Consider the following 1,153,433-nt stretch of genomic DNA (forward strand, 5'->3'; position numbering starts at 1 on the left):
GGGCAAAGTGACCAAGTCTTCCTCTCACTCACAGGAACCTCATTCCTTTGCTCCACCTCCGTGTCATGATTGAAAAGTCTGTGGAATGAATGCATAAATGAGCCAAAAGGGGCTCCCGGCCGCTTTCAGCTGAAGCCCTCTGCATCACCCAGAGATGCTCCGCCATCACACTTCCGCCAGTTTGTCTGACTTATCTCTAACTTGATGGAAGTACTTAGGTTCTCCAAGCAGACATGCTCTTCTGGTGCCTTCCATTGATATTTGAAGTTCTTGTGCTTTTAGTTATCTGCTGTCATGAATTATTAGACTTTGTATTGACAGCGTCTATAAGCACAGACTTATGCATAGCAGACAAGATAAATGAATGAATACATTTTCATAAGACCCCAGGGTCCTTCCTTATATCCCCTGGTGAATTGTCCTCTATTACCTCAAGTCCTTCTGTGCCAGAAACCTCGCTCAGCTTTGTCAGCCTGGATCCATCTCTCATCCTGCATCCTTGGGTGGTAAAGGCATTCATCACTTTTGGCTTGAGGTCTGAGCCGGGTTTGGGTTGGCAGGCATCCCTCAGCTTGCCCACCTGGGTCCCAGTATAGTGGAATGAGAAGCCCAAAAAGTCCAGGGGAATCTTTAGTGTGTTTGCCTGCCCATCCGCTCAGCCACCTGCCTTATGTTTTTATGGAGAATCTACAGTGTCAGGCACCCTTGAGTATCCGTATTGGGAGTTACTGCACGCACACATCTTGGAGCCTCTGAATATTCATGAGAGAAGCAGAAAGTCCAATGTTAGAGAGGGGAGAAATAGTAATTCATAAATATTAATAAAGGCAGGCCACATGCTGCAAGGAAGGCTCTGAATGCTAACGAGTAGATGACGTCGGGCCGGGCGCGTGCCAGCGGGCGGGTGCCCGAGCGCGGGCGCGCCCCCGAGGGCCCGGGCACGAGCGCGGGGAGGGGGCGGAGGGGGCGGGGTGGAGGAGGGGAGCGGAGCCGGGCGCCGGCCGAGCTGCGGGGGGAGCGCTCGCTGGCTCGCCGCTGCCGCTGCCGCTGCCGCCGCCGCCGCCGCCGCCGCGCTGTGCTCCGGCCGCTCCCCGCGGCCCGTGGATGGGGGTGTCCCGCTGAGCCCCGCGAACCGCCTCCCTCCGCCAGGACCCGCACAGGTGCCGTCGCGGGGGGCGACCTTAGCCCGACCGACCCACTGCCGTGGGTGGGGGTTGGACGGGGGTGGTGAAGGAGGCCCCGCGACTCGGGTTTCTCCGCCGGCGGGTCGGGGGGCGCCGCAGCCCCGCGCCCCCAGCCCGTCCCATCCTGGAATCGGAACGAAGGAGCCCCGAGGCCGTCGCCCTCCTGCCCAGCCCTTCACGGGAGTGCAGCGCCCGGGCCGGGAGCTGTGGGATGATGGGCACTTCAAGCATCATCAGATCAGAGCCTTGGCCCCCCAGCCAGGCCTGGCGTGCGTGTGCGAGTGGTGTGTGTGTGTGTGTGTGTGTGTGTGTGTGTGTGTGTGTGTGTGAGAGAGAGAGAGAGAGAGAGAGAGAGAGACAGAGAGACAGAGAGAGAGACAGAGAGAGACAGAGAGAGAGACACGGGAGGCGGCGCGGACTGGGGGGCTGGGGGAACCGGGGAACGCTGCTCGGTGGTGTGGGCCAGTGGATCTGTACCTCCTCCCGAGACCGTTATCTTGCCCGGACACCCTTAAACGCCCCAGAATCCTCTGTGCCCCTACCAGCCTGACCCCGCACCCGCCCGTGCCCCTCCCTGGGGTGCCGAGCCTTTCCCCAGGACCATGCATTCCTGCAGTGTCAGAACCGCTGGCAGCTGCCGCAGACGCTGCGGGAGCAATTGTTTTACTACGGAACAGGTCGGAGAAAGGACGAGGTGGTGGTGGTGGGGGCGCTGCCCTCCGGTGGGCCCAGGACCCCTTGGGGTTCAGGGGTGCAAGGCTTGACAGAGCCCTGGGGCGGGCGTGTGATCCCAGCCCTCCCTTCTTTCTGCCTATCCCTTCCCTTTTCACTGCTCGACACCCCCGGATCTCCCTGCCACTCCCGTGTCCCGCTCTTGTTTGGCCAAAGGGCCGGGAAGTATGTGTGCGGCCTGCGCGGGATGAGCCCAGTTTTCCCCGTAGCGCCAGCCATTGTGCTGCTTGGAGAAGCCTTTCTTTACCCCAACAGACCCGGGGGGGTGGAGAGGAGGGGGATGTGAGATGAGGGTGAGTGGAGCAGCAGGAGGAGGGGGACGGGGTGGGGGGTGGGGAAGCGGAACCGCAAAGGGGTTGCTGACTTCTGTGCAACAAAATACTCTCTTTCCGTGGCAATGGGAAGCTGGCACAATCCTGTATACTGACTGCTTTTGCTGAGTAGCAGTGGGAAACTGCCGTGGATCAGTGGAGGGCAGATTTTAGGGATGAGGTGTGGTGAGGAGATAGAAATCAACTGATCTATGGGGCAGGTAATTGGAAGAAGGGGGAGATGGAATGGGGCCTCGGTGCAGGTGCAGAGGCCCAGCAGGGGGAAGCATGGTGAATTCTCTACTGCTCCCCCTCCACTCTGCTCAGCTCAGCAAAGCAGGGAGTGAAAATTTGTACTGCAGCCCCAAGCTGCAGCTAGTGCATCGTTATGCTGCAAAGGAGAGGCTTATGTGTTTCCTACAGGGTCTCTGTTAAGCTCAGAGCCTTTTTTTCTCTTCCAAATTACACCATCTATTGGGAGCCAAAATAAATGCAATAGATTATAGGACATAATCAAACTATAGTCCTGCACTCTGTTCTAGGATAAGAGAAAAAGACAAGGTGACCTTTCGGTGGTTCCCTTTTTCTGCCACTCTTCATGTATTTTTAAAAAATTGATTTTGGAAGTATAGAGAAAGAGGATAAGCAATCAATTGTATTACCCCTCGCTTTTAAGGGGGGAGGCCTCTAGGATGAGCTGTGAATGAAGACATGGGCGGGTGAGCCAGGATGCAAGGGTAGGACATTTCAGTGGGGGTGCAAAGGCACCCCACCAAGAGAGAAGAGCAAAAGAAAGTGAGCTAAAGGAAGGAGACAAAGGGCACAGGTTCAAGAAAGGCTGCCAGCCCCAACCCAGAGACCCCTCCTTGAGCCAGGCTCTCACGGCCTCTGCCATAGTCTGGGGTCTTTGTACAAATACCCGGCTCAGTCTGGGTATTGAGTGATATCCAATTCCCAGTGCAGGCTTTCAGTTTTGGTTTCATCTCCAGGTGGTCATTCATGCAGAGCTTCTTGGCTCTTGGGAAGTGAGTTGATGAAAAGAAAGCTGGCTATATTATGGATTGTTCAAATGGCCACATTTCTGAACTCTAGAGCTGTGATATCCCGTTCTTTTAGCATCATCTGGGTGAATCCATTTTCTAGAGGCTGCCTGGGCTGAGCATAGGTGCTTTGAGCATAACCTTCCTGTTGACAACACCCAAAACTCAATCTTTGTCTTAGATGCTGATTGGATTGCCCTTTTGTTGCTGGCTAATAATATAGTTTGTGCCATTTCGAATTAGTATCCCATTGGTATCACCTATTCATTCTGGCTCCCCCTTCTCTCCTAGGAGAAGAGTACAAGTCTAAAGGAAGTGTAAATATCTCTAACATCATGTCTTTCTGAAATGGGGCCAGTGATCCAAGAAGCTTTCACCAAATAAATTGAAAATAGCAGGGGTACCTTAGTAAAAAAAGGTGATAAATTTTATTCAGCAGTTCTCCCATTTGATCAGCATGTAAAGCATTGCACATAGACTATCATGGCAGGGGGATTTTGTTTTGTTTTGTTTTGTTTTTACTTGAAACACCCTCCCCCTACATTTGCTGTGAAACTAAGTTATCCTCATTTTCCTAAAATCATTGACATTTATCAAACACCACATATGCAATACATTGTGTTTAGCACTGCCAATGATTATTTTCATTACTCTGCAAAATAACCTTCAGCTTAAATACTGTTTTAAACCTCATTTTATGGATGAGGAAACCATGGCACAAAGAGGCTGATAATTTGCCCAAAGTCTCATCGCTAGGAAGTGATAGGACCAGGATGGGAACCTGGAATCCAGGCTCTTAACCATCACAGAGTCCTGCTCTGGTCAACCCAAATCCCCCATCTGTAAAACCTTCCTTGCTCCCTACTGCACTCTGTGATCTTTTCTCAACTCCCTTTGGCACTCAGGGATGCTTAATCTTTTTTGTGCTATTGGCCCCTTTTGACAATGTAGAGAAATCTATGAGATTCTCCTCCAAATATGTTTTTAAGTGCATAAAATATAGTTATATTCAAAGAGCCCTTTAGGGGTCTGTAGACCCTAGGTGAAGAACACCTGAGTGGCAATTAGTTATGTATTGCTTTATAGCTGTGCTGTCCACTCTGGTAGTCCCAAGCGACATGTGGCTAGTTCAAGTGGAAATGTACTGTGAATACACACTGGAGTTCAAAGAAGTAGTATGAAAAGAGAATGTAAAATGTTTCATTAATATTTTAAAATATAGATTATATATTGCAATGCAATCTTTTGGACATATTGGATTTAATAGAATACATTATTAAAATATATTATTACAATTAAGATTATCAATTACACTAATAAGTTATTAAAATTAACTTCCAGAGCTATTAGCTCTATACCAACACCTTCACTGTAACAAATGAGAAAATTGGAACCCATGATGCTTGTCACTCAGCCACACATTGGCAGGTAGGTCTGTTGGCTCTTGAGCATATGTTATTTCCAAGATGTCATAAGGTCCCAACATGTTGCCTTTGCACCCTGTAAATACTCGGAATATATTTTGATGTGATGCAACGGTAATTGGCTTCCTCCCAGTACAATCCTGGTAAGAGCTGTCTGAGTCCCCACCTGGCATGGCCTTTGCCTCACTTACTTAGAGTTTAAGTTTTATAGACAGAGATGGAGAATGGCACTTTCAGGGCAAAACCCATTATTTTTGCTGTCTGTTCAGTTCTCCTCGGTAGTGGTTCCAATTTAAGCATCTAACTGGATCAGAAATTACACAGACAGGAGAGAAAAGTTTGGTTGCCTTTCCGCATTACAGGGAAGAAAGTGGAGTATGTAGAGAAGGGCATGACAGACAGTAATGCTGTGCTGCCTAAAATTGGAAATGAAAAATGTATGTGGGGGACAGATGATCATTTTTCAATGAACACACATTGATTGATTGCCTAGCCGCAGAGCAGTGTGTACAGGATGGAGCGATGCAGGATGTCCAGAGGACGTCTGTGCCCTCGAGGAATTTAAATTAAAATTGGGGAAGGGCTTGGATACACACACAGTTGGATAAATCACAGTGGAAGGCAGTGTCTGAAGAGGGCCTGGAGCTCAGGAAATGAAAGTAGGCCTGAGTGTGCAGCTTTCCAGGATGTGGTGTCCAAGATGGTCATGGAGGCTGACCTTGGAGCACATGGGTAGTTGGGTCTATCTCTTTCAGGATAACCAGTCATTTAATCCATTCCTTTAGCCCCAGACATAAGCTCTGTATCTTGGAAAAGCTCAGGTGCTTGTTTTTGAGGGTAGTCATATCTAGGTCCATGCATCCCTATCCCAAACCCTTGGGGCCAGGCATTTTAGAAAGCAGTAATAGAGTGTGAATTCTGCATATCATTTCCTGGAGATTGGGGCAGCAATCAGTATAATTTAAAAAATTATTATTTCTGCAGCAAAACACACTCAATGGGATAAATTGAAACCATAAGCAATTTTATATTCATGTAGATTAGGTTTAGTTGCCAAGTGAGTATAGGTCAAGTTGGTTTTTGCCACCAAATAAGTTATGAAAGACTTCCGGTTTTCAGAGCACATGGTTAAGGATGTGGACTTATGGCAATAATAATAATAATTATTAATAACAATTATTATGATTATTATTATAAACAGAGAACATATGGGACAACAATGATGTTTATTATCTGCCAGCCACTGTTCTAATCACTTACCTGTATTTTTACTTCTTTCACCCTTAAGACAATCCCTTGAGGATTATTATTTCTGTCTCGAGAAGAATAAAGAGAGGCACAGAGAATTAAGTAACTTGCTAAGGTCAAGTGTATGATAGCGAGGAAGTACAGAAGTGACGGATGCCTGGAAAGTGGAGTCTTCCTTTTTCAGAGGGATACAGACTAATGGATTATGTGGTTATGGTTCCTCAGCAGAGGCGGCACAAAAGCCTGGTCCAAGCTCACATTACCTTGTTTGTTTCTCCTAGATCAACGAATCCTGAAAGTCACAGTTGTCCTATTGCTGTGAGAGAATGGAGGCTCCACTGGTGAGTTTGGATGAAGAGTTTGAGGACCTTCGACCCTGCTGCTCGGAGGACCGGGAGGAGAAACCACAGTGTTTCTATGGCTCATCTCCCCACCATCTAGAGGATCCCTCCCTCTCTGAGCTTGAGAATTTTTCTTCGGAAATAATCAGCTTCAAGTCCATGGAGGACCTCGTGAACGAATTTGATGAGAAGCTCAATGTCTGCTTCCGGAACTACAACGCCAAGACGGAGACCCTGGCTCCTGTGAAGAACCAATTCCAGATCCAGGAGGAGGAAGAGACCCTGCAGGATGAGGAGTAAGAAGTCTTAATTGCCCTCTGTTGCTTCAGACATGAGCCCTGTAGTCTGGGGCTCTTTGACATAGAACTCGTGTCTGTGGGTTCATGGCATATCACTTATGCTTTCATGTCAGTGGGGCAGGGCCCTGGTAATTGCTGACATTATTCTATGATGTCCCTTTACAGGGACCTGGAGAGTTTTCTAAAATTGAAATCTTAGAGGAATGAAGACTTTTTAGAAAATAGATTTTCTTAGGTACAAAATAGAATTTTAGGAGCATGATCCATTTTAGGGTCCATCTATCTTCTGTTTCTTTGTATCAGTAGTAATCCACCCAGATATTAGAAATAAGGATCAGAAAAGAAATTAATTAACTGTGACGGAGGAATCTGTCACTGGAACAATTTGCTTCAAGAAACACCAGAATTATGAAAATCTCCAAACTGTTAACAAATCCCCCCTCAGGACTGGAAAATCATCTACAAATGTTAAGATATATCCAAATAAGAAAGCATACAAATTGAACTGACAGCCCAGGGGATTACCTTGGGCCAAAATAAAGGTGATAATTAGGTGACATGGCTTTTGAGTATACAGATTCCCTGTGTCACTTACTAGTCCCCTTTTAAGGTCTTAACAGTAGTCAAGAAAAGGGATTTGAGAAAACTGCTGTTTGAGGAGGGACTAGAAAAAGAAGAGGATAATTTGTAACATAAATTAAAGAAGGGTGTTTTGGGCACTTAGTAAAAATAGGCCTGAATTCCCTGTAGAGATAAAATATGCATCAATTGTTCTTTCTTTCTTAAAAAGGTGAGTTGGGTTGTTTTTTTTGTTTTTTTTTTTTTTTTTTTTTTTAATTAAAGCACAGGGACAGGACCCGTGGGCAGGAAGAGCTGCCCCTTGTGTTTGCATTTTATTTTATTTTATTTTATTTTATTTTATTTTATTTTATTTTATTTTATTTTATTTTATTTATTTTAAACATTTATTTATTATTAAGAGACAGAGAGAGACAGAGAATGAACATGGGAGAGGCAGAGAGAAGGGGAGACACAGTATCTGAAGCAGGCTTCAGGTTCTGAGCTGGCAGCACAGAGCCCGACGTGGGGCTCCAACTCACAAGCAGTGAGATCATGACCTGAGCCGAAGTTGGATGCTTAACCGACTGAGCCACCCAGGTGCCCCTATTGTTCTTTATTTTTAAAGTTTATTGATTTATTTTGAGAGATTGAGAGCGAGAGAGAGAGAGAGTGAGAGAGAGAATCCCAAGTAGGTTTTGCCCAATGAGGACACGGGCTTGAACTCAAGAGCCAAGAGCTGGACCCTTAACCAACTGAGCCACCCAGGCACCCCAAGCATCAATTGTTCTTATGGAATCACACAACAAATGTCAAGTGGTTATAATGGGACTTGGGAGCAACTGGGCTTTTGGTTTCTCTTTTTATGAACTTGAGTGGCAAGAGTTGCCCATAAATAAGTGGGGTGAAAGGTGTGTCCCAGACAACTAAACCTGACCTGTTTGGGATATAGTTGCTCGCTTGATGACTCTGTGAGTATACAAGGACTCTGTGTCTGTCTTACTATTATATCCCCATGTCTAATACAGGGCTTGGTGTGTCATAAGTATTCAAATAATAGTTTTTGAATGGAATACTGAATGTCGAATGAATTGGGTGAACAATAATAGCTAGTTTTGTAGGTACAGGTAACGGATTTCCAGGTCCACACCATTTCCTTCTTTTCTTTTTAATTAATGTTAGCCTGAAGTCATGATCACAGAGAACATTTTACCCTGGTGACCAGTACTGTAACTGTGGGCTATGTGTTTTAATTCAATTTTAAGTTTCAAACTGATTTTTTCTTAAATTCTGAGCCCGTTATTAATTTGTTCAACTCCTGTAAGTCTAAAAAGAATGGCTCTGGGGCTTTATTATACAGAGTATTTTTTCACTATAGTTCATTGCACCAGGCAATGAACTAGAAATACAAAAGACTATGAATTATAATTTTCATACTCTCGCTAACTCACTGTGTGACCTTGGGCTAGTCACTTAACTTTAGTTGACTGCGTGGGTCCTCATCTTTGAAACCTCCAGAGCTCAATCTTGATGAAGCGGGGCTAAGGACTTGGAAAGAACCTAATTTCTTACCTCACCCAGGCTGTGCTCTGAAAATGACATTTTAAGATGCGTCCCATTCCTTTTGCTTCCAACAAATCATTCCTCCCCTATCTAAGCCCCCCTCTGCCTCATTAAGGATGAAGGCCCGGTGAGCAAGTTCTTACTCTCTTCTAGCACATTAGCAGAGGCCACTCAATGTTAATTACCATCACATGGGATTATTGGTCTCCTCACCCTGATTTTTCTGAGTTGCCTGCCTCATTGACTGCCTCAGCTAAAAGACCAAAGGTTGAATAGTTCCTTAGAGATAAAATACAATTTGGGGATAGTGTAGAGGGAGGAATCTGGGAAGAGAAAAATTAACACTGTGCTTTCAAGGTGGTCAATGTATTTAAACCTTTCCAACTTAAAAATCAGAGTTAAATTATACACGTTGTTTATAGATACCTATTCATATACTTCAACTGTAAAGTTATGATGAAGTAAGGGAAAAGATAATTTAATATCTAATCTGGTTGTGATTCTCCTGAGCATAGCTTGTAATAAACTTCCTTAGGTTTGCTAATTAGATGGATATTTCCTCCACAAATGAATTGAAAGTGTGTTGGGTGGGTTAGCAGGACATAATAAAAACATAAAACAAAAGCAGTGAACTTCTCCGTCAAACTAACCTCCTTCAAGAGAGCACAAATCATAAAGCAAATGTGGTCATTCCCTTTAGAGTTTGGATTTCTCTAGTCCTCCTTTGGAACTATTTTGCTAATAGGGAATTGGCTGAGACGTCAACTTCTCTCTGATTTATCAGGGAATGGAAGTATTAGGCATTACAAGAGAGTCAAATTTGAATAGATTTTTCCTGGTTTTAAATTTGGATACTCTTCCAGAATCTGCTCTTTGCATATGTGTGATCATCCTTCCTGTCTCATAAGAGATTGAACTTGGAGGCCAGAGCCTCTCTAGGGGACCGTTACAGAAGGGGAATGGACAATCCTCACCCCACCACCTGCCTCACTGGGATTACAATCCGCCCTCTTACAGGCACCTGTAAGGTAAAGAGGGGCCAAACTTGTGAGAACAATCACCATTTGCTGTTCTGCAGATAGAATTATTGGGTGAAAGGTGCTAAAAGTAAGTCTACACAATAAATACATGGTGCGTAGTCAGCCATACTTGAAGGTGAAGTCAAGTAAATACCACACAACCAGGATATGGAAAGTGGATGGATAACCGTGATTTTGAGGAAAGTTAATTATCCTCTCAGAGGCTCAGTTTCCCCCTATAGAAGGCCAAGGTAGTATTGATTCTATTTCAGTGCTTGAAAGAATCTAAAAAGTTGTTCAAAGTCATTATGTGCTAATAATAGTTCCTAAGTCTTAGCAGCGAAAGTGTACTCGCGTGAACACACATCGAAATGTGGCTGTTGGCTTGATTGGACACGAGACACTGGATAAGGGCAGTAGCCAACCTGGAGGGGCTTAAGGGAAATGTTATCAAATTGGAATTCTAATAAGCCCTTTAGGCTAGCTGCCTACCATGTTGTCAAGAACAGAGGGGTGTGGAGGGGGGCAGGATTCATGTAACCTTGATGGCCACATGATGGCCAGTAGACCCAGATCTTTGTGTATGTGCGTCTTGTCACAACCCATTCTGTTGGGTGTGTTCACCCGGTGCCAGCTTCCCTTTACAAATCCCCAGCCCTGTGTGGCGAAAGATAGCTTAGTCAGTTCCATAGGCACCTGAGCCCAGGCTATAAAACAGCCATAGGAAAAGCCTTTTCTGTCACTATGGGGACTGAGAGAGCAAATTGAATCGCGGGTGCCGTGGCAGCAAAAGCCAGGAATTGAGGCGACCTGTTTAATCTTGGCTCTTTGATAACAGATATAGGAGATAACATTCAGAGTCTCCTTCCCCCAAGATAAGAGCGAGTGGCAGGACACTTCTCGGGGAAAGTAGGATTTCACAGTCCACCTCAGGGTGACTATAAAAGGGAGTATGTTCATGCCCAAGGCCCCTGCTCAGGATAGAACACATAGCCTCTCTGCGGGGGGTGGGGGGGCGTCGAGGAAGAAAAGCCCTTCCCATTCTCTTCCTCACAGAAAGCTTTGTGTTTTTCCCTCCCACCACCCGGTCTGCTCTGGCTGCCAGCCTGCCGCCAGTGTTCTGCCTTCGCCTTCCATTTAACCTTCACTGGGGCTGGAGAGATAGACAGGAAGCAGTCACGCACCCCGCTGCCCCTGCCATTCCTCCTTTTGTAGACTGATGAAAGCGCTATGTCCACGAATAATGTAGTTAGAGATCTTTCACGCAGAGCTGGTTTCTGAATTGCTGTTCTAGCTTGTGATTGGGAACTTGGTATATTACTCTGATGCCCGTGCCTGAGCCAGTCACAAAATGATCAAGACTTGGGATAGTTTTGTGGTTAGGAATATAGGGCTCTGTAGCCGTATGGCCTGGTTACAAATCCCACCTCTGTCATTATTGGCTGTGTGACCTTAGACAAGTTAGCTGACTTGTCTGTTTTAGGTTTTTTTTTTTTTTTTTTTTTCACCTTAGGATCTGCCTTACAGAGTTGTGAGGATGGAATGAATTAATTCACACAAAGGTTTAGAAGAGAGTACCTGACTTATAGTAAGTGGCCATTAAGTAGTGACTGCTAGGGTTAGTATTGGATAAAGAGTACTTCAGAAAAGAAGAAAATCTGGACAAAACAGGAAAGAATGAGGATGGCTCGAAATCCCGAGGAGAAAATGGTGTAGGGAATTGTCATAAAAATCTAGAGTTAGAAGGTGAAATCCAGAGTATGTCAGTCAAGGCCCACACGAGAAAAACCGCCACTCCCTGAATAATTTGAGAGAGCCCCCCAGTTGTCATTTGAAGGACAGAAACAGTTTCAAGGTCATTGGAAAGTGTGCAGTTCATTAAAAGTCCCAGCTTCCAGCCAGCCTAGGAGGGACACAAAAGGCTCCCGCCTATTTTGGGCTTTGCTGAATTTTATTTTTCCAGGCACTTGCTGCAGGGACAAATCCGAAGGTCAGTGCTTGCATGCTTGTTGTTGATTCTTGCGGCAGAGAATGTAATGCAAGGGGGAGTCTGGCCTTCCCCCACTGGGTGTGGTGCTTGGAGTTTTGTCTTGGACGTAGCAAATCATCTTTGCCTCTTGGCTGTACAGTGCTACCGAGACTTGCATTTAGCATTAGGCTGGATTAATGAAGCTCTAATAGTGCCTGATGGAGATTGGATTATCACCCATGTTTAAGAAGCAGACTAAAATCCTGCTGAATGGATGTCTAATGAACACTTGATGAGTCCTCTCAAAGTGCTTGCTTGTAATTGCAGGAAAATAATGAGTCAGCGGATAACCCAAGCACTGCTATTAAATTGTGCTTTCTTGAGCTCCTTTAATGTGTTGCATCGCCGACTGTATGCTTTGTGCACTGGGAAAGTCTCCTTGCTCTATGCCCATGCGTCATATATTATTCCCGATTTGACATATGCTAAGAGAACTCGCCTCTCCTAATGTCAGCTGTCTGTGCTCTTGTCCACCTTGCACTTACCTTTTCAGCGTCTCACACCGTATTCTGTCATGTTTTGAATTTGATCCGCATATATACATATTTGCTTACTTTTAAATGGCTGCTTCTTCATGTGAGTCTGTCTAAATACAATTTACCTTCTTATACCTTGTTTGACATGCATAGGCACCTGAAGGATATTGCATAGAGCCCTCATTTATCCTTAGCTAATATTAACTCAAGTGCCACTGGTTTCCATGGATGACATTATTTTAGGAACTTGGTTTACTGGATGTTGACTCCTTTGTTTATTTTCCTGTGTGTGAGAGTTTGTGACTTTAGGATTTTCCCCCAACCCCTCCTTTTCTCCCCCACAAAGAAATATTTCTGAAATAAGAGAATTAAATGACACAAATTATAGAAAAGTTTTTCTTATAATGTACATATCAGAACTTTTTAAAGCCATGTAATAAAGGGACCCCCCGTCTTCCCTCACTACAACCCAATTGTTAGAGGTGTATTGATCGGTTCCTTTCATACATTTGCCTTGCAGTGTCCATGATGGGGAAAGGGAACACTTACACTCTACTTTGCTGGAGCTGGGGGAGTATGCCACCATGGGCTCGCTAGAACATTTTGGGTAATTAGTAAGCGTTAACAGCATTGGCATTATCCCTTTAGTTACATTAGATGTCAGGGAGTTAATTCTTGACCATTTAGATTGCAGGCCTCTGAAATTGAAATGCACCTAAACTCTATGGTGGCCCTGATCTCAAAGAGATTCAGCCAGAAGATCTGCCCAGATATCCATCTGTTGATTACCTACCTACCTACTTACATCAGTATCTTCCTCTTTCCCCCTCTTTCTCTCTCACTCTTCTTTGCCCACAGAAAAGGAAAGGAAACATGGGCATTTCTCAGGTTCATGGGTCATGAACCATTTGGTTGAGGGGCAGATTTATTTTCAGGGGCAATTTATTTATTGCCTGAGGTGGTTTGATTGTAGACTCTACCATTTGTGTCTCAATGGTGAGAAATTCCTCTCCTCTTAAGCGAACACCTTTGAAGCTGCAGTCCCTGACCAGGGCCCATTCTCTTGGCTCTTTCTCTCCTGGTAGTGCCTCTAATTCAGTTTTTAAGCTGCTTTGCTCTTGCATGCTGGAAGGCAGATGATCTCAGCCTGGCACACACAGAAGCCTCTCTCCTCCCCTGGCCCAGCTCTTCCTTCCTCCAGGCGGGGCCAGGCCACAGATGTGTGCTAATGAGAGCTTCTCTTTGTTTACAGGGTTTGGGATGCTCTGACAGACAATTACATCCCTTCACTCTCAGAAGACTGGAGGGACCCAAACATGGAGGCTCTGAATGGCAACAGCTCTGACACCGAGGTACCTCTCTGGGGCCCCTTACTTGATAAGGCTTGAGAAGATGTGGATTCCAGTTAGAAAAACATTCATTAATTCAACAGTCTTACCCATTAGGTAATGAAGCTCACCCATAGCTCCAAAACATTGCTGGTAAGACAGGAGTTACGGAGGAGGTGAAGAATTAGATGAGGGGACATCCAGTGTCTGTGAGGTGACTCGAATGGCCGTCTGTAAAAAGTATAAATGCAAATTACTCTGTTGTTGATCTGTGTACTGCAACATGCAAAACAAGGTGGTCTGAAGAGGAGGAGAGTGACTATCACAGGCTTCTCATGTTCAAATAATAATGGTTTAAAAAGAATCAGGTTTTCCTATCCAAAAGGAAGAGTTCAGTCTCACCAAAAACAAGATGGCAGGTGCTGATAGATTTGTGGCAAACTCAAAGCCTGGCTAATGGCCAGAGTTGGGGCTTAGACATTAGTGAGGTGGCCACTCAGTGGGGAGGGGCCAATGAGACGTTGATAGACTCGACCGAGAAGCCGTTCTTGTGGCTGAACCAGAGTCACATTCTGTGCTTGCTGATGCCAAAGAAGAAGGTGGCCTAAGGGCTTCTGAATGAAGAGAATACTTATTTTTTTGTTGATCTGCATAGGCTATGGGGAGTGACCTTTCAGAAGATCCAAATGGCCCCTCCTAGCTGAATCTACATATAGGAAGGTAAAATTATTTAATGGCTTTGTCCACACTAAAAGCCAATTTCTGCCTTGCTTGGTTTTCTAGTTTCAGCTATAAGGAAATTTGACGATTTCTTACCACGAAGGGCTGTCACAGCCCTGTGGGCTCAGCAAATGAGGGAAAGGAAGGTGGATCTAATCTTCATAGGTGCTCCAGAATTGAGTCCAAGTGAAAAAGCAAGAGAGAAATTTCTGCAGATCATTGCCCAAAATAGCACAGCAAAAAGATCAGCAGTTGCCTGATTGGTTGAAAAGGTGGCTGTATATCCTTCTTAACTCTTCTAATAATTAGCAATCCCGAAATCTCAGAACTTCAAGGTTTCATTGAGTGGGACAGGTAAAATGGTGACTTCAAGACTCGGAGATTTGATGCAAGCCTACTCATCGTGGCTATAGGAGGCTGTGTCTCAGTTCCTGTTTTGATTCCTGACTGCTCATTTTCTCTTGAAATGCTTATATGTATCCTTATCCCAAATGCAAAGGACAAGGAGACAACCATGGACTAAATCTAGTTACTGAAATGAAATCAGGCCCATCACGGTGCAAAAGGCAGATTTCGCTTTATCTCTTTGGCTCCCTTTCCAACTAATTTTGTGGATTAAGCCAAAGGATGTATAAGACCGCCTGCCCTTCAGAAGGACTCTAATTTATCCTCGTTTGCAGATTTCCCTCAAGAGGGTTAATATTTCAGGGCAAATTGAATGGCCCTGAGAAGGATGATCTTGAGTTCCACTCCTTGTAGAATTTCTTCCATCTAACCCATGGGAAAATGACAGGGTAGCAGAAGTGGATGGATTAAGGCTGTTTTATTTCATCTCCTTTATTATCTGGATTCATTACAGTAGAAGCTCTTTTAACTGACCTCAGTTTAAATGATTTGCTAGATTAACCAGTGCTCTGTACTTTTATAAAAGAGCGACTGACCCAATGCCCTTGGCTTGCTGAATGCACACAGCTGGTAGGCTTCTTCTAGCAAGCCCTCCTAGCTCCTCTTCTACTTAAGTGGTTCATTGCCAAGAATCAGGTGTGTTTGTTCTTGAACGTCTTTGTCCTTGTCCTTCTGACTATAAGTGATAGAATTATGGAAACTGTTGGATTGTGACAGCAAAGAGAATCACATTTTGCATTTGGAAGATCAAATAACACATGTACATGGCTTTAAGAGTCAGATAATACTTTAGAAATATTATAAGACCTTAAAAACCACCCCAGCAGCTCCTGCCTTATCTTTTCCCTATTCCATAGAACCAACCGCTTTTTTTTTTCACATTTATTTACTTATTTTGAGAGGGAGAGTGGGGGAAGGGCAGAAAGAGAGGAAGAGGGAGAATCCCAAGCAGGCCATGTGCTGTTGGCATGGGGCCCAACAAAGGGCTAAAACCCACAAAGAGTGAGCTTATGACCTGAGCCGAAACCAAGAGTCTGTCAGCCAACTGACTGAGCCACCCAGGCGCCCCGAGGCAACCACTTTGATTTCTTTGGCATATATCTCAAATTTCCTAAGTAATACATTTATATTGCTATTTGATGATTAAAATAAACAGTTTTTGGCTGTTATCTATTAACTTTGCATGATGGAAGATAAGTTTAACTCTTTTACACCACTTCAAATACTCACACTTAGCTTTCTCATAGGATTTTCACCAATTTATATAGTGAAATCAATACTCAAAATATATACTGTTGTAACTATGTAAATACTATTTCTTACCGAATCATGTAGTATTGTATAAAAATATTTCCTTTCTTGTACCACTTTTTGTTTAACCCGGAGTAAAGACTTGACTTTGTTTTTTGTTTTTTGTTTTTTGTTTTGCTTAGTTTTCTGTATATCTATTTATCAATAGTTCAATCCCAAATGGAGTGAAATTTAAATCTCACAATATGGTTAAATAAATCAGATATTCTATCAATTCAGAATTTTTTTTTTGTTTTTTGTTTGGTCTTGAAGCATCCAAATTAGTACTGTCGTCTTTCTGCTATGAACTAGTCTGGTTGTATTCTAGATCTGATGCCCAGCTGTTGTCCCTGGGACTTGCCTTCACCTTCATCCTGGGGATCCTTCCTGACTCTCTCCCTGCCTTCTGACTGCCATAGTTTTTTATCTTTCTGGGTTTATTTCCTTGTTTTGTGGGGAAAAAATCGGTATGTTCTGAGAAAGGGTACAGAAGAATATCTTTTCTAGAATATACAAGAATGTCTTTATTCTCCTGTCATGTACTTGGTTGAGAGTTTGACTTGATAGTTAATTGAGGTTGCAAAAAGTTTTTTTACTCAGAATTCTGAAGGCATTGTTCTCTTATCTTCCAGCTTTCACTTGCTGTTGAGAAGCCCTCAAATTCATTCTGATTCTCCTTCTTTTATATGTGACTAGCTTTCAGGATGTTCTTTTTTCTTTCTCATTTGAAATTTTCCAGTGATGTGCCTTGTAGTGTGTGCCCCCCCTCCCATTCATTCTACATTATACTTAGTGGGCCCTTTCAACCTGGACTAAATTGTGGCATGTTTTCTTGTGTTATTTCTCTGAAGATTAATTATTTCTGTTTTCTGCCTCTATTGAGATGATTACATGTGTAGTTTTATCCTTTATTATGTTAATATGATAAATTACATTAATTGATTCTCAAATATTAAGTCAACTTTGCATTCTTGAGATAAACCCAACTTGGTCATGGTGTATTATTCTTTTATTTCATTTTATGGTTCTCTTTTTTTCTCATAGCTTTACTGAAGGATGATTGGCATATGATAAATGGCACATATTAAAGTGTTCAATTTGATAAGTTTTGACATATGTATACATCTGTGAAACCATCATCACAATCAAGATACTGAACATTTCCGTTACTACTCTCTTTCACCCTCCAATCTCCAGGCAACCCATTTCTGTCACTATAGATTAATTTGCATTTTCTAGAATTTCCTATAAATGGAGTCATGCAGCATGCACTCTTTTTTTGGGGGGGGGGCAGGTCTGGCTTTTTTTTTAATGTTTATTTTTGAGAGAGAGAGAGAGAGAGAGAGAGCACGAACGGGGGAGGGGCAGAGAGAGGGAGAGGGAGACACAGTATGTGAAACAGGCTCCAGGCTCCGAGCTGTCAGCACAGAGCCTGATGTGGGGCTCAAACTCAGGAACGGCGAGATCATGACCTAGGCCGAAGTCGGACACCCAACCGACTGAGCCACCCGGACGCCCCCTGGTTTGGCTTTTTAAGACTCAGTATAATGTTTGGATAGTCATCCATTTTGTTGTTTGTATCAATGGTTCATTCTTTTTTATTGCAGAGGGGATTCCATTATATAGATATACCATAATTTGCTTATTCATTCACCTGTTGATGGACATTTAGGTTGTTTCCAGTTTTTGAATATTGCAAATAAAGCTGTTATGAACATTCTTGCCTAAGTCTTTTTGTGGACATATGTCTCTGTTTCTCTTGGGTAAAATAACCTATGAGTGGAACGTCGGGGTCATATGGTAAGTGTATGTTTTGCTTTTTAAGAAACTGTCAAACTGTTTTCCAGTTTGAGAGCTCCAGTTATTCAACATCCTCACCAACACTTGTTATAGATGGCCTTTTATTTTATTGTTTATTTTTATAATATTTATTTATTTATTTTTGAGAGAAAGCTACAGAGTGATGAGCACGTTTGCGAGTAGGGGAGGGTCAGAAAGAGACAGAGCCTTTTACATTTTAGACATTTGAGTAGGTATATGGAGTGTCTTATTTGGGTTAAATTTGAATTCCCTTAGTAACATATGATATGGAGCATCTTTTCATGTACTTATTTACCATCTGTGTATCTTCTTCAGTGAAGAGCGCATTTAAATCTTTTGCCCACTTTCTTAATGTGGTGTTTGTATTCTTTTTAAATAGTTATTATTCTTTTTTTAAAGTTTTTAAATGTTTTTATTTATTTTTGAGAGAGGGAGACAGAGCGTGAGTGGGGGGAGGAGCAGAGAGAGAGGGAGACACAGAATCCGAAATAGGCTCCAGGCTCTGAGCTGTCAGCACAGAGCCTGATGCAGGGCTCGAACTCAGGAACCGCGAGATCATGACCTGAGCTGAAGTCAGAAACTTACCGACTGAGCTACCCAGGCGCCCCTAAATTGTTATTATTCTTTACATTAAAGGATAAAATGAGGCATACTAAATTTTTAAGAGTTTACTTGAGTAAGAATCAAATAGGACAGTGCCAAAGCTAAAGTGGTTAGGAGTGTTCCACCAACAGGAGCTACAGGAAAGACTTTTACATAGAAAAGGGAGAAGCAAAGAAGGAAGTTGATTAACTATAGCTTAAGTGGTTGTATTATTTGGGAAAGGCCAGTTGGCTGTTTGTGATTGGTTGTTCTTTGGTTTGAATTCTCAACCTTGAAGCATTAGAGACTTAGATTTTGGTTTGCTTAGTAGGCTTCTAAATCATTGAAACCACATCACTCTAATGGCCTCCTTGTTTAATTAATTTAACACATATATTCTAGACATAAGTCTTAAGTCCTATGTTTTGCAAATACCTTCTATTTGTCTATGCCTTTTAACTTTCTTAACCTTATCTTTTGAAGGTCAAATGTTTTTTAAATGTGATCAATCCCAATTTATTGATTTTTTTTCTTTTATAGTTTGTGCTCTTTGTGTAGTATTTATTTATTTATAATTTTTTTAAATCTTTACTTATTATTTTGAGAGAGAGAGAGAGCACAAGTGGGGCAGGGGCAGAGAGAGAGCGAGACCCAGAATCCAAAGCAGGCTCCAGGCTGTCAGCTGAGCTGTCAGCACAGAGCCCGATGTGGGGCTCAAACTCATGGACTGTGAGGTCATGACCTGAGCTGAATTTGGATGCTTAACTGACTGAGCCACCCAGGCACCCCCTCTTGTGTAGTATTTAAGAAGTCACTGAGGTTTGTTCTTAAGTCTTCTGGAAGTCTTATAGTTTTAGCTCTTCTGTGGTTTATGATTCATTTCAAGTTAGCTTCTATATGTGGTGTGAGGTAAGGGTCAAAGTTGGTGTGTGTGTGTGTGTGTGTGTGTGTGTGTGTGTGTACGTGTATGGCTATCGAATTGTTCTGATACTACTTATTGGAAATACTGTTCTTTCCCTATTAAATTGTCTTGGCACCTATGTTGAAAATCAATTGACCATATATGTGTGGATCTATTTCTGAATTCTTTATTCTGTTTCATTGCTGTGTGTCTATGCCAATACCATGCTGTATTCATTACTGTAGCTTTGTAATAAGTCTTGATATAAAGTAGGACAGCTGACCCTTGAACAACATGGGTTTGACCTGCGTGGGACCACTTACATATGGAGTTTTTTTGGTAAATACAGTATAGTACTGTAAATGTGTTTTCTCTTCCTTATGATTTTCAATAACATTTTCTTCTCTCAAGCTTACTTTATTATAAAGATACAGTGTATAATACATATAACATACCAAATATATGTTAATCAACTGTCTATATTATCAGTAAGGCTTCCATCAACAGTAGGCTACTTGTAGTTAAGTTTGGGGGAGTCAAAAGTTACATGTAGATTATTACTGTGCAGGGCATTGGTACCCTTAACCCCTGCATTGTTCAAGGGTCAACTGTATAAGTCTTTCAACTTTGTTCTTTTTTTCCAAAGTTGTTTTGGGTATTTTATTTTATTTACTTTTTTTTTTATATTTTGTAAAGTTTATTTATTTATTTTGAGGGAGGGAGGGCAGAGAGAGAGGGAGAGATAGGATCCCAAGCAGGCTTTGTGCTGTCAGTGAGGAACCTGATGCAGGGCTCGAACTCACAAACTGTGAGATCATGACCCGAGCTGAAATCAAGAGTCAGATTCTTCACCAACTGAGCCACCCAAGGGCCACTCTTCTGGCTATTTTAGGTCTTTTGCATTTCCATATAAATTGTGGAATCAGGTAATCAATTTCTATAACTTGCTGAAAATTCAACTGTGATGGTGTGTTAAATCCATAGATCCATTTATGTAGGTAGATCAATTTATTATGTTAATGTGATGTATTACATTAATCGATTTTCAAATATTAAAGCAACCTTTCATTCTTAAGATAAACTCCGCTTAGTCATGATATAGTATCGATTTTACATAATGTGGGATTTGATTTGCTAATATTTTATTAAAGATTTTTGCATCTATGTTCACAAGGAATCTTTTTCTGTAATTTTCTTTTCTTGTAATGTCATAACATGAATTGGGAATGTTTCTACTTTCTGAGTTTGTCTTAGACTGGTATTATCTCTTCCTTACATATTTGATAGACTACACCAGTGAAACCGTCTGGCCCAGGTGTTTTCTCTGTGGAAGATTTTTGGTTACACATTCAATTTCTTTAATAAATGTAGAGGGGACAGGGCGCCTGGGTGGCTCAGTCGGCTGAGCGTTCAACTTCGGCTCAGGTCAGGATCTCGCAGTTTGTGAGTTCGAGCCCCGCATCGGGCTCTGTGCTGACAGCTCAGAGCCTGGAGCCTGTTTCAGATTCTGTGTCTCCCTCTCTTTTCCCCTTCCCCACTCATGTTCTGTCTCTCTCTGTCTCTCAAAAATGAATAAACGTTAAAAAAATTAATTAAAAATAAATAAATAAATAAATAAATAAATAAATAAATAAATAAATGTATGTAGAGGTGTTCAGATTTTCCATTTCTTCCCGAGCTGATTTTGGCAAATAGTGTTTTTCAAGGAATTTGTTCATTTAATCTAAGTAATTGAATGTATTGACCACAAAGTTGTTTATGATATGTTCTTATTATTTAATGTCAGTAAAATCTATAGTGATGGTCCTCTTTTTATTTCTGATCTGCTAATTTGTGTTTTCTTTCTCCTTCTCTCCCTCTCCCTCCCATCCTCTCTCTTAAGTCTAATTATGGGTTTATCACTTTTATTCATCTTTCCAGAACAGCACTTTTAGTTTTCTTTTCCTCTGTTGTTTGTTCATTTTCTCATTTGTTGATTTCTTTCCTTAACTTTATTATTTCCTTCCTTACACTGACTAGGGTTTTACTAAGCCCTGTAAGGTAGGAGCTTAGATCAGATTTTAAACTTTAAAAATAATTGTCTTAGTCCACTCGGGCTGCTATGACACAATACCACACACAGGATGGCCTATAAACAACAGAGATTTATTTCTCACAGTTAAGAAGGCTGGACATCCAGGGTGCCAGCATGATTAGGTTCCGGTAAAGGCCCTCTTCTGGCTTACAGACTGTCAATTTCTGGCTGTGTCCTTATTGGTACAAGGGATCTCAGGAGCTCTGTGGAGCCTCTTTTCTAGGGTGCCAATCCCAGTCATGACGGCTCAACCCTCATGACCCAAGCAAATCCCTGAGTGCCCACCTTAAATACCATCACATTGAGCATTAAGATTTCAACATGTGAATTTGGGGAGGACACAAGCATTCAGATCAGCAATACCATGAGCATCTTAAAGTAATAAAATTTCCTTTCAGCATTGCTTTAACTGAATCCCACAGTTTTGATATGGCATGTTTTTATTAACCTTCAGCTTATGGGTAATTTAGATGTATGTTGCTGAATTTCAAAATGTTTGGGGATTTTATAGTTATCATTTTGTCATTGATTTCTAATTTAGTTTTGGCAAGAACACAATCTGTACAAATTCAGTCTTTTAAAATATATTGGGATCAATATATGGCTCAGCATATGTTGTATCTTAGGAATGTACTACGTGCCATTGAAAAGAATGTATATTCTGTAATTGTTGGTTGCAATGTTCTATAAAGATCAACTAGATTAAGTTGGTTTAAGTGTTGTTGAATTCTTCTATTTCTTAACTGATTATTTTGCCTGTTTATCCACTACAATTTAGTTTTTGGTTTTAATTTTTATTATTGAAGTAAAATTGACCTATAACATTAAATTAGTTCTTTTTTCAGGTACACAACATAGTGAGTTGACAATTCTGTACATGATGCAATGCTCACCATGATAAATGTGGTTATCATCTGTCACTATATAGTGTTATTACAATATTATGGACTATATTCCTTTCCTGTGCTTTTCATCTCCATGATTGATTGATCAATTGATTCATTTATTGTAAGCTCTATGCCCAACGTGGGGCTTGAACTCATGACCCCAAGATCTTAAGTCATATGCTCTACCAACTGAGCCAGCCAGGTGGCCCCCCCACCCCGATTTATCTGCTTTATAACCAGAAGTTTGTACCTCTTTAGCTATTTGCCCATTACCCCCACCACTCTTCCCTCTGGCAACTATCAGTTTGTTCTCTGTATTTATGAGTGTTTCTATTTTTGGTTGTTTTGTCTTTCAGATTCCACATATAAGTGAAATCATGGTATTTGACTAACTCTGACTTATTTCACTTAGCATAATAACACTAGCTCCATCCATATTGTCACAAATGGCAAGACCTCATTCTTTTTCCTTAATGCTTTTTTTTTTTTTTATTTTTGAGATGGACAGGAGAGTGAGTGTGTGTGCACGTGTGTGAGCGCACAAGTAGGGGAGGGGCAGAGAGAGAGGGAGACAGAAGATCTGAAGCAGGCTCTTCTGCACTGATAGAGCAGAGCCCGATTCGAGGCTTGAGCTCATGAACCACGAGATCGTGACCTGAGCTGAAGTCAGATGCTTAACTGACTGAGCCACCCAGGTGCCCCAAATTCTCATTCTTTTGTATGGCTAAGTAATATTCCATTGTATATATATACCAGATCTTCTCTATTCGTTCATCTATTGATGGACACAGGTTGCTTCCATATCTTGGCTATTGTAAATAATGCTACAATAAACATAGGGGTGCATATGTCTATTTGAATTAGTGTTTTCATTTTCTTTGGGTAAATACCTACCAGTGTAATTACTGGATTGTACGGTGTTTCTATCAGTCCTTTTACTTTTCACCTGTTCCTGTCTTTATGTTTAAAGAGTATCTTTTATAGATTGCATATAGTTGAGTTTTTTTTACTATTATTCTTATTTTTGAGAGAGAAAGAGAGAGAGCCGGGGAGGGGCGGGGAGCGGGGACTCTTGCACGCCATCAGCGTAGAGCCCAGCCTGGAGCTCCATCCCACGAAGCATGAGATCATGACCTGAGCTGAAATCAAGAGCCAGTTACTTAATTGACTGAGTCATTCCGGCACCCTCATCTTTTATATTTAGTCTGAAAATGATGATGTGTGCTTTTTCGTTCATTGGGTTTAATTCATTTGCATAGTGTTTAGTCCATTAACACTTAAAGTAACTTGAATAGTTTGTGTTTAAATGTATGATCTTGCATTTCTATTTGTCCTCTCTGGGTTTTTGTTGTAGTTGTTATTCCTCTGTTCCATCTTCCCTGCCTTCTTTTGGGTTAATCAAATTTGTGTGGTATTCCATTTTATTTCTTCCATTAGATTTCAGCTATACCTCTTGGTGTGTGTGTTTCTGGTTTGTTTCTGTTTTTGTTTTTTACTGACTTCTTTAACGATTATACTCTGCATTATTAAGTTATCATAGTACATTTAGTATTAATATTATGCTACTTCACATAAAATGTAAGACACTTTCTGCAGTATAAGTATATTCCTGTTATCCTCTGTGCTATTGTTGTCATATATTTTACTGCAATCCATATTACGTACCCCACAACACAAAGTTTTTATCTTTTGCTTTACACAGTTAGTTGTCTTTTAAGGAAATTAGGAGAAGGAAAAAAGCATAAATTTTTAATATTTACCATTTTTGGTATTATTTATTCCTTCCCGTGGGTCTGATTTTTAATCATTTCCTTTTAGGCCAAAAAACTTTCTATAGGATTTCTTGTAGGGTTAGTTCACAGGTGACAGATTCTCAGCTTTCATTTATTTCATGTTTTCCCTTCTTTCAATGGTCACAGCCTTTCACTGTCTATGCCCAGTGCCTCAAAACAATTGGCTCATAGATTTTGTCCAGATTTGTAGTTGTATGTGGCTGAAGCGGTAAGTCCAATACTAGCTACTCTTTTGTGGCTGAGAGAGACCATCTCTTGTGTTTTTGTGTTTTGGAATTTGTTTTATTCAAGTGTTGGACTTAAAATGATCTTCTGCTTTTTCTACCCTCCCATTTTCTATCCACTTATTTTGCTTTACTCTCTCGGTGATTTTCTCAACCTTATCTTCAATTCTTCTTTTGAAAATGTAGATTTTGCTACTATAATTTTAGTGTCTAAGAGCTCTTTCTTATTGTTTTTTTTTCTTTAATTAATTCTACTAAAAAGACCATGTTTCGAGGAAGCAGTGTTTCCTTGATGTCTTTCTGAGGACAGTAATGATAGGAAGGAGTTTCTTCTGCCCTCTGTATTGCTTTTGATTTGCTTTTCCTATGTATTTGTTTCAGTCCCTGTCTTTCATGTTGGGGATTGTCTGCAAATGTTTGACAGTCCTTGGGCATAATTTCATATTTAAAAGTGAAGCTAGACTCATTGAGCTCTTCCTTTGGGCAGGTCTTATCTCCTGCTGCCCCTACTGTAGTGGTCAGTAAGGACCTAGTCATTTTTTTTTGGAGGCCCCAAATATTGGCATGTATCTATAGGTCTTTTTTCTTGGGCAGTGTAATAGAAATGTGCTGGTTAGTGACTTGAGTCATGTTTTGCTTGAGGAGGATAAGCCTGACTGCCAGTGTCCTTAGAGCCTAATAAGGGCAGGAGGGTCTTGGTGAGTATGTAGACTTTCACTTAATCCCTCTGTTTGGGGCAAGATCCCTCACCCCTGCTTTCAGGTGGCCATGGGTATCTTGAGTCCAGGGCCTCCTAGTTCAACCTTTCCAGAGTAAAATCTCCACTTCTTTTAATGGTGAGAGGGTGGTAGTTGCCTTTCTATGTGGGAAGGGAGAAGAGACCCGGGGTCTTGCTGCTCCTATGAAGAATCCCAGCAGATCCTTCTTTTTGCAGCCCCACCTCCCAGTACCACCTGAAGTCTCTAATTCTGAGTCTTTCAGCATCTTTGGGGTAAAAGCACTTACTTTGGGAAGCCTCCTCCTACAGAGCTTACTCCTCTAGCCTGCTAGCTCAGCATCTGCTTTCTAGCATCTCCTTTGCTGTTGTCTTTACTCTGGTTTGTTTTGTTCCTGTGGGATATCCTCTTTTGGTCCTTTAGCTCTCACTGTAGTCAGATTTCAGGAGGAAGAGGAGATAATGGAGTGTGTGTGCTATCCCCTGTCTTCCTCCTGCTATAAAAACACAGAAATGGGAAATCATTTAAAACATCTTAAAAAATTGTGTTCTGATGTGGACGATCGGAGAAAGACAATATGGAACCTCTACTCAGAGGCCCATCATGAAGAAAAAGGCCTTGGCCTTACGTTAGGAGCTTGGGGGAAAAATATGTGTACACTTACATTTTTAGGTCAAAATACTATGCTCGAGTCCTGTATTATTATTATTATTTAAAGTTCTCCACGTTTATTGGGTTTTTCAATTAATATTTTGTCCCTGATTGATGTAAAAGACAGTCTCTTTTGTCCCTGTAACTTGAATTAATAGCACATGGCAGTTGTCTTGGATAAGAGGAACGAACATCCAGGACCGGGTGTTCCACTCTTCTGTTTTCCAGGTGACTAAACAGCTAAGCTGTATGTGGACAGGGACTGACTATAGGAGGCAATAGTGTTGCCATTCCTGTCTCTTTCATGTGTTCATTAATTCGTTCAAGAAGCGTCTGTTGTCTACATGCTGTTTGCTGGGCTCTGGTGCATCTCACTGTGGGGATTCAGAGGCATTGACTTAACCCCACACAGATGTTTCCTGGTTGTTCACAAGCATACAGGGGATGTAGTTGTCTTTTCCCCGGGCTGGGTGCATGCCATTGATTTTTTTTTTTTTTTTTTAACTTTTGACCGAAGGTGAAAATGTACCTTCAGTCTCTTACTTTTGGTCAAGGCAACCACCTGTGTGAAACAATTGTGATAAGGGGAGGGAATAGAATCATCTGGTTAATAGTCATTATTGAACACAAGGACTCTGTAATTTCAGTCCTCACTCAGACTTCTGTGCAGCAAGACTTGGCAGTCTTATAGGCTCCAGGGAAGGTTCTCCACATTTAGTGTCAAGTTTGAAGCTACCACGTTACAGCCTTGGGGGCACACCCTTGACCCAAAACAGGAGGAAGAAATGGCTTGTCGAGTAGTATGGCCAGACCTTTTCTGGATCTCGGTCTTTTTTTCTCAGTTCTGGAAAGAAGTCACTTGGAAGAATGATTTTTCTTGAAACAGTCATAGTTCACTTCTACAGTATGGACACAATGTGAGTTTTAGTCTACAAGCTAATTCAGCCTTAAATGACCTAGCCTGCAGGTTGTTTTTGGCTTTAGTCTTCCCAATGCCACACGAGAGACTAAACAAACTCCCTGTAGTAATTTCTAGGTCTCTCATATATGAGAATAAGAGTGTATACATACTCTTCCACGTACATAAGTGTGTGTGTGTGTAAATCATATAATCCTATCCATATGTACTAGTGTTATCATTTTTCAAATTTTTTTCTTTTTTTTCCCTATTTGTTCCCACCCAGTTTTCCACTCTCTGCCTGAGATATTGTCCTGGTAAAGAAGGGAAGTAGGGAGTCTATAAAAGGCATTCATAAGGAAAGAAGGCTTGTTGAGAAGGGACACAAACTGTAGGCGGAACAGAGTCTGCTAGGACGGGGAGAAAATGTGGGAAGAGCCCTAGAGAGGGTAAGGAAGGAAGAGAGAATGAGAACCAAAAGCTAGAGAGGGAGGAGAAAAGGCCAGGGATGGGGTGGATGTGTGAAATCAGAGGCAGGGGGGATAATCCACACATGAGAGCAGAGGGAAGGAGCCAGGACTTTAAGTACTTTGTGTTTGTTTCTTCTTTTATTTTACTTTTTAGCATCAGGCTTCTGAGATCTGAGAAAACGTGGGGTAGGGATAGCTCACACAATACTAGGAACTCAGGGTGACTTATCATTCATTATAACTGATTTTCAGGTCTCTTTTTACCCAAGCCTGACGAATCAGACCCGCAGGCTTTGTGCCAGAGGGAGAGGCGAGAAAGCTCCAAGAGGCATCCATGCCACTGCTCGGGTTCACTAACATTTAAACAGCAAGAAGCGTCTGTCCCTAGAAACTCCCTCCCTGCTTTCAGCCAGGAGCTCAGAGGGAAGACCTTGGGAAAGCAGACAGTGTAGCTCAATGATGCAGTATTAGCAGTCAGTGAAAATTGGCCATATCTCAGAAGACGTAAGCCTTTTGTTTTTAGAGTAGGTTTAATGTCAAAGAAATTCTGGTTATATCTCACACTCACCTATAGAAAATCATCCAAACAGAAAACAACAACCTCTGTTCCCCAGGGTGAGCCTAACTTCTAGCTTCTGGGCCTTTCTGGCCCTGAGAAGTTTTGCCACGAGTGTAGTTGTGAACAAAGTGGGGCTCCGGGAGCTTCGTTCTGCAGAGTGGGGAGTGCGGAAGCCAGGCGGCCACCACAGGTGGTAGGTAAACTTGGCGGAGAGAGCAGCATATGGGTTCGCCAACAGAAATAGATGTCACCATCTGGCGCACAAGCCCCTCAAATGATCCCATTACTTCCCGGTCCTACCCCTCATCCAGGTTGAGTGCAGACAGCATTTGGGATATATTTGATTAATTTTTTAATGACATAGTCCTAGTTTCACGCAAACGTGGACAGAAGATGATGTGTTTTGTTAGGGGCATCTGCCAAGGTGGAGCTCAAAGAAGAGGGGAGAAATTTCTGAGGATAGATGATCTCTGACATGATTGCTTGGGGTGGAACTGGGTGTTTTCTGTCGGAACAGAAGTGTAATCCCCAGGGAAGAGGCAGATAAGCATGCCAGCTATCGAAGAGCAAGTAAAAATTGATTCCAGGAAGAGAGGTGTCTCTGCAGAAAGATTTCCTGGAGGCTCTCCTTACCAGCCCTTATATGACTCTCAAATCTGACTTCTGGACACAGACAGCCTGTGGGGTGATTTAGTGGTTGATTTTGTGTAGGATTTGAACCTAAGTGCTGGACTGTGGCTGTTTGGGATATGGTCAGTAAAGCCAGATGTGCTGTAAATACCTTGTTGGATTTCAACACCTAGAATCACAATGGCTGTGAACTTTCAGAATCTTACTTGGCATTGTGGAATTTTGGAGAAACGGCAAATGTTTCAATATTTTTGATGTTTAGTCTGTCCTGTAGTTCACATGGTCAGGTGATACTGTGGCATGCCTCACGTAGATTCATCACTTCCTTCTGCAGCTATGACACCAAGCCTAGAATTCCAATTCTAATTCCAATTCCAATTCCAATTCCAATTCCAATTCCAATTCCAATTCCAATTCGAGACAGCCTTTCATCAAGTTCTAAAAGCTTGACTGTTTGGATTGGAACAACCCACCCGTTAAAATGCCTAATTAAGTAAACTCTGGAAACAAAACCCCAGATTGAAACTCCTTGTATAAATAAGGGTGACTTTGCTGCAGGAATTGTCGACAGTGTCACTTGCCTTGGGAAGGTTCCTCGTTCACACAGGGACAACCTGTCTGTGGGTTAAAGAACAGTGCTCCTCCCTTTGAGTCAGACATCCCTCGTTGTCCTTTCCTGACTCAGGGATGCATGTTGTGCAGAAGGGCTGTGTTTGGAATTGGGTGAAACTCTGGGCATCTCTTCAGATTCCCCTCTTTACACAGTGGATGGCCGGCCGGAGGGGCCTCTCAGTCATGTTATCCGTTCTAGACACCAGAGAGTAAAGAGATCCCTGGTTCTGCTGATGATCCATTAGAATTCCACCCCCTCCCCACCCCCCTTCAGATCCATGAGAAGGAAGAGGAAGAGTTCAACGAGAAGAGTGAACACGATTCTGGTATCAATGAGGAGCCTCTACTCACAGCAGATCAGGTACGAATATTTCTCTTGGTTCTCGGGACTTTTTGTTTTTTGGCTCAAGAAAAAGTTTAAGTGACATACTTGTCACATCTTTTTATTTTATTTTAATTTTTTTAAAGTTTATTTATTTTTGAGAGAGAGAGAGTGAGCAGGGAGGGGCAGAGAGAGAGGAGAGAGAGAATCCCAAGCGGGCTTCATGCTGTTAGTACAGAGCCCAATGTGGGGCTTGAACTCACGAGCTGTGAGATCACCCCCTGAGCAGAAACCAAGAGTTGGACGCTTAACCGACTGAGCCACCCAGGTGCCCCTTGTCACATCCATTTAAGGCAGAAGAAAGATATATGGTCTAGTGTGGCTGTGTTGATGACTCGGAGCATCTGTGATAAAGGATTTCATTTCTCTTTATGCCTTAGTTTACCCACCTGCGGTAAATAGGAACATAATTCCTGACCCTTGGGTTGGGCAGGGCTCATGTTTGATTACGTCCAGAGACAGGCCCAGTGTTGACTGGCTTCACTTCTTGCTAAGCCTCTGCATGCAATCCCATTAAGAGTCAAGACACTTAAATAAGGGTCCTAAATCCCTTTTCCTGCAAAGATAGAAGTGGCAGATGAGGCTTTTGTTTGATGGGTATTTTCTCATATTTCACAGAGTACTCAAAATGTTGAGCCTTACAAAGGGACTCTTTTTTTTTTTAATGTTTATTTACTTTGGAATGAGAGAGAGACAGAGTACAGAGGGGGAGGGCAGAGAGAGGGAGACACAGAATCTGAAGCAGGTTCTAGGCTCTGAGCTGTCAGCACAGAGCCCGACGTGGGGCTTAAACTCACAAACCATGAGATCATGACCTGAGCCGAAGTCAGATGCTTAACCGACTGAGCCACCCAGGCACCCCCCAAAAGGACTCTTAATATGCAGTTGAGTCTTTGTTTAAAAAAAAAATGTAGTGTTTGACATTTGAGTGAATTAGTTATATTTTGGCTTTAGTCACTTATTACTTCAGGGGAATAATCTTGGGTCTTTGGATTCTTTTTTCAACTTTTTAGTCAACAAATATTTATGGGTGACTTTTTTGAGCAGGTGCCATACAAATTTTTCACAAAGTAGTTCAACCAAAAAACTCCACCAGGAGCCTTTGGTGCCAGACAGTGCTTTTTGGTGAAAGGAACTCTGTGGTAAAAAGGTGGGATTATAAACAGATGAGGTCCAAGAGATTGAAGGGAGCCGGATAAAAGAGAATAGGGGCCAACAGTTATTCTTGTGAATGGTAAGAGAAAAGTGATCCAAAGTCAAGGACAAGTAGTCTGAGAGACGAGAAACTGAGCCATAAAATTTTAAAGGGGGTTTGTCATTTGCTTGCATTTTATAAGCGGCTCTCAGCAAAGACTAAGTATTCCCTAAATTGGCTGAGTGGAGTTGAGAAGTTGTGGGGATAAAATAGAAATTATTCTCAAGGAGGGGACCCTAAGTCCCCTTGTCCTTGGTCCAGCTGACATGAAGAAACCTGCTTCAGGGACCACAGTTCAGTAGCCTGGAGCCTCAATCCATCCCAGAATCGACAGACAAATGTATAAAAATGCCCTATCGTGACCAGACCCATCTGTAGACGCCTTTCAGACCTTCTTTGCTTGTTCCATTTTCTTTATGTGTAAACCGTTAACGGACGAATCAGTCCTCTCATTCAGCCCTCTCTGCTGGGCCCTGTTAAGAGTCTAGATTACAGCTGGTTTCCTATCTATTTTCTGCTCTCCGGACCCTACCCACCCTTTTGTTATTTTGTCATCCTGTTTCGTACTTGTGTCTGGGCAGCCTAGTTCCTGTCCAGGTGAATTCTGGAGAAATTTCCTCGGTGTGAAAAAGCCTCCCTGTTTTGAGCTGTTCTAGGAACAGCAGAAGCACCGTGACAGTTAATGGACTGGGTTTTGTGCTAAAGTTGGTTGGATAAAGTATTTCCTCACTTAGAAATAAAATGCTCAGCAGATTGAAGTAAATGTTCCCTTCCAGGCAGCTTTGCTTTGTTTCCCGAAAGAGGAGTTTATCTCCAATAAAGCACTCATCTAAATGGTGTTCTTGGAAGAGATTTCACATTAAAGTGTGCTTCACATTAAAGAGTGTATGTAAGACTTTGGTCAGATCTATTTTTATTATTATTCAATATGTATTAAATAACGATACCGCTTTGGGAATTTTACAGGCAGCAAATTAGAAACTTCCTTAACCGATCAAAATTTGAGCCAGCCTGTCCTTCCAGCAGAGAACAGAGTTAGCACTCTCTTGTGTACCTTCTTTAGGTCATTGAGGAGATTGAAGAAATGATGCAGAATTCCCCAGACCCTGAGGAAGAAGAGGAGGTCCTGGAAGAGGAGGATGAGGGAGAAACCTCCTCCCAAGCTGACTCTGTCCTCCTTCAGGAGATGCAGGCCTTGACCCAGACCTTCAACAACAACTGGTCCTATGAAGGTGAGGGCCCTGGTGGGTGGGCTTGCCAAGGATGAAGACCATTCTGGGCCAGGCCCTGGGCACATGCTTCACATGTAGCTAATAGAACCTCAAATCGAGGAGGCTGGTGGCACCTTTCTTACTGGGCATCAGGAGAGAAGTTAGCCTTTTTGGTGGGGAGGTGGAGAAAAAGTCAGTTAAACAAAATCAAAAATGGCAAAACTAACCAAAGAATAAGACAAAAGCAGAAAAAGGAGAAGAAATCTGAACCCACTATCCAAAGTGATGCTACCGTAAAATCAATGAAAAAGGTAATAATAATGATAGCTGATATTTTTGGGAGAGCTTTCTGTGTGCCAGACCCTGTTCTAAGAATTTCTGTGCATAATCTCATTTCCTCCCCACGCCAAGTCCATTAGGATCGAGGTAATTGAGTATCCTGAGAGGTTAAGTGACTTGTTTGATGCCACTGTGGGGGAAATATAATTAAAAACAAAATCTCCTCCTCACCCAGAAAACCGTTCCACAGAGGAGAAGAGAGAAAGAGGACTATTTTATTATTGAATAAGCGTTAAGCCAGAATGGGGTGCACATCACAGGCAGAAGGAAATCCTACTCTCGTCTACAGCTAAGTGGATACAACCCATTACATTAAATAGGTTTTGCAATCTGGAGTCAGGCGACTAGTTAGGCTCCTGTCATCTTCCTTGGTGATTACTTTTCAAAGCCGTGACTCCTAGGGGGTTGGGAAAACATTCGTGAGTCCCAAGACGGGCAAGAGGCTTATTTAGCCATTAAAATGATTGGCATCTCTCTGCAAAGGACCCAGGAAGCCATTCTCAAAGAAAAGTCAGGTAAAGGAGAGAGAAAGTCTCTTCCCTTATTTTCAACAGGGAGAGTCAAGGCTCTAATTTTTTATTTGTATCTGCCCTTACACTACATGCAGGTCACGAGGGGTGGAGCCCATATGTGAAGCCAGGCAGGTTGATTCCAGAATCTGTGCTCTTAATCTGGGTTAGCTCTCTGATACAGGTTTGTAGTAATTATAGTCACACAAAGAAAAAGGCGGGCGTGAAATGGAAACATGTAACACAGTGAAGGCACAATTGGGTATAAAAGTCATCGGTCTGGAGGGGTAAGGGTACCCATGCCGCAGGAGGGGCCGAGGAGATCTGCACGCAGGCTGGTGGGGACTTGGAAACACAAGAGGGAGAAGGTGGGCCGGGCAGGTGTAAAGGTCCAAACATGGTAAAAATTGAGGCCTGATCTGATGAACTGTGTCCTGAAAATGAAACTCTGCGGCCCTAAAGAGTAGAGGCCAGGGGATGGCCAATGCAGAAGGAATGTGCTGGGAATGATGGGGCAGACTTGGCTGCCTTCAAGCCGTTCTCAGCCACACAAAGGCCCCAAACACAGCGGCATTCAGCGCAAGACTCCCGAAAACAGCTGAAGTGCAGAGTGAAATGGCAAATGCAGAAGGAGGAGGCAGCTCCAAAGAGCAGAAGAAATGGGGAAGGTGAACCAAGGCAGCAAACACATAGGCCAGAGCAGAAACGGGGAAGTAAAATGGATTCTGGGGCCGAAACAAAAGATCTCAGAAATGGACAATTTGAAACGATGCCTCCCTCCTCCCCTCCACAATCGATTTTATTTTATTTTATTTTATTTTTTTAATTTACATCCCAGTTAGTTAGCATATAGTGCAACAGTGATTTCAGAAGTAGATTCTTTGATGCCCCTTACCTATTTAGCCCAACCCCCATCCCACAACCCCTCCAGGAACCCCCTGTTTGTTCTCCACATTCAAGAGTCTCTTAATGTTTTGTCCTTCTCCCTGTATTTATATTATTTTTGCTTCCCTTCCCTTGTGTTCATTTGTTCTGTGTCTTAAAGTCCTCCTATGAGTGAAGTCATATGATATTTGTCTTTCTCTGACTAATTTTGCTTAGCATGATACCCTCCAGTTCCATCCACGTAGTTGCAAGTGGCAAGATTTCATTCTTTTTGATTGCCGAGTAATACTCCATTTTATATATATCCCACATCTTCTTTATCCATTTCATCCATCGATGGACATTTGGGTTCTTTCCATACTTTGGCTATTGTCGATAGTGCTTCTGTAAACATTGGGGTGCATGTGCCCCTTCGAAACAGAGCACCTGCTTGTATCCCTTGGATAAATGCCAAGTAGTACAATTGCTGGGTCATAGGGTAGTTCTATTTTTAATTTTTTGAGGAAGCTCCATACTGTTTTCCAGAGAGGCTGCACCAGTTTGCATTCCCATACAATCGATTTTAAATGAAGAAATCTTAGGGGACAAGAATTTAAGATAAAGTTATCTGTATCCCTTTATCTCAGGTTCCCTTTCCTTTTCACTGATGGCAGACTCTGTACCAACCAGCCAGGGTTCATTTTTCAGTGTGTTGACATTTCCCATGTTCCTGGATATCTGCACTCGCTGCCGGACAGGACTGGAGGGTTGAAGAGGGCATCAGGTCACTGCGCTTATTTTGCTGTCCGGCTATCTCTTTTATTTATTATTTATTTATTTTGAGAGAAAGAGAGAGAGAGAGAGACAGCATACGCAAGGAAGGGGCAGGGAGAGAGGGGGAGATTGAGAATCTCAAGCAGGCTCCGCGCTGCCAGCACAGAGCCCGATGCAGGGCTCCAACTCATGGAACTGTGAGATCGTGACCTGAGCCAAAACCAAGAGTCGGTCACTTAACCTACTGAGCCACCCAGGTGCCCCTCTCCCCCTGATTCTTGACCCATTTGCACTTGGAGTATTATAGAAATAGAGAATAAGTAGGAAGAGGAACACAGGATCAAAACGGCACATGTCTGTCCATGTGCATTTTTGCGGACAGAGTCCACAGGCTTCCTGGGGGGCTATTTCTTCTTCCTCTTTTGTGTCCCTGGAAGGGGTGTTCATTCTGGCTGTCGGCATATGGGTCCCTCCCTTCCTGGCAGCCCCTCAATTCCCAGTCCTATAAGGGGTTGGCAGGGGTCCCCTCTGGAGAGGCAGACCCACCTCAAGCAGCAGCAGCCCCGGGAGCCTCCCCGTCAGGCTCTGGCTTGGATGCAGCTGTCACCTGCGGGATGGTCTCTCCCTGCAGGCCTGAGGCACATGTCCGGGTCGGAGCTGACCGAGCTGCTGGACCAGGTGGAGGGCGCCATCCGGGACTTCTCGGAGGAGCTGGTGCAACAGCTGGCCCGCCGGGACGAGCTGGAGTTTGAAAAGGAAGTGAAGAACTCCTTCATCACGGTGCTGATTGAGGTTCAGAACAAGCAGAAGGAGCAGCGGGAGCTGATGAAGAAGAGGCGGAAAGAGAAAGGCCTAAGTCTGCAGAGCAGCCGGATAGAGAAGGGAAACCAGATGCCTCTCAAGGTACGTGGGCCCCCAGGGGGAGGACCCGGTGTGTCCGGGCCCCAGATCCTCACCGTGTCAGGTCCCAGTACCGACCCTGGCAGGACCCGTAAGCAGCGACTGTGAGCAGGACCCCTGGCAGACAGTGGGGCTGTAAAGAGGGAGAAGACACCCCTGTCTCCTTTACTCTCCCAGAGGATCCCGGTCCAGCTGAGGGAGGCGGGACGCAGACATCGGAAAATACTTGCATATGGCATGTGTTCCCTTAGGCAAGACCTTAGAAAGAGGGGTGACCGGTGCTTAGTATTGATGGGCATTGTGCCCTGGGACTCAGGGTCAGAATCCCTGCTATTCGTCCTGACTTACCTCTTTAGGATGGCAGTAGGGGTGTTTCAGGATTGAAAATTATGACTCCTTACTGTCATATTAACAGGATTCTCCAGACCTGTGGTTCTTGATGAAGGAAGCTCACGAGAAATCATCCAAGATTTTTCAAAATACCTTGGCCTAGGCTCTATCCCAGACCCACTGAATTGGTCCTAGGCTTGTGCCTTTTGGGAAAAGCTTCCCAGCGAAGGACAGTAGCTTTACATCCGCCCTTCCCAGTGGCTGGACATTTTGTTTTCCTCCTTAAGACGCTTGCGTCATCATCCGCCCCAGGTGTCCCGTCCTGCTTCATTCTTCCCTTTGCACGTGGAGGGGGAAGTGAGGAAGCGAGGGGAGCGCAGGGGGGCCTGTTGCCCTGAGGGACAAAGATGAGAGTCTCTGAGACTCTACTATTGGTTCTTGCAAAGCTCAGGCTTAAATTTTGGCCTGTCCCTTAGCCTTGGTGTTATCTGGGACACGGTGGTAGTGGGTGGGTCTGGGTAGTTTAGGGAGGGCTCCGAGGTCCCTGGAGGCGAGGACTGCGGAGCAGGAAGCGTTTGTTCATGAGCCCCCCTCCTCTTCACAGCGCTTCAGCATGGAAGGCATCTCCAACATTCTGCAGAGTGGCATCCGCCAGACCTTTGGCTCCTCAGGAACGGACAAGCAGGTACAAGCAATTCCCTTGCTCCCAGCTTTCCTCCTGGACTCTTGCAACTTGGTGATTCCCTGGGATTATCCTGGGACTTGGGCAAGGGGCAGGGGATGCGGGGGTGGGGTTCTTCACATTTTCTTCCTTTCTTAAGGAGGAATGGCCAGTGTCTTTTAAAAGGGGAACCATTTTTGAGCTGTTGCCAGGCCCTCAGGTACAAAGACGGGTTCGTCCTGGTCCCTGCCCTCGCGAGGGGTGTAATCTGATTGAAAGGGCACGTGCATACCCAGAGGAGATTGAGATGGTAGAATAAGAGCACGTAACTGCTTGTGTGTATGTTAGACACATTCGTAGCTGAATCCTCAGGGTTAGAATTCTAGCACTGCGGCGTGGGAAGAGATTTTAGGAATATCTAACTCAGGCGCCTCACTTTGCAGCCGTGAGAGCTAAGGCCCAGAGACGTTAGGTATTCTCCCAAGGCCACACTGCTAGGCGCAGAACCAAGACCAAAATACAGGTCTGGAGCTCTTCTCACTCAGTCCCCCAGACTCCCCCACAACCTTCAGGGTCTCTCTGGTGCTGCCTTCTCCAACATCCCACCGGCCCAAGGTGACCTTGTTGTAGAAGCACCTCGTATCCAGCAGAGGGAGCAAACCCGACATCCAAGACCAAGGGCGGGGTTGAGGTTCTCTCCCCTGTCATTTTTGACAAAAGGGAGACTGTTCGTTTTCAAATTGCTCTGCGAAGGATGAGAAAACATAACCCCCCTCTAAAATGTTCTCCGCGCTCAGCCTCTGCTCACCAGGATTCCTAAATAACCCAAAGCTTCTAGCGTCAGAAGAATGTATTAGATGGAATAGAAGGCTAATATGGTAAAGTCTTACTTCCAGAGACCGCCCCCAACGATGGGGACAGGGTCCTGACGCAGGGGTGTGCACAGTGTCATGGGTGTTGCCGAGAGTGTCCGATTCGGTGGAGCGCGTTTGTTAGAGAAAAGCGCAATCCCCGTGAGAATTGCCGACTCCTCTTCCCAGCAGAGGGACCATACTTGAGTCTCAAGCCCTGCGTGCCATGTTTGTCTTGTAGTACCTGAACACCGTCATCCCTTATGAGAAGAAAGCCTTGCCTCCGTCAGTGGAAGATCTCCAGATGCTGACAAACAGTGAGTTCCTCTTGTCCTCAGTGAGATGGGCTGCTCGTTTCCGCCCTCCCTTCCCTGTGAGCATCACCCCTGGTGCCTCAGGCCTGTGGTTTCCCTGAAAACAGCAGCCTCAGATGGGTCAGAATGTGCCCCATATCGCTGTGTCACTTCCCCCTACACGGGGGCAAAACTAAAAGCTGTCTTCTTTGTTTAACTTTCTTTTAACGTTTATTTCCTTGTGAGAGAGAAGGTGAGAGAGAGAGAGAGAAAATGAGCAGGGGAGGGACAGAGAAAGAGGGAGACACAGAATCCGAAGCAGGCCCCAGGCTCTGAGCTGGCAGCACAGAGCCCAACGTGGGGCTCGAACCCATGAACCGTGAGATCATGACCTGAGCCAAGTGGGATGCTCAACCGACTGAGCCATCCAGGCACTCCTAATTTTTTTTAAGGTTTATTTTATCTTTGAGAGAGAAACAGAGCACAAGTTGGGGAGAGCCGGCGAGGGAGACACAGAATCCGAAGCGGGTTCCAAGCTCTGAACACAGAGTCCAATGCTGGGCTTGAACCCACAAACTGTGAGATCATAACTTGAACCGCAGTCGAGATCATGACCTCAGCCAAAGTCGGACACTTAAACGACTAAGCCACCCAGGCACCCCTGGAGTGGTCTTGTTTTTCCTCTGCTTCCTCGTAAAGGGCAGAGACTTGCCAGGAAAGAATGAGCTGGTGAAAGAGGTTGGGGGCTGGGTGAGGGCAGTGCTGGTGCGCTGGGACTTTCTGGGGCTCACCCAGCTGTGCTCAAAGCCTTGCATTCTCTGCCTTTCCTGTTCTCTTGTGAGCAACTTGAGGTTACTTTGTCCTACTTTGTGGCCCCAAAGAGGGGAGCTTGGTCTATGGGATTGGCTTCGTTTTTATTTTATTTTATTTTTTTATTTTTTTAGAGGCAGGGTTTTTATTTTTATTTTTATTTTTTTTTTATTTTTGGAACAGAGAGAGACAGAGCATGAACGGGGGAGGGGCAGAGAGAGAGGGAGACACAGAATCGGAAACAGGCTCCAGGCTCTGAGCCATCAGCCCAGAGCCCGACACAGGGCTCGAACTCACCGACCGCGAGATCGTGACCTGGCTGAAGTTGGACGCTTAACCGACTGCGCCACCCAGGCGCCCCTTGGCTTCGTTTTTAAATTATTACTGTTAAAACAAATTTTTTTTAATGTTTATTTATCTTTGAGAGAAAGAGAGAGAGACAGAGACAGGGGGAGGGGGAGAGAGAGAGAGAGAGGGAGACACAGAATCCGAAGCAGGCTCCAGGCACTGAGCTGTCAGCACGGAGCCAACACAGGGCTGGAACTCAGGAACCACGAGATCATGACCTGAGCCAAAGTCAGACTCTAAACCCACTGAGCCACCCAGGTGCTCCAGGACTGGCTGCATTTTTAAGGAGAAGCAAGGTTTCTTGGGTGGCGGGGTGGGTAAGCCTGACTAGAAAGAACAGTTTTTCCTTCCAGGAAATGACTGCCTCCTCTCCTTTGCTTTGACACTATTTTCAAATATTAATAAACATTCTGAGCTGCGGGAGAGACCAACGTGTGATAAAGAGCCTTCCGTAGGCAAAATCTCCTTACATACACCAGACACTGCAACCCCCGAAGGGCTGGGGGTACACGGTGTTAGCCATCAGTGTCAGCCTGATGCTTTTCGAAAGAGAAAAGTCCGGGGCTGAGATAGGGTGTCAGACTCGGTGAATCACAAGAATGTCTATCTCCCTGGCAACCGTGCACGGCACTGAGTGACATACTAACCAGGCCGCCCAGCCCAGCGTCACCCTGCTTCAGAGGCAATGGCCCAGCATCATCGGGCCAGACCGGTGCAGGGCTATTTGATACCCCAGGGGAGGGGAAGAGAAGTTTCTCCTGTTCCGATGAGGAAGGAAGATCCCCGCTGGGCCCCCTGGTGCTACAAAAGGTGACCCAACACTTTCATGTTTATCAGTTGGGCGAACTGAAGCAGGCAGTTCTGGTGAACGGAAACCCTGCCCACACCCATGGATCCGGCGTCCTTGAGAATTTGGAATTTTAAATTCAAAGTACATTGGCTTCCTCTTCCCTCATCTTAAACTCCTTTATTTGCATAAATATGCACTAAGATTTTTTTTTTAAAGGGAGCTGACAGAAATGAACTGACATTTATAAGTTGTTTGTGTTTTCACAAGCAGTAAGCACTTGGAAAATAATTTGGACAAATTACGCAGGTTGATGTATGTAAAGTACTCTATCATATTTTTTTTTTTTAAAGGAAGAGCTATAAATTTATTACAGACACCCATTCAGGAATTCAGTATGAAATTTTTTCATTTTAATTAAGAAACAGTGGGTTTTATTTACATGTTTCAAGTTTGCTTGAAAAATTTTACTTGGAGTGTTTCCATCATTTAGAACAGTTCGGAAACACAGGAAAGTGAACAAAAGAAAATAAATAATTCATTGTCCCCTCTACTGTGGGTACTATTTTGGTGTTTTCAGCCATAATATTTTATGTCTTCTCTATATAGTTGGGATGATACTGGCTATAAAATTTTGTATCATGATTTTAGTTCTACCAGTTAACATTTGGTTAACGTTCTTTTTATGGCTCTCTCTCCCATCATGTGGGTCCACCACATCCCAATATTTTATTCCTTTTAAAAGAAAAAAACTGCCATCTTTCCTGAATGCGAATTCCGCTGCAGGTTATAAAAGCTCTATTTTTTTTTTTTTTTTTTTGTGGCAAATCCTCATATGGATTGTGAACATCTCCTCTTTCCTCCTGAACCCAAAGACACAGGCCCAAGACCAGCTCTTGGGGACCGGATGACGCATATACATTTCAGATTTGGGCAAGTTCAGACACATACTGGCTGAGTGCAATTTCATTTGTAAAGCTGTCTTCTTGGTGCAGCATTGAGTCTGCCCGTATTCGGTTGTAAGGTACCTCCAGCCGGTCCGGTTGACACGGATACATGCCTAAAACTCCGGAAGAAATAAAAGAAAGGAACACCTGGAGAGCCCTCAGGTTCAGGCTCTTTTCTTTTCTCCGGCCGGACCTGGCCACTGACTCACACCCCCGCTCCCAATTTTTGAGATCCAAGTTTCGTGACCCTGCCTCCACGGCATAGATACACTATGGTTTATTTAAAGAATCTGTTGATGAAGAATCTGGTTGGTGGGATCCCTGCTCCCCTCATTCCATGATATTATAAACAAAGTCCAGCAACGTTCTTGAAGGATTTGCTCCAAAGCTGACTTCCACAGGATGAATTATGAATATAGAAAGTTTTACCTAGTGTAATGACAGAAAATACTATTGTAAAAAATCTCTAAAAAGCTTTTATTTGTTCATAACTTCCCTATTGTGTGCCTTATACTTGTGAAAATCGTGAAGTGTCTCGATGAGAACTTTAAGAGCTCCCTGAGGGTCCATAATTCCTTTGCATTTCCACAAATTCTAGCACTGTACCGGGCATGACATAGAAAATAAGTATTTGTGAAAGTAAGTTCATTTGTTGTTAATAAATTGGAATAATAATTTATTATTATCGTAATTAGGGAAATTTTTCTAATATCTGTTTACACGGATAGAACGTCTTTAAAGAATTTTATTGGTGATTTGATAATGGGGATGACTGTTATTCTTGACATTAGATTGCATCTGAAGGTGGGTTCTTTTTTAATTGCTTTATGTTTATGCTTATTAAAGATATATACTTAGGAAATAATGTGGAGATGATAGATGGGGGAAAAAAATCCCACATATAAGATAAAAGAAAATAAAATCACTGACAGGCCACTCTGACTCTTTGGATGTATTCTCTCCTCTGTCAGTATGTTGAGTGCTGATTCTTGACAGAAGCTTCTAGGCTTTTGCTCAATACTCAATGAATGTCTGGTTTCCTTGAATCATTTCTCACTTGGGGTTGTTGGACTGTCTGGCCACAGAAGTGAGCTTCATGCCCTGATGGCATCTCGACTCATCTCTCTCTCTCCTTCCCCAGTTCTCTTTGCCATGAAGGAGGATAATGAGAAGGTGCCCACTTTGCTAACGGACTACATTTTAAAAGGTAAGAGCTGTCCCCAGGCCTCCTAGAGCAGGGCCTTCCCAGGTCCCCTCCCCCAGGCCTCCCACTGAAGGCCTGGAGTCCTCTCTGCAGCCTTCCCAGAGTGACCCTTCCTGCCCAGACCTCACAGGGCCAGGGGCCGCCGGTGAACGATTGTGAGGCCCTGGCAGGGACAGGATTTTGTCTTTGCATGTTGCCAGGAGGCCGGAGAAGGAGATGCCTTTGCCTTGGAGTCACCAGGGCGACTCCACATTAGGGCAGCCAAACCATCACAAGACTGAAAGTTCTGTGGAGTTCGGGCTATTTCTTTGGGAAAAACAGAGCCGGGGGTACCTTTACTAGGTTTCAGCTGTTCGAAGTCATGATTAGCTCCATCCTTTCCTAACTTTTGTTTTATCTTTTATTAAGGAAGCTTTTAACACATATAAGAGTGACTGGTATAATGAACTCTCATGTTCTCAACATCCTGTTTCAGTAATTGTTGACTCATGGCTAATCTTTTTTCATTTATACCCCTACCCAGCTTCTCCTCTCCATATTATTTCGAAGCAAATCCTAATCATCATTTTTTAAATCTATAAATATTTCAGTGTACATTTCTAAAACATAAGGACTCTTAAAATTTTTTTTTATGTTTATTCTTGACAGAGAGAGAGCGAGAGAGTGAGAGCGCGTGTGCTTGTGCGTGAGTGGGGGAGGGGCAGAGAGAGGGAGACAGAGAATCTGAAGCAGGCTCCAGGCTCTGAGCTGCCAGCATAGAAACCAACTCGGGGCTCGAACTCACAAACTGTAAGATCATGACCTGAGCCAAAGTTGGACACTCAACTGACTGAGCCACACGGGTGCTCCTAAAACATAAGGACTCTTAAAAAACATGACCACAAGGGGTTCCTGGGTGGTTTAGTTGGTTGAGTATCTGACTCTTGATTTCGGCTTAGGTCATGGTCTCATGGTTTGTGGATCAAGCCCCACGTCAGGCTCTATGCTGACAGAATCCCTGCTAGGGATTCCCTCTGTCTCTCTCTCTCTCTGCCCCTCCCCTGTGTGTGTTCTCTTTCTCTCTCTCAAAATAAAATAAACTTAAAAAAACCATAACCACAATATTGTTATCATAATTAGAAAAATACAAACTGTCTTAAAATCATTGACTACCCACTTAGTGCTCAGATTTCCCTGTAATACTTTTGTTCAGTCTGTTTGAATCAGGACCTAACGAGAGTCCATACACTGCCATTGGATAATATGTGTCTTAAGTCTCTTTTAATATATATAGATTCCTCTTTCTTTCCTCTTGTTCCTTGAAGTTTATTTCTTGGAGAAACCACATGATTTGCCCCCTACAATTTCCTCGTTTTGGCTTCTGCTAGTTAGTTGTGTCCCCATGGTTTAATTTAATAAATTATTTTTTGTTTTTAATAATTTTAAAATATTTTAATAATCATTTCTTTCATTTTTTGTATTTCCTGTTCAACTGGTAGAGCTAGAGGCTTGATCAGACTCAGTTTTAAAAAAATTTTAAAGTTTATTTATTTATTTTGAGAGAGAGAGAGAGAGAGTATTCACATATGCTCTTGAGCCAGCGGGGGAGGGGCAGAGAGGGAAGGAGAGACAGAATCCCAAGCAGGCTCCATGCTGTCAGGACAGAGCCTGATGTGGGGCTTGATTTCATGACCATGAGATTAACAATCAAGAGTTGGATGCTTAGCGGACTTAACCCAGGCACCCCTCATATTTTTTGATAACTGCTACAGTATCAGTGGTTGTCAACTTCTGTTAAGAGACACATATTCTCTGGTTGTCTTTCCTTTTGTGATGTTAATACCTATATTAGCTTGCTCAGGCTGCTAAAACAAAATACTTAGCTTAAACAATAGAAATTTATTATCTCTCAGTTTTAGAGGCTAGAAGTCCACGGTCAGAGTGCCAGCAAATCCAGTTGCTAGCAAGGGCTCTCTTCTTGGCTTGTTGACAGCCACCTTCTCGCCATGTCCTCACGTGGCCTCTCTTCTGTGGGTGTGAAGAGAGTGTGCTGGAGCTCTCTGGTGTCTCTTATAAGGACACTAATCCTATCGGATCAGAGCCCCATCCGATGACTCATTTAACCCCATTTCCTTAGAGGCTCCATCTCCAAATACAGCTGCACTGAGGGTTAAGTCTTCGACATGTGATTATTTGGAGAAACCCGAACATTCAGGCCGTAACGGTGTCCATTGATGGTCATCATTGTCCAGATTCTTGACTTCGTTAGGCTTTGCTCCATATGCACACACGGTGTTGGGGATAGTTTCCATAGGCTTCTGGATCTCAGTTAAGAACCTCTGAGTTATATTGTTTTCATAAGGATCAGAAAGATTAGTCTTAAGTTTCTGCAGGAGGACTTCAGGCTAAACCTTGGGAAGAACTTCTAACTCTTAAAGGCTTTAAAAGCAAATTTCTCAAAGGAGGTTTGTAGAAATGGGTTCTGTAAGTCTGGGAGCCTGAGGGCTAGACCCGTTTCCCCACCGTGATCCACAGAAATGTCAGTGAATTCATAAAACTAGTTAACATTTACTGAGCACTTTCTGTTTGCTTCTGAACAACCCTGTGGGGTGGGCAGAGGCACAGTCTATTGTACATATCAGGAAGGAAGCACAGATAGGTGAAGAGATTTCCCTGAGGTCGGAGAATTAGCAAAGGCCTCATGCGGGGTTTGAACCCAGGCAGACGAGCACCGGAGACTTAAATCATTACACCAAAGGAATACCTACCACGGTCTCTTCTTCTGGAAGGAAGACACGTGATCGCAGTTATTCCCAGGTTCCTAAGGGGCAGTTCGGTGCTCAGGACATGAGTGCCTTTTGGCCAGGACCACCCTGTGCTGGGAGGTCCTGACCCACGCTGTGCTTTGACCTCTCTCCTCTCCCCTTCTCTTTTCAGTGCTGTGTCCCACCTAACCTTGCCCTTGGGGGCAGCCTTGCTGCGGAGGTCACTGAGCAAGAGACATTCCATCACAGGGACTGCATGACACTACGTAACCTCCGACGTGTATTTAAACGTGTATAGCTTAACCCGGATTAAACATGAGCAAGCGCACGGGGTCCTTTGCTGTTGGTTTCTAGTCCTAGTGACCATTGGATGCATGACCGAGGGGCAGGGCTGCTGAGACGCCTCTCCGCCCACGTTGCCTCCAACGTGGAGAGGCAGGCGCTCTCACTGCTCACTTATGTAGTCTGGCTCCAGCCCTCGAAAACAGCTTACATTCTAAGACTAATTTTGAAATAAACCTTCATTTAATTAATATTCTTCATGCGCTTTGGAGTGTGGTGTTTCAAACCTGGAGAGAAGGCTGTGTAGCTGCCTTCACGTTGATGTCCCGTGGCCTATGGCAGACCACTGGTGTTGAGGGACCAGGGCGCGCCCTGCTGTGGGCTGTGGTGGGGGCTGCACATGGTGCAGTCAGAAGGGGGAGGCCATCCACAGAATCCCAAGGTCTTACTGCTCGGCAGCTTTAAAGGGAGCTGTGCAGTGTGTTCTAGGAACTACTGGCTGGAGGGTGTCAGACTAGCGGGGTGATGGTGAAATTAGCAGATAGGAAGTGAGCCTCGAGGAGGCGCCAGGGCCTCCCCCTGAGACGGCCACATTGGCCACTTGCCAGCCCCTCCGCCGGGACCTGGAGGCTGGGGGCGGGGGGTTGGAGGGAGTATGCTGTGCTGAGCAATCCCAGTTTGGGGGATCGAGGCTGCTTCCTGAACGCCCCCAGTGACCCCTGGGAATGGTATCCTATGGCCGTGCATGCCCTCCCCTGCCCTCCCTGCAGCCCTAGGGGTCCGGCACCTCTGACCCCTACCTGCTGTCTCCACTGTCACTGGCAGGCACCTGCCGGCCTTGGTTGACCAGCAGGTGAGTGCTGTCCTCAGACCTGGATGGTGGCTTGATTTCACTGCAGCCGGAACATCCTTGGCTTCCACCTTCGGGCTCAAATGATAGTAGCCCTGTGAATTCCCACAGCCCTGTCTTAAAAAGCACTTGCCACGCCCCTGCCGCTGACCTTATCACCCATGACGTTGTCTCACATCATAGCACCCCTCCCCGGTAAGTAGGCAATGGCGTCACCCAGATTTTCTGGATGAGGAGACCAGCAAGCAGAGATGTTCAGAAGTGGTAGGTCAGACTGCCACCTTCCATTTTGCTCTTAGTATAGTGTTGGCTTTAACAGGACAGACTAAACAGAAAGCCATATTTTATGGTGCTGGCAACTCCACGGAAGCCCGTGGGTCGACGTGGGTGACAGTGGAAGGCATCCTTGGTGCCTTGCCTCTTACTTCTTGGGGCTCTGCTTTTCTGGGAGTATGGCCGAGCAGTAGCCATCTTACCATGGGCGGAGAGGGGGGACCTACCCCTCCAGGGAAGCTGCAGGTCTGACTCAGGCATCTAGCTAGAGCAGAACGTCCACCTAGGCAGAACCCTGGCGTCTGTAGGAAGACAGAGGCAACCTCAGGTACCCACACAAATCCTTAGGGGCCACATGACATTAAGTATCAGTGCGCTGACAAAAAGGGATGACTTCAGTTCCGCATTCACTGGCACTATGGTTAAGGATGCAAAGGATCCCCAGTGGTGTGAGGTCATTTGCCAGCTCTGGGGTTTTTCACCTGCCTCAGCAAAGGGGAAGCAGCGAATCCCCAGAGCTTTTCTTCCTGCCTTGGATTTGTCAGATCTGGGTCAGCCACTCCTCCCCACCGGCACCCCCCCCCACCCCCCAGCCTCATGTATCCTGCCAGCAGGTGTCTGAGGCAGCAGAGACAAGCTAATCAAAGCTGCTGGCAGTTAAAAATAAATCTCAAGTGTCAGGGACAAACTCGAGCTAGCAGAGGTGAGCAGAGGAAGGTGGGGACCATGGTTCCTCTCGTCTCTCCTTTTGTCCACATTATCGGCCTTAGAGGGACTATTCAGTCAAATTCTCTCCTTGCTACTCAACATGTGGTGCCTGGACCAGCAGGACTGACAACCTCGAGTTGCCTGTTAGAAATGCCCCGCCCCAGACCTCGTGAATCAGAATCTGCATTGTGTGTGTGTGTGTGTGTGTGTGTGTACAAGGAGGGCCAAGGAGAGAGGGACAGAGAGAATCTTAAACAGGCTCCGCAGACACGGGGCTCGATCTCACAACCCTGACATCATGTTCTGAGCCGAAGTCAAGAGTCAGGTGCTTAACCGACTGAGCCACCCAGGTGCCCCCAGAATCTGCATTTTAACAAGCTCTCCAGGCAATTGGTATTTGCCTTAAGGTTTGGAGAAGCTTCTCCTCATGGAGGCTGAACCAGGGGAAAGTGCGGAGTGTGGTTAACAGGTGAACGCCATTTTCCTCTCCCAGTGTCCCCTCTTCTCGTCCTTGGGGATGTAGGAACACAGAGGAGGTGCCCTAAGGGCGGACACTTCAGACTCCATTCAGCCCTGATGGCCAAACTCAAGTCCAGGCTCGGCTGTGTGCACGCAGTGAGGAGTACCGGGGAGCCCAGGCCTGTGGGGCACCCTGCTTAGTAGGTAGCAGGTGGGCTTTAACCGAGGTGGGTTCCCTGCAATTAAAGGCCCCCATGTGGGTTTTGCCAAGTGTAATGTGACCAAGTCCTGGTGGTAGGGAAACTCCACTTGTAGAGCCAGATACCGGCCTTCATTTGTGTGGAGTTGAAACAATCCTGTGGGGACAAGCCATTTCCCAAATATTCCCTATCCTCATCTATTTCAGGAGGGAGACAGACGTGGTAACTCAGCAGGAAAAGCTAAGTGTGTTGTGGCCCTACCGTTTGTGGGATAAATTGGCCTTTAAAAATTAAACAGACCTTTCTCGTGCCCACTGGAAGGTCCGGAGGGTGACTCTGGCCAGCCGGCGGCTGGGGAAGAAGAGACGCGGATGGCAGGTGAGAAGGCACATCCTGCAGGTGTCTTAGGAGGAACAATAAACCAGGCTCTGATGGGCACCCGGTCCGTGTGGTGCGTGCTCTGAGTACCCGCAGCGTCCTGCCTCCCACCCCACCCAGTCACAGCAGCATTGCGGGGGGGGGGGGGGGGGGGAAGGTCTCACCAAAGGCCAGAAGCAGGGAGCACCCTGGGGCGCCCAGCCTGCCTTGCGGCAGGAGCACAAAATGGGGAGAGGCAGCCTCATTTCCCCGGAAGCCAGGAGAGGTGACTCCCATCACGGAGCCAGCCTCTGTGATTAGCATGCGTGGAGGGCAGAGTAATTAAATGCTGCTCTTGGAGAAGAGACTCGAGTTCTTGATGGCGCCTGATTATTTCCTTGAGAGGATGAGGGGATAGTCGCTGGGCTTTCTGTCTGGGCCTCCGCTTTCCTCTTCTCCTCCCTTCACTAGGGAGGGGAATCGGAGGCCACTCTACTGACCAGAAAGGTGCTTTGGCTTCAAACCAATGCCTCTCCTTTAAAAGAACAATGAGCCACCTTAGCCCACAGCCCAGCAGCTCCACACCCCGCCCAGGCCCTCATGCATATTCATCCTGCTTCAAAGAGCACAGCATGGAATATGCAAATTGGCCAGGCAGGAGCTGGTTGGCATTTTGATAATAGCTTTGTCTGAAAAACCCCAGAGACACTTGCACATCTACTTCCTCTCTCTCTCCCTCTCTCTGTCTCTTTCCCCTACCCTCGTGTCCCCCTCCTCATTCTCTCTTGTACTCCCAACCTGCCGGAGCCGGGAGGAGCTGCCGGGGTCCGTGCTCCAGTCTGGTTTGTTTCCACTTCATCCTCTCCCATCCCCGCCTCCTCCCACAGAGTCACTTTGGTATTCTCCCCGTGAAGTGTTGCCCAGTCTGACAATGCCCCTGGGCTCCGGGCCTGTCCACTCTGTCTGGGGACACATTCTCTGCCATCTTCCCCAGAGACGAGCCCCCTTTCCTTTGTCCTTCTTCCTCCCCTTCTGACCTGGTTTTGCCCTCACGCTCCACCCGTCCAGCCTAAAAATCTAAGACCCTGGCCTTGCCGTCTGAATGGGAGGGAAGGCATCACTTCAAAGGCAGAAGGAGAGGAGGCTTGGATGTCAGCTGTCATCACTGACAGATCACTGGACCTCCCTAGTTCCTGACCTCACTCAGCCTTCTCTACAACACAGCCAAGCAGCTGAGCAGCCGTCAACGACAGGACAATGGCCTTGCTGTTGCCCGCTTCTTTATCCCGGTTTTTTTGGTGGTCAACAGCAGCCTCTTCTCTAACAGGAGCTCCCTGGCCCCCTTCCATAGCACAGCTCCTAGAGAAGTATGCAGAGATCCGGCCCCTCCCCCCACCCATCCTCCAAATGTAGCAGGTTCAAGTTAGGAGCTGGTGGGCTACTGGGTAGGTGCTCTGCTGTGGGGGAAGCAGGCTAAGGTTTGGATCTCTCATCGTTGAATGCCATTGCATGTGGGGTCCTTAGAGGAAAAAGCTGAGGCAGGTGCAGGGATGCAGGTACCTCTGAGATTTCAGGGAAGAGGGGGGCCTCTGCCTTTGACCCTGAAGGCCAGCCCTGGTCAAGCTGAGCCTTCGGGAGATACATTATCTCATAGGAGGAATATGGGTTTCGGCCTTGGGTTCAAATCCCAGCTCTGCTACATATTAGTAAATAATTTTTGAGAAAATAATTTCTCTGAGCCTCATTTTAAAAATGGGAATACTAACACTAGTAGTATCGGTCATTCTCTCAGGGTTATTCTGAATACAAGATCTCGCATACATGCTAAACGCTCAATAAATTGTGGCTTTTTACTAGTAAAGCTTGAGGAACATAGAGAAAGGGCTGGACACTGTGGCCCCTTTACTGTTGGGGACCAGATCATGTTTTCAATCCAGCAGGCACAGAAGACCTCAAAACAAAACAAAACAAGGTATGGGCTATTCCCCGAAAATCAGCCGTACCCCTCCCCCCCATCCTGTCTAAATCCTGCTTAGTGGTGGCCCAGTGAGTGCCGGAACCTGCTGATTCCAGAGCCAGTGGCCTCCGGGCACTCCCGGACAAGGACGCAAAGGAGTGAGGCAGGAGTTGGATCATGTTCTGATTCTTCCGCAGGTTCATCCGGGGGGGGGGGGGGGGGTGTAGGAGGGAAGGCGAAAGGTCCAATTGATTTTTTCACTTAGCGAAAAGATTCTATTTTCACTGCCAAGGCGACAGGTAGGGCGACAGCAGAGGAACCCACAGTCCACCTCAGAGGCACTTAGAGGAGCCTCACATCTGCCTTATGATTAGGCCAGACAGGTGGGAATGTGCGGAGTGGTCCAAGAGGTTCCAGAAAGGCATTTCAGGTCTCCTTAAGTACTGCTCCCACACACCGACTGAGCCTTGAAGACCACATTGAAGCAGCCTGGAGCTTTTCTGCTTCTTCGGGAGCAGAAGAAGCTCGTGATCCGGTCATGATCTCGGATCACGAGTTGGGGGGTGGCGGGTTGGAGGGACTGCCATGGCTCTGCGTAGCCATGTAGCCTTTCTGCCTGGGTGGCGTTGCTCCCCAAGGCCAGAGGTGGGCGGTAAAGGCAGATGACAATTTACGGTGTGCTGTGGATGAGATTCCTATATGGGGCGAGCAGGTTGGGTTTCCTGACCCTTTCTGGGGCTGAGAAAGGATTTTTTCATTCTGGGCTTGGATCCTGCTGTGGGCAAACCTGCCTGGGAGGGGCCATATTCACAGCATCAGGCATTCTCCACCTCCAGCCCCCTACAGGGCACCTGCTCCACAGATCCTGGTCTGAAATCCGAGTCTGAGTGAGGTGGTGGTGGCTCAGAATCGCTGGGATGCTGTCAAAAAGGCACTTACTTTGGTCCCAGCCTGGGAGACTCTGATTTAGCAGACACAGAACAGAATTTGGGCTCCAGCGGCAGCCCCTGCCCTCCCCCCATGGCTGCTCAGCGAGTCTAGGTGCCCCGAGCCCACCGCTCCTGGGTGGGGCTGCAGGAGAGGCAAGATGCTGCTGGCCCCCGAGGTGCTTGGGGGAGATTCCAACACGAGAGCCAAGTTATTCCACCCCCTTTCAAAATGTGACCTCATCAGAAGGGCAGCGAGAAGCGGGAAGGCGGCTAGTTGTTGGAGGCCTGGGCGGTGATGTCAATCTCAGCTTCTCCAGCAGAGATGGGGGCTGTCCAGAGAGTGGAGCAGTCCCCTCCGGGGGGAGAAGCTGGGGACCCACATCATCATCCACAGGACTAGTTTTATGGAGCATCAGCTGAGAGGAACTTAGCAACCATCTCCTCTAACCCCTCAATGTGCAGGTGAGGAAGTTAACTGAGAGGGTCCCTGTGTGTGAGGGGGAATTGTTAGCGGAGTATTGCCCAAATCCAGGAGAATCCGACGCACTTCCTCTCCGCGCAAAGGAGCATGGGAGGTCCACGGGTGGGCGGAGCCAGCCTTAAATGGATTTCGTCTAATGAAAATTTTGCAATACGAGGGGGGAAGCAACCACCCAGAAATTCATGAAACAACAGGTGGATGTGTGATGTAGACACCTGACATGAGTTCTCTGAATAGTGCTTGGGTGTAAGAAGATGAAAAAAAATCTGAAAATGAAAAGATATAATAAGGTACACACAACTGAAGGGAATTTAAGACATTAAATGGCTGATTGTAATGAGATGTACATAAATTGTAAGGCTTGTAATGAAATGAAAAAAAAATTCTTGCCTGATAATACTGGGTGTAATGTCTACACCTGAAATAAGTCGTCTCACCGCGCCCAGTGTAATGAGATGCACATAATTCTAAAGAGTGTAATGAGATGAAAAATAAATCACACACTTGTCTTAAAATGAAAGATGTACCAAGATGCACACACCTGACGGGCATTGTCCTAAATGGGCTTGCTTGAATGAGATGCATTTAATTTGCAAGGGGGCTAAATGAGATTGCCCAGAGAGAGGCTAATATAAAACTAGAAGATACGTACACTTGAAAGTGGCATCATAAAATCTGCCTTATCCGTGGGATGGAAATAAGATGCCAAAGTGGAAATGCATGGAGTCTGACACAATCGACATTGTCTGCCAGTCCTTGGTGATCCTTTGCCCCTGCGATGCTGTGCAAAGTGGAATTATCTTCTGTCTCCCGTCTGAGGACAGAGTAGGCACCTGTGAATCCTACTGGCTGAATCAAGGTCTTGTAGTCTAAATAGCAAGAGGAAGTTAAGGGAGCAGTGATAAACAAGTAATTTCTAAACGGCAACAGAAAAGTGTTTTCTGAGAGCAGTGTTTTTCAAAGTCCTCAGACCTCTTGCCTTGGAATCTGGGAAAAAGTTGGTCCTGGGACCGAATCTGCATATATAATGAGTAACCCTGGGGGGTTTTATGCCTCGAGGTTAATGTTTGCCTGTAGAGGTCAGGTAGGCAGGTAATATGAATGAAGATGTCTGGATGTAGGACACAGGGACACTTTGCAATTAAAGGTAGGCGTATCTCCACTTCCACAGATACTTTTTCTCTGATTTTGTTTTTTCAAAGGCAGAGCCTCTCGGACTCTTGTTTTCTCATGCTTGATGGAGCAGTGGGTATAGAGAAATAGTTCCCCCCCCTCCCCCGCCTTTGTTTTAAGGGTTTTTTTTTTTAAATGTTTATTTATTTTCTTTTAGAGAGAGAGAGAGTAGAGAAGAGACAGAGAGAGGGAGACAGAATCCCAAGCAGGCTCTGCTCCATCAGCGCACAGAGCCGACCAACTGTGATCCCACGAACTGTGAGATCATGACCTAAGCGGAAACCAAGGGTCTGATGCTTAATCAACTGAGACTTCCGGGTGCCTCGAAATAGTTCCCTTCTTAAAAGCAAGCACTCAAATATTGAAGGAAAGTCAAAAAAAAGGAAAAAAAAATTAAAAGACAGGGTAGGGGAAGCATAACTAGCCAGTGAGCCAACCAAACAGTGACAGCTGGATAAGTGGCAAGTGGCACTTAGTGCCAGTGCTGGGGAGACCACGTGCATGGCCAGTGTTGTGATAACCTGGAGAGCATATCATAAGGGGAGGCGATGGTTCAATTACACCCTGTTGTGGCCTTGTAGGAATACAGGTCCTGAGCTGCAATTGTCCATCTTTTCAACGTTGGCACAAAAGTGCCTAGAAACAATATATGGTCCAAACAAAACGTGTCTGGGAGCTGAATTTGACCGGAAGGCCACGTCTGACCTGACGGTCTTGTTTGCAATTCTGAATGTTAACCTTTGAGGGCACCGTCCTGGGATGAGCTCATATTTTCACCATTAAGGGGACGTTAGCAGCACACATTCGGTCTCAAGTTTCTGCTAGAATGGAAACTCCCTGAAGGCAAGAACTTTGCTGATCACAGCTGTACCCTCCACACCTGAAACCGCCTGAGATTGAGTTGGGGCTCAGTAATATACATTGGATGAATGAGTGAGTCTGGGCAGGCTGCGGTGTGATAGTGCCAATGCCCTCATCTGGCCCAGGTCAAGGCAGCAGAGGGGTCTCTTGGTCAAGGCAGTGTAGCTCTGGCCATCAGCTGCCCTGAGCAGGAATCTTCCAACCCAAAAGGTCTGCCCTGCTGGTGTAGGGGCCAGCATGCCAGTCCAATCCTGCATTTTCCCATTTTCCTTCCTTCCACAGGGATTGTGGCACATCTTGTCCCTGGGATGGATAGGATTTGGGTCGTACACGGAGAGAGAATTTGCTGCCTCCTCATAACACCCCCAGCCATGTCTCAAATGATTTAGGAACCCCTCTTTTCATTGGCGGCATGGTGGAAAAACCAGCAGAACTTGATAGAAATACTTAGGAAGGGGCGTGAGAGGCTGGACAGACTACTCTGTAATTTCTGAGAATAGTGTTCCCTAAAGTGTGTTTTGGGCGATCCGAGTATAACTCGAATAGATATTACTGGGGCAAAAAAAGGGGAAATAAATCTGGGGGGCAAGATAAACAGGTTTCTTTCCCGCAGGACTCTGCTGAGCCTTTATTCGTAATGTGCCTTACCGATCTCCAACAGCAGATTATGCAGTTCATCCTAGACTAATCTGGCCTTGGGTTTTTTTTATTTGATAGCGCATCTTTTAACAATGTTCTTCCTTGGAAACCACTTCTTTGAAAGCGGGCTGGCTTCTTGGCTCTGGGAGGTGAGGCTCTAAGTGGCGTCTTCTCGCAGATCTTGAGACTTTCTCGCTGCCTAGAGGCGGGGTCTCTGCAGACTCTCCAGGTCTGACTGGAGGCCTGGGCTCCGTGAGAGAGGTGACCCAGGGAGCGGTCCTCAGAGCTGCGGTGGGTGCAGAGCCATTTTGCCTGTGTAAGCACTCCCTTCCGCACCTTCAGCCTGGCTGGGAGGGTGTCCCAGCCTTTGCGAGAGCGAGCAAGGAACTCCTCACTCCTGCTTCTAAACCGATGCCTTGGACTTCGATCTCACCAACAGTGCCCAGATAAGAAAACCTTGGGACTGAAAGTAAGAAAGCTTGCTTGCTTAGGGGGCGAAGCTGTCCCTGAATTTCCACTTGCCCCAGGGAATACAGTGCTGAGCCCTGGGGTTCAGAGGGCAGGCTCCCCTCTGGGCGCAGCTCTAGGATTAAATGCGGCTGTCAAGACTTCCTCTCCTTTCCGATTCCTGGGACCCGGATGGGCATGTGAGGGCTGGGGGAGGGGCACTGGGGCCACCAGCTTCGAGGATGAAAATCCTCAGAGCCTAGGATGCAGCTGGGAAGAGCAGAGGCCTTGGAGGGTGGTGGAAGAGACCACAGTCTGAGCGCTCCACTGCTATGGGGGAGAACTGCCAGGAGAGGGCAGCGCAGAGCTTCCTCCTGTCTCTCCCTAATCTCTTTGTCTTTCAGCCAGACGCGTAGACAGCGTGTGCCAAATGTGGCTGTCTTCGGGCCCAGAAAGGTAAACTGAGGCCACCCAGAGAGCCTTCTACCTTGTTCCCTTCCATGGGTAGTCGGTTCAACAAGAGGTAGGCTGAGGCTCCAAATATTTTCCGGTCCAGGGTCCCAGTAACCGCTAACCACAGAAAAAGAACCGTGCACCAGAATCATGGTAGGTAATAAGATTTACTGAAAACTTCTCGGCCACATTCAGTACTGGTTTGGTGGATACATCAGAAGGAGGTTGCATAACATTAGGCAGGTGGAGGGGCTGGAGGAGGATGTGTGGGCACATGTGTGCGGGTGTGCCTGTGCGGGGCAGGTCGCTGTCCAAAGTGGTAGGTGAAAGGGTGTGTGTGTGTGTGTGTGTGTGAGAGAGAGAGAGAGAGAGAGAGAGAATAAGAGAGAGAGAGAACAAGAAAAATGAAGAAAAGGAAATGTATTTTATCCCACTGCACATTGCAAAAGTCTCACGCCAAAAAAGCTAGACTTTCCTCTACCTATGGCATCAAAAGGGAGTAAAAAATGATTGGATCACCCAGATTATAAATAAGGTTATTTGTTTTTCAAAAATCCCTATTAAAACATTAAATATCAGCTCTTTTGGGGGAGAAATACATTCATCTCAGGGAGACCTCAGGAAAGCGACCATCCTTTTGCTCCACCCCAACCAGGAGGGGGAGGGGAAGCCCCAGAGGGCCCTGAGGGGTCCCCTCAAGTGGAGCCAGGTAGCCACTCGCATCCTGCCACTGAAGGAGATGGCCAACGCACAATTTACAAATGAAACTGCAAGTCCATTAAATTAAATCCAATGGAAAACACACGTGTGACCAGTCCCATCATTCACAGCCAAGGGGTGGAGCAGGAGGGGAGGAGGGGTGCCAATCATGGGGGCCCGGAAGTTGGGGGCGGGAGGGTGTGAGTTAGGGCAGGTGGTAGAAAGCCTCCTCCTCGAGGGAGCCCCGGTGCCTCCAGCGCTGTGCGTCGTGGTGGTGGCTAGATCAGCGAGATGTGTGGGGTGGGGCACCGCCTGGCTCTGGGCCCTGGCCCACACTTTGGATATTGATGGGAAGAGGGATGTAGCACCTTCGCCAACCCCTGGCTTCCCATTGGACTGGATGCTTCTTTCCAATGTTTCTTCTGCCTTCTCTGAAGAATGAAGAAGAGAGAATGGGGCTGGTGAGGCCAGCCTGGGAGCAGGGCAACAGCCATGGGGGGCTGAGGGCTGGAACACCTGGGATAAGACACCACTGTCCTGTTGTTATGGGAGCTGAGCTCTGTGACCACCTGGGGATGGCTGTGGTCCCCAGAGTCACCTTGATATGGCTCCTAGCTCAGGTTGTGCCATCTCCTTGGGTCCTGGAGCCAACCCAGGGGAAGGGATTCCGCTCAACCCCCTACGATCTGAGCCTGCCAGCTGACCATCCATTTTGGGGAGAGAGAGAGAGAGAGAGAGAGAAGGTGGCTGTGGTGGCTCCTACCCTCTCTCCCAAGTCCGTGATTGCCCGTGCCTGAGACAGGTCCTTGGAGGAATGAGCGGGAGCCCCAGGGAGCTGTGGTCGGCAGACCTCAGGGCCTCCCACTCTGCTAGCCACTGGTGATGCGTCTGGGCTCCTCCTGCCCTTGAATGTCTCTCAGAGGAGCTGAGAACCTTCCGGGGGTGGAATCCAGATGCCCTTGACTCTCCCTTTCCTTCTGTGTCCCTGGCAAGGCTCATTCTGTTGAACAGCACCGATCTGCCTCACAGTGCAGGGCTTGTAAACGACTCAAGTCCTTCAGTGGGGGGGCCATGGGTGCCATCTGTCCTCAGGGATTTGGTGAGTCCAGCTCTCACTCCCGCCTTTCCGTATGGGCTGCTTGACCGGCCCCGCAAACGGAGTCCTCTGCAGTTCTAGGGAAGTGGGGCTGGGGTACTCATTGAAGCTTGGTGGTTTGGGAAGGAGCAGGCATCTGCTCTGCATTTCTTCAAGCTACTGATCTGGGGAAGCTAGGGCCCAACTTCCTCGGTGCTGCCTGCCCGTGCCCCCCTCCCCCCCACCCTGAAGCCCTCCTGACGACACTCCTCTCCTGCTCGGTGACCAGTGCCAGCTGGGCTGCCAACTACTCCAGGGAGTCACTGTGTTCCAAGCCCAGGTCGCTGACATTTGTCGTCTGAAGCTCGTCGGCCTCCTCCTCCAGCTCCTCTTCCTCCTCCTCTTCCATCTCATCCTCATCCTCTTCTTCTGTCCCATCCAATGAGTCCTCGTGTGCGGCCATCATAGCCTGCTGCATGGCCATGGTGGCATTGTCTGAGGACAGGGACTGCAGGTTGTCCAAGTTAATGGAACCTACGTGAGACAAGAAGGCAAGGGTCAGGCCCAGGAATCTCAGTGTTGGGTAGAGTGGGGTGTGGACTGGCTCAGGGGGTGGTGGACAATTCCCAGGTATGACGGCCCCTGCCCGTGCACTTGTTGGCCACTCCCCGCCTCATCCTTAGCATCCCTAGGCGCTCCTAGTTTCCATTTACTGAGCATCTTCTATGTAAGTACGTTAAATACCTTGACTTTCTAACAGTTCTGCACTGTGGGTGTTATTACCTCCATTCGACAGAGGAGGAAACCGAGTCTCAGACGGTTATTAGCTCAAGGTGCCAGTCAGCCAGGAGTTGGGATTCTCTCCTTGGTCAGTCTAGCTCAAAATCTGCTTCTTTCCTCTACGCCTCCCGTGGCAATTGCCCATCGCACGGGAACCTGAACACAACCCTATAGATGCACACGAAGGTATGTACGTGCACACGCACACTTCCACTTCACTTCCCACACAGAGCTGTCTTCACGTGCCAAGCTATAAAATGTCTGGCTTACTGAATTATTCATTGTGCACCAGGCGACCGGCAATTAGAAAAGTGTATATGGAGGGTGTGATGGAGAAGCTGGGAAAACAAAGCTCTTCCTGGCCTCCGTTCACGAGCCAGCTGCCTGCTTCAGTATTTATAGATGGCCCGAGCTCTTGGGGAGCCGTGCAGACACTCATCGGCGCTAAGGAACTTTCGGGAGGGCGTGGGAGGGAGGAAGGGGCTCTGCTGAGCAGTCACGGACTCTGATGACCATGGCCTCCCACTCATCTTTGTGAGGTTGCTTGCGGCTTGTTAAGACATGTGCAAAAACATTCCCTTCTCTCAGGCTTACACACATTCTTTGATGGAGAGCGGGTGGGGCTCATTATGGTGACAGAGCCACCAGTGCTGCTCAGGCAAGTAGATGTTCAGCCCTTGTGTGTCCAGGAGGCCCGCCCGCCAGCCCCGGTCTAGAGCACACTCATCCCCCGGTCTCACCATCGGGGTTTGTCCCTGGCGCACCGCCCTGCTGCTGCAGCACCCCTGCAGCAATGGAGTTGGGCCAGAATCTTTGGGTGGGCCGGTGCTGTGATTTGATCTTCTTGGCTTTCGGGGCAGGGTCTGGGTTGCTGGCATCAAGCATGGGCTGCAGGATGCGCCTCCGGGCATTGATGAACCTGCCCAGGGGTAAAGGTAGAGACCTGGTTAGTCACCCCTGAATTGTGGTGTGTGTGTGTGTGTGTGTGTGCGCGCGCACACACATGTGGGCATACGTGCACATATACAGGGAGTGTAGAGCTGCTCCCGGACTTTCAGCTGCTGATCCACCGTATGGAAGACTGGGGTCTGATCTAGGGTGTGAAAGCCCAGCCGAGAGAAGACCCCTGGGCACTGCAAGGCTCGCGGGATCACCTGGAGCTTGGTAACCACAAAGCAGCTTGGGAGGAATGCATGAGGAGGGTCAGAAGTCTCTACTCCGGACTGGTCAGGATGGAACAGAGGAAGTAAGAGGCCCCTTAGTCAGAAGCACTAAACTCTGACTTCTCTCCAGAGGGCTCAGGGATCAGATCAGGGGGCCCAACTCTTGGGTCTACTCCCATCCAACCAGACCTCGCTGTCTGAGATTTCCATGACAGCCCAGCTAGACACAGAGAAGGGGAAAACAGATCCCCATGAGGTCCACAGTCAACTGTCCCTCCCCCTTCCCACTCCCAGCTTTGTAGAATGTTGTAGTTTTTCAGTTTACATAGTTGGTGGGTAGACCAGATGACCACCGGCAGCTCCTCCAGGCTTTGGATGCCTGCATTCCTGTGTGCCTCTGTACTATAGGCGGGGCAGGGTTTTCTATTTTTAGCAAGAAGCCTCCAGTGATGTTCCTGACACAATCTCCCAGCAGAGGGCGCTGAGAAGCCGCAGATGAAGCTCCAGGCGGTTGGGTTGACCCTCGCTTTCCGCTTCTAGGCCAACTGGGAGGACCGCTGTGGTAGCTGGGCTGTGCTGAGCTGTCTCTTTTCCTTGCTGTGCATTCCCCTGCCAAGCAAGTGGCCCCGGATCTGAGAGCCTCTGGGTAGGTGATAACTCACCAGTTATTTACTTGCAGGAGCGTGAGGTTTGTCTGGGCTGCGATCTGCCTCTTCTCATCCTCCGTGGGGTAGGGGTGCTGAAATGAGAAGTAAAGGGCTAATGTGGCGGGGCACCTGGTGGTCCCGACCCCATAGAGATCATGCCTACATCACAAGCACTACCCTGGTCCAGGCAGCTCAGCGGTTTGGAAGCCCAAACTGGGACAAGTGCAATGTTTGTTTCCCAAAAGCAGTGGGACTAAGGCTTGGGAGAGGCTGTCCCCTGACTGTGGCTCCACATTCAGGGCCACCTGGCCTCAGTCCAGCTCCCCCACAGGGTGGCGGACCAATTGGTTCCCCAAGAGTCAGTACAGTTCAATATTGATAGCTTCCAAGGCACTTTCATATCCTGACTTGGTCTTCACGGCCAACCCCCAGCAGGCAGGTCAAGCATTATTAGTGTTAGGATTGACAACGGCGTATAGGACTATCAGAAGGTGGTAAATGGGTGTATGAACCAATTGAATTTATTTTTATTTATTTATTTTTTAATTTATTATTTTAAAATGTTTATTTATTTTTGACACACACAGAGTGCAAGTGGGGGAGGGGCAGAGAAAAAGGGAGACACAGAATCTGGAGCAGGCTCCAGGCTCTGAGCTGTCAGCATAGAGTCCAACACAGGTCTCGAACTCATGAGCTGTGAGATCATGACCTGAGCTGAAGTCGGATGCTTAACTGACTGAGTCACCCAGGTGCCCCATCAGTTCACTTTAAATTAACTGGTATTTACTGAATATCTACTGTGTGCCCAGATTTATGCAGGCATCCCAGGAGACAGAAGATAAATATAATGAAAACTCTAGTTGAGTAATACTTGGTAACCTGTCAACTGTTTTCATGCACTAAATTTCATTTAATGGAGCATATCACTAAAATTTTATAAGGTCAAGTATTGTTATTCCCACTTGATAGACGGAGAAACTGAGCGACTTCTCCAATGTTCCCCCAATGGTGGCACCAGCCTGGAGCTCAGTTCTTTTCATTTTGTTCCAGTCTTCTTGCCCTCACTTCATGCTGCCACTTTGTAAGACTGGGTCTGTGTCTTTGTGGGAGTAAGAAAGTGGTGTCCCGGCACATGTCAGTCCCTGTGCTGTTTACCTGTTGGTTTCCCTCTCTTGGATTGTGCTTCATGAAGGCAGAGACCATGTCTTATTAATTTGTCTTATTAATGTATCCCCAGTGCCTTCCACGTGCAAATGACATGCAAATGACTGCTGAGGGAAAGAAAGCAGAGACAAAGCAATAGGTGCGGTGGTTTGGGTAATGGGCACCATAGGAGGTTCGAAGGAGTGATGGGAAGGCTGCACAGGTCACATTAAGAATGGGAAAGTTTGGGGTGGTGGTGGAATAGGGGTCCTTCTACGTCCCACTTAATGGGTGGGGAGCCACATGGTAACTGGGTCTCTGGGTCTTTGTGTCTTTCCCAGGTCCCCGCACCACACCCCGTACCCAGTAGGCATGCAGTAAATGTGTGATGACTGCCTGGGCGGGTCAGAACTTTGTCCTGAAGTGAAGGGAGATCTGGGGTTGGCGGGGGGGGGGGTGGGGGGGGGGCTCTGTCCAGCCTCCGTAAGCCAGGACCATTTTTCACGATCAGGGTGGCGTTAGAAAGTGGTGCTTGGGCTTTCTGGAGTCCCAGAGGCTGGGACTCAGAGTCTGGCTCTGTCACGACCTGCTATGAGTTCTTAGGCATGTCCCTTAACCCCCCAATCATAAAGTCATCTAACGATTAAACGGAATGATACTCGTCAAGTGCTCTACCGGAGGTGGCTCTTCACACTAGTATTATGGGATGGTGTTGGCAAGGTGCTTAAAGCTGTCTAAGGAATGAGTGTGCGAACAACAACCTTGGAAGCGCTCTCATTATCAGCGACAGAGGAAAGCAGTTGGCCTCAGCACCCCCTGACTGAAGCAGTGAGGGTCACGTGTTGTTGTAATTCACACCTCTGACCCTGACCGCCATGCCAGGGCAGCCGTGCCTTGTGATTCATACAACATTAAGATTCTAACAAGCGGACAACACATCAGCGTCACAGGAGCCAAGTTCATCCTACCTGGGAAGGAACAGAGGGAGGTGGGAGGAGAGACTGCAGGCCTCAGGGGTAGGGGAGCAGGGGCTCTATGCTTCTGACATCTTCTGAGGAAGGGGCAGGGCCCAAGCCCTACTTTCCTGCCCCGTGGAGTTCCAATTCCCCTACTCATCATAAGGAGCCAAGCGGCCTCCCTGTCCACGGCCAGGTGGACTGAGAACACAGCAAACTACGGCATCTTTCCGGCCTTCCCAGGCTGCGCCAGGCCCTTTCCTGCCTTCTTGCCCTTGCACGTGCTGTTCCCTCCACTGCAAAGCTCCTTCTCCCACTTTCCCACTGTGTGTGTTCCTGAGCTTCTGGGAAGACCTGTCACAGATCAGATTCTCTGTGAGGCATTTCCCACCTTCCCGGGGCAGAGATCGTCACCGCTGTTTGAATAACTATATTATCGAATATTGTTGAATTCAATAACAACTTCCCACATAGTGGGCATATTCCATCTAGAGGGTATATAGCCCGCCATATGGTCATATGTCTCCCTAAGATACCGAGAGTTGTTCTCAGGCAGGAACCTGGTCTTATCAGACAATGTATCTCCACTGTCCAGCCCGGTAACAGGCAGAGTAGATGTTTGGTGTCTGTGTATGGAACACAGGAGTGAACCAACACAAGAAGGAGATGGCCAACTTGGTTCCTGAGCAGAGCAAGGCTGTTCCTGCCAGCTGGGCCGGTTCATCTGCCCATCAGTGGTGGGGGGCTCCAGCATCTTGGGTACTGGCAGTGAAAGGTACCTGGCTGTAAGAGCTCACAGCGTAGAGGGAAAAGCTACAGGCACAGGGGGAAGAAACCTCTATTAAAGGGCAGTGTGTTGGTTCCCATTGAGTGGTAAGAGAAGGGTGGGCTGGGCTGGTCAGGGAGGACATCCTGAGGGAGGTGAGACTTCAGTTGGACTTTGAAGAATGGCCAAGCCATTCTAGCAAAGGAGGGGGTCGGCATTTCAGGCAGGGGACTTGCACCAGGATTTACATTTAAGCCAGTCGGATGCAAATCTCTTCCACTATTAAAGACCTCCAGGGCAGGAAATCCTTCAGCCTCTCATGGAAGGATAATGTTTGCTGTCTCTAAGGAGGTTCCTGGTGCAGGCCTCTGTGCTGAGTGGATGTCATAAATCCATAGATTAACATGCTCCCGTGTAATGGAGAGGGTAAGAGGCAGTGTCACGGAAACTGGCTGGCTGTTCTCTTATGGATAAAGATATAAACCTCTCATCCTCCCACATTGCAGGTGCCACCACCCAACCCTCCTGGAACCAGTATCTCAGGAGGCACGTGGTGGAGGCCATGGGGTGAGTGGCAGCTTTGGCTCAGCTCTGGGGACAGGTGTGCCGGCCAGAACATTCCTGGCTCCGCATCTGAGTTCTCATGGGAGCAGTCCAGCTCGGACACGCCTCAGACCAGATGATTCCTGAGGACAGAGTCAAAATAGTCCTGAGCCCTGGACAGACCTCGATTTGGTCAGTGCTACTTTTAGCACAATTGGAAAGGCTCGGGGCCAAGGACGGGAAGAGGAATCAGATGAGATCGTGGTAAGCCATCAAGCCATAGTAGCTGTTCTCTGATCGTTATTTGGAAGAACTCCTTTGGAGCTGGAGAGGGAAGTGGCAGCCGCTTTCTGGAAGTACATAATCCTTCCTTGAAAAAGAGATACAGAACGGACCAGAAAATGACAGATCCTTCTCAGGGCCGGCATGGAGGCTTGCACAATTAGGCCGAGCTGCCTGGTGGAAAGGAGCTTGGCCTTTGGAGAGGTCAACTCCTGCACCCAGCACTTACCAGCTATGTGAGTTTGGCAACTTGTTCTAGGTTTTCCATCATTAGCTTCCTTGGTTTAACGTGGAATTAACAAAAGAGTGCGTCCCTCTTGGACTTGGGGGCTGATCTAATGAGATAATGCAGGTAGAGCACGTGCACTCCAGGGACTCAATCCGTACCATGTAGCGAGACCCCCCCAGACAGCACGGAGTCAACTGTTGAGTCTCCAGGGAAGGGAACTGCAGCATTTACTCAGAGGAGCTGTTTCATGGCGCTACAGCTGCCGTCAGGAAGTCCTTCTGAAATCTGACCTACACTCTTTCCCGCCTCTCTCTGATACCTCGCTTTACAGCCTCCTAACTCAGGTCTCATCTGGCCTAAATTGAAGCTAAAGGCACCTTTCGGTTGGACGAGTGAGTTCCTCCTGGGGTTCTGGGCCAGAAAGAAGTGTGGCCAGGGATGGTTCATAGGTCCCTGACCACTTCTTGCACCCCGAGACTGTCCTTCCACCTCCTAGCCCGGGCACATAAGCGTGAGGCCGGCCAGTCACCGAGGGACATCACACAGGAAGTGGGAGACTGCCGGTGCCAGTGGCCTTGTGCTGTCAGTGAAGCAGGGCTTGGAGCCGGTTTTCCATCCCCCCTTTCCTGCCATGACTGGCACCGCACTGGTGTCCACCACAGCCCTCTTCCCTTCTCCTTCCTGACCAACCTTGGGCGCATGCTCTGTGGCAGCCCCAGTTCTGTGGGCGTGGCCTTGCTCTAGGAGGGTCAGATGCCAAGTGAACAGAGACAGTCAGGATGGTGGGGGTGGGGGTCCCTGAAACAACCCTGTTTCATCACATCGGAGATGCCACCGACGGCGGGGTGCATCCTGATTTCAGAGAGGCTAAGTGGGGGAAAACCTGAGCCTTTTAGAATGAAGAGGAATTTCTCTTTCTACTGTAATTGACCTTGTGCAGACCTTCCTTTCTTCTTTCTCTCCTTTTTACTCCCTTCTCCCTTATAGTTGTACACACACACGGAAAAGTACAAAGAACGAAAACGTATATGGCTTTATATAATATCACAAACACCAGTGTGACCACCACCCGGGTGAAAAAATAGGATGCCACCAGCACCCAAAAGCCCCCTTTGTGCCCCTTTCCAATCACTACCCCCAAAAGATATCGTCCCCAAAGATAACTTGATTTTTATGGTTTTCTTGCTTTCCTTTGTAGTTTTGCTATGTCTCATCCTTAAACATCGTGGTTTACTTTCGCCTGGTTTCTGGACCCTATGTAGATGGAATCAGACAGCATGCAGTATTTCACTCCACAGTAGAGTTGTGAGATTCATGTACGGTTGTTCTGCATAACTGTACTGTTCATTTTCATTGCTGTATAGTATTCCCTTGCAAAAAAATCTGCCACCTCCCAGTTCCTCACCCTCCCGCAATCTCAGAACTATTCCCCCTCCCTCTGCTGTCTATTTCAATCCCTCCTTCACGTTGCAACAAGACCGGTCCTTCCTAACCCGACCCCAGTCCCTCATGCCTGCTCGGACTCCTCTCCCATGGGCACCAGCGCTTACCCTTCCCAGGGTTCCATGCGCTACATGGATGATTTCTTAGTTGTCTGTCACCCAAACCAGACATGCTGCCTGTTTTTGAGGAAAGGGACCCCCACCTTTCTTTCCACTCCAACCTCATCCATGCTAAGGAAAATGCCTGGCCCACAGTAAGTGTTCAGTATGTATTTGTGGCCTGGATGATCATAGCAACCTAAGGGGGTAAGTGGTGGTTACCACCCTTCCCTGTGTGTCCTCGAGAGTGAAGAAGAGTGGGAGAGAGTGGGGAGCATCAGGGATTCAGACTTCCCAGGAATTCTAGCTAGACTCAGGCTCCCTTACTTACTCAAAGGGCCGTTCCTTTAAGTGATTGTTCCATGCATGTTTGTGGGGAAAGAGAGGTTCCACGGGGGCGCACCGGCCAGCTTTCTAGAGGAGTCTTGGGGGCAGCATGGTGCAAAGTAGGTAAAACGTGAACTCTAGAGCCAGGCTCTCTGGCTTGGAATCCTGGTCTCTCACCAGCCCAAGATCTTGGGCTTGTGACTCGGGTTCCTCTTCTGTCAACTGGGGGAAAGATTTCCACCTACCCTGAGGTGGTAATAAGGACTGAGTGAGTTACTGTTTGAAAAGTGCTCAGAAAAGTGCCTGGCAGCCTGGCACTCTGTGAGTGTTTGTTAAATCAATCAATCAATCAATCAATCAATCATGAATAAAATTAATCTGCTGCTTGGCACACGTGGTTCCGTCTCTGGGAAAAAGCCACAGGTTGTTTTTTCTGACACATGGCAGGAGCCCCCGGCAGCCCCTTCCGCGCATGTAGAGATGTGCTCCTTTTTTTCAAATGGTTTTATCTCCTGGATCCTGGGACTGCTCCAGTCCCCGTGCACACACGATGGGGTATTTCCCCCGAACGTGGGCCTCAGGCTTCTTGGGGGATGCTGTGAGGTTGTAAATCTCCCCCGGCCATTTTTTAGGTGGCATCTTTGAGAGCTGCAGGCTCCCAAAGGGAGGGTCCTGGGACACAGTGCACGCCAGTGGTCTCTTACCCCCCACCCCCCGTCTTCTCTGATGGGCTCCATCCAGCCCTGCGGCTGCCCAATCTATTGTCAACAAGGTCCCATCTTTAATGGAGACCACCAATCTCACCTCCTCCCCTGGGACTCACTGCTGCTGAAGCAGCCAGTGCGGCCCATGCCCTGGGACTACAGCTGCCCCAGGGCACGCTTCCAACACTCTCTGCCTGTCCTGGGGGAGTTGGAGGGCAGCTTCAATTGTGCCCTCTCCATCCCACATGAAGGGTGGGTGTGAGAAAACAGTGTCACGTCACTGGCAGGAATCCAAGACCTAATGTTTCTCTGGCACAGAGAGATGAACGTGTCAAGACATGGCTGGCCTGACTTCTTCCAGCTCCTGATGTACCTTCCACTGAAGCTCTACAGGTACAGATGCCTGAGCAGCATGGGACAGACAAGTCATTGCACGACAAAGCGCCACACAGTTCCCCATCCTCCAGGGGAGTGAGTAAGGGGAAAGGAGGATTTCATGCTCATAACACTAGAAGGAGGGGTCACTCTCTTTGGTCAACAATAATCACAGGCCAGACAGGGGGCACTGATGGTCAGTGGGGAGAGAATTCTTACCCGAACAAGTCCTCTTTCTCTTTCTACCCAATCCTAAATCCTAGCCACCCTTCCAGGCCTCGCCCAAGTCCCAGTTCCCCCACTGAACCTTAACTTGGTTCATCAGCATCACCTGCGGGGCTTGTTAAAAACCAACATCTCTGTATTGCACAGAGCCTTCGAAGTTTCTGAGACCAGCTCTCCCACTGGGCAGGAGTCCTTGATGCCAGTGCTCTCGGCGATGCACCCCAACAACTTACAGGTGTGCAGGGATAGTGCCAAGGTGGCTTGGTGGGGTCTAGGGCGGTGGGAGTCCTCTGGCTGGTCTCCAGCTACAAGCAACGTAGTTGGTTTACTGTCATTTTCTGTGTGCACCATCTCGGAAAAGGTGGGGAAACGTGGCTCTGCGGAGCCAATGGACACGGTGCAGCAGCCCTTTGCTCTGATGGTGGAGAAGGTCTTTCTGTTGAACTCAAGTCTTCTCCCTACTCATCCAGAGAGCTTACACTGTCCTCTGAAGTCACACAGGGGCCTCTAGCACTGCCTCTCACTTCATGACAAGAGCTACCCTCCACACATGGAATGTCTATAGTTTTTGGTTAACTTTGAATACTTACTCTGTCAAAGTACCTGCCATGTATTCTCATTGAATTTTCTAGGCACCTATAAAACGGGCATCCTTCTTCACATTTCACGCATGAGAAAAACTAAGCCCAGAGGGGTTAAAAAAACTGGCTCCAGGTTATACAAGCAGTGAGTGTCAGAGCCAAGACTCGCACCCCCTGTATCTTTAACCACGTCCACTCCACCTCTGGGCTCGACCATCTGTCAGGCACTGCGCTTTTTAACATATTATTGATCATCTTCACCACAGGCGGGTATTATTGTCTCCACTTTTTGAAGAGGAAATTAACATCAGAGATGCTAGTTGACCTGTTCAAGGTCATATGGCAAGTACAAAATGGAGCTGGGATCAGTCTCAGGCCTGTGTACCTCCAAAACCTTTGTTCCTTATAAGGAGCACATCTTTTCTACAGACTGAACATCCCCAGTCCTCTTAACCAATCATCATATGACACGTTTCCTGTTAGTCATTTGAATAGACATTTCCCCATCCTGACCGCTCTTCTCTGGACACAACTTGCCAAGGACCTTTTGAAATGTGATCCTCAGTACTGGACACACTAATCCGGATGTGTCTGACCAACACAGATGGTCAAACTCCTCTCACCTATACTGAGTCCTCCGTTCTCGGACCCCTGGAGTACGTGTGTGTGTGTATGTGTGTTAGCGCTTGATTACATCATGGGTTGAACACTCATGGTTTCTGTGTATACTTTATCCCCCAGTTAAATGATCAGTCCCTTGACTGCGGAAATCATGTCTCATACCTGAAACTTAGGTGTTGGTGGATAGATACGATACTTGGAACTTGGATTACATTTCCCCATAGAATCAAGTTATTTTGTTTTAACAGCTAGCTTTCCAGGCTAGCCCCAAAGGCCGATTTAGTTAAAGATCTGTGTTCTGGTGGAAAGGAGCCCACAGAATTCAGGGACAAACAAGAGATCTCACTGTAATTTCAGGCGGCAGACTAGACCTGAGTAAATTCTGAGATGGTAAGCACAGACTTGGACCTCCTTCCTTTCCCTGCTGGCACTTCTGAGCACCTTTTCTCACCAGCCCCAGGACCCTCATGTGACCCTGTGGTCAGCTTTTTGAATCTGAGGCCTCTGGCTGCTGGGACTTCAGGGTCAAATCTCCTGAAACTATATTCATGATGGTGCAGATAAAACTTTCATCGGATTCTCAAAAGGTCAGGGACCTCAAAGAATCTGCTAGAAACAGAACAATTGCTAGAAACCTTTTCCCTGGCATGTCAGCCTGGTTTGCCTCCTCAAAATACTGTGTTAAAAAATGTCCTATCTTCATTTTCCACCACTAACAAGCATTGGTACTCCTCCCATGAAGTGGATCTTAGCTGAGTGGGAGTAAAACAGCAAGCTTTGGAACTAATTCATACTAAGCTGTGAAGGAATGATGGCGTCCCGGTCTCTCTATAGGCATCTGTTTTTGACAGGGATTGGATACCTTTAAGCGGACATCTGATGAGTGGAATTTCAGATAGTGTGACACAGTTAAAGGAAAAAAGTAGCAGACAAGATATTCTGGAACAAAAATGGTCTTTCTAAGTCCCTCCGATTTTGCTTTTCAAGTTTTCTTACTTTTCCCTACAGATTTCCTAGAAGTGTTAAGATTTCTCTCAGCTCTTTCTGAGACAGGGCAGGTTATGGGGACTCCCGGAGGGAGACGGGCGGCCTTTGCAACAATGGCGGTGTCTGTATCAGGACAAAGTACTGTCACATCTATCATCTTACTCTACCCTCACTACGACGCTGTGAGCTGGATATTGTCATTCCCATTTTAGAGCAGAGGAGACTGAGGCCTGATGGGGTTAAGCAACTTGCCCCAGGTACCCCTGGCTGAGTAGAAGGGGTATGACACTCACATACAGAACCATGCCCGTTCCATAGACCACACACTCTTCCTGTTTGTAAGAGACATCACCGTTTTCTAAGTCAGCTGTAGACGGATCCTGTTAGTGGGTCTCTGACAGGGACAGATGTATAATTCCTTGGGGCTTAATACAATGGTAGGCACAGGGAAGGTGGAAAGGCACACGTAGAGTATTTGTTGAGTAACTGAAGATAATGCCAAGGCACAGAAGCTACAGATGGATTTCATGTCCACACCCTCTCCTTGGTCAGGAGCCCATATGCAGGGCACACGGTGTACCCATGGATGCAGCAGCCTGTTTCACCCAGCGGGGATAAGCCCAGCATGGAAGGTTCCGGTGCTGTGGGTGAGAATAGCTGGGGATATGACAAAGACTCACTAAGATAAGGACGGGCTTGGATCATGTAGAGTATGGAAATGTTCATAGCAGCATTATTCGGAGGCCAAAAAGTGGAAACCACCCAAATGCCTACCAACTGATGAGTGGATAAACAAAATGTGTTCTATCCATACAATGGAATACTGTTCTGCCATAAAACAGAGGAAGCATTGATACGTATTACAATAGGGATGAACCTTGGTTACATTCTGCTGCGTGAAAGAAGCCATACACAGAAGACCACACATTTTATGATTCCATTCATGTAATATCTGAAATAGGCCCATCCTCAGAGAGCGCAAGTGGATTACTGGTTTCTAGGGCCCAGGAGCAGTAGTAGCTAATGGGTACAGAAATTGTTTCAGTGATGAAAATATTCTGGAATTTGTTAGTGGTGATGACTGTATAACTCTAAATATACTAAGCATCTCCAAATTTAGTTAAAAAGGGGGTGAATGATATGGTAGATAAATTACATTTCAATTAAAAAAAAAAAAAAACCAACCACCAAGAGAAGTCCGCTGGTACATTTTATGCTCTCAGCTTTTGTGACATCGTCAGACTTCAGACGAGGGCCCCGGAGAAAGGCCCTCCAGCTGCGCGTGGCCAGGTGGAAAGGCAGCCACCTGGGACACAGGGTCGGGTGAGATGGCTGTGAGCAGCACACAACTGTGACCCTGGCTGGATGCCACACTGGCGCTGTGAATGTGATGGATGAAGAAGGGAGAGGAAAGGAAGGGAGGGTGAGGCGGCCTCGCTGCGTCTGGAAACTAAGGCTGGCATATAAAAGTCCTGCATCCCACCCCCACCCCCAGGACAGGGCTCTCTGTCTCCACTGAGAGCCTCTGCTCGCAGCTTCTGTTACTTCACCTAGACTTGGCATGGGAGCCCAGAGATGCTGTGGTGTTTCCTGGGCCAATGCAGAGGCAGTGTAGCCTAGTGGGTGACGTATTAGAGCTGCGAGGCACCACAGATCTGGGCTCAAATCCCGTGAGATATTGGGGAATAGGTTCCCTCCTTTGAGTCCAGTTTTGTTATTGGTAAAATGGGGGCAACTGGCTGTGTGGATTCAATGAGATGATGTCTGAAGATGCTTCGCATAGATCTGTCCCCCGCCCTGCAGGGGCTGCTGGGGCTTGGTTTCTTCTCTGGGACCCCCCCCCCCCCCGCCCCGGACATGCAGAGAATATTCTATAATGTGCTTCAGTGGCAGCAGCACAGAGAACAGTCATGTTTTGGGTGGAGATGAGCAGAGTGACCCGGCAGGGCCAGGGGTGCTAGGATCTTGAGAAGAGGGGGTGGGGGCAGAAGCTGGGCAAGGAGAGCGGAGCCTTTCTCTCCTTCCTCCGTGGAGAGGACCCTCTGCTGGGGTTTCTCCCCCGGCCTGGGTTTGCTATGGAGTGATTGCTTCCAGCAGGAGTCTGGCCTCTTTCAACCAAAAGCCAATAGTAAGAAAATATCACTGGATTCTTTGGGGACCCAATAGCAAGCGGCTAATGGATGAAACCTTCCCAATCTCACTGCAGCCTCACAGCAAAAAAGGCTCTGGGGGGAAAGTCCCAGTTCAGGAGCATTCTCTCATCTGAATCTATTTCTGTAGCTGCTAATGCCACACAACAGTGGAAATGACAAGAAGCCTCACACACAGGACGAAAGGAGTCAAAGAATACGAGCTTCTCCCCGAGGGAAAGAAGACAACAGAAAAGACTAGTATTTATGACAGAAGTTTTAATGAACAATCTCTACTAATCGAGACTGTGGATTTAGCATATGCTCTCCATCTCTTCTGCAACCCAGGTGAACTAATGTCCACATTGTCCTGGATGCTCCAGGTGAACAGGCTACTGTGTAGAATGTTCATTAGACAATAGTATCTCCTTCTCAGGAAGTTGGCAGTGTTTGTATCCAGACTGGTTTACTCCGTCTATACGTGCTAGTGTAATCATGTGATTTAATTAACTATTCTGTGAACCAATACCATCGAAGTGCAAAAAGAAGGTTATTCTTGCTAAGAAAACTAAGTGGAATGCTTTGGAAAGATTCGAGATTCCGATTTCCTTAAAAATGCCATATAGTCAGGATCGGTGAGGCAAATTTAAGAGGCTGGAATACATAACAAAAGTCTAGAAAGATCCCGTAGCCAGATTACTTCCCAGACATCAAAGTTCTTATTGATGTTAAATAAGGATGGAATTTATAGATGTTCTACTATAGGAGAGGTCTGTGCTGGTAAAAGTATGACCCTTAATCAGAAAAAGATCTTCCCCCCTCTATCAGGACATTTGCAAACCAATGTGTGTGCATATATTCTACATTAAAATAAAATGTATCTTTTTGTTCTTATTTATTTTTTAATTATTTTTATTTTTATTTTTGAGGGAGACAGTGTGAGTGGGGGAGGGGCAGAGAGAGAGGGAGACAGAGGATCCAAATTGGGCTCTGCACTGACAGCAAACAGCCCCATGTGGGGCTTGAGCTTACAAATGGCGAGATCATGCCTTGGTCCGAAGTTGGATGCCCAGCCGACTGAACCACCCAGGCGCCTCTGAAATGTATCTTTTTAATGGCTGTTCCTTTCTTCAGCCAACTTTTCCAATTAAGCCATCAACAAATGGGTTGTCCCCACTGTACTGGATAGGAGAACGTCTACTGTATATTGAGATCTGTCCTTTTTCATACTTTTTTCTACCCTATTTTCCTAAAACTTGAACAACTACTCTATGCCCATAAGGCATTACCGCAGAGTTGTATCTCCCAAGAGCTACAGTCTCAGAGTTGTTCCTCAAAGTGACAATGAAAACAAAGGCGGTCTTCGAGTGATCAAATATGTTTGGGGAAATCTTCCAATCATGACCCCTCTTGCACATTCACTAAGAATCAAGAACTGAGCTAATCTTTGTATAACCCAGATTTTCCCCAACTCATTTAACCTGTCTTGGGAGCAACACTTGTAACATCCTATAAAGGTACACACTTTGGGAAGCAAATTTTTAGGACCCACAGGAGAGATGTAATGTATGATCTCTATCCTGGAGTAATTTACAATTACGGTAACGGTATTCTTCAGTATATTTTTAGGGTCAAAAGATGGCAAAATCAGTAAGTGTTATAGATCAGAACAACAGATCAGCCGTCCACCTCTAATTTGCACAAATTGTGGGCCCGAGTCTCAAAAACTTGCTCTTAGTCCTAGACTAAATCCTTGCATTGTTCTAGAAAGTTCAAAGAGGATTCACATTTCTCAAATGTGACTATGTACCAAGGTTGGCTCTTTATACATGTGATCTCATTTAATTTTTCAAGCATGAGAAATGGGTATTATCTTTTTTCAAAGAAATAGACTCCAAGAGATTGCACAGCTGGGGGCAGGACCTCAGTTCATGCCCCTGTGTGTCTGTCTTGAAAGCCTGTCTTCTTTCTGCTGTGCCCCCCTACCCAGTCTTCATAGCCTCTCCTGAGCTGGGGTTTGGGGGTGTGTGCGTCCACCCGTGTCTGGGTAGCCAGGCTGATCCATGGCCCAGACTGGGCCTGCAGGCGACAGCTGTGCTGTGCTGTGTCCCTAGAGCCTGAACATCTCCCCATCCCTTCCTTCTCCGGTCCAGAGGTTCTGAGTTGTGACTTTTTTAAAGGGCTAGGGGTCACTCCCTTGTCCTCTCCTGATGGCCGCTGTGAGGAAGGCATTAACCGAGGGAGGACTTTGCCAATGTTAAGTGCTTTATTAATAGTATCCGCACTGAGTGCACTAGGAGCTGGAGAGGGTCCAGGGTGGGAGGGTGTGGGGCAGAAAGTCTTACTCATGCTTTTCAGCAAGCCCTCTCAATGGTTCCCAATTCCTTTTGTAGAGCCGATCTGGGTCTTTCCTCCCCCTCTTCTTTGTGCTCAGTGACTACTCCTCCTCTTCTCCACCTATACTTTCCCGCCATCCCTAGTCTGGCTGGAAGTGGCCATGGAGTGGAAAGAAACGACCCTAAGCTGTAGAGGGGGGTTCAGCAGGAAGGGGGCAAAAGGGCAGGATGTAAACTGAAGTCCAAGGTCAGAGGGGAGACACAGCCAGGAGGGACAGATAGGGTGACGCTGTAGTCTCAAGACTTAAGTCAGGGGCGAGTTGCAAATGGGGTGTGGCAGGTAGCTGAAGCAGGAGCCCGCAGGAGTCAGTGCAGGTGCTGGCCTGGGCGCTTGGGCAGGGGAAATGGTATTGCAGCCTCCTCTCCCCTCCTATGCTTGCCTTTTCTCCCCCTCAGGGATGATATTGCAGGTATGTTCACATCAGTCTTCAAAAATGCATGGGGTGGGGGAGGCAGGGAAGGAAGGACAGGGAACTAATGTGTATTAAGCCCCTCAGTGTGCCAGGATCTTGGCAATTATTCTGTTGCTTCTTCGTCATCTTCACAAGAGGTGAGTGTGTCCAGGTTACAGAGTAAGAGGTAGAGTCTAGATCTGAGCTCAGGTTTGGCTCCCTCAAACGCCCATGAGCTTCAACCATGCTCATAGTGTAGAGTTACACATCACTGGGCCACAACGTGTGGAGCCAGCTCTGGACCCGTGGCAGGGTGGGGATGGGAGAGGGACGGCTGCCCCCATGCTGGGTATGATGGGCCAGGGCACAGAAATGGATCTTTCCCAGGGAGCCCCTCTTCCCACAGGTGGGGCTGGGAGTTGTAGCATGGACACAGGGCTCACAGGGCCACCGGGGCTCCCTGATGGTGTGGAAAACCAGGACACGCAAGAGGCCTGGGCATCCCCACCACCGTCTTCGGCTACTGAGTCAGAGCTGCTCCCAGGAGGCCTGAGGGAAGCCTCCATACCTGGCCCTGCTCCTGGCTTCAACACTAAGTTCCTGGAGTCTCTCCAACCTCCTCTCCTCACCTTGACCCATAGCCTTCCAACCCCCTCTCTCCAAATTAGGTTCCTGGTTGTTCTCTAGGTGGTGCTTCCAAATTTTGCTTCCTCAGCTTTCACTGGGGTGGCCCCAAGACCTTAGAGCTGGGGGCTGGCCATGTGAGGGGAGAGGCAGAGCTCCAGCCCCTCACTGGTCACCGTTGAACAATTCTTCCTGTTCATTGGGCGTGTGGGCCCAGCACTTCCAGGGCAGGGTCCCTAAGATGCCCATATCTGGGAATGATGGCCCAGGCTTGGGCTTCATGGCTTCTGGAGGTACTCTTACTTCAAATTTTTTTTTTTAATATTTATTCAGTTTTTGAGAGACAGAGCATGAGTGGGGGAGGGGCAGAGAGAGAGGGAGACACAGAATCTGAAGCAGGCTCCAGGCTCTGAGCTGTCAGCACAGAGCCCGACGAGGGGCTTGAACCCACAAACCGCGAGATCATGACCTGAGCCGTTAACTGACCGAGCCACCCAGGCGCTCCAAGGCATTTCAAATGAAGGGTTGCTGATTGACCGACTGACTAATTCCCATGATCCCTTTGATTCCTCTCCTCTCTGAAGAAAGACTTTCCCTCACTCCCCGTTCTTTCCCACACTTCACAGGCCAAGACAGTCCTTGGTATTTGTTTGCTTCTGTCTGTCTTTGTACTGCCAGGCCAAGACCTCGCAGACTCCCGCCAGTTTGCTGGTGCGTCCAGAATCTACCCTCCCACTCTGGTGCGCACATGTGTGTGCGTGCACACACACACACGCACACAAACGCACAAACACACACACATACACAAACACACACACAAACATACACACACGTGTGCACAAACATACACACACACACGCATGCACACACATCCTACACAGGCAGCCCAGACATGGCCATTGGTCTTCATTTATTGCTACAACTTTTGAATGATGCCAGGGGATTATAGTTTCAAATTCATTCCTGACATTCAACCGAAGTCCTATCTGCTGCTACTAACAATGTATACAGCACATAACTGCCATCACGTTAGTGCACACAGCAGGCTCTCTATAGACATTACATTGAAACCCAAGGCTGTGTTGCCATTTTATGGAAGCAACCATAGAGGCTTATGAAGGCAGTTGTTACGTAAGGAAGGAGATTTCTCCCTGGGCTGTTCCCTCTAGACTCGATGGTCACAGCCACCACTCCCCAGCACCGTGCCTCATTGGTCTGACCAGAGGGACAGGGAAAAGGGACACACATACACTGCTACCCCAGTGGTGAGGACTCCAGGAAACAGAAGAGCACGAGCTGAGAATCATCATTTTCTTCCATGGGAGAAGGGCAGGGGTGTGCATGGCCACCTGTAGCAACCACAGCCCTGACCCCGTGGAATCTCACCGCCTTCATGAGACACTTTCCCAGTCCTTAGTTCTCTTCAGAACATGTCTATCTCCATTCCCTCATTTGATGTCACGCTTTTTCATGTCAGTAGCAAGCACTAGAGAGAGTGTCCCAGCTTTAGGCCCCACTAAATCCTCCCATCTGACCCGGTCTCTGGAAGATGAGATCTCTATCAGAGAGCCTCTCTCTGGGGCCACACCCTGTGCAGATCTGGGGACGACAGCAGAGTCTGACCCTGGGGGAGTTATTCATGCCCCACGCTGCAACTCCACACCCCCAATATACACACACTCACCATGAGATGTTGGAAGAGCCAAGAACGCATTATATTGGTGGCATGCTTGGGCAAGACTCCTCGTTTGTTCTTGGACTTCTTATCCTCATTGTCCAGGAGGGAGGTGAGGTCAAGGTTAACCTTCAGGGCACGTGGAGAAAAAATCAGCATCAGCAGGCTGGCGGGCCAGCAGCTAGGGACCTGTTGCTATAGTGACGGCAGGCTCTCGCTGCCAACCCCCTTTTGCAACTCATTCTTAGGGCCCTGGGGAGGTCACCTTTCCTGTCACCGTGCACCAGCCCCTCAGAAAATGGGAGACAGGAAGAAGAAGAAAGAGGAAGAGGAGTGGAGAAGGAGATGAGAGAGGACACAGAGGAAATAGGGACATGTGGAGGGTATAGGAGAGACAAATTTGCCAGAAACCATCTACTAGTTATTAGCATCTCTAGGGTACTTCACAGTTTGCAAAGCACCTTCCTACCTATTATCATGGTCAGCACTCACAGAGCCCTGCAGGTTGGGAGGTCTCTGTGCAGCTGGTGTGAATCCCCCTTCTGTGGATAAGAACTCCAAGACTCAGAGAGGTCGGGCGACTCATCCAAGATGACAGAGCTAATGTCACATCTCAGGCCTGACCTCAGATCCTCTTACTCCCCGCCACTTGTGTGTGTGCTCTATCCCACTGAGCTACAGAGTGGCTCGGGGTGGAGACCAGGAATAGGAGGTGGAAGATCCTTTGAGTGAAATCCCAGGTAGTGAAATCCCAGGAGTTGATAAAGCCTTTCCAACACCCGGCTTCTGATCTGTGAACTGGGGGTAACTGACCCCTCTTGGAGGAATAATAAGGATGAGATGAGCTACTTGTGTAAAGTGCCCAGCACATGGTAAACAATTATGGCTGCCCTCCCCCATACCCATGCCCAAGTGCATGCCCTATGCACACACACTCACCTGTGTGTTCTGGATCTGGATGGCTCCCTGGGGGATTGCTTGGGTGACCACCTGACCCTGGGAGGTTACCATGGTAACCGGCTGGTATAAGGCTCCACCTGAGGAGACAACCAGTTTTTGGGTCCCCTGCCATGGGGGTGGGTAGGAGTGAGGGCAAGCAGGATTTCCAAATCACTTGGCACTCCTATGCAAACACCCTCTATTCTGGAGGCATTCAGCCCCTATTGTGGGGGTGGGTGGGATGGGAACAGGGTCCAGAGAGCAGAGCCTCTGGTGGGAACTGTTTGGGGGAAGGGACAATAGCTTTATTTGGTTTTGAGGGGCTCATGAGACTCTGACCCAAATTTGTTCTGAACCATCACAATCAGGTCTTGGTGCTAAGCATCTATAAATTTATAGAGCATTTTAGTCAAGGAATCGAGCTAGGAGCCCCTCCTTGGCAGGGGACACCCCCTCCCATTTCCTAAGATGGTTCCTACAGTACCCTGCCCCCCACCTTGGGGCACCCCATTTTCCTCCCAGGAGTGTTCCCCACAGTCCCCTGCACCAACCTGACACCACTTGGGAGTTGACGGTTGTCATGGCGATGTTGCCCTGCTGGAGCGCTGAGGCTGGGACCACAATCCCCTGGGGGTTATTGGAGACTCCAGACATGGAATTGGGGGAATTCTGCAGGAGGTCCTGGCAGTAAGGGAGGTGTGTGGTTTGTGACAATGTCACTAAATGCTTAGATGCCACAACCCCAAATTCCTCCTCCCCGTTTCTTCCTTCTTGCCTGCCCTCCTCCCTTCCTCCTGCTCCTCCCAGGACCCAAATCTGACAGACAATTCTTACGGCCTCCTAGAAGGGGTGAATAAGAAGGCTCAATATTAAAAACCAACCAATCAGTCAGCCAACCAACCAACCAACCAACCAACCAACCAACCAACAATATTTACCCACTTAGCCATTCCATTCTTCTGAAACTTGAGACATAAATTATCTCGTAAACCAGTGGTCCCCACTTCGGCTTCACTTGGGAATTTCCAATATTGATGCCCGAGTTCCAACCCCAGAGATTCTAATTTAATTGATTGGGGGTGTGGTTGGGGCTTTGGCATTTTAAAAACTCCCCAAGTAGTTCTAATGTGTGGCCAGGGCTGAGGACCAGGCTTTTTCTGCTTACCACCTCTTCACCCTTCACACTGTTGTCTACAGATGACTTCCCTGACACTGTCTTCCCCCAGAACCTCGCTTCCTCACCTACCTATGATGACATTTTTTTATTGCACCAAGCTCCACACATAAGTGGCCTCCAATGTTTTATCTTTGTAACCTGAGCACCTAGCTCAGGTGCCTGGCACACAGTGGCTACTAAAATACTTGTTAAATCATAAGAAAAGACAGCCACCCTAGTCTCTTTATAACCTGCCTCCTAAGGGCATCTCATAGGAGCCTCAACCTCAGCCACCCGTCTGCACATTTCATCGATTCCTTCCTTTACCTCCAGCTCACAACACTGAATCCCACTGCAAACAGAGTCTCCCTTTGCCCCGTGCTATCAACCTGCCAGCCCCCATTTTCCCCGTAAACAATCCTTCCAGTTTGTTTTTGCAGTAGCCAAAGCAGATAAGAAGACCATTTTTCTCCCTGGCACTCCGGTCACCTCGTCATTGCCATGTAACAGCTGGGCAAGGAAGTCCTTGGATGCTGAGGGACTCCGCTTGCCTCGCACGAAGGCTGCAATAAGTCCTCCCTGCTTGCCTGCTCGGTGTGGGGAGAACTTGTGAGGAAGGATTTGGGTGTGTGAGAGGCTGGGGTGTCTAGGCTTTATTTGGAGAAAGCAAGAAAGGTGGCCAACGAGATGCAGCAAAAGGAGTTGTACGAGACCTGCGTGGGTCTCCGAGCTCCTCTGACCATAGTTCCTCATCTGACGACAGGGCTTGAACCAGATGACCCATCTGATGGCTGTCTAGGGCTGACACTCTCATGCTCAAAGCCTGGAGTCACAGGGCATGAGCTGTAAGAATTTACACGGGTAAACAGTCAAGAAAATAGACTAAATCAGGGGGGAAAAAAGGCCCCTACCTTCCTAGCTTTTGTTTCAGGACTGGGAGAAGCTTGGGTCTTCAGCCTCCAGGGAAGGTCTAGAGGTTCTTTGAGCCAAACTCTTGGCCTCCTCACTCAAGCAATTCAAATCTAACACTGAGTCGGACCTTCAGAAGCCTAAAGAAGATTTCTTAAAAGCCACATATTCCAACTCCCTGAGGAAAAATAAGGAACTGAGGCTTATAAACCCAAGTGACTCACCCAAGGCCCCCAGCTGGTTCGCAGCAATGGGACTAGAACACAGCCCTCCTTCATCCACAAATATTGAACACCCACCTTGTCCCAAGAACTGGGCTATGAGGTGCTCCTGGAATCACAGGGGTTCAGCACATAGTTACTGGAGGCAAGGTGAACAGGTAAAACAATCAAACCCCGGAAGTACAGAGGCAGCATGGGCCCCAGAGGAAAGATGAGAGACTTGGGAGTCAGCAAATGATGGCCCTTCTGTGAGCCTCAGTCTCATTCATAAAATGTGTCTGGCCCAGTGCTGACATCCAGGAGCCCTCAAAGCCTGTTTTCAGCTATGTGTCCATCTAAGGTCGATCCTGCCCTCGTTCCCAATACCCCGGCCAACAAGTCTCATAGGATGTAAACCAATGCTGATGTTATTTGAAGCTGAGGTGAAGTTGGAAGGTACAATGAATAGAAGAGGGCGTCCCTCCCTGCCTCTCCCCCTAAAACTGATGGAAATGACTTTTCAATAATCTCTTGTCGGGAATCATTCATGCCACGGTGCTCCTCATGGGTAAAGGTATTTGGGAATTTCACACATAAAAAGTTGTCCCAGACTTTCTTTTCCCCCGAAAAAGTATCCAGCAAGGTTAGGGAAACACAAGCAAAATCAGTAAAATAAATACAAGATGTGTATTTTGGGATTCAACCAGCACACATATTTGCTTGCCAGAGGCAGAAGGGTGAGGAGCCTGGATGCTTCACCTGCTTATTCAAGCTCTGGCTGGTTCTCTGCCCTGTGGTTTTGCTAGCCTCCATGCCAGGTTCTGAGTTTGGGTAACTAAAGGCAATTTGCCTTATGCATGAGATCAGACTCTTCTCTTTCCTACGCTTTCCTCCTACTCTGGGGTCGTTGGCTGGGACGTGCCCAGAGGCAGCCAAGTGATATCAGCAAAGGAATGGAATGTAGAGCTTCAGGGACAGAGATCATGGGCAGGGCCAGGGCTGGCCACGTCTTAGCTGGGCAAAAAAAAGAGGAAGCAAAATCTGGCATCGCTGAGGTGTGGGGGAATAACATCCACCCCTTACATTTGTAAATACGAGCTGTTTCACAAACCTGCCAGAGCCCTGGAGAGTTTTTAAAGACACAGATTCTCAGCATCATTGAATCAGACCCTCAGCAATCTGTATATTTAGAAACCTGCCTCAGCTGGTCCCAGAGATCAGTGGGTCTGAGACTACCTCTTCGTTGCACGTATCAAATATTAGCAATGCTTTCACCATGCTATTTCATTTTAATCTCCCCGCTACGATGATGTCATCGGGAGAGAGATTATTCTATTTGTCTGAAGAGGAACTGAGGTCCAGAGAACCAAAGTGAATTCCTGGAGTCACAGCTGTGCCTCGCATGCGGGTCCTTCGGCTCTTGCACTGATGCTCAGAGAGAGAGAGATGTGCCTTGGAATCAGACATCCAGGCTTGACAGAAGCAAGGTTCCTGGCACATTTGAACACCCAATAAATCATTTTCCGCTTCCTTTGGCTAACGCTACTCACCCGGGGAGCTGGGCTTGGCATAGTCAGGATTTAAAACCTGTCCTAGAAGGTCCCTAGAGCCACTTGGGTTCTTAGCAGCAGTGGAGATTCATCTGGGACTGCAGACCTAGTCACGGTGACCGGTTCTTGCCACATGCCCAGCTCATTCCTGCCTAAGACGTTCCCGGGCCCAGGCCAAGCTCCAGAGCTGGAGCTGCGTCCCTGTCTTGGACGAGCTTTGTGACCTGACTGCAGCCATTTCAGGTCAAGCCCAAGGTCTGGCTCTCTGGAGCCTTTGTCTATGGAGACAAGGGGGCTCTGAAGCCCTGGGAATGGTCTATGGTCTTTTCTGAGGAGGGGGCTACTACGTGAGCAGAGGAAGCCCCTTGGGGAGAAGATGTTGGCTAAGCACACAGTATTTTCATCTTGACAGCTTCCTCTTGGGGCTTATCAGACTCCAAACCAGGTGGATGATGTGTCTGGACCCAAATAGAGCTGTGTCCTTCTTAGCACCCAAAAAGAGGTGAGGAGCACATGTGGTACAGTTTTCGTGACGTTCTTCCGCATCCAGAGTCCCTCATCCCTGCCCAAACTGTCCAGGAGCCAGGGGCTCAGAGCTGGTTGTTTAGGTCAAGAGCTCTGCCTTGTCCCACCAGGAACATGTCTGTGGTGTCTCCCAGCCTCGGAAAGTTGCCAGAAGCCTGGCTTCCCTGGTTGGAGCCATCCCATCTAACTGGGAAGTGTGCGGTCTCCTACTTTCTAGCAGTAGGACGTGCTTTCAGAGTACGAAATAGGCCCCAAAGCTGAAAATGTCCATAGAGTTTCCCGGGAATGCAGTGGCAGGGCCTGGACCAGGTGACCCACGACTTGGATGGAAACTCACGAGCTGGGCTCTGCAGGCCTCCCCAGAAGCTGTCCCACTGCTGATTCTCGCGTGCTGTTTCCCTGAGACACAGAGAGGCACAGAGCCTCTCAGGAGCAGGCACAGTAAGGTTAGGGGAGCAGCTTTAGATGGGCTGACAGCTTGCGCCTCCTATCCCCACCCGGGGACAAGCTGCAAAGCCTTTGCCGCTTGGGGCGGTCGGCCACTCTTTCTGCGCCACGGTGTTCACTGTGGTGAGTTTTACTCCAAATCTCATTTGGGAACAAAAAAAGATGATTCGTGCAAAAGGAAACCTTACTGAAGAAAAAGTGAAAGTCTCTGGGATTACTCTTGGAAGTAGAGGGTGGGAGGGTGGGGTGTGAACTGACAATGTGTGACCTGACAATGACTGTGAACTCTGACCTCAGGGTCTGCTGTTGGCCTAGGAGGAGCTGGGTCAGTCCCTGGAGCCACGGGTCTTCACTGTTAACAGGGAAAGGGCTTATGTTGCCCCGGGGAGACTTAACTTCCACTGAAGGAAGAAATTCCTGGAATAAACTGTGTTGGGAGGAAGAAAGGAAGGAGTGAAGGAAAAAAACCGATAGAAAAACTGTCCTTTAAGTTATTTTGAAACAGCCAGAATGTTTATCTTACTAGGATGCCTGTAAAGCAGGGGATTCGAACTGGATGACGCTGTAAAGGTCTTTCCAGCTGAGGATTTTAGAGAAACCAGTGCCGTTCCCTAGGAATGTGTGGGTGGGTGGGTGGGTCGGGGTAAGCAGATGGCGGTGGGCTGGGGGGGCACTGTCTCCCACTCTACCCCACCCCAGCTGTCTGCCATCCACCCCCAGGCCACTAGGGGTCTCTGCTGATCCACCAGCTCAGATCACACTCCCCACAACTTCCCAAACCTCCCAGGAGGGCAGGTCTGTGGGCTAACTGGCCTGGGCTAGGGGACGGGGACTTGGTTCTGGGCGCCACATTTCTGCAGGAAAGCTTGTCTTGACTCACCCTGGGTATGCCCATGGCCCATTCTCTTGACTCCTTCAATGCTTCCTGTTGGCCTGATATTGTGGACATATAGCATAATGGTGCTCTTTCTGTGTCCTCTTTCTCCGGCCTTCATTGAAGATCTTTTGAGGGAAAGAGGGATCTTTCCTTGAATTCCCCCCAACTGCCTACCACAGTGTTGGGTGCATGACAGATGCTCAATAAACACATGGCCTGACTGGGCTTTGGCCTGGGATGGTGTGTGTGTGTGTGTGTGTGTGTGTGTGTGTGTGTGTGTGTGTGTATGCACCCTAGGCGGGTGAGGAGGGTGGGGAGGTTGACCCTGTCCCCAGACACCCCGTTCCTGGCAGCCTTCCTCCACTCTGGCAGGCCCAGAGTCCTGTCCTCGGCTGGGAAAAGCTGGGCTCCCAAACTTAGGGAAGCCAAACACATGTAAACAAGCCACCTAATCCTGTTCCTGCTCTGCTCCTGTTGGGGGCTTTAGTCTCAAGGGAAAGGCACTTTTGGCCTGTGGGGACAAGTGGCAGCTGCTGCTCTTAAGGAACATTCCTTCTCGGAAGGGGAGAAGTGCTCAGGTTTCACTAGCCTGGCTGGGAGGGCGGTCTCATGGTCTCGGGGTCCTCTGAGCTGGAGGGCTGGGGGCTAGGAACTGGCAGAAAGCACAGCTTTAATGGCTACGGCAAGAGTGAGGCAGAATAGCTCCTAGAACTCCACTTTTTGTCACTGTGGTCTGGGGGTGTCCCCTTTCCAGCCCAGTGGTGATCTTGCAGGGTAGATCACCTCCCTTTATTTCCACCAGCCTTAAAACTCCCTGGTCAAATCTTCATGATGGTTGGCCACTGGGCAGAACTTGGGGCTTGACTGAGGTGACTGCCCCCACCTCCTTGACCTCCTGCTAATCTTGCAAATGCAAACTCCCTGTAAGTCAGGAGGTAAGTCTACCTTCCCCAGGGAGGGATGTACTCAGTCCCTTCCTGTTTTTTTCGAGACTTCACATGGTTGGAGAGTTCTACCCGCTCTGCCAGGCCCAGAGTCTCAAAACTGGGCTCAGTCTGTACCACTCTTGTCCCTGCTTTCAATCTATTAGCAAATCTACATTCTTGCTTCCCAGCAATTAGTTTCTTCCTCTCTAGTGTTCAAATCCCTGCTCTCCAGTTAAGTGGGGTCACCTCTCCCTCTCCAGGGCCCAGGACCTCTGGTTCTTCATAGGTGTCAGGAAAAAGGGTAAAGGGAGTGATTTTAACAAGTAGAACATAGACTTGGGAGTAGCCCATCCCAGCCTCTGCTGTTTATTAGGTGTGTGACCTTAAGCCAGTATCTTAACTTCTCTGAGCTTCTCTTTCCTTGGGGGAGAAAATGGAGAAAATAATGTGCTCCTTGTGGCCTTGTTGTGAGGAGTCAATAAGATAATATATGTAAAGCACCTAGTACCTACTGTGCCTGAGATGTGGGGGAGGCTCAATAAATGTTGACATTTTCCCCTTTCTCTGCCAGATCTTCTTGGAGCAGCATAAGAGGCTACTCAATTAATTTGCCTCCAACATGTTTTCAGTCCTTATCCCATCGCTCACATTCTCCATTACCTCTCACATCTTTGGAGATTGGCCATCATTATCAGCCTCAAAGCATAACCCCCTACAACTTGGCTGCAAGATACTCCATTATGACATTTGGAGGTCAGAGATTATCCCATATCCACTTTGATATCCTTGGAACTCAGCAGGCTCAATAGGCTTGAGCAGATGCATGATGTGGGAATGAATGGCCTCTTCTCCTCTACCAGCTTCTCTCCAGGGATTCTGAAAGGCTGTCTCTGTTCCTTACCATCTCCCAGACTTCTCTCTACATAGGGAATGCTCACTTTTAGAGTTCCCAGATAGCACAACCCCCCCCCCCCCATCTCCCTCCTCCAGGAAGTCCTCCAAGGCCAGTGAATCTCCAACTTCTCCAATGACAATGGGCAAAATCCTTCTGCTGGCCTATCTAATCCATATGCTGAGGTTTGCTCATTCTGCCTCTGGCAGGAACAGACCCTGGCCCTGAGGGCGTACAGGCTGGGCCCAGGCCTTCCCAGGGCAGGAGGAAGGAGGCCGAGTGATGGCTGGGGCAACCTGCAGCCACACATGTGGTTTGTTCAATCCAGACCGCTTCCTGTGGCTCTGTCTCCAGCTGCTCCTTTCCTGCCTTCCTCAATGTTTACTTGACCTGGAGCCTTCTATAGCTCATATAACTGATCAGGATCCTCAGGTGTGGTTCACAGCTCCCTCACACTGAGGTTGGGAGCTCCTTCTGGACAATTCACTTATGCTCTCACAGGACCTAGCACAGTGCATGCAGTAAGTGCCCCCCAAATGCTTGGTGGCTGAGATCCGCAGGTAAGTCTGATTTGCCCCACAATAGGGTTGCAGCTAAAATCCCTACAGAGAAAGAGGGGTGAGTTTCAAGTCAAATTAATAGTTGAGCGAGGCAGGAGTTAGGTTCTCTCTAGTGGGATGGTTTAGTTTATGCCCTCTAGGGAAAGATAGGAGAAGCCCAAGTCGGAGTCTAGAATGAGCCTCCTTACCGAGGGGATTGCCCCTGCAGGAAGCCTGGGCTTGGAGCTATGAGGAAGCTTGGATGTCATTCCAGTGCGGGCAGTACAGGATGGCTTCCTGGGGATGTGGGAAAAAGTAGCTGTGGCTCAGTTCCTTGGGAACTCTGTTTCAGCTGTCTCACTTGGTGGAAGCAATCTCCCCCACTCCCTACCCCGATTCCATCCCCCAGAGAAAGTTCACATTCAGAAATGGAAGGCCAAGCCGCGAATGTGCCCAGCTGCCATAGAGCTGAATGGGGACACAGTATGGCATTTGGTGGTGGTGGGGGGGAACCAATTTGAAGAAAAAAATGTCTCCCACTTTGCAACACAGGCTGAGTGATTAGCACATAGGGAAAACCATGAGCCAGCAGTTTGCAACAAAGCTGGCAGGCGGCTGGAATGTTGGTCCTGAGGATCATGTTCCAGAGGGGAGACACCCCTCCCTGGACCAGGCTGGCGCTCAGTGTGGCTATTTCAGGCTGGGGGGATTAAGGTCGAACCATGACGAATGTGAACCATCATACACACACACACACACACACACACACACACACACACGCACGCACCCACACCAGACACTCCTTTTCTCTCTTCTCTCCCATACTGGCTCCCATGCCCTGACGTCTGCCTCCTCTCCTGAAAAGTCTCTTGGCAGTGGAGACTCTCCTTCCCGGGAAGGCCCCACCAGCCCCGCACCCCCCAGCAGCTCAGGGAGACAGTGACGGGAGTCCGACCTGGATAGCATTGGGCACGTCCTCTTCACATTCCCTCTCCCCGCACCTGACTTTGCACGGACACCACACCTGCCTGGCCTGTCCCTTCATCCCACTGTGGCTGCCATACTTTCCCTCTCATTTCTGCCTCCGTCTCCATCTTTCTGGGGCCTCGCTTCCCTTTTCCTCGGTCTGCATCTCCTACCCTTTCCTGTCCACCCCCCCCCACCCCGCCGCAGATGTTCATCCTTCCTGTATCTCTTCTCTTGAATGTGACTCTCCAGAGTTGTCTTTCTTCCCCCTTTATCTTTCTTCTGATTTCTCCTTCCCTCCTTTGGCTTCCTCTGGCCTCTCTTGATCTGTCTCTTTCTTTCTCCTTGTCTTACTTCTTTCAACAGATGTTTACTGGCCGTCCATGCATAAGATTTTGGGTTAGCCGCTGCCAGGCATGGGTTATAATTGTATATAAAATACTGTCTGTATCCAAAACACGTCTGTCATCTAGGAGGGGAGAATAACACTTACACTAGCGACTCAGAGATAAAGTCACATGTGATATTTACATATAAGTGGCTTATGGTGCTCCAGCAGTTAGTTGAGAGCAAGAAAAGTGCTTTCTGCATGGGGCACCTAGAGAGGCCTCCAGGGTAGAGCAGCCTTGTTATTGTCCTTGCAGAAGAGGCTGGGTTTGGTCCTGCAGAGGTGTGGAAGCGTCACCCTAACAAACAGGCATGGGTGAATGGGGACCTAGAAGGAGCCTTGAATATCAGGCGATAGGATGTGAAACCTCCGAGGACAATCCAAGCTTTTGAGCTCAGAGAATGACAAGAACAGAGCTTTAGGACAACAAATCCAGCAACAGAAGCTTAAGAGGCATGTGTAGGTAAGTGTGTGTGTGTGTGTGTGTGTGTGTGTGTGTGTGTGCGCGCCTGTGGAGGGCTGAGGGCTAGCCAGACAGGACAGGGGAACCGGTAGGAATCTAGGGCAGCAACCTGTGTGTAATTATCTTATTTACCCACTGAAGTCAGAACTACGTACGTGGTGACAGTCACAGGCAATGAAGGGACAAGTTTGAGAAATTCCAAACGGAAGCACTTGCTAAGTGTCTTTTCTTCTTTTTCTGGCTGTCTTTGTTTTTGCCAGATTGTCTGAGTTCCTCTTTCTAAGCAGATCAGAAGCTTTTTTGCAGTGGCCACCCCAGGGCCAGCTTCACTGTCGGGCAGAGATCTGATATTTACAATGACGGGAATCAAAGTTCTCCCTCCTCCGTCCTCAAAGCTCAGAGGCACCGAATGCTGGGATTTCCCGGGAGGACTGACTTTCGCAGGCAGCATCTCTGAGCCCTGGCTCACCCAGAGCCCATGTTATCCTTCTCTGCCAACTCCACGTCCCCAGTGGCCCTGCTTGCTGCAGACTAACTTGTCAGCCCCAGGACCCCAACCTGAAGTGGGCCACTGTGGCTGCTAAGCCCCCTGGCCCTCCTTTCTTTCCCCCACTGCCCTGGTACACCCCCAATGTCAGCGCTCGAGGTAGACTTGGAGAGCCCAGGAGGGGAAATCCAGAGCCTCTCCAAGGACCTGATTATTTCCAAAGACTTGTGCTAATTTTCTGATATGATCCTCACATCTCTGTGAGGCACTAAATCCTCATTACTTTTCCTGACCGATGCATTCTAATTAGATCAACACTTAAAAAAAATTCACAATAGCCACAGGATGGCTTTCCATCTCATTAACTCCTCACTTATTATTTTCATGAAAATTACTGATAAAAATGTGCATCTCCATTTGGTGAGGCCTCACAGCCTCCTCAGCTCCTATCTTGCATCTCTCCCGTCACCGGGGCTGCGCAGCGTCACCATGGTAACCCACAATAATAGAAACTAATAAATTACAAACGAGATGCTCGTTGAGCAATTATTGTCCTCTTTTATGCAAGTTTCTTGCTAATTTTGATCATAAGGGAAAGTACAATAAGACTCTGAAGGAATGAGTCTATTTCAAGAGAATATTAGCAAGCAGAAGCCTGGGCGGCTGTTTTTAGATCTGTAATAAAGTGATTTGGTGATTTCAAGCAATGGGAAGAGGAAATAAACTTCTTGCCTCATGTCCCATGCAGTACTCACTGTCAAGTCCCACAGAGATCCCTCTGGGGTGGGTTTAATGTAATACTTGTTGTCAATATGTGCAAGGCGTGGCTGACCTTCTAGAGGCCCCCCCGACCCTTCCCCTGCCTCTACCAATCTGGAGGGATGGATTAAGTGTGTTGGCCCTTAAAGCTTAGAGATAAAAATGGCACCCCCTTTCTTAGGCATTCTTTCCAGCACCTATTAATCTTAGAAAGCTTATCCTTTCCCCCAAGCCCGACTGTCTCATGAGAATAGGCTACTCTAAACCTCCAGGGGCCTTCCACGTGTCTGTCCTAGACTCGGGAGCTCACTGGCAAAGGAAGAAAGTGGTGAGCTATGGCTTACGTAGATGTCAGTGAGTTTGATGAAAAGGTGGTCACCAGGCAGCTTTCTTAGCTCGTAGGTTTGGGGAAAATATTCTGCCCTGGAGGGAAAACTCCATTCTCACCTACAACACATAGCTGCCATTTCCACATCCCCGGTCCCCAGGATGAAGGATGGCAGGTGACTCTTGGGAGGGGGGTAACTTGAAGTGACATTTACAGTGGCCCTGAACCTTAGGAAGACAGAGGAGTCAGGGTAGGACAAGCAACTAGAAAACGATCTGGGAGAAGCAGTTGCATGGGAAACTGTCTTCATTTATTAGGTGGGCGGGATTCAGGGAAGGACCACTTTCCCCAAACTGTCCTTCTCAAGAACATGGAGAGCTTAGCAAGCCCTCTTGAGAAGTGCATGAGGCTAGGAGGTTGGAGTCCATCGCGGGCTCTGCTCCTGCCTCACCTCCAGGAAAGCTTTCCATCTCAACACTTAGGCACATTTCTTAGGATATCTCAGGCCAGGAAGCCAGGAATCACTTTGGTTATCCTCTAAGGAATATTAATGTCTTGGCACGGTGCGTTCTGGTACTGCTGATGAGAAGGAGTGGATCAGAGGAGGGCCCTTATGCTGAAAGGATCCAGTGAGCCTGCTCCACTTTCCTAGGCCACCAGGGGACCTTCAGACATTTCTACACCTGGCTTAGGAGCTAGGACCCAGCCCTGTGTGTTACCTGTGAGTGAAGGTTTATGGAGGGCTGGTTGGGGGAGTAGGGTCCCCCGAGGTCATTCCTGAGCAGGTTATCACTGTGCATCTTGGTTTTGAGGCAGGTGATGTAGCGGTTACAAAAGTCCTTGCAGAGTTCATTGACTTTCTCCAATTCCAGCAGGTGAATTCTCAGGACCTGGATTGCCTTCACCATCTGGGGAGAAAAGGGGAGAAGTGAGCCCAGGTGTTCAGATGACACTCCCCGTGCTGCCTTGACCTCCCGAGCCCTGAGCACACCAGGGGGGAGAAGCCCATCCCCTGCCCCAGGTATACGCTTTCTCATCCACTCGATTTAAATTCTAGTTACGGCTGTCTGCTGATTGTTTGCATGCTTTGAGCCCACTGTTAACACAATCTTTCTTGAGTAATGGTATTCTGAGGACCACAGAGGTGAAAGCCAGGTCTCTAGCACCGGCCCTGCCACGTGTCATCTGTGTGACCTTGGGCAATTGCTCTGCACCTTGTTGTCTGAAAAATGGGGATAAGTGTGCCCTCCTTAACAACTGTCTAGGTTGGTTGAAAGGATTCACAAGTGGAAAAGTGAAGTGCTGAACAGGCACGAGGAAGATGGAGATCAGAATTTCTTGTGAGTGCCCAAAGAAGTCAGGGACTGTCTATTCTTGCACTTGTACTCTGAGTGCCTCATGTAATACAGGTCACCTTGCAGATGCCCCCATTGATACTTGTTGACTGACTGAATCATCCAGCATGACTTAGCTGGGCTCTGGAACACCTTGCTGTCCGTGGTGGTTACTCTTGTGCCCTTTGGATTGTTGTATGTGTGCCTGTTGCCTCTTCAAATGGACATTCCCAACCTTCCCTGGCAAGGAGCTGTTTCTCAACTGGAGCTTTCTCTTTATCATTGTTATTATTATGCAAAGAAAAATGCTGCGGGAGGTTTGGAAAAGACGACAATAAACTGTGCTTGATCCAATCACCCTAAAAAAACGATTTTTTTTTTGTCTTTTCACCATGTGCAATTTTGTTTCCTGTTTTTTTCCTTGGTATACCAAATGTATTTTTCATTTTTTTAAAAAAATGTTTATTTATTAATTTTTGATAGAGACAGAGAGAGAGAAAGTGCATGTGCACAGGTGGGGAAGGGACAGAGAGAGAGAGAGGCAGAGAGAGAATCCCAAGCAGGCTTGGAGCTGTTGGTGCAGAGCCCCACGTGGGGCTCGAGCTCGCAAACCGTGAGATCATGACCTGAGCCGAAGTCGGACGCTGAACTGACTGAGCCACCCAGGTGTTCCCAGATGTATTTTTCTAAGCACTGGAACTGTTTTCTCCATTGTCCCTTCCAGGCTGTGAGCTTCTAGAAGGGAGAGATGGTGTCTGATTTGCTTACCACGTTATCCTGGCACCAACACTATGGGTACTGAGTAAATGTTTGTTGAATGGGTAAAGATAATTGAGTAAATATATTTTTAATTGTTGCATATTTTTCCCCACGTGTGCCATCCTTAAGCAATCTCTGATTTTTGGGCATTCAGGCTACTTCCAATTCTTCAATTTTACAAAAAACGTTCCAGTGACTGTTTTCCAAGTTACAGCTTTTATTCATGTGTCTGCATTATTTCCTTAGGGTGAGTTCCCAGAAATGACAGGAAAAAAGCTATGGGCATTTTTTTGGCTCATGATAACTATTGCCAAGTTGCTTTTCCAAAAAGCATTGCTCAACTGATGTTGGAGCAATCGGATATCCACAAGCAAAAAGGTGAACCTTGATTGAAATCTAACATCTTCTATAAAAGTTAGCTCAAATGGATCAAAGACCTAAATGTAAGATATAAAACTATAAGCTTTTAGAACAAGAATGCAGAAGAAAATCATCAGGACCTAAGCGTGGGCAAAGAGGTCTTAGGCTTGACAATACCAGCTTGACCCAGAAAAGGAAAAATTGATAAATTAGGACCCACACAAATGAAAAGTGTTTGCCCTTCAGAAGACCCTGTGAAGGAGATGATGAAGAGGCAAACTATAGATTGGAAGAAAATACTTGCAAACCATGTATCTGACAAAGGGCTTATTTCTAGAATATATAAAGAGCTCTCAGCAGTAAACAGTAACATAGCAAGCAACCCAATTAGAACAGGGACAAAAGACAACATGAGACATTTCACTGAGAAGGATATACAGATGGCAAATAGGCACATGCAAAGATATTCAAAGTCATTAGCTACCAGGGAAATGCAAACTAAAACCACAATGAGATATCACTGTACACCTATCAGAATGGTTAAAATAAATAATGGTGACAACACCAGATGCTGGCAAAGAAGTGGACACTGGATCACTCATACATTACCGGGGGACATAAAAAATGGTAAAACATTTTTCTGGAAATGTTTATTTCTCTGGAAAACAGTGTAACAGTTTTGTTTGTTTGTTTTCATAAAACTACATATATGCTTACCATATACCCAGCAATTGCACTCTTGGGCCCTTATCCCAGAGAAATAAAATATGTGTTCACACAAAAACCAGTCAAAGCAGCCTTATTTCTAACAGCCCCAAACTAGAAACAACCAAAATATATTTCAATAGGCGAATGGATAAAGACACTGTGGTACATCCACGTTATAGAATACTAGTTAGCAACAAAAAAGAACAAACTATTGAGACACTCAACAACTTGATGGATTTCAAAGAAATTATGCTGAGAAAGAAAAGCCAATCTCAAGGGGCGCCTGGGTGGCTCAGTCGGTTAAGTGTCTGACTTTGGCTCAGGTCATGATCTCACGGTCCGTGAGTTTGAGCCCCGCGTCAGGCTCTGTGCTGACAGCTCAAAGCCTGGAGCCTGCTTCGGATTCTGTGTCTCCCTCTCTCTCTGACCCTCCCCTGTTCATGCTCTGTCTCTCTCTGTCTCAAAAATAAATAAACATTAAAAAAATTTTTAAAGAAAAGCCAATCTCAAAAGGTTACACGGTGTATGATGCCATGAATCTAACATTCTTGAAATGACAAAATTGTGGAGATGGAGAACAGATGGGTGGTGGCCAGGGGGAGCAAAAGGGGGAGGGAGGGAGAAGGGAAGAACTATTCTGTACTTCGACTATCAGCATTTACATGAATCTATACATGTGAGAAAATGGCACAAAACTAAACACACACACCGAAGTGCATGTAAAATGGTGCAATTTGAATAAGATTGGTGGGTTGTATCGTTGTCAGTTTCCTGGTTGTGAAACTGTACTAATAGTTATGCAAGAAGGGAATCAGAACTTCTTTGTATTAGTTCTTAGGACTGCATGTGAATTGACAATGACAACAAAATGAAAAATGAAAAGGGGGTGGGCCTTGCTGCCTTTTGAGACCCATTGATGTCGACATAAGCAGTATACAGGGAGTCCCTGTTTAATTCTACCCTTCTAGCTATTGGCTAACATCTCGGTGCTTAGGAAACAAGCAGAGAATCTCTCCCGGAATTTTGATGGTCAGGTGTGAGTAGAGCTGTGTGGCTGGACATCAGTGCCACACTCCTGTCTGAGCTTCGCTGGCATTTCTAGTGGAGTACTACTGAGTAGTCTCTGGGTTAGCTTTTGCATGGCCTGATGGGCTGGAACTGTGCTCAACTAATTAAGGGCTCTCAGAGTACTGAATTAGACTAATTGTCACTCAAAGACAGAAACCAACAGTTTTGTGTCTTCACACAGGGCTCAATCCTAGGGTCTTACCCTAAAGGAGTGCTCCCTCTGTGGGGCTGAGACCAAAAGAGACTGTGCTCTCCCAGGCAAAGAAAAGAATCATGACTTTAGAATGGATTATTTGGTACTGAATGAACATCTGCTCTAAGTTTCCTACTTGACTTTGGCCATGGATACCTTGGTTTATGTCTTTCAGAGTAATTAGCACCACATAAAGCATTTAATAAATGCCCTTGACTCGTTGATTGATTGATAACAATACCCGAACATTTCTTATTCTTACTATGTCTCAGGCACTGTGTTAAACCTATCACATGACTTATCTTATTTATACCACAGAATCACCTCTGCAAATAGGCACCATGATTGCCCACATTTTACAGTTGAAGAAAATAAAGCCCAGAGGTATTTTTACTGGTTTAAAGTCACACGGCTGGTAAGTGATAACACTAGGATATGAAGCTGGGTGACCTATGTTGCTTCACCCTCAAGATGGGCTCTTGGGATTTGTGTAGATGGAGAAAAGCAGTTTGAAGAGTGCATGGTCTGGGGGGAAAGTGGCTCAGTGATGGGAAGTATGAGGTTCCAGGAAGACCAAATAGTGTTGGGGACATTAAACGTTTGGATTTCCAGAACTCTCCCTGGTAATGTTCCCTTATTCAGCTGCTCTGGCTTCTTGTCTGTCATTCCTGGCCTAGTGCACAGGGGTCAAAATACCTACTGATGTAGGTGTCTGCCTCCTCCTCCATAAAAAGAGAGGGTTGGGCTCTCAGGTGCTTTCCATTTTCTGATTCCCTGAACATGACCAGGACTTGTGCCCTCAATTCACTGATGGGGCTGGAAGGGACCCCAGGAGATGACCTGGGCTGGTGTCTAGGTGAGTGGATGGTCCAAACTCTAGGATACATGGCTGCCTCCTCTCTTCTGAGGCTCTCCCAGTCAGAACCTTTGCTTCAGACCATCTCTATTTTCGTTCAGTCTGCTGATTGAGAAGTTCTCCCTTACATTTACCAAAATCTCTCCTGCCTGAATATAAAGAGCTTATTCAGCCTTTTGCAGGCATTAAGAATACCTACGTAGTGCCTCTGTCAATACACCTCCCTTAATTTAATGTTATCCATTCAACACAAATATTGAGTCTCACTATATGCCATACACAGAACAAGGCATCAGACTTGAATAACTTGTCCAACTAGCTTTGTCTTCTCGAGACAAAATCATCCTAATTCTTTAAACCTTTCTTCTTTTTTCCCTTCCTTCCTTCCTTCCTTCCTTCCTTCCTTCCTTCCTTCCTTCCTCCTTCCTTCCTCCTTCACTCCTTCCATTTTATCTTTCCTTCTGTCTCTGAGCTTTCATTTACTGGACTTGTCTTCATTTTTAATCAAGATTTCACTTCTTTATTTTTAAATATACATATACACATTCACATCACAGTAAGGTACACATATCTATTCATTTATTTAAAAAACATAGCCAATAAATACTTACTATTAAAAAAGAATCAGAAAGTACAAGTAAGACAAACTATAAAGTAAAATCTATGCAGAAAGTTTTTGTTTAAATGAAATACCCACACAGTGAGCTTACACCAGATCCGGTGCACGGTGGCCAAAAGTGGACCTACCTTTGGGTCTAACAAAGCACAGTTGAAGGATTACTTTTTCATGGGATAATGGGCTTGGTTTAAAGATTTAAGAAGGTAGAGTAAATCATAATGGTATTCTGAGGCATGAATATGTAGGACCTATTCAATACTAGAGAACAAGATGGGCCATACCATTAGTGGGGGTGACTGTGTGGCAGAACAGATAGCCTGTGGGGGTTGTTGCCAAACAGCCTGAATCCAGGCCTACTGTTTACAAATTGGATGTTACGGGCCAGTTCCATGACTTCTGTGGGCCTCAACGTCCTCATTTGTAAAATGGGGATAATGATCATCCCTAGCTCATAAGATCTGATGAGGGGTAAAGGAGATAATGATGTGAAAATATCTTATAAGCCACAGGGAACCAAAGGCATATAATTTTTTAACCTCTTTTAATGATTTCTAATATGCTGGTGGCTTTTCTATTGCCATTCCATATTCAGCTGATGGAAACAGAATCATTCCTAGTGTTTTGCCTCTGTATTTATGTTTAGTAAATCATTCTCTATCCTATGTGTTTGCAATTTTGGGTTTTTGCTTCTAAATCAGAATAAAACTCTGATTTATTAAACTATTTTTCTAAGTGATCAATGTCATATAAAAAGTTATTTCAAATCTTCTAGAGCAATAACAATTCCATTTAATTTAATATCATCATCAAATGTGATGAATGTGTTCTCAATCTTTCCCCCCCCAAGTCTTGCTTCACCTCCAGCTTCTCTCTCTCTTTTTGCTCTTTCAAAATAAAGAAACAGCCCTTTTCTTCTGAGAAGTACCCTTCAAAAAAAAAAAAAGCAAAACAAGATGCCATCTTGCATTTTAGTCTCATACCACTGCACATGAGCCCAACCAGTCCCGGGAGAGTACCCGGGACTGGAGCTTCTGGCTGGCTGTGAAGACGCATGGTGTGATGTCCCAAATCTACTATTTCCTGCCTGCCTATTTTGGACAAGTGGTTTAACTTTATCTGTAAAATTTAGGATTGTAACCCCTACACTGTAGAGTGGGTGGGAAAGTCAAATAAAACAATGTATGTAAATGCTCTGGGTGCATAGTGGCTATTTGATAAATGTCTATCCCTTACGCTAACCCCCTCCCCCACCCCACTACCACCAAGTTCCTTTCTGAAAAGTGGCCTCTCTTGTAGGATCGTGGCCCCCTCACTTGATAGTCATAAATCCTTGCCTTCCAAAACATTTATATACATACCACTTTATGATTTGCAAAATGCTTTTCTCATCATCATCTCACTGGAGTCTTCTAACCATGGGGATACACAGGTGATACGCTCGGGTAGCCAGAATTCCACGCTGCAGTTAGGGAGGTATCCATTCCCTGGGGGACAGGTTCTTTTCACCCTCTGCTCCTTCTGCAAGTCAGGAAGCTGGAACTACTCTCCCTCACTTACAGACAAAAGGGTTTATAAACTTGCATTCCTTAAAGTGCTCAGATATTTCCTGCGGGTCATTAGGGCAGCCAAAGCTAAATTCTAATCAGGAGTTGTTCTCGACCAGACCGGCTGGATCTGAGCAGTTGGAAGTGCAGCGTCACTGGAACAAGGAGCAGGATGTGGAAGAAAAGGTGAAGACTGGAGGTGCGAGAACTGCCAGACGATTAGGGGATAAAACGAACGGCTATGGAAGCCATCGTGCATGACCAGCTAAATGACGTTTTAGTCAATAAGGCGACACTTCTCCTCTGATGTCCTCAGAATTTGGAGAAGCAAGTGGTTCGGGGGAAAGAGGTGGGCTTTGGGAATTAGACCCACTTGGTGCAAATCCCAGCTCGGCTGTGGGACCCTTACTCCTTGATTTTCTCCTCTGTACAGTGGGGATGTCAATAACTACCTCATGGGGCTATTACGAGAACTGAATAGAGAAGGGTGGTCAAGAACAATGGGGTTTGGAGGCTGAGTCTCTGGGGTCTTTCACCCACTGAGAAATTCTGGACAACTTACTTAATCTCCAGACTTTACTTTCCTCATTTTTCCTGTAAGATGGGATAATAATAGCAACTTCCCCAGAGTTGTACTGAGGATTAAATGAGATGCATCTAGAAAGAACTAAAAACAAGAGCTGGTGCATCCAGAGCACTAGAGAAAGAGTAGCTAGAAGTCAGCATGACGGGTAAGAGTGTGGGCGCTGGAGTTCGAGACCTGTGCAGTATCTGACTCGGGCCTCTGCCTTGGACTAGCTGTGTGATCTTGAACTAAGTGATGCCACCTTGTGTCTCAGTCTCCTCGTCTTTAAATGGGGATAATAATAATACTTGTAACCTACCTCGTGGGTTTGAAAACAGGATTAAATAAGATAATATCTGTAAGGTGTTTAGAATGGCACCTGGCACCTGGTAAGTGCTCTATAAATGTTAATCATGACTAGCTTTGATTATCCTTATTTGCTTTCCCTTTCCTGGTGTTGGTAAGATTTTTCTGTCCCTATGTAGGGACCGTGGGACTGAAGCCTGAAGTGAATGACTCTGAACGGGGCTGCCTGAGGTCTCTGTGGGCCCAGACTTCTGGCCTGGTTCCTTCCTGTGTCTCCTTATTCACAGCCTCCGGCCTCTGGCCCTGCCTCTTTAGAGTGGGCCCAGGAGTCTGGGGGGCCCCATTTTGGAGCTGGCTTTGCGGTCAGGCAGCCATAATCTGTCCCTCGAGCCACACCAGAGTCTCATTAAAACGTGCCCCATAAATGTTAAAAAATTTACACATAAAAAAATTCCATGCATGAAACTGAAACCGTACGTTTTACAGCCTCGGTTTGAAATCTTGCATAATATATAAAACCTCGGGACTGCACTGGGGGCCTGTAAATCAGATTTTATAAAACAAAAAGCTTTTACCTTTCAAAGGGGTTTGGGGAACTTGCAAATTTTACAAACTTTACCAACTGCCAGTCAGAGGCTGCTGGGTCCAAACGGGGGATCAGTGGGCCCGGTAAGAAATGGGTCTGGTGAGCGCTGGTTGGGTGTGCGGACTGGGGTGGAGAGTATCCAGAGGGAGGGAGCTCTGGATGGTTGGGGGACAGGGGGCAGTGTGCCAGCTTAGCCACCCACGGCACTGAAATAGGGAGGTAGAGAGGGTCAGAGAGTGGGGCACCAGGGGATGGGTGGGGGGGGGAGTGGGCAGGTGGGGATCTGGAGAAGCTGGTGGCATTTATAAATGAGGGCGTTACTAACTCCAGAAAGAAGAGAGGTGGGGTGACCCTGGAAGGAGCAGGGTATTGGGAGCCAGCAGACCTAGGGTCTGGTCCTAATGAGTTATTTCCCTTCTCTGGACTTCAGTGTCCCCATCTGTAAAATGGGTAGTGGGATGGGCTGAACCAGCTTCTCTCCATGGTTTTCTCCCTAGCTGTTTGTGAATCTAAGTTTCCCTTCTGGCAGCATTGTGCTATGGGAGCAGCTGGCTCAGCAGGGGAGGGAAGTTCCCCCTGAAGCCTTCTGTCTGGGAACCTCTCTGATCTTTGGGCAGCTCTGGGAGAGCTCAGTCAGCCGTTCCCATGGGAACCTGTCTGGGAGACTACTGGGAGCAGGGGAAGGGACCGCAGCACTGTGATTTGCATGGAGGATGGGTGGCTGGAGGTGGGAGGATTGATGTCCAAATGGCGGGTCTGGCAAGACTGGGGCCGACGGGCTCTCTGGGCTTGGGAGAAAGCAGGATCAGAGCGTGGCTTGAGGGTTCAGGGTGGGCCAAAGTTTGGGGGGACCCATGTCCTCCTGACAATCCCATTTGTGAAAGTCAATATTCAAGGGCAAAGGAAAGCCGCCCTGACACACATATATATAAAAAATAAATCTCTCAATTATCTCAGCTCATTTGCTTGGGGTCTCTCATTTTATGTCCCTGCTCCGCTGCGCAGTATATCTGTCCGGATAAAGAGTTACAGTCCGTTGGGCTACGTGTACAGGGTTGTAAAAAATACAGATGCCAAATTAACTGGCTGTGGCACTCAGCAGCTGATTGAGCTGATAATGACGCGATCTGACCTTTTTCTAATTTCTAATTATGTGCATCTCGGCTGTGCTGGCTACATGATTCTTGTTCTAATGATGGCTCCTGTGGTTGGCCTCTTCAGCTGCCCCCTCCCGACACAGAACTACAAATGGGGTGGCAAAGGGTCCTGCTTGACCCCCCCAAATAAAGTTGCAGGGGCCCAGCCACACGGTCTCTTTGATGGCCAGGAGGAGAGTTTGGGAAGGTGGATCGCCTCACCCAAGGGATACTGCATTTGAGATTAACCTTCTGGATGCCATGCATTTTTAAAGGACATTTAGTTCCACATGCCATCTTGTTAATTTTTTTGTTACAGTCACATGAGACAGGTGTATTAGATCTACAGACGAGAAAACCGAGCCTCAAAGGAGTTATGTCATTAAAGTCACACAGAGGGTAAGCAGTGAAGCCAGGCTCAGGCCCTCTGTCTCTAAGTGCTCCTTCAACCCTCTCTATTTATTTATTTATTTATTTATTTATTTATTTATTTATTTATTTATTTATTTTATTATTGTTATTTTGTTTTTACATTATTTTTAAATTAATTAATCTACTTTTATTATTTACTTATTTTTCAGAGAGAGAGAGAGGGTGTGAGTGAGCGAGGGGCAGAGAGAGAGGGATAGAGAGAATCCCACCCAGGCTCTGCACTGTCAGCACAAAGCCTGAAGAGGGGCTCGAACTCACAAACCATGAGATCGTGACCTCAGCCGAAGTCAGATGCTTAACCCACTGAGCCACCCAGGCTCTCTTTAAACAAGTGACCGGTCAGCCAGTCATTGACCGTGGCTAGCACATCTAGGTAAATCAGGCCCATGTGGGTGGGTGCGATATCTGAGGACGGTTCCACCAACTGCCCCACTCCCAGCCCAGTCACCCAGGACAGACGACCAGGCAACACCAGAGATCTGGGGCCACTGGGGCAGCTGCTGCTACATCCACATCCCTAGGTCAGGCGTGCATGTAGCAGACACTTAACCAAGTTTTGCTGGGTTGAACCAAGAAATTGGATTCTTTGAGTGAACAAAACCCAGAGAGACCTAGGCAGTGTTAGCAAGGGGAGAGCACAGAGCTGGCCCCTTTTCGGTATTTTCCAGGTTATACTGGAACAGGAGGCTGTCCTCAGTGTGTCTTTGGTAGCTCACCTGGCAGGCAGTGGTGGATAAGGTACGTGAGGTCCGTTGCCCCAGGACTCCTGCTTCTTAAAAAGGTTTCCATTCTTTTATATTACTCGGTCTGATTTTAGGTATTTTCTACCAACTTAGGCCTCAGCTTCTTTTTGTGTCATGTGACAGGAGGGGGTCCTGGCCCCCCAGGCACAGTCTAGCTCCCCCAGAAAGAGCCACCTCCTCTCCTGGCTGCCTGGCTGCTGTGGGTCTAAGTTCCAAGGACCTGCTTCATAGCTGCAGTTCTGAGATGGTAATCAGCTGAGCTGCAGGGTAGGGCCAGACCAGCCTGGAAGGAACCGGACAGGCAGTGGGCTGGGCTCCCGGGAAGTGTGGCTGCTCAATCCCAGCCAGGGAAGAGGGAGGGCCAGGGATGAGCAGAGTGGTACCTACACTAGCACTTCTGATGCCAGGTAAGTGCTTACTCTCTGGCACGTGCTCTCTCTCTAAATGCCAGCCCTGCTCTGACACTTCACGAATTTCCAGGCCAGGGTGGGCTCTCTCCTGGCAGCTCTTCTGGACTCCGTAAAATATCACGTTCAACTCTTGAAAGAAGCAGTGGGGTGGGTAATTCACAGCATAGAATGATACCTAAGTCACTTAAATCTGTAGGTGCTCTGAGTGTGTGAGTGTATGTGTGTGTGTGTGTGTGTGTGTGTGTGTGTGTGTGTGTGGTGTGTGTTTGGGACCAGGTATCAGCTAAACTCTGGATCCAAGAGGTCAGCACTATAATCACTCAATTTACGGAGGAGAGTTTTGCCCAGTTTCCAAATTCACCATGCATGATGTGGGTAATCCACCCACAGAAAAATCAAGAATTATGGTTAATAATTAATAATTCCATGGTGACTGTATATCATGATGACTGGACAGAGCAGTTTCTCTCTCTCTCTCTCTCTCTCTCTCTCTCTGTCTCTCTCTCTCCCTGCAGGATTCCCAGGGGAGAAGAGAATTTCAGATGTCACCTATAGTAGTGGTTATCAAATACTGTTGATTGCAGTTTCCTGGGAAGCTTCAAAATGTAGATTCACAGGCCCCTACCAAGCTTACTGAATCACAGTGCCCAGGTGGTGGGGCCCAGGAATGTGTATTTAAAAAAAACCCTGTAGTGATGATCTGGATGATAAACTGGGTTTACGAGCCTGGTCTGTGTCCCTCAGATGGACAGGACATCTGCCGGCCTTCTCAACATGACTGTGTCTCCAGCTCTTTTTCTCTGTTGATGTGTTTGAATATGCCTGTCGCCTTCATCCTCCACACTGTAGCACACCAGCCATCAACTCGTCTGGCGGCAGCCCAAGACAGATTCACTAACATGCTGGGACTCCAGTCCTCAGAGCAGCTACCCCAGACCTTCTGGCTCCCATGCCTCTCCTTCCTTCCTGTCCGTGCCGCAAGGAGTGCTGGGTAGTGGGATGTTGGTGCCGCAGTGAGCAGAGAAGAAAAGGCCGCTGGCAGCAAGACCCGGGCATGCAAATCTTGGTTCAAGGAACCAGAAACGGTTCTCAGCTGCTAGATGGGGGCATCTAGTGCCTGCCCCAGAGTGGGCACCCCAAATTTTCTGTGGGATGGATGAAGGAATAAAAGGATCATTTCTAGGGCATTTAGAGGGGTCAGAGGGTAGGAAGACCCTAGCCAGGGTGGGGGTCGGAGGGTCTTTACCAGATTGTCCAGTTCTGGGTCATCGCTGAAGAAGGCTTTGTGCTCCTGCTCCTGCTGGTGGACAAAGTTCTCGATGTCCACATCAAAGCTGGCGGAGGTGATGCACTCAGAGCCCTGGGTGGCCTGCTCACATTTCTCAAACAGCAGCGTCAGGAGCGGGAAAAGAGGGTGCCTGCGGGGACATCAAGAACTCACACATGCGCACACGCAGAGACCCGCTGCTGGCTGGGCTCAGAAGCCACCAGGGCCCCTTTCCCACATTCCCATCACTCCTTCTCCCAAGGTCCTACTTCTTAAGAACATCCCGAGTCCCCACGCCAGCCTGGATGACAGCACTTCATACCCTGGCACGGAAGGATCCAGTCTCCTCGTTGCTGGGGCCTTAGAGGGCTCCGTTCCTCCCCACTGGGTGCCTAACGCTTCTCTTTGGTCAGATAAGCTGCATGGATATTTGGTGAGAGATGATGGGTATAACTTATTTCAAAGAAATAAGTGTCCATTTCTGGGTCAGGGTCAACCCGGGAGGGAGATGTAGGAAGTATCCAGAAGAGTCCTGGGTATGAGCGGTAGTGCTTGGTCACAGACCCATTCGTGGCTGTCTGGAGCCAGCTGAGGGCCACAGATGTGCACACCTGTGTGTCTGCAAGTGTATGCAGGGGGATATGTGTGAGCTGGAATATTCGTTCCACACGTGGTGGGCGGTTATCTCCACCTGTCCAGAGTCTGCTGACTGACTCAGTTTAGATCAGACACCCCAGTTACATGTATAACATCTCCCTGCACCTTTCTATCGTCGTACACTTAGCACAACCGTGATTCGATGATTATCTGCATCACTGTTTTCTTCCAAGATTGCCCCTGTCGTAACGATCATTGTATCCTTAGGACCTTGCCCCACATGCTCATAGCAGGCACTTACTAAATATTTGGTGACTGATGACGAATCGGCAAATGAAGACAGTGTGAGTGTGAGTATGGGGTGTGTGGGCATCGTTCTGTGATGTATTATGTAAGCTGAAGTGCCTACCTGACTGGCTCTAAGGGTCTTAGCTTAGACATCACCAACTCTGGGAAGCTTCCTTCACTGCCCCTGCCCCTGACCTACGCTGATGGCTCTCTGAGCTGTTTGTTTTATTATCTGCCTTCCTCACCAGACTTCGAGCTATATGAGGGAGGAACCAAGCCCACCTTATTCATCACTGGGTGTCCCGAGTCTAGAGGAGGTATGTGGATCCCAATACATACCTGTTGCATATTGTATGTGTGTGTGCCATTTGTACTTATAAGTGCATATCGTTCTTGTTTCCCCGCAGCATGTGTGAACAATCAGGTCTTAGCATCCCGGCAAGCGTGCATGTGTTTGCACAGATTGTTGACCCTGGACCCTGCAGCCTCATTCCCTTCCACTATGATTCCAAAGAGAAAGCATCTGTCCATCCCTCTCTGGGCTCTCCTCAGTCCCTTGGGACCACACAATCTAGCTCTTTTCTTTTTGATTAAGCCCTGCTTGCTGGGAGAGGAGGAAGTATGTATGTTGAGCTTGGCTCCCGGGCCTCTGCCAACAGGGATATTCTAGTCAGTGTTGTCTGATAGAACTTTCCGCACTGATGGAAATGGTCTAGAATCTCTTCTGTCCAATATGGTAGCCACTAATGACTGAAGCCAACAGACACTTGAAATATGACTGTGGTGCTTGCAACACTGAATTTTAAATTTATTTAACTTTAGCAATTTTAATGTAACTAGTCGCTTGTGGCTAGTGGCTACCATATTGGAGAACACAGTAAATCTTGAAAAGGAAAAAAGATCATGCTTTTTTCCTTCCAGTACACTATGAACACACCAAGAGAAAGACTGAATATCCAGCCTATACAGTGTTTGTATGTAGATGGGGGAACCCCTCACGGCCTGTATTGGGATTCAATAATTCTGGGCAAAAAGACAGAAGGTGCTTAGTTCCATCTACACTCATACCTACACCTACTAGTCATTCTACTCAGGCTCAGGGGCAGTGGGGGGATGAGGAGACACAAATTCCTGACTCCTATGAGCTGCTTGGCATGGCCGCCTGTCTCTAGACACCATCTCCCGACCCTTGTTTTGGGAGCTGATGCGTAAACATCTGGATCCCCAGAGTGCAGCCTAGGTTACAGTCTGGAGAGGAAAAAAGGGTCAATATCTAAGGATGGTGCATCTGCAGTCCCCAATTGCTAGAAGATCTATTCAGCTCCGGCAGGAAGCCGGTAGGGAAAACAATGGGTTCGCTTACCCATCCGGCTGAAGACAAAGAGAAAACCAGGTGAAGGGGTTAAACTCCCGTGTAAGTCTTCATTTGCAGCCACTAATACCGCAGCATATTATAGTCTAATCTAACCTGATCCCAGTTTAATGCAAGATTCTCCTGGCCCTGAGTGGAATACCAAAGAAAGCCTCAGTGGCTGTAATTTAAGCAGAGCCCTGCAGTGGTTTAGCTGAGGGACATGAAAGGCAAATTCTAGACGGTGTTATGAATTATTGCGCCTTATGAACCTTCCTACTCTCAACAGATGCCTGCTGCCATTTAAACAGCCACTAGATCAATTAGGAATGAAAGGCACAAATCGACTCTGTACAAGGGCACTAAATTACCAGGAACTAATAATCCGCAGCATCGTGCCAGGTGCTGGGGGCGCAGCCCCCGCCCCAACCCCGCAGCCGCCGCCGGTCACTGCACATTCCTTTCTCACGGGTTGCAGGGAGGGTGGGCAGCTGCTGAATGGAGAGGGGATGGTCTCTGTGTGTGTGTGCATGTGCATGCGTGTGCACCAGGGCTCAATGTAGGCTGTCAATGAGAGCGAGTGCGAGTGTTGTGTAAGTGTTCCATCCCGTGTGTTTTTATGGTGTGTGCCCATACAGTGCGTCTATGCAGAATGTGTGCACATATGGGTTGTGTGTATGAAAGTGGGGTTCAGATTTTGCGTGCTGTGAGTACAGTGTGCACATGCCCCATGTTGTATGCAGTGTGTGTGCACGCGTTCTGTGTTATCTGTATGCGGTATGTGCGAGGGGATTGTGTGTTCTGTGTACACAGCATGGATGCCATGAGGGGTGGGGAGGAGGGACTCTGCCAGTGATGGAGTCTCCCAGCACTAGAGTTCGGGTAGGTGGGGAGAGTAGTCTTCTTCGCCACTGTCCTTGCCCCTGCAGGGCAGAGAGTAGTCTGGGAAGGCCTCTCTGAGGAGGTGACATTTAAGTTAAGCTTCAAATGATGGGGAGGCAGTCATGCAAAGATCTGAGGGAGGGCCATTCCAAGCAGGAAAAAAAGCAAAACACTAAAGATAGGAATGAGCCTGGCACATTTCTAGAACAAAATCCAGATGAGTGTGTGTGGAGCAAGGTAGGCAGGATGGGAATAGAGGGAGATGAGGTTGAAGAGGTAAGCAGGTGTGGTGGAGGCACTGTCACACACGTGGGGAACAATGTGCATCTTCTATGCGGAGCCACAGCAGGGGCCCTTTTTATAAATTTCTCACTTCCAGGTGTCAGATCTCCCCAGAGTGTGTGTGTGTGTGTGTGTGTATGTGTGTGTGTGTGTGGAATGTTTTCTGTGGCTTTTGCCATCTCTCGGAAGGAAACATACTTTCTGTCGCCACCTCCCCTCAACCCCCCATTTAACCAGGGGCCCCTGGAGCACAGAACAGACCTCATGGATACTGGGATGGCCACCTCTCTCCAGCCCCTCCCCGCCTGGGCCACACTACCAGCTCCCAAATCACTCTTCTCATATACCTACCCTCCCCAGGCTCCTGCTTCTGCTCACTCTGATCCCTGGATCCCTGAGCCCAGGGGCTCAGATGGCACCTGAGCTTGCCCACAGCTTTTCTGTGACTGATAGCCAGTGTCAGTGGGCTGCCTGTAGCTCCCATGCTCTATCTGCCTGGATCCCTCGATAAACCCAGACTGCTACCTGTTACCTGCTATCTGAAGCGTGGGGATAGGTGAGACGCTGTGCACCACCTCCTGAGAAACCAGCTGTTTCCCGGTGACCCAGCTGGGTTCCGTGGCTGCAGTCATGCCATGGGCTCCTCTAAGGCTGTTCCCAGCCCGGTTCCCGGCCCCTTTCCCAGTTGTCCAGACTATGCGCTAACCTATACTTCTAAGCTTCCCTCCAACATCACCCTAGAAGGCTGGAGATGAGGCCGGAAGTCTTCCAATAGAGTCCTTTCCAATAGCCCTTGCTGCAGGCTTGGAGTGGGGTGGGGTGGGCAGGGACCATGGGAGCCGGGGATCTTAGCCACCGGGGAGATGAATGGTCCTGTCTGAACCGGGCAAGGGATGGGAAGAAGGATTTCCAGTTAGGTGTGGGATTTGCTTCTTTATTCTTGGCCTTCCCTGAACTACCATTTGTCCAACTACAATGGGTTTTAAGGAGTTCCTCTTCATGCTGTCCAGATCTGTTCCATTGTAGATCAATACCCTTCAGAGGCTAGAAGTAAGAATGTGGAAACCCAGTCCCCAGTGCCCAGATGATGATGAACAAGATATGAAAGATGGTCATTAGACTTTATTTCCAAAGAGTGGAAGACATTTGACCTCCATAAGAGCTCACCTTCTCCCTCCCAGATCTTTCTCCGCTCTTCTCTCCCTCGCCTCCTGTCTGACCGCCCCCTCCACCCCAATCTCTCTTAAGCCGTTCAAAATTTGGAGGAAATAAATCTCACTGCACTAATTCAGTGAGAGTTTGAGCCTCGTCAGTGCAGAACAAATAAAAGGAGTGAACTGGCATGACATTTTACTGCAGAAGAGAGGTCGTTTCCAGCCACTAATAAAAAGGATTTGACACAGACTAATAAAGAGAAATGAATTTCTCTAATGGCCTAATTTAGCACATTCAGCACTGTGCCTCTGCCTGGGTGCTGGGGGGCGGGGGGAGCCGTGAGTGCCGACGGAGCCAGGAGCAGGGGAGATGCATGGCGAGGAGAGGGGAAGAAGAGATGATCTCAAATAACATTTTATTATTTCTTTTCTCTTTTCTGAGTCCCTACCCCCACCCCCAACCTCATCACCTCTCCTCAGGAGCATCTGAACCAAAATCAAGCTCAAGATATGCAGTTTCTGTTAACGATCCAAAGAAATAAAGAACCCCTCTCCACAGACTTGCAGTCTTGTGCTAGCTTAAGAAGGTGATTAAACCGGATGTGTTGATTTCTACAGGGGTTTAAGCCATCGTTTGGTTTAATTACTTCTGACATTTCTGCCTTCGTGTTTTTTACATCACCCACTTGCTGGCCTGCAATGCCCAGTTTGGGCTGCCCCCCGGAGAGCAGATTGAAGACAAGGCAGGATTTTGGCTGAAGCCCTTTGGCAGTGGTGAACATCACCCTCTCTCTAGCCGCAGAGAGGCTGAGCCACCCCTCGCTCAAGCCCAGGTTTTTCTTCAGGGCAAGGCAATCCCCCTAACCTGCCCCCTCCCCGGTGAGGCTTCTGAGAGCCTCAACACAGCCCATCTTATTCTTCTCTACCTCAGGACAGATATTCTATTCTATTCTATTCTATTCTATTCTATTCTATTCTATTCTGTTCTGTTCTGTTCTGTTCTGTTCTGTTCTGTTCCGTTCCGTTCCGTTCCGTTCCGTTCCGTTCCTTTCCTTTCCTTTCGTTTCTTTCTCTTCCTTCCCTCCTTCCTTCCTTTCTCTCCCTCCCTTCCTCCCTTCCTTCCTTCCTTCCTTCCTTCCTCCCTTCCTTCCTTTCTTCCTTCCTTCCTTCCTTTCTTTCTTAGATTTATTTATTTTTGAGAGAGAGAGAAAGCGCCAGTGGGGAAGGGGCAGAGAGAGAGGGGGACAGAAGATCCGAAGTGGGGTCTGCGCTAACAGCAGTGAGCCCAATGCAGGGCTCGAACTCATGAACTCTGAGATCATGAACTGAAGTTGAAGTTGGATGCTCAATCCACGGGGCCACCCAGGCGCCCCAGGACAGATATTCATAACATAAATTGTCCTGATAGGTTTCCCTAACACTTCTAAAGGCCTCCAGGGATGGAGACCACCACTTCCTTGGTAATTCGCATACTTGTACTTAACTTCAAGTTCCCCTATAAGGCTGAAGCTTGTTAAAAGCATTCAAGAAAAGACAGTTGGACCCTTTTCTGTTTCTCTTCCTTCCCCTCCTTGGACAACCTAGGTTTTTGGAAAACAAACAAACAAACAAACAAACACACACAACTTTTTAACATTTCTTTCTGCTTAGAGGACCAGAAATACAGAAGCAGAGGCAGGAAACAGTTAGAAGGAATGTAAAAATATAGAGCTTCAGGGAAAGTAACATGCAAAGAACACAAGAGAAAGAGACAGAGAATAGATATGTAGATGGAAACAGAGCACTGCAGACTGGGGTGGGGGGGAAAGGGGGGTGAGGATGGTCACACGCAGGGAGGCACGTTAGTGTTGAGTTCTCTTTCTGGGTGATAAACCTTGTGATTCACAGTCATGCCACTCTGTCACTTCTGAGCCTCTCAGCCATCCCTTCCCTTGTGACCTTGGCCAGGACTGCAGACCTCAATTATGGGTCCAGTCAAGTGTGTGGCAGCCTGCCTGGCTATCCACCTCCTCTCCCTGTCACTGACCTTGGAGCCCCTAGGCCTGTCCTGCACCTCACCTCACAGTCCAGACTCATTCAGCTAGGGGGAAGATGGACAGAGGAGGCTCAATGTTGGCTCTCACCCCCCTCCCCGAGCCCTGGCTACGTCTTCCAATGGGAACAGAGGTCAGAGCCTCCAAGGCCTGAATGGGATGAGGGATGGACGGTTCAGAGGATGGAATGATTGGCAGGAGAGCAAAATTTCTGGTGGGGATTTTCAGTGATGAGCCAGTGGGACAAGAGGCCTGGTCAGGGTCTGACTGCTGCAGACGATATTAGTCTACTGGCCAGTGAGGTGGGGTAAGGTGGGAACAGCAGTGACCAGGCTGACTCTCCAGCTATCCCACCTAGTCTCCACCCATAAACACAGGGCAGGTCTTGAATTACCAAAGACTCGACCCCTGGAAAGTCCACCCAGGCACTGGCATTTTGATCCTTTATTTCTAGTGCCCTAGGTCAGAGGTCACAAGAATCACAGAATCATAGACAATACCCTGGAGTCACTTTCCAGGACAGCCCCCTGTCTTTTTCTTGGGCATCTATTCAGAGCAGAAGCCCATTACAAGTATTCGTGTTGTTTCGCTCTAGTGAAATTTCTCTCGGAGGCTAATGAAATAAAGTTCACGTCCTCAGGTGAACGTTCCAGGTACATCAGGGTGTGGCCTCAGACTTCTGTATTTTTTCTCAACAGACTGAGCAGAGAATGTGCTGTTGGACAGACAGCAGGTGCACTCTGGCCCCCTTGTCTTTTCACTCACCGCCTTCACAGACTCAGGGAAACTGGACTTCTAGCACTAGCCTTTGTTCCTGCTGTTCCTATCACCTCAACTGGGTTCCTGGGTCTCTGCCTGTCCTTCTAATAATCTTCAGAATCCATCTCAAGATACCACCCACTGTACCACGGCTTCCTGGCGGGTCTTGCCAGTGAGAAAAACCATTGCTTCCTCTGAACCATCCTGGGAAATGTTTTGGGGTTTGTATCTTGACCTCACTCACACTTTAGGGTGAGAAGCTCCGTGGTGTGAGATAAGCACAGATTTCAGAGTGGGACGGTGGGTGTGCCTTTGGGGGCAGGTTACTGAATTTTTCTGAACCCCAGTTTCCTCCTTTATAAAACAGGGATAGCATCACCTACCACGCAGGTTATGGTAAGGATTAAATGAAGAAACACGCAGAGCGTCTGGCACTTAGTAAGCTATCAATTAATGCTTGTTCCACTTCCCTGGAAAGGTGTGTGGGCACCTTTTTTATTCAGAGCAACATCGACACCATCGGCTCCAATAAATTTCTATTCCCATATCCACTGACTCATTTGGCAGGGAAAACAAGCCCACGTGCCAATTCAAATAGGCACAGAAAGAGGAGGAGGAGAGGCAACGTACAATTTATCAGAACTCAGAACCTCTTCTTTTTTTTTTTTTAACCAAAAAAGCACTGCCAGTAAGAATTTATTTTTATTTCCCTTATGACACTCATTAAATTCTACTAACTATAGTTGTTTGTGCACAGATCTGTCTTCCTCACTATGTGGTGAACTGCTCTGGTCCACGAACTCATCTGATCTCTTTTTGAATTCCCAAGGGTCATGCACAGTGCCTGGCACACAACAGAGGATCAATAAATATCTGGTGAATTAATGAATGGGAACAGAGGAACTATGGGAAGGAAGGTTCTAAGACACAATCCTAAGGTTCTTTTGGGCTCAGAATTCATCTCTATAGCAAGACTCAGATAAAACGTTGCCATCTGGCAGCTTCTAGCTACAATGGCTACAAAAGGACCTGCCTTCCTTGGGCTCTGCTGGGTGTGTGTGGGGTGGGGGCTGGCGGGGTCCTGGAGGGGGGGGGGTTAGTGTGAAGGAAGAGCTCGCCCAGCCCTCCATTTCTCCTCCCCTCGAAGGCACCAGATGGAGAGAGCAGAGTGGGGTGGGGGAGAACGAGCCAGCAGCTCCTGGTTGGATATATTTTTACTTCAGGTGTGACGTTGAAACCATGCGGGTGTATTTTTAGTCCTGCCTAGTGGGTGGTGTGTTCGCCTGGGTTGCCTTGGAGAGGACTTCTTCTTGTTGCTAAATTGGAATCGCATCTGCTAGGGCTCCTGGGCTCCAACCGGCTCTCCTCCCCCAGGTGGGCGGATAGGTCCATTCTTGGCAAGGGTGGGGCCCAGGTCAGGCCACAGTCGACTACGTCCCCATCCCTTTGTGACACCACCTCCCACACCCCTGCCTTCTGGCACATTAAAAATAAAAATAAAAATAATAATAATAATAATAACAAATGTGAAATCTCAACAAAGTGATTGTAAAGGCTAGTCTGCAAGGGCAGGAATACAAACCACCTAAAAGTTGAGATCTGTGGGGATCCCATGTTCAACCCTTTCGTTTTACGGAGAGGTGACTCAGGCACAGAAAAGGGAAGTGTCTTGCCCAAGGTTAGCTAGTGAGAAGCAGTCAGAGTTTCTGTCCAAGTCACCAGAGATTGATCTCCAGCAAGCATACAAAGTCTAAGGGAAGGCGTGTTGTGGGGAAGGCGCTCTGTCCATTCTGCCTTGGTCACTGGCGATGACTAAACACACACCCACACACACTTTGTGGCCCTCTGTAAGTTACAAAGTGTTTCCATGTACTTATTGCATTCAAATGCTCAATATTCTTATTCCCATTGCATCAATTAGCAAACTGTGGTGAAGTAATGATATTAAGCTAGTAAGTGGCTGAGTTGAGATTTAAATCTGGAAATCCAAACTCCAAATTTTGCGCCCCCCCCATCTGTTATTTTTGAACCATTATCGGAATCACTTCCTCCTCCCCCCTTTCTCTCTTTTTCTCTTCTGTCCTTGAGTCATATGTGTCCTTGGGGTCACAGAACTGACCTGCCATGTTTACCCTTCGAGCATCAAGATCACTGCAGCACAAGAGAATCTCCATCTTATCAAAGGAGTTTCCAAAAGAATCTTCTCTCATGATAATAATACTTCTGTGTGTTTGGAGAGGGCTTCCACATTTTTACAGCTCTTTCAGTTTCTCATCTGATGCCTACCGTGTGAGGTAGGACAAGCTTATCTAAAGAGGTTAAATGATTTGCCCAATGGTAGAGTAAGAATTGAGACTGAAGGCTTAGTCTTATGTTCTCTCCACCTGACCACGAAATGGACTAGAGCTTGAGAAAATCTGAGAGTGGCGTCATGGTTAAAAGAAAGGCAAGGGGTGCCTGGGTGGCTCAGTCACTTGAGCATCCTACTCTTGACTTCAGCTCGGGTCACAATCTCATGGTTCTTGGGATCGAGCTCCATGCTCCGCACAGAGTCTGCTTGGGATTCTCTTTCTCCCTCTCCCTCTGCTCCTCGCCCCTGCTTACTCACGTTCTCTCTCAAAATAAATAAATAAACATTAAAAAAAAATTTTAAATGTTTTTTTTACATTTATTTATTTTTGAGAGACAGAGAGAGACAGAGCACAAGTGGGGGAGGGGCAGAGAGAGGGAGACACAGAATCCTTAGCAGGCTCCAGGCTCCGAGCTGACAGCACAGAGCCGGACGCGGGGCTCGAACTCACAAACCATGAGCTTGTGACCTGATCCGAAGTCGGACGCTCAACCAACAGAGCCACCCAGGCGCCCCGACGTTTTTTAAAAATTTAAAAGAAGGGCAGAACCGGCTCAGTCCAGCCCTGGTGAGAAGCCCCTGGCCACGTGAGCCCTCAAAGCCCCAGCCTGCCGGCCCTCCTCCTATTCCACTCCAGCTGGTTCACAGCAGCAGGAGGCCCAATTGCTGGCTATCTTCCCCCTTAAACGAGGGACAGATCCAGTCTAGTACGTATCACAGTAACTACTCACAAATGCAGCCACCGTTCACCGTGAGCCTTCTACATGGCAAGCACTGTCGGCTGTTAGCATTGGTTATCTCCTTTAATCCTAACACAACCTTGTGAGGATAAAAGTCGGTGGGTTCCAGGCTCTTCATATCTTATCAGCGTGCCTTATCTTGGTGGGGTACCTGGACTTTTCGGCTGTGCCTGGGCCAGGCCGGTGAGCTATGGAAGCAGCAGGATCCACACTGCCTCTCAACACGGCACACCTGCTCCCTGGACCAGACAGCTGCAGCCCCCGTGCCTGCCAGCAGCATGTGCAGAGGCCGTGCGTGGGCTGGGGGCCCTCCAGATGCCGGCAGGAGGGGCCGAGAACAGGCTTTGCCCGGTGCCCGGGGAGAACTGAGCATGGTTTTACTTTCAGATTATGGCTCCAACAGGATCATTCCCCTGACTATAGTCAACAACTGAAATGTTATCTCTGATGCCAGTGAATCCAACTGCTTCCAAGAGCAGGGAGTCGGCTGGAGCCCCCAGCCCAGAGAGCCCAGCCCAGAATGCAGCCAGGAACATCTGCTCCCGGCATCTAGTCTAGAAGCCCTAGCCTGAAGCATCTGGTCCTGACTTTTCTCCTTGGAATGGCTGAACTTCTCCCACATCTTTCTCAGGCCACCTCGCCCAGCACATTCCAGAAATGACCAAGCACAGTGCCAGGGAAGGCATAGGGTTAAGCCCCAGGGTCAACTCACTGGAGCCAGGACACCCTTTGGTCACAAGGTGGAAGCCTTCCCTCAAAAACACTTCATCAGGACGTGCCAGTTCCCAGGGTCCTTCTTGGCCAGGCAGCTGCTAAGGAGGACAGTCACAAGAGGACCCAGCCCCTCTGTCCAGCCCCCAACCCTCGGGGGTCCCTCCCACCCCATTTATCATTCCCCCTGGGTTTCACCTCCCTGGGGAAAAGCAGTGCAACTCTCCCACACTGCACTGTGGTCAGAAGGCTCGCAGTCAATTCCACAAATACTTTTTGAGTCCATACTATGTGCCAAGTTTCTATTAGAGCCGCTCTCTATGTCTATCTTTCTCCTACTCCCTGGACTGGTTCTTCTTTATTCAAAACCCCTCTTGGAACTTAACACGACGCTTGACACATAGCAGAGCTCACTACACATATAACTGAATTGCAACATAGACACCTCTTGACTGGGGGGTCCTTTCCAGTCCTGCCTCTGGCTGCCTCGCCTCTCAGCATTTCTAGCATCTTCTGGCCTGACCAACCCCTGCTTGCGTTTCCCCAAACATCTGACAGCCGCTAACATCTACAGAGAACTCCCCAAATGTGGGATTCTTTACTAAATACGTAATGTGCATTCTCTCATGGATTCCTCACAACAACCCCGATGAAGAGATAATACCGTTTTACAGATGAGGAAATCGAGGCCCAGAAAGGCTTAGTGCCTAGGGCGGTGCCAGAATGTAAACGCAGGTGATCTAAATGTAAAGGCCCATTTCCTAACCCCGAATTCCACCCCGCTGAATGCACCAGACGGCTTCCCATCCTGAACACGCCATGGGGACACATGCTGGCCCCTCTTGCTTCAAACAATCTCACCCCATCCCCAACCCACGCAGCAAACACTGATCTGTGTGTCAGGTATTATCCCGTATTCTCTAATTTTAGTCTAGCTATTACTATTTTCTTTTTTACAGTTGAGAAAACAGAGGCTCGGAGAGATTAACTCACCCAAGGTGACAAAGCTAGTGATCACCAACTCTATTTCTAGGGTTCGTGGCACGGCCCAGCATGGCCATTCTCCTGCATTTACACCTCTAACTCCAGGGCTGCCAGGACCAAGCCCGGAGCCTCAGTGACCTTTACAAGGATGGTCTCTTACAATAGAGCGATCCGAACGCTGCCACTGCCCTGTTCCGATCCTTCCCCAAGTGAGTGTGCATTCTAGAGGGACCCGGTCTGGAGGAGGCTGGAAGAAGTGGAGCACAGACAGGGCTTTAGAAATGTGTATTGCTCTTACTGAACTAGAGATGGAGTCCAGCATGAGCTGCTCGGGGGGTAGTCACGCAAGGGTTAGAAGTTCTGAGTCTGTGGTTAAGGAGGGGGATGGAGCTGTCCTGAAGACCTGGAAGCACCACAGGGCAAGGTCAAGATTCTCGAAGCTGGGACACTGCAGAGGAGGTGAAGCCTGGTTTGATGCAGGGTTTCTGAAGCTTCCAGGAAGGAATTTTTGTTAACGGGTAAACCAGGAAGGGCCCGGAATCCACTTGGAGAAGACGGGAGTGTGGGGGTGAAGAAAGGGCTTTGCTCAAGCAGATGGGAAGAGACGGTGCTGGGTAGAAACTAGGAAGGAGAAAATTCACTGCCTCAGGGTTAACGGTGAAAAATCACAATTGCAAACACCTACTTCGTGCTGGGCACTGTGTGAAGTAGTTAATTCATTAAGAGAGAACATTTCAAATTTAGAACCCAGGAGTAGACCACACAGGCCCATGAGGACAACAGAGAAGTGTGGGCTCGTGGCTAAAGGTATGAATAAAAATAAAACCATTCCAAAGAATTGGTTATAAGATGTATCGACCTGTTTAAAATCAGAGACTGTGGGCCTGTAACTTGCCTACCTGTATGGGGGTTGTACTTGAGGCAGGCAAGAGCCAGATGGGAGCCCCTCTTTGCAACTCTGGTCAGTGGTATCGTGTTGGTAGTTTGAAGTGGGCCCTGGTGGGAGCATTTACACAGTGGAATTCAGCAAATGCTACGAACCAGGGCTCTGTATCGCCTTGCCCCCGATAGCCAGCACACCAGCCTAGAACTGTGGTGTATTTATGAGGTGCTGCCTCGCCTGAGTTAATCAATCCATTCAACAAGCTCTAGTACACACTCTGTCCAAGCTGCTGACTCTAAGGTATGGTATGGGGCGCCAGGGATAGGTCGATGAATAAAACAGACATAGACCCTGCCCTCATGGAGTTAACCATCTAGTGGGGGAAACAGAAATACTGTTGATGAAATCAACTTAATTGTGAGCCATGCCACAGAGGAGAAATACGGGGTGTGGGGGGGGGGTGGGTAGCAGTCAGCCACCCTCTCCACCTGCATGGCATCTCGATTCTCCAGCATTTTAAGTGCAGAAGCAAAGCACCCTGCCCCTGCCACTTCCTCACTGCTCAAGCCTGCAGCCTGGCATTTCCTATCAATAGCAGGTAACTTCTGCACTGGGCGGGCCCCTTCTCCAGTTCTTGGAGAGCTTTTCAGCATTGTGGAAGAGAACCAATGCCTTAGCCTTAGCAGAGCTTTCTCAGCAAAGCCGACCTCCTCCCCACCTCGCACCTGGCCAGGCCTAGCTCTCTGCCACTCTGCTTGCTCCCCAGGACATCATGGTTTCCATGGGAACCCACTCACTTCAAAGGGGGAACGAAGGAGACTGGAGGGGAGGAGGGAGAATGAAAGCTGGATTAACCCCACCCTCCTGGCCCTATCCCTGCACGCCTGGCCATCTAACCACCAGGTTCTGGACAGCACCTAACACTGTCCATCCTCATGGAGGGGTGGAGTGGGGCGGTCCAAGCTAAGTTTGAACGTCTTGGGGGTAAGTCCCAGGGCTGAGGTGGGGGACTAGGGAAGGGGAGAACTGAGCTAGGTCCAAACCTGCGGTGGTCCTCACTGCACAGGGCCTCCCCTCCTCAGACCCCTCTCAGCACTGCTCTTGGGCCACAAACACAATTACCCGCGATGTGCATCCAATCATGGGATCTGCTCGGATTAGACTGCAATCATTAATCTGAGCGGGAGCTCCTGGTTGCCTTGCTGATTAGCCCAGATGATGCTCTGGTATGATCCAATTAAAGACAGACTGCCTCCCCTCTCCCCCACTACACGCACACACACACACACACACACACACACACACACACACACACACACACTTTCCACATCAGAAGGAACCAATACATTTCATTAACACGTCCTTATACACAAATAGAACCTCAGGGGCATTGGACGCTCCAAGGGCTCACAGGCACACCCCTCCTTTTTGTCACACTGTCCCCCTGCCACCCTGCAGGGGCCTGGTCAGAAAGGGGCTCCCTCCACCCTTCCTTCATCTGTGGTTCTGGGAGGGGCCACAGTGGGGTCTCCCAGAAGTCGGCACTGGGCACTAATCTGAATTGAAAAGTCTTGTTACATTTATTGACATAAAATGCTGACTCCCTGATGTGCTTTGGAGCAGCCAGGCTGCCCCAAGGCAGGCAAATCTAATTAAAATTACCCGACCCTTCAGGAGGCTGAGCTCCCTCCCCGGTCATCCTGCAATGGCTGTAGAGAGAACAGCTGGTGTTAATGGGAGAGGTGTGGTTGTGGGAGAAAACCCCGGGCCCCTGGGCAGGAGGGACTGCGGAGAAAAGCCGGGCAAAGGTGCTGGTGTCAGCTCTCTTGGTTGTCCTGAGATGCTGGGTGGCCATGTTTGTCTGGGCAATTGGTGGCAACCAACCTGGGATTCCTTCTTCACGGTCAGACAGCTGCAGAGACAATTTGGGCAAAGGCTGAGGGCTGCTGAGGGCTCAGCCCAGTGGGAGAAGGTAAAGCTCAGGTGTGAAGGTGAGCAGGAAGAAGCGTGGGTTGGAGGACTGTCTGGGCTTTTATGTTTCAAGTGACATCATGATGAACAGCTCCCACGGGAGAGGTGACCCACATCTCCTGCAGGTTGGCCTGGGTGGGAAATGAGCCTGAGATCTTGGGAAGGGCCACAGCACCAGGTGCTTACATGAGCTGTCTCAACAATCTTAACCTACTGGTTAGCTTCTGTCATGAAACTCAAGCTCACAGAGATTAGTACACAAAAGGAGCTGGGACTCAAGCCTGGGTGTCCAGAAACTTCCTGTTGTATCACGAACCAGGGGTCTTTCTAGACTATGATCTCACCACAGGTCCCCTGTCTGTGAAGGTGCCCAGGATGATGCACACAGATCACGTGGTGTGAGTGGGACCAAGAGTCTGCGTCTCTCAAGAACTCCCAGGGGATACAGTGCTGTTAGCCCCTGGGCCATACTATGGGTAGCAATGATCTACATGGAGTATGATGGCTCTAACCCCCAAGCCATCAGACCATCAGGTGGTTTTCAGACGCCATGGTACTCTCCCTTCTCATGTTCGCCACAAAAGCACAAGCCTACCTTGCAGTTTAATTTCCAGGTGGTTGTGAAGCCTCATCTCCCCACACCCAGATGCTCTGGCCACTGGCCATTCTGGGAGCACAGAGGCTCTGCTCTGTCTGGAAGGCTCTACTCCAGCCCATTTCTCCTGGTGGACTCTCTCACCAGCCTTTAAGATCAAGCTCAAATATTGTCTCCTCGGTAAAGCCTTCTCTGTTAAAGCTCTGACCACACTGTGTTGGTTTCTCATCTGCCTATCTATCTGTTCCTGGAGAGATGGGGAACAGAGATGCGTTTGCTTTGATAGTTTACCCTCTTTCGCTGGGAGTCCAGCTCAGCGCCTCCACATGTTAATAGTAAGGGTTCAATACAAGAGTGTGAAGGAAGGAGAGACAGGAGGACAGGAGTGTCCAGTCTCTCTGACAGGTACCGTGACCAGATGTGGGAGTTCTTTGGGGTCCAAAGCAGAGTTCTTTCCCGGCAGGCAGCAGGGCCTGGCCAGTGCACTGGGCAGAGCGGGGCACAGGCATGGTGATTTATTCTTCCAGCAAGGCTGGGAAAGACCCTCGTGGCGGGACCTATGGATCAGGGCTCACTGCTCTGGACTCTGTGTTGGCATTAGAGGCACTCGGCTCATCTGAGTAACTAAAAATAATGCCAGTGGTAATGATAATAACAGCAATAATTACCACCATTACCATAAAAGCATTGTCACCGTGGGGAGGAGTGAGGAAGGAATCAATCTTCTTCCCATTCATCTTGGCTGGATCGTTCCCCATGTGACGATACTGGCACCTGCTGCGGTGTGTGTCCAGACACAGGTAAGACACGTTTGCTGATACACGTGAATGTATGTGCTCACACAAGTGAGCGTGCGCTAGGGTGTCACCTCCATATTGAGTGCTGACTTGGGCGTCTTTTCTAGCCGTGTGGGCGCCCCACAGAAAGACAATGACTAACATCCCTGCCAGGGCGGCTCTCAGAGGACTGCATCTTCTCAACCACATGGACAAACCAGACAGGCCCTGGGCCCCTCCCAGCCTCCGCAACACTCAGGGCCTGGCCCTGCTCTCAGCTGCCGGCTCTCAGCACACTCCCCCTCTGGAAGGAGGGTGCCAGAACATACACAGCCACACACCACGCCTCTTGCTACGAAACAAAGACAATCATGGATCAAAAGAGGACCTGCTGCATTAGATCTACCTGGAATGCTTTTTAAAAATTCATATTCCTCTTCCTATAGCTTGACCTACTGATTCAGCATTTCTGAGCATGGAGCCCAGAAATACGGGTTTTAATAAGCTCTCCCAGTGATTTTCAGGCATATTAAAGTTTGTGTAATGCCAAGTCCTAGACGGGACCAGCAGATGTCCCCTGGGCTTGCTGGAGTGAAGGCACAATGGCGGACACGCGAGGAGAGCCTCTCAAGGTGGCAGTTTGCTGAGCGGAGGGTTTCTGATGCTCAAGAGGGCTCAATCCCCAGCTGGGATGAGAAAAGGATCCTCCAGGAAGATGCTGCCCGGGCCCTCTTGGCCCTCACCAGACGATCCCAGGAAGCTAGCGTCAATCCACATGGGCCAGCTGAGGGATGTCCAGATGGATTTGAGAGAGAAGACGGTGAGAGCAGCTGTTGGGCATTGTCTTTATGCACCCACCCACTGGCCTGCATTCTCCTCTCCCAGGGCTGAGCTGGGCCGGAGGCTGACTGGGGCAGGGGCTTTCAACACAGCTGAAGTGTCTCCTACCTGTACACAGCTCGCTTGTCAGCCTCCAGCTGGGCCTGGGGGTCAATGGGGGCACTGGGCACAGGCGTGCTGGCAGCAGCTGAGGGTGCGGAGATGTGGACAGCCTGGGTCTTAGAGGGTGCCTGAGCAGTCGCTGTCATCTGCAGAGAGAAAAAAGGGAAGGGGACAGGTTAGTATGGCCAGGACAGCCGGTTCCCCAGCTGGAATTGGGAGGCCCGCCCCGGCCTGTGGCGTGTGTGTGAACAAGAGAAGGTGGGCAAGGGAACGGTGGGTGTGCAACCAGCATCCATTTGTTTGCGTGCCACAGTGAGAAGGAAGCATTCCCTAGGTGAGAACATTTTAGAGAATAATTTAGGAGCCTACAAACCAGGTGGTGCACCGGCACTCTTTAGAAGAGACGACTGATTCTTCTTAATGCAAATTAGGGTGGTGACCTCTGCCAAGAAGCAGAAAAAGCCAAAATGATGAACCCTTTAAATTGTGCTTATGAGTCATTTGGGCTGGACTGAGCAGTAGTAAGTTGATTTCATGACTTTGAAGAGCAGGAAAGAAAAAATAGCTGAATCAGTTCTCATTTGGGTGGAAGTTTACTCCGTTTAACCCAAGGCAGGAGTAACTGTTTTAATGGCTTTGATTGATCATTGAATGGGTCCCCAAATTTGGTCTACCTGGGTGTTTGGAGATAAGCAGGTTTTAGTGGACACTGGACAGATCTTTGTTCTCAGCCGTAACAAATATTTAGGGCCGTGATTTTCGTCCTATGTAATGTTTTTGAAGGTATCCCCAGGCCCCAAATTTTGTGCCAATCAGAGCGACTCCTTTTAATGTTATATGTTGGGCTTTCTATATAAAATTTTAAGGAACTATGAGATGGCTTACATTTTTTTGATAACCACCCTTACAGAGTTTAATGCTTTTATAATATATTCTCTCTAGTCAAATGGATCCCTAAAATGTCATGAATGGTGACATGCCTCAACTATTCTTTTCTGCCAGCCTGTCCATAGCACCAGTGTTGTTGGGCCTGATACACTTGTCTGACTTCCCCACTGAAGCCTTGTTTACACCTTCATCCATAGCATCCAATGACACAGAGTATGTGCTTAGCCTTTGTTGAGAAAATGAATGAATGAATGAATGAATGAATGACTACATCTTAAAAGAATTAGATGTTTTATAGCTGGAATACTCATCATATGATCTAGGTCCCTGCTTTTTGGAAGAAAAAGTATAGTTCTCCCGTCAACACAGGCACATCGTTGCTAATGCTGTTGCTATCCCCAAGACATTTGCTTTTGCTGTCTCATTTTCTCAAGATCTCTGCTTGGATGTCACGTCTTCAGAGTGAAATAGAGCCCCTCTGTCCCTTCCTATGCCCCTACTCTGCTTCATTCCATAGGCCTTTCTATGATCAGATACTATATATCTACTTGCTTAGTGATTTTCTCTTCCACTCCCAACTAACTTAAGCTCAAAGAGGGCTTGATTAGCAGTTGTACTTCTAGGGCCCAGCATAGCCTGGCACTGGTAGATACTCAATAAATATTTGTTGAATCAATGAATTAATGAATGACAGGTGGTGAATGAGATCTTTCATGTCTTAAAAGACACATATCTGCTTTATTGTACTGGCTCCCCATCATTTTTTGTTAGGAAGAAACACCCTTCTCATTGTTGGCTGAACTGGGGGGACTCACCCAAACTCAGCATCAGAGGCTAGACACAGCATCCTGATACCTTTAAGCCAGCAGACAATGGCTTGAATCCTGCTGTCTCCCATTATTAGCCTTTGACCTTGGGCAAATCCGTTGTTTTTCCTGAACTCTTATTTTCTCATCAGTAAGCCATTTGATGTCATTTTAGGATCCATAAGTATTTTTTTTTAAGTTCACATAGCATTATTAGGGTTTTTTTTTTTTTTAATGTTTATTTATTTTTGAGAGAGAGACAAACAGAGCATGAATCAGGGAGGGGCAGAGAGAGAGAGGGAGACACAGAATCTGAAGCAGGCTCCAGGCTCTGTGCTGACAGCTCAGAAGTGGGCTTGAACCCACGAACCGCAGGATCATGACCTGAGCCAAAGTCAGATGCTTAACTGAGCCACCCAGGCGCCCCTAGGATCCATAAGTATTAAAGAGGTGCTATAAGGATGAAAGTAGAAACAAATGTTCCAGTTTTCAAAATAGAGAAAGAAGGTGGAATCAGAAAAACTAAACACGGCTAATCTTCACTTTGATCTGGGCCAATTTCTTTCATCCACTAATGTAAGCAGTCATTTCTTCAAATATTTCCTGAGTTGTTGGCAACGTACTGGGCACCGTGCTAGGTAGGCACTGAGGTCCCGAGGATGAGTGCCTGTTCTCATGGAACTCAGTTTCTGGATTTAACATAATGACTATGCTGGCAGGTAAGGAAAACATACAGACATGTCAATGACCTCAGCAAGGCACCTCCCATGACACCATGACACCCTTGAGGAAGACACTGAGAGCTGTGACCGGTGGACAACTGTGTGGATTAGTAAGCTATACCCAGAGGATGACATTTAAAGGATAGATGTCCGCTTGAGGAAGGCTTCTAGGATAGTGCCACCTGCTTTCTCCTTAGCCCTCTTCTTCAATATTTTTATCAGTGATTTAGAGGGTGTCTGAAGAAATGCTCAGCAAATTTATAGGTGACATGAGACTGAGATCCAAAAGATCTTTACAGATTTTGGCCACAGGCTAAGTCTAATGAGATTAATTTGCATCTACTAAGTTGGAATGTAACACTTTTAACACTTGAGCCAAAAAAAAAAAAAAATCAATAATATAAGTGCAGAACAGGAGAGACACGGTTTAACAGCAGTGTTTGAGTTGACAGAAGGCTCATACATCCAAAGTGTAATGTGTCTGTCAAAAAAACCAAGACAAGCAACCTAACCTGACGCTATCTGAGGATGCATTAACAGAAGCATGACTCACATAAAGCCTCTAGTCTCATTCGTCTCTGCTGAAACCAGTGGAGGAGAATGCACTCAGAGGATAGATCAGGCTGGTGGAGGCATTCTGCACTGTGTCGTGGGAGGAATATTTGAATCTGGGATATGTAAGGAAGATTTGAGGGACAGGGGAGATGAGACACGAGAGCACCCTTTGAATATCGGAACAAGGGATGCGATTACATCAGCTTTGCTCTGCGTGCTCCCAAAGGGTCAAACGACAAAACAATGCATTCAATCTGTATCACACAGAGACAGATTTGGGCTCAACCCAAGTAATACGTTTCCAAGCCCCTGAGCATTTTGAGGCCGGAATGGGCTGCATCCAGGAGGCGTGAGTTTCCACTGCGGCAGCCAGCGGCCAAGTGGAGACTGATCAGCTGGTCCCCTGTGGAGGGGACTGGAGGCTCCAGCTGGGTGGCCTCTGAAGTCCCCACCCTGACAGGCTCAGACACATCGGGGAACTCTACCAATCACCACCGGCTGCATGGGGCTGACGAGAGGCTCAGACGAGATGGTGTACAGAATGTGGGAGTGCTTGGGAAACTCTGAAGGGCTCCCAAGATGGCGGGGTGGTTGTTGTCATTAAACACCCGATTTCCAAAATGAGCTTCTTTTCTAAAGCAAGGCACAGCTATGTCCACGGAGCTTGTTTAGGGGTGAAGTGTAGGGAAGGCTGGTATGGCTCTTCCTTGCCCACTAAGGGTGCATTTCCTCGTGTCCTTGAAGGAATCCACAGAGGACCTCCATGAAGATGAGCTGAGAGAGAGAGAGAGGGATGAGGGGAGATACTCCTTTTCTTCTCACCTCCCCTTTCTAGGCAAGACTGCTGGGTTACGGAGGGAAGCAGAGAATGAGAATAAATCAAAGGCAGTCACTTGCTGGCATCCCAGGAGGCCCCAGTTGAGAGGCAGTTCCTGGGGCTCAGGGAGGGTTGCGGGGTGGGGGCAGAAGAGAACAGATCTACTCTGAGCGGGACAATAATTCAGATTTATTTAGCTCCTGGGGGCCAAGTCAGCAAACTGCATTTCTCCAGGTTTGGAGAATGAGTGTTTACCTCCAAATAGATCCCCTTTTCTATCCAGAGACTTCCATTTCCCAAGAACTGGAGCTCCAAAGGAGCAGCCCCCCAGCAGCTGCCTCAGGGCCTGGAGGAGGGGGTGCCACCGTGGAGGTTCTGGGAGGTTCCTGGGTAGCACGCCCAGAGCAGGAGCAGGGGAGAGGCTGGAGGGAGCAGGGGTAGGGCAGGGTCGTTAAGTGACATGACATGCTGGAGCTCCCTGGTTCTGGCTGGTGAAAGCCAACTGTTAAATCTTCTGGACTTTTGCAAGCTGGTTGATATCACATCGGTGGCTCGAAAGTGGCCTGGTTGAGCATTTACACCATGGAAATTGGCAAATGCTACAAGTCAGGGCCCCTCCCCGAACTGGCTGTCAGCTATTTACTAGGACACCTAGTGTCAGGCATTCTCTCCAAGTAACTTTGTTCGGTTCTCCTCTGTCTGGCATGTAAAAAAACTAGTGATACACACTCCACGTGGCCACTTGGCATGTTTACAGCTGGTTCCAGGACCGGCCACTCCAGACTCTGAACCTTTCTACAAGGAGGCTTCAGAGAACTCTGGAACTTCTGCCTTGGTGGCAAACAGGGTGTGGGTATGGCATTGCCCAGACACAAGGACAGTCCCTTTTCGACAAGGAGAACTGAGCACAGAGAAGGAGAGGCAAAGTTGAACAATATCTTGAGAGTTTTCTCGAAGATCAGAAAGGTCTCAGTGAGTAGAAGGAGCAGGGAATCTGAGAGCCTGGGTTTGAAGCTCCTCTGTCAATGATTAGCTACACGTTGGGGGGCAAGTTTCCTGACCTCTTTGACTCTTGGTTTTCCTATATGTAAAAAGCAAGGGAGGGACGCCGGGGTGGCTCCCTCAGTCAAGGGCCTGACTCTTGGTTTCAGCTCACATCATGATCTCACAGTTTCGTGAGTTCAAGCCCACTCTGCACTCACAGTGTGGAGCCTGCTTGGAATTCTCTCTCTCCCTCTCTCTGCCCCTCCCTCACTTGCACTGTCTCTGTCTCTCTCAAAATAAAGAAATAAGCTTTAGAAAAATGTTTTTAAAAAAAGGGATAATACCACACAGGCTGTGAGGAGTAATCAAGAGAACAGGGCAATGACTAATGGCCAGGAAAGGGGGGCAGCAAGAGATGGGGTGCTGTGAGAGCCCACACAGGGTTCTAGGGTTCACCTCAGAGTGCTTTTCTTGGGGCAAACACCCTGAGGCCACCACTCCATGCTCTTTCCTTCCATAAAAGCTAAAACCACTGGACCTCTCTCCATCATTCAGCCAGAACTGGCCCTGCCTTAAGCTTGGAGCGGAAGGGCCCAGATTCTTGGTCTGAAACACCTTGAGATGAAAGTTCACGAGCCCGCCCCCATCCGAAAATGGACTGGGATGAGTTGACATTTGCAAACCGTGTATATGGGAAGGCAAAATGTGCAGGCAAACCTGTCAGCTTCTCTGACCATCTAGTCTGACCATGAAAATGAGTAGGAGATGCTCCATGGTGTGATTTGAGAGGTGCTGACGACTTGAGAAGCTCCTCTCCCCTACCTGCTCCCGTTGCCCTCACGGACACTGGAACGCCCATCCATGCTTTCATTTCTGCTAAGCACCACCCTTTCCCAACTGTAGGAGGAGAGTGGCACTTATGTTCTAATGAGCTAATAAAATATCTCTATAGGCTTTCATGTCCAACCGTCATCCTGTGCAATAAGTTAGTGTCATTCTCATTTTCCATGAGGAAATTGAAGCCCACAGAGGTGAAGAAATTGCTAGAAATCACAGTTTACACGAACTGTTAGGGCAAGAACTAAGAGCTTTTTTTCTTTGAAGAGGAGAATGGGCAGACCCCCCTGCTTCCCTATCAAGTGACAAAGGGGACAGAAAGGAAGGGAGCCAAAAATGGGCTGAAGTGTCACCTCTCAGCCATGCTGGTGGGTCTCCCATGCAGCTACTTGTCCCCATTGCGGTCCAGCTTCTCCACAACACCCAAGAGGCCTCCCACACACAACTCATTCCCCAAACACTAGTCATGGGTCATCCCAGAAACAGTCCTTCTGTGTGGAGCCCAAGCAGGAAGGTATGGGTGGTTCATGAATTGAAGGTGGCTCAGTGCTATTGAGTTCACGTTCCTGGGAGGCTGCAGAGGAAGGACCTGTGACCTAGGTCACAGTGACCTAGAGATGGAGAAGCCTGATCCCACGGGCTACAAGCCTTCCATCACTGCCAGCTGCCAGCTTCCATTCAGGGCTTCTCTCTTTTGCTCCTGGGAGGTGGGGAGGGGGACTCAGGACGAGGGACGACACCGGAGTCCTTCCAGCACCCCACAGGAGACACTGGCATCAAGCAGCACTGAATCCCACCTTTGCCACCCACCACTGGCCAACCTTGCACACGTAACTTTACCTTTCAGGGCCTCAGTTTCCTCATCTGTGAACCGGTGGTGACGCTTCCTACCTCTCCCACTAGTCACCACTGTCATGAGGTTTGCTGCCTCCTTCAGTGGACGCTAGCTGAGCCCTGGCGACAGTCAGGCCCATCTGCCCTGTGTTCCCAAGGCCCCGAGCACACGATTTAGCCGCCTGTGCTTATTTGCCTCTGTCATCAACTAGACAGTAGGACCCTGCAGGGCATGGGCTATGTCTTCTCGGTTTACAATTGTAGCCTCAGTGTTTGACAGCGAGAGTATCCAAAATATCTATTGAAGGCAGGCATGACTGGTGTGGAGTAGATAGGCTTCTCATCAAATTATACCTTTTTAGCTGCAGGTTTACTTTCTTGACACTGAATGCCTCAGGCCACAAAAGAGAAGTCACAGTTCGTGCCTGCATATTGTTTGGGAGCAGCAGGCATCCCACCCAGGGCTGGAGATCATGGGACATGGTGTGATGTACTGGCATGAGCATTTACTTTGTACTTGACTCTCTGCCTGTGTGACTTGGGCGAGTTACTCAACCTTTCTGTTCCAGGGCCCTCATCTATAAAATGAGAGTAATAATACCTAAGGTGCAGTGTTGTTAGAATTAAATGAGATAATGTGTGCAAAGCAGCTGGCACTTAATAGCGTATGGTAGTTATCATTAATATAATCCACAATCTGCAGCCCACCCTCAGAGTTGGCCTCTGTTGCTTCTGTACCACGGGCTACCTGGAGGGGGAGGGGGTCCTGACCCTGTAGAAGGAAGCTGCTCTCTTGTAAGCACCCGGGGGAGTGGGGCAGGCTTGGGTTCAGGCGCAGGGAGAGGGGGCCATGGTGTTGTGGAAGGAGACATATCAGCTATGTCACCTTGGGTGACTGACTCAGTTTCTCTGAGCCTCGGTTTCTCCATCAGGGACAAATGGAGCTAATAATCTCATTTCCCAGGGCTACAGGGAAGCCATACGTGAGGGTGAAATGCACATGGTGGACACTCAGTAAACCTTGGTTTCCAAGCATGTTTATGATTCCTTTTTGCTAGTCTTCTCTCTGAATCCAAACTCCACTCCCTGCCCATATCCTGCCCTGGACACCTCAGCACCCACGCTTCCCATGTCACCCTACATATGCCCTTTCCCCCCACGTGCTCTTTGTGTCTCCGACACCCAGGAATCTCTCACAGAGTCCTTTGTTCCAACCCTGGACAACCTAGGCCTGCACCTTCTCAGCGTGACTCAGCAGGAACACCCCTCCAAAGAGGAAAGCCCCTCTTCTGAGCCTTCCACCTGACCCGGGCAAGGTGGGAGTTGCCCATTCCCAGTACCTTCCCCACCAGGCCACAGAAGCACTGTGCTGTGGTGAGCCGGGGGGCTGCACGCGCCTGGCCCACTAGGGGCCGCTGGGGCGCCAGCAGGGCTGGGCTGGGCTGGGCTTGCCCGGGAGCTGGCACGCTCTGCGGTGCCCGGGCAAGCTGGCAGGGCAGGATCTGGTTCCCTCACAACCAGGAGAGAGTCCAAGGACCTGGGAGGAGGTCAGGGCTTGAAGCTATTTGGTAAACATCGGATTTGGCCCCAATAGGTGGGAAGCAGCAGGGGGCAAGGCCAAAAAATGATGTTTTTGTGGGAAGGGCACAGCCCACAGGGTACTCCAGGCCCGGGCATGCTCGCTGACCCTTGTCTTGTCTCCAGTACAGCCCCCTTCCCTTACGCTGTACCCTGATCAGACCCTACCATGTAGGGTTGCCTGAACATGCCCGATGATTTACATCCTCATGCCTTTGCTCTCCCAGCTGCCTCAGCAGGAAATGTCCACGTTTCCCTGGCCTCCCTCCCTCCCTCCCAACTATATGTAAACCTACCCCTCTTTCAGGACTCAGCTGGAGCATTAAGTCTCCCCAGAAGCCTTTCCAGTACTCCACAGCCTCCGGACCTAGGTAGCCTGGACACTCGGCTCATCTGTGTATGCTTTGAACCTTAACGCCTGTAACACTTGGGGGCCCTTAATGGTCTGTCTTCCTGAGTGGACTGGTTTCCTAGCTCCCATTACCATGACTGGCTCCCAGTAGGCTCCCAGTGTGTTTGTTAAACGACTGAATGACAGACTGAGCGAGAGAATGAGTGCGAGGGAGGTGTTAAAAGGTTCAGGGTTGGCAAGGGCTCCTCTAAACGTCCCCTGACCCAGTCAGAACTGGGGGAGGCGGGGAGAAGGGGGGGGACGATCTGAAAGCAGACCCAGGCCAGACCAATTTAACTTGAAGGGGCTCCTGGAACAGCAGGCCTAGGTCACCTACATTCTGATCCCAGGGCCGACTGAATAGAACAAACCACAGAAAAATTGCCTCTGTGGTGTAAAATGAGGGGTCTTAGTTAATTCATTAGTTTTAAAAGGGTTTGTAGGCAGTGGTTTATAAAACGAGTCTTGTAAAATGTTCACTGGCCCTGTCTGCACTTCTGGGGTGTTTCTGACATGTGGCTAATAGGAGGAAGGCTGTGAACTTAAATCTGAAAGGGCACTTGGGCACTTTCCTGGCAACTGTCTGCTCCCCACCCTTGCCATCCATCTCTGGAGAACCCTCACCTATATGACAGTCCCAAACCAGTGATTTCCAGTATAGTTAGTGGGTATATCAGAATCTCAGTGTGTGTGTGCCTCTGTGTGCTAGGTATGTGCCTGTGTGTGTGTGTGTGTGTGTGTGTGTGTGTGTGCATTTGTGTGCAAGGGGGTGTGTTTACAGCTAGAAACAAATATTTGATATTCCTATCATATTCCTAATAAAAAGGAATTAAAGTTCAATGCAATCTTGGCTACTGAAGATGTACAGAAGAGAATGAGTGAAAATCAATGTCAGGGTCATGGAGGAAAAGAGGCCGGGAAAGAGCACTCTGCTTTTCATGCCCACACTTTCAACAATCCTGTGAGGCAGGGAGGGCACAGTTATTCCCATTTTACCGATGCCGAAACCAAGGGCCAAAATGGACTATAAGCTCCATTAGGGCAGGAACTATTCATTTCGTATCTCCAGTATTTAGCACAAGTTCTGCAAGATCACAGGAAGCTCTCAGTATTTATTGAATGGATGTGTGGATGAAAGACATCTTACTGAAATGACTGGCCTAAATGTGTGTAATTCACCAGCAGTGCAGCTGGGCCAAGGCCTAGGATTCCTGAATTTCTGCCACGTGGAGTCATCCCACTTCTCCAGACCACAAACTCCAGGGACAGTAAGCACCCCTGGGGCCTTGCTCACCCATCCCCCTCTCTCTAGGCAATGTAGACACCCCAGCTCCTAGAAAATCACACAGGAAAGGGAGGCAAAGTAAGTTCAAGTGCTCCTCAGGTCCGCTGCGGACTTTGATCACCTGTTCCCTGATTTATTTTAAGCTTTGTGTACTTGGGCCATTAACTATTTTTGTAGCTGTCTGGGGCACTCATCTCCTGCTTGGAGGTGAGATGATAGACAATCAAATCTCTGTGCTTTTGGTAAATGTCAGAATTGAGGTATAAGTTCATCAAATAAAAAACCTACACAAGACCAGTGGAGCATTTCTTCACAAGCTTAGAAGTCCTATTGCATGCTTACCATCTCCTAAGTCGGGGACACAAAGGCCCGCCTGGTCAGACCTGTAGGCTGCTTTGCCTTTTCCACAATGAGGAATGAAGGTCTTGAGTGAGTTGGAGTTTGGGGACATGTCCGGTTTAAAAACATGGGTGGCCCAAGCAGGCCAGGGAGAGAGGTCACTGTGCACAAAGAGAAGAAAGACCCAGTAAAAAATAAAAAAGAAAGAGAAGAGTCCATTTTGATGAGTCAAAGCAAGGGAAGGCAGGTCACCCATATGGTCCCTGGGGTGTTGCCCCCAGGGGCAGAGGGAGCCGTCAATCACAACCACAGAAAAGGCTTAGGGGGACTTTCAAAGCTGCTGAATTAACTCTATTGCTGCAAAGTGAATGTGTTTCACAGGCAGCTGAGCAGAGGGCCCTGCAAGGCAGGGGGCTCCAGCCCTTAAAGAGATGAGAGGAATGGAAAGTGTGAAAACATCTGAACTCGCGCTGCCCGTCACAGCTGCATGGCCTGGATGGGGGCCATTCACAGCCAGGGGCCCCAGCCACCCCCTCTGCCTCCAGCTAATGAAACCAACATGGGGATCCTAATGACTGATCAAAGCCCATCCAGCTTCCCCAGGATGTCAGCTCCCCTAGCTCTGCCCGGAGTAGGAACAGTAGGAACGGTGCTCTGAGAGGGAGGGAAAGAAGGTACCTGGGGGGGGGGGGGGGCAAGAGAGGCGGGTCTTGCCTGGCCTGGCCTTAGCCTTCCTCTTGAAGGAAAGGTGAGACAGCATCTTTCTGACCCCAGATCTCCACGCACAGTCTTTTGGGGCCTGAGCACCAGTCTCCTCACTCCGGGGACGGCAGGAGGATGGAAGGGGATGGAGGAACGCAGCTTATGCCAAAGGGTCCCAAGCACATGCTTGACTTCCTTCTGAAATGAGCTTCCCATACTGGTCCTGATCGAAAAGTTCTGACTTGGCCTGCCTTGCCTCCCTCTGGTCACTAATCCCGGGTGAATGGCCAAAACATTTTTAATATCACCCATCATCAAGTCATGTTACCTACGTACCAGTTTGTTCCTAAAGTGGTAACTGAGTGCCCACATCCACAGGGGGCTGCGCCTAGTGGGACAGACTGGGACCTGCCAGGATGTCTGCTTTCTGGTCAAATGCTCATGTAGCCTGACACGCCGGGGACATGCAGACAGAGGAATACTAAACATTGAATACATACACAAATAGACCAGATAAAATATTTGTCTTGCCTATAAGCCAAGGGCAAAGATATTTGTGGAACGGTAGGTATGTGTCTGTGTTTGAGGAAGAGTGGGGGGGGGGTTGCTGATAGCAGGGGTTGGTGTGTGTGAGTAAGGTGAGGGAGGGAAGCTACTCCTTTCACGGTTAAATCCGAATGGTTTCCTGAATTTGCCGATGGAACTGCAGAAGGGAGAATTTTGCTTGGTGTGGACATTGCGTGTGGAGTGTTACAGGAAGTAGAAGAACTTGAATGATGTTCAGAGGTGAAGACAGAATACGTGAATGAAGGGTATATGCCCAGAAGGAATGAGAAGGTGATTGTGTTACCTTGAAGATTCGGGGGTTGGGAGGGGGTGGGGGAGACTTGCTGGGAGGGGAGAAGAGTAGAGAACACAACTTTTAGAGTTCCATTAAGATTGGGGTGTGGGGTGGCAGTGGGTTGGGGCAGCAGGAGGAGGGGGTTGGGAAAGTCCAGGTGACAGATGGCCAGGCTGGCTGTTGCAGAGATGCAGAAGAGGGAAAAAGAGTGATGTCGGAATTAACAGCATGTACCGAACAGGGGGACCACACACCTAGCTCATAGCCACGTCTCCCTGGAGACAATGTTTTCATTAAACAATCATTGTAGAAATCCACAGTCCCCAGTGACTTGCCCCTACCTCTCGGCATAAAGTGAGGATCAAGGACTCAGTGACATGACGCTGGAATCGAAGTACTGTAGCTAGACAATAGAGGGCGCTGCGGCTCTAACAGAAGTTAAGCAGAAGCCACCAGAAGGAGGAAGCAGGCCACAGGAAGGGTTTCAGTGGGTTGTTGGTTTTGCATCTTTCAAACTTATGGTCTGCATTTAGTGCACAATAAACACAGAGTGACATCCTTACAAGTAATCACAGCTTCCCCAGGATGGACTGAGACGGAACTACGGGGCCAGAAGCTGCTTGGCCATCATACCACTTGGCTTGTGCCCAGATAGCATGGGGCCATAACCATTAATGGTTCTCTCCTGAAATGGGAAGAAAAAAAAAACCTCCCTCATTTTTAATAACTTTATTCCCCAAACTTCAAAAATGAAATTGCCAAGTTAAGAACTTGCCTTGAAAAAAAAATTCTAATTTATTATAAAGAAGGTCCGGGGCTTGGGAATTTTTTAATGCAGATTCCTAATTTTCCAAAGTGAGATTCTCCTGTGCATTTGAATAGATTATGCTCAGTATTGCTAGCCCTTAGCACAACGGGAACATTATTAAAACGACTGCGTGGGTCTCAGAGGAAGGGCTCTGCTTCTCGCTTCCTTTTTCATTTTGGGGACTTCGTATCAGAGACTGTCCATTTTTGCCTGTAGAAGAAACTGGGTTTCCAAGGAGGTGATAGAGAGATGTGCTCATCTGTCCAGGCCTTGAGGAAACAAGTCATACCAGGTCCAGAAGTAATGGGATGAGACCTAAAGGAATAGGAGGAAGTGGGGAGTCCCTTTCCAGAGAGCCCAATTTTGGAAGTGACTCCCCTGTGTGCCTGACCCATGTTCCTATTAGGCCTGTCTTTCCTGAGGACATTGAGTGTCAAAGAACAGTTGGTTCTCTAGGATAATGAGCTTTAGGAGGGCAGTGGAGCGGGGCGTCCCCTGAGGAGCTGGGCTCAGCCTCTTGACAGCACAAAGGGAAGACAGTAGGAGGATCAGAGCAAGTTCCCCAGCAGAAGACTCACACTGAAGACATTCCTATGTGGGAGTCACTTCCAGAAGCCCCCAGAGAGTGTGGAGAAGGGACCCCCCCCCCCCCACCTCCCAAAGCCAACTGACATGAAAGTCTAGCTCTGTCTGGAGAGAAGTGCCTTTCCCCGTGAGTCAGAGGTCTTTGTCCTGGGGGTCTCATTCACCTCCTCCATCCCATCCATTCCATCTCTGCCCTGACTACTCCCACTCCCCAGTGGACTAGCTAAGGCCATAAGGACCCCAGACTTCGGCTTGGTCACTTTACCATGGACACTGACACTTCCTGTCAGACACTTCTTTCCTGGACCTTGCTTGGGATTACAAATAGATGTGTGGCTTCCTCAGGGCAACGTATTCCTTTGCTAAAACTATATATTCAATGGCGAAGTTCTGGTGGCTCCTCAGAGAGGAGAGCCTTGGGACAGTCCGCACACAGGGCTTCTACTCTGAGGCTCTAGACGGGGAGCTGGAGCCTCTGTTCCTGCCTCCAAAGGCTGCTCAATGGTGGCTTCCGGGGGGCCGAGTGCCTAGGAGCTGCAGCCCCACATCTATCACCTTCCCCAGCAGCTGGGATGTATTAGTTCTCGACTGTGCGCTGGAGTTAAATCAGGCTCCTGTTCTTAACTACACCTGGGTCAGCATGCTTAGACAACATGGGTCCTGCTGCTGCTCTCTGGCTAATCCGCACCAAACCCAAACTTCTCCCAGCTGCCCCTGCAGGCATGGGGTGGGCGGGAGGGAGGCAGCAGCCACAAGCTATGCCAGTTCAATGCTCTCTGAGCTCTTGGCCCTGCGTCGTCTGTCCCTGAGCCTTGTGTACGCAGTCCTCTGCACCCACCACTGGCTAAATACAGGAAGTGGCCCCGTGTCCACTCCCCATTTCTACTGTGGAGCTAGGAGGGCAGTATCCAACGACAAAAGAAACAGAGCCAAAGTTCCTGCCCCTTTATCAGTGCCCCAGGGATCCCCAACACTGCCTGAGCAGACGAGAGGATGCGGTCTGTGTCCACTGAGGGAGAATGAGGCTCGTCCCCCGTTATGACCCCTAGGTGCCTGGGTCCCTACAGCCCAGGCCTCCTGTACTTCATTCTGACTATGGAGGGGAAGGCTGGACATAGTGTCACACACCTGGAAGTTTTCAAATAGAGGACCATGTAAATGCCAAGTCCGAGCCTACGGTCATTCGTGGAAAGCTAATGACATGGGCAGAGGGTTTGCTGCATATGAGGCTAGGCTGGGGAGAGCCCAGGAAGGAGCACGGCGTTGACATGTTAGAACAGGGATGGGGGCAAAAGGACGTGTGCTCAAAGGTCTGGGAACGACGAGTGCTTTTGGATTTTCAAGGGGGAGAGGAGTCAGTGGCGGTCCACACGCTGGATATTCTGTACTGTGGTGATTTCCTGGGGCAAGAGGGGGCGACAGGGATGGATTGAGCAGCCATTATATGCTCACACTAGGCTGGGGGTGTCAGGGTCATAGGACCTAATGTGAGCAAAGGCCTGCCCCCCTGCATCTGCACCTTAATATCCTTTTCACACTGCACAGATCTTCCACGTGGCCCCTCAAAACGGCCGTGTGTGAAATGCTAAGGAGTAAGGGACATCAGACAGAGCAAAGACCAGCTGCTGGGTCAAGCATGAGAAGGACTGCCTGGCACACAGTAGGCTCTCACTGCCTGTTTGTTGAATGAATGAATGAATGTTCTAGCTGGCCACATTTCATATTACAGATACTCAATAAACACCAAATGAACTAATACTGACTTGAGGGACCAAGGTAGAGAAAATAGGAGAAAGTGAAGGTAAGGGTCAGAGAATGGAGGCTGTGACAGCCCAGCACGTAACTAACTCAGAGTCTCCAGAAAACCATGTGTGGAGAAAGGTGCACACAGGGGAAGCACGGATCTGAAGTGTCAGTCTAAAGGACTGGGGGAGCCCAACTCACAAAAGCTGGGCCAGTCCTCTAGAAGGAGGAGAGGAGACAACAGGAAGACAGCACAAAGATGCCGCCTTCTCAAGAGATGCAACCAGGATGGAGACTCAGAAGAACTTGGGGGCTGCTGTGTCTGAGCTGGGGGGTGGAAACGGAACCAGGAGGAAATGGCTGGAGAGTGTAGAGATACAGTCCTGGCCTTTTTCTAGAAAGAAGCAGACAGAATCTTGAACAGAAGGGCGATTCCTGGAATAGGCAGGCAGAGAAGGGCTCCAGTGATAAGGGCTCCAGTCACCAGTTAAGGGGGGATCTGGTGCAAAGGAACCTCTAAGAAGTTTCCCCAGATACTCAAACGCAGAAGCGATTCACCGGCATCTGGATCTGAGGGAGGGGTTCCGTGCATTTGTCTGATATCTGCTCTGAGTGGGGAGCAGGGTGGGGGGTGGGGGCAAGATCATGACTGGGTGCCCCAGACAAGGGTCCCAGATGCTGGTGACAGAGCTACTCAAGTCGGATCTGAACCTGGTTTTGTCAGATGCAATGACATGACCTCCAGGGGTGTGTGTTTGCCGGCTCTCCAGAGTGGGGCGGGGGAAAGAACCCAGAGTGGCCAGGATACAGCTGAGGGAGGCCTAGCTCTTTCCCGCCCGGGGGAAGGCCACCGCACCCCCTTCCCCGTCATCTGGTCAGTCGACACTCACCTGCGGGCTGTCCTGGTAGGGTGGGGGAGGGACATTCTGCGTGGCCATCATCGTCAGAGCGGGGGCTGGGGAGGCATGTTGCATCATGGGATTGATTCACATCGAGGATCTGTGGCAGGAGAAAGGGGGCCGCACCGTTAATACGCTGAGCGCAGGGAGCCCTGGGGACCGGCCGGCTCGACATTTCCTCAGGCTGGGCCACCTGGACTGACAGGATATACAGCAAAGGCTGGAGGCCCTTAGGGGAACAAATGAGAACTAGGGGGAGAGGCCTGGGTGGGGAGGGGCTTGCTGTGCTATTTTGACTTGAAAGAAACGATATTCAAATCGCACGTGAAACAACCTGTGCAACCGCAACCATGCTTTGTTCAGCATCAGCTGGGTCCTGGCGGAGGTGGGGGAAGGGGTTGGGCTTGGCCGGTGGCAGCACAGGGCACTGGCGGTCATTCGGGTATCCCACAGGGCACGGGCGCTGTCCCTTCCCCAGGCTTCTGGAGCAGCCACCTGCGCTCCCATGGGCAGGAGGCCTCACGCCCTTCCGCTTCCACCCCACCTCCCCGCCCCAGGGTCTGCGAGCACGGACTAACTCCTCCCAGGTGTGCTCGCCACGCCCCCTAGCGGCCGAAGAGAGAGGTGGGGCGCAGGTCGGCTCCTCTGACTGGAGAGTGGAGCCAGCAGCAGGGGGTGACCCGTTGGAGCTCTGCAGGGAAGGGAAAGAGGCAGGGGAAGATCTGAGATCCCGGGTGAGCGCCCCTTCACTTGCCGAAATTTTCTAGGTGTGTGCTTGTGACTATGGACATATGGATGTCTCTGCAACATTCTATTAAGTAAGACTCCTTAGCCTTGGTTCAGTATAGCGTCACAGGCATCGGGGGCCAGAAGAGCAGTCAGAGCCAAGTCCATGCCCTCCTTATAGAGGAGGAGACAGAGGCCAAGAGGAATAATGGTGTGTGTGTGTGTGTGTGTGTGTGTGTGTGTGTGTGCGCGCGCAGTGAAGCGGGGATTGGACCAAAATCTCCAGGTTTCCTGTTCCCTGTGTCCTCCACTGTACTACCCCCTTCCCATCACCAGTAAGTGAGTTGCCCCTGCTGGACCTCAAGGGTTACTTCTTTTTTTTTTAATTTTTTTTCAACGTTTTTTATTTTTGGGACAGAGAGAGACAGGGCATGAACGGGGGAGGGGCAGAGAGAGAGGGAGACACTGAATCGGAAACAGGCTCCAGGCTCCGAGCCATCAGCCCAGAGCCTGACGCGGGGCTCGAACTCACGGACCGCGAGATCGTGACCTGGCTGAAGTTGGACGCTTAACCGACTGCGCCACCCAGGCGCCCCTCAAGGTTACTTCTTGAACTAGAATGTAGTGCTGTAAGTGGAGACAGCCTGGAAATACCACCCAAGGAAACAGAATGCCCGGAAAGCTGTTTAGCTACAGTAGATGCCCTGAAATATTTAGCGCTGGAAAGCAGCGGCTACTTGCCTGATGCAGGCCTGTCCACCGTGGGGCCTGGAAACTCCTAAGAACCTCTGTGGGGCAAGGGACCTGTCCTTCTCCCGGGCTGGAGGGTGCTAATGAGCTAGAAACATTTGTGACACAGACTCAGACCCTTCCTCCCCTCTCCTTGAGGGCCCTCAGGGGTCCCACCCTCTTCCCACGGATGCCCTCCCACACCTGTCCTAGAGGTCTTCTGAAATCTTCACATACCTGAATTCTGTGGGAACTTGAGGGTGTTTTGGAGTTGCCTAAGGGAAGGGGGCTGGTCTCCAGGACCCTGTGGGGTGTGTGTGTGTGTGTGTGTGTGTGTGTGTGTGTGTGTGAGAGAGAGAGAGAGAGAGAGGGAGGGAGAGAGAGAGAGAGAGAAAATGTGTGGGTGTTGTTTTGGTTATTTTTCAGGAAGAGGAGAAAATAGAAAGCCTGGCCTGAACTGAGTCTCTGAAGCACCAGGCATGCTTTGACCTTAAGTGCGCAATGCACTGGAAATTTAGGTGCTCATTCAAGGACTATTTATCAAGTGTCAACTACATGCAAAGGACTGAGCCAGGAGGTGTGGTTGAATAAATGACAGGAGGCAAGATCTCTCCGAGGAGTGTTATCAGTCGGGGAGGTGATGGTCCAGCGGGCAAGAGGAAAATGAAATGGAGGTTCCAGAGGAGACAGTGTAGGAAGAGAGGACTTTTTCTGTGACTGCAGGGGATTCCATGTGGCCTTACTGCTACCCACACCTCACCTACCCTGGCCTTACTTCAGATGACGGGCCACTGGGATATCTGTGCAATAAAAACACTCAGGGTCTCCCCATCTCTCTCTCTCTCTCTCTCTCTCTCTCTCTCTCTCTCTCACACACACACACACACACACACACACACACACACACACACGGCACCCAGATCATTCTTTATTTTCACAGAGTCTCAGAAATGAGCCCTCAGGAGCCCATCACTTTCAGGACTGGGAGAACCGATGCCTGTTTTCATGGCTGGGTCTTTGGGTGGCAATAAACATCCAAGGAAGGCAAGAGCAGAGTGAAAAGGGTTCCCGAGGAAAAAAGAGGATAGAGACTCCTTGTGATGTCAGAAGAAACGTCCAGAATTAAGACTTTTGAGATACTGAAATGGGTGTGGAATCTCTCTTTTGGACCTAGAGGGACAAAAGGAAATAGGGATATTTCAGGGGTGTGTTAGGCTCAGCCTTTCCTGGAACTCTGGCAGATGAGGAAACTTTGGTTGGGGCCTCAGGACCTGCCTCGAGGACCTCTTCCAAAGAGTGCCAATCCTTGGCCCCCGGAAAAGCGAACCACTGTGGGGCTGTAGTGCCAGCAGCCCCCAGAAGAGGGAGCCTGGGGGCAGAGTCTGGGGTGGGAGCTCCCTCTAGGCGGTTTTCTCCCCTCTTAGGGGCAACTAGTTCCCTTTAACCTCAGGTTTGGGTCTTGGGGTAACCTAATTCCACGGATGAGAAAGTCAGTTAAAGGCAAAGCAGAGGACACTCAATGAGGAGGATTGGGGCTAAATAGAGTCTTTAATCTGCATTCTTTTGTTCACTGTCCAATGAATGGGAGGTGGGGGCACGTTAGAGTTGCTGTCCCTAGAAATATTTGCAAGGAGAGATGGTGAAAAGTGGTCTGCACCCAGAAACAACCACGGCTGCCAAGGCTGAGGGGAGATTTTTCAGTCTGGAGTCTGTCAGGCTGTGAGCAGGGGCCAGACCTGCCTCACCAGAGGACACAAGAACAATTTTCTGAGGCCCCAGATGGCCTTTGCCCCTCCCCTCCCCCTCTCTGGGGTCACCACAGGCCACTAGGCCACTAACCCATTGCCCTCTGGGGGCTTCTCCTGCCAGAGAACAGGAGGCCTTTTCATCAGGGGCTTAAGTTTCGTTGGTTCTGTGCTCACTCAGGCACAGAAGCCTCTGGTAACAAGACACTGGGGGAGACCCCACGCCCATCTCGGGAAGCTTGCTCTTTTCTTCACACCACTCCACACGCATATGCACTCCCCCCCTCCCCGCATTGGTCCTTGGGAAACCCCGCTGGTTTGGGGGGCTGAGGGACCATTTGGAACCACCCTGGAAAGGAACATGGGAATCCGACTTCTCTTGTTCTGAAACTGGACCCAGTGAGACTCCACAGCTGGGTGCGGGCTGCTCCTTAAGCAATAGCTGGGTGCCCGGCACTTTTTGAACTTTCTTTGGGGATTTGGAAAGGGTTCTAGCATTTGTCAGTGGGCCGGAGAGGCTGCTCCGCCCTGTCCAGAGGCCTCAGCACTCTGTTACCAGACACCAGGGCACTCGAGGGAGCACAGCCAAGATTGCAAAATGGAGGACACCGAGCACTGATTTACCACAGAGAAATATGCCATCGAAGAGAGGCTCATATCAAAAGATTGTTCTTAGTGCTGAAAACCTTTATTATATGACAGCCAATGGGGGGGGGCGGAGAACCCTGATGCAACATTCAACCCCACAATGATATCCAAGAAGAAATAATTTGTGTCACTGATATTATCAAAAGGAGCTAACACTGCCATTTTACAGAGCTCAGGAGCTGAGGAAGGCCATGTTGCATGGGTTGTGGGTGGCTGAGGGGGCACAAAAAGATACCCCTTTAGGAAGTAGGAATGGGGAGCCCTAGAGCATCCACTCCCCCTGTCTCCTCAACTCTTGCTTCCCCCCTGCCCTGCAAGGTGAGGCCCTGGATCTGTAGCCCAAACTCCAGTGTGTTGACAAACAGGCTTAGAAAAAAAATAGCAAGCTCGTTAGGAAGGAGCTCATTAGGACTTGTTGACATGAAACCCATTAGACCAATTAACATTCCATTAACGGCCTGGGGCACCAAGGGGTTAATGCTGCCCGGCAGTAATTGGGCTAGGGTGCTGGGGTTGGGGGCTCAGGGCCTTAAGGATGAGAAACAAAGTCTAATTGGGAACTCTCTGGCCAGCTGGCCCAACAGCATTTGTGCTTGCCCTCTGACCCTAGCTGAGACTACAGTGTATCCGGTAGGAGGGGGGACAGGACCAGCTTCCCTCTGGCTCCTCACTGTCGCACCTCATTGCCCCAGACGGGAGACTGGGTGGGTGCTTGGCACAGGACATGGTGTGGATGTATTTCTACCCTCTGGACTCTGATAGTCCTGTTTATTTCATCCATCTCGGCCCCCACCCCCGTCTGGTCCAGTTTCTCTCTTAGTGTCCAGGGAAGAAAGTCCCCGCTCCTCTCCCCAGTTATTCGCGGCCCAGTCTTACAAAAGTTCTTTGGAGAAGCTAGAATCCTTGAGGCCCCAGAATCTGATTCATCTGAAGAGTGTTGTAGTTTAGGGCAGAGGGGTGATGGGAGGGAGCATGGACCCTGGGTTTTCCCTCCCTCTCTCCCCCTCCCTCCCTCCCTCCCTTCCTTCCCTTCTTCCCTCCCTTCCTTCCTAAGACACACTGCTGAGGGGCCCCTGGAAGCTCTTCTCCTCTGTCCTCTGACACACACCAGCAGTATTTTCATTATTTTCCTTGCCTTGCTACACGAAGAGGCTGTGGAAGTCCTGCCCCCTGCCTGGGCCTCAATTTCTTCTTTTGCAAATTCCCATGAATTTGCCCATGACCCCGCCTGTGCTTAGGGTCAACAGATCTGGATTCCTTATCTAGCTCTGCCACTTATCTGTGGCTAGTACAAGCCTCTTTCCCCTCTCGGACTGCAAACTGGGGGGTTTCACCAGAATAGTCTGAAAATCTTTGCCCATCATTAGCCCTCAACACAAGCTTTGTTGAGGGGATGGAAATAGTTGGGTTGTAGTTTCATTCCAAAGGCTAGCCAAGCTGGAGCCTTCTCTACCTCACTTCCCATTTGAGAGGGAGGGAGGAGAACCCTGAGGCCAGAGAGCCAGGAGCTCTCCTCAGCACTCCCTGCCCAGAAGCCCCCAGGTGGTTCCCAATCCCCCCCTTCTCCTCCGCCACCCCAAGCCGCCACCCCAAGCCGGCCCCTCTGAGCGGCTGCCTAGGCCTGGGTTCTGACGTCTAGACAGATTTGCAGGAGGCTGAAATAACAGAGTGAACTCAGCAGGAGGGACCAAAAGGCTGCATTAGTAACCTGGCTGGCTGCAACTTCTCCCTCAGGAGCAGCCGCCTCAACCCTGGCGCAATCCCGTTTATTTTCCTTCAGCCTAGAGCCGCCTCCAAAATGATAGTCTCTGGCCCAGCTCCCTTCCCAGGAGCCGCCTGTAGGTGGCACCTCGGAGCCCCACTTTAATTGCATTATATAATATAATCTGTTTACTAAATCATGTAATCAGTCGCCTTAGGATTTACAGCTTCGGATGTGTATAGAGAATTGGACTTTGAGTCAAATTTAAAAACAAATAAAAATGAGAGGCAGCTGTTGCTGATAGTGTGATATTCATCTTTTGGAAACAAATTCACCCCACTGCTATAAATTATGCTTGGAAAAAAAGTGTTGTTGGTGGGAAGGAGTTGGCTAGGTCTCCTGTGCTGGCAACTCAGAGCGATGAATCTTGAAATAACGGTGTCAACCTGTCACTGATTTCATGTGACTCTGTGGATTTATCTAAAGAAATGCAGGGGCGCGCGCGCGCACACACACACACACACACACACACACACACACACACCCCAGATTTCTTTGCAAAACCCTGGAAGGGCTAGAAATCTGAAGCACGATGGTCACTGTGCCCGGTTTATGGAGTCAGCGGTGGGCAGTGACAGGGCAGGACCAGTGCAGGAATGGTGGAGAAGACAGAGGTGGGAGGGAGGATGTACCTGTGGGCTGTGAAGCTGTAAAATCTGAGAAGGTCTGGTTGAGAAGGTCACTGTTTGCAAGCGAGGGAGAAGTGAAGGGCCTTTGAGGAATGAAGGGGAAGGGGCCAGCCCCCCAGGAGCCCACCAAATGCTGGACCAGGTGCTGTAGGAACTGGGTGTAGCACAGGGGCCGGAGGATTCAGGCGACAGGAATGCCGTGGCCTGGTGGACGTTGTTTTGCCCCCGTCTTTCTGACCGTGGGTGCTGGGGGCAAATGGAAGTCCTCCAGTGTGTTAAGAGCAGAGCAGGTCCAGAGTGGGGTGTGGGAGACTGGAAAGTAGTTGTGTCTCTGTTACTGAAGGCCAGACAGGCAGGAGGGGAACCAAGCAGGCTTTGCACTCAGGATCAGACCCCTGCTCACTACTGTCCTGAAGGATGGCTGGCTGAAGCTCCAGAATGAGCCACCGCTCCACCATGACCCAGGTCCCCAGGGATACTGCACCTGGCATGGAGCCCAAGTCATTGCAGAATGCCCTAGCCAGCAAGGCCACTTCCCTGGTGCCCCTCTGCTTCCTGCTTGGTTCGTGGGACCCTCGATAGGAAAGAATTCTCTAGTGACTTCAGCAAGACAGCAGGCAACTCAGACCCCTCAGCCACCAGAGCTCTTTGAACTAATTATCATTTGCTACCTTTCTGGGAAGCCCACTTGGGTGGTGGTACCAGGTCATGCCCTATTATTATGATGCTGGTCTCCAGGGAACAGAGTGGAGACAGAGCAGAAGCCAGAGTGAGCTTTAACTAGGACTGCTGGCTTCTGACTCCCTGGGAGATGTGAAAATGTCTCTCTCTCCCCACTTTTCTCTCCTCCTTCAGCCCTTAACTGCCACATGGGGCAAATGGTCTTTGGAAGGGGTAAGAGCCTTCTGTGAAATCAGAGAAGGCAGGGACCCTTCCGCTCCCCTATACCAGGAGTATAGTCTCTTCCAGACGGCTGTGGTCCTCCTTCCAAGGGCCTCCACTCCTCTCCACTCCCCGCTCCTGAAGCATTTTGTGGTTTGGTCTTTATCCTGAATAGCAGTATGTCTTCCGTGTGTGTGGCTGGGTCAGCAGGTCATTTGTGCACTCACTGACCCAAGCCTAGAGACCCCATTCTAGGAGGAGAGGTTTTGTTTTGTTTTTGTTTTTGTTTTTGTTTTAATCCACACTGGATCCCTCTGTGCACTCAGTTTAGTGATGGGACGCTCAGTGGTCATGGAAGGCAGAGGATTCGATTCCGCCCTGGGTGTGAGTGGGGCTGCTGGCAATCAAAGACCCACATCACCCCCTGACCAGCTTTCCCAGACATGAGCCCCCATCTTGACCTATTGCTTCCTGCCATGCCTCTTTGACACATGAGGTTCTGAGCACATCAGGGCCCAGACTCTGGGCACATCAGGGCTGATGCTTTGTCCCTCGACTCCCCCAGTTTAGCTGTTTTTCAATTTGTCTTCAAACACATGGACCAGGGTCAGAGTTAGGATAGCAGCTCATGCTCATGCTCTGCTCCAGCCCTCTTTCCTGCCTGCCCCCTGCTTCCCCACGCCAGGGCCAGAAAGTGACAGAACCCCCTCTCCTCCCTGCCTGGGCTGTCACACCTTTCACGGCTTCAAAAAGCTGCTGATATATTTTACAAACTGAAACAGCAATTTAATTCCCCCTGATAGCAGCAATTGTCCATTAGATCTTCCTACCGAGGAGCTTTAACAATAATTCCTTTCATCCGACTGCTTGCTTCTTCTTGATCTGAGAATCAATCCCATAAATAGCAGGCAAGAGTTTTCACATTACTCTCCCCCTCCAGCTTTTAGCATTTTGATGAAGATTCTCATCTCCTCTTAAAGCACTTCACAACTTGGCAATTTTTCCCCCTTTGGTTCCTTTAAACAAAATAAAACAAAAAAACAGAAAGGGGTGGGGGGAGAAGCATGCTGGTTATAAGGGTAAGCACTGCCTTTGCATGTGCCTCACAGGTAAGTGGTTTGCGCTTTCACCTGCCTGGAGGCAGGGATGGCAGCAATGACCTCCAATGGCCACCTCCAAACTGCTGAAAGTGGGTGCTGTTCTACCCCACAGGGGCACCATGTTGGGGTCCTAAATTTCACACTCACCCATGGCTGGGGCCAGCTTTTGCCAGCAGCGATGCCTGACTTGGAACGTTTCTCCCCTTCCAGGAAACATCTCCCTTGGTGCTACATCTCAAGAATGGAGGGGGGGGGGTGGGTCATGCTGTTGCCACATGGGGTAGAGTCCATGTGAAGGTTCTGTCAATGAGCCTCTCTCCCTGGGCCTGTGGCCAAGTTCCCACCCATCACTCAGGCAACTCTCAAACCTAGAGCTGGGATTCTGCCCTCTGTTTTACATTTCCAGCCACTCCATCCAAATAGCCTGAGTGGGTGAGGTGGGGAGGGACAGGGAAAGGAGAGAGTCACAGGCCTTTCATTCAATTATTTCTCTTTTCTTTTACACAGGCAGGCAGCCCTGATGGTCAGGGGCAGAGGAGAGCCCTTCAGCTCTTCCACAGGTATAGGGAGGGTGGATTGCCAGGGCACCTGGGAGCCCTGGGCTGCTCCCCCAAGACACCATCACATGCTCTCTTGTCTGCACACACACACACACACACACACACACACACACACACACACAAATCTAAAAATGAACCCAGGGACCGAAATCCCCCTCGACAAACCTGATCCCCAGGTTTATTATTATTTGTCAAGAGCTGACGGCAGCCGCTGCTCGGGAACAGAGCTGAGAAAACAACACAGGCTGGGCCCCTGAGGCTCACAACTCAACAGAGACAGAGGAGCAGCTCAGATGCTGGGGATCCCAGATGGGAGGAGAGCTTCTGATTCTTGGAGGAGCGAGGCAGTTACCTCCCTCTCATAAATCTTTCTCTTCTCTGAGGCAGGCACACAGGGAGGATAGCACTCCTGGGGAGCTGGAAAGAGGAAGGAAAGCAAGAATGGGCTGGGAGGGGGGTGGGGCAACAGGACTGTGAGGAGGGTGGCATCCATAGAGATAATGGACCCTGACTCCCATCCCATCTGTCCCTTGTGATGCTCTCAGATTCTCCTGGAACCAGAGGATCCTAACGGGGTCAGCCAGGCTCCTTTTGGTCCTCAGAACCATACCATGTCCTCTGGCTGGATGATACCTGGTTCCATTTTTTTTTTTTTTTTTAAATGGCCTCCAGAAAGAAATGGTCAAGAGTCAGGGTTGTTGGAGCAAGTGGCTCTCTGGCTCAGCTTATCATAGAAAAGCCACTCATCCCTGATACTTCCTTCCCCAGCTCATGGAAGGGAGGGAGACCAGGTAGAGTCTAGAGCAAGGAGGTCCACTCAGGGAAGGGGGAAAGGATGCCCAGGGGCCTCCCTCAACTTGGCGTCACTGCTGTTGGCAACAAGGACAGGTCCACTGGCTCTGTGTTCCTCATCTGTCAGGAAAGGGAGCCCCAGGGAAGGGAGGATAGTGCCTGCCATGTGCAAAAAAGTGATGCTGGGCAGAGAGCGCATTCCTGGGCTTTGCCAACCAGACTCAAGCCCCAGCGAACAGACATGCTCTCTATCACCTAATGAGAGTTTTCCTCCATGCTTTTTGCTGTGCTTCTCAGCTGCCAACAAGGTCTCTGTATCACACTCTCATGTCCTTTCCTTCATCAAAATTTTGCTCAAAACTCTACTCTTCCATGAAGGAGAAGTAGAGCATGGATGATCACTACGTGTGTTTCTATATTATGGAAAATCTGCTTCCCATCCACATGGCCTATCTTGCCCGTTGAACCCTGTGCTCCCTGGTGGACCAGATCATGGCTCTTCCTTGCCTTTCCTCTCTAGGGGGGGAAAAATCTTATGAGATAGAGATTTCACAAGCTCTATCTCCTCACGGAGCTTGAATATATACACAGTTACAATTTAATTTCTTTGGCTTCCTGTTAAAATGTAAAACAAACAAACAAATCCGGAAAAGATAGCTCTTCCAGTTCCAGCAGTCACTTACACCTCAGTGAGAATGAGTGTGTTTCCCTGGAGCAAATTTTGATAGGGGTGAGATGGTAAATGCAATTAATAACAGCTGCTGTGCATTGAGCTTTCCCCACGCCCCAGGCATTATGCTAAGCTTCTGATGCACATAACCTTGTTTATTTTTTCCCAGCCACCTTATGGCATAGGCATGATGGCTGTCCTCATTCATGGACGTGGAAACTGAGGCTTAGTGCGGCTGAGGAAGTTTCCCAACGTGACACCCCGTCTACTTTCAGATTCTGAACATTGAACCTAGAAGTCCCAGGGTGGAGGCGGGAAACCCAGAGGAGGAGAGAGGCCCCCGGGGAATTGGGGAAGTACAGAAAAGGCAAGGATGAGTGTGGAAACAAGCTACTGACTTTGAGTTGGGCCATCCACTACAGGCTGCCCTTTCACCTTCACATGCCCTGCATTTCCACGAATTATATTCTAGCAGTGCCCCTAAACATCCTCCGAATGCCAGATCTGGGCATCTGTGCCTCCATTAATGCACACGCACTTCACGCCTTTGGAAGGTGCTTCCACTTAGACAGCAGTTCGCTTCTGCCAGCCCTGTCGTCTTTGGACGGCAGCGTGTGCGCACCTCCATTTAAATATTTTATTGCATTTTGCTCTCATTATTTCATAAAAATGAGTGGAAGGTGGAAAACTGGAAGTGCTGATACCAGTTATAAGAAGTAGGGGTCTCGTAAACATAATACCACTGAGACAAACATGGAGAACATTAAGCGTGCTGAAAGAGGCGAGTCTTGAGTCTCCGTCGTAGACTCACTGGACTGTGGGTTCAATTATGAAGGGAAAGAACAAAATTAAAGAATGAACAGGAAACGACAGAAGTACAAGGTTGAAGACTGCATCTAAAAGGTGATGCGTAAGTGGTAATTGGGTCATGTGCTTTAGCTGTCTGGGGGCACGGCTCTCCGGACTCGTGCAGAGCGAAAGCAGGGCCTGCCTGTAGGCTGACCCCACACTCTGTGGCACCAGGGCCAGGGCTCTGACTCACATTGACTGTGATTCCGTCAGCCTCTCCTTCCTGTCAGCCAGACCCTTGGGCTCTGCTCGGCCCAGGTGGGGCAGCCCAGGTGGGGCCGGGTGGGCTGGAAGGGAGCGCGCCGGTGACTGTCCGCCTGCTCTCCACGTCTCCCCTTGGAGTTCTTTCCCCACCCCACCCATGATTTTCCAGGGACCACCCACAGCTGCAAAGAAGCCCCTGCTCTGGGGGGGGGGGGGGGGGACGTGTACCCACGACTCACAGGTGAAGAGGCACCTGGCTGTATCTTTGGAAAGCCTGCCCAGTGGAGCAGTATTGGTTTTTGCAAGTTGGGGCAGCTCATCCTTAGGGGGCATCCCATCTCTTGTCCTGTCTCCCCAAGTTCTAGCTTTATCCCCCTGCAGAAGCTCCTTCCTGCCCACCCTCCTCTCTCAGCCCAGAGGGACTCCAGGCAGCCATCTAAATGGGTGGCCAATGAGGACATCTTTGCAGGCCCAGCAGCGGGGTTATTCCCCACAGCCTCCCAAGCAGGCAGCAGCTAAACAGAAGTGCAGAGGACCAGAGCTGTGTTCCACTTCCCACTGGCTCCTGCCTGTCCCCTGCCGAGCCCCATTCCCTTTAAACTCCAGCCTTGGAAAGGGGTCTGTAGTTCTCTGGCTTCTAATAGGGAAACCTTTACTCATATGCTGGCCCTTTCTACTGCACTCAGGCACCAAGAAGTGTTTCATATTAACTTGTCTGAAAAGTATAATTCACCTCCAACCTTAATTCTGCCTTTTGCAATGCCAACTCACATTCTATCATGGTGGTCCCCCAGTGGAAAGAAAGAGTCCTGACTTCAGTACAGAATCTTTGTGGACTTGAAGTTCAAATTTGTGCCTCTACTTTCCCCCTCTTCTCTCTCCAGTAAGAGGGGACCCCATTCGTCATAGCAGGGCAAGGACCAGGGGATGGAAGAAGAGAAGACAATTTTGCCCAGTAGACTCTGGCCCTTGGGGACCAATTAGGATTCTCTGACTTAGAACAGAGGATGATCTTCTGGGATCTGATCTCTTGTTAATCTGGATCTTCCATTTTCTGGCCCTCTCAGGAAAAAGGAGCAAAGCATCTTGGCTCCCAGATCTAGAGGTTAGATCTAGAGGTTCTGTCCAGAGCAGGTCGGTCTAGGCAGTCAGGGGAGCTGCATGTGAGGTGTCTGCTCCCAGAGCAGTATCTGGGGTGGGGAAGAGGGGCAAGTGAGAATTCTCACCCAAGATGCCTCCCCCAGGGTACAAGGTAGCCTAAGTCTGGGGCATATCTGAGCTATCGGCAGGCCGCTCTAATCTTTCTTCTCTTTTTAGGGCCTGGCTGTCTCAGGTCAAAGCATCTGCTGTGCAGCATTGCGGAGGGAAGTCTCTTTGTGCGGGAATTCTTAAAAGTGAAAAAAAAAAAGATCTCACTTAATGAGACACTTGCCATGGTCAGAGATTATTTCGCTAATGGGACCTGTGTGTGGAGGGGAGCTGAGAAGGTGTAGGGAGCAGGGAGATGAAGAGGAAAAGAGGCCCATTTGAGAATGATCAGGAAGGTCAAGGAGAGAGGTCCCCAAGGGGGACAGGCAGGGGATGCTGAGCAGATGAAAGGCTCGGGGAAATGTCGGTAGTGGGAGGCTGGCCGCTGTGGCTGCCCTCCTGCCCAACCTCTGCCTTCCCCTCCCTTCTCACTCCTCAGTTTTTTCCCCAATCCCAGGAGCAGCAGGGACTCCGGGCTCCAGGGCGGACTGTCAGAGGACTGGCAGAGTGGAAGCATCTTGAGCAGTCATGAGGTCTGACTTCTCTGCTCAAATGAGAAAACTTGTCCAAGTCCATGCAGTGAGTTGAATATAGGGACCTAACTAGAACCCAGGTCCCAAGGAACAAATTCGATAATCATTTACTGAGCGCCTACTATGCACCAGGCTCTGTGCTGGGCAGTGGAAGTTCCAGGAGGAAACAGACAAGTGAGCAGGACAAACAAAGGAATAATGAAATGAACATATCCCTGAGCTGAAGCAAGACAGGTGACTATTTCGGGTTGAAAGTGGTCCCAAGGCCTGAGTAGGGGTAATGAAAAAAAGAAAGGTGCAAACAAAATCAAACACACAGTGGTGACATTCTCGAACTTGCAAAAGAAGAGAAAATTGAATGTTTCCATAAGTTCTCATTGCAAGATTGGAGATAGGAAGACGGTAGAACAATGTCTTCAAGACCTGAGAGAAGAAGGTTTTGATATGAGATTCTGAGCTCAATCGAATTATGCATCAAGTTTGAAGACAACATAAAGCCTGTTTTGGACATGAAGGAACTCAGAGTTTATTTCCCACCCATCAATATCAGAAATAATTAGCGGGGTATTCCAGTAAAACAGAGGAATCAGAGGAAGAGGGCAGCGTATACATAAGATGGTGGCAACCTGATGTGACCCAGTGGGAGGGAAGAGAGCTGGATGGGAATGAAGGGTGGGCGGTTACCCCTGGGGGCTTGGAAGATTCTACTGCAGCAGCCAAGTTGTAATGTAGAGGGTTCCATTTCCTTTTCCCTGGTCAAATCACACCATTCAATTCTGTGGTTGGATAATATTTCCATCTTACAATCAACCTATAGTTGAAATGCAGAGGGAACTACAGTGATAGACTATAAATCTTCTAAATCTGTAAAACCGCTATTACACTACATAAATAAAACATAGAGTTAATTATATGTAGTACTATGTGCTATATAGTGTAGAACATGTAATATATACACACTATATTCTTTTTGTTATTTTTTTAATATCTATTTTTAATGTTTATCCATTTTTTTTGAGAGAGACAGAGACAGAGTGTGAGTAGGGGAGGGGCAGAGAGAGAGGGAGACACAGAATCCGAAGCAGGCTCCAGGCTCTGAACTGTCAGCACAGAGCCCGACGTGGGGCTCGAACTCACAGACAGTGAGATCATGACCTGAGCTGAAGTTGGGCACCTAACCGACTGAGCCACCCAGGCGGCCCAACACCATATTCTATATAATACTATATATTAAAAATAGATAATGTCAAACATGGTTTAATAAAAATTATCAAACTAATTCAAATTGGAAGGGGAGAATGTGTGCTAACTTCCCTGGCTTTCATAGCAGGGAGTTAATAGATAAATACAGAAATGAAGAAAGAGGGACGTAAGTATATTATATAACATAGTAAACATTGGCCACCAAATAACTAGAATCAGAGACTGTTTGTTGTGGTTGACTTTGGATTGTTGGACTTTGTGGGTAGAGGTAGGGGAAAGAAGGGTCACTTTTTATTCTATTTTGTGCCTTTTACCCTGCCTTTTCCTCACATACATACTTTACTTCAATTTAACAATACCTAAAGTTAAATAATGAAATATCCATCTAAGAGAATACTATATTCAGCAGTTGAAAATAAGGAGACAATCTATTTATTTTCACCTGAAAAGCTGTTCATTATGTAACATAGGTTAAAAGGAAAGTTTTTTTTTTTTTTTTTTTTAATTTTTTTTTTCAACGTTTATTTATTTTTGGGACAGAGAGAGACAGAGCATGAACGGGGGAGGAGCAGAGAGAGAGGGAGACACAGAATCGGAAACAGGCTCCAGGCTCTGAGCCATCAGCCCAGAGCCTGATGTGGGGCTCGAACTCACGGACCGCGAGATCGTGACCTGGCTGAAGTCGGACGCTTAACCGACTGCGCCACCCAGGCGCCCCAAGGAAAGTTTTTTAAAAAAGTATTTAAGGGGCGCCTGGGTGGCTCAGTTAGTTAAGTGCTGACTTCGGTTCAGTTCATGATCTCGCGGTTCGTGGGTTCGAGCCCCATGTCGGGCTCTGTGCTGCCAGCTCAGAGCCTGGAGCCTGCTTCAGAGTCTGTTTCCCTCTCTCTCTGCCCCTTCCCCACTCATGCTTTGTCTTTCTCTGTCTCTCAAAAACAAATAAATGTTTAAAAAAAGTATTTAAAATATGATATTTAAGTCTGTTCGCCTAAGCACCCAAACCAGTAAGCTATAGTCCCCTTCTGTGTTCTCTGCCCCGGGCCAAGGGGCTTGCTTTTGGAAGTCTTGCTTGTCTCGGGTTTTTATAAGATGCATATCTGGTTTTGCCACAGGGAAGAGCTATTTTATGTATGTTTCAAGTAACAGATGGAAGTTTTTGATTGTAAGTGGTCAGTCCCAAGACTGGCCTGGAGGAAGCCGCCGGGGAAGGAGGATCTGAGGCTTACAGATGTCAAGACTGAAAGGTACCTCAGACAGCTCCTGGCCCACCTCCCTCCTTTCACAGATGAAGGACGTAGGTGGGGCCTGATAAAAGGTCACTCCATTGAAGTAGTGTCCAGAAAAGAGAACTTGGGCTGTTGAAAGCCAGATTGGGGAGCCAGCCCGTGAGAAGTGGAAGGGCTGGAATGGAGGCCTGAGGCCAAGGCTCTGCAGAGAATCCTACAGGAAGATGTGTGAGGGGCTGGGGGATCTCCTTCAGGGGCTGCTCAACATTCAGATGGCTTGATCTGGAGGTGGAGACCTGGCAAAATTAGACCAGATCACCCTTCCTTAGTGTCCACGGTAGCCGGAAAGGCAAAACATTAATGGAGGCAGGAGGAAGCGTGTTGGGGCTCCTAAGGAGGGGCTTGGCAAGGAGCTGACATTTACGGAGTATTTATCACGCGCCAGCTACTGTGTGAGGTGCTTTCTAGTACGTTATCTCATTTAATCCTCGAAGAAGGCTTCTAAGGTAAATACGATTATCCCAATTGCATAAAAACAATGATGGTCAGAAAAGTTCAGTTCACTTGCCCCAAATCTTACAGCCGACAAACAGCAGAGCTAGAATTTGAGTCTGGGTGCATCTGGCCCCAAAGTCCCTGCCCAAGGGATCAGAGGGCTTCATTAAATATATGTCAACCAATTATAAGAGGAGAAATGTCCTTCCTGAACCGCGAAACAACTAATCCTGTTCTCTTCCTGAGCCCCGCGTGTGTGATCAGTCCCTCTACTCAGTCCACGAATACCCAGGCACACTGGCTGGCTCCTGGGGACCAGGATTTACATTTGCCCAACAGCACAGTGAAAATTCCCACCTGGGAGAGTATCAGCAGTGGAGGCTCTGAGGACTGACATTGCCTCCTGAGGACATAGAGTCCTGCTGTTCCAGAGTCTGGAAGGAGAGGGGCTGAGGATGAAGCATGGGCACAGGGAAGAGGAGAGCAGCTGGAGCTCAGCCGAATTCCTGGTTTCTAGGTGCTCAGCTCCACACCTGTCCTCCACCAATCTCAAGGGCACACTAACTGCTCTTGTGGCCCCTCACATGCTGCCCCCGGCCTCCCTCTGTGTCTCCCTGGGTATCTCTGCCTTCAGGGGGAGGCAGGCAAGCCCAGGAGAGTATGTCAGTTAGGGTTTGTCGGTGACACGTGGAGATCATTAACGAGGCTTATTTTTAAATTGTAATTGCAAAATGTAAATGCTCCCCAAACTGATGTGTAATTGCTACCCCTCCGCCCCAGCCCTTCCCCTCTGGTGCCAGCTTTGCAAGGAGAGAATTAGAAAATAAAAAGGGGGTGGATTATGTAAGCAAAACGATTTTAAAAAAAGAGAACGAGAGAGCTAAGAATTTAAGTGAGACAGCTGGCGGCTCCTCTGATTGCCACACTGCCAGCATTAGCTGCAAAAATTGTCCTTGCCGACTGCACCAATCCAAGCAACGGTGTCAACTGTATTTAGCCCCTGGAACAGACTTGTCTGACATTCAGCAAGATAGTTTGGTGGTCAGTGTGTGTGTGTGTGTGTGTGTGTGTGTGTGTGTGTGTGTGTGTAAGGAGAGTGAGGGGAGGTCAGGATATTTGAGGTTGCCTCTATGTCATCCATGGAAACTTTCCATTCTATAAGACACAATCGGTAGCGATCGTTACCAGTCCATCAAGCCATTTCCATTCTTCCCTTTATTCTAGCATGTAAGGAGGTGAGGAGGGTTGGGGCACCTCCATTCTCCCAGGCATGCTGTGTTCTGTTTGGACTCTAGTATCTGCAGCCTTGGAGTGGAGAGAAATAGGACTCTATCAAGTAGTTCAGCAAGAACCTCAGCATGATTGCCAGTCCCAGAGAAAGTCTCCCGGACTTGGCCACAACACCTGTGCACACAGGTTCACCAGGAGTCTCTAACCCTGTCCCCTTTTCTTTTCCTTTCCTTTCCTTTCCTTTCCTTTCCTTCCCTTCCCTTCCCTTCCCTTCCCTTCCCTTCCCTTCCCTTCCCTTCCCTTCCCTTCCCTTCCCTTTCCTCCTTCCTTCCTTCCTTCCTTCCTTCCTTCCTTCCTTCCTCCCTCTTTCTCTTTTTCTTTCTTTCTATCTCTTTCTTTCTTTCTTTCTTTCTTTTTCTTTCTCTTTCTTTCTTTCTTTTCTCTCTCTCTCTCTCTCTCTCTCTCTCTCTCTCTCTCTCTCTCTCTCCACCTTCTTTAAGACCTCACCACAACTACTGTCTGCAGTGATCTCCCTTTGACATGGCCCTGCACACAGGCTCGTTGAAGGCTGTTGAAAAGATTGTCAACTTGTCCCTGAAATGGACACTGCCAAATCCCTTTGCTCAAGGGTGAAGCCTTGATCACCCTAGATATGTCTTTTTCTCTGGCGTTTACCTCTAGGAGCCACAGCATGCTTCAGCGTGCTCCCCACTGCTTGATACACAGAGCTCCCCACATGGCTAGAAGGCGTAGGAACTGGGACAAGCACTGTGAGCCAGTTCTTGCCCGTGTGGTCCTCTGGAATATCTCTGGCCTTGCTAAATTGGGGAGCTGGCCCTGGGAACATTCACCTTTCTGGTTAACTGTCTCCCTTTCCCTCTCTCCAAGGAAACCAGCTTTTGTGAGGAATCGGGCAATGATGACTGCCCCCCAAAATGAAGGCCGATGAACTGTAAGGTCATGGCAGCTCTAGAACAGCAGAGAAACTTCCAAAGTCCTGGGCAGTGTCCTTTGGAGTTGGGGGCCCAACCTCACCATAACAGATCCAGCCCTTATCATGGCTTACTGGAAAGAAAAAAGGGTTGTTCTGGATAACCGGATTCCTAAATCCCTGCCTATACTTATGTCTTTGAGATCATGAAGTTACTTAAGGGGATTAAAAAAACCCCTATCTGATAAGAAGATTAAATGAGATTCTCCATTCAAAATGCCTTATACATTCTAAAGAACCATTTCGAAGAGTTCATCAGAAACACCTGGAACGCAGTTTCCTCTGTGCTCATCAAAAACACTTGGGGTGCAGCTTCGGTCTTAACCTCGGCTTAGAAATCAGACTCTCTGGTGCAAGGTCCAGGTTGTGCTTTTTAACAAACACCCGTAGGCGGTTCATAGGTGATAACGCTTGCTCCAGAAGGTTGTACAATGTTATCATCACTGTGGATGTAAGCAACAGCCTGTCCATCTGCATCGACATCACTTTATTGTTCCCAGACTGCACAGAAGAAAGAGAGGTACGTAGGGATAAGGCACAACCCTGGCCCTGTCCTCAAGGACCTAAGGGGGAAAGATGTGAAGCAAAATGATACGAGGTGTGTGTTCCTAGGTCGTATATGCTAAGTGCCGGCTAATGTGATGGGCTGCTTCTCAAGGCTTTCAGAAGAAAAGATCATCTGCCTGGAGGGTTTAAATATGTGCTTAAGGATGGAGAAGCATTTCTTACTGTTCGGGTGATCCTGGCGGACTCGAGGATGGCCCTCAGGAGACTCACTCCCTCTTCTCACTCCCAGCTGGGCCAGAAATTCTTCCTGTCACCTGGTGCCAGAGCACCTGTAAAAAAGGGTAGAGCAGCTCTCAGAAGGGGTTAGAGGCCCGGGGGGGGGGGGGGTCAGAGGACAAGGGGGTGCCCACTCTGGTTGTGAGAGAGCATTCCATTTGCTCTACAGACCTCCCTGCCATATGTGCCAGGCCAGTCTCTCTCTTCAGTGTGGCTGTTCGGGCCCACTGAGCCATTTTAGAGCCCAAATCCTTGTCACGGTTCCAAGTGCCCTGTTGTCAACCTTCTGGTCTCCTGATATCGGTTGTATGTTCGGTCCTCTCTCTCCCAGTGTGTGGGCAGGTCTCTGAGTGACTCTGGGCCCTGGGCAGGGCAGAGCTGGCTTCCTGTTCTAAACTGTAGGGAACTCAAAGGAAGGGTAGTAGTCACAACCTTTCTAGATGTGCATCTGAGTCTCAGATCCTTTTCCATCGGCAGACTTTGGCTGGGGTTTGGGGAGACACTACTGGGGGTGGGGAGGAGGTCTGTGGGCAGAAGGGATGAAGAGTCAGGAGGGCAGTGGACCCTGAGCAGAGCCTGGCAGTGAAGGCAGCCTTGGCCTACAGGTGGCTTTGGCTGTACCAATTACTGATCTATTTTTAGATCGAAGTGAATCATTTTGGTTCTCAATATTTGAAATGAACTTAGATGTTCAGAAACTGAGGTTGGTGGTCTGTACTGTTCTCAGGGCTGACCTGACACTTCCCGGACACTTATGTTAATTTTCTTCTTATGAATCCAGGTGCTAATTTGACCCCAAGGAGGCTGCGCTTAGGGCTAGGATGGCAGGGTCACGGGATGGAGGGTGGAAGAGAGCTGCTCCATGCCTGGGCTGCATTTTTAGGGCAGCACCAGGGGGCATACAGCCGAGAGCCCCGGCCCTACAACCAGAGGTAAATGCATCTTTTAACATTCACAGTTCCTTTCTAGTTAACACCATCTTGGTCTCCTTGTAAAAACACATTTGCACCTCAGTAAAGCATGTAATTAACTAGTGACATGACAACAGGAGGAGCTAAACAGTGGCCCGGGCTGGGAGTTGCAGTGGGGAAATGGAAATTTAGACATTTGCCTGAACAAGACTTTCCCGCCTCCCTTCAGGGGTGTGTGTGTGTGTGTGTGTGTGTGTGTGTGTGTGTGTGTGTGTGTGCACGCACACGCACACGCACACGCGCATGCGCCTCCCTGGGGGTGAGAGTGGCAGAGACAGAGAGACAGAGTATCCGGGGTCCTGAGGGGGTATGAATTCCCACCTGCAGGAAAGAGTGAGCTGGGGCATGCTAGGAGGGTGGGATGGGCTGAGAGAAGCTTCCAAGATAGGTGGGTTGCTTAATGAATTTCCATTAACAAAAACTCACTGGGTTGAAACAACCCCCCTCCCCACCCCTCAGATGCCTCCCAGGAGCTGAGGAGTAGAGACACATTCAAAGCAGCAGGGGGCCAGGCCCCCCCTGGCCACTGCCAGCCCCTGGGATACCACACAGAGAGGCCCAAGGGATCAGGACCAACTGAGGGGAACACATCTTGAGCACCAGATTGCTCTTGTCACACTCCTCATGCCCCGAGCCTGTTCCTCCTCCCTGGGGCCTTGCGTGAATTCTGTGAATGGCTCCCAGTTCTCTGCCCCCCCCCAGGCAGCCACGCTGGGAGAGGTGTCCTAGTTCCTTCCAAGATCACCCTCTCATTTCATTCTTCTACCACTTCCCATCCCTTTCCAGTCAGGGCAGAAGATGGTCCTCCCTCCCTTTCATGCCCCGTCACAGAACCATGGTGGCCAAGCCCCTCCTTGTCCCCACAGTTTGCCCCTCCAGCTCATCAGCTGCCTCCAGACTGAGCTTCCTAGGCAGACGCCCTTATTCTGCATCCATCCCAGGCCCCAGAGAAGATAGAACCTCACTACCCCTGATGGGTTTATGCCGGTGTCAGCTCCTCTCCCAGAACTTTCAGTGGCTCCCTATTCATAGAAGGCACCAACAAAGGTTCACCGATGGCATTTTACCAAGTGCAGCCTTCAAGGTGTCTGCAGCCTGGCCCTGTAATACCCTTCTAGACTCTCCTTTTCTCTGCCACCCACAGGGTCTCTACCCTCCATCCAAACACAAACTTTTTCCATTCTCCAAATCTGTACCACAGTTTCCTGCTTTGCTTGCTGCCCCAGTTCTATATTTCTACCTGACAGAACCTTAACCGTTCTTCAATATTCAACTCAAACATTCTGGCGCTCTCCTCTAGAACCATAAGTAATTTTCCCTCCTCCGTGTTTCCAAGTAACATGCTGTTTATCGTTCTCTGACAGCTCTTGCCACATTCTGTCTCATGCTATAGTTATCTTATGTATCTGTCATGTCTTTCCAAACTGGAAGTTCCTCATGGGCAGAGACCCTGTCTTATATCTGTAACTTTTCAGTTTACAAACAACTTTTGTATGTAATATCTTCTTTAATTCTTTTAAAAAAATTTTTTTTAAGGTTTATTCATTTTTCAGAGACAGAGAGAGACAACGCGTAAGTGGGGGAGGGGCAGAGAGAGAGAGGTAGACACAGAATTCAAAGCAGGCTCCAGGCTCCGAGCTGTGAGCACAGATGCAGGGCTCGAACTCACGAACCACGAGATCGTGACCTGAGCTGAAGTCAGACGCTTAATCAACTGAGTCACCCAGGTGCCCCCTAACTCTTAAAACAACCTGTAAAGGTCAATATTTTAATGCAACTTAATTTTCATTATTTTTACAAAACAATAGATGCTGATTAGTACAAAACAGTTAAGTAAGACAGAGAAAATTTAAGTTAGTTGTAATCCCACAATGCAAAGATAACCATAGTTAATATGTAGAATAAAACTCTTCTTTCCTAAAAACAGTGTCATCCTATATAGACTGTTCTGTAATCAGCCTTTTAAATTTAGCGACATAGCATAAATATCTTTGCATATAAGGAAAATATACACTGTAATCCTGTGGCTAAATGGCATTCCATTTATGGACACACTATAATTATTCAGCCAAATTTCTACCACTTGTTCAGATTATTTCTAGTTTTTGCTGTTATCAGTTATGCCCATTCTCATCACTGAATTTTGCTCCAGACGTGCTCATTGTCTTAGGATAAGTTTCTAGATGTGGGAGCTGCCAAATCCAAAGGGATGTTCGTTTTTAAAAACTTTTACAATGACTCACAGGAAGGTCACACCAATTTACATCCTGTCTGTGGTGTACGAGAGACGCCTTTTTCTTTGCCAGCTGGTTGTCCCATTTTACAGATGTGGATAATGAGGCTGAGGAAAGTCGGGCACCAGGGCTTGCCTGAAACCACAACCAGCAAGTGGCACGTCTTCTGACTCTAGACAGTTTGCTCTTCCAACCTACCCCACTTCTCTTTGCTCTCGTATTTCTTACCAATCCAAAGGGAGGGGCCGCATTAAGAAGAGCCGAGTAAATGTTGGGCTCCCGCAAGAAAGCAGGTGGCTGTGCCCTGAGTTGTGGGGTGGGCCCTCCTGGGAGCTCTGAGGATGTCTGCCTCCCCTGCCTCATTTCCCAGGTGTCTGGAGCCTACTCGGCTGATGAAACCTCTGCTCTTGGGTAGCTTTTTATTCTTCCTTCCTCCCCTCTTCTGGGCAGTGCAGATTTAGCCTCTATGTATTGTGGACCTTCAACATAGCAGAGCCTGGGCATACAAAGATCACACACACACACACATACACACACACACACACACACACACGCACGACTCTGTCTTAGAGGTGTTCAGAGTCTTGATGATAAGGAAATAATTGTACCCTGTAATGTATGGATGCTGCTGCTTCTGGTTCTTGGCCTCACCACCCTCTCCTCTGCCAAAGCCCACAGTGGCAGGGGTGGGGGGAGAGGGTCTGGGTCAGGGCATGGAAGGTTGGAAGGCCCGCCTGCCTGGTCCTTCAGCCTCTGCTTTAATTGTGTCCCTTCTGGCACTAAGGAGAGAGCTCCTTCCTGATGTCCTGGTGTAGCCACATGCTTTTTTGTCTGTCTTTCTGCTCTAGCTCTACCTCTGCCCCCAACCGCCACCCCTAAGGTGGCACTGAGGATCCAGAGCCCCCCAGACAGGAATCACACCAATGTTAGGGAAGGGAAGCTGGCCATCCCTGGCCCCACTCAGGCACTAATAAAATACACATTTGAGAGAGGGAGGACGCTCTGAGTGACACCAGCCTGCCCCCACGCAGGGCACCACTTCAGGGCTACAACATACATAGATTTCTCCTTTCCTGGAACTGACAACCACCCAGTTCCCAACAGCCTGGAGAAAGCTTCAAGGCAGAAATATAGCTTGTAATCTCTGTTCTGTCACTGCCAGTGATCCCTCTGAGCATAAGGAGGGCAACTCACATGACAGAAAGCACTGAGGAGAATGAGAGACAGTCTGGGGTTGTGGGGCATGGGGAGGAGCCTGCTCGTGGGTCGTGGCCACCCCTCTTATCCTGGGGCAGCTCTGTGAGCCATGCTGCCCCTCCTCACTCAAGGCTGCCTCGCCTGAAGGAGGGGCCAGAATGTGCCTTGTTAGATCTTGGCCAGAGAGGATACACCACCCTCCCTCTTGTTGCCATACAAAATCCTTTTCCTCTAGAGGCCAGCATGCAGCCTGTGACACTACTGCCCTGATCCTGAGGCTGGACATGGGCTTAATTATCAGGCAGCCTGACAGGCAGGGAGGCAGACAGTGAGAGAGAGAGAGAGAGAGAGACAGAGAGAGACAGAGAGAGATGGATGGGAAGACATGGGCCCTGTGTGACCTGATGGCCCAGATGTTTCAGGGACAAAGAAGGAAGCAGGAGCTTCATCTTAAAGATGGAGTCCCTTCTGTCTCTACGAGATCTCCAGGGAATGGGGTGGCTCCCACCCCTAGTTCTTTAGCCCTGGTCAGGCCTCTCCCTGCCTGTCCAAGTTTTAAACCAGGGTGCCCTCTGACAAAGACGGGCAGGCTTCCCCAGGAAACACCTTTGCCTGTTTTGCCAACTTGTACTTTTTGTAGATGAATAGGACAGTAGTGAACTGGGCCTCTGAAATCTCTGGCCAGAAGCCCAAACCAAAGGCCACTTTGGAAAGCTGCCCCATGCTGTATCTATCCCAGGAGCAAACAACACCAGAGTCATTGTCTCCTTTGGCCTAAGAGGCTTGAAAGAGCCTGTTCTCACTCTGGAGCCCACCCCAGTACCAATTCTGGTGTAAGTGCAGTGGTGGAGGGACCCTCGGGCACCTCTCCAATAATGGACATTTGTGACAGTCTAAGGCTGCTCTCACCTCCTTGCTGAGCCGAGCAAGCTAAGGATGCATGACAGCTCGATCCAGCCAGGCCATGGCTTTGCTAGGTGACATTGGCCAAAACCCTTCACGCTTTGAATTCTGTTCCATCATCCCCATCATCCCCATCATCATCATCACCACCATCATCATCATCCCCATCATCGTCATCATCCCCATCATCCCCATCATCATCATCATCATCACCACCATCATCATCATCCCCATCATCATCACCATCCCTATCACCATCACCGTCATCATCATCAGTTTTCATCATTGTCGGTACACAAGAGGCTGGACCTGGCTGACAGTGTGATCTCATTCTCTGACTGCTCTTGGTCAGTTGTTAAACTCAACTGTCCTAGCCTCACGTATCACCAGAGCAACAAGGCTGATCTCAAAGAGACCAGATTCCAATCCTCTAAGAAGACAGGGCCTCCTTGGAAGCTAAGATAATTCATAGACTTGTTTACACCGATTGTCCCCTGTCCTTAGGCCCTGTCTACAATGGCTTGCCAGGGCCTAAGAAGACAAAATCCAAATTTCTTAGCTTCTATCGTTATCCTCCATAATCAGCCCAAACGTACCTCTTTACCTAATCCCCTGGTCCTTTCAACCCAAACCTTTCCCCAGCCAGGCTAGGCTGCCACTGTCTCACAACCTAGCACATGCCATGTCTGAGTCCTGTGCCCCCTCACTAGGCCACCATGCCCTTCTAGAAGGCCTTGTGCTCCCCTTCTCTCTTGGCTGTCCAGGTCCATCAAGTCCTGCACTTACTCAGGTCCTCTTTCCTCAAAGACAGTCTCAAGTCTTGCCTTTCTCTGACCTTCTGCAACTGCATGAAGTCAACCTCTTGTACCTCCAGCCTGTGATTGACCCTCAATCTTAATCTATTTTGTCAACTTCTGCTTTCTGTGTTAATCTGATATCCTCAATGGCACCATATGTCTTTGAAGACAAGATATGTGTCTTTTATTTCTTTTATACTCTCCATATATACGTAGGTTAGTACCTTGTCCTTGTAGATCATTGAAAGTATCATTCCAGTCACACGAAGAGGGACTAGTCCTGGAAAATACTAATTCAAATGAATGCTTAACCAGTTTGTTTGAAAGTTAGCTATTTCACTATCATTACTTATTGCCAAAGGCATTATAATTCCCTATATTTCAATGTGTCTCTGAATGAAGAGCTTTTGACCAAACTATGGATTATTTCATATGACTCTTACTAATATCATTAATGAATGTGGAGAGATAGTCCAGCAGAGTGGAAAAGGCTGTGAAGTGAGACAAACTTGGATTCAAATCCTAGATCTCTTTCTTTCTAGCTATGTGGCTTCTATAAGTCTTGGTTTTCCTATTTCTGTAAAATGCAAACAATAATAGCTAACTCACAAACTGTTTATTAGGATTTTATGTGGATGTGCTTAGCAGATAATAAAGTACTCAGCAGTGACCCAGACTAGCCTTTAACAAATGGTAACTGTTTTCATTAATGACAGTGATAGTAATGACAATTCACTTAGATCTTGTCATCCTTCAGGATTCAGCTCTGTATTGTTTTTCTCTCCATGCCACCTTATTGCACATAGGGTAAGTTATTTCCTCCTTTCTGCTCCCCTAAAAACTGGGACCATATTTCTTATAAGATAAAGTCCAAAGTTCTTGGCCATGAATTCCAGGCTATATCTCACTAAATTATTGTTACATATCCCTATAGATGTCCCTCCCATTAAGCTCTGAGCTTCCTGAGCAAGGTGTTCCTCACATTCGTGCTTCTAGCTCAGGCCTAGTTTCAGGCTCAATGTGTATTTATTTAAAAAAAATTTTTTTAATGTTTATTTATTTTTGAGAGAGAAAGATAGAGCATGAGTGGGGGGAGAGGGCAGAGAGAGAGGGAGACACAGAATCCAAAGCAGGCTCCAGGCTCTGAGCTGTCAGCACAGAGCCCAACGCGAGGCCTGAACTCATGGACCATGAGATCATGACCTGAGCCGAAGTTGGATGCTCAACTGACTGAGCCACCCAGGCGCCCCTCAATGTATATTTATTAAATGAGGTAATGAATGGATGAACAGGAATGCCAAAGGCAGTCAAGAAACTTGGGAAAAACTGGACCAGACACAAATTAGAGATTGGTGACTGGGAATCCATCATGGAGAGCAAATGTCCCTGTTAAGGCAACTATGACCAGCCTGACTTTAGAGAAGTTACTTAACTTTTCCAGCAGGATTTCCTTTCTTGGAGAAACTTTCAGCCCCATCGAAAGCCCTTTCAAGATCTCTGCAAAGCCCTGCCTGTCTCCACCCTCCCTTTCTGCTCAGCTGGGCTCACTCAGCCCCTTCCCTGACTACTCCCTTGCCATTCCCACATGCTGGGGCGCCTGGGTGGCTCAATCAGTTAAGTGCTGGACTTCAGCTCAGGTCATGATCTCACAGTTCACGGGTTCAAGCCCTGCATCGGGCCCTGTGCTGACAGCTCAGAGCCCGCAGCTTGCTTCAGATTCTGTGTCTCCTTTTCTCTCTGCCCCGCCCCCAGTCACACTCTTTCTCTCAAAAATAAACATTAAAAAAAAAAAAAGAATATCCTATGTGCTATTCTCTTAGCACTTACCCTACCAAATTGTGATAGCCTATTTGCCACTTTGTCTACTCCACTAGATCGTAAACTGAATCTCAAGCCTATATATTATTGCAGAGCCTAATATGTATTTTGGACATATTGGGTGTTCAATAAATATTTGTTGAATAAAGGAGCAAATAATGTATACATTCGGCAGAGGACATGTACGCACAACATGCTAATGCCCTTTACAAAGGGCTGTGTTATCCAACTTATAATTAAAATTTTTTTTAATGTTTATTTATATTTGAGAGAGAGAGACAGAGTGTGAGTGGGGGAGGGGCAGAAAGAGAGTGAGGGAGACACAGAACTCGAAGCAGGCTCCAGGCTCCGAGCTGTCAGCACAGAGCCTAATGTGGGGGGCTCAAACCCACTGACCGCAAGATCATGACCTAAGCAGATGTCAGACTGAGCCACCCAGGCACCCTCAATTTATAATTTAATTCTTGTAATAGCCCTATAAAGTATGTGTTATTAGTCCTGTATTTTTTAATTAAAAAATATTTTTAAGTTTATTTATTTATTTATTTTGAGAGAGAGAGAGAGAGAGCAGGGGAGGGATAGAGAAAGAGGGAGAGAGAGAGAATCCCAAGCAGGCTCTGTGCTGTCAGCATAGAGCCTGATGTGGGGTTTGAACTCACAAACCATGAGTTCGGCCCATGACCTGAGCTAAAACCAAGAGTCAGATGCTTACCCAATCAGCCACCCAGGTGCACCTAGTCCTGTTTTTAAAAGAGGAAACTGAGGTTAAAAAGTGACTTTGTGAGTTGCCCAAAGTCACAAAGCTGGGGAAAGAGCAAAATGAAAGAGCAGAGTCCAAGGGTTTCACGGTGGCCTCCTCAGCACCCCTGCCCACCCGCCCACCTGCCTGCTGCCTACCTCGCCAGGGAAAGGATGCAAAGAGGCTGAGCTGCTTCAGGTCTGCCTCACTTGGGAGATAAACAAGAATTCTTCTTCTCATCATTTGGGGAGTTGCTGACATTTTGTTCGACAAAGAATCTAAGAAAAGCGTCTCCTGGGACTAGTTTTGGGACTAGGTTGTGATAATATTGCTTTATTGAAAAAGGATGCTAGGAATTGAGCTCTGGTTGGCCTTTTACATGGAGTAATTTATGCAGGAAATGAGAAATAATTTTTTGTTAAAGAAACACATGTTGAACTGCACATGGTAACAAAGACAGGAGTGATGACCACACACACACACACACACACACACACACACACACACAATATCCCAGAGACGTAGTCACAGACCCACAAAGGCACAAAACTCTAGTTCACAGTCATGGTCACAGCCACACACTCTGTAAGAAGTAAAAAGATTCCCAGTCAGATCAATAGAGCCCTGGGGACACACCCACTTGCAAGTTAGTCTGATGCCTCTGACTTTTCCTTCCAGGCCTTCCAGGGGAATTGGAATTTTCCCCCACAAGTGTAAATTTCAGTTATTAAGGAACACACAGGAAGCATGACACTAAAAAAAACGAATCTCTCTGTGACTCTCTGCCCTTTTCAGGGCCCTGTTGCCTCCTGCAGTGATCACACTGCATATGGAGAAGCTGCCAGCCTGATGACGTGCCACCCAGGACATAAGTTCCCACTCCGGAAGATTTACACTTTGGGCCTCACAGAGGTTTCAGTCATAACCTGCTCCTGGAGAACAGCAAAGGAATGATAACAAGGATGAGAAGTGAAATGTCTGTAAAATTCTCATTCAGATGCCACTCAGAAATGAATCTCAGAAATGGAAGGAATGGTAAAAGGATTTTATTTAAAATGCCTCCCTCCCTAGGCTGTTTGGGAAGGACTGGGATTCTGAAAGTCAGGGATTCTCCAGCCATGGTGATTTGGACTTAGGCTCAGAGCTGAGCCTAAGATCCCTGTTCTGGTGGAATTAGCAACCGAGATGCTCAAAGAGGCCAGAAATTGCACCTGGTGGCAGGACACCTGGCTTCTATCCATAATTCTCCTGTATTAGCTCTGGATTTGACCCTAGGCACATCATGGCCTGGCCCTCAGTTTCTCTGTGTGTAAAATGAGAAGGTTAGGACCAGATTATTGCTTCTGCTAGGGTCTCATCAGAAGTCCCCTTGCCCCCTAGGCAAGTGTTAGCAAGATTTCATACACCTCTGTATCTGCACGGTGATTTATACATCCCAAAGCATATCCAGCCACATCCATCAGCTTCTTGCTTGAGCTCACAGTGACTTTGTGACATTGGCAGTGCTGAAATCAATACACTCATTTTATAGATACAATAATCAAAACTAAGACTTAAAGTGTCTTGGCCAAGGTTGCAAAGAGAATCAATGTGGACTCAACTTACACGGAACTCAAATCTTCTCTTGAACGTCACTCCCCATTTAAAGAGGGAAAAATGCACGATATACCTTGAAAACCCTGGAGTTTGCTCTGGAAAGTAGTTTTTCTATTGCCTACCTTGGACTTGTTAAATAATAACTATGATTTTAAAGCTCCTGCTCTCTTTTTGCATGGCTTAGGATGGAGGCCCAGGGCAGATGTTCTTTCACTTAGGAAAAAGATTTAACCATCCTTTGACTACTAAAGAGGGCCTAGTCTGCTGTGAGGGGAAAGATCAAAGAAAAGGGAACTCAATTGTTATTCACTCATTCAACAAATGTTTACTGAGTGCCCACTCTGTGCTAGGAACTGTTCACAACTGTTAGCCAAAAAAGAAAAAAATCTCAGCATTCATGGGGCTTGCGTCCTGGTTGGAGGCCTGTGGAGATGGGAGCAGTGGACAGATGATAACAAGGTATATAAATAAAATATACAGTGTCAGATAATAAGGGCAAAGCAGAAAGGGTAAAAGGAAGGGTATTAGGAACTAAGGTACTAGGAATTTAAAGTTCCCCACCAACTTCCTGGGGAAACAAAGCCAGGGCATCAAAGATGGAAAACTGTAAAACTCAGCAGAAGAGAGGAGAAAGAAGGTGTTGGTTGGGAGAACAGGTCCCATCAAAAGAGTGGCAGGCCAAGCTGTGCAGGAGAAAATGGACAGTGAGAAATTCCTTCAATGCAGATAGGAGAGGGATTTGAAGACGTTACCTCCTCTGTGAAGCTTAACTCACTCTTGCTCTGTGCCATAGCCCACCTCCGGCATCAACTTCTGGAGGAGACCAGGGCTGGGTGAGTAAGGCCAAAGGGTGTCAAAAACTCAGTAATGGAGATAAAAACTGGATCAATAAAAGTGTGCTGCCTAGCCATACTGGAATACGAGGCAAAGGGAAGGATTGGTAACACTGATCCTGTCATCCTTTAAAAGTTTTCTGTTCTGTTTATCATGTATTTTTGTCACTGATGTTGATTAAAAATTTTTTTTTTTTCATGAAAAAAGTATTTGTCCTGATTATTGAGTTCTTGGTGCCCACTTGAATTTTATGCCTGGAGTGAGTGAGTCCTGGGAGGCTTAGCTCCTGCATCTTTAGTAAAGGATGCACACATGAGACAGGAAGAAAGAGAAGGGGCCATGCCCATGAATTTGCACGCAGAGCAACAGGGGCCTCACAAGCCAGACAGAGAAAGAAAGGGGAGCAAGACATAATTCCTGGAGTGGAACCTTGAAGCAAGATACGACCAGGAGAATCCAAACACCCTTCCTTTCTTGGACCCTGAGGAAGCTGGATTTCCCACAGTGTGGGAGGGAATCTGAAAGTTCTATTGGGATATTCATGGGAAAGGTGAGCCTTGCACTCTGGAGGGCTTGGGGGCACACCGCTGATGGCAGGTGGCCAAGTGTTCCCCCTTCCAGCTCTACACCCAAGGGTCCACTGCGATAATTAAACTGTGAAGGCACCAGAGTCCATGGGGAATTCTGGGAGCAGAGCTCCCCTTGCCACATTCCGCAGCCCAGCCCCGGTCTGGGAGGGGAGGGGAAGGGGAGGGGAACGTGGGGGAGGGGGAAAGTGGTCACTGTTTGCTTTCACTCCAAGGGAAAGGATGGGGTAGCATCTTGTCCCTGTGTCTGCCCTACAGAGTGTGAAACCCCCTGAGGGCAGGGAATGGGAGGGAACGATTAAACAGAAAGGAAGACTCTGTAGGATGGGGCCAGTGTTCTCCAGTGCACACAGATCTGATCCCAAGGGAGATGCCCAGACCCGAGCCAGTCTGCTTTCCTCACTGTTGCTCCTTGCTTTCCTGCAGTGCCCTCCAAACCCTGACAGTAAACCCCAGGGCCTTTAGATGATCCATTCCTATGCTCAAAACCTTATTATTAAAAAAAAAAAAAAAAAAAGGTCAAGTAGTCGAGACCTTTTGTCATATGGCTTCTACCTGAATTCCCTGGCTTATCTCTTACATCTTTCCTTCAAGTCGGGGGATGGCAAACTACACCCATACCAAATCCTGAAGCTGCCTGTTTTTGCAAATAAAGTTTTATTGGAACACAGCCACACCTGTTCATTCACCATGATCCATGGCTGCTTTCCTCAACACTGGGAGGGTTGAGTAGTGACAACATGACACCTGGAATATTTACTGGCTGAAACCTTCCATGAAAAGTTCGCTGACCCTGGGTAGGTTATAGGTAAACTGCTCATCCTTTCCTATGCAGACTCTACTTAGAGATGCCTCCACACCCTTGCTGGTTCTGCTCTCCAAGACTGGGATGCTCCATTTCCCTGCTCTAGGAGCTGACCGTGGCTCATTCTTCAAGGACTCAGCTTATATATTATTTACTCTGTGATGTCTCCCGAATTCCTATACATACTGTTCATGCCTCTGCACAGCCATGGAGTATTGTTAGGATGACCACACATAATTTATCACCCAAACTGGGGCGATTTTGAGAATGAAGGAGAGCACGATTAATAATTACACAGAAACTTCAACTGAGACTGTCTCAAGCAAACGGGCTCATATGGTGGTCTACACTCAGTGCTTAGTCCATTCTGCCTTCTAAGGGCCGATTGTTTACATATCTAGCTCCCAAAATAGGCAGGCTGCTCAATGGTGAGGAGCATGTGTGTGTGTGTGTGTGTGTGTGTGTGTGTGTGTGTGTGTGTGTATGTGTAAGAGGGTTTGGGGGAATTGTTGATCCTGAGTGTATCCATACACATAAGCTGTGATCAATTAATGCTTATTGAAATGAAAAAAGGAAGGACTCTGGTCCTAAATGAAACAAAAGCAGGTTCTTTAAGAGCAGCAAGCTGGGACAACGAGGACAGAGGAGCCACTAGCCAAATGGAGAGGCCCTTGGAGTTAGTGGAGGTGGCAGGCTTGTCTGTGTCATTGTGCGTACACACCCAGCACGGGGGGCCGTGACATTGCCTGGTTCCCCCTGGTACTCTCACCTTTCTGTTTCCCTGGCTCCCCTGTGGCCCCCCACCTTCCTCTTCCCAGCTCCTCCAATCCACGGCTTAGCTGCTTTCCCTCCAGATAGCTCTCAGGGAGGCTGGGGTCCCCATCCAAATCAGAATGCTGGGCTTGATTTGGGTCATGGCCACTCGAGTCTCTGCCAAGTTAGGAAAGGAGGGGTGCCACTTCAAGGATGATAGTTCATTTTTGCAGGTTCTGAGCTGAGGCTGAATAGTGGATGTTCAGAATTTAGAAATACATCTCTCTTCATAAAGCTCCAGCACATTCTATAGACTTCAACTTCCCAAAGTGGAAGATAGGAAACAGCAGGAAACTAAGATGACCCATTGAACACATTGATACTCTCCATCTGTTCTCCACTAAACAGTCAGGAAAATCTTTTTCAAGTGCAAATCCATTCTGTCCCCTCCCCCTCTTCTCCCTTGTTAACTGGTTTTCCATTCCTCTTGAAATCAAGACCAAAATCCTTACCTTGGCCTAGAAGTTCAGGTGTGGTCTGACTGTCCCCACCTCACCTGCTTTATCTAGTTTGCATTTTGCCCTCCAGCCACCCTGGCCATCAGTCCATCAACTAGGACAGGCTTCTTTTGACCACAGGACCTTTGCACAAGCCATCCTATCTTCCTGGAAGATGCTCTTTCCTCATCCACTTTCAATTAGTAACAGCCGGCTTCATGTCTCAGCTTGTGTCACTTCCTCAGGAGAGCTACAATGAACTCCCACAGGTCAGGTGAGGAAGCTTTGTATACTGCATTTCTTAATTCAGTTTGAGTACTTAATTGAGCCGATAATTATACATTCATTTATGATTATTTGAGAAGTACCTAGGCTATAAAGTACTAGGCTATAAGCTCTGAGTAGACAGAGACCCCTGTTTGTTTTGCTCACCTTGAATCCCTAGCACCTAGCAGTGCTCAAAGATATTAGCCGAATAATCATCCTCACTAACCCGAGTCAAAGATCAGGAAGGTGACCTGTGACCATTTCTCAGTGCAGTGAACTAAAGTGATTGGAAGTAAGACATGGAGATTAAATCTTTCTTCTTAGCCTCCAATTTCTGCTCCTTCTCCTTCTCCTAACAGAGCTGTCTATAGGGACCTATTGCACAGAAGGCCACATAATGGAGTTTACACAGGTGGAGGCATTGGCTGTGAGTTCACAGGACAAGACAGGCAATAGAGGTGGACAGACCCATATCAGGGCTGATCAACAACCAGTAAAGAAGGCTCAGCCAGTACCAACCAGATGGCAATTTGCAGTAGGACTTTTTTTCTCCATGCTCCTTCCCATACCATCTTAGGCTCAAAGGGAACCCAGAGGGGCCTTCTCTATCCCCGAAGTCCCTCCCTCCCTACTTCCCTTCCTTCCTTCCTTCCTTCCTTCCTTCCTTCCTTCCTTCCTTCCTTCCTTCCTTCCTTCCTCCCTTCCTTCCTTCCTCCCTTCCTTCTTTCCTTCCTACCATCTTTCCCTCCCTCCCACCCTTTTTCCCTTCCTTCCCTCCCTCCCTCCCTCTCTCCTTCCTTCCTTCCTTCCTTCCTTCCTTCCTTCCTTCCTTCCTTCCTTCCATTTTTCCTTCCCTCCCTCCTTCCCTCACTACTCCCTTGCTCCCTCCACCACCTCCTTCCCTTGCTTTTGTATAGTATTCTTTATGTGTGTGGACATCTTGACCCCACGACAATGCCAGCTTCTTGAGGTTAGGGACTGTGCCATAAATGAGTTTGGATCCCTCACAGCTTCTGGTTACAATGTGCAGCACACGATGAGTATCTGTGGATCCTGATCTTATCTGGAGGGTGTGCAATGTAGTGGTGACTGCCTGGGATAGACAGCCAGAGCACAGCTTTAAGGCCTGGGTGGGGGGAAGTATGAGGGAGGCCATGGGAATGCTGTGGTCCCACGTGTGCAGAAAGGGTCAGCTCTTGGGCCAGACAAACGCTGAGGCCCTCGAAGCCCCGCCTACCACTGGGCTAAGAATCGGCCCACTCCGAGGGCCTGGCTCATCTGAAGTGTAGAGCATGTCACCATGCCTTCTCAGGTCTGGAGAAAGACACATTCACTGAACCTACCCAACCCCAGCGGTTTCACAGGCAGCCTGGCAGTTGTGCCCTGGGGTGGGGCTCAGGAGCAGGGCCCCACCCCGCCTGGGAGAAAACAAAGCAACTGCCTCCGCGCTGGCACCAGGCCCGCTCCCTGTGAAGTGAAGCCTCTGTGCCGGGCCAATCAATAACAGAAAATGCAAGTGGCCCAAGGTAGCAACTCCAAGCCCCTGGGCTTCAGGCAGGATGGGGCAGCAGCCCACCAGGTCGGGAGCACGGGGATTAATAACGCATCAATTTTAATGCAGGGAGAGGTTTTTTTTCTGCTTCACAAACAGCAAAGTGAATGTTTGAGCATCCCGGCAGGGGGTTAATGAGGACTCTGATTAGTTATTCGGATTTCTCCACACTGCCTCAATCCATCCTACTAGGGAGGAAAGAGGGAAGGAGGTGGGGAGGAGGAGAGCTCCAGTCTCTGAGCTGGCTTCAGCACAACAGCACACCCCGCCCTTCCTCTCCACCCCCTGCCACACTGGTGGAAGAGAGGGCTGGATGGGGCTTCCGGGTGACCTAGTCCAGCCCCTTGATCAGAGGGAAGACCAGAGGGGCATGATTCCCTGGCCACACCTAGCATGCGTGCAAGCCCTCACCCAGGCCAGAGCCCGGCCCAGGCTGGGGCTTTTCCACTAGACCAAAATTCCCTTACCCCACCCCCTCTTCCCAGCCCAACGTGAATGTTCTTCTCAGGGGAGGCTGCTCCTCAGTGATAATCTAGAGTCATTCTGAGGCCCTCAGCCAAGGGGTGTCTGCTGGGCTGGGGGACCAAGGGGCATCCTCATCAGAAAATCTCTGCTTCTGGCCCAGGCTAGTTCCCAGCTCAGGCGGGAAGGTGCGGCTCCCTATGATGGTCCCCTGGGGGAAGAGGCCATCTCAGCACAGCCTCCTTGCTTCCCAGCCGCCTTCCCAGCTTCGGGCATCCAGTGCAGCTCTGGGGGAACCCCAGCACGAAACCACCAGCTCCCTCTGGCCCGGCCTCCCGCAACAATCCCTCTCCCCTCCCTGCTGACTCCAGATCAGTGATGGATCCTGCACTCTGGCCCCCAACATGCAGGGCACAAAACAGGGGCAAAAGCATGCAGAGACACAGCATGATCTCAGGAAGAGAAATCGCCAGGCCATCTGGACACAGGCTCTGTGCCTTTCCTGCTATGACAACGCAGATGGACTTGTGAGCGAGGGCTCCCAACTCCCCTCCCTACCCCTACGTCCCAGACCATCTGCTGCAGCCCAGGGCCCAGAGCAGGGTCCAAACCTGGATCCACAAGTGATGCCACAGCAGGGCACCACCCCTTGGTTTTTCTGAGATCATCTTAGTGTCACTTAAGTTCCCCAAATGCCTCTCTCTGGAGGTCCCTCACACCAACCCCAAATTCTCAAGCTGCACACTGAGGCCCCATCAACTCTCCCCAACATGAATCTGTGGATTCTCCCTAAAGTCAGGGACTCTCAGCTTCTTGGCGCCCACAGGGCTCTGCGCCCTGAAGGGAGTTCTCTGCTGCTGTCCAGGGTCTCAGTGACCTCTTCTAGTTCATTCAGAAGAATAACGGCTGATGTCTCCTGAAGACTCCTGTGTGCCAGCCATCGCGCCCAGTGTGTTACACACGTGTGATTTAATTGGCCCTCACTGACCCCGCGGAGTAATGCTCATATCTGCGTTTTCACCCGGTGCAGTCCAATAGAACTTTCTATGATGCCGGAAATGTTCTCTGTCTGTGCTTTCCAATACCATAGACACGGTGTGGCGGTTAAGCACTTGAATTGTGGCTGTTGTGACTGAGTAACTGAATATTTACACCTTCATTTCATTTTAATTTAAACAGACACATCGGGCTGGTGGCTACTGAATTAGACAGCACAGCCTTACAAGGGTCAAGCAGTACGGTCAACAGCACCCAGCCGGGAAGGGCAGGGCTTCGTACCAGGTGTGTCCGCCTCCAGGGCACAAGTGCTTCTCCACGAGGCTGTCTTTGAGGCCTTATTATCAAATGCATTAAGAAACCAAGGCAGAGAAGGTAAAGGAATGGTACGTAACCAGCAAGTCTAGGATGCTCACATTACATTCCAGTACTAGGTCTGCGAGGGCGTCAAGGACACCTTGGCGAAGATGAGTAAGACAAGTCTCTGCCCTCAAGCTGCTACTGATTCCATTAAGAGACAAAGTAAATTCTACTTGGGACAGGGGATTTTGGATGCAGAACTGAACCGAGGTAGGATGCTGCCTCGACATCCCACAGCACCCCCAGCCCCCAAAGTCCACCCCACCCAACTATGGACTCCACTTTCTCCATTCTACTCACTTCCCCACACGTGGTTCTCCCATGTTCCTCATTTTGGCCTTTATTTACTTATTTTTACTTTTAAGTTTACTTACTTATTTTGAGAGAGAGAGAGAGCAAGAGAGAGGGAGGGGCAGAGAGAGAGGGAGAGAGAATCCCAAGCAGTCCCTGATGTAGGGCTCGAACTCATGAACATGTTGAGATCATGATCTGAACTGAAATCAAAAGCTGGAGACTTAACCGACTGAGCCACCCAGGTGCTCCCCCACCCCCACCACCCATGTTCCCCGTGTTGGATGAAAGGCACCATCACAGGCAGGAACTCAAGAAGGAAACCCAGAGGCGCCCTCGACTTTTCTTTTCCCTTCCTCCCTGCTTTTCTCACCTACTTTCCAAGACATGTTGAGATTTCTTCCTAAATGTACTTTATTTTTTAATTTTTGAATACATTTCTGTTTTTAATTAAAGCTTATTTATTTATTTTTGAGGGAGAGAGAGCACACACTCACACACATGTGAGTTGGGGAGGGGCAGAGAGAGGGAGAGAGAGATTACCAAGCAGGTTCCACACTGTCAGATCAGAGCCTGATGGGCTCGAACTCATGAACCATGAGATCATGACCTGAGCTTAAGGGCAGACGCTTAACTGACTGAGCCACCCAGGTGTCCTGCTAAATGTACTTTAAACACCCTTTTCCTCCCATACCTGTTGTCTAGGCCCCCCATTACCCCTCAGGTGGCAGCGCCCTGCTGTCACTCCACCACAGGCTCCAGTCACATGGCTAAACAGGAGCTCAGGATGATTCTTATGCCTCTGGGCTTTTGCGTCTCCTCCTCTGTCTTTCTGGAATGCTCTTTCTTGCTTCATCTACGTGGAAAAACACAAGTAACTAGAGATTCAGCCCAGGGCTCTCTCCCCCTAGAGGCCGAGCCTCCTTGCCTCCCTGGCAGGATGACTTCCACCTCCGTGCTCCCGTGACTCAGCACACCTGTTCACCTGTTTTATGCCACTTACCATACTGGGTTGTAAGTATCGGCATATCCCATGGTGTCCTTTTAGGTCAGAGATGGTGGCTTTGTCCTTTTTGTGCTCATGGGGCCTGCAGTGTAGGGCACAAGGCAGGAGGGAGGGAGGGTACAGATGTGTTTGCACCAGCTGTTACCTGAGACCTAATGCACTCTCTGCTCCTGCCTTCCCGCCTCCCACCCACACCACCTTTCTGCATGAGCAGGTTGCCGGAAGTTCCCTGAAACATTCCTGATTCAGCTCACAGGCCGCTCTCTGGAGGCACGGCAGAGTGACCTTCCACAGAACCTGGCACCCAGCGCGAACTCCGACAGCTTTGCAGAGTCTCAAAAACGGTTTGCATCAGGGGCGCCTGGGTGGCTCAGCCGGTTAAGCGTCTGACTTCGGCTCAGGTCATGATCTCATGGTTTGTGAGTTTGAGCCCCACGTTGGGCTCTGTGCTGACAGCTCAGAGCCTGGAGCTGGCTTTGGATTCTGTGTCTCCCTCTCTGTCTGCCCCTTCCTCTCTCTCTCTCTCTCTCTCTCTCTCTCTCAAAAATAAATAAACATTAAAAAAAAATTGGTTTGCGTCAGCCTCAACCAAAATGGGCTGCAACCTCTAAATGACCTTCCCAACATCTCTCCCTTTGCCTCCGGCCTTTTCCCAGTTCCCTCCACAACGCAGTCAGTAACAGCAGCATTGGGCACCGCCCACAGGGACTACATCCAAGAGAATTTACAGCGCGGTGCACCTGTCTGGGGGCCAGATTCCTCACACTGACATCATTCTTGCCTGTACATGGCGCTTCACACTTTACAAAGCCACTCCTGCCACATTCTCTCATTTGATTCTCATGACTCCCCTTTGTGAGGAGGGAAGTTAGGCACTGTTGCTCCACTTCACAGATGAAGACACAGAGGCTCGGAGAAATTAAGAGACTTATCTAGTCTAAGTGCAGGATCCTAGATTCAAATGCAGGGGGAAAAAAAAGGATTACAGAGGAAAAAATATGCTTGCAAGACTAAACAAGCAGGCTTATTTGAGGATGTGTGGTGCTTGGTGTTTTGATGGGACACTGGGGCAGAGCAGAAGGCTGGGAAAGAGTGTCTGGGGCTGTGTTCTACCCCAAGTCCACCATGCGGTCTAGCCATGCAAAGTCATCGGCTGTTCACACACCATCTTGTTCCCTTACCTTTGTGCTTTGCTGGGGAATTTATAGCTTTCCTTGCATCTCTGACTTCTGATATTCTCCCCAGTCTTCCGTGACCATTTCAAATGCTACCTTCTGCAAGAATCTCTCCTGGATCTTCCCAGGCAGAAATGGTCTCTCCTCCCATTGGACTCTCACAGCGCTGTGTATATTTGGGCATTGCCAACTTTGCCTCATCCCGTTTAGGGCTATGACAATTTGTGTGTCTGCCTCCTCCATTGTGTCCAAGGCAGGGACAATTCTTGTTCACTTCTGGATCACCCACAGTATCTGGAACTGTGCCTCGGGCATAAGAGGTGATCAGAAAATATTGGTTGGGTTGAATTTCATTGCTAATGATATTTTTAAGGAGGGCTGGTAAAGGAAGGTAAAGTGAAACCATGTCTTTCTACTGGTGAGTGTGAAATGTCACCGACATCACATCTTTTGTCCTCATTCTCCAATCTGAGCTCCAGGATGATTTAAAAGCACGTGTGCAAAAGATCAAAGGAGGGGCTTCTACACAAGCAGCAACAAAAGAGTAGCCTGCACCTGTTAGAAGTATGCCAGGAAGGCCAAAGACCAGAATGCACTGGTGTCTGAAAACACCCCCCTCCCCTCCACCCTCACATTCCCCCTCTCTTTTCTCCCTTAAAAAGCAATACTTGAAGCAAAATGGAAGAGGAAAAAAAATCAGAGTGAGGTAGCTACAGCCCGGGGCAGACATAGGAGGTTACCGGATGGCAGAAGGAAAGCAAACAATTTAACTCCCACTTTGCTTTGTTTTCTTCAAGGACGACAATCATCAAAACAGAAAAATGATTTATCAAAGGTTCAAGTTTGAGATAGGTGAGGAGATGGTGATCAAGTAGCTTATGGCTTTTAAGTAAAGTCAAGGCTGCAGACAGCCACAAATCACACCGCAGTATATGGAAAGAGCTTGGGTAGGAGTGTTGAGCCACAGTCAGCTGTTTGCGAACCGATGAAAAGAAATCATTTATTTTTTAGATGGAAATACGCAACAGTCACCTCTGTTTTCACAAAGTGGCAAACAGATTTTGGAAGCCGCATAACCACACGTGTAGCATGAATTGCTAACAAAAATTCTAGATTGAGTTAATTGTGAAAGAAAGAAGTGATGACCAAGAGCCAGAACAGGCTCATTGAAAACCAGTCATGGTTAGCTTGGTGGCCCGTGGTGAAAAACCCAGAATTCCTAGGTTGGCAGCGAGGAAGATCTGAAGAGTGTGCCGATTTCAGGAAGCTACAGGACAACATGATATCCTTCTGGGTAAGGAAGGGTAGGTCTGAGGAGTCAGTTGACAGGAGAACAGGTAGGTGAACTTTTAGCTAGCCTGTGATCATCCCCAGTCAGTAGTGATCAGCAGATCCCAGTCGGGAGGGAGAGCTTTCATGTTGAAGTGTCCGGCTTTGTGCACCTGAGTGTTTCTACGAGTGATCTGTGTGACGTTGTAGAAGGTGTGTTTATGTTTATAGTTGATGTGTTTACAGACAGAATTAAGGTTGAGAAAGAGCTCATGAGGCAGGAAACATGGGCTGAAAGCAAGGAGATGATGAATAAAGAGAAATAGAAATATGGGGCGCCTGGGTGGCTCAGTCGGTTAAGCGTCCAACTTCGGCTCAAGTCACTATCTCACGGTTCATGAGTTCGGCCCCGCGTCAGGCTCTGTGCTGACAGCTCAGAGCCTGGAGCCTGCTTCGGATTCTGTGTCCCCCTCTCTCTCCGCCCCACCCCTGCTTGTGCTCTGTCTCTGTCTTTCAAAAATGAATAAACATAAAAAATTTTTTTTTAAAAATTAAAAAAAGAGAGAGAAATAGAAATTTATACTGTTGGAGTAAAATGCAAGCTGTGCATGTGAGAGAGATGGAGTTTAAAATCATTACATGTGAATAAAAGAGAGGGGAGGGGAGTTTGAATGACAATTGAATAGGTACCAGTGTTGTGATATGGCTGACAAAAAAAAAAAAAAAAAGAAGAAGAAGAAGAAGAAAAAAAGGTAATTGAGATTTTAGGCTGCATTCCTACAAGTCCAGGTAAGGGAAGCAATGGTTTAGACCATGTTGGGGGCCACACTTAACTTGCTTCATCAGAGGAATACTGACATTACAGAGCGCACGAGGAAGTAGGCTAGGATGTTGACAGAAGGAATCTCCCTGCAGCGCAGAGCACTCTGGGAGAGGCACGGGTGTCGTCTTCAATATTCAAAGCGCTATTATACAGAAGAGCTGTTGGCCTTACACTATGCTGTCCAGAGCAGAACCAGAACAGAAAGGTGGATGTGACAGAGAGACAGACACATTTCTACCTCACATGAGGGAGCCCTCCCAGGGACAGCTGCCCCAGAGCAGAGGAACTGCCCCCGCTAGGAGCTGTCAGGGAGACGGCGAGAGCTTATCTACTGGAGATGCCTTCACAGCATGGCAGGTTAAACCAGGTGACCGCCAAGACCCCTTCCAGCTCTAGGACATTATGAGGCCCCTGAGTGAGGAAGATGTTTCTGATTGGGGCAAAGCCTCTCCAGGGTCCTTCGAATACATTGTGGAGGTCACCATCTCCTCTGCGGCGTAATAAATCTGGTCCTGCATTCTGGGGAATCGCTCTTGGGAGAGATCATCGCGGTCGTGACATGTGGCATCCGGAAAAGAGCCAACATTTTCCCCTGTGCTTCTCACAGAGATTCCCTGCCCCACTAACATTTCTGGGAGGAATGTGGCTCCCACTTAATCGTCCCCTGAGGCGTGAGCAGGACTGGGAAGAGGTGGGAAGGGGCAGCAATGGTGTGGCTCAGAAGGCTAGTGTAGCCAGCAAAGCCCAGCCCAGGCACAGGCAGAGAGCTGACCACCGTGGCCAAGGGTGTGATCCCAAGCTGCTAACTTGTCAGGAGAGAGGAGCAAGAAGGAGTTAAAGAGCACATTCTAAGGAAGGCCCACCCAGTAGCCAAATGGTCTCCCCGGACCATACACTCAACACCCGCTGATACGAATGAAGTATCTGTGAAGGATTCTTGTTTCCGGCTATCTCTGTGCCTTTGCTCACTCAACTCCCTCTTCTCAAATGTTCTCCTTCCCCTTTGTGTTTGCCTTTTCTGGTCTTGCTCATCCTCCAAGGCCTATCTTATGCATATTCTTTGTGTCTCTTTTTAGTTTCCAAATTGAAGTCATTTCCCACCAGGGCACTCGTGTTCTGCCTCGAATTATGCTGAGTTGTATTTGTGCCCGATGTGCCTCCTCCATTAGGAAGCAAGCTCCTCGAGGGTAGAAAGGGTCCTTTTGCATATTCTTAGCCTTGCATGTTAGTGGCAAGAGGGCAGCCGGTAGAGCCCTATACCTGTATCCAGAGTTCTGGCCCTGGCTCAGACAGCAGCTGCTCCAGGCCTCGTGGTCCCGAAGAGTCAATTGAGTACAGTGGCAGGTCCCCAAGTTCCATTGGGGTTCACACCCTTGTGATTATGTTCAGTAAATGTTGTTTGGAGGGATTTTCCTCTTTATCACTAATGTCAAATCCTGTTTCTCCTATGGTCTGCTTTCATTTCTTTTTCTGTTGTCACTCATCCAACTATCCATCCACCCATCCGTCCACCTGTCTGTCCATTCACGCATCCGGACTTTCAGCCAACATTTATTGGACATCTGCTTTGTGCCAGGTCACAAAAAGACAGGGATGTGCACACTGCTCCCAAGGAGAGCACGGTTATAGCAGGGGGCACGACCATGTAAACAGATAACACAAATACAAGGGGATAGGTACTGTATCAGAGGCGAGCAGAGAGTGTGCTGGGCGCACACGGGGAGGGATGGGGAGAAGGAGCTTGGTTCACAGGCCGAAGCCCCTCCTCGCCCTCTCGGCTCTACCTCTGACCCTGATGACTTGCAGCCTTGCTTTTGGCCAATTCTCCCAATATAGCACCGAGAAGAAAGACGGGGTTTGTGTGAAACTGAGACAGGGTGCAGAGGGGCCTGGCCTGACGGTCCACCGAGAGTCTGTGGTCAGACTAACATGAGCCCCAGCAAACCCTCCCAGGCCGTGCAGGGGTCTCTGAGGTCCAGAGTCTGCATTTTCGAGCCGCTCACCTCTCCCCACCCCCACTGCAGCAGCACACTCGGCAAGTCATTTATTCCTCCATAACATTTGCTCGAAGGAACGTTACTGCTGAATTATAGCTGGGACCATTATCTCACAATAACTGTCTGGGAAATGTTAATGTTAATGCATGGATCATGCAGAATGCCACATTAGGGGTTTTATGGTGGACATAACATTTTTATGAACTTTTTCTCTGGTAGCATCAGCCTTTGATGGAAAGAAAAGAAGAAAAGGAAAGAAATAAAGACAGAGTGGGAAGGAAGAAAGCAAGCCGGCACAGGGAGAAGGGGGCCTGGGAGCATAAGTGCCATTTGATAGCGCCTCGGGCTGAGCCCTCGAGTGTGCCGCTCACTCAGGGAAGGCCTGCCTGGCAGTGCTCCAGTCGGCTGAATATCTTTCTTGTTAGGTATTTGTTAGTGGAGAGCAACCGGCCAAATTGGCAACTGGTGGGAGACAGGGTCTACTTGGGCAGACCCATAAAACTTTCCAGCCTTTTCACTCACCTGCTGCCAGGCGGGCATTCAGAGCCAAGGGGGGCCAAGGGACGGGTGGGGAGGGCCGTCCAAGGCTTAGTGGGGTGGCCACCGTACCTCCTGGATGAAGGGATGGGTTCCTGGCAGAACTGCTTTGGGGGCTCACCTTGGGGAGTAATGGCTAATGGCTTAAGGAGATTTTAATTTCTGCCATTAAAAGAAAAAAAAAGGAAAAACACAATCTTGGGAATGGCAGTATTTTACACCTGGCTTTTAGAAAGGACTAATAAAGGCAGTGTTTAGCATTTTATATCCTTACTCAAAAATAACGATCTTTGGTTCTCATCTCAGACATATTTTAAGTGAGCCTGTGTCTCCTACCTCCAGAATATTCTTTCAGGAGGCTGGATTTATGGCTCTGTTCTTTGCCTGCCCTGGGCTCCAATTTAAGCCTCATAACCACTGCATTACGGTCAGTTTGCCTCTTCTCTTCCCTCCTCTCTACCTTTGCAGTCGCCCCTGACGGTCTTACTGCAATTTTTCTTCCAGACAGAGTGCTGTTTAGCTCCTGACCCTGCAAGACACCTAACACCTGTTTACAGCCATTCCTTTGAGCACATTAAAACTTGGGCTGGGGGTGGGGTGGCAATGCTGTTCGGAGGCCTCCTCTCCGGCAGGGTCAAATCACTGCCCAGAGAGGCTCCAAGACTTAGCCACCACCTGCCCACCCCAAGTCCAGACCATGAGTCCCTCTGACCCGGGACAGGTGGTGCAGGTGGCACAGGGGTGTGTATGGTCTCTGAGGCAGGAAGGGGTGCAGGGAGTGGGCAGGAGGCTGCCTCTCTTTGAGAACACATTTGTGGGCTTGCTGAAGAGACCTCATCAGTGAGCATGGTTCAGTAGAAAGAACCAGGGCCTGCAGGCCCGGCCCTCCAGGTTCTAGCTCTGAGACAGTGCGTGACCTTAGATGGCCACCAAATCTCCAGGGGCCACTTTTCCCCTGTAAAAGGCTGAGGCCAGAGTGGCAACTTCCTAGGTCTTCCTGCTCAGCAAGTCTGACTCTATGGCCCACTCAGATCATCTAGAGGTTGTTCAGGTGGCCTTGGGTGTCTTGTCTGTCTATCTTTGAGGCAAGGTGAGTGCCACGGGCATTGGGCTGGATGAGTTTAAATCCACGCTTCACCACTTCCTAACTCTGGGAACAGACTTTTTACGAACCCTGAGGTTTCTGTTTCCTTGCATGTAAAAAGGAAATCACAAGGCTTATCTTGTAGGTTGCCAAAGTTAACACGCCTTCGAACACACTCAACAGTTTCCCTATGTGTTATGTTTGACTTACATATTATGTCTGTCATTTCACACTAGAATGAAACCTTCATGAGGGCAGGGATCTTGCTTTGTTTTCTTTACAGATGTATCTCCAATGCCTAGGCCAGTACCTGGCACATAGTAGGCCCTCAGTCAATACTTAGGGAATGAATGAATGTCAAAGAATGCCAGGGTAGATATTAGCTCCTCAGTATCCCCACTCTCACCCTGGTACAGACTCCTGGGTATGTGCTCTAAAGCTCTCCACAGAAGGACATTCTTCAGGCTTATGGTGCTTTTATGTCTTTTGACATAAAATGCCAGTTCAAGGAACATCGAATGCATTCACGACCCAAGATGCAAAAGGAATTTGCACAAGCCCTCACTTCTGCTCCCTCGGATGCCAAGAGCAGGTGTACCTGAACGAGGCAGCAGGCCTGGAGCCCTCGCCTTTCCAAATACCCCCTCCCGCCCTTCTCCAGGCTGCTCCCCTCCTTCCTGGGCTGCCACACGCTCACTCCTGGGGACCCCCGCCATATGTTCCCTTCCAGCTCTAAACTGCGTGCTAATTGTTCTGAATGAACAGCTCCAGCTGGAAAAGCAGGCAGGCCGTTTACAGACCTTAAGATAACACCCAGCTTCCCGTAAGTAAAGGGGGGGTTTCCAGCAAAGGGGAATGGCAAGTCTTCCTTTCAGGACCAGAGCTGGGCCAGACGTGGCCCTGGGGCTGGGTCTACGGTGCAGGATATCGGTTCTTCTTGGTCTCGACCCAAGTGAACCCATTTCAAAGTAGCCCCACCTGAGCAGCTTTCTCTACGGAGGCCCAGAGCTGTTTCCTGCATCCATCAGGCCGCGGAGCTCCCGTGTGAAGTCACGCTCCCCACATGTGGGCAGGGGCTCCCGCAACCATGTCCCTTGCTCTGCCAGAACATGGCAACATCCCTGCAATCTCTAAGAGGCCCTTTGAGATTGGCTTACCCTAAGCGCCTCATTCTTATAGGCATTGTACACCTCTCTTGGGGAAGCAGGGAAGGAAAGGAGTGTGGGTGAAGGGTGGGAACAGGGTTTGGCAATGAACCACTCGCTCTGCCATGCAGGACAGCCTCCTAGTGCCTGTCCCTACAAAGAAGCTCAATCCTCTCCAAGGTTCTGCAAGGCGGGTTCAGCTTTGTCCTCCATTTCTGTCACTATTTCCCTAAAGCAAAAGAAGAAATGTCTAAGGGGACAGTTTTCTGAAGGAGGAGCCTTGAGATTGGGAAAAATCTTAGAGGCCATGACGCTCACCTCCCTGATTCACTGAGGCCGAGACCAAGGCGGGCCGAGGGGTCTCTCTGGGGTGGGGAAGGGCTCCCCACTGCCCCCTGCATCCTTTCCTTTGCCCACCGCCTGCCTGGGGACCTGGCAGAGAGGCCAGGGCTGTGACCAGACGCTTGGAGACTGGGACCCAGTGCCTACTCCGCCACAACTTAGCTCTATGACCTCAGGCACGTCACTGGATCTGTACCCCCATTCTCTCGTCTCCGAAAGTGAGGGTGATAAATCGATGCTTGCTCTGCTTGCCCCTCAGGGTGGTTTGAGGCTCAGAAGACAAGTAACTGTGAACAGGCTATGAAAACTGAAAAGCAGAATTCAGAAGTAAGGGATGTGGGTAGTGCTTCTTTTCAGGGCTTGGGGTCCCTCTTACCTACCTGGGGGTTAAGGTTTTCAAAGATGTGGAGAAATAGCCATCTGTGTGAAAAAAATCTGCCCAGGTCTCCACAGCCAGCGTAAGAGAAACGTGAGGGGCTGCTGAGGAAACCAGGGGCTTGGGCCTGCTCTGCCTGTGTCTCTTCTAGAAGCTGGAGTGCACAGAGGCCCAGCCTCTGAGCAGGCTCTCACAGATCTGCCTGTCCAGGGTGGAGCCACAGGAGGAAGGTTTCAGTTTAACAAAAGGAAGAGCAGACTGGCCATGAAGTGTTTGGGGGTTGGTGGGCTGGGCTTGGAGCTGCACAACTACAACGTTCTGGAGGCTTCTGCTGCCTCCAGAGTGTCTCACAACAGACATTCCCTGACTTCTGAGACCCTGCTGGGAAAAGAGGTGGAGAGGGCATGGAGAAGGGGACATGGGCCTCTTTTTGAAGGGGAGTTCAGCCAGAAGAGGAAAAGCCACAGGGGCTCCTGGCCCATCTGTCTGCCCTGCTTCCCTATCAGGCACTGTTTGTACATAAGACTCATGGCTCCTGGCAATAGGCCTGACTTGGAGACAGCCTTGACCCTGAAGGGCCTGACCCAGCCCCCTTGGCCCCACGGCCCCACCAGTACATGGGGTGGCCAAGAGTGCCTCAGCAGTCAGCCTCTCTGGCCAAAGGAGGGCAGCAGGGGAGGTGAGCCAGAGGCCAGCTTCCTCCCTGGAAGGCTTTGAGCCCAGCCTGGGGTACAGGCCAGCTTGCTGGAGGCGGCAGGGGAGGTGGTGGTCAGTGGGAGCTTCACGGGCAGGAAATTACACCCATATCAGCACTGGAGGAGAGTGTAAAAAACAGATCTTTGATCAGACACGGCCTCAGTTACTCAATGGTTTGCCAGGGTCTGGGTCAGCTCAGGGCCAGAGATTTGGCTCAGGTATTCTCTGTCTCTCCAGGCCCAATTTCTAGGTCTGAAGGCTGAATGCAGCCTTTCAGTTTGTGCTCTCCATGCTTTTTTCTCATTGCTTGCAATGACTTTGCTCGCCTCCTCTGCCAGTGGAAAGGTCCAGCTTAGCTGTCACCTCCTCCGTGAAGTCTTCCTGGATCTCCTCCAGGGGGCACAGCCACCCCCTGCCCCTCAGACAGAGTTGGCTGTGTCTGAGATGCCATAACCACACTTAGCACACAGTCAACACCAGGCCCTGAGTTCCTTGTAGCAAGGAGCTTGCTAACAATTAGCCCTGGGATCTCCAGAAGAACGGTACACAGTAGGCCCTTAAACATTCACAAGCACACAAATGTGTAACTGCATGCTTGCCCTGGCCTAAAGACATTTGTAAAACTAACACCCAGAAAGGAAGAATTGGAAAGATGGCTGAGCCCCCTGAAGGTTGCCCTGGGAAAACACTTCTGTCTTCCTCTCGCACTGCCTGCCTCAACCCCGAGCCCAGAGCCCACCAAATCCAAATGGTTTTTTATCAGCGATGAAACAATAGATGATCTTTTGACATTTCCAGGGCTGTTTGGAAGGAGGAAAGATAATATGTAATAAATTCATATACTTCTCTGTGTTTCTTGGCTCCGGCAGCTATATTTCCATCTCTTTATGCAGGAGTCCTGGGGAGCTGAAATCCTTGATAATGCCAAACAATTCAACACTTTTTTCTCTTTACTCTGTCTGCACCGCAAAAAAATATCGACTTTATGCTGGCAGCTGTGGGAAGTGAAATCAGATGCCACATTCCTTTTTGCATGCAAGAGAAGTCAGTCCTGCTTTGGAGGCCCCGTCCCTACTCAAGGGTCTTTGGGAATGAGAGCTTAGGACCTCACGTCTGATTTCTCCAAGACGAAGGGCAGCCTGGCCCCACCTCCCTCCGGGGGATGCGGGCTGGTGGATCTTGCACCTGAGGTGTCCAGGACGGGCTGAGACATTTTCTCCCTGCCCTTCTACCTCCGCTGCCCACGGTCCTTTCTCAGACAGTCCCAGCAGTAGACGTTGCATCTGATCTGACTCCAAACAAACACTTCCTGAGCCAGAGCCAGCCCAGGGCCCTGGAGGTTAGTGGAGCACGCTGGTGCGTCTGAGCTCAGATTCTCAACTTCGGCAGCACATTTCAGCCCAGGGCTGAAATCAGCATCTATTAGCAGCACCTTCATTTCCCCGAGAAGGGGGCTGGGGAGGAGCCAGAGAACAAGACTTGCCCAGGGCCACACGCTGCAATCTGGTAGAGCTTCAAACCTCTTCTCCTGACCCCGGACCGAGATCTATCTATCTGTCCATCTACACTCTGAGCCCTCTAACAACCTTTAAATGCCTGCCATGTGCCAGGTACTGTGTGCAGGTCCCAGGAAGCTTTTCCCGGGTGGGGGAAGCTTTTCGTTCAGGTTTCCCCATAGAGACAAAATGTGAGGCTCTGCCTGTTTGGATCTGGGTGGGTTCTGTTAGGACAAACGATACGTGGCATCAGCAGGGCACTTACAACTCCCCCAGCCTCCCCTCCCCTGTGCCCAGCCCCCTCCATCTCTCTCTCTCTCTCTCTCTCTCTCTCTCTCACACCCACCCACCCACCCACCCACACACACACACACACTCACCTGCACTCCACCCACCCTAAACCGCACTGAGCACCGGGCAGGGGGGTGGGGGGCGTGGGACAGCTCTGTTACATTAACACACCATTCTCTCCTTCTCACATGATAGTGATCAAGAATGTGGACTCAATACTGGGATCTGTTGGGGGACTGTGGCAGGTTACCTCTCTGTGCCTCAGTGACCTCATGTATAAAATGGGAATAATAATGATAACACCCTAGGGTAAAAGAGGATTAACTAGAATAATACATGCGAAGTGTTTAGCACAGCGTCTAGCACATAGTATTCAAAACCTGCCTGCTGTTGTTGGTAGTAGTAGTTGTCTGGTAGGGAGTGACCCGAAGAGGGCTAACCGGGGTGGGAATAGAGAGTTCTCCAGCCCTAGTCTTGGCCAGCCTTGTTCCTTCCAAAGCAGAGTTTCTAAAGGCGCCATTCCAAAATGAGGACAGGAGCCACGCTTTTTGGCCTGCTTCTTGTCCCCTTCCCCTGCCCTGTACATGAGGGCCCCAAAGCACCGTCGCAAGACTTCTCCCTCTCCCTCCCCCGGGGACAGTACAGGCTAGAAGCAGAGAAGGCGACCCTCGACCCTGGACACAGTCAGCCCAGGGGTGATGAGCATCAGCCTTTCCTGGGGAAGGAGAGCCATCAGTCTCCCAGGCCACCGCCTGCCTTTCAACCCCAGCTGTAGGGAGGGGCAGGCAGGGGCGGGGGTGTCTCAGAAACGGGGAAGAGACTAAGCGGCCTTGGGCCCCTGCGGGTTTGCTGTATAGTTCTGGGGGGAGCATCTGGGTCACTCTTGGCCCAGGACCTGAGCTCAGGAAAGCCCATGGGAAGCAGGTGGGAGGATGCGAGAGGACCCAGCCTGCCCTCACTCCTAGCTTCCTCATTCATCCTCTCCAGGAGGAGGAACAAGGAGGCCCTCAGGACAATAGCTTCAGACTCCTGCTAGTGCCATTTGTGAAACACTTCCACATCCTTTTCTTTCTCCCAACCAGGCTTTGAGACAAACATGGCAGATATAATTGACCCCATTTAACAGATTAACATATTGGGGCCCATAGACACTAAATGTCACGAGTAAGTGGTGTTGCCAGGATTCGAACCCACCTACCCTGATTTCTAGTTGAGCACACCTTCCTTCCACCACCCTGTCCTGAGTGGTCAGTTCTCCATTTCCTCAGGAAGGTAGCTGAGGCGCTCATTAACTGCACCCCTTATCCTGCGCCCAGGAAGGGGAAGGAAGCAAGGAGAGTTATGCACTCAGACTGTATCTGGCTTTAGAACTTGGCCTGGGGAAACCTCACAGGTGTTTTGGACTTCTGACATAAGAACCAATGGCCAGGTAAGGACTGAGAAAGGGAAGAACAGAGCCTGGCCCACAGGCATGTCACACGGGTTGAGGAGACCCTGGGAATAAGTCAAAGGTCCGGGCCCCCCATCTGAGCCTGAGGTTTGACCACTTCTGACTTAGCCCTGTAATTTAGCTTGCTTGCATGCCTTCATTCATTCCAAGCATCTACCCAGGACCAGGATGCCATGCTAACATCTACCCTTTCAGGAGCTCAGACCTTGCTACCTAGGAGACTCTCCTGCACACAGCCAAGGCTAAGTGCTCTTAGAGCACAGAGGGAGCACAGGGAGGGAGGCACTAATTCTGCTTTTATCTGTGGCAGAGTCTGGGACAGCCCCTCTAGCTACAGCTTTTGTGCTTCATTCTACTTTTAGAAACCCCTCCACTCAGGTGGCCAGGCGGAAGGGTACGCAGCCAGGGCACGCAGGGAGCAGGCAGTAACATTCCCATAATGCCGTGACCAATCTGTTGGCTCCAGAGCGTCCCACGTGGGCCTCCAGCCAGGACACTCATGTTCACAGGTGGCTTCTAAGGCTTATATCCCTCAGCAGGAGGCCTGATCTTTCTAGATGTCCCATGCCCAACTGTAAGGGTGTCCTGTGCAAGGCCCTTTGTCAGCCCAGTCTAACACTTCCACAGTGCAGGAGCGCCTCTGTGTCCTCGATGCCACCTTCTGAGCCCCTACTCTCTTGAGCTTGTTCAATCAGGTCTGCTCAACAGCCGCTCCTTGGCCACCCTACTATGAAGGTCTCCCCAAACCTTAAAAGCACTCTCCTCCCCTCTAGGGTAGGTTTAATTTGGCCCAACAGTCAATCACATATTGAGGGTCCACCCCGTCACAGGTCCATGATGTCGCACAGCAGCAAGAATAAAAGTGATTAAGACTGTTTGTCCTGGGGTGCCTGGATGGTTCAGTTGGTTAAGCATCCGACATCAGTTCAGGTCATGATCTTACGGTTAGTGAGCTTAAACTCTGTATCAGGTGAGCTTGAGCTCTGCTCTGGGCTCCACACTCCTTCTCCCTCTCTCTCCCCCTGTATCTTGTGGGATTCTCTCTCTCTGCCCCGATGCTCACTTGTACACTCTCTCTCTCAAAAAAAATTTTTTTTTAATTAATTAAATTAAATTTAAAAAGACCATTTGTCCTCAGAGGAGTTATGATTTGGAGGGAGTTATGGAAATACGACAAAGAGCTAGACTATGGGGAGGGTAATATGGGGCTAAAAGAAGGGCCAGGTCCATCCTGGGGAGAAGATAATGCTGAGCCGGGCTCAAACAAACAAACAAAAGAGGAGAAGAGGAGAACACCCCAGACAGAGGAAATAGCATTTGTAAGGGTAGGAAATAGCACCGTGATGCAGGAAATGATAAGTCTGTGTATTTGATGGAGGGGTGGCAGGAGACGATGCTGGTGAGGAGAACAGAGGCCGGGTTATGGCGAGCCCCACATGCTAGGCTCAGAAGCTTGGCCTTTATCCCTCCAGGAACAGCCAGTTTTCATGAATGCATAGCACTCATTTGCAGAGATTCACTTCAAATGTCACCTCCTCCAGGGATCCTTCTCTGACTTCTCCAGAATTAAGTACTTTCTGAATGACGAGCTCCTATCTCTCTTATAGTACTTATCACATTGCTCTACGGTTTTGCTTAAATGGCTGTTTCTACTACTAGCCTAGAGATCACATATAGTTTTCTATTTGTTTTAGGTCCCTAGAAACTAGCAGAAGGCCTGACATACTCAGGTGCTTACTAAGTATTTTACAGATGAATGAAGGAGAGCAAATTGAAGTCAGATGATCTATTCACTCCCTGCTCTCTGCCTGCATTCTGAATCCTCAGTTTGAATAACAAATATTGATTTATATCTGCACTCATCTATATAATGGAAATAATAGTACTCTGAGGACTGTCGTGAGGAATAAATAATATAAGTAAAATTGCTCAAGTAATAACTTACCACATAGTACGTACCTCGTAAAAGTTAGTTTCCCTTCCCTTTCATTCAACTCGGATTTATTAATCCCTTTCTATGTGCCAGGCACTGTTCTAGGCACTGGGTTCATAGCCAGAAAGAAAACAAACTCCCTGTCTTCATAGGCTGCTCTTCTAACTGGGTGAGATCAATAATAAATAAACAAGCAGACGCATAGTATGCCAGATGGAGGAGATAAGAGCCATAGAGAAGAATAAACCAGAAAAAAAGGAGAGGGAGTCCCAGGAGTCAAGGTGGAGGGAGTCAGGAATCTGCACCGGTGAGATGACAACTGAGCAGAGATTTAAAGTCACCAAAGTGTGTTCAGGGCGGGGAGGGTGTGCTGGAGGAGCGGCAAGGAGGCCAGCATGCTGGAACAGAGCCAGTCAGGAGATGTGGCAGAACTGGCAAGGATCCGGATCAGGTAGGGCCACGGGAAGACGGAATTTTCACTCTGAACGAAATGGGAAGCCATTGGAGGCTTTTGAGCAGAAGAGTGGCATGATCCCATTATCATTTTAGATGGAGACTCTGGCTGGCTGCGGGGCTTGAGCAAAGGCTGAAAAGGGTGATGAAGGACAACAGGTTGGGGGCCAATAGCAATACTCCAGGCAAGAGACTGTGGAGACTGGGACCAGAGCGGGAACCGTGGTGAGGACTTTGGTCTGCCAAGGCTTCTGAATTCATTGCTGCAGAGTGTGAGAGAAAGAGTGAAGCCCGGACGACCCCAAGGTGTTTGACCTGAGCACCTGGAAGCCTGGATTTGTCCACTACTGAGATGGAGAAGGCTGTCTCCCTTGCACTAGGTAGTGCAGAAGTGAGGAGAACAAAAGGACATTCTCAAAATGCATGTACACACATTGGGCAGGGAGGAGAATTACTCATGGTGCAGATGAGGGAAGAATAGGAAGTAGCAATCTGTGAAAAAATAAACCAAATAGCAGCCAAATGCCAAAATGATACAGACAAGAAAGGTTATGGCTGGTCAGGAAGGGGATCACTTGTGTTGGCTCAGGCTCTGAGACTGCCCTTTATGAAAGCCACCTTCTTGCCAAATCCAGTGACCTTGTCTCAGACCTTGTTTCCTTTCAACTCATTGTCACATCTGACCCTAGGATAGACCCGACTCTGTGACAACCCTCCTACAGCTATAGCTTCCTCGTGCTGCCCTCCTGCCCCACTGCTCCACCTCACTGTGAGCGCCTCTTCCAAGCCCAGGCACCCACCAAAGGCCACCCGGGTCCTCACAATGCTCTCCAGTTCTGAGAATGGTGTGTGCACGCACATGCATGCACGCGCTGGTGCACATGCATGCAATACACATGCACACACCTGTGCACACACCCGTGCACATGCATATGCACACTTGTGAACATACTCGTGTCCACTGGAGGATTTGATCTGTGAGAGTGCGTGAGTCTCAGATCTTTATCTCTAGGGCTGACCACTCATCCAAGGAATTCCTCTCAACTGCACACTTATTTTAGATGTCCAGTTTTCACCTCATGCACAAGCTGCGCTCAGGACCTCCCCTCATCCAGGTTTTCACACCACCTTGCGCTTTCTGTCAGCATCATGGTTGTGCTGACACTCCAGCTTCAAGCCTCAGATTTGTCTTCGGCTTGTTCCCCATCTTTTTCCCCATGAAGTCGTGCAGCTCTAACCCTCCTTTCTAGGACAGGCTTTAGGGAGGTGGAGTCAGAGGAAAGGGCGGGGCAGGAAGGCCAGGTGGCAAGGCATTGTAAGTGGTCTCCTGACCAATCTCCTGCAACTCTGTAGCCCCGCCTCCAGCTTCCCTGCCCAGCCAGTCCTCCCAGAGGCCATGGCCAGACTTGTCTGACTACAGCATGCTCCTTACTATTCCACTTCCCAGTTTGAAAACTCCACGTAGGTCTCATTTCTAGCAAGACAGAATTCCTATTCCTCAGCCTGGCACTTACTTCTCCATGTCACATCTCATTTTTAACTCTTACTGGGCCCCAGTACTCTACCTGAGGCCAGTGGGGAGGGGGGAGCTGGCGACACTTGGGCCCCTAGTAGTGCTGTTCATTGTCTCATTTAGTCTTGGCGAGGTGGGCGGTGCGTATTCGTTTTGCAGATGAAGAAATGGACTCTCACTAAGAGTGACATCCTGGAAGTCACAGAACTAGTGAGGAGCAGACCTGAGAATGATACTCGGGCTCCTTGTACTGTATAGCCCCCACCCTTTCCATCATACCGCACCGCGTCCCACACACACGTTAACCTTTCCACTGTGGAGAGATGGCTCATGTTTTTTTGCTCACTTGCAATGCCCTGCCGCTTGGCCTCCCACCCCACCCTTTCCTCTGACCCCAGCTCCCTATATTCTCTTTATTTAATTTTTAAAATGTTTTTATGTATTTTTGAGAGAGAGCAAGAGAGAGCGTGTGCACAGGGTAGGGGGAAGGCGGGGGGGGGGGGCAGAGGATCTAAAGCAGCCTCTGTGCCGACAGCAGCAAGCCAGATGCACGTCTCGAACACACACAGACTGTGAGATCATGACCTGAGCCAAGGTCAGATGTTTAACGGACTGAGCCATCCAGACGCCACGCCCCCCCCCCATTTTCTTTATGGCCCAGCTCTGGGTCTCTTTCTCCTCTAATCCCAATTCTCTCGCCTTCTCCACTTGGCATGGATTTCTCCTTTTTCTTTGTGCCTAAGTCGGTTCTTTTCCACAGCTTGAGAAAGTTGTATACCCCGATCTCAAGCTCCGTAAGAGCAGGGGCCTGTCTCAGACCCTGGATTTCTTACATGTTCTGTTAGGCCCCAAACGAGATAGTCCACAAATACTTGCGGAAATGAAAACATGATAACAACTAGTTCCTTAACAGAAACATTCAAAACAACTTCAAGCAAGGATCATTTGTATTTTGGTTCATTGTGTTAATTTCCTCTAGTTAACGTGGAAATAATTGTCTGAAATTACAAGTTAAGTAGGATAGTAATGTTAGGAAGCGTTGTCATTTAAGAAAAATATTTTTACAACATTAGTGGCAGTGAGCTACAGAGTTCAGCTTAGGAGACGACTTCCTTCCTTGACAGGCAGTTTTCCACTGCTCAAAATATTCTGTAACATTTCTGATTTTTTTTTTCCTCCCTCCATCACTGTCTGAGGAAATGAGATTAAAGGTAATATCCACAGCCATTTGAAGATATTTGAATAAGAGGTAAGAGGGAGAAGGGAGAAGATACTGTATTTCCCCAGGGATAGAGTGTGTGTGTGTGTGTGTGTGTGTGTGTGTGTGTGTGTTGTAACTACCCCAATAAAAACTAAATTCACATGAGGCTGGTCACTGGTGAAGACTGATTCTTCCCAAAGTTTATGAAGATTTGCAAAAGACAAAAGACCTAAGAGCAGAAGGGGGAGTCTTGCAGACACAAGACCAGAGATGTTTGTCCATGAGGCCAGACAAAGAACAAGGAAATGAACTATTGAAAAAGGAAGATCTCTTCCTGAGGAAGAAATTCAAGTAATACCTACCACTTGAGTGAGCTCCCTAGAGACAGAGCCCCCCTCCATACCTCCCACCTTCCCCTGGAAGACACTCACTGACTAGAGAGAGCAAAGGGGGAGGGAGCTACATTTCCCTCATTTGCCCCATTAGTCAGACACCTGCTCATTTCCAACACATGGTGTTGGCCCAAAAAAAAATTAAAATTTGTTTTTGTGATTAGGCAATTAAAAGCATATGGCCAAGAAGGTAAGGAATTGAAGCAGCACAAAATGAAATATATATATATATATATATATATATATATATATATATATATATATATATATATAAAAGCTATTTGGGGGGAACCTGGGTGTCTCAGTCGGTTGAGCATCTGACTCTTGATTTCGGCTCGGGTCATGATCTCACGGTCGTGAAATCAAGCCCTGTGTCAGGCTCTGCACTGGATGTGGAGACTGCTTAAGATTCTCTCTCTCTCCTCTCTCTCTCTCTGTTTCTCCCTCCCCCTCTCTCCCTCCCCCTCTCATTCTCATTTTCTCTCTCTCAAGAAAAAAAAGAGAGAAAGAAGAGCTATTTCTCTCACTTCTGACCCTGAATCCCCCATTCTTCCACTCCCCCTTCCAGGGGCAATCGCTGTTACAGTGTTTGTGGCTACCTCCCAGGGAGACACTGTGTGCACACAGACAGGTATGTTTCTGACATAAATGACAGAGTGCACTACAATGCTGGTCTGCATCTTGTGTTTTCCCTTGGCGTTGGCCTATAAATAAGCTTAGGTGGTCCATAGTGACCGCCCCACCCTCCCCAACACAAGCTGGGTTCTTGTTCACACCAGACCTGTTTCCCCACTTCCACATTTCACAAATACATTGAGCGTGGACAAGTGTCCCCGGTCTTAAGGTGATGCATTTCCTCTTTTCCAGGGCACGCACATTGTCAAGTGCAACGTAAGTCAGACTTAGGTCTGAGAGAACCTCAGCTTGCTCTCTGGGATGGCAATGTTACTGAGAGCAAAGGGATGAGAGAAAGGAAGGGGTTGCTGTTGCCGACTTCATGGATGAGAGCCACCTTCCCATGCACGAGGAGACCTGCTGAGTGCCAACAGTCTTCAGGTGGGTGCCCACTATGTGCCTAGCCTCGTAGGAGGAGCCGGGAATTCAAACATGAATCCTGCCTTCAGAGGACTCAGCAGCAGTGCCCCCAGAATCAGCATCACTATCAGAAAGACTAAGAGTCCCTTAACACTGAACCAGCTAGGGTTGGCCCCTCACCCCCACCCCACCCCACCCCACCCCACCCCACCCCTGCGTCCCCACCAAAGGGAAACCAGCGGGGGCTGGCCCTCACTCATCTCCTGTGGCTGCTACCGCCACCACCACCACTGAAGAGACTGTCATTAAAGCTCTGTCCCCGGCTCTCTGATTTACATGTACAAATAATCGCTGTCAGGGGCACGAGCCCCAGAGAGCAATAATAGATTCTGGTGGTAGCAGATGCAGATGCAGGAAATAAAAACAAAAATGAAACACGCTAGCCTGGCAGAACTCGATGCTGGGAGAAACCCTAGGGGGGATGACAGCCTGTGGGGAGGTGGCTGGAGAGGATCTATCAGATCAGGTATTGATTGGTTGGTCTTCCACAAAAGCTAGCCTAGGCCTAGGCTGCTTCTTCTTCTTTTTTTTTTAATTGTGGTCACATATATCACATAAAATATTCCATTTTATCCATTTTAAGTGTCCAATTCAGCGGCATTAATTACACTCATACTTTTGTGCAACCATTACCGCTATGTTTCCCAAACTTTTCCATCACCCCAAACAGAAACTCCCCATTCCTGCTATCCTCCTACCCCCTGGTAACTTCTGATCTGCTTTCTGTCTTTACGAACTTGCCTAGTCCAGATATTTCATATAAGTGAAATCATACAATATCTGGCCTTTTGTGTCTAACAAAATGCTAATTTTCTCACTTAGCATAACATTTTCAAGGTTCATCCGTGATGTAGAAGGTATCAGAACTTCCTTTTTATGGCTGAATGCTGTTCTGTGGTATGGATATGCTACATCTTGTTTATTCATTCATCTGTTGATGGACACTGGCTGTTTCCACCTTTTGGCTACTGTGATTATGTGCCTGTTATACAAATATATTAAAATTTTTTTAATGTTTATTTATTTTTGAGAGATTGAGAAACAGAGTGTGAGCGGGGGAGGGGCAGAGAGAGAGGGAGACACAGGATCCCAAGCAGGCTCCGGGCTCCTAGCTGTCAGCAAAGAGCTTGATGTGGGGCTCAAACTCATGAGTCGCGAGATCACGACCTGAGCAGAAGTTGGATGCTTAACGGACTGAGCCACCCAGGCACTCCTGTAAATATATTTTAGAGTCTCTGTATTCAATTCTTTGGGGTGTAATTGCTGGGCCACGTGGTAACTCTGTGGTTAGCTTTTTTGAGGATCTGCCATACTGTTTCCCACAGTGGCTACCCTAAGACTGGAAAGGATGACTCAGTTCCTACTCTGGGAGATGGACTCCGGGTATGTTGGTCCTGGGAGACCACCTGGCACACTCTGGCATGGCTGACCTGGCCTGGAGTGGGAAGAAGGAGAAAGAGCCAGAGCTGAGGGGTAGCAAAGTAGGGTCTAGCCGGCCTGTGCTCCAAGCTGATCCCCAGTGTGCCCAGTGAGGGCCTGGAAGAGAGCCCACTGTAAACCCACAGTGTGGGGGGGCAGGGAATCCTAGCCTCCCCCCACCCCCCTCATAAGGTTAGCATCTTGAGAGCAGAGAATGAGCATGCTATGTGTGTATCCTTAGGACGAGACTGGTATCTAGTGTTTATCAAGTGAATGAATGAATGAATGAATGAAAGTAATTGAATGAACTACATGCTCTTTATAACCTTGCTGCTTAATAAATGCTTATTGACCGACCAAATGAATGAGTGAATGGATGAATGGCATCACAAGGGCTGAGTGAGCTTGTGGAGTAGACTCTTGGCTTATGGTCAAGCCCTCACTCCCTCAGGCACTCACTTGCTCATGTATTCATTCATTCATTCTAATCACTGCTATGTGTCCAATCCTATTACGTACGGGGGCTCAGATACAAGTTAAGACTCTGCCTCTGTCATCAGGAAGCCCACAGAAGAGTAGAGAGAGACCCAGGTAAACAAGAAGTATGCTTCAAGCTACTCCATTTTTCCCGAAGCACACAGGGACTCACATCACATCAAAACCCGACCAGGGCCTCCTCAGCTCCACCAGTTGCTGGGCACAGCTGGCTGTGGGAGGCGTGGCCAATTAGCATGCTGCACACACCTGTCCGGGGCTGCTCCCAGGATCCAGGGGCTGGAGAATTAACGACCAGGAGGATTTTTGGAGCTCCCAGAACCCAGCCCAGCTCACATCAGAGACCTTGCTCCCCTTTAGGGATTCATTCACTCTGCACAGCTGGTTAATTTTTCATCAAGGGGCTGGCGGGCAGTGGGGGGGGGGAGGGTAGTTGGGCGAGAGCTCTGATCCTTCACTCTTTCATGCTGGGGGTGGAGGAGAAACATAACATCCTATCCATTTTATTTTTGAGATGAAATAGGAACAGATTGTGGTTGCCAGGCAAGACCCAGCCCTCACAGGGCTTGTGCTTCTGCTGCGGGCTGATTAACGGTTATTGGGCAAAGGATAAAGCATCCAGACGGCACAGGCCTCCGGTGAAGGTGCTTACACATTTAATGAGCACCGGGTGACATGCTAGTGGTGAGCAGCAATCTTTTGTAAAAAGTGATTTTAAGGATCCAGGCTCCTATCCTACTTTCATCTCCTCTCCCATTAGGACCAGGGTGGGCTAACTCCACGCTCTGGCCTGGGTACTTTGTTCCCTTCCTTTATGAGCACCCCCTCTTCTCCACGGAGCCTCCAACTGCAGCACTAGGGGCTACTATTTCGGCTTAAATCTGACCCACAACCTGAAAGCATGGGGCTGAAAATGAACTCTCTCAGTTTGCTCATCTGGAAAAATGGGAACGGGAAGAATAAGAAACTGGCCTTATAAGTAAATGGGACTAGAGGTATCAAAGCGTGTTCACGTCCATCATCTCACTTGACCCTCGTTCAAAATTGGGTGTGCCAAATTTGAAGTGGCTCCAGAAGGGCTGTGGAGCAGATGCTATCATCCCCATTTTGGAGAAAAGGATGCTGGAGGACAAGGTTACCTTCTCTGCCCAGATCTGCCCAGATCATTCCCTGAGGAGGGAAGTGGTACACAGCCAGAGATGAGAAGGTGCTCACTTCCTTGTTTCTGGAGTCCCTCCACTGTGGGAGTCCCCGACCCGGCAGTTGAGAAGACTTCCCCCAGTCAGCGGGGCCCCTGCTGTCCTGCTATGGACTCAGCCTGAAGAACCGAGCATTTCCTGCCTCCATGTCCACCCTTCCAGGATGTCCACACCCCAAACTGCGAGGAGAGAGAGTTTCTGGTCAACAAAACATTTAAAAATACCTACTGTCTACCTAGTGGGGTGCTATGCTATTACATGCTCTGTGCAAGACATAAGGTATGGTCCCCCTTTCTCAAGAAGAAGGCGATTTTATTTATGTGACAAAACCTACACAAAGAGGACTGATAGAGGGTGTGTGTTAAACAACAAATATGAGTGCTTCCCCACCTTTGGTGTGCTTATGAATATTAAGTCTGAGGATCTTGATGAAATTTGGAGTCAGCAGGTCTGGGTCAGGAGCTGAGACATGCTGAGGCATTTCTAACACTCTCTCGGATGCTGCTGGTGCTCCTGGTCCTCAGACCACACTTTGAGTCGCAAGGCTCTGTATGGCCCATGTCGTGACAAGTCAGAGAAGCCAGGGGGTCAGGCAGAACTTCCGACAGGAGATGTGTTTATATGGGGTCTTCAGGACGGGAGGGATAGAAATAGGCAAAGCAGGAGAAAAAATGAGACTGCAATTCTCAACAGAAACTCTGTGGGCTGATGGGTCATGGGGACGCAGAAGAGACCTCGGAGAGCACACTCTCAGCTGGGAGTTGGAGGCAGAGTGACCTGTCCTGACTGTGTGACCTCGGGCTCCTCACTTCCTCAAACAGGGCACTTTCCTCCTCTCTAAAGGAGGAGTTCTGTGGTTCCCAGCCCAGGCAGTGCGTTAGAACATCTGGGCAGCTTTTAAAATCAAACAACACCTGGATTCCTTCCTGAGAGGTTTTTATGTAGTGGTCTGGGGTAGGGCTGAGGCCCAGGTAGTTTTAAAAAGCCCCCCAGTGATTCTAATGAGCAGCCTGGGTTGAGACCATTGCACTGGGCAACCTTAAGTGTACCCCCCACCCCCACCCCAGCTCCCTCATCTTTCTATTTGGATACAAAGCACCAGGAACTTGTGGCTTCTGTTCCTGGGCATCCGGCCTGGAGAAAAAAAAAACAAAAAAAAAAAACAAAAAAAACAAACCCACAGTATTAGAGAAATCCTAAGAACAGCTTCACCACAATGCCAGAAATGTGAGCATTTCTCTGGTGGAGGCCAGGTGGAGGGGCTGTCCTGCCCATCTGGTTCCCATTAATCCCAGGGCATGTTTCACATCCCTGGCAGGTACTTGGAGCTGGGAGCAGCCCCCTGGGTGGCCCTCGGCAGGGGCCTTTCAAGCCAAGCCCTGCTGACAGGCTGCAGGGCTCTGTGGGGCCCTCCTGGCTTCCAAGTCACTTGCCCCCTCTTGGGGGTAGAATCCCGGGCAAATTAGAAACCAAAGAAGGCAGTTGCAGAAGCTTGGCCTCCCTTTCATTAGCAGTCTGTCACAAAGCGTGAAGGGCTTCGATAAATTCTGCAGCTCTCAGCAGCTGCCGGGGAGACCCGGGAGGAAGAAGATTCATTTGTTCCCCCAGAAGACGGAGTCTTCAGGAATTTCCAGCCCCTTTCCTCCCCCACCCACTCAGCCGGGAACTAGCCCAAAGCCACATGTTGCTGTCTGCCTGTAGATTCCTCGGCTTTGGAGACAGTGCAGAGGGAGTGACTACCCCATCTGGTGGGGCCCTGAGGACCCTTCTGCCTTGCCAACAAGGGTAGAGAGTCAGGCTCTGTTTCCCTAAGGACCCCAGAGCATTTGGCTGCTCACACATCCTTCCCCAGGCTGCAGTCATGTGAGGGGGAGGGGAAGGACTGGGGGGAGAATTAGTCTTTGTTGTGAGCCACCCCACCGGTCCCAGGGTGGCTAAGTGGGGCTGGTGGACTTGGAGTGGGTGGGTAGCCTGCATGGAGAGTGCCTGGGCTGAATCTCCACCTGAATTCTCCCCAGAGGGATCTGCTTCTCCCTCTGCCACTGGCTGGTCCCTAAATGAAACAGTGTTCCGGTCTGGCCTGGGCTCTGAGGTCAGACAGCCCCGGAGCACGGCGTCCCGGTACTGCCACTTACTAGCTGTAAGATCTCGGGCAAGCTAACGAGCCCCTTTGTGCCTCAGTTTCCTCAGCTATAACATGGGACAATAAAATAGGTACCTCATGGGGTGACGGTGAGGATTGACGTGGTAAGATGATTAATAGTGAAAGTTTGAGGGACAGAAAGGTCAGAGAGACAATGCAGGGCTGGTTCAACATTCGCAAATCAATCAATGTGATAAGACTTCATACATCCTAGCTGAAATGTCCTCACCTACTAATTGGGAAAATCTGTAATGGCGGTATAGTTTTACTTTGGATGATAAGTTAAGTGTGCTCCTGACAACTAGACCTCTAGTTGTTGTTGGGTATCCCTGAGACTGGGCCCCCAAGATTCATTCACGCCTCACAAGACACTCAGACCTGGCAAAAGAGGGTCTCCCCAGCTGGCAAGTTCTCGAGCAGCAGGGAGCTCGGAACTGCTTGCTCAAGTGAGCTGGGGGAGAGGCTCCGTGTGCAGCACTGGCTTTCCAGGACAAAAGCATCAGTAACAGCCTCCGTCTCAGGAAAGGACAAGAACCTACAGGCCATACTTTGTCTGACATGTGCTATCCTTCCCGCACATTCTGGCCAAGTCAGCACTGGGAGACTCTGGCCAAATAGTAGCGCCAGCCCCTGGAATGGAAGTGGGCCAAGGGCCACGCCTGCAGATGTCCCTCCCAGAGGGAACCCGTGGCTGGATTCACAAGGAACTGTGTAGGGGGAAGGGGGGAGGAAGGAGAGTGTGCTGCAAAACACTGTCCTGGCCTGGTGCTCGGCCAGAGGCCAGCCAGGTACAAGGCTGTGAGGCCCAGCAGGGCCCCAGGCACACTGACACCAGCCAGCCCCAGGGGCCAGGGGCAGGTAGTGGGCAGTGGGCGGTGGGGAGGAGGGGCTCCCGGAATTTCCGCTGCTAGAAAGAGAGGTAGGTCGGCGCCCACCAGGACCTTAGACACGATACTTTCATGAAGTCTAGTTAACCTTACTTTGAAGAAATTGGGCAAAAATCCATTTTACACAAAATTTCAGTGTAGGGGAAGAAATTACTTATGTTTCAAAAGGATTCCTTCCAGGGCAAAATTATTTACCATGGGGCTTTTCAGTGGCAGCCACCTTTAAGATACAACTTGATTTTTGAAAACTCAATTGACAAGCAAATTTGCAGGCATTCAAATCTGTGAAGCACTAACGTTTCTTTAGGGCACCAATCCTGCATTTTTTTTAAGCCGCCTGTGAGCACTGGTGCCCTGTTCGCAGTTCTGTTGGTCACCATCCCTCTGTTCCACGTCTCCCCAGTTACATCCAGAATTAACTGGGTGTGTACCACATGCCCAGCCCTGAGCTGGGGGCTTGTCTTATGGTCCCCCACTAATCCTCACAAGACCCTCCCCATGCCCCATCCCTCATTCGTGGCACACCCGGGACCAGCGGTGTGCTGGTAAATGTTTAACAATCTGCTCTCTGGAATAACACGCCCACCATAGCCAATTCCAAGCTACAACGAGGGAAGAGAGGAAGAGTAGCCATTACACGGTGTTTCCACCACACAGCTACAACAGGCAGGAATAACCTCAAGGCCATGGATAATAGTAAAATACTTAGGAATCAGACGTTTTGAGTATTTATTACCTTTGTCTTTGTTTTAATTTTAGGGTAATATACATCACAAAATTCACAACTTTAAACATTTTTAGGAAATGTACTGTACAGCATGGTAGCTACAGTTAATAATACTGTACTGTATATTTGAAAGTTGCTAAGAGAGTAAATCTTAAAAATTCTCATAACAAGAAAAAAATTTATAACTATGTGCGGTGATGAATGTTAACTATACCTATTGTGGAGCTCATTTTGCAATATATACAAATGTCAAATCATTATGCTGTATACCTGGAACTAATATAATGTTATATGTCAGTTATACCTCAATTAAAAAAAACTTAAAAAAAAATTTAATGTTTATTTTTGAGAGAGAGAGAGAGAGAGAGAGAGAGGATTGTGAGTGGGGGAGGGGGAGAGAGAGGGAGACACAGAATCCGAAGCAGGCTCCAGGCTCTGAGCTGTCAGCACAGAGCCTGACATGGGGTTTGAACTCACAAACTGTGAGATCACGACTTGAGCTGAAGTCAGATGCTTAACCCACTGAGCAACCCAGGCGCCCCTAAAAAAAAAAACCAAAAACTTTTAAGCGTACCATTCACTGGTGTTAAGTACATTCACACTGTTGTACAAATATCACCACTATTCATTTCCAGAATTGTTTTTTTTACCATCCCAAACAAAAACTCTGCACCCATTAAACAAGAGCTCCCCATACCTCTGCTTTAAAATATAATTTATTGGGGCGCCTGGGTGGCTTGGTCAGTTAAGCGTCCGACTTCAGCTCAGGTCATGATCTCACGGTCCGTGAGTTCAAGCCCCACATCGGGCTCTGTGCTGACCGCTCAGAGCCTGGAGCCTATTTCGGATTCTGTGTCTCCCCCTCTCTCTGCCCCTCCCCTGTTCATTCTCTGTCTCTCTCTGTCTCAAAAATAAATAAACGTTAAAAAAATTTTTAAATATAATTTATTAAACTTAAGTTTACATAATTTAATTTTAATCATGGCTGTGTTTTGCCAGTGGCTTGAAAAATCCCTAAAAATTTAACAAACAGCTTTAGCAAACTGGTACAAGCTAGCCCCAGCACAACACTGTCTAGAAACTAGCTACTGCAGCATTTACTCACGGTGATAATAATGACGTCAAGCCTAGAATTTTGACCGCAGCCTTTCATGTAAGCCTCATGGCAAACCTATAAGTTAGGTCACTTATTATCCCCACTTTACAGATGAGGATCCAGGTGAGGCTACACTGAAGCTTAAGAGAAGTTCAGTGACTCACTGCCCTGTGCTAGATCAAATCTAAAGTCCTCGGCTTAACTGTCAAGACACTGAACTGGGCCTTCTTTATTTATACAGTTTCATTTTTCAACACCACTCAATGTCCTTATCCTCAGGGAATCTGGGATGGGTTTTTGAAACTTCTTGTTCTAGCACGGGGTCCTTTCCAAGGCAAGAGGGCTGTAGAAGCACCTGGAAGCCTGAGTTCTAGCTTTGGCTTTGCCTCTGATATACTGAACAAATCACCTTCCCTTGGCCTTGGGGTCCCCAGCTGAAGAATGAGGGGAGCAACAGTCTCCATGGCCTTAATTGCTCCACACTCTAGTATGCTGTGGCACGACAGTTCTGCCTAATAGCCTGGGAAAGCAGGAGAAGCCGAGATTCTATTCTCTGCTCGGTGGCCAGCTCACCCCCAGAAGTGGCTCCTTTTATTGCACTCAGACCAGAGTAGATCCCTCAATACCGTTAGTCGCCAGGCAGAAGCACACGGATGGGGTACCTGAAAAGCTGGACCAAGGAGTGCCCTCAAAGAAGCTGAAGGACCTCAGCAGTGAAACAGCCATAAGTGAAGAATGGATTGGGGGAGGCTGCTCAGATCTGGCGGTGGGGGCGGAAGGAGGATCAGATGACCTCCAGAAGTCCCTGGTGTCCTCTCCCCAAGGAAACTGGTCTTGTGGGTTTCCTGAGCTAGATTGATTCCAGGCCTGGAATCCATCATCCCCTTCATAATACAAATAATCACCAAATGTGCTCAAGCACTCGGTAGCCTGGATATTCACTCTAGCAATTCTCTGTGTGGACGGTGATTAGACCATCATTATCTTAATGCTTCTTAATTTATCTTTCTGATTAGCAACTTACCATTTTATTTGCAAAAAATAGCCTTCTGCTGGGTGGAAGCCAGCCGAGCACAGCAGCTGTCATTTTCTCTGTACTAAATCAGGCCAGGCTTAAGTTGGTTTTCGGGTGATGCTATTGCATGTGTCTTGGCGCTCACACACAGCACAATCCATCATGGTTGTTGTAAAGACTCACCCCCGGGGGGCTGCAGGCTGAGAGGTCACCTCTACCCAGGGAAGAAATCCAGGCTAAGGCACCCCCTCGCCCATCAACACACTTGGGGAAGGACTCCCAGAGTCTGCCCAGCATCCTGCCCTTATGGGACAGCCCACGGGGTAACCCACTGTCGAGAAGCAAAGTCAGTGGTACCTGTAACATAATAAAAGCTGCCATCTCAAATGCACCTGCCCTGTGCCAGGCACCGTGCAAAGCACCTGATACCCATGATCTCATTCAATTCTCAAAACAACTCTATAGGTGTGTGCCACTGTTATTTTCATTTACAGATGGAGACACCAAGGCTGAGACAAGTTATGTAATTTGCCTACGGCTTGTAAGTTGCAGAGCGAGCTCTGAATCAGATCTTTGAGACTCTCAGAACCGATCTCAAATGCCACGTTATAGTACCTTCCCAGGCAGAGTAGACACAGCAGGAGATGAGAGATGTTAGGGCAAACATCATCAGGGTGACTTTTGAATAGTAACACTTTCCTGCTTTCCCACTCACAGAACTGGCTCAAAGCAGCATCTCTTCATCCTAAGCCACAAACGTCATCCTCGTCTTTCCCACTCTCCACCACCATGAGCAGGTCCACGCTTGCACGCTGCTACTAGGTGTCAGGCCCTGGGTCACAGAATGTTTTCCTTTTAAGCTGACCCTTCTGTTTTTCCGTCTTCTAACCAGGAACAAATCGTACTGCCTTCTGAGTCCTACTTCTTTCCAGAAAATATCTTTACTGTTTTCTATCCCTGAAACATACAGGTCATGGCTCTGGCAATCGCTGCTCTACTATTGTCCCTAAGAGGTCCATCGTATTTATCCTACTTGGGTGTCAAACCCTACACTTCATATATCTCGATTGTTCTTACTTCCTCCAGAAAGCAGTATACCTAGATATTCAGGTACATGAGGGAAGGCAGGGAGGGGGAAGGGGCTTCATTACTTGACTCCTAAAGTCTCCAGAGAAGGTCCTTAGGTGGAGGGAACTCATTGAAATAGCAGGTGACTGTAATGTTGTGTCTTAAGCCTAGTCTTGGTTAAAAAATTTTGTTTTAATGTTTATTTATTTTTGAGAGAGAGAGAGAGAGAAAGAGAGAGAGAGAGAGGAAACATGAACATGAGCGGGGGAGGGGCAGAGAGAGAGGGAGACAGAGGATTGGAAGCAGGCTCTGCATTAATAGTACAGAGCCTGACACGGGGCTCAAACTCATGAACTGGGAGACCATGACCTGAGCCGAAGTCAGATACTTAACTAGCTGAGCCACCCAGATGCCCCGAGCCCAATCCCAGTTCTTGACATGTCATCTGCCTAGCCATATATTTTCCTGGTTAACAGACATGCCTTCACTAAGCTCTGTCTATGAGGCTCTAGTCTGCACCAGTTAATGTGGTAGTCATCAGCCACAAGTTATTTAAATTTAAATGGAAAATGCAGTCCCTACTTTTACCAGCCATACCGCAAGTGTTCACGTGGCTGGTGGCTACCGAACTGGACAGTACAGATACAGAACATTTCCATCACTGCAGAAAGTTCTAATGGACAGCACTGGTCCAGATAATTTAGTCCTCCAAACCCACTTGGAAGCCTTTGTAAACTAGGCTGGATACCTACTAAGGTGCAAATTTAATGGATTATGGTCAAATATTGCCCTCACTTTGGTTTAGACAGACCAGGGCTTTTCATATTTTTTTTAGATGTTTATTTATTTTTGAGACAGAGAGAGACAGAGCATGAACGGGGGAGAGTCAGAGAGAGAGGGAGACACAGAATCTGAAGCAGGCTCCAGGCTCTGAGCTGTCAGCACAGAGCCCGACGTGGGGCTCGAACTCACGGACCGTGAGATCATGACCTGAGCCAAAGTCGGACGCTTAACCGACTGAGCCACCCCGGCGCCCCAGACCAGGGCTTTCCAAAGTGTGGTCCTCGCCTAGCAGCATTATCTGGGAACGAGTCAGAAATGGAAATCCTTAGGCCCCATCTCAGCCGTACTGAATCAGAGACTCTGGAGGTAGGCCCAGCAATCTGTGCTTTAACAAGCCCTCCAGGGGATTCCGGTATGCCACGTGTTGACAGACTTCTGTGTGCTGGCCACCGTCGTGAGCACTTCACAAGTACCATCTCACTTAAACCTGGCAACAACACTGTGACATAAACAGTGTATCCCAGTGTATTTGCAGATAAAGGAATGGAGGTGCTGAGTGAGAAGTAACTGGTCCAAGGTCACACAGCTTCAAGACTGGCAGAGGCAGGTTTCAAACCCGATCTGGTCTGACTCTAAAGCTCGTGCGCTAACAGCCCCCGGTTTGGATGCCCCTCCTTGCCAAATGTTTCTGAGGATACTTGGGAGACTGTCTTCATCTGAGAAGCTGAACAGTGGGACCCAAGACAGGAAAAAGAATGAGGCCAAACCACCCATGGAGCGGCTGCGGCAACAGCGCCGTTCTGCTAACTGCTGTTAGCTCCACTTTGTCCTAAATGGGGAAATGAGGTGGATTTGGGTAACCCAAAAGCCAGCCCTCTCTACTCCGGGCAATGGTCTTTTTCTGGTTCTTTCCAGATTGGTCGGGCACTCAGGAATCTTGTCTGAAGGGTATGTGTGAGTTCAGAGGGCTGCATTGCTCTAAAAATAAACTTCTTCCCTGGATAAGTGTAGATTTGCTTTTCTTAAGAGTTCAAGAAAACCGCCAGTGATTGTATTAGGGGATTAGAGCGAGAAATTGCTGTTCCTTCTTTAATCTCTGCAGTAGTCCCTAGGCTGGTAAGTCGGATTTTACAGGAAAGGAGACACATGGTTTGTTCTGTACGAAAGTCATGTTCCTGAAACATTCAACAAACATCCATTGAGCACCTATGTTATCCAGATACTTTCCCTCAGGCCATCTCATTTAATCTTCAGCAAAGCCCTATAGGGACCTATTATTTAAGACAGTGGCTATTATTTTTCCCATCTGACAGATAAGGAAAGAGAGGCATTCAACTGCTAAGTGGCCAGAATTAAAACCCGGATCTGCCTATTTTGCAAGTTCTCACGCTTACTTTTTCTTACTCTTACTTACTTTTGCAAGGTCTTACTCAAGCCTACCGTGTCTGGCACTGGTGTAAATTAACAGAAGGGACTGGGGACAAACACAAGAAAATCTCAGGCACAGCAGCCTGATAAATAGAGACAGGGAAAGAGGTTCTGTGTGATGGCAGGTCAGCCATGGGGAAGGCTTCGAAGGAACATTTTCCAAGAGGATTTGTGTAATTTGGGCTTGTTCTATACATTGCTAGGATCGTATCTGACCGTATCACATGCATATACCCCAGGCTTTCAATCCTTTTCCTCCTGAGGTAGTTCTAAGCTGGTGCTGGCCACCAACTCTCACAGGCCCTCGGGGGAGACATGGCCCCAGCAGGTAGCCCGCGCTCCAGAGGACACTGAGTCCCATGTGACCTTGATGCGAGAGCTGGGCTTGTCTGCCTGGACCAGCTAGTTCTGAATGATCTCTAGAGTATGAGCAGCACCTGATTCCAGAAAAATCTGTCTAGCTGGTGCCCAGGAAGCCAGTACAGTTACTCAGATCTCCAGTGTCCGGTTTTCCCATCTGTCTTAACCCTCTGCTTGGGGATGCTCAGCCTTCTGGCCTGAGACAGACGGCCCACAGTCTGCCCTCCTGGAAAGCAAGCAGGACTCAGTGGGCAGGAGGGAAGGGGCCAGGCACAATCCTTGCACCATTTAGAACTGAAGAACGTCCATCTCCCTGGCACCAGGGACAGCCAGAACCTTGCCATGCCTGTGCCATCACAAATGGGCTGGGCGGCCCATGTGGAACCCTCAGGGGTGATGCAGGGCTGTGTGAGTGTATCAGACATGAAGCCTAAACCTTGGAAGAACCCCAGCCAGCCCTTTAGAAAGAGGACTGAGGAGAAACACGTATTGCCCCTCATATTGCCTGGGACACTCACAGAGGGCTCTACCAGACGGCAATTTTAACTCACATCCAGTTAGGATTTCCTCGGGATAGTTTAGTCACTCTCTGAATTACGGGGTAAAGCTAGAGAAGACCCATCCTATTCTCTTTCTGAGTTAGGGTGGCTGGTACCTGTCCTCCTCTGACATTTAGGATACTAAAGTCTGACAGGGAACTCCAGAATGCCAGAGAGGAACTTTTTAGGGGAGACACGGCCTCTCCTTGCCTCTGTGCAGATGGCCTGGGCCCCTCCTCCCCCAGCCCTAATTTCCCATTCAAGATCCGGAATGCTGGTCCCCAGATGCCTGCAGGTTAAGAGGGGTGGTTATAAGCTGAGCTTCAAGCAGCCCCAGGAGCCTGGGTGCAGGTTCAGGCTGTCACGAGGTGCATATCAAAGCCGGAGTTTAAAAACTGTACTGGGAATAGTGCAATTATCTCGCTTCACCACATTTCTCAGCCCCGACTGAGGTTTAATTAAAGCCAAGTAAAAACACAGAGTCGCCATTTCAGATATCACCCCCACTGCATGCTGGTTAAAAAAAAAAAAAAAAGGGGAAAGGAAAAAAAAAAACCTTTATCAGAGACTTAAATTTTTTTCTGTGGGTATCTTCCAGCTCAGTTGGATATTATTCCTTCATAACAGCCCCTTTAAAGAAAAATATATATATATTTAATATATATGTATAAAATGAGTTAATCCCCCATAATCTCCTTGAGTTGTACCTAAAACACAGTTTCTTGCAGGTGACCTTTTCAGAAAAGGCTGTTCCTATGGCAACCGCATTGTTTGATTCAGTCAAGAGAAAAATGCTGCATGGAAATGTATTTAATTTTGCTTAATTTGATGCCGTATTTAACACTTGCGCAGGCTGAAAGGAGAGACGGGCTGAATGGCAGCAGTCAGCTCATCGGGGCAGTTCACTGGCCCCCTCTCCTGAGGGCGAAAGAACCCCCAGACACCACCACCCACTTGGCTCCTGCCTGGCTTGGGGGGAGGGGAACAGGACTCAGGGTGTTCTGCAGGAAAGAGATGGACAGGGCCTACCAGGCAGTCCCTCAGAGGCTGGGCCACAGGGCAGACACCGCACGTTGAATGAAAATGTAGCACACACTGGTGACTTGGTGACATAGCTTTGGACCAAAATGTGAAGAGGCTCCCGTGGCATTTCCTCATCTGAAATGCGAGGCCATTGAATGCAAAGGCCTCTCAGGTGTCTTTTTAGCGCTAAGCCCACAAGTCTCCGTGTGCAAGTCTGCTCTCCTCAAGCAGGCTTTGAGCTTCATGGAAGTGGCCGGGCACAGGGTAGATGCTCAGTAAACGTTTCACTCATTTGGTCAGACAGGAGCCAGCTCCAGGACATGCCACAGCCCAGTCCTGAGAGGTCTGGGTGTAGCCTTGCCCACTGCAGTTCACAGGCCACTCCAACTACTTTTTGCCACATACAATCACAGATGGAGATCCTACAGCAGGGTAAGCTAGGGCAACCGACCACAGAGAGTGACAAGGATGGAGACCCTAGTCCAAGCTCACTGGTTTCCAGTGATCTTGGCAAGCGAGGTACATGTTCCTGTTTGGGGCAAACATGGTGACCCCAAGACAAGAACAGCACAGCAAGACGAAGTGCTGTCCCAGAGGCAGCCAGGAGGCTCCTGCTCCTTCTGCCTCAGCCCTAGACAAGCGGCATATACAAACTATACGCATACCTCTAGTCCCAGTAAGCTCTAATTCCACTTAATACCTTGATGACCTTGAACAAATTATTTATCTGAAAAGTAAAAGAGTTGATTGGGGATATCTAAAATGCTTTTCCAACTTTGATATTCTTTGGGATATGATTCTATTATTCCATTCCCATATGTGAACAGCTAGATTAGAGGGCTAAATTAGCCACTACATCGTACCAACTCCAGTAACTCAGAGCCTCTCCTCACGTCTTCAACTGGAGCCCCAACATCTCTATCATGAGCCAGACCAAACCATGTTAATGTCCTCAACTGCAGATGGCTATGACATTCAGGACTAATCCCATCATGCCTCCGTTTCCCATTTACCTGAGGTGCCATCAGAAACCTAAGCTTACCTGATCATGCGTCACTGTACAGACATTCAACTGCATGCTCCTGTGTCCACCCCATCTCCCAACCTCTCCCTCTCTCCTCCTCCTTCCCACATCATTTGAGTGTGCCATCTGGAAATCTTGGTCCTCTCTGACTGTCTCCTTCACGTTCTTGCTTTAAGTGAGACCCAACTTCCCCCTGAGGACATGTTCCCTTAGAAGCCCTTTCCAACAGAGGCAGATCTGTCTCCCACATCTGATGTACTTCAGAACAGGAGGGCAGTATTTGCCTACCTTGCTCCTCATCTAAACTGTCTCTTTTTTCTTTCAAAAACCCAAGCTTATTTGAAGAGCTTATCATCAGATCTCTTGACCCCTCCTACATACATAATTCTATCTTCTACAATTTCCTGGTCATTCCCCAGCACTCATGGATGGCTTCAGCACCTGGATTTCTGACTCCTTCACTACTACTCCTGCCATCATCATTGGAGACTTCAACATCCATGAAGATGATCCATCTGATACCCTGGCCTCTTAGTTCCTTGACCTTCTAGCCCCGATGAGCTTTTGCTCTAATCACCCCAATCACTGAATCACCTACTAAATGTAGATTTCTAACATCCCACTTTCTGACCATCACCGCCCTCTTTAGAGCTAGTTTACCCTGACGCTCCACCCCATCAATTCTTCAACCTCATCAAGACTTTTATTCCATTAAAATCCACTTTTTTGGGGGGTTGATATTCATTCCTATCACTCCCTGCATGTCTACTTCCTTCCTTACCCAGCTCTGATTCCCCAATCCAACATTCGAACTACTCCCTTGCCAATACCCTAAATGCCTAGCTCTCCTTCCCCTGTACCAGTCTAACAGAACTCCAGCTCTGGTATCCTATCCATTTACTAGAGGCCTGTACCATAGCAGCTGAACGTTGCTGAGAAAAATGACACAAATTTGCTGACTTAGACTCGGTACAAACATGACCACAAATCTCACTTGACACTGTCAGAGAAACCTACTACACTTCCTCAGAAAATTCAATTTCCCAGTCTCTGGGGAAACTATCCCACTTCCTTTTCTCTCCTCAAATCTCCAACACTCCCTTCCCTAGCCCATTCTCAGCTGATGACTTTGCTGTATATTTCACAAAGAAAACAGATTTCTATATAAGATGAGAACTACCTCAACTTCCCATCAACAAGTCCTTTACTGTATCCGCATCAGAACCAAAATACTCTGACTACCCCATCCCAGGTGCAATGGAAAAAGAGTCCTGGCCCCTACCCAAGGTCAACACCTTCCCTGGGTTCTGAACCCATTCTCTGCCCTCACTTTTTTTTTTTTTTTCAACTCTTCTCTTCCTTCTTGCATTATCATTTTCTCCATCTTGATAGGGTCATTTCCATTGATACCCAAACATACCTCTTAAATAAACTCTCCCTTGACCCCACCCCCTCCTCCAATTTCTACCTCTTTTTGAGCTCCCCTTCACAGGATATCTGTTGAAAGGAGTCCATACTCACTGTCTCCACTTCCTCACCTCTATCATCTTCTCATCAAATAAAGCCCATTCCAACTGCCACTCCACTGATGACCAACTGGCAATGTTATTAATGACTCCATCTTGCTGAAATGGATGGTCAATTCTCTGTCCTCATCTGCAGTCAGCACAGTTAGCCAATTGTTCCTTCCCAAAAAGCTTTCTTCTCCAGGTTCTGTGACACCTCACTCACCTGGTTTTTCTCATACCTCACTGGCATGCTTTCTCAGTCTCCTTTGTGGGCATTTCCTACAAATACTGGAAGGAGACTGAGAAAGTGTGCCAATGAGGTATGAGAAGTGTCTTCAGTACTTTTCCCTTCTAGAATGCTCTGTCTCTATGTGGCATTACCTAGTCTTGTAGCTTTAAGTACTTTCCTTCACACTCTGGTCTCTCAGATTGACATCTCCAGCTGCATCTTCTACCAGGTCCCCAGACATCTGTATTCAGCTGTCTGCTCAACATCTCTATTTCAGTGTCTAAAAGGCAACCTAGACTTAGCATATTCACAACAGATCTTTCCCTTCTCAAGTCCACACCTTCCCTTCTGCCAAGCCTTCCCCATCTAAGTAAAAGTGCACTCTCCACTTACTTGCTGAAAACCCAGGCATCGGTCTTGATTCCTTCTCATTCTCTCCTCCCCCACTTCTGGTTCACTAGGAAGTCTTTTAGGCCTGACTCCCAAAGTACACAGGATTAGAGCCACCTGAATCCAACTACTATCCCCTGTCTTCTATGTCCATGGCCAAGACCAAGTCTCCCTGACCCCACACAGCAGTCAGACGGGTCTTTCTACAGCAGAGTTGGCTTTCCTCATTCCTCCATGGACAGCCTTCCAATGGCTCTCCACTGCATGTGGAGTAAGACCTAAATGCCTGTCCATGGCCTCCTGACCCTTTGAATGGCCTCTATCTGCCTCTCTGATCTCATGTCTCTCTGTGCCCTCTCTCATCTACGAATTCCCAGCTGCATGGGGTCAGGCCCATTGGTGACTCTGCTCTTACTTTTCCTTCCAATGGAGATGTTCTTCTCTCCCATCCATTATGTGGCTGCCACCTTCTCAGCCACCAAGTTTTGATACAAATCTCCCATCCTCATTCTCTCTCTCTCTCTCTCTCTCTCTCCACCTCTCCCCTGCTCTCTCTCTCTCAAAATAAATAAACATTAAAAAACAAACAAACAAATCTCCCATCCTCAGAGAGGCTTCCCCAACACCAGCCAAGGCACTCTCTCACAGCATCTACCTTATCTTACTCACAGCATTCATCAGCACCTAACATTTTCTTATTTCCATATGTGCTTCCTTGTTTATTCACTCTCTCCCTCCCCACTTAGAATAGGAACTCCCTAATGGCAGGGACTCTGTCTTGTTCACCACTCTTCCTTGCACTTACAATAAGGCCCTGAACATGGTAGGAACTCCATGTTTGTTGACTGACTTCCTGAAGGAAGCAATTTGTGGCTAGATACGTGGGGCAGAGGGAACTCTGAGACCCAGCATGGAGGTGGTGTGGGAATAAGAATGAGATGGGAGCTCCATGAGGACAGGCGCTGCTGTCTCCCTTATGCCCAGGACTGCACCTGCAGCCATGCCTGGCTCAGAGCGGTACATAATAAATATGTAGGACACAGAGCATCTCGGAGGCGGGCATTCTCTTAGCACCCTGGATTAACCCTCCACCTAAAGCAAGATTTTCTGCTTCTTCTTACATCCCTGGCAGGTTTCCAGGATCCTAGAATATTTAGGGAGGAAGCTTCGCAACTGAGAGAGTAGCCCAAGGCCACTGCCCACAGAGCCTAGCCTGGGCTGGGCTTGGCCCCCAGCCCTCGGTCAATCTTTCTCATTGCTGACTAGTCTTTTTGTCCCCATTGTGCACCCTGTTTGCACATCCTTGTCTGTGTTCTTGGTGCTGTGACTGCTGCACAGCTTGTTTTGTAGTTTATTAGACGGTTAAAAAAAAAAAAAAAACCACAGCTTTACAAACAGCTCTCCTACATGAACTGGCGGATCTCCAGTGCATGGGGCCAGCACGGCAGAGGTGACAGAGTCCCGCACGGCATGGCTTCTGTGCTCTTGTGAGGGATTATGACCCCGTTTGGGAGCCAGGATACCTAGTCTACTGCTGCTAAACATCCCTCGCCCTTCTGAGGGCTAATCGCTCCCTCCCTCACGTCACGAAGGGCAATGTGGCACAGTGGTTAAGAGTGTGGACCCCTGCATCATTCGGACCTGGGTAAGACCTGGATTATGTGACCACGGGCAAGTAACTAGTTCTGGGAGTCTCATCTGTAAAGTGAGGATAATAATAACACTTAGTTTAAGGGATTAGTATAAAGGTAAATGAGATGGCAAATGCAAAGTGTCCGGCACAGCTCTGGACATGGAGTGAGCATTCAATACGTGAGAATTGTCGTAGATATTAGGTCCTCCAGTTCCACCCTCTGGCCCCAGAACCAGGGTAATGCTACCTTCTCACTTGGCCACTCCCCAGTCTTACTCAGAATATCGAAGAAGATTCTTAATCTGCTGCTTCCCGTTCACACGACTGTCCAAGTCGCATGGGGTATCTTTGAGGATAAACTCAAGGGTTAGCCACACCCACACAGTCTTGAATCATACACCTCAACAAGCAGCTAAGCACTTATTCAAATCTTCGTGATTATGGGGGAGAACCCCAGAGAATGTTAGAGCTAAAAGGACCCCCCACCCTTCTCATTTTGCTAATCAGGAAACTATAGAACATGAAAGCCCATAAGGTCACATAGTGACAGCTGGATCTGGACCTCAGGCCTCCTAACTCAGGAAGGCACACTACCCACCCATCCTCCCATCCTCATTCCCCAATTCCCTTCCACACAGAAAAGGACTGGATAAGACACAGACTATGAGGCATTTTTACACCAGAACGTCTCTTCATCTTGGCCAAATCTGAGAAACGTTGTCTCTGCACCGTTTTTCCTCACCCCTTAGGGAGGAGAGTGGCCCAAAGGGAGTCTCCAGGGCAGAGGGCAACTGAATGCCAAACAGAGTGGTGGCTGAGACCCTGAACTGGCTTCCTCCTGCCCCACACCACCCCCCCCTTTCCCTCTCCAACTCTTACTTGCCCTCCCTCCTTTTGTATTCTCTCCTTTTCTCATTTCGCCCGGGCTGCCTGCCTTCTCGGCTGTTTGCTCAGAAGCTGGGCTCTGTTTGCTGAGCTGTTATTCATTTTCATATTACCTGGGATATTTTCAGCTGCTCCTCTGGGTTTTTAGGAGAATTTCAAGTGGTGGGAAGCAACGTGGGCTGCAAAGGCAAATATGCATCCGTGACCTCTGAGCCTCACCTGGGGAATTTGCTCATCTTATCGGCTGCCTTCCTGACTAGCACAGCCACTGGCTCCCAGCCTCACGCTCGGCCTCTCATCCTGGGCTTCGGGGAGCGGGGCATGCTTTTAGGCAAACAGGCTGCAGGTTTCCTCAAATCCATGAGTGATGCATCAGGCCGGCTTGCATCAGGCTCTTGAGTGATGGCCTAATGACTTGTAGGGCTCTGGGCCCTGCCTCCCTGACAGGACCCCCTCCCTGCACTGCAGCCAGGCCAGAGAGAGAGCATCTCACAGGTGCTTTCATCCCCCACCCCCACCCCGCCACCTCCCTGCAGAAGCAAGGAGCACGAGGCAGGCAGAGAAGTCACCTCTGGCAAACAGCCTCAGGAAAGCATTGCTCAGCTGCTGTCGTTCCAGACACACCAGGAACCAACGTTGAGGTCGTGGAACGACAAAGAAGGGAGAATGGCATAAACAAGAAGGCTCTCCTACAGGAGGGAGCTGGAGAATTGTCCCTGTGACCCATTACCAGTCAAGATCGACTCCTGAGAGGCATCTCTTTAACCCCGACCTCAGAGCAGAGCAAGGCCTGAATCCTCTACATGATGGAGGGGACGGAACAGAAGGGTGCGGGCCATCAAAGGAACATGGGTATGAAATCAGATGACCTCGACTGAGGCTTGGTTATCTCATATGTTAGTCACATGACCGTGGCAAGTCACTCAAAACTCCTGTCTCTGCCATCTCAAGTACAAAACCGGGACAACAGAATCTGTCTCGGGGCTGATGTGAACACTACAGAAGGTAATGTGTGAGCAAGGGCTCCCTATGTGGTGATGGTCTTTGTAAATGCCAGTTATTCTTCATCCAGAAGAATAACTTTTTTTTTTTTAAGTTGAGAGAGAGAGAGAGCACGCACAAGTGGGGAAGGGAGAGAGAGAGAGAGAGAGAGAGAGACAGAATCCGAAGCAGGCTCCAGGCTCTGAGCTGTCAGCACAGAGCCGACGTGGGGCCCGAACCTATGAACCGTGAGATCATGACCTGAGCTGAAGTCAGATGCTTAATGGACAGAGCCACCCAGGAGCCCCCAGAGGCAGACATTCTATCAGCAGACCAATCATGAAGGATCCAGAATAAGGCACACTGAGACAGACTTACGGAACAACACCTGGCCTGCTCTTCTCACACCCCCGTGCTCCCTGAGACCCAGCAGCACCACTGCCACTAGCCCTCATCCCCCTTTTTCCTCCAAGCCTCCACGGAATTTGTTCCAAATGTTCTAGGACACTAGGCAAGAGGCCTGGGATATTGGATATGTGTCGGGTTTAATAAAAGGCCTTGCGTGGCTCTGGGCTTGTTGTGTTCTCTAGGTTTGTCACTGTCGTGCTTATGGCCTGTGGTACCGCCACTCCAGGCAAAGACATCGGTAAAACAAGAGCAGGTTTTATTAACAGGATTGAGAAAGCCGGTGGCACATCCATCATGGGACATGGACAGCAGTGGCTTCCTCATCAGCATGGCGGGCCCCTCAACGGCTCCTGTCAGAGTCCCCTCACTTTGGATTCTACAGGCTGCATGGAGCCAGAACAGGCTCTGGGCCATGAACTAGAGCAGGGCCCACAGAGGAGATGCTTCTTTATGGGCCTTGAAGGATTTTTTTTCTTGAATAAGTCATCAAGTTGCTTATTGCTCTTTTCACGAGAGGACAGACATTGAAGGACTAAGAACAACTGAAGCCAGAACCTTCTCGGGGGCAGGAACTGAGCCTCCTCTGAAAACCAAGTGCTCAGCAAAGCGCCCTAAGATAGAACGTCTGGTAAATACTGAATGAATGAATGAATGAATGAATGAACGAATGCATGAAAACAGAAGTGGGGCTGAAGCTGAACCACGTATGTGTTCTGACATGGGATGGAGGTAGGGGCTGGGAAGCTACCCCAGTGCAAATGATGAGAGGTCAATTCCAGGCAGAAGAACACGGAACACACATCTAGGCAGCATTCAGTACTGGAGCCCATGAGTCTCTCTGATAGGACATAAAGGCAAAAGCCCATTTTCTAAAAGCGGGGCAAAGGGCCAAGTTGGACTTGCAGAACCCAGAGTCCCTGAAAATCTTCCCTCCAAAGAAAGCCAGAATATAGCATAGAGCCTGGGTAGGACCCAGTCTGAGGGCAGAAGTCCTGTGGCCCCTGCCATGGAGAGGAGAGAATGGTAGGTAGAGTAGAAAAATGAAGTCATTCAAATTTCCTTCTTCCAAATCCCTAACAAGATCATGAGCTCCCTGCAAACAACATAGAAATCAAATTACCAGGGGTTATCCCTGTAGAATCTTCTGTTTCACCCCCACGGCAACCAAGACTCAGCCTCTTTGCTCTCAGCCAACCGAGAGCTCCTGACAGTCTGGAGAACCCCTTACACAGGGCCTCTCAAGTTGGATGTCACCCTCCCTGAATAGCCCAGTCCTGTCATAGACCCACATCCAGGGGCACATGTGTGGGGAGGAGAGCGGGGTGGGTTATGATTTCCATGCTTCTTCCTGCCATCCTATTTTGGAAGACATGAAATACAGAGAGCATCAGAAGAGCTCTTCTGGGAAGGTGGACTGGAAGCTGGATGCCACCTGTTTTAATTTTTTCCTCAATGAAATTAAGGCTGGGAGGCCACACTGGCCTTCAAGACAAAGAGTGGCAAATGGCTAACTACAAAATAAAGATTTTTTTTCCAGGGCATCAGTTGTTCCCTCGTTACTCTCCGCTCCTTGAACCAATTAACGAGAGTCTGGGCCACAAGCATATAGGAGATTTTTAGTCTGGGGACACACACAGCAAACAATGCCAGGCATGGGACAATTAGAATAGATAGTCAATAGGGAAAAAGGCTAACAAATGTTACATGAAAACGGAAATTAAAATCCCCAGAGCTTCAGCCCAAAGTCTGGGTCCTTGAGATCATGCATGGAGAAGTATGTCACAGGAGGGTCAGCAGTCTCCAAAGAGAGCCACTCACCTAACTGCAGAGGGGGAGCCACACCTGGAGTCCAGAATAAGAAAGAGAATGTTCAGGTCATGTATTTGGCTTTCAGAATCCCAGAGAGAGCAAGCCGGTGCTAGCTACAGTCTTATTTGCAAAGCAGTGATAAATAAACCCACAGGAATCGATAAATCCAGGAACACGGAGTTATTCAAATACTAGCCATGAGTCCTTGAACCCTGGGAGAGGTTCTTCTCTGGTGGATAGATTCCTGAAGATAGCCAGAAAGATTGTTTAATGGGGACAGGGAATGAGCAGAGGCAATGGCAGAATCTTCAGGAATTGTTGACAGTCTCATCTCCATTGCCGGTCTTGTTTACTGTGTGTTTCTAGGGCCAACAATGATGCCCAGCACTGACGTGAAGCACTCCATAAATATTTGTTAAATGAAACCATGCAAGAAGCCCAATCTCTAGGAACTATTTATTACTATTCCCCAAGCTAATCCTATGTGGGAACTCACCCAAACTTCAAGGAACACCACCATGCCCCTCTCCCCACACTGCAAAATGTAAAAATGGCCTACAACTAAGGTCCCAGCATCCTTTTGAATGCATGTGACCAAAGGCACTTGAAAAGACCTAGAATACCCTGACCCCCCAATCTTCTGAAGAAACAAGTGAGTCTCCTGTCTCATTTCCAGACTCACTCCCAGCACCACACTGGAGGGTGGACATTCCCTGCCTCCATCAACCAAATGCACACAAGTAGCAAATGGCCAAGGGGCCAAGCGGGCTTTGATCTGGGAGACTTTGTCACCCCTCTGCAAGTGTCAGCAGACAGGCTGGATTCCCCAGCTCTGGCGTTAATTGGAGCCCATGCGCTATGATTACAAAATGGAATTAAATGACATGCCAAATTAAAGAGTTATTTTTTCTAATAAATATTTTGCATAGGATGTGTTTATAATGGCATTAATTATTTACACTGCCATATAGAGAAAGCATAAATATAAAGAGAGAGATCAGACGGTTCCTGTAGGAGAAATAAAATGAAAATTTCCATCAAGATGATGAATACCTGTGGTCTAACTTTGGGGCTGGGGCTGGGGGGAGGTGGAGAGAGAGGGACAACTTGAGAACACATCTGACAAACGTTATCGAGGCTTTTGAGGGTGGAATATGTTAAAAATGAAAGTGAGTACAGAAAGTTTAAATATTTAATACCTGCATTAATTCTAATTCACACTTTCTTTATTTTTCAGATTAAAAATTTACAAGAATCCCCATCTCTTTCATCCTTCTCCTCCCGTGAGGCACTTTATGGTCACCGTTCCAGGACCACCTCTGGCAGCCCGCGGGGACAAAGGGGGCATGAGAAGAGTGGCACCCATCCCCAACCACGGTGGCACCCGTCTCCCCCCTGCCCTAGACATCTCCCCCAACTCCACTCCAGGAAGCCACTGTGTTGGGTTTCTGGCGCCAGCATGACTGATGGGACCAAAGCCACTTCCTGGCCTCCTCAGCTGGCCCCAAGAGGGCCACAGAATTCTCAGAGATTATGCAGCCAAGCTGTGGGTTTAAACTACTTGCCCAAGTCCAGATCTTGTGGGCATAAAAGAGATATTACTGCTGGACTGATTTCTCCTCGAAATGAGAGATTCTTGTCACATGAAGTTCTAGGCTCCCCTGCCCTCCAGGAGCTTTTAGTCAAAGGCCTAACAGATCACCTTTATACTCTTTAAATAATGCAACTTTAAATTCTGCAAACCAGAATTAATTTGAATGCAAGGAAGAAATAACGTCTTAAGGACCACAGTTGAGAGAGTAACGCTAGGACATAACTTCCAAGCTTCAGCCCCAGTCCCAAACCTAGCATTAAGGTGGTGAGCAAACTCCCCTCATGACAAGAACAAAATATCCACCTGCATTCCTTTAAAAAGCACTTTCCCACATCACAGCTGACCCTACCGTTCTTCTCAGTGACAAAGGTGCTATTATCAGCCTTCATTTTATACACAGGAAACCCAGGTTCTGAAAGGTCACGTGACAAGTCCAAGGTCTCCCTAGTCTAAATTAAAATTCTTCCCACTGTTAATGATACAGCTTCTCCAGTACATGGTTCCCAAATATGGGACATAGAAGGAAAAGGAAAACTGAGCTGAGAGATGTTTTTTAATGCTCTTCTCTGATTTCTGAGTGGCTGGTCTGCCTAGTGGGCTTATATTTTCAGGATGACAGCAATGTGGCGAGAGTGACCACACTCTGCTCAGCTGGTGGGTCTGCTGTGTCCTCGTTCCTGTTTTCCTTCTGAGACTCTCAGTGACTGTCAGGCCGGAGACCCTCAGAGGAAAGTTGTTGATAAAGTTGTCTCAAAGTCTGAGCATTCCTCTGACCCTCCGGGCTTTAGATTGTCAGACACGGATGTGGTGTTTTCTCCCTTCTTCTCTCATAGTATGCGCCCCCCTGCCCCCACTTCCATCACTTACCACAGATTCCTGTGCAAAATACCTTCATAAATAGTGCTGATTAGCTCCTTGTTCTAATCAGGCCTCTGCTTAGAGACAATTCCCTGCCCCCAGCCCCACTGCTCCTCTTGCGCCTACTGATCCACAAAGCGCCTGTAAATCAGCAGAGAAAACACACACACACACACACACACACACACACACACACAAGCACAAGCACACACGCACCCACCATCAGAAAGCTGAGCAGGAAATCGCGCCTGTGGTGGGGATCTGGCGCTGAGAGATGTTTGGGGTTGTTTGTTGTTTTTACTCCCAGATACCTGCTGGAGCAGGGCCAGCCCTTCAAATGAGATGAGCAGAGCTAGAAATCATCCCAGCTTAATGTCTGGAGAGCGGAATCCCTCTGAGCGGTTCCTTCTTCCTCTCTCTCCCATAATTCACACAGCCTCCTCCTGAAAGGGCAAGGAAATTGAAGCCCCCGGCCAGGTAGAGGGCATGACTGGATGAGCTCAAAAGGATCAGCTTCAGAGACAGCTACTCTCCTGCTGAGCCTCCAGGACAAGCACATCCTCCTATTCTCTGCACAGAGAGCACAATTCAGGCTCAGAGTTAGAGCCGCGTGGGGACAGGAGCACGCACCCAAGAATGGGGAGATCCGTTTGGTAGACCAGTTGCTTGAGCTGCATCAACAAATCTACCCACCCTTCCCAATTTCCCTGGTTGTGAAATTTTCAGGTGATGGAAGGGGAGATAGAAGGAAAGAAGGTGATTTCGCCAAATGAATATGCTGATCAGGGTCCGTGCTGTGGCTGATGACAGTAACAGACACAGTGATGGCAATCACAGTGCGGATACCTTGCAAGAATGAACCCCTTTCTTCCAAGGGCTCTCACCAACCTCTCTCTCACCTAATAAAAATCAAAAGAGAGATCTGATGTTTGCAAGAGCAACACTCCTAAGATCCTAGCACAGTGCGTAGCACATTATAGGCGTTCTTGTTTTTCTCATTTCCCCCTATTCTACCCTCATTTTCCTCTGCTAAATAAAATGATTTAAAACCTGGGTCAAGATTAGGAAGAAAGCACAGAGGCCTCTACTGACCCCCAGATCCTGTGTATAGATTGGTTTTGCTGCTGTAAGGGGAAGGAGGGGATGAAAGGCACCTGACAGCAGGGTCTAGGGTCTGGGCAGCCAGGACAGAGGAAGGAAGGGAAAAAAACTCTCCCTTTCTTAAGGGGAGGAGCTCTTGGCAAAAAAAAAAAAAAAAGAGAGAGATCATCTTAATTCATAAAGCTACTTTTATTTTATTTTTATTAATGTTTATTTATTTATTTTGAGAAAGAGAGAGAGAGAGAGAGGCAGAGAGAGAGGGAGAGAGAGAGAGAATCCCAAGCAGGCTCTGGGGCAGATGCAGGGCTCGATCCCATGAACCCATGAGGTCGTGACCTCAACTGAGATTAAGAGTTGGATGCTCAACCGACCAAGCCACCCAGGTGCCCCAAAACTACTTTTGTTTTTAAAAAGCTGTTTTCAGAGGAACTAATAACACCTCCCACCTCTCCACCCCCGACCCCACCCCTCCAAAACAGCAGGCCTGCCTTGACTTCTCTCTCTGGCGAGTATCCTACTTGCCTGGGAAAAAGAGAAAGGGTCAAGGGCAAAGGGAATCACAGTTGCTAAAAGCCCTCAAAAACCAGTGAGACATGTGCCCACCTGAGAGGCATTTTCCTGAGATGAGGCAAAGTGGGAAAGTGAAGAATGGCGGGTCAGGGGACCAGCGAGCCGTGTGACCTTGGACAAGTCACTTACTTTGAGCCACCGTTTTCTCCTTCCCAAAATAAGAAAAATCTTACCTAGTGGGGGTTTCATTCTCTTAAGCTAGTGCTCACTGAGCCTCTCGTGCATGCCGGCCATTATCACATTGATAACGTTACTCCATTCTCACAAGAACCCTGTTTGAAAGGAACTGTTCCTCCCTCCTGACACAGGGGACAGTGGGGTGGAGGACTGAAGTGGCCTGCCTGTGGGCAGAGGCCTGACCAGTTATGGAGCTGGGCTGGAGCCCTGGAGTTCTGCTCCGGAGCCCACACACGCTCTGCCACACCACAGCTGTCTCCTGATGGGCAGATGAGGTCACGTACACGCAAGGCCTTCGGAAAGTTTAAAGGCTGGAGAATGTGAGGTGTTATTTTTGACAGTTTGGATAGTGGAGAGGAGAGGGGCACTTTTCCTTTTTTAAGCTTCCCCATGCAGGGTCTTCTCTGTAGACACTTGGCAGCCACAATTTTCTCCTCCCTTTGTTCCAGAAGCATTGCCTTGCTTTTTGAAGCAGCAAAACCACAGATGACCCACAGACATCCAGGGGGCAGTTGGGGTGGAGGGTGGTGAAGCCTGGGGGCTTCCCTTCCTGGAGAAACCTGAGACAACTCTGTACTGCCTCTCCACCTCTGCCCTGACTCTGCGAAGGTCTAGGGCAAGGCCTCTTCCTGCCCCAGACTCCAGTGTCCCCATCTGGAATGGAGGTAACCTGAGCAAAGCTGAGCGGCCAGCCACAATGAGGCGGTGGACGAGGGCAGGAGGGCAGAAACCAGTGTTGGGGGTCCCTCCCTGCAAGAGCAGAGAGACAAGGGGAAACTTGTTAGTGGGCCATCTGTGGTGCTGGGATGTTCATGAGGAACTTAGAGAAAAACCTTGCAACTTCTTGTAGAGGCTGGTGTTGGCCAGGGTGGGTTTGTTTCTAGGATTTGAAACAAGGGTGCCGTGGTCACAGATGTTGAGGAAGCTCTGGGTTAAACTGAGTTTTCTTTAGTGCTGGACTTTCTTTTTTTGTTTATTTATTTATTTTTGAGAGAGCACGCGTGCGCGTGTGTGTGCACACAAGTGGGGGAGGGGCAGGGAGAGAGGGAGACACGGAATCCGAAGAAGGCTCCAGGCTCTGAGCTGTCAGCACAGAGCCCCACGCGGGGCTTAAATCCACGAACCCGTGAGATCATGACCTTATCTGGAAGTAGGAAGCTTAACCGACTGAGCCAGCCCCTAGTGCTGGACTTCTTAAAATCTTTAAAATTGTAACGAGTCCTGTGACTCTTTAAAAGGGGGTGTTCGTGCAGCTTTACCCAAACTTGCTTGGCTTTGGAATTCATTCCCCCCCCCCCCTCCCCACAGAGCCCTCTGTGCTGCAGAGTCCACTTTGGGAAGTGCTAATCTAAGGCAACGCTCCCATTTCACAGATGGGGCCAGAGGAGAATGGGAATCTAGGCAGCTTCTAAAATTGGCCACTTTCCTGAATGCCCCTCGTCCCTAGGGGGCCGAGAATCACTCCACACCTGTTTTCAGGGATTAGAGAAAATGTGTCCTGTCCGGCTGCAGCTGTGGTGCATGGAAGAAAGGACATCTGTCCCCTCCTTTTAAGGGTGGGGGTAGTAAATGGGGTGAGAGGAGAGGAATGAAGAACTAGGCCCCTTGAAAGTGAGAAACCCTTTAACAGAGTAGAGGAGCAAGACAGCTAGACAGGTCACCCTGAGAAAACTCTATGCCTCTCCAAGTCTTAGCAAGGACCACTCAGGATGCCAAGTCCCAGCCCCAATACCCAACCCTGCAGTTATTAGGCCTACTCAGAAACACTACCTTTGACCTCAGTTTCCCCATTTGCTAATGGCTCCTTTCTGAAAATGAACTCGTGTCCAGTGGCTAGGTCCCCAGGGCCCCCAAGTCCACAGTGGCCTGAGCTGCTTTCCAAGGACCTGGCACCCATCACAGTTTCTGCAGCTGAACAGGGAGCTCAACCAGGGAGAGGAGAGAGGTCAGGGAGTGATGCCCCCACCTAGCCCCCAGGCCCAGGCAACCCTCTCCCACCATCCTGGTAGCTCCTAGTCCACATTTTCTCCCCTAAGGCATCTCTCTTTTTGAAAATGTCAGGCGCAGCACCAACCTGTTCAGGTTCAGGGAGTTTATTCCTAAGGGGCTTGAGAAAGATGACCTTTCCCACCCTCTAAAAATGGGGAGAGGGGCGCCTGGGTGGCTCAGTCGGTTAAACGTCCGACTGCAGCTCAGGTCACGATCTCGCCGTCCGGGAGTTCGAGCCCCGCATCGGGCTCTGGGCTGATGGCTCAGACCCTGGAGCCTGCTTCCGATTCTGTGTCTCCCTCTCTCTCTGCCCCTCCCCCGTTCATGCTCTGTCTCTCTCTGTCTCAAAAATAAATAAAAAACGTTAAAAAAAAATAAAAATAAAAATGGGGAGAGGACTTATCATAACCCTAACTTTGCTGAGGTCACTGGGGGTGGGGCGAATGGGATTCCCATGGGCCTGAAAGAGCTGGATGGAGGGTGCAGAGATGGAGGCCCCCTCCCCCTCCCATTATACATCATTCTGGGACTTTCTCCTCCCAGCTCTGAGCCCAGCCAAGGCAGCTGTTGTCCAGATCCAAACAAAGACCTGATACTTCTTCCAACCAGGCCGAGCTGGGCGGTCTGTAGATGGGCAGGGGTTGGGGGCGGGGAGGGGGGAGAGCAGACAGAGGGGGTAAGGGGGAGCCAGGACAGGAAGACAGTCGGCTTGTCTTGTCCTCTGGTCCATGCCCTTTGTGCTAAGACTCAAGATAGCCACTTCTGTGGGGCCCAGTCTGGCCCTCGGGCAGCCTCTCCCCCTCCTGTTTTGCTCCTCAGCCACATGCCCTTGGGCTGAGCTAAGTCCAGAACCCGGCTGAGTAGGGGAATTGTTCTGAGAAAGTGGCCCGTTGGCTGGTTGCTATGGAAACCGACATACCACAGTGCTGACCCCGGAGAGGTTTAGCACGCTCCCCCAGCAGGGATGCCAGCAGCTGGACTGCAGCTGTTACAGCGTAAGTGGGGGCTGGAGCCTCCGCCAGCAGTCCCTGCTGTTTGCCTAAACTAGTCCCGGCAGCAGATCCCCTCCATTTGCCCCCACCCCCAGTCCTCACACAGCCTTCCCCCCTGCTCCAGCCAGGAAGGGAGCGGTTGAGTCTGCCCAGGCGCAAGGGGGTGGGGGTGCGAGAGGAAGAGTCGAGCTTGACTCCAGAGAGAGGTCTTTTATGAAGCAGGGGGCATCCTCCTCATTGCATTTCTGGGGAAACTGAGGCTCAGAGAAGAGAAGTCACTGGTGCCCAGTCACACAGCCAGGACGTGACAGAGCTTTGCTTTGCTTTGGGCTTTCCTTTCACCAACTGAGCACTCACTGTGGAGTCATGGGCTCTGAGCAGACAGGAAGCATCTAACCCAGCGTCGCGTCTGGACACAACCGTAGAGGGTGAGGCGACATCAATGAACAAAAGGTGCACCCAAAAACTAACTATAGAAAGAGAGGGGTAAGTGAAGAGGAATGGAGAGGGAATTGGGAGCAGTGGGGAACAGCAGGAAAGGGAGCTGGAGAGATAGGACAGGCAGCGAAAGTCGGAGGAGAAAGAGAGCTCAGTGAGGAGGTACCCAGAACAGGCCTAGGAGAGATTGGTGGACAAACAAAGCCAGGCCTGCTGAGGACTCCTCATAAAGAGGAGGGAGTGGAGAAGGGGCAAGGATGGGGGGGGGGGGGGCGGCTAGCGTTAAAATAAGTTTCAGGGAGGCATCTCCTGCCATCCCATAATGCCTTGAGCTCCCCAAGTGGCCTAAAGCAAACACACCAACCTGCCTCCCCTCTGCAGTGTGAAGCTGCAAGACTCAGGCCGGGCTAATCTGCACCCGGGACTCTAAACAAATCCCCCCCCCCCCCCAAGCCAGAGAGGAGAGATGGCTCTCTCTGGGGTGGCCCTGACATCAGCCAGCCATCTCTCACAGCAGCCAGAACACCAGCTGCCTTCCATTCCCCCTGTGCGGCTGGTCTCATACCGGGTTTGCTCTGACCCTCATCCCCACCTCTCAAAGGTGACTTGGGCCTGCTTCCTCCTTTGCTGCCCTTGCTTGTCTAGAACTGCGGCCCAAGTCAATGCCTTGTGAGTAGGTGGCCCTCTTCTCTCTAAAACCACATCTTGCTGCTCCTAACAAATGGACACCCTTTTTAAAAGTTGCTTTTGAGAGAAACCAACTATTTCCCTCAAATAGTTGGTTGCAGGCGACTGGAGGGCTGCTCTGGACCCTCTCACCCTCTTGAGCTGTTGGGAAGTTGCTCTCTTTACAAAGGCTTTGCTCCATAGACACAAGCCTCTGCCCGGCAGAGCTTGGGAATGAGCCAATATCATTACACTCCTTAACTGAACACCTCGCTCTGCAATGGGCCGGCAGCTTGCTTTTGCACTTACCACCTTTTTAAAGGGCAATCTGGTATCTCAGGTGAGCAGATCCAACAAGGACAGCATTGAAGCTAATGTCCTGGTCCTCTGGCCCACCTCTCTGCTTTCTGAGCAAGACCAGCTAGTCAGTTATGGACAGTTAGCCTTGACTTGGGGGTGAGAAGCACTGGCCAAGAGTTGCCTGGAGCCTGCCCTGCCCCAGCCAGTGAGGTCATCAAAAAGCATTTATTGAGGTTAAATGGGTGATGGACATTAAGGAGGGCACTTGTTGGGATGAGCACTGGGTGTCATATGTAAGACATGAATCACTGGGTTCCACTCCTGAAGCCAGGACTACATTGTATGTTAACTAACTTGAATATTAAAAAAAAAAAAGAAGCATTTATTGAGCAGTTGACCATATGCCTAGCACTGTGGGTGTGGTAATAAGGAGAGGGCACGTGGAAAAAGTCTTGGACAAGGGCCCCTGTCCAGAAGAAGCTTGTAGTCTTAATGGAAGACAAGGCTGACCTACCATGTGAAACAGAGATACGTTAGTGCTCAGCAACAGAGCACCCTGCGTGCAGATACAATAGTCCTGGAGGCACTACACTCTCCAGGGGAAGAGACACCCACGGGAGAGTCCTATCCATTTCTTGAGGCCAAGTGCAGGCACGCGCTTGGCAGTGATGGGCCTACGAGCACACAGGAGGATAAAATCGGGCCTATGAAACCTTGCCAATGGTGAAACTCTAGCCAGAGCTGCCTTCCATCTCCTTTTTCGGAAAGGCAGATACACAAATACCCGAGTCCCATCCTGACAGCAAACATCTCTTACCCCCTTGCCAGCTCTTTCAGGATGAGAAATGGGCCATGATCCAGGACCCAAGGTCTGAATCACTCTGGGATTTGGTCACATTTGACCTCGATACTAATGAGCATTTACAGTTTCCACAATCACTACCTCATTTAAATCCCCCCTACCTCCTGTGACATGGGTGAGGATTATTATTCCCATGTTACAGATGAGGAGAAAGAAACCCAGGGAAGTGAGAGGCTGACCTGAAGTCATGTGTTTGAAAGCAACAAAGCCAGAATGAACCAAAGCCTTCCGTTGTGGCCAGTACCCTACCCACAATGCAACACGGACACTCTGTTAGTTTTCCATTTCTTACAGAAGCTGGCACCTGGTAGTTGGTCAGTAAATATCTCTTGAACAGCAGGAAAGCAAAAAGTTGCCCAAGTTGCCCTCAAGGCCACAGCAAGACATGTTCAGCTGTGTCTGTATGTGTGGCAGTGGGGGTGATAGAGGAAGCAGCAAAAGCCCACACGAGTGCCAGCTTCCATGGGGACGGTCACCCCAAAGCATTGAGCTGCCATTTTGAAGAGATGGTACCAAAGGACACTGAACTAGTTTTAAGTTGAAGTAACTTCTAAAACATCCTTAAAGCTCCCAACCTCTGTGAACAGCAAACATCTTTCTGACTAAAACAAAACAAAACAAAACAAAAAAAACAACAAGGGGTACCTGGGTGGCTCTGTTGGTTAAGTGTCCAACTTCGGCTCAGGTCATGACCTCACAGTCTATGGGTTTGAGCCCCATGTCGGGCTCTGTGCTGACAGCTCAGAGCCTGGAGCCTGCTTCGGATTCTGTGTCTCCCTCTCTCTCTGCCCCTCCCACACTCTCACTCTGTCTGTCTCTCTCTCTCTCTCTCTCTCTCTCTCTCAAAAAATGAATAAACATTAAAAAAAATAAAATAAATGAAAAAAAGAAAGTGAAAGGGGCGGGGGATGAGGAGTGGGTTGGAGCCATAAGCAGAGAGCAGGTTGTATGGTAACGAGCAGAAGGAAGTCAGTGGATAGACAACACATGAGACCAGACAGCCCTTCAGCCTGGCTCCACATAGCAGAGTCCGTGGCCAAGTGCCACTCAATCCTCTGAAACAAGGGAAGGTGGGTCTTCCCCAGGGTCCTGAGAAGAAGAGATTGCAAGGATGCCCTTCAGCTGGAATAAAAGGCAAAGGGTCAAGCAGGGGAATCCACAGGGCCAGGCTCAGTGTGGAAACAAGGGCAAAAGTCCTCATCTGTGCAGGTGCCTGTGAGCACTGATGCACCTAGGCATGAGGGCCCCGGGCATAACAGAGGGTTTTAGGGTGCCCGACAGAAAGAGATCAAACTCCTGGTGTATAGACAATGATCCAGAAGCAGAGCCACAGGCTGGAACAAAAAGGTTACTTCACTGGTCACTTATTACTGAAATTTTTTAAATGTTGGAGCTGGTGGAGATTTTAGGGATCACTTTATAGGTGACTTGGCTCAGGGCCTAGAACACAGTAGGGTGCCCCCCCACCCATGTTTATTCAATGAGTGGACACATGAATGAATGGAGAGAGAAGCAGAACTCCAAAACCTCTGATATTCATTATGATGTTCTGAAGTCCTAAGATATGGACCTACCTTCGGAATCATCCAGGAGAAAACCGTGCTCCCTGCGCTCGTTAATTGCCTATTAGGGTCATTGTTTGAAAACTGGTGCTCTGATGACAGTAACTCCTTGTGAATGAGAATTCAACCCGATTCTGTTTGATCGTCTTGCGTGGAGTTCCTTCCTAGCACGTGCCAGACACTGTGCAGAAGTACTTCACTGTCCCTTCCGTTCCAGACCACGAAGAAGTGGTAGTTTAGCACTCTGACAGCTTTGCTGCTGACACTGCGGCTGATGCTGCAGAGGGGGGCCAGGCTGCAGCAGGAGGTGGGCTGGCCCCAGGGCGAGGGACATGTCCTCTGCATCCTCTGGAGGCCCAGGCAACTTCTGCTTTGGACCTGGATGACCCCTGTGGGTCCTCTCCCACCTTCCCCGGAGCCCCCCACCCCCTGGCAGCCTGTGGAGGCAGAAGGGAGGGGGTGCAAGGCTGCCACGGGGCTCCTCTCCTTGCCATTTCCTCCGCGGCTCCCTCGCTGGCCCTGTTTTTCAGACCTCTAGTAATAAAAACAAGCCAATAAAATGAACATGAAAATATATTCATTAGGATTTATAATGCTCATTAAAACTGCCTGTGTACGAAAGCATGACTTAGCTTCATATAAGTGGGAAAAAAATGCAAATTATACTGCATGCAAAGGAGATATTTCCCTAATCGTCCAATCAAATGCCAGCCCAATTATCTGTGGCCAACCCAATGGGTTAAAATTATACTCTCTCTCCTTGGACACAGTGAGGCGCCTGAAAGTGTTTCATTTTAATAAAAATGAAATCTGGACCCTGCAGAAAACCAGCTTCACTAATGACGTGTTTACACAGAGAAAGACAATTTCTAGTTAATGGTGATTACTACCGAGAACAAATTAAACTTCCTGGAGTATATGGGTTAGAGATAATGGGAACGGGGAAAAAAGTTATGGTTTTAGTGTGTGCGTGGCGGCATGGGGGAACGGGGTGACAGAGGAGGAGAGAAGCCGGGCACCTCCAGGAGGAAGCCAAGACTGCAGGGGCGCCGGGGTGGGGTGGCGGACGCGAGAGCTGGAGAGCCTGGCTGCATGGCTCGCACGGGGACCAGCCATCCAGCTCGGGCTGTGGGAGGCAGCAGCTGACTCCGAGCTCTCGAAGCCCTAAGCCTGGCCACCTTCATCTGGGGCAAGGTCTCATTCTGCCTGCAAGCTCAGGCCCCCGGGAGTCCGTCACTCTTTCCTTCCCGGGAGGGCAGATGACTGGTTCCTACCACTCCCCAGTCATGGGGAACATATGCAAACTGCTTCCTATCCCACTCCACCGGCTTGGGAGTGACAGAGCCCGGAGGCAGACATAGGCAAAGCTGAGTGAGCAAGCAAGCTTCAGATGGGTGACAGGGAGCAAAACGGACAGGAGGCAGGATGAGAGAATGATCATCATACTGATAACACAACTTCACCCACCCTTTGCTAAGTCCTTGCCATCTGGAGGGCACCATTCTAACACATTACCTATTTTTATCCTTACCTTTGGGGCAGCAACAGCATCTTCTTCCTCCTCTTTTTTAAAGCAAGAAAACTGAGGCCGAGAGATGTTACCTAACTGCCCAATGCCACATGCCTAGTAAGTGAAGAAATTGGCTTTTTCTAATCCAGATCTGATTCCAGCACCCAGGCTTCTAACCATCAGCCCACACTGTCTGGCCACAATAAATATGGAGCCCTTTACTATTGGTATCCTCCGGGCTATGAAAATGAAGCTTCCAGCTCACTGCCTGGCCCCCGTGCCCTCAACTTCCTATCCACTCCTTTGGCCACCCGGGGACACGAAGATGCTCTTTCAGCAGCAAAATCTCAGGAATTACCAGATCCCTTCTTCTCCCTGTCTCCTCTCTCCCCCACCTCCTACAACCAGGTGAGTCAGGGTAGGGAGGTGGGAAGGGAGCCAGGATTCCTCCAGTGCTGAGCTTTAATGTATGTTCTTTTGTAAACAAGAACAATCATTTGTGAACAGGCCCAGATGCAAACAGTCCCCAAATCAGGAATTCCAGCTCAGAGGCGCAGAATAATACAGCTTTGGGGAAGATTTAATAATAGTAAAATTAAAATTGTAACTGAAGCATAATGAAGAATGTGGTACAAACAGGCACTGGAAAGGGAAAAAAAAAAACCTTACACAGATTAGCCCCTATGGAATAGTGATTGGTTGAGAGCAACAGTAAACAATGCACAGAAATGCAACTTAATTATCTCGCAATTCTTAACATTCTACCAAAGCCACATGGAAAGCTTTGATGTTGGCAGTGGCAGCAGCAGCAACTCCTCTCTCTCCCCGGCTCCTGAAGGAAGATCATTACTAAGAAATTTGCAACCACTCTGGCAGCTGAGCCTGAGAAGAGCAGCGGGGTTTATCTGCTGAGAAGCCAGGAAGTGGCCAACCACCTGGGAAGAAAGCATCTCTCCAGGGCTACGGAGTCAGGGGATTGGTGGACGAAAAGGGGGCTCTGAGGACTGCGCACAAGGATCAGGATGCTGGTGGGGGAGGCTCAGCGGACAAGCAATCTTCAGAGCTAAGTGGACAGGCCCCTTGGGGAGCCTGGGGTCTGTCAGCCCCAGGACTGGCTTAGGGAGCACCGGGGTACTTGCTGGATGGAATCTGGCCTGGTCTCCTCTCCCCTACCCCAAATACACACACACACACACACACACACACACACACACACACACACACACACACACAGTACAACCTGGTTGAGAATGTCTTTGCTGTTCCTGGGTTTGTCCCTGAGGTGACCAGCCAGGGTTCAGGGCAGTGGGGGAAGAGACCCAGAGGAAGGACACTTTATTCTGAGTCAGATGTCTCTTTTAAGGATGCTTCTTTTTTTTTTTTAATAAAAAATTTTTTTTTCTAACGTTTACTCATTTTTTGAGAGACAGAGACAGAGCAGGGGAGGGGCAGAGAGAAAGGAAGACACAGAATCTGAAGCAGGCTCCAGCCCAGACCCTGATGTGGGGCTCGAACTCACGAACCACGAGATTATGACCTCCACCAAAGTCGGACCCTTAACTGACTGAGCCATACAGGTGCCCCTAAGGATGCTTCTGATCAACGTCTGAAGAGATAGATTCAGTGGATTCCCACATCCAGAAACCCAGCCCCAACACTCCAAGGCCTGGCTTCCTCTAATCCTGAACTTGCCCAGGAACATAGCACTCCAGCCACTAATACATTTCCTTCCTCTTTGGAGCTCTCCTTTACTCTTTGTGAATGGTGATTCCTGGAAAAGGAAGATTTTCATCTGTTTGGTTGGTTCATTGGTTAAGTAGTCTTGCCTAGAGACAGGGGGATGGGCAAGATGACCTCTTGTGGTCTCAGTCATACACAGGAACATAAGAAATCGAAACCGTGGACCACGAAGTCTGGGTTTGCTCAGATTCTTGCCTTGTCTAACCTCCTAGGAAGGCTCCAGATTTTGTTTAGTTGAGTCCTGAAGCGCAGCAAGACTGAGTCCCATTAATCCCTAATCATGAGATGGCCTGGGAGGTCCCAGCCCCTTGGTAATGGGGTCCTAGAGTGCCAGTCTTGGGGCCACCCACTCAAGGCCTCCCCTGATGACTGGACACGGGGTCACATAAATCCAAAAGAAGTCTTTAATCCCTAGACAAAATAGTCAAGGCAAACAGGTGCCCAGATTGCTGAGGGGCCTGGGGAGAAGAAAAAGGTAGTTTTTCCCTGCATAGGAAATAGGGGTGCTGTTGTGGCCCCCCAGCAGTAGCCACTGCCCTGGAATGAAGTATTTTCTGTGGTTCCTCAGGACTGCAGGTTTCACTCCTGTCATTCTGGAAATCGGTTCCCGGGCAGGCCAAATTCCCCCATTTCACAGATGGTGGATTCCAAGTTGAAATGGAGGGAGGCCACTGAGACCGACAAAGGAACCTAGAGAAAACAGAGGGGCCTAGACTGGACCCTTAACCGCCACTGGGGGCTGGGGGCTGGAGGGGAGAGGCAATCTCAGTGTTGATACATTTATTTGGGATGTTGAGCTTTAGAGACTCTGGCACGTTAGAGATGTGCAGACTCACCAAAATCCTGCCCCTAGCAGGGCAGTGTCTAGAAGTGAACAAAACCTGCCCCCTAGTTTCCACCCCCACCTTCACCACCCCCTAACCTCCCAACTGGTTCATCTGTGGCCTACCACCCTGAACATGATGTCCACAACCCCTATCTCATTCTGGAAATATCTGGCTTATGTAGGGTTCATTGCCCAGCCCTTGTCCCCACTAAAATATCAATTCCTCCAGGGTAGTGGGAGTGTTAGTTCAGCGACGTGGTCAAAGTGCTGGGCACACGGCAAGCTCTCTGGGGCCAACAGGCTAGGCTCACTGTCATCCCCATCTTCCCTTTCTCAATCTCACCTCGGGGGTGGCCTGGTCTCATCTAAACCACGGGGCCTCAAGAATGAGTGAGGCTGGAACTTGGCCCATGAGGGGATGTGGGACAAAGAGAAGTGCTCCTAGGGTCTGGGAACTTAATGGAAACACACACAAAGCACCCATGGGGTAGGCACCAGGCATGGCTCTGAGTCCTCAGCATGGATTAGCTTGTTTCATTGTCACAAGGTGGGTTTTGATACTGCCAAGTCTGCTAACTGGCCGTGTGACCTCGGGATAGTTACTTCCTCTTCTGGGCGTTATTTTCTCAGCCATCTGTAAAAGGAAGAAGACTGGAGACTCATCTAGAAATACGTGCTGGCCTGTAAATCCTGAAAGGACGGGGGCTGTGTATTCACTGTCACAGTGTCATGATCTAGCACCATGCCTGGCACACGGTAGGTCCTCAATAAATGTCTATGAAAGGAACAAAGTAATGTTCTATCTGGCACGGTTGTAGGATCCTAGATTGCCCATTGTTCTGCAGCACACAGGTCAGTTTCTCATTTCCCTTGGGCTCAGGAGGCCTTGTCTATTGTTTCCAAAAGCTTCAGGGAGACCTCAGACTTGGAATTCACTGTGTCCTCAGTGAAACGGAGGCAGGAACACCCAATGCAACCCTGGAGCTGGAGGAAGAGAGAGCCGGCCAGAGCGGGCAGAGAATTCTGTGTTGCCCAACTTAGAGGAGAGGTAGTATCACAAAGTGATCATGATCTGACACAGGGTACAGATCTTCAGATGAGCCTGCCATGCTGGACAGGGCAGAGTTGATGGTTTTTTTCATCTTACAGATGCAGAAGCTGAGGCTCAGAAAAGGTAAGCCACTTGCCCAAAGTCACGCAGCTACGTAGTGACCAAGACCCCCAGCTTCCTCTGTTTTCCTCACTGCCCTCAGACCACAGCCCTGATTCCTCTGGCTGAGGAGAGAGCTGCTGAAAAGGTGGCCCCTCGCCTCCATCCCCCAACCGAGGGCAGAATCTCCTATCACCCCGTCGCAGCTTTGGAGGAAAGACAATCAGAGTGAGATGTGGGGAGATGGAGAACTATTGATTTTTGCACTTGAATATTTAAAGATGCATTTTATTTTTTGTAAAAAGCTGCTTGGCAATCGCCCTGGTGCTAAATTTTTGCAGATGTCAGATGCGTCCACCTTTTCACTTCAGTTGCCTAATAGCACAAGTGGTTGCTGCCTTTGTTTGTTTGTTTCCTTGGGGTGTGCTCTCTTCAGTCCCGGGAGCCCCAGGAAGCCTGGTGTTACATAAGCACCTCATCAGAATAAACATCCAGCTAGTCGGGCGCTTCCTTTGGTCCTCCCACCCTGGAGGAGCGCTTACCTCAAGCCCCACATTTTCCCAGAGTGCAGACGGAGAGTTTTGTTCCTGACAGCTGCCCCCTTATTACCAGGGGTCGCCCTGAGGAGTCAAGCTCAATCTGGAGCATCTCTGGGCATCTTGTCCCTCCCGTAATGGACAGGGGACAGGGGATCTCCTTTACTCTCACCCCAGGCTCCCTCCTAAGCATCCTGGCATCCCTGATAGCGTTTATTTATTCATAGAAAACCTGCTGCGTGCCAGGCCCTGTGCTGGGTACCAAGAATATAAATAGGAGTAAGCCTAGATCCCTTCCTAGGGAAAAACCAAAGTAGAGCTGAGGTGACAGACGCGCAAAGAAAGAACTACAAATCGGCAGCTGTAATTGAGAAATGTATGTATTCTGGGAAGCAGGGCACAAGGAAGTGCTGGCTCCGCCCAGGAGTCAGTGGCATTTGCACAGGGCTTTGAAGGACACGTAGGAGTGAAGGAGTGAATGAAGGACTTGGGATGCATAAACTGAAAAAAGTAATACATAACAGGAGGTGTGAAAAGCAGTAGGGAAAACAGCATGTGGAGGGCTGAACCAAGCCACTTCTCCTGGCACTGGGTTACCCCCAGACCGGCTCTGGTCCGTCCAGACTCCCTCTTTCCTTGACTCAGAAAGGGAAACTACAGGCTGGGGAGCCCTGGTAGCCTGCCGACTTAACCTCCTTCAGCCTCCACGCCCGCCTCTTCGGAACAGAGCCAACAATAACCTCTGCCTGATAGGACTGTTGCAGGGAGTAAATGAGATACTGAGCGCTTCGGACAGACGGACATAGTAGGCCTTGATAAACGTAGGAATCATTATTACTGCTTTTGTTACTATTACCACTACTGTTGCTGGCAGGCTTCCAGGGACCTAAAAAAAATGTCTCGGAGGCACCAAAACACTTCCGGATATACTCGATTCTCCACATGGTGAAAGATTAAATTCTTCACTTCCAACCCAAACATATCAGGAAGGGCCTTCCTACTCTTTCTTGATGATGAAATGAAAGACACTTTAGAAGAGGCAGCTTTTTATCACGGGAGCTGCTTGGGCAATACTCAAAGGCCTCGTAGAGGTTCTGTTGCCTGGGACAGAAGTCAGAGCCAATAGGTGACCCATTTGGCTCAAAGCTTCGTGCATACAGGTGCGTTAAAGGGCTCTACAGAGGTGACTGTGCAGGAGCCCTTAAAGGAGTGAGCTGACCCCCACACGCAGCCCACAGGCCCTGCCGGAGAAGGCGTGGGGGTCCATGGCTGTCGCTGGGGACAGTGACGAAGCTGCCAGCATCTCCTGGGATTTGGGCCCGGTAGCCCCACATCCCGGGTAACCGCGTGGACTCCTCATGGAGTGTAGTGTCGCATCCTGGTTTCCAGGACCCCTCCACACACATTTACCCCACTGCCCAAGCCAGGAAAGGGGACCTCACCACCACGCCCACTCAAGCCTGTCCTTTCTCCACCTGTAACACCTCACAAATTTATACAGCGTTCTCCTTCTCCACTGCCGCTTCCTGCAGGTGTGGCATTGGTGTCTCTTGCAATAGCTTCCCCAAAGGCCTCCTTGCTTTTTTTTTTTTTTTTCTTTTTCTCCTGTCTTCTTCCAATCCATTCTACACACCGAAGCAGGAGTGATCTTTCCAAGACGCACATCTGGCCAAATCAATCCCCTGCTTAAAAACCTCTTCTGCATACCACAGATCCCTCGGTAGCCTGGCACTCAAGGCCTCCCATGGTCTCCAGCCCCACCTCTCACAGCAGCCTCTGTCCCACACAGTGCTCCTGTCAGATGGGAGAGCCTGCATTTCTCCCCTCCTGCCAAGCCCTCCCTAGCTACTGACGTTCCCTCAGCTTTGAGAACTTCCGGCCACTCCCTGGATTCTTGGCTAACTCCTCATCCTTCAGGTACCAACTCCGACACCCCCCTCCCTCGAGGAACCTTCCTTGACCCCACAAGATTTTATTAGGTGCCCTCCTTGGGGCTCTCAGAGTGGTCCCCCCTTACCTGATCATAGCACTTAACATAGCGTACTAGAAGTACCTGCTTACCTGTCATCAGTCTCTATTCTCTCACTGTGCGCTAAGTTCCAAAAGGGTATCTTCCCATCCCGAAAAATCCCTGAATATAGCGGGCAATAAACATTTGTTCAGTGAAGAAAAAATGAACAAATAAGTGAATAAACAACAAACGAATGAATGAATGAATGACTTAGGACACATAAGCTGAAAAAATTACATAACAGGAGGTTATCCCCATGGTGGAAGCTGAGCACATAATGCGGGAGGCAGAGATACAGGATGGAGGCATTGAAGAGGCTGGGGGGGCTGACCCAGCAGGCGAGAAGCAAGAGAAGCAGGGAGAGGCCCTCGCAGAAAGGCAGGGAGGACATCTGAATAAGCCGCCCCTTTCCATCCGGCTCCAGAGCCCTGCACCCCAACTGCGTAAATCTCAGCTATCTGAGAAAAGAGTTTCACCAATAAGGAGACTTACACTATTTCATAAACTTTCTTTAAATTAAAATCAGGCAACGCACACACATACACATATACCCCACAGACATCTTCGTCGCTGAAAAGTTGCTCCCTATAAAATAAAAGAAGCTGTTTAAATGTCTTCCTTCCAAGCTAGCCCCACAGAGCTGGAGCTGAGAATACATTAGCCTTTAATGAAGTGAGACTCTCATCTTCCAGGAGACACCTCATTTAGCGCAATTGTTTCAGAGCCATTACAGAAAGACAATTACAAGGAAGCGGGGAGAGTAATTGGAAATGCTGGCAGGAGTTGGGCGAAATGATAATAAATAAAAATATTCAACCTAATAAGCTTCCAGGAGGGGGTGGGATGAAGAAAATCAACATAATTAGAACTGAACCTTAGCAAGGAAAAACAGACAGCAGGGTGGCAAGTGCTCAACTTGTACAGGAAGAAAGAAGTCACATGCAGCCCAAGATGATTCCGGGCCGCGGGGCTGCTGGCCCCTCCGGAAGCTGCTAGAGGGCGGAGGGATGCCCACAGCCCAGAGCTGTCGGGATGCTGCTCCTGGCCACAGAAACCCGGGTGTGTGGAAAAGGCAGGCCCAGCCTGGTGGGGCCGGGGTCCTCCATGCATGGGAAGGAGGCCGAGGGAGGCCGAGCAGGGAGCACGGCCTGAGTCCGGACTCAGTCACTGCCAATCTCTGGTTCTGCCTCGGCTTTCTGGGCTGCACTTTTCTCATCGTAACTCGAGGGAGGCAAACTATAAGATCCATAAGTGTTCTGCCTGTCTTCCGTGAAAGCTGTCTCCCTCTATAGGTGTGTCTTCCTCTCAGGTTCACTCCTTATCTGATGGGCCCCCTGTCTGGTTCTGAAGTTTCAACACGGGATCCTAGAAGTTGCATTTAGAGAGTCAGGCTAAGCATCATTTATATAAAAATCATTCCTGACCCCACTCTGCTTGGCCCCAGGGGGCAGTGGCCACATCCTGCTTGCTGGGGCCCTGCCTGTTGTTGGGTCCAGCACAGCTCCTGGAACACAACTGTATTTGTTGATAGCTACATCTTTCCCTAAAAGGCTCAGAGTACTGTCTGGAGCATTTGCAGAGGAAATGGTATGAGGCCTGGGATTTGTTTCAAAATAACCCCAATGAACAAGGAAGTGCTGATTTACATTATGATTTCTTACTTGGCTGTTTCAGAAAAAAGGAATGTAAGTAAATTGAAGTCAGGGCCCTCAGATCTGTCACCTGGTACCTAGCTCGGGATCTGGTACACAGTAGCCACATACTTATTTTCTTATAGCATAATGGGTCTCTAGTAAATATATTCAATATGCTGACCGGGAGTAGACAGCAGAGCATTAAACTGAAATCAAAATGTAAAATTTTGAAAGATTCTCCCATAGTCTCAATCAATTCAAATAAATATAATTCAAACTGCACTTAATTCACTGAAAGTCTATAATATGCCTGCAATGTGCCAGGCCCTGGAGATCCATAGGGGAATAGGATCCCAAGTTACTTTCCCTAAGGAATTTGCCATCTAGTGAGATTCAGGTTGTAAATGTGAGGTCATGCTAGGGGATGGGACATGTGTCCAGGGACATCAGCAAATATGCATTAGTCTCTCCTCTTAGTGGGACAGTGATGCAAGTCATGGTCCTCACACAAGTTTCCAAGTTTATCAGTAAAAAAATGTTTTGAATGTTTATTTATTTATTTTTGAAGGGGGTGAGAGGCAGAGAGAGAGAGAAAGAGAGAGAGAAAGACCAAAATCTGAAGCACGCTCTGTGCTGTCAGTACAGGGCTTGACATGGGGCTCAAACCCATGTACCATGAGATCGTGACCTGAGCTGAAGTCAGACGCTTAACCGACTGAGTGACCCAGGCACCACATCAGTAAAAAATTTTAATACACCTTCAATATGGATATATATCAAAATGTGTGTGTGTGTGTGTGTGTGCGCGCGTGCGTATTAGACCTACTGCTCCACCAATGTATGACATGCTTACGGCATACATTAAAAAATGGAAATCTAAACACAATGAGATTAAAAAAAAACACCAATAAAAAAAGTTACAATATTTTATTCTCCTATTCCAGTGGCTATCTTGCTTATTCTGTTTTGGAGACTTTACGTGTAGAATATCAGTGTCCTGGGACTCCACAGGCCTGCCATAGAGAAGTAATTCCAGTCTGCTTAGTAAACCAAGCAGAATTTAACACCTGCTTTTCTCTTGCTGGCCATAGCATCCAGTTTCCAGTAACTGGTGACAAATGTGCCTCCAGGTCTGTTAGAACCCTGGAACAGAAAAGTCAAAGCAGAGGATGAGGGAAGAACCCCAACACCCCCTGCTGAGAGAAACCAGGAGTAGTCCTGTTCATTCATCCATTTGGCAGACACTAACTATAAATCCAGAATGTGCCAGGTACCATGGCAGGTAGAGTGTGGGCTACAGAGCATCAGCCATGAACCCTGTACTGACCCACGTTCATGGAGAAGGACAGTATTTCCGCAAATACTTAGGATGCAAGTAGACACTGGTCAGTGTCAGTAGCTTCAGGCCAGGCATCTAAGACTTGTGTGGAAGAGGTGGCATGGGACCAGGGAAGATGGGCCGGGTTTGGCCATGCAGAAAGAGGAGACAGACTTTCCAGGAAAAGGAAATGTCTGTAACAAATTCACAGGGGCAATAAATTAAAGGGGTCATTCTTCTCTGCCTATCCTCAGTTCCATCTGGAGATCCCATATCCTGAGGCCAGGTGGGAAAGAGAATGCTTCCCAGAACTGCAAGTAGAAGAGAACTGCTCTCTGACGGAACACCCTGGAAACTAGATTGTGAGGCCTGCTGCCATGCCAGCCTCCCTTCAAACACGCTAGTGGTGTGTCCAACAAAACAAGCATTTATTGAGTGCCAAAGGCTACTGGGAGAGAAAGCCAGTCTAGTGATGGGCATTCTCTTCTGTGAGGGATAAACTGAGCATGAGCTGCCTACAGGCAAGGCAGAACAGAGGACTCCTGAAGCCCATGCTAGTCCTGGGATGCCACACTTTGGACTCTTAGCCCCCGGAGAGCGAGGCATCTCTAGTAAAGTAAAGGCATCTCTGTAATTAAAGTACAGTGTGATTAAATAGTCACAGAAAGGTGCCCAGTGTGCACCAGGAGCTCAAGAATGATAAACCCTGGCTGGGATGTGGTCACAGACATACTTACCACCAAGAAACTGCACTCTAACCAGGTAAGCAAGGGAAATAGAGAGCATTCTAGGCAAAGAGAACTTCGTGTGTAGAATTCGAGAAGCACAAGAGAGCACAGAAACTCTGAATCCTGCTGGTAAAGGCATATGGTCATAGGATCCAGCCAATCCAAGAAAGCAGGAACTGCTGGGGCCCTGGGAGGAGAGAGAAGCCCTGGGAGTCACTCTTAGGCTGACCCTGCTGTGCCTAGAGCTGGGTACCACACACAGTCGGTGCTTAATAAATGTATGTAGATGGTAAATTGTCATCTCTAGGAAGTAGGAGCTGAGATAAGCAATTCATTCTTATAAAGCCCCAGGCAGGACCACATGCTGAGATGCATTTATTAAAGTCTTTTGATGAGCGAGGGAGGGAAGTGAAAAGGGAGGAGGAAGAGCTGGGACAGGGGATGCCTGTCATCATCTTGACAGAGCACCGCCCTCCACCCATCCAGGAGCAGGCACAGGGTCTCAGAGGGGAAAGTAGACAGGAGCCATGGAAAAGAAAGGAAAACTAGCAATAATGTTCTAAGTTCCGGAGCAGGGTCGAGCATGCCTATAATTTCCCGTAATTTTCCCAACGATCCTATAAGATGGGGTTTTTATTACTCTTTAACAGATGGGGAAACTAAGTAAGACATGGTTGGCGGAGGGAGAGGAAGCTCAAATCGGTTGGACACTATTCTTCCAGATCCTTCCCAGACCACAGAGTGGGTAAGGCAAAGAGAAGACAGAGATGGACACCAGCTGGTGGTCTTCAGCCCTGGGTCCTGCTGGCCCCAGGATGTCCCCAGTTGGTGAGAAACTGCCCCAGAGCCCAGGCCGTAGATGGCCAGCAGCCCTCTAGGACCTGGAAGGTTCTCTCTTAAGGGCAGTTCGTAAGGACCCAGTTCGTAAGCCACAGCCACAGCAGCCTCCCATCCCCTTCTCACCCTGGTCCCTTGCTCCAGCCTTGACTTAATATTTTACATATCCAGAAAGCCGGCCCTTGCCCTATGAAATCCTGGGGACCTCTCCAGGCCCTGACATAGTTCCCCTCCCAGGAGTTGGGAGCCCAGGGTTCCATTCCAGCTTCTACCAGCAAACCCTCAGTGGCCTGAGGCAAGTTGTCAGCTCCTTTTGAGCTCAGTTTCCCCACTCAGTAACTAAAGAGCTTGAGCTCAAGGATCTCTAAGGTCCTTGAGCATCCTGTGAGCCTCTTCCTCAATACCCCCCACCCCCCACCGCCCGGCTTCTCCTTTTGCTCCCTGCCCCACCCCCACAAAAGCCAGGAGTCTCTTCCCTCAGGTGAGTCACCTGCAGGCTGAGCAACCCATCATAGGATCCAGGAGCCACAGGTGATGCCATCCCGTCAGAGAGGGCTAGGAACCTGGGGTAGGTGGGGAACAACCAGCGCCTCTGCACAGCTTGGCCAGGGCGTGCTGGCCGCCAGATCTGAGGAGGTGACAAGGTCCTTGATTCAAAGTCAATCCCAGCTGCTTCATCTGAGAGAGATGTCCGAGTACAGCGGGAAGCACTGTCTTCAGAGTCGTGCAGACGTGAGTTCACTGCTCCTCTTTCTAGCTGTGGGACAATGGTGTGTTGCTTAACCTCTCTGATTATGCCTGGCTCCCTCATTTGTTCTGTTATTAGAGGACTTGTCTCAGAGGGTTGTGGGGAGGGTTACAACAGATAATGCGCGAGAAGCGCTGATGCAGCACCTGTCACACAGTGGAAACTATTCTTCTTCAATGCTCCCGACATTAGTAGAACAGTAGGACTCCCAAAGTACTTGACAATCGTGGGAATCACATGGTATGGAGAAGAGAGCTGCCACCCACACTCAGCCAGTCACCAAGGCTGAGCAGTTTCATGATAAAAAAAACAAACAACAAACAACAACAACAAAACAAGCCTTCCAGCAGGAAAAGGCTCCCCCAGGGAGAGACCCAGGTGGGTCACTTGAATGTGATACACTTTTTTTTTTTAATTGGGTTTAAAGTTACAACACAACAGCAGTGAACTCCTCCTGCCTCCGCAGGTACTTAGGCCCAGGTGGGGATCAGGGGCATTAATTAAACTCACTCAACCTCCCCCACAAGACCGGTGGTCTTGGGCCCCTTGACGCTTCTCTCCGTGTAGTCTCCTGCGCCAGAAAGTCACTCTTCCGCCAGCAAACTCCAGCCTGGAGAAGGATCCACCTTGTGGACCAACCTCCCAGGCACCCTCAGACACCCACCCCGAGACGCCCACCCCAACCTAGCCTAATTCGGTCCTAAGTATTCCTAAGGTGCATTCCAATTTCCCGCTGTAATAAATGGCACAGAATGCAAATGGGGGTGGATGTGGGACACAGATGTTTGCACTAATTTAATTGAGGGAACACCTTGGATTAAACACTTTGCAAAACACTCACAAATAGGTTCAGTGCATTCGGTAATGAAAACGCTCCCAGCCCCCTGGCACTTGGCTGCGGCTGCCTGGGGCTCCAGGAGAGCGGCTGGGAGTGGGAGAGTGTGGGGGAGAGGCCCAGAGCAGGGTGGAGACAAGATGCCTCCAAACACAGGGAGAGAAGCAAGGGAGCCAGTTCCTAGGAGGGCTTCCGACAGATTTTCCACCAGCTGGGGCTGACTCCACCAAGAGAAAGAATCTGGAAGGGTTGAGGAAGGAGGTAGGCAGCACCTGCCTCCCCATGTGGGTAACTGCTCACCTGTAGGGGTCAGCAACAGGCAGGTGCCTCCGGGTCCTGAGGCCTCAGCTCTAACCTGGAGGCCTCACCGCCCACCTGGCTGACGGCCAGTCACTTACCTGTACAGGACTGAGGTCCCCAGGCCCAGAAACCCCATGGAAGATCAGCCTATTCAACATCTGGAGCATGAAAGTGGGTGGAAAATAGCTCTCAGAAATTTGGGGGTTATTTGCAAGGCAGTGCTCATTTCTCTGATGCTTCTTCCTCATCTTCCCCTACAGATGAGGGGCTTCAAAAGCCTGGGGCGCCTGGGTGGCTCAGTCGGTTAAGTGTCTGACCCTTGATTTTGGCTCAGGTTATGATCCCAGGGTTGTGAGATAGAGCCCTGCATCGGGCTCCACACTGAACATGAAGCCTGTGTAAGATTCTCTCTCTCTCTCTCTCTCTCTCTCTCTCTCTCGCCTGTCTCCCCTGCTTGTGCTCTCTCCTCTCTAAAAATTAAAAAAAATTAAAAAAAAAAAAAAGCTCAAATCCTGGGCATCTACCAAATCCCAACCCTCCCCTTCACCTTTCACCGTCTAGCCATCCATCCCCTTAGCTCTGGGGCTGCAGGGAAGAAGCCCTCCTCTGTCTTAGAAATGCAAGCCGAGGCCAGGGAGGCAGATATTAACAGTCCCAGGGACACTGTGATAAATGCCTTCAGAGAGGCAGACTTGGTAGCCTGGGAGCCTGGGGACAGTGCGGCAACTTGGCGGCATGAGAGGGTCAGAAGAGGGTGGAGAAAAGGAGACAAGCATTACTGCCAGAGGGAACAGCATTTGCAAAGATAATGAGGCATAGAAGTCTAGGCAATTTCAGAGACTCAGGAGAGACCTTTGTGTGGGTCCACTTGGGAGACGGGTGGCATGAAGTGAAGATGGACAGTTTTCACCAGCCCCTGCCTCCCACCCCAGCCCCTTGAGAGTTCCCACAGCTGGGCAAACCTGGAATCAGTTCCTATAATGATTGCTCTGTAAATCTCAGAGTTCAAATCAGGCCAGGATGGTTTTATATTCTTGAAAACAGAATCCCTAATTTTCAGACACAATGATCACTTCAAGTGTAATAACCATTATAATAACAACCTCTTATACTTGCATAGTGCTCCATAGTTTATAAACCACTTTCACAGACCTCTTACGATCCTCTACCAACAGCCCTTTGAGAAAGATAGAATAGGTAGTTTCAGTATTCTCACTTTCTGGATGAGAAAATTGATCCCAAGGTCTCAGCAACACAAATAACAGTACTAAGGCTCAAAGTCAGGTCTAACTAACACCAGAGTGCATACTTGTGCACTCATTCAATCATTCAGCCATTCAACCATTCAGTGCATCCCGGAGCACTGGTTGAACACCTATTATGTACCAAGAAATACTTCAGACTCAGAGCATCGAGAGCACGGTGGGCATATTAAGATGAATAAAAGCCTAGCTGCAGAGAAGCACCCTGACAGATGTATCTGGACCAATAGGAAAACACCAGGGCAAAAAGCAAAGCACTGAAACTCAGGAACCAAGGCAAACACAAAGCCGCTCTCTACAAACACTGCCTCGCTCACTCACATGCTCACTCACACACACTCACATGCTCACTCACCTACAGCCTGCACGTGCACATGTAACATACACATACCCTTATCACACGTGAAGATAGGAGCCATTTCTCTTGGACCGTCCCCATGCTCCCCAGCACGGAATGCAGACTCCTCCACACCTGACATCCCCACCGCTAGTTGGGTAACAGTCCAGATCCAGGGAGAGGCTGCCCCGTGGGGTCTAAGTTTCTCCCCACCCTATATAGCACACCACACAGACATACAGGCGTTCCAGCACTGTGTGAGCCCTGGTGTCATGGGCAGCAAGGATGTGATACACTTCTAGGGTGGATGGATTGACAGATGGATGCATGCATGGGTAGATGAATGGATGGAAAGATGGATGGATGAAAGGATGGATGCATGCATGCAAGGGTGGATGAATGGGTATATGGATGGATGGAAGGATGGATGGGTGGATGGATGGATGGATGCATGCCTGGGTGGATGAATGGATATATGGATGGATGGAAGGATGGATGGAAAGATGGATGGATGGAAGGATGGATGGATGGATGGATGGATGGATGGATGGATGGATGGGTAAATGGGGAGAGACACTGGAAAGCATAGCTTTTACCTGCCTAGAGGTAGATCCTGTTGGGACCCAGCCAGTGGGCCCAGTGACAGCTGACCACTGCTTTGCTTCCTGATGTGGATATATTAGTCTCGGTTCCCTCAGCAAAACCAATCCCCACCTCACAGGATCTATGTGAGGATGTGTGACAGGAGGTGCTGACACACGTAGTGCATGAGCTAGCCCACAGAGGTAGTGCCTCCCCACCCAGGAAGTAAAGGTAATGGACAGGCAACTTTGCAGAATCTCAACAGAAATCAATCTCCTGACTTCCTACTGCCATTGTACGTCCTGGGGCTTCAAGGACTTACCAGGGAGTACCTCTCCATCACCCCACCCTCTTCTCCTAGGTGCATTCATTCCTTTTTTCATTCAACCAACCTTGTAGGGTGCCTGTTATGGTCAGGCCTTGTTCTAGGTACTGGGATAGGAGAAGAATAAGATTCAGTCCTTAACTTGGATAGACAGACAAGTAACTATATTTAAGGTCCTATAATGACATAGATGAAAAGAAGGAGTGCAGCAGTATTTCACAAAAGCTGGGGGAAGCTCCATAAGGAGATAGTCATAGAGGAGATATGTGAGCTGGGTATTGCAAGAGGAACAGGGGTTACCAGGTCAAGGAGATTCCAGAGAGAGGAAATGGCAAGTGCAAAGGCACTGAGGTGTGAAGTTATACAGAGTATCTGAGGGGAACTGAGCAACTAGGTGTATTTGGGGTATCAGGAGTAGGAATGTGCTCATGTGTCTGAGTGTCTGTAAGTAGCAGGGAAGAAGGAACAGCATGGGGGGTAGGAGATGAAACTGGAAAAGTAGACAGGGTTGAGCTGTGAAGGCCACGGTAAATCAGGCCAAGTAGGCTACGGTCAGCAAAGCACCACTGGGGATTGCGGGGCACAGGCGTGACTGGCCAGATACAACAGTCTTAATTAGGCTCCCACTATTCAGGCGCAGCACTAGGCTCCTCCATATATAGGAGGTTATCCTTGGCCGACTCTGATGATAAATGAATTTGATGAGGTATTCTCCTCTTTGATTGACGCAATTATCCCTGGAGAAATGGTCAATTTGGGAGCGATTTCTCCTCTCCGAAGAGCCAGACTGGCTGGCTACCGGCAAGAGCAAGGGGAGGGTTCCCACATGGCCACCATCCCTCTACCACCACTGCCACCACCACTGCCACCACCACCACCACGCAGTACTTGGGAATCCCTCGCGATCTCCTGGGGATTTGGGAAGAACTTGAGAAGGGATAACAGCAGAGGTGACAGGAGCCAGAGAGGAAGAAAAAAAGGGGAAATCCCTCGGGTGGAACAAAGATTTATGAGTCTGCGCTTCTACCCAACAGGACAGAAAGGCCGGGTGGGTGGCGGCAGCCAGCTTGTAGCTCCCAAACCCTCAAAGCTTCTCCAGTCCTGCTCACAGCAGGAAGTCTCTCCCTCCCCTTCTTCCTCTTCTCTCCCCTCCCTTCCTTCCCTCCCCTCCTTCTCAGCTCCTCTCCAGAAAGGTTTATGGAGAAGACTCCAAATAGCCCCCTCTCCTGCAGGCATAGTCACACCAACTGAAAGGAGATTTAATTAGCAAAATCTCGTTAGGCAAACGAAATTATCCGTAAGACAATACTCCTCTGGACAGGGGGTATGATTAAACAAAGCCATTAATTGAGAGAGTCGCTTTGGCAGCTCCCTGGATGCATTCATCTCTGGGCAGGCTCCACTTTGCCTCCTTGGGCCAGCCGGAACAGACTCTGCCTCCTCCCGCCGGCTCCACCCGCTCCCCACTTCATCTCCGCTCTTGCAGAGCCCCTCAGTTGGGGCTGCAGACCTCGGCATCTCATCAGCGGCCGCTCTGCCGCCAGATTCCTGCTAAAGTGCCTTGATTGCATAATGTCTATTTGCATAATGTAAATTGCAATCTCCTAGCTCGGGAGGCAGGAATCACAGAACAGCCATTATTTTTTACCACTCCACAAAAATTCTACATTTAGAAAGCAGATTTGCAGCTCAGAAAGCCGTATAAATCTGAATCCGCCAGAAACGCCATTAAATCACACCAATTAAGCCGGACCAACGAAGAGCCCCTGTCACTGTTCTCTGCACACTCAAGGACTCCCAGCCCAGATGGAGGCCACGAGATACTGGAGGCTATGGCAGTGGGGCTGGGCACAGGAGCTGCAAGAGGCAGGGAATTCTGTCTTACAAACCTTAACACACCCCCCATAGGCCTTTGCAACTGCCCCAATCAAGATTTGGAGGAGAAAGGGCGAGAGGCGGGTAGAACTAGTGTGAGTTATTTCTGAAAGAGGACTTCAGCTACCTCCATTTCGATCTCAGTCTGTACTTCCTAACTGATTAAGTTCTTTCCAGCTCATCTCTTAACTCAAACGACCCTGTGCACAAAGCATCCCGTGATGGGAACCAAAACTACCCCCTCAAGCAAGAACAACTGTCCTGACACCAGCAAGACTCCTGTGATTGACCCCAAGACAGTGATGGACCTGACCTTTACCGCCCACCTGCGTGTACCCACCGACCTTTGTCCCACATTTTCCTTATGTTCTTATTTTCAGCATTGTGGAGCCGGTCTTTGAGATGCTGGGCCACTGTCTTCCTGGTGTTGGCCTCGCTGAAATAAATGCCTTTCTTATGTCACCACTGCTCCTCTCCCTGCCTTTGAATTTCGTCAAGGGCCAGTGGCTGAACTCAGTCTGTTTGGGACCCCCACGCCAGGTGCTCTGGCACCCCTGTGTCCCAGCTACATTTCTTAAGCTCATCACCTGATTGGGGGTGGGTGCACTCACTGTCTCTAGACTTTTCAATTTGTGGAGCGGGAGATCTCGAATCAGGAAGAGGTCGGCACCTTTAGCAGAGGTAATGGAGAGATCTAAGGTGTTTCACACGTGGACAAAACATCCATGCCTTTAGCAGCTCTTTAATGACTTTTCCTCTCTTCTTCCAAGTCCCCTCCAGCCAAGTGAAAGAAATGGTAGGAGAAATCCTGCTCACACTGGGCGGGGCTAGAATCTGAGCGCTCTTTACAAAGCTGTTTCCTAGGGGTCACTGGGGAGAGAGATGAGTCACAAGGTGCCTGGAAAGGGGCATATTCCCTCTGACAACTACATAAGATCCCAGCTTCCCTGCAGCCAGCCCTAAATCTGGTTACTCTTTTGCCTCTTTATTGCTCATTCAATATTCATTTGTCAAAGGGCAAGATGCTAATGTGTATTATTAAAATATCAATAGTTTATGAGTGAACTTTTATGGAGGATACAGTTAAAGGAGAGATTCTTGACCATCCCTGTCAGGAGCAATGGAGAGGGACAATCTTTCCAACTCCACTTTTTATTTATTTACTGGGTGGATGAAATGACTGAACCGTTTTTTGAGTAGCTATTGTGTGCCAAGAATGGCTTTAGTGCTTTCGCATGCTGGCTTCCCTCCAGTCCCCACAGCAGACCTGGGAAGCGTAGACAATCCCATCTCCATTCTGGACATGAGGGCTCTGAAGCCCAGGCAGATATGCCTGGGTCACAAAGGTGCTAAGCCAGGATCCAAACTCACTTTGGGGCTTCAGATCCAATCCCCCCACCTCCAAGTTGGAGTCTTGAAAATACAAATGATCTTTACGTTTTTATCAGTTCCTTCACTTGTCCAAATTAAACTTTAGTTTCCTGACCTACATTTCCCAACTCCAGCACCTTTTTATCAAAACCAAGCCCCCTTATCCCTCTCCTCCCTGTTCCCACCCTTTCAGCATTAGCCATTCTCATATCTCAGCCCTTTGGAGAAATGAATTGGTTGTTTCCACTCTTCTGTTGCTTGAGTTTTGTTTCTATCCTCTTAAGTCACAACAAGGCATCCAGGCACTCAGATTCTCTTCCAAAATTCAGCTGCGTCCATGTCAGTAAAATGACAAAGGAAAGGGGGTCTGGTCCCTTAATGGCACAGGTTATAATGTGTGGCAGAAGGACAGGAAAAAGAGAGGACACGGGGATCAGATAGGAAAGGCTGCCCAAATTTCCCCAGTCCTCTACAGAGCCCCAGTAGCCTCTTAAGTCCTGATCTTTGGCTGAAACCTCCCCCAGCTTGGAAGGCCATTGAGTTGGGGGTGTGGGGAGCCTTGAATGAAGGCTCTAGGCTTGAGAAATCCTTGGTCACAGATCTAAGTGTCCCACCATACCTGGCACCTCAAGCTGTGAGTTGCAAACTGGACTACTTTTGCGGAAATGGACGCTAATATGGAAGCTTCCGCCAGCTGCAGGAACTCCGAACTCCAGCATGTCCTTGGGGGGGTCCCGCTTTGGGAGGAAGCCTAGCCTGGCTTCTCGGGGGGAGGGGCTTTAAACCCAGACATTCCGTGACATGAGGGACAGTTTGATGCCCAAGGATGGGGGTTTCTTCAGCCTGTCTGTGGAAATTATGAGGCTATACTATGTCAGACTCGCCAAGTACCAGTTGTGGTAGATTGTGCTCTCCAAAGATGGTTGCAACAGCATATATCCCATCCCTATCTCCTCCTTTCATGTGCTGTTGACACTCATCCTTCGAGTCATGATGGCAGGGATGTCTATGTTCCCTTCTTTGAATTGAGGCAGGCCTGTGTAACTGCCCCACCCAAGAGAACATGGTGGAAGTAATGCTGCTTGACTTCGGCAATGCAGCTCCCACCCGGCTCTTGTTCTCATTCAGGGTGCTCCCTTCCTGGCATTCAGCCGCCATGCTGAGAAGGAGCCCAAGCCACCTGGAGCAGTCATGTGGGCCTGGCCGGCAGGCCCAGCTAACATCTCAGCCAACCGCTAGTATTAGCCCCCCGAATTATAAGTGAATGAGCCTTCAGTTGATTCCAGCACCCAGCTTTTCACCTGCCTCAGCCGAGATCCCAGACCCAGCGGAACAGAGACAAACTGTCCCTATCGTGCCCTGTTTGAATTCCTGGCTCACAGAATATGCACATAAAAAACACTGTTAAGACACTAACTTTTGGGGTGGCTTGTTACACAGCCACAGTAACTGGAACACCGCTGGAATGAAACAGAATGTTTGCCGCTTCCCTCTCAAATCCAGCCTTCACAGGTCTTCACTCAGACTATTCCCTCCTCAAGTGGCTCCAGGCCCTCTGAGCCCACCCCCCCCCCCTTCCTTCCAAAAGGCAGGGTCCTCATGCTCTTATCTCTCAATGCAGGTCCAAGAGCGTGTTCCTAAGTGAGGGGGCTTCCCCTGGACACGTGTGGGGGGCCCTCGGCCACAGGGAGGGAACATGCACATCTTTTCCCCCACTCTCCACTCTCATTAAGGTTCACGCTCAGCTTGCTTCTCTCATACTTGACTTGACTTATGAGGCCCCTTTAACCTCCAGTGCGAGGAGACAAGATTCTCACCAAGGTCTATCTACGCTGGCTCCCCCAGCCCCCAGCTGCATTTCCCAGGTAGGCTTTCCCGGAACAGGATGGAGGGAGGCACCCTTCCCTGCCCACCCCCCACCTTTCCCCTCCCACTGGGGCCCGGGGATCCGACCACTCCAGAGCCTGGGCTGTGGAGGAGGTGCCCTGGGAGCCGCAGCCCGTCAATCACAGAGGCGACCAGCACTGAATCGCAGGCCATTAGGCGGGAGGGCCGGCGCCCTGCTCACTCACCGGGCAGCCATCGGCAGGATGTTAGACGATCGCATGGCGGCCATTCTTATGATTTATTCAAATACTCATTACAGTCAATCTATTTTTACACAGAGGTGAAGATGTGCGCTGATAACGGTTAATCATTTATAATTCCATGGACTGGTTGGAAGCCAATGTACTATCAAAGGCGCGGCAGCAGCCCAGCCTCCGGTAGCCCCAGAAGCGGGGTGGGGAAACTACATAGCCCGGGCGACCCAGTCTTCTGGCTAACATCTGCTGAGCAGAGACCAGGTTGAGGGTGCAGTGGGAATATGGAGACCCCGGAATCCCAGACTGCCCTCCAGGAGCTCACAGCCCGGCTGGGGGGCGTGCAGGAAGATGCCGGTCAGGGGGGAGGTTGCCATGTGAGCACAGAAGAACTTCAGGAGAGGGAGAAATCACTTCTAGATGAACTTACTAAAGAAGGGTTCGTGGAGCAGGCTCGACTTAGGCTGGGTCCTGCAGGTAGACTTTTGCCAAGCGGGAGAGCCAAAATGAGCACGTGAGCTTAAGGTGGTGTTATCATTGCCACCAGCAGTGTCCCCCTTCCCCTCCCTCACGCCGCCCTAGAAATCAACCAGGTGTCAAAGCCAGTGTGGGCTTTCCCTGACTCCCCAGCTTAGCCCACAGATGACAATGGCTGGGGTCTGGGTTGGCCTTGCAAACTCAAGAGCTTCCCTCTCCAACACTCATGACACACATAACACATCAGGTCCACCTTAATGCACAATCAATAAAGTCTAATTAAATAGGATGTCATATTACAGGGCTTCTTTGTCACATTCAGACCTAATCTAATTAGAAGTCCACTGTATTTTACATTCTGACTAGCTCATTGTTGAGGATTTCTCTTGCACAATTGCATGACTGTTAAAGATTAGGTTCAGGGCTGGTCTTTAACCCGTAACCTTATTGAGTCAGCCTGGAAACACCAATCAAAGTTACTTACAGTTCACAGTCCCTTTTCTGGTGAGCGGCATGGAGGACAGAAAGCCTCAGAATCCTGCTCCAGACTTCACCTGTCAATAAAAGAAAACGTTTTTTATAGATGTGTATGATTCTGCTGAGTGAGAGCTCTGAGAGCCAACGTGGGATGAGGGTAAACTCAGGAGTCGTTCTGGCTCAGGAGCAGCACAGGACTACAGCTCTATTCCCACAGTCCTGAGTGGGAAAACTTCCCGATCCAGGCACTCTTGGTGCAAAATGATCATTGTTTAGACAGCTAACCAGGACAGAGAGAGAGGATCACTCCCTTCTTACCTGCTTGCTGCCTCAATTTCTTGCGAGTTTCATCCCCTTCCCTATAGGAATCCCGGAGAAAAACAGGCTCATGGCTGTTGAGAGCCCTGAGCTGACCAAGGCAATAATCATTTACTGATGCCTCCCGTCTGAAGGGAGACCCCATGCAGAGGGACAGAGCTGAACGGCCCCTGTGAAAGCTTGCAACCTACATGGGGAAGGCTGTGAAAAACTAGGAAACCACAAAGCCCAGGTTGTTGTTTATGGCAGGATTATGGAAAATCTGGATGGAAGAGAGAAATTTCAAGGAAAGGTGAAGAGTGCAGTTGGGCTAGATGGAGAAGAATGATGAGGGAAGGACTGGAAAGATAAAAAAATGTGACTGCTTTTAATTCTCTTTCTGGAAATAGAGCAACAACAACAAGAAAAACCCAGCACATGCTTATGAGTGTCTGCTCCGTGATCGACGCTGGCTAGGTGCAGCAGGAATAAAATCCCACGGATGGGTCCTGCTATGAAAATGCTGCCACGTCATTCGGGAAATAAGATTACCCATACGGAACATCACCAGATATTGTGCAAGACAAGGCTATATGCACAGTAGTGCTGAGCTGTGTGGTAGGGACTATAATTCTCTCTCCACAGAGAAATGAAGTTGGCGAGAGCTGAGGTGCTCAAGAAGTATTTGGGCGTAGGGAGAACTTGCATGGGGCCTTGGAGATTGGCAAGATTTGGCCAGCAGAAGGGAGCAAGAGGGCATTCGTGGAAAGGGAGCAATCCAGGCATGGATGAGAGGGGGGCAGCATGGGAGTGCCCTGGGACAAGGCAGAGGCTGTTTTGCCTGAAAGCAACCAGGAGAGACCAACACTGAATAAGCCAAATGGGGCCAGAGCATCTAAGGCTCTGAGTGTCAGGCCAAGAGGCCAGGCTGGGGGTAAGGAGCTGGTAGAGAGCCATTGAAAGTTTTTCAACAAGGAAATGACACAAAGAAGAGGAACCCCCTTGCCCCGACCCCTCTAATAATATTTTCCCTTTAATTAAGACATGTATGAAAGAAGGACTGTGTTACACTAGACAATAAGATTAGGACTAACTGGTCGATGTTAGAGGAAGTCAACCTTCACTTCGATATAAGAAAGAAGCCTCTAGCAATGAGAACCATCCAAAAATGAGCTAGGCTTCCTCAGAAGGTAGTGACCTCCCCAACCCTGGAAGGAGAATCTGCACTGGGTGAGAAGGTGCTCCAACCACGGTCTCCCAGACATGGCTTCACCCATCTATGAAAGGTTAAAAAAAAATTAGGAGTCTGATAGGGTTGACAGACTTCTATATTGATAAAACATTGATACTGTCTTCATTTATCATCATTTCGTAAAGTAACTCAACCCCCAAAGTAAGGGGAGTAACAGGACCATTCTTTGAATTGAATAAATACAGCATCATGGAATGCATTCCCTCTCCCTCTCTTTCTGCCTCTCTCTCTTTGTCTGTCTGCTCTCTCTCTCTCTCACACATGCACGCACACACACATGTGTGCACACACGTGTTAATATGTGACCTCTCCATGCTGTCCTTAGTTTTCACTCGTGATCCGTGGAAAAGTCTACTTTAACTGGCACTGATCCCGGACACATGCTGGGGAACCACCTATGCGTCATGTATTTTAGAGCCTTCCAGAGCCAGCAGTGTGTGGTCCTGGCAGGCAAGGGTTCATGTCAAAAGCCTTCAGACAAGCAGCCGTGCAATAATAGGACCAGAATTTAAACTCAGGCCTGTCTTGCTCACCATGAAAATAAAATGGAACTATAAATGAGACTGACCACTCACATTTATAAATATGAGGAAACTTGTGAAGTGGTTAATGAGGAACGAGTTGTTGAATGTTTGTCTGGGAATGAGGTAGAAGAGGGACAGAACAAAGCTTCCTGCAGGAGGTAGCACATGCTCCAGGAGAGCTGAGTGGCACCCGTGGAGCATGCCCAGGAAAGCTGGAAGGCTGGAGAGAGATGAACTTAGGGCTTAGCAAGGGCATGAGTCTAACACAGAGAACACATAGAACATGAGTCTAACACTAGGCCTGGGGTGTTCACCAGACACGGGTTCACGCCCTCACTCTGTCATTAACTTACTGAGCGATCTTGGACAAGAAACTTTACCCCCTCCATGCCTCAGTTTCCCCATAGGCAAAATGATATGGTTAGACTACTAGATAATCCTTAAACCGAAATTCCATCTGATATCTATATACCTGTGAGGTTGCCCAGACTAACCTGCCAGGGAGGGCTCTAAGTCTCATGCTAAGGCACCTCAGTATATCACCCTGGTTAAGAGTAAAGATGTGGGAACCAGATAGTTCTGGATTCAAACCTAGGTCCATCGTTAACCTAACCTTAATCTCTATAAACCTCAATTTTCTCCTGTTTAAAAGGTAGGGGGTTAATAGTAGCATCTTTAAAAAATTTTTTTAAATGTTTATTTAGTTTTTAAGAGAGCGAGAGGCGGGGGGATGGGCAGAGAGAAAGGGAGACACAGAATCCAAAGCAGGCTTCAGGCTCTGAGCTGTCAGCACAGAGCCTGATATGGGGCTCGAACTCACGAACTGTGAGATCATGACCTGAGCCGAAGTCGGACACTTAACCGACTGAGCCACCCAGGGGCCCCAATAGTAGCATCTTTAAATGAGATGATGCACCTAGAGCTGCCTGGAACATACTAATAAATGAGGATTTTTGTTGTCTTTTTGTGTTCTGAGCTAAGGCAGGCAGCAACTGAATGGAAAAGGAGAATGAGAGGCAAATCAAGAAGATTGAGGCCTTCTGCATTTATCCCACTGCCCATGACAAGCTTTTCAGGTCTTGCCCCAGCCAGACCTTTGGGATGAGGACAAATTATGACAACCCATTCTGGGGCACCGAGAGTCTCTCTGGATGCTCTTCTTCTCTGAAAGGCCATCCACAGGCATAAGAGCAAAACTTCCAAGAAAGATAAAACGTGAAGAGACCATTCCGAAGGAAACCCTTGAAGGACCACCCATCCATCCAGACGGTGTGTCCCGTGTCTCCCCACCTCACTGCCGAGGCTTCTCTCTGTTCCACCTGTGCTCCCCCCATCACCCTCTCTGTTCCACCTCTGCTCCCCCATCACCCGGCAAGAGCTTCCAATTATTTATTTACACTTGTTGAATGAGGTTGTCAGTGACAGCCCTGTAGGCTCTGACCAGCAGGCTCTAAATCACACAATAACTAGGTAGCTGAAAACGGATAAAATTACCTGGCACTAAATACTTGGCTCTGAGATGCAAACCCCACCCCACCCCCGACCCCCACCAGCCCTCACTGAAGGTGCAGACTTTCTTGAAGCCTGGTAAGAGCCAATGCTAATGCCACACCTGTCTTCGGCCCCTTGGGCCACGGGCCGTGCTGGTCACCCTGTTGCAGAGGGAATGGAAGAACTCCCTGGGTCATGCTCCCCGGGCCTCTAATCTTGGGCCCATACCTGTAAGTACAGGTTCACATATAAACCCCTCTAAGGAATGCTGACCCTGGTGGGCTAATCCTAACGACTTTCATACACAGGAGAAGGACCCGGAGGCCCTCATGACCTGTCTGCATCCGATGGGAGTGCAGTGGGGGCTTCCAGGGCGGCGGGGCCCTCTACAGAGGCAAACCCTCAGGAGCTACTGGACCTGCTCACAGGGCAGCCTCCTGGCCCTGTGGACATCCTCGGAGGATTGCTGATTCTCCGTCAGGAGTCTCACTGCCCTTCTCCCCACGGCATCGTCGTCGACCTGCCTTAGGCCTTCTCTCTCTTCCAGGGCCCTAATTGGTCTCCCGGCCTCCAGCCTCACCCCATTTTTGCCCGTGTACCACCTCCCCTCAGCCTGGCATCTTTCTGGAACACAAATTTGATCGTGGCCACTCCTCCTTAAAACCCTTCCATGACGCCTCATTGTCTGACAGGCGTTGCCAACTGGCAGTCCCTCCATGGACTCTTGCCTGTCTGGAATTTTTATAAATTCCGCCAACATCTCAAAAGTGGTAAATTTCAAATTTTAACCATCTGTATTTCTAACTTTTCTCCAAAGGTCAGGTGACCTAACAATGCCAGTCCTACATTTCCACATGGCAATCACTAGACGATGCTGAGTATTGGCCACCTCCTTTCATAGTTTTTTATTTATTATTTACTTTTGAGAAAGACAGAGTGTGAGCAGAGGAGGGGCAGAGAGGGGGAGAATCTCAAGCAGGTTCCGTGCAGAGCCTGACACGGGGCTCGAACTCACGAACAGTGAGATCATGACCTGGGCCGAAATCAAGAGTCAGATGCTTAACTGACTGAGCCACCCAGGCACCTGAGTCACCCCCTTTTAATCACGCACGGGTCCTCCTGTTTCCCCTGAGGGAAGGCAGATGTCACCCTGGAAGTCTCTCCCGTCACAGGGTCAGACACCTAGAGGCTGACTTATTCTGCCTGCTGAAGAGGTTCGGGTTCAAAGTGACAGCACAGGGGTGGGTGGCTCATTATGTTCTCAGCTGTGTGGTGCCAGCGGGAGGGTGGATGACAGGATTCAGGAAAATATCAGCACTACCAGGCAGGCCCACCTGAGTGTCCTTCCCTCCCACCTGGGCAACGCCACTCCTAGCCTGGAGACAGACGGCAAAGGTCCTAGGGCGGTTCTCCTGGAATGCCAACGGCTACAAGGCAGGTGCTGAAGAAGCCCCGCCCGCTTTATTCCTGAGGCCCCACCCCTGGGTCCAGCCTCTCCCCACCCCGGCTCAGGAGCGGCCGTACCCCCTCCCTTTATTTCCATCCCACTGTTCCTATCAAAGCCCTAACAGCACATATTTTGTTAATTGTACAAACCTAATGGGGGAATGCATTGGCAAAAAAGGGTAATGGCCATCAGACCAGCAATAAAACAAAATTAATGGCCCATAGGAAGAAATCATGTCCACTTAATCCCGGCTCTGAAACTCTAATAGAATAATGGAATACCAACGGAGGGTTTTTTTCTCTCTATGCAGATTGCTTACACCATGTTAATCACTTGCAAAGCAGGCCACATACCACTCTGGCTCACATGACCCTCCAGGGAAAGTAGCAGACCAGAAACATTTAGTGCAAGGCTCATTACTGACAGGCACCACCACAGCAACACCTTCCCTCTCTCCCTCCTTCCCCCAGGTGACTCTGGGACAGCCGGTATGGGGTGTCATTGAGAGCCATGAGGCGTGGTGGGCCGGAAAGCAAGACACATAATACCTAATAATAGCAAACATTTATTGAGTGCTTACTATGTGCCAGACACTGGGCCAGCTAAGCACTTTCTATATACTGTATCACTGGATCCAATGTTCATCTTCTATCGCTGGCTGCGCAGTCTAACAAGGTAGCTGCCGGCCACGTGTGGCTTTTTAAATTCAAATCCTAATTGATTAAAATGAAGTAAAATTTAAAATTCAGGGTTCAGCCTCACCGGCCACATTTCAAGAGCTCGACAGCCACACGTATCTGGTGGCTATTGTACTGGAAGGTTCACATGGAGTACGTTTCCGTCATCGCAGAACGTTGTATTAGAGCCTGCTCTAGAATACTGAGGCCATTTTATCTTGCTCATTTAACGGATTCGGAAGTCAAGGCGCAGAGAGGTGAGGCAAGCCGCCCAAGGTCATGCAGCTGAAATACGGCTGCGTTGGGTTCTAACCCAGCTCTATCTCACTCTGGCTCCAGAATCCCCAGCCTACCTACCACTTCCTGGCAGAACAAGCAGTCAAGCCTGCAGGAAAGTCTTTTGAGGGAAGTTAGCAGTGGAAAGGCTCTTCTGGGTTGTCTTCAGCACCCACCCACTCCCTGGCACCCAGAGAGCAGACAGACCCCCAGTGCTCCACTTGGGAGAGCCAGCTCTGTGGGTGTGTCAAACTGGGAAGGTCATCTGGAGAGAGGGAGGGCTTTACAGATCATCTAGCCCCACCTCCTTCAAGTTATGAATGAAGAAACCAACGTACAGAAAAGTTAAGTGGCTTGCCCAAGGTCAAACAGAATTAGAACTACAATCCAGGTTTCCTAACCACCAGTCTTCACTGGCCAAAGGAGAGGACCAAGCAATGCCCAGACCCAGGTGCAGTCACAGGTGAGAGGAGGAAGAGGTGTCCCTCCCACCTTCCTGGAGAGTCCTGGGCCAGGTTGGAAGTGGCTGGGATGAGTTTGAGGGTACTGGGCTCTGAGGAAAAGCAGGAAAGGAAGAAGGGTGGGGACAGTCAGGCCTAGAAGATGTACTGGTTAAAAGCATGACATTGGGTCACTACTATCTTTTGGGAAAATAGTATATGGAATCTACTGTCATTGAGAATACACTGACTGACCAAGCAGCCCCAATTTGAGAATGTATCCTACAGGGAAAAAGTGGCAGGTGCACAGGGATAATGTGGCAGCATCTATCGTGGGGAAAAGTCTAAAGCAACGTGGATGTCCACCAATAGGGGAATGGCTGGATAACTCCTGGTACAACCATACTGTAAATACATGAGGGCATTAAAAAGAATGAGTTCGACCGACACCTTTTGCCAGGCAAAATGGCCATAACGTTCACAATAACAAAAGTAAGTAGCAGAGGATGTGTGTGGAGTGATTCCAAGTTTATAAAAACAGAGAAAACTCTAGGACGAGTTGATCCCTTTGCATGTGTTTATGGGAGCACGGAGGCAGCGTGGAAGGGGTGGCCCAGGGTGTTCACACTGGTGCGGATGGGGCACTGGAAAGACAGGGACGAAGGCACACCGTTTTTAGCACATCTTAGCCTTGTTGCCGGTGCAGGGAGCACCGTCACTTCTGTAATTTTTGCGAAGAAACTTAATAAAGGAAGAGACAAATATTTGACAAAAGAAGAAAAAAAAAAAGAGAAGTCAGATTCCAAACCTGCCTCACTCACTAGCTTCACGGCCTTGGCAAGTTCCTTAATCTCACTCCATCTTGATTTCTTTGCCCAGAGACTGATGATAACAGTATCATGTCATGAGGTGGTGGGGAGACTGGTGGGAAAATGAGTTTATAGCTGCTCGACAATTGGGGCCTTTCTATCAGAGGGGAAAATCTGCCGAGTACATGGAGGGACTTCCTGGGCCACCTCTCCAGGGCGGTCTGAGAGCCATGGCCAGGGCTCCCTACACACCCCTCAGAGCCCCTATATTTTGCCATACAACCATTTCATCTATTTATTTTTATTTTTTGTTATTTATTTATTAAAGTTTATTTATTTATTTTGAAGGAGATAGCGGAGGGGGGTGGGGGTAGAGAGAGAGAGGGAGAGAGAGAATCATGAACCGTGAAATCATGACCTCAGCCAAAATCAAGAGCCAGGTGCTGAACCAACTGAGCCACACAGGTGCCCCTATTTATTTATTTATTTGTTTGTTTGTTTATTTATCTTGAGAGACAGAGAGAAGGTGAGAGCACTCATAAGTGGGGGAGGGGCAGAAGGAGATAGAATCCTAAGCAGGCTCCATGCTCAGAGACGTGCTTGACATGGGGCTGGACCCCACAACTGTGAGATCATGACCTGAACAGAAATCAAGAGTCAGACACTCAACCAACGGAGGCACCCAGGAACCCCCTCACCCTCCCATGCCCCGCGGTACAAGGATTTTAATGCGTCTCTCTGTCTATCAGACTGTAAGATCTTTACAGGTAGGAATAGTGCCTTGGTTATTTATTCATTCATTCAATCATTCAAGTTAATAACTTAAAAATTATGTCTTAGGCATGTGTACCTGCACTGTGCCTGACATCAAAGATACAACATGAAGAAGACAGAAAAGTCTCTGCTTTCATGGAGCTCACATGCTAACGGAGGAAACAAACTACTTATACACACGTATATAGTCCAGTGGTGATAAGAAGAAGACAGAAAAGTCTCTGCTTTCATGGAGCTCACATGCTAACGGAGGAAACAAACTACTTATACACACGTATATAGTCCAGTGGTGATAAGCACTAGGAAGAAGAATGCAGCATGACAAGGGAGCAGAAGTGACTGGGGAGGGGACGGGGACATTTTAGAGAGAGAGGACAGGAAGGAGCCTCTGAACCTCTCTGGGAAAGCGTCCTTTGAGGCACATGCCACAGACCTGGTGAAGCCAGTGGTTGCATTCAAAAGATGTTAGTTTAAGGGGCGCCTGGGTGGCTCAGTCAGTTAAGCATCCGCCTTTGACTCAGGTCATGATCTCACAGTTCATGAGTTCAAGCCCCGTGTCAGGCTTTCTGCTGTCAGCACAGAACCTGCTTCGGATCCTGTCCCCCTCAATCTCTGCCCTTGCCTCTCTCTCTCTCTTAAAAATAAATAAATAAACTTTAAAAAGGTGTTAGTTTAAGAATAAAATAAAAATAGGCTGGTGGGAGAGTGGAGGATAATTAAGACACCTCAAAAACATGCCTCCACCCAAAAGAACTGAAAGGGGGGACCCAGATGTTTGCACACCCCTGTTCTTAGCAGCATTACTCATAAGAGCCAGAAGGTGGGAGCAACCATAGTGTCCGTGGACAGATGAATGGAGGAACAGAAGCATTATATGGATACCGACATATCACTGAGCCTTCAAAGGAAAGCCACGTGGATAAACCTGGAGCGATACGACGCTAAGTGAAGCAATCCAGTCACCAAAGGACAAAAACTGTCTGATTCCACTCACGTGAGGTACCCAGAGGAGTCATATATGTAGCGATGGAGGGTAGAATAGTAGCTGCATGGGGCCGGGAGGGAAGGGAGAGGCAGGGTTAGGGTTTAACAGATACCAGGTTGTAGTTTTGTAAGATAAAAAGTGTTCTGTGCATAGATGGTGGTGATGATTGCACAAGACTATGAAAGTACTTAATGCCACTGAACTGTGCACTTAAAAGTGGTTAAGATGGTAAATTTTATGTGATACGCATTTTACCACAATTTTATTTTATTATTTTCAACGTTTATTTATTTAGGGGGGAGAGAGAGAGATAGCACCCACTTAAGTGGGGGAGGAGGGGCAGAGAGAGACAGGGACAGAGGATCTGAAGCAGGCTCTGTGCTGACAGTAGAGAGCCTGATGCAGGGCTCGAACTCAACGAGCCGTGAGATCACGACCTGAGCTCAAGTCAGGCGCTTAACCAACTGGACCACCCAGGCGCCCCTATCACAATTAAAAAAAATACACACCACCACTAACTTCTCAGAAAAAAAAAAAGAGCCCGGGATGTTAAAGAGCAGGAGGAGAAGCAGCTGACAGCCAAGGTGAGGCTAAGGGAGCCCAGGGCGGACAGAGAGAGCAGGGAACCCCAAGTCTCTGAGGCCCAGGGGAGAGAATGCAGAGGGGAGGCTGCCAGACAGAAAGGGACAGAAGCTCCCAGGCCAGTCTGCTGACAGGAAAGGCAACTTTCCTGTGGAAACGTCTGAGCCAAGGCGATTCCAGAGTGCCGGTACTGGATAAATGAGACACAATTTAGGGTAAAAAAGAAAAGAAAAAAAATGTTTTTAAACTGGTGGGAAGTAGGAAGCAACTGGTAGAGAGTTGGGCCGCTCTCTAGCTTGAGATGAAAGACAGTCCCACGAATCCACTGCAGGAGATCTAAAAGGGAAAGGGAATAAGAAGCTGAGAACATGATGAGGGGTTTTGGGCCCTTCACCCGATGCAGCCGTGGGCAGCTTGGTGTGTTGGAAAGCATCTTAGGGCCCAGGAGACAGTCTTATCTTTGTGCCCCTTTGACCTTATGGGGTCTTTGACCTTGTCTGGGCCTCAGTTTCTTCATCTACTGAACTGAGTGTCTAGAACAGGGCAAGAGGAATCTTACATTTTTAGGGGTCCACAAACCCCTTGCGATTTATCCAGAATGGCATTTGTGTGTACATTTTTCTATGGAGGGATTTATACATTTTTACCAAGATTTCAAGGCTGTCCGTGTCCCCAGGAAGGTTAAGAATTGGTGGAAGAGATATTCACTAGGCTCACATTAAGCTAGAAAGTTCTAAGCTTCCCAGAAATCTTGAACTGGACACCAGTAAATACTTAGGCCTCAAGTAAATCAAAATGTTTATTCCTGCTTTGCCCGCAACACAGAGATATTGTAAAAACGAAGCGAAATAATTATATATTCCGAAAAGTTGAAATTATTTCTCTCATGCAAGTAACTATGATGATCGTTATTGTTGGAGTGTTGCAGAAAGAAAGGGTAGCTCTAATTCTGTGTCTCCCTCTCTCTGCCCCACCCCCGTTCATGCTCTGTCTCTCTGTCTCTCAAAAATGAATTAAAAACATTAAAAAGAAGGGAAGGAAGGAAGGAAGGAAGGAAGGAAGGAAGGAAGGAAGGAAGGAAGGAAGGAAGGGAGAGTAGTTCTGCAGCAGGCATAAAGGGGGCATGATAAAGGGACGTGATGTGCTATGGGCTGACCCTCCTCTGGTTAGAAATGAGGAGGCCCTCAATTCCCCTTGTGGAGAGGGGTCCAGGCCAGAAGGAAGCGTATATGCAGCCTACCCAGGAGGGACAGCCTAGGGCAGAACAAACGCATCTCTTTGGGCCAAGAAGCTCTCATTTTGTGTCTGGCTTTACTTGGGAGGGAACTTTCAATTGTGTGCCTGAGAAAAGTGACAGACTGAGGATGGATGTGTCAGGGGAAAACAGCACAGGCAGACTGGCCACCAGAGAGCAAGATGCAGACTGGAAACCTGTGGAATGACTAAGCTAGCGTCACCAGGGCAGAGGGGACCTCAGCCACAATGGGGAGCGCCTATCCAGAAGGAGCCGGCCCAGAGGCAGTGGGAGGGCCGGTTGTCAGAACCACGCACGGTTGCACCTGGATGGAACCTTAGACATTATCCATTCCATCCTCCTGATTTCATGTCTGCAGAAACGGATTAGGAGAGGGGTGACACTTATCCACACCAGTCCAGGATTGAAAGCCAGCCAGTAGCTCCCTTCATTCGTTTACAGAATGTGTTTTGAGTGTCAGACCCTTTGCTAGGTTGGAGATCAATAACGAGCAACAAATCTATCCCTCTCCCCTCAAGGAGTCCATAGTCTAAAGGGAGAAACAGACACCGGTTGCTTGAGGGGGTAGGTGTCATCCAGCATGTTAAGTAGGGGCCACAGATGAGGGTCTCCCCACTTCAGGCAGGTACATCCAGACAATGGCAAGATGGAGGGTCAGCCACTTCCCCTCAGGCCAGTCCTGGAGGCAGTGGGAATATTCACCGTAGAGTCCAAGCCAAGCCAACAGACACCTACATGTCAGAAAAGAGTGCCCACCATGGCAGCCATCGAAAGAAGACTGTCTGTGCGTCTCTCCCAGGGGAAGAAAGCCACGCACTCCAGCAGGCCAGCCACAGGCCCTGGTGAGCAGGCCTCTCCAAACAGCACTTCCATTCATTACTTCCTAACTCGCCTCGGGGGGCTGGTCCTGAATATTGTTTCATAAATAACTTAACAGGGCTCCAGCTTGTTTAACTGAGGTTAGGCAGATGTGCACAGCACAGGCTGATTATGAGGGAATTTGGCTGTGCTGAATGGTTCTGGGATGCTGATTCTCTGCGGAGGGGTGGCTCAGTGGAAAAGGCAACCACTCGGCTGGTGTCCCCACCTGGATCCCCAGATCGCAGCAGGGGGACACCGAAAGAGCATTTGTTTCCAATTGTTCTTAGCCACTAATTTGGCTCCAGGGTATAACACCAATCTGAGAACAAACGGAGTAGGAAAACTGTGCGTTTCCTAAAGGAGGCCGAATATCACCATAAACAGGGGAGGGCGGGGGAGGATTCCTGAGTTCACTGCACATGCCCCAGCAGCCTCCAGAGCCCAGGCTGGCCGCTTCCCTCTCCAGCCCGGAGTCACCCGGCTGCACTGCCATCTGCCGTGCCTCACCTGCTCATTGCTCCTCTGAGGTGCCTCCAGCAGAGGACAGATTACTCTGATGGCAGGTAGATAAAATGGGATCCCTTGCTAGCAGTAACTACCCAGAACAATCTCTCTCCTGAGCAACTGACTGTCTCCACCTGGCACCTGCCAGCCAAAGAGCTGACGGGTGGCAAAGGCTGGCGTAGGCAACTCTCCCCATACGCGGAGAGGACCGTGAAGGCAGGACTTGCTCAGAGGGCCCTCTGTCGGGCTGCAGAAAGGTAGGCCGGGCCACCCCTCAAGGGGGAGACATGAAAGCATCTGTGTTTCTGGCAGAGGGAAGAGCTAGCACTCTCCAGGGGCAAAGGGGGTGACGGAGCTGGTGAGCCAGGCCACAGCAGATGCTTTCTCAAGACTGATGGGCAAAATCCCCAGGAAACAAGAGGCCCCTCTCATAGTTCAATTGCCTTCTGGTGGCTTAAAATAATGGAGTCAGAGAACTTTCCCTGTGACCCTCTTGAAAGCAAACCCACAGATAAAATGCTTTTACTAACCCGACCACTCTCCTCACAGCGTCTTAGCAGACAGGCCGTAGTTTCCAGGACGAGAAAAGCCTCCCTCACCAGCATGTGAGTAAGCTAGTCAGTAAGCTCATAAACTCAACAATTTTAGAGAAAGAAAACAATTTTTTAAAAATCTCTGAGCAGTCGAAGTACGTGTCACAAAATCTTCCCACTAAAGTTTATGAACCTTACTTGTAAGGGAAACTCCCAGACTCTTACTCAGAGCTTCTTCTGACTGATTTCGTACATGCTTCTAACAGGACCAGGCATCGGGCATCTTAGACCTGCGCTGACAGAGGCAATAAAAGAGGAGGTGCGAGGAGGGAATGGAGGGTTGACCGAGGAGAGCACTGAGGGGCAACCTAGTGAGTCATCACATCAGGTTCAGCCGTGTTCAGGATCATTTACTTAGGAAGATAGGGAGGATGCCCACTGGTGATGCCAAAAACATCCTCAGAGGATGTGAAGAAGTAAAGCTTTGGCTATCTGGAAAATCCCAAATGAGTCTCCCTCGTGATGCTTCCATGCTTCCTGTAAGTTGTTTTGAAGCTTGTTCAGAAGCTGCCTGAATTCATTCATTTGCTCAATAGGCATTGACTCCTGTGGACGCTGGGGCATAAAGCAAGAGGAAGGCAGGGACCTTGTTTAATAACAACACACACACACACACGCACGCACACATGCACACATGCACATCAAGAGCATCTATTTATTGCACACGAGGTGTTCGATAGATGCACATTGTACAGATGTTAGAAAAGGCACCTGGAGAGGGGAGGGGCAAGCCAGTCAGATTGTCCTTTGACCCAATCCCTAGCTACTCACATGAGAATCTTTCCGGGAGAGGGGCTGTCATAATTCAGGAGTCAATTAAAAATGTCATCGTATCAAAACTTTAAACCGCTCCACCAAGAAAAACATGAAGACACCACAGAATCAGGCCTGAAAAAATGTGGACCAGATTGTCCAGTCCAGTGATGAAATGAACAGTGTGGAACCGTCAGTGTCTGAAATGCTTCCAGCTCTGGAGTCAACAGGACCCTAGTCCTACTTAAGGACAGACCTAGCCTGCCAGCCTGATTTCTCTCCTTTTCCCTAAAGCTTTGGAAGGCAGGATTTAGGTCTCTGCCCCATCGCAGATCAAGGAGACAGCAAGCCACTCTGCCTCCTCTCCCAGCCCCTCAGCTGGCGGGCTGGGGGGAACAGGGCACCGTCATCATTTTGGGGAAAGTCTTTATGAGACTCATAAGGGCTGGTGGGGGAGGGGCTAGGATTCTGGCAATCTGTCCTGAAGAATTCAGGTTAATAATTTATATATGCATTAAAAAAAAAAAAACCCTTCTGAAACAAATTGCATACAAATTGTGTGACATTTGAAGGAAATTTGCCAATGTTGCTCAGTGAAGCGTAATAAATATATGCAGCCCGTAATAATAAGTTACTTAAACTAAAGGCACTAAATGATTTATTAATTGTCTTCTAATCCTTTCCAGCTCCAACTAAAACCAAGAGTGTAGCCATATTTCACATACCAGTTCATAACGCCTCTAACACCAAACAGGGTGGCTGCCATTGGCTATTCAGTCCGTTTTTCACTCTGGCCCCCAACTCCCCAGATGGGCTTGTAGGAGGGCCCACAGCTGAGCGGACTGCTATTGTCAGCAAATGGGTAGATGCACCCCCAAACACATCCCATCCCACTGCACTTCTCACGTGAATGTCACATCAAACACACTCATTTTGCCTAGAGTTCCCTTCCTCTGGCTTCTACCTCTCCCACTGCCATCAGTACCACGGTGCCCCTGGGTAGACATCAATCCTGGGAGAACGGGCTGTTGTCTCCTGGGATGTGCCAGGCTCACAGCCCCAGACTCCTCTCCAGCAGCAGATGGTGAGCCAAAGAGAATTAGAACGGAGATGGGAAATGGAACACAGAGACCTGCCCTTTCTCTAGGACACACTGACCCAGCAGGGAATGCGGGATTTCGGTTGCCATGCCCACTCACTGGGCCTCCTCCCTACTGCTCCAGACATTAGCCTCTTCTCCCTGGAAGACTTGATGCTCGGGATGTTGCCCAGAGCCGCCTATAGACCCCACCCTATCTTGGGATTCATACCCTGTGTCTGGTAGGAGGGAACATCACCAGTAAACTAGAAATCTGTCGCCAGAAATATGGCCTGTGGATGGATGGAGAAGTAGGACCAGGAAGGGTCCCAGGAACTGAGTGTCTGTGTTCAGAGGTGAAATGATTCTCCACACCTCCTTGGTTCCCCAACATGCTTCTTTCCAGTCTTCTCATCTCAGAACGATGCCATATTCCACCAGCTACCCCCATCTGGGGGCCATCTTGGATTCTGCCTCTGCTTTTCTCTCACTCCCACACCCAACCAGGGGGATTTTACTCTTAAAAAACATTTCTCAAATCAGGGTGCCTGGATGGCTCAGTTGGTTAAGCGTCCAACTCTTGATTTCAGTTCAAGCTATGATCTCATGGTTTGTGAGTTTAGGCCCCACATCAGGCTCTCCCCTGACAGTGTGGAGATTGCTTGGGATAATCTGTCTCCCTTTCTCTCTGCCCCTCCCATGCTCACCCTCTCTCACTCTCTCTTTCAAAAATAAATGAACTCTATAAAAAAATATTTCTCAAATCTATCCCTTTCCATCTCCACCGCCACTGTATAATTCAGAGCCCAAGGATGCAAATCAGCAGCTCTTTCTAGATGTTTTGTGGGATTTGCATAGTGCTCCTGGTGTTCCTTTGTTTTGTTTTGTCTTTAAAAAGGTAATGTGTAGGGTGCCTGGCTGGCTCAGTCGGTTAAGCATCTGCCTTTGGCTCAGGTCACGATCTCACGGTTTGTGGGTTTAAGCCCCACGTCAGGCTCTGTGCTGACTGCTCAGAGCCAGGAGACTGCTTCCGATTCTGTGTCTCCCTTTCTCTCTGTTCCTCCCCTGCTTGCACTCTGTCTCTCTCAAAAATAAATAAACATAAAAAAATTAAAAAGGTAATACATAACATGGTTCAAAAATCAAAAGGTATATGAAATATCTCCCTCCATTCCTGTCCCCCACTTATCCAAGTGAACACAAATATAGATTCTTGGTATCCCCCTTTTATGCACACTTTTCTGCACCTTGGTGGATTTTTTCTTTTTACCCTTAAAATATTTTTGGAGATCTTTCCATATCAGTACAGAGTCCTCATTCCTCTTTTTATTTATTTATTTATTTATTTATTTATTTATTTATTTGTAATTAATTAATTAATTTTGAGAGAGTGAGTGGAGGAGGGACAAACGGAGAGGGAGAGGATCCTAAGCAGACTCTATGCCCAGGGAAGAGCCTGACATGGGGCTTGATCTTATGACTGTGAGGTCATGACCTGAGCTGAAATCAAAAGTCAGACGCTTAAACCAATGAGCCACCCAGGTACCCTATTTTATTTTTTAAGTAAGCTCTACTCCCAGTGTGGGGCTTGAACTCCCAACCCCAAGATCAAGTGTTGCATGCTCTACCAACTGAGCTAGCCAGGCACCCCTCTCCTTCCTCTTTTTTTTTTTTTTTTTAATTATTTTTAAATGTTTATTTATTTTGAGAGGGGAGGAGGGCCAGAGAGAGAGGGAGACACAGGATCTGAAGTCGGCTCTGCACTGATAACAGACAGCCTGATGCAGGGCTTGAACTCATCAACTGTGAGATCACCACCTAAGCCAAAGTCGAACGCTTAATCTAATGAGCCACCCAGGTGCCCCTCTTTTCTCTTTTTAAATGTGTAGTATTCCAGGAAACCTGGGTGGCTCAGTTGCTTGTGTCTAACTCTTGACTTCGGCTCAGGTCATGATCTCATGGTTCACTCATGATGTCATTGAGCCACTGAATTTGAAAACTGATTGGGCTTTGCACTGGTAGTGCTGAGCCTGCTTGGGATGCTCTCTCCCCTCTCTCTCTCTGCCCCACCCCTGCTCGCACTCAGTCTCTCTTTCACAGTAAATAAACTTAAAAAAAAAAATGTGTAGTATTCCATTGTCAGAATATTACATAATTTAACTAACCCCAACTGATGGCTGTTTGGATTCTTTCCAATCTTTTGCTATTACAAATAATGTCACAGAGGATATTTCACATATGATCAAGTATGTCTTCAGGATCAATTCCCGAGTATGAAACTGGTGGGTCAAAAGGCACAGGATTTATAATTTTGATAGATATTGCCAAACTGTCCTATAAAGGGTTGTACTGATTTACACAATAAGACAGCCTGTTTCCCCAGAGCTTTGCCAATACAGTGTGATAGACTTTTTGGATTTTTGCCCATTTAAAAGATGAATGGATAATGTTGTCTCAGGATAGTTTTAATTTGCATTTCTTTTTATGTGTAAGATTGAACATCTTTCCTATGGTAAGAGCCATTTGTATTTTCTTTTCTGTGAATGCTCTGTTCAAATTCTTTGCCCATTTTTTTCTATTGGGCTGTATTTTGTTATTGTTGATTTTTAGCAACTCTTTGTATATTATGGAGAATAGCCTTGTGATGCGAGTTGCAATTGTTTTTCTCAGTTTTTCATTTGTCTCTTGACTTTGCTTAAAATATTTTGCCTGTGCTTTAAAAAATTTTTTAATGTGAATTCCAACAGGCCTGGAGCATTCACAATCCCATTTGCCACGACCTCCCTCACCCCTCAGTTTTCAAATGACTTGCTTTACTGTTTTTCATTGCCTAGACATTGGTGTGATGCATGGAACTGCTACCATCACTGTATGACCCAGAGGAAAGCTAGTCTGAAAACAGAGCTGATATCCAGAGGATGACAGAGAAAGAATCTGAGGGCTTGCTGATGTCATTGAGCCACCGAATTTTTCCAGCCCTCAAGCACTCCTGGTTCTGGGCTTCATAGTATGTTAAAAAAAAAAAAAAATTCTCACTGTTTAAGCCACTTTGGGTTGGATTTGCTGCTACTGGCAGGCAAAGGCGTTCTAACTGAAACATATTTTGAATGTGCTTGTGAAAGTCTGGTCCCTTCCAATCCATCCCCACTGGTGCTGAGGCCAAGTTCTAGAATATAAATCTGACAACACCACTCCCCCATTTCAATACATTCCATAGCTCCCCATCACCTGCAAAATATAATCCAAGAGCCTTAGCGCTCAGTCTAGCCGTGCCCAACCCCCTCCTTGCTCTCACCGTTTCACACTTCCATGTTGTTGCTCACCCTGTCCCTGCTCCCTGGAGGGAAGGCTCTTTCCCTCCTTCTCCTGTATTGTTCCCAGGACAGTCTGTTCCACCATCATCTCCTCCAGGCAACTTTCAGACCAAGTTCCCATCCCCACTCCCACCCCATCCAGTGCTTTCCTCCCTGGTTGCATTAACCTCATTGTCTATACATCTTTTTTGCATGCCTGGGCCCCTACCCTCCCACTTCTTTATGAGTTCCTTGGAAGCAGGGGCAATAGCTTGCTCATTTCTCCAGCCCTGATGCCTAGCTTGAGACCCAGTGTGTGGTAGATACACACGTGCAGTGTTTGCAAACCTGAATGGAGCTCCCCATACTCATCTTGTGTCCCCACAGACACCCCCTCAGACTTCTCCCAGCCCAAGTCCTCGGACCCAAGGCCTTGCCACCCACGTCCGTGTCACTCTATAGAGAAGCTGGAAGAAATGTCCCATCCAAATGGGCTTGCTCTAAGAAGAAGCAGATGACCTATTAAATCACCAGATTAAACAGTGCCATTTGCCCGAGCATGGGCTCCCTGCCAGTGTCCCCGATGCTGTAGTAAATCACCTACTGCAACAGAAAGCCAGGGTTAGGAAGTGTGTTCACAGCCACTTAACCAGCTGTGTGAACTCAGAGAAATTACTGAAGCCCTCTGTGCCTCAGCCTTCTTATTCAGGTAAAAGGGCTGAGCAGGTTGTTGAGAAGAGTGTGATTGTCTCAGAGACGATGACCAGTAAATGACAGCCATGTTATTTCCTCTCTTCGAGCTGAAACAAGCCCCTAGAAGAAGGACACAAAGTCCACACAGAGCACACCCCAAACACTTGGCTAAGGCAGGCCTCCTTTATAGGTCAGACACCAATATGGCGACCACACGGCAGAACTATACTAATGGGAACAACAGGGAAGGGAGAGGGCTGGCATCCAGCAAGCAGTTCCTGCGTGCCAGCCTGTGCTACACGGCGTGCACCTGTCCCCATGCACGTGCGTCACAGCAGCCCTGCAAGGAAGTACTTTCAGTCCACTTCTAGAGAGGAGCAGAGAGCGAGGCTGACAGAGGTTAAACGACTCACCTGGTGAGTCCACATCATGAACCCAATTAAGTGGGGGAGTCGGGGTCTCCACTCGGCTCTGGCTCCCATCCCTGAGCTCTGTTTACTGCTTCGTGTTACCTCCAGACCACATGGAATAAGGCTGGCCTGACACATCGTGGACTTGTGTTCCTGCTGATAAAACTGGAGGAGGTGACCAGGGAAGGGAGAGGGAAGAGGGAGGTTCAGGGGTGATGACAGGGGCGGAATAGGAGAGTGAAGAGAGAAGCTCCTAGAAAAGATTTTGCTCATATCCCTAGCATGACCCTGGAGGCGGTGGGCAGGAGGGGGGAGCTTTGACTATGTGTGCGTGTATCCATGACTCTGTGTGAGTATACGCATGTGCGTGTGATTGTGTGTAGGGCTCTGTGTGTGTTTGCGTGTGTATTAACTGTGTGACGGTGTTCCATGTGTGTCTGGCTCTGTGTGTGTGCACGCGCATGTGTGTGCACGTGTATATGACTGTGCGTGACCGTGTGCATGTGACATGTGTATGGCTCCGTGTGCACGCACGCATGTACACGGGTACGCGTGTGTGCATGTGGGGGAGGGGAGGACAGCTTGCACACACCAGCCTCCCCCCCACTTCCAAACACACTCACACGCTGGCTGCATCAAGCCTAGACGTGCCCCATGTGAGCTCCACGTGCAGTCAGCAGAGGGACACTTCGCCTATTAACTGTTGCAGGCAGTTCCGACCGGCCAGGTGACATCGGTGTTCCTGGCGCTGTTGTTATTAGACCAGGACTGACCCGGCCAGGCTGCCTAAGGGGACAGCACAGGGGGAAGGGGAGGGCGGGTGCCTTCTCTAATCCAGCCAGGCTCCCCTGGACAGACCTTCCCACATCTGGACACACCACGGCCGCCCAATCAAAGAGAGAGCTCTCTCAGCTTTCAGAGATGTTCAGAGCATAGGGGAGACGCACACACCTTCCCCACCCAGCAATCCATAGCAGCAGGCTGGGCCTCCGGCCGGGGAAGGAGTGGGAAAGGGAGGGGAAAGGAGAGGAAGTGGGCTTGGCTCCCAGGCTCCTCAGGCCGCCTCAGCACCCATCAGGATTCACCCTCCACCAGCCCTGTCCCAGGTTTCTCTCTCTTCCTCCCTCTCCTTCCATCTGGTGCGGTCTATGGGTGAAGAGGGATGGGGCCCACCGTGGGGTCATGGCCGCCTGCTGGGAACAGGCAGAATTGAAACCACATCTCACTCCCCATCCCTGCCTAATCCCCCCTGGCTACCTGCCCCTCCGAAGTCCTCTGAACTCTGCCGGATGGCAGCCGCCACAGAGGATTTTAGCAGGACAAAAGAAGACTCTTATGGAGTCAAAAAAAGAATCTTATGGGGCCTGGATGCAGTACAAATTCTTACCCTCTCCCTGGACTCCAGAGATAAAAAACCATAGCCTTATACTTACTTAACATAAAAACATCTCAGCGGCTGGGGAAACCCTTATTCTCTCAGTTCCCTAAAACTTGGGAGCCCCCAGTGTCCCCAAACACAGTTGACCAATTCAAGTTAGCAGCAAAGACTAACTGGAAAGTCCCTCCTTTGCTTCTTTGCAAAACAAGATGCAGAAACCAAACAACTGAGCATGGTGTGTGACTGCCTAGGACTGGGGAGAAAGAAGAAGAAACATAGGTATACACACATATAATGTGCATTATGATAATTGTCCAACCTTCCTGTGGTATTGTGGTGCCTGCAAAGAGCCTTTCACCTCCATCCTCTGGTTTTCATGAGTCACAAGGTACTGGAAAACAGAAGTTTACATCCTGGCTCACACCCTGGTTTCCGAACTGAAAGACCTTGGGTAAGTTATGTCCATTGTACAGGTGAGAAAAATGAGGCCCAGAGGGGCCCAGGGTCTGCCCAAGTCACAGAGCAGCATCATTCACAGTCATGTGTCCACCAAAGCCCTAACCACGGCCACAGCTCTCTGCGCTGCCCCCTAGCTTTTCTTTCACTCGTTCTAGCCTTGGTTAGAAAACCAATTATTACTGCACTCGCTCCCAACCCTCGTCTTCCTGGTGCGAGAAAAAGAGTCCCCTGGTAGCAAGCTGATATTTGGACAGTCTGAGAGCCAACTGCTCCGGAAGACATGGCCTTCCCCTTCCAGGACTTGGTCACGCTGCCAAAACAAGAGGAGAAAGCTTCCAACAAAAGTTTGTTTTCATGGAGATTTTATTTCCTTCGCTGAGGCTCTCCCGCCACAGATTTCTCTTTGTTGGAACTCGCATTCAGAAGTCACCAGATACACAGCCCCTGACCCTCTGAGCCCTCGGGGGATCTCACGCCTTTATCTCCCCTCCCAGGCCACCAGGCTGCCTGCTCCCCCACTCCCCCACTCAAAAGGCCCTTTGAGCCATTCTGGAGAGAGAGGGGCTCTTGGAGTGGACAAGGGGCTTCACTGGGATGAGCCCTCCACATCAAAGGGCGAGGGACGGGGCCCTGCGTGCACGTGTCTCTGAGAACTGGCAAGGGGAAGAGGGTGCCTAACTACCTCCCTGTATCCCTCGGGCAGAGGTTGTGTTCCACAACGGAGAGGCTGTTAACTGAGGATCACACGGCAGGACCCACATCTCCCAGGCTGTCCCCAGGGCTTGGCTCGGCTAGCACAGAGGCAGGGCCAGCCCAAGCACAACTCGGAAGGGGATAAAATCTGTCGTAGATGGACAAGGCTTTCCTTTTGCCCTTTTCAGGATCAGCTGCCCTCCCAGGTCCACAATTTAGAGATTTTACTCTGGCTGTCTCTCTTAGCCAGAAAGAGAGGGGCTAACATTAATCCACGCTTCGTGGGCAAGTCTCCCCGGTGTGTGCATTCAAGAGAGAGGGAGAGAGGGGGAGAGGGAGGGCAAAAGAGAATCCAAAGAGTAAATGCTCAGCTCTGGGGGATAAATTGCTAACGGTAGAATTACAGGTTCAAGAGGCCAGTGGGATTTGGAGGTGGCAGCAAGGCGAGGCCCCCGACGGAGGTCCAGCTGTCCTCAAAGCCTCCCTTCAGGAGGTGGGCCCTCTTATGTGCTGTCACGGCCATGGACATTAGGGTCAGGCAGAGCTCATTCTGATTCTCAGCCCTACAACTTGCCAACTTGATGACCTTGGGCAACTTAATCTCTTTGGGTCTCGTTTCCGTCCTCTGTTCAGATGGGGATGACACCATCAAGGATGGTGTAAGGAACAGACAACAGACCCAAAAAGCCAAGCAGGGTGGCCAGCCTGTAGGAGGAACTGGACTCTCCCTCTGTGAGGCCTGAGGTCATGGTGGCACCATCGGTATTTCTCTTTAGGTTTCTGTACAAACGGTCTGGGTCTTCCTTTGCATACACCCTCTCACCCTTGCCCCAGACTGTAGCTAGATGGGAAGATTTTTAATGTTTACATTTTTAAGTGCCTATGTGAACTTTTGTCATGAGGAGACAATTAAGACAATTTGCAACGCATTTTTCAAAACTACCACCTCATTTGTTTCTCAAATGGTCTCATTCCCATTTAATAAATGAAGGAGTCACAAGTCAGGGATACGAAGTGACTTTTCCAAAGTCACTCATCAGGTAAGCAAGAAAGACGAGGCCAAGCCTCATCATGACTGGCACAGGCATGTCCAAAGAAATTCCACCCTGACTGGGGCAGGGAGGGGTAACAGATATGAAGGATTTGGGGGCTCATATGCAAAGGGAAGCCAGAAAGGATGATGACTTTTTGAAGATGGAGGGTTCTAAATAAACCTTTAGAGTCTGGATTTGAAAGTCCAGAAGCTTGAAGGCAGCTCAGAGGGATGTCTGTCAGGCAAGGTGGCAGAGAAAAGAAGACAGCGTCACACAATTTCTGCGGCAACTCAGGAGTTCAGGGAAAGCTGAAGACCAGCAGAAGGCGGCCCTGGGCCAGACCAGGCTGCGAGAGACTGAAGATGTAGTAGAAACAGCATCTATAGAAGTTTACTTTCCAAGTCAAAGTGAGTGCTGAGGTCAGACCCTTATTGACCCACCTACCCAAATAGTGTGTGCCCAAGTTCTCAATCACACAGTAAGAAAAAGGGGGTGGGGAGGAACTAGGGAAGGGCATTGGTCTTGTCCTAACTATAGAACCAGCCAAGAGGCCCTCCCTCCATGGGAGCTGGCTCCATGGATCATGTTGCCTCTCCATGGGCACCTTCCATTAACCTAGGAATACACAGAGTTGGGCTGTGACCTTCCTTCTCTCTCCCCACCCTATTCAATGGGGTCCCTTGACAACACTAAGCTCTGACAGACCCTTTAAGAGCAGCTTCCTGGGGCACCTGGGTGGCTCAGTCAGTGAAGTGTCTGACTTCGGCTCAGGTCATGATCTCATGGTTTGTGAGTTCAAGCCCCGTGTTGGGCTCTGTGCCGACAGCTCAGAGCCTGGAGCCTGTTTTCAGATTCTGTGTCTCCCTCTCTCTCTGCCCCTCCCCCACTCGTGCTCTGTCTCCCTCCCCCCCCACCCCGAAAAAATAAACATTAAAAAAAAAAAAAAAAGAGAGTGCACCTTCCTCTCCTCCCAACCAGCGTCAACCTGTCAGGGCCAAGTCAGGTGCAATCACACCTGGCCTACAATGCTGACTCCTGAACATTCCATTCGGAGATTCCAGGATCTCAAATCCATAATTACCAGCTCCAGAAAGAACACCACCCCTCTGCCTCCTTGGGCACACACAAGACTGACTACATGTTTCTGGACTGATCTCCTGCTTAACCAGCTGCAAAGGGACTCTTGCAAAGGAAAGATGAGGAATCCCTCCTGAGTCCAGGGAAGCCACTAGTCTGTACTGTGAAGCGACTGCAGACAGTCTCTTTTTGCTTTCCAATATACTTAATCAACATGAAAAGGATTGTGAGGGCTGGAGTTTCTACAGGTAGAACTAACAGAGAAGAATAATGTTCATAAATCATTTAGCATGCAGTCCAAACAGAGGTGTTATTTTTTTTTCCTTAAAGGAAAAGGCAATGCCAAAGAAATAGAGCCATGTAGGAAACCAAATGCACTGTGACTTGTCCCCGAATGTAGTGTCCCCAAGTGGAGCAACACAGCCCATTCATACCCTTTTCATCTGCAGTCTGACCCTCAGTAACTGATTTTCCAACTTGGGTCCCTCCCCCATCCCAAAAGCTCAGACCAGCAAAGGGGTCAGCACTGGGGACAGACAGCTGATAAAAACAGCTGCACTCCTACCTAGCACCGCAGCCCCTGTCCAGAGACCGACTGTTTCTCCTCCGACTGTTTCTCCTCCACAGCTGACTCCACCCTGGGGCAGCTGGGCCTGAGCAGGGAGCTCCAGAAGGAGGGGAAGTCAGGCTCACAAGGCCCAGACTACATTTTTTCAGGCCTCAGCTCGAAAGTCACCTCCTCAGAGGACCCTTCCCTTGCCTAGCCACCCCACGGAATGATGCCCATGCCCCAGCCACTCTGGACCATCTTCACCTTCTTTATTTCCCCTTCAGAGCAGTTATTACTACTTCGCATTGTATTAGAGAGATGTTTATTATGTGTCTTCTCTACCGGCATGTAAGCTGCATGAGGGCAGAAAATGTATGTTTTGTTGACAATCGAATCTCCAGCACCTAGAACAGGACCTGATGCATAGTACCTACTCAACGAATATTTGTTGAATGGATGGATGGATGGATGGACGGATGGATGGAGAGTCAGATAAGTAAGTAAATAAAATGGTTCCTTCTCCCTCATCCAGGGAACATTCCAGATAAAGAAACCATTGTCTACCCCAAAGTAGGAAGATGGTAGTCAAGAGCTAGGGATCTGTTGCCGATTTCTGATTCTGTCATTTTGACCCAGAGTCACCAATTCCTGTTCATCAGCCTTACCCTCCCCACCTGTAGAATGGGTATCATTCCAATGCAAGAAAGACAGGGAGGGAGGAGTCGGAGAGAACTCATGTTTATTGACTTCTCTTACTAGTGCCTTATACCATGCTAGGGACCTGACTGATGACAATTGCCTCCTTTAATCCTCAAATTTAATCCTGTGAGATTAACATTATTACCTCCATTTTACAGATACAAAAACTGAGTCTGAGAAATATAATTCACCAAAACTTGCACATCTAGGAAGTGAGAGAGGGAATTTCAACCTGGGCCTGCAGATCCCAGAGCCACTTCTATGTAACATGGTGGCATCCCGTTGCAGTTTATCCTTTCACACGTGTGTGCGGTGCGTCGTCCCAGAAGAAAATCCATGAACTCTGCACTCTTCCCAAAGTAGAAGTAGGGAGAGTTAGGGTGGTCAACTGGTCCCGGTTTCCCTGAGACTTTCCCGACTTCCACACTGAAAATCCCGTATCCCAGGAAATCCCTCAGTCTCAGGTGACCCGGAACAGTTGATCGCCTTCAGGATCACAGAGACCCTGAACACTGTGGCCAGAGAGCATGGGATTTCCTCAGAAAAAGCGTATCCTTCACAGGTCCCGCTGGCAGGGATACAAGGGTCCGTCCGTGTCTGTGCCGCACGGCTGTGTGCCCCCCAGCACCGCACCGGCGTCTGAATCGCCACACACAGGCTGGAGCCCACACTGGCACGAAGGGAGAGGCAGGGACCCGTGAGGTGTCACGGCTCTCCTTTTCCCTGCATGCACTTCACCTCAGAGCAAGAACAGCACGGACTCCTTCCCTTAAGGACTGCAACCACCAGGACGAGATGACCTCCTGAAAGCAAAGAGGGCAGATTCCTGGAATTCCAGTCAGCGAGGTTGGGCAGGAAAGGCAGAATTCAGGACTGCCAGCAAGTGACCAAGAGGTAACACAGGGCCCAGGAGAGGGACCCTCCCAGATTCCCAGATCAAAGGCACAGATTCAGAAAGATAGGTCATCTCTGTGGGGTTCCCTTTCTGTACTAGAAGCTGTCTCTCTATTCTCCGGCCAGGCTCTGGCAGAACATTTACCACTTCTGTTCATTCTCCCGCCTCCAGAGGGAAGACCCAGCCAGGGTCCATCCCCCCCAGGCCCCACCTCCACCACCTTGCTTCACCTCCAGTGAGGGCCAGCCTCCATCCTGAACCACTTTGACTCTGGGGGAGGGGCTGATCTAGATGAGAGCAATCGCAGCCTCGAATATCAGTGGAGACCAAGTGAAAGTGAAGGTGGGGGTAAAGGGTGAGGTGTAGGGGTTGCATAGGACACGCTCCCTCCCACCTTCAAGATTTCTACTTTCAGGGTCTTAGTAAGGGGCCCTTTGTTCATCTGTTCCTTCATAACCCAGGTGGTTCTGACCTGCATCTCGCAGCCCACAGCCATGGACCACAGCCCCCCTGTCCTCCTCTTCCACCCTCCAGTCTGGCCCCACTTACTCCCGTGCTGTGGGCCTGTTGCTTCAAATTTTTCATCCGGGTATCTTCAGTGTCCTGGCTTTGTACCTAATGTCCTTCCTCTCCTCCTCAACATGCTGTATCTGTAACCTCCCTCTCCTTTTCTCCCGCCTCAAAAGTAGAGTCCCCTCTTCCTATCCTAGGCTGTCCCCACCTGGGCTCTGACCCTCCATCCCACAGTGCCCATCAATTGGGACCGTGTATTTGTGTATCTTCGGTCTCTCCCTCCACTCAGGCTACCCTACTCGACCTGCAAACACACAAACTCTCCCCAGACCCACAGGCACGACAGTGCAGTAGAAAGCACTGCCCAGAAGGCAGAACTCCACCCATGACACTAACTGGCGCCGTGTCCTCCAGAGACTCAGTGCCTTCATCTGTAAAGTGGGTGTAACAGCCCCTGCCTGATTCCCTTAAATACTGTGAAGAGTAGCAAGAGGATGGACTTGACATATTTCTTAAATCGTAATATGAACGTAAGAATTATTTAACCTTCAAATTATTGTCTTAACCCTCAAGAATGATATCCCTCCCATCTCTCTCTTTCCTTCCACTGCTAAACTTTTGAAAGATTGATGTGTGCTCACGGCTGTCATTTCCTCTTCTCTCCCGACCCCCTGAAGCCTGGCTGCTGACCCACAGTTCCAGTGACGCTGCACTGAAGGTGGCTGAGAGGGCTCTTCCCCCCACCCCCCGTCCCCCACCCCTCTCGTGCAATGGCCATTTCTCATCACGATCCTCCTCAACTCAGAGGGTGACACTTGTCCCTTTTCCCTCCCTCACACAGGCTCATCTTCTCGTCTTTACTATTGCTGTTAATGGTATCACGTCTCTTCCGATCTATAGAATCACCAAGCTGTAGAAATCTTGGAATTCTTGTTGATTTCTCCCTTGCCACCACCCAAACCCTGCCCCCTCCAGCTTTGACTTCAACCCCTCAGCTAACCTACCCCAGCACATCCCCACATGGGCAATTTCAGTCCTACTCGTCCAACTCCACATAATCTCTCTTGTTCCCTTCCGCCTTACCCAGGACTGACCTGCATCTTAGTTCCTTCATGACTTTTTATCCCCAGACAATTACAGTAGTCTCCAAACGTGCTCCTCTCTGCTCTGATCTATGTTACACATTAGAGTCAGCAAAACTCCCCTATAAGGCAAAGTCTTCTGTTTTTACTCCTTATATAAAAAACCTGTTTGGCTCAGGTTGTGATCTCATGGTTCATGAGATCGAGCCCTGTGTCGGGCTCTGGGCCTACAGCACAGAGCCTGCTTGGGAATCTCTCTCTCTCTCTCTCTCTCTCTCTCTCTCTCTCTCTCTCTCTTGCCCCTCACCTCCTTGAGAATAAATAGACATTAAAAAACAAAAAACAAAAAACCTGCAATGCAAGGCTCCTTGCAGCCTATAGAACAAAGTGCAAATCCCAAAGCCTGGCATGGAAAGCGTTCACACCAGGGCTCCAACCTGTTTCCAGTCTTAACTTACAATCTACTTTGGGTTGACCCTACAGTTTTAGTTAATTAGAAGATTTCTTGTTCCCTGACTATGCTCCATACTTAACCTACCTCAGGGCCTTCACACATCCCATCTATCTACTGAAATGCCTCTCTTCCACTACTGCCCATTAGAACCCCACTCCTCTGTCAAGCCCAGCTCAAAAGTCATCTTTCCATGAAGTATTTCTTGGCAACCCCAGGAGGAAATATATTTCCTAATCCAACTCACAGTATAACATCTATGATACTTATCATCTTTGTGTTATAACTATTTATATCTTTGTCCTAACTCTTCTAATAGACTTGTTCATTACTGAATGACATTTAGCATACTTTTAAATCCACAGTAATTATGCAATAAATACTTGCTGAATAAAAAAAATAATAAATGACTAAATTAAGTCTCTCCAGTGGTTTCTAATCCAAGGGTCTCAGGTAGGATTTGCTTGATGATTGTAGGCAACCAGCTCATCTCCTGCTCCATCCAAGAGTCCTGTGGCAAAGCCAGGTTAACGGTCAGCCACACCTCATCCACATGTGATCTCACTACTTCCTCACCTCCCATGCACTCCTCACTCCTCTCCAATCTTCCACCCTCGTCTGCACACCTGGGTGCCAACGGCTCTCACATCAACAAAGTCGGTGAATACTCGCTAGTCCTTTTCTTGCTGGATTTGCCATTGTTGCTGCATCTGATGCTGTGGTCTCACTCTCCATCACAAAACTTTTTAGTCTTCTAATTTGGTGATGTCACCCTTTCCAGATTCTTCTCACTCTCCTCCTCTCTGTAGCTTGTCTGTGGTTTTTCTATCACCATCTTTTATCTTAAATGTTTTGTTCCTCTGGATTCTCTTTGCCTACTCTCTTCTCCTTCTGCACCCTCTCTCTGGGTGATCTCATTCACTTCATGGCTTTGACTGCCATCCATGGGCTAATCCCTATCTCCAGCCATGTCCTCTAGTGTATATTCAGTTTCCTGACAGACATCTCCAAATAAGTGCCCCATACATATTGGAACTCAGTGTGTTGGAAGGGAGGAGGGAAGGGAGGAAAGAAAGAAGAAAGGAAGGAAAGGAGGGAGGAAGGAGGGAGGGAGGGAGGGAGGGATAGAGGGAAGAAGGAAGGAAGGAAGGAAGGAAGGAAGGAAGGAAGGAAGGAAGGAAGGAAGGAAGAGAGGGAGGGAGGGAGGGAGGGAGGGAGGAATAAACCCACCCCCCAGAAGACCTATTCCTTCTCCTGTTTTTCCTGATGCAGTTGCTGGAACCACCGTCCACCCAGGACATAAGGTACAAACCTGGAAGTCTCCATGGAAAGCACCCTTTCAAAGTTCTTGAATCTGGCCCCTTGCCTCCATCCACAGCACCACTGCTTCAGCCCAGCATTCATCACTGCTTGCCTAGAGGGCTGCAATAGGTCTCCCACTGGTCTTATCCACATTAATCCACCTTCTCAGTACTGCCAGCCTGATCCTGCTAAAATGCAAATCTCTCCAAGGCACTCGCCAGCCTAAAATCCCTTAACGCTAACAATAGCTACAATTTATTGAGCACTCTCTTTGTTCCAAGACTGCTCTTAGCACTTCAAGCTGATTAACTCACTCAGTCCTCACAACAAGGTAAGGACTACTTTTACACCCTTTTTACAGATTAAGAAATTGAGGCACTGAGAGATTAAGTCATTCACCCAAATTCACATAGGTAGCAAGTGGCAGAGCAGGGCATCCGGCTCCAGAATCTGCTTCTTAGCTACTATTTCGTACTGTCTCTGCAAGGGCTCCCCGTTGGCTCCACGAAAACTCTAAGCTCCACAGATGACATAGAAGGTTCTCCATAACCTGGCCATTCTTGCTCCCCAACTCACCTCCAACTACTCCACAGACCATGCCTTATGCTCCACAAGTCCTGAACTGCTTACTTTGCAAATACACACCATGCTGGTTCATGCACGCATGCCTTTGTGCAAGATGATCTCTTGCTTAACACTCTCTTCCCCAACATTTAGCCATATTTTGGACTATTTTCTACTCAAGTCAGCTTAGATGTCACAAAGTCTGGTTTCTCCCAACCTCCCTGAAAGCCATCAACCTGAGGTGTGTCCCTCTAATGGTGCCCCCACAGCCCACTGCCCTTAAGTTTCCTATTCAGTTCCCCCTCTAGATCATATACTTCTCAAGGGTGGAGACTCTGTCTTATTTGTCTCTGCATCTGCAGAGTACACAGCACAGCACCTGGAACGGGGCAGGTGCCCCCTAAGTGCTGAGCTGAACTGAACTCTGCCGTCCCCACAGTACTCCGTCCCACCTCAACCAAGGCACTGGCCCCAGTCATTCCAGAGCACAGCACCACAGTGCACAGCTGTCTCTTTCTTCCCAGAATTCCCTCAGCACATAGAATCTGTGCCACTCATTTAGTAATTAATTAATCCTGTCCTTTTTTTTTTTTTTTTTTTTGGTGACCTCTCCTGCATTGTAATCTTCATTATTATTTAACTCTTGTATTGTAACTTTTCTTTGCACAGACCACTTTCCCAATTAGAGGATAAACTCCTTGAGGCTGCAAGTTAGAAGCTAGGTTTCACTTGTATTTTTTTATTCCTAAAGGGCTTATACATCTTAAGTGTCCAATAAACGCATGTTAATGTAATGTAGTGCAATCTAAGGGAGCTGAGGTTAGGCGACAGCACACGTTTGGTGTAGGGCAGGCAATGGGAGAACAGGGAAGAGATCTTGACTTTACAGTAGGAGCTGCTTGGAGAGGCAAAGTATTTAGGACTCAAAGGAGCATCACCCAGTCTCAGTTTGCAGCGCCCCTCTCCCCGCCTCCACAAGCCAGAGACTCACCTGCTGGCTTTGAAATGGATTTGTACTTGGATGTAATAAAACACAGAATTAAAATTCTGTATGCAGAAACAAAGGAGTCACAAAGGATGCATAAGAACCAAAAATATCACTCCCTGCCCTCCATCAAGAAGCTGCCACTCTAGCTTGCTGGACACCAAAGCCCATACTGCATTAATTGTCCCTCTGCTGATCTAAGAACCATTGGAACTCCTGCGGGCCAGGTGGTGGAAGAGACTACCCACCTTAGAGCCTGGGGTTCAGGCATGCCTTTCACAAGGGCTCACCCCCTAGTCCTCTCCGGAAGCAACCCCGTGGCCAACATGCTCTCATTTCAACGGTGAAAAGTATTCGGCTTTACCAGCCCTATTACATGCCAGGCAGAATGGATACAAAAATAAGTGCCCAGAACCCAGACCTCCAAAAGGATCCATGGTGAGAACCTGCATTGAGGATCTTCTTTCTAGGAGCAACACACAATGAACATGTAATAAACATACTGCACGTACAGATTCTGTGCCAGGCACTATGGCTGAGTTCTGGGAATATGGTAGCACACAGGACAAGCCCCAACTTTCCAAGAATTAACAGCCACTATGTGCAAGGCGCTGTGAGCACTCAAAGGAAGATCAGACACAGTCCCCATCCTAGTTTGCGGCCTGGTTTCAGAGACAGGTTCTTTATGTTCAAGACGTGGCATGTTCACGTGGCTCCTATTATTCTCTACAGTAGCAGTCACATGAGAGCCTCTACTAAGCATGGGTGGACCCCAGAGCTCAGAGCAGGAAGAGGCTCTAGAAAAGAGGAAGCTTCAGCCAGGCCTGGAGGAGTCGCGGAGAGTATCACGAATAAAGAAAAGCCATTAGCAGAGTGCAGAGAAGAACAGTGGGAGACCCCAAGGAGGTTTACTGGAAGGCAAGCCTCACTGTGTTGCATAGGGCCCCCTCCAGCCAGAAATGGGGCTAATTCACATTCTAAATGGGGGCAATCTGACAGGGTGCGTGTCTAGAAAGCAGGTCTAGAAGCAGGGTGGTCAATCACCCTGGGAACTTTCATTGATAAAACGGAAATTCCCAGGCAAACTGGGATGGCTGGTCACCCTCTGACTGGACCACAGGTCAGCAACGTTTTACTTAGCAAGCACAGCACTGATACGTCCATTAGCCCTGTGCTACTCATAGTGTGCTCCACGGACCAGCGGCATCAACATCAGCTGGGAGCTGGTTAAATGCAGATTCTCAGCCCCACTCAGACCTACTGATTTAGAATCTGCATTTTAACAAGATGCCCAGAAGACTGGTTTACACATTAATGTTCGAAAAACATGGCTTTAGTGGCCCTTTCTTTGGAGATCCAACTGCCAGCCGTGCTGGCTGCATCTTGGGGACCAAAACCAGTCCCAGCCCCCACTGCTGCAAAGCCCACCCGCTGACATATTATGAACTGAACTTCCTCTTCTGGGAAAGGAGCAGGTCTTTCCTTTTCCCCTGTCCACCTGATCACCAGAATTCTTTCCCGCCTCAGAGTCTCTATGATTCAAACAACTGTGAAAATGAGATTTACTCTGCAGGGTCTGACCTCTCTCCCTGCCTACCCTCAATTCATGGATCTCCAGTAAAAGGCAGTTCCAGGAGCCCCAAGGCAAGGGCAGCACGAATTTTTTTTTCTCTTTCCTGAACCTATGACCCATCCTCTGGGCAGAGGAACCCGAGTGGGTTGTACTTCTCCTTACTTCGATGGTGAGGTGGTGCATTTGGGGAATACAGGTTTAGGGAAATGAAGCTTGGGAAAAAGGGCTGACACAAGATTACCCTGGAGATGACACAGAAATTCTGGCGTCCTGAGTTTTATTCATTGCTTCAGGGAACATGCGCACACATGGACACATACCTCAGTCAGCCACACAATAAGTTAAATTGAACAGTTTGCTGACTCAAGTCATGCCAGACTCCAGGCATTTTGCTAGTTAGCTAATGAAAGACCACCCCACTCGGAGCTCAGCCTGGCTTGTTTGTGATTTAAAAAAAAAAAAAAAAAAAAAAGCCCTCAGATGAGGGCATTTGGGTTTGTGGCTTGAAACTGTAGTCCTCTCTCAGAGGTTGTGAGCGGAAGGATATCCACAGCTGGGGGAGACAGAAAACCAAGGCCTTGCCATCCTGTCCTCACAGAACATTTTACAGGCTCTGCCCTTCTGGCTTCTGCTGTCTCCTGGTTTCACTGAAGGGCCAAGGAAGCATGGAAGAGGTGTGACAAGGAAACAGGGCCTCATGGCACCTGTCATGGCAGCACCCTGGCTGGAAACTGGCCTGATGGCCTGACGAGATAAGATAAATGTTTAGAGACCAGACTTGAGGTCCGAGTCCTGGACCCTCCGCCTCTGAGCTGCAGCTGGGAATTTGCTGGGCAGTGTGTCCAGAAGGCCTACAGTCACGGTTACCAGATACCAGAGCCTTGAGGATAAGACTTGCAGCGAAGAGCTCGCAAGGAAAAATTTACCACCACGAAATTCCATTAGGAGGTCCATGTATTTAGGGATTGCAACCATTTTACCTCATCATGAAAGGTTTTAAAAACTTTAAAAACACCTGGCAGCTGGGGGTGGGGGTGAGAGAGCAGTGAGTGAAGTTGCCCATCTGTAAAATGAAAAGAAAAGGAATTTGTTTAAATAGTATCATCGAAGGGAGCTTTAAAGAAACAGCCCACTCGATGAGGATGGAGGTGGGTTGAGGGTGTGTGTCCAAGAGCCCTATTTTGTTTTCCTTTCCCCCTGCACTTCAGAAGGCCCAAACCAAAGAGTAAGGAAGGAGGGCACTGGAGGGTGTTCCCTGGGAGTGACTGAGTGCTCCGTCTGCCCGAACAGTCTGGTGAGTGCAGGCCCCAACCCTCCCTTCAGAGTGGTGGGGTAGGGGGGCAAGAAGCGGGGAGCTTCAAGCCCGCTGTATACCTAGGCGAGGACTTCTCCCCCATGGTGCACCTGCAACGTGCCCAAGCCTCTTTGGGGACAGACACTTCTCCGTGTGGCAGTGCAGGTGCTTTATGCTTTATCCATGGAGGATGTAGGAGGGTGCGGGGTTTGAGGTCTGAGGGGAGAGGTGAGAAGCGCGGAAACGGGGTTCAGAGCCTAGTGGCTAACCTCCCCCACTTCCCACTGGCATTTAACATTTCCCCAGGACCCAGAGAGATGAGGCCTAATGCCCCTTGAGGGAGTGGGGGCGGGAAATGTCACAGCTGCAGCCTGGCAGGCCCCTGGCCCCCCGCATGTCTGGGGTGAGATGGGGGGCTCTCTCGGGGATGCCATTCAGGCCCTGTCTTTTGGGGGAAAAAAAGCCAAAGAAAAACATGTATTTATAACATGAACTTCCCTCCTCTCCTTCCCCTCAGCTAACTGATTAATTAAATGAATACAAAGGCCGTCTTGTTGGGAGCCCCAGCCGCAGGGACCCTCTGTGTTTTCTTTAAGCCGGCCTAGCAAACAGGAAACAAAAGGCTTAATTCTGTCTGGTTTCATGAAGGGGGCTGTATGTCACAGCCAGGGGCTGGGGCTCCGCCAGACCCCACGGAGCAGCCACAAGGCAGCTCACGACCCCCAGCCTCCCAGCTGAGCCCACCACCCGCCAAACACATACTCTTCCCCAATCTGGAACTAAAGCCACGTTAGCCTGGCTCTTGGCGGAAAATGCCTACATGGCAGGAGAGAAACTAAAAGGGAGCCAACCATGCCCAAGAGAAAGCTCTGGAAGAAAACCTTCAAGGGAGGAATTTCATTCACTGGGCCATTAACAATGGGAGAGAGGGAAGGGGGCTAGGTCTGGGGCTCTCCTGATGGATAAGATGAAAAATAACCATTTTCCAGCTGTCATACTTCCTCTTCCAGTGAATCTCTCAGATGTTCTTTAGCTTCGCAGCCACACAAGTACCACAGCTCCCTCACCACAGGTGGAAACTACAGCTCAGAGAGGGACCCAGATAGGCAAGCCACACAGCACCATGGATGACTGCTCAAGCCACCCTGACCTGAATCCTTTTACTGTCTCTTTCTCTCCAAGGCTTTGCCCTGTCTTCTCTGGACATTTCCCTAATTTTCAGGGAGTCTCCAGAACTTCGTATGGAGTCAGGGTTGGTGGGGGAGTGGGGACAGCAGGAGAGACTGCATTTTTTTTTTTTTTTTCCTGAGGAAGAAAACAGTACCTGAGAAGGATTTTAGCTGCACTGGGTATAGCTCCAAAGGGGTACTGAGGTTTGTTCTCAAGAGTTCATCAGACCAATGGAAATGCCCCCGGCATGCCTCCCCCATCTCCCAAACCTAACTAGGAAGTGACAAAGAAGACCCTGGCTTCCTCCTGGGGGGGGTAGCCAGGACATGATCAAGCAGCAATCTGAGTTTACCCCAACCTAATCTCTCAGCTCAGAAAGTGCTCATGGAAACCAAGGCCAGAGAGGCCACAAAGAAGGAGACAGAGTGAGGGATGATGGCACAGAGGGGACCCCAGGTTGAATCCAGGCCAGTGGTCTGGATTAAATGAGCCTGGTCAGGGCCTGTACTTCAGAGACCCCAATTCACTTGGCAAAGCTTTACTGAGTCCCTAGATGTGTGGTGTCCAATGCTCTAGCAGGGCACGCGTCCCTTTGGAAGACACAACAAGGAGACAGGTGCCTGCCTGGCCATCCATTCATTCAACTGCTCAACAGTTATATACCAAGGGCACTAAGGACACAGCGACCATCAACCCAGACACTGTTCTTGACCTCCTGGACCATGTCTGATGGGCAAGTCAGATATTAAACTCTAATCGCACAAATAAATAATGTGACTACAAACTGTGACAGTCTTGATGAAGGACAACACAGGCTATGAAACACAGGCTCTGATTTTAGGGTAGAAAAGAGATGGGGGCATGAGGGGGGGCGGGAAACCAGCTGGAGGTACTGCAGTGGGCCAGACAAGCAACGGCAGAGGTCTGGGCCAAGGGCACGGCATGGGGACCGAAGAGAAGTGGTCGGGCCAAGACTTACCTTATGTAATAGGTGGAAGTGACAGGACACATGATTGGGCTATGTGGCCATAAGGAAAAGATCAAAGTGAAGGATGATACCTGGTTTTTGGACAAGCAGCTTGGTGAACCCACGGCTCTTTGGTGGGAGGCACAGACTAAGTTGAGAAGCGAAAGAGATTGAGTCAGTCTGGTCCTTTCTGTTCCCTCCCCTGCCTCCAAACCTTGGAAGAGCATCTCTGCTCATCCCTTTGCCTTATTTCCTCATGTGACAAATGACTGTGACAGTAGAGAGCAAAATGCCTCAGCAGTGGGACCCTCTGGCCCTGCCTCAGTTGCCATCTGGGAGACAGCGAGACCAGCAGCCATGATCTGATGCTGTGCACTGACTGGCAATAAAGGTGGTGCACTGCTCATATACAGCCCTGAGGGGCTGTGTCACCATTTTATAGATGGGAAGACTGAGCCACAGGGGCTAAGCCACCTGCTTGAGCTCTCACGGCAATGGGTGCTAGAACTGGGCTGCAGTTCAGGCCGCCCAGGGTTCCCTCTAGGAGTGGATGTTGCTCCTGTTTTATCTAGAACATAAGAGCAGCAAGGAGAGGAAATCTTAAAGAGCCAAGGAGCCCCCAGATCAGTGATCTGGGATAGTGAAATACACCACATTGTTTTCTTTGGCAATAACTTACTTAACTTGCTGATTTGGTTTCTTTTGGGTGGGTAATAAATTCCACGTGTACTGAATGAGTGTGTGGGGGTGGCAGGGGCACCTGGACCCAAGTGAAGGTGAGAACAAAGGAATGTTCTGCAAGGAGAAGGGAGTATCAGGACAAAGTTGGGAGCAGCCTGCATTTCCCCGGAGGCCGGTCAGCTTCTGTAGAGTGGACTGGAAGCCTGGGAGGTTGCTTGGAAATGCATGGGTGAGTCATGAAGGCCAGCAGGGCTAGGCTGGGCAGCTGAGAGATGGCCCAGGGCGTGGGGTGGGTATGGGGACTTTGACAACCACCAGTGAGAAAGAGAAAGAAAGGAAAGAAGAGGGAGGGAGGAGGAGGAGAAAGAGACACTGAGTCCTCGAGGACAACAGAAAAGCGCAGGGGAGGAGGGGGGAAAATGGGGGGGGGGTGAGTCTGAGGAGCCCAGAAATCAGATCTACACAGTTAGCACTAAAGGTCATCTGACAGCTGGCCCGTTACAGATCAAAGAAACTCAAAGGAAGAAGAGATGAGATAAATGGACCTTCACTAATGAATTTGCTCAACAGTGAAGCCCATCCCCCAAATTCACCTGTACTCAAGTAAAATTTACCTGGGCATTAAAATTACCAGACTACTATGGGCAAGACTGAGTGTATTGATGGTGAGCCCAAAAGCAGGTTGTTAGGTTGTTTTTTGTCGTTGTTTATTTTAAATTTATTTACTTAAATTCAAGTAAGTTAACATACAGTGGAGTATCGGTTTCAGGAGTAGAACCCAGTCATTCATCACTTACATTAACACCCAGTGCTCATCCCCACAAGTGCCCTCCTTAATGCCCATCCCCCATCTAGCCCATCCCCCTACCCACCTCCCCTCCAGCAACTACAGTTTGTTCTCTATATTTAAGACTCTCTCACGGTTTGCCTCCCTCTCTGTTTTTATCTTCTTTTTCCTTCCTTTCCCCTATGTTCATCTGTTGTGTTTCTTAAATTCCACAGATGAGTGAAATCATATATTTGTCTTTCTCTGCCTGACTTATTTCACTTAGCATAATACACTCTAGTTCCATCCACGTTGTTGCAAATGGCAAGATTTCAGTCCTTTTGATTGCCAAGTAATATTCCATTGTATATATATACCACATTTTCTTTATCCATTCATCCTAATGGATATCTGGGCTCTTTCCATAATTTGGCTATTGTTGATAGCACTGCTATAAACATTGGGGTGCCTGTGCCCCTTTGAATCAGCATGGCTTCTCCCCTGCCATTTCCCCATCTTTCTTACCCCTTGGGTGCTGCCAAAGAGGGAACCCAAGGTCGAAAGGGCCGGTTGATGGTGTGTGGTGTCATATGCTCCCCACCCCCACCTTTGCCTTTCTGGCCTGTCTAGCAAAAAAGCTGATGGGAGCAAACAGGCCTCCAGACACCAAATTCTTGGTCCTCTTTGAAGAGAGCACTGCTATAGAAATTATGGTGGCACAGGTGACCTCTTCCTTATGGGGACTCCACTCTGGGCCCCTGACACAACTCATCTCTCTGCTTATCTCTTTTCTGGCCAGTAGCCTTGAGAGTCACTGCCAGCCAGCTTCAAGAAGATGGGCACCTAAGCCTGACCATGGGGCTGGCAGACACAGGCAGGAAAGCTCAGTCTCTCCCAAACTTCTCTCCACCCAAGGGCCTGTCTCTGAGGTCTAAACAAAGAACCAGCTGCTTTTCTGGAGGGCCCTCCATTGGTCCTGCAAGGCCAAGGAACAAGCCGCTAATGTGCTTTGTAGAGAGGGAACAGCCAGGTTTTCCAGGGCCTCCAATCTGTACTCTGTGGCTGTGGTGTGGCCCACGGAGACGGCCGCGGTGAGTCTGTGTGCAGGGCAGCACACAGTGGGGGTGAGGATGACCCACCCTGAGACCATTGCCACCCCTTTCCAGCTCTGTGTGCACAGGCACCCCTAGCTCTCCCACAGACTCCAAGTGTATGGCACCTCAGAACCCCTGGGGATGTGCGCTCTCCCAGTGACTCCCTGGTTCACCCCGACCGTGGCCCCCATCACAGCCTTGGCCTGGGTCTTTCTTTCCTGCTTTGAGCAGGAAGGGGCTCTGATGTGGAGTTATTTATTATGAAGAAGTCCCTAGCATGATGGGCACCTGGGTGGCTCAGTCGGTTGAGCATCCCACTTCTTGATCTCAGCTCAGGTCTTGATCTCAGGGTAGTGAGATCAAGCACTGTGTTGGGCTCTGCGCTGGGTGTGAAAGAAGTCTTGAGCATGAGAACTCCCCCAGCCTAAGGACTTGTTGGACTCTTGAGGGAAGCTGAGGACTAAGGAAGGCTAGACTGGGGCTTCTCCCTCAGGCAGAGGTAGAGAAGAAGAAATTTGCTCTTGGGCCCCAGTCAAATGGTGGTTCCGAAAGAGAGATCCCCACTCAGGGATCTGGGTGCCTTCCAGGACCTGGTGGGCAGGCAGGAAGGATCCATGCAGGCAGTCACAGGGCACCAGGAACAACCTCTGGGTTTGCTGTTCACCTACCCTCAGAGCCTGGGCAGTAACTAAATGACTCTGAAGGTCAAAGAGGCTACAGTGAATCGAGAAATTTCATTTCCCTCCCATCTCAGATGTAATGAATTACACAAAGACCAATTTCCTCAGGTGTTACTACTGAACTCCTCCAAACACCTGCCTTTCCCAATGAAGCAAGGTCTCTATCTCCCTCAGAGAAATGGGGAGCCTGACGGGGGCTAACTTCCACCATAGCGCTGTCCAGTAGAATCTTCTGCAGCGATGGACATATGGTTACTGAACACTTGAAACATGGCTAGTGAGCCTGAGGGACTGAGTTTTTAATGTGATCTCATTTTATTTAGTTTAAATTTAAACAGGCACATAGTAGTGGCTACCATATTCTTATACAACAGGGCAAAGGCCCGTGTTTTCTGGGAAGTACCTTCTTCATGTCTATGTAGCACTAATACAAAGAAGGGCCTTTTCTCTAAGTACTGCAGCACAGGGGCCCCTGCTTGGGAACAGGGCCATCTTGTATCCTTCCCAGTGATCAGCAGTGGCTCTATACCATCACTTAGAGTCATGGGAAATTAACATGGATAGACGTGATCAGATCCAACTCCTTTGCTCTGTTGAGGGAGGAATTCGGGCCCCGAGAGGAGAGATGGCTTGCCCAAAGTCACAGGAGAAATCACAGCAGGGCCATCAAAACCCAGGTTTGACTTCACTGCCCCATGGCTTTCTTCTTCCTGCTCCACCTCTGAACACCAGCACCGTCCCTGACAGCCACCCTTCTACTCTTGTCCCCTAAGGGCCTGGCTAGCAAAGTACAGACTGGAGCTTCTCAGTGAGGGCAGTACACAACACTTGGTGAGGGTGTGGAGAGAGCCCAGGGGTCTGCTGTGTGGGGACAGAAGAGGTCTTCTCAGCTCAGGCCCTACTTCAGGCCCTTTTCTGAGCCACTGTCCTCAGGGGGCAAGGAGGTAACCAGCCCAGCCCCTGGTGCCCACTCAGCACGCACACTCAGCAGGCAGCGGAACGAATGAATGAATGAATGAATGAATGAAAGGAACATACCTCCAGGCCAAGTTTAGGGTATACACAGGCATACACAAGCCCTCCCTCCTGTTGGCTCAGAGACTGAGGAGGAAATCCCATCCACACTATTTCCAGGTACTTGCTTTGAAAGGGAAAAGTACACCCCTCCAGGGATTGTGGAACGAATCCTCATGCCCAATACCCAATACCCCGAGATAGAACTGAGGCACTCCGAATGCCTGTTCTCCAGCTTCCCAACCAGAGCCAGTGGTCCATCCAAGTGGTGGTAGAGTCTGGATGCTCTCAGCCAGGATGAGGACCAAACTGAGCTAAGGTTCTTAACATGGAGTCTTTATGTCCTAGGGATTCTAGTCTGGGACACCGTCAATGAAGTGTGCCTCTGTGCATTTTAAAAATGGGACTCTTGGGGCACGTGGGTGGCTCAACCAGTTGAGCATCTGACTCTTGATTTCAGCTCAGATCGTGATCTCACAGTTCGTGGGTTCGAGCCCTGTGTCGGGCTCTGTGCTGACAAGTGCAGAGTCTGCTTGGGATTCTCTCTCTCCCTCTCTCTCTGCCTCTCCCCTCCTCAAAATAAATAACTTATAAAAAAATTAAAAATGGGAACTCCTGTCCTACAAGAACATTGCTCTCATTTTTATGAATAGGACGTCAATCCACTGAGTGTTCAGGCTGTAGATTCCACCCTAAGGTGGACTTCCAATATCTGGTCAATCACTGGGTTCCATCGGCCCTTCAGAACAGCTCTTAGACCCATTCTCTTTTCTATCCTCTTTTCTATTTCCTCTACCCTAACCTGGACCTCACCCACTCTCCCATCGCCATGCCACCTCTGTAAAGTCCTTCCCTTTCCTCCTGCTTCCCATCCCTCCCAGCTCCAAACCGTCCTCACCTTCTTTAAAAACGTCAATCTTACACTATTGCTCATGTGCTTATAATATTATGACTTGAGAGTAGGAAGACATGTGTCTTGAACCTGTGCCTTAAACCAGTAAGGGTGGAGGGGGACAGCAGAAAGACCATAGGCTTTGGAGCCAGACCAACCCAGGTTCAAATTCTGGCTCTGCCTCTTCCTAGTTCTGTATTAATGATGAAGTTATTCAAACTCTCTGAAAATCAATTTTTAAATTTTTTTTTTCAACATTTATTTATTTTTGGGACAGAGAGAGACAGAGCATGAATGGGGGAGGGGCAGAGAGAGAGGGAGACACAGAATTGGAAACAGGCTCCAGGCTCTGAGCCATCAGCCCAGAGCCTGACGCGGGGCTCGAACTCACGGACCGCGAGATCGTGACCTGGCTGAAGTCGGACGCTCAACCGACTGCGCCACCCAGGCACCCCTGAAAATCAATTTTTACACCTATGAGAGGGGGTAAAAATAAGCATCTTTCTTGATGAAGCAATATAGCAATATTTCTTGTGTGGTGGCTAAGAGTTTAGGCTCAGAACCAGACTCTCTGGGTGCTAATCCCATCTTCCCAAATTACTAGCTGTGTGACCTTGGGCAAGTTTCTTAACCTCTCTGTGCTTCAGTTTTGTCATTTATAATATAAAAGAGGATAGCAATAGTATCAATCTCACATAAGTGCTGGGGATTAAATTCACAGGTAAAGCTCAGAACAATGCCTAACATGTAGTAAATGCTTGCTGAATGTATTTTAGCTATTATTACCAGTAGAGTTTATAAATGATCTGGGGCATAGAAAGCACCTTGCCCACTGCCTGGCATATAGGAGATGGTCAGTAGGTGACAGCATCTTTCCCTTCACTAAAAATGTGTTGAATTTGCCTGTTTTAAACTCACGGAGTTTGCATTCATTAGTAAAATATCCAAGTGGGAGCATTGTAGCAGAAGCACTTAGGAGGAGGAATGAGGCCTCGGGGGACATTGAAGGAAGAGTGGGATTTGGGGGTCCTCTGATTTGGCACCCAACAAAACCCCGAGGAGGAGCTGAACATCTCCATTCTATCAGCCAGTATAATCCGAACACAGAGAGGTTGCTGGGTGGGGGGTGTGGGGAGTGGGGGGGGGGGTGGGGACAAGAGGGCCGAGTTCCCCTGCTGTACAGTAGGGACCCTCCTGTGAGGACAGGTACCTCCCTGCCTCTAGACCCCTACAACCTATTGAATAATAGTCTTCTCAGGAGACTGCTCGAAGAACCTGCCCGTGTTGCCTCCTGATGTGAAGCATCCACAAAGACCAGGGGAGGATTACTGCTCCCAAGAAAGGTGAAGGGTGGGAGCCTGGGGGTGGGAAAGAGGGGGGCCAAGGGGTCAAGGTGCTCTTATCAAGGGGTCAGAGGACCCTGGAGGGAAAGGAGGAGCTGAGTGTGCAGAGCTCCCACCTCCTGCCCTGCATTACCCAGCGGCCCTCCGCTCTGGGCTCAGTGGAGCCCAGGGAGGCACATCCAGAGGCACTTCTACTTGACTTTGGAAAGCCCTGAGACATCACATTGCTCTTGGCTGTCCCCCTCCCTGGGGGCCCTGCCAGCAGTTTAGGGCTTGGAATAGCTACCAACCAGCGCTCAGTTATTGCCTTTGCTTATGAAGGGCTCATGGTCATTAGCATGCCTGATACTCACAACACCCTGGTGAGAAATTTATAATCCTACCCCCATCCTGCAAATGAGGAAACTGAGGCTCAGAAAGGTTACAGGTTTGCCCAAGGTAGCACATCAGGAATGTTCTTCATTGCAGCCTTAAATCCTCATCCCTTGCTCTGAACTTCCTCCTCTTAACACCCCACAGTGCTGCCCTCATTAAGCCCCCCCGTCTCACAGGCAAGGACACTGGGCTAGGTTTGCTGGGTAGATTCCTGCCAGTTCCTGTTCTCAGGTCGGTGTCAGTCTCTGCACGAGGCTTCCCCACCCCTCCACAACCCCTGGGACTGAATGGCGTTTGGGGAGGGGTGTCCGGGGTATCACAGCCCAGGACAAAGCAGCCAAACCTCTCACAAGAAGGAAGAACTGGCTGTATACTACGTACACATTTATAAGTTACGAGCATCACAGGGAGAGAAAGAGGCACATAAATTAAAGTGGCCAACTTGTATGCACACATGCACACTGGCACGGGCAGAAGGCTGGCCTTAAATGGTAAAAATTAGCAGCTTGAAACAGTAAAAAACCTCAACTTTGCCTCAGAAAGATGCAGGGCAACTTCACAGAGTTTTATGTGGCCCATAAATTAGAGCTGAGGAAGGGCCTCCGCAGCATTCCCGGGTATAGACGGGGGCTTTCTGCGGTGCACATACGCTGTGTGGCAGCATTACAAATGTCCCAAGCAGTTTATATACAACAGCACAGCGTGAGTTTGCTGGGGGATATTGGAGCTGGTAATTGCTATTCTAAAACTGGCCTTGTAAGCTTGAAGAAATGTTTTGAGGGGGGAAAAGAGCCAATTTAAGAGCTTTATAAAGCCATAAATGCCTTCTGAGCAAACCAAATGTAATCTATCTAGAGAGACAGGTCGTCCCTCAAACCCAACGGCAGGCCCTGCGATGACGCAATGCCCGGAGAAGTTACCCCGAAGGCCCCACCGCAGCAAGTGGGTTACCTGTATGGAGACAGCGGACAGTCCTAGATGACCCCGGTGCCACTGAGGCTCCCCTGGGGCAGGGCTGCCACCAAGGTATCGCAGGGCAATGCTGGCCTCTCAGAACAACCCACAACCCACTGACCACTCACAGCTCCTTCCCCTGCCAGCCAGGGCTGACTCCTTCCTCCCAAACAAACAAGACCAGCTGGCTGTGGCTTCTTCCGTGCTTCCCCAGTGTCCTTCTCTCCCCGTGGCCCTTGGAAACCGGGAGGCCTGGACAATTGGGAGCGACGGCAGAGAGTTCTCCAACCTGGCCTCAGTTCCATCCAGAAAGTGGGACTGTTGTCAGAATCAAGTAAAGAGATGTCTGTGGAGCACCTGCCACACAGCACTCAATAAAGAGTCAATATTATTCTTTTACGGCTATTGTTACTTGCGGGAGGAACTAGGCCGAGGGCATCCTTACAAGTCTCCACCTTCTCCATACACAGCCCCTGCCAGGCTTCTGGCATCAGGTGAAAGGACATCATTTACAAATCTCCAGCAGCACACGGGCACGGACACTGGCACAGGGAAACAATTCCAGCGCCTCCTTCCTGACTTATCTCCCCAAACTGCCTACAGACACATTCTTCAGTCGTAGCCCCTGCTCTTGCCTTGCACATCATGTCAGGACCCCAGAGTCCTCTGCTAACCCTGATTATCAACCAGAACCTCTTCATGCCAGTGAGCTTTGCCCAGGTGTGTGACTAGAAAAGACCCGGAGAGACCCGCTGAACAGAAGCGCCGTCCTCATCCCCTGGCCTTCTGTCTCACGTCTCTTCCTCGGTGCCTTCCACCTCAATAATCCCACTTTCTTTCCGGATGTCAATATTTCATAACGGAAAACAAAAGCCATATAATGCACAATTACCCACTTTCCATTGTGTTTTAACAGCTCTGTTGACAGCATGAAGCACCACACAGGAGCAGTAGAAAGGGATTCAAGATCAAGCTTCCAGTGAAATGTGTTTTTAGTTATATGTATTTTCATAGTTTTTGTAACACCTTATTAAAGTTGAAAGCTATATATAACAGCATTACCGGTGGCACTTTTCAATACCCTTTTCAGAGCCACTGAGGTCAGGTTTCTTTACCACCCAAAGTAAATGTGACCCAGCTGTCACCAAGCAGGCACTTCCCCATGTCTTCTTCTGGCCCCCCTGAGCTGTTCCCCACTCCCCAAACCTCCTGCGTGCCATACACACACAAACACACATGCACGCTCACACACGTGCACACACCATAACTTCTGAACAGTGGGTAGAGAGATGAGACACTGATTTGAGGTGTGGGCAGGTGGCTCGGCTGTGACAGAAATCTTACAACCCCAATCATGGGACTGGAGGTCTTCCCTGACCCACCCCTCCGCACGACTCTGTTACAGAGGAACTATCTTGGCCTAACTGCTGTCTCCCCCACCTCTCCGAGACGATGCCAAGAGAGTTTCCATGTCTGGGACATTGCTGAGGCCAGACCATCCTGGTTTGCTTGCCTTCTTTCCCTCTGCTTTCTAAACCCCTACTTGAACTTGACAATGGTTGTGATCCATTCACAAAATAAAAGGAACACACAGGAGGTAGGTAGCCTGGTGATGGGGAAAGTATTCTGGACCTCCTTGATAAGATTTGCATTTGAGGTCCGGCCCTGCCATTTGCACTAGCTGGTCTCCCTGAGCAAGTTTCTGACCTCTCTTGTCTTCATTTTTTTGGTTCATCTATAAAGTAAGAGTTTGAACTACATGATTATGAGGGTCTTTCCAGGCCTAGCGTTCCTAAATGAATACCAGTTGAGGTTTTCTGAGAAGTATTTATGTTACACCCACTAGGCACTTGGTGCCATAAGGAATAGAAAGAAGGATGAGGCATAGATATAGCCCCTGTCCTCGGGAACCCACAATTTCATTGAGGAGAGAGGCATATGAGAATAAAAAGTGAAATTATAGCAAATACCTTCAGCTCTAGCTCAAGACAGCAATACATGAAAAGTCATGAGGCAGTACATGATTAGACGCCAAATGGATTGTGCAGGCAATAATTGCTCTAGGCCGAGGAGTTCAGAGGAGGATAGGGTGCTAAGTGGTGGGCTGGTCTCAGAACGATGTGCTTAAGAGGCGGGAATTGTAGCTGGGCCGGAAGGACACACGCGCGTGTGGGATTTGGAGATTTGTGTAGACAAAAGCAGAGGCTGGACGGCAAAGGGTTTCAAGCGCCAGACTAAGATGTTTGAGTTGCATCCTGTAGGCAGCAAGGAACCAATGAAGTGAGCAGCACAGTACTGTGTTTCGAGCGAATTCATCAGGCAATGATTTGCTGAATGGGTGGCAAGTGTGAGGCATGGGAAGTAAGGAAGCCGGGGAGAAGGCAGTTGCAGTAATCCAGGCAGGAGGTGTCAGTGTCCGGACCGGGGTGGTGGCAGTGACCAGGCAGCGACATGCCAGGTGTGGAGAAGGATAGGACAGCCTTGGTCTCTGAAAGGTTATAGACTGATGGATCACTCATTTACTGCCCAAACTTGGACACTTTTGAGAGGGAAAAGGAGTCATTACAATTGCATGGGGACAGCAGGCTTAAACCAGGACTGTCCTGGGCAAACTGGGAGGTATAGTTTCTCTCCAGAGCGGAGAGGGGAGGACAGGAAAGGTGAGGTGGACACCAAGGTTTCAAGCCTGCGGGACAGGAAAAAATAGGAGTGATGACAGGGGGAGGGGGAAGGATGGTGGAAGGAAGGGGCATAGAGCCATAGAGAAATCAGGGATGAAAGGAGTTCCTTGCAACTGAGGGATGGGCCGAGCTTGAATTCTTCGCAGACAAGAGCTGCGTCTTACCTGAATCATCACACAGACGTTTGCTAGACTGAACTGAGACAGTAAAGACCCGCTGAATTTCATTCAAAGAGGGCTGATTGTTGGGGTAAAAAGAGGCAGGGCTACCCCTTCTCCTCTGGTTTTGTTTGTCGCCATGTATGTTTTTAGAGTTTCGATAGACCCACCTCTTGGGAGGTTTGTCCCCATGGCCATCTGCAGCCCAGGGATATCTTGTGAACTGACGATTCTAATGTGTGCTGGAAACATAAATGGGCACTGAAGTGGCCAGGCCTCGAAGGGGACTCTCAGCAAATCCTCCTCCAAGCAGGAGACAAGGAGCAGGCAATTCAATTCAACTACGCCTCTCTTCCCAGCTAAAATGCAGAAAATGAGGCCAGAAGAAAGAGGAAATTCAAGCTAAAACATCAAGAGAGCAAAAATGCAGCCTTCCCCAACCCTGGGCTGATTTGGACTCTTGTAGGCAGGAGTCCTGGTCAGAACATCAACAGCAACTTCTGCTGTGTCTTATTCCAAGCTGAGGATTAGCGCCCAGCACCAGGACTCAGAACACCTAGAACTTTCTTACAGACGTAGTTCCCTGTAATCAGGACTCTGTTCCGTGGCTCATGCCTGCACTTCTGCGGCAGACCTACAGGCCCACTGGTTAGGTCTTGTAACACTGTCCATAATAGGATCTTACAGAGCTCCATTGACCCAGAAATTTGAGGCAGAAACTAAACATCGGCTATGAATTATCCAGGTACCTGGGGCTGCAGTTACTTGATAAAGCTAATCTCCCCAAGAGTGTCGATTACTGCTGTTAACAGCACAGGGCTTTGGGGTAAGGCAAGGTTGCCTGGCCCAGCGTTCCTCCTTGAGCTACAGAAGTTCTGCTACCAATCCTCAGAGAGACCTCCCTCCTGGAACCTTCTCAGGGCAGCAACTCCACAAGTCTCTCTTGCTGATTTAGCAGCACCAACATCACAGAGGAAAGAAGATGCTGTGGTTTGCAGCAGCTCTCAACCTTTTGTCCACTGCACACACCTGTGGGTTGCGGCAAGGTCCTGACCACCACAGGGGATCCTTGTGGCAGTGGGTCCCTACTGGGGGCAGGGCACCCCTGAATAAGTTATCAGAATAGGCTGAGGGGTGGCGGTATCTTTGAGAAAGCCTTCCCCAGCCCTGCAACCCACAGGGAGGTTCTGATACACCACACAGAGAAAGAGTAGTGCTCACTGCCTCCCCTTGAGAATTACTGGACAGAAAACAAGAAGCCAATCTACAAATCAGGAAACTTACCACTCTACCATACGTCCTCAGAACACCTACCAGCTGTATGAACCACCTCGCCCCTTTATCATTCATGTTCTTACCTCTAAAATGGGAGTGGTAATAATAGAGAGCCTGTCTCCAAAAGGCTGTTGCAAGATTAAATGAAGTAATAAAAGTGTGTGCCACCTAGTAGGAACTTAACAAATGTTTGGGTTTTAGATCGGCTGACATTTTAACAGTGTGGCTAGTGCTGACATGAAGTTGATATTTTGCAATTAGCGGGTATTTTCTCTCAGCATAACCCCAAATATGATGCTCTGTTATAGACTGAATGTGTGTCCCCAAAATCCACATGTTGAAACCCTAATCCCCAATGTGATGGTATCAGGAGGCCAGGCCTTTGGGAGGAGATTAGGTCATGAAGGTGTAGCCCTCACGAATGGGATTAGTGCCATCATAAAAGAGACCAGAGAGCTCCCTTGCCCCTTCTGCCATGTGAGATTCTAGCAGGAAGTTGACTGTCTGTAAACCAGGATGTGGTCCCTCAACAGACACTGAATTTGCCTGCACCTTGATCTTGGAGTTCCCCATCTCCAGAGCTGTGAGAAATAAGTTTATGCTGTTTATAGGCTACCTACTCCATAGTAATTTGTCACAGCAGCCCAAGCGGACTAAGACATTCTCCTTCAGGAGAAATCTATTTGTTGGGTAATAAAGCAGATGGTTGCCCCCATCCTCACCCAACCCAGGGCCCTAGGAGTGGCCCATCTTCAAAAGGGCAGCAGATAGCTAACATCACGCACAATGATGAAAGGCTTAAAGCTTTCTCCCTAAGGTCAGGAATAAGACACGATGCCCACTTTTACCACTGCTATTCAGCATCGACTGGAAGTTCTAGTCAAAGAAATTACCCAAGAAAAAGAAATAGAAAGTATCCACATTAGAAGGAAGAAGTAAAACAATTTCTAATTGTAAATGACATGATCCCATATATAGAAAATCCCAAAGAATTTACAAGAAAGCTACTAGAACTAATAAACAAGTTCAACAAAGTTGGGTGGGGGGTACATGGTCACATGCAAAAATCAGTTGTGTTTCTATACAGCAGCAATAAACAACCTGAAAAGGACATGAAGAAATAGCATCTGAGTGGCTCAGTCGGTTAGGTATCCTACTCTTGATTTCGGCTCAAGTGATGATCTCACAGTTCATGAGGTTGAGCCCAGAGTGGGGCTCTGTGCTGACAGTGTGGAACCTGCTTGGGATTTATTCTCTCTTCCTCTCTCTCGGACCCTCCCCTGCTCATGCTCTCTCTCTCTCTCTCTCTCTCTCTCTCTCTCTCTGCCCCTCCCCTGCTCATATTCTCTCTCTCTCTCTCAAAAATAAATACACAAACTTAAAAAAAAAGAAATAGCATCTAAAAGAAAAAATGCTAGGAATATATATAATCAAAAAGGTGAAAGACTCATAGACTGAAAACTGAAAAATGTTGCTGAAAGAAATTAAAGAAGACCTAAAAAAATGGGAAGACTTTCCATGTTCATGGATAGAAAGACTTAACATTATTAAGAGGCCTATGCCACCCAAAGCTAATCCTATGAAAATTCCAACAGCCTTTTCCTCAAATTCATATGGAATTGCAAAAGGCCCTGAATATCCAAAAACAATCCTTAAAAAAAAGAAGCACAATTGGAAATCTCATACCTCCAAAGTTCAAAATTTACCACAAGTCTATAGGAATCAAAACAATGTGCTACTGGTATAAGGACTATCATATAGACCAATGATACAGAATCAAGAGTCCAGAAATAACCCTGTACATGTATGGTTAATTTTAACAGAGGGCCAAGTCCATTCAATGAGGGAAAGAATAGTCTCTTTAACAAAGGGTGCTGGGAGAACTAGATTTCCATAGGCAAAAGAATGAAGTTTGACCCTTGATTCACACCACATACAAAAGTTAATTCAAAAGTATCACAACCTAAATATAATAGCTAAAACCATAAAGCTTTAAAAAAAACACAGGGATAAAATCTTGGATATGGCAATGATTCTTAGATATGTCATGAAAACTGTAAGTCACAAAAGAAAAACACATAAATTGGTATTAATTAAATGCTTCAAAATTTTGTCCATAAAAGAACATCATCAACAAAATGAAAAGACAACCTACAAAATGGTAGAATATATTTGCAAATCATGTGTCTGATAAGGGTGTAATATGCAGGATATGTAAAGAACTCCTAAAACTCAACAACAGAAAGACAAATCAATTTAAAAATGAGCAGAGCACTTGAATATAGACACTTCTCTAAGGAAATATACAAACGGCCAATAGGCACATGAAAAGTTGTATCATTAGTCATTAGGGAAAGGCAAATCAAAACCACACTGAGAGACCACTTTCTACCTACTGGATTGGCCACAAGCAAACAAAAACCAAAACAGAAAATGGTACACGCTAGCAAGGATGTGGAGAAATTGGAACCTGTGTGCTTTGTTGGTTGGAACTTAAAATGGTGTGGCTACTGTGGAAAACAGTTTGATAATTCCTCAGAAAGTTAAACATTGAATTACCATATGACCCAGCAATTCTACTCTTAGATATATAACCAAAAAAACTGCAAATAGGGACTCAAACAGATACGTGTGCCAGTATTTATGGCAGTATTATTCCCAATAGTTGTTAAAGAGACTATTCTTTCCCCCAAATAACCCAAGTGTCCATCAACAGAGGAACAGATAAACAGAATGTGGTATACATATACAATGGACTATTATTCAGCCATGAAAAGGAATATGATTCTTATGTATCTTATATAATTATATATATATGTGTGTGTGTGTGTGTGTAATTAATGTCACTGAATTGTATACTTAAAATGGTTAAAATGACAAATTTAATCACATACATGATATGTTTAATTTCTCATAGAAAATTAAATTGAAGCCAAAGAGCCTAACCAAAGGAAAAAACCCAGATCTCTTTCAACCTTGAACTCAGTAGTTATAAATGCACAAAGGCTTGGCAACAGAGTCTACTCAGACCAAGGTATGAGGCCGCTGGGCACAGAGGACACTGAACAATCTCCAGGAAGGAAGGACCAGGGCTGCTGCTTGGTTTCTGCAGGGGTGCTGGAATCAGGTACCCACAAATGGAGTGGGGGACTCCCCTATAGCGCAACCACTTTACAAACGTTTATTGAGCACCTATTATGTGTCAGGTACTGTGCACACACAAAGATTCACAGTGAGTAAACTGCCTGAGGAACTTGTACTTGGCCTGTCTTCTGAAGTCTAAGCAGAATTGGCCGGGAGCCCTGGCCTGTGCTCAACCATTAGGATGTCTTTCTTTGTGGTTTGTTTCAGGTTTCAAGTGGGGGTACTGTGTAGATGGAAAAGCATCATACGGGTGTGAGATGGTGTTGTTATCATGACTATGATGACTAGGGATTTAGAAAGACTCCTTGGAAGATGCCAGCCTACGCAGCGTCCAACTCAAGGCCAGTGAAAGCAATCAGTTGCTCCTGAGTGTGGGGAGGAGAGGTTCTGAGGAGAAAGCAGGGAAGAGCAGTCAGCACATGCGAAGTTCCAGAGGCCCAGGTTTCTACTCCACCGGGAGCCTTTCCTCCTTCCGTGCTGGCTGGATCCGTGCCCTGGGGTCTTTGCTTTTTGTCTTCCTACACACACACATCCTTGCTTATGGCTTCCCTCTCTCTGCTCAATTCAATCCTACCCAGTCTTCGAGGCCTGGCTCATGGGAGACAGGATTTCTAATGGAAAAAGTTTAGATGCAGATGGACATGAGTTCTGATCCAAACTCAATCATCTGTGTGGCTTGGGCCTTTGCCATAAAATGGGGACAGTCATCCATACCCACACTCCAAGCCTGCCATCAGGTAGTAAGTGTCAATGGTTTGACACACCCACCTCTTCCATGAGGTCTCTTCCAATCCCCACAGCCCACTTGATCTCTCCTTCCTCTGAGAGCCTCACTCTTAATAGTATCTCTCATCTGGTAATGAATCCTCCTGACCTGTAACAACCATTGCCATGAACCACTCTTGTGCACTGCTATGTCACTCCTCCAAAATAATCTAATTTTCCATGTTTTCACGCTTATTTCCCTCACTCAAACTGTAAGCTCCTTCATGGAGAGACCAAATCTTACCATCTTTTGTCTTCCTCCATGGAGGCTGGCACACAGTGGGTACTAAATAAATTGAAAATATATTTGAGGCAAATGGAGGGTCCACAGGCAACAGAGGAAAACCCCACAGGAAACAGAACACATTCAGCTCAAAGTAATAGCCCATTCATACACTCTGCTCTGGATGAAACTATTCCCTGCCCATACTGGCACTTAATGAACACTCCATTCATTGAATGAATGAAATCTGCTGATGCCCCCTGCCCATTAAGGTCAGCTACTGTGGCTAATCAGGAAAATAGTTAATCTGAAGGAAACACCTCTTTTTGTGAACTTTGGAATGTCTTTGGAAATGCTGTCTATCCTCTTAGTTTCACTTGACCATTACAAAGAGTAAATGTAAAAAAAAAAAAAAAACTAATTAAAAAAAAAAAAAAAGAGTCAATGCCCCATAAGCACAGCTCTCCCTCCATTAAGACAAAGGAGGCCCAGGAGTAGGCTGCAATGGCAGAGGGTGGCTGGCCAGCTGTGTCACCAGTAATCCACAAAGCAGACAATCCACTGTCAGAAAACCAACGTGTTGCCTGCTGCCTTCATGTACCGCGTCCCTTAGAGCTTCAAGGATTCCCCAGCCTATTCAGCCAGGAAGCCCTCTGGGTACTAACCATCGGTCAAATCTCAGATGAGTTATGACCACCCCGGCCTCTAGGCCTTCATCTGAGAAGAGACCAAATTAGACTAGAGGCTCCCCAATGTTCTCCTGCAAGTTTTATTGATTTGAGTGGGCCTTCTTAGTTTCCAGAAAGTCAAATGAGTCAGGGAAAGAGGAAGAGACACATCAAAAGTGCCCTGGACTCAGGCCATCAGCCCAGGCTCAAGAACAGGGACAACAGCAGGTCACCTATCTCCATCTGTCTCCCCACAACACCCCCCAAGGGTCCTGTACAGGCCCCTCTCAGGGCCTGCGGCCAGGACAGAACACTGCCATGGAGCAGGCCAGGTGCAGATGACTCGGGAAAGCTGGGGAGGTCTTACCCCAGCTCAGGCTCTCTTAGTGAAAGGAAGCAGTTACTTCTTACTATCCCATCCCCAAGACTGGGAATAAAAGTAAAGGCTCAGATAGTTTAGCCTGTTATACGGAACACCTATCACATGTCAGCTGCTCCGTGCATTAGGCCATGTGAGTCCCAACACAGCAGCATAAGGTAATTATTACAGTCCCCATTTTTACCAAGGAGGACCCTGCGACTTGGCCAAAGTCAAGCTGATACACAGCAGATGTGGGATTTGAATTCTGGTCTGTCTGAAGCCATCCATTGATTTCTGTCTGCCACTGGGAGATTCAGAAACTAAATGGAGGGTGCAGTGGGGGCAGCCTTTAGTGGGTACAAGAGCCTCAGCTGTACCCATCCTCTCCCTCCCAACTGACTCAGAGGGTGACCACTTTCCCCGGGTTGCCCAGGACTGCGGTTCCCCTGGACATGAGACTTTTACACTAAAACTGAAACAGTCCTGGGCAAACTGAGATGGTTGGTCATCCTATAACTGAGGCTTCCTTGTGCTTTGTGGTTCCAAAGAAGGCAAATACATTTTCAGGATGCAAACGTAATTGAGAGAAATTATCAATGACTCCTACTCTGAGTAGGATAACAGCTTTAGGCCTGTTCTCCAGTGCAGCCCCAAAAGGCCAGGTCATACAGAGGAACCTCCTTTCCTCTCTGCATCCCAGTTCCAGGCTAAGGCCAAGAGAAGCCAGTCTGGGCTGAGCTGGGGCTTGACGGGAGTGGATAGAAGAGATCAGGTACTTGGTAACTGAAGCCAACTGGGCCAGATTCTTTTGAGGCATTGCCTTCGTCAAATGCTCACAACAACCCCATACGAGGGGATTGCTGGCCCATTTTATAGATAGAACAGCCACCATTTCGGAGACCATTTAGACGATCTTCTCAGGGGTCCCCCAAACATTTCAGAAGCCTGGATCCTGAGAGTCTTGCTCAGGACCCTCCTTACCAGGAATCTAGGAAGAATCCCCACAACACAAGCCCATGGGGAACGGTTCCCATGGGGAGAGAGGTCAGGCTGTGCTAGGCATCCTCCCAGCCCTCACTGGGCAGCTGGTAGAGAACCTCACTCACATCTGTCCTCTCCAAGCATATATATGCACGTGCCAAGGGAGAAGGGGACTCACCCCGCGACACTCCATCCATTCACCGGACACTCCTAACCATTGTTCTCTTCCACATGAAAGTGGAAACCCAAAGGGCAAAGCCCTTCTCCAGCTACCCAAATATACCTCTTCTAATTCAGGCAGCATCTCCTCCAGGAAGCCATAGTAATTAAGGACTACTTCAGCCTGCGGCGAAGCCTCCTCCCCTGACCCCACACCCACCTCTTCATGATGTGTCTTGCATTCTTACCTTGTACTATCTATTATTTAACTTAATGAATAAGAAGAGGAACACTGGTGGGAGGCTGCCTGGGTTCAAATCCTGGCTCTCCCACATATTAGCTGGGTAACTTGAAACAGGTGACTTAACCTCTCTGTGCCTCAGATTACTAAAATGTGAAAGATGTAGGGCATCCAGTTCAAAGAGTCTTTGTGAGAATTAAATTAGTTACAAGGCATCAGGTGCTTATAACAATGCCTAGTACATAGTCAGTGTTCAATAAGTGTTTGCCTTATTATTATTTTAATAATAATATCAATGTTAATAAAGTATTGTCACCCTTGCTAGACTAGAAGGTCCTGGAATGCAGGACCAGAAACTAATACTTCTTTGCATTATTCTCCATGTTAGGCAGATTCCCACCAAATAAGACCTGTAAAATCATTTCCTGTGGATTGACCTTTACAGAGACTGACAGCTCCTTCCTTTTACTTCCTAGAGCTGGGGAGAGAAATATGTCTGCCTGTCAGTGGCCAGTGGCTGTCCTTACAAATACCCCCAGGATGGCCCCAAAGTGCCTCATGGTGAGATGAGCAGAAGCAACAGAGATCTTGGAATAAGACCCCAGGAAGAGAATTCAAAGAAGCCAGAGCCCTCTGGACATGACACCCCCTAGAAGTTAGGGATCCACAGAGCAAACCCCTCCTCCCCCATGAGCTATGTCATGAAGAAAAACCAAAATTTTGTAGAGATTCTAGAGTGAATCCCAGAGACCTAAGTTCCCATCCTAGCTCTGTACTGTGTGACCTTTCATAAGCCCCTTAACCTCTCTGGGCTTGTTTCCTCAGTTGTTAAATGAGACGGTTGTTCAAAGACCAGTTACTTAGTTCCTTCCAATTCTGACACCCCATGTCTCCATTTCAGAGGAAGGGAAAAAGCACCCTTGTATGAACCTACCAATTCATTTCACAAGCAACTAGTTTTCCTCATTCAATCATTCCTTCCCCAAATACCGACTGGGCTCTCATTATAGGAAACAACTCCCCTGGATTAGGAGAGTGAAAAAAAAAAAAGAGACAAAATCTGATCAATAATGGAGCAAAATAAGAGGGTACGGAGAGCCAGGGATAGGAGAGAAGGATTTATTTCATTTTATATAGGGTTCTCAGGAAGGGCCTCACTGAGACGATGATATCAGAGTGGAAACCAGATATCAGAGTGAAAAACCAAGGGAGCAAGTCAGGCAGGGAAAGAGTGTTCCAGGCAGTGGGAACAAGTGTAAATGTCCTGAGGTAGAAGCCTGCCTGACTTGTTCCGGTCACCACAGGGAAGTCTGGGGTCAGTGTAGCTAGAGTAGATGAGTGGGGAAGACAGTGACAGGAGTTGAATTGGGGAGGTGGAGATTCAGCCACGGTAAGGACTTTGGCTTTTATTCAACTATGAATCCAAATCATTGAAGCTTTAACATAAATGAATTTGACATTTGCATGATGAAGGCCAAGTACCTTATCCATGATTTTATTTTTATTACTTTCATTTGGGACAGAAAAACTGAGGCCTGGAGATGTTTCTCTCTCCAGGCCTATGGCCAAACTTAAACCTGGTCTCCATTCCAGAATCTCAGACCGGGTTCTCCCACCTCTCCTGAAGCTGCAACCTGCTCCAGAGTTAGACTCCTTGTATCCCTTCCCAACCCTCCCAAGGTGTTGCTCTGTGATCACACCTGACGCTGTCCCTCTGCCCCAGCCCCCCTTACCATCTCTCAATCTCTTCTTCTCTCCCCAGGGCCTTTACACCTACTGTTACTCCACCACCACCCTGGGACACTCTTCCCTTACATCTTTCTTCACTGATGTCCTACTGTCCCTTCAGGCCTCAGCTCAAACATCACTTCTCAGACAGACACTTTCCTACTCTCTCTAAACAAACTCTTCCTGTTAAATGCTCTCAGGGTTTCATGTTCTTCCCCTCAAAGCTCCAATTACACTTGTATTCTCATGTTTATTTGTATGATTTTTTTTTAAGACTGCTTAACTCCATCTAATTGTAAACTCTATCAGGATAGAGGCTAAGTCTGTTTTTGCTCAGTTTTCTATTCCAGGAACCAAAACAGTGCCTGGTACACACTCGAGGTACCCAATAAACACTTGAAGAATAACTGATGCACCAGGCCTTCTGTTTATTGAACCCCCTGGGGGCACAAAATGGGACAAGCTCAGGGCTCTTTAGAGGGCCCTCTGGGTGTGGCCAGAACCATAAGCTATTGGGAAAGGGGCCCAGGCTGGAAGAGAAAGGATCTGAGCCAGCAGAGCCCCTGATACTACACAGGGCCCTTTACATTGGTTATAGCTCACCTCACTGTCATGGCCACCACTAGGGTTGAAGATTACTATTCTATCTGACGGCTAAGAGAACTGAGGCTCAGGAAATAAGCTTCTGTAAAGGTGTCTGTAGTCAAGCCTAGTCTTTCTGATTCCAAGGTCTGTGCTCTTTCTGCTCTGCCCCAACTGTCCTGGCCTGGGCAGTTTCAAAGGCAGCTCTGCCACTGATTTTCTGTGTGACCTCAGGCAAGTTTCTGCCCCTCTCTGAGTTTCAATTTTCTGTGTATAAAATACAGAGGCAGAGTAGATGCCCTTTCCAGTTCAGAGATTTCATGACTTAAGATTCTATGCTTCTAGGGGCGCCTGGGTGGCGCAGTCGGTTAAGCGTCCGACTTCAGCCAGGTCACGATCTCGCGGTCCGTGAGTTCGAGCCCCGCGTCAGGCTCTGGGCTGATGGCTCGGAGCCTGGAGCCTGTTTCCGATTCTGTGTCTCCCTCTCTCTCTGTCCCTCCCCCGTTCATGCTCTGTCTCTCTCTGTCCCAAAAATAAATAAACGTTGAAAAAAAAAAATTAAAAAAAAAAAAAAGATTCTATGCTTCTAATTCTGTAAAAATTAAACAATGGGTGCTAGTCAGCTCAACACCAAGCACATAGCAGACATTTCATAAATGTTTAGTTCCTCCCTCCCTTCTTTACTTCGTCCATCCCTCCAGTTCCCTGTTTCAAAGACCTTCTGCTTCACAGCCCTCCTTGAGATCACCTATGCTATCTGGGTTCTTCCGGGGTGCTTCCCCGGCCTTCAGGGACATCTTGCCAGGCTCTGATATTGATGTTTCCAGCCTGTGGTGTCCTCAGATGGCCATTCTAGCTGTGCTCCCCAGAGAGGCCCACGGTCTTCCTGCACCCCGCTTCCTCCTGTTTCCTAAAAGGGTACTTTGGTCTCCTCAATGTCCAGCACTGAGGGAGAGAGAAGGAAGTGACAAGAAAGGAACTCACATGTACTGAGCACCTTCTAGAGGCCAGGGGCTAGACCAGGCTCTTTGCTGTGTTATCTCGGTTAATCCCCTGCAAAGAGCCATTGTCATCCCCATTTCACAAAAGGAGAGAAACTAAGGCTCAAAGAGGTTAGAAAATTGCCCAAGATCTCACATCCAGCAAGTAGCAAAAGCTGGGCTTTAACCCCTACCTGTCCAACCCTGGAGCAGATACCCTTTGGCAGCCCCCGGGGATGACTAAACCTTGCCCAAGGATCCACTCCGAACCATCAGCTATTCCCTGGAATGCATTTTTCCTCTTCATATTTATGCAACTGGATTTACAGCCCTAGCAACTTGAGTCCATTCATCTCTCTGGCCACCCCCTCCTCCCTCTCCTCACTCCCCCCCCCCCAAAATATAAGACTGCAAAATTGTCACCAGTTGTCCCCTGCATTTCTGAAAGGATGGCATGACTTTTTACTAATGCACCAAAAAAGCAATGTTAAGAAGTTGACTCCATCCCATGTAGAGGAAGGGGACCAGATCTTCCAATAAATACAATCTCCCCAGCTAGTGCTGACAAAGAAGGGCAAGCCTTTCCTCCCCAGCTCACAGATGCTACCCACGAGGACTTTTCAGAAATCAGATTCAGGTAAGACATCAACATGAACATCAACAGGTATTCCCAGATACTAGGGCTTCAGAAAGAATAGGGAAGGTATGTCTGCTTTTTCTAAAGGCTTCTCCTGAATGCTATGCCCTTAAGGAGCATGATGGTGGGTTGGGGCTGGGGGAGAGTGCTGTGAGAATCACATCAGCTCTGCTCTGGGAAGCAGCTGGACAGGAAACTCAGATGGGAGCAAAACTCCCTGGCAGGGCTTTTCTGGTGCCCATTGTCTTCCTCTCGCCTTATTCTGCCCTTGCTAGGGATGGAAAATGAGTTCCCAGGGATGGAGAGGTTGGCCATCTCTTCACCTAGAAAGGGCCTCATGTGAGGGACAAAACACAAGAATGCCCTCCAAGACCCTGACAGTAAGTTACACTCCCTATTTATGTTCTTGTGGCTTCCTGGACTTCTCTACGGCTTTAAAAAAATTTTTTTTAAGTTTATTTATTTTGAGAGAGAGAGAAAGCACAAGCAGGGGAGGGGCGGGGGGGGGGGGCGGAGAGAGAATCCTAAGTATGCTTCACACTGTCAACATGGAGCCTGATGTGGGGCTCGAACCCATGAACCATGAGATCATGACCTGAGCCAACGTCAGACACTTAACCGACTGAGCCCACCCCAGCATCCCTCTATGGTTTTTATAACAGTTTCAGTAATTACCTACAGAACTTGAATGCCCATCCCCCCAGGGACTGTGAACTCTACTGGTAGGAAGCCATCCATCTGGTTCACAGTCGTATCCACAGGACCTCTGTGGGGTCTGACACACAGAAGGTGCTCAATAAAAATCTATCAGATGAAGACCTGGTGGCTGATGGGACCTGGCAGAGGTCAAACCCCCCCCCCCCCCAACACACACACACACACACACACACACACACACACACACACACACACACCAGGAACGAGACAGCCGCTGCACCGGGTTAGATGGGAAGGCATAAGTGAGAAGAACCCACGACACACAGTAGGCACGAATTCAGGTCTGGCAACTCTCTGCCAGAGCCTGGAAAGCCACCCAGAGGGAACCATTCATCCCCTAGCCACGGGGTGGTCATGGAAGGCCATCCTGCCAGCTTTTCGTTACTTAAGCACAGTTGTTACCACTCTGTGTGAGAGGAGCTGTGTGTTTGAGTGAATGCTCCACTTTAAACTAATAAGAAATACAAAATCTTTGCCAACCACTTTTCTCCCCCACATATCACATGTGAGGCACCGTGTGGGTGCTTTCATTTATGTTTATATAATGTGCATAACACATCCACATGCATTAACTCATTTGGTCCCCAGCCCTGACAGGATGCATTATCACCACCACTTTACTGATGAGGAAAATGGGGCCAGCTTTTAAGGTCACACAGTAACCATGGCTGAGTCAAGGCTTAAACCCAGCCTTTGGCTTGTCCTGCACTGTCCTGCCTCAGTCACCCTTCTTGCCACACTACAGTCGCACTGCCCATGACCCGTCCAGGCTGGAGCCCTAGATCTCATGCTGAGCTATGCATGCACTGGAGCAGGGGGGCTGAGGTGGGAGGGAGACGGAGAAGGAAAGCCGCAAGGAATCCAGCCACTTCCCCTGAAACATGCAACTCCCTAGAGTAGGCAGCATGCTGGGCTAGAATTCTAGACCTGCGGATCCAGAATGACCCAGAACCAGCTCTGTGATGCTGAGTGAATTCTCTCTCTTATCTGCTCTGAGCCTCACTTTCTTTCTCAGGTCCCTGGTGACGTCTAGATAAAATAAAGAGGTGAGAGCTCCCAGTACACAGTGAAGGAGCCCCCAGTGTGCGGCCTTGCACAGCTACCCAGAAATCACAGGGATGGGGACAAATCCTTCTCTTCCCTTGATCTACAAGCTAGCTGTGGCAGCCCATCTCCTTCCTCCCCAGAAGAGTCCAGTTCCACTGTGCTCACACAGGGATAAGGCACCACGACTCTGTGCAAGAAGCATGCCAGGGAAGTTCCCTTCTCCTGTGCCAGCAGCCAACAGCACTCCATCGAGCACAGCCTGGGAATGAAGTTCTCCTTCCATTTCCCCTTCCAAAGCCAATGGAATAGACTTTGAAAAGTATTCCAGGAGACCAGATGTCCGGCTTGGAAAGGGGCCTTCCTAGCAATCTGGAAGTCAGCAGGAGGTAGCAGTCCCCATCTCATTGCCACTAAGAGGCTCTAATGAATTGGGGTGTCTTCCCAATGAGAGCGTATGCCAGTGTAAGGAACAAGTCACTTTCCCTCGGAACAGCCTCCAGGGAAGGCTGGGGGAATCCCATCAAGCTCCTTGGCTTTCCTCCAGATCAAACACAAGTGAGGAGTGCCTCAGGGGACTACTGCCCCCCTGTGAGTCTGGCTCTCTCCTCCCAGAGCTGGGAAAGGGGCTCCCATCATGGCAGTGGGACAAGACCACCACCTGTACAGGCCTCAGGAGAGCAGCAGATTTGAGCTCCCGTATCACTGGGCTCCCCTGCTTGATTTCTGTCCCTGTGGTCCCCCTGGAGACTTGAGAACTCAGACAGACCACCAGCAGAAGCTCTCCCAACCCCTGCATCCAAATAGGTGAGGCTCAACTGTGGTTCTGTCTATATCTTTCCATCCCCCTCACCTAATCAGAGTTAGAAAGGTCCTACCAATAATGGGCTAAATGTCCCTTGGTCCCATCACCTTCTCCAGGCATGTGGTGCTCAGGGGTCTGGACCACACATTGTAGCATTTATAGCCCATAGGGTCATAGAATAGTAGGTCCAGAAGAGGCCTCAAAGACAATTTCATCTAACTTTCTCATTGTGTAAAATGAGGATGCTAAGAGCCAAAGAAGTTAAGAGACATGTCAGAAGTCACACAGCTTGTCTTCAGTTTGACATGCATTTGTCTGGGCTCTGCAGTAAGATCGTATAGCTCCTCAGGGCACCTGGGTGGCCCAGTTGGTTGGGAGTCCAACTTTGGCTCAGGTCATGATCGCGCGGTCTGAGTTCGAGCCCCATGTCGGGCTCTGTGCTGACAGCTCAGAGTCTGGAGCCTGCTTCTGATTCTGTGTCTCCCTCTCTCTCTGCCCCTTCCCCACTCATGCTCTGTCTCTCTCTGTCTCTCTCTCTCTCTCAAAAATGAATAAATGTTAAAAAAAAATTTTAAAAAGAAAAGAAGATCATATAACTCCTAGAGAAAAAGGCCTGAGTCCAATGCAGCACACTACTGGGCATTCATGAAATAGTGGGCTCAAGCCATGCTTGTTGATGGACAGATGAATCACCAGGGAGAGCTCAGGAGTGAGAACAAGCACCTGTCACCACGGGGCCCTGGGCACACACAGGGGCCTCTCTAAGCTTCTCTCTGCCTCTGACCTGGAACTAGAGCTCACAGTCCACACAAGCACAGTCTCACCTGAGAAACAGCAGGAACAACCCTGTACTCCCAAGGCTTAACACAGATCTGGGGATAGAGTAGTACTCAGTGCCAGCGGGCTGCCAGAGGGAAGACAGAGGAACCTCTGGGGGTGGGGCTCACTCCCCTCCGTTCTACCGCAGACCCACTGTGCTACCCTGGAATCAGGGAGACTGTGCCCACCCCACATCTAATCAGAGTTAGCAGACCTACCACGGATGGGCTCAATGTCCTTTGGTGTCTGTCAGGATCACAAGTCAGAGGCCCATGGGTGTGAGCCTCCATTCACCTCGCCCCAGCCTCCTCCCATCGTGAGTGGGGTGGGTGGTGTGGTGTGGCTTACGGCCTGGCCAGCCCAGCCCCACCTGTCACTGAAGGCTTGTGGAAGGAGAAATACAGATCTTCTTCTAGGTGTTGGTTTCCATAACAGCTGGTGGCTGTCTCCAGTTTGCCAAGCAAAGGTATGGGTGACAGAGAAGATGGGTTCTGCTGGTTCCTTTAAAGAGATTCTCAGGAGAAGAATAGGTAGAGCTCGGGGCCAAGCAGTGCTCAGAGCTCAGCAAGGTGCTTGCTTTGTCTCCAAAAGACTAAAGAAAGGGCTGTTGTTGTAAAAGGTAGAGCTGGGCTACCCTATTGAATGTGAACAGGCGGAGATATCCACCGTCCGGTCCCGGACTTGCCCCTGCAGCCACTTTCTGAGTACCATCTTCTCTCATCTATAAAATGACATAACAATACCCATTTCACCTGCTTCAGAAAGTGGAGAGGATTAAATGAGAGAGTGTCCGAGGATGGGCTTTATTAGGAAAGAAAATTAATATGCACCATGAGCCTACCATGTGCCTAGCACTCTTAGATATTCCGTTCTAGAGTTTCCATAACACTCCTACATGCTCTGTACCATTATTATCCTAACTATATCTCCAAGAAAACTGAGGCTCAAAGAGCTTAAGTGATGTGCCCAAGGACACACAGCTCAGTAGTAGTAGAACCAGGATCATCACCCAGAATCTGATGCCAAAGCTCATGTGCCTTCTCTCAACACCGCAATGTCTCAACAAAAGCAGTAAATGTCGCTTTTGATGAAGAGGCTAGTAAATTACAGAAAGAGCCTAAATGTCCATCAACGGATGAATGGATAAAGAAGATGTGGTTTATATATACAATGGAATACTACTTGGCCATGAGAAAGAATGAAATCCCGCCATTTGCAGCAACATGGATGGAACTGGAGGGTATTATGCTAAGTGAAATAAGTCAGTCAGAGGGAGACAGATACCATATGTTTTCACTCATATGTGGATCTTGAGAAACTTCCATGGGGGAAGGGAAGGGGGGAAAAAAGTTACAAACAGAGAGGGAGGGACGCAAACCATAAGAGACTTTTAAATACAGAGAACAAACTGAGGGTGGATGGGGGTGGGGTAGAGGTGAAAGTGGGTGATGGGCAGTGAGAAGGGCACTTGTTGGGATGAGCACTGGGCGTCATATGGAAGCCAATCTGACAATAAATTATATTTTAAAAAATAACTTTTTTGAAAAAAAAAAAGATGACAAAGAGGTTAGTAAGTCTTCAGACTCACAATACTGCCTTCGTGGAGGCAAACACTATTGCTAGGACACATCCACCTGCCCCCAGGAAGGCTGTCAGGAAGGTCAAAGCCAACCCCCCCTACTGTCTTGAGACCCTACAACTCCAGGGCAACCCAGGGGCCAAGCCCTCCCAGTGGGTGCCTTTGCGGCTGTGCGGTGTCCCGATGCTTGCTTGGTGGCAGAAGCAGTGGTTTCATGGATTGCCTCGTCATGAAGCAGCCCAGCCAGGAGGCAACAGAGAGTCCTGGAACTTTGAGCTGAAGCGGAGCCTCGGGGAGCAAGTTCAAGCTCCCCATTGGATAAGTGGGGAAATGACACCCAGAGGCCAGCCACTTGTTAAAGGGCACACAGTCCAGTTAGTGGCCGAGTCTAGAGCAGAATCCACCATCCTCTGACCCCAGGTCAAACTGCTGTTCTCTCCACCATCCACACCACTCTGCTATGGGGCCAGCTTCATGGGCCCTGAGAGGCCCAGGTGTGGGCCTATAATGTCTGCTCTCTTGGCTCAGGAAAGGCGGGGATGGTGGGTAAGAGAGTTATGTTGTAGTCAGGAATGGAATTTGTCGGTTCGCTTCATGCACTGAGTCATTAGCCTGAGAAGTCACCAGGAAAAGTCCTCTCAGAACCCCCTCAGTCCCCACCACAGGGAGGCCTGGGAGGTACTCCTGGGACAGTGGTGGCCCACTTGACCCCCAGACATCCTCAGAAGGGGCCCAACTCCTCACTCTAGTTCAGGTTGTCCCCCAGCAATCCCTATGAGCCCTGTGACCTGGAGACTCTCAAGTCCCACCCCTCCTCCTCCAGCCCTGCTTGGCCAGCGCTCACCCTCACCCTTGCACAGACACCGCAGAGAGCTCAACCTCCGCTCGGCAGCATCCCATCCCACTGTTGCCTCCTTTGCTTAACAGTTGATTTGTGCCAATTTTCATGTCACCTCCACGTGTCTGTGTGCCATCTCTCACGTGTTTCTGCGTTGAGTTTGTCCACCCGCAAACTGCACATTCCCCTGAGGGCAGGGTCTGTGCATCTATTCCTACCACAGCCTTCACCGGGGTCTTTGTGCAGCAGGCAGCACCAGGCCACAGGGCGACTGGTTGTTTGTTTAATACTTGTTGATGGTGCCAGTGACCTGTGAAAGGCCCCAGGCCACGTCCTGGGGAAGCAAAAGGAAGGGGACTGGGGGAAGCTGGGTAATCCGCCAACCGGATCTCCAGTCCAGAGTAACAAGGGGAGGAAAAGGAACCTGATCGAGCCTCTGCTGTGTGCCACACACTGCCAGGTACTTTACAAATGCTCTGTCCACAATTCTTGGAGCTTATTACTTTTCTTTCTCACTTTACAGGTGGAAGAGCTAGATTAAAAGTGTTAGGCAACTTGTCTAAATTCTTACAACTAGAAACTAGTAGAGTGAGACTCTCAGTGCAGCTTTATCTGAGGCTAAGCCCATACTCTGCACCATTTCCAGAGCTGACAAGCTCCCAGAGGACAGGGACTCCGCGGTTATGTGGTTTTGTCCCGTCTGTTTTTGCTGCCTGTATTCTCAGTGCCTAGAACTGCACCAGGCATACACTTGGGAGACACCCCATAAATATGTGCTGAATGAAGGAACAAAGGAATGAATGAATACCATGCTGCCTCTCCCCAGAAGGACAGAAAAAGGGCTTGTGATGTCAGGCTCCTAGGCTCCATTTCCAGGAATCTTGGACAACTATTTGTTCCCTCTCTCCAGCCAGAAAAGTACCCAATGTATAAAAGTTCCTCCAAAGGCCACGTGGAGGATGGGTGGGTTTCCTAGGACTGGGAGTGGAAGCATAAACTGCACACAAAAGACTGAGATCCTAATGAGGTGGGGGATTTAAAAGCGTTCTCGGTGCTCTGTGATCTGCTGGTTCTGGGGCCACTCTGTGGCCCATGTGGATCTCGCCTCTCTCCCCAACCCCGGGGCTCCTTCATCCCCCACTGGGTATCCCCACTGCCTTGACTGAGCTATACTGAAACTGGCCACATTCCTATTAAGCAGAGAAACTAGCAGTTACACCACCCACTCTGGCCCCATCCGAACCCTCAAAAGAGTCTGCTCTGGGCCCCAGGGCCAGCTGCTTTTCTCCACATTCCAGCCAAAAATAATACGAGAACGAAGCTGTTTGGTGGAGACTTAATCTAATCTTCATTGCTTCAGTTTTAAAATATCCTGCCTGGTTTAGGGTTTCTTATTACACACAGGGATGTGTTTTTAGTGAGATAGGTCTTAGCAGAAACGGCCTTCTTGTAATTAGAAACCCGGTCAGGCAGGGCCTGCGGTGAGGCATCCAAGCCAAATAGCAGATCCCCATGAAGACAACACGTTTGCAGGGAGCTCTTCCCGAGCTGCCCGAGGGCTTGCTTCTCCCATACTTCTGGGGGATCTTGAAGGAGAAAAAGCTTGAGCTCTGGTAAAAGGCCCGTGCCTTCCAACTCGTATGTGTTCTCTTAGCAAAATTGTTGCCTCTTCTACCTCCATCCTGTGTCTCCCCGTTCTCACTCCCAATCAGAACGGAGACTAAGATGTTGCTCAAGGCTGCTGGAGAAGGATATGTAGAGGAAAAAACTACCCCAGGAAGTCCCCATGGACGAGAGAGAATTAAAGGCAAGCATTCCACTGGAGCCACGTCTCCAGTATCAGGGCTAGCTAGCATTGAAATATCAGGCATGGGAAAAGGACGACACTCGAAGTGCGGATACAGCTTTGTATAAGTGCTGGGTGTAACTTCTTGGGCTTTCTGGCCCAGAATCTGCTTTGATCTGCCAGCATGGAGCCTGCTAAGTGAGGTTCAAGCTGTGGCTAGCTCCGGACCAGCGCCCATCCCCCCCAGGCCGACCAGATGTCACACACCAGTCCGGGCTAAGGCCTCTTCTTTCCGCTGGCACAAAGAGAAGGGACTGAATTTCTGATAAGTCAGATTCTGTGTTCATCTGATGCTTGAAAGCTCTTCCAAGGTAGCCCTGTTGGGGAGAAGCATGCTGGTTCCCTCAACTTAATTGCCCCTCCTGATAAAGTGCAGGTGGATGTTAGAATCACAGTGGGGCTTTCAAATTCTAGGACGTAAAGAAAGGCAGGCGTTCAGCCCCTTCGCCCAAGTCTCAGAACCTGTTGTGGGGAAAGGCTCTGGAGCCAGGCAGGGAAAGAAACCGCGGGGAAGAAAGTGACTCTGCTGCTCAGAAACTTCTCTCCTTTTCCTTTATTATTTAGAGCGCACCAGAGCAGGAGTCATGCCGGATTCACCCCTCGTAGCCTAATGAGGAATTCATGCCATACATTCCGCTTTACAGATGCGGAAACCGAGATCCAGAAGCTAGGGGACCCACTGGAGTCATGGAGCCAGACAGTAACAGGGCAGAAGACTGCTAGGCCCCCAAATTCCAGCTTAAACACTAACTCAGCATGCTGACCTGCCAACCTTGATCATCTCCTTCCTCCCTTTCCCACCAGGTATTAGATTCAATTAAATTAGCAGATCCCCATCACAACAAGCCTGGCCATGCAGCCTGGCCGGAACCCAGCCAGGGCAGCGACTCCCTCTAAATTCTCCTTCTCAAAATAATTCGATCTTCAATAAGTCACAGATCGCATGTGAAGTGTTTTATACAAAGCATGGTGTGTTGGCCAGAACCAAGGCTAACGGTGGCTCGTGATGATTTCATTTTCCATATAACTTCCTCTGCTTTTCCTCTGTGGCATCACTTCGCCCTCTCCATACTCTCATCTGCATTTTGTTTGATCCAGACACTTGGCTTCACATGCCGTCACCCTCCAGCAATTGCATCGCACATTTATATATATCTTATAGAATCACAGTCCTTGTGCCACGCAGCAGAGGAAAAAGGAAAACTTATAACAGCATTTCTCACCTTCCTCGAACTAATTTAGAAAATGTGCTTTAAATTAATCAGGAACAAAAGTCTGAAATCGGAGGTAGAATTTCAGGGAGGGGGGACGCTAAATAAAGAGCAAGGAAATCTTGCAACATGTTGGAAGCCTATAAATTTTATAGGTAGTTTCTTTAATAAAAACAAATTCGATTGCTAACAACACGGTATTATTAAGCCGCTAACATTTAAAAATCTAATTTGGCCTGCTCTGCTGCTGTTTATGTTGCATAGTGCGTTCACGCAGGGTAAGGAAGTCAGGTTGATGGGTTTGGTTTGCTTTCTAAACCAGGCTAATAGAGACCCCTTTAAAACCCAGCCTTTTTGCTTTCTAGGCATGCCTTGGTCCCTAATGAGTTACAGTCCCAGGTTGAAGATGGACATGGCAGAAAGAAATTTAACACACACTCCGGTGCACCCATAAACATCAAGGCCAAGGGAGAGGAGGTATGTTTCCAGTTAAGTTAAAACTCCATGAATTCAGGATTCTCCACTCACAAGACAGTAATTCTCCCTATTTCATCACTAACTTACTTCAAATGTGTTTATACAATTTATTGCTACTGAACTTCCAGGCAACTGGTGTAGAGTTAATGAAACCCAGCTTGGAGAAGCTTTGAGCTTTGAACAACTAACCACAGTTTAAATGGTTATGACATGCGGTCAAAGCCACAGCCCAGCCCCACTGCAGTTTCTGTGTTAGGACCTAGTCAAAAACCTTGTCATCTTACCTTTTGTGCCAAATAGATTGAAAAAGGAAAAAAGCACTGAAAAATAGCCCTTCCATGTTTCTCCTGAAGGTTCCCAGCCTCAACATTCTAACACATCTATCTTACTAAATGCAAGGCAAAGTCCCTCCCCCAGGGCCCAAGTAAATATTTTAGTTACCCTCTGAATTGGCAGCCAGTCGAAATCCTGAAATCCAGTTTGGGTTTAATTGAACAGGGTCAGGCCTACATAAAGCAGTGTGAGACAGGGTGTAAGGGGGAGGCACCAAAGCGGCATTTAAAGTCAGACTCCGTGAGAGTCCAAAAGGCAATATCAGGACGCACAGATGACACTGGCCTGGAAAAGAAGTAAACTCATCTTTCTGAATTACTTGGACATTGGTTTTTTATTAGTCCCCCTTGTTGCATGGCGTCGTCCCCCAAGCTCTGTCCATGTGGGAACTCCAGGAGGCTCTCTCGTTTTAAACAGGCCCATTTTGGAAGAGTAAAGGGGAGGGACTCGACTTGCCACTGCCGCACAATAAAAGCCCCTTTTGAAAGCAGCACTTTCATTAACTTAAAGCAATCTATAGACTTAAAAGCATGGAGCAGTAAACTCCCAGAAAGGATCATAAAACAGCCAGTCTCAAGTTGGGTACACTTCAGTGCAATTTGCACGAGGCATTTTACTGTGAGCGGTGGCCGGGCCCATCTCCCTCCAGTAACCCCCTGCCCCTTATTCTGAGCAGCTTCTCTTTCTCTGGGCTTTCATGCCTTTCGCGCTCACAAAGGGGAGGCGGTAACTGGGGAGTCTCCGTGGGGTCACGGCTCCGTCCCGCCCTCCGGCTCCCGGCGGGAGAGCTCACGAATTCCAAGCCTGCAAGAAAACAGCCTTGGAGCTTTGCCCCCCGGGGCAGTCGTGAGGCCCTAGGCCGCCGCAGCCACTCGTGGGTCCCGCGTCTTCCACGTCCCAGAAGCGCCGTGTGGCTACCGGAGCCAGGGGTGCGGAAAGTGGGACCATGGGCTCAAGATTACAAAAAGGAAATTTCAAATATTCCTCTCTGACAACCCCTTTACACACTTTTCTACCCTAGTTGGCCAAAGGGATAACCTCCCTCCCTGGGCAGGACTTCTCTCCCACAGCTCAAGCTAGGCTTGAGCCATAGGGGTGAGGGTGGGGTTGGGGGGTGCCTCTCGAGTGGGAGATCACGAGTCCAGACAGGAGACCCCCCCCCTTCTCTTTCCCTAAGGCCCTGAGGCCTCTGGAAGGCCGGAATGGCTGGGTAAGCGAGAGGGCTAGGGACTAGGGCTTTGCGTTATATCTTGTGTGTGAACACCATCATTTTCTCATCTTTGGGGACAGGAGGGTCGCCTAAATCTGCCTAAAATGTGAAGCCTTTGGCTTCCACCAGTTGAAGAGCCTTGAAATCCTAAAAGTCAACACGCTGGAGAAGTCCTGGGACAAGTGGGGTGAGGGTAGAAGACCCAGAGCGCCCCCGTTTCCCAGGCTAAACATCACACTGGCGGCCCGGCTTGTCGGCTTTCCGGCCGGGCCTGAGGGAAGAGCACACTGAGCCTGCCGCGCTCCGGCAAGGACGCCAGACTTCGAGCCCGCCCTGCACTCGGCCGCAGCCGGGACTCCCCGGGCGCGATGCGGCACCTCGCAGCTAGCGCCCCCGCCGCAGGCCGCGGTCCCTCGGGGCCACCCGCACCCGCCCGCCGCGCTGCGCCCGCGGCCCCCAAGTGGCTTCGAGAGCCTGAGGAGCCGCCAGGGTCAGTCCTCGGATCCGCTCCGAGCCCTGCGAGGCTGCCCTATCGCTTCACCCAGAACGTCCCTTCGATCTGTCCGCTTCCCGGAATCTTTCTCCTAGGACCGGGGTCTGCGCGCCTCAAGTCCTCTGCTCCAGATCCGCTTTTGGGGAGAAACAGCAGAAATTCGGGTCTCGCCTGCCGTGGCTCGGATCAACTACTTTCATCGCCTGCCTAAACGTTTTTCCACCCACGGAGCGTGGGGACCCTCTGGCACGACCCTCCCCAAATTCCAATAGCCTCAATCCCAGTAAAAAGCCGCGATCCCATGGCAAAATACTAAAAACGCCACCCGTTCCTCCGAGTCCAGCCTCAGATGTAACCCCAGGCCCCCAATTCCTACCTCCAGCCCCCTGCTTTGACCGAGGTGAAGATTCGATCCCTAAGCTACTCAGCAGCCCTTCAGTCCCGCTTCTGAAAACAGCCTGAATCCTACAACCCAAACTCTAGCGTGGCCCTGAAGCCCAGCCTTAATTCAGGGCTGCTGCACCACCACCAGCCACCCCCCGCCCCTCTGCCATTCCTAGCCCGTGTCCCCACCGCGCGGGAACCTCGGACTCTCGCCCAGAGCCCCGGGAAAAGGACCGCCCGCTTCGCTCGTTTCTTCCTCGGGTTCGTGAGTCAGGAAAGCCCCGCTCACCCAACCCGAAGGAAACGCAAAGTTTGCGCGGCAGACACGGGACCCTGCCCCATCCCCCTCAGCTCTCTGCTCTGGGGCGCTTTCCGTCCCCCCTTTTACGAACTCGTGTCCTAGTTCTCAGGCTAGGAGGGCTCCCTATTCCCAAACCTCGCCATGGGCCCCTACGCCTCCCCGACCTCGCCAAAGACTTCCAACAATCCGCCGAAAGCCAGTTACCCTACAAATCGCCCCTCCCAGGGCGAGTGTCCCCGAGCGCGGACCCTGGGAGACCGGCTGCCCTGACCCACAGCTCGCGTTCCGCTGTCCCCACTGATCCGCCTGCAAAACCCACTCGCCCTGGCTCCCCAGGCCGGCCGGGACGCGGCCGCGGCTCCTTGACTCCGGTCACCCGGCCCGAGACTGGGGCTGCTCCCGCTCGTAGCCGCCCCGAGGCAGCTCCAGGCCGGTGGCGCCGAGCAAGCGCCGGCCCGAAGGGCGCCCGAAGCCGGGAGCAGACGAACGTGGAGCGGGCCCGCCGTCCCCAGCCTCGCCCGCTGAGCGCTCAGCCCCGAGCTGCCTGCACCGGGGCTCCGGCCCGCGCGCCGGTCCCTACTCTCGGGCCCCCAGGCTCTCCCGGCGCACGGCTCCCCTCCCGCCCGCTCCGGTGTCTCGGGCCCGCGGCCGTCCGGGTCCGCAGCCCCGCTCCTCGCACCCGCGGACAATGCGCGCCCGGCCACGGGCCCGAGCGGGGCGAGGCGGCGGCGCGGCGGCGACGGCGGCGGCGGCGGCGGCGGCGGGGCTGCGCGCGGGCCGGGCCGGGCCGGGGCTCGGGCGGGCCGCGCGGCTCTGGCCGCCTCCTTCCCCGGCCTCGGCGCCACTCGCGCTGCTTCGCTCCGCGCTCTCCCGGCGCTTCCCCAGCTTCTCTCTGCACGCTCCCGCCGTCCCTCTCTGCTCCCTGCCTCCCTCCTCCCTGCTGCCTCCCTCTCTCTCCTCCCTGCTGCCTCCCTCTCTCCCTCTCTCCTCCTTGCCCTGTCGCAATGAATAATACTCTGGCTTGGGGACTGGAATAAAACACACGCGCTCTGAGGCAGCCGCCCGCAGCAGCAGCAGCCGCCGCCGCCGCGCCGCCGCCGCCTGCAAAAGCGTCTCTGACATGGAAATGAATGACAGCTTACCTGATGCCAATCTTCATCAGACTGACACCGGCGTGACAACACAGCCTATACTTCCCAGCACTGCTCGGGACGTCAGCGGCACAGGGACCCGCCCCCCGGAGCCCCCCCCCCCTCCACACACCTCCCCTCGCCCCACTCCCCCTCTCTCCCCACCCCCCTCGCCCCCACCCACTCCCGGCCCGGCGCTTCCAAGTCCGAGCCGCAGCTGGAGTGTCTCCCTCTACTGGAGGCTTTTCTGAGACGTCGGCGCGGGCCCGCTCCTGCTGGCGGGAGGCAGAAAGGCGCCGGAGAGGAAGCCGAGGACGGCGAGCCCGCCGTTGAGCGAGGGACGCGGCGGACCCCCTCGCGACTGGCGACACCGCCCCCGCCCCCACAGAGGGGGGCCACAGAGGCCGCCTTGCACGGCTTCCTGGGCTCAAGGGATGGAGAGGAGGGGAAATTTTCCGTGCACCCCGAGAGAACTCCCCCGAAGTCTTGAAACTTAAAGCTGGCGAGGAATCCTTCCCTCCACCACCACTCCTCCCCTCCCCCCCCACCACTCCCACCCCGTGCCTGCCTGATGGCCTCATTTTTATGATTGCATTTGAATAATTCTCATTACCCTGGCCCCAGAAAAGGTGCTCAGATGACACTCTGGTTAGTTATTCCTATTCTCAAGAGCTTTTTCTGCTGTGGGCTTCCCGGGGCGTTTGGCTCACCGAGGGGGAGACTGTAACGGGGTGGGGCAGAGGGAGAGATAAAAGGGTGTAGAGGCTTTGTCACTAAATCACCTCTTTGCAAATGCCAGGCAAACCTATTCTAAGCCACTGCTATTTTCATTCTAAAAAGTCCCAGAGTTCTGGGGGTCGGGTGGTGTAATATAAAGGGAGAGACCAGCTGGGCTGTTTGAGTCTGGACCTGCTATGGTGGCTGCAGGGAGAAAATACACATTGGCGCCTTCTGAGAAGACCAGTGCGAGCACCCGGCCTCATACGTGTGCTTTTTTCATTCCACAAAGATTACCGGGCCACTAAGGGCCAGGGGTGGGCACCCAGCCACCTACAGATGCAGGCTCGCTTGCTTCTACAGTGCAGCACATGGCCCTTTGCATAAAGGGAAAGGAGAACCCCTTCCCCCCTGAAATTTGCTCCTCCCTCCCCATAGAGGAGCCATTTCAGCCAGTCAGGCAGGGATTGATCCTCTGACCCCAGAGCAGGCAGGGGGCCTGGATAAAGCCTAGACAAAGACACTGATGGAAGCAAGGAAAGCAGAAAGTGAAACCCAAGCAGGCCAGGTTTGCAGTAAGGAATCTGACCCAAGAAGTTGAAGGCTGCCCCTTCGCTCTTTCCAGGCCTCTGGGCCACTCCTCATTTGCCTCCATCAGGGGCAAGGATGAGAGCTATTAGCATTCCATGGCTCCGAAGGGGCAGTTGAGACCTTTTCTGCACCACATCCCCCGATACACTAAATACTGTTTGTCCAGATCGTCCCGGTACCCCTCAAATTCAACCTCCAAAGTTGCTTGTGGAAGACAGTCTTCACGGAGAGCCCCCTTTATAGATGGAGTTGAATCCTCTCACCTTCACGTAGAACCTCCAAAGACTTCACTAGGTGGATTTATGTCACCCCAGCCTCTGATCTGTGGTCAGAGACTCTGGCTGCTGACAGCATAATCGCTATTATATATTATACATTGTATAATAATATAATAATAATGAATGCACTTGCCCTTTTTATGTAGTACAGAAGCGGCCAGATTCTCCAACCCAGAGGCTGGAGGTCAGGCTGCCATAAACTCTCAGAGGGAAGCCCTCTTCAGACACAGGAGGGGGAGGGGAGATCCATTTGCCCCTGCCCGGGACCCCTGGAGGGAGGGTTTTCTCTCTTTCTCAGGGCTCACAGTGAGTTGCCAAAGCTTGCCGAGTCAGAGGGGAGAATCAGGCTGAATGTAAATACTTAACCCCATCAGAGAGGTGTCAGTGAGCCATAAATAGTACTGCAGGCAACAGCCATGCATCACTGATTCACACTTGTCACACCCCTCATTTTCTGAAATCTAGTTCTGCACCCAACTCTTTCTTGAAACAGGAGATCCATTGCCATGAGCTGTTAATTTTTGGAGTCTTTTTAAAAATACCGTGATTTCTACTAATACCCTTTGGATGCTTTAAACTGAACGTTGTAATTTAAAATAAATGTATCTCGCTTTAACTACATTTGTAATTTGCAAAAGCTTAAAAAATGATTACCTAAATGTAACCATCCTTCCCACAATCATTCAAAGCAAATATTTGTCCTTCACCCACCGGAAGCTCGGCTGTGTGCCAGGGCTAAGGATAAAGAGCAGAAGCCAAGAAGTTCCAGTCACAGCCCCTGTCCTCGAGGAGCATTCATTCCAGTTGAAGCAGGCAAAGCACCAGTACATAAAACAGGAAACAATAATCATACAAGAATTCAACAGATGACACAAGCCAGTAAATACTTAAAAAACAAATCAATCAACAATATGTCAAATTCCAGGCGTTCCACATCTAAATGTTGGCTCTGTCAGTGAGTAGAGATGGGACAGAGTGAAAACTAAGTCTGTAGAATTCATTTCACATACTGTGCAGTCTCTCCCCCATAATCCTCCTGAGGATGAAAAGGAGGATGGAGAGAGGCACACACGTCATGTAAGTCACCAACACAGCAGCATTAGGACCAAACAGGAGTTCCTACCAATCCTAGTCATCACTCTTAAATGTTGGCAGTTCCTACGGCTTGGTTCTGGGCCCTTTGCTCACTCTGTGTGCACGTGATTTGTCTTTAGGATAAGCAGTTCATACTGGCCCACGTTGTCTCCTCTGAGCTGTAGACATGTATCGCCAATGGCCTAACTGAGTCCTGTCAATATCAGCCCATGAATAAAACTTAAACTTGTCTGTGTTAGTCTGCTCAGGCTGCCATAACAAAGTGCTACAGAGCAGGTGGCCCAAACAACAGATAGCTACTTTCTCACACTTCTGGAGACTGGAAGTCCAAGATCAAGGTGCCAGCAGGATTGGTTCCTGGTGAGATCTCTCTTCCTGGCTTGCAGATGGCACCTTCTTGCTTTGTCCTTACATGGCCTTTCCTCTGTGTGCACCAGAGAGATAGCAATGTCTGGTGTCTTTCTCTTCTAAGTGCACCATTTGTATTTGGATTAGAGACCCACCCTTATGACTTCCTTTAACTTTCATTACCTCCTTAAAGCCCCTATCTCCAATTATAGTCACATTGGGAGTTAGAGCATCAACATGTGAATTTAGGGGGAGACACAATTCAGTCCACAACACTGTCCATACACCAGTTCCCTCTATTCTCAACTTAATTCTTTTCTTTGAGTTCTTTGAGATTGGGGACAATACCTATTTCATCTTAGAATCCTTAGAACCTTGGTACGGTGCTTAGTCCACAAAACATATTAAAGAACTACTTGCTGAATTGACTTGAATGGAACTTCTTTCTCCATCATTTCCCCATCCCAGTTGAGGGCCTTATCACCTGGAATGCGAATTCCAGTCACCTGGAATACAAATATTTTGATGATTTCCTAATTGGCCTAATGTCACCAACATCCCTAACACTTCCTATATACTATCACCAGGGTGTTCTTCCTAAAACAAAGGTTGGATCATACCCTGGTTTCCCCTCAAGAAACCACTGCCTCTAATATTTAGCCTAAAATGTTTATTGGACCTTATAATCAAAAGTAGAGACTTGAATGCCACATTCCTTAGCATGGCACTCAAGTTCCACCTCCTCATCTGGCTGTGATCTACTTTTCAGGCTAATCTCCTGTATTCCTGCCTACATCTCCCCATCACCACCTTCAATGGTTCTCAGTGCTGGCCCGTGGACTTTCTGCATAAGAATCTTTGTGGAACTTCTCTATAGTTCTGGGTTCCTGGTTTCCAATCCTGGAACCAGTTGATCTGGATAAGGGCCTAAGAATCTATATTTTAAAAGCTGCTGCATGAAGAGAATGAAAAGACAAGCCACAGAATGGGAGAAAATATTTGCAAGAGACACATCTGATAAAGGCCTGTTACCCCCAAAATATAAAGAACTCTTAAAATTCGACATTAAGTGAACAAACAACCCAGATGAAAAACGGGCAAAAGATCTGAACAGACAACAGATGCACAGATATACAGATGGCAAGTAAGCATATGAAAGAGGCTCAACATCATTTGTCATTAGGGAATTGTAAATTAAAACAATAAGGTATCATTAACACCTATTAGAATGGCCAAAATCCAAAACGCTGACAACACCAAATGCTGGCGAGGATGTAGAGCAGCAGGAACTCTCCTTCACTGCTGGTGGGAATACAGGACAATATAGCTACTTTGGAACATGCTGTAAGTTTCTTACCAAACTTAACGTACTCTTATCATATGATCCAGCAATGACACTTAGTATTTACTCAAATGAATTTAAAACTTACGTCCACACAAAAACCTGCACACAGATGTTTACAGCATCTTCATTCATAATTACCAAATCTTGGAAACAACCAAGATGTCCTTCGATAGGTGAATGGATAAATAAACTGTGGTACGTCCAGACAATAGAATATTATTCAGCACTATAGAGGAAATAAGCTATCAAGCCGTGAGAAAACACGGTGGAACTTTAAATGCATATCACTCAGTGAAAGAAGCCAATCTGAAAAGGCCACATAATATAGGATTCCAGCTATGTGGCATTCCATAAAAGGCAAAACTATGGGGATCGTAAAGGATCAGTGGTTGCCAGGGTTGGTTGGGGGTGGAGGTGGGGATAAACAGGCAGAGCACAGAGGATTTTTAGCTCAGTCAAGTACTCTATATGATACTATAATGGTGGATACATGTCATACATTTGTCCAAATCCACAGGATGTACAGCTCCAAGAGTGAACCCACATGAACTATGGGTAGTGATGTGTCAATACAGGTTCATCAATTATAACAAATGTTCCATACAGGTGGGGGATGTTGCTAATGGGGGAGGCTGTACATGGTGGGTGGGGTTGGGGGGGGACAGGGAGTACGTGAGAAATCCTGTACTCTGCTCAATTTTGCTGTGAACCAAAAACTGCTCTAAAGCTTATTAATTAAAAAGAAAAAACCCACTGCAATTGAGAGGTTTGGGCACTTCCATTTTGGCCGGCCCTGGGGCTCATGGATGGCAAGACAGCCAGTGACCTCTTGGCCCTCCCTGCACCTGCTCACACTCTTCCCTCAGCCTTGAATTTTACTTCCCCCTTTCCCTACCCACCAAAATCCCATCTGATGTTGAGAGTTAGCTGAAATACCACCTCTTTTCAAAACTTCCTTGGCTCCCCCAGGAAAGAACAGCAGCTTTGGAGTCAAAATGGCCCTGGCTTGAATCTTCACCCTATCACGAAATAGCCACGTATCTGGGAAGTCACGGACATTGTCCGAGTCTCAGCTTCTGCCTTTGTGAAATGAGGATGATAACAGTATCCAGCTCATGAGCCCATGGAGATTAGATAAAATAATGAAGGCAGAGCTCAGCACAGTCCCCGGCACATGGGAGGCTCTCTAACAAATGGAGCCATTAGATTTAATAGCCCTTACCCAGGGCCTCCACTGCACTTGCCTGTGCCTTTATTATAGTGCTTATTTAATTGGCCTGAGGAAGGCAGATATTGTTTACTGAGTATACTGTGACAGGCTCCGAGGGCTGTAAACACAGATAATGGGAGCAAAGAAAGGGAGGAAGGGGTGCTTACTCTTCTCGTAAGGCCTCCTTCCTGACCCTGGAACCAGGTGGGACTGGGGCACTGGGGGCAGGGGGGCTAGGGCCAAGCCAAGAAGATTCTGCTCCTGATTAAATGCATGGGGGCACACCCCTTAGAGATGGGCTGGGGGACTTGTACAATGTGCAAATGCAGACACTACATGTCTCCCAAAAGGTGGGGCTCCTGCATTCTGCTGTGAGGTGGAAGTTGGGATGTCTAGGCTCCTTGCCCATATCTGATTCACTTTTCTGACCCTGGAAAAGCCTCTCCACTCCCCCATTTCACTCCCACCCTCTGGAGCATGAGGGATGCAACCTATCCTCTGGGCACACAATAGGCAATTAATTGGGTCATGTCTCTAACTGGCTTCTCTAATATAGGAACAATATAGTCCCTAAAGCCATTCCAAAAACCCCACCTTTCTTATGGTAGTGATGTACATATGGGAAGTTTCTTCAGGCACTGCCCCCCCAACTCTTTTTCCCTGTGTGTCTGTCTGTCTCTGTCTCTGTCCCTCTGTCTCAAGCTACCCAGCCCTAACTCCAGACGAGAGGCTCCGTGGGAAGCAGGAAAGGAAAGAGAAGAGTTGTAAGTGATTCTGCAGCTCTTTCCAGTTTCTAGCAAGGGATGGGCAGTATCACAGCCAGTTTGACAGAACTGAGAAAGAGAATATTTAGATTGTAAAATGCTATGAGTTCCAAAAAGAGCCACTTGTGGGAAATGGCATCCCAAGAGTTTGGCCACAAAACTTTGAGAAAGGAAGGTATAAACCTTTGCTGTCCCCCCCGCCCCCGACAGTGGCCACTAGCCACGAGTAGCTTCTGAGTACTTGAAATGTTCCAATGGTCCAAATGGTCCAGATTGAGATGTGCCACAAGTATAATCATGGATTTAGAAGACTTCGTATGAAAAACGTAAAATATTTCATTAATAATCATTTTATATGTATTGAATCGATATTAGTTTGGATTTATCGAATTAAATTAAAATAGGCTATTAAAGATATTTTCACCTGTTTCTTTTTTTTTTTTTTTTTTTTTAACATTTATTTATTTTGGGGACAGAGAGAGACAGAGCATGAACGGGGAAGGGGCAGAGAGAGAGAGGGAGACACAGAATCGGAAGCAGGCTCCAGGCTCTGAGCCATCAGCCCAGAGCCCGACGCGGGGCTCGAACTCACGGACCGCGAGATCGTGACCTGGCTGAAGTCGGATGCTTAACCGACTGCGCCACCCAGGCGCCCCTTCACCTGTTTCTTTTACCATTTTAATGGGACTGCCAAAAATTTTTAAATTACTCTGTGACTTGTATTCTATTGTTATTAAAGTCTCTCCTCTGGGCTTCGTTTTTGTCTTGGTATAAACTATGTTTGGATGCTGAAACCTTTACCATTTATCATGTATCATCTGGCTCACCGGCTCTCCAATCTACTCTGCTTCCCACCAGCACCACACAGGACCAGCTGAGGGGGGCTGGAGTGGGGGAAGGCCAGCAGGACATTCAGTGGCTCCTCCCTCAGACCCTTGAAGTTGCTAGGACCACCCCTCCTCCACTGGCAGAGTTACATGTAGTCTTGAAATGTCTACTCTCTTCAAAACAAAGACTGCCCCTTGAAGACCTGTACTGACCCCTCATCCCCATCTCCTTCAGCTACCTCATCACCTTCACACCTGTTGCCCCTGCTGTGACCATGACCGTGCTCTCCCTTGGCTCTATTTGCATTCTTACCACTTCACCATCACCTCTTCTCGTGGAACTGCCCTGTGTCCTTCTGCTTATACACTGGACCATCTCCTCCCTGTCTCCAGGGATGAACCCAACCAGCATTTGTTGCCTCTGATGCTGCATCCAATCTCTAAGCTTCCCTGAGCTGAGGATTTTGCATTGCCAAGTTCCCAACTCTATTCTGGCAGCTGGACCTACAGCAGCCAGACTGCAGGGCTCAGAGAACCAAGTAACAGCACTGGAAAGGGGTGAGGCCACATCACCTGCAGAGGCCAGTCCTGTCTTACCACGATGCGGGGGGGGGGGGGGGGGGGGGGGCGGTGAGAAAGAGTGATCAAATGAAGGAACAAGATACCCAACTTACCCAGCACGGGAAGCATGGTTCGCTTAGCAAGGAATGATAAAACAAAGCACCAACAATAATAATAGCTAATATATATTGATGATTTGCTCAGTGCCACACTCTAAGCTAAGTGCTCAACATGCACTGCCTAATCACATTCCCATGGCATCCCCATGGGGCTTAGATAAAGGGAGTAACTTGTCACCAAGTGACAAGTGTGTGGACTCAGGCAGGCTGCCTCCACAACCCATACCTGGAACCACTATGCTGCACTGCTTCCTCATAAGCATCACCGTTCAGGCTCTCATTCACTCATTCATTCACTGGTTCACTCATTCACTGTGCATACACTGACAGCCTTTAAGAAATGTACCAGGAGGTGGACTCCCATCCAGCATCTAGGCTGGCCAGGCCCATGCTAGGTCCTCGGGCTATAAAGAGGAGTAAAGCACAATCCCTGAACTCAGAGATCTCAGGTTTTCAGCAACCAAGGGAGATGTAGGAAAGCCTAACTCTGTCTTCAGATCACATTGTTCTATAGGCAGAGAAACTGAGACCGGGCAGGAGGGGAAGGATAGGTCAACCTCAAATCTTTCCTGACTTAATGGGGCAAGTGAAGAGTCCGCTTGCATTGTCTAACCAAACCAGGGTTTGTCATCCAGCCCCACCCTTCCCTGGAGACTTTGCAAACATGCTGTGTCACTTCTTGGCCACAGGTGCCCTTGACAGACTCAGCATGTCTTCTGCCTTGATCCCCATTGGCTGCTCTCGTAATGCACAGTGGGAATGTCAACACTCAAGTCAAAACTCAACCATTCCAGAAACTCTACTTAATTTAGACACACATGTCCTACATCCTTCTGGATTTGTGGGCTCACATTTCCACTATTGTAGCATACACTTGAATGCTGCTTTGTACATGTTCTTAAATTTCAAATATGTATACATTAGCTCCCCAACATGATTCTGAACTTCTCAAAGGCAAGGATTAAATGATTTTCTTATATCTCCAAGCATTTGGTAGGAACCTCAGCCTGTGTGAATGCTGATGGCTTGATCCACTGCACACAGACATAACGGTGTGTGTGTGTGAGTGTGTGTGTGTGTGTGTGTGTGTGTGCGCCTGTCTGTCTGAACCAATATGTACAGCAGAAGTATTTATGAGTACAAGTATCAGTGTAAGTATGTGTGGATGAATTCTCCAGCTATTACAGTTATGGAAGCTTAGATACACATCAGCACAATCCGTCAATTTCCAGATGTTATCGCTCATGATAATTTCCTGCCAAATCTTTGAGTTGCAATTAAGAAAGTAGATAATTTGAAACATTTTCCTCTGCATGTTGAGATGGATTATAATCCTAATTTGATAAAGACTCTTAATGACTCATTAGCCACCCTTGGCTTCTCCTCAGGTCATCTAACTTCCCAGGCACTGGGAGGCAGCAATGCTCAGGCCATTACATGTTATTGCTTTAGTAGCACTAAAATCAAAAGACACTACAAAGCCACAATGGCGACACTACAAAGCCACAATGGCGTGCCACAGTGCCACAGCACCATAGCCCTTGAATTCTCTTTTCATCAGCTCCTAGATTTAGTCGTCGGATTTGCTTTTCCTGGCTCTGAACAAAGCCTCTAATTTGCTGATAACCAAAATGCTCTCCCTAGGATCTTTGCACACTGCCCTAAGGCTTTGTAGCCTTCCCTCTGCATAGATAGCGGCAGAGGGAGTCACCATCCTCAAACCTCTGGCTCCTAGCCCCATCACAATTTGTTTCCTAGGAAGTGATCCCCAAGTCCAAAGGGTAGGGTTCCTGGGACCAAGAACTATTTCAAGTTGTTTACGGATGATAACTATGTAATAGCTCCCTTTCTTCTTTGGCTGACCAGGGATCAGAAAGCCCAGAAAGCCTTTAGGGAGGTTACCCAACCCATTCATTCCCTTCTCTCCTGACAGAGTGGCACCTCTTCCAGTCCCAGGCGTAAGAGCACTTATTGGGATGAGCACCGGGTGTTGTATGGAAACCAATTTGACAATAAATTATATCTAATAATAATAATAATAATAATAATTAAATGTTTCACAGAAGCCAAAGCCACAGTTTTCTTTGGGTCACCCACTCTAGAATTTCAGAGCCCTGACTCTCAGAAAGTTCTTACTTATACACGGACTCATGTGAACATGTGTGCAGCATACACGTACAGATGTTCATGCAGGATGCACATCCACACATCACAGAAGCACAGAGTCAGCATGCATACGTGTGTAAAGATTTCTTTGAATAGCCCTTGACCCTGAGATCTGGTAAGTGAGTAAGGAGGAGAGGGAGGCTTAGTCGATCAGCAAACATATCTTTTCTGCATGCCTACTACACGCTAGGCACTGTGCCAGGTACTGGGGCACAATGTGGCACAGAGAGGAGAACCTGGTGGTGACCAAACATAGCTGGACCAGTGGTTACTGCGCTCAGGAGTTGGAGCAGGTGGGGGTGGCATCCGTGGTCCCCATCAGACTTCTGAGCCAAATTCCATTACATTCCTCCCCCATGTGTGTTCTCACCCCTGTCCCTGCTCTACTTTATCCCTGTTGTCTACAGGGTAGGCTTGGGCGAGATAAAAAGCCTCCACTCCCCCACCCCACTCCCGCCCTGCACTTTCGATCAACGTGACAAATGCTCTCTGGGCAGGACCCCTGAGGCTGTCTTCACTGCCACCCACCCCTCCTTCCTTCCCAATGAGTCCAGGGAGATCTGAGCAGAGGGGTGATGGATAGCCTTGTCTTATTGTTCCAGACTCCGAATCCAACAGGGGCCTGGGAGAGCTGTATAAATCAGAGCTTGGGCTGGGCTCTAACCAGCGTGAGGGCTCAGCAAGAGGAATGGAAAGCGAGGGACCATAAAACTGTCTGTGGGCTAAGTCGTTTCATTTCAAGTCAGGGCCAGGGAGAGAAAATGTTTGGTTCTTGGGAGACAGACTCATTTGAAGAGGATGGATAAGCTGGTGGAGGTCTGCCTGTCTGCATGCTCAGAGAGAAGGGGCCTGAGAGAGGCTGGTCCCACAGGAGGGCACTGGATGAGTCCTCGTTTCGGTGTTCACTCATTCCACTACTCAAGAGGGGTGGGGTATGCTCATGTCCCACACTCTGATGACGTTTGGAAAAATTAGTCTCTAGTGAAGATAGATTTTTCACCCCAGATGGCTGAGAAACTATAATTTTCCCTTCTTTGAGCTAGGAACAGCAGCGTGGGGGGTGAGGGGGGGGGCTAAAAAAAAAAAGGCAATGCTGGGCATTGCTCTAACCAGCATCAAACCAGGATCAGATAGAGGGAGGAGTCGTTCCCATTTCATTTACCGAAACTTGAATGGAGCAGCTACTGTGTATCAGACATCGAGCTGGGTAGCAGGGGGCACAGAATCACGTGGCCCTGCTCTCAAGGAGCTCCTAGTCTAGTGGGAGAGACAGAGAGGCAGTCTCATAAATCAGTGGCATGTAATTCAGTGTCCATTATCACAGCACCTATGACAAATCGCTGCACTTACTGATTTGCCTGTCATTCTCTCATTAGACTGGAAGCTCCTTGAAAGGAGAAAGGGAAGGAACCAATATTTAAGTGCTAATTATAGGCTCCCAACAGGCACTTTATAGTCATTTTAAATCCACCATAACACTTCATGGCATATCTTATTATCCTCATTTTACAGATAGGAAGATTGAGGCTTAGAAAGGTTAATTCACTTGCTCAAGGCCAAAGACAGTATGTGGGAGAGCCAGCACTCAACCCAAGTTGGCATGTTCCCACACACTGCCCAGAGTTTCACTCATCTTGTGCCTTTAGCTCCGGAAGCAGTATCCAACTCAGGAAGCTGTTGATTATACAAGGGAGGGAGGGGTAGAGAGGAGTGTGTGGCTAATGTGGGGTGGGTGGGTCAGGAAGACTTTGCAGAGGAAGGGATCACTGAACAAATAGAATAACAAGTAGAACAAGTAGAATTGGCCAAAATGACAAGAGATGAAAGTCAATGTAGGTGGAAACCCATGTGTAAAATGACATGGAGACATGAAATAGCATCATGTGTGTTAGCCATCTATTCAAAAGTTCCCTGCTGCATCCATGACCTCCTCTACCCCTCCAGTTTCAGGCCTAAGGAACAAGAGCTCAGCAGTGACCCAACAGGACATCTGTACTATGCAGTGCAGTATGTTTCTTTTGCCGTTATTGTTGTTATCTTTCCTGGGACTAGATTATAAGATCCAGGTAGGATCCAGTCTGCTTTACTCATAAGTATAATTCCAACTTCTAGAATGGTGCCTGATTCATTTTGGAATGAGTGACAGAAGTGGACCAGGAAAAGGGGGTGTTCTCTACATCTCTGCCTTCCCACGAAGCTGGTATAATTGGGCCAGACTAGGAGTCTGTTTGGGGTCAGGGAAACCATTTGAAGGCCAGACAGGCATTGAGATGAAGTGAGGCCCAGGGTTCTCGAGCAGTTGGCAGAGGCTGGCCCTGCCTTCTCTGTCTTCCCTGCTTCCTCCTCTCTAGTCCAGGAGCCAAAACTAGGATGTGGGCTCAGAGAAAGGGGGCCACAGAACTGACCTTGGACCTGCCCCTAATCTTCAGCTTATGCTAACAGGATGGGTCTTTGTGGGGCAGAAGCCTGAGGAACACCAATATTTAAGGAACAACACAAAGCTGAGGAGCCTACAAGGGAAACTGAGGAGAGCCCAGGGAGCTGTGAGACCCAGAATGACACCCAGTCACCCACCCATATTCTTCTATAGCTTAGTGGCTATCACCCCACAGAAGCCTGTGGGTCACCATTCAACTTCTAGAAATGACAAAGGCATCAACCAAGGACAAGAATGACAGAGAAAAAAACAGTGGGCTAAAGAGTTTCACAATTAGTTTTAGTTTTAGTTTTAGCTTTTGTTTTATTTTTTTTAAGTTTATTTATTTATTTTGAGATGGTGGAGGGGCAGAGAGAATCCCAAGCAGGCTCTGCACTGTCAGCATAGGGCCTTATATGGGACTCAAATTCAGGACCTGTGAGATCATGACCTGGGCCGAGATCAAGAGAAGGTTACTTAACGACTGAGCCACCCAGGAGCCCCCACAATTAGTTTTTTAAACAAAACAAAGAGGGAAGATTGGTATTGGATCCACAGAAAGAGTAAAGTCACAAGCCAAGGGCCTACAGTGGGGACTGATTCACTCTGCAGAGCCCTGAAGGGTTCAGCCCTCAGAGGCTCTAAGCACCATGGTCCTGGGGCCAGACACCCAGATGGACAGGGGGCATTGGTAGGAGCTCTGTTTATAAAAGGGGTTTCCACTCTCCCCACACAGCCAGTAAGCTATATTTCTTTACCCTCCAGCAAATGAGACTTTTCTTTGGAGGAACTGAATAAGAACAATATTGGAGTTGGGAACACCAAGTATGGTGGAGGGTGAATGAATCAAGGGAGATCTGCATGCTAAACTGTGTGACCTTTAGCCCTTTCTCTGGTCTTGCTAGCAACTCCCCCACACCACTAACCAATAGATTGGAAGATTCTTTGAACAACTGAAAAGCTACAGAGAGAACTCCAGTTACTGATATTGGAAGTTCCCTCAATAAAAAGACTTACTTACTTTTTTTTTTTTAATGCTTATTTATTTTTGAGAGAGAGAAACAGAATGCAAGTAGGCGAGGGGCAGAAAAAGAGGGGGACACAGAATCCGAAGCAGGCTCAAGGCTCTGAGCCATCAGCACAGAGCCCAATGGCTCAAACCCATGAACTGTGAGATTGTGACCTGAGCTGGAGCCGGACGCTTAGCCTACTGAGTCACCCACGTGCCCCAAAAGATTCACTTTTCACTTGATCACCCTATGTAAAGTCCACTAGTTAACAAACTGTACTATTTACATAATAAGTTTCCAAAATCAACTTTCAGTGCCTCCTTTTTAAATATAAACAGTCAAGAATCAGAAGATACTTAAAGATTCAAACTTGATAAAAGGAGACAGATATAACCAGAAAAAAAGATCTGACGTGATAGAGATTTTGCAAGGAGGAATAAAAAAAAATTCAAAAAGGGCAATAACACCCATTCAAGAAGATAAGAGGAAAGGTTGCATCCAAAAAACAATAAGGGATTACAATAAAAAAGAAAAAAAATTAAATGAAAAAAGCCTCTCTGAAATTAAAAATATAACTAAAGTTTTTTTCAAAAACTCATAAGATTTAGAAGACAAAGTTGAGGAATACTTCCAAAGAGGGAAACAAAAAAGAGAGACTTAAATAATAGGAGAGAAATAAAATATATTAATATAATTATCCCAGCAAAAAGAATGAAAAAAAGATATCTACCAAAGCCCATCACCATCATCATTGTGATTTTATGAGACTGACATGCTGCCTACTCAACTTAGGTAGCCAGTTATTCTGATTTTAAATCAGGAGGGATAAGTAAAAATTCCTACAATCTTCTAAGGAGAAAAAGAAACAGGTAAAGGAAACAAGAATAAGACTATTAAACTTCTTCAAAAGTAGCATTACGTGTTAAAAGACAACAGAGAAATGCCTTCTAAATTCTGAAAGAAAATATTTTTAAATCTAGAATTCTGTACTCAAGTAAATTATCAATCACACATCAGAGTAGTGTAGAGATATTTCCAGATAGCCAATGACTCAAGACAATTACTTTTTTTTTTTTTAATTTTTTAAAATGTTTTTATTTATTTTTGAGACAGAGAGAGACAGAGCACGGGCAGGTGAGGGGCAGAGAGAGAGGGAGACACAGAATCGGAAGCAGGCTCCAGGCTCTGAGCTGTCAGCACAGATCCCAACGTGGGGCTCAAACTCACAGACTGCGAGATCATGACCTGAGCTGAAGTCAGATGCTTAACCAACTGAGCCACCCAGGAGCCCCAAGACAATGACTTCTAAAGTACTCATTCTTAAGAAATTATTGGAGAGGGGCTCTAGGCTGGCTCAGTCAGTAGAGCATGTGACTCTTGATCTCAAGGTTGTAAGTTTCAGCCCCACATTAGGTGTAGAGATTACTTAAAAATAAAATCTTTAAAAAAGAGAGAATTTATTGGAGAATGGAAGTTAGCAATTTAGTTAGGTGATAATGTAATAAAGAAGACAGAGAATTCAGGAAATAGGGACTCCAACATAAGAAGGCAGTAAAAGAAATATTCAAAATGATGGTAAAGGGAAGCCTCAGAATAAGTTATGTAGTATTCTAATTCTAAAATCAGCCAATCCAGATTGGAACAGAGAAACAAAAGGTTCTTAGAGAGATAACTGTAAGGGGAAAAATGGGACAGATGAGCTTGAGTGTATGCAAAATAGTATTACCAGGTATGTAGTAGAGTTGTTGAACCATTAGAAAAAAAATAATTATAAGCACATTTGGACGTCAGATCAATAAAAAAGGAGGCAGTTATTAACTCCAGGAAAAACAAAGAATTGTACAAAAGAGGACACATAATCACAGTGCACTACTTGATGCAGGAGTAAATAATATTTGCATAATCATTAGTATAATAAACACTAAACATCAATTTAACAACAAAAAAAAAAGTTTATGTTGGGAGAGATAGAATGAAGGGGACATGCAGGGATGGCATTGGGGGAAACTAAGTTCTCATCTACCATGACAGAGAGTCAATATATAATTTCGAGGGGCGTGTGGGTGGCTCAGTCGTCTAAGCGTCCGACTTCAGTTCATGTCATGATCTTATGGTTAATGGGTTCAAGCCCTGCCTTGGGCTCTGTGCTGATGGTTCGGAGCCTGGAGCCTGCTTCAGATTCTGTGTCTCCCTCTTTCTCTGCCCCTACCCCACTTGCACTCTGTTTCTCTCTCTCAAAAATATATATACATTAAAAATGTTTTTAAAAACATGTATAAAATATATAATTTCTAAAATTAATAAATCAAGAAATAGTAACATAAGCATATTACTTAAAAACATGGCAATATATACAAATGACAAACGAGCTGTAAGAGTTGAGGTTGACTGCCTTGGAGAATGGAACATGGGAATGTGAAAGGCTGAAGCAAGGCAACTGCTGATTTCCAAACTATGCATATATATTCTTTGATTAAAATGAAAATTAAATTTTTGAAAAAGAGTCTCTATGGCTCACATACAGTCCAGCTTAGTAACTTCTCATGATATAACAACAGATGATAATCTGGGGCCAAATTTCTGGCCAAAATAAATGAAGCATTTTTATGTCAGTGTCTGCATATATCCCTTGGATATATGGAGACCTGACACAGTGGCCAGTGGTCAATAGGCTTCAAAGATTAAGAACTCTGATCCTGACCCACAGTTGTGGACATTACAGGCAATTCTCAAACATATCATATTTCATGTCTGGACATGCTGGTCTCTCTGATTAGAAGAAACAAACCTCCCAAGCCCCTAACAAGGTGAACTTCTCTTCAACCTTTAAAACTCTTCTCAGCTATCACCTCTCCTAGAAAGTCCTTCCTGATGCCTCCTCTCTGAAGAGTTACTTGTTCCCTCTTTCAGCCTACTTCTGAATCATCTGCGTCTCCATCCAGCAAAGCATCCAACCCCGTGTGATTCAGTTGGAAATAAGCTGTCTCTCCAGCTCCTCTGTGATCCTCTCTAGTCATCAGCTTGTGCTAGTTATGCTGCAGGATAAACAACCACAGAATCTCAGTCACTCACCACACAAAGGTTTATCTCTCATCATGTTATATATTGGCTGTGGCTCTGGCTCCACTCCATGTTTTCTCTTTATGTGGGTCTTATTCTGGACATGCCATTCTCCTGGCAGAAAGAAAAGAGAAAATGTGTGTGGGACCACAAAATGTTCCCGAAAGCCTCTGCTCAAAAGTGACATATCACTTCTGCTTAATTTCCATTGGCCAAAGCAAGTCACCTGATGAAGTCTGATGTCAATGGCACAGATAAGCATAATCCTGTCACAGGGAGAGGCAGTAAACAATAGGGTATAATAATACCATCTACGACAATCTGCTTGGTGGGACCCACATCTTATTTCTATATCCTGAACCTAACACAGTGTTTGGCACCAAAGTAGTATTCAAGGCATCTTCGTTGACTTGAACAGAATTGTCAAATAATAACTTAGCCTCATATACAACCTGAGAACAGAAGGAGATTTGAAAAGGGCCTAAAAAAATGAAAAGGGCTTAACGTAGAGCTGGAAGGGTACCAACAAGCTCATGGTATGTGGAACAGCACTGAGTTTGGAGCCGATACACTTGGGTTTCAGGTCAGACTCTGAAAGTCATTTCACCTCTCTGGGCTCATCTTTAAAATGAAGGAGATGAGGGCACCTGGGTGGCTCAGTCAGTTAAGCTTCTAGCTCTTGGTTTCGGCCCGGGTCATGATCTCACAGCTCGTTAGTGTTAGTTCGAGCCCCACATAGGGCTCTGCGCTGACAGTGCAGAGCTTGCTTGGGATTCTCTCTCTCTCTCTCTCTCTCTCTCTCTCTCCCTCTCTCTCTGCCCCTCCCCTGCTCATGCTTGCTCTCACTCTCTCTCAAAATAAATAAATAAACTTAAAAAAAATAAATAAAATGAAGGTGATGAGGTAGAGGATCTCTAGGATCCTTTTCAGTTTTAACCTTTTGGGAGTCTGTCATAGAACACCTCAACCTGGTTTCCTTAGGACCTGCTTGCCAATCCGCCGACTTCTATTATGGTACCCAGTTCTACAATTGAGAAGGAAATAAGCCCCAAAGTCACATCGCAGGCTAAAATGAATTTCTAAAAACCGAAAATTCGATGATGACAATAAAAGAAAATAAAATTACACTTCTGAAATGAATGTGTTTTCAACAAACATGTTAAGTGGCAAATGTTTTCTTTAAAACAAACCATTTTCTGTTTTGAGCACATTGTTCTAGACAGAGGAGAATCCATTACACGAAAGCTACTTATCACGACATTACAGAGGGGTGATTATACATCTGAATGTCCCCACTCTGAGCTCTGGTTCACAAATGGAAATCATCACATAAGTAGAAGCCATCTCACACATAGTGAGAGTTTGTTGTTTGTGTAATGAATAAATATGTGTCTTGGCTGAACTCCTTGGGCTATTGAAGCTATCATTACCAATCCAATGCGGCCCTATTGCTCTGTATCTGGACCTAGTCATACTTTTTTTTTTTTTTAAGTTTTTAGAAAAAAAAAAAAAAACTAAGAAAGGGTTGAGAAATCCTGTAGCTCATGGGCTGATGTACTAAGAGAATTATTTAACAGCTACTGGGTCCTAAGCCCTGTGTTCTCAACAGTAGAAAGCAAACATTGTGATGATCCTGTTTGATTAGAGAAATTTGTACTCTTAAGTTTCCACCCATAAACCACAGATGTCAGCCCATGTACCCACCACCACCAGACAATAACAACATGTACATATCATTCAGTGTATGCCAGGACTGTTCTGAGTTCTTTACATATATTAACTCATAACAATCATAGCAACCAGAGGCAATGGGTACTGTTACTATCTCCATTTTACTGATGGGGGAATCAAAAGTACAGAAAGGTTGATTAACCTGCCCAAGGTCACACACTGACTGGCGGGGCTAGGCTTTGAACCCAGGCAATCAGGCTCCAGAGTCTGTTCTAAAGTCCCTTCTGCATTATATTGCCTGGGGGCGGAGCATGCTACCAAATGAGTCGGGATCATTCTTGGATATAGATGTAGCCTGGAACCATAAGCATACCATCACTCCCTCACCCTTAAAGACCCTTCCCACCTGTCCCTGCACCAGCCTAGGAGTCTGTGACTCCCACCCTCTGATCGTGGGTGCAGTGAGGGAAGTGAGTGTGACTAGCTCCCTCAAATACCAGAAAGGGTAATTTTTCAGGTGTATATCATCTGTCCTTATCCATTTCCAAGTTTCTGGACTGCATGTCCCCTTGCCTGGATGAGTGTCAGGAAAGGTAACCGAGCCCTGATACAGCAAGGTCCAGTTTCTAGTAGCCAGAGCACTGCAATCAGCAGGCAGGGCTCTTTCCTATAAAAACCAATCAATACTGTCCCATCCCACATCCTCAACCTTTCCTGCTCCTCGGTCTATAACTGCTATTGATTACATCAGAGCAGGGAAGCAAATGCCAAAATATATCAATCACCAAGGTGGCAAAGAGACTTTATTAAAACCATTACACCTTCTTCTATTTTCCTGCCCACCCCTGTTTCCTCAGCCCAATGGCCATTTCTTTTGGAAGGTTTCCAAGAACTTTGCAGACATGATCTGATGGCTGGTGGAATTTCCTCTATTTGGGGAAAATTTAGACCCAGAGAAGGAGCAAGAACAAGTCCCATGGTGAGAAGATGGAAACCAGGTGTGTGAAAATATGTGCATGTGTCTGTGCGGTATATATATGTGAAAATGTGCACGTACATATGTTTGTTTAAAGAAAAACCTAGAACTTAGTCACATTTCAGAAACATTTTGTAATTATCGCTGAAATTTTTACAAATCAATTCCTTCTGGTCGCTTAATGTCCTTCACAAAGTGGTTTAATTGTGAAATTTCACTTTATAATTGGGTTCATTTTAATGCAGAAAGAGGTAGATTTGCATAAGCAAATGACAAACAGTTAACAAAATCCATTAGCAGAGAAGCAGAAATCCGAAGAGCCACACACCCTGGGTTGTTGGTTTCCAGTCAAAACCTGTGCTAAGGAAGTTGCTGGCCAAACCCAGACCAACCTCTGCGGCCCCTAACCAGACAGAGGGGAAGGACGAAAGGCATTTCAAATGCCTTCATGTATTATTAGGATAGCCTGTCAATGTGGCAGGAGAGACAAGGTGAAGGAAAATTTTTGCTTGTCAGTGAAAGACCAGATTCTTTGCAACTCCAGGCAAGGATTTAAAAAGGATCACCAGTTTTACCCAGCTCCTTGACAGTTCTTTTTCCAGGTGAAGAGTCCTGGACTCAGAGTAGAAGGGAGTAGAGAGACTCTGATTTCTGGTCCTCATTCTGCCACTAACCAGCAAGGATCTTCCTGGTGAGGCCTCCATTAGATCGTATCTGAATATCTGTTTCTTAAAGCTCCTACTGTCATTACCAGTAATTGACAAATTCTTTCACTCATTCACTCAACAAATATATATTAAGTCCTTGCTAGGAACGGGTCCTATAGACATTACAGAGAATCACAAGGAGATGGGGTGAGGGCTAACCTAAGAAATATAAATAAACAGTAGAGAAGGTCCCGCCCTCATGGAACTGATGTTATGGACTGAATTGCGTCCCCTTAAAGTTTACAGGCTGACAGGAATAGTGTCCTTCTGAGAAGAGGAAGAGACACTGGCGATCTCCCTCTCTCCATGCACACACAGAGAGGATGCCATGGGAGGGCGCTGTGAGAAGATGGCCAACTGCAAGCCAGGAAGGCATGCTGCACCAGAAACCAACCCTTCTGACACCTTGATCTCGGACTTGCCAGCCTCCAGAACTGTGAAAAAATGAAGTTCTGCTGTTTAAGTCACCAAGCCTGTAGTATTTTGTTGCAGCAGCTGGAGCAGACTAATACGTCGGGGGAGGAGGGAAAGGCACAGTACTATGCCAAGGGAGCACAGACTGGAGTGCCTTGCCCAGTCTAGGGGACAAGGGAAGGTTTTGCAGAGGACCTGCCACCGAAAAGGTCAGGACAACCAGCAGGGGAAAGGCGTGAGGTGGAGGGCAGTTCTTGGGACAGGACACTCACGTGTGTGAAGACCTGCAGGTAAGAGGAGTAAGTTCAGTTGGGGGAGCCAAACACACTTCTTTGTGGATGGAGCCTGAAGTATCAGAGGAAGAGTACAGCAAGAGTGGGGCTGAGGAGGTAAGGGGAGCCAACTGGGGGAGGTTTCATAAACAAACATGTCCCTGAAGATCGCTGCCCCCCCCCCCAAAAAAAAGTAGGCTCCACACAAGCATAGAGTCCAATGCAGGGTTTGAAGTCACAACCTTGAGATCAAGACCTGAGCTGATATCAAGAGGAGGACTCTTTGGGGCACCTGAGTGGCTCAGTCAGCTGGGCATCCGACTCTTGGTTTCAGCTCAGGTCATGATCTCGTGGTTCGTGAAATCGAGCTCCACACTGGGCTTTGTGCTGACAGCGCAGAGACTGTTTGGGATTCTCTCTCTCTCCCTCTCTCTCTGCCCTTCCCTGCTCTCACTCTCTCTCTCTCTCAAAATAAATAAATAAACTTTAAAACCTTAAAAAAAAAAAAAAAAGAGTTGGACCCAGGCCACCCAGGCGCCCCATCCCCAAAGATCTCAAACGCCAAGGAGCTGCCATACCTATTGCAACTTTGGACTCATGCCATTGACACGTCCAATTCTGAAAAGATGCCAACACGGGTTCTGCAGGCACAGAGTAATAGTTAGCTTTTCTTGCCACCCTAGCCAGTGAAATCTCTGTGTGTTTGCATATGTTCCTTGTGGAAATGCTTCGTTTCTTTATCCACAAGCTTCCTCCTTGCCTTTTGAAGCATCTTCTGGGACAGCCTTTTCTTCAGGTGCTTGCCTTCAGTTCTGCAAAATTCCTCTGCTTTTTGTTAATAATTGCTAGTACTTATTGAGTTAGCTAATGCCAACCACGCACCAGGCCCTGTTTTAAGGGCTTTATGTATATTAGCTTTTTTAATCGTCACAACAACCCTATGAAGTAGATTCTGTTAACTCCAGTTTATGGATAAGGAAACTGAGCACAGAGAGATTAAGGCACTTGCCTGGGGCCACTCAGCTAAATGGAGAAGCCAAGATTAAAACCAGGGCAGTTTGGCTCTGGTGTCCATACTTTTAACGACTACTAGGCTCTATTGTCTTTGGGGCAAAAAAAAAAAAAAAAAAAAGAAGACCAAGAAACTGAGATCAGTCAGGTTCCCAAGGGCAGTTGAAGTCTGGGGGTCCTTCTGATTCCAGAGTCTATGCTCTTAACCTCTTGAGGGAATGAAGAAGCAGCACCTGGCTTGGGGAGTGACTCAGGAAGTAGACTAGATAGAACTACCATGGAGTAGTTGAAGAAGAAGGAAGAGAGACAGCTGGAGAGAAGTAGGAAGTTGCAGTAACACTCTGGTTTCTGGGTAAACCATACAACCAAACCTTCATCATTTTGTGCCACTTCATTCATTTGTTCACTCATTCTCCCAGCCATTTAACAAATGCTTATTGGGAACCTATTCTGTTTCAGGCATTGGGCTGGGAAAGTGGGAAAGAGGAGCAGGTGGGTACTGAGAATGGCCATGAACCTCACCAGCGCCTTCCGCTTGCCCTCATCTAAGAAGCTTTACATTCATCTAAGAAGGACTTTACATTCGAGGGGGTGGAGTTGATATGTAAATAAATTCAACACATTATTACAGTGTGATTATGTATATCAATATATGCCCATCTATCTATAAAGCATTAAAAGGAGGACAGCCTATCTCTGCCTAAAACAGGCAGGTAGGGCATCGCTTTGAAGAAGGTCCCCTTTGAGCCAGCCATGAAGGATGATAGGAATATCCTAAGAGAGGAGCTGGGCGCCATGGAGCTTCCCTGGAAAGTATGTATGTAGCAGATCCCCAAATTCCTGGAACAGAGTCATAGAATTAGAGAACATTCACACTGAAAGGAGGCTTAGAGGTCATCTGGCCCCACCCCTTTATCCACAGATGGCAAAGTGGGGCCAGGCCTGGGGTGAGGCAAACCAAACGTTATGGGAGCATTTCCTCTCATGGCCCTGCGAGTGTGGCCCAGCCCTAGCCCCTGCCCTGGAACCGAGGCACAGCTTTACTGGGTTCAAACAACCAGTCAAGGGCCAACAGTACCTTGCAAGAACCCCAGCCACCTCCACCCCAATTTTCTGGGCTTTGTGATTCATGGGTTGTGTGGAGAGCAAGGCAAATGGAAAAGAAGATGGAGAGGAGTCTAGAAAGTCACCATGATTTCTGGCTTGTATTACTGAAGAGACAACTCTAAATGTCCACCTCCATCACCCTTGCACTCTCAAGTTCCCAGCTTCCCCATCCCCAAGGCTTTTTTAATGTTTGTTTGTTTGTTTGTTTGTTTGTTTGTTTGTTTGTTTAGAGGGAGAGAGAAAGAGAGCACTCACGCAGGGGACGGGTGGAGAGAGAGGGAGAGAGAATCTCAAGCAGCCTGGTGATGTCAGCACAGAGACCCATGCAAAGCTCAATCCCAGGAACCCAACCAGGAGATCATGACCTCAGCTGAAATCAAGAGCTGGATGCTTAACTGATTGAGCCATCCCCACCCCCAAGTCTTATATTTAAAAGTAAGGATATCTTTCTCGTAATGTCCTTCCCTCTCCTCTCTCTGCTACCCACTCTTCCAACGCCACACCTCCCCAACATTTCTTTCAGCTTCAGATTCTCTTTTCAGCTGGCCGCCAGGAGCCCTGCAAACGTCCACCACGAAGGTCGCAGGGATGCAGTTCAACAATCTGCCAGCAGGGGGCAGGCCTGCCGCGAGTCCCGATGCTGCCCAAACCTCCCAGCCCCCAGCCCAGTCACAACTCCTTAGAGATGCAAATTGAGAAGCAGCCTTCCTAACCCGAGAGGGCTGCTAATTCTCTGACGAGTATGCAGATTTCCATCCTGCCTTTGCCTGGGTTTATTTGTTTTACTTTGCAATAAATTTAATACAGACTCCCTGAAGCAGAGAGGCAGATGGACTATAAACTCTGCATTTTGAGCAGCCTTAGTTACTAGGTTAGTGTGGTTTTTGATCCCTACTTAAATTATATCTATGAAATTTGACATGGATTTGGGTCTGGGCTTTGCTGGCTCCTTGGTGCTCTGGAGCTGCTTCTAGGGAATTTACAAGGGTTGATTTGATTATTGGGACTTTAATTTCTCACGGAGGCTAACTAGCAGGCTGGGAAGCCTGGCTGGGGTCGAACAGGAAAATGGGAAAGTGAGAAGTAAGTTGGGTTGCTACCTGCCCCAGTTAGGCGGGGCCAGTATTGTTTTCCCACGCCCCTGGCTGGGCCCTAAGTCAGACAAGCTGAGGACCTAAGGCAGGAAGCCTGTGCTGCTCCGCTCCCCAGGGAGAGTCACGCAGCCCAAAGTGCCCACAAGAAGTTCAGAGTCCAGGAAAAAAAAATCAGATGCACATATGGGGCAGACATAACTAAAACATCCATAAAGAAGCATTAACAAGAACGGGGTTAAGCTGGCATTGTATAACAATGTAAATTGGACATGGGGGGATGTGGCAGAGGGGAGAAAACTGCTACTCACCCCTCCTATTAACACCTTTGCCTCACTCATGCTGCAGTGTGCAGCCTTCTCCCCTGCTGCCTTTCACAGACTGCTGAAGAAAAGGCATAGCGAGCTAGGAGCGTGACAAGCTGGGTTCTTGTCTCAGCTTCACGGGGTACTTCTTTGTTCCAGTGTTCCAATGTTGAGTAATATGTTTAATTTCTCTGAGACTCGGTTTCCCTGTCTGCAAAATCAGAATCACCCGATTATTACGAGGGCCAAGTAAGATAATCGGGGTAAGAATGCCTGTATGCAGCAAAGGATGAGACCAGAAAAAGTGTGTAAGGGACAGGTGTCCTTAGACAGTTGTGATCAATGATAAGAGTAGGAAGCCCTCGGGACAGGGGGAGTCTGTGAAGGGAATTTCAGTGAGACCTATATCTGTTCTATCCTTGTACCTAAAACCTGTCAGTGGGCCCTATGCCCACGGGATGAGTGGGGCCCCCAAAGGCAGAGAAGGTGTAGTGGCCAGCTGCCTAACTTGGTCCTGCTCACCTGCACACGAAACCTGCCTGCCAGCAGAGAAGGACCGGCCAGGACATCGGAGAAGGTTCAAGCAGCAGCAGATTCCAGGGACTGCTGTGCACACCTCTGAGGGCCTGGGCCACCCTGGCAGTGGGAGATGGGCATAGAGGTGGGGGTGCAGCCTCACCTTGCCCCAAGAGAAATCCCAGAGCCCAGGCAGAGCCTGAGAGAGGAAGGGGAGGCCAGCCCCCCTTCCTCTGTCTCCCTTCTCTGCACCTCTGCATCCTTCAGCCAGAGGCTGAAGCAAGAAAGGGAACTTGAGGGGGTGATGAAAGGAATGTGTTTAAAGAGCTAAGAAAAGCAAAGGTTTAGGAGTCACCCAAGTAAAGGGTTAGAAAGAAGGAAGAGGGCAGATAAAGGAGAAAAGGAAGGAGCCAAGGACATGTTGACATTTGTTCCTTCCGCGTAGGGGAGAATCCCCAGAAAGGAAAGGAAGTACAAGAGGAGCAGAGTCAAACCAGAGAAAGGAAACAGCCTGATTCCCATGGAGGAGGGGGTGGGGTGCAGGGGAGGTAGAGGCTGAGCCGAAATGGAAATGAGGGGCTTGGTCACCATGGAGAGAGAAGCTGGGAGCTTGGCAGCAGTTTGTCTATTAGGAGGAAAGGAGGGGAATCAAAGAAGCTGTGGGCGTGTCTACACACACAACCGAATTGGAAAATAACTAGCTGAATTCAGCCCAAAGCAGGGTATGGAGGGGGATGGGGGCGGAAAGACTGGCTAAATTCTCTCCAAAACAACAAAACCTGCCCCACTCACTTCTCCATCCTACCTGCCACCCCCCACCCCAATAATGCACTGAATTAAAAGTGAGCTGTCAAGATCCTGTTAAAGGAAATTTGGTGACTTCCCACCCCCCAAACCAGAAGCAGTCTGATGATTTGTGTGCGCAAGGGAAAGGAAACGGAAGGCAGCAGAGACAGAGGTAGGGTGGCAAGGAGGGGCAGGTGTGCAGGCGGAAGCAAGGAGAACAGGAGAACCAGTCAGACACCTTGGTCTTCAGAGAACCTCCTGAGGAAGGATGAAAAAATCTAGCAAGTACGAGCCACAAGGCCAAGAGGATGACCACACAAGTTCTCCGGAACTGTGGCAGGGGCGATGCCACCCTGAGACCCACTGCCAGGCTTCTGCCTGACCCTGTGCATTAGAAAGGCTCACAATGGCACTCCTCCAGGTGCACCCTCCCCAGGGCCGTTGGGCAAGAGCCTTGCTCCCCCTTGCAGGTCACGTTCCACATACCCAGGCAGGCAAGGATGGCTGCTTGGGTGAGACTGGAGGTGGAGTGGGGGGTACGCCCCTGCCCAGAGGGTGCGGGCAGATCTTGGGAGCGGAGACACTGACCACAAGGCTCCTCACAGTGCGGAACGATGTGGTGATAGGACTGGGGGACGTGGTGCTTGGCCGGGACCCCCACTTGCATGCTTGCCTTGGCCAGGAAATGTCTGCAGCTGTCCTCAGCAGAGGAGAGCCCGGCTTTACACCTAGAGATCAGGACACTGAAAAAAGTAAGGAATCCAAGGCTGCTATGGGTTAGAAGCCCAAAGGGCAAGGGGAGTGAGAGGGACACACAAACCCTGGGCCTGTGTGGCAGAGAGTGGAGAATTCATACCAGAATCATTCACTGTTTATCCAAAATTCAAAGTTGACTGGTTGCCCTGTGTTCTATCTGCCACCCCTCCCTAGGGCCAGAGGGGTTGGAGTGGTGGCCACAAGGGAATGTCACAAGGTAAATGAGGATGGGGACCGGCACAAACTAAGAGGTCAAAGTCCTCCTAGAACTAAAACATGCCAGACCAGTACCTTCCAGTCTTGGATGGGGTTGTGACAAGCATGTTCATTTTCAGAGACCCTGGGCTAAGTGAAGAGAATGACCAAATCCTCTTATCCCGACCAATGACTTTAAGATAGAAGCAGGATCAGGGCAAAACATGAGCAAGTCTCAGGGTGGGAGGTGGTGGGTAATTTCTCTTTTGCACCCACTGGAACCCCAGAGGCTAGCCAAGTCTAAACTGATAAAGAATTTCCTCCACAGGCATCTTGCCCCGGTCCTTCATGTTGAAAAAAAAAAGGGGGGACACTTTCAACAAAAAAAGCCTGCAACCAACACTTTTTCTAAGTACTTTAAAGTTTACACAATTCTACACTATTTTTCTGCTCTCACCTACACATCTCCTAGCACAACTGATATTTTTTAAAGTCCTTTTCAGAATTTAACCTTTCAGATGCTGCATTCCAGGAGGAAAGTAAATAAATGTGTAAATCATTAATAACCCTACACTGGTTTTGAACTCAGTTATGAACACAGAAGGAAAAAAAAAAATCAGTGCCAAATGAAAAAGGATAGACTCAAAGGAGGATTTCTTTTAATCCAAAAAAGTTTTACAATGGTGTAATCAGCAATAGAGAATAAAATAAAATTAAAACAATAATAATAAAAGAAGCATACCCAGCAGTGTCCTGTTAAATAATTGGATGAGATTCATCAGGGCAGCAACTGGTGCTGAGTGTTTTTTAATTTTCTCCCTGCTGGATATTCTCCTCTCATGGTGTCAACAAATAGATTAACTACTTGTCAGAGACGGGGCCTTCAGAGAGCAAAATTGAATTCTTCAGTATTTATTTTCCTCTTCATACCTCCTCCCCAAAGAGGAATATCTGGGCATTTTTTAAAAGATTCCCCCCACCCTCCTCAAAAATCAAGAAATGATTAATTCTGTCCATGAGGATCACTTGATCATATCGTGCAAGAAGTTAATTTCACCACAGTGCACACTGGATTCAATAAGAGGGTTTAAGAAGATGTACTCACTGCCTCTCCTTATGAAGGACTCAAGCTTGAAAGGGCAGACCCAATACTTACTACATCTGTGGCAAGCGCAGGCCAAAGGGCACCATGGTGTTTTCAACAAACCAAGGTTTCACAGAAATTTGAATTCAGAACAGCGGGGGCCCATGGCTCTAGGTGAACCGCATAAAAAAAGAACTGAGCGGGGGCACCTGGGTGGCTCAGTATGTTAAGTGGCTGACTTCAGCTCAGGTCAAGATCTCACAGTCCGTGAGTTCAAGCCCCTCAACAGGCTCTGTGCTGACAGCTCAGAGATTGGAACCTGCTTCAGATTCTGCCTCCCTCTCTCTCTGCTCCTCCCTCACTTGCACTTTGTCTCTCGCTCTCTCTCAAAAACAAACATTAAAAAAAAAAAAAAAGACTTGGAGAAAAAATTTAAACCCTTTTAAAACACATAAAAAGAAGATCCAAATGAATGCAGGAACGTATCATACCCTGGAAAGGATGAGTTAACTCTCTACAACGTCAGTTGTCCCTAAATTAACCTGTAAATTGAATCCATTCCAATCAAAATCTCAGTACATTTGGCCAGGAGACAGGGGTGGAAGAGTATCTGTCAAACATTCTAAAATTTACGAAGAAGAACAAGGGTCCACTAATGGTAAGATGGCTTTTTAAAAACAGCAGAAAGAAGAAACGCATCATACTAGAAATTGAGAAATACTACAAAGCCAGCATTATTAGAACAATGTGGTACTGGCACAGAAAGAGAGAAGCAGGCCAGTGGAATGGAAGAGTGGGTCTAGAAGCAGGCTGACAGGTGCATGAAAACTTGCATATGATAAATCTGGCATCATAAATCAAAGGGCAAGAGAAGACTTATCTCATAAATGGTAAAATAAATTTGAATCTCTATCTCATTAATGAATAAGAAAATAAACTCTACATGGATTCAATCCCTGAATGTGAAAAGGTAAAATCATAAATAATAGAAGAAAATACATGATCGTATATTGTGACCTTGAGGCGGGAAAAGATTTTGTGAACAAGGTGCAAAAGCAACACCATAAGGAGAAAAATGGATGGATTTTATATCAAAGTTAAAGATTTCTGTTTGGTGAAGTATACCATCAACTGAGTTAGCGTATAGATGAGTAGTACCTGGAAGAAGACATTTGTACCAATAAACGATCAGTAAGAAAATGCTTAGTAAAAAAGAAGAAACAATAGAAGAATGAGCAAAGTAGGTAAATAAGTAGTTCATAGAAGGAGAAATCCTAAGGTCAAACAAATCTTTGAAGTAATACTTAATTTCACAAATTGATATGAAAAACACAAAAGAAAAATAAGATACCACTTTACATATAATAAACTAGCAAAAAATAGAAAGTCAGATAATACCAGGTAGTGACAAGGATGTGGAGAAACAAGCAGGCTAATAAATGGGAAAACTGGTCCAGTTCTCTTAGAGAGAAGATTGATAGGGCTTACCAAAGTGAAGAATACACGGAGCCTGTGACCCGGCACTGGCACTGTGGGTACACACACCCTGGAAAAAATCTCACACAGAAGCACGCAATGTCCATCGTCTTGCTGATCGTGGAAGCAAAATGGTGGAAGCTGATGGTGGCAATCTGGCAATCCACCGCCAAGGAAGTAATGATAACTACAAATGACGAAACACCATGCAGTGGTAAGAAGGAATGAAATAGATCCACATAAGGCAACATGGATAGGTCTCCAAAACAGAGTTTGGATGGGAGGTTGGGGAAAGGAGAGATTTATAGCACAAGACAACTTATGTATGTTTTTAAAAGACACAAAGCAACACCACATATGTTTCAAGGACCATGCAGATGGATAAACTTATGGAAGGTGGATTAGAAGGTTACACGCTACAGTGGATATTAAGGTGCTCCACCCATACCCCTCTTCAGGGCCAGTGCACCTACTCCTCCACAACTGCTAGGAGTATTAGTGCTGAGGCTCAAGGCTGCATCCATCAGGGGAACTGCCTCGCTGAAGCCTATGCCCCTTCCAGGGGAAGTGGTCAATGGTGGCTGATGCAAGGATGTACAAGGCCTGGTCCCTCCTGCCTTGTTTGGGAAAACTCTAAAGGGCCACGTCAGGTGCATAGTTTCCAGGATCTCAGTTGTGGCCTCAGTTGCACAGAGGGGACCAACTTCACCTTCGGTCCCTCCCTGCAGTCCTCACCTCCTATGTCTGTGTCTCCCGAGGGCCCTCCTGAATGGACCTGCACATAGGCCCCCATCTTGGAACTTTCTTCCTTCCAGAGAGCTCTGTCTAAGGAATACATGAAATAATCAAGGGTGGGAGCAGTTACTGGGGAAAAGGGAAGAGAAATGCAGCTGGGAAAGAAAGAGGAAAATAAGAATTCAGTGAGCCTAAGCGAGGTCTCATAGGACTAGTGATGGTAGCATACCGTGAACTGAGGAGCACGATCCACTCAACTTTGTGCACCCAAAGTCCAAAATGCAAAACATAAAATTGAAAACATACCAACTGTCTGTGGACAGTAGGCAAGCTGCCTCCTCCCTTATTCACAGTGCTCTGTAACTAAACACCAGTTAATCTTCTGCCTGTGGGCCAGTGGTGAGCAAGGAGCGGACTCAGAAAAAGGGAGATAAATGGGCAATGACTTCTGTTTCCCCAACCCTTGTAACTAGGGGCAACCTCAAGAATCAGGAAGCCAGGGATTCCCTTTGGCTCAAGTCCATCATGGCTGCGAGGCTCTAGGAGAGATAGTTACATCATACTTAGCATGGGAAGGTGGAAGTAAAGGGGTGTAGTATATGTGTGGTGGTGTGGGTGTGAGAGACAGAGACAGAGACAGAGAGGCAGACAGAGACAGAGAGTGTGTTTCCACCTCAGGCATAGAACAGCCCAAGATTTCACAAAGACACAGATTCTATTCTTTCCATTCACTCCAGCACCAGATGGAGCAAGAGATCTTTATGGCACTTGCGGGAGGGGGTTACTTACCTCTGGGGGAGCAGCTTTGTCTGTCTCTGAGCCAAACGCCACACTGACTTCTGCTTCCCATCTTGCCTGCCTCTCCCCTCCTCTGACTCTCCTACTTGATATTTCTGTAACAGAAACTGGTTCCCTTCCTTGGGACTTGACCCAGCCCATCTCCTCTCCACAACCCTCGCCCCCACTCCCGCCTTCCGCCTCCCCCCCACCCCCATCTCCAGAGTCCTTTGCCCTTTTCAGAGTCTACAGGGATTAGCTGGGTTAGCTTTCACACACGCAGACACTGAAGCCTCATGTGGCTACAAAGAAAGCAAAACTGATACAATTGTGTGTGCCCTGGGAAGAGTCTGTGGAATGTTCAGGAAGGCCACTCCGTGGCTGAGCGGAGGCTGAAGTACCCAGAGTTTTCTCCCTTCCCATTCAAAGAAAAATAGGGAACTATGTTTGAAGGAGCATAAGTAAATTATAATGTGAATTCACCAATCTACCCTTTCCATAAAATATACTGAGCTCCTACTACATAGCATGTAAATATGTTTGGAAGGCAGGGACTTCCAAAATGAGTAAGATGCAGTCCTTGGTCTGCATAGAGGTGACTGTCTGACCAATATCTATGAAGTAGAGGGTAATATGGAAAGGGAAATAAAAAAGTTACCCCCAAATGCTCAGATGGTTCAGAGTAGGGTAAAAGTCACATTAGAAGGAAGAATCAAAGTTTTCCTAAACCACATAACTTTTAAAACAGCTTAAAACTGATGGATAAAATTTGTTCATATACTTTTAAAATTAGTTTTAAGGAACTTAATGCATTTGAATATAACGTAATGTATTCAATACACTGAATAACATTTTTTAAAGATGATAAATAATCATACTGCTTTTGAAAAAAACTGTATGAAGTAAGAAATCATGACTCCTCTTTGACCCATCTCATTCCATCCCCCAAAAGTAACTCCTTTAACAGTTTGGAGTGTATTGGCCCTAATCTTTGGATGGAAATGATTTCAACAAAATGGGAAGAAGGAGAGTATCCCAGGTAAAGAACAGGAGGTGAGAAGAGAAAAGGCAAGTTGTGTACCCGGCGTGTGTGGCAAAAGCAGGAGACAAGAGATGACATTGCAACAGGAGGTTGGAGTCACATCACAGAAGGTCCTTTGCACGAGTTTGGAATCAGGGACATTATTCAATAGGTGGTGTCATATAAGAAATGGTCCAAGGAGTTAGGGATTAAAAAAAAATTTTTTTTTAATATTTTTTTATTCTTGGGGCGCCTGGGTGGCGCAGTCGGTTAAGCGTCCGACTTCAGCCAGGTCACCATCTCGCGGTCCGTGAGTTTGAGCCCCGCGTCAGGCTCTGGGCTGATGGCTCAGAGCCTGGAGCCTGTTTCCGATTCTGTGTCTCCCTCTCTCTCTGCCCCTCCCCTGTTCATGCTCTGTCTCTCTCTGTCCCAAAAATAAATAAACGTTGAAAAAAAAAATTTTTTTTTTTAAATATTTTTTTATTCTTGAGAGAGAGACAGAGACAGAGTATGAGTGATGGAGGGGCAGAGAGAGGGGGAGACACAGAACCCAAAGCAGGCTCTAGGCTCCCTGCTGTCAGCACAGAGCCCGATGCAGGGCTTGAACTCACGAACCTTGAGATCATGACCTGAGCTGAAGTCAGATGCTTAACTGACTGAGCCACCCAGGTACCCTAAGAATCAGGGATTTTTAACTAGAGTAAAAGAAGATCTGGGGGCACATGGTGGCAATAATTCAATCATACAGGGGCGCCTGGGTGGCTCAGGTGGTTAAGCATCTCATTCTTGGTTTCAACTCAGGTCATGATCTCACCACTTCATGGGTTCAAGCCCCACATCAGGCTCTGTGCTGGCAGTGCAGAGCCTGCTTGGAATTCTCTCTTTTTCTCCCTCTCTCTCTGTCCCTCTCTACTCGTTTTATCTCTGTCTCTCTCAAAACAAACACACAAATAAAAATAATTCAATATACAAAGTGCTATCATGTGGAAGAGAGATCTGGCTTTCAGTTCGAGGATCCACCGGTCAGAATTTGGGTCAAAACCTGGAAGTTTCTGGAGTGGCATTTCAGTTCTATATAGATAGGAAAGGACTTCCTAACAAATGGATCTGTGCAATAATAGAGTGGATGACCCAGTGAAGACGAAGCATCTCTTCACTGGAGAAGCTCTGACAGAGGATTTGTGCATCAAGCAGGGAGCAGGGGACTTGCAGAGTCTTTTCTAATATTAAGATTCTACAGTAAAATGAGGAAGAAGTGAAAGATTTTTGAGCAGTTCTATAATTAGAGCCATGCTTTAGGAAGATGAATTTGGCAGAAATGTATAGATTGGGTCAAAGTAGAAACAAAGTTAAAACAGATGAGCATGAGGCTGATAGAATCACTCAATCAAAAGCAATTAGGATTCTGGTTAAACATGGTACATTAGGCCTGCTTTTTATCTGTACCCCCTCATAAAATGTAACTAAAATGACAGTGCATGAATCAAAAGGACATGAATCCACAAAGTCTATGGAAGAGGAAACAACAGCAGAAGGGAGATGTCAACAAAATCTGACTTGGAGCCAGAAGCACCAGGTGTCTATGAAGGCCAAGGAAATGGGCAGGCAGGTGACTGCCCAATACCAGTCCCCCAAATCCCCAGTGGCGACAGGACATCCCAGGAGAGGCTGGATTGGAGGAGGTCCACATGAGGGGCAACAGTCACAGCAAAAGGTGAAGTGAGGTACACTCTGAAAGCAGAGGAGTTGAGGGAAGGATTCCACACTAAATGGTGAGATCCTATGGTCCCCTTCCCGGGCTCGGCTCCTGGAATGCCAGCAGCCAGGCTTATACTCACCTCCTCAGGCAGAAGACTAGAGAATTTGTTTCTTGGGAAACTTACCAGCTCAAGAGAAAAAACTAATCAACACTAAGATTTGGGGGATTCCAAATAAATGGCCAGTCCCTGCCTAATGACTGCCATAAAGCCCACTAGTCACCAAGACTAAGTCAACCCCCCCCCCCCCACACACACACACATACACAGAATCTCTATCTGAGCTTTAGGGTATCTTTAAAAAAATTTTTTTTATGCTTATTCGTTTTTTCAGAGAGAGACAGAGAGACAGAAAGTGAGGAGGGGGAGGGACAGAGAGAGAAGGAGACACAGAATCCGAAGCAGGCTCCAGGTTCCGAGCTGTCAGCACAGAGCCTGACACAGGGCTTGAACTCACAAACCATGAGATCATGACCTGAGCCAAAGTCAGATGCTTAACTGACTAAGCCACACAGGCACCCCTAGGGCATCATTTTTAAGTACTACTGCCAGGCAATAATTACTGAAAATTTGAGTGAAATCTCTAACACAAAGAACTAACAATCCAAGTGAATAAATTTAAGGAAACAGACAATGCAGAAAGAAAAGGCAACTTCAGGGGCGCCTGGGTGGCGCAGTCGGTTAAGCGTCCGACTTCAGCCAGGTCACGATCTCGCGGTCCGTGAGTTCGAGCCCCGCGTCAGGCTCTGGGCTGATGGCTCAGAGCCTGGAGCCTGTTTCCGATTCTGTGTCTCCCTCTCTCTCTGCCCCTCCCCCATTCATGCTCTGTCTCTCTCTGTCCCAAAAAATAAATAAACGTTGAAAAAAAAAATTAAAAAAAAAGAAAAGGCAACTTCAAAACTAGAATAACCGAAACTTAAGAGAATCAAGGGATGACACTGTATTCATAAAAAACATCAGGATGCTGAGGAAGAGAACAGAGAGCAGGAAAGAGCTTTTTCACATTGAAATAAAATATCCCCAATAAAACACTAAACAGAAAAGCTGGAAGAGGGCTGGGAAATTCTCACTGAAAATAGAACAAAACAGAAAACAAAAGAGAAAATAGAAGCAAAGAGGTAAGTACATTTGAGGATCAATTTAGAAGGTCCACAATCTAATAGGAACTAACTCTAGAAGAAAAGAGAGAGAAATGATAGGAAGGAATCACCAAAGAAATAATATTAGAGCATTTCCCAGAACTAGAGCTCACAGTTCCCTGGGCTGACAGGGTCTATGGTGCCCAGCATGACAAATGAAGAAGTGGCACCAAGGATTGTCATTACAAAATTGCAGAAAGAGAAGGGGCAAAAACAAAATCCTATTCATGGAAGCATTGTTCATAATAGCCAAAAAGTGTAAACAACCCAAGTATCCATCAAATTTTTTTTTAATTTTTTTAACGTTTATTTATTATTGAGAGACAGAGACAGAGCACGAGCAGGGGAGGGGCACAGAGAGGGGGAGACACAGAATCCGAAGCAGGTTCCAGGCTCCGAGCTGTAAGCACAGAGCCCGACGTGGGCTTCAACTCACAAACTGCGAGATCATGACCTGAGCTGAAGTCAGACACTTAACGGACTGAGCCACCCAGGCACCCCAAATTCTTAACAGATAAACAAAATGTGGTGTATCCATAGAACAGAATACTATTTGGGAGTACAAAGAAATGTGGTACTAAGACATGTTATAACATGGAGGAATCTTGATGATGTTTTGCTGAGCAAAAAAGTCATTCACAAAAGACCACATGCTGTATGATTCCATTTCTTTCTCTTTTTTTTTAAAGTTTATTTATTATTTTGAGAGACAGAGCATGAGCGGGGGAGGGGTGGGGAGAGAGGGGGAGAGAGAGAACCCCAAGGAGGCTCCACAATGTTACTGAAGAGGCCAACGTGGGGCTCAATCTTACAAACCATGAGATCATGACCTGAGCCGAAATCAAGAGTCAGATGCTTAACCGACTGAGCCACCCAGGTGCCCCAGAAGTGGGTATTTTTGTGTGTGGAATGTGTTAAAGAGTTAAATTACCATCTGCTAGAGGAAGAAGACAATGATGATGGCAAAGTTGGGGAGGGGGGCGGGAATTAAGCATTAGAAGCACCATGCTGTTTAGAAAATACAGACTCGGGGCGCCTGGGTGGCACAGTCGGTTAAGCGTCGGACTTCAGCCAGGTCACGATCTCGCGGTGCGTGAGTTCGAGCCCCGCGTCAGGCTCTGGGCTGATGGCTCAGAGCCTGGAGCCTGTTTCCGATTCTGTGTCTCCCTCTCTCTCTCTGCCCCTCCCCCGTTCATGCTCTGTCTCTCTCTGTCCCAAAAATAAAAATAAACGTTGAAAAAAAAATTAAAAAAAAAAAAAAGAAAATACAGACTAGATACCAGAAGAGAAATTTAATTTCAGAAAGGTCATAAGGCCCTGAGTCAGAGTAGTGGCTGGTGGGAATGGATTTGTGAAACTTGGAAGCTGGATTGAGGACCCAGTAAATGCAGAGAGCAAGGGGAAGGGAAGCCTAAGACAAATAAGAAACACACAAAATCATTCCATAGTTTTAAGCCTGGGTTACAATAATGGCAGTGGTTGGGAAAAAAGCTTGGGAGAAATTGGCTGCTTGGAAAAAAGATAAAGGTGGCCTCTACCATGTTCTGGGGGGTGGGGTCCCTTCATCTGCACATCTTTTGGTATGCCTCTGTGGCTTCTGGAGGCACAGCATTTTTTTTTAATGTTTATGTATTTTTGAGGGAGAGAGAGAGACAGACCATGAGCAGGAGGGGGACCGAGAAAGAAGGAGACACAGAATCTGAAGCAGGCTCCAGGCTCTGAGCTGTCAGCACAAAGCCTGATCAGGGCTCGAACTCATGAATAGAGAGATCATGACCTGAGCCCAAGTTGGACGCTTAACCCCTTAACCGACTGAGCCACCCAGGGGCCCCAGTGGAGGCGTTCTGATTGCAGCTGTTCAGCAAACAGAAGCTTAGAGCATCTCAGATGTGTGAGATTCTGGCACCAACAGGGGTCTTAGAAACTACTTAAATTAATGCCTCTGACATTCAGCCCAGAGAAATTAAATCCAAGGGAGGAAACAGTTAACCAAGGGATGGTCAACTGTGTTAAGAGACTTAGAGAAGGAAAGAACTAAAGACCAAGAAAAGGCCCTTGGATCTAGCAATCAGGTGATCATCAGGAGAATCAGTGCCCTGGAGGGGAGAAGGAAGAGCCGGAGGGCAGGGGGTGAAAAGTGATGTGGGGGCTGGGGGAACAGAATCTACCTGACAGCGTCTTGCACATAGTAAGGGCTTCACAAATATTAGTTGTTGGTGGTTTTTCTTTTCTTTTTTTTTTTTTCTTTTCAGAGAACCATGATGATATAAATGAAAAAACAAAACAAAAGCTGGTAGCTTTGTGAGGATAATGAAGTACTTAAAGATGATGTCTGAAGAAAAAATTAGTCGTGTAAACTTGCAGCTAGATGGGGGGGTGGGGTGGGTAGGCAGTGACATTTACTAAAGACACCAAGAAGAGCAATGCCTGATGGATGCGAGGGCCAGAGTACCTGGGTGGACTTTAACAAAGTATGTCACCATAACAATTAGCTGTGAAAAAGAGGACTAGTCCAAGCTAAAAGAAAAGAAAACAGGAAAGAAAAAGCTAAAAGGAAAAGAAAAAAGGATGGAAAAATATCCACATGAATTTTGATAGGGAAGAAAGGAACACTGAAAAGCCCCACATTGGGTGATCTCTTTCCAAGGAAAATGGGAGTCATGAACCACCGAATGAAAACAGGTGGGGTTGCAAGCCAGAAGACGGAAAAGCTTTGGAACAGTGGTTCTCCGCCCAGAGTAATTTTGCCCCCCACTCCTGCCTGCACCCCCAGGAGACCTTTGGCAATGAGACTGGAGACCTTTTTTTGCTGTCATGGTTGGGGAGACGGTGCTACTAGTTACGTTTTGTGGAGGTCAGGACGCTGCTAAACATCCCGCAATACACAGGCCAGCCGCCCACAACAAAAATGATGCTGCCCCAAATGTTAATTGTACCAAGGTTGAGAAACCACGCTTTAGAGCAACTACTGAGGGAATTTCACAAAGAAGTCAACAAGAAATGTGTAGGAGGATGGCTCAGCAGCTGCACAGGCCAACCCAAGCTTAAATAGCATAAATTTTAGTAAATCCAATTGATGCTTTTTTTAAAGTTTTCTAGTTTACATTAAGCAGAGAGCGCTCATATAAATAGACTGTCTCATTTTGAAGGGCTTTACACACATTTGTCATAAATCAATTGTGAAAGGTATAAATATGTAACATTTATTACCTTAAAGAAATCTTTGAGGTAGGTACCTTTTTTCTGGTTTTCCAAATGAGGAAATAAAAACACAGAGGGTTTGAGTAACTTACCCAAAGTCACATGGCCAGTACAAGTAGAGAAAGTATTTAAGCCCTGGCATTTTAACACAACTATCTATTCTTATTAGGATGCCATGCCCTTCGGGGACCTCTAAAATCAACCCTGTTTCTCATCTCACACCCTTCCAATGACCTTCCAATTCTGGAATGTGAGTGTTCTAGAAAAGGGGTTTCTTTCAACAGCTCTGCACCAAACATATCTCTGCCCCTTAATGTGCAGGACCCAGTCTTGAGTTGAACAATCCAAATCCTAGATGCTAAGGGCCAGGAAGGTGGTCAAGATTTCCTTAGAGAGAAGTCAAGTATTTGATATATGACCTCTGAAATAACTACTTTGAATGAGATCAGCCCCTAACCCCTTAGAAATTCTGCAAACGGCCAGTCTGTTTTGTGAACCCACATGTTAGCTATACCCCTCTTTCTGAGATTACAGAGTGACTGAATGCCTCTGAGCATTATTCATTCTATCTCTAAAGGCCTTTATGACTATTAATCCCTGATGATATGCTCTGCTCAGCCCAGGTTTGGAATTATCAGCCTCCTAGGTCTGTGTTCATCAGGACTTGGCACAAGTTCATCAGAACTTGCTAAGTTTCTGCCTTCTACGTGCCTTAATTCAAGAACTCAGGGAAACCTAATGACTGGCTTATGACTAACGCTGTTATGAAAAACGCCCAAGAAACAGATGGGAATTAGACACTTCCAAGCATCATTAATTCATCCTCAGAACCAGTTTGACCTTTGACCCAGGTCTGGCTGCTGCCAGCAAGAGGGCTATAGGCTTGAGACTTCCGGCCTGTGGGCCTGTGGTAGCCTCCAGAGGGAAGGCTGTTGCAGTGGGAAGTGGAGGCACAAACAGCTTACCTGAAGGACTCGAGGTGGGGGGCACCGAGAGGGGGCACAGGGACCAGGATACCCAGCAGAGAAAGACTGCATCCCTGCTCTGACCCCATTATTCCTCTCCCCAGCCTCTGTCAGCTCCTCCTCTAGGTCAAGGGGCTCACAGAAGACTCTAGGCCATCCATCTTCCAGCTCCTTCCTTTCTCTCCGGTTCTTCTCATGTCTCTGTTATCTGGCTCCTCTCCACTCCCCCCAACCCCAGGGGTCTCATGCTCTGCCCCATCCTAGCTGCCCTTGACCCCATTCAATCTGCATCCCCCGAGTCACCTGTTTTCCTTGTACACTCACTCTCAGAAAGTCTTTCTTGATTACATATTGACATATGAGAAAGACAGGTCCGGCATTGGAGAATGTTTTTATTTCAGTTTGAATTACTAAATCATTTAGGGTTTTTCCCCCTGCTCATGATTCTGGTTGTTGCTTAAGTACTTATTAGATAGAGCTTGTTCTTCTAGTCATTTTGTGTATTTCCCAGATAATTCACATTTGATGACTCCTGTTTACTCTGCAGCTATGATAAAATCATGACCGTTTTAGGGGTGCCTGGGTGGCTTAGTTGGTTAAGTGTCCGACTCTTGATCTCAGTTCAGGTCATGATTTCATGGTTTGTGGGATCAAGCCCCGCATTAAGCTCTGTGCTGACAATGCAGAGCCTGCTTGGGATTCTCTCTCCTTCTCTCTCTCCCCCTCCCCCCACTCATGACCTCTCTCTCTCTCCAAATAAAAAAATAAACATATTTTAAAAATCATAAAGATTTTAAATACTAGGATCTTCAGTTGACCCTCACTGACTAATAAATATTTGGGATTTTGAGATGACAGCATAATGGGGGTTACAAACCTCATTCAGGGCAAGAGCCTCCACTTAATCTGATCTTATATCCCTTGCCATTAGAAAAGTCTTGCTTTGTCTAACTTAAATGTATCATGCTCTCCAGAAATCCAGATTTTCATCATAGTATCCTTCTGGGAAGCATCTCTCAGCCCTTTACAAGAGTTACTATCCCAGCCTTCTCATGCTGTAGTAAGAGGACCTGGGACAAGAAGTAAAATCCATCTGTTCTTCTAACATCAAGAGGGAGAAGGAGCTTAATCAGAGTCAGGTACCTGAGAGAAAAGGCCAAGGATAGAGCCCTGAGGCTTTGGTCCCCAAACCTCTGCACCTCCAACGGCTATACACAGAGGGCTTCTCCCCTTCCCAAGTCTCCATGTTAGTCCCTTGGCCACTGCCTAATGCCATTCCCTGATGTCATTTCCTTTCTCTGATCCACCCCCTCCGTAGCTCTAACACCGAAGTTATGCTAGCTAGCTGGTTTACTTTGTCTTTGATTCTATCTCCCTGTTACCAGGCCTGTCCTGGTCCCTTTCTTAACCAAGAGGCCTGCATTCATGAACCCTTCATGTTGCCTGATTTCTGAGAAGGATACAGTTGTGCATGTCTGAAGCTGACTGCATCTTGATTTCCTGTCAGGATGATCAAAACTGTGTTCTACCAGGACATAAAGAAAGATGATCCAGCCAGGGCTCCTCTGGGGCCGAAGGCAGAGTCCCCAGGGTACCTCTGAACTCTTGAAATGATTTGGACTTTGAAGTGATCTGTTTAGACCCTTAGGTTAACTAAGAGCGGAGAAATATAATGTCTGCTGCCCTTTGCTTCTTCTAGGAGCTCCGTAAGGAAAAGAAAAATAGAGGAGTCTAGGAGACCCACTATCCCAGTGAGCTGGAGAAGAGGAGTCACCAGCCAGGTCAGCCTCTCGCCCAGCCATCACGGAGGCTTCTTGGAACACTTCTCATCCAAAGACAGACCTACAGCAATGAATGTATATGGCAGGTGCCCTGTCAATATTTGTTGAATAAATGAAAAAGAAGTTTTAATATTTTACAATATCTCTTCACTATTTAGATTACCCTCACTCTGAAGTAGATGGAGGCAAAAGAGACAGAAAAGAAATTAAAATGAGTTTGGCACCGAGACAGAGTAAAGCTGTGTCTAAACACAAGATGGAAATCGCATCCTCTCTTCGTGCCCCAGATTCTCCACATGCAATGACTCGGGAGGTAATATTGGCAGACAGAAGAAAATGAAAACTTATCCTAGACCCCCAGCCCAGTGACAGTGTTCCATCTCCATGATCCAAAGAGCACCTAGGCCTATTCTGACCCAAAGAGAGAGACAAAAATTCCTTCTCAGGAAACCGAAATTTCTGCAGACCTGAAGAACTTGCTATATCATGGCTTTAGCTAAACAACACTAGCTCGATTATCAAATATTAGAATTGGAAGAAACAAGCATTGATGCAAGTAAAAGAATATTCTGCTGCTGATTTAAAGACAAGTGAATCGCTAAATATTTTTATTAGCAGCAAATTTGCTGCTTGCTGGAACTAATTTCACGCCCCGTAGATATGGTGCTTAAGCTGGAAATGGCGTTAAATTGCTCTCTCCTCGAGGCGCGTAAGGCTTCTGGTAGCAACCACCGCTAGATGGCACAGAAAAGGTAGCTCCTCTAAGATAAGCAGCTTTGGAGCCAATCATGGGGAAGTCCACAGGAAGTCCCGCCCTACATTTCCCCTCCTTCCAAAGAAAGGTTTGTGTCTCAAATATCCAAACCTTCTAAAACACGAAGTTGACTGGAAAAGACCATTCCTCTCAAGGTTCTTGAATTTCCCAGTTCAACCTTTTCTCTAAACTCATGCCTTTAGTGAATACATCCAATCAGTCAGTCAACTGTAATTTATACAATTTCTTGCATGTTAGTCCTGTCTCTTCAAGGGCACCATATAGCTCCTTGAAAGGAAAGATTACATGTTATCACCAGAACTGAAACCACAGTGAGCAAACAGGTACAACTTGCAGATCAGGGAGCTAGAATAGAAGAACTGAGATAAAGATGGCAGTGCAAAGGATGAGACCGGGTTAGAACAAGACGGAACCAAACACGCAGAGGTTATGGGAGCCCCTGGGGAAATGAAAGCAGGTGAGCAAGCCAAAGTGGAGGCAACACCAGCTCTAAGAGTCAGAGAATTACTGGGGCTCAGAAGCCACAGCCAGAGGACACATTAAACAGTAAAGGTCAGGGGCGCCTGGGTGGCGCAGTCAGTTAAGCGTCCGACTTCAGCCAGGTCACGATCTCGCGGTCCGTGAGTTCCAGCCCCACATCAGGGCTGATGGCTCAGAGCCTGGAGCCTGTTTCACATTCTGTGTCTCCCTCTCTCTCTGCCCCTCCCCCGTTCATGCTCTGTCTCTCTCTGTCCCAAAAATAAATAAACGTTGAAAAAAATTAAAAAAAAAATAATAATAATAAATAAACAGTAAAGGTCAGAGCAGGCTGCAGGTGAACAAATAGACCAACAAAATGCAGGACACAAATGCCTAAGGAGAAAAAAAGGCAAGAGGCCAAAGGTCAAAGCAGCAGTCAGGAAACGCATAGAAGCCAAAGAAGTAGGAGCAAAACATACACAGAAAGATCGAGGTGCTTATTACATAGATGCTTAACGGTCAGGTAATGAGAGCCCACACAGGTTCACTAAGAATAAATTTTGCCAAAATGAACTCATTTCCCTGTAGAGTTATGAAATTGATAAATCAGATCATGTTATTGATTTTCTTACTGAAAGACTTCTGAGTTAGCTACAGAATGAAGCCCAAACTCATGGTATTTGAGACCCTTCATACGCCATCTTGTTTCCTGTCACTCATTTCCCTGAACCTGGCATTCCACCCCCATTAGGAGTTTGCTCTTTCTGAACCATTCCAAAGACATTCACTTCTCCATGGTTGGCTTATCTTAATCTCTCCTTTCTCCAGGTCCTCTGTAAACTCTGCTTATATTGCTAATGTGGAATATGATATAATATATATGGTATCTATTATATTTTACATTGAAAAAATGTATATACCTCTAACATAAATTACATATTTAAATTATACACATATTAAATTTGGAGCTGATGCTTATGTGGTTATCATCTCTGCTAAACTGTGAGCTCTTTAAGGTAAGAACAATATCTTGATCATTTTTGTGGCCTCACCACCTAACACAGAACCTAGCGGTTAGGGGGTCAACAATAAACATTTGTTGATTTGAATGGGAGTAAATGCCAAACACATATATCTTCAAAGTTATCATTATGCATAATGTTGTAAAATGTGTTGGGGTGGGGCGGGCCCTGGGTGGCTCAGTTGGTTAAGTATGTCAGCTCTGGCCATGATCTCACTACTGTGAGATCCAGCTCCATGGCTGGTTCCCTGCTGAGTGTTGAGTCTGCTTGGGATTCTCTCTCTCCCTCTCTCTCCATGCTTCTCTCTCTCTCCCCCCCCCCCCCGCCAAAACAAATAAAAATTTTTTTTTAAAATAAAATAAAATGTGTCCTTAGGCAAAACTGAAGCTGTCTGAATATATACCCAGACAGGAAGGAGATTTTTCAATGCTGCCAAGTTTTATCCTAGACAACATTTTTTTAATGTTTATTTATTTTTGAAAGAAAGAGACAGAGACAAAGTGCGAGTGGGGGATGGGCAGAGAAACAGGAAGACACAGAATCCAAAGCAGGCTCCAGGCTTTGAGCTGTAAGCACAGAGCCCCACACAGGGCTCAAACCCACAAGCAGTGAGATCATGACCTGAGCCCAAGTTGGACACTTAACCAACTGAGCCACCCAGGCACCCCCTAGACAACATTTGTTTTAATGTTTATTTATTTTTGAGAGAGAAGGCACATGTGAGTAGGAGAGGGGCAGAGAAAGAGGGAGAGAGAGGATCTGAAGCAGGCTCCGTACTGACAGCAGAGAGCCCGATGCGGGGCTCAAACTCCCGAACTGTGAGATCATGACCCAAGCTGAAGTCAGACGTTTAACTGACTGTGCCACCCAGGTGTCCCTAGACGACATTTTTAATAGTAATCCAAATTATATACAAAAAAGTTTATCAAATGTGCTAGGATACTAATGTCATAGGGGAAAGAATCAAGACTTTAACAATAAATCTAATAGGCTGGAATCTAGTACTCTAGAAAACTAACAAGATAAAATTGAAATAAATGTAAAGTTCTATATTTAGATTTCAAAAATAAATTGCACATAGGATAGAGATTTCACTTGGCAGTAATAAATGTGCAGAAGAGTTAGAAGCTTCAGTTAATCATAAGCTTTAAAAGCAAACAGTGAGATGTGACCAGTAACATTCTAAGGACACTGGAGTCCCTGATGGTTGTGGAGTGTCCAGCTCAAAAGAAGCAGTAAGAGTGCCACTGTACTCCAAGCTTATGTGATGCATTATGAGGAATTCTAGCACCAGATTCTAAATACTCCACAGTTCAAGTCCAGCCTAAAAGCAAACAAACAAATCACAGTTCATCCAAATCGCTGTGACCAGGAAGGTAAAGGAGTCTAGAAACAATGAAATGAAACAAGAACAGAAGAACTCTGTGTGTGCTTTACTTGGGAAGCTAAAAACTAAGGGAAGGTTTCATTGGTATCTTCAAATATTTTAGAAGTGGCCTTTTATATGTTGCTACAAATGGCAAAGCTAGACATAGTGAGTAGGAATTATGAGGAGGCCGAGTTTGGCTCAGTGTAAGAAAGAACTTTGTAAGATTTACAGCCATCCAACAATCATGGGGGCAGCCTTGGGAGGTTGAGAGCTCTCCAACCCTGAACATATTCAAGTGGAGGCCAGATAACTAAGTAAATATCTATATGAGACTTACAGAAGAGATGGTTTATATATACAAAATATAAATACCTTCCCTTGTGAAATCTCTCAGTGGCTCATCAGAATCTGCAGGATGTCTAAATTCCTCATCATGTCATACAAGCCCTTCATGACACAGATCCCAGTGACCTCCCCCCTTCATCTTCTGCTTTTACCCACCTCCCATGCCTTCAGCCCCAGCCCATTCCATACCACGGACACTCTGAACTCCTCACCTGTCACCTATTTGCTATTCTCTCTGAAACTGCTAAATATTTGCATGTGCCATTCTTTGTGCCCAGAACCCTCTCCTTCTTATCCTCTGCGGCTAATTTCCAGTCATCCATAAAGACCCAGTTCAAGTATCAACCTTCCCTGACTCCTCTATATACTGTCCTATACTTAGGAAGCGCCCCATATTTCCCTCTGATGTAGCCTTTATAGCACGGAGCATTTTTTCTTGTTTGTCTCAAACAACAGAATGTGAACAATTTGAAGAAAAAGACTATGTCTCATCTCCATACCTCCCATTTCTAGAACACTGCCTGATGGAGGGCAGATGTTCAGTTTTGGAAGTGAATTGCATCAGGCCTTTATTCCTTAGGTCAAAACATGACCAAGGGGTCAGGCAGAATGTAGAGTTTACTAAATAGGCAATCATCGCCAGAAACAGAGGGTTTAGAGAAATGACCAATTCTGGGAATGGCCATCCTTCTCAACCGTGGACCACCTAAATAATCACACATTGTGCTTTCTTCTTCTTTAAGGAATCTGGCTTCACTGTCTTCATTCCTCAAGCCTCCTGCCCTTTGTCACTCCCTTTCTTTCTTCTCCTTGTCCCCCCACTTAACATACTCCCTGACTCTCCTATCTCAACTGGGGGACTATTTTGGCAAAGCAATCAAAGAACCAATTCTATTTATCATCATTTATTTATTAGATTAACTTAAATCACATCTACTGCCCTCAGGGCCTCTGAGTTTGTGTAGCAAACTCATGTTAATATTTTCTATTGAGGATGGTTTGGCATGGTGCCCCAAAGGTTAGCAAAACACGGTTCTGGGGCAGAAAATCCCAGAGCTGAAATCCTCAAGGCTTCTCTTCCTCCTTAAGGACAGGGGTTCTTGCCAACAACAACAAAAAAATGTGGAATATTTATGAGACTACCCTTTCAAGCTGGGCCATACCTAGGTATTTGTGTGGCTTCTCAGAGAACTATATTCCTAATCCTGACTTACCTCTTAGATGTCCTTCCTAAGTAGTAGGTCTTTCAACCCCGGAACCCAGCACCAATCTATAAAAAGCCTTTCAATCTGAGTAGCTGAGAGCTCAAATAAGATTTGTGTTCATATTTCAAAATCCCTCCATTCTGGCCATCTCCTCTCACTCAGAGCCTAAGAACTTGTGACTACACTGCCTGCAGCCTCAGCTTGACCCTGTTCTGAAATGCCCTGATGGAACAGACTGAGTGCTCCCTGGCGGTTCAGTGACGTCAGCCCAACCGGAGCATTTTTCAGCTGCTTCTTGGGCACAGTGAACTTTCCCTCTTGTAAGGAAGCATGGGGCTCAGGCCTGTCATGGGCTGTAACAATGCCTCAAGACATCTGCTAATCCAGAAACCCCACGGTTCTTCTAATACTCTCACACTTGCCCATAAAGCATCGTGGGTTTCCTTCCCCCACCCACCAAATGTTCCTGTACAGGCTCCAGCTGAGTTTTGCCATATATATCCACCCAGCAGCTGCCTGGTATGTGCCTCTCGGGCTGCCGGCCTCTCCTCCTTCACAAGAGTTGAGGAAATCAGAACTCACGGAATCCTTCTCTTGCTGGTTGGTCGCTTTATGTCAGCTCCGCAGAGAGAATGGCTGGACTGTGAACCCAGAGGCTAGGGCCAGTGGCAACAGTGGTAACAGCTCTTCCTGCTGTTCGATGCTCTGTAGCCTCCTCTCAGTCTGTAGGAGAACAAAGGGACATTAAACTCCACCTTATCATCACCCTTGGCACTCTCCAGGAGAGGATGCCAGTTTACAAAGAACAAAGAAATCCACGCCCACGAGAGACGAGGAGAAATGGAATGAGCCTTCTCACTCCACACTCTGGGGAGGAATCACCAAAAGCTGGTTAAGGGCTTGGTATGATGGAATCAGGCCTCATTCTGACCATAGATTGTACTGACTAGTATTTGGCATACTCCTGTTGTTGTTTTTTGGCAAGTCAGATCAAGTCGCCCCTCTGCTCAAAAATCCTCCAGATGCTTCCCATGTCACTCAGGGGAAAGCCCGGGCCCTACAAGGCCTCCTGCAGACCTCCCCCCACCCCCCAGGGCCTTTTGTCTGCTTGGGATTTGGCTCTTCACTCTCTCACTTCCTTCAGGTCGCTGCTAAGACATCACCTCAGCAGAGAGGTCTTCCTTTACTACCCTGTGTAAAATAACACCCCTCAACCTACACACCTCTTCATTATTCTTTATTCCTGTACCCTCCTTTTCATCCTCATAGCACTTGAAACCAGCAGGTATTTTACATGTTTATTTGTTGCTTATCTGGCTTCTCCCATTAGAATGTAAGTGCCATGAGAGCAGGGACTTTTTTGTGCATTCTTTATCCCCTCAGGCTGCAACAGTGCAAGCCATCCGGTAATACTCAGTCTAAACATTTGCAGATGAATGAACACATGAATGAATGGCCCTACCCTTAGGCATCCGTACTAATGACATATGATCACTTGCCTTGAGCCAATAGGTAGGCACTGCCCTACCAGGGAACAGAGCCTCTTGCCCTTTAGCCCAGCTACTCCCCTATTTTCCAGAACTCCAGCTTTTCAAATGATTACTAGCATAATCCGAATTCAATGGCCCCTCTGCCAACCAGCCTCTTCCTGTTCTTCAGCTTAAGAAACAGACCTTAGAACTCCTCCAGCATGAAAAACCTTCCCAAGTATCAAACAAGCCAAATGGACCCCATCTTTAGGCAGCTGAATATACTAAAACATTTAATTTGGTACTTCTTTTTTTTTTTTTTTTTAATGTTTATTTATTTTGAGAGAAAGCACAAGCAGGGGAGGAGCAGAGAGAGAGGGAGACAGAATCTGAAGCAGGCTTCAGGCTTCGAGCTGTCAGAACAGAGCCTGACACAGGGCTCGAACTCATGAACTGCGAGATCATGACCTGAGCTAAAGTCAGACACTTAACCGACTGAGCCACCTAGGCGCCCCTAATTTGGTATTTCTTTTCTTTCTTTTTTTTTTTTTTTAAGTATTTTATTTATTTTTCAGAGAGAGAGACAGACAGAGTATGAGGGGCAGAGAGGGAGGAAGACACAGAATCCGAGGCAGGCTCCAGGCTCCGAGCTGTCAGCACAGGGCCTGACGTGGGGCTCGAACTTGTGAACCACGAGATCATGACCTGAGACAAAGTCAGATACTTAACCGACTGAGCCACCCTGGCACTCCTAATTTGTTATTTCTTAATGTTAAAGCAGAACAACTTCTTCCTTGTATGGGCAAAGCGGTCCTTTTAGAAAATAGACAAAATACCTGGCTCTCAGTTGCTGAGCCAACAGGTTGAATTTTCTGAGGGACATCCTGATCTGTAACGACAGACAAATAATTCAAAATCAAAAACCTGTTACTCGTCTCATCCATTTCTGAGTCCCACCAAAGAGGGAACTCACCTTCTTCTCTAAACCAGGGGAAGCAGAGGCTTTCACAAGACACAGGGCTACAGTGATGCTGAAGGAAGCTGTCCAGGTTTGCTTTTGATCCTATTGTCTTATTCTGTCTGCTCCCTCCTCTCCCAGAATCCAGGTTTCATAATGTACAGCGGAAAGACATTTAATAAATAAAACGGCCAGATTGCAGCCGTCAGCTCTACACAATGGGGCTGTCGGCATCTTCCGCTCGGCTTCAGCACCCGCTCTCCCGGCTTGCTTCAGCTAAAACAATCCCATTTGCTATTTTCATAAAATTAGTTCCTCTGCAGTTTCTATTAATCAGAACATTCTTTGGAGAGAATGATACTGGGATTTCATCACCATCTGAGTTCAATCGTTATGTGAATCTGATGAATTTTTATCACCTGTATGAGCACCAGAGAAGGTAAAAAAAACTTGGGTGGGCTGATGTAAGTGGGCACAGAGTTTTTCCCTCGTATCAGCTGAGGTCTCACAGACATTAGAGCCCAGATCAGTCTCCCCTGTCACACGTCTGAGTAGCTTTCTGCCCCAATGCCCCAAACATGTCTCTTTTTATAGATCTGTAATTCTTCTTGGGGTCACGGGCTCTTAAAAATCTTAAGATATGGATACTCCCCCCAGGAAAGCCTACATATGCACATACACACTAACTGTTGCCATTCCGGGGGACTGTGGACACCCCCCTTCCCTTTCCACACATGCGGTCCATCCACATACTTCAGAGTAATAACTGTGTCCTACGGCTTCTTAACCATCCTCATCTCCCTGAAGAAACTTAGACTGGGGTAGAAACTCAGCCACCTCTGAATTCCTTTGTTGAAGCAGAAAGAGATTTTTTAAAAGAGAAAAAGAGCATGGAAGTGAGAAAGTTTTTCATGACGGTAATACATCTTTTGAGAAATGAGAAAAAATGAAAAAGAGAAGACACCATCATATTGGCAGAAATAATGAAAGTCCAAGTATCCATAAATTGATCATAGTGCACTGTATTTGTCCAGATGAGACATGAAATCAAAATTTGGAAAGATGTGATGAATTCACCTTGCCTCCAGAGTATACAACACCTATTCCATCCTAAGAAAGATAAGCTCTACATGGGAAAAGACTCAGCATGGATGAAAGAAACCTTGGGCCAATGGAACCAGGATTCTAGTACTAGCTCTGTTCACTGACTGTACGATTTTAGGCCAAGGAATAACTTATCTCTATCAGTGTTGTTTTTGTTTTGTTTTGCTTTTTATTAACATGATTTCCAAAGTCTGTTTCAGTTCCAACATTCCATGGGACTTGATTCATTAGAGACTTCTAAGACAGTAAGGCTCAAAACATTTTCCTAAGGGCTCAGCAATAAGTATTTTAGGTTTACGGGCCATACAGTCTCTGTATTAATTACTCAGCTCTGCTGTTGTGAAGTGAAAGCCACCATAGATACTGTGCAAACATGCCCGTGTTCCAATACAACCTTACTTACAGACACTGAGACTTGAATTTCATATCATTTTCACACCTTTCTCTTTTTTTTCCCCCCAACCATTTAAAAACATAAAATTCATTCCTAGCTTGCAGGTCTTACACAAAATAGATGGCAGGTCAGATTGGACCCCCAGATCACAGTTTGCTGACCCCTGGTCTACAGCATCAGGTAAATATTATGAGCTGGAAAACCATGGTGATGATTCTGGATGAGCTTGAAAAGCCAGTAACTTGCGTTCAACAACAGACAATAGTACGGGGAGAAATTTTTGTTTACCCAGTTGCCTAATTAGCAGGATAGAACAATAGTCGCTTTTGCGTCTCAGCTAATAGCCAACAATTACTTAAGTTTTGGGTACATTTTCAGACCTACAGAAATGCTCACATAATCACACATCAGAAAATGTACATAAAAAATTCAGGACTCTCTGGCAGAAAAAAAAATGACTATAAAATGAACCAGACAACTCTATGTCTTCTCCTGAAATCACTCCTTGCACACCACATCCTGATGACCTCTTTTTGCTACCCTACCTCTATCAGATAGCATAACAAATGATTTTACACGTTTAAAAAAGAGGAAAATAAGACACTGGTTTTCATTGTTATTGCTCGAGCTTTTTGCTTTGTTTAGGAGGAAAGAAAATTGTAATTAAATGATAGGCATATATCACCTATGTATAAGCACAGTATTAGCAATACATACACAGCAGAGATTTGGAGCCACGTGGAGAGGCACTGTGTAACACTTGACACAGGAGACAATTTGTGAAAAGAGAAAGATTGGATAGTCAAGTAATCAATCTTCTCTAGAGTGAACTTTGATTAAGAGATGGCAAAAGATGGAGTGCTATCCAATATCAATGAGAGGTAGATTATCATTATTTAATCAGAAAACTCATACCTTGTCCCAGTTAGGGGGTGAAATAGGGATGGGGCTTGCAGGGCAGGTCCCTCGATGGGAGAGAAAACCGAAAATGTTATATCCATTCAGGAAGATGTAAGAGCTCTGGAGGGCCTTCTCAGTCATGCCTTATTCTTAATTTATAATTAAGTCAGCCTGATCAAGAGACATAGAAGAAGGTCAACTTTCCCAATCTCAAACTTTTAAACACTCTCTCCCCCAAAATACGAAGAACTGGTCCTGACCAGCTGGTCTAAACAGTGTTCTTTTGGGGGGTGGGAGGGAGGGGAGGGTGGGTGATGGGCATTGAGGAGGGCACCTGTTGGGATGAGCACTGGGTGTTGTATGGAAACCAATTTGACAATAAATTTCACATTAAAAAATAAAATAAACAGTGTTTTTTCCATTATTTGCCTCCACTCTAGCTTACACCAGTCTCCAAATTGTTCCCCAGATACTCAGTCCTCCTCATCTCCAACTCTTTGTTCAGACTGTTTTCTCTCCCTGGATTCCCTTCCATCTCTGTTCCACCTTTTCTATTCCTACCCATATGCCAGGACCCAGCATTAGTTCTAGCTATATCATGAAGACCCCCATTAACTCCAGCCAAAACAATATTTCCCCCAAATAATACAAGATGTGCTCTGAAAACTACAAAATGCTCTGCAAATATGAAGTATTATTATTATCTTGGGGAGCATTTAAGTTTAGCACGTTATATTTTCTCTAAAAGTGTTTCCTAAGTGTTTCATATGCTGTTGGTGGTAACAACACAACAGCCTGTTAAGGAAGGCAGGAATCACATGGAATTTTTTGCACCCTCAGAGTCCCTACCAGTGCCTAGCTACAGTTAACACTCAATTCCAATGGAATGAATTAATTAAAACAATGGCTTTCTTCACCTCAAAGCTTCTCATTGGGCCAGTGGTGATGTTGTTAAACACATAAGAAGTAGTTGGTTAAGACATACAACTGCAAACGAAACCTTGAAAGTAGAGTAAATTTGAGACTTACATTCAGTGGAATTCAACCATCTTCTTCCATTTTACTCATAAAGCTATGACCTGGGAGCTAAATTCCCTAAATCACAGATTCAGTGTTCCAAGAATGGTTTGCTTCACGATGTTTCAGAACTTTGTCTCAGGTCAAAGGTTCAGATACTGTAGTTCTCAAATTTGGTATTGTTTGTTTTGATTGTTGTCTGTTTTCGCTTCCTGATTCAGCAGTGGAGCATGCGTCCTCTGTCCTATTTCCTTTGGTTGGCCTGATTTATGGATGTTTTGGTCTAACAGCCATACATAGCTTTGGAGCAAAATCACGGCAAGTTTTAGTCTGCAGTTAGGTAAGTGCAGTTCCAGCTGCCTGGAGGTGTGGCTACAGATTTACTTTATGACCCCGACCTTGCTTCCTCAGTCTGCCCCATGAGAAAAATGACCCTTGCCATAGTCTACTTCCTAGGGCTGACGGAAGAATAACCCCAAATAAAATAGGGCGAGGTAAGGACAAATGAAAACATGATGCTGTCACAACTTGTGCTTCGGCCTCTGTTCCCTTCGCGGGGTGGGGGTGGGGTTTAGGGACCCTTAATGACTGGGCCTCACCCCACCTCTCCGAGGCCTAATCTGACTTGCCCCCAGAGTCCCGAGCCCCACCCGAACCACTGTGTCGGGGGCTGAGATGTCTATCAGAATCCGAAACAGACATTAACGTATAGATTGCTGTACAAATCTCCGGACTTTCCGATGAGGGGAAGGGGTCGCCTTCCTGCGCTACGCAACCTGGCTGTACGGTCTCCATGGTAACAGCGAGGCCGAGAGAAGCAGCTCTCCCTCGCCTGACAACCCGCCCCCAGGCAGGACTGACCAATGGTCCTGTGGGTTACCTAAAGGATAGTATGATTGACAACGGGATGGGACGGGGGCGGAGTCAGGACTGCCTCGACCCAATCTAACTTGAGCCTCGACCAAAAGCACCGACCAATCGGAGGGCGTAAAGAAGAGCGACGTGCCCACCCACCCCGCTCCGCGTTGCCTGGAGGCCCTGTGGACGTAAGCAAATAAGAAGGAAACTGGGCGTTGAAAGAGTGGCGCTGATTAGCGGATCTGGAATCGCCCGGATGAAAACCCACTTGTGATTCGTCGTAAGTAGATCAAAGCCCCTGTGGGCTGGAACTGGCCGGACAGTGAGGTGTGAGTAGGGGACCTGGGAGAAGGAGAGCCAGGTGAGGGGGAGGTGGGAAAAGTGGGGGCGGCTGAGAAGGGAGAATGGCGGAGGCTGGGGCTGAGGAGTGTGGAAGAAAGCGTGGGTGGGTGGCTGTGCGTGGACTCTCAGAGCACCCTTACCCTTAGCGTAGATCTGGACCCGAGGCCCGGTGGCTAATAAATACTTAATTGGGAAATTAATTAGGAAAGAAGGAATGGTTTAATTTTCATGCTCCTAAGAAAGTGAAATGTCAGTGCCTGATTCCAATACCTTGTGATCGAGACCTTCATCTTTCCAGTCTGGGAGGTAGCTGAGCGAACATTCTTCAAATGAGACCTGGGGGCGAGGTTTTCCTGCGCCAGTTTGAACCAGCTACAGGGCTGGGGAGAGACGCTAGAGCCCTGGTTCCTGGGTTATTGACGCTCCAGCACTGGGGTGCTGCTGTCCGGAGAGCCCATGGTGATGCAGCTAATAGTCGCTATGGTACCTTCAAGTCCAAACACCACCCAGGAAAGGAGGTGGGAGGACGAGATCTGGATCCATCGATCCCCTTTTTATCTCAGTGCGTTGAGATGATGTCATATGGATGGCATTTAGGTAGCTCCACGATTGATTTTTCCCAGACTTGCGTTCTACTTAATTACAAAGGTGAGAGCATTATCCTAATATATTAAAATTAAAGCCATAGTGGAATGTTTAATGTAGAAAAATAAATGATTCCCCCCCCACCCCCCCGCATTATAGTTGAAGGTTTGGAAGGCTATAAAGGAAAGGGAAAAGGAATCCTCGAAGAAGGGCCATTCACCCCTGTAATCCCTGTTTTCTGCCTTCAAGGGCTTGAGCCAGTGACAGTCCAGGAATGGGTGAACTACCTATCTCCCACCACCAGCAGCACTAGGGCCAAGTTACCCTCTATGGAATCCACATTTGTATTGAACTGTAAGTCATCTTGTAATGGCCATTATTATTCTCACACATGGTTGACAGCGGTGGTGAACAGTGTATTTTTAATCTATAAGGCTGTACATGCAGGGGTCAGGCACCTTAACGTATGCCTCTCTGTTTTCTCTGAGAGCTGCATGAAAGGGTATGAAGAACCAATGGTAAATGAATGAGGACTGCACTCTATGTACCTCTAAAAGTTTTGGGCAATCTCTTTCCAAAGAAGGACCTCACAACATGAGCACAGAGGGGGGAAATTGGCCTCATAACTGTTCTGCTGGTCAGCTACTAAACAGGGTGTTCAAATAGAGACATTATTTTATTCTGATTCTAGTCTACCTGCTTTAAATGCCATAGACTTAGGTAAATGGACTTTGGAAACCAGGTTGGCTAAACCATCCATTCTCCAGGTTTGAAAAAGTCCTGGACATTAATCAAAAACACCATGGTTTTAATCATTTTGCATATTTATAATACATATTTTATTACAAGCATTAGTCCCACGCTGAATTTAACAATATAAAATGACTAGATGTTCACTCCTTTCCCATAACAGCACTCTATATGCTATATCCAGCCTTTCCTTCCCAAGCTTAGTGCGAAAATGTATAGATTGGTTATAAAATGATGAACCTCATTCTTATTTTTAAAAATTTTTTTTAATCTTTATTTTTGAGAGAGCGAGAGAGACAGAGTGCGAGTGGGGGAAGGGCAGAGAGAGAGGGAGACACAGAATCCCAAGCAGGCTCCAGACTCCGAGCCATTAGCACAGAGCCCAAACCAGGGCTAGAACCTACGAACCCTGAGATCATGACCTGAGCCAAAGTCAGATGCTTAACTGACCAAGCCACCCAGGCATCCTGTGATGAACCTCATTCCTATAAGAACTTGGGGATATTTATCTCCTTACTTTAAAGCCATGTCCTATATGGACCCCAGTGTCTCATGAACATTTAAGCTTCCATGGGGGATTGAAGCACAATGTTTCTAATAGAACCAGCTTCGGCTACCACTTGCCCTGTATTCTAGGTGTTAGAGTTGGTCCAAGTTTTACAGGTTATTTGTGCAATATCCAAAACAGCAGCAATTAAACTTAACTAGTTACCTTGTTAGGGTAGTACAAGTCAGCTCAGTCAAACAAGCAGGAAACCTGAGTCTTCTCTAACACCTTTTCTCTCCACCCCTTTCCATTTTCACAGGTAAGGCAGGAGTCCAGACCCGCATCATCCCTTACCCAGAGAGTCCCCTATTGGTCACTAATCTCTGGTCTCTGAGTTCGATTCATATGCACTGAGCCACCAGCTACCTGGTTAAAAATTAAGAATTATTTCAAAAATTTCATAAACAGACAATCACACTGGGTAGTATAATGAATACCTATGCCCTATTAACTGGATTAACAAACATTAACATTTGGGCACCTCGGCTTCAGTTTTTTCTTTGAAATAAATAAAACATCCCAGATTTAATCCTCAGATCCCTTTTGTTCTCTTTTCTGGCCCCATTTACCTTCCTCCCTTCTTCCCTCCCAGAGGCAAACATTCTTTTGAAATTGTTGTACATCATTCATGCCCATGTATTTGTATTTCTGTGGTATATCTGTACATTATAAATGATATAAATTGCTTTTTTTAATTTTAAAAATACAAGTAGTGTCATACTGTGGGCTTCATTTTGTAATTTGCTTTTATTACTCAACATTAAAAAAAATTTTTTTTAATGCTTATTTTTGAGAGAGAGAGAGGGAGAGAGATTGTGAGCGGGGAAGGGGCAGAGAGGGATACAGAGAATACCAAGCAGGCTCTGCACCAACAGCACAGAGCCCAACATGGGGCTTGAACCCACGAACCGCGAGATCATGACCTGAGCCAAGATCAGTTGGACATTCAACCAACTGAGCCACCCTGGCGCCCCTCAACATTGTTTTTGAGATACGTTCATATCAATACAGATAGCCAAGTTCATTTATTCTAAGTGTTTCTTATGAGTATAATGTTGTATCCGTTCTTATGAGTGTAACATCATATCCATTCCCTTATTGGTGGACACTTAACGTTTTTTCAGATGTTTTGCTATTATGAAAAAAGCTGCAATAAACATCCCTGTACATGTCTCTTAATGCAAGAATTTTTCTAGAACAGTGGTTCTCCAAGGGGATGGTACTGCCCTGTTGGTCATTTTGGAATTTGTGAGAGCATACTTGGTTATAATTGTGATTTTGGCGGCATTACTGGGGTTTACAGAGCAGGGTGGGATGCTAGATGTTCTGCAGTGAAGAACTGTCCTGCATCCTGCACAATTTTTGAGTGTCCCACAGGGTAGCCATTTATAATCTGAGCCTAGAGCCTAACTCCATTTTTCATATAAACATTATATATATGTGTGTATATATATATATATATATATATATATATATATATATATATATATTTTTTTTTTTTTGGCACAGCTTGCTATAGTAAAATTTCCAGGAATGCAACTCAAATGTAAATCAAGGGGAAATTATACTTACTTGTGTTTTGGAACTTTAACAAGAGTTGTTCATCACTTGAGAAGATCGCATAACCGAAGGCAGCCCAGCTCGTGGTATTTGAGTTGCCATACAACACACCTGCATGAGCCTGCGTTTGTAGCTTTTGCGTTCGTGGCGATTCTAAGTTTAGGTGCAAGCATCTGACTGCTGTACTTCATTATGTATTCTAGTGTAGTCAGCCTGAACATTTGTATATTTAAACATATGCTGCTTTATTATGAATTACTTTCCATTTAAAATTGGCTCGTATAGGATATAAAGTAGAGGTCGAGTATTACTCTTTTCTGATTGGATAATCATTTGTCCCAACACCATCTATGAAATCCTTTACCTGCTGAAGCCAAGCCGACTCTGTCCTGTACAAAGTTCTCATAAATACACGGATCTGTTTCTGGATTCTCTATTTTATTCCGCTGATCCATGTGTCTTTATGCCATATCACACTGTTTTAATTACCTTGGTTTTATAATGTGTCTTGCGGCAGTTGGTAACAAGAAAGGCAAGTCTCCATCCTAGTTCTCAAAATTGTTTTCGCTATTCTTGGGCTTTTGCTCTTCCATATGAATTGAGGATCCGTTTTGAAGTTCCATGAGTTCCACAAAAATTTATTTTGAGATTTTGGTTAGAACTGCATTGAATTGATATTGAGATCTTTTAATATTGAACCATTCTGTCCAGGAAGGTAGGTTATTTCTCTGTTCAGGTCTGTTTTGTTAGTCTCCTAGGGCCTTTAAAAATATATACCTTTTAATAAAGTTGAAAAATTTTTGCTGTAAAAACCATACACACCTTTTTTTTGGATTTATTCCTACTTATACACACACATATCTTTCTATTACAAAAGTTTCAAATACATTCAAAAGTATAAAAAATATTAGAGCCAACACTTGTGTACTCATGATCCAGCTTCAACAATTCCCCCACGACCAGTCTTATTTCATGTTACCCTCCCCTCCCCTCCTCTCCCTGGATAATTATGAAGTTCCCAGACACAATTTTCTGTTCTCTGTGTTATGTGTATGTATGTATGTGTGTATGTGTGTGTGTGTGTGTATATGTATATGTATATATATAAATGTGGTCACATGGCTAAAAGATGGTGATAGATATAAAGATGGTGAGATATATATATATATATATATATATATATATATATATATATATATATATCTTTTAGCCATGTGACCACAATGTCACCACAGATTAACAAATAAATAATTATTCCCTAATACCATTGACTATCCAGATACTGGTCAGATTTCCCAAGTTGTGACATTTGGCTTGTTTGAGTCAGGGTTCTAATTTCTCCATGTCTTTGTCAACACTTGGTGGTGTTGCCTCCTCCAGAACAAAAAGATAATAGATGATTTAATTTTGAACTGTCCTTTCTCATCCTCCACACAACTGTTGACAAATATTTTAGCTCTACCTTTTTTTTTTATTATTGAAGTATAATTGGCCTACAATGTTATATTAGTTTCAGGTATACAACGTATTGAATCACTGTGACTTATTTATTTCATACTGGAAGTTTGTAGCTCCCCAGCCATTCTGGTGGCTATCTAGAGGGATTGCAATTTGGTTTTCATTTGCAAGTTCCTAATGACTAATGTGATTGAGCACCTTTTCACACATTCATTGGCTGTTCGTATATCCACTTTAAGTTTCTGAGAGAGAGATACTAAAATCTCCACTAAATTTGTGGGTCTGTCCATTTATTGCAGTGGTTTTGGCTTTATATATTTTGAGGCTTTGTTTGAGATTCACATTTGTCCTGAGTTGTATCTATTCACTATGCTCTTTGTGAATATTGCTATTAATACCTTTCAAAGCTTCCCATTCTATTTTGCTCGATACTCATTGTTTCAGATTTTTTTTAATTGTGGTTAAAAAAACACATAATATTTACCATCTTAACCATTTTTAAACGTTCAATTAAGTAGTCTTAAGTATATTCACGTTGTTGTGCAACAGATCTCTAGAACTTTTTCATTTTACAGAACTGAAATTCTATATCCATTGAACATCACCCCATTTCCCCTGTCCCCTTGTTTTTGTTTTGTTTGTATTTGCTTTTTCAATCTGTTTAGTAGCAGCCTTTGCTTTCCTTGCAAAGAGCTGGTTTAAAAAAAAAAAAAATCTAAGGGCACCTGGATGGCTCAGTTGGTTAAGCATCTGACTCTTGATTTCAGCTCAGTTCATCTCATGATTTGTGGGATCTTAATCCCCTTCATCTATTTCACCCACCCTCCACCTACCTCCCCTAAGGCAACCACCAGTTTGTTCTCTGTATTTAAGAGTCTGGTTTTTTTGTTTGTTCACTTGTTTTGTTTGTTCAGTTCCACATATGGTGACATTATATGTTATTTGTCTTTCTCTAGTTTATTTCACTTAGCATAATGCTCTCTAGCTTCATCCATGTTGTTGCAAATGGCAAGATTTAATTCTTTTTTATGGCTGAGTAATATTCCAGTGTCTGTGTGTGTGTGTGTGTGTGTGTGTGTGTGTGTGTATCACATCTTCTTTATCCATTCATCTATTGATGGACACTTAGGTTGCTTCCATATTTTGGCTACTGTAAATAAATGCTGCAATAAACATATGGGTGCATGTATCATTTCAAATTAGTGTTTCCATTTTTTTTGGGTACATACCCAAATATTAAGTCATATATATGGTCTTTCTTTCTTTCTTTCTTTCTTTTAGAGTTTATTTATTTTGAGAGGTGAGGAAAGAGAGAGCATGAGCTGGGGAGGGGGCAAACAGGGGAGAGAGAATCCTAAGTAGGCTCCACAGTGTCAGCCAGAGCCCAAGGTGGGGCTCAATCTCCTGAACCATGAGATCATGACCTGAGCTGAGATCAAACATTGGACACTCAACCGATTGAGCCACCCAAGTGCCCCAGATCATATGATATATCTATTTTTGATTTTTTGAGGAACCTCTGTGCCATTTTCCACAGTAGTTGTACCAATTTGTTTCACCAATAGTGTATGAGGCTTCCTTTTTATCCACATCCTCACCAACACTTACTATCTCTTGTCTTTTTAATCCCAGCCATTCTGGTTAGTGTGATGTCGTATCTCATTGTGGTTTTGATTTGCATTTCCCTGATGAGTAATGTTGAGCATCTTCTCATGTGTCTGTTGGCCATCTGTAGGTCTTTTTTGGAAAATGTTTCTTCATGTCCTCTACCCATTTTTTTTCTTTCTTAAAAATGATTTTATTTACTTATTTTGAGAGAGAGAGAGAGAGAGAAAGAGCATGAGATGGGAAGGGCAGAGAGAGAGGGAGAGGGAGAATCTCAAGCAGGCTTGTTGTCAGTGCAGAGGCCAATGTGGGGCTCAATCTCATGAACCATGAGACCATGACCTGAGCAGAAATCAAGAGTCAGAGGCCTAACTAAGTGAGCCACCCAGGCGCCCCTACCCAGTTTTTAATTAGAGTGGGTTTTTTGGTGTTGAGTTATAGTTCTTTACATGTTTTGGGTATTAACCCTTTATGGGACATATCATTTGCAAATATCTTCTCCCATTCACTAGGTTGCCTTTTTGTTTTGTTGATAGTTTCCTTTGTTGCATGAAAGCTTTTTATTTTGGTGTAGTCCCAATATTTTCTTTTTGCTTTTGGTTTCCTTGCCTGAGGAGACATATCCATAAATATGTTGCTGTTGTTCTTTGTTTTTAACTCTTCAAAAAGTGTGCCCTTCTTATCGTTACAGAAATCTTTACCATCAATATTTCCCAGTATTCTTCTCACCATTACTCCTTACATCTCATGCCTTCTTTCTTGGTTCATTTTCATTCTTGCTCAAGTACACCTATGACAGGTGAGCTCCATTTCAGTCTTTGTATGTCTGAAAACATCTTTATTTTATACCCAGTCTCACAGGAGCCTTGCATGCCGACTTGTGCAGCATCCCTACAGAAAAGTTTCAGTTGTCTCTGCCGGGCTCTTATGGGTTTCTCACTTTTGGACTGGTTTTATGTTGACCTTACTACTTGCGATTCCCATAGCACTTTGGTAGTATGATTTGAACCCCACACCTGCATGTGGTGTGGGATTAGGAATCAGATTCCTCTTGGGTTATTCTTTTTTCATCCATGGCCTGAGGTCCTTGGCCAACTTTCTTCCAACCTAAGTCAGCAGCAGATGTTTTAGTCCCTATTTCAAAGAGAGGTGAGCCCTTTCAGGACTTAGCTTTAGGCCTTGATCTTTTCTTATTTTTTCAAATTTTTATTTAAATTGTAGTTAGTTAATGGAGCGCCTGGGTGGCTCAGTTGGTTAAGTGTCCCACTCTTGATTTCAGCTCAGGGCATGATCTCAAGGTTCATGAGTTTGAGTCCTGCATCAGGCTCTGTACTAACAATGTGGAGCATGCTTGGGATTCTCTGTCTTCCTCTCTCTCTGCCCCTTCCCCGCTCATGTACACTGTCTTTCTCTCTCTTAAAATAAATAAATATTAAAAAAATAAATTCTAGTTAGTTAACATATAGTGCAATATTGGTTTCAGTAGTAGAATTCAGAGATTCATTACTTACATACAACACCCTGTGCTCATTATAAGAAGTACTCTTTTTCATACCCATCACCCATCTGCCCATCCCCCCACCTCCCTCCATCAACACTCAGTTTGTTCTCTATCATCAAGAGTCTCTTATGATTTGTGTCTATTTCTCTTTTTTCTCCCCCCCCCATATGTTCATCTGTTTTGTTTCTTAAATTCCACATGTGAATGAAATCTTACGGTATTTGTCTTTCTCTGGCTGACTTATCATTTCACTTAGCATAATGCACTGTAGCTCCATCCATGTTGTTGCAAATGGCAAGATTTCATTCTTTTTGATGGTTGAGTAATATTCCATCACACACACACACACACACACACACACACACACACACACACACACACCACATCTTCTTTATCCATTCATCAGTCAGTGGACATTTGGGCCTTCCCGTAGTTTGGCTATTATCAATAATGCTGTTGATGCCTTGTCTCATTTTCAGTTCTCTGTATCATGGGTCTAAGACTTCATCTGTCTGGGAGAGGACCACTGCAAAGGTCTGCAGCTGGTTTTGGTACCCTGTAGACCTTTGGGCTCAGCTCCTGCTTACACTCAGGCTTTGAATTACACTTTCATTTATAGCACTTAAGGATTTTCCTTTATTGCTTCTGAGCTCCACTGTGTATTGAATTCTTTTTGCTCTATTTTATTAAGCATTTCTATGGGTTCACTGTTGTGTGAGGTACTTTCCTTGTTAGGTCTGTCCAGCATATCGACCAGAAGTTACAGTCATCTTTCTAAAGCTAAGTATGATCCTATCACCCCTTTACTTGATTTCTGTGGACTTGTTAGCACTGCTTCATTTATTCATCCAACAAATATTTCTTGCTCATAACATCAGTGGGGAGAGCTGGGGATACTGTGGTGAGCAAGAAATAACGTCTCTGCCCTCCTGGAGTTCACCATACTGGCTGGAGACACAGAAAGTCAGCCTGTAAACAATAAGTAAAAATGGGAACTACAGTTAGTGAAACGTCCCCTGAAGGAAATAAGGCGTGATGGAGAGCAGTTGTTTGGGGGTTACGTTAGCGAGAGCCGACAGGTGAGACCTCTCTGAGGAAGTTACGTTTAAAGCTGAAATCAGGAGGATGAGGAGAGGCCAGCCGTGCAAATATTAGAGGGCTTGTTGGGGGCCGGGGGCTAATTCTAGGTAGTGGAAACAGCAAGTACAAGGAGCCAGAGGTGGAGAACACCTGGTAGTTTAGAATTACCGAGATGAAACCATGTGCTCGAATGGGGGGGGGGTGTGCCCCAGTTAGAGAGGCAAGTGGGAGCCCAGCCTCATCTGCTGCCACTCCTCTCTCTGCCCACCCCATTCCTACCCGTCATCTTGCCACACTGATTCTTCCCCAAAGGGGTCTGTGTGAAGTCACCTCCCTGGTAAAGCCCTCCTCGCTATCTCAGTTCCCACCGTACTTTGTCTCCTATCACAATATGGTGTGGAGAGCTGTTCACATGACAGTGTTCTCCAGGGGGCCTGCAGCTTCTGTCACAAGGTATGTCTTATTTGCCCTCATGATCCCCAGACTGTGACACAATGCTTTACGTGGTAGGCACATAATAGATGTTGATTGAATAAGTGTTTGTTTGGTTTTTTGACAGTTCATGCTTAGGGCTTCCTTTCTGATCTTTCCAATGCCTTTATAACAGAACTTCTCATAGATCATAATTTTTGTGGTATTTTGACCATCAGGGTAAGGAAAACCATCAACTGAGGAGGAATTTATTTGCTTAAGATTTGTCTCTGATCCAGAAGGGGAAGATCGGGGGAGGTGCTATAGAATCAGTGGAGTGGGTCCAATGGTGGCCCCTGAAAAGATTGTGCCCACCTCCTAATCCCTGGAAACTGAATGTGACTTTATGTGGAAGAAGGGTCTGCACAGACATAGTTGAGGATCTTGAGGATGAGATCAAACCAGATTCTTCAGGGGGACCCTAAATCCACCACAAGTGTCCTCATAAGGGACAGAAGAGGAGGAGACAGAGACACACAGGAGAAGGCCATGGGAAGACAGAAGCAGAGACTGGAGCCATGCAGCCACAAGCCAAGAAATGCCTGGACCTCCAGAAGCTATAAGAGCCGGGAAGCATTCTCCCCTAGAGCCTTTGGAGAAAGCTGGGCCTGGCTGACACCTTGATTTCAGACTTCTGGCCTCCAGAACTATGAGAGAACAATGTTTTGTTGTAAGCCACTGGTTCGTTAACACATATCCCTTCACCTTATACCTCAGTTACCTCTTCTGTAATGTGGCTATAATAATATCTACCTCAGAAGCCTGCTTCCATGATTAAATGAAATATGTGTGTAAGGTACTTAGCAAACTGTGGATGCTCAAAATAGTGACGGCTCCTCTCTTCATCATCGCTGTCTTCAAGGACTTAGGAGTTTGCTTCCTTTTATGAATAAAAACTCAACCATAGAGTGGGACATTTCTGTCTTGTGACTGGGAAGTCAAAGCTCACACCACAGACTTGGCCTGAGGGCTTCAACTTCCACATTGGCTCCGTAGTGCTTGACTTGAGTCCTGGTACCTTCACAGCCCTCCGTTAGCATTTTATATCAAGAGCGAGTTCAGCTTGATGCTGTGGGTTGGGGAAGCCAAACTAGAACTCACATACCAAATTTGAAATGACCCACATGGAGCAAAAAGCAACCTCTCTGTCCTCACTGAAAAGAAAGGTTTGGGGATTTTAAATTTCTAATTCCTATTGAGGGATTGGACATTCCCAAAGACCTGTACTGATGCATCCTATCACACCAGTCATCAGAAGTTCATCATAATGAGTTTGGACTTTCTGTATTTGTATTTGTGTTTATATGTGTATTTGTATTTGTTTTTGTCTGAACACCATTATAAAAGCAGGGAGTGTGTGGAAGACAGGCAGTACCTGCACACAGAGGGCAGACACTTTATGGTGGTGGGAAGGCTCCAGGGCTGAGCTGGGGTGCAGTGCTTATGCTTCCTTTCTCCCACAGATGGCTGGCACAGTGCTCGGAGTGGGGGCTGGCGTGTTCATCTTAGCCCTGCTCTGGGTGTTAGTGCTGCTGCTGTGTGTGCTGCTGTCCAGAGCGTCTGGTGTAGCGAGGTAAGGCTTTCTCTCCAGCTGAGAGTCCAAAGTAAAAGCAATTAGAAGCGAAATCGCTGATGCTTATTAAACATTTAGAATCCAGAAGACCATTTCTGCAATTACTGGCAGTTTGAATGAATTGTATTTTAACCTGTTGTCATAAGCACTGACTGTATTATTGATGCTTTGAAGCAGAGGTGAGAGAAGGGAAGTGGTGTTTTCTAGTTTTCACGGTAGAGGAGATGGGGGGACATGAGAGATGAAAAGGAAATCTGCTTTTGCTGCCTGTGAATTTCTTGGGGTGTGTGTGTGTGTGTGTGTGTGTCTTAATTGTTCAGACTTAGGGCACATGCAGGTCCAGTCTTGAGGCTCTAACCTGGGCCTAGGGACACTTCAGGAGCACCAAGGGCTTGGGCTGGTTCTCTCTCGGGCACTGGCCTCAGAACACTGACTTTAACAACGCTATAGAGCTGTGCTCTGGCCAGACAGTATCGGTATGAAGCAGCGAACTATGTGATTTACCAAAGTATTCCAGTCTGAAAACAAACTGAGAGATTGAGAAGAGGGGAGGGCTGCTTTGATTTTTCCTGATTATGACATTTTTTGTAGAGGCAAAAATTAAAACTACCAATTCCCATTCTTAGGAATTGGGAATTATGGGAATAAATAGGAATGAATCCAGCTGGGGACCTGTCTAGAAAGAAGGGCTTTGGGATGAAGGAGAGACCATTTCTAAATTCGCTGGACAGTGTGGACAGCAGGTCTCTAGGCCTTAATAGACTGAAACTTAGAATATTGGCTCCAAGGAAGAGCCAGTCCAGACCTCACTGATTAGAGAGGAATCTGTAAAGCGTGCTTGTGACATTCTGTCTTTTGACCCCAGGTTCTCTGTCATTTTTGTATTCCTCGGTGCTCTAATCATCACATCAGTTCTGCTGGTCTTCCCTCGAGCCAGTGAAGTCCCAGCCCCAGAGGTCGAAATGAAGGTAAAACTATTGGTTTTATTTTGCCCTCCTGAGTTATAACTCTTGCTTCTCTCGGTCTAGACCTCCATTCTGCCCTGAGGTGTTCCCCGATGTCAGGTCGGCCGACATGTGTTAGAAGTGTAAAGTTAAAACAAAGGTGGGGAAAGCCGAGAGGGAGTTTTAAATTCCCCTCTCCTTCCACCCAGACTGAGAATCTCACTCTGATTCCCACGTGCAAGACCACTGGGCAGTTATTTGCCTGATTGGAGCGCATCCCCACTGTGCATCGAGTTGAACAAGCAGTGTGTCCAAAAGCCACCTGGTCCTGTGGGGCTGGAGAGGAGGCAGTGAGTTAGGAACAGGAACAGGGCCTGGCCCTGAAATGAAAGCATCCTCATCCTGGTAGTCTGGGCTCAGGAAGTCGGATCCTGGCCAAAGTGTATGCAGCGCCCTCGGGGTTGCCCTCCCCGTGTTTGATTTTCTCCACTTGTGATGTGAAGAGAGTACTTTCCGTAGAGATCAGTAGTCTGGGAGATCAGCTGGCCCTAGTTCCTGGAACACCATCCGCCAGCACCCACCTCTCTAGGGGGCTTGTTAACCTGTCTCTCATAGCCCTTCTCTGGAGACCCCACCTATTCTAGTCCATTCTGGGCTGGGGCTCTGACTTTACCCTCAGATCTTGGTAATGGCATTGACTTCCTACCTCCCATCTACCTTCTAGCACCTCCTCCCAACCCCCCATTTTCATTTTTAAAGTGGTAATAATAATAATAGCTAATATTGTTTAAGGGGTTACTGTGCGTGAGGTTGTTTGCTAAACACGTTGTTTGCATGATCTCACTTAAACCTTAAGACAAGCCTAAATAGTATGAAGTAGGTGCTGTTATTATCCCCATTTTATAGGTAAGGACACTGAGGCTATAAGAGGTTAAAGTAACTTGCCCAAGGTCATACATATATGGGAAGAGGCAGAGCAAGGATTCAAGCTGAGGTCTGTCTGCAAAACCTTCATTGTTGGGGACTCAACAGAATATTGGGGGCCATCCCAGAGAGTTCATGGGTGAGTATTTGACACCAGACAACAGTACACAAAATTATACAACTTCTGAACTAAAATTGGAACACATTTCTAACTCTATCTAGGACTAGTCCTGGCAAAAGGGAGGCAATTTGCTCTGAAAAGTCCAAGGAACCACACAAATTTAAGGAATTATTTCCATACACATCAGGTGTTTATCAGCATTTGAAAACCACCCTGTCAGTGTAAGTACCACGTGTGGGAGCCAGGAATAGACTCCCACCTCCATTTCCCTGTCTGAAAGGGAGAGAGTGATGAAGGCAACTATATTTCTGGATTGCTGCAGATGTGAATATTCGAAGAAGGACACAGAGCAAACACTGTTTCGAATTTAATTCCTCTATCCTCTGTCATAGGAGTTTCAGACCCACGAAACAAGAATGAGGTTTGAGCAAAATATGTCCGTCAGCATGGCCAGCAGAATTGGTGTTCTCATTTTCAGGTTTTAAGAACCGGCCCCTGCAGCAGCCTGGCTCAATACTGTATCAATAATACATGACCTGGGCCTTCTGCACCCAAGGCCTGCTAATTGGCTAATTAAAAAGTGAAACGTGTCAAACGAGCAAACATGTAGCCCGCAAGAGACTTGTTCAGTACTGGAGCCAAGGTCAAAGTTATGTTAAAGCTGTTTTATCAAACTGACCTTTGTTGTAAGTTGGCTGTTGGGGTAATCTCTGGAGCGGCCCTTTTCTTCTTGGTATCTTTGGATCTCAGCAATCAGAGCAGCGCTAGGACTTGACAGGTACTTTGTGTATTGCCACCGTATTAGTTTCCTATTGCTGCTGTAACAAATCAGCAACTTAGGTTTGCAACACAGATGTACTGTCTTACAGTTCTGTAAGTTAGAAGTCCAAATGCAGCCTCACTGCGCTAAAATCAAGGGGTTGGCAGGGCTGTACTCCTTCCTGGAGGTTCTGGGGAAGAATCTGTTTCTTTGCCCTTCCTAGCTTCTAGAGTCCACCCTTGGCTGGTGGCCCCCTGGCTCCATCTTTAGAACCAGCAAGGTAACATCCCACTGACTCTACTTCCATCTTGACATCTCTTTCTTTGACCTTCTCTTCCACCTCGCTCTTCCATGTTTAAGGACCCATGTGATTAGACCGGGCCCACCTGGATTGGATAACTCAGGCTAATCTCCCTATTTTAAGGTCAGCCAATCAGCAACCTTAATTCCTTTGCCATGTAATCTAACATATTCACCATTTCTGGAGATTAGGATGTAGACATTTTTGGGTCACTATCCTGTCTACCTCCATTGCCTTTCAAGCATTTGGGATTCTGTTCCCTTTGGGAAGCTGTGAAATCACCCTGTCATTTGGTTCATATTCCCTCTCCATTAGATCGATAAATTCAGTTGTTTTTTCCTGTCCCAATTTAAGCATTGGGACCATTTGGGTCTGGGGAGAGTAGAGCCCTGGCAGTGGACAGTGGACAAGTGGGCAGAGCCAACTCTGAAGTATAGGTTTTGTCAGCAAAGACCAACAGCTTTGGGGCCTCAAGTATGACTGGTTGCCAGACAGCCAACTGTATGATTAGGGCACGTTATTTATCCTGTAAGGAGTTTAGTGTCTCAGGCAAAAGGCCATTTAACCTAACCCTTGGAGTACTGGGTTATGAATGTTAGAGTTCAGGACACTTCTGATGAAAATTTTCAAGAATCACCTTTCCATTTTGAAAATGAGCCCTCCTGAAACAGCAGCAGGTTGATGAGTTGGGGGCTTCGATCTTGGATACAGGGGGTTATGCTGTTATATTTTTATATATATTTAAAATTCTCCATAATAAAAAGTTAACAACAACAAAAATGAGACTTTCTAAGACCAAGGAAGCAAGCTTCTCATGAACTCCTTCAGATAACTGATTTCAGAACATAAAAGAGCTCATCTAAGGTCTTTGGAGTGTTTATGAAACCTCCTATATTGAGCCTTTTTTTTCCCCCCCTGTACTTCATTAATCTTTTCTTTATCTTGTATTTCCAGCTCAGGGAGTTATTTCCCAACCATTTACAGAAGAGACTCAGATCAGGATGTTTCTGGAAGTCACAAATACAAACAGACTCTGGGCCCACTCATCAAAGATTTCAGATGAGCACAACCAGGGTGCTGAAGTGATAGTAATTTCCTTTTTGATGTTTCTTCCTGCAGATTGTGGATTCCTTTTTCATTGGCCGCTATGTCCTGCTGGCTTTCCTCACTGCTGTCTTCCTTGGAGGCCTCTTTTTGGTTCTCATTCATCATATCCTGGAGCCAATCTATGCCAAACCACTGCGGTCCTACTGAGCACTATTCAGGAAAGCCAAGACCCTGTTCTGTCCTTCGCTTTTGATATCATTAATGAGCAGAAAGGTACTGTTCAGAGCCTTGTTTTGACAGCCTTCATGCCTTAAGATCAGAGAAATATCCATTCATGACTAGGATAAATCTCTTGAATCCTGGATTCCAAAAATGGGGTTGCAAAATTGGCCCTGCAGAGGCGATTCTCACCATCTTCCGAGGGATACTGCTATCTTCTTAGCACTTGTTCCTCAGGTTTTCTGTTTTGACAGGGAAATAAAGATAGTGATCTGCTTCTGGTAGATTTTCAATCAAGACATCATTAAGTGGATTTTGGGAAAAGGAGCACTTTGGCTTCCCCTGTCCAGTAGACAGCAGAATCTCATCCTTTTGATAATACACAAGATTCTTAGTTACAAGGTTGGGATCAGTTGGAAAGGAAAGGCACTCCAAGTTCGAAAGCTTATTTTAATGTGATGAGTTGGAAGACTTACCCAGATGTTGGTTGTTGACCAGTGTGCATATGGTGTCACAGAATCTATACAAGCAATGGGTGTCACTTCTCTCTGCTATAATAAAGCAATAAACAACCGAAGGACCGACTTTCACCTCAGACTCTTGGCCAAGACTTTCTCAGTCTATATTCTATATTTCAAGTTTGCTTGGGGATTAGAAGAAGGATATGGAAATGTTGATTGTTTGTCTTGTTTCTGTGGATCTCTGGATTCTTTCAGGATTTGGTAGCCTTTGTGTGCCTTCTTTAATTACTATAAAGTCCATTTTGGATTATTATCATTTCTTTTCATCTTTGTAGCTCTTTCTCCAAAGCTGGTAAGAAATGTATGTTCCTAGGAATAGATACAACTTTATGCCTATCTGAAATCCTAGATCACCCAAGATTTGTCATTAAATGGAGGGACTCTGGGCTGTTTCTACTTTGGAAGTCTCTCCTGACTCCCTAGAACTAAATGAAGAAGGATCTTCTGACTTAAAATTAAGAACAAGAAAACAAGTTGGAAGGAGAACTTTGAGCACGTACTTTATGCCAATATGACACTAGTTACCCTGAAACCCAATTTATTTAAATTTTAGGTTTAAAGATTATATATATATAATATATATGTTATATATGTAATTATTATAGATTATTATCTATTTTTATCATTTCGTTTTAAAGTAGAAAAAAATTAAGGCTTAAGGAGATGAACTAACTTGCCCAGGCATCATATAACATCCAGTGTGTGTGCCCAGGCGTAACAGACTCCAGGGCCTGTCTCTGGACTGAAAAGAAAGCCTGCTGAGCTTTGTGGGACTTTGAGAGCTTGAGGAAGTCAGGGCCACATCTCCTTCACTTTCTCGCCTGGATCCTCTTGTCAGTGTAGAGAAGATCCCATCCCACCACCCCAGTGGGGGCTAAGCTCTAAGTTAAAAGAGGAGAGAATGGGTGACTTTTGGGAGTCATGGGCTGGTGAGGGCCAGATATATTTATTTCTGCATTTGAACTGTATCTTATTCAGTTCAGAAAACCTTTGCAGATAAGGCTTTGCCATAGAACCATTCAAAGGAAATCGTCTCTTCGTCTAGCCTAGGGCCCACAGGTAAGGAAAGGAGAAATATCCCTCCAACCAGATTGGAGGGGAGAAAGGAGAATGCAAACATATGGAGGGAAGTTGGGCAAGCTGGGAGTCAGGCTTTGTCCTCCTCTCTGAACACTTGCACTGAAGCTTCCAGATACCAGTGAGTCTCTGTGCAGAGACATTGAACCAGCCCAAGTGGAGCACGGACTCCTAACAAGCACGGGCTGCCATTTGTCACCTCCTGAGAGACTTGCTGACAAATCAAATCTGGGAAAACTTGTAGATCTTGACCTTGCATCATCCTTTTTTATTCCCAAACAAAGGTGTCCAACTTTGAGATCAATGGATAATAGCTATGAAGTTTTGGGTGACTGCTTACACAGGGAAAAATGTGTGAAGGTTGGAAACTAAATCCCTTCCCAAATACCACGGCTACCTAATGCGCGCGCGTGTGTGTGTGTGTGTGTGTGTGTGTGTGTGTGTGTGTGTGTGTGTTTTGCACAGATATAAATGACAGGGGAAAAAATATATACTTTGTACAAAGTATTTTAGGTTGGCCTGCCTCCTATAGATTCCAAATCCATAACTACCAAGTGTGGGGAAATGATAGATTACTCTCTACCTTCATGCTCAGAGCAGTTGTAGCTAACCCCCTGTGTGTGGGATAAGAAGTAGAAGGCTGAAACGTGAATTTCACTGAGAGTTCTACATGGGCCACCCCTACAATGTCTAATATGGCACCCCTTGTGCCCACTGCCTTCCTAGAGACAGGGCTTAGAGGTCATCTTAATGTCCCATTCATCATTCTTTGATCAATGGCCTTAGAGCAGGTTGTGCTATACTGTTCCTTACCCAGAGGGGATCCTGTAGCCGAGAGACTTGTGGTGATCCCCACTGTTTACAAGTTGGAGAGGGAGAGCAAATCAAGAGTTCCACATAAAAAGTAGATGATTTCATAGCCTCTTAAAATTGTATCCTGACAAAAGCTAAATTAGCTAAAATTGTATCCTGACAAAAGTGATGCCACACTACCCCACAATGGAGACATTGATCTAGTCTGCTAGGTGGTGCTGTGTGATATATGTTAGAAGTCCCTCAAGCCCACAAAACACACCTCCTAGGTCATTTTTTGGCAAGTTCCTTAAATCTCTCGTTTATAAAAATGGGAGTAATATTAACATTCTTTACTGACACATGGTATCAGCTATTTGATCTAAAAATTCATCAAAATTATTGTACCAAAGTTCAGGTACGAGAGAATGCATAGCCATTCAGTCATGCTTCATCCAGCATGCACTGCCATTCATTCAATATCTACTGTGTACCTGTTGGGTATAAAGCATCAGTCCTGGTGGGATAGACTAGCCTAAGAAGTAGCCTCTGAGCTGTCTAGGCTGTCTTCCTAACCATCCCTGGATAAAAGCCGCCAAATTATTTTTTAATGTTTTTATTCTAACATAAAGCAATCCATGTCTTGTTCTAGAACTTCTCTAAGACATAAACTGTTCCATCAACCATTTCGTTGCTGCTTCAGTTGAAGAATTTTTATTTTACTTTGATTTTTATTCAACATGTAAAGAAACCTGCTGCAATTATTTTACGGAAGAACAACAGGCAGAGAGGTGAAAGGGATTTTAAAAGTTTCCCTAGTTAGTGGGGCTCAAACTTGACATGGGGATTCCTGACATCTCACTCTTCAGATAACTTAAAGATCATTTTTGGCTGTCAAACAACTCCTTGTTTCTACATTGGTTAATATTATTTTTTTAGCTCTTGGTACCCATCTTTTCCCTAACCCGTGTCTAAAAAAGGTAAAACTTTCATTAAAGAATCTCTAGTTAACATATACAGTACAAATAATAAATATTTTGTCATAACTTCTTGGCTTAAACCTTTAAGTATTTGGCTGTTGTCACATAGGAGCAAGTTTCCAGATGTGGAAACGGTATGGAAATGAAGTGTTGATTATCCTCACAGGAGCGCAAAAAGTCAAGGTTGGACAGGATTTCATAGTTCATAGGGTTCAATCTTTATTCTCTGTTTCCATCCCAATACTTGGAAATATTCTATTCCTCACAGGCTGAAATCACAATTTTCATTATATTTACCAAACGTGTTCTAAGCATTTTCCTAAATGCTTTGTAAATATTAAGTCATCCTCATAAGCAACCCTATGAGGTAGGTACTCTTACTATCCCCATTTCACGGATGGGGACAGGGTACAGAGTGGTGAGGTGATTTGCTTGAGGTCACTTAGCTCAAGGTTAAATAGGAGTCAGGATTTCAAATCAGATGGTTTGGCTCCAGTCTAAGCTTTTACATACTTTATATTACACTATCTTGCTCCATAAAATAAAAATAAAGAAAAACGAGGGACCAAGGTCAAGTGATTTAAATCCAGTTGATAGAAATACCAAAAAAGCAGCAACTGAGTCTAGTGGAAAACCCAGAATCTTAGGATTGGGCAAGAGTCCGAGACAAAGAGACAAAAGCTACATAGGACCTCACAGACAAGTGCTCTCATCCACCCTGTGTTTTTGGTGGGTCTTTGCCCTGTTGGACTTGGCTCCTCAGTGGCTGAGAGAGAGATTCAGTGGAGCAGCCCATACATGGAGTTTTCAAGGACACACACAGCCATCTCTCTCTTAAGCATGGTCCACTGGAATGTTTGATACTTGGGTTGGTTTTCAGAAGTGCCACTGGAAGAATCAAAGCCACAAACCAAGAATGTATTTGTTTCTTGATCTCTCTTTCTAACATCATTATTGGTGGTTGCCGTTTACTCAAGGAAAAAAGTTTCCAGAACCCCAGCCCCCAACCCCACCCCAACACACACCCTTCTTGTTTCAGTTTCTTGAGACCGAAGAAATGACAGGGATCAAAATCTGGGCCCAACACCACAGAAAAAGAAAGTTTCTTTTTCTGGTATTCATCACATCATGTTGGGAATCCTGAAGAATGTGCATTTAGCACAGGCCCTGCCTTCAGAAGAACTCAGGGTAGTTAACGTGGGTAGCGTTTATGCTGTACCTAAATGCTACATAGCCATCCCCTCCACTTGTTTTCTTTTAATCTTTGGGGATTTCTTGGGTTTTTCTGTCTTCAAATTGATGTCCCAGTTTTACACTGGGAACATGTAATAACTTCCTACTGCTGTAGTAACAAATTACCACCAACTTGGCAGTTTCGAAGAATACAGATTTATTATTGTACAGTTTGGGAGATCAGAAATCTGAAATAGGTTTCACGAGGCTAATATAAAGGTTTTGGAGGCTCTCGGGGAGAATCCCATTTCCTTTCCTTTTCTAGTGTCTAGAGGCTGCCCACACTCTTGCACCAGTATACCCTTCTCTGTCTTCAGAGCCAGCATCTTCTAATCCGACAACAGACACTCCTGCCTGCCTCTTTGATTAAGGAGCGCACCCTGATAACCCAGCATAGTCTCCCCATCTCATGGTCCTTAATCACATCTGCGCTTAACATATTCACGGCCCCGGGAATTAGGCTGTGAGCATCTTTGGGGGCGGGGGCGTTGTTCTGCCAGCCACAGAATATCAGGCCCCACCCTCCATGTCTAAGGATCGCTTCCTTCCACCCTCCCCACCTCACTGCCCCCTTATCTCCAGGAGCACTCTCTGGTCCCCAGGGCCCCCACCCCACACCCATGATGTGTTGAGTCTCCTTTCCCCCAACTTCAGTCTTGCTGAAAGCCTCAGAGTGCCAAGGGTTCCCTTTCTTTTCATTACTTCTTTCCCGCACCCCCCCCCAACCCCAGCCTCCCAATGGCTCTCTAAAGGAGAAATGCAAAGAGTTATTGCTTTTTAATTACAAGTGCTATTGTAACATCTATAAGGAAGAACACTTTAAGCTTAATTGAGACCAAATGTGAAGTTAAATTAAATGAATAACTAATTAACGTAATGCTCCTGCATTAGCCCCAAGTGAGTGCTGAGGCCCAGAGAGAAGGCAGGTAGCAGGCTTGTGGGGGAACGGTCCGAGCACAGAGCTGAAGCAGGGCAGGGAACCTGGGACCTGGGAGACGAGGGCAGAGGGACAGATCTCAGGGCTGGGGTTTTTCCGCCTTTGGTGTTTCCCCCAAACTCCCTCCCACAGCCCAAGTCCTCATTTCTGAGCCAGGCGTTGAGCTCCACAAGCCTTCTGCTGATCGCGGGTGCCATGCCTACCCTGGGCCCAGGCACCAGCTGGCACCTCTTGTTTCTTTTCCAGTCCCCATGCTGCACTTGTAGGGGCTTGCTCTGTATTGGTATTAACTCCCTTACTCTTCCAGGTCCCCTCCAGACCTTATCAAACTGACCACCTGCCCAAGTCCCAGGCATTCCTCCTTCTGACACCTTACACATTCTTTCCTCCTGCCCCGGGATCACCCACCCTCCAGCCCCTCTCCCTTCAGGCATAGGGAGGGATGTCTCTGCTCCAGTCACTACCTCCAGTGTTTTTCTCCTATTGTTTTCATATTTCTCACTTACCCCTCCCCCAGACAAGCTCCTGGGGGCGGGGAGTGTGTTTACCACTGACTCCTCTCCCTTCACACCAGTCCTTCGAGGTAGGCAAGAGTAGGACTATTTTCTCTCCATGAGGACACAGGCTTAAAGGTAGCCAGTGGTGGGGCCAGGGAAGCGGAAGTCCCCCACCACCAGAGGAGGTCTCCCAGGCCTCCTACCCCGATCTGGTGCAGTGGAAAGGCCGAAAGTTGGCTAACGAAGCACCCTCTGCTCCCGCCTCCCCATCTGGAAGCAGGAACGGTGTGTGGCCCATGCCAGGCTTTGCCGGGGGATGGTGGCACCATCTAGTGTCTGCTCTGAAAGAAGCATCTGAGAATGCTGGATGTAAGGCCTGGCCCTGGGGCTCCCGAGGACAAGGTCCCTGACTGGCTCCAAGTCAGGGTGAGCAGCAGGCAAGTCAAAGGCTTACCGGTGTGTCACCGCAGCAGTGGGAGCCACCTATCTCAGTGCTGCCCTGGCCCAGGTGTCCCAGTGAATGTGACGGCTGTACCTGGTATGTGGCTCCAGCTCCCCATTTGACCCGCGGGTCATCAGTGTGGCCATGAGCATCTCCCCAGGGAATGCCTGCTGTAAGCAGCCCCAGTACACGAACCCCGTGGTCCCGGGCCCCCAACAACCCATGTGACTGGGCCAGGCCCTAATGAGGGTGAGCACAGGCACAGTGGGCAACAGGAATCTGTACTGTGCTGATGGGTGGCTCCAGAGGACAGGGAGAAACGCCAAGAGCCGGCCTGACAGGCAGCATTCCAGGATTGGCCGGCGGGGGGGGGGGGGGGGGGGGTGGTGGTGGCTGGGATAAGTACATGGGGAACATGGGGGAGAAAAGGCAGGCTGCAGAGCGCTCCAGGCATCTACACATGTGACAGCTGCGGGAATGAACCACGCAGCCTTCTTTCCTGCTAGTCTTGTTGCGCTGGTGCCTGTGCTCAGGGCAGAAGTCCTTGCTCCGTGTCCACCATCTGCTCCGTTCCTGGAGTAGGGCTAGCAAGCAGTGAGCACTCTGCAACTACCATCCACACACTGGTGTTTTCAGTCATGCCTCCCTCCCTCCCCAGCACTGCACTGGTGTTTGCTCTTCCCCTGGGGACGCAGAGGGCTGGCAGGAGACTGAGGCAAGGGAGGCCTTCACTCTCCAGGGCGGCGCAGGCCCAGGCCCAAGCCCAAGAGTGATGCCTCCCTAACTTTTGCACCATTGGCACCTCCCTTGCGTCTCCCTAGTCCTGGCCCCGGAGGATATAGCAGTAACACTTTAATCGACTCAGGTCAGGAGTTAGAGACAGGATCAAATGCAAGGGAGAAGAGTTTCCAACGTGGGGGAATACACGAGAAAACCGGCTGGTGGATGAAGAAGCCAGGTGAGGCTGGGCAGCTCCGAAACAGGGTCGGAAATCCACCGACAGGTACAGGCTGGTCATGGAGGTTCAAACTGAACACGGGAAGGAGAACACACCTTTGCCAAGCCTTGGTCCATGTCAAGCCTCTGCCTTCGGTATTGGAATCTGAACAAGCTAGAGTCTGAGCATATCCTCCCCTTAGCAAGCTGGAGACACCGCTCAGCTCTGATCCCCGTCCTTTCTGCTTGCGGCTTCCAGAGCACAGGCCCTTGAGTCTTCCATTCCCCATGTTGGCGGTCCCTTCCCATGGAGAATCGCCTAGCCCCTTAGCAGCCCTGTGGGCTGGCTGCTGTTAGGTCAAGAGGCTTCCATCAGCCATCACTGGCAGTTTCCATAGTCTTGCCCCCGGTGGCGGGAGGGGGAGAGCTCTTTGGGAATCAGCTGGGGCCCTCCGTGCCTCTCTTCCAATCAAGGCCTCATATTTCTTTATACCTGCAGGAGAGAGGCGCAGTGGAAGAGAAAGTGAGGCACAGGTTAATAAGCCAATGGTCAGAGCAGGGAAGATGGGTTTGTAGGGTCCCTTAATAATTGCCTCTCATCCCTATCCTCTACCATTAGGGAGCCCTCTCACCTCTTCAGCAAACCAGGATAATAGCGAAAACCTTACAACGTTTGTACCACATCTGACAGTTTTACAAAGCAGTATTACATATCCCATCTCATTGCAGCCTCCTATCGATCTTGTTGGGTATTTAGGGGTAAGCATCTCCATGTTATACACATAAGGATGTGGAGACTCAGAGGATACGCCCAAGGTCTTATAAATGAAAGTGAGCAGAGAAGTCAGGATTGCCCAGGGATTTCTGGTTCTAGGCCCAGTGCTCCCTCTACCCTAGTACGTTCCTCCGCTCCCCCACACACTGGCCTTCTGCAGACAAGGCCCAGCCTAGGATGGCAGCAGTACAGAGCAAAGCAGACTCTGCTGGGACAAGCTGAAGGCCTTAGGCACATTCCATGAGTTCTGAGCCTCTCATCTAGAGATCAGAGAACCAACCTCACGGTTGCTGAGAGATAAGTGGGTATGTCTGAAGTCAGACTCAGTTCCAGGCACAGAGCAGATGCTTACCAAGTATTCATCCCCCTTTCCTGCTTCCTTCTTCCTCTCCCAGCCTTCCCTCAGGCCTGGCCTGGGGAAGGCAGATGGGAGGAGCGCCGATCCTCTGCCCCCTCCTCCAGGGCAGGCAGATAGATACTCTGCTAATGCCTCCTGCTCTCAGTTCCTCTCCCCCTGAACCTGGAAGATGCCATCCATAAGTGGGAGTGCTTCCCCAGATACGATGCTGGTCAGCATGACCCCAGGGGCTTCTTCCACACATTTACCATCTAGGACTAGGTCCACGGCTCCGGCCAGCTCATTAGCCAGAGCCTCCTGCTCAAAAGGAGAGCCAGAAAGGCCAGAGAGAGCGTTACCCTCAGCACCAGCACACAGCCCAACCTCTTGCTGGCTCTGCCTCAGCCACTAGCCTATCTGTGCGGCCTCCACACCCGCCACCAGTGGGCAGTACACAGAGAACACACCAGGCCAACCACCGAGACTTGATCGGAATTTTCTCCCAGAGGCTTTGATTGGTAGTTGCTTTTTTCTGTACACCCCAGGCAGAGGGGCCGGATGATCTCGGTTTCTGAACTTCAGGAGGTACGTACGGCTCAGAGTCCGAGTTCAGAGGGAAAACTATTTCCCTGGATCCTGCCTCTGTCCTCAGGGTACATCCAAAGCCCTAAGGAGAGGAGTCTGCCAACCTCTGTGGCAGCTCAGGCTCCTTAGGAAACAGATCCCAAGCACCATGCTCTGCTCGGGGAGAGAGTCTTTGGAGTTGGCCCCCAAGAAAAACAAAAAGGAAGTTGGAAAAATCACAGTGGAGGAGAGAGGATTTGCATGCAGGCCCCATTCTAATGGCACATTAGTCACCGACTTGAAGAAAATACTCACAAAAGTCATGGGACTTGAGGAAAATACTATCGCGGGTGGGTTAGGGCCAGACTAGAGCTATGGAGACATATGGGGACAACAGAGGACACATTAGCAGGGTTGGGGGTAGGGGTGGGGGGGCCACGGAGCACATCCAGGGTCTGGCTCCACTCTGGGCTATAGGTCGGCTCAGACTGGGTGCTGAGCACCAGAGCACTGGTTTTAATGCCCACAAGAGGTAAGGTTGGGGATACAGCTATAGCTGTCTGGAGGACTCACCCTCTGTCTCTGCCCAGGGATGACTTCCAGGCTAGGATCTCTTTGTACACCAACCGGCAGAGGAGCTGTAGGGAGTTCGAGTACCCAAGGGAAGGGAGGGAAATATTAGCAATGAACACATGGTTAGTCCCCGGTGCTAGGTGAGCAGGGGGCTGGCAGGAAGGAAGGTTGTGGGCACAGTTTCACCTGGCAGGGGCTCACTCATGGGAGGAAAGTGGTTCTGAGTGAAAGGCAGCTGTTCTCATGTTCCAGAGCCCCTCACGGCCAATGATTTGGACCTCCCGGGTTCTAGCCTGGCAGGACAGGACATTCACTCCCACCAGTGCCCATGTGTGTACCCCAAGAACTCGTACCAAGCAGGCCAGGATGTCAGCAGAGATGAGCATGTAGAAGACATTGTTCCAGCCTGTGGGAGAAATAAGGCCAGCCAGGAGGGGCCCCAGAGCCGCACCTGCAAAGAACACAATGTCAGAGAAGGGAACCCAACAAGGGGCCCTGAACCTCCCTGCCCACCTGTGGGCAGCATTCCAAGAAATGTGCTAAAAACAAGGCTCAGGGCTCAGCCGCCAGGAGCCAAAAGCTAGAGTCACAGACCTATGGACCCAGTGCCGTCGATGATGGCCGTGACGGTGGAGAGTGCCTTTGCGTTGCCTTTCAGGCTCTGGTGAGTTCCCTGGGGAGAGAGAATGGAGCGGGGAGGCCCAAATGGAGAGGCAGCACCAGGCAGGACCAGGGCTGGGAGTGGGGCTAACTTGGGGAAAGGCAGCAATTGGGCTTGGAGTTGAGAGAAAAGGCCAGGGGCCGATGGCAGATTCTGAAAGACTTTGAAGATCTCATATGCCAGGATCTCTGTGCACTGGGAGGGGGTAGGGATGTTGAGAAATGGATCTGGAGCCCCCAGGCCCTGACCAAGCCCCCAGAGTCATCCCTGGCCCCAGGGGGGCAGCCCGCTTACCAGGTCAGCAGAGACTGCAGTGGTGATGAGCGCGTAAGGGCCATTGACCAAGGCCCCACAGATGATCAGCATTACTGAGACAGTAACAGAGACAGCTGGTTACGGATGAGGGACCGCCACCAGCCCCAGCCCCAAAGCAGGTGAGACCACCCCCTCCGGGCATCAGGCTGAGAACCTCCACTTCCCTGTGCCTCCCACCGATGTCCCCAAGCCAGCTTCCTGGGGTCCCCAAGGCAAGGCTTTTCCTGTGGGCTGCCAGGACTTGCATCCACGCCCTCACCTATGGAGTTGATAATCCCACTCTGACCAATGAAGTTATACAGGAACATCTGGGAGGGGAGAGGGGAGAGACAGTCACACCCAGGCTTCCCCATGGGCTGCCTGGGTTAGATGGAGCCCAGAAGTCTGGCACACCCCCTCCTGCCAGGGAACCTCAGAGGTCACCTTACTCCTTTTCTTTCTCGAACCCAGACCTCTTGGTCTTTAAATGTCCCAGGGATGGAGGGTCCAACACATGGTAATATACTGTTGCCCTTTTTTTCACAAAGATTTCTCTCTTACCTAACCTTAATTTCCTATACTCTCCTTGACCAAGAACTTTAGCAGCTGGCCTCCCCTTTCTCCACCAAGGCCAAGTCGTCGCTAATCCCTTTCCAAAATTCTCAGTCCAAATCTCTTTCCTGTGTTCACCCTGGCTTCTCCCCCGCCCCTGGGTGTGCACAAGGATGGACACACACGCAAAGAGACAGGCGTGTGCATAAATGCCCGCATTTCAACAGCCCGCATGAGTCCATGTGAGCACATGTGCTTCACTCTTGAGGTTATACACACCATGGGGGCAGCCAAGATCAGCATGATGCAGCAGGTGGTGGCCCTGCCATTGGTGTAGTCAGAGATGAGCCCTGCCATGATGCCACCTAGAACACAAACCAACTCACACGTTGCTGCCCCAGGTGTGGCCACGGCCTCCCACTACATGGCACCCCAAGCTTTGCCCCATCCTCTACCCGGTGCTAGCTTGGGCATGGGCATCCAGAACCAACAGAGCTTCTCCCTCTCAAGCCCTCCCGGCACCCATTGCTCATGTGAAGATCAAACTCAAGAGCCAACTTTCTTAGGGCCACCCAACTGGGCAGGAGCTGCCCAGGTCATGTCGCATTGGCCCTGTCCTGTCCTTCTGCACCCGCACAAGAGAAAAGGAGAATGAAACCTGAGGCAGAACAGGGAAGGGCCTTACCTATGATGCCACCAACATCAAAGAGGGTAGACAGGTCCCCAGCCTGTTTGGCATTGAAATGAGCTATGCAAAACACAAATATGTGGTCAGACCTGGGGGCTCGGAGCAAACGTCCTGGAGTGCCACTGCCATAAGAACCCCTATAGAGCACCTGATTCGGTCCACTTCCTCCTTTTTCAGATGAAGGAGTGAAGAGTCATGGGGAAGTCATTGGCCAGGGTCACAAGTAAATTTGCAGCACTTTTGGACTGGACACCTTTCTGCCCCTCCATCCCATCCTGTAATTCCTTCTCCCCCTGCAGGTTGGCCTTGACCCCTTGGAAAAGCCTTCCCCTGAAAGCACTGGGATCTGGCCCATAAGAACCCTGTCCCACTGGGCCACTTTTACCCTGGGGACACAACTCTCACTGAGCCGCAGCTCAACCAGCCACATTCCTGCTCTGCTCCTGAACAACTGGCCTCCTCTGCCAGGAGCCTTCCCACCCATTTGAGACCTCTGCTAATAAACAGAGCCAGGAAGGAGACTCACAGGCAAATGGGGACCTCAGGTCTTAGCCCTTGTCCTAGGATTAGAAAAAGGAATGTCCAGAAGCTTGAGTTGTAGGTTAATCCTCAAGGTTGACTCATACAAGGCCACAAAACAAAGAGTCACAGTGTCCACGGAGCCACCCTGATGCTCTACTTCTATCTTTGAAAGAGGCCCTATGACAGGGCTGTTGGGCAAGATATGAGCTGGGATTTGGCCTTGCATAATCTGGCCTTGCAGCATCCCGTTCAGAGCAAGTACGGTGCATGTAAAGCAGCCTTGGCCCTCCCACAGGGCTTGGAGGGAGCAGCAAAGCCCTGGAGCAGAGGGCCTCAGCCCTGCAGGGCTCTGCGGTCAGGGGCGGGGGAGAGGGGGCCCAGAGGAGGGCAGTGCAGCTGACCTAGGCACAAGCCATCCATCCCAGGAGGCTCCCGGCAGCCCCTGGGGTGAGAAAAGCAGGCAGTGGGTAGCTCACTAGGCCCTCTCCTGGGGTTTGGGGAGGCATTCAAAGGCAGATCCTTCCTAGCACCATCTATCCACTCATCTGGGAGCCAAGCAGGCCTGAGGTGGGTGCTCCTGTACTTAAGGCTAGAGAAGTTAGGCAGGATTACAGAATAAAACTTGGGTGTTCCTAATCTCCAAGGAGGAGAGGTGGCTGGCATTGGGGTCTCTGAGGCTGTGTACAAGGTCTAACTTCCTACTTAACCAAATTTTTTTTTAGTCTCCTTTTGCCCTACGAGAGGTTCAGCAGACATCCTGCCCATACTCTGGAGTCACGCACATCCCATGACAGGTTTCCTCTCCCTGCCAAAGATGGCCTTGGCCTCCTCAGAGACCCCCATCCTCACCTCTTCTTCCCCTTTACTTACCCACATTGAAGATGTAGAGGGGCAGCCAGTAGAGGAAGGTGTAACTGACCAGCTTGGCAAAGAGCAGACACAAAGAGAACTCGACCACACCCTGGAGAGCATAACAGAAGGCATGAGGGAAGAGATACAAGAGATCCCTGGCCCAGGGTAGCCCCAGGGGCTGACTCAGCACCCCAGGGCTGCCACCACCTAGCCACAAAGCAACCTCAAGTACACCTCCATCCAATCCCAGTAAAAGCGATGTGCCTATGCTCCAGTGCTGTGTCAAGGCAAGCCTTCCATGTTACTCCCCCCAAGTTGGCTATTCACCCTAAGCATCTCATGTAAAGAAATTCTGGAAGCCATAGGTCACCCCGAGCATCCCCCTATCTCCTGACATCCAGCAGAGAAATCTAGAGAGCCTCTCTCTTCCCTCCATCCTGCAAGCTTCTCACCGGGATCCGGAGCGCCCCGAGGAAGCTGATGGCGGCAGGCTGAGTGCTTGGCTCCTTGGAGCATCTGGCGGGGGTCTCCAGGCTGCTCTCCTTGTTAGTGTACGGACCACTCCCAAGGTCCTCAGGGTTGTGCTGGTTCTCTTCCAACCCATCCTGAACAGAGATGAGCCCTTGCTGTGAGCACATTTGCGTACCACCTCCCACCAGCTGGAGGTATAAGCCACGTGAGAGGTAGGGGTTCCCAGGCTGGAAGAGGTACACGCTCCTCTCCTGGACTGAACTACCATCCGGCGAGGCCCGATCAGGCTGTCAGGGAGCCAACCTGAGGGCCTGACACTGAGCCCGTGAGGTAACCCACTGAGCTCATGGGTACATGAGCCCCTCCTCCAACTCCCTAGTCCCCTCTGGGACCTGTCTCTGAGGATGGATTGGCAGGGTGGGGGTCGGGCTGGGGGCACTCACACTCGTGTGGTGCTGAGGAGGCGTGCAGTCCACATCTTCAGGGTCTGAAAAAAACAACCCGCTAAGAAGCTTCCTGGCGGGCCAGCCCCCGCTCCCTAAGGTGGCCAGTCTACTTCCCAGCACAAGAGAGCCTGCAACCCAGGCTCGAGAGACACATTCTAAGTGTGGCTCCCCTAACAACCACCTGGGTCACTACTGCCTTGTGGACTTCCGTTCTCTTGCTACAAAGTGGCCACCCTGCCCGGCCTAGCTCTGTCTCCGAAGGCTGTCAGGGAATGGGGAAGAGGACAGGGAATGGGGAAGAGGACAGCGGATGGGGAGTGTCCCGTCACCCCCACTCTCCCCTTCTCACACTTCAGAGTCAGCTGGCACTTGCCGAGCACAACTACAGGCCGTGCGTCCCAACTGTACGTCTCACTGACACCTTAACCAACCCCCAACCCTAGGAAGTAGATGCTATTATTCTTAATTTACAAATGAGAAAACTGAGGCCCAGAGAGGTTGTCTGTCCCGGGCCACATACAGGTCCTCCAGCTCCACGACCAGTAATCCTCCCCCTCGAGCCAGCTGCCTTCTCTCAGACCCCGAGAGGAGAAGAGGGAGGTTCAGTTCTGAGCCCTGTGGGGAGGGAGGGGTCCGCTCACATTCGATGAGGAAGAGGAAGGTGATGACACCCATAGCAGCGGTGATGATGCCAGGCACCACAAACGACAGGCCCCACTGCTCATTCACCCAGATGCCAGCGATCAGGGAGCCCAGGATGTTGCCCACAGATGTGTGTGAGTTCCAGATGCCCATGATAAGCCCCCGCCTGGAGGGGAGGGAGCAATGGTGGGGAAAGGAAGGGGAAAGAAAGAAAGAAAGAAAGAAAGAAAGAAAGAAAGAAAGAAAGAAAGAAAGAAAAAGTCAGAGAAGCACAGGGTTCATCACAACTGCCCTGGACAAGTGCAAAACGCTGGCTGCCTCCAGCCTCCAAGCCCAAAGACAACCAGTCAGGGAGGAGGCGGAAGGCTTGCCTAGCGTCAAGCAAGTGGCAACAAGGCCTGGGGTCCTGCTCCCCTCTGCCAGCAACCAGAGGCAGCACACGCGGGGGCTTCCAGATGGAGCTCTCCCTGTCCTGAGGACATCAAGCCCCCCCACCCCCAACCCCACTATGGCTGCTGGTCCTCCACCAGGGCCACTCTGCCTCCAGGGGACATTGGCAAAGTCTGGAGATTTTGCACTGGCCCAGCCCCAGGTGTGCTACTGGCATCTAGTGGGTAGGTGCTGCTAAACCCCCTACAGTGTGTCAGGTGGCCCCACAGCAAAGAATGATCCAGGCCCGAATGTCGGTAGGGCTGAGCTGGACAATCTCTGCTCTAAAGCAACATTTTTTTTTTTTTTTTTTTTGCACGAAAGCCAGTTCAAGTATAAAATAATAATAATAATAACAACAATAATAAAGTTTTAACAGTCTCCATTTTTATCTTCATGCAAGATGAGAATTTGTCTGTTATGAGGCGAAAGCATAACTAAGGTCGCCTGTTTTTATGGATTAAAACCTTATCAAGGAGCAAATCGGCACTGCTTTTTAGTCACCAAATGTGACTAAACGTGAAAGTCAGCGAGACAGACACAGGTTCTAACCCTTCTCCCTGAAATTATACCGGGACCGTGAGTGACCTCCTCACTCCCCGCAGCCCTCCCAGGGTAACCCCCCTCTCCTCCTCCCTCGCCACACTCACTTCCCCTTCCCGAACCAGTTGCCAACGCAGGTCACCACAGAGGGCCAGCCTGTGGTCTGGACAAGCCCATTACAGATCTGCAGGGAGACCAGAAGTTAGTGGGACAGGCCTGGGCCGGGCAGCAAACTCCCAGCTCTGACCCCTCCCAGGCCGAGGGGTCTCCACGGCCCACCCTGCAAGTGCCCTCTTCCCTCACACACACCCTAATGCCACAGGTTGGTTTCTCCTCTGGCCCAAGATCCTTCCCTGCAGAGACCGAGCCCCTCAGGCATCTCAGGGACCTCGGGGTAGTGCTCAGTGCAGACTTAGGGAGGATCTGTGTGATCCTGAGAAGTGGGAAGTAGGACCCCAAGGCTCAACAGAGGAGCACTGGGCTGTGAAGAAGTTATCCCCAGCCCAAATCTGCCACCACCTGGGGGTGTCTGGGAAGGACTAGCAGCCTCTGCAATCCTTCCCATGATGGAGCAGAGGTCTGAATGCAAGACAGAGGCTCGTACCTGGATGAGCACAAAGTACCAGAGCATGTGGATGTTCCAGAAATATCCTAGGCCAAAGAGCGAGGTGAAGAGGCCACTGAGCAGCATTCCAGCTGAAAGGTAATAACGGAGGGGGAGCCGCTCCCCAAAAATCCCGCTGGAGAAGAGAGAGTAGGATTTGTGGTTAGTCACCATCTGCACTCCTCACCTCTGCCACATACTTCCTCCCCCCGCCACACCACTGACACAGCTCTGGCCCAGGTGACCACCAATGACTTCTGTGTTGCCTGCCACACGCCAGGGATGCTCTCCGGCCTCCACTCACTGGACTTCCCTGCCTTAGCTGCCACTGCTGAACATGCTCCTTAAAGTGTCTCCGTGGCCTCCTCCCCTCGCTCCCCTTGGCTCACCACTGGACATTTACTTTCCCTGGGGCACAGTTTCCTGCATCAGTTTTGTGGTTGTAACTACCACCTAGATATAAAATAGCTCCAACCACATATTTTCCATCCTGATCTCTCACCCTGCAGGATCACACCCAGATGCCTTCTGGACATCTTAACTTGGGTACCCCCGAAACATCTGCAACTCAACACCCTGAACTCTCCCTCCTTCCCCACTCAGTCCCTTGGCCTGAGCCCTCTTCTGAGTGAGTGTGGTGAGTGAGTATCTTCTGAGTGAGCTCCTCTTCTGAGTGAGTATCTTGAGCCCCTCCAGCCAGAGACCATGGAGCTTCCTGCTTCCTGCCTCCCCTCCCATGCCTTGCAATTCAGCCTCCAAGACCCTACCTCTTAAACAGTTCTCCAGGACATCAGCTCTCTTCAGCTCTATTATTGCTGTTCTAACTCAACTTCTCAAAGCTCATCTGGGCCATTGTCAAATCTGTTCCTAAGTGTGAGTGAGCAGGCCTTCAGTCTCGTCCTCCATCTGTACTATCTTCCATCATGCCCAGAATGATCTGTCTGAAATATCTGGCTATATCCGAACATGACACCCCTGGGGACCACCTTCAATGGCTCTCCTGTGCCCGCATCTGGCACACAATAGCCTGGCTCTTCAGCCCCATCTCCTGCCACTACTTCAAATTTTACTCTGTTATTAAAGCTGTTAGGAGTACACCCCCAGTCAGATCGTGCTGTTTCCCACCTGCCTTTCTTTGCCCATGCTAGTCCTTCTGCCCAGCTACTTCTCCACTGCTCTTCCTCAGTATCATCTCCTTCCAGAAGTCTTCCCTAACCCCTCTTCTCTAATCCCAGCTGGCATGAGGTGACTACCCCTGAGCCCCAGAGTGGCCTGTAGCCACCTCCCTCAGAGAGCCACCATACTGGTTTGTAACCAGCTGCTGATGAGTTGGGCACCTCCATTAGGCTGTGAGCCTTTGGAAAGCAGTACCCTACCTTTTCATCTTTGGTCCCTGGCAACAAACACCAGGATTGCTATGTAAAAGCCATGCTCGTTGGGCTAATTTAGGCCCAGGACAGGAGAGTGGTATTCCTTGCCATTTCTGTGTGCAGGGCTACCTTTGAAGGATCCCAGTTCAGGACAAGCCGTATTTGTCCAGCCACACCACCACCACTGTCATCTGAGAGAATAACCTCAGAAGGAGCATCCAGGAAAGACTTTCCAGGAAAAGAAGAGTCTGTCTGCCAGGTGACGGAGGCGGCCGGGTGACCATGGTAAGGAAATGAGGATGGCCAGGGGTTGGTGGTATGTGCCCAAGTCTTGGTCTCATTTCCACCTGGGGCGGGGCATCGGCTTTTTCTCTTCAACCCTGCTGCCCGCAGGTTCGTCAAGGGGAGGCAGCAGCTCTGATCCCCCCTGACTCGGGGACAGTCACAGGCTCTGCCAGTCTCTTACCTGATAAACATGCCGATGGCATAGGCCACAAGGAAGGCATTGTCCACGGCCCCCAGTAACTCCTTGTAGTTGTTCTTGTCTGAAAACAGATGGCAGAGACAGAAAGCTGGTGCTTGGCTGCCCCTGCAAGAAGTCCTTACCGGCACTGGACAAACTCTTCCTGGGGAGGGGAGCTGGGGAGTGGGGAAGAGCAACTTGCCCTGTTCGTACCAAAGGGAGCCCAGTCGCACCACGTAGTGTCGTTGAGACTGTGGCTGTCATTAATGGGCTTGATCAGCTCCGAGCAGTTCTGGTGCAGACGGCTCTGAAAAGGCAATAGGACGTGTGGGTCAGGGGTCATCAGCAAGCAATCTGCCTCCCCAACCACACCAGCACCACTGCCTCCCCACTGGGCTCCATGCTCCTTCGGCTGACATGACATCCTGCCTACTGTGACTGGTTATAGGGCAAGTGGCCGCATCAGGCCCTCAGTGAAGGGGAAGAGGAGTCTATGACCAGAGCCCATAGAGCCCAGGGTCCCTGCCCTCTCATTCCACCCACAGCCAGCAACACTGCTGTCAAAAGGAACACACAGGGAAAGTTCCATAGGAAGAACAACTACTGAGAATGGGGCTTGGCCATGGGAAGGGGTCGTCTCCTGACTATGGTTGAGGGAATAAGGATGGTTATGGGCCAAGTTCCAGACCATTCTACCAGAGTTTATTTCAGCTGAGGCCCAGCATCTCCTGCATTCTTCCTTACCACCAGGCCAGCCTCACCTTGACAACACTGATGGGCTTCCTGGACATGTGATAACAGGTATAAATGAAGAAGGTGAGTAGCAGGATGAAGCCTCGGAACCTGCAGGAAAAGGCAGGCATCTGGGTCAGCAGGAAGTTGGCCTCAGCCAGAAGCTCAGACACGGTATCCCCACGGGACTTGCTCTGGCAACCCCAGGGCCTCAGCACCACCAACTCTCTACCTTCAGTCTCCCCTCCAGACAGTTCCTTGGACAGAGGCCAAGGGGAGGGTAGGAACAGATGCCCGGGGTCCAGGGCACTCAGGGAGCCCTATCTCTCTGGTCCCACCTCCTGAGGCCCTTCAGCAGAGCTGGCTCAGTACCAGCACCCTAGACAACACAAGTTACGCCTGCCCCTCCCCCCACCCCCGACTCTTGTCACCCCCCCACACCTCTATTATCCTTTAACCTCGCCAAGGTCAGGACGCCTCTGTGTCTGCCTGTATGAGACATGGTGGCAGCGAAGTAGAATTGTTTTTAATAAGAATACCAGAAATGGTGGGAGCAGGTGGGAGGCTGACACTGGAGAAGGTCTGTCTCTAAAATGAGCTCAACTCCTCTCAAGCCTTGAACACAGCAGAGACAGCACCTGCTGCAGTCCAGTTAGGGCAGTAGCCAAAAGTGGGAAATCTGGTGACACAATCCACATCCTCTTCCCAGGCCAGATCTGGTCTATCCCACTGGACAGAAGGATCATTCTTTCCATCTGTGGCTCACACATCACATGTACCCTCTCCTACCCCCACTTCTCATCCCAAGGACCGGTCTGGAATGGAAAGAACAGTTCATCCAGGCACCACTGAAGTTTCCACCACACGCCCGGCCACTGCCCTTCTCCTGGGAGCCTGGGAAAAGGGCCTCGACGTCCTCCTGAGTCAGCGTCTGCGCCCCTAGCAGAGCATCAGCTGAGCTGAGTCAGCCACCAGGAGCCAGGAAGTACTTGGAAAATAGACCTCAAAACGGACCCCCAACCCAGGAGAAAAGGCTAGACATTAGGAAAGAGCCAGAGCCTTGGTTTATTCACGATCTCATGGAGAAGGGTGGGGAAGGGTGGGAGGGGCCCTGAAGCCCTTTCCATCCCTCGGTTCCATGAACCTGAAGGGCAGGACACCGGAGGCTTACTCTGACGTCTTTAGAGATCTGCCTCCAAACCCCAAACTCACTTCCCCCAGACATGTCATGAAGGCTACCGCTTGTGAAATACAAGGGAATTTCAGAAGAGCCTGAATTTAGGTTGGGCTCCCAGGACCCTTCTTACCTCACCCTGGACTTGAGCTGCCTACCTGGGTTCTCTGACTCCGTTCTCTCCACTACCTCACAGTGTATCTTCTGAAGAGAATGTAGTTACACACCCTCCGTCACCTGGCTACACATTTTTTCAGTGGCTCTCCATTCTGCTAAGAGTGAAGTTCCAACTATTTAGCCTGGATTTTATGCTTCTCTACAAACAGGTCCCTCTGGCTACCAGTTTCCAAGGTAGCCACAGAGGTCCTTCAGGGACTTGAGCCTCAGGGAATGTGGGGTTACTCCAAGTGACTGTTACAGTGACTGACATCGGAAGGCTTAGTGGCCTTCCAGGTCCCACCAATCGGCATATGCTTCATAATTCCTATGAAGGACTTGTTAATAATTCCAAGTTCAGGGACTTGTAAAATCTGGGGGAAATTCTCTGAGAAGGTGGCCCTTCTTCAAAGAGTAATGGATGAAAGAAAACTATACCCTGCAGATAACCGGTCTAGTGCCCTGGCTGGGAAGCTACTTGGTTCAGGAAAAAAGCTAAAAGCTTTGAGTGATGCTTCTAATGTATTGTGTAACCAAATGCAAGTTCCTAAATCTTTTCTCCCTCTGGTTTCCTCATCAGCTGCACATGGATGATAGCACCGACCACATCTATCTCAAAGACAGGTGAACACAACATTACTCTCACCCTAGCCCCTAGGTCCCCGTTGTACCATCTTTAAGATCCCCACCCCCGTCTGCAGGGCTCAGCTGAGCCTATCCTGGCTGCTACATGGATACAGCCACTGACCATGGAGACAAATCAGATTTCCTCTGGGTCTGAGAGATCCTTGTAGCCCCACTGAGGCTCCCGACTCTGTTCTCTCATGATAGGCCCAGCAGTGAGGAAGGCCTTTGCCAGCTAGAGAGCCTGGTGTTGCCTGGGAAGCCCTCTCAGGAGCTGGTGAGAGCCAACGAGGGGCCTAAAGGTCTAGCATGGTTTCCAGCCACACTGCTCTTCTCACATGCACTGCCCACCATCACTCTGCTTCAACTCCAAGCTTGTGACGTGATGGAGCAGAGACTCTGGCCTTCAGTGGCCTGCTCATGTGCTCCCTTGGGAGCGGATCCAGAGGATCCACAGGGGCCCACACTGGTATCCTCATCTGTGAGATTCCAGCCTGCCCCCCTCCAGCAGCCTTGCCTGCCCCTTCTCCCAGCTCTGACCCCAACCTCCAGTAGAAAACCTGATGCCCAAGAGAGCAGAAGGGCATGATTCTGGGGGTAGGGGGGACAGGAGGATCAAATGTGTTGTGATGCCAGGCCCGGCATGGATACCCTTTGGAACTTCCTTCCTGGACTCCAAAGAGGCAGTGGGATGAGCTCAGAATCCCATGGCTACCCGGGCAGAGCACCTGTTCACCCAATCCATCTTCACTCCACAGTCTTCCTTCCATTCCATTCTGCTTTAGCAGCTATTCTGAGGAAAAGGCCAAGGTGCCACGGTTCAAAGGGGACTAGGGTCATCAATCAGGTGAAGGGCTGAGCTAGGCTGAGGCAAAGGCTGCCAAACTCATAGTCTCTCACAGGAAAGATAGCGATGGTCGCTTGGGCGTGAAGAAGAAGTTTCACTTCTCTTCTCTTGAACCGTTTCTTCAGAATCAAGAGGCCCAAGGAAGGGAGCGGGGAAATATACACAGCTGGCCTGGGGAGGTGGGGGGTGCTGTGAGGGGACGGATGGCAGCCCGGGTGGCAGGCCAGGCTGGGCAAACATGCTAGGCACGAAGGAACGTGCACGGTGAGGCCCCCATACTGTTCCAGGTGAGGCCGGCTGTCCCACCATCCTCTAAATCCTTGTTAGCAAAAAGTGGCACTTTGCAGAGTCCCACCTCCCCCACCTCCCAACACTGGACACTCAGTGACTGGGCTAGATGGAGAGGCTAACGAGCTATCTCTTAACTGCCAGCTGACAGTCCAAATACCAACCTTATCAAGACTTTGCACTAGGACTTCTTCTGAGGTAAGGACAAGGAACAATGTGTCCCAAAGCAGCAAGGGGTTAAAAACAAACAAAAACCTCAAAGGACCTATTATCACCACCAGCACAACAACAAAAAACTCCAAGAAACAGCACAGCAGTAGGATATTGGCCTTGGGAGACGGTGGAAAGGAGCCCCCTTTCCGCAGTAGCTACCCAGTCAACACCCCACCCCCACCCGCATACCTGCATCCTGACTCCTTGCTTTGCGACCACATCGCTACCCCCCTGTAAGGCCAGTCCCTCATCAACCACTCCCTACCTCCCCCTGCCTCAGCCAGCGGCTGCTAGTAAGGGTCCGCTCAGGTAGCCATGTGACAGGCTGGGCTGGCTGTGGCTGCAGGTAAGCTTGGCACTTGCCCTGAGGAAAGGGACTCGGTGGCCTGTCCTTGGAAGTGCCCTGTTCTGGGACTCAGCAAATCTGCAAAGGATAGAGGCTGGGAACAGTAAGAACAGGCCGATGGCGAGAGTGCCACCACCCACCCCCTGCCAAATCCCCCACTGCCACTGGGAGACACCCTGGTAGGGGGAGGCCAGCCTGGAACAGACAGCATGGGGCAGAGCCCTGAGCCAGGCCTCCCAGCACACAGGATGGGACAGGAACAGGCCACATCTGGGAGGGCCCGTCAGGACTGAGGGCACAAACCCCTCTTGGGGGCAGAAAGTCAATCCAAGGAATCCTCTACTTGTTCCCCTTCCCCCAGCTGGGTCTCAGGAGCTTGCTCGGAGAGATCAATTTGACTCAGGGCTTGGTCCCAAGATCCTTTCCAGCCATTGGCAGGTAGCCACAAGAAGCCACAGGAGTTTATAGGATAAATGAATAGATAAGATAATGATCACTTTAAGGAAAGAAGAAAGCTTTGAGAAGGAAGCTCTGTAAGGGAACCCCCGAGTGCTCAAACAGAATGAAAAGACAAGGCTTTAAGCTACAGCTACAGCATGATGTTTTATTTGGGCAAGTGGAAAACGTGGAAGAGTGTGAGGGTTGGAAGGGTCTGGAAGAGGTGGTCAACGCTATGCAGACAGCACAGATGGAAATGTGCTGATGGTGGAGGAGTTGTGGTCCTGCCCAGCGATCTTCCTCTCAAGATTCTCTACGGGCCTAGCCCCACGCCTCACCCTCATCCACCACTCTCCTGAGCATGAAGGATCCAGGGTAGGGGGCATGAGCCGGAGGCCAAAAGGAGAACAGCAGTACTGCCCCTCCCCCACCACGACCCAAGGACCAACTCAGGCACAGCCAGATGGGGGAGTGGTGGGCTTCGGGGACTCTACCCCTGGTGTCCGTCCTCAATTCTGTTATTACTTGGGGACAGCTCCACTCTGATCTCAGCATTCGGTTGGTACAGTTTGAAGAAGAAATAAGGCCTTGACAGACCATTCCAGACCAGTTCCCGGGCTCTAGGTCAGACAGCCCCGCCCAAAGCCAGGGAGGTACCAATCTGCTCAGTAAGAAGGGAAAGAGGAAACAGCAGGGAGGAAGAGGAAGTAGAAGGCAGCAATCACGAGTGGTGGTGGGGAGGGAGGGCGACCACCACAGGGTCATGTGCTCTCAACCAGCTCTGACCCTGAGGGGCCCAAGGGGATGGGGCGGGAATAATAATTTTCCCTCCGGTTTCTCCTCCTGGATCTCCCATTCCTTTCCAGAGCAGCGCCTTGGCACCACAGCTCATTTTAAGGAGGCTTTCTGCTGCCCTTCCCAAGCACTTCTTTGCAGTTACCAGGAAAATCAGACAAGACAGCTGCTTCGCAGCACCTGGGGCCCCTGATCTGAGGCCACGACGGAATAGGGAAAAGAACGTCAGACTTAGACCCAACGAGGCTGAGTCCTGCTGCTTGCTGTGGCCTTGGGCAAGTTGTTTAACTCTCTAAGCCTCAGTTTGATCTTCTTTAAATAAGATAATAAGCTCCTGCACACAAGATTGTTATAGGATTAAATGAGATGTAATGGATGTGGAAGCATCTGGCGTACAGCGGGTTCTTGGGATGCATTTGAATGTCTTATGTGTCTACTAAGGGTGGGCTCTAGGATCTGGCAGTGTGAGCCCTCAGCAAACTCCGGAACGAGAGCCACTCAGTTTGCAGCCACCAGGCAGCCTCGGCCTCCAGCTCCCACGGGAAGGTTAGGGTGTGGGGAAAACAGTGACGTGGGAGTTCACAGCTCCGGCCTTCCTGAAGCCTTCCTCCTCCCTGTTCCTGCTCATCCAGCCGGGCCTCCTCCCACAGACTTTTCTTCTCCTTGTCTCGAGCGGTTCCCCCTCACAGGGCCCCAGGAAATGGGCCCAGCCCCGTAAGCACCAGCCACAGTCATCTCTGGCAAGGTGCCCACGTTGCCGGCTGCCCCCAGACATGCCCATGCAGACGCAAAGCAGAATTCTGGCAGGGCACCAGCCCGGTCCTGGGCTGGGGTGACTCTTTCAGCCATGAACAAGTTATCCACCCCATCCTGACACAGAGGGGGAAGGGCAGTAGTATTGGCTTCCTGGGCAGAGACCTCTCAGTCTCTGACTTTTGCTTGCACGCTTCCGGCTGCCTGTCTTTCTCAGCCTCGTCTCCAGGGACTGCTCCTTCCGCACCCTACGCCCCTGCCAGCTGCAGTTACACGTTGTTAGTCCTGAATAGACAGACTGTCTTCACTTCTGTGCCTTTGCTGGCTCCACGGCCTCCAGACCCAACAAGTCCAATGCTACTTTTCCCTCCTGGCGAGGCTGGATCCATCCCTCCCTCCACAGAACTGCCCAAGCACTTAGCAATGACCAAGGGCTAACTGTATGCCTGGCACCGGGCTAAGGGCTTTAAATACCTTCTCATGTAATCTCACCCAAACCCCGTGGTATAGGTACATCGTCATTTCCATTTTGTGGACAAGGACCTGGAGCCTTTTTACATTTATTTATTTTTGGGAAACAGAGTGAGACAAAGAGTAAGCGGGGAGGGGCAGAGAGAGGGAGACACAGAACCCCAAACAGGCTCCAGGCTCTGAGCTGTCAGCACAGAGCCCGATGTGGGGCTCGAGCCCGATGCGGGGCTCGAACCCGCGAACTGCGAGATCATGACCTGAGCCGAAGTCGGACGCTCAACCGACTGAGCCACCCAGGTGCGCCAGGACCTGGAGCCTTTAAAGGGTTAAAGTGATTTGTGTGAGGCCAAAGGGCCCTGTGATCTTTCCCCTCCCTCGCTCTCACCCAGAGGGCAGCAGAAAGACCCTGGGCCTGAGAGTCTGACAGACCTGGATGCAAACTCCAGCCCAGTCACGTCCCTAGCTACGCGGTATTGGACAAGCCACGTTACTTCTCTGTGCCTCCTTATACCCATACGTTAGGTGGCGAAACGAATAATCGCCTGGCAGTGAACTACAAACAAACAATGTCTGGCACAAAGTAGTAGAAACAGTGAGCAGAATAACAGTCAATAATTAATGTGTAGTCAATGCTTAACAGGAGCCTGGAACTGGTCTGAGTACTTTACACACTGTACCTCATTTGCTCCTCACGACAGTCTTGTGAGGTAGGTATTACCAGTGTCCTCACTTCACAGACAAGGTATCCAAAGCTCAGAGCCAGTCCACCCTCTGGTGTCCTAGTCTAGGGAGGTCTGCCTAGGTCAGCTTTCTTCACTTCTGCTTAATTGAAATGCCCTCCTTCGGGACCCATGAAGTAGTAAGTCCAAAAACTGCACACATCCTCTCTCCGGTTTGAGCCTCAGTTCCATCCAGGAAGGTAGGACCGTGTTTTCATCACTGCGGGCCTCAGAGTTCAAAATAATAATGTGCCTCCAGCAGGAAGTACGTTAACGTTTAGTGTTTGATAGGAGTCCAAACCTACACTCATCGGGAAAGAAGTGAAAGAACACTTCCTGAGTGCCACTGGAAGTCAAGGATTTTCACACATCATGATTATCCTCAGGAACCCACCTGGCTGGGGGGCGCCTGGATGGCTCAGCTGGCTGAAGCATCTGGCTAAAGCATCCGGCTCAGGCTGTGACCCCACAGTGCCTAAGTTTGAGCCCCACGTCAGGCTCGGCACTGACAGCACGGAGCCTGCTTGGGGTTCTCTGTCTCCCTCTCTCTCTCTGCACCCCCACCTCGGCACATCCTCTCAAAAATACAAAAAACATTTAAAGAAAAAAAGAACCCACCTGTTTTTTACTGATGGGGAAACCAAGGCTTAGAGAAGTTAACTGCACAGGGCATACAATTTCAATCCAGCTCCATCTTAAATCTGGGAGATGTTGGAGAACACAGGACATTGCTGGAGTCACACTTTCAAAAGTGTGTAAAGGACACGTGTGGTTGTAGAAAGCTGTGTTATGTGTATTCGTGAGCTCTTCTAAAATGCTGGTGTGGGGGCATCTGGGTGGCTCAGTCGGTTAAGCATCCAACTTCAGCTCAGGTCATGATCTCATGGTTCATGTGTTCAAGCCCTGCATCAGGCTCTGTGCCTAGAGTCTGCTTCGGATTCTGTGTCTCCCTCTCTCTGCCCCTCGCCCGCTCACGTTCTGTCTCTCTCTCACAAATAAATAAACGTTAAAAAAAATGTTTTAAATATTGGTGTGGGACAGGCTGTTTACCGTTATCTACCCTCCCAACCCCCTTTTCTCTAAAATGTAAGTTATTTGGTTAAAGGACATAAGTAATGTGTATGAATGAAACTCTGTTAGGAACAACAGTGGCAGATAGGTACGACTTGGTGTATACAGTGATGAGATGCATTTTTGTTTATTAAGAAGAAAAAAAGGAAAGTAATTTATACAAATGTAAAATGACGGGTCATTCCGGAATAAGAAAAAGGACAATGAGGGATAAAACCTGACTAGATAAATGTGTAGGTTTGTGAAAAGAGAATTTGACTTGCCTTAGATTATAGTGTGTGCAAATGATGAGTCTGAACACAAGTAATTATGGTAAAATTCTGTTAAAATCTGGCACAGTTTTTATTTTATTCATACTATTTTCAAAAAGAGGCTCTAGTTCCTTTAATATCAAATATGTCAGTGCAAAAGTAGAATTTGGTTTTTGTTCTGTTAAAATGACAACATTTTTTTGACCATTGGTTATTGGTCTGCTCTTAAAGAAAGGCTGTAAAATGTTATGCTCTTACCTCCTGTGTAATCTGCCTACATGGCAGAATTTGTGTGTCTTCACAGAATAATTTTCCACACTTTTTAAAACAAAGATTTCCCGCTTAGGAAATGACTTAAGTTTCCTTACAATGTGACTTTCTATGTTTATTTTTTCATGTATTATTGTCACTTTCTTTTTTTTTTTTTTTTTTAATTTTTTTTTTCAACGTTTATTTATTTTTGGGACAGAGAGAGACAGAGCATGAACGGGGGAGGGGCAGAGAGAGGGAGACACAGAATCGGAAACAGGCTCCAGGCTCTGAGCCATCAGCCCAGAGCCCGACGCGGGGCTCGAACTCACGGACCGCGAGATCGTGACCTGGCTGAAGTCGGACGCTTAACCAACTGCGCCACCCAGGCGCCCCCTTATTGTCACTTTCAAGTGGGTAGACAAGAACTATTTCTTAGGCACTCATGATAAGCATTCAAATGTCTTAACAACTTTTGATTTTTGCCTTCCCCAAATCAAGTCCTACGTGCAAAATAAAATTTCCTGGATATCTTTTATACCTAAAACTATCTATGAGATGTCCAAGAGGGCCCCTAGAAAATCACAAAGATTTGTGGGGTTTTTTTTCACTTTTTAAAGAGAGAGGTGCTACAAATAATTAGGTTTATTTGATATGTTGCTACTGACCAACTGCATGAAAATAACTGTGAAATCAGAAGAGACTCAGCCTTCTCTAGGTTAAATTTCTCGAGGTAAAAGGTTATTATTTACATAAATATTTCACAAATTGCATGCTGTATGAGAAGTTTCTACAGATCTCTCAGTGCCCTCTGGGCCCATGATCTGCCACCATGTATCAGCACCCCCAGTGGTGCTTTGCCTGATGATAACAACACAGTGTTACCAGTCATGGTTTCAGTTATGATTTAAAATGTTACCTGGGCTGCAATCCTACTTTAATTTGAACCTAACATCTGCTAAGTCAGTGGTTTTCAACTCAGGATGCACATCAGACTTTCCTATGGAGTTTTATTAAAATTCAGATGTGAAGGGGCACCTGGCTGGCTCAGGTGGAAGAGTGTGCGACTCCTGATCTCAGGGCCATGAGTTCGAGCCCCACGTTGGGTGTCGAGATTACTTAAATAAACAAAATGCAGCTGCACAGGACTTACTCCAGACTTACTGAATCTCTTTAGTTGATATTCTTGGCACATCCTTGGTATATTATATAAATTCTGTCTCAGGATTTTTAAGGATCTCAAGATTCTTTTCCTCTATAAAAATTGTGTTCGTTCATTTTTATAAATCAGGTGTCATGTTCACCATCTTTGAATTTACCTTACTACGTTTTAAGACATTGTCTAGATTTTTAATTGGCCTTATTTTGTTTTGCATATCTCAGGAACAACCAAATTTCCTGGGTAGCCACATTATTCTTGTCATGAATTCTCATCAGGTTGTTCACTTTTGAAAATTATCGTAGTAAGTTAATTCATACCTTTTAACGTCTCTGTCACCTACAGACAAATTTTTATTTTACTCTGCTGTTGCAGCTGCTGCTTCCTAAAGGCTCTTCAGTCAGCTATGGGCCAAAGGTTTTATCTCTACCAATGAAGAACTAACTGTCTCAGAAAGACACTGCACCAGGCACTTATTCTTGTGTATAGGCTTCCCATGGCACAGCTCACACATCTTTAAGAACATACCAGTGGAGGGAGTCAGGATTTCCAGAACTCGAGTGAAGAAGCAGATAGGTTTATGAGATTGCTAACCCGAGATTCAGTGGAATGAGAATTAATGATATAGACCTAAATGAACTGATGAGGGATGGCAGTCATTTATGTCTGGAATATTATTAAGGTTAGAGTGTTTGATGATATGTAAGGAAGCCCTTTCTATTTCTTCTTCAGCTGTCTATAACCCAAAACACTTTAGTACATTCTGTTTTTTGTAAACTGAAATGAAATACTTGCAAATATCTTCTTCTCCTTACCTGACCACCATGCCCCCTAAATTCAGAAACTTTTGTTGAGTCTTCCTGCTTTTCGTAGCAATATGGTTATTAGCAAAAGCTCAGTAAGAATCCATCCTTTTTAAATTTTTTCATTTTCACTTAATTTTTTAAGCTTATTTATTTATTTTGAGATAGAGAGCATGAGCAGGGGAGGGGCAGAGACAGAGGGAGAGAGAGAGAATCCCAAACAGGCTCCACAGTGTCAGCACAGAGCCTAATGTGGAGCTGGAGCCCACAAAGCGTGAGATCATGACCTGAGCGGAAATCAAGAGTTGGATGCTTTGGGGCACCTGGGTGGCTCAGTCAGTTGAGCGACCGACTTTGGCTCAGGCCATGATCTCACGGTTTGTGGGTTCGAGCCCTGCGTTGGGCTCTGTGCTGACAGCTCAGAGCCTGGAGCCTGCTTCGGATTCTGTGTCTCCCTCTCTCTCTGACCCTCCCCCACTCATGCTCTGTCTCTCTCTGTCTCAGAAATAAATAAACATTAAAAAGAAAAAAAAAATTTAAAGAGTTGGATGCTTAACCTACTAAGCCACCCAGGTTCCCCTGTCTTTTTTTTTTTTTTTTTTAAACCAGGATGTAATTAGAAAAATTGGTTATATAACCAAGGCTTTGCCTGGGCTGTCATATTTGACAATGATGATCGCTTAATCAGACATAACCAGCCCCATTTAAGGAACGAAGACTGCCTGCATGGAGCCAATACTAATAAAACCCTCCCAAGAAACCTGGCTTACTGTGTTCTCTTACAGGCAAATAAGGAACGTTATTCCCTGGCAGGCCCAGGGGTCTTAGAATATCTCCGGGGCTTCGAGTAAAGAGGAATTTGCCCAAATTTATAGGTACAGCAGGCAAAACCTAGTGTAAAGACCAGTGTCTTGGCTTGACTTCCAATCTCAAAACAGTAAATAATACAGAGATAGATAGATAGATAGATAGATAGATAGATAGATAGATAGGGGCTTTTTAAAGGCCAATCTAAGATTCCTTACGAAAACTTCTAGCAAAGCAAACTTAACAAGGTCTATATTACAGATTAACACTATTGGTGCACCTATATACATAATCAGATCAAATTTAATGAGATCAAACTCATTTTGTGATTAAGAACAATCTTTGAGGGGCGCCTGGGTGGCTCAGTCGGTTAAACATGCAATTTAAGCTTGGGTCATGATCTCACAGTCCATGAGTTCGAGCCCTGTGTCGGGCTTTGTGCTGTCAGCTCAGAGCCTGGAGCCTGCTTCAGATTTTGCGTCTCCCTCTCTCTCTGTTCCTCCTCTGCTCGCACTCTGTCTCTCTCTCTCTCTCAAAAATAAATAAAGAATAAAAAAAAAATTTTTTTTAAAAGAATAATCTTTGAGACTATTTTTGATCAAAGCAGGGGAGACTGTAGAAAAAAAATGTTTCACTGGAAAACTGTGTATTATCTAGAGGACACCCCTCCAATTATTGAATTCTATCTAGCCTTTCACTGACTTTGGGCTATAATTCTTTGAAGTGGTAGGTAACTGATAAGTCATACAAACTATGTGTATGAAACGACAGTCTCAGATTAATAGCCTTTTCTCCCTCCCAACCTGTGGAAAAACCAGTTTTGCCTCAATATTCCTGACTTATAAATGGGCATGCTCTTTGGATACTTCTTTTTAAAGGTTATTTTATTTTGAGAGAGAGAGAGAGAGAGCGCTCACACGGGAGGGGCAGAGAGAGAGGGAGAGAGAATCCCAAGTGGGCTCTGCACTGTCATCTCAGAGCCCGATGCAGGGCTCAAACTCACAGACCGCACTGTGAGATCACGACCTGAGCCGAAATCAAGAGTCAGACGCTTAACCGACTGAGCCACGCTGGTGCCCCTGGATTTTTTTCAAATTGTGGTAAAATGCACAACACATGAAATTTACTATTTTTAAGTGAACAGTTCAGTGGCAGTAAGTACATTCACATTGTTGTGCAACCATCGCCAGCATCCATCCCCGGAACTTCTCATCTTCCCAAGACGAAACTCCATGCCCGTTAAACACTAACTCCCTATTCCCCTCTTCCTGAACTTTTTCTTAACTGATCATAACATCTTCTGGCGCCCTCATTATGAGTAAAATAAAATCTTTACCACATGTTCATTTTTATATCCTATCAGAGTCATGTTTTCATCTTTTTCTGAAAATATCTCTTCACAGTCCTAAACTCAAGAAAAATCAAATACATAACGGAAATGAGCAAAAAAGGCTGGAAGTGGTGAGGGCTGTCACCAGTGAGGGCGGCCACCGACTGCAAAGCACTGTGGGTGATCAACCATCCCAATTTGCCCAGGACTGAGGGGGCTGGGTATATAGGGTTTTCCATCTAAAATTGGAATAAGTCGGACATCTTAAGAGCACCCATGCTCTGGAAAAGTACTCCTCAACCCCTAGTAATATAATCTGAGAATTTAGGCCTGACGTCTGTTTTTCCAGAGGAGCCAGGAATCTGGGTATGTCAAATTTTACAATTTATAAATGATGGCAACTAACCCAATGTTAAAAATAAACACGGTGCAGACCTCCCAAATCGCTCCAGTGGTGGCCTCTGATGAAGAGGGGGCTGAAGGCCCTCCACCCACCACACACCCCAACATGTTGTGGCCTCCACAGCCTCCCCCTATTTGGTCAGGAGGAAAGCTACTGCGGAAGCCCCCGCACTCATTGTTGGGGTGCTAAGGGGCGGCTGAGATCAGAGAGGTATGCCCTCCCCTGGTATGTCTCTTGGGGCCTGGACCCCCTCCCCTCCCCCCAGGTGAGGTCCCAGGACCACTGAGTTCTGGCTTTTGTGTTATTCAAGGAGTAGGAGACAACAAAAGGGCCACTCAAAACTCCAGCTCCCCCTGGCCTCCGTTCCCCGGCAAGCCAGCCCAGGCCAGGTGTGAGGCTGGCCCCGGAGCGCCCCCGGACGCAGGCAGCTGCTCCCCCTGCCCCGGCCCTGCTCACCAGCTGTCCCTGGAGAAGGCGCGGAGGAACCAGACACCCGGGGCCAAGGCAGACCGCATCGCGCCGGCCGGTGTCCGAAGCGGAGAGGGTGGCCGAAGATGGGGACGGCGCGGGGCGTGTGTCCTTCGCTGGCAGACTGCCGGGTTTAAATGCCCCGCGGCTCGGCCCGCCCCGGCTCCGCGGCCGGACGCCTGCAGCCCCCGCCCCCTTGCACCTGAAGGCCCTCGGGGTCGGGCGGCGCGCAAACCGCCCGGCCAACCTCCTCCGGCACCTGCATTTTCTCCCGCTCAGTCTCCAGGCTAGCGACCGACCGCCCTCAGAGATTCTAAGGGCTCCTCCGTCGGCCTTTTACTCTCTGCTCACTTCCCTCCTGGGCACCGAAAGCGGCGAGCCCAGACTAGCCAGCTGTACGCGACCTTCCGTCCGCCCGCAGCCTGTTCCTGAAGCGCCCTTCTCTCCCGAGGAGCGGCTCCCGACACACACCGGGAAACTGAGGCACGCTGGGAAACCTGACACCCAGTGGTCCCCAGCATTACACTGACCTGAGTTGGGGCGCACCCTCAGAGCAAAGGAGGTTTTCAGGGAGCTATGATGTTGGCCCAAATATATCTCCCAGGCCTGGCAGGGGCTTCCTGTCCCACTCAGGTTCCAGGCTGTGTATTGAGCCAGGCAGGATTCTAGCATTCCCCTTCCCCAGAAGGACTGGCCTTCCACGCACTCTTGCAGGGACAATCTTGCAGCCATTCCTTCTCTCCCTTCTGGAGGCGAGCAGCCAGGCAGCAATGAAGGAGCACAGAATTCTGTGCCTTAAAAGTGCTCTGCAGGTAGCCTAAAGATTTCCAGGGTGTTTCCATCTCTAAAGAGAAGACATTGTGGGGCACCTGGGTGGCTCAGTAGGTTAAGGGTCCGACTTGGGCTCAGGCCATGATCTCCAGGTTGGTGGGTTTGAGCCCCACATGTGGGTCTGTGCTGACAGGTCAGAGCCTTGAGCCTGCTTTGGATTCTGTGTGTCCCTCTCTCTCTGCCCCTCACGCTCCCCAACTGTCACCCTCTCTCTCAAAAATAAATTTAAAAAACCATTAAAAAAACTTTTTTAAAGAAGATATTGTGAGATCTTTGGACACAAGCCCACAGGTGAATTGTACGGGGGGGTGGGGGGGTAGAGGAAGCATTCACTTGGAAAATAAAGTTGTTAATAGAGCATAAAATAGAAATGGGTCTGTGCAAATTGGCTTCAGCCCCAACACCGCACTGCCCCCAAGTCCTAGGGGTGGCCAGACCCTACGCGCAAGGTCAGCAAAAGAAGGCAACAATTCCACCAAACAGGTCAGGGCCCAGAATGAAGGGCCTGGCTGTTCCCAGCCCTAGAATCAAGCAAAAAGAGGGTAAGCAGAGTTGTGAAACCCTGTTGATGCCAGGCAGTCAGAGGCTGAGGTCTGGTGGCAGAAATGAAGACAACAAGGAGAGGACAGGAGGTAAAGGGGTGGAGAGAAAAGAGGAAAGGAGGCGGAAGGAGCCAATGCTAGATTAGGTGCAGTACAGAGAGGTGAAACACCAACGGGAGAGCATAGCAAACAGCAGCTAACTTAACCCCCGATTATACCACTCACTATGCCTAGATGTCCATTCATTTCATTCTCACAAGTCAGTGAGATGGGCATTATCCATCTGGGATCCATTCTGGTTTACCTGGTATAATCCCAGGAGACACCTGATGTTTCAGAATGTATGACAGACCAGTTCTGGGGTCAGCAACACCCAGTAGACATTAGGCCTGAAAGAAAGCAGGTTGGGTAGAAAACAAACTAGAATACTGAGCTGATATCCCCAGGAAGACAGCTACTTGTTCCTAAGGGACTAAAGAGAAGGATAGAGTTGAAATACAAATGAGCCAAGGAAGCCGCTCAGTTACTCGATGCTATACGGGAGGAGAACATGGACATCACTTGAGGAATGGAGGGGACCATCTCCATGGCTCCAGAGGTGCCACCCAGTCTTCAGTGGTGTGGAACATCTCTTTTGATTTCAGACAGTAAGAAGACAAGTAATAACTCTCATCACTGCTCGTTTCGCATGCCTCTCAGGAGACATGGTGTTTGTGCCTCTTAGCGGACCATGCTTGCCTGGGGCTGGAGCTCTCAGAGAGACATTACTAATATGCCCTCGTCGTGGTATGGCTAATGTGCCCGGAGTGCCAACAAGTAGCTGGGAGCAGGGCCAGTCCTGAGATAGTCTTTGCCTTGTTCCAGTTCCTTCCCTGTGAGTTCCAGCCACATACTCCTGTTCAGGGGCCAGGATGGCAGCTTGGTAATGTCTTTGGTAATAATAGACTCTTACCAATGTCCCTTACTTGCTCCTGTGGGTGAGCGGGACAATCTCCTTGTTTCCTGCAGCTTGGGGGAGTGACAAAGAGGATGTTATGGCTCAGATAATCCTTTCACTCACCTACACAAGCTCTCCACTCTTGACTCACCTTCCTGTTCTCTGGCACCCTTACACACTCCTCAAACCCTGCAGGGTGCGGACAGCAGTATCTGATGGCAATAAGAAGGGAATGGATGAGTTACTGAATCTGAAACTAAAGGAAAGGATATCTAGTTCTTATTGTGGATAGTCCTCCATCATTTGTCAAAAATGCTTACTGTGGTTTAGGGGCACCTGGGTGGCTCGGTTGCTTGGGCGTCCGGCTTCAGCTGGGGTTGTGATCTCGCAGTTCGTGGATTTGGACCCCACGTCAGGCTCTGTGCTGACAGCTCGAAGCCTGGAGCCTGCTTTGGATTCTGTGTTTCCCTCTCTCTCTGCCCCTCCCCTGCTAGCGCTTTGTCTCTCTCTATCTCTCAAGGGTAAATAAACATTAAAAAAAAATGCTTGCTGTGGTTTAGTATCATGCGCTTATAGGACAGGAGATGGCCTTTTTGTTCATCAAATGCCAGTTCTTACTGCTAGCGAGTGTCACTGATCACCCACAGGACTTTCTGGGTAGCCAGTAAGCTGTACTGGCCCTTTTAGATATGGCAACAGCATCCTCCCTGTTTTTTTCTAAGGGACCCGGAGACCCAAAGGCTGGAGGAAGCCTATGAGAAGTGCCATGAGAATAAGCCATTAGGCAACAGAACTCCAAAATCCAACCACACACATACAAGTGTTATTCTCACTGCCCTCCTCCCCACTTTTGTCTTACTAAACAGAAAGTGGCATCATTTTTTATGATAATTATTGTGAAATTTCTTGATAGAATCAAGACCCAGACCCTTGATTAATGGGGTAGGAGTTGGGATATTAGGGGACATAGAGATTATCCAACCTTTTAAAGAATCAATTTCAGGGTGCCTGGGTGACTCAGTCAGGTAAGCGTCAGACTCTTGGTTTTGGCTCGGTCATGATCTCAGTTGGTGAGTTCAAGCCCCACATCGGGCTCTGCACTGACAGCTAGCTGCAGAGCCTGCTTGGGATTCTCTGTCTCCCTCTCTCTCTGCCCACCACCCCCACGCTGTCTCTCTATCTCTCTCTCTCAGAAATAAACATTAAAAAAAATAATAAAGATTCAAGTTCATATTAGGCCTTTTTATTAAGATGCTGAGTATTGTAGTGAAAACAACATAGGCTTTGAGACAGAGTCGATCCTAAGATATTACTACTTCTCTGAACCTCAGTTCTTTCAGCTGTGAAATGTGGGTCATAATATCTACTCTGAAGGGTGGCTGTAAGAATTAAAAATTGTGCACATAAGAGAACCTGGGTGGCTCAGTCAGTTGAGCATCTGACTTTTGATTTCCATTAAGGTCATGATCTCACAGTTTGTGAGTTTGAGCCCCACATTGGGCTCTGTACTGACAGTGTGGAACCTGCTTGAGATACTCTCTCTCTCTCTTTCTCAGCCCCTCCCCTGCTTGTGTGCTCTGTTTCTCTCTCCCAAAATAAATAAACTTTAAAAATTCTGCATATAAAAAGTGCCTGGCCAGATTAAGTAGGTTTGGTAAGTGGAGCACTGATTATTATATGTGCATGAGATATTGCCTACAATGGACAGACACCAATGGTCACTACAAATGAGAATAAAACATAGGGGTCAAGATTGGAGTCCTTAAAAACCACCAATGAGTATAGCAAATACGTTTGACTTGTAAATCCTTAATATCCTATGTGTGTATATGTGTTTGTGTGTGCATGTGTATGTATATGGGTATCTGTGTATATATGACTTTACTCAGTGAAGTTATTGTAAGCATCATGATAACATATGTTGAATAATTTGAGGTTGACAAGGATGGATGTATGGGTTGAGTAAAGTGTCATAAAAAAATGAAAGAAGCTATTATTATTTCAAATATGTCAGATGCTGACATTTCACTAAAAAGAACTGCAATTAAATATCTTCTAGCTGGGGCGCCTGGGTGGCTCAGTCGGTTAAGCGTCCGACTTCAGCTCAGGTCATGATCTCCTGGTTGATGAGTTTGAGCCCCGTGTCAGGCTCTGTGCCGACAGCTCAGAGCCTGGACCCTGCTTCAGATTCTGTGTCTTCCTCTCTCTCTGCCCCTCCCCGACTCATGCTTTGTCTCTCTCTCTCTCTCTCTCTCAAAAATAAATAAACACTGGGGGGCCTGGGGGGCTCAGTCAGTTAAGTGTCTGACTCTTGGTTTGGGCTCAGGTCGTGATCTCATGAGTTCGAGCCCCATATTGGGCTCCATGCTGACAGCACAGAGACTGCCTGGGATTCTCTCTCTCCGTCTCTCTCTCTGCCCCTCCTCTGCTCTATCTCTCAAAATAAATTAAACAAACAAACAAACAAATAAATAAATAAATAAATTCTTCCAGCCAACACAGTCAAAAGATAGAGACAAGCAAAGTGACCATGTACCCCAAAAGATTTTGTTTCATTGAAAAGACAATGTTCTGGAAGGGTTTGGCCAAGAAAGTTCTAGCCTTGATATAAATGATCAAAAGTAAGGGCTTCAGTCTCTTCAAGGCAGGACTGATGGATGGTTCATACTGGCCAGAAGAATGGTCTTTAAAGGAGACTACTGTCAGCTGAACAAGGAGGCGGCCCTGCTCTCAAATGGTCAACCAGTGATGGCAGCAAATATATATGAGCGTGACCTAAAAGCAGGAAAGGGAGGAGCAGATTGAGGAAGCAGTTAAATCATTAGTCTCCCAAAGTCATTTTTGGGGGGGGTATGTGTGCAGAAATAAAAAAAATATATGGTAATGACAAAAGTGAGGTGGCCTCAGGCAGCCTAGTCATGCAAGCTGAGGACAATTTTTGGCTGCTCTGGTATCTGGAAGTAACAAGTCACTCATCTATTCATTTAATAAACACTTGTTAAGTGTCAACTATGTGCCAGGCACAGCACTCTGCTAGAGATACATTGATAAATAGGACAGGTACTGCCCCTACCCTCAAAGGATTTACAGTTGAATGGGACAGAGATGGATAGAGACACAATTCCACCTCAAAGAGCTCCAGTAGAACAAATCAGTTCAAATAAGAAATAGCTTGTAGGATTATGTTCATTCTGCTATGGTGGCACTGAGAAAGGGTCAGATAACTGGGAAAGTCTTGAAAGGCTTCACAGCAGGTAATACAAGAAGCAGAACTGAAGTACAGCTAGGTGACTGCCAAGTAGAGAAGAGGAGACAGGAGCAGCAGAGTGCACAGGCACTAGTGTGTGCTCAACAAGGAAGCACAAAAAAGCAAGATAGATATATTTAAGTGGTGCATGTGAAATCCATGTAGCTGGAGGGTGGCATGTCCAAAGTGTGGAGCTGCAGAAGTTAGGACTGTTATACCTGGTTGTAAGATACTGAAGAGCCTTGAAAGTCCATGTTAAGGGCTTGGGATTTTAGCCTTTGGACAGGATATGATGAGGAGGTTTTTTTTTGTTTTGTTTTTTTTTTTAATTTTTTTTTTTCAACGTTTATTATTTTTGGGACAGAGAGAGACAGAGCATGAACGGGGGAGGGGCAGAGAGAGAGGGAGACACAGAATCGGAAACAGGCTCCAGGCTCTGAGCCATCAGCCCAGAGCCTGACGCAGGGCTCGAACTCACGGACGGCGAGATCGTGACCTGGCTGAAGTCGGACGCTTAACCGACTGCGCCACCCAGGCGCCCCAATGAGGAGGTTTTTAAGGAGGGTTGAGACATGATCGGATTTATGTCCTTAGAGGAGAAATGGCCACTTGAAAGCTCTTTGTGAGATTTCTCGTTCTGGATCAAGATGGAATAGACTCAATTCTCCCTACTCTCACTAAATGCTGAAAACCCTGGGCATTATATATATATAGCAACATATACATGACTCTGGATGAGCTAGGAAAAGATCTGAGGAGAGACACAGCAGTGATTTGTCTGTGTTTGCTTTTTGCTTCATCTATCTGAACTGGATGTTGGAGAAGCCAGCCATCTGGAAGAGCCAACAGCACAAAGAAAAAGAAAAAAAGAAAAGCCAGCTATATCTAGTTAAAGGATCCAGATGGGGGTAGTCTAGCAATAGCCACCCTACTCCCACCAAACACCACAGAAAACATCGCAGCCCCTTCCCACTCCTACCAGCAAAGGCAAAGCAGGGAGCCTCAACATCCATTTGGGCCTGGCTGTAACGAGGTATCCCCCCAGCCCCACAGTCAGGGTGGTGTAAGGAAACTACAAATGGGAGGCCAGAACTTTCACCAGCTTCCAGTGGTAATGAGCACCTAGCCCCTAACACCATGGTGTTAGTGGAGGACATGTGGGGATCAGTAAGGAGGCACCCTCCCGATCCCAGGCAGGGTGATGTCAGTAGAGAGCCAGAACTCCCACTAACCAAGCAGTAATGAGGTGTCCTTCCCCAACCCCCACCAAAGGGTATCAATGGAGGCCAAGAAGAAAGCTGGATTTCAACCACCCACCTGACAAAAAGTATTAAAACCAGAACCCAACTGCATGCTATCCCTTTCTTAAAAAACTAAACATTCACTTACCATACAGTCCATTAGTGATACTCTGGGCATTTATCTCAGATAAGTGAAATCTTCTGTCCACACAAACCTGTACACAAATGTCACAGCAGCCTTATCTGTAATGGCAAAATACTAGAAACAACCAAAATGTCCCTCAATGAATGAGGGGTTAAACAAACTGTGGTCCCCATACCACGGGACACAATTCAACAATAAAGGGAACAAGCTATTGGTACACACAGCAACTTGGATGGATCTTGGTGTCATTAAGCTGAGAGAAAAAAAATTAATCTCAAATGACCACTTGCTGTATGATTCCACTTATCTAATGTTCTCGAAATGACAAAATTATGGAGATGGAAATGGATTAGTGGTAGCCGGGGGTTAGAGATGGTGGTAAACGGGAGGGGTGTGCGAGTGTGACTACAGGGGTAGTAAGAGGAGATCTTTGTGGTGATGGAATAATTTTGCATCTTGACTGTGGTGGTATTGACACAAATCTACACAGGTGGAAATGGCACACATAAAACTATACATACATATTGTACCAATGTCAACTTTCTGGTTTTGATATTATACTATAGTTACATAAAATATAACCATTGGGGGAAACCAGGTGAAGCCTACATAGAACCTATCTGAACTACTTTTACAACTTCCTGTATATCTGTAATTATTTTTTAAAAGTTTTGTAACCAGACAAGTGTTGGGGGGTCGGAGGGGGAGGCAGCTGTTCATCAACTTTTAAGTTCCTTCCAGTAGTTCTCAGCTTGCTAATTCTAGAAACAAGAGATGGAAAAAAAAAAAAAAGAAATTTACCTTTTAAATATAAATTTCCTCTTTTGAGAATATGCTATAAGTAGCAGGATGAGCTGTCCATATGACTCAGGTTAACATCAAGCAAGATTTCGGTACTGTTCCTTAGATTCCAAGTTCTTAGTTCTTTTTTTTTTTTTTTAATATTTTTAATGTTTACTTATTTTTGAGAGAGAGAGGGAGTGTGTGAATGGGGGAGTGGCAGAGAGAGAGGGAGACACAGAATCGGAAGCAGGCTCCAGGCTCCAAGCTGTCCGCACAGAGTCCGACGCTTGGCTCGAACTCACCGACCGTGAGATCATGACCTCAACCAAAGTTGGACGCTTAAACCGACTGAGCCATCCAGGTACCACCCCAGTTCCTAGTTCTTATCTGACACCTTCCTCTGCACCACTGGATGGCTAGGAGATAATCTCCTCAGACGAGGAAATTTAAGCTTATGGAGAACTGGCATGCCTGATTTACACAGTGATGGTGGTGGAAAGATGAGACAGCATCTCTCCCTGAGGACTTCTCCATATGTAAAATCAAACTCCCTCTTAGCACCTGGGATAAGTGTGGAACTGCCTCCCCACCTTACACTGCTGTTCTCTTGGGTCTACAAGTGGGAACACATTTTAATGCTGTGAGGCAAGAGGAATGAAACAGGGAGAACAGGTTGGACAAATAAAAATTGGAAATTTGGTTTCGAAATCAGAAGCATGTGACTTCAAAGAACCATACTTTTCACAGGCAAGGATTGGAAGGTCTTCAAGGGAAGAGTTTTACTAGCAAGTTTTTAAAAGGTCTGAATAAACAAACCAGTGCCACCCAATAAAATCTGAAGATATTCCTGCCACCCCTAGATGTCTATGGCAACCAAGGTCTGGAAAAACTCTCTTATATCTCCTTTGGCCCAGCAATCTTTTCACCCTAGAATTTCTCCACAAAACCCTTGAGTACGGCCCTCAGATCCTTGGCTCCTAGTATAATAGTGGTATGCCTTGTAAAATACATGAAGGACTGGCTGCAAGATGCAGGAATCAAGTCCAAGACTGAAATTCCTGGGACAAAGAGTCCTAATCCTAGACCTACCTTCTGAGAGGCTCTTATTCTCTGTCCCAAGTCTTCCCTTCTTAGAATCAATGTCATCTAGATATTCACCGTATGTCAAAATGGGCTCTAATAATTTCTATTTACTGATCGCTGTTTCTAAACCTGGTTTACCCCTTCCTACCAATGAACTTGGACAGGTTCTTCCAAGTTTATAATGACAGAGTTTCAGTCAGAGAGAGGGGAACATTCCCAGGCCTCTCAAGAATAAAAAAACAAATAAAACACAAAAAACAGAAAATTCATCAGTTTCTTTCAAGTCTTTGTGTGTTGCCTTATCAAGTCCCTGTCTATTTATTGCACCAAATGAAGACACACACACACACCTCAAATTAAAAAAATCCAGTCAGGTTGAAAACAGATAAACTAAACAGTTCAGGTAACCTACGACCCAGCAATTGCACTACTAGGCATTTATCCACGGGATACAGGTGTGCTGTTTCGAAGGGACACATGCACCCCCGTGTTTATAGCAGCACTATCAACAATAGCCAAAGTATGGAAAGAGCCCAAATGTCCATCGACGGATGAATGGATAAAGAAGATGTGGTTTATATATACAATGGAGTATTACTCGGCAATCAAAAAGAATGAAATCTTGCCATTTGCAACTACATGGATGGAACTGGAGGGTATGATGCTAAGTGAAATTAGTCAGTCAGAGAAAGGAAGTATGATATGACTTCAATCACATGAGGACTTTAAGAGACAAAACAGATGAACATAAGGGAAGGGAAACAAAAATAATATAAAAACAGGGAGGGGGACAAAACAGAAGAGACTCATAAATATGGAGAACAAACAGAGGATTGCTGGAGGGATTGTGGGAGGGGGGATGGGCTAAATGGATAAGGGGCACTAAGGAATCTACTCCTGAAATCATTGTTGCACTATACGCTAACTAATTTGGATGTAAAATTTAAAAAATAAAAAATTAAATTAAAAAAATAAAAATAAATAAACAGTTCAGGTAATTAACAGGTATTTTAAAAGTCAAATATGACAGCATGTTTGGAGATTCTACCCAAATGTTGACAGGAGATCACCAAAATCCTACAGGAGAAAACAGGCAGCAACCTCTTTGACCTTGATCGCAGCAACTTCTCACTTGACATCTCTCTGGAGACAAGGGAAACAAAAGCAAAAATGAACTATTGGGACCTCCTCAAAATAAAAAGCTTTTGCACAGTGAAGAAAACAACCAACAGAACTAACAGGCAACTTATAGAATGGGAAAAGATATTTGCAAATGAGATACCTGAAGACTCCCTGACTCTGAACCCTCAAGGACAGAGCTGTATGACAGTCAAGTTTGATGTGTAGATATAAAGTACTGATGAGTGACAGAAAAAGATGGGTTGGTCAGCTCTATGGCAATTGCTTTGAACTCCTTACAAAAAACACAGTGCCCACCTAGGAAAGCAGGTTAAGACACCTCCTTCCTCTAGCTGAACCATAACCCAATCTTGATAAGGTGATAAGATCCTGTTGGATGAGGGTTACCTCAAGTTTTGAGCAGGAGGAATTAAAATGTACGTAGGCATCATCTCATTTCTGGTTAAGCAATAAAGAAGATATGCTAATTTTCAATTTACATAACACACCCATCCATCTGGCAATGAGGCAAACCCTCTTTCCTTGATTCTCTCTGCCTTAAAAAAAAAATCTGGCTTTAGTGGTAAAAAAGCTCAGTGTAAGAAGGAACAATAAATAAAATAAATGCAAATCAAACATAAATGTCATAACATTTAGAAAACTTTTTCTCTTAGGCATTAAAAGGTCAAATTGGATGTCCGTATGTTCTTTTACAATCGCCAATTCATTCTTTTTGTCATTTCTACCCTGATGTTCTCCATGGTCTTTCATCCCTGATCTTCTGAACTTTTATATGCCTGGGAATTCATCAGATTATTAAAACCAGGTGACTGGGTGCCTATCTGATGATTCAGGGTGTGAGCTGTATTAGAGAACTCCCACCTGCTGGAATGAACCTATTTCTATTTAATCACCCCTTCTTATAGAAAGGCCACAAAATGCTGCAGCCTCTAGGTTCCAATAATAACAGATAATAACAACTAGGTCAGAAGTCCCACAACTAAGGGATACTACTTTCATACCTAAACCTTCTATTATTTATGGGGAGGGGGAGCAGAGAGAGCGAGGAGGACACTTATAATGCTAACGAGGTTATTTCAGGACCAACGTTTTTAAACTCAATTGTTTTTAAGAAAATTCAAACATACACAAAAACAGACTGAATAACACGAGACCCTGACATACCCATGGTCTAGATTCGTTATCATCAAACTTTTGCCACACTTACTTTATCTCTGTTGTCTCATTTTGTTGAATTAATCTCAAGCATAATTTCATTTCTTCCCGATATACTTCAGTATCCATATCTGCATAGATATTTTCATATAATACTTCATCATATCTACCAAACTTAAGACTCTTCAAATTCTCTTGCCTGCTTCAAAGACAGATTGCTTTTTTTCACATCAGGATCCAAAGTCCATACATTATATTTGGTGGTTGTTATCTCTAGAAGTCTGTCTTAATCTAGAACCATCTCCCCGTTTTTTAAATTCAAGCCATTAACTTGTTGAAGAAATTGTCAGTTTACTTTAGAATGACTCATCCTTTGGATTTCTGTATAATTTGTTTCCTTCTATTTCCTGTAAATAGAATCCTCACCACCCTTCTCTTTACATATTGTCTTCATCTAAACCATCTAAACAGAGAACAATTTGAGTGGCTATTTTCTCAATTCTTCCCAGGATGGTGCGTGGTGCCATTCTAAGTGAATAGGAGAGAGGTTACTTTATTATATACAGTAGATTCCATAGGACAGTAGGACTCAATTTCCTCCCAGAACCCAGATGAGAAAAGCTCACAGGCTTGATCATATTCAGTTTCAACTTTTGCGGGGCACAAATACTTCACAGAAGGCACTGTATGTTTTGTATTGCATCATACCAAGAGGCACAATGTCTGCTTCTCTTACTCTTAGAGATGTGAGGATGAATTAGTGGGTTCAGATGATGGAAATGTCTAACAGTTTCATCCACTAATGACTGCTGTAGATATCTGGTGGGGGGATAGGCAGTTGCAAAGAACCTAAGCCAAGAATTGAGTGAAAATTTCTACCAAGGGTGATCTATCTCATCGTGGGGCACAAAAGGGATGACAACTTATATGGTACAATACCAAACTGCCTTACTCAAAAGGAATCCATTTGACTTCTCCTTGGCATACCCCTCTAATAGTGGTCAGTGAGAGCAAGACCAGACATGGACTATTCATTTCCACCTTAAAACAGCTTTAAAACTTTGGGGCGCCTGGGTGGCTCAGTTGGTTAAGTGTCCAACTTTGGCTCAGGTCATGATCTCATGGTCTGTGAGTTCAAGCCTGCGTCTGGCTCTGTGCTCAGAGCCTGGAGCCTGCTTTGGATTCTGTGTCTCTCACTCTCTCTGCCCCTCCCCCCACTTGCATTCTGTCTCTCTCTCAAAAATAAATAAACATAATTAAAAAAAACCATAATAAATAAATACATAAATACATAAATAAATAAATAAAAATCTAAGTCAACATATTCAAAGTTGTTTGCCTGTCAGAATGGGCCTAGCATGCCAGGAGAGCATTTCCTTTATCTTCCTCAATAATATTTCCAATCTCCCAAATCTTTTTTTCAGAGAAGCATGGAGAAATGCCCCACCAAGATGGGACACAAAACAAATTATGTTCACTACACCTAGTGGGAAATGAAAAGAAATATTTTGCCTCCAAAATCATAACCTAAGTAAACATGGTAAAGTAATACCAGATACCCCCTTTATCACACTTTAAGTGGTTAGAAGAGATGAAAGCAGCAGTTTCTAGCCTCTGCGCCCAGTGAGTAGTCCATAAAGTTGCTGCCAATCTCATTCCTACTATCAAAAAAGGGCTAACTAGGTAAGGGCGAGGCCTAGACAATTAAGTTATGTACTAAAGCAGTATACTACAACCGTGCAAGAGGGAGAACAGAGTTTACTAAAACCAAAGCAACTGGAGCAAGCTGTTTTGGTTAGACCGCCTAGGAAAATGTATCATGCACCAGTTTTTCACTGCCGGAAAACTAGTACATGACTATCCTCCGCTACTACCATATTCCTGAAGTGGCCTCCATCATATATGTGTTCCATCGCTTGGCCTGGATGCTGTGAACCAATAAAGTTCCTGTCTTGGGAGCAGCACAGCGGGATTGTGCTCCTCTTGCTGCACCTATACCCGTACTTTCTTGCTCTTCTTCCACCTGCTCTGCCCTCCTAGTCCACTGGGACCTATCGAATCTGCATCTACTCTGACAAGGTCGGTGGTGGAGTCGGAGTGGAGGAGAACGAACCTGCCCTACCCTCGCCTCACTGTCCACGAGTAAAACCTACACTAGTGCAACCTCAGCATGAAGAGCAAATGAAATGGACACCTTGAGAGTGAGGCCAAAAGTATAAAACATAATTAATAAGTCCATACAATGCTAGCGCTACAGGGGAGATTAAAGGTCACTTAGTATAACTCTCTTATTTTATAAAAGAGAATACTATAGTCCAGAGAAATTAAATTATTTGTCCCAAATTACAGTAGCAATGAGAAAATAAAATACAAAATAAAATGATGTCCAAAGACCTTTTGGGTAAAGATCAAAAACATTAGGTAAAACTACTAATCATGTAGAAATACTTGGAATTTTTAAAGGACAAAAATGTTCATTCATTTTACAAACATTTACTGAGAGCCCATTATGTGACAGGCATAGTCTTAAGAACCGGGGATGAACCATTGAATAAGCAAAAATCCCTGTCTTTGTGGAGTATACAATCCAGCAGGGAGAGAGAGAAAATAAACATTAAGTAAAATATATAGTATGTCATGCAGAAAGAAGTATTATGAAGAAAGGTAAAGCAGAGAAAGGGGATAAGGAATACCTGGGTGTGGAGGTGGTCAGGAGGGTTGATTTTAAAATAAGATGGTCAAGGGTGCCTAAGTGGCTCAGTTGGTTAAGCATCCAACTCTTGATTATAGCTCAGGTCATGATCTCACGGTTCGTGAGTTCGAGCCCTGAGTCCAGCTCCACACAGACAGTGCAGAGCCTGCTTGAGAGTCTCTCTCTCTCTCTCTCTCTCTCTCTCTCTCTCTCTCTCAAGAACAAATAAATAAACATTTAAAAAAAAATAAAAAATAAGATGGCCAAGGGTCCAGAAGGCCCTTTAAGAGGATACATTTGAATAAAGACTTAAAGGAGGTAAGGAAGTTAGCCAAATATTACCTGAGGGAGAAGTGTCTCCATGCAGAGCAAACAGCAAATTAAAAAGCCCTAAAGCAAAAGTGCCCCTAGACTGTCCTAAGGAATACAAAGATGAGCAGAATGTGCAAAAACAAAGAGCAGTTGGAGATAAAGACTCAAAAGGGATTAGGACCAGATTTTTTACGGCCTTGTATGACATAATAAGGACTGTGGCTGAAATTTCCTGAATAGCCAAAGGGAACTGTGAGCAGAGGAGTGACACAATCTTACTTTTTCTGAAAGGACTGCTCTGGTTGTGGTACTAAGAACAGTCTGGAAGGGGCAAATATAGAAACAAGATAACCAACTAGGAGACGGTCACAATAATTCAGGAATGATGATGACTCAGATCAGGGATGCAGTGGGGCAGATACTGAGAAGTAGTTGTATACTGCATACATTTTCAAGGTAGAGCCAACAAGAAGTTGCATAAGAAAGACACAAGTAAAGGTTGACTCTCTTCTTCTTCTTCTTTTCTTCTTCTTCTTCTTCTTCTTCTTCTTCTTTTTTTCTTGGCTAAAAAGATGGAGCCGTCATTTGCTGAGATGGAGAAGACTGAAGGAACAGATTTTTTTTGTTGTCGTTAGGGGGTATGCATATGTGTGTGTAAAAGGTGGAGACCAGAAGGTTGGTTATTGGATGTGTTAAGTTTGGTTGCTGTACTGAGAAAGTATACAAAGTACAGGCAGAGATATTACTTAGGAAACTCTTACAGTAATCCATGAGAGATATGCTGGTGGTTTGGACCAGACATCTGGCAGGATAAGGAACATGAACGGGAGATACATTTTGAAGGTAGAGTTGACACAATTTGCTGAGGAAGTGATGAAGGATGAAAATGAGATGAAGACAGAAGGCAATGATTTCTTCAAGTTTCTCAGCCTCAATAAATAGATGGGACATGGGAATTGACATGGGAAAGATTGTAGAAAGAGCAAATTTGAGGGAGGCCAACGATGTGGAAATGTCAAGTAAGCAGTTGGAGTTGTTAACAGTTTGATTTCAGTGAGAGGTCTGGACCAGAATATAAATTTGGGAGTATGTAGATAACATTTAAAACCATCAGGGGCGCCTGGGTGGCTCGGTTGGTTAAGCGTCCGACTTCGGCTCGGGTCATGATCTTGCGGTTTGTGAGTTCGAGCCCTGCATCAGGCTCTGTGCTGACAGCTCGGAGCCTGGAGCCTGCTTCCGATTCTGTGTCTCCTGCTATCTCTGCCCCTCCCCCACTTGTGCTCTGTCTCTCTCTATCAAAAATAAATAAATGTAAATTAAAAACAAAAAACAAAAAACATCAGACTAGGGTGCCTGGATGGCTCGGTCGGTTGAGCGTCCAACTTCGGCTCAGGTCATGATCTCACAGCTCGTGGGTTTGAGCCCCTTGTCGGGCTCTGTGCTGACAGCTCAGAGCCTGGAGCCTGCTTCCGATTCTGTGTCCCCTCTCTCTGCCCTTCCCCTGCTCGTGCTCGGTCTCTCTCTCTCAAAAATAAATAAACATTAAAAAAAAAACTTTTTAAAAACCCATCAGACTAAAAGAGATCACCAGAAGAGTAAGTGTAAGTAAAAAAGAAGTCCAGGGACTGAGCCCTGTGACACCCTAATATTCAAAGATGAGGAAAACACAGCAAAAAGAAATGAAGAAGAAATAACCAGTTGAGTTGGAAGAAAAATCAAAAGCTTTGGTGTTGTAGAAGCCAGGTGATAAGAAACTTCAAAAAAAAATGTTTAATTCTGTTGAAAGGTCAAGAGGAAGTATGAGAATGAATGACCACTGGATTTAACAATATGGAAGTCATTGGTGACTCTGAAAAAAGCATCTTCATTGGAGAGATGAAGGCAAATGTCTTGCTATAATGCATTCAAGAAAGAATGTGAGAACAGGAGGAGGAGGTAGAGACAACTCAAGGAGTTTTGTCAGGAAGAGAAGCAGAGAAGGCTGGTGGTAGGTAAAGGTGAAGGCAGGGCGAAGAAAGATAGGTTTTCTTCTCTGTGGTTGGTTTTAAAGACGGAAGAAATCACAGCAGCTTTATATACTGATAGGAAGACTAGGAGTGAGGAGGAAATTATGATGCAGAAGACAAGGCAGAGAAATGCTGAGGCATTGTTTCCTTAAGTAGGTGGAAGGGAACTGGATCTAGCCACAAGTCAGAGCAGGCCTAAGATAGAATAAAAGTTTATCCATATTAAGAACTAAGATACACAGGTAGGTAGGCAGGTAGGTAGGTAGGATGGTGGGAACTTGGGGAACCTCCCTTTGACAGCTTGTTTTTCCAGAGATACAGGAAGCATTGTCACCACCTGGTAAGTATGAGGGAAAACCTAGAAGAAATTTGAGGAGAATAAAGAAATAATTATCTAAGAAAGTTCATTCTTACTCAGTTGTTTATTTGAAATGTCTGCTACCTACCCTATTTGAATTAGTGGGTCCAAACTTAATACCCCCCCTCCCCTCCCAGAAATCAAAATCTATCTCACTTAGGCTCACTTCTTACATCCAGGTCTCTTCATTTTTATAGGTCCTTCTCATTTAGAAACCTTGTAGAATTTGTCCATCCAACCATGAGTTCACAAACTTATAAATTAGCAAACTCTTAGATTCCAAGCTTCTTTTCAAAGTGCATTCATCCAATTTAAACAGGATTTGCCAACCTACCATCAGTAAGGGTTATGAGACTCAGGCTTCCTCCTTGGTAGCTGCTAGCTATCCCAGCATTCTCTAACCCCACAGAAATAAATCATTAACGCTGTTTATATATGGCCAAATTACAACACAAAAACATATTCCTGCTCAGGGGAGATTTATGTTCATAGACTGAACCTAGAGGAAGAAGACTGGAAAGTTGCTTAATCCTATGCAAGATTTAATCCCATTATCATTTCACTGTGAACTTGGTGTCGGACACGTCAATTCACCTATCTCAGATAACCAAACTAAAAAAAAAAAAAAAAAAAGGAAAATAGAATGAACAAGCAAAAACCTTGTAGTACAAGACCAAATAGGTAAGAACTAATACAACTTATCCTAGAAGTAAAAGGTTGGTCTGACATCTGAAAACCAATTATTATAATACATTTTATTAAGTAGAAAAAAAAAAGACAAAAAACACACAATAATCCTAGTAGATGCAGAAAAACATTTCACAAAATTAAATACTTTTTCAGGATAAAAACACTCAACAAACTAGTAACAAAAGGTAACTTCCTCAAACTAATAAAGGGAATTCAGGGACCCTTTATTAAAAGCTTTTATTAAAACTCACAGCAAACATCACACATAATGATGAAAGACCAAATGTTTTCCCCCTAAGATTAGAAACAAGACAAGGATGTCCACTCATCATTCCTATTCAACATGGTATTGGATGTTCTACCCAGGGCAATTAGGCAAGAAAAAGAAATAAAAGGCATCCAGATCAGAGAGGAAAAAAGCAAAACTATCTCTGTTTGCAAATGAGAAGATCTTATATATTAAAAAATCCCAAGAAACCCCCCCAAAACTACTAAAAGTAAAAAAGAGTTCAGGAAGGTTGCAGAACACAAGAATAATATACAAAAAATCAATTACATTACTATACACTTGCAATGAACAATCTGCAAATAAAATTAAGAAAATAATTCTATTGAAAATAGCATCAAAAAGAATAAGATACTTTGGAATAAATTTAACAAAGTAAGTACAAATTTTATGCCCTAAAAACTACAGAACATTGTTGAAAGAAGTTAAAAAAGACTTAAATGAATGTAAAGATATCTTGTGTTCATGAATCACAAGGTAATTGCTCCAAAAGTGACCTATAGATTCAATGCAATCCCTATTAAAAAAAATCTCAGCTAGCTTTTTTTGCAGGAGGTAATCTTAAAATTCATATGAAAAATGCAAGCGACTCAGAATAGCAAACCAATCTTGAAAAAGAAGAACAAAGTTGGAAGACTTCCACTTCCCAACTTCATAACATACTAGAAAGCTACATTAATCAAGACAGATTGTACTGATATAACGATAAACATATAGATTAATGGAATAGAACTCAGTTCAGAAATAAACCCCTACCTTAATGGTCCACTAATTTTTGACAAGAATGTCATATCAATTCAACAGCACAAATGATAATTTTTTTGAACAAATGGAGCTAGGACAACTGGATATCCTCGTTCAAAAAAGTGAAGTTGGACCCAGGTCTAACACCTACACAAAAATTAACTCAAAATAGATCACAGACTGGGGCGCCTAGGTGGCTCAGTTGGTTGAACATCTAACCCTTGGTTTCAGCTCAAGTCACGATCTCATGGTTTCTGAGTCCAAGCCCTGCCATCGGGCTCCATGCTGACAGTGTGGAGGCTGCTTGAAATTCTCTCTTGCCCTCTCTCTCTGCCTCTCCCCCGCTCACTCCCTCTATCAAAATAAAGAAACTTATAAAAAGAAAAACAGTAGATCACAGACCTAAATGTAAGAACTAAAACGATAAAACTCTTATTAGAACACACAGGAATAAATCTTTGTGACCTTGGATTAGGTATCGGTTAAAGAAACAAAAGAAAAAGTTTAGATGAATTTGAGTTCATCAAAATTAAAAACTTCTGTGTGGCAAAGAAAATCATCAAGAAAGTGAAAAAAAATCTCCAGAATGGGAGAAAACCTTCACTAATCATATGTCTGAGAAGAGACCTATATAGAGAATATACTAACACTCATAACTCAATAATCAAAAGATAAATAACCCAAGTACAAATGGGCAAAGGATCTAAAAAGATAGTTTTCCAAAGAAGATACACAAATGGCTGATAAGCACGTGAGATGCTCAACATTATTAGCCACCAGGAAAATGCAAATTAAAACCACTGTGAGATACCACTTCACACCCAGTGGGATGGCTATAATCAGAGACAGATAATGACACATGTTGGTAAATGTGAAGAAATCTGAACCCTTATCACCATAGGTAGAAATATAAAATGGTATAGCCACTTTGGAAAACGGTTTTCAATTCCTCAAAACATTCAACATAGAGCTACCATGTGACCCAGCGTATTCATTCCTAGGTATACACCCAAGAGAAATGAAAACATATGTCCACAGAAAAATCTGTAAGCAAATGTTCATAGCAGCGTTATTCATAATAGCCAATTAGGAGAAAGAGCCCAAATGTTCATCAAGTGATGAATGCGTAAAATAAAATGTGGTATCCATAGAGTGGAATATTACTGGGCAACAAAATGCAATGAAGTATTATACTGATACATGCTAAAACATGGAAAAAATCTTAAAAACATTATACTAAACATGGGGCGCCTGGGTGGCTCGGTCTGTTGAGCGTCTGACTTTGGCTCAGGTCATGATCTCACGGTTCGTGAGTTCGAGCCCCGCGTTAAGCCCTGTGCTGACAGTGGCTCAGAGCCTGGAGCCTTCTTCAGGTTCTGTGTCTCCCTCTCTCACTCTCTGCCCCTTCCTCACTACTGCTGTCTCTCACAAATAAAGAAACGTAAAAAAAAAAAAAACAAAACAAAACAAGAAAAAGAAAAAGAAATTATACTAAACAAAGACTCCAGTCACAAAAATTATATATTGTATGATTCCATTCTTATGAAAAGTCCGGAACACGTAAATCTATCTATAGAGACAGAAAGCAGGTTGGTGATTGCCGAGGGCTGAGGGAGGAGGGAATGGGAAGTGACTGCTAATGGGATGGAATTTTCCTTCTTAAAATGTTTAACTGTGGTAAAAAAACAAAAACAGACAAAAAACTGCACATAATCTAAAGTTTACCATTGTAATTGTTTTTAAGTGTGTACACGCTGTGTTCAGTCATGTTAAGTAGATTCACACTGTTGTAAAATAGATCTCCAATACTTTTTCATATTGTAAAACCGAAACCCTACGCATTCAACAACTTTGCATTTCCTCCTCCCCCCAGACCCCAGCAATGCTATTCTAGTTTCTGTCTTTATGAATTTGACTAAGTTCCTCATATAAGTGGAATCATACTGCATTTTTCTTTTTGTGACTGGTTTACTTCACTCAGCATGTTCGTAGGGCTCATCCATATTATATCATGTGGTAGTACTTCTTTCCTTTTTAAGGCTGAATAATATTCATTGTATGTATAGACCACATTTTGCTTATCCATTCATCTGTCGACAGACACTTCTTGGGTTGCTTCCACTTCTTGGCCACTGTGAGTAATACTGCCATGAACATGGGTATGCAAATATCTGTTCGAGATCCTGCTTCCAATTATTTCAGATACATACTCAGTAGTGGGATTGTTGGATTATGGGGGCATCTCTTTAGAATGACGAAACTATTCTAAAATTTGACAGTGGTGACACTTGCACAATCCTAGAATATACTAAAAACCACTGAACTGCACATTTCAAATGAGTTAATCACATAGTATATGAATTATATCTCAATAAAACTGTTAGAAATACAACTCTTAAAGGCTGAATCATGGATACAAATACTTAAAGATTTTGACCGAACTGGATTATTAATCTGGTTAAATAACCAGTCAATCTTGTCATACAGGTAATTTTGACCCTTATTTTTGATGACCTGGCTTGATGTTTAGGAGTTTTTTGAGATGTAACCTATGTGCTTCTTCAACACTGATCATTAGAGAAAGTTGGAAAAAGAAATTCTCAGTACCTTTAATTCAATACTAAACCTTTTCATATTTTGTGTCAGGAAATCAGTGATGAAATAACAAATTCACACTAACTACAGAAATTTTTACTTCATCTGCTCTGTAGATATACCATTCTTCAGCTTTTTAGAAGATAGGGAAATAAGGCAGGACCTTTACTCACTGTGACTTCAGATTTACTTTTTGAAATGTCACTCACAATTATTTCACATAGAAGAAGCTCAAAAGACAGAGGGTTTATTTACCTTGTTTTTACAGTACAAAATTATAAAATTATAAAGTACTATGGCCAATGGCACTGAATGGGGAAAGAGGCAATAAGTTTAAAAGCCAGGAGAGAAAAATCTTGAGGAAAACAAAATGTGCATCAAATTCAGATTCTTCTCATCTCTAATCGCTATATACAACTAGAACAGCTAACAGGAATGTAGATGGCCACTGATGCTCAGAAACCCATTTCATCATCTTTTCTGTTTTATCTAGACATTTCCAGTTTTGTCAAGACTCAAAGAAAGAGTTTTAAAAAGGCAATAAATGAGATAATCTCAATGATTTCTCATGATCTCTTCTAATCAGAGCAGAGCTAAGTAAAAAAAACTTACTGGTCTAACTGATCATTTTTTAAAAACAAGAGACTCCACACAGTTCACGGCAAAAACACAAGCTTGGAAGCCAGCTTTCAATTTCAGCCCCAAGCACAGACTGAAACAATGGTAATGATCTAATTATAGAGACGGTTGTTACGTGGGACAGTCTTTCTAGATTACATATCTTATACACTTTATCAGTTTTTCCTAAATAATCTCTCAGGGTTAGTTTTATTTTTTTTTTTTTTTTTTTTTTCAACATTTATTTATTTTTTGGGACAGAGAGAGACAGAGCATGAATGGGGGAGGGGCAGAGAGAGAGGGAGACACAGAATCGGAAACAGGCTCCAGGCTCCGAGCCATCAGCCCAGAGCCCGACGCGGGGCTCGAACTCCCGGACCGCGAGATCGTGACCTGGCTGAAGTCAGACGCTTAACCAACTGCGCCACCCAGGTGCCCCTCTCAGGGTTGGTTTTAAATGAAGACTGAAATACTAACAGTTGGATTCAGATTCTCATTACACATTTTTCAAAGTCCGTCTGTGTGCAGAAACCAAATTATGCATGGCGACTCGAAGAGCTGAGTTCCCCACAGGGATATCACTGGAGTTGATGACCGAATGTAGTGCCCGGGTATATGCTGCAAATAAAGATTTGCACGGTGATGAAGTCAGTCAGATTCTCCACTACTCTCCCCACTTCCTTCCCATTAGTACTGCTTCTCTACTAAGTCTCATAGGTATTAACTTTGCCTACTCATTGAATACATATTTATCGAGTACTTAGTACATGCCAAGCACTCTGTGAGGACAGAAAAGATAATGAAGAGGATGGACACAGAGATAATTAAGTTTCAGGGTAATACTTTCAAACCAGAGGCATATACAAAATGTTGTCACATAATGAATTTCAGAATGAATGAAAACACATCCGGGAAGAGGGAAAAGATTTCCAGAAGTAGTAACATTTAAGATGGTCTAGGAGGATTAATAAGAGTAAAGGAAAGGCGGCCTTCCGGGCAGAAAAATAGATGGCACAAAAGGTATAAAAGAAAGTGATGTGTACTGGAAGTAGCAAGTCTGATAAGGCTGGAGTGTCACCTGGGGCCAGAGAGAAAATATGCTAAATATGGCATGCATTTCGTACTGTAATGGTGAACCCTAGAGGTTTTAGAAATAGAGGAATGGCATGATAAGATTTGTGTTTTTAAAATTTAACTCACAGAATTGATTAGGAACTTGTATCACACAGACAGGGCAGGGGGAATACAAATACTGGCAGTATTTTTGGTATGCACATGAAGCCTACACAATCTCTACCCTATGTAATAAATAAATATATTTAAGGACAGCCAGGAAACAGAAACATTGGTGACAATAACAAGGACTCTGTTTTTCTGTAGCTGGGATTCCTGAATATAGAGCTGATACTGGTCCTCATTTTCCTCAGTGTCACCTGGCAGAAGTGGCAGTCTAATGTGGATACAGATGGTAATAAGTCTATGTTAAATAACATTAAAGTATTTGGGCAGTAGGGAATGTAACTGGACAGAGGCCTAACTTCGATGGCCCTAAAACACAAGCTCTCATTTCTTCATTCACAGGAGGACCTGGAATCCAAGTCTCCCTACGGTGGAACGGAAATATTTCCCCAGCATAAATGGAGACAAGAAGGTAACAGATCTCAAAAAGGATTTTAACTCACTATAATTATTTTTATTGTCTCAAGAGTTGCTTTGTAAAGGAGTTATAACAGTCACTGATATCTAGTAAACAAACAATGAATGTTAAATTACTACAATCACTACATTTATTGTTTGTTTGTTTGTTTGTTTCATTGCCACCAGGCCCCAACCATTCCTTTAAGAAGCTTACCTCTAGGGTTTTTATAGAAAATACAATTGTTGGCACAGGTATCAGGATGCGCATCCCAAAAATCAGGACCACAACAGCATAGTGGAGGTAAAGTAATATTATACAGCTGCATTTTCTCCTGGATCTGGGCTCTTAGAGCTTCCGTATATCTATATAAAGATAACAGTAAGATCAGGCAAAGTGAACCACTAGGAAGAGAATGAGCATGAGTCCTTATTTCACCAGCTTTCACTAGTAAAATTATTTCACATCTCCATGCCTCAACTCTTCCTCTTGTACTGGGAAATAGCACGGGAGGAAATACAGTGCTATTCCGCTAGAGCCAGGACTTTATGCAGAACTTTTCAAAATACCTTTGGCATTCCTTCTCTCTCTGTTGTTGTTTTTCTCTGGCTCCTTTTACTTCCTCAAGCTGTAGCTGGGCTATTTTCTCACTCATCGTCTCTCCTGAACATGGCTCTTCATGGAAGTTCATTCTTAGTATCCTCTGCTCCTCAGCGTAACGTTGCTGCTCTTTCTTTTTTTTAATTCTGAGAATAAAATAACATGGTTAGGAATTTCATAAAATCATTATTTAGGACTAGCTACTAGAACCAAATAATTCAAAGAATTCCCAGAAACAAGGGAGTCAGGAAATCAGTTTAGCACCCCTAGAATAGCCTCAAAAATTCCTGCTGGCTGATTTGAGTTTATCTTATAGCTCACATAAATATGTAACCTCTCAAGTGGCAATGACCATTGGTTACAAATAAAAAAGTGTTTCTGGGGGTGCCTGGGTGGCTTAGTCGGTTAAGACACTGCTTCTTGATTTCAGCTCAGGTCATGATCTCACAGGTTTGTGAATTCAAGACCCACACTGGGCTCTGCACTGACAGTGAGAAGCCTGCTTGGGATTCTCTCTCTCTCCCCCTCCCTCTAGGCCCCTCCCTCACTCTTCTCTCTCAAAATAAATAAACTTAAAAAAAAAAGTTTTTCTGTAAGAATCCAATTACAAAAGCATTCTTTCCTTAAACAGCCAAATAAATAGATAGATAAATAAACCAAACAATCAACCAGACAAAATCCAAAAACAATGGCTTTTATGGCTCTCAACATCAGGCACTGAGAAACAGTGATTCTTGACAAATGGCAAACAAATGAAGTGAGCCCTTTAACTGCCCAAGCCTTCAAAGTCTCCAGGCAGTGGCACAGGGGTGGGAGTGTTGAGGTAGAGCCTGGTGGACTGAGTTGGGAAGATACAGCTCACAGTGCAGGGACACAAAGGCGACTAGAGTTCGTAAGACAGAATACCAGAGAGGAGAAAACCCAGAGATCTACAGAGGTCTCCTTCTAATACACAGCAGAGTACTGTGCACATGTTGGAAGAGAGAACCTGAGGTTAGGGACAGAATCATCAGAATGACTAACAAGGGAGAGTGCCTTGTGCTCACACAGAGCTGGGAACAGTGCCTGTTCCTGCCACTCAGACATGAAAAACTCATAATGCACAGGGCACTGGGTAGAGTTTTCAGGAAGATCTTACCTCCACAGTGGGGAATAACGATTAGTCCCAAACTGAGCACTGATCCAGACACAATCTAATAAATTATAAAAGCAAAGCTCTAAAGTAATTTAACTACATCCCAGAACAAAGCTCAGAAAAATGTATATGAATACAAAGATATTCAGCAACCAACAAGGCAAAATTTACAATGTTTGACATCTAATTAAAGATTACCTGGCATGCAAAGAAGCATGTTTATGTTTTAAAAGAAGCTTATGTTTTCCTAAATATACTCATAATTAAGAGAATAACCGATTAAAACCAACTTAGCACTGAGTTATTAGAATTAGCACAGAAAAATGTTAGTTATTAGGACTATATTTTATATGTTCAAAAGTTAGGATATAAAAAGGACAAATCAAACTTCTCAAGATGAAAACTACAATTTCTGAGATGAAAAATGCACTGGAGAACAAGCCTAGATCTAATGGAATCAATAATTAATAACATTTCAAAACCAAAAACACCAAGCCCACATGGGTTCACCAATCACAGAAGAAATTATACCAATTCTCTACAACCTCTTTCAGAGAACAGAAGCAGAAAAAAATATTTCTTAACTCATCCTATGATGCCAGCATTACCCTAATACCAAAACCAGACAAAGATATTACAGGAAAAGACAACTAAAGACCAATATTTTTCATGATCACAGAGACAAAAATCTTCAAAACTGTTAGCACATCAAAACTAACAATGTATAAAAAGAATTAGATGCCAAGACCAAGTGAGATTTATCCCAGGAATGCAAGGCTGGTTCAACATGAAAAAAAATCAATTAATGTCATGTATCACATCAAAAGACTAAATAAGAAAAATCACATGACCCTATAAATAAATGCAGAAAAAGCATTTGACAAAATCCAACACCATTTATGATAATACTCTTGGTAAACTAGAAATAAAAGGAACTTCCTAATCTTGATAAAGACTCTACCAAAAAAACCTACAGCTAATATCATACTCAATGGTGAGAAACTAAACACTTACCCACGAGTATCAGGAACAAGGCAAGACTGTCTCCTCTCACCACTCCTTTTCAACATGGTACTAAAAGTCTTAGCTAATGCAATAAGACAAGAAAGGGAAATAAAAGATATAGAGATTGGGAAGGAAAATAAAACTATCTTTGTTTCCAGATGACATGACAGTCTATGTTCTTCCCAACCTGATCTATAGATTCAATGAAATCCCAATAAAAATCCCAGCAAGTTATTTTATAGATATTGACAAACTGATTCTAAACTTTATATGGAAAAGGCAAAATTCCCAGAATAGCCAACATAATATCGAAGGAGAAAAACAAAGTTGGAAGACAGATACTATTCAACTTCAAGACTTATTATAAAGGTACAGTAATCAAGACAGTGTGGTATTGATAGAAGAACAGACAATTAGAACAATCGACACAACACAGAGCCCAGAAATAGACCCATCTAAATAGAGTCACTTGATCTCTGACAAAGAAGCAAAGCAATGCAATGGCACAAAGACAGTCTCTTCAACAAATGGTGTGGGAACAACTGAATATCCATATGGAAAAACTCAATCTAGATGTAGAACTTACACTCGTCACAAAATTAACTCATAGAATTAAATATAAAACACAGGACTACAAAGCTCCTAGAAGATAACTTAGGAGAAAATCTATATGATCTTGGATATGGTAATGATTTTTCAGATACAATACCAAAGACACGATCCATTAAAGAAATAACTGATAAGCTAGGCTCCATTAAAGTCAGAAACTTCTGCTCTGCAAAAGGCACTGTCAAAAGAATGAGAAGTCAAGCCACAGGTTGGGAGAAAATATTTGCAAAAGATATCTGATAAAAGACCATGAACCAAAATATACAAAGAATTCTTAAAACTCAACAGTAAGAAAACAAACCTGATTTAAAAATGTGCCAAAGACCTGAACAGACACAAAGAATATGCCCAGTTGGCCTTGAACAACACTAGTTTCAACTGCATGGGTCCACTTTGATATGGATTTTTTTTACAGTACAGTACTGTAAATGTATTTTTTCTTTCTTATGATTTCCTTAAGAACATTTTCTTTTCTCTACTTTAGATATATATACCATATAAAATATGTGTTAATCAACCGTTTATGTTATTGTGAAGGCTTTCAGGCAACAATAAGCTACTAGTAGTTAAGTTTTGGGAGAGTCAAAAGTTACATGTGGGTTTTTAACAGTGTAGCATGTTGCTGCCCCTAACTCCCATTTTGTTCAAAGGTCGTATGATTATGGGATCATGCCTTGGTGATGAGTGAGTGAGTGAATTATTGACTGACAACTGACTGACTGACTGACTGACTGACTGACTGACTAAATGGTGAGGTTACCCTTCAGTGAGCATTAACATGGAAGATAAATATTTTCATATCTTTTGCCTGGAGAGAACTATACATTTACCTCTTCCCCAGATCTCCTTGTCACCAACTTTCCAATAATGTTCCTTTCAAGTCCCCTGAGACCATCCAGCCAAATAACTGAGCACAGCCCATGGATCAGCATGGATTCCTGCCTCTATAAGCATACGAGTTTAGGTTGAGTGAACAGTAATATATCTTAGATGACCAAAACAGAGTCATAATGGCCCTTCAATCGATTCTCAGACTTGAGCCAATTTATAGACCAAGAACCTCTTGAAGTGGAGTCCAGGTTTCCTTGAGGAAGGACCCTGCTACAATGCCAGAATTTTATACTGTTAATCTTTCTCTCAGTCTTCCACAAAGGAACCATGACCTATTATCCAAATGCCATAGGTCTCTATGAGTCAGACTATTGTGATTATTGCTTTGGCTCAGTTATCCAATTACAGTAACCACATCCCTCTTTTCTTGTTGATTAAGTACCTGCCATTCCAGAGTCCCATTATCCTCATTGCATCAGGAATCCCAATTTGGTGGTTGCAGTTCCTACTGTAATGTTTGACCTACAGAGAAGGGTGACTACAGAACTCTTCAAGAATGCTGAGGCTCCCCTCACAAGTTTTTCACAGTGGTGGTGAAAGGTGTGTCCTCTTGACCCTCCCAGAGCTGGTGAACAGGTCTTACATGGTAAGTTCATTCTAACGTACCAATCTCTCCAAGCTTTCGGGTACTTTCCTCTACAATATGCCAAAGAGGTTCTGGCATTTAACTTCATTTCGTATAGGCCACCTTTGGGTCCATGGTTTAGTCAACTAACCAACATATTAAAGACTCTTCTAACCCCTCAATCTAAAAGACTGAATTTGGAGTCTCTGCTGAGTGGGCACAGACCAATAAATTCTGCCTGATCCAACTTGATATTCCATCCACTATGATCCTATCCTTTTATGACCTATTCTACATGTATTCTCTAGATTTCTATACATATAAATTCTTTTTGGAGTGTAATGTATCTCCTCATAGGTCATACTTTGTATCTAACTTGGGGACTGCTGGGACTTGAGTCTAGTTATAGTTTGAGAAACTAAGAGTGATGGCAGGGGTAGCAAATTAATATAGGCCCAAATCAGGGCAGAGGCTATGGGGATGGGTAGCAGGGTCTGATGGTTAATTTTATGCATCAACTTGATTTCACAGACCATGGGGTGCACATTATTCAGGGGACCTCTGTGAAGATGTTTTTGGATGAGATTAACATTTAAATCAGTAGACAACATAAAACAGACTGCCTTCTCTAATGTAGGTGGGCCTTGTCCAATCAGTTGAAGGACTAAATAGAACAAAAAAGGCTGACCCTCCCAATAGTAAGAGGGAACTCCTCCTGACCCTGGATGCTTTGAGCTAAGACATTAGTCACATCCTGCCTTTACACTAAAACTGAAGTACTGGCTTTTCCTGAGTATTGAGCCTACCAGCCTTTGTGTGTGTGTGTGTGTTTTAAGTTTATTTATTTAAAGTAATCTCTACACCCATCGTGGGGCTCGAACTCACGACCCTGAGATCAAGAGCTGCATGCTCTACCAACTGAGTCAGCCAGGCACCCCAAGCCTGCCAGCCTTTGAATGGCAACTATATCATCAGCAATCCTGGTTCTGACTACAACTAAACCATTGATTCTCTTGCATCTCCAGCTTGCAGATCTTGGGACTTGTCAGTCTCAGTAATAATGTGAGCCAAATCCTTACAATAAATCATATGTATACCACACACACACACACACACACACACACACACACACACACACACACACATTTTTGGTTCTGTTTCTCTGGAGAACCCTAACTAATACAGAGGGAAAGAATGAGAAGGACATTAAGGAGAAAGAATGAATAAGTCTTAGCAACTGATAAAATATAGATTTGGAGGACAGGGGAAAGAGAGAGAAGATGACTCAACCAGAGGATAGTGTACTTAGATAAGCGAAGAGGACAAATAGATTTGGAGAAGAAGACAGTGCATCTGACTTACCCAGCCTGAGTTTGAAAGGCATGGGCTACACCCAGGGGTAGATGTACAGGTTCCTGGAGGTAACTTTGGACTAGTTTTTGGAAAATAGTTCTAGTCATGAGAAAACAATGGGAGTCATCTCTACAGAGAGAGTTGAAATTTTAGTGAATGAGACCATGTAGATTATTTCAAAGAACCTAACCAGCTCCAACTCTCTATAATGAGTTTGAATTCTGGGATTATAACTGTCCTAGTTCCAATATTCTTTTTATTTTTAACGTTTATTTATTTTTGGGAGAAAGGCAGAACATGAGCAGGGGAGGGGCAGAGAGAGAGGCAGACACGAAATCTGAAGCAGGCTCCAGGCTCACAAGCCACGAGATCACGACCTGAGCCAATGTTGGATGCTTAACCAACTGAGAGCCACCCGGGCGTCCCTTCAATATTCTTAAAGGTATCTTGGTACCTAAGCCTTTCAAAAATTACAGAATTTATATTGCTGATTAGTGGTTCAGAGACACTTCTAGAATCCCTCTCAGAACATCCCTGCTAGATGGTCACCTTGTATCTACTAAAGCCTACAGGGACAGGAAGCTCACTCCTTCACGAAGCAGTCCATTTCTCTTCACTCTGGAAGAATTCTTGAGAGAAGGCCAGAATGAAAAGGGGCTTCAGGGGAAGATTTGCCAGTAAAATAGAGGAAGCAGTAGGTGGACCACTGAGGAACAAAGGTATCAAGGAAATCAAAGAGGAGATCTATCAAGAAGTTACAGGAGAATCAGAACTTAGACTCCTGGAGTTACAGATGAGGAGGCTCCTGATGACTGGAGAGAAGATGATTCCAAACAAGTGGTAGAAACTAAAGTCAGATTCCCAGGGGCTAAAGACAGGTTTGGTGAGAGGAGTTAAGCGTGTTGACTGCTTCTTCAAGTGAGGGCTCTTTTAGGGGACTTTGCATTTCCCCTCCATCAGCAAGGTGTATTTGAGCCTTTCTTGGTATTTGTAGGTGGAGAACCCACCTCTATTATGAATACTTGACTACATGAATACAATTTAGAGTGTAGGTATAGAAGAATCCACCTTTGAACGATTGCTTTATAAAGTGGGATTCATTTTTCAGATACAATTTTATAATGGCTCATATCCATACACAATTAGGCTGGAGTCATCTATTACTGCGTTACAAATCACCCCTACAACTTAATGGCAGAAAACAACAATAAAGACTTATCCCATTATTTTTGTGAGTCATGAATGTAGACAAGTCACAGTGGGGACAGCTTATCTCTGTTCTATGATATCTGGGGCCTCAGCTGAGACTCAAATGCTGAGGAGCTAGAAACATCTAAAGGCTTAACTGACACTGGAAGATCCATTTCTGGACATGACTCGTTCATGTGCCTGGCAAGTTCATGTTGGAAGTTGGTTCCTCCTGACATGATCTCCACAGTGTTGCCTGGATGTCCTCACAACAGGAGGTCTCACTTCCCAGAGTGAGCAATTCAAAGGGCCCAACATGGAAGCTGCAATTTTGTTAATGATCTCACCTGGGGAGCCACACACCAGCAGTCTACAATATCCTATGGGTCACAGGACCAGCCCTCTACATTGTGTAAGGGGTGAATACCAAGAGAACTGGGTCACTAGGGGCCAGCTTGGAGGCTGGTGGCCACACCTGGCATGACAGAGGTCAGTTAAAGCCAGACCAGAGCAGTACTGACAGAATGCTGAAGGTCAGGCAGCTGGCAGAGGCCCAAGCCTAACTGAGCTGGTCCACTGTCTTGGCTATTCTAGCCATGGGGTCTATAGATGCTGTGCTTGCTCTAACAGATTTTTCATTAGCCCAATCCATTAACCTTCCATAGGTGGAGAGTTTGTAATTCCCCAAAAGGGAAGCATCAGCTGGGACCTTCAAACCAAAGCCACACAAAGCCGCTTTGCTGGGCTGGACAAACTCTCTGCTTGACACATGTCTATGGGATGCACATTTTCTGGAAGCACATTTTCTGTGGCTGCTAATGAATTTAGAGCTGAGTGGGAAGGGGGAGTGAAACAACAGCAGGACCTCAGAAATGATTCTCCATTGAGCAAAGCTAGAAAGAAATCTACATTAACATAGTAGATTTGCATGAAAATAGTCTTTTCATTCTTTGTAAGGAGCCATAAATATGGATGTGTGGTGACACGTAAAACTTTGCAGGAGCCAGCAGGAGTTTCCACTATGGTTTCATGCTGGAGCACCTACCTCTTCAGCTATTTTGCTGACCCACAGGAGAACGGAAGGCCTCCTCACCACCTCCTACATGCCCTGGTGGGAGCTTTCCTGCCCTTTTGCCTTTCCAGGTGGAATGATGTGGCTTAGAACAGCCTAGACAGCTCGTCCTGAATAGAAGGGCAGGGAAAACCAGTGGACAGGATGGGAAAGGGAAAGGGTAAACATGTGAGAGATACTGAGGTGCCAGAAGCACAGTGGCCCCACTAGAGAAGCTTCACCTAGAAGGCGCTCTCTCTTCTTCTGGGGCAGAAGCACCTCAACAGGACTGCCCCACTTCTCAGCAGAGCTTGCTAACTCGGAGACCTGCTGCTTCTGAACAGCTAAGTCAAGGTGAAAAGGAAGGGATTTTCCTCCACGAAAAACAAGGGCTTCTGTTTCCATTACACAGCCTTTGTTATTATCGTGCTGTGTGACCAGGGCAAGTCTCAATCTTTCCACCTGTAGTTTCTTCATCTGTGGATAAGAATAATCTGCTTCTCTGGAGTTTGGATATGTAGTTCAGTGCAGAAGGAATGAGTAATTATTCACCAGACTCCAAAGCACCACTAGGTGAAAGGCTTACTGGGGAAACAGGGCAAAAGTGTTACCTTGCTCTCCAGTAATTTCCTGGGCTTCCTTCAGAGCTGTGTGGCATTAAGACAGGACCACAGACTTGGGGGCCAAATGCCTGGACAAACTGCTTGCCCTGCCTTCCTGTGTGCCTGGAACACACTGCTCCCCAGGAGCATTCTCCCCTGCCACTTTAAAATAAGGGATTTGGCCGGTGGCCCTCTGTACAGTGCTTTCTGGTCTTTCATGGCCTTGAGTTTAAAGGCTGGAACGGCCACATGGTGAACTGCGGAATGTGGACCAGATGGACATGAGTTCTCCCCCACAGGTCTCCAGAAGAGCTCCGAGATTAACCCATCCCGTTTCTTCACCTTTATTGATCACCTGGGGGACCTCGTAAAAAATATCAGTCCCCTGCCTCACCCAGACCAACTGAATAAAGATCTGAGGGCAGGGCCCCCGCTTAGGTATAGTTTAAAAAGCTCCCTGGGTGATGCAGATGTGCATCAAACCCATCATGATTTACAGCTCTCAGCAGAGAGGCTCAGGTCCAGGCACTGGCCCAAACACTCTTATTAATTAGAAGCAGGGCTGGAAGTGGACCTTAAAGCTTCTGAACCCCAATCCCTGAAAAGTACCTAGAAGTGACTTCTGGAATCTCTATCTCCCCCACCTATGGAAACTCGTGGATTGTCTCAATGAAAATTATCCCACATCCTGAAGGTAGCAATGGAGAGACACCTCCAGAGTGGGAGGGCAGTTGGATCACACACTGACTTTCTGAGAGTCACCCTTCCCCTTGGCAATCTCATGAATCACGGGTGCTACTATCAAGCTGGACACAAGACGCCGAATTTAAATTTTAGCTTTGCTAAAAGGGAAAATTGATGGGAAGCAGCCACAGAAAGTCACATATGACAAGAAAATCCGCCCACTTCAGCTCACCTGTCTTCTGAGGGGGATGCCTGTTGGCTGCCTCCCTGCCTAGGCCCACGTGGTGGAGGCCATTTCCTTTCCCAACAGACCAGAAAGTTCTGCGAGGCCCACTGCAGTCCGTGAGGTCAGAGTCAAGGAGGAAGGCCAGGGATCTTCTATGTTCAAGCTTCCTCTCCTGCTGACATGGTAGAAGGGCCACCCTCCCTCCAGCTCCACATCTCCCCCAGCTGTCCCCTCACTGGTGCCCTCCCAGCTTCAGGAAATGCACTGAAAGTACGTAGCAGAGGGGTGGTTTTGCTATCCTGCTTCATCTTTTCCTGGCTAAGAGACCCAAGATTCAGTCACAACAGAAAGAATTGCTGGACCTGTAGTCGGCAGGTCTGCATTCAGGTTTCGAGTGTTGGATTGCTCGCCACAAGACCTTGGTCTATTCCTTACTTCCTCTGAGCTTTTGGCACCTCAACTTAAAAATAGGGATCTGGAACCCCACTCTACCTCTGAGGGCTGTGACAAAGACCAGTCTCACTGATGTATGTGAAAAATCTTTGTAAGCCCTAGAGTCTACTTGGGTGAAGGCCTTCATTATTAGGGAATTGAGGCTGGGATAAAAGTACAAATACTCAAAAGGACTGATTTTTCAGAGAAGTACAATATTCTGCCCAAACCACTTCAGAGTTGGGAAATAGCTTCAAGGGATCCTTGTCTGGGTCTACAGCAGAACATCCCTGGTATTTATGGGTTCCCTGAGGGCACACAAAGGGGTTTACAGAGGGAGGCCGCAGCACAGACCCTGTCCTCTCCTGGATGGCAGAAGCTGTCCTGGAGCCAGAGCCTCCATAAGGAAAGCTACACACTGTATTGCTGCCGAGCAAATGTGATGATCTTCGCTACTGTCATTTATTGTGTCTGGTCCATGGAAGATGCCCGTAAAAACATTTGTGGAGTGAAGTGACTTCAATATAAGGTAATGCCCATGCTAATCTCATACCCTCTTGAGATCTGCAACTTGTCAGGGCAGAATTTATAGATATTACGGAGGATTAAATTAGTTGGAAGTGAAAAAGAAATAACCAAACAAATCTCTCCAAGGAGAATACATATATATCCATCGTGGTTAAGAAGTAGGGATTATAAGTATGTACAATACATACACGACAAAAAGAAATAAGAACATAGGGTGCCTGGGTGGCTCAGTCGGTTGAGCGTCTGACTTTGGCTCAGGTCATGATCTCATGGCTCGTGGGTTCGAGCCCCGCGTCGGGCTCTGTGCCGACAGCTTGGAGCCTGAAGCCTGCTTTGGATCTGTGTCTCCTTCTCTCTCTGCCCCTCCCCGGCTCATGCTCTCTCTGTCTGTCTCTCTCTCAAAAATAAACAAACATTAAAAAAATTAAAAAAAAAAAAAGAAATAAATAAGAACACAACCCAGTTTCATAAAACTTTTTAGTGACAGCTATTAATACGTGCCCCCAAACTATGCTGGGCATTGTAGGCAGAGTATAGAAAGAAATCACCCGCAATGTTACAAGTGAGGTCAAAGACTGCATGGTGACTGAGGAAGGGGGATCAGGAAGGATTTGAGGAGGGGGTGGCATCTGATGCAGGCCAAAAAGGGGAACTGGGAGAACAATCCAACCAGGAAATCATGTGACAAACAGAAATTCTAGGGCATATTATGATTAAGTCACAACAGCTACTGCTTACTGAGCAGTGGCTGTGAGTGGGTACCGTGCTGAATGCTTTACATACAATGTCTCATTTGCTCCTCATGATACTCCCATGAGGTAGGTATTTTTATTCCCATTCTGCGTATGAAAAAACTGGATTTCAGATGGTCACAAAGCTAGTAAGTGGCAGGAACAGGGCTCAGACACTGATCTGATTCACAGCCCCCTGCCCTCAGTCCTTGATCTTCCGTAGTCCTGCATGAACGGAACTAATTGCTCATAGAGCGGCACACCGGGGGAAAAGACAGGATGAAGACAAATCATGTAATGTTTTGCTTATGGATTCTGAGGTGACTTTACTGAACAAAGAGGCTGGGGAGGGAGGCCACAGAAGGGCAAAGGTGGGGGAAGAACAAGATCAGAATTGCGCACTGAGATCACTCCAGTGGCCACGGGCACAGTGAACTAGAGACCGCGTAAGAGCCTATGGCCGTGATCCAGGCTTGGGGTGAGAGAATCATTGCTTGCCATCAAGCTTTGCCACTTGAGAGTGTAATCCTGGGAACAGCAGCTTGAGCTGCTTATCACCTTGAGTTTGTTAGAAATGCAGACTTGTGAGCCCCACCCAGACCTACTGAATCAGAATCTGTATTTCTTTTTTTTTTAATTTTTTTTTTTCAACGTTTATTTATTTTTGGGACAGAAAGAGACAGAGCATGAACGGGGGAGGGGCAGAGAGAGAGGGAGACACAGAATCGGAAACAGGCTCCAGGCTCTGAGCCATCAGCCCAGAGCCTGACGCGGGGCTCGAACTCACGGACCAAGAGATCGTGACCTGGCTGAAGTCGGACGCTCAACCGACTGCGCCACCCAGGCGCCCCCAGAATCTGTATTTTAACATCATACCCAGCTAAAGCTACTGCACACTGAAACCCGACCAGCACTGCCATAAAGGGCAGAAGCTGTGCCTGGCAGGGACTAGAGGAGGGAGATAGACTCTCCTCCTGGAGGTGCATGGTTTTGGACGGCAGATGCCTTTGGGAATCCGAGGAAAGCCAAGGACCTCACCCCAGAAAAAAGTGCTGCTGCATACCAACATTAGCCTACAACTTTCAGGGCTTCACAGAGCCCTGCAGAGCCTGAGCCACTGCTGGGTCTGTAGGAAATCCCTGAATCTTAATTCATTCATAATTTAGATGGGAAGGAGTGGTAAGGAGTTTACCATTAAAACAAAATTCAAGGGGCGCCTGGGTGGCGCAGTCGGTTGAGCGTCCGACTTCAGCCAGGTCACGATCTCGAGGTCCGGGAGTTCGAGCCCCACGTCGGGCTCTGGGCTGATGGCTCGGAGCCTGGAGCCTGTTTCCGATTCTGTGTTTCCCTCTCTCTCTACCCCTCCCCCGTTCATGCTCTGTCTCTCTCTGTCCTAAAAATAAGTAAAACGTTGAAAAAAAAAAAAAAAAAACAAAATTCAAGTCTGAAGCCACAGACAGTCATTTTAGTGAACTCCCCAGAGCCTGGATAAGGCTTTGGTCACTACAGCCAGGGAGGGCCAAGGCTCTGTTTCCATTCCCCCCACCCCCTTGCATTGTTCTCCAAATCCCCTGGTGATCTGAGCAGATACCCTGGCACTACAAAACAAGACCTACCCTGGCCTCCTTGAGCTGGACCTGACCTGCCTGTCTGTTTTTCTTTTCTTTAGTCCCAGAAGAGCCAAAATTAGCCTCTCTTTTGTTCATTTTCTTAGGAGCCTCTACATTGTATCTCAGGAAAGGATTATCGTGCTCTGGGGACTCTACCTCACCATGGGATGTGAGGAAGGCGAGGAATGAACAGAAAATGGTCTTTGACAAATTGGTTCAATTCAGACATTCACATGACTTTCCAGGAACTGCCCACCATTGCTTCAGTAAAGCTATTGTTTCAGCTCCCAAATATTAGCCCAATAGGAGGCCAGGGAAAGTTGAGAAGCAGTCAGAGATTTGAAAACATGACCATGTGAGCAAAGGACTTTTGTTGGCCGTCTTCTGACATTATACTGGAAATGGTGATACCCCAGAGGCTCTTGTCCCATGACTTGAGTTCTTTGTCACTAAGTGAGTCCTTTGGGGGTCAGGAGACACATTAGGGTCACTGCCAGAATGCAGAGAAGTGGGAGTGACTCCTGAGGTGTGGGCTTTGGAGGCCGTAGCATTTGAGCCTGGTTTAATTCTGCAATTACTGACTTCCTTTTACCTATTCTTTTACCTCTCACAATGAGCACTGCTTGAAAAACAAAACCATGTGCAGTGAGCCGGGGGCAAAGGTGACATGAAAGGTCAGAGCTAAAGGTTTCACACAAAGAATTCAAGGTGTGATCAGGCATTTGCTCAACTTCTCAAAAATTCCAGAGAGCTCCTGCTCACCTCATTCAGGCTTGCTCGGCCTCATATCCTTGGACATTTGGAAAATGAAGCCAGTGGTGGCAGCAGCACGTGAGAATGTGTTGATGGGAAGAACATTTGCTCCTGGGCTCATGTGGTCACCAGTGACAGAAAGGAGCCATGAGGTGATCAGGGCCCAAGCCGTTCCCTGCTGCCCACCAGCAGCAGCTGTCTCCCCAGCCTGCATCCCCAGGGGTTCACCTTGCTCCCATGGAGAGTTCTGATATAGGGATTCCTACTTTGGACATACATTTTCTTCCATCTGCAAATATGTCCTGCTAGCCACACAGGGCATACAGTATTTGACAAGAGATTTGAGATTTAACTTTGAGAGCTGCACTATGTTTCCACCTTCTGATAAGAACTACCTACCCAGGATACCTCCCCGGTCTCGTACAACTCCCTGCTTAGGCTAACTATAAGGGCAACCTTCTGCCCACTCTGTCCACACCCTCCCCACGGGTCCCTTCCCACTAGGGCATCTCACTAGGATTTGGGACTCCCAGACTTACTGGAATCAGCAAGACTTAAGAATCTGTATGATAAGCAGACCACCTCAGTGATTCTGCTGCACACTGGGGAGGGAATCACTGAGTCAGCTGATCTTGAAGGACAGACTTAGCTCCAATACTCTAGATCAAAATATTCCGAGGGATGGCAGCCTCCAGGAAATAAGCCTGCCTCCCAACTTGTAGGGGTGACTTTTACCAACCATTACATCTCAGTCTTCTTGTCTCAGTGATTCTCTACCTTGGCTGGATATTAGAATCAGGCATTGGGTTTAAAAAAATTATACATAATACAGGGGCACCTGGGTGGCTCACTTGGTTAAGCATCAGCTTGGGCTTAGGTCATGATCTCACAGTTTGTGAGTTTGAGCCTCATGTCGGGCTCTGTGCTGTATGGAACCTGCTTGGGATTCTCTCTCTCCCTCTCTGCCTGCCCCTGCCCTACTCATGCACGCACGTGCATGTACTCTCTCTCTCAAAACAAATAAACTTAAAAAATTTTTTTAATTATACATAACACAGATTCCAAGCAGAGATTAGATGTGTGGGTTTCACCTTCTCTAAGAAGCAAAACAGCGCCTTAAAATCCCCAACAATGGTTCCACCAGAAGAGTGTGTGTCAGCACCTGGTTATCTCGGGCAATATCCTTAATGAGGGTCAATCACGTGGCACCAAAGGGCAAGCAGCCTTTTGAACAAAGTAGGATGTGGGGACCCCAGGAATTACCCTAACGTCCTTTAAAAGACTACCTTCGCTGGGGACAGGGCCGTGCCCAGACCCTTTAGGTTCCAAGATGGCCACAGAAATGCTGTGGACCCCAGGGTGGATCTCTGTGGGGAAGAAGGTGGGAGAATGGAGGCTTTGGCTCCACCAGCTACAGGAGCTGGAACTAGTCCTGACTCAGCACTGCAGGGCCGGCCAGCATCCTGGCAGGAGCCTGCGTACATGAACTGCTGTATTAGGAGACCAAGTCAGGGTACAGTGCTCTACGGGTAGCAAAGGGGGAGGTGGTGGTCCCTTCTCAAAGGGCCACAGCTGGGCCTGAAAGGCTGCTAGGAGCAGCGGGCAAGCACTAGCTGACGACAAGGTAGGACGAGGGCCCAACAGTGACGCTGTAAGGCAGTGAGAGGTCACAGCAGAAGTAATGAAAAATGCTAATATTTCTCTGGTGCTATTTGCCCAGCAATGACCTCAGTGCCTTGCACTTATTCATTCATTTAATCACATTTAATAACAGTTCTGTGAGGGAGTCATGACCAGCCCTATTGTAAAGAGAAGGAAAGTGAGCTGTGGAGGTTATACAGAGAGTAGCCACCAGGCTGGGAGCCAGGGCAGTCTGGCTCCAGAGCCCACACCAGTAATCACCAGGTAGGCTTTGACGCCCCCATGATGACAGCCATTATTTACTGAGCACTTACTATGTGCTATGACGTTCTCTGTGCTCTTTTAGTCCTCACCACTATCTTATGAGGTGGGAACTGTTTTAGTTTCCATTTCACAGATGAGAAAATTGAGGCACAGGGAAGATAAGTAGTGAACGGCTCATCGTCCATTCTATCCCCTCTGGGAACAGAAGCTGGGCTAACCCCACCCACGGCAGTTCCATCACTTTTTTAGAACTTCTAAGCCTTTAGGCTTATCAGAGAACTGAAGCTAGATGAGAATCTTTACTAGGTGATACTGAGCTTCCTGCAATAAAACACGTGCAGTTTTTAGTGAGAACTGGAAAAACAAAGATCATGTGACAATATTTCTACCTCCAAATGTGTAAAAGCAGATCATATCAATTTCAGCAGTCCTGCCCCAAACTTACTAAATCAGAATACATGAAAGGTGGAGCCACGAAATCTGAATTAAAACAACACCAAAAACAAACCACAGGTGATTCTGGTACATAGCCAGGGTTGAGAATTACTGTCTTTATTTCATAGTAATATTTACAGCCCTCAATGAGCAAGCAGTATTTCCAAAAACCATCTTTAGTTTTCAAGTCTTTTTGCTTAGAAAGAAGCTACGTGCAGGAACTGACCAGAGGAGAGGAGCTGGTTAAGGATGGGGGCAGAGAAGCAAAGCCCATGGGGCTTTAACACTCACATCCACGTGCACTTTGTTCATGCCCTCCCTTCGCCTTCTCCATTTGGAAAATCAACATCTGTTCTTCAAATACAGGCCCAAATGTCATATTCCTCGTGACACTTCCCCTGTCTAGCCTCCCTTCCTCCAGCCTTGCCCTGCCAAAGACTGCCACCCCGTGAGCCCCCAGCACAAACCTCTCTAAGAGCACTGCTGACCTCATTCCTTCTCTGTATTCTCCCTGCACCACATTTGCAGGACTGGCAATAATTTACATGCTCCCCCTGGCCCAGCAGATGTCTGGGACATAATAACCTCTTGGAAAGTACTAGATGAATGAATATAAGGGAAAGAAAGAAGGGAAGAGCCGATACAGGGATAAAGAAGACAAAAATGGCCAAAGGGGTAACCACAGAGGGAGGATGGCTAGTGAAATCTGATTTAGTGCTGACCCCTTGAGCACATGTGATCCTTGCTCTGAACCATGGGACAGCCAGTCCAGGCACTCACTTGGTCAGCCTGGCACTGTGTGCAGAGTACTGAGAGTCACGTGAGAACATTTATGATTTCACCAGGAATCACTGCTTATTTCTGCTGAGCCTTAAAACAACCTTGTGAGATAAGCAGAGTAGATGTTGATAATCTCATTTTATAGCTAAGAAAATGAAGGCTCAGAAACCTGATAAACATGTCCAAGATCACATGGCTAGGAAGCAGAGCATGGATTAATTCAGATTCACTGCTAGATAAAAGTGGCTCATATTGTTAAGGTTGGAAGAGACCTAGCATATCATCTGATCCAACTCTCTGGTCAATGGCGCATCTTTCCCAGCTGCTCTTCAAGGAGGGGTGATGGAGCTGAGTCAGAGTATGGGGAGCTCTGTGCAACCACTGCATCTTGGACAGGCCACATGAAAGTTCTCCCTGGCACTGAGTGAAGTCTTTCTCTGTAGCATATACCTGCCAACTCAACCCCCTCCTCCTGAAGACTAACCAAAGGCATTGCTCCCGTCCCACTCTGCCAGTTCTGCTCTGCTGCCCCTGAGATGCCAAGGCCGATGGGCTGACATCATGGACTGAGTGGAGGTCCTGCTTCCCTCTTTTGCAGCACTCTGACAGAGAGCTGCCAGCGCTGGCTCAGCCAGGACGCTGACATTCTGGACAGTGTGAGTGTGTCACCACTTGCCTGTGGGGATCTATTTCATCGGTTAAGGCATATCACAAGGGCATCATCCTCTGCCATTCTCTGTTTGCTCAGGAGAAAATGAGCATCTCAAGGTATCTCAATCCTGCTTCCTCAGAGGTTTAAAGGACTTCACTCACACAACCTCGTAATAAAAATATACTCAAGGCCTAAAAACCATCTAGCTGAGTTGCAAAACTAATTGTTTTGTGCCTACAAAGTAATAATAACAGATATCTCACTGGCCTTTAGGAGTTGAAAGGCCCTTTCGTGGTTTGTTTTCAGTTTTTGTAGCCCATCAAGAAGGCAGGCAGGAGAGAAGAAAACTGTTTTTTTGTGAACAAGAATAATGGGAATCAGCCTCACAGCTTACAAGTGTGGGATCAGGACTTACCCCAGGTGCTCTCGGTCCGAGGTCAGTGACTTGGACCCGCATGGCCCACCAGAGCAAACCCTGTGCAGACCAGCCAGCCAGGTGCTGACAGTGCCCAGCACCCACAGACTTCCGCTCAGGCCTGAGTGGTGGCTGCTCCCACTGGGACTGTAGCAGACTTCTGAGCACTGCTTCATTTTGTATTCTCTCATCTCAGTAGGAAAAGGCGATTCACGAAAAGAACCTTTGGCATGGTGCTCCAGGTTTTCCAGTTGTCTAGCTTTCGAAGCCCTGGTTGATCCCCTGGGTCTGACCATTACTCATATCCATGGAGGCACCTTAGCAGGGCTATCTAAGATATAGGGCCTATTTTTATCTCAGTATCAGACAAACTCAATCTATCCACCTTTGTGGCCTGACATCCCCCAATCAGCTGGCTCTGAATCCAGCCACACTGGGAAGCTGCTAGAAAAGCAGTTCCTAGTAATCCAGCTGCTTCCCTCTTGCAAAGCCCTAGGATTTTAGGGACCTCTTCTGGCAAGTGTGGTGGAGAGCCATCTTCATGGTGGAGCTGACGGTGAGAGTCCAAACTATACCTTTGCCCCCAACTTTTTCCTCTGGACAGCTTCAAACCCACAGAAAACCTGAAGGAATAATACAATGAGCATGTGTACTATTCACCTAGATTCACCAGTTCTCATCTCGTCACATCTGCTTTATCACTTTCTCTCCATATACATACACAGCCAACCCCTGAACAACACAGGTTTGAACTGCACAGATCCATTTATACATGGATTCTTTTCAATACAGTCCAGTACTATAAATGTATTTTCTCTTCCTTATGATTTCCTTAATAATATTTTCTCTCCTCTAACTTACTGTATTGTAAGAATACAGTATATGATACACAAAACGCACAAAATATGTGCTAATCAACCATTTATGTCACCAGTAAGGCTTCCAGTCAACATTAGGCTATTTGTAGTTAAGTTTGGGGGAGTCCAAAGTCATATGCAAATTTTCAACTGTGCAGGGCATCAGTATACCTAACCCCTACATTGTTCAAGGGTAAACTGTACAGATGGCAAACAAATATATTAAAAAATGCGGCATCATATGCTATGAGGGAAATGCAAAATAAAACAATGAGATACCACTGCACAGCTATTAAAATAGCCAAAATCTAGGGGCGCCTGGGTGGCTCAGTTGGTTAAACATCTGACCTCGACTCAGGTCATGATCTCACAGTTTATGGGTTCAAGCCCCACGCTGGGCTCTATGCTGACAGCTCAGAGCCTGGAACCTGCTTCAGATTCTGTCTCCCTCTCTCTCCGCCCCTCCCCCATCACACTCTCTTTCCTCAAAAATGAATAAACATTAAAAAAAATTAAAAAAAAAAAAGAATAGCCAAAATCTAGAACACTGTCACACCAAATGCTGACAAGGAGGTGGAGCAAAGAGAACCTCACTGCTAGCAGGAATACAAAATTGCACAGCCAGCTTACTCTTACCATATAATCTGGCAGTCACACTGCTTGGTATTTACCCAAAGGACTTCAAAAGTTATATCCAAACAAAACCTGCACATGGATGTTTATTGCAGCTTTTTTCATAACTGCCAAATCTTGGAAGAAACCAAGATGTCCTTCAGTAGATGAACACATAAATAAACTGTGATATACCCAGACAATGGAATATTGTTCAGTGGTAAAAAGAAATGAGCTACCAAGCCATGAAAAGACATAGAGAAACTTAAATGCATATTACTAATTGAAAGAAGCAATATGAAAAGGCTACATACTGTATGATCCCAACTACAGGTATCCCCAGATTTTCAAAAGTTTGTGTTATTCCACTTTGCTTTTACAAAAGCCTTACATTAACACCTATTTTCACTAACTGAAAGAAATCTGAAGATTTTTGCTTTTACGAAAAATGAAAACAGCGTTCAGTTTTTGTTTTGCAGTGAACCGTCACAGAGGGAGCCGGTACCCTCAGCAGTGAGAGTGGCACCACGAAGCTCCTTCCTTGGGAACTACACTCAGCAATCTCAGCATCAAGCCACCACCGCTGTGAAGGTTAGCATCTGTGATTCATCTTGATTTATTTTGTATATCCATTAGCATAATGTGTTCTAGAGTCAGAAAAGCTTAGGAGAGATTATTTTTTGGGGTCTAGGAACACTCAAAAATTTTTCTGTATCAATTAATGGTAATTGCTTCTTAGCTTTACACCATTTCAGCTTATGAAAGATCTCGTAGGAATGCTCTACTTTGGGATAGCAAGGGAAACCTGTGTATGACATTCTGAAAACAGCAAAACAGTGGAGACCGTGAAAAGATCAGTGGTTGCCAGAAGTTAGCAGGGGAGGGCAGGGCTAGAGGGATGAATGGACAGAGCATCCAGGACTTCCAGGGCAGTAAAACTACTCTGTATGGTGTTATAAAGATAAATACATGCTGTTATACATTTGTCCCGACCCATAAATGTGCAACACCAACAGTGAACCCTAATGTAAACCGTGGACTTTGGGACTTAAGTTCATCATTTGTAACAAATGTGCCAAGCTGGTAGAGTATGCTGCTAACTGAGGTGGCTCTGAATGTTGGGGGACAAGGAGTATATGAGAAATTGCTGTACCTTCCTCTCAATTTTGCTGTGAACTTAAAACTGCTCTATAAAGATAATTTTAAAAATACACTGGATGGGATTACCAGCAGATTAGATGTTACAGAACCAAATCTGAAAGCATAAATGATAGAAATTATTTCAAATAAAGCACAGAAAAAAAATAATCCAAAAAGAAGCAAATAATCCAATTAAAAATGGATAAAAGGCTTGAACAGATTTTTCTCCAAAGATGATCTGTAAATGTCATCAGGCATAGTAAAAGTTGCTCAACATTGCTAATCATTAGGAAATGCAAACCAAAACCTCAGTGAAATATCACCTCACACCCATCAGGATGGGTACTATCAAAAAAACAACATAAGTGTTGGCGTGGATGTGAGCAATTGGAACCTTTGTGCACTGTCGGCAGGAATGCAAAATGGAGCAACCACTGTGGAACATAGGATGGACATTCTTCAAAAAATTAAAAATAGAACTGCCATATGATCTAGGAATCCCACTTCTGAGTATATATCTAAAAGAAGTGAAAGCAAGGTATTTGCACACCCATATCTGCAAACCCATATTCACTGTGGCATTAAGAAGCAACACATGTCCATCTACAGACAAATAGCTAAATACAATGTGCTATTATATACAATAGAATGTTAATATGATTCAACTTTCAAAAGGAAAGAAATATGGTAACATGGGAATCTTAAGGACATTATGCTAAGTCAAATAAGCCAGTCACAGAAAGACAAATAACATATGATTACACTAATACGAGGATGTAAAGTAGTCAAATTCATAGAAACAGAAAGTAGAATGGCCAATTACCAGAGGCTATGGGGTGAGGGGGAGTTGTTTAACAGTACAGAGTTTTCTATTTGCAAGATGAAAAAGTTCTGGAGATCTGCTTCATGGCAATGTGAATATAACATTTATTTACTGACACTACTAAACTGTGCACTTTTTAAAAAGCATGTTAAATAGGGCACCTGGGTGGCTCAGTCGGTTGAGCATCTGACTTCAGCTCAGGTCATGATCTCACAGTTCATGGATTTGAGCCCCACGTTGGGCTTTGTGCTGACAGCTCAGAGCCTGGAACCTGCTTCGGATTCTGTGTCTCCCTCTCTCTGCCCCTCCCCTGCTTGTGCTCTGTCTCTCTCTCTCAAAAATAAATAAAATGTTAAAAAAAAATTTAAAAAGCATGTCATATAAATAAATGAACAAATAAAAGGGAAAAATGAAACAAAGTTGTTCTTAGACCTACAAAAGCTAAAAGAATTCATTGCCAGCATACCAGCAACTACAAGAAATGTTAAAGGTTGCAAAATAATACTTTATCTTTTTTTTTTGCAAAATAATACTTTAGGAGGGGCGCCTGGGTGGCGCAGTCGGTTAAGCGTCCGACTTCAGCCAGGTCACGATCTCGCGGTCCGTGAGTTCGAGCCCCGCGTCGGGCTCTGGGCTGATGGCTCAGAGCCTGGAGCCTGTTTCCGATTCTGTGTCTCCCTCTCTCTCTGCCCCTGCCCCGTTCATGCTCTGTCTCTCTCTGTCCCAAAAATAAATAAACATTGAAAAAAAAAAAATTTTAAAAAAAAATAATACTTTAGGTTATGTATATAACTATTCTTCTTGTGTCTTTAAATAATAGACTTTAAAAAATAATAATGTAGTTTGTACATAAAAGTAAAATGCATGGGGGCGCCTGGGTGGCTCAGTCAGTTAGGCGTCTGACTTTGGCTCAGGTCATGATCTCACGGTTCATGAGTTCGAGCCCCTATTGGGCTCTGTGTTGACAGCTCGGAGCCTGGAGCCTGCTTCCGATTCTGTGTCTCCTTCTCTCTCTGGCCCTCCCCCGCTCGCACTCTGTCTCTGTATCTCTCAAAAATAAATAAATATAAAAAAAAAAAAAAAGTAAAATGCATGATAACAATAGGACAAAGGTTGGGATAGGAGAAATGGAAGTATATTCTTGCAAGATTCTTATCCTATGATTTTTATACTATATGTATAGTAGTATAATATCATTGGAAAGTAGACTGTAGAAAAGCTAGACATGTATACCACAAACCCTAGAATAACCAATAATATAGCAAAAAAAAGTTATAGCTAACATGCAAAGGAGATCAAACAGAATTATAAAAACATGAAAGTAATTCAAAAGAAGGCAGAAAAAGAAAAAAAAGGGGGGGAACAAAAAGCAAATGGCACAAATAGAAAACAAACGGCAATATGATATTCTGATATCAAACCCTGTCAATAATCACATTAAAGGTAAATGATCTGAAACACCCCGATTAAAAGGCAGAAATTGTCAAATCTGACAAAAAGTCAAGAATTAATTATATGCTGCTGACAAGAAATGCACTTTAAATATAAAGGAACAAATTGGTTAAAAAATAAGAGGATGGAAAAAAATACATTGCGCTAGCACTAATTAAAAGAAGGCTGAGTGATTATATTAATATCACACAATGTAGATTTCAGAGAACACAAAATTCTCAGGGATAATGAAGATCACTTCATAATTATGGAGTCAATTCATTAAAGAGACATAACAACCTCAAACATTTATACATCTTATAACAGAACTTCAAAATATATGAAGCAAAGACTGATGGAACTATAAGGAGATGTGACAAATCCACAGAGATTTCAATACTACTGTCTCAATTATTGATGAAGTAAGTAAGCATAAAAATGGCAAGGACGGGGGTGCCTGGGTGGCTCAGTAGGTTAGGTGTCCAACTCCAGATTTCAGCTTGGGTGGTGATCTCAAAGTGGTGAGATCAAGCCCCATGTGGGACTCTGTGCTGAGTGAGGAGCCTGCTTAAGATTCACTCTCTTTCTGCCCCCTCCCCCAGCTCTCTCACACACTCACACACACACTCACACACACACACACACACACACTCTCTCTCTCTCTCTCTCTCAAAATAAATAAACATTAAAAAAAAAGAGAGAAACTTGAAAATCACATATTTAGAAATTTTTTTTAATGTTTATTTTTGAGAGAGAGAGAGAGAGAGACAGGATGTGAGCAGGGGGAGGGGCAGAGAGAGAGGGAGACACAGAATCTGAAGCAGGCTCCATCCAGGCTCCCAGCTGTCAGCACAGAGCCCAACGCAGGGCTCAAACTCACAAACCATGACATCATGACCTCAGCTGAAATCCAACGGATGCTTAACTGACTGAGCCACCCAGGAGCCCCAAATATTTGGAAATTAAGTAATACACTTCTAAATAACCCACGATCAAAGAGAAACAAAGGAAACATGAGCAAGTATTTGGAACTGAATGGAAATGAATCCATCAGGTGCTGTTAGAGTAGTGAATTTTTTATATGAGAAAAGAAGAAAGGTATCAAATCAACGACCTACTCTTCTACATTAAGAAACCCCCCCCCCAAAAAAAGGGAAATTAAGCCTAAAGTAAGCAGAAGAGACTAAATAATAAAGATCAGAACAGAAATCAATAAATTAGGGAACAGAACAATGAAAAAAAAATGAAAAAGCTAGGTCTTTGAAAAATTCTATAAAATTGATATATCTTCAGCCACCTAGATCACACATACAAAAAGAAGGAACAAATTATTAAGATAAAAAACAAGAGGAGCAACAGAAGCAACATCACTACAGATTCTGCAGATAGTAAAAGAATGATAGAAGAACACTAAAGACAATGTTATGCCAAAATATTTAACAACTTAGATGAAATGACAAATTTGTTAAAAGACACAAACTGCTAAAGCTTACTTAAGAAAATAGAGATAGCCTAAATAGCCCTGTATCTATTATCAACAGTGAAAATGTTGTTAATAACCTTTCCACAGGGGCGCCTGGGTGGCTCAGTCAGTTAAGTGGCCGACTTTGGCTCAGGCCATGATCTCGCAGTCCGTGAGTTCTAGCCCCGCATCGGGCTCTGTGCTGACAGCTCAGAGCCTGGAGCCTGCTTCAGATTCTGTGTCTCCCTCTCTCTGACCCTCCCCTGTTCATGCTCTCTCCCTGTCTCAAAAATAAATAAACATTAAAAAAAAATTTTTTTTTTAAATAACCTTTCCACAATGAAAACTCTAGAGTCAGATGGATTCATTGGCAAATTCTACCAAACATTCAAGATAGAAATAATACCTATTCTGCATAAACTCTTCCAAAACAAAACAAAACAAAACTGGAGAGAATACTTCCCAACCCATTCTATCAGCCTCTGAAATGAAAACTAATCAAAGATATTACAAGGAAAGTATAAGCCAGTATCTCTTAGAACACAGACATAAATTCTGAACAAAATTCTCAGCAAATCTAATCAAGCAATATATTAAAAGGACTATACATTGGGGTACCTGGGTGGCTCAGTCAGTTGAGCACCTGACTTTGGCTCAGGTCATGATGTGACGGTTTGTGGGTTCGAACCCTGCGTCAGGCTCTGTGCTGACAGCTGGGAGCCTGGATGGAGCCTGCTTCAGATTCTGTATCTCCCTCTCTCTCTGCTCCTCCCCCACTCACACTCTGTCTCTCTCTCAAAAATAAATAAACATTAAAAAAAAAAAGGATTATACATTATTACCAAGTGAGGTGTACCCCAGAAACACAGGGTTGGTTTAACATTCAACTATCAAACAATGTTATTCCCCATATTAATAAACTAAAAAAGAAAAACTATTATGGTCATCTCACTAGAGAGAAAAAGATTTTTGACGAAATCTAACATCCATGCCTGATAAAAATTCCCAACAAACTAAATGGCATCCATGAAAAAACTACAGCTGACATGACACTTAATGATGAAAGACTAAATGTTTTCCTGAGATCCAGGATTGTCCACTCTGAGCACTTCTATTCAACATTGTACTGAAGGTTCTAGCCAGTAAATCAGGCAAGAAAGAGAAAGAAAAGCCATCCAGCCAGATTTAAAGAAAGAAATACAAGTGTCTTTGAAGATAACACATGATCACCATGTAAATAAATCCAATGAATTAATAAGTACGCTTATTAATAAGGTTGCAGGATATAAGATCCATACCCAAAAATCAATTGTACATTTCCACATACTAGCAACAACAGCAAAAAATCAGAAACAAATAAAATAAACACCATTTACAAAGCCATTACCAAACACCACTACAAAAATATGAAATACTTAGGGACAGATATGATAAAAGACGTGAAAGACCTATACACTAAAAACCATAATTGAGAAAAACTAAAGAAGAGCTAAATAAATGGAACAATATACCTTTGTCACAGGTTGGAAGACTCAGTATCATAACATGTCAATTCTCCCCAAATTATCTATAGATTCAATACAATCAAAAAATCCAAGAAGGCTTTTCGTATGAATTGACAAACTTATTTTAAAATTCATATGGAAATGCAGGGGTGCCTGGATGGCTCAGTTGGTTGAGCATCCGACTTTGGCTCAGGTCATGATTTCACGGTTCGTGGATTTGAGTCCTGCATCAGGCTCTGTGCTGACAGCTCAGAGCCTGGAGCCTGCTTCGGATTCTGTGTCTCCCTCTCTCTCTGTTCCACCCCTGCTCACACTCTGTCTCTGTATGTCTCAAAAATAAACAAAGATTAAAATTCATATGGAAATGCAAAGGGCCTAGACGAGCCAAGACAGCTCTGGGGAAAAAAACTAGAGGGCTATCACTATGTGATTTCAAGCATTGTTATAAAACTACACTAATCAAAACTGCATGGTATTTGTACTTAGACAAATAGATCAGCAGAAAAGAAGAGCAAGTCCAGAAATAAACCAACACATATATGGAAAGCTCATTTTTTAAACACCTTTACTAAGATAAAATTTGAATGCCATACCGCTCACCATCACAGTAATATGAGAACCTGTTCATCGCTCCCAAAAGAAATCTTATATTGGAAAGAAACTCTGTATTCGTTAGCAGTCACTCTCCATCCCCTCCTTCCCAAATCTATAGAGACTATAGATTTGCCTGTTCTAGACATTTCATATAACTGGGATCATACAATATGCAGCCTTTGTGACTGGCTTCTTTCACCTGGCATAATGTTTTCAAAGCCCTACATGTTGTAGCCTGAATCAGTGCTTCATTCCTTTTTATTGCTGATATTCCACTGTATAGATATACCACACTTTATTTCTCTATTCATCAGTTTTTGGACACGCAGGCTGCTTCTACTTCCTGGCTACTATGAATAATGCCGCCACGAACACGTGTGCAGGTTTCTGTGTGGATGTGCATTTCCAGTTCTCTTGGTTATATATCCAGGAGTGGAGCTGCTGAGTCATATGGTAAATCTGTTGAACCTTTCGAGGAACTGCTAAACTGTTTTCCAAAAACAACTGTACCAGTTGACATTCCCCACCAACAATGTAGGGAATTCTAATTCCTCCATATTCTTATCAACACTTGTTAGTATTTGCTGTTTTTATAACAGCCATACTTGTGGGTGTGAGGTTTTGATTTGCATTTCCCAATAACTCTTGAGGTTGAGCATCCTTTTAAGTGCTTATTAGCCATTTGTATGTTTGCCTGGGAGAAATGTCTATTTAAATCCTTTTTAATTTAATTGGGATTGTCCTTTTATTACTGAGTTGTAAGAGTTCTTTAAATATTCTGAATACAAGTCCCTTATTAGATATATGATTTGCAAATGTTTTCTCCCGTTCTGTAGCTGTTTTCTACTTTCTTGATGGTTTTAATTTAATGAAGTCCAACTTATTAATTTTCCCTTCCATTTGTTGTACAACTGATTGTTGACATAGGCACAAGGCAATGCAGTGGAGAAAGGATAGCCTTTTTGACAAATTGATATCCACATGCAAAAAATAACTTCACACCATATATGAAAGTGAACTCAAACTAAATTACAAATCTAAATATAAAACCTTAAAGTGATCATCTTTCCAGAAGAAAGCAAAAAAAAAAAAAAAAAAAAATTATGACCTTGGGTTAGGCAACGATTTCTTAAATATAACACCAAAAACATAATTTATTAAGGAACAAACTGAAAAACAGGTATTCATCAAAATTTATTCTGCTCTTTAAAAGACAATGTTAAGATAAAAAGACAAACCACGGTATGGGAGAAAATCTTTGCAAAGCATATATCTGATAAAAAAGACTTGTATCTAGATTATACTAAAGAAGTCTTAAAACTCAGTAAGACAACTCAAAAACTTGGTATTTGGTATAGTCAGTCTTTTATTTTAACCATTTGAATAGGTGTGTTATGGTATTGCATTGTGGTTTTAGTTTGCATTTCCTATACGTCTGAAGGTGTTGAGCATCTTTTCAAGTATTTATTTGCCATCTGTATATCATTTTTGGTAACATTTCTGTTCAAACCCAAAGTATTGGTGAAGATGTAAAAACCTGAACTCTCTTACACTGCTGGTGGTAAAATTAAATGGCACAACCACTTTGGAAACCAGTATGACAGTTTCTTTAAAAATTTAAATATAAACTTACCATATGATCCAACCATTCTACTCCCAGCGACACTCCCAAGAGAAAAGGTAACATATTTCCAAAGACTTGTACATGAATGTTCATTGCAGTCTTTTTTCTAGTAGCCCTAAACTGGAAACAACCCAAATGTCCATCAAGCTATGAATGGATGGTGTGGTATATCTATAAAATGGAATACTATTGTACAACAAAAAGGAATCAGTCTTGATACTACAGCAAGGATGAATCTAAAAATAATTATGCTGGGTAAAAGGAGCTGGGCACAAGAGTACGTGTTGTAATGAGGCAGTATAGGAAAAATAAGAGGAATCTAATTCCTATGAAGTCACTGGTCTAAGGCCAGTTAAGTTTTCATATGCTTAAAGACAGATACCTCCTTCTGGGCAAGAAAACAAACAAGCAGTGACAACTGTTAGAGAATAAAGGTTGTTTGAGCAAAAACAAAAGAAACAGTTTACACAGAAGTAACAATTTAGAGTCAGCTTGAGCAAATATTTCTATTTTTCAGGTACCCTAAAGAATGCTGACCATGGAAAAAGGTATCCTATGACTGTCTTGTGACCAAAGAGTGATATCACAAGATAATGATCCAGCGACTGAAAGGCACTTCCTCACTCCTAGTCCCCCTGTCCCTGGGAGGAGTGCCTTTATATGCCATGCATAGTACCCCTTCTGAGCAACATTCCTCTTTCTTGTTGGCTACTTTGTATCCAAGCTATCTCCAAACCAAATATTGACAGAAAGCAAACCAGTGGTTGGTTGCCTAGGGAGGTAGAGACAGGGAGCAAAAGAAAAGTCGGACTACCAGGGGCATGAGTAAACTTTTGGGGATGATAATATGGTCACTGTCTTGACTATGGTAATGGTTTCATGTATATACATGTCAAAACATCAAAGTTTGTACTTTAAATATGTGCAGCTAATTGAACATTAATTATATTTATTTTTTTAATCCACCTACAAGTAGAGAGGAAATAAGTAGCTCATGGAAAAAAAAATGAAAATCTAAGTAATGAGCTTTTGTTAAAAAAATATAACAGATTCAAGACTAAACCTTATATGCTGATAATGTCAACCGCTAAAAATTAATTTGAAACAAAAGAGCTGTTGTTTTCTGAACAGTAGTATGAGGCCAATTCACACCCATACCTCTTCAATAAAGCATGGACTGCTGAAAATTCTGGGCTTCTATCCATTTGTGGCAGGCTATTTACTCCAGGGGAATTATGGCCTTCCTTTTAGTTAGATTAACACAGGTGTATACTAAAACCCAGGAAGTTGTCCTACAAAGGCTGAAAGATCAGGCACTGGAAAAGTACAAGAGACTCAGTAGTTGTATTGTATATGGAACTCAAGTCCATCCAGATTCTCACAGCTAATCAAGGCCACCTCTAGTAGAGTGACAAGACTACTTTAAACAAGGATTTTCTTACAACTGTTCTCCCACACTTGCCATTCTTTGCTAAGCTAAAACTCTAAGTCTAAATTGAATACTTCTCAAAGAGTATAAAACATAAGCATATCTTTTATAGTATGATTCAAACTCAAATGCAATGAGGTGAGAAATCTCATTATTGCAACTTGGGCAGACAGAGATGTTTTCATATCAGTGAAGATGAAGATAAAGGCACGTAAGGTGGTGTAGTAGCAATACGAGAAAAGGTAGTGTGTGTGGAAAGGCCAAGACAGGCACATACTCGTTCACAACTGACTTTAAAATATATGTCAACTTGCTTTCTTAAAACACAATGTGTGAAATAAGCAAGAGAATGACAGGAAAAGATTAAGAGTGCAAAAGTTAAAAGATGAGCCTAAGATCATGAAGGGGCTCTTGGCTAGGGATCTACATTTACAGAGATATTACACCAAAGACAGCCAGTAAAGAGAAGTTGGATTTTGAAGGCATTTATATTTTCTTAGTTCAATAACTCCTTATGTTGTGAAAAAGGCAAGTGGTAAAAGTTAATGTTCAGATAATGAACCAAATTGAGGTTTTCAATGGTAAAATTTAAACGGCGCCAAGTGAATGACAACGGAAAAGATTAGCTACTGGTATAATTCTCAAAACCAATTATCCTCTAAGCCAGAAAACTAAGATCTAAGGAAACATGTCAGCATTGTTTTTCAAATGTTGTCTCTTTAGATCTTGGTAATAAGACAGTTACTCGAAATAATGGAATCAGCCCTCACTCCCACCCCAACTATTCCTCACATCAAACATCTTGTAAGAGCTGTCTAGACTTTCTGGTTCTATTTCCTGTCCTCCTCACCTAAACCAATGTAGCTTATAGGCCCATCAATCACTGCATCAAAACAACTTTCTCCAAAGTCAATGGTAGTGGTGGTTTACAGGTCATTTAATCCATCTAGCACATATATCCTCAATGGGAGCAATATTGTACCCAAGGTAGCAAAAACTGATTTGAGAGAGCAAAAAAAAAGTTACATATTAAAATAGTCTGTGGCCCTCCAAAAAGTCATAGTACCCAAGTAGAAATACAACATACCTAGGCATTCTTCCTTCACTTCTCACGCTGCAACTTCTCCCCAGGTGACTTTATGCATGCCATCTGCTTCAGTTCCCACCCACTAACACCTGTACCTCAAAAGCTACAGCTCATCATACACAGTTCCTCTGAGATTCAAACCTATTTAACTACCTGCCAATTTGACATCCCCATTTGAATATTTCAAAGGTATTTTCCTGGGGAAAAAATCCACAGCTTTGGTCAGATTCTCAGATTAAGAACTATTGCCATATGGTAATTTCAGAAAGGATCATAAAGTCGAAAATGACAAAGCTAACTTACAAAGTTGACATAAACAGCTATTCTGTAAGTGAGTTCTTATTCTCTGATACCTGTAAGGCCTCTTGTGTAAACAGAACTTTCAGTTGATACACAATAGAAACTAAACTAGGCCAGAAATCAACATGTCAATGTATTGGTTGTTTCCAGAGCACTGAAGCAGGCAATGTAATGTACCTAGCTGTAACACCGAAAGTTATTCTGAAACTAGTGTCAGACTTGGAGTAAAAGAGAGTAAGAATACAAAACACTGCAAATTGGTCCGTAAACTTGCTATGCTGAGTGTTGGCACAACTAAACAACTATATAGGTCAACACGGACACTTTGAAAAGAATCCTGAAGATAAAGCAGTATCACAGGCAAACAGCATTTAAAATAGTTTTATCATTCCAACAGTTCAAAAATTCTTGTTGGTCATCCTCCATATTAATAAGGCCACACTACTAACCCTTTACAAAGTTAAACTAAAATACAGACCTGAAACTAAAAATGAGGCCTATCTTTTTGGCTCTATGGTATTTTTCTTCCAGAGCCAGCAATGTGCCAACACCGATATTCTCAAATAAAAGGAATTCTGCTTGTGGATTAAAACACAGGTCTATTTCAGGGGTTAAAGTGGTGCCCTGTTAGAAAAATAACTTCTCAAGGACACGAAAGAAATCTTCCTCTTTGGCACAACAGGATTAAGGTCTAATCTAGCAGGTCTAAATCTTTGCTTGCTGATCCTGTTTTTCTATTCAACCTTTCTGTCTGCTCACTTCCTGATTCTGATAAGTACTCTTCCTTAGTGATTTCTGAAATCATTATTAAAAATAACATAACATTTCCTACTGGATTCTCTAGTTGGATTTCCTTTAAGCACCTCAAACCCAGTATGCCCCAAACTAAACTTATTCTCTCCACATCTACCTCCTTCCAGGCAAATCTGTTTTAGATTTTACCTGGTGACCTAATTCATAAACTTGGGACTTAACCCTCAATTCTCCTCTGACAAAATTTTATGGACTCTCTCTTATGCTCTTAAAATTGTCTCCTTCTCATTGCCTCCTTGGTGCTGGCTTATTTGAAAGGTGGTGTTACAGACTTCAAAGAGGTTGGGTGCCTGAAATCCAATAAATTTGGGACTGAATTCCAGTTCTGCCATTGCTAAGTGTGATCTTAATCTTAGGCAAATTACTTAACCTCATTTTCTCTTCTACAAGATTAAAATAAAAATCAAATTTATCTCATAAGGTTATGGAAACAAGTAAATGAGCTAATGCCTCTAGAACACTCAACACAGTGCTGGGACACATTATAAACACTCAGTGAATGGCAGCTACCACTATCCTGCAGAATTGTATCAATTAAATGAGACCATAATGAATGTAAAGCATTTGACACACAGTAAGGACTTCATATAATAATCCTTTTTAAAAAAACCAATTTCCTCTCTCATCTTCTAAGTGTATTATTTCAATAATCTCCTAACATCTAGTTCTTAATCACCTTATCCATTCTAAATGGCTCCTGCTTTCAGGATAAAATCCAAATCCCTTCTCATGACATACAAAGCTGTTTATGATCTTGTCTTTGTTTTTTAAGACTTACCTCTTGCCATTCTTTTAGCTCCAATCATATGCAACTCAGAAGTGTCATATTTTTTCAAGTCACTGCTTTTACAATGTTATTCCTTTTACCTAAGATTCCCATCTACTCTTTTCTCCAAACCAATTACAATTTTTTTTTAAAGTAAATTTCATGTCCAGTGTGGAGCCCAATGCAGGGCATTTACTCACAACCGAGATCAAGAGTTGAAGGCTTGACTGATTGAGTCACCCAGGCACCTCCAACTACACTTCTGTCTCATACTACTGCTTCTAATCCTTCAAGACTCAGCCCAGGAAGCCTTCTGCTACAAACATACCCCCAATTCTGAGTTCAAAACACAGTTGCTGTACCCCCATATATTCTTGCAATTTTTTATTCTAATGATATTAAAAGAACTATTTTATTTTACTTGAGATTTTTATACTTATGTTGGTAAGAGACATTAGTCTGTAACATTGCTTTATTGTAATGCCTTTGTCAGGTTGGCAGTGAGATTATACTGGCCTCTATAATTATTTGGGAAGTATTCCCGGTTTTCCATTCTCTGGAATAACGTAAAACTTGGTATTATTTTTCCTTAAATACTTGGCAACTAACATTTATCGAGCAGCTACTGTGCCAGATTGAGCACATTCATATGTTACCTCATTTAATCCTCATGGCAACTTCAGGAATATATACTGCTATTATCCCTTTCCCACACAGCTGGTAGGTAGCAGAGACGGGACCTGAACACATATCTCCACATGCTCTTAACCACATGCTATACTGTCTTGTAATACTTAATATATGGTATTATAACTATGTAATTCATTTGCCTGCTTCCCCATTCATGAGTGAAATCTATCTAGTAAGATCTTTGTGAAGAGTGGGATGATGTGTTTCATTTGTTGCAACCCCTAAGTCTAGCCATCATGTCTACCAATTAATAGATACTCAATAAATTGCTCCTAAATGAATGAATGAAAACATATTATTTGATTCTTAAAACAACTGAATGAGGTGAAGCAGTTATTATCAATTTCTGTCTAGAAAGAAGATATATGTTTATTTTAGAATGCTGCTAAAGTGGTTTTGCCTTTTTTTAAAGCTGTTTTGTCTTTCAGTTAAATCATAACTTCCACGCAAAAAAGTCATGCGTGATTTCATTTCTTCAACAAGGAAGAAGCAAAAAATAATAATTTTTAATTGTCTGCAAATGATTGACAACAGATTTAATTTTCTGATACCATCTGTAAGACAGAGACCTTCATATTTTTTCTGGGGTCAAGAGTATAAATCAAAGAAGGAAAAGATTATCCAGTGAGAAAATGGCAATACAACAAAAGCCTTAAGCAGAAAAGCTTTCAAAGAAGGTCAGCATATAGCTAAAGAAGAATTCCCCACTGACTATGCCATGTGGTAGGCATGCCATAAGAAGATTTAGGTTAGACATAAAACATCCACAGCAGGGGTGTCTTGGCTTCAGTTATTTGAACTGAACTAAATTTCTGTTCTTTTGCTTGAAGAGTTGATAAAATGCTTACATACTGGCTTTACAGAAATAAAAGGATTTTTGATGTAGATCAGATCATAATTATGGTTAAATGACTAGGTGATAGTAAGACAAATAGAGCCTACACATAAGAATGAACTTCCTGAGAACCAATGTCCTTAGATTCTGAAACTATTATCCAGGAAGATTATATAATTATGGCCCTGATGAACATTAAAAATAGAAAAAAAATCCTTGAAATATTTAAATAGAATCCTGGCTTAAAGGTTACCCTAGACAACATCATGAGGATTTTTTCAAGCCTCTTCCACCCCAATCCTAAACATGTACAGAAAATTTTTTATTGCAGCAGTTTCTGTCAAGCAGTTTTTAAGACAACCATATTCTAATATATCTTGAGGGGAGAAAAAGCATGTGAGAATACAAACATACTAAAGAACCTATTAAACACCTCAGAGGAAAACCATTCTCACCCATGAATTGCCACATAAAAGTTTCAGAAGTCCTTGTACTCTCTATTACGAAATACACAGGATATTCAGCAGCAAGGGGCCCCTGCAGATATTGTTTAGGCTCTCAAAGTCAAAAATACTAATGATAAAAAATTTGAAAAATTAAGAAACATGGAACAGGAGAAAATTATTTATTTTTAGTATCCAAACACAATTCTCAAACATCTTGGAATGTTTTATTTTAGTCATTCTTTTCATCATCATTGGTTGTGCAAAAAGCTTTGTTTCCACTGGGTCCACGGCTTGGGAAAAGTTCAGGGGTGTTTAAGAAGCTGCCCTGGGACAGGAGGCAGAGATTTGGGCAGAAGTTCCAACGACAATCAGGCAAGATCACCATGAAAACGAAATATTTTCATGTCAAGACAAAATTGCAAGTTTTCCATAATCCACTGCTAAAACAAAGAGGAGAATGGCTTTAAAAAAAGAAAAGAATTAGTTCTAAAGACAGGGGCATGCAAGAGTGCCCCTCAAAGGCCACTGGGCTACTATTTCACTTGGGATTTTACATTTATATTGAGGAGAGAAATTAGTCTGTAATGTTGCTTTCTCGTAATGTCCTTGTCAGGCTAGTATTAACGTTATGCTGGCCTCTACAATTATTTGGGGAGAATTCCCTATTTTCCATTCTCTAGAATAGTTTATGTAAAACTTGGTGTTGTTCTTCCTTTAAATATTTGGCAAGAATCCCCCAATGAAGACATCTGAGTCTGGACCTGAACATGAATTTTTCTCTTTGGTAAGATTTTTTTTTTTTAAGCTTATTTATTTATTCTTGAAACACAGAGAGAGAGAGAGAGAGAGAGAGAGAGAGAGAGAACAAGCAGGGGAAGGGCAGAGAGAGAAGGAGAGAGAGAATCTGACGCAGGCTTCTCACTGCCAGCGCGGAGCCCGGCCCAGGGCTTAAACCCATAAACCATGAGATCATGACCTGAGCCAAAATTAAGAGTCAATATTTAACTGACTCAGCCACCGAGGCACCTCTCTTTTTGGTAAGATTTTTAATAACTGATTTACTGTCTTTAAGTGGTATGGAGTGACTCAGATTTCTATTTCTTCTTGCACTGATATTTTTTTATTTTTAAAGGAGTTTCTCTATCATCAAAATGATCCAAATTTTTTAGCATGAAGTTGTTCATAATGTCCTTTTATATCATTTAATGTCTCTAGGCTCTGTAGTAATGGCTCATTTTTCATTCTAATATTGGTAGTGTTGTCTCTCTTTTCTTTTTTACTGATTAGTAAAAGTGGTATGTGCCTGGAAAAACTAAATTTTCAAAGAACTTTTGGCTTTGTTGGTTTTCTCCATTGTATATTTGTTTTTCATTTCTGGATGATTTCTGCTCTTTATGACTTCCTTCCTCTTCTTTGATTTGCTATTTTTTCCTAGCTTCTTAAAGATGGAAAGTTAAAACATTGATTTTTACCCTCTTTACTTTTTCTGATAACTGCAATTAAGGCTCTAATATTCCTTCTAAGCACTGTTTTAGCTGCACCTGACAAGTTTTGATCTGTTACATTTTCATTATTCTCTTCACAGCACTTCCTGATAATTTCTATTGTAATTTTATTTTTGGCTCAGAATTCCTTTAAAATGTACTGCTCATTGATTTCTAGCTTAACATCACTATAGTCAGAGAACATGTCTGGAAAATAAGCCAGGATACAATCAATCTCGGTAAATGTGCCATGGACACTTAAAAAGAGTATATTCTATCATTATTCAGTGTTTTTATGAATACTTTTATTTTCCTTGAGGAAATATTTAGCAGCAAAAAGGACAGTTTGTAAGGTAGGTGTATGTTTAACTATATAATATACTAAACAGTTTTCCAAAGTGGTTATGCTCTTTTCCACTTTCACTACCAATACATCAGTTGTAACTTGTCTACATCCTTGCCAATATCTGACACTGTTGATATTGTCTACATTGCTGGAAGGGGCCAAGATGGCAGAACAGCATGGAAGTTTTTTTTGCATCTCTCATCCTTGAAATGCAGCCAGATCAACACTAAACCATCTTGCACACCTAGAAAACTGATTTGAGGATTAACACAATAATCTGCACAACCTGAACCACAAAATTCAGCAGGTACGCAGTGTGGAGAGGTAAACTGGGGACAGAGAAGCCATGGAAAGCAGGGAGCTGTTTTTTCTTGCAGAGAGAGGATGGAGACTGGGGGAAAGTATGGGAAAAGCACCACCCCCTGAAAGCAGCTGGATAGAAAGCGGAAGACTGGAAACAGCTGCAAAGGACTGAACAAAAAAGGGAAAAAGGAGATAGGAGTTTAAATTCCATTTAGACTCTAAAAACAGGGGGAGTGCAGAGTCTGAAACTCTGCAGCTCGATACCTGGCAGTGCTCTGGTGGGAAAGGCAAATCCCTAGGATCAGAGAGCAAGGTCCAAGGGGTCCTCGGGCCACATGGGGAAAGGCAGTTCCCCTGCTGGGAGAATATTGGTAGAGGTGACATGGCCTTCCCACAGGCAAAGGTCCCAGCAGATCTTGGAGAAGGGCCACCACATTCACTGGTGTTGGAACAAGGACATTAAGGGTGAAACCTGGTACCAGATGTGTGTTGTGATTTGCCAAAATCCCTGAAATGCTGCTGCTACACAATCGCAGGAACTTTTACTGGGGCTGGCTGGCACCCAGCCACAGTCTCTGAGCATCGGCAGCAGCATGGTCTCCCGAACATTCCTGGGGCCAGTCAAGCACCCGGCCATTGCTCAGTGAGACCCTCCCCCAGAGAGTTGGAGTGGGTAACAGTCGCAGTTGGGAAACACGGCCCCATCTGAGATAAAATTCTGGATGGAGGTGCCTCCTGGCAGCCTGATGGCTTGGTCACGGACAGTGTAGAAGCAGAGAATGGACTTAAGCCGGAGACAAAGGAGGGATGCTTGATTGCCAGTTGGGGAGTGCACAGAGTCCTGAAACTAGATACTGGGTAGCTGGGTGATGCCATTTTCACCCTTCCTGTGCATGCACATACATACCTACAACAATACACTCCAGTAAGCTAAGCAACACCATCTAGTAGAGAATGGAGCTATTACACTAAGCCCCGCCCAACTGGGCCAACTGCGCTCTCGACAAACACAAGTCTCTCTGCCTACTTAGTTTACAGACTATAAAATGCTTCATAGTGTGACTTCTACAGGAAAACGGTTGTAATTTCAATTTGTTTTCATTCTGTTTGCTGGTACATCTATTCAATTTTTTCTTCTTTTTCTCTTCTTATTCATGAATATAGAAAGGGAAAAATTTATTTTTATTTTCCATTTTTATTAAAAATATTTCTTTCATTTTTTTCTACAATAGTTTTTACTTTTTTGTATCTATCTTAAATTCTATTTTATTTTCATCATTTCATTTTATTCTACTTTATTGTGTTCATTTTTTCAAATTTTCACATTTTCCTTTTTTTCCCTTTTTTTTCTTTTATCTTTCCCTTTTTTCTCTAATCTATCAAGCTTCTTTCAACAACCAGACCAAAACACACCTAATATCTAGTATCCTTTATTTGATTTTTGTGTGTATTGTTTTTTAGTTTTTTAATTTTTATTTTTTTTACATTATTCCTTTTCTTACTTCAAAATGACGAAATGAAGGAATTCATCCCAAAAGAAAGGACAGGAAGAAATGACAGCCAGGGACTTAATCAACACAGATATAAGCAAGATGTCTGAACCGGAACTTAGAATCATGATAATAAGAATACTACCTGGGGTTGAAAACAGATTGGAATCGCTTTCTGTGAAGATGAAAGTCAGGATGAAATAAAAAATGCTATAACTGAGCTGCAATCTCGATGGTTGCTCCGGCGGCAAGGATAGATGAAGCAGAGCAGTCAATCAGCAATATAGAGGACAAACTTATGGTGAATAATGAAGCAGGGGAAGACTAAGGCAAAAGAGCACGATATAAGAATTAGAGAATTCAGTGACTCATTAAAAAGGAATGACATCAGAATCATAGGGGCCCCAGAAGATGAAGAGAGAAAAAATGGGGTAGGTTTATGTGAGCAAATCATGGCGAAAAACTTTCCTAACCTAGGGAAAGACACCGACATTAAAATCCAGGAAGCACAGAAGACTCCCATTAGATTCAACAAAAACCAACCATCAACAAGGCATATCATAATCAAATTCACAAAATACTCAGCAAGGAAAGAATCAGGAAAGCAGCAGTGAAAAAAAAAAGTCTTTAACCTATAAGGGAAGACAGATCAGATTTGCAGCAGACCTATCCACAGAAACTTGGCAGGCCAGAAAGGACTGGCAGTATATATTCAATGTGCTGAATCAGAAAAATATGCAGCCAAGAATTCCTTATCCAGAAGGCTGTCATTCAAAATAGAAGGAGAGATTAAAAGTTTCCCCAGCAAACAAAAACTAAAGGAGTTTGTGACCACTAAACCAGTCCTATGAGAACTTTCAAGGGGCACTCTCTGAGGGGAGAAAAGATGAAAAAACAAAAACAAACACGAAAACAAAAAAAGACCAAAAGCAACAAAGACTAGAAAGGACCAGAGAACAGAAACTCCAACTCTACAGGCAATATAATGGCAATAAATTCATATCTTTCAGTACTCACTCTAAATGTCAGTGGACTAAACGTTCCAATCAAAAGACACAGGGTAACAGAATGGATAAGAAAACAAGATCCATCTATATGCTGTTTACAAGAGATCCGTTTTAGACCGAAAGACACCTTCAGACTGAAAGTAAGGGGATGGAGAACCATCTATCATGCTAATGGTCAACAAAAGAAAGCCAGAGTAGCCATACTTACATCAGGCAATCTAGACTTTAAAATGAGGACTGTATCAAGAGATGGAGAAGGGCATTATATCATAATTAAGGGGTCTATCCACCAAGAAGACCTAACAATTGTAAACATTTATGCGCCAAATGTGAGAGCACCCAAATATATAAGTCAATTAATCACAAACATAAAGAAACTCATTGATAGTAATATCATAATAGTAGGGAATTTCTACACCCCACTCACAGCAATGGACAGATCATCTAATCAAAAAATCAACAAGGAAAGAATGGCTTTTAATGACACACTGGACCAGATGGATTTAACAGATATATTCAGAACATTTCATCCTAAATCAGCAGAATATACATTCTTCTCCAGTGCACATGGAACGTTCTCCAGAATAGACCACATACTGGGTCTCAACAGCCCTCAACAAGTACAGAAAGACTGAGATCATACCGTGCATATTTTCAGACCACAACACTATAAAACTCGAAATCAACCACAAAAAAATGTGGAAAGATAACAAATACTTGGAGACTAAAGAACATCCTACTAAAGAATAAATGGGCGAACCAAGAAGTTAAAGAGGAAATTAAAAAGTACATGGAAGTTAATGAAAATGATAACACCACAGCCCAAAACCTCTGGGATGCAGCAAAGGCAGTCATAAGAAGGAAGCATACAGCAATCCAGGCCTTCCTAAAGAAGGAAGAAAGGTCTCAGATACACAACCTACCCTTATACCTTAAAGACCTGGAAAAAGAACAGCAAATAAAACCCCAAACAAGCATAAGACAGGAAATAATAATTAGAGCAGAAATCTATGCTATCAAAACCAAAAAAAAAACAGAACAGATTAATGAAACCAGAAGCTGGTTCTTTGAAAGAATTAACAAAATTGACAAACTACTAGCCAGTTTGATCAAAAAGAAAAAGGACCCAAATAAATAAAATCACGAATGATAGAGGAGAGATCACAACCAACACTGAAGAAATACAGACAATAATAGAATATTATGAGCAATTGTACACCAATAAAATGGGCAATCTGGAAGAAATGGACAAATTCCTAGAAACATATAAACTACCAAAACTGAAACAGGAAGAAATAGAAAATTTGAACAGACCCATAACCAGCAAACATATTGAATTAGTAATCAAAAATCTCCCAAAAAACAAGAGTCCAAGGCCGGATGGCTTTCCAGTGGAATTCTACCAAACATTTAAAGAAGAGTTAACATCAATTCTTTCGAAGCTGTCCCAAAAAATAGAAATGGAAGAAAAACTTCAAACCTCATTCTTTAAAGCCAGCATTACCTTGATTCCAAAAGCAAAGACTCCACTAAAAAGGAGAACTACAGACCAATTTCCCTGATGAACATGGATGCAAAAATCCTCAACAAGATACTAGCCAACTGGATTCCACAATACATTAAAAGAATTACTCACCACGACCAAATGGAATTACAGCTGGTATGCAGAGCTGGCTCAATATCCACAAAACAATCAATGTGATATATCACATCAATCAAAGAAAGGACAAGAACCACATGATCCTCTCAATAGATGCAGAGAAAGCATTTGACAAAATATAACATCCTTTCTTGATAAAAACGCTCAAGAAAGTAGGGATAGAAGGATCAAACCTCAAAATCATAAAAGCCATATATGAAAGACCCACCACTACTATCATTCTCAGTGGGGAAAAACTGAGAGCTTTCCCCCTAAAGTCAGTATCACAACAGGGATATCCACTCTTGCCACTGTTATTCAACACAGTATTGTAAGTCTTAGCCTCAGCAACCAGACAACACAAAGGAATAAAATTATACATTGAAAACTATAGAAAGCTTATGAAAGAAATTGAAGACACACAACAAAAAAGGAAAAATATTCCATGTTCCTGGATTAGAAGAACATTGTTAAAATGCCAATACTACCCAAAGCAATCTACATATTCAATGCAATCCCTATCAAAATAACACCAGCATTCTTCACAGAACTAGAACAAACAATCCTAAAACTTGTATGGAACCAGAAAAGACCCTGAATACCCAAAGCAATCTTGAAAAAGAAAACCGAAGCTGGAGGCATCACAATCCCAGACTTCAAGATGTATTACCAAGCTGTAATTATTAAGACAGTATGGTACTGACACAAAAACAGACACTCAGATCAATGGAACAGAATAGAGAACCCAGAAAGGGACCCACAAACGTATGGCCAACTAATCTTTGACAAAGCAGGAAAGAATATCCAATGAAATAAAGACAGTCTCTTCAGCAAATGGTACTGAGAAAACTGAACACCAACATGCAGAAAAATGAACCTGGACCATTTTCTTACACCATACACAAAAATAAACTCAAAATGGATGAAGGACCTAAACGTAAGACAGGAAGCCATCAAAATCTTAGAGGAGAAAGCAGGCAAAAACCTCTTTGACCTCGGGCTCAGCAACTTCTTATTTAACATGTCTCCAGAGGCAGGGGAAACGAAAAAAAATAAATGAAAGCAAAAACAAAAAAAAAGTCCTGAACTACCAGGACTTCATCAAGATAAAAAGCTTTTGCACAGCAAAGGAAACAATCAGCAAAACTAAAAGGCAACCGACAGAATGGGAGAAGACATTTGCAAATGACATATCAGATAAAGGGTTAGTATTCAAAATCTATAAAGAATTTATGAAACTCAACACCCAAAAAAACAAACAATCCAGAGAAGAAATGGGCAAAAGACATGAATAGACACTTCTCCAAAGAAGACATCCAGATGGATAACAGACACATGAAAAAATGCTCAACATCATTCATCATCAGGTTAATACAAATCAAAACCACAATGAGATACCACCCCACACCTGTCAGAATGGCTAACATTAACAACTCAGGCAACATATGTTGGCGAGGATGTGGAGAAAGAGGATCTCTTTCTCTGGTAGGATCTCTTTCTCTGCTGGTGGGAATGCAAACTGGTGCAGACACTCTGGAAAACAGTATGGAGGTTCCTCAAAAAATTAAAAATAGAACTACCCTACAACCCAGCAATTGCACTACTAGGTTATTTATCCAAGGGGTACATGTGTGTTGTTTTGAAGGGGCACGTGCACCCCAATGTTTACAGCAGCACTATCAACAAAAGCCAAAGTATGGAAAGAGCCCAAATGTCTATTGACAGATGAATGGATAAAGAAGATGTGGTATATATATACAATGGAGTATTACTTGGCAATCAAAAAGAATGAGATCTTGCCATTTGCAACTACGTGGATGGAACTAGAGGGTATTATGATAAGCAAAATTAGTCAGAGAAAGACAAATATATGAATTCACTCATATGAGAAATTTAAGATACAAAACAGATGAACATAAGGGAAGGGAAGCAAAAATAATATAAAAACAGGGAGGGGGACAAAACACAAGAGACTCTTAAATATAGAGAATAGAAGCTTGCTGAAGGAGTTGTGGGAGGGGGGATGGGCTAAATGGGTAAGGGGCATTAAGGAATCTACTCCTGAAATCATTGTTGCACTATATGCTAACTACCTTGGATATAAATTTAAAAATTAATTAATTAATTAATTAATTTAAAAAATACAACCACAAAAAATAATTGGATTCTATATGTATTAGCAACTATTAATAAATACATTTCTTGGTTTAAACTTAAGAAAAATATTGTCTACATCCTTACCAATATCTGATATCCCCTTCCCCCTCCTTCTTCTTCAAGCTATTCCAGTAAGTATGAAGTGGTATCTCATTGTGTATCTACTGAGTTACCATTTTAAGATTCTATTTGTCAATTCCAGACTTTCTATTTTATTCTATTTTATAGATTCCAATCTCTGGTGAAATTCTCCATATCTTCATCTATTTTTTTCATCTTTTCCTTTATTTACTTGAGTATAGTAATCAACTGTTTTAAAGTCCTTGTCTGCTAACACCAATATCTATTTCATCTGTGAGTCTGCTTCTGTTGTCTCTTTTTCCTCTTGGCTTTTGGTCATCTGGTCCTATCTCTTGATATGCCTAAAAATTTCTGATTGAACGCTGAATGTTGTTTTGAAACAAATTTAGAAGGACGCCTGGGTGGTACAGTCTTAGGTTAAGCGTCTGACTTCATCTCACAATTTGTGAGTTTGAGCCCCACATCAGGCTCCGTGCTGACAGCTCAGAGCCTGGAGCCTGCTTCGGATTCTGTGTCTCCCTGTCTCTCTGCCCCTCTTCTGCTCATGCTGTGTGTGTGTGTGTGTGTGTGTGTGTGTGTGTGTGTGTGTGTGTGTGTGTCAAAAATAAATAGACATTAAAAGCAAATTTTAAACACCAAATGATATTATCTATGATCAAAAAAAAGTTCACTCTTTGCTAGGCAAAGAAGGCAGGGTACAACACCTTAATCCAATCAGGCACTCTGCAGAATCAAAGCAGATTTACAGTTTAATTAAGGTTTATCCTACAGTTGGTTAGACCATCTTGTTAGTGTATAACTCTCCATGTTCCTGTAGAAGTCTTCAGTCTCTTTTTGACTGAAAGTCTGGTATATTCACTGGGCCCTACCTCCCCTACCTCGCGCTGGTGGGTCTATAATCTGTGAGATTATAGAAAATTTGTTTTCCAGAAGTTTTCAACTTAGACCTTCAGCCTTCTTTATTGCACAAATTTAGACATTGTCTTAAGGAGAAAAGTGATAGAGTGTTTGAAGACTCCTCAAAGTCTGCAATTTTGTTAGTTCAGCACCTGAAAACCAACAAAAGTTCCCCTTGAATCTCTGCCTCCCAAAAATAGTTCTGTTTTTGGTCTCAATTCATGTTAAAACACATACTAAAAATTCCTAAAGAAATCTTTAGTTCTCATTGCTATCAGAACTCTAGTTCCTTTTTTTCCCCAAATGTGTATAGGTCAGCCCTCCCTTAATAGTCCAGAGGCTTCTCAATGTCCCAAATTGAACTTGCTAGCTTTTTTTTCAAATCTAGTTCTTCTTTGGGAATTCCCTACCTATGTTAATGGTACTACCCTTCCATTCAGTTATCCAAGAATAAAGTTAGAAACTACCCTTGATTCCTCTCAACACCAAACTCAATTAGTCATCAAGTCATATGGATTCTATTTCTTAAATTTTATTAAATATGACTCCCTGTTCCCAGTGTCCCCATCATCTCCTACCTGAACTACTAAAATACCTTATTAACTAGACTCTTTGCCTTAGTTTTCTGTCTTCTCCAGACCATTCTGTATTCTGCTGCCAGAGTAATCCTAAAATTACAAATCTGACCCTAAGACTTATGCCTTAAAATTTTTGAGCAGCCTTCTGAAAGCCCCTCTGCCACTTCACTGCCACCAATTTAACCACCCCAAGTTTCCACACTGTCTCCCACACATCCCTTATACTTTTACATGAAGTTTCATGATGATCTATCAAATTCCAATTCATGATTCAAGACCCAGCTTGGGTATTAACTCATCTATACAAACCTCCCTAGCCTGTCCCTGCCTTCTCATGTAGCATTATAATTATTATTTTCATCTCCTTTTCTTTATTTGTCTGGCCTTCCTTGGTGTTCATCCTATTTACCTTCATCATCATCATCATCATCATCATCATCATCATCATCATCACTACCACCACCATAATAGTAATATATACTATTTACTATGATTTTATTAAATGCCAAATACAATGTTAAGTATTTTACATATATTTCTCCATTTAATTCTATCAACAACCTAGGAGACAGGTATTATAATCCTCATTTTATAATTAAAAACACTGAGTCTTGGAGGTTAAGAAATATGCTGAAGGTTACACAACTAATAAGTTGCATATTCAAACCTAAGACTATTTGATTCAAAACCTGTGCTATGAACCACTACCCTGCCACATACACATTTAATATTCTTGGCATATAGTCAGTACCTGGCATGTGCCAGACTCTCAATAAATGTTTGTTTGTTGAAAAATTCCAAAAAAATTACATATGAAAGCCCTTCTAAATTATAAAACTCTGTATGAATACTATTATCTGCTTCCACTCTCAGTTTATGTTGATTTTTCTACTTTACCATCCTTATCTGCTTCCCCAATAAACACACATTTATCCACCTAGGCCCAAGTGAAATGTAATAATTTCACTAACTTTCCAGATGTAATCAGTAATCCCTCTTCTGTGTTCTCAGGGAATCTGTACCTACTCCTTCTATTGTAATAATTATACTACTTATTTGTATACAATTATTCCCCCATTCACCTTAGATTATGAATTTCTCAAGCAAAGGAACCACTTTTTATTTATCTTTGTATTGCCTATGCCTAGGACAGTCCCATGATATGAAAGTGCCAGATTAATGTTTGCTGAATAAATGCAGAATCACTCTCAGACCAGCTGGATAAGAAGTGAAGTCCCTGCTTTGGAAATCACATTTTTCCCCCTCAGCTTTATTGAGAGATAATTGACAAAAACATTGTGTAAATTTAAGGTGTACAATATGTATTAATGATTTCATATACATATATAGTGTGAACTGATTACCACAATATTAGTTAACACTTTCATCACTTCACAGTTAGTGTGTTTGTGTGAGCATGATGAAAAAATTTAATATCTACTCTCTTAGCAAATTTCCAGTATGCAGTACAGTGCTGTAATGATAGTCACCACACTGTACCTTATTAGGTCATCGGAACTCCTTTATCCTATAACTGAAAGTTTACAGCCTTTCACCAACATCCCATTTCCCCCATCCCCCAGGTCCTGGCAAACACCAATCTATCTCTGTTTCTATGAGTTCATTGTTTTAGATTTCACATATAAGTGATATCATAAAGTATTTCTTTCTCTGATTTATTTCATTTAGCATGATGCCTTCAAGGTTCATTTATGTTGTCACAAACAGCAGTATTTCCCTTTTTCATTGCTGAATAATATTCCATTATACATGTGCCATTTTCTTTATTCATTCATCTGCTGACAGACACTTAGGTTGCTTCCATGTTCTAGCTATTGCGAATAATGCTGAAATGGATATGGGGGTACAGACACCTCTTCCTTCAGATATAGACTCAGAAGTGGGATTGCCAGACTATATGGTAGTTCTATTTTTTAATATTTTGAGGAACTTCCATTTTGTTTTCCATTGTGACTGCCCCAATTTACATTCCCACCAACAGTGTACAAGGGTTCCCTTTTCCCCACATCCTTGCCAGCACTTATCTCTTGTGTTTTTGATGTAATAGCCATTCAAACAGGTGTGAGGTGATACCTCATTATGGTTTTGATTTGCATTTCCCTGATGATTAGTGATGTTGAGCACCTTTTCATATATTTATTGGTCATTTGTATGTCTTCTTGGAAAAAATGTCTATTCAGGTCCTTTGACCATTTTTTAATTGGGTTGTTTGAGTTTTTTCCTATTTAACTGTAGAACTTCCCTATATATTTTAGATATGTACATCTGACCAGATATATACTTTTCAAATATTTTCTCCTATTCCACAGTTTGCCTTTTCATTTTGTTGATTGTCTCCTTTGCTGTGCTGAAGTCGTTTAGTTTGATACAGTCCAACTTGATTCTTTTTGCTTTGTTGCTTATACTTACAACGTCATATTAAAAAATCATTGCCAAGGGGCAACTGGGTGGCTCAGTCAGTTGAGTGTCCAACTTCAGCTCAGGTCAAGATCTCATGGTTTGTTGAGTTCAAGTCCCACACTGGGTTGCTGCTGTCAGCCTGTCAGTGCACAGCCCGCTTCGGATCCTCTGTCACCCTCTCTTCCCCTCCCCTGCTTGCACTCTCCCAAAAATAAAATAAGTATTTTTAAAAAGAAATCATTGCCAAGACCAATGTCAGAGCGCCTACCCCTATGTTTTCTTCTGTGAGTTTTATAGTTTCAGGTTTTATGTTCAAGCCTTTAATCCATTTTGAGTTGATTTGTGAAGGTGTAAGTTGATTTGTGAAGGTAAAAACTGGAGCCACTTTTCATTCTTTTGCATGTGGATATCCAGTTTTCCCAACGCCATTAATTGAAAAGACTACCCATTCCCCATTGTATGTTCTGGACTGCTCTGCTGTAAATTATTTCTGGGCTCTTTATTCTGTCCCTGTATCTCTGTATTTGTTTTATGTCACTACCATCTGTTTTGATTACTATAGTTTTGTAATATAGCTTGAGATCAGGAAGTGTAATGCCTCCAGCTTTGTTCTCCTTTCTCAAGATTTCTTTCATTATTCGGGGTCTTTCGTGGTTCCATACAGAGTTTAGAATTTAGGACTGTCTTTCCCATTTCTGTCTTTAGAACTTTGATAAGAACTGCTTTAACTTTGTATACTGCTTTAGATAGTATGAACATTTTAAACGATATTAATTCTTCTAATTTATGAGCTTGGACTATCTTTCCATTTATTTGCATCTTCTTCAATTTCTTTCATCAATGTTTTAGTTTTCGTGTATAGATCTTTCACTTCCTTGGTCAGATTTTTTCCTAAGTATTTTATTCTTTTTGATGTTTTTGCAAATAGGACTTTTTTCTTAATTTCTCTGGTAGTTCATTGTTAATATATAGAAACTCAACTGATTTTTGTAAACTGATTTTGTATCTTGCAAAATACGGTATTACTGAGTTCATTTATTAGTTCTAACAAGTTTTGGGTGTTGTCTTTAGGGTTTTCCATACATAATATGTCATCTGCAAATAGAGTTTGATTATTCCTTTCCAATTTGGATGACTTTTATTTCTTTTTCTTATCTAACTGCTCTGGCTAGGACTTCTGGTACTAAATTGAATATAAGTGGGGAGAGTGGGCATCCCTGTCTTGTTCCTGATCTTAAAGGAAAGGATTTCAGCTTTTTTATTGAGTATGATGTTTAGCTGTAGGCTTATCATATAGGGTACATTCCCTCTATACCAATTTATTGAGAGTTTCTTTTATCATGAATAGATGTTGAATTTTGTCAAATGCTTTTCTTGCATCTATTGAGATAATCACATGATTTTTATCTTTCATTCTGTTAATGCAGTGTATCATATTGATTGATCTGTGGTTTCTGAACCATTCTTACATCGTTGGAGTAGATCCCACTTGTTCCTGGTATATGACCCTTTTAATGTACTGTTGAATTCAGTTTGTTAATATTTTGTTGAAACTTTTCACATCAATATTCATCAGGATGACCTGTACTTTTCTTTTCGTGTAGCAACCTTGTCTGGTTTTGCTCTCAGGGTAATGCTGGCCTCATGATGAGTCAAAATGTGTTCCCTTCTCTTCAGTTTTTTTGGAAGAGTTTTAAGAAGACCTAGCATTAATTCTTCCTTAAATGTTTAGTAGGATTCACCAATGAAGCCATCTGGTCCCGAACTTTTGTTTTGGGGAAGTTCTTGATTGCTGATTCAATCTTCTTATTTGCAGTTGGTCTGTTCAGATTTTCTATTTATTTATGTTTCAGCCTTGATAGGTTGCATGTTTCTAGAAATTTATCCATTTTTTTCTACGTTGTCCAATTTGTTGGCATATAAGTGTTCACAGTAGTCTCTTATGATCCTTTGTGTTTTTGTGGTATCAGCTGTAACGTCTCCTCTTTTGTTTATAATTTTATTGATTTGAGTCCTCATTTTTTTCTTGGTTAATCTAGCTAAGCATTTTCTTTCTTTTTTTTTTTAATGTTTATTCATTTTTGAGAGAGAAAGGGAGAGAGAGAGAGACAGAGAGACAGAGAGACAGAGTGTGAGCGGGGGAGGGGCAGAGAGAGACAGAAAGAGACAGAGAGAGACAGAATCTGAAACAGGCTCCAGGCTCTGAGATATCAGCACAGAGTCTGATGCAGGGCTTGAACTCAAGAACTGTGAGATCATGACCTGAGCTGAAGTCAGACACCAAACTGACTGAGCCACCCAGGTGCCTCTAACTAAGTATTTTCAATTTTGTTTGTCTTTTCAAAAAACCAACTCTTAGTAACATTGATCTTTTGTATTTTTTTTCCTATTCTGCTCTAATCTTTATTATTTCCTTCTACTTCTACTATCTTTGGGCTTACTTTGCTCATCTTTATCTAGTTTCTTGAGGTGTAATATTAGGTTGTCGTTTTGAGATCATTTCTCTTTGAAGGCATTTTTAGCTATAAACTTTCCTTTTAGAATTGCTTTTGCTGCATACGATAAGATTTAGTATGTTGTATTTCCATTTTTGTTTGTCTAAACATTTTATTTCCCTTTTGATTTCTTCTTTGATCCATCGGTTATTCAGGATTGTGTTAATTTTCATATATTTGTGAATCTTCCAAGTTTCCTCATTACTGATTTCTACCTTCATACCAACGTGTTTGGAATAGATACCTGATATAATTTCAATCTTCTTGAATTTGTTAAGACTTGTGTTATGGCCTATGTGGCATATGATCTATCCTGAAGAATGGTCTGTGTGTTCTTGAGAAGAATGTATATTCTGTTGCTGTTAGATAGAATGTTCTGCATATGTCTGTTAAGTCCATTTGGACTATAGTGTTGTTCAAAACCAGTTTCCTTTTTAATCCTTCCTGAATGATCTATCCATTGTTTAAAGGAGGGTACTAAAGTCTCCCACTATTATTGTATTGGTGTTTATTTCTCCTTTCAATTCTGTTATTATTTGCTTTCTGTTTAGGTACTCTGATGTTGGGTGTGTAAATATTAATTGTTATATCATATTGATGAATTTATATAAGAACCTTCTTTGTCTATTGTGACCCTTTTCAACTTAAAATCTATTTTGTCTTCTATAAGGATAGACACCCCCACTCTATTTTGGTGACCACTGACTGCATGGAATATCTTTTTCCATCCCTTCACTTTCAGCCTATATGTGTCCTTAAAGCTAAAGTGAGTCTCTCATAGGCATCATTTCTCTTTTAAGACAGTGTGGTATTGGCAAAAGAATTGACAAATAGGTCAGTGGAACAGAAAAGAGAGCCCAGAAATAGACCGGTATAAAGTTAACTGATCTCTGACAAAGGAGCAAAAGCAATACAGGGAAGCAGAGATAGTCTTTTCAACAAATGGTATAGGAACAACTGAATGTCCATGTGCAGAAAAATGAATCCAGACACAGATCTTACATCCCTTATAAAAATTAACCCAAAATGGATTATCAAGCTAAATGTAAAACACAAAATGACAAAATTCTTAGGAGATAACACAAAAGAAAATCTAGGTGACTTTGAGTATGGCAAATAATTTTATATATATATATGTTTTTTTGTTTTTTGAGAGAGAGAGAGAGAGAGAGAGAGAGAGAGAGAGAGAGAGAGAAAGCGCACGCGAGAGAGCACTGTCAGTACATAGCCCAACACAGGGCTCTATCTGATGAACCATGAGATCATGACCTGAGCTGAAATCAAGAGTCAAATGCTTATCCGACTGAGCTACCCAGGTACCCCAATTTTTTAGATACAATACCTAAGGCATGATAGATTAAAAAAAAATTATTATAAGCTGGACTTCATTAAAATTAAAATCTTCTGCTCTCCAAAAGACAGTATCAAAAGAATGAGACTTAAAGCCACAGATGAGGAGAAAATATTTGTAAAAGACACATTTGATAAAGGATTATTATCCAACACAAAGAACCCTTAAAACTCCAGAATAAGAAAACAAATAGTCCAATTAAAAAGTGAGCCAAAAACCTAAACAGATACCTCACCAAAGAAAATGTACAGATGGCTAATAAGCATATGAAAAGGTGCTCCACATCATATGTCATCAGCAAACTGCACATTAAAACAACAAGGTACTGCTACACAACTGTTAGAATGGCTGACAACCAAAACACTAACAAACCAAATGCTGGAGAGGATGTGGAACAACAGAAACTTTCATTCATTGTTGACAGAAATGCAAAATGGTACAGCCACTTTGGAATAAAGTTTGGCAGTTTCTTTCAAAACTAAACATACTCTTACCATATGATCCAGCAAGGATACTTCTTCGTATTTACCCAAAGGAGGTGAAAACTTACACCTAAATGAATCCTGCACATGAACATGTAGAGCAGCTTTATTTATAACTGCCGTATCTTTGAAGAAACCAAGAAATCCTTCAGAAGCTGAATGGATAAACTCTGGTACATCCAGACAATAGAATATTACTCAGTGCTACAAAGAAATGAGCTGTCAAGCTATGAAAGGTATTAGAGGAAGCTTAAATGCATATTACTAAGTGAAAGGTAGCTAATTTGAGAAGGCTACATATTGTATCCCAACTATATAACATTCTGGGCAAAACAATGGAGACAGTACAAAAATATCATTGGTTACCATGGGCTGGGGAAGAGAAAGATGAAGAGGTAGAGCACAAAGCATTTTAGGGCAGTAAGACTATTCTGTATGATATTATATTATTTGGATACAAATCATTACACATTTGTCAAAATATACAAGAATGTATACAACACTAAGAGTGCATCCTAATGTAAAATATGGATTATGATGTGTCAGTGGAAGTTTATCAGTTGTAACAACTGTACTACCATGCTATAGGATGTTGAGAGTGGAGAAGGCAGTCCACGTGTACAGGCAAAGGAGGTAAATAAAACTCTCTGTACTTTCTGCTTAATTTTGCTGTAAACTTAAGATTGTTCCAAAAAAAAAAAAAAATTTCCACCAAAAAAAAAAAAAAAACCATAGCTCTTAACCAACTTTTCATACTTCTTTCCAGATCAAAAACACTTGTTTCTACTATGGCTAATGATTTCTAAAACCTAGTTTTCAAAATCATCTTAACTGGCAATTGAAGGCTCATAATAAGGATCAAAGAACTTACTTTTCAGCTTTCTTTTGATGTTCTTTTTGCCTTTGTTGTTCTTTTACTTGTTCTCTTTCAATATCCATGAAAAGTCGTCTGTATCGCAGGTATTGCTTTTGACGCTAAAGGAAAGAAGTTAAAATTTCTTAAGATTCTGCTCTCAGAGGACTTCCCAAGGAAGGAAAATATCCTTGTGCCATAGACAAGAAAACTACATATTACAAAAGTCACATGGAATTAAGTCTTTAATTTCTTTTTTTTTTTAAGTTTATTTGTTTATTTTGAGAAGGAGAGAGGGAGAGCACATGTACATGTGCACATGCATGAAGGAGGGGTGGAGAGACAGGAAGAGAGAGAATGCCAAGCAGGCTGTGCTCAGCACAGAGCCCGACACAGAGCTCGATCCCACAACCACAAGATCATGACCTGAGCCAATAGCAAGAGTCAGACACTTAACCGATTGAGCCACGCATGCGCCCAGTCCTTAATTTCTATTTATGGTGACCTAGGATAATATCACATACAGCAACAGCTTTATATTCTCAAGCACATGGCTATTAGATATTACAGACAAATCAGAGAAAGAAGTATTGATTTTTGCCCTTAGTATAGTCCTTTGTCAACAGCACTTGAGGAAATGATTGTATAGGACATGATAAGATATAGTACTATATTTACTCTGTGTTCCCAAGTTATAAGTACCCATAGAAGGCCAAAGAAAGAATATGAGAGGTATTTTATGAAAGAAAAATAGTCACTTTAACTTTTCAAAATTAAAACCACATCACAAAAGTATACTCTAAACCAAGCCTAATACAGTGGAAAGAGGGAAGAAGGACTGGGAATATCTGAGCATCATACTTTTAAAGGGAACAAGTATAATAAAAGCAGTGCTACTGCCCTGTGTGTGACCTGTTCATACTTCTGGGTTTATACATTCTCTTTTAAGGACAGAAGCTACTCAAAGGGCACTACTGCACACACAGACGTGGTTTTGCCCTTTGAGCAGCTGATGTCCTTTCGGTAAAAATTATGAAAGTCTAATAGCCAGTTCTTAATATTGAGGATACATCACAATTATCAGTGGTGTTCTTTGAAAACACAGATGCCCCAAACCTACCTTTTCAGATACTGATCACTATATCTGGTTTGGGTCCAGGCATTTGTATTTTAAATTTTTTTTTTTCAACGTTTATTTATTTTTGGGACAGAGAGAGACAGAGCATGAACAGGGGAGGGGCAGAGAGAGAGGGAGACACAGAATCGGAAACAGGCTCCAGGCTCCAAGCCATCAGCCCAGAGCCCGACGCGGGGCTCGAACTCACAGACCGTGAGATCGTGACCTGGCTGAAGTCGGACGCTTAACCGACTGAGCCACCCAGGCGCCCCCAGGCATTTGTATTTTAAAAAAAGCTCCACATCTGATTCTAGCACATGGACAGTGTTAAAAACTGCTGGTTTAAACTAACATTAGACTGAGAAGGCAAAAAAGGAAGTCATAAGTTAAAACTCTTCCTTTAGGTCATTGTAACAAATATACACTAATGGGAAAAATTCACTAGGATCAGATCTCTGATTTTACATCAAGGTTATCTTAAATCCTAGGGGCTTAGAAGAAAAGTTCAACACATTATAAAGAGTCAAGTAACTTCTTTGCCTTTATCCATGGAACTTGTAGTATTAGCTCTAAATGTGTAAGTACACAATAAATTGTTCCCAATTTCACACTACTATAGTAGAAAAGCTGGTGTCCAAAAGCAATTATCATTACATACCTCTTTCTTGTCTTCTTCTTGATCTACTCCAGACTGAAGTGCCAGTGGAACTTGGAATTCGGTGTTCAATCTTGACTGACATTCACCATACACCTGTTAGAAGTCCAGTCACACAAGTGAAAAAACTGCCCAAAGCTAGCCCTGCACGTGCTTTTGCTATTTTCATCTATTGATTCTTTTCTCCTGCAACCCTGAGCTCAATTGGATAAAAACAAACAAAAACTCAATAAAATAAAATAAATAAAAAAAGAATGAAAGCAGCAGAGTCAGAAGGAAATAAACCAAACAAAAAACAATAAACCAAAGAAAATGATTCAGGTCAAAAACATGGATGAATTAGTAACAAATCAAAATGTTCAGAATGAAAGTTCTTCTAACGTGATCGCTCGAAATCACTCTATTATGCATGTGCTTGGGATTGAATCCAGGATATAAAGCCAGATCCCTTATTATCTTAAATCTGTAATCAATTTCTATTTATACAACTCCTTGGTGGGTGTGAGCCCAGAGAAGAAGGGCCTGAAAATGTTATAACATCAATTGACATGGAAGGGAGGAAACTGAAGCTAAAGTTCCCCCATATTACTATAAAAGCCTTATGATATAACCTGGTATACCTGCTTTGACACTGTATGAGTCAAATTATGATCTCTAACTTTCAGAAATTAAAGTCATTTTAATATTACTTTTTCTTAGCTTAGAAGTTATTTATCTTTTAGCAAAGTTTCAGGATATAAGATCAGTATTGTATTTCTATGTACTTGCAATGAACAATCTGAAAATGAAATTAATGGAAAAATCCACTTAAAATACCATCAAAAACTTACTTAAAATAAATTTAACAGAGGAACTGTAAGTTTTATACTCTGAAACCTAAAAACATTGTTGGAAGAAATTTAAAAAGATCTAAATGAATGGAAAGACATCTCCTGCTCATGGACTGGAAGACTTAATATTGTTAAGATGGCAGTACTCTCCAAATTAATCAACAGATTTAACGCAATCTCCATCAAAATTTCAGATGACTTCTTTGCAGATGTTGGCAGGATGATCCTAAAATTCATATGAAAATGCAAGGGACCCAGAGTTGCTAAGATGGCTTTGAAACAGAAGAACAAAGTTGGAGCAATTACTCTTCCCAATTTCAAAACTTAACACAAAGCTACGGTAATCAAGATAGTGTGGTACTGCCATAAGAACAGATTTATGGGGAAAAAAAAAAAAAAGAAAAGAACAGACTTATAGATGAATGGAACAGAGCTGACAGTTCAGAAAGAAACCATTATGTTTACAAACAACAGATTTTTATCAAGAGCACAAAGAGAAATCAATGGGTAAGAAGAGTCATTTCGACAAATGATGTTGGGAGAACTGGATATCCACATGCAAAAGAATACCTTATACCACATGTGAAAATTAACTCAGAGCAGATCACAGACCTAAATGTAAGAGATATAAAATTCTTAGAGGAACACATTGGAATAAATCTTCATGATCCTGGATTAGGTTATGGTTTCTTAGATATGACATTAAAAGCACAAGCCACAAAGAAAAAAAAACAACTAACTTAAACTTCTTCAAAACTTAAAACTTTTGTGCTACAAAGGAAACCATCAAGAAAACAAAAAGCCTACAAAATGGGAGAAAACATTTGTAAATCATATAATAAGGGGCTTATATGTAGGATACATTAAGAACTCACAAAACTCAATGATAAAAAGATAAGTAACTCAATTACAAATTGGACAGATAATCTAATAAGGAGTTTTGTAAAAAAAAAATATCCAAATAGTGAATACACATGTGAAAAGATGCTCACCATTAACCATCAGAAAAATGTAAATCAAAACGACAATGAGATACCACTTCACACCCATTAAGAGAGCTATAATTAAAAAGACAGATAATAAGTATTAGTGAGAATGTGAAGAAATTGGACCCCTCATGCACGGTTGGAGGGAATGAAAAATAGTGCAGCCACTTTGGAAAAGAGTTTGGTGGTTCTTCAAAAGGTTAAGCATAGAGTCCCAGCAATTCCACTTACAGGTATACTCAAGAGAAATGAAAACACATCCACAAAAAAACTTGTATGCAAATGTTCACAGCAACATTATTCATAACAGCTAAGAAGTAGAGACAATTCAAATATTCATCAGCTGATGAGCGGATAAATAAAATGTGCTCTATGCATAAAGTGTAATATTACCCAATGAATAGGAATACAGTACTACTACATGCTACAAGTTACAATGTTACACTGCAAATGTTACACTTAAGTGAAAAAAGCCAGTCACCAAAGACATGGGTGATCATGGATTCCATGATCCCATTTTTATGAAATGTCCAGAACAGGCAATCTCGAGACAGAGAAAGGGGTTACTGGTTGCCTAAGGCTGGGGATGAGAGTGAGAGGAAAAAGGAATTGGCTGCTAATGGGTAAGGACTTTTTGGGTATGATGAAAATGTTCTAAAATTCATTGTGGCAAAGTTTGTACAACCCTTTGAATATACTAAAAACACTGAATTGTATACTTTAATTATATGGTATGTGAATTACAGTCATTTCTCAAAATCCCACACACCTTATCTGTGAATTTGCCTATTCACTAAAATTTGTTTGTAATCCCAAAATTAACACTTGCAATGCTTTTATGGTCATCTGCAGACATGTACAGAGCTGTGAAAAATTTGAGTCAACCAGATGTGCATGTTGCCAGCTAAGGTCAAATAAGGTGATGCTTTTTGTTCTTTTTGTTTCAGCCTTCATACTGTAAACAAGTATTCTTTTCAAGGTCTATTTAGTGCCCAGGTTTTTGCATTTTTGTGCATTTTGTTGGTGATTTTGCTGTTTAAAATGGTTCCCAAGCACAATGCTGAAGTACTATCCAGTATTCCTGAGCATAAGAAGGCTGTGATGTGCCTTATGGAGAAAATACATGTATTAGATAAGCGTCATTCAGAAATGGGCTATAGTGTTATTGGCCCTGAGTCCAATGTTAATGAGTCAACACCATATATTAAATAAGGTATCTTTGAACAGAAATTCACATAAAATAAAGTTAGGTATTGATCAGTGACCAAAATGTTATGATCAGAAGCTCACAAAAACCTAATTCTGTTATCTTCCCTAGCAACATTGGTTCAGCATTCACCAATTCAGTGTGTGTGGCAACTTTATATAACTATCATGAATAACAAGAATCGATTATATTATTTCATTCAAGCTCTTATGTTTAAAGCTATTTATCTATTTGTTATAGATAAAATCTGAAAATTATACACAACAGTGGCTGATGGTAGTCATCTCTGGAATTTTTGGTTATTTTTTCTTTTTGTTTACTTGTGTTTACTTTTGCTACAATAAAAATGGAAACATTTTCTGCTTTCAAAACAGTAAGAAAAACTGGACTTCCAGCACTGGGCAAAGAGTAAGCTCACTATGGACCTGTCTCTCTGTCTCTCTAATTTTGTCTCTGTTTCTAATTAAAAATTCCAGGAAATGTGGCCCATGGTATCGGGGGAGAGTATAGGGGGCTCATTCTTCTTCTTATCCTGAAGAAGAATGAGCTAGAAAAGTGGATTCCTTAAATCTGTGTATGAATTGGCATACACCCCCAAATCACCCCTAAGCTGGGCATGCATGGGATGGACCTAAAGGAGTATAATGAAGGCTCTGAGAATCAAACATTCAAGACCCTATTCACAGGAAGTGAGAAAGAACTTATAGTATATAAATTTAACCAGGTTGATTGCCTACTAGAACAAAGAAACAAATAACATTCTTCAGAGGATTTCAACAGTAGCCAGAGTCTCACAGTATAATATTCAAAACTGGATCCAGAAGAAAAGGTGGCAGAAGAATCCAGAATATGGTCCAAAGACAGTTAACTCTTCTTCTGAGATAGCAGGAATAGGTAAGAATGGCAAGAAAGCAAATGACTGAGGGAGTAACTGCGTGATGGCTTCTATTTTCTTCATGACAAGTCTGAGAGTATGGGGACGCAGTAAGAACTTAAGAAGTATTTAAGGTTTACAGTTGTAAGTGTGGCCCATAGGAAGAGGGAGCGGACAAAATGCTAAGCGGCACAAGGGACCCAGCTGTGACTCTAAGCCCTAAGTATGAATGTGATCTAAATCTACACTATTGAAATGTTTTTTTTCCAATAATGCAGGATTATTTTGGGAGCCTAAAAAGGTAAAGGACGGATCCAGGGGTGAGGATTTTCAGGGCTTGTATGGCAGAAGGACATGAAGAAGAGGTTCTGACCACTTGGCAGCACCCTCGATCAAATGATCAGGGTTAGGTAGCCCTCTTTTGTGTTCAGTTAATGCCCTCTGCACCTTCTACCTTCAGTCATGTTACTTCGTAATCATCTGCTTAGGTGTCAGTCTCTCTTCTTTAGACTGTCTGAAATTTCAGTTCTGATTCACAATTGTGTCTTTGATATTTAGTGCTTAACCAATGGCTAACACCTAACAAAGTGATAAATAAATGTTTGATTGATTAATTCATTCAAAACATATTTAGCAAGAGATCATCAGGTACCAGGCACCATATTCTAAAGGCTGTCCATATATTGGTAAAAAAAACAGGTGTGGTACCTCTCCTCATAAAGCTTACACACCAGTGGAAAACACATTAAATGAATAAATAATTACAAATTGTTTTGTGTACTGAGAAGGAAAGAGAATGCAAGGATAGAAAAAACAGAAGGGAGACCTATTTTTGACAAGGTGGCTGGGATAGTTTTTTTTAAGGAGCTTTTATTTTTTTTTAACATTTTCATTTATTTTTTAGAGATAGAGAGAGACAAAGCATGAGCAGGGGAGAGGAAGAGAGAGGAGACACAGAATCCAAAGCAGGCTCCAGGCTCTGAGCCGTCAGCACACAGCCCAAAATGGGGCTCGAACCCACAAACCGTGAGATCATGACCTGAGCCGAAGTTGGACGCTTAACTGACTGAGCCACCCAGGCGCCCCTCTAAGGAAATAACTTTTAAGCTGAAGCCTCAAGGAAGAGAAGGGACCAGCTTTGTGAAGAAAAAAAGAGATGGCTATCCAGATAAAGGAAAGAAACATATGCAACAGACCTGAGGTAGGAAAGAACCTGGCATACTTCAGAATACATGACAATGTAGAATAAACATGACAGCATCCCTCTAGGCCAACTTCATGGATCCAAACTAAAAATTACAAAAGAGCTGCTAAAAGTTTAGTCCTGAAAACCTCAGCCCAAATCCTACTTTCTGCCTTTCTGCTCCTTTTCTTCTTGTTCTCTTAAAAAGGCCAAAAGGAAATGTCTTTTTATCTGTTTTATATATCCTAACAACACCAGGTGCCTGAAGGCTCTGTTGTTAAAATAACATACAACCACAAGATAGAAATTATCCAGACAGTGGTAAATTCTAGTGGGAATAAACTAGACTTCACTAAACCATGGAAAAATCTTAGTAGGCCAGAATATTGTAACATTTTCTTGAAAAACTATAGATCTTAACTCAGTACATCAAAGTTTAGCTTATATATATAAACCCTAACAAGCTCTAGCCTGAACTCTGAACAGTTTATTTCTTGGTGATCCCATCTTATGCTCTCCCAACTTACTGACAGAGATCTAGGCCTGATCAATGGGTAGAAGATTCTCCTGCCCCTTCTCCCTCAGAAACCACTCATTTCTTCCCCTCTCACACCAGAAACAACACCTCTTCTAAAAGAATGTATATATAAAATACAGCTTTTCCAATTGTCAGCCCCTGACAATACCCAAGGTTTCAGTGAGAGCAGTAATCTTATGTCAGGATAGGTTCTACACACTATGAAATAAAACAAGAATCTGCTTTTTGCTCACCCTGAGCACTTGCAGCCCAATCCTATCTAAATTCCATTACTCATACTCCACCTGTCTTCTGCTGGAAGCCTCTCTCTGGTGCTTGGGTGGAAGTTGCTGATGGCCATCCAGAAACAAATCCTCTTGCCATCTTTCTGCTGTCCCAACAGACGGCTGCTGCCTGAAGCATAAGGTCTAAAACATACAAAAGCACTCACCAAAGCATGCGAGCAGTGAAATAATGCTAGTAAAAATACTGTAGGCTGCAGTGATAGCCCTGACGTACTCCACGCAGGTCAGAATAATCTGATACATTATGCATATGAGTATGCATTACACTTCCTGCCACTATTATGGATCTTAACTATATTCACGAAGCAATCATCCATAAGCTTCTTCGTCCATAAAACAAGGATAATAGTATCTATCTCCCCAGGTTATTGTCAAAATGAGAAATGAGACAATGGACACAAAGTTCTAGAACTATTTTAATTATGGAAAGTGCTTAATGAACATAAGCTGCTTTTCATAATATTATTGACAATATTATTGACAGTATGAGTAAGAGAGAATACCACCAGCAGCAGCTGCAGCACTGTTGTTAGAAGCAAAGCTCTGGCAAGCCCAGATCAAACTCTAATTTACTTTCTGCTGTTTACTTTTTATTATACTCTCCTCTACCTGTTCTCTGGCAGAACTTGGATCCCGGATATCATGTAAAACATATTCACAGCACTCTAGAAACAACTCCTTTCTCCATCTCTCATCTGTCAAATTATGTAAGGCCTGCCCATAGCTCCTGTGCTAAAAGACAACGTAAACACTGAATATCAATTGCCTAAGCAGGAGCATCATGACGGGGCAATAGTAAAAGCTTCAGTGAAGAGGCCTGAAGTAGTTTCAACAGGTCAGAATGGTGTGATACCTCACAGAACAAGAGGACATCACAGCTTTGCCCGTTAATACTGACCTTAACACTAAATCCCTAAACAGTTACTATATTGCCCTATTAAATTTGAGCCAAAACCTAAGCAATTTATTCTCTGCTACTTATTCCTCACTCTGCTCTGCTCTGCTTATTCCCTGAGAGAGGCTAGGTCTTAAACACTGGGTGAAACATACCGATGGCACTCCAGAAACAATTCTTCTTTCAATCTCCCATTTCTCAAAAGATGCAGGTTGCTTGAGACACTTGTTCTAAAGGAAAAACAAAATATAAAACTGTGTAAGCAGAAATGATTTTAGACATCACTGACAAATCCAAAATAATGATACTAGCGGAGGATAATATAACAGAATTGGTGTGTACGTGTGCTTCCATCTGTTAGTACAGAATTCCCAAACATAAATCAAAGTAGGAAAGAACATAGTATAATGCATCCCAAGATACCCATCCCCCAACTTCAATAATTAGTAACGTTTTTTTTCCATCTATCTCTTTTGCCACTTTTTTCCTGGAATATTTGAAAGCAAATCCCAGATTATTCTGGTACCTTTTTTTTTTTTTTTTGCATGGGGTATCCCCTTATTCAACAAATGGAAGCAGATAAGGCAACAAAGCAGTATTTTTATAATGTTGCTAACATTTTCCCAAGGTACAGCCAGAACACAAGCTTGTGTCATTTCCACAAGTACTCCTACTCAATGTCCCCAGTAACTGCATGCACAAACACTAGAGGTTCAGGAAGTTCTGAGGTGGCAAACAGTTTGTTTTGTCCTTCATCATAACTGGTTTGCAAACTGGATGCCTGGTTTTGGTGTACTGCCTCAGTTGGTCAAGAGTAGAAGCCCTTCAGTATTTACGAGACTAAATGCAGAAAGCCAAATAAGCCTCCAGGATATGAGTTTACAAATAACAATTTACTGTTAACCAATCAATATTACATAAACCCTGTCTCTTGGTTAACCCCAATGACAGAGGTATGCTTTCTCACCTGGACAGACTTTAGGTCTGGCACATTTCAAAATAACTGAAGATGTTATGCTCTTATCTTCCCTCCAGCAGCTTTATTTCTATGTAGCCTACATGCAAACTAGCTTGATAAGCTCCAACCCCAATTTTAAGTAATTTTGTCTCTGTTACTATTTCAGGAAGGAGATAGTCCTCCCACTGTTTTTGCTCTACATGTTCTCTAGGAGAGGCTCAGTCCTGGCTTTAGGTTTAACATACTGATAGTACTCCAGAGGCAATTCTTCACTCAGTCTCTCTGCTCTCATAAAAGATGGCAGTTCCTTGAGAAACATGTTCTAAAGGAATTAAAAACAGAAAACAAATCATCTGACCAGGGCAATGTGCTAATCTAATATTGTAGGCTTTGGTGAGAACTCCAGGGAAATGGTACCAGGTGAGGATATTCTGATACATTTGGACTTGAATAAGGATGTAACACGTTTAGCTCAACGCTGTAGACCTGAATTTGTAATCCTAAGCCATGAACAGAAGAGTCTGACAAACCCCTCATGTTTAGTAATTTAGGATCTGCCACTTTTTCCTGCACTATCCATGTAGGGACAGTATGTTTATGGTAATACTGTGGGCTTCAGCAGAAGTTGTAGCATCATCTTAGTAAATTGAAATGGTCTGATTCTACACTAAGAATATGAATGTGATTTATCAACCTTCCAAATGACAGAACTGATTTGATTGGATACATTCACTAGACCAGGGTCTTTTGCACCTGATTCTATACTTCACATTACCAATTACTGAGAATGTATAAAACCCAGTTACTTTATCTCCTGTTTATTTCCTTTTTATTCTGCTCTACCTGATCTCTGATGAAGGTATAGTCCTGGAGTTTAGGAGGCAGGTACTGATAACTTGCCAGGGAAAAGCCTTCTCTCCCTTTCTCACTTGACATATCAGAATATGACTCCTTGAAGCGTACTTTCTAAAAGAAAACAAAAACATTAATTATAAATTGCCCAGTGGAAGTAATATGCTAGCAATACTACAGACTTTATTGAAAGCCTTACAGTAATTTTTTAAACTCAAGATAATGTGAAATATGGAATAAAACAGAAAGCCATGATTTTTGTCATTTTTGAAGTCTAGCTGAAAACAACCATTGCAAGTTCCAAACTAAACCCAGAACAATTCAGTTCCTGCTGGTCTCTCTCCTTTTTCTATTCTACCTTGTCCCTGATGGAGGTCTGATCTTGACTGCTGTGTAGAAGATCCTGATGGGCATCCAGAGGAAACACCTCTCTCCCTCTCCTGTCTGTCAAAATTGATGCTGGCTGCTTCAAATTTGCCTTCTAAAAAAAGAACAAACACAAAATATAAATTGTTCACTTAAGAAAGACAAGTTAACCAATAATACTTTAGGCTGTGGTGAGAATTCTGGAATGAACTGAGGTCAGAATATAACTTAACATGGTATGGAATAAAAGAAAACATTATATACTCTATTCCATACACATCCAGATATGACCCTATATAATTTACTTCCTGTTGATCCCTTTCTTCTTATTTTCGGTCTAAGTGATCTCTGGTAGAGGGCCAGCGCTGGAACCTAAATAGTAAAAGATACTGTTGGCACACTTGTGGGCCATGCCTTTTTCCATCTTTCAGGTGTCAAAGCAGATAATGGCTGCCAGAATATTTTCCCTAATATGAAGATTTAAAAAAAAAAAAAAAGTAAATTGTCCAGACAGGGGTAATATGCTGCTGATAATACTCTAACACTTAATGAGAACCCTAGACTTTTGAGAAATTAATGAGAAGACTACTTTTTCCAACTATGACTCTCCAAATCAACTGCAATTGAGTCCTTCCAAATCCCACTCCAAAATTTAACTGGCTATTTTTTCTTGTTATATCTCCTTTCCACTCTATTTTACCTGATCTCTGGGTGGAAAATCCTGTACTCTGGGGAGAACACACAGGTCTCTGAATAGAAAATGCTGGTGTTGGTCTCTGGGTAGAAAATCCTGGTCCTGAAATTTGGACTGAATATTCTGGTCTTCAGAGAGAACATGCTGGTCCTGACATTTGGGTAGAATATTCTGGTCTTTGGGTAGAAAAACCTGGTTTTTAGGTAGAAAGTCCTGGTCCTGACATCTGAGTAGAACATTCTGGTCTGTGGGAAGAACACACTGTTCTTCGGGTAGCAAATCTTGGACTTCAGACACAATACTCCCATCTTCTAGTTCAATATTCTGGGCTTCTGGCATAATATCCTGAGTTTCTGTCTTAACAGCCTGGGCATCAGGCTCAGTGGTCTGGGCTTCAGGTTCAATAGCCTGGGCTTCAGGCTCAATGGCCTGGGCTTCAGGCTCAACGGTCTGGATTTCAGTCTCAACAGCCTGGGCTTCAGGCTCAGTGGCTTGGCCTTCCACCTCAACAACCTGGGTGCTGAGCCTTGGCTCAATACTCTTAGCTTCTAGCTCAACACTCTGGACTCCTGTCAAATCACCCTGGATTTTCAGCAGATCACCTTGGGCTTCTGGAAGATAATCCTGGGCTTCTGGCAGAATATCCTGAAGGCCTTGAAGATCTAACTGCTTTTGCTCTTCCTCTTTCATCACAGTAAATAATGGATTTTTGAATTGTGCTTTCTAAAAGTGAACATAAACATCAAATATAGAATGCCAGGTAGTAGCAACACTCTAGGTTTTCCATAAGACTCCTAAAATAATCTCAAAAAGATATAGTGGTCAAACAAATTACTATAATAAAATGGAAATCAGGATCTTTGCTCAACTTAACAAAACCAAAATCTATAATCCCAAACCAGTACAACAATACTGGCATCCCTAATCCAAATCACAATTAGTTTAATTTCTATCATACTATCTCCTTTTACTCAGCTTTACCTGAACTCTGCTGAAAGGTTTGTCCCTGTCTTCAGAAAGGAGATCCTGTTGGTCTCCCCAAAACAAATTTTCTCTCCCTTTTTTATCTATCAAAATAGATGAAGATTCCTCAGAGTCAGGTTCCTACAAAACACACAATCAAAATGAAAAAAGAAATATCTATTACAGGTAGAAACAGTGTAATTACAATAAAATCCTAGGCTTCAGCACACTTTTAATATAATTTAGGAAGTAGGTCAATATAATCAAATATTATAAAAACAAGATATTACAAAAGAAGTATAAACTATATACTGAGAACTATAAAACACTGTTGAACAGAATTTAAAAATATCTAAATAAGTGGAAAAACATCCCATGTTCATGGATCTCTGAAGACAATATTAAGACATCAATAAACTCTCACATTTACAGTCAACTGATTTTGAACAAGAGTGCCAAGAAAATTCAATGGAGAAAGAATAGTTTTTCAACAAATGGTACTGGGACAAGTGGTTATTCATATGCAAAAAGAATTAACTTAAAACACTTCCTCACACCACATATAAAAATTCACTCGAGGGGCGCCTGGGTGGCGCAGTCGGTTAAGCATCCGACTTCAGCCAGGTCACGATCTCGCGGTCCGTGAGTTCGAGCCCCGCGTCGGGCTCTGGGCTGATGGCTCGGAGCCTGGAGCCTGTTTCCGATTCTGTGTCTCCCTCTCTCTCTGCCCCTCCCCCGTTCATGCTCTGTCTCTCTCTGTCCCAAAAATAAATAAACGTTGAAAAAAAAAAATTTCACTCAAAATAGATCATGTAAGAACTAAAATTATAAAATTCTTAGGAGAGCACATGGTAGAAAATATTGATGACTTGAAATTAAGCAATGGTTGGGATGCCTGGGTGGCTCAGCCAGTTAAGTGTCTGGCTCTTGACTTCAGCTCAGGTCATGATCTCACAGTTTGTGGGTTTGAGTCCTGTAGTGGGGAGCCTTCTTGGGATTTTCTCTCTCCCCCTCTCTCTGCCCCTCCCATGCTCATGCACTCTATGTGTATGTGTGTGTGTGTGTCTCAAAATAAATAAATAGACAAACTTAAAAAAAAAAAAAGATTAAGCAATGGTTTATTAGGTATTAAATCAAAAGCATGCAACAAAAGAAAAAAATAGATAAATTGAACTACACCAAAAGAAAAAATTTTGTACACATGATAGCATTAAGAAAGTGAAATGACAATCTATAGAATGGAGAAAATATTTGAAATCATGTATCTCGTAAGGGACATGTATCCAGAATATATAAAGAACTCTTATAACTCAATAATGAAAAAACAAATAACTCAATCAAAAAATGGACACCACCACATTAGAATAGACACTTTCTCCACAAGACATATAAATGGGGCAATAAGCACATGAAAAGATACTCAAGATCATAAGTCATCAGGAAAACACAAATCAAAAGTACAGTGAGATATCACTTCATACCACTAAGATGGCAATAATCAAAAAGATGGACAATAGTAAGTATTGGAGAGGATGTGGAGAAATTGGAACCCACATATATTGCTGATGAAAAACAGCTTGGCAGTTTCTCAAAAGGTTAAACATAGAGTGACCCTACAACCTCCAAATTCCACTACTAAAAACAAGAATGCCCACACAAAGACATGTACACAAGTGTCTGTAGCACAGTTATTCATAAAAGCCAAGAGGTCCATCAACTGATGAATGGATATACCAAATGTGATATAGCCATAAAAGGAATATTATTCAGCAATAAAAAAAGGAATGAAGTACTGACACATTCTACAATAAACTTTGAAAACATTAGGCAAAGTAAAAGAAGCCAGGTCACAAAAGACCATATATTATATATATTATATGATTCTACTTATATGAAATGTCTAGAATAAGCAAATCTATAGAGACAGAAAGTAGATTAGTTGCTTAGGACTGGGGGTAGGGAAAGGGAGGGAACAGAAAGTGATGGCTAATGAGAATAGGGTTTCTTTTAGGGGTTAAGGAAGTGTTATAAAGATTAGATTATGTTGACATTTGCACAAACCTGTGAATACACTAAAAATAACTGAAATGTATACTTTAAGTGGGTAAATAGTATAGTATATAAATTATATCTCAATACAACTGTTAGGAAAAAACACTACTGGTAAATAGTATAGTATATAAATTATATCTCAATAAAATTGTTAGAAAAAAAACACTACTGGACATTAGAATTTTATCCCTTAAACCCAACCTTAATTAGCTGTGGATGGCTCTAACAAGCCATTTTTCCCCCCTCTACTCTACATTTCCCTCCCTGATTTTCTATAAATTTCTGGTAATGCAAAGTAGTTAAAAGTCCAAAGACCTTGATGGAACTTAAAGAGCAATTGTTCTTTTGTTCCTATATTTATCTTGAGGGATGACGCTTCCCTACAAAATGCTTTCTTAAGGGGCGCCTGGGTGGCGCAGTCGGTTAAGCGTCCGACTTCAGCCAGGTCACGATCTCGCGGTCCGTGAGTTCGAGCCCCGCGTCAGGCTCTGGGCTGATGGCTCAGAGCCTGGAGCCTGTTTCCGATTCTGTGTCTCCCTCTCTCTCTGCCCCTCCCCCGTTCATGCTCTGTCTCTCTCTGTCCCAAAAATAAATAAACGTTGGAAAAAAAAAAATGCTTTCTTAAAAAAACAAGAAAGAAAGAAAGAAAGAAAGAAAGAAAGAAAGAAAGAAAGAAAGAAAAGAAAGAAGGAAGGAAGGAAGGGAGGAAAGAAAGAAAGAAAGAAAGAAAGAAAGAAAGAAAGAAAGAAAGAAAGAAAGAAAAAATGATACAGAAATAAATGGTCTAGAGAAAGTAATATGCTTATGATACTGGGTTGAGTTTTCGTGAAAGATCTGGAGTAATTTTAACAGATTACGGTGGTTTAACATAGAATAAAGAAAAACAAGTAGTTAGTTCTACTTCAGATTTACAAATAAATCACTCACACATCAAACATATGGAAGGAAATATGCTGGTAGGAGAATATATTAACTTTATAAATGACCACTTGTTCCTACACCAGCCAGTAACAATTTTAGGATGCTTATGATTTTGTCTTAGTGACCCAACAGTGGGCAAGCAAGTATATCTTCTAACTGTACCTCCAAATCTGGAATAACAAAAACAACCAGACAGATTCTAAGGTCAGTAAAAATAAGTCTAACAAGGAAATGAAACAAGAGTTCAACCAGGTTACAGATTGTGTCCTTTCTGACTGGCAGATTTCCACTTCACAAAACTGAGGGGGTAGAAAACTATTCAGAATTGAGGGAACAACCACATACATGATATAAGAAATGTGAAAATTTTCACTAATTTCTTAGATCATTCTCATTTCTATGGAGATATGTTTCCAATGTTCTAGCTGAAAAATACACATGTATTCTTTGGAAGCAATAAGCAGAAAGTCTGAATACATCATCATCATCATCATCATCATCATCATGAATTACACTTAAATGGCATCTTTGACATATAAAACTGGTTTATAGAAGGATGTTACCTCAGACTTAATCCTTCTCCCTCTACTGGATAAGTATTTATTTCAGTACTTTTTCTGGAAAAGCATCAATTGAAAGGTTTGAACATATTCCACACAACATAAAATATCAGTCTCTAGGATCTGATAACCCTTTTTTTCTGGTTTGCTAGAATGTGTCCAATCTTCATTCTAATACTACTCTGAAGTCAGTACTGGCACAAACTACAGCCGCCAAATCCATAGTATGAAAACCGTCCAAAAACCAAGTCACTGAGAAGTTTGGTACAAAAGAAATTCTATCTTGAGAGTCCTAACAAGGCAATGCTACAAAAGGGTAACCATACTAAACGTACCTGGGATGGAATGTCTTTTGTGATACACACCATATATTTATATGTTTAACTATAAATATCTTACTATCACTGAAGAGGGAAACATAGATTAGTATTCTACAAATTACAAATACATAAAAGACAAATATTTTTGATGGTTGTGTTGAGATACTTAAGAAAAAATACAAAAACATTTTTGTATATATTTATGTATATATATCCATTTCTTTCCAAAAACATACACACACACACACACACACACACACACACACACACACACACACACATATATACATAATCTAGGAAGCAAAACTAAGAAAGAACTAAGAGACAGAGGTGATGAGGGCCACAAAAAAAATAGGGTAAAAAAGATGAGATGGTCCATTTTACTAGATGCTTTCTATCAAAACTTGATATTCACGCCAAAATTAAGTACACACAGGAAAATACATGAGTTTATTTTTAGGATCCAAATCTGTGAACGCTGAAATAAACAGCCACAGAACAATATCATTTTACAAGTATAGCCTTAAATATCCTTTTAAGTCTAGCTCTGCATCTATGTTCCAATTATTCACTCTAACCTTGTATTTTGAATCAAAAGAATTTCTTTTTAAATAATAACAGTATTGGGGCTCCTGGGTGGCTCAGTCGGTTAAGCGTCCGACTTCAGCTCAGGTCATGATCCCACAGTTCATGAGTTCAAGCCCCGTATCAGGCTCTGTGCCGACAGCTCAGAGCCTGGAGCCTGCTTTGGATTCTGTGTCCTTCTCTTGCTCTGCCCCTCCCCTGCTCATGCTCTGTCTGTCTCTCCCTCTCTCTCAAGAATAAACATTAAAAAAATTTTTTTAAATAATAACAATACTGATTTTTTCCTAACTAGAAAGTAAAATATATACTTTATGGAAAATTTTTTAAATAGGGAAAACCAAGAGAAGAAAATAAAAATTACCTGTACTAACACTAACCATAAATAATCAGTATTAACCTCTTGGTCCATTTCTTTCCAGGCTTTTGTCTCTGCACATAGTATTCTCTTCCCATCGCTTTATCTTTATTTTTTTATTGTTTGAAAAATATTCTACATTTATTTGCTTATTATTTGCTTCCCTGCTAGCACAGATGCTCCTGGAGGGATCTTTGTCTATCTTTTTTTTCCTGCTTCTAGAACAATGCTTGGTAACGACAGACATTCTATAAACATTGGCTGCATAATTTTTTTTTTAATTTAGAATATATTGTATATAATTTTGTATCCTACTTTTTTCACTTAATTTTGTATCACAGACACTTCTGTCTTTAGATATTCTTTGAAAGCATATTTTTTTTACAATAGCTATATATGGATACACCATAATTTTTTAACCATTCCCTACCATTGGATATTTCAGGTTATTTCCAATTATTTTTACAGTTATAAATAATGCTGAGATGTAAATAAATATTTATGTGTACCTTTTACAACAATTTATTAGAAATTAATTTACCTCTTGGTGGGGAAAGGTTTTTCTTCTACCATCTGGAAACACTGACACATTTTTTTTGTTCACAGTCTTAAATGATGCCAGTCGGTGACGAGCCTGTTTCATGGTTTGACTAAGCTGCCAGGGAAAGGGAAAAAAGAGCAAACAAAAACAGGCTAAAGTTTTAATACCAAATTCACTAAGTGTTCCAACAGGAAAACAGGCCCCTATTATTAAAAAATGCCAGACCTAAGACAAAAGGATTACCTGCAAAGGAGACTGTGGTTTGCTGACAGTACTTTTACAACATGACTTTCATTATTCTAAAATACTGTTATTTCATAACTTGATTTAAGGGCTGTTATTCAAATCATTTTTCAACAACATATTCTTTGTATCAAGAATGTACACAAAATATCAGAACCTAAAAGTTTTAATTAATAATTTTAGAAATTATGAGCAAATACATTCTTTACCTCCTATCCATCTTCTCAATAAGGAGTTATTTCTTCGACTAGTCTTTGCATGCCTAATCACTTTTATCACTCCTTGCTAGAGAACTCCATTCCTAGTCCCTCTAAAATCTTTTTTCCTGTTTACAAGAATCCCTTCTTCACCCCTAACATTTGAAACCTATAGCTATTCAAAGTCTTTTCTCAAACCCCCCTTCTCCCAGGAAGCCTTTCTAAGTTAACTCAGAACACAAACTCCAACATCTCAACAGAACCCATTTGTTTCAAGTACTCTAAGTAACAGCTGATAATGAGTATTAATATTAAATACATTGACTTTGTGTTCATTCCTTACATCTACCAGGTCATTTCAGTAAGCACCTGTTTTGATCTCTTTTTCAGAAGAGCATAGCCTATTTTATTTTTCACAAATCTGCACAGAATGTTCCCTTAAAGAAAATACAGAAATGAACAAAGTACCATGTTTTAGGCTAAGCACTACATCATGTAGAAGAAAAGCATATCCCTATACTACAAAGTAAAATTAAGGCAAAGTCAGGACCAGTTCCAACCAATCTAGTAAAAGTTAATGATATCAATTCTCCCTGGAAAGTAAATCATGACTATGATTTACAGATATAAATAACAAACACTTTGGTTTTTACTAATGGTGAGCTAGGGATAAAAACACTCTCACTAACGGTGCAGTTTCCCTACAGCATATCACCTGTTTTGTCCTTGCTTCTAAAGGTCTACACCTCTCACCAGAGAAATCAGCTTGAAACATTACTCTTTATTTTACTAAGAGGGGACTTTTTTTTTTTAAGAAAAAATTTTTTAATGTTTATTTTTGAGAGAGAGAGAGAGACAGAGCGCAAGGCAGGGAGGGGCAGAGAGAGAGGAAAACACAGAATCAGAAGCAGGCTCCAAGCTCTGAGCCGTCAGCACAGAGCCCGATGCGGGGCTCAAACTCACGAACCATGAGATCGTGACCTGAGCCTAAGTCAGTTGCTTAACCGACTGAGCCACCCAGGCACCCCTAAGAGGAGGACTTCTAAATTTGGTCAGCAGAATGGCTAAAGGGATCAAGATAGAGGTAATCATACTATAAAAAGAGATATATGTACAGTTAAAGTTATAAAAAATACAGAGCCACAAATGTGCCTGCTTTTACTCACTGCCAAGTATAGTAGATGTTATTGCCCTGCACAATGTGACCAAGGATTCAAAATAGCTGTTGTAACAGATTTAAAATAAGGACACATAATCTACATCTCCCAACAAGTCCAAACCTCTATTAGAGTCACAGATTGATTTTAGTCCCTTAAGCAGGATATTTCAACTGGTCCAGCAGTTGGAATATACGTTATAGTCTTTCCATTTCTCTGTCATTATCCATAACACTTCATCAAACCTCAACCCGAAAGCCCTTTCAAGGACCAGCTATGAGGACTGTAATAGGCTGACTAATGGACACTCAAAGACACCAGGTCCTGATCCCTGAAACCTATAAACGTTACTTTATAAGAAAAAAGGGGCTTTGCAGATATTATTAAATATATCTTAAGATGAGGAGATAATCCTGGACTATCCATATGAGCCCTAAATGCCATCCCAACTGTCTTTATGAGAGAGATGGCAGAGGAAGATGTGGCATACAGAAAAGAAGAAGGTGATGTAAAGACAGAAGCAGTGATCGGTACAATGTAACCACAAGGAAAGGAAAGCCAGCAGACACCAAAAACTAGAAGAGTCGAGGAACAAATTTTCTCCTAGAATCTGTGGAAGAGACCCTGCTGATACCTTCGTTTTGGCTCACTGAAACTGATTTTGGACTTCTGGCCTCGAGAACTTCAAGAGAATTAATTTGTCATTTCAAGTCGCTAAGTTTGAGGTAATTTGTTAACAGCAGACAAAAGAAACGAATACAAGGACCAAAGTCAATGTTCATAAGCATTAAACAAAAATATAGAAAATAGGGGAATTTTACAAATCAAATTATTAAGTGGGCCTCCCAAGCTATAGGCTCACCAATAACCTAGATCTTGCGTAAAAAGGCAGGCTGGGATAATGAAAATTCCTCATCTTACATGATGAACTAGGAAGTATGAGAAATCAGACACAGGAACTGAACCTAAAAGGTCCGAAGCTGGAGAAAAGAGGCTAAAGGAGCCATAAGTATGCCTAAGTTTCAGAGCTGTGATGATGAGAATACCAGTTAGTAGAAAAATTAAGCAAATAAGAGAGAAGCTTATGTGTAGAGACAGGGAACACTCCCACTTTACCTGGAACTGTCCAGGTTTAGCACTGAAGGTCTCATGTCCTCAGACAATAAGGAAGGTGGGTCACCCTATGAGAAAACTGAATCAATCAAGTTATTGATTAAATACTAGTTGTGAAGATCAAAGAACCTATGCTGTTGTGATCACTGGAGCTACCTCAGAGCCAGAAAAACTCCTCTGACTCCTTAAGGGAGTTTCTGATTCTGCCATTATCATCCCATGCATGTTCTTGAAATAAAATGAAGTCTTGCAGCCAAAGAGCCTAACTCAAACAATAGTTTTCCAATGATAGATTAAGAAAACTTATCAGGTTATTTCACATTGCTTAAATCTTTCTTAATTACCAAAATTAATTGGTATTTTCAGGGTTGAAAAAGCTGGAAAGCCTGCATTACAAAGAGAGAATGAAAATAAAAAACAAGATAATAAAAGATTCAGTGAGAAATAAAAAGCTGAGATATCCCATGCTAGAAAATAGTGGTAAACTTAATAGTGTATTTAGAAAAAATTATTACATGGTGAGAATGAAACAATGATCAGCTGTTCATTGATTCCCAACCAAAATGAAGTTATCAAGGGACACAATAGAAACTCAATCCCTAGAGATAAATATCAGTCTGAACAAAAGCAGGGGGCTAGGCTAGTTCTATTTTATGGGAACACTTGAAATTTCTTCCAGTTTTATGATTATAGTGGCTAACTTTAGGTACCCAATCTTATCTATTTCAGAACAAGTAGGTAATACCAAGTATTATGAGTGAAGGCTGGGGTGGGGGTACAGAATAAGAGAGGTCCTAGCAAAATCACATGTTGGGGTACAGGGCCACATCCAGTTTTGAAGGCCATATTTGAAAAGAGCATATTTGAAAAACTAAATAGCATTCAGAAGAAATCAACCAAGATTATAATGACTGAAAGCATTAGGAATGTAAGAATCAAAAGAGAAAAATGGGGGGGTGCCTGGGAGGCTCAGTTGGTTAAGCATCTGACTCTTGATTTTGGCTCAGGTCACAATCTCACAGTCATGAGATCAAGCCCTGTGTTGGGCTCCATGCTGGTCATTGAGCCTGCTTAAGATTCTCTCTCTCCCTCTCCTTCTGCCCTTCCCCCATGTGCACACACGTGCGCGCGCGCTCTCTCTCTCCCCCCAAAAAAGAAAAAAAGAGACAGAAATGATAGCTATAATCAAATATAATCAAATACCTAAAGTGTCTTAGAGATGACCATGGTATTTTATTTTCTATTACTTGAGAGTGCAAAACTAGGCCCAATGGGTAAAAATTATAGGAACATTTTGACTTAGTATATTGATAAAATACTTCTAATAATTTCAAGACTTCTAAAAATGAATAGCCTAAAAAGTGGTCAGTTGCTCAACAGTGGCAGTGTTCTAGCAGAAACTAGAGACAATATAAAAAGAATTCTTTAGAGAAAGAAAGGTTAGACTAAATAATGTCTTTTCTTTTCTAACATTTAATTAAAAATGTAAATAAATTCAGGGGCGCTTGGGTGGCTCAGTTGGTTGAGCATCCGACCCTTGATTTCAGCTCAGGTCATGATCTCACAGTTCATGAGTTTGAGCCCCACAAACTCTGTGCTGATAGCACAGAGCCTGCTTGGTATTCTCTGTATCCCTCTTTCTCTCTCTGCCTCTCTCTCAACAACAACAAAAAAAAAAGATAAACTTTTTTAAAAAGATTTTAAAAAATGTAAATAAATTCAAACATATTGGAAATGTCAAACATATAGTAGACAGAAGCTATAATGAATCCCACATACACACCCAAACAGTTTTAACATTATCAATTCCTGGCCCATCTTATTTTATCTATAATGCCTTACTTCACTTCACCCTTATATTACTTTGAAGTATACCCCAGATATCAAATCATTTCATCCTTAAGTATTTCAATATGTCAGATGAACTTTTAAAACCCTCCAGCTCCAGGATTCTATGGTTCTATCACTCCGTGGCACACGAAAACTGAAAAGTCCACCAATATTCAGAAAGTGAATTATATTCACCATTTACTCAACCACTTCCAGATAAATCAAGGGAGTTAGTGCTTGAACAATGCCTCACTGTCTAGTTCTTAGTGACATCTAGTGGATAAAAACTGCAACAGAGGAGCGACTGGGTGGCTCAGTGTCAAATTCTTGGTTCCTCTCAGATCATGACCTCATGTCTTGAGTTCAAGCTCTGCGTTGGGCTCTCTGCTGAGCCTGCTTGGAATTCTCTTTCTCTCTGCCTCTCCCATGCATTCGCACATTCTCATTCTCTCTCTCTCTCACTCTCTCAAAAATAACTTTTAAAAATTAAAAAAAAAAACTGCAACAGAAACAGTAAGATTAAAAAGCATCTAATGTCAAGATGCTGTTTGGGCAAAAGTTTATAGGCTTAAAGTAGTTTAGGTCACTGAACATTCTTCAGTAGTTCATCTTTTAAGAAAAAACCGGTATAAATTTTTTTTTAGTTTTGTAACATTTCAGGCTTTTCATAACCTGATTTCGTCCTATGTAACCTCAATTTTCTGTCATCCTCCTCTATAAACTATCAATCAGAAAGGTTCCATCACTTATTCCCAAATATACCAAGCTCATTATACATTCTACACTCTTAACTGTTCCTCCTATCTCAAAATTCTCTTCAATTCACCAATTCAATTCACCTTACCAACTCAAAATATACAACTCAATTCCACCTCTTCCAACAAATATTTCCTTGGAATTGAAAAATTTTTGAAATTCCATAGTGCAACTTTATCACCAAATATAGCAATATCTCTATATTATTATCTAATAGATTGGAGTCTACCAGCTTTACATCTCGACTTGGAAATGCAAACCCCCATAAAGGGTCCCATTTCACATTTCATTCGTTCAATGTTTAAGAAACACAGTATATTCAAATATCTGTGAACTGATGTGTTCTACTTATATACTATACAGATGAAGTAAAATCCTCACTACGGTGGGATTATAGCCACAAGCACCACGAAGGCAACAACCTTGTCTGTGTTCATCAATGTTCTATCCCTTATACTTTATGAAGTGCCTGATTCAATAAATATTTGCTCAACAGATTGTTCATAACCTTAAAAAAGGAAACAAAAATGATTTTTAAAATGATTACTACAAACCAAGCAATGGCAAGAAAAAGTCATAGTTCGGGCAAAGAAAAAAATTTTTTTAAGTATTTCAATATAATATATGCTTATAAAGCTTTCCCTAATTATACTAACAACTATACAATCCCTTCATACTTATGACCAAGCAAGTCAGCAGTTATGAAACTTTTATTTTTGCATAATCATCATTTTCTACACTTTTGCTCTCCTCTCACTATCCCTAGAAATGCATTTTAAATAAGATGAAGTATAATTCCCATAGCAGAGTTGAAGAATATGGTATCGAGTGGACAAAAAGCTCAGGTACACTAAGGAGAGTTGAGTGCACGGTCTCAAGTGATTTCAGCGGATGAACCTACTCATGGTGATTAATTTTTAAATAACAGATATGTAAAATCAATTACTTAGGATATGTTACTTTTTTTTTTAATTCTATGTCAAGAGTTTACTATGTTATTACTTGACCTATAGATCTATTTATTGTGATTATCAGACTAAAGGACAGAAATGAGGAAAAAGAGACAAAAATAATGAATGAAGTGCCCCATATATGTACTGTACCTTTTTGCAATAGACATTAGGAATCAGTTCTGTCCAGATACCATAAACAATAACTTACCCATAACACAATTCCAGGACAATTGGGAAAAAATCTATGTTCTTTAACTTAAAGCTCTTTGTCATAAGTTTTTAACTCTAAGAGTTTGGCAGCTTCCTTTAGATGACTCTAAATTGTCTTACCAAAAATAAATAAATTTAGAATATGTATAAAAAACATTATTCCACTATTCCCCACTTTACAAAAGTAAAAAAAAGAAGGTAATTAAAAGTGAAGTTGAGTAGGATACCTCCTAATCTCTACTTCATATTCTAGATATGGCATGTATCTAAAGAAAATCATAGGCATAAAATGAGTATGTACTTACAGCCTGGGCTTGATGTTGGAGTAATTCATTCTGATTCTCTCTATCTTCTAGTCCATCCCCCAGCACTTGGGAAGGAGGTAACCTAGGACTTCCAATTGCAGCATTCAAATTCTTTGGAAAAACACTTGTTCTTTTAGGAGTTAAATGTGTTGGATCTGAGGACTGCATGGCTATAGAGCCTTCTTTTTCTGCCTACACAAAGGAAGAAAGAGTGAGATTCTTCTAGTGAGATTCTACTCCGGGCCAGTACAATCAAATAATGCCTATAAGTGGCCCAAAAGACTTTAAATCAGGGCCAAGGATAGAAAGAGGAAAGCTTTAGCAAGCAATGAAACTAATATTTACCAGGCATCCCTAATGTGCTAATAATTTACCTATCAAATTCTCCTAACAACACTGTGAGACAAATATCATAGCCTCATTTTATAGATAAAGAAACTACAGTCCAGAGAAGTAATAGGCCCAAGGTGACACAGCTAGCAAGCAGCAAAGCCAAAATTCAAACCCAAATCCAAAATTCTGACACTGTTTTTGATTATTTGGTGAAAACAAAAAAATGAGTCAGAGCAACGTAAGAATAAAATATGGTTTCTCTTTTGAACTTACTGCTTCATAAGATCTCTGAAGCTGATGCTTTTTTCGCAACCTGATTTGTTGATTTACTCGGCGTTTGACTTGTCTCTGAAAATGCTTCAGAGCTTCTTGTTTTTTTCTTAGTTGTTCCTTTAGTTCTTCTTCAATCATATATGCTGAAGTCTTGAAAGATGAAAGAAAATAAACTTAAATGTCAGCAGTTTTGCCTGTTAGGACTGTTTTAAGCACAAAGCTGTCAAGGTACAATCCCAACAAAATAATTCAGTTCTATAATCCAAAATTCCCAGTATAGTAAGGAAATCACAGGAGTTCAGAAGCTGATAATCTAGACATAGCTACTGAGTACCAAGAACTCAAACCAAATCAAAAACTAAAAATTGGAATTTTTGTACTCAAATCAAATCTTAATTTTTCATTGAATTGACAACTAAAGTTGCCTTCATTAATTCTTAATGAACCAATTCAAACCTATCTTATGTTACACATTTTCTAAAATGAATAAAACAGTCCAGATACACCAAATTGCTCACCGCTCACCAAATATGTCCTATTATAAAATGCCTTCACACTCAGATTTACGCTCCATTTTTAACCTTCCTGTCATCTCCATCTAGTAAAGTAAAGGTGGTACTCATTCTTTAAGACCATCTAATAACCAACCACCTTCCATAATTGGTTCTTCCTCTGAGCTTCCTATGCTATAGTACCTCTCATTCTTATTAACATTGAGTGTAATACTTCTCAACTCCCCCATTAGATTAGGTACACTGTGAGGGCAGGAAATGTATTTATCCTCTTTTGTTTCTCCTACAGTATATGACACAGAGCCTTGAATATAAAGGCACTCAATATTTGTGTAATGCTCAATTCTAAAACACATTCTAAACGATCTAGAACATTTTATCCCATTTGAGTCCCTAATCAGTATTCACTTCCTCTGAATGTTTTGAATAACAACCACAGGCATAATTAAAAGCAGTTACTTTTTTTTTTAGAGAGAGAGAGAGAGCACAAGCAGGAAAAAGGAGCAGAGGGAGAGAGAGAATCTTAAGCAGGCTCAATGCTCAGCACAGAACCCAACTCGGGGCTTGAACCCACAACCCTGGGATCATGACTTGAACTGAAACCAAGAGTCAAACGCTCAACCAATGAGCCACCCAGGTGCCCCAAGCAGTTATTGTTATTAAAGATCTATTACAAGACAAGCACTTTAACCACATTATATCACTAAATCCCTAAAACTACCTCCAATAGAAGATATTCTTATTCTTTATATTAAAGATGAGGAAATTGGGGCTCAGAAAGATTCATCTTTAGCCCAAGATCCTACAGCTGGCAAGCAGCAGAGCTACAAGTCTCTCTGACTCCAATACTTATGCCCTATACTGTTACTGCTTGTCTCTTGACTATGTCTCTCTTGCATAAGGGATCTTCAAATAAATAAAATCATACTCCTATCCAGCCCTTCTTCTAACACAGTGATTCCAAATTCTAATTCAGAAAAGTGCCTCAAATATTTCATAAGGCAGTCATTAACTTTCAAAATGAAAAGAATTTAAATTCCAATAAAAATTACATTTTTCAAGAAGTCTATCCCATATTCTACACAAGTATATACCATAGGAATAGAGTGTACAAAACAAATATCAAAGAACAATTGGGTAAAATAATTCCAAAGGAGAGATATATGTAGTAAAGACTGAACAACTGACCAAAATTAACTCAGGCTCCAGAAAATTAAAGCCATCCTGCCTCTTTTACGTCCATTGTCTGTCTGCCCCCTCTTTTACCCCCATACTGAGATTATTGAACATCTTATTAGTGTATGACTGATTCCAAATTGTGAATCTCAACTGTAAACCAAAGGTAAGAGTATACCATATTTTAGAAACATATTTTGCTCAGCAAACACCATTTTATAAGGCAATCAGAACCCAAGAACATTGTCTCAGATCCTGGGACATTAAGAGATTCCCAGACTCAAATAAATTTGAGAAATACTGGCTTAAGCAAAAATAAATATTGTTTCAATTGTACAACTAATTCCTCATAGACATAGACTTTTTGTACCCTAAGGACTATCCAAGGGGACAATATAGAAAGAAGTGTTTCTCACAACAAACAAAGAACATTTTTGGATAATTCACGTATGATGAAACTTATGTTTAGTATGCACAGTAGTCTCCAAAGATGATCTCCCCTTCTCCCCACAGTGAATCAAGCCTCCCAGTATCAATGCTCTTGTGTAATAATCTCCCATACTGATTGTAGTCTGGCTCTGTATATATCCAACAGAATGAGGCAGAAGCATTGGCTCCATGACTTCTCAAGCAAGGTCTTAAAGCAACTTCCACCTACAGCTCTTGGAGTGCTCACCCTAGGGGAAATGAGCCACCATATAAGAGTTCTACCCTGAGACCACCATGCTGAAAGGAAGCCCAAACTAGCCAGGTAGAGAAACCATGTGGAAAGAGAAAGCATCCAAGCAAGCCCGCAGCCATTGTAGTCATCCTAGCCCAAGTGCCAGACATGTGAGTGAGAAAGCCATCCTGGACATCACAGCCCAGTAGATGGCCAGATGAAGAGGAAACAAGAAATCCAACCAATAGCCAGAATCCAGTAGAGTTGTCCCAGACATCTCCAGCTATTTCAGCTGTCTCAACCGACAGGCTTCAGACATTGTGTTGTAGACGAGCCATCCTCACTGTGCCCTGTTCTAAATCCTGACACACAGTATAATTTGCTTTGTGCCACTAACATCTAGGGCAGTTTGTTATACAACAACAGATAATCAGATAAATTATAAAATAATGCGACAGCCATATATGCTGATAGAATAGCAGTGTCCTTTGATGCTAATTTAATTAGTGGAAGGGGAGGTCTGAAGCTATGGTATTCTTAGGAATCTCAATGGCTCCTTGAAACTTTGAGAACAAAAATGATTAAGAGTTTCCCTTTAAAATAAGCATGTATTAGGTCTACCACACTTTAAAAGTAACTATTCAGCATTTATTCTGAGCTGACAGAAGATGCATCTGTCAATAAGGGTGGATTCCCCAGACTATATATACTAAATTGGTAAAGAGTTCTAGGAAATGCTTGATCAAATTGCCATTGACTGGTACTGATCAATATTTTTTAAGTGAGGGAAAGGAGACATATATTTTCCAAGACTAATATTTTGAGTTAAAGTTTGGGAACATGAGACTAAATTCTTTTTAACACAGAAAAAGAAAATTCTGGTGGTTTTTAGGCATTTTGATGCTACATTACAAAGATGCCAGGGGCGCCTGGGTGGCTCAGGCGGTCAAGTGTCCGACTTCAGCTCAGGTCATGACCTCACGGTTCGTGGGTTCCAGCCCCGCGTCAGGCTCTGTGCTGACAGGTCAGAGCCTGGAGCCTGCCTCGGATTCTGTGTCTCCCTCTCTCTCTGTTCCTCCCCTGCTCTCACTCTGTCTCTCTCACTCTCTCAAAAATAAATAAAGATTAAAAAGAAACAAAGATGTCATAATTTGAGCAATGAAAATGAGGTGTCAATAACTTAAATACCAGAATACCTTTGTACCAAACCTTATTAACTCTTCTGGGGTGTTTCTTACACTTATCCCTTTTCATTCCTACTTCAACCACCCTATTTTTTAAAGCTTTCCCTTTCTATTCCTTATCATGAAACAAGTCCTGATGCCATACTTCATGGCTAAATTGTTACAATTATATCCTAATTCGTCCCCCAGAAGCCAATCTATATCTCACCTCAAAAAATTTTTGAAGCAATTAACCTAGTCAAAACATTGTTTTACCATATTTGTCTGTAAATATTACACAATAAATGAAGTCAATCCCTTATCCAAGATTTCCCTACAGCTGTGGTTCCCAACAGCTCCTATTTCCCACAATGCCACTACACATCCTCTCCAATCAATCTAATCTACCCTTAGAATCCTGAATATACCTCCCTCACTTCCTACTCTCCCCATTCTCCTTAATTGGAGAATCTTCCTTCTTCTTTGATTACCTAATTTCTTTATTAAACTTGCCTGTATCACATCAACCCAAAGTCCTACCTTTCTTCCTTAAGTATCATAGCACTTAATCATATACTACTTAGACACTTCAAATCCTTTCTGGAAATAGGCAGAAGAGGAATAAATGAATACATATGAACATACATATAAAAAAATAAAATGAATACATGAAATTGCTTTGTTATTTAAGATTTACTTTAAACATGTCTCATTTCTTCTCTGAGATCAAGGACCACTCATATTTTTCGTCTCATGTTCAGCATTTTGTCTATATGTGCAGAATACCCTCACACAATTTGTGCATTCCATAAATACTTACCAAGTGCTTATATTTATCAGGCACTAAGACAAAGTTGGGGATGGTAAAAAATGAGATTTTTTTTTTCCCTTGTGCTCTGGAAGCTCACACTCCATCAGGAAAAGTAGACATGCATGCAACTTACTATAAATATAATGTGGTAAGTGCCACAATAAAATCCAACAAATAGCTAAGGGGCACAGTTTGGTGAAAGACTACCAAAAACCTTCTTACAAAATTGTCCTCCTGCGCTAATTAGTACATATGAGAGTTATTATGGAAATAGGCGCACATGTAAACTTTGCAAAAGTTTCCCTTCACCTGAAATGCGCTTCCCTACGATCTATACTTACAGCATTTTCATTTCTTAAGGACTAACATAGGCTATATTTCCACACTCATTCATTCCACAAATAAGTCCTTAAGACTTACTATATGACAGGACAGGAATGAACAAAATATAAAGGTCCGCGTCTTCCTGGAGTTTATAGTTAAAACTTCCTCAGGATCTCAGTCAGAATTAATCTCTTCTTTCCTTATTCTCTTACTGTATCTGAATCTTACAGAATCTCTATCACACACTTACCATAACTCTAAACAATCAATTCATATTAAATTAAGTGTGGCAACTGTCATCCCTACTAGCTGCAGGGTGTCCAGAAGATACAGATAGTGCCTATGTCTTGTGCACAGCAAGCAATCAAGAGTTTGTGAAATACAGTTTTGGCAAATACATGTTTGTTCTACAATCCTAAGGCAAGAACATAACTATTTATAAAAGGACATCCCCCAGACAGTTCATCTTTATCTAAGCACCAGGGATTAGAGAAGGCTAATATGAAGAAGAAGAAGAAAAAAAAAACACAAAAAACAGAAAGAAAGAAAGAAAGAAAGAAACAAACGAACAAAAACAGGGGAGGAACCCCACCACATCTGCATCAAACTGACACTCACATATGCTGGGACTTCCGAACTATCTGGCAAGGCAGGTTCCACCCAAGCCCCAACTGGCACTATAGCCTGGTTCCTTTCGGCCAGCACTGCCAACACGTCCTTGCTCTTCAGGGGGTTTAAAGCCAGGGGCAACCTTGCGGCATTTCGAGGCTTCTTGAGGGGGGCCATCCTTCCTGGCATGTGACCCCTGGATAGGAGAAAGGAGAAGCTTAAAATCTTCAAGCGACTGCGTTAAAAACTCAGTCTCCTAATCCATCAGCCACAGGCTCCTGGAAAGGAGAGAAACCTGGGAGGAGGCAGTAAGTAGCCTGACAGACAGTCGAAGAACAAGAATTCTGGAGAAGGAAATGGGAAGAAATGAAAAGCGTTAAGTTTGAAAGACTGCCTTGTGCAAGGAATGGGGATGAGAGGGGAGAGAAAAGGGATCTACTGAGGGAACGAAAACTGTGCCCACTGGTGGCACCGCGAGGAAAGGGAGGAACGACCGTAGCAGCCAGAGAGGAAGGGGGCTGGTAGGGTCGGGGTGGGAACCTGGGTCTGAGGCTGAGTCCAAATAACTGCTATCCGGTTATGGAGGGAAGCGATGAATGCCGGGGAGTCCCGAGCCAGATAAAAGCCTGTTTCTTAGGCCTCGGGGGTCCCACTCCTGCTGAGATAGCACCGACCAAGCACCGGTGCACAGGTCGCCACACATTCAAACTACTCGGGATTCCTAGGTAACCGCCTCCAGCAAACCGCCACTTTCGGGAGGGCCGCCGGGCCCCGCCCAGCCCGGCCCCGCCCTTCGGTGGCCATGTATCGGCCCCTTCCGGTCTTGCGTTCCCTCCCCGGGGATGGGAAAGCGTAAGGGGCGGGACTTAGAGCTCCGCGGTAACGTCACTTCCGCTCCATGTCTCACGCAGGGGGCGGGGTTTGTGAAGGCTCGAGGAGCGGGGCGGGGATGAGTGGTTTCGCGGAGCTGCTGAGTGATGCGAGAGTTAAGGTGTGTAAGGCCCCTGGTGCAGAGATGGAGACCAGCACAAAACCTGCGGGAAAAGGTTACGTTGAACTGAAGAGCGCTGACTCAGAGGGCCAGGGGTCCCAATAGAGGGAAGCAGGGGAAAAGAATGGAAAAAACTGGGTCTGACAGAGCTTTCCTCCAGGAACAAACTAAACTAACAGTAAATCATACCCATCCTGTGTACACATCGTTACGTTTATAAGGCTATTTAATACATATTCTTATATTTGAACAGCGCAGCCTCGTGAGTGGTCACCCTCTCTGCTCCAAGCTCTACTATAATTCTGGGGCACTTCATTACGTGAAATACCTATTCATTCGTTCATTTAACATATTGAAAGCTTTTTATATATCAGTACTGTTCTGGGCACTGGAAATATATAGCAGTGAAGAAAACAAATATCCCTTGTTCTTGGAATTTGTAATATGATAAGAAGTAACCGAATAAACACATGAGTAAGTAAATGTGCCTGAGGCAGATGAATACTGGAGAGTAAGAGCAGAGAAAGAAGATAAACAGTGTACTGGAGGGGAAGTGAAATTTTAGATAGTATGCCTAAGAAGATTTCACTGAGGTACTTTTGAGAAAAGGCTCCAATGCAAACCTCCATGAGATAATGGAACAAGCTACTGTGGTCTTCAAAGGAGAGTTAAGTGTTCCAGGTAGAGGGAACAGCAAGTACAATCACTCCAAAGTGGGTATCTGTCTGGCTGTGAAACAGCAAGGAGGCTAGCGTGACTGGTACAGAGTGAGATGGGGAGAGTGTTGATATAGGAAGTCAAAAGTTAGGGAGTGGGCAATTATATAAAGCATTGTAAGCCATGGAAAGGCATTGAGATGGAGGGTTTGAGCAAAGGAATGCCATAATGTGACTCAATTGTTTTTTCTTTAAATCACTGTGGATACCATATTGAGAATAGACTGAGTGTGGCAGAAGTATAAGCAGTAGGCCAATTAAGAGGCTATTCCAGTAATCCCAATAGGAGATTATGATGTCTTGGATCAGGGAAGTAGTGGTAAAGATGGTGAGAAGTAGTTGGATTCTGAATATACTTGGGAGGCAGAACTTTCAGGACCTGTTGAAAGTTGGGATATGGAGTGTGTGTGAGAGAGAGAGAGAGAAGAGTCAAGAAAAATTCTAGTGATTTCATCCTGAGCAATTGACAGCATGGAGTTGCCATTTTACTCAGCTGGGGAAAATGGTGGAAGGAGTAGGTTTGGGAGAAAGATCAGGAGTGCAGTTTAAGTTGTGTTTAATTGACATCTAAGATATGATAGAAGTATGATAGAAGTATCTGCAGTTCATAGGAGAGTTCTGGACTAGAAATATAAACTTGGGAGTTGTTAGCTTATAAATTTAAAGCCAGGAGATGAAATGAAATCATCAAGGGAGTGAATTATAGACAGATAAGAAGAGATCTAAGGACTGAGCCGTAGAGTATCCTAACAATAAAGAGGCTAAGAAGGGGAGAGGAATGCAGAAAGAGGGAAGGATCAGCTAGTAAGCTAAGGAAGAAAACCAAGAATGTGTGATAGCTTGAAATCCAAGTGGAGGAAATGTTTCATTGAAGAGAACAGACCATCATGTTAAATCCTGCTGATAACTCAAATTGGATAACTAAGAATTGACTATTGGGTTTAACAATGTGGTCATTGATGACTTTTATTTATTTTTTTTTCAACGTTTATTTATTTTTGGGACAGAGAGAGACAGAGCATGAACGGGGGAGGGGCAGAGAGAGAGGGAGACACAGAATCAGAAACAGGCTCCAGGCTCTGAGCCATCAGCCCAGAGCCCGACGCGGGGCTCGAACTCACAGATCGCGAGATCCTGACCTGGCTGAAGTCGGACGCTTAACCGACTGCGCCACCCAGGCGCCCCCATTGATGACTTTTAAAAGAACAGTGTTTTTGGAGTAGTTGGAGAGTATAAGCCTGATGGAGTAGACTTAAAAGAGAAGGGAAGGAGGAATTGGAGACAGCAATTTTAGACAACCTTTTCAATGGGTTTTGTTGTAAAGGGACATAGAGAAATGGGTAGCTGCAAGGAAAGATAGAATCGCAAGATGATTCTTTAAAATCACAGCACACATTTTTTTGTTGTTGGGAATTATCCAGTAGATAGGAGAAAGCTGACAATGCAGGAGAGAGATGGGAAAATGTTTGCATCTGAGTCCTTAAGTGGCCAAGAGGGAATGGCCTTAGATAGCAGGAGGAAAAGTTCATTATAACAATAGCAGGGAAAGCAGACTATATACTGGTAATTGGGTAAGATAGTGATGGGAGTTGGGGAAGTTCTCTTCTAACTGTTCCATTTTCTCTGTAAAATAGTATTGTAGTCAGCCTACAAGATAGCCTCTGATGTTCTCCACCTCCTGGTGTTCACACCCTCTGTAGTCCCCTTTTACACTGTACCAGGGTTGGTCTGGTGACCAATGGAATATGGCAGAAGTAATGATATATCACATCAGAGATTAGGTTGTAAAGATGCTGTATTATGTCTCTCTCTCACTTGTTCCCACTCTCAGATCACTTGCTCTGAGGCCATTTATGTCACAAGCAGCTCTATAAAAAGGCCCACATGGCAAAGTACTTCTGCCAACAGCCCTGTGAATGATCGTGAAAGTGGATCCTTCAGCCCCAATCAAATATTCAGAGACTATTGTCTTGGCCAACAACTTGACAGCAATCTCATAAAAGACCCCGAGCCAGACTATGCACCCAGAAACTGTGTGAGATAATGTTTGTTGTTTTAATATGCTAAATTTGGATTAGAAAGTGATAACTAACACAGATAGGAAGCAAGTTCATCGATTAAAAGTATAGAGGAAGAAATGTTGGAGGTCTGAAGAAGGAAAATAAAGTACAAAATAGTTGTCCAGAAAAGTAAAATCAGAGACCTGTACAATTGCTAGATGGCTGTGAGGACCCATGTGAGATTCATGATTATGAATTTAAAGTGAGACCAGTCAGCATTGTTGATTGTTTTTCTTCAATTGAATGGTTACAGGCAACAGTAGTAGAAAAATTAATTTTAACCAGGGTTGAGGTTTTACCAAGGTATTACTATCAGGCAAGAAATGAAGATTAGGGAGTTGAAGAGAGTTGAAGATTAGTGCAAGGGAGCAATTAAATGACTGACCATGGAACTTAAAATGGGTAATGTGGAACAGGAGGACAATTGGGATGTAAGGGGCACTGTAAAGTTAGTAGGATCAAGAGATTAAAGGCCCCAGTGGAGATCTAAGGTTTGTTAAAGCAGGATACTGGAAAGAATGCACCGAAAAGATAAGAGGGGGGATGCTTGAAACTGAGAGTATGGAGACACTGCAGATTGGTCCTGTCAAAGTCTATGGTGGAACCAAGAGGAAGATTAAAAAACAAGATCATAGAACTTGTAGTTGCTTCTAGTCAAGCATTGGTTGAAATGTCCCCAAGGTTATCAAAATCACCAAAATATATGACAAGAATAGTGTTGGTGAGAAACAGGAACAACAGTCTTCAGGGAATCTTGAGAAAAGACCCGGAGGTTAGTAGACAAGAATAACTTGGAAAGCAGTGAGTGGTATAGCCTAACAACATTAGATTCAAAGTGAGGGGCGAAGCTAAGGAAAAGGAGGGAGAATGGTTTATAAATAACCAAGTAGCAAGAAGGTAACCTGTTCCACCTCCACCCAGATGGGCAAGGAACAGAAAAAAGCCACCCCTTGGGGCACCTGGGTGGCTCAGTCAATAGGGCATGCAACTCTTGATCTTGGGGTTGTAGGTTCAAGTCTCACGTTGGGTGTAGAGATCACTTAAAAATAAAATCTTAGGGGCACCTGGGTGGCTCTGTCAGTTAAGCATCTGACTCTTGGTTTCAGCTCAGGTCACGATTTCACGGTTTCATGTATTTGGCCATACTTGGGATTCTCTCTCCCTCTCTGCCCTTCCCACACTTGTGCTGTCTCTCCCAAAATAAACAAATAAACTTAAAAAAAAATTTTTTTAAAGAAAACAGCCATTTCCCTGAGAGGGCCAGAGCAAGATTGATGTGTATTCCTACACACACACACACACACACACACACACACACAGAGCCTTCAACACTGGGGAGAGTGTGATTAGGTAGCTCCTTGCTCTCTCTAGCTCTCTCTCTACCTCAAGGTCTATGCATCCCGCCAGTAGTTGTGCCAGTGGTTTCATATGAATCTGTACTCTTGTGATGTCCATGGAGCTCACATCTTGGGCTCTGCTCCCATTTTCTGACCTTTTCACATGGTTTATCTTCTCAATGGTTGGAGTTTCATTTCTCAGCAAAGGGATCTGTTTGCTCAGGAACATCTGTTTTCTTCAGAAACTTAAAAGAATGAGTGTTTCTGGCACCAGAGTCTTGAGGTCCTACACCCCAGAACTCACCAGAGCTGAATTATCTCTGATGTATATGGCTGGGGGATCCCTGGCCATCTCTGCACAAAGCCCTGAGTCACTGGGTCCTTGGCAACAGTCCACTCCACACAGAACCAATTGTTTGATGAGCAGTAAGAGGCAATTTGTTGTTTGTTTGCCACTGTGCTATTTGTGCCTGACTGACCCACACCGGTAACAAATCAGAAAACTTGATCACCAGTTAGTCCAAAGAGCCTACCTCAAAGAGATGGGAAACCTGCCTATTCCACTCTCATGGGGTCTGGATGGGATCTGGATGGGATCTAGATGTTGGGAACTCAACCCTAGGCAGCTGAATCATGCCCACTTTCACTCTCTTGCCCAGACTTGAGTTGGATTTCCCCAGGACTAACCAATGTTCTGGGCTATTTCCTGAAAGTAGACCATAGGACTGTCCTTCTTCGATCTTCCTCCTCCTTAGCCACCTCTCCAAATAACCTTCCTAACTGGTATATAATCTGTGAGGGTCCTTCTGCTTGCCTACACAGACCAGGTTTTTGTAGCAACAATTCATTGTAAATGGCACCAGTAGCAGATCACTCAGTTGTCTCAATAGCATCTGCCATACTGATCTTTGCAAAAGATTCTCTAATTTTATCATGGATACAGAAGTCTTTTCTCCTTTCTCTTGATGAGTGATTTAAAAAAATTAACATAGCAGTCTCAGCGTCTCTCCACGGTATCAAATACTCTTCTAGGATGGACACAGGGATGCACTTCCCAGATCCCGCTTCAAGGAAGGACTTGCTGGCTCAGCTTTGGGGAATGTTGTCATTTTTCCAGCTGTCAGCTCCTTCAGGGACTGCTTTGGCTCCAGATTGTTGCCCTACCTTCCCGTTGAGGAACAGCCATATCTAGTGACTGACCGATATGGGGATATAAAGGCCCAGAGGTTTCTGCCTAAGTTGGAACAACTCTGATGGGTCATCATTTCAGCTCCAGAGCTCCCTGTGGGGTCAGCTGAGGCTGCCTGGCCCGCATCACAGCTTGACTTCTCCCTTGCCCACTCCTAGTCCATCCTCCTTTCCACAGGTGTCCATCTCAGGCACACTCCCTGATAAACATCCTGGACAGGAAATTCTGTCACCGAGTCTACTTCCTGGAGAACCCAACTCTGACACCCTCTGAGGGTTGTTAGGCCTCAGACACCGAAGCCCTGGCAGCTCTCAGACCATCTAAGTCCTAGTGCTAAAACCCATAGACTTCTGATCATTATTCTTTTCTTTTTCATCAAAGACACCTGCAATATTTCAAGGATAGGGTCTAACCACAGTTAAAGTCCTTCTTCCTATTCCCTGTTGACACGTTGTAGCCTCTGGATTAAGCTAACTCTCAAGACTTTCTCTAGATAGCCTCTAGACTTTGTAAATATGTGAGCTAATGAAGCTCTTTTTAATGCCAATTTGCATTAGGTCTTATACTGTTGGTAACATAAAGAGCTGAGATACGCAAAATAGAGGGAGTCAGTTGGTCAAGAGAGGAGAACAGAGCAGATAAGCAGAAAGATTTAGAGTTACCTACAAAAATTGATCCAGAAACTGCCCCAGTGTTTGAGCTCTCCTATTCCAGATCCATGCAATATGCCTCTCCTCTGATGGCAACTTCACCGGGATATCTGTTCTGTGAAGCCAGAGAAGTTGCACTAAGGACACTGCTTTAACATAAAGCAGATTTGGCCAAAATGAGTTTAATCTATCTATAAATTTTTATCTGTATTATCCACCATACTTTTGACTGTTTTAGAAAATGTACTCCTAAAATATAAAGGTTGCAATCATTAAACATACTTTATTTTTTTTTTTTTAATTTTTTTTTTTCAACGTTTATTTATTTTTGGGACAGAGAGAGACAGAGCATGAACAGGGGAGGGGCAGAGAGAGGGAGACATAGAATCGGAAACAGGCTCCAGGCTCTGAGCCATCAGCCCAGAGCCTGACGCGGGGCTCGAACTCACGGACCGCGAGATCGTGACCTGGCTGAAGCCGGACGCTTAACCGACTGCGCCACCCAGGCGCCCCTAAACATACTTTAAAAATATGTCGCAGGTTCTTAAAGTATGTCAAAAGAAGAATTTTAAATATGTTTTCTAGAATAAGTAGCAAAGGACTCAAGGTAACTATTTGGAGAAAAACCAAGCCATTGATTTTTGTGTGTTCTGTTTTGATTGTTAATAATTCACTATTAATAGTCACATTTTCTGCATCCCAAACTTCTAGGGACAGCACATTAGCAGTCTAGAGAACAGAGCTTTGGATACAAACTTGGATTTATATTCTAGCTCGGCAATTGACTGTCTGTGGTCAAATCACATAATCTGAGTCTTTGTTTCTTCATTTGTAAAATGGGAGCAATCAGGATTTTTCTGTGAGAATTCAGTAATATATATGAAATACATGATATATAATAGGTTTTCAATAAATGCTTATTTTTTTACTTTTTTATTATTATTTTTTTTAGGAATCAAGATAGAAGTCATCTCTTCTACCTTTAGAAGATTTTGATTTGTCTGCCCAAGCCTCCCTTCTATTTTGAAGTAGGTAATAGACTGCCCCACCTCTGACTGTGAGGTTAGGCACATGGCCAAGCTGGGGTGGTATTCTATTCTGGTTATAATGATTGATCCAGAGCTGTGCATGTGACACAGGCTAAACCAACCACAGTCCTTCACCAAGATTTTTTTAAAACTAGCTTCATCTAAAATATCTCTGGATGACAAGAAGCACGGTCCCATATGTTAACCACTAGCTACATGTGGCTATTTAATTTTAAACTATTTAAAATTAGATAAAATGTATAATTCATATAATTATAAAATTTATAATTCATATAATTCAGTCCCACTAGCCACAATGTAAAGTACTGAATAGCCATGTGTGACTGATAGCTACTATACTTCACAATGCAGATACAGAACATTTCCATCATCACAGAAAGTTATGTTGGACAGCATTGATAATCTATAGAATCTGGCAACCATCAAAAACTATAAGAAGGTTTGAGAAAATGAAGCTGGCACCAAGAGCTAAGCAAGGGATGAGTAATAACCAAAATGGCTTTTAAGTATCTTAATTCCAATTATTCCAGCTCCCTTCAAGATTTTGTTACACAGTACAAGAAATTTTTCCCTTTTTGCCTCAAATAGTTCACATTGAACTATCACAGCCAAAAAGTCTTGACAAATCAAGACAGCAAACCAGTTGCAGAATCCTGGAGGGCTAACTTGGGCAAAGAACTCTGAATAAGACAAAGCTGAACCCTACAAGTACTGCAACAAGGGGTGAAAACTTTGGCCTGTCTTCAAGGTCACCTTCCCTATAAGGGGTCCTCTTTTAAGAAAATTTGTTTCTCCCCCTGTTTTGTCTTGTGTAACATAATCCATCTTAGTGGCCTTGGACTCACTATTGGGGACCCAATCATTCTCTTGCTGATTAGGCTTTGTTTTTTTAGGTCCTGTTGTCTGCCTTATCCTTCTTTGTTTCACATCTTGTTTCAGAGCCTTCTTTTATTCTACTGACTTTTTACATCAGTAGGCAACCTCTTTCTGGAGTATAGTGTATATAAACACTAGACCAAGAAGCACAGGCTGAGTCTGGACCTTGCCAACTTACAAAACGTGTGACTTTGAGCAGGTGACTTAGCCTTCCTGATCTTCATGATGATCTTTAGGGAAAAAAAAAAAATACCTGCCACAAAGGGTTGATAGAAGATTAAATAAAATAATAATTTAAAAGGCAATTTGCAAGAGGCAATGCAAATGTATTAGCAATTATACTTGCTTACAGATTAAAATGTATCTCTCCCAACTATATTTAAGCACCTATATTGTGCTTAAATTGTGTCTTCCTTTCCTTTCGAATGCGCCGCCTTTCCTCTTATGCCACATCCCACTCCTCCTATTAACGTCTAGAACATGGAGTGCTCTTCACACAGTAAGGAATTATTAGATGCTGGCTAGCTGATTTGCATTTCTGTGCCTCCCCCACTGGGAGGAGGGAGAGTGGGGGAGGGAGAGAGAGGGAGTGTGACAGCAAATTCTTCCCTGGGGGCAGGACAATGGTTGTTGGGAAGACACCATTTGAGGATCTAGAAGGGAAACAATGAAGCTTTTCATGAGTTGGGGGGAATTGTGGCTCCCCCAGGATTTTTCAACCTGTTTTTATTTGAGTACTGAAGCTTTACAAGAACAGAACTCCAGAGATGTCCTCTAGAATGTCCTCACTACATCTTAAATAGGTCTGCAAAAGCATGATCTTTGCAACACTTTAATGCCAATTAATTTCCCTCCTTTGTTCCTCTGGAGAGTTGCTGAATAGGGCGCGTTCAGCAGCCATGGACACAAGCCTGAGTTCCTCCCAGTTTCTGAGGGGGCGGGAATTCTATTCAGAAGTCAAATATTTACTCTCAGCATAAAAGGCATTGATGTTTTTCCGTTTGCCAGCATGGAAACAGGCGCATCTCCTCTCTGCCTTACTGAAATTCACCCAGGACCCCTTGCTGTCCCAAGATCATATACTTCTCCCAACACACACCCCACTTTTTTGAGATACCCTATGTCTGCAGAGGGCTTTTCCTCTGAGGGACTCCTCACATTCGAACCGTTCAGGATGAAGGCCCTGAAAAGGGCAGGAAGAGCCTTTTGACCCAGTCTCCACTTTCTATTTGATGTTTCTCAGAAGTGACCTGTAGTAAGGCTACCTAGGAGAACTTTAAATAGGAAAAGGAAAGACAAAATGTCCTTTGCCGGTGGGGGGTGAGGGGGGGTGGTGGTACATTTCTTGCTGTCCAGATCCCCAAAAAGCTTGTTTTGTTCAAAGGGAGCTAGCTAATCTGTCTCTTGTTCAGTGGTTGCTAGAGCAGCTAGGCCCTGCCTCCTTTGAACACAAAGCCTCACACAAATTCCTTGTTTCCCAGGCAATGCACTGCAGTCCTACAAATTCTCTGGCTGATGTTGGCATCCTGATTCCTCCCCCTCTCTCTGTTCTGGCAAATTGAATTTATGTCAGGGACAACTCCAGCACCGTTCACATACAGGTTTATGGAACCAAGAATCAAAAACAGCTTCAGCAATAATAGAGGGTGTCGGGGGGTGGACAGAGAGGGCCACCTTATGCTCTGGAGCTTAGCCAGAGAGTTGGTGCTGGGGGGTAAAAGATTAGACCAGGACGAAAACTCCAGCACAGGGGAAGTGGATTCCTATTGCTGAGTTAGGGAGGTGGTCAGAAGCCCCAGCTTTATTGGTGATCAGCCTGCAGCTCTAATCCAAGCTCTGCCACTGAGTAGCTACAGGACCTCAGCAAGTTGCTAACTTCTTGGAATTTTAGATTTTCTTGTTTGCAAAGTGGGGTTATCATGTCTACCTAAAAGGGATATTAGGAGAATTAAAGGAACAAATAGATACACTATGCCTGACAGAGTACAATGAGGAGTAGTTTACACACACACACACACACACACACACACACACACACACACACTCACAAACACACCTATATTAGTTTTTCATGCTGTATAACAAATAGCAACAAATTTAGCAGCTTAAAACAATATATACTTGTTAGCTTACAGTTCCTGTGGGTCAGGAGTGCAGGCTTCACTGGCGCATCTGCTCAAGGTCTCACCAGACTTCAGTTCAGGGGTTGGCTGGCCAGCATTCCTCTCCGAAGCTTGGGGTCCGCTTCCGGGCTTCCGTGGTTGTTGGGAGAATTCAGCTCCTTGTGATTGCAGGGCTGAGGTCCCAGGTTTCTGGCCACCTTTTGGCAGAGGGTCGCCCTTGGCTCTGAGAGGCCACTGGCAGTTCCTTTCCACCTGGCCTTTGCCCACCACACTGTTTACACCTTCAAAGCCAGCAGGACAATCCCTGTCTGGTCTGCTGAGCCTGAGTCTTCAACAACATAACCTAATCAAGGGAGTGGCTATTTTACTGCCTTTGCCATATTCCATCAGCTAGAAGCACACACGTTCTGCATTTGTGTAGTGAACTTTTCTGGAAGTTTCAAAGAAGTCAAAGGAAGAAGAGTTTCACAGTGTAGCTGTGCGAGCTGGTTTTTTTTTGTCTTCAGCCCCCCCGCCCAGCAAGTGGCTCTCTCGTCCCTTCTGTCCCTTCTTTCCTTGACTTCTCTCCTCTCTGCCCATCCCCTCCCCAAATTCCTGTTTATTTCTAAAGCACAGCAGTTTACCTTTTTGTTCCTTGACTTTTTATGCTTAAGACCTTACCTTCTACTCCATGTGATGTATTTAAATCTTTTCCTTGCTAAAGAAAATTCCCTCTCTAAGAGGGGTTTTGGTTCCATTTATTTGTTGATAGATTCTTTTTCATTCTGCTACTGAAGATTGTTTACAATCTAGTGGAAGAACAGATATGGCTCAATTAATGCCAGGAAGTGAATGGAGAGAAAGAGAGGAGAGGGCTAAATATAAAAACCACTACTGGTATTATGGTATTAATCAAGCCAGAACCTCTCCAGTAGTATCATCAGTGCCAGCACAATCTTCCTGGATTCTGGAGACAAAGAAACAGGCCAGATGGGTGGAGACATTTTTAAATCTAATGGTCGAATTATTAAAATTGGTACTTATATACCAATTTGTGTGTGTGTGTGTGTGTGTGTGTGTGTGTGTTTTACCTCTTCTTGCCTCTACTATAAAGTAACATTAGGAGTCCTGGGTTGATCATTACATAACAGGGCAAGTTACTTATCTTCTCTGTCTCTCAATTCCCTCATCTAAGAAATGAAGAAGTGGGACAAGGTAAATCTCAGATGTCTCTTGCTGTGGAGTAAATCTACTGTTCTGCCATTCCTGCTAGACCTTCAGTTCTTTGAAGGTGGAGCTCATATTTACACTTCCCAATTCCCCAGCCAGGAATTGTATTTCCTTCTCCCCCTATTTCCCATAGAGGTCTGTGTAGGGTGCTGACTTATTCAAAATCACTAAGTAACTGCTTCCTGTCCTGGGGATGGAATACTTGTGAGTTTAAGTAGGCAGGTGTGCGTGTGTGTGTGTGTGTGTGTGTGTGTGTGTGTGTGAGTGTGTGCGTGCTGGGGGCTCCATTCTGAGCCTTGGGGGCCCTATCCAGGTGCTCAGCACAGAGGTGTAAGTACAGCAGGCCAGGGCTGTCATGGGTGCAGGGATGAGGAGTTGGGATCCCAGACCCCCAGAGAAGGGGCCAGATGAGGAGCGGCCAGAAGCAACTCTGTGTAGCAGAGCCAAGAGGACTGGGCCATGCTGCTCAGAAGAGGACAATGCCTCTGGAAATGCATCTATTGGAAGTGCTCAGAGGAGAAAGGGGCACAGGTCTTAACTAAGCAAGGGCATTACTGTCAAGCAGTCCATCAACATCATTTGTTTGAGCAGCCACATTAAGCAGAGCTCAGAATTGGGCCCTGCAAGGAGACTCTTAAGAATGAAGAGTTATAGTCCCCGCACTGGAGAAGCTCCCAGGCTAATGAGGATATGGCCACAGTAACATTTTCTGATCTAAGAGTGGGGCATGAAGACTGACAAGTATTAATGGACTTAGAGGAAGAGACGTAATATTTATGATCAGGATATCCTTATGAAGTTTATCATCAGTAGTAAGATGAGACAGACATACCCATAGAACATATGGAAGGAGAAAACTAGGTAAGCCAGGACAGGTGGCATAAATGTTACATTATGTATGAGAATAAGTTGGCTTGACAGTTATTTTATGTCTCTGTAACCCAATTTCTTATCAGTACCACCCCCCAAAAGTGAATCCCATTTATTTCTGGGAATTCACAAAGAGGTGCTTTATCTGTGCTCACAAACTAGTCTATTGTCTTGCAGTCATTATTTGGTGCCGTCTGTGCACTCACTCCTCTGCCCCAGCTCCCCCTTCATGGCCATCCTCTATTGCATCCAGTTGCTTAAGGTGCCCCCCTCAAATTCTCATCCATGCAATATTCAGCAACTGTTTGCTGAGAACCTACTCTGCGCCCTGCCCTATATTAGGCAGTAGGTCTACAGAGACCAGTAAGCCATAGTTCTTCAATAAGAGAGCTCTCTGTTTTAAGGAAGAAAGGTACATAAGCTGATACCATAAGCTTCTGTAGGCCTATTCATTTTAAAAAGACCTGAAGCAAGGGGCACCCACATGGCTCAGTGGGTTAAACATCCAACTCTTGACTTTAGCTCGGGTCATGATCTCACAGTTCATGAGTTTGAGCCCTGCATCGGGCTGCTCGCTGAAAGTGTAAAGCCTGCTTGGGATATTCTCTCTCTCTCTCTGTCTCCCTCTCTCTCTCTCTCTCTCTCTCTCTCTCTCTGCCCACATATGTGAGCTTTCCCTCTCTCTCCAAATAAATAAACTTAAGAAAAAAAAAAAGACCTGTAGCACGATTGCAAGGGTGCTGGTTGGACACTCGGCCACAAAGCAACTGCAGTGTCTTCATGCCCTTACAGCTGCTGTCACCTGCCACAGAAGCCACTCACAGCCCCCCAGGCAGCAGGGAAAAGCTGACTATTAGTCTATCCTGGTAAACTCACTCTGACCCGACTATTTTAACATTCTCTTGAAGTGTCTCAGTCACTGCTTAGACAACTCTGGCAACTGCTCATTCAATCTGTTTAGGTTCTTCCCCCAACGCAGCTCCTCTCGAAGGAGCGTTGGGGTGAGTGTAGGTGGTATGGCTTAGGTGACCTCGTGACAAGAGGGGAGATGGTGTCTGTAGGCCTGTGTGGCATTCTCAGGACCCCCGCTGGTCCCTGCACCCCTCGAGGTTGCTCCCTGGTGTGATGAGCTACATGCTGACCCCACACCAGCAGCTGTTGTCGGTTCTTTGCCTCTTGGCACTTCTGAGCCCCCTCGGGGGAACTTGTGGGCACTTTGGGGCACTCGCATATTCCATGGGTATAAGGAGCCTGAGGTTCCCCCCTAGGGCAAGAGAAGGGAGGATGTTGAGAAGTTAGATCCCACTTAGGTCTCCTGCTATCACAATTTCCTTTCCATCGTCCTTCAGGCTAAAAAAGGCAGACTCCAGGCTTTCTATTTCCTGAACATAATATCCTGGTTTTACTCTTAGACAATAAGCCTCAAGCCCTAGCCATCACAGGCAAAAGAGGCCATTTATCTATACTGTACAGCAGAAGAACTCTGTGATCCAGGCCACAGGTTGCTCTGTGATATGTGGAAGTGCTAGTTAGGAGAAATTAAAATAGCCTTTTTTCCTTTACAAAGACTGGCTCACAAGACTTTTGTCTCACTACTGACTCTAAAATACTATTTTAGGGACACCTGGGTGGCTCGGTCGGTTGGTTAAACATCTGACGTTGTCTCAGGTCATGATCTCGTGGTTTGTGGTTTCAAGCCCTGTGTTGGGCTCTGTGCCGGCAGCTCGGAGCCTGGAGCCTGCTTCAGATTCTGTGTCTCCCTCTCTCTCTGCCCCTCCCCCACTTGTATTCTGTCTGTCTCTCTCTCTCTGCCTCTCAAAAATAAATAAACATTAAAATTTTTAAATAAATAAATAAAACACTATTTTAGATGTCAGAAACTGGATATTGACTTTCTCCTTCTCATTGTATGTCTGCCAAAACAAAACTAACTTTACCAGAGGCAGACAGGTGCCTTGAGCCATGTAGGGGAAAGTCATAGGCACAGAGATGCAAAATGAAAACAAGAATCTCATTTATGTATTTCAGAATATTTTTTGGACTTCCTCTGTAGAGTTAAAAAATCAATGCTTCCCTCTTCTACTCTGCACCCTTAGGCTCAGCTGAGCCATGCAATGAGTCTTCAGTTCTAGAAACCTGACCTATTCAGGCTTTCTCCAGGATGTAACAAGAATATTTCCAAAGGTAGCCACCACATTTACACAACTAAGACCCGGCTTATAAACCAAGAGGGAAGCTGTAACTTTGGTCTCCTCAAAATGTAAAGATCACTACAGGAGTGAAAAAGAAGAGGCAGGTTTACTTTTTAAGTTTAAAATGTTATCTCTCTAACAATTTCCAAGGTACTAAACTGTACAATTTCCACTGTACTAAACTGTCATCAGTCCTCCCAACAATTCCTATAAGGAAGCTACTGTTTCCCCAATTTTTAGATGTGAAATTGGAGGCTTAACCAGACTGTGAGCCCTTCCCAAGATCTCATTTAGTAAGCATACATTCCAGTGACAGTGCCCGTGAGAAGGTGTGGACACAGTCATGAGGGGTGAGGTGGAGCTAAGGGTGTTTTTCCTCATCACAGCCTCGAGACAAGAGGAGATATCGAGGCTGTGAAGCTGGTAACAGAACCCCAGGATGCTGGCTGTTAGAGTATTACCTTCATCTGTGCTCTGACATGTTCTAGAAAAGTGGCTGGAGGCAGGGAAATGAACAGATTGGCTTCTGGAAAGAGGTCCCCAGCATCTATGTGATTCTGTGATAGGAGAGAGAATCCCAAGCAGGACCAGGACAGGTATGAAAATAATAGAATTCAAGCCATTTTCCAATCTTCTTCCTTTGGGGTGGAACAGGGGTTTTCCATTCTTCAGCAGTTCTCTGGGATCTCTCTTTCTCCCAGCTTTTTAAAAGCTCCTCTCCCTCCCTTTTCAGAGCTTATTGGAGGTCTGTCCCTGGCACGCACCCTCCTTCGCAGGAACAAGGAGCGTGAGGTGGAGACAGGATAGGTTGGGACACAAGATCCAGTTCAGAGTGTGTCCCAGCCCAGTCCCCTCACGGAGCCCAGATCCTCATCTCCCCCTGGTAGTGGGGCCCAGCGCAAGCAGGCAAAGAACTGATGGGACCCATCAGATTAGAACCCACATTGGAGATTATATCCTAAGCAGATACCCCATTCTGAACTGGGGATGTAGCGCTTTGAAACTAGAAAATGCCAGGTCTGAAAGAGAGGAAAGAACAAGTCCAGCAATACACAGGGCTCTGTGTATTCAGAGGGAAGTTGGCAGGGTTGTGTTCGGGCAGAGAAACTCCGAGTGGTACAAAGGGACGTGCCCAGAGTGGAGAAATCATGCTAATTGTCTGCACCAGAGCTGGAGAACGCCACCCAAAATGAAGAGAGAAAGGGGAGCCCTGTCCAGAGCCTTCAGTGCCCTGAGCCTCACCCCTTTTGTCTACCTTCTTCTGATCCAGACAGGTAGGAGACCAGAAGGGTAAGAAAGGGTCTGGAGAGGGGACCCGGTACTTTCAAAAGAGAGGGAGGGGGAGTTAAAGGGCAGAATGACTTTAGGTTGGGAGGAGGGGAGAGAGCTCAGCTGCCGCCCTGTGGGAAGCATCTCAGTGAATTCAGGCATTAGTGTTGAATGTATTTCTTCATTCTGTGTGCTTCCCGCCCAGCCCCTGCGCCCCTCCCCCAAAAGGCTGCATGACTTTGGAGCTCCCACGGCATTCAGTACATTAGATAGAGGGCAGTGAGCCATTTCTTATGGGATGTCTTGTTGGCGTGGGCCAGTCAGGCATTCTTTCCAAGGGATCATGATGGGCTTGGAGGGGTGGGGGAGATCTGGGGTTTGTGCCTCCCCAACCCCCACCCTGGCTTCTCTGAGCACAAAACAGCAAGGGAGATGAAATAAGCTTTGGAGATAATGAGCCTTTTGGTTTTTGGAAATAACACCAATCCATCCATAACTCACCCCATGCCCTAGACACCTACCTTCTGTACTGCCCCCTACCAACTCCTTAGAGAATTGATCTTACTTTAAATAGATGTGTTTCTGTGTGTGTGTGTGTGTGTGTGTGTGTGTGTGTGTGTGTGCAGGCATGTGCGCATATGCATACACACATGCACTATTCCAGAGAGCCTAGAAATTCACAGTTTGGTGAAGCAAACAGATGCAGAGATCATTTTAGTAAAATGCAGAAACTACTATGAGTCAGATACACAAAGGATGTCCAGGATCAGAGAGAGGTCACCTACTCCATCCAGAAAGCTGGTGCTAGAGGTGCAGGGTGGGGTGGGGGAACATCAGGGGAGGTTTCCTGGGAGTGTCTGGACTAAATTTTAAAGGATGAGAAAAAGAGGTAGGTGTGAGAGTGTGCATTATAGTTGGAGAAGTGGGTAAAGGTCAACATTTTGGAATAGCATTCTGTGTTTAGTAGGAGCCCAGCCATTCACCACTGCTAAAGAGGAAAATGTGAATCAGGCAAGAGCCTTGGAAACCATACTAAGGTCCCTGGAATATAATCTGTAAACAGTGGAGGAGGGCAAGGGGTATTAGGCGGTTGGTAATCGGGACTGGCAGGACCAGATTTGTATTTCAGATAGCTCACTCTACAGGGAGACATTGGAGAAGAAACCAGAGGCAAACATGAGAGGAAAGGAAGCCTGTATCCATTTGCTAGGGCCGCTGTCATAGAGAACCACAAACTGGGTAGCTTAAACAACAGAAATGTATAGTATCACAGTTCTGCAGGCTGAAAGTCTGAGATAAGGTCACAGGCTCTTCGGGGCTCTAGGGAAAGATCTGTCCCAGGCCTCTCTGCTCGCTTCAGGTAGTTCCTTGGCTGGTGCCAACATAACCTGTTTCCACAGGACATTCCCCCTGTGCTTGTGTCTGTGTCCAAACTTCCACTTTTTATCAGGACATGAGTCATGTTGGATTAGGGGCCCAGCCTACCCCAGGATGACCGCAGCTTAGCAATAATCCCATTGCCAAAGAAGGTCACACTCAATATACTGAGGTTAGGACTTCAATATATGGATTCAGGAGTGGACACAATTTAACCCATGACAAGGCTATTGCAATAGTTCAAGAGAGAAATCACAAGAGCTGGAATTAGAATAAAAAGAGGGAGAAGCAGGCACATGGAGATAATATTTTGGAGGGAAAGTCAGGAACTAGTGATTGACAGGAAGTAGGAGGATCCAGAAAGGGAGGTAGGATTTCTGTGTGAAACTTGAACCGATCACTGGGATGGGGTCTGAGGTGTGATAATGAGTCCTGACCAGGTTGAGGTTGAAATGCCTAAGAGACATTTGTGGGGAAATGTTGAAAATCCTGAAGTAGGGGTGGGGACAGGGGAGAGAGGTGAAGAGAGACAGGTGAAGCTCTCAGCCTACAGGTGAGATCCAAAACAGTGAGAATGGGTAATATCGCCTAGGGGGAGAAAATGGGCTAAACGTGGAACACTGAGTAACCCCAGATTTGTAGGAGGTAGAAGGGGAAAAGGCCGGCTGAGGAGACCAAGAAGGAACACGCAAGAGGGACAGAGGGGAAACTAAAAGACTGTGGTGTCCAGAAAGGGAGTTGGAGTTTTTCTGATAGCATCAAAAGTGTCAAAGAGGTCCAGTATATCAAGGGCCAATTATATCTGCAACTATTATTATCATTATCATCATCATCATCATCATCATCATCATCATTATTATTATATTACAATTCAAAGAGTTTGTTGGATACAGAAATTCAGAGGCTAACTCTTAGCCTTAGTGAGAGCGGTCTAGTGGAAATTACAAGGTCAAAGGTAGGCAGTCAGTGGATTGGGAACACGAAGTGCTCAATGTAATATACCAATCGGAGTTCTCCCTAAATGCTTTCAGCAATGGTAAGGAAACCGTTCATCGAATGGTAAGGAAAAAAATTATAGAAAGATCTTGTCAGTCAGCATGACCAAGCAAAAACAAAAAGTGACAAAGTCTCTTCTGTGTGGGAACATGTTACTCGGTATATGCGGCAAAAAACATTCTAAATATAAATTATGCTAATAGGATGCGATTTATGACCTATGGTGGGTAAAGAGGTAAAGAAGTACAGGGTCAGGCCACTGTACTGCTGTGGACTCAAGAACAATAAAGAGCTGGGATTCCATAAGGAATTTCTGCCATCCTCACTATATTAGTTAGGAAGATACTAGCGTCTGTAATGAATCCCAAAATTTACGTTCCTGGCACTAGCCATGTAATAGTACAGTGTGGTTCTAGACTAGGCCTGGGATGAGGAAGTGCTCTGATTCCTGAAGCTTTTTCAGGGACCAAGCTGATAAAGCTCTCTGTCAACTTCCAGTAGTCACCCCGAGGTTTTTCTCCATTTCTTTCAGGCAGAGAATTTTTTTTTTTAAGGAAAAACATTTTTCTAAACTAGCCTAGAACTGGTACCTATCACTTCCACTGGTTCTACTGGCTGGAACTTGGTCACATGGCCATACCTACCTGCAAAGAAGACTGGGAAATGTAGTTTTTTAAGATTGATGCTTAAAGGGGGCAAGTAATAGTCTTTAATGCTTTGTCCCTAACATGGACAAATGAGGCTTTCCTAAACTGATCACAGCCCAAATCATGAAACGTACAAACAAGGTTTTTCTAGAGGCTGACATATAGACATAAATATGGCATGCCATAAATCTACATAATCTGATTTGCAAAATTTTCCTCTCCCAGATCCTAGAACTATTCCATCCTCCAGGGACCCAATGGGAAGAAGTCCCTTACCTGGGTTCCACCCTTTTAGCCTTAAGATCACCTTCACATTGTAGGTGCTGTCTTTTTCTTCTAACAGAGATATGCACAGAAATGCATTGAGTGTAAGGATATGTTGATAAACCTTTAAAAAGTGAATGAACCCATGTAATCAACCTCCAAGATCAAGAAATAGAATATTTCAGCATCTCAGAAGCACCTCCCCCAATACTTCAGTTACTATTGCCCTCCCCCAGGGATACAGTGATATCCTAACTTCTTATACTGATTAATTTTTCATGTCTTTGAACTTCATATAAACTGAATCATATGCCTGCATTCTTTTGTATCTGGCTTCTTTGGCTGAACTCCAAATTTGTTGTTGTTGTTGTTGTTGTTGTTGTTGTTGTTTTTGAAGGGGGGTGGGGGGACCAGAGGGTCCAAAGTGGGCTCGAACTTATGAACTGTGACATCAAGACCTGAGGCAAAGACTGATGCTTAACCAACTAAGCCACCCAGGCACCCCACAATTTGTAAGATTCATTCATGTTGTTGTTGAAATTGTAATTTGTTTGGTCTCAGTGCTGTATGGTACTCCATTGTATGCATACACCACAATTTATTTATCTATTCGGGGCGCCTGGGTAGCTCAGTGGGTTAAGCATCCAACTCTTGATTTCAGCTCAGGTCATGATCTCATGGTTCATGAGATGGAGCCCCTCTGTGCTGACAGTGAGGAGCCTGCTTGGGATTCTCTCTCTCCCTCTCTCTCTCTGCCCCTCCCCTGCTTGCACACAAGCATGAGCATGCTCTCTCTAAATAAATAAGTAAACATTAAAAAATTATCTATTGGGGCGCCTGGGTGGCGCAGTCGGTTAAGCGTCCGACTTCAGCCAGGTCACGATCTCGCAGTCCGTGAGTTCGAGCCCCGTGTCAGGCTCTGGGCTGATGGCTCGGAGCCTGGAGCCTGTTTCCGATTCTGTGTCTCCCTCTCTCTCTGCCCCTCCCCCGTTCATGCTCTGTCTCTCTCTGTCCCAAAAATAAATAAAAAACGTTGAAAAAAAAATTATCTATTAAACTTTTATAGACACTTTGGTTGTTTCTAGTTTGGGGCTTTGTCAATATAGTTGCTAAGATATTCTAGTGCCTGTCTTTTGGTGAACAGATGTACACATTTCTTTGGGGATACACCAAGGAGTTGAATTGCTGAGTTATATGTGGTTAGCTTTGGTAAATATGGTCAAACAATTTTCAGAAGCAATTATGTCCATCTACATTCCCACCAGCAGTGTAGCAGAGCTCCAGATACCCGACATCTTCACCAACAACTGTGTTTTCTCTTTTTCATGTTAGTCATCCTAATGAGTAGGCAGTGGTACCAAATTATAGTTTCAAATTGCATTCCCATGATTATTAATAAAGTTGTATCTTTTTCATACCATTATTTGCCATTTAGAGATCCTTTTTTGTGAAGTACCTGTTCTAAGTCTTTTGCCCATTTTCTACTAAGTTTTCTGGGTTTTTAAAAAATTGTCGATTTGTAGGAGTTTAAGAAATATATTTTGGATATGAGTCCCCTAAAGGGTATATGCATTGCAAATATCTCTCGCTCTGCAGCTTGCCTCTTCACTCTCTTAATGGCGTCTTTTGATGAACAGAAGCTCTTGATTTCACTGTGTCCAATGTATCATTTTTTTCTTTTATGGGTACCACTTTTGTGTCCTGTTTAAGAAATCTGTGTCTGCCCTCAAGTCACAGAGATATTCTCCTATGTTTTCTTTTCTTTTTTTAATGTTTATTTATTTTTGAGAGAGGGAGGAGAAAGAACATGAGCAGGGGAGGGGCCAAGTGAGAGAGACACACACAGAATGTGAAGCAGGCTCCAGACTCTGAGCTGTCAGCACAGAGCCTGACGCAGGGCTCAAACTCACAGACTGTGAGATCAAGACCTGAGCCGAAGTCGGATGCTTAGCCCGCTGAGCCACCTAGACACCCCCTCCTATGTTTTCTTTTAAAAAACACATTGTTTTACCTTTCACATTTAGATCTGCAATCCATCTAGGATTGATATTTGTGTAAGGTGTGAGGTAAGGGTCACAATTCATTTCTTTCCTACATGGTCCAATGCCACTTATTAGAAAGATAATCCTTTTCCCAGTGCACTGCAATGTCACCTTTGTCGTTAGCCAAGTGATCATATATGTTTATTTTGGGCCTCTCTGTCCTATTCCATTGATCTATTTGTCTATTCTCGTGCCACTATTACAAAGTAAACCTCCTGCGATTTTTATTGGTATTGTGGTAAACCTGTAAGTCAGTTTGGGAGAACTGACAGCTTAACAATAGTCCTAGTTCTGATCTAAAATAGGATAAATCTCCGTGTGGCATCTTAATACCTAATAGCTAGGTATCCGTTACTGGACATCTATACTCTTTGAGTACAGATAAAAGGTATATAGACCCCTCTCTTCCTGGATCCCAAGGGACTTCTTCACAATTTCTGTTTCCTGGCTTTCCCCTATGTTCCTGAGTGGTTGACACTTAAAATGATTTCACGCTCTTGTAGGGCCTTGGAGGGCTCAACAGATACCAGTGTAAGAACACAACACAGGAACCTCAACATGTATGCAATCAGTGGTACACCTCTAAGGAGCAGAGGAGGGGGTTGTCTTCAGAGCATCGTTCATTAGGAAGAATATGAAAAACCGAAAGCAGAAAGCAAAAAGTTTTCCATTTAGAAAATCATGCTGTGTGCTGTCTTTGGATTATTGTATTATTGTAGTTCTGGTCACTGCACCTCAAAAAAGAAATAATAGAATTGGAGAAAGCCCAGAGAAGTGTGTCTATGATGGTCAAAGGGACTTCCTTGTGGTGACAGACACAAACAAGACAAAAAAACAAACACACACACACACACACAAAGTCTATAACTGGAGTCAATGGTGTTAGTGAGTATGAATTAGGTGTATAAAGACCAAATCCTAGAATACATGTTTGGCATTGTTTCATCGACACTTCTAAAAGGAAAATTCAAGGCAAATACTGGTAAGAGAAAAACTTTGTTGTTTTTTTTTTTCTTTAATTTTTTTTTTCCAACGTTTATTTATTTTTGAGACAGAGAGAGACAGAGCGTGAACGGGGGAGGGGCAGAGAGAGAGGGAGACACAGAATCGGAAACAGGCTCCAGGCTCCGAGCCATCAGTCCAGAGCCTGATGCGGGGCTCGAACTCATGGACTGCGAGATCGTGACCTGGCTGAAGTCGGACGCTTAACCGACTGCGCCACCCAGGCGCCCCAATTTTGTTGTTTTTTTAAACATTTTTTTAACATTTTATTTATTTTTGAGACAGGGAGACACAGAGCATGAATAGGGGAGGGTCAGAGAGAGGGAGACACAGAATCTGAAACAGGCTCCAGGCTCTGAGCTGTCAGCACAGAGCCCGATGCAGGGCTCGAACTCACGGACCGCGAGATCATGGCCTGAGCCGAAGTTGGCCACTTAACCGACTGAGCCACCCAGGCGCCCCAAGAGAAAAATTTTGGCAAGCATAAAGGAGCACATAAAGATCAGCAGATGATGGTTGCCTTAAAGGGAGAGGCTATGAAGGGAACCCAAGGCTACTGGCAGGTACATTCTCATGCTTTAAAGCTTGACATTCCTTGGTGTCACAGCTGGTCAAAATCCCACTCGAGAGGGGCCACCCATCTGACCCAGCATGGCATCATTTAAGTTGACAGGTAAATCTTGCTGTGATGTCAATTTCCTTTTGTTCAGCCTCCAGTGGGAACAGAGACTTTCTACATAATGATGCCTCAGAGACTCAAGCACCATGATTAAGTTAATCGCTTCTCAAGGTTGAATAGCCCTAGTCTCTTTTATTTCCACTGTGGATCCTAGTTGTTAGCCATTTCCTCATTTCTGTGTCCTGCTTTGGCACCCATCCCAGTTCACTGTGTCCCCTGTTAAGTTGTGGAACCCTGAACTTAATACTCCAATTTTGGCTAGAGTTTTGGGAAACAGTGTTTGCTCAGCAAAATACTCTCTTTGTCAGCTTCCAAGAAAGACTGCTCCATTCACTTCTGAACATGTGTACAAACACCCCTGCAATTCGTGGGCATACCCATGTTCCTGCACATGAGGAAGGCGCCCACCTACAGGAGGGGGAAGCCTAGGGCAATCCATATGTTATAGGTTTTCCAATGTTTTTATGCAGAAGAGTCAAGTTTAAACTGGCAGAAAGAACTGACCTGAGCCGGGAAGACATCACAAAAGGACCACGAGGACCTTGTACGGAATAGGAGAGATATAAGACAAGGGAAGCTCAAGAGAGGGCCAGAGAAGAACGAAGGAAGAGAGAATCCCTTTCACTTCTCCTTGGGGCTCGGACTATCACTTCGCAGCTTCCTAGAAGGAGGAAATGAGAACCCTCAAGGTTTGGTGGTTGGGGTGGCTAAGCCCCAAGATGCCTCTGCATATACCACCCTCACATGCAAACCCTACTGCTGCAGACTATGTCCTGAATAGGTGTTCCCCAACTATTTGATCATCACCACCCTGGCCTTTAATGAAACTCAATGACTCTTTTCAGGGCCACCTCAAGTCACACATACCAAAGTCTATTTGCCTCTTCAGGGAAATCCGAAAGCTTGCTTTTCTAAATCAAGCCAAGCCTGGGACCTAGCAGTTGCTAGGTAGGAAATCTGAAGAAATTAACAGTTGGAAGAAATCCTAAGGATTCTGTGGTTAAATGGATTTCAATCTGACACAGACAGCCAGAGGGATTCCTAGTAGCACCCCAAGTTATTGGGGAGGACAAGAGTCTAGTCTCCACCACCTCTTCTTCCAAATTGATGAGCCAGAACTAGATTTCATTTGTTTTCATCTTCATACATGGTTCTATGGGAGCAAATATATCTTTTTTAAAATGTTTATTTATTTTGAGAGAGACAGAGTGTGAGTGGGGGAGGGGCAGAGAGAGAGGGAGAGAGAGAATCTCAAGCAGGCGCCATTCTGTCAGCAAAGACAGAGCCTGATGCGGGGCTCAATCCCACAACCCATGAGATCATGACCTGAGCTGAAATCACGAGTCAGATGCTTAACTGACTGAGCCACCTAGGCGCCCTGCCAAATATCTTTAATAAAAAATATTTGAGGGGCACCTGGGTGGCTTAGCCGGTTCAGCATCATACTAGATCTCAGCTTAGGTCTTGATCTCAGGGTTGTGAGTTCAAGCCCCGCCTTGGAGGGGGGCTTATTCAAGCCACATGGAGCCTACTTAAAAAAAAATTTTGAGGGGCGCCTGGGTGGCGCAGTCGGTTAAGCGTCCGGCTTCAGCCAGGTCACGATCTCGCGGTCCGTGAGTTCGAGCCCCATGTCAGGCTCTGGGCTGATGGCTCGGAGCCTGGAGCCTGTTTCCGATTCTGTGTCTCCCTCTCTCTCTGCCCCTCCCCCGTTCATGCTCTGTCTCTCTCTGTCCCAAAAATAAATAAGAAAAAACGTTGAAAAAAAATTTTTTTAAAAAAAAATTTTTTTTGACAATATTTGATTTGGCCATTCTACTTCCCCCAAATCAAAAATCCTCTCAATAACAAGCATATGATATTCATACATATGGCAGCTTTAATCATTCTAGGACTTAAGGTTTCATGATTCAACCTTCATACTTAAGGTTTCCTTATTCTAACAGACCTGGCAGGTATGGGATCATAGAATGTCAGAGCTGAGAAGGCCCCTTGTGATCATCTGTCCCCAGAACCTCATTATGCAGAGGAGGAAACTGAGGCACAGAGAGGTGAAAGAACAACAATTGGCCTTTCCTTGACCCCTTCCAAAGATGATGAGCTTGCTACTTAACAAAGCATTTGTTCCAAAAATTGACTAAATACGTTTATTAAATTTGCTTCAATCTCCTCAATTCATCTTTTAGTTTAATTCCCTTTTGGTTTGGTCTGGGTCCTCTAAGCACAAGGAGAAGAATAAGGAAAGGAAAGGTACAATTTGCTTCCCCAAATCTAAACAGCAGTAGTAGCAGAGTGGGAAACTGGAGAGAAAGAAAGAGGGAACTTCAGGGGTGTGTTACCATCAAAGAGAGCAGCTGGGGGTGCAGAGAGACTGAGAACCTGACATGTATGTGTCTGTTTAGCTAAACTCAGCCTCGCTCCCAGCTGACATCCCTCCCAAAAGAAGACCCTCCTTTGGGTGGTTGTGTTGCTCTGCAAGGCCATGTAACACCAATGAATGGCATCTGTTCAGGTTCCAAAGCTTCTAAGAGATCTCTGAAATATGAGATATGTCTCTAGATGGGGCAACCATTGGACAAGATAGTAAAATCCCAGAATTTCAGGGCTGGAACAAATGAATGAGATATCAAGATTACCACTTATTTAACCTCTCTGAGTCCCGAACAGATAAGTGACTTTTCCCAGGTCCTAAGTCAACAGTAAGGGCCCAAGTCTCTGATGCTCACTCTTGTGTTCTCTCCACTACACAATAATAACTGATGTATGTGTTGTGCTCTTCCATTGTGAGCTTGATAAGGCAGTTGTTCTTGTTATTGTTTGCATCCTGAGTTTCTAAACAAGAAGAATGAGGCCTAGAATGATGGCTTGCCCAGGTCCACACAGCCTGTCAGTGGTGGAGCCCAATCTCATAAGGCCTTTTGATTCCAAACTCTTTGTTCTACCCATCCCAAATCCCTCTTCTATAGAAGAGGGATTGCAAGTCGGGCTGGAGTCTGGGTGTATTTCAAAACCTCAGTTGCAGGACTATTCGCCCCCAGGCAGGTCAAGTGAAGTGTTACATGCAGCAGGGGCAAGGAGAGGGGGAGACTCTTGGTACGAATGAAGAATGGTCTAGTTGTCTTCTGGCCCCTAAACTTCCCCTTTATTGGCACTGTCTTGTGATATACTCCTTTCTTTATGAATCTGTGTTCCCATGCTTCTCCATTCTCTACTTTCCCAATCCCCAATCAAGAAGAAAATCTGACAAATTCACCCTGAGATCTGTGTTTGTCTGTTTTGCTCACTGATCTATCGCGAGGACACGGAATAGTACTCAGTAAACGTTTCTGTGAATGGAGCACATAGCGCATGCGTTGGCCACAGGTCCTCCTCGAGAGGAGTCAATGGAGAAAACTGCCAGAGGTAGAGAGCCAGGGAGAAGAAGGACTTAGGGCAAGGGATGGGTGTGAGGGGTGATGGAGAATCAGAGGGGCCAGAGCTGTAGTCGAGAGGCATGGCACCAAAGGTAGAAGGAAGGGCTGCCAGGGAGTGAATGGCCCAGAGGGTGAGGCATGAAGGCATCAGAGGACCTAAGGGAGGGAGCAGGAGTAGGGAGCCACGGGCCTGACACTGCCATCTCCCCATGGGCGTCTGTTCACAGAGCCCCTGGAGGGGGTGAACATCACCAGCCCGGTGCGCCTAATCCATGGCACGGTGGGGAAGTCAGCCCTGCTTTCCGTGCAGTACAGCAGCACCAGCAGTGACAAGCCCGTCGTGAAGTGGCAGCTGAAGCGGGACAAGCCGGTGACCGTGGTACAGTCCATCGGCACAGAGGTCATTGGCACCTTACGGCCTGACTACCGAGACCGCATCCGCCTCTTTGAAAACGGCTCCCTGCTTCTCAGTGACCTGCAGCTGGCCGATGAGGGCACCTATGAGGTTGAGATCTCCATCACGGATGACACGTTCACCGGGGAGAAGACGATCAACCTCACTGTAGATGGTAAAGTGCTCTGACAGGGAAGGAGGCGGGGCTGGTGCCTGGGACTGGGGCAGGGTCTGCCCTGTACACTGGCCAGACCCTGGGAATTGCAACACAGAAGCCACCGGGGAGCTGAGAGGGAGACCACTGGACATCAGAAGTTGGCACATAGGCCACAGGGAACGTGTATAGTGTGTTTACTACGTACCAGAAACTATTCTGTGTTTTGAAATATACTGACTCATTTAATGCTTATAATAAGGTAGGGATAGTTAATATCATTATTCCCATTTTGTAGATGAGGAAATTGCACGAAGAGGTTGAGTAACTTGCCCAAAGTCACAGAGCTAGCACATGATAGAACCACTATTTGAACCCAGACATTTGGACCTAGGTTCCACTCAAGTGAAATATGTTTCAGGCTGGGCCAGTTTAGGACATCTTGAAAGGGCATTTGAGAAGAAGGAAGGGAAGGCCCATGAGGGCGGGGACCATGGCTGTCTTGTTCAGCATTGTACCCTCTGCACTTAGTAGGTGCTCAACAAATACTTGGTAAAGAAATGAATGAATGAACGAACGGATGGGTGGATGATGGGGAAAGATGGGACCGAAGATCCCTGAAGGGCCTCTGAGACCACAAATTGAGTTGTGATATATTAGAAGGCGGGAGGTAAGAAGGGGAAGGGAAAAGCTGTCTGGCCCATGGCTCACAGCCTCTCTCACCCCCGGGACTCAGTGCCCATTTCCAGGCCACAGGTGTTAGTGGCTTCGACCACTGTGCTGGAGCTCAGCGAGGCCTTCACCCTGAACTGCTCGCACGAGAACGGCACCAAGCCCAGCTACACCTGGCTGAAGGATGGCAAACCTCTCCTCAATGACTCGAGAATGCTCCTGTCCCCTGACCACAAGGTGCTCACCATCACCCGCGTGCTCATGGAGGATGACGACCTGTACAGCTGTGTGGTGGAGAACCCCATCAGCCAGGGCCGCAGCCTGCCCATCAAGATCACCGTATACAGTGAGTCTCCCTGCCCGCCTGCCCCTAGGACTCAAAACCCCGAGAGGCAAGTGCTATGAGGGACTGAGGACATCCCAGACAGAGTGCCCCTGGATGGGGAGAGGCAGAGATGGGCCAACTTTCCATGCAGGACAGCAACAGTGGGCAGTGGGTTCAGTAAGTTCTGCCATGGGCCAGTCATGCTGCTTGGGGCTCCTTTTCCTTCCGCTGCAGGAGCTCTGCTCACCATACTTGCGGCCCCTCTGAAGTCTCCCTCGCCTCTCTGCCTCTCTCTCTCCCTAGGAAGAAGTTCCCTCTACATCATCTTGTCCACAGGAGGCATCTTCCTCCTTGTGACCTTGGTGACAGTCTGTGCCTGCTGGAAACCCTCCAAAAAGTCTGGGTAACTCTCCAAGCTCCACACCCTGACACCCTAATCCTTCAATCTGTCCCCACCCCGAGCTCTGTTCTTTTCTTAGTCTCGTAAATACTTATCCTCCCAGGACCCTGCGCCTCTTCCCGGGAGATCCATCTTACCATTCCATGTGTTGCGTATGGAACGAACGACATTATGTGCTCACCACCCCCGACAGCCCGGTGCTGTAATAACGGTCACACTTGCAGGGCACCTTTTGTGGGCCAGGCACCAAGGTTGTGGGCAGTGAACTGCCTTTTAAGTATGATCATCTGCAATTTACAGATAATAACACCCAGACTCAGATGTGTTAAGTGACTTGCCCTTAAAGCTAGCCACAGACGCAGGATGCAAGCCTAGATGTGACTCATTCCAAAGCCTATGGACTATTGATGCGCCCACTGTGCCCAGCCCATCTCCCTGTTACAAGGCCTCTCCTACTACCACCAGATTCCTCTAGGGACCCTGCCCCCAGGCCCCCTCCTGCTCATGCTCAACAGCTCTGTTCAGAAGCTGGTGGGTTGATTTGCAGGAAGAAGAGGAAGCTGGAGAAGCAAAACTCCCTGGAATATATGGATCAGAATGATGACCGTCTGAAACCAGAAGGTGAGCTCCCAGCCACCCACTCACCCATCCCATCGCCACTCAGATCAGTGGGCTGCTGGGAAAAGGCAGAACTGGGCCACAAGGAAGCCAGCTCTGCAGGGCCCCTTCCTCCACCAACTGCACGAAGACTGCAGAGCAGGGAGAGGTGCGGCCAAGGTAGGACCCCAGGTATTCTGGATCCTTTGGTGGAGGTTGTGTTGGGGCCTTGACTGGCCACTTGGGGAGCAAAGAGTACAGGTGCTGGCTGGTGGCAAGGGCTCTGTACCTGGGCCAGCCACCCCCATTCTTCACCCTGTGCAGCAGATACCCTCCCACGAAGTGGCGAGCAGGAGCGGAAGAACCCCATGGCACTGTATATCCTGAAGGACAAGGTGAGCGGCTTCCTGCTGGTGCCCCACAAACACACAGTGAGCCCTGCCACGTTCTGCTGCTGGGTAGCCATACCATGCTCATGTCTCTTTCCAGCGCTCAGACTAACCCTGAGAAATATTTGCCTCACCCGCACTTTAGGGATTAGAAAACTAAGGCCTACAGAGGTGAAATGACTTGCCCAGGATCAAACAAGTAAATACACATAAATGGCAGATCTAGGCTTCAAACCTAGGTCTCTGGACACCAACTCTGGTGATTTCCCCCACTATACCACAACTAAGTCTGTCCCAGGCTGTCCAAGCCAAGCGGGAAGAAGACAAAGCACTCAAGTTAATGCATTTGAACATTTCCTGAGCACTTACTTACCAGGCACTATGCTAAGGGGTCTGTATTGCAAGAAAAACCAGACGTATGTCTGCCGCCTTCCACGAGGTGGGAGTGTGGAGGGAGCCGTGCCCGCCTCGGTATTCCCATCGCCCTCGAGGGGACGCTCACCCCGCGGCGCGTGTCCTTGCAGGACTCCCCGGAGCCCGAGGAGAACCCTGCCCCGGAGCCTCGGAGCGCCACCGAGCCCGGCCCGCCAGGCTACTCCGTGTCGCCGGCGGTACCCGGCCGCTCGCCAGGGCTGCCCATCCGCTCGGCCCGCCGCTACCCGCGCTCTCCGGCGCGCTCCCCAGCCACGGGCCGGACGCACACGTCGCCACCCCGGGCCCCGGGCTCGCCCGGCCGCTCGCGCAGCGCCTCGCGCACACTGCGGACTGCGGGCGTGCACCTGATCCGCGAGCAAGACGAGGCCAGCCCGGTGGAGATCAGCGCCTGAGCCGCCTCGGCACCCCCGGGGGGTGGGGGGGACGCCCGGCAAAGCGGCCGGGGCCCGGGGGAAGGCGGGGGAACGCTGCCGCCGCCGCTGCCGCGAGGGGCCAGGGGAGGTCCCCTCGGGGACGAGTCTCGCGTGTGGGCGAGTGTGAGCATGCGCGGGTGGGGGACTCGGTGGGGCAGGGAGGAGTGGCTCTAGTGGTGAAACTGGGTCGCGTCTGCTCCTGTTTCACCAGCTGTGTTCTTAGTGGGTATGGGTTGTGCCCTCTTAGGACCATATAGATTATTAAATTTCTGGCCCAATCCCCCAAGGGTCTTATGAAAACTAACATCAGTAACCTAACTCCCGTGACTATCCAGTGCCCTTCCTAGGGAGCTCTAAGCTTCCACCCAACCTTCCTTCCCTCCGAATGAACGCCTGGTTCCCTGGGACACTTTTTTGGCAAGCTCAGATTAGTGAGGCAACTTGCCCAAGAGGAACAACTGTCCTAAACTAAGGGAAATCAGATGGCGGTTACTGGGTGTGCAGAGAGGACTGTTCTGAGCATCCGGGGAATCACTGTGAAGGCAGTGCCTCTGAGCACCCTTCTCTGGACACCTGGTACCTGGGGACCTACCAGTTTGGTGAGGCAGGAGTCAAGTACATTGCTTTGGCCCCTGACCTGAACCCTAGCAAGGGCAAAGGATTCAAGCCCCTGCCCCGCCCTTGGCCTCCTCCCAAAGCCTCCCTCTGGGTATACCAAGAATTCTTTCCGCCTTTAGCCTCTATTCCTATAGAGAAAGGGGTTCTCCCTCCCCTGGCCCACAAAGCTACATCAAGTGAAGAACTTTTTAAAAACCCTCACACCTATGCCTTCTCCCTGGCTTCCTTACAAAACAAGCCTTTCAAACAATCATTGTCCCTGGGGAAGGTCCCTGGTCTTCCTTCAACTGTAAGAGAATAAGGTTCCAGTCTGCAGAGTAATGGTGGGGGAGGGGAGGAGGAGGAGGTTTACTGCTCCCCAGGATGGCAGGGAGACAAGATCCAACCCTTGGCCTCCAGCCTCCCACCTGCCCTGCTCCCAGATGCTCAGATCCCAGGAGACAGGACAAGGGCAGACTCCCTAAGCGCACAAACATAGAATACAGAGAGGCTGGGCCGCTGTGTCACCGGGCCATGCCCATGTCACTGACTCTTGAACAGTTTGCAAGACAGACAGTAATCTACTGTGCAAGGAGTGAGGGCAATTAAAACACTGAAAGAGAAGGAGGGCCTCTGTGTTCCAACCTCTCTTCCGTGATGCCTTTGGGGCCCTTGCATCCCTGGCCCCTCTCCAACCTCCTGAGCTCCAGCCCCGACTCTCCGCTATCTCACAGAGACCCCCCTGTTCCCCGCCCCGCCCCTCCACACTGGGGCAGGTTTTGTGCCAACCCCAAGGGCAACAACAGTTCTAATCGGCCCCCTTCACCCTGACCTCCACAGCATGCCCCTCCCAGCTCCCTCCCTGCCCCCATAGCCAGGACTGCTCCCCTCACTCTCCCAGGTGCCTCATCCAGAATGAGGTCATGCCTGGAGGGGAGAGTTGCTCGGGCAGGTGGGAGACGGAGGACTTGGAGAAGGGGTGCAGGCTACTCAGCCTTGCGAAGCGGGGTTGGAGTGAGGGAGATGAGAGCATGCTGCACCCTCTGCCCTGGTGCTGAACCCCTGACAGGCTGGCTTCCCAGGCTCAAGCCAAATCTGCCTTAAATCCGGGGGGGGGGGGGGGGGGGGGGTAAGTAAGGAAGTGGTTTTGGTTTGGTTTGCTTTGGTTTTGATCTTCATCTTTGTATTACCAGCATCTAGCAGAGTGCCTAGCACATCCTGGATGCTCAATAAACTTTTAATGAAATGGAATGGCAACTTTATTGCTCTTGAGTGAGGAGAACAAAGCAGACAGCTTAAAAATACCAGTCCTCTTTCCCTTTTCCCTTTTCTTCTCATCTTCCATCATCATTCTTCAGCCTCTTTGCAAATCCCAAATTGTCCGCTTCACAGCCATCACTCACTCACCATGTATTCATTCATTCATTCATTCATTCCAGTGCTCTTTCATTTATTCAACAAACATTTGTTAACCTACCATGCACTAGGCCCTGTGCTAGGCGCTGGGGAAACAGTGTAACTATGCCATGACCCCTACCCAGAAGATAGTCCCACGGAGTAAGCAGATCAGCACAATACAGTGTGAAAAATGCATGCCAGAGATAGATACAGTGTCATCTGACACCATGTAAAAGCATCATCCAACTTAGATTAGGGGTATCAGCAAAGGTATCTTAGAAGAGAACAGGTCTGAACTTAGTCTTAGATTAGTTGATCAGGTGAAAAACAGGATGAAAGGACACATTCCAGGGAGAAGGGGCAGCATGTATAAAAATTTGGAAGTAGAAGGTAAGTCCAGACTACTTAGCACTTGTTAAGTGTGGATTACCTAGGGGAAAGGGTTTATTTTAGCACTATAATGGAAGACTAGACTTGGGCCAGTGGCCGGGTGAGAGGGCTGAGTCTGAGACTCCTGGATTAAGTTGGTATCATAGAAGGGAGTCCTAAACTTCTTTTTATTTTTTAATTTTTTTACATGTTTATTTATTTTTGAGAGAGCAGTGTGTGTGTGTGTGTGTGTGTGTGTGTGTGTGTGAGAGAGAGAGAGAGAGAGAGAGCAGGGGAGGGGTGGAGGGAGACAGAGACACAGAATCTGAAACAGGCTCCAGACTCTAAGGTGTCAGCACAGAGCCTGATGCAGGCCTCGGACTCACAAGCCATGAGATCATGACCTGAGCCAAAGCCAGATGCTTCACCAACTGAACCACCCAGACGCCCCCACAAGCTTCTAAAATAAAAATGCAAATCCTTTTCGGAGAAAAGCATCTCCTAAAATTTTCAGAGTTTAAGACCAAAGATGAGTTGATCATGAAAGTCCATTAAACATAGAAGGAAACGAATCACCATGAGTGGGAGTCAGCAGTTATAAGAAGCAGTAGATTTAGAACCCTAAGACCTTCAGATATTGAAATTATCAGGTATAGAATTTAAATAATTAAAGGGGCACCTGGGTGGCTCAGTCAGTTAGGCGTCCTACTTCAGCTCAGGTCATGATCTCGCGGTTTGTGGGTTCGAGCCCCACATTGGGCTCTGTGCTGACAGCTCAAAGCCTGGAACCTGCTTCAGATTCTGTGTCTCCCTCTCTCTCTGCCCCTCCCCAGCTTGGACCCTATCTCTCTGTCTGTCTCAAAAATAAATAAACACTAAAAAAAAATTAGAATTTAAATAATCATGAAATGCCTGAAGAAATGAAAGACAAAATTATAGAAATGAACAATCAATAAGAGACTGTCAAAAGCAACCAAAGTTGAACAGGAACAAAATGGAACTTTTATAAATAAAAATAAAATGTATTGAAATAAAAATGTAAATGAGAAAATTAAACAGCACATTACATACAGCTGAAGAGAGTCCGTTCGATTGGAAGATGTTTCTGAAGAAATGTAAGAGTAAGGCACAGACCAACAAGGGGATGAAAAATATGAAAAAGAGAATAAGGGATGTGACACACAGAATGAAAAGATCGAACATATATTTCATCAAGAGCTCAAAGTGGAGAATAGAGAGATGGAGGAGAAACTATTTTAAGAGTAATGACTGAAGTTTTTGTAGAACTCATGGTAAGTGGAAATATATAGGAAGGTTAACACAGACCATATGTAAAAAGGTTTCCACACCTACATAAAATGTAGTAAAACCAGAGCACACCAAAGACAAAGAGAAGATATTAAAAGCATCCAGAGAAAGACGGATCTTGTATGTTTAGACAACAACCATAATAGAAAGCCTTGGAAAGTGGAGTAGGACCTTCAAAATCATGGACACGAGTACCAACCCAGAAGATCGTAACTTGCCAAGCGATCTTCCAAATATGAGGGTAAAATAAAGATATTACCAGATGAACAAAAACTACAGTTTACCATCAACACTATAACAACTCCTCAAGGACATCTTTTGGGAAGAGGGAAAAGCAAGGTTTGAGAGACAAGAAACGATCATGAGTAGAAAGGTAGGCAAATCTAAATAGTGCCTTATAAAATGATAGTTATAGTATCTAACTTGTACTTTCCAAAACCTAACAAATAAAACACAGGGAAATAATAGCATGCAAATTGGGAGGGGGTTATCAGCATGAAACTATTGCAAGGTCCTGGAATTCTTTGGGGAAGGGAGGATGGTTAAGATATTAAACTTCAGATTTGATTAAATATTCAGGGGAATCTTATCAGAGTAACCACCGAAAGAATAAAATGAGAGAATTGGTATAATTTCCAAACCAGTAAAGGGAAAATAGAATAAAGAAACAAACACAAAGACAATCAATTTTTTAAGCCAAGAAAAAATAAAAAAAAATTGACACAGAAAAAGTGAGACAATAGAAAGCCAAAACTAAGGTGGTAGAAACAAGGCTAAATTATAAATAAATTGTAAATGGCCCAAATTCATCAGTTAAAATACAATCTGTTGGATTATATTTTTAATAATTCAGCTATCTGCCATTTAAATGAAATATACGCAAAACAAAGATTTGGAAAAGTTGAAAATAAAGTAATGGAAAAAGATATACCAGGCATATAGCAAGTGAAAGGAAGCTGGGGTAGCTATTAACATAAGACAAATGGACTTTGGAACAAAAAGCCTAATTAGTAGGTTGACCTTACATCCTGTTTGCCTGTGACAGTCCTGGCTTACTCCCATTATCCTAGCAACAACTAGTATGCTCTTTGACTCCCAAAAGTATCCCAGTTAAATAGATGGACTCCTTTAGTATTAGTCCTTAATAAGGTGCCTTGAATTTGAATGCAAATCATTTATTTCAGGAAATACCTGTAGAGTAGTAAGGAAGTAGATCAGGAAAGACATCAAAGTCAATAAAGGACATGTTATCAAACCAGTTAATACTGTGGGAAACTAGAGCTCAATACTATGGGGAATCCTGAACGAATAGTTTGAAATCAGATTTTAGAGAAACAAACTTTAGGATAATCCCAACTGAGAGGCAAGGTAATGGGGGTATTGATCCCCCAAATCCTCATCCATCATTCATTTAGGATAGAAGGCCCTCTTTTCGGGCCTTACCTCTTAGTGCTTCCAACTTGCCCTGCATCTGTCCAAATACGGTCCCCAAATAGAGCTCCATGTATTCACAGAAAGCAGCCTTCAGTGTAGAGGTAAATTCTGAGGAATTATAAATGGAGCCTCAATAGTGTTTGCTACAGAGGGTAACTATATAATATTAAATGATATACTTCACCAAAAAAAAATTTAATTGAATCATGTATATCTAATTAATTAACCTCAAAATATATGAAATATATACATATACACCACATTTTCTTTATCCACTCATCCATTGATGAGTGAATATGGCAACAGGTTGTTTCTGTATCTTGGCTATTGTGAGTAATACTGCAAAGAACATGGGGCTGCAGATATCTTTATGAGATCTTGGTTTCAATTCCTTTGGACATATACCCAGAAGTGGGACTGCTAGATCATAGGGTAGGTCTAGTTTTAATTTTTTAAAGAGCCTCCATGCTGTTTTCCACGGTGGCTGCACCAGTTTGCATTCCCACCAGCAGTGTACTGGGGTTACCCTTTCTCCATACCTTCATCGTCCCTTGTCTTTTTGATGATGGCCATTCTAACTGATGTGAGGTGTTATGTTATTGTGGTTTTCATTTGCATTTCCCTGATAAACCACAGCTACGCATTCACCTGCTACAGGACATCTTGATTGCTTCCAAGTTTTGACAATTACAAATAAAGCTGCTGGAAACATCTGTGTGCAGATTTTTGCATGGACATAAGTTTTCAACTCCTTTGGGTAAGTACCAAAGAGTGCAATGGCCAGAATGCAAGAATAATTTAAACATACAAAATTCATAAATGTTATACACCATGTTAACAGATTAAAGGAGACAAACTATCTCACTAGATACCAAAAAAGATTTGTAGAATTTAAAACTTAATCATGATCAAAAGCTCTGCAAGAATAATTTAAACATACAAAATTCATAAATGTTATACACCACGTTTACAGATTAAAGGAGACAAACTATCTCAATAGATACCAAAAAAGATTTGTAGAATTTAAAACTTAATCATGATCAAAAGCTCTTAACAAGCTAGAAACAAGTGCCCTTTGCACTTTTGAAACCTGATAAATAGCATCTACAAAAACCATCTGCAAACCTCATTTTTAAAAAAATGTTTATTTTTGAGAGAGAGAGAGAGAGCAGGGGAGGGGGCAGAAAGAGAGGGAGACAGAGGATCTGAAGCAGGCTCTGTGCTGACAGCAGAGAGCCCAATGTAGGGCTCGAACTTAAAAACCGTGAGATCATGACCTGAGCCGAAGCCGGATGCTCCACCAACTGAGCCACCCAGGTGCCCTGCAGACCTCACTCTTAATGGTAGAACTTTAGAAGAATTCTTTTTAAAATGAAAAAGTAAACAGAGATACCCACAATCACTCCTTGTACTCAGCATTGTACTGCAAAGCAAGAAAGAACAGAACGGTATAAAGATGGGAAACGAAAAACAAAAACAGCATATTTGGATTGCATAATTTCCTACACAGGCAACTCAGAAGAAACTACAAACTATATATCAAGGCATCTCAATTCTTCTTTGCTTTGTAATGAACCACCCCAAAATTGAGTGACTTAAAAGAATATTGTTACAATTCCCTGTGTCAGCAGTTTGTGTTGGACTGGCTAGGTGATTCATTTGCTGTGCTGCATGAGGTCGCCTGTGTGACCACATCATCTGGTATCCTGAACTCGATCTGGATGCCTAGGATGGCCTCACGCACATGTCTGCTGACGGATACTGGCTGTTGGCCCGGAAGTTTAGGAATCTTCAACTAGAATAGCTCATCTCTACTCCATGTAGCTAAACCAAGCCTCTTCACATGGCAGTCTCAGAGCGGTGTTTCAAAAAGTCAAGAGCAGAAGCTGCAAGCCCCCTAGAGGCTTAGACTAGAAGTTTCCACACATCACTTCTACTGTATTCCATTAGTCAAAGCAATTCACAAGGCCAGCCTGGCTTCAAGGTGTTGGGGAAAAGATTCCAGTTCTTTGTGGGAGGAAGGGTGACAACATTGCAAAGCGACAAGTATACAAGATGGTAGGGATTATTGCAAATATCTTTGTTAATAGTCTCAACAGGAGGCTTACCAAGTCAGCTAAAAATACATTTAACAAAAATATGTGTAATATTTATACAGAGCAAAATCTAAAACTTCATTGAAAGGCATCAAAGAAGGGCTAAATAAAAGGAGAGGTATGCACGTTCATGATCAGGAAGGCTTAAGGTTATAACAAGTCAGTTCTTTCTATATGTTCAATCAGTTCACGAGGTTTTCAAGGAACTTGATAAGCTGAAACCCCAAGTAGAGCCAAGATACTTCTGAAAAAAGAGGAAAGGACTCACCCTACCAGATATCAAAATTTATTAGCTCTAATAATTGAGACGCTCTGATGTTCATGCAGGAATAGACAAATAGGCCAATGAAACAAGCTATACATATATGGACATTTGATGTGTGACAAGGAATCATTGTAGGTCATTAAATAAGTAACGCCGGGATTATTGTTTACTATCTGAAATATATATATGTATATATATGTATATATATGTATATATTTATATATGTATAAATATGTATATTTATATATATAAATATATATACATATATATATATATATATATATACACACACACACATAAGGCATATAAAATAATCAATTAGTGATAGATCAAAGACTTACATGTGAAATTTTTATAGTCTCAAAAGAAAATATGGGAGAATGCCATTTTGGCTTTAGTGCAGAAGAGGTTTTCTTCAAAAACAGAAAGAATGTACTAAACATAAAGATAAACATATCTACAGTAAAATTAAGAACATCTGTTACACCATAAAGAAAGATGAAATATAAAGCCAAATTTGTTTTTGCAGCATCTCTAATCCACAGAGAATTATTATCCAGAATATATAAAACTGAAAGTTACTGAGAAAAAGACAGATAAGAAAATAAAAAATGAGCAAAAGATGGAAATAAATACTTCCCAGAAGAAAAAATGCAAAGAGTGAGTAAACACTTGAAAAGATGTTCAGCTTTATTATTTAATCAGGCAAATGCAAATTAAGGCAATAATAAAATATTATTTTACATGTTAGATGGTCAAAAATTAAGAAGTCTACCAACCATTCTGAGAATGTAGCTCAAGGACATTGGTACAACCAACTGATTGGGAAAACTATTGTTACATCTAAACTTGAATATTTGTATGCCCCAAGACCCGGAAATTTTACGACTAGGTTTATTTATTCCCTAGAGAAACTCTTGAACACTTATAGTCATATCAAAAGACATCTAAAATAAAGATTAGGGGCAGCACTGTTCATAATAGAAGAAGAAAAAACCACTTGATATACTACATGGCAAGGAAATTATCAAAGACACTCTTCTGCAAAGAATCATAGAATTGTTCCTGATTCTTGATAGCACCCAATTTAAAGCAAAGCTTCACTTCCTAGGACCCTCCCCAATATCACCCAGTCAAAGCCCAAATCCTAAAACAGGTTCTTTCTAGGACCTTAGTGTTACTAAATAACACTGAGTAAGTAAGTGTCTCTTACTGAGACACTGCACGGTTCCCCATGGTATGTGCACACTCCTTAGTTGCAAGGAATAATAAATCCAACATGTTCAATAACAAGTGTGCTTGTGGTGGTCTTTGGCTGGAAGGCATTGACAAGTTGAACACAAAGTACAGTAACTGATGCCTTTTTCTTCTTGGACATGTGAGCAGATGGTTAAATGTTGATGCTAACAGCCTTTGAAATCTCCATTTGGCCCAATCTCCAATGTTTGGTCTAGGTGTGATCCATAGTCATTGGTGCTGAAAACCTCAAGAAACTGTGTGGTTGAAAGTGTTAGGTGTAATATCCCCATGAACCCTGTTATTGCCCATGATGTTGATGGGACCAGGAACTAAGGACTAGATGCTATGCCAGTGAGATGGCATCAGGGCAACTTTCCCATTCACCTCCATTTCCCTCCAGCCATTGGCATCTTGCAACAAAGATGAGAATTTGGAGATTGGGACTTCAGCAAAGAAGAAGAAGGAAAAAAAGGTAAAACAAGAAGACCCAAAGGGCAAGATCTCAAGACCAAAAAGAAAACCTATGAGTAGTTGGGGCTGGCTGTGGCTGTGTCGGTCAGGGACGGGGCATGGCATTCCCAGAACACTCAACAGATAATTAACACATATTTAGTATTAACATCTCCATATCTACTATCCATAAACCTCACACAAACATTTTACAGATAAGGAACGTGGGGCTCAGAGAGGTCATGTGACTTATTCAAGGTCTCTCTGCCAGTAAGAGGTGAAACCAGGATCTATGCCTAAGTGTGACTGACTTCAAATCCTACCTGAATTCATACTTGCACCCTACCAGCTTGCCCAGCAGGAGTCCTGGCTGCATCTTCAGAGAACACAGAATAAGAAGCCAGAGAAGCAGGAGCCAGAAGCAGAAAAAAATTTCCTCTGGAGGGTCCTTCAGAAGGACACTTAACTCCTCTCTTCTCTCTTCTCTCTTATACGCAACTAAAGAATTACTCACAAAAACACAAAACTCTAAAACCAAGAGGTGAAGGAAGATATTATATAACTGGTCACTGGCCCCAGAGCAGAACTTCCTTGAAATAACTGGGGGCAGCTCCCACTGACTAATCTCATCCGCATGACTCATCCAGTTGGCTCTTCCTTAGTGGGTGGAAATGAGACAATAGGGATGCTGCTAGGCCAGGTTGCTGGAAATGAGCACTGTGATGTCTGGGAGCCATCCAGACATACCCTAGTTTTGGGAATTCCCCTTGGCCATCACGCCATGGATCTCTGAGTGCCCTGGATGCTTGGACTGAGTGAGGAGAGTCTTAATGGCCCCCAGGAACAGCTCAGTTCTCAGCCCTTGGCTCTCCAGAGTCTGGGAATGGAGACAGGCTGAGCTGAAGGCCATCTTCAGGGATGAGGTACGTGACTGAGGGGTAGGGGTTGTTCCTCAGGCTGCTATAGCCTCAGGGGCTCCATTCTTGGGGCACGGCCCTGGAACTCCTCCTCACTGTGAACCTGCCTATTCTCACTCAACTGAGAATGGGGCTAGTCACGAATCTATACCATCTTTATGGATTGTAGAAATTTGAGGAAAATCAAGTTGGCATCAAATCATTAGCGGAGAACTTGGTTTGGCTCCCTAAGTCCAGTGTATAAGCAGAAGAGACTAAAGAAAGACTACTGATAGCAACGTTCTTGGGAGCAGGCAGTGTGGGAGGGGCGGGCAGACGGGCTTGGGGGCTCCGTACTTGGGAAAATCCTAAATTGTGGTACATGCAGGAAATCCACCTGTCCCGCCACATCCTTCCTTGTCTGGTCCTTGGATGACTTCAGTGTCCACATGAATACCCCTTTCATCACTCCAGCCTCCCAGACCCTTGACGTCATAACCTCTGCTCCAGTCTGCCCGACACACGTGTGCCCATGCTCGTTCCAAGGACATTGTCATTGCCCTTAGCTCCTCCATTTCTGAAATACCAGACTCTCTTCTCTAACCCCAATTCCTATTCTTCCAGCCCTGTCACTATGTTGCTTTCACTCTGTCTATTCTTCACCAGCTGGAAATGCCCAGTTTGTAGAGACCATGGTGTTCTCTTGTTCTGATTGTCTTTCTCAGTCTTGGTCTGCATTTGAAGGGAAAGAGAAGGTGGAGTGAAGGAGGCCTAGGGCTGTGGCTGTGGCTGGCACAGAGGTCAGGCTGGGAAGGGGGAGGAAGGGAGGGAGTCAGCTGCATTAGGGGCCCCACAGAGGAGCTGGCCGGGAACAATGGGGAACAAAGGCTGGACACTCTTCCGCTGAGCCTCAGCTCCTGGCCTTGGCCTTCCGGGAACAGCTCCAGGAAATGGCTGAGATTCCAGATTTGGGAGGAAGAGACCTGTAAACAGGAGCTGGGCTCTGAGAGGGGAGAGCAGCCTCTCTCTGGGGGGGTTGCGGGGGGGAGGAGCGGCAGGGTGAGCACAGACTTTTCAGGTTCAGAAGCTATGAGGCTTGCCTGCTATAGCCACAAGGTTTCAGGGATGGAAAGACTCAGTAAAGTTCATTTACTCCAACCACGCTTCCAAGGCCTGAAAATATCCCTGCCGAATATGCTCGAATAGTTTCGGTGATGGGATGTGCATAAAAATAAATAAATAGCAATATTGGCTAACCTTTACTGATCACTTAGAACGCATCAGGCACTGTACTAAGGATTTCATGCAATATCTCATCCCATCCTTGCTCCAGCCCTCGAGGTGGGAACTATTATTATTACTCCTACTTATTTTTAAAATGTTTTTAAATTTATTTATTTTAAGAGAGACAGAGACAGCGTGAGTCGGGGATGGGCTGAGAGAGAGGGAGACAGAGAATCCCAAGCAGGCTCTGCTCTGCCAGCGCAGAGCCTGACGCAGGGCTTGAACTCAGGAAACCGCAAGATCGTGACCTGAGCTGAAACCAAGAGTCGGACACTTAACCCACTGAGCCACCCAGGTGCCACATTATTACTCCTAGTTTACAGGTAAGGAAACGAGCTTGCAAGGATGAAGGGACTCTCTCAAGGTCTCTCAGAGAGCTTATTTGATTTGTCTGTGAGCTGAACAGGAACACACTGTGAGCTTCCTCCGGATTGTCCCAGAGCCTCTAAAGTCTTAAAGTCTTCCTATCTTCTGCCCTACCCACCACCTATCCTCGGGCAACCGGGCTGTGGGATGACAATATGCTCCTGCTTCCCTCCCCTTGGCTGCCTCAGCCCACTTCTCTCTCCCTTCAGCTTCTTAGTGCCGTTCCCTGAGCCTCCACCTCTGGGCCCCCATTCCACTCTAGCAGGGAGCCACTCAGAGCAGAGGGGTAAGAACGGCCATCAAGGTTTAGATGGAGTCTGAAAGTTAAAGGACGAAGGCTGTGCTTTGGAACTACGTCAGTGTGAGGATGGCCTTTAGGAAATCCCAGACTAGATCACAAGGTAAACTTTAGGGCCGGGGCTGGAGTCAGGGGTGATGGCTAAAGGGTCAAGGGCAGAGAGTTTCTCTCTGCTGGTCTCCTCCCAGTTCTCCAAGGCACCGAGGGCCAGGCAGGAAGCATGGGTTTCCTCAAAGCTGCTTCCCTCCTGGGGCAGAGTCTCGGTCACAAACAACCACCACCAGCCCACCCCGCCCCTCCTTCCCTCCGCTGTGAGCTCAGAGCTGCAGGACAAAGTGCCTGGGACCAGGAGAGAGGCCTGAGAGCAGCCATGGGCTCTGGAGGATCAGGCCTCCTCAGGGCCCCGCGGCCCCTGCCTCTCCTGCTTCTGCTTGTCACCGGTGAGTGTGGCCCTCCCCTCTCCTAGCCCCTGTTCCCTTGATCCAAGGCCTGGACAAGGGGAGAAGAGGTCCCCCTTGCTCCCTTGCTTCCCTTTTTTCATGGGGGTACCAGAGATGATGATGATGATGATGATGATGATGATGGTGTATATGTGAGACAGAGACAGACAGACAGATTGAGAACTCTGCAGATCCTTGCCTGGATGCCCTGCATACCAGCTCTCTCCCCTCCCAGATTGTTAATGGAAGTTATCTTCAGGCAAGAGAGGGCAGAAGAGATGTTCAGGGATTTGGGGGCCCTGCTGGTAGTCGGACTGGGCTCCGCCCCCCTTTCCCTTCCAGGAGGTATGGCTCAGGACTCCCCACCCCAGATCCTAGTCCATCCCCAGGACCAGCTGCTCCAGGGCCCCGGCCCTGCCAAGATGAGCTGCCGAGCCTCAGGCCAGCCGCCTCCCACCATCCGCTGGCTGCTGAACGGGCAGCCGCTGAGCATGGTGCCCCCAGACATACACCACCTCCTACCAGACGGAACGCTCCTACTGCTGCGGCCCCCTGCCCGGGGACGTGCCCACGACGACCAGGCCCTATCAACAGACCTGGGTGTCTATGCATGCGAGGCCAGCAACCGGCTGGGCACAGCGGTCAGCCGAGGCGCTCGGCTGTCTGTGGCGGGTAAGGCCTGGGAGGGGAGGCCCGGGGCAGGGTGCACCTGAGGCCAGATGCCTGAGGTGAGGACATATAGGGGGATATCTATGAGGGAAGGCCTGGGCTGGGTGAACTGAGGAGGGTGGGGCTCTGAAGAGTAAACACAAGGTGGTGAAATGGTGGATAGACCAGAATGGGGCCAGTGTGGTAGGAGACACCAAGGCAGGACCTCTGCGGAGGGGAGCACTGGACGTTCCTCCCTGCTGACCCTCCATCATCCCTGCAGTCCTTCGGGAGGCTTTCCAGACCCAGCCTCAGGATACAGTGGCCACAGTGGGCAAGCAGGTGGTTCTGGAGTGTGGGCCGCCCTGGGGCCACCCAGAGCCCACCGTCTCGTGGTGGAAGGATGGAAAACCACTGGCCCTACAGCCAGGGCGGCACGTGGTGAGTGAGCCCCCCTTCCCCATACTTTCTCTGGTCCTGAGCATAACTGGGCACACCCTCCAGCCCCCGTGTCCCCTGCAGAATTTGAGGAAGGGAAGGCAATGAGGCCTGAAGCTTCCCTCCCCAGTCTGAGCCCCTCCCACATGAGACACTTCACAAAGTGCCTGGCCCTGACAGGTCTCCAGGGGGTCGCTGCAGATGGCAAGAGCAGAGAAGAGCGACACAGGCACCTATATGTGTGTGGCCACCAACAGCGCAGGACGACGGGAGAGCCGGGCAGCCAGGGTGTCTGTCCAGGGTAAGTCGAGGGTGGTCAGCTAAAGTTAGGGCCTGGTTCTGGCTGGGGTCAGCGTACGTGGGGGTCAACCTGGGATCAGGATCAGAGTGACACGGGTCCCATCGAGAGGGATGTTCCCCAATCCTGGAGTAGAAATAGGAGTGCTCTAGACTGGGAAATCTAGGAGTTGTGCTTTCTCCAAGTCTGGGGGATGTTTCACCCCTCAGTCCCATCACTCTGGCCTACGGCCCCCAGCCCAGCCCTATGCTCTCCACAGAGCCCCAGAACTACAAGGAACCTCTGGAGTTGCTGGCTGTGCATATTCAGCTGGAAAATGTGACCCTGCTGAACCCAGACCCCGAAAAGAGCCCCAAGCCCGGGCCTGCTGTGTGGCTCAGCTGGAAGGTGAGGCCCAGGCCCTAGGGGTGGGTGCCAGTCTGAGCTCAAGAAAGAGCTGGCCATCAACTCCTTGACCTCCTATCCTTCCTCTGGACTCTTTCCCAGGTGAGCGGCCCTGCTGCACCTGCTCAGTCGTACACAGCCCTGTTCAGGGTCCAGACGGCCCCAGGAGGCCCGGGAGCTCCCTGGGCAGAGGCCCTGCTGGCTGGCTGGCAGAGCGCGGAGCTTGGGGGCCTCCTCTGGGGCAAAGACTACGAGTTCAAAGTGAGACCGTTCTCCGGCCGGGCTCAAGGCCCTGACAGCAACGTGCTGCTCCTGAGGCTGCCTGAACAAGGTCAGAGACAGATGTCTAAAGGACCCAACAGTATACTCTCTGACGCCTTCTTGTCCTAGGGCCCCTGGACTGTCCCACTCCGGTTTGGAGGGACGGTGGGCCTTACTCCTGGACTCCCTTCTGCCATGGCCAGGCAAGCAGAGCTGCAGGAATCTCCTATTCTTACCAGTGTGGTCTCTGACCGTGTCCCCATCCCAGATCTTTTTCCTAGAGTCCCCTCCTTCAGCATTCCTTACAGCCTCTCTTCCTCCCCTCCAGTGCCCAATGCCCCTCCCGGGGAGGTGACCTTAAAACCTGGCAACGGCAGTGTCCTTGTAAGCTGGGTCCCACCACCTGCCGAAAACCACAATGGCATCATCCGTGGCTACCAGGTACCCCCCCCCACCACCACCACCTGCCTAGTGGTGCCAGGACATCCTCTTGCCTGGCATCCTGCATACCCTTGTTCTGGGCACTAGGAAGCAGCACCTGTGCAGAGAAGCAAGGAAAACTTGCTGTCACTGAGCAAGGGGTCTGCCCGACACTGCCAGGCACTTTCCTACGTGATCTCATTTCATCTCAGAGTCCGTACTGGGTTATTATCCCTAATTTATGGACATGGAGAGTGAGGCCAAGGCCACAGGTGCAGGAAACAGAGCAGGAATCAAACCAGGCTGTGTCTGACTGTCAACTTCTAAGCCAGTGGGATCAGAATGTGGCTCTTGGGCCAGCAACACCAGCATCGCCTGACAACTTGTTAGAAATGCAAATCCTTGGGTCCTTCCCAGGCTGATGAATCAGAAACTCAGGGACGGACCTAGCAACCTGGATTGGTAACAAATCCTCCCAGTGACTCGAAAGCACAGTGAAATTGGAGAACCACGGTCTAACGCCTATTTTAGCAGATTGTTTTTTGTCCCCCCTGCTGTCAGCCTAGAGAGAAGGCTCTCTCACTCTGTAGGGAGAAGGGAATAGGAAGTGTGGCTACATCGGGTGGGGGAGTGCTCCCAGGGGAACAGCGGGGCAGGATGACCACATGGCCAGTGGTGGAGGACTCGGCCGCTGGGATGGCGCGGGGGTTGGTGCGGGGGGTGGTGAGTGCCCATTTCCCCTTGTGCCTCAGGTCTGGAGCCTGGGCAACACTTCGTTGCCCCCAGCCAACTGGACTGTGGCGGGCGAGCAGACCCAGCTGGAGATGGCCACCCAGATGCCAGGTTCCTACTGCGTACAAGTGGCTGCGGTCACGGGCGCTGGGGCTGGGCCCCCCAGTAGCCCTGTCTGCCTCCTCTTAGGTGAGGGCGGTGCCCACCCGTACCCCGCGAGCCCCCATCCCCACCTTCCTCTCTCCCTGTTCCCGCCTCACACGTCCAGCTCATTGCATGACCCTCATAGTCCCACCCGCCCCTCCCACTGAACTCAAATTCCCACATAGAGCGAACCATGGAGCGAGCCACTCAAGAACTCAGCGATGGTCCCTGGACCCTGGAGCAGCTGAGGGCCGCCCTAAGGCGGCCAGAAGTGATTGCTAGCGGGGGTGTCGTGCTCTGGCTGCTGCTGCTGGGCACTGCCGTGTGTGTGCACCGCCGGCGCAGAGCTGGGGTGCACCTGGGCCCGGGTAAGAGGATGGACCCCCGGGTGGCCCAGGCCGCACAATGCAGGGGCTTAGATCTCTGGCCAGGTGTTAGGCCCTCTGGATTTAGCTCTCTTCCTTTTGCTCTCTCCCAGGTCTGTACAGATACACCAGTGAGGACGCCATCCTAAAACACAGGTGAGAGATGAAATGCGGGGGGGCTTGAGGTGAGGGGGCAGGTAGAGGGGCCAAGGGGCCGTGGAGCTGGGACAGAGAGTTGGATGGAATGCTGTCTCCCCTACTGCCAGGCAGTTAGGGACCCTACTACCCAAATCTCTCCTGAACTCCAAGTGAGAATTAATTTCTCTTTCATTAGTGTTCCTACCACACCGCTTGACAGTTGAGTAAACGGAGACACGAGACTTAAGTGACTTTGCCCGAGGCTACACTGCTAGTAGCTGGCCTTCTGAATTCCCAATCTAGGACTCTTGTCACCCACCTCTCACTAATCCTCACTACACTCTCCTGCTGACCCATTCTGCTAGGTGGGGAATAACTAGCACGGGACGACCTAGCACTTTCTCATTTTCTCTGTAGACCCCGGGTCTGCCTAGCAGCGCCTTGGCATTCAGGAAATCACCCAAATGGGGAGTGATCTTCAATATAATCACCCACAGTTCCAGCAGAGGGCGCTCTGCCCCTATGTTCTCAATTCTCACGCCTCGTTCTCAGTAGCAGGGTCAGCTTGCAGGTACACCTGCTCCAAGTGTCTTTGGCTGCCAAAGCAAGTCTGTGGTTATGAGACAGGGTGCCAAGAAAGAAAAGATACTTTTTTGTCCTACTGGCTGAGTTTCACACTAAATAACCATTTCATCTCTCTGCTCTTTTATCTCATTGGATTTCCTCTGAAGGGTTTCACGTTCCAAATCTGCATCTTTCAACAGAAGTTTATCAAGTACCTACAATGTGCCAGACACGTCCAGCCCTTGGGTTACCATTTTGCAAGGTTCCGAGTGGGCTGGGGCCATATATTCCTGCGTTATTCTGTGCTCACTGGCCTTTCTCTTCCAGCTACCTCCTGGCCTTTGTTCTGTCCCCGAACCTTCTCTGGCTCCCCTGGAACTTTATCCCTTGTCTCTGAAGGGGATTCCACTCTGATTCTCTTGTTCATCCATCCCTTTAGCACAGGCTCCGTCCACCGGACAGCCATGCCAGCATATGCATGCAATCGAGAGCTAGATGTGCGGAAACATGTATAAGACACGTGGAAGAGGTGGGGTGGGGGAAAATCCCACGTTTACCCTGATGGTACGAAGGGGAAAGGCAAAAGAGCAGCGGGAAGAACTAGCCTGCTATGTTCATAGGGAAAGATAAGCTGTTTGGTCTGGCTAGGATATAGGTTGCAAGATGTATCGGAGTAAAGGATAAGGTCAGGGAGCTGAAGGCCAGACCAACAAGGGTGCTGCTCGCCCTGCTAGGCAGCTGGTAAATGGGGAGCCACTGACGGTTCTAGGCAGAGAAGTGCTTTGGTATGATCTCTGTTCTTGAAAGATTGCTCAGGCAGCCAGCAGGACGCCCGGTTCAAAGGGAACCAGACTAGAGGTACAGAAGGCAAATTCCACGTAGCAAACTCTTGCTCTACCAGCTGAGTGATCTCACATTTCCTCATTTCAACTCAAAACATCAGCCTTATATGGCAGCCCTTTTACAGATAAAGAACCAGGGCTTAGAGAGGCTAATAGACTTCTTTGCCCGGAGTCGCACACATAGGCTGTAGCAGATGGGGATTTTCACACTGGGTTTGTCTGTCCCCGGATCTGTGTTCCCTTTGTTTCAACACATAGCTGTCTCTCTTTAATGCCTCCTCATTCTGGGCCACTTGGACTTCCCCGGTCCCAGAATAAGAAAGGACCACTGAGTTTTGGGATGCCAGGTCAGAGATCCTAAGGAGTCTGTAAAGGCCTGGAAAGCAGCAAGAATAAAGCTGCTGCCACCCTCTACTCAACCCCTTCTGCTACCCTCTGAACTGGAGGTCTTGTCCAATGATGTTCTCGCTTCACCCCATTTCTCCTGCCCCCCCTCATTGTCCCAGGATGGATCACAGTGACTCCCCTTGGCTGGCAGACACTTGGCGTTCTACCTCTGGCTCTCGGGACCTGAGCAGCAGCAGCAGCCTCAGCAGCAGGCTAGGAGTGGACCCCCGGGACCCACTAGACTGTCGTCGCTCCTGTGAGCATGCCCAGTGGGGCCAAGGCTCTGCAGTGGAGCAGGGATCCCAGGGCTGGAGATGGGCGTTGTGGGGGTGGGAGGCACTCACCGTAATTCTTCCTGTCATTTTTACCACAGTGATCTCCTGGGATCCCCGAAGCCCTGGTGTGCCCCTGCTTCCCGACACCAGCACTTTTTATGGCTCCCTCATCGCTGAGCTGCCTTCCAGCCCCCCAGCCCGGCCAAGCCCCCGGACCCCAGCTGTCAGGCGCCTCCCGCCCCAGCTGGCCCGGCTCTCCAGCCCCTGGCCCAGTCCAGACAGCCTCTGCAGCCACAGGGGACTCTCTTCTCCCCGCTTGCCTCTGGCCCCTGTGGAGGCTTGGAAGGCCAAAAAGAAGCAGGGTAAGGATGGGGAGCATAGACACAGCCTGAAGCGGGTGGCAGGAGGACCAGGAGTGGGAACGTGGTGGGACCGTGGCCTGGAGACCTCGAAGCCAGATGTGGGCTGTATCCCACCCACGGCTTCCAGTTCCCTGCCCTGGTGGACACCAGGTCTCTCCGCTATCACCAAGGCACTCAGCGAGGGGTGTGCTGGCCTCCGCTTTTCTTTACATGGTTGTCTGCTTCCACTCGGCCCGCACCAGCAGTGGGCCCTCTTTCTGCATGCAATTGAATTTGGCAAACATTTCGTAAGCACCACTGTAAGCCAGATGTGGGGACACAAGAGACAGTTCTTGCCATCTAAGGGCTCAGAGTATGGTGACAGTGCCTGACCAGCACATAAGGAACTCTAGAACCTGGCGGTGTGCGACCGGTGCTAGCTTGAAGCCTTATCTCCATGGACGCTGTGCACGGGCCTCTCCAGGCACTGACTCCCCACTCACTTCCCAGAGAAGATTGAGTAATTCCCTTCTGCCCAGATTCCTCTCCTGAATTCCAGCTACTTGCTTCGCCTTTCCAGGGAGAAGTAATTACAGTCTCTGTTTCTTTTGGAACTACTATACGTTAGGTGCTTTATTTGTTTCATTTAATCCCCCCAACCTATTGGCTAGATATTATTTCTCTAATTTTACAGGTGGGGAAAGAGGATCAGAAATGAGTCACTTGTTCAAAATCCCACAAGTCAGTAAGCTGCCGAACTCAGATTCGAAGCCAAAAAGGTCTGCTTCCTAAGGCCACCCTCTGAGAGCTCCCTTAGAAGATTCGATTCTATCACTGACTATTTTCTCTTGTTTCTGAACGTGGGTCTGAGCCCCACCTGCTGTCTTCACAAGCCTTCTGTGCTGCTTAGTAAGACTTACGAATGTCCTACAGCCAATTCTTTTTTTTCCCCCCCAGTGGATATAATCCAAATTTCACAGAGACAAAGATGGATACAGAGTAATTAAGAGCTTGTCCAATATCCAGAACTTTATGACTCTAGATATTAGCAAAGCTGGCATTATTTCCAGCTTCGCCTCAGATGTATTGCATTAGGAATCCTCAGTGGGCACAAAATAGCAGCTAAAAAGGGGTTGAAACAGTCCCATTTAAAACCCAGCTCTTCCCACGGAGAACGGCACTGACCCGGATTTAATGTAGAGCTCATCTTCGACTGTTAATACTGCTGGGGAAAAAATGAGAAATTTTCTACAGCCAATTCTTCAGAAAGGTTCCAATTCCAAGATGAGACTTAGGTCCTCACTTCACCCTGTGTCTCTTCACCCCAGCCCCGCTGGTTGACCACAGTAAGGCCCCTGGGCTGGTGGACACTTAATGGCCCACCTCTGGCTCCTGGGACCTCAGCCACAGCAAGTTCGTGCTATGGTCTGGTCAGAGCCATGGAGTTTGGCTCTGCTGCTGTAAGTCCAAAAGACTGAGGATTCTTTGTCATCTAACACTGGCAAGCTCTCTCAGTGCCCCCTACTCCCTTGACCTGTTTATTCTTTTTTCTTATTATTTGCCCTTAGGTGGGTTTTTTTCTCCACCGCTGATATGCTCAGAGCTGTACTCTCCCGTGTTTCATCCGTTATATAAGGATGTTAGTTTCACTCTTCCAGATATGCCCACTGAATATCCTAATTAATTCATTAATTAATTAGTACAAATATTAATTGCCATTCAGGTGTGCCCAGTGAGATTTGACCTAACCTTCATAACATTTTTATGGTGTAGTTTGCTCAAATAACAGTGAAACTAAGATCCAAGTAATTACAAGCAGGGTGGAAGGAGGCTTTTTGTTATGAGAATCCTTTAGAGGAAATGAATGGGTTGGGACAGATGTGGCCTTTTCTAGGACTGGTCTTTCCTCTTCCTCTTCCACACAAACCAACCAACCGACATGGGTCCCATTTCTGAGCTTACTCAGGAAGCCAGGCACCAGACGAGACAAAGCTGTTCAGAGCAGAGTTGGAGCACCTGAAGTTGGCCTCCAGAACTCCCTAGATCATACAACTAAAGGAAATTTAAAAAACAAAGCAGCCTAGGTACAAAAGGAAATTTTGATGGAGGAAGTCTAGCCATTGTGTGGGTTTTCATCCCAGAGGCTCAGAAGGTCTGGCCACCGTATAGGGATTCCCAGAAGCCAGATAGTCTCAGGGAATGCCGTAGCCTTGATCTCCTCCCTGCTGTAAACCTGCCCATGGTGGCATCCAAATCTTTGAGGACAGCTGTGCCTTGAGGATCCTGCCTGGTCTCTGGTTTACCAAGGAAGGAACCCCCTTCCTAACTGAGCTTCTGATCATGTGGCACTAATCTGAAGACTGGTTCCTTTTTGCCTTTACTTGATAGTTTCCTGGTTCCTGGTCTTGAGGAAATCTCTTCCCTCTATCACCCTTCTGGTTCCCTTTTGGCTTAAACTGAGATCCATTTGGGGTTTGGCCTGACCAAGAAGCATGCTCTAGGGTCACTGCAGCCAGCTAAGTCTGTTTCCTCAGTTACGTCAGCTTCTCCACTATCAGAGTTCACTGAGAGCCCTGTCTCTTAAGTGGCCATGTGAGCCAGATGGTAGCCGCAATCTTGTGATTCTTCTCACCTTGTGTTCACATCTACCTCTCTCATATTATCCATCTGTTTGTTCATTCATTCAACAAATATCACCGAATATCTATTGGTAGGGCACTGTCTCGCTGGGTGAGACCAACACTCTTCCTATTCTAGAGGTCCTCTCCTCCTCAGCTGACTCCTGTCCCACTCGGCATGGTGTGGGGTTGTCTTACTCAGCTCAACTTGACAGTCCAACCCTTCTTCCCAAGTGAGAAACACTCGGGTTTCTCGGGCAAGGTTACCCACAACCATGTGAGATATTTCTAATGTGAGAAATGGAAATTAACAGATTCTCTTCAAGAAAAGAAGGGGTATTTGTCTTCACAGAGCCAAAATTCATGAGAAGAGTAGCAAGGTGGGGGGATAGAGATCAGGAAGATTGGGATGTATACATGAGGAAAAGAAAGTTGTCCAAGTATCTTTTAGGCACCAGGAACTTTCCAATCTGTTTTTAGAAATAAATTAAAATTGGCAAAACTATGGTTTCACTGGATGTTCCCAAGTGAAACAGGAGCCCAGAAAATTTAGTGGATTTGCCTGAGGTCACACAGCAACTATGTAACTGCGCTGGGCTGTGAGCGCAGGTCTTTTGACTCCAAGACTGGTGCTACCTTCCTGCATGGAGGAAGGGGGGCGGGGCAGAGGACGCAGGGAGGTTCTTCCCTCTTGTCTCTGAATTCAGGGACCCTAACGCCTGACTGAATGACAAGGCTGAACATAGAGCCTGTGGTTGGAGTCTGAAAGGCCCACCCTGGCTTGCCCCCCACCCACTGACTCTCGCCTTTGCAGAGCTACACCAAGCCAACAGCTCCCCGCCCCTCCGGGCCAGCCACCCTATGGAGTTCTGGGCCTGGGAGTTGGGGAGTAAAGGCTCCAAGAACCTTTCCCAAAGTCCAGGTAAGAGGAGGCCCTGCGAGGAAAGTGAGGAGGCGAGGCAGGGTGTAGGGGTGGGAGTGGGAACAGGAAGCTGGGGTCAGGGTTGGGGCTGGGGCTCATGGGGGCCCTGCCATTCTCACCCCTAGGCTATTGTTCTCCAGGAGCCGTGCCCCAAGCTCTGGTTGCCTGGAGGGCCCTGGGACCGCAGCTCCTCCGATCCTCCAATGAGCTGGTTTCGCGCCCTCTCCCCCCAGCACCCCTCGCTTCTCGCGGAGCCTCCACTCAGAGTCAGCAGACCCAGTAAGAAGGCATGGGGTCAGGAAGCAGGGGTGGGGGACTGGGGTGTGAGGGGTCTTTGCTGTGCTTGAACAGGGGCTGGGGGAGGGGTGGACAGGGGCTGCAGTAATGACCCTGTCATCACTCTCTTACCCCCATCAGGCCCTCGGCAGAGCCCCAAGCTCCCTCCTCCCTCCCACTGCCAGCCGCCCCCCTCCCCATCCCTGTCCCCTCCAGTCCCCCCAGTCCCTCCAGCCCCCAGGCCTCTTCCCTCTCTGGCCCCAGTCCACCTTCCAGTCGTCTGTCCAGCTCCTCGCTGTCATCCCTGGGGGAGGATCAGGACAGTGTACTGACTCCTGAGGAGGTGGCCCTGTGCCTGGAGCTCAGTGACGGTGAGGAGACCCCCAGGTGAGTTGTCTGAGGGATGACCAAAGGACTGCAGATACGCACACAACAGGGGTATGCTTATCTCAACTGGAATGTCTCTGCTGTGCCAGTAGGCCCACCTCAACCATAGCACTGTGTCCCATTTTGCCTTTTCTAGGAATAGTGTCTCTCCTATGCCAAGGGCTCCTTCACCCCCTGTCACCTACGGCTACATCAGCATCCCGACAGCCTCAGAGCTGGCGGACGTGGGCAGGGCCAGAGGAGGGGTGGGGTCCGAAGTGAGGGGCTTGCTGTGCCCACCCCGGCCCTGCCCCACCCCCACCCCCAGCGAGGGCTCCTTGGCCAACGGCTGGGGCTCAGCCTCCGAGGACAACGCCCCCAGCGCCAGAGCCAGCCTTGTCAGCTCCTCTGACGGCTCCTTCCTTGCGGACGCCCACTTTGCCCGGGCCCTGGCAATGGCTGTGGACAGCTTTGGCTTTGGTCTGGAGCCCAGGGAGGCTGACTGCGTCTTCATGGGTATGTGAGACCACCCTGCCCTCCTCCTCACCCCACCCCTTGGAATGAACTCAGATCCCATAAGAACCCCTCCCTCCTTTTCCCCAACCAAGAGGCAAGGCTTCCTAATCATTGTCTTTGTTGTTTTTTTTTTAAGTTTGTTTCCTTATTTTGAGAGAGAGAGAGAGAGAGAGAGAGCCCTCGTGAGCAGGGGGAGGGGCAGAGAGAAAGGGAGAGAAAGAAGTCCAAGCAGGCTCAGTGCTGTCAGCACAGAGCCTGATGTGGGGCTCGATCTAACGACTGTGAGACCATGACTTGAGCCAAAATTAAGAGGTGGACGCTAAACCGACTGAGCCACCCAGGCGCCCCCAATCATTGTCTTTGTGGTTATCCTTAAAACAGCCAGCTTTTATTGAATGATTACTATGCCCCAGGCCCTGTGATAAGTGCTTTATATACATTCAATATTAAAACTCTATGAAAAATATTCTTTATCTTTCTCTTCCAAATGAGGGAACTGTAAGTCAAACAGGTTTTTTAACTTGCCCAAGGTTGCCCACAAGAACAAGGACAAAATGTTCAAGTCTAAAGCCCAGAGGCAGCCAGTTGTATTGCCCTCCCCCCAGGTCCCTCGTCTTACCCAGACACCGATCACCAGGAAAGATTGCTCCCCACCTCTTCTATTTACTATTTACTCCAACCCCCTGTTCCAGATTCTCCTCATGATGGGAACTTCTGTTTTCTCTCTTATTTCCCACTGTGCTTGCAAGCCCTCCTCTTGTCCTGTCTGTGGCTGGGGTAAAGAGAAGATGGGCTCACTCCTTCACATGTCTACCAGAGTGGGACCATTATCTCCAAGGCAACAGAAGGTAGCTCAGGGCTCCCCGTGCCCCTTCCTCATACACTCTGTCAGATCCCCTATCGCCATTTTATGAACCCCAATAAAAACAACCGGCTTGTAGTAAACGAGAAAGCAAGGATTATCCAGGGTAGAAGTGCCCACAACAGAGGGAGAAGAAAGGTGCCCGGGGAGAGGAAGGGTGAAGGGAAAGAGTATGGATAGAGGGCCAGAGCTGGGGGGCACCTGGGTGGTTCAGTCAGTTAAGTGTCTGACTCTTGGTTTTGGCTCTGGTCGTGATCTCATGGTTTCCACACCAACAGTGTGGAGCCTGCTTGGGATTCTGTCTCCCTCTCCCTCTGCCCCTCCCCCCACTCACACTGCCTGTCTCTCTCAAAATAAATAAATAAAAAAATAAAAAGAAGGCCAGAGGTGGGCTAGGAGGAAACAGTTCAAGCTATTCTCCCTAAGAAACCAATGGACTCATTCCAGTGGCCCCCAGAATTGATGGGCCGAGTTGGGGCTAGGTTATCTTCTGGGTTGGATGTATGCCTTAAGCAGGTCCTAAGTGTTCTGCCCTAAATTGGTCCCTCAGAGTGAAGGCCAGCCCTCCACAAACAAATCTACCCTCCCTGACAGATGCCTCCTCACCTCCCTCCCCCCGGGATGACCTCTTCCTGACCTCCACCCTCTCCCTGCCCCTGTGGGAGTGGAGGTCAGACTGGTTGGAGGACATGGAGAACAACCACAGCCAGCGGCTGGGAAGGGGGCTGCCTCCCTGGCCCCCCGACTCTCGGATCTCTTCCGGAAGAAGTCAGCTCAGCCGTCCTGAGCCCAAGGCCGGCAGTAAGTGCCTGTCTGCCATACTCTTGATGGAGGGATTCTGGGGAGGAGCCAAGAGGGAACCCCTGGGGTTGGAGAGGTGAGATTAAGGAGGGTAACTCCATTCTCCTTCAACTTCCCTGCAGGCTCCTCATGAAGTGTACCTGAGACAGGAGACGGCCAAGAGGAGAATCAAAACCACCCCACTGAGGAGTGTCAGTCTTGGCCTGTATTCTCTGCAGCTGGGGGACCACCTTGCCTCGCCACCAGGACAGTTCTCCTTCCGGGATTGTGAGAACAAATGAAAGCAAAACAAAATAAGAGCAAAGCAGACCTGGAGCCCCCGGTGAGCAAAAAGTCATCTCGGCCTGACTCCTACCCCTTGCTTCCTCCTCTGCTCCATCCATCCCAAACCGGGTCTTGTGGCCTGAGAAGCAGGCTTATCTCCTGATCTCCCCCCCCCACCACCACCACTTGCATCACCAGAAGTGGAAGAACCAGAGATCTTCCCAGACGACAACAGCATCTTGTGGGACAGGCTGGTTAGGGAAGGAGCTTTATGGAGCCATGCCCCTCAGGAAGGCACCTTTCCTACGTAGGCAGGCTCACTTCTCCCCAGCCACACCCGTAAAGGAAGGATGGAGGAACACCCAGTGAGGACCAACCTTGTTTCCAAGGCAGAGGGTCGAGAATGGACCTAGGGAGGGAGCCAAAGGAAGGGTGGTGGGAAAATGTGGGGCCAACACCCTCTTCGTACTGTGGACTCTATGAGCTTAAGAAATTGATACCATTAAACTGAAATGACTTGAGTTTGTTGAGATCATCCCCCAGAGCACCATTCTGGGGAGGGTACCTGGAGGTATGGGAAGAATTCTCTCAGTTGGGGCGGAACTGAGCATTCGTTGGCACTCAGGGCGTGTCACTTATTTCTGTTCTGCAATTGAGGGAAGAATTACACGCGTCCATCAGATTTTCCCAGTCTGCTGGTCGTAGCAACTGGTCCTGGGAAGACACTCCTGTTTTCAGCGGTCCCGGTGCCCCGCTCCCCAGAGACCAGTCCCGGATGGTTAAGAACAGGTGTTTTCTTAAAATAGACAAAGTAGCTAGATTCCACAAAAGGTAGGACCACCTATAATGGTTGCCTGGTGAGCACCCTTCAGACAAAACAACAGCACAGAGAAATGGAGCAGGACTGACAAGCCTGAGCCACAGAAAGCGGGGCAGGTGGGGGCTGGCCTTTTTTCTAATTTGGTGGGAAAGGCAGGGGCAGGACACACACAAGCTGCAGGGGATGGTGCTCCTGCATGTGACCAGGGCCACCGGAGGACATCTTTAGGGAGGGCTGATCAGGAAGCAGGCCCTGGAAGGGGGTGATAATCCCCCCCCACCCCGAAACCAAGGCAGCTCTACCTGGAGGCCACTCTGAACTCAGAGGCTGCGTGAGGCCGGGCCTGGGGGACACGGTGCTGCCTGAACTACCTTAAACCGGCCAGTCTGGTCTGGAATGTCATAATCTCAGGATGAGAAATCAGTGCTCCGGATACATATCCGTTCCTCTCTATTTGCTTTTCCTTTTTTGGATTTTGTTTTTCTTTTAGTTTCCTGGTAAAATTCCTTTTGAAAACATTCCAACCCTGTTTGCCAGACCAAAGGAGAAAAAGGGATTTGTGCACACTTAGGTCAAAGTGGCAGGAGAGGTCAGAGGCCTGGGCTTGGGGTGGGGGTGGGGAGTAGTGGCCATCCCCTGAGAGCCCAGAGCAGTTCCTGAGCCTGGGGGTGAAAAAATGAGAAGGAAACAAACCACAGAAAACCAGTGAGTGGCATGGGCTGTGGGTGGGGGAGCAATGGTCACTATGGCATTCGGGGCCAATATTTTAAAAAATCCTGTGTCAGCCAAACCCATCACATTGGGGTCTCGCCTGGCCAGGAGGTATCTGTTTGCACACATTCAGGGTCAGGGAGCCTGACAAAAGCCTGTTTTCCCTTCTTGGCTGGGGTTTCCCCCATCAACTCCTTTCTATTATTTTTTCAATTTTTTTTTAATGTTTATTTATTTTTGAGAGAGTGACAGACAGAGTGTGAGTGGGGGAGGGGCAGATAGAGAGGGAGACACAGAATCTGAAGCGGGCTTCAGGCTTTAAGCTATCAGCACAGAGCCTGATGCAGGACTCGAACCCACGAACCATGAGATCATGACCTGACCCAAAGTTGGACGCCTAACCGACTGAGCCACCAAGGTGCCCCAATTCCTTTTTTTGTATTATTATTGTTAGGGGCATATTTCTCCCTAGAGAGGAGATAGACCACAGAGGAGGGCGCCAAGGGAGAGCCTGGCTTAGTTATCTGAAGGTGGGACAAGTTTCAGCTCCTTCAGGAGGCAGGCCAGGCCAGCATCTCTTAGCCCCTGTCCTCAGCTGGTGCTTTTGACAGAAGAGTTTCAAGCGAGTGCCTTGATCTACACTGTCTCGCAGTCTTTCTTCCCCATGCCCCGCATGAAACCAGACAAGCAGGGCCCAGAGCTCTGAACAGACTCTTTTTATTTGTCCCTTTTACACATGAGTTTCAGGTAGAAAGAGGTGGAAAGTTTCAGGTAGGAAGAGCTGGCTCTCTGGCTTTTAAGCATCATTGCTGGGAGGGAAGAGGGCCCCCCCTGCTCCTCTCTGCTCACACCCATTTACCAGGGGGAGGGGCTCCCATCCAAGGCTCCCGGCCCAGGGACAAGCCCTTCCCCGTGGAACTCCTGATATCCTCATCCAGGGTCATTTTGGTTCCTAGAGAGAGAAAGAGGCTAGTTTGCAAGGCCCTAGGCCCTGGCAAACAGGCTATAGGGGGGGACGTGCCTCTTTTCTCCTCAGCCCTCCTCCTGAACCCACTCTCCTCTGGGGAGCCCAGGCTCCTCCACATATCACCTTGTCCTCACCCTTTGTCACCTGTTCTCCAGGATCCCTCCCTTCCCCCTCACCCACTGGGTCCCCTCCTTTTTGACACTTGCTCAGAAAGCCCTTCTCTCCTTTCCTGTTTCCAATCATCCCTTGGCTCGCCCCTCCTCGTCTTCTCATCTCCCATAGTTTGCCTACCCCAGCCCCCACCTCTCCGCGTTTCCGTCCTGGTCTTTGGCTCCGGCTCCGGCTCCGGCTCCGTCCAGGGCCCCGGGAGCCTCGGGAGCTGCTGGAGCCTCTGGAGGAGTTGCTGCCAGCTGTGGAACAGGTGCTGGTGCCCTGGCCCCGGGACAGGAAGCTGGGTCGGCTGTAAGGGAGCCAGGCCTCTTCTGCAGCACAAGAGAGAAGGGCCACCAGGCCCCGGGCAGAGAGCAGAAGGTCACTGTTTGCCCACTGTGCCACCTTGACTGCAATCCCAGATCTGGAAGGAGGGTGGAGGGCAGGCATAGGGCCCAGGCCCTTCTGGGGGCTGAGGAGACACAGAACACCCAGCACATGGCCTTGACGTAGCACCTGCTCAGACACCCAGAGGGAGCTCCCGGGCAGAGGGAGCCTTGGGAAAGGAGGGACAGAACACGGAGCCCCACTCTTGCCTCTTCTGGGCTTCAGTCCTGGGAAACTATACAACTTGGCAACTTCTGGGGATCTTTCCCAGAGAGAGCTACAGAGACATGTGTAGGATTTGATCAAGTGCATGAACCCCGCTGAAGACGAGGGGTGAGCTGGGTGAACATTAGTCCTTCATGGCTGTACTACACTAGCCGCCAGTCCCACCTTCTTGGGTAGGGATGACCTTCTGGCCTTTCCTGGCCCTCCTTACCATCCAGGTGGGGACCCCGCTGGGCCCCCAAGGGCCCGGCCTGCACCATTCTCCTCTCTCCACTGCGTTCCCGTTCCCGTTCCAAGGAGGACATGCTGCCTGCTGCCCTCAGCCCTACGGCCCAGCTTGCCTCTTCCTCTGGTGGCGGCAAGGGCGGCGGGGGCAAGTCTGGGGAGAGACCTGTTTTCAGCAGAGTCTCCCGCTCCTCCTGATACCAGTCTTCCTCCCACTCCTACTCCCTGGCACCAGGAGGCTGCGACTGAACAGCCCAAGATTTGGGTGCACCTGCTTCCTCCTCCAGCACCACCCCCCCCAAGCAGAGCTCACCCTTGGTTTCCTGCCTGTTCCCCCTCCTTTCACCATCTCTCAGGCCCCTGGCACCCTCACCCCCAGGACTGTGCTCCCGTCGGTAGGGAACAGCCTTGGGTTTCCGGATTCGGGCACGGGGCGCTTGAAGTGGAGGAGTCATCTCCCCAGGGACCTGCCGGGTTCTCCCTGTAGCATTAGGGGACAGGAAGAGCAGGTGAGACAGAGGATCAGGAAACAGGCTTGAGGATGAAGAAGAAAGAAGCTTCCGAAGGGTATGGAGAAGTAGGAGCAGGTTAAGGCTTCTGCAGACTCACCTGGGGCACTGCTGGCTGTACTCGGGACAGGGCTGGGGCTGAGGTGATAGGAGGCTGTGGGTCCAGCACCCAGGCCAGCAGGCCTCCCTTCATGGCTACTCAGAGTGGGCTGGGATACACTGAGAGGGGAACTTGGACCAAGGGGCACCCTCCTGCAATGACATGAGGCCTCAGCATTTGTTCACGTGACAAACGCTAAGTGCCTACCATGTGCTAGACACTCAGACGAATAAGGCACAGCCTGCCCCCAACAAGGCTCCCCAGCTAGTGAAGTATGAGGAAAGCCATGTCTTTGAAATGCCCGAGAAGCTTGCAGAACCAGTCCAATGGAGAAACAGTCTGAAGGGAGTGAGAGACCTTGTCAGCCTCCACGTTCCTTCCCAAATCACACTTCCACTGTGACATGGCCATGAGACCTCTGCGTCCCAGATTCATCCATCCATCCATCCATCCATCCATTCATCTATCCATCCAGTCCTCCACTCCATAGATATGTACCCAGGGCCTATAATCTGCAAGGCATCATATACCTCCCTACCTGGGCATCTGGTGGAGATGGGGGATGTCAGTGGGGGGCTGGGGAGGGTCAGGAGGTGAGGGGGTAAGAGTGGCGGTGGACTGCTGTCCATAGGAAGATGTGGGAGAGGGGGCTTCCCCTTGGGACGGAGGGACCAAGCACCCTCCACTGGAGCTGGGCTCTGCCAGGTGGCTCCTCTCAGGCATTGGTGGACACCACTCTTCTGGCTCTGAGCTGGGGGCAAACAGGGGTGACTGAGTAGCTTCCATACCTTCCCCTTGGCCTTCCAGTCGCCCTCTTCCCTTCCTCTCCCAGCACCTCTGCCCTCCCCCTGCAGGAGGCCCTGCAGTCCCATCTGTATAGGGCATCCGCAGCAGGGCACATCCTTACCCGCCCTCCAGCTCCTCCTCAGGCCCCTCGAGGCAGCTCAGTTCACAGGAAGGGGGAGGTGGTGGCAGGGCTTCTGGCCAGTTGAGAGAGGGCATCTGCACAGGTTTTCCCAGAAGCTTTGCTTTGCCTCCCCTGGCTCCTGAGGAGGGTAGGATGGGGACACACCAAGATAGGAGGCAGATGAGAATGTCAGAAGAAAGTGCTGGGCTAGGTCCCAGAGGGGAACGGTAGAGGATATTCTTTGGGGATCCTCTGCTCAGAGCTAAAAGGGGGGGGGGGTATTTGGAACCACAGTCATACCACTGTTACCCTGGCTCCATTCTGGAGGAGCGTACTGGCTCCAGGTGCCTGGATCCCCTGAGGGATTTGGGGGGAATCCCCCGTGGAAGGTCTGCAGCTCCTCCCCAGCTGGGTCAATGGTGCTGTAGACAGGACCCTCAGTCTGGGCGGCAGGACCCCGGGCCGTCTGAGCCAGGTACAGGGAGATTCCTGCTTCTGAGGAGGAGAAAGAGGGAGGCCAGGGGGGGAGGCAAGGGGCAGGGGGCAGAGACAGAAAAATAGCGGACAACAGGAGAATGGAGGGCAAAAGGAGATCCCACCGGACCAACTTCTCCCCCTTCCCAAACCTTACTTCCAAACCGGGGTGAAGGTTAGGCATGACAGAGGCTCCCCCAACTCATATCCTCCCCAAGGACTGACCAACCTCAGGAAGACTGGCAATCCTCGGCTCCCTTCAGTTTGCCCCAGTAGGTTGAGAGGAGAGAAGGGTGTTGGGGGCCAGGTGTGCCCCTGAGAGAATTAGAACTCCTCACCATTGTAATATCTGTCATCTGGGTCAGGATTGCTGGGGCAGCAGCTTCCCCTGGGCTCCGGGGCTGAGGGGCTTCGAGATGATGGGTGGGGCCACGAGTCTGCTAGCCATGGGTAGGGGGCGGGGCCAAGGCCCATGGGTGGCCTGAGGGAAAGCACGTGAACGCTGGGGACTGAGAGCGGGAACAGGCCAGCGAATGTAAGAGTAACCAGGAGTCCTAGGGCAGTGATGGAGAATTTGGGGGTGACAGGTGGTAGGCAGCGTGGGGAGGCACTGAGGCCTGGGGAGGAAGGAGAATAGTCTCTTGATGGAGGGGATTATCCTTGAGAGATGAATTAAGAGGATTACCTGGAACTGGCTCCAGAGAGGCCCTCTGAGTGTGGGAAGGACACTGGGGAAGATGAGGGGGACACTGAGTGAGAGAAGGGCCCGTACTTGGGGTCTGAACCCCACTGGAGCAGAGACATCTTACCTGCAGGTGTGTAGGCAAAGGAAGCTTCCGAAAAGGAATCCATGGGAGAAAGAGGAGGGTAAATGGAGAAAGGGTCAGAAATACTCACATTCTTGTCCCCTTCTTGGCCCCGGTCCCAATTCCACCACTCAACCTGTACCCTGGACCAATTTCATCAGAATTTCTAGGAGTGGGACTCAAGCATCAGTATTTTTCTAAAGTTCCCAAGTGATTCTTATGTGTAGCCAAGATGGAGGGGGGGGGGGACCTGATCTCAGAGACCTCTGAATCTCTCCAGACACGCCCCTTATGGGGGAGTAGCAGAAATCAAGTCGCCCCTCTCAGCGGGCCCCACCTTTCCACCCAGATCCCGCCCCACAATTTAACGTCCAGGGTCCTGGCCACCCACCTGCTGCTAGGCCCCGCCTTTCAGGAAGTGAGTTTTCCCCCTCTCCAGAATTGCCCCTTCTATACAGAGACGGATGGCAAAGCCCGCTGTCTTATCGAGGCATCTCAGGGGGAAATTTTACCCCTGTCCCCAGATTCAGGTACGGGCCCCGCCGTTCCCCCAGTCCCGTCGGCTCCCTGCCCCATCTTTGCCTACCCCGCCCCTCTGCAAGGGGCTGAGCTGTGGTGCGACCCCTTCCTTCTGACTCCCCCGCCCCCCCACTCACCGAGCCGTGAGCTCCTCCCGTCCTGCTCTCGGTTCCGCCCGCCTCCCTCCCTCCAGGCTCCGCCCACTCCAAGGCCCTCCTCTCGGTCTTCCCAAAGCCCAAGTGCGCCCCTCGGCCCGCGCAGGCCCCCCCAGGTCCCGCTCACCCGTGTAGTGACTGAGCTCCTTGCGCTGCCTCCGGCGCCGGTAGAGGACGCCGCAGAGCCCGAGGAGCAGCGCCCCGCACGCGGCGCCGCTGCCCGCGAGGAAGGCAGGCTCCCGCAGCACCCTCGCCAGCCGCTCCGCCAGCCCCGGGCCCACCTCAAGCCCAGGCTCCAATCCCGGCGGGGAAGCTGTAGGGGTCAGAGAGGTGAGGGGACTAGGGGCCTGGAAACCCGGGAGCGAGGAAGGGGTCATCCCTGACCCCGCAGGCACGGTTACACTAGGACCCCACTTCAGTTCCCCAGCGCGCCCACCCCCACCCCCACTCCCACTCCCACCCCCGGACTCACGCAGTTGCACTGACACCGGGGCACTGGCCACGCCCACGCCCACGCTGGTGGCCGCCGCGACCTGGGTCCGGTAGAGAACACCGGGCAGCAGTCCCCGGAGCACCGCGGAGCGTGCCCAGCCTGCCGCAGACCGGTTGAGGTGGAAGCGACTCTCATTGCCCAGGCACCATATCTGGGGAGAGGAGACCCGGGTTCAGAGAGTCTGAAATGGGATCCTGGCCTCACGTGGAAACTTGAAGCTCTGAATGGTAGACGGGGCTTAGCCAGGCATCGTTCAGCCTGGAGGGATACTCTTGAAACCTCTCTCCTTTCCCCCAACCTCATCTCCAACCCCAAAGCCAGTCCTGGGTTTCCTCCTCCCTAATCCTAGCCCCTAGGTCCTCCCTCTCCCTCCCCTCCCCAGTCCCTTCTCAAACCCTGTACCTGGTATTCCTTGATGATCCCATTTTGCTGGGAAGGGAGTGGAGGTTCCCAGGACACTGTGACACTGCTGTTGCCTTCACCCCCCAGGGCTACTGTCACTCCCTGGGGGGGACCACTGGGGGCTGGGCCAGGGTAGAGCATGGTGAGAAAGACACAGTCATGCCAGCTACCCTTCCTGCCCCAACCTGCCCCCTCCCAGGTTGACATCTTAGGGAAGGAAGGTATCTTTTCTTTCCACAACTCCCCTTGCTCTCCCCCTGCAAACCTTTATCCTCCCCCACTCCCTCTTTCCTGTTGTCTATTCGTCAGCTCTGTGCACCACCTCCCTTACCCTCCTCAGGAATGCTCCTGGTCATGAAGGGACTTTCGGGCCCCAGCCCCTCTTGGCCTTGGGCTTGCACCTTGATCTGAATTTGGGTCCCTGGGGGGAGTCCACTTAGCACAGTACTTTGCTGGCTTGGGGACTGTAGGTCCAGTACTGTCCAGTGTCCCCCATCAGGGCCTGCTACCTTCCAAGACACTCGGAAACCTTGCACCAGCTGGACTGGGCCATCTACCTACAGGAGACAGGACAAAGCATACCAGAAGGAGAAGTAAGGACCACACAAGTCCTCCAGGTCCTGTCCCTCCTCCACTTACCTGTCTTTCCCAGCCACTCACTTCCCACTTTCCCGTACCCATTGTTGGAGATCTCTACCACCCCCATCATCGTCCCTGCCCTTAACCTCGTCCCCATGCCACACTCACAGTCCAGGACACCTGCAAGGTCCGGGGCCCAAGGACTATGGGCTCCTGCATACGCACGGCCACTTCAGCCAGTCCCCTCTGGCCTCTCCATGGGTCCTCCACTGGCCTGGATGGGTTGCTGTCTATTGACCAAAAAGCCCACTCAGCAAGGGCCACCAAGGATAGAGTCAGACTGAAAGTGTGCTGTACCGACTGTATCCTCAGTCCTCCAGAGCACACCCCAGCCTCAGGAGGGGGCTGGTCAGGGGAATAGCTTCCAGAGGTGGGCCTGTGTGTCCAGCGAATGTGAATCTAGTTTCTGCATAACCACATATGCAGCCTTTAAAGACCTCAGTTCCTCATCTCTAACATGAAGATGAACTCTCCAGTGTCCCTTCCAGTCCTCATAAGCTACGTTGTCTGTGGGTAATCCCCTCTTCTCTTGTCCCTAGATGAGAGGGAGGCCTGACCTACTCCAGGCTGGGCCACAGTAGAGACATGACACAGCAGAAGAGAGGGGCTGTGCTCCCGTGGTTTGGGGGGAGGCGTGCTCTGCAGCATTTCATGTCATAGCCTTGAGCCAGGGACTCTGGCCCTACTCACCCTGGGTGCGGACAGGCTCAGAGACGGGGCTGGGCTCACTGAGGCCCCAGGCTCCCACAGCTCGTACCAGGAACAGATAGATGGTGTTGGGCTGCAGACCGCTGACAGTGTGTGTCTCCAGCTGCACGCCATCTGCCACTGTCCGCCACGTGTTGCCAGCTGCTTGGCTGCAACAGGAATGGGGTGACAGACTTGTCTGAGCCTGGGGACCCCTCATCCATTCTCTGTGGCCCCCTACTATCTCCTTGCCCCGGGAGAGGGAACTGGCAAAACTCTCCCCACCATAGCAAAGACCCTAAGGACATAAGATTCCCTTCTTCCAACTTTCCAGGTTTGCTTTCAACATTTTCTCCATACCTGAAGGCCTCTATCACGTAAGAGGTGACTGTGGCCCCCGCCTGCGGGTTGGGCTTCCAGGTCAGGGTAATGCTGTTCTTGGTGATCTCAGTGACCAGTGGCTGAGAGGGAGGCCCTGGAGGGGTACTGGGCTCCGTAGGGGGCTCTGATGAAACTCCCCAGTCCTCTGCAGTGAGGCGATAATCTTTCAGTAGAAGGGTGGGAAAGGGACGGCACCTGCGTCACCAGCCTCCTTCCCAGAGAAGCTCTGGGGCTGTGGCATTGGTAATGGTGGAGACGGGGACGTGGTTACTGAACTGACCCCTCCTCACATCTGCCTCCCAAGGGCATCACTTGTGTCAAGCTCCTCCTCACCACCATGGCCGTGGCATTTGGAAGATAAATCAGTTCTGGGGCTCAGGGAGGTACTGAGTACCTTCGAAGCAGGTTTGGATGAAGGTGCTGGCAAAGCAAGGGGACAAACAAAACTCACCCCGCCTCCTAAGCCAGCTACTCCATGTGGCCTCCCCTGTGGAACTCTTGGCCACACAGCTGTAGAAACCCATGTCCATCTCCTGCGGGAGAGGGTAGAGGACTGGCAAACAGAGTGTATCAAGGTAGGGCAAGGGGGTGGCGGTGGGTATACAGAAGGGTGGTGAGGGCATTGTACACTTTAGGCAGTCTAAGCAGAGGAGTAGAAATGGAGTTAGTCCCAGAGGGTACTTCCGAGATTTGGGCATGTGGACTGTGTGGCCATTCTCGGTTACTCAGGGCCCAGGGGTGAGACTCACCTGCACCCTGGCGATGTACAGGGTACCGTTGGCCATTAGATTGAGTTGCACGTCGTCCCCCTGCAGCCACTGCCCGTCCTTCTTCCACTGGATGCTAGGTTGAGGGTTCCCAGTCACTCTGCATGGCAGCCACACAGAGGAGCCAAGTGCCAGCGTCTGATTGGCTGGTCCCTGGAGGATGATGGGAGGCAGCCCGTCCAAGGAGGAGGCTGAGAGAGGAAGAACTTGGGCACCTCAGGAGAGGATCCTGGGTTCAGGAAACCAGACCCTTGTCCTCCTTCTCTGCTCCTTCAGCCCTCCTTCCCCTGGAGATTGGAAGGGTTTCGATAACCATCTGTAGTCTCTGCCTGGAACCAGCCATCTATTACTGGCTTCTGTAGCTGATTTCCTAACTTCAAGGCCATGTCTCAGGAACACGCCCCTCCCCTTGCAGACATATGATACAGAACCCAAGAAAAACAGATGTCCTTAAGCCATGATTTCCTTCCAGGCCATGGGGCCAGGCCTCTCTCCATGAGCACTTACCTGCTTTTACCTCCAACAGGGCCTTGGCCAGGATGCTGCCGGCCACACTAACAGCCTGACACACATAGTAGCCAGCGTCCCCACTCTGCACATCAGTAATGTTGAGCTGGCCTCTGGGAGAGACTGAGAAGCGCCCCTTGGGCTGAAGTGGCTGACTGGGGAAAAGCAGGACCTGTGGACAAAGCAAGGAACCGAGATAAGGAATGAACAGGCAGCTGGCAGAGAGATCCCCATTCCCATCAACCCCCGAATTCAGAGAATCCCTAAGGTTCTAGTTCATACTGTCCCCAGCCAGTTATATGACCTTGGGCAAAATAGTTAGATTGACTCACAAAAATGTGGAAATTTTATGAGATGATATTGGGGTGCACTTCCTAGCTTTGTGATTACTAGTTGGGAAACTCTGAGCAACATATTTAACCTTCCTGAGCCCCAGTTTCCACAAAGTTGATAGTCATGAGGATAGTCATGAGGATTAAATGATTAAACATATGAAAATCTTTTAATGCATTGTGTGATAATTGTCAAAAACTTTCCCCTTCTTTCTGGCTTTAGCATTTTACGTTACCTAGATACATGGAAGGTAGGGAAGGTGGTTGGGTCACAGGTAAATGGCACCAGGCTGATCCCCTGATGGATACCTACTCCCACCCTCTACTACCACCAGCATTTTTATTCATTTAAAATACAGCAATCCCAGATGCTAGAGAAGATATTGGAAAATTGTGGCTGTGGATTTGAAATGAGGTAGTGGGAGAGCTGGTTTTCCAGGGAGGTGGAGTTAGGCAGACTTATTTTATTATACTGACCCTGCTTCCTAGGAGCAAAATGCCCACCTTTCACCTAGTGGGCGGGACTGGTGTTGTAACTTCAGTTAATATTCCTTCCTGTTGTGCAATCAGCAATTTGTTTGCGAAGACTGGAGAGGGGTGCCTGTGAGCTCCCCCTGGTGGAAGTCCCTTGTAAAATGATGAGCAAGTAATGCTGTTGGCTGAGCAGCTTTGGTACAGTACACACTTTCCAGAGCAGCATATTAAAGCCCAGACCCCAGGTGTCTGGGAGAGGAGGCATCCAAGTGGATGTGCTACATCCTCAGGGCAGCCTTGCCTAAAATAGAAGGATTCTCCAAGGAATTACCATACAGGACTATTTCCTTTCACCTAAACATATTATCAGGTTTTTTTTTTTTTTTAAGTGTTCGGTATGTTAGCTAGCCCTTTTATATTCATTATCTTATTTGACCCACCCAAATAACCTGCAAGGGTTTCTGGGAGGACCAAAGGTAAAACAGAGAGAAGTGTGCAGAGAATACAGAAGCGGGGAGGCTAAGACCCAGAGGAGAAGATTGTGGGAAGGCCCACCATGCAGCTGGCCACCTACTTGACTTCCCTCCTTCTGCCAGAAGATGGCAGGTGGGGGGTTTCCTTTGGTCTCGCATTGGAAAGCCACGCTCTCTCCAGGAGCTGCCATCTGGTCCTGGGGCTGGGTGACCAGCTGGGGAGGGACTGGGAAGGGGGAGGGGATAAAGGAACAGGGAGTCAGGGTACTCAGAAGGGAGACTGAGGGAACAGGAGAGAGAAGCCCAAGCTTGGCTTAAGTAAGAGCAGATATCCATCTGTTGTTCAAGCCTGTTCAGCTCTCTCCTTCTAGAAGTGTTAAGGGATGCCCCACCACCACCATATCTCCCATTCTGTCCTTTGTCCCTCATTCTCCTCTTCATCCCATCCTCCCTGGTCCCTCATTTCATCCCTGCTTCTGACAGTCCCAGGCCGGCCCTCACCGTGAACACTGAGGGAGCCAGATGCTTCGGCACGGCCCACGCTGTTCTCAGCCACACAGGTGTACGTCCCCTCATCGTCCGCACTCACACGCCCGATCCAAAGGCTGTGGTCACTCCGGATCTCATACCTGCTCCACTCCCCACCCCCAGAATGGGTTGGCCACAGCTAGAGACCCCTTCTCTCTCCCCCAGACAGACACCAGGATCAGGGTACGTAAAGACAAGGTAGGCCTCAACGGGGACAGAGGCTGGTACCCATGGACCCATAAAAGGAGCTGGGGACTGGAGAGGGGAGGGGCCACAGGCTCCAGGGTAACAGATTTCTCTGAGCTGTCGAGCGAGAGGGTGTCTGCCTGTCCCTTTTCTAGGGCAGGGTGTGCTCTTGAGTGGTTGGGTCTCCTTACAGGCAGGAGGAGGGGGCTTCTCACCTGCCTGTGGGTAGTTCCCCATCTTCCTTGCGCCATCTTAGACGAGGTGGCGGATCTCCTTGCACCTCACATGGGAAATCCACGGGGGCATCTGCCAGGACCACCTGATTCACAGGTCTACGCAGGAATGAGGGTCGCTCTATGGATCGGGAAGGAGTGAATCATCAAGGGATCTGCACAGCTTCTTACTGCCCAGGCTGCACACCCGCATAATCCCCAAACTCCCTGTGCCTACCCAGGACCACAAGTTCGGCTGCCCCACTCTCCCGTTCTCCTGCCATGTTGGAGGCCACACACACATACATCCCTGCATCACTCTTGAGTGTATGTGACATCATCAGCTTCCCTCCACGAATCTGCAGAGTAATAATGGTAACTTTGGTCTTTTGTAACCATCAAAGTATATTTATCTATTTGATCCTCCTAGTAAACTAATGAAAACCTGTAAAGTTGACTCACTTATCAGATAAGGAATCCTTAAGTGATTTACCCAAGGTGGGGCTCAGGTCTGTGTTTGTTCCCACAGCCCAAACCACCTCCCACAAGTCCCTGGGGCATCTTGCTCCCCACCTAATTCATACCAGTTTCTTCCTATCCATCCTTAACTTATCCCTTACTTAATAGCTGCCTCTCAGCCTCTGGTCAGCTGATACCCTGACCTTAAATCTCCTGCCTTATCACATCTAAGACATTATTCCTCGCCCCTCCAAGACCCTGAGATTCACTGCTTCCTCCTTTGAGACATACCCAACCCCCTAACCTGTGGCTCCACCTCTCATGATGGCTCTGGCCCTGGCCCTTAGTCAGATCCCTAGCCAGGGCACGCCTCCTCACCGTGATCCTTCCCTCCTCCTCCTTGAGTCTTGCACTGTCCTTCTTCCAAGACACGGAAGGCTCCGGGTGGCCACGGGGGGGCACGCATTCCATTACCGCTGGCTCCCCCACTGCCACCACCACATTCCCAGGAGACTGCCGGAAATCATCACGGAGGACTGTAAAGAGAGACAGACAGACAAGGACAGAGACAGAGACAAAGAGACAGTGAGAATGAATGACCAGGGGAATAAACAGGAGTAACTGGGTTAAGACACAAGGCAATTGTTTTGGGGAGGGCTGTATCACCGCAGACGGGAACTCTTGCCCAGGGGCCAAAATACCAGGGCCACTTCCTCCCTCCGGTCAAGGCATGGATGTTAGAGACCAAAGGTCACGGTTTCCAAAGAAGATGTTGAAGGAGCTGAGATCGGGCTGGTTCTGGATCGGATTATCTGGTACCCTCCCGCCTCCCCTAGGCTGGGGAAGCAATCAGCGGACAGTGCGGACTCTCACCTGCCACTTCTAGCGAGGCATTTCTACTAGCCGCTGCCCCCAGGTAGTTGCGCGCCACGCAAGTGTAGACACCTTCGTCGGGCCGCGCGCGGCGCCCGTGAACGATGCGCGGGAAGAAGAGTGCCCCGCTGGGCAGCAGCAGGCGGTGCGCGCGCGGGTCCTCGCGCGCAGTGGCCACTCGCGCCCCATTCTTGTACCACTCGATGTTGGGCCTGGGCCGGCCCTCCGCGCGACAGGGCAGAGTGGCCGGCTCGCCTCTGGAGACCAACAGATCAGGCGGCTGCTCCACTATGCGCGGCATCGCGTCCTCCGGCTCGACCCTTGACGCTAAGAGTAGGGGTGTTGGCACAGAGCATTTAGACCGGGAAATTAGGGGAGAGATTGAGGCTCCAGAGAGAAAAATAACCACTCCTGCCCACCCTGCCCACCCTTTCTCTGTAAGGTCCATTGTCTCCTCTGGGAAGGCACTCCCACGTTCTTGGGCTGGTGAGGACACACGTTACAAACAGGCAGATCGGTAGAGGAATCAGGACACCAACTCCTAGGCTGGCTTTCTAGGCTGCCCAAAGACAGACACTAGCCTTCTCTCTGGCCAAGTTTGAGTGACAGCCCACTGTTATTCAGTCTCCCACCCTCACTGGTTTTCAGATTGTCCTTGCCCCTGAAGACCTGCACCAGAGCTAACACTTGTTTCTTGGCCCTCTGCATGGCCGCGGGTCATAAAAATGGAGAATGGGGACAAGCCTGGAGTCCCTCCCTTAGGAAAGGTAAGAGGAGACTGATCCGACTAGAGACTGGACTAGAAGGGGTTCTTAACCTGGAGCCCATGAATGGACATGGAGCCCTTTTTCTTCTTTTTCATTTCTTAAAAAAAAAATTTTTTTTATTAAGTAAACTCAATGCCCAACATGGGGCTCCAACTCACAACCTTGAGATCAAGAGTCACCTGCTCTCCCAACTGAGCCAGCCAGGTCCCCCTCTTACTGACACCCCAGACAATCATGCTTGGAAAAACCTGTAGAGTCACAGGACTTGAGTGAAAATGGTAGTGAAAATGTTAGTAGTGGCTCCTTTTCTAGAGGTGCAAAGTTTTCAACAGATTATTCTACAGGTTGATCGACGGATAGAGGCTAAGAACCACTGGGAAGGGGATTCCTCTCCTTCCTGTCCCATCAGATCCATTCACCTGGATGTTCTGCTCCTGCCTCTCACTTGGCCTACAGACTTCTGCTGGCTTCATCCTCTGCACTTGCCTTGGGATCCAGGATCCTGGAACCCGTTAGGCTCAGACACTTCCAGCTTCTTCTGAAGTGGATTCCTAACCCATGGCGGCCAGTAGGCGCCGCTGCTGCCTCGCGTGATTTGGTGTCCTCCGATAACCAGGGACTATCCCCGCTTCTGTTCTCTACCTTACCCTTCCCCGCCCGCGCCCCTCCCACTCTGTTCCAAAATCCGCAGGGACCTCCCTGTAGCTTCACGCTTCGTGTGGGATCGGGTTTCATTTCCCCACCCCTACCCTGAGAAGTTCTTATGGAGACTAGGCCGGAAGGAGGTTGCCCCATGCTGGTACTGTCCCGGGGAGAATTTATTTAGCTGCTAGGACCAGATTAGTGTCTCTCCTACTTAGGGAAGGGAGTAATTTTTCTCCGGTTGCTTCCTTCCAAATGGAGATCTCTGCTTCTCGGTCGTCTCTTCCCCTGCACCTCGTCCCCGTCCGGTTTAGACAGACCTCCATCCTGAGCGACACTAGAGTGGTGAAGAGCTCAGGGGTCGTCCTGGAACCAAGTAGGGCTGGGATCTCAGATTTGACACTTCCTGACTGCAAGAACTTGGGCAAATTATTGAATTTGTTTGAGTCTCAGTTTATTTATTTTAAATATGGGAGTAGTGACAGGGTTGTCTTCAGATCATAATATATGTAAAGCAATTGAGGGAAGGCTCAATATATATGTCAATTCTGTGATGACTTGAGGGCTCTCCCTCCCTGGCCTACCTTAGCTTATCTTGGCTACTATAGTCTATACCTGACTCAGATTCTAACAGGCCCCAATATTCCTTGTTCCCCTTCACAAATCATTAGAGTGTACTGGAAATAGGTTTGTTATTGCTAAGCTTTATGTTGCTTCTCTGACCCCTGGGGTCTTTTCATCTTTTCTGAATTTGTTTCCTCACTTGCAAAATGTGGCCATCAACGCCTTCCCTACAAACCTCCTTACATTTTCCAGCTTGAATGAGGCAGTGTATGGTGGAACCTACACCCTAAGAGCGCTGGGGGAACGGAGGTGTGTCTGGGGCGTCTGTGAGAAGGGCTCTCTCTGTGCCTACCCTCCTGGGAATCTACAGCGGGTCAGGAATTTGGAGACCTCCTGCTCATTTCCGACTTTCTTCGTCCCTGCTCCTTCGTGTACATACCACACCCTTCTGGTCGGCCCTTTCCCCCTAATTCCTGTAGACACAGCTGCAGGCGCCCTTTCCCTGGAATTTCTTCCCTGTCATTCCCGGTCTCAGGAGAGGCTCAGACAGCAGCTAATGAATAGCTAATGATCATGCTAATAGCGCTCTGGGGCTCCTCCCCCAGCACCTGGAGTACCCCAGACACAAACACATGCACATTGTCTAGGTCTCCTTTACCGTCATCTTCGAGTTTCCAGGACCGTGCTGCCCCTAGATTCGAGTGGGTGGATGTCAAGGGATGGGGACTGGGGAGGAACCACGGGGGAAATCACCCGCAAAGAGGTCCGGGAAAGCGGGGGATTCCCGACACCGCTCGCAGGGGGCGCGATCGGGCCTCTCCCCAAGACTCCGGGAGATCAACTCTGGCCGCCTCCCCGCCGCGCTAGGGGCGAGCGCGCTGTCTAGTCATTTATTAATCACCGTAATTAGCGGTAACGACCTCGCCGCCGGCGCAGCCAGCCCGCCGCAGTTCCGCGGGGTGGGCCGGGGTGAGTTCCACCTCTGAGGGGCAAACTTCTGAGTTTCCCTAACACGGTCTCAGCGTCTGTCGCCCTCTGTAGTAAACACACCCAACATTTTAGCTTCCTCACCCTAATCCTAAGTGAGCTCTTGGAAAACTTAGGGTCCCGAAGGAAAACTTGCTACCTGGGTGAGTCACTAAGTGGCGCGGCTTGGCCACCGCGTTCCTTCCTCTGCCCTCCCTGCAGTGGGTCCCAGCCACTCTAAGCTCCGTAGTTGCCACGGTTCTCACTTGGGGCGGCAGTGGCGGTCGGTGGGGCAGGTGGAGAGCAACGGACTTAGCAGCCATCTCCTCCCAAGCCCTCGATCTTCCGTCGATACCTCCACTCGGGTGCTAGAAGCTCCAAATTATCCCCTGGTCCCCAATCCGGAGGAGGCGCTAGGAGGCGCCGCTTGGTCCCAGTTATTGGGACAGGAGCTCTTTGACCTCCCCTTCCACGACACCCTCCCACCTTACACCATCCCTTGATCTGAGGTCCCCATGGAGCAAGGTCTTACCGTTGAAAGAGGGATCGCCGGGGGGCAGCAGGCTGTGGTTGAGCGCCGCTACCGAGGAGTTGAAGCCGAAGAGCAGGTCACTGGAGTTGGAAATGTCCCCCGCCAGGGAGTCCGCGAACAAGTTCATCTGCAGCAGTGTTTTGAGCAGGTAGCGCAGCATGGCGCGACCCAACTGGGACCGGGGCGGGGGGCTCGGGGCCCAGCCCCTGGGTCTGAGACCCGCGGGCCGGGAGCCGAAAGCCCCTCCACAGCCTCTGCGCACTGCCCCAGCCACGGTGCCGCTCTCCTGCCGGCGCGCCTGGGTACGGTGCGTGCCTCCGCGTGCCCTCCTCCTTCCCTCGTCCTTCTCTCCACCCCCCAGTGCCGGGGTCCCCCGGGAGCTGGGCGGGCGGAAAGCAGGTGCCACGCCGATCACGGCGTAATTAAGGGATTAATCCGCCTCCTTCCACCCTCCCATCCCCACCCGGATGGCCACTAGCAGGGCCAGAGACTAGAGTTGCGTAGCGCGCGAGTTGGAGTCCCCGCCCCGCGCCCCGCGTCCTGGGTCGGGTTCTGGACACCGCAGGAGAGTTTCCCTCCTTTCTCAAAGCAGCCAAGATGAGGGGCGAGGCTCTGTCGGACTCTGCCCTTATGACTGACTTTAAAACAAGAATCCCATCTCTCTTTTAACGGCCCTTAGGCAAAAGAGCAAGAACACTCCCCTGGCTGTCAAAGCCCTGGCTTTCATTTCCTCCCAAGTCCGGGGTCTTAGCGGCGCAGTGCTGGAGGCTGGGGTGGTTTGGAGCGGAAGTTGGGAGTGGGTGGGGAATAACTGCATGGCACGTCCACCCCTTTACCCCGCGGCCGCCCGTTTGGCAGCCGAGAGGCCAGGGGACAAGGTTCCGAGTCTTGAACCGGAGTCCTGCTTCAGACGCTCTAATCTACTAGTTCTTGCAGGAGGCTAAGAACAAGGATAAAACCGGAGGGGGGGCGGAGCCCCAGGTTCCCAGGCATTTAACAGCTATATGCATACCTCTGGCATCGATTTGCATACTTTTGCATTACTGTGCTCTGACATTGTCTATTAAATTGTTTTACCTTCTTGAGGAGACTGAATGAATCAGATAGTCCAGGACGAAGACAAAGAGAGCAACATTGTTTCTGTAAAGGCAAGTTCAAGAAAAGAGGAGGGGTTGATGCAAAACTCGTGCACATCCTGATAACGGTCTTTCCCACGGGGAGCTGTGGGGAGAAACCATGATCCCCTCTCCTCCGTCCGGACTGCTTCTGAATTTTCTGCAGTTCTTTTTACCTGAAGATCTAGTCCCCCACCGCCCACCCACCCGTCCACTCGCGCGTGTACACACACACTCGCTCACTTTCCTAGGCTGGAGATAGCATTGGGGTGTCAAGGGAAGAGAGACCGGCGGCTTCCGATCTGGGGTAAGGTCGTGTTGATGGCTGAGTGGTGGAGTTCTAGCTCAGTCATCAGTTTCTGTATGATGAGATCACCTTAGTGGGGTCGCTGCTTCTGACCTGGGAGGGGCTAGGTTAACAGGTCGAGATCCAGAGAGGCGTCTGCTATACGGTCGTAGAGCTCCACAGTAAGCACACTCAAGAGTTGGAGTATTCGGGCAGGCAGCGCTCCAGTGAACCAGAGACTTTGTCAAAGGCTTGTCCCAAAACTCCACCCTCAATCCACACGCTGGCCCCTGTGGCCTCAAACTAACAAAGTAACAGGTGTTTAGGTATCTTCCTACCCTCTCAGAGTCAGCTTTGCCCTGAATTTAGCAAAGCCGGAAGCAAAGGTGCTGGGGGTGGTGGGGGTGGTGGGGGTGGTGGGGGTTGGGGCGCGGAGACAGAATTGTGGGAGGCAGCGCCCTGGGAGCTGTTCTTTCAGCACCTCCTCTGCCCGTGCTGAACTTGGGGTCTGGCGCCCCACAAATGGCTTAAATCCGAGCAGACCATGAGGCTGAAATGAGTTGGGGTAGATGAGAGAGGGGGTGGCGACACATTCTCTCTAAAGCACCAGGATACTAAAAGATGGGATATGACGCCTGCCCCTTACCCCAGGGCCAGGCTGCATTCAGGTAAGATAGAATCTAAGGGATAGGTTTCCCTCACCAGAAATCAACCCGTTCAGGAATGACCAGCCCAGAAATGCGTTCCGATCCCATATATGCCAATTAGAAGACACCATCGCTCTGGACTTCAATTTCCTCATCTGTTAAGGAGAAATTGTACTACTTTCTCTGCTCTGATGCTTCAGATTTCTGGCTGGGGGCCCTCTGCTCTGCCTCCTGCTGACTGGGGTCACCCAGGTTCCATCACACCAGGGCTAAGGCAGGACAGAAATCCTGGGTCCTGGCACCTGGCCCTGCTGTGGGGCGTGGAGGGTTGCAGCAGACAGGAAACTGCATCCTGCCATGTGGCTCCTGCCCCATCCTAATCCCCTGATTTGCTCCCTGTCGGCCTCTCAGCAAACACAGCGCCTGCCAGCGTCTAGGGGCTTGTCACCCTGTTAGCGGATTTGTTCCCAGAGACGGCGCAGTTAATTGGCCCTTTATGTGGGGATCAGGGCGTATTTGCTCAGGGTTCCCTGAGCGGAGGCTGCAATTCAGCCCATGGGCGAGGCTGCTTCCTAATCCCTGTCATCCTGATTTGGAGGTTTGACAAATAGTGGGGCCACTCTCCTTTCCGGGACCCTTCTGGCCTGAATCTCCCATTCCTCTTCTACATCTCACCCCTTCTTGGTACATCCTTTTTCCTATCCACACCTTTCTTCTTGTTTCTCTCTGTTCTTTCCTTCCTTTGTACTTCTCTGTATCTCCAGAATTCTCTCCCATTAAACCAACTTAGACCTAATGACAAAAAGTAGGTGAATACTCAACTGGGGATATACTGGAGAACAAATACCTCCCAAGTCTAAGTTCCCTCCCCCTGCCCAAGTGTTCCTAGAACCCTAGAACCCAGAGAAAAGACAGAGAAGGTCCAGCAGGGTTCACACCTTCCAGTCCTGCAGCCCACTCTTTCCCTTCCTTTCTTTACTTAAAGTCAAAGGGGCAGCATGAAAACTGGCCCTGCACCTTTTCAAGTAAACTTTTCTCTGGGCTATTTCCAGAGGCCATTATAGAAGGAGTTTGCCTCCTATTTGTCTCCTCACTGGCCGCCCCTCTCCTCCCGCAAAATACTAAACTCTGGCTTCTACCTCTTACATAGAGAGAGTAAGTAACTCTACCTCCATTTCCTGACTTGTAGACTGTAGGTGCTTGTGTAGCATCTAAAACACTATGTGTGCATTGCAATCACAGGGCCCTTGTGTAGGGATCCATTCAATTCATTTGTAAGTTTCCACCTTAGGCTGAAAAAAGAATCAGAGTCGAGTTCTGGGCCCATCCCTTCTACTGTGTCAGGAGACTACTTCTTTTCCAGAGACTTATCAGTAATAGAGTCTGCACTTTATTTTTTTTTTTAATGTTTATTCATTTTTGAGAGGGGGGAGGGGCAGAGAGAGAGGGAGACAGAGGATCCAAAGCAGTCTCTGTGCTGACAGCAGAGAGCCCAATGTGGGGCTGAGACTCACGAACCCTGAGATCATGACCTGAGCTGAAGTCAGATGCTGAACTGACTGAGCCACCCAGGTGCCCTTAGAGTCTGCACTTTAAAAGGAAGTGTAAGGTAAGGAAGAGAAAAGGAAGTTTGGAAGTTAGCAGACAGAAGAGAGAGTAGCAGCAGGCAGGGAGGTTGGGGAAAGTTAAGCCTATGGAGAAAGAAGTTTGTTCTGATAGCGTTATGGTATCTAGGGGGAGTGTGTGTGTGTGTGTGTGTGTGTTGAGGGAGAGAGTAGTTACCCCAGGCCAGCTTGCTTGGCCTAGGGCCAGCACATAGGCCAGAGAATGTGGCTGGGAATTTTCAGTGACCGAGCTGGGGGCTGTATAGGAGGCTTCTTGGTGGTCCAAAGCCTGCATGCCAGCTGGTAGTAGATGAAGCTGCTGGCATGTAATTGCCCAGGAGGGCAGTCTGAGGACAAACCTCCCCCCAATCCACACGGATTACTGCCACTGTCTGTCTCCCCAGTACGTTCGCATGTGCACACACACCCACCCACACACCCACACATACATATCGCCCAGTCCATTTACATCCCCCTAGAGCCTGCAGCTCCTCTCCTCCATTACTCTCTCTGCCTGGACCTCTTCCCAGAGCACTGGTACACATTGAGCATATGTGTGTGTTTTGGGGAGGGGCAAGGAACTAACATCTGTCCTCCACCCCTACTAGGCTATGCCTGCGAATGGCCCAGCAGGGTCGCTGGCTTCAGAGTGAGGATGCCAGGGGGCAGTGACCCAGCCAGCAGGGGCCAGAGGGCCAAACAGGAGGGGGGATCAGAGAGCAAAGAGCAGACACCCGGCTGGAAAGCAGACAGCAGGAGCCTGCCCCCGGCAGGAGCCAGAGTTTGTTGGCTCGACCCCTGTAGCTGCTGAGATAATAAGCCAGGGCCCCCTGCCCAAGGGTACCCTTTCCCCCCAGGGCTCCAGTGGAGGAGCATGCAGGGAGACACTTTGCAACACACTCCAGCAAGTCTGGAAATCTGGAGGCAACTGGGCAGAAATATCCACACCTCAGTCCAAACGGAAAAACAATGACTGAGGGAGAAAGAGCTTTCTCAGTTCCTTTTATAAAACTTGGTATGGAGCAAGCACTCCGTAAATACTGGTTTAGTGATTACATCTGATTAACGCCTAGTCCTCACAACTGCGCCCTCAGAGCCCACTAGCCTTCTCTGCCTGGCTGCCTCCACCCTACTCCCCTTCTTATATTATTTCTGAGGCCTGTTGTTACAAAGTACCACAAACTAGTGGCCTCACACAGCAGAAATTTATTCTCTCACAGTTCTGGAGGCTAGAAGTCTGAAGCCAGTGGGTCAGCAGGGCTATGCCCTGTCTGAAGGCTTTAGGGGGAATCCTTCCTTGCCTCTTCCAGCCTCTGGTGGGTGCTGGCAGTCCTTGGCTTTTACAGCATCACTCCAATCCCTGCTTCCATTTTCATATGGCATTCTTCCATGAGTGTGTGTGTGTGTGTGTGTGTGTGTGTGTGTGTGTGTGTGTGTTATAAGGACAGCAGTCATTGGATTAGAGCCCACATCAGTACAGCATGACCTCCTCTTAATTATCTCTCCAAAGATCCTAATTCCAAATAAGCTCACATTCTGAAGTTCTGGGTGGATATCAATTTGGGAGGATATCATTCAACACAATGTGCCTTCTTTTCCTGTTTTTCTTTCCCCCTTTCCCCCTCTACTGTTCCTGATGCTCTCCTAGGGGCCCTATTTTGCTAGTTTTAAAAATAGTTTTGTTATTATAGGTATGATACATAGTGCACATGCAAAAATACCCAAGCAGAATAAGAGAGTATCAGATGGATGGTCAAAGTCCCCAGCACTCTTACGTCGTTCTTCATCCTATAGACCCATTTGCCTGGGGTAGCTACTGAAGGTTTCTTGTGTATCTTTCCAGACTTCTAAAAAGCATATATATCTCTATCTTTTTTAAAGCACAATTATCATCATACTATTTGTACTGTTTCACAGCTTGCTATTTTAAACTTATCAATATTTTTAGGGCATTGTTTCATGTCAGTATATGTGTCTCCATCTTTTTTACTTCAATGACTGCCTAATATTCCATCGTATGATTTATCATTCAATTGTAATCAGTCCCCTATTTATGGAAATTTGGATGGTTTCTTCTTTTTATAAATAAGAAAATTGACAAATAAACATACATGTATCTTTTCACGCATGCATATCTGTAGGGTAAATTCTCAGAAGTGAAGTTGTGGGGGCAAATAATAGCTAATGTTTATCGAGTGATTCTATTCCTTCAACCACCCAGCAGATGTTCACCAGGCACCTACTATGCGCCAGATGTTTGGATGTGGGGGCTACCAGTGTGAGAAAGATAAGACAAGAAATCTGGCCTGAGCATTTTGAAAGCATATTCTTGTGCAATTTTCGCAGGAAATTAATGAGGTAGGTACTGTTCTCTCAAATTTTCAGATTAGGAAACTGGGCCTAAGAAAGGATAGTACGTAATTTTACTTAAGTAAACTGCCCAAAGTCACTCAGGAAAGCTTTTCAGCAGAGGAATAACGTAATCTGGCTTATTTTTTTTTTAATTTTTTATAATGTTTTATTTATTTTTGAGACAGAGAGAGACAGAGCATGAACGGGGGAGGGTCAGAGAGAGAGGGAGACACAGAATCTGAAGCAGGCTCCAGGCTCTGAGCTGTCAGCACAGAGCCCGACGTGGGGCTCGAACTCACGGACCGTGAGATCGTGACCTGAGCTGAAGTCGGATGCTTAACCGACTGAGCCACCCAGGCGCCCCAAATCTGGCTTATTTTAAACAGGATTTCTCTGGCTACTATGGTAGGAATACACTGAAGATGGGCAAAGGTAGAGAAGGGAAAACAAAACAGTCAGAACGCTTTTGCAATAACACAGTCAAGTGATGATGGTGATTAGGACCAGTCGTGATGAACAATAGCCAGATTCTGGATGTATTTTGAAATTAGAGCTGGCAAGATTTTACTGAGGTTGGGGAAACTCAGATTCAATGCATAATCTCAGGAAATTTCTCAGGAAATCTCAGGAAACCTAATTTCCTGTTAAGTTTGAGATGCGTGTTCGAAATCTTGGTGGTGTCATCACATGGGCAGTTGGATGGATGACCTAGTCTGGAAGTTCAGAGGAACAGTCTAGGCTAGGGATATGAATTTGAGAGTCCTCATCATACAAATAGTATATGAAGCCACAGAACAAGATGAGATCATTAGAGGAGGTAGAAAAAAAATGGACAAGTCCAAGGACTGGGCCTTTGGGTACTCTAACATTTAGAATTTAGGGAGTTGAGGATGAAGTGAAAAGAAAACTAAAAAGAGACCAGAGACCTAAGAAGGAATCTGGGAGAATGTGATGTCCTGGAACGCAAGTTAAGAAAGGGGAACCCAGGGGTGCCTGGGTGGTTCAGTCGGTTAAGCGTCTGACTTCGGCTCAGGTCATGATCTCACAGTCCGTGAGTTCAAGCTCCACGTCGGGCTCTGTGCTGACAGCTTGGAGCCTGCAGCCTGCTTCAGATTCTGTGTCTCCCTCTCTCTGCCCCTCCCCTGCTCATGCTCTGTCTCTCTCTCTGTCTTAAAAATAAATAAAAACATTTAAAAATTAAAAAAAAAAAGAAAGAAAGAAAGAGGAACCCAGGGGACGGAGGAGGGATCAACACTAAGTGGGGTAAGATCAATTAGGATGGAGACAAAGATTAACCACTGGATTTAGTAACGTGGATGCCACTGTTGGCCATGTGAAAAGCAGTTTTGGTGGGTTGGTGGAGACAAAATCTAATTGGAGTGGATTCAAGAGTAAATGCAAGGAAAGAAATTAGTTTTGCTGAAATGAGAAGATTCATATGGAGATGGCTGGAAAAAAGTGGGATAAGAAATATCTTTATAAAGATATAAATTTGACTGAAATTACCTAACAGGGAAAGGAAATCCATGATGTAAAGAGGGAGAGTTCCTGGAGCAATGTCCTCAAATAGGAGAGAGGATGAAGTCTAGTCCATAAGTAAACAGGTTCAAGTAGTTAGTAACATCGTTCATCCACAGTAACAAAGGGTAGGGTGTGTGGACACATACAAATAGGTAGTAAGGTGTGGTTGGAGCCAGTGGGAGCTCTCTTCTGATGGTTTCTCAATTGTCCATGAAATGGGAAGCAAAGTTATCAGCTAAGAATGAAGGAAGATAGGGAAAGAGGTGTGGACAGTTTGAGGAGAGATGAGAGTGTATGAGAGTTGTATGGGAAAGCAGAAGACTTAACGACTGAGGAAATACAATATAATTGCTAGACAGCAGTAGAGGACTGCTTGAGGTTAGTAATCATGAATTAAAAGCGACACAACTGGGGTGCCTGGGTGGCGCAGTCGGTTAAGCGTCTGACTACAGCCAGGTCACGATCTCGCAGTCCGTGAGTTCGAGCCCCGCGTCAGGCTCTGGGCTGATGGCTCGGAGCCTGGAGCCTGTTTCCGATTCTGTGTCTCCCTCTCTCTCTGCCCCTCCCCTGTTCATGCTCTGTCTCTCTCTGTCCCAAAAATAAATAAAAAAACGTTGAAAAAAAATTTTTAAAAAGTGAGACAACTGTGCATGATTTTGTTTTTTTTGTTTTTTTTGTTTTTACAGATCCATTCAGGTGCTTGGGTGCAGGTACAGAAGAGGTAGAGAGTTGGATTTGACCAAATTTGTGTGTTAGCCAAACAAGCTTATAGAAGTGAGAGTCATGGGGGAAGTTGAGAATGTATGCAAGAAACCAATCATGATGATTGATGATGGGAATTTATGCTAAGGAGAAAGGAAAATAGAGGGGTGCCTGGGTGGCTCAGTCAGTTGAGGGTCTGACTCTTGATATCAGCTCAGGTCATGATCCCAGGGTCATGGGATCAAGTCCTGAATCAAGGCCCCATGCTGAGTTTGGAGCCTGCTTAAGATTCTCTCTCTCTCTTCTCTCTCTCTCTCTCTCTCTCTCTCTCTCTCCTCCTGCCCTTCTTCCCTGCTTGCACGTGTGTGCACACTCTCTCCCTAAAATAAAATTTTAAAAAAGTGAAGTAGAGCCATGAGTTGATAAACCAAAAAAGTGATAGTGAAAAGGAGTTGAAATCAATGGGAAAAATTGATCAAAGGATTATGTTGATGGGGTCTAAGGTTTGTGGGAATTGGAATATCAGAAGTGAACAGGAAAAAATAGGAGATGCTGATTAAAAATGAGAATGCTTGAAATTAAGATTATGGCTAATTAAGATTATTCGTTTATTGGTTATGACAAGGTCCACCAGGGTATGACCACAGGAATTAATGGCTAGGGTAGAGCAGACAACGAGATTGTGGTAGGAGAGATCAAGAGACTGAGCTGCAAAGGTACTGGATGGATCATCTAAGTGGCTATTAAAACCATCAAGAGGGCGCCTGGGTGGCTCAGTCGGTTAAGCGGCCGACTTCGGCTCAGGTCATGAGCTCGCGGTCCGTGGGCTCGAGCCCCGCGTCGGGCTCTGTGCTGACAGCTCAGAGCCTGGAGCCTGTTTCAGATTCTGTGTCTCCCTCTCTCTGACCCTCCCCCGTTCATGCTCTGTCTCTCTCTGTCTCAAAAATAAATAAATGTTAAAAAATAAATTAAAAAAAAATAAAACCATCAAGAATTAGAGAAAGGGAAGAGCTAATGAGGGACAGTAAGCTGGGAGCTAAACCCCACAAGCAACAAGGTGGTATGCCCAGGAGTAGGTAGTGGGTGGTCCTGAGATGGTGGGTAGGTCTTATGACATTAGAGTCAAACTTGGAGAGTTTTTTAGGGAGGAGGGTGGGTGAATGGTTCAGATTCGACAGTGAAGAGCAAGGAGTATGTTTATCCCCCTCTAGGACCAGTGGTACAGGTCTGCGGAGGAAAAAAGTCACCTCATTTTTATGTCTTTTAGTAACTTGAAAAGTTTTCATCATGTAGATCTTGAACACTCCTTGTTTGTTTATTCCAATGTTTATTATTGTTGTGTTTCAATTGTATACAGGATCTTTCTTTTAAATATATATTTTTTTAACATTTGCTTAATTTTGAGGGAGAAAGACAGAGTGTGAGTGGGGCAGGGGCGGAGAGAGAGGGAGACATAGAACCCAAAGCAGGCTCCAGGTTCTGAGCTGTCAGCATAGAGCCCGAGTCAGGATTCGAACCCACAAGCCACACAAGCCACATGAGCCGTGAGATCATGACCTGAGCCAAAGTCCGCTCAACTGACTGAGCCACCCAGGCGCCCCAATTCAGGATCTTTCTTTTGAACTCTTTCTAACTTCTTCATATCCCCCTTAACTCTGAACCCCAGGATGCTTGGGTGGGTCAGTCCATTAAGCATCTGACTCAATTTCAGCTCAGGTCATGATTTCACAGTTTGTCAGTTCAAGCCCCATGTCAGGGATTCCACACTGACAGTGAAGAGCCTGCTTGGGATTCATATTCTCTCTCTCTCTCTCTCTCTCTCTCTCTCTCTCTCTCTCTCTCTCTCAAAATTAATAAACTTTAAAAAAACCTCTGAAACCCAAGGTGAGCATGCCAATGCCTTGAGTTTTTGAGAGGCATTTCATCAGTTCTGTACCTCCTGCCCATCTCCAGTGCCATGGCCTCACTATCTTTCATTCTGACAATTGCAAACGAACTCCCTGCATCTACTCTCCCAGTGAGAGTCCATTATCCACACTGCTGCTTAGGGGAGTTGTCCTATAGTTGTTCAACCCCCATTTAGTAAGCACCTACCAAGTACCAAGCTACATACTTAGCTCTAATGTTCAAAACTGATCATGTCGCTCACTTGAGAATTATAATGGCTCCTCAGTTCCTATGGGGTAGATCCCATATACGTGGCACACCATTATGGCCATAGTCTGGATGCTATCTCTCTTTCCTCCTCCCCCCTGGCCATCTATATCCCACCACCAAGCTACCTTATTTCTGTAAAGGGTGGTGTTTCCCATCACCTCTTCCTGAAATGCCCTTTCCTCTCCATCTCCACCTGCTGGATTCCTTTTCTCCTGGTAACCCAGCTTTAGTCACCTGGTTAATGAAGCCTTCCCTGACTCACCCACATAGACTACAGTGTTTCCCCAGACCACTTGGTTTATTCCCCTACTGTATAACTTAACATACGATGTTTTAATTATTTGCTTACGTGTCTATCTTCCCCCATAAGCTCCAAGTTCTCCTTAAAGAATAGGGACTATATCTTATTTGCACCGCTGGTGCCTAACTTAATGGGTAGCATATAGTCAGTGTTCATTTAATGTTAAGGAAAACATGAATTACAATAGATAACATTTATTTTTTTTAATGTTTATTTAGTTTTGAGAGAGGGAGACAGCACGAGCAGGGAAGGGGCAGAGAGAGATGGGGACACAGAATTTGAAGCAGGTTCCAGGCTCTGAGCTGTCAGCACAGAGCCCGACACAAGGCTTGAACCCATGAGCTATGGGATCATGACCCGAGCCGAAGTCTGACACTAATCGACTGAGCCACCCAGGTGCCCCACAGTGGATAACATTGATTGCAAACTTACTCTCACCAGGGCTGTTCTAAGTGCTTTATTCATGTAATTCTCCTAAAACTCTACGAATGGGTACTGTTATTACACTCGTTCTACATATGGAGAGATTGAGGCACAGAGTGATTAATTAAGTTGCCCAAAGTTACTTGGCTTAACTCAGGCTAAGGCTACAGCTGTGTGCTTAGTATATCACAACTCTGCAAAAGACCTGCATCTGTGGGTATCAGAAGGAAGACACCCCCACTTCCTCGTCCAACATTCTATGCTTATGTGTAATTCTAGTAACAGAATAACTTCACACTCGTATTGCTGAGTATAATCAACTAAGACATTCATATCTTTTCCTTCCATTCTGTTTTTTGTTCCTAAATGCCCTAGTCCCTGGTACCTACCATTATAATCCTGCTGCTTTTTGTATTTGCTCATTTCTGTAATTCTGACACTTTTACAGCTTCAGGGAACCCAGAAATGGACTCTGTTCCTCTCTCTCTCTCTCTCTCTCTCTCTCTCTCTCTCTCTCTCTCTCTCCATGAGTATCAAATTCACAAAGGAAGAGACTAATTAAGATCTTCAATTCCTCCACATCCAACAGAGGATATCCCATTTTTCAATTAAAGATGACTGTTCTCTTGCCTCTAAGGATTTACATTCAGAAGGAAATGCTTTTGCATTAAATATATGTGAACGGTTTTCCACCTTACACTACTAAGTCTTTATTACCTGTGTTACTTTGGTTGCTTGTGTGTGTATTCATAGATTTGTTTATATTTACCTTGAATACCGTAACTATCTCCTGTATTTGCAGAGAGCCCTCTATCCTGGAGTCCCTCCATCCACCGTTCTACATGGATCTTTGGTTTTCTATACCATAAGGGGCTTCTTTTTATGACATATCCTGGAGCTCAGTTCCTTGGAATGAAGATGACGACAAGATCTCTGTGGGTCCCACAAAGAAGCACAGTCTGACCAAGGAAAGTTCAGCTTCACTGTGACCTCATTCCCCATCTCCACAATGAGTAGAGAATCACCTAGATTTTAGGAGTAGCAGAGAAGTCACTATTCTGACCAGTAATGGGAACCTTCCTTCCTCCCTCCCTCCCTACCTTCCTTCTTTCCTTCCTTCCTTCCTTTCCTTTCCTTTCATGTGCCCTTCTTCTTTTCCCATGGCTTCTCTGCCATGTCCTCTCCCCTTCCATTTTCTCTACTCCCATCTTGCTGCCTGTTTATTTTTAAAGGCTTACCTCCTAGGTCCTGATTGCATAGCTCATAAATATTCAACATTTCCTAGAAGCAACCTCTGAATGATATTTCACCACTCAGTGTTGTTCCTTCATCTAATCAGAAATGGGGCTAGACTTTTCTCAGGGTCACCTGCCTCCACCCGAGCCCTGCACTTATCAGTATGGGTGCCTTACTTTCCTCTCCATGATCTTAATCATAAAGGGATTGCCCACTGAGACTTTGGAGCTCCTCACTGGCTCCAGCCTTGATAGGCTCTGAGACCCCTCTCTCTCAATGTGAGAATTCTCAAATATTCCATGATGAGAAGGTTTACCTATTCTAGGGTAATAACCCTGGCATAAGAAGAGGAGAAGGAAATATAGGAACAGATCTGGAGTTATGATAGGAGTAGAAAAATTACAAGCACTCTGCTTGACCCACAGAAGACATTTAGCAAATATTTTCATTGTGCTGAATGATTTCCTATATGCATATAAAAATGGAAAGAGGGGTGCCTGGGTGGCTCAATCAGTTGAGCATCCTGACTTCAGTTCAGGTCATGGACTCGTGGTTCATGGGTTTGGACCCCGTGTCAGACTCTGTGCTGACGGATTTGGAGCCTGGAGCCTGCTTCGGATTCTGTGTCTCCCTCTCTCTGCCCCTCCCCCACTTGTGCTTGTTCTCTCTCTCTCTCTCTCCCCCCCAAAATAAATAAATAAACATTTTTAAAAATAGAAAGAAAAATAAACTGAAATATAAGCAATATTTGGTTAGGTGTGAGGGAATATCTACAACGTTTCCATCTTTTCTCCATTTAACAATATTTTGTTAATTAATAGTGGACAATATAAAAGTATCATTTTTAAAAAACAATTAATGTTTATTTATTTTTGAAGGAAAGAGAGACAGAGCGCAAGCAGGGGAGGGGCAGAGAGAAGGAGACACAGAATCTGAAGTAGGCTCCAGGCTCTGAGTTGTCAGCACAGAGTCCTATGTGGGGCTCGAACCCACAAGCCATGAGATCGTGACCTGAGCCAAATTCAGACGCCTACTGACTGAGCTACCCAGGTGCCCTTAAAATTATCATTTTTAAAGTGTTAAGTAGAGGAAGGAAGATAGGGAGGTTATGGGTCCAGGACTCTCCTCAGGACATAAAGCCCCTGCTTCAGTGGGCATGAATGTAGGAGCAGCCCAACCCAGGCAGCAGCCAATCTCAACTTTCCTCCACTGGTTTGGAAAAAGGCCCAGCAAAGCCACCACTCTCTTCATGGGGGAAAGGAGAGAACAGAGATGAGGGAATAGGACATAAATGCAAGGAATCCAAGAGTGGTAGGTCCCTTTGCAAATATCCTCCCCAAACCTCCCTCTATGACATTTCAAACAGACCTTATCCAGCCTTGGCTTGAATCCTTCCAGAGACAGGGAGCTTAAAGGCTGGCAGGGAAGCCTAGTCCATGATGAGGCAGCTCCAACAAAGAGAACAGCTCTTGTCTGTGGATATCTGCTACAGACCTAGCTTTGTCTCTAGCTGAAGTATTGGTCAGGAAGTGGTTTGGAAGAGAAATGGGATCAAGGAACAGAGATGGAATCCAAGAATCAAAGGAAAAGAAATCTCTCGTTATGATTTTAATAACAGTTGAGACACTGGAGACTGAGGGCCAAGTTCCCCTTTTTAACATTGCCATGAGCCATCTCTGCCCAAAACCCACAAGAAGACCTAGATTGGCAGAGGTTGGGGACAGTGTGAACAGCAATGACTTGGGCCAGTGTCCAAAGAAGCAGCTTCATGGCCCCCTTTTGGGCCCTATTTTGGCACAGCTTAGGTTGGAGAGGGGAATGAGGAAATATTCTATGGGACTATTTCAAAAGGCTAGGGCTGCTGTCAGAGGAAGCTGTAAAAGTGTGTGTGTGAGGGGGGAGGGTCGGTGTGGGGACAGGGCCCATGTGTTTTGGGCTCTATTAACTAACTCCCTCCCATCCATCACAGCCTCCCCCCGGGGCCGCTGCAGCCCTGGCAGCTGGGTCACCCCGGGGAGGCTGGGCTGGGGGTCCCTAAAGGGAGCCAGGCTTCAGGCAGAGGAGCGGAGACACATGTGTGCCTGGCTGGGTTGGGGCTGGCGCCTCATTGAGAAGGGGGCTCTCCAAGCTGGGCTTCATTAGGGCAGTGGCACTAATAGGGGAGGGGGTGCAGGGGGCTGGGCTGACAGCCAATTACTTGCTCGTCTGCATTATGGATTAACCCATCTGGGCCTGGGAGATTGGCTCTGAAAGGGGCACAAAAGGGGGGGCGTGACCACAATCACACACTGAATTATCCTGTCTGAGCGCAATTGTCCACCAACAAACGGGGCCTCAGGATGGGTGACCCCCTTGGGTTCTCTCCTTCCCCCACCCCTCACCCCACAAGAAGAGCCAGAGATAAACTGCTGCCTGGTTAAAAGGCAGGGTCTGGGACAAGGACAACAAGGATGCCGGTCCAGAGAGGCAGGCGATTTAGGGGAGGAGGCTGGGTTTGGGATGAAGTCAGAGAAGCCAGGAGCCAAGCAAAAGTTCTCCCAACAGACTTTTGTACTTCACTCCTCTACCTCGAGGGAAAGCGTGACCTAAGAAGTTCCCCCATCTGAAATATGGAACAGAACCAGAGAGTAGAGGGTCTCAGCAGAGCCTAGGGAAAAGAATGAAAGGAAGGGCCCTCAGAGTCAGGTGTCTCACATCTCACCCATCACCTCTTCTAAGGCTAATTGATTCCAGACATGAATAAGGGGTCCTCAGATGGGGTCTTGGAGGACCCCTGCCCTGCTCTGGCATCTCTGATGCTCTCCCAGTGGGAGTGCCCGCACCCTCCCCCCACACCTCCTCCTCCAGGAGTAAGCCCAAGGAGCAGGGTGAAGGAGAGAAGAATGGGAGGGGGCAGCAGGCAGGGGGGCTCTCTCTGGCTAATCCCCTCATTACCATCTCATAATCAGAATCACGCTTTCAATGTAAATGGGGATGTTAAATATTGGTTTCTCTAGGCACAAGCTCCTTTGGAGAAAATTACTGATGCTCCCCTTTTGCCAGTGCTGGCCAGCTCCCACAGTGAGGGGGGTGGTGTGGAACATTAGCGAGGGCTGGGGGCTTCAGCGTCCAGTTGGTGGGGAAGGTGGAGGTGTCTGACAAGACAGGGCAGACAGATTTGGTTTTCGTTGGCCTGGGCAGCCTCCATATCCGTGATTCAGCAGAAGAAACTCATCCAGAGGAAACTGGCTCATTTCAAGCTCACCAAGACTTTGTTGGAGCTGGTTGGCTTCTGGTCTCACATCACTCTTGACTGGAAGAAATCAATATGGAGTTGCAGATCCCAAAGTCAGATTACTGGGGTAAGGGAGGTGTGTTCATCAGGGAGCTCAGGCGCTGTTGCCCATCGCTAGACCCGCCTGGCACACCCCAGGGGGAAGTGACCTGGACTCTCCTTCCAGCCATTTCCAGATACAGAGCACATCAAGTTACAAAGGCTTTTAAATGGAAAGCTTCGCGCCTGTCCTTTTACATCAGTCCCATGAAATAGGTATATGGCCGTTATCATTCCCAACTGGCAGGCTCGGCGTCCTCAAGCAACTCACTCAGGTTCACACGGATGGTCCATGGCAAAGTCATACTGTAACATGGTTCTTCTGAGTCCAGCCTCATTGTGCCATGCTCCAGCCTTTAAAACTGAGGCTACTGGCTACTGCTCGTATGCCACTTGTGGGGGCACAGAGGACACTTGGGGTGTCTGTAGTCTGACCATAGAAGTATGTGCCCAGAGGGGTAGGTACAGGGGGCTCATGCAGAGGCCATTTTCTGTTCTTCTCTATCAGCATGGTTAGGACACAAGGCCACAGACCGATGGAGAGGCCATCACACTGCCTGTCCTCTCTGTTCAGGATCTCCATCCCTCATTGCCTCCTCTCTACCCCAGGTTCAAAACTGGGAATGAAAGAACAGCTATTTATTATTTTTAATTATTTTTAATGTTTGTTTATTTTTGAGAGGGGGTGTGTGTGGAGGGGCAAAGAGACACATACACACAGAACGGGAAGTAGGCTCCAGGCTCTGAGCTGTCACCACAGAGCTCCATCCAGGGCTCCAACTGGTGAACTGCAAGATCATGACCTGAGCCCAAGTAGAAGGCAACTGAGCCATCCGGGTGCCCCAAGAATGAAAGAAAGTATTGTCAATATTAATAATGGTGGCTTCTTGGGGCGCCTGGGTGGCTCGGTCGGTTAAGCATCCGACTTCGGCTCAGGTCATGATCTCGCGGTCTGTGGGTTCGAGCCCCGCGTCGGGCTCTGTGCTGACAGCTCAGAGCCTGGAGCCTGTTTCAGATTCTGTGTCTCCCTCTCTCTGTGACCCTCCCCCGTTCATGCTCTGTCTCTGTCTCAAAAATAAATAAACGTTAAAAAAAATTTAAAAAAAAATAATGGTGGCTTCTTCTCAGGTTTGCTTAGCATTTTACAGTTCACAAAGTCCTTTCCGTGTGTTATATGATCAGATTCTTGTAACCACCTCATGACCTAGCACCATTGCTTAATGCTTAAGGACACAGGTTCTAGAGTCCCACTGTGGGTTTACTACCCAGGCCTTCGTAGCTGGGTCATCCCAAGCAGGTAGCTAGGTGACCTCAGGTAGGTTATGTCCCATTCCCTGCCTCAATGTCCTTATCTATGGAATACAGATGATAACAACAGCCTACTTCCTAGAGTTGCTGGGGACAATAAAAGAGATTACAGGGGCACCTGGGTGGCTCAGTTGGTTGGGCAACCAAGATTTCGGCTCAGGTCATGATGTCACAGTTTGTGATGTCCCAGCCCTGCTTCAGGCTCTATGCTGACAGCTCAGAGCCTGAAGCCTGCTTCAGATTCTGTGTCTCCCCCTCTCTCTACGCCTCCCCTGCTCACGCTCTGTGTCTCTCTGTCTCTCAGTAATAAATAAACATTAGAAAAAATTTTTAAAAGAGATTACACATGCCACCCGCTTAGGGTCTGGCATATACTAGGTTCTCAATCAGGGTTAGCCAGTTTGAAGGGGGTAATAAGGAGTATGACCCAATTTTACAGATGCAGAGACTGAGGCTCAGATTACCAGGAATTTGTTTAGGGTTACTCAGTTGATAACGACAGAGCTGATTTTTAATTCCAGGTGGGAATGGAATCTGCAGGTGGTCTGGGACTCCTACCCAAACGTTCCCTCAAGGTGAAAAGAAAGGGGCGGTCGATCTTCTGGGGTCCTTTGTTGTGTTGTGGTTGGCAAGGACAGGTTCTTTTTCTGTTTAGCCAGGTTAGGCACACGCGGAGGAAGGAGAAGCGAGTCCCCCACTGTGGCCAGCTTGCGCCGGCAGCGACCCCTCCTCTCCCCGGCCGGAGGCGGTGAATGGAGCCAGGGGCACCATGTGGCTTGCGCTAAGCCTCTCCTGAAAAGAGAGGGCGGGAGATGCCTTCGGAGGGCCCCCTCCGGGGCCTCGGAGATGGCTTCCGCTGCTCAGCTCCCTCCGTTTAGCTTTCTCCTCATTAACTCCCCGGCCTCATTAATCAGCCCCGATGAAATGCGCCCCCGGGAACACTGCCGGCCAGCTCCGCCGTTTGGCGCTTTAATTATCCTCCCAGCGGGAGGAGGCGGGGTGGGCGAGGTGCTCGGGCGGACGGACGGACGCGCGCGCGCGCACACACACACACACACACACACACACACACACACACACACACACACACACCCCGGTCGGGGCGCGTGCACACACCCCGGTCCGCCCGCACGTTCGCGTGCACACACCAGCCCGCGGATGGCCAAGCCCAAGCAGGTCCTGGGTCGTGACCCAGCCAGGGCAGCAGACACCGGGCTCGGTTCCCAGGAAGCTCCATCAGCCCCAGGCAGCGCTAGCTTCTACTGGGCATCTGTCGAAGGAGTACTATAGAGTTGTCATTTACATCAAGTCCCCTTCCTACAAGGGAAGGGAGAACTTCTGTCCAAAAAAGTCCTCAAACCTTCAACTCTTTAGTCTAATTTCATTTACTCATCAAACCCTCGCTGCCCCGCCTGCTGTGTGCTGTGGTTTCAGGTGCTGGAGACACAGACACAGTGGCTGGTTAGGCTTCAGGGAGTTCCCACACCATCCAGGAGGGAGACAAATGGAAAAAAATCCAACACAACTTGAAAACGCAGCAGCAAAAACAAAAACCCACCATGGCAAGGTGATGTTCTTAAAAGAAAGCACAGAAGTGCAGAGCAGGACCTGGAATGCAGCCAGGGCACGCCAAAAAAAAAAAAAAAGGTTTTCCTGAGAGGATCACAGCTGGAAGTGGGACGAAAAGTCTAAGTGGGAGTTAGCTGGTGCCAGAGTAGTGCAAATAGCAAATACAGAGGACAAAATACAGGCAGCACTGTGTGTGCAAAGCCCTGTGGGTAATTTGATCTGGTTGGAGCACAGAGTCCTGACCAGGGGACAGCACCCAGGTGGTGAGGGGCTTTGTGTGCTATGCAAAGGAAGTTGACTTAGATCTAACCTAAAGGCAACGGAGGAGTTACAGACGGATTTTAAAGCCAGACAGTGACATGATTAGACTAATGTTCTCGAAAAACCTCTTTTCCAGCGAGGAAGAGGATTTGGAGGAGGACAGGAATGGAGGCAGGGAGGCCAATTAACAAGTTAGGTGACTGACGTGGTGTGGGAGGAGAAAGAAGAGGGGGGTTTCAAATATTCCCAAGTTTCCTCTGTAAAGGGTGGTTGTGGGAATTGGGAGGAAGATTATGTTGAGATATTCCAAGGTGTCTGACTCAACTCAAATTAGAGGGAAGGCTGACTCCAGCTACTTCTGCCCTCGTGGAAGGCAACCAGGAGATTTATCTTCCAGTCCTAGGTAAGTAAATTACCTCATCAGCTTTCTTGTCCATAAGATGAAACACGGATTGGATCGGGCTTACAAACTCACACCTGTAGGGTCCAGGAAGATAAAAGAAAAGATCTAAGCAGACCAGGGTGAGAATAGGTGCCCACTAAGAGGGCAGTGCCCTTCAACCACAGACTACTCCAGCCATGCTGGAAAGAGGCTCAGGATTCCAGATGATCTACAGGAAAAGCCAGAGCTCAGTATTTTTTTTAAGATTAAAAAAAATTGTTAAAAGTAATCTCTACACCCAACATGGGGCTTGAACTCACAATCCTAAGATCAAAACTCCCATGCTCTACAATGAAGCCAGCCAGGTACTAGAGCTCAGTGTTTTTAATATGGCATCTCCTAATTTAAAAATACCCATGCAATTAAAACATACTTGGTTTGAAACATATCAAATATATTGAAGTCCATGAATTTGTAAAGATATATTTTTAGGTTTATTTATTTATTTTGAGAGGATGCGAACAGAGGAGGGACAGAGAGAGAGGGAGACAGAGAGAATCCCAAGCAGCTCCCTGCTGTCAGCACACTGAGCCAAAGCTGGGGGGGACAGGGCTTGATCTCAGGAACCCCATGAGATCATGACCTGAACCAAAATCCAGAGTTGGAGGCTTAACTGCCTGAGCCACTGAGGTGCCCCCATAATTTTATATACATACATACATACATACATACACATATATATATAATTACATTTATATTTATATTTATATTTATATATTTAAATAACTGCTCACCTTTAGATGATGCTAAGTAATCAACTTGTTATTTTGAGAAATGAGTGAAGACAGAATCAAGCATTTATCCTACCTTTCCTATTCAGAATGTATCTCAGGATAAACAAATAGTCTATGACAGGTTTTCTTTTTGCTTTTTTTTCCTTAATGCTTATTCATCAATTTTTGAGAGAGAGACAAGAGCATAGCGGGGGAGGAACAGAGAGAGGGAGATACAGAATCTGAAGCAGGCTCTAGGCTCTGAGCTGTCAGCACAGAGCCCGATGCGGGGCTCGAACTCATGAACTGTGAGATCATGACCTGAGCTGAAAGTCAGACACTTAACCAACTGAGCCACCCAGGCACCCTGATGACAGGTTTTCTTTACAGAAGTATTCCAGCTAATAAATGAAGATGGAATCACAGAATTAGAATGTCACAATTTGGCAATCCTTAATGAAATAATGGGTCTGGGCACTAATCATTGCTGGATGCTAATATAACAACACAACAACAAAACAGACAAGCAGCCATTACTCTTGGGACAAACGATATTGCCTATGAAGTATTCCTGCAACAACAACAACAACAAAAAAACCCAGACATTAATTGATTGGGCTTCTATATCTGGTAACCAATTTACAGAAAATATAGGGGCAGAAGAACATGTTAAATGACACCATGGGGATACATTGTCACAAAATCCAGACTGTGGGAAATTCTACAGAACAAATGACTCAGTTTTTCAACAAATAAATTGCAAGGGAAAAAGAGATTACATGGAGAACATCAGGTTCAAAGAGTCATTGCACAGTACAGACTCATTTGGATTCTAATTTGAACGACAATACCAATGAAGAAAAATAATTGAGACAATTGGGGAAGTTTGAACATTGGTTATAGATGATGATATATTTTAGGTTGATAATGGTATTGTCATTACATTATGTAATGAGTCCTTACTTTTTAGAACTACATTGAAATATTTACAGAAGAAATAGGATTTCCAAGATTTGCTTTCAAATCACAAGGGGAGTGTGGGGGTATAGATGATGGAGGTTGCCTTTCAATGGATAAGTGCTGAGGCTTGGTGATGGATATACAGGGCTTCATTCTATTATTCTCTCTAATTTGGGGTATTTTTATTATCCACAATATGCTCTTATCCATAGTAGAATGTTTTAAAAATACTTTATGGGCCAAAATGTGTCTGTTGCCTCAGTTTGGCTCATGGGCACCAGGTTGTGGTTCCATTCAACTCTAAATTGCCTGTGAACCAAACCATCAGTGGTGAGAACCTTTATTACTAGACCTCATCATCCCAAACCTCTTCCTGGTCCCTTTTCAGCTTCTTTCTCAGAGGTGCCCATCTCCCAGGGAACAGGAAATGGTGTGGCAGAGAGGAGCATCAACAAAGCCATGAACACTAGGAAGAGTTCCCTGGGACAGAAGACACAGGGATTAGGGAGACTTGGAACTGCAAGTTAAGAGCTGTCACAACCTAGCACCCTTCCTTAAAATCCCTGCCTGCGCCCTTCCCATATCCCACTCTTTCTCAACCTTAAAGTTACACACAGCATCCGGCTGGACCTCCCACCGTTTACCTCTGCGTTCCAGAACCCAGACAAAGGCATCCACTGCCCAGAAAAAAAATAAAATAATGAAAGACAGGAATCTCCCCCGAGGCAGTTCAGGTTAGAGAAGAGCGTTGTCATTTGGGGTGGGGGCGGGGAGCGAGTGAAAGTCCCCTTATCCGCTGGCTCCTGGGGGGGACTGTGTTGGACCCGGGCTTAGTGCTTTTTCTGTGCAGCCTCTTCTGGTTGCATCCCCTCCTCCCTCCACCCCTACTTCTCCCTCCGCAGTGGACGACCCTTCCCCCGGCACGTGTCTGCGCTGCTAGCTGCTCATTTAGAGCCGAAGAGGCGGGCTGGGAGAATGAATTACGCGATCTGAAGGCTGGGGGTAGCGGCGGGGCCCGGGACGCCAGGCGGGCGCGGACGGGAGACGGACAATAGGCAATCAGCAGACCCCGGGGCTGGGGAGCGGCGGGGGCGGGGGGGACGCCCACAGGGAGCGCGCTCCCAGGGCGCGTCCCGGCCCTCCCCAGCCCGCAGGCCTCTATTGTTCCTCGGCTCCTCCTCTCCCGCCCGGCCCTGGGAGCCCAGCTTGGCACCGATGGTAGGGGTTTGGCAAGGGTCGGTTCCGGGCCGCTACCGAACCGGTGTCCTCTGTGCAGGCCTCGTCCCTCCACTGTCGCGCGCTTCGGCCCAGGGGTCTGCGAGCAATGGTCAGGAGGCCGGCCCTCCCTTGCTCCCAACTCTTTCATCATCCGCTCCTCTGCGGGTCCCGGTAATGAGCTCCTGGTCCCGCGCCATTGTGTACACGTTAGGGTGAAGGCGGGTCTCCGCGGTGCGATGGAGGGTGACCGCGCGCGCGGCTGCGACCTCCGCTTCACACCTGCTCCCCGCCCCCAGCCCGGGGCCGACGCGGGTGTGTCCTCTCCCTCCCCGCGGGAGGGGTCTCAGCTGGGGCTGCACTTGGTAAAGAGGCCGTGGAGAGGACGGCAGCGGCCGGAGGAGCAGCTATAAATTTGGAGCAGATGCGGCCTGACAGTCACCCAACCCGGGGAGGTGGGGGGCGGGGAGGGCTCTGTGCCCCTCCCAGGCCCCATCTTCGAGTCTGCAGCTGAGTTAGACGCACTGCGGGCGGAGGTTGACCGGGACTTTGGACAGCCGGAGCCTGCCTCCTCGACTCACACCCTCGCTTCTGCTCTTTGTGTGCCCACGTTGGGGGGGGGGGGGAGGTGGTGGGGAGGAGGAATGGAGGTCAGACAGATACCTGAATAAGTTTATTATTTTTCTGCTTAAAAAAGGTGTTTTGTGGTTTTTGGGGTTTTGTGTGTGTTTTCAGAAGAGACTGGCAAAGTCTGCGCCCCTGGCTCTGAGCTGGCACTTCTGGGCAGCAGCTAGAGGAAAATAGCAGAAGCATGCTAACGTTGTTCTTTCCACTCTTCTTTAAATCAAGTGCCCATTTTGTGCTGGAAATGCCAGGTAGGGAGGCTCAGGCAGACAGGATGAGGGTGGGGAGAGGAGAGTGGGAAAGGATGGAAAAAAAAAAAAAAAGAATAATGCCTGTCCTGAGTATTCTATATACAGCAATACTGTACATTTAAATAGCACTTCCTTTAGTAAGTAGTATTCTCCCCATTCAACAGAGGAGGGAGCAGGGTCCAGAGTGCCACCAGAGGTTTGGTGGGTTATTGTTAAATCCAGGCATCTGAACACAAGTGTGCATGGGGTGTGGGGGGGGGGGGTGCTTATCACTACACCACACTGCCAGGGAGGTCCAATGGGAAGAAAGTGGAGAGAGTTGGAGCTGAGCGTGGGTACCGGTGGCTTATCTTACCTGCCCTGGACGGCTCCCTCTCTAGAGTAGCATGAATTGAAGACTGAGTCTGTGTTTCTAGTGTGAAGATCATGGTACCATAGCCAAGCTGACGTAGAGTGAATTTGGGGGTTAGTGTCCACAACACAGAGTTGCCAAAAGCCTCTGCAACTCTGTCATCCCTCTTTGCAGGTGTTCCTCTGCTTCCTCGAACACTGTGGGGCTAACTGTACTGGCTTGTAGGATCCATTGCTCTTTCTCTTCCCTTCCACTCTCACAAGTCTTGCTGGTCCATGCCCAATGGGTTACTAGACCAGTGGTTCTCAGACTTTAACTTGCATCGAAATTACTCGGAAATCTTAAAATGCTTCCAGTTTCTGATTCAGTCAGTCTGTGGTAGGGTGTGAGAATCTGCATTTTTAAAAGTTTCCCAGGTGATGACCCTGCTGATACCTGGGGCCATACTTTGAGACCAGCCTAGGCAGAAAGGAAAAATAGAGGCTGGTGAATAAGGAAAGGACTGTAATACTGTATGTGTGGTATTGGAAATGGTTATTGGCAGTTCAGGCTCTCAAGGGTACTGGGGTATCTTCTCTCTCTGTGAGGGAAAGATAGACTAAATCCCCAAGGAATTGTGGGCATAGTTCTGAATTAGCCCAGGGTATGATACTTTCCTGGAGACTTAGCACTCCCCCTAATGGACTCTAATGATTCTACACTTTCCTCAGCCTTACAAATGGCAGCAGGAATTACCCTAATTTTCCCAACCTAATTTGGTTCATCCACTCATTTCTTTGTCACTAAAGGAAGAGGGGTGTTGTCATATACCTTTGTTTGCAAACTGGTTAGCATAGGTTTTTGCTATTCAGCAATGAATCAGTGAATGTGTATAATTGTTTTTTTCTTCTCTATACGAGAGCCCTAACACTTACAAGTCCCCTCCTTCTCACCTTTCCTTCTCCCAGCTGTTCTAAAACACTTTAAAGGTGATTTAAGATGGTTGAGTTACAGATATTTGCTGGAAAATTCTCTTTGAGGTGTCAGTATCTTTATCACCAGTTAGGAGCCTTTGTCAGGTGGCAAGCAAGCAAGTCTTAAGTCAGAGGCTTAAGGATGGGTTTGCAAAAATTGAATTAAGGGTGAGGTGGCTAGGTGGCTCTGTCAGTTAAGCGTCACACTTTGGCTCAGGTCATGATCTTATGGTTCATGAGTTCAAGCCCCACACTGGGTTATGCACTGACTATGAGAGCCTGCTTGGGATTCTCTCTCCACTCTCTCAAAATAAATACATTTAAAGAAAGGGAGGGAGGTAAGGAAGGAGGGAGAGAGAGAGGATGAAAAAAGCAAGTGGCATTTTATTTCTTACCACCAGGTGGCAGACCATGCCTCATGAATGAGAAGAACCCTACATTTGAAGCCCAGCCTAAGCTCTACTTTTTTCAAATCAGAGCCAGGACAAAAGGGCTGTTCTCTAATTAGAAGACTTGGGAATTGAGGCAGGGAGACCAATTGCTTGTAAATACCTTAGTAACTGCTGCCAAGGTACTTGAGTGATTCCCTGAGCTTCCTCATCAGTGAGAAAGGGAGCAATGGAATGTTCTAGTTTTTCCTACCGGAAAAGAGGTACACCCTCTTTGCAGATTTAAGAAAATGGGTTATTTAACTAAGAAAAATACAAAGAATGTCACTTCAAACCAGAGGTTTCTGATGCCTTAAAGACATATGGCAACTCTAAACCACTTTATAGGCACATTGTTTGGCCTCTTTCTCCTGCCCATTGTCAGGGAGGCACCCCTTTATTTCCTTTCATCCGAAAGTTCTTTGTTCTGTTGTTCATACTGAACTTTTTTTGAACATAAAATTAAAGCTTTATTCTAACTCTAGAATCTGCTCAGGGGTTTTCTTACTAAATTCCAGTTGGCAATCTAAGGGACATGTGGATGGTCTCAAATGATCATGCCCTCAGATGATACTCAACAGTCAACAAAACCTAAATCCTCCAATAAGTAAGCAAGAGTTACACATGTACAGCACAAACATATGTATATATCTCTTACAGGAGGGCTCAATGAAAGTTTTGAGAGAAGGGAAGGTGAAGATTTCTGTTTTATACACCTTTCTCATTTCAGGTGTACCAACAAACACTGAAAATACAGTAGTATCCACCACAATGTCAAGGTCAGAACAGATCTATTCCTTACATAGAAAACAGGAAATTGTAGGGTTGCCTGGGTGGCTCAGTTGGTTAAGCATCTGACTTTGGCTCAGGACATGATCTCGTGGTTCATGGGATAGAGCCCTGCATTGGGCTCTGCACCAGCAGCAGGGACGGAGCCTGCTTGGGATTCTCTCTCTCTCCCTTCTCTCTACTCCTGTACCACTCACTCACTCTCTCTCCTCTCTATCAATAAATAAATAAATAAATAAATAAATAAATAAATAAATAAACAAACCACTCACTCACTCTCTCTCCTATCAATAAATAAATAAATAAATAAACAAACAAACAAACAAACAAACTTAAAAAAAAGGTGGGGGGAACCAGGAAATTGTATATACCAGTATCAGGCTCTCTAACATAGATGGGATATTATCCTGTTAGCCTGCAGGGGACATTACTTCTCTTAGTTGATCAACTTTAGGCTTCCTCCCTCATTCGGGAGTGGGAAGATCCCAGGTACACACTGACCATCTCAGACTAAGCAAAGCTTCCCAGCCCAGAGTACTTCATTGATCAATTCTCTGCCATTGCAGCAGCCCCTTGTTCACTTTCAATGTTGATGGATAGGAGTGGTAAAGACAGAGACCATAAGAAAAAAAATATGATTTAAATGGTACATATTTGGGGTTTTTTTCTTTGTGGGTTAACAAAGTCACTCAAAACATATTTATGGAATGCCTTCAGGGCACATAGCATGGCACTTCACCCTTCATTGAAAATCCATTAAAACAATTACCAGGTCACGCTTGGAAACTTTTTTTCACAAAGGAATTTGCTTTAGTTGTTGGGTTAGCAGAAACTAATTTGAGATGCAAAATTAACAACCCCGTTTGTACTAGGAAGGCCTTATGTAAACCGTCACATAGTGAAAATAATATATGTGAATTTATTATACCTATGTCTGAGCATATGGATTTAGAAGCTACAAACCTAATGAGCCAGTGTTCATATGAGGGAAGAATGATTTTAGAAGTTAATGAATCATCTTCTATTAATGCTCCAAAGTTAAATGTTTACCTGGATGGTTGTGTCCTGGTTATAGGCCATTAATGACCACCAAAAAATGAAATTATGTTCACATCTATAACACTTATGGAATGTCATATCCTCTTGACTCATACCAGGAATCTAGGCTCAAAAACAAAAAACAAACAAAAAACCCTACTTTTTACTGAGATACTGTTGATCAAGGCAAATATCCAGATTCATCCAAACCAATATCTCGTCTTTGAAATTAATTTATAATTGTTTCTTCCCACAGCTAACTTTAACAACCTTTATTAGCATATGTACGTATACAAAGTTGGTTCTGTCTTCTTTCATTATTCATTTCACAAGGAATTTCCATTGCCTACATAAGGCGCTGAAATGGAACTTTCCCCCACATCTTGAAAAGCCCAAGTTATCTAGCAGAGAGATGTTTGAAAGAGTTGTGGGGTCTTGTTAATGCTTCCCAGTCGCAGTAGGACTGCCACCATTCTATTTCTGTCCCTTGTTTCTAGTCCCAAATCTTTCTGCAACCAGTGCCTAATCCAAACTTCTCTACTGTATCCCCTGCCTTCTCAGGGCAGGAGGAGAGACAAAAACTAGAGATGGAGAGAGGGTCCAACTCTACCTTAAAAGAAGGATACAGTTGAGGCACCTGGGTATCTCAGACGGTTAAGCATCCAACTCTTGATTTTGGCTCAGGTCACAATCTCATAGTTTGTGGGATTGAGCCCCAAGATGGGCTCTGTGCTGTCTGCAGAGAGCCTGCTTGGGATTCTCTCTCTCCCTTTCCCTCTGCCCCTCCCCCACTCATACACGTGCTCTCGCTCTCTCTCAAAAATGAATAAACTTTTTTAAAAAAAGGAGACACTTTCCATCAAATTGTAGAGCTGACATAAGGTGATTAACATAAGAAAAATAATACAGGTTTAGAGCATAAACTGGTATCAGATAATCTCAGGTTTGAAGTTCAGATCCACCACTGACCAGTGATATGATTTGGGGCAAGTAACTTAACTTCTCTGAGCTTAAGCTAACTTCACTGTAAAGTGAGGTTTAAATAAGGTAATGCATATAAAATGCTTAGTGTAGTGTCTACTAGAAAGCATCAGTGAATGAAAGCTCTTGGTATCCACCAGACCCTAAGCTCTGTGACAACAGCAGCCTATATCACCCCTGTGGCTTCAGGTGATTTCTGGCAAACTTTTACCTGTGATGGAGACAGTGTGAACAGACTAGCAATACAGCAGAAAGCTCATTGAATTGTCAGTAAACCAGGGTACTGCATCATAGCGACTTTCTTTTCTGGGAAAAAACGAAACAAAACAAAAGCTCTGTTGTGAGTAATTGTAAGTAAGTAAGTAAGTAAGACCCTCTCCCTTTCTTCTAATTGTCAGTAAGTTAGGTGGGTCCTTCCAGAGGTAGACACTGAGACAAAGATTAGAGAGCGAGGAGTTTATTTGGGGAAGAGGATTACCAGTAGGACAACAGAAGCGTGGGAGTGAAAGGAAGGAAGCCGATAAAGGCTGGGTTGCGGGTACCTGGCATTTTATCCCATCAGGGAACTCTGGGAGATGGCACAAGACACATCTCAGAGTTATACCATGTAGGAGCAAGAAGTTGGGATATTTAGCTACTAACTCTCCATCCAGCATTGGTTAAGATCTGCTTCTGGGAATGTTTAAAAGGATGGACATGCAACAGGACCCTCAAGGTCTATCCTGCAGCCTTCCTAATGGAGCCTGCAAAGGACTAATGGCACAGGTGTCCACAACAAATGACACCAGCCTCCTGGAATTGACTAGTCTTATGGCCTAAGCAGTAAGGCCAGTGAAACTGCAGCCAGAACCTGCTGCAGGGAATCTGCCCTTGCTCTGGGCCCCCCTCAAAACTTGTTCCTCTATACACAGATTGAAGCAGTAATCCTAAGTGTAGTATATATTGTCTCCAAAGTCCGAAGAGGCCTACCAGTAGGGCAGCTCTGAGTGGTAGCAAAGGCAAGTCACTTGTCCCCAAACTTGGTGTGGACATCTTGGCATCCTTCAGACACCCGGCCTCCTCGAAGCTTCACTGATGTGGTAGACCTCTGACTCATTTCAGCATTTGTTTCTTCCCCTCTGGTATTCAAGTGATCCAATTAACATAATGCCCTCAAAGTAGGGGAACTTTGTGTTGTTATATATACGGTCTTTTGGGCAATAGTTTGAGGCTGCTGTGGGAAAATATCCTGAAGATTCTCAGAAGCCCTAGTCGAGGGAGCCCTTTAGACATTACCTTAAATCATTCAGGGTCTTAACAAGGGTTTACAGCCATACTCTTGATTTGATTTTTGGCCTCAGACTCTCTTACTATTTTTTTATTTAAAAAAAAAATTTTTAAGGTTTATTCATTTTTGGGAGAGACAGAGAGACAGACTGTGAGGGAGGGAGGGGTAGAGAGAAAAGGAGACACAGAATCTGAAGCAGGCTCCAGGCTCTGAGCTGTCAGCACAGAGCCCGACGCGGGGCTCGAACCCATGGATCCTGAGACCATGACCTGAGCCAAAGTCGGACTCTTAACAGACTGAGCCACCCAGGCATCCTGGCCTCAGACTCTTAGCTTTGAGAAATTTTTACCAGCTGGGAGAACTGGGGGAAAGTTATGTTTTCCAAATCAGCTAATCCTTGGGCTTTGAGATACCCTTGAGATTCTTCTTCTAAGTGCCATAGTTCTTGCTTTTGCTCATCTCTCTCTTCCTGCCCATTGTCATATGGTTAGAAGCAGCCAAATGGCACTTTCAACATTCTGTCTGGAAATCTCCTTAATCCTATTTCTGAAAGTCTATTAGGTATCTTTTCCATCTTTCACGTTTTCACAGGCAACCATTTGCCAGTTACTGCATCACTACACAACCAAAGTTGTCCTCTCTCCGGCCTCTGATAACCATTTTCTCACTGCATTCCCAGCCTCCAGCAACTCTTTGTCCTCCACTCCTCCAGTCTTTGCTAATAGCCTCTTTGGTGTTTTCTCCAGCCTCTAACCACCAACTGGTCCAAGGGCAGAATTCCTGGAGCATGAGAGTGGAAGTTACAAAGTGCTTGAGGTTAGGCTCTGGAACAGCATCACTTCTGCTACATTTTATTGTAGCAAGCCACAGGGCCATTCCAGATTTAAGGAGTCTGGGGAAATAGACTCATCTTTTCACGGAAAGGCTTGTCAGACATTGTGACAATGCTTTGCAATCCACAGCAGACATCTTTACACTGTGTGTAGATACATCTTTAGAATAAATTCCTAAGAGTGAACTTGCTGATGAGTCCAGTGCAAATATGTATTTGTGAAATATTGCCAGTCACCCTTCACAGAGGTTATACAAATTTTGAAACTCACCAGCAACATATGAGGATACCAGTTGAGGTTTCCCCAGATCTCACAACACAATGTGTTTTCCAAATTATTTTCTCTGCCAATCTGATAGGTAAAAATGACATCTTCTTGTAGTTTTAATTTGTATTTTGCGTATTGTGAGTGAGATTGGGAATATTTTATTAAGAACCAATTATATTTTCTCTTCTTGAAACCAGCCGGTCATATGTTTGCCATTTTCCATTTGGTTTGTAGGTATGATGCATCATCTTCCAATGCACTTAAGAGTGGGATACTTGGATACCAACTCTGGGACAGGTTCTCTTGAGTCTCTGAACTAAAAGATTTCTTACATACCCAATTTTGGTCTTGCTGAGAGTAACAAATTTTCTCCCTTGGGAAAGGCAATTACTATGAGGAGACCATAAATGAGCTCTAAGGAAATATGTAGTTCTCTAACTGGAGAAGACCCAAGTTTCTGATATCTTCCTCCAAATCTCACTGCCCCCAAAGGAGAAAATCAGGTGGGAGAGAATCCTAAGTCTGGAGGGACCCAGGTGCCTTCAGTTTCCTAAAAGGTGCTAATGGAGAACTGATCATAAAGATTCCCTGCCCTCTCCTGCATATGTGTTGTAACTGACTCCTGTAGCTTGTGGGCTCTGGTATAAGGTAAGGAGTTCTGCATTGAAGTAGAATGCCGTGTTTGAGTTTAGTGACTTCGGACAAGTGTCTTCCCCTTCACTTCAGTTTCTTCACGTGTAAAAGGAGGGTGATATTACCTGTTTTGAAGCTCAAATATGAAAGTAATTTGCAAAGGTAAGACGTAAAAATATATGTTATGATGTTTACCTGGAGGTTCTAGATGCCATCCAGAATCTAATGCAACATGTGGAAACTCAGCGATTCTAAACCATCATTGCCTGAAGGACACCATCATCTTTCTCAAGCTGAGATACTAGATATGCCTGCCTAACTTCTTCTAGTGCTACCACGAGTAGCCAGAGTTGAGGGTAAGGGCACAGTCCTCCAGGCTTCCAAGTGTACCCAAGACTCCAGGTACCAGCTGCAAGTTCAGGGACCCCTAGGACCACCTTTACTTCTGATCAGCTGGCTGCAAATTAGGGAGCTCTCATGACCACCATCAGGTTCAATAATTTGTTGGAATGACCCACAGAACTCAGGACTTATGATTACAGTTTTACTATAATGAAAGGATACAAATTAGAATGAACCAGAGGAAGAGACACATATGGCAGAATCTAGAAGTGAGAGGGTTCCAAATGCAAACTTTTGTGTCCTCAAGAATGGGTCTCCCTCCTAGCATTGATGTGTGGTAACATGCAGAGTGTTGCCAATCCAAGACGCTCATCCACATGCCTTGTGTATTCAAGAAACAGCAAGGAAGCCAGTGTGACTGGAGGTTGGAGGCAGCAATAAGAGATGAGGTCAGAGAGGTAACTGAATGGAAGCAGGAAGACCACTTAAGCAGTTCTTGAAATAATCTAGGCAAAACATGATAATGACTTGGAACAGCAGTGGAAGCTGTAGGAGGTCATATTTTGAATTTGGAAGGTAGCCCTAGCAGGATTGGCTGGTAGCTTGGACACAGAGTGAGAAAGAGTCAATGACAATACCATGGTTTTTGGCCTTTGAACAGCTGGAATGATGAGGAAGACTGGAAGGAACAGGTTTGGAAGAGAAGATCAGAAGCTGTTTTGTACATTCAGTTTGAGAAGCCCATTATATGACCATGTGGAAATGTCAAGCAGGCAGCATGTTATACAAGTGTGCAGTTTGGAAGAGAGCCTTGCCTGGAGATATACATTTGAAAGCCATCAGCATATGGAGAATTATTGAAAACTGTGAGACTGGAGGAGATCACCAAGGAAATTAGTGTAGATGAAAAGGACAAGAAGTCTAAGAACTGGTTCGGAGGCACTAGCAAAGGAGACTGAGAAGGAGCAATAAATGTGGTAGGAGGAAAACAAGGAACCAGGAAAAGTATAGGTTTCTAAGAGCAAAGTGATGAAAACATTTGAAGGACGAAGGTGAGATCAACAGTGTCAAATAAGGCTGCCAGTTCAGGTAAGATAAAAATGAGATTGTGCCTATAGAACTTAGCAACATGGGGGCACCTGGGTGGCTGAGTCAGTTGAGCATCCAACTTTGGCTCAGGTCATGATCTCTCGGTCTGTGGTTGGAGCTCCATGTCAGGCTCTGTGCTGATAGCTCAGAGCCTGGAGCCTGCTTCGGATTCTGTGTCTCCCTCTCTCTCTGCCCCTCCCCTGCTCATGCTCTCTCTCTCTCTCTCTCTCTCTCTCTCTCTCTCTCTCAAAAATAAACATTAAAAACAAAAACAAAAAAAACAAAAAACGGGTTTGGCAAGGGGCAGGAGGAAGGAGACAGGAATTGAACGTGAAATACTGAAACACTTTTGAGAAGCTTTGCTCAAGAGGGAAGAAGAGAGAGGATCATTTCTGGAATGGTAGTGTGAGGAGCTCTGCGGATGCCCTCTCCAGTGAAACAGCCATAACTGGTGAAAATTATTTCTTAAAAACCAATCTTTCAGTCCCTGTAAATTGTCTTAAGGGCATCAAGCAAACAAATATTTATTCAACAAAAGTGTATTAGATCTCAGTTTAAACAGGGAGAGTCTGTGGCACTTAAGCCACAACACCCCTCCCCCTCTTGACCACTCTCCCATCTCAGCTGGATAGAAACTCTGCATGGCAGCAGTGGCCATGAAGACAGGGCTTCCTTTCTCTCCAGCTCCCAGTCACAGACTGTTCTCTCTCTGTGCAGGGCAGGCTACCAGCATTTTCCATACCTCCAAACTCTGTGTGGCAGAGGTTAAATTCCAGGGAAGTGCTGCCAAGAGGCTGGAGTCTCTCCTCCTTCACCAAGCCCCCATGTGTAGGTCGGAGGCTCTACCCAGGCGTGACAGGCCTAGAACACTGGGGCCCTCATCACTCACAGACAGAGGTTCCATATGGCCAGAAGCAAGCCAAGGAGATCAGATGGTTACTACCCCCACCCTGTGCCGGGCAGAGGCAGATCACTTTGAAATACTTGGACAACTGTCCCCGCCACTGGCTCTAAAGCAGTAGTGTAAGATTTTGCCCTAGGGGAGAAGTAGGCCATAAAAACAGAGAGTGCCAAGGCTTTCATCAAGGAAACTAACTTTATTAGGAACACAGGGTGGGGAAGTTCAAGCCTAAGGGCACTTTTGAAAACAATGGAGATTTTGGTGGTAAGCAATTAAAAGGCTGGTACCTCCATGAGGACAATAAGCTAAATTGTAGGCCAACAAGTTTACCAGAGAGAACTGGGGAAAGAGTCAGCTAAGAACAGCCCTCCTGGGGTCAGGACAAACCTCAAAAACTTACCTCAAAAACTACCCCTGCAGGGGGAGCCTGGCTGGCTCAGTAGGTGGAGCACGTGACTCTTGATCTAGGGGTTGTGAGTTCAAGCCCCACACTGGGTGTAGAGATTACTCAATAAAATCTTACACACACACACACACACACACACACACACACACACACACACCTACCCCAGCAAAGAGAACCAGATTTCATTGGTTCCCACTGTGGGACAATATGTGCCCCACTCTATTATAGAAAACAATAGACCAATCAGCTGGCAATTAGTGGTACCTAACTATCAAGTGTGAATGTAGATGTGAAAATCCTAAAAAGATAAAAATACTAATAAACTGAATCCAGCAACATATGGAAGGGATTATAATTCATAACCAAGTAGGATTTATCCCCAAAATACAAAGTTGTTTAAACATCTGAAAGTTCATTAATATAAGTCACCGTATCAATAAAGGACAAAAATCATGGACAAATGATCATCAATAAAGGACAAATGATCACCATATCAATAAAGGACAAATGATCATCTCAATAGAAGCTGAAAAAGTATTTGACAATATCCAACACTCCAATATCCCTTCATAATAAAAATATTCAACAAACTAGGAATAGTAGAGTGTCCTTAACTTGATAGAGGACATCTACCAAAAACTCACAGCTAACAGCATTAATGGTGAAAGACTTAATGCTTTTCCCCTTACCATCAGAAATAAGATAAGGAAATAAGATAATTACCTTCTAGCCAAGGTAGTTAGGTGAGAAAATGAAGTAAAAGACATTCATATTGGAAAGGAAGAAGTAAAAATATCTCAATTTTTAAAAAAAAAAAATTTTTTTTTAACGTTTATTTATTTTTGAGACAGAGAGAGACAGAGCATGAATGGGGGAGGGTCAGAGAGAGAGGGAGACACAGAATCTGAAACAGGCTCCAGGCTCTGAGCAGTCAGCACAGAGCCCGACGTGGGGCTCGAACCCACATACCGCGAGATCGTGACCTGAGCCGAAGTCGGACGCTTAACCGACTGAGCCACCCAGGCGCCCCTAAAAATATCTCAATTTTTTAGATGAAAATCATGTAGAAATTATATAGAAAATAATAAATAATTCACTAAAAAATTATTAGAATAAACAAGCTAACAAGGTTGCAGGCTACAAGATCAATTACATACATCAATAGGATTTCTAGACACTAGCAATGAACAATCTGATAATGAAATTAAGAAAATAATTCCACTTGGAGTAGCATCAAAAAGAATAAACTACCTAGGGATGTATTTAGCCACAAAAAGTGTAAAACTTACACTCTGAAAACCACAAAACTTGTTGAAAGGAATTAAAGAAGACCTGAATAAATGTAAAGATATTCTATTTTCATTGATTGGAAGATTTAATATTGTTAAGATGGAAATTGATGTACCGATAAGTTGCAATCACTACCAGATATATGCTGGCTTTTTTGAGGGGGAGGGCAGAGCACAAATTAACAAGCTGATGCTAAAATTCATATAGACATACAAGGGACCCAGGATACCAAAACAATCTTGAATTTGAATTGGAGGACTTACTCTTCAAAATTTCAAAACTTACTATAAAGCTACAGTAATGAAGACAGTATGATTATGACAAAGTGATAGACAGAAGATCAGTGGAATAGAATTGAGAGTCCAGGGGTACCTGGGTAGCTCAGTCAGTTGAGCATCCAACTCTTGATTTTAGCTCAGGTCATGATCCCTGCATTGTAAGATCAAGTCCCATATATAGGGCTCCATGCTGAACATGGAGCTTTCTTAAGATTCTCTCTCTCTCTCTCTCTCTCTCTCTCTCTCTCTCTCTCTCTGTCTCCCCCTCTCTCCCTCTCTCTCTCTCTCTCTCTTTCCCCTCTCCGCTGTTTGTGCTCTCTTGCTCTCTCTATAAATAAATAAATAAATAAATAAATAAATAAATAAATAAGAGTCTAAAAATAAACCTCACATTTACAATCAATTGATATTTGATGGGGAGGTGGGCAAAACAATTAAATTGGTAAAGAATAGTCTTCTCCACAGTGTTGGGACAACAGGATATCCAGATGTAAAAAAAAAAAAAGGAAAAAAATAAAAGGAAAAAAAGTTGGACCCCTTCCTCATTTAATATGAGACAAACAAAGGCATCAAATAATCTAGTCGTGCAGGAGAGTGAGAGAATGAATGAGGGAAATAAAATGATTGTTCAACCATATCAAGGGGACTTGAGGTCAGCAATCACCATTTAATTGATAGGCAGACCAGTCATTCTGATTTGTGGTTTTCTCCAACCAACAGCAGCTGCATGGTGCAGGGTTCATAAGCAGACAGTTGGATTTAAACAGGATTGTGATTTTGCCAATGAGTGCTACAAAGACAGAAAAGGAGCAAGTGAATGAAAGATTACAGCCTTCGTTTGTAAGGGTTGAAGCTGGAAGCTGGGGACAGCCAGGGTTTACTAGGAGCAAGAAGGTGTACAGAAGGGTCAGAGAAGAATCTGAGGACATAGAGAGTTTTTTTGATCACTGATCACAAACACTGGAGGACACAGGAGTTTGAAGGGGTGGGTAATGGAATCAGAAAAGAGAATTTACAGAGTTTCAGGGTTATTAAATTCCACGGCATTTAAGATGTCCTTATATTCCTGTGAGGAGTGACTTAAACAGGGAAAAGGGTGTGATGAGATTAGTTCTGATAGTCCCAAGTCTGATAGCGGTAGTGTAGAGGTAGCAGTCACAAGGCTGTCACTGTTGTATTGGGTCGGGGCTTGGGGTGGGAGCAGCTATCTTCTTTTTTTTTAAGTTTATGTATCCACCTTTAGAGAGAAAATGGACACACACACACACACGCACGCACGCACGCACGCACACGCGCGCACGCTTGTGAGTTGGGGAGGGTCAGCGAGAAGTGGAGAGAGAGAAATCCCAAGCAGGCTCTGGGCACTATCAGCGCAGAGCCCAATGATGACGTGGGGCTTATACTCCCAAGTGAACCATGAGATCATGACCTGAGCTGAAACCAAGAGTTGGATGCTCAACTGATTGAGCCACCCAGGCACCCCAGCAGCTATCTTCTATTAAGTGCACTTTATCATTATCTTATCTATGCTTCACACATTTCCTAAGAGATAGGCACTATGTCCCCATTTGGGAACAAATTGACACAGTCCACATTCAGTGTTATAGTGCCCACAAGTGCTACAGCATGGGAGAGAGGGAAAATTATTGCATTACTTCTTCCAACACTTCTTTTTAAATGAACTGGGTCTTAAAAAGCAGAATCAGACCTGTAAACCCAAAGAACAGACTGATCATTGCCAGAGGGGAGGAGGAGTGAGAAGATGGGCAAAATGGGTGAAGGGGAATGGCAGGTACAGGCTTCCAGGTATGGAATGAGTAAGTCACGGGAATAAAAGGCATAGCATAAGCAATACAGTCAATTATACTGTAATAGTGTTGTAGGGCGACATATGGTAGCTATACTTGTGGTGAGCACAGCATAATGTTTAAACTTGTGGAATCACTATGTTGTACACCTGAAACTAATGTAACATGTGTGTTAACTAAATAAAAAATTAAAATAAATAAAAATTTAAAAATTAATTTAAAAATAACTGAGTTTATTTTGTTTTCTTAGGTATCACAAAACCATCATTTTTTTTCTTTGTGAGAAAACAAAGATCAACAGCAAAATGAAAACCAGAATTAGATACAGGCAGTATTAAACCCTGTTGCATATTATTTCAACCCTTTTAAAAGTTAATAAATTGTATGGAAGCCTATTTTTCAATAAATTATTAATAGACATTTTTTTTTCCTTAGAGCAGCTTTAGGTTTACAGAAAAACTGAACAGAAAGTATGGACAGTCCTCCTCGCCCTGCAGTTTCCCCTATTATTAACATCTTGCTATCCTGGTACATTTGTCACAATTGATGAACTGGTCCTGAAACCTTACTATTAATTAAAGGCCACAGTTTACATTAGCATCTGCCCTTTATGTCCCAGAATTGTATGGGTTTTGGCAAATGTATAACGTCAGTATCCATGTGTATGTCAGTATCATACAGAATATTTTCACTGCCCTAAAGATCCTGTGCTCCACCTATCCATCCCTTCCTGCCTTCCTGCCCAACCTCTGGCAACCACCGTTCTTGGTCTTTCCTCATTGTCTCCATTGTTTTGCCTTTTCCAAAACATCATATAGTTGGAATCATGTAGCTTTTCAGACTGGCTTCTCTCACTTAGCAATATGCATCCCTCTATGTCTTTTCATGGCTTGATAGCTCATTTCCTTTGTTCGTTGTGTGGATGTACCACAGTTTTTTATTTTGTTTTATTTTTTTCCATTCACCTATTGAAGGACTTCTTGGTTGCTTCCTGGTTTGGACAATTACGAATAAGGCTGTTACAAACATTCACATGCAGGTGTTTGTGTGCATGTAAGCACCACCATTAGATCTCATAGTAAGACTATGATTAGATTTGTAAGTGGTTGTACCATTGCCTTGAAATCCATTGTTTCATATATTTTGTCTGGTTTTCTAGCTACTTAAGATAGGAGGGTATGTCTAGTCCCTGTTACTCCATCTTCGTTGATAGTGAAACCTGCCTGACACCATTCTAAGTGCTGGACCTATTAGAAGATAACAAAATGGACACTCTTGGGCTTCAAACAGCTTACATTCTAGAGGGGGAGGGCAGACAATAAATACATGAAAGCAAAATAAATATGCATAAATAAATGATTTTGGAAAATGTGTATTTTTAAAATTTTTATTTATTTTTGAGTGAGAGAGTGTGAACGGGGGAGGGGCAGAGAGAGACGGAGACACAGAATCTGAAGGAGGCTCCAGGCTCTGAGCTGTTAGCACAGAGCCCTACGCGGGGCTCGAACTCACAGACCGCAAGATCATGACCTGAGCAGAAGTCAGACGCTTAACCGACTGAGCCACCCAGGTACCCTGGAAAATGTGTATTGATAAAATAAGACAGTAATGTGGTAGAGAGGCAGATAGAAAGACATCTCTAGGGAGGTGATTCATGTTTGAGGAGATGAATTATGAGAAGGACGCTACCACTTAAAGAGTTAAGATAAGAGTGTTCTAAGACAAAGGATCTATGATCATCCCAAAGGCCTCAAAACAGAAATAAGCTTGACTTGGTTGATAGGACATATATAAGGCCAGTGTGGCTGGAGTGGGAGATGAGGTTGGTGAGGTAGGTAGATTGAGCTTAGAGTAAAAAGGGCCTTGTAGACCATTGTTCCAATTACCTATCACTGCATAACAAAACACCCTAGAAGTTAGTGGCACAGATCAACAACAATCATTAATTTTGCCCATGAATCTGGGGATACCTGGGGTCAGCTAGGCAGCTCTTGCTAGGGTCTCTCATGTGGGTACAGTCAGGTGGTGGCTGAGGCTAGGATTGTCTCAGAGCTTCTGCATTCACATGTCTGGCTAGGTACACAATAACTGGAGGCTGGAACATTTCTGGCTCCTTGGCTTTCTCTGTCCACATGGACATAGGGTAGCTCAATTTCTTACATGGTAGCTAGAGGTTTTCAGAGCAAGAGAAACTGGCAGAAGCTTCAGGGTATTTCTAAACCTATCCCTGAAAGTCACACAGTGTCCCTTCTACCACTTCTGGTTCATTCAGGCAATCACAAAGATTCACCCAGGTCCAAGGGGAGGGAATGCAGACTCACCTTCCTGTTGGAAGAGTGTCAAATAACATGTGAACATGTTTTAAAATCACCATGGTCACTGCGAAGAGTTTGGATTATATTTTTATAATAAGAAGCCATTGGTGGGTTTTTAACAAGGGAATGACATGTAATGATTTACAGTTTTTTTTTTTAATTTTTTTTTTCAACGTTTATTTATTTTGGGGACAGAGAGAGACAGAGCATGAACGGGCAAGGGGCAGAGAGAGAGGGAGACACAGAATCGGAAACAGGCTCCAGGCTCCAAGCCATCAGCCCAGAGCCTGACGCGGGGCTTGAACTCACAGACCGCGAGATCGTGACCTGGCTGAAGTCGGACGCTTAACCGACTGCGCCACCCAGGCGCCCCTGATTTACAGTTTTAAAAGACTGTTCCATCAAGATTACTAGGTACAAAATAAACACGCAAGAATCAATTGTATTTTTACATACCAGCAAAAACAATTAGAGAATAAAATTTAAGAAATGATACCATTTATAAGAGTGTTAAAAAATATACCAACCACCCAGGGATAAACCCAACAAAGTGTATAGGACCTTTGTGTAGGAAACTATAAAATTTTATTGAGAGAAACTAAAGACTAATGAAGGGATATCATTCCAAGGATATATCCCAAGAGATATCATTTCCTTTTCTTTTTTTCTTTTTCTTTTTCTTTAGAAAGAGAGAGTGTGGGTAGAAGATAGAGGCAAGGGGAGAGACAGTCTTAAGCATGCCCCATGCTCAGTGCGGAGCCTGACGAAGGGCTCGATTCCAGTGGGGAGCCCAATGTGCAGCTCAATCCCACAACTCTGGGATCATGACCTGAGCTGAAATCAAGAGTCAGACGCTCAACCAACTGAGCTACCCAGGCACCTGAAGAGACATCATTTTCAAGGACTGTAAGGCCAATTATTATAAAGATGTCAGTCTTTCTCAAATTGGTCTATAGATTCAGTGTAATACCAATCAAAATGCCCACAGCTTTTTCTGTAGAACTTGATAAGCTAATTCTAAAATGTATGTGGAAATATTAAGGATCAAGAATAGAAAGCCACTCTTGAAAAAGGAGGAGGAAGAAAAGGAAGAGGAGGAGGAAGGACTTTCTCGACTTGACATAGCCTTATTATAAAGCCAGTGTGACTCATTATTGTGGCAGTGTGATATTGCAGCAGGGAACACAGAAAAATAGACAGACAAATAGACCAATGTAATAAAAGAGCCCAGAAACAGACCCATGCACATATGGACACTCGATTTAAGTCAAAGATAGCATTGCAAAAGGAGGAGGGAAAGGATGGTCTTTTCAGAAAATGGAGTTGGAAGAATTGGGTATACACATGGAAAGAAGGAAGAGAAGAAGGGAGGGAGGAAGGCATATACTCTTGACCATATGCGCTGGGAGACATGGACAAGAATGTTTGTAGCAGCATTATTCATAATATCCTAAATTAGAAACAACCCAAAACTCAATAGTAGGATGGATAAATAAAATTTGACGTATTCATAAAATAAGAGTATTTTACAGCAATGAAAATGAATAAACTGTAGCCTCATACAGAATAGATGACTCTTAATTAAAAACATAATACTGAATGAAAGAAGCCAGATATACAATACATGTGATTTCACTTACAAAAAAAAAAAAAATCAAAACCAGGAAAAACTTTTAGTGATGTAGGATACAATGGTAAAATTATTGTTTTTGGGGGGGAGTGGTTCGACCAGCAAAGATTTGTTTTTTCTGCAGTGCCATATTTTTAAAAAAATAATGCAACATTTTAAAATTAAATTTAAAAAAATTTAAAAGCCAGACTTCTGGCCTTCCTTAAAAGTTGGAAGCTTGGCAAGGTGGGCCTACATTCCTTTCTGACAGTGCTTGGGTGGATAAGATACAGTGATAAAATTATAAAGAAAGGCAAGTCAGTATAGTGGTTATCTCTATAAGGGAGATAAGGGTTTAACATTGGGAAGGGATTATGGGGCAAAGCTTCTAGAGTGCTATCTACATTCTATTTCTTTGACTTGATTGTGGCTATGCACTATTTGCTTTATAATAAACCATAGAGTAGTTGTACATGTATGTTTCATATACTCCTCTGTATTCATGTTACATTTCACAAGAAAAAAGTTTTAAAAAACCAAATTCACCTTGGCTACTGTGTAAGCAGACAAGTGTGCACATAGAAAGTCCAGTTGTCCAGGAAAGACATGATGGAGGCTAGAGTTGAGAAGTAGTCAGATTTAGGAAAGATTTCAGAGGTAACAGGACTTGATGTGGAATATGAAGGGAAAAAAAGATGAAACAGCAAACACACTGACAGTCATAAAACACAGCAAGGGAGTAAGTATATAACAGAATGAATAAAGCTTTTGAAACAGAAAACATTAAGGTGAAATGCTAAATTGTGTGAGTGGGTACTAGATGGAGAACTTTTGTCCAACTGATTAGGAGAGGCTTCAGACAAAAGTTGGAAATACAAACACTGGGCACAGAGGAATATGCACTGGGAAATAGATGGTCTTTTCAACAAATAGTGCTGGGAAAACTGGACAGCCACATGCAAAAAAATGAAACTGGACCACTTTCTTTTAAAATAAACTCAAAATGGATTAAGGACCTAAATGTGAGACCTGAAACCACAAAACTTCTAAAATAGAACATAGGCAGTAATTTCTTTGACATCAGCCATAACAACATTGTTCTAGATATGTCTCTTAAGGCAAGGGAAACAAACACAAAAATAAACTACAGGGACGACATCAAAAAGCTTCTGCACAGTGAAGGAAACCGTCAACAAAATGAAAAGGCTACTACTAAGTGGGAGAAGATATTTGCAAGTGATACATCTGAAAAGGGTTCATATGCAGACTATATAAAGAACTTATACAACTCAATACCCAAAAACTCCACAAATAATCCCTTTACAAACTGGGCACAGGACCTGAACAGACATTTCCAAAGAAAATATACAGATGGCCAACACACACATGACAGGATACTCAACATCACTAATCATCAGGGAAACGGAAATCAAAACCACAATGAGGTTATCACCTTATACCTGTCTGAATGGCCAGAATAAAAAAGACAAGAGGGGCACCTGGGTGGCTCAGTTGGTTAGTCCAACTTCAGCTCAGGTCATGATCTCACTGTCCGTGAGTTCAAGCCCTGCATCAGGCTCTGTGCTGACAGCTCAGAACCTGGAGCCTGCTTCAGATTCTGTGTCTCCTGTCTCTCTACCTCTCCTCCACTCGCATTTTGTCTCTCTCTCTCTCTCAAAAATAAATAAACATTAAAAAAATTAGAGTAGGGGCGCCTGGGTGGCGCAGTCGGTTAAGCGTCCGACTTCAGCCAGGTCACGATCTCGCGGTCCGTGAGTTCGAGCCCCGCGTCGGGCTCTGGGCGGATGGCTCAGAGCCTGGAGCCTGTTTCCGATTCTGTGTCTCCCTCTCTCTCTGCCCCTCCCCCGTTCATGCTCTGTCTCTCTCTGTCCCAAAAATAAATAAACGTTGAAAAAAAAAATTTTTTTTAAATTAGAGTAAAAAAGACAAGAAATAAGTGTTGATGAGGATGTGGAGATAAAGGAACCCTCATGCACTGTTGGTGGGAATGTAAATTGGTATAGCCACTGAGAAAAATGGTATGGAATTTCCTCAAAAAACTAAAACAGAAATACCATACAATCTAATAATTCCACAATAGGGTACTTACCCAAAGGAAAATGAAAGCACTAATTTGAAAAGTTATATGCACCCCTATGTTTATTGAAGCATTATTTACAATAGCCAAGATATGGAAGCAACCCAAGTGTCCATTGACAGATGAATTGATAAAGAAGACATGGTATATACACAATGGAATATTTACTCATCCATAAAAAGGATGAGATCTTGCCCTTTGTGACAACATGAATAGACCTAGCGAGTATAATACTAAGTGAATTAAGTCAAAGACAAATAGCATATGGTTTGACGTATATTTGGAATCCAAAAAACAAACCAAACAAGCAAACAAAAAGCAGAAATAGACTCATAAATACAGAAAACAAAGTGATGGTTGCTGGAGGGGAGGGAGGTAAGGAAATGCACAAAAGAGATGTAGGGGAAGGGAAGATTCACGCTTCTAGTTATGGAATGAACAGGTCATGGGAATAAAAGATACAGTATAGGGAAGATAATCAATGGGGGGGGGGAAAGAACGAAAAGTTGAGAAAACAAATACTGGGCATAGATTGTGGAGGAAATGGAAAAGGGGATGATGCAATTAAAGGGAGGTAGTTGACAGTTGACAGGTTGATTACTCTGTATCATTCTGACCTCTTTTGCACATTATTTTGAGACATTGTATACATTATCTCTCAAATAGGTTTTTCATCTACTCACGCTATCATTTGAATCCACAAAAAGTGTAGTACATTACTTCAAACACATTCCAGAAATTCTGATTGAACTATGAAGCCTTGAACGAGCACATCACACAGCTCCAGGAATCCAGGATCAGCCACGGTTAGCCAACATGACAAGCACATGATCCAGGTTGCCTATGCAGCAATGCCTCCATACTGTGTAGTACATACTAATGGCTTTTATGTTATTGAATTAATTGTAACCTCAGGATATTACTGGAAATTTTATTTTTGACACTTTTTCTCATTGGATAGACTGATGAGCTGTGGGAATAAAGGGGGGGGGCATATAGAAATAATGTCTAGAAACAGAAGTTTGTGGGAAGGGAGACTTCCCAGTCAACCCACTTTATCTAGGAAGGCTTCCTGCATGAGTCAGAGTTGATTTGAGAATCATCCAGAATTAACAAAAGAAGGAGGGAGGCTCTTTTTCAGGCTCCTGGGAAAATGAGAGCAGGATAAGCAGTGATTTTAAAACTCTTCAGAGTCTCTGATTTAGGCATGACTCTCCCCTTTCATGCACATTAAATACCTTATGACATTAAAAAACGTACTGTTGGGTGGAGTAAGAGTGAATTTTGCTTTGACAGGTGTTTGAGATGCCATAAGAGCCCTTAAAAGAACTGAAAATGAAGACACTGAAAGCTAGTGGTGGAGAGAAAGCGACAAAGGAAAGAGTGTCTATTAACGAACCTACAGTAGTCCTCCTTATCCACAGAGGATTGGTCCAAGACCCCCCCCCAGTGGATGCCTGAAAGCACACATAGTCCCCAACTCTACATGTACTATGTTCTTTCATATACATACATACCTAAGATAAAGTTTAATTTATAAATTAGCCATGGTTAGAGATTAATGACAATAACAATAGCCCAATTATAACAATGTATTGTAACAAAAGTTATGTGAATGTGGTTCCTCTCTCTCAAAATACCTTATCGTACTGTACTCACCCTTCCTGCGATGATGTGAGATGAAATAGATACTGCCTACACGATGAGATGAAGAGAAGTGACTGACAGAGGCATTGTGAGGCAGCCTTAGGCTACTGACCTTCTGGCCATAAATCAGGACGATCTGCTTCCTGACTGCCTTTTGGCACTGGCAACTGAAACCCTGAAAGTGAAATCGTGCATAAGAGAGGACTGTCGCATAGCCCAAATGAGATAATAGCTAATGTTCATCTAACGTTTACGGTGAACCAGGCACCCTTCTAAGGGCTTTACCTGTATCAACCCATTTAATTCTCATAACAATGCTGTGAGGTCATCCCCATTTTATAAATGAAGAAACCAAGGTACTGACAGATTGCGTAACTAAATTGGCTGAGGTTGCACAACTGGAATTTGAAGCCAGGCATTTCGACTCTAGAATCCAAACTTTTTTTTTTTTAACCCCTTCCCAACTCCCACAGAATCCATACTCTTCACCAAGGTGTTTGACCATATCTTTTTCTTAGAAAAAGAGGAAAATATAGCATAAATTCTGGAACTTCTTTATGATTCTTCATACTGAAAACTATGGGGGCCTTTTAATATGATAAACAGAGACGGTTACCTCCTCTACTTCATCCCTACTGCTTATTCCTTTGGCTTTCTAAGCATATTATTCTCTTAGTGTGATTCTAGGGTGTAGCTGACCTTAGCTCTATATTTATTTATTCATTCATTCATTCATTCATTCATTCATTTATTGTTTCCACACCGGGCAGGAGCCCAATAGGGGGCTTGAACTCACCACCCTGAACTCAACACCTGAGCTGAGATCAAGACTCGGACACTTGAGGGACTGAGCCATCCAGGCACGCCCTCAGCTCCATTTTCTTTTAAAAACCTAACATATATTTGCTTTCCAAAAAAAATTCCACATATTTGAAAAAGATCCGCTGAGGCTTTTAAGTTAAGCATTCAAGATAAACAATCAGATATTTGGCTTTGAAGATTATTGAAATACCTTACAGCTACTATTGGCTTTGGCGTGCTAATGTTCATTAAACTGCAGCACTTTGAGGAGTATTCAGGAACGGCTGATAAACTAATTACCAGAGGTCACAAGAGCTGCCATAATTGGCAGTCGTCTTTTCAAACTCCTTACACTCCAGGGTGTGAAATACAGTAGGAAAACGAGGCAACTTCCAAATCAGGGATGATGGAGAATGGTATTGGAAAGTAACTTTTCTGCCGGGCTCCAGAGTTCCTACATGTATAAACTACAAAGTACAAACGCGATAAAGACATCTAAGTTTTTCTACACATGGTCACACCTACCCAGGCTAACTGGAAAACAGATCTTAACTGGAGCCAGAGTTGCTGTTCCTCAAATAATGGCGCAAGGGTTTCTCAAAAAGCCACAGCGAACCAACTCTAACCCTGGTCCACAACTGCTTTTTAAAGCCTCCCCCAGAAATGCTCTCCTTCAGCCTCGGCGCTTCCCGGAGAAGCCCTCGGCAGGTTTCCCCAGTCTCCGCCCTGGACGTCAGCCTCGGCGCCCCGAGGCCAGCTCAGAGGGAGGGGAGGCAGAGCGGAGGGAGAGGAGAGAGAGAGAGCGAGGGAAATGGTCAAGTCCTCCTTAACTCTGGGCCCCCTCGCGGGCCTCACCCCTCCTCCCGGGGGCTGAGATTGGAGAGGAAGTGGGAAGGCTCCAATCTGTTCCTCACACCAGCGCCCTCATGCCCCCACCCTTCTCGTCAGCTCGGGGCTTCGGCGCGCCTCATCCCCGCCCCTCACCCCGGGAGAGGAGCGGGAGGCGCGGTAGGGCCCGCGGAGAGAGGCCGGGGGAAGCGGACGGCCTCCGTTCGGCAGCAGGGGCCCGCAGCCGCCCGCCCTCGGGCGAGCCAGGCCCGAGGGCAGCCCCGGAGACCGCGGCGGCCGGATGCGCGGGCGCGTCACTTCCGGGCGGTGCAGCGGCGGCCGCTTGGAAGATGGCTGCGCCCTGTGGCTCGGAGCTGCCCGCCAACTCGCCGCTAAAAATCCCGAAGATGGAGGTGCTCTCCCCGGCTTCTCCTGGTGGCCTGAGCGACGGAAATCCATCGCTGTCCGACCCTTCCACGCCTCGGGGTGCCTCCCCGCTCGGGCCGGGCAGTGCGACGGGCTCGGGGGCAGCGGCGTCTGGGGGTCTCGGGCTGGGGCTGGGGGGCCGCAGCGCCGCCTCGTCCTCGGTCTCCTTCTCCCCTGGTGGCGGCGGTGGCGGGGCTGCGGCAGCCGCCGCCGCCGCCTGCCGGGGCATGTCGTGGACGCCGGCCGAGACGAACGCGCTCATCGCAGTATGGGGCAACGAGCGGCTGGTGGAGGCGCGGTACCAGCAGCTGGAGGGAGCCGGCACGGTGTTCGGCAGCAAGGCCCCTGGGCCAGCCATGTACGAGCGCGTGTCCCGGGCCCTGGCCGAGCTGGGCTACGAGCGGACCCCTTCCCAGTGCCGGGAGCGCATCAAGGTAACCGGCCGCCCGGCCTGGGGCAGCGAACCAGAGGCAGAGAGAAGGCGGGGAAGCGGGCCTCGGGGGCGGGGGCCGGTCTGAGCTCAGGGCTCCCCTCCGGGGCCCGGTGGGCGATTCGCATCTCCTCCGCCTTTTTCTTCTTTCCCTGGGAAGGGGGCTTTTTTCCAGATGGCCGCCAGCCCGTAGGTTTCCTGAGTTTGAAGTTGGGCGTGCCTGCCGCCGCCCCTCTTTCTTGCCAATTGATGTTCCTACGCTCTGAAGTTGGTAGTTTCTCATTGTGCGCTGTGCGGCAGTTCCCGTGTCGCTGGCGCCTCTCGCCCCCACCGCCGGGGCCCCTCGCTTTGTTCCAGGCTGAGGGGCTCCCAGGCCGAGGCTTACCAGCCGGGGCGGAATTGAGGAAGGATAGAAGAGGGGGGCCGGTGAGCCCTCAGTTTAGGAATTTTCAAATGAGTGGCAGTGCAGAGCCACGCAAAAAGCGCCTTTGGACGACTGACTGGCCTTTGTGTCAGTCGCCTTGCTTTTCTAACTTGAGCTTCGAAGGAGAAGACTTGAGATGCTTTGGAGAATTGAAGAGGCTCGGTTGTAGTCAGATAGTGTATTGTTATCGTGGAGTTAGGGGCACAATTAAAGTTAGCCTGGCTGAGAGTTGGTCTGGAATTTGTAGAGTGTCGATGTCTCCAGAGTTAGGTTGGCTTGAGGCCCTTCTATGTTTCTGACTAAGCTCCTTCACTAAAGCCAGTTTTTCCCTGCTTTAGTTATTGTGCCGGATGTGGTGAAAAGTAAAGCTCTCAGTGTGCATCTGGCTATCTGTGGATCTGAGTGTTCAGGTACAGAGGCTTAATTTGGGCTAGAAATTTTTATCACCAGCCAGGTTATCTTTCCGTTGTTTGTTTTGACCTTTAGGCTTTCAGATTTGTATTATTGGCAGAGAGGGAGTTGTCTTTTAGGTAAGCTAGTTCCCTTGTCATAGTGTCTGCTAAAAGATTCTGGTAGGAATCTTTCTCCCAGTTTTCAATGAACTACTTCTTGTTAATAGTCATAGTATCTGTGTACTTCTCTTCTGGTAGGGATGGCACTCCCCCCCCCCCCCCCCCCCAGCTCCTTGGGTAAAAACCCAGTGAGAACAATCACAATCAAGCTAACGGAGGAGATTGTTCCAAAGTTGGAGAGATCTTGGCTCAAGTAGTGTTCATCCCGGGACATTGTTGCTTAGGAAATTTGGTCCAGAAACTAAGATATTTCAAACTTATTGACTGTCGTTCAGGGCATTTGGCACCCACTTCCCAATTACAGAATTGAATTGGTTTACTTGATAATGTTTACATTTAGGTCTTCTTACGACCCTCTCTTTTTATACCCCCTTAACAAGGGTGTCATTAAAGTAGTAGTTTATAGACAGGATTAAAGTAGTAGCTAATAGGAGCCACTGTGTTCTGAATCTCATTTATTGTTCTATTAAAGAATAAAGTTATAAATTCAATTTCAAGGTCATTAAGGTTAAATTTCTGGGAGTTTTTGCACCGTGCTGGTTAGCATCCACCCATGAACTTTTCATGAGTTTAGAAGTGTACTTAGGCATTTGTAACTGTTTTGGCTTGATTGATTTTGTCCATAGAAATTTCCCAATCAAAAGGGTAAAGTGTTGTGCAATCAAAACCTCAATGAATATAAATCTCTCCATAAAACTGTTTCTCAAACAACCAGGAAATAGCTAGTTGCGTCTTTGTCCACTTATGAGAAGCATAACCTAAAGCAAGGAAAGGAGAGTGAGCTTCCCTGAAGAATTGTTTTTAATTTTTTAAATGTTTATTTATTTTGAGAGAGAGAGAGCGAGCATGAGCAGGGGAGAAGCAGAGAGAGAGAATCCCAAGCAGGCTCCATGCTGTCAGCGCAGAGTTGGAAGCGGGGCTCAAACTCACAAACCATGATATCATGACCTGAGCCGAAATCAAGAGTCAGATGCTTAACCGACTGAGCCACCCAGCTGCCCCCTCTGAAGAATTTTTAAAAGAGGATCTGTTCACCTGATGTCAAACAGATAAGACCAAATTGACCTCAAGCTCTTAGAATATTTTGAGAACATGTTGATGATAGTGGATTCTCTGATCAACAGTTGTAGGTGACAGGAGGGCAGATAACTGTATGTATTTTTTTTCTCTACTTGTTAAGTGATTTCAACCAAGGAACCAGATTTCTTCATTAACAATGTTGGTTTTTCCTGCCAGAATATAAGCTCTGTAAGGACAAGTTCTGGTTTCTCTTATTCACTGCCATATTTCCATGCCTAGCACATAGTAGACACTGGACACATATTTATTAAATTTACCAAATACAGTCTAGAAGGAGAACTTTGGAAAGTATAGAGATCTAGATCAGTGTTACTCAAACTTTAATTCAAAGACATAGACTGAAACCCAGTTTGAAAAATTTTGCATTGAATACTAAGCTCTGTCCCTCTAGAAGACTTAGTATAAATGTAATCTTAAGCAAAGAAGCAAATGTCGTCACTGAGACCTTAGCCTTACACAGTTATGAGGTGGATGTCCCCAAGTAATCCAGACAGAGTATGTTTATGAAAATAAAAACACAACTTTAAAAAATTCTCAGAGTCTCAGATACCTGAAAGCAAATCTTTAGATCCCAGTTTCAGAAATGCTTATTCAGAATGAGTAATTCGGAAATCTCTTCTTGTTTTTTAAGTTTATTTATTTATTTTTGAGAGAAAAAGGGGGAGAGAAAGAATCCCAAGCAGGCTCCATGCTGTCAGCCCAGAGCCCGACTCAGTGCTCCATATCATGAACTCTGAGATCATGACCTGAGCCAAGATCAAGAGTCGGACGTTTCACCGACTGAGCTGCCCAGGCGCAACCGGGAAGCTCTTCTTTTACTTTATTGTCTTGATGAGAACTGCAAAAAGAAATTCAACAATCTTTTGTGCTTTGAATTTCACAAAATAGAAAAAGTACAGTAAGATATGGACCATGAGGAACCTTTTGTGCTGATTAATGTGCTCACTTAAATGTGAATTCATGTCAGAGGGTCACAGGGAAGGAATATCCTGTGTGCCCATTAAATTTCTGGCTCAATGCATTTGAAATATGCATTAAAATGCAATTATGAAAACTCAGTAAACAATTTCTTCTAAGTTTGAAAGGAGGGAAGAGGTATATAGGAACTTCGGTTTTTCCAGGAAACTTTCCTTTAATCATAGTTTCAGTACGTTGAGGTAGCAGCCTTCATCTCATCACGAGAAGGCATCAGAAAGCTGAGTCCCATCCCAGCCTCTTCCCTGGCTACCTTCCTGAATAACCTGAAAAACACATCACTTCCCTTTTTTGGACTGTGTTTTAGACTTCTTATCTATTGAAATTGTAAATTTTGAAATTAATAGCTCTTGGATCTTGCTACCAAAGTACTATTTTTGCATGCTATCTAAGTGAATGTGTATATTTCTAAGTGCACAGGGTTTTAGCTTAAAGTCAGATATAAACATTTGTTTATTGCTGCAAAGAGTTTCATTTTGAAGTCCGACATGTCCATTTATTGGTATTCGTTCAGTCATTTGGATAAAATGGATGTGTTTGATACTGCCTTACTGCACAGATTACTGTTTGGTTCTGAAGTTTTGCTGCTTTTTTTGTTTGTTTGCCAGAAGAAAATCCGTCCACTAACAATTCCAGCCTAATTTTGGAGCCAGATAAACAAATGGGTGGTTTTCTGTCTGGTGATTGCATGATTTTTCTCTTATTCTATAGGCCTTTTCATCATGTCTCCATTCACCAAATAACTTGAGTGCTTACTATGTGCAGGGCTGTATGCTAGATGTTAGGATAAATAAAGAGCTTACAGTGCAGTTGAAGTATGTATAGACACATCAAAGAGTTAAAACTGGACAACACAAGGGATGGTATGTGATGGCAGTATTTGATTAAGTGTCATATGGCTAAAGCAGACAGTAAGTGTGATGACTTCAAAGGAGGGAGAGATCTCATCACAGTCCATACTGTAGTAGTTGAAAGATCTATCTAGACTTGGCATTCATGAAAGCATTCACTTCTGAGCCAGATGCTGTATTCACACTTCAGTCAGTTAATCTGATGCACTGCAAAACTCATTCTCAAGTCCCATATTTTTGGGTGTTCTCCAAAAATTTGCCTCTTGAGAGTTGGCTTTATGTCTTTGAAACAGATGTGTACTTCTAGCTCTGCCTCGAGATGAAATGCAAGGTGATTGTATGACCTAAAAAGCTTGTGTTTGCTGGATCAGTACTGGTTGCTCATCAGACAAATTTAAAAGTGGTAGGGAGTCTTCTGCCTAGCAACCAAAATGATCAGTGTTTTAGGGGTATCGCTTAGATTTATTCATTAGTAATTGTTGTAATCTTTAGAACAAAATTCATGCTTTAGCAGACAAATTACATATTGACCTTTCGTTTTAGCCCTCAAGCCTTGGCATTTGTTTGTGAGAACCAGTGAGGTAAAGATGGCTTGAAGCCAGCAGATAACCTGTGTCCCTGTGTAGCATTTTAATAGACTCCACCCACCTCTGAGGATTCTTCTCTGGTGTTTGCAGACAAGACGTTCCCTCTGTACTGTCATTGAAAGATTTCTGAGAAATATGGTATACCACTCAAATCGTTTGCAAGAAAGATTGGGTCAGATTTGTTTGCTTCCATTTTTTACATATTCTGTTTCTGTTGTTCCCATGCCACTGTCATCCAGAGGCTTGTGTGTCCCAGAACGCTTGCCTGCTTGTGAGTCTGATAGAGGCTTGATGTGTATCTTAAAGGAATAGACCATCTTGGACTACCGACCATACACTTACAGTCTTTCAGTTTAGGAGGTAAGGGTCTAACAAGCACATGTTAAAACTTTGGATGAATAGTCTTCTGAGTTTATTTCTTGGCATTTGGGGAAATCTAGTGAAGAGTGGAATGAAGTTATTATGGATCCTTCAATAAGATGACACGTAAAAAGAAAAAAGAATTTAGAAAGCACATAGTACAAACAGTGCTGTGTAATAAAACTTTCTGTGATGATGGACATGTTCTATATCTAACACAGTTCATTGTGATAGCTACCAGTCACTTGTGGCTGTTGAGACCTTGGAATGTGGCTAGTGTGCCCGAGGAACTGAATTTTAAATTGTGTTTCATTTTAATTAATTTAATTTTAAATTATAAATGCCACATGTGGCTAGTGGCTACCATATTGAACAGCGCAGGTAAAAAGTTGTTATTTGGAGTATTAAAGAAGTCTATTTTACGAAACAGTTTTCTTAGCTACATACTCAAACCTTTAGGGGAAGCTCAAAGTTCCTTTTTTTTTGCCTTCCCTGTCTCTTTCCCCCAGAGTAGGAGGAACCTTGATAAAAGTAAAGAAAAATGGTCCACCCTACTAGGGAGGAAGAGCTTTTAGTGCACAGAATAAAGTCTTATAATCTTAGTTAGCTAGGGCAAACAGTGTCATATTCTTGATTTTCTAGGACAATGCTGTCTGATAGAACTTTCTGTGATATATGTGTCCTGTTGTCTGCACTGTCTGTCAGCCACTGAGCAATAGCCACTAGCCACAGGTGGTTATTGAACACTTGAACTGTGGCTAGTGTGACGGTGTGAAACTGAATTTTTAATTTTCTTTAATTTTAATTTAAATGGTCATATATATGTAGCCAGTGGCTACTGTATTGGCCAGAACAGCTTTGGAATAATGATATTCAAACTTTGTTTGTTTTTGTGCTCCCAAAAGACTTTTTGTACTCTCTTGAACATTTTAAAATGGACATTAAAGTTTTTTTGTTATAGGTGAAAGTTTACAGGATGTTAATAGGATATAGGAAATAATAAATCTAGTATGAGATGAATAAAATGAGCATTGACTGTAAAATGTACTCAGTAATGTACTATGAATCTGAAAAATCCACGTAAAATTCGTATCTGTAGATTTTATCAAATGTATCTTGAGAATGTTGATGATCAGACAATATTCCACTTAACATTTAAAGAAAACCAATATCCCTAACCTATATTGCTTTGGTTATTCTAAATTCAGGGGCCAAGCTTTACACGTAAGAAATACATGCCAGCTGGAAATGCCAGGAATCCCTAAGGTTTTATGATGCCTTGATTAATCATGAAAGAGTAGGAATACCCCAGTGGGAGGCCACAGCTTTAGAACTCTGAGCATCTTTCTGATATCTTTCTTGGCAGCCGTAGCGGGACTGGACCCTTGAATTCCACTGTCCTTAGGAAGCAGGAGAAAGATGTGGAGCTTAACTCTTGGCTAAAGTGCAAGAATCTGTGGGAGGATTTGGAGATCTTACCCATTCCCTTTCATCAGACCCAGCTGACAGATTTCATCACAGGGTTTCTCCAAATACTAAAGTCTGAAATAGGGACTTACTTTTTTATTATTATTATTATTCACCACAAATATTTGAGTGCCTTGTGCAGTAGGTCCTAGAGATGCTGCAGTGTACCATTTACCGTCAGGGTGTCCACCTTCCAGTGAAAGAGTCAGACTACAAAAGCACCAGTTACAGGGTTGTGAGCAAGGTCTGTGTGACACGTTGACATTAAGCTCATGGTGCTTCAGGCATACACAGGAAAGGCACGTCGTCATAGGCTTTCAGGAGGTGGATCCTGAAGGTAGAGTGGACTGAACTGAGTAGAAGAGGGTAGATAGAGATGAGCACTTGGGGTAAAAGACCAGAGGCAGCATAACCTAGAACAGTGTAAACTGCCAGTATAGTAAAATATATTTTGTTTCAGGAATCTTAAACTGGAAACATCCAAATACCGCATTTGTTCCAGAAAATTTATAAGTGACTATTTTTTCCCCCTTCCCTCCCCCCATGGTCTTCTAAGTTTCTCAAGATCCACATATGAGTGAAAACATATGATATCTGTCTTCCTCTGACTGACTTATTTCACTCACAGAAGATTTATAAGTGGTAAGCTGTTTAAAAAGTCATCCCTTTTGGGGCACCTGGGTGGCTCAGTCGGTTAAGCGTCCCACTCTTGACCTCAGCTCAGGTCTTGATCTCAGCGTCATGAGTTCAAGCCTCATGTTGGGCTCCATACTGGTCGTGAAGCCTACTTAAAAAAAAAAAAAAATTATATTAAATAAAAAAGTCATGCCTTTCAACTGAATCACAGTTTGCTATAGTGCATGGCATTTGGTGAAGGTATGACTTAGAATCTACAAATGACTCAGAATCTACAAATGACTCGTTAGTGGTGTCTTAAAGAACCAAGAAAGGGTGGAGCAGATAGTTTTGGAATAACAGTATGATGGGCATACCAATTCTAGACAATTTATATGTTTTGATAGATAACCTTTTTATAGTGTTAGATTGTAGTTGTGCAGGTATCTATTACATATCTCATTCTTATATACTGGAATAAAAAACCAAAGCAATGCATCTTTTGAACATACAGTAAGAAGAAATATATTTTACCCTGTGGCCTAATAGTCACGTAATATATATGTTTAACTGAAACATTTCCACAAAATAATAATGATTGTAGCCAACACTTCTGTAACATTTACTATGTGCCATGCACTGTTCTAGGTGCTTTCCAAATATTCACTTATTTAATCCGCAAAATGACATGCTACTTAACTATGTGCAGTACCCTCTGGTATGTTCTATTATATTCGAGCACAGCTAATCTGGCTCTAGAACCACCAGGTCATATGTCCTCTCGAGTATCATAAGTATACAGCACACGAACACACCCAACACATTGCCTGTACCTGGTAGGCTCTTTCTCCAGTCTCCTCCCTACAGGTACGTCGTCCTCCTCCACCACCACCATCACCACACCTCCTCTACCCCAGTACTTGGCAGCATTGCCTCCCCTTTTCACCACCACCCCCCCTCCTGGTACCTCTCATCCTTCCCTGCCCCAGCCACACACTCATTTGTCTCCAGAAGTTCCCTCACCTAAAACTGGTGCAGAGAAAACCTGGGCAGATGGGGGTGCCCGCTCCCACTGGTATTGGGCAGCTGGCTTACTCCTGGGGGACTGGCAGCTCAGGGTCACGTTGGTCCCCACACGGGCCACACCCAGGAGACGGCAGGACGGAGGAGCTGGAGGAACTGGAGCAGGGAGACAGGTGAAAAATTCAATCCCCAGGAGCCAACAGACCCCCACCTCCACCACCTCCTACACTCCCCGCCTCCCTCTTCTGTCACTCCATCTGCCCTCCTCCAACCTTTACAGGCAGCCTTTTGGGAGAGACCCGCCTGACCTCCCTGGGGGCTGGGGCGGTATTGCAAAGTGTGTGCTTCACACTTACCCAGCACACTGAGTTCTAAAGTTTTGCTGCTGTGGCTCCTATTTATGCCTTGATGGTCTTGCACATTCACAGAGCAGCGGTAGGACCCGGAGTCTTTCTCCCGGAGGCCCTGCAGCCGCAGCGACACGTTGTGGGAGGGCATGGAGTAGACCAGGGATACCCTAGGTTTGCTTGTCGTGGTCCTGCTGATGTATGCCAACACCTGGTGTGGGGCATGACGCCTCCCGGTTATCACATGTATGCACTGTGCCCGCGGGCTCAGCCAATCCCCTCCCCCACACTGGCAGTCTTCAAGTGCTCCTCCCCTGCACCCATCCCCTCCAACCTGTACCAGCCCCCCATTCACCCTGTTCCCCCCTAGCCACCCTCACTGGCCCTGGGTCCTCTTTACCACGACGCTTCTTGATCCCCTGTGCCTTGTCTCTTTATCTCCCACTTGGGGTGTTTAGAAAGGTGGTCACAACCTACTAAAATTGATTTCCCAACTCAGCCCACTCGTGGGCAGTTGGATAAAAGAAAATTAGAAGATACTGAGGTGACATCGGCTTTTTTTTTTTCAATCATCGTGCTCTTTTAGATTTAAGGCATCAAAACTTCAGAAGCATTAATTTGGAACAGGTCATGTCCCCAATATTCTGGTGAAATGTTTTATATGATGTAGTTCTAGCTAGCTGGAGCCTGAGGTTAGAGGGAAGAGGGTGAAAGGAGGTGGGAAGTGATCAGAAATGAGACTGGAGACATACATAAGAGGTGAGATGAGGTACTAGGGGGTTTAGACTTGACCCTAGACTTAGTCATCAAAGAGCTGTAAGCTGGGAAGTGGACATAGTCTTAGGTCCTAGGACTGGCTGTAATGTGGAAAATGAATTGGCAAGGGTAAGACTGGAAGGACAAAGATCACTCAGAGGCTTCTTGCAGTAAGCTAGACAAGAGGTACAATAAAACAGTGGCCATGAAAACAGAAGACAATAGATTTCAGATCTACTAAAATCAGCAGGGCTGTTTGGGAATCTGAAAATTTTATGGGGTTTGTTAAATCTTCTACCAGCTTACACAGGATTCTTTGTTGTAGTCCTCAAAGATCATCACAGTGCTTCATTGCCTAAATTTTTAGAGTTGGTTCTAGAACCCAGTGAAATCCAACTAAAATATCATTTTGGCACAGCTCTGTTACCTCTAAGATGTACTCTAGACTCTTGGATTCTAATCTCCCTAAACTTCAGAAGTGATGACCCTGCCTTCTTCTTTCCCCTCTTTTTTCCTAACATTACCAGAGGGCAAGAACTAAAATTCACATCTCCAATTTCAGATATTGATTGTCATACAGGCACTCTGAAGTTGCTCATACTGCTAGGCTGAGGTAGAAGAGCAGTTTTCCCCCCTTTTGGAAGGTTGTATCGATGTAATGTTTAAAAAAGGCTTAAAAATGGGAGAAAGAATGTCTTGAGTTTCAAAAACAGACCAGGACCACAAAGAGCTTTAACTTTTAAACAGTTGATTGTTGGGACTGCTTTGATTATTGGGTACTCTTTAATCCTGGTTTGGGGCGGGGGAGCGGTTCATGCAGTGTGTTCTTCTCTGCCTGCTGTTGACCATTGCAGAAACAGCATTCAGTATTCAGGATGAATGCTTAACAAATCTGGGCCTAATATGCATATGTTGCAAATATCTGGAGTTTGTAAACTATGTGGAGTCTTCCCCCTACTGTTCCAAATCATTGGAAAATGTCTGCGAATGGAAAAAGGCATGTATTTAAATCTGTTTTAATTCTTACCTGTTGTAGTTGAGAGAGTCCTTGAGAGCCAGTGGAAATATTTACTTTTTTTTCTTGGCACTAATCAAGTGAGTGTTCTCTTGTCACTTAGTGGGATGCGTTGTTATTCCTTAGTATAAAATACAAACCTGTGTTTATTCTCAGACATTTTAGGAATAACAGCCATCATTTTATTTTTATATATGTGCTCTTGGCTGTATTCATAAATTACATATTTTGAGCTACCAAATAATATTTCAGTCAATATAAATTGATACAATAGAATGGAAGTTATTTACTTAGATACATCTTCTAGTTGCCTTTTCTCAGCCTATGTAAGACTATTTTGTTGTAATAGCCTGAATTTTTGAAACTCACAGTATTATTGTTGCTCTACTATCTACCTTCAGATTTCATTTATTCAAATAAGTCAATTATGTTTGTAATTGGTATTAATAAAACCAGAATAAAGTTCGTATCTATCAAAAACTGCTTTTATTATTATTATTTTAAATTTGCAGATACTTTCTCTAAATGGGAAGAGCTGGTTTATGATTTAGAAAGAAGAGTGTGATAGGTCAAAAAGTACCTCAACCTTACGTTTAATCTCTCAGCTGCCATGTAAAATCTTAAGGAATTTTCTTTCATTCATTCATTCATTCATTCGTTCATTTATTTAGCAAAAACCCACTGAGCTGCTTCTGCGTGCTGGCCATTGATGTAGGTACTGGAAATACATCAGTGAACAAAATTGAAATAAACTCCTGCCTTCAAAGAGCTTACATTCTGGTAGAAACCAATATATTTAAAATATGCAATTCAAAACAATTAGCACAATAGAAAGAAATTGCCTCAAATACGATATTACTAGATATCAGCCTTGTTGATCTTAGAACATTAGAGCTCTTATTCATTATGTTACTTTTGCCTTTACCAAATGTTACCATTTGCCTTTACTTTCTTAAGAATGATTTACATGACTTTATATCTTTTTATTGTGGTATGTCCAGTTGTCCCTGGGGTTTGCCCCATCAAGCAGCAAAGTGCAACATTGTTAATAGTCATTCAGTCATTAAATTATGAGCACCCCTATGCAGTCTTCTGTATAACCAGGTAATGTCCCTTCTCTTTTGCAAATTAGAAGACATGGTTAATAGTTGGATTTTGAGGGATCAGATTGTACCTGTTTTAGAACAGTATAAAATATTTTTTTCCTTTAAGTAATGTAAACCACATTATAAAATTAAGAGGAAAAATCAAGGGAGAAATTTTAACTTTATAGCAGAACTAACATATCTATGAAACCCTAATTTTCAAGAAGTGGTGGTCAATCTGATTTTACTTCCAGTAAATTTCCATGCACCAAAAAAGGAATGAGAGGTGTACATGTTTTTTGTTCCATTGAACTCCAGGAAAATATATGAGCCATTCATACTTCACTGTTTGTCTGCCTACAGCTTCTTGTAAGCAGGCTGCCCGGTGAGTGAGGCATGTTCCTGTGGTTAGTTAAGATTCCTTGTTTCCCCTTTGGTTTATATGTCAGTGTTAGTCACCATATTCTTGCCAGGACTACAAACCTTTGAAAATGGTTAGATAATTAGCTTTTATAAGAAAGAGGAAATAAGAGCAAAAGGTTGAAGAAGCTATGCTAGTATAGCCAGGTGTTTCTGAAACTTGAATAATCTAAAGCATGTTTATACAACAATGTTACTTGATGTGTAACAAACCTAAATCTAGGTGTAAACTTGTTATTTGTAGATCTCATGTGTTATCAAACAAAAATAACTGTAAAATACTTTTATGTACTAATAAAACTAAAATTCAGAAAATCAAGCTAGCGTTCCTTTAACACTAGATGATGTGGTGTAACTGAAACTTGCTTTCCAAACGAGATTCTGATATTGACTGCTACAGTTTGTTATTCCTACCATGTGCTTTGTGATAAAACTTTGGGGTTACCTTTCCCTACTTGAACTAACCTTTATTTATAAGTGGTCTCCATGTGGTGTGACTATTTTTTTTGTAACAATCAAAGTGACTAACATTTATTGAGTACAAGCTCTTAGGCACTGTTTTAAGTGCTCTGTTTGTATTTTTTCATTGAACGCTCACAGCAAATCTGTGATGGAGGTACTGTTATTAACCCCACCTAACAGATGGAGAAATTGAGGCACAATGAGATTAATTTGTATAATGTCACAAAGCCAGCAGGTGGTATATTGCCCCTTTATGAACCGTCAACCCACCTTTGAAAAATGTTGACAATTGAAGTAAGATTTTGGCAAGTGTGACTATAAACGGTCCAATGCAATAGCCAAAACAGAGCAGTACAGATGGATGTTATGCTCATACATGTTACTTCTCACAGTAGGAAAACACAGGTTTTAAAAATTCTTGCAGATAATTCATGGTGTCCTAAGGTTATAAACACGTGAAAAACGTTTGATTTGGAAGTCCCAAGGAAGAGTTGACAACAGGCGTCAAAACATTTAGAATAGGCTTTTATTGTCAAAGACTCAGTTCACTCAAATCTTTATATAAATGATGGCATTTATTGAACTACCGACTCCTCTTGAAGTAAGTTTGAATTACAGAAGGAATTTACAAAGTAGAAGTGCTTTTTTCTGCAGTAAAAGGTTAAGGATGTGGCTTACCAAAAGGAGGCCATAGAGTGTCCATTACCTATGGCTAAGTGTTCTTAGAGATGACAAAGAGGAGATGGGTTGTTTAGAATATATAATGTAAACGTACGAAAAAAGCATATGCATATGAAGAAAGCTAAAAATAGAAAATGAGAGATCAGAGGGTGCAGTGAGTAACCCAGGTAAATATAGTTACATCCGCTAAATATTAAAATGAGCTGTGAACTTCCTGGCAACTATGGCAAAAAGGTAAACACAGTGACTTTCTAGACTTTTCAATGTCTACTGAAGAGAGGAACACCAGGTCCTAGTTTTGAAACCTAAATTTACATTAAAGAAGTTCTGTTAGTGACTTTGTATAATAAGCTCTTACCTTTCCCTTAGCTCTCTATTCAGTTAAATAGAAATGCATCACATATCTTCCACATACATGTGATATAGTCCCCAGACCCCTCCTCCAGGAATGAGACACCCAGCCCCTCCCCCAGCTGCCTGGAGCAACGATTGGTGACAGCTGCCAGTTGAATTCCTTCGCCCAAGGGAGCTGTCTCCCCCAAGGTAAGGCTCCCTCTCCAGGGAAGCCTGAATCCAGTGACTGGTCCGTGCTGAAATCCAAAGGAACAGTTTCCTTGCCCCAGTTCAGGACAAATCTGAAGGTTCATCCAGTTTCCACACCTCACTTTGGGTTAGCTGAGGCCTTTGTTGCAACTGTGTCTTCGTCAACGTCTTCGTCCGCCCAACCCTGTTCCGGTCAGTCTCACAGGTATTCGTTCTCAAGAGCCCTCCCCAGTAAGCCTGCTGCACAGACTCCTCAGTCTGTTTCCTGGGACTCTCTCTTTTAGCATTAAAGTAAAAATTAGGAATAATAAATATAAACTGCTTAAGTCTCAGCACACAGTAAGTAGGCACTGAGAAAATGGTAGTTATGGTTTTTACCTTCATTGCACAGGACATTGAGCCACATATGGAAAATGTTTGATTTTTGTAGACAGTACATTTTTCATATGGCTATTGCTTTTAGCAGTCCTCGTAAAGGTAAGAGTAAAATACAAAAATGTTACCAAATGAGCTATAAAAAGTATTATGATTGCCTGAATTTCTAACAACTTTCTAAATTTGTTGAGGTTGCCTACAGACAGATGTATACACTTAAAACATGCTTATTTTCTGGTTTTTCATAGAGTATTTGTCAGCATATGAATATTTGTTCTTTTCATGCATTTATGATCTGTAGTTTACAGCATATAAATGCAAAAACAAAAAAACAAACAAAAAAAAAACCACTTTTTGAAGTAGAGTTGACTCTGAACAACGCAGGTGTTAGGGACACTGATGCCCTGTTCAGTCAAAAATCTGGATATAACTTCTGACTCCCCAGAAACTTAACTACTAATAGCCTGCTGTTGATTAGAAGACTTACTGATAACATGAGCAGTGGATTAACGTATTTTGTATGTTACATCTATTCTATACTGTATTCTTACAACAGAATACGCCAGAGGAAAGAAATTGTTATTAAGATGATCATAAAGAGGAGAAAATACATCTGCAGTAATATCTTTATTGAAAAAAACCTTGTAGTTCAAATCCATGCTGTTCAAGGGTCAACTTTAAGTCAACATTTACCTTTTTAAAAAACACCTGAGTCTTGACCCAGATTCAGGCGAGACTAATATTTGTACCCAGATACCTTGATGGAGGATTTCTAATAACCTTACTTCTTAGATGATTATATCTAGATGTCACAGCCAAATACGTAAAAATTACTAATGGAAGGAATTTGTATTATAGATTATCTTTTCATTATAGATGGTAGTTTTTAGTAAAAAAAAAAAAGACTGCAAAACTTTCATGAAAGGAATAAAGTGACCTGTTTTGGAGGGGGTGGGGTAACTGCTCTGCACCATTTCCCTTTTAAACACAGGTCTTATCACCAGTAGAAAGTACCTTTGTGTTTGGGAAGCAATGTGATGTAATGGTAAAGCTGTGTGAGATGTTATTGTAATGTGTATGCATGCATGTGTAGTTCTTAAATTTTAGACATGGTTGATTATGGACCAGTTAGTGTGCAATTCAGGGTGTTTGTGTGGGAGGCCTTTAAAGGTGAATGATTCTCCCCTGCTGTCCTAGAAATACTGTAGATAATACTCAAATATGTTTTTTTCCTCACATATTAGTAAAAGTTAACATTTTAAATAAATATCATCTGAATACCACTTTGAGATGGTGCCCGGGGTGTGAAGTAAACAGAAAATCTAACAGAAATGCTAATATAGCAACTTCAGAGGTGATGTAGGAGGTCAGATGAAAACAACCTACCTAATCCAGGATAATTCTTTACCAGACAACTGGTTCCCACCCCCCCCCCCCCCGCCCCATCTAGATGGGAAGGAGGTTGTAGGCAAATAGTGGTATCTGACTGTCTTTGATGACTGTAATGTATCTGTTGCTGCTTATGTCTGAAATAGTTAAGTAGTTCACTAAAGCCCTAATGTTTTTACCTGTCTTCATGCCTGGAAGGATTCTTGTATCCCAAAGAAGTCCTTAAACAGGACTACGCTTACTAGGTATGGCTTTTATGATATTACTGCCAATAGGAGATATGATTTACCTACAGCATAGGGTTAAAAACTTTATGGTCATATGAATATAGTTCCTTGAACAATGGAAGGTGTTTGTTTTTGACAATTAGTATTGTCCTCCTGGAGGGTTTTTTTTCCGTTCATAATCTGAATGGACAAGACCCTCACCAGCTAGCATGGAGGAACCTAGAAAACTTGGAGGAGTTGATCCTCACTGAGAATCAAAATTTGCTGAATTATTTGTTCCACACAAGAATCTCTCCCCGATGAAGACAGTACTGACCAGTTGTAGACAAAAAAGTGAGTCGTTCATAGCCAGATTCGGAATGCAGTGCAAGTCGATAGAATTCAATCCTGGACAGTTCCCCACAGAGACTGGGGCTCCAGAGAGGTAAGATCTTTTGGTTTCTGGTGGTCGTTCTGTTTGACCCTATCAGAATCCAGGAAACAATTGAGTCTTTTTCCTTTTCTATCTTTGACAGAACTCTGTATCCTTGAATATATTACTTATTCAATGTGTAAGGCATAAGAAATAATAAAGTTTGGACAGAGCAACATAGGTCTGTGTGGCAGGAGACCCCTCTCCCACCACCGAGAAAAATTTTAAAAACAAGAATGGTAGATCTTTTTAAAATAACCTGGCCCTCTGCAGTTATTCCCTTTGTCACAAAGGGAATTTGCTAATTTGAGCTGTATCTATGCTTCATACCATTTTCTGCTCCTGCTTTTTTCAAGTAGGAGGCTTACGTACCTTAGATTTATTGATTCTATAAATATAATCTACCATGTGGTTAAACAGTGAGTTTCCTGATTTTCTTTGGTAAGAAAAAAATTTATCTTCTTGCTAATGATTTGCAATATTAAAATTACCTTAATTCATTTACTTAATAAATGTATATTGAACCCTTACGTGATAGGCACTCTTCTGGGCTCAGAGAAACCGAGAACTAGGCAGACATACCTAGTTCCTACCTCATAGAGTTGATGATCTAGTAGAATAGTTCTCTTAGGAAGCATTCACATTATATGAGTGGCATTTGGTAGTTTTTGTTTGTTTGTTTGTTTGTTTGTTTTCCAAATCCCCTTTGAAGAAATACTTGTCTTGGGGCCTTGGCTCCTCATTTGTTAAGTGAGGACTGTGATTTCTGAGGTTCTTTTCCATTCAAAACATCCATAATATTTTGGAAGTTTGGAACTTGGTTTGCTATTAGAGCCTTGGGCAGCTCCACCCACCCCCTGTCAATCAGTAGATTATATAAAAGAGATATTTGGCAAGGATAGTGTCATAGACAGATAGGCATTATATCAGGTGCTGCAGGAAAGTCAAATGAGTTAAGGACAAAGTTTGAGGGTCATTCTCAGTAATTAAGAAATTGCTGACCATGATATGAATGGTTTCGGCAGAATAATAGATCAGACTGAGTCCCATTGGGTTAAGGATTGAATTAGTGTAGACATTGCCTATTCCTTTCAGACCCTTTGGTCTTTAGGCAGTATTAAAATGGGAAAATGCAAAAGCTTAGCCATCATGACTACTAAGGAAAGTAGTCAAGACTTCCTTTCCTATGCTTGTTCCAAGATACGTGAATTTCCTTTAGGTAATTTATGTAGCATCTGTATTGATACGTGTATCAGATAATGAATGGTCAAGTATTATGTGATTCAATTGGGACAGATAATCAGCATAATTTATGAATCATTTAATATTGCTTAGTTTCCACTTCAGAAAAAGATTTCTTCCCTAGCAGGTGGAAAAAAAAAAAAACTCCTATATTTTTGTGAAGAGTAAATTGATATCCCTGTGTGTTCTTACTGCTAGGAATTGTTTCTTTCAAAAAGCATGGGAATTTGACTAATTGGCCTCTTAAAGAAGATATTAATGCTGCTTTATCTAAATGAGCAGAATATGGAGGAAACTGGATAAATTTTACTTAAACTGGTTGTCCCAATCTTTATAATCTCTTGTCAAACCTAATACACAAATTAAGCCTACCTTATTTTAGGGCTTCTGACTAATACCTGTTATATTCTTTTATGGAAGAAACAACCACATGGTATAGAGCAGTTTTTAACCCGAGGTTCTTGTATGGGCTCTTCAGAGTCCGTGTTCTTGAAATTGTATGGAACAGTTTTGTATGTGTGTTTTTTTCTGGGGATGGATCCATGACCCAAAAAAGAAAAGAACTTCTATTCTGGAGAGGAAAAGGAAAAGGAATATTTAAGAATAAAAAGCTTTCTCACTTGCCAAACCTCCCCTGTAGCGCTAAGAGCTGGGGGAGTGTGATGCAAGGGCTGTATTTTTGGTTTGAGTTTTGTTTTGTTAGGGTTTAGGGTTGGCTGGTTTTAAAGGCTTAAGTGATTGGCAAATCAGTTTGCCAGATTTTGATGTATAGAAAACAGGCAGTAAATAGGTAGTAAAACTTCTGCTGGCCCCAGATAGATTTTGCCTTACGTGACTTCCTAATCATTAGTTCTAGCTCGGTGTAATTTACATCGTTATGTAGGAATTTATGCTGTATTCATAATACCCCTCTTACTGTGTGCAGAAATGTGTTTATTTATTTATTCTCCTACTTGGAGTTTTATTTTATTTTATTTTCTACCTTTTGTGCTCACAGTAAGAAACTAAAACTAATTAAAGACATATTGAGTCTCTCCAAAAGATATTGAAATAAATTCAATGGGTTTTTTGTTGTTGTTGCCTCATTAAGAGCAACTAGTTGTAACAGTTACAATAAAGCGGTAACTTTAAAGGAAGAAGATTAATGTATTTCACAAAGACTTTTGCTTTAAAAATCCACATCTGCTAAGGCTGAGGTATTGTTTTTAATTCTTTTATAAACAGCTAGTCATTGGAGATTTGCCCCCAGTGTAATTTCCTCTATCTCTTGTGAAATATGATATGTGATTCTTAAGACTCTGACTGCAAATAAGTATATTCTTTATGGAATCATTTGGGTTAAAAAAAAAAAGCTAAAATTTATCGTATTTAGTTTGCAGAGGGTTAAGATCATCTATGTAATCCATTTCTAGTGTGGCCAGTTTGACAACTACATTTGAAAATCTGTTTCACGGCTTGTTTTTTCTTATAACATTGTTTCCTGCTGTTATAACTAAGCTATCCTGCCCTGCGGTTTGACTTTTTCATCTGACATCTTAGGCTGATCATGCCAGTGTTTTCTGGACAACACATTTATGTAGCTATTATGCTACACATTTCCATTCCTCCTTATTATAGACCCTGTTCCACCTGTAGTCAGTTCTGTTAGAACAGTGGTTTTGTCACGGTGATTATGTTTCGATTGGATGAAATGGGGCAAATTTTGAGAAAACGAGCCAGTAGCAGAATTGGTTGGCATATGCCCATATGATTTATTTAGTTGGCTTCCTGCTTTGCCATACCAGGGAAAAATTCAATTCCTCCCACTTCCTGAAAGTCAAAGGAGGGATTGAAGGACACTGAAGCGAAAGAAACCTTATTTTTACCCCCAAAGTAGCTTATATAATGTCAGGAAGGGCTTTGACGAAACCACTGGCCCTACTTATAGATCTTATTTTCCAAGCCTTTCATTATTTTATTTGCCCTTTTCTGAACTCTACAATTTCCCTCTCTTGTAGCTGGTTCGATGCCCAGAACTGAATGCTGTGCTCCAGCTGTGGCCTCACCGGTGCTGAATAGAGAGGAAGAGCCACCTTCATAGCTTACATGTGATTCCTCTGCTTATACAACCCAATACTGGATTTACTTACTTTGGCAAGATAGCTGCATTGTGCACTGTATTTAATGTTACATGTACTGTAACCCTGGGTCTTTCTCTGCATTGCTGCCGTTAAACCCCCAATCCTGCCAATCTAAAACTCCTACCTTTGTTTACCTGCCCCCTCCCCCGCAGACCTCCCCCCCACATTCATCCGCAATGAATGTCATCTTTATTCTCTCATTTCCTTTCCCTCCAATCTTAAACTTTGGCAGAACTTTCCCTCTGTCTATAAATTATCAGTTGTCAGCCATCTTGTTTTCCTCCCTGCTTTGGTAATGGGACATCTTTTAAGCCTTGTCTCTGGTTCTTTTCCTGTTGAGGTGATTGAACACTTGGAATTTCTTCCAAATCAAAGACCTACGAACTCTTCTGATTTGACCACCTGATCAAGTTGTTACCTACCCTTTAGTTCTTTCTAGATTCTCTTGACTCCTCCTGACCTCTATCCCTCTGACTTCCTTCAAGAATACAGTATTACCTCACTGCTCTTCCCCAGGGAGGAGACTGTAATATTGATTTACCATGGAAACTTCTAGCAATAAGGAAAGTGTTATTCTTCCTAATTGTGAATAGGCTGGTCTTTTCATAATTTTGAGCAAATTCTTCCCTCCCCCCCAACTTCCCCCCAAATCTTAACTTTTAAAAGAAAATGCTAGAGGTTAAATTACCATACATTTCTAAGATGAGTGAGGTAAAGAAAGAAGGGGAGTAAAGTATTTGTGTTGGGTAGGAAACGGCCCTCCAAGAAAGCTAAACCTGAGGTTCTTGTTGGGTTTGGTGTGGCTGTCTGAAGTGGGAGGTGAGGCTTTGCTTTTCCTAGAGTTTGGAGCATTATCGTAACCTCAGATCTAGAGTAGATTTTTAAGTTGGCTTATTTAGGACTGTTGACACAGACACGCAGTCTTTTAATTGCGTGCTTTGGTTCATCGTTCGGGGTGTAGGAAGTGTGACCTTTCTTGATTGGAAGGCCTCCATAGGTTCTTTTTATCTGTTTCTAAAGTCCCTGCAGCTTCACTGAGTTCAGTGTCTCCCACAGTGGTGGTCTTGCTCAGGTTTGAGTTCTCCCTTTCGTTTTCTATCTTAGTTGATGTGTCCTATTCAAACAGCCTCTCCTTGGATCCATGGATCCTTTGCTGAACCCAGAAGGTACCTCTTATGTGTATTTTATGTCTTGAGAGTGTTAAAATCAATTTACAAGTCTTTTTAACATTATTCCAGTATATCAAATTCCTATCGTATGGATTTAGGAATTACCAAGCATTTTTCCTCCAGACCCCTAAGAGATATTTTTCATATCAACACATGACACAATTAAAGTGTATCACAAAAGTACACTACAAGGAAAGAGGTGGCAAGATCTCATAGCCTTTTTTGATGAAATATAAAACACATCATCTGACTGTTCTTCTGTATCTAAAACCACTAGATACTGCTATTCACAATTACATAAGCCAAGTGAAATTTTAAGCTCGATTTGGTGGTTTCAAAGAAACCTGTCGTTTCCCACCACGTACATTGTCAAAAGATTGGTGGCTTTGCTCAAGATGCCCGTGTCACGACATTCCTTCAAAGGAACGTGAGTTTATTCCTTGACTTCTGAAATGACCCCCAGTGACAGAGGCGACTGGACTCTTGTGTGCTGCGTGCACTTCTCGAGGCAGCCAGAAAGTGAGCAGTGACATCTCCATTTATGGCCTTGGCAGGGTGAAAGGGACACGGCCGGGACTCTCCATGTACGGTCCTTGGAGGAGTCGAAAAGAGCAGTTGGGGTGTTCTTGGAGGCAGAAACTAGACATTGTGAGATAAAAATAAGTTGGCAGGAGATGTTTGCAATTCAAATTCCAATCCCTGCAAGGAGGGCAGAGGGCACTGGGAAAGGGGAGTATATAGAAAATTAAATGAGATCTGCTGCTGCTGGCATTTGTCTCCTTCCATTGGAAAAGTTACCCTGGGACGCATTCCCCAAGTTCATTTCTGACTTTTTTCTAGAAAGTTTTGTGTTATGTAGTTGTGACAATCTTTTACAAAGAGAAAGAGGGAACACTTTTAATCAGAAACCTTGGCTCTTTAAGGCATCATTTGAGGCACCAGAGATCTCAAGAAAGGGAGAAAGGCAGATGCTTATGCAGGGGGTAGACTGGCCGGTTTTGGGACAGGGTGACTAATCACCACTCTGTGTATGTCTGAGGAAGATCATCCTATGTGCCATGCTTTTATTACTGCTTTTGCCCATCTGGATTCCTGGCCTCAAGGGACAGATCTGCAAAGTATTTGACAGAGTGTCTTGTCATTTGTCACCTGTGATTTAAAGATACTGAACTTTCGTGGAGGCTCTGTAAAGATTATGAAGAGTTGTTTTAGTTTGGTGGGAAATATGTGATATATTGCTATGGAAAGTAATCTCACATTTAGGAGAAACGTACAGTCTGACTAACGCATATAAATTAAGTCTGAAGTGAACCGGTTTTGCACAGTTGAGTCAGAAGGTATATGAGAGCCACCAGGGAAAAGGGGTCTTGTCTTTCAAGAAAATTCTGAGTGAAATTCAGTAAAGTAGAAGGGAGATTAGAAGGAGCAGAAAGAGCAGAGATGGGATAGAGACTGGATGTCAGTAAACTAAATTTGGATGCTGGGACTAAGTCCTTGGTTTATCTTTTGAAATACCGTGTAAGACAGAGTAAAAGATGCCAATAATTAAGGAAACTGGGCTAATGATCAGAAACAAGTATGCGTTAGAAGACCACGAAGAAAATGGCTTGTGCAAGACATTAAAATGATCCAGGTTTTCCCTGTGGACTTGCATAGTGATTTTTATTTGCTGCGTAGCATAAGGCAGAAGAAGGAGGGCAATGGTATCCCTCCACCTCACTTCCCCCCCAGGAAAGGAGATTATGGGTTTGTTTCCTGGCAGTTTGAGTTGGTAGAATAGATTAGAACTGGCTAATCTTTCGATGTAGGAATTAGCACATTGTTTCTTGATAGTTGATGTTTGAGACTGGGGCTCTGTAGCATAATTATTTGACCTCTTTTAAATTTAGCGATTTCCCTAAAGACCGAGTAATTTAGTAAGGACTGTGGACTTTGAGGGTAGTATGTTTTACTAGCTGATTCACTTAGGCGATTGTTTTTACCCTGATTTCCTTCTGAAGAGTAGGGAAGGTTATATTCTTCGCTTGGGAAATTCTTCTTTCTGTCCCCCCTTCCCTCACTTTTTCCAAATTCTGGGCACAATAGCAGCTCTTTCTCTTCTGTGGCAGGTGTGCATCCTATTGGCTGGCTGGTATTTCTTGTTTTCTTTTTTTTTTTTTTTTTTTTCCTACTTCTTCTTTTTAAATGGGGGTGGGGGTATAAAAATATGTGTTATGGGGTACATGCAATAATGTTGTAATGTTTCTTGTTGTTTAATGGATGATTAATTGCAAAATAATTGTTTGAATTATAACATGTTTGAGTAAATGCTAAATTAGTTTTTTTTCTAATATAATAATGAATTTGAAATCTAGCATTCCTGTAACAATGTGTCTGTGTTTGTCTGTCTGTGTCTGTCTAATAGTAATTAATATCTGTGGTCCGTACCTGGAAGAGGAAGTACAGCTTTAAAGGAATAACAAAAGACTTTGTGTCTTAGACCCTTCGCAGGTGTTACAGTCGGGTGAAAGAACATGGTGTTGGGAAAAGAAAGAGCAGTTACACATTTGAACAGTTGGAACAGGTGTTTGGTCAGGGAGGATGGGATGCTCAGCCCTGCCAGCCTGTACTTATTAACAGTAGTGGCTTGTACCAGGAGCTGGAGTCAGATGGCAGCACTATGGAGGAGTATTCACAGGAGGACTGGGGAAACCACAGTCAGGATCTCCATGGCTATCCAACAGATCAGGAATTGGGTAAGAAAGCCAATACATATGATACTTAACGTGTGTGTGTGTGTATGTGTGTGTGTGTGCACGCACGCCCCTTTATATGTGTATTTGTACTTAGTAGTTCAGTTCCTGCTGTCAGCACAAGGCACACAGCCAGCCCATTTGGGGCAATCTGGACATTGTTGGTTTAGCCCTCAATTGCCAGCTAGTGCCTGGTGTTAGTAATCATTTGGATTTGCGGACCAGCAAAAGTCCTAAAGACCCACAATTCCTAATCAGTGACAGGTAGAAGAATCCTATATGCCGTTTCAAATATCCTACACCTCCTTGTTCTAAGATAGCTGCCAAGAAGGTTAACTCTTGGCTCAAAACTGCTGTAGACATGACTTTCTTTTCCTTGCTTTATTCCAAATACTTTTTATTTTCTGTTTGTGATTTGGAAAAGGTCCCCACCCACACTTTAGTCTGAACAAAAAAAAAAAAAAAAAGAAGAAGAAGAAGAAGAGAAGCCTCTGTTTATCTTGAAAAGAGATGATATTTGAATTTTATCAGTGAACATACTCCTTCAGAATTCATTAAGGATCCCATCTGAGCAGTGGCTGGAAATATTCAGACTTAGCATTAACAATGGAAAATAAAACTCCTGGCCATCAAATCTAAACGCGGGTGGCCTAATTAAGAGGGGATACGTAGTTAGTTTTTGTTTCTTTTTGCAACAGACTCTCCAGTTTGGATTTTTATAATTTGGAAGTGCTAATCAGTTTCTGCTGCAGTCACTGGGCTTCAGTAGCAAGTTGTGTGATGCGTGTTCCCTTACAAGTAAATGTTTTCTCCCCAGTGAGCTACTCGGGCAAGCTCCAAAGAAGTATAAGTAGGATTGGCACTATGAACGTGCTTCCCTGGCTTAAGATAAAAGTCCACAGGCATTGTTTTACAGAATTCCTGATGATAGAGAAATGCTAATGCAAAAGAAAAAGGATTAAATGCTAATATTTCTTTCAAATGCGATTTCTTTTTAAATCTCTCAAATATTGGAAGACAGGGAGAGAAGAAACTCTTAAACTGTAAAACTAATGCCATGTAAAAGAGAAACTTAAGGACTGGAAGAATAAAAAGGGCAGATACCAAGTGATCACTACCTTTTAATTTCCAAACAGTAGTAAGGTCTAAATTACTTTGGCATCTTGTAACTCTGGTTTTGCCATGGAGAATTAAGTCACCCAAACCTTTGGGAAAAAATAAAATAACATGCAGAGTATATTGATTCTGATATTGGGGGAATAGTTGCTGTGTAAAACCTACATAGAAAACCTAAATAGAAGAGAATTGTTTTTCATTCTTGTTCCTTCAAAAATCATGTTTGCAGTGAAATTAAGCTTTAAGCTCCTAGCTAGAAATCCCACTGGTGACCTTGAAGAATTTTATACTTGTAGAGCTGGTTTCTGATCTTGCATATAAATGTATGCATCTCATTATATAAGAGTTATATTTATAAATCTGGCATTGGACAGTGTTTGACACTAGAATTACGGTCTTGCGTTGGAAAGTGTGGAACAGACAGTAAACACAATGACTTATGTACATAAATGTCTGCTACTTAGAAAAATATAATCTCTTTCAAAAACCTTGCTTTTCAGATGAAATACCTGTCACAAAGAGAACATTAAAAATAAAACAAGAGTCTTCTGAAGAAGCACAGTAAGTAGATGCTTCTTTCTATAAAGTGTATTTACCTAAATGTAATGACCATTGGGAAGATCCAGAAAGTCATGGCTGTCGTTAGACTTGTGGTGGAAATTGTAGGCATGCCACTGCATGTAGTCATTGTTTCACATCTTTTTAGCTTAAGTTTGCCAGTGCCTAACCAAAAACATTGAGAATTTTGTGTGTGACACAAAGAAATAAATGTATTACACAAAAATAAGTGTGTTTATGGTGTTTGCCTGTACGTGAATGTGGATGTATGGATGTCCAGTTATGGTACTGAGATGATCCATGGGGCCCTGAGTTTATCTGGGCTTAGGTGAGAGGACAGGAGGGCCAGAGGGACACTTACATTCCTTATGATATCACACTGTAAGAATCAAAAAGCAGGCTCTTAGACAGCCTTTTTATACATCTGGAAAAGAAAGCAGTTGCTGGAGGAAAGATTAACCTGGGCCAGGGCCCTTCACCTGGTGAAGTTCAGCACTGTCTCTTCTGTAAGGATATCACAGCTCTCTGAATTTCAGTGATACTATATTTGTGGTTCTTGTATTTGTTTGTTTTTAAGAGAGAGACTGTGAGTGGGGTAGGGGCAGAGAGAAGAGTGGGGGGCAGAGGATCCAAAGCAGGCTCTGTACTGACAGCAGCGAGCCCAACGTGGGGTTTGAACTCATGAACCAGGAGATGATGATGCATAACCACCTGAGCCACCCAGGCGCCCCTGTTTGTGGTTATTTTGAATAGCTTTAAGTAAATCCCTGATTATATCTATGAAATATATTAAAAGATAAATTTAGTGGAAAAGTGGAGGGACACCATTTTTTTTTTTAAGCCTGGTCATCACCCATTTTTTCTTCTGTACTTCATTCCATACATTCGATCTTGATGTTTGAGGGATGGTGGAGAAAGGGGGAACAGGCAAGACATAAAGAGGTGTGATAGGCAACAAGCAATATAAAAAGGAAACTGATGTTTTCATTTACCAAACCATCACCACCACCACCCTTTGCAAACGCTCCTGCCTTTTTCAGAGCATCTGTGGGACCAAAGAATTCCCAATATCAGCTGCTTCCATGACTGGGGAGATGGTGAAAGTTTAGGGATCAAAAATTGTTCCTTAAAATTGTAACCACTCCCCACTCCTTAAAAAAGAAGTTTATGGCTCAAGTCAGTAAGTTTGAAGCCATCTCTCGTTGGGAAATAGGTCTGTTTTCAAATTGTGACATCGGAATGTCCCAAAGAAAGGTTAACTTTGATGAGGATTTTTAAAAATACATTATTACAAGTCCATATCTTCAGACCCCTATTCTCCAAAAAGGCCATTCTCTCCCCTTCATTAAAATGTCCCATCTCTCCCTTTCACCCAGGGGAGACCCAGTTGATGTAACTGGAGATGAAGTGAAACTTTACAGAATTGGTGTCACTATGTTCAAACCATCTGCACTTTTCTTGTGGTTGGAACTTCAGAAATCAGGAAGTATAATAGACAGTTCTCTGGAACCACTTAAGTACCTGGGTCTCGTTTTCACTGTGCTCTGTAGTTTTGCAAATGTGATGAGTCTTAAGCCCAGGGACCTTCAGGCTGAGGCAAGAAACTAAGCAGGGCAAGAAACTGACAGGCTATGTAGAAATAGACAGCTTTGCTGCCTCTTGTCGAGGTTTTGGCTCACAGGGGAAAAAATATTAGATTGATTCCTAGTAGGCCATTTATTTTCCAGTACAAGTTTCCCCAGAATTGTTTCTTATTGATGATTTAGGGCAATGACAGTGCTGAATAAAATAACTTCATTTGGGCATTGGATTATTTTTTTCCTCTAAGTATAGGTGGGATTAGCCTGAGCCCGCTGACATAGCCTATAGTTAAAATATTCCATGCTTCATCCATAAAGAAGAGTCACCTAATCTGCTCATTCAGTCCACATTTATTTGTCAAGTGCCTCCTTTATGTCAGGCATTGGGACACGTCAGTGAGCAGAATAGATGAAAATCTCTGCCCTCCCTCCCAACTCCTTAGCCTGCCCTTGAGGTCAGTGTCACATTTCAAAAGAGGACACGGAAGGATGTGGCTGTGAAAGATAGCTTTTTTTGAAAGCGTTGACCCATGCAGAAACATGGTTCTATATCTTCACCTCACAAGCACCAAGCTAAATGTGAGAGAAGTGATCACTGAGTGCCTTTGTGTTCTCTGAGAAGAACAGTCCCCACTAATCCAGTGGTTTCATCAAGGTGGCCACGCTGATACTTGAAACTTCCATGACAAACTCAAGAGCGGCCGATAAGTCCAGGGCAGTCTTTGGCTCCAAGAAGCAGCTGATAACCAAATATTGGCATTTTGTCATCTTGCAAAGAAAGCCAAAGAGAGTACGAGGACAGACTGAGAATGGCTGTGTGGGAGATTCCCCATTTTGTTCCAAAAGCTCTTCCCCTCAAAGATACAAGAATTGAATAGGAAGCTTTCAAGTATCTGTCTCCTTCCGCGAAGCCATTAGCAACCAATGTACATCCTCTTCTCTTGCCTGTTGGATTGTACATAAGGGCGGTAGTTGAGTATTTTTGTAGTTTAAACCTATAACCGATGTAGACTGTGATAGTTGGTTGCGAAGTTAATACATAACAGACTTCAATCTTCCACTATCCAAGTTTTGCCATACCTGAGAAACAAACTTGTAATTACGTATCCTCATTATAGTACGTGAATTATTGAAGCAGCAGTTACAATTATAGGAGTTAAGCAGCATGTGAAACAAGAACTTCCCAGCATTTTCTGCCTTACTCCTTAACTATCCAAATCAAATTTGAAATTGTTTCTATGCTTTTGTTCCCTGTTAGAAAGTATTTTGTTAAAAAAATTTTTTTTAACATTTTTATTTACTTTTGAGAGACAGACACAGAGCATGTGAGTGGGGGAGGGGCAGAGAGAGAGAGGGAGACACAGAATTTGAAGCAGGCTCCAGGGTCTGAGCTGTCAGCACAGAGCCCAACGCGGGGCTCCAACCCATGAACCACAAGATCATAACCTGAGCCGAAGTCGGGACACTTGACTGACTGAGCACCCAGGCGCCCCGAAAATATTTTCTAGAATAGGCTTGATTCATTCATTTTCCCCTCTTAAAACCTGAGCTTGACGTAGACCTTTTCCATCTGAATTCTCAGGTCTTAATTTTGTGCTTAACTGACAGTTCTTCTAAATTTGGGAGTAGTAATGAATTTTATTTTATTTTATTTTATTTTATTTTATTTTATTTTATTTTATTTTTTAATGTTTATTTATTTTTGAGACAGAGAGAGACAGAGCATGAACAGGGGAGGGTCAGAGAGAGAGGGAGACATAGAATCTGAAGCAGGCTCCAGGCTCTGAGCTGTCATCACAGAGAGCCCGACGCGGGGCTCGAACTCACGGACCGTGAGATCATGACCTGAGCCGAAGTCGGACGCTTACCGACTGAGCCACCCAGGCGCCCCAGTAGTAATGAATTTTAGACAAATAGAAAATGTCATTTTGTTTTTGCATGAGGTCATTAGTCCTAATCAACTGTATATTTTCCTACAGCAAACACATATGGGCCAAAATTATTGAACTTTAAGAATTTCCAGGTTAGAAATTAAGCTGTTCATTATTTTAATTGATACTGAATACCTTTTTGAATACAGCATCCTTTGTCTGCTTTTGGTACTTAGGTCTGAAGGCCACCATGTGCATTATAACAGCCACTTTATAAGTCACTCAGAGAAAGGCAAATACCATATGATTTTACACATATGCAGATTTTAAGAAACATACAAGCAAAGGGAAAGGGTTACCAGAGGGGAGGTAGGTGGGGGATAGGTGAAATAGCTGAGGGGGATTAAGGAGTGCACTTGTGATGAGCACTGGGTGATGTATGGAATTGTTGAATCACTATATTGTACACCTGAAACTAATATGACACTATGTTAACACTAGTGGAGTTAATAATAATAATTTTTAAAAACTCTTGATCCTTGGATTTCTGAAACCCTAGGGTCTTAACGTATCAATAGTTACTAGGTTTAATACGGCCAGACTATAGAAGTAATGGAAAGCAGTTTGTCATTAATTCCTAGAAATTTCCTAGAAAGAGTGTTTCTCAGATTTTAATACTATGATTATCTAGGCCTGCACTGTCTGATAAGGTAGCCATTAGTCACATGTGGCTATTTAAACTTAATTTCAAATTATGATTAAAAATGTAATAGTTCACTCACACTAGCCACATTCTCAGTGCTAATGGCTACCATATTGGACAGCACAGATGTAGAACATTTGCATCATTGCAGAAAGTTGTGTTGGACAGTGCTGATCTAGACACCTGAAGAACTTGACTTGTGTTTCTCTTTCCAGGAAGAGAGACATCATGCAAAATATTGTACAGATTTTGGAATCAGTACAATTGAAATGGGAACTGTTTCAGAGCTGGACAGACTTTTCAAGGCTTCATCTTTCTAATAAACTGGCCATTTTTGGAATTGGTTATAACACCCGTTGGAAAGAGGATATCCGTTACCATTATGCTGAGATCAGCTCCCAGGTGCCCCTGGGCAAGCGACTCCGGGAGTACTTCAACTCCGAGAAGCCCGAGGGACGGATCATTATGACCCGCGTGCAGAAAATGAACTGGAAAAATGTTTACTACAAATTTTTAGAGATCACCATTAGTGAAGCTCGGTGCCTGGAGCTGCACATGGAAATTGACTGGATACCCATCGCCCATTCCAAACCAACTGGTGGGAACGTTGTTCAATATTTATTACCAGGAGGCATTCCCAAAAGTCCAGGCCTTTATGCCATTGGTTATGAAGAATGTATTGAGAGGCCCCCCTCACCCCACATGGAGCGACGTTCCCTAGACCCAGGAAAGGAGGGCCGGGTTGACTTGGAGACCCTGTCAGCACAAGCCTCATTACAGGTGGAAATCGAACCCACCCGAATAATCTATTGCTACCTCGGGATTGCTGAGGTCAGGACTCTCCAGCAATGCTTATTTTTACATTTCCAAGCAAATACCAAAACCTTCAGCAAAGATTGGGTTGGTATTAATGGGTTTTTGTCTCAGAACTGTATTGTGGATCCTGGAGTTTCCCCCAAATCCATCTATATCAAATTTGTTGAAGTAGAGAGGGATTTTCTTTCCGCTGGCTCTTTAGTTGAGTGCCTGGAAAAAGCCATTGGATACCCCTTAAAATTTAACAACTGAATGTCATCCTTCATAAGGATTTGGGCTCTTACCTCTCTCTTCTCTACTCACTTTCCATTACTCAGACTGCCCCTCATCCAGATGCTGCCATCAGACTCTTCATGGGAATTCTTTCCACAATTGGGCCAGTACAACTTCTATGGAATCATACTAGACTTGGGGCAGAAAAAACAGACCTCACCTGAAAATGCTCATTTTGAGCAAACAAGGTATACAGCGAACTTGCATGGTGGGTCAACTGTTTCTTTTTTAAAAACAAAAAACAATTTTTAAATGGATTTTAGAGCCCTAATATAAACAAATGTAGGTACATTCCATATTGGACAAACTTATACTTTGAGTTTCATATGAAATTGAAAAATTGTATTTTTTTCACAATGTTTCATTTTTACACATCTCTATGTCTCTATATAAGTGTTATTTACAACCCTGAATAAATAAGCAATAGATAATGGCAAGTTAAATCTTGAGTCACCGTAAATAAGACTGTTTTTCAATATCACCCTTAGCTATATTGTATATAATTTAGAGTTTCATTTTTTTCACCAACCAAGTGTTTTGCTATTCCCGATCAGTGTTGCCTGCAAAGACCTTTGTTTCTGTGATGTACCAACTTTATGGTTGTGTTACCATTTAAACTTTTTAACAAAGAAATTATTAAAGTAATTCTTGACCTCTTGGAGTACTAGTTGAGCTTTTTGTAGCAGAGCTGAGAATGTATGGAACAAATGGGGCATTTCATTTCATATTTCCTTTTTTTTTTTTTTAAATGACTAGGATATTCCTGCTGACCCTAAGCGTGTGAATTTGTAAGAGATTTTCATTCCTCATCTTTACACTCAGTAGTCAGGGGCGACTCTCTCAAAGAGTACAAGTGGAGAACTGTCATCATGCTGTTTACAAAAAAGGAGAGACGATCCAATAGAAACACCCAAAACATTTTTGAAAGTGATCCACAGGATAGGAGGTTGTAAGAAAGAAGTCCATTAGGAAAGTGGTTATCACATTTCGATCTCTCAGGGATTTCTTTGCATCAACTAGCACTTTACTTAGAGGTTAGTGCTCTTCACTAACGACTAGATTACTAGAAGGGCAGTCAAGGATCACTTTGGTCTTATGGCCAAGACTTGTTAGATTGATGATTTATCTTTAATGAGTCCCCCAGCATCTCTCAGGTGCTCTGCTTTACACTGACTGCAAATCCAGGTAACAGCTCTAATTTTCCCCATTTTTAATACTATTGAAGATAAACTTGCACATTGATAAAAAATATTCTTTTCCTTCCTGCACCCTGGTCTCAAATCAGTGATTTTCTCATCCTGATACCTCTTGGCTTGTTGAAGCTTATTTTTCAAATGGCTAGAGGGCTTCTAATCAGTGGGATGACTTATGAATGTCATTTTAGTCTGGGTTTAAGGAGTTGGCTGTTTTCTGATAGAAGCTGCTAAACAGGGTTTGCTAGTTGGGGTGCCTGGCTGGCTCAGTTGGTAGAGCATACAATTCTTGATCTTGGGGTCATGAGTTCAACCCCCACATTGGGGGTAGAGATTACTGAAAATAATTTTTTTTAATGGATGCTAGTTCAGTGAGAGTATAAATATTCTTGGAATTTGAGTGTAGCACCTCTTCTCCCTAGGTACAGTCTGTAGGTATGGGCCTTATGAAATTCTCATGAGCTTGCTTTTCTTTGGAACTTGGAATTACAGACCTAAAGGCTGAGGCTGCACTGACCATCTTATAGCAGTAATTTCTTAATATTTCAGCGCTAAGTGCTGCAGGAAAATGCATTACCAGAGTACCACACGGTATCCCCGAAACTTTGCCACTGACAAACCCCCAAACCAATGTGCTTCAGGCATTTTTTCCACTCTATCCCACTTCCTGCTGCTGTTTAGTTACTTAGCTGGGGCAGATCATTTGGGGAACATTTAGTGAGGATGTTTCAGACTGACCTAACATTACTGAGAATGGGGCACTACTAGACCACTGTGAGCAGCACGAAGAAGATGGCCAAGACTGGATCCAGGATCCAGTATGTTTTCACCATTTGGCTTCGGACGGATGAGCCGTAGCGGCAAGAGGACAAAACTGAACACTGGGAAATGGACGCTTGGAAAGAAAGTAGCTGCTGCTAACTGAATATCTAGTTTCTTTGGCCAGAACAATCTAGAAGAGAGGATAGCAGGGAATCAGATAACTATATGAGCTTTGCAAAATAAAACGGGGGGGGGGTGAGGGGGCTTTAATGAAGCCTTATAATGAGTCAAGGGGGACGGAGACCCTATGTTCAGACATAAGAATCAGCATGAGAAGATACTTTGAGATATGAGATGAGGTATAATTGGAAGAAATACTAGTGACCTGCACGTCTCTTAAATACGAACTATGAACTTAGCTCTTGCATGCAACATGTTGTGGAAGCAGGCTCCAGGTCACTCACGGGTTATCTGCCAACATTCTCATTTTACACAAGGGTAGAGAATAGGGTTCGTCCCAAAATGCATCTTGGCACTTTCAGAAAGGAATAGAGCTGCTCTGCTAACTGCTGTCACTTTGGCTCAGGGTCAGCAGAAAGAAGTGGTTGGAATAGGCGTTCCAGTGAGAAATGTTTTGGTTGGGGTCAAGGGCGGTGAAAGAGTCCTCACAGGACTGCCCCTGTGTCACATGGAGATTTTCACTGCCTACACATCTTTGGTTGCAGCTTTACTTCTGATGTTGCAAGTTATTTGGGATCTAAATTCCAAAGGAAAAGTTGGCTACAGAGAGTGTGTATATTGAGGCTCTAATATAGCACTTGATAGGTATGAGCACAGCCTGCGAAATTAGTTGCTTTGGTGTTCCTGAGATGCAGCCGAAAGACTTTGTACTTTCTTGGAGGGAGTTACTTATTTGGGGTACATTAACCCTGGTGTGGAAATGAAGGAGGAATGTTTACAGGAGCTGGTTTGCAGTGTAAACTAAAGGAAAATTTGAGTGTGACAGAATAGAAAAACCAAACCAACAGCCCCCTCCCCTAGTACACACACACACACACACACACACACACACACAAAACACACCTTGACAGTCTAAGCTTGTAGGTCCTCGAATAAAAGTATGAGACTGGCAGTAATCTATTTCTGTTGCCTTTGCTGCCGCTGAGCTGCCAAGTATTAGATTCCAGGGGTTACATGAGTGGTCTGGTGTTTGCATAGGCATTGCTCAAAGCCACTGCATGGCAGGTATTTGAAGAGCAGCCAGCAAAGTCACGCTAGAAAGAGGCATCTGAAAGGGTCTGTGGGGCACTGTGTACAAAAAGATCTTGTGCCGTGCAAACACAAGGACCACACTCGGTGTTAAAACAGTGCAGAACTGTATGTGGAGTAAATGGAATCGGAGCCCTGACTGCTTTTCTTCCCAGTCCACTGCCACTCGGAGCAGGCAGCGCCAAGGATTCTTTGTTATGCTTTCTGCCCCCGGTGACCTTTGCTCGGCGGTTAAGCTGTGCCCGGATGTTTGAAGCATCTGTATTTTGGCTGTTGGACAGAGAAGCGAGAACAGGTGCGTCCCCTTCTGTAAGGGAGCTGCGGCCGCCAGAGGGCGCAGAGGTGCCTCTGGACAGACCCGGCGGAGGGGCGAGAGTGTGGGGGGCGGAACGGTTAAATTAAATTCGCAGCGAACGCGATCTAGTCCCGGGAATTAAAGGATCAGAGCCGGCACGGTGACGGATAAGGGGCAGTGAAGATACAAGGATAAAGAAATGGGGGGACTTTGTCCAGTTTACCTTCCCACAGCTGCTCCTTCCTCCCCAGTCAGCGTAAGGCCTATAAACCATTCTGGCTGGAGGCGAGGAGCTGGGAGCCGGGCTCCTGTTTCCTCAGTTTCCTGCTCAGCGTTGCTCCAGTCCTTTCCCTGCTAGGGGTGTGAGGCACAAGACCCGGTCACCTTGAGGGCTGGGTTTTAGGGGGTCTCCGAGGACCTGCGGAGAGCGCCTCTCTTCGCCGCCCGCAGGTGCAGACGGTCCCCGCGCGCACCTGCGGGCGCGGCCCTAGGCCTGCCGGGTGGCAGCTGCGGGGGGCCCTGCAAGGCACGGTGGAGGCGGGGCGGCCGCATCTATTCCCCGCCCGGCTCCGAGGAAAGCAGCTGTTGCGGGCGGGAGAACCGCGCCCCTTCCCGCCGCTCCGCCCCACACACTTCGGAAGCGCAGTGGCTCCGGGACCACGCGGCTCCCCTCTTCCTCCAGGAAGGCTGTCCCGCTTAGTCCGAGGACGCGGTCCCCCCAAGCCCGGAGCCAGAGCCCAGGCCGGCTACGGTGTCAGGCGTGCGGGTGGCTCCTGGACGTCGGAGGATCCCCAGACCTCCCTCCCTTCCCCGTCTTCCGTTCCCACCCCAAGCGAGCGGAGGGGGGAGGGCATGGCCCCAGTGTGGCAGTTCGGGACCTTCCCGTTTCCCCTGGCCCCCGGCCGGCTGTGGGGGCTGTGGGGACACCGCCACTTACCCGACCCCACCCTGCGTTCTGCCTAGGCGGAGGCCGCGAGGTCCGGCCGTCGGAGCGCGGGAGCCCTCCCCAACCCCCGCCCGCGGAGGGTCACCCGCACGCCCCGCCCGGGGAGACCGCGACCTCTCCGCCCCCTCCGGACGCCCCGCCCCCCTGTCCCCGTCGGTCCCCACCCTGCCGGCGGGACACGCGCGCACAGACTCCGGCTAGAGCCGCCCTTGGTGTCAGTGGCCGGGCTCTCGCGTCCGCCCCAGCTGCGGAGCCGCCTTAGCACCTGTCGGTCGCTGAGTCCCGGAGCCGGCGCCCCTGACTCCGTCGGGGCCAGGAAGGGGGGCCATGGTTTCCCTGCCCAGGTCCCCAGCGACCAACTTGCTGCGGTTTTTGTTCCTGGGGCTGAGTACCCTCGGTGAGTGCCACCCGGGACCGGAGCGGGGGGGGGGGGGGGGGGGGTAACTTGAGATGGGAAATGGGATGAATACAGCCCCCCGAGGGAGGTGGTTTGGGGCACTGGTGAGGAACTGGATGGAAGGGGACTCCCGCCTCTGACTCTCTTCCTCCTCCCCCCACACTCCTCCGCCCTCTCCGCACCCAGGGAGGGCATCGCTGGCTGGTATTGACTTCTGTCTCCGTGTCGTCCTCGACAGCTACCACTTTGGGTGCGGTGTGTGTGTAGTAGGGGAGAGGGGCAGGGCATCTAGCTGGGTAGACCTCTACCGCGAGATGTGGGAACATTCCTCATGCGTACTCCCCACCTCCACCCAGCAGAGCCGGATGAACTGAGCTACTAGATGAGACACTGGCTAAAGAGCTTAAGGACTTAACTCCAGCCCCCCTCATATCCCCCACCCCCCACACAAGCTGATGTGCAAGAACCCCCAGGAATTCCCTGGATCCCAGGCTTAACAAATGCACTTCGTGTCAATTCCCCAGCCCAGATCCTCTCTCTAGCCCCCTCCTGCTTCCTGCCCTGGGAATAAAGGGAGGTGCCCCAAAAGCATGACCGTGAGGTCACTTGGGACACAGGAAGTGGGGGAGGGGTTTGAATGCCTAGAGGAGCAGAATTGTGACCCCCCCCCCCACGAGGTCCACCACCCCCATTGGTTCCCAGAGCCAAAGGGACAAAGGAAATAGAGAAGAAGTTCCTCAAAGAGTCCGAGAGGAAGGGTGCCTCCTTGGAGCAAGTGCCTAAGGAGTGTTGAGGGCTTCCATTCCTACATCTGGAGGGAAAAGGACCCATCATGAACTAAGCCCATTCTAAGCTCGTTTCACTTACTCCAAGGCTTTCTTGCCATCTTTTTTCAAGGATCCCGAATAGGGTGAAGGGTGAGTTTGTCAAGGTCAACTTTAACCCCTTATTTCTCTCACTTTGGAAGTCACCAGATGCAGAGAGCTATGCAGTGCGATTCAGTCACAGTGATGGGGTCCGAGATGGGGAACACCTAATGCTCACCCGTGCCCCCTTTAGCTTTGTGCTGCAAGGTGTGGGGACATGAAGTGGGTCCCCAGACAAAGAGGGCTCTAGAGCAGCCCACCGGCCACACTGAAGATGGAACATCTTTCTGCCCCTTTAGGCTTCGTGGGCCTACTCCAGGATCCCTTAACTTCTCAGTTCCCTTCTCCCAAGGTCAACCTCAATGCCCCTTTCCCTTCTGCCTTTCCCCCATCTCCCTGCTGGCCATTTGGGAAGCAAGGGAAGAGAAAAGTCCAAGTTCATTGCTTGGGCCTGGTCTACATCTCTCCTGTAACCTCTTCTTTTTCTATCCTAACTTTGAACCCCAGTTTTTACACGACAGCCCAGGCTCAACGTCCCCAGCAGGCCACTGCAGGGGGCTGCTGACCTCTCCGTGGCTGCTCTAGAGTTAAATGGCACTGTGGCCGCCACCGGGCGCTTGGGGCAGGCATCCGCTCTGCTGGGCTAGGCTGCACTGGGCTCTCCCGGAGGCCAGTCTGTTCCGCGCTCCTCCGCGGTTCTGCGCTGCTGCCCCTGGGGCGTGAGAAGCCGGCGGGGGGAGTTTCTCAGAGAAAAGGAGACTAAAAATAGTAGCCCCGGGGAGCGGGCCCATTTTTGTGCTCTTTAGGCCCTTGCCTGCTCTCTCACTCTGGTCTCAGAGTGGGCCAGAAGGGTCCCTTTCTTGGGGTGCCCCTGTGTCCTGCACTCAGACCCACTACTCCGGTGTCCTCTCCCCAGGGCACCACGGACCTTGTGAGCGAAAGGGGCTTCTGCTGCAGCGGGCACCCAGACCCGAGGGCAGGGAAGCCTCTGGCCCCCTTCAGCCATTGATTTCTGACTGGGGCGTGTGCCCAGACCGCAGTGTGTCCATCACTATCTTTTACCACCCCTAGTCTTCCTTTTGCAAAGTGGTAGGATAAATGCAGGACCTGGGGGAGGTCGTCGGGGTCGCCTGTGGCGAAGAAGCTCTTGCCTCTCCCGGGACCCAGGCAGGGTTCCCAAGGGGAAACGTTTGTGGTCTCTCGGGAGTGTGCTCCAGAAAGGCCAGGGAAGATCCGGCACTGCCCGAAGGCCTCCCGGCGTCCCCGGCCTCCCCGCTCGGCCAGCGGGCCAGGTCCCCAGGGGGGTCGGGCTCCTTGAGGCAGAGGTTGTTTTCGCCTCTAGAGCCTCCGGTCTAGCTGCGCCTCCGTCATTGTCTTCTGCCTTATCACCGGGCACAAGTTTCCCGCCCGGCCCGCGGGGACCCGCCAGGAAATGGATAAGGGGGGTGCGGCGAAGGCCAAGGAATAGGGCCGGGGGTTCTGTAAAGACGCACAGCCGGAAAGCCGTGGGGGTGGCGCGCATCCTGGCCGGATCTGCGCCTGGCCCTTAGAGGCCTTTAGGGCCTGCTCCTGGAGGGCGGAAAGCCGGACCTGCGTGCGGCCTCTGTCCGCGCCTTGGCCGCCTGGTCACCATGTAGAGATGGCATCTCAGATTCCAATGCAGAGTGCTGAGGCCAAGGACTACGGTGGCCAGCATCCTCAGGCCTGGCCGGGTACAAGCCCGAGGTTATCCGCCCGCCCCCGGAAGGGTTTAGGATTGGGCTGCTCCATTGCCTCTCTGAAGGGCAGAACGTGAATGTTTCTGGACGCCATCATGCAAGCATAGATTCCATTGTCCGCTCCTTGAAACTGACACCCCAGTCCACCGCCTGAACTCCATAGGCACACAGACATAAGATTTGTACTTGATTATCAGGGGACCATCGTGCGTGTTCCCGCTCTGCCAAGAGTTCCTGTAACCTCACAGGACCCGTCCGGATCGCCTGGACCCAAAAAGGGCCCCTTTCTGGGTTCTCAACTCTCCGCTTTCCTGGGGAAGTCCCTGGGTCGGGACTGAGCCTGGGGGCCTGGGGAGCACTACCGTCAGTGGGCCAGGTGGAGCGCTAGATCAGAAGGAGCCGCGCGGGTTAATCGGTAACCGGCAGGCCTTCCAACCCCCTCTGCCCATCGCTGGCTACCCTCAGCAGCATCGAGATCCACTCTGGCCCAGGGAAATTGGGGGAGCAAGTGGGCTATGCAGAGTGTAGATGAAAAGTGTTAAACCTACCCTTCCTCTCAGATGTCTTCCCCTCCCCACTGGAAATCTGCCCCCTCTTCCCGGTGCTCTGAAATCTGGATACCAATAAATGCACAGAAATGTGTCCCTAACCCTGTTATGAACCCAGGAGCTGAGGTTGTGGAGAATAAGGTCTGATAAAATCCCAAAGCAGGACACTAGGTCTGCCGTCCCCGGGCAGTGTGGGGTCTTGCAAGGTTCGTCCTCTCTGCTGCCCTGGGCAGGGCCCTCAGGCAGAGTGGGAAGCCAGCCCTCTGCGCTCACACCTGTGGCTCTTGTCCCCAGCGTCCCCCTCGCAGGCCCAGCTGGAGCTCCACGTGCCCGCTGGCCTCACCAAGCTGAAGGCAGTGGAAGGAGCAGAAGTGGTGCTCCCGGTGTGGTACACCCTGCAAGGGCAGGTGTCCTCCGGCCAGACGTGGGAGTTGCTCACCGTGATGTGGTTCTTGGAACAAGAAGGGAAGGATCTGAACCAGGTGAGGGAGGAAAGCATCTCAGCCGGAGGCTGGCTACACCCCGTGACTGAGGGCAGGGAAGAGCTGAGGAGAACAGGAGGGGTGGCCAGGGAATGGGGGACAGGGAAGGAGTTTCAGGAAAATGCAAGGTCCCTCACGGGCTCAGTTTTTGTTCTGAGCTTGGAGGCTGCCCCAAAGAATTTTCTTGTCCCCAATTTTCCCTAGAAATCCAGCACACGAAACACTGGAAAGTGGAAAGGCATTTTGCTTTGCTTTGCTTTGAGGAGGGGCAGTGAGGATTGGGGTTTGAGGAGGAAGGAAGGGTTAGGGCAAATATTCCATAATTTTAAAAAGCTGAGCACAGGGGCGCCTGGGTGGCGCAGTCGGTTAAGCGTCCGACTTCAGCCAGGTCACGATGTCGCGGTCCGCGAGTTCGAGCCCCGCGTCGGGCTCTGGGCTGATGGCTCGGAGCCTGGAGCCTGTTTCCGATTCTGTGTCTCCCTCTCTCTCTGCCCCTCCCCCGTTCATGCTCTGTCTCTCTCTGTCCTAAAAATAAATAAACGTTGAAAAAAATAAATAAATAAATAAAATAAAAAGCTGAGCATCACCCTATTTTCATCTTCTCTGTGCTTTGGACACTGTCACAGGCCACTTCTCTTCCCATGTGATTTTCTGTCCTGCTGCCCCTTCATACACTCCTTTGAGAGGCAAGTGGTAGGCTCCTGCCCCACCCCCCCCCCACCTCCTAACATCAGACCTATTTTCAGAGGCAGATTTACCCAGAAGCCAATGAAATGTCATTTTCAGAGCCCCTTATTTGCATGAGCTCCTCCCTAGGCTCTGAAAAGTATGTTCTAGAAGTCATTTGATAAATAGGAGGTATGTGTGTGACAGAAATTGAGATTACAGGGGTAGATGTAAGTTTTGCAGGGCCTGAACTTATACATAGGGAAGGGGGGACGTCTTCAAGAAAAAGAAGATTAAAAAAAGATATTTTAAAAATCCTGGATCTATCCCTGAATTCTAAGTTCCTGTCATAAATACCCCCTGTTTACATTATCCCTCACCCATTATACCACCTTTCTAAACACCCCAAGTGGGAGATAAAGAGACAAGGCACAGGGGATCAAGAAGCGTCGTGGTAAAGAGGACCCAGGGCCAGTGAGGGTGGCTAGGGGGGAACAGGGTGAATGGGGGGCTGGTACAGGTTGGAGGGGATGGGTGCAGGGGAGGAGCACTTGAAGACTGCCAGTGTGGGGGAGGGGATTGGCTGAGCCCGCGGGCACAGTGCATACATGTGATAACCGGGAGGCGTCGTGCCCCACACCAGGTGTTGGCATACATCAGCAGGACCACGACAAGCAAACCTAGGGTATCCCTGGTCTACTCCATGCCCTCCCACAACGTGTCGCTGCGGCTGCAGGGCCTCCGGGAGAAAGACTCCGGGTCCTACCGCTGCTCTGTGAATGTGCAAGACCATCAAGGCATAAATAGGAGCCACAGCAGCAAAACTTTAGAACTCAGTGTGCTGGGTAAGTGTGAAGCACACACTTTGCAATACCGCCCCAGCCCCCAGGGAGGTCAGGCGGGTCTCTCCCAAAAGGCTGCCTGTAAAGGTTGGAGGAGGGCAGACGGAGTGACAGAAGAGGGAGGCGGGGAGTGTAGGAGGTGGTGGAGGTGGGGGTCTGTTGGCTCCTGGGGATTGAATTTTTCACCTGTCTCCCTGCTCCAGTTCCTCCAGCTCCTCCGTCCTGCCATCTCCTGGGTGTGGCCCGTGTGGGGACCAACGTGACCCTGAGCTGCCAGTCCCCCAGGAGTAAGCCAGCTGCCCAATACCAGTGGGAGCGGGCACCCCCATCCGCCCAGGTTTTCTTTGCACCAGTTTTAGGTGAGGGAACTTCTGGAGACAAATGAGTGTGTGGCTGGGGCAGGGAAGGAGGAGAGGTACGGGGAGGGGGGGGTTGCGGGGGGGGGGTGGTGGTGAAAAGGGGAGGCAATGCTGCCAGGTACTGGGGTGGAGGAGGACGTGGGGAGAAGGGTGGAAAAAGATGACCCACCAGGTGCAGGCACTATGTTGAGGGCTTCTGCATGCTACGTACTTTTGTATGTACTTTTGTTACTGAAGAGGGTCTAGAGCAGATGATCTGCATTCGAATTCCAGCCTGGCCATTGACTAGCTGTGTGACTCTGTGCTTCCATTTCCTCATTTATTTATTTTTATTTATTTTTATTTTTAAAATTTTTACTGTTTGTTTTTGAGGGAGAGAGAGAGAGTGCGAGTGGAGGAGGGTCAGAGAGAGAGAAGGAGGGGCAGAGAGAGAGGGAGGGGCAGAGGAAGGGGGAGGGGCAGAGAAAGAGGGAGACACAAAATCTGAAGCAGGCTCCATCCAGGCTCCCAGCTGTCAGCACAGAGCCCAACACAGGGCTCGAACTCACAAACCATGAGATCATGACCTGAGCCGAAGTCAGACGCTTAACCAACTGAGCCATCCAGGAGCCCCTCCACTTCCTCATTTGTAAAACGGGGATATCACAGCCCTGATTTGAACACACTGGCTACAAAAGATATTTGGGGACAATTGAAACGTTTTCAATATGGATAATTAGATAGTTATTATTAGGTATTAGATCATTCTTTTAGAGAACTATTAATTTATTGGGTGTGGCAATGGTATTGTAGTTATGTGGTCAGGGTCCTTATTTTTTGGAGATTCATGCTGAAGTACTTATTTTTAAATGTCTCACAAAAATTCTTTGGGGCACCTGGGTGGCTCAGTTGGTTAAGTGTTCAACTTGGGCTCAGGTCATGATCTCAGTTTGTGGGTTCCCAGCTCAGAGCCTAGAGCCTGCTTAGGATTGATTCTCTGTCTCCTTCTCTCTCTGCCCCTTCCCCGCTCATGCTCTGTCTCTCTTTCTCTCAAAAATAAATAAACATTAAAAAAATTTAAAAAACATCTCATGAAAAGAGAAATGAAATAAATATAGCAAAATGTTAGCAATTGTTGAATCTAAATAGTGGGTATATGAGTTTTCAATTTGTCCCTTTTTCTACTTTTCATTTGACCAATTTTATAATGGGTGTATAAATATATAAAAATATATTTATTTTTTAAGCTACTTTTTTTTTTTTTTTTTTTTTTTTTTTTTTTTTTTTTTTACAGAGGGGGAGGAGGGGCAGAGGGAGAGAGGGAATCTTGAGCAGGCTCCACACTGAGCGGGCTCAATCCCATGACCCTGGGATCAAGACCTGAGCTAAAATCAAGAGGTCAGACACACACCGACCGAGCCCCCCAGGCTTCCCAAAAGTTGTGTTTTTTTGTTTTTTTTTAACAGTGCTTATCTCATAGGTTTGTTGTGAAATTTTCACAAGTTTGTACACATAAGGGACTTAGTCTCTGGCGTAGAGTAAGCAACCAATAAACTTTAACTGTTATAATGATTATTTCATATAATGCTTTTAATGCCATCATGGAGGTCATATTACCCCATTTTATAGATGAAGAAATTGGGCCCCAGGAAGAGGAAGTAACTTGTTTAAAGTCACATGGCCTATTCGGGAGCTCAGGTTTTCTGATTCCTAGCCTAATATTTTCTTTTTCACCACACCGCCAATCTGGAACAGAAGTAAAACTGATATTTGGGTTTCTCTGGGCATCAATTCCTCCTTAAATCTTTTTAGATTTCAGTTGGGGACACTGGGCAGAAGAAATGGAGAGGGGCATGGAGCTAGCAGCTTTGTACCTGGGGGGAGAACTCAGCATGGTGGTCACAACTTTTCCCACCACGAGTCTCCCAGAGAATCAAAGAGGACATCCTGGAAGGGGCAGAATTTTTCAGTGGGAAAGAAGGTCCCTGGACTGATGGTCAAATTGTGTCCACAGATGCCATCCGGGGGTCTTTAAGCCTCACAAACCTTTCCAGTTCCATGTCCGGAGTCTATATCTGCAAGGCCCACAATGAGGTGGGCAGCGCCCAGTGCAATGTGACCTTGGAAGTGAGCACAGGTCAGTGAGGGGTAAGTGTGGTTAAGGAGAAGACTGGTCACTGGTGGGGGTGGGGCTGCAAGAGGAGAGGAGGCCTGTCTGCTTGTCCTGGTCAAATGTTTGTCCAAATGTTTGGTCACCGGCTGGCTGACCATTTCCTGCTGACAGTCAACCCCTCTTCTTAACATGGAAAAAGAGAAAAACTGTTAATGGTGGCAGTGGGGTAGTGGGATTGGAGGGAGTGGAGAACGGCTGGGGATCTCCCTCTGACACCAAGGTTTCCCCAGGGCCAGGGCCTGCTGTTGTTGCTGGAGCTGTTGTAGGCACTCTGGTTGGACTAGGACTGCTCGCTGGACTGGTCCTCTTGTACCATCGCCGGAGCAAGGCCCTAGAGGAGCCGGCCAATGACATTAAGTAAGTGTCCCCAGTCTCTGTCCCAATGGGGTTCTCCTAACTTCCCCCAGCTGGGAGTTTAGGCAGCTGTCATCTAAAGGAAAGGTGGGCAGTGACTGAAACATCATTCCATTGGGGGATTTTAAGGGAGAGGAGAGTGAACTGGTGTGTGAGGGGGGAGTAAGACAAAGCAGGTAGAAATCCCCCCTCTTCCCCCACCCAGCTTCTGACATCTTATTACTTCTTTGATGACTAGGGAGGACGCCATTGCTCCCCCGACCCTGCCCTGGCCCAAGGGCTCAGACACAATCTCCAAGAACGGGACCCTTTCATCTGTCACCTCAGCACGAGCCCTCCGGCAACCCCAAGGTCCTCCCAGGCCTGGTGCACTGACCCCCACACCCAGCCTTTCCAGTCAGGTCCGGCCCTCACCCAGGCTGCTCAGGACAGATGGGGCCCACCCTCAGCCAACATCCCCCAGCCCTGGTGGGGTGTCTTCCTCCACTCTGAGCCGCATGGGTGCTGTCCCCGTAATGGTGCCCGCCCAGAGTCAGGCTGGGTCTCTGGTGTGATGGTCCAGCCACTTGCTAGCTAAGCTATCTGGTTTATCCCCTTCTTCTAGCGGTCACCCCTAGCACAGAGGCCTGAGTCTTGGGAGACCACCTTCTAGACCTCCAGTCCTCTGCCCCCACCTTTCTTTCCTATGGGAAAACTGAGTCTCAGTTAAGACTCAAATTTTCAGGAGGTAGAAGGGGAAGTGGACCTCAGATTATGAAGAGCGTCCGCCCCCTTGCCCAGTTCTCTCAGTGGCTCTAGTGAATGCTGCTGAGGTTGGCTGCCTGCCCACTGGGGCCCTGGTGGGGACTGCCAGTCAGGGAGTCCTCCAGGCCCCCTTGATCTGTACTCCACCCCATCTAACATCACCCTTCACTCCTGAGCCAGCTCCCTGCATTCAGATAACCTGTCCTGCTGGCTTGGCTGGGTTTTGCTGGGGCAGGGGATAGAGAAGGTATTTTTTAAACTAACTTGAAATGTCTGTTTTTGTTTTTATTTTGCAAATTTTAATAAAGATGCATTGTGTTTGTATGGAAAGTGAGAGTCAAATTGCCTTTTCAAACCCAAGAGCGCTTCTCCACACAGCTTCCCAGAATCTTTAAAAGGGTCATTTGCTATCAGGTGGCCGGGGGAAGGCCCCAGAAGCCTAAGGCTGGGAAGATCCTAATCCACTCTGGGGGGTAAGGGGATGAAATTTGGTGCCCTGTCTGCTAGGGCTTGAGTTCCCAAGGCTTGGGGTGTGGTGCTCTTAATCTCCAGCTTCTTCTTATTAATTTTTTTTTCAACGTTTATTTATTTTTGGGACACAGAGAGACAGTGCATGAACAGGGGAGGGGCAGAGAGAGAGGGAGACACAGAATCGGAAACAGGCTCCAGGCTCCGAGCCATCAGCCCAGAGCCCGACGCGGGGCTCGAACTCCCGGACTGCGAGATCGTGACCTGGCTGAAGTCGGACGCTTAACCGACTGCACCACCCATGCGCCCCATCCAGCTTCTTCTTAAGGGGTGGGAAGAGTCACCTGACTTATGCCTCTTTCTCCCAGACCACTGAGTCCTTAACAAACACATCTCCTTGCCCAGCCAACAGTGACCCCCCCCCCCCGGTAGTGGGGGAAAGCTGGACATGGTACAGGCAGGTGCCCCAATTCTGCCACACCCTTTCCTATCAAGAGTGGGGTCTCTCCTCCAAGACTTCTTTGCCCCTGAAATGGAGTGGCTCTGGGAGTGGGGATGTGGCTCTAGTTCCCACGGAGACTTCTACCTCACAGCAAGTGGTGATACAGGTGCCAAAGAAGGGATCTCAGAGAAAAGAAGAAGGGCTTGGAAGGAATAGTCATCTCTGAAGGGATCAGAAAGGGTCTTCTGTTCTGCCCAGGTCTCATGCTTGGGGTGAGGCCCCAAAGTGGTGATGTCGTTTGTTATCAGAATGCCCCCCTCTTCTTCCAGGGTGACCATTTGCCTACACAGAGCTCCAGTTCCGACCCCTTCCCCTTGGGTGCCCACCCAAGCCCAGCCCTTGTCCCAGAGCCTGACAGCTTCATTAGTTGAGGGGAAAGAGGACAGAAAAAGGGAGCAGGGCTAGAATGATTCCAGTATTGGGCCTAGAGGAGGGAGGAGCATTTCTTTACCTGAGGGCACAGGCCTCTCCCCTTGTTTGCTCTGAGATAGCCAGTCTCGCTCCTGCCCAGCTCGAGGAGGCTGCCCTGTGGGTGCTGCCTTCCCTCCCCACCAGACCCAGACGCCCAGACCAACCCATAGACGGCTGGACGGCAGGACTCGGCCATGGCCCAGCTTTCTGGGCTGTTGCTCTGTGGGGCCCTGCTGGGCTTCGCTTGCCTGGGTGAGGAGGCGGCTGGGAGGGACCGCGGTCAGAGCTGGGGCGGGCGGCGGGGGGGGGGGGGGGGGGGGGGGGGGCCGAGGCCTGACCTCCAGGCTCCTGGGGCCTGCTCAGTTCTGCGGGTCGGGCTGGGAGGAGGGGGCTCGGGACGGCGGGGGCGAGGCCGGGAGAGGGCGTCGGAGGCCGGGTGGGCGAGGGCCACAGGCGCGCAAGCGCAGGCGGGCAGGCAAGTTGGGTCTCCCCGGGAGGGTCTAACCACCACCCGACCATTGTTTTCCTTTCTCTGGCAAACACACCCGCGTACCTGACCCAGTCTCAGTCCTTTTACCCACAAAAAAACCGGCTGGGGTGTGTGCTCCTCCCTCCCGGAAACCTCAGGTTTCGAGAAGGGATGGGTTGCGGGGAGGTAGGTGAGCTCCGCAGGAGGGAGGGAGCCCCCAGCCTCGGCCTCGGGAGCCCGAAGGTGGGGCCGGACCCTCAGACCGCCGGGATTTGGCGCCGGGCCTCCGCCCCACCCCAACCCCGGGCCTGGCGCCGTCGAGCGCTCCTCCCGCCGGCCTCCTTCTGCGTCCCCCAGACCCCGGGGTAGCCGTGGAGGTGAAGGTGCCCGCCGAGCCCCTGAGCACCCCCGTGGGCAAGACCGCCGAGCTGACCTGCAGCTACAGCACGTCGGTGGGAGACAGCTTCGCCCTGGAGTGGAGCTTTGTGCCGCCGGGGAAGGCCCTCTCTGCGTCCCATCCCGTGAGTTGAGAGCAATTGCGCTCCAGCGGGGCGGCCCTCCTGCCTCTTGGTGGGGTTGGCTGGGAGGGGCTGGTACAGAGGGCCCACCCAGGATGAGGGAGCGGGGTCAAAGAGGGTGCGTTTGGGGATCAGTGAGCTCCGAGGAAAACATGAGTGGACTCTTTCTAGATCTTCTTAGGACCACAGCCTGCACGACCCTGTATCCCGTATATGGCTCTGTGTATCCAGCCTCCTCTCTCCTAGCTCCGACGTGCAACTCCCCTATTCTAGCGCAGTCCCAGTTTCCGTTAATAAACCCATTGAGGTTAAGCTCTGGAGACTGTTAGTAGGATCAAATGATGCCCCTTCCAGGAATATTTGCATTAATTCCCCAACCCTCTATCCCCATCAAGAGCCATGCTTAGCTGAAAGCAATAAATCTAACTCAAGTAGCACCTAGGAAGGGATGGTATTTGGGGACAGATAGACCTTGCTGGTTCTGACTCCAGAGCATCAGTTTCCCTGTCTGATATAAAGGAAGGGCCTCTTTTTTTTTTTTTTTAAGTTTATTTATTTATTTTGAGAGGTGGGGAGAGAGAGGGAGAGAAACAATCCCAAGCAGGTTTCAGGCTGTCAGCACAGAGCCGGATGCGGGACTCAATCCCACCAACCTCAAGATCATGACCTGAACCGAGATGGAGAGTCAGAAGCTCAACTGACTGAGCCACCCAGGTGCCCCTAAAGGAGGGGCCTCTTTGTTTTGGAGAAAGGACTGTAGAGTTGACACCAGGCAGAAAAAGGCACACATGTGTGTCTTTTGCTTCTCCCCAGATCCTGTACTTCACCAATGGCCATCTGTATCCAACTGGTTCTCAGGCAAAGAGGGCCAGCCTGCTTCAGAACCCCCCCACAGGAGGGGTAGCCACCCTGAAACTGACTGATGTCCACCCCTCGGATACTGGAACCTACCTCTGCCAAGTTAATAACCCACCAGATTTCTACACAAATGGGTTGGGGCTAATCAACCTTACTGTGCTGGGTAAGGCCGGCTGGGGACCTACCAGACACCCATGTACCACGAAAGATTGCAGTGGCCCTGCTAAATCTGCTAAATCTTCTCTCTACCGCCCCCCTTCCCCACCCCATATCTCGATTTCCAGCCCAAGGATACAACTGCACTGGGGACCCCAAAGGAAAATGCCTCCTTCCCAAAGTCTTCTAATCTAGATGGTCCTACTCCTGCCCCACCCTCCTTGAAGAATGACTCGTCCCTCGGCCCCTAGAAAAAAAAGATTGATGAGAGAGAAAGCCCTTCCCATACATAGGGATCTGAGTCACGGCCCCAACAACTCTATATTTGAGAGAATGTCTCATTTGTAGCCCAGGTTCTTTCTCTCCTTAGGTGAGTGGCAGAGAAGGAGAGTGGCCACTAAAGGAACAAGGGCCCCTCTCACAAAGCAGCAACTTTGTGCTCAGAGTTTCCATCTTACTCCAACCTAGAGCCTGCTCATGGATGAGCAAACAGAAACTATTAAAGAGGCTAGGGATATCTAGATGGAAAAGTGAAGGCTTAGGAGGTGTATAACAACAGCATTCAAATATCTGAAGGGTTGTCTTGTGGAGGAGAGATTTTTCATTTCTCTTTGCGGGCCTGGAGGGCAGAAATTAGGACCAAATGGGTGGATGTTATATTAACACAGATTTTGGCTCAGTATGAGGAAGAATTTTCTAACAATCAGAACTTCCAATAGTGGGAATCATTTCCTGGGGATGCAGTGGAATGTGAACAGAAGTGGACTACTATTTGGTAGGAGTATTGGAGCAGGAATTCTAGCATTTAATGGGAGTGAGGCTAAAAGATTGCTAAGGTACTTTCTGTGATTTTTGCAGTGCCTCCCAGTAGTCCCTTGTGCAGTAAGAGTGGTCAGACCTCTGTGGGGGGCTCTGCTGCACTGAAATGCAGTTCTTCCCAGGGAGCCCCCAGGCCAGTGTACAACTGGGTACGCCTTGGATCTTCCCCTACACCTTCTCTTGGCAGCATGGTGCAAGGTAAGGGCCCAGAACATCTGGGAAGAGAGGACTCAAGACCGGGGCAAATCTGTCTCTAGACTCCATATACCCACACTATCAATTCCATGCCTGTGGGTATGAGACAAATTGCCATACCTTTCCCTGCATCTTTCTTGGTGTCCTGTATTGCTCCCTCCTGTCTATCTTCCTGCAATCTGTGGCTCTACGGTCCTGGGAGCATTTTTTAACTTAAACGTATTCCTGATATCTTAGAAGAGAGTGGAAGGCAGGGGGCATAAGAGTCCCACTTTTGGGGATTTCTTAAGGGTCATGAATCATTGCCAGACTTCCTAGAGAGGAAACTGAGGCAGAGTAGCATGGACTGGCTTGAATCACAGTCAGTTTCTTTGGAGGAAACATATAATTGGGTAAGAGCCTTGGCTTCTCAGCCTCCTCATGCTTGCTCCAGCCCCAGCCCCAGCCAACTCCTTTATGGATCCAGAGAACCTTCCAGATCATCTGGTGTATGCTCTGGCTTCTAAAGGGAAAGTAAAAAGCTTAGGAAGACATTTGGGTAAGCTGAGTCACCCCAGAGGCTACAGTTTCTAACAATCAAGACTTCCCCCCCCCCTCCAACCAGGAACCTGACATCAGTTAGTAAGCATCCCTCCCCAATTCCTTGCCTTCTCCCCATCCTCTGAAAAGGCAGCTGTGTAGAGTGGAAAGAATACAGAAGTGGCAGTGGCTTTGGCACTTTCTGGGTCACCTTAGACAGTTACTTTCCTTCTCTGAGCCGGCTTCCCCACTTTTAATAAATGAGGTTAGCCCCTTCTTGACAGGATTGTTGTAAGGAGGTAGTGAAATTTGCTTTCATCTTAGTAGGTGCTCATTGTGATTCAAATGAATGATGGAAGGCTTCCTCCTTACCCTCTAGATGAGGTGTCTGGCCAACTCATTCTCACCAATCTCTCCCTGACCTATTCGGGCACCTACCGCTGTGTGGCCACCAACCAGATGGGCAGTGCATCCTGTGAGCTGACCCTCTCTGTGACTGGTAGGGGACACTGGGCAGAGGCCCAGCTGGCAGGCCTGGGTTGGAGAGGCTGCATGGAACTATCTGGGGAGGGGGAAAGGAAGGTCTGCTGCTCTGAGCTTCCTGTGTCTCCTTAGATCCATCCAAAGGCCGAGTGGCTGGGGCTCTGATTGGGGTGCTCCTGGGCGTGCTGTTGTTGTCAGTTGCTGCATTCTGCCTGATAAGGTTCCAGAAAGACAGGAGGAAGAGGCCCAAGGAGACATATGGGGGCAGTGACATTCGGTGAGCTGGAGGGCTGGGGGAGGGTACAGAAAGGGAGAAAAGGGCTTAGGTTATGAGTGGGTGGCTTCAGCCCTCAAACTCTGACATCTTTAGGGGTGTTTGGGGGTAAGGAGTGCTGTTCAGCTCTGGGATTTGGCGTGTGGGGGGGCAGTACAGCAAGTGCATTTGTGTGTGAGCAGTGTGCAGGGTGGGGGACTTGGTTCATGGCTTCCCTCAACCTCCTCATACTTCATAGAATTTTCAGTTTTTGAGGCCTTTTCATACATATCTACAGGATGTGGATGCCAGGAGTTGGATTTGCCCTGAGCCCTCAGCTGAGTTCAGTTTTTCTGGGTGGGGGTAGTAAGGAAAAGAGAGGCAAAAGCTGCCTGTGTCAACCACTTTAGCTTGTCAACCTTTGGGTCCTGAATAGGGATCAGAGCGCTAGTTCTCAGAGTGTGGTCCTCAGATTACCTGGACAGAACATACCAGGAGCTTGTTAAACATTCAGATTCAGGCTGCTTCCTATCCCTCCTGAAGCAGAATCTGTGGGGGCGAGGGTGATGGACCTGGAATCTTCATTTCAGCCAAAATTCCACAGATGATTCTCATGCACAGTAAACATGTGAAGTCCTCAGGTTAGAGGATGGGATGGGGGGCGGAGACCTCGGAGGGATGCCGCCAGCCTTCACTAAAAATTTGCTTATATCTACCAGGGAGGATGCCATTGCTCCCGGGATTTCTGAGCAAACTTCTGTGAGACCAGATTCTAGCAAAGGGCTCCTGCAGAGACCCCCCTCTTCCAGCAGTGTGACGACCACCAAGTCCAAGCTCCCTATGGTTGTCTGATTTCTCCCCCTGTCCTTGAAGGGGAATATCAAGAATTAAAGCCTTTGGGTGTCATATGGTCTCCCTCTTCTTTCTGCCGGCATAGCAAATTCCTTTTCACCAGTAGAAGACGGAATGGGCTGGGAGTCCTAGAGGTGATGCTGTAGGTGGGAAGTTTGGCTCCAAGGGAGTAGGTTTTAACAGAGGTCCTCTTCCCCTTTGCTCACCTCCACTTTTTGGTTTGATCAAGTGAAATTTGCCCAAGCTTCAGGTGGTGGCCTTGTGCACCCAAACTCCCTCCCCTCTGGCACCCTCTGAATACTTGGACATTCCTCTTTATTGTTCACATTCCAACCCAGCACGGTCACATGCACACACGGAGATAAAAATCCTTCGGGCCACAACCCCAGGAGCCCGGCGGGGGCAGGGCTAGCAGGGGCGGGGGCGGGGCCGCGGCAGACTCCTCCTACCGAGCCTCCCAGGCGCTCGGCGTTTGCATAAACAAGGTGAGAGCTGGAGAGGCGGCTCTCGGGGTGCGCTGGGGGGGTGGGGAGGGGAAGCAGATTACAGGCAGGCGTGGGGTTATAGGTGCGAAATAGGTACTTCCCTTACGATCAGAGCAAGAGGCATCCGGCACCATGAAAACCCTCTTCCCCTCTCTCCTCGCCCCAGAGCCAAAATTCTGGGGCTAGGCTGGGGCGCGAACAGCACAGAGACGCAGAGCGCCCCCTTCAGCTGCGCACAGAACGAAAGGACTGTTTTTTGTTTTTTTTTAAGTGAGTATACTTGGGCGACGCTTAGGGCGCCCCCCGCAGTGCGCGCAGGGAAGTGCGCGGAGACTGCGGAGGCAGAGCTGCATGCGGGGTGCTGGCGGAGGTGGGCGAGAAGCAAAAGAAGGAAGATGTGGGAGCGCAGGGTTTGGGGCTAGGGTGGGAAGAAAGGGCGAATGGGGACCATTCTAGACTGGAGGACTAACTAAAAGGGCACAGACTTAGCGACTCCTCGATGGAGCCTGCCTGGGAGTGGGAGTCTCTGGGGACGCAGGGAGGGCTCCTGAAGCTGGCAGGTTGGTGGAAAGGAGAGGATCACAAACACGGCAGGGAAGTCTCATCACTGCGAAGGGGACGCGCCATCCGTCTCTCCTGGCAACTGAGGACAGAGAAGGTCTGAGCACCTGCCCTCCCCGGTGCTTCCTCTCCTTCTTCCTTCTCCCTTCCCGAACCAGGACAAAAGGGCGGGAAGGGCCAGGGGGCCCCAGTCACCCAGAACCCCCAACCCGAGTCACTGAGCTGAAATAAGCCCGCGGCCAGTGCGTGCGTGCGCCTCAGTGTGTTTATAGCCTCAGGCCGGGTTTGTGCAGCCAAATGGGGGTGGCTGCGGTTCTGTATAGGTCCAGGTGTGTCCCTGTCGCAGCCTCAGGCGTCCAGATGGATCAGGAAACCCTCAGGCTGGGAGGGGGTGAGGGCGGGCAGAGGGAAGGGTGGACGATTGGGTCCTTTTCTCCCACTCAGGCCTCCCACCCGTTTCCGAGTCGTATTCATTACCTTTGAAAATGCTCAGTTCTTCGGTCCAGGGCGGGGCAAGAGGGAGGGAGGAGAGAGAGGAACAGGTGAGCTCTCGGAGCCCGCAGCACCTTCAGCCTCCTCCCAGCCACCCACCTCACATCCCGGGGGTAAGTCCCCCACCCTTAGCTCCCTCTCCACCTCTCCACCCGCTGCACGCCCTGAGTCCGCACTCTTTCCCGGGGTGGGGGGTGGGGAGCGGGGCCGCTCACAGCAGGTCCCGGGCTTGGGAAAGGGGAACCCTGCGGCCCGCCGCGCCCCGCCCGCCTCACCTGGCCTAGTCTCCGCTGGGGCCGCCGCCCGCGCCTCCCCGGGCGCCCCCAGCTCCGCCCGTTCCCCCGTGGCCCGGGCCCTTCCGGCCGCGCTCTCCGCTCTTTATCTTCTTCCTTGCCATGTGGCCCCGGAAACTCGCCTGGATTTTGGCAGCGGCCGCGTTGGCGCCAGGATCGTCCAGCGGGATGTCTAGAATGTCGTCGTCCGGCTTGGAGCACGCGCTCTCCTGGGGGCGGGGCGGGGCAGGGGGTACTTGTGGGGTGACTGGGCAGAGACCCCGCGCGAGGATAGGGTAGGAGTAGAGCCTTGCGGGGCTGAGACGAGGGAGACGCACGAGTGGGAAGCGCAGAGAGGGGAGCTGCGGGCGCGTCGAGAAGGGCTGAGGAAGGGCTGTGCGTGTGTGTGTGTCCCTCCTAGGGAACGGCAAGCAAAAAGGAAGGGTCAGGGGGTCAGGTGGCCACGGCCCTATTCCCAACTCGGGAAAGAGACGTGCACGGTGGGACGGGGTACAAGACAGCCAGATAGCCCTGAGGGAAGGGTCCTTCACCATCAGCAGGGCTGAGGAACTGCAGAACTGATGGCTGGTGGGCTGGGAGGAGCAAAATAAACAATGAGAGGGACTGGTGGACGTGACTGCCCCTCCCCTTGTCCTCAGAGGGTGCCTCCGGCTCAGAAAGGCTCCTTGCAGGAGTCCAGGATTCCCTTGGACAGGGTGTAGAAGAATCAGGCCGGTCCCTTCCCTGAGTAAAATCACACCAGGACTCAGTGCTGGAATTAGGGTGAGAGTGGGGCTAGCCCCTGGAGTCAGCCTCCTTCTCCCTAGGGCTAGAGGCCCAGAGACTGCTTTGCCATGGACTCTCCCTTTTCTAATGTTCCCCAGGAGGCACTCAAACACAGAAGAGAGGAGATGGTCTGGAAGAAGCTGAGAAAGCTTCACTCCAAAAAAAGGCAAAGGAAAGATGAGTGGGAGCAAGTAGTCCTTAGCCTTGTGTGCTCCAGAAGAGAGGAATTATGACAATAGCTACCCATTAAGCACTTCCCTTGTTCCAGGCACAGTAACACAGTGTTTTACAGACATTATTTTATTTAGTCCTGGCAAAGCTATGACGCACCTTTTATTGTTATCCTAGTTTACCCCTACTAAAACAGATGACTTTAGTGTTTATAAACCTTACATGAGGTGATACAGATGGTTACTATGATTTAGATGGTATCTATGATTTAGACCCTTGTATGTCAGAGTCCAGAGTATATTTTTAACCCCTATTCCGTAAAAATCAGCAGAGGCCATCAAGAAAATGACCCGAGCTCTACCACTTGCTACCTGTGTGGTTTGGGACAAGTTATCTAATGTCTTATATCAGCTCCTTCATCTGAAATCAGGATATAACATCTACCTCTGTGGGTTGTGAGGAACAATAAACCCCATGATACACATAAAGTTTCTGGCACAATCTAGTCACTCAATGTATAGTATCTATTACTATGATTCTTTTAATTAATAAGTTTATGTGAAATAGTTGTTTCTGTAGGCCGAAAGTGGTCATATAAAAACAATTTCATATGGTTCCGCCTATAATAATCACATCCACCCCTACGCCTCAGGTTTCTGTCTCCCATAACCTGCCCTATCTGACAGTGGAACGGGTTAGGGAATAGATGGCATTGATTTTAGAGGTAAGGCTCTGGAATGGAGAGGGCCTCTGTCCCTGTGCCCCTTTGTTGGTTAACATTAGAGCATGAATGTGGGTTGGGATGCAGATAGTTACTATGGAGTTAAAAAGGCATTTTGCTTTTGCTTTGGCCCTCTGGCTTCTAAGAATTGTCCTTTTTTTCTCTCCCTTAAGGACTATTACTATTTTAAAAATGGCTTCCGCTCATCATGCTTCACAATGCTGTTGTCATTTCCTGGGTTTCAGAGTTTTGCAATTTGTGCTCAAGATGCCCATGATTGATTTAAATGCAGTTAAAAGGAGTTATCCAGAAGCCAGTGTGGTTGTGGAGGGGACTGACACTCTTTTTGTCTTCTGCAGGTCTAGCGCGCTCTCTCTGACATCTTAGTCTCCACCTGTCATCAGAAACAACTCTTTTGGGTTCCTTGATTCTTAGAGCTCAGGCCTCTCTTGGGATATCCTTGGGGAACAGTGAAGTGTCTCCTCAACAGAGGACAATGATCACAACAACAACAACAACATAAACCCATTCCTGACCCATCTCTCTTTGGCCAGTAGCTGTGGAGGAAGGAGTACCTTCCCCCAGTCATGTTAAGGCCAACCTGCTGTCTCTACCCACCCCAGCTGGATACAGAATGGAAACCTGGAACAAGAGGAAAAGCCACCCAACACACTGTTCCTCCCCCAATCAGCCTCCTCTCACTCCAGCTGAATTCTCAGGGCAGAACTGCTAGAGAGAGTAAAAGGAATCTGGGAAGCGTCATGGTTCCTGGGCTGGTGCCTTCTAAAGCCAAGATCTGACGATGTGTGCCTGAGAGCTCTGTAGGAACTGGAGGTGGAAAGTGCACTAGTGGCTAAAACAGGAGCCAAGGCTTCTGGTCCCAAGTGGGCATATCCCTTCACCCCTGAGGGTCTCAGTTTCTTCAGCCACAAGTGGAATTTAGCCTAGATGAATAAATTCTTCTTTAGGTCCCAAATCCTAAAAGCTTTAAGAATTATCCCTTCCTAATGCTTATTGTATGCCAGGCCCTGTGCTAAGTGCTTCGCACACATTACCTCACTGAATCCCCATTTCAGAGGTCAAAAAACAGCCTCAGAGACATTTTGTAACTTAGCAGAGGCCAGCAGAGCTAACAAATTGTGATGGGATTCAGAAGCCTGGCTGTTAATGACTGCCTCAGGACAGGTAATTATTTCTATGAGTTCAGCTAGACCTCTAAGTTCAACTAGACCAAGCGAAAGAAAGGAGTGGGATCCAAAAAAATGTCTTTGCCTTTTCATATTAAGTGAATGTAGGAAAGGCACATATATGTGACTATGTAAATCAGCAACTGGTACATTTGAATCAACAGCACTGCCTCTTAAAAAAAGAGGCAGGTTTTCTTCTCATTTCTGTCTGAGCCTCCTTACCAAGGGGTAAGAAGGAAATAAGGCAGGATTAAGTGTTTCCCAAACACCAGGTCAGATGGTCAGCAAGGAGAGCCCCAGAATGAAAGATGAAGAGAGTCCTTCCTGCCTTGGGGTGCCTGGCTGGCTCAGTGGGTAGAACATGCGATTCTTGATCTTGAGGGGGTTGTGAATTCAAGCCTCACTTGGGCATAGAGCTTACTTAAAAAAAATAAAAAATAAAAAATAAAATAAAAAAAAAGAGGGCCCTGCCTCTAGACCCCAGATGCACTCTGTTCTCTCCATGTCCCAGCTCCCTTCCAGCTAGGAGTCCACCTCCACATAATGGAGATGAGGTAGGAAGGTGCCCAGTTCCAGCCCTGTCCCAGCCCTCTGCCCCTGTCACCTCTTCTCCCTTTTCTTGCCCTCTGCACAGTTTGACAATCGGGCTGCCTCCTGCTCAGTCCTTTAGCTCTGCCAATCTAGGACAGGGCCTCACAGGGTTGTTGGGATGATTAAATATAAAGTCAGGCACATGGCAAACATTCACAAAGTGACAAATATTACTGATATTATTAAATCATAATAACTATCACAACAATTTGTCCCTAAGTTCTTTCTGCCTCTTGGTACGACGTCTCACCTCTTATAAACTGGGCTATTCTTTCCTTCCAAACCTCACTTTTTTTTTTTTCTTTTGTAAGCCATAGTGTGGAGGGTGGGGGGCAGGCAAAGTCATAACCTTATCATTAGCCGGGTTGACTGAATGACAGAGAAGGCAAGGGCTTTGGAGTGGTCTTTCTCCATAGATAGGGGCTAAAAATAAATAATAATTAAAAATAAAAAAAATAAACACATTTTATATTCGCATGATCACTGTATTCCTCTAGTGTGCAGGGAGCCAGGTCCTGTGCCGGGCGCCTTCATACCCAAGTCACCTTAACAGCAACCTACTTTGGCATTAGGCACTTGCCGCATCCAGGTCTCCGTGGGCGCTGACAAATTGCAGACACTTCCTTCCCTCGCCAGCAGGGCTCTCTCGCGGTCATTTCACCCAGCCCCCTTCCAGGGCTAGAAGGCGTTGGGGGACGGGTCAACCCCTCCCCAGAACCAACCGACTAGGCTCTCTGCTGCCCATCATCATTACTGAGCTAACCGATATGAACGACTGTCCCATCCTGCTCTGTACAGTGCACGAGGGTCATGGAGATCATCCCGTCTGCCCACCCACGGCGGTGGCAGTGGGATGGGGAATGGGGCGAGGGCAAAAGCCAGGGGGAAAGGATACCGAAAGGAGTCGCCGCAGCTTCGCTACAGTTTACAGCGCCTCTCTGGAGGAAGTTCCTCTTCTCGTCTAACCTGCAGCTTCCTTGCTGCAGAGCCCTGCCGGGTTCCCTGTCCAACCTAGGCTGCCTGGCGGCTGGGCGCCCAGACGCCCCCGCGAGTTGGGGAGCATTTTTCCTAGGGCTCCAAGTCAGGCGAGTGCCTTCCACCACCCACCACCCACGTCTCAGCAGGCACCCCAATGGCTCTTGGGTCTTCTGCACCCTCAAATGCACTTCCATCCCTTACTCTCCCTCTGGGGGGGGGTTCTTGGGGACCCCTTGCCCCAGATCAGGCAGAGTGCCGGTCCCCCCGGCCCTCTAACTTACGGTGCAGCAGTCCATGCTGGTGTTGGGGGTCCTTGGCTGGGGCACAGGCTGGCGCAGGGCAGGGGTGGGGTCTGGGTGGGGACTCTGGGGCCTTGGGGCGCCCGCTGACCAGCGTCGAAACAGCCGCTCTGCTCTCGGGTCCTCTCTCCCGCGCTCCGCTCTGCTCGCGAATGTAACCTGAGCCCTTCGGTCGAGAAGCCAATCAGGATAAGCCTTGGGCAGGGCGGGCGGGGATATTGCAGGGAGGACCACGCCCCCTCTCTGCTCCCTCCGCCTCCCTCCCCCTCCAGCCCCAGCCCCTCCGCCTACACACTTCCATCCATTCCTCCTACACACCCCAGCTTCTCAAGCTCAACCCCCTTGTTTGCTGAGGCGGCAGACTGCCAGGCAGATGTATGCCGCCGCGGGCAGAAGGAGGCCCCCGACTACCCGGGCACAAATACACTCACATCTGGGCATAACACCTCTCCCACCCATATGTAGAAAACCACGCACCTCTCACCCACCTCCCCACACTTGCACAACTTAGCTAGAGTCCCAAATATGGCTCGCTCTAACTCCTCCTCCCCTCACCCCCGCCAGTCCTCATAAAAAAGCCCCCTAAGGAGTGCGTTTAAAAAGTCCCATCATCACTCTGCTAGGGAATCAAGAAAGCTGTTGATACATAACCTGGGGATGAGCACACATAAACACAAAAGCTCACAAGCCCCACATGTGCATATATGATACTGCCCGGGCTCACTAAAATGTGCACTTCTTCAACAGATTCTACAGACACAACGTACAAAAATAATTGCACAGAACTTGTACACACACGCTGTGCAGATAAATGCAGACGTGTGCATGCAGACGTATGACACAGGGGTAGTCACCCTATCCGAGATGTTGCATTACATCCTTATCTATCTATCTATCTATCTATCTATCTATCTATCTATCTATCACCTATCAATCATCCATCATCTATCTAATGTATATATTTATGCATAGATACTGGCTTCAGAGAAACATCCTTCCCTTCCCATACTAGAATCTCCCTAACCTCTTGGTATCTTGCTTCAGAATAAAACAAAAATGCCACTCTCACCTTGCCTAGGAGGAAGAAAAATACCCTAAACCCTAGTATTGGGAAATATAAAAAAAATCGTTGTCTTTTGGGGTCTGTGGTGGAGGAAGGATGTGGGCTTTTGTGAGAGGCTGGGAAAAGGAGATAGGGGAGGAGAATTGTGGAGCAGCAGCCTGACTGGATTGTGGTGGCCAGTGTCCCCTAGCCAGTCAGGGTACTGGAGCTGGCAGTGTGGCTTGTTAAATGGATAGAGTGGGCCATCTCGGAGGAAAGTAGAAAGAAAGTCTTTCTCAGCTAAGCTCCCAGAGGAGGGAAGGAAAGAAAGGATGGCTGTTGCTCAGGCTCAATAACTGAAGCGGGCAAGGAGGGGAAAATGCCCTGTGGTTCTGGTTGGGAGAGGGGATCTTAAAACAGCACTGCAGTGAATCCACAGCCACTGGGCAGTCATAGCATAGCTGTTGCACGCTTTCCTTCCTACCTGAATGTTTGGGCTACAGGCTCTGTTTGCCAAAGGGAAAATGAGTGGGAGGGAAATTCTGGTGGCCACTCATGATGGGAATGGGGTTAGTCAGCTTAGGCTCCCAAACCGAGCTGGAAGCTGGCCGGGATTCCAGGGTTTGGGGCATAGGGGTGTCTCTCCCAGCATGTTTGGGACCCACCCACCCTTGTAACTGAAAATCTGTTCCCCAATCTGTCTCTGGCACATCCTCGATCCCCCCCACCTCCACCAAATGGCAGGATGTCCTGGAACTCAGTCCCTTGCCTAAATCACGGGCACATCTGGGGCCTTGGTTTGTGCCAGCTCTTGTTGAACTTCAAATTCAGAATCCAGAGGGGAAAGGGAAGGAGGAAATTGGGGATAGAATGGGTATCAGGCCTGGACTCTGTGCTTTTCTCTTCCCAAATTAGAGCCGAGGAATTCGGGATTTAGCGAGTTTGCAGTAAAGTCTCCCAAGTTGCTAGGCAACATCCCTCTGCAGGCTGCGCTGCCTCTGGGCCCTTCTTCCTGCTGGTCAGAGCTGGAGGGCGGGGGGGGGGGGAGTATCTTTACAACATGCCCCCCCTAAACTCCCACACAGGCAGCCCAGCCCTTCCCTCTTCCTAAGACGCCCTTGTGTGGGGTGAGGGCGTCTCTGAACACTGGCGGCGGTGGAAGAGCAGAAATGGCAACTGTCAGTTCCATCCGCAAAACAAGCATTTCATCAACAGCCCACTTGAGGCGCCTACGCGGAACTGGCCACTGTGTTTGCCCTGGGGGATGGGCAGTCTCTGAGGTAAGGAAAAGGTAGACAGAGAAAGGCAAGGACGGGAATCAAAGACAGACTCAAATAATCCAGAGGCAGGAGCAGCACCGCGTACAGCCTCATTTAAATGACACACACCCCGACCCAGAGGCACAGAAACACACACTGTTCACACATCCACAGAGATACATGCTGTGGGCACATTGCCACCCACTGCCATCCAAAGATATGCACAGAAGTGGACCCCTTCACTATCATGCATCGAGGGCACATGATTCTTTTTGGTAAGGGGTTCCTCTTTTGGACTAGGTGGCCAGAGTTTGTCAGCAAGACGGGCTGGCTGGAACTCTGAGCCTCTGCTTTTCTTTCGAATAGATGAGCTCAGAGAAGGGACAGGAGCTGTGTGGAAGGCCTGGGTCTGGCTGCTTTGAGGAGCAGGCTGCCTCACTCTGCAAAGCTTGAGAGCTTGGCGGAGCAGTGCCGGAAGACCCTCGTGCCTGCCTGGGCTTAGGACCTGGGTGCCAATGTCATCTTTTGGGGTGCCACCTATTTACCAGCTGGATATGGACCCTGTCTGTCCTCCTTGACTCTACGAATTTCATAAACTCTTCTCTATTTTCGGCGGCCCCCACAGCTCTTGAAGGAGAGGGACTGCAGGCCTGGAAATGAGATGAGCTCCGGAGGGCCAGGTTAGAGAGGGAGCTGGGGCATGGGGGCGAGGTGGGCTGTTTCTAACAGGGAGCATGGAGGTGGGGGGGCACGAAATAGAAGCCGAGGCCAGCAAAGGAAGAGATTTTAGACAAAAGAAAAGAGATGGATTAGTGGGAAGCTTCCGGGGTCCAATACAGATCCATCTGGGGACAGATGGTGGGGGATTTGGAGAGACTTGGTCCTCATAAGCAGAGAGAAAAGCCAAGACACATGGCAAGCTATTTGCCAATACTTGTGGCTTCCCTTCCTTGGAGTGGGCACTTTCTGAACATCATATCCCAGCTTAAGCCCACAGAGGGACTCCGTGGTAAGATGGGGGTGGAAAGTAGGAGGCCTGTGCCTTCAGTGGAGATGATCTGGGGGGCTTCTTAGGTCAGGATTTCACCCATTTGAATGGAGGGGGTGGGGGTAGCAGGAAATTCAGTTTTCTCTGCAAATATTTCAGCTTTTGCTGTAGTAGTATTTTTAGCAACTTGGTTGGCAGAGGAGGAGCCCGGGTACATTTTTAAAGGGGCCTCTGCCAGACTGGAGGCCTCCTCCCACCCTCACCCCACATGTCTTAAAGGAGAGGTGGGGGGGGGGTAGTACATGGCTCAAGGTGCATTCAAATCAGCTTTGCTGGTCATTAGCTGATCATTAAGTGGTCTTCACCAATAGTCATTATCAACCATCAGCGGCACCATTATCATTAGCAGCTTTATCAAGAAGAGGAAATACTCCTTGCACTTCTGTTGTGTGCAGGGCACTATTAGGGGCACAACACAGAAGGTCTAATATACTTGGAAAGATGGGGAAGGACCCAACACTTGTGAGTGAGTCCTAGATGTCATGTGCCGTGCTAGCCGCGTTATATATGTGGTTTCATTTAATTCTTATAACAATCCTACAACTTAGTCATTGTATTTCCAGTTTATAGACGAAGAAGCAAAGGGATTGAAGAACTTACCCAAGGTTATATCGCCATTAAATGGAAGAATCTAGATCAAAACTCAGAGCAGAATAATAACATTATCCTAAATCTGGATAGTGCTTTACAAAGTGCTTCCAAATTCGCGATTTAATTTGCTGCTCCTGAGAACTGTGTGAAGAGGTATTAGTATTTTTTAACCTCTTTTTCTGAGGACAAAGTAAGGCCCAGAAAGGTTAAATGACTTGTCCAGAATGAGACCTCTGGTGAGCTGCAGAACAAGGACTAAAAGGTAGGAGTTCTAACTTTGAATTCTGTGTTTTCACCTCTGAACTGCTCTCATATCCGGCCCTTGTACTGGGATACATGGACTGGATTATAGTGGTTAGCAGATCAGATATAGTCTCTTCTCTCTTGGATTTTATAGCCTGATGATAAAAATGCATTATGTATATGTGTGCAGGTATACGTGTATAGGTGTATAGTTATAGATGTGTGTATATGTGTGTGTGTGTGTGTATGAGGTATATTTATATCTCCTAAAGTAATAAATGATGGATGTCAAATGAATGATGCAGATGGTAAGTGTTATGGGAGAAATGATTGAGAATTTGGATGATCCAGGAAGGCTTCCTGGAAGAGGAGGCTGGAAATGGGCAGAAGGACATCTTAGGCAGCAGAAGATGTTGTGAGACTTGCACTGCATTTAGTGTCACTGTGCTTCTGCTACCCCAGTCCAGAAAGGCCCTGAGGACAGCAATCGCAATAACTTTCCCCCCAACACAAGGTTTTATGTCTGAAGTTTGGTGCCCTGGTTTTATCTATGGCAACATATCGAAGCACTCCAGGACCGGCAGGTGCACACCAAATGTGTGCTTGTGCCCCCTCTGCAGCCCTGCTGTTCCTGGTGCTTGCACACACGCTTGCCCTTTGCTTCTACTGGTGTGGTACGAATCTGTCTCCTGCCTACCCCACCCCTGCCCCCCTTGTTCTCTGGGCCTATGTAGTTCAAAGTCCTGGATGTAGTTTACTCCCCGTTCCTGCATTGCCCTAAACATCTACTGGTTTTGTTCCCCTTCACTTCCCTTTCCTCAGTTTGCTTCCCCACCTTTCCTTATGAATAACAGCTAGTGATGGCTGAGCAATGTGTTGTACCTTCTGGGCTGCCACATCCCATCTGTAAACATGGGACCTACACAATCATTCTTATAACAAGGGAACAACCATCTTGATAATATTTTGATGCCAAACTCTAGCACAAGCCTAATAACCATCTCAATTTTGGTCCAGACAAATACCTGTTTTAATTAATTTTTATAAAAAGGCTTACATGTGGGGCACCTGGGTGGCTGAGGCAGTTAAGCGTCCGACTTCAGCTCAGGTCATGACCTCAGGGTTCGTGGGTTCCAGCCCCTGCACCAGGCTCTGTACTGACAGCTCAGATGCTGGAGCCTGCTTCAGATTCTGTGTCTCCCTCTCTTTCTGCCCCTCCCCTGCTCATGCTCTGTTTTTCTGTCTGTCTGTCTCTCTCTCTCTCTCTCTCTCAAAACAAACAAACAAACAAACAAACAAACAAACAAACATTAAAAAAAAAAAAAGACTCACATGAGGCATAATTCTTACTTCTTCTTTAGTCCACTTATAGACCCTTTCTGGTGTAGTTCAGCCAGACATTCAGATAAAAGAAATTCTTGGTTCTACCAGGAATGAGTCAAGTGAGGTTCAGGTCATTCTCCCTGTCATTTTCTACCTCAGGGCAGAAAGAAACTCTTATCCAGGAGATGGAGACCCTCTTACTGTCGTCGAGAATGAGCATCTCTTGGAGTCTGTGTATGCGGTCAGTATCCCAGCCTCACACTTCTTCGTGTTGACATTGTCTAATCTGAGAGCTCGGAGTAGTGCATTTGATCTGGATCCACTGGCCATGGCTCTCATTCATCCAGCATCTACCAACGCAGTCTTCTTTTTTTTTTTTTTAACCTTTTGTCTTATTTTAGAAAATTTAAACTCTTGCAGAAGTTAAGTAATATATATTGAACCCCACTGTACCTGTTACCTACGTTCAACAATTCTCATCTCATCACCAAACTCATTTAACCTATTTTCTTTATGATTCCCCCATCATCATTTCATTCATAAATATTTAAGTGTGTGTCCTTGAAACATACTAACACTTTAATGCCTATTTTTAAAGCATATGTTCCTTAGCCTGGAAGCTCCATAAGGAAAGAGATTAGAGCTGTTTTCTTTATCCCTGTAGTCTTAGCACAATGTCTGGGACATAGTGGACTCAGTAAATATTTTTTGAATGATTGAATGAATAAGGGGGTGAATGAATAATACTTCAAAAGGAAACAAGAGGTAAAAAAAAAAAAGTGCATGTATCTGTGATCATGTATGATCTAATTTGCAGTGAGATTCTGTTAGAGGCCAGCTATGTCTTCAGCAAGAACTTAGTAGGTGGGCCTTATATACACAGTCAACTCTTCATCTCTCTGAGATTCAGTCTTAGGCCTGCCATTCTGAGGAGCTGAGACACAGACCCATGTGTTCCTTGGAAGTCCATGCAGAAGTGGACCGTTTCTGGGAACAGCATGGCAGATGAAGCATGACAGGGACCTAAGAACTTGGGAAGGAGCCATGCCTATAAAGCAGTTTATTGAGTTTAATGTTTCTATTTCTGTCTTATTATTTCTTTCATCTGGGTTAAGCATTTCAACTTTGTCTTAGTTATGAAAGGGGGGCATTTAAGGAGGAGTTATATACTCAGTCTCAGACCAGAGAGCCCATGGTGGAACAGCCAACTTGGTGGCAACAGCCATTAGTGAGGCATGTTACAAGGAAGGTGGCTCTTAGGGGATCAGAGTCCAGCTTTGTGGTCTTGCTGCCCTGTTCCATTTTGAGATTCTTTTCCCATTGCTAACCTTGGAGAGTTTTGTTTTGTTTTGTATTTTTTAGAGGAGGAAGTTTAATTGGGTGGTCTGACCATGATTGATTCCAATTGCCTTGAACAAGTTTATGTATTAATATTTTCTGCCTACCAGGCCAAACCAGTGGCCTGGTCAGTAGATGAAACCAGTCTGCCACTGTCATTTATAAGGAATTAAGGGCTTACCACCTATCACTTTCCTTAAGCCAATACGGATGAGGCATATGGCTTGAGATGGTGTTACCAACAATCATCTTCTACTGCATTTCCGTATGAACTTCTGTGAGAGCAGTATATGTTGGTATGGAAAGGTGTCTTACTCTAAACTTCAAAAGGAAAGAGAATTGACAGAATTGCCCTAGCAGACTGTCATCCAATATGGCCAAGATATGGGGGAACAGATACTGGAATTCAGCCATTGTAAAGCCGGGGTGGCAGGCCATCTATCTGCAAGAGAAAGCTTTCTTTTTTTTTTTTTTTTTTTAAATTTTTTTTTTCAACGTTTATTTTATTTTTGGGACAGAGAGAGACAGAGCATGAATGGGGGAGGGGCAGAGAGAGAGGGAGACACAGAATCGGAAACAGGCTCCAGGCTCTGAGCCATCAGCCCAGAGCCCGACGCGGGGCTCGAACTCACGGACCGCGAGATCGTGACCTGGCTGAAGTCTGACGCTTAACCGACTGTGCCACCCAGGCGCCCCTGAGAAAGCTTTCTTAAAGGTACCACCCAAAATGAAAGACACATCACACACCCCTGGAACTGGATGACATAGGAATATGGTAATTAATTCAAATATCTTTCCCTATGTAAAAATGGGGGGGGGGGGAGTAGTTCTACCCAGCTTAACGCTGCCTCTAACCTTGGAAAGTGATGTTTGTTTTGTTTGAATTTTTTTCTTTTTTGGTCAGATGGAAGCACTGAAAGTAAGGGATTATTAACTACAAGCTTTTGTTATTCTGTAATTTGGATGGAGCATTTGAGTTTAACGAGGTAAGCACTGGTAGTTATTTGGGGTTGATATACTTCTGTTATTTTTGCTTTGCCTGCCGTGGGATTGTGTGTTGGAGTGGGGTGAGTGGAGAGTGCTGGAACATGAGCTGTTTTGGGACTGGGCTGTTTGTTAGTGGAAATGTTCCTGCTGTTTAGATAGAAGGCATGCCAGGTAAAACTACCCTGTCCTTTTGACCTTGAAGCCTTAAGGTATTTAAGTAGTCTTTCTGTCTGTATTCAGTGTTCACATATATGCAGAAGACAGAGTCAAAGGTCTATACTGTAGACACAATCCTGTGTCGTAGATATTCCTCAGAAGCAAAAGAGTATAAAGCCTGGTCCTTAAAAAAGAACGTTTGTTGTTCTACTGGGAACAGCGTCATGGAGTTATGCTATGTTATGATTTGCTAAACATATGTCAGATCATAACAGCAGGAAAGTTCCACATTTGGGAAACTATGTGAGGATGTGTATAGATCTTACGAAAACCATCATGGCAGATACTATTGGCTTCCTAGCCAATATCTACGCATTTCCGCTTCTTGCTTGCTAACAGAACTGCGATTTTGTTGCGAGCAGTCATGGGTCCGGACCTGACATGGTGCCATAATCAGTCTAAGTCTGTTCCCACTTCAGCTTTTATGACAGCTAGGGCTGGTCACAAGACCCAGATATGGCCAATAAGATATAAGCAAATTTCTGCTGAGAAATCCTCTGGGAAAGCTTTTGCTTTCCCGAGAGGAGGAGGCAGAGGCAGCTGGCACCACCAGCCCCCTTCTTTCTGCCTTAAATACAGACCTGAAGTCTGGAGCTACATCCACTATCTTTCCACCATGCAGCAAGTCAAATACTGAACTCACGAAGTAAAAAAAGACCCTCCTTTATATTTAAGCCGTCATCGTTCAAACTTTCTATAAGGTTTACACAAATGAATCCCTAAGATGACATAATAATACAAGAAAGGTTCAAGTGCAGATCAAGACGCCTATCACTGACAAGACAGGGACTGCATGTGCAAGTTATTTCCAGGGATTCTTTGATGACAGACCTGAAAATTCTAAGTTAAAATAGCTAGTAATTCAGACACAAGTGTATGGGATCCTGTACAGCTTGACTTCCTAATTGGTTGCCCTAGATCGCCTCTGCTTAATTAAAGGAACCATTGTAGGATTCTAAGTGACCATTTATAGTTCCTGTAGTCACGCTCGAAGCCTTTGTCCCTGGCTTGTTGACATTGCTATCACATCACCCTCTCTCAGTGGTCCCATGAATGGTGCGTGGGTTGGCTATAATTAGAATTACTGATAATTAAGGAAAATTCCTTTAGGACAGAGACAAGAATCCAGAGATAGATGAGGACTGGACGGGTTTGGGCATTTTATCTCTAGCCGGATGTCTGATCTATGTTGGTTTTTAAAAAGTTATAGGTGATACATCCTTAATTCCTTATAAATGGCGGAGACAGGCTGATCTTCATCCACCCAATAGACCACTGGTTTAGTTTGGTAAGGACGAGTCATTAACATATAAACTTATTCAAGATAGGGGCGCCTGGGTGGCTCAAAGCGTCTGACTTTGGCTCAGGTCATGATCTCATAGTTCGTGGGTTTGAGCCCCACATTGGGCTTCACGCTGGCATTGCGGAGCCTGCTTGGGATTCTCACTCTCTCCTCTCTCCCTGCCCCTCCCCTGCTCATGCTATCACCCTCTCTCTCAAAATAAATAAATAAACTTAAAAAAATTTATTCAAGGGAATTGGGATCCACCATATCAGACCCCCCAATGAAGCAAGTTCCCACTTCTTTCAGTAAAAACAAAACGCTCCAAGGTTATCTCTGGAAAGAGATAGATTCAAAGAAGAGTAGATATTCGTCCAGAATCTCTGTTTGTACGACTTCAGAGCTCTTTTCAGGACACGCTCCTCTCCTCCATCATTCCTGCAGACGGTGCTGGTAGTCCACATGAAGTTGCCTGTCTCATCGGGCTGATATTCTGAAGGGTTAATTAGCTATCCCTAGGACGAAGATTCTCTATGAGTCCTTTGGCTAACGAAGGTTGCCTCCTTTAAAATGGGCATGACTTTTAACCACTACAATGGAATGCTTTGTACCTATCAGCAGAAGACTCTGGGATACTGGAAGGGCACTTATTATTATTGTATACCAGTATATCCATGCCAGGACTCCTGAATTGACCTTAAATTAAAGATTTCATAAGTCTGGAAGGTCTCAAACCATTTTCCTTGGAGCACTTTCTGTGCCAAATATTTATTTTGAGTGTTTATTATGTGCCATCTGCTTCATACGAAGGACATCACATGCTGTATTAATCAAGATCCTCTTGGTTGTAAGGGATAGAAACCCAATTTACATTAACAAAAGCATCAGTTCACTGCAAGGACACAGGTGGAGCTTCAGGAACAACCAAATCCAGGAATATAAAATATTAATAGCACCCTCTTCCCTTTTAATTTCTTCTCTTTGTTTCTTTCTGCATAATGCTGCCATCCTCACATGGCTGGAAATATGGCTGCAGGCAGCTTTGAACTTAAACCATTATAGCCTTGAAACCAAAGAGGAAATATCATTCCTCAATCCCAACGTTGTTAATAATAATTAAAAAGTTCCCAGGAGAGGCCTCTGATTCGATCATACCTCAGTGTCATGCCCATCCCCACGCCAATCCCTATGGCTAGGAGAATGAAGTACTATAATTGACCCAGCCTGTGGCACAGCCATGTGGCCAGCTGGATTATATGATTGGTGGTGCCCTCCAGAAGTTCGGTCAGAGTGGGGAAGAGCCGTTCCACAAAAGTGAGTTGTTCCCGACCAGGCTGACTGAATACCGTAGGTCTATTTCAGTCCATTAAGTCAGGAAATGCTCATAATAGTCCAGTGAAGCAATTACTATTATCCATGTTTTATAGACAAGGAATATGTGGGGAAACAGAGAGGTTAAGTACCTTGAACAAGGTCACACGGCGGGTAGGCAACAGAGCTGCGATTCCACTCGAGTCTGTTTATCTCCAAAGAGATTCCATCATCTGACCACCTCTCCTCCATAGTTGAGTTTCTCCTCAATCTATATATCTTAGAGTCATGGAGCCATTAAAACAAATTACCCAGACAAATATCATATGACTTCATGCATATGAGGACTTTAAGATACAAAACAGATGAACATAAGGGAAGGGAAGCAAAAATAATATAAAAACAGGGAGGGGGACAAAACATAAGAGACTCTTAAACATGGAGAACAAATAGAGGGTTACTGGAGGGGTTGTGAGGGGGGGATGGGCTAAATGGGTAAGGGGCATTAAGGAGTCTACTCCTGAAATCATTGTTGCGCTATATGCTAACTAACTTGGATGTAAATTAAAAAGAAATAAATTAAATAAAAATACAAAAAAGAAAGAAAGGAAGAAAGAAAGAGAGAAAGAAAGAAAGAAAGAAAGAAAGAAAGAAAGAAAACAAATTACCCTAAGTTTGCACACATGGAAGCCGCCTTCTACCCTTCAACCACCCCCCAGGAACCCCCATCTCTTGGTACTGCAGGCTCTTTCCAGGCTTTTACTTCCTCTGGAGTTGCTAACTGAAACAAAAACAAGGATTTAGGGGGTCACTTGATTGAGTTGGCATGGCTGGACTCAGGGGCTTAGAATGGTGTTACAGAACTCTGTTTTCCTTTCCATTTCTCAGCAGTGCTTCCCTCAGAGTCTCTCTGGGTTAGATTTACCCTCGGATTGGTGAGAAGGCTGCAGACAAGACCCCAAACTACAAAAGAAAGGACCATCTCTCTCTATCCTTATACCAAATTCTGTGGAACGGTTCTGCACTGCCCTTCTTGGGTATGTGCTCACATTGCTACAAATACTTCTGGACAACAGAGACCGGGCCAACCCTTGGACGGGATGCTGGCAGTCATATGCATGGTCACACCAATGCCCAGCAAGGTGGAATCATAGAGAGTAAAGAGTTGTGATCAGTCCTTCCTTCTGTATATCCCCTGGGACATGTGTGTGCTTTATCAGCAGTTACCACACTACTCAGTAATTGTTTACATCTTATCTTCCTCAAAGGCTGTGAATGTCCGTGGAATCAGAACTTGGTCTTTGATTCTGATGTCTCAGGATCTAGCATAGTGTCTGAAATGCAGTAGAAATTCGATCAGTGTTTATTGGTTGAATGAATATAATATAATGCTGTGGTTTGCAATGCTCTGGTTAAAAAAACAAGCACTCTCCAGGGGTCTGGCATGAACAGCAATAGTAAGAGCTACCACTTAGATGCCACTGTATAATTTACAAAGTAAACGATAACTACTTTGCCGAAAAATATTATATGTGCATCTCATTTAAACCTAAATGCAATGAAAATGTATGTGCTGCTTCTTATAAGCTTTGCACTTAGCTGGGTGCAGAGGAGGGTGAGGGAGGTTCCAGAAGCAGAGGATGAAATCTGTAACAGAGTTTAGTCTTATGGAGAAGGAAGATAACAAAGTCAATTTAGCAAACTTCTCTGAGACAGTATGCGGTAATTGATCTTCAGGGGCTCCCTGGCGAGGGTCCAGTGTCTGATCACGGGCCAGGGAGGAAGCTGGAGATATAATCGGAGCAGGGTTAGAAGAGTAACAAGGAGATCAGCTAAAAAACATGACGTGTGTGGCAAGGTTATGACTCAGGTGGGAGAACAGAAGGCCCAGAGGAAATGGAATCGTTTTCTTCAGGACAAAGAAGGGCTCCCTTGCTGGGGGATGGTGACCAGCTGTCCTTCTTTGCCTCTGCATTCAGAGCAAGGGGAAATGGGCTTAGACCGAAGGCAGGGCTAAGATTAGAGAGAAGAAAGAACTTGGCAGTGAGGGATGTTGTATAACCTAGTTTTCGAGACACTTGGGGACTGAGGAGACTCCCACACTCCTGGTCTGGGCCCAGTGGACGTGTATTTGGAGATGGTCTGGCATGCTGGCTGGGGACAGAGGAGGGGGTCCTGTGGGCCTCCTGTGTGTGGCCTGATCTTTCCTGGTGTCCTCAATTTCCCGTTGGAAGTTAAGCTCCCCAATTTTGGAGCTGGCAAGGCAGCACCTCCCCGCCCCCCCCCCCCCCCCCCCCACCACGCACTGCACCAGTGTTCTGGGCTGGGTAATAATGCCTGTCATTTCCTCTCCCCGGGGGAGGGGGGCTGCAACCGCCCTGACAACCCCGAGGGATTGAAGGCAACTAAAAATAGTGCATTAAATGGAATCTGTTGAGGGGCACATTTGCATTGCTTTTCTTTTCCCCTTACCTGTCTCTTAGTCCTTTTGGGCAAGCTAGGCCCTGGGTCTAGCTCTGGGCACTGGGAGTCAGTTCTGAGTTCCAGCAGCTCCCATTTTGTTGCAGAAGGGTTGTTTACACAAGAGATCCGAGAAAGCACATCCATAAAGTACAATCGAGGGACTCAGGGGTGTCCAGTACCACTCCTCGTCACTTCCCCTTGGGCCCTCTGGGCTCTGGGGCACAGGGAGGGAAGCTGGGAGTAGGGGAGGCAGTGTTGAGAAGGAGAACGGGGCTCTGGCTGTGTTCTCCCGTCAGCCACTTCTGTCTGCTACACAATCTCTGAGGTTAAATATTAATTAAGAGCAGAATGACAAGGAGAGCTGAGCAGTGTCACTTTTTGTCCCAACACAAATGCTAATTTCCTTCCTGGTATAAAGTGACTTTGGAGTGGGATTGGCAGCCTAGGGAGAATAGGTGGGGAGGCCGAAGAAGGGGCGGTAGGGAGAGATGGGTGGCCCTGCGTTAAAACCCCTAAGAGGAATGAGGCAGGGGAGGTACTGGTGCTGGAATTGGAGAGGGAAGTAGACGGCTTGTCAGGTTATTAGAGGACATGGTCACAACACAATCCTAGGTTCCCCCCACTGGAACGGGAATAATCTAAGCAGCCGCGGTAGAGCGGGCTCTCCCCACATGTCTAAAGCAAGGTTCTTTTAACCTGGGGTCCAATGCATTGGCGTCAAGGCTCCCCAAACCCTGGAAATCGTTTGCAAAACTGTGTATACACACACAAACAGCTTTTTGGAGACAGTAGTGAATTTCTGTCAGAGCTGTAGAATCATCCTCAGCATGTGGTACCCACCTTTGAGGTCACCTCATAGCCCAAGATGGCTACTAGATAGACTTAGATGAACATCTATCTTCTGGGCAGGAAGTGGAAGAGAGGAGGGGGTGGGCAGAGGGGGGCCAAAAAGATCCACTCCCTTTTTCTGTCCCCCTGTTAGGAAGCTATTCACCTCCATCTTACGTCCATACCCACCTGCAGGAGAGGCTGCGAAGTAGGGCCTTTCGGCTGACTTCATATAAAGTCAGTGTTTCTGTTAATAAGGAAAAGGAGAGGATGGCAGACAACTAGGAATTTCTGCTGCAGTCTCTGTCTCACTAAAGGTCAAGAATCGCGGATTTGGCGGAGGAGATTTTGCCATCTGTCCAAAGGTTGCATGCCCACTACCCAGACACAGCTGCCTAAAGAGGCTGAGCGTCTGGGTGCCTGCTTTGTTCACACAGAGTCCTCTCATCCCCTCGTGAGTTGACAGTTGGTCTTCAGAGGCTGGTCCTACCAAGAGAGATTGGTAGGGTGAGCCTCTGGCAAAGATGGCTGGTTGAAAGGAGGCTAACTAAATGGGCGCTTGTTCAAGCAAGCACCCACTGAGGAATGTGGCTCCACAGGGGGCTTTGTGGTATGTGTTTAGGAACAGCTTTGTTTGGTGTCTCATAATTATCTTCTTTCTGGCAGCATTTTGCTCCCCACAGCCTGGAATAGGTGGCTGAGGAGAGGGCGGACATTGTTACTTCTTGAGGACAGATGCTAATCAGGGATGGATCAGTGGAGTGAGTGTCAGAGAGGTGGATTCCAGCCTGAGATCCCACTTGTCAAGCACCTGGGTTGTATATTCAATTCAATCTTTGTTTTTTTTTTTTTTTTTGGTCTTTGAACCTTTACCTGAGCTCTTCCTGATTGAAGTGGCCATCCCATGGTGGATGTTAATCCCTCTTCAAGAGTAAGCTCCATGAAACCGTTCCTGATTTTTCTTGCTCATTTTCCACCCCACCCTTACCCCTGCCTCAGGAAACTTCTTGCAATTCTGGACATACTTTTATTACAACATTCATCACATTGTTTAAAACTGTTTTCTTGTCTTCCTCCCCGGGGACAAGAGCTCCTAAATGATAGAGAATGTTTCTTGATTACTTATGGTGTGTAAGTCCTGGTAGGGCTCAATACATGCCTGATGGGGCTGAACAAATTTTAAAAGTGTTAATGAACATCTATCGTGAGCAAATATTCTAGCAGTAAGAAGGGGATTGAAAAACAAAAATTGCAAAGACACCGCCTTCTAGGAGTTCAACACTCTTGTGGGCAAGACAGAAGAATAGATTAATGATCCGAAACAAATCGTGGTGATAAGATGCAGGTGTTTTTAGAACTGGGAGGGAGAGATTAATTGAACAAAAGGGGATCTGAGAAGGTTCAATATAATGATTTATAAGATGTGTATATATATATATATATATACACACATATATATATACACACATATGATTTATAAATCAATTTACATTTATAAATCGGTGATTTGTAATCTATATATCTTATATGATATATATATATGTCATATAAGATATGATACATAAGATATGATACATCTTTGGTCATTCACATCACCAAAATGTATTTATCAGCTGTATTTGGTCTTCATCCACAGTTTCTGAAAACATTTCAGAGCCATGAGGTGAAACGGTGTCTCGTCATAAATGCAAGTGACTTTTGGACCCCACCTAAGGGCGGGGGCTGGTTGCCAGGAGGACCAACCTGTGATTAAAGGCTTGGAACTTTCATCTCCGTCCTCTAACCTCTGGGAGTAGAACGGGGCTGGAGGTTGAATCGGCCAATAGGCAATACTTAGTCAATCATGACAATGTAATGAAGCCTCCATAAAAACTCAAGAAGACAATGTTTTGGTTCTTTTTAGGTGAGCTTCCATGCTTGGGGAACCAGAATGCTTCCACATGCAACTGAGCAGAGCCCTGAGCTCCTTGAGGACAAAGCTCCTTTGTTCAGGATCTCACTCTGCATCCTTCATTTGGCTGTTGATTTGCATCCTTTATCATATCCTGTAATAAACTGGTAAATGTAAGTAAGTGTTTCCATGGGTTCTGTAAGCTGCTCTAGCAAATTAATCAAACCTAGGGATGAGGTCATTGGAGCCTCCAATCTGTAGCTGGTGGGCCAGAAGCAAAAGTAACAGCCTGGGGCTTGTGACTGTTATCTTAAGTGGGGGATGGGGGACAGTCTTGTAGGACTGAACCCTTAACCTGTGGAATCTAATGTTATCTCTGGGTAGTTAGCATCAGAATTGAGTCGAATTCTCAGACACCAGCAGGCTATCTGAGAATTGCTTGGCATTGTGTGTGTGTGTGTGTGTGTGTGTGTGTGTGTGATCTCCCTCCCCCCCCCCCCCACCATTGGAATTGGGTTTGGGAACCCTAAAAGAGAAGGTAACACTGATTTCTGTGAGGTCTTGAAGGAAAAGCCAAGCCTCCATCTTTAAGGCAGGCCTGGAGAGAAGTGGCAAGGGAAAGGAGGAAACATAAGCCATCTTTGGAGATGAGGTGTCTTGACAGAGTTAGAAATCCTTATAGGAATCTAGAAGTGGCTTAAAATTTTTTTCATGTTTATTTATTTTGAAAGAGAGAGAACACATGCATATGAAAGTGGAGGAGGGGTACAGAGAGAGGGAGAGAGAGAATCTCAAGCAGGCACCACACTACAGGCACAGAGCCCGTGTGATCATGACCTGAGCCGAAATCAAGAGTCAGATGCTTAACTGACTGAACCAGAATCTAGAGGTTTTCATCTAAGATGGGGACACTGGTGCTCTGTGTGTGTTAGGTTGAGTTACATGGCCTAATCTTTTAGGCATAGAAGAAGAAGACTGTTGTTTTGCTCCCGGATAGCTTGACAATGCTTGTAAAGGTGTCAGCACTGGGAGACGGTGCTGTTCCGGGAAGTGCAAGAAAGAGGCCTGGATGGGGCCTGGGTCTGGGATGGGTGGCTTCTGAGTGTTTTGGATGCCTTTGGGAAGGAGATCCCATGCGAGGTGCTCCCCTCACCCTTCCCTTTTCTGTCTTTCTTAAAATACCCTGTGTTCCTGCAGCAGTGCGGCTGCTAATCTAAAATAAAAACAGCAGGAAATGCAAATGGTCAGGTTCTCCTAGCAACAGGAACCAACCCACGCAGGGCGTGTGGAGCAGAGCAGAGCTGTCCCAAGGCTGGGTTGCGGATGGCTGGGCAAGGGGCAAGTCTCCTCTCACAGCGTCGTCCTCTAATGTCATGGAGTGGCTGTCTGGTGGGCACCTGCTGCACAGAAGAAACTCTCCAGGAACTGGATGGGGGCAGAGGTGCTGGGGAGCAGGTGCAAGGGTAGGGGAGATAGACCATGGCAGTGGTTGGAACCGGTGCTTCTCAGAGCCTGACGCTAGAGGACTAACTAGGTGCGTGACTGAGGAAGGGCCTGGATTTGTGTGCCTCTTTCTGTGTGTTTGTTTCAATCAGGCCACGGAGTCTTGTCATTCCTAAGGTTATGAAAAAAAAGGAAGTAAGGTTTCCCCCGCTATCCAAAAGTAGAGCTTTCCTAAGAAACCATTCCTAAATCGAAATGGTACAAAATGGTATAAATTGCAAAGAAGCAATTACATGTTAATTTATACGGAACATTTTTTAGCAGTAGCAGACCCCAAAAATAACCTCTCTTAGGACTTTCTGATACCTTAGGACACATCTTGCTGACGGGTGCACAACATAAATCAAGATAAAGCTAGCTGCTCGCAGACACACGTCAAAGCTCTGGTGGGGTCGCGCTCACTGTTTGGGGGCACGGATGCGTGCACTGCCTCTTTGGAACAAACACGCAACACTATTTTCGCTTTTGGCCTTTTGTCATAAAAGCGAAAATCCTCTTTGGATTTCTTTCAGTTAGCGAAAACAGGTGCTATGATATGTCTTTGGTAAAAGCAAAGTGGTGGAAGGCGAACTTTCAGAAAGTGGAGGATACCTGTAAAACAGGATCCGGTTCCTAGGTAAGGGGATCAAAATCAGGAAACTGCAAAGAACTCGTAGAGACATCTGGCTCGATCCCCTTCTGTTAAAAATGAAGAAACCGAGTTCCAGAGAGATAAGTGACTTTCCCAAGACAGATCTAATTAGTGGCAGAAGTGGTGCTAGGAAACAGCTCGCCAGGCCAAGACTCTTTCCATTTTAAGTCAAAGCTGCTGTTGGCAATCCTTTGTACACAGCTAGATAATTAGAAGCCGTGATAACCTTACTGGGGCCCTGGGGGAAAAAGGTCTGAGGTGCATCAAATAAGTCTAAAGGCATTGGAGAGACCAATGGCTGGGGGGGGGGGGCACAACCCTTGTGGAGTACCATGGAAAAGTGAGCACCCAAAGGTGAGAGGCATTGGCTGGGGGTTAGAGACAAAAGGATGTCACTCAGAGTGCCACACAGCTCCAGTGCTATAGGCATTCCCCTGGCAGCCTCTCAGTGGGAAATGGGAGGAAGATCATCCTTCTGTCAAGGTTACATGGGGGAAAATGGGAGGTGTGGGCGATTTGCTCAAGGGGACAGATCCAAGTGTGGTAGATCTTGGAACAGAACTCTGGAATCCTGGCTCCCTGACTCCCAGAGTGGTCCATGTGGCCTAGACTGTGTGGTTTCCTATTACATAAGCAACTCTTCTCATTACTCACGCTCTGGCTTCCTCCTGCCTGTCTCCAGCAGCATCTCCCCCAGAAAACACAGTGGAAGAAAAACGTTCTTCGTTCCAGTGGAGTCTTGGTAACTTAAATACATGGTCAATCTTAAGGATTCCAGGGCGGGTAAGCAGGGTGCATCACAGACACAAGCCATGTCAGGGAAAGTGGCTGGTGTTCTCAGAGCTTGATTTCAGAACCACGGACATAGGAATAATCTACACATCTGCACGCTTCACTTCCCTGTGGCCCTGTGCCCCCCTCCCCTGCCCCCCACCACAGTCAAAGTCCTGGAGAGGTGCCTTCTGTCCTCACCTTCCCAAGCTGCCCCACCTCTCTGGCCCAAAGCCCAAACTGAGGCAGTCCGTTGATGAACCGAAGAAGGAACATGGGCTTTGGTGCCAGCAGCCTGAGCTCAAACTCTAGCTTAGTCGCTAACTCTATGACCTTAAGCAACTAAAGTTAGCTTTTGAGAATTGGATTCTTTATCTGTAAAATGAGAGCAATTGTGTCTACCTCATAAAGCCATATCCCATAGATGTATGTAAAGTGTTAGCACAGCCAGACATACAGGAGGCACGCAACAGATACTGGCTTCTGCACTTCTTACTTATGGTTGCTGTTGCTTAGGGACCAGGTGGGAATTTCAGCTGCAATTGCCAAGGCAAGGAATGCTATTTTCCAGGTAGCCCAAGATGGAGCTCAGAATATAATTCTACCACACACAAAAATTAGTTTGTCTTTATTATTGATTAAATAGGTTTTTATGGATTGATCCGAGATTGTAACTTCTATGTCTGTTTTTCAACATTGTGTCCCCAGTACCTGGGATAGCACCCGCTCAATAAACAAGTGTTGAGTGAATGAACAAATGTGTTGTTTATGTCAGAAGAGGCATTTTAAATGAAAGATAATCAGCTTACAAAAGAATATTTGAAACATAAGGAGTTTATAAGTTTGGTCTGCTTACAGAATCTCTTTGAGGCTAGGCCCAGAGAAGATAGGTCAGGGTCCAGGTTGGGCACCTGATTTGCCAGTGGGTCTATGATGCCATGACACGTAGCTCCGGACAACTCTGGAAGGTTCCTGGCTCAGACAAGGCCACAGGCTGCAGTCATTCACATAAATGGGTTTTGTTGGAGAGGGTCTTCCCAGGAGATCTCTGAGGGGCTGTTGGGGCCAGTAAATGAATAGCCTTGGCCTTGGCAGCTCCATTGTCTATCCATTCTCCCAGCAAATGAGGGGCATATTCAACTGAGATCTGCTCCAATGTGTGATTTGTTCTCTTTCCACCCAGCCCGGCCCAACCATCTCGTTCTCTCTGTCTCTCTCTCTGTCTCTGTGTTTCTCTCTCTCTCTCTCTCTCTCTCTCTCTCTCACACACACACACACACATTATGTATGTGTATATTATGTATACACACACATATGAGTTTGGATATTGATTTTTACCATTTTAACTCCAAAAACTGTTTCTCAAGTGTGGATAGTTCTGGTTTATTCACTTATTGCTGGAGTTGTCATAAAAATCAATTTCCCATTGCTGAAATAGTAGTTCCCTGTGTCTCTTGGGGACTCAGCAGGGAAGATGGCCTCCCCGTTGGACCTCTGGGAAATCACAGAGGCTGTTATACTTGTGGGCTCAGCATGTGACAGTCCCGGGGGGATTACGGCTATTCCTCCTGGGAAGAGTGCACCTGCTGCTTATTTGCATACTCCTTGAGTCCCCAACTCATTGAAGTGTTCACATCCTCTTCTTTATGCTTCCTACACAGGACACACTATAGACCTGCAGAATTCAGAATCCCTGAGTGAGGGGCCTTAGCTTTTTCCTTTCTAAAAATAAGGGTCTTCGATCCCTGGAAGCAGGCTGCCTGATAGCGGTATCCGGGAAACCGGGGGAGAGTAAGAAATGGGTGGGAAATCAGGTCATCCTCGCCTAAGGTATCGAATACTCCCCCGGGCTGTGGAGAGCGGGTTCTGGTTTCTACCCAGAAAAACTATAGAGGAAAACTGTGGCTGCCTACTACTGAGTATCAGGGGAAAAAGCGGAGATATTTTTAACATACGGAATATCAGTGAACAGAATGCTAAGGAACTAGAAAACTTATTCCAATAAATATGAAGCATATGCTCTGCCTAAAGCAAACCCAGCTTTTGCTATATACAAATTTCATGAAGAAAAAAAAAAATGTCGGAAATTGCAGAAATATCTGGCCGTAAGTGGGCTACAACCATTTGTTGCGGTAGACCTGGAAGGCTGTGCAGGTGGCATGGCCAAAGTGATTGGGTGGGCCCAGGGCGCGTGGGGGCCTTGGCCATGTCCTCACGCAGGTCTGGGGACTTGTCCAGCGCCCTCTGGAGTCCCCAGAGCACAGGCACCAGATGGACATTCCCACACACGCAACCCCAGCCTGTAATGTCAGGGTGTGCGTCACCGACAATCAGAACATCTTCTCAAGCTCCCCTACCCTGAATCCTCAGACATGGAAAATGCTTGCAGAATAAAAGGCACTTGGGGTTTTAAGCGGCAGGTTCTTCCTCTTGCAGCTAGGAAGGGCGATGTGTACTCATGTCATTAGTGAGGTTCTAGTAATTGGGGGATATTAATTTCATCGCTAAACCTGACAAATACTGCATTCCCAGCAGCCTCTGCTTTTGCGCTGCCAGATGGAAAGGATGCGTTTTTGCCATTTTCATTAATACAATTAGTACCTCAGCCTGACGCCTGCCCCCTCCCGGGCTGCACGCTGCCTGCCGGGGACGGGGACGGGGACCCGGGGGTGGGGGAGGAGGAAGCGGGAGCCCCGCCTGCGGGCCGGGGTCGCGGCGTCCGCGGAGGACGGCCCGGGAGCCGGGGAGCCGGCGTGCACAGCGGAGGGAGGCAAGGCGCTGCCACACGCTAAACCGCGGCAATAAAAACACCACCGCTAACAACTGTGTGGTTGACCAGAAACAGATCATTATGCCGCCTAGAACTCCCCCGGCAGCAGCTCGGCCCCGGAGCGCCTCCCCGCGCCCAGGACACCGCCGCCCGAGTGGGCGCGCGGCCGCCCGGCCTCCCCTGCAGCCTGGCCGCCGCCGCCGCCCCCAGCTGTCCCCACGCCTGGGCGCTTCTCTCCTCTGGCGCGGCCCCCGGCGAGGTGCTGCAAAGCCTGCAGGGAAGGGGTGTGTTCGCAGCAGGCAGGTATTTGAAAACCTGTTCCTTTTCCTCCAGGAGTAGGAGCCAGAATACCTCTCAGGCTGCCTGGGCCTCCATGTTGCTCTCTGGATCATTCGCTACTCCGTTCCCATTGGGGAAGCTGCTAACTTTGCCAAATATTTACTACGCCCTTGCCCGCCTCCTCAGCCATCACAGGACTCTGAGTGGCAGACGCCTGTTTCTGACACAGTTTCTGTCCCTGAGAGAGAGATGGGGGCAAGGGCAGTCGCGGTGCTGGGGATAGACTTGAGCTTGGGTCTCCAGGTTCCTTTCTGTTGGTCTCGCCAACGACACCCATGATTCTCTGACCGCTCCCCCGAGTCCCCTGGAGTCCTTGCTGTCAGGGAGCAGCTGGGTGCAGGGTGCCACTTATTTCCGACTTCGCCAAAGGCAGAGGGAAGGCAGAACCAGACAGGGAGCCTTTTCCGCCCTTCCCCTTCCTCTGGCCTCAGTGTGGATTTGGGAACCCTTAAGGGAAGTTTCCAGAGAGAAACCACCTCTAAGACAGCCCTAGTCTGCTCCCAGGAAGGAGTCTGTCCTTCAAGGGACTATGGTGGTTACACAATGGAAAACAATTTTTAAAAAATCATCCTTGAATATATTAGGTAAGAGTGGCCATAGCCCCTACACCGTGAAGATTGACCCAGAGGTATCACATTCATTTTCCCCATTTTGGGTCACCTCCCTGTATGATATCAACAGAGACAGCGTTGGTGGCAAAGATTTACTTTACATTGGGGTCTGGAGGAACTTGGGGAGAATTAAGCCCATGATCCCTAATCCTGGTTGTGTCACCAGAGTACAGGAATCTCTGAAATTCACGGGACCTCTCCAATTTAGGAATCACACTTCTTCCTGGGACCAGGGTTTTGGAAACAAAGCTAAATGGAAATACACAAACTTTTATTTTATTTATTTATTTATTTATTTATTTATTTATTTATTTATTTATTTTAATTTTTTTAATGTTTATTTCTTTTTGACAGAGAGAGAGAAAGAGAGACAGAGCATGAGCAGGGGAGGGGCAGAGAGAGAGGGAGACACGGAATCCAAAACAGGCTCCAGGCTCTGAGCTGTCGGCTCCAGGCTCTGAGCTGTCGGCTCCAGGCTCTGAGCTGTCGGCTCCAGGCTCTGAGCTGTCAGCACAGAGCCCGACGAAGGGCTTGAACTCACAGATGGTGAGATCATGACCTGAGCCAAAGTAGGATGCTCAACCAACTGAGCCACCCAGGAGCCCCAGAAATGCACAAACTTTTAGCTGTTTTCCCTGACTGGGATGGACTCCTGCTTCCTTTCCTCTATAATCTCATAGCTCTTCTTCCCCAAAGAAAAGTTCCTTGGCCCTAAGTGTGCAAAATAATCCTCATGGAGGATTCACTTACCTTTAGACAGCATGTGCTCCATTCACCTAACTTTAGACAGCATTGCTCTCTACAATTACAAGTGGAGGTATATCTTGGTCAGCAACCTGTTTGCAACGTCTTTTCTTGTTTAGTGCTAGCTCAAATTGACAGCCTTATTATGAGTTTCTTGATGAATGAGTAGGAGCAACACACTCATATGTAGTATATGTTGCCTCTAAAATCCAAAGGGTCTTGTCAAATATTTGCCTCTTTTTTATGGATGGATGCAACCAATTGTCTTTTCCTTTAGAGAGTATATCTTGGCATGAACTAGACCACTAGATCCTTAGGGACTTTACTGATGTGGTCAGCCCTTGAGCTTTCTATCATGTTAAGAGTGGAATGGACTAGTATGATGTTCTAGAAGATATTAAGACAATCAAGGATTCTCCAGACTGTATTATGACAGAAAGCAGGATTATTAACAGTGAAGGTATACCTGCCCCATGAAGTCAAATTCCTTCTGCTTATTTTTGTTGATACAGATGGAGAGTAGGGGGGAATTTGTTAGTTTAATATCTGCATACCAAGGGCTCTGTTGTTTTGCTCAACAAAGTAGCCACAAGCAGAACTGGCTGTAAATGGCACCACTGATTAAGTGTGTGATAATCTACAGCTATTCCCCAGGACCATCTGGCTTTTACAAGAGCCAGGAAGGAAGTTAAATGGAGATGTGATTGAAATCACACCTCTGCTTCTTTCAAGTTTTAATGGTGGCATTAACTTTGTCATTCTTCCAGGATGCTGGATTTGCTTTTGGATTACTAGTTTGGCAGGGGGAAATGGGTTGGGGTAGGGCAGTTCTAGGGCCTTCTACAGTGGTTCTCCCGTCTGGCCATAACAGACCTCACTCTGTGGATCAGGGAACCAAAATGAAGATTCTTCCAGTTACTAGGTACATCTGTTCAAAATATAGCTTCTGAGAACCATGAAGTAGATTCATGGTCCCACTGGACTTAAATGAAAACTCCATTTTTTTTACCTTTCATAAACACACTCTGATTAGTGATCCAAGTATTTTAGGATTAACTTAATTCAATTAATTTCTTAATACCCTGAAGAATAGAGTACCTATCCTCTGGGGCCTCCTGAAGGAATAGGGATGGGGGTGTTTGAGCAGGTTGCATATAACAGATCCGTTTTAACATTCTCATATTCTGTAGCATTTAGATTTCTTCTTCCATCTATAATATGCCAAGAAGTTCTGACATTTTGATCTTCCTGGATGTAGCTTATGGTTGATATTGGCCAACTTACTTGTCTAGTAATGCCACTTCCCAAACCATAACATTAAATCCCAATTCCCAGCATCCATTAAAAAAATTTAGCTAATCAAGTCTTAAGGTATGTTCTTCTTCATCTAACAAAGTTAGAATCCACTTAAATACATGCTCCTCAGACTCCCGTTGATAAAGTCGATGAAGTCCTGCAACTCTTTTGGCATATAGTCTCTCTCCTCTAGGCCCAGGGCTGGTACTTTACAGTCTGAACTATGCGGCCATTTACCTTTCCTTGAGGATCTGGAAGCAATGATGGTAGTGGAGGTGAGTCCTGAGGGAAATTGACTTCCTTGGTTCAGTCATTGAAAAGTTTTTATTCAGTGGCAAAAGGGTTGCAGGATATTCAAGGGAGGTTTAGGAGGATTTGAGCATTCAAGTTCTCAGTCCCCTCTTGTCTGCATAAACATGTCCATCCTATATCTTGGGGCCCCACTTCCTTCCCATCAGTACCCTCAGCTTACTGTAAGAGACTGAAACTGAAGAATTTGAGTATTTAACTAGGTTTGCAACTCTGTAACCATTAAAATCGTTTTCTAGACTTGGTCTTCATCCATATTAATTCAGAGGCTACAGGACATGGGGTCCTTTAGAGCTACCGTAGACACAGTCTTCTGCCTTGTTCTCAGTTGGATATTGGAGGCTTTCAACATGTCCTTTTCACTGTTTACTCTCTGGGGAGCCATCAGAAGCGGCCAGCCGACTCCACAGTCTTTACAATCACGATTGTCACCATGGAGACTAAGTACCACAGTAACTTTATTTCTATTGTCCCCCACCTGCACTTCATTCCTTGCCACCATGTGTGAGAAGCTGAGTCACTGTGATGCCACTGAATGCCATGGATTAGCAGTAGCCCATTTTCTCCAGGTAAGGAGGTTAGTTCTGTGCTTTTCAAATAGGAGAGCAGTGGAATATCAGAATCCTGTTTTGGGGATGGTTTCTTGGGCCCTCCTTCCTGGTATCTTATTCTTACATCAGTCTAGAGCCAAGAAGGCAACACGTGGCACACTCAAATAATGTAACTGAGGTGGATTTAATAAGGCAACGATTTATAAAGGTTAGTGCAGGGATGGTAGAGGGAGTAGAGCTCAATTCTTCATCCCTATCTTTATCCGTAACATTTCACGCCTTCCTTATGGGTGGAGTGTACTTCCTTGCCTCATAGCTTTGGACTGAGTCATGTGACTTTTTGGCCAATGACATGCGGGTGGAAGTGAGAGGATGTCAGTTCCAAGCTTAGGCCTCAAGAGGAGTCACATGTTCTTGTATGTTCTTATGAGCCTCTGTCATCACCATGACCGAAGCATCCATACTAGTCCAAGGAGGATGAGAGAGACATGTGGAACAGAGTTGGTCCAACTGTCCCATAGACCTACAGTGAGAAGCAGCACAGCTGCTGTGGCTATCAGAGCATGAAGTAAAGATGCCCAACTGAACCCAGCCTAAATCAGCCAAGTTCTAGCTGACTTGCAGATGTATGAGAACAAATGGTTGTTTTAGGACATTGAACTTTGGAGAGGTGGATATGTAGATTAGTATAGCGATAGCTAGCTGGTCCACTAGAATAAAGACCAGTGAGGTGAGGCAGAACCTCAGAGATGTTGATAGTAGGCTTAAAGGATGAAGGGGAGGAAGAAGTTACTAGAACCTGGAAAGAGTAGCTACAGGACAGGATGTTTGACAGGAGCTGTGGCCTTTGGTAGGGGGATGTAGACAATTCATAGAAACCAGAGAGGGAGGCAAAGGGAATAAATATCACTCCCTTGCTCTCCTCCTAAACTCTGACTTCCTGCTAGTGTCTCTTAGCATCAAACCTAGAAGGCAGGGGAAACTATTGGTGCAGGTCATTTAAAAAAATTCTCCTAGTGCACAAAGCAGGATGAAAGGCTGCAAGGGAAAATGGAAAATACCCAACATACTTTGCATGTCTGAAAATGTCTTGGCTTCATTATACTGGTACGATAGTTTGGTGGGATATAGAATAATTTTTTTTTCAAAATTCAAAGAAATGTCCAGTGCAGTATAGCTCTTGAGAAACCTCTCTTTTTTCTCTCTTGAAGTTAGTAGAGTCTTTTTACTGTCCTTAAGTATTCACAGATTTTCTCCATGTGCTTTGTAGTGGATTTACTTTTATCTTTTGTTCTAGATACTCATAGGCTCTTTTTAATCTGGAAACTGTGTCCTCCAGTTCTGGAAATGTTTCTAGAAGGATTTCATTGATAATTTACCTTATTCTGTTTTCCTGCTCTCTTTTCCCCTAAATTTCTAATTTTCTCCTATTTCCCATCTTTGCCTTTTTGCCCTTCTTTCTGGGAAATTTCCCCAAACTTTCCCTTCAATATTTGTATCAAATTTTATTTTAATAACATTCAAAATTGAGATATACCTCACAGAACATACAATTTGCTACTTTAAAGTGTGTGCTTCAGTGATTTTTAGTATATTCACTATGTTGGGCAACCATTACCGCTATAAATTCCAGGACATTTCTAACATCCCAAGAAGATCAGGACATTTCTAACATCTCTGTACTTATTAGCGGTTAATCCCAATTCCCTCCTACTCCCATCCCCTGCAAATCATTAGTATATTTTCTGTGTTTATGGATTTACCTACTCTGGACATTTCATATAAATGGAATCATATTAATATGTGGTCTTTTGTGTCTAACTTTTTTCACTTAGTATAGTCTGTTTAAGGTTCACCCATGTTGTAGAGTGTAACAATACTTGATTCTTTTTTTATGGCAGAATAACATTCCATTGTGTGGATATACCATATCTTGTTTACCCATTAGTCTGTTGATGGACATTTGGGTTATTTCCACTTTGGGGATACTATGAATAATGCTGCTATGGACATTTATGTACAAGTTTTGGTGTCAACATATGTTTTCAGTTCTTCTGGGTATACACCCAGAGGTGGAATTGTTGGGTTATATTGCATTTCTAAACTTTCTCAGGAACTGCCAAACTCCACTGAGTTTTGAAGTTCTACTGTCAAGTTTAATAATTCTAAGAGCTCCTTTTAACATTTCCTGAATGTTCTTCTTTTTAAAAATGGAATGTAATATCTTCCCCTCTGAGAATATCAATGATATATATTCTTTGAGAATTCTTCTTCCTGCATAGTTGTCTCACAAAGTTAATTTAATTTGATTTAAAAAAATCTGTTTCTATGTTAAAGGCTTTGCCCACAGTCTATGTCTCATAACCTTAGGCTGATCAAGAACGATTTTATTCAACAATGAGGAAGCAGAAAGCTGATTGGATCACGTTGCCTATCATGTGGGTAGTCTTGGTGGCTATGAATGTCAAAGTGATTTGATGAGCTGTTTGTTGAGAACCCCTAATGCCAGTTATTTAGGTCAGATTCTTCAGAGAAGAGCCTTCCAATCTCCTGTGGATCTTTCTACCTGTACCCTAGGGGATGGCGAGGAAAGAAGGCTGGAGGTCTCTGGATACATGATTCAATATGCACATGGTCACATCATAGCCTTCTTTGGGCATGGTGTTTCTGTCCTCAAATAGGCCTGGTAGTTCCTGGTCTGGAGGCTGTTTCTGTTCTCTCGGGACTGTAAGCCATCAGATTTCTGCTAAGATGGGGGTGGGACAGGTTCCTAGTGGCATGGAGTGGGAAAATGAACCTAAGGATCTAACTGCTGCTCAAACAGCTTTTAGTCAGTTTTATTTAGCCTTTCCCCTTTTTCCTCTAGTTCCTGTGTTAACTGACACTGTCTATTTCTGTAACTTTTGTGAGTTTTGTCGTGCAATTGTCTTGATTCTCAGTCTTCCTCACTTTGGGTTTGGGATTTGGTTCTTTTGGTTCTGCTGAATATGGTTTCCAGTTTCCAAAACTTGTTGATTTTTGTCTCATTTCCTATTGCACTAATCATGTTTTAATTAAAAAAAAAAAGTTAGGGGCGCCTGGGTGGCGCAGTCGGTTGAGCGTCCGACTTCAGCCAGGTCACGATCTCGCGGTCCCCGAGTTCGAGCCCCGCGTCGGGCTCTGGGCTGATGGCTCGGAGCCTGGAGCCTGTTTCCGATTCTGTGTCCCCTCTCTCTCTGCCCCTCCCCCATTCATGCTCTGTCTCTCTCTGTCCCAAAAATAAATAAACGTTGAAAAAAAAATTAAAAAAAAAAAAAGTTCATTTGCTGTTGTTTTTTGTTTTTGTAATTTTTCTAATGTTTATTTTTAAGGAGAGACAGAGCGTGAGCAGGGGAGGGGCAGAGAGAGAGGGAGACACAGAATCTGAAGCAGGTTCCAGGCTCTGAGCTCTCAGCACACAGCCCAATGAGGGGCTTGAACGTGTGAGCTGTGAGATCATGACCTGAGCTGAAGTCAGAATCTTAATTAACTGAGCCACCCATTTGCCCTGATTTGCTGTTGCTTTGATGGAGTTTCTAGATGATATGGAATTGGATGCATGTCTTCAGTCTTCCATCTTAATCCAGAAGTCTCCAATCCACTATTCTAAGTAAAAAAAACACAAAAACCAAAAAACCAAAAAACCAAAAAACCCAAACTCCCATCTGAATTCGTCATGACCTAATCAAGGGACAAAAACCCTATACTTACTTTAATAGAATTTAACATAAAGAATTGTTAATCAGGTATAAAGAATTGTTACATGGCGACTAAAAAAAGCTAAAACAGAAAACTCAGCTATTACGGAGATGGAAATTGTGGGAAGCAGCTACTGCTGGACCTGGAGAACAAAGAGAGGAAGTTGGGATTACTAAAAGTTCCAAACTTAGTGAAAGGGCCTTGGAGAGCTGAAACTTCCGGCATCTGAGGAAGAACGCTGCCTGATGCTGGTTGTCTCTGGTGGGGACGTGAGGCGGGCTATGAATACTGGAAAGCTTGTTCAATTGCTTCTGAACTGCTGCTCTGGGGTGAGGAAGAAGCAATGTTGAGTGACATTAACAGGAAGTCAACCAGAAATGAAACAGGAGCATGTGCCACCTCCCTCTTCCAGCCTTTAAGTCTCTCCTTGATGGCCCTTGTAGTCACAGCTTGAAAGAGATCTGGCCGGGGCACCTGGGTGGCTCGGTGGGTTGAGTATCTGACTCTGGCTCAGGTCATGATCTCGCAGTTCCTGAGTTGGAGCCCCACATCGGGTTGTCTGCTGTCACAACAGAGCCTGCTTCGGATCCTCTCTGCCCCACTCTCTCTCTGCCCCTCGCCCACATTCTCTCTCTCTCTCTCTCTCTCTCTCTCTCTCTCTCAAATAAATAAACATTAGAGAGAGAGAGAGAGAGAGAGAGAGAGAGAGAGCGCTCCAGCTGGCAAAGGGGAACGTGTGGTGTGCAGAGCCCAGTTCCAATGCCACGAAGCCAAGAAGGTGGAATTGAAGCTGAGGACAATAGCTTAGTAGCCGGTGTAGTTTACCCTGTCGGCTACTAGGATTATAATCCACCCAACTAAACGTATTTGAAATTCCATACAGCAATGAAATCAACTCTACGTTTCTACCTTTTTGCAAAATCATTCTTTTTTTTTTTAATGTTTATTTATTTTTGAGAGTGAGAGAGACAGAGAGACAGATAGAATATGAGCAGTGGAGGGTCAGAGAGAGAGGGGGGCAGAAGATCCGAAGTGGGCTCTGTGACGGCAGTGAGCCCAACACGGGGCTCAAATTCACGAACTATGAGATCATGACCTGAGCCAAGGTCAGATGCTCAACCAAGTGAGCCACCCAGACACCCCTTTATGAAGTCATTCTTACCCTCTCCTCAAAGTAAGGAGACACAAAGTCCAAATAGCAATTGTATCCATATGTGGGAGATAGTCTTACTATTTCTGAGCTATGTTAATTACTGATCATAGTTCCATCTGAATATTCTGTTTCTAAATGTTATCTTTTGATCCCAGTTTTTCTCTTCCATTCCCCTCATTTGGTTCAGAATTCGGGTGGGGAAGAAAGTATTATATATTGACCCCTTTAAACACTAACAAGTATGCTTATTGTCAACAAGTTTACTTGCTAATGTACCAATCAATGTACATGCATCCCCAAGAGCGGTATGAATTCCAGTTGTTCTACGTCATCTACTTTTAAGTTTTGCCAATCTACGCATGAGAAATTGTATCTCACCATTGTTTAATCTACATGTCCCTTACTGGGGAGAATGAACATCTTTTTTCCATATGTTTACTGGACCAGGGTTTCCTCTTCTGCTCATATATGTGCCGATTTCCCTAATTTTTCTTCTTAATGATTTGCAGGATCTCAATTTTTTTTTTTGTAAAATGTATTTGAAATGTATGGGTAAGAATAGAGGCTAATATAAAAAACATTCATGTTCCTACCACCCAGACTTATTAAATTGTCTTATTTGTATTCATTCGTTGTCTTACTTCAGGTTTTGTTTTAAAGAAACAAAACCTGTACACACCTGAGATCCTTTTGGCCCCCTTCTTCAATCCCATTTTTTCCCATTCTCCTCAATAATCACTATCATGAATTTAGTGTATCATTCCCATGCTAAGTTTTTATACTGAGTGGAAGTTATATTCTGGATACTAACCCTTTGTTAATTTTATGCGTTTTGAATTGCAAATATCTCCTCTCATTCTGTGCTGTGTTTTTCACTTTGCTTATGGTGTTTTTTGATATATGAAAGTTTAAATTTTAATGTGATCATATTTATCAGATGTTTCTTTTATGGTTTGTGCTTTTTGTGTTACATTTTAAAAATCCTTTTTCTATCTTTCCTGTATTCTTTGTATGTCTTATCTTTTTGATAAATCTCTATACTCCCTTGAGGAAAGGATCATCCTCTACCACGTTAATTCCAGGGACTCCCAACAGCTAGGTCAAAAAGCCCCACCTGGTCCACAGCAGCATGTTGTCTTTCTTTGCATATCTGGCTTTAGCTGCTGAGCCCTTTAGTCACTACCTTGTGCTCTTTCCTCTGTTTTCCTTTTTCTCTGTGTCTGCTTTACTCCTGCCTATTCTTTTATGCCAGAGTGATGAGTTTAGAAGAGTATCAGTTACAGCTGAAAACCATTAAAAACAAATAGTCTCATGCAAGTGGAAAGTCCTCAGACTTTCCTCATTCTGTAGGTCATTGACCAGATACAGTGTATTTCTGTCTTTTTGACCTGCTTCCTACTAGGTCAGCTTTATTCTAAACCTCCCTTGCCGCCACATGACATTTTTATGCCTAATTCAGTGACATTTGGGCTAGATAATTCTTTGTTGGGGGAGTGTGTGTCTATCTTGAGCATAATAGGATGTTAAGAAGCATCTCTGGCTTCCACCTATTAGATACCAATACCATTCCTCTCCACCCTGAATTGGGGCAGCCAAAAATGGCTCCAGACATTGCCAAACATCGCCTGGGGTGGGGGTGGGGTGAAATCAGCCCTCGTTGAGAAATTCTCACCTAATTAGACAGGCCCAAATCCTGTGTCTGGTCCTGAAACAATGACAGAAAGTGCTACTTGGCTTAAGCCAATCTGGACTTATCTGTAGAGCTGGTGCAAGTTTTGGTCTGTGTTGATGAAGTGTAGAAATCCAAAGGAAAAGCTAGGTGCTAATGGGAAGGGGGAAGGTGGAAGTGATACTTGATCAAGAAATGGCCACCCCTAGGGGCGCCTGGGTGGCTTGGTCGGTTAAGCGTCCGACTTTGGCTCAGGTCATGATCTCACGGTCTGTGGGTTCGAGCCCCGCGTCGGGCTCTGGGCTGACAGCTCAGAGCCTGGAGCCTGTTTCCGATTCTGTGTCTCCCTCTCTCTCTGCTCCTCCCCTGTTCATGCTCTGTCTCTCTCTGTCTCAAAAATAAATAAACGTTAAAAAAAATTTTTTTTTTTTAAAAAGAAATGGCCACCCCCAGAAAAATCTGATATGATGCCCAATGTGGCGGTTAAGTGGCCATTGTCATTGTTCTCCCAATATAATACCTGGTAATTAATGAATCCTAAGCCCTCACCATTAGCTCCTCCATTATAATGGAAAGAAGAGAGAGAGGGAAAGGGATAGAAAGAGAGAGAGATTTCTGATGTCTCTTATTAGGACACTAATTTCATCATGAGGACTTCATCTAAACCAAAGTATCTCCCAAAGTCCCCATATCCAAATACTATCACATTGAGGGTTAGGGCCTCAACACATGAATTTGGGAGGAAGCACAGTTCAGTACATAGTATTAATATTTGGAATTTTGGCAATTATAATTCATTTAGAGAAGAAATAGAAATGTGTAATTTTTTGTTATGGATTAGCTTCTGATCAGCAGCTGTGCCCATCCCTGAATTTTTATGACATCACAGGAAGCAAAGAGTTTATATATGCGCAGGTATGTCAGAGACTTTCAACTTAATTATCGTGGGTCGGGTTCCTTGGAAATGTTTTTTGACACTGCTGGTTTTGAGAGTTTGAGTAGAGGTGGTTTATTGAACAACACCTGCAAGGATGGTAGGGAAGCAGGACTGGAGAGAGGAGGAAGTTGAATTATGATAAAGTTGCAACAGAAACTCAGCCAGTCCTATGTCTGAGAGCTGGGATGGCCCTTCAGAGTGGTCTCAATTTAAGGCAAGGGGCCATGCCCTTGTACCACTGTAGTCATTAGATGCAAGCTGTCTCCAAGGAGGGTACAACCTAGGGTGAAGCAGCTCCCTAATAATGAAGGCAGTTTCTAGAAAGGAAGTAGCCTTTGGTCCTGACAAATTGGGGTGGGCATGGGGGCAGGTCTGAGCAGCACACCACAGCTTTCATTATGTTACCTGCACTATCTAAAAGCAGGTGACTCTAAGGGCACCTGGGTGGCTCAGTCAGCTAAGCATCTGACTCTCGGTTTCAGCTCAGGTCATGATCTCACGGTTTCATGGGTGTGAGCCCCACGTCAGGCTCTGTGCTGGCATCGTGGAGCCTGGTTGGGATTGTCTCTCTCCTTCTCCCTCTGTCTCCGGCCCTTTCCCACTAGTACTGTCTCTTCTCCCTCAAAATAAAGAAATAAACTTAAAAAAATTTTAAAAGCAGGTGACTCTAAACTCATTGTTGGGTTAGCACTGCAGGGATCATGTTTCTTTTTAATTGCTCAAGTCTTTCAGGCAAGCATTGTTGGATTGGTACTGCAGGGATCATGTTTCCTTTCTAATTGCTCAAGTCTTCCTTTCTATTGTCTCAAGGATTTAAAAAATAAGTCTGACAGTTTCCAAAAGCGGCTTAATGCCTGGTTTATCAAACTGAGCCTTACTTCTTAGTAATACAATTTCAATGGAATAAAATGCTTGAGTTTTTGGTCAGAAGCCCCTGAGACAGGTGTCTTTAGGGATAGAATGATAGCAGACATTCATACCTTCTCCTTCTCCTACCTATCTGAGCCCCTTGGGAAAGTGTATTCCTTCCTGTGGGGATCTCTTGGTCTTAGAGTGCTGACAGTCCTTTGCCAAGGTATTTGGCAATGAGTGTGGTGGCTCTTGAGATTTTAGGTGTAGTAACATCACTGCCCAGCAGGCTTTTATATTTTGGCTCTATACAACAGAGGCTGCGTATTCCCAAGCACATTTCATCACGGAAGTGTTTTCATGTTCTGAAGTATTGTATTTTGCATGTCCACTCTCTTCTGAGAGCCTCACAGTCCTAAGTAATTGTCAATCCCAGTAGCTATATTTGTAAAAAGCACTTCAGATTGGATATAAGTTTATCACCATCATAAATCGATACAAAATGGGTCATTGTATGTTCATTACAGATATAAGGGAGAGGAAAAAAAGGACTAAAAACAAAGAGCCAAAGTCCTAGTGTTATATTTGTAAACTGCTCTTTAGAAATACCCTCAGGGCAAGAGGGGCGCCTGGGTGGCTTAGTCCGTTGGGCGTCCGACTTCAGCTCAGGTCATGATCTCGTGGTTTGTGAGTTCGAGCCCCACGTCGGGCTCTGTGCTAACAGCTTGGAGCCTGGAGCCTGCTTCGGATTCTGTGTCTTCCCCTCTCTGTGCCCCTCCCCCGCTCCTGCTCTGTCTCTGTCTCTCTCAAAAAATAAATAAACATTAAAAAATTAAAAAAAAAAAAAAAGAAATACCCTCAGGGCAAGAGAGCTCCTTGTAGGAAATTAGTACCTGGCTCTTATACAGCCTCCCTTCCCTCCCATAAAACAAGAACATGGAAAAAATTCCATAGGACAAAACCCAGTTTGGAGAAAATCCGATACCTGTTGAAATGTTTCCAAATATTAGAAAACTCAAGGTAGCTTGAGGTATGGAGAAAATACTGGGTTACTTTTATTGAGAAATTAGGGAAGTCACTGTTGATTTTGCTTTAAGACTAACAACAATGGTGGATGATGTCACATTTAAAGACAGAAGGGCAGCAACAATTCAGATTTTTTCTCTAGGTACAGTGTTCTTAATGTTTTATGAAAGCCTCATTGTCACAGATTCTTACCCTTAGCCTCCCACAGAACAAAATTTTGCATGTAAGTTAAAAAATTTTTTTAATGTTTATTTTTGAGAGAGAGACACACACAAAGTGTGAGTGGGGGAGGGGCAGAGAGAGGGGGAGACACAGAATGTGAAGCAGGCTCCAGGCTCTGAGCTGTCAGCACAGAGCCTGATTCAGGGCTGGAACTCATGAACTGTGAGATCATGACCTGAGCCGAAGTCGGAAGCTTAACTGACTGAGCCACCCAGGTGCCCTGCATATATTTCAAAAACAGTTTAGGTTCTTTCTCATATGATGTTTCATGTTCTCCTGGACTCCAAAGCTCTTTCTCTTGGGAGATTTCCCTATTTGCATTGCACAACTCCAAGTGGCGGTGGCGGGGGGGCGGGGGGGGGGGGGGCATTAACATTGCAATTTACGTGGCAGGTGACTCAGATCCCTACATTGTCATGTTTGTTAGCCCCTCATTTGTTGTTTTAAGTTTTTCCTTTCATTTGTGATACTTCCCTGGTGTTTGGTTTTGGCAAAGAATTTAATAAACAGCATAGTGTGGTGTGAAGCCATGTGGTGATTAAAGTATTGTGGTGGGTATTTGTTGGTTGCCTGCCCAGAGTCTACTCTCCCTTCCTCCTGACAATATTCCTATATTCCCTAAAAGGGACATCAAACTTCCTTGAATTTCAACCAGGTTTTTTTGGGGGGCAGAACTGACCCTCTACTCCAGCGGTGGGTTCTGATGTTGATAAGTACAGGCCAATTAGCATATTCTTTTTCCCTGGTCTCAGTGATTTATTCGAGGATGGATGTATAACCTGATCAGGGTTAATTTTTTTTTTTAATTTTTTTTTTCAACGTTTATTTATTTTTGGGACACAGAGAGACAGAGCATGAACGGGGGAGGGGCAGAGAGAGAGGGAGACACAGAATCGGAAACAGGCTCCAGGCTCCGAGCCATCAGCCCAGAGCCCGACGCGGGGCTCGAACTCACGGACCGCGAGATCGTGACCTGGCTGAAGTCGGACGCTCAACCGACTGCGCCACCCAGGCGCCCCTGATCAGGGTTAATTTGATGGAGGAACAGAAATGTCTGTTCCCCCTTCTCTCCCCACTTTTGTATGAGCCACTAGAAAGAATTCACTCTTTTCTGCTCCGTGTAATAGGGGCACTAGGCAGTGAACAAACTAGCAAATCTGTATCCCTATGGAACGTACATTTCAGTAGGAGAAAGTGGGCAGTATAGAAGATCCATTAATTAGATGGTGTTCAGAAGCATGGAGACAATTTTAAAAGATAAGGGAAAGGAATAAGAGAGGTGACAGGAGGCAATATCTGCATAGCGCTTTGCAGACCGAGATGGAGACTTTCGCTTTTACTCTGAGTGAGACGGGAAGCCACTGGGAACTTTAAGCAGAGGAGTGACGAGGTATGATTTAACTAAAATAGGATGTTCTGGCTGCTGTTCTGCACAGGGAAAAGAGTAGAAGCAGGAAGACTAGTTGTGACAGTTATAAGGCTTTAGTAGATTGCAATATTTCACTTTTTAATATAATAAATCTAGAGAGAGGGGGGAGGCATATCTTGAAAGAAACTGTGGATGCAGCTTTTGGCTCATGGAGTTGACTGGAGTCAAACACAGAAAACTCACAAAGCTTTTAAGAAAAGCATATTGGCAAAACAACTAAACGAGACTAAGGGTGTGTGCAAGAAGAACAGAAATTTGGTCTCTCAATTGTCTATAGGCAGGAATCAGTTTGAGAATTCCACGTATCCACCAAGAAAGATATATTTTCCAGTGCCCTTTCCAGGTGACTAAGATAGATGATGGAAAAAGAATTATTTTCTAGACTGAAGAACCAAGAATTATGGAGAATAGACTGGAAAGTCATTCTGAGAGAGCAGAACCTATGCCTGATCATGGTACATTATTCCCTTTTCCAAATAGAGGAAACTGACAAGCTTCACTCAGTGGAATTTCATGTGTCATGGCCCAGTGACTGCCCTTTGCTTTCATTATTTTCTTTTTTTAATGACAGTATTTTTGTTTGTTGTGGTTACATTGTCCTGTACATCATTTGTTGTATGTTGGATGTATGAGAAGATACCTGCTCTTTTAATTCATATGGCTCAAGAACAGCCATATTTGGACCTGATGTAGATCCTGTGTTTCAAAGACTTGATGGACCTTTTAGAGGTCTTGGGACAGGAAAGAATTATTTTGTATGTGAAAAGGATATGAATAATTATAACCAAGAGAGTACACTGTGGTAGACTGAATTACTGGTTCTTCACAATTCTTCACTACCCTGTAGTATTATTATGTATACATGAGGCCTTTGCTACGGTTGCATGGTGAGCAGTGTATTTTCTCACCTCTTGGCTTTGGGTTTGTGCAAGTGATTTTCTTTGGTCAATGGGATGTCAGGGGAAGTGATATGGGAAAAACCTTGAAATATTCTTCTATGTTGGCTTTTTTCTTCTTGTGCTTCTGTGACTCCCATGAGAAGAGCATGTCTTGGGTAGCATTTTCAGCATGGGCTCTGAATAGGACACATGAAGCAGAGACACATAGTAGACCCTTGGGCTCACAGCCTGAGGCAAACATTCCTCAGTCAACCCACAAACCTTCAGCTTAAAGTGGATCTGAACCTAATCTCAAGCCTGGAATCTGGCCTGCCTCAATTAAAGTGCTACTGATCCACAGACTCATGAGAAAAAGTAATTGTCTTAAATCTCTTTGGGATGGGTTATACAGCATTAGTGTGGTAATGACTGAGCAATAGAGAGTTAATTGCAATAATTCACAAGAGAGAGGATGGGAATCAGGGCCGGGGTGGTCACAGTAGAAGTGGTCAGATTTTCGGTATATTTTATAGATTAGAACCCACAGGTTTAGCCAATGGATTATAAATGAAGTGTGAAAGAACGAGAGGAGTTGAGGATGAATTTTAGGCTTTTGGCTTGAGCAAACAGGAGAATGGAGTGGTCATTTTCTGAGACGGAAAAAACTGAGACAACTCAAGGCTTGAAGTAACATCATGAGCTGTTACTAGGAACAATGACATGGTATTGCATGTGTTTGAGTTGGCTTGAGTTGGCAAATAGGGATGTTAGGTTGGTCATCGAATATACAGGTTTGGAGTTGAAGGAAGGCCCAATGTATACAGGTGGACAGCTGAGAATAGTCAGCTCTTAATTTTTTTTTAAATATTTACTTATCTTGGGGAAACAGAGACAGAGTGCAAGCAGGGGAGGGGCAGAGAGAGAGGGAGACACAGAATCTGAAGCGGGCTCCAGGCTCCCAGCTGTCAGCACAGAGCCTGATGCTGGGCTTGAACCCACAAAGTGAGGGACCATGACCTGGCCTGAAGTCGGACACTCAGCCGGCTGAGCCACCCAGGTGCCCCGAGATTAGTCAGATTTTAAAGCCATGACACTGAATAAGATCAACAAAAAAATGTGATCACTTGAAAAGGGGTCCAGCGACTGAGCCTGGTGGGCAGTTTCAAGTTTCACGGTTGGGGAGTTGAAGTTACCAGCAAAGGAGATTGAGAAGGAGCAGGCAGGAGAGAGAAGAGGAAAATGAGTTAAATGACAGTAAAGTGTTACTCATATGCATTGTTATAATACGGCATCCATTCCTTCCTACTTTCTTCTCTTCCTTTTCCTCCTTCATCAAAAATGTCACCACCACTAGATTTGTGTGTGTATGTTTGTGTACGATATGGAAAGCACAGTGTTAATCACTTTATACAGAAATAAATATAACAGAATTATGAAGAAGGTAACAGGTATCTTATTTTTTTCTCGGTATATACTCACTAGGAGGAAAATTCCTTTTTTCTCTTCTGGTCTTCTCTCTAGGACAGAGAAGCTAAGTGTTTGTATTAATTCTGGGTCCCCTTCATAATCCCTCAAGCAGGATGGCTTTGTTTGAAGAGCAAAAGGATTGGAGGCTGGTGCTTTGAATGGAATAGAATGAGTAGCTGGAATGCTGGAGTAGAGTTGATTATTATTTTTTTCTCCCTAAGCCTGGGAGGGGGGTTAAGGATGGGAGGAAGAGGTCCAGTGCATATTAGAGACTTGTGTTTAGCTAGCCTGCAGCTCCCTAGTGACAGTAAGACCTTGGAAGGGGGGATGGCTGTCCGGAGGTGAGTGGAGATTGGAGAATGGATGCCATAACCTTGAAATCGTTGGCCTAAGTCATCTGATCTGAGTGGAGAACTTCTGTTCTTGGGTGAACTTCTGTTGTAGAGCCTGATAAAGTCTCAGAGACAGGGGTAGGTGTGGTGCAACAGGGCACCTGAAATAAAACTGCTTTGCAGAAAGAGAATGTCTGAGCTTAAGAAAAAGATCTAAGTGTTTGCAGGAGCACACTTGTTATGCACTACATGTGGCTGGCTTTAGAAGCTCCTTGAGATAGAGCCAGTCATGTTTTTGAGCTTTGGGGAACAATGGTTGTGTGACTATGAACTGAGAGAGGTGTAATCCTAGAACCAAAGTTTGGGACATCCAATGTGTGCAGACTGGAATCTGAACCAGCCAGGACATTACCACAATGCTATATTATTGTGGTAGAAGGTAACAGCATTAGTTAAACAAGACTCCATTTTTTTCCTCTTATTTTGTTTTGAGAAGAGTACTGCATCTTTTGGTCTAAGACATGAACCCCACAGTTTCTTAGGTATTCAAAGGTGAGGAGGTCTCGAAAAGGAGAGACTGAACTTTCCAAAAATAAGGTACTGGGTGGGGGGGCTTGAATGATTCGCTGGGGGAAAAAAAGGCATAAAGCCTCTAAGTTTATGATACACGTATTACTATTTGTGCTTTGGGGAAAACTTGGGAAGTTTTAGTTGAGGAAGGGTATTTAAGATGTTATGATGACTTTTGTTTTTCTTAAATATGTATTAGCCTTATTTTGTGTGGTTCTGGAGAGCAAAAAAATAAAAAACTGTCAGCTGCATGGGTGGAGGGACAGATAGTCACTACTAAATCATAGCACGTGTATTGGGCTCAATACATTTTTCACTAAATGACTGCATGCATGCGTGACAAATGAAAACATATGGGTGAAACTTACAGGGAGGCAGATTTTTGACTCAGCTTATCTTTTTCATAATCTGAGTTATTAAAAAAAACTAAATGGACTATTCTCGAAAGGCAGTGAAATTCTCTATCACCAGGAGTGAAGCAGGAGCCAAAGGACTGTTTTGCAGCGATGTGATACAGGATTTCTTCATTAGATGATGGTGAGACCACGTAACCTCTGAGTCTCTGAAAACTCAGATACACCAGTTCTGTAACTTTAAATCCAAGGCTCTTCATCTTTACACATAGACTTGGGAGAAGTATAAATAAGACTCATGATCTCAGGGAAATCTTGAAGAGGCATGTGTTCAATGGCATGTTTATTAAACAAATGCTCATGACAGATTTTCACAACAGCAACAAATGTTATTTCACTACATCACATCTCCCTTGCTAAGAAAAAAAAAACAATCATAGCAAGGTTGATGGATTTGGATTATTTGTTCACATTTTTCTGGGGAGCGGGGGAGTAAAACCAACCAGTCTCCTCACTCCTTTTCCTCTGTTTCCTTTTCTTGAGCATTACCTGGTTTCATTTTCTTCACCTCCTCTCTGACTAAATGTCCCCGGAAGGCTGCTTGGATTTTGACAGCAGCATTCTCCTGTTTTTCTTTTTCTTCTTCAGAAGATTCCTTCATGGAATGGATAAAAAGTAAGAGACTTCTTAAATATCCAATATTTTGATGCCATAAAAATAGTGCATACATTGAATCCATTGACGGTCGTAACAACTGAGATCTGTTGCTTCCTAACAGAATTTTACATACTTGTCACATCGTATATGTACCAAATGGTGAGTGCCAAAATGGCAGACATTTTGTTTTGTCATTCTTTAATATGTCTCTGCAGTAAATGATCATTGCCAACTCCCCCAGGCCCCACCAAATAGTTCCTATTTAACAGTTCCCAATAACATTTTTTTAAAATAAGTAAGAATCCTTAAAGCTTGGTAAAAATGTCAAGAAGAATAGTAAGTGTCCTGTTTCTAAATAATCATGATTACATAAAATTAATTTCTTAATTTCTCAATGATTAGCTAATCAAAATCATACATTTAAAGCAATAATGTCAGTTTTAAGGTGGTGGGCTGAACTTCTGTATATAGCTCCTTTTTTTTAAATTGAGGTATAATTTACCTAAATTGTCGACAGTGGAACACAGAGATCTTAAGGGTCTAGTTCAATAGCTACATAGTTTTTAATATATAATTTTAAATTATAACAGTGATACATATACATTTAAAAACTTAAATGTCACTGGTAGTGAAAGATTTCTCCCCCTTTCCAAATCATACTCCTAAGATGTATCCATTATTATGGGTTGAGTATATATATATCCCTCAAAACGCTTTCTGTATACAAAGTATTCATATGGGTATATACATGCCTTTTTATTTAAAAAATGAGATCATGCTAATTACAATGTTCACAACTACTTTTTTGTAACTATCTATCTTGGTTCTCTTTTCAATGTATATAACTCTGCCCATTCTTTTTTTTTTTTTTTAATAACACCATTGTATTACATTGTACGAATGGAACTTGATTTATTTACTCAGTCTCCTGTTGATGGACCCTTGGGGTGTTTATATCCCTCACTCCATTAAAAAAGCAATGAGGCACAGGGGCGCCAGGGTGGCTCAGTTGGTTAAGCATCTGACTCTGGATTTCTATGTGCTAACAGCACTGAGCCTGCTTGGGAATCTCTCTCTCTCTCTCTCTCTCTCTCTCTCTCTCTCTCTCCTCCTCTCACCCCCTCAAAATAAATAAATAAACATTATAAAAATACAATGAGGCAATTCTAGCTCTTAAACTTTTTTAAAAAAATTAAAAAATATTTTTTAAAGTTTTTTTTTTAAAGTTTATTTGAGACAGAGGGAGAGACAGAGTGCGAGTGAGGGAGGGGTAGAGAGACAGGGAGACACAGAATCAAAGCAGCTCCAGGCTCTGAGCTGTCAGCACAGAGCCCAATACGGGGCTCAAACCCATAAGCTGGGAGATCATGACCTGAGCTGAAGTTGGACGCTCAACTGACTGAGCCACCCATGCACCCCTAGCTCTTAAACTTTTAAATGCAAACAGAATGGTATTAAAACCTCTGAGATATACCCCAATATGGGCAAATAATTATAGCGAAGTTGGAAATCAATGAGATCTCAACTCAAACTTCTGAAATTCTGTGTAAGGGCAACTACTAAAGATGTAAGGAAATGAAACTCCCTTTCGTCTTCCCTCACTTCCCATTGCACCTTATGGCAATGTTAAGCTGATTGGGTTGTACTGATATAATTCTGGAATAATTTATAAAGGTTATGGGGAAAAGTTCTGCCCCCCACTGGGTAGGAGGTGAGGTTTTCCTTGAAGGGGAGGCCTACTTTGGGTGTCAATTACTGGGTGACTAACTGGGACATCAAGATATGAAAAGGAACTCGGAGGTTTGGTCTTCAATGCTGTAGAGAGTGAATTCTTTCTCACTAGGGTTGGTCCTCTTGAGTCTGGACTATGAAGAATATAGACAGTGATATGCTGGCAAATGTTTATATACGGACTCTCCAGAAAAAAAAAAAAAGGCTGATTTGCAGTATTGGCCACAATCTTAATACTCCTACTGTGGCTGATTTCAAGCTACTAAATAGACATTACTGAACATGGGTTTATACACATGTGCACAGTTGTCTCTTGAGAGCTGGCCCTAGCACACTAGTGAGAATAGGTATCTTTGAAGGTGGACCCTGCTCAGGTCTTTATTGCTTAGATGTGGGCTGTCAGGCAGGAAGCCATTTAGGCAGTAGTGCATGGAAGGTGAATAAGACACACTGTGTAAGGCCATTTTATTTGATGGCATGTAATTCTCTGTGAGTTTCCTTTTGTTATCTCTGAACCTTTGCCACTGTGTGGTAATGAGAGCATCAATTAGTGAAAGCCTCCCAAAGGGGAAAATGAATCTGAAGCATCAAGACTGGGGCAGTGAGTTCTGTCTGTTCTTCTTGGGGAGATTTCCCCACCTGATGACAATCATGGAAAATAAGGTTTTATTTTTAAAGGGAAGAATGAGTTTTCCTTTATAATAGGCACAGCTAAACATGATCCACTAGCTAGTTTATCACTGATGCTACTTATCTAGAAAGTAAAATCATTAATTTTAGCAATATGGATAACAGACTAGATTCATATTGGAAATACGATTTTAAAGTTTATTTATTTATTTTGAGAGAGAGAGAGAGAGAGCGAGCACACAAGCATGCAGGGGAAGGGCAGAAAGAGACAGAGATTGAGAATCTCAGCCACTCCCAGTGCCTCTGTGGGGCTCGAACTCTCAAACCAAACTAGACCATGAGAACATGACCTGAGCCAAAATCAAAAGTCAGATGCTCAACCGACTGAGCTACCCAGGCGCCCCTGGAGTATAATTTTAAGTTGAGTGATATCTTTCTTTGTAGGAATCTAATAGTGTACAGAAAACAACTTACTAAGGCTGTGACTGGTGTCTCATCTTCTTTCACAGATGTGTGAGACTTTTCTTTTTCCGACTCACAATTCTCAGTTGATTCGTGCTCCTGGAAGAGGGGTGAGAGGATCAGAGGCAATATTCTAAAACAGTAAAGTCTTGGGTCAAACTGCTTAAAGGTAATTAAATATTGCTTTATGTTATTGAGAAGAAGTGGGGATTAAATACATACTGTTTTTTTTTCAAGTAGGTTGGAAAAAAATAAATAAATGAAAACTCTCAAGGGAATATGTATAAACAAATATGACCAAGGAACTCATAGAAAATGTTTGATTTTTTGCTTTTGGAATGTAACATGGTTGGTTTTATATTAAAAACAAGCCATTGTCTTATACTAAAAGTTGATAATATGCTGTAATTAATCTTTTTTTTAATGTTTATTTTTGGGAGAGACAGAGAGAGAGAAAGGAGAAAGAGAGAGAGAGAGAGAGACTGAGGGAGGGGCAGAGAGAGAAAGAGAGAGAGAGAATCTCAAGCAGTTTCTGCACCATCAGAGCAGAGCTACACGAAGGGCTAGAACTCATGAACTATGGGATCATGACCTGAGCTGAAACCAAGAGTTGGATGCTTAACCCAAACTGAGCCACCCAGGAGCCCTCATGCTGTAATGATCTTGAACAAAATATAAAAAAGAAGTGCTGATAGTTTTTAAAATAAGAACAAAATATATGCCATTGTGTCTCATATGTGAAGTCAGGTTGACTTTTTTTTTTTTTAAACTTTATTTCTTTTTGAGAGAGAGACAGAGAGAGCGAGAGGGAGAGGGGAAGAGAGGAGAGAGAGGGAGAGAGAGAGAATCCTAAGCAGGCCCTGCACTGTCAGCACAGAGCCTGATGTGGGGCTCGAACTCACAGGCCGTGGGATCATAACCTGAGCCAAAATCAAGAGTCGGAAGCTTAACTGACTGAGCCACTCAGGCAGCCCTCAGGTTGACTTTTTAATGAAGTTTGTAGATTAAAAATGATGACAAATAATTAAGTTCTACTGTGGGGAACCATTTAAACAAAAAAGGGAAGGGGAGGGGAATCAGTTCTGCCTATTTTGACATGGTTATTGAAAATTTCCACCAAAATAGAGGCATTGCTAATTCACAACCTATGGGAAGAGTTTCTTTCATCTGTAAAACAGAATCTGAAGACATATAAGCTAATCAAGTAAAGTCTTCAGAATTCAAAAGATATGAAAAAAAAACACCCTGAAATTGCTATGTGACACAAAGATTTAAAACTTTTCGACATTATTCCTTTGATTGCAGTACAACATGAATACAGAGAATCTAGTTAAATGGAAACAAACTCAACACCCCCACACCTGGCAGGCACAAATGGATGGAACTTCACGTTTGAACTTATGGAATAAGTGACAGGTATTTCCCCAGGAAATTCCCCAAATCTATTGGGAACACCATCAAAACTTGAACTTGGCTAATTCCTTTTAATTCTTCTTTTTTAAGTTTATTTTGAGAGAGAGAAAGAGGGAGAGCATGCGTGTGTGTATGTGGGGGGGGTGCAGAGAGAGACAGAATGAGAGAGAGAGAGAGAGAGAGAGAGAGAGAGAGAGAGAGAAACAGAGAGAGAGAGAATTCCAAGCAGGCTCCCTGCTGTCAATGCAGAGCCTGATGTGGGGCTGGATCTCACAAACAGTGAGATTATGGCCTGACCTGAGCTGGAATCGAGTTGGACGCTTAACTGACTGAGCCACCTAGGGGCCCCATATTCTTCTTAATTCTAATATCTGATGGTGCTTTGTGGCTAATGTATTATCTCAGTTGTCTAGCAGAGTGCTTCTCAGACTTCAAGGTACCTACAAATCATTTTGGGAGCTTGTTAAAATTCAGCTTCTGATTTGTAGATCTGGAGTAGGGCCTGAAACAGAAGTTCCACAAAGTTCCCAGCTGATGCCAGTGATGTTGGATCACACACAGCCCTTCTCAACCAGTGCTCCTCTTCTGGACCACAGAACACAGTGTTTCTGTTCAACTATTCTCTCAATTCTCCCAAGGATAGTAGATAAGTAGAATCATTCTAGACACAAAGGAGAGAATGATTCCCTACATGCAATAAGTGCCTTTGGCTTAGGGCTTAATTATTTTGAGGAACCTTGGTTGAGAAAAGCTGGTTGTAGGAATGCTGCTAAAGAGAAGACAGGTTCAGTGTCTGAATAGATTAGCTTTATAGAAAAAACACCATTACAAACATTAATTCTAATCAGCAATTTGTAAGATGTCAATGATGATGAAACAACTGGATAAATGGTGCTTTATTTTATGAAATGTCATTCATTAATTCAACATATATTTACTGAGGATCTGCTATTGCTAAGCACTGTGATAGTCCATGAAATTTGAAGAATAAATGAGGGTAATCATTCTGTAACTTTCAATACATTCTTCCTCTTGATCGTCTTTCAATTTCAGCTAAGTATCCGACCACGATTTAGATACTTGGGAAAAAAATTTCTCCTCAGAAAGAACAACACACTTAAAAAGGTTTAGGCAGATATTTGTGATGCCTCTCAGGATGTTCATGATTCTGGGGAGATCCCGATGATCTCTGCTTTGGAGATAGGGAGAATAAATAACCCAATCCACGAGTTTCATAGGACCGTACCTTGAATGCATGGTTGTTATAGAAGCGGTCATCTACCTTAGTCCCCCATTCTGCTGGATCAAAGTTGGTTTCTAAATTGAAAAATATATATACAATAATTTCAGACTTATTTTGAGTTCATTAAAGTAAATCCAGAATAGTAACACAAAACAGGTTTTCTTTTTCCAATCACAGGTTCTTTACTGCCAGCTGAAAATCTTATTATTTTTTAATTTTTATTTATTTTTTAATTTACTTTTAAAAAATTTTATTAAAAAATTTTTAATGTTTATTTATTTTTGAGAGAGAGAGCGCGCAAGCAGGGGAGGGGCAGAGAGAGAGGGAAACACAGAATCTGAAACAGGCTCCAGGCTCCAAGCTGTCAACACAGAGCCTGATGCAGGGCTTGAACTCATGAACTGGGAGATCATGACTTGTGCTGCAGCTGGAGGCTTAACAGACTGAGCCACCCAGGTGCCCCTTTTTTTAAATTAAAAACATTTTTTTTAATGTTTATTTTTGAGAGAGACAGAGAGTGAGTGGGGGTGGGATGGAGAGAGAGGGAGACACAGAATCTGAAAAGGCTCAAGGCTCTGAGCTGTCAGCACAGAGCCTCATGTGGGGGCTTAAAACCACCAACCGGGAGATCATAACCTGTGCTGAAGTCAGATGCTTAATGGATTGAGCCACCCAGGTGCCCCTGGAGAGGTTTTTTAAAAAGTGAGGCATATTATATATAGTCAGTAGATACAAACAGGAAGAAGTATTTATATTTAAACAGAATTTTTCTTTAACTTTTCATTATGAACAATTTTTTTTTTCAATGTTTATTTATTTTTGGGACAGAGAGAGACAGAGCATGAACGGGGGAGGGGCAGAGAGAGAGGGAGACACAGAATCGGAAACAGGCTCCAGGCTCTGAGCCATCAGCCCAGAGCCCGACGTGGGGCTCAAACTCACGGACCGCGAGGTCGTGACCTGGCTGAAGTCGGACGCTTAACCGACTGCACCACCCAGGCGCCCCTGAACAATTTCAAACTTAGAAAGTAGAATAACAAATTCCCATTTGCACATTATTCAGATTCAACAATTATAAACTCATGATTTATCTTATCTGTAACTTCACTCAACTTCCCATCCTTTCTTCTGATTATTTTCAAGCCAATTCCAGGATTCCTATTGTGTTATCTACAAATATTTATTTCAGTATGAATCTCTAAGATATAAAGAAACCACAATATCACTATCACATCTAAAAACACTAATTCCTTAGTACCAGCTATCCAAATTTTCTCCATTGTCTAATATATTTTTTATTTTTTACTGTTGATTTGTTCAAATCAGAACCCAAACAGTGGACACATACAGACTTTTGTTCTGTCTTTTGAATATCTTTTAATTGAAAGATTTTTTTCACCTATCTCCCAGCCCATATTTTTTCCTTGTAATTTTTTTATTGAGGAAATTGGGTCATTTTTCCTTTGGAGTTTCCCGTAGTTTAGATATTTCTGATTCCATTCCTATGACTTTTAATAAGTTCCTTTGCTTTCGAATTTTCTGTAGCTGATTCAGGTTTTATTTATTTATTTATTTATTTATTTATTTATTTATGTTATTTAGCAAGAATACTTTATAGATAGTGCAGTGTAATTCTGTCAGGATATACATAATATGTAGTTGTTTCTCTTTTTAAGGGGATTGTTTCTTTTCTTTCAGGGCTCATTGATGATGATTGCTTAGATAATTTCTTTAGGGATTGCAAAATGGCAATGCTCTTATTAGATCATTACTTCTTGTTTTCTGGAGCAATCAGTAAAGAAAAACTTTCCTGTATCAACTATTTGGTTACCCTGATGTAAGGTTCATCCAGAAAAGGCAGGTTGAAGGTTTGATTCCCTTTATCGGCCAGTTTTCAGAATAATCAGTTGGTTTCTTAGGATCCTCTCAAAAAGGTTTTGTTTATTTTTATCATTATGAACTAATAAATATTTAAGAAATTGGATAAACTTCAATCCATTGCATTTTTTATTCGTCCTGATGCTTTAATTGTCCAAAATTGACCAGTTGGAGCTTATTTGCGTGCTCAGACGCTCCTGAGTCCATTGGAAACAACTCTAGAGTAGATGATCTCTTGAGGTTCCCTTCCACCCAGTGTGTCCATGAAAAACACAGTGAAGAAGGTCTGGGTAATAAACTGGTAATCTTCAATAGTGTGACATAATGTGATTTTAAGAGAACCTGCCACAAAGGCACATGTTTTCAATAGCAAGAACTGTTACTTGAAGACACCTGCTTCATAAAGCCTTTCTATGGCATAGGGATGGTCTTGAGCGAGTTTTATCATAACCAAATGCCCACCTTTTTCTTAGGGATTTGTGATATCACTTATATCAAATGCTAACATGTTTCCTGTCAGAAAAATAAAAATTAAGACCAATAATTAGCTATGAAGAATGGTGGCAAGGGAATTCTTGCCTTGTGTGAGAGACTGGGCTAGAGGAATTTTTCTTCCCTTTTGGAGAGACTAAATTCTGATACTTGTATCAGTTGGATAACTCACCTTCGGTTTACATGAGTGAAAATGGTTGTCATGCTTCAAATGTTTTCAAATAGTTTTATACAGTTTTTATCAGTTAGAGAGCTAGTATTCTGAGACCATCAGTCTGAATCACCAATTGCTTTAATTACCATGATCCAGTAGCAATGACTCAAATGTTTTTGTAACGGGACATTTCGAGATCTAAAATTAAATAAATGACTAAAGACATTTTACTCATGAATTTGTAAAATTAATGCTATAATAACAAAATTAAATGAACGTTCATTGTAATTCACCTCTTACCCTAAAAGATTTCGCTCGATAGTTTTTAGTGGCACTTAAGTTTCAAGTTGTGCAACAGATAGTCATACTGACTGGATATGGAAAAGACCAGCGACATTCAGGAAATTGGCAGAGATTCTGAGCTCTGCCTGGATTGAGATAAGACAAGATGGTGGAGCTGTGCTGTGAGTATAGGAGTGGTTTTAATTCAAGCCTTGTGGTAGGTTTCCTTCTTCTGGAAGATGATTTGAAATGGAATGCTTACTTACCTGTAGTTATTTCTAGTCACCTTTACCACTCTCTTGGAATACTGTAGTCAAAAGTAATGATGGTAACGACTTACACAAAATGGGTGTTCTAATCAAGAATAGGGTTTTTCAATAGAAATGTATAGCTGTAACAATGTATAGCTGTAACTAATCCTACTGGATTAGTCATAAACCAAGTTGTAACTTGATAGTTACGAGCCTTAAAGGCCGGGACTTTGGAAATTTTGTTTCTGGAAGTAAAGAAGCTGCTTTGGCTCTCAACCTATCATATTGGCATGAATTTTAGTCTCTGGGCAGGACAGGACCTTGGGAGAATAGAGAAAGAATATAAATTACCTTCCCAAGCTGGAATTTCACATTTATTTATTTATTTATTTATTTAAATTAAAAAAAATTTTTTTTAAATGTCTGAGACAGAGAGAGACATAGCACAAGCAGGGGAGGAGCAGAGAGGGAAACACAGAATCTAAAGCAGGCTTCAGGCTCTGAGCTGTCAGCACAGAGCCCGAGGTGGGGCTCGAACTCATGGAGTGCGAGATCATGACCTGAACCGGAGCTGGATGCTCAACCAACTGAGCCACTCAGGTGCCCTGGAATTTTACTTTTTAAAAGCTGTTTTTCTCCGTGCCTTCATTCACTATTTAAGGAGCACAGAATTATATTTTGCAACACTCACGATTCTTTCAAGTAAGAAGGGCCAAAATGTATAGAAAGTCACAAACTCTCCTCCCAGGAAGAACAGTCAACTGCCTGGGATGCATAGGAACAGCCTGTTGGAAAAAGCAGAGCTAGACTGGATGATCTCTTGAGTTTCCCTTCCACCCAGTGTGTCCATGAAAAACACAGTGAAGAAGGTCTGGGAAATAAACTGGTAATCTTCAATAAAGTGACATAATGTGATTTTAAGAGAACCTGCCACAAAGGCACATGTTTTCAATAGCAAGAACTGTTATTTGAAGACCCCTGCTTCATAAACCCTTCTATGGCATAGGGATGGTCTTAAGCAAGTTTCATGATAACCAAATGCTTAGTCTCTTACTTAAAGAAAAATATGCCTATTTTAAAAAGCTTACTCTCTCGTTTCTCTAGAAGATTTTCAAAATATGCTGCTGCAAAAGCTGGTATGTTTTCTGGTTGCTCCCTCAGAATCTCCCGTGTCAGCCCTTCAAGAAGATTCCCAAATCCTTGTGGAATTCGGTAGTGGGTGTTGGAGAATGGAATCGACATCTCCCTGGAAGGAAATGCCTATCGTACCTAGAGATTCATCAAAGGGCACAGTCTTTAAAATTGTCTGATTTTACTTATATAATCACAACTCTGTCAAATTATTTCTGAGACCCAAATTTTCTGGACTTGAATTCTTCCCCCCCCCCACCCCGTCCACACAACCCCAATCCATCATTTCTTCCAAAGGATTTTGAACTTTCCATTATTAATTAGAATATTATAAATACAGACCCATTTAACAGGCCAAATCATTTTTTTTACATTAAAAAAACCACACATTTTTCACTATAGCACTAAATACTTTTTCTCTCTGACCGCTTTTTTTGTCTTTAAAAGGTGAGGGTAATTTCTGCTATCTCACAGGAATTCAGAGAAAATGATTGTTAACAATTTATCATAAATCGCGGAGAAGACGCTGTTTGGGATCTAAAATTTAAAAAAAAAATGAAGAACTAATGTTGGTTCTAGAAATTACTCTAATGTGTTGCATGAAGAAGTTTAATACTTAGTCTTGCCCTAGTTTCCACTTCTGAAGCATGACCTACAAGGCCTCGAAGCACCTATATACTCTGAAGGGGGGAAGCAGGGGCAGTGGGGAGGGAGGGTGGGTGGTGGCCGCAAGGTCAAGACTTTGCAGTCCTAGCGTCCAAAATTTTGGGATTCTTCCATTTTCTGGTTTTGTCTTGACCAGGTTATCTTCCTGTCTTGGAATGCAAGGACTACATTAAGGATAGCAGCCAAGCAGCGGCTGGGCTGCTGAGTAAGCAAACGACACTCAGGGACCTGGCTTTTTGGTGAAGGTGTCAATGTCACAAAAGCCCGCAAGCCGTGGTAGGGGTCTAGGTGAGGGACTCGACGGTTGAATGAGGCCCCATCTGTGGAGGATGTTTTCCTTTTTTTTTTTTTTTTTTTGACGGAACAGGAGATGAGGTGTCGAATCGTTGTAGGGTTGTGAAAAGTACTGGTGAGACCCTGAACCAAACTGGGGACTGGAGGGCGGTCGGAGGGGGAACGCTGGTCTAGTCGGGGGCGAGACGTCGAGGAGCTGGGATTTCAGACTCTCGCAGAAATGAGCTGCCTCGGCGCCCAATCTCTCCTAGCGATCCCGGAATTTGTCGGGGATCCTGAGAAAATACGAGAGGAAAAGGGAAAAGGCGAGGTCTTAGTTTTGGAGAGGAAGTGGGGTAAACCGCCTCACCTCTTGGTTCTCTCAGAGCTGGTGCCGTTGGTTCCAGTTGTTATTTCTCGTTGCTGGGTAACGTTTTTGTTTTTTTTTTTTTTTTGTAACTCCAACTACGGCGGCCGGGAAGGGGAGAGGCAAGGCTTCGCCCGGCTGCCGGTACGGGTTCCGCGACAGAATGGCCCTGGATGGGTGGAGTCTCAGGCATCCCCGCCCCCCGCAGGTCCCGCCCACGGCCCCGCCCCGGCGTGGAGTCCGCGTCTCGAGTCCGGCGCGGGGCTGGAGGATCCTCCCAAACATGGTAGCGCCGGGATTTATAGTTGGGCTGGTGTTGCCTTTAATCCTGCCGGCCGACACAAGTGCAGGTGAGGCGGCCCGGCTTGGCCCAACCTGTGCCGGTCAGCCTGCGCGGGCTCGGAGATCCCTCGTCCTCTGCAGGACCCGCGAACCGCGAACCTGGAGCCGGTCCTCCGACCCGACCCAGGCCTAGGCCGCAGGTGTCTGCTGGGCGGGAGTTCCGGCTGGTCAGCTTCTTCCCCGTCCTTTCAACGTCGTCACGTTGCAGCGTGTGGGGCAGAGGGAGGGTTGGGTGTATCTGATTGGGGAGGCCCAAATGTGCTAGACCGAGGCCCTCGGGGTCTTTGAATAACTTCAAGGGAACTCGAAGGGAAGGGGGCGAAGCTAGTTCGATAGTATTTGGAAACAGGTAACTGAGTCATCCAAAACATTTCACTTCTGCCCCCACAGTAGTACCCTTGGGGAGGGTTTGCTGCAGGCTTGGTTCCTTGGGGGAATTAAATTTTACTAGTTTAAGTGGTGATTAGGACTAAGAAATACAACCCCCTCACTAGCTAAGAATATTTAAGGCTTAGCTTTGATTGCTGGCGCAGCTTACAGGGATAATATGCGTGACACTGGGGAGGAGGGTGACTCACTTTGACTACTGTCCAGGTCAGATCCTGTCATTTGAATACCCCAGGCTGGACCCTGAGTCACAACCGTGGAGAACCAGAAGACGGAATCTGCGTGCTAACGCAAAGTAAAGTGATAATGCTGGCCTTGTTTTTTTCTTTAAACCATTCGAATTGTGGACCCCAAAGTTCCCTGCTAAGAAATGAAAGTTGAGGTGAGAATAGGGACAGGGTGCAGAAAAATGGCTCGTGCTCTATCTGAGCACCCAGAAGTACCCAGACAAACCAACTGCCGCCCCTAAGTAATTTTTCAGGCTTTAACAAAGTGTAAACCAGCAGCACTCTCTGCATATCATTTTTTGCCTCTCACCCTCACTCAGTGACCTTTGAGTCCAGCATATGATAGGCGAGTAGGGCCATTATTTTATTAACTTTTCTGTTAAAGGCTGTTATCTTTAATGCCGGTGCAATATTCTGTCTTCACCCTGGGTCATATGCCCATGGTTACTATCTAATATTTGAAATGTACAAAAGTATATGAGCAATGAAACAATAAAATGAACACCCAAAGGTGCTGCACCCAACTTAAGAACTAGAATATTGCCAGTTTTATTGAGACTCCCAGGATGTTCCTCCCAGGGCATCCAGGAGTTCCTCGCCAGAGGTAACCTACCCACTGGATTAATTTCATCACTCACTAACAGAACACTAATTCTTGTTTTCTACTCCAACATCCAAATGAAGGAAAAATTGAAGACCTAAGGAAAAAAGATTCAAATGCTAAGTGTCTTGTGCTTGACAAAAAGAATGACCAGTCCCGCCTCCTTTCTCGTTCTCCTATTTTGTCCATTGCTCAATTCCCTGGTAATGTTCCACTGTCTACTCTTATTAGCTTGGAATGTGAGCTTTATAAGGGCAGAGAATATGACTTTTTTTTTTTTAATTTACCAGCAATATCTGCAGCAGACTGGAAATTGCAATAATAACTCTGGAATCAGGTGACTTGGTTTCTAGTCCTTTTGTAAACTACCTGTGCGATTTAAGGTCAGTCAAAGGAGTTTAATATGTGCAGTGTGGATAGCACTGTGCCTGCCACAAATAAGCTCCCCGGTAGAATGTAAGCTTCCTGCTGCTGGTGAGGCTTTTTGTCTGTGTTTTGTTTTCCCTTTATTGTTTTCTTCTTTCTTTTTCTTACTGTTCTATCCTCAATGCTTAAAATGGTGCCTGGCACACAGTAGGCATTAATACAAAATTTGTTGAATTCATTAATATGCAAGCTATTAGGTAAAATTACCTAATCTACCTGGGTATCAGTCTGTTGATCCATAAATAACATGATTGTACCTTGGGGTGTGAAAGATCCTTTCTTTCTTAAAATTAAAATTCTTTAACTCAGAATAGAGCCAGGCACAATGAGGACCAGTAAGTGTGTGTTGGCGAAAACAGACTGACTTGGAAAGATGTGTCCCCGGCACAATGAGACAATGGCTGCACTCTTAGAGAGCCCTTCCTTTGTATAGGCTCATGTGCAAGCGACAGCCAGTTTTCGACACTCCGTTCCCCTACCCTCACCCTCTTTCTGCTTAGCTCTTAGCCCTTTGGTTTTCAGTTCTTGTTCCATATGAAGCACCTACCCAAGACTAGGCCCTCCCACACGTGTGCCTCTCCCCTTCCCTCCAGCAGGCTGCCAACGTGCTTATGCAATTCTGGGATGTTAGAGTCTCTTCTTAGAGCATTTTGCTTGTGGTAGCTGTGCATCTCCAGCCCATTATCCAGCCTTCTGGATGATTGTTGGTTGTCATGTAGGTTTTATGATGGAACTAACTCATGAGAGAGCGCTGAGGATGTTTAGCGACTGGGCTGTTATTTGAAGCAAATAGGCCACCGAGTCTGTATGGGAGACCCTGTTAGCTTTGCTGCCCTGTTAAGTATAGCCTCAGGGGCCATCATCATTTGTAGCTTTCAGGGAAGAAACCTTGTTAGTTCTCATTCTCTTTCCTGCCTATCATTTTTGTTTAAAATGCTTAAAAAAAAATCTTAACTTTGTTAATTATTTTCTTCTAGGGATTTTAGTCTGTTTTGTTCAGACAAATTGGGACATAACTTAAGAAGATTTTTCCCCCCTTGTTAAGTTTTGATGAGGAACTCACTGAGATAATTTGGATAGATGCTTGTTATTAATAAAATACTTCAATATAGGCTGCATGTTAAAAATAGGAATGATCTCGTTAAAGTAAGTTCTTATTCAGTCTTGTTAGTGACTCTAGAATAGAATCTACAGTTTCAAGTGCTCTTCCTCTTGTTCTTTTTATATAACTTAGCTTGTGAAATGGGTAAAATTGAGACGAAAGACCTTTGTTCTGACATTTTGACCCTCTATTTCTCGCCGACCTTATTTTATCATCTTAATTTATTTGAATTTACCTTAGAAGGAAGCAGATGTCACAGATATTCATAAATGCTTATTTAAAATTTTTAGTGGGTTGTCAAAAAAAAAACACAATAAGGGGAATTATTTGTAGGAGTCGACACTGGTGGGAAGGAAAGGGGGGAGATAAAGAATGGGGGAGAGATTAGGGGAGGCTGTGTTGGAGAGAGGCAGGTTTCTTTATTCCCAGCAACAAGGAGTGGGCATGGTAATGGAAAGTAGGGGAAGGAAGTGGTTTATTTTTCTCATAAATACCATCTGTGGGGTGCATAAAAGGAGCATTTTAACAATTTGGAGGGAGAGCGCAGAGCGTCAGGGCCAAGCTTGAGAGCAAAGGATGATCAAGAGCTCTGAAGCAGAGGAGGCTTGTGGCACATTGGTTGCCGTAGGCTCTTTGAATTTTCCTTATTGGTCATCTTGTACTATGATGCATATTATTGGCAACTGCTCTTGTTATGTTGCTTACCTAATTAGGACGAATAAGATCTAGTTTTAGAGGATTAAAGGGTCTGGGTATATTCAAATTGTCCTGTATAAAAGCTTTATGGTTTCTTGCTGTTTAACCAGATTCAATTGGTGATGAATCCCCCAATGATGCTTTTCTAAGTGTTGGTTAACATTTTTAGATGTCCGTTTTCGCTTTGCTTCATACATCAATAATTACATGGTGCTGCAGAAGGAGCCCGCAGGGGCAGTGATCTGGGGCTATGGCATATTCGGAGCCACAGTGACAGTGACTTTGTGCCAAGATAAAGAAACCATCATGGAGAAGGTGACGAGTGTGAAAGGTAAGGCTGCTCATCCTCTGTTCAGCTTTTGTCCTCTTCTGCCACCTGCTGGATAATCTGAAAAACGAACACTGGTGCTGGAACTCAGGTTGTCGCACCCATCCATTTAAGTTTGAGTATTTATCATGTGTTAGGCACTGAGGACACAAAGAAAATTAAGACAGAGTCAAAGTTCCTGCCCTCCAGGATCTCACGGCATAATGGGAATAGACACCAAGTCATAAAGTGCAGTGTGATAAATGCTATGATGAAGGTGTATATAGGCTGTTGTGGGATACAGAAGAGAAGCGTCTAACTCAGGTTGGATGGTAAGAAACAATTTCCCCCGAAGGTGACATTTGAACTGAATTATACATAAAGGAGAGGCAGTATGGAGGAGTGCTTAAGGAGTGAGGCTGTGGCCTCACTGAGCTCAGGTTCTGATGCTATAACCTCAGGCATGTTATATAACATCTCTGTGTCATAATTTCCTTATTTGTAAAGTGGAGATAATGATATTTAGGGTAATTGTAAGGATTAAATGAATTAGCACATGTAAACATGTGTGTTAGCTGCCATTATTATTATTATTGTTATTATAATATTTAGAGAGTCACTCAAATATTTATTGAGTGCCTATGTGCCATATATTGTGTTAGGTACTGGTAATACAGTGATTAGCAAGATAGATGTGGTCTGTCTCCTAATGAAGCTGACAGATGAGGGAGGAGGCAGAAAATGAATAAGCAGTTACAGGTAAGTTAGGTGCCTCAGTGTGGAAGCACAGTGTGCTATGGGAGTGCTTAGGAGAGATAATTAACTTAGTCTAAGATTTATCTTGAAAAGTGAGTAGGGCAAACCAGGTAGGGCAATAGCCTGGAGCCATGGAGGCATGAGGGAGCATGGGTCATTGGAGAAATGGCAAGCAGGTTGGTTTGTCTAAGCACCGGAGTCTGCGACTGGTGGCCAAATAATCAGATTTGTATTTTAAGAAGGTAACTCTGGCAGCACCATGGAGAGGAGAGCGGAGGTCAGTAAGAATAGAGGTGGTGGGAACCGTTAGCCTGTGATATTTAGGCAATAGGTGACAAAGGCCTGACCCACCTGACCACCTTGGGCACCACCCAAGGTAGTGGTTGTAAGGATATTCAAGAAGGTGAGAACCAGAAGCTTCTGTGAGCAGACAGGTCCTACAAAGGAGTCTTTGTCTAGAAGGGGTAGAGTTGTGTAAGTTGGCATGTGAAAGAGCATAGCTAGAAGTTAACTGCATATTGGAGGCCACAGTCACGGCTGGGTCAAGTGGAGACAGGATCAGATCTTGGTTAGAGGTAGTGATATAGCCATGAAATGTTGAAGGTGAGAGTCAGACGGGTAACAAGGCTGCTTTGGGGAGCAGGGGTGTTCATGTGGGAGTTGGTAGTTTGAGCAGTGACTTGAAGATACATATGACAGGGAAGCTTGTGGGAGTTTTATTGGGCCTTGAAAACAAGGGTTTCCTGATTAGTTTTGTCAATATCCAGTCCAGAGTGAACCAGACCCTGGTGCAGCCTCTTTATAATTCATTTCCATACAAAAAACATTTTTTTAAGTTTATTTATTTTGAGAGGCAGAGAATGCGCGCGCGCACACACACACACACACACACACACACTTGCATGTGAGCGGGGAAGGGGCAAAGGGAGAGGGAGAGAGAATCCTAAGCAGGATCCATACTGTCCGTGCAGAGCCCAACAGGGGGCTCAAATCCATGAACCGTGACATCATGCCCTGAGCTGAAATCAAGAGCTGGATGCTCAACCGACTGAGCCATATAGGTGCCCCAACAAACATTTAGAAATACTATGTGCCAGGCATAGATGTGAGGTGAGTGCTTCTAGTTCTTGGATTGTAAGACTGTTTAAGGTAAGAATGTTTTCGGGTGACACTAAGAGACTTGAAAGGGGAAGCTTAATCTGATTGAGAAGTTGTTCTCTGTTAGATTTAAATGCTACTGGTGACCTGTGGGATGTGCTGAAAATGAATTCAAGAGACAATTTTTGTGTTGTGTCTATCTTAGAAATTAACAGCATAGAGTATAAATACTGGTGATCACAGTTGATTTAGAAATCCAAAGAGCTGCTGTAGTTTAAAAATAAAAAATAGGGTTTCCTTGGCTAATAATTAACATTACCAATAAATATGTAGGAGACAGAGACTACATAGTACTATAGTGATAGATGCAAAAGAGTATACGTATACTTTATATTTGTTAGGCTCTCTACATTTGCTTGGTAGGAGAGAAAAAATAAAATATTTATTTTTTTTAGATCCATAAACCTACTTATAAGGACATATTGTTGTGTTCTGTACATGAAGCAAAATGAATAAAGTGTTATTTGGAATAAAGGAGGTAGACATGTAGGAAATTTTATAGGGCAAAAAAAATGTTTCTCAAAGGAAACACTACAGGGTATATGGAAAGGTTGACTTCTCTTTAAATTTGATGAGGACTCTGGGATTTTCAGCTAGACTACCTCAGTTTGTCATTCTGTCTCTGTTAATATTTAACTTATTACCTATAATCAATCCCCTGGGTGCCCACAACAAAATGGAATTAACAGCATGAAGATTTTTGTCCAGCAGACTGACACTTAAGCTTTGGGATGGTTCAATTAAAACTTGAGGGATGATTGGGAATATGGGTCAGGTACTGGGCCTAGTCAAACCATATCGTCAAATGATGCATGATGAGTTTTTCAGACACAAGGAATAAAATTGGGGAGGGGAGGGTATATCTTTTCACTTTGACATACATGGGGGATAAAATGAGAGTGTGTCTGGATTCATCATCATGACCTGAGGTAAGTAGGGATATTTACTTTAACTTAGAAAATTACAAAAAGCCTAAACCCCTTAGAAAAGTAAAAAGCTCCTGGTTGCAATGTTAGCATGCACACTAGTTTTCTGTGCTATACAATAAATTACCACAAATTTAGGTGCTTAGAACAACACACTTTTATTATGGCACAGTTTCTATAGATCTGAAGCCTGGGCCATTGCTTAGCTGGGTTTTCTGTTCAGGGTCTCACAAGACCGAAATCAAGTGTTGGCTGGGCTGTGTTCTCATCTGGAGGCTTGACTAGGGAATGATCCACTACAAGCTCATGTAGGCTGCTGGCAGATTTCCTTCCTTATGCCTATAGAATTCATGGAAACATCTCTACTGCTTCAAATCTCTGACCTCTAGACCTTCTTCTGTTTTTTTTTTTAATTTTTAAAAATCTTTTATTTATTTTTGAGAGAGAGAGACAGAGTGTGAGCAGAGGAGGAACAGAGAGAGAGAGGGAGACACAGAATTGGAAGCTGGCTCCAGGCTCTGAGCTGTCAGCACAGAGCCCGACACAGGGCTTCAGCTCACAAGCCCTAAGATCATGACCTGAGCTGAAGTCAAACGTTTAACCGACTGAGCCACCCAGGAGCTCCTAGACCTTATTTTTAAAGGGCTTACCTTATTAGGTCAAGCCCACCCAGGGTAATCTTCCTTTTTATTAACTTAGTGTCAACTGATTTGGAACTTTAATTACATCTGCAAAACTCCTTTATCTTTTCCATATAATGTAACCCAAATCACAAGAATGACATCTCCTCTCCCATGCCATTTTCTGATGGTTGGAAGCAAATCACAGATTCTGCCTGAATTTGAGGGGAGGGGATTTTGTACGGGTGTGACTTATTGGGTGGGTCACCTTAGGGTGTTATATGCCATAGCATGCTATACTTTAAATAATTTGCATAAATAGTTTTATTGATGGAAAAATGTTCAAGCTCTTTTTTTGCTTTTTATATTCATATTTGGTGGTGGTGATGAACTTTATACAGAATAAATGAAGGTTGCAAAGGGGCAGTTTGGGCAGTAAGACCTTCTTTACCTCCAAGTCACTTCTCTTTTTTTTTTTTTTTTTTTTTTTTTTAATTTTTTTTTTAACGTTTATTTATTTTCGGGACAGAGAGAGACAGAGCATGAACGGGGGAGGGGCAGAGAGAGAGGGAGACACAGAATCGGAAACAGGCTCCAGGCTCTGAGCCATCAGCCCAGAGCCCGACGCGGGGCTCGAACTCACGGACCGCGAGATCGTGACCTGGCTGAAGTCGGACGCTTAACCGACTGCGCCACCCAGGCGCCCCTCCAAGTCACTTCTCTAGATCACTAAACTGATTTGCAGCTGGTGAAGTGCCAGGGTTTTGTGGGAGAAGAACTTCTTCCAATTCTAGGCTTTTCCTCTTGAGGAGGGAAAGGTCATGGATAATTTCCTTTTTTCTCTTCTTGGCATCTGAGATTTGGCACAATAATCTGAAAAATAATTAACATCTGATGTGAATAGCAAAGAGAAAAAAGCATGAATGCACCTTATGACTAATCAGGTCTTTAGACAAATTCTTTTAATTTTTTTCCCTTTGATTATTTGTTCTTCTGATTTTGAGGTGGCGGGTGGTCAGGGAGATGGAGAGAAGAAAATGAAGAGAGTTCTTTACTTCAGTTGTTGGCTGGAACATGAAGAGAAGAGGGACAGGAAGAAATAGGCCCCCAGATATGCTAACCATTGGACACAGAAACACAAAGCCTGATTAGTAGTTTGCATGGCTTTCTTGGTGGTGTAACTCAGGACTGAGGTTTACTCTCTGCTGTTCACTGAATGCCTCGCACACAGTAAGCACTCAAAGTAACCATGTAATAAAGGAAGGACATGAATCTTCCTACATGGGAGATGAAAGAATGCGAGGAAGCAGAGATTTGAATGCAACAAACATGAGAATTTACAGAAATCCAGGCCTGGATTGGTAAGCAAGGTCACAAGATTCGCGTGTGATTAAGGTCCAGAAGAAGGAACCAGAACAGCTGTTGCTCAGAAAGTCCATCAGGATGAGCAGAAATTCAGCTGGATGGTGAACTTCCAACTCTTCGTAGTTGGTGACTCAGTTTTATTATTTGGATTCAACCTAGTGGACTTGGTGGGGGGGGGGTGGTCAACAAAGTTTCTAAAGACTGTAACTGGATTTCATCATCCTGTGGTGAGCTCCACTTTAACCAGCCAGTCCTCAACTCGATGGCCAAGGACTAACCACTTCTCTTGTGAAATGTGGTGATTTCTACTTTTGTAATCCCATCCTTGCCTTTGGTGTAAGAACCAGCCTTCACAGAGCTTGCTCTCCTTTGTGTATACTTACATGGGAGTCAATCCTCAGTGTCTTAACCAAATTGTTTCTAGGTTGGTTTAACCATTAGTAAGCTCTCTGCAGTGGACCTGGTTTCCCCTGCATTCCCTGGCAGGTAACTTCACTTAACCCTCATTATTGTGTCAGTTTTATCAAGTGGGAGAGGAAAACAGCTTGAATCAAAAAGAGCTCAAGTATTAGACAAGAAGGAAGTTCTCTAAGGTCTTTGAGGGAGTTGAGAGTTTTCCTCAAGAGGGCAGTTCTTGGTGTGGATCCCTAGTTCTCTTCAGACTATTTAGGTACTAGAGGGAGCTCATTCTCTGGCTCTAGTAGGATGGCATTGCTATCTTTTGCCCAAACATCTCCCCCCTCCCTATTTGTCCTTCAGTTGCTGGGCAGTGAAACTTTTCAGAAACTCTGGTGAAGGTAACTTTCTTCACCGGCCATATTGCGTGGATTGAGGCTAAGTGTAAATATCTAATTAACAGTGACTAGAAATAGATTGCACAGTAGTAGAAAGCTAAAGAAATTCTGCCCTAGGTTTTTTGACCTCCTCATCATAAATGAGTAATGTTTGTGGCAGAAGGACAGAGACTTAGTAAGATATGTGAGTGCAAGAAGCCTGGAAAGACCTTGGCAAGATTGTAGTGGGGACAGATTGGAGTGTCTGCCTGTTCAGAAGCGTGAGCCATATGGAGCACATCACACCTGTGCGACACAATCTGTACTAGCTGCCCACTGTTTCCAAAACAGTGATTTTTCTGCTTTAGGTGAATTATACATTTAATATGTTGATGTCTGGCTATTGGTGGTATAAAAACAATAGTGAGCATTTGGTCCTGAGCTTACTTGACCTCTAAGGGATGGGAGTAGCAGTCTCAGTGGGTTGTACTTTCGAGAGGGGCAAGCATGCACCCTTTCGCTGATGCCTTCAGGCTTTTGGACATTTTCCCCAAGACTCTGAACAATATGTGTGGTTTGAGCTTTTCCTAATCTCCTGTCATGCATCCGGACTTCTCATGCTTCTGCTTAGCTTTTGCTGATTGGGAAGAACTTAGCGTAGCATCTAGCACTTAGTAGGCACTTGGATACTTTTTTTTATAATTATAATTTTTGCTGGCTGCTATAACTTTAGGGTGCTCCATTTCCACTTCTCACTATTCTTTCCCTCTGAATTAACATTAATCTGATGGGCACAAATTAGAAATTATTTTGTAGCCTTTGGCATGATGCCAAGAATATTTATTTTAAAATGATCATTTCTCTATTTTCTTTATTCTCTTCTCACTCTCCTTTTTTCAACTTTGTTCATGTTGTTTGGTTCTCCCAGGCATCATTTTGCCATTTTGAAGATATTTTCCCTAAGTTTCTGAGTATGATGTTGGCAGTGGTGGTGGTATGAGTGGGTGAGAGGTAGGAAGGTGGTAGGGGGGTGGTTCCTAAGGAATGTGCTATGAATTTCTGAAACAGGGTCTTGGATAGCTTTTCATCTTCCTAATTGAGTCCGAAAACCTTAAGTCTGGTAAGTAACTCTGTGAAAATAATTAATTGGGCATGTCTAAATATCTTCTTCACAGAGAGATCAATTGGTGATTAATCTGAAATTGGTACTATGTATGCTCCTACTCCTTTGTCCTGTGTCAGTTTCTCTGTTCACCTTAAGGGAAGTTCCAGATTGTAAATTATTTTCTCTAATCTGTGTTCACGTTTGATTAGATAATTACAAATTAATTTGGGGCACTGCATAAATCTATTAGATCATGATTATATTAATACTGACATTTGGATAGTATAATATGAATTTCTATTTTATGTTTTTTTTTTTTAATTAAGTTTTTTTTTCGTGTTTATTTATTTTGGAGAGAGAGACAGAATGCGAGTGGGTTGGGGGCAGAGAGAGAGAGGGTGACACAGAATCCGAAGCAAGTTCCAGGCTCCAAGCTGTCAGCACAGAATCCGACGTGGGGCTTGAACTCATGAGCTGTGAGAGCATGACCTGAGCTGAAGTCGGACGCTCAACCGACTGAACCACCCAGGAGCCCCTATTTTATGTTTGTTTTTTTAAAATTAAACTCCCTTGGATTTTAATCTCAGTATATTTTTGTCTGTTCTCATTTAGGATTATAACTGGGTGATTAATTTTTCCTGTAAATGCTTCAGTTACAAGGAAGGAGGGATTGGTACAGATTAAGGATAGAAATGCTACTGCTTTTGTTATTTCTTTTGCTTGTCTGAAATTTGGCTAATTTTCATATCTTTTTAAAGTTTGTTTTGAGAGAGGGTGAGAGCGAGAGAGCGAGAGAGAGAGAAAAGTGTAGGGGCAGAGAGAGAGGGAGAGAGAAGAGAGAATCCCAAGCAGGCTCCACACTGTCAGTGCAGAGCCCGACATGGGGCTTGATCTCACGAACTGCGAGATCATGACCTGAGCTGAGATCAAGAGTCAGCCTGTTAACCAACTGAGCCCCCCAGGTGCCCTAATTTTCTTATCTTTGAATTCAGTTAATCACAGTGGTTGGGAATAGCCACAAATGAATATGATGCATGACAGGATTGTGCTTTAATTTTGTTTTAATTGATTGATTAATTCCTTGGAGTCTTTTTATGATTTCAGCACATTCTAACAGCTGGATGGTGGTACTGGATCCTACGAAGCCTGGTGGACCTTATGAGGTGATGGCACAACAGACTTTTGGGAGAACAAACTTCACCCTGAGAGTTCATGATGTCTTATTTGGAGATGTCTGGCTTTGCAGTGGGCAGAGTAACATGCAGATGACGGTTTCACAGGTAATTTACAGAGTCTCAGTGTTAATAAATAATGATGATGAAGAAGAAGAAATAGAAGGTAGAGGAAGGGGACAAGTAGAAGGAGGTAGAAACCTTTTTCTGCCACGTGCCAAGATCTGTTCTCAGTGTTTGCCATGTGTTAGTTAATTCGATTTAACAACTTTATGAGGTAAGTATGGTTATTCATCTCACAGATGAGGAAACTGGCCCACTGAGGTTAAATTACCAGCTTCAGGTCACACAGTTCATAGTGCAGCCAGAATAGGAGCAGGTAATGCGACTCCAGAGCCTGCTTTCTTAATCACAGCTAGTGCTCTGTACGCGTGCAGGGCACCATTTCCTGGCCTTCCTGAGCTAAGGGCAGGAGCTAGAGTATCTGACGGCAAGAAAGATTTCATATCAAATTGAAGACAAAGTAGATTACTCTTCTTTTTGATTGGTCTTGATGAGCTTCTGGAGAGAGCCTGGGAAATCAAAACAATTAGAATTTGTTTCAAGCTGTGCGTCTAATATAATATATGTCTTTTGTTGTCATGGAGATTTAAAAAATCGAGACTGAATGTTGGCTTTGCCTTTTAGCAGTTACATGACTTGGAGAAAATCACTTCGTATTTCTGAGACTTTGTTTTCAAAACCTGCTTTTTAGGAGCACCTGGGTGGCTCAGTTGGTTGAGCATCTGACTCTTGATTTAGGCTCAGGTCATGATCCCAGGTCATGGGATCAAGCCCCGTGTTGGGCTCTGTGCTGAGCATGGATCCTGCTTATGATTCTCTCTCCTTCTTCTTCTGCCCCTCTCCTCTGCACCTGTGTGCTCTCTCTCTCTCAACCACCCCCCCCAAACCCTGCTTTAAAAAAATTGTGGTTAAAATGAGTTTTTGTTTATTTGATAAATGAATTTTATTTATCATATTTATCATTTTAACCATTGGTAATTGTACAACTTAGTGGCATTAAATTTGTTCACAACCCTCTGTGTACCTGTCAGCACTATCTGTACTCAAAAAATTTTCATCATCCCCAGCATCCCTCTGTACCCATTAAACAATAACCGCCCCCCTCTTTTTGCCTTCTTCCAGCCCCTGGTAACTTCTATTCTGCTTTCTCTCTATGAATTTGCCTATTCTAGGTACCTCAGTTTTCAGTATACAAGTCTCTTCCATCCTTAGCTAGATTTAGTCCTAAATATTTAATTCTTTTAAATGCTATTGAAAATGGAATCATACAGTCTTTGTCCTGTGTCTGACTTATTTTACTAAGCATAATGTTTTCAAGGTCTATCCATGTTGTAGCTTATATCAAAATTTTGCCCCTTTTTATGGCTGAATTGTATTCCATTGTGTATGCCACATATTGTTTATCCATTCTTCTGTTGATGGACACTTGGGCGGTTTCTGTCTTTTGGCTATTGTGAATGCGTACAGATACCTGTTCAAGCCCCTGCTTTCAATTCTTTTGGATATATACCTTTGAGTGCAATTGCTGGATCATCTATTAGTTTTGTGTTTAACTTCTGGGAAACCACCAAAACATTTCTACAGTGGCCGTACTGTTTTACATTCCTACCAGCAATCTGCAAAGGTTCAATTTCTCTAATGTGTTATTTTCTGTTTTTTTTTAATTAATTTTTTTTATTATAGCCTTGCTAATACATAGGAAGTGGTATCTCGTTGTGTTTAAATTTTTTTTTAGCTTTTTATTTAAATTTTAGCTAAAAAAAAAAAGTTGGGGCACCTGGGTGGCTCAGTTGTGAGTTCGAGCCCCACGTCAGGCTCTGTGCTGACAGGTCAGAGGCTGGAGCCTGCTTTGGATTCTGTCTCCTTCTCTTTCTGCCCCTCCCCATGTGTGCTCTGTTTCTCTGTCTCTCAAAAATAAATAACTGGAAAAAAATAAAAAAAAATTAATTTCAGCTAACATGCAGTGCAATATTGGTTTCGTGAGTAAAATTTAGTGATTCAGCACTTACATGATACCATCCAGTGCTCATCACAACAAGTGCCCTCTTTAATACCCATAATCTGTCTAGCCCATTCCCCACCCACCTCCCTCCATCAACCTTCAGTTTGTTGTCTATCCTTAAGAGTCTCTTATGGTTTGTTTCCTTCTCTCCTCTTCCTCCTCCCTTCTCGTATGTTTATCTGTTTTGTTTCTTAAATTCCACATATGAGTGAAGTCCTATGTTATTTGTCTTTCTGTGATTGACTTATTTCACTTAGTATAATACATTCTAGCTCCCTCCATGTCATTGCAAATGGCAAGATTTCATTCTTTTTGATGGCTGAGTAATATTACATTGTATGTATGTATATATATGTGTGTTTGTATATATACCACATTTTCTTTATCCATTCATCAGTCAGTGGACATTTGGGCTCTCTCCATAGTTTGGCTATTGTCAGTAATGCGGCTATAAACATTAGGGATATGTAGCCCTTCAAATCTGTATTTTTGTATCCTTGGAGTAAATACCTAGTAGTGCAATTGCTGCTGGATTGTAGGATAGTCCCAATTTTAGTTTTTTGAGGATCATCGTAGTTTTGATTTCCATTTCCCTAATGACTAATGATATTGGTCATTTGTATATCTTCTTTGGAAAAATGTCTAAGTTCTTTGCCTATTTTTGAATTGGGTTGTTTGTTGTTGAATTGTAGGAATGATTTGTATGTTCTAGATATTAACCACTTTTCATATGTATGATTTGCAAATATTTTCCCCATTCTGTAGGTTGTCATTTCACTTTCTTGAGAGTGTCCTTTGATACATAAAAGTTTTTAATTTCAGCAAAGTCTAGTTTATTTATTTATTTTTTTGTTTTCTATGCTTTTGATGTCACATACATGAAATTGTTGCCAAATCCAGTGTTAAGAAGGTTCCCCCCCCATGTTGTCTTCTAAGAATTTTATACTCTTATGTGTTTGATCCTTTTTGACTCAATTTTTATATATAGTGTAAGTTGAAGATCTAACTTCATTCTTTTGCAAGTGGATATGCAGTTCTTGCAGCAGCATTTGTTGAAGACTGTCCTTTCCATATTGAACTCTTGGAACTCCAATTGACCATATATGTGAGGGTTTATTTCTGGGCTTACTATTTTATTCCATTGGTCTATATGTGTCTCCTTATGCCAGTACCATACTGTTTTGATTACTGTAGCTTTGTAGTAAGTTTCAAAGTTGGGAAGTATGAGTCTTCCAACTTTATTCTTCTTTTTCAAGATTGTTTTGGCTATTCATGGCTATTCATATGGAATTTTCTTGCAATTCCATATGAATGTGAGGATATGCTTTTCCATTTCTGCAAGAAAGGCTTTTGGAATTTTGATAGATATTGTGATGAATCTGTAGATTGCTTTGGGTGATATTGACATTTTAATGATTTTAAGCCTTCCTGCTATGAAGGGATGTTTTTCCATTAATTTAGATCTTTAATTTTTTTCAGCAATGTTTTGCAGTTTTCAGTATACAAGTCTCTTACCTCCTTTGCTAGATTTATTCCTCAGTGTTTAATTCCTTTAGATGCTATTGTACATGAAATTTCTTTCTTAATTGCCTCTTAAGACTGTTCATTGCTGGTGTATAGAAACAAATGATATTTGCATGTTGGTCTTGTACCCTGACACTTTGCTGAATTTGTTTATTAGTTCTGGTAGCTTTCTTGTGAATTTTTTTGGGTTTTCTAATATAGGAGCATATCATCTATGGATAGAGATAGTTTTACCTCTTTGGATGCCTTTTATTTCTTTCTTTTTTTTTTTTTTTTTTTTTTTTTTGTCTAATAACTCTGGCTAGAGCTTCCTGTACAATGTTGAATAGTAGTGGTGAAAACAGACATCCTTCTCTTGTCCTGGTTTTAGTAGGAAAACTCTCACTCTTTCACCACTGAGTGTGATGTTACTTGTGGGTTTTTCATAAATGCCTTTTATCATGTTGAGGAATGATCCCTCTATTCCTAGTTGTCTGAGAGTTTTTACCACGAAAGTATGTTGCATTTTGTTAAACTAAGTCTGAGACTTAGTTTTCACGACTATACTGCAGTAGTGATTGTATCTGACCTAATTTACTGAGCCATTAAAAAGATTAAATTATTTTGTTTGTTTCTAAAAGGTCTTTATAAATTGAAAATAGCTGTCAAAATATAAGGTATTGCTATTTTTTCAAATTTTTTATTATAAAAAGTTTTAAGCACACAAAAAAGTTAAGAGACTTGCAAACACCTATATACCCACCACCTAGATTCACAGTTGGTAATATTTTGCCTTATGTGGTTTATCTGTTTGTGTGTGTGTGTGAATTATCTCAATGTAAGCTGTATATCTTGATATTTCAGTTAGGTGTCATATGTCAAATTGATACATATTCATGTATAAAATTAATATGTTGATTTATATGTACATATATGTATACATAATAGAAAATATGCTAGGTCTCAAAATTTAAGAACAGCTAATCTTCAAAGGCTGTGATGTATATATAAATATAAACATATATTTGTATATATTTTTTTACACAGAAAGAACATATATGTATATATACATATTTTTTTTAACAGAAGGCCAGTGATGATTTTTTTTTTGCTCAACTTTTTCATAGCCTAGGATTTCTTTTGTTAGCATCAATTCATTTTTCTCTGTTTCACTCACAGCCTTTGAAGACGTTCTTAAATTTTGAGACCTAGCATATTTTCTCCTTTATGATAACTGTATAGAGGCTTCACTAGGCTCTATTTACTCTGCTAGAATTGTTGGGAGGAAAGGCACTACACAGGCTCCCAAGTAGGGACGGGACACACAGGGTGCATGGAGTCATGTGGGATGGAACCAGGGAATACTGACTTGCCATCTGTTGGTCAGTGACGAAATTCACTTTGAAGGGTTCCGGTGTTCGTTGCTCTTAGAGAATAGGGCTGCCCTGACAGACTATGAGTGAGGTCTCTTAAGTAAAGCTGGGTAAAAAGGACACTGAAGGGGCGCCTGGGTTGCTTGGTCGGTTAAGCGTCCGACTTCAGCCCAGGTCATGATTTCACGGTCTGTGAGTTCGAGCCCCGCGTCGGGCTCTGTGCTGACAGCTCAGAGCCTGGAGCCTGTTTCAGATTCTGTGTCTCCCTCTCTGTCTGCCCCTCCCCTGATCATGCTCTGTCTCTCTCTGTCTCAAAAATAAATAAACGTTAAAAAAAAAAATTAAAAAAAAAAAAAAGGACACTGAAAAAGTTGCCAAGGGAAGGAAAGTTCTTAGTAGTTTGGTATTCTAGCAAGGCAGCAGAGGTAGAACAAAAGCCTTGGTGCTGTATGTCTTTGGCATTCAGATTTATTTTGAAGATCAGCTCTACTTTCTAATTAGACACAAAAACTGTCTAGAATGAAGAGGGTGGATTTCTGGATAGGGGTGATGGTGTTAGAGCTTTGGGCCTCAGAATTGTCCCCTCTTCGTTTGTTTAGTGGAAGCTGTCTGATTTAAAAAGGAAAGTAAGGAAGATCATTGTCATTTCTTTTAAATTAAAATCAGGGTTGGACAACATATTAGCAAGGTCACAGACATAATTGAAACTATATTAGCTTGAAATATTGCTGACAGAAGGGTAAAGGTTTTTTATGCAGTATCAGAACTTCAGAGAAAGTAATCTGAGTTAAGTTCTTTGGCACATTTGAAACTGGGATTGATTTTCTTTCCTTGTCTGTATGTTCTGATTTTGCTATAATGAGCATGAACTAACTATAATTTTTAAAAGAAAGTTATAAAAACAAGAAACTGATATGCACTTGCCTAATCCCTTAAAGATTTATCGAAGGCTCAGTTTGCAATGAAGAGTCCCATTAAATAAACAAGAATCTTAGGAATAAATGGTTTTGTTTGCATTATGGGTTGGCACAAATATGTTCTGCGTACTTTGATTTGTTTCCTTTAATAAGTTAAGAACTTGAAAAGATTATTGTCTTCCTAGCTCTTCCCCTGAAACTTAGTTTCTCCTCAAGTTGATATTTATTTTCTTGCCTTTCTTTCATTATGCTTCTCCAGTTTTGAGGAATACTTAAATTTGAGGTTTAAAAATCTCTATGACTATACTATGATCTCAACTCATTTTTGAAAAAATTTTTATTTATTTTATTTCATTTTTTAAAAATGTTTATTTATTTTTGAGAGAAGAGAGAGCACATGAGCAGGGCAGGGGCAGAGAGAGAGGGAGACAGAGGATCCGAAGCAGGCTCTGTGCTGACAGCAGACAGCTCGATGCGGGGCTCGAACTCACAAACTGCCAAGATCTTAACCTAAGCTGAAGTCAGAAGCTTAACCGACTAAGCCCCCAGGCACCCCAATTCATTTATTTTTGTTTAAATATGTAAAATTGAGTCCTTTCACATACTTTGTGGTTTATTTTGCTTTTATTGCTTCTACCCTGGATTGCTTTTTTTTTTTTCTTTTTCTTTTGTTAACTAATTACTAAATAATGCTACTAAAAAGATCCTACTCTGGACATACCTACTCCATTTTTGTATTAGTTTTCTAATTCAGAATCTAAATTCTTGCATTTATGTCTTCACAACCAGTATCTTATTTACTCTTGCTTCCTGCCCTACTTAAATATGTGGGAACTTTTGAATTTAAATGTTTATCGAACTGAACTTTAACTGGGCTCCCTTTCAGCCCAAGTGGCTGGAAGCAAAACTGAAGTTTTATATCTTGAGAGAAAGCATGGTTTTGTTTAGAAGTGGGATTGCTGTTAACTCACTAAGGAAAACAGTCCTTTCTTGAATGCTTTGATTATAGTTCCCTGTTTGCACAGAAAGGCATGGACCAGATGTATTTGTATCTATACAGTCAGGTTCTCAATAGCAGGCTGTGCCAGGGGATCTCATCTCATTTTCTGTCAAGCTAAATCAGATTTTGATTGTTAAGAGTAAACACATTCTTTCTGCCTAGAATTTACTCTTCAGCATCTTCTGCATTAGATTAAAGCTATAAGCTCTGAGATACAGGGAGATAGAAAAAGAATTCCATCTGACACAGCCACATGTTAATTTTTTATTTTTTTTGTTTTAAATCATGCGCTTAGTTTGCAAGACAGCATTTTAGGTGCTGATGGTGTCAAAAGCCAAGTTTTGTAGTCTCTTAACATTCCATAGAACTTTATTTTTTGATCGAAAGCATGCTTTATATGATTCTTCCTTTATTCCTTTTGCTCCTTTTTCCTCTAAAGACGCCCAACACAGACATGCACGTACACACACATGTACACATGTACATGTACATATGCACACATGCACACACATGTACCCAGACACGGTATCTGTCTCTTCTCTTTGCCCTCCTCCGTGTGACTTTTCTGAGGAGGTAAGATTTCTACTATAACCTACCACTCTTCACATTCAAATGAAGGAAATGGCAGATTGTATGCCCATCTTGTTGTTAGGGTAAAGTGGAATTTTAAGATTGAGTGTTATTTATAACACTGAGTGAGATGTGTATAAATGGAGAAAAGTCTAAATGTTCATCTGTCGCCTCCTAACTCAGGGTAGGTCTTAAGACTTGGATATTTCTAGTTAGGCTCAGAAGAAGATGGCCAGTGTTAGACAAGGAAGCCCAGTTTTCAATATCTTGGCAATCCTGACATTGTTCCTATACAAGTAGAGAAGTCAAAATCCAGAAGCAAAGGGCTCATACTGTATTACAGTAAAAGATTCATGGGAGGTATGGTGGCTGGCTTATTTATAGTTATTGCCTCAACTTTAAAGCTGCTATATTCTACTGTAGTAGAAGGGACTCTAACTTAGAAAACCTAAATTCTTTATTAAGTGAAGCTCCCCTGTGTTCTTTGGTATGGATTCCCCACGCGTGCGCACAGCCTCACATACTCTCACACAAGGGCCCTGCTCCCTCACGCAGACCCCATGCCAAGATTCTCTGAGGAAATAGATTCTTGACGTTTCTTCATTAATTCAAGAATGTGGCATAAAGGTTACAAAATGAACACAGGCGAGCAGCTGCTTTGATGGTGGACGGCCTGTCCCCAGGGAGGCAGTGGTACACTCTTTCCACCGCAGCAGCCTTAATGACTTCAAATACCTTGGTATTCATTTACATCCTCATTTAAATACTTGGTAGGAAAATAATTACACTGAGGTGTTTGATGAGATGAAATTTGATCTCAGCAGATGGAGTAAGGCTTCCCCTTTCATCAGCGGGGGGAAACCAAGTGTCATTTAAATGAAAATCTTCCTGAAATCTCTTTATTCCTAAATCTGCTGCCCATATCCCCGAGGAAATGCTTCCATCAAGAAGGCTTGGTGAGATTGGGAAAGGATACCAATTTCAGAAGTAATTGTCATCAGGTACAGCAAGAATTTTCCCCCACCCCCAAGGGTTTTTTTAAACGCTTGCTGTGGCTTTCAGGTTTTGGCTGGAGATAATACACAAATGTGAATTTGAAAATGCAAGTTTTTCCCGGCCGGTGTTTTGGATCCAGATCTGTGTGCTGGTGACACGGGAGAGTGCCAAACACCGCAACCCTGTCGGCCTTGAATAGTCCACCGCGCTGGCAACGGGCCTATGAGACAAGTAGCATGTTCACCCGTACCCGCCTCCCCAAGCTGGCATCTCACTGCGATGCGGCACTTGAGTTCCCAGGCAGTGCGGAAGCTAGTGTGGGAGGAGAGAAGGAAAGCAGTCTCATCCACGGTTTCCATGGAAGCAGCATACCATCCTTAGTGCTCAGAGAGGAGCTGGTTTCAAGGGAGGTGACTTTTTACAGGTACTTGCTGCCGAAAAATAATTTTCCTGCCAGAATAGACTGTGAGTGCTTTAGCCTGTTTTCACTCTTGACTGTTTATTTTACATTTCGCTTGCCGGGCAAGATTTTGCACAAACGTGTCTGGATTTCCTATGGAATTTTCCCGAGAACGTATGTAGTCTCTGTCCTGATAGCGTGAAGACCAGCGACCCCCACCGGCTAGAGCTGCTGTTACCCAGGGGGCACTTCAAGGCGGTGGCTCCCGTAGTGATCCCAGAGACATTTCACTTGCATCTGGCCGTCTTATTGGCCACAGCAGGCTCAGTGGCAAGTCAAAAGGCGATTCAAGGGGGCAGTCTATTTCATTGCAATGCCCTGCGGGGGCACTCTGGCTGCTCCAGGGTTTCTCTTACACTGTGGACTGGAGGGCCAGCTGTATTCTGTGTGGTGGGTGGGAGGAAAGGGGAACCAGCTGCACACTCGGTGGCTAGCGGCCAATGGAAAGTATCCCAGCCTCCTGCGCTCTCGCTGTGGCAGTCCCGTCAGCTGGAGCTCTTGTTCCCTGAGGCCAATGATAACTGGGCTTCCCGATGCGCCTGTTAGCCCTTTGTTTTGGGAAAACCAGACCAGTCCAGGGTGGGGTGGGGGGATAGAGAAGACAAGAAAAGGCACCCAAATTACAAAGCAAGTCAATACATTTACAATCTGTATTCTTTGTAAAAGAAAAGAAAAGCATAACTCAAAAATCAGGATGGAAGGAACTGGCACTTCTCTATAAGCTCACAGAGGAATGACTAACAAAGAAACTACTCAGTATAATGCAGTCTCCTCCAGAAAAGCTCCAAGCCATTCCTGTCATACTCTTGGCAACTGGTGAGGTTTTGTGAAGGGATCTGGGAACAAGTGGGGTCTTTGGGTGGACACTTTTCTTTGTCTGCAGCCATGCTGAACATCACCTTTCAGACTGCCCTGTCTTCTGTGCCTTTCTTGAGTGATTGGGCAGGATGAGATGAGAATATAAACATTTGAGATATTTCAGTATGTCTTAGTACTTCGAACAATCATCTCTCAGGTGTGTTCCTTTTGAAGACACCTCTCTTCGTGTTATGGATTACACACACCTACCTCCCCCTGGCCTTTTGAGCTCCATTTTGGAGAGACGTGAATGCTATGGTTTTGTGTTATCAGTTACTTTTTCTGACTAGAAGCATTTTAGTTTCAAGATACTACAGTGGGTCTAGTTGACAGTTGATCTTTAGCCTAAACCTCATCCAATTCAGACTTGCTCCTTGAGATCTCAAATTTCAGGGTATTCCTACCTTCTTTGGGAACAGGATTCACCATGGTCTGTGTTTGTCAAGGTGTATCAAGGTGAGTCAGAGCAGCCCATCACTGCTTTGGGTTATTTATTTGATCTTGGTTTATGAAGGCTCAGAAGAGCTCAGAGGTTGGGTAGTGTTTACTAAGAGGTGGTAGGCTAGTTGGCTGCCCACTAGGTTGATGTAAGAAATGACATTCCTGTCTGTTTTCCTAGATATTCAATGCGACAAGAGAGCTGTCTAACACTGCGGCCTATCAGTCTGTCCGCATCTTCTCTGTGTCGCTCACTGAGGCAGAGCAGGAACTGGAGGACCTGGCCAAGGTTGACTTGCAGTGGTCTAAACCCACCTCAGGTGAGTGACTGTGGAACGTGTGCCATCTCTTGCGTACTGGGTCAGTGCCCTAGGAGGACTCTGGAGCCCTGAATTTGGTTCTGATCTATTTATTAGGATTCAGCCACCCTTATGCTCATTTCTCGTTGACTCTCCACCTGAGTTCTGGGGGTAGCCACTTCATGCATTTCTTCCCAAGATTCCCCCCTGCTATGAGCAGATGACACTTCCTTCAGCTTCACTGAACAGACTGAGGCCACTCACATGAGCTCTGCCAGCATCTCTCAACACTGCCTCAATGCTCTTCTCTTTTTCTCTTCCTTCCTTTGTTTCTGTGTCTGAACACAGCTGAGTGCTGTCCTTTCAGGGCTACCTGTGATGTGGGTGCTTCCCCTTCCAGGGCCTTCTACCCCTCGAGCTCTGGTCTTTCACCCCCATGTCCATTCAGCACAAAATCTTTATTTCCCACCTGTTCTGTGTCAGGCTTTGTGCTGGACCCCAAGGACACAGCAGTGAGCAGGACAGACACAGGCTCTGCTCTCAGATTCTGCCTTTCTTTTACTCTAAGCAGACAAAACAAAACAAAACAAAACACACACACAAACATGACAACCCCCCTTCTCATGGTGTCTCACCACTCTCCTTTGCTCTGTTAAACTTTTCTAGAGTATTTTCTGTCCTCATTCTTTTCACTGCCTTTTCTATGTTCACTCTTGGTAATTTGTCTTCTCCTTCCACCTCAACAACTTGTTCACCTCAAGGCTGCTGCTGTTCTTCCATTTATACACTCTGGAACACTCTAGCCCTTGACCCTGCTGAAGGACACCTGTTCTCATTGAGCTTGTATTCCAGTGCGGAGGAATACAGGAAATGCTTAATACAATTAGTAAATTCTATACAAAGTGTCTGGTCCTCAGTATTACACTATCTGAATTCTCCCTGTGAGAACTCAGGAACTGAAGAGATTTGGGTAAATTTTTGGATAAATCTCTTGGTCTATGAACTCTCCTTACATGGTATCCCAAACTCAGGAATCTGTTAGGTTTGGATAATATATTATACCTTCCTATTATCCCCCTTTTACTCTCTGAACTCTGAGACCGAATACATTTTTGGGGATCAAGGGATAGGGTGGATGGGGGCGTAAGCTAATGAGACAGAACTATATAAATAAAATACATCAGGGGAGGGGGTGCAGTAGGACTGTTGGGGGCTGGGATGGGGTTGTGGTTTCTCGTTGAGGGTGGCCATGGGGGTCTCAGTTGAGAAAGGCGATGTTTCGGTGATCAGCTGGCAGAGGCGAGGCAAGCAGGTATCTGGGGAGGAACACAGTAGGTCAAGTCGCTGTCATATTCCAAATCTCTGCCACCTCCTCTGCTGTTGTCATGTCACGTCTCTCTGACTGCAGCGGGGAAGGTTGGCCGGTATGAAGGAGCCGCCTCTGATCTAATCATGGTACTCCTCCCGTCTCAATGTCCTCAACCCCAGTCACCTCTACAAAGTCCCCTTAGCCACTTCGGGTCACACACCCATAGGTTGCAGGCATCAGGGTGTGAACATCTTTGGAAGGCTGTTCTGCCTTCCACCCATTCTCATTCCCAAGCCTTTTCAGTGGCTTTCTGTTTTCTCTCCTCCAAGATGTGATTCCCCTCCTGTCTTATCTTCCACTCATCCCCTTTTGTGGCCTAGGCTCCAGTCACATACTTTTCAACATTTTTCCTACTCTGTGTCCTTTTTTAATATATTGTTTCCTCTGGATAGAATGCCAGCCCTGCATTCCCTTTCCCTTCCTTCTTATTTACCTTTTCCTTATACCTAACTGTCAGTGGGCCCACCTTTATACCAGCTACCCACAGCCACCCGGCACCAGCCAGTGAATTTACTGACTCTGCATTAGGTACTAGACATCGGGGATCCAGAAGTGAAGAAGATAAGGGCCCTGCCTTCGAGTAGCTAATAGTTAAGTGGGGGTAAGGAAAACACTGTGCTTAGAAGATTAATGGAAGCACAGGAGAGGGGGTCATTCTTAGACTTTTTGTGATCTGCTTTTCATTTGATATTCTTACTTTTGCTGTTAAAACCCCTTACCACCTGTTTGTACCTCCTGAGGCACTTAACCATATTGGGTCGTCTATTTTATTCAGTTGAATGTCTTATTCTGTAGAATGTAAGAGCTATGAGGAGAGCCTCCATGTCTCTCCATATCTCTTTATTCACTGTATCCCAGCCATCTAGAAGTGCCTGGCACCTAGAAGGTGCTCACTCAGTTTCACAGTTCATTTGAAATTTATTTGAACTTCCAGTATTACACTGTCAACTTTTTGAGTGCCTGCATTGTAGAGAGTTTGGATCTTTTGCAGTGCCAACCCGGTGACTTATATGTAAACTACTATGTTTCTGTCATTTTTTCTTTAACTTTTTCTGACCAGAAAACTTAGGCCATGGAGTTTTCAAGTACATGTCAGCAGTGTGCTGGCTCTTTGGGCGTAACCTGTATGACACATTGCATTATCCCATTGGGCTGATCTCCTCCTCGTGGGGTGGGACACCCATTGAAGCCTGGTCTTCTGGAAGGTCACTGAAAACCTGTGGTGTTCCTACACGAGGGTAAGAAATCATCCTGAAGTCTGGGAGAAAGCCTTGGAAATTATGTAAGACAGAAGGATCATGGTTTCCTTTGGGGAGCCAAATCTGTGTTAAATGTCCAAATATGTATTGAATGTATGTAACTTATTCTGTGAACATGTATGGTATTCTTTTTTTTTTTAAGTTTATTTATTTTTATTTATTTATTTTTTTTCCAACGTTTATTTATTTTTGGGACAGAGAGAGACAGAGCATGAACAGGGGAGGGGCAGAGAGAGAGGGAGACACAGAATCGGAAACAGGCTCCAGGCTCCGAGCCATCAGCCCAGAGCCCGACGCGGGGCTCGAACTCACGGACCGCGAGATCGTGACCTGGCTGAAGTCGGACGCTTAACCGACTGCGCCACCCAGGCGCCCCTAAGTTTATTTATTTTTGAGAGAGAAAGAGCATGAGAGAGCGTGTGAATGAGTTGGGGAGGGGCAGGGAGAGAATCCCAAGCAGGTCCTGAGCTGTCAGCACAGGGCCTGATGTGGGCTTTTTACTCACAAACTGTGAGATCATGACCTGAGCTCAAACCAAGAGTCAGACCCTTTACCAACTGAGCCACCCAGGTGCCACCGTAAGGTATTATTTTTATTGTCATCAGCACCACGATCATTTGAGAATATGTCAGGAAGCAATTATGATCCTTTTCCTTAATAATAGTGATAGCTAATACTTACTGAAGGCTTTCTCTTTGTTGGATACTGTTATCATCACTTTATATGTATGACTTCACTTAATACTCCCAACAACCTCTACAAGTGTAGATACTGTTAACATACTAAGCTACTAAGCTTAAGTCTCAGAGGGGTTTAGTAACTTGCTCATGGCTACAGCTGGTAAGTGGCAAAGTCTGGCTTCAATGTCTGTGCTCTTAACCACTGTGCTCTATTGTCCATGAGAATAAACACTGTAACATGAAGAACAAATATTCATGTAATCAAAGAGATGTATTAGTATATTGATTATGAAAGCACGATCAGGAAAAGCTGGATCAGGAAGAACACATGGGGTGGGGAAGAAAGGAATAGTTATTAAAATCCTGACACTAATATTAACACAGAGATTAATAGTCTGTGAACTGTTTTCATAAATATTATGTCATTAAATCTGGGAAGGGCCCTGGAGAGAGGCTGAACTTCAGCTCTTGGTATAGCTTAGGTAAAGTCATGCCTGTCGGGGAGGGAAGACCTTCCACTTTGGGACTGACAGAATGGCCTAGGTAGAGTGGGAGGGATCTAGATAGAGCCAGGCTTCCCAGGTCTCTGGGGACGTGAAGGGATGCCATCAAGGGTGTGGGGAAGTGGGCATTCTCATCCACACCTCCCATGAGTATAAATTCATATACGTATTTTACAGAGAAGTTTAGGAACATGTTTAAAGCTTTGAAAAAAATGTGCCCTTTGACCCAGCAATGTCATTTCTGGGCACTTATCTTAAGGAAATAAGCCTATATGCAGTGATTTTAGCTATGAGGAAGATAAGCAAAAAGCTTAAAAAAATCCAAGTGTGCATCAACTGAGTACTAGTTGAGTAAATTTATTGTCTGCATGAGACACTCACAAAAAAAGACTCCTCTTCTCTGGTTTTAGTGACCTTATCTGGAAACTGGGATGGCCCCCTCTGAACTTGTACTGACTGATACATTTATCCTGGGAAGAACCTGGATAGATATGAAAGTTGGAGGCTATTCAACATGTTTTCATGGGAAACAGAGTGGTTCGGTCTAATCTTGTGTTGCTATCATCAGACGTTTACCCCAGATGAAAGTTGGATAGACACTCAGTTTAGGGACCATGATGTGATCGGTCACTAGCTCTCTCATGATACTTGTGCTTCTTATCAATTTTAGGTTCGCTCAGTCTGATTCTGTAACCGGTCCCAGTAAGAACTCTGTTCTCTGGAATGCCATGATCCATCCACTACATAATATGACTCTGAAAGGGATGATATGGTACCAGGGTGAGTGTTAATTTGTTGTTTCTCCATTGTATTAGTTAGCTTTTGCTGTGTAACAAACCAGCCCAGGATTTAGGGACTTAAAACAATAATAGTTTTATTTGGCTCCCCATTTGGTGGTTTATTGGGGTAGTTTTCCTGTATCGACTACTTTGGTTAATTTCTTTCAGGATCTTTTATGTGTCTTTGGCCACCCGGCAGGTGTCTGGTGGCTGGATGGCCTCGGATGGCCTCTCCCTCCTGTCTGTTGACTGCTGGAGCACCCTGGTACTCAAGTGGTCCCTTATCCTTTAGCAAATTAGTTCAGATTCTTTATCATTTACACAGCAGCCTCAGGGTTGCAAGTATATCAAGAGAGAACAAACCCCAGAGCTGAAGCACTCTTCAAACCTCTGCTTGCATCATGTTTGCTGATGCCTCCTTGGCCAGAGCAAGTGACAAGGCCAGTCCAGAGAGACTGCAGGAAGACTCATTCCCTAAGGGCATGGGTAGAAGGTGGGGAGTAACATGTGGCCATGTTTGCATCTACCCCAACCCCCTCTCATAATCTGGACTGTTTTTAGGGGAGTCCAATATAAATGTTAACAGGGACCTGTACAATTGCACATTCCCTGCGCTCATTGAAGACTGGCGTCAAGCCTTCCACCGTGGCTCCCAGGGGCAGACAGAGCGTTTCTTCCCATTTGGATTTGTCCAGGTATGTGTTGAGAGGAAGCAGGTTTTGGGTATTGGGGTGGGGGTGTCCTGTGGAGGTCTCTTTCCTGGAATCCATATGCCTTTTTTTGCCCTCATAGTCTGCTGGTCAAGAACTAACGGTAAGACTTAATTCATCTCAGTTCACCGATGGGACAATTACATCTTCAAAAAAAGTTAATAAGTAATATTTCTTTTATTTAACATTATTTTTTTAATGTTCATTTATTTTGAGAGGGACAGAGCACAAGTAGGGGAGGGGCAGGGAGAGAGGGAGACACAGAATCTGAAGCAGGCTCCAGGCTCCTAGCTATCAGCACAGAGCCGGACACAGGGCTTGAACTCATGAACCATGAGATCATGACCTGAGTGGAAGTTGGACGCTTAACCAACTAAGCCACCTAGGCGCCCCAGTAATATTTCTTATTAAAAAATGAACACATACATGTTCATTAAAGATATTTAAAAGATAAGCAAAAAAAAAAAAAAAGCTAAAACATTTCCAATTGCACAATCCAGAATCTGTTCATGTATTTTCGCAGGAGGATCCATACCATAATACTGTACCATATCTTGCTGCTTCTCTCTCTCTCTTTTTAATGTTAATTTATTTTGAAAGAGATAAAAAGCAAGTATGGGAGGGTCAGAAGAGAGAGGGACAGAGAATCCCAAGCAGGCTGCATGCTATCAGCGCAGAGCCCCATGCAGGGCTCAAACATATGAACTGTGAGATCATGACCTGAGCCGAAATCAAGAGTCGGGCGCTTAACCCACTGAGCCACCCAGGCGCCCCTTGCTTCTTCTCTTCATATGTATTGCGAACATTTTTTCATGCCAATAAATATATTTTTAAGTTTATTTATTTATTTTGAGAGAGGGACAGAGAGAGAGAGAGGGAGAGCATGCAGGGAGGGGCAGAGAGAGAGGGAGAGAGAGAATCCCAAGCAGGCTCTGCTGTGTCGGCACGAAGCCCGATGTGGGGCTCAAACCCACAAACCATGAGATCACGACCTGATCCAAAACCAAGAGTTGGGTGCTCAACCGACTGAGCCACCCAGACGCCCCTCATGCCAATGAATATTAATCTTGAGCACAATTTATAATGATTGCAGAATACTTTGAAATATGGTTGTATTGCAGTTTATTTAACTAGTTCTCAAGAAATGGACCCTTCGGTTGCTTTAAACATGTTGCTTTTGTAAGCAGTGGTGCGTTGATTGTCCTTGTAGCTAAATCACTGCATGCGTGCTTAATTCTTTCCATAAGATAAATTCCCAGAAATGAAATTGCTGCATTAAATTGAACATTAATTTGAACGTGTCCTCAGGTTTCTCTGTAGAAGTTTATGAATTTGTGTTCAGTGTGTACTCTTAGCAGCTATGTGTGTACTTGGCCGTGCCCTCCCTAACTTGGTGCTGTCCTTTCCAGCCCCTGTAGTGAACCTTGGTCTCTCACTCCCAGCCCACTGCCCCTGCTCTTTGCCTGGAGCACCCTTTCTCTCCTGCACTCTCCTGACCAACTTCGTCCTTTAGATCTCAGCCTGGACATCAGTTAGGAAGCCTTCTGTGACTGTCCAGCATCTGGGGTGCACCACCTCCTTTCCCCCGATGGGTAATTTCTTAGCACCCTCTCCTTCCCCCATTTTCCTTGCATGTCAGTCGCACACGGCATCATGTTTTCCTGCATCACACTTGTATCTCAGGACCTAACTGGTCAGCAGTTATTAAATATGGTCTAACACATAAATGAAAAAATATATCAAGAGAAATCACACTTTTAATTAGTGGCAACTAGACAGAAGGATTCTGCTCTCGTCCTCGCCTAAAAGGAATGAACGTATTTAACCAAGTTGTTGATGGCTTTGCCTTACCTGTTCAAATGACTCCTCCCAGACCTACACTCTTTAGCAGGGTGGTAAGCGGCGACTCTTCTGAAATACAGGAAATGAAACAAGTAAGGTGTTAGAAAAGCGGGGCCCAGCTCACAACATACTAATGGAACAGGCTTTAAGATTTGAATTGGACACATGCTTCCAGATGTCTGCCTCTGCATGTCCCGCAGATACCTTCTGCTCATCGTCCTCACGTGGCTTCTACCTTGTCTTATTGCACCACGCCTTTTCTTGGATGAGGACTTTTATGGACCTCCTTTCCACTTATACTGACTTTACAACCATTTTCTTTCTTCCTTCTTACCTTTGTTTTGACTTCAAAACCAGATTATTCTACTCATTATTGTCAAAATAGCCAGCCCTGTCAGCAGATCTGTATTTCTGGTGGTGGAAACTACATCTGGACTTCTGAGGTTCTTTTTCATCTTTGCCGTGTAGATGGTGATTTGAATGTGACTCCAGCCAATTCAGACCGTGTGTTGTATGCTGCTTATATGCCGTGAACTGTGTGAGGTGCTAGAGATACAGTGCGAATCAGAGAGACCTGGTCATTGCCCTTAGGCCTTACTGTTTGGCAGGAGTCCCTCAGACTCGGGGCTTTAACTGATCACCATCGACAAAAATATGTTGGTTACTTTTGGAAAACTGGGAGCCCTGATCTCAGCCCATCAGAGCCCTCCTTCGGCTCTGTGATTTTGAGCCAGATATTAAATAGGGAGATTATTATTTTGAGTATTGAATGAGCTAACTCGTGTAAAGCCTGGCACATGCCAGATAATGTTCATCAGTGAGAGAAGTCAGAAAATTGGGGGTGGGGGGCACAGTTGGTCTGCAAGGAAAGATGAATTGGCTTTGTAGAGGTGTTGAATTTGAAATGATGGTTGCAATAACTAAAGCACGGTTAGAGACGCAGGACTCAAGCTCAGCATAATGCCCCGGGCCGGACACACGTATCTGAGAGTTGTTAGTAGTGAGGTGACCGGAAGCATGGGAGGGAAAGAAGACCAGGAGGCTATAGGGAGTCCTGAGGAGATGCTTTTGTACAGCGGGTGTGGAGCAACGGGAGTGAAGTGCAAAGTACATACAGTATGCTATTGTAAAGTCTCCTGAATGGGGCCCCTTTTATATTCTTTGGCTATTATATGCCTTCATTAGCGGTGGTATTTCTACTAATCGCTGTGGGAGACTGAACGGCACCCTAGCGGATCTCAGAGTAGGGAAAACAAGAATTTCATTTGGGTATGGAGTATGCTGGTGCCTCCATGTGGCCACTGTGTCATAGTGCAAGCGAGTCAAGTGCACCTGTCCAGTGCGAGTGCGTGGTGAAACTGGAGAATTGCTGCAGGAATTCTCCACAAACGGCCATTTGGAGACCACTTCCTTGGCTTGAGCGGCTGTGTAAGCATCTCTCGGTGTTGGGCCTCAGCCTCGTACTTACCCTAGACTCTTTCTGGTGGCTCTGCTGCTGTGATCCTCCTCATGGCACTGGCTGCCGAGCATGATTCCACTTTCGGTCTGTTGGGTGTTGTGTGGGAAGAAGCAGTGTTGCTCACTGGGTCTTCTCGTGAAATTCCATTGTGAAGCTTCAGCACCTTTTATCATTTCATATGTGAAAGCAGATTTGCCGAGAGATAAGAGAACTAGAAATGTCCCCTTAATTCCAGATCACACCCCTTCTGCTGCTGTCGCAACCTCACCAGTGTTTTCCTGATGATTTTCTAGTCTTTCTGGAACAGGTCAAGAAGCAGAAAACTTCCTGTTTTCAAGCCTTCATTTGGCCACGTTTGTCCAGGATGATCTCAGGTATTTGCTGGCCATGGGAGTGAGAAGGCTGTGGGGAGCACTCTCTTCATTGTGTAGCTCCCCTGATGGGGACAGAAGACTTCAAACGGGGCCCAAAGACAGTGGTTGCTCACCCAGGACGTTTGCCAGCTTGTGGTTTGACTTACTGTTAGATCATGGTTTGTAAAAGAGGGATAATAGGTTGATGCCTCTCATTGCCTGGACTGTGGCTAAGAATAAGTTGCAGTCTACATCAGAGAACATGGTGATAGAAATATCAGAGAATTAAGGAAGGAAGAAAGAGTGGGACCACATGCGTCATAGTAGTATTGGAGAATTTTTCTGGGAGTCTCTGTCCTTTGCAGGAGTAGGAGTCTATCAGTTTTTAAAAATTAAATTTTTTTTCTTTGAGAGAGAGGGAGAGACAAAGGTAGAGGGAAGGAGGGAGGGAGGGAGAGAGAGAGAATGAGAAAGAGAGAGAGAGAGAGAGAGAGAGAGAGAGAGAGAGAGAGAGAGAGAAATTGAATCCTAAGCACGCTCTGTGCTCAATGCGGAGCCCAACACCAGACTCGATCCCACGACTCTGGCATCATGACCTGAGCCAAAATCGAGAATCCTATGCTCAATGGACTGAGCCACCCAGGCATTCCAGGAGTCTATCAATTTCAAGTTTAGATGAAAGTGTTTACTCAGTATGTTGCAGAGTCAGACAGCTTCTTACTACCTTTACTGCTCCTGCACTAGTGTAAGGTGCCATCATCTCTTCCTTGAAATATTGCCTTCTTACTGGTCTTCCTGCTTCTACCTTTCCACCCCCTTTAGGATATTCTCAACATTTCAGTTAAAGTGATCCTTTGAAATGCACGCCGTATCAGAAGGCTCCAGTGGTTCCTCCATATGAGTGAAGTCAACAAATGATGTGTGATCTGCACCTACTTTTCTTTGCCTTGCTCACTCCACTTCAGCTATGCCGGCTGCCTTACTGTCTTTAAGCACACTAGGCTTACTCTGCCCTAGAGTCTGCCATTTTCCTTTCCTTCTGCCTGGAAAGTTTTTTCACAAGTATATTAGTTTTCTATTGTAGCGTAAAAAATCACTGCGTGTTTAGCCGCTTAAAATAATGTTACATACATTTGTTATCTTATGGTTTTATGGGTGAGGAGTCGGGGCATGCATGGCTTAGCTGAGTCCTCTGCTTGGGGCTGCAGTGAAGGTGTCGGACAGAGCTGGGGTCTCATCTGAGGCTTGGGTTTTCTTCCAAGCTCAGGTGGCTATTGGTAGAATTTATTTCCTTGAAGCTATAGAACTCATGGCAGCTGACTTCTTGAAGGCCAGTAGGAGTCTCTGACTTATGTACCCCATTTTAAAGGCTTATCTGAATTGGGCTCTCCACATACTCTTCTTTTGGTTTCTTTGAAGTCAGCTGATAGAGGACTTTACCTACATCTGCAGAATCCCAAGCAGATAATTAGGTGTTACAGATTCTGAAGGATGGATACTGTCTTTTCCCTGTATTCCATCCCGTATCCAAGGTGATTGCCTGCTTCTGTCAGTTTGTCTTTTAGGTTATCTTATTCCTGCCCATCCCATTCCTACTGCTATCCTAGGTCAGGCCTTTCTCTTATGTGTCTAGAATGTTCTAGTAGCTTCTGAACCAATCAGTCTCTGTTTTCGGGCTCTTCACAGGATCATTTGCATGATCACTAGATTAATCCTTTGAAATAGTCCTTTTATCATGCCAATAATTTCAGTGGCTCTCTAATTTCTTTTTTTGTAAATGTTTATTTTTGACAGAGAGAGAGAGAGAGAGAGAGAGAGAGAGAGCATGAGTGGGGGAGGGGCAGAGAGAGAGGGAGACACGGAATCTGAAGCAGGCTCCAGGCTCCAAGCTGTCAGCACAGAGCCTGACATGGGACTTGAACTCACGGACCGCGAGATCATGACCTGAGCCGAAGTCGGACGCTCAACTGACTGAGCCACCCAGGCACCCCGGCTCTCTAATTTCTGAATTGAGGTGAAATTCATATAATGTAAAATTAATCATTTTAAAGTATTCAGTTCAGCAGCATTTAGTACATTCACAGTGTCCTCCAGCTGTCACCTCTACAGTGATTCTCTGTTGCTTATAGGTAAAGTATGAATTCTATCCAAACTCTTGCCTCACTATCTTTCCAACGTTGTCTTTCCTACATAAACCCTCAAGTTCAGCTCAGTTACTCTCTCTTGCTCTCAAAATTGCCCTTTTACTTCCTACCTTTTTACATTATAAGATTCTAACATGTCCTATTTGTAGTGGTTGCTTATATTTTCTGGGCCCATCCATTTTTTCTTTTCTTTTCTTTTTTCTTTTCTTTTCTTTTCTTTTCTTTTCTTTTCTTTTCTTTTCTTTTCTTTTCTTTTCTTTTCTTTTTTCTTTTCTTTTCTTTTCTTTTTTCTTTTCTTTTCTCTTTCTTTCTCTCTTTTTCTTTTCTTTTTCTTTTTTTACATATTTTGAGGCCGTGTTTTCTTATAATAATAAACTTTGTTCTTATGCAGAGTACTTGCTGTCTTTGGCTCCAATATAACATTCAATCCATGCTATTTTATACTATTGTTTATTAGCTTCTCTTTAAAGCATTTTTAAAAATGTTTATTTATTTTTAGAGAGACAGAGTGTGTGTGAGTAGGGGAGAGGCAGAGAGAGGGAGAGTGAGAGAATCCCAAGCAGACTCTGTGCTGTCAGCACAGAGCCCGATGCAGGGCTCCATCCCATGAACTGTGAGACCATGACCTGAGCCAAAATCAAGAGTTTATGCTCAACCGACTGAGCCACCCAGGCACCCCTTGTTTATTAACATTTCTTATGTCTAGGTCTGTTCCACCAACAAAGCTGTGAAGTACTTGTGCTGGTTAGCTACTGCTGTGTAACAGATCTCCTCAAAACTCCATGGCTTAAGATAACTATTACTATAGCTCACATGTGTGGATAGCTGGGGTTTGGTTGATCTTGGCTGAGCTCCACTGAACTCTTTCATATCTCTGTGGGTCAGTGGCAGGGATGGGGCCAAGTGGGGTGGGGGCTCTGCTTTCTCCTGGGCATGGTTGGCATGGGTCAGAAGAGGCAGCTCTGTTCCACAGCTCTCCTCCTTCTCCAGAGAGCCATAGGCTAGCCTAGGCATGTCCTTGTCATGGTGACAGCAGAAATGTGAAGGAGCCAATGGGACCACTCAGGTCTCTTGGGCCCTAGGCTAAGAACTGACACACCATAACTTGTGTTTCAATCTGTTGACCAAAGCGAACCATATGACTGAGCTCAGAAAGTGGTAGGGAAATACACTTTGTTTTTTTAAGTTTATTTATTTTGAGAGACAGAGCAAGCAGGGGAGGGGCAGAGAGAGAGGGAGAGAGAGAGAATCCCTAGCAGGCTCTCTACTGTCAGCATGGAGCCCGAAGTGGGGCTTAAACTCACGAACCGTGAACTCATGACCTGAGCTGAAATCGAGAGTCAGATGCTTAACCGAGTGAGCCAGTCAGGTGCCCCTATACTCGTTTTCTTAGTGGGAGAAACCACAAAACCATATGGAAAGAGGCTGTGGATATAGGAAAATGTGAAGAATTGGGGTCTTTGATGCAATTTACCACATGTTCTTGGCAGATTCCTCTCTGCTTCCCTACAGCACTTGACCATGTTAAATACAGATGTATCAGTTACCTGTTGCTTTGTAACAAACTTCCCCCAAACTTAGTGGTTGTAAAACATCAGCCATTGTATTTGCTCATGATGCTCATGATTCCATGTGTCAGCCAGGCAGAGCTCAACTGGGATAGTTCATCTCTGCTCTAGGAGATGCCAGCCAGTCTTGCTCATGTGGCTTTAATTTGAACTGGAGCCTCTAGCGTTCACATGACTGGCCTTTTGGCTGGGACTGCTGGGACAATAACCCCTTTCTCCCCTAAGGGTCTTCCTGTTTCCAGGGTCCCCTTCTCCATGTAATTTCTCCAGCAGGGTAGCTGACTCTTTTTACATGGCCATCTCCAAGTTCCAAGAGAATGAAACCAGAAGCCAAGGGCCATTGAGGCAATGACTCAGAAGCTGCACATCACTTCCCCTGCATCCTGTTGGTCAGAGAAAATCACAGGCTTCTCCCAGATTCAGTAAGAGGAGAAATCGACTCCACCTCTTGATGAGAGCAGGGCACAGATACGATGTGTGGGGTGAGGGGAATTGAGCCACAACAGTAAGACACTCAGTAAATACTTGTTGAATGGTATTTGAACAGATTAATGAAGCAGAAGCAGGGTCTATATATGAAAAAAAGACTCTGGTGTAGGACTCTGATGCAGTAAAATTCTGATGCAACATTCTCTACTTTCCAGTTATCTTCATATTTGTCTGCAACCTCAGATGATAAATTTCCCCAGATCCGTTGGCATCAAACAGCAGACTTTGGCTATGTCCCCAACGTGAGGATGCCCAACACTTTCATGGCAGTAGCAATGGATCTCTGTGATAGGACGTCCCCTTATGGCAGGTATGGGTGCTTCTTGGGCTTTGCTTGAACAATAATCTATGTTCTTTGTCTGTGGCCTTCATTCTGATGTTCACTTGTGAGGGGCAGAGAGTGGGTGTTATGAGGATTGGACCTTCGGAGCCTTATCTATCATTTACACTGGGGATGTGCTGCAGTAACTCAACATCTCAGCGCCCTGATGAGACAACATTTTATTTCCTGTTCACAATACATGTCCAAAGAAGGTCAACAGAGAGGCTTTGCTCGTTATAGTCATTCACAGATGTAGAGTGATGGAGGTTCCAAGTTGATCTGGGCTCCTGGTCACCTTAAAGTCTCACACTGGCAATGAAAGTAACGCATGTTACTTCTACTCACGTTGCATTGGCTCAGAGCAGGTAATATGGCCATGCCTGGCTTCAGCGAGAGCAGGCACGGAATTCTTCCATCAACTCAGAGGAGGAATAAAGGGATATCTGTGAACGGCTCCAATGACTACCACACGCTTGCTGTGGGATACAAGGGGATTTGAAATATGAAATGGGGCCCACACAGTGTCTGGTTTATAGTGAGAACTTAAATGAATATTTATTTTTGGACCAATGAATATTTATTGATTGTCCTATCTGAACCTGGAGGGTTTTATTCATTGAACATGTGAACACCTGATTCAGATGAAACGCAGGACTGCCAGTGGTTGGAGTAAGTTTAAGTTAGCTCTCCTAGGTTAGTTCCAGTGCCTTTCCTCTGTCACTCAGGGACCTGTATTTCTTCCTTCCAAGTCATCTGCTATTTCAAGGTTTCTAACCCATAGGATGCCCGGAGCCCCATTATGGTTACTGTTCACCATGTCTCTTAAGCTGACGAGCCATTGACCTGTTAGATTCAGTCAACTTTGTTCTTACCTTCCTAAAGGGTGCTTTGTATAATCCTTCCCCACCCCTTCCCCCCCTCCCCCCCGTTTTTAAATGTGGCTATTGTTCAGTGAAAACCCAAAGTTCTCTGCCTGTTCTTTATCCGTAGCATCCACCCTCGAGATAAACAGACTGTGGCCTACAGGCTGCACCTGGGGGCCCGGGCTGTGGCCTATGGTGAGAAACTGATCTTTCAAGGACCACTGCCTGAGAAGATGGAACTCCTGGCTGACAGGGGGCTGCTAAACCTCACATATTCACAGCAAATCCAGGTGAAGAAGCAGGACAAAATATTTGAGGTGAGAATAGCCAGAACTTAATAGGGGTTCATCCTGGGTTGGGAGTCAGGATTTCTCCACACTGAGGCCCATCATCTCTTTAATTGTAACATTTCTGTGAAGGGGATCTTGGTTTTTGGCGGGGCTGAGTTTATCTCAGAGGGGTGACTAAGTAGCTATTAATTCTTTAACTTAGGGGCAATTTTGATAGGACAATCAAGGGAAGGAAAATGAATCTACATTAAAATATTCCTTTTGTTTTTTCGCTCCCAGAGCATCCATCTTTGCTCTGGCAAGGGCCTGCAGCTTTATTTGTAGGTTACCTTTGGAAGATTCCTTATTCCAGAGTGTTTCTCTCATCTTGGATGTCTTTTTATGTCACACTATCGCAAATTCTGATAGTCTTTTGAGTTTAGTGTTTCCTTTGAGAGGCTTAGCTTGGGAATTTGTAGCTCATTGTAAATTAATGTAATGAAACTACTTTCTTCTAGCACGTAGCGAGGATCATTCCACTGTGGAACTAGGGCTAATAATTAAAGAGCTTATGTAGTCTTTCTTCCCTAGTTGGGGGTGGGGGTGAGGCATTCCTATTGGAACATGCAAATGAGCTTCTTTGGGAACCAGGAGGCCATTAGGCTGGTTGGAGGGGGTTGCTGTATGAAAAGAGGGCACTGGAGGGAATGAAAGAATATTAAAGACAGACTTTAATTACACGGGTTTATCCTTGCTCCTCCTCTAGAGTCCTAACTACAACATTCACAGGCCTCAGGGCAGCGCTTGCCCCACTGAGCTTCTTTGGACACTGGGTTTTAGGTAGTTCTAGCTCCCCAGACGTCTGCGTTCTGACTTCAGTTCTCCCATGGCAGAACGGCCTGTCACCTGGACCCAGAATCATAGTGGGGAGCAGGACAGAATTTAACCTGGGGTACTGAAAACTTCATGTCCCGTTCCTTGGATTGCTTTCTGGTTTGAGAAAGGCTCTCTGTCCAAGGTTCCTTTGTGCCCCTTGTTTGTCGTCCCCGGCCCCTTCGGGAGTGCTGGAGTTGTAGCAGCAGCTGGACTGCCCCGCTCCCTCACTTCCTGCCTGCTATGCTGTCTGGTCGGAAGGCTCACAGCAAGGAGGTTCAGGGGAGCCCTCTCTAAATGCTCTATGTGATTATGTTTCCTTGTCTCCCTCAGTAATTTAATATTTTTTTAAAAATTGATTTATTTTGTTACAGGAACATTCATTATCACACCAACCTGGGTTTGGGTTTGTTCTGGTTATTGTAGGAAATGGATCCTGGGCCAAGAGTGGCTCCTTCTGTCCCTTGTGGTCTCTTGGAGTATCCTAACTGACCTAACTGTTCCCATTTTTCTGATTCTCTTACTAGATCTCATGTTGCAGTGACCGTCAGTGCAAGTGGCTCCCAGCTCCCATGGGCACTTTCTCAGCCCAGACCCTGGCCCTGAATGTCAGTTCTTGTCACGGCACTCCGGCTGCTGTTCGCTATGCCTGGACCACGTGGCCTTGTGAATATAAGCGGTGCCCCCTGTACCACCCCAGCAGCACCCTGCCGGCTCCTCCCTTCATCGCTTTCATGACAGACCAGATCCCTGGAGATCTCAGCAAGCTTGCTAAATGATTTAGCGGCATTGCGATCATTACCTTGGACATAAGTGTGCGTCCTTTCGATGTGGGCATTTAGCTGTTGAAGTGATGACAGCTATAGCTTTTAAAGGCAACTAATAGAAAAGCCACATTGGACAGCTCCCAGCTAGCACATGGCTGTGTCCGTGTTCTGAACAGGCGATGAGCAGCGCTGGCAGGCTAATGAGATGCTTGCCTCTTGTCCCCTAGTCAGCCTAGGTGTCTTGCCAGACTAATTCCCAACTACAAATGGAACTTCAGTGTCCTTCACTTCCCTGTGGAGAGTGCAGTGTCTAACACTTTTGTCTACTTATATCCAGAACTGTGGAAACTCGTGGCTGGAAAGGGTTTGAAGGCCATGTGGGCCAGCTCCTATTTATGTCTTCTTTACAAAATCTGGTAAGTGGTTACTGAATCTCTGTATAAAGTTTCTAAACTTCCCAACAGTTTTTTCTTATGTGGAGATGAACTCTTTCTAGGCCTGTTTGTGTTCTGCCTTAAGCCAAAGCCAGTTCTGTTCCTTTCAGTCTAATAACAATAACGTGAATGTTTGAAACCAACAGGAACTGTGTGCGTGCATCTGGGGAGATGCGAAGGGGCTGCTTTAAGGAATGAGGAGAAAGGGTGAGGTGGCGGCGGCCCAGGAAGGCACTCAGGCAGTCAGTGACGGGTGGGGGAAACACGGGCTCAGGAAAACATGGCAGTAGAGGTCACGGACAGGCAAACAGGTTAAATACAAATCTCAGGCTTTCTAAGGTAAGAGGTTTACCTCTAAAAAGGATAACCCAGATGGAAGAAAAAAGAGGCTGAAAATAAAGCTACACAATAAGCATTTAGAAAAATAATCCAGATGGGACAAATGTGAAAGTGGGCTTCTGTGACTGTTAAGAATCCTAATGCAAAAAGCAAAAAACCAAAAAACATAGCACTACTGCTTATTGGTTGATTAAAAACAGCTAAGGGCACTTGGTAATTGTGTCCTCTATTAGAATTTGGAAATAAAAGTATAATCATTAGTGACGTGTAAACATTTATAGCCCACCAAAACTGGGTTAGGAACAGTAAATGTGCTTTGAAGCATGAGGAAGGAGGAAGATTTATTTGAGTAGCTTCCACTCCCTTAATGGGAAAAATAAGAACTAGAGTAATAAGCACCTGACCCCAAGGGGTCCTGGTGTAGCGCTGAACAGCAGGAATAGCTGTCAGTGTCAGGATTTATTTTAGTAAGAAAACAAAACAACTATGCAGTATACAAAGAACTTTGGCTCCTCTGAGGACTTCCTAGTGTACAATTAACTCCTAACACCCATACTTTGACCTCATATGCCTCTGGCCTAAGGGGAACCAGGGACCTGGGAACAGACTCCTGAGAAATAAATCTCCGGGTCCACCCCTCCCCTGTGCCAACACACATTCACTCATGGGCTGTCCTAACTTGTAGGCAGCTGGACATGGTCAGGAACCCCATACCCAGGCTCCTTTCCTAGTGCACACAGTGGGAGATACTAGGTTTAGGTAGTGGATATACTAATGAAAAGTCATGTGAAACTTAAAAATTTTTTTTAATGTTCATTTATTTTTGAGAGACAGAGACAGCGCGAGCAGGGGAGAGGCAGAGAGAGGGGGAGACACAGAATCTGAAGCAGGCTCCAGGCTCTGAGCTGTCAGCACAGAGCCTGATGTGGGGCTCGAACTCACGAACTGCGAGATCATGACCTTGTGGGGCTCGAACTCACGAACTGCGAGATCATAACCTGAGCCGAAGTCGGACACCAGACCGACTAAGCCACCCAGGCACCCTGTGAAACTTTATTTTTAATGGCTGAATGCTTTTAAACATTCTGTGGAAATTCAGTTAATTTCCCAAGTGAAAATAACTTTTTAGTATTTGTAAAATGAAATTTATAACTATTGTAGATTTGGACACAAACAAAAAGAAGAAACAAGTAAAAATCACCCCAAAATCCACCATTTGGCAAAAAACATTTAATATTTTGGTAAACATTCAGTTGATTTGCTTGGGTTATATTTTATACACTACATGTCATACTATTTTGTAATCTGTTTTTGGCTTATTCTAGTAAAATAATTTTCCTATGTAAATTGAATATAGTGTTTTAGTTTGTGGGAGCCCCATACTTTATTTAACCAATTTTTCCATTAGTGGACACAGATTTTTTTTTTTCCAATTTTTCCGTTAAAACGAATACAGTGATGAATGTTACATGCAAACATCATACTGTACTTTCTTCCTTAGGATCCTTAATGTGAAATAACAATTTTAAGGATTAAACATGTTTAAAAGTTTGATACCTGCAGCTTAACTCTCCTGAAGGGTCCAACAGTTTACATTCGCACCAAGGCACAGTGCCATTTACGCTCTCCCACTGACACTGGATAGTGTCAGATTTCACTCTCTTAACCAATAGATGAAAAGACGTTTTGAGTATACTGGGGTGGAGGGAGGCTCGTTTTTTTTTTTTTTAAAGAGTTTTTTTTTAACGTTTATTTATTTTTGAGACAGAGAGAGACAGCATGAACGGGGGAGGGGCAGAGAGAAAGGGAGACACAGAATCGGAAGCAGGCTCCAGGCTCTGAGCCATCAGCCCATAGCCCGACATGGGGCTCGAACTCACGGACTGTGAGATCGTGACCTGAGCTGAAGTGGGGCGCTCAACCGACTGAGCCACCCAGGCGCCCCGAGGCTCAAGTTTTTAAAAAGGATGATCTGTAGTAAAACATTTTACCTTTATTCCATGTACTCCCTTCATGTGTGTACATGTGATTTTTATATAAATACATATATATATTCTACAGTTGAAACCCAAATTTCAATTTTTGACATGTGATGCATTCTATTAAGTTATAATTGTTTTATTTAATTTTAACAGGCGTAGGTCTTACCTCCCTAAGTTTAGGGACAACTGATGGGTTGAGATCTGTACTTTGAAAATTACTCTTCTAGGAAAGCTACAAAGTAAATACTCTTATTAAAGCAAGCAGCGCAATAACTTAAAAAGATCTTAAATAATCTTTCTTAAAATGAGGTTCTCTTGTATGTGTTTTACTCAGAATGTAATACAATGGAAAGATATTTGCTCTATGGTAAAAGCAGCATATATCATTTCTGTAGGAGTGCACATATGTCCAGCCAACGTGTGCAGTGAAGAAAGAAAAACATTAAAGCATGAACAGCTTTGAGTAATCCCCCTTTTATCCCAGGTTTGGTGTTATCCTAATTTTATTTTTTTGTACTGTAAAAGCTGCACAAACTTATAGAGACCAGAGTTAAGAGCCATACAATTACTAGCAGTTAACTTTCGTTTCTGATACTTCTGCTGCCCATCTGTTCCTAGGAAACAAACCCCTTCGTGTTGTCCCTGGTCAGCAGCTACGAACTGCAGCACAGTGACAACTGACACTCCTTCCCCGTTCTCCTTCTGGGGTCCTTCTGTTGCTTCCTTCCAGCTGTCCCGGTCCCTGGTTGGACGGACAGCAGGGCCTCCCATGCGGTACTGCTGGGGTCCAGACGGGGTGACGCGGTAAACCTGTACCTTAGTGGCACGGGCAGGGTCCAACACATTCGGTTGCACAAAATACGGAGTCAAGTTATTACAGAGCTAGTGAAGTGACTGGGTGAGCCTGTGAGGGAGGGTGGGAGCGCCCCTGCCCTCCCGGCATGTTGTATCTGTGCCATCATGTGGATTCAACGTATTCAGCTACAAGCACATTCCCGGGTAAGGAACGGCAAAGAGCCGGTAGGAAGGATTACAGAGGACTTTTGGTTTCCCTTGAAGGATATGAAGTGTGAAGAAAAAGATGAACGGCGTGCCTTGGGCCAGCCTCTCTGGCTTGGGGAGAAGCAGACTGGACTGTGATTGTCCAGACATGGAAATGAAGCAGCTGCTGGGGTAGCAGGGGCTGGGCCTTCATTCCTGGAGCTAGGATCAGAATCCAGGTGGAAGGCTGGGACTCCTTCCACCTCTCCCTCCTGAGTCTGCAGCCTGTTCTCATTCCGGCTTATAGAACACTTAGGTTTGCTCTACCACTTCGGGCAGAGCTAAGCAAAAAAGAAAGAAAAAAAAAAAAAAAAAAAAAGAAAGAAAAAAAATCCTGATCACAATGAGATGAAAATAAGCAGATTTGTAAAGAGAAATTTATTGCTAAAAATAAAGCAGCTGCAGTTTTTCCAAGGGAACACTGTCACCACAGGAACCTCTGTAACAAAATGTGTATCTCCTTCATTCCTGAACTGCTGCCTTCTTCCATATTCTAAGTTTTACTTTAAGTTAAATGATGTGGCATCTGACCCCTTCCTGATCAATCTGAAGACTGAGTTGGGCTACACTGGGACAGAGACTTCAGGTGCTGTAGATGAGTGTCTACCAGGGGTTCATGCGTCAGGAACATGGGTTGATAAGAAGACACGAAGGCCGTGGGCTGAAGCTCTGGAAGGTCCAAGGATCCTGGAGAAGAAAATTCCTTCAGTTCCATTGCTGCCTGGGAGTCTCAAGGGACTGATCCCACACGTGAATGTCCTTTCAGTACCTAACACTCTTGCCCGTCAGCCTAATTTTGCCCTTGCTTGGTAAGATAGGACAGAAATTGACTTTTACAACAAAGAAAACTGTGGCCAAAATAGATTGTTTTGTCTAGGGTTATATAGTATACAGACAAAAAGTGAAGATTTTAATTCTATGATTTCTAGTCCAGAGCTCTGCCTATGTGACCCAACGCCAGATCCCCTGAGAGCTCCACCCATCTGTGGGAGGGAACCCACCCAACACAGGCAGGACCAAGGCCATCATCTGCTCCCCTTCACTTCACATGAAATTCTTGTCCTGAGCAGTCAACTTTCCCCTGCAGTTCCGCTTGGGTCTGTTTTAGGTGGGAAAACGAGAAAGCCTGGTTTCCCTGTGGGCCCTGCCTCACTGTGACGGCAGCCGCTCCCTGTCACCCCTGCAAGTGCTGCTGGAGAGCCCTGCAGGGCGGCCCATCCTCATACTTGGGAGTCTCCGTGGTCCCGGCAGCGTAAGTTTCTATCACTTACTGCCCAGCTCTCTGGAGTACTCCGCTACCCATGAGGAGCAGACAGCAGTCTAAAAATAGTCAATTTTCAAACCGGGAAGGGAAAACTAAGCTACCTTGCAGAATGGGATCAGTACGATCTTCATCACAGGGCCTGTCTCTGAAAGGCTTCAAAGCTTATACTTGCATCATCCTCTGGCGGTCCCTGGGGCGGCTGCCCATCTCCAGGTTTCCATATATCAAACTTCACCCACTGGTAACTGCAGGATCAAAGGGCATCGTTATCAAGAGCTGTCTGTTAGCCACAATAACCCATTCTTACTTCCAAAGAGATCAGGTATGTTTTTTCTGTAATCTTTCCCATATGTATCTAAGAATCACATTAATGAAAACACTAAGAGAAGATAGGCGCATTTAGTGACACATTATCCTGCAGGATTTCCCAACCCTTTTGCTGTCATGGTACACACAGAAAATGATAATTCTAGTACAGTGGGGTACTGCCTTCTGCCCCTTGTCCAGAGGGCTAGGAGGACCAATACTGAGGCACACAAAGGAGCAAGCCTGCTTTGAAGACAGAAGCAGAACACAGCGTAACAACGAGCAAAGCAGTAACTTACTTGATACATTTTCGAGCTCCTGGACAACTCTGGATCAAGTTGTGAATAGTTGGGTGAGAAAACCCAAAAAAGTCAGCTCCAGATGGAAGCAGGTTGGGCATTAGTTTCCCCCTAAATAGGAGAGGGAGGATGGTAGTTTCAAAGTTTAGAGGGAGATGAGAATGGCTTTAGGAATGGAATGGGGGTGTGAATGCAGAGAACAAACTTTCTTGACTTGGATACTCTGGAGAAATCCATTGGATTTCTGGTAAAAAATCTAAACAATGCAGGATACTTTTCTATAAAATTAGGGATCTCCATACATTAAAAGCAAGGAAAATCTCATTGTACCACAAGTGACCTATTTAGATGGTCTTCAAGCTTCAACTTACATAGTAATACTTATGGTCTTGAGCAGTTCTGCATGACAGGCATCTGCAGAAGAGGTGACAATGGCATTCTGGGGGTCATCTTCGGGAACAATTTCAAACTGAGAAAGATAAAGGAGCAATGAGATCAACTTTGAAAGAGGGGACAGTAGAGAGAAAGCCACACTACTTCTATAACTATTTCTTCACTCTTGCACTTGAAGCTGATGTATATGATATTAGAAGGTGGGTCCAATTTCCTAGAGTGCCGTTACAAATTCAAACAAATCCAAGAAAACACAGAGAGTCCTTTAACTGTTTCAGTTCTAAACACCTTGTGACTGCTCTCCACAAGTCCACACTTAATTTGTTACACACCTTTCCTATCCACTTATTTACATCTATAAGTACAAATACAAATGGTACTTTAAAAATACATGAACAATAGGGGGCGCCTGGGTGGCTCAGTCGGTTAAGCGTCCAACTTTAGCTCAGGTTATGATCTCATGGTCCGTGGGTTTGAGCCCCGCATCAGGCCCTGTGCTGACAGCTCAGAACCTGGCGCCTGCTTAAGATTCTGTGTCTCCCTCTCTCTCTGCCCCTTCCCTGCTCATGCTTTCTCTCTCTCAAAAATGAATAAAAAATTTTTAGCAAAATTAAAAGAAAAAATAACATGAACAATATACAAATTATGGAAAGAGTTTAAACGTTCATCAACTGATGAACGGATAAAGATGTGGTTTATATATAAAATGGAATACTACTTGACAATGAGAAACAATGCAATCCTGCCATTTGCAGCAATGTGGATGGAACTGGAAAGTATTATGCTGAGTGAAATAAGCCAGTCAGAGAAAGACAGATATCATGTTTTCACTCGTATGTAGATCTTGAGAAAATTAACAGAAGACCATAGAGGAAGGGAAGGGGGGGAAATAGTTACAAACAGAGAGGGAGGGAGGCAAACCATAAGACTCTCAAATACAGAGAAAAGTCTGAGGGTGGATGGGGGGGTGGGGGAGAAGGGAAAACGGGTGATGGGCATTGAGGAGGGCACTTGTTGGGATGAGCACTGGGTGTTGTACGTAAGCAATGAACCACGGGAATCTACCCCCAAAACCAAGAACACACTTTACACACTGTATGTTAGTCATTTTGATAGTAAATTATATTTAAAAAATAAACAAAAATACATGAGATCAAATAAGATAATTTAATCTTATATTTACTTTATAATATCTAGGAGGAATAAGGCCATTCTGACTCCAAGCCCCATTTTTTAAATTGCAAAATATCTTGACTATATACATAAAAAATAACCCTCAACTCGAAATTCTACTAATACTGAAGAATTTTTGCCAAGAAAGTATTTTTGTAATAAATACTATCTAGCCAACTTAATTCCTTGACCAGTTTTCTCTAAGTTCAATGAATTTTTGCATAGAAAATACTTAGCCAATTAAATTCCCTGACTAGTGTTCTTTTCATAAAGTTCAGTTAAACAGTATCCATTTTTCCAAAGAAGACCTAAGATGGCCAACAGACGCAAGAAAAGATGCTCAATATCACTCATCATCAGGGAAATACAAATCAAAACTACAGTGAGCTATCACCTCACATCTGTAAGAATGGCCAAATTTAACAACACAGGAAACAACAGGTGTTGGTGAGGATGTGGAGAAAGGGAAACCTTAACACTGCTGGTGGGAATGCACACTGATGCAGCCACTCTGGAAAACGGTATGGAGGTTCCTCAAAAAATTAAAAATAGAACTACCCTACAACCCAGCAATTGCACTACTAGGTATTTATCCAAAGGATACAAAAATACTGAAGAGGCACATGCACCCCGATGCTTCGGGAAAGAGCCAAATGTCGTCCATTGGCTGATGAATGGATAAAAAAGATGTGGTAGATACACACCATGGAATACTACTCAGCCATCGAAAGAATGCAATCTTGCCATTTGCAACACGGAGCTACAGTGTATTTTGCTAAGCGAAGTAAGTCCATCAGAGAAAGACAAATACCATATGATTTCACTAATGTGTGGAATTTAAGAAACAAAACAGATGAACATAGGGGAAAGAAAAAGCGGCAAACCATAAAACAGACTCTTAATTCTAGAAAATTGAGGGTTGCTAGAGGGAACATGGGTGGGAGATGGGTTAAATGCAGGATGGGTATTTAGGAGGGCACTTATATGCATGTGATGGAATCACTAAATTCTACTCCTGAAACCAATAGTACACTGTGTGTTAGCTAACTAGAATTTAAATAAAAACTTAAAAACCAAAACAGTATCCCGTTTTTCAATGTACCTTAATAAAATTATCCCAAACAGGATTTACTTATTTTCTGTATACTTTCAAAGAATAATGTGATTAATCATTTTTTAGAATCCAAAATATACTTTACTGAGTATGGCTTCTCCTGCTGTTAGTTTTCTTCTGCAGTTATTACTTCAATTTTACTGTATCAAATTTTAGAGCTCTTTTATTTTTGTCAATAATAATTATCTTGTAGTTTTAGTCAGTGGTTTTGTTACTTCAACTAATGACATATGTTGCAAATTTAAGATACTGAGGGTTTATATTTATTTCTCAGCTAATTTATGGAAAAAACTGTGAGCAATTATCTTCAAATATTCCAGGACTGCTCTCTTTTTGGTACTGGTCATGTCAATTCCAATCTTTTTTTTTTTTTTTTTTTTAATTTAGTTTGAAAAAGAGATAGACAGTGAGTGGGGGAGGGGCAGACAGAGAGGGAGACAGAGAATCCCAAGCAGGCTCACTGTCCGCACAGAGCCTGATCTCACAAACCATGAGATCATGACCTGAGCTGAAATCGAGTCAGTCCCATGCTTAACTGACTGAGTTCCCCAGGCACCCCAAATTCCAATCTTTTATACTGTGTGCACACTATTCTATTTTGCACAAAGAGCAATTAAAAGGCCAAAATCTCATATTTTGGTCTCGCAGAGCTTTCCCTGTTAGTATGTGTAACTGTACTTCATTCCTTTAACTGCTACATAATATGACGTAACGTGGATAAATCTTAATTTTTAACCATTCTCCTCCTTATAGGCATTTCAGAGATTTCTAATTTCTTGCAATTACAAACAATACCATAGTGTAGATTGTTCCATGTAACTCTTTTGTTCACATTTGCACATCTCTCTAGGAAATACTTCAACACCTAGCAGTATCCTGGGTCAAAGGATACACATACCAAACTTGTTGATATTGCCAAGTTGCCTTCCACAAGACTGCAAGTTTTCACTCAAGCTAATGCTGACTTGTTTTCCTACACTCTGGCCAACACTCAATACTATCAATCTCTCTGCTGTCCGCCTATAAGCAAAATCGTTTTATCTCCATTTCTCTAATTGCTAATGAGGTCCGTTCTTACCAACCATCTGCACAGTTTCAACTGATACCTGTTGTATTTGATTGCTTTTTGTATTTGACCAGAGGAACACTTTATCTGGATATTAATCCACTGCTACATACTTTGTTCCTTTTTTTTGCTTGAGTTTTAACTTGGATTATGTATCTTTTGTTGTTCATTACGTTTTTAACAGTCCAATCTATTCTCTTTCATAGTGTCCACATTTCATGCCTCACTCAAGAAAAGCTTTCACCTCACTCTAAGATTATAAAAATATTCTTCCATATTTTCTTCTAAGATATAGTATGAAACATTCTATAAAGCTAAAGAAATTAAAGTTCATATTAGCATTTATAGACAAAGAGATGAAAAAGAATTGTCTACATACTTTTAGTATATACTAGAGATAACACTTGATGTTAGTTGGAAAAAAATTAAGGCTCACAATATACCTGCAAATAATGTCCAGAAGAATTAATTAGCTAAAAAACAAAGCAAAGCAAAACACCTAAAACCCACACAAACTCTTCTTTTCACAAATATTTTAGCAATTTGTCTTCAAGGAAATTAAGAACCAGTTTGTCAATATCCATGACAATTCTATTAGAATTTTTATTAGATTTGTACTGAATTTATAAATTTGTTATAAATAAATATGGTATACTACTACCATAGGAGTCTGTTATAGTACTTTATTTTTACTTTATTATTACTTTTAAAAATTTTTTTTTTTTGGGAGACAGACAGAGCATGAGCGGAGGAGGGGCAGAGAGAGAGGGAAGCACAGAATCCGAAGCAGGCTCCAGGCTCTGAGCTGTCAGCACAGAGCCCGACATGGGGCTCGAACCCACGAACCCTCAGACTGTGATCTGAGCCAAAGTCAGATGCTGAACTGACTGAGCTGCTCAGGCGCCCCGTTACAGTACTTTCTAAACAGAACTCCTGCATGGCCAGGTCATCTGAACACTCAGATGCATCTAACAGCACTCTAACCAGGAGAGGAGCGATGCAGTATTATCCACATGTGGCAGCAGGCTCTCAGCTTCTGCTTAGAGGTTCCCTTCCCTGTGTCTACTTCCTTCCACCTAACTTTCTAGTGATCTGTAACATCAGACAGAGAAGTCTGGAACTTTGAAACTGGTTTATTTTTTTCCCAATGACCAGAGGTGACGGGTGGGGAAAATGAACTCCCTTGCATCACAGCAGCGAGAAGGATGAACAAAAGTATTTGATAAGACTAAGGTTCGGGGCGCCTGGGTGGCTCAGTTGGTTGAGTGTCCAACTTCGGCTCAGGTCCTGATCTCATGGTTAATGAGTTCAAGGCCTGCGTTGGGCTCTGTGCTGACAACTCAGAGCCTGAAGCCTGTTTCGGATTCTGTGTCTCCCTCTTTCTCTGCCCCTCCCCGCTCACACTCTGTCTGTCTCAGAAATAAATAAACGTTAAAAAAAATTGTTTTAAAGACTAAGGTTCACATCTCCCAGGTCCTTAAGAGTGTATGCGACCAGAAACCAATATGCAGTTTCTTTGCTACCTCCATTTTTGTCCTACTTGAAATGGCAGAATATCAAATTAATCTTTCTTGTATATAGGCCTGCACTTCACAAATAAGCATGCTTGCTCAGCCTCCCACAGTCACCATAGCAACAGTACAAGGAGCAGGGTTCAAAGGGAAGGGCCTCAGTATGAGAGTCGGACAGATAGACTCAAATCCCAGCTCAAGCACTTATTAACAAAGGTTTGACTTGGGGCCAATCGCTTTTCTGCATCTTGGCATTACCCAAATGGTTATTATACAGCATGTACTGGGAGTGTCAGAACGGGTGATATCTAGTAAGTGGCTGTCACAGAGAAGGGTCTCAAAAAACAAAACAAAACAAAACAAAACCCAGTAGCTGTTAATCGAGTGGGTACCTGGGGTTGCATGCCACCATCCTTGATCTGACAGGTATACAGACACTTCTGGTCTGGGCACTTCATGCTGGCATATATCCGAGTACTGCAGTAGCCAACAGGGTAGATGGCACTCTCATCATGGAAGCCAGGTCGGTCGGTGATGATCTATAAAAAAGATTCCCCCACTCTGCGACTGAGGTCACTAGAGAATTCAGAAGTCCAGTGTACCGTGGTAGCCTTTAAAACCACTTTGGGGCCGCAAAGAGTGACTCGAATCACAGAGAGAAAGTGTGTCAGCTGCGCAGCAGACAAAACTGACCTGGTTTCCTAGGGACTGGAGATTTTCTGGGGTTGGTCTGGATCAGCAAGGGGCTGCTGCTGATGGGAACAGGGAGGGAAGGCTCAACCCCATTCCCATATTTCTGATTCTCCTCTCTATATATCGCTGGTCTCACTCACCTCCCCCAGGCTATATACTGTTAGACCCCCCAGTCCGATGGGGAACACAGGCCGTCCTGAGGGATCCAGGGCAATGGGCTGAACCAGCTTGCGAGCACCTCCCTCCATTTTCTTTTTCTTGGATGTTTTCTTCAGAACTGAAACGCAAATCTGGGGTCACCCACTTTAAGCCCCTCCCAATGCTGAGGGGAAGGGAAAAATTTACCCGTGAATGCTAAGAACAATACGCCAATCCTGGTTCTGTACACTCGCTGAATGGGCACATGGGACTTTTTCCCCAAAGCCCGGAGTATCTTTTTAACCCACCCACCTGGCAATGGCTAATTTTAGTATCAATGCTGAGGACCTAAAAGCCTTGCAGTTTTTTAAGGCCTCTTCATTTATCCGATCAGAAATTTCCCAAGCCATCCGTGTGCTCAAAAGGCCACCTAGCCCATTTCCCTGCCTCTAGGAAACACTGAACTGAAGGCAACCCAGAGAGTTGGGGGCGTGGGAGAAGGGGGAGGCCGTAGCCTGCTCCCTTCCATTTAACCAGGTCTGACTAGAATTCCTCCACCCAATGTGGCTCTAATACACTTTCTTTCCAAGGGCTATTAGGGCAGCTAAGGGACCAAATGAGGGTTTAAGTATATCTGTGGCCGTGTGTGTCTACCAGTTAGTACCAGGTCTTTGTCATTAGTCGCGGAGCCACCGGGACAACTATCGTCTCCCCAAGGTACCTTCCAGTTTGTTGTTCTCTTTGCCTTTTTCTTTTTTCTCCTTCTTGGATTTCTTCCCAAACGGTTCCTCAGCCCCAGCGCTGGGCCCAGAGATGGGCCCAGCTCCCTGTATGGCTCCCACAGAGCCGGCCACGCCGTAAGTTAGGGGCACACTGGAGCTGTGGGAAGGCGCTGCGGCCTGTACCTCGCTTTCAGTTAGAGCCTGAAGCTGGAGGAGCTTCTTTAGCAAATACCTGAGGTTGGGAAGGAAAGGGAGTGAGGTATGAACTTCTATTTTATCTCAATTCAGTATTTTACTTAAGTAGTGGAAAAGCCAGAATTATATAAAGATTATTACACTCATAAAAATAAGGTTCTTCTTGGACCCAGGGAATAAGAGGCTCCAGAGGACACTTCCTCAAGAAGCCAAAGATAAGGACTGTAGTTTATCTCTCTTGCATCTGGAGGGTTCCTCTACCTTGATGTTGAAAGGTATTATGCTTCTGGAGGGAACGTACCACGATCTCCTTAGGTATGAATTATACATACCCACTGTGCTTTGCACAGAATATAGTACATACTGAATAAATATCTGTGGAATGGGAGGTAGTTTCTTTTATCCCTTGTCTTTTGTAACTGGGCAGTTATAAGAAGATAGCTTATGAGATGTGGCAAGAGGGTTGTGTCAGAAAGGTGAATAGAGGTGCTGTCTCGTCACCACGGTCCAATGCGACTTGGGTAAATGGGAACCAAAACCGGAGGTTGTGAGTTTCTCTGCATTGATCAGAGCCAATGGGCTGTGTAATACATAAAAATTCCACTGGAGAAAAATCCCCAGAGCAGTAACACCATATCAATCACTGAAAATGGGATTCTGAACACAACACGAAGGCAGCTCACCGTCTTTCTTCTTTTGCTTTAAGAAATTTTTCCTCAAGGCGAGCAATTTCATCACAAATAGCAGCATTTTCCTTTAAGAAAAAATTTTTGGATATAATCACATATAGAGAATAAAAGATCAAAGTATTACGCTGGGAAGAGAAGCTATGTTTCAAACCAAGAAGTCTGTGTTGCTGGGTGAGAGGAACAAGTTAATCTACCCTGCAGACCAACTATTAAGAAAACCTATAGGTGAAGGTAGAGTCAAATTCCATTATGGGCAAGGTCATTACATAATTTATTGAAACTGGGGCACCTCAGAGTGAAAAAGGGGTGCTATTAATTATTATTCCAGAATAGTATGGTAGACTAGGATTGCCCTAGGCAAACCAAGATGCATGATCACCCTAGTTAGGGTAGACTTTGGCAGAGAAAAGGGCATCCTGCTGAAATCCATATAGGCTTCAATTTAAACCTTACAAATATGAGAAATGTCCATTCCCAAGTGCCTTGACTCTTGGGGAGATAACAAAACCAAGCTTTGCTAACCCCAAAACACCCATGCAATATGAACCTTAAAAGGACAACTGGACAAAATAAAATCAACTCTGGTATGCAAAATTCTTAAAACTTCATAATCTACTTATGTGTATTCAAGTATCATCTGACTCTCTGACTCAAGCTATTTCCCAAGCATCAGTTGTAAAGGAAATATTCTCATCTGGACATTCCTCAAGTGAGAGCTCAAAATTTGAATGTTCAAAGCGATATCCCTTTTCTTCACAAAGCCTATTTCAAGTACTTGAATGGAATCAACATCTTAAGAACATAGACTTTAGGGATATCCGACATGTAGAGCATAAAAGAAAATGAGTGGTCAATTAAGTATCAAGTCGTCTTAATTCTACTTTTTTCATGTCTCTCCAGTGCACACAGCCAGTGCTAAATAAATGCTTTTGGAATGAATGTTCTAATTTCCAAACCTTTCCTTATGCTTCTAAAAAAGCGGAGATGTGTGCAAACTTGTGGTAGAAAGAAGAGTTTAAGGTGGTGATTCAGACACGGAGGCACATTTGAAAAGTGAGGACTCCATTCCCTGTTTCCCAGCACTGAGGCAAGCTCGAGCAAGCCAGAATGCCAGAACACAAAGTTGTGGCTGGCAGGTCAGTTCACTTATTCAATGAATTCAGTGCCTCTACAATAAAAGAACAGCAGAAATATTTGAGAGACTAGAGAGGTTAGAGGGGGGCGGGGGTGGGGGGAATTATTGAAAGTTTTGTGAGCCTGTTTAGGGCAGAGGTCTGTTATGCGGATTTGGGGTGCTTGGGAAATAAGGCTGTGTAGTCGAAGTATTGAAGACACTAGGACCAGGAATCAGGGCTGGGACACAGCGCCCTTGCATAAGTCATCTCTTGGGGTTTCGGTGATGCCATTTTAAAAAACAGTGCCTAACTCTAGGGTTCTCTTGAGAATCAAACGCTTTTCCAAGAGTTTCGTGGTAAGAACGATGACTGAAACCGACTGGCACATCTTCCAGATGTCAAGCATTTTACTTTTCTCAATTAAATCTTCACGACTCTGAAAGGCAGTTAGCTCTCTTCAGGAAACAGAAGAGTACAGAAATTAGCTAAGGTGCCCAAGGACACAAGGCTAACGAGAAGTAACGTGTACTGCAAAAGCTAACACTACTGATTCGGCCACTCTGGGAGGGGAACGGTGTGGGGAAAGATCTCGCGAATTAGGAGTGTCGAGGCGGAGAAGGGCCGAGCGACACTCTGACTCACAAACACGGTGGCTTTGGCCGCTTTGCGCAGCCGCAGGTACTTGAGACGGTACTTCTCGTTCTGGCTCTTCTTCGGGAGCTTTTTCATCCTGGCCTTGCTGGACTGCAGCGGGGCCCGCGGCGAGGAGGCCGGGCCGCCCAGCAGGCTCATCGTCCGGCCCCGCTACGGGGCCTCCAGGGCGCGGCCGGCATCGGCTCCCAGGCCGAGGAGCGTCGGCTTCGTCTCGTCTGGGTTGCCGGAAGCCGGCTTCTTAGGAATCTACCCCTCCAGAACTTTCCCAAGGCGAAAGGCCGGGCCAAAAGTCCGGCAACCGACCTCGGCCACCGGGCCTCCCAGCACTTCCGCGTCTGCCTCGGAAGTAAGCCCCGCCCGGAAGTTACGTAACGGCGCCGGCCGCGAGTAACTTCCGGGGCCGTGAGCCTGGGGTGGTCTGGGATGTGCAGATCTGCGGTCTGGAGCAGGGAGGGGCGGGTGCCGGCGACCGAAGAGCAGACTCGGTGTTTCGCTGCTGTGTCCTTAGCTGAGGAGTATTACTGTGGAGCTAACGGCTAAAAGCCCCGAAATCTTGCCGGCGCGAATCTCCCACACGCACCCCCAGCCCACCGCGTTTCAGCTCCAGTTTTCCACACTCCCTAACGGGTCTTCCCGAAATGTGGGACGCACTTGAAAGCCTGTGCTGGGACTGCGGCTTTCCGGTATACAGCTCGCATAAAGGTTTCCCGAAAGCCTATGAGGCCGAGATTTAACTAGGATCTGGGACAACACTGGTGACTAGAAAAAAGGCTTCTGCCCCTTCAAGTTAGGCTCTAATAGGGAAGAGAAGAGTTTTAATAACGAGCTAGCACTAAGTAGGCACTCAGTAAATGTTTCCCTGATGAAACCAAAAGTATGTTTCTGGAGCTCTACCTATATTAACTTAGCGCTAACTTTGTAACCAAGGTCTATCTAAAATCCTCAAATAAGGAGGGTAGGCAATTTTTAGGAGGCAGTGCTGGTAAATGCTCAGGTCTGGAAGACAAAACGCTTGTATTTTTTTTTTTTTTTTTAAGTTTACTTTTGAGAGAGAGGCAGAGAGAAGGGAGAGAGAATCCCGAGCAGGCTCAGTCAGCACTGTCAGCACGGAGCCCGAAGTTGGGCTCCAATTCATGAACCGTGAGATCACGGCCTGAGCCAAAGTCAGGAGTTGGATGCTCAAAAGGCTTGTTGTATTCTTATTCCAGCAATGCCACTAACTAGCTGAATAAGCCTGTGTGTCACAGGTTTTTCCGTTGAAAACTGAATATACTATTTAGAATAAGGGAGGCTAGTGAGGGTTCTAAACTGGTGTAAAATATAATTACCGTTAGACAGTCAAAATGTGGACTTCTGGAGTTGTATATGGAAATTAAAGAAAGTATGTACATAGTTAAAACAAATTCAGTGAATTACTGGAGAAAAATGTAACACTAATGTGTGTAAGTAACAATCAGAGTTCAAAAAAAGGTTTCAAATTGATGACCCAGCTATTTCATTTCTGATTATTGTAAAAATAGTGACAGGGTCAAGACAAAATGGTTTTCACACAGAAGTCTATGAAAGTTCTTTCATATCCTTCCATAATGAAAGCTGCCCTTGTTGCATGTGGCTGAGTTTTCACAGAGCAACTCTTCAGGATGCCAGTGTGCTTTCACAGCCATACTCAAGGCAGCCATAATAGATACATTTTTGGAAACTGCCAGGAATATTTTCTGCCCACAAAATATCCACAATCAAATATCCACAATCATGTCTTTGCTAGTATAGGTTGGCTCTTGGAACCTGAGAAAAGATAATTGAGTGACAGGAAGAGATTTTTTTTTTTTTTTTTAAACCTATTTGCAGGGGCGCCTGCAAATAGGCGCTCGATAGGTTAAGCCTCTGACTTGGGCTCAGGTCATGGTCTCACCCTGCATCGTTGGAGCCCTGCATCCGGCTATGTGCTGACAGCTCAGAGTTTGGAGCCTACAGCCTGCTTCAGATTCTTTGTCTCCCTCTGTCTCTGCCCCTCCCCCGTTTACGCTCCCTCCCCCGTTTACGTTTTTTAAATAAACATTTAAAAAATTAAAAAAAAACCCTATTTGCCAACTGTGTGACTTATTTGCCGTTCATCTGTATTTTGTCTTTGCAGGCTTTGTGATCTGACTTTATTTTCATTGTTCCTTTTCATATACAGGTTTCATACCTATGGGGAGGGAAAGTGTGTTCATTCCTTTAGTTTTCAAGCTGCTCTAGCCAATGGATTTCAGTGGAATTTGCATTACAATATGACTTTTTCTTCAGTAGAAACGTTTCCTTACAATTTATAAAGCATTTTGGGCAAGTTTTAGAAATTTAGAAAATATAGTACAAAGAAGATTTTTTAAAAATCCATAATGTTGCCACATAAGGTGAGCCACTTTTATTTTATTTTTTTATTTTAATTTTTTTCAGTATATGAAATTGATTGTCAAATTGGTTTCCGTACAACACCCAGTGAAGGAGAGCCACTTTTAACGTTTGTATGTGTTTAATACCTTCATGCACTTTCATATATGTTAGATAATGTTTCCTTTTTGTTCACTGACCTTTATTATCATTTTGTGGTGTTATTATGATTTCTTTATAAGCATAATTACAACTTTTTTATTAACGTTTATTCTTTTTTTGAGAGACAGAGACAGAGCGGGAGCATAAACATAATTTTAAATGAATGCTTAATAGTCCAGTTACGGCATAATAATTTTACATGATTACTTCCATGTTGTTTGGCTTTTTGCTCAGCAATTGCTGTGGAGTGCATCTCTGTGCACAAAGTTTTTATTAATGTTTATTTTTGAGAGAGAGGTACAGAGTGCGAGTGGGGGAGGGGCAGAGAGCGAGAGACACAGAATCCGAAGCAGGCTCCAGGCTCCGAGCTGTCAGCATGGAGCCTGATGCGGAGCTTGAACTCACAAACTGCGAGATCATGACCTGAGCTGAAGTCAGACACTCAGTCGACTGAGCCAGCCAAGTGCCCCACAAAGCTTTTTTTATACAAGATTATTTAGGGGCTGGGTCTGTGTGCTCCAAACAATGTAACGTGGTTGAGCAAAATTCAGTCACTTACTTATTCAGATTAATACTTATTTAGTGCCCACTATGATACAACCTTTAGGAAACTTGTTAAAGAGGAAAAGGCAAATGAGTGGGCAATATTCATACAGTGTAAGAATTTTTATCTCAGAGGTAGGTATTGAATGATATGGCAGCACATAATTAGGGAAGAGGGGAGGAGATAGGGAAGCCTTCTTGCAGGAAATATGTCTGGGCAGACTCAGAAGGAGAGCTGGTGGACAGCCAGTGAAGAACAGGGGAGGGCATCTTGGGCAGTGAAACAGCATATTCAAAGGCTCAGCGTTGTGAGAAGCATGGGAGCAATGTAATTTTTCTGCTTACCTATATGAAGAAGGGTCTAAATGGTGCATACAAAAATTCTCTGAAGAAATATGCAGCTCTGTAAATGAAATATCAAATGAGAGACAGCTTGGTATCGTGGGCTGGGCAGGGCCTCAGAAGTCAGATCAAGGTTCCATTAAATTCAGATGCAGGAATGGAAGTTAGAAGCTAAGAGGGGGTAATAAAGAAGAGAGAGAAAGGGCCCAACAGCACTTTCCTGTCTTTCCCATTTAGTTCTAATGGTCACTATTCAGTGACTGGCTGTAAGTGGAGGAGGTGTGGCATCTCCTGGAGTATTCGAAGCACGCCTGGGCCCCTCAAGAGTTGTGAAGAAGCCCATAATCCCAGCCCTTGGCGAAGTGGTCCCTGGTTTAGATGATGAAGAAAACCCAGAGCTCCACCCCTAGCTGATGCATGGCCCCGGCCTCGTTCTATGCTGGCCGAACCCCCAAAAGCAGATAACAAGGTCCTGCCATCATTGTCTTCTATCCCACTCTGCAGGCCACACAGGACCTGGGCAAGGTCAATGACTTCCACAAAGCAAGCTGGCAAGTTCCTAGGATTTCAGGCCACACCTGAAGCATTTCACATTTTTATTCACTTAACAGATTGCCCTTTTGCTCTTTGGGTTGAGCTGAGCGTGCATTCCAGAAGGGCAATGGAGTGCATATACTGAAAAGAACCTGCCTCCATAAATAGCCTTTAGCACCTTCTTTCCTTATAGAATGTCTAGACTTCAGTTGAGTTTTAGGTGGTTTTTTTCCCCCCCTATCCTCATAGAATGCTCTAGATCTAATTTTTTAGTTCTTGGACTCTTCAGCTCTAACTTTCAGATTTGTTTTCATGCGTTGATTTTATCTTCTCACCTTTAGGAAAACATGATACAGGATGTGATTCAGCTGAATCCACACTTAGCATTTCTAAAGCGGGTATTTTTGTACCTTAGTGTGTGAGGCTTGTGAAGAAGGAGAGAGATTTTTACTTTCCATAAAATTTCTTGCTCCACGGTTTTTTTAACTAGGGGTTTTCATCACACACCCTTTGGGTGAGATGTTTAGGTTTTGTGGGTTCTAAGCCAGCCAATAATGTCATGAAATCGACCACTGTGTCAATGTTGTGCTTCTGGGTGGTCGTGTCCTTCAAAACACATAAGACACTCAACCAACTAAAAGAGTTGAGTTCAGAGATGTTGGCTCGGAGGAAAAGGAGGATCACATTGAGATCATTGATGGGGCATCCCAGCATCTTTCTGCTGAGGAGATCGAAAGCTGGCAGCATCTCATAGATGGATAGGAGCCGTTTGTCCCACCGACATAGTCGTGTGAGGTTGTATATTATCACCGGAACCAATAGGGTGTATATTGTTAAACTGGAGAGACTAACAATTTGCAAAATGGACAGAGAGGTCAGCCTGCATGTGATCAGATGGGGCACGTGGGTCTCATCACTTAGGAGGCCTGTCTTGATGGAACAGCTGAATTCCTCTTGGAAGAAGACATCCAGGTGGAAGTGGCCAAGGTACAGGTAGATGGCTGACGTGAAGAGGAGCAGGAGGGAGTTCCTCAGGAGGTAGGTGGCCACCAGGGAATGTGAGCGCTGCTTACAGGCCAGGTACCGCTCTAGCAAGGGGAATTCAAAGTATCGTTCTTTCCGAGCCCTGGGCAGGGGAAGAAAGGAGGCAGGGTGAGGAGAGACCATTTGGAACCATATCTGAGAGAGCCACGTGGGGCAGTAATGGAATCTGTGTATGCCACGTGGCATTCTTGGCTCACGTGAAAGTCTGCCTTCCTGGAGCATAACCACCCCTCTCCCTAAAGAGCGTGTGAGTATGTCTTAATTTTCCAGCTGACGAGTGCAATGTGGTCAACCCAGGGAATGATCAGTGAATAACAAATGGCCACACTGGATTTCTGCCCAGCAGAGCAGACTAAACCTGTAAGCCGAAACAGGATCCTTAGGAAGCAATAAGCCTATTAAATTAGCACTGGACGGGGAGTCTAAATAACCGCGTTCTGGTGCTTGGTCTGTATACTGTGTGTATGATTTTTAGGCCAACCCACCCATTTTATGAAAATAAACACGCTAACAAATATTTGTTGAGAGCTGTGGTGTTCAGGCACATGTAAGCCAGTCTCTGCTCTGAAGGAGCTTACAGGCTGCCTTGTGGGGAAGGGGCAGATAAGGTACGCCAATAGGAAATAATAGTAGTGCTTGATTTGTTGCTAAAATGGTGGATACAAACCACGGTGTTGTACAAGTTAGGAGAGAGTTACCAGCACGGGCTGGAGTGTTCAGAAACCTTTATGGAGAATATTGTCTTGGAGCTGGATGGAGAGGTGGATGGAGTTCAGAAAGACACACAGGAGAGGAACGTTTTTCAGAGGATAGAGAATGTGCACACACACAAGACAGAATATGCTTCCAAATCTCAGTTCAACGCTCCTGTTGGTGGAACCTACCTTGGCTGCCCTATTTAAAATGGCACCACTCCACAACCTTGCAGCTTTCCTGACCCCCATACTTGGCTTTGCTCCCCCGCTCCCATACCACTTATCTTCTGCCATATGATTTGCTATGTGTTGTGTTTATTTGTTGTCTGTTTCCCCTCCATAGAATGTGAGTCCCTATATGGGTAGGTATACCTTTGTCCCCTCCCCACCCCTGCCTCTGACACACACAAGGCACACTGATGGGTCTGGAGCACCCAGAACAGTGCCGGGGCCACAGCAAATTAGGCATGAATGGCTAATCAGGAGAAGAGGAGGAGACTGCCTTGGTAAAGTGGGAGGTTTCTGTCACTTGGTGGTCAGAGGTGTGAAAAAGTAGAGGGCCTTGGGAAAATATGTGGGAGAATTTGGGTTTTTTCCTGCAGGCATGGGGGGAGGTTCTGAGCAGGGGAATGGTATACAAAAGTGGTACATTAGAGAGATTAACCCCTTTGTGACGCAGGATGTTCATCTATAAACTAAGGAAGAGTCCTTTCTGTCCTCCCTGTACAGAAATGATGGAAAGTTAGTGAGATGGTGTGTTAAACTCTTTGGGTTCATGAGAAGGACAGTACAGAGGATAGTTTGACGATGACCCTGCACGCCATGTTAACGCTCAACTGAGGCCTTCAGAAATGGGTGGGAGAGACAACTCACTTCTCCAGCTCATCCCAGAAAACATGGGGGTCTGAGCTTTTCTGCCGGATCTTCAACATGTGCTGCACCAGGCGGATGGAACGATTGTAGGATTTGTCCAGTTCGCTGATGATGAAGAGCAGATCCGAGCTGAGGGCCGGCTGGGCTGCATACTGCCACAGCAGAACAGGCAGGTACATGACCACAGCCAAGGCCAGCAGGGAGTAGGGCAGGGCCTGTGGGGTGAGAGTGAGCTGAGGAGGGGGCCCCAGTGTGTAGAGAGAGCTCTGAGAGAGGGGCTCTCATTCCCTGCTTCCTGCGTCGGGGAAGGAAGGCGGTGGGGGGAATGAGCCACCACAGGCCCAGGACGTAAGGCTGTCTACTGACCTGGCTGAGTATGTTGAAGCCCAGAGGAGAAGGTTTGCTGAATCTCCATGTTCCCCAGCTGCACTCCTCAGATCTGGGGTCTGTGTAGGTATGTAGGAGCCCAGGGAGGACAAGGGGAGGGAGAGGGATATAAGGAGGGAAAGAGGGAGACAGAAGGTGGGGGAGAGCGATACAGAACCACAAGAGTCCCTCCGTTCCCCATGCATGTTAGCCTGGGTCGCTGAGCAGAGACCATGGCCAGCAGTGGTCATGGCATCACATCCTAGGGGAGAGTGTCCGCCTTCTTAATCTTCCATCTCCCTTTCTTTGACTCCTCCAAGTTCTTATCGCCAGACACCCAGAGTCTGTTAGCTTTCAAAGTCCAGTCAGGGGCCTCAACATGGCTGACTTTGGCTTAGACCCTCCAGAGAGGGGATCAAATCCCATAGCCTCCACGCTGCCTTCCCCGGTTCCTCTCGTGTGCAGTTGTGTTTTCATCTCTGCGTTTGTGGCCATGCCAAACGACACCACCAGGCACTGTCTTGGAAGACTTTGGGGCTATTCCTGTTCAGTATGTATACAAGCTGACGTTGACAAATGGGTGAGTCTTGTGTCCTCAACTACACAATTTACCACCTGAGGTAAGGGACTTTTCCCTACCACACCCAACAGGGGCTGGGCCGCTATTTTACCCACAGTAAAAACTCAACGTGTTTTGTTTTTTTTAAATTTTTTTTAACGTTTTTATTTTTGAGACAGTGAGAGACAGAGCATGAACGGGGGAGGGGCAGAGAGAGAGGGAGACACAGAATCGGAAGCAGGCTTCAGGCTCTGAGCCATCAGCCCAGAGCCCGACGCGGGGCTCGAACTAACGGACCGTGAGATCGTGACCTGAGCCGAAGTCGGACGCTTAACCGACTGAGCCACCCAGGCGCCCCATAAAACTCAACTTGTTAAAGGCTTTTTAAGCTCATTTGTGCCAGGTGCTTGACATGCATTATTTCATTTGCTCTTCACAAAGATGCTATCAGGTAGGTACTATTAGTATCTCTATTTTACAGATAAGAAAATTGAGGCATGAAAAGGTTAAGTAAGCTGTACAGGGTTATACGTCTCGTGGATGGCTGAGCAGGATCAGGAACTAGGCAGTCTGATTTAGGAGCTCATAAGAACTACTTGACTGTAGCTTCTCCTGAACAACGGTTGCCTTTTATTTTGGAGGAGAATTTGAAAAAAAAGAGGGAGGATGCATATTTGGTTGCAGCTAGATGGAAGAAAGTGTGTGTGTGTGTGTGTGTGTGTGTGTGTGTGTGTGTGTGTTTCTGAACTAAACACGAGAGACATGTTAGGAAAACTATACTAATCCACGAGAAAAATTAGAACCTTTTCATTCCTGTTCTAAGACATGGCATTTCTTGAAGATAAGCATCACCCCCAGAGATTCTGTTCCAGTAGGTTTGAAGTGGAACCAGAGAATCTGGGTTTAAAGAGCTCTCAGGCAATCCTGGTCAGACAGTTTGACTCTTTTCACATTTGAATCCCCTCTGCAGTATCTTGCCCTTGTTGCCATCTGGATCCTGTTTGAACACTTCCACTGACAGACACCCCATGAACTCTTTCCATTAAGTCTGTAGTTTTGCCTGGGTCCCAGACCTGTGTGGCCTTTTGAGGCCTTGTAAATTGTCATAACTTAAAAATGTCACCAGTGACTTCCAGTTCAACATTGTGAATTGGACACACACGTGACTTCTGCTCCCTCACGAAGCCCCACTAGCATGGCACTAAAGGGATAAAAAAGACATAATTCTCCAAGGACAAGGAAAACGGGAGACAAGAGCAAGAAAATGTTGCAAACTGGAAATCAGTCGTCTGCTAGAAAATAGCAGCCTGTTTGGGGGGGTAGGGAGATGGGAGTTGAGGCAGGCCAAGCAAGCTGTTTTTGCACCACAGAACTAGAAAGACTCAAGAGTTGCAGATAGGAGGTACGTCTGAAAATGGGGGTACAGGTGGGGTTGCAAACAGGAATATTGAAAAAACAGGCCCACAGATCTTCCCTATAATATGATGCACTTGTCAAGCGACTGCCCTTTCCATCCGCCGGCAGAATCAATCCGCCTGTGGTTTGCTCTTTGGAAACATTAAACCAAAGAGTTTCTGCACTTGGGTCCTTTGAGGGCAGGGGAACAAACTTGAGAACCATGTTAGTTGAGTGAATACTGAGTGCTGAGACCCACAGTTGAGTCTCTAGAGTGTTGGTAACCGAGTTTAATACCAACTGCCACCCTGGATCCACACAATTAACGATCCAGTGATGCTTTTTGGGAATCAGCCCAAGAGAAAGGATTACAGATACCGATATTTGAGGTTTTCCCAGTGAAATGGCCTGAAGGGTTCACTGTAAACAGAAGGCTGCTGGTCAGCCAGCCTCACCCATAGGCACAAAGCTTCCAATCAGATAAAAGTGGGCAACCAAAGATCACCAGACATTTGAAGAAACATGAAAGTCAATGACAAAAGGAAAAAAAAAAAAAACATGGGGTGGGGTGGCAAAGAGGCAAGAGAGAAGATAATGATGTGGTTCTAGCCTGCTCCACCCTGCCACGAAGCAGCCTGATGGAGCCCAGCTTACTTTACCTTGTGAGGCCACAGGGATTTCATCTTGTTCTGGCCAAGCTCATCCTGTTCGTGGTGAATAAGTGAGTCCCAGCAGGAACCGTCCACGTAGGCGGCCTGCCGGATGCTGAAGTTACTGGGAGAGAAGCATCGGATGGGGGGCCCTGGAATAAGAACACAGCTTGGAGGCAGCCTGGAGTTGGGAGTGGAGGAATGGGGACCCAGAGGACTGTCAGCTGAGAGCCTTCCAGGGGATGCCTCCAGAGCTCCGCCAGTTTTTTTTTTTATCTGGCAGGCACTTTCTGATTCCCAGGCCCCAGTTTCAGGTTGTGCACTGCAGAGTCACCATAGGCCTGTTTGGCTCAGCTCCCTCAATGCACTGGCTCCCCTTTGACGTGGGTTCTTCCCTCTCAAAGCTTCCCTTGGAGTCCCAGACACGCGGGCAGCAGGGGCGCCCCACACTCCTGTGGTTTGGTGGTGACTTCTCCTTCCTGAGAGAACTGGCATCTTTTAGGTTCTAAAATTTAGAGGATTAATGGCCTGTTTCTGAGCCCAATCAAGGGAAAGGGTGAGCAGGAGGTCCTGAAAGGGAAGGGGCTCGGAGGGAGAGTTTTGTTTTTCCATGATTCTCCAGAGAGAGGTGGAAGGGGGAACCAAGTGTTCTCTCCATCTTGTGGGGGAACGAAGAGGCAGTGGGAGGTTGACAGACCTCTTTGGGAAACAGTAAGCTAATCGTATAGCCAGAAAAGAAAGCCAGAAATCCCAATCCTCAGGAAGTCCACCTTTTCTTTAATAGAGGTAGGAAATTTGCAGAGTTAATCTAGTGCCTAGAACACCAGGTCTGTGTGTTTGTTAATGTGTGTGTGTGTGCGTGTGTGTGTGTGTGTGTGTGGCCACGGGCTGTGGGAAAGAAGGAATGGATTTATTTAGCACCTATGATATGTCAGTCTTTTAACATATGTCCTTAAATCAGAAACCCTGGAGGTGGAGAGTAGGCAGAAGGCTCTGAGACAGTAAGAGACTCATCTAAAGCATGGCCAACTAAGACCTTTAGCGGTCCTAGGTCCTGAAAAGATTATGTAGCCCTGATCTCTCTAGATCCATATGAAAATCAAAATAAAAGTATAATTATTGCAGTGACATAAAATATACTAATACCGAAATTAAAGCTACATATTTTTACTACAAAAGTTCGGAAATGGTTTTCAAAATTTTTGGTGCCTCTGCTCTGCTGGTGCCCTAAATTCACGCATAGTCTGCTTTTTGGGTAATGCCCAGGCCAAAGTCATGACACCTGGACAATATGGGAGCCACTTCGGAGTCCATGCAAAGAGTGAAACAAAGTGGGGTCTCTCATACACTGGGTCTTGGAGGCTACTTACCGGAAGAGAACTCCTGGGCAAATGCTAGGGACATCAGCAACAAGGGGAAGCCCACAGCTATGAACTTGACCATGCGGTCCAGGGGAAGTTCCAGGTGCAGTCCTTTGAGGCGGGGTCCCCTACGGTCGGGCAGCAGGGCATCTGATAGCATGTACTCTGCAGCTGTGTGTGCGAGTGACATGGTGCCGCTGACCTTTGGGGTGCAGAGGCCGCAGGAAGGGTCCCAGGACCGCGGTGTGGGGAGATGGCAGCTTCAGGCAGCTGGCTTTGAGCAGACAGTGCCTGTGGCCCCAGCCTCACGGAGATCTGTGCGAGGAGCAGGCACTGGTTCTCTAAATAACTGGCCAGGCCCTGAGCCAGGCATCTGGTAATTAGAGGGAGGCATAGCTTAGCGGGTCCTCACTGGAGGAGGGTCGGGCTTCAGCTGGGGCTGGTGCCAGGTCGCTCTCTCTGGGCTGTCCCTGAGCACATGGAGTCCCGTGGCTTTATGCTGCCCTCTCATTAATAAAGTATTTTTGGTGGGGTGGTGGAGAGAAGGAGAGTTGTGGAGCCAGGGCCCCCCCATGTAATTGGTGTGGAATTTGGGTGGAGATTGCTTAAATGTGGTGAAGGCCCTCATTTTGCGGTCTGCGTGGGAGAGGAGCCCCCAACACCCAGCTAGGATTGTTGCTCTTACATAGTATTCTTTGTCTTGCTGGTGATTTTTGCTTTGGGCCCAGAATCTTTCCCAGAAACTACTCTATATTTGCTGTTAAATTTCCTTCCCGGCCTCTGGTCTTTTCCTACAATGTTTCAGCCACATATTTACAATTTATGCATATTTACATTTTTGTTTGTTTGTTTTGGTTTTTTTTAGCCCCCTTTGAATCTCTAGGAAGCTGGGAGATGGGTGGCAGTATTGAATAGTGGAAAGAATAGGACCTTTAAAATTTGCAGGGAAAAGTCCCCCACTGGAGACCTAGCAGTACTCATTTTTTTATTGCTTGACTTCAGGCAAGTCACTTTTGGCTCAGTGTTCTCCTCTATCAAATGATCTTACGTTGTAATCTTACAAGCTTGTGAGGATTGACTAAGAGTATTGTATGCGAAGGTGCTTTGCAAAGTATAAAGTGTAGAGCAAATGTCAACTCTATTTCAGTTTGGCGGAGTTGGGTGGGTGGAAAAGCACAGGGTACTTACTCTTGTCTCTGGTGCTACTTCTAGACTTGGCAAAGAGAGGCCCTGACCTTGGTCTTCACACTGGCTGCCTCTGGCTGAATCCTTCTCACAGGCTAAGTGTCCATGGGGCTAAGGAGCTGTGACCTTTCAGAGCACATGCACCTGCTCTAGACCACTCTTCTAGTGCCTGAGACACTGTGATTCCCCCTCCAGGTGGCCCCATCCTGCTTCCAGGGCCTGTACAGGTCTTTTCCTCAGGTGCATCCTCATCCTCCCAAGGGTAGATCATGCTGGTGGTGTGCACTCCTGGGCCTAAAAAATGGCTTGTTGTGGGGATTTGGATAGAATTTAGAAGTCGTGGGATGCCCACACATGCAATCGTGAGACTTCTTGCAATGTGGGACTTAGCTGGTTTGGGAAGAAGGGATCTGAGGAGTCTGGGGATTCTAAATTCAAAACTGGCATTCCTGATCATTATGAAGGGTGTGTGTGTGTGTGTGTGTGTGTGTGTGTGTGTGTGTGTGTGTGAAGGCAGACAGACAGAACATATTTTATTTAACAGTTTGTTAGCTTGATCTATAACTTTAAAATGTATAGGTATATGGTATGTGGCCTTCTATTTAAACTGTTTTTCCTGGGCTCACAAATGTTTAGACTGGGCCTGCCTCTCTCTCCATCTCCAGGTTAGAGGCCAACTCTGATTTAGAGCTGCCCTGTGTTTGCTGAATGGAATGAGACAGGCATGGGAACAGGAGAAAAGATCCTTTCCTATTCCCCATTAGTATTTCCACACTCCTATTTCTGAATCTTTTCATAATGTGTGTTTTTGCCAATGTTTATTATTGGTTTGTATGCGTGTATTTTCTTTTGCCTAAATCAGTTTACATTTTGGAGAAGTATATACATACATTAATATGCATATATCATAAGCATAATGTTCAATAAACTTTCTTCTGATCAAAAAATAGAACCTTACTAACACCCCCAGAAATGCTTCCTTTTTTTAAAAAATAATGTTTATTCATTTTTGAGAGACAGCGAGACACACAGCACAAGCGGGGGAGGGGCAGAGAGAGAGGGAGGCACAGAATCTGAAGCAGGCTCCAGGCTCTGAGCTGTCAGCACAGAGCTCGACGTGGGGCTCGAACCCATGAAGCACGAGATAGTGACCTGAGCTGAAGTCAGACTCTTAACCAACTGAGCCACCCAGGTGCAACCCCCACCAGAAGTGCTTCCTAAGTATCATTTCCCAAAGGGTAATCATTATGCTAACTTCTTTTTTTTTTTAATTTTTTAATGTTTATTTATTTTTGAAAGAGAGAGAGAGAGAGAGAGAGCGCGCGCGCATGAGAGGGGCAGGGGCAGAGAGGGAGACACAGAATCCAAAGCAGGCTCTAAGCTCCAAGCTGTCAGCACAGAGCTCGATGTGGGGCTCGAACCCACGAACCGTGAGATCATGACCTGAGCTGAAGTCGGTCGCTTAAATGAGCCACCCAGGCGCCCCTACTTCTAATGGTATAAATTAGTTTTGTCTTCTTTATACTTTCTAGAAATGGAATCATATGTATATATTCTTTTGTGTCTGGCTTCTTTTTTTTTTTAAATACAATTTATTGTCGAGTTGGTTAACATATAGTGTATACAGGGTGCTCTTGGTTTTGGGGTTAGATTCCCATGATTTATCACTTACACACAACACCCAGTGTGTCTGGCTTCTTTTGCTCTACATCATATCCTCAATTTTGGGGTGGTTTCAGTTTGCTGAACTTTTGTTAAAGATTTTGCATTTATATTTACGAAAAAGAGCAAGCTTGATTTAATTTTTCTTTTTTGTGAGGGCTTTGGCACATTATGCTGGCCTCACTAAACGAATTAGAAAGTGTTTCTTTATCTGTTATCTGGGAACGTTTGTGCAAGATTGATGTCAGTTCTCTCCACTAAATATTCGGAAGAATTTATTAGTGAAGCCATGTGGGCTTGGGGTTTTCTTTGTGGTGAAGTTTTAGTTAATGGACTCAGTTTCCTTGATAAATATTTGACTATTCAGATTTTCGGTTCTCTCTTCTACTAGCTTAAATGCACTACTTTTCTATTGCTGCAATAAAACTGTACTAAAAGTGAAGGTTTAAAACAGCAAGCATATTATTTCATTTTATCTCCTCATTTGCCTGTTGATGACCACTCACTTTGCTTTTAGAATCTTTAAGTCTCAGGACAGCATATACTTAACTTGTCTTAAGTGGTATCATACTGCTCTCTAGAAAGGCTTTGTTGCCCAAAGTTCATCTCAAAGATTCTGTAGATCAGAAATTTAAGAGCAGCCTAGCTGGGTTGTTCTGATTCAAAGTCTCTCATGAGGTTATAGTCAAGATGTCAGTTAGGGTTGCAGGCAACCAAAGCCTTCAGTGGGACTAGAGGATCCAAATCCAAGCTCGCCCAGTGATTACTGGCTGGAGTCTCAGTTCCTTGTTAGGTGTTGGCAGAGGCCTTAGTTTCTTACCATGTGGGCCTCTCTACAGGGCAACATGGCGGCTGGTTTTCGCAGAGCAGATGCTCCAAGAGAGAGAACAAATAGGAAGCTGTGCTGCCTTTTGTGACCTCACCTCTGAAGTCACAATGGCTGTTTCTATTTTTTTCGTATTCAGTAGAAGGAAGCCATGAAATCCAGCCCATATTCAAGGAAATTAGGCTCCACATTTTGAAAGGAGTGTCAAAAAAAAAATTGTGGAATATTTTAAAACACTATAGGGGATTAGTTAAATTTTCGAGGAAATTGTCCATCTTTCATCCAAACTGTCAACTTTATTTCACATACTGATATTTATAATATCTTCTTATTAAATTGCATCGATATTTTATTATGAAAGCATTTAAATATAAATCAAGGTTGAAAAGAATATACAGTGAATATCTGTGATGCTTCTACCATTAGTATATTTTACTCTGCTTGATTTTTTGCACATCTATCTATTCATCCCTCTATCTACCCTTCAATCTGTGTTATTTTTCTGGGTACATGTCAAAGCAAATGGCAAATATTCACATACTTGTCCCTAAATACTTCAGCATGCACATCGCTAATTATACTTCAATATTTGCAGCTTGTTTCTTTCTTTTTTTATTATATATAAATATATGTATATATTTAATGTTTATTCTTGAGAGAGAGAGACAGAGGGCCAGCAGGGGAGGGGCAGAGAGAGGGGGAGACACAGAATGCTAAGCAGGCTCCAGGCTCTGAGCTGTCAGCACCGAGCCCAACACGGGGCTCGAACTCAAGAACCGTGTATGAGTCATGACCTGAGCAGAAGTCTGACACTTAACAGAGTGAGCCACCTAGGTGCACCCCTGCCTTTTTTTTTTTTTTTAGGTTTTTTTTTTTAATGTCTACCCTTGAGAGAGAGAGAGAGAGAGAGAGAGAGAGAGGAAGTGGGGGAGGGGCAGAGAGAGGGGAAGACACAGGCAGCTTGTTTCTTTCAAGATAAAATTGATACATTGATGCACAAAGCTTAAACCTGCATACAGAGTTTGACAAATGCATACACCAGTGTAATCCACACCCACTCAAGATTAGAATGTTATTGTCACTCCAGAAAATTCCATTTCATTTTTTTTTTAACGATCCTAGTTTTCTGGTGAAAATCTCCACACTTTAATTCATCCCTTCTCGATTTTCTTGAGCCTATTAACCAGAGTTATTTTAAAATCCTTGTTACTAACTCCAGAACTGGGGTGATCTGTAGACCTGCTTCTACTGTCTCTTTTTTGCATATGATTTTATCTCCTTGCAGTTTTGCACTATATGCTGAACATTGTAGATAAAAGAACTGTAAGAACCAGAGATGCTAGGTAAGGCTATCTTTTGCCAGAGATGCTTCCTTTTTCTTTCGTCAGACACACAGGGCCAGACGTTGATCATTGAATTTCATCGGGGACTGAGGCGAGTTAGGTCTGTGCTGGAGTTTTAGTAAGATTCATTCTGCAGTCAGTTTTTTTTTTGTTTTTTGTTTTTGTTTTTTTGTTTTTTTTGTTCTGAAAGCCTGATCTTTCCAGGTTTTTGATTGAGAGTTTGTTGGGTCCTCTTAATCTCTGAAGGATTGTGAGAGAGTCTATTATCCTCTTTAGGGGATTTCAGTTTAATTATTTAACCTCCCACTGTATGTTAGTCTCACAATCTGGCACATGTTTTGAAGGAGAGACTGATTCAGTAAATTTGTATCAGTGAGTTCAATGCAGGCTCACTCCCTGTGCAGTGTCTTTGTTTCCTAATTATCGCTAGTGGGGGAGATTTCACTTTTGGTCTAGTCCACCAATACTCAGTAAATGTCCTGTGGGGAAGAGTAGGAATGTGTTTAAGTCCCTCAAATTTCCAATTGTTGTTCCACCCTCATAACAACAGCCCTGACGGTTCATTTTAACCCCAACATAGGCCCTTCGCCTAGACCAAAACCAATAGTGAGCTGGCATCCGGAAACAGAAAATGCCTAGAGATTGTACTCTTACCTTGAAATGGTTCTGTCCCCTCTTGAAGTTTAATTCATCGTGTCCTCATTTTCTGCATAGCTTCCTGATATCCTGATAACAAAACATAATGTTTTGTAATTAATATAGCCTTTTCTGTTGCTTGCAGAAACATTTCCCTGCCATGACATGACATGACATGACTGAGCTTTACCCAAAAACCTATGTACTATAAATATTCATAAGTGATTTTGTTTTAAATCTCATTTTTATTTTTTATTTTATTTTTTTTTTCAACGTTTATTTATTTTTGGGACAGAGAGAGACAGAGCATGAACGGGGGAGGAGCAGAGAGAGAGGGAGACACAGAATCGGAAACAGGCTCCAGGCTTTGAGCCGTCAGCCCAGAGCCTGATGCGGGGCTCGAACTCACGGACCGCGAGATCGTGACCTGGCTGAAGTCGGACGCTTAACTGACTGCGCCACCCAGGCGCCCCATTAAATCTCATTTTTAAAAAAAAAATGTTTTTTTTTTTAATGTTTATTTATTTTTGAGAGAGAGAAACAGCAGGCGAGGGGCAGAGACAGAGGGAGACACAGAATCCTAAGCAGGCTCCAGGCTCTGAGCCATTAACACAGAGCCCAGCACAGGTCTTGAACCCAAACAGTGAGATCAGAACCTGAGCTGAAGTCTGATGCCCAACCAACTGAGCCACCCAGGCGCCCTGTGTTTAAATCTCATTGTTTCTTTTTATTTTGACTGAGCCCTGTACCTCTAAAGTTGATACATATTGCTATGTTCACAGCTAATCTGTTGTTTCTACTGCAGCAGAATACTTCATTTTACCTCATTTGCCTGTTGATGAACACTCATTTTGCTTGCCCTCCTGTTCCATAGAAAATGTACATTTCCCCTTGTGGTCCTTCAAGACAATTCAATTGGCGTATGTAACCAGGACCTTGGAATTTTAGGTCATAGGGCAGCATATAGTTACCTTGTCTTAAGCAGTTTCGTATTGCTCTCTAGAATGGCTGTGGTGCATAAAGTTTCTTATATTCCCACATCTTCACCGACAGTACCATTCAACTTAAAATTTTTGTCAGTCTGGGGGTGCCTGGGTGGCTCAGTTGGTTAAGCATCCGATTCTTTTATTTTTATTTTATTAAAATTTTTTAATGTTTATTTATTTTTGAGAGAGAGAGAGAGAGAGAGAGAGAGAGGAGGGGCAGAGAGAGAGGGAGACACAGAATCTGAAGCAGGCTCCAGGCTCTGAGCCTGACACAGGGCTTGAACTCACAAACCTTGACATCATAACCTGAGCCAAAGCCAGATGTTAACTGACTAGCCACCCAGGTGCCCCGTAAGCATCTGACTCTTGATTTCAGCTCAGCGTGTGATCCCAGGGTTGTGAGATTGAGCCCCGTGTCAGACTCTGCGCTGACAGTGTGAACCTGCTTGGGATTCTTTCCTTCCCTCTCTTTCTGCCCTTCCCCCCACTCATGCACTTGCACTCTCTCTCTCACTCTCAGAATAAATAAATAAACATAAAAAAATATTTTTGGGTCAATCTGTTGAATGTAAAGCAGAGGTTCTCAAAGTGTGGTCCAGGAACCCCTGAGAGTACTTGAGGAGCTTTTAAGGGGTCCACAAGGTCAAAACTATTTCCGTACTAATATCAAGACACTATTTGGTCTTTGAACTCCCATTCTTGCATGAGAGTGTAGTAGTATTTTCCAGAGGCTGCATAATATGTGATATTTCAATGGACTGATTGCCAAGGCAGATATGAGATTCCTTCTATCTTCTACCAAACCAGATATTCAGAGATTTGCAAAATTGTAAAACAGGGCCACTTTTCTCACTAAGTTTTTATTTTATTTTGGAAAATATACTTATTTTTCACAAAAATATTTGTGTTAATATGGGATGGATTTATGATTTTATTTTCAAATACATGAATAAAATAAAGATTTCCCATTTTCGTTTCTAACATGGTAAATATCAATTGATGTAACTCACATGTACAAAAGCTCTTTGGGTCCTTGATATTTTTTATGAGTGCAAATTGAGATTAAAATGAACTGGTGCTATAAAGTGATATCTCATTACATCAATTTGCATTTCTCTTGATCCATGAACAAGTTGAGTATCTCTTCATATGTGCATTAATTATTTCTGTGTAACAAACAAAGGTTTATTATCCCTTAGTTTCTGTAGGTCTAGGGTTTGGTACCAGCTTAGTTGGGCTGGTCTGGTTCTCACAAGGTTAAAGTCAACAGATTGGCTGGGGCTCTGGTCATATGAAGGTTTGAGTGGGGTTGGATGATTTGCATTCCAGATGGCTCACTCACGTGGCTGTTGGGAGAAAGCCTCGCTGTGTCAGGCAGCTTCACTTCCTCACCACATGACTCCCCATAGGGCCGACTGAGTGTTCTCACTACATAGGAGCTGGCTTCTCCTATGGCAAGTGACCTGAGAGTGAAAAGGGAGATGCATGAATGCATCAGGCCCATAGAAAAATCTCAGAGCTTTTGTTGAAGGCTTTGGACTTGCTCTCTGTGGAGCTGATGTGGAGGATGCTGGAGAGAAAAGGCCTAGGACACAGAGATTGTCACTCTAGTGATTCTGGTGTTGAATTAAGCCAAAAGGAAAATTGTCATATCAATATCATACATGCTAGTATATGAGAGAAGTAATGTCTGATGAATAGCTCACAAAAGGACAATCTTCATACAAGGCATAGGGTCTGTTTGTGCGCCATTCAGTCCCATTACAAATCCTACAACTACCAACAGGGAACTGCCTTGATGGCAATGACAAAGTGTCATGGTCAGCATGTCCCCGTCAGCCATGACGAACACAAGCAAGGGACAGAGCTGTGACATGCTGTCCACAAATGGTGTTTTTCTCTGACACAAAGTTCATCAGTATCTTAGGGGTAATAATAGAGCGGTTGCCAAGATCCACCAATGAGAAACGTCTGATGAAGCGGCAAATGGGAGTGTGAAGCTGAGAAGTAAGAAATATGAGAGCAATCCAGACCAACCTCCCCACACGGTGCACCCTGGGAGAGGTGGGCTGGAGCCTTGGCTGCCTTGTGGAGTCCCCGAGGATTAACTCTGTCACCGTAGAGGGGTTTTCTGCATCAATTCTCCTCCAGGTGGGAAGCCAGGTGGGAGCAGCTGCCCCCACTGAACTGTTTCCTGTGTTTTACTCATCTCACTACTGCCAAGGTTTGTTAGGAGTCAGATGAGTTGGACAGTGTTTTAGAGATCAGGGTGGTTAGAGGAAATGGTCAAGGCCTGGACTTTTTACTGCTTACAACCTTTTCATACATTTAGAGATCAAAATTTTTGTGTTACATTTCTTGGGTCTGGACATGTATTTTGCTTCAGAAATTTAATCTCCTTTTTGATATAGGCAATCCCAAAATATTCACCAGAACATGATAATGTAAAGCTGACATTATCCCAAATCCAGAGAGTACAGCGTGGTGTGGTTAAAGTTATACCATGTACTGAATGACAAGTCCTTATCTGCAAAGTGAGAAGTCAAAATATCAACTCTTAAGGTGTTCTGTAAACCCAAAATGGGATAATGCATATGGAATTTTTTTTTTTCAAATGCTCAGTTGCTATAGAAATATGAGTTGCCATCAGGCATCTGGAAATTGGTCTTAGATTTTCCCTGGTCCTGAAGCTCTATGATCCAATACAGCAGATATTTGGAGAAGTTAATTACCAGCTAAATCAGAGGGCAGTAATTCAGGTGACAGCACCCTTTGGTCTCTCCTGAGAAACCTTTCAGAAAGGGGTACAGTCTGCACTCTGACAGGCCATGCATATCAGTGTTAATGGAGCTTGATTCATTGAATTTTGTTATTTATTTATTTCTTTTAAGTAGACTCTATGCTCAATGTGGGGCTTGAACTCATGACCCAGAGATCAAGAGTCACGTGCTCTACCGACTGAGTCAGCCAGGTGCCCCTCGACTCACTGAATTTTAATGCACACAGATGTAAAATTTAGAAGAACATGAAGAAACTGTTTTAGGTGCCTGCATGTGGCATATACATGATGTAGCCAAAGATAAAGGAGAGAAATAAAAGACAAGGGATTGTATACATCCATTAAAAAAGATGTATGTTATTAGTTATTTGTTTACGAAAAATTATATATACATTAGTGAGGCGCCTGGGTGGCTCAGTTGGTTAAGCGAAAAATTATATATACTTTGAGTATATGTATCAAAAATTTTTAAAAAGCAAAAAAGAAGTAGGATATAGTACTTTGTGTATTTATGCCAGTAACTAGGTTTTCTTAGCACATGTATTGGTAGTTGGATTTAAGTCCTATGATGCTGGAAAGTCAGCATCAAGGACTCTATACAGTGTTCTATTAAAGAAAGATTAGATGTATCAACTGAGAGTTTTGTAGGTTGAAAGGTTCAGGAATCAGAATAATTTTATAGCTTAAAAATTGGGGTTGCTTGGGTGGCTCAGTCAGTTAAGTTTCCAACTCTTGATTTCAGCTCAGGTCTTGATCTCAGCGCCGTGAGTTCAAGCCCCATGGTGGGTTCCATGCCCAGTGTGGAGCCTACTTAAAAAAAATTGGCTAGATTAGGCTTGGAATGTAGTTTGTATTGAATAAAATAAGGGAACTAAAGGTAAATGAGATTTATTGGTCTTTCTGTAAAATTCAGGTTAGGTCAGGGTTAGAAGTAGGTGAAACTAGAAATAGAACATAATATTTTAACAGAGAAAAATGGTTTGAGTGGGGAACTAGATCCCCCTTCTCTTGTATCTTTTATATTGGGGTCCCAAGAAATCTGTCTTTCCTTAGATTCTTGTCTCATGTTGCACTCCATCCCTGAAAGTGAACTATGAAGAAATATTAAGAAGATGCATGTAGAAAGTCACGGGGACTGCATTCACTCTGGAAAAAATAAAATAGAACAAGTAGAGAAACATAATCATAGTACAGTAAACATTAAGTATTGAGAAATTAAAATTGTGATGCACCTATGTTGGGGGGGAGAGGAGAATTGGGGGTTCGGCGGGTATAAGAGCTCTAAATCCAAATCAAATCTAATCGGGAGTAATCCCTTAGCAAATAACTCATAATAACTACATTGAGTTAGACTATTCTGGGCACTGAATTAATGAATAATGTCTAAATTAAGTGAATCAACAAATAGCATTGTAACTGTATTATTTAAAACTCCTTCTGATCTTGACTATGTGGCCCTGAGCAAGTTATTTGACCATTTGAAGCCTAAACTTCCTTAGCTACACTTGGGAATTATTATAGCAGCTACTTCATAGGATCGTGAGATTTAAATTACCTCAGTGCCTGGTAACTAGCAAGTGTTCAATAAGTTTTAACTCTGATGTGGTTTATTATTATTATTTACACGCTCACATCATGGTATTTAACCAAGACCCTGTTATCTCCAACAGTGGCAAAGTACTCAAATCTTAGACATGCTTTCTAGAAGCATGCATCTTCATTGTTGGGAATCTAAACTGACAGACATCTGTGTCTAAGATGTATTTCCTAAAATAAAAATAATTTAAATTCTAGTTACTTTAGTTGCCTTACTTATATAATTGACGCCATTTGCATAATTCAGTAGAGTTTATGTATTCCTTTCACGCATTTAAATCATTGAATCCTCATAAAAATCTTGGGGGCAGATGGTACTTATTAGCAGGAATTATAATATGCTTTTTCTTGGTAAAGAAACTCAAGAGCAGATAGATTAAGAGATTTGCCCAAGGTCACAGAAGTAAGGGAGAGGATGTGGAACTTGAACCTAAAGAACTTTTTTCCCCTTTGCCTCTAGTTCAGTGGTTCTTAACACGTGGTTCCCAGACCAGCATCATCAGCACCCTCTGGGAATTTGTAAATAAATCTTGGGCTCCACCCAGATCTATCAAAATTCCTTTTTTAAAAAAAATTTTTTTTAATGTTTATTTATTTTTGAGACAGAGAGCATGAACGGGGGAGGGTCAGAGAGAGGGAGACACGGAATCTGAAGCGGGCTCCAGGCTCCGAACTGTCAGCACAGAACCTGATGCGGGGCTCGAACTCACGGAGTGCAAGATCATGACCTGAGCCGAAGTCAGATGCTTAACCTACTGAGCCACCCAGGCACCCCTATCAAAATTCTTGAGATGAGGCCTGCAGTCTGAGTCTTAACTTTTCTAGGCGATTCTGATGTACATGAACATTTGAGATCCAGGGTTCTAAGTGTGTAGCCTTTCAAATATGTATGTTTGTGTCTCTCTGGCACTTTTCTTCTTGATGTCTTGCTATTGGCACAGCATAGGGAAAAAGTGGAATGCTGTATTATTATGATAGTTTTCATCTTCTAGGAAACTGAAGCTCAAAAAGGTACTCAAGTTACCAGGTAGCTAGTGCAAGACAGAACTAGGACCCAGGACTTCTGGACACCAGCCCATCCTATAACATGCTGTTTTGCTATAACTGACTTTTGCACAGGACTTTATTTCTTAAAGTAAAATTGATTTACTGGGTTTCTGGAGATAAATAGGAGAGGGATCTTATTACTATATTTCATAAGCATTTTTAAAAATTTCAAAAGCAATAAATGTACATAAAAATGAGAAAATATAAGTAGCTAAGAAAAATGAGAAGCTAAGAACACCATATTTCCTCTGTCTAATGATGACCCTTCTTAATTACTTAATGCCTATCCTTCCAGATACTTTTGTGTGGATATGTATGCCTTTTTTTCCTTGAAATGAGACCATATTACATACACTGTTTATAACTTACTTAAAAAAAAGTTTTTTTTTTAATGTTTATTGTTTGAGAGAGAGAGAGACAGAGTGTTAGTGGGGGAGGGCAGAAAGAGAAGGAGACACAGAATCTGAAGCAGGCTCCAGGTTCTGAGCTATCAGCACTGATCCTGATGCGGTGCTCGAACTCAAGAACTGTGAGATCATGACCTGAGCCGAAGTCTGATGCTCAACTGACTGAGCCACCCAAGTGCCCCTATAACTTACTTTTTTTTTTTTAATTTTTTTAAACGTTTTATTTTTATTTTTGAGACAGAGAGAGACAGAGCATGAACGGGGAAGGGGCAGAGAGAGAGACAGACACAGAATCAGAAGCAGGCTGCAGTCTCTGAGCCATCAGCCCAGAGCCCGACGCGGGGCTCGAACTCACAGACCGCGAGATCGTGACCTGAGCTGAAGTCGGACGCTTAACCGACTGAGCCACCCAGGCGCCCCTATAACTTACTTTTTTATGTTGAATTTTAAAATACACGATTTCATATGATTCCCACCTCCTTCCCCTTCCATTAACAATACCTGCCTTAACCATGTCCCTTGAGGTTTCAGATTTCAGTAGTAAAGACAGGGAAACCCACGTTGTACCATAAACTTTATACCTTAAATTATAGTGCCAGAAGTGGCACCATTTGTTCATAAATATAACTCTTCGAGTTGTGTTTATTACCCCATCTTAAGTTAAAGGATTTGGAATTCAGAGAGAGATTAAGCAACTTTGCCATGGTCATTCAGCAAAGAGGTGGCAGAGGCAGGATTTGTAGTGAGAACAGACTGATTGCAAAGTGTATGCCCTGAATAATTAGCAGGGCCATGTAATTTATCATGCAGCTGGGGTATGTCTGAGAGTGAAAGGTTACGATTCTAGAGTGATGCCACCAGAAATGGCAGGGTAGGGGACTCCCAAGTCCTTTCATACACAAAAGCAATAAATAAACTCACAGAAGGCTTTTGAAATTAACTTTCTTGGAACTATGGATATTAGTCACAAGTTTGTAGCAAAGAGGGGCACACAATTAAGGGGAAAAAGCCGAATCTCAGTAAGAGAGTTTTGTGGCATTTTAATTTATCCTGGATGCATCTCCTGCTCCCGGCTGGGTGTTGGCCTTGAAGACAACAGCCTGCCTGGTATAAGTACCAGTACTAGAGGCAGGAGAACAGACTTTATTCTCCAAGAATTGTGGTTCTTTGTTTTGACCTCTCTGGTGGTTCTCTGAAAGGCCAGCTCAAAGCCTTTGCCTCTGTTTCACTTAACCTGGAATTCTCCCAGGGCTGAGGTGGCTATAGGGGGGGAGGAGGACAAGTGTGGAAAATGTTTAAGGGCAAAGTCATTAGTCACTGACCCCTGGGGCAAGGGAAAACAATGGGGCAAACAATAGATGAGCCATAAAGCTTGGGAGGAAAGACTAGGGAAAGAGAAGTTTAGGGAAATAGGGGCTTTGAAAAGCTCTCCTACATTCTGGGGAATCTAGAAGTCCACATGCATGCCCAGGGCTGGGCACATGCTCAGAAAAGACCTGAGAAGACCCAAAGTTCTCACCTCTGACTGACCTTTGGGTGACATTATTTGTACAGTGGGAACAACCCAAATGACCATCAACTGATGCACAGATAAATGAAATGCAGTATATTCATACAATGGACTATTACTCAGACACAAACAGATTGAAATATTGACACATGCTTCAATACGGATGAACCTTGAAATCATTACACTGAGTGAAAGGAGACAGACATAAAAGTCCACATATGTACAATTCTATTTATATGAAATGACCAAATTAGGCAAATCAATAGGGACAGAAAGCAGATTAGGGGCTGAGGGTAGATGAGAGTAGGGAGTGACCGCTTAGGGTTGCAAATATACAACAAACCATAGTATATGCCACTTAATATGTTTAAATGGTGAATTTTACCTCAAAAAGGTAAAAATAACATCAAACAAAAACAATAAAGCAGGTGGCTCTAATAGCTTTGAGATGCATTTGAAATGATGCCTCCATGGCAACAGTCTCTGACGAAGCATCAACTCAAAAGAACTTCCCCTGGGGTTGCATCATCCAAGCAAGAGCCCTCAAAGGTTCTTAGAGAAAACTCAACTTTTAATGAACCCCTGAGGCCTTATTTGTGCGAGAGTCCCAAGGAGAGTCTGCCTTATGGGGCTTATGTGAACTTTGTGATAATGAATTGTTTTTTGCTATTTGTAAATTTTGTGCAGTGGGATTAAGGAGATAGCTTGGGATTTATTAATGATACTGAAGGATGTAGAAAAATTCTAAGCAAAAATCTATAGATAAAGTACCAACCAGCACTGCTGAACCTTGGTTGAATATGGGTCACAAAGAAAAATAAGCAATTGTTGATAAGTGTGTACATATACTCATCAACATAAACAGGCCTTGAAGAAGATGGGTTTTGGTGTTTATGTTGTAATTTCATATAATTTCTCCAAGGGGACTCCAGCCCTTAACTGTGACCAAAAATATATCTAACTCACCAACTTGCTGAGACTTGAATTTCCTCATATTGAGATTTTTTGGCTAATAAGTTTGTCCTCATTAAAATAAAAGTGTACCTAATAAGGAATGTAGAGTACAGATAGTCACATACCAACTTTATCAGTCCTTGAAAGAATGAGTTTTATCAGATCCCTTCCTAAAGCCAATTACACAAGGAATGGAATTTAGAGCATATAGGGCTAGGTGTTTAAGAACAGAATTGGGTGTGTATAGGTACCTTCATCATATGACTTATAATTTCTTAACATTCCAAGAAAGGTCTTTTGCTCCTCTAAACTCTATATCTAAAATTTTCTCCCTTAAAGCCAGTGCTTTGGATTAAGGTATGGTTACTAAAATGCATGATAAAAATGTATTGCCTGGGAGGGATGTTTCATTGAGCTATGTTTACCCAACAGAACGTTAGAGTAGCTGTTATTACCAAGTACAACTCCAGCCATGTCTTTTTCAAGTATTTGTACAATTATCACCTTCACAATGAGGTCTAACCTCACCATCGCACTTCAAATTGCAATTTTTCCTTGCTTTATTTTTAAGGGTATAAAAATTTAAGAAAAAAGATATTTTATATTTATCCACATATTTATAATTTTAAATGCTCTCCAAGTTTATATTTATATTATATATACAAGGTTACTTTTTACAATTTCAGGGGCTCCCCAAATTACTTTTAATTCTGCCTACAGAATTTCCCCTAACATTTCTTTTAGTGCCGTCAGCTGACAATAGAATCCCTAAGCTTTTGTTTGTATGAAAACCTTGATTTCACCTTTAATTTTGAAAGATATTTCCACTGAATACAGAATTCTAGGTTGATAATTTTTTTCTTTCTGCACTTTTAAGATGTCATTCCATTATCTTCTTGATGGCATTGTTTCTGATGATAAATCTGTAATCATTCTTATCTTTGTTCCTCTGTATAGATCTATAATATGCTTTTTTTTTTTTTTCCTTTGGCTGCTTTTAAAATGCTCTCTTTATGATTGATATTCAGCAATTTAATTATGATATAACTTTGTGTGGTTTATTTGTGTTTATTCTGCTTGTAGATTAATTGAGCCTTTTGGATATATGGGTATATAGTTTTCATCTAATTTGGAAAAATTTCAGCCATTATTTTTCAAAATATCCCCACCCCTCACCCATTCTCTTGCTAGGACTCAAATTACAACTATGTTAGACTGCTTGCTATCATTCTAAAGTTTACTGAGGTTCTATTAATTTTTATGCCTGTCTTTTTTCTTTCTGTATTTCTATATACAGACTTTCTATTGCTATGTCTTCAAGTGCATTGGTATTTTTCAGCAGCATCACATTCTAATGTGAATACAATTGAGTGATTTTTCTTCAGATATTATGTATTTTTAAGGTTCTAGATGTTCCATTTGTTTTTATTATATCTTCAGTTTCTTTTAGCATCATGTTCATTTTTTCTTTAAATTATTGAGCATTGATATATTTATAATAGTTAATTGTAAAGTCCTTATCTGCCAATTCCATCAACTCTGTCACTTCTGGGCTGTTTCTGTTAACTTATTTTCCTCTTGGTTATAGATCATATTTTGCTGCTTTTTCCATACCTAGTAATTTTTGATTGGATGTAAAAATGACAGATTTTATGTTGCTGAGTGTTAAATTTTATTGTATTTCTTTAAAGTTCATTGGGCTTTCTTCTGGCAGGCTTTTAAGTATCTTGAGAATCAGTCCAATTCTTTCATTTTATTGTATTTATTTATTTATTTATTTATTAAATTTTTAATGTTTATTTATTTTTGACAGAGAGAGACAGAGCATGAGTGGGAGAGGGGCAGAGAGAGAGGGAGACACAGAATCTGAAGCAGGCTCTAGGCTCTGAGCTGTTAGCACAGAGCCTGACGTGGGGCTCAAACTCACAGACCGCGAGATCATGACCTGAGCTGAAGTCGGACACTCAACCGACTGAGCCACCCAGGTGCCCCAGTCCAATTCTTTTAACGTGTGTTTTTAAGCTTTTCTAGGTACGTCTAGAGTAGTCTAGTGTATGCCCCATGTATTTTTTGAAGTCTCTTCACTCTGTCTGGCAGGAATTCGAATGATTCCAGGCTGCATGAGCTCTGGGAATCTCATGTAGACCTTTATACAGGTTTCTGGAGTTCCCCTTTGCAAGCAACCTCTGCTCCAGTATTCTGCTCCACAGATTCTAGCTCTTTTGGGCTCCCCAGATGCCAGCCTCTGTCTCCTCAGTTCTGGCTCTGTCTCCTCAGTACCAGGCTCTGTTTGCTTTGCTTTCCCTGCACCCCTGTTTGGAAATTGCCTCCAGGAAGAGAGGGTGATCACATTTATTTCCCCCTTTTCCAGGAACTAGATTCCTCTGCTGCTTTTTGTCAATGTTAGAAAGCAGTTGTTTCAGATATTCTATTTTCCTAATTTAAGGCATTGGGCAAGTCTTAACCCTATTACTCCCTCATGGTTGGAAGAGGAAGTTGCAACCTCATCTTGTCTTAAAGTATCTTTTCTGTATACTTTTAATGTGCATTTCTCATAGGGGAAAAGTCGAGCATCTTTTCATATGCTTAAAAGCAATTAATATTTCTATTTTCTTTGAAATCTCTATTCACGTCTTTTGTCCATTTTCTCTTGGGTTGTAGGTCTTTTTTATTCTCAATTTTTAGAAGCTCTTTATATTACAGACTTTAGCTTTTTGTCTGAGATATAAATATGTACATTTGAAATTTCCACTGTTTGTGGTGTGAGAAATGGATCTAATTTTATTATTGTTCATATGGCTATCCAGTTGTACCATCACTATTTAAAAAAATGGAAACTCAGCTTTTTCCTACTGACTTGAGATGCTACCTTCATCAAATATTAAATTTCTACCGGTTCTCAAGTCCATATGCAAGTTTTATATTCTTTTCTATCCATTTACCATTCTCTTTATGTGCTATTATAGAAGCTTTTTAATGTCTCTGTATAACGTTAGGGTTAGCTTTTACACATTGTGTGTCTCCCCACCCCCAGGATTTTCCATATTTTTGCTTATTTATTCTTTCTTATAAACTTTATAATCAGTTTGTATTCTCCAGAAAAAAAAACTGAGGCTATATTTATTGAGATCATGTCACATTTATAAACAGACTTAGAATTGATATATTTTGGTTGAGTCTTCCAATCCAAGAACATGGAATGTCTTCCTATTTGTTAGATCTCATTTGTGTCCTAAGTGTGTTTATATCTTTAGCCATGTGGGTTTTGTAAGGTTCTTGTTGGATTTTTACCTAGAAACTTTATTTTTCTTTTATTATGAGATCTATAAGTTCCAGGGTTACTGTTTGTATATGAACTATGTTGATTTCTGATTTTACTCCTGCAATGTTATTGGTATCATTTTTTAGTAAACTTTCATTAATTATTTTTTCTTTCTTTTTTTAAAAATTTTTTTACATTTATTTTGAGAGACAGAGAGAGACAGAGTGTGAGCAGGGAGGGGCAGAGAGAGAAGGAGACTCAGAATCCAAAGCAGGCTCCAGGCTCTGAGCTGTCAGCTTAGAGCCTGATGCGGGGCTCAAACTCACAAATGGGGAGATCATGACCTGAGCCGAAGCTGGACATCCAACCGACTGAGCCAGCCAGGTGCCCCAAACTTTCATTAATTCTTTTGAAGTTTTCAGATATATAATAAAGTCATCTGCACAAATAGATGGTTTTACCTCTTCCTTTCTGATTCTTCTGCCCCTAATTCCTTTCTTTTGTCTAATGCCATTTTCTTTCCCCTTGTATACAATATTAAATAGTAGTGGGCATTCTCTTCTTGGTTTAGGTTTTAATGGGAATGCATTAGTTTGCTAGGGTTGCCATAACAAAATACCATTGACTGAGTGGCACAAATAACAGAAATGTTTTTCATCACAGATTGGAGGCTAGAAATCAAGATCAAGGTGTTAGCAGGTTTGGTTTCTCCCAAGGCCTCTCTACTTGGCTTGCAGATGGCTGCCCTCTCCCTGTATCCTCACATGGTTTTCCCACTGTGTGCATATATCCCTGGTGTCTCACTTGGTGTCTAAATTTCCTTATTTTATAAGGACACCCAGTTGAATTAGGTGTTGGATTAGGGCCCATCCTAATGGCTTCACTGTAACTTAATTACTTATTTAAAGGTCATATTTCCAATACAGTGTTATTAGGGCTTCAACATGAATTTGGAGGATGTGGGGCACAATTCAGCTTATAACAGCAATGAATATTTTTACATGAAGAATGTTTTCAATTCATCTTAAGAACCATCTATCAGGCACCTGGGTGGCTCAGTTGGTTAAGTGTATGACTTTGGCTCAGGTCATGATCTCATGGTTTGTGAGTTTGAACTCTGTGTCAGGCTCTGTGCTGATGGCTCAGAGCCTGGAGCCTGATTCAAATTCTGTGTCTCTCTCTCTGTCCTTCCCCTGCTCACGGTCTGTCTTTCTCTTTCAAAAATAAATAAACATTAAAAAAATTAAAAAAAAAGAACTATCAATTTCGATTTATTTTATATTTAAACATAATGAGTGAATTTTATATTTAAACACAATATATTTAAACATATTGAATTTGGCAAAATGCCTTTTCATGTGCTCTTGGTCTCACCCCATCATACCCTCTCAGGTATTTCAAATCTTGAAAATTCCATTTTCTTCCTTGTGCCTTTAATATTGTCCTTTCTACTAACTCTTTTTCTCAGTGTACAAGCATAAGCACACCTTCATGAGACTAAAAATGTTCCTCCAGTACCCTTTCCCTCTCTTTTATTGTAAAAAATTTTAAAACAGCAATATATACTTACACCTTCCATTTCTGTCTACATTCAAGGACTGGTGATCATTTTTAAATGTTATGTTATTCCTTGCCTTTCTCCTACTACTACCCAGTGCACCTTTTGTGCAGATGTACTCGTAAATCAAAATCTGGGTTTTCTATCCGTTTCTGAACTTGTCTAATTGTCAAGTCTTCTTGGGCTAGAGGGAGCTCCTGAGCACAATCTTTGATTCCTGTTCTTGAATTTTAGGCATGTTGCCACCAGGTGGCAGTAGCTAAAGGAGTCATCCAGTCTGAACTGATACTGAAGATGTTTAGGCCTTTGTTGATTTTTCAACGCCATCTTTCTACCTCTTTTTAATGGAAATATAAAAGTGTATATAAATATGTATTTAAATATGTATATATATTCTTATATAAAATATACATATTTACATTTTTATATACACACATATAATTTATTTAATGGGGGAATATATATACATATATATAGTATAAATAGTACACATATATTTGTATATAATATATATGTATATTTCTTTTAAGAAGTAAAAGAGCAAGCACTAGAGTTTGTCATGTGAAAAATGTTCCAATCCTGTTCAGTTTCCAGATCTATAAATTGTGTTACTGGATTTTGGTCATCTTCATAGAGAGCCAACGTAGGGATTCCCACATAGCACTCACCTTGGGCCCCAGGACCAAACAAAGGAGGGGATAGAGTAGGCACCTGCCTCCATTATTCTTGGTATAAGCAGTGCCAGGGTTGAAGTGAAATTGTGCATAGTAGGGGTTAAAGTGTGCTTCATGTGTGATCTCAAAGGCCATGATTTCCTGTTTTCTATATTATCTAGGAGAGTACTTGAGGGAGCCACCTCTTGATTACTACTTAGGCCTCCGATTTATCTACATGTGAAATAAAACTCTTTAAAATACCATTTTATGGCCACAGTGATACAGACAAAGGATATTTTTCTCCTTCATTTGGAGAGAAACCTACGGGAAGAGTCTTAATCAGAAATCATGGTCTTTAGCTCAGAATTCCTGCCAGGATAACATAGAAAGAAAGGGATTAGGCTCTTCTTTTCTTGGAATAATAGGGAAAAGAAGGGTCTAGGTTCAGTACTGTCCCCTCTTCCATTAACTGAGCGTTTTCCCTGCTAGGAGCAGGAAAGAAGGGGCTGTAGGACCCAGCTCTGATGTTACCATTGGGAGAGTGGCTGAATTCCATGTCTCTTTGTAGCCTTCCCAACCTAGAGTCCCACAGTGGAATGTTTTGGATGTGGATTTTGGTTTGGATCTGTCCTCTCCTCTTGTTTGGATCTGGGGTGGGGAAAGTGAATCAAGGGAGGAAATCTTCCCAGGTCTCAGTGTTTGAATCTGGTTCAAGGTCAAGTTCTGACTAGCATGGGCAGCTACTCAACCTCTCTGAGATGCTGTTGCACAGCCTAGTGGAGCCCAACATGGACGGGAGATATGCCTGGCTGAGGACCTGTGAACACTTCAAACCTGCAGATAAATTTATAAGGGGAGAGCACACTTAAGTGTGGGAAGGGACAAAAAGGAATAGCCATTACTACCTCACGCCTCTTCCTTTGCATGAAAACTAGACATTCTCTTGACTCAGAGATAGAAATTCTAATTCTGAAGGTAAGGAACTGGCTCTACCTCTAATAAGGTTCTAAACCAAGAGATCACTGCCCAGAAGAGGATGGCTCAGCCATGATTGCTAGATCCCTGCTGGGTTCACGCATAGACCAGACCTGCAGGCCATTCACTTCATGATCTTTGGGAAGCCAGGGCTTTACCACTCTGTGGTGAGTCACTCAATACCCCTTCATCTTGTCCTTTTTCTTATCTTTAGCTTATCCTTCACAGATCTATTTTATTCATTTTTCAATTCATTCCAAATAATAGCACTTATTAATTGTCATCACCTATGTGAACTGTAAGGCTTAGATCTTTTTATTTGTTCCTTTGTCATTGGTGACCACTGTGTTTTGATGCTAGTGGCTTGTGGTCACTATGGAGGCTGTGTTCTCAAAGATTCTTTCCTGCTCATGCTTGGTTCCTCTGTTACAATGTTTGCTAGAGCCATGGCTTGGCCAGGAGGCCTGGACTGACCAAGTTTTATGATGACAACAGCAGCAACTCTTACAGATATGTCATAGCCCCTTCCTCCAGCTCTCCTGAATTAGGTCTTGTGTTGTGGTCGGTGGGTTTTATAGTCATGGGCAATAACTTTGTAGTTGTCAGACTCAGTATCTTTATCTCACGTTTTCATTCACTTTATATTCATACGTACCATCTCTGGTGGGTGCAGGTCAAAGTCTCACTACCTACAGGTTACATTTAAAACTGGTCACTCTCTCTTCTTCTTCTTTCCTTTTCACCGTTCCCCACTTCTTCACCATTCATGTTCTTCATAAATTCTCTTGGAGCTAGGGTGTAGGGTAAACCATCCAATTTGAGTGTGCTGTTTTCTACTGGGATTCTGAGTGATATTGTCATGGTTTCCTGGGAAAGCCCTCAATTTCCTTGACCTAGACTCTAACCTTGTCTCTTACTAGTCCCTTCTCGGGGAACTATTTTATTTTTTACCAACCACTGTTTGTGGCCCTGCTATGTATGTAAAGATCACAAGGAGGCAGGAAAATGATTAGGGCCTAGCTTCAAGTATTCCTTCCTGCCTTTGCTTTTCTAGCTCCCATGCCTCCTTCCCCCATGGCTAGGACTCTTTATTTTCCCTGCCTCACCAAATATCAGATTTGCTTTGCCCTATGGATCCTATTCATGAACTCAGGTCTTGTATACTTGCCTGCCCTACCAGCCCACAGGACAAGGAAGGACACAGGGAAGCTAAAGATTAAGACTGACAGAGGCACCTGGGTGGCTCAGTTGGTTAAGTTTCTGACTCTTGATTTCGGCTCAGGTCATGATCTCATGGTTCATGGGTTCGAGTCCCGCATCAGGCGCTGAGCTGTGTCAGCATGAAGTCTGCTTGGAATTCTCTCTCCCTCTTTCTCTGTCCCTACCCCAGTCATGCTTTCTCTCTCTCAAATAAGTAAATAAACTTAAAAAAAGGACAGGTGCACATCTCTCTGTTCCCCTCCCTGACAAAGAGCTCCTCTCCCAAAAGAGCTCCCAAATTGGGTTGGAAGTTCTTTGGGTTGGTCTTGACTTGAGACATACTTTGTATATTTACCCAAAATTGCAAGTGGGTTCCCAGAAACAGATCCAAACTCTGACCAGTGGAGAGAAATGGCTAGGCTAACAAGGAAATAGTCTTTTAAAAAGGCCGTATCTTAAGATTTCTTAATTATTTCTTGGGGGTAGTTTAAAAATTAAAGGTATGTCTCAGTAGTATCACAGTATTGAACTATACTTAGTGGAACTTTATAAGGGAGTCCTTAAGATGTGACAAGAAGGGAACCTGCTGTGGGTTGTGATGATTGCCCCATCTGTGAGTGGGCCACTGGCTCTGGGCAATAGTAGATGAATCCAGTATAACTGGATACCTATTCCTTCTGTGATCCAGGATGGTGAAAAATGGGAGGAATCCTTTCTCTTTGTCCAAGACTCATCCTTTGTCCTGACTCATCCCCAAGAGAAAAGCTAGGAGACAGTACAGCTGAAGCATGGCCCTGCGCCCTGAGCCTTCTCTTTTTAGGACAGACTTGTTCACAGGAGTTTAATTCTCTTCAGAGTGCCCTCTTTTTGCAGGGAAGAGCTACTACTACAAACTCTGCTGGTTTGTAAAGTTAATCTGGGGAAGCAGGGAGGGAATTAGAGGGTCCTTTTAAGGCTACAGCTCTAAAGTGCTTAGTTTAGCTTTTTAAGTTTAGCTTTTGTGAGACAAATGGCCTACAGACTTCCCTCACCCTCTTCCTCAAAGATGTTACTCTCTGAAATCATAATAATCTCTGGAATCTGGCCTGGTTGTTTGCTTGTTTGATTTTGCTTTAATACACCAACAAAAAGAACCTAGAAGGGGAAAGCAAGTATAAATGCACATTGTGTATTGTGTGGAAGCAAGAGGGAGGTGCTGTTTTTACCCTACCAAGATGGTGGAGGGGCTTCTGACCAGTCACAGGATGTGTGAGCTGTTCCCTGGCCCTGAATGCTCTCCTCTCCACTCCCTTCCCTTGGGTGCTCCAATTGACTAGCAGTGATGGTGTGTCCTATCAACTTCATCAATATTTAGGCTGATCTTTATTTTGTATTATGTGCCTCTTGTCTTCCTTCTCATTTCACTGCCCAGAGTGTGGAGGCGAGGAGGATTAATTATCAGTAACCACATGTATCAGTCAGAGTTCTCTGGAGAAACAGAATCCATAAGATCTATCTATCTATCTATCTACAGATTTATTTTAAGGAAGTTGCTTATGTGATTGTGGAAGCAGACAAGTCCACAATTTGTAGGGCAAGCTGGCAACTTGGAATTCAGGTAAGAGTTGAAGTTGTGGTTTTGAATCTCAAATTCATGGGGCAGACCAGCAGGCTGGAAACTCAGGCAGGATTCTAGGTTAAATTTGTGAGGCAAACTTCCTTCTCCAGGAAATTTCTTTGTTGTTTAGGCCTTCAACGGGTTGGATGAGGCTCACCCACATTATGGAGGATAACCTGCTGAGAGTCAGATGATCATAAATGTTAATCCATTTATAAAACACATCCACAGCAACTTCTAGAGGAGTGTTTGATCAAACCACTGGATACTATAGCCTAGCCAAGCTGACATATAAAATTAGCTGTCATAGTCCACCCATTGTCAATTTGACATCCAAATGCATCTCCTTGAACCATATACTTGATCTCCATATAAAGATAATAACAAAGCCATACTTCTGACATGATACAACCAAGCTGACACATAAGATCAGTGATTGCACCACTCTTACCCCAAACTCTTTTCTTATTCTTCAGTACACTCATTGATTTAGCCATATCATCTATCTTTCCCTAAATATACTTGAATTTTCTGTACCCCCATGTCTTTTTTTTAAAGGCTTATTTATCTTTGAGAGAGAGAGACAGTGAGCGAGAGAGCAGGCATGCGAGTGGGGGAGGGGCAGGGAAAGAGGGAGAGAGGATCAGAAGTGGGCTCTGTGCTGAGAGCTGAAAGCCTGATGCAGGGCTCCAACTCATGAACCCTGAGATCATGACCTGAACCGAAGTTGGATGATTAATTACCTGAGCCACCCAGGGGCCCCAACTATGTCTTTTTTTAATGTTGCTTTCTCTACCTGAAAATCCTTCTCCCAACCTCTGCTGGTGACCTTCTACTTATCATTTAGGATGGTGAGCAAAGAGTTCTTAGCACATCATAAAACTTAATCATGTATTTCCATAGTAACGATGTTAAGAAATAGGACACAATTTCTGAGTGAAGATTGAGTATAAAAAATAAAGGGATGGTTAATTATCTGTCATAAAAGTGAAGGCGCGCCATATGTTACAAACTATAATCATTGAAAACATAAAATCATAAAATAAATTGTACACAGTAGGAAATGAGCTACTCTTTGTATTGATTACATAAGGCACCTCAACAGACAAGTTTGTGCGTGTGTGTGTGTGTGTGTGTGTGTGTACATGCATGTGCGTGCATGTGAGTGTCACATAAAAGACCTCTACTATAAACAGTGCTCACTTAAAATATAATGCTAACTATGCCACATGCTAACCATGTAAACAATAATGATGTCATTAGCTTTATTTGAGTTTGGAAACAATTTGGGGGATATATTAAATTATTTTAAGAAGCTTCCCAGTAAATTTTGAGCAAATACATATATAGATATCTAGGTTACAAGCAAATGTGTTTAGAGCTGTTTTGCCATATTAGAGTATTAGTTTATCTTTTTAAAATAAAGCTCTTGTGAGACAAATGGCCTACAGACTGCCCTTACCCTCTTCCTTTAAGATGTTACTGTCTGAAACCATAATAATCTCTGGAATCCAGCCTGCATGTATGTATGTATGTATGTATGTATGTATGTATTTGCCTTTACTCCACCAACAAAAAGAGCCTGGAAGGGAAAAACAGGTATAAATACACATTGAGTATTGTGTGGAAGCAAGAGGGAAGGGCTGTTTTCGCCCTACCAGGAAAATGGTGGAGGGGCCTATGAATAGTTACAGGATGTGAGAGCTATTCCCAGGCCTGAATGCTCTCCTTCCCATTACCTTCCCTTGGGTGTTCCAATTGGTTAGCTTCTGTTATAGCCAGTGATGGTTCTTAGCTGGAAGAAACAGTCTGACTCTGGGGAACTTCAGCAGGAAAGACATTTATTGAAAAGGTATGGGGTAACTCCCAAAACTGTACAGAACATAGGAACCAAGTTTAGGAAATAATTAGGATCCGTGGGAAGCCCAGTGGCTAGAATCAGTTATAGCCACAAGTAAGGAATGTGCTGCTTTAAGTCACACTGGACATTGGCCATTACCAGTGGTCCCATTACCACTACGTATCACAGCTGGTTGCTCTGGAAGCAAAGTCCTAAGTGGGAGAATCTGATTGGCTGAGGTCTCTCTGTACCTTTTAGAGATTTGGGAAGCATTGTCTGGCCCTACTCACTACCAACTGGGGAGATTTCAACACTCAAACCAGCACAGTTTTCCAGACAGAGAAGGGGGTTCTGGTGCTGGGGAGCTGAATATCTACCACACCCTACCCTTCAGGTCTCTAAATTTCACTTCCTTAGAGAAGCTATCCCTGACCTTGGAAATTCAATTCAGCTCCACCATTTAATGCTTCCATCCAACCCTGTACTTTCTGTTGGAGCATTACCACACTTCTAATTCCACCTAATAACATCTAGGGCCTTTTTATGATAAGTGTTTGGTGGGAGGTGTTACAACTCATCGATTTAGCATGAACTCAAGGTCCATACACATGGGAGTGCAGGTGTGGTTAGGGTTCTCAGGGGAGAGGGTTTTCCTTTTTACCCTGTTCAACCCAGAACCAAGACTGACACCAGCTCATGTCCTTGCCCTCAGCCTGTGTGGGGCAGTTTTCTTCTAGTTCATTCACTCAAGTGTCATTTTCTTTGAGCATGGGTTTATGAGTGTGGTAGGAGGTGACATGGTCTCGAATCCCAGTCTGCATCGTGCCAGTGCCCCTCGCTGTATCTCTTGCTCCGCCTGTGTGAAAATCCAGGTTCTTGGCCTCCAAGGACACCACGAGGTCAACACTGGCTCCAGCACTATCAGATTTCTGCTTTCTTAAATTTGTTTTTTCTTTGCTCTTACAGCAACTTTCCTTACTTTCCCATAAATCATACCATATAATGACAGGTTGCTTTAATATTGCCTATCCACTATTTTTATGTGTCTCTAGTGAGTTTTTTTCCCCCCTGCTTATATAGCCAGAAATATTTATAGTTCTAGTAAATATTTTTTTCAATTTAATGAATGGATGCTTTAATAATTATTTTCACTTGTTTTTCTTTCAGGCGCCTCTAGGTCACTTCTGTGTACTTGGTGAATCTTCCATTAAAAAAGCCATTTTCCCTAAAATAAACTCAGAACATTCAAATTTGGAACTGAGATTGACTCTCAGGGTGGGGGAGAGGTGATTGGACCAAGAGACTCTGTCCTGGATATTTCCCTGTCCCTTCTCTGTGATGTCCACCCACCAGCATGCAGGCCTCAGAGCGTCTCTACTTCTCCTCAACACCAGACAAATGACCACAACCTGGCTGCTCCGTGGTGCATCTTGAGACGAGGCCAGAGGGTTCTACTATGACTGTCCTAAAGGCTAGGGGATGACAAAAGGGAAATAAGCTTGAACCAGGTCCACAGAATACACCTTGTGAGATGTTATTTAATCATTGTCAGCTTTGGGAGTCCCACAGAGGTGTCCACACCCCAGCTCCTAGGGCAGAGGCCACCCTTTACCCTCACTACTCAGGATCACATTTGCACCTGTCTACTTCTCAAAGTCCAAACTGAGGAAGGGAGGTCAAGACCTCTCCCTTTTTCCATCTAGGCCCCTCTTCTTACACTGTTGGTTTCATGTATGAGAATCCACGTATCTCCTATGTGATTGGCCCTGGCAACACCTTTTCTTTGTAGGAGAAGAATCCAGCAAGGCATCTCTTGTTTTGACAGTAAATGAAGGCATCAGAATTTGCACTCAGGCCAGCCTGACAACTAAGCCCATGCAGTTGGTGCCGTATGATGCCACCACAAGGTTCGCATTTCTCTGAGCATCCAGGTGATCGTTTTTCACTCTGGACCCATGTGGCTTTATAGATGAATCGCCAATCTTAACACAAATAAGGACATGGTGTCTTAAGAAAGAGCTTGATCGTTTGAGATATACTTCTGAGATGTGCACTGGCATGTTTGCTCTGCTTCTTACTAACCCCCAAGTTGGAACTAATTATTTCACTTTTGTTAACCTCAGCTTACTTTATCTGTAAAATGGAAATATTACCAATATCTTATGTACCAAGGTGTGACACCCTCGATGCTCTTTCCACTTCTGGGTTTTTAGAATGTTGGCAGCCAGTCTCATGGACACATTCCTTATCCATCCCAACCCAACCTTAAATAAGGAGGCTGAAGAACTTTCTGGTGAAGCTGACAAGCCTATCATGTACTGATAAAGTGGCTTACGTATCTTTTAACTAAAACAGTGCTTCTCAAAATGTGGTCCCAAACTTAGCAGCATCAGCATCACCTGGAAAATTTTTAGAAATGCAGGTTCTCAATCTCACCCAGAGATAGTAAATCAGAAGCTCTGGGGTACAGACCTGCACCTTGTCTTCCTAAGCCTTCTAGGTCATTCTGATGCAGGCTCCAGTTTGAGACCCACTCATCTATCAATCAATGACCTATTTCAATTACATTGGGGTCTTAGGTCACGAAACAATTATGGTGCCCACTCTCCCTCATCCACATGAAATTCAAAATATAATTTTAATATTTGAAATGAAACAAAAATTACATAGATTCTGAAATTAAAGTAGTTTCTAGCCTGTTTTAATTGGAAAATTGTGGAGATGGTTTCTAAAATCTTTTCGGTATCCTGATTCGCTGGTGCCCAAGCACAGGCTTCATCTGCTTGTTTCATTATTTTCTGCCCAACCCACAGTAAAGAAACTTGGTCAATGTATGCTTCACCCATGGAGCAGTTTTATTCTGAATTCCATGCAAAGACAGGAATAAGGTGGCGGAGACTCTCTCCCACTGCATTATGTAGTGGCAACAACACATTGGAGAGGAACTCCTGGGCCAGGGACATCAGTGGCAGGAGGAAGCCCAAGTCTATGAACATGACTCTCTGTTGGGCACCAGGGCTTCCAAGAGCATGTGCCCTGCAGCTGTGTGTACAAGCAGCAAGACACTGTTGAGCACTAGAGTAGGGGTGGGGAGGGGTGGGGAGGCAGAGGCAGCAGGTGGGATCCCAGGATAGGCAGGGTGAGGACAGGACAGCTTTCAGTAGCTGAGCAGTTATCTATGCTAGAAGCAAGAGATGCTTCTCTAACTGTCCAGGCCTCTGATAATTAGAGGAAGGCTGGACCTTGCAAGAGTCTTTGCCGGAGGAGGATCCAACTTCAGCTGAGACTGGTGCCAGACTGCTTACCCTGAGCTGTCCCTGAGCTGGTGGAGCTCCACTGCTTTGTGCTAAACTCTCACAAATGAGGAATTTTCAGCATGGTGACAGAGAGAGGGAAGCTACAGGCCAGCGAACCTCCATAATTGGTGTGGGAGTCGAGTGGAATTTACTTAAATGTATCGAAGACTCTAATTTTGCAGTTTGGAATGAGAATGGAACCCCAAGATTCTGGAATTATTACACCTGCATTTTATTCTTTCTCCCAGTGAAGGTTTTAGCTCTGGACTGTGGTTCCTCTTCCAAAACTGCTGTGCATTTGATGCTAAAGACCATACTTTCCATACCCTCACCCTGGAACATTTTCCAAGCTGTTTCTACCACATTAGATCCTTCTAAAAAGCTCAGGAATGCATAGGAGGATACAAAAGTACAAAAAGCATGAGCTTTCGAAGCTGCAGTCAAAAGACCAGGAATGATAGTATTAGTTTTTTGTTTTTGTTTTTTTTTTTTTTTGCGGTGTAACTTTTGAGGAACTGAATATACAAACACATAATGGCCAGACCATGTGTAAAAATAGACTTCTTACCTGCAATCTCTGCAGCACCAGCCTGCGAAGCCAAACCACAGCCTCTGGAATGATCAGCCCAGAATGGTCAGGATTCAGTTGTTGACTGCCAGGTTTACTGATTTCTGGCCTCCGTTCCAACTTGGGACCACAGAAAGCCAAATATGTTCCCCAAACCAATCACATAGGGAGCCCTGTGTCTAGTTAGCCTGTCTCCAGCTTCCCCATGCAAACTGCCCCCAATTAGAGCACCTCTGAAGACATCTCCCTCCTTCTCACTCCCTGGACCCTTTATGAGTCTCTACCAAAGGCAAGCGCTGAATAAGTAGCCTTTGCTGGTTCTCATTTGGTGGCCTTTGTTTATTCCACACTTTAGACCACCCACTTAGCCCTATTTTTCTTATTTGTAAACAGTATATAAGATGATTTCACAAGATGGTAAGTATTGATTGATACTGAACATTAAGGTGCCATCTAAAAAACATTTTATTGAGGTGTGATTGACATACAGAATGCTGTATGTATTTAATGTATACAACTTGATGCGCTTGGGGATAAGTATACATCCATGAAACCATCACCACATTTAATGCCATGAACATACACATCACCTCCACAAGCTTCCTTCTGTCCCCTATTTAAAAAAATTTTTTTGGGGGTGCCTGGGTGGCTTGGTCAGTTAAGCATCCGACTTCGGCTCAGGTCATGATCTCACAGTCCCTGAGTTCGAGCCCCGCGTCGGTCTCTGTGCTGACAGCTTGGAGCCTGGAGCCTGTTTCAGATTCTGTGTCTGCCTCTCTCTCTGCCCCTCCCCTGCTCATGCTCTGTCTCTCTCTGTTTCAAAAATAAATAAACGTTAAAAAAAATTAAAAAAAATTTTTTTGGGGGGACGCCTGAGTGGCTCAGTTGGTTAAGCGACCGACTTTGGCTCAGGTCGTGATCTCGCGTTTTGTGAGTTCGAGTCCTGCGTCGGGCTCTGTGCAAACAGCTCAGAGCCTGGAGCTGCTTCAGATTCTGCGTCTTGCTCTCTCTTTGCCCCTCCCCTGCCCATGTTCTGTCTCTCTCTGTCTCTCCGTAACAAATAAACGTTAAAAAAAAATAATTTTTTTTGTGATAAGGACACAGCATAAGGTTTACCATCTTAGCAAATTTTTAAGTATATGATACAGTATTGTTAACTATAGGCAAAAAAGGAAGACACACTTTGAGGTATAGGCTGAACATACTTTTCAGAGGACACGCAAGAAAGAATGTTGCATGTATAAATATTCCTTCTGTCTCTAACAGTATGAAAAATGAGTAAGAAGCTTATGCACTCACATAACCTTCATCTCTTTTTAAGAAAACACTATGCCACACCCATAACATGTAGGGAAAAAAACCACTGAGAAAGCTGAAATTAAATTAGTCTCAAACTTAATATGATTTTCTCATAAAGAATAGTCTTCTGCATATAAATTTGAATTCACTATAAACAAAAAGATGCTTTGGGGGTGCCTGGGTGGCTCAGTCAGTTAAGTGTCCAACTTTGGCTCAGGTCATGATCTTACAGCTTGTGAGTTTGAGCCCTGCATCAGGCTCTGTGCTGACAGCTCAGAGCCTGGAGCCTGGTTCAGATTCTGTCTCTTTCTCTCTCTGCCCCTCCTCTGCTCACGCTTTGTCTCCCTCTCTCTCTCAAAAATAAGTAAACATTAAAAAAACTTTTAAAAAAAGGTGCTTTGTAAAGTGTAATATGAGGGACAAACATATCTTAGCTCAACTGTATGACTTGCCAGTCAGGAGAGGAGAAGCAGCTATGGGCAGACACATGGGCAAAGGTCACCTCCTTCCACAGCAGTCTTCTTAGACTCTGTGAGAAGTGCTCAGTCCTTGGCCTTCTCTGGCTGTGCCCCTCCCCAATGGCTGAACAGATCCAAGGGGATGTGTCCAGCCAGAGCCTCTGCACCTCATTCTGGACTTGTTCTCAGTTTGGGAATACCAGGATTTCTTTTTCTTTTTTTTTTTTTTTGGGAATACCAGGATTTCAATGCAATTTCAAATACCCTTTACCTGCTTATAAGGCTCTTCCCGAGGCCCGCCCCCTAAAAGCGGACCACATAGCTGGCTGTTCATCCCTAGACCAAAGGGGTTAGCAAGGGATGGCTGCATGCAGGGGATATGGACAGAGTTGGGACACACGGATACCCATAGATGTGTCTGTGTGAGGTCTCTTGTGAAGTGGGATAGCACCAGCAGTGGCAAGCGGAGAGAGCATGCTGTGGCCACGAGCAGGGGGCCGGGGGCCAGGCAGAGCCTTCCTTTAATATCACTGTTCTGGCACAGAACTCTTAGCATCCTGAGATTTCTAAATTTGAATTTGGCATTCTAGCTTGTTTTGAAGGTATATTTGTCAAGGTAGGAAGAAGAAAATATTTAACACTTTGTTAGCTGGATTTTTTAACTGCTAAATATTCAGAGGCCCTTTCTCCAGGCCTCACAAATATTAAGGGGTGGGCCTGCCTGACCCCCCAGTCAGCTGTTTGGTGGCCAGCTCTGATCTAGACCTTCTTGGGCGTGTTGATTGGTATGCATCTGGTGGGGGGTGGTGAGTCTAGAAAAAGGAAATTTTATTTCTGTTTTCCCACTCCCTATTTCCATGCCTCTTATCTCCCTGGGTAGCCATTCTAACCTACTTAATGTATATTTTATGTTATTTTTTTCTGTCTAAATGTGTTTTTTTTCCCCTGGTTCATGTGAATATAATTTTGTATTCATAAGTAATACTGTGCTTTATACCCTGCACAGCACTGGAGCTCTCTCTAGGCTATATCGCTCCTAGCTAATCCTCTGCTTCTAACTGCTGCCAAGTCTCTGCTGTAGTCTGTTTACGTACCCAGTGGTGGGTGTAAAGAGATATCTCATTGTTTTAATTTGCACTTCTCGGATTAGTAATTGGTTTAAGCATCTTTTCACATGCTTGGCGGCCCTTCAGGCTTTCTCATCTGTAAAATGTTTGTTGTATACACCTTGCCCATTTTTTTTTCTGTTGCTGTTTTTCTTCTTGTTGGTTTGCCCCTGTTTCTAATATATGCTGGTTAGATATCGTCTTCCATGCTGTTTCTTTTAGCTCTATCCGCTGTGTCCTTTGCTGAACAAATATCCTCGGAAGTGAAATTCATAGGAAATTCACCAATTTATTTAGCCTTATACCTTCTCACCTTCAGCTAACAAATATTTTCCTACATTTTTTCCTGACTAGAGGGGATCAATAGTGGTAGAGATCTCATCTTTGGAGAAAGGTCAGGAAAAAGTAGGTAGCCACTTGGGAATGGCTCTTTCTTTCTTTCTTCTTCTTTTATTTTATTTTTTTTTTTTTTCAACATTTATTCATCTTTGGGACAGAGAGAGACAGAGCATGAACGGGGGAGGGGCAGAGAGAGAGGGAGACACAGAATCGGAAACAGGCTCCAGGCTCTGAGCCATCAGCCCAGAGCCTGATGCGGGGCTCGAACTCACGGACCGCGAGATCGTGACCTGGCTGAAGTCGGACGCTCAACCGACTGCGCCACCCAGGCGCCCCTCTTTCTTCTTCTTTTAATGTTTGTTTTAGAGAGAGGGAGACAGAGGGCAAGCAGGGCAGGGACAGAGAGACAGGGAGATACAGAATCCAAAGCAGGCTCCAGGCTCTGAGCTGTCAGCACAGAGCCTGATGTGGGGATCGAACTCATGAGCTGTGAGCTCATGACCCAAGCCGAAGTCAGAGGCTTAACCGACTGAACCACCCATGTGCCCGGGGGAACGGCTCTTTCAATATCCATTCTGCCCTCATTCTAGTCAGGTTAAAGACTCAAAGTTTCATACCCAGTTCCCTGGTAGCTGGAGCCCTGGGATGTGAATTCGTTACCATTTGAAAGGTGGCACGAGGTTCTCACGCTTCAGGGTGTCTCAGAATCACCTGAGGGTTTATTAAAGCACAGATTGCTGAGCCTGCCCATGAATTCTACAGGTCTGGAGCCTATCCAGGGCCTGAAAATTTACATTTCTAACAAGTTCCCAGGTGAGGCCATCATGAGTGTGAGTGGAATCTTCACCGTGGCAGTCGTGATGGTGGCAGGGCCAATAGGAGCTTCTGGACCCTCTAGCTCAGGTCTTGCAGAGTCACTTGAGGGCCTCCCCATTTCCCCAGTCATTCAAAGATCTGTTAGCGACTAGTTTCCTGTATTATAGTCCTTTCTGCTTGAGAAAATTCGAGTTATTTCCGTTTCCCATAATAAACCACTGCTTGATACAATAGCATACCAAAAATAGCTTTCAAGGACAAGAGGTTGTCCACAAATCTGTTGCCCTACATCAGGCTGCTGAGCCTAACCCTTGTACCCTGAATTCCATCATAGGCAAGGGGCGCAGGGAGAAATTTTGTCCCGAGGCCCCTGGATTTACTGAGTGAGGCTGACAGTAGAGCTATCGGTCATTTCAGCAGGACAAGAGATTTGCAGCGATGTGTCTCCTGGGGTGACCCATCATCCTGCTTTGTCTGGGACCGGGAGATTCCCCAAGGTGTAGGGCTTCCAGTGCTAAAACCAGAAAAGGGCCCAGCAAACCGGGTCAAGTTGGTGTAACCTTTCCTAAGTCACCTTGAAGGAGTTGTCTGTAAAGGGAAAGAAGCTAGGACAGGTGATAAAAGGTGCGGATCTGAGAAATTATTTTTTTGGAGGTATTTGAAATCGGAAGAGCATAAATAGGTCAGGCTTAACAGGCTGTTCAAATGGAGTGTCAGCCTAAGGCATTGGGGATAATGCATGAGAGCCAAGACTGTGGGCTCTGGGTTACTTACACTTGGATCTCAGTGTTGCTTGTTTGCCAGTGATGGGACTTTAGCACGTTACTAAACCAAGTTTCCATATCTGTGAAATGAGGATAACAACAGTACCTACATGTTATGAGGTGTAATTGTAATAATGTATATAAAGCAGTTAGGGGGGTTGCATGGCTCAGAGTAGGCACCTCAAAACATGTGACTGGGTCTTGTTTTTTTTATTGTCACTATGAAATTACATACAGGGGTCGTGTAGAGGCTCTGGGGCGGGAACAAGCAGAGAGGAGTGAAGGCAGGGGAGGAAGTCTGGATGAGGAAGGAGCTATATATCACTTCTTGGTGACTTTCATATTCACCTCTCTTTGCCTTCTATACTCCCAGGCACAAAAAAAGAAGAATTGGATTGAGTAATAGTTTCTGTAGGGAAGGTAATAAAATAATGGATGACTTTCAAACTCAGTGCTGACATTTTAGTATTTTATTTTATTTTATTTTATTTTATTTTATTTTATTTTATTTTATTTTAAAGCTTATTTATTTATTTTTGAGAGAGACAGAGAGAATGTGGGTGGAGAGCAGCAGGGAGAGAGGGAGAGAGAGAAACCCAGGCAGGCTCCACGCTGTCAGCACAGAGCCTGATGCGGGGCTCGAACTCAAGAAACAGTGAGATCATGACCTGAGCCAAAACCAAAAGTCAGACGCTTAACTGACTGAGCCACCCAGGTGTCCCTCAAAGCTGAAAGTTTAAAATTTTTAGTAAATGTTTACCAAAGGGTTCAGGAGAGAAAATGGATTTCAAGTGAAAGAAAATATGAACCTGAAATGATTTGGTTTCAAGCAGAAATGAGAGTCCAGAGAGGGAGGGAATGAAGAAGGATGAAGGGGAGGAGGCACTCATCCAACTATGTACCCAAGTTAATGCTTCCCATAGTGGCCGGGCAAGCATTCACAGGGCTTCCCTGTGTATCACAACTTAATTTTAAAATTGAAAAAGAATAACATTTACCTCAAAACATTATTTCCCCTCAGTGCTTTCTACATGGCATTTGCATCTGAAGTTTTCTCCTCAGTGTTTTCTGCACGGCAGCCTTTACCTCCTTATTCCTCAAGCTGTAGATCAGGGGGTTCAGCATGGGGATCACCGTGGTGTAGAACACGGAGGCCACATTCTCCTTGGCCACAGAACTGGCCGTGGAGGGTTTTAAGTACATGAACGCTGTAGATCCATAGAACATTCCCACAGCTGCAAGGTGAGAGCTGCAGGTGCTGAAGGCTTTGGACCTTCCCTGTGTGGTGCTGATGTGGAGGATGCTGGAGAGGATGAAGACGTAGGAAACAAGGACTGTTAAGCTGGTGACTGTGATGTTGAATCCAGCCAAAAAGAACACTGTCATCTCAATATGATAGGTGCTAGAGCAGGAGAGCTTCATGAGGGGCACGATGTCACAGAAGTAATGACTGATGAGGAACTCACAGTAGGACAGTTTTAACATCAGGCCAGTGTCTATTGTTGCGCCAATGAAAGCCATGGCATAGGCCGCAACCATCAGCAGGGAACACACTTGAGGAGACATGATGACATTGTAGAGCAAAGGGGTATAGATGGCGACATAGCGGTCATAGGCCATCACTGTCAGTATGTAACTCTCTGCAACGACAAACACAACGAAGAAGTAGAGCTGTGACATGCACCCCGCATGGGAGATGATGTTCTTCTCTGACACAAAGTTCACCAGCATTTTTGGGGTAATGACAGAGGAGTAGCAGAGATCCACAAGGGACAGATTGCTGAGGAAGTAGTACATGGGGGTGTGAAGCTGAGCATTGAGACAAATCAGTGTGAACATGCCCAGGTTCCCTATGATGGTGACCAAGTAGATCCCAAAGAAGAGGAGGAAGAGAGGGAGCTGGAGCTCTGGCCGATTTGTCAATCCCCTGAGAATAAACTCAGTCACTGTAGAGTGATTTTCGGCAGCCATTCCCCTGTGATTGGGAGCCCTGTGGGGATGGGAGAGAAGAGCCCATGAGAGCCTACATCTTAGACTTCTTGGCAAAGCTGGTTTTGAGCACTTGGATTCAGTTGGGTGATCCTGGGCTCTTTCCCGATGAATCCTCCCTTCCTTTGGCTGTTGGCTGGAGAAAGACCAGGCTCTGGGTATTTCAAACACCATGAGGTTGGGAGGAAAAAGGGGACAAGATCTGGGGCTTTTACCACTTTTATGTTTCTTAAATATCCTACAGCAATGGTTCTTAGGGTACATTTGTTGGACCAGCAGCATCAGCACCATGTTAGAGATGCAAACTCTCAGCCTCCACCCAGGACCTACCAAATCAGAAACTCTGGGGTTATATATATACATATATATATATAATTTATATTTATATTTATAATATATATTAATATATATGTTAAGTTTATGTATTTTGAGATATTGTGAAAGAGGGTACACCTGTGCATGCAGAGAAGGGACAGAGAGAGAGGGAGGAGTGGAGAGAGAGAATACCAAGCAGGCTCCTTGCTGTTAGTGGGGAGCCTGACACAGAGCTTCAACTCATGAACCTTGAGATCATGATCTGAGCTCAAATTAAGAGTTGGATGCTCAATGGACTGAGCCACCCAGGCTCAGTCCATTTTTAAAAAGTTTCGTAACCTGGTTTTTAAAAGTACTTTAATACATTGTGTCATTTGATTCCTATAATAATAACAACTCTGGCACTAACCTTATTTCCATTTCTTAGATATAGGAGCCTTTAAATCCTTAGGATGTGCTATGAAGACACAAAAATCTGATTTGCATTATAAACTTCATATGTTATATTATTGGTGGTATGGCATTTAACTTCACAACAACTAGTCTCAGAAGTAGCTAAGTTTTTTTCCATGTATTACTGAGAAGAAAACAAATTTCTTCTAGATAACAACAATAGTTTAAAAAAACTTACATTTTCCCCTTGTACACAATTTTCACCTCTTTTTAAAAAAATATTTTTTTAATGTTTATTTTTAAGAGAGAGAGAGGAGAGAGAGAGAGAGAATGAGCAGGGGAGGGAAAAGGGAGAGAGGGAGACACAGAATCTGAAGCAGGCTCCAGGCTCTGAGGTGTCAGCACAAAGTCTGACAAGGGGCTCAAACCCATGAACTGTGAGATCATGACCTGAGCTGAAGTCAGTTGCTCCACCCAGGCACCCCACAATTTTCACCTCTTAAAACAGTAAGAAACATAGAAAATCCACCTTGAATACACCATTACCAGAAATCAAAGTGTTCTACAAAGCAGTGCAGAGTAAATACCACTCAGTGTGGTGTGGACTGGAAAATCCTAGATAGAACTGATTTAAATTTAATTTTTTACTCCCATAATCATCTAATGATATGAAATAGGCAAACATGATCCATATATTTGATATCAGTTACTACAATGATTACCTCTAGTTCTACCGGACCATAAGAGGCTTCGGCTTGCAGCCTATGAGAACTCAGCACATAAAGAAGAAAACACTTAGAGATGAAGGTAAACAAATGCTTAGAAATAAAGCCTGAATTAGAAACAGGAGTTCATGGAAGAAATTTTTTTTTATATAATTGCATTAAATCTGTAATTGAATACTGTGCTGAGAAAAAAAACAACACAGTCTCCTGGAAATTTTAGGGGATGCCTTGGTTCCAATAGTTAGGAAATAAACATCAAGAAATGAAGGAGCTGTCCAAATTTATATCTATTCCTAAATGTATTCCAAGAGGCCAGCAGGGTTATGAAAAATGGGTCACTGGGGGTCTGTTTATATAACACATGGGCAGAACCTCCTGGGATTCAGTCATTTCAGAGTCTGGAGTCCTTGCTGAAGAAGCAATTAGAGTCTTGGTTTATGCCTGTGCTGGGAATCATGGTTTGTCTCCCAGGTGTGTTAATTTTCCTTTTATTTGGAGTCATCTTCAGCTTGGGAAACTTAGAGTCTAATGCCATCATTCAAATATTTTACAGCCAAACACCCCATAATCACCACCATCACCACCACCACCACCACCACCACCACCACCACCATGACCACCATGTCAGTCATTACCATCAACATCTTTAGTTACAACCATTATGGTTACTACTAATTATTATTCTTCATTAGGCAGACTCAATGAGGCTTAAAATGTTTATTTACTTACTTATTTTTGGAGAGAGAGAGAGGGAGAGAGAGAGGGAAAAAAAGGAATGAATGGGGAGAGGTGCAGAAAGAGAGGGAGAGAGAGAATCCCAAGCAGGCTCCATGCTCAGGGTGGAGCCCAATGTCGGGCTCCATTCCACAACCATGAGATGATGACCTGAAGAAACAGAAAATTTGAGCAGACCCATAACCTATAGAAATTGACTCAGTAATCAAAAATCTCTGAACAAACAAGAGTCCAGGGCCGGATGGCTTCCGAGGGGAATTCTGTCAAACATTTAAAGAAGAATTCATACTTATTCTTTTGAAACCGTTCCAAAAAATAGAAAGGGATGGAGGGATGGAAAACTTCAACACTCATTCTATGAGTCCAGTATCACCTTGATTCCAAAACCAGACAAAAATCCCAAGAAAAAAGGAGAATTATAGACCAATATCCCTGATGAACATTGATGCAAAAATTCTCAACAAGATACTAGGAAATTTAATTCAACAGTACATTAAAAGAATTATTCACTATGATCAAGCGGGATTTATTCCGGGCTGCAGGGCTGGTTCAATATCTACAAATCAATCTACGTGTTACACCACATTAATAAAAGAAAGGATAAGAACCATATGATTGTCTCAACAAACACAGAAAAAACATTTGATAAAATACAGCATCCTTTCTTGATAAAAGCCCTCAAGACAGTAGGGATAGAAAGAACATACCTCAACACCATATAGTCCATATACGAAAGAATCATAGCTAATATCATCCTCAATGGGAAAAAAAAAACTGAGAGCTTTTCCTCTAAGATCAGGAACAGGACAGTGATGTCCACTCTTACCACTGTTGTTCAACATTGTACTGCAAGTTATAGCCTCAGCAAACGGACAACAAAAAGAAATAAAAGGCATGCAAATCGTCAAGGAAGCAGTCAAACGTTTGCTCATTCCTGATGATATGATACTCTATGTGGAAAACCCAAAAGACTCCACCAAAAAAACTGATAGAACTGATGCATGAATTCAACAAAGTCTCATGATACAAAATCAAGGTACAGAAATCTGTTGCGTTTCTATATGCCAATAATGAAGTAGCAGGAAGAGAAATCAAGTAATTGATCCATTTACAAAACCATAAGATAGCTAGGAATAAGCCTTCACCTTTGGAGGTAAAATATCTGTACTCTGAAAACTATAGAACATTTATGAAAGAAATTGAAGAGGACACAAAGAAATGGAAAAACATTCCATGCTTATGGACTGGAAGAACAAACATTGTTAAAATGTCCATACTACCAAAGCAATCTACACATTCAATACAATCCCTATTAAAACAACACCAGCATTTTTCACAGAGCTAGAACAAACAATTCTAAAGTTTTTATGGAACAACAAAATACCCTAAATAGCTAAAGCAATATTGAAAAAGCAAAGCAAACCCAGAATCATCACGATTCCAGATGTCAAGCTACATTACAAAGCTGTAATCATCAAGACAGTATAAAGAAAGTACTGGCACAAACACACATACACAGCTCAGTGGAGCAGAATAGAGGACCCAGAAATGGACCCATAACTAGATGGTCAACTCATCTTCGACAAAGCAGGAAAGAATATCCAATGGAAAAAAAGACAGTCTTTTCAATAATTGGTGTTGGGAAAACTGGACAACACCATGCAGAAGAATGAAACTTGACCACTTTCTGACACTATCCAGAAAAAATAAATTCAAAATGGATGAAAGACCTAAATGTGAGACAGGAAACCATCAAAATCCTAGAGGAGAAAACACATAACAACCTCTTTGGGTTCAGCTGGAGCAACTTCTTACAAGACATGTCTCTGGAAGCAAGGGAAAGAAAAGCAAAAATGAACTCTTGGTGTTTCATGAAGATAAAAAGCTTCTGCACAATGAAGGAAACAATCAACAAAACTAAAAGGCAGCTTATAGAATGGGAAAAGATATTTGCAAATGACATATCTGATAAAGGGTTAGTATCCAAAATCTATAAAGAACTTATCAAACTCAACACCCAAAAAACAATAATCGTGTTAAGAAATGGATGGAAGAGGGGAGGGGGCCAAGATGGCAGAACAGCACCAAAGTTTTTTTTTGCATCTCTCATCTCTGAAATGCAGCCAGATCAACACCAAACCATCTTGCACACCAAGAAAACTTATTTGAGGATTAACACAACAATCTGAACAACTTGAACCACAGAACTCAGCAGATATGTGGTGTGGATTGTTGAACTGGGGGAGAGAGAAGCTGTGGAGGGCAGGAAGCTGTTTTTGCTTGTGGAAAGAGGACAGAGATGGGGGGAGAGTATAGGAAAAGCACCCCCCTCCACCAGAAAGCAGCTGGAGAGGAAGTGGAAGAGTGGAAACAGCACAGGGACTGAACAAAAAAGGGAGAAAGAGAAAGGAGGGGGTTTAAATTCCATTAAGACTCTATAAACAGGGGGAGTGTAGAGTCTGACACTCTGCAGCTCGATACCTGGTGGTGCTCTGGTGGGAGGGGCAAATCCCCAGGAGCAGACAGCAAGGTGCAAGGGGTCCTCAGGCCACATGGGGAGAGGTGGGTTCCCTGCTGTGGGGACATTTAGTTGAGACTGTGCGGCCTCCCCACAGGCAAAGGTCCCAGCAGATGCTGGAGAAAAACCACATATCCTGGTGTGGAACAAGGACAGTAAGGGTGAAGCCTGGCACCAGATGTGTGTTGTGATTTACCATAAGCCCTGAAGTGCTGCTGCTATATGATTGAATGAACTTTCTCCGGGGTGGGCTGGTACCAGGTCGTAGTCTCTGGGCATCTGCTGCAACACGGTTGTGTGAACATTCCAGGGGGTGGGCTGGCACCTGACCATTATTTGACCAGATCCTCCCCCAGAGGGCCAGAATAGGTCAAAACCACAGTCCCTCAGAAATGAGGGATTAGGAAAAACAGCCCCATCGGAGATAAAACTCAGGAGGGAGGTGCCACCTGGCAGCCTGATGGCTTGGTCATGGACAGTGTAGAAGGGGGGGAGTGGATGGAAGCCAGAGACAAAGGAGGGGTACTTCATTGCTGGTCGAGGAGAGCACAGGGTTCTGATACTAGAGACTGGGTAGCTGGGTGACGCCATTTTCACCCCTTCTGCGCATGTGGGTACATGCCTACACGTGCCACAATGATCTACCCCATGTAAACTAAACAGTGCCATGTAGTGGAAAACAGAGCCATTACACTAAGTCCCGCCCAATTGGGCCAACTGAGCTCTTGAGGAACACCACAAGTCTCTCTTCTGCGTCTGCTTAGTTTACAGATTTTAAAGTGCTTCATAGTTTGACTTTTAGGGGAAACTGGATGTAATTTCATTAGTATTTCATTCTGTTCACTGGTCCATCTATTAATTTTCTTTTCTTTTTCCTTTCTTTTCTTATTCTTGAATATAGATAGAGAAAAAATTATTTTTATTTTCCGTTTTTCTAGAAAAGGTTTTTCTTTATTTTTCCTATATTTTTTACTTTTTTGTAAATTTTTAAAATTCTATTTTACTTTCATTCTTTCATTTTATTCTATTTTACTGCAGTCAGTTTTTCAAATTTTCAAACGTTTTCCTCCCCCGCTACCTTTTTTCTTTTCTTTCCCTTTTTTTCTCTAATCTATCAAACTCCTTTCAACCACCAGACCAATACACAGGTAGGGCCTAACATCCTTTATTTGATTTTTTGTATTGTTTCTAATTTTTTAATTTTAATTTTTTTACTTTATTAATTCATTTTCTTCCTTCAAAATGAGGAAATGAAGGCATTCACCCCAAAGGAAAGAACAGGAAGAAAAGATATCTGTGTGACTTAATCAACATGGATACAAGCAAGATGTCTGAACCAGAATTTAGAATCATGATAATAAGAATACTAGCTGGGGCGAGCACAATATAAGAATTAGAGAACTTAGTGACTCATTAAAAAGGAATAACGTCAGAATCATAGAGGTCCCAAAATATGAAGGGAGAGAAAAAGTAGTAGAAGGTTTATGTGAGCAAATCATGGCAGAAAACTTTCCTAACCTGGGGAAAGACATGGACATCAAAATCCAGGAAGCACAGAAAACTCCCATTAGATTCAACAAAAACCAACCATCAACAAGGCATATCATAGTCAAATTCACAAAATACTCAGGCAAGGAAAGAATTGTGAAAGCAGCAAGGGAAAAAAAGTCCTTAACCTACAAGGGAAGACAGATCAGGTTTGCAACAGACCTATCCACAGAAACTTGGCAGTCCAGAAAGGAGTGGCAGGATACATTCAATGTGTTGAATTGGAAAAATATGCAGCCACAAATTCTTTATCCAGCAAGGCTGTCATTCGAAATAGAAGGAGAGATAAAAAGGTTCCCAGACAAACAAAAATTAAACCAGTCCTAAAGAAACATGACCACTAAACCAGCCCTTAAAAATTTTTTTAAGGGGGACTTTCTGAGGCGAGAAAAGATGAAAACAAAATGAAACAAACAAAAACCCAAAAGACCATAAAAAACAAAGAGTAGAAAGGACCAGAGAACACCACCCGAAACTCCAACTCTATAGGCAACATAAAGGCAATAAATTCATAACTTTCAGTATTCATTCTAAATGTCAATGGACTAAATGCTCCAATCAAAAGACGTAGGGTAATAGAATGGATAAAAAAACAATATCCATCTATATCTTGTTTACAAGAGACCCATTTCAGACCTAAAGTCATCTTCAGATTGAAAGTAAGGGAATGGAGAACCATCTATCATGCTAATGGTCGCCAAAAGAAAGCCAGAGAAGCCGCACTTATATCAGACAGTTTAGACTTTAAAATAAAAACTGTAACAAGAGATGAAGAAGGGCATTATATCATAATTAAGGGGTCTATCTACCAAGAAGATCTAACCATTGAAAACATTTATGCTCCGAACATGAAAGAACACAAATATATAAATCAATTCATCACAAACATAAAGAAACTCATTGAGAACAATACCTTAACAGTAGGGGACCTCAAAACCCCTCTTACAGCAATGGACAGATCATCTAAACAGAAAATCAAGAAGGAAACAATGGCTTTGAATGACACACTGGACCGGATGGACTTAACAGATATATTCAGAACATTTCACCTTGAAGCAGCAGAATACACATTCTTCTCAAGTGCACATGGAACATTCTCCAGAATAGATCACACACTGGGACACAAATCAGTCCTCAACAAGCATAAAAAGATTGAGATCATATTTTCAGACCATAATGCTATGAAACTCAAAATCAACCACAAGAAAAAATTTGGAAAGATAACAAATACTTGGAGACTAAAGAATATCCTACTAATGAATGAATGGGCTAATCAAGAAGTTAAAGAGGAAATTAAAAAGTACATGGAAGCCAATGAAAATAATAACACCACAGCCTAAAACGTCTGGGACGCTACAAAGGTGGTCATAAGAGGGAAGTATATAGCAACCCAGGCCTTCCTAAAGAAGGAAGAACAATCTCAGATACACAACCTAACCTTACACCTTAAAGAACTGGATAAAGAACAGCAAAACCAACAGAAGACAGGAAATAATAAAGATTAGAGCAGAAATCAATGCTATCGAAACAAAACAAAACAAACAAACAAAAAACCTAACAGAACAGATCAATGAAACCAGGAACTGGTTCTTTGAAAGAATTAACAAAATTGATAACCCCCTAGCCAGTTTGATCAAAAAGAAAAAGGAAAGGACCCAAATAAGTAAAATCAAGAGGGAAAGAGGAGAGATCTCAACCAACACAGCAGAAATCCAAACAATAATAAGAGAATATTATGAGAAATTATATGCCAATAAAATGGGCAAACTGGAAGAAATGGGCAAATTCTTAGAAACACATAATCTACCAAAACTGAAACATGAAGAAATAGAAAATTTGAACTGACCCACAACCAGTAAAGAAATTGAATTACTAATCAAAAATCTCCTAAAAACCAGAGTCCAGGGCTGGATGGCTTTCCAGGGGAATTCTACCAAACATTTAAAGAGTTAACACCTATTCTTTTGAAGATGTCCCAAAAAATAGAAATGGAAGGAAAACTTACAAACTATTTCTATGAAGCCAGCAGTACCTTGATTCCAAAACCAGACAAAGACCCCACTAGAAAGGAGAACTACAGACCAATTCCCCTGATGAACATGGATGCAAAAATCCTCAACAAGATACTAGCCAACCGGATCCAACAACACATTAAAAGAATTATTCACCATGACCAAGGGGGATTTATATCTGGGATTCAGGGCTGGTTCAATATCTGCAAAATAATCAACGTGATACATCACATCAATAAAAGAAAGGACAAGAACCACATGATCCTCTCAATATATGCAGAGAAAACATTTGACAAAATACAGCATCCTTTCTTGATAAAAACCCTCAAGAAAGTAGGGATAGAGGATCATACCTCAAGATCATAAAAGCCATATATGAAAGACCCACTGCTAATATCATCCTCAATGGGGAAAAACTGAGAGCTTTTCCCCTAAGGTCAGGAACACGACAGGGATGTCCAATCTCGCCACTGTTATTCAACAAAGTATTGGAAGCCTTAGCCTCAGTAATCAGACAACACAAAGAAATAAAAGGCATCCAAAATGGCAAAGAAGAAGTCAACCTTTCACTCTTCACAGATGACATGATACTCTACATGGAAAACCCAAAGATTCCACCAAAAAACTACTAGAACTGATTCATGAATTCAGCAAAGTCGCAGAATATAAAATCAATGTACAGAAATCGGTTGCATTCCTCTAACAATAATGAAGCAACAGAAGAGAAATCAAGGAATTGATCCCATTTATAACTGCACCAAAATCCATAAAATACCTAGGAATAAATCTAACCAAAGAGGTGAAAAATCTATACACTGAAAACCATAGAAAGTCTATGAAAGAAATTAAAGAAGACACAAAAAAATGGAAAAAAGATTCCATGTTCCTGGATTGGAAGAACAAATATTGTTAAAATGTCAATACTACCCAAAGAAATCTATATATTCAATGCAATCCCTATCAAAATAACACCAGCATTCTTCACAGAGCTAGAACAAACAATTCTAAAATTTGTGTGGAACCAGAAAAGACCCCAAATAGCCAAAGCAATGCTGACAAGGAAAACCAAAGCTGAAGGCATCAAAATCTTGGGCTTCAGGATATAACAAAGCTGTAATCATCAAGACAGTATGGTGCTGGCACAAACTAGACACTCAGATCAATGGAACAGAATAGAGACCCCAGAAACGGATGCACAAACGTATGGCCAACTAATCTTTGACAAAGCAGGAAAGAATATCCAATGGAATAAAGACAGTCTCTTCGGCAAATGGTGCTGGGAAAACTGGACAGCGACATGCATAAAAATGAAGCTGGACCACTTTCTTACACCATACACAAAAATAAACTCAAAATGGATGAAAGACCTCAATGTAAGACAGGAAGCCATAAAAATCCTCTAAGAGAAAGCAGGTGAAAACCTCTTCGACCTTGGCCGCAGCAACTTCTTACTCAACACGTCTCCAGAGGTAAGGGAAACCAAAGCAAAAATGAACTACTGGGACGTCATCAAAATAAAAAGCTTCTGCACGTTGAAGGAAACATCAGCAAAACTAAAAGGCAACCGATGGAATGGGAGAAGATATTTGCAAATGGCATATCAGATAAAGGGTTAGTATTAAAAATCTATAAAGAACTTATCAAACTCAACACCCCCCAAAAGTATAAATAATCCAGTGAAGAGATGGGCAAAAGACATGAATAGACACTTCTCCAAAGAAGACATCCAGATGGCTAACAGACACATGAAAAAATGCTCCACATCACTCATCATCCGGGAAATACAAATTAAAACCACAATGAGATACCACCTCACACCAGGCAGAATGGCTAACATTAACAACTCAGGCAACAACAGATGTTGGCGAGGATGTGGAGAAAGAGGATCTCTTTTGCACTGCTGGTGGGAATGCAAACTGGTGCAGCCACTCTGGAAAATAGTATGGAGATTCCTCAAAAAATTAAAAATAGAACTACCCTACAACCCAGCAATTGAACTACTAGGTATTTATCCAAGGGACACAGGTGTGCTGTTTTGAAGGGCCACATGCACCCTAATGTTTATAGCAGCGCTATCGACAATAGCCAAATTATGGAAAGAGCTCAAATGTCCACTGATGGATGAATGTATAAAGAAGATGTGATATATATACAATGGAGTATTACTTGGAAGTCAAAAAGAATGAAATCTTGCCATTTGCTACTATGTGGATGGAACTAGAGGGTATTATGCTAAGTGAAATTAGTGAGTCAGAGAAAGACAAATATCATATGACTTCACTCGTATGAGGACTTTAAGATACAAAACAGATGAACATAAGGGAAGGAAAGCAAGAAGAATATAAAAACTGGGAGGCGGACAAAACATAAGAGACTCTTAAATATAGAGAACAGAGGGTTGCTGGAAGGGTTGTGGGAGGGGGGATGGGCTAAATGGGTAAGGGGCATTAAGGATGACACTTGTTTGGAGCATTGGGTGTTATACATAGGGGATGAAACACTGGAATCTATTCCTGAAATCATTATTGCACTATATGCTAACTAACTTGGATGTAAATTAAAGAATTAGTTAATTAATTAATTAAAAAAATGAAATGGGCAGAACATATGAAAAGACATTTTTTCAAAGAAGGCATCCAGATGGCTAAGAGACACATGACAAGATGCTCAACATCACTCATCATGAGGGAAATACAAATCAAAACTATAATGAGATAGCACTTCACAGCTGTCAGAATGACTCAAATTAACAACACAGGAAACAATAGATGTTGGTGAGGATGTAGAGAAAAGGGAACACTTTTGCACTGTTGGTGGTGGTAATGCAAACTAGTGCAGTCACTCTGGAGAACAGTAGTTCCTCAAGAAACTAAAAATAGACTACCTTATGACCCAGGAATTGCACTGCTAGGTATTCACCCAAAGGATACAAAAATACTGATTTGAAGGGGTACATACTCCTTGATGTTTATTGCAGCCTTATCAGCAATAGCCAAATATAGAAAGAGCCCAAATGTCCATTGACTGATAAATGGATAAAAAAGGTATGGCATAGGGGTGCCTGGGTGGCTCAGACGGTTCAGCATCCGACTTTGGCTCAGGTCATGATCTCACAGTTTGTGGGTTCAAGCCCTGCATTGAGCTCTGTGCTGGCAGCTTAGAGCCTGGAGCCTCCTTCTGTGTATCCCTCTCTCTCTGCCCCTCCCCCACTCATGCTTTGTCTCTCTCTCTCTCTCTCTCAAAAATAAACATAAAAAATTAAAAAATAAAAAGATATGGCATATTATGTATAGTTGGATAGATAGATAGAAAATGGAATATTAGTCATCAAAAGAATGAAATCTTGCCATTTGCAACAACATGGATGGAACTAGAGTGTATTATGCTAAGTGAAATAAATCAGTCAAAGACAAATTACATATGATTTCGCCCATATGTGGAATTTAAGATACAAAACAGAACATATGGGAAGGGGGAAAAGAGAGAGGGAAACAAAACATAAGAGACTCTTAGTGATAGAGAACAAACTGCTGGTTGATGGAGGGAGGTGGGTGTGGGATGGGCCAAATGGGTGATGAGTATTAAGGAAGGTACTTGCTATGATCATCACTGGCTATTGTAAATAAGTGATGAATCACTGAATTCTGCTCCTGAAACCAATATTGAACTATATGTTAACTAACTATAATTTAAATGAAAATTTGAAAAGAAAAAAATTTCTTTCCCCCAATTCTCACTCAACTCACCTTTTGAAACTGTAATTACACATATGTTGGACTATTTAGCATTGTCTTAAATATTATTATTTTATCATTTATATTATTGTTATTATTTATTATTTTTTTCTATCTGCATTTTAGTATGGACTATATCTGTTGATCTGTTTTGCTTTCAATGATCCTTTCTTTGGCTGCACCCAGTCTGCTACTAAACCAACCTAATGGATACTTTATTTCCAATATTATATTTTTCAGATTTGAAATTTTTTTGAAATTTTCCTTTATTTGCATTGAATTTTCTTTTAATCATACTGGATAAAAGTTTGTTGAAATAATTGCCTCTAAAAGGCAAACCAACCAATATCAAGGGTATAAACAAACATTTCTTATTCCCTTGGGAGAATTAATCTCTGAGGAAATTAATAGAACAGTCCTCTCTGTTCTATACCATTGTGGTGCCCATGTTAAACCCACTGATCTACAGTTTGAGGAACAAGGATGTCAAAGTTTCCCTGAGGAACACCTTGGAAAGAAAAATATCTTCTTGAAAAAGTAGCATTTGAAGAAGATACAATGCTTTGTTTATTGGTGTGTGTGTTTTCCAAGACAGATCCAAGTTCTAGTTTTTTTCTCTTCTGTAAAAAAGAGAATTTTAAGTCTTTATGTTTCATGGATGTTTACTACATATCTATTTTCTGTATCCCGTGACCCACCTCGACTATTCCACGACTCTTTTATGCATTTTTTTCTACAATCATAAATCATTTAATCTGAAATGGGGCTTATAAACCATTTTTTCTGAGCTTATTTAACAGGCATTGGAGACTTAGACATTTTATATATGTTTTCCAAGGCCATACAACTAAGTGGTTCCCATAAGTGGGACTGGAATCCAGGCTCCTGAATTCTAATCTACTTTGTTTTCCTTTCCTTTCTGCCATGTTTTTTTTCTTTATTGCCTGTCTTACAGATTTCATTTTGAAAGTATGATATTTTAGCTTATTATAATCTGATTCTATTTATAGTAATTTAATGTAACTTCTCAATAACTTTTTAGAAATAACTTGTCAATATTTCATATTTTCCTTTTTAAAAAGTTATTATTTTAATTCCACTTAATTAACATTCAGTGTTATATTAGTTTCCAGTGTACAATACAGTCATTCAGCAGTTCATACATCACCCTGTGTTCATTATGGCAAGTGTACTCCTTAATCCCCATCACCTATTTAACCCATCCCCCACCGGCTTCCCTCTGGTAACCATTAGTTTGTTCTCTATAGTTAAGAGTCTATTTCTTGCTTTGTCTCTCATTTTTTCTCCTTTGCTTGTTCATTTTGTTTCATAAATTCCACATGAATGAAATCATATGGCATTTGTCTTTCTGACTTATTTCACTTAGCATTATACTCTCTAGCTCCATCATTTTCATGGCAAATGGCAAGATTCATTCTTTTTATGGTTGAATAGTATTCCCTTGTGTCTGTCTGTCTATCTATCTATCTATCTATCTATCTATCTACCTACCTATCTATCTAATCTATCTATCTATCTTAATCTATCTATCTATCTACCACATCTTCTTTATCCACTCATCAATTGATGGACACTTGGCCTAATGCAAACAATGCTGCATCCCTTTGAATTAGTGTATCCCTTTGAATTAGTGTTGGATACATGTATCCCTTTGAATTAGTGTTCTTGTACTCTTTGGATAAATACCTAGTAGTGCAATTGCTGTATCATAAGGTAGTTCTATTTTTAACATTTTGAGGAACCTCCATATTGTTTCCCATAATGTTGGCACCAGTTTGCATTTCCACCAATAGTCTAAGAGTGTTCCCCTTTCTCTGCATCCTTGCCAACACCTGTTGTTTGTTGTGTTGTTGATTTTAACCATTCTGAAAGGTGTGAGGTCATTGTATTTTTAAAAGTTTATTTATTTTGAAAAAGAGAGAAAGAGAGAGAGGGACAGAGAGAATCCCAAGCAGGCTCTGCACTCTCAGTGCAGGGCTGATGTGGGACTTGATCTCACATGACCTGAGCCAAAATCAAGAGTGAGACACTTAACCAACTGAGCCACCCAGGAGCCCCTCTTGTTGTAGTTTTGATTTGCATTTCCCTGATGAGAAGTGATGATGAGCATCTTTGTGTCCTTGGCCATCTGTATGTTTTCTTCGGAGAAATATCTGCTCATGTCTTCTGTCCATTTTTTTAAAAAATTTTTTTTTCAACGTTTTTTTATTTATTTTTGGGACAGAGAGAGACAGAGCATGAACGGGGGAGGGGCAGAGAGAGAGGGAGACACAGAATCGGAAACAGGCTCCAGGCTCTGAGCCATCAGCCCAGAGCCCGACGCGGGGCTCGAACTCATGGACCGTGAGATCGTGACCTGGCTGAAGTCGGACGCTTAACCGACTGCGCCACCCAGGCGCCCCATTCTGTCCATTTTTTAATTGAATTTTTGTTTTTTTGGGTATTGAGCTTGATAAATTCTTTACATACACATTTTTAAGTTTATTTATTTATTTTGAGGGGGAGATAGAAAGAGAAAGCAAAAGCAGGAGAGGGACATAAAGAGAGAATCCCAAGCAAGCTCCATGCTATCAACACACAGCCTGATGCAGGGCTCAATCTCATGAAGCATGAGATCATGACCTGAACCAAAATCAAGAGTCAGACACTTAACCAACTGAGGAGCCACCCAGACGCACCTCTTTATATATTTTGGATACTAATCCTTTACCAGATATGTCATTTGCAAGTGTCTTCTCCCATTTCATAGGATGCCTTTTAGTTTTGCTAGTTTCCTTTGCTGTACAGAATCTTTTTATTTTGACGTAGTCCCAATAGTTTATTTTTCCTTTTGTCTCCCTTGTCTCAGGAGATATATGTAAAAAGAAATTGCTACTGTCAATGTCAAAGAAGTTACTTTCTGTGTTCTCTTCTAGGATTTTGATGGTTTCAGGTCTCACATTTAGGTCTTTCACCCATTTTGAATTTCTTTTTGTTTATGGTGTAGGAAAGTAGGCCATTTCATTCTTTTGAATGTTGCCATCCAGTTTTCCCAATACCATTTGTTGAAAACATTGTCTTTTTCCCATTGGATATCCTTTACTGTTTTGTCAAAGATTAATTGACCATATAATTGTCAGTTTATTTCTGGAAATTCCATCCTGTTCCATTGATCTATGTGTCTATTTTTTGTGCCAGTACCATACTGTTTTGATTACTATAGCTTTGTAATATAATTCAACGTCCAGAATTGTGATGCCTCCAGCTTTGCTTTTCATTTCAAGATTGCTTTGGCTATTAGGGGTCTTTTGTAGTTTCATACAAATTTTAAGATTGTTTGCTCTACTTCTGTGAAAAATGCTGTTTGAATTTTGATGGAGATTGCATTAAAGGTATAAATTGCTGTGGGTAATACAGACATTTTAACGATATTTGTTCTTCAATCCATGGGCAGGGAATGTCTTTTCATTTCTTTGTGTTGTCTTGAATTTCTTTCATAAGTGTTCTATAGTTTTCAGAGTACAGATCTTTTACCTATTTGGTTAGGCTTATTCCTAGGTATCTTACGGTTTTTGGTGCAAGTGTAAATGGGATCAATTCCTTGATTTCTCTTTCTGCTGCTTGATTATTGGTGTATAGAAATGCAACAGATTTCTCTACATTAATTTTGTATCATGCAACTGTACTGAATTTATCAGTGCTAGCAGTCTTCTTTGGTGGAGTCTTTAGGGTTTTCTACATACAGTATTATGTCATCTGCAAATAGTGAAAGTTTTACTTTTTCCTTCACAATTTGGAGTCCTTTTATTTCTTTCTGTTGTCTGATTGCTGTGGCTAGGACCTTCAGTACTAAGTTGAATAAAAATGGTGAGAGTGGACATCCATGTCGTGTTTCTGACTTTAGGAGTAAAAATCTCAGTTTTCCCCCATTAAAAATGATGTTAGCTCTGGGTTTTACACAGATGGCTTTTATTATGTTGAGGTATGTTCCCTCTAACCCCATTTTGTTGAAGATTTTTATCAGGAATGGATGTTGAACTTTGTCAAATGCTTTTTCTGCATTTGATGAGATGATTGTATGGTCCTTACCTATTCTCTTACTGATGTGATGTATCACACTGATTGATTTGCAAATATTGAACCACCTTTGCAACACAGGAATAAATCCTATTTGATTGTGGTGAATTTTTAAAAAAAATATATCATTGAATTTGGTTTGCTACTATTTTATTGAGAGTTTTTGCATCTATGTTTATCAGGGACATTGGCCTGTAGTTCTCTTTTTCAGTGGTGTCTTTATCTGGTGTTGGTGTCAGGGTAATGTTGGCCTCATAGAATCAGGAATTTGGAAGTTTCCCTTACTTTCCTATTTTTTGGAACAGTTTAAGAAGAATAGGTATTAATTCTTCTTTACATGTTTGGTAGAATTCTCCTGCGAAGCCAACTGGTCCTGGACTTGTTTGTTGGGAGTTTTCTGATTACTGATTCAATTTCTTTGCTGGTTATGGGTCAGTTTAAGTTTTCTATTTCCTCTTGTTTGAGCTTTGGTAGATATGTTTCTAGGAATTTATCCATGTTTTCTAGGTTGCCCAATTTGTTTGCATGCAGTTCTTCATAACATTCTCTTATGATTGCTTGTATTTCTGTGGTGTTTGTTATTTCTCCTCTCTCCTTTGTGGTTTTATTTATATGAATCCTTTCTCTTTTTTTCTTGATAAAGCTGGCTAGAGGTTTATCAATTTTTTGGTTCTTTTCAAAGAATCAGCTCCTGGCTTCATTGATCTGTTCTATTATATTTTTTAGTGTCTCTGTCATTTATTTCTGCTCTATTCTTTATTATCTCCTTCTTTCTGATGGTTTCAGGTTTTTTTTCTTTATCTAGCTGCTTTAGATGCAAGGTTATGTTGTTTATTTGAGCTTTTACTTGCTTCCCAGAATTTTTAACCATAGTGTTCTCATTTTCACTTGTTTCTATATACTTTTTAATTTCTTCTTAGATTTCCTGTTTGAACCATTCACTGTTTAGTAGCATGTTATTTAACTTTCATGTATTTGTGGTCTTTCTAGGTTTTTTCTTGTGGTGAACTTCTAGTTTCATAGTGTTGTGGTCCCAAAAGCTGAATGATATTATTTCAAATCTTCTTGATTTGTTCAAGTTTGTTTTGTGGGCTAATATGTGATCTATTCTGGAGAATGTCCCATGTACACTTGAACAGAATGTGTATTCTGCTGTTTTAGGATGGAATGTTTTGAATATATGTGTTAAACCTATCTGGTCCAGTGTGTCATGCAAAGGCATTGCTTCCTTGTTGGTGTTCTGTTTAGTTAATCTGACCTTTGATGTAAGTGTCCCCTACTATTATTGTATTATTATCAATTAGTTCCTTTATGATTGTTATTAACCATTTTATGTATTTAGGTACTCCTGTGTTGGGTGCACAAATATTTACAATTGTATATGTTTTGTTGGGTTGCTCCCTTTATTATTATTATATAGTGTTTTTCTTTGTCTCTTGCTACAGTCTTTATTTTAAAGTCTATTTTGTCCAATGTAATTGTTGCTACTCTAGCTTTCTTTTGACATTCATTTGCATGACAAATGTTTCTCCATCCTCTGACTTTCAATCTGCAGGTGTCTTTAGGTTTAAAATGGGTCTTTTGTAGACAGTATATAGTGAGTCTTTTTTTTTTTTTTTATCCGTTCTGTTACCCTATGTTTTTTGATTGGAGCATTTACTCCACTTACATTCAAAATAATTATTGATAGATATGTATTTATTGCCATATTATTCCTTGTTTTGTGGTTGTCTCTGAAGATTTTCTCTGATACTTTCTTATCTTTAATATTAAAGCTTAGGAGGTGAAAAACTTACTGAAGTTGTTATTGGCCAAATGACAAGAGAAGCATGTTAAGAATGTGGTGTGTGGGTGGTAAGTATGTAGGTCCCAGAAAGCATGTAAAGCATGGTGATTCCTGAGATTATTAGTGGAAACCTAGGGGCCCAGTCTAGTGACTAGGACTTCTGTAGTTATAAGGGTTATAAAAACGCTGGTGGAAAGTTTTATACAAGACTAAGAGTCAGAATTTAGAACTTTTTAAAAAAAGGAGGGGTGCTGGGTGGCTCGGTCGGTTGAGTGTCCAACTTTGGCTCAGGTAATGATCTCAAAGTTCATAGGGTTAGAGCCCCATGTCAGGCTCTGTGCCGACAGCTCAGAGCCTGGAGCCTGCTTCAGATTCTTTGTCTCCCTTTCTCTCTGCCTCTCCCCTGCTCACACTCTGTCTGTCAATAATAAATAAATGTTTAAAAAAAAAAAAGGATTAGCTTGGGTGTTTTAACTATGGTGGAGAAATCTGTGGCTTAGGATAATCAACTAAGGGTCTGTAAGTTCTAAAGGAAGAATAGATTATTTGGGGCATCTAGTTAGTTATCAAGACAGCATAAGCAGCTTATCAGAAGAGGCAATTTTCATAGAATTTTTAAGGCATTACAGATTGCATCAATTTTTTCATATAGGTTTATGAGAGAAAGTGATAATTCACCTCAAGACTGGGGTATAAATCCACAACATTGAGTAAAAAGAGGTATAGAATACATAAGAACCGTTGATCTCAATGACCTATTAGTAATAAAGGAAGGTTCATTGGAAAAGTACTAACATGTTAAATGTTGGGAAGACACTTTGTCTTATGACCTTCATTCAGGAGGGTTCTTTTGGGAAAAAGGTAAGTTTGGATAAGTAGTTCTTGTCTTTCTTTTTTTTCCTAATGTTTATTTATTTCTTAAGAGATGGAGACACAGAGTGTGAGTGAGGAAGGGACAGAGAGAGAGAGGGAGATACAGAATCCGAAGCAGGTTCCAGGCTCTGAGCTATCAGCACAGAGTCCGATGCTGGGCTGGAACCCACCAGCCTTGAGCTCATGACCTGAGCCGAAGTCGGATGCTTAACCGACTGAGCCACCCAGGCGCCCCAAGGGTGAGTAGTTCTGTTTGCTTCGTTTGTTTGTGAGTTTAGTTTTGTTTAGTGTGTCCCAGATCGAAGGGGATGAAGTTATGAAATCGAGAGTGTTGGAAAGATTGTGCTTTAGTCAATATGGACTAGGGAAAGAAAATCGAGTTCAGGACACCTGAGGGATGTGTGTCAGGCAGCTGAGGTGAAGAGGCCACATTCTGTGGTTAATGGAGGAAATAGCAATTTGTGAGGCGTGTAGTGGGGCTGGTTTTGTATTTTGGCTCAGTGCTTACTAGTTGTGTGACAATGAGCAAATTACTTAGTGTCTCTAAATATTAGTTTCTCTATTTTAATTTAAAAGTGCGACAATGACCTTGACTTTGTGGGGATTTTGAGAGAATCGAAGGCCAGGCACTTAATAAATCTTAGTTCCTGGGACGCCTGGGTGGCTCAGTCGGTTGTGCGTCCGACTTTGGCTCAGGTCATGATCTTGTGGTCTGTGAGTTTGAGCCCCGTGTGGGGCTCTGTGCTGACAGCTCAGAGCCTGGAGCCTGTTTCGGATTCTGTGTCTCCCTCTCTCTCTTCCCCTCTCTTGCCCATGCTCTGTCTCTCTCTGTCTCTCAATAATAAATAAAAGTTAAAAAAATTAAAAAGCAGTAATTAAGTATTATTAAAATATATTATGACTAAATAATACTTGCACATGGTAAAAAATTGAACAATGTAAGTGGAGGTTATGCAGTGAAAATATGTCTTCCTCCCTTCCATTCCGTCCCTGAATTCTCCATGTTGGAAGTAACAATTGTCACTAATTCCTTATGAATCCTCACATATTCAAACACATACATCTTTATATCTATAAATATATGTAGTGCTCCTTTTAAAGTAGTATAAAGGGTTTTTAAGAGTTATTATTTGTTCAATGGAAACAGCTTAGAATAGGATGGGGCAGAGAACATTCCAAGGGTTAAAAGAAGGGAGCCAATCGCAAAGAGGGATGGGAAAAGGTATGGCTGTGGAGAGTGAGGGCAGAGGCATCTCTGGCCCTGGATGAGACACTATGGGTCAAAGCCCTGCATCTAGAGTAACACTTTGTCCCCTGATCCTGTCCTCACTCCATTATTGCATCACCGCTGTCTCTGGTTGATGCTGTGATGAGGTTAGAACCCTTGATAGCTTTTTTTTTTTTCTTTTTGTATCTGAACAGTGGTTTTACTGACCAATATGTTCCTGAATAAGGACTCCAAGCCCAGAGTACACAGTTAAGGCAACTACTTTGTTTCCAACAAGAAAGTACACAAGGAACCCCGAGTGTCCCCCACTAATGTGAGAGCTTGACCCCCGACCGGTCTCCACCCAGTTCTGGGAGAAAAACGTCCTCTAGCTGGCCAGTCTGTCATCCACTGTGACCCCTGCTTACAAGGCAGGCGTGGCATCGACCGACATCTGCTCACCGTCCAAGCACCAGGTCTGGGCTGAGCAGCTCCGCAAGCACGTTTGGCAGATGCTCTCGTTTGCGTTAAAATCGAACGCGCGCGCTGACGCATGGCTGCTGGCCGCGGATCTCGAATTAGGTAAAATGTGATCTGTCCACATTCCCAGAGCTGCTAACATGTAAAAATCACTTGTTTAAAAAGCTCCTTTCATCAGAACACCCTTGGATCAAATAACCTGGCAGAGGAAAGCTCTCGTGGCCCCCGGTCTACGACAAGTTCTCTGCCGGGATCACGTTCAGGACATTCCCAAGGGCGAAGGGTGAGCGAGGCCCCAGGGCACCGCTACCCTGTCTGTGCCAAAAATTCCATGTGCTGCCCCGGAGCCTAGAAATGGTCGGCCGGCCGGTTGTATGGCCGGCCACACCGGGTCTCTCGCAAACAGCCGCAAGGCTTTCATGTAGCTGTTTTCATCCAGAGTGAACCGTGATAGATCCCCGCGGGAAGGGTGATCATGTCTCCTTTTTCCATGAAGATGCGGGTCCACTTGTCCTCTCTGTCACATCAAAGTAGCCGGTGCCAAGTTGTAGCGGATCTCGTCGTCCAGGTGCCGGTGCTTCTCCTACAACATCTTGATCTTTTCTTCATAATTTGGTAGTTTATCCTTGCATATGGTTATTGTGTCCACCCAGGAATAGTTTCCCTGTTTTCGGATCTTTTCTAACTCCCGATCATTCTCGTATTTGTCAGCATCAAGCTTCCAGTAAAGAACCCCGAGCAGGCGCAGGTGCTCCAGGCGAACCAGGCCGCAGGGCTCGCTGCGGTGGGGCAGCCTCGGGTCGTCGGCCGACTTGTCCACGTACGAGGCCTGCACCGTGGCCGGGCGGAGGAGGCAGCGAAGGAAGAGCCAAATCCTTGATAGCTTAAAATGCCAGGATGAGTTGCTTCTTCAAGAATCAGAAAAACCATGTGCCTCATTTGTTAAAACACATGTTTTAGAACTGTGTTTGACAGTTTTGTTTTTATCATGAAAGGATGTAGTATTTTGTTGCCTGCTTTTCTACATCTAATTGAGATGATCATATAGTTTTAATCTTTCATTCTATTGATGTGCTGTGTCACATTTATTGATTTGTGTCTGTGAAAGCATCCTTCTACCCCAGTGATAAAACCTATGTAATCAGGGCATATAATTCTTTAAATGTGCTGTTGAATTCAGTTTGCTGAAGTTGGTAATCTTGCATTTATTTACATAAGGGATATTGGCTTGTAGTTGTCCTTTTTAGTAGTGTCCTCATCAGATTTTGTATCAGGGTAATCCTGGCCTCGTAAGCAAGTTTGAGAGTGTTCCCTCCTCTTCAGTTTTTTAGAGTGTGAGAGGCGCGCCTAGGTGGCTCTGTTGGTTAAGCATCTGACTTCAGCTCAGGTCATGATCTCACAGCTCATGGGTTCGAGCCCCCACATAGGGCTCTGTGCTGACAGCTCAGAGCCTGGAGCCTACTTCGGATTCTGTGTCTCCCTCTCTCTCTCTGACTCTTCCCCACTCACACTCTGTCTCTTTCAACAATAAACATTACAAAAAAATTTAAAAAAAGTGTGAGAAAGTTTGGCACTATTATTATTATATATATTTTTTTTTTTGAGAGAGAGAGAGAGCATGAGTGGGGGAGAGGCTCTTTGTATTTTATGTATTACACTCTTCACATCCTTTAGTTTTTCATTAATATGTTTAGTGCATATCATGTATGAGTTTTATATTTTCTTTAGAGCAGTTTCAGGCTCACAGCAAATTGAGCAGAAGTACAGAGATTTCCCACATGTCTCTTGCCTTCCCACATGCACAGCCTCTTCCATTATCAACATTCTGCATTAGAGTTGTACATTTGATATAATTGACGAACATAAAGTTATACATCATCATGACCCGAAGTCCATAGGTTACATTAGTGTAATTACATTACACCTCTCTTGGTGTTGTCATTTGATGGGTTTGGACAAATGTATGATGACATGTATCTGTTATATGTATAACCATTACAGTGTCACACAGAGTAGTTTCTCTGCCCTAAAAGCCCTGTGTTTCACTTGTCAATCCCTCTCTCCCCCAGAGGCTCTGACAACCATTAACTTCTCTACTGTCTGCATAGTTTTGCCTTTTCCAGGTTGTCATAGAGTTGGCTTCCTTTACTTAGTAATATGTATTTAAGTTTCTTCCATGCCTTTTTTTAAAGTTATTTATCTTTAAAAAAATATTTTAAAATGTTCATTTATTTGTGTGTGTGTGTGAGAGAGAGAGAGACAGAGTACAAGCAGGGGAGGGCAGAGAGAGGGAGACACAGAATCTGAAGCAGGCTCCAGGCTTGGAGTGTCTGCACGGAGCCTGACGTGGGGCTCGAACTCATGAGCTGTGAGATCATGACCTGAGAGGAAGTCGGATGCTTAACTGACTGAGCCACCCAGGTGCCCCATCTTCCAGGTCTTTTCATGATTTGATAGCTCATTACTTTTTAGCACTGAATCATATTCCACTGTCTGGATGAACCACAGCTTATTCATCCATTCACAAACTGAAGGACATCTTCGTTGCCTCTAAGTTTTGGCAATTATGAATACAGCTGCAATGAACATCCGTCTGTAGGTTTTTCAGCTCCTTTGGTTAAGCACCAAGGAGCACAATCGCTGGATTGTATGGTAAACGTATGTTTAGTTTTGTGAGAAACGGCTAAACTTCTTCCAAAGTGTCTACACCATTTTCCATTCCCACTAGCAATGAATAAGAGTTCCTTTTATTCTACATCTAACCCACCGTGTGCTATTGTCAGTGTTCTTGATTTAGGTCAATCTAATAGGTATGTAGGAGTATCTCAGTGTTTTAACTTGCGTTTCCCTGATGACATATGATGTGGGGCATCTTTTCATATGCTTATTTGCCATCTCTATATCTTCTTTGGTGAGGTGTCTGTTCAGGTCTTTGGCCCATTTTTAAATAAGGTAGTTCTTTTTCTTATTGTGTAGCTTTAAGAGTTTGTGTTTGGATAATAGTCCTTTATCAGATTTATCTTTTACAAATATTTTCTCACAAGTTATCTTTTCAAAGTCAGTCATTCCCTGACCTGTTGGCTAACCTAACTATTAATAAATATTAATAAAACCTCCATTTAAAACGCCATCCTTTACCCTCACTGTCCAAGATCACATTTGGGCTTGTCTACCTCTCAAAGGTTAGACTGAGAAAGAAAGCCAGATCCTCTCCTTTTCCCCATGTATATCCCTCCTCTTACAGGCTGTTTTTCAGGATCCATTTGTCCTTGCGGTGATTCGCACTGGCAAGTCTTTCACTCTCAGAAGAACCCAGTGGAGCATCTCCTTGTTTTTGCAGTAAATGAAAACATCAGAGTTCGGATGAAAGTCAGCCTGATTACAAAGCCTATATGGTTCTCACTGCATGCATGCTGCTGCAAGATTTGTATTTCTCTGACAGTCAGTTTTCATTTTAACCTGCAGCTCATCTAGATTTGTGACCACAAATTTCTAGTCATTGTTATAATTTAACGTTAAAGAGAACATGATTTTTTGAGTCAGTTTAAATATGTGTGTGCATCACTTTTCTACCTGCTACTAACCATGCAGGTTTGGTCAAAGTATGTTCATCTTTGTAAACTTCTGTGTATTTATTTGTACAATGCAAACAATACCTGCCTCATATGCCTTTACAAATATAATTTGCATAATACATTGCAATCTTGAAACATAGAGCTAGGCTACAAGATTATTGTTATTTCTTTTTCATGTTTCCCTCTGATTATTTAAGAAAAATATTTCATGTGCCATGACACTAATTTTCGAGTTTACCCATAATAAGTACAGAAAATAACCCATTTCATGAGTTTCTCAATCCCTCAAGGCTGAAGTAGGGAATATTATTAACAATTAAGGTAACTGAGGCTCAGAGATATTAAGTAGGTTTCAATTTATGGTAATGTGGAAAATTTTATTTAAATCTTAACTGATTCCGTTCACCATTCTGTTAAAAAATTTTTTAGCATTTATTTATTTTTGAGAGACAGAGCACGAGTGGGGGAGGCCAGAAGCCAAAGCTGGTTCCAGGCTCTGAGCTGTCAGCACAGAGCCTGACCTGCAGCTTGAACTCAGGAACCGTGAGATCATGACCTGAGCTGAAGTCGGACGCTTAACCAACTGAGCCACCCAGGCGCCCCCACCATTCTGTTTAGACATTGAAGTTTTGCAATTCTTCTTCCCCTAATCAACCCATCAGACGAAAAGGGGTTGACTTTAGAGAGTTTGAACCAGAGAAATCTGGAGTGGGGTCAACAAGACCTTCAGAATAGGGTGGGCATGGCTCTGTACTGAAAAAACGAGAATGACGTTTAGGACTATGTACTCAATGGTGGGATCTACAGACTGTTTCTATTGCTGGAGTCTAAGAATGTTTCCAGGCAGCCTTATTATGGACGTCGAACTTGACCCCCTGAGATTAGGGGACTGTTGGGCTCTTGTCTCATGAAATGAACCTGTCTAAGAATAATGAACTACAAATCCTGTTGCATGGCTGGCACCAAATAAAGTGGCCCACACAGTTTGCCCTTTCTCTAAAGTGAAGTCCACTAGTTGACAAGTCTGGTCTGATGATTGTTCAGTCCACTTGTTACTGTTTCCTAAATACATGAGGACAGCTAAGGATCACTTGCTATTTGAGGGTGATTGTATATAAGAAAAAGAGAGGGAGAGAAAATCATTGGGAAACAGGATATTATGTGGCAGTTGCCCTCTCAGTTTGCCTAGTGAAGTAGCCTATGTCAGCTCCAATGGAGAAGCCAGAAGTCTCTAGAAGCCATTTCTTTATCTCTTTATCTACGTTCCTGAGTTTTTCATCTGTCCCTCTCTCACGAATCTGCTTTCATGGTTGGAAACTGCTGGGCCATAATCATACAGAACATGACAGGAGCTAACACTTTGCTGTTTGCCCTAGGTCAGCTAAATATTCCAGCTGTTTCCTGGTCTAAAACCTCCTTCCTGGGACATTTGGGTGGTTCAGTCAGGTAAGCATCTGACTCTTAGTTTCGGCTCAGGTCATGATCTCATGTTCATGGGAATGAGCTCCACTTTGGGCTCTGTGCTGATAACCTGGAGCCTGCATGGGATTCTCTCTCTCTCTCTCTCTCTCTCTCTCACCTCCTTCCCCCCATTCCCCACTCCACTCGTGCGTGTGCTCTCTCTCTCATAATAAATAAGTAAACATTAAGGGAAAAACTCCTTCTTCTCAAAGGTTCCCCTGGACTCCCAGGCGGATTAACAGTGGGCTGTCTCTGCTGCCCTTGCATTTTGGCATCAGTGAGTGTGTATGGCCTCCTTTCTAGGACAGCTGACACTTTTAGACGGTTTTCTGCCTGAATTTCTGAAACAGAGATGGTCCAGAGGAATGATGTTGCAGGAAGGGAGTGGGTCTTGAAGGAGAGCTTCTGATTTTCCACTGTCATCTTCCAGAAAGGGACAGAGAAGCAAAACTTCTCCCCATTTGTGGTTGAAGAAAGAGGCAGTGGGTAGATTAAGAATCATCCTTGGGAAGTGTAGTAGCAAACAGGACAGACAGGGAAGAGAATAAAAAAATCTCAATTTCCACATGACCCATGTTCTCTTTAATATGGGTTGTGTAATTTCTAAGTTACAATCTAAAATATCTATCTTAAATATAAAAAATATAGATAAATGATATCTATCTATCTATCTATCTATCTATTATCATCATCATCTGTCTATCATCAATTTATGTTTATTTATGTTTGTGTGGCTTGGGTTTCTTGAGAGAAACAAAGGGAGGTGGATAGGGAATAGAAATGCCCATTACCCAGCATCCATTTATGACACAGGCATTGATTATGCATTTCACCTAGGTGACACAATCAATATCTCTGGTTGTGGGAGTAAAGAGGCCATGAAAGCAAAAAATAGACAAATGGGACTATGTCAAACTTGCAAATTGTTTGGATCAAAGGACACAATCAATAGAGCCAAAAAACAAACTATAGAATGGGAGAAAATATTTGCAAATTAGATACCTGATAAGCAGCTAGTGTCTCAGAATATATGCAGAACGCCTACAACTCAACAACAATAAAAACAAATAACCTGATTAAAAAATGGGGAAAAGGCTTTGCTGTGGACTGAATGTTTGTGTGTCCCCCAAATTCATGTGTTAAAACCTAATCCAGTGTGATTATATTTGGAGGTGGAGCTTTGGGGGAGTGATTAGGTCAGGAAGAAACTCTCATAAATGGGATTACTGCTCTTAGAGACTCCAGAGACCCCAAAGAGCTCCTTTGCCCCTTCCATTATGTGAGGTTATAGTGAGATGTTGGCTATCTGTAAACAAGGAAGCAGGCTCCCACCAGACACCGAATCTCCTAGTGATTTCATCTTGGATTTTCCAGCCTCCAGTATTGTAAGAAATAAACTTCTGTTGTTTATAAGACACCCAATCTGTGGTATTGTGTGATAGGCGCTCAAATGGACTAAGAAAGACCTGAATAGATATTTCTCCAAAGATGATATATAAGTGGCCTGCAAGCAAATGAAAAGATGCTCAATATCACTAATTATCAGAAATGCAAGTCAAAACCATGATGAACTATCACCTCATACCCATTAGGATGGCAACTATGAAAGAAAACAGAAAACAAGTGTTGGTAAGGATATTGAAAATGGCAACCCTTGTGCATTATTGGTGAGTTAGTAAAATGGTGAGACTGCTATGGAAAATAGTATGGAGGTTCTTCAAAAAATTAAAAATAGAGCTACCATATGAGCTAGCAATCCCATTTGGGATTTCTATTCTAAAAGAGTTGAAAGTAGGATCTTAAAGAGATATTTGCAGCACTAATTTACTATAGCCAAGAGATGGACGCAACCCAAATGTCCATTGACAATGCATGAGGGAACAAAATGTGGTACGTACATACATAGGAATACTATTCCTCCCTAAAAAGCAAAGAAATACTATCACATGCTACAAAATGGATGAACCTTGAGGATATTATGCTAAGTGAAAGAAGTCTGTTGCAAAAAGACAAATAATGTATGATTCCACTTAAATAAAAATCTAAAGTAGTCAAATTCATAGAAACATAAAGTAAAATCATAGTTACCAGAGGTTGCAAGGAAGAAGAAAAGTGGAATTGTTATTTAATGGATATAGAGTTTCAGATCTGCAAGTTGAAAAAGTCCAGAAATCTGTTTCACAATGCAAATATACTTACCACTCCTGAAATAGTTAAACACTTAAAAACAGTTAAGATGGCCAATTTTTTGTTACATGCTTTTTGCCACAATAAAAAGTAAACAAAGAATAGGCCTAATAAAGTGTTAAATAAAACACGTTTCTACCTCTTACCTTGACAAACTTACCTTTCATAACACTGGAAGGCCAGATTCAAGTTTAGAATCCTGAGAATCTATAAGGTTCCATGCCAAAAGGTGGTAGCACAGGGGGGGCCACCCTGGTTTCCCAGGTGCCTGCCCATGGACCACAGCTTACCCCCTCTCCCTCTCATTCTCACTTACCCTACAATGTGAGGCACCTACACATGCGCAGGTATAAACACCTATAGTTCACATGCCCAATGGTCATCCACATCCCTTGAATACAGCTCCTGCCTGACCATCCCTGGAAGTGAACATACCAACAGTGTGGTCTGCTGTTGGAAGGATGGACCCAGGTCCTGGAAGCTGAGGAAACTTGCTCCAGGCCAAAGTCTATGTGTGATCTTTCAAGCCTGACCATAGGCAATTATAGGCTTTTCTTGGCAGTCCTCATGGGGGAAAGCGCTAGCTGGCACCAGCCTCCTTATGGAGGAAAGGAAATACCCAACTCCAGCCCACTCTGGACAACCTATGAATTCAATGAAATATTTAAGGAAAAATATACCAAATCTCTACAATTTATTTTATAAGATAGTGGCATTCTGTGAGGCCATCATTACTCCAATACTAAAACCAGACAAAGACTGTGCAAGAAAACAAAACAAAACAGTACTACAGACCATTATCTCTCATGAACATAGATACAAAAAAGTTTCAATGAAATATTAACCATAGAATCCAACAATATATGTAAAGAATTATACACTCTGACTAGGTGGGATTTATCCCAGTTATGTAAGGATGATTCAACATTCAAAAGTCAGTTAAAGTATTTCATCCATAAGCAGACTGAAGAATAAAAATCACATCATCCTATCAATAGGTGCAGAAAAAGCATTTGACAAAATCCAACACCCGTTCCCGAAAAAAAAAAAAAAAAAAAAGAGAGAAACAACTCAGTAAACTGAGAGTAGATTTATTCTCTATTCCTCTAGAACAAGAACTTCCTCTACTTGAGAAAGAAAACCTACACAAAACCTACACCTAACATCATACTTAATGGTAAGAACATCAAATCTTTCTTACTAAAATCAGAAACAAGGTAAGAATATCCCCCTAATGACTGTTTTTCGGTGTAGTAATGGTAGTCCTAGCTAACACAGTAAAACATGAAAAAAAAAGTTGTACAGATTGAGAAGGAAGAAATAAATCTGTCTTTATTCACAGATGACATAATTGCTTATGCAGAAAATCTGAAAGAATCAACCAAAAAACTCCTGGAACTAAGTAATCATGGCAAGGTGGAAGGATACAAGGTTAACATATAAAAAGTCAATTGCTTTCCTCTATGGGAGCAAAGACCAAGTAGAATTTGAAATTAAGAACACAATGACATTTACATTAGCACTCCTAAAAATGAGATCTATACAAGGAAAATACAAAGCCTGCATAGGGCTTTGTGCTGACAGCTCGGAGTCTGTTGCCTGCTTGCTCTGTGCTGACAGCTTGGAGCCTGGAGCCTGCTTTGGATTCTGAGTCTCCTTCTCTCCCTGCCCTTCCCCCAACTTGTGCTCTGTCTCTCTCTCAAAAATAAATAAATATTTTTTAAAAATAGGGGAAAACATTTTGCTCCATGGCAATAGGATTTACTGAGTGAAATTGGCTGGTGATGTGAAATGTCAAGTCTTTCTGGAGGTTAAAGGACTACAGGAATGTATAATATTCCTTGCCTATTTGGGAGCTGTGTGATGATACTTGAAGGAGGGGAAGTTATTTTCCAGAATTTTGAAATGGAAAGGTTTTAGTTATGCTAATATCAAAACATTGTGTAGGGAGACTGTCAACCGAGAGAGGGGATAATGAGTTGTGGGTTTGAATCTTGGTGTTAATTGTTTAGCAGGTCTGTGATCTGGGGGAAGTTACTTAACCTCTTTACATCAGTTTCTTCATCTGAGAAAATGAGATAATTAAGTAAAACACTTAGTAGATTGGCTAGCATTCCATAAATGTTAGATGTGATGATGATATGATGATGTCAGTAACTGAGTGAAGGGACCACGTAAGCAATCCTGGCAGGAATAAGGAAGTGGTAACCACATAATGAGAGAGTGAACAGAGGGAGAAATCTGGGTGGAAAAAGGGTATTTGTTATTTCTTGATGACTTTCAAATTTGTCTCCATTTGTCGTATGTACCGCTAAGTTCAATATAAACTTGAAATCATATTCAAGCAGAGTAGGACGTGAGAGATGTGAGAAGGAGAAAGGAAGGACAAAAAAATCAGTGAATATATACAATGAGTCATGCTGAGAAGTGGTGGTTCTCCCTTCACGTGTGTTTACATTTTTGGAGGGCTTCTCCCCTACACTTCTCCCAATTTTCAACCTGAGGAAGAATGATGACATTTGCATCTGAAGAAGTTTCTCCTCAGTGTTTTCTGCACGGCAGCCTTTACCTCCTTATTCCTCAAGCTGTAGATCAGGGGGTTCAGCATGGGGATCACCGTGGTGTAGAACACGGAGGCCACATTCTCCTTGGCCACAGAACTGGCCGTGGAGGGTTTTAAGTACATGAACGCTGTAGAACCATAGAACATTCCCACAGCTGCAAGGTGAGAGCTGCAGGTGCTGAAGGCTTTGGACCTTCCCTGTGTGGTGCTGATGTGGAGGATGCTGGAGAGGATGAAGACGTAGGAAACAAGGACTGTTAAGCTGGTGGCTATGATGTTGAATCCAGCCAAAAAGAACACTGTCATCTCAATATGATAGGTGCTAGAGCAGGAGAGCTTCATGAGGGGCACAATGTCACAGAAGTAATGACTGATGAGGAACTCACAGTAGGACAGTTTTAACATCAGGCCAGTGTCTATTGTTGCGCCAATGAAAGCCATGGCATAGGCCGCAACCATCAGCAGGGAACACACTTGAGGAGACATGATGACATTGTAGAGCAAAGGGGTATAGATGGCGACATAGCGGTCATAGGCCATCACTGTCAGCATGTAACACTCTGCAACGACAAACACAACGAAGAAGTAGAGCTGTGACATGCACCCCGCATAGGAGATGATGTTCTTCTCTGACACAAAGTTCACCAGCATTTTCGGGGTAATGACAGAGGAGTAGCAGAGATCCACAAGGGACAGATTGCTGAGGAAGTAGTACATGGGGGTGTGAAGCTGAGCATTCAGACAAATCAGTGTGAACATGCCCAGGTTCCCTATGATGGTGACCAAGTAGATCCCAAAGAAGAGGAGGAAGAGAGGGAGCTGGAGCTCTGGCCGATTTGTCAATCCCCTGAGAATAAACTCGGTCACTGTAGAGTGATTTTCAGCAGCCATTCCCCTGTGATTGGGAGCCCTGTGGGGATGGGAAAGAAGAGCCCATGAGAGCCTACATCTTAGACTTCTTGGCAAAGCTGGTTTTGAGCACTTGGGTTCAGTTGGGTGATCCTGGGCTCTTTCCCGATGAATCCTCCCTTTGGCAGTTGGCTGGGAGAAAGACCAGGCTCTGGGTATTTCAAAGACCATGAGGTTGGGAGGAAAAAGGGGACAAGATCTGGGGCTTTTACCACTTTTATGTTTCTTAAATATCCTACAGCAATGGTTCTTAGGGTACATTTGTTGGACCAGCAGCATCAGCACCATGTTAGAGATGCAAACTCTCAGCCTCCACCCGGGACCTACCAAATCAGAAACTCTGGGATTGGGGCTAGCAGTCTGGGTTGAACACTCTCTCCAGATGATGCTGATGCCTGCTTAGGTCTGAGAACCTCTGTCCTATAGGTAACAAGCAGCATACTTCATATTTTGTGCTTGGACATGCTTCAGAAATAAAATTTCCTTGTCATCTGTGCAATTCCCAGATAGTTTCTGAATGTGAATGCATGATATCCTTCTCAAATTGACAGAGTGTCAGGGTAGTATGGTAGTTACAGCCATATCATTGAGTGACAAGTCAATTTCTGTATCTGAAAGATGAAAATGAGAACAAAAGACCCCAATAATTAGCAACTGCTGCCAGGCAAGATGAGTTCCCTCATGTCAAGGGAGAAAAACTAAAATTTTAATCAGGCAGAATGACCATGTCTCAGCCTGGGATGACAAGCTTGCAGAAAATTCTGCAAAATTTGCAAAAAAAAACCCCACACCCCCCAAACTCCCCCAAGAAATCCTCACAACATATCCTGCCATGCTCTCCAGCAGCTGTCATATTGTGAAACTATCAGAAATAGTGAGCTGTATCCTGCTTGTCACTTTGCTCCTGAAACTTGCAATTTGGGACCTCAGTCTGACCAATCTCTGTAGAGGACACAGAACTTGCCGTTTTTTGCCTATTTAACCCCAAGCCTGATCCTTCCCTGACGGAGCTACTTTGGTTTGTAGCCGAATGCTGTGTCTCCTCGGTTTGCAAACTGCACAGCAATGAAGCTTGTCTTCTGATGAAATCCTTGCAGGATGCTTTTTGTTGACAAAGAAATCAATTTCCAGGGTGCTTGGGTGGTTCAGTAGGTTAAGTGTCGGACTTCAGCTCAGGTCATGATCTCCCATTCATGGGTTCGAGCCCTGCCTTGGGCTCTGTGCTGACAGCTTGGAGCCTGGAGCCTGGAGCCTGCTTTGGATTCTGTGTCTCCCTCTCTTTCTGCCCCTCCCCCACTCACATTCTGTCTCTAAAAAAATAAATACACATTAAAAAAACCAAAAAAAAAAAAAAAAAGAAACCAATTTCCAAGTCGGTTGTAAAAATAACATGGGATAATGCATATTTAGAAAATGTTTTCAAGCACTCGGTTCCCATAAAAGTGAGTTGTCATTAGGTGTCTGGAATTTGTTCTTAGGTTTTCACTGGACATGAGGCTATAAGACAGTGGTTCTCAACATTGACTGTGTTCTGTAATCCCTTGGGGCATTTACAAAGTATTGATTCCTCCACCCACAGATGTTCAGATTTAATTGATCTGCGGTGCAGGGTGGGCATTGGCACATAATATAGGACAGAGTAAGTGCTCAGTAGCTATTATGATGATGATGTTCAGATTGTAATATCAAACCAGGCCCCATTATTTCCCTAGTGGCAAGGTACTCAAATTGTCAACATTTCCCTAAGAAGCATGGATCATCATTGCTGGATATGATACTTACAGCCATCCCATCTCTAAGATACTTCTCTTAGGCTAAAAACCTTACATTTTCATTCTTTTTATTACTTCCTCATATAATTACTAACTTTTGTATAATGGTCTTTGAAGGTCAATCTCATTAACTCCTCAAATTTGGGGTATGAGGAGAAATGTGTTCCGAGTAGGATTTTTGTTTCTATTTTCCTACTGAGAAAACAGAAGCGCCAGACACTCAGTGAGTTTCTTGAAGCTTACTAAAAATTATCAGTGACTTAGAACTCAAACTCTTCTCTCCTGATCATGAGCTCATTTCCTTTAGCCCAGATGTGCAGGCTTTTACATCCACACACCTACAGTTCTAAGCAGTGTCGTGGTTGAAAGTGCTTTACACTATGGCTTAGTTTGTGCATAGCCTATGAAAAAAGAGGAATGTTATATTATTTTTTCATTCTCTCTTAAATTCAAACTGTAAATGTTACCCCAAATCATACAGTTAGTAGATACAGAACTGGGCCTAAAACCCAGGACTTCTGACTACCATCTGTTTTGTTTCCACTAAACCGTCTTCTGATTTCTGTAGCTCATCTTTAGGTAGCACTTTATTATTATTTAGTAAACTTAATTTATTGAATCTTTGGAGGTGCAGGATGGATTTCATTGGTAATTTCAGGTGCACTGAAAAAATTACAAAGGCAATACATATGCATTGTAGAAAATCAGAAATACAAATAAGGAAAGTATAAACATCATATTCCCCCACTATTTAGAGACTAATACTGGCAGTGACTATCTTTCTAGATTTTTCTATGCATATATATATTTACATTGGGTATACACACACACACACACACACACACACATATATTTAAGTTTATTTATTTTGAGAGACTGTGAAAGAGAGTACACCTGTGCATACAGAGATACAGAGAAGGGGCAAAGAGAGAGAGAGGGTGGGAGGAGTGGAGAGAGAGAATCCCAAGCAGGCTCCTTGCTGATGGTGTGGAGCCCGATGCAGGGCTTGAACTCATGATCCTTGAGATCATGATCTGAACTGAAATCAAGAGTCGGATGCTTAATGGACTGAGCCACCCAGGCACCCTTAAATGTATTAAAAAACCATTTTGTAACCTGCCTTATTAAATGTACTTTATAATGCATTGTGTCATTTGATTCCTATAATAATAATAACTCTGGCACTAACCATATTTCCTTTTCTTAGATATAAGAGTCTTTAAATCCTTAGGATGTGAAGACACAAAAATCAGACTTGCATTGTAAACTTCACATGTTATGTTATTGGTGGTATGGCATTTAACTTCACAATAACTAGTCTCAGAAGTAGCTAAGTTTTTTCCATTTATTACTAAGGAGAAAACAAATTTCTTCTAGATAACAACAACAGATTTAAAAAATCTTATCTTTTCCCCTTGTACACAGTTTTCACCTCTTAAAACAATAGAAACATAGAAAATCCACCTTGAATATACCATTACCAGAAATCAATGTGTTCTACAAAGCAGTGTAGAGTAAATACCACTCAGTGTGGTGTGGACTGAAAAATCCTAGATAGAACTGATTTAAATTTAATTTTTTACTCCCATAATCATCTAATGATATGAAATGAGCAAACATGATCCATATATTTGATATCAGTTACTACAATGATTACCTCTAGTTCTACCGGACCATAAGAGGCTTCGGCTTGCAGCCTATGAGAACTCAGCACATAAAGAAGAAAACGCTTAGAGATGAAGGTAAACAAATGCTTAGAAATAAAGCCTGAATTAGAAACAGGAATTCACGGAAGAAATATTTTTTTCATATAATTGCTTTAAATTTGTAATTAAATACCTGTGTTGAGAAAAAAAACAACACAGTCTCCTGGAAATTTTAGGGGATGCCTTGGTTCCAATAGTTAGGAACTAAACATCAAGAAATGAGGGAGCTGTCCAGATTTGTATCTATTCCTAAATATATTCCAAGAGGCCAGTAGGGTTATGAAAAATGGGTCACTGGGGGTCTGTTTATACAACACATGGGCAGAACCTCCTGGGATGCAGTCATTTCAGGCCCTGGAGTCTTTGCTGAAGGAGCAATTAGAGTCCGGCTTATGCCTGTGCTGGGAATCATGGTTTGTCTCCCAGGTGTGTTAATTTTCCTTTTATTTGGAGTCATCTTCAGCTTGGGAAACTTGGAGTCTAAGCATTCAAATTTGTATAGCTAAACACCCCATAATCACCACCACCACCACCACCACCATGTCAGTCATTACCATCAACATCCTCAGTTACTACCATTATGGCTACTACTCATCATTATTCTTCATTAGGCATACTCAACGTGGCTTAAAATGTTTATTTTATTTACTTATTTTTGGAGAGAGAGAGAGAGAGAGAATGATTAGGGGAGGGGCAGAAAGAGAGGGAGAGAGAGAATCCCAAGCAGGCTCCATGCTCAGGGTAGAGCCCAATGTTGGGCTCCATTCCACAACCATGAGATGATGACCTGAAGAAAAAGAAAATTTGAGCACACCCATAACCTATAGAAATTGACTCAGTAATCAAAAATCTCTGAACAAACAAGAGTCCAGGGCTGGATGGCTTCCCAGGGGAATTCTATCAAACATTAAAGAAGGATTAAACTGTTCCAAAAAATAGAAAGGGATGGAAGACTTCAAAACTCATTCTATGAGTCCAGCATTAGCTTGATTCCAAAACCAGACAAAAATCCCAAGAAAAAAGGAGAATTATAGACCAATATCCCTGATGAACATTGATGCAAAAATTCTCAACAAGATACTAGGAAATTTAATTCAACAGTACATTAAAAGAATTATTCACTATGATCAAGCGGGATTTATTCCGGGGCTGCAGGGCTGGTTCAATATCTACAAATCAATCTACGTGTTACACCACATTAATAAAAGAAAGGATAAGAATCATATGATTGTCTCAACAAACACAAAAAAAACATTTGACAAAATACAGCATCCTTTCTTGATAAAAGCCCTCAAGACAGTAGGGATAGAAAGAACATACCTCAACACCATATAGTCCATATACGAAAGAATCATATCTAATATCATCCTCAATGGGAGAAAAAAAACTGAGAGCTTTCCCTCTAAGATCAGGAACAGGACAGTGATGTCCACTCTTACCACTGTTGTTCAACATTGTACTGCAAGTTATAGCCTCAGCAAACGGACAACAAAAATAAATAAAAGGCATGCAAATCGTCAAGGAAGAAGTCAAACGTTTGCTCTTTCCTGATGATATGATACTCTATGTGGAAAACCCAAAAGACTCCACCAAAAAAACTGATAGAACTGATGCATGAATTCAACAAAGTCTCATGATATAAAATTAAGGTACAGAAATCTGTTGCATTTCTATATGCCAATAATGAAGCAGCAGAAAGAGAAATCAAGGAATTGATCCCATTTACAAACAATAAGATACCTAGGAATAAGCCTAACCAAACAGGTGAAAGTTCTGTACTCTGAAAACTGTAGAACACTGATGAAAGAAATTGAATACAACGAAAGAATTATCCGATATGACAAGATGTTCTGAACTCATCTCATACATTTCATTCTTCAGTCCAGGAATCAACCCTCTCTCCAGGAAATGTGCTTTCTTTTAGTGGTGAAAATGTATTTCAAGACGAGTAATTAGATGCTAGAGAGGCTCATTGCTTCTGGCTTGATAATTGTTTCCAGGTCTTTTCAGAAAGAAGTAGGACATTTCTAAAAATGGCCAATAATTTCAGTGGGATATGTTTTGATATTAATATTTTTGGGAATTTCCTTAAGTGCGATGATTCTTTTCAATAGGTCACTTCAAATCTTTTCTCCTCCTCCTCCTCCTTCTCCTTCTTCCCCTTCTCCTTCTTCCCCTTCTCCTCCTCCTCCTCCTCCTCCTCCTCCTTCCTCTTCTTCTTCCTCTCCTTCCTCTCCTTCCTTTTCTTCTCCTTCTTCTTTTTCCTGACACTAGGAAAAGGCCCATGAATTGTAGTCTTTATTTTCTGTTCTGTCCCACAGTTTGGTTTTCTCCTTTGGAGCTCCTACTCTATGTAGATTTGATCTTCTTTGGCTGGTGTCTGTATTTGTTGCTTTCCCATAAATCCTCTTAATTTCTTTTCTCTCTGTCTCTTTTTTTGCCACCAACTTTTTCACCTTCTATTTCTCCTAAGGTATTATCTGTTGTGTTCATTTGCTCTTCAGTTACTTCTAATCAGTCATATTTCTTAAGTTATTTTTCCTTTATTTCTAATAATTTCCCAAGTTCAATTGCCTAATTTATAAGCTTTTCTAATTCTGCCTTTTGTTGTTCTTTCATACCTGTATGTGTTTTAGTTCATTTTGAAATAATGTAATAGTGTTCATTTACTTATAGTAATGGGCAATGGACTGTGTTCCCTTACCACCCCCCCCCCCCCCGCCCATTCATACGTTGAAGCCTTAACCCTCAATGTGACTGTATTCTGAGAAAGGCCCTAAAAGTAGGGGATAAAGGTTACATGAGGCCAAAAGGTCCTAATCTGATAGGGCTGGTGCCATTCATAAGATAAGGAAGAGGCACCAGAGCCCATTCTTTCTTCCGTGTGAGGACCCACTGAAAGGGGGCAGTCTAATACAGGAAGAGAGTCCTCATCAGAGATCATGTTTGTAGGCTCCCTGAATTCCAGACTGTGGGAAAAAAATACTTCCATTGCTTAAATGACCCATTCTGTGGTATTTTGTTATGGTTTCCCAAGCAGACTAATACAGTAAGTCTTTCTGGTTTGCTCCACATTTTCTGTCAAAAAATTATTCTTTTTACTTATAATTTTATATGGAGTTTCATCTTGATTCTTTTCTACTGTTCATCTTTATATTAAATTAGTTTTTTTTCTAACTTAATGCCTGTAGAACTCCTTATTCTGTTGCTTTTGTGAAGTGTTAAAAAATATGATGACTTACTGTCTGAAATCTCCTGGCTCTGTCCCCTTTCTACCTTTATCTGGATCTTTCTTTTGTCTTTATTTACCTTGTTCTGTTTAATTTGGGTTTTACTCCTATTCCTGTAGGGAGCTTTGGTTGCTTTATTTTGAGAGTTCATAGTGCACAGACTGTGGAAGCCCCTTCAGATCTTACTATAGAGTAATTAAAATTCATCCACTACTGGAGAATAAAAATCCCTTCCAGTTTTACATGTTATTTTCAAACTGGCCTTTTGAGAGTTATTTGGAATACTGATTAGTTGTTTTGGAGTTTCAGGTTTGTCAGATGTCCTGTTGCTTCCTTCTGTTTCTTCCTGCACAGATGCTGATACTAAGCAGATTTTAACCTCTTGGTGGTTTGTGCCCATCTGCTTGTGTTTGGAGGTAAAGGGGATAACATATCACTTATTTTTGTCATAGATGTTGTTAATGGAACTAAGCTTTGCTGTTTAGTTGTGCTGTTTTTTTATGGGGGTATCCAGGAATACTAAAAAAAACATGACACAGTCTTCCTCAAATTTTCTAAGACTCTTCACATGTTTTTTCATTATTTATATTAAGAAGACTAATCACTTGAAGAACATTTACTACATAAATAGGGTATATTCATTGAATATATCTATGAGAAAAATATATTCTTGGTATATGTCAAAGATGACATAATAGGAACATTCATAAAAGTACATTCTTTAATGTTCTGAATATTCTGCAAGTATTCTTATATATATATATATATATATATATATATATATATATATATATACATACATACACACACACACACATACACACACACACATACACACACACACACACATATGTAATTTATTGTCAAATTGGTTTCCATACAACACCCAGTGCTCATCCCAACAGGTGCCCTCCTCAATGCCCATCACCCACTTTCCCGTCTCCCCCACACCCTCAGTTTGTTCTCAGTATTTAAGTGTTTCTTATGGTTTGCCTCCTTTCCTCTCTGTAACGCTCCCCCCCTTCCCCTCCCCCCTGGTCTTTTGTTAAGTTTCTCAGGATCCACATATGAGTGAAAACATATGATATCTGTCTTTCCTGCCTGACTTATTTCACTTGGCAAAACACTCTCCAGTTCCATCCACGTTGCTACAAATGGCCAGATTTCAATCTTTCTCATTGCCAAGTAGTATTCCATCATATATATAAACCACATCTTCTTTATCCATTTGTCAGTTGATGGACATTTAGGCCCTTTTCATAATTTGGCTATTGTTGAAAGTGCTGCTATAAACATTGGGGTACAAGTGCCCCTATGCATCAGCACTCCTGTATGCCTTGGGTAAATTCCTAGCAGTGCTATTGCTGGGTCATAGGGTAGATCTATTTTTAATTTTTTGAGGAACCTCAATATGCTTAAAGTATTCTTGAACACAGAGCATTAAAAATATTAGTACATAGTATTTACTGAGTGCTTATTATATCCCAGGCATATATTCTTATGAATATATTCTTCTTTTGTTTCTCTTGGTCTTTCCCTCTCTCTTCCTTTTAGGCTTTGGAAATCATGAAAAGCCAGTCAAGTGAAGGTAAACAATTACGAATTCTGGTTTTGGCTATGACAGATTACTTATATTGGATTGGCCATATTACCAAAAGCAATTAAAAAACTAGACAAAATATATTAAATAATTTTTTAAAGTAATATAATTACAGTAGGTAACTTTAGCACCTCACTTCCACCAGTGGATAGATCATCCACAGAAAATCAACAAAGGAATATTGGCTTTGAATGACACATTAGACTAGATGGACCTAATAGAACTATACAGGACATTCCATCCCTAAACAGCAGAATACATATTCTTTTCAAGGACACCTGGAACATCTTTCAGGATATATCACATGTTAGGGCAGAAAACAAGTTTCAGTAAATTAAAAAAGATTGAAATCATATTATGCACCTTTTCCAACCAAAACAATGTGAAACTAGAAATTGATCACAAGAAAAAAATCTAGAAAGAACACAAATATATGAAGGCTGAATACCATGCTACCAACCAATGAATGGGTCAACCAAGAAACTGAAAAGGAAATAAAAAAACACATGAAGAAAAAGGAAAATGAAAACACAACATTCCAAAATCTTTGGGATGTAGCAAAAGTGGTTCTAAGAGGGGCATCTATAGTAATATAGGCCTACCCAAGGCACAAGAAAAATCTCAAATACACAACCCAACTTAGACCTAAAGGAGTTAGGAAAAGAGGAACAAAGTCCAAAGCTAGGAGAAGGAAGGAAATAATAAACATTAGAGTAGAAATAAATTACCACTACAGACCAAAAACAACAACAACAACAACAAAACCAGAAAAGATAAATGAAACCAGGAGCAGGTTCTTTGAAAAGATCAACAAAAAATTGATAACTCTTTAACCAGATTAATCAAGAAAGAGAAAGAGGACACAAATAAAATCAGAAATGAGGGAAAAGAAAAAATAACTGATGCCACAGACATACAAAAGACTATAAGAGGTAATTATGAAAAGGTATACGCCAACAAGTGGGACAACTTAGAAGAAAATTTCTAGAAACATACAACCTTCCAAAACTGAATCAGGAGGAAACAGAAAATTTGAACAGGCTGATTAGTAGCAATAAAATTGAATCAGTAATCAAAACCTTCCAACAAATAAAAGTGCAGGGCCAGATGGCTCCACAGGTGAATTCTACCAAACATTCAATTAAGAATTAATACCTATTCTTCTTAAACTATGCCAAAAAAGTAGAAGACTAAAGAGACTTCCAAATTGAGTCTATGAGGTCAACATTACCCTGATACCAAACCCAGACAGAGATACTACAGAAAGAAGAAGAAGAAGAAGAAGAAGAAGAAGAAGAAGAAGAAGAAGAAGAAGAAGGAGGAGGAGGAGGGGGAGGAGGAGGAGGGGGAGGAGGAGGAGAGAAGGGGAAAGGGAAGGGGAAGGAGAAGGAGAAGAAAACTACAGGCAAGTATCTCTGATGAACATGGATCCAAAAATCCTAAACAAAATATTAGCAAACCAAATCCAACAGTACATTAAAAAACCACTCACCACAATCAAATGGGATTTATTTCAGGGATGCAAGGGGTGGTCCAATATTTGTAAATCAAACAATGTGGTACATCACATCAACAAAAGAAAGGATAAAAACAATATGATTATCTCATCTATTATTTTAAAAAGTCAATTCTCCACAAAATACTAGCAAATTGAATCCAACAGTACATTAAAAGAATTATTTACCACGATCAAGTGGGATTTATTTATTCCTGGGCTGCAGCAGTGCTACAATATTCACCAATCAACACGATACACCACATTAATAAAAGAAAGGATAAGAACCATATGATACACTCAATAGATCAGAAAAGGCATTTGACAAAATACAGCATCCATTCTCCATAAAAGAGCTCAACAAGGTAGGGATAGATGGAACGTACCTCAACATCATAAAGGCCATATACTAAAGACCCATACCTAATACCATCCTCAATGGAGAAAAACTAAGAGGTTTTCCTCTATGTTCAGGAAGAAGACAGGGATGTCCACTCTCACCATTACTATTTGACATAGAACTGGAAGTCTTAGCCTCAGCAATCAGAGAACAAAAAGAAATAAAAGGCATCCAAATAAGCAATGAGGAAGTTAAGCTTTCACTATTTGCAGACGACATGAAACGCTATGCAAAAAACCTGAAAGACTTCACCGTGCTAGAACTAATACATGAATCCAGCAAAGTCTCAGGATGTAAAATTAATGTACAGTAATCTGTTGCATTTCTATACACTGATAATGAAGCAGCAGGAAGAGAAATCAAGGAATCAATCCCATTTAATATTGCACCCAAACCCATAAGATTCCTAGGAATAAGCCTAACCAAAGAGGTAAAATATCTGTATTCTGAAAACTATAGAACACTTATGAAAGAAATTGAAGAGGACACAAAGAAATGGAGAAAAAGAAAACATTCCTATGCTCATGGGTTGGAAGAATAAACATTGTTAAAACGTGTATACTACCCAAAGCAATCTACACATTCAATGCAATCACTATCAAAACAACATCAGCATTTTTCACAGAGCTAGAACAAATAATTCTAAAATTTGTGTGCAATCACAAAATACCTTAAATAGCCAAAGCAATCCTGAAAAAGACAAGCAAAGTTGGAGGCATCAAGATTCCAGACTTCAAGCTATGTTACAAAGCTGTAGTCATTAAGACAGTATGGTACTGGCACAAAAACACACACATAGATCAATAGAACAGAGTAGAAAACCCAGAAATGGACCCACAACTATATGGTCAACTCATCTTCAACAAACCAGGAGAGAATATCCAATGGAAAAAAAAGACAAGTCTTTTCAACAAATGGTGTTGGGTGATATTTTCTTGCTTCTTTGTATTTCTAGTGATTTTTTTTTTGTTTTATGATGCTGGAATTATGAATGTATTATAGAGACAGTGGATTATGTTACTCTTCTCTATAGATTGTTGCCTTTTGTTCTGGGATGCAGTTCCTAGTAGATCACCCTGATCCTGCTAAGACTTGGATTTAGCCTTTGTTATGATAGGTCTAGTTCAGCTTTGCCCTTAACCTGGTGGCCTAGTCCTTATTCTTAGGGTATGGATTTCAGAGCTGTCATCTTAACGTCTGCTTTGTTCATCAAAGAGTCTCCACTCTCACTAGGCCAGAATCCTAACAGCTCCCCAGTGCTGTGGATCCTCTGTGACATCTCTTCAGGTCCTAGTCTTCCAAGAGCTGCTGTGTCCTAGACATATAGAGTCTTGCCATGAACATACAAAATTTAGAATTCAGCTAAGAACTCAAGGGAGTCCTCTATGCATATGCCTGAGGGTCCTTTTCTTTGGCTTTTTCCTTTTCATGTCTTGCCCTACAGATTCCAGCTGTCCTAGCATCCCTGAACACTGATCTTTATTCCACTAGTAGAGGCTGCTGCTGTTCGCTTGGGCTCCATTTCACTAGGTTTGATTTGGAAACTGCCCTTAGAGAGAAAGGGTGAAAATGGTAGTTCATTTTCTTGCCTTTTCTTAAGAATTTCCTCCCTGAGCTGTCTGCTTCTCAAAGCTTTCAAATAGATGCTTTATATATTTTTTCCAGTCATATACTTGTTTATGGTTAGAGGGTGGTAGTGTGATATTAGCTACTACTTTACATCTAAAATCTGAAGTCTGATAGCTTACTTTTAAAGGACTTGTTTTCTGCATTCCAGCCCATCAGGAGGTCATATAGACCCCAAGGACCAGGAGAGACTGGAAACCTGGAGACTTAAATTAGATCTGTGACCTTGGGCAAATGGCTTTACTTCTCGGGATCTCCTTAGTGTCACTGTATATAAGATGGGGGTAAATATTGGCTTTGTCCATTCATAAATTGCTGATTTGTAATAACCTGGAAAGATTAAAAAATATAATTACTATACTCATACCCATACAGATTCTGATTCAGAAGGTCTGGGTGGCGAGCCCAGAATTTCTTTCTAATAAACACCCCAGGTAATTGTGGTGTTCATCCACATTCGGGAAATACTGAATTGATAATTTCCCAAGTGTCTTCAGGTCTAAAATCCTGTTAGTGTGTATGCTTGCTATTAAAGAATGGTACCTAGAGCTCTGAGAGATCAAGTCAAATGATAGACAACTTTTGTCAAGGTAGAAGCTTGTGTGGAGAGTAGAAGACAGAAAAAGACAAAAGCAAACTAAAGAGGAAGAACAAATTTGCATGTTTGCCTATGTTGAGAATCTTAGCCTGCAGGATTCAATTTGAGAGCACCAAGAAGCTAGAAAGCCAATAGGGCTTCAAGAAAAGTGGGTGGAAGGCAGGGATAGTCAAAGGCACTTTTGACCAGTTAGTAACTTAGGAAAAGGCTGTTCTTGGCAGAGGTTAGGAGCATTTACTTGATAGAAATTATTTTGTTGCAATTAATCTTATATTCCATGGGAAGACAGAGTAAGGGGATCAGAGAAATCTAGCTTCTTGTTTGAGCTAGACATACTGCAATTCATTCCTAGAATGAATCAGAATATGAAGAAATGACTGAATGTTCTACCCTAATTTATGAGAGCCTTTTGTGTTGATCTTTCCAAATTCTAAGCACTTCTTTTTATTAAAGTCGCAGCATATTTACTTGCTTCTTCCCAAGAGTTTGCCAGATCCAAGAAAATGAAGACCTTAGCTTCATGGATTTCAGTAGCTCTCGTCAGGAGGAAGTTTAGGCTAGTGGTTACAAAATAGGTGCCTGGATTCCGTATTTGTATTGGATATTGGCAGCCAGAAGTCAGTAGAAAGGTTCAGTGTCAGGTATATTACTGGGCATTCAAAAATAGTAATGATGATAATTTTTTTTCCACAATGAATTTTCTTTTAATAGTACTGGATAAATGTCTGTGGAAATAATTGTCTCTACAAGCCAAATCAACCAATATTAAGGGTATAAATAAACACTTCTTATTCCTTTGGGAAAATAATCTCTGAGGAAATGGTTTTGAGGGAGTCTTTGTCTTAATAATTAGGCCACTGAGATCTGTAATCCGAATAAAACTTCTTATTTCCTGTTATTCTCTGGTCTGGAAAAGGCGCATCTCCTTCCTTATAGTTATAGCTTCCAAATTAACAATTGGAAATCATGTTCTTCAGTGTAGAAATGGCTACAAGATAAATTAGGGTTTCTGATCCTTTAGATCAGATTGGAAGGGGAGGGTTCTTAGCTCAAACTACCATTTTCTATTCATTATGGTAATTTTCTATCGCAGGACAATTGTGGACAAGAAACAGTAGAGTATAGCATTACAGCTCTAAACTGAAGGAAGGTGAGTGACTTCCTAACCCTGTCAGTCATGTAACATAGTGGTTATGAGGGTACACCTGAGAGTCAGACTGCTAAAGTCCACCTTCTGGCCGCACCCCAGTATTTTGAGGACTTTGTTGTCTCATCTGCAAAATAGGGATAATAATATTGTCATACAGCTCTTAGTGTCTAGCATCTCATAGGAACCACTTAAGTAGGTGCTAGCTTTAAAAAATTATCATGAAACTAAACCCACTTGAGCTAGGAGAGACTGTAAAAATGTGGCCTCACCTTCTTGATTTGACAGCAGCGACCCAGTGGTGGGGGTTCGAGGGGTCGCAGTGTCTTTTGACAGGACTCTCTTCAGGGAAGAGGCCCAGGGTTTAGCAATGGAAGCACAGGCAGGAGATAGAAGGACATAGAACATGGACTAACTTAAAGATCTAAAAGATATCTGTCTTATTTTTTAATGAATTGGGATATGAATAAATTACTGTTTTCTCTCTGGAGGCAAAGTTTAGACTCTAACTGTTCTCTCTGGAAGATAAAGTCACTTGGGCTGTAGGACAGATCCATAACAAACAGTAAAAGCCTTCCTACCATCTGTCTTAACATTCAAATCTCTCTGTGGATTCCGTTCTTCAGAATGGGGGATGGATCCTGGGTGAGTGGTGGTATTTCTTTCTGTCTAACTGGTTCTCTTTTCTTTTCTCCAGACTGCCCTTGCTCCACTCATCCCCAAGAGGAGAATGGCAGCTAAGAACTCTTCTGTGACAGAGTTTATCCTTACAGGTTTAACAGACCAGCTGGAACTCCAGATCCCTCTCTTCTTCCTGTTTCTAGGTTTCTACATGGTCACTGTGCTGGGAAACCTGGCCTTGATAGCCCTGATTCGGTTGAATTCTTGCCTACACACTCCCATGTACTTTTTCCTCTTCAACCTCTCCTTGATAGATTTCTGCTACTCCACTACCATCACCCCCAAAATGCTGAAGAGTTTTGTCTCAAAGAAGAACATCATCTTGCATGCAGAGTGTATGACTCAACTCTTTTTCTTCTGCTTCTTTGTCATTTCTGAGTCCTTCCTCCTGTCAGTGATGGCATATGACCGCTATGTAGCCATCTGTAAACCATTGGTGTACATGGTCACCATGTCTCCTCAGGTCTGTCTATTCCTTTTGTTGGGTGTCTACGTGATGGGGCTTTCAGGGGCTATGGTCCATACGGGAAGCATAGCAAGTCTGACCTTCTGTGCTGACAACCTTCTCAATCATTTCATGTGTGACATCCTTCCTCTCCTCGAGCTGTCCTGCAACAGCACTTATGTAAATGAACTGGTGGTCTTCATCCTTGTGGCCATTGACATTGGAATGCCCATTATCACCATCTTCATCTCTTATGCTCTGATTCTGTCCAGCATTCTGCACATTCACTCCACTGAGGGCAGGTCCAAAGCTTTCAGTACATGTAGCTCTCATATAATTGTGGTTTCTCTTTTCTTTGGTTCTGGGGCTTTCATGTATCTCAAACCACCTTCTATTTTGCCCCTGGACCAAGGGAAAGTGTCCTCTCTGTTCTATACCATTGTGGTGCCCATGTTAAACCCACTGATCTACAGTTTGAGGAACAAGGATGTCAAAGTTTCCCTGAGAAAAACCTTGGAAAGAAAAATATCTTCTTGAAAAAGTAGCATTTGAAGAAGATACAATGCTTTGTTTATTGGTGTGTGTGTTTTCCAAGACAGATCCAAGTTCTAGTTTTTTCTCTTCTGTAAAAAAGAGAATTTTAAGTCTTTATGTTTCATGGATGTTTACTACATATCTATTTTCTGTATCCCGTGACCCACCTCGACTATTCCACGACTCTTTTATGCATTTTTTTCTACAATCATAAATCATTTAATCTGAAATGGGGCTTATAAACCATTTTTTCTGAGCTTATTTAACAGGCATTGGAGACTTAGACATTTTATATATGTTTTCCAAGGCCATACAACTAAGTGGTTCCCATAAGTGGGACTGGAATCCAGGCTCTTGAATTCTAATCTACTTTGTTTTCCTTTCCTTTCTGCCATGTTTTTTTTCTTTATTGCCTGTCTTACAGATTTCATTTTGAAAGTATGATATTTTAGCATAGTATAAACTGATTCTATATAGTAATTTAATGTAACTTCTCAATAAATAATGTTTTAGAAATAACTTGTTGATATTCCATATTTTCCCTTTTTAAAAGTTATTATTTTAATTCCACTTAATTAACACACAGTGTTATATTAGTTTCCAGTGTACAATATAGTCATTCAACAGTTCATACATCACCCTGTGTTCATTATGGCAAGTGTACTCCTTAATCCCCATCACCTATTTAACTCATACCCCCCCTCCCCCCAGGTAACCATCACTTTGTTCTCTACAGTTAAGAGTCTGTCTCTTGCCTTGTCACTCTTTCTCTTATTTTTCCCCTTTGCTTGTTTGTTTTGTTTCTTAAATTCCACATATGAGTGAAATCATATGGTATTTGTCTTTTTCTGACTGACTTATTTCACTTAGCATTATACTCTCTAGCTCCATCATTGTCATGGCAAATGGCAACATTTCATTCTTTTTATGGCTAAATAGTATTTCCTTTTGTGTGTGTGTGTGTGTGTGTGTGTGTGTGTGTGTGTGTGTGTATACCACATCTTCTTTATCCATTCATCAATTGATGGACACTTGGCCTAATGCAAACAATGCTACTATAAACACTTAGGATACATGTATCCCTTTGAATTAGTGTTCTTGTATTCTTTGGATAAATACCTAGTAGTGCAATTGCTGTATTATAAGGTAGTTCTATTTTTGACTTTTTGAGGAACCTCAAACAGCCATACTGTTTCCCAGAGTGGCTGCACCAGTTTGCATTTCCACCAATAGTCTAAGAGTGTTCCCCTTTCTCTGCATCCTTGCTAACACCTGTTGTTTGTTGTGTTGTTGATTTTAACCATTCTGAAAGGTGTGAGATGATATCTCACTGTATTTTTTAAAGTTTATTTTGAAAGAGAAAGAGAGAGGATACAGAGGGGCAGAGGGGGAGGGGCAGAGAGAAAATCCCAAGCAGGTTCTGCACTCTCAGTGCAGTGTCCGATGTGGTGTTCAATCTCACAAGATCATGACCTGAGCCAAAATCAAGAGTCAGACACTCAAGCGACTGAGCCACTCAGGCACCCCTCTCATTGCATTTCCCTAATGAGAAGTGATGATGAACATTTTTGTGTCTGTTGGCCATCTGTATGTCCTCTTTGGAGAACTGTCTGTTCATGTCTTCTGTCCATTTTGTAGTTGAATTATTTGTTTTTTCGGTGTTGAATTTGATAAATTATTTATGTAGAGAGAGAGAGAGATAAAGTGTGAGCAGGGGAAGGCCAGTGAGAGAGAATCCCAAGCAGGCTCTGTGCTGTCAACACAGCCAGAAGTGGGATCGATCTCATGAACCGTGAGATCATGACCTGAGCTGAAATCAAGAGACAGACTTAACCAACTGAGCCACCCAGATGCCTCTCTTTATATATTTTGGATACGACTCCATTATTAGATGTCATTTGCAAGTGTCTTCTCCCATTTCATAGGTTGCCTTTCAGTTTTGCTGGTTGTTTCCTTTCCTGTGCAGAAGCTTTTTATTTTGATGTAGTCCCAATAGTTTATTTTTGCTTTTGTTTCCCTTGCCTCAGGAGACATATCTAAAAAGAAGTTGCTACTGTCAATGTCAAAGAAGTTACTGTCTGTGTTCTCTTCTAGGATTTTGGTGGTTTTAGATCTCACATTTAGTTCTTTCATACATTTTGAATTCTCTCTCTCTCTTTTTTTATGGTGTAAGAAAGTGGTCTAGTTTCATTCTTTTGAATATTGCCATCCAGATCTTACTGCGAGCATTTCCCTTCCTCCAGAAAGGTTAATTTTATTTTCAGCCTCTAGAAGACAAGGACACCATCACATCAAGAACAGCAATTTTTTTTAACGTTTTATTCATTATGGAAAGACAGAGAGAACCAGAACATGAGAAGGGGAGGGGCAGAGGGAGAGGGAGATACAGAATCTGAAGCAGGCTCCAGGCTCTGAGCTATCATCACAGAGCCCAATGCAGGGCTTGAACTCAAAAACTGCGAGATCATGACCTGAGCCGAAGTCGGAGGCTTGACCAACTGAGCCACCCAGGCGCCCCAAGAACAGCTATTTTTTATTTTATTTTATTTTATTTTATTTTATTTTATTTTATTTTATTTTATTTTATTTTATTTTATTTTATTTTATTATTTTATTTATTTTATTATTTTGAATATATGAAATTTATTGTCAAATTGGTTTCCATACAACACCCAATGCTTATCACAAAAGATGCCCTCTTCAATGCCCATTACCTACCCTTCCCTTCCTCCCCCCCCCCCCATCAACCCTCAGTTTGTTCTCAGTTTTTAAGAGTCTCTTATGCTTTGGCTCTCTCCCACTCTAACTTCATTTTTTTTTCCTTCCCCTCCCCCATGGGTTTATGTTAAGTTTCTCAGGATCCACATAAGAATGAAAATATATGGTATCTGTCTTTCTCTGTATGGCTTATTTCACTTAGCATAACACTCTCCAGTTCCATCCACATTGCTACAAAGGGCCATATTTCATTCTTTCTCATTGCCGCGTAGTACTCCATTGTGTATATAAACCACAATTTCTTTACCCATTCATCAGTTGATGGACATTTAGGCTTTTTCCACAATTTGGCTATTGTTGAGAGTGCAAGAACAGCAATTTTAAAAACAATGGCATGTTGTGAAGAGGGAGCCAAGATGGCGGAACAGCATGGAAGTTTTTTGTGTGTCTCGCATCCATGAAATACAGCCAGACCAACACTAAACCATCTTGCACACCTAGAAAACTCATCTGAAGATTAGCACAACAATCTGCACAACCTGAACCACAGAATTTAGCAGAAAGAGAAAAAAATCATTTTTATTTTCAATTTTTATTAAAATATTTTTAATTTTTTTACTATTTTTTTACTTTTGTGTAAATTTTTTCAAATTCTATTTTACTTCCATCATTTTATTTTAGTCTATTTCAGTGAATGTTGCCATCCAGTTTTCCCCATATCATTGGTTGAAAAGACTGTCTTATTCTCATTGGATATTCGTTACTACTTTGCCAATGATGAATTGACCTTATAATTGTGTTATTTCTGGATTTTCTATCCTATTCCATTGACATATATGTCTACTTTTGTGCCAGTACCATACTGTTTTGTTTACTATAGTTTTGTAATATAACTTGAAGTCCAGAATTGTGATGCCTCCAGGTTCACTTTTCTTTTTCAATATTGCTTTGGCTATTCAGGATCTTTTGTGGTTCCATACATATTTTAAGATTGTTTCTTTTAGTTCTGTGAAAAATGCTGTTTCAATTTTGATGGAGATTGCATTAAAGGTATAGATTGCTGTGGGTAATATAGACATTTTAACAATATTTTTCCTCAATCCATGAGTATGGAATGTCTTTCCATTTCTTTGTGTTGTCTTGGATTTCTTTCACAAGTGTTCTATAGTTTTCAGAGTACAGATCTTTTACCTCTTTGGTTAGACTTATTCCTAGGTATCTTGTGTTTTTTGGTGCACTTATAAATGGGGTCAATTCCTTGATTTCTCTTTCTGCTGCTTGGTTATTGGTGTATAGAAATGCAACAGATTTCATTACTTTGATTTTGTATCATGTGACTGTACTGAATTTATCAGTGCTAGCAGTCTTCTTTGGAGGAGGCTTAGGTGTTTTCTACATACTGTATTATGTCATCTGCAAATAGTGGAAGTTTTACTTTTTCCTTAACAATTTGGAGTCCTTTTATTTCTTTTTGTTGTCTGATTGCTGTGGCTAGGACTTTCAGTACTAAGTTGAATAAAAATGGTGTCAGTGGACATCTCTGTTGTGTTTCTGACTTTAGGAGTAAAGATTTCAGTTTTCCTCCATTAAAGATGATATTAGCTGTGGGTTTTACATAGATGGCCTTTATTATGTTGAGGTATGTTCATACACCATAAACCCATTTGGTTGAAGGTTTTGTCAGGAATGGATGTTGAACTTTGTCAATTTTTTTTTTTTTTTTTTTGCGTCTACTATAATGATCTTATGGTTCTTACCCTTTCTCTCATTGATGTGATGTATCACACTGATTGATTTGTGAATAGTAAACCACCTTTGCAGCATAGGGATAAATCCCACTTGATCATGGTGAATTTTTTAAAATGTATCATTGAATTTGGTTTGCTATTATTTTATTGAGAGTTTTTGCATCTATGTTTATCAGGGATATTGGCCTGTAACTCTCTTTTTTAGTGGTATCTTTATCTGTTGTTGGTATGAGAGTATGTTGGCCTCATAGAATCAGGAATTTGGAAGTTTCCCTTACTCTCCTATTTTTGGAATAGTTTAACAAAATAGGTATTAACTCTTCTTTATTTTTTATTTTTTTATTATTTTTTATTTTATTTTATTTTTTTAATATGAAATTTATTGTCAAATTGGTTTCCATACATCCCAACAGGTGCCCTCAATACCCATCACCCACCCTCCCCACCCTCATACCCCCACCAACCCTAAGATTGTTCTCAGTTTTTAAGAGTTTCTTATGCTTTGGCTCTTTCCCTCTCTAACTTTTTTTTTCCTTGCCCTCACCCATGGTCTTCTGTTAAGTTTCTCAGGATCCACATAAGAGTGAAAACATATGGTATCTCTCTTTCTCTGTATGACTTATTTCACTTAGCATCACACTCTCCAGTTCCATCCACGTTGCTACAAAAGGCCATATTTCATTCTTTCTCATTGCCACGTAGTATTCCATTGTGTATATAAACCAGAATTTCTTTATCCATTCATCAGTTGATGGACATGTAGGCTCTTTCCATAATTTGGCTATTGTCGAGACTGCTGCTATAAACAGTGGGGTACAAGTGCCCCTATGCACCAGCACTCCTGTATCCTTGGGTAAATTCCTAGCAGTGCTATTGCTGGGTCATAGAGTAGATCTAGTTTTAATTTTTTGAGGAACCTCCACACTTTTCCAGAGCGGCTGCACCAGTTTGCATTCCCACCAGCAGTGCAAGAGGGTTCCTGTTTCTCCATATCCTCGCCAGCATCTATAGTCTCCTTATTTGTTCATTTGAGCCACTCTGACTGGCGTGAGGTGGTATCTGAGTGTGGTTTTGATTTGTATTTACTTGAGGAGGAGCAACGTTGAGCAACTCTTCATGTGCCTGTTGGCCATCTGGATGTCTTCTTTAGAGAAGTGTCTATTCATGTTTTCTGCCCATTTCTTCACTGGATTACTTGTTTTTTGGGTGTGGAGTTTGGTGACTTCTTTATAGATTTTGGATACTAGCGCTTTGTCCGATATGCCAAATATCTTTTCCCATTCCGTTGGTTGCCTTTCAGTTTTGTTGATTGTTTCCTTTGCTGTGCAGAAGCTTTTTGTCTTCATGAGGTCCCAATAGTTCTTTTTTTCTTTTAATTCCCTTGCCTTTGGAGATGTGTCAAGTAAGAAACTGAGGCTGAGATCAGAGAGGTTTTTCCCTGCTTTCTCCTCTAGGGTTTTGATGGTTTCCTGTCTCATATTCAGGTCCTTTATCCATTTTGAGTTTATTTTCGTGAATGGTGTAAGAAAGTGGTCTAGTTTCATTCTTCTGCATGTTGCTGTCCAGTTCTCCCAGCACCAGTTGTTAAAGAGACTGTCTTTTTTTCCATTGGATATTCTTTCATGCTTTATCAAAGATTAGTTGGCCATACTTTTGTGGGTCTAATTCTGGAGTCTCTATTCTATTCCATTGGTCCATGTGTCTGTTTTTGTGCCAATACCATGCTGTCTGGATGATTACAGATTTGTAGTAGAGGCTAAAGTCTGGGATTGTGATGCCTCCCGCTTTGGTCGTCTTCTTCAATATTACTTTGGCTATTTGGGGTCTTTTGTGGTTGCATACAAATTTTAGGATTGCTTGTTCTAGCTTTGAGAAGAATCCTGGTGCAATTTTGATTGGGATTGCATTGAATGTGTAGATAGCTTTGGGTAGTATTGACATTTTAACAATATTTATTCTTCCAATCCATGAGCATGGAATGTTTTTCCATTTCTTTATATCTTCATCAATTTCCTTCATAAGCTTTCTATAGTTTTCAGCACACAGATCTTTTACATCTTTGGTTAGGTTTATTCCTAGGTATTTTATGCTTCTTGGTGCAGTTGTCAATGGGATCAGTTTCTTTATTTGTCTTTCTGTTGCTTCATTATTAGTGTATAAGAATGCAACTGATTTCTGTACATTGATTTGTATCCTGCAACTTTGCTGAATTCATGTATCAGTTCTAGCAGACTTTTGGTGGAGTCTTTCAGGTTTTCCATGTATAATATCATGTCATCTGCAGAAAGTGAAAGTTTGACTTCATCTTTGCCAATTCTGATGCCTTTGATTTCCTTTTGTTGTCTGATTGCTGATGCTAGCACTTCCAACACGCTGTTAAACAACAGTGGTGAGAATGGACATCCCTTTCGTGTTCCTGATCTCAGGGAGAAAGCTCTCAGTTTTTCCCCATTGAGGATGATATTAGCTGTGGGCTTTTCATAAATGGCTTTTATGATGTATGTTCCTTCTATCCCGACTTTCTTGAGGGTTTTTATTAAGAATGGATGCTGAATTTTGTCAATCTGCATCGATTGACAGGATCATATGGTTCTTTCTTTTCTTTTATTAATGTGATGTATCACATTGATTGATTTGCAAATGGTGAACCAGCCCTGCAGCCCAGGAGTGAATCCCACTTGATCATAATGAATAATTCTTTTCATATGCTGTTGAATCTGATTTGCTAGTATCTTATTGAGAATTTTTTGCATCCATATTCATCAGGGATATTGGCCTGCAGTTCTCATTTTTTGCTGTGTCTCTGTCTGGTTTAGGAATCAAAGTAATGCTGGCTTCATAGAATGAGTCTGGAAGTTTTCCTTCCCTTTCTATTTTTTGGAACAGCTTGAGAAGGATAGGTATTATCTCTGCTCTAAATATCTGGTAGAATTCCTCAGGGAAGCCATCTGGTCCTGGACTCTTATTTGTTGGGAAATTTTTGATAACTGATTCAATTTCTTTTCTGGTTATGGGTCTGTTCAAGTTTTCTATTTCTTCCTGTTTGAGTTTTGGAAGTGTGTGGGTGCTTAGGAATTTGTCCATTTCTTCCAGGTTGTCCAGTTTGTTGACATATAATTTTAGGTAGTATTCCCTATAATTGTTTGTATTTCTGAGGGATTGGTTGTAATAATTCCATTTTTTTCATTGTCCAAATTTTAGTTTATTTCAAGAGAGGTACATATTTCAAGAGGTCTCTGATATAATTTGAGGGCAGAATCCATCTAGAATTTTACTTTTTCGCCTTAATGTTTTATAGTCCTCAACATCAAAATTTATAGTGACTCTCCTTTGTGAAATCACATTTATATAGGTCATTCTCCTAGAAACAACCATTTTCTTTCTTTTCATCACCCTCTTTGAATATTTATATAAAATGAAATAAAATACATTGTTTCTGTAATAAGCACAATGAGCTTGATTAAACTCTACTGACTCTCAGAAAGGAAGTTGTCATCCATCACCTCACAGCATCCAGCCTGGTAAGGAACAGCATGCCCCAGGGATCAGCCATCGGGAATGTGAGATATCAGCATTCCAGGTGGTCTGCTAGGTGGAGGTGAGATAAGAGAACTTTTCCTCTGTGGGCTTTAGGAGTTGTCTTGTCCACATTCATCTCGCTTTGGAGTTAAGACCATTGTATTCCAGTGAGGTGATAATAATTCCATTTTCATTCATGATTTTATGTATTTGTGTCATCCCCCTTTTCTTTTTGAGAAGCCTGGCTAGAGGTTTATCAATGTTGTTTATTTTTTCAAAAAAACAACTCTTGGTTTCATTGATCTGCCCTACAGTTTTTTTTTTTTTTAGATTCTATATTGTTTATTTCTGCTCTGATCTTTATTATTTCTCTTCTTCTGCTGGGTTTGGGGTGTCTTTGTTGTTCTGCTTCTATTTCCTTTAGGTGTGCTGTTAGATTTTGTATTTGAGATTTTTCTTGTTTCTTGAGATAGGCCTGGATTGCAATGTATTTTCCTCTCAGGACTGCCTTCGCTGCATCCCAAAGCGTTTGGAGTGTTGTATTTTCATTTTCATTTGTTTCCATATATTTTTCAATTTCTTCTCTAATACCTGGTTGACCCATTCATTCTTTAGTAGGATGTTTTTAACCTCCATGTTTTTGGAGATTTTCCAGACTTTTTCCTGTGGTTGATTTCAAGTTTCATAGCATTGTGGTCTGAAAGTGTGCATGGTATGATCTCAATTCTTGTATACTTATGAAATTGTATACAATTCTTGTATAGTGTTTTGTGACCCAGTATGTGATCTATCTTGGAGAATGTTCCATGTGCACTTGAGAAGAAAGTATATTCTGTTGCTTTGTGATGCAGAGTTCTAAATATCTCTGTCAAGTCTATCAGATCCAATGTATCATTGAGGGCCCTTGTTTCTTTATTGATCCTGTGTCTAGATGATCTATCCATTGTTGTAAGTGGAGTATTAAAGTCCCCTGCAATTACCACATTCTTATCAATAAGGTTGCTTATGTTTGTTATTAATTGTTTTATATATTTGGGGTCTGATATTCAGTGCATAGATATTTATAATTGTTAGCTCTTCCTGATGGATAGACCCTGTAATTATTATATAATGCCCTTCTTCATCTCTTGTTACAGCCTTTGAGTTAAAGTCCAGTTTGTCTGATATAAGTAGGGCAAGTCCAGCTTTCTTTTGACTTCCAGTAGCATGATAGATAGTTCTCCATCCCCTCACTTTCAATCTGAAGGTGTCCTCAGGTCTAAAATGAATCTCTTGTAGACTGCAAATAGATGGGTCTTGTTTTTTTTTTTTTTTTTAATCCATTCTGATACCCTATGTCTTTTGTTTGGAGCATTTAGTCCATTTACATTCAGTGTTATTATAGAAAGATATGGGGTTAGAGTCATTGTGATGTCTGTAGGTTTCATGCTTGTAGTGATGTCTCTGGTATTTTGTGGTTCTTGCAACATTTCGCTTACAGAGTCCCCCTTAGGATCTCTTGTAGGGCTGGTTTAGTGGTGATGAATTCCTTCAGTTTTGTTTGTTTGGAAAGACCTTTATCTCTCCTTCTATTCTGACTGACAGTCTTGCTGGATAAAGGATTCTTGGCTGCATATTTTTTCTGTTCATCACATTGAAGATTTCCTGCCATTCCTTTCTGGCCTGCCAAATTTCAGTAGATAGATCCGTCACAAGTCTTATTGGTCTTCCTTTATATGTTAGAGAGTGTTTATCCCTAGCTGCTTTCAGAACTTTCTCTTTATCCTTGTATTTTGCCAGTTTCACTATGATATGTCATGCAGAAGATCGATTCAAGTTACATCTGAAGGGAGTTCTCTGTGCCTCTTGGATTTCAATGCCTTTTTCCTCCCCCAGATCAGGGAAGTTCTCAGCTATGATTTGTTCAAGTACACCTTCAGCCCCTTTCTCTCTCTTTTCCTCTTCTGGAATTCCTATTATATGGATATTGTTCTGTTTGATTGCATCACTTAGTTTTCTAATTCTCCCCTCATACTCCTGGATTTTTTTTTTATCTCCCTTTTTCTCAGCTTCCTCTTTTTCCATAATTTTATCTTCTAATTCACCTATTCTCTCCTGCCTCTTCAATCCGAGCTGTGGTCGCCTCCATTTTATTTCGCACCTCATTTATAGCATTTTTAAAGGTCCTCATGACTATTTCTTAGTCCCTTGATCTGTGTAGCAATAGATTCTCTGCTGTCCTCTATACTTTTTTCAAGCTCAGTGATTAATTTTATGACTATTATTCTAAATTCTTGTTCAGTTATATTGCTTAAATCGTTTTGATTAATTTGTTAGCTGTCGCTATTTCCTGGAGTTTCCCTTGAGGAGAATTCTTCCTTTTCATCATTTTGGGTAGTCCCTGCAGTAGCTCCCAACTGCAGGGCACTTCCCCTGTACTGTCCTGAGTAACTTGTGTTGGTGGGCAGGGCCGCAGTCAGACCCTATGTCTGCCCCTAGCCCACCGCTAGGGCCACAGTCAGACTGGTGTGTACCGTATCTTCCCCTCTCCCAGGGGCAGAACTCACTGTGGAGTGGTGTTGTCCCTGTCTGGGCTACTTGCACACTGCCAGGCTTGTGGTGCTGCTTTGATGGGATCTGGCATATTAGCCGGGGTGGATCTGCAAGGTGCACAGGGCAGGAGGGGTGGGCTTAGCTCACTTTGCCATAGGTGGTCCCCTGCGGGAGGGGCTCTGCAGCACTGGGAGGGAGGCAGACCCATTGGAGGGATAGATCCCAGAAGCACAGCATTGGGTGTTTGCACGGTGCAAGCAAGTTCGGTGATGGGAACTGGTTCCCTTTGGAATTTTGGCTGGGGGATGGGAGAAGAAATGGTGCTTGCCAGTGGCTTTGTTCCCCACTGAGCTGAGCTCTGTCTTCTGGAGTTCAACAACTCTCCCTCCCAGTGTCCTCTTGCCCTCCCCACTCTCCGAGAGGAGAGCTGTTGACTTATAACATTCCAGATGTTAAGTCCCACTGGCTGTCAGAACTCACGCGTCCAGCCCCTCTGCTTTTGCAAGCCAGACTCAGGGGCTCTGCCTCACCAGGTGGACTGTCCCTCCACTGCCCTGGCTCCTTCCCACCAGTCCGTGTAGCGTGCACTGCCTCTCCCTGCTTCCTACCCTCTTCCGTGGGCCTCTTGTTTACGCTTGGTTCCAGAGAGTCTATTCTGCTAGTCTTCTGGCAGTTTTCTGGGTTATTTAGGCAGATGTGGGTGAAATCTAAGCGATCAGCAGGACGTGGTGAGCCCAGCGTCCTCCTACGCTGCCTTAACTCTTCTTTAAATGTTTGGTAGAATTCTCCTGTGAAGCCATCTGGTCCTGGACTTGTTTTTTGGGAGGTTTTTGATTATTGATTCAATTTCTTTGCTGGTTATGGGTCAGTTCAAATTTTCTATTTCCTATTGTTTGAGCTTTGGTAGATACGTTTCTAGGAATTTATCCATGTTTTCTAGCTTGTCCAATCTGTTAGCATGCAGTTTTTCATTACATTCTCTTATGATGGTTTGCATTTCTCGTGTTACCTCTCCTCTCTAGTTTGTGGTTTTACTTACTTGAATCCTTTCTCTTTTTTTCTTGATAAGCCTGGCTAGAGGTTTATCAATGGTTTATCAATTTTGTTGATCTTTTCAAGGAAACAGCTCCTGGTTTCAGTGATCTGTTCTATTATATTTTTTAGTATCTATGTCATTTATTTCTGCTCTATTCTTTATTATTTCCTTCTTTCTGCTGGTTTTAGGTTTTGTTTCCTCTTTTTTTTTTTTTTTTTTTTAGCTCCTTTAGGTGCAAGGTTAGGTTGTTTATTTGAGCTTTTTCTTGCTTCCCAGAAGTTTTGAACCATCGTGTTCTCATTTTTACTTGTTTCTATGTACTTTTTAATTTCTTCTTAGATGTCCTGGTTGAACCATTCATTGTTTAGTAGCATGTTATTTAACCTTCATGTATTTGTGGTCTTTCTGGGTTTCTTCTTCTGGCGAACTTCTAGTTTCATAGTGTTGTGGTCAGAAAAGGTGCATGATACAATTTCAATCTTCTTGAATTGTTGAAGCTTGTTTTGTGGACTAATATGTGATCTGCTCTGGAGAATGTCCCATGTTCACTTGAACAGAATGTGTATTCTGCTGTTTTAGGATGGAATGTTTTGAATATATGTGTTAAATCCATCTGGTCCAGTGTGTCATGCAAAGGCATTGCTTCCTTGTTTGATGTCTGTTTAGTTGATCTGTCCACTGATGAAGTATGGTGTTAAAGTCCCCTATTGTTATTGTATTATTATCAGTTAGTTCCTTTATGATTGTTACTAACCATTTTATGTATTTAGGTACTCCTGTGTTGGGTACATGAATATTTACAATTGTTATATATTTTGTTAGATTGTTCCCCGTATTATTATTATTATTATTATTATGTAGTGTCCTTCTTTGTTTCTTGCTACAGTCTTTGTTTTCAAGTCTGTTTTGCCCAATATATTGCTACTCTAGCTTTCTTTTGACATCCATTTGCATGATAAATGTTTCTCCATCCTCTGACTTTCAATCTGCAGGTGTCTTTAGGTTTAAAATGGGTCTTTTGTAGACAGCATATAGATGAGTATTGTTTTTTTTTTCTTTTTTTAATCCATTCTCTTACCCTACATTTTTTGATTGGAGCATTTAGTCCATTTACATTCAAAGTAATTATTGATAGATATGTATTTGTTGCCATATTATTCATTGTTTTATGGTTGTCTCTGAACATTTTCTCTGATACTTTCTTGTCTTTAATATTACTTTTTTTTAAGAGCTTAGGCGGTTAAAAACTTACTGAAGTTGGTACATAAAACAACTTATAGAGATAGCAGTCTATTTTACACTGATAGCAATATAACGTTAATTGCATACAGAAACTCTACCATTTTATTCTTCCCCTTTTATATTCTGATGTCATAATTTACCTTTTTATATATTGTGTATCCATTAACAAATTATTGTAGATATAGCTATTTTAATCCTTTTGTACTTTATACTGTAATTAAGTGGTTAAGATACCACCAGATTATAGTACTCTGAATTTGATTACAGCTTACCTTTACAAATACCTCGTATATTTTCATGTTTTCAATTTGTGTCCTTTCATAAGCTTGAAAAACTTTTAATATTTTGTGAAGGTAGGCTGGGTGGTGATTAACTCCCTCAGCTCATAAGTGTGGCCCAATTCAGGACCCATACTTCTGTAACTGCCTTTATCAAGCTACAAAACTCTGGGATACTACCCATCTACTGTATCCATCCCAGAGCTCCTATGCCCCAGAATCAGCTGAAATTATTTAAACTAGCCAACCCTAAACCTGCTTTCTCTGCCTTGCCCATTCCTTCTTGTAGAAAATAGAAAATCTTTTGTCTAATTTCCCCCAGGCTTTCTGCTCCATGACCAATCCTGGTGCTTTCCTGTGTGGCCCCAATGGTATGTGGCATGCTCCCTTCTCTTGGGAATGATGAATATAAAACACCGCCTTTTTTTTTTTTTAAAAGACAGTTTTCTTTAGAGCAGTTTTAGGCTCACAGCAAATTGAGCAGAAGTACAGAGATTTCCCACATGTCTCTTACCTTCCCACATGTACAGCCTCTCCCATTAACAGCATTCTCCATTAGAGTTGTACATTTGATATAATTGATGAACATACAGTTATACATCATCATCACCTGAAGTCCATAGGTTACAAGAGAGTTGTTATTTGATGGGTTTGGACAAATGTATAATGAAATGTATCTGTTATATGTATAACCATTATAGTGTCACACAGAATAGTTTCTCTGCCCTAAAAATCCTGTGTTTCACTTGTCAATCCCTCTCTCCACCAGAGGCTCTGACAACCATTAATCTCTCTACTGTATGTATAGTTTTGCCTTTTCTAGGTTGTCATAGAGCTGGCTTCTTTTACTTAGTATTATGCATTTAAGTTTCTTCCAAGTCTTTTTTTAAAGTTTATTTATTTGAAAAAAATTTTTAAATGTTTACTTATTTTTGAGAGAGAGAGAGAGAGAGAGAGAGAGCAATCAGGGGAGGGCAGAGAGAGAGACACAGAATCTGAAGCAGGCTCCAGGCTCTGGGTTGTGTGCACAGAGTCCAAATGCGGCTTGAACTAATAAGCCATGAGATCATGACCTGAGCTGAAGTCTGATGCTTAACTGACTGAGCCACCCAGGAGCCCCTAAAGTTTATTTAATTTTGAGAGGAGAGAGAGAGACAGAGAGACAGAGAGACAGAGAATGAGCGGGTGAGGGATAGATAGTGAGAGGATCCACGCTGGCAACAGAGCCTGATGCAGGCTTGAACTCACGAACTGTGAGATCATGACCTGAGCTAGCCAGACGCTTAACTGACTGAGCCACCCAGGTGTCCCATCTTCCAGGTCTTTTCATGATTTGATAGCTCATTACTTTTTAGCACTGAATCATATTCCACTGTCTGGATGAACCACAGCTTATTCATCCATTCACAAACTGAAGGACATCTTGGTTGCCTCTAAGTTTTGGCAATTATGAATACAGCTGCAATGAACATCCGTCTGTAGGTTTTTCAGCTCCTTTGGTTAAGCACCAAGGAGCACAATCGCTGGATTGTATGGTAAACGTATGTTTAGTTTTGTGAGAAACGGCTAAACTTCTTCCAAAGTGTCTACACCATTTTCCATTCCCACTAGCAATGAATAAGAGTTCCTTTTATTCTACATCTAACCCACCGTGTGCTATTGTCAGTGTTCTTGATTTAGGTCACTCTAATAGGTATGTAGGAGTATCTCAGTGTTTTAACTTGCGTTTCCCTGATGACATATGATGTGGGGCATCTTTTCATATGCTTATTTGCCATCTCTATATCTTCTTTGGTGAGGTGTCTGTTCAGGTCTTTGGCCCATTTTTAAATAAGGTAGTTCTTTTTCTTATTGTGTAGCTTTAAGAGTTTGTGTTTAGGGGCGCCTGGGTGGCGCAGTCGGTTAAGCGTCCGACTTCAGCCAGGTCACGATCTCGCGGTCTGTGAGTTCGAGCCCTGCGTCAGGCTCTGGGCTGATGGCTCAGAGCCTGGAGCCTGTTTCTGATTCTGTGTCTCCCTCTCTCTCTGCCCCTCCCCCATTCATGCTCTGTTTCTCTCTGTCCCAAAAATAAATAAATGTTGGAAAAAAAAAATTAAAAAAGAAAAAAAAAAAGAGTTTGTGTTTGGATAATAGTCCTTTATCAGATTTATCTTTTACAAATATTTTCTCACAAGTTATCTTTTCAAAGTCAGTCATTCCCTGACCTGTTGGCTAACCTAACTATTAATAAATATTAATAAATATTAATAAAATCTCCATTTAAAACGCCATCCTTTACCCTCACTGTCCAAGATCACATTTGGGCTTGTCTACCTCAAAGGTTAGACTGAGAAAGAAAAGCCAGATCCTCTCCTTTTCCCCATGTATATCCCTCTTCTTACAGGCTGTTTTTCAGGATCCATTTGTCCCTGTGGTGATTCGCACTGGCAAGTCTTTCACTCTCAGAAGAACCCAGTGGAGCATCTCCTTGTTTTTGCAGTAAATGAAAACATCAGAGTTTGGATGAAAGTCAGCCTGATTACAGAGCCTATATGGTTTTCACTGCATACTGCTGCTGCAAGATTTGTATTTCTCTGACAGTCAATTTTCATTTTAACCTGCAGCTCATCTAGATTTGTGACCACAAATTTCTAGTCATTGTTATAATTTAACGTTAAAGAGAACATGATTTTTTGAGTCAGTTTAAATATGTGTGTGCATCACTTTTCTACCTGCTACTAACCATGCAGGTTTGGTCAAAGTATGTTCATCTTTGTAAACTTCTGTGTATTTATTTGTACAATGCAAACAATACCTGCCTCATATACCTTTACAAATATAATTTGCATAATATATTGCAATCTTGAAACATAGAGCTAGGCTACAAGATTATTGTTATTTCTCCTTTTCATTTTCTCTCGATTATATAAGAAAATTATCTCATGTGCCATGATACTGATTTTTGATTTTACCCATATTAAGTACAGAAAAGAACACATTTCATGAATTTCTCAATCCCTCAAGGCCAAAGTAAGGAATATTATTAACAACTGAGATAACTGAGGCTCAATTAGATATTAAGATATTAAGTAGGTTTCAATTTATAATAAATGTGGAAAAATTTCTTTAAAGCTTAACTGATTCCTTTCACCATTCTGTTTAGATATTGAGGTTTCACAATTCTTCTTCCCTAATCAACCCATCAGAAGAAAAGGGGTTGACTTTAGAGAGTTTGAACCAGAGAAATCTGGAGTAGGGTCAACAAGACCTTCAGAATAGGGTGGGCATGGCTCTGTACTGAAAAAAGGAGAATGACGTTTAGGACTATGTACTCAATGGTGGGATCTACAGACTGTTCCAATTGCTGGAGTCTAAGAATGTTTCCAGGCAGCCTTATTATGGACGTCGAACTTGACCCCCTGAGATTAGGGGACTGTTGGGCTCTTGTCTCATGAAATGAACCTAAGAATAATGAACTACGAATCCTGTTGAATGGCTGGCACCAAATAAAGTGGCCCACACAGTTTGCCCTTTCTCTAAAGTGAAGTCCACTAGTTGACAAGTCTGGTCTGATGATTGTTCAGTCCACTTGTTACTGTTTCTTAAATACATGAGGACAACTAAAGATCACTTGCTACTTGAGGGTTGATTGTATATACAAAAAAAAAACAAAAAACAAAAAACAAAAAAAAAACAGAGAAAAAATCATTGGGAAACAGGCTGTTATGTGGCAGTTGCCCTCTCAGTTTGTTCAGTGAAGTAGCCTATGTCAGCTCTAATGGAGAAGCCAAAGAGGTGCCATGTTTGTAGCCATACTCATCGTAATTACAGTGGGCAAGGAGTTCCTACAGGAAACAGACTTCTGGGCATGGGATTTGGAGAAACAGCTGCTGAGACAGGAATATAGTGTTCAGGTAGTCATGAATTAGAACAGAGGAGTAGGAAAAGCTTGAGGAGCATTTATCTTGAAGTCTCTAGAAGCCATTTCTTTATCTCTTTATCTACTTTCCTGGGTTTTTCATCTATCCTTCTCTCACAAATTGCTTTCATGGTTGGAAACTGCTGGGCCATAATTGTACAGAGCATGACAGGAGCTAGCACTTATGCTGTTTGCCCTAGGTCAGCTAAATGTTCCAGTTCTGTTTCCTGGTCTAAAAGCTCCTTCCTGGGGCATTTGGGTGGTTCAGTCAGTTAAGCATCTGATTCTTGATTTCGGCTCAGGTCATGATCTCATGTTGATGGGAATGCGCCCCACTTGTGCTCTCGCTGATAACATGGATCCTGCTCGGGATTCTATCTCTCTCTCTCTCTCTCTCTGTCCCCCTTCCTGCACTCGTGTTTGTGCTCTCTCTCAAATTTAACAACTAAACATTAAGGGAAAATTCCTTCCTCTCACAGGTTCCCCTGGACTCTCAGGCAGACTAACAGTGGGCTGTCTCTGCTGCCCTTGCATTTTGGCATCAGTGAGTGTGTATGGCCTCCTTTCTAGGACAGCTGACACTTTTAGACGGTTTTCTGCCTGAATTTCTGAAACAGAGATGGTCCAGAGGAATGATGTTGCAGGAAGGAAGTGGGTCTTGAAGGAGAGCTTCTGATTTTCCACTGTCATCTTCCAGAAAGGGACAGAGAAGCAAAACTTCTCCCCATTTGTGGTTGAAGAAAGAGGCAGTGGGTAGATTAAGAACCATCCTTGGGAAGTGTAGTAACAAACAGGACAGACAGGGAAGAGAATAAAAAAACCTCAATTTCCACATGAGCCATGTTCTCTTTAATATGGGTTGTGTAATTTCTAAGTTACAATCTAAAATATCTATCTTGAATATAAAAAAATCTATACTGATTATCTATCTATCTATCTATCTATCTATCATCATCCTCATCTATCATCAATTTATGTTTATTTATGTTTGTGTGGCTTGGGTTTCTTGAGAGAAACAAAGGGAGGTGGATAGGGAATAGAAATGCCCATTATCCAGCATCCATTTATGACACAGGCATTGTTATGCATTTCACCTAGGTGACACAATCAATATCTCTGGATGTGGGAGTAAAGAGGCCATGAAAGCAAAAAATAGACAAATGGGACTACGTGAAACTTGCAAATTGTTGTGAATGAAAGGACACAATCAATAGAGCCAAAAAACAAACTACAGAATGGGAGAAAATATTTACAAATTAGATATCTGGTAAGCAGGTAGTGTCTCAGAATATATGCAGAACGCCTATAACTCAACAACAATAAAAACAAATAACCTGATTAAAAAATGGGGAAAAGGCTTTGCTGTGGACTGAATGTTTGTGTGTCCCCCAAATTCATGTGTTAAAACCTAATCCAGTGTGATTATATTTGGAGGTGGAGCTTTGGGGGAGTGATTAGGTCAGGAAGAAACTCTCATAAATGGGATTACTGCTCTTAGAGACTCCAGAGACCCCAGAGAGCTCCTTTGCCCCTTCCACTATGTGAGGTTATAGTGAGATGTTGGCTATCTGTAAACAAGGAAGCAGGCTCCCACCAGACACCGAATCTCCTAGTGCTTTCATCTTGGGTTTTTCAGCCTCCAGTACTGTGAGAAATAAATTTCTGTTGTTTATAAGACACCCAATCTGTGGTATTGTGTGATAGGCGCTCAAATGGACTAAGAAAGACCTGAATAGATATTTCTCCAAAGATGATATATAAGTGGCCTGCAAGCAAATGAAAAGATGCTCAATATCACTAATTATCAGAAATGCAAGTCAAAACCATGATGAACTATCACCTCATACCCATTAAGATGGCAACTATGAAAGAAAACAGAAAACAAGTGTTGGTAAGGATATTGAAAATGGCAACCCTTGTGCATTATTGGTGAGTTAGTAAAATGGTGAGACTGCTATGGAAAATAGTATGGAGGTTCTTCAAAAAATTAAAAATAGAGCTACCATATGAGCTAGCAATCCCATTTGGGATTTCTATTCTAAAAGAGTTGAAAGTAGGATCTTAAAGAGATATTTGCAGCACTAATTTACTATAGCCAAGAGATGGACGCAACCCAAATGTCCATTGACAATGCATGAGGGAACAAAATGTGGTACGTACATACATAGGAATACTATTCCTCCCTAAAAAGCAAAGAAATACTATCACATGCTACAAAATGGATGAACCTTGAGGATATTATGCTAAGTGAAAGAAGTCTGTTGCAAAAAGACAAATAATGTATGATTCCACTTAAATAAAAATCTAAAGTAGTCAAATTCATAGAAACATAAAGTAAAATCATAGTTACCAGAGGTTGCAAGGAAGAAGAAAAGTGGAATTGTTATTTAATGGATATAGAGTTTCAGATCTGCAAGTTGAAAAAGTCCAGAAATCTGTTTCACAATGCAAATATACTTACCACTCCTGAAATAGTTAAACACTTAAAAACAGTTAAGATGGCCAATTTTTTGTTACATGCATTTTGCCACAATAAAAAGTAAACAAAGAATAGGCCTAATAAAGTGTTAAATAAAACACGTTTCTACCTCTTACCTTGACAAACTTACCTTTCATAACACTGGAAGGCCAGATTCAAGTTTAGAATCCTGAGAATCTATAAGGTTCCATGCCAAAAGGTGGTAGCACAGGGGGGGCCACCCTGGTTTCCCAGGTGCCTGCCCATGGACCACAGCTTACCCCCTCTCCCTCTCATTCTCACTTACCCTACAATGTGAGGCACCTACACATGCGCAGGTATAAACACCTATAGTTCACATGCCCAATGGTCATCCACATCCCTTGAATACAGCTCCTGCCTGACCATCCCTGGAAGTGAACATACCAACAGTGTGGTCTGCTGTTGGAAGGATGGACCCAGGTCCTGGAAGCTGAGGAAACTTGCTCCAGGCCAAAGTCTATGTGTGATCTTTCAAGCCTGACCATAGGCAATTATTAGGCTTTTCTTGGCAGTCCTCATGGGGGAAAGCGCTAGCTGGCACCAGCCTCCTTATGGAGGAAAGGAAATACCCAACTCCAGCCCACTCTGGACAACCTATGAATTCAATGAAATGTTTAAGGAAAAATTATACCAAATCTCTACAGTTTATTTTATAAGATAGCGGCATTCTGTGAGGCCATCATTACTCCAACACTAAAACCAGACAAAGACAGTACAAGAAAAAAACAAACTATAGACCAATATCTCTCATGAACATAAATGCAAAAATTCTCAATGAAATATTAACCATAGAATCCAACAATATATGTAAAGAATTATACACTATGACTAGGTGGGATTTATCCCAGTTATGCAAGGATGTCAACGTTCAAAAGTCAGTTAAAGTATTTCATCCATAAGCAGACTGAAGAATAAGAATCACTTGATCCTATCAACAGGTGCAGAAAAAGCACTTGACAAAATCCAACACCCATTCCCAAAAAATAAATAAAAAAACCGCTCAGTAAACTGAGAGTAGATTTATTCTCTATTCCTCTAGAACAAGAACTTCCTGTACTTGAAAAAGAACATGTACACAAAACCCACAGGTAATATCATACGTGATGGTAAGAAAGTCAAATCTCTCCTACTAACATAAGAAACAAGGCAAGGATGTCCCCGTTATGAGTGCTTTTCAGGGTAGTAATGGTAGTCCTAGCTCATGCAGTAAAACATAAAAAAAGTTATGCAGTTTGAGAAGGAAGTAATAAAATTGTCTTTAATCATAGATGACATAATTGCCTACACAGAAAATCTGAAAGAATCAACCAAAAATCTCCTGGGACTAAGTAATTATGGCAAGGTGGAAGGATATAAGGTTAACATGTAAAAGTTAATTGCTTTCCTCTATATGAGCAAAGACCAAGTAGAATTTGAGATGAAAAACACAATGATATTTACTTTTGCACTTCTAAAAATGAGATCTATACGAGGAATATACAAAACTCTGATTAAATTAATCAAAGAAGAACTAAATAAATGAAGAGATAATCCATGTTCATGGACAAGAAGACTCAATATTGTCAAGATTTCAGTTTTTCTGGACTTGATCTACAGATTCAATGCAATCCCAATAAAAATCGCAGCAGGTTATTTTGTGCAAACAATATTATTTTACTGATAAAATAATTCTAAAATTTATATGGAGAGGCAAAAGACCTACTCAGAACAGAGGAAGTAGGCCTGACTTGAAAGTTGGAGAACTGATACTACTTCATGTTGTGACTTAGTATAAAGCTATAGTAATTAATACAGTATGATCCTGGCAGAAAAATAGACAAATCAATGGAACACAATAGAGATCCCAGAAATAAACCCACATAATTGTAGTCAACTGATCTTTGATAAAGTGGTAAAAAAAAAAAAAAAAAAAAAAACCACACACACACACACACACACACACACACACAAATCCCTGAGCAAAGATAGTCTTATCAAAAAGTGATGCTGGACATCACCTGCCAAAAAATGAAGTAGAACTTACATTGCATGCAAAAATAACTCAAAATGGATCAGAAACCCAAATGTAAATATATATGATGTGGGAATAACTTTTTAGGTATAATACCAAAAGAACAATGTATGAAAGAAAGAATTGATAAAGCTGGAATTCATTAAGTTTAAATAAGTAAATTTAATTTAAGTAAATTTAAATTTTCTACTCTGTAGAAAGACACTGTCAAGAGAGTGAAAAGACAAGCCCCAGTCTGTAAGAAAATATTTGCAAAAGATGTATCTCATAAAGGACTGTTATCCAAAATATACAAACTTTGGATGGACCTTGAGGGCATTATCCATAGTAAGATAAATTAGAAAGATAAACACCATATGATATAATTTATAGATGGAATCTAAAAAGGACTCCAAACTACAGATAGTAAACTGTGATTACTGAGGGATGGGAGTGGGATGATAGGACAGATGTTAAGGGTACAAACTTGCGATGTGAAGTAAATAAGCCCTAGAGACCTGTGCACTAGGTCTAGTGGATACTGACACCCATATTGTATTACAACCATCAGAATGCCAAGAGACTAGAACTCAATGATTTCAGAAGCTAAACAGAAATGATGATTATGTAACATGATGGTGGTGCTAATTATCCCCACAGCGGCAATCATAGTACATATTATAATACATCGATGTATCAAAATAACATGTTATACACCTTAAGTTTACTCAAAGTTACATGTCAAATATGTTTTTTATTAAAAAAGGAAAAAAAAGAAAAAAAAGGAAAAACAAAAAACAAACAACAAAAAAAGGAAAGAAATCATCTGATTAGAAAATGGACCAAAGACCTTACCAGACACTTCACCAAAGAAGATATACGAATGGCAAATAAGCATATAAAATATATATCATACATCATATGTCATCAGGGAAATGCAACTAAAACAACAATGAGATACCACTACACACCTATAACCAAAATAATAAACAGTGACAACAAACAGCATGTGATGGTGAAGAATAGGAAATCTTAATTCATTGTTGGTAAGAATGGAAAATGGTTCAGCCACAGTGTGGTGGTTTCTTAGAAAAGTAAACATATTCTTATCATACAATCCAGCAACTGTGCTCCTTGGTACTTCCCCAAAGGAGTTATGTTCATAACTGCCAACACATGGAAGCAACTAAAATGCCCTTCAGTTTGTGAATGGATGAATAGGCTATGGTACATCCGCACAGTGGATTATTATTCTGTGCTAAAAGAAATGAGCTATCAAATCATGAAAAGACATGGAAGAAGGGCACCTGGGTGGCTCAGTCAGTTAAGCATCCAACTCTTGACTCAGCTCAGCTCTTATCTCAGAGTCATGGGTTCAGACCCTGCATTGGGCTCTGCACTGGGCATGAAGCCTACTTAAAAAAAAAAAAAGGCATGAAAGAACTTTAAATGCATATTAATAGTTGAAAGAAGCCAACCCTATGACAATCTGGAAGAGACAGAACTATGGAAACAGTAGATTAATGGTTTCAGGGCTTCTAGGAGAAGGAGGGATGGACAAGTGGAACACAGAGGGTTTTAGGGCAGAGAATCTGCTCTGTATAAGACTGTAATCGTCATACATATAATGGATACATGTCATTATACATTTGTCCAAACTCATAAAATGACAACACCTAGAGTGAACCATAATGTAAACTAGGGACTTTAGGTGGTAATGATGTGTCAATGTAGGTTCATCAGTTGTAAAAAATGTATCACTTTCATAGGGGATGTTGTTAAGGAAGGAGGCTATGTATGTGTGTGGAGCAGACAGTATATGGAAAATTTCTGTACCATCTGCTCAGCTCTGCTGTGCACCTAAAACTGCTCTAAAAAATAAAGTCTATTAAAAATAGGGAAAAAAACCTGTGAGCATTTACTTTCTTGTATTAAAGTCCTTTCTGTTTGAGAAACTTAGAATTTTACAATTTTCTATGTCTGAAGGATAGATGAGGTCTTGCACAAAAATAATTAAAAATGACAAAAGACTGGTATAATTTTTGCCTAAAATAATTATAAAGACAATCATGGTGATCACTGAGTAATGTATAGAATTGTTGAATCAGTATGTTGTGCACCTGAAATTTAACATTGAACGTTATTTATACTTCAATAAAAAAAATTTTAAAACAGAATGTCCATAAATCTTTTGCCATGTCAAACTAATTGCTTAATGTTACTAATTCTTTAACATGAATCACTGATAACTTCAATGAAGTGGGGGAAAATGGGGCGCCTCGGTGGCTCAGTAGATTCAACGTCCAACTTTGGCTCAGGTCATGATCTTACCATTCATGGGTTCAAGCCCCACGTAGGGCTCTGTGCTGACAGCTTGGAGCCTGGAGCCTGCTTTGGATTCTATGTCTCTCTCCCTGCCCCTCCCCTGCTTGCGCTCTGTCTCTCTCTCAAAAATTTATTTAAAAAATGGAGGAAGACATTTTGCTCCATGGCAACAGGATTTACTGAGTGAAATTGGCAGGTGATGTGAAATGTCAGGTATTTCTGGAGGAGAAAGGACTACAGGAATGTATAATATTCCTTGGCTACTTGGGAGCTGTGTGATGATACTTGAAGGAGGGGGAGTTATTTTCCAGAATTTTGAAATGGAAAGTTTTAATTATGCTAATATCAAAACATTGTGTAGGGAGACTGTCAGCCAAGAGAGAGGGGATAATGAGTTGTGGGTTTGAATCTCAGTGTTAATTGTATCAGTTCTGTGATCTGGAGAGAGTTACTTAATGTCTTTACATCAGTTTCTTCATCTGAGAACATGAGATAATTAAGTAAAACACAGTAGATTGGCTAGCATTCCATAAATGTTAGATGTGATGACGATATGATGATGGCGGTAACTGAGTGAAGGGGCCACGTAAGCAATCTTGGCAGGAATAAGTAAGTGGTAACCCACATAATGAGAGAGAGAATAGAGGGAACAATCTGGTCAAAAAGAGGTTATTTGCTATTTCTTGATGACTTTCAAATTCATCTCCATTTGTCTTATGCACTTCCAAGTGCAAATTACTATTAGTTTGGGTAATATTTTTTTCTATAGAAGGTGATAAATCAATGAACAGCTCTCTCTTAAATTCATTGCTGAAAGTTTTTTTTTTTTTTTAAATTTTTTTTTTTAAATTTTTTTTTTTAACGTTTATTTATTTTTGGGACAGAGAGAGACAGAGCATGAACGGGGGAGGGGCAGAGAGAGAGCGAGACACAGAATCGGAAACAGGCTCCAGGCTCTGAGCCATCAGCCCAGAGCCTGACGCGGGGCTCGAACTCAGGGACCGCGAGATCGTGACCTGGTTGAAGTCGGACGCTTAACCGACTGTGCCACCCAGGCGCCCCTGAAAGTTTTAAATTTATGTTACATTGTAATCAAGATAAAGAACCGGTTTACCAGAGGGTGAAGGATAAACAAAATTTTTTTAAATGATCCCAAATGGAAGAAAATATGAACTTGAAATCATATTCACGCAGAGTAGGACATGAGAGATGTGAGAGGGAGAAAGGAAGGAGGAAAAAAAAATTAGTGAATAAATCCAATGAATCATGTTGAGAAGTGGTGGTTCTCCCTTCACGTGTGTTTACATTTTTGGAGGGCTTCTCCCCTACACTTCTCCCAATTTTCAACCTGAGGAAGAATGATGACATTTGCATCTGAAGAAGTTTCTCCTCAGTGTTTTCTGCACGGCAGCCTTTACCTCCTTATTCCTCAAGCTGTAGATCAGGGGGTTCAGCATGGGGATCACCGTGGTGTAGAACACGGAGGCCACATTCTCCTTGGCCACAGAACTGGCCGTGGAGGGTTTTAAGTACATGAACGCTGTAGAACCATAGAACATTCCCACAGCTGCAAGGTGAGAGCTGCAGGTGCTGAAGGCTTTGGACCTTCCCTGTGTGGTGCTGATGTGGAGGATGCTGGAGAGGATGAAGACGTAGGAAACAAGGACTGTTAAGCTGGTGACTATGATGTTGAATCCAGCCAAAGAGAACACTGTCATCTCAATATGATAGGTGCTAGAGCAGGAGAGCTTTATGAGAGGGAGGATGTCACAGAAGTAATGGCTGATGAGGAACTCACAGTAGGACAGTTTTAACATCAGGCCAGTCTCTATTGTTGCGCCAATAAATCCCATGGCATAGACCACAGACACCAGCAGGGAACACACTTGAGGAGACATGATGACATGGTAGAGCAACGGGCTGCAGATGGCGACATAGCGGTCATAGGCCATCACTGTCAACATGTAACACTCACCAATGACAAACACAAGGAAGAAGTAGAGCTGTGACATGCACCCCGCATGGGAGATGATGTTCTTCTCTGACACAAAGTTCACCAGCATTTTTGGGGTAATGACAGAGGAGTAGCAGAGATCCACAAGGGACAGATTGCTGAGGAAGTAGTACATGGGGGTGTGAAGCTGAGCATTCAGACAAATCAGTGTGAACATGCCCAGGTTCCCTATGATGGTGACCAAGTAGATCTCAAGGAAGAGGAGGAAGAGGGGGAGCTGGAGCTCTGGCCGATTTGTCAATCCCCTGAGAATAAACTCGGTCACTGTAGAGTGATTTTCGCCAGCCATTCTCCTGTGATTGGGAGCCCTGTGGGGATGGGAGAGAAGAGCCCATGAAAGGCTATACATGAGTTTTTCTGATGAGGCTAGTCACCAGCATCCATCCTGAGTAATGGTCTTAACGCTTTCTGGGTTGTCTCCTTACTTAATGTTTTCTAGGATTCAAACAATTTTGCCATGGTTTAGAGGACACGAAAATGACAAAAAAGGGGTTACCCCTAGAGATTTTACCACTTTTATGTTCCTCAAGTACCATGGTAATAATTACAAGTATGTTTTATTTATAGGTTTTGAGGTGAGTTTTGCCCCAGAAAGAGAATTTCGCTTGTCATTGATGAGATCACAAAATATTACCCATAAAATGAAAACATGTTGCTAATTTATCTCAAATCCAGGTAATATGAGATGGTAAAGCTCTACCAATTACTGATTGATGAAATTCAATCTCCACATTTGAGAAATAAATGGTTATTTTATCAATTCCTGTAGTTTAAAAAATAATAGAATACATGTGAAAATATTTTCCAAATATTTAGTTACTGTATAAGTGTAGATTTTTGTTAAGCAGCTGGAATTTGTCCTAATTTGTCATTGAACTTTAGGTCTTAGGGTACTTAGTTCTGGTTACACACAATAATCACTTTGGGAGCTTTAAAAAATAATGATGTCAGGTTCCTACCTATACTAGTTCTGATTTATTGATCAGAATGCATTTTTTTATCATTGAGCTCTACCTTTCTGGGAAGGCAGCAAGGTTCAACTAAAGAAAGTAAAAAAAAAAAAGTTTTTTTTAAAGTTTTGTGTTTATTGAAACTAGAATAATTTGGGACTCTTAACGGTAGAGAGCAAAACAATTTGTGTGTAAGACGGACACTTTCCCTTCTCCCCTGTTTTGCATAGCCCTAAATCCTTTATCCTTGGTGGTCAGCCCATCCTTGGCCACTTCGTGTATCCTCTAAAATAATGTGTCTTATTGCTTCACCATGTTTCTATTTCTATGTTGTTGATTTCCAAATTACTACTTATTGTTTGTTTTTAGAGTCAACCTATGATTAATGCTGAGAAAATTTTTAGCTGATGGTAATTATATATAGATGCCCAAGAGGTTTTTTGGAAGGAATCTTAGTATTCCTTCCAAGTCAAAATGGCAGTTTAAAGCTGGTCTGGAGAAGCAACTCCTGTCATGGGGTGTTGCATCATCTTGTGATGAGTTTTCTTCATTTCTCCTTTATATCCAATAAGAAAAAGCAGAGGAAAACATAATTTATAAGAGAAGATAGTATTCTTCTTCTGATAACTTGTTTGCCAGAAGTAATTTGGTTGGCTCTGTTGAGTAATTATCAAGTGGTAAGTGTAAGCCCCTGGAAAATCACTTGCCTCACACTGGCTAAAACTTCCCAAGTTCTAAATAAGATTGATCAATAGATGAGATGATCTTAAAACAACTCTAATCCTTAGTTTTTATGATTTCAACTTATGGGTGAGTAAAAAAAAAGTTCTATGTGATTGAAGAAGATATCTATTTGTATATCTGTCTATCTATGTTTTAAATCTGAAGAATTTCACAACATGGTCATAACGAATAGTTAAAAGTTAGCAAGTGGACTTGTATTTCCATACATGAAGGAAGAACTTCTACTTTGTGTTTCACCATAAACAATTAGAAAACCAGACAAGGGATATGAAACCATATTTTCCAGATAGCTGACACAGGGAGCACTAAACTGATTCCTGAAAAGAGGGAAATAAACAGCATGAGCCAATGATTGTACCAGCTTATCTCCTGTAGGAATTTTCCATTCTATACTCCAGGTGGGGAAAATCCAGAAAGGATAAATATTGTATTTTAAAAATATTCATTTATTTATTTATTTATTTAGTAAGAGTGAGATAGTAAGACAGTGAATGTGGGGGGGCAAAGAGAGAGGGAGAATCTCCATCAGGCTCCATGCTCAGCACAGAGTCTGATGTGGGGCTTGATCTCACAACTCTGAGATCATGACCTGAGTCAAAATTAAGAGTTGGACGCTTAACCAACTGAGCCACCAGAGTGCCCAAATATTGTAAAATCTAGGACGAAAACTAAATAATAAAAAAGAGCTGTAGCTAACAAGCCAATAGTGGAGATAAAATCAAATCATCAACAAAACTTCAATTATTCCAAAAGAAGGCAAGAAGAAAAACAAATGGAATAAATGACAACTGAAAGAAGTAGAAAACCTATAGCAAGGATGAAAGATTTAAACTCAACCTAGTGAGGGGCACCTGGGTGGCTCAGTCGGTTGAACATCCGACTTCGGCTCAGGTCATGATCTCACGGTTCGTGAGTTCAAGCCCCGCATTGGGCTCTGTGCTGACAGCTCAGAGTCTGAAGCCTGCTTCAGATTCTGTGTCTTGCTCTCTCTCTGCCCCTCCCCTGCTCATGCTCTGTCTCTCTCTGTCTCAAAAATAAATAAAACATAAGAAAAAAAAAAACTCAACCTAGTGATTGATAATTGAATTAAATGTTAATGGTTTAAATATACCAATTAAAGTGCAGAGATTGTCAGATTGGATAAAGGGCATTACTCAATTGTATGCTTTCCCAAGAAATCCACTTAAAATATAAAGACAAAAACAGCTAAAACTAGAAGGATGGGAAAAGATGTACTGTGAAAACATCGATCAAAAGGAAGTTGGAGTGACTATATCAGCATTAAGCAAAGTAGACTTCAAAGGAAGGATTGTTACTAAAAATAAGGAGGAACATTTCACAATGATAAAGGAATCAATTCATAATACTCTTAAATAAATTCATGTATTAATAGTTTCAAAATACATGGGCCAAAACTGACAGAACTGAAAGGAAAAATAAACAAGTCCACTATTAGTTGGAGACTGCAATATTCCTCTTTCATTAATTGATAAAAGTAGTAGAAAAATTAATAAGGACATAGGAAATATCCACAAATTGACATTTTTAGAACACTCCACCAAGAAGTAGCAGAATATCTAATCTTTTAGGTGCACATGGAACATATTTTGAGATAAAAACTATTCCGGGGAATAAAACAAACCATCATACCTTTAAAAGGTTGAAATCATAATGAGTATGTACCCTTCACCACAACAAATACAAACTATAAATAATCTACAGTAAGATATCTGGAAAATCTTTGAATATTTAAAAATTAAAAAGCCTACTTCTAAATAACACACAGGCCAAAAAGAAGTCACACACTAAGTTACATGTGAACTGAATGAACATGAAGACACAGTAATCAAAAATTTTAAATTTTTTTTTTTTCAACGTTTATTTATTTTTGGGACAGAGAGAGACAGAGCATGAACGGGCGAGGGGCAGAGAGAGAGGGAGACACAGAATCAGAAACAGGCCCAGGCTCTGAGCCATCAGCCCAGAGCCCCACGCGGGGCTCAAACTCACGGACCGTGAGATCGTGACCTGGTTGAAGTCGGACGCTTAACCGACTGTGCCACCCAGGCGCCCCAGTAATCAAAAATTTTAAATTCTGCCAAAAAAAATGTTAATAAGGAAACTTGGCATTAAATGATTATTTTAGAACAAAAGGGAATTCTAACATCAGTAATCTATGCTCCCACCTTAATAAACTACTAAAATGATTCAGAATGAAGAAAATCATGTAGATAAGCATGGAATTCAATGCAATAAGGAAACAGATAAACAGTAAAAAGAAATCAGTGAAACTAAAGCTGGTCTTTGAAAACAGGCAAGAGACATAGAGATGGAATCACACAGCCTATAAAGGAGCAGAAATGAGATGAGGATACTATTATTGGACTCTCAGTGAAAATACCAGAAGATAAGATCGTACTGTCTCTAAGATAGAGGGTACCAGACACAGGAGAGAAGCAAAGGAAACTCTAGGTTGACAGCCATATGTCAGGTATGGGGAGTGAGTCCAGAAAGGACAGAGGATAGAGGCCTCCAGGGGAGAAATGAAATTGGTAGACTGTCTCAAATATTTGGACATTTGGAAAATTATATTAAGGAGTACTTGACAGATACTATGGAGCATCTGAAAATATACATTTTTTTAAATGTTTATTTATTTTTGAAGAGAGCTAGACAGAGCATGAGTGGGGGAGGGGCAGAGAGAGAGGGAGACACAGAAGCTGAAGCAGGCTCCAGCCTCTGAGCTGTCAGCACACAGCCCGACGTAGGGCTTGAACTCACGAACCTTGAGATCATGACCTGAGCTGAAGTCGGACACTTAACTGACTGAGCCACCCAGGTGCCCCTGGAGCATGTGAAAATACAAAGGAGAGATACCTAGAATTGGTCAATGATTACAATTCTTGGAAAAATTACAAGTAGTACATATAAAGGAACAATGAAAAGTACAATATTTGGTTCTGCAGTGATGGTTCATTCTGCATGATAATAAAGTCTGCACTGCCAGAGTTCTGATACTGTTGACATTAAGCACCGAGAATAAATAATTGTATTATAACTGGGAGAATATGGCAAGGAATTGGGGTGGGGGAGTGTAAGACAAATCTGCATCTAAATAGAAGTTATGCATTCAACAAATACTTATCAATAACTATTGAGTTAGGTCCTATTATAGACTATTAATAATGTCTAAAATATCATGAAATCCTCAAAGAGCACTGCAAGCATAATAAACAAACACACAGGTAAATACCCAAGGAAACAGATACAAGATTTGAAAGCTGTTTCCTCTGGACAGCAGAGCTGGGCTCAGGGATGCTTGGGGCAATAAGTGTTAGTTTTTATTATTAACCTTTGAGTAGCTTTTGAATTTTAAACTATATGCGTGCATTATTTTTAAAGATAAAAACTGATTAAAGTACTGTGTTCTCTTACATATTTTTTATTGGTGGTCTTAATACAGATCATATTTTTATGTCAAGAAGCACAACTGTGTTCATATATATATTATTTTGAGAGAAAGAGAAAGTGTGAATGGTGGAGAGGGGTAGAGAGGGAGAGAAAGAGAGAGAGCATATGGGGGGGGGAAGAGAGATGGGGGGAGAGAGAGAGAGAGAGAGAGAGAGAGAGAGAGAGAGAGAAAGAGATAGAGAATCTCAAGCAGGCTCCATGCTCTGCACAGAGCCTGATGAGGGGCTCAACGTGGGGCTCCATCCCACGACCCTGGGATCATGACCAGAGCCCGAAATCAAGAGTCTTAAGCTCAACAGACTGAGCCACCCAGGTGCCCTGAATGTTAAAATGTTATATTTGACATTTAATGTGGTAGTTAAAGGTGTAGACTCAGAAGTCAGACAGGACTGGGTTAAATCCCAACTCTGACTTTGACCATGTGATCTTAAGCAAGTTATGGAACCGTGTTACTTGTAAGCATTCTTGTCTGTAGACTGGGAATAATAATAATATGTGCCTCACAGTGCACAGTCCCTAGCATTGTAGCATTGCCTATAATAGGTGGTTAATATCTCTTAGTATTCATTAAAGCATCAGATTATAATATCAAACCATGGCCCTATTGTCTTCATAAAGATGAAATACACAAATAATGAAGGTGCTATCCAAGAGGCATGACCCAGAATGTATATAGGGTATGATATTTATAGACATTTTATCTCTGACATGCATTTCTAAGCTGAAAAAAAAATTATATCCTTGCTAATTTAATTTCCTCCTCAAATAGTTACTGACATTTTTGTAAACCTTTTATTGTGTACACATTTCTTTCAGAGACTAGTCTCAGATACTATTCCTAAAAATCCTTAGGAGGATTGGGAATGTATTTAGAACAGGAATTATTATTCCCACTTTAGTAATAGGGAACCGAAGGGCTGAGATTTTAAGACTTCCTCAAAGTTCACAGAACTTACTAGTGGCGACTTGAAATTAAAAATGCATTCTGCTGTCTCTAAATCTGTGCTTTTCCTTCTCCTCTGCTTTGTCGTCTTATAAGTCTGTGAAGCTATGGCTCTAGGCAATATTTTGGCCTCACAGTATTGGGGTTCACTCTTCATTTCTTAGTATAAGGAGAACACAGGAAAAGAAAAGAGGGATGCTATATTATATTATCTGTTCGCCAGGACAGGGGTCTGCAAGTTCAGCCAGATCCAGCCCACTGACTGTATTTGTTGGAAAGTTTCGTTGGAACAAAGCCACGCCCATTCCTCTATGCCTTGTTGATGCTGTCTTCCTGTTTAAGTGGCACAGCAGAGTAGTGGCAACAGAGATCCTATGCACTGCACAGCCTAATATCTATACTATCTGGTCCTTTCTGGAAACGTTTGCCAATCCCTGCTCTAGGAAACTGATACTCAAGAAGTTGCACAATTTACCTAAGGTTATACAATGGTAGAAAGTAGAACTGGTCTAGAACCCAGGATTTGTGACCATCCGTCTGTTGTCCTCCACCATGCCATGCTGTCTTTCTGTGGCACTTCACTTTACTTTTATATTTAAGTAAACTTAATTTAATACATTAAGGACAAGAAGGGATATTATTGCTATATTACCAGAATCTCTTTTTAAATTACAAAATATATTTGCATTATAAGAAAGTAAACATACAGACAGGCAAAAATAATTATATTCCAACTACCAAGAATCTAAAATTGTAATGTGTATTCTACCAGATCTTTTTTATGCATGTATGCATTTATATACATAGGTATAAATATACATGCATTTTTAAACTCAAAGTTAGCATACCATACATTTTTTAAAAGATCTAATTGGCTTTATTAAATGATTCATGAATCAGGTAGCATCCCTTCTAGCAAGTAGAGTATATGTTGTTTTATAACCTGTTTTCTCATAGAACATTAAAAGACTTTAACCCACTTGATCAGCAATAGTAATAATATTGTGCTTGTTGTGATATTGAAGATAAGGAAGTCTGCATTATCATAAATTTTATATTTTAAATTACTGGCAGTGAGATAACTTCTTTGTCACTAATAACAGCAAGAATTTTGAACTGTGTTTTAATTTTTTAAAAAGAGATAAATTTCACTTAGATAATGACAATATAGCTAACATAGCTAAGCTATCTAACATATCTCCATCCATCGAATATGACTCTCCTAAAATGATAAGAAACAGAAAATCCACTTTAAATATATCAATACCAGGAATCAAAGTTGGGTATAAAACAGAATGTTGCTATGAGGCAGTGTTTGTTTTTGCCTCTTGATGAGAACACCTTCCAATTATATAGAAAACTGTGGGCAACAGAAATCTAAGTTTTATTCCTGTTATCTTCTAGCTAACATATACATGATCCACGAATTTCTTGATGTTAAAATCTTACCAGTAGTTTTATCAGGTGACCAGTTTTATCAGAAGCGCAGACTTGTTGCTAATGACAACACTGAGAATTACCTAGACAACTCTATTTCCTTTACAAGTGGGGAAAAAGCACTTTGAGAAGGGGGATATATGATTGGAAATAGTATATATATATAAAAAGCTCTGCATTACAAATGCAAATTAATGGAAGATATTTTGTTCACATCTTACATAATTGCTTTAAAATTATAATTGAATGCCTTGGGGTGCCTGGGTGGCTGAGTCGGTTCAGTGTCTGACTTCGGCTCAGGTCATGATCTCAGAGTTTGTGAGTATGAGCTCCACATCGGGCTTGGTGCTGACAGCTCAGAGCGTGGAGCCTGCTTTGGATTATGTGTCTCATTCTCTCTCTGCCCTCCCTCACTTGTGTTCTGTCTCTGTCTCTCAGAAATAAATACATGTAAAAAAAAATTAAAAAAAAATAATTGAATACCTGGCTTGATGAAAACTGCAACACTGTTGGGTGGAAATCTTAGGTGGTACTTTGTTTTCAGCAATTAAGAAGTATCAGAAAACAGAAAGGCACCAGATTTACATCTATTTCCAGTCAAAGGGGCCAACATATTCATAAAAATGGGTCACTGAGTTGGGGAGTGTTGGGTATATTTTTATATAGGCAGAACCTCTCCTGGGATATGGCTGCTCCAGAGACTTGGTCCTCATTGAAGGCAATTAGTCTTTGGGTTTACGCTTTGTACTATGAATGACATCTCCCACGTGTGTTAATTTTTCTTCTGTTGAGGGACTTATCCTGCAGCCTGGGAAGCTTGGTGCCAACTGTCAGCACTGGAACATTTTTAGTTTCATCATCATCATCATCGTTATTACCATGACCACACTGATCATTACCATCAATATTATCCTCATCTTCACTAACATCATCACTTTTGTCCCTGTCACCACCAACATGGTCAGTATTTATCACTAATTTTTTGTCGTTGTGTACCATGAACTATATTTACATTTTTATTATAAAAAGCCTTTATTTCACATCTTTCTACACTGAACATTTCTCCAAAACCAAATTCACTGAATATGCTAAAAAAGAAACCTCTTTAATTTTAGTTAACTTTTTTTTTATAAATTGAAACGGAAGGTTTCATTTTTTAAAAATAATTAAACTTATTTTGACTATTATATTTTATTTTTTCCCCAAATTTACTGAAGTATGATTGACAAGTAATTATACATATTTATGTTGTACAATATATTTTAGGTGTACAATATAAGTTGATATATGTTCATATTGTGAAAAGATCACTACAATCAAGCTGATTCACATATCCATTACCTCACATAGTTACCACTTTTGTTTTAGTGGTGATAACAGCTAAGATTTATTCTCTTAGTGGATTTCACATATGCAATATATTATTATTAACAATAGCCACCATGCTGTACATTAGATCCCCAGAACTTATTCATCTTATAATTGGCTCTTTGACCAATGTCTCCTCATTTCCCTCACCCCTCAGCTCCTGGAAACCACTATTCTTAGATGTACAAGCAAATAAATATTAAATGCTACTGATGTCTGTCCAATATTTTGGTTATTTAGACCTTTTTGTCTACCGGATTTCTTAGGAAGAGCTCATGGCAACAAGATCCCTAAGTTTTTATCAGTTAATGGCAATGTGTCTACAGCTTTTATATTTGAAGTTAGTTTGGCTATACATTAAACCATCCATGGTTCACATTTTAATTTTTTGAATATCTGAAATCTATTACTCTATTTTCTTCTGTAAAGCAATGTTTGATGACAGTATGATTTCTTTTTCCTTTATGAGTTAGTTGGGTCATTTTTTTTTTAACTGGGTGCCCAAAAGCCCAAAAGTGTCATTTATTAAGATAGGGAATATAGGAAGAGAAAGTTTTTGAGGAAAGGTAGTGATATAACTTTTGAATGTGTTGAATTTTTGGTGTCTGTTGGGTGTTCAGATATGAATAGAAATACAAATTTGGAAGTCAACAGCAGAGGGTGATTTCAGTCATGGGAGTGGACAAGGTCTTTTGGAGAGCATAAATAGAATGCCAAGAGGAGATTGAGGATAGAACTGTGTGGAATATCAGTATTTAGCTCTTGAAGGAAAACTGAGAAGTGGCCAGAAGTTGAAGGAAAATTAGACAGGTGATGTATTTCAAAAGGGAAGTGTGATATAATAGAAAATATATATACTGCTCTCTGCCCCCAGTTCCTGGCACAGAACTCCTGACACCCTTGTAATTTCCTCTGTGATAGGAGTGTCCTTTGTCCCAATGAGGTATCTCTGGGTGGTCTCCTGAATAGTTCCTGGATGTGGGCTGGTCACCGGAAAGACTAAGCTATGATTAGAAACTTGGAATCTTCAGCCCTGTCCTCCATTCTCTTGAGAAGGGAAAAGGGCTGAAAATGGATATAATGATCAAACATGTGATGGAACCTCCAGAAAGTCCCCCCAAAGTACAGGGTTTGGAGAGCTTTTAGGGTAGTAAACACGAGGTAGTAAAAGAGCGCTGTGCCTGAACAGAGCATGGAAGTTTGGGGGCCCTTCCCACACACCTTGCCCTGAATCTCTTCCATCTGGATGTTCATCTGTATCCTTTAATAAACAGGTAAACTAAGTCAGTGTTTCCCTGAGCTCTGTGAGCCACTGTGGCAAATTAATCAAAGAGGATCTTTGGATCCTCTGATCTATATTCAGTTGCTCAGAAGTATAGGTGATAACCTGGGCTTGGGACAGGCATCTGAAGAATGTGTGTTGGGGGGAGTGGGGGCAGGGTCTGGAGCAGTTCTTGTGGGACAGAGCCGCTAACCTGTGGGATTTGACACTATCTCCCGGTAGATAGTGTCAGAATTGAGTTAAAATTGTGGGGCACCCAGCTGGTGTTGTGGAGACTTGCCTGTTCTTATGGGGAAACCACCACCACCCCCCACACACATTTGGTGACCAGAAATGTCAGAAGTGAAGTGTTCTGCGTGAATAGTAAAGGAGACTCATAGGAGAAAAACACACAGTAGGGAAGAACTGGGTTTTTCCCTGCATGGGAAGGAAAACACTGAGTTTTTCCATTACAGAAAGGAAAATGAATATTTCAAGACATTAGCTGCCATTGTGCTAAGTAAAATAAGATTCAAAAAGTATTCATTGAATTTAACAACATTTGGTTTCATCTAGTCCTTTTATAGAGGAGACATTTCCAGGAAAAGACAATTTAGTGACTTGTCCAAGAGTGTATGACCAGAGCCAGATCTTTAGACTTCTAAACCTAGCTAGGGCTTTCTCCCAGGATACCACATTGCCTCTTGATTTCAGCTAGCTAGCAGAATGAAATTCCTGAAAGAAAAGTTTGTAAAATATTGGGGCACATCACTGAGTGAGTATGTGGCTTTCCTTTCCGGAGAGGTCTTTAGAAATTGCAGACAGTCTTGGGGTGCCTGGGAGGCTCAGTAAGTGGAGCATCCGACTCTTGATTTCGGCTCAGGTCATGACAGGTTGTGGGCTCGAGCCCCATGTGAGCCTGCTTAGGAATCTGCCTCTCTCTCCCTCATCCCCTCTCCCCAACTCCAGTGCTCTCCCTCTCTCTCTCTTTCTCTCTCTCTCTCTCTCTCTCTCAAATAAAAACAAAAATGCAGACAGTCTTGTTAATGTTGCAAGATTACAGAGGAGTCCATGCAACAAGAGAACTTTGGTATATATATATATTTTAAATGTTTATTTTTGAGAAGGGGGTGCAGAGAGAGGAGGACAGCTGAAGCAGGCTCTGCACTGACAAAACCATGAGATCATGACCTGAGCTGAAGTCAGATGCTTAACCGACTGAGCCAACCCAGTGCCCCAAGAACTTTGGTATGTTACTTACTTTACATTGCTTGATTTCTTTGCACATGTAAGACATTTAATTTAATGTAATTTAATAAGTATTAGTAAATTAGGAAGGCTCTGTTACCTTAGAATAATCTGTTTCTACCCATCAAATTACATTTCTCCTTTCCACAAAATTACACTTGAAGGTTATTTTGGATTTATCCTTATTAACTCTGCCTATATTGTACTTTCTAGCACGTTGATTTGTTTTGTACCCTTTACACTCCTTGTAAATGATAGATTTTACAGTATTTGTGTATTATTTAACACAACTTTATTAAGTGGCACAACATTTCCTGGATTTAAGCCCCTTAAGAAAAAGAACTCTGTTTTGGAGAGTTTTAAGTTGCTTGGTACCTCTCAAGACTAGTCTTTGCAGCAACTTCGGCCACTTAGCAAACTTTCCTTTCCCAGCGTCTGTAGGAAAGGGGGAAGTTTCTTCTACAAACACCACGGCCTTGACAGGCAGAAATCTTCTGGCATTGTTGTGTAGACAGCATTATCAACATATTAAAGGCTTCAAGCTTATTTTTAGTAAACCTAACTATGTGTGGTTTAAATGACTTTTTTTTGGTAGGGATAAAATGTCTCCTTATCAGAATCTCTGACCAATTATTTCAGATAGTAAAAAACTATCCCTGAAATTATGGGTTTGCCATTTGGATTTTCATTGCACTATCTTAACATGCAAGCCCATTACATCCAGCAAGTTTTTGAAAAGCATCTGTAATGTATTCATCACTCTGATAGATCATGAGTGTGTTAGTGTACCCAAAAGCTACAGGATTAAGGATTTTCCTTGAAGAAGCTTTTAATCTAGTTGGGGTTTTGGGAATATAATCTTGAAATAATGAATAGTGTAAGGCCATATTAGACTAAGCACAGTCAGAGTAACATGGAAAAATAATGAGGAGACTTGCAAGACAATGACTTAATTCGAGATTGTTTTTCACTTCTTTTTTCCTTGCACCCTTGGTAACATTATTTACCCCTTACTCTTAAAATTCTCTCTACCTTGACCTCTGTGACATTTTATAAAGGCAACTAATGTTTACTAAATGAATATTCATGGGAGTATAATTCAATCTTCACAAATATCTGCAAGTTTGGTATTATCATTATGATTTTTAGATCAAGACACTGAGTATTAATTAGGTTAGGGGGCGCCTGGGTGGCGCAGTCGGTTAAGCGTCCGACTTCAGCCAGGTCATGATCTCGCGGTCCGTGAGTTCGAGCCCCGCGTCAGGCTCTGGGCTGATGGCTCAGAGCCTGGAGCCTGTTTCCGATTCTGTGTCTCCCTCTCTCTCTGCCCCTCTCCCGTTCATGCGCGCTCTCTCTCTCTCTGTCCCAAAAATAAATAAAAACGTTGAAAAAAAAATAAAAATAAAATAATTAGGTTAGGTAAGTACTCAAGTTCATCCAGGAAATAAGGAATACACTTGGGGTTTAATTCTAGGTTTGTTTTCTCCAGTTCTTGCTCTTAATTGCTATGCTTGCTGTTTTTTTGACATTTCTGTTGGTCAGTGTCTTTCTCCCCTTATTTATTGGCATTTTCACCAGGTTCACACTTTGCCCTTAACTATTCTGTCTTTAAACAGTACTCCCTGAAGCAGTGTTCCTATGTTTCCTCTATTCAATTTTTATCTTAATCTCTTATGTTAAATCTCTGATTTTCAATTTTCTTCTTCTTTCTGGTCGTTGTTTGGAAGTCCTGCCAGCATTTGATGATCTTGTCTAAAATCCAGCTCTTTACTCTTCCACCTCCTTATTTTCCCATTTCTATCATGGGCAGGGATTGGAAATTTAACCATATTTGATGTGTGCCTCTTCTCTGTTGTTCTTTCTCAAACCATTGAGATGTGAAATCCTGTTTGGTACTTCACCATAATATCATAATATGTGGCACTGTTTATCTTTTGCTGTTTATATAGCTTATGTAAAAGTTTTAAAGTTGATTCCCTGCCTCTGGTTTCTTTCTGTTCTAGCCCATTCTGAAATTACCTTCATCCAAGGATATAGTTATTACTATTACCATAGTAAATAACAAATTTTATTTATGTAATGAAACTCTAAAAATAATATACATATGTATCATTTAAATAATAATAATAATAAGCAGCTTTTTGTATCTTCTTTGTGCCAGAAGGTACATCTTTTACTCATGAAAATAACACTTTGAGTTGTGGTTCTTTTCCTCATTTTAAGATTAAAAATTAGAAACTTAAGGAAGGTTGAATTTCCAAGCTCACACAGCTACTTGGATGCAGAACTACGATTTATGCTGAAGTCCACCAGATTCCAAAGTTTATGCTCTGAAAACTTCTCATTTAACTGGTATATATTTCAGAGTGACAGAGAACATTACTAATAATTTGGGGGGGGGGGGGAATAAGAGACATAAACTGGGACTGTCTTAGAGCAACCAGGACTTAGAATAACTTTATCAATTCTATTCTCTACTTTCTCACCATTGGTTATACTCAGATAAGTAATGAAGAGGTTGAGAGAACATCTACTTTTGGAGGAAGGGACATATGCTTATGTAGTCGATGAGCTCAGAGATGACCACAGGACAGTCTCTTGAAATATCCAGAAAAAAAAATCCTATTGGGTACCCAGGAAAGGACCTTAACAGAGCATTGAAAAATAAAGACACAAATTTGAGAGCCATATATATGGTGGGATAGTGGAAGCCATGAAACAAATGAGTTCATCAAGAATTTAAGGAAGTAGGGGTTGCCTGGGTGGCTCAGTTGGTTAAGCGTCGGACTCTTGGTTTTGGCTCAGGTCATGATCTCACTATTTGTGAGTTTGAACCCCTTGTTGGGCTCTGTCCTGGCAGTGTGGAGCCTGCTTGGGATTCTCTCTCCCCCTCTCTCTGCCCCTCCTGCTCTTGTGCTGTCTCTGTTTCTCTCAAAATAAATAAGTAAACTTAAAAAAAGAATTTAAGGAAGTAGGGGTGCCTGGGTGGCTCAGTCGGTTAAGTGTCCAGCTTTGGTTCAGGTCATGATCTCATGGTTGGTGAGTTTGAGCCCCGCGTTGGACTCTGTGCTGACAGTGCAGAGCCTGCTTGAGATTCTCTCTCGGCCTCTCTCTCTGCCCCTCCTCTGATTGCTCTCTCTCTCTCTTTCAAAATAAATAAATAAACTTAAAAAATCAATTTAACAGTAACTATTAGACACATCATTACTGAAAGATGAATTTAATTCTGCTTTGTCAGAAGCTAATCAAAGCTACTTCATTCACGTGGGGTCCTCTCAGCTGCCACCTCTTCTCTCTGGACAGATTTGTGCTTCTTACTAAAGCTGGGAATCCTATGTTACATAGGGATTGGTTTGGGACCATCCTTGTGCAACTTTGATGATCTACTAGAAACCTGAGAGCCAGTGCACATGCATGAGACATATATGCAAGGGTATTTTAATGTATGTAAATCTTCACATGCTCCATAATGTTGCATTTATAATGTATAGTTTAAATTAGAAACAAATATAAGAAGGAAGCCATTTCAGAGATTCAAGTTTTTGAAAGGCAAAAGTACTATACAAGTGGAAAAGGCAAACAGCTTTTTCATTCTCTGCTGTATTGGAACAAAGTCATCAGGTAACATGGCTTTAGAAAAGCTCTGTTGAAGATACATTTGGAAATGAGGTTGCCATGGCAACTGTCTCTGAGGCAACAAAATCCCCCTAGAGCTTTCAGAGAACCCCTAACTTCTTTGAACTTGGTTCTCAAGAAGAGCTTAATTTCATTTCATTTTAATATGAACTGCTTTTCTCTGTTTGTAACTTTTACACAATGGGATTAAGAACAAGGACTGGGACTCACTGGAGTTACTTTGGGATGTGTTAATTCTAAGTGTAAATCAAAAGATGTGTGTGCACACACTCACAAACGTACACAGGCATGTGCACAGCAGTTTTAGTAGAACTTTCCTGGAGGAAGAGGAACTTCTGCCTTTGTATTTTGACTTCATAACTTCCCTAACAGGACTTTTGTCATTAACCCAGGCCCCAAAACCTATTTAATCCATTGGCACACTGAAGCTCAAATTTCCCCAGATCAAGATTTCTTTCTTGGGTATGAAATCTGTCTTCCTTATTATTATAAGGGCCCCTGGTAAGGGGTGTTGAGCGCAAGTTGACACACAAAGCTTTATTAGTCTCTGTATGAGTGAAATCACTTCCCGAGAACTATTTTGACAATGTGTGCAGTAGTGGTAGTAGCCAGCAGTGGTGTCTGGAGACAAAATTGGGTGTTTTCAGTAACATACAGCAAGTACTTTGTGTTTGCTTAAGAAGCCCAGCAAGGTCCCTGACCGCTATGAAGTTTCGAGTTGGATAGATTAGAATTTGACTCAAGATTTTTGGAACCTACAAGCTGTGTGTATTCCTCACTTTTAAAGTGGATATTTATAGGTCTAATATACAAAGCTGTTGTGAGGAATAAAGAGGTAAAATTCTTTGTGCATTGCTTTGGACCCTTCATACGAGGGTAGTGGGTTGATATGGTGTTTGGTACACAGTAAGGGCTTAAAACAGGGTTGCAATTAGCATTTTTCCCATGATGCTTTGCTATAATTAATAGCTTAAAAAGATGTAATCACAATGAAAAAAGGTAACCACAGGTCTTTAAAAGCCACATCAAGCATTACCAAGGGGGGTAAACAAACATTTCTTCTTCCTTTGGGAAGTGGGTCTCTGGAGCAGTGATCCTGAGGGAGTCTCTGTAACTACGTCACTGAGATTAGTCTCTTGTTATCCGTGGGCATTTGGAAAGGATGCTGTCTCATCCCTGGAATTTGGACAAGAGACTTGCAGCAAAGCCACAATCAAAGATCAAGTTCTTCAGCGCAGCAAGATAAATTAGAGGTTTCGCTCCTCAAAGTAGAGAAGCAGAAGCAGAGGGTCTGAGCTCTGGGTTGTCACTTGCTTTTCATCGGGGCCAGTTGAGTCTCCATGAGAGAGATGGATGAGAGCCAGTGGAGAACAGCACTGTGACTCCAAGCAGAGGAGGGTGAGTGCCTGCCTGCCCTGGTCTGTCCTCTAGCAGAGTGGGTAAAAGCTCAAAGCCCAGGAGCCAGACCACCTGAGTTCACCTCCTGCTGTAACTTAGTAGCATCAGGACTTGTGCAAGTCACTTAGGTCCAGTGTCCTCATCTGCGAAATGGGGATCCTCATAATGCCACACAACATTTAGAACAGTGCCAGTAAATGCTCCCACTCTTTTCTTCTCCATGTCAGCCCCTTAAATTCCATGGTGTGTGGCTTCTCTGTCTCAGTGACTCTTCTTTTTCCCTTACAGACTCTCTTAGAGGAGAATGGCTGCAGATAATGCCTCCTCTGTGACAGAGTTTATCCTCGCAGGCTTAACAGATGAGCCAGAACTCCAGATGCCCCTCTTCTTCCTGTTTCTAGGTTTCTACATGGTCACTGTGGTGGGGAACCTGGGCCTGATAACCCTGATTGGGCTGAATTCTCACCTTCATATTCCCATGTACTTTTTCCTCTTCAACTTGTCCTTCATAGATTTTAGTTTCTCTACTGCCATCATCCCCAAAATGCTAATGAGTTTTGTCTCCAAGAAGAACATCATTTCCTATGCAGGGTGTATGACTCAGCTCTTTTTCTTTTGCTTTTTTGTCTTTTCTGAATCCTACATCCTGTCAGCGATGGCATATGACCGCTATGTCGCCATCTGTAAACCACTGCTGTACATGGTCACTGTGTCTTCTCAGGTGTGTTTACTCCTTTTACTGGGTGTCTATGGGATGGGGATTTTGGGAGCTGTGGCCCATACAGGAAATATATTATTTCTGACATTTTGTTCTGACAACCTTGTTAATCACTATATGTGTGACATCCTTCCCCTCCTTGAGCTCTCTTGCAACAGCTCTTACATAAATGTACTAATTGTCTTTATTGTTGTGACCATTGGCATTGGGGTGCCCATTGTTGCCATTTTTATATCTTATGGTTTCATTATTTCTAGCATTTTCCACATTAGCTCCACTGAAGGCAGGTCCAAGGCCTTCAGTACCTGCAGTTCTCACATAATTGCAGTTTCTCTTTTCTTTGGATCAGGAGCTTTTATGTACCTCAAGCCACCTTCTATTTTACCCCTTGACCAGGGGAAAGTGTCTTCCTTGTTCTACACCATTGTTGTGCCAATGTTCAACCCATTAATCTACAGTCTGAGGAATAAGGATGTCAAAGTTGCCCTGAGGAAAACCGTGGGCAGAATAACCTTCTCTTGAAAAAAATATTAGAAATTTAGATAAGTGATCCAAGGATTTTTTTTTTAATTGGAGTGTTTTTATTACTATTGTTATGATTACTTTTTTCATTGAGGACTCTAAGCACCAGTGCTTTCTTTCTGTACTATATGGTAGAGGAAATTTTAACGTTTTTTTCCCCAATGGATTGATTCTCCCTTACCCTAATCCCCCAATTTTTCCTTCTTTATTTTATGAAAAATAATTGCTGCAATTACAGAGTATTCAACACTGAGTGGGGCTTAGGAATCATTCGGTCTAGTGCCTTTTTATAATACATTGCACTTTGCAGAGTCAGAAATGTTTGTATGTTGCGCAAGAACATAAAAGTATCTGGAACTGAAATCGTTGCTTGAATCCCGATCCAGTTTGTTTTTCCCTTTGCCATGTTTTCTTCCCTCATCTTTTTCTTGGAAGATTTCATTTCTCATGTTGGTTGACCTAGCACATTTAAATTATGAATATATTCACAGTAATTTCATGCTACTTTTCACAGGATAATTTTAATATATCACATTTTGCAAGAGAGTAGGAGGTGAAAAATTTTGTTGAGTTGGTCTTGGCAAAATGACAAGATCAGTGTTTGATGAATTTTGCAGTGTGTAAGTGGAAAGTATGTTAGATTTCAGAGAGAGGCAAGTATGGTGACCAATGACTTGGTGGGTGGAGCCCTACGGACATAGTTTAGTGAATTAAAACTTCCAGAAGAGAGAAACTTATTTTTATGGGGTGTAAAGACGTGTGGTAGAGGAGTCATATATTATTTCAAGACTAACAGAGAAGGAATTTGGAGTCTTATTTCAAGGGTTACCTTGGCTGTGGTCCAAAATAACTGGGTGCTGCACTATCCGAAATGGTAGTCACTAGTGATATATGGTATTGAGCATTGAAACTGAGACATACTATAAGTGTGTAATGTAAAGTACATGTAATTGTACAATGTAATTGTAAAGTACACACTGGATCTTTGAAGGAGTAATATGAAAAACTGTAAAATATCTCATTGCAACTTTTTATGTTGATTACATGTAGAAGTAACATTTTGGATATATTACATTAAATAAAATATATTATTAAAATAAATTTACCTGTTTAGCTTTTTTAAATGTGTCTACTAGGGGCTGAGAATTACAAATGTGGCTTAAATTATATTTTTAGTAAATGACACTGGTCTGGAGGATATAACAGAGCACCAGGTAGCTGTGCGGACACATTTAGTTATGAAGGCAGCACCAACCTGTTGCTTATTAGGAGAGGCAAGTGCTATTGAATTTTCAGTCATTGTAGATAGCCATCATATTCTAATAATGGGGCACATGGGGAAGGGATGGTGATCTCAGGATAAGTTCATAAATCCACAGTATTATGTAATGAGAAATATAGCATTATATAAAAAATCAAAGGAACAATTTGTGTGTGTGTGCGTGTGTGTGTGTGTGTGCGCGTGTGTGTGTGTAAACTCACCATTAGTGGTAAGATTTCTTTGGGAAGTAATGAGAAGTGCCATGCTGGGGAAATATTTTTATTTATGAACTTTTCCTTAGGAAAGTTCTATTCCAGTGAGAAATAAGGGAAGTGTGGATAAATGTTTAGTTTTGCCTTTTGATTCTGGTCAGTGTTGCTGCAAAGAAAATAAGAAACACGTGGGGAGAATTATACTTTAGATGAGACTAAATAGATACCTGAATTCAGGGAACCTAGAATTTAGGCATGGGGTGGTGTAATAGATATGTATTGGGTATGCGGCACAATGTAGGTAATGAAAGAAAACAGACACCTTCCTTTAAAATTTTTTGTAGTCTAACTTTCATATAGCAAAGTATGCAGATCTTAAGTGTATAGCTCATTGAATTTTTGCATATGTATATGTAACCACAGACTAGATAATGATGTAAAACATTTCCATCCACTTTAGAAGGCTTCCTTTTGCTCCTTTCCAGTAAATACTACCTGCCCTCAAATCCCACCCCCCTACCCAGAGTTTATCCACTCTCCTGACTTTTATTATCATAGATTAGTTTTGCCTATGTTTGAACTTCACATAAACACATACTCTGTTGTTTCTGGCTTCTTTATCTCAGCATAATAATGACTGTGATACTCATCTATAGTGTTGCATATACAGATATATATACTTTTTATTGTTATGTGGTATTCCATTATGTGAATATACAACTATTTAGCCTGTTAATTGAACTGGTCAAGTTTCAGACCTATTGGTTTTGTTTTAATTTATTTTTTAAATTTACATCTAAGTTAGTTAGCATATAGTGCAACAATGATTTCAGAAGTAGATTCCTTAATGCCCCTTACCCATTTAGCCCATCCCCTCTCCCACAACCGCTCTGGTAACCCTGTTTGTTCTCCATATTTAAGAATCTTTTATGTTGTGTCCCCCTCCCTGTTTTTATGTTATTTTTTCTTCCCTTCCCTTATGTTCATCTGTTTTGTCTCTTAAAGTCCTCATATGAATGAAGTCATATGATACTTGTCTTTCTCTGACTAATTTCACTTAGCATAATACCCTTTAGTTCCATCCACGTAGTTGCAAATGGCAAGATTTCATTCTTTTTGATTGCTGAGTAATAGTCCATTGTATATGTCTGTCTATCTATCTATGTATCTATCTATTTATCTATCTATCCCACATCTTCTTTATCTACTCATCCATCAATTTTAGCCCTATTGTTAATAAAGCTTCTACAAAAATTTTTAAACATGGATTTTTAAAGTTTATTTATTTATTTTGAGAGAGAGAGAGAGAGAGAGAGAGAGAGAGAGTGCAGGGGAGGTGCAAGAGAGAGAGGGAAAGAGAGAATCTCAAGCAGGCTCCATGTTGTCAGCGTGGAGCCTGACACAGGGCTTGATCCTACTAACTGTGAGATCATGACCTGGGCTGAAATCAGGAGTCAGATGCTCAAGACTGAGTCACCCAGGCACCCCTGAACATGCATTTTGATTGAAGTATGCAAACATTTCTTTTGGATATACACTTAGATGTGGATTTTCTGGATAATAGAGTAGGTCTATATTTAGCTTTTATAAATACTGCTAAAGTGTTTTAAAAAACATTTGAGTCAGTTGGCACTGCTGGCAACAATGTCTGAGAGTTCCAGTTGCTCCACATCCTTATTAACACTTAGTATTTGCATTTTACCCATTCTGGTGTGTGTAAGAAAATGCCTTTTAATTTTTATTTTCCTGATGTCAAGCACCTTTTAATACGTGTATTGGCTGTTTGGATATCTTAAAAATTTTTTTAATGTTTATTTATTTTTGAGAGAGGGAGAGAGAGAGCGAGCATGAGCAGGGGAGGGGCAGAGAGAGAGAGAGAGAGAGAGAGAGAGAGAGGGAGATGCAGAATCTAAAGCAGGCTCCAGGCTCTGTGCTGACAGTGCAAAGCCCAATACAGGGCTTGAGACCATGAACCGTGAGATCATGACGACCTGAGCCGAAGTCAAATGCTTAATGGACTGAGCCACCCAGGCATCCCTGGATATCTAAAAACCATGGGAAAACCATGAAGAAATTACCCAAATCTTTTGGTCATTTGAAAACTAGTGTTGTTAGCTGCTTTCCTATTGACTTGAAGGAATTAAAATTCTACATTTAAATACTTATATGTGTAAGTGTATAAATGTATGTGTACTATGTATATGTGCATGTACGAGTATTATGTCAGTAATACATACATATATAATGCATACACACATCTGTATGTCAATCTATCTCTCTATGTCTCTCGTCTCCAAAACTATGCCTTGCTTATTCTAAATGATATCTTTTGATAGTGGATTTTTTTTTTTAATTTTAATGTTTATTTTTGAGAGAGACAGAGCATGAGTGGAGGAGGGGCAGAGAGAGAGGTAGACACAGAACCTGAAGCAGGTTCCAGGCTCTGAGCTGTCAGCACAGAGACCGACATGGAGCTCAAACCCACGAACCCCCAAGATCATGACCTGAGCTGAAGTTGGACGCTTAACTGACTGAGCCACCCAGGTGCCCCAATAGTGGATGTTCTTAATTTTGATGAAGTTTGATTTATCAGTTTTGCCTTTTATGGTTAGTTCTGTGTCCTGTTTAAGAGATAGTTTACTGTTCTTCTTGAGGTCAGAAGAAGAGTGATGTGAAAGGGTGTGAGTGAGAAAGAAGACATAATAGACCTGTGGCATCCTAGCCCTGTGAAAATTTTGGGTCTCCTGATCTTCTGGCTCCACCCCACAGAGACAGAATGTGAACTGGGTTTTAGGCTCTGAGCTGTCAGCACAGAGTCCAGCACAGGGCTTGAACTCACAAACCCGTGAGATTGTGACCTGAGGCGAAGTGGGACACTTAACTGACTGAGCCACTCAGGTGTCCTCCCCCCCCAATTTTTTTATGTTTATTTTATTTTTGAGAGGGGGGAGGGGCAGAGAGAGCCAGAGACACAGAATCTGAAGCAGGCTCTAAGTTCTGAGCTGTCAACACAGAGCCCAACGTGGGATTCAAAGTCAAGAGCCACCGGATCATTACCTGAGTCAAAGTCAGATGCTTAGCCAACTAAGCCAACCAGGTGCCCCATGTTTTAACTTTTTAAGAAAGTGCCAGACTGTTTTCCAAAGTGGTTGTACCATTATACACTTTCACCAGTAGTGTTTGAAATTTTCAGTCCTCCATATCCTCACTAACACTTGGCATGGTCCACTTTTTAACTGAAGACATTTTAGCAGGTGTATAGGGGTGTCTCATGGTAGTTTTAATGTTTATTTATTTATTTTTGAAAGAGAGATAGAGAGGAAGAGAGAGAGGGAGACAGAGCATCCCAAGCAGGATCTGTGCCGTCAGAGCAGAGCCTGACCTGGGGCACATAGTGGTTTTAATTTTCATCTTCCTAGTAACTAATGATGATGAGTATCTTTCTATGTTATCATTTGTCATCCATATATCTTTGTGTGTGTGTGTGTGTGTGTGTGTGTGTGTGTGTGTGAAATGTCTATCCCACCTATTTGCCCATTTTAAAGTAGGCTGTTTATTTCTTGTTACTGAGATCTCAAGGGTCTTTATATATCCTGAATTCAAGTCCTTTACTAAATATGAGATTTTTAAATAGTCCATGGCTTATGTTTTCATTCTATTAACAGATCTTAATGTTCATGAAGTCCACCTCATCATTTTTTTCTTTTGTGAACTGTAGCTTTGTTGTCGTATTCAAGAACTTGTTGCTTAAAAAAAGATAAGAACCCCCCCCCGCCAAATCATAAGGATTTTCTCCCATATTTTATTCTGGAAGTTTTATGGGTTTTCACATTTGGGTCTATAGTCCGTGGAGTTATTTTTTATATACAGTTGAGTTGTGGATCAAAGTGGTTTTTTGGTGTGTGTGTGTTTTTGCACATCTGTGTCCAGCGACTGTTCTTCTACTTTTGTTAAAAATCAATTGTTTCTGTTTTTTACATTCTGTTCCCTTTGTCTGCTTGTCTATCTTGATGTCAATACCACACAGTTTTGATTACTGTAACTTTATAATAATTCTTAAAATGAGTCCGTATAAGTCCTCTAACTTCATTCACCTTTTTCAAAGTTATTTTGGTTTTTTAGGTCCTTTGAGTTTTCATATGAATGTTAGGATCAGTTTGTAAATTCCCACAAAATAACCTTCTGAGATTTTGATTGGGATTTTATTGAATCTGTGAATCTTTTTGGGAGAATTACCATTTGTTTTCCCTTTAGCAATAAATGGGAATGTCTACTTTCTTTTGTCTCTCCAACATAGTACATTCTCAAAAATTTCAATTTTTCCAACCTAAAAGATTAGAAACAATTTTCAAGTATAGTTAGAGTGAGCATTTCTCTACTAATGAGAAACATTAGAGGTATTTTCATATATTTAATGGCTGTTGGTATTACATCACACCTTCCTCACTTTTCTGCTGGATTTTGGTCTCAATTTTTAGAAGGACTACATATTATGCATATTAGCTTTTTGTTTGGGCTATAAGGTGCATACATTTTCCTCTCATTTTGTGATTTGGCTTTTCCTTATGATATAAAATTTAAAAATTCATGTTCTTAATCTTTTGTTTTATATATTTTAGTCATATTTAGAAATGCTTTCTTTCCTCTAGGGTTATAAAGAAATTCACTCTTTTTTTGTTTTTCAAAATGTTTGTATGATTTCATTTTTTTACATTTGGATGTCTGATCTTTTTACAAATTGTACCAGTATATGGTGTGAGGAATGGATCCAAATTTATCTTTTTCCATATGGCTATCCAGTTGTTCTATCGCCATTTATAAAAAAAAAAAGTCCATCTTTTCCCTGCTGAGCTGAGCTGCTGCCTTAATTTCATAGGCACTTGAGTTATTTCTGTGTTTTCTATTCTGTTCTATTTGTCTGCTAGTCTAGTCATGAGCCAATACCACACTGCTTTAATTATAGGAGCTTCATAATGTTTTCATATCTTGAATGTAATTTCCCACATATTGTTATTCCTTTTTAGGGTTTTCCTGGTTATTCATTTTTTAACCATAATGTTTGTAATCTATGAAGGTCCAAAAAGAAAAAACAAAACAACAGAACACAACACAAAACAAAACAAGCCTCAGGGCATGTTTAGTGATTGCATCCTAAACTTCTTATAAGTAAACTTAGGGAGAATTGGCATCTTTGAATCTTGAGACTTCCAACATGAAGTATAGTATGTCTTCCTATTTTCTTTTAGGTCTACTTTAGTATCTTTTAGGAGTGTTTCATAATTTTCCTCATCTATGTTTTTCACCTTTCTTATTAGATTTATGGTTGGGAATTTTATTGTATTTTATTTTTGCTGTATTTTTGCTGCTATCTTTCATTATATCTTCTGATTATTATTTGCATATATGAATTCTATTGAATTCTATGCTAATTTTATACTTTGCAATATAACTTATTTTTGTATAAGTTTTCCCATGGATTCTTTCAGGTTTTGCAAAATGTAATAAAATCTTCTATAAATAGAGATAATTTTACCTGTTTTCTTCTGGTTATTATGCCTCCTATCCCTTTCCCATTTATAATTGCATTTTCTAATACCGTTAATACAGTGTTAAGTAACAGTTGAGACTGTAGGCATCTCAGATTAACTTCTGCTTCTAATTAGGAAAGCCTCTAGAGTTTTCAAATTAAATTGTTGGCATTTTATATATTTATTTTACACATTTTATCATCTGAAAGAAGCATCTGTCAGGGGGCACCTGCTTGCCTTGGTAAACCATGTGACTCTTGATCTCAAAGTCCTGAGTTGAAGCCCCACACTGAGTGTGAAGCTTATTTTAAAAAAAAAAAGACAGTATCCATCATTCCCTGATTCAAATAAGTATTTTAAAAGTATGAATAGATATTGAACTTTGTCAACTTTTTTTCATTTTTTGGGATTTTATTTCCTCAAAATTTCATCTTACATATTTAATCTCTCCACCTCTACAGACTCTTCTATTTCTAAGCATATCCAAACCTGCTTAAAATTTTTTATTTAAAAATTTCCTTTGATCCTCTTTTTCTCTCCCCCCTTTTCTGTCCACAATTAGAAAGAGTAACAAGTGCTTCTTCTCCATAGTCACAATCTCAATGCTAATTTTTGGTTATGTTATATATGCAATTTCTTGCCCATGTCTCTCTCTGTACTCCAGTGTCAGAGGGTAACACCCTGTTCAGAGGCATTTGTATTGCAAAACCTGACTTTTCCATGTCAATGAGGACTTCATGTATGATTTTCAGAGCATCCTTGAACCCTGGGTTCAGTTCCTGTTTATGTGTCTTGATTACTGTCCTGAAATTTAGGTATGAGATCACCAGGAGGAAGGAGTCACTCTGTCTGACATGAATTTGAAGGTGTTATGTCTACTCCAATTTTTCAGTGGGTGAGAAGTTTCAGTTATGCAAGATGCATAGCTTAGATATCTGTTGTAAAACACAGCACTTCTAGTTAACTGTACTGTATTGTACACTTACAAACTTGTAACAAGGGTAGATCTCGTGTTAAGTGACCTTACCACTGCTGCCCCCCCACCCCCCCAACAAAAACAACAACTAAGAGACAGAAACAAGGAACATAATAAACTTCACTATATTCCATGTCATTTTGATGAGAAAGTATACAGCATTTTTAAAGAAAATAAATTTTAGAAAAAAATTGCACCATCATTTAATTAACACCATGTTTTAGAGGAAACTTGTTACAGCAACTGAGTATAATTGAGTTTCTATATTCTTTTTCAAATGCAGAAATTATGGAATTATGGAATAATTATTGAATAAAAGTATGAATCATTCATATAGTGAACTTATGCCTTAGCCAAAATAATAGAGAACAGTACTCTGATTCTTGGCCTTCAAAAGTGAGGTATCTTTAGAAAAATATCACGATGGTTATTTGTCATTCTTCCCTGCTGTGTCTTCATGGCATATTACAGTTTCCGCAGAACCAGTGGTAACACAGCATTTCCTTCTTTCTCTCCATGCACAGGCTTAAAGCCCTTTTGGGGAAGCTTCCATTTTTATTTGATAGCTTTGAAGATTTTTAGATAATTTTACTGAAAAAGGCACTGTGATGAGTGCTTTGCCATGTTGAGTGAGTTAGGACCCTAACCAATTGCCAGGTCCACAGATTGTGTTACTGAAACCTGCCATCATTACAGAGGGATTCCCAGCTAGAGTCAACCCTTTACATGTCTCTGGAAAGAGGGGTTCCTGCTTCACATTCTTGGGGGTGTGTGTGTGAAATGCTATGCAGAAGTAAAAAATGTGCTCTATTTGTGAAAACTACAGTTTCTTGTTTATTACAGAAACTCCTCCTAGGACAATACCCGAGGAAACTTCTTTGGGTTTCCAGTCAGATCTCGATACAGATACATGCAAAAGAAATCCCCTTTTAAATATCATGTAAATGGCACTGTGGCCATGGACAGATGATGTTTCCTTTCTTTGACTGGAGAGGAGAATCTGAGCCTGGCCTTGATCTGAAATCACGATCTTTGGTTCAGAATTGATTTCAGGATAATGCAACCTTTTATTTTCTCACCATTACAGGAAAAGTATGTATGCTTAGGGCACCCTTCTTCTTGTGCCACCCAAGCCATTTTCCCTCTATGAAGTGGGAGAGCAGAGACCGTAAAACTCTGTACTGCTGACACTACGCTGGACAAGGGAGGGTGGCTGTGTTGCAGCCTCCAAGTCTCTTTTTGTCCTTCTCTCTAACATGGGGATATGAAAACTAATTTGGTTCTGGGGTAGGGATGATTGAAGCAATGGAGGCAGAGATGATGTCTCTAGGTCTCTTTACAGTTCTCATTCCTTATTCAAGATAGGGTTCCTGAACCTGGGAAACTGTGGAACCTCTCTGAGATGCTGCTTCCCTGTCTTTGCTGGGAGGACTGGGTTCCCAGTGCATGCCTTAGTCCAGCTTGGATTACTAGCCTCCTTGAGCTGCTGACTATGTTGGGGTCTTTTTCAAACATGGGAGTATTTTTGTAAGCATAGGAAGAGACAAGAGATAGGCATTCCTACTGTGCTCACCTTTCCTGTGTTAAAACTAGTCCTTCTGCCATTAGAGCAAAGAGAATTCTCATGTCTGAGCCATGGAATCTGTGTGGCTTAGAAAGAGGTTCTTCCCTCCTACCTTCAGAGATGACTTCTCCAAAGAGCATGGCTATGGGAAATGTCTCAACAGTGACTACTTTTTTTTTCCTGTTTGTTTCACAAATGGACAAGAGATCCATCCTATGCTCTTCTCCTTATTGTTACAGCATGGTCATTGTAACAGGGCTGAATTCTTTCCTTAACATCCTCATGAGCTTACCTTCTTAAACCTCTCCTGCTCCTTTGTCATTTCACTTAAAATGATAATGCAATTTATATCAGAGACCATCATCATTAACTTGAAATGCAACATTCCACTCTTCCCTTTTGATTTTCTGTTGTTTAGTGACTACTACTTGGTTGTTAGCTACTATTTTATTACTTGTGGCCTGGGGTCACTATGGGATGTGTCCCTCTGGTCTGTTCTCTGCTGCAGCACGGTTTGCATTAGGATAGATATTGGTGGTGTCATGGCCCAGTTAGTGGTAATGGTCAGTCTGTTTTTCTGCAACCACAACACCATCAAATTGCATGTGCTTCTCACCTCTTCTCACTAAACTCCTCTTTATCAGCACCTGTTTTTATTAATGGTTATTTATTCATTTACTTTGATAGAGATAGATGGGGGGAGAGAGAGAGAGAGAGAGAGAGAGAGAGAGAGAGAGAACGAATAAGCAGGGGAGGGGCAGAGAGAGAGGGAGAGAGAAAAATCCCAAGCAGGCTCTGTGCTGTCAGTGGCAGAGCCTGATGTGGGGCTTGATATCACAAACTGTGAAATCATGACCTGAGCCAAAATCAAGAGCCAGATGCTTAACAGACTGAGCCACGCAGGTACCCCAGCACCTGTCTTATAAGCCGGTAGATTTTGTAGTCATAAGCATTATGACTGATAATCTTAGTCTGTTATATACTCATCTTAATCTGTTATATACTCATCAACTTCCATTTCCTCTCTTCTGACGCAGATATAAAAGCTGATTCTTTTTCCTTGGATCAGGGAAATGCTTGTACCTCAGTCTATCTCCTGGGACCAGAAGCTACAGGAGTGATTCTCAAATTTAAACATGTATCTGAATTACTTGGAGGCGTTGTTGAAATGCAGATTCCAGGACCTACCCACGGAACTTCTGATTCAGTAGGTCTGGGATAGGACTCTAGAATTTTCATTCCTAAGGAGTTCCAAGGCGATGCTGCTACTGCTGCTCTGAGAACCAACCACTGAGAACCACTGGGCTACACTATTATCTTTTACAGCAAAGTAGCCATGCTGAACTATCTACTCAGTTCCTAGTTTTCTGACATGAAAACTCTGATATATTTCCATTGAGTTGGAGACATACTGATACATGACATACTGATATATCAAGGTGCATTTTTTTCAATTTTTTTTTTTCAGAATACATTCTGAATTCCAAACATTACCCTACTAACAAGTGATGGTTTTTAATTTTCCCTCAAATGTTTTTCTCTTCCCCTTTCCTTTGTTTGCATACTTCTCCCATAATCTTCATTTGGTTTCCTTCCCCTCCATCTTGGAGTGGGTTTCCCACAAGACCCTGAGATGAATATTCATGTGGAAGAGATTTGTCAGCAAGCATTCCCATGTAAATCCAGCGGAGAATGCAGAAATGAGACAGAAGAAGACTGAGAAAATGTGTGATATCAAGCAAACTATGATGATGGGCAACCTTGGTCAAGGCTGTATGGAGTCCTTGAAGACATTGTGGGTCATGACTCAGAATCATCCTGAGCAGGGTCAGGCATCTGGAGTATTTATATCCTGACACATATCAGTCTTGGGTTCAGGGGTACTCCAAGGATTTAACTTTCCTGGCACTCCGGGCTCTCCTGTGCAAGGGAAGCTCTGTCATCCTGAGTGTAGTTCTCTGGCAAATAAAAGCAGGTGCTAGCTGTTGGGAGTTAGTGAAGGCATACTTGAAGCTGGCACGCATCACAATGAGAACAGGATCCGAGAGGATGTGGGTGAAGCACTAACAAGTATTTAGTACACCTCCCAACTGGCAGAGGTATTTCTATGTTACTGATGTGACATTAAGGAGGGAAACGTTGCATCTGAATTGGCCATTTGTCATTTCTCTCCTGAGCTTTCTTCCTTTGGGAAATATTTTCTGCTCTTGATAGATAATCATGAACAGAATCCATAACACAGCATCTTTGTCTTTATCCTTAAACTCAATGTGAGTGAAATTTTGGTTTTGCTCATTGTGAATAAATGATTCCCTCTTATAATGGAAGGGAAGAAGTATTTTTGCTGTTAGTGGCATCCTCACTTCTTCTGTCCATATTCTTCCCAGGTACTTAAAGCTGGAGCCACTGATTCCTTCTCACTTACCCTGGTATTCCTGTTCTGACAAAAACTGGCAGTTCTCCAATAGCCCTCAACCTCCTGGAAGATATTGGCAACTTCTTGCTCTCCTGGCTAGTGTCCCTGAACATGCTTTGGAAACAGGCATATTCCAACATTCCATTATTTCTGACCATTTAGGCCTCATTTTTAGGGCTTCATATCTGCCTATGCTGGATATTTTCGTTTTGCTCCTGTATGTCTATTCTCTATGCTTATCCAGCCTGCTGTCTTCCTAGGTGTCTAACTGATATGGATCACATTAGCAGACTTTCTTGCTCTCTCTCATTAGCAAGCAGTGTGGGAAAGTAGAGTGAGGACAAAGTATGTATTCCTCTGGCCTCCTTTCTGTGGGAGCGCTATGGGTTGCATCCATCTACCAAGAGTCACACTGAGGTCAAGTGGCTCTTCTTACACAGCTCACTCTCCTTGTCGCTAATTCAGACCTGGAAATGGTAATAATGCCCAACTTATAGTCCTGGGTGCTGCACAGTCTCTTCTGGTTTTCCTATATTCCATGCGTACTTTGGAAATAGCTCCTGTTGTCTCTACCTAACCAAATTGCATGGGCTTGCTCTTCCCTTCACATCTTGTGGGCTCAGAGGGTCTAGTTGATGGGCTATAGAATTAGTTTTTTAAAACCTCATCTGGTCATCCCTAATCCACTCCACCAGCCCACAGGACAGAGTCACAAAGGAAAGCCAAAGCAGTAACACATCTTTCTGTCCCTCTTTCTTCACACAAATAACGGCAGAGTCGCGTGCCCTGTCCCTTCTCTGAATTCAGGAATATTACTGCATATAGGAAGTGCTGATGAATTGTTCCAAAGCAGTGTCCACACTCTCTTTTCTTGAAGTTACATATGGTTTGCAAAAGCAGCCTCCTCAAATAGCTCCCATTTTGCTTATTTACCTAAAGTTTGCATAGAATAACCTGGGTCCAGGGAAATGGCTGGGCTGAAGGGGAAATAATCTTTGAGAAGTTGTAGTCCTCACAGTTTCTAGTTACTTTTTCAAGATGATTTGAAAAATAAATATTTCAACAGTGAGACAGTTCTGAGCTATATTTATGGAACTTGGGAAGAGAGAATTTAACATATAACTATGCGCATATGTGAGATATGTAATTATATGTTTATTCACAAGAGAGAACCTGGTTTGAGTAGTTGATTCCTCCTCTCTGTAAATGCCCAGTTCTCTCTGGTCCAAAGCAGATGATTCCTCCAAAATGGGTATCTATCTTTCCATGGCCTAGGAGAGTAAAGAATGGGAAGAATCCTTTTCCTTTTTCCATATTCCTGCTCTTCTCTTCCATAAGGAAGTGGAGTGGATCGTTACAGTTGAAATGGGGAGACAGAACTGGGAATGACTGGCTAGTTCCTTTAGGTCTCCCTGTTTTGGACTGCACTGTCCTCTGGACCAATACTTGTCTCCTCTTCCCTAGTAGGGAAAGGCTGATGTATGTTTCCTCTGTGCCTGGATTCATCAAACCTTTTTGGGGAATGCAGTGAGGGAAGGAGAGAATCCCATTGTGACTATGGAGCTAAGCTATATCCTTCAGCTATATCCTTGATCTTTTTTTGAGAGGTTCCTACGTCTCATGTCTCAATCAGTTCTCTACTGAAAGAGCATGGAGTAGAATAAGGGATTATCAACCTTAACAATGCAACAATCTCCTTTCTATACACTCAGTGATTCAGCCCATACCATCACTTGCCTTTGCCCAAATATACAGGGCTTCCAGGTTTTTGTTTTTCTGAGTTGGTCTGCCTGCACTGCTCTCCTCTACCCTCTGCTGTTAACCTATGTATTATTCATGACTTGTTGCAATGTATTTCTAATATGTTATAAACCTAATAACACATTTTCTTAGTAACAGTATGATAGTAACATATAATGGGGCATGATTTTTGAATGAAAATTTAAAGTAAAATAAATTAAAGATATGGCTATTAATCTGTTATAAAAGCAAAAACATGTATACTAAAACATATAATTACTTTTGCATCAAAAACCAACTCTCTAATTTTAAAAAATGGGCAATGAACTACTTCCTGAACTGATTACCTAAAGAAACTGAATAAAGAAGGCCCATGAAAAATAGATATCTATGAATATATATCTATGAATAATACAAAATGAACCTTATGATATTAACCACTTAAAATATAAATGTATGTTATATGTAAAATATTCATTTAACTAACAATAGTGTCATTAGCTTTGGTAACCATAAACAAGAATTTGGAGATGCACTGATGGCCTTTATTATTTTATAAATTTGACTAGAAAATCTGGAATACACACACTCAAGAGACACCTCTGTAGTATGTGAGCCATGTTTATATTTCTTCCATTTTCATTACAACAGCATAACCTAGCATATTATTTTATGAAACACCTATTGTCATAAGATGAAATGGGTAAATAGTTGTATGTTGACACAATGGAATAATACACAGAAACAAATCTCAAAGTATTACCCTACAACAACATATGTGAATCCATTCACTGACATAATGATGAGCAAAATAAACCAAAAAACAAACCACATTAAGTTCAAGAAAAAGCAAACGCAACTTAGAAAGACAGAAATCAGAATATGGTAATATCTTGGGCTGCGGGGGGTCGGGGGTGCTCTTGACTGGAGAGCAGCATGAGGGAACTTTCTGGGATGCCAAACATGATCTATATCTTTACCTGAGTAGTGATTACAAATTGTGTTGAACTTAAGGTCTCTGCACTTTATGTATGATATACATAATATAAGGTGAAGAAAAGCATATGTGTTAGGAACAGATTCTTAAGTATGGAGAACAAACTGATGGCGACCAGAGGGGAGGGGGTGGGTGGATGGGTGAAATGGGTGAGGGGGATTAAGGAGGGCACTTGTGGTGATGAGCCCTCCTTGTGTTGTATGAAAATGTTGAACCACTATATTGTACACCTGAAACTAATATCACACTGTATATTAACTAACTTGAATTTAAGTAAAAACTTAAAAAAAAAACAACCCTGGATTTTTAATAGAGTAACTCAGGGTGTAATGGCCTATGACTCTATTAGATGACACTCCTGAATAATAAAAAAAACTAAATCTAGACACAGTTAAAGAAAAGCAAAACAACTACCTGAAGATGCTGGAAATGAACAGAAGCAGACCTGGTAGGGGGATGAGCATTCACTTGGAGGAGGGAAGAAGGGAGCAATACCAAGTAAGTTCCCATCTTCCTAGCTTTTTTTCCAGCACTAAGTGCAGTCTATATTGTACCCATGTGGAAAAATTCCATCTCTCTGGTGCAAAGAGCCAGATAAGTGAGGCCCAAAAATCTGAAATACTGGGGGGAAATTATGGAAACAAGTGAACCAGATAACTGAGGCCCAAAAATCTGAAATACTGAATAAAAATCTGAAATACTGAATAAAAATCTGAAATACTGGGGGAAATTATGGAAACAAGTGAACCAGAGAAGGTATCCCCAAACTAGATTCACCTGACCCTAAAACATGCATGTGCAGAACAAACTCAAATCAGATCAGATAAGGGCAAACTATGTGAACCGGTATCAGAGATACTGCCCATGAAACAGTGTGCAGCTCAAGTCCAGACAAAAAACATTACCCAATAAAAGAAGGGAAATGAAATGCATTGGGGAAAAAATAACAGAATCCAGAATCTCCACTTAATATTCATAATGTCCAGGATACAAACCAAGATTACTTGATATGGAACTAAGAAAACCTAAAACTTTCTCAAGAAAAAATCAATTATATCAGACTGTAAGATAAACTAGATATTAGAACTAACAGATAAGAATTTTAAAGCAGTTATGCCTATTGTCAATAAGGCAAAACAAAATATGTTTCCAATGAATGAAAATCTTAGACGAGGAGCGATAAATCTCAGCATACAAATAGAAACACTAAAAAAAGAAGTTTTATAATGGAAAAATACAATTTCTGAAATAACAAAATGGATGTACTTAACAAGTAAATGGACATGACAGAAGAAAGAGGAAGTAAACTTGAAGACTGACCAACAGAAATTATCTAAGGTGAAATACAGAAAAAAAGGTTGCGTATTATGGACAGAGTCTCAGAGGCCTGTTAGAATATACCAAATGGTCAAACATATATTTAATTGTAATATTGAAAGGAGAAAAAAGACTAATGGGACACAAAAAATATCTGAAGAAATAACCCTCTAAATGTCCCCAATCTGATGAAAGGCAGATATATTTAGATATAAGATGCTAAGTGAACACCAAACAGAACTAATATAAAGAAGCTCATATAAAGGCAAACCATAGTAAAACTGTTTAAGTCAAAGATGAAAAAACATAAAAATCAGCAAGAGAAAAACAAAATATTGCACATAAAGTACATTGGCTAATTTCTCATCAGAAACCATGGAAGCCCAAAGAGAGTATAGCAACAACTTTAAAGTGCTAAGAAAAACAACAACAAACACACTGTCAACCCAGAATTCTATATTTAGCAAAAACATTCAAGAATGAAAGCAAAATAAGGACATTTTTAGATAAGAGAAAAATAGAAGAGCTGCAATGTAAGAAATGCTTCAGGCTGAGGGAAAATGATGTCGGATGAAAACTTGGACCCTTAAACTAAAAGAAAAAAAGAATAAAAATAAGAACACCAAAAATGGAAAATATCTGAATAATATCTGGGTATATATCCCAAAGAATAAAAATGGGATCTCAAAGAAACAGTCACACACCTGTGTTCACTGCAGTGCTATTCACAATAACTAAGATGTAGAAGCATGGAAATGTCCATCAGCAGTTGAATTGGATAAAGAAAATGTGCTATATCCATACAGTGGAATATTACTCAGCCTTAAACAGAAGGAAATCCTGTCACATGCGATTACATGGATGAACCTTGAGGAAATTATGCAAAGTGAAAGAAGCCCTTCACAAAAAGACAAATGTTGCAGGATTCTACTTACATGAGATATCTAAAGCTGTCAAACTCTCAGAAATACAAAGTAGAATGCTGGGTGCCAGAGGGCTTGGGAAAATGAAAAGGAGATTTGTTTTTCATTGAATACAGAATTTCAGTTTTACAAGATGAAAAAGTTCTAGAGATTATTGCACAAAAATGTGCACACAGTTAACACTATTGTACTGTACACTTAATGGTTAAGATAGTAAATTTTATGTTATATGTTTTTGGACAGCAAAAAAATTATCCTTATTTATGTGATTTTCTCGCAACTTGAGAAACCACATTACTCTTTAAACAAAACTATAACATTTTATTGTGTGATTTATAACATATGTAGATGTATTTTATATGTTTATAAAATTGTAAAAATATTATACACTTGTCTATAAATATGTGGCTATATAGTACATATTTATAATATTATATAATTATATGACATAATTAAATATTATACAATATGCATATTTTATATAAAATAAAATATTTTCTATAAAACCAAGTATTTTATATGAAACCAAGTTACAAATATATTCAAGTGAAATTCAGGAAAAGAGAAACGGAGGTGCAAAAAACAGGAGCAAGTAGAAAACAAACTAAGATGGGAGAGCCAAACTCAGACATCTCAATAACTACATTAAATCTTAATTAGTTAAGAAAGAAGAAATTGTTATGTGGATTATAAACACATAAACAAAATAACAAGACCTCGCTATGTGCCATCTACACGGGAACCACTTTATTATTTTTTTTAATTAAAAAAAATTTTTTTAATGTTTATTTATTTTTGAGAGCGAGACAGAGTGTGAGTGGGGGAGGGGCAGAGAGAGGGACACACAGAATCCAAAGCAGGCTCCAGGCTCTGAGCTGTCAGCACAGAGCCTGACCTGGGGCTCGACCTCATGAACCATTAGATCACGACCTGAGTCAAAGTTGGACTCTCAATCGACAGAGCCACGCAGGGGCCCCTACCTGGGACACGCTTTAAAATACAGAGACACAGAAGGGCAAAGGTAAATGAATGAAAACAACATATGCCGTATAAAAAGGAAGCACAAGAAGGCTGGATTGGTTATATTAATGCTAGATGAAATAGATTTTTGAAAGGTATGTTACTGGAGAGAAGGAGGATGCTTCATAATGACAAAAGGAACAATGCGTCAGGGATCATAATAGATATATACCCCAAAACAGAGTTTCAAAATATACAAAGCAAAACTTGACAGAATTAAAGGGAGAAATACATGTAATTTTATGGTCACAGTTAGCACCTCTCTCAGAAATTTATAGAAAAACTAAACATAAACAATTTTATCCATAGTCTGAAGAGTTCTATCTATCACCTTGACATAATCGATAGTTTGTACACCCAACAATGGCAGAATACACACATTTTTTCAAATGCATATATTATGTTTGCAATAATAGTCTATATTCCACAGCACTGAACGGATTTCAATAGATTTTTAAAAGTTGGTGTCATACTGCTGGGAGTTTACTCCATGGTATTGCTGTCTTCACATCCATTTTGTTTGACTAAGCAGCCTGTAAGCACCTTAAACTGACCCTAGCCCCCCATGCAAGCATATGCCCTAAATACAGGCCTGCAGAATCACTGGTAAATGTTAAGTTCTGATATGACTTCTTCAACAGCCTTTATGACGAACCATCTGCCCAGCCTCCTAAGGCCTTCCCATTGTGTACCCTTGGAATAAGACCCCTGTGGAGCTTTCCAAAACCCCATTCTTTTGGTTTGAACTGAGGAATCTGGCCTTAGCCTGGGAACCCCAAAACACTCCACCATGGATCCTAACTAAGGTATGTCCAGGTCCTAACACTCTATCTATACTCTGCCTTGACCTTCTTGTGTGGCCCCTCAAGGTATGTCATGTACTTCCTCTAGGATCTGTAATAAACTTCTTTATTTCAATTTCCCTTGTGGTCTGCTATTGAACCATATCATCTGGCATCCTGTACTCCACTTAACAAATGTTAATTTAAAAAGATCAACAAGGTTGGAAATTAGAAGCATAAAACAATAAGGAGAACCCTCAAATTTTAGAAATTAAATCATGTATTTCTACATAATAATTGGATTAAAAAGGATATATTACAAGAGAAGTTGGAAAATTTTTAGAGCTGACTGATCCTAAAAATATACATATCAAAACTTGAGAGTAGTTAAGTAGTACATAGAGGGAAATTTATAGCTTAATACCAACATTAGAAAAGAAGATATTAATTAAATCTAAGTTTCTGCTACCTTGAAAAATTAAACCCAAAATTCAACCCAAAGTGTCCAAATTAAACCCAAAAGTGAGAACAAGGAAATAAAAAGAACAGAAGTCAATGAAACAGAAACCAGAAAACCAGTGAAGAAAAATAAATATAACCAAAAGCTGTCCTTTGAAGAGATGAGTAAAACTGGTAAGCATCTAGCCATACTAATCAAGAAAAATAATAGAGAAGACACAAATTACTGATATAAGAGATGAAAGTGGAGACATCAGTGAAGATTCTACCCACATTAAAGAATCATAAACATAAATCACAATCATAACATTGTGCCATTGAATTAGACAATGTAGAGGAAGGGGACACATCTCTTGAAAGACACAATTACAAAAAGACTGACCAAATGAAGAAAGAGAAAATATTAGTAGCTCAGCGACTATTAAAGAAAGTGAATTTTACTTTTATTTATTTTTGTTAAACTTTATTTATTTTGAGAGAAAGTGTGAGTGGGGCGGTGGCAGAGGGAGAGGGAGAGAGAGAATCCCAAGCAGTCTCCAAGCTCAGCTCATGCTCAGCAAAGAGCCCAATGCAGGGGCTCAATCCCACCAACCATGAGATCGTGACATGAGTCAAAGTCAAGAGTCAAACACTTAACCGACTGAGTTACCCAGCTGCCCCAAAGAAATTGAATTTTATGTTTATTTATTTTTGAGAGGGAGATAGAGAGAGAGAAAGAGGGGCAGAGCCCCAATGTGGGCTCTGCACTGACAGCAGAGAGTCTGATGTGGAGCTCAAACTCACAAACTGTGAGATCATGACCTGAGCCAAAGTCTGACGCTCAACCAACCGAGCACCCAGGGGCCCCAGAAACTGAATTTTAGTAGAAAGTCTTCCCACAAAGAAACTTGAAGCCAACCTGATAGATTGATAATTGACAGAATTAACTTATGAAAAATAACAATAAGTTAATTCTATCAAACACTTAGGGTAAAAATAATTCCAACTGTACATATGGTCTTTCAGAAATAAAAAAAGAAGGGACTATTTCCCAAATCTCCAGGAGGCCTTTGTTATTTTGAGTCCCAAATCTGGCAAAGACATCACAAGAAAACACAGATCAATATTCCTTGTAAACAAAGATTTATAAATCCTTAATAAAATAAAACATTAGCAATTTGAATCTAACAATGTGTAAAAGCATAATATATCATGATAAAATTTCTTCTGGGAATGCATTTTTTTAAAAGATTTTTTTGGGGCGCCTGGGTGGCACAGTCGGTTAAGCATCCGACTTCAGCCAGGTCACGATCTCGCGGTCCGTGAGTTCGAGCCCCGCGTCGGGCTCTGGGCTGATGGCTCGGAGCCTGGAGCCTGTTTCCGATTCTGTGTCTCCCTCTCTCTCTGCCCCTCCCCCGTTCATGCTCTGTCTCTCTCTGTCCCAAAAATAAATAAATAAAAAAAAAAAACGTTGAAAAAAAAAAAAAAGATTTTTTTAACATTTATTTATTTATGTATGTATGTATGTATGTATGTATTTTTTATTTTTTTTAATATATGAAATTTATTGTCAAATTGGTTTCCATATAATACCCAGTGCTCATCCCAAAAGATGCCCTCTTCAATGCCCATCACCTACCCTCCCTTCCCTCCCACCCCCCATCAACCCTCAGTTTGTTCTCCGTTTTTAAGAGTCTCTTATGCTCTGGCTCTCTCCCACTCTAACCTCTTTTTTTTTTTTCCTTCTCTCCCCCCGCCTCCCCCCCGCCATGGGTTTCTGTTGTTTCTCAGGATCCACATAAGAGTGAAATCATATGGTATCTGTCTTTCTCTGTATGGCTTATTTCACTTAGCATCACACTCTCCACTTCCATCCACGTTGCTACAAAGGGCCATATTTCATTCTTTCTCATTGCCACGTAGTACTCCATTGTGTATATAAACCACAATTTCTTTATCCATTCATCAGTTGATGGATATTTTGGCTCTTTCCATAATTTGGCTATTGTTGAGAGTGCTGCTATAAACATTGGGGTACAAGTGCCCCTATGCATCAATACTCCTGTATCCCTTGAGTAAATTCCTAGCAGTGCTATTGCTGGGTCATAGGGTAGGTCTATTTTTAATTTTTTGAAGAACCTCCACACTGTTTTCCAGAGTGGCTGCACCAGTTTGTGGGAATGCATATTTGATTTAACATCTGGACAGCAAAAGTGTAATTCACCATATTAATAGAAAAAAGGAGAAAAACCATGTAACATTATTAAAAGAGAGAGAAGAAGCCTTTAAAAAAATTTCATACCCTTTCATGAAACAAATTCTCAGCAAAGGACCATCTTCACTGGATTCAGGGCATCTCTGAAAAATGTATGGCTGACATCATATTCAGTATGAAAGACTCAATATCTTTTAACTAAGATTAGGAATAAGGCAAGCATATTTGTACTCCTCATTTCTATTTAGCACTGTATTAAGTTCTAACTTGTATAATAAGGCAAGAAACAAATAATTAAGAAACATATCAGAAATGAGGAAGCAAATCTTTTCTTATTTGTGGATGACATAATCATGTATGTAGAAACATTAAAGAATCTACAAAAACATAATAGAACTAGTGAGTGGATTTCACAGTCTCAGGATTCAAGGTCAATATACAAAAATCAATTGCATTTCTATCAGTTGTATTTCTATAAATAATTAATGATAAATAGAAAATAAAAATTTAAAAATTCCAATTATAATAGTATTAAAATACTAAGGAATATATTTTCTTCTTACTAAGGAATAAATTTAACAAAAGATGTTCAAGACTTCCACAAATAAAACATTGCAAAGGATAACTAAAAAAGAATGAATAGATACTTATACGATATAAGTGGACTAGAAAATTCAAATTATGATTATGATGGCAATCCTCCCCAAATTAATCTATAGATTCAATGCAATCTCAATTAAAATTCGAACAGACTTTTTTTTAAAGAAAGAAATTCAGAAGTTTCTTTTAAAATTTATATGAAAAGTCCTAGTAAAGTGAAAACGAATTTGAAGAGGAAGAACAAAGTTGGATTGATACTACTTGATTTTGAGGACTTAGTATATAGTTATAATAATCATAATCATGTAGTAGACATATGAATCAATGGAAAAGGACAGGGTCTAAAATAAACTCAAGTTTACACAGTTATTTTATTTTTACAAAGGTTCAAAGGTAATTCAGCAAAGAAGAGATACTGCTTCCAACACATGGCACTGGCATAACTGGACATTTTTACGGAAAAAAAATGAACTTCAGCACTTATATCACCATTTGCAAAGATGAACTTAAAAAGGGTCATTGTCTTGAATGTAAGAGCTAAAGCTTTTTGTGTTTAGAAGAAAATATAGGCAAAATTCTTTCTCATAGCAGGTTAGGCAACAATTTCTTGCATGTAAGCTACAAGGAAAAACATTATAAAATGGAGTTCATTACGATTATTATGGCCACCCTTATTTGACCTCTTAAGAGGTTGGAGGAGTCGAGTCCCTTCTCGTGAAACTGATCACTTCAAGAGGAAAGAACAAGACCTGAAGGCTAGGAGTTGCTTAACAATACCGCCCACATGGACCACTGAAGAGTGAAGTCCCATTGTGGACCAGTCTGGCTGAAACATGCTTCGTATCCTATCAGCTTAGGACACTTCTAGTTTAAGAAAAGAGAGAAGGATCACTGGGGAGTAAACAAACAAACAAACAAACAAAAATCAACACTGCAACATGAAAAAGGATTTATATGAGACAGAGAATGTCATGATGTAGTTGCTGTACCACATGACTCTCTTTTTGTCGTGGGTCCCTCTAATTAACATATATGTTGGAAAAAAAAAAGCTTGTTTCTAGATTTTGGACTGAAAAATTATGGAAACGAAAATAGTTTAAGCTGATATTTTTCACATTTTTGGGTCCCTTCCTGTTTGGTTTCCAAGGTACAGTTTCAGACAAGTGCTTTTTAAACAGTGGGCTACAATTCAAAAGTGGATCATGGCAGCAACTCACTGGCTTGGAACTCTGGGGAAAATGTCAGGGACATCAGCAACAGCAGGAAGCACACACTTATGAACTTGGCCATCAGATCCCAGGGATGCCCTGGACACAATCTCTTGAGGTAGGGCCCCTCTGGAGGCAGTGGGGGACGTGTGAGCATGTGCTCTGCAGTTGTGTGTGCAAGTGATATGATAATGCGGAGTGCACAGCTGTCAGGATGGAATCCCAGGATAAGCAGAGTGAGGACACAATGGATTAGGCAGCTGGCCCTGAGCAGAGTGTTTGCAGTTCCACTCTTGCGAGTATCTGTGTTAGCAGCATGAGATGATTCAGTGAACAACCTGGCAGGACATTGGTAATTACAGGGAGGCTTGACCTTGATTGTAGATAGGACTCAAATGGTGATCATGCCAGGCTGCTTTCTCTAAGTAGGTGGAACCTTGTGGCTTTATACTGTCCTTTCATTAATGAGGGATATATTTGTGTATGTGTAGGGGAGGGGTTAGGGTGGGGGAGAGGGAGTGCGGTGAGGCTTCCCATTTAATTGGTGTTGAATTTAGTTTCAGTTTACTTAAATGGATTGAATACTTCATTTTGTTATTTGGGTGGGATTGGAGATCCAAGACTTGACTAGGATTGTTACCCCAGCACAGTCTTTATCTCCATGACACATTCAATTCTCATCCCTGATTTACTTCTTTGAAATTCTCTGCATTTGGTGTTAAATTTTGCTCCCAGCTACATGTTTTTTTCTAAAATGCTTTAATCACATTACAGTTTCTTTTGACCCCCCCCCCCCAAATCCTCTAGAAAAGTTGAAAAATGCATGAAATGGTAAAGTGGTAGAAAGATCATAAACTTTGAAATCTGGAGGTAAAAGACTTCCACAGGATGCACTGATATGCTAATTTCTTACTATGTGACTTTGGGTAGGTCCCACCATGATTTTGCAGAAATTGACAGATTGATTCTATACTTTATATAGAAATGGAAAGGACCTAAGTTTAAACAAAACAACATTAAGAAATAAGAAAAGTTTGGAAGATTTACACTGGTTTCAATTTTTACTTTAAAGATTCTGTAATTGGAACAACAGGGTGGCTCATTCAGTTGAGTGTCCAGCCTCAGCCCAAGTCATGATATCACAGTTTGTGAGTTCGAGTCCCACATGGGGCTTGTTGCTGTCAGCGCAGAGCCTGCTTTGGATCTTCTGTCCCCCTCTCTCTTTGCCCCTTCCCCGCGTGCGCTCTCTCTCTCTCTCTCAAAAATAAATAAATCTTTAAAAAAAATTCTGTAATTAAGGCAATGTAATATTGACATAAACACAGACTATAACTTGATGGAATAGATAGCAGCTCTAGAAATAGACTTATATATGTATAGTTTATTTATTTTCAATGAAATTACCAAAGCAATGCAATTGAGAAAGTATTTTCAATATGATACTGGAAAATTGGAAATCCATATGATAACAAATGAATTCAAAAAGGGCACTGAGGAAGGCACTTGGTGGGATGAGCACTGGGTGTTGTATGTAAGTGATGAATCGCGGGAATCTACCCCCAAAACTAAGAGCACACTGTAAATTGTATGCTAGCCAACTTGACAATAAATTATATTAAAAAAGAAAGAAAAATAAATTTAACCAGCTAATAATATGCAACGGAAGAGAAAAAGGATACTACACCAAAATGTAAAATTTAAAACTATAAAACATTTGGAAGAAAATATAAAAATATTTCACTTTGTGTTAGGTAAACAGCACAAATAAAGCATAAGCCCTACAAGAAAAAAGCTCATAAACTGGAATTTATCAATATTTAAAACTTTTCCTCTTCAAAAGACTGTTAAAAAATGCAAACCACAAACTAGAAGAAAATATTTATTTATTTATTTAATTTTTTAGAAGAAAATATTTATAAAATAGGTATCTGATAAAGGACTTATAAGTATGTAGACTATATAATACATGAATAATAATATAAATAAATTATATATTTTTTGCTTACAACTCAATAATGAGACAACGTACTTAACTAGAAAATGGAAAAATAAGTGAACAAGCATTTCATTAAGGAAACGCAAATTGAAATCAAATCAGATATAATCACACACCTATTAGAATTTTGAAATTACAAAAATTGACAGTACTAAGTAGCAGCAAGGTTTTGGACAAAGTGGACCTCCCATGATGATAGGAATGTTCTGAAAGCAATTTTTCAGCTTCTTACAACCCATACAACCCAGTAATCTTACTCCCACTCCTATATATTACTCAAGAGAAATGAAAGTATATGTCCATACTAGAAATTGAATGTTAATGTTCAGAGTAGCTTTATTTATCATAGCCAAAAACTGGAATTAGTTCAGGTATCCATTAAGAAATGAATGGATCACAAACATATGGCCAGCTAATCTTTGACAAAGCAGGAAAGAATATCCAATGGAATAAAGACAGTCTCTTCAGCAAGTGGTGCTGGGAAAACTGGAAAGCAACATGCAGAAGAATGAACCTGGATCACTTTCTTACACCATACACAAAAAGAAACTCAAAATGAATGAGGCTTTCTGTCTCTCAATGTAACACAGGAAGCCATCAAAATCCTGGAGGAAAAAGCAGGCAAAAACCTCTTTGATCTTGCCTGCAGCAACTTCTTACTCAACACGTCTCTGGAGGCAAGGGAAACCAAAGCAAAAATGAACTACTGGGACCTCATCAAAATAAAAAGCTTCTGCACAGCGAAGGAAACAATCAGCAAAACTATAAGGTAACCGACAGAATGGGAGAAGATATTTGCAAACGACATATCAGATAAAGGGTTAGTATCCAAAATCTATAAAAAACTTATCAAACTGAACACCCCAAAAACAAATAATCCAGTGAAGAAATGGGCAAAAGACATGAATAGACACTTCTCCAAAGAACACATCCAGATGGCCAACCGACACATGAAAAAATGTTCAACAACACTCATCATCAGGGAAATACAAATCAAAACCACAATGAGATACCACCTTACACCTGTCAGAATGGCTAACATTAACAACTCAGGCAACGACAGATGTTGGCGAGGATGCAGAAAAAGAGGATCTCTTTTGCATTGTTGGTGGGAATGCAAGCTGGTGCAACCGCTCTGGAAAACAGTATGGAGGTTCCTCAAAAAACTAAAAATAGAACTACCCTACAACCCAGTAACTGCACTACTAAGTATATACATATACATGTATATACATATACATACATATACATGTATATACATATATATACATACAATGGAGTATTACTCGGCAGTGAAAAAGAATGAAATCTTGCCATTTGCAACTATGTGGATGGAACTGGAGGGTATTATGCTAAGTGAAATTAGTCAGAGAAAGACAAATATCATATGACTTCATTCATATGAGGACTTTTTTTTTTTTTTTTTTTTTTTTTTTTTTTCAACGTTTATTTATCTTTGGGACAGAGAGAGACAGAGCATGAACGGGGGAGGGGCAGAGAGAGAGGGAGACACAGAATCGGAAACAGGCTCCAGGCTCTGAGCCATCAGCCCAGAGCCCGACGCGGGGCTCGAACTCACGGACCGCGAGATCGTGACCTGGCTGAAGTCGGATGCTTAACCGACTGCGCCACCCAGGCGCCCCCATATGAGGACTTTAAGAGACAAAACAGATGAACACAAGGGAAGGGGAACAAAAATAATATAAAAACAGGGAGGGGGACAAGACATAAGAGACTCATAAAAATGGAGAACAAACAGAGGGTTACTGGAGGGGTTGTGGGGGGGGATGGGCTAAATGGGTAAGAGGCACTAAGGAACCTACTCCTGAAATCATCCGTGCACTATATGCTAATTGGGATGTAAATTAAAAAGAAAAAAAGAAATGAATGGATAAACAAGTTGTGTTATCTATCCAGTAGAATAAAGCTTGTGAATAAAAAGGGATGGACTACTCATACAGCAACACCATGGATGGGTCTCAAACTTGTTCTTCTAAGTTAAAGGAGTAGATATAAAAGACATCATAGTTGATGATTACATTTACATGGAATTAGTGATAGCAGATTCATGGTTGTCTGGGCCCAGAAATGGGGTGAGGAATTTGACTTCAAAGAAGTGGGAGAGAACTTTTTGGAGTGATAGAAACATTCTATACCTTTATTGTGCTGGTTATGCAACTGTATACATTTATTAAAATTCATTGAACTGTACACTTAAAGTGGGTGAATTTTATTATGTAGACCAATAAGAAAATGTTAAAATAGATATGGCACAACTTAAAGGTGATGAATTCTCTCAAAAGTATGAAAAATGCTCAAAGAGATAGAAAAGAGGAGGGTAACTCCAACATCTGAATAATAATAATCCTAGAAAGAAAGAACAAAAAAATTTGGTGGGAAGAAAATTATCAATAAAGAGTATGAGAAAAATTTCCCAGAACTAGATGATTTGTATTGCTAGATCAAAGGAATACTTGGAAAGAAAACAGACTTACTAAGACATAGTATTGTGAAATTTAAGAACACTGTGGGTGAAGATCCTAGGAGCTTTCAGAGAGAGGGGGTGGGGGGTGAGAGAGAGAGAGAGAGAGAGAGAGAGAGGCAGGGTGGGGAGGTGGGTGAAAGAGAGAGGCGGGGGGAAAGACAATCACATAATATATAAAGGGACAGAAATGAGAATACGACTGGACTTCTCACTGACAATACTGGTTTTTAGGAAAGAGAGATCCAACACGGGAAAGCAGCAAAGGGAGTTTGAGGCTGATGGCCATGCATTGAGTCTAAAAAGCAATCACTCCAGATACATACAGAGGGTGGAAGTTTCCAAGAGAAAGAAGAAATTGACAGATTGTCACATATGTTTGAATATTTGGAAATTAATACTGATGGGCATTTGATAGATACTATGCAGCATATGAAAATATGAAGGAGAGATACAGGACATAGAGAAATCATTCCAGGAAAAATTTCAGATAGCACAAGTAGGGAACATAATTAGAATATAGTATTTGGCTGGTTATTTGTATAGTGATAGTTATTTGTGCAGTTCTATAGTTCTCAATACATTAAGTATTGAGAATTAAGAAGTATAATATAACTATTTGAAGGGATAGGACAAAAAATTGGAGTGGGAGGGTGTTAGAGAACTAAACCCACATATATTTTAAGTGGAAATAATGAATTCAACAAATATTTATTAATAACTATTATGAGTTAGGCCTCCTTATATACTGATCCATGAATAAACATCTAAAAAAGAGGAATCCCTTCATTATGAAAGGGTTTGAATCTTTGGCAATCATACCCTTCCTATCTGAGATTTGCTGCCTGTAACCATTCACAGCTACAATGGGGCAAGGAAGTATCAGCAAGCATCCAAATGGAATATCTGTGTTCCACACATGGTCCTTTCTGCCCCTATGAGTAAAGGCAATACCCGCCCCACCCCCCTTGCTGATTAGGATCAATTATTTTTGCCAGGATGGTGAATCCAGGTCTTGTCTGTTAGTCGCAGGCATGGGGAGTCCTAATTGCCCTGGTGGCTGCCATAACTTAGAGTTTAGTGGGACCCTTGTTGTGTCCCTGGCATTTCATCATCTAGACTAAAATCTAGCTCCTTATGGTCCTTACTCTTTATTTATTTCTGCCATCTTACTCGTGGTCATATGAACTCAAAACTTTAATCATATTTGATATGTACTTCTTTCTTTTCTTTCCTTCTCTCCCAAACCACAGAGATACTAAATCCTGTTCTTCCATGATCTTATCTCTTGACACCATTTTTAGTTTACTATCTCCATTGCTTGTGAAATCTTAACTGATCTTCCTATTTTTAGTCTCTCCCAGTTTTAGCTAATCCTGTATACGAGAGCAGTCCAAAATATCTTTATCATGCCAGGGTATAGATTTGGATGATTGATGATGACGATGACGATAGCAACAACAACATTTTTTATGTCTTCTACATCCTAAGTAATGCAAATGACAGCATTTAGGATTATTAACCCCATTTTAAGATAAGTAATTTGAAGCTCAGGAGAGGTCAAACCAAGTTTAACCAAGAGGTTTCCAAGGCTACAGAGCTAGTAAGGGGCAGAGCTAGGAATCGTAGAGGTTGATTTGATTCCACATACAATTCCTCATTTAACTGGAATAGATTTCTTGGTGAAAGAAGCTGCTTCTAATAATTTTTCTGGGGTAACGGATATAAACTAGGACCAACCCAAATGAACCAGGACTTAGGATACCCTCTAGTTTGTCTCCAATAAAGGAATGGAAGGTTGGGCAGATGTCTGTTTGGGGGACAAAAAAGATGTGTTAATTTTTGTACTTGTTAAGTTCAGGGTGGCATACTGGAACATTCTGATAGAGAGGTTGTACACACAGGACAGGGAATTAACAGAAAAGTGCGAATTTAGGAGTTAACCATACAGATGATGTTGTGGAAATTGTGGGTGAGCTCACAAACATTTAAGGAAGAAGAGGCTCAGAGAATTGGTAGGCACTGAAAAATTTGAAACATGAGGAGAATAACATGATAGACAGAATAGGAGATGCCTCGACTGGATTATAAATCCCTCCTTACAGCACAAACCATTTCTTTTGAATCCTTTTACCTGGCATTTTAATATGCTAAATGCACATATCAAAAACTAATTCAACATTAAGTATAATATAGATCGTATGACTTCTGACAGATGAATTTAATTTTTTGCCCATCCTGAGAGTTTAACTAAAGTCACATCAAATGAAGATATTTCAGCTGCCATCTTTTCTCTCTGGACAGGCTCTCTGACTTTTTTGGTTGGACTTGTGGTTTATTCTTGTAGGTCTCTTATGTGGGGTCAAGGTTACTGACCCCATACCACTCTGGTGCTGCCTGAAGGACTACCAGACATATGAGGATTAATGCATGTGCATGAGGTGTATATGCAAAGATGCTGCATTATACATATTTTCCACATTGGTATGTTATAATCCATGTCTCACATATATTTTAGCGTTAGCAATAAATAGAACAAGAAATCCATTATACAGAGATTCAAATTTTGGGAAAGATAGTTCTGCAACAAAAGTAATTTAATCAAGAATATTTATTTCTGTGTTTCTTTCTGCTTGTATTGGAGCAAGTCAATAGTGAAAATGACTTTATAGAAGCCCTGGTTCACTTGAAATAAAATCTCGATGCATTTGAAATGAAATTCCCATGGAAACCACCTCTGAAGTGACAAAAGTCTCAGAATTTTCCCCGGTGTTGCATCATGCATACAAGAACCCTCTAAGGTTTCTAGAGGAGAGAGAACATTTAATGAACCCCTAACGTCTTCTTTGCCCTTGGGCCTTAAGAAAAGTTTGCTTGTAGCCCTTATTTTAATTTTTTGATAATGAGTTGCTTTTTCTATTTCTTAAATATGTGTGGTGGGATTGAGAACAGTGATTGGGATTCATTAGAGTTGTTCCGGGCCATGGAAAATTCCCAGTGTAAACAGACAGATGAGGCACTGTCCCTGCTGAGTCATAGCTGAGGGCGAGCAAGTTCTCACTCAGGTGTGTGCACACACTCACAAACACACAAACATACTCAGGCATGTGTGCAGAGGTTTTAGTTGGACTTGCCTGAGGAAAATGGACTTCTGCCTTTGTGTTTTCATTTCGTAACTTCTCCAAGAGGACATTGGCCCTTAACTCTGAGCAAGAATATAACTCATCTGCTGACACTTGAATTTATACAAATAGAGATTTATTCTTGGGATAGAGTTTGCCATACACCCTAGAAAAGGGTGTAGAGTGCAAGTTGTCAAACAAAATTTTATTAGTCTTGATATCAGTCTCAGTTAATAAACTACACTGTGTGACTTGTGATTATCTAAACCCTCAGCAAGGACTCTTGCCCCCCTAACCTGTTACCACCCTCACAATTCTCTCCATCGGATCCAGTAATTGGGGTTAACATATTGTGTTTGAAGCTCAGGACAAAAATGTGACGCCTTGGAAAGGTGCTGCATTAAGTTGTGAATGTCCATTGTTTTATTAGAGTAACTGACCTTACCAAGCAAATGCTCTTCAGGTCTCCTTCAAAGTTGCTCGAATGTCAGGTCATTCTATTTATAACTGAAATCGGCAACGCCTGCCTTTTCTAGCCCTGCCTCTTGCATTCCTTTTGCTCATATAACTTTTCATTTCACAGGTTTTACCTCTCTCTTTCGTGTATTTTTTGTCTTTTCCCACTTGAATAAAAGCTCCATGAGGGCAGAAAGCTTTTTTTTTCCACTGAAGAAATCACCAGGACTGATAAAAGTTTCAGGGACAGGGTCAGTGTTCAATTGGTATGTGCTAAAGCAATGCCATCCTTGTTCAAAGTCTTTCACCAATTCCCCGTTATCTGACATACTGGCTGTAGACTCTGTTCTCTGCATTTAGGTCTTGATAGAAGTTGTTACTAGTTATCTGACCAGTATTTGTTTTTAATAATGAAGCTTAAGATGGATGATCAAGTAGTGGAGAAAATTCAGTGAAAGTTTCTTTATTTTTAAGCTTGGAGAAGATGCAAATAATTCTTGGTATATATTGGATGTGAAGGAAATAATGATCCTTCTCTAAAGTATGATTCCCCTAACTTTACCTCTCTTGGTTTTAACACTTCCTACATTCCTTTCAAGTTATCTAAGTGCTTGTTTTTATCAATAAAGCTTCTCATGAGATCCTTCTAAGTAAAAATGCTGCTTCAGAGATTTCATGGTCACTTAGAGGGAGTCTGAATGTTTAGTGATGAAGACTAAGAAGCTTAGAATTGGACAGACTAGGGTTTGAGTCAAGATTCTGGAACCTCGTAGTGTGTGTGCCTCTCACTTTAGAGGAGGGATTAATTAATAGTTCTAATTTATAAAGTTGTGAGGAATAAAAAGGTAATATTATTTGTACATTGCTTTTGACACTTGGTTTTAGTATAAGGGTGCTGGATCTACACAATGCTAGGTACACAGTAAGTCCTCAATACAAGGAGGCAAGCCCATAAGGCTTTGCTCTTAATCTTAAAAAGATGTAACCAGAATGAAAGGATCTTTGGAAGCCACATCAAGCATTACCAAGGGGGTAAACAAACATTTCTTCTTCCTTTGGGAAGTGGGTCTCTGGAGCAGTGATCCTGAGGGAGTCTCTGTAACTACGTCACTGAGATTAGTCTCTTGTTATCCATGGGCATTTGGAAAGGATGCTGTCTCATCCCCGGAATTTGGACAAGAGACTTGCAGCAAAGCCACAATCAAAGATCAAGTTCTTCAGCGCAGCAAGATAAATTAGAGGTTTCGCTCCTCAAAGTAGAGAAGCAGAAGCAGAGGGTCTGAGCTCTGGGTTGTCACTTGCTTTTCATCGGGGCCAGTTGAGTCTCCATGAGAGAGATGGATGAGAGCCAGTGGAGAACAGCACTGTGACTCCAAGCAGAGGAGGGTGAGTGCCTGCCTGCCCTGGTCTGTCCTCTAGCAGAGTGGGTAAAAGCTCAAAGCCCAGGAGCCAGACCACCTGAGTTCACCTCCTGCTGTAACTTAGTAGCATCAGGACTTGTGCAAGTCACTTAGGTCCAGTGTCCTCATCTGTGAAATGGGGATCCTCATAATGCCACACAACATTTAGAACAGTGCCAGTAAATGCTCCCACTCTTTTCTTCTCCATGTCAGCCCCTTAAATTCCATGGTGTGTGGCTTCTCTGTCTCAGTGACTCTTCTTTTTCCCTTACAGACTCTCCTAGAGGAGAATGGCTGCAGATAATGCCTCCTCTGTGACAGAGTTTATCCTCGCAGGCTTAACAGATGAGCCAGAACTCCAGATGCCCCTCTTCTTCCTGTTTCTAGGTTTCTACATGGTCACTGTGGTGGGGAACCTGGGCCTGATAACCCTGATTGGGCTGAATTCTCACCTTCATATTCCCATGTACTTTTTCCTCTTCAACTTGTCCTTCATAGATGTTAGTTACTCCACGACTCTGACCCCTAAAATGCTAATGGGTTTTGTCGCAAAGAGAAACATCATTTCCTATGCAGGGTGTATGACTCAGTTTTTTTTCTTCTGTTTCTTTGTGTTTTCTGAATCCTACATCCTGTCAGCGATGGCATATGACCGCTATGTCGCCATCTGTAAACCACTGCTATACACAGTTACCATGTCTCCTCAGGTGTGTTCACTCCTTTTGTTAGGTGTTTATGGGATGGGAGTGTTTGGAGCTGTTGCCCATATGGGAAACATAATGTTTATAACCTTTTGTGCTGACAACTTCGTCAATCACTATATGTGCGATATCATTCCCCTCCTTGAGCTCTCCTGCAACAGCTCTTACATAAATTTGCTGGTGGTCTTCATTGTTGTGACCATTGGCATTGGGGTACCCATTGTGACCATTTTTATCTCCTATGGTTTCATTCTTTCTAGTATTCTCCATATTAGTTCTACTGAGGGCAGATCCAAAGCCTTCAGTACCTGCAGTTCCCATATAATTGTGGTATCTCTTTTCTTTGGATCAGGAGCTTTTATGTACCTCAAGCCACCTTCTATTTTACCCCTTGACCAGGGGAAAGTGTCCTCCATATTCTATACTGCTGTGGTGCCCATGTTCAACCCATTAATCTATAGTCTGAGGAACAAGGATGTCAAAGTTGCCCTGAAGAAGACCTTAGTCAGAAAATTCTTCGTGTGAAAATGATTGAGAAAGGAGATCCAAAGCTTTGTTTGCCAGAGTGTTTCTTTTTCTCTTCAATGAGAGAAACAAATGCCAGTGCTTGTTCTCCTTTACTTAGAGGGAAAAATTTAACTTGTTCTGAAGTATAATTATTCCCTCTACTCCTTACTCTACCCTAACTATTCTAATCATTATTTCTTTTATGAAAATAGTTTCCACAGTCATAGATGGCTACTCTTGAATAAGCCTAAGAAATAATTTAATCTAGCCCTTCATGTGTTGCGTTACACACTGGGGACTCATAAATATTCGTAGGTTGCTCATGGCCACACATGTACCTCTTGCCAGACTCGAACCTAGGCCCTTGAATTCTAATCTACTTTGCTCTTCTGTCCTTTAGCCATGCTATCTTGATTCACCTTTTCCCTGGTGGATTTCATTTCAAAGGTTTTTCTTTTTCTTTTTGCATTTAAAAACGCACTTTGCATTTGACCTACTTACAGCAATGTCATGCAACTTTTCAAGAGATAACCTTTGGAACGTTATTTTTGCAACAATGTTGAAAGTTAAAAATGTGGTAATTTGATCTTGCAAAATGCTAAGTTTTAAGGTGTTTTGGTGGGAGCTAAATTTCCATATAGAATCAAGGATGGTATCCATTGAGGCAGTGTGCAGAGCTGTAAGGGTATAGGCTAAGTTATTAGACTTTCTAATGGAGAGTTATACAGATTTAAGGGAGTTAAAAATGTTGGATACAAGCTTCGCTCATTATTTACAGATTAATAAGGTAGAATTTGGAGACTTACTTTGTGTCTGAACGAAGTAACGGAGTAATAGATAGTTTTGGGCAGATGTGAGTCATTAGAGTAGTACCAACCAACTAGTCACCAGGAAGGCAGTTGCTATTGTATTTTAAGACACTGCAAATAGCTGTGATTTTTTAATGGTAAGGCAAAGAGATGGTGGTGTCAGGACAGGTCATACACTCACAGTATTAGGTAAATGGAGGCACAGCTTATATAAAGAACAATGAATATATTATTAGTGGTAACAGCTCTTTCAGAAGGAAGAGTATGTGCACTGTTTCCAAGATACATTTAAAAAAAATTTTTTTAACGTTTATTTATTTTTGAGACAGAGAGAGACAGAGCATAAACGGGGGAGGGTCAGAGAAAGAGGGAGACACAGAATTGGAAACAGGCTCCAGGCTCTGAGCTGTCAACACAGAGCCCAACGCAGGGCTTGAACTCACAGACCGCAAGATAATGACCTGAGCTGAAGTTGGACGCTTAACCGACTGAGCCACCCAGGCACCCCCCAAGATACTTTAACTTATTAACTTTTCTTAGGAAGTTCTCTTCTATTAGAAAAAAGGAAAGTTAGGATAAATGTTTAGTTTTGTTCTTTGGAATGGTTCGTTCAATGAGGATGTAAGAAAAGAAATGAAAGTGAAGGGAAGGACTGTGCTTTAGATAATACTGTGGAGGGAAAGATCACTGAATTGAGTACACTTCTAAGTTGAGGGTTTCGTAAGGTTGATGGAAAATCAGCACAATCTTGGTAAATAAAAAAAATAATCCCACCCCTTTTAAGTTGAAGTATAAGTTATGTACAGAAAAGTGCACAAGTCTTAAGTGTCAATGATTTTTCACATGTATAAGGCTATGTAACCATCATCTAGGCCAAGAGATAGATTTGCATCATTTCAGAATATTGCTCCCTGCCCCTTCCCAGTAAATATTACTCCCCATTCTTTTTCTGGAAATAGCTACTATTCTTACTTTTATCATTACAGATTCATTTTGCTCATTCTTGAGCTTCATATAAATATTCAATATTGTATTTGCTTGTTTTATGTCTGCATTCTTTCTCTCAATATAAAGTGTAGTGTGAGTTTCACCCATAACATTATATGTGTACATATTCTGTTCTTGGTTATTGCTGTTTAGCATTCCATTATATGAATACAGAACAATTTATTTATCAACAACCCCCGTAATGGACATTTGGCTTGTTTTCAGTTTCTGCATATTATCATTAATAAAGACACTGTAAAACTTCTTGAGCATACAGTTTCTTTGAAATATACTCATTTCTCTTGGGTCTATACCTAGATGTGGATTTACTGGGTCACAGAATAGATAAATATCTAAACTTCTTAAATACTACCAAGATGTCTTCCGAAGGGTGTAAACTGATTTGCATTCCCAACAGTTTCCAGGTAAGGATGCTCTTCATCCTTCTGAACATTCATTATTTTCTAATCCTTTTAATTTTAACTATTCTTTTAGATGTGTGGTGTGATAGCACTTAAGTCTTTTTCTTACATTTCCCTAATAAGTAATAATGTTGATTTGCAGGCTATCTATTTATTCATAATCTATTCATAATATCTTCACTAGCTATTTGGATATCAATCACCCTTTGCAAAGTGCCTGTTGAAGTGAACTGCCAGTTCAAGTCTTTTGCCCACTCAAAAATAGTGTCTTAAGTCTTTTTCTTCTTAATTTGAGTTTTAAGAAAGCATATTCTGGATATGAGTCCTTTTTCAGCCACATACACTGCAGTTACTTTTGCTCAGTATATGGTTTGCCCATCCAGATGGTCATTCCTAATGATGTCTTTTTGGTAATAGATGTTTCAATTTTAATGAAGCTCAATCTCTCAACTTTCTCCTTTAGTATTAGTGCTGTATCCTATTTAATATTTACCTATTATGAAGTTATAAATGTATTCTCATGTTTTCTTTTGAAAGCTTTATTGTTTTTCCTTTAATGTTTAGATTTTTGATAAATTTTAGATTGCTTATCATGTATGGTATTTTATTTTATTTTTTCATGAAGATATCCAATTGTTTTAGAATAACTTAAAGAAAAGGCCATATCTTTTCTTTAAATTGTACTGGCTGTATTTATACGGCTCTATTTGAAGACCATGTGATAATCTTATGTGACTAGTTGGACAGGAGTTGATTTGGAGCCTGTCAGCACAATGTTGAATAGAAATGGTAAGAACAAACATTCTTGACTTGCTTTGAGTGGATGTTATGGTTATTCTAGGAATTTGGTACCTTTTGTGCTGTTTTATTTTTTAAAATGTTTATTTATTTTTGACAGAGAGAGAGAGAGAGAGAGAGAGACAGAGCATGAGCGGGGGAGGGGCAGAGAGCGAGGGAGACACTGAATCCCAAGCAGGCTCCAGGCTCTGAGCTGTCACCACAGAGGCCGACACGGGGCTCGAACTCACAAACCGCAAGATCATGATGTGAGCCAAAGTCAGAACCTTAACCAACTGAGCCACCCAGGTGCCCCTCTTTTGTGCTGTTTTAAATGGGTTTTTAAATTTTATTTTGTTGTGTTAATTTTATTTGTTTGTTTGTTTATTTATTTATTTATAGCACACACGAGCAGGGGAGGGGCAGAGAGAGAGAGGGAGAGAGAAAATCCCAAGCATGCTTGGTGCTGTCAGTGTAGAGCCCAACTCATGAAACGTGAGATTATGACCTGAGCTGAAATCAAGAGTCGGATGCTTAACCAACTGAGCCACCCAGGCACCCCTAAAATTTAATTTTCAATTGTTTATTACTAGTATGTAGGAATACATTTTATCTTTATATGGAGTTGGCCCTTGGACTACATGGGTTTGAACTGCATGGGTCCATTATAAGTGGAGTTTTTACAGTATAGTACTGTAAATGTATTTTTTCTTCCTTATGATTTTCTTAATAATATTTTCATTTCTCTAGCTTACCTTATGGTAAGAATACAGTATATAAGACATATAACATACAAAATATGACTTAATTGATTGTTTATGCTATCAGTAAGGCTTCTAGTAGTAGGCTTAAGTGGTTAAGTTTTTGGGAAGTCAAAAGTTATACATGGGTTTTATTTATTTTATTTATTTATTATTTAAAAAATGTTTATTTATTATTTTTGTGAGAGAGTGCAAGTGGGGTAGGGGCAGAGAGAGAGGGGAACAGAGAATCCAAAGCAGGCTCCACACTGACAGCAGCCAGCCCAATGTGGGGCTCGAATTCACAAACCGCAACATCACGTTCCAAGCTAAAGTCAGAGGCTCAACCGACTGTGGCACCCAGGTGCCCCATACATGGATTTTAAACCATGTGGGGAGTTGATGACCCAACACCTGTTTTGTTCAAGGGTCAAATGCACTGATTTTGTATCCAGCCACCTTCCTAATCTTTTTTATTAAATATTTTAATGACTAACAGAGGAAATGGGAAACTTTTTTTTTTTTTTTGCATTTCTCTCTATATAATCATGCCACCTACAAATAAAGACAGGTTTGATTCTTCCTTAAGGATCTTTTGTTTTCCTCATTACACTAAGACCTCCAATACAACAATGAGTAGAAATGAGAATAACAAACATCTCTGCCTTGTTTCTGATCTTTGGGTAAAAGCATTCAGGCTTTTGGTACTGAATATGGTGTTTGCTGCAGTTTTATTTATTTATTTATTTTTTTATAGAAAACATGATCAGATTTAGAGTGGGTGATTAACATCAGTTGGAGATTATTGTGTCTTTTTCTAGAAAATACATAAATGATAAAAAATTTAAATAGCACAAAAAGTATATAGTAAAAATAAGCCTTTCTTGTACTTCAATTGCCCCATGCCTGTGTTCAGTCCCTAGATGTAACTATTCCCAGAAATAGAAAAAGGCATGTAAAAGCATACCTCTGTATCTATTTCTATGTATTTACTTATCTATTTATAGATCTAGGGTCTCCCTTTTTTGTTTTAAGATTTGGTAAAAGAGCATCTAAAGATGTATCTTCTAGTTGAGATGGAAGATAAAGAGGAGTGAGTAGAGGACATGCTGGGCAAGAAGAGAAATCAAGACATGTGAAAAGGTATGAGTAGGAAAGAAGAATGAGAAGGAAATACAGAAAATCCAGGGTAGCTTCAGCTCTGGTAACATTTCAGTTTCTCCCAATTTTCTGTCCCCATGATGGGGATTATTTAATAAAAGACCCAAGTCTTTGTTTCTTATTGCTGTGTTGGGGCAGCAGCACCTAATGCTTACGGTGCTTGAATGGCAAGCATTATCAATTCAACAAACATTCATATATTTGCTTATTTATTTCTTTTTAAGAAGTTTGATTAAATCAAAACCATACTGAGATACCACCTCATGCCAGTCAGAGTGGCTAAAAGGAACAAATCAGGAAACTATAGATGCTGGCGAGTATGTGGAGAAATGGGAACCCTCTTGCACTGTTGGTGGGAATGCAAACTGGTGCAGCCACTCTGGAAAACAGTGTGGAGGTTCCTCAAAAAATTAAAACTAGATCTACCCTGTGACCCAGCAATAGCACTGCTAGGAATTTGCCCAAGGGATACAGGAGTGCTGATGCATAGGGGCACTTGTATCTCAATGTTTATAGCAGCACTCTCAACAATAGCCAAATTATGGAAAGAGCCTACATGTCCATCAACTGATGAATGGATAAAGAAGTTGTGGTTTATATACACAATGGAATACTACATGGCAATGAGAAAGAATGAAATATGGCCCTTTGTAGCAACGTGGATGGACCTGGAGAGTGTTATGCTAAGTGAAATAAGTCATACAGAGAAAGAGAGATACCATATGTTTTCACTCCTATGTGGATCCTGAGAAACTTAACAGAAGACCATGGGGGAGGGGAAGGAAAAAAAAAGTTAGAGAGGGAGGGAGGCAAACCATAAGAGACTCTTAAAAACAGAATAAACTGAAGGTTGATGGGGGTGGGAGGGAGGGGTGGGTGGGTGATGGGCATTGAGGAGGGCACCTGTTGGGATGAGCACTGGGTGTTGTATGGAAACCAATTTGACAATAAATTTCATATTAAAAAATAATTAAAAAATTAAAAGTTTGATTAAAAAAATTAGCTGGAGTTAGTTTCAGCTTTAAGAGGTAAAGAGCCTGGAAGCCGTCACACTCATTCTCACATTAAGAAAAAAACTGAGAAAACTGAAAACAAACAGCTCTTCTTAGATCCAACAGAGAACTGAGGTCACAGAGCAAACTCTCTCCCTGAAAACTGGAGAGAGAGGTGAGAATACACAATCACAGCTTACTTGGAGTGGAAGCTGCTGGAGATTATATACATATATTGATAGTAACACTTAACTAGTAATTGATGGATCCCTGGAGGCTGAGTATGGACTGGCTTGAAATGTTAAAAACTCTTAAAGACTCAGTCTTAGGGGGACCTTTACATTTTTGTGAACTTTACCTCAGGGAGCACCATAAGGCTCTCATGGTGAAGGTTGGAGAAAGGAAGGGAAATACCCAACTCCCAGTCCTCCCATCCCAACAAATCTTTATAATAACAGGCACCGAGGGGCAACCGGGTAGCTCAGTCGGTTGAGCATCCGACTTCGGCTCAGGCCATGATCTCGCGGTTCCTGAGTTCAAGCCCCACGTTGGGCTCTGTGCTGACAGCTCAGAGCCTGGAGCCGGCTTCAGATTCTGTGTCTCCCTCTCTCTCTGTCCCTCTCCCATTTGCACTGTCTCTGTCTCTCAAAAATAAATGAACATTAAAAAAAATTATAATAACAGCCACTGAGTTGAAAGAATAGCAAGGTTCAAACTCTTAATTAAGAGTTTCTAGGAGAATCTAAAGACAAAAGGGGAGACAAAAATGACACTAGAGGAAATCGAAGACTCAGACACCTACAGCTAAACAGTTAACACAGCATAACTCCTAGCCAGATAAACATAAAACCTCACACTAAAGCCCAAGTACCTCAGTTCTTATTACCCAAAACATCCTGCCTAGTTTTCACCAAAAAATAACAAAACACCCTGAAAGCCAATGTAAAAAAAAGTCTGCAGAGACAATGGAAGCAACAAAACCAGACCCAGATACAGCAGAGATGTTGGAGTTCTCAGGTCAGGAACTTAACACCTTTATGGTCAATGTGCTATGAGTTCTAATGGAGATGGTGAACAGTAAGCACGAACAGTGGGTAATGTAAGCAGAGAGAGGGAAACTGTAAGAAAAAATCAAAAGCAAATGCAGGAAACCAAACACTGTGACAGAAATGAAAACTGCCTTTGATGGGCTCACCAGTGGACAAGGCATGGCAGAGGAAAGAAATCAGTGATCTTGACGATATATCCCAACAGAATTTTCCTAAACTGAAATGTAAAGAGAAAAAAGAGAACAAAAAATATGGAGTGGAGTGCCAAGAATCATAGGACAATTATAAAAGGTGTAGCATACACATAATGAGAATACCAAAAAAATAAAAATATAAAAAAAAGAAAGAGAAAGAAACAGAAGAAAAAAATTGAAATAATAATAGATGAAACTTTTCTAAATTTAATGATGGACACAGAACCTTAGTGAAACCTAGCAGGATAAATACCCAAAAATTGACACCTAGCCCTATCTTATTCAAACAGCAGAAAACTAGACAAGAAGAAAATCTTGAGAGAAGCCAGAGGAAAAAAAATACCTACATTACAACATAAAACCATAGACAAGAATTGCAACACACTTCAGAAACCAGTCAAGCAAGAAGAGAGTGGAGTGACAAACTTACAAAGTATTGAAAGAAAAAACTCTATAACCTAGAATTTTGTATCTAATGAAATTATCCTTCAAAAATGAGGGAGAGTTAGAGACTTTCTCAGACAAACAAAAAAGAAATTTGTTACCACTCAACCTGCCTTGCAAGAATGTTAAAGGAATTCTTCAGAGAGGGAACTTTGTCAGGAACTGACATCTGCATAAAAAAGGCACAGCGGGGCACTTGGCTGGCTCAGTTGGTTAAGCATCAGACTTTGGCTCAGGTCATGATTCATGGTTCATGACTTTGAGCCTAGAAAGGGGCTCTGTGCTACACAGAGCCCTCTTCAGATCTTCTGTCCCTTTCTTTTTTCTCCTCCCCAGCTCATTCTTTCTCCTTCTCTCTCTCTCTCTCTCTTTCCCCCTCTCTCAAAAATAAACATTAAAAAAAAAAAAAGAAACAGCATAGAGGAGGAACAAATAAATGTAAAATAAAACCATTAGTTTTTTAAATGTTTTATTTATTTTTGAGAGAGAGAGAGACAGAGAGAGACAGAGTACGAGCAGGGGAGGGGCAGAGAGAGGGAGACAAAGAATCTGAAATAGGCTCCAGGCTCTGAACTGTCAGCACAGAGCCCAATGCGAGGCTTGAATTCGTGAATGGTGAGATCATGACCTGAGCCGAAGTTGGACGCTTAACCGACTGAGCCACCCAGGTGCCCCCAAACCATTAATTTTTTAAATTCTTAATTGATCTAATAGATAAATGTTTGTTCAAATGATAGTAGCACCAATATATTGGGTAACCTGGGTAATTATAGCTTATGGATAGGTGAAGTGAATGATAGCAATGTTAGAAGGGATGGAAAGGACCAATTGGGAGACTCTGTGATAAGGCATCTCAGTACCCATCAAGTGCTATAGTGTTACTTGAAAGTAAACTTAGGGGCGCCTGGGTGGGCTCAGGTCACGATCTCACAGTTTGTGAGATTGAGCCCCATGTTGGGCTCTGCAATGATAGCACGGATCCTGCTTGGGATTCTCTCTCTCCCTCTCTCTCTGAAAGAAAAAAAAAAGAAAGTAAACTTAGATCAGTTATAAATGTATATTTCAAACTCCAGGACAATCACTAAAAAATTTTAAAAAAGCATATTTGATATTAAGAGAAGAGAAACAAATGGAATCATATAAATGGTCAATTAAAACTGGAGCACATAAACTTTAGGGGAAAAAAGGGGTGCCTGGGTGGCTCAGTTGGTTAGCGTCTGACTCTTGACTTCAGTTCAGGTCATGATCTCACCATCGTGGGATTAAGCCCTGTGTGGGACTCTGCACTGACAGTGCAGAGGCTGTTTGGGATTCTCTCTCCCTCTCTCTCTGCCCCTCTCCTGCTTGTTTGTTCTCTCTTTCCTTCAAAATAAATAATAAGTAAACTTAAAAAAAAAACTGGAGAAGGTGGAGTGGGAGATTAAAAAAGAAACAAAGAACAAGTGTAACAAGTTGAAAATGATTCAAATATAGATATTAATTCAACTGTATAGTCACTACAAATATAAATAGTCTAAATATGCCAATTAAAAGACAGACTGATAGAGTGGATAAAATGTAAAACTCAGTGATGTGTGACCTACAAAGCAATCCATATAAAATATAAAGATATAATGTAAATAATATAATTATTATAAAAATATAAAATATAAGCATATATTGTATATAAACATATATATGTAATATAAATTAAAAGTAAAAGGATTGAGAAAGATGTACCATGCTAACACTAATTAATAGATACTAGAGTATCTATATTAATTTCAGACAAATCAGAGTTTAGAACAAAGACACTTATCAGGGATAAAGAAGGAATTACAGGGGCGCCTGGGTGGCGCAGTCGGTTAAGCGTTCGACTTCAGCCAGGTCACGATCTCGCGGTCCGTGAGTTCGAGCCCCGCGTCAGGCTCTGGGCTGATGGCTCGGAGCCTGGAGCCTGTTTCCGATTCTATGTCTCCCTCTCTCTCTGCCCCTCCCCTGTTCATGCTCTGTCTCTCTCTGTCCCCAAAATAAATAAAAAACGTTGAAAAAAAAATTTAATAAAAGAAGGAATTACATAATGATAAAGGGATCAAACCTCCAGAAGACATGCTAATTCTTAAGTTCACATGCTAGAAAACAGAGCACCAAAATACATGAAGCAAAAAACTGATAGAACTGAAGGGAGAAATGGATGAATCCACTCTTATAGCTGAAGATTTCAACACCCCTATGTCAGTAACTGACAGATCCAGCGGCCTGAAAATCAGTAAGGACATAGTGAAACTGAACAACATCATCAATCAAATTGATATAATTGGCATCAAGGCATGAAAAGCCATGGGAGAACCTTTAACGCGTATTGCTTAGCGAAAGGAGCCATTCTGAACAGACTATATACAGAATGATTCCAACTGGAAATCCTTCTGGAAGAGGAGAAGCTATACAAACAATAAAAAGATCAATGGTTGCCATGGGGGAGGGGGAGATGGATGAATAAGTGGAGGACAGAGTATTTTTAGGGCAGTGAAACTATTCTGATGATACTGTGATCTTGGGTACACAACATTATGCATTTATCAAAGCACATAGAACTGTACAACACAAAGAGTGAAAACGAATGCAAACTACAGATTTTAGTTGATAATAGTGTTATCAGTATTGCTCATATATTGTAATGAATATACCTCACTAATGCAAGACATTAATAACAGAGGAAACTGTGAGTGAGGAAGAAGGGGCACATGGGATTTCTCTGTATTATCTGCTCAATTTTCTGTAAACCTAAAACTGTTCTAAGAAAATAAAGCCTATCACGGGGCACCTGGGTGGCTCAGCTGGTTTAGTGTCCATCTCTTGATTATAGCTCAGGTCATGATCTCTCTGTTAGTGAGTTTGAACTCTGCTTTGGCTCTGCAGTAACAGCATGGAGCCTGCTTGGGATTCTTTGTCTCCCTCTCTCGCTGCCCCTCTCCCGCTCATGCACGCACACTCTCTCTCAAAATAAATAAATAAACTTGAATCATTTTCTTTTAGTAGGATTATATTCTATAATCCATGTTACAAAATGTCACAAAATGTTTTCTTGTTTAATGTGCTATGAGTTTTCCCTGTTTCTCCCTATTCTGTAAATTATAGTTTTGCTGCATATTATTTCATCATAATGGCTGTATCACACTTTGTAAAGCTTTTGTCTTCTTGTTTCAGATCATCTAGTGTTTTATCAGAATAAATAATACTGCGACTATCACCTCAGTGTAAAAATCTTTGGCTGAATTTATGACAATTTCCTCAGAATAGATTCTCCACAGGGATGGTACCAAATGGCATGATGTGAATTTATTCCAATTTATACTCCTAACAGCAGATAAATATCTTGATGGAATGTCTACACTTTGTCAGACACACTGTACTACAAAGGGTTTAGCTCCGGAGAAGCAATCGTCTCGATTATTTAAAGGCAATTTACCTTATTCATTTCTCTTTGCATGTCTTACTCCAATGACAGGGAAGAGCCATTGCACATCTTTTTCCTCTGCTTTTGCCTCTGGATACATAAATTGTGTGCACTAAGCTCGGTCTCATTAATTTTACCACAGTTTTGGCATCCTTGAAATTGGAGGAAGAGAGAAATATGGGTTTTTGTGAAGCAGGTAAGACATTCTGTTGTTTAAGATAAATTCTTTAGAGATGCGGGACTTAAATCCCCATATCTTCCTGTTCCCATTAAGATTAGGTGCCTCCATTATGTTCCTCCACAGAACCCTTCACTTAACCTGCTAGAATATTTACCCCACCATATAGCAATTGCCTATTTCTGTGGGGCTCATCCTGACACAAGAATATGAATTCATTGAGGGCAGTGTCTATGGTGTCCAGTTATCTCAAAACTGCTTAGGAGAGTAACTGGAGTACCCTTGATGCTTAATAACTACTTAGTGGAGGAAAGAATGAAGACTCCGGGAGTTTGAGAAGATGATTTTTTAAAAGGCTGTGTCTGATTTCCAGGCCCATGATTTTATTTTTTTTTTTTAAGTTTTTTTTTTTAACGTTTATTTATTTTTGAGACTGAGAGAGACAGAGCATGAACGGGGGAGGGTCAGAGAGAGAGGGAGACACAGAATCTGAAACAGGCTCCAGGCTCTGAGCCATCAGCACAGAGCCTGAAGTAGGGCTTGAACTCACGAACCGCGAGATCATGACCTGAGCCGAAGTCCGACGCTGAACCGACTGAGCCACCCCGGCACCCCTCCAGGCCCATGATTTTAGACACATTTGAAGAGAACAGACAGAGCTTCAAAACAGAAGTGAATGGTGAATTTTCCCCGCAGGAGTTATGCTCTGTTCTGGCTGCTTCATCTCGGGCACAGGCTGGAGGGCTTAGCCTCTCTGTCTCTGGATGAGAAGTGTCCCTTCCCTACCGTGACTCGGGCCCGAGTGGCATGTACAGAGCACACCGTCCACAATGAGCCTTGTTAGGGTGGCATTTTGGGAAAGGTGGAGATTCTACTTCAATGTTTCCGTCCACTCTCCCCACCGCAATCTTTCAGTTTATCACACGTGCCTCGGAGTTTGTCTTCGTTAATCCTAAGGGAGCTGGAGTATTTGTGCCTTCACACTAACCGGTCATTCACTCCGGGCTGCCTTCAAAGGAATGCACATTCCCAGGCACTTCTGTACTTCCGTGCGGACAAACCAGTCTCCAGCATCCTGAGGCAAGCTCGCTGGGAAAGCGAAGCAGGGACAGGTGTTGGGATGTTACGACAGGCTTACTTGAAGCTGGTGTGCGTAAACATTTGACAAAGGGATCTGAGGGGGATGCATGAAGCACTCTGCCAGTGTGTGGTACCCTTCCCAACTGACAGCCATGTTTTTATGTCACTGCTGTGACATTAGTGAAAAACAACAACAGAACATAATACATCTGAATTGTCCATTTCTTGGGAGCATTTCCTCTGTCTGCTCTACTTCTCTAGGTCTCTAGGTTCTGCATGTTGGGGGAGGTTTTGTTTTGTCCATTGGAATCAATTACTCCCCTTGCAATGGAAGGCAATGGGCCTGTTTTCTGTTAATGGTAGGTATCGTGGTTTCTGCTAACTTTGCTTTTCCCAGACAGAGCTGGAAACACTTGATTGCTTCTCATTTATCCTGGCCCCATTCCAATTCTGACAAAAACTGGCAGTTTTCAATGGACCTCACCCTCCTGGAGCACTTAGATGTCTTCTTGCTGCTCTCAGCTTTCCTGACACTCACGCCTGGATATTGGGAAGCTTACATTTTATCCTTTTATTCTCTCTATTCTTTTGGGCCTCATTTGTAGGTTGCGTTCATAACTAGGCTGATTACCCTGGAAGGGAACAAATGAATCTAAACAGAGCGCAATTCTTTGTGGGAAGCAAGAGGAGGGTCTGTTATCCCATTACCAAGATGGTGGCGGAAGGGGTTTATGAGCAGAAACAGAGGTTTAAGAAAGGGCGCCACAGCCTGCCTGCTCTCTTTCTCCCCACCCCCTTCCTCAGATTTCCCATCTGGCTAACTTCCAGTATAGCCAGCAGGGTTCTTAGGTGCAAAGAACTGTATCTGACTGTGGCTAACTTCAGGGAGTTTATTGGAAAGAACCAGGTTTGGGAACCCAGTGGGGTTAGGAGAAGGCAGCCAGCTGGAAACTCGGCCACATCACCCTACTGTCTGGTTGAAACCATGGTGGGAGCTACTGATATCTTTTCCACGGACAACTGAGCACTGCTGGTGGCACCCCTTAATATTGCCACCTTCCAGAGCAGGGAGCTGGCAGGTTATCATCTCTGACTTTAGCATTATGAACTCTAAATTGCTTCAGGAGCATAGACCTGAGCAGGAGCATCTGAATGCCTGAGGTTGGGTTGACAGCACTATTGGGAAGTGTTAACGGTAGGTATCCTGGTGTCTCCCATAGTGTGGAGATTCCGCTAAGACTTACATAAGAGAAGACCCCACCAAATAGGACAGCTAGTTACACACCTTGCTCAAGTTTCTGCCCAAATTTCACTTCCTTATTGAAGAGATTCAGTCTGATTTATCCTGTTATCACAAGCTTTCGTTTCTTTGAAACTTTTTGGCTTGGGATTTTCAGGCATCACATGCAATGTGGATTCCAGCCCCAAATACATCCAAGTGTGGGCTTGCAGTTAGGATTTCCCAGAGGAGTGTTACTGCTTCATCCACAGCCAATGCTAAGAAGAGCCTGGGACACTTTTTTTCTACTTCACTCACTGGGAAGGAAGGCTGCCTGGGCCCAGGCTTTGTCTCCAGTCCCTCGCATATGAACGCTTGGTCTCGAAGATTCCCCAGGATACATATAGGCTCCACCCTTCACCTGCTTTGTATGATTCTTGCTTTCCTGTCTCTTCTGTCCACCCAGGAACCTCTTTACTTTCCTGGCAGCTCAGTCATGCACCAAAATTATGCATTTTTCTTTAACCCAGCATGCTCAACTGGAAGGAGTTTTTCTAAATCTCCAACTGCTATATGGCCCCAAATGGCTGCCCCATACATAATTTTAGATTTTATAAATGAATGAATAAATGAGTGATACGACAGTAAGTGAATGAATGAAAGTTGTATTTTATACTGTAGTGACTTGGCTATTGCTTTACATTTGCTGAATCTCAGAAGGGAGTGAAGAAAGCAGTGGGTAAGAGTCTTCCTGCTGAAAGGGGAGAGAATTTTCCTAAAAGTCAGCCATAGAACATTCAACATCGAAACTGGAAGGAGATTCTCTGGGTAGAGAGTACTTATCGGACCACGTGCCATAGGTTCTTCACTGGGGACTCCTCCTTATCTTGCCCTTGTGTCTTCTGCCTGATGCTGACATCACATAGGTGCTGCCCAATGGGATGCAGGCCTCATAGGGTTGCTACTCCCTATGCTCCCGTGCTCAACACGGGAAAAATGACTGCATGTGGCGAGGCCACAGACTTTCAAATAATACTTCCAAAATGACTTCCCTGCTATTTTCTTTTTTAAAGGCTGGGGAGCACCTGGGCTATATGTATATAGATGTACATATATGTAAACATTCATTGACACTTAAGATTTGTGCCCTTTCTTGTTTCTACATTAAATCTCAATAAAAAAGACACACACATGCACACACATGCACACACACACACACAGTTTTATGGGGCCAGAAAATAAAGGCTAGATAAAACAAAACACAGAACACTTGTGGAGGATGTGTCTTATGGATGCCATTACTCATCTTTAGTACATGCCCCACAGGGGTTACTCTCCTCCCTGTACCTGGGGAAGAAGCCCTCGCTCATCCTCAGCATTGAGGGTCTCACTTGGACATGTGTATGTCTCAAAGTCCAGATAAAGCGGGAGACCGACTTCTCCCTCCTCAGTCTATGTAGGGTCTCAGTGTCAACTTTTGTTTGTGGTTCTACCTCTCCCTTGGGAGACTGACACTGCCAATGCCTTTAACTTGCAGAAGAAATCCTATTACCTAGCAGAGTTCATGTTGTTCTCACAGCAAATGAAGGAGTTTGAGTTTGAACCAGCTCTGACTGGCCATAAATCCCATATACTTTGCACGGAATGACATTGCTGTACAGTTTTAATTTCTCTGAGAATAAGAGAATTAATTCCTGCCTGGAGCCCACCCAATTTGTAACCACAATGTTGTAATCAGAGTTTCCAATATAAAGTTCTGGATATATGGCAGCACAGCGCATTAGTATTTTTGGGAGAAGGTAGACATGAGTTTGCACCTCTTCTCTGTCTTTTACTAACCATGTGAATTTGAGCTAATTATTTCACTTTGTTAAACCCAGCTTAGTTACCTGTAAAAAGAAATAAACATCATTTGGCTGCCATTAAGAATAATGGACACAATTTCTGGAAAGCACTTTGCATAATGCCAGAAACTTCCTCTTTTCCCCTAGCTTTCTTCCTTTCTGAAGGAAATATGAAGTTTCACGTTCTACTTACAATTTATTGAAATTTCCTTTTGAAAATCGATATGATGGGTAAGGACCAAAAAAGAATCTGTTTCCTGACTTAACAGTGAGAGGTGGGTTCTGCTACCCCATTTAACAGATGAAGTAAATGAGGCTTAGAGACTTCAACTTGCTACTTACAGCTAATATGCCAGAAAAATTGTTGAGACATTATTGTATGTTATTTTCCTTATCTTCTCTCTCCCCTAACAGGTACAATTTCACAATTTTCCTGCCCTTCTCCAGCCTGGCTGAAATCTTAAGGCTTGCTGTTTGAAGAGTTTGAACCACAGGGCCCCTGGACTCTAGACACTAGGCAAGGGGACCAACCAAACTGAAAAGACAGGGGTTAGGTGAAATTCTTGGAGTCAGTCACCAAACTCTCTGAATGTTGGCAGCATCATTATTAAGGCACTTTCCTTCCACCTCTTAAATTAGAAGACCACGGTCTCCTTTCTGGTGAAACTGCCCAGCCTATGAGGAAAGACCCGTAGATACTGAAGTTGGGGTTCTTACATGAACCACCAAAGAGTGAAGTCTTCTAATTTCCAAGTGTGGCCCAAGCCTGTTGAGTGTCCTATCAACTCAGTTTCAAGAGAATAGTCAAGGATCACTGAGCACTTGAAGAAAGATTATGACATGAATAAAAGGAATTCAGATGAAACAGAGAATGTTTTGCCACAGATGCCTTCCACGGCAGAAGATATGTAGAGGCAGATAGATAGACAGGCAGGGATCTAATGCAGGCAAACACAACTTGTATTGGCCAGTCTCATCATGCTTGTGGTGAGCTGGGGGATTCCTAAATGGGTTGACCACAAAGGCACTCTGCCGGTTACTGAAGTTAATGTTAAGAAACTGATAGGAAGCCCTGGAACAGGAATACATTCTCAAGGCAGCCCTCTGCTGGAATGGAAAACGAGAGCTGGAACACAATCTATCAGTAATTTTTCGGGTTGCTACTTCTTTGCCTCCTTCCAAATTTTTGGGCACTGTGCCCAAGGGTTTTTTTGTTTGTTTGTTTGTTTTCTGGCGGGGAGGGGAGGCCCTTGCTGTGTCATAATAGGAAAAGGAACTGCATTCATTCCAGCTAAATGCACTGATTCAGGCTTCCAGTCTGGGAGTTCTCTTTCCCAACAGTTATTGGACCTGGACAGGCCAGCAGTGGCCCATGTCTGGTAACTAACATGCATGTCGGCACCAGCACTCATACAGTTTGATGTTGATGTCTACTTCCTGGGGTAGGTGGTATGTTTTAGAGGATTTATTGTTTCAAGCTGAGTTTAGATGCAGGGGAGTGGTACAGGTTGGAAGTGGTGTTGGAGGAAAGAAGTGAATGCAGTGGGAAAGCATTTGGCATTGGTTTTCCCATCATCATTTCCTACAAAAAGACATTAGACAAACTGATGCTTTTTCCCACTTAATGGAGAAGAAACAGGCAAGATGAGGTTGAGGCTCTCTCAATGGAAAATTTAATAAGCAAACAGCATCACAAAAAATAGGGGGTCAGGTCTGCCACATCCTAGGGGTTCCACATTCTCTCTCTCTCTTTTTTTTCTTTTAGAGAGAGAGAGTGTGTGTAAGTGGGGAAAGAGGCAGAGGGAAAGAGAGAATCTCAAGCAGCTCCATGCTCAGCATGGAGCCTGACACAGGGCTTGATCTCATGACCATGGGATCATGACCTGAGCCGAACACAAGAGTCAGATGCTCAACCTACTGAGCCACCCAGGCGTCCCTCCACATTCTCTTTAATAGGGATTGTGAAGTGGGTGAATAAATCGAGAGCCCAAAACAACACATGGTTTGGATGGAAAAAAAAGTAGGAAAGAAACAGAAGCAACATTTATCCAGCACATATTATGTACCAGGCAACGTTGGGCACTAACAATATGTAATCAATAGCTTTGGAGGTGGGGAGTGAAACATTTCAAAACCAATAATTCTCTTGCCTCAGAACTTTAGAGGCTCTAGTCTCTGAAGAAATTACTGTGCCTCAATAATGAGATCTACATGATTGGAAACTTAATTTTTCAAAGTAATAAAAATTAACCTGTAGATAAAATAGCTTGTTTCTAGATTTTGATTGAAAAATCATGGAAGTGGTAATAGTTTAAGCTGAACTGTCTCTCTCTCTCTTTTTTTTCCCCATGCTTTTTTGGTCTCAAAATGTATTCTTCAGACAAGTGCTTTTCAAACTGTGGGCAATTCAAAAGTGGCTCATGACAACAAAGCACTGGTGCAGAACTCTTGGGAAAATGTCAGGGACATCAGCAACAGCAGAAAGCCCACAGCTAAGAACTTGATCATCAGATCCCAGGAGTTCACTGGGCAGGGAACAATCTCTTGAGGGAGGGCCTCTGTGGAGGCAGTGGAGGACCTGTGAGCATGTGCTCTGCAGTCGTGTGTGCAAGTGATATGATATTGCCGAGTGTGGGCTTACACAGCTGTCAGGATGGAATCCCAAGATAAGTAGGGTGAGGACACAATGGATTCACGCAGCTGGCTCCAAGCAGAGAGTGTTTGCAGTTCCAGTTTTGGGAGTATCTGTGCTAGCAGCAAGAGATGATTCTCTGAATAACATGGCAGGCTAGGGGCCAGGACACTGGTAATTATAGGGAGACTTGACCTTGAATATGTCCTTGTTGGTAGAGAATGCAGAGATTGGGACTTTACCTGGAATGGTGCCAGTCAGCTGTCTCTCAGTAGGAGGCGGAGCCCTGTGGTTTTATGCTGCCCTCTCATGAATGAGGTGTGTGGGGAGAGGGAGTACTGTGGGACCAGGCCACCCATTTAATTGGTGTGGAATTTGGTTTGATTTTTTAAAAAATGCATCGAAGGCCTGCATTTTGTTGTTTGGGGTAGGAATAGGGATCCAAAACTCAGCTAGGACTGCTTCCACTTATAGTATGCTTTGTCCCAGGGATGTTTGGCTCTGAGCCCTGATTTATTTCCCAAAACTGCTCTGCATTTGGTACATGTTTTACCTCCCTGACTCTGGTCTTTTTCCATAACGTTTTAATCTCATTGTTAGAGCTTCCTTTTAGACCCAAAGTTCTGGAAAAGCTAGGGGATGCTTGGCAGAAAAGAATATATTAGAAAGATCATCAACTTTGAAATTTGGAGGCAAAAGATCCCCACTGGGGTTTTAAAGGTATTTGTACCCCAGTTGTCTTTTCTGTAAAATTAGGAAAATAGTACATTCTTTCAGAATTGCAAGAATTTATTAAGATAGGGTATAAAGTGGGTTTCAAACTATACACTGAGGTACAAGTGTCAGCTCTTGCTTTAAATGTGGGTTTTGAACTTACTGAGGCTGGATGATGAGGAGCCAGGATATTGAGAATACACCCTCAGAGACAGGAAGACTCTGATTATTTGCTCAGGACTGTATCCCTTCCTTAGTCGTATGGCAGAAGCTCTCTCCAAAGGGAGGGAATGGGGGCAGGTAGTGCAAGGAGGGGGGCCTGAGAAAGTTATTTTTTAGGAGGTATTAAAATTGAAGTGTTTGTTTATGGCAAAACCATTAGGCCAATGTACAGAGATACCACAAACTCAAAGAAAATGGATTATCAATGGCTAAGAATTTGGCTACTAGAGTAATACAATTTGGAATTGCTTGTTGGGTTCTCACTTCTATGAATTCTTAAAAAAATTTTTTTAACGTTTATTAATTTTTGAGAGACGGAGACCAAGCATGGGAGGGGGAGGGGCAGAGAGAGGGAGACACAGAATCCAAAGCAGTCTCCAGGCTCTGAGCTGTCAGTACAGAGCCCAACACGGGGCTGGAACCCATGAACTATGAGATCATGACCTGAGCTGAAGTCAGACACTTAACCGATGGAGCCACTCAGGTGTGCTAGCTACTTCTGTGAATTCTAAAAAGTTAGCAACTTCTGTAAAATTCAGTTCCTTCATTTGTAAAATTAGTATAATTTTATACTAAAGTTAGTATAATAACAAATAACAAGTAACAGGATAAGAATCAATTTCATTAAGAATTAAATGAGATAAAGTATATAAACAGTACAATGTCCGGTTTAAATTAAGCATCTAAGACATGTTAATCATTCAGGGGCACCTGGTGGCTCAGTTGGTTGGGCGTCCAGCTTTGGCATAGGTCATGATCTCGCTGGTCCCAAGTTCTAGCCCCACGTCGGACTCTGTGCTGACAGCTCGGAACCTGGAGCCTGTTTCAGATTCTGTATCTCCCTCTCTCTCTCTGCTCCTCCCCTACTCACACTCTGCCTCTCTCTCTCTCAAAAATAAAACATTAAAAAAAATGAAAAAAAGAAGAAGTGTTGATCATTCATATTATTGCTATAATTTGAAAAAGCTGCTTAAATATTAATGTGTTTCTAGCACATGTCAAAATTAGATTCACTTATTAATGAGAAAACCAGTAGGAAGACAAAGAAGCTGATTCTAAGAGCATGTGAAGTATAGGTGAAGCACACACACACACACACACACACAATTTTATACAGGTGCATATAAAATCACATACATGTAGGAAAAGGATGCTAAAATAAGATTGCTGTGTTAGACGTATGGCTAATTAATGTTTTACAGGGCAATAAAACCATATTATCTTTAGGGTTAACTCTTTAATTGAACTATACAAATTAAAATGACATCAATATATGCAAAACTTGCATGTTATAAGGCTAAAGTCATAAGGCTCTAAAAGGCCTGCCCCTTCATCAGTTGTGAATTGTTAGTCAAATACACTGAGATACTCTCTTAGACTGTCAGTTTAGGGTTAAGCAGGTATTCTGGAAAATGCTTAAGCTCAATAACAAAGATCTAATCAATCATCTGTTTATATTCCTCCATGTTTGGGATATACTTTTCTTTAACGTTATTAAAATAATTTTTGGAAGGAACAACCTAGATAGAAGATATTGAGCAGAAACGAGACAACTTATTATGGTAACTCCTCTCCATCAAACCAACCAAGGTCTTCTTGATTTCAGAAATCAGGAAGGTAGGAGGAAAAGGGGTCCAACATCTGGAGCTTTTACTGCCTACAACAGTGATCTCAACCTTGGCTGCATTTTGAAATCGTCCGAGAAACTTTGGAAAATACCGCTGCTGGGGCCCCATTTCAAAACTTCTGACTTAGTTGGTTTGTACTCTGGCCTGAGAATCAGAATTTATACGAAACTTCAGGTGATTCTACTATGCAGCCACAGTTGAGAACTTTGGAGCTACAACTTACAACTTTTTCAAATATTCTAAGAGGTGAAAACCAGCCTATTTCATTAGTTGACCTTGTGAATTTAGTTCACTTCAGAAATAAAATATCCCTTTTCATCTGGGCAATTCCGAAATGTATGCCAGGGTATGAAAGGATAAGGCTGCCTGGTCCCAAACCTAGGTAATTTGTGATGCAGTTGATAGAGCCTAGCATTTGGATCAAGGTGACTAGCCGCTGAATCTGTTTTAACTTTTACCAACTGAGGAGTCAATTTTTTTATCTGTAAAATGAAGAATCAAACAAATTCAGGGGTGGTTTAAAGAGGATATAGGATAATATATATGAAAATAATTTTCAAATGTTAATATGCCATTGAAGTGTGAGTTGTCATCCAGGCATTTGGGTTTACCTTTCATTTTCCCCTGAGCTTAAGCTTTTTGGTCCAATATGGCAGGGGCCTCTGTCAGTTTAGGGAGAAAGTTATTAATAACTGAAGCAGGGGGCATAAATCGGGGTGAAAGCATTTTTTTCACACCTGTGCCACATTTTAGTTAGAATCTGAAGTTATCAGCTTTAATGGAGTAAGGGGATAATAGAAAGCTTTTCTTGTTTTATATGACACATCTATAATATGCACCGTGGCCAGGCTGTCCTCAGAAAGGTTTCAAAAAGGCTGCTCTAGTTTAATCATATCCTATTCACTTTGTTGAGGGAGGCATCCCCACCCTATGATTATGGGGATGGCTGAGCACACAACACTCAGCGATGGACAGACAGGGTAACAGAAGGTTAATAGTCACATATACTTACAACCCAGGAGTGCAGGGCACAGCACCTGATGCAGGTCCACAAGGGGTTGCATTCAGGAACAGGGTGAACAACCAGGGGCTGGGGGAGGCAGGCTTTCTAGCATTGAGAGGACTAAGTACCCACTACTTCCAACGCAAGAAGGTAACTGGCTTATTTGAATAGTTTCTCAAACTGACAGGGCACTGAAACTCTGGGATACTCAGGGGTGAGCAGGGACTGTGCTTGGTCCCTCTGATAGGAAGGGTTGTTTGGGTAGGAGACCTCACAGTGGGACCGGAGTGGAGAGAAGAATGCATAGTTAGGCTATTTGAAGCTCTTCTGGTTTCCCCCAGATGTTGAGATAACACATAATGTTGGGCCTTAATTTTAGGTCTTAGATCACACGCACACATTCACAAAAATCACACGTTTGCATTTATGCTCTAAAGCAAAGCTATGCATATGTATGCGGGTATATATTATGTATGAAATTAAATGATCAAAAAGAAAGCTACAGCTCTTTGATCATCCATGCTGAATAGCTAGTTTTGTTTTGCATACGGTAACTAACTAATGAGTGACAGGATTTTTTAATCTGACAGAGTTTAGGGCAGGCTGCCCCCAAATATGCCACTTTGGCAAACTGCTTATTTTAAATTCAAGTTATTTAAGAATCAGCCAGTGCAAAATGAACAATCTGACCCTTTTTGTCCCCCTGAAAGCAAGAAATAAATCTCCCATGTGAATGGTACCTTCCCTGTACCAAGAGGTAGAGGGATCCTTACCATCAGAGACAGGGAATTCAGGGCCAAAGAAGCCTATATAAACAAATCTTGTTGCTTTTACTAACTTACTACCCCCACATAAATTCTGTTTAGAATTTTTTACTAAGTGAAGCCTCAAAACATGAAATTTTCTTTGTCCTCTGAATTTCTCACAGATTTATGTGTTTGTGTATGTGTTTTATTTGCTTTTGTTTTTGGTTTTTTTTTGGGGGGGTCTAAATTGTATAAAACCTGCATGTCTTGGTTATTTCTTTGGGTCTCAATTTTATTATTGGGCTCCATGCATACAAAATTAATTTTTTTCCTGTTAAGCTGTCTCATGTGAATTTAATTCTTTGACCAGCCAGAAGACCTTGAGGGGTGGAGGATAATTTTTCCTTCCCCACAAATCACCACTGAGAAGTTGAGTTTCAGCTTAAATAATCAATTTAGCTATGATGTGAGGCTGGATGGAGAGGTCATACAAGAATAAGAAGATTGTGTTAATTTTGGTTGTTAATTTTTTATTTTGCCTTCATTAAAGAACATAGGAGAAGAACATTTTAGGGAGAAGACAATTTCACACGGCTGAGTTTTTGATGTGTATTCAAGACATTCAGGTGGGGATGTTTGATAATCTGTTGACAGTGCAGGACATAAGTATAAACTAGACAAATACACTTGGCAGCTATCAATTGTATAGAACGTATGTATGGAGTGACTGCATGTTTATCTCCAGAGCTGCCTAGGGCAAGGTACTGACCATTAGCCGATCCGATGGAATGCGTTTACTAAAGATAAACGTTATTTTATAACCACGTCTCTGAACTGCTTTGGGGCAGGATGCAACAACTTGGAAACATTATCTAGTAATAATAATTGGATTATAATAGTTCAAGAATAATAATAATTGCATCAGGTTTCAGCAGAGCCTGGGGGACAGTTCAGGCTGGTCACATAGGTCTACTATGTCTACAAGACCAGCTCATTTTAAGAGTAGCAGACTTTGGACTTGTTGGTATCAAGAAGTTTCTCATATATGTTGCTGGTGGTTCGAGACCTGAAGACAAAGTGCATGTTGTGCAACCCAGTGGTGGGAGGGCAAAGAGGCCTGTGCCAGACAGAAATATCTGGACACCTTTCATTGTATACCCTTCTGATATTGCTGTACGTTACTTGAGATAAAGCTGTTATTAGTATATAAAAGGTTTGAAGCTTGTGAGCCCTTTTAGCAGTTGAATACTTAAGGCAATTAACAGATAATTAACCATCAATAGATGTTATTTAAATTGTAGGATAAGAGAGAGGACGTTGGAAATTTCAAGTACTTCAACATTTAATGACAGGCAGGGAAGAAGACATCTGGTATACTGTATATAACATCACGAGGTAAATAAGGCAGGGTTTTTTTGGTTTTGTTTTGTTTTTGTTTTTGCTGTTGTTGTTGTTAGTAAGGCAGGTTTTGATATTCATGTGTACAGAAGAAGAAATCTCAGAATGAGAGACATTTTCAGGTTTCCAAGGCCACGCAACAGATCTTTAGACTCCTAAATCTGGCCCCTTCAACTACATCACATTGCTTCTTGATTAAAACTAGTCTTTAGAAACATTCTCTAGAGAAACCTTTGAAAAGTGCAAAAAAAAAAAAAAAAAAAATCCTTACAGAGGTTTTGTGGCTTTCCCTGACCAGAAGAGATGTTAAAAAATAGAATCTTCACCATGTTACAATTAGGATTCTGAGACATCTCTGTCCAACAAGGAAAGAAGTCTGTTGCTTCCTATATTAGTGAATCTTCATTTATAGGATTTTTTTTTAAATCAATTGAGACATTCCCATTAATGGCTAGAATAATCTCCCCTCCCTCAAACTGCCTTTAAATAAGGTCATATTATCTCCTTGTATTTGCCCCCTCTCTAGCACAATATTGGAACATGGTGTGTCCATAACATACCTTGGAATCATATATTTTACACTGCTAGTGTTAGTGTAATTTGCTTATTATAGCACATATATTGCTGAGTTAAATGTCACTTAAAAATGGATTCCTATTTTAAGAGCCACAAACTGTGGGCTATGATGAAACTGAGCTCCGGGCAGCTCCTAATTTGGGAAGGCTTTGTAGCTCTTTCTGTCACTGGGTAACTTTCCTTTGCCAGTCCTCAAAATGCTGGTAGCCTTCTTCTATTCTGTAAATATCTTAATCCTGGAGGTCACACCCAATAAGCACACATCACCAGGCATGACTGTCAATTCAGTGTCAACATTAGTATATTTAAAATGTCAAACATATTTACAGTGAAACCAGTTACATATAATCTACATTATTTATTTACCATTTAGAAAAAGGTTTACAAAACTATTTATATAGGAAACTTCTAGCAAATTCCTTCAGTATTTGAAAAATGAATATATCCCTGAATTTATCAGTTTCCACATCTGGGCTTTTATGGAACCATATGTATATTTCCTTCTACTGAACTTAGTAAATATTAATGAACAATATGTGTGTTCATCATTGTGTTCCATACTGGGTGTGTAAATTAAATAGTATTTCAACATATGATTGTGTTTTGCAGTAGCTTATGATACAATTGGGGCGGGGCTGGGGAAATTGACTCCTGAAGCAGTGGATGAAAGGCAGAATTTGATCAAGTAGGTAAGAAGAGAAATAGAAGAATAAGGGCCCTGTGATACTTCATTAATTCAAAATTTATATTGACCGCTGACCAACGCAGGAGTTAGGCACCAACTCCTGGGAAGTCAAAAATTTGTGTATAACTTTTGAGTCTCCCAAACTTAACTACTCATAGCCTACTGCGACCAGAAGCCTTTACGGATAACATAAGCAGTTGATTAACACATATTTTGTATGTTATATGTACTACATACTGTATTCTTATAATAAAGTAGGCTAGAGAAAAGAAAATGTTATTAAGAAAATCATAAGGAAAAGAAAGTACATTTATAGTCCTGTGGTGTATTTATTGAAAAAAATCTGCATAAAAGTGGACCCATGCAGTTCAAACCTGTGTTGTTCACAGGTGAACTGTACTTATTAAACATATGATAGTTAATCCTCAGAACAGTCCTCTATGTTAGGTGTTAATATCTCTGTTTATACATGGGGTCACTGAGATATAAACATCATAAAGCTTACTTGGCCAGTGAGTGAGGTGATCAGAACCCAGGTCATTTGACTACAAAGCCTGCTTGGGGCCACTGCATTTGTCTTCACCGACACATTTACTAATGACTTCTTCCTCACTTGTGTTGAAAGGTTCTGTCCTTTACCGTTGACTTGTGGTTTCTGTGATCCTCTGTTTCCATGATTTCCCAATACAAGTCTTGATTTTCTATCAAGCTCTGATCTCACAGTGACAGCTGTTTACTGACCATCCCTCTTAGATGTACGTCCAGCAGTTGACGTTCAGGTCTAAATTCTAGCTCTTTATTTTCCCTCTTTACTTCCCTTTTCTGTGTCCTGGAATTGAAATCTTAGTCACATTCAATACTTGAACTTTCATCTATTCTCACCATCGTGATCATTAATCTAGCAAATCCTGCTAATTCCTCCATCACTACAAATGCCTGGAGGCTCAAAGAGACGGGGCTGTCCTAACTACAAGATAAGTAAGTTTGATTCCTTTGATTCAAGGAAATGTTCTTGTGCAAACTAGGATAATAACACCTATTCACAGAATTTTTGTAAAAACTAACTGTGTAAAGCACTTAGCATAGTTCCTGGCACATAGTGAGCATTTTAAAAATGTAAAATATTAATACTAGCATTAATGTTCTTGAATCCATTGAATGATTATTTTAAGTATGACAATCTGTACTTTGTGAGGATTATTCATTTACCTATAAATGACATAGTGTATGTAAAACTACTAGCTTGGTACATAGCGTTCATTATGTGTTAATTACCCCCCCTTCTCCCATATAGACCTCCAAGGTCTAGGATTCTACGTTAAATATGTGTATTATTTATGTAGAGATTTGTATGTTAAGTAGGTGAAAATGCTTACTGAAAGTAAATTGAGATTAAATACGTACAGAACCATGTAACTCTTGATATTTGCTTAGAAGTTAACTGTGGCTATTTCAAACCAAGATCTTTGTTTGAGCCGCCATCTTTTCTTTTCTGTGAGGTTCTGTATCTCTTCTTATGAAAGTGTTACTTGTGCTTGGCCTCCTCTGGTGTGTGGTGATGGTCAATGCACTTGGGACCAGCTTTGTGCCACCAGAAGTCTGTGGGTTAATACATGTGCGTGAGAGACATTGTATTGCATTTACAGGTACCACGCATGGAATGATACAAATAGACTATAATGGGGAAAAAAAGACGGAAAAAATAGAAATAAATAAAGAAAGAAGCACTATATAGAGATGCAAGTTTTGGAAAGAGGGCAACTTCGCAACAAAAGAATACAGTTAAGAATAGTTCTTCCTACACTGCTTCCTGCTTGGGCTTCATCTGCTCTTCAAGGAACATGACTTTAGTGAAGCCCCAGTTGAGAAGATTTTGAGATGTAGTTCCCATGGCAACAAGCTCCGAGGTGACATAAATCCAAAGGAACTTTTCTTGGTTGTTCTATCATCCAAACAAGAATCTTCTCAGGCTTCTAGAGAAAAGTCGGTTTTTAATGAAGCTTGGGTCTTCTTTGCTGTCTGTGCCCCATGGAGCCCTTTTCCTGTGGGTCTTATTTCAGGTTTGTGATGATGATTTATTTTCTTTAATTGTGAGTTGACTAGAGAAGGAATGAGAGCAGGGACTGGGATTTATTGTAATCACCACAGCAGTGGCAAATTTCTAAGTATAAGATTTGTGCTTAAGGTCTTAAGTGATTTAAACATATATCCCTCGTGTGAAGCATAGGCAAGCACTGGGAATGCACAAAAGTCACCCAACATTCACACACAAAAGACATACACACATACACAGGACTGATACAAGGGTTGTAATTAGCTTGCCAAGTGGAGAACAGACAGGTGCCAAAGCAATTCTTCTTTTTTAAAAATTTTTTTAAATGTTTATTTTTGAGAGAGAGAGAGAGAGAGACAGAGAGACAGAGTGTGAGAGGGGGAGGGGCAGAGAGAGAGGGAGACACAGAATCTGAATCAGGCTCCAGGCTCTGAGCTGTCAGCACAGAGCCCGACGTGGGGCTTGAACTCATGAACCATGAGATCGTGACCTGAGCTGAAGACAGATGACCAATCGACTGAGCCACCCAGGCACCCCAGCAATTCTGATTATAAACCCAGTACAAGGTGACTCCCCACCAAAATGCACCTCTCATCAATTGAGCGCTGTTTCAAAATTCATAAGTAGAGATCTCTCTCTCTCTCTCTCTCTCTTTTTTTTTTTTGGTTATAGATTTTGTCTTTGTAAAAAAAAATATGCCTGGAAGAGGGTGTGGAATGTGGATGATCCCCAACAAGTCCTTAGTGGACTGTGTTGATGAATTTGTGAGCTCTTTCCTGAGAACTGCTTTTGACAATTGAAGGTAGAGCATGCATTAGGACTGTGAGTTGTTTGGGGAAGGGGAATTTTTACCGAGACTAGAAATGGGCACAAAAAGGAAAGATCAGAGGCTGTGAATGAAACCTCACCTGACCTCATAATTTGGCCTCTGTGGTGTGGTAGAGTGTGGTTCTAAGAAAAATAGGGCATCCATGGTGGGACAGGAAGCAGGGACAGGTGGAATATTCAAGGATCCTGATCCTGTCTGTGATTAAGTTACATTGGAGAGTTGGGCCTTAGATAAACTTCTGAAGAAAAAAAACACTGCTTCAGCTTTCTCTTATTTCTGTCAATCAGCTCTCCTCACTTCCTCCCTATATTAGCCTCTCTTTTGCCCTTACAGGCTCATCTAGCTCTTAGCAGGCTTTTTCTCTCTCTCATTCCCTCCCTAAATTATATATATTTTATGTAGGTTTTCTTTTCTTTTTTTTGCCTTTATTATTATTTTTTAATATGAAATTTATTGTCAAATTGGTTTCCATACAACACCCAGTGCTCTTTCCAATGAGGTGCCTTCCTCAATGCCCATCACCCATCCTCCCCCCCCTTACCCCCCATCAACCCTCAGTTTGTTCTCAGTTTTTAAGAGTCTCTTATGTTTTGGCTCCCTCCCTCTCTAACGTTTTTTTTTTTCCCTTCCCCTCCCCCCATGGTCTTCTGTTAAGTTTCTCAGGATCCCCATAAGAGTGAAAACATATGGTATCTCTCTTTCTCTGTATGACTTACTTTACTTAGCATAACACTCTCCAATTCCATCCACGTTGCTACAAAAGGCCATATTTCATTCTTTCTCATTGCCACGTAGTATTCCATTGTGTATATAAACCACAATTTCTTTATCCATTCATCAGTTGATGGACATGTAGGCTCTTTCCATAATTTGGCTATTGTTGAGAGTGCTGCTGTAAACATTGGGGTACAAGTGCCCCTATGCATCAGCACTCCTGTATCCCTTGGGTAAGTTCCTAGCAGTGCTATTGCTGGGTCATAGGGTAGGTCTATTTTTAATTTTTTGAGGAACCTCCACACTGTTTTCCAGAGTGGCTGCACCAGTTTGCATTTCCAACAGTTTAAGAGGGTTCCTGTTTCTCCACATCCTCGCCAGCATGTATAGTCTCCTGATTTGTTCCTTTTAGCCACTCTGACTGGCATGAGGTGGTATCTGAGTGTTGTTTTGATTTGTATTTGCCTGATGAGGAGCAACGTTGAGCAACTCTTCATGTGCCTGTTGGCCATCTGGATATCTTCTTTAGAGAAGTGTCTATTCATGTTTTCTGCCCATTTCTTAACTGGATTACTCATTTTTTGGGTGTGGAGTTTGGTGACTTCTTTATAGATTTTGGATACTAGCCCTTTGTCCGATATGCCAAATATCTTTTCCCATTCTGTTGGTTGCCTTTTAGTTTTGTTGGTTGTTGCAGTGCAGAAGCTTTTTATCTTCATGAGGTCCAATAGTTCATTTTTGCTTTTAATTAATTCCCTTGCTTTTGGAGATGTGTCAAGTAAGAAATTGCTGCGGCTGAGGTCAGAGAGGTTTTTCCTGCTTTCTCCTCTAGGGTTTTGATGGTTTCCTGTCTCACATTCAGGTCCTTTATCCATTTTGAGTTTATTTTTGTGAATGGTGTAAGAAAGTCTAGTTTCATTCTTCTGCATGTTGCTGTCCAGTTCTCCCAGCACCATTTGTTAAAGAGACTGTCTTTTTTCCATTGGATATTCTTTCCTGCTTTGTCAAAGATTAGTTGGCCATACTTTTGTGGGTCTAATTCTGGGGTTTCTAGTAGGTTTTCTATAAACATTTATCAAGGTTTTTCCATGTGTCAGCCTCTTTGCTAGGCTCTTATGATTTAATTTATCCCTCACAACAGTCTTATGGATTATTATCATTATTCCCATTTCACAGATGAGGAAGGGTGAAAATCTGAGATGAAAAAATGTTTTCTGAGGTGCTGCAAGCCAGGTCTGACATTTGGTTCTAAAGATACAAACATGAATAAACTTAGTTCTTACCTGTCCCGGCTCAGGGAGGTATATGGATGGTCACAAAGACAGCAAGATGTCAGGAGGAGCTTCAGTGGATCTAAGTCAAGATACTAGGACTTTCTGGCTAATGTCCATTAGGGTATGAGCTGGTAATGATTTGAGATCCTGTTCCTTCTAGTATTTTGGCATTTTGTTAGGGCATACTCAAGACATAAAAATTCTCTGATATGTGGATTTTTTGGTACTTGATAAATTTAGTGATTCATATTTATTTCCCTGACCTGGAATCAAACAGGTTTGGGTGAGGCTGTTTCTTCCCAGGTGGAGTAAGGAACATTTTGGTCAAACTTGCTCCAAATACTGTTTTGGGAGCACTTCAGCTGAGAAAAGCCGTGCTGGGGACAAGGACTTATATGGAGGTAGCTTATTTCTGGAAGTGATCTAAGGGAAGAGGAAGAGTGAAGCAGGGAAGGATGGAAAGCCAATCCAAGGCAGGCCATTACGGTGTTTGCCTCAATGGGAAATTCACAACCCGTCTCTCTGAGGCCCCATTGAGAATCCATGAGGAATGGAGCACTAGAGACACAGAAGAGCAAAGCATTTATCCACTGACTCCCAGGGGTGTTAACTCCTTCACACCTGCAGGTTTGCACATGCACCAGAGTGGCTGGGGGGATTCCAGCAGACAGTCTGTGTGGTGGCAGCAGTCCAAAGTGGTGCAGCTGGTGAACTGTGCTTCTTGACTACAACTGCGTGCAGCCAGCTGCCACAGCAACAGCAGAAGCCAAAAAGATGGGCTGAAACGAGGCAGAAACAATGTCCGACACAGACAGCCTGGTGATGGGACAGGGCCTTGCAAAATTGTTCAGAGCAGAGGGTAGATGCTACCACAGCTATAAGGCAGGGGCCACGTTATGTGATTTTTACTGTGCCAAAAAGTTTAGAAAGGCCTTTTGCTCCATTTAACTCTTTTTTGAAAGTCCATACTTTGTCCTTTGTCTTACTGTTGTCCTTGGAGTTAAAGCATCCTGTCTGAATTACAAGATAGAACATTGCCTGGAGGGACTGCTGTATTAAGCCACTGATGCCTGATAGTAGCCTGTTAGACTAATTGGTCTTCCTCAGCACATCTGATCATGTCATTCCCCTGATCATGCCATTCTTCTGTTCAAAATGTTCCATGGATTCACACTGCATACACATTTCTTGACATGGCATTTAAGTCTCTCCCTACTATAACCCTGGGGTGCTGTTCTAAGTTTGATGTCCAATTATGCCCTTTCCTTGTGCTCTGTATTGTACTCAGCCAAGTCAAAGAGCAGGTGGGCTTCTTTTAGAAAGGCTGGAAAACCCCTCCAACTGGAGAAGTTAGAGATTCAAGTTCGATTCCAGACTCCACCACCAACCAGCTGTGTGACTAGCTGGACCTCAGTTTTCCTGTCTGGGTGATGTAGGGTTGGAGGGCTAGATCAGTGAATCCCAAACCTGGCTAAACACCCCAATCACCAGGGACAGATTTAGAGGTAAAAACAGATCATAAAGGTCTACTTCTGGGATTTGAATTTATTATGTTTGCATTGGAGCAGCAGTAAATGCACTTTTTTTTTTTTAAAAGATAGAAACTCTTCAGTTTATTTTTTTTTTATTTTTTTTTTTAATTTATTTTTTCAACGTTTATTTTTGGGGCAGAGAGAGACAGAGCATGAACGGGGGAGGGGCAGAGAGAGAGGGACACACAGAATCGGAAAGAGGCTCCAGGCTCTGAGCCATCAGCCCAGAGCCTGACGCGGGGCTCGAACTCCCAGACCGCGAGATCGTGACCTGGGTGAAGTCGGACGCTTAACCGACTGCGCCACCCAGGCGCCCCGTAAATGCACTTTTAATATGCATAGGCTCATCTAACTCAACTGTTAGGACTAGATGGTTTTTAATATTGCTTCAAATCTGAGACCCCAAAAGTGTGAATTAGCTGTCACTGGGCTCAAGCAAGACACTGAGATACTGAGGCACAGTGGGATAACTTCTGTCATGAGGGAGAGTTAGAAAAAAGAGCAAAGTAAGCAAAATAGGGACATAAACGTTGGTGGTTTGGTAGGAAGAAGGGAGTTCAAGCTACGAGGTCATCAGAGTCAGTATTAGCTCACTGGGAGCCTCCTGAAAGAGAGCTGACAGGGTAGAGGGCAGGGGCCATCAAAAATTCCAACAATTTAGCAATTTTGGAAAAAATAGTTCTTAACAGATGGGGATTTTTCTTTACTGCTAAACTCCCAATTCCAAGGGATTACAAGGAAAGTCTGTTTCTCCCTGAACTAGATATTATGGGATTTCTGTGATAAACTGAAATTTAAGTGGTGTATGGAATATCCTTCTCTGAACTTGAATAGCATTTTACTTTTACCTTTTCTGTATTTTATCATATCTTTTTCAGCATATTAAGTTCAGTGTATTCTATCTTATCTTTTCCAAGAGATTGTCAGACCCTTGAAGGCAAGAACCCTGCTTACATATTTTATTATCTCCCATAGGCAGATGTTAAACACAATTACTAAGAACACCAGATTTGGAGTAAGATGGACCTAGATTTAATACGGCCTTTTTAATTTAACATCTGGTGAATTACTGCACCTCTAAAACAGGAGTGATTAAACCCAGTTCATAGGATTTGGGGGAGAATTAAAAGGAAGTATTGTTTGTGAAATGATTTTGGATCCTGGACTGCTGGGGTCGGTATAGAAGTGCTAGGAATGTTTGGTATATATAATAAGTTCTTAATAAATGGTAAGTGATTATTTTTGCACAATGCTTTGCATTTTACTGAGTAGATGTTAGTTGGATAAATGAATAATTTTTCTAAAAGCCCATTCAAATATTATCAAGGGTACAAGCAAATATTCATTTTTTTAAAAAGTTAGTTTCTAGGGCTGTGATCCCGGGGGATCCTCTGACTTTCTACTTCTAATCAGGTCCCCAGATCTCTAAACCTAGAAAAACACTGCTCAGTCTCCTGTCACCAGCTGGCACTGATTATAGGTAAGGATCCTGTCTCCCTTCTACAAACTGGAAAATAGCCTTGGGGCAAAGCCTCCATGAAATATCACCTTCTTTAGCTCAGAACAAATTCTAAGGCCGTCCAAATTCTGATCCTTCAAACAGGACAGGAGCTAAAATGGTCTGTGCTTTGTTCCTTTATCTGTGTTAGCATTATAGCCATTTATCTGTCTGAACGATTGAGGATAAGAACGGGACTGAAAGGCACAATTGAGGCTCTGGGCTGAAGAAGGGTGAGTGACTGAATCCGAGCTGAACTTTTCCTAAGTCCCCAACCTCAGGTAGTAAAGGCTTTGGGGAAGACCCTCTCCCATGGGTGACCATGGAGTGGAAACTCCAGGCACAGTGGGCTGGCTCCCACCACTTAAGCGGACTCTCCTCAGGTATTGGCCCGAGGTTTTATAATCCTGAGCATAAGCTGGAGTTGGAAGGACACAATAAATAGACCAAAGACCCAGAAGACTCCTGAGCTCATCCTTGAGACCCTTCTTCGCAGCAGCATCTGCCCTCACCATGGAGAAAGGTCCATCCTCCAGAGGGTACTCTAGTGGCAGACTCCTTAGGGGGCTGTGAGAACAGACACACAGGCATCCTGAAAGGCCTTTCTGCAAGTCCAAAATCTCTTTGTGTGGATCAGGTTTTCAAGAATGGGAGGATCAGGTTTTCAAGAAGGGGCCTCTGTCTCTGTCTCCCTTTCTAAGTGACTTTTTCCTCTTGTTTCCACAGAATGCCTTTAATGAGAATGGCAGCTGAGAACTCCTCTGTGACAGAATTTATCCTTGCGGGCTTAACCAACCAGCCCGGACTCCGGATGCCCCTCTTCTTCCTGTTTCTAGGTTTCTATGTGGTCACTGTGATGGGGAACCTGGGTCTGATAACCCTGATTGGGCTGAATTCTCACCTGCACACCCCCATGTACTTCTTCCTCTTCAACTTGTCCTTCATAGATTTTTGCTATTCCACTGTTATCACTCCCAAGATGCTGATGAGTTTTGTCTCAAAGAAGAACATCATCGCCTACGCAGGGTGTATGACTCAGCTCTTCTTTTTTCTTTTCTTTGTTGTCTCTGAGTCCTTCATCCTGTCAGCAATGGCATATGACCGCTACATCGCCATCTGTAACCCACTGGTGTACACAGCCACCATGTCTCCTCGGGTCTGCTCGCTTCTTCTGTTGGGTGTCTATGTGATGGGGTTTGCTGGGGCCATGGCCCACACGACATGCATGGTGAGACTGACCTTCTGTGCCAACAATCTGGTTGACCACTACATGTGTGACATCCTTCCCCTTCTTGAGCGCTCTTGCACCAGCACCTATGTAAATGAGCTGGTAGTTTTCGTTGTCGTGGGCATTGATATTGGCGTGCCCACAGTTACCATCTTCATTTCTTATGCCCTCATCCTCACCAGCATTCTCCATATTCGTTCCACTGAGGGCAGGTCCAAAGCCTTCAGCACATGCAGCTCTCACATAATTGCTGTTTCTCTTTTCTTTGGGTCAGGGGCATTTATGTACCTCAAACCATCCTCTCTTTTACCTATGAATCAGGGGAAAGTGTCCTCCTTGTTCTATACCACCGTTGTGCCCATGCTCAACCCGCTAATCTATAGCTTAAGAAATAAAGACGTCAAAGTTGCTCTGAAGAAATCATTGAGCAAAAAGACATTCTCTTGAGAAAGGGACAATACTTAGGAAAGCGTTGTTTTTTTTCTCTTTCCTTATGTAATTCAGGTTCCATTGGTTACATAGAGGAAACTTTAAATCTTTCTCGAAGTTTATCCTCCCCATTTTATTTATCCTTAAAGCTATAAGGTACTCAATATTTAGAGGATCTTAAGAATCACTTAATTCAGTTCGCTTATATTTCTGAGGATAGGTCCAGGTTTATGTACCTTCTCCAAGGTCATTCAGTTACTCAGCAGCAGAACTGTGACAAGGATGTAGGCTCTTGATTTCTAATTCTAGTGGCCTTCCACTATGGCTCATTTTCTTCCTCCATTAGCCCTGGAAGATTTCATTTCAAATGTGAACTGATCTAGGATGTTAAGATCCAGTTCTATCTACAGAAATTTCATGCAACTTTTCAAGGGCTAATTTTAAATACCACATTTTTGCAGAGAAGGTAGGAGGTACAAAACTTTGTTGAGATGGTCTTGGCTAAATGACCAAATTCTTCAAGAATTTTGCAGAGTACGTGGTGGGGAGTATGCTAGGGCCCAGAGAGCAGCAAGCATGGTAACTCCTCAGACAGTAGTGTGGAGCTTCAGGGACTTGGACTTGAAAGGATTTGGTCATGCTGGCTGGAAGACCTTATAGAAAGTATCAAAGTTATGAAGTACAGATTTGAGGAATTTTTCCCACACAACCATTTCCTTGTTTTCAAATTGTGCTTTTAACACTTGGGTGGAGAAGTCTGAAGCTCAGGGTGGTCAGCTAAAAATCTGGAGAATATTTCAGAACCATAGAGAAGACTTTGTGTTACAAGCCAGTAATTAGGTTAGCACCACACAGCTGCCGGTCAGCAGAAGAAATGATGACTGACTGTTATGGTAATGTATATGACAGAGACTACGTGAGGTATTCTCTCTGTGCCTCTCTAGATCAACTTTCTGCCTCTGTGTACCTTGCTCCAAGTCCTGGGAGGCATTCCCTAATGGATCTTGTCAATGGGCTCCATGGCCATCTGGTTTCTGGGTGGGTTAAGCCAATGGCGGCATCAGCAGAGAAAACCAGAGAGAAAGAGGAGCATGATACTATGATATTTATTTCCCTGACTTTCTTCCAGGGGGCTATAGTCACTGAATGCCTATTTCCTCTTTTGTCTCTTCATTCAAAGGGGTGGTAGTGTTGCTTCTACTAGCCTCTACCATCCTTTTGGGGTTTCTCTCAACCACTCTTTTGCCTGTACCCATGCAAATAGTGCCCTTGTTATGTTTTTCAATTACTTTGTTTCAGGGGATCATCTGTTTTCTGCTGGGACTCTGATTGACACACCTTCCAGCAAAGGGTGAAAGGATTATACAGTTTAGGTTTGCAAATCCACAGCCTAATGGTACTGTGTAAAGGGAGGCAGAGTTGCTTTTTGGTTTAAAAGGAAAATGTGGGGCGCCTGGGTGGCGCAGTCGGTTAAGCGTCCGACTTCAGCCAGGTCACGATCTCGAGGTCCGTGAGTTCGAGCCCCGCGTCGGGCTCTGGGCTGATGGCTCAGAGCCTGGAGCCTGTTTCCGATTCTGTGTCTCCCTCTCTCTCTGCCCCTCCCCCGTTCATGCTCTGTCTCTCTCTGTCCCAAAAATAAATAAACGTTGAAAAAAAAATTTTTAAAAGGAAAATGTAAGTAGTAAATATCTCTTTGAGAAGCAACGATACGTGAAATGCTCTGAAAATACTTTTGATTTATGAGATTCTTTTTAGGAAAATTCTCTTCTATTTGTAAAAATGAAGTCTGGATGGATATAGAATTGTATCATTAGGGAAGGTACAGATCACTAAGAATGAGTTCAAAAGAATGACTGTGGTGGAATCAGGGACCTGTGTTTAGATGGCACAGAACAGAGAACCATCACAGAATTGGAATGACTGGGACAGGGGAGACGAGAACAGCATACAGTCTCCGAAAAAGCAGACTAAAGAGTTGGGGGTAGAATAAAATCTGAACCCTCGCTTTTACTCAGCAGTTCTGTGACCTCACACGAGTTAGTTGATGTCTCTTCCTTTAAAAAAAATTTTTTTTTTAACGTTTATTCATTTTTGAGAGACAGAGGCAGAGCATGAGCAGGGAAGGGGCAGAGAGAGGGAGACACAGAATCCGAGGCAGGCTCCAGGCTCCAAGCTGTCAGCACAGAGCCCAACACGGGGCTCGAACTCACAAACTGCAAAATCATGACCTGAGCCGAAGTCAGTCGCTCAACGGAGTGAGCCACCCAGGTGCCCCTGATGTCTCTTCCTTTTTAAAACAGTTTCCGCAGGATTGTTAAGAGAATTAATTATTTCTTTCTCCATTTCTCCATTCTTTCCACATCCCATTTACAATATGTATTTATTTGTATGTTGACTGGGCAGTACATATTCATGGTATTTATAATTATTACCAAAAAATGATCAGTGAAAGGAAGTCTCCCTTTACTCTACTTTTCTTGTCCTTCTGTATCCTCCCCAGGGTCTGTCACTGTTGCTTGTTGGTTGTATGTTTTAAGAGAGTCTTTCTATGCACAGTGCCTGTGTTAGCCAAGATGCAACAGGGAGTTACTCAGATCAGAGGGCTGAAAGCTATCAGCAGAAGGGAGGAGGGGGAAGGGACAAAAGCAGGGAAGGAATATGCTTTGTTTTGTAGAACTAGCAGTTCCTTACAAGGAAAGGCCAGGCTAGGTGTTTCCCCTGGTAGCCCCTTGCCTGGGCCACTCTGAGCTGGTCTGGAGCTGAGGACCTGTGCAGGAGCCCCCAAGTTGTCCTGAAGTTACCTTTAACTCATTACAATACTAAGATCTCCTCTTATGGGCAGTTTTCCACCCTATTTTAAACATACAATGTATTCATTAGCATGTTGACACGCCAGACATGTGCAGTTGAACCAAAGAGCCCAAGTAATAGAGATTGTATTAAGTTCCTTATTGTATATGCAAGCTACCTGCCCCTAATATACTGAATAAAAGCTTCCTGTACTAGCCCCACAGGGAGACAGTGCTTTGAGACCTATCTTCCTCTCTCCTTACTTGTGACAAGTAGTACAAAGTTCTTTGCTTTCAGCCCTTTCTTGAGTTGTGTTCAATTCAGTGCACACCAAGTGGCAAGCCTCTTGAGTTCAGTTACACCTGCACATACATACACACAATCTTTTCCTTGTTTTCAAAGTCTATGAGCAGTTCCTTTAAAATGTAACTACCAATGAAAAGGGTGAGGAGGGGCTGTTATTAGATAAATAAATGAATAAAAAAGCAGAAAAGGAATATATGAAGGGTTGTGGGTACCCAAAAAGAGGCAGAGAGAAAAGCATAATGTGAAAGCAAGGGAATGTCAGCTCTGGTTATATAAGTGTGTGCCCCAAGACACAGCTCACAGAATTTGGTTTTTCTATTCTCTTTCTTCCAACTTGATTTTTATGATTGCAAAATTCTAATATATGGGGGTATATCTCATTAACAGCTTTCTACTACTGTATATTATTTTGTTTTTCCAAATTACCAATAATGCTTAGCATACTTATTCAATGACTCTTTGAGTTTTCCCTAATAAGGATACATATTTTAGATTGGGAATTATTGAATGACATGAGATTTTGAATATTATTTCAAAATTCCTTCTTGAAAGTTTATCTCAATTCACACTCTTACTAGCAGTATAAACAAACTCAGACTGTCTACTCTTGGCCAGATTCTGTACTAGTAAGGGTGCCACTCATAAAAACTGATTACCTTTAATTTTGATAGTGCTGGGGTTGTGTTACTGTCTTCTCCTTTTATTCCTGTCTACTTCATAAACTACTTGTGGTGTCTGAATGGATAAGGAAAAGAAAAGAAAAGAAAAGAAAAGAAAAGAAAAGAAAAGAAAAGAAAAGAAAAGAAAAGAAAGAAAAGAAGGAGCAGAATTGAGACTGCTTTCTTCTGCCTTTTTTTTTTCCCTTATATACTCCCTATAGGGGAGGGAAATAATTTTCCCTCTACCCTTCTAGATTCTTGGCTGACTCCCCTGTGATAAAAGACTGATTAACAGGAGAAAAACAAACAGAACTTTAATAACATGTATACCTCCTGTATACATGGGAGATACTCAGGAAGAATGTCCCAAGCCACGACCTTAAATACCATTTCCAGCTAAAGACAAAAGAGGATGCTGTTGGGGAGGGTCGTCAGTTATGAAAGGTTATCAGATAAAGCACGATAAATGAAGGCATGGTTGTTATGCAGATTTAAGTTGCTGCTAGATAATAGTTTCTAGAGATTTAGTCATCCCCCTCTTCTTGGTACAGAGGGAGAGACACTCTTACACATAGAGATTTCCCTTATAAATATTAATTTCCCTCACAAAAGGGCTACTTCTACTTGGTTTTCAGAGCTTCTTCTATGCCTTTGTTTTCTTAAAATTAATCAGATCAAGATAACCCTTATGCCAAAGATAAATATTTTGGGGTAGCAAATTCTACTCTACTTCATCCCTTTATTTTTTAAATGGCTTTTCCTTGGCTTCATCATAACTCAGTAATCTTTTTGTGAGCCAAGGAAGGGAAGATACTCTGGAGTTTTACTTTTGTGATGATCTATTGTGAGATGACTTTCTGGAATAGCTTTCTGTCACCTCTCTGCTGGTTTCAATGTCTCTTCTCTGTGTTCTCAGAGCATATTGTACTTAACCTATTAAGTGTTGGTCAAAGTGTAGGGCCACTGATTTACTTTTCTGTATACATATCCACTACAAATTAGACTGTAAGTTTTGTGTGAGGGGAGTTCCTGGTGTCCGTTTTGATTAATAACCCACACCTAGTGGCTATAGCAGAACCAGGCTCTATTTTAGATTTGTAAGCCCCAACTTTCCACTCCTTTTTATGGTCAAGTATAGTGTTGTCAATATAAAATGATTAACTTAAGCAAACTCTAAATCACTATCAATTGAACACTGGCTCTGAAAGAAATTTTATAAAATACCAACAATTATGTATTCATTCTGTACTCTCCATTTTCACTCATATCCCACAGACAACACACTGAAGAAAAACTTATACAATGAAAAAAATTATTCATGTAAGAAGCTCCCATTTTCCCCAGAATATCAGATTAAGCCAGCAAGATTGTGTTCAAAAGAAAAATTAGTATATTGCTATTTTTCTTTTTAATGCTTATTTTTGAGGTGGGGGGAGGGGCAGAGAGAGGGAGACACAGAATCCAACACAGGCTCCAGGCTCTGAGCTGTCAGCACAGCTGACATGAGATCATGTCCTGAGCCTAGGTCCATGCTTAACTGACTGAGCCACCCAGGCGCCCCCCAAAGATAAACTAGAAAAAGGTCACCAAGACCATAGACTGATTCTTCCTTGTTGACCTTGCAGGGCACAATACTGTTTTCTCAGAGCAAATCTTCCTTTCTTTACCGTCACAAATGAATATATTCTATAACCTGTCAGATTGTTTCTGGGAACATTTGATGATATAGTTTTTGGAACTTTGCAATTTCCTAGTAGTTTTATTGAGGAAAATTACTACTTTTCCCTTTATAATGAAAACAAAGTTGTGGGAAGATATTTTGAGACTATGAAATGTCTTGTTCCTTTTCAATTTTTCACACTCTAGTTTTAGCATCCATTGATAATTCTTGCCTGAATCAATACTACTCTGATGGTTGAAAAGTAGAGATTTTTTAACTCCATCAGTCCTTCATTTGCTAGTTGGTACTTTGTCAGGAAGAACGTTTCCTTCTGTATTTATTTATCTATTCACTCATTCATCTAGTTATTCATTCATATTATTGTGGACTCACGCTTTCTAATTTTATGTAATGGATTATGATTCATTATTGTCATTGCTTACTTTGATGCTCAATTTGTCCCTGATTTGTCCAGTGGGAGCCTCTTCATGCAAGTTCCTATGTTCTTTTAATATCTCTCTATTAGATTTTGAGCACTTTGTTGCTTTACAGAAAAACAATATGTTTCAGGCTTATTTTGTAACTTTCCTGCCCCAGCACTGGTTCTATTTAGAGACAAATGGTGTTTAAAACCAAAATATGAATGGTAGGTGGAATGAGCTGTATTTAATGTAATTCTGCAAGTAGGTATTTAATGGGAGAATATTCGTGTTTATAAAATATTCATCTATATGTTTTTTTCCTTGAGGATACCTGTCTGTGTACAAGTGATAGACCTGGTTCTCTGTGAATAAGCCATTGCTCCATGTCCCAAAGTCAGTGATTCCTGAGTGTCATCTGTGGTCCCCTTCTCACCATTTTTTACTAACTCACATGACAATCTCTTTAGGTTCCCATCAGTGACTGGTGAGACCACATGAAAGGAAGAAATAGGCCTGGAGTGGGAGGGAAAAAAGTCCTAAGACTCTTGTCCACACAATTTGGTTTTGATACCATTCAGTCTAGCTTCCTTAAAGCTAGGACTCCTAGTCCCATTTGCTTCCTTCCTTCATATTGTATCTTGCTTGCAGTGACTACGCACCCCCTACTTTTATCCTGACTTTCCAGACTTCCGTGACTTGAGAATGAAGGTGGACAAGAGTTCCACATTCAAGGGACTCATGTTTTTCAAACCCCAATATGACATTTTGGAAACTTTATGCCCTTTGGACTGTACATACAAGTTCTCGCGTAATCTTCTCTACAAGTTAAGGAGCTTGCTTAAGATTGTACAGATAGTAGGTGGTGGAGTAAAGAATTGAATTTAGACTGTCTCATTCTAGAGCCTATACTCTTACACTTGCTGCCTTCCAGAGGCTCAATCTGCGTGCCTAAGAAATAGCACATGTGATAAACATATATTCATTTTGTGCAATGTCCAAGTTCCTGCTGCCTTTGAGCTGAGAAAGTTTATATATTCACTCTCATTTGGAAACAATGTGCCTAAAAGGTATGTCAAGAGGAAGACCGTAAAGATTTTTCTCTTCATTTAATGCACTAAACTAGTAGGGTCAGTAATATAAACTTATGTGGGACCTGCTGAACTACTGTAATAGGGACTGGGCAGTAATACATGTAGAAAATGTTTATTTGAGGTTGTATTTCAAACCTCAACCTGGTGATCTAACACATGCAGAGAATGTAATGCCTGGCAGATATAGAAAGTGCTAAATAAATGTTGAACGAATCCTTAGTGAGACCTTAAAATACTAAATTAGTGTTTTGTTTTTAATATAATTTTTAAAAATAATTTTTCTTATATTTGCAAAAGTAATGCTCAAGTATTATGGGAATATCTAAAAGTAGAGATAAGCAAAAGATAAAAAAAAAATCCATGATCCTACTACCTAGAGATAACTACTCTTAGGATTTTGGTGTATATTTTTTCAGAATATTTTTCTGTGTGGGTAGTTGTGGTGACTTAGACCATTTTGCAAAAACTACACACACACACACACACACACACACACACACACACACACACACACTATACTATAGTATAGTTTTTTTTTGCAAAAACTATGTGTGTGTGTGTATATATATATATATATATATATATATAGACACAAATGTGATCATATTAAGTACAATTTTGTAACTTTACTTTTCATTCTGTAACACACTGTAAACAGCTTTCCATGTGATTAAATTTTTATCAAAATCATGATTTTCAATGACTATATTCATTGCATTTAAAGCTAAAAGATCAGTGGAATGATGCAAAATGTTGCTATTTTCTGCACAGAAAGACATTGTTTTCTTTTTTCCAAAGAGTTTTTTTTTTTTAACTGTGATATGTTCATCTGATGATCTCAAATTCCTTCTTTAAATTCTAAGAGTAGCTTTGTCTTTGATTTATTCTTAGTGTCAATTCTGCATATTCCTCCGACTACATTAGTTCAGTTTTCCTGGTCTCCATCCTTCTTATCTTTTACCAAAAGTCAAAGGCAAGTCTAGAGATTCTAGCCTTATTTATGCTTCACGTTTCTCTTTCCCTAGTAAAGAAGACTCTACATCCCAGGCAGGTAGTTAAAGAAGCAACCCTTTCTCTTCCCCCTTGTCCCACCCACTCTAACCCAAAGGAAAGGAACAATTTATAGGACTCATGAGAAATTGGGAGAATGAACTTATGTGGCTCAGTGTGGCCTAGCCACCTTCTTATGGCCCCTTGCCCCATTTCTGATTAGGACAGGCACATTCTCAAGATCCCCAATCATCTCTTTCATTTGTAACCCTTCTCCTTTATTGGGGAATACCAACTGTTGACCAGCTGGGTTTAGACCTATATTCATTAATTTAGTCTGTGATGGGCCATGAAGGAATTATAAAGTCCTATTGTATATCCAGGGGTCTTTCAATCAACTTTATCAGCAATAAAACTGGAAATTGTTTTTTTGGTCTGACATCTGTGTCTAATTTCAGAAATGGAAGAGAGATATGATTTATTATTATTACCCCTAACCCTTCTTAACTATTTCCTACCCCTCCCTGCCATGTATACAATAATTCAAGTCTCACTATCACTTGACATTCCCCAACTTTACACTGCTTTTTCCCCTCTAATGGCCTTTTAATTTCCTTTTGTGACTCCCTTTGCTCAGAATGTCCTCCTGATTTTCTCTGCTGGTAACCTGCTACTTATATGCAAGCCTAGTAGCAATGCATTTCTAAAACCATATCATATAATAGATTGCATATTTCCATAGTAACAATGTAATAATTGGAAACTATTTCTGAATAAAGATCTAGTACAAAATAACCTGTTGGGGAGTTATATTTTTTTTCAAAATTTTTTGAGGACCCTCAACACTGTTTTCCAGAGTGGCTATACCAGTTTGCATTTCCATCAGCAGTGCAAAAGTGTTCCCCTTTCTCCACATCCTTGCCAACATCTGTTGTTGCCTGAGTTGGTAATTTTAGCCATTCTGACTGGTGCCAGGTTGTATCTCATTGTGGTTTTGATTTGTACAAAATAACCTGTTACAAAAAATCAAAGATATACTTTCTAGAATACTCTATAATGATTTTTTGGAGGAAAATGATTTCCCAAGTTTTAAAAAGTGTACAAAAAGCTATTCCATGTATTGATTTTATACAAAATATCAAAGGCAATACAGTGAAGATAGAGTCCACAAAAAACAGAACCCTATCATGATATTGCCCAATTTAAACAAACGCTAGTTATTTAATCATTAATAAAAATAGTTATTGTGCCATAAGCTGCCTTAGATGTTAAATATAATCCTCTTTATTATTATTATTATTATTATTATTTTTTTTTTTTTTTTTTTGCTAAGGCCTGTATTGCATTAAAAAAGAGTCATCGAAGAATTGAAAGTTTTAAAAACTTTGCGTAGGAGTATGAAGAATAATCTGTGGAATCGGAAATACTTGTTCATTTATCCTCCAAACCACATCCAAACATTTCCATGAAGGGAAAAAGTCATTCAAAACAGAGCAAAACTTTGAGGGAGAGTTTGTTACATCCCTTTAAGAAGGTGATTTTTGCAGATGTGTCCGCCTTCATCCCAGGGATAAATTTGTCCCACAGCCTGAATGCTTTCTCTGTCTCCACTCCCCGTGTACAGCCCCATGAATCTCCGGTCCTTATACAAGCCAGAGTTGTTGACTGCACACAGCAGAAGTTATTCTGGTTATCTTTGGCAAAAGAGGGAGTTAATTGGCAAGAAATTGGGGGTAATTAACAGACTCTTAGAGAAGGCTGGGGAACCAGCTTCTGACGCTAGTCAGGATGTAGGGGAAGCCAGGTGGTGGAACCACAGCCAAGCTGTACTGCAGAACCATCTGGTTAGGCTGCACTGGGTATCACCAATACCTAATACTTGTTATCAATTGGTAGTTTTTCTGTCTTTGTCTTTGACAAAATGAAATATAAATTGTTCCTCTTTCTTGTGTCACTTATTCCAGACTCAGAGTCCTGCATGGGAACATCTGACTGGCTGAGCTCAGTCTTTTGTTCTTTGGGGAAGTTTCACAGAAGGAGGCTGAGTTTGGCTTCAACCAAGGGTCACACAAGGGCAGATTCCCAAACATGGAAGGAGTACCAATGCTGCACAGTCAATATTTCTACCTAGTTATGTATAAGCATCTGTTTATTCTAGGTATCTAGGTATATATCTAGATTATATATTTAAAGGGCAGGGATTGTGTCCGTTTTGATGGTTGCTCTTTATTCTCAGAGCAAAACACAGGCCCAAGAATGTAGCAAGTGCTCTCTGTCTATTGGACCTTCACTATTTTTACATTTCTTAAGTTACATTTCTTTTTTTTTTTTTTTTTCAACTTTTTTTTTTTTATTTATTTTTGGGACAGAGAGAGACAGAGCATGAACGGGGGAGGGGCAGAGAGAGAGGGAGACACAGAATCGGAAACAGGCTCCAGGCTCCGAGCCATCAGCCCAGAGCCTGACGCGGGGCTCGAACTCACGGACCGCGAGATCGTGACCTGGCTGAAGTTGGACGCTTAACCGACTACGCCACCCAGGCGCCCCTCTTAAGTTACATTTCTAACTCATAGTCTTTCCCCCCCACCCCCCAGGCTGATGCCAACTTTGGATAATTTCTTTAGATCTACCCTCCAATTTACCCATTATCTCTTCACCTGTGTTTAAGAGGCTGTCTAACATATTTATACAGTTCCTCATTTCAACTACCAGGTTGATTTCTTTAAATCAACTACCAGGTTTATTTCTACAAGCTCTATTTGATTATTTTAAAAACCTGCCTTGTCAATTTTTATGGGGCCTTCATTACACTTCCAATTTGCTCCCCCCCCCACCCTTTGAACACATTAAATAAATTATTTTGTATTCTGTCCCTGATAAGCCTAATGATTTTGCAGGTCTGGTTCTATAGCTTGTGGTTTATCATTCAATGATGATTCTCATTTCTGGTGGCTTATTTTGTGTTTGTTTAGTGCTTTTCATTAAGAGCTCATGATCCCTTGGGGCGCCTGGGTGGCGCAGTCGGTTAAGCGTCCGACTTCAGCCAGGTCACGATCTCGCGGTCCGTGAGTTCGAGCCCCGCGTCGGGCTCTGGGCTGATGGCTCAGAGCCTGGAGCCTGTGTCCGATTCTGTGTCTCCCTCTCTCTCTGCCCCTCCCCCGTTCATGCTCTGTCTCTCTCTGTCCCAAAAATAAAAATAAACGTTGAAAAAAAAAAAATTAAAAAAAAAAAAAGAGCTCATGATCCCTGGATAGTTATCTGGGGAAATTCTTTGATATCTGGAGCTAACTTGTATTTTCCAGAGATGATTTTTTTGTTATATATGTAATAAGATTTTTAAAATTTATTTATTTATTTATTTGTTTATTTATTTATCCATCCATCCATCCATCCATCCATCCATTTGCCTGAAACACAGAGGTTGCTAGAAATTCTCAGAGGATATTTTATCTCTTTCTCTTCCCTAGAGCCGAGGCCAAGTCAGACACATATCTTTGCCTTCTTCCTATGCGGGCTTTTTTTTTTTTAATTTTTTTTTTCAACGTTTATTTATTTTTGGGACAGAGAGAGACAGAGCATGAACGGGGGAGGGGCAGAGAGAGAGGGAGACACAGAATCAGAAACAGGCTCCAGGCTCTGAGCCATCCGCCCAGAGCCCGACGCGGGGCTCGAACTCACGGACCGCGAGATCGTGACCTGGCTGAAGTTGGACGCTTAACCGACTGCGCCACCCAGGCGCCCCGTATGCGGGCTTTTTTAAATTCATCTAATTTAGCCATGGAAGATGTTTCTTTTTGGGGACCCAGTATTATGAGTCAGTAATGGTTCCAAACTCTCAGGCTTCCAGGATTCAGTCATAAAAGGATTTATCCCAGGATTTATCTCTTGGGTCCTGCATAGGCAACTCAATTAACACTCAACTCTGGGCCATAGGAAATCTACTAGTTCCCCAAGGGCAAACTCCAGGTCCAGTGCTTGTGTGCCCCTTGGATACAGATCTTTTCTCTTTTGCTCTCACAGGAATTCACTTAGTTCCTGCCACATCAAACATTAACAGGTAGAGGATTTTTATATTTTACTCAGGATTCTTAGTTTTGTTCTATCAGGGAAGAATTTTCTGAGTATAAAATTTGCAAGAGTGCTGGAAATAGCTGGCCTTAATAAATACTTATTGGATGATGAATAAATGAGTAAGTTGATTCTACTCTAATAAATAGAGATCATGCCCATTCTTCCATTGCTGGGCCATTGCCATACATCTGTCAAACTGTTATTCAAGAGAGAGAAATGTAGCGGATATGAAATTATGTGTACTAAAAGCAAATAACTATTTTCTTCATAAAAATAAGCCTAAAAACATCTAACTACAGAACTGAAAGGAGATTTTCTGAGTAGTAAGGGGGAATTGGATCAAGTAGTTCAAACCTGTACTAAAAATTCCTCTGGCCATTTCCCTTGAGTATTTTCCCCTGATGTCTACCAACTAGCATGCAGGTCCTAGAGGGCTTCTGTGCCCTTAATATTGGATAAATGGCCATAAACTTGCTGTCCTGTGCTATGTCTTGAGGAAAGGCTGGAGGGTTCCAATATGACTGTCCTGAAGTCTAGAAGATGACAAAAGAGAAACAGGAGTGGAAAGAGAGGGAGGGAAGGAGGGAGGGAGGGAGGGAGGGAGGGGGAGAGAGACAGAGAGAGAGAGAGAGAGACAGAGAGAGACAGAGAGAGACAGAGAGAGAGGTAAAAGCTGTACCCTGTTAGGACTGAATCTTGGAAGCCACGTAGCATTGCTTCTGCCATGCTCTTTTGGAAAAATCCTAAGTCCTTGCCTAGATGCAAGTGTAGGGAACATAAATCCCATCTCTTTATTTGAGGAATGTCAGTCCTATTGTACCAAGAATATGTGGGATGCAAGGTGTGTGTGTGTGTGTGTGTGTGTGTGTGTGTGTGCGTGCGCGCGCACATACACACTGGCATGGCCATGTTTGGAAAAAACAAAAACATCTTCCATATACATGTATACTGTACAGTTGTTGTAAATATTATGTTTCATTAGAAAACATCCAGCATAATGTCAGGTACTCTGTAGTTGCACTATATGCATCAATTCTTTTACCTCTTAAGAGATACAAGATGGATAAAAAATATAAAATGATGGTCCTTTTGCATGTGCCACCATACTGAGTTGTTAGGTCAGTAAATTCCCATTTTACAAGTGGGAATTAGGGATCAAAGGTGCTTAGTAAATTTAGTGTTAAAGTAGCTTGGCAGGATGATTTGCTAAAATATTAATTTGTTTTTGTTCTCCATTTATGTTTTAAGTCAACGTTTAATTTCAAGTGTAGCAAAGATACAGCTTGATGAATTTTTACCAACTGAACACATCCGTGTAACCAGTATCCCTATGAAAAACAGAACACTGTCAGCAACCCTGAGACATCCTTCATACATATATCCCTCTCCAGTCACTAGGCTGGAGACCAAGCATGAATAACTGCTATCTGACTTCTAACACCACAGAGTGATTTTCTTAGTTTTGAAATTCATATACATGAAATCATAAAGTATGCACTCTTTTGTGCTTGGCTTCTTCTGTTTCATAATAGGTTTGTGACCTTTATCTATGCTACTAGCTTTCATGGCTATATGGAATTCTATTTTACTAATACCAATTTATTACCCAGTCTACAGTTGATTGACATATGGGTTGTTTTCAGTTCTTGATTATTATGTATAATGGTGCTATGACAATTCTTGACATGTCTTTAGGTAAACATGTATACTTATTTTTATGGGGTATGGACCTAGCAGTTGAACTGATGGGTCAAAATTTATGTCTATGTCCAAATTTGTTAAATATTACTAATCAATTTATTGTACTATATGCCATGATATTCAACAATGTTGTTCCATTGTACCAATGGTTACAAGGTAAAATTATACTAATGTTTATTCCTTCAACCAATGTGATTCTTTTCCCTCTTATTTCCCTTCCACCTATTTTAGGCAGGTAGTTCAGGTTTGTATTTCTCTGCTTTGGAGATTTTGGTTAGGTATAAATCAGAAACAACTTGCAGCAAGTGTTCTTCCTATTTTTGAACCTGAATCTATTGAGATACAGTATTGGTGGGTCAGAAGGAGTAAGTTCAGTTAAGGAGAACTTTCAGGGCAAGAAGGGTGAAAGACAGATACTTCCTTAGCCAGAATGGGGATGGAGGTCAACGGGTCTAAGAGACAGTAGGGGCCAGAGGACCTGAACAGCTGCTTATGCTCTTTTTAGTAGGGTGACCATATAATTTCCTCTCCAAATCCAGACACTTTTGAGAGTGAGAGAGTATGCTATTAATAATTATACAGGGATAATAGATGTAAATCAGAACTATTCCAGGAAAACTGGGATTATTTTAGGCAGCCTCAGTTAACTTACAAATGCAGTTGCTTACATGCCTTTGAATGTTTCTTAGAATATTCATGTAGCAGATCATATGGAAAGCAGCTTTGTCATCTGGAGAATGACAGGACTAAAACAGGTACATCTCCTGTTACATCTCGGCCTTCACACATCTATAGAGTAACTTTATGCAGGTGTGTGTGTGCTTCCTTGCATGTGTTGGTATATTTTAATCTCCTTATATATAGCAAAGGCCTGCCTGTGGCCCTTAATAGAGCTGAGGGTAGGTGGTGTTTGTGGTGGTGGTGGTGTGGTGTCTCCACTGTTCTGAACAGCTCAGGCTCTTAGAAACATTTTGTCTGAGGTGCTCTCTGTAGCATCTACAATTCTGATCTAAAAATGTTTGGTCCTATTAGCAAAACTCCTGCTGAAGATCTGGAAATGGTGGCTAAAATAAGTTTGAGGTCATTTTCCTTTATTTATTTATTTATTTATTTATTTATTTATTTATTTATTTTACTGTTTATTTTTTTTTTAATTTTTTTTTTCAACGTTTATTTATTTTTGGGACAGAGAGAGAGAGAGCATGAACGGGGGAGGGGCAGAGAGAGAGGAAGACACAGAATCGGAAACAGGCTCCAGGCTCTGAGCCATCAGCCCAGAGCCTGACGCGGGGCTCGAACTCACGGACCGCGAGATCGTGACCTGGCTGAAGTCGGACGCTTAACCGACTGCGCCACCCAGGCGCTCCAATACTGTTTATTTTTGAGAGAGAGAGAGAGAGAGAGAGAGGAAGAGACAGATTGTGAGTGGGGGAGGGGCAGAGATAAAGAGGGAGACACAGAATCTGAAACAGTCTCCAGGCTCTGAGCTGTCAGCACAGAGCCTAATGTGGGGCTCGAACTCACAACCCATGAGATCATGACCTGAGCTGAAGTCAGATGCTAAACTGACCGAGCCACCCAGGTGTCCCAAGGCCATTTTTCTTTAAAGCCAACCTTAAGTACCAAGAGTTAATGAAGGAGAGGAAAAATGAGCCCCCACATTCAGCATTATGAAATCCCTGGGGTAATGGGGAAATTTGAGTAGAACAACTGAGTCCCAAGATGCCAGGTAAGCAGCATTATCCAGGTTGTCAACAAAGACAGTGCAAGTCCTTCCTCATAGACAAGTCTCTGAGAAATTCCCAGGGAAATTGTCTGTAAGCAGGCCCCTGAGATCATCAAGTAGCATAAACTTCTCTGTGATATGCCAGCTGGGGTTCTGGTAAAAATGAGAGTTGCTATTTTTTTTGCTCCTGAAGTTGATGTAGACCATCTGGGAAAATCCACAAACAGAAATCTTAGTCTATTCCCAGAGCACCTTGGTGACTGGGGTCTGTAAAAGGTCTGATTCTCAACACTAAGGGAATAAGAAGAGTACACTTGAGGCTGCCTCCTTTATGCATGAACATCATTTTCTCCTTTGGGCTAATGGAAAAAAGGCTGCATAAAGCCCAGCACTGAGTGAGGCCAGGGAGAAGGAAGGTGAATGTCTGAATCCCATGTTTCCTTATAGTTTTCTTTTAAACCCACATCCAAGAGGTCTAGGGTATATTGGTCTCTTCTCTGCTCTCAACACTGACTTTGATGTGAGATGGAGTGGAGGGCTTAGAGGAAGAGAATAGGGTGTGCAGAGACAGTAGGGGACACTATTGGCTTTCTCTATAGGGGAGGGAGGCAGAGAATGGGTGGAGACAGTGAGTCACATGAGAGCTCCTGTCTCTCAGAGCCTGAGGCAGTAGGCTCAGGTTGTACTCCTGGCTCTTGTGATGTCCTTCTGTTAGTCCTTGGGCAGCAAATGCAGGAATTCTGTCTCCTCATCTCTCAAGAAGGGACAGAATTCTTGTGCCCAAGAACACACTCTAGCCCAGGGGAGCTCAGATATAGTCACAGGCATGTTGTCAATGGCTTGGCTTGGGGTGGGGGGCGGGGGGCGGTGCATAGATGAGAGAAGAAAGTAAAGTAAAAAGGAAGGACATCCATGCACTGGCTCATCTTCTAGAGCCTTCTTCCATCAGCTATGCTTATATCTATTATCAATCTATGTGTTTTATTGTTTGTTTCCACAGATAGCTCCCTGGAAGAGAATGACTCTGAGAAACAGCTCCTCAGTGACTGAGTTTATCTTAGTGGGATTATCAGAACAACCAGAGCTCTAGCTTCCCCTCTTCGTCCTGTTCTTAGGGATCTATGTGTTTACTGTGGTGGGCAACTTGGGCTTGATTACCTTAATTGGGCTAAATTCTAGCCTTCACACTCCCATGTACTTTTTTCTCTTCAACTTGTCTTTTATAGATCTCTGTTATTCCTGTGTATTTACCCCCAAAATGCTGAATGATTTTCTGTCAGAAAATGTCATCTCTTACGTGGGATGCATGACTCAACTTTTTTTCTTCTGTTTCTTTGTCAATTCTGAGTGCTATGTGTTGATATCAATGGCCTATGATCGCTATGTGGCTATCTGCAAGCCTCTGCTGTACACGGTCACCATGTCCCCTCAGGTCTGTTCTCTGCTCATGTTTGGTTCATATGTGATAGGGTTTGCTGGAGCCATGGCCCACACTGGGAGCATATGGAGACTGACTTTCTGTGATTCCAACATCATCCACCATTATCTGTGTGAAGTTCTTCCTCTCCTGCAGCTCTCCTGCACCAGCACCCATGTCAATGAGCTAGTGTTTTTTATTGTTGTGGGAGTGGTCATCACAATATCCAGTATTAGCATCTTCATTTCTTATGCCTTGATTCTCTCTAATATCCTCCATATTCCTTCTGCTGAGGGTAGATCCAAAGCCATCAGCACATGTGGCTCCCACATAATTGCTGTTGCTTTGTTTTTTGGGTCAGGGGCATTCACCTATTTAACAAGCTCTTTTCCTGAATCTATGGACCAGAGTAAATTTGCCTCAGTCTTTTACACCAATGTGGTTCCCATGCTTAATCCTTTGATCTACAGTTTGAGGAATAAGGATGTGAAACTTGCGCTGGGTAAAACCCTGAGAACAGTGCTCTCCTGATGGTTCTGTTTGTATAAATTAATTACTGGTAAGCATCATACTTAAGTAACTTTTTATTTACAGGTGCAGAACTTTTCATCTTTTTTCTCAACTAGGTCTTCTTTCCAGTTAACCACAAGTCTCTTGCTTATACACTTCTTGAAGATTATGCTATTTTGTAAGATTTAAATTGGTTCATTGCATGCAATTTAGCATCTATTAAGTGTCTACTGTTTACTAGACTCTATACGGGGCCCAAGAGATAGATGAATAAGATGTGGCCCCATGCCTTCCATTCTTTTCTTGGTAGGCTAAATGGATTTTCCAAACAACATTTCTGGCTGGGGGATGGAGCAGGTGATGGTATGAAGGTCCAGGACAGTGAACTTATGTTTTCTTCAGGTATGGGAGCAGCTTTACCAAAGACCAATGTAGATACCTTGGAGCCATAAGTCAGATAGTCTCCCAGCTCATTGAGAAGTTGCTTGCCCAGGGAGATCATAAATCATCTCTTTAATGTACATACTTGTACACATAAGAGAAGCCCTTGCACAAGAGTTCTTTACATGGTTTGAAATGTAAAGATAAATCAAAACTAAAATCTTTCATTTCCAAGTTTCAGAACACTTAGGGCTTGGAATGGTAACCATGGTGTAGGCGGTTTTGTAATTGGGCCAATTTCTTGGGCACTGTATGCTAAGGCTGAAAGCAAGAACAAAGAAGAAATTTCACAGATTTATATGATTGTTAACTGCTACCTCTCCTCTATACTTCCCTGAAGATACTGTGTACATTATGGGGCATTTAGGAAAAGTCTTTTATTCTTTAAAGTCGATTTAGATTTTACTGTCTCTAAGAATATGTATGTATTGATATATGTATGTGTGTGTGTTACAGTTAACTATTAGAGAATCAGGAAGAAAGAGGAGTCATATTACACTTTCTGCTTGCAGGGAAACTTGAAATGGATCCAGATTTTGAGTGCCAAAGTCCACTTTGTACTGCTCTGCTGAAGATTCTGCTATGCTATATTGAATAGTTCAGATTTCAAGGAATATACCCTTATAAACTTCCTTGAGTGTAGGCAGGAAGGTGAACCCAGGACCAGACCAACCCATGTGCAAAGATGGGCAGATGGAGACTCAGTGTGGCTGGAAGAATGGGGCGGAGTAGAGGCTAGAACTTGGGGTGCCCTTGAGAAGACTCTCTGTGAAGAGTATTTGGTACTTTTTTTTGGATATGGAGAGAGTAATATAAAGTACTGAGTTGATGTATTTTTCTTTGCCTGTATTCCTTTACCTCGTCCATAAAATTGGATAGTTGCTCAGTTTGTATTGGTATGAGAAACAAGGCAGTAAGAAGTTAGTCCTTCTTGACATTTACTTCTCTGCTGACACTCATGTGGAAGCAGCAGCATCATACTGAGAAGAAAGGTAGTTCAAGTGTTCCAGGCTTTGGCCAGAAGCATGCCAGACTGTGATGGAGTTGAGAACAGAATGGGGAAGGACCTGCAGCATGGAACTGACTAAGGAGGAGACAGAAGACAAACCTTATTTTCTCCAAATATGCTAACGTGAGGAGATCTCAAAAGAAGGTAGAAAAATCTGCTAAATATTTGGATTATACCTAGATTATGATAATCATACTTAACATTTACTGAGTATATACTATATGTTTGGGCACTTTTAAGGTACCTTACCTACATTAAACTCATTGGAATTGTATTAATGCCATACTGAACAACTGCTTGTTGGTCCTTTGGGCCTAGCTGACTTCTACCCTCTGGAGGACTGTCTGTGTCTGGATATGTGGGGATCTTGGGGATATTAGGAAAGAGTAGAGAATAGGGAGAGATAAGAGCAAGTATACTATGATACAAAGAAAAAATTTCCATTGGTATAAATGAGTAGGAACAAGGAATAAATCAGAACCATAAGGATATGAGTGAATGAATGAATGAAAAGGAATACTTATGAAATAAATGCATTAAATCCACAAAATATCCTTCCTTACACTCATTACATATGGCACTGGGGTGAGCAGAGGTGAAAACATAAGTTTGACTTATGGAGATACTGGCTTGGATCTTTTGGAAAGCAGTCCCGTTAAAGATCTGAAATGACAAAACTCAGAGGTACTTTCCTGGTTCTTACAATAGTCAGATAAGACACATTTATTGCTCCTACAGAAAGACAACATTTTGTAAATTCCAAAGACCTTCACTCCTCTCCCAAACCAAGGATAAGTCATCTTTCCTGTTCTTTTAAGGTCGCTGTTGAGGAATTGTAGGTTCTCAGTGGTCAACAGACAGGAATAGGTTTGGGGCTTCTGCTTTACAGTAACAGAGAGACCTAATTTGATACTCTGTGTCCAGTGTCCTCAGGTGAATCCCTCTGCCACAATACCAAAACCCTGTCACCTGATCTTATCATGACATTTTCATTTTCAGGAAAGGAAGTTTTCCCCTTTAGGAAGCATTGTTAAAGCTGGGATTCCTCTGGGTTCAGACCTGAGTTCACTTCTCTTCTTGGATCTTCCTCAGGCATCTCTCCATCTCCTCTGGCTTCAACAACCATGCATTTTTATGGTGACTCTTAAGTCCATAACTCTGGTCCTGGTCTATGATTATAATCTATAATCAGTTTTAAGTTAAAAATATAAAACTATTATCAACATTGATGTCCAAATAGAATTATGTAATGATTAGATGGTAAAATACTTTTGGAGTATAAGAAAGAATAAACTGTTCTTGATATCTGCACATTCTCCTACATTCTAAATAGGTGGGGGGTACTGAGATAAGTGATAGACATCAAGTGTCAGGAGTGAGAGTCCAAGAAGAACTCTGGGTAGAGTTTGGAGGGCCGGGACAGGTGTTTCTCTGTATTCTGTGGAGCATATGGGAAGATAACTGTGATTATGGCTCATTGCTGGCCCTCAGCCCATGTGTTAGATAGAGAAACCTATCAGCCTCCCTTCCTTCACACTTCCATAAATGAAATAAATCATTTACTAATTGCCTCAGCTGCTAATGACATGTGTCTGACTGCAGTAGCTTAAACTTATGAGGGTTTGTTTTTCTCTAACATAAAAGGCATCTAGAAGTAGGCAGTCCAAAGCTGATATGGCAGTGTGAGTCATCAAGGACTCAGACTCTCTCTCTTCCTTCTTATGTCTTAGTCGTGGCTACATTCTCGCGGATGCATCATGGGTTCCATATGGCTGCTAGAGCTCCCGTGTCCACATTCCAAGCAGCAAGAAGACACAGGACAAAGAAAGGAAGAGGGTGCTTTACCTATCTAATGAGTGACTTCCACTGACATCTTACTGGCCATGCCTACTTACAAGGGAGATGGGGCAACTTGGTATTTAGCTTCAGAACATTACCATCTTGGAAAAAAAATCAGGATTTTGTTACTTTCAAGGAGGAGATGGCTATCGGGTAGGCAATCAGCAATCTCTACCAAAGAACAGAGTTGGTTCCACTTGCCAGGAGGGAACAGTTAAGAACTGAGCACTTTCCACCCCATTTTTGCTCTCTTGCTTGCTGTACTCTATGAGAGGAAGACAGATTAATCTGACAGATAAGACCGGAAAAGAGACAAGTTGGTCATTGATGGAGCTGTACCCAGTTTCTCTCGATCACTGACCTGTTTGTACTGAATTAAGACAAAGTCTTGACAAGAACAAGCCAGATCTGCGCTATTTCATTTTCAAGTCCTCCTCCTCCTGTTCTTTGCTGGGTGAAGTTAGAGCCCAGGTTTTGGGAGGGAAGTTTGAGTCCTGACATATTTCCCTAATCAGCTTTGCTATTAATAAAGGTGTAATGGTATTGTGATGCTTTTTTGGCTCCTTGTACTTTCTCACCAGTTAGATCTCACAGGGGAGGGGGAGTGAGTGATTAATATATCTAAATCTCCCACATGATGGTTATCTTTGCACTTTTAGCATAAGATGCTTCTGGTAACCAAAGGTCTCATTTTCTTATGCTTTGAGATGCTCCCCCCTTGATCTGTGGTGGGTTATTGGAAACTGTAGGGGAAGAACAAAATTCTATCTACCTTAGATTCCTTGATGGGCCCTAAAAATTGGAATGACAAAAGACAGACTAACAAGAGAAAAACAAACAGAAGTATGTTAACACGTGCATCCTGCATTCCTAAGGGAGTACTCAGTGATGAGTAACTCCAAAGGGTGGTTACAACTTGGGCTTAAGCAGTATCTTAACAAAGGAAAAATAATTTGTAGAGAAGTGGCAAGATAAAAAAAAAAAAAGTCCTTTGAACTTATAGGGGTGGCAAACTATGGAAAGGTAAATTATGAGGGGAAACTAATGGAAGATAAGGGCTAGTAAGGTTTGTTATGTAATTCTGCTGGTGAAGTCTCTGGGCTAAGTGTCTACAGTTTCATCCAGAAGGAGGTAGGGAGGGGAGGGGGAACAACTTTATAAATGTATATCTTGCTTTTAGGTAAATAGGGGGAAGGCACAGAGTTTTTCTTGTATCTACTTTTTCTTAAAATTGCCTTCAGCTCAAAATAATCCTTATGCCAAAGTGGCATATTTTGGAGTAGCATATTCTGCTACCCTTCAAAACCATACCAAGAACAAAGTTCCTAAGAATATACAAAATGCAACTCAAATAGGGTCACAGAGAGAGGGACTCACTGAAAGCTAACAGAGAAATCTGACAAGGAAAATTAGGCTAAGGAATCCATAATATCACAGGAAAGTAAGAAGGCCTTGCTTATCTTATAGGATTTGCCCAACCATTGATGGGTTCAACAGATATTCCCTAAATTCTTACTAAGTTACAGGTGAAGAGTTCAAGATGTCACTTTATGGGATCATTAGACTTGAAACTGTCTTTTGTTTCCATTAACATGCACAACCACATGCCTTAATTAATAACTAAACTGAGGTGGGATTAATTGATACAGCTTTCTGAAATTGAGAATCCTAAATTAGAACATTTTCCTAATTAGAACAACTTGACATCTCCTTGGAAGTGGGACAAGAGTATCTACAAGCTGACAAAGAAAAAGAAAAACAGTTATCTTCAACAGTGTAAAGTCAACATTAAGGAAGGATTTATTATTGGCTAAAACTGGATGGTAGAGAAGAGGGAGGAGAGGGGATAGGAAGAGGAAACTGCATCATTAAATCATAGCAGGGAACTAATATAGTAAGAGTTTTATATAAAGTTTTAATTATCAAGCATGTACCAATACAAAAAAGAAATCTTTTTAAGTATCAGAATTTCACAAACATGAAGAGAAAGGAAAGCAAACCATCTAGTGAATTATTAAAATATTGTAAATATAAGATAAAAAGCCATAAAAATATTATGATAGAATTAAAGCAAATATATAATATATAAATAAATGTAAATGTCTTAACCTCTCTATTAATTGAAAAAGACTCAGGCTGGGGCGCTTGGGTGGCTCAGTCGGTTAAGTGTCCAATTCTTGATTTCAGCTCAAGTTGTGATCTCACAGTTTGTGGGATTGAGCCCCATGTCAGGCTCCACATTGACAGCATGGAACCTGCTTGGGATTCTCTCCTTTTCTCTCTGCCCCTCCCTTGCTTGCACTTTTTGTCTCTCTCTCAAAATAAACATTAAAAAAAAAAAAAAAGAAAAAGACTCAGGCTGAATCATAAAGCAAACCACAAGTCCATGTTGCATACAAAAAGCACATCTGAACCAAATGATTCAAAAAGGTTGAAAATAAAATGGTGGCCGCCAAAGATGTACCAAGTAAATGCAAACAAATAAACAAATAAACAATATGGGTATCAGCTAGAATGGAAATCACACCAAAAACTGTTAAGTAAGAATACTTTGTAATGTTATAGAGTAAAATTAACAATGTGTATGTAATGGTTGTTACCTTCCATTCAACAAACAGCAAAATATCAGGAGCTATAAGAAGAAAAAACATATTGTGGAAGGAAACTTTAAATTACCTTTGTCAGTCTATGGCAAAACAAGTTTACGGGAAAAGAGAAAGAGAAAAGATAGAAAATCTTATGTCTAAATAAGATAATCAGTTAGATAAATCTAATTTATATATACATCATTTCATTGATACATATAAATTTAATGTGTGTGTGTGTGTGTGTGTGTGTGTGTGTGTGTATGCAGTTTTGTGTCCTAGATATTAGAAATACAGCCTACTGTGAAAAGGGCAAGACAGTCACATAAATTGAATGGATATTAGGTCACAAAAGCAAACCTCAATAAATTTCATACATTGGATATAGTACAGATAATGTTTTCTGATCACTGTGCAATAAAATCAAACTTAATTACATAACCAGAACACAAAAGTCCTCTATAAGCTGGCTATTAAAAACTCTCTTAAAGCTACTTGCAGGTGAAAGAAACATGCAAAATTATAAACTTTCCAGAAGAGGAATACGAAAACTCAACATTTTACAACTTATGGGATATGTGTACAGCTAAAGCAGAAAAAGAGCTCATAACCTTAAATACTGTATCAATAAACAGAACAATGAAAAGAAATGAATTAAGCCTTAACGTGCCAGGAAAACAAGCATAATAAAATTAGATAAAATATAGGGTAGCAATTAATATAGTTAAAATCATTAATTATTGAATTAGAAAACACAATAGCAGAATGAATAAATAGTGGATTCTTTGCAAAACTGATACAACAGATCAACTTCTATCTGTTCTAATTCAGAAAAAAAGGGAGGGAGAACAAATACAAAAGTTAAGAAAGAAGGGGAGATAGAAATAGAGGAAATAACCTTCCCCACCAAATAAACTACTTTGTTTCAGCTCTATTCAAATGAATTAAGAAGCCTGGATGAACTGGACCATTTTTGAGGAAAATCTAATTTAATAAGACTAATGCTGAAACATTATAGACAGTCTAGAGTCCAATTCCATAGGATAAATACAGAAAGTTGTCAAAGAGTTACAAAAATTCCCAAATCCAAATGGTTTCACAGAAGAATTCGTCCTAAGAACAAATACTTCCTGTACTATTTAAGCAGATCCTCAGCCTAGAAAAAGAAGAAAAGCTCCAAAATTATTTTTATGTGATAAGCGTAACATTGATGCCAAAATCTGGCAAGATAGCATACAAAAAAGGAAACTACAGACCAACCTTACTTATGAATATCAATTTAAAAATCCTAAACAAAATTTTAGATATTTTAGCAGCAGAAAAAACAAACAAACAAAACCATCATTAACTCATCTAAGTAGGATTTAGTCCACGACTGCATGGATGGTTCAACATTAGGAAATCGAATGTAATTTATTTATTAATTGAGTGGGGAGAAAAATCATATGATCATCTCCACAGTGAAAATTCATCATACAATCTTGATTAAATTCACCTTATAAAATAGGACTTGATAGAGCCAATTTGAAGTTTGGATCTCTTTCTCTCTCTCTTCTAAGCTAGAACTAAACCCCTATTCGTTTTTTTTAAGCAAGGGGTTTGCCAGTGTTTTTTGGTTTTGTTTTTTTAAGTTTATTTTCAGAGAGCATGTGCATGCTTGCGCATGTACGTGTACACACACACACACACACACACACACACACACACACACACACACACGAGTGAGTGGGGGTGGGGCAGAGAGAGAGAGGGAGAGAGAGACTCCCAAGCAGGCTCCGTGCTGTCAGTGCAGAGCCCGACATGGGGCTCCATCTCACGAACAGTGAGATCATGACCTGAGCCAAAACCAAGAGTGGGATGCTTAACTGACTGAGACATCCAGGCACCCGTCCATTTGCTTTTATTTCTAGCAACATATAATGTTTATCAAACTGCCTGCCCTCTTTGGACAAAATTCACAGAGACATTACATTTGTCAAATTTCTTTCCTGGCCCTGAGTAACTCATGCTATATTAGGTAAAATGTGATATTTTCATTGTCCTGTTCATTTTTATATATAGTTCCTTTTATATTCTAGCTATCTAAGTTTTGGACAAAAATTCTGGGACCCATAATTGTAAGAGCAAAAAACAAAGCATATTGTCTTTAGTTAAGGACCAAGGGCTGTCTATAGCATGAAATTTCTTTGTTTTCTTAACTGTGCAAATATAGCTCCCTAGCACATACAAAGATCCTTTTTTCCTCTTCCATAAAGGAAACAGATGTGGCAAAGGAAATTCCTAGGAGTGACTGAATACCTTTCTATGCAACTCCCATTTGTCTTTAGCCTCTTAGAAGGTAGAAATAATGTGTATTCCCTTGACTATCATCTTTTACAGAGGAATAAACTGTTTCAGAGTTAAAGAAATCTCCTAAACATCACCAGAATGTGGCAGATCTTATTTTTTTAAGTTGAGGTGTAACTGACATACATTATATTGTTTCCAGGTATACACCATGATTCAGTATCTGTGTATGTTACGAAATGACCACCACAATAAGTCTAGTTAACAGCTGTCACCATATATAGTTACAGAATTTTTTTCTTATAATAAGAACTTTTAAGATTAACTCTCTCAGCAAGTTTAAAATATGCAATACGCTATTATTAACTACAGTCACCATGCTGTACATTATATCCTCATGGCTTATCTATTTTGTAACTGGAAGTTTGTACCTTTCAACTCCTTTACTCATATTGCCCAACTTCCTCTCACTTCTGGCTACCACTAATATGTTCTCTGTCTGTATCTGTGAATTTTTTTTTAAGATATCACATATAAGTGTGATTATATGGTATTTGTCTCTCTCTCTTTGACTTATTTCACTTTATATAATGCCCTCAGGATCTATCTATGTTGTCATCAATGGCAAGATTTCATTCTTTTTTATGGCTGAATAATATTCCAAGGTAGATATACGTGTGTGTGCGTATGTATATATACATATATATGTGTGTATATATATCCATGTAAAATATGATATATATCATGTTATATGATATATATATTCTGTATATTTATTCCATGGTGTGTGTATATATATAAAACCATGTAAGATATGTTAAAAATGCATACAATATCACATTGTTAAAATTCATTCATCTGTTGATGGACATATAGATTGTTTCCATATCTTGGCTATTGTAAATAATACTGCAATGAACATTCAAGTTCATATACTTTTTCAAGTAAGTGTTTCCGTTTTCTTTAAATAAATATCCAGAAGTACAATTCCTGGATCTTATGGTAGTTCTATTCGTAATTTTTTGAGGAACCTCCATGCTGTTTTCCACAGTGGCTGCATCAATTTACATTCCCACCAACACTGCACAAGGGTTCCCTCTTCTCCATATCCTTGCCAACACTTGTTATCTTGTTTTTTTGATAATAGCCATCCTAACAGGTGTGAGGTGATATTTCACCACGGTTTTGATTTGCATCTCCCTCATGATTAGTGATGTTAGGCATCTTTTCATATGCCAGTTGGCCATCTGTATGTCTTCTTTGGAAAATGTCTATTCAGTCAGATCCTCTGCCCCCTTTTTGTCTGATTTTTTTTTTTGCTACTGAGTTGTAGGGTTCTTTTTTGTTTTGTTTTGTTTTAGAGAGAGAGAGGGTGTGCTGGTGGGGGGGAGGGGCAGAGGGAGAGAGAGAGAATCTTAAGTAGGCTCCATGCTTAGCATGGAGCCCAGTATGGGTCTTGATCCCACAACCCCACAATCATGACCTAAGCCAAAATCAAGAATTAGATGCTCAACAAACAGAGCCACCTAGGCACCTCAAGTTCTTTATATATTTTGGATATTAATCCCTTATCAGATAGATGATTTGCAAATATTTTCTCCCATTCAGTAGGCTGTCCTTTCATTTTGTTGATCATTTTCTTTGCTGGGCAGAAGTTTTTAAGTTTGATGTAGTCCCACGTGTTTATTTTTGCTTTTGTTGCTTTGCTTTTGCTGTCAAGCCCCCAAAATTGTCACCAAGACTGAAGTCAAGAGCTTACTGCCCACGTTTTATTCTAGGAGTTTATGATTTCAAACCTTCTGTGCATTTTGAGTTAATTTGTGTGCATGGTAGAAGACAGTGGTTCAGTTGCATTCTTTTCCATGTTGTTGTCCAGTTTTCCCAACACCAATTATTGAAGAGACTGTCCTTTGCCCATTGTACACACTGATCACTGTGTCTGTTTTTAACCTAATATCCTACTAGTTCCATTACTATAGCTTTGTAATACTATTTAAATTCACAGAACATGATGTCTCTGGCTTATTAATCTTTCTTGAGATTGCCTTGGCTACTTGGGATCTTTTGAGGTTCCATACAAATTTTAGAATGTTTGTTCTGAATCTGTGAAAAATGCCATTCAAATTTTGACAGGAAATGCATTAAATATTTAGATATATTTGGGAATTATGAACATTTTTACTATATTAATTCTTCCATTACATGAGCATGGAATATCTTTCTATTTATTTGTGTCTTCTTCAATTTCTTTCATCAATGTCTTACAGTTTTCAGTGTCTTTTACCTCCTGGTTAAATTTATTTCTAGGTCTTTCATTCTTTTTTGATGCAATTGCAAATGGCATTGTTTTCTTAATTTCTCTTTCTGATACTTAGTTATCAGTGTATAGAAACACAACTTATTTCTGTATATTGACTTTGTATCTTATAACCTTACTGAACTCATTTATTAATGCTTACAGGGTGTGTGTGTGTGTGTGTGTGTGTGTGTGTGTGTATGTGTGGAGTGTTTAAGCTTTTCTTTTTTTTTTTTTTTTTTAATTTTTTTTTTTCAACGTTTATTTATTTTTGGGACAGAGAGAGACAGAGCATGAACGGGGGAGGGGCAGAGAGAGGGAGACACAGAATCGGAAACAGGCTCCAGGCTCTGAGCCATCAGGCCAGAGCCCGATGCGGGGCTCGAACTCGCGGACCGCGAGATCGTGACCTGGCTGAAGTCGGACGCTTAACCGACTGCGCCACCCAGGCGCCCCTGTTTAAGCTTTTCTATGTATAGTATTATATCATCAGCAAATAGTGACAGCTTGACTTCTTCCTTTCTGTTTTTTATTCAAAAATTTTTAACGTTTATTTATTTTTGAGAGAGAGAGAGAGAGAGAGTGAGAGACAGAGAGAGAGAGAGATGGCTCAAGCAGAGGAGGGGCAGAGAGACAGAGAGACACAGAATCTGAAGCCGGCTCCAGGCTCTAAGCTGTCAGCACAGAGTCAGACGTGGGGCTCGAACTCATGGATGGCAAGATCATGACCTGAGCTGAAGTCAGATTCTTAACCAACTGAGCCACCCAGGCACCCCTTACTTCTTCCATTTTAATTTGAATGTATTTTCTTTTTCTTTCCTGATTGATTTGGCTAGGACTTCCAATTCTATGTGAATAAAAGTGGTCAGTGTGGGAATCCTGTCTTCTTTGTGATCTTAGAGGAAAAGCTTTCAGCTTTTCACCGTGAGTATGATGCTAGCTGTGGGTGTGTCATCTATGGACTTTATTATTTTGAGGTACATTCCCTCTCTATCTACCACGTTGAAAGTTTTAATCATAAATGGATGTTGTATTTTGCCAAATGCTTTTTCTGCATCTATGGAGGTAATCATGATTTTTGGCAGATCCTATTTTTAAACCCTACTTTATCTGGCTCTAACGCCAGTGCTTTTTTGCACTAATACACATTGCTTTCTAGGAAGAAATGGAAAGAAATAGGAATATGAAATATATATATAGAAACATGAGAGGAGAAGAGAAAGTGACAATCTGGAGAAATGGTTGCAAATTAACATGGAAGAGAGGGTAGACACTTATCCTGTAAGTGAGATACAGTCTGTGTTGGTTTAGATTCAAAAATGGTCACTCGCACATATCCTTAAAAAGTTTGTCTCCAGAACCAGATGAAGAAAGCAGTTACAATGCAACATTTAACCTTGGTTCATTTTCAACAACTCTCACAAGATTAGGGGTAGATCAACTTCAGTCTGGGAATATGTCAGAATTTTCAGGGACATTGTGTTTGGTTAAAAAAAAGATTTATTGCCATATAATTTTGTATATTAAAATTAAAATAAGGACAAATAACTTTGTAATGCAATTTAGTGATATAAAATATTCTGGTGCGATTACACAAAAGATAGAATTTATCTTCTTGACACCATTTATTCTAGAGAATAGCAAATGAGGCTATCCCTTTGTGGTATATCTTAGGGATTTGCAAAATTTAAATTTTCATCAAATGCTCTTAAGATAGTAAAAACACTGTTTTACAGGAATAAAATTGGACCATATGCTTACCTTATATTGGTAAGCATTTAAAACTAGAGAATACAATAACTAATTTTTATATCCATAGCACTTTCTACAAATATCTGTTATATAATCATTGATTCATTAAATCTTTCATTTACTCAACAGCTATTTCTTTTTGTACTTGCATTATATTCTAGGTGTTGGGGATCGAGCAGTAAACAAAATAACGAAAATGATTTGCAGCTCACATTCTACTGAAACATCTTGTTTATATTTGTGTATATTATTTATAGTGTGATCTCCATGTCTTATCCATTCTCTCCTCATCACACGACATTGTAAGTGCCCAGTAAGTTTTAAAAATTGAATATATTCAACCTGTTTAAATTTTTCCCTCAAGAACATCTTTTTTAAAAGTTTATGTGTTTTAATAATGAGTTGAAATTTTTATGTAGAGTTATGTAAAATCCATGGCAATACATTTAGGGGCCTAAGAAAAATGTAAAATATAAATTATAAGTACAATTCTTTTTTTTTTTTTTTTTTTTTTGCTTGTTTAAATGACATCATTGAATCACCAGCACAGCCTGGTGGCTGTTTCCATGAACTGCCTGGTTTAGCGTTTAAAATTTCTCTTGGGAGTTCTGTCTCCATTCCATTTTCTTTCTTTACTGGGGTTTTCTTTCTTTTTAATAGTTTCTTCTGTACTTAAAAATCGCATAAGGATTTTATAACGATTGTAATTAAAATCCACAGAACTCTTTGTTGAACAAATGTAGGGGCTTCAAAATACTGTTTGTTCTAGTCCTCTAATAACAATGTGACTAGAAGATTTGTCTCCCTTCAAAGTTAATTGATGTCTAGCGGATAAGAAGAGTATTGTACACTTCTTAAATATAATACTTACCCCTATAGGAATTTAATATTTTGTGAATTAAAAGCAATTTTTGTTTTGCTTGTTTATAACATTTTGAAAAGTTTGTGGCTTTCCAGGTGATGGTGCCCATTTAACAGAGCCTGGGGAAAATACTTTTGTTGGATCCATGACATTGATAATCTGTGGTGCTGGAGACAGCTCTTCCTTCAAGTGACCATGGCTACAAATATCTGAGAAGCTGAATGAAACGTCTGAAAAGCTATTTCACCACAGATAGGGGTGGTTGCACTAGAAGACCTCTAATTCTAAGATTTAAAAACTATTAATGATATATTAAAATAGATAATTTTCACCTGCTTGTACTTCCACTAACTAATGTAAGAATTCAGGGCTTATGAAATTCCCCCAAGAATTTCTGGGAGGGGGACCTGGGTAGCTCAGTTGCTAAGTATCTAACTCTTGATTTTGGCTCAGGTATGATCTCAGGGTTCATAAGATCAAGCTCCAGGTCAGGCTCTGCACTGACAGCACAGAGCTTGCTTGGGATTCTCTCCTTCCCTCCTTTTCTCTCTTCAAATAAATAAATAAACTAAAAAAAAAAAAAAAGAATTTCTGGGAGTCTCCAGAAAGATCTTGCTGTGCTCAAGAACCAGACATCTCACTGGCAGCACACTACTCTCTCCTGCCACCTCCCTCTTTACTAATCAGAGGATATGTTGCTCTTTTTGTTCTTCTCTAAGGAAAAGAACAGCTGCTTGTGCCCCCGAGTTTCTGTCACATTTGTCTGTTGCCCCTCTCGCCAGAGCTCAGAGAATAGTCCATGGGAGTACAGACACATTCTCTGAAGCTCTGTTACCAGCTCCTGACATAGAATTCTACTGCCTTCATCCCCCATTTCCCCACTTCCCACACACATCTGCTGCTCTGGATGGTGGCCACTCCCATTGCTTTTTTCCTTTTGCACATATTGATGTAAGAAACATTTAAATGAGCATCTAGAATGTACTGGGCCCTGCATTTGGCACTGGGGATACAGCACTACACCATGGAGCATACATCCGAACAAATAAATCCAGACCTAAGACAGGTAATTTCACCATTAATTAGTGAAGCCCACCACTTCATCAGACACTATGAACCTCTGTTAGGCTTATCTGGACTCCTTTTTAAAAAGTATTTATTTTACTACCTTTAGCATATAGCAGAATCTTCACTGAGTTTTGGATGAAATTGTAGGTTTCATCTAAATAACAAGAGCAAAAACAATAAAAGTCTGAGTGAATCAGATTATAAACATATTCTCCATACCATGTTAAAATATATGTACACTTTCCTTCCTTCCTTCCTTCCTTCCTTCCTTCCTTCCTTCCTTCCTTCCTTTCTCTCTCTCTCTCTCTCTCTCTCTCTCTCTCTCTCTCTCTCTGTTTCTCTTTCTCTCCCTCTCTTTCGGACTATGTAGATGATAGAGTTCCTAAATCTTTAGTAAGTTCAGAAACTGAATATTTTGCACCCTTGGTCTTGATTTTTACCTTTATGCCCAGGATTTTTATGAAGCTTTAGTTGCTATAAAGCTGGCAGAAGTCTCAATCAAATGAATGCTTCCTGGAAAGGAAGAATGTAGATGCTTTTGGGAATGAAGAGAATTGAAGAAAAGTTTCTCGAGGGTAGTTCAGATACAGAAGAGCTAAATAGATATCTGGATACAGAAGTAGTGGAAGGAGGTGGGGAAGAAAGGTGGATTTGGGCTGTATTGGGTGGATGACTCATTCATCCAAAGAGAATACAAATGTACAGAAATTAGGGATATTTGATCAATTTTTTGGTTCTACATATTGAGCCTAAACTGCTTGACTATAACTTAATTTTCATCAATCTGAACTGATGTGGGACAAAATATGCATTTAACACATATACTTCTAGTGGGCCCAGTTTGAATCTTGGGAATCCCTTGGTATGTTGGGTGGCTCTATTGGTGGGGGAAATTCATGTAGGTAGGAATAGAATGCACATACGATGCCCCAAAACAATATGTATTAAGGATACACTGAAGTCAGATGCTTAACTAACTGAGCCACCCAGGGGCCCTCTTTATCTTTTTTAAAAAACTAAAATTTAATTTTGATTTTAATTGTAGATTCACATGAAGTTACAAAAATGCAGAGAAATACTGTGTATCTTTTATTCAGTTTCCCTCAATGGCAACATTTTAAGACTATAGTATAAAATCTCAACTATTATTGATACTCATATAATCTATTGGTTTTATTTAGATTTTCCCAGTTTTACTTTTTCTCATTTGTGTGTGTATGTATGTGTGTGTGTGTATGTGTGTTTAGTTGTATACAACTTTATCACATGTGTAGGCTTGTGTAGTCACCTATCACAGTCAAGATATAGAACGGTTTCACCGTAAAGACCTCTCATGTCTTTTTCTAATCACATCCATTTCCCTCCTTAAACTTCATTTTCATCTTTAAACATTGGCAACAAATAATCTACTCTCTAACACTAAAATTATTTCATTTAATTAATATTATATAAATGGAATAATATAGTCCATGACTCAGTATAATTTCCTTGAAATTCACCTAGTTTGTTGCATGTGCCTATAGTTCATTCCTTCTTTATTACTGAATAGTATTCCATGATGTGGACAGACATATGGAGTTTATTTATTTTTTAATATGAAATTTATTGCCAAATTGGTTTCCATACAATACCCAGTGCTCATCCCAACAGGTGCCCTCCTCAATATCACCCACCCTCCCCTCCCTCCCACCCCATCAACCCTCAGATTGTTCTCATTTTTTAAGAGTCTCTTATGGTTTGGCTCCCTCCCTTTTTTTTTTCTCCTTCCCCTCCCCCATGGTCTTCTGTTAAGTTTCTCAGGATCCAGATAAGAGTGAAAACATATGGTATCCAGACATATGCAGTTTAATCATTAACCTACTGAAGGATATTGGGGTTGTTTCCAGTTTTGGGCTGTTACAAATAGAGCTGCTATGAAGATTTGTGTATAGTTTTTGTGTGAGAATAAATTTTCCTTGCTCAGAGATGCATGTTCCAGAGTGCAATTGCTAAGTAACTGAAAACTCTACCAGAGAGATTGTAACATTTTACATTCCCAGCAGTGATTTTTGAGTGATTCAGTTTTTCTATATCATTGCCAGCATTTGGTACTGTCACTATTTTTTTATTTTAGCCATTCTGAGAGATTTGCAGTGTTATTCATTGTGGTTTTAATTGTGTTTCCCTAATGATATTGAATATCTTTTCATGTGTTTATTTATCATCTGCCTGTCCTCTTCAGTAACATGTTTGTTCCTGTCTTTTTCTTTCTGTTCTTTTCTTTTAAAAAAATTTTTTTTAATGTTTTATGTTATGTTTGAGAGAGAGAGAGAGAGAGAGAGTGCACAGGGGAGCAGCAGACAGAATCTGAAACAGGCTCCAGGCTCTGAGTTGTTAGCACAGAGCCTGACGTGGGGCTTGAACCCACGAACCGTGAGATCATGACCTGAGTCAAAGTTGGACACTTAACTGACTGAGTCACCCAGGTGCCCCTTTATTTTCTTTAACTGTTGAGATTTGAGACTTCTTTATATATTCTTGATACTAGTTCTCTGTCAGATATATGCTCGCAAATATTTCCCTCTTCTGTATCTTCTCTTTTTATCCTCTTACTAGAATCGTTGACAGAACTTAAACATTTAATTTTGGTGAGGTTAAATTTACAAGCTTTTCCTTTTATGGATTGTGCCTTTGATGTCAAGTCTTAAACATATATGTCTAGCTCTAGATCCTGAAAATTTTCTCAAAATCTGTGTTCTTTCAACCAACTAAACAAACTTAAAACTATTGGGTTTTTGTTTTGGCTTCCAACTCTGTCTATTCTACTTAGGAGAGACAGTTTTAGAAACAGTGGCTAGAACAAATGTCTGTCGGCTGATAAATGGATAAAGATGTGGTATATACATACGATAGATCACTACTTGGCGATCAAAAAGAATGAAGTCTTGCCATTTGCAACAACATGGATGGAACTAGAGTGTATTATGCTAAGCAAAATAAGTCAGTCAGAGAAAGACAAACATGCGATTTCACTTATATGTGGAATTTAATAAACAAAACAGATGAACATAGAGGAAGGGAAGGAAAAATAAGATAAAAACAGAGGGAGGCAAACCATAGAGACTCCTAGATAGAGAACAAATTGAGGGTTACTGGAGGGATATTGGTGGGGGGATGGGCTAAATGGGTGCTGGGCATTAAGGAGGGCCGTTGTTGGGGTGAGCCCTGGGTGTTATATGTAAATGATGAATCGCTAAATTCTTCTCCTGAAACCATTATTAACTATATGTTAACTAACTTGGATTTAAATTTTTTAAAATCTTAAAAATAAAAGAAACGGGCTAAAGATCAAAATTTTCTTCTAGGCAGGTATTCTTGGTGATATTAGCTGAGTTTTACTTTCTTCTACGGTCATGGGGAGACTATGAGTCAGGGTAAATCCCACCACAAATTCCATAGGGCAAACATCCATTATCATTGCTTTCATAATGAAATCAATCATCTGGTGGTTTTCTTTTGCTGATCATAATTGTAAACAGATGATATTTGGGAAAGATTGGGTAATATACAAAAAAAATTCTCTCCATTAAAAAAGGACTGTATTAAATCAAAACTACAATGAGATATCATTTCACATCAGTCAGAATGGCTAAAATTAACAACTCAGGAAACAACAGATGTTGGTGAGGATGAAGAGAAAGGGGAACTCTCTTACACTGTTGGTGGGAATGCAAACTGGTATAGCCACTCTGGAAAATAGCATCGGGGTTCCTCAAGAAGTTAAAAATAGAACTACTCTACAACCCAGCAATTGCACTACTAGGTATTTAACCAAAGGATACAAAAATACAGATTCAAAGGGGCACATGCACCCCAATGTGTATAGCAGCATTATCGATAAGAGCCAAATTATGGAAAGAGCCCAAATATCCATTGACTGATGAATGGATAAAGAAGAGGTAGTGTGTGTGTGTATGTATGTATATATATATACATATATATGTATATGTATATGTATATGTATATGTATATGTATATGTATATACACACACAGTGGAATATTACTTACCATCATAAAGAATGAAATCTTATCATTTGCAATGATGTGGATAGAGCTAGAGAGTATTATGCTAAGTGAAACAAGTCAGTCAGAGAAAGACAAATACCATATGATTCCACTCATATGTGGAATTTAGTAGGGGGAAAAAAGAGAGGCAAACCAGGAAACAGATTCTTAACTATAGAGAACAAACTGAGGGTTGCTGGAGGGGAGGTGGGCAGGGGATGAGGGTAGGTGGGTGATGGGTATTAAGGAGGGCATTTGTTGTGATGAGCACTGGGTGTTGTATATAAGTGATGAAACACTAAATTTTATACCTGAAACTAATATTACACTACATGTTAACTAAATGTAATTTAAATAAAAATTTGAAGAAAGAAAAGAAAGGAACAGTATTAATCACAAATGAAAAAGGGTCATTTTCCTCTGAGTGAACTCAAATGCACAGCTGCACACATTATTCTCTTCATGGGTTGATTTTTCTTTATTTCTCTTTTTTTAAGTTTATTCATTTATTTTGAGGGAGAGAGAGAGAGAAAAAAAGAGAGAGAGCACAAACAGGGGAGGGACAGAAAGAGAGGGAGAGAGAGAGAATCCCAAACAGGCTCTACAATGTGAGGCTCAATCTCACAAACTGTGAGATCATGACCTGAGCCTAAATCAAAGAGGTGAATGCTTAACCTGAGTACAGGCACCCTTATGGGTTGATTTCTCTTAACCACATTTTTTAACCTATTGTTCTGTTTGATATTTCATCTCAAAACTGAGGGAAATCGGACATTTTTTCTACCTGGTCATAGCCACCATTCTATACCACAGTATGAGTGAGTTCCACAAATGTAGGGGACTCTGTTTTATTCTATATTACATCCCAAGCACAGCACCTACTATGATAGGTATTCAAAAAAAATTTGTGGAATGACTGGATGAATAACTCAAGAGGATAACCACTATTACTTTAGGCAATTTAGGAGAGTCATCCCTGCAAGAAAGATCAGAACAGTGAATCCTCTTAGTGTCCTATTTCTAAATAACAGAGCTAAGGAGTACAAAACAAGAATTTCTCAGGCTGGTGACCTTGGAGAGGAAGGAGTCTCTCCATGCTGACCCAGTTATATATAGTCTCAAGTTCTGAGGTTTGTGTTCTGTTGGTTCATCCATATTCATGTCTGAGCTGAAAATAACCAAGATGGGCAATATGGATACCTATGCCCATCTCTCAGGGGCCTTAGCTTGAATTCCTAAACTCAGTATTTGGTGGACATATGCATCCTCCTTGGCCTGTTGAAACCTCCCCCAGCTCCTCTATTAGTGCCCAGCCTTAGTCTTGGAAACCTGATGACATTCCAGCCTCTGCTTGGATTGACTAAATCCTCACTGTAGATCCCAGGCCACACCTTAGACATCACCCAGAATCAGCCACTATTTAACATTTTGCTGTATTTCTTTACAGCCCTAATTTGTAATCACCATGTACGCTTCCATTTGCATGCTTGGGCTCCTCCTGGAATGCGTCATGCTCTATCACCTTTGGCCCTTTCCTCAATACTGTTCTTCTAGAAACATCCTCCCTGCCACGCTCCCACCTGCCTTCTCATCAGACAATGCTCATTTCTGTCTTTGTTCAGTTGACTCATGTCCTTCCTCTGTTTTCTTTGAAACATTACTTTCTCTATTAAATCTTCCAGCCTCCTAAACCAATTTCATATGGCTGGGCACTATTGTACCTGTTGTCCTCACTGTAAGTGTAAAACTGCTTGTCAGACTCTAGTATAGACTTTAAGCTCTTAAAAGACAAGGGACAAATTATTCATTGCTGTATCAAGATTGTGGGAGTGGGGCACCTGGGTGGCTCAGTTGGTTGAGCGTCCGACTTCGGCCCAGGTCATGATCTCACGGCTCGTGGTTTCGAGCTCCGCGTCGGGCTCTGTGCTGACAGCTCAGAGCCTGGAGCCTGCTTCATATTCTGGGCCTCCCTCTGTCTCTCTGCCCTCTCCTGCTCATGATGTCTCTATCTCTCAAAAATAAATAAACATTAAAAAAAAAAGATTGTGGGAGTGTTTCTGATATGCAGGCAGCAGGTTTCTAACCTTGGAGATACACAGGAGAGAGAAGAGTATAGAGCTGAAAGACAATGAGCATTATCTGGCACATGCTGTCTTATTGATTAATTCTCTTTTATTCTACTTTTAATCCTAAACAAATGCTGTAGGTTCCAGAGTCCATAGTGAGTGAAATTGACATTATGTTGAATTTAGCCTGGTACCAACTTGCCATGATGATATTATCACCAAATATCCTGAGAATATGGTTTGGATGTAGCCTAAATTAGATAATCTAGGTAAACTAAGTCCTTTCGATCCTGTCTTCTCTATAGTTTAAAAATATTTTTTTAATGCTTAGTTGTTTTTGAGAGAGAGGGAGAGAGATAGAGCACAACCGGGGGAGGGGCAGAGAGCAAGGGAGACACAGAATCCAAAGCAGGCTCCAGGCTCTGAACTATCAGCACAGAGCCTGACGCAGGGCTTGAACCCACAAACTGCAAGATCATGACCTGAGCCAAAGTCGGACGCTTAATGAACTGAGCCAACCAGGCACCCCAGAATAACTTATAGTTTTGAATAGAAGCAAAATTTGTATGTAACTTACCTCTAATAGCTTTTAGCAGCAAAAACCCATAACTGTAGCAAATGAGGTTGGTGTTACATGAAAGAGGGCTCATTGCTGGTAAAGCCAATAATGACATTGCTTTCCTGGTATGGTATCTTATACCTAGCATTCGAATAGCCTAGGATTTAGGGCAAGGTAACTGCCAGTCCTAATGAGGACACTAAAATGCAATCAATTTTTACCATGGTTCAAGCCAGGCCTGAGGACTGTGGAAAACAGCACAGATGTCCATACTGTGTTTCTGCTGCCACCCTGAGACAAAATTTTATCTACCATGATGAATTTTCGTGATATAAAAATTCCACAGCCACTTTGCATACACAGCTAATTTATTCACTTGCTTTTGTTAGCTCCTACTGACATAGACATAGGTTGCATTTTGGAGACAGGTTTTAAATTTCACATATATAATAAATAGTACAACAAAACCCTATTTCATTTTTTTCTGAAGGTAAAATTGCATGCTTTTCCTAATTTGTGCTGTAATCCAATGAAACAGTTCCTTTTTTTGTTTCAAAGGAGCTCCAAGTACTTCAGGAGAAACAAGTTATTTTGCAAGTGGGGAGTGCTGGTTACCTAGAACATCAGCCAATTTGAAAGACACGTGTCTTATAACAGAAAGAATGGCATTTCTTTCCATTGTATCAAACCAGACTCTTTTTTTTTTGGTTTTGAAGATTTATAGACATGGGTTCAGAGAAAACTAATTTTATGGAAAAAAAATGAAAGTTTTTATTAACATAAACTTTTAATTTGCCTTAGAGAAAAATTCATATCAGACAGCTATGTAAATTTAATTACATAAATATTTATTTTGCCAGATTTTAGTCTAACCACGCATAGGAGAAAGAAAGAAGATTAGGTGGTCAAATTCTATTTGATTAGACAGAGATATAAACAAAATCATGACAGTCTGATATATCTATATCTACATCTATATATCTATATCTATCCATATCATCTATATTTATAAATATCTTATATCCAATGCTATTATAACAAGTCAGATTAAATCAACTTAAATTAATTAGGTTCATTTTTCTCAGTTTCTAACTGGTATTAACATATGTCATACTTATTCTTTTTTTTCTTTCTTTTTTTTGTGGTACTTATAAGCTAATACTTGCAATCCCTTTGACTAAGCATAAATATCTCACAGATATTACTGAAACTTTGTTGAGCATACCATAGTCACTGATATAGCATGTATGGAGTGTCTTTCTTTGTCCCCACTGAGAATCATTAAGGAAAATAAATTAGTATTGTATCTCTGTATTCACACAAAACAAGAAATTTGGTAGAGCTCAATTTTTGATATTTTGTAGTATGAAAACACTACATTTTCCCCTTTTTTCAAATGTAAACTATTGTAATTAGTTGTCTCATTTTGAAAGTATTTACAGAGATTGTCATGCCTCATCAATATTATGCTATAAAATCATAAAAATTCATATTAAATATTTCTAGAAGCATAAGCATTTCTCCAGCTTGGTGTTAAAGCCTTAATGGACCATTCTTCCACTATAGGGATTTTTGGCTAAGGGTGTCATTCCTACCCTTTCTAGCTGATTCTAAAATAATTCTCCAGATTTTCATCTCCCTTTTCTTATACTTCCTATTTTTCACCTTCAATTCCACCCTGAGAGGCAAAATGATAATATGGAAAAAATACAGGGTTTGTTGTTAGATGACTTAGGTAGAAGTCTGGGCTCTGCTCTGAACTAATTGAACTGAATCTCTGAATCTCAGTTTCTCCATCTATAAAACAGGTTATTAAGACTTGGATTATGATAGCATTTGAAAAGAGACAACTCCTTTTAAGAACTCCATAAATGTTAATTCTGTCTCCTCCAAAGTGAAAGTAACAAATTGAAAGCATGAAGCCCTCCATGGGAAGGGTCTGCTCATTCTTGTTTGTAGGTCTTGAACAGAATAAGAAAGGCTTCCAACCTTTGCAAAGGGGAATTCTTTTTGTGCATCTGGGCAGAGAAGCCTCATGTTGAACCTGACACTTTATTTTGTGGCCAAGGACACTCCTTAAGCTATGAATTCTGTTTCATTCATTATGGTCAAAATATTTTTTAAGAATTATGAAAATATTAGGAGAAAAAAGCTGATCAGCAGCCAGGGCAGTGGCAACCTTCTCTCTATTATATCAAACCATTTTCTCAATGTTATGAAACATACCCATGTTTCTAAAGAAATGTCTGTAATTTTTATCACTGGTGGGTTTGAAGAAGGTGGGAAGGTTGGTGAGCCTCACCCATTCTTAGCCATCCTCAGGAATAAACATTTTTAAAAACCAAAAGCTCAACAAGGAATCTTTTTCTATCTCCTCTGTGGGTTAGGAAATCCAGTATAGAAACCAGGATAAAAAGAACTCTGAAATTCAGGGAAATTTATAACTTACACAGTAAACATTCCCCAAATGCTGAAAAACAGAAGGGCCATATGCAATTGTTTTTAGGGAAAACAAAGAGGGGTGACCTAATCAGAGAGCATACCGCTATAATGTTTGCTTATATATGAAAAGTACATAGAAAGAAGCAAAGTGGGAGGTGGTTTAAAAAGGAAGTATGGATTGGGCTGAGTCTTAGAACATGATGTTAAGAATAAAGTTCAAGTCAGTATGGGACTGAGAGTAACCATGAAATTCAATAATGTTTGCACGTTTAATTGACATGCTTACAGAGGATTAAGTATTTAAAACAAAAAAACTTGTTCTGAAAAAATTATGAGGACATGTGCACACACACACACACACACACAACAACTCAGAAACAACACACACCAACAACTCAGAAACATTGATTCTACTTAGTTTGCAATTCTCTTCAGGGTTTTTTTCAGAGCACATTTGACATCCTTGTTCCTTAGACTATAGATGAGGGGGTTCAACATGGGTATTACATTGGTGTAAAATACTGAGAAGAACTTCCCCTGGTCCACAGAATCAGAAGGAGAGGTCTTGAGATGTGTGAACAACCCAGACCCATAGAACAGACCCACAGTTACTATGTGGGAGCCACAGGTGCTGAAGGCTTTGGGCCAACCCTGAGCTGATGAGACATGGAGGACATTGGACAGGACCAAAGCATAAGAAATGAAAATAATGAAGCCGGATATTATGACAACTGTGCTCACAATAATGGAATTCAGCAACTCACTGGCATAGGTGCCACTGCAGGAGAGCTGGAGGAGGGGGAAGATGTCACACATGTAATGGTTGATGATGTTAGAATCACAAAAGGACAATCTGACCATGTCCCCTGTGTGGATCATGGCACCAGCAAACCCCATCACGTAAGAACCAAACATCAGCAGAGAACAGACCTGAGGGGACATGGTGACCGTGTACACCAGAGGTTTACAGATGGCCACATAGCGATCATAGGCCATGGCTGTCAACACATAGCACTCAGAATGCACAAAGAAACAGAAGAAAAACAGCTGAGTCATGCATTCTGTAAAGGAAATGATGTTCTTCTCTGAGACAAAGCTCATCAGCATTTTAGGGGTAATGACCAAAGAGTGGCAGAAATCTATGAAGGATAAGTTGAAGATGAAAAAGTACATGGGAGTGTGCAGGTGAGAATTCAGGCATATTAGATTAACTAGGCTCAAATTTCCTACCATAGTGACCACATAGTTCAGTAAAAAGAGAAAGAAAAGGGGTAACTGGAGCTGAGGTCGGTCTGTAAATCCTACCAGGATGAACTCTGTCACTGAAGAGTCATTTTCCATAGCCATTACCTGCCAGGGTGTGATCTGTGAGAAAAGGAGAGAGGTGTCACATCAGGAGAGGATTCAGATCCTTTGTTTCTAGAATAAGGCTTTGTTCTACGGGAGCTTGAGTCTGGCTGTAGGGACAGCACCCTGGAAGAAGAGCCAGGGCAAGGATTCTCCACCTTTAACTTTTCTTTTCTCATTTGTCCTTTTCTTCCATATTTTCAGATCTCACCCATAACTCCTAACCTCCCCTGGGCTGACACAAACCAGGATGAAGTGATGGTCACATGTGAAAGCAGTATCTTGAAGAGATGAATAGGCTGGTCAAGGCCATACAGACAGAGAACAAAGGAGGCAACAGTTGGACGTGGGACCACTTCCTATGAAAATTCTTGAGGCTCTGAGACAGTAAAGTCACTATGATACCCACTGCACGCACTGTTCAACCCACTTTCTCCCTTTTACCTTTCAGAAACTCAGTACCTGGCTTAATGAAAGTGCTAAGAGGTAAAAAGGCTCAGAGAGGTTAAGTAACTTGTCCAAGATCACACACATAGTAACTGGAGGAATTTGAATTCCTCTATCGTCCTGAACATCTCCTACCCATTCCCTTCATCCGGTCTTACCTCAAAATCACAATAAATTGTTCAGGAAGGACAGGTGGTCTCCCCACACCTCTTTACTGCTGCAGCTGTGAGAATGAAAACATGAGAACAGAAAGACTCAGCTGCCCACCTTCCTTCTGCCTGGAGACCTCACTACCGCTAGACACCTAAGTGTTTTCCTTTCACTTTCCTGAAGGAGACAAAGCCTCTGAAAATGGAGAAGCCAATATTCCTTGCTTGTGGATTTGCATAAAATGTCTTTGGGGCAAGGCAAATGCATCAACTTTATGTCTCCAAATTATCAGCGGGCTAATATTGTGAATTTATCTTATTCTCCATGGATCTCAGCAACTTGTTTAGAAGCTTGGAAAACAAGGCTCATTTAGCATCAAAGTTTGACCAGGCTCCTGAGGGAAGAAATTATTGAGCCTATGTTTACATCCTTTGTCAATATATTAACACTGGTTCCTTTGAGACTCAACGTTCTCCACGTTATCAGCTCACACTAAGAATTTCAAATTTTCCATGCAGGGAGGAAGTAGCCTCCTTTGTGCTCCTAGTTATCCTAGAGCTCGTGCTCAATTATAAAACAGGAGTGTTCAGGGGCAGAGCCATTGCCATTCCCAATACTTTTTTTTTTGGTTATTGTTCTGTGATTGATATAGTATGTGTCATAACTCTAATACTTTTGGTGTCTTTCACATCTCTATAAAAGGGTAATAGAGAAATGTTAAAAGAATGAGATCTAGAGTCAAATTAATCAAGCTTGAATTCAAATTCTTCCACTTGGTATGTGTGTGATCTTGGAAAGATTACTTAATCACTCTGAGGCTTTTTTACCTCATCTACATTATAAGTTTAATAATAATTCCTACCTTCCTAGATTGTTTGAGGATTAAATGCCTCATAATCTCTAGCACATTTTAGGGAAATTCTTGGTATAGGGTAAGTCCTAAGTAAGTATTAGGTTGCCTTTCTCTTTATCCTTATCTATATCTATAGCATGGTCCTCTTCCCCAAGGTACCCAGCTATTTACTAGACATCCCCACTAAACTGAGTTCACCATCTCCTTGTGGTCCCTTGTGGTCTCCTCTTGCTATCCTTTTATATGTTAATGGCACCATCCTTCACCGAGTTAGCTAACCCAGAAATGGGTTATTATTCAGGGCTCCTCATTCCCACTAACCATTACCATCTTATCTTCAAAGTTTACATAATTCTATTTCCTTAAAATTCCTGGTTTCTTACCCCTCCTGTTCACTGCATTGCCTCTGATACAGCTCTCTTGCCTCAAGTCTGGAATACTCTAAAAGTTTTCTTAACCTGGGGTCACACCATCACCCTATATATTAGCTTGTTATTGTCGTATAATAAATTACCACAAACTTAGTGGCTTAAAAGAACACCCACTTATTAGTCACGGTTCAGAAGTAGGTGAGACGTCTGGTATAGAATGTCATGCTTTTTACAATTACACCCAAAACCATAAAATACCTAGGAATAAATCTAACCAGAGAGGTGGAAAATCTATACATTGAAAACTATAGAAAGCTTATGAAAGAAATTGAAAAGATACAAAAAAAAGGGAAAAATATTCCATGTTCCTGGATAGGAAGAACAAATATTGTTAAAATGTCAATACTACCCAAAGCAATCTACATATTCAGTGCAATACCTATCAAAATAACACCAGCATTCTTCACAGAACAAACAATCCTAAAATTTGTATTGAACCAGAAAAGACCCGAATAGCCAAAGCAATCTTGAAAAAGAAAACCAAAGTGGGAGGCATCATAATCCCAGACTTCAAGATGTATCACAAAGCTGTAATCAACAAGCTGGGACAGTATGGTCCCAGCACAAAAACGGACACTCAGATCAATGGAACAGAATAGAGAACCCAGAAATGGACCCACACACGTATGGCCAACTAATCTTTGACAAAGCAGGAAAGAAGATCCAATGGAATCAAGACAGTCTCTTCAGCAAGTGGTGCTGGGAAAACTGGACAGCGACATGCAGAAGAGTGAACCTGGAACACTTTCTTACACTATACACAAAAATAAACTCAAAATGGATGAAAGACCTCAATGTAAGACAGGAAGCCATCAAAATCCTCAAGGAGAAAGCAGGCATAAAACTCTTTGACCTTGGCTGCAGAAACTTTTTACTCAACACATCTCTGGAGGCAAGGGAAACCAAAGCAAAAATGAACTACTGGGACCTCATCAAATTAAAAACTTTTGCACAGTGAAGGAAACAATCAGCAAAACTACAAGGCAACTGACAGAATGGGAGAAGATGTTTGCAAACGACATATCAGATAAAGGGTTAGTATCCAAAATCTATAGAGAACTTATCAAACTCAACACCCAAAAAACAAATAATCCAGTGAAAAAAATGGACAAAAGACATGAATAGATATTTCTCCAAAGAAGACATCCAGATGGTGAACAGGCACATGAAAAAGTGCTCAACATCACTCATCATCAGGGAAATACAAATCAAAACCATAATGAGATACCACCTTACACCTGTCAGAATGGCTAACATTAACAACTCAGGCAACAATAGATGTTGGCAAGGATGCAGGGAAAGAAGGTCTCTTTTGCACTGCTGGTGAGAATGCAAACTGGTGCAGCCACTCTGAAAAACAGCATGGAGGTTCCTCAAAAAATTAAAAATAGAACTACCTTATGACCCAGAAATTGCACTACTAGTTATTTATCCAAGGGATACAGGTATGCTGTATCAAAGGGGTACAGGCACCCCAATGTTTATAGCAGCACTATCAACAATAGCCAAAGTATGGAAAGAGCTCAAATGTCCATCGACTGATGGATAAAGAAGAGGATGTGATACACACACACACACACACACACACGCACACACACACACACACACAATGGAGTATTACTCCACAATCAAAAAGAATGAATCCATTTGTAACTACATGGATAGAACTAGAGGGTATTATGCTAAGGGAAATCAGTCAGTCAGAGAAAGACAAATATCATATGACTTCACTCATATGAGGACTTTAAGATACAAAACAGATGAACATATGGGAAGGGAAGCAAAAAATAAAAAATAAAAACAGGAGGAGGACAAAACAGAAGAGACTCATAAATATGGAGAACAAACTGAGGGTTGCTGGAGGGGTTGTGGGAGGGGGGGATGGGCTAAATGGGTAAGGGGCTTAAGGAATCTATTCCTGAAATGATTGTTGCACCATGTGGTAACTAGCTTGGATGTAAATTATAAAAATTAAATAAACTATAGAAAGAAAATAAAAAAGAATGTCATGCTTGATTCTCTGCCCAGGCTGAAATCAGTATGTGGGCAGGACTGCATTTCCTCCTGGGGGCTCTGGGGAAGGCTGTTTCTAAGCTCACTCAGGTTGTTGGCAGAATTCAGCTTCTTGAGGTCTCCACATCCTTGCTGGCTGTCTGCTGGGGGTCACCCTCAGCTTCTAGAGGCTGCCTGCGTTCTTGGTCCTCTAGCCCCCTCTTTTTCAACCCAGCAATAAATAACACAGGAATCCTTCTTGTGCTTTGACTCTCTCTCTGATATATCCCCTTCTGCCACTAGCTTGATAAATACTCTCTGCCTTCAAAATGTTTGTGTGGTTAGATTAGGCCTACCCTGGCAATCTCTCTATTTTAAGGTCAGCTATACCATATACTATGGCACAGTCACTAGAGTGATACCTCATTATACTTACAAGTTCCACCCACACTCAAAGGAGAGAGGATTATACAAGGGAAAAAGTCATTAGGGAGACATGTTTTAGAATTCTGCTGACCACACCATCTTCTCTGGATATCTATTCCTACATTTTATATAGAATTACCTATAGAGAATGCAACATTCCCTTGCCTAAAACCCTTCCGCCTGTTTCCCAACACAAGTGCAAACCTCTCAGCCTGTCACAGAGAGCTCTCTAGAGTCTGCTTCCTAACTGTGTCCACAGCTTTATCTGCCATGTCTCCACTCCTTGGATTGTACTCTCCAGTAATACTGAGGCGTCTCAAGTTCCTCTCATACATTCTGATGATTTCTTGGCTCCATGTTGTTTCTGCCTGACATGCCTTCTCCCTTCTTCTTCACTTGAATACCATTAACTTATTCTCCAAGACTCAGGCCTGGCATCATTTCTGATAGAACCTTTCTGACCTCTTCCCCTGTCCCCACTCTCAGCACCTAAGGTGCTTTCTCTGTGTGCTGCTGAGGCGGCTTGTGCATGCCCTCACTTACACACAGCGAGCTCACCCGTGTACCTTCGTTACACTTGGACTGTACATTCCTGAGAGCAAGGATTCAATCTTACTCATTTTTATCCATGCTGCTATTAGCAGATCTCTTTCTTCCCCTTCCTTCCTTCCTCCCTCCCTTCCTCCCCTTTCCTTCCTTTTTCTTTTCTCTCCTTTTCTTTTCCTCTCATCTTTAACTCTGTATTTCTAAATAGCATGTAGTTGCTTCTTGATTGGTGAGAAGCATTCACTTGGGGATCTATTTTTTTTAAAGACTTTCATGGATCTCTCCTATTTTTACCTTTTCCTTCACCTCTACTATCGGAGGTGATTTGTGCCACCACATTCCTGAGCATATGGAAGATGACGTAGCATATCATATTTGTTTCTACCATGCAGCTTAGAATTGAGCTTCCTGGGGATTACTGAGTCAGTTACTGATCATTCTTCTGCTTTCCAGCTTTCCAAATGTCTTCCTACCCTTCTTCCCCCTACGGTTTTCCTTGTCCCAGTGGGTTTATGTAACATACTTGTGCTTCTCATTTCTAATGCCTTTATTATCATTCCAGTGGGTTTTCAGAAAGTAAGAGTGGTTAAATACATAGGCTCAATCTGCTACCTCTAATCAGGAGCCCTATTGGTATATGGTAAGTGCTATGTAAGTATTAGGTTGAATTCCTAAGGTGATGTCTGGGAGCATACAAAGGCTGCATAAGTCTATGGGCAAAAAGCACCTGTGTCCCTGCTTAGAGAGGGTATTGGCCCTGAGGTTTAAACTCTTCCACAAACAAGTCAACTGATTATTTTAGAACTTTACTGATTCATTTCATTCAAGAAACATCTCTTAGAGGATTTAAGTTGCAAGGTACTTGGAGCACAAAAAGCAGTAAGATACAGATCCTGCCCCTTGGTTCTCTCAGTTTGATTAGAGAAGCAATTGAGAATTGTATAATTTATGGATAACAGGTGTTAGTCACAATACTAAATTCTTTTATTAACTTGCCCTTTATAATGTTCACAACTACCTGAGACAGGCATCTCTGTTTCACATGTGAAGAAACCAAAGGTAGGGTTAAATAATTTTTGCCAAAGTCACAACAACTAATGGCAGAGCCAGGACTCAAATACAGATCTTTCATAATGTAAGATTAATTTCTCTTACGATGCTATGCAGGAAAAAAGAGTAAGCACTGTCATAGAAGTCTACACAAGGTACAGTAGTGACAAGTATTGATTAAAAACCTTTTCATTATGATAATTACTTTTCATTTTAAGTAAAATCAACTTTACTCAAACAAAAATAGTTCATTTAACTGGGAAGTCCAGGGATGCATTTTACTTCAGACTTGACTAGATGCAAGGGGTCACAGAGGTTGTATCTCTCTCTTTCAGTTTCTTGAATGTTCTTGGTTATACGTGGCTTTCTTCTCGGAAAGACTTTCTCCATGTATAGACAAGAAGACTCCACTTGGTTCCTCCTGACTATATCTTTGTTTTTATTACTCTGACTCAAGTCATTAATAGATTGTTCCTTTACTTGATCTTATATTAGCTAAAATTTCAAAATAGACCTTACTAAGAGTTGGGGCACAACTCAAGGGAAAATGGCTTACCAAGAGACTGTATTAGACTAGCCTGTGTTCTGGGGCTTTATGACCCTTGCCCATCTACTCAGATCCCACAAAAGAGAGTAGCTCTTATCTGGGTACCTACTTTTGTAACTTCCAGTTGTCAACATGTGGCAGGGCATCAACTTTAACACTCTTCATCCAAGACTATCCCTGAGATATTTGGGGCTTTGGGAGTCCAAAATGAGGACGGAAAATGAAAAGTGAGAAAAAGAAAAAAACATCTATATCTGCTGCTCAATGCCTATACTTTTAATTTAAGTCTTCTGTTGAAAAAGATGCATCTTTAAAGTGTGATTGACACCAAGAAAATGAACCCACCCTCCACTGCACAACTCTGGGAGGGATTTCAATAGAATATTGTTCTCAGGTAAAAAATGGAGAGAGCCAAATCCAGTGAGGAATCCTACTCTTTTCTTGATTTTACCTATTTTTCCTCCTTTCCCTTGTTCTAATCTTTAAGATTTTTATTTTTTGTAAACCATTAAAATACAAATTTTATTTTGTTATTTGACTTGTCTACTTACTAACGTCTATTATTTCTTTACTCCAGACAGGGTACCTTAAGAATTTTATTTTATTTTTCTTCTCTGGAAGTAACAAGAGGTACCACATCAAATTGCATATCCTTTTCATTCCTTTCCTGTATATCTTGCTCTGATCTATTAAGGCACATTTTTTTCTTTCTCAGAATTAGTGTGAACTTACTCTTTCTGACTGTGGTTAAAGATCCAATTAGATCCATCACAACTGCCCTCTTCTCTCTTCCCCAGTCTTTTTTTTTCCCTACCTGCCCTTGCTTATTGCAAAAGCTTGAAGCAGAGTAGGACTCAAAGAGACTGCTCCCTGGGAACTGTAGTTACATCTTTTTCAAATTTACAGTTATTTTGAAGTTTGGGTATTTCCTATCTTTGGATAATGCTATGACTATATTGTTTTTATGGTGTTTTATTTGTTCTTCTTAATGTTGTGTGTTACCTTTACCAGACATATTGGCAGGTGCAGACCTAGGCAGCTGCCATTTTTTTGGATTCCTGGAAGTCCTTTCAGAAATATTATCTTTGAAATTCTGTATATGTCAAAGAGCTGTATTGTATTGATTTGAAGATGGTTCACTTCTCAGTGAACTCAGAAATATTATTTTGGTTTTAGTTTTGTTAAAAACACTATTGGTCATCATTTAAATTTGTGTTCTCTAAGAAAAAGTAAATATTCAAAAAATTATCAGAATACTGAAAATAAGATAATTATGACTATTGCTATTTTTCAAGATGGCCACCTTGTTGTAAATAACTACACTGTCATATAAAATATAGATGTTTTCTTTTGGGAATGAAGATCTGAAGAGTGTAAGGAATTACTAGGTCAAAATAGATTATATGAGGAGTCCTAAATCTGTTAGACAAATTGAATTAAGTAAGTAATCCTTTACACACACACACACACACACACACATACACTCACATCGTCAGACCCCAATGGCTTCCTTGGTTAATTCTACCAAACATGTAAGGAGGAAACACTACCAATTTTATGCCAATTCTTTCAAAATATAAACAGAGAGAAAATACTTCTCAACGCATTTTATGAGGCCATAATAACCCTGAAACTCAAATGAGACAAAGAATCACATGAAAAAAAATACAGTAATATCCCTCAGAAACATAAGTACATTTTTGCTTTTATTTATAATGGAATACTACTTGGTAATGAAAAAGAATGAAATCTTGCCATTTGCAACAACGTGGATGGAGCTAGAGGGTATTATGGTAAGCAAAATAAGTCAGTCAGAGAAAGACAGATATATGATTTCACTCATATGTGGAATTTGAGAATCAAAACAGGTAACATAGGGGTAGGGAAGGAAAAATAAGATAAAAACAGAGAGGGAGACAAACCATAAGAGACTCTTAAATACACAGAACAAACTGAGGGTTGCTGTAGCAGAGGTGTGTGGGGGGATGGGTCAAATGGGTGATGGACATTAAGGAGCACACTTTTTGGGATGAGCACTGGGTGTCATATGTAAGAGATGAATCACTGGGTTCTACTCCTGAAGCCAAGACTATGCAGTATGATAACTAACTTGAAATAAAAAAAAAAAAGAAACATAAGTACAAAAATAATTTAAAAATATAAGCTAATTTGGAGTGTCTGGGTGACTCAGTTGGTTGAGAGTGCAATTCTTGATTTCAACTTAGGTCATGATCTCGATCAAGGCCTGCATTGGGCTGTGTGCTGATAGCTTGGGACTCTTTCTCTCTCTCTCTCTCTGCCCTTCCCCTGCTTGTGCTCTCTCTCTCTCAAAATAAACGAACTTTAAAAAAATTAACTAATCTAGTATAACATACTATAAAAAGGATAATGCATTATGACCAAGTGGGGTTCATCACACAAAATTAAAGTTGGTTTCACTTCTTTTTTTTTTTTTTTTACATTTATTTATTTTTTGAGAGATATAGAGAGACAGAGCACAAGTTGGGGAGGGGCAGAGAGAGAAGGAGACACAGAATCCAAAGCAGGCTCCAGGCTCCGAGCTGTCAGCACAGAGCCTGACGCGGGGCTCGAACTCACAAACCAAGAGATCGTGACCCGAGCCGAAGTCAGATGCTTAACTGACTGAGCCACCCAGGTACCCCCCCCCTTTTTTTTTAATTTTTAAAGTTGGTTTCACTTCTGAAGGTCATTCAAAAGAATTCATAACATTAACAGAATAGAAGAGAAAATAATGTGATCAACTATGATAAAATAAATACTCATTTATTATAAGAAATCAGAAAAATAGAAATAGAAAAGAAGCTTCTCAATTCAGCAAAAGGCACTTATAAAAGGTCTACATCTAACATCACAGTCAATGGTAAAGACTGAATGTTTCCCCACAAGATTGGGATTAGCTAAGATTGTCCTCTCTCTTTTGCATTTGGTGAAGAGGCTCACTCTTGAAATAGCATAAGAAAATGAAATAAAATTCCAGCAGGTAAAAAAAGAAAAAAGATAATAAACATTATTCACAGATAATATGACTATTAATACAAAAAATCCTAAAAAACCCACAAAACCAAAATACTAGAACCAATAAGTGCACTTAGCAAGGTCTCAGGATACAAAGTCATCAAACACAAATCAATTGCACATCAATTGACATAAAATAAAACTCCTGTCCCAGAGGCAAGACAGGAACAGCTTCATGGTGAATATGAACAAGAAGGAGGAGAGGAAAACATTGATCAGACTCTTCCTATGTTTCAGGCAGTGTTCCACTATTTTACATGCAGAAAGTTATTTAATCCACACAATTCTTTTCATCTTATAGATGTAGATACCAAGGCTGAAAGAGGTTCCATAACTGATCTAAGATCTCACAGTTAAGTACAGAAACCCTCTGGATTTAAATTCAGAGAGACTTGAAAGTCACTCCCTTACCCACTTTACTACAACCAACCACAACCTCAGGCTAGTAGAAGCACTGGGCCTCTCCACTTTCCTCACACTAACATCATATCCACAACCATGTTCTGTGATATGGGTACTGATGTTACTGGTCCTCAAGGCCTGCCCCACCCTTACCTCTTATCTTACCTCTGCATCTACCAAGTTGGGAGAAGGGGATGCTGATGCAAAACATCATGAACTCCCATTGTCTTACATAAAGCTCAACACTTTTTGAAGCATCAACAGTTCTCAGATTTGGTTTGATTTCCAGAGTGCCAAAACTGTTTTTGCCAATTCTGTCCAAGTTTATGGATGCTATAGCAGAGGAGATTTGCTGAACTTCTCACTCAGCCATAGCTGGAAGATACACTGACATTCTTTTCTGTTTGACTTACCCATCTTTTTCCAAAAAAAAAAAAAAAAAAAAAAGTAAACTGTGTTTGTGACTTAAATAATAATTTTTTCTGGAAAAATACAAAATTGCAGCAAATGAGTTGATATTATATGAAACCTGTTTCATAAGTCGTGACTTAATTATTGAGAAAGCCAATAGTGATATCGCTTGCCAAAGAGGAAGCTAGTTTCTTGTCTTTTGAGAAGTACAAGGATTATACAAATTTTAATAATTGTTAAACACCCTAAAATCTTGTATTCTTAAGTTTAGTTATGTTTATAATTTATACTTTAACCCATTGACAGATACATGTTTTGTCAGGTAGTTTAAGGGTTTATGTGGACAAACAATAGAAAGTGACCATGATAAAAAGCTGTATGTCAATTATATCTCAATTAAACTGGAAAAAAGGTGACTCTAGCTTTTTTAAAAAGAAAAAGTTAATAGAAAGGACATTGGGAATTGAGAGATTTGATGTGAAGTTGGAAAACCAAAGTTGGAGAATAGGCAGGACCAAAGCAACTCCAGGGGTCAAGGGCAGGAAGCATTTCAGACTTCAGGCCACTCTGATGTTGCAGGATCCCCACCCTATTTCCTATCACTGACTCAGCCTTGGACACAGCTGCAGCTACATGAATGGTTCCCAGTTATGTCACTACATTTGCATTATTTGTTCCAGGTCAAAATCTTAGATAGGAGTTATGGGTTTGGTTGAGTCTGGGTCAACATGCCTGTCCTCTGTCTGCCAGGGAATGTTGGGGCAGAACTTCTCTCCCTCTTGGATTCTATAGTGGAACGTCGAAGGTTGAGTGCTATCTCATACCAAGATGACACATAGTAAGGATTCTGTCTAAGCATGAAATGGGACTCTTGCCCATCTTCCCAAAAGATAAACATGTGTGCAAATGTGCATTCCTATTTGTAGAAAGGAAAAAATTGTATTTTCAAATCTACAGAGAGGTTTACATAAAATCAAATATTACATATTGGGGGGAGATGAGAGATTTGTGCTTTTGTAAATAACTTTTTATTTAAAAATAATTGTGTGTTTATAGAAAAGTTGCAAACATAGCACAGAGGATTCCTGTATATACCCTTCATGCAGAGTCCCCTAGTGTAAATTTCATACATACCCATGGTACACTTCTTAAGAGTGAGAATAACTTCAGTACAACTCTGCTAATGAAAATACTGATTTTAACTTGGATTCGCCAGTTTCTATTGTAATGCCATATTTTTGTTCCTGGATCCAATTTAGGAAGCCACACTGCTTTTAGTTGATATATCTCCTTAGTTTTCTCTGATCTGTGGCAATTTCTTAGTCTTTGCCTTTTTAATGACAATAGTAATTTTGAAGAGTGTAGATCAGATATTATAGAATGCCCTCATTTGGCTTTGTATACTACTTTCTTATGGTCATACTGGAAAATAATGTAGAGTGAAGAGTCTTTACCAACGCATTATAACCAAGCCTATATGATATCAACTTGACTTATCACTAGCAATGTTAACTCTGATCAACTGGTTAAGGTGGTGTCAGTTTTCTTCCTTGTAAATTTACTATTTTTCCCTTTTCCTATTAAATTCTTTGGAAGCAAGTCACTATGTCCGGGAAAGAGGAATTAAATTCTACTTCCTGGGGAAGAGTTAATCTAGATATGTATTTTTGAAATTCATATGGATTCACAGATATTTACTTTATTCTTTGGATTTTAACCCAATAATGTCATTATTTATTTTGTTTTCCAAATAGTTCTAGCTTTAAGAGCTGGCCCTTAAGAGCTCCCAGGTTAAATTCTATGAACTTTTGATGACTCCATCTTCTCTCTAAAAATCAAATCTTTTTTTTATAACTCTCTGACACTATAAGATGTTTCAGAATCATTCTGTAAATTTCCTTGGTCCAGCTCTAAAATGTATCAGTTCTCCAAGGAGCCCTACTTCTTATTACCAGAGGATTTTATTCAGAAATAAGATCTGAGTGCTAGATATGTTCATTGCTGCTAGGGTATCACTGCTTCCAGGCCCTCTTGAAGCTGCCTTGACCCCTCTGGCCAACCTTTAAGCATTAGCAAGCACCTTACCAGTGTGATTGATTAACTAACCTTTCTCGGTATATCTATAGATCATGCATTCTTTCCTAGAAAGAACAAAACTTCCATGCAGCTCAGGAAACTAAAACCAGACCCCCTTGACAAACCCCTGTAATCAAGGGCAGGTAATCAAGTAATCGAGAAATGTTACTGACCATTGTACTCTCTTTATTGATTAACTGCCCTAAATTCTTTTAAAAACCCCTGGGCCAGGGAGGAACCATGGAGTTGGCCTTTGGGCAGAGTCTGCCTTCTCTTCAAGAGGAATAAAGCTCACATTTCTTTCCAATCAAAACTCTATCGGCTTTTTGAGCGACAGGCAGCTAAACGTGGGTTTCAGTAACACTCTCAGTGGGAAGAGGTAGGAAATACGTGTATGTATTCAAACTCTTGTGTGTATTTCCATATTTAACTATCTCTTTATCCACCTATCTTAATATATATTTAATAGAAACACGAATTAATGCCGTTAGCTCCAGCTCTAATCTAGCCACACAGGACTCATTACAGCCTCCCTCTTTTGCCTATTTGTAACTTATTTCTGTGACAATGGGAAACCTGGCTCCATTATCTACCATTTATTTACTTATTTGACTAGATATTGTAAATTGAAGGTAAAAAGAAATGTATAAAGCATGGTACTTTAGTTGCTAAATTTGTCCTTCTCAGGAGTATGTTTGCAACTCTGAAACTGTTACATGCATACCGGGATTGACTGAATGACAATACATTGTAAATAACGGAAATTTTGTCATACACAAATGCCTTTCGCTGGCTGATCTGCTTTTGATTAATAAACGGCGCTGCAGTGAGCGAGCTGCCCAAGGGGCCTGCACGACTCCGTCCCACTTTCGGGGAGGCGGAGCTACAGGTGCCGCCATCCTGGTCGCAGCCACACAGCTGCTCCCCCACCCTGCGTCACAGCGCCCCCTCTCCAGCCCACCCTGTACTTCCTCTCCGCGCAGGGCCGCTCCACCTCCACTCCATTCCACTCGGAGCCAAAAGGGAGCCTCACGGCAGGCTATTGGGAGCACAGGGACGGGTACTCCTGGTGTCCCCTGTGCCAGAGCACAGGGGCAGCCTCACTCTTACCTTCTCTGCGGAGTCTCCCAAGACCGGGTCGGCGGAAGAGGCGGCTGCGGGTGCCATGCAGGTCCTGTGCGAGGGCTCCAGAGCTTCGGCAGCTGCTAAGCCCCAAGGGTGAGGGGTGCGCAGAGGACGAGGTCTATTGCTGGAGAACCGGCAGCCTGAGAGCCCCAGAGGCCGTCTTGGGCCTGGGGGACAGCGTGGAGGCTGCAAGAGGAGAGGAGTGGGACTCGTGGGCGCTTGCGGCCTCCGCCACGGCCAATGCCTTATACAGCAGCAACCTGAGAGATGACTCGAAAGCCACGGCCAGAAACGCCATGGAGTCCCTGGTGTGGCCCAGGGCAGCCCCGAGCGAGGCCACCTGCCTGCTGCGTGCAGCCTGGCCCCTGACACATCCAACGGGGACAAATGTTCAGCCATCTTCCGCTCTGACAGCCTGGGGACACAAGGCCTGCTGAACCGCACACTGCCCTCTGGGGGCGTGGAGGGGCCAGTCGCAGCGTGAAGCATGCGCAAGGAGAAGTGTCTGCAAGCTGCTGGGAGGTCTTCTGGAAAAAGGAGCAGTTTAGTGGCCCTTGGCAGGGGGAGGGCCCAGCAGAGGAGACGCCAGGGACTGCAAGGCGGGAAAGTCCATGCCCAAGATCGAGGGTACGTTCAAAAAGCAAGAAGTAAGTCTTCCCGGACCCACGGGGAAGTTCAGTCGGAGGTGGCCGCATCTCTGCCACGTGTCAGCTAGAGCGCCTGGCCTTCCTGCCATAGCAATTTGGAACCCATCTGAGCAGAGGCAGAGCTCGGCTCCACTTGGGACTCACTCCGTGGATGCCCTGCCTCTAGCCCCTCTGCCTTTCTGTCCTTGTCCAGCTCCTCAATGCCCCATGCCTTACGCCCCCCCCCCCCCCCCCCCCCCGATCTCCTCATCATTTTTCAGTGTCTGTCTCAGGGCCCTCAGCCACCTCCTTCTTTATGCATCTGCCTCCACCGTGTTAGGCCTTCATTCACTTCAGGGAACCATCCCTTTGTACCTCAGCCCCCCATTCTCTCAGGGTTTCCTGTTTCGGGGCTTCTGCATTCTCAGGGTTCCTGTCTACTCACAGCCTCTTAGCTGCTTTGCTTCTTCATTCTGCTGACTCTTTACTATCTCCTGGCAGTCCTATCCTCTCTTTCAGGGCATCCCACTTTCTCCCCCTTTCTCTCCCATCTCCATCTCAAATCGGTGAGGGCTCACTTCCTGCCCTGCTTGGATTCTCATCTTTTGGCTGCCCTCCCATCACCTTTCTTGGTGGCCTGTCCTTTTGCCTTGGGGAAGCAGAGCTGGTTGCAGGCAGTTTTCGAGGGAGGGTGGAGCTAGGCCCAAAGGACACTTTTCTCAGTAAGTACAACAGGGCCAGTGCTGGCGAGGGGGCAGAGCGCAGAGGATCCTGAGAGGCTGCCCTGCCAATGCCAACCTCAACCGATCTGGCTCGCTCCTCCAGCAAGGCTCCAGCCAGCACTTGGTGAGGAGTGAGAGCATTAGGCTTCACAGCATAATAAAACCCAGTCTGGATGGGTGACGATACCCCAGCTCATGAAGGGTCCCGGCATGCTCTGACACGCTCACAGGCCCATTCCCAGCCATGCCCAGAAAGAGGTTGGATGAGGACTGCTTGTTCTTGAACAGATGAGCACAGGGGACAGAGTATGGTGGTGCCTGAGCCCCGCCCCCCTGCTCTGCAGGGTCCTGGCACACTATGAGGTGGGAGTGGTCCTTGCCCTGGAGGTACCCAGCAGACCCCAACTTCACCCTGTCGTTGGACCCTTTCTTCTTTGTCACAGACCTGCAAAATGTGTCCAAGTTTCTTCTCTTCTTTTTCTTGTATCTTTTTCACCTCCAGAGAGTGACTTTGATTTGGAATGACCCATTTTGGCATGAAATGCTTAGAAAGTTCCCCTGCTGTAGGTTCTAGCATTGTGAAGTTAGTGTTTCTGCTATTTGTTTTCAGATAGTTTTTGTTTTTGTTTTTTTAAAGTAAAAGAAATCATAAGAGCAAACATTTAAGAAACCATGCCACTGAGCAAAGACAGCAGTTCTGAGAAGCTGGAGAAGGGAGGAGGGTGGTGTTTGGGGGACACTTTCACTCCCTGACAGCTCACTGTCTGGTTACCAAGGCCACCTCTCAGGTAGGGGTGACAGCATGGACTTTTTTTAGGGTGGAAAAAGTCAGGTTTGTTTTTATGCAGACTGGTATGTTGCCGTGCTGAGCAGGCTGTTCTAGGCCTGTTATTAAGAGAAAACCTTTGCAGGAAGTGAAGCCTTCTGTCCATGGAGAGGCCAGAGTTTGGGAGTCCAGCCAGAGCCCTTGGAGCCTCCTGTCTGTATCCTCCTATATCTCCTAAAATGTGAGTCTTTACGTTTTGTTGTTAACAACAAACACAGCACACACACACACACATTTTACACACACACACACACACACACACACACACAAATAATGATGTTGTGCACTCTCATGAAGAGTAATAGTAGGACATACCCTGTGTTCCCCTCGTCTTTGATTATAATACCAACCAAATTCTGGGTGTCTCAGTTTTTATTCTTGGAGGAGAAAGGATGAGAGTCTTGACTTAGGTTGGCCTAAAGAAAATTCCAAGATGAATAACATAGTAAGATCATAAGACGAACAATATATTACATCATGGCACAATGACAACTTTTTACTGTTTTCCTCACAAAGAACAGCAGTTTCTACAATCACCCACAGATGAGAGAGCCCTCGTAGAAGTCCAGAAGTTTTGTGGAGAAGTCACAGCACACTGTTGGAGCAAATTAAGAATCCAAAATTGGATGTACTGAAGCAGGTAAGAGGAATAGTTTCACTTTACCTATGTCCTGCGTCCTCCAAGGCAGCATAGCCCAGTGCCAAAGAGGTGTTCTTATAACCTGTGACTTGTGATTTCTCTCACTGGGGAAAGTGAGAGTATGTGAGTGAATGCCTGGTTTCCTTAGCTGTATGAGACACTGCCAAAGAGATCCACTTCTTTTTTTAAAATTTTTATTTATTTATTTATTTTTAAAAAATTTACATCCAAGTTAGTTAGCATGTAGTGCAACAATGATTTCAGGAGTAGATTCCTTAATGCCCCTTACCCATTTAGCCCATCCCCCCTCCTACAACTCCTCCAGTAACCCTCTGTTTGTTCTCCATATTTAAGTGTCTCTTATGTTTTGCCCCCCTCCCTTGTTTATATTATTATTGCTTCCCTTCCCTTATGTTCATCTGTTTTGTGAGATTCACTTCTTTTCATCCCATCCAGATTGCTTAGGTATATCATGTGGTTGAGCATGGAAGTTGTCTGGGAAGGTATAAGGTAGGGCTGTTGGAGGGCATCAAAGGGATATGGGGTGGGTCAGTCGGTTGAGAGTCTGACTTCAGCTCAGGTCATGATCTCATGGTCTGTGAGTTCGGGCCCCACATCGGGCTCTGTGCTGACAGCTCAGAGCCTGGAGCCTTCTTTGGATTCTGTGTCTCCCTCTCTCTCTGCCCCTGCCCTGCTCATGCTCTGTTTCTCTCTCTCTCTGTCAAAAATAAATAAACAACAACAAAAAAGGGATATGGATCCTACTAATCATGCTGTGGACTCCATCAGGAAGCTTGCTTGCTAATGAGCCATTGGGGATAACTCCAAATAGTCATGGGCACCCCCTTACACATAACCCTACCCTGTGGATGACTCCCTGCATGTGCTTCCAGTGAGAGAGTCTTTGCAGATGGCTAGTGAGCACATGCAGAAAGATGGCCAGACTGCAGGCTGGGGAGAAATCACAAACTTGAGCATTCACTCCCATCTTAAGGAAAGCAAAACAGAGGCTCTTGGCAACCAACCTGGTTTTGCAAGATTGAGTGAAGGCGTGTAAGCTTAAGAATACTACCGAAAGGTGAAACAAGAAGTATGGAGCAGGAATAACCTTATAAAAGGTCAGAGAAAGGCTCGGAATCACTAGCAGGGGTGACAGAAGGTAATTTTCTCCTAAAGCAAGTCAGAAAGACTGGAGGAGGTGGCTGCTTCTTCAGATAGTAAGACAGTAGCAGTCTTCAAGGAGTATGAATTATCAGCATAAACTGACACCACCAAAGGAACACAATAATTTTCCAGAAATGGACATCTGTGATTTGTCTTATTCAGAATTCAGTATAGCTGTTTTAAGGAAGCATGGCGAGCTACAGGAAAACACATAAAGACAAGTCAATTAAATCATGAAAACAATATGCAAAATGAGAAGTTTAACAGGGGGATAGAAATCATAAAAAAAAGAAGCAAACTTTCTGAAGCTGAAGAATATAATGAATGAAATGACAAATCCAATAGAGAGCATCAGTATCAGATTGGATTGGGCAGAAGAATAAGCCTGTGAAGTAGAAACAGGACATTTAAAATTATGCAGTCAGTGAGAATACAGGAAAAACATGAAATGAATAAAGAAAGTCCCCATGGCCTATGGAGTACCATTAAGCGAAACACTGTAGACATGATTGGAGTTCCCAAAGGAGAAGGATGCAGAAAGGGGCAGAAAGCTTGGTTCAAGGAATAATGGCTGGGAACTTTCTAAATCTGGGGAGAGATTTAGACTTGTAACTCATAAAGTTAATAGGTCACCCCAATATTTCAACCCAAAGTGATCTTCTCCAAAACACATTATAATTCAGCTGTCTAAAATGAAAAATAATGGAGAGAATTTTATTTTATTTTTTAATTTTTTTTTCAACGTTTATTTATTTTTGGGACAGAGAGAGACAGAGCATGAACGGGGGAGGGGCAGAGAGAGAGGGAGACACAGAATCGGAAACAGGCTCCAGGCTCTGAGCCATCAGCCCAGAGCCTGACGCGGGGCTCGAACTCACGGACCGCGAGATCGTGACCTGGCTGAAGTCGGACGCTTAACCGACTGCGCCACCCAGGCGCCCCAGGAGAGAATTTTAAAAGCAGTCAGAGGAGGGGCGCCTGAGTGGCTCAGTCGGCTGAGCATTCGAGTTCAGCTCAGGTCATGATCTCATGGTCTGTGGATTCGAGCCCCGCATCGGGCTCTGTGCTGACAGCTCAGAGCCTGGAGCTGCTTTGGATTCTGTGTCTCCGTCTCTCTCTGCTCCTCCCTGCTCACTCTCTCTTTCTCTCAAAAATAAACATTAAAAAAATTTTTTAAAGCAGTAAGAGGAAAAATAACCCTCATATGCCCAGGAACCCTACATAAGGCTATCAGATTTTTTTTTTTTTTTTGAGAAACCCTGCAGCCCAGAGAGAGAGGGATGATATACTGAAAATGCTGGAAGAAAAAACTGCCAACCAAGAACACTTTACCTAGTAAAGTTGTCTTTCAAAAATAAAGGTGAAATAAAAACTCTCCCAATGAAAGCTGAGGGAATTCATTACCACTAGACTTGCTTTATAAGAGATGCTGTAAGGAGTTCTCTGAGCTGAAACAAAAAGACAATAACTAGTACCATGAAAACATTAGAAAATATACAACACACTGAAAATTTAAATATATTCAGTCAAGTTCAGAATACTCTAATACTGCAATATGGTGGTTAATCACTTAATACTAGTAAAGGTTAAAGGAAAAAAGTACTAAAAATAACTATAGCTACAATAACTTGTTAATGGATTCACAATATAAAAAGATTAATTGTGACATCAGAAACAAAATATGAGAAGGAAGTAAAGGGATAAAGGTTTGTATGTGATTGAAGTTAAGTTGTTATCACTTTAAAATAGACTGTAATGTCTGTAAGGCACTGAATATTTAAAGGAACTCAAATGTTTTAAAAGGGTAAAGTAAACTTTACTGAAATGTTCATAAATCTGTATGAACTTAAATCCTTAAAACTAATATGTTACCTAGAATTATAATTAGAGAAATTTTCAATGACATGAATTATTTGAACCTTTAGAGAGGCCAGCATAAGATCCTTTCTCATAAGGAATATATAATCTCTGATGGGAAATTAACATTTACTGTCACAATTAGGATATAAGCACAGACACCAGTTCCTTCCCTACAGAGTTTATTGAGATGGGAAGGTCCTGGGGGAGACTCACACCTGAATTTCTAGCCAGATCCAAAAAATATATAAGTCTTAAACAAATGCCTTGAGCTCTGACACAGTGGCTCAGGTCTCAAGTATGTAGTGGCCCTTCGTATTTTCTTAATAAATTTATAATGACCAGTTTGATCTACAGCCAAGAATGACTCCTGGAACATTCAGACTGTGAGATCTATGCTATGACCCTTTTGCCGGTAAAGGAAGAAGAAAATTCAGTGACTACCTCTGCTCAACCTTGACATCCTGAAGGCCAGTTCTTCTTCCAGTGGAGGTGAACCATACTTACAGGGTCAGCATGGTTATTTCCATGGAGGGAGAGTGAGTTAATCAAGTTTCTATTTACCTCTCATGCTCTCTGTTCCTGTAAAATCAGGAAAAATATTTATAATTCATAACAAGAAACTCAACGTATAAAGCTCTGGCTATATACTTTTCTGAATATTTTCTATATACTTTTCTGCTTTTTCTAAGCATACCCTCTGTTGGCTTCATCTTCAGTGTGGTAGCAAGATAGCCATAGCAGGACCAAGTGACATCTAGCATGTAGCAACATCAGAGGAAAAGATTTATCTCTTTCTTAAGTTGTAAATTGAAATAGACATATAAAAGAGTTTATGTGTTATAAGCATGAAGCTCGATATGTGTTCATAAACTTAACAGCTAAATAATCAGTATCCAAATTGGTTGTGTTTCTGTTTCATGCCTTACTACAAAACCAAGGAAAGCACATCCACCTTTCTTTATTCATTATCTGTCCAGCTAGGCTGGAACAGGGAAGCAGAATATGTAGAAACACTGACTACATGTTGAATTATAAATCTTAGGCTACCAAAGTTCCCCTCGATACTTGTTACCCATTATTGATTTCATGGATGCTTGCAGTAAGCTATCTGCAAAGATTATAGACTGGTAGGGACTTTCTTCTAGGAAGCAGAATTATGATATGCTCTCTGCCCGAGAGAAATCGTCTCTTTCATGATTGTCGTCACAGGGAAACTGAGGTATCTGGTAGGATAATGGAAACATAGGAACTAGGAAGTGAAAGTTCAGATGAGTGGGAGGGAGAGAAGGGGGACACCTCCCTACTGAAGCTCACCAACAGGTGGGCTTAGTCCTCAGCTACTCCATTCTTGTATCTTCTAGTAAAGACAAGGGCAGTTGTTTGTCACATGAAGCTCATGCAACAAAAGACAGAGTGATTTTAATGTTGATGGCTGTGTGTGGCAATCCATTCGGACCCTGTGAAGCAAAGTCTTCTGAGTCTTCTGCTTATAAATGAGAGCATGTAAGGAGAGAGCTGGGGTCTCTAATGGGATTTTCTTCTGTTCTCACAGATTTCTGAAGAGAAGACTACTGGTTAGAAATGAGTCCTTAGTGACTGAATTTCTTCTTGCTGGCCTAACAGACCGTCCAGAGCTCCAGCAACCCCTCTTCTTCCTGTTTCTGGTGATCTACATTGTCACCATGGTGGGCAACGTTGGCTTGGTCACTCTTATTAGTCTAAATTCTCACCTCCATACCCCCATGTACTACTTCCTCTTCAACCTATCCTTCATTGATGTCTGTTACTCTTCTGCTTTCACCCCCAAGATGCTGATGAACTTTGTGTCGAGGGAGAATATCATCTCCTATGTTGGCTGCATGACTCAGCTGTTTTTCTTTCTCTTTTTTGTCATCTCGGAATGCTATATGTTGACCTCAATGGCCTACAATCGCTACGTGGCCATCTGTAATCCGTTGCTGTATAAGGTAACCATGTCCCATCAGGTCTGTGCCTTGCTGACTGTTGCTGCATATATGATGGGGTTTGCTGGAGCCTCTGCCCACACAGGGTGCATGCTCAGACTAACCTTCTGCAGTGTTAATGTCATCAACCATTACCTGTGTGATATTCTTCCTCTCCTCCAACTGTCTTGCAGCAGCACCTATGTCAACGAGGTAGTAGTTCTGATAGTCGTGGGAATTAATATCACAGTACCCAGTTTTACCATCCTAATTTCTTACGTCTTTATCCTCACTAGCATTCTTCATATCAAATCTGCTCAAGGACGATCAAAAGCCCTCAGTACCTGTAGTTCTCACATCATTGCTATTTCTCTTTTCTTTGGCTCAGCAGCATTCATGTATCTTAAGTATTCTTCTCCGGGGTCTATGGAGCAGGGGAAAGTTTCTTCAGTTTTCTATACTAATGTGGGGCCCATGCTCAATCCCCTGATCTACAGTTTGAGGAATAAGGATGTCAAAATTGCACTGAGGAAAGTCTTGATTAAAATCCAAAGGAGAAGCATGTTCTAATTAGAAGTGGCAACAGTATAAAGAAGTTCAACTTTTTATTTTATAATTATTGGTGTTTTTCAAGGTGAGAATGTGATCATAAACATGTTGTTTCTAGAGATTGTGTTTTGTGTGGTTTAATAGACGTGCTTGTGATTTTTCTGATAGCTGATCTCGTCTCATTTTTCCTTCTGTATCTCCATCATCTTGTGCAAGTTTACATAAATAAGTAATACGTTTTCTGGGGTGCCTGGGTGGCTCAGTCGGTTGAGTGTCTGGCTTCGGTTCAGGTCATGATCTCACAGTTTGTGGGTTCGAGCCCCACATCGGGCTCTGTGCTGACAGTTCAGAGCCTGGATCCTGCTTCGGATTCTGTGTCTCCCTCTCTCTCTGCCCTTCCCCCATTCACACGCTGTCTCTGTGTCTCTCAAAAATGAATAAATGTTAAAAAATTTTTTAAAGAAAGTAATATGTTTTCTAAATAGAAACTATGCACTGATATTTAAAATAACTTCTATACTACTTTTGTCTCTGGGCTATTCCTAATATGGGCAAATATGATTAGTTTTATCAGTTATATAAAGTTGAAGTTAGAGCTCTCTGATCTAGATATAGAAATGACAAACACTACAAGAGCTCATTCTTTTTATTTTATTTTATTTTATTTTTTTAAATTTACATCCAACTTAGTTAGCATATAGTGCAACAGTGATTTCAGGAGTAGATTCCTTAATGCCCCTTACCCGTTTAGCTCATCCCCCCTCCCACAGCCCCTCCAGCAACCCTCTGTTTGTTCTACATATTTAAGAGTCTCATGTTTTGTCCCCTTCCCTGTTTTTATATTATTTTTGCTTCCTGTCCCTTATGTTGATCTGTTCTGTGTCTTTTTTTTTTAATTTTTTTAATGTTTATTTATTTTTGAGACAGAGAGAGACAGAGCATGAACGGGGGAGGGGCAGAGAGAGAGGGAGACACAGAATCAGAAGCAGGCTCCAGGCTCTGAGCCATCAGCCCAGAGCCCGACGCGGGGCTCAAACTCACGGACCGCGAGATGGTAACCTGAGCTGAAGTCGGACGCTTAACCGACTGAGCCACCCAGGCGCCCCTGTTCTGTGTCTTAAAGTCCCCATATGAGTGAAGTCATACGGTATTTGTCTTTCTCTGACTGACTAATTTCACTTAGCATAACATACCCTCTAGTTCCATCCACATAGTTGCAAATGGCAAGATTTCATTCTTTTTGATTGCTGAGTAATACTCCATTGTATATATATACCACATCTTCTTTATCCATTTATCCATCGCTGGACATTTGGGCTACAAGAACTCTCATTCTTAACAATATTGTTACTGGTATAGGCAGCAGCACTCAAAGAAATGCATTTCAAATTGTGTGTAAAGATTATAGTAGGATCAGATCCCTCCAATAGTGGCCTTTTGTTCTATTTTTTCTTGTCACTTTTTCTGTTATTATTCTGACTTTCCTTCTGTTCTTTGGTAATGGCAAGATCTATATGACATACTACCTGCTTCTGAGAGTGTCTATCAGGGCAATGTATTCAATATCTAAGACAATACATAGACTCCATTGTTCATTGCCAATCATAGTAGTAAGAGGGGATGATTAGAGAAATAATACATATGTATCTCAGGATCCCAGTAAGGGGGTTTTGGGTTGGTGGTTTAGTGTATTATAAAAGTTGCATTCTTTACCATCTAAAATGATATCAAGTATTTGAAAAAGAGCATATAGTTCTTACTGTAAATTTTAAAATTTATCACCTTAAGGAAAATACTACACAGAGTATTAGGAGGAAAATTTTAGCCATTGTTTTATTAATACAGTGAAGTTTATCATGAAAAAGGTGTATATTAATAGCAATAAACTATATTCCTAGCAACATTTTGTGAATTTACTGAAACCTTGTCTTACCAATAAGATACTAAATATATTTAACTAGATGCTTTTTCATATAATTTTCCTACTTGCCACAAATGCTTTTCCAAAAAGCACAAATGTTTCCCAAAAAATGCTTTTCCCATTTGTGTATTTAGAATATTAAATATAGTGGGAGGTAAGATATACCTTTTACCTTTTATTCATGTGTTTGAATAACAACAATAATAAACTAAATGTTGTAATAAGTAATAGAGATTACATTACAAAACACACACACTAGTTTTCTGTAAGTCCCAATATATCTGCTTAACAATATATTGTTTAAAATATTGAACTCTGCATATTTTTACACAAATAAATTTTACTTACAAAGACATAAAATATTTCAAATTTTGTTTAACAAGGTATAGTTTATATATAGTAAAATATACAAATATTAAATATACACCTTGATGACTTTTTGCCTAAGTATAAACTCCACCCAGAAAAAGATATGGAACATTTCAATGAGCCCAGAAATTTTCCTCATTCCCCTTTCTAGTCAACAGCAACCCCCATGGCTCTGATTTCTCTCACTTTAGAGTAGTTTTGTCTCTTTTTAAAAATCTTAAAAATAAAGCCAAACTGTTTATACGTTTGTGTGTACCTTCTTCATTTGACATAATCATTTTTGTATTTTATTTTATTTTATTATTTTTTTTCATTTTTGTATTTTAAACATATTGCTGCATATATCATTAAATTATTTTCTGAGAAGTATTTCATTGAATCTATTTTCCACAGTTTACTTATCTATTCTTGTAATGTTGGAAATTTGGCTGTTATAAATAAAACTTGAATAAATATTTAAGTACAGTTTTTTAACGTGTATACTAATTTCTCTGGATATATAGTTAGCAGTGGAGTATCTGGATCAGTACATGTATGTGTATCTTTATTAGAAAACACCAATTTGTTTTCCAAAGTACTTATACTATTTTACTGTCTTGACAGTAGTGTATGAAAGTTACAGTTGTTCCACATCCACATGTATGCTTGGTATTTTAAGTCTTATTAATTTTAGACATTCTGGTGTGCATACAATGGTATCTCATTATAGTTTGGACAAGAATGCTGAAATAAAATTTTTCAGATTTATTAATATATTTGGGCCTATATTGCTTCTTGGAATGATAACTTTTAAAAGTTTGCTACTTATACAGATTAGGAAACAAATAAAGCTGTCTTTGTTCTCAGATGACATGACTACCTCTATAGAGAATCTCTCAAAATTGATAGCAACAACAACAACAAAAACAAAGCAACAAACAAAACCTCATGGAATTAGTAAGTGACTATATGAAAGTCACAGGATACAAAGTTAACCTACAAAAGTTAAGTTATTTCCTATATATCAGTAATTGGATAATTGGAATTTGAAATGAAAACACAATACTGTTCATATTAGCGCCTCTCTAGCCATCCCCAGTAAAGAAGAAATACCTAGTTATAAACCTAACAAAATATTTATAGTATCTAGATGTGAAAAACTACAAACTTTAATAAACGTACTTAAAAAGATCAAAAGAAATGGAAAGATATTCTATGTTAATGGATTGGAATACTCAATAACATTAAGATGTCAATTCTTCTTAACTTCATCTATGGATTCAGTGTGATCCCCATCAAAATTCTAGCAAATTTTTGTGGATATCACCAAAGTTTATATGGAAAGGCAAAAGAGCCAGAATATCAAATAAAATACTGAAGGGGAAAAAAGTTGTAGGACAGACACTATTCAACTCTAAGACCGACTATAAAGTTATAATAATCAAGTCTGTGTGATGAAAGAAAAGATACATAGACCAACAGATCAGAAGAGAGAGCTCAGGAATAAACATACAAAATATTGTCAACTGATTATTGACAAAGGAACAAAGGCAAATCAGTTGAGAAATAGTAATCTTTTTAACAAGTGATGCTGGAAAAATCAGATACCCATATGCAAAAACATGAATTTAGACATAAACCTTATGCCTTTCAAAACAAAACAACCTCAAAATAGATCATCAACCAATTGTAAACTACAAAATTCAAAGCGTAAACTATGACACTTTTAAAGGAACTCAGAGAACTTAGGTGAATTTAGGTGAATTTGGATTTGGTGATTGGTGAGGTTTTAGATATAATACCAAAGCATGATTCATGAAAAAAAATTGGTAAGCCAAACTTTAAATGTTTAAAAACACTTCTGGAAACAACATTGTTTTAAAAAGGAGAGTCAAGGGGCTCCTGGGTGGCTCAGTCGGTTAAGTGTCCAACTTTGGCTCGGATCATGATCTCACAGTTTGTGAGTTCAAGCCCCGCATTGGGCTCTGTGCTATCAGTTCAGAGCCTGGAGCCTGCTTCGGATTCTGTTATCTCCCTCTCTCTCTGCCCCTCCCCCATTCATGCTCTTTCTCTGTCTCTCAAAAAATGAATAAATGTTAAAGAAAAATTTAAAAAAAGGAAAGTCAAGCCACAGAATGGGAGAAAATATTGGCAAAGCATAGATCTGAGAAAGAACTTGTATCCACCGTATACAAAGAATTCTAAAACTCAACTGTAGGAAAACAAACAAATGAAAGGATGAGACAAATATTTGGACAAACACCTCACCAAAAAAGATATGCAGATGGAAAATAAGTGTTTGAGAAGTTGCTTGGCTTTATTTGTTTTTAGGGAATTTTCAATTAAAATAACAATGAGATGCCCCTGCAAACCTATTACAATGACTAAAATTGAGAAACTGGCAGTACTAATTGCTGGCAAAGATGTAGAGCAATAGGAACTTTTGTTCATTGCTGGTGCTAATGCAAAGTGGTACAGCTACTTTGGAAAACAGTTGGGCAGTTTCTTATAAAAGCAAACATAGTCTTCACTCTGAATCCAGCAATGATGCTTCTCAATATTTCCCAACTGATTTGAAAATTTCACGTCCAGACAAAAACCTTCGCATGAATGTTCGTAGCAGCTTTATTTATGATTGCTCCAAACTGGAAGCAAACAAGGTGTTCTTAAAAAAGGGAATGGATAAACTTTGATATATCTGTAGAAGGAAATATTATTTAGAGATAAAAAGAAGTGAACTGTCATACCATGAAAAAACATGTAGGAGTGTTGAAGACCTATTTCCAAGTGAAAAAGCCAGTTTGGAAAGGCTAGCTACTATATATTTCCAACTGTATGACATTCTGGAAAAGGCAAAGCTATAGAGACAGTAAAAAGATCAGTTGTTGTCAAGTTTTCGGATGGTACCAGGAGGGGTGAATAAAAGAAACACTGGGGATTTTTAGGACAGTGAAACTATTCCATGTGACCCTGTCATGATAGACAAGTGATGTTATGTACTTTTCAAAACCCAAAGAATATTACGGTACAAAGAATGAAGCTTAATGTATGGAAGTCTAAAAACTTGTTTTTGAAGTCATGGCAATCCCAGGAAGGAACACAAATAATGAAAAGGGAATCTTAGTGCATTACAAAATTATGAAACATCTTCAGTGAAGGAGAAGGGGAATAAAAGCTAGAAATGAGTGAAGTTTGTAAGACTAAAAGCAAAAGAACTGTACATAAGCATGTGCTCTAGTTGATGAAGTTGGTTTCTATTGGGGATGTTAGTTAAGAATTCTGATACTGCTGCAACATGCATACTGGAATTGAACAATTAAGTAAATGGATGGTGGGGGAGGGGAGCCAGGTTTCTTGCTGTTGGAGTGGGAATTTACAAATAAATGGAATTGAATGGAGGCTAGAATGATGGATGTGATAATAGATGGGAGTTGGAAACATTAGTACAAACATTTAGCCTAATAGAGATAAAGATGGCTACACATGTATATACATTTGTCAGTATACAAACATATTTCTTTGTTTTGTCAACTGAAAGGGTCTTAAAAGAATGACACCCCCGTAGCAACAAGCACAGCTAGCATTGGGATCTTGGTTTCTAATACCATTCCCTAATACGAAGAATTTAATACCATTTCCTGTAGAAATGGCTGATTCAACGACCAGGGCAGGAGATAACCGAGATGAGCCTGGAGCATCTTGTAATGCCACAGAGTAAGGAAGTGCTATAAACACACCAAATACACACACACACACACACACACACACACACACACACACACACATACACAATGGGAGTGTTCCAAAGGGGCACTGGAGGCAACTGAAAGAGCTCTAGTGGAAAATTTGAGCTGGACAGTTTGAGTAAATAAAGTATATATTGGGTTATAATCCAGTGTATAAGTAAATCTTCATATGGTCAAATTGATAAATAAGTAATTCAACAAATTAGTAATTCCTACTCCTTAGGTGTGGGCTGCTCATAGTAACTCCTTCCTAAAAAGTACAGAGTGGAAGTTGGAGTGCAGAGAGCATGACTTTACAGTGGAGAAACCTGACAAACTGCATCAGCCAAGTGATCAAAGTCACAATGAACATTCAAAAATCATAAGGGTAGTATATACTCTTGACACAACGTGATGCAGATGGCATTACCTCTGTGATCTGCATCTCCCAAGCCCATAATCTCAGTGTAATCATTACAAAATCATCAAATTCCAGTAGAGGGACACCCTATAAAATACCTGACAAGTACTCTTCAAAACTGTGAGGTCATTAAGAACAAAGAACCTGTGAGAAACTGTCACAGCCAACAGGAGCCTAAAGAGACATGGCAGAGGGGCGCCTGGGTGGCGCAGTCGGTTGAGCGTCCGACTTCAGCCAGGTCACGATCTCACGGTCCGTGAGTTCAAGCCCCACGTCGGGCTCTGGGCTGATGGCTCAGAGCCTGGAGCCTGTTTCCGATTCTGTGTCTCCCTCTCTCTCTGCCCCTCCCCCGTTCATGCTCTGTCTCTCTCTGTCCCAAAAATAAATAAAAAACGTTGAAAAAAAAATTAAAAAAAAAAAAAAAAGAGACATGGCAGATAAGTGTAATATGGGACCCTGTTAAGAAAAAAAGACATTAAGTAAAAGCCAAACTAAATAAATTATGGACTTTAATTAAAAATAATGCCTCAATATTGGTTCATCTTTTGTAATGAATGTAACCATATGATTGTAAAATGTTAGTATTAGGGCCAACTGTGTGCCAGAGGGATGTATGAGAACTCTGTATTATCTTGTCAGTTTTTCTGTATATAGAGAACTCTTTTTAAAAGTAAGGTCTAGCCACAGAACTTGGCAGAAAGAAAAAAATTTATTTTTCTTTTTTTCTTACATTAAAAAAATTTAATTACTTTAAAAAAATAAAAAAAGTAAAAGTAAGGTCTATGGGTGCCTGGGTGGCTTAGTCGGTTAAGCTTCCAACTTCCACTCAGGTCATGATCTCACAGTCTGTGGGTTCAAGCCCCGCGTTGGGCTCTGTGCTGACAGCTTGGAGCCTGGAGCCTGCTTCGGATTCTGTGTCTCCCTCTTTCTCTGCCCCTCCCCTGCTCGTGCTATGTCTGTTTGTCTCTCTCTCTCTCTCAAAACATAAATGAACATTAAAAAAAATTTTTTTAAGTAAGGTCTAAAGCATACTTTGGAGATATTGAGTGTTCAGTTCTAGACTACCACAATAAAAAGAATACTGCAATAAAAAAATCAGGTCTAAAAATATTAAAAACATGACACAAGAACTTAGGGCATACAGCAAAGCCAGTCTTCTGAAAAAGATTAAGGCTACAAATATTATCTGAAAGAGGTTCTCTCTACATTGGGAGGCAAAAATCATTATCACCAGTGATGGGAGACCCGAGACTGGGAAGTCTGTACAAACAAACCTTGTTAAACCGTTCTAGTTGCTTCTCCACAATTAGCTACCCTTGCTAAAGCCCCTTTGTCATGTCACGTTTCCACAATTTGCTACCCTTTGTCCAGCTTGCAATTGTAAGCATTTGGCTCTAAGCGATTTCTTTTGGTTTTCACTTTTCTTGTGACAAATCCCACGCACAGTAAGTGATGAGTCACTAAATTCTACTCCTGAAACCAATATTGCAGTATATGTTAACTAACTAGAATTTAAATAAATTTTGAAAAAAAATAATTAAAAGGTGGATGTTTTTTCCCTACTAATCTGTCTTATGTCAATTTAATTCTTAGGCCCAGCTGGAGACCCTAGCAGAATTTTTCCTCCTCTCCAGAATAGAGTTTTTATAATTTTACATACTTACATATGTACCAATAACTTACAATTAGAATAGTTTTGTATGTTTTAAAACTTGTGTTTTCATACGATGCCTCGTCTTTTGAATTTTTTATCTCAAATTTCATATTTGGTATTTATTCTTGTTCATATATGGAATAGTTACCCATTTATTTTCAGTCTGCTTGCCAGGGTCTATGTAGATGCTCTCTGCTCAGATCACCTGGAGTTTAGCTTACTCTGACCCCGAAACTCTCACACCATCTCTGTGGCCCTTTCATTTTTTTTTTTAATTTTTAAATGCTTATTTATTTTTGAGAGAGAGAGAGAGAGAGAGTTCAGGGGAGGGGCAGAGAGACATGGAGACACAGAATCCGAAGCAAGCTCCAGGCTCCCAGCTGTAAGCACAGAGCCTGATGCGGGGCTCCTGAGATCATGATCTGAGCTGAAGTTGGGTGCTCAACCAACTGAGCCACCCAGGCGCCCTGCCCTTTCATTTGTTAAAGTTGGCCTGCCTTTTTGCTTTTTCACCTTTTCTGAAACCCATGCACCTTTATTGAGACTCTGAATGTGTAGCTCTGTCTATACTGAAGCAGGCATTTACCTGTGGAAAAACTGCGATAAACTGCAGACACCTGCCAAGGTCTAAACGCTGGATGACCAATAGGTTTTCTCCTCAAAATATGCTCATCTGAACAGCAGCTTCTGTGTTAGCTGGGAAGTCATTAGAAGTACAAAATCTAGTGCCCACTCCAGATTTACTGAATTAGATTCTGTTTTCCTTTTCCTTCCTGGCTCTTGAAGACTTAATTTTCTTTTTGTTACCTCAGTTATATATTTACCCTTAAAAATATATTGGCCGGGGTGCCTGGGTGGCTCAGTCGGTTTAGTGCTGGACTCTTGGTTCTGGCTCAGGTCACAATCTAACAGTTCGGTTTGTAGGATCCAGCCCCGCAGAGGGCTCTGTGCTGTTAGTGCAGGATTCTCTCTCTTTCCCTCTCTCTGCTCCTGTTCCTCTCTTTCTGGCTCTCAAAATAAATTTTTAAAAAACTTTAAAAAAATTAAAAAATATGTTATCTAACATTTCTGGGTGTTTATAGCAGGTTAGCTCAGTGAGACATTGTCCTGCAAATTAAAAATTGATTTAGTCAAAAATAAGTTTTTCTTTTCTGCATCTTTATGAGAATATACTATAAGGCTTAAATTACCACTCACTTTGACAAGTTAGACCATACTGGGCTTGAGTTACTAAAACGGAGTCAAGGGATGTTCTGGTAGGTCTCGTGAAAAGGGTCACCATTTGACATACTTTGTTACAATTGAATTAGGCTAAGGTGACTGTTATGTAGGTGGAACAAAGGACATGAATGAGATAGTTTTGCAGTGTATGGATAAGCTCAGAGTCCCTCTACACTCATTCTGTATTGCACATATTAATACTGGTTGTATTAAAGGTGAAAAAATGACCTTCAGCTCTGGCTTAGAACCTTGGCATAAAACTCTTCTTGCAATGTGATTTGATATAATATGAACTTAGAGGGAGTGTTTCTGGTTCTTAGATCACCTAAATAAGAGTTCTTAACATTTCTATAGAAAACACATGTTTTAATAAATCTCCAAGGTCCTCATCACTACTGCCGCCCAAGGAATGTCTATCTTTTGGGACATATTTCAAATTTACCCTGAGGAATGTTTAGTCCCCTTGTAATTTTGAGGAGTCCGAGAATAATAATTGAGACCCATTTTAGTAATGGTTGGTTTTAAATTATCCTAAGTATAGACCCATATGAGGGAGTTCCTAAATATTTTTCTTGACCTCTGTTCTTTTTCCCTTTACTCTTTCTCTCATTAAGTTCACATAATGTCATGGCTTTAACCTTTATAGAATTAATCTCCAATTTTTTTCATATTCTGGTCTGTGTCTTGAACTTCATTTAGCCTTAAGTAGGCTGTATACTTCTACCTGGATGTCCAGTTGGCAACTGAAGTCCACCATGTTCAAAATTGAATGTATATGTATATGAATATTTCTACTCATTCTGAGTTCTCTTTGTTTATAGCAACACCATAATTTATCCAAATCCCTATGCTAGTACCTTTGGGAATTTCTTGCCTATATCTGTTCCCTTTGTGTGAAGTCCTGATGAGTCTTTCCTTACAACATCTCTTGCATTATATTTATTATATATTATTTATGTGGTTATTATATATTTATTTATTTTAATATTATAATTGCCTCTCATAGCTCCTCCTTCCTTCAGTTTTTCTTGTACCAGTCCCCACTGCTGGCCTCCACCATATTAGTCCTTCCAAATCTATGCTTTGATCTTTTCTATCCTGTGCCAAAATAGGAATTAAAATCTTGAGTGGCTTAATGGCCTCTCATAATAAGCTGACCTTGATTTTGGCATTTGAAAGCCAAATGCCACTATACTGACCTAAATCTGACTTTTGATCTCACTCCATGCTGCAGTCCAGAGGGGGAGACATTGGAACTTCTCTGAGAGCCTGTGAAAGTAAGTCCTCTGTGTGACATTCAGGGAGAAAGCTCAGTAACTCTGATCTGTGTGGTATCTAAGAGTTCAGTAGTGGCCTTTACTAGTCTTACTGATGTCTTTTTCTTCCTACATTCAGGTCTACAGAGAAAACCATTGACACCACACAAGCCTTTGCCTGTGTGCCAAGAATTCTGTTGTAGTATTCACTATAAATTCCAGGAAATTCTGTTGTAGTATCCACTATAAATTCCAGGAAATATGGAATTAATCTATTCTTCTATTATACAGATATTTATTGAACACTTAGGTGCTACAGGGATAGCACTGGAGAAAATAGACACAATCCATTTGGAGCTTAAATTCAAATGTAAGTGGGTACATGAGTGTATGGTGGGAACATACAACAAATGAATAAATGAATAAATGTGTGGTATTTCATAGAGTGATAGGTGCTAGGGAGAAACCATTGTGGATGCAGGAAAGATCATCATGTTCTATCTGGGGATGTACCCCATTTGGGAGGAAATGAAATTGTATGCAAAATGGCATACTCCCAATGGTCAATGCTATTATCATGAACTAAGTTGTAAATGTAGACTAGGTAAAAATTGTTTTCCGCTGCAAAGTCTGATCTTTGGGGAAAACACAGGTCTTCCAATTTTTAATCAGTTCCCTAGGATTTCCCCCCATGAAAACTCCTTTGGGTCATGTTAGCAGATGGATCTTCTGGCACTAGCAGATGATATTTACTTCCCTCTAGTCTGAGAGGACACTGGGCAAAACCACCATCAGAAATCATGATCTGTAACTCCTGGCTCCTCAGAGTCTGTGGTTCTGAGGTTTGCGCTCTGGTTCCATCAGTTCAAAACTCACTCAAAACAAAAATGACAAGAAGATCTCTGTTTTGGGTTGTTCATCCCTGAAATTCATCAGAGCCCAGGTCCAATATTAAAGTTCTAATGCAGAAGAGTGAGGATTGCATTTTATTGTTCCTACTATTCTTTTTCCAAATCTTTTTTATGAGAGCCACAGACCCCTTGAAATGATATATCTCTTGCTGAGATGGCAGATGTCCCTGAGGTGGGACTGGTGGACTGTCAAAGAAGGTGTATAGAAGAGATGATCACAGGGTTCCTGCGTTTTATCCCTATGGATATTGCCCTTTATGACTTTTTGATAGACATCTTTAAACAATCTCAGCAAAGGCTGAGACGGCAGTGGCCCACAGGAGGGTGGGTGTGAGTTCATTCTCATCCTGGGACTCTGTCTCATTACGGAGGGATTGGGGGAAGAGGGCTGGGTGCTCATTTTAATGTCACCCTCTGTCCTGTTCTCACAGATACGCCCTAGGGAACAATGGCAGCAGGCAATGACTCTTCAGTGACCCAGTTTATCCTGCTGGGTTTAACACAACAGCCAGAACTCCAGCTGCCTCTCTTCTTCATTTTCTTAGGAATCTACATGGTCACCGTGATGGGGAACATGGGCTTGATTATTCTGATTGGTCTGAAGCCTCACCTGCACACTCCCATGTACTACTTTCTCTTCAACCTTTCCTTCATTGATCTCTGCTACTCGTCTGTCATAATGCCTAGAATGCTGATAGGTTTTGTAAAGCAAAACACCATCTCTTACGAGGAGTGCATGGCTCAGCTCTGTTTCTTCTCCTTCTTTGTCATTGATGAGTGCTGTATTTTGACATCGATGGCCTATGACCGGTATGTGGCCATCTGTAAGCCCCTGCTTTACAAGGCCATCATGTCCCACCAGGTCTGCCTCATGCTGATGGCAGGAACATATGCAATGGGGTTTGTGGGTGCCATGGCCCACACCGGGTGCATGCTGAGGCTCACGTTCTGTGATGGCAACATCATTAATCATTACATGTGTGACATACCTCCTCTCCTTCAGCTCTCTTGCACAAGCACCTATGTCAACGAGCTGGTGGTTTTCATTGTGGTGGGAATCAATGTAATAATGCCCAGTCTCACCATCACCATTTCTTACATCTTGATCGTCTCCAGCATCCTCCGTATCCATTCTACAGAGGGCAGGTCCAAAGCCTTCAGTACCTGCAGCTCCCACATAGTTACTGTTTCTCTCTTCTTTGGAGCATCGGCATTCATGTATCTAAAACCTTCTCCTGCTGGGTCCCTGGATCAAGATAAGGTATCCACAGTTTTTTATACCATTGTGGGGCCAATGATGAATCCTTTTATCTATAGTCTGAGGAACAAAGATGTCAAAATTGCACTGAGTAAGACTTTTAAGAAAAGGGTGTTCTCTTGAGTAGAAACGGTGTTAGTTACAGATGCCAACTCCTAGTAAAGGCAGACAGTGTATGAAGCTATGGAGAGAACAGTAAGAAATCAAAGTAGAAATGCAAATGATTCAAATATAGGGTAAATTAAGCTAATTATTTATAAGTCATTTCACGAAGACAGTATAAGGAAGAGGAGGATCTGTCCTTTATCTTTTCATGGAAAGTAAAAGTAGTTCATTTGTTGTTCTCCAACTTATTTTCAGAAGTTATAGATTTAAGTTTAAATGGTTGAATTGAGGTAAATCCAGAAAGGATAACTTGTGAGATTTTTGACTGAGGTATGTCTGGAATTCCTACAAAACTTTGTCATGGATATATAGACTTTGTCAGACTTGAGTTTCAGCTATTTATTCATTCATTTAATAAGCCTTAACTGAAAGGCTACTGAGTTTGAGGAACTGAGTGTGGTCTTTTTGAGTGCTGTAGGGGCTTTTGTTTTAGGAGATTCCTTCATTTCCTGAAGGAGCTGAGAATATGGAGATGCTCTTCTCACTTAAGTCTCAAGGGAATGTGGTAGAGCAAGATTTCCTTCTGGTCTGTGCTCCTAAGAACAAGATAACCTTTTATTGTATTTTATTTTATTTTTATTTTTTTAATGTTTGTTTATTTTTGAGAGAGAGAGAGAGAGAGAGAGCAGGGGAGGGGCAGAGAGAGAGGGAGACACAGAATCCGAAGCAGGTGCCAGGCTCTGAGCTGTCAGCACAGAGCCCGACATGGGGCTCAAACCCACAGACTGTTTAGATCATGACCTGAGCCGAAGTTGGATGCTTAATGGACTGAGCCACCCAGGCACCCCCTGATATCACCTTTTAGAGCCATTAGGAATAAAAGCATCCTACACTGGGTTTTACCTCTTGGGACTTTAGGGCAGGAAATAAGACATGCTATGTCTTCATTGGGAAAAATTTTACTAGAAATATTCACCAATTATTAGCAGAGGAATTTTTGTCCTTTCCTCAAATGGGCTTTCAAATCTGTAATTCATTAGCAGTCAGCATTTTGCCTTTATTATTTTCATTTTCCCTTTTGTCTCAGATTTTGATGCTACAAATGATATCATTTATTTAATTAACAAATAAAAGCACCTATCCTCCACCAGGCTCTGTTTTTAAAACATCAGAAGATACAGTGGTGAACAAAACAGACAATATGTACACTCTCATTGGGTTCATTGTCTACAGCGAGATGGAGGTGGGGTGCAAATGGGCAGGAAGAGGAGACAGGTGATGAACACATGTGAATAGAGCAGAAAAATGCAGAGTCTGAAGGTGAGTGGTACAGAGAGTAACTGTGTGGTTGCTTTAGGTTGGGTGGAGGGGCTTTTCTGAAGAGGTGGCATTTCAGCTGAGATCTCACAAGAGGAAGAGCCACATGTAGAGCATTCTGGGCCACGGGAATATTGGCAAGTAATCATACTGATGAGTATGAGGGACAAAAGCAGGCCAATGTGACTGTGACATAGTGGTAGATGTGTAAGTATTAGGAAGTGTATGTAATATGTAGGAAAAGAATTTGGAAATGAGGATGGAGATCCAGGGTTGTGCAAGCCTTGAAGAGAATGAATTTTATCTTAAGTGCAGTAAACATCCACGTGATATTAATCACACAAAGACCTTAGTTCTGCTTTCCCCTCTCTTGTTGGGAGGCTCTATTATTATTTTTAATTAATCCTGGAGAAAAGTTCAGGGTTCCGTGACTGATTTATAGTGAAACCTATGAAACAATAATACTTTAAATAACATCAAATTGCTATCTCCTGCATGGGGGATTTTTCTGTTGCTAATCTTGCATGTTTAAAGAAGGTGAGTCAAAGTCTGCAGGATGTCAACTGAAAGGAACATGACTTATGTGGAAGTACCCTTTATCTTGTCTTTTCACCTACCAGATACAAGTGTCTTGAAATGCAGACTGTTGAATTTGGAACCAGGCAATCAGGTTTGGTTCCAGATTTTGTGATTTTTGTATTCTGGGTCCTCTCAGCCTTGGTTTCTAATATTTCAAAGTGCTCTGGTGCAGATGAAATGAAGCAATGCATGTTTAAAAGATGCTACTGGGGCACCTGGGTGGCTCAGTCATTTGAGCATCCGACTTCGGTTCAGGTCATGATCTCACACTCCGTGAGTTCGAGCCCCGCGTCGGGCTCTGTGCTGACTGCTCAGAGCCTGGAGCCTGTTTCAGATTCTGTGTCTCCCTCTCTCTCTGACCCTTCCCCGTTCATGCTGTCTCTCTCTGTCTCAAAAATAAATAAACGTTAAAAAAAAGAAAGATGCTACATAGTTTTCGTGTTGTAAAAATCACACTCCAGCGACTCTTAAGATGTACACATCCCTGAAATTTGTATCCATTTTATAATCAGTGCTGTCTTACCTTTGTTGTTGGCTTGTGGCAATTGTGATGCAATTGTCATTGCTCATGCATGTGCAGATTTGATCATAACTGTTCATGCTGTTGTCATTGCGATGGTATTGGAATTGTTGGTAACACATGTATGGGCTTAATTGCCATTTAAAATTCTCCAGTTTTAAGTATGCGTATTATGTAAAAATTTAATTCTACAGTGTTTATAACTGTAACTTCAATTCCGTTATTATTATTATATAGCACTGAAGTATAAAGTTTTCATGTACACACAAAGATCAGAAAGATATGGAAACAACAGTGGGTGTAAATTCAAAAATAGTTAAACAGATATACTTCATTGGTGGAGTGGTTACAATTTCATTTATCCATCCATCTGTCTGTCTATCCTATCTATTTAAATTTTTTTTTCAACGTTTTTCATTTATTTTTGGGACAGAGAGAGACAGAACATGAACGGGGGAGGGGCAGAGAGAGAGGGAGACACAGAATCGGAAACAGGCTCCAGGCTCTGAGCCATCAGCCCAGAGCCTGACGCGGGGCTCGAACTCACAAACTGCGAGATCGTGACCTGGCTGAAGTCGGACGCTTAACCGACTGCGCCACCCAGGCGCCCCTATCCTATCTATTTATTACAGAACAACAACAAAAGAGTTTTACAGGCCCTAAGAAAATAAGATACAAGTCAATGAAGCTAGATCATATTTCATTACTGAGATACACACAAAAGAACAGCATAACATGCAAAACAATGTAACTGAAGGCAGTATGAGTTCTTCATAATGTCAATGTCTAGAAACTTCTAGAAGAATACTTTCATTAAGTATAAAATAGAAGTTCTAAGTGGGACATGATCATCATGCCACTATATAGTTGGCCGCCTGTTTCTTAGTATACAGAACATGTCTTAAAATGGTGACATTGAAGTTTCAATAAGATCCCATACTATCTTTACCCTGTTTGGTTAGTAATGGTTGTTATGGGCTGAATTGTGTCACTCAAATTCATGTGCTGATACCTTAACCCCCAGTACCTCAGAATGTGACTGTATTTGGAGATAGGGTATTGAAAGAGGCGATTAAGTTAAAATGAGGCCATTAGGATGGGCCCTAATCCAACCTGACTGGTGTCCTTATAAGAGGTGATTTGAACACAGAGAGACATCAGAGGCATGAATGTGTGCACACCAAGGAAAGACCATGTGAGGATATAGGGAAAGGATAGCCATCTCTCAGTCGAGGGGTGTTGCCTCAGAAAAAAAAAAACCTACTGATACCTTGATCTTGGACTTCAGGATTTGTGAGAAAATACATTTCTGTTCTGTAAGCCTCCTGGTCTGTGGCATTTTGTTACAGAAGCCTCAACAAACTAATATATACAATAGTTACTAAATATATGAAATTTACTAATACATGAAAGTATTTATTAAATATTCTAGGTAACAAAAATACACCATATGCTATAAATAAAAAAACTCGACTGAATAAATTTTAAAGATCTAACTGGCTAATTGGCTTCATTAAATGATTCATGAATTGGGCAGTATGAAATAGAGCAAATAGAGGAGTGTACCCAGGTACCCAGGAGTGATTAAAAAATGGAAGATTTTTAATCTGTAATAACACCCCTTTTATGGAAGGGGTGTGGGGCAAGAAAGGTATTATAAAAAAAAAAAAAAGGTTGTTCATTCCACAAGGTGGTTTTCCCTTAGGGGTTAAACTAGGGGATCTTATAGTGCACTCATCTTTCTTTGGGGAATAGAGAAGGCCCATGTGGAAGATGCATTGGCACCGATTGAAAAATTCCTGACTGGGGTTAAGACTACCTTTCTGGGGGAGGTTGAAACTGCAATTAGATTAGGTATTAGGCCCTGGTTTGGGAACTCCATATAAGTGGCACTATTTGAGGCCTGTGGTTTTCTTTTTAACACTATGAAATATTTTTTAAAAGAGTTGGATTCATGGTATAAATGTTTTGTTTAATACTAAATACAGCTGTATCAAATTTGATAGTCAAAAAGGCATACCTATCAAACTTACTTTTACTAAAAAGACTCACTCATCTCTATTTGAATCTTCTCTTTAATTCACTTTGAATTTCAAGACTCCATCAAAAAGGATGTTCATCAAGATGGCAGGAAGTGAGTATTTTTATGTGTGTCCAGGGTTAGGGCTTTCTGAGCACATTTGACTGGAACCCAGGTGATAGGACAAGTGTTAGAAAGGCTGGGACCCTGGAGGCATGCTCCACCCCTCTTCCTTCTGGGGGAGAAGCCAGTCTCAGTGATCTGCACTGAACCAAGCTGCTGGCTCCTTTCCTTCGTTTTAAGCTGACCCCAGGCATCCAAGCTACACTGGTTTCATCAGCATTCTGGGTGAAGAGAGAAACCCTTTCCCTGTTCTATGTGAGTTTGAGAAAAATGTGTATCGTTCTCTGTTGGATGCCATTTAATCTCCCAATTCTGTAAATTTAAATTAGTCAAGTTGATTTGCTGGCCAGGTAATATTATCCTTAGTGACTTATGCCTGCTTAATCTCTATGGTAATATCTCTCTTTAATTAAATTAAATAAAGATTGAGTGGTCTGATAAGCTTCCTTGTTCTTATGTCTTTTTACTGAAATTAATATAGCTACTCCAGCTTTCTTTTGAGTGTTAGCATGGTATATGTTTCTTCATTCTTTTACTTTTAACGTCAGTATTTATGTTTAAAATGAATGTCTTATACACAGCATGTAGTTGGGTTTCTTTTATTACTGACTTTGAAAATCTCCATCTTTGTATTGATATATCTAAACCATTCACATTTAAGGTGATTATTAATGTGGTTGCATTAATAGCTATCTGTTTATAACTGCTTTCTGCCTGTGCACACATTCTCTATTTATATGTATGTATATACGTATACATATATGTGTGTATATGTATATACATATATATGTGTATATAATGTTCAGTTAAATGTATTTATATATATTTATTTATATAAAGTTATTTATTTATATATACATTATATATATATATATATATTTATGCTTGTTTTCCTATAGTTTACAATACACATTTTAAGATAACCTAAGTTCACCTTCAAACCCTCTACCACTTCATGTGTAATGCAGTTACCTCAGAGTATTTCTGCTTCTTCCCACCTGCCCATTATAACATTGCTGTTATTCATTTCACTGATCCACATTATCATCACCATTGTGTTGTTAACTATTATTATTTAAAATACACAGTTACTGGGGTGCCTGGGTGGCTTAGTTGGTTAAGCATCGGAATTGGACTCAGGTCATGATCTCACGGTTCGTGAGTTCAAGCCCTGCATCGGGCTCTCTGCTGTCCGTGCAGAGCCTGCTTCAGATCCTCTATCTCCCTCTCTCTTTGCCCCTCCCCTACTGACACTGGTGCACACACGCTCTCTCTCTCCTTCAAAAATAAATAAACATTAAAAAAAAGTAAAATAAGATAGACAGTTATCTTTTGGATAAATTAAGAATAAGAAAAATTAGGGGCGCCTGGGTGGCTCGGTCGTTAAGCATCTGACTTTGTCTCAGGTCATGATCTTGCAGTTTGTGAGTGTGAGCCCTACGTTCGGCTCTGTGCTAACAGCTCGGAGCCTGGAGCCTGCTTCAGATTCTGTGTCTCCCTCTCTATCTCTGTCCCTCCCTGGTTCCTCCGCTTGGGTTGTCTCTGTCTCTCTCTCTCAAAAATAAACATTAAAAAAATTATAAAATGTTAAAAAAAGAGTAAGAAAAATTGAATATTTTATTTTTCCTCCATTTATTCCTTCTCTAATGCTCTTTTATCCTTTAAGTCAATTCAAGCTTCTGACGTACATTATTTTCCTTTTGCTTAAAAAACTTTAATATTTCTTGCAAGGCAGGTCTGCTGGAAATACCTTCTCTCATATTTTGTTAGAGAAAGTCATCATTTCACTTTGACTTTGGAAGCATAATTTCATTGGATATAGAATTCTAGGTTGGGGATTTTATCTTAACATTTTAAATGTAATTTTTTTAATCTTTTTTTTTAATGTTTATTTATTTTTGAGACAGAGGGAGACAGAGCATGAGCGGAAGAGGGGCAGAGAGAGAGGGAGACACAGAATCTGAAACAGGCTTCAGGCTCTGGGCTGTCAGCACACAGCCTGATGTGGGGCTCGAACGCACGAACTGTGAGATCATGACCTGAGCCGAAGTCGGACGCTCAACTGACTGAGCCACCCAGGCGCCCCTATCTTAACATTTTAAACATTTCATTCCACTCTTTTCTTGATTGCATGGTTTCTGGTGAGAGTTCCACTGTGTAATTCCTATCCTTGTTCACTGTAGGTCAAATGTTTTTTTTTTCTGTTGGTTTCTTTCAAGATTTTCTCTTTGTATTTGATTTTCTGCAATTTGAATGTGATAGACCTACATGTGTGAGTGTGGAATTTATTTTGCTTGGCATTCTTTGAGTTCCTGGATTTGTGGTTTAAAGTCTGCTATTTATTTTGGAAAATTCTTGACCATTATTATTTCAAGAATTTCTTCTGCTCCACTCTTTCTTATCCTTCTGATATTTTAATTATGTATATTTTTCACTTTTTAAAAATGTTTATTTATTTTTGAGAGAGAGAGAGAGACAGAACATGAGCATGGGAGGGTCAAAGAGAGAGGGAGACACAGAATCCGAAGCAGGCTGTAGGCTCTGAGCTGTCAGCACAGAGCCCAATGGGGGGCTCAAACTCATGAAATGTGAGATCATGACCTGAGCCGAAGTTGTACACTTAACCAAATGAGCCACGCAGGAGCCCCTATTTTTCACTTTTGAAATGATGTTTCCAAATTACTTTTCCAAAATTATTGTTATGTTCTGTGTTTTGTTTTGTTTTATTTTTGACTCTTTTTTATTGACCTGTCTTTAGCTCACTTTCTAAACTGCATTGAGTTCTGATGAGCAAATAGAAGGAATGCTTCATTTATGTTACTGTGCCTTTTATTTCCAGTATTTTCTTTTGATATTTTTCTATCTCTCTGCTTATATTACCCAAGTATTCTTGTATTGTATCTATTCTTCCCTTGAAGCCCTTAACATTCTCATTATAGTTATTTACAATTCCTGTTTCAAAATTTCTATATCTGATTCTTATTTGATTCTGTTTCTGTGGTTTGCATTGTCTCTTCACACTGTGCTTTTTTGTCTTGTGTTTTGTCAGGCTTTGTGATTTTTTTGCTGAAAGACAGACATGCTGTATCAGGCACTAACAACTTAGGTAAATGACCATTAGTGTGAGAATCTTTGGTATTTTTTTTTATGAAATTTATTGTCAAATTGGTTTCCATACAACATCCAGTGCTCATCCCAACAGGTGCCCTCCTCAATACCCATCACCCACCGACCCCTCCCTCCCACCCCCCATCAACACTCAGTTTGTTCTGTTTTTTGGAGTTTTTGCTCCCTCCTTCTCTAACCATTTTTTTTCTTCCCCTCCCCCATGGTCTTCTGTTAAGTTTCTCAGGATCCACATAGGAGTGAAACATATGGAATCTGTCCTTCTCTGTATGACTTATTTCATGTAACATAACATTCTCCAGTTCCATCCATGTTGCTACAAAAGGCCATATCTCATTCTTTCTCATTGCCACGTAGTATTCCATTGTGTATATAAACCACAATTTCTTTACCCAAGAAAAGATAAAGAGTATCCATTCTTTAGGCTCTTTCCATAATTTAGCTATTGTTGAGAGTGCTGCTATAAACATTGGGGTACAAGTGCCCCTATGCATCATCACTCCTGTATCCCTTGGGCAAATTCCTAGCAGTGCTATTGCTGGGTCATAGGGTAGGTCTATTTTTAATTTTTTGAGGAACCTCCACACTGTTTTCCAGAGCTGCTGCACCAGTTTGCATTCCCACCAACAGTGCAAGAGGGTTCCTGTTTCTCCACATCTAGAGATCCTCTCTAGCATCTATAGTCTCCTGATTTGTTCATTTTGGCCACTCTGACTGGCGTGAGGTGATATCTGAGTGTGGTTTTGATTTGTAGTTCCCTGATGAGTAGTGACATTGAGCATCTTTTCATGTGCCTGTTGGCCATCTGGATGTCTTCTTTAGAGAAGTGTCTATTCATGTTTTCTGCCCATTTCCTCACTGGATTATTTGTTTTTCAGGTGTGGAGTTTGGTGAGCTCTTCATAGATTTTAGATACTAGCCCTTTGTCTGATATGTCATTTGCAAATATCTTTTCCCATTCCGTTGGTTGCCTTTCAGTTTTGTTGGTTGTTTCCTTTGCTGTGCAGAAGCTTTTTATCTTCATGAGGTCGCGATAGTTCATTTTTGCTTGTAATTCCCTTGCCTTTGGGGATGTGTCAAGTAAGAAATTGCTGCGGCTGAGGTCAGAGAGGTTTTTCCCTGCCTTCTCCTCTAGGGTTTTGATGGTTTCCTGTCTCATATTCAGGTCCTTTATTCATTTAGAGTTTATTTTTGTGAATGTTGTAAGAAAGTGGTCTAGTTTCATCCTTCTGCATGTTGCTGTCCAGTTCTCCCAGCACCATTTGTTAAAGAGACTGTCTTTTTTCCATTGGATGTTCTTTCCTGCTTTGTCAAAGATTAGTTGGCCATACTTTTGTGGGTCTAGTTCTGGGGTTTCTATTCTATTCCATTGGTCTATGTGTCTGTGCCAATACCATGCTGTCTTGATGATTACAGCTTTGTAGTAGAGGCTAAAGTCTGGGATTGTGATGCCTCCCGCTTTGGTCTTCTTCAAAATTACTTTGGCTATTTGGGGCCTTTTGTGGTTCCATACAAATTTTAGGATTGCTTGTTCTAGCTTCGAGAAGAATGCTGGTGCAATTTTGATTGGAATTGCATTGGATGTGTAGATAGCTTTGGGTAGTATTGACATTTTAACAATATTTATTCTTCCAACCCATGAGCACGGAATGTTTTTCCATTTCTTTATATCTTCAATTTCCTTCAAAAGCTTTCTATACTTTTCAGCATACAGATCTTTTACATCTGTGGTTAGGTTTTACTCCTAGGTATTTTATGCTTCTTGGTGCAATTATGAATGGGATGAGTTTCTTTATTTGTCTTTCTGTTGCTTCATTATTAGTGTATAAGAATGCAACTGATTTCTGTGCATTGATGTTGTATCCTGCGACTTTGCTGAATTCATGTATCAGTTCTAGCAGACTTTTGGTGGAGTCTGTCAGGCTTTCCATGTATAATATCATGTCATCTGCAAAAGGTGAAAGCTTGACCTCATCTTTGCCAATTTTGATGCCTTTGATTTCCTTTTGTTGTCTGGTTGCTGAAGCTAGCACTTCCAACACTATGTTACACAACAACAGTGAGAGTGGGCATCCCTGTCGTGTTCCTGATCTCAGGGAGAAAGCTCTCAGTTTTTCCCCATTGAGGATGATATTAGCTGTGGGCCTTTCATAAATGGTTTTTATGATGTTTAAGTATGTTCCTTCTATCCCAACTTTCTCGAGGGTTTTTATTAAGAAAGGGTGCTGAGGGGCGCCTGGGTGGCGCAGTCGGTTAAGCGTCCGACTTCAGCCAGGTCACGATCTCGCGGTCTGTGAGTTCGAGCCCCGCGTCAGGCTCTGGGCTGATGGCTCGGAGCCTGGAGCCTGTTTCCGATTCTGTGTCTCCCTCTCTCTCTGCCCCTCCCCCATTCATGCTCTGTCTCTCTCTGTCCCAAAAATAAATAAACGTTGAAAAAAAAAATTAAAAAAAAAAGAAAGGGTGCTGAATTTTGTCAAATGCTTTTTCTGCATCGATTGACAGGATCATATGGTTCTTATCTTTTCTTTTATTAATGTGATGTATCACGTTGATTGATTTGCAAATGTTGAACCAGCCCTGCAACCCAGGAATGAATCCCACTTGATCATGGTGAATAATTCTTTTTATATGCTGTTGAATTCGATTTGCTAGTATCTTGTTGAGAATTTTTGCATCCATATTCATCAGGGATATTGGCCTGTAGTTCTCTTTTTTTACTGGGTCTTTGTCTGGTATAGGAATCAAAGTAATGCTGGCTTCATACAATGAGTCTGGAAGTTTTCCTTCCCTTTCTATTTTTTGGAATAGCTTGAGAAGGATAGGTATTATCTCTGCTTTAAATGTCTGGTAGAATTCCTCAGGGAAGCCATCTGGTCCTGGACTCTTATTTGTTGGGAGATTTTTGATAACTGATTCAATTTCTTTGCTGGTGTGGGTCTGTTCAAGCTTTCTATTTCTTCCTGTTTGAGTTTTGGAAGTGTGTGGGTGTTTAGGAATTTGTCCATTTCTTCCCGGTTGTCCAGTTTATTGGCATATAATTTTTCATAGTATTCCCTAATAATTGTTTGTTTTTCTGAGGGACTGGTTGTAATAATTCCATTTTCCTTCATGATTTTATCTATTTGGGTCATCTCCCTTTTCTTTTTGAGAAGCCTGGCTAGAGGTTTATCAATTTTGTTTATTTTTTCAAAAAAACAACTCTTGGTTTCATTGATCAGCTCTACAGTGTTTTTAGATCCTATATTATTTATTTCTGCTCTGATCTTTATTATTTATCTTTGTCTGCTGGGTTTGGGGTGTCTTTGCTGTTCTGCTTCTATTTCCTTTAGGTGTGCTGTTAGATTTCGTATTTGAGATTTTTCTTGTTTCTTGAGATAGGCCTGGATTGCAATGTATTTTCCTCTCAGGACTGCCTTTGCTGCATCCCAAAGCGTTTGGAGTGTTGTATTTTCATTTTCATTTGTTTCCATATATTTTTAATTTTCTTCTCTAGTTGGCGGGTTGACCCATTCATTCTTTAGTAGGGTGTTCTTTAACCTCCATGCTTTTGGAGGTTTTCCAGACTTTTTCCTGTGGTTGATTTCAAGCTTCATTGCTTTGTGGTCTGAAAGTGTGCATGGTATGATCTCAATTCTTGTATACTTATGAAGGGCTGTTTTGTGACCCAGTATGTGATCTATCTTGGAGAATGTCCCATGTGCACTCGAGAAGAAAGTATATTCTGTTGCATTGGGATGCAGAGTCCTAAATATCTCTGTCAAGTCTATCCGATCCAATGTATCATTCAGGGCCCTTGTTTCTTTATTGATCCTGTGTCTAGATGATCTATCCATTGTTGTAAGTGGAGTATTAAAGTCCCCTGCAATTACCACATTCTTATCAATAACGTTGCTTATGTTTGTGACTGTTTTATATATTTGGGGACTCCCGTATTCAGTGCATAGACATTTTTAATTGTTAGCTTTTACTGATGGATAGACCCTGTAATTATTATATAATGCCCTTCTTCATCTCTTGTTACAGCCTTTGATTTAAAGTCCAGTTTGTCTGATATAAGTAGGGCAACTCCAGCTTTCTTTTAACTTCCAGTATCATGATAGCTAGTTCTCCATCCCCTCACTTTCAATCTGAAGGTGTCCTCAGGTCTAAAATGAGTCTCTTGTAGACAGCAAATAGATGGGTCTTGTTTTTTCACCCATTCTGATACCCTATATCTTTTGGTTGGAGCATTTAGTCCATTTACATTCAGTGTTATTAATGGAAAGTTATGGGTTTAGAGTCATTGTGATGTCTGTAGGTTTCATGCTTGTAGTGATGTCTCTGGTACTTTGTGGTCCTTGCAACATTTCACTCACAGAATCCCCCTTAGGAGCTCTTGTAGGGCTGGTTTACTGGTGATAAATTCCTTCAGTTTTTGTTTGCTTGGGAAGACCTTTATGTCTCCTTCTATTCTGAATGACAGACTTGCTGGATAAAGGATTCTCGGCTGCATATTTTTTCTGTTCATTACGTTGAAGATTTCCTGCCATTCCTTTCTGGCTTGCCAAGTTTCAGTAGATAGGTCTGCCACTAGTCTTATGGGTCTCCCTTTGTAAGTTAGAGCGTGTTTATCCCTAACTGCTTTCAGAATTTTCTCTTTATCCTTGTATTTTGCCAGTTTCACTATGATATGTTTTGCAGATCAATTCAAGTTACGTCTTAAGGGAGTTCTCTGTGCCTCTTGGATTTCAATGCCTTTTTCCTTCTGCAGATCAAGGAAGTTCTCAGCTGTGACTTGTTCAAGTACACCTTCCGCCCCTTTCTCTCTCTCTTCCTCTTCTGGAATTCCTATGATATGGATATTGTTCCATTTGATTGCATCACTTAGTTCTGTAATTCTCCCCTCATACTCCTGGATTTTTTTTATCTCTCTTTTTCTCGGCTTCCCCTTTTTCCATTATTTTATTTTATTTTATTTTTATTTTTTTAAATGTTTGTTTATTTTTGAGAGAGAGAGAGAGGTAGAGACAGAGAGACAGACAGAGTGCGAGCAGGAGAGGGGCTGAGGGAGGGGGAGACACAGAATCCAAAGTAGGCTCCAGGCTCTGAGCTGCCAGCACAGAGCTCAACGCAGGGCTTGAACTCACGGACTGTGAGATCATGACCTGAGCTGAAGTTGGATGCTCAACTGACCCAGGCACTCAGTGACCCCCATAATTCTATCTTCTAATTCACCTATATTCTCCTCTGCCTCTTCAATCTGAGTTGTGATCGCCTCCATTTTATTTGCACCTCATTTATAGCTTTTTTAGCTCCTCATGACTATTTCTTAGTCCCTTGATCTCTGTAGCAATAGGTTCTCTGCTGTCCTCTATACTTTTTTTCAAGCCCAACGATTAATTTTATGACTATTATCCTAAATTTTTGTTCCATTATATTGCTTAAATCGTTTTTGACCAATTTGTTAGCTGTCGCTACTTCCTGGAGTTTCTTTTGCGGAGAGTTCTTCCATTTTATCATTTTGGATAGTCCCTGGGGTGGCGTGGAACTGCAGAGTACTTCCCCTGTGCTGTCTGGAGTAACTTGTGTTGGTGGGCGGGGCCGTAGTCAGACCTGATGTCTGTCTCCAGCCCACTGCTGGGACCATGGTCAGACTGGTGTGTACCTTATCTTCCCCTCTCCCGGGGGCAGGGCAGTGGAGTGGTGTGACCCCTGTCTGGGCTGCTTGCACAGTGCCAGGGTTGTGATGCTGCTTTGATGGGATCTGGCCAAGGACCTATTAGCTGGGGTGGATCTGCAAGGTGCACAGGGGCAGGAGGGGCAGGCTTAGCTCACTTTGCTGTCAGTGGTCCCCTGCAGGAGGGGCCCTGAAGCACCGGGAGGGAGGCAGGCCTGTCGGCTTTAATTTTTAAAAATATCTGTGCTTATTGAAAATTTTTATTGCCAACTCCTTCAAATTTGGGACATAAGAGACAAAAGTAATCCAGGGAACTGACTGTGAGTCTTCAGTCCCCTTACCAGCCTGTCTCCTCTCTACCCTTAAGAATCTTCTTATGGATGTTTTTTATATAATGTGTAGGGTTTTTAGTTGTAATTGTAGTAGGAATAAGGAAAAAATATACCATTTCCTTCTTCTCAGAAGCAAGAGTCCCATTTGGCTCTTTTTAGTATTTTCTATCTCTCTGCTAACATATTTTATTTTATAATGTGTTTTAAAAGATATAATCTGCCTATTTGTAATTTGGGTGCCTGGGTGGCTCAGTCAGTTGACCGTCTGACTCTTAGTTTCAGCTCTGGTCATGATCCCAGGGTTGCCGGATCAAACCCAACATCAGGCTCTGTGCTGATCTGGAGCCTGCTTGGGATTCTCTCTCTCTCTGTCCCTCTTCCCTGCTTGCATACTCTCTCAAAAACAAAATAAAAACAATAAAAAAAAAGTATTTGTGATTGCTTGTGGAAACAATTTTGTTTACTGTATTAAAATTCTTTTCAAATAGTTGTAACATCTGAGTCATCTCCATATTGGCATCTGTTGGTTCTCTTTTCATCTTCAAGTGGTGGTGGTGGTTCTTGTCATTGATATGATGAATGGTTTTCAGTTGTGCCCTGGAAATTTTGTATATTAGTTTGTGAGACTATGGATCTCATGTGGTTTTCTTTTTTCGTCGTCACCTTGCTTAGGTATAGTGTGCAGATTCAGATACTTCTGGATATTCAGATCTCTGCCGAGCCCTGAATGTCCCTCCAGTGTCATTGGGTTGCTGACTTGTATCCCCCTCATTACTGACATGTGGGATAAAAATTCAGCTCCCACTGGGGCACCTGGGTGCCTCAGTGGATTAAGCATCTGAATCTTGATTTTGTCTCAGGTCACGATTTCACGGTTTGTGAGTTCAAGCCCCATGTTGGGCTCTGCACTGACAGGGTGGAACCTGCTTGAGGTTCTCTCTCTCCATCTCTCTCTGCCCTTGCCCTGCTCATTTTCTCTCTCTCTTTCACTCTTTCCCTCTCCCGAAAATAAATAAATAAACCTAAAAGAAATTCAACTCCCACTTCAGTTCTTTGGCAGCACCTTAGCTAGAATGGAACAGTTACTGACAGCGCTTCATTGCTGCTGGGTGAGGAGTAGAAGTTTAGTTCCCTGATGAACCCACTGACAGCAGGGGGAATTGGGACTGAGTTTGACGACTAGCACTATCTTGTATAGTCTTGTTTCACATCACTGCTGTTGGGTGGGATGGAAACTAGTTCCCCACTTGGCCCCACTGACTCTATACCAGCAGGGAATATAGAGTGCCAATTAGTATCACTTTGTTCAACTTAATTGCTGCTGAGTAGGAAGGGAGTTCAGATTATTGCCCAGTCTTTAACACTGTGCTGGTGGGGGCATCAGGTTGCCGCTTCCTATTTCCAGCCAGAGGATAAGCAGTTCAGTCTCCACATGGCCCTGCTGACATCACCCCTGTGAAGGAATCAGAGTACTTCCTGTTACCCTCAAGCAGAGGGTAGAGATGTAGCTCTCTGCTTGGCCCTTCTGACATGGGTTGCTAGGCAGGTTGTCATTTAATTTTTGCCTGTTGTTGGGTGGACATTATAAAAAATGTTTTCTGTTCTACTAGACTACTTTCCCCCCCCCCATTTCTTTGGTTAGAGGAAAGCTTTTTGGGTCTGTCTTTGGTAGTTTGGGGTTGCAGGCTTGTCCAGTGTACCATCAGGGCAAAAAACAACCCAAGGAACTCAGCAGCCATATTCCTCAATTCCCCATACTCCATGGAAGTCTGTCTTGTTTTTACCTTTCAATGTCTTCCTATGTTTGTTGTGTTATGCCCAGGGTTTTTTAGTTTAAGAGGGTATAGTAGGGAGCAATGGTGTATTCTATCTTGGCTGGAATCAGATGTCAGTCAACTGAGATTAAAAAAAAAAATTATTCAGTTTCTTAAGTCTGAAATCTGAGAGATCATTCCGCATCAACATATTCAAGTACTCAGAGAATCATTGAGCAGAAATTGAGCTCACACATATCAAGTCAGTGATGCTTCCGATTGCTGCTGAGGTATCTGTAATAAGTAGAGAAGTGAGTTCTAAGCTCAAGGTTTTTATTGATTAAGATAAAATGAGTTCAATAAAGACACCGTAATGAATCTTTCATACAGCTCAATTTCTCCTGAAGAGTTGTCTTTTATTTTAAGATTCTTTTTCACATTTACTTTTATTTTTGAGAGAGAGAGAGAGAGAGAAAGAGAGACAGAATGTGAGCGGGGGAGGGACGGAGAGAGGGGGAGACACAGAATCTGAAGCAGGCTCCAGGCTCTGAGGTGTCAGCACAGAGCCTGACGTGGGGCTGGAAGTCACGAACTGTGAGATCACGACCTGAGCCGAAGTTGGATGCTTAACGGACTGAGTCACCCAGGAGCCCCTGCAATCCTTCTTGGTAACATAAACAGTTGATAAATACATATTTTGTAAGTTATATGTATTATATGTTGTATTCTTATAATAAAATAAATGTTTTCTCAAATTGTCAAAGACTCCAAAAATTTTTTCTAATATATTTAAGCCCATGTGATTCAAGGGTCAACTGTAATTATTTTGTTGTTCAAATAGGTCCAGCTTTGCTCCTTCAGAGCTCCCAGGTTGGATAATGTAAACTTTTGCCATGACTCTGTCTTCTTTTTTAAAAGATGCTTCAGGATCATTTTGTGATTTCCCTGGTTCATCCCCAAAATGAATCATTTCTCCAAGGTGCCCAGTTATTATCAGAGAATGTTATTAAGAAACGAAGGTCTGGGTGTTGGATGTGTTCATTTCTTTAAAATAAATTTTCTTTTAATGTTTATTTATTTTTGAGAGAGGGAGACAGCACAAGCAGGGGAAGGGCAGAGAGAGAGAGGGAAATACAGAATCTGAAGCCAGCTCCAGGCTCTGAGCTGTCAGCACAGAGCCCAACGCGGGGCTCAAACTCACAAACTGTGAGATCATGACCTGAGCCGAAGTCTGACATTTAACTGACTGAGCTACCCAGGCGCCCCAGATGTGTTCATATTTACTAGGGTATCACTGCTTCTAGGCCCTCTTAGTGGAGAGAGATAGGAAATACGTGTATGTATTCAAATGCTTGTGTATCTATCTGTCTATTATCTATTTATCTATCTATCTGTCTATCTACCTATCTTTTTGAATCTATGTATCTTAATATGTGTATTAAGCTGTATATTATGTGGTGCTAATCTAGCACCACATAGTTCATTCTAGACTCCCCCTTTTGTACACTTATAACTTCTTTCTGTGACAGAAACACTTGACTATACGTTGCAAGGGTAAAAACAAAAAAACCTGTACATAAACACTGTACCCTGGTTGATAAATTGGTTTCCCAAAGGCGTATGGGTTTGCAACTCTGAAACTCAAATACACATGTACTGAGATTGAATGAATAAGAAATTGTAGCGAATAGAATTTGCATTATGTTCAAATGCCTTTTCCTGACTATTTGATTGTGACTACTAAGGTACACTTTCAGAAAGAGTAATGTTGGTACATACACTGTGTTCCCCCTTGTCTTTGACTGATTATAAGACCTATTTAAATTCTGGGTGTTTCAGCCACTATTCTTAGAGGAGGGAGAATGAAAGCCTTGACTCAGGTTAGCTTAAAGAGAATTCCTAGTTGAACCAGTCTCAGCTGTTATCTGGCTCCTGTCCCTGAAACATTTTCCATGAATAAAACAGATTTAGTTTTGTATCAATACCCAGATTTTTTTTTTTTTTTTGAGAGAGAGTGTGAGTGGGGAAGGGGCAGAGGGAGAGAGAAAGAGGGAGAGAGAGAGAATCTTAAGCAGGCTCCACACCTAACACAGAACCTGATGCAGGGCTCAATCCTACGATTATGAGATCATGACCTGAGCTGAAGTCAAGAGTCGAAAGCTCAACGGACTAAGCCACCCAGGTGCCTCCCAATACCCAAATCTTAAGTTACTACAGAAGGTTGAATAAACTTGAATTGTAAAATACAGAATACTACTCAGCAATGAAAGGGACAGACCGCTGATACATACAACAGCTGGGATGGACTTCAGGACATGGTACTTAGTGAAAAACACTAATCTCGGAGGTTACATGTTATATGATTTCATTTATTGTTCTCTAAAGGAATCAACTGAAGAGGTGGAGAACAGGTCAGTGGTTGCCGGAAGACAGATGCAGGTGGAAGGGGTTGGGTTTGGCTGTAAAGGGGTAGAATAGCTGGTGGAGCAGTCCTGTGTCCTAATTGTGGTGGCGAATCTGTACAAGGGATCAGATTGCATTGATCTCCACACACACACACACACACACACACACACACACAGGCACACACAACACAAACTCTCAGTGCATGTAAAACTGCTGTAAGCTGAATAACATCTATAGCCCTAAATTCTTTTTTTTTTTTTAATTTTTTTTTCAATGTTTATTTATTTTAGGGACAGAGAGAGACAGAGCATGAACGGGGGAGGGGCAGAGAGAGAGGGAGACACAGAATCGGAAACAGGCTCCAGGCTCTGAGCCATCAGCCCAGAGCCTGACGCGGGGCTCGAACTCACGGACCGCGAGATCGTGACCTGGCTGAAGTCGGACGCTTAACCGACTGCGCCACCCAGGCGCCCCTATAGCCCTAAATTCTACTTAACATTATTGTTCCAAAGTCAGTTTACTGGTTTTGCTATTATACTACAGTTGTTGGAGATGTAGGTAGGAATCTGGAGTTCCAGGAAATCTCTACGTTATTTTTATAATTCTCTGTGAATCTATATTCATTTGAAAGTAAACTTTAGATATCTTCTCACAAGCATAAGGAGAAATTAATATATACTCTGGAATTCTAAAATTGTGTTTTCTTAAGATGGAAACCTATTACCAGTGATTTTTCTTATAGATTTAACTTTAATATGTGGAAAGCAAAGCCATATTGAGTCAGAACAACACAAAGTAACATTTCATAGAATAATAGGTTGTTATTCTATCAAATAATTTTCTATTTAAACAATAATCTCTGAAAACAAAAGTATCTTTTTGCTGTGTCTATAAAATATACTTAATGATTATTTTAAAATTCTCAAAATATTAAAAAAGCATAATAAATAAACTGTAGGAGATGTGTATAAATTCTGACTAGAACTGGGTTACATAGAATGATAATTAGTGACATTTTCAGTGATGCTATTTATATGCATCCTTCTAAGGGACAGCAGAAGACCCTTTCTCCTAAAACCTAGGGAATATGTAATCCCTGTTGGGAAATTAACATTTACGGTTACAATTAGTGTGTAAACTCAGACATCAGATTCTTCCCTGCAGAGTTTATCACGATGGGGAGATCTTAGGGAAGACCTACACCATATTTCTAATGAGGTCTAAAAGAATTATAAGCCTTAAGCAAAAGCCTTGTGCTCTATGTCATGATGGGTCAGGTGTCACCTGTGTGGTTTCCCTTCAAACTCTCTTAGTAAATTTATAACTAGAAGTTTGATCTACTTCTCAGGCTGGCTCCTGGAACATTCAGTCTGGGAGATCTATGCTATTGCTCTTTTGCCAGTAAAGGAAGAAGATCCTGTGACTATCTATATCTGCTCAGTTGTGACATCATAAAAGCCAGTTCTTATAGGGAAGTGGAGGTGAAACTCACGAAGAATCAGCACTGAGTTATCTCAATGGAAGGAGAGTGAGTTATGCAAGTTTCCATTTTTCTCTCTCTGTTGCTGAAAAATGGGGGAAAGTACTTATTTTGAATAGCAAGAAATTCAGAAGTATGCAGCCCTTAATCCACTGCCTGCATTATTCTTAGCACACCCTTCCTGTGTTGGCTTCATCCTCAGTCTAGTAGCAGGAGAGCTATAGCAGTTCCAAGTGACATGTCCAGAAAATAGAAACATCAGAGGAAAAGATTTGTTTTTTTCCTAAAAATATTTTTTAGCTGAAATATGCTATTTCAGCTGAAATACACATACAATAAAGTTTAAATGTCCTAAGTATATACCTTGCTACATTTCCACAAACCTAACTAATTTAATCAACATCCAAATTATGTTTCTCTTTTGTGCCCTCCTACAAAGAGAAAGAAGAACATCCACCTTCCTTTTACATTCTCTGTCCAGCTAGGATGGAACAAAGGAGGAGAATGTGTAGAAACACCTGATGTATGGTTAAATATAAGTCTTAGGCTACCAAGGGTCTCCTCAATAAGTGTTATCAGTTGACTTTGTAGATTCTTGTGGGAAAGATCTGGAAACGCTGTAGACTCTGACAGACTTCCTTCTAGGAAGCAAAATATCTGAATGATCTCTATTCTAGCAGAAGTTTCTATTTTTTTGTTAGTCATCACTGGGGAACTGAAGTATCTGGTAAGGTAATGGAAATGTGAGTAGGAGCTAGGAAGTGAAGGATCAGATGAGTGGGAGGGAGAGAAGGGGGATACCTCCCTTCTGAGATTTAGGTGGGTTTAGTCCTCAGCTACTCCATTCTTGTATCTTCTAGTAAAGACAGGAATAGCTGTTTGTCACATACAACTCATGCAACAAAAGACAGAGTGATTTTAATGCCAATGGCTATGTGTGCAGTCCATTTGGACCCTGTGAAGCAAAGGGACTTATTCAATTTCTGCTGGTCTGAGTCTTCTCATACATAAGAGCATGTAAGGAAGGAGAGAGCTGGGGTCTCTATTAATGGAAGTTTCTTCTGTTCTCACAGATTTCTGAAGAGAAGAATACTGGTTAGAAATGAGTCCTTAGTGACTGAATTTCTTCTTGCTGGCCTAACAGACCGTCCAGAGCTCCAGCAACCCCTCTTCTTCCTGTTTCTGGTGATCTACATTGTCACCATGGTGGGCAACGTTGGCTTGGTCACTCTTATTAGTCTAAATTCTCACCTCCATACCCCCATGTACTACTTCCTCTTCAACCTATCCTTCATTGATGTCTGTTACTCTTCTGCTTTCACCCCCAAGATGCTGATGAACTTTGTGTCGAGGGAGAATATCATCTCCTATGTTGGCTGCATGACTCAGCTGTTTTTCTTTCTCTTTTTTGTCATCTCGGAATGCTATATGTTGACCTCAATGGCCTACGATCGCTACGTGGCCATCTGTAATCCGTTGCTGTATAAGGTAACCATGTCCCATCAGGTCTGTGCCTTGCTGACTGTTGCTGCATATATGATGGGGTTTGCTGGAGCCTCTGCCCACACAGGGTGCATGCTCAGACTAACCTTCTGCAGTGTTAATGTCATCAACCATTACCTGTGTGATATTCTTCCTCTCCTCCAACTGTCTTGCAGCAGCACCTATGTCAACGAGGTAGTAGTTCTGATAGTCGTGGGAATTAATATCACAGTACCCAGTTTTACCATCCTAATTTCTTACGTCTTTATCCTCACTAGCATTCTTCATATCAAATCTGCTCAAGGACGATCAAAAGCCCTCAGTACCTGTAGTTCTCACATCATTGCTATTTCTCTTTTCTTTGGCTCAGCAGCATTCATGTATCTTAAATATTCTTCTTCGGGGTCTATGGACGTGGGAAAAATTTCTTCAGTTTTCTACACTAATGTGGTGCCCATGCTTAATCCCTTAATCTACAGTTTGAGAAACAAGGATATCAAAGTTACATTGTGGAAAGCATTGTTTAAAATCCAAAGGAGAAACATGTTCTGATTAGAAATTATAACATAAAGAAATTCAATTTTTATTAAAAAAATTTTTGTATGTATAATTATTTTTGAGAGAGAGACAGACAGAGTGTGAGCAGGGGAGGGGCCAAGAGAGAGGCAGACATAGAATCTGAAGCAGGCTCCAGGCTCTGAGCTGTCAGCACAGAGCCAGACGTGGGGCTCAAACTCATGAACCATGAGCTTACCATGAGGTGGGGCTCAAACTCACGAACCAGTCGGACGCTTAACCGACTGAGCCACCCAGGTACCCCAAGAAATTCAATTTTAAAAATGTTATTATGTTTTTCAAGAGGTTTTGATCATTATAAATGTTGTTTCTGCAGATTGTGTTATCTGTGTTTTAATAGACCTGTCTTAGCATTTCCCTTATAGCTACTTTGTTTCATTGTTTGCTTTTGTATTTCTGTACCTGAAACCAGCTTACTAAATAACTAATAACATGTTTATAAAAAGGAAAAATATACTGGCTATTTTCTTTTCATACTGTTTCTGTCTCTAAGCTATTCTTAATCTGAACAAATATGATAAGCTTCATAAGTCACAGAAAGTTGAATTTACAGTTATCTCTCTTAAACACAGAAGTGCCAAAAACTAAAGAAACATTCTTATTCTTCTCCATATTATTGCTGGAATAGGCAGGAGGATTCAATGAAATGTGTTCATTACAAACTGTGTATATGGCCTAAAGTATAATCAAGTCCTCTGATATTTTCATTTTGTTCTATTTTCTTACCAACTTTTCCCTTTACCATTCTGTTCTTTCTTGTTCCCATTGAAAATGGCAAAATGCATTCTGTACACCACCAGCTTTTGAGAGCCTCAAACAGTCTAGTTCATTTAAATTGAAGTGAATACATATATTGCCAAATATAGCATTAATATATATGATTAAAGGAATAATACATATGTATCTCAGGATCCAAATATGGGGGATGGTTGGTGTATGACTAGTCTGTTACTTATCACTTAAAGGAAAATAGTGCATATTGGGAGAAACATGTTAAACACTTTTACTTATTTAATGAAGTTCATCATGAAGAAAGGGTGTATATTAATGATAATAAACTTTATTTCTAGCAACATTTTGTGACCTTTCTTAAACCTGTCTCATAGTCCATTTGGGCTATTATAATAAAATACCACAGACTTAGTGGCTTACAAACAACAGAAATTTATTTCTAACAGCTCTGGAGGCTGTAAGTCCAAGATCAAGGTGCCACCACAAATGGGTGAGAGCAGTTTTTGAGGTCACACACCTCTCATTACATCCTTACATGGTGGCAGGAACTAGTGATTTCTTTTTTTTTTTTTTTTTTAGGAACTAGTGATTTCTATGGAGATTGATTGATTGATTTAAAGTTTATTTGTTTATTTTGAGAGAGAGAGAAAAGAGTGGGAGAGGGACAGAGAGAGGGAGAGAGAGAATCCCAGGGAAGCTCTGCACTGTCAGCACAGAGCCCAGTTCGGGGTTCAACTCATGAACCATGAGATCATGACCTGAGCTGAAATTAGGAGTTGGATGCTTAACCAGCTGAGCCACCCAGGCGCCCCTCTATGGAGCTTCTTTAAAAGGTATAAATCATACTTATGAGAATTCCATTGTCATGAACTAAGCACCTCCCAAAGGCCCCACGTTCTAATATCATGTTTGGGGGGTTAGGATTTCAACATTTGACCACAGCACTTTGTCTCACCAATAAGAAAATAAATATTTACAGTAGATGCTGTTTCCTTCAATTTTCCTATCTCTCCATGTTTTCTCATTAGTATATTTAGAATTTCAGATACATTGGGAGGGCAAGAAATGCTTGTTGAATTGGATTGTCTTGTTTGAATAACAACAATAATAAATTTATTGCTAAAACAATAATTAATAAAACATAATAAAATAACAATAATAGATAAATAAGAAAGAACACTAGGACATATTTTGTTTTGGGGAGTGGACTGTGGCAGTCATAGAGAGCTCCTCTTCAAGAGAACCAGCTGTGTGGAGAATTGTTGACTAATAGTCTATAGCTGATACTTCTTTGGATTCACCATCATGTTCAGGCAGAGTCCACGCTCACTCTGAGATGTCCCCAGCCGATGGCTGAGCATGATGGGTCAGACAGGAGCTGGCCAATATCTGCGTAACATGGCGTCTTCTGATAGGCAGTCTTTGCTTAGGGACTTCCTGTCGTCCTAACAGAGAATTTTTAGAACTGCACTATAGGCTGACATTCTCCTACCCTGTCCTTCCTTCTCTTCCTTCTTTCTTAGGTGTTGAGGTTTCAACCCAGTCCGAAAGCCTTTATCATTGATTCCTTCTCCTTCCCATTTTATCCTTCTCAGGCATTTACCACAATAAATATCTTGCAGGTCTAACTATTCCTTGGCATCTGCTTCTTGGGGAACTTTAGATGACACAGAAGATTTACACTAACTGATTTTACCACTTAGATTTAGGCTCTGGTAATGAGGACAGATTGGTTTTGTTATAAAGATGGATAAATAAGTCATGGTACAGCATAGAAGGTTCAGAGAGAAATCCTTACTTATACAGTCAATTGATTTTTGACCAAGCAGCAAAGTAAATCCATAGGGATAGGAAAATCTTTTAAGCAAATTGCAGCTGGAAATACTATTCATGAGAAAACAATTAAATGACCTCTACCTCACACCATATACAACGCTTAATTTTAAATATATCAAACCACACATATAAAGCTTAAAAATAAATCTTCTGGAAGAAAATATAGAAAAGTATGCTGGTGTAGGCACAGATTTCTTAGACATACTCTAGAAAGTACTACATTCAAAAGAAAAAAAAAAACAAAGACAAAATAAACTTCATTAAAATTAGAACATCTGGGGGCACCTGGGTGGCTCAGTCGGTTGAGTGTCCGACTTCGGCTCAGGTCGTGATCTCGCGGTCTGTGAGTTCGAGCCCTGCGTTGGGCTTTGTGCTGACAGCTCGGAGCCTGGAGCCTGCTTCGGATTCTGTGTCCCCCTCCCTCTCTCTGCCCCTCCACCACTCATGCTCTGTCTCTCTCTGTCTCAGAAATAAACATTAAAAAAATTAAAAAAAAAATTAGAACATCTGTTTATCAGAAAACTATTCGTAGGCAAGCCACAGACTTGGCAAATGTTTGCAATACATATACCTGACAAAGGTATTGTAACCATAATATGTAACAAGTTAAAAATTAAGAGATACCTCAATAATAAAAAGGCCATTTCATAAATGGGCAAATGATTTGAAAGATACATCCCAAAGAAAGGCATGCAAATGGCCAATAAGCACATGGAAATGTGCTTAACTTTCCATACCTCCTTAGATGCACAGTCAGTAGCTGGACAACACTCCCTTGGCAACTGTATTGCCCAAGCTTCAGTGCATGGGCTGTGTGTATCCTGAGCAGCTTAAGCACTTGTCGGGTTTCCATTCATCCAAGCACCGATCCCATAGAGCTGCTCCTCTGAGATTCCAGAATCTGGTTATTCTTCCTTTTCTATGTGTTCCACCAGTTGTGAAAGTGGTTATTTTCTATAGTTTACTAGTCTTTATACTTTTTTGTAGTTTAATATTTTCTGTAGTTTAACAGTCTTTATATTTTTCAATTTTTTTTCTCTTTCCCCCTTGCAATACCTGTATAAATCAATTCTTTGTTTTAAATATACTCTATAGGAAGCACATATTATGCCATTTGTTTTTCTGACTGGACCTTGTCTGATACGGGTAACTCATTTTATGTGATTTTGATGGATTGATTTGCTCACGTTAGGAGACATTGTCTTGTCCAGTCAGCACATGCCGAATCTCAATGGCAGTGATTAGTCAGAAATAGGCATTTGACTTGTCTTTTCTGCCATAACTATTAAAAAAAAAATTTTTCTTTTCTCCCTAGAGTTACTGAGTTGGTAAGATTAAATCTAGGGATTTTGATGGTTCTCTTTTCACTACATGGGGAGAACCCATCTGAGATTAAAACTGAGTAGAATTACATAGAACAAAAAGTGGGAGGAGAGACATACCCATGAAGGACTTGGTCCTGTACAGCCACACAAGAAGCCATGTGCGTTCTCAATTCACCAATTTCACACACTTCTGTGTTACAGGCTGGCTTATTGAGATAAATTTGACTTGAATTTCTGTCACTTAATTTGAAGGAGTCTTTATGTACGCTTTAGAAAATTGTGTATATCACCTCTACCACACAATTATGTAGTGGTAAAATAAATCAATTTTGGATTCATAGCCATTTAAATATGAATCTTTCTCTGGCAGTTGCTGTTTTGACCTTGCAACAGCAATTAATCCCTCCTGCCTGATTTAGAGGGTGGGTGTAAGGTGACATGAGGGAGGGTGGATAAAGAATCTAGCACTGTGACTGGCTAACAATAACTAATAGTGCTACAAATCTCAGTTTCCTTGGTTATCTCTCTAATATACTGAGAAATCATAGGGTCAAGGCCTATACCTCATTCTGTTCGTGTTCACTCTGTCTTGTAGTCTAAATGCTCAAAAAATTGTTCATTAAATGAAATGAGCCAGTAAAATCTCTAAAATAAAGAGAAAGTCTATTTATGGAGTTTTAGCCCTCATGTAGCATCTACTTTGGGTGGAATATAACTGATCAAGACCTGGAACATTAAACTCCAAGCTCCTAGTGGACTTAGTGTGATCCTAGAAGTGCAGTGGAGGACTCGGGTTAAAGACAGAAGACAACGTAAGCAACTTGTCTCTATTTCTTCTTGAAATTCACTGATGTGACAGAATGGATTAAAATGGCATTAACTCAGATAATTTATGATTATAGCCATATGTCCGTAGGAATTAGGAATAGAGAGCAAGAAGAGAATGTGCACGAATGTGCAGTGATGAAAGGGGTGCAGTGATGAAAGGTGCAGTGATGAAAGGATGTACGAGTCCAGGTTGGAAAACTGTTAGAGTAATCTGAATTTGAGATAACGAGAGAATGCAGAAGCTGTGTAAGAGGGAAGGCCAAACCTTTCAAGGAGTTGGATTCTCTGGGACTTGGAGACTGGATGAAGATGGCAAGTGAGAGGAAATTGCTTCAGTTTAGTTTGTAGACTAGTTGCCTTGGATGATGGTGAAAATGATGATCTGGAGGAGGAGCAATGGAAATCGTAAGAAAATGCTAACTTCAGTTTTGGGAACTTTGTGCTTGTGGCACATAATGGACATAAGATAGAGCTTTCTGAGAGGTACTTAAGGAAGAAGTGCATATATATGTACATATAGATCTACATATGGATCCACATTTCTCAAAATGAGTGATTTCCCCCCCCCCCCAGAGACCTGTGCCAATGTCTGGAGAACATTTTGCTGGTCACAACTGGTGCTGGGGATACTACTGGCATCTAATGGGTAGAGGCCAGGGATGCTTTCAACTTATGATATGCAGGATGGTCTCACGATAAAGAATTATCTTGTTCAAAATGTTAATGGTGCCAAGGTTGAAAAACCTTGATATGATTAATATGGATTGGGAACAGGGGAGGGGTACCAACACTTATCAGGCCCCTTTTATGTGTCAGGCATGTTTCTGATACTTTATATGATTTAACCCACTTAATCCTCACAGCAATCCCTACGAGATTGCTCTTTACTAATCTCATTTATAGATATACATAGGTATAAGTAAATATAAAAGTATACATACAAGGGCCGGAGAAGTTATCACTGCCTTCAGTCTCATAATTAAGGACTTTAAAGCCCAGACTTAAACTCAGTCTCACTTGAGGGCCCACTCCCACTCTCTCAACCACTTTGCTAGAATATCCCTTTACAGGAGTGAGATCCACAAACATGGACAGGGCTAAAGCTATGATTTAATGTTTTGCTTATGCGATCCCAGAGGCTTTAGGAAAATGCTAGAAATGGCAAGTGACCATGCCCAGATTTTCCTCTTAGAACTGTGCAAAGACTCCAGGGGATGATGAAGGAAATGAGGCACTTCCTTCCTCTGAATTGGGGGTTAAGAATGTCTATTGTGAAATTATAAACTGAGCAGAACATGGAGTCTTAAGGGACCCAACATTAGGTCTATGACACAGGATATAAACATAGGCTCAATAATGTCTATCCTCAGTGGACTCATTTAAATTGGAAGGAAATAATGAGGGAGAGAATAAATCTTCTGTGATTCTAATCAATTTCCCCAGAACTACAGGTCATGGAATAGATTCCCATTTGAGTCAATTGTTTTGGAGCTCAAATAAGGTTGTTGTCCTTCTTGCAAGTGAAGAGGACTTCTGGACAAATTTTCAAATAGAGAGCATGGCCTGTTCTCCAGAATGCCTCTTTTAGCCTGTCAAAGACCTAGGGTGTACTGATGGATATTGCCTTTTTCCTTGTCAGAAACTTTGACCCCTCAGGACTGTAGAGTAGAAGTGGCCATAAGGTCCAGCAGCAGTGAGGCCTCTAGGAAAGCGAAGGTGAGGGTTGAATTACATTTGTCTGGATAATTTTCTTTCAGACTCCAGACTGCACAAGTCAAGGGTTGTGGGGAACAACACCAATTTATTAATTTATTGCTCTTGTCAGCCTTAATCCTGAATGGAAACTGGGGAGAAGGGAGGAAATGATGTGCAGAGACATTGGGGGTCTACCAGCATTCTTTCTGCACAAATAGCATGTGTAGAATTAGAGGAGAAAATGAGGAGTCATTCAGAATAATCATAGGAAGTCGTTCTCCTTGTATTCCTTGCATGTGTCTTTAGATAACCTTGAGCTTGTAAACCAGCAGATGCATCTCTACCTCTGGAGACAAAGAGTGAGGGTCCATTGTTAATGTCAGCTTCTACCTCTGTTCCTGCAGATCATACCTGTGAAGTGAATGGCTGTGGAAAATGATTCCTCTGTGACTGACTTTATCCTTATGGGATTAACAGACCAACCTGAACTCCAACTACCTCTGTTTTTTCTGTTTTTGGTGAACTATGTGGTCACTGTGGTGGGCAATTTGAGCTTAATTAATTTAATTTGCCTGAATTCACACCTTCACACCCCCATGTACTTTTTCCTCTTCAATCTGTCCCTGATTGATCTCTGTTATTCATTTGTCTCTACCCCAAAAATGCTGATGAGCTTTATTTCGGACAAGAACATCATCTCCTTAATGGGATGCATGACTCAGTTATTTTTCTTCTGCTTTTTTGTCAACTCTGAGTGCTATGTGTTGACAGCCATGGCCTATGATCGCTATGTGGCCATCTGTAAACCTCTGCTATACACCATTACCATGTCCCCTCAAGTCTGTTCTCTGTTGATGTCTGGTTCATATGTGATGGGTTTTGCTGGTGCCATGGTCCACACAGGGTGCATGATCAGGCTGATCTTTTGTGACTCCAGTGCCATTGACCATTACATGTGTGACATTTTTCCCCTCCTCCAGCTCTCCTGCAGCAGTACCTATGCCAGTGAGCTGGTTATCTCTGTTATTGTGGGCTCAGTTGTCATTGCATCTAGCCTCATTATCTTTATTTCTTATTTTTTGATTCTTTTCAATATCCTTCACATCTCATCAGCTCAGGGTTGGCCCAAAGCCTTCAGCACCTGTGGCTCCCACATAGTAACTGTTGGCCTGTTCTATGGATTTGGGTTGCTCACTCATGTCAAGCCATCATCTTCTGGGTCTGTGAGCCAAGGGAAATTTTTCTCAGTGTTTTACACCAATGTGGTACCCATGCTCAACCCTTTCATTTATAGCCTCAGGAATAAAGATATCAAACTTGCTCTGAAGAAAACCCTGAAGAGAATTACAAACTGAGTAGAACCATCTATGTCTCCTTTACTATGTCTTTTTGTCTGCTCTCTGGTCTTCTTCATCCTCTTCTTATTTTTTTCCTTCCTCTTACCCTTTATAAAGTCTTCTGGGCAGGATTTCTACCTTAGTTTCCTTTTTTTCCCCTCTTGTCACTTAATGTAAACATTTGGGCCTATTCCTGGACTTGAGGGTCATCCTCAGTTCTAAGGTGACCCCAAACTGATCTTTATTCACCATATCAGTTGGAGACACAAGGCTAACCTTTCCTATTTAAGGATAACTCTACCTATTAGTTTTTCTCTTGTCTTTCCCATCCAGGGTAAGCCATCAGGTAGTATGCTATCTTACGAGTTCATTTCTTTTCTTTTTTTTTTTTTTTTTTTGCTTTCTCTGAAACAGTTACACAGAGAACTTCCCTGTTTCAAGGGTTTTATGACCTATAATTGCATTAAAACAGAGAAGGCATGAGAAAAATTGTGGACACAATACATTTGTAAAAATTTCCAGAAATTTTTAGGATTCTTTTAGTAATGGTTCTTGTTCTGGATTTTTATTATCATGTATGTAATGGAATTGAATACCTTGTTGAATCTAGCTTATTTCTTTTATTCTTGAAGATGCTTGGAAATGAATGAGCTACACTACTCTGCTCACATTTTCCAATCCCCACTAATAATGAATGCCTCTGTTTGTGCAGTGGTCAACTGATATTTTGTCATAAATAGAATTGAAATTACCATCAACTTGTCTGTGTATGCATGGATTGTGATTGTGATTAAAAATCACAGAATAATATTCTTGGCTACAGAATAGGGTGTCATGTGCAATGTCAAGATTCTTTGCCTAGCTCTGTAACAGGGATTCCCTTTTGCAAAGGAAGATTTGTTTCCTGCTTTCAAAAGACAAAAATATATGGCAGAAACCTTGCCCTATTGGGATTTATTTTTTCAATATGTAAATTTGACTCCTCCCTTTGGTCTCTTACAAGAAAAATTAAATCTATGGTCCATATGTGTGCCACATTCTTTATAAGTTATATTAAAAGATAAGCCTATCTATCCTGTTCTTGGATGAGGAAATAGTTATGTGACTTGCAGGTACACTTAATGGTGCAGAGCCCAGTGTTTTAGTCCACTGTGCATCTCACAAAGAAATGGAAGGGAAGAACGGAGAATTGTGAAGGAATAAGAGAACTTCTGGAATATTCCAGAATGAGTTTGAAAGTGGGAATTTTCATGGAAATAATGTCTTCAGCCATGATGCCTGTCCAAAAGCAATTGTCTACAGAGCTTTGATGCCCAGCTAGAAAAATGCATCTGTCTCTGGAGAAGTTTGATTTTAAAGTGAGGTTACAGGGTGAGTTACAAAGATATATTTTGTCACAATCTTTTTATGTCTGTGATCATTTCTTGGGATACTGAGGCTGAGGAGTTTGGGGGTAAGCCTCCCTGGTGAGGCATGCTACAATTTTCAGAGTATTATGTATAGTTTAACAAGCCTGTTAGATATTATGCTATCTGCTGGAAACAAGCAACAAGAAAGAGTTCTTTATAATAAATACAATGGAAAATAGGACTCTACAAAATTTTCCTATTTTGTGTGTAACTTTGTGTGTGTCTACCATCCATAACTACTTTCAATGATTTTAGGGTCAGATATCTCTCAAGGGATATATCCTAGGCAGGGGATATATTAGATTATCTCTGTCATTTTTATGTTTATACAAAGATATCATGAGTTTTGAGAAGTTCTAAAACATTAGTTTGTAAGAATAGCCTTATGAAATAACTAATGCTTTTAAGAACTTTGCTTAAACCAGATTAAAATTATTGTTACAAGATTTGGCTCAGTCAGTTAAGGGCCCAACTCTTGATTTTGGCTCAGGTCATGATCTTGCAGTTTGTGAGATCAAGCCCTGCCTCTGGCTCTGTGCTGACAGCATGAAGCCTGCTTGGGATTCTCTCTCTCCCTCTCTCTCTCTGCCCCTCCCCTGCTTGCACTCTAACTTTCTCTCTCTCTTCCAAAATAAATAAACATTAAAAAACTACAAGAACAGATAATCAGGTAATTATATTTAGTATACTACCTAGCACACTGTCATAATTTTTATGGTTTGTTTTTTGAGAGAGCATGAATGGGGGAAGGCAGAGAGAGGGGGACAGAGGATCTGAAGCAGGGTCCACGGCATCAGCACAGAGCCTGATGTGGGGCTGAAACTCACACACCTTGAGATCATGACCTAAGCTGAAGATCAACAATCAAACAACTGAGCCACCCAGGTGCCCCACTGTCATAATTAAAAAACAAAAAACAAAACAAAACTTTTATTCCTCAAGTAAATATGAATGCCTCATACCCACATCTGTCCTTCTTTGTCTATATCCACTTAAATGCCTGGTTAAATAGCTTAAAACTGTTTGGTTTGAATTTGGCTCTAAAGCACATGTTTTTAGAAGTTCACATGCTTTAATAAAGACCTAGAATAAGACATACAACATCCGTGTCTATAAATCCTTGGTACTTAACAAAAAATAAAATGTTTATCACAGGCATAGCACATAACTTGTGGTCTGAATACTGTATGTAGGCATCAGCACTCCATGGCCTGGCTCAGTTCTGTGAAGTCAACAGTCTTAACTTCACAGGTCGAAATTCTTGTGTTGACCTAGCAAATCTAATTGATTTAACTTTTTAATTTAAACCACATTTTAATATGTATAAATAAAATTGTTAAAATTTAAGCCTAGTGTTTTAAATATTTATGTAATAAGAAAATTCAATGTGAAATAATTTCAGAATATATAAGCTTATTTTACGACTATTGAATGTTTGGAAATTTTGTATATGTATTTTGGTGACTTTTTAAAAGATGTGGATATTGTTATATACTTATTTCTTTTTCTCCTGTTATATCATAGTTGTTTCCTAAACAATTTAGATTGGAAAATCCTTTGTTTCACTTACATTCAACCCATATTAACATAAGTTAAAGACATATCAAATCTTTTTTATATATAGAAAATTACATTAATTATAATCTGCTTAAGTAGATTATGTTAACTTAAAAGGGTCCTTTAGTTAAACTTTCCAAGAAAACATGAAATAAGAAATCTTAGAAACTTATTGTTTTAGCAGTTATGAATGGTGAATGGTACCTGTTCATCAACCAAGTTCATTCCATTATTTCAAGGAATTGAAATGTTTTCAGGTCCTTGATTTGCTTCAGCACTAAGGCTGACTTACTAATGAAAAACTTTTTAGATTTTTTTAAATCCAAAGTTCTCATTCTTTCTCCTTCATGAATAAAAATTGGGACAGAGTTTTCTCTGCATAGCAGACAGTATGGCAAATGGGTTAGGTTAAGGTGTTGGATTTAGGGCAATCAGATTTGACTGTGAACAGCTGGAGTTTAAATCTGATTGCCAAGCATGTGGTAGGTAGCCTAGAAACAGAGATAAAGAGGAAAGGAAGTCTCTACTACAAAGCTGTAATCATCAAGACAGCATGCTTTTAATTCCCTTGCCTTTGGAGATGTATCAAGTACGAAATTGCTGCAGCTGAGGTCAGAGAGGTTTTTTTCCTGCTTTCTCCTCTAGCATTTTGATGGTTTCCTGTCTCACATTCACGTCCTTTATCCATTTTGAGTTTATTTTTGTGACTGGTGTAAGAAAGTGGTCTAGTTTCATCCTTCTGCATGTTGCTGTCCAGTTCTCCCAGCACCATTTGTTAAAGAGACTTTTTTTCCATTGGAAAGAGCCTAAATGTCCATCAATGGATGAATGGATAAAGAAATTGTGGTTTATATACACAATGGAATACTACCTGGCAATGAGAAAGAATGAAATATGGCCTTTTATAGCAATGTGGATAGAATTGGAGAGTGTTATGCTAAGTGATATACAGAGAAAGACAGATACCATATGTTTTCACTCTTAAGTGGATCCTGAGAAACTTAACAGAAGACCATGGGGGAGGGGAAGGAAAAAAAAGAGAGAGGGAGAGAGCCAAACCATAAGAGACTCCTAAAAACTGAGAATAAACTTAGGGTTGATGGGGGGGTGGGGGGGCAGGGTAAGTGATGGGCATTAAGAAGGGTACCTGTTGGGATGACCACTGGGTGTTGTATGGAAACAAATTTGAGAAAAAAACAAGAGGTAGGAAGATGGCAGCATAGGAGGACGCTGGGCTCACCTCATCCTGCTGATCACTTAGATTCCACCCACCCTACCTAACTAACCTAGAAAACCTCCAGAAGACTAACAAAATGGACTGTCCGGAGCCACGTGTAGACAAGAGGCCCACAGAAGAGGATCCACCCGGCTAATACGCCCTTGGCCAGATCCCATTGAGGCAGCACCACAAGCCTAGAAGTGTGCAAGTAGCCCAGACAGGGGCCACACCACTCCACAGTGAGTTCTGACCTGGGAGAGGGAAAGATAATGTATACATCAGTCTGACTGTGGCCCCAGCAGTGGGCTGGAGACAGACATCAGGTCTGACTACGGCCCCGCCCACCAACACAAGTTACTCCAGCACAGGGGAAGTACTCTGCAGTTCCACGCCACCCCAGGGACTACCCAAAATGACAAACTGGAAGAACTCTCTGCAAAAGAAACTCCAGGAAGTACAACAGCTAACGAATTGGTCAAAAACGATTTAAGCAATATAATGGAAAAAGAATTTAGAATAATAGTCATAAAATTAATTGCTGGGCTTGAAAAAAGTATGGAGGACAGCAGAGACTCTATTGCTACAAAGATCAAGGGACTAAGAAATAGTCATGAGGAGCTAAAAAATATTATAAATGAGGTGCAAAATAAAATGGAGGTGATCACAGCTTGGATTGAAGAGGCAGAGGAAAGAATAGGAAAATTAGAAGATAAAATTATGGAAAAAGAGGAAGCTGAGAAAAAGAGAGATAAAAAAATCCAGGAGTATGAGGGGAGAATTAGAGAGCTACGTGATGCATTCAAACGGAACAATGTATGTATTGTAGGAATTCCAGAAGAGGAAGAGAGAGAGAAAAGGGCTGAAGGTGTAGTTGAACAAATCATAGCTGAGAACTTCCCTGATCTGGGGAAGGAAAAAGGCATTGAAATCCAAGAGGCACAGAGAACTCCCTTAAGATGTAACTTGAATCGATCTTCTGCACAACATATCATAGTGAAACTAGCAAAATACAAGGATAAAGAGAAAATTCTGAAAGCAGCTGGGCATAAACAGGCTCTAACCTATAAAGGGAAACCCATAAGACTAGTGGCAGACCTATCTATTGAAACTTGGCAAGCCAGAAAGGAATGGCAGGAAATCTTCAACGTAATGAACAGAAAAAATATGCAGCCGAGAATCCTTTATCCAGCAAGTCTGTCATTCAGAATAGAAGGGAGCATAAAGGTCTTCACAAACAAACAAAAACTGAAGGAATTCATCACCACTAAACCAGCCCTACAAGAGCTCCTAAGGGGGATTCTGTGAGTGAAATGTTGCAAGGACCACAAAGTACCAGAGACATCACTACAAGCATGAAACCTACAGACATAACAATGACTCTAAACCCATAACTTTCCATTAATAACACTGAATGTAAATGGACTAAATGCTCCAAATAAAAGACATAGGGTATCAGAATGGGTAAAAAAACAAGACCCATCTTTTTGCTGTCTACAAGAGACTCATTTTAGACCTAGGACACCTTCAGATTGAAAGTGAGGGGATGGAGAACTAGCTATCATGCTAATGGAAGTCAAAAGAAAGCTGGAGTAGCCATACTTATATCAGACAAACTAGACTTTAAATCAAAGGCTGTAACAAGAGATGAAGAATCGCATTATGTAAGAATTATAGGGTCTATCCATCAGGAAGAGCTAACAATTATAAATGTCTATGTGCTGAATACAGGAGCCCCCAAATATATAAAACAATTAATCACAAACATAAGCAACCTTATCTTATTGATAAAAATGTGGTAATTGCAGGGGACTTACACTTATAGCAATGGATAGATCATCTAGACAAGGATCAATAAAGAAACAGGGGCCCTGAATGATACATTGGATCAGATGGACTTGACAGATATATTTAGAACTCTGCATCCCAAAGCAACAGAATACACTTTCTTCTCAAGTGCACATGGAACATTCTCCAAATTAGATGACATACCGGGTCACAAAACTGCCCTTCATAAGTATACACGAATTGAGATCATACCATGCACACTTTCAGACCACAATGCTATGAAACTTGAAATCAACCACAGGAAGAAGTCTGGAAAGCCTCCAAAAGCATAGAATTTAAGAACATAGAATTTAAGAACATAGAATTTAAGAATTAAAGAATGAATGGGTCAACCAGCCAATTAGAGAAGAAATTAAAAAATATATGGAAACATATGAAAATGAAAATACAACACTCCAAATGCTTTGGGATGCAGCAAAGGCAGTCCTGAGAGGAAAATACATTTCAATCCAGGCCTATTTCAAGAAACAAGAAAAATCTCAAATACGAAATCTAACAGCACACCTAAAGGAAATAGAAGCCAAACAACAAAGTCACCCCAACCCAGCAGAAGAAGAGAAATAATAAAGATCAGAGCAGAAATAAACAATATAGAATCTAAAAAAAACTGTAGAGCTGATCAATGAAACCAAGAGTTGTTTTTTTGAAAAAATAAACAAAATTGATAAACCTCTAGCCAGGCTTCTCAAAAAGAAAAGGGAGATGACCCAAATGGATAAAATCATGAAAGAAAATGGAATTATTACAACCAATCCCTCAGAAATACAAACAACTATCAGGGAAAACTACATAAAATTATTTGCCAACAAACTGGACAACTGGGAAGAAATGGACAAATTCCTAAGCACCCACACACTTCCAAAACTCAAACAGGAAGAAATAGAAAACTTGAACAGACCCATAACCAGCAAAGAAATTGAATCAGTTGTCAAATACCTTCCAACAAATAAGAGTCCAGGACCAGATGGCTTCCCTGGGGAAATCTACCAGACATTTAAAACAGAGCTAATACCTATCCTTCTCAAGCTATTCCAAAAAATGGAAAGGGAAGGAAAACTTCCAGACTCATTCTACGAAGCTGGCATTACTTTGATTCCTAAATCAGACAGAGACTCAGCAAAACAAGAGAACTACAGGCCAGTATCCCTGATGAATATGGATGCAAAAATTCCCAACAAGAGACTCTCAAATTGAATTCAACAGCATATAAAAAAATTACTCATCATGATCAAGTGGAATTCATTCCTGGGATGCAGGGCTGGTTCAACATTCACAAATCAATCAACGTGATACATCACATTAATAAAAGAAAAGATAAGAACCATATGATCCTGTCAATCGATGCAGAAAAAGCATTTGACAAAATTCAGCACCTTTCTTAATAAAAACCCTCAAGAAAGTCGGGATAGAAAGAACATACTTAAACATCATCAAAGCCATTTATGAGAAGCCCACAGCTAACATCATCCTCAATGGGGAAAAACTGAGAGCTTTTTCCCTGAGATCAGGAACACGACAGAGATGTCCACTCTCACCGCTGTTGTTTAACATAGTGTTGGAAGTTCTAGCATCAGCAACCAGAGAACAAAAGGAAATCAAAGGCATCAAAATTGGCAAAGATGAAGTTAAGCTTTCATTTTTTGCAGATGACATGATACTATACATGGAAAATCCGATAGACTCCACCAAAAGTCTGCTAGAACTGATACATGAATTCAGCAAAGTCGCAGGATACAACATCAATGCACAGAAATCAGTTGCATTCTTTTTTTTTTTTAATTTTTTTTTAATTTTTTTTTAAGTGTTTATTTTTGAGACAGAGAGAGACAGAATACAAGTGGGGGAGGGGCAGAGAGAGAGGGAGTCACAGAATCCGAAACAGGCTCCAGGCTCTGAGCGGTCAGCACAGAACCCGACGCGGAGCTCGAACTCACAGACTGTGAGATCATGACCTGAGCCGAAGTCGGACGCTCAACCGACTGAGCCACCCAGGCGCCCCAGTTGCATTCTTATACACTAATAATGAAGCAACAGAAAGACAAATAAAGAAACTTATCCCATTCATAATTGCACCAAGAAGCATAAAATACCTAGGAGTAAAACGTAACCACAGATGTAAAAGATCTGTATGCTGAAAAGTATAGAAAGCTTTTGAAGGAAATTGAAGAAGATATAAAGAAATGGAAAAACATTCCATGCTCATGGGTTGGAAGAATAAATATTGTTAAAATGTCAATACTACCCACAGCTATCTACACATTCAATGCAATCCCAATCAAAATTGCACCAGCATTCTTCTCGAAACTAGAACAAGCAATCCTAAAATTCATATGGAACCACAAAAGGCCCCGAATAGCCAAAGTAATTTTGAAGAAGACCAAAGCGGGAGGCATCACCATCCCAGACTTTAGCCTCTACTACAAAGCTGTAATCATCAAGACAGCATGGTATTGGCACAAAAACAGACACATGGACCAATGGAATAGAATAGAAACCCCAGAACTAGACCCAGAAAAGTATGGCCAACTAATCTTTGACAAAGCAGGAAAGAATATCCAATGGAAAAAAGAGAGTCTCTTTAACAAATGGTGCTGGGAGAACTGGACAGCAACATGCAGATTATTGAAACTAGACCACTTTCTTACACCATTCACAAAAATAAACTCAAAATGGATAAAGGACCTGAATGTGAGACAGGAAACCATCAAAACCGTAGAGGAGAAAGCAGGAGAAGACCTCTCTGACCTCAGCTGTAGCAATTTCTTACTTGACACATCCCCAAAGGCAAGGGAATTAAAAGCAAAAATAAACTACTGGGACTTTATGAAGATAAAAAGCTTCTGCACAGCAAAGGAAACAACCAACAAAACTGAAAGGCAACCAACGGAATGGGAAAAGATATTTGCAAATGACATATCGGACAAAGGGCTAGTATTCAAAATCTGTAAAGAGCTCACCAAACTCCACACCCGAAAAACAACCCAGTGAAGAAATGGGCAGAAAACATGAATAGACACTTCTCTAAAGAAGACTTCCGGATGGCCAACAGGCACATGAAAAGATGCTCAACATCGCTCCTCATCAGGGAAATAGAAATCAAAACCACACTCAGATATCGTCTCACGCCAGTCAGAATGGCCAAAATGAACAAATCAGGAGACTATAGATGCTGGCGAGGATGTGGAGAAACGAGAACCCTCTTGCACTGTTGGCGAGAATGCAATCTGGTGCAGCCGCTCTGGAAAACAGTGTGGAGGTTCCTCAAAAAATTAAAAATAGACCTACCCTATAACCCAGCAATAGCACTGCTAGGAATTTACCCAAGGGATACAGGAGTACTGATGCATAGGGGCACTTGTATCTCAATGTTTATAGCAGCACTCTCAACAATAGCCAAATTATGGAAAGAGCCCAAATGTCCATCAACTGATGAATGGATAAAGAAATTGTGGTTTGTATACACAATGGAGTAGTATGTGGCAATGAGAAAGAATGAAATATGGCCCTTTGTAGCAACGTGGATGGAACTGGAGAGTGTGATGCTAAGTGAAATAAGCCATACAGAGAAAGAGAGATACCATATGGTTTCACTGTTATGTGGATCCTGAGAAACTTAACAGAAACCCATTGGGGAGGGGAAGGAAAAAAAAAAAGAGGTTAGAGTGGAAGAGGGCCAAAGCATAAGAGACTCTTAAAAGCTGAGAACAAACTGAGGGTTGATGGGGGGTGGGAGGGAGGGGAGGGTGGGTGATGGGTATTGAGGAGGGCACCTTTTGGGATGAGCACTGGGTGTTGTATGGAAACCAATTTGACAATAAACTTCATATATTGAAAAAAAATAAAAATAAAAAATTCTCATCAAACAAACAGACAAAAACTCAAGACAAATATGTGAGAGGTAATAGATGTGTTAATTCAAAGGGGGGAATTCTTTCACAATGTATATGTACATCAAATCCTGATGTTGTACACCTTAAATATCTTTTTAAAATTATTTTTAATTTTATTTAAACCCAAGTTAGTTAACATATAGTGTAATAAAACTATCTATTTTTACCTTAAAAAAAAAACTGAGAACAAACAGGTTTGATGGGGGGTGGGAGGGGGGAGGATGGGTGATGGGCATTGAGGAAGGCACCTCATTGGAAAGAGCACTGGGTGTTGTATGGAAACCAATTTGACAATAAATTTCATATTAAAAATAAGTAAATAAATAATCAAATAAACATTAAAAAAATTTTTTAGATAAAAGTCGACCCAAGGTCTGATAAGCCATTTTATAGAAGGGTTTTCTAAAATCACCACTGTTCACATTTTGGGCCAGATAATTCTTTGTTGTGGAAGGTTGTCCTCTGTATTGTAGAATGCTTGGGGGCATCCATCCCTGGCTTTTACCCACCACGTGCCAGTAGCATTCTCCCCATCCTTCCCCTCCCAACCCCCAGATGGTGACAACCAAAACTGTTTCCAGACATTGTCAAATGTACCCTGGGGATTAAAATTACACCAGTTTGATTGTGCCTGGGTGGCTTAGTCGGTTTAGCGTCTGACTTTGGCTCAGGTCATGATCCCACAGTTGGTGGGTTCGAGCCCAACACTGGGCTGTGTGCTGACTGCTCAGAGCCTGGACCTTGCTGTGGATCTGTGTCTCCCTCTCTCTCTGCCCCTCCCCCGCTCATGTTTTGTCTGTCTCTCAAAGATAAATAGAAATGTTTTACAAAACTAAAAAAAAAAAAAAAGAGTAAAGGAAGTCTGATGTGATTGCACTCCTATGGTTTTGGCAAGCAGCAAGAACAAGAAACAAAAATGGTACCCACTGCTCCATTTTTAAAGCCCAGACAGGGGCACCTGGGTGGCTCAGTTGGTTAAGCATCCCACTCATGATTTCGGCTCAGGTCATAATCTCATGTTTGGTGAGTCTGGGCCCTGTGTTGGGCTCTGTGTTGACAGCAGGGAGCCTGCTTGTGATTCTTTCCTCTCTCTGCCCCTGCCCCCCCCCCCCCCCGCTTGCATGAGTGCATACCCTCTCACTCTCAAAATAAATAAATATTTTTTAAAAATGAACTGAGGGTTGATGGGGGGTGGGAAGGAGGGGAAAGTGGGTGATGTACATTGAGGAGGGCACCTGTTGGGATGAGCACTGGGTGTTGTATGGAAACCAATTTGACAATTTCATATTAAAAAAAATAAAATTAAAATTAAAAAATAACACAAAAAAGCCCAGACATATTGTTACTCCACTGTCTGGTGGCCAGCTATAGCAGCTACATGCAGAGGAGGACAGTGCCCGTTGTGAACAAGAGTCCCATGGCTCTTGTCTAGGCTGCTGAAGAGTTGTGTTAAGTGTGCCAGGAGCATTCGTAGGTGCTGTAGTCTGTGGTTGTGGGAGGCCAGGCAAGGAATCCTGAATTTGCTCCAGATAGATGCCCCCACATCTGTTTCCCCATTTCAGATACTCCGGTCCATCACCAGAGGGATGTACCTTCTTAGTACTATTGAAGCTAGTGTGATTGTTCTAAGAATGTACAAGAGTTCTGCAAATTAGGGCTTTGTTATTCTGAAGTGTTTGAAATGAAATATGAAATTGGCTATAAATTGGTTTAACATGAAAGAGAAAAGCTCTTTCCTTATTTGAATGATTGAATGATTTCATTTGTAAACTTTTGAATGGTCTCAAAAGTGATTTAAAACTCTATGTTACTTTTATATTCAATATTTTTTGTTATGGGGATTGTAAAAAAATTTATGATTATATGTATTAAGAATTCATGATCAGTAATTGCTGTTTAATTCACAAAACCTGATAGTCAGCTGAAATATACTGGCTCCTGCTTATGCGGTTCCTAGGGATTTCTGAAAATCTCCAGAGACCTCAGTGGTTGTCTGCAGGGCTTTGTAGAGGGTTTGCAAAGTCCAGAGTAAAACTGATTTTGCCTCACATCCATGGAAAGCCTTCTTATTCTTCCGTACTATTTTACTCAGTACTTTAGTTTTCTACTATGTGACATCCTGAGGAAGAGGTTTGCTTTCATTCAACACTTCTACCAGAACATTAGCACACATATGTCAATGCAAATATATAATTACCTGGAAAAAACCACACACATTAAATTACAGTATATCATAAATATTTACAGTATGCCACATTCAGTTTAATCACCAACCAGGTGTTACATGTGAACTACACCAGGTTCTCCGAAAAGGACAAATAGGAGAAACACTTAAATGCATGCTTTAATAATGGCTGGAAGAACAGAATTAGAAACAAGCACATATTTTAATTAAGGATTATGAAGATATTTTATTCGGAAATATTATCTAATAAATAAAATAATGACAAGTCTCCTTCCCCTCCCCCATGGTCTTCTGTTAAGTTTCTCAGGATCCACATAAGAGTGAAAACATATGGTATCTTTCTTTCTCTGTATGACTTATTTCACTTAGCATGACACTCTCCGGTTCCATCCACGTTGCTACAAAAGGCCATATTTTATTCTTTCTCATTGCCAAATAGTATTCCATTGTGTATATAAACCACAATTTCTTTATCCATTCATCCATAAGAGACTCTTAAAAACTGAGAATAAACTGAGGGTTGATGGGGAGTGGGAGGGAGGGGAGAGTGGGTGATGGGCATTGAGGAGCGCACCTGTTGGAAGGAGCACTGGGTGTTGTATGGAAACCAATTTGACAATAAATTTCATATAAAAAATAATAAAAATAAAGTTATTTAACCTAAAAAAATAATGACATTTTCAAGTGTATTTTGAGTTTCAAATAATTTACATTAATATGGTATTTATTGAAAATACTAAACTTTTATTTTACCATGAAACATAACACACATATTGAAAAGTTCACAGAACATTTATTCATAATTTAATAAATAATAAATCAATGTAATCTCCACCCAGTTCATAAAATATTGCCAAAATAATTTATTAAGTATTTATAGCTTTATTTTTCCCCATATGGGTATTTAGTTCCCCCAAACTTAGCCCAACAATATAAGATAGGTAAATAGTTAAATTAGGGCAAGTGGAATGGGGTATTCATGACATAGTTCAACTTTTGGTGAATGTCTTCATAGTGGGAGGAATGTTTGTATAAACAGTCATATTCAGTGTTAAAAGAGTTAGGTAATATATATTATAATTTTGTGAGTTTTTGCAAGTTTCTGCACACTAACTATCTATTAGACTTATTACACAGAATCCTGTAAATAATGTACAGAAAATATTTTGGAAAGAAAATATCTAGATAAGGAAAGAAAGCTCTTGGGTCTTTCTCAATTCTCTCATGCTCCTTGGGTTTACCACTCTTACATCTGGCCATTCAGAGCATACTATTAACTTTTTTTGTCTGACAGGACTCTACTTTTATTATTGTTTTTCTCTACTAAATAGCTTTTTCATGCTGAAATTTTCAAAAGGAAACCATTGGAGAAATAATGAAAAATAAGGATAAACATACAAACCTAAAATAATCCAGTTTCCAGAACAGAAGAGTTTTCTGCAAATTTTGGTGGACTCATACGGCAAATGCTTGGGAATAGTATTCTTTTCTTTCCAGCTTTTCTCTATTCCTTACCATGTGGTATAGGCTTTTCTGACTGAAGTCTTCCCTTTAGGGAAGTCGCCCATTGGCTTCTGGAAATTTACTTCATGATATAAAGAGAGAGATTTGAAAGGAGTTCTGTCCTCTTGTTCTCTTGCTTTCTTCTTTGGATGTAATTGTTTTTAGATTGGATTATTGGAGCTATGGCAGTCATTTTGTGACTAGGAGGTGAAAAGTTTGAGGATGAGGCCAATAGTTTGAGGACAGTGGAATAGAAGAACCTGGGTCCTTGAGAGTATTTAGTTGGCGAACCAACCCTAGGATGCTGTACCTCCAAATTTATTATTATTTGAGAAAAATAATTGCCTATTTTAAATGAGTATTTGAGCATTCTGTAATAAAGGTACAAACTTCCTAATTGATAACATGGGTTAATGATTACATTCCTGAGATACTAAGTAGTATATTATAATAACAAATGAATATCTTGGGGGATAGTCTTGTAACTTTCAGTAAACACTGAAGAGAAAAGTTGTATTATGATAGAAAGGAGAGTATGTAAATATTTACACTTAAATTTTAAGTACATTCTTCAGTTCACTTGGCTAGTGCTTTTCATTCATTGTACTCCTGTAGTCTCTGAAATGTAAACATTCTCTTTTTTATATTTGTGGAGAAGGGTAAGAGTTCGCACAATACTTAATGTACTCAAAACACTACAATCAATCAAAATAGTACTTTCATGATTTTTTTTTTCAGATTTAACTCTCAATTGATTTCTTCTTTAATTTTATATAAAACTTAATCATAGCTTTTGAGACTCATGTTTTTATTAGTGTTTCAGTTGTCCATTGGGTAATTGAGGGACAGACCTGTGCTTTCAGAACTTTTTCTAGCAGCAGTGAATATGGCTAAATGTGAGGAAGTATGTGGGAAAATACTAGAATAACAGTTAGGAGTCACTACAGTTCAGCAGCATAGTTGAATTAAGAGCTAAAAACTTATTGAACTTGTGTAGTGCCTGAGGGAAGTGGATGGAAATCATCGTAGGCTCTGATGTTTATAGCCTGTGAGAAATGTGGAAGCCTTTCTGAAGGTTTGCACCAAAGAACACCATAATTTACAGAATTATTTATGGAGTGCCTCGTATGCATTCTGTACTCTACATAACACCGTGAGAAAAGTAGTAAACAAGACAGAACTGATGTCTGTCCTTATAAACTTACTTATAAACTGATGTCTGTCCTTATAAAACTTACAGTTTATGGGAGAACATGAGGATTAAAGGGAAGAATGTCTTCTGAACACCGTGAGAAAAGTAGTAAACAAGACAGAACTAATGTTTGTCCTTGTAAAACTTACAGTTTATGGGAGAACATGAGAATTAAAGGGAAGAATGTCTTATGAGTGTTATGATACAAGATCTGGAAGTTCTTAGAATGTAAATAACAACAGCTGACATTGATTGACTATTTACCACATGCCAGGCACTGTTCTAAATATTTTACGTACATTTTTTCATTTAGTCATCAAAACAAACCAATGAAAGAGATGCTGTTATTGTCATCACTATTTTAAAAATTGTGAACTCAAGGCATGGAGATTTTAAGTAATTTGTCAAGTTTGTAAGCATGGTGTATGGTTCGAACACATGCCCACTAACTCCTTAGCCCCCACTCTTTTCTATGAGGAAAAGAATATGGCATCATTTCTTCATTAAATCATTAAATATATGGCCTCTTACATTTAAGGACCCAGTAGGACTTTCAGGGACAAATTACGGAAGGTATTTGGAAATAAAAACTTTAAAATTGGGACTTCTGAGGAAGATGCTCGGGTAGGAGGATCCTAAGCTTCCCTCATCCCACAGATACACCTGGATAACACCCATATTGGTGTAAACAACCCAGAAAATGATGTGAAGCCTGGCAGAACAGGTTTTCCACAGCTAAATGTAGAGAAGAAGCTACATCAAAAACAGTAGGAAGGGGAGAGATTGGGCTGCAACCTGACTGACTGTCCCCAGGCTGGAGGGACACCACAGGTACAGAGAAGGGAGAGAGGCAGGTGCCACACTAGGCATCCCAGGCATGGGGGACCCACACTGGGAAGATGAATGCCCACCACATTTGGCTTTGAAAGCCAGAGAGACCTAACTTCATGAGTTCTTATAATTAGTGTGGCTTGACCCCTGGAACTTTAAAAATCAGCAGGCTTCCCAGAGCCAGAGGGTGATAAGATACTGAGTCTCTGCCCTTAAAGAGATAGCATAACAAATAACCCCTCTGAGATACAGCATAGAAGCAGAAGTTTGAAAAAAGTCCAGGATATATGGGAAGTAGATTTATTTACTAATCTCAGAACATGTGCTGGAGGGGCAGGTATCTTTGGGAGACTTCTCCAAGAACAAAGGAGCTGGTGGGCAACATTTCTCCCCTGTGTCCCAGCCTAGATACCCAGACACCTTTGAGAATCAGCACAGTGCAAACACTGTCACCCAGCTTCGCTATCAGCCTGTGCCATCCTTGTGTGCCCCTGCTGACACCCCCCGGCTTGACCATTCTCCCAAGCTGATCAGGTCTCCTTCCACAGCAGACCTGTGCACACCTTGCTAATACAATGTGCCCTGCCTCTGCATTCTCTTATGGGCCCTCCCTATCCACCATGCCCTTGGTAGGAGTCCATCCACAGCAATGCCACAAGCATGGAAGTGTGCAAATATCCCTGAAAGAGGGCAGTACCACTCTAAAGTGACTCCTGCCTTGGGTAGAAGGGAAGATAACTATACATACCAGTTTAGTGGTGGACCCATAAGTGAGTTGGGGGCAGATATCTGGTCTGGCTGTGGCCCTGCCCACCAATGAAAGCTTCTTAGAGCACAACACTGGGAGAGTGCCCTGCAGTTCCATGTAACCAGAGCTCAAGGTCTGACCCTATTCATGCCCAAGATGGCCCCAGAATGGTCCATGAACAACAGAGGGACCAAATCCTTTCCACAGCTGGAAAAGAGACCCATTGCAGATGACTGGACTAAAGGCAAATGTGACTCAGCCACAACAGTAGGGTGCATGTAACATGGAGAAGACACTCCTAAAGTGCCAAGTTCTGGTGAACAGGGGACATTGCACTGCAGGCCACTACTTTCCAGCAGGAGCCATAGCTGACTTTCCTAACACATAGAAACAGATACCGAAAGCTAGGCAAATGAGTGGACAAGGAATATGTCCCAAATGTAAGAACAGGACAAAATCACAGTAGAAGAGCTAAACAAAATGGAGATAAGTAATAAGCCTGATAGAGAATTTAAAGTAATGATCATAAAGATACTCACTGGACTTGAGAAGAGTGGAGAATCTCAATGAGTCCCACAGCAAAGCAATAGAAAACCTAAAAAAGAACCAATCAGAGGTGAATAACCCAATAACTGAAATTAAAAACGGAGAAAGCAGAAGAATGGGTCAGTGACCTGAATGACAGAATAATGGAAAGCAATCAAGCTGAACAGGAGAAAGAAAAAAAGATAATAAAGAATGAGAATAGATTAAGGGAATTCAGCGACACCATCAAGCATATAACATTTGCATTATAGGGATCCCAGAAGGAGAAGAAAGATAAGGAGCAGAAAATTTATTTGAATAAATAATAGCTGAAAAATTCCTGAATATGGGGAATGAAACAGATAATACAGATCCAAGGGGGCACAGAGACCCTCCACCTCACCCAAATCAACCCAAGGAGGTCCACACCAAAATACATTGTAAATAAAATGGCAAAAAAGTTGTGATAAAGAGAATTTTAAAAGAAGAAAGAGAAAATAAAAGTAGTTATATACTACTTTTCCCCATAAGGAAATTAGCTAATTTTCCAGCAGAAACATTCTAAAGCTAGATGGGCGTGGCATGATATATTCAAAGTGCTGAAAGAAAACAACCTGCAGCCAAGAATACTGTATCCAGCAAGGCTATCATTCAGAATAGAAGGAGAGATAGTTTCCCAAACAAGCAAAAGCTAAAGGAATTCATGACCACTAAACCAGCCCTCCAAGAAATATTAAATACTAAAGGGGACTTGTTGAGTGTAAAGACCATAAGCAGGAGTAAGAAAAGTGGGAAGCACAAAAGCAATAAAAGTAAATGTATATCTAAAAATCAGTCAAGGTATTCACATGATAAAAGGATGTGAAGTATGACACCATATACTTAAAACATGATGGCAGAAGGAAGTAAAAACTTAATGTTTTTAGAATGGGTTCAAAATTACTCATCCATTGACTCAATATAGACTGCTATATGCATAAGATGTTATATTCAAACCTGATTGGAACCACAAATCAAAAACTAGTAATAGATATGTAAAAAATAAAAGAAAGGAATCCAACTGTATCACTACAGAAAGCCACCAAGCCATGAGAAAACAGAGTAAGAGAAGAAAGGGACAGAGAAGACCTACAAAAACAACCATAAAACAAGTAATAAAATGATGATAAGTACATACATGTCAATAATTACTCTGAATGTAAATGGACTAAATTCTTCAATCAAAAGACAGAGGTGATGAAATGGATAAAAAAAAAAGATCCATCTGTATACTGCCCACAAAAGACTCATTTCAGACCTAAAGATGCATACAGATTGAAAGTGAAGGGAGGGAGAGGCATTTATTGTGCAAATGGAAGTGAAACAAAAGCCTGGGCAGCAATATTTATATTGGACAAGACAGACATTAATACAAAGACTGTAACAAGAGACAAAGAGGGATACTACATAATCATAAAGGGAACAATCCAACAAGAAGGTACAACAATTGTAAATATTTATGAAACCAATGTGGGAGCACCCAAATACATAAAGCAGCTATTAATAAACATAAAGGAAGTAGTTGATAGTGACACAATAATAATAAAGGATTTTAACACCCCACTACATCAATGGATAGATCATCCAAACAAAATCAATAAGGAAACAGTGGCTTTGAATGACGTATTGGACCAGATGGATATAACAGATATATTCAGAACATTCTGTCCTAAAAGAGTGGACTACACATTCTTTTCAAGTGTACATGGGACACTCCAGAATAGATCATATGTTAATCCACAAAACAAGTCCCAACAGATTCAAAAAGATTGAAGTCATACCAAGTATCTTTTCTGATCACATCACTATGAAACTAGAAATCAATCACAAGAAAAAATCTGGAAATACCACAAATACATGGAGATTAAATAACATACTATAAAAGAGTGAATAAGTTGGGACACCTGGGTGGCTCAGTTGGTTAAGCATCCAACTCTTCATTTCGGCTCAGGTCATGATCTCACAGTTCGTGAAATCGAGCCCTGTGTGGGGCTCCACGCTGACAGCATGATGCCTGCTTGGGATTCTCCCTCTCTCTCTCTCTTTGCCTCTTTCCCACTCGTTTTTTTTCTCTCTCTCAATAAATAAATAAACATTTAAAAAGAAAGAATGAATGAGTCAAGAGGAAATAAAATAATACATGAAGACAAATGAAAATGAAAACACAATGGTCAAAAATCTTTGTTCTAAGAGTGAATTTTTTAAATTTTTAAGTGTTTTTGTTTATTTTTGAGAGAGAGAGAGACAGAGCATGAGCAGGGGAGGGGCAGAGAGAGAGACACACACACAGACTGTGAAGCAGACTCCAGGCTCTGAGCTGTCAGCACAGAGCCCGACGCAGGGCTTGAACTTGTGAACTGCGAGATCATGACCTGAGCCGAAGTTGGACACTTAACCAACTGAGCCACCCAAGCACCCCTAAGAGTCAAGTTTATAGTAATACAGGTCTACCTCAAGAAGCAAGAAAAATCTCAAATAAACAACCCAACCTTACAACTAAAGGAGCTAGAAAAAGAAGAACAAACACAACCCTAACCCAGTACCAGGTTGAAATAAAGATTATAGCAGAGATAAATGAAATAGAAATTAAAAAAAAATAGAACAGATCAATGAAACCATGAGCTGATTCTTTGAAAGGATCAACAAAAATGATAAACGGTAGCCAGAATCATTTTTTAAAAAGGAGAGAAAGGACTCAAACAAAATCAGAAATGAAAGAAGAGAAATAATGACCAACACCACAGAAATACAAAAGATTATAAGAAAGTATTATGAAAAATTATATGCCAACAAATTGGACAAAGTAGAAGAAATGGAAAAAATTCCTAGAAACTGAAGCTGGAAAGAATAGAAGATTTGAAGAGACCAATTACCAGCAATGAAAAATAATCAATAATAATAAAAAAAAACCTTCCCAAAACAAAAGTCCAGAACCAGATATCTGGCTTCACAGGCATATTCTACTAAACATTTAAAGAAGAGTTAGTACCTTTTCTTCTCAAACTACTCCAAGAAATAGAAGAAGAAACACTTCCAAATTCATTCTACAAGTCCAGCATAACACTGATATCTAAGCCAGATAATGACAGTACAGAAAAAGAGAACTATAGGTTAATATCTCTGGTGAGCATAGATGCATAAGTCCTCAACAAGATATTAGCAAACTGAATCCAACAATACATTTAAAAAATCATTCACTATGATCAAGTGGGACTTATTCCTGGGATGCAAGGTGGTTCAGAATTCACAAATCAACCGTCATGATACATCATATCAATAAGAGAAAGGATAAAAATCATATTACCATTTCAATATGGAGAAAAAGCATTTCACAAAGTACAACATAAATTCATGATAAACACCCTCAATAAAGTAACAGCTAACTACAAATCTGTAGTAATCAAATACTACAAATCAAATACTACTGTAGTAATCAGACGAGATCGGGCGCGTTCAGGGTGGTATGGCCTAGACTCAAATGTACTACATATCTATAGTAATCAAAATAGTATGGTACTGGCACAAGAGTAGAAACATAGATCAATAGAGTAGAATAGAGATCCAAGAAATAGATCCATGATTATATGATCAATTAATCTATGATAAAGGATGCAATAATATGCAATGGAAAAACAGTCTTTTTAACAAATGGGGTTGGGAAAATTGGACAGTTATAGCAAAAAAAAAAAAAAAAAAAAAAAAACTTTCTTACACCATATACAAAAATACACTCAAAATAGATTAAAGACCTAAATGTGAAACCTGAAACCATAAAAATACTAGAAGAGAGTACAGACAATAATTTCTCTAACATTGGCTGTAACAGCATCTTTCTAGATATGTCTCCTGAGGCAAGGGAAACAAAAGTAAACATAAACTATTGGGACTACATAAAAATAAAAAGATTCTGCACAGCAAAGGAAACAATCAACAAAATAAAAAGCCCAACCTATTGAATGCAAGAAGACATTTACAAATGATATATCCAATAAGGGGTAAGTATCCAAAATATAAAGGACTTATACAATTCAACACAAAAAAACAAGTAACCCAATTAAAAAATGGGAGACGACATGAATAGACATTTCTCCAAAGAAGACATACAGATGGTCAATGGACAAATGAAAGGATGCTCAACATCACTCATCACCAGGGAAATGCAAATCAAAATCACAATGAAATATCATTCATACCTATCAGAATGGCTAAAATGAACAGCACAAGAAACAACAGGTGTTGGTGAGGATGTGGAGAAAGGGTGACTCTCATGCATTGTTGGTGGGAATGCAAACTGGTGCAGCCACTGTGGAAAACAGTATGGAGGTTCCTCAAAAAGTTAAAAATAGAATTACTATATGATCCAGTAATTCCACTATGGTGTATTTACCCAAAGAATACAAAAACACTAATTTGAAAAGCTCTATGAACCCCTAGTGTTTATAATAGGTAAAATATGAAAGCAACCCAAGTGTCTATTGATAGATGAAGGAAGAGGCGATATGTATATACAATAGAATTTTACTCAGTCATAAAAAAGGAATGAAATCTTGCTATTTACAACAACATTGATGGATATAGATTGTATAATGCTAAGTTAAATGTCAGTCAGAGAAAGATGAATACCAGAAGATTTCACTCATATGTGGAATTTAAGAAACAATAAAGAAAAAAAGAGACCAAAAAAACAGACTCTTTTTTTTTTTTTTTTTTTTATTTAAAATTTTTTTTTTCAATGTTTTTATTTTATTTTTGGGACAGAGAGAGACAGAGCATGAACGGGGGAGGGGCAGAGAGAGAGGGAGACACAGAATCGGAAACAGGCTCCAGGCTCTGAGCCATCAGCCCAGAGCCCGACGCGGGGCTCGAACTCACGGACCGCGAGATCGTGACCTGGCTGAAGTCGGACGCTTAACCGACTGCGCCACCCAGGCGCCCCAACAGACTCTTAACTATAGAGAACAAATTGATAATCTTACCAGGGGGGAGGTGGGTGGGAGTAAGAGTCAAATAAATTAAGGGGATTAAGAGTACATTTATCATGGGTGCCTGGATGGCTCAGTCGGTTAAGTGTCTGACTCTTGGTTTTGTCTCAGGTCATGATCTTGCAGTTCATGGGTTCAAGCCCTGCATAGGGCTATTCACTGACAGCACCAATCCTGCTTGGGATTCTCTCTCTCTCTCTCTCCCTCTCTCTTCATTTCCCCTTCTCTCTCTCTCTCTCTCTCTCTCTCTCTCTCCCTCCCTCCCTCTCCCTCCCTCCCTCTCCCTCCCTCCCTCTCTCTCCCTCTCTCTCTCTCTCACACACACATAATAAATAAATAAACATTAAAAAGTACACTTATTGTGATGAACACTGAATAAGATATAGAGTTGTTGAATCAGTATACCTGAAACTAATAAAATTGTACCTTAATTATACTGGAATTTAAAAAATTTAAAAAACACCTTTAAAAGTGAGAAAGGTGTTAACCTTTCTTTTTGGAGGTGACCCAGGAGAGATAACAACTGAATTGAATTACTGCAATATTTGAAATATTTAAGAAAAAGAAATAGGGCTGTAGGCAAACTCTATGGAAAGTTTTCATTTAGGATATGGGAAGAAAGGGAGAAAGAACTTACGCAATAGATTTTCATTAAGAGATGAAGATGATAGAAAGATGGGAGTTTAGTTTTGCCTCTGCCTTGGGGAATGTACAATCCTTAGAGTGAAATGTAAACTTGATTAGCTATTGAGTCCCTAAAGAACTAAAGAGAGATTGTGGTCCCGAGTGTAAACACAATCAATCCCTTTATTTCTCTTTTGTACATAGACTCTATTCCTTGGGATGGAGACTGAGCAAACATCTACCCTGTTTATAATCAAGTGCACTTTATCATTAAACTCACATTCAGTCTTCTGTGTCTTAAGTAGCAAATGTGATGATAATAAAGACTTTGGTCTCTGCTGCTTGAGAGGAATGAAAGTTATAATCAGAAATTATGATATATAGTCCAGAAATATTTGAAGGGCATATCTGAAATTAAGTATGGGCTAAATCCTTTCAGAATTAAAGAAACCAAGGCCTCAAGAGCCTGACATTTCCTTTCCAAGACTACAGGGGTAAATACCAAAGATAAGGATGCACTGAGGTTTTCTGGCCTAAGGAGGGTGAGTTTCTGAATTCTGTTTATATCAATGTCCTTATTGATTTGACATGGAAGTCCAAAAATGTAAGGTAAGCCACTTCCCTCCCCCCCGCCATTTTGTGTAGTCCTAAGACTCAAGTAAAATTGACAGGAGAATATGTTTCAGGGGATAAAAGAATGTTCAGAGATCAAAGGGTTCAGGGGATGTAGTATCTCAGTCAGTTCCCTCTCCATGGGTGGAACCCTCAATGTTCTAGATTTATGACGTTTTCTCTGTGACATGGGACAGTAACTCAACCTCACCTAGACTCTGGTCCTTTAGTGTTGGATCAGGAACAATATTCATGGTTCCTAATCCACTAAGTCTAATCTGGCCCATTAGAGGCCAGCTTCAGCTTGTTAGGGTCTCTGCCTCCAACTTTTCTGGTGATGAGAAGGTTCAAGTGAATGAAGAAATAGTGAGATGGGAGAAGGATGATTCTGTCGTGGGCCATGCTTCTTCTTACTCACCTTGGTTTTCCAGCAGTCACGTTGGCATGTGGCAGCACTGGCTTTCCCTCTTAAGGCAAAGTTTGTGATGCACTTTGCTACATTTAGCTTATTAAGACTCTAGTAAGGGAAAGTCCCTGTCACTTAGTCTCATGTTGATGGAAAAGGCAGATTCAATGGGTCCGGGTTGGGCTAGTCTTAGACATTGCCAGTGTACACACTCTCTTGTGGGATGAGATATTGCAGGAAGAGCTGAGTTTTTCTGAGTTTTCTTGTGTGTCCACAGATCCCCTTAGAAAAGAATGACTCCTGGAAATGCCTCTTCTGTGACTGAATTCATTCTGGTGGGATTAACAGACCTATCAGAACTCCAGCTTCCCCTGTTCTGCCTATTTCTAGTCATGTATGTGGTCACTGTGTTGGGAAATATGGGCTTGATCATTTTAATTGGGCTGAATTCATACCTACACACCCCCATGTACTTTTTCCTCTTCAATTTGTCCTTCATAGACCTCTGCTATTCTTCAGTATTTACACCAAAAATGCTGATGAATTTCCTATCAAAGAAAAATATTATCTCTTATATGGGATGCATGACCCAGCTTTACTTTTTCTGTTTTTTTGTAATTTCTGAATGCTATGTGCTGACATCAATGGCCTATGATCGCTATGTGGCCATCTGTAACCCACTTTTGTATAATGTTGTCATGTCCCCTAAAGTGTGTTCCAGCCTTATGCTTGGTTCATATTTGATGGCATTTTCGGGTGCTATGGCCCACACAGGATGCATGCTGAGACTGACCTTCTGTGATGCAAACACCATCAACCATTATTTGTGTGACATCCTCCCTGTGCTCCAGCTTTCCTGCACAAGCACCTACGTGAATGAGCTGGTGGTTTTCATCGTGGTGGGCATCAACATCATTGTGCCCAGTGTCACCATCTTTGTGTCTTATGGTTGCATCCTCTCCAGCATCCTCCCCATCAGTTCCACTGAGGGCAGGTCCAAAGCGTTCAGCACCTGCAGTTCCCACATAATTGCTGTTTCCTTGTTCTTTGGGTCAGGTGCAATTATGTATCTTAAACCATCTTCTGTTGGGTCTATGGATGAGGGTAAAATCTCTTCTGTCTTTTATACCAATGTGGTTCCCATGATGAACCCCTTAATCTATAGTTTGAGGAACAAAGATGTTAAAATTGTTCTGAGAAGAACCCTCGGTAGGAGAGTGTTTTGATCAGAAACAGTGTCTGTGCAAGTGGTCATAGGGTAGGGATATTTCGTGTGTTTATTTATAGTATTTTTAGTGGAAGTCTTCCTATCCTGTTTCTCACTGTGGTGAAGGAAATATGAGTCTTCTCTCAATCTGTTTCTGTTTTTTTTTTTTTAGGTTTGATCTGATTCCTTTGATTACCATTTTTACAACTTTTGCTCCTTTTCCTCATTTTTCCTATTTAAGAATAACATTAAGAAACATATTCTAAGATTAGATTATTTAACCTCTAATAGCTTCTCTTTTTTATATATGGAAGGATATTTTAAGCCTAATTATACTTTAGAATCACTTGTTGAACTTAAAAAAAGATGGAGATACTGAGTCTCAAATCCAGAGCTTATGATATGGAAAACAGGATATATATGCATGTTTTAAAACTTCATGGGTTAATATGCTGCTCACCAAAAGTGAAAGACTTGATGTAGAAAAGTAGAATAATAGTATCTTTTTCACAGGTCTATTGGAAGCAACAAATAAAATAATGTGGCAACTACCATCAGAGCATAAAAAAAAAAAAGAAACATATTTATCTGTTTTTTAAAAAGTCATTAATGGACTTTTTTCCTGGAAAAAGATGAATGATTTAACAAATGATCAATAAAATAATACAAGTGTTAACTTGTGCATTGGGGGGTTTCTTAACTGACACTTGTAATGTGCAGTTGGAACCATGAACTAGACGATCTGTCTCTATTCCTTTCTTTCCATTGTACTGTGGGCAGGATTATGACTCCTTCAAATGCCAATGTTTCACAATTATAAAAGATTCCATAACAACTATCAATTTTACTCCACTTTGCAGCTGCAAACCCTACACATTAAACTTCTTTTAGCAGAGATTTCATTTTTACCACTCAAAGTCACACATAATAGATTGTTAATATTTATTGGGGTTAATGATTAATTAAAGTCACACAGCTTCTTCATAGAGAAGTCTAGAATAGACTATTAGCTACTTGATTTCAAGTCAACTACTTTTTCTAGTATACTTTCTAATTCACTTTATTTTTATTTTAGTAAACATGAAATATGAGAAAACTTTTCTATTTTGAATGCTGACATTTTTGCAAGAAAAGAAAAATGTGAAATGTTTTCAGAGTCTTCTAATTAAAACAAGACACAGGAAGAAAGATTTTCCAGGAACATGCCATTATTCTATGGCCCAAAGAGATATATGGCCAATAAATCAGAGGTCCCTCAGTAGGGAATGGACAATAAAATTTTAGAAACCATATTTCATTCTGAATTTATAACCTGCTCCATAGAATACTGTAATTATCCTTCACTTTCCATGAAGTTTTCATTAAAACTTATAATATACCCATATTAATAGTGGTCTTGGGAATGAAGACCAATAGCTATGCTCACATTTGTAGGGAACCAGGTAGGGTAAGCAGCGATAAAATAATGAGTTTTAATCAAGTTAGGAAGAAGGAATAGAGTGTAAAATGATGAGAAAGGAAAGTTTTCTGTGACTCCATTCTTTTGGGAAGGCCCTAGAAATAGTATGTGGATGACAGGACTTCTCTTGATAGAATAAAATCTTAAGTTATTTGATATTTAAAAAGTTAAATTCACAAGACTGGTAGACCTGGGAACAATAAAATCACCTCTGCTTTTTGGTGGCTTTCATATATTACTCCCGTATGGATTTTGAAGTATGGAAATCTCAAACCGCAGCTAGACAATGGCAATTTGAAAGAACTATTTGGTCTATGGCCATAACACCCTGACTGCGCCCAATCTTGTCTGAATGCGCTATTTGGTGAATAAATGAAATGGTGACAGTGTCTTTTCTGTAGTGGAATGTTGGATTGTTTTTCTTTTGAGAAAACTGCAAATTGATGAACACTCAAAAATCCTTAATATGTTGCATGGAGTGACAACTTAAACATTTTCTAAGATAACTTTAAAAACATTCACTATTTTACTCTTTTTCCAATCTCTACTCACTATTTAGGTATTTTGAAAGTTAGCATAGCTAGATCGTTGGCTTGATTGTTTTTGAGGCATTTGGCATTGCTAAATCCATGACCTATGGTTTTTTTTTTTTTTAATTTTTTTTTTCAACGTTTATTTATTTTTGGGACAGAGAGAGACAGAGCATGAGCGGGGGAGGGACAGAGAGAGAGGGAGACACAGAATCGGAAACAGGTTCCAGGCTCTGAGCCATCAGCCCAGAGCCCGACGCGGGGCTCGAACTCACGGACCGCGAGATGGTGACCTGGCTGAAGTCGGACGCTTAACCGACTGCGCCACCCAGGCGCCCCTGACCTATGGCTTTAAATGACCACTCATTTCCCATGTTCTGACCCCAATATTAATATGCTTGATTTTCACTATTTATATAAAAAAGGGGGTCGTGAGTGGAGTTTTCATTTTGCTTTTGTTTTACTGTGTTGATAAAATTGTTTTCCATACTGGAAGAAAAGTTTATGGCTGTGGTATTTGGGATACTTTGAAGACATTGTAGACTGCATTCACTCTTCATGTATTTTATTGCTCTTTTGAAGTGGACCAAAGAGTGGATTTAAAAGTCATTGATCTTTCATATGATGAGATTCAAATACAAATGATTTCTGTTCCAATTTCAGGAAAAGAAAATCCTTTATTTAAAATTAGATCCCATTTGGGATGAGCACTGGGTGTTGTATGGAAACCAATTTGACAATAAATTTCATACATTAAAAATAAAATAAAATAAAATTAGATCCCATTCTTTCAGATTATTTTGGAAATTATTAATAAAAAAGCAGATAAAAAGACATTGTAAAATTTAAGGTGCTAAAGTTTTAAGAGGCAAATTGGTTTTTTAGTTAATGCATTTATAAGTACTATGAAACTATTTGGACCTCTTTCAAAGAGAGGAATATGTCAGAGGAAACAAGTCAGGTGTTTTACATGCACAGCATAGGATTATCCTTTGTAGTTTTTTTATTCTGTGTGTTACATGAAATGTGATAAAAGAAGTTTTGAGAGACAGAATAATTCTATTGAAGTTGTTACAGCTGAGAGTCAAATAAGTAAGCCATAGGATTCACCTCTGCGTGTGTATTAGGAAGGAGATTTTTTTTTCCTAATTTGTGTGCAAGTTTGGAGTTTCTGAGTTATAACATATAAAAATGGTCCTCTTAGTTAAATCGTAAGGAAAATTTTCAGATTACATGCTAAATTTGTTTCATGTAAATTTTCTGTAAGTGACCTACTGTTGTTACTCAGGATTAGGTTTGGAATGAGCATGACTAGGGTGTGCTGTGGTTAAGAATTGATGAAAACCAGAAGTAAAAGGGGTTTTGAGTTCTATATCCCTTTAATTCCTGAACCCCAGCTTTGTTGAACCCACTCTTCTTTATAATGCCTCCCTACACACACACACACACACACACACTCACACATGCACTCAGTGTATTCAAACCTTATAGTTTATGAGATTTCTGCCTAACATCTATTGCATGGCATGTGACCCACTTTGAATCTTTGCAAGAACATTCAGGTACGTGGTTCCTGTTTCTGGCTCCAGTGAGGCAGGGCTGAGTAGGAAATACTATTGAATCCTGCAAAAGGAAATGATTATTGCTTCAATTATTCATTTAATTATTTAAAAGCAACAACAGCAAACACGTTTATACCTGCTAAGTGTCTGGCAATGTGTGCAATATGCAATATGTCACAACTGTAAATAAGGTAGAAAGATAGATAGATTTTTCATATAACAGCACAGTAGGGTTACATGCTACACATGGATAGAATCTAAAATCAGTCTTATATAGTCAAAAATATTATTGAAAATTGATTGTGGTGAATCCGTGTCTGTGTTGGGGACAGTCATGGTATTTTTCTGGAAGTCTGATGCAGTTGATTTTTCTCTCTAGCATTGGGATATTTCTGTGTATATTCAGCTGAGCACCAGATGAAGTAGTAAATGAAACACCAGGGCTCTGTGGTAAAAAAAAAAAAATGTATATTTGAACATTAAAATCACTTTCACTGTGGGGAAGTTTTACATTCTAAGACAGAGACTCCTATCTTCAGTGAGGTGGATGGCTGGTGGAATCCAGTGGGCTGCTTAAAGTCTCCCTATGACATAAAGTTGAATAGACACACTTTATTAATATAGAGAATGTGCAGGGTGTTATGATTGTTCTGGAAGTAGTGTTTCTGTTTTCTCCATGCTGTTACATCTGTGTGTCCATGTGCTCCTCAGGGAAGTTCTGGGAGGTCAGTAGGGAAGGGGATCCAGTTTCCATCTCATTGATGATGGAACTGATTCTCAGAGATTTCATGGCTTGTTCTGAATCACAATTTATAAATGGTAGAAGCTGAGTCAAGGACCTAGATGTTTTGATTCTAAATCTATCAGCTTTTTAAAAATCATGTAAAATTTACCATTCTTTCAAAGCCATGAAAACATGAACAGTGGTTTTAGTTAACTAAAATGTTTCAGAACACAAATAACAGCCAAGTACTCAAAGGAGAAAATATCCAGAAAGTGTCTTTCACATTTCATTGACAAGACAGATTGGTTCACACAGAAGAAACCAACAGAGGCCAAATAACACTTACAAAGTAATCCAGACCAGTCCAGGGCAGAGACAATCTCTTTACCACACTTGAAGAATTTTCACTAGTGTCTGAGGGAAGAGGAAGATCAATGTACAAACCCATTGTATAGATTTGTAGAAAGTTATTTGTCATTATATTTAGGGTAATGGTAATGAGGGTATAGTTCTCATTCCATATTATATGATTTCATTTTCTTAACCTTTTCTAGTTTCTTCATATAGTCTTTTTATTTTTAAAGAAGTTCTTCAGGCATTGTTTTTAATAGCTCCGTGATGAAAAGAATTTGGGAATATAGATATGGAAATATTTAGGCATAGAGAAAATGAAGAAAAGACATAAGTAGGCAAATCACAGGAAAGCAAATTGGAAAGGTTTACAAATTTATGAATGAATGTTCAACCCCATTAATATTAAGTGGAATACAATTTAGAAGTGCTAGGAGAATAAATATAGTTTCATAAATTACCTGTGGGAATATGAATTGCAATAGTCTTTGAGAAATCCAATATATAAACATACATATTAAAATTAAAGACAATATTCTGGGAACTTATCTCATTGAAATACAGTTACTGTCGTATAAAGATTTTTGCATAATAGTGATAACATTGATTTTATTGTAAAAAACTGGAAGTTAGTGAATTTCCATCAGTATGGAGTGGGTGGATGAGTTTTGATAGATCTACAGCATACAACATTAAAGTGATTCCAACGAAATATTTTTTAATGTTTATTTTTGAGACAGAGAAAGACAGAGCATGAATGGGGGAGGGTCAAAGAGAGGGAGACACGGAATCTGAAGCAGGCTCCAGGCTCTGAGCTGTCAGCACAGAGCCCAACGTGTGGCTTGAACTCACAGACTGTGAGATCATGACCTGCGCCGAAGTCGGATGCCACCCAGGCACCCCTCAATGAAATATTTTCAAATGGCAAAAGCAATAGGTCAACAAAATATTTCTTTGTAAATACAGGACATAGCTCTTATGAATGTATTTGAATGTATGAGCAGGTAGAGAACAGTGGGAGGGGATGTGCTGAACAAATGTCAGTGATGAGTTCAGGAGAGCTGTACATGGAAGGGAGTGCTGAGAAAAAGAAAAGAGGAATCTTGGGAAATGGCACATTACAGTAGTATATCAGGAATCTGTCTCCTCACCTGCACAAAAGTTGCACTTACAGAATTTGTCTGATTTGTCTTGGAACTCTGGAGTCTATAGAAGGCTTACAATAGCCAGGAAAGGCTTGGATGGTAAATTCCAGTTAAATTTGATCAATTTCAGCACTTAGTACAGTAGAAGCTGACATCCTTTACTTTTCAGCCTTGTGGCAGGCAGCCATTCATGTCTCCAGAATCAGCTTGCTTATAACTTAGGTGAGCCAGAGTAGGTAAATAAGACAGTGTGCTCCAAATAATGGGGAATCATGCTCTGATTGATGATTGCTGCTTCAGATTTCTGAAGTGCAGATAAAAAAGTGAGCAGTATTTATTGTTGCACTGCCCCACTGTGACAAGCCCCTTCTCCTCTTGCTGACTTGACTTCCAGTACATTTAAAGGCCAGTACTTTATTTTCCCTTTTTGTTTTTCTTTTTTCACTCTTTGGGAGCCAGGCATTAAAAACTAGGTCTTAAAAAAACCCTAGAACTTTCTTTCTTTTTTTTTTAATATAACTTATTGTCAAATTGGCTAACATACAGTGTGTAAAGTGTGCTCTTGGTTTTTGGGGTAGATTCCTGTAAAACCTAGGACTTTCAAAAGCAATTGTATACGCAAGAGAAATTAGAAAGTCACTGCACATGTACAGGGAGAAGTGCAAGGTCTGAAAATCCTGAAAAGCCCTTAACACCTCAGGCTGATCCTTGGGACAGATATACTCTACAGCAATTAAAACAAGCAAGCAAACAAACAAACAAACAAGTAAACCCTGGTGAAGGGAGAAGCTTTGATTTCTAGAGTTACCATATTATTAGATTCATATGTTCAGTTTTCAACAAGAAATCACAAGATATACAATGAAACAGAAAGTATGGACACTTCAAAGGACAAAATAAATCAGTAGAAACTGTCTCTGAACAAAATTTCATGGCAGATCTACTAGACAAAGACTTTAAAATAACTTTAAAGAGGCTGAAATATCTATAGGAAGATGTGTAGAGAGTCAATTAAACAATTTATAAACATAATGGAAATATCAGTAAAGAAATAGAAAATCTAAAAATAAGTCAAAAAAGAAATTCTGAAGCTGAAAATTGCAATAACTGCAATGAAAAGTTAGGTAGAGACGTGTCTGACTCTTGATTTTGGCTTAGGTCATGATCTCATGGTTCATGGGATCAAGCCCTGCATTGGGCTCACACCTAGACACAACACAGCTAAAATCATACTCAATGGTGAAAAACTTAAGAGCTTTCACCCTAAGATGAAGAACAAGATAAGATTGGGAACAAGATAAAGATGCCCCTTCATACCACTTTTATTCAACATAGTACTGGAAGTCCTAGCAATGGCAATCAGACAAGAAAAAGGAATATAAAGGCATCCAAATTGGTAAGGATGAAGCAAAACTTTCACTATTTGCAGATGACATGATACTCTATGTAGAAAACCCAAAAGACTCCACTGAGAAACTACTAGAACTGATAAATGAATTCAGTAAGGTTGCAGGATACAGAATCAATGTACAGAAATCTGTTGCATTTCTATACACTACTAGTGAAGCAACAGAAAGGGAAATTAAGAAAGCAATACCATTTACAATTATCAAAAATAATAAAGTATCTAAGAATCAACTTAACAAAGGAGGTGAAAGGCCTATACTCTGAGAACTATAAAACATCAATGAAAGAAATTGAAGATAACACAAATAAATAGAAAGATATTCCATACTCATGGATTAGAAGAAAAATATTCTTAAAATGTCCATTCTACCAAAAAAAATCTACACATTTAATGCAATCATATCAAAATACCAGCAGCATTTTTCACAGGACTAGGGCAAATAATCTTAAAATTTGCATGGAACCGCAAAAGAAAGACCCCAAACAGCTAAGACAATCTTGAAAAAGAAAAACAAATCTGGAGGCGTCACAATTCCAGATTTCAAATTATACTACAAAGTTATAGTAATCAAAACAGGATGGTACTGGTACAAAAATAGACATGTAGATCAATTGAAGAGGATCTAAAACTCAGAAACAAACCAATGATGGTATGGTCAATTAATCTTTGACAAAAAAGGCAAGAATATGCAATGAGAAAAAGATAGTCTTCAACAAATGGTGTTGGGAAAACACTCAAAAACCAAATAACCCAGTTAAAAAATGGTCAGAAGACATGAACAGACATTTCTCCAAAGAAGAAATACAGATGGCCAACAGACAGATGAAAAGATGCTCACCATCACTCATCATCAGGGAAATGCAAATCAAAATCACAATGAGATATCACCTCACACCTGTCAGAATAGCTAAAACTAAAAAATAATAATAATAATAAAGAGCAAGTGTTGGCAAGGATGTGGAGAAAAGGAACCCTCTTGCTGTTGGTAGGAATGCAAACTAGTGCCGCCACTGTGAAAAACAACACGGAGGTTCCTCAAAAAGTTAAAAATAGAGCTATCAGGGGCGCCTGGGTGGCTCAGTCGGTTGAGCGTCGGACTTCAGCTCAGGTCACGATCTCGCGGTCCGTGAGTTCGAGCCCCGCGTTGGGCTCTGGGCTGATGGCTCAGAGCCTGGAGCCTGCTTCCCATTTTGTGTCTCCCTCTCTCTCTGCCCCTCCCCCATTCATGCTCTGTCTCTCTCTGTCTCAAAAATAAATAAACATTAAAAAAAATTTTTTTTTAAAAAAAGAAAAAAAAATAGAGCTATCATATGATCCAGCAATTCCACTACTGGGTATTTACTCAAAAAATACAAAAACACTAATTTGAAAGATATATACATCCCTATGCTTATTGCAGCATCATTTAAAATAGCCAAATTATGGAAGCAGCCCAGTGTCTATCAGCAGATGAATGGTTAAAGAAGATGTGGTGTATATATATAATAGAATGTTACTCAGCCCTAAAAAAATGAAATCCTGCCATTTGTAGCAACATGGATGGAGAGAGTGATTATGATATTAAGCAAAATAAGTCAGTCAGAGAAAGACAAATGCCATATGGTTTCATTCAAATGTGGAATTTAAGAAACAAAGAAAGAAAGAAAGAGAGAGACAAATCAAGAAACAGACTCTTAACTATAGAGAACAAATTGATGGTTGCCAGAAGGGAGATGGGGTGGAGGATGGGTGAAATAGGTGAAGGAGATTAAAGAGTACATTTATCATGATGAGCACTGAGTAATGTACAGACGTGTTGAATCGCTGTATTGTACACCTGAAACTAGTGTACCATTGTATGTTAACTATACTAGAATTAAAATTTTAAACTTAATAAAAAAGCTTTACAGAGACAAAGAAACCATACTTAATGGAAGATTCAATAGAGCAAGAAGATATAATGGTTATAAACATTTACAAACATAATAATGGACCGTGAAAACATATGCAATACACACTGGCAGAACTGGCCTCTAAAATAGACAGTTTTAGTAATAGTTGAAGAGTTCAGTGTCTCATCCTCAATAATAGATAGCACAACCAGACATAAGATAAGGAAGGAAATGGAGGCCTTAAATAACATAATAAACCAAGTAAACTTATCAGACATATATAAAACATAGACCCAACAACAGCAGAATACACATTCCTCAAATGCACATGGGATATTTTCCAGAATAGCCATAAGTTAAGCTACGAATTGAATCTCAGTATAAAAGAGAAATGTCATAGAAGGTGTCTCCTCTGACTACATGGAATAAAGTTAGAAATCAATAACATAAGGAAAACAGGAAAATGCACAAACTTGTGGAAATTAAACAACACTCCCTTAAAGAAACCAATGGATCAGAGAAGAAATCACATGGAATTTGAAATGTTTGTTTATTTAATTTAAATTTCAGTTAACATACTGTACAATATTGGTTTGAAGAGTAGAATTCAGTGATTCATCACTTACATACAACACCTAGTGCTCATCACAAGTGCCTTCCTTAATACTCATTACCCATCTAGCACATCCCCCTACCCACCTCCCTCCATCAACCTTCAGTTTGTTTTCTATCATTAAGAGTCTCTTGTGGTTTCTTCCTTCTCTTCTCTTTAAATATGAGTGAAAACAAAGCCACAACATACCAAACTTATGGGATGCAACAAAAGCAGTGGTTAGGGGGACATTTGTAGCTATGCAAGCTTACGTTAAAAATCAAGAAAGATCTCAAATCAATGACCTAACTTTACAACTTAAGGAAGTAGGAAAACAAGAGAAAACTAAACACAAATCTAGCAGGAGAAAGGAAATAAAGATTAGAGCAGATATAAATAAAACAGAATAGAAAAGCAAAGGAGGTGAAAGGCCTATACTCTGAGAACTATAAAACATCAATGAAAGAAATTGAAGATGACACAAATAAATAGAAAGATACTCCATACTCATGGATTAGAAGAAAAATATTCTTAAAACGTCTATTCTACCAAAAAAAAATCTACACATTTAATGCAATCCTATCAAAATACCAACAGCATTTATCACAGAACTGGGGCAAATATCTTAAAATTTGCATGGAACCTCAAAAGACCTCAAAAAGCCAAGACAATCTTGAAAAAGAAAAACAAATCTGGAGGTATCACAAACAGAATAGAAAACTGACAAAACTGTAGCTAGTTAGACTAAGCAAAAAGATAGTAGAGTCAAATAAATCATATCAGAACAATATATTGTTGACAAGAACAAAATGATCATGAACAATATTTCCTGGCTCAATAAATAAAATGAATAAAATTAAATAAAAATAATAAAATGTCTACCTTATTTCTGCTGAGAAAAGATTTTCCACTCCTTCTCAGCTTTCTTCTCGCTATCACTTT

At 44.0% G+C, this 1,153,433-nt stretch overlaps 30 protein-coding genes, 5 long non-coding RNA genes, 2 other non-coding genes and 1 pseudogene across 86 annotated transcripts; 22 read left to right on the plus strand and 16 right to left on the minus strand.

Moving 5' to 3' along the window:
• Positions 1 to 996: 996 nt before the first annotated feature.
• Positions 997 to 44,467, plus strand: FEZ1 (fasciculation and elongation protein zeta 1). Of its 4 annotated transcripts, none has more exons than XM_086678755.1 (10): positions 999 to 1,160; positions 6,221 to 6,576; positions 13,477 to 13,576; positions 29,060 to 29,146; positions 31,426 to 31,594; positions 34,691 to 34,962; positions 35,894 to 35,974; positions 37,043 to 37,118; positions 41,128 to 41,193; positions 44,107 to 44,467. In XM_086678755.1, the coding sequence occupies exons 2-10, from the start codon at positions 6,266 to 6,268 to the stop codon at positions 44,121 to 44,123; spliced, it is 1,179 nt and encodes a 392-aa protein (XP_086534881.1). In that variant the 5' UTR covers positions 999 to 1,160; positions 6,221 to 6,265; the 3' UTR covers positions 44,124 to 44,467. The 4 variants fall into 4 exon arrangements, with proteins under 4 accessions (XP_086534883.1, XP_086534885.1, XP_086534881.1 ...); XM_086678756.1 differs by lacking the exon at positions 999 to 1,160 and adding an exon at positions 1,712 to 1,861; XM_086678757.1 differs by lacking the exons at positions 29,060 to 29,146; positions 31,426 to 31,594; positions 34,691 to 34,962; ... (2 more) ...; positions 41,128 to 41,193; positions 44,107 to 44,467 and adding an exon at positions 16,600 to 17,695 and having other exon boundaries at positions 997 to 1,160.
• TRNAL-UAA (transfer RNA leucine (anticodon UAA)) lies at positions 22,364 to 22,436 on the minus strand. The gene has a single exon. It is a non-coding gene; the product is annotated as a tRNA-Leu (tRNA).
• A 9,686-nt stretch (positions 44,468 to 54,153) lies between the features above and the next one.
• Positions 54,154 to 334,940, minus strand: PKNOX2 (PBX/knotted 1 homeobox 2). Of its 8 annotated transcripts, none has more exons than XM_086678761.1 (13): positions 334,837 to 334,939; positions 247,076 to 247,145; positions 151,964 to 152,070; positions 133,004 to 133,112; positions 117,405 to 117,544; positions 100,080 to 100,251; positions 87,934 to 88,122; positions 76,354 to 76,483; positions 75,803 to 75,900; positions 74,873 to 74,992; positions 58,383 to 58,459; positions 57,298 to 57,476; positions 54,154 to 56,311 (listed from the first exon to the last, which is right to left on the minus strand). In XM_086678761.1, the coding sequence occupies exons 4-13, from the start codon at positions 133,088 to 133,090 to the stop codon at positions 56,085 to 56,087; spliced, it is 1,419 nt and encodes a 472-aa protein (XP_086534887.1). In that variant the 5' UTR covers positions 133,091 to 133,112; positions 151,964 to 152,070; positions 247,076 to 247,145; positions 334,837 to 334,939; the 3' UTR covers positions 54,154 to 56,084. The 8 variants fall into 8 exon arrangements, with proteins under 8 accessions (XP_086534887.1, XP_086534886.1, XP_086534889.1 ...); XM_086678760.1 differs by lacking the exon at positions 334,837 to 334,939 and adding an exon at positions 318,330 to 318,418; XM_086678763.1 differs by lacking the exon at positions 151,964 to 152,070 and having other exon boundaries at positions 334,837 to 334,940.
• Positions 334,941 to 370,580: 35,640 nt separating this feature from the next.
• On the plus strand, positions 370,581 to 394,356 carry TMEM218 (transmembrane protein 218). Of its 5 annotated transcripts, XR_015241236.1 has the most exons (5): positions 370,719 to 370,803; positions 381,805 to 381,914; positions 382,780 to 382,882; positions 386,084 to 386,284; positions 394,265 to 394,356. XR_015241236.1 is itself a non-coding variant. In XM_086678778.1 (4 exons), the coding sequence occupies exons 2-4, from the start codon at positions 381,805 to 381,807 to the stop codon at positions 386,216 to 386,218; spliced, it is 348 nt and encodes a 115-aa protein (XP_086534904.1). In that variant the 5' UTR covers positions 370,581 to 370,722; the 3' UTR covers positions 386,219 to 386,825. The 5 variants fall into 5 exon arrangements, 4 of the variants coding, with proteins under 4 accessions (XP_086534904.1, XP_086534903.1, XP_086534905.1 ...); XM_086678778.1 differs by lacking the exon at positions 394,265 to 394,356 and having other exon boundaries at positions 370,581 to 370,722; positions 386,084 to 386,825; XM_086678777.1 differs by lacking the exon at positions 394,265 to 394,356 and having other exon boundaries at positions 386,084 to 386,825.
• Positions 393,547 to 419,146, minus strand: SLC37A2 (solute carrier family 37 member 2). Of its 3 annotated transcripts, none has more exons than XM_086678776.1 (19): positions 419,059 to 419,146; positions 405,193 to 405,274; positions 404,645 to 404,738; positions 404,435 to 404,513; positions 402,599 to 402,734; positions 402,102 to 402,178; positions 401,022 to 401,188; positions 400,378 to 400,421; positions 399,916 to 400,068; positions 399,482 to 399,572; positions 398,087 to 398,149; positions 397,681 to 397,766; positions 397,130 to 397,178; positions 396,850 to 396,923; positions 396,489 to 396,567; positions 396,248 to 396,345; positions 395,895 to 395,959; positions 395,637 to 395,693; positions 393,547 to 394,138 (listed from the first exon to the last, which is right to left on the minus strand). In XM_086678776.1, the coding sequence occupies exons 2-18, from the start codon at positions 405,220 to 405,222 to the stop codon at positions 395,663 to 395,665; spliced, it is 1,416 nt and encodes a 471-aa protein (XP_086534902.1). In that variant the 5' UTR covers positions 405,223 to 405,274; positions 419,059 to 419,146; the 3' UTR covers positions 393,547 to 394,138; positions 395,637 to 395,662. The 3 variants fall into 3 exon arrangements, with proteins under 3 accessions (XP_086534902.1, XP_086534901.1, XP_025783834.1); XM_086678775.1 differs by lacking the exon at positions 419,059 to 419,146 and adding an exon at positions 418,517 to 418,992; XM_025928049.2 differs by lacking the exons at positions 395,637 to 395,693; positions 419,059 to 419,146 and adding an exon at positions 418,517 to 418,991.
• A 9,120-nt stretch (positions 419,147 to 428,266) lies between these two features.
• On the minus strand, positions 428,267 to 524,911 carry CCDC15 (coiled-coil domain containing 15). Of its 8 annotated transcripts, none has more exons than XM_025928968.2 (17): positions 524,620 to 524,908; positions 524,089 to 524,275; positions 518,824 to 518,973; positions 518,218 to 518,409; positions 511,454 to 511,567; positions 506,138 to 506,260; positions 505,163 to 505,879; positions 504,455 to 504,577; positions 504,088 to 504,210; positions 502,442 to 502,516; positions 501,392 to 501,514; positions 495,493 to 495,585; positions 493,736 to 493,839; positions 442,139 to 442,315; positions 441,786 to 441,934; positions 440,411 to 440,551; positions 428,267 to 428,480 (listed from the first exon to the last, which is right to left on the minus strand). In XM_025928968.2, exons 2-16 carry the CDS (start codon positions 524,266 to 524,268, stop codon positions 440,430 to 440,432), a joined length of 2,565 nt encoding a protein of 854 aa, XP_025784753.1. In that variant the 5' UTR covers positions 524,269 to 524,275; positions 524,620 to 524,908; the 3' UTR covers positions 428,267 to 428,480; positions 440,411 to 440,429. The 8 variants fall into 8 exon arrangements, with proteins under 8 accessions (XP_025784753.1, XP_086534900.1, XP_086534893.1 ...); XM_086678774.1 differs by lacking the exon at positions 428,267 to 428,480 and adding an exon at positions 502,001 to 502,123 and having other exon boundaries at positions 439,547 to 440,551; positions 524,620 to 524,909; XM_086678767.1 differs by lacking the exon at positions 428,267 to 428,480 and having other exon boundaries at positions 439,547 to 440,551.
• TRNAQ-UUG (transfer RNA glutamine (anticodon UUG)) lies at positions 452,655 to 452,739 on the plus strand. The gene has a single exon. It is a non-coding gene; the product is annotated as a tRNA-Gln (tRNA).
• A 14,834-nt stretch (positions 524,912 to 539,745) lies between the features above and the next one.
• HEPACAM (hepatic and glial cell adhesion molecule) lies at positions 539,746 to 556,654 on the plus strand. 6 transcript variants are annotated; one of them, XM_086678781.1, is made up of 8 exons: positions 539,746 to 539,937; positions 540,510 to 540,615; positions 551,255 to 551,596; positions 552,312 to 552,593; positions 552,876 to 552,975; positions 553,520 to 553,761; positions 553,894 to 553,964; positions 554,483 to 556,654. In XM_086678781.1, exons 2-8 carry the CDS (start codon positions 540,531 to 540,533, stop codon positions 554,783 to 554,785), a joined length of 1,425 nt encoding a protein of 474 aa, XP_086534907.1. In that variant the 5' UTR covers positions 539,746 to 539,937; positions 540,510 to 540,530; the 3' UTR covers positions 554,786 to 556,654. The 6 variants fall into 6 exon arrangements, with proteins under 6 accessions (XP_086534907.1, XP_086534906.1, XP_086534908.1 ...); XM_086678780.1 differs by lacking the exon at positions 539,746 to 539,937 and having other exon boundaries at positions 540,399 to 540,615; XM_086678782.1 differs by lacking the exon at positions 539,746 to 539,937 and having other exon boundaries at positions 540,399 to 540,615; positions 553,520 to 553,749.
• A 10,307-nt stretch (positions 556,655 to 566,961) lies between these two features.
• On the plus strand, positions 566,962 to 580,621 carry ROBO4 (roundabout guidance receptor 4). Of its 5 annotated transcripts, none has more exons than XM_086678795.1 (18): positions 566,962 to 567,246; positions 567,772 to 567,918; positions 568,178 to 568,335; positions 568,513 to 568,633; positions 568,890 to 569,017; positions 569,117 to 569,345; positions 569,604 to 569,716; positions 570,448 to 570,616; positions 570,757 to 570,939; positions 571,050 to 571,092; positions 572,987 to 573,123; positions 573,241 to 573,504; positions 576,916 to 577,023; positions 577,149 to 577,302; positions 577,441 to 577,686; positions 577,796 to 578,181; positions 579,638 to 579,844; positions 579,967 to 580,621. In XM_086678795.1, the coding sequence occupies exons 1-18, from the start codon at positions 567,027 to 567,029 to the stop codon at positions 579,975 to 579,977; spliced, it is 3,024 nt and encodes a 1,007-aa protein (XP_086534921.1). In that variant the 5' UTR covers positions 566,962 to 567,026; the 3' UTR covers positions 579,978 to 580,621. The 5 variants fall into 5 exon arrangements, with proteins under 5 accessions (XP_086534921.1, XP_086534917.1, XP_086534919.1 ...); XM_086678791.1 differs by having other exon boundaries at positions 566,964 to 567,246; positions 567,589 to 567,918; XM_086678793.1 differs by having other exon boundaries at positions 566,965 to 567,246; positions 567,589 to 567,918; positions 577,823 to 578,181.
• Positions 580,622 to 582,340: 1,719 nt separating this feature from the next.
• Positions 582,341 to 603,442, minus strand: ROBO3 (roundabout guidance receptor 3). Of its 6 annotated transcripts, XM_086678789.1 has the most exons (28): positions 597,948 to 598,390; positions 594,477 to 594,803; positions 593,982 to 594,139; positions 593,383 to 593,503; positions 593,148 to 593,286; positions 592,720 to 592,847; positions 592,320 to 592,444; positions 590,940 to 591,111; positions 590,415 to 590,623; positions 590,117 to 590,198; positions 589,645 to 589,810; positions 589,288 to 589,454; positions 588,706 to 588,827; positions 588,290 to 588,515; positions 587,959 to 588,080; positions 587,536 to 587,707; positions 587,191 to 587,376; positions 586,393 to 586,416; positions 586,269 to 586,311; positions 585,922 to 586,064; positions 585,410 to 585,604; positions 585,110 to 585,248; positions 584,741 to 584,953; positions 584,203 to 584,354; positions 583,967 to 584,074; positions 583,580 to 583,747; positions 582,898 to 583,088; positions 582,341 to 582,591 (listed from the first exon to the last, which is right to left on the minus strand). In XM_086678789.1, the coding sequence occupies exons 1-28, from the start codon at positions 598,105 to 598,107 to the stop codon at positions 582,580 to 582,582; spliced, it is 4,170 nt and encodes a 1,389-aa protein (XP_086534915.1). In that variant the 5' UTR covers positions 598,108 to 598,390; the 3' UTR covers positions 582,341 to 582,579. The 6 variants fall into 6 exon arrangements, with proteins under 6 accessions (XP_086534915.1, XP_086534912.1, XP_086534914.1 ...); XM_086678786.1 differs by having other exon boundaries at positions 583,907 to 584,074; positions 586,269 to 586,416; positions 589,645 to 589,828; positions 592,320 to 592,498; positions 597,948 to 598,393; XM_086678788.1 differs by having other exon boundaries at positions 587,191 to 587,707; positions 597,948 to 598,392.
• Positions 603,443 to 611,132: 7,690 nt separating this feature from the next.
• Positions 611,133 to 644,194, minus strand: LOC147576883 (uncharacterized). The gene is made up of 5 exons (XR_015241238.1): positions 644,057 to 644,194; positions 642,284 to 642,446; positions 625,700 to 625,794; positions 617,159 to 617,219; positions 611,133 to 614,221 (listed from the first exon to the last, which is right to left on the minus strand). It is a non-coding gene; the product is annotated as an uncharacterized LOC147576883 (long non-coding RNA).
• MSANTD2 (Myb/SANT DNA binding domain containing 2) lies at positions 643,935 to 675,263 on the plus strand. Of its 3 annotated transcripts, none has more exons than XM_025929190.2 (4): positions 643,935 to 644,760; positions 667,433 to 667,688; positions 669,302 to 669,362; positions 673,729 to 675,263. In XM_025929190.2, the coding sequence occupies exons 1-4, from the start codon at positions 643,999 to 644,001 to the stop codon at positions 674,579 to 674,581; spliced, it is 1,932 nt and encodes a 643-aa protein (XP_025784975.2). In that variant the 5' UTR covers positions 643,935 to 643,998; the 3' UTR covers positions 674,582 to 675,263. The 3 variants fall into 3 exon arrangements, with proteins under 3 accessions (XP_025784975.2, XP_025784976.2, XP_086534922.1); XM_025929191.2 differs by having other exon boundaries at positions 667,589 to 667,688; XM_086678796.1 differs by lacking the exon at positions 643,935 to 644,760 and adding an exon at positions 661,053 to 663,751 and having other exon boundaries at positions 667,589 to 667,688.
• On the minus strand, positions 671,273 to 679,202 carry LOC147576884 (uncharacterized). Its single transcript, XR_015241240.1, has 2 exons — positions 678,345 to 679,202; positions 671,273 to 672,019 (listed from the first exon to the last, which is right to left on the minus strand). It is a non-coding gene; the product is annotated as an uncharacterized LOC147576884 (long non-coding RNA).
• Positions 679,203 to 679,227: 25 nt separating this feature from the next.
• Positions 679,228 to 688,525, plus strand: ESAM (endothelial cell adhesion molecule). The gene is made up of 7 exons (XM_086678797.1): positions 679,228 to 679,464; positions 682,891 to 683,078; positions 684,388 to 684,589; positions 684,790 to 684,945; positions 686,939 to 687,061; positions 687,328 to 687,454; positions 687,690 to 688,525. The coding sequence occupies exons 1-7, from the start codon at positions 679,395 to 679,397 to the stop codon at positions 688,003 to 688,005; spliced, it is 1,182 nt and encodes a 393-aa protein (XP_086534923.1). The 5' UTR covers positions 679,228 to 679,394; the 3' UTR covers positions 688,006 to 688,525.
• A 283-nt stretch (positions 688,526 to 688,808) lies between these two features.
• Positions 688,809 to 694,752, plus strand: VSIG2 (V-set and immunoglobulin domain containing 2). The gene is made up of 7 exons (XM_086678798.1): positions 688,809 to 689,828; positions 690,403 to 690,566; positions 691,377 to 691,584; positions 692,436 to 692,594; positions 693,490 to 693,609; positions 693,726 to 693,870; positions 694,566 to 694,752. Exons 1-7 carry the CDS (start codon positions 689,771 to 689,773, stop codon positions 694,696 to 694,698), a joined length of 987 nt encoding a protein of 328 aa, XP_086534924.1. The 5' UTR covers positions 688,809 to 689,770; the 3' UTR covers positions 694,699 to 694,752.
• A 244-nt stretch (positions 694,753 to 694,996) lies between these two features.
• NRGN (neurogranin) lies at positions 694,997 to 701,386 on the minus strand. The gene is made up of 4 exons (XM_025929108.2): positions 701,224 to 701,386; positions 696,512 to 696,738; positions 696,222 to 696,239; positions 694,997 to 695,826 (listed from the first exon to the last, which is right to left on the minus strand). The coding sequence occupies exons 1-2, from the start codon at positions 701,236 to 701,238 to the stop codon at positions 696,517 to 696,519; spliced, it is 237 nt and encodes a 78-aa protein (XP_025784893.1). The 5' UTR covers positions 701,239 to 701,386; the 3' UTR covers positions 694,997 to 695,826; positions 696,222 to 696,239; positions 696,512 to 696,516.
• A 70-nt stretch (positions 701,387 to 701,456) lies between these two features.
• Positions 701,457 to 717,240, plus strand: LOC147576885 (uncharacterized). The gene is made up of 4 exons (XR_015241239.1): positions 701,457 to 703,563; positions 706,907 to 706,988; positions 708,990 to 709,071; positions 717,076 to 717,240. It is a non-coding gene; the product is annotated as an uncharacterized LOC147576885 (long non-coding RNA).
• Positions 717,241 to 741,516: 24,276 nt separating this feature from the next.
• SPA17 (sperm autoantigenic protein 17) lies at positions 741,517 to 752,954 on the minus strand. Its single transcript, XM_086678799.1, has 5 exons — positions 752,824 to 752,954; positions 751,472 to 751,652; positions 747,330 to 747,400; positions 744,683 to 744,769; positions 741,517 to 741,845 (listed from the first exon to the last, which is right to left on the minus strand). The coding sequence occupies exons 2-5, from the start codon at positions 751,623 to 751,625 to the stop codon at positions 741,702 to 741,704; spliced, it is 456 nt and encodes a 151-aa protein (XP_086534925.1). The 5' UTR covers positions 751,626 to 751,652; positions 752,824 to 752,954; the 3' UTR covers positions 741,517 to 741,701.
• Positions 752,955 to 753,020: 66 nt separating this feature from the next.
• Positions 753,021 to 865,381, plus strand: SIAE (sialic acid acetylesterase). 8 transcript variants are annotated; one of them, XR_015241242.1, is made up of 13 exons: positions 753,034 to 753,170; positions 753,785 to 753,844; positions 756,771 to 756,932; positions 764,716 to 764,891; positions 775,145 to 775,283; positions 777,692 to 777,869; positions 779,744 to 779,853; positions 780,414 to 780,547; positions 788,573 to 788,727; positions 789,730 to 789,919; positions 791,272 to 791,927; positions 799,016 to 799,327; positions 865,345 to 865,381. XR_015241242.1 is itself a non-coding variant. In XM_025928630.2 (11 exons), the coding sequence occupies exons 1-11, from the start codon at positions 753,104 to 753,106 to the stop codon at positions 791,521 to 791,523; spliced, it is 1,623 nt and encodes a 540-aa protein (XP_025784415.1). In that variant the 5' UTR covers positions 753,034 to 753,103; the 3' UTR covers positions 791,524 to 794,733. The 8 variants fall into 8 exon arrangements, 1 of the variants encoding a protein (XP_025784415.1); XR_015241241.1 differs by lacking the exon at positions 865,345 to 865,381 and having other exon boundaries at positions 799,016 to 799,821; XR_015241243.1 differs by lacking the exons at positions 753,785 to 753,844; positions 865,345 to 865,381 and having other exon boundaries at positions 753,021 to 753,170; positions 799,016 to 799,821.
• Positions 795,667 to 807,002, minus strand: TBRG1 (transforming growth factor beta regulator 1). The gene is given in 10 exon segments (XM_025928165.2): positions 795,667 to 795,994; positions 796,673 to 796,703; positions 796,705 to 796,816; positions 797,177 to 797,287; positions 797,548 to 797,645; positions 802,826 to 802,972; positions 803,267 to 803,403; positions 803,986 to 804,218; positions 804,865 to 804,935; positions 806,628 to 807,002. Coding segments are annotated over 10 exon segments (1,236 nt in total). The 5' UTR covers positions 806,778 to 807,002; the 3' UTR covers positions 795,667 to 795,848.
• PANX3 (pannexin 3) lies at positions 810,682 to 817,723 on the minus strand. Its single transcript, XM_025929090.2, has 4 exons — positions 817,543 to 817,723; positions 816,182 to 816,324; positions 813,203 to 813,417; positions 810,682 to 811,716 (listed from the first exon to the last, which is right to left on the minus strand). The coding sequence occupies exons 1-4, from the start codon at positions 817,721 to 817,723 to the stop codon at positions 811,077 to 811,079; spliced, it is 1,179 nt and encodes a 392-aa protein (XP_025784875.1). The 3' UTR covers positions 810,682 to 811,076.
• LOC147576886 (olfactory receptor 8A1-like) lies at positions 845,087 to 854,169 on the minus strand. Its single transcript, XM_086676434.1, has 2 exons — positions 853,260 to 854,169; positions 845,087 to 845,163 (listed from the first exon to the last, which is right to left on the minus strand). Exons 1-2 carry the CDS (start codon positions 854,167 to 854,169, stop codon positions 845,087 to 845,089), a joined length of 987 nt encoding a protein of 328 aa, XP_086532560.1.
• A 9,109-nt stretch (positions 865,382 to 874,490) lies between the features above and the next one.
• Positions 874,491 to 880,049, minus strand: LOC112865806 (acireductone dioxygenase pseudogene; annotated as a pseudogene).
• On the plus strand, positions 874,491 to 888,800 carry LOC147576887 (uncharacterized). Its single transcript, XR_015240574.1, has 3 exons — positions 874,491 to 874,692; positions 882,924 to 882,990; positions 888,721 to 888,800. It is a non-coding gene; the product is annotated as an uncharacterized LOC147576887 (long non-coding RNA).
• On the minus strand, positions 884,308 to 885,312 carry LOC147576888 (olfactory receptor 8A1-like). Its single transcript, XM_086679307.1, has one exon. It carries the CDS (start codon positions 885,265 to 885,267, stop codon positions 884,308 to 884,310), a length of 960 nt encoding a protein of 319 aa, XP_086535433.1. The 5' UTR covers positions 885,268 to 885,312.
• A 10,004-nt stretch (positions 888,801 to 898,804) lies between the features above and the next one.
• LOC112864949 (olfactory receptor 8B12-like) lies at positions 898,805 to 900,806 on the plus strand. Its single transcript, XM_025927962.2, has 2 exons — positions 898,805 to 898,862; positions 899,557 to 900,806. Exon 2 carries the CDS (start codon positions 899,590 to 899,592, stop codon positions 900,520 to 900,522), a length of 933 nt encoding a protein of 310 aa, XP_025783747.1. The 5' UTR covers positions 898,805 to 898,862; positions 899,557 to 899,589; the 3' UTR covers positions 900,523 to 900,806.
• A 24,842-nt stretch (positions 900,807 to 925,648) lies between these two features.
• Positions 925,649 to 926,623, minus strand: LOC112864947 (olfactory receptor 8A1). Its single transcript, XM_025927960.2, has one exon. The coding sequence runs from the start codon at positions 926,606 to 926,608 to the stop codon at positions 925,649 to 925,651; it is 960 nt and encodes a 319-aa protein (XP_025783745.1). The 5' UTR covers positions 926,609 to 926,623.
• Positions 926,624 to 941,367: 14,744 nt separating this feature from the next.
• On the plus strand, positions 941,368 to 948,163 carry LOC112866127 (olfactory receptor 8B12-like). Of its 2 annotated transcripts, none has more exons than XM_025929166.2 (2): positions 941,368 to 941,381; positions 943,076 to 944,015. In XM_025929166.2, exons 1-2 carry the CDS (start codon positions 941,368 to 941,370, stop codon positions 944,013 to 944,015), a joined length of 954 nt encoding a protein of 317 aa, XP_025784951.2. The 2 variants fall into 2 exon arrangements, with proteins under 2 accessions (XP_025784951.2, XP_086532499.1); XM_086676373.1 differs by lacking the exon at positions 941,368 to 941,381 and adding an exon at positions 948,143 to 948,163 and having other exon boundaries at positions 943,080 to 943,991.
• Positions 948,164 to 976,958: 28,795 nt separating this feature from the next.
• On the plus strand, positions 976,959 to 977,894 carry LOC112865173 (olfactory receptor 8B12-like). The gene has a single exon (XM_086676374.1). It carries the CDS (start codon positions 976,959 to 976,961, stop codon positions 977,892 to 977,894), a length of 936 nt encoding a protein of 311 aa, XP_086532500.1.
• A 26,953-nt stretch (positions 977,895 to 1,004,847) lies between these two features.
• Positions 1,004,848 to 1,012,445, plus strand: LOC112865561 (olfactory receptor 8B8). Its single transcript, XM_025928672.2, has 3 exons — positions 1,004,848 to 1,004,872; positions 1,010,628 to 1,010,694; positions 1,011,439 to 1,012,445. Exon 3 carries the CDS (start codon positions 1,011,440 to 1,011,442, stop codon positions 1,012,385 to 1,012,387), a length of 948 nt encoding a protein of 315 aa, XP_025784457.1. The 5' UTR covers positions 1,004,848 to 1,004,872; positions 1,010,628 to 1,010,694; position 1,011,439; the 3' UTR covers positions 1,012,388 to 1,012,445.
• A 16,346-nt stretch (positions 1,012,446 to 1,028,791) lies between these two features.
• On the plus strand, positions 1,028,792 to 1,030,505 carry LOC112865029 (olfactory receptor 8B4-like). The gene is given in 1 exon segment (XM_025928079.2): positions 1,028,792 to 1,030,505. A coding segment is annotated over 1 exon segment (930 nt). The 5' UTR covers positions 1,028,792 to 1,028,803; the 3' UTR covers positions 1,029,734 to 1,030,505.
• A 4,140-nt stretch (positions 1,030,506 to 1,034,645) lies between these two features.
• Positions 1,034,646 to 1,043,113, plus strand: LOC147576889 (uncharacterized). The gene is made up of 3 exons (XR_015241248.1): positions 1,034,646 to 1,034,762; positions 1,042,178 to 1,042,222; positions 1,042,878 to 1,043,113. It is a non-coding gene; the product is annotated as an uncharacterized LOC147576889 (long non-coding RNA).
• A 10,263-nt stretch (positions 1,043,114 to 1,053,376) lies between these two features.
• LOC112865027 (olfactory receptor 8C8-like) lies at positions 1,053,377 to 1,054,321 on the minus strand. Its single transcript, XM_025928078.2, has one exon. It carries the CDS (start codon positions 1,054,307 to 1,054,309, stop codon positions 1,053,377 to 1,053,379), a length of 933 nt encoding a protein of 310 aa, XP_025783863.2. The 5' UTR covers positions 1,054,310 to 1,054,321.
• Positions 1,054,322 to 1,071,369: 17,048 nt separating this feature from the next.
• Positions 1,071,370 to 1,076,152, plus strand: LOC147576890 (olfactory receptor 8B3). 3 transcript variants are annotated; one of them, XM_086676376.1, is made up of 2 exons: positions 1,071,370 to 1,071,387; positions 1,075,226 to 1,076,152. In XM_086676376.1, exons 1-2 carry the CDS (start codon positions 1,071,370 to 1,071,372, stop codon positions 1,076,150 to 1,076,152), a joined length of 945 nt encoding a protein of 314 aa, XP_086532502.1. The 3 variants fall into 3 exon arrangements, with proteins under 3 accessions (XP_086532502.1, XP_086532501.1, XP_086532503.1); XM_086676375.1 differs by lacking the exon at positions 1,071,370 to 1,071,387 and adding an exon at positions 1,075,027 to 1,075,052 and having other exon boundaries at positions 1,075,219 to 1,076,152; XM_086676377.1 differs by lacking the exon at positions 1,071,370 to 1,071,387 and having other exon boundaries at positions 1,075,214 to 1,076,152.
• An 11,884-nt stretch (positions 1,076,153 to 1,088,036) lies between these two features.
• On the plus strand, positions 1,088,037 to 1,088,969 carry LOC112866143 (olfactory receptor 8B3-like). The gene has a single exon (XM_025929185.2). The coding sequence runs from the start codon at positions 1,088,037 to 1,088,039 to the stop codon at positions 1,088,967 to 1,088,969; it is 933 nt and encodes a 310-aa protein (XP_025784970.2).
• Positions 1,088,970 to 1,106,679: 17,710 nt separating this feature from the next.
• On the plus strand, positions 1,106,680 to 1,110,298 carry LOC147576891 (olfactory receptor 8B3-like). Its single transcript, XM_086676435.1, has 2 exons — positions 1,106,680 to 1,106,789; positions 1,109,338 to 1,110,298. Exons 1-2 carry the CDS (start codon positions 1,106,680 to 1,106,682, stop codon positions 1,110,296 to 1,110,298), a joined length of 1,071 nt encoding a protein of 356 aa, XP_086532561.1.
• A 6,853-nt stretch (positions 1,110,299 to 1,117,151) lies between these two features.
• LOC112865963 (olfactory receptor 8C8-like) lies at positions 1,117,152 to 1,118,093 on the plus strand. The gene has a single exon (XM_025928994.2). The coding sequence runs from the start codon at positions 1,117,161 to 1,117,163 to the stop codon at positions 1,118,091 to 1,118,093; it is 933 nt and encodes a 310-aa protein (XP_025784779.1). The 5' UTR covers positions 1,117,152 to 1,117,160.
• Positions 1,118,094 to 1,141,914: 23,821 nt separating this feature from the next.
• LOC112865951 (olfactory receptor 8B3-like) lies at positions 1,141,915 to 1,142,868 on the plus strand. The gene has a single exon (XM_025928982.2). It carries the CDS (start codon positions 1,141,936 to 1,141,938, stop codon positions 1,142,866 to 1,142,868), a length of 933 nt encoding a protein of 310 aa, XP_025784767.1. The 5' UTR covers positions 1,141,915 to 1,141,935.
• The last annotated feature ends 10,565 nt before the right edge of the window (positions 1,142,869 to 1,153,433 follow it).

The sequence above is a fragment of the Puma concolor genome, chromosome D1, assembly GCF_028749965.1.
Source record: "Puma concolor isolate L17-30 chromosome D1, mPumCon1.1.hap2, whole genome shotgun sequence".
NCBI lineage: Eukaryota > Metazoa > Chordata > Mammalia > Carnivora > Felidae > Puma > Puma concolor.

Coding starts and splice junctions, on each gene's coding strand:
- FEZ1 (XM_086678755.1), top strand. CDS start 6,266: ATGGAGGCTCCACTGGTGAGTTTGGATGAAGAGTTTGAGGACCTTCGA. Junction 13,577..29,059: donor GCAACAGCTCTGACACCGAG/GTACCTCTCTGG, acceptor ACCCCCCTTCAG/ATCCATGAGAAGGAAGAGGA. Junction 29,147..31,425: donor CTCTACTCACAGCAGATCAG/GTACGAATATTT, acceptor TACCTTCTTTAG/GTCATTGAGGAGATTGAAGA.
- PKNOX2 (XM_086678763.1), bottom strand. CDS start 133,090: ATGATGCAACATGCCTCCCCAGCCCCCGCTCTGACGATGATGGCCACG. Junction 117,545..133,003: donor CCTACCAGGACAGCCCGCAG/GTGAGTGTCGAC, acceptor TTCTCTCTGCAG/ATGACAGCGACTGCTCAGGC. Junction 74,993..75,802: donor TCCAGATCCAGAACACACAG/GTGAGTGTGTGT, acceptor CGTGCCCTGAAG/GTTAACCTTGACCTCACCTC.
- TMEM218 (XM_086678778.1), top strand. CDS start 381,805: ATGGCTGGCACAGTGCTCGGAGTGGGGGCTGGCGTGTTCATCTTAGCC. Junction 381,915..382,779: donor AGAGCGTCTGGTGTAGCGAG/GTAAGGCTTTCT, acceptor TTTTGACCCCAG/GTTCTCTGTCATTTTTGTAT. Junction 382,883..386,083: donor CCCCAGAGGTCGAAATGAAG/GTAAAACTATTG, acceptor TTCTTCCTGCAG/ATTGTGGATTCCTTTTTCAT.
- SLC37A2 (XM_086678775.1), bottom strand. CDS start 418,575: ATGCGGTCTGCCTTGGCCCCGGGTGTCTGGTTCCTCCGCGCCTTCTCC. Junction 404,739..405,192: donor AGCCCATCAGTGTTGTCAAG/GTGAGGCTGGCC, acceptor TTGCCTTTTCAG/AGCCGTCTGCACCAGAACTG. Junction 404,514..404,644: donor GTGCGACTGGGCTCCCTTTG/GTACGAACAGGG, acceptor ATCTGTTTTCAG/ACAAGAACAACTACAAGGAG.
- CCDC15 (XM_086678774.1), bottom strand. CDS start 524,268: ATGCCAGGAAGGATGGCCCCCCTCAAGAAGCCTCGAAATGCCGCAAGG. Junction 506,261..511,453: donor AAACCTTTCCCCACCAAGAG/GTAAATTAATTT, acceptor TGTGTTTTGTAG/GAACCTGACTCTGAGGAATC. Junction 493,840..495,492: donor AAGAAGAAGACAAGAAAGAG/GTATGTAATGAT, acceptor TCTTTCCTTTAG/CGTCAAAAGCAATACCTGCG.
- HEPACAM (XM_086678781.1), top strand. CDS start 540,531: ATGAAGAGAGAAAGGGGAGCCCTGTCCAGAGCCTTCAGTGCCCTGAGC. Junction 540,616..551,254: donor CCTTCTTCTGATCCAGACAG/GTAGGAGACCAG, acceptor GTCTGTTCACAG/AGCCCCTGGAGGGGGTGAAC. Junction 551,597..552,311: donor GATCAACCTCACTGTAGATG/GTAAAGTGCTCT, acceptor CCCGGGACTCAG/TGCCCATTTCCAGGCCACAG.
- ROBO4 (XM_086678791.1), top strand. CDS start 567,027: ATGGGTTTCCTCAAAGCTGCTTCCCTCCTGGGGCAGAGTCTCGGTCAC. Junction 567,919..568,177: donor CGCTCGGCTGTCTGTGGCGG/GTAAGGCCTGGG, acceptor TCATCCCTGCAG/TCCTTCGGGAGGCTTTCCAG. Junction 569,346..569,603: donor CCTGAGGCTGCCTGAACAAG/GTCAGAGACAGA, acceptor CCTCCCCTCCAG/TGCCCAATGCCCCTCCCGGG.
- ROBO3 (XM_086678785.1), bottom strand. CDS start 598,107: ATGCTGCGCTACCTGCTCAAAACACTGCTGCAGATGAACTTGTTCGCG. Junction 584,075..584,202: donor TACAGCCAGCAGTGCCCCAG/GTGAGTCTGCAG, acceptor CTAATGCTACAG/GGAGAACCCGGCAGGTCCCT. Junction 583,748..583,906: donor GAACAGGCAGGAAACCAAGG/GTGAGCTCTGCT, acceptor GTCTCTCCCCAG/ACTTGCCCCCGCCGCCCTTG.
- MSANTD2 (XM_025929190.2), top strand. CDS start 643,999: ATGCCCCCACCCTTCTCGTCAGCTCGGGGCTTCGGCGCGCCTCATCCC. Junction 644,761..667,432: donor AGTGCCGGGAGCGCATCAAG/GTAACCGGCCGC, acceptor TTTGTGTCTTAG/ACCCTTCGCAGGTGTTACAG. Junction 667,689..669,301: donor TCCAACAGATCAGGAATTGG/GTAAGAAAGCCA, acceptor CTTGCTTTTCAG/ATGAAATACCTGTCACAAAG.
- ESAM (XM_086678797.1), top strand. CDS start 679,395: ATGGTTTCCCTGCCCAGGTCCCCAGCGACCAACTTGCTGCGGTTTTTG. Junction 687,062..687,327: donor GACCTTGGAAGTGAGCACAG/GTCAGTGAGGGG, acceptor AGGTTTCCCCAG/GGCCAGGGCCTGCTGTTGTT. Junction 687,455..687,689: donor GAGCCGGCCAATGACATTAA/GTAAGTGTCCCC, acceptor TTTGATGACTAG/GGAGGACGCCATTGCTCCCC.
- VSIG2 (XM_086678798.1), top strand. CDS start 689,771: ATGGCCCAGCTTTCTGGGCTGTTGCTCTGTGGGGCCCTGCTGGGCTTC. Junction 690,567..691,376: donor CCCTCTCTGCGTCCCATCCC/GTGAGTTGAGAG, acceptor GCTTCTCCCCAG/ATCCTGTACTTCACCAATGG. Junction 691,585..692,435: donor AATCAACCTTACTGTGCTGG/GTAAGGCCGGCT, acceptor TGATTTTTGCAG/TGCCTCCCAGTAGTCCCTTG.
- SPA17 (XM_086678799.1), bottom strand. CDS start 751,625: ATGTCGATTCCATTCTCCAACACCCACTACCGAATTCCACAAGGATTT. Junction 744,770..747,329: donor ATAACAACCATGCATTCAAG/GTACGGTCCTAT, acceptor CCCCTCTTCCAG/GAGCACGAATCAACTGAGAA. Junction 741,846..744,682: donor AGACACCAGTCACAGCCTTA/GTAAGTTGTTTT, acceptor CATTCCATGAAG/GAATCTTCTGAAGAAGAAAA.
- SIAE (XM_025928630.2), top strand. CDS start 753,104: ATGGTAGCGCCGGGATTTATAGTTGGGCTGGTGTTGCCTTTAATCCTG. Junction 753,845..756,770: donor AATCTGCGTGCTAACGCAAA/GTAAAGTGATAA, acceptor TAACATTTTTAG/ATGTCCGTTTTCGCTTTGCT. Junction 779,854..780,413: donor AGGGATGATATGGTACCAGG/GTGAGTGTTAAT, acceptor GACTGTTTTTAG/GGGAGTCCAATATAAATGTT.
- PANX3 (XM_025929090.2), bottom strand. CDS start 817,723: ATGTCACTCGCACACACAGCTGCAGAGTACATGCTATCAGATGCCCTG. Junction 816,325..817,542: donor TGCCCAGGAGTTCTCTTCCG/GTAAGTAGCCTC, acceptor TTCTTATTCCAG/GGCCCCCCATCCGATGCTTC. Junction 811,717..813,202: donor TTCTGGGATGAGCTGGAGAA/GTGAGTTGTCTC, acceptor TCCCCTGCCCAG/GGCTCGGAAAGAACGATACT.
- LOC147576886 (XM_086676434.1), bottom strand. CDS start 854,169: ATGGCTGCCGAAAATCACTCTACAGTGACTGAGTTTATTCTCAGGGGA. Junction 845,164..853,259: donor GGCTGCCGTGCAGAAAACAC/TGAGGAGAAAAC, acceptor GAGTAGTGAGGG/TAAAGGGTGGCCTCTGCCCT.
- LOC147576888 (XM_086679307.1), bottom strand. CDS start 885,267: ATGGCTGCTGAAAATCACTCTACAGTGACCGAGTTTATTCTCAGGGGA.
- LOC112864949 (XM_025927962.2), top strand. CDS start 899,590: ATGGCAGCTAAGAACTCTTCTGTGACAGAGTTTATCCTTACAGGTTTA.
- LOC112864947 (XM_025927960.2), bottom strand. CDS start 926,608: ATGGCTGGCGAAAATCACTCTACAGTGACCGAGTTTATTCTCAGGGGA.
- LOC112865173 (XM_086676374.1), top strand. CDS start 976,959: ATGGCTGCAGATAATGCCTCCTCTGTGACAGAGTTTATCCTCGCAGGC.
- LOC112865561 (XM_025928672.2), top strand. CDS start 1,011,440: ATGCCTTTAATGAGAATGGCAGCTGAGAACTCCTCTGTGACAGAATTT.
- LOC112865027 (XM_025928078.2), bottom strand. CDS start 1,054,309: ATGGCTATGGAAAATGACTCTTCAGTGACAGAGTTCATCCTGGTAGGA.
- LOC147576890 (XM_086676375.1), top strand. CDS start 1,075,027: ATGAAGCTCATGCAACAAAAGACAGA. Junction 1,075,053..1,075,218: donor CTCATGCAACAAAAGACAGA/GTGATTTTAATG, acceptor ACTACTGGTTAG/AAATGAGTCCTTAGTGACTG.
- LOC112866143 (XM_025929185.2), top strand. CDS start 1,088,037: ATGGCAGCAGGCAATGACTCTTCAGTGACCCAGTTTATCCTGCTGGGT.
- LOC147576891 (XM_086676435.1), top strand. CDS start 1,106,680: ATGGACTTCAGGACATGGTACTTAGTGAAAAACACTAATCTCGGAGGT. Junction 1,106,790..1,109,337: donor ACTGAAGAGGTGGAGAACAG/GTCAGTGGTTGC, acceptor CTGTTCTCACAG/ATTTCTGAAGAGAAGAATAC.
- LOC112865963 (XM_025928994.2), top strand. CDS start 1,117,161: ATGGCTGTGGAAAATGATTCCTCTGTGACTGACTTTATCCTTATGGGA.
- LOC112865951 (XM_025928982.2), top strand. CDS start 1,141,936: ATGACTCCTGGAAATGCCTCTTCTGTGACTGAATTCATTCTGGTGGGA.